Raw genomic sequence first — 1153433 nt, 5'->3', positions numbered from 1 at the left:
CTGATTTTATGCAATGTTCTGCTTCGTCCTTCCTTAACGGGATTTAAAAAAACTGAAAATCATACCATTCAACCAAAATCAGTGAAAACAGTGCTCAGTTATCTTTGGAATACACAGACAGGAGCCTGTGTAGATAGGGACCAACAAACAAAACCTCTCCTGTTGGAGAAGAGAGCACCCTATGCCAAGGATGAACAGCACCAATGCTCCAAAAAGTACTTGCACTTTGCCACTGACATACCGCAGAGCCGCTCGCAGGGTGCACGAACACAGTGAGGTTTTATCTCGACAAACTGACTGCATGACAGCCTCTTCACGGAAGCCTAAATTTCACCTGAATACTAATGCTGGCATTGTGTTGACTTTACAATGCAGAGTTCTCACACTCCCACTATCAGCTCAACCACCGTACAAATTTCCTTCATTACTGCTGCGGCTTCACATTCCAAAACCCTCCCTTGCAGGAAATTACATGCATTTCAACATTGACAACAAGCAAGATCTGACAAGTAAATATTCTGCTGCAATGGGATTTGAAATCTGGACTTCGAATGCTTTCATCTCCAGATGGTATCGTATCATAGGCTTTTTCACACGAAGCTTTAAAATTATATGTCCCCTTTGCAAAGCCACAAAAAGAATCACCGAAGAGTGTGAAATTTCAATTAATATTGGCTCCTAAAAGTTAAGCCAATTAGAGAAAAATATTCGGTATATATACCTTTTCAAAAGGCTGGAGATTGGAAAAGTCTTAAAAAAAAGTATTTTGAAAGAGAAAGAAAAAGTTCCTGTCTTCTCAATTACACGAATGAAAATCAAAGTGTTAGAGTTGCTACTTCAAATTGTACAGGTAATATGAAAAGAAAATTATACTGAATCAATACCAGCCCTTTCCTCATTATGCAATGATGAGAATTTATCCCACACAACCAAATCCAAATCCAAATTCTAATTTTAGAAGCAATCCGGTTTGTCACAGATTATCTTTGTTGGTGCTTTATGAATACCAAAAGCCCTTCCTTAAAGGGGGGAGCTGCCATCTACCAAAGTGGGGGATGAACGCAGCTGGAATGGGCTGTGTTTTGCCAATCCCAGGCTGTGAAAAATTCCCTTTAGGGTCACAGGGCAGGTTTCAGCAGTTTTCAGGCTGTAACACACTGCAAAACTGGTAGAGCCCAGCAGGAGGGAGATGCAGCTTACTCCATCACAGCCTTCTCCTCTGCTGTTTCTGCAATTCAGCACCAATTCTAAGCAACAGAATAAAATTCAGCTCTATGATACAAGTAGGCGTGATTTCCATCCTTCCTTTCTGCCATTACTCTGTGCCATTATGCCTATAAAGCCCTGAGATCAGTTCAACGGGCAGCAAGCTGTGCCTGAACGGTACCACAGGCACCAGTTCTGCGCCACGCTTACCTTATGCCCCCCTTTTATGCTTCAACTATTATCTCTGTGTGTGTAACCACCAGCTTTCCACTTTCTATTTCATATGAACCTCATCATTTCAGCGCTCTACGGGTCCCACTGCATCCCACACGCCTATACCCATACCCAAACAGGTGTGAAAGAGCCAATTGTTAGTGCCTGTCAAAATAGTAAAAGGCTCAACTATGACCACTTGTCCCCTGATGGGTCTGGATTTCTCTCCTCTACCCACACACTGCTTCATATGCATGTTGGGACATGGTACCTGTGAGCCTGGTACCTACCTGTCTGCCCTTTTGGTTAAAATCAGACAGCATTTTAAGAAATTACTGGGGAAAGGAGCAATCGGCAGACAAGGCAACATGGTTGCATGAGCTGTGCATCCTTTGGAAACCACGAAATAAGTAATTGGATTCTGCAATAATTGACTTTGTCTAAGTGGGTCTGAATAAATCCAAAGGACTAATATTTGTGAAAAGAATGAATGAAAAACTCATGATCCCATTTATTTTTCCTCCCCAACTATCTGCTGCCAGCACAGGTTAGTGTTTCTCCTCTCTTTGTTTACTGCATGCAGTTCATTTTATCTTCAGGCAGGCATATATTTTAATCTGAGCTATTCCAGGAAATTCTGTAGATGTTGTGGAGCTGCTGCAGCTTTTCACCAAGGTAACTAAACTCAGAAGATATATAAATATATATATTTTCTTTTTATTTTGCTTGTTTTTCAGTTCTGTGCCCAGCCTTTCAGTTCTTTACATCTGCATTGCTGCATCAATTCTCCACTTCAGAAGAATATTCCCCGAAGTCTCTGTTCCTTGAAACACAGTATTTTCTTTAAAAGGCAGAAATGACTTTGTGGTCTGACACTGGAATACCTGAGGGATTTCTACTGAACTTACCGTGTGAATGTTGACAGAATCAGCAGGAGACAAATAGAAGCTTTACTCTTCTAAACAGGGTTGTGGAAATGCCACTGTATTTACCATGGAATGTATAAATCCCCAAATCCCTTTGTTCATTGTTCTGCAAGAACTTGCTTAAACTAAACTAAACAAAAAACACTTGTGCAGCAATTCTGTTATATTACACCAACAACAGAGGAACAAATGAATATGCTAGTCACAGTCTATAGCAATCTCTTTCCAAAATTCCTTGTTTTCCACTGTACTGATTTATGCCTAATGCAGAAGATGACTTATCGTGCACAGGTGTATTATTAATGTTATGTTAGAGGTAATATACAGCAAGGCCTGCAATAATAAAACAGTCACTGGACTTTGGTTGACAAAATAGGAAAAGTCACTACCTGTGAATACTTCCTATGTTTGACTTCTCATTGGCAGAGATCCCACCAGTGGGAAAACTGCTGGGAGACAACGCTCCACTTGCTACTAAAATACTCTAGTCTCATCTTCATTCGGAGTGCATGTGGAGAGAAGAGCCACATCCAACTCTATTAATTCTTAAGTAATTAAAAAAACCAGTGTCAATCAGAACCTGAAAGACTCCAGAACACTGTACAGTAAGGGTGGACAGATTGCGAGAGGACAGGACCAAGTGAGTAAACAACTAAGATTAGATTAGGATAGATTTATACCTCATTCTGACCCACTTTTTACAAAATGGGGTGAATTATTTCAGGCGTGTTTTAAGTTATATGCCAACACTCTCTGTCATGCTGCACGCTTTCCTCAATCATCTTTCTTCTTAGAAAGAAAAAAGACACAAAAATTGAAAAGCAATGTATGCTACTCCCTTCTTTCTCAGGAAAAGTCCATGGGACATAGTGAGGTATGCAAGACCCTCACCATTTATTCTAATCTGGTAACATGACTAAATTTGCATTTGACATCTATAAGCACAACAAACCCCAGGGCACAGAGGGCAAAAATTCATCTACACACACAAAAAACCAGGGAGAATATGCAGAAGCCAAGAGTCATACGGTTCTGAAGACCGCATTAGGGAAGGGTAACACGACATGTCTCTCCCATCTCTTTCTGGGTTGCATGTATAAAAATACCTCTAGCCCACTTCTGTTCCTTTGATGCAAAGAAGTTTGCATCCGTGTAACTGAGGGTATGTCAGCACAGCATTCAAGGCATAGTTTTGGATTGTGTGGATATACCCAACTTCTAAAATACCTAGTTCATGTACTCAAAGCACTGTAGCTGTGGATGGAGTCCAACACATGTTTTCTGACAATGTTTCCAGAAAACATAAACTACTGAAATTTTGTCCAGACTGGGCCTCATTATAGAACCCATTCAACTCCATCCTTTCCAAACCCAGGATAAACCAGCCACAGACATTTTAAAGAAAAAAAAAAAGATACAACTCTTTATTTGGGTTATTATGACCATAATACTGTGACACCACGTCTAGTGGCATTAGTATCGCAGCCAACAGCTGTAAATGAAATGTGCTTGGGACCATGCTGGCACTGAGGCCAACTGGGACACAAAAGCCAGTGGAGACAGAACAGCCACGCACGCCTGCACCCATCCTGCCCGCTGAGAGAGTCCCTGACCCGTGCCTACTCCTGATCCCTGGCCAGGATTTGTGCATGAGTACCAGCACGGTCCAAATTGTGCCAGCACGGTGTTGAAGTGAGCCAGAGACCAAGCTAAAGGATTGGATCTCTGCTCACCCACGTTGCTTAACTCTTGGAGCACGTTTTGGGCTACCCTGGGTCTTTCCGAGACATGCAGGGACGGCTTGGGGGAGAGCTCGCTCCAGGGACATCTCCAACAGGCAGCAGAGGTATAACTGCACCAGGAGGGGGTTAAAACAGTCCCAGCTTCAGGCCCCCAAACTCTTCCCTATATTGTCTGGCCCCATCTCAGGGTACGCCAACGCACCTTGTTTCACACCGGGCAAACAAGGCTGCAGAGAGCTGCAACACAGGTATCACATTATTTCAGGCAATTCTAGCCGAAAAGGAAAAGAGCCACGAAATAATATTTACGTCTTTGGGCCTCAAAAGCATCACTTGAGACCCGCAGCCAAGGACCATATAGCTTGGAAGAAGTCGGTGTGCTAGATGAAGAGCTTGCCCTGAGTAATCTGGGTGTGAGCCAGCTTGCCCCAAATTGCTCTGCAGCACCCTCCTATTAAGCAGCACAGAAATAGCTTACGAGGTATTGCAGAGATGCAGAATGACCAGCTGATTCTTCCATTCCCCTTTCTACATCCATTACATCTAGAGCCTTCCCTTTCTCACCCCAAAATGTCCTCTCCGCAATTTTCATAGCATGGACAACATGAACTTCAGTGTAGTGGTCCCTGCAAACCCCTTACAGACCCTCTTGTGCGCTGGGTATTTACAGAAGGGATGGGATGCCCCTTGAACAGTCTGGTACTTTGGGTCAAGTTTAAAGTGGCCCTCAAATCCAGGTCTGCAGGTCCATCTATACCATAAACCTCTGTATTTGCCCTAAAGCAGTCCAGTTTGAAGCTACCATGCTTCCAACTCACCCGAATTCACCCCTTGGCTGCCTCTTCCTCCAGTTTGTTCAGCTTAGGCTGAAGGTCTGGGAATGGGAGGTCAGTAAGTGACTGTCCCACAAACTCCCTCAACTTCTCCCCCCCAGTTCTCTGGTTCCTCTCTCTGCTGTCCAGATGAAGAGACCAGCTGGAAAAAGAGCCAGGAAATTCACACACCGCTTCCGAGGCGGCCTCTGTTTTGCTGCTAAGAAGCGCAAAATGTGGGCTGCTTTGCTGCGCATTATGAAGAGAGGTACAGATGGTGTAAGACAGCTCACGTGGTTCAGAATAATTGAGAGGGAACCTCAGGATAGACCTTACATATCAATGTAGACATATTATACTTCCTTTGCAGATGGTGCACACCACGGCATATAGATGTACCAGAAGCTCTTCACCCCACAAAAGTAAAAGCTGCATGCCTTCTAAATAAAAAAAAAAACCACCACCACACAGCTAAAATGAAGCAATCAATAATCTTGCCACCAGGTCTATTTCTTGAGTTCGACAAGGTGCCTGACTGATCAAAAATAAAAAAAACATTGTCTCTTTCTTAAATTATGGACACAAAGCGATTTCAGGTTTGCTGGTGTACATGCAGGAGAGAGAGGAAGAAGAGAGATGATTCTCTCCCTCCTTTTTGAATGACACTGGGGATTTTTTTTTTAATCAGTTAAAGTCTGATGCTGCTACACTGCAATCAGAATAAGAAGTTCTGACTATATTATACTTTTTCCCCTTTCCTAGGCTGTTTCTACTTTCTCGCTGCAAAATGCTTCTAGCTGTAAATTATTTCTGCATTTCAGATTTATACAGAAATATGTATAAACCAAATGAAGAAAAACGAAAATATATTCATGCAGCTGTTTCTGCCTATCACCTTTAATCTTTCATGCACTTTAAAATATGTGCTTCCCACAAAGGGAGAGAGATCTATTTTTGCTTTATGTGAATATAAAAGTAATTTGTTGCCATAGCAATATTTTTCCATCCAAATGCTCTGAACACCACAGTTGCTTCAGGTTTTGGGCAAACTGTAACTATCCCAAAAAACATGTAAAGCGTTATGCTTCAATAACCTCTTCAGTTCCATTATAATCACATCTTTCTGCTAGACATTATTAACAAAAAATAATTCAATACAGATGTTTATGTCTATGCAAGCTTACTCCCAGAGACCACTTCCAAATCTGTTTGCTTGCGTCTTGTTTAATTCAATTTGCATTAAACTTCTGTAGAATGGACTGACCCCCTCCCGTCTCTATCAGTGGGCCAAATTCTGAAGTCGACAGGAAGGGTGCACAAATCGAAAGATGTTAATGCCCTGCACGCTCTACTTTCTTAAATCCCTCCCCCCTTGCATAGTGCTCTTTAGTAGGGTTCTCAGCGATGTTAGCCCTGTTCATTTCCATAGCAACCCTCTCCGCGGATGGAACAATTTGTTAAAATTGTTGGGGTTCAGCCTTTGAAAACAGCAACACCACAAACACTGGTACGAAAAGCCTCCCAGGGCTTGGGCTAGGAATCACAAAAGCACCATTTTTTTCACCTTAATTTTGACCCTGTCCTGGGAACAGCAACTTCGATGGCTCTGGGAGGACGTTTCATGCAAGTTGGAACTATGGATTATGGCACACAAAACACAGCGCCTGGTTGAAGCTTACTATGTATTCTTATTGCAGTATTACATAGTGTTTAAATACAAATAAAACAGAAACCAAATGAAAGTTACAATCCTCAAGATCTTAATAAAAAAAACCCCAAAACCAGAACACACAGATGTTGGCAGCTTTCCACTCTCTTCCACCTACACCTCAAGAGCGATTTCACAACACAGGGGATTTGTGTAAATCGAGGTCGACTGCCCCAGCCCACTCACAGCGCTCCCAGGCGTGATGCCACATTAAACTTCATCAAAACCTCCACACCGGCCACCTGGTGCTCATACACTCGGTGAAGCTCTCCAGATGTGACCAAAGCTGAATCGCTGCGCGGTTCGTTTGGAAAGAAGGCACTGTATGTGTGCACGTCGTTTTTTTTTACTGTTTCTCACTGGACAGGATTTGTGCACATGTAAGTGTCCTTGTTCCCTTGCACACATTTTCACCACCCCTGACTGCTTGTTTGGCTGTTTTGCTGCATGCTCTTGAGCCTCTGTGGCCTTGCTACACACTCAAGAGCCTGTAAACCCTTTAGGGATATTTATTAGATATCCCACAGGGCCCCAGCCTGGTAAGCTTTTCTGTAAGACTACAATATAAACACTAAATAAACATGCTTGTTATAGGCCAGACATGCTAACACAGTATCTTGTTTCTTAAAAAAATCTATCATATGCTTTCTTAATCCAGATGTAAATCATGATTTACTGTCGTATTTAAATTGTCACCATCTGTTTAAAGTGGACATGAAATGCAAAATGGCCTTTTTTCCCACTCTCTCACAGCCAACCTGAAATGAAACATGCATTTTATACTTCTGAATACAACCGACGCCGCTGCAGATGGCCCTTCTTTTGTGCAATCATCTGCACCGGTAGTGCCTGCATGTGGCTTTTATATAGCAACATGGAGAGGGAAAGGAGACAGCACGGAACAGCAATGTAATTGCAAGTCCATGAAGAGTGATCAGGGAGTCTTCAACACACAGATATTTGCAGTATATAAACTGCTATAACATACTCGCCTTAAGGGGAAGTTTCATAGTCAGCTTACGACAAACTAAATCCACATGCTATTGCAAAACCATGAGAGTTCTTGCCTTCCCTTTTGCCCCAGTCCGCAAATTTCTGTCCGCTCCCTTCTGCCGGCATTAAAGCAAGACTGGGAAATCGATCTAGCCAAAAGCCTTTTTCTGTTTTTGAGATTTGCCCTGTTAGTTTTCAGATCTGGCTGATCACGCAACCAGCCACGTAAACCCCAGTGCAGACTGAAATTACCCCTTTCAAGGGCATCACAGACATTGCAAATGGAAGTCAGTTAATCCCTGTTGTGAAAGAACACTCTTAACTGACTAGATTTCATATTGATAGTGTTCTCTACAGGGTTATACACAAAATAACTATCAATCAGTATCTCAGGCAGCTTACTGCCAGGGGAAACAACTTACTGTAAACAATGTGTCTGCAAGACAGGTGCATATTTAGATCACTATTTTACAGACAAGGAAAGAAACCGAACCGCATTAAGTTTTATCCCTAAGGTCAAAGAGAAAATGCATAAAGCAGGATAGGAGAGATCTCCTGCCTCTGAAGTCCTGTACCTTAACCACAAGGCTACCTTTCTTTGCACATTCACCTCTCTTTCATGTGTGAATGCCTGCACACATATCCACAGAAAGATTAATGTTTCATAGAGAAATATGTCTAACACCATGAAAAAACGATTTTTTGTGGTCAAAACCAAAGTAAAAACTAATTTTATAAGCTCTACTAAATTATAGGAGCAATAGAGAAAATTAACAAGCAGAATGTGCACAAAAGAATGTTGTACAGCATCATACACTGACTTCATTCTTAGTAGCAAAGTTGTTAACTGGTTTTTACACCTTGGAATAACTAATAAAGATCCATTCCATATTTTGCACTGCTGACTTCCAAATGTGTTTTGAGATGCCTTTTTTTTTTTAAACGTGAAATTCAAATATTTTTGGTTTACTAAAAATCAACAGGTGTTAACAATATCATTGCATCAAGGCATAGTGCTTATTACTGTTATTTTATTGTTAAGTCCAACTAAATACCACTCGATAGGTAGGGAACATAAACTATTTTAAACACAGTGGCAGATGAGCTCTGGTTTTCCTTGTATCAACATCACAGTTTTAGAAACGCCGGCTAACAATGAGCGTTATTGTACCAAATGAGATAGGTGATCAGGCGCTGAACCGTTTTCCTTCTGGCTGCCTACTTTCTCTCCACAGTCAGGCAGTTCCACAACTGGCAATGCTCCAAAAGGCATGGAGATTCATAAATGCAAATATATGTGTTAAATATGCAAACATTATGGAGCAGTGTGCCCTGAAATATGCATGTTCTTAAAACATAGCAACATAGTTTCCTGATAATACCTAATGACATCTGACAGCTCATATTCTAAACAGATTTCCTTCTGGAAGAAGAATTAGCGGGGAATACAGAGGGATACAAGAAAGTGAAATAAGTATGTTTACGGGAAGAAAGAAATGCAAGGGCGAATATAAAACTCCCCAACGTCGATCACGCTACAGAAACTCCTGACCATATTGCAGTACATGGTGCAAGAGGTCTGTTCCCCCAAATCGCGTGGCAGAGGGCTTGGGAGAGTCCGGGAAAGGAGGGACGTGAACTCAGGAGCAGAGGTACGCCGACGAATCTGCAAGCACGCGGGCGTCCCAGCCGAACTCCTCTGGAAAGAAGGATGAAGCAACTGTAAAGGTGCTCGGGGGGGCAGATGCGCAACCCTCGCAGAGCTCGCCCGTCCTCCGCTCGTTTATCAGCGTGAGGTCAGGGCTTCACCCCGCGCGAGGTCAGGGATGTGCTCCTCCTTTCAGGCGCTGCAGCATCCATCAAAGTTGTGCAGTATCCAGCCTCACCAGCTGGAAATAACGTGCCAGAGGATGATTTTATTTAAATAGGTAGAATAGCGGGAGGGCCGTTCTCACAGTTGCCTAAACACCTTTAATGCCACCCTGACAGCCGAAGGCAGCCATGCCGCGTTGAGATCCCACCCCGAGAAAGCAGCTTGGTGTCTAGCAAGGATAAACTTGGACTAGCATAACTCTGACTGCCTATTTCAAAAGGGGGAGAAAAATCTGTACGGTTCTCCGGCTTGTTCCGAACAACGTGAGGAAGGATGCGGGTCACCGGGGTGGGTATAAAAGAAAGGGATCCGGGGGCATGGGGAATACTGCCATAAGGCAAAAAGCGTAGCTCTCAGACCTGACACAACTCATGAGCTAGAAGAAATGGAGAATTGCGTACAGCTCCGGCCAGCTCTGGCCTCTAGTCACCGTTTCCCCACTGACTTGCTGCGCAAAGTTGCTCTGAATCATTGCGTTTCTGCTTAGGTTTTGTTCCTTTCCGAATAGAGATAATGCATTTTGCCTTCCTGTGAGGTGCTTTGGCTTTCATGGAAGAAAAGAGGTATATGTGAGTCGTCTTGTTACTTAACGTGCGAAATCTGCCAGGCAAAGTCCATCATTTTGGTTTGTATTTGTGCAGCACCTGGTGCAATGTGGGTCCTTCTTTTTTACTAGGGCTTGCAGGCACTTGCAGGCAAGCAGAAGGACACAGAGTTAATTATACCCATGCATGAATGCATGAGGAAAAATATTTTTTAGAAATAAAAGTAAAAAAAAAAAAATTCTGGAAGACCGTCTCCTGAGGCAGCCTATTTGCATCAAAACCCTTCAGAACTAACTGAAAGAAAAAACAGAGCAAAGCCAGTATCTGAATGAAAAAAATAAACTGTCCTAACAAATACGGTGTCTGTATGAACTGTTCAAATCTTGGTCTTCCTTACAGAACTAAACAAACATACTAAAGACACATTATCTTTTAATTTCAGCATTTGTTCGATTAATTATTTGATATCATACAAAACCCCCCAAGAAATAGCCAGTTAAGGTCCCAATACTATAAATATGTGCATGCGAGGGTTTTCTGATTTAGCAAGTTCAGGTGATCCATCTGCATCTGAAGAAGTTAGGGATAAAACCTGAGTTCCTGATCATGCTGATTCTGCAAATCCTTGCTTAGATGAGTAGTCCTCACTCATCTGAAATGAGGCTTCTGTCTGTGTTTTTTTTCCTTCCTTCTTACCTTCCTTCCTTGTTTCCTTCCTTCTTTCCTTTTCCTCTTTTTCTTTCATTCTTTTCACTCATTCTGTTTGTTGTTTTTGCCAGAACTTTTTTCTTTGATTTCTGCTCTTTGAGGAGCCATCAGCATTTACTCTTGGCAGTAGTTTTGTTTATACAGACAGAGAAGGCTTACCCACATAAAAGGAACAGGCTTACATGCCAGATTTCAGTGGAACTGGACTTGTGTTCCTGATCTGCTGGTGTTTGTAAGCAATAAAAAAAATTACACTGATCTTGCTCGTGGGAGAGGTCAGTGGGAACCAGTGTTTGTCATCACCAGTCCACTGTGGCTAACATTTAAGAGTGGCAATCTAGTCCTAAGCATCCCAGTTCTTTTTCAAGTCAACTGCACCTCGGAGAGCCTCCAAAGGTGTCCCAATCCAGCTAAGTTAGCTAAGAGCAGGAGTTAGCTCCTTCTGGATCTGGCCAGTCCTTTTAAAGTTTTAAATCTTTGCTTTAAAGGCTGACAATTTTTTACTCTTACGCTGCTGCCTTCCACAGAGCTCTTTTTTCATCTTCTCGCCAGTAAATAAACTTCTCTGTCAGTACAGCAGCTTGAGTATGGATTTGCAAAAGCAGAACTTTGTTTTATTCAGTCTCCAAAGGTCTTTAAGAAGTGGCTGCTCATTTATACCTCAACCCCGCTTAAAGCACGAGGGCAAATCCTCTGGGTATATGAGCAGAGCTCATTAAATTCGGTGGAACCATGGCTCCAAGTCACCCAGAAGTCTGCTGTACACGGCTGTCCAACCCAGGAAGTCACAAATAAAACAATCTGGTAAAAAATTATTTGGTAAAAAAATCTTCAAGGATGTGTCATCACATATCTTGCAAATACTTTGCATTTCCTTTGTATACATTATTTGACTTTAAAGGTTGCAGGAGGGGAAAGTCCTACAGCATTAGAATATGAAATGAAACAAAGGATCCTGTCATTTCTCTACTGACATGCAGTCTTTTATCTTTCATCATGAACACTGTCTAGCCCCTGATTATGCTGACCCTTTACTTCCTCTGGCTGTGCACTTCTGCCTTTATTGTACAAGGCACCCAATTTACCATAAATTGTATATTAAGCAAATAAATTATTAATATATTTCTAACCTGGAACACAGTTAAAATGCAGTTCTAGTATGCAACTTGGATGGCTGGAAAAACTGTTTTCAGTGGTGTATTTGCATCTTACAGCAGTGACTGAAAAAATTATAAAGGAGTAGAATATATTTGCCTGACATTTTTTACTGATCTGGGACTTGGTTTTGCTGGAGAAAGAGAAAGAGGACATCAGGAATTTGGGAAAGATGGCTGCAAGAATTTTTTTACTGGTTAGGATCTGAACTCAAAGCCCATTTCAGTGAGTCAGGCAACTCCCATTAACTTATGATTTTTTGCTCAGAACTTCATGTAAAATATTACTACAGATGTGTAGTACACTTACAAAGCATAAGCGACAGTACATAATTATCACTGTTGATGCTAAAAGCTAAAAGAAATCAAATAAAGTAACTGAAGATGCTGAGCTTGGGAATCAAATGGCTCACACGACATATCTCGACATACGTTACAAACTGGTGTTATGCACAGATGTATCATGCTATTTTGGCACGTTAGCATTTGCACCATTTAAGGCGTTATTTAACAAATAACAATAGATGTGTCACTGTATTCCAGTTAACGTGTTTGTGTTATGTTTTATCCAAAAGCCTCCACAATGAGTGAAGAAACTAAAGTTACTAGTGAATTTTCCAACCTCTGTTAATTCGAGAGGTGAAGGAAATGGCTAGCAGACAGCTATGAAACCTCATCTATCAAGTAAATAAGGTAGTAAGACTTTCTCAAGTCATATTTTCAATAACGAGGAAATCTCATGTTTGTTACATAACAATAATTTGTTTCAATAAACACCATTTATCTAGAATATGTCAGTGATTTAGTATTCTAGTGATTTTAGTGATTGTCAGGGTTTTGGAAAGTCACAACGCTAGTAATGTGCATGATAAACAAAATAACAGCAAATTCTGGGTTCTAAAATGACATAAAGGATTTTATCTCTGATTTCAAAGACGTTGCGGCATGTCAGAAAAGCAGAAAATTTTACTCATTACTATACTTTCTAACAGATATTTGGTTAGTTATTCCCATAAATACATTTATATTATCATGTCCCTAATAACTGATACTATCATTACATTATATGCTAAGAGATTAGTGGGCTATAAAATTAGCTGATACTGTGATTGGCGATATGTTGATAGGGTAAATTAAAGGTGACACATATGCTAACTTTTGCTAAAATGCTATGCTAAAATTAATTATTTAGCCAGGTAAAGGATGACGTTCAGTTGTTTATGAACATATTCAAAGTTTTACTTTTTTCAGCTGAAATCTGATATACTTATTCTCAACTACGAGATAGTATTCTTAAGGAAAAACTTGTTAAATTATTTTCTAGATGGAAATAAGTGCGTGAGAAGGTGAGAAAGCCCTTTTATTCTGTCATCATCTGAACAGTGCTCACATTGCAATGAAAACTGAAAAATTGAAATTTGTCAGAGACATAGTTGTGGAATGTAGATATGCCTTTCATTGGTCTGCTGAAAAATCAGATTTAAGATTATAGTGCTTTAATAACATACTTTATACACAGATAGTAAATGATATTAAATGGATAAAAGCAAAAATCTTCCATTTTTTTATGGCACTCTACTTCTGTGAATATATTAAATAAGTGAATATTGATTAGATAATGTCTCAGAATTCCATTAGCTATGAAGATGCAAGCACAAAAAGGTGGATGGAATTTAATACTTATTTGTGGATTGCAAATAAGATCTGTGAAAGGGCGTATGAATGAAGTCTGTACCCCAGAAAATACTTCTTCTTGCATGATACAGAAATATCCAGAGGTTTCTGTCATGGTGATGAATGTGTAGCATGTAGTGTGGTGCATTAATTCGGTGACTATCTATGAAATAGCAAGATGTGACATATTTTTCTTTTTTCTTAGACTTAGTAGATAGCAAAAATGGCAAAAATCCCACATTTTGCAGTAAAACACTCAGAAATTAGGATGCTTTGAGGTAAACGTTGCCTCTCTGGGCTAAACCTTCCACCGTCTGTGTCCTTCTACAGCGGCTTGGGATGAAGAGACCCATCCTGCTCTGGCTTCCATTGTAGAAAGCCACCTGCATGGGCACGGAGCAAGACAGGAGCGGTGGGGATGGTGCAGGTACTTCAGTGATTGACTCGATACAGTCAGCCTGGGACAGCAGGGCACACCAGAAAACACTTTGTCAAAGGGTTAGGTGTGTAGGAGAACCCTGTTCCATGGTGGCTGGGCTGGGCTTTCAAGGAAAAAAACCGTGACATCTGTTTGCAGTGTGGGTACAGGATTTCCAGGAGGATAAATCACTGCACAGAGCTCTCTACACTGTGATGACTTCTGAGTCACTGAGTTGACGCTTGCAAAAAACACAAGGCCAACACGTGTCCCCAGATGCCCTCAGTTAAACTGTTGGAGCAATTCCTGGTGCTGTTTTGGCATTCAGGATTTAGCTAGCTCCTGGGTCAGAGACCTTGCCCAAGAGACAGGTTGGATGTAGCTACCCTGCCTTGGAATTAAAAAGAGACAAATGGAATGGCCATGGCTAGAGCATGCCAGTTTGTCTTCAAGTCAAAGAACAGACCCTGGCATCATGTACCTAGCAGAACGTTCAAAATCTGGGCTTCTAGGGCCGTTTGCTGACTTCTGAAGTTTCCTCCTTCCTAAGGCAAGCACTTAGGTAGCCCAGTATAAACATACCTACTCCTGGCCATGTGGTGTAGCCCGCTAGCTATGTCTGGTTTAAAAGCCTGTTGGTCCTTCCTTCCTTGTGTAGATGTAAAATACTTTTCTTCTACTATTACTCCCCAGATTAGATAAGCCCCCTTCCCCACACCATCACAGTTGCCTCACACTGAGTCAGTTTTTCACTGTGATCTCTAAATCCTTCCTGAAGCTAATGATTTTCAGGGTACATCCCTCAGTTCTGTGCTACGGCTTGCTTCCTTGTCCCTAGCTCTTGGGGCTTGAACTTGGCTTTCTTAAAATGTACTTTTAATGGTCCATCTTATAGATGTCTCCCATGGGTTCCCTATGCTTGTTACTGGTTTTTCACCATGTCGAATAATCTGCTATTTTCTAATACTAATATCTGAGAGGTGTCTTTAGAAATACTGTTACTTGCTTATGATTTCTTACTGATCACTGCTTTCTGAGATCTGTCAGACAGAGAGTTTCCAGCCCAGGTAAGAACTGTTGTTTGTTAGGATTTTACAGTGCTCATGGTACTCTTATTCCCACGGAAGCAAGGTGCCTGGTTTTGCCCTCAGCCTCCCAATATTTTTTGAGGCTGTTTGTCATTTTCAAGCACATTTGCGGAGAGATAAATAACCTAAAGATAAATATATTTCATGAAAGTAGACAGTTGTAGGGAAATACTACTAGAGTTCAAATATGACTCTCAATAATTTCTGAATCCATTGGGTAGTTTCTATAGTTAAAGATGACAGCACGTTTGTCATTTTGAAATACCCTGCAGCAAGAAATAATAGCCCTGTGTTGATATATGCAGAGTAAACAGAAAATCTAAGTGTAATACTGTTGAACAGTCAATTAACGAAGGGAGACACAATTCCCTAGAAAGTCAGGTTTTGTTAGCTCTCAGAACTACTTGTTTAATCAGCTTGTCACGTGATACCAAGGCAAATACCTTACAAACCTTTGCCACACATCCTTTATCAAACAAATTTGTAGTACAAAAAATGAGATTGGTTTGACCAGACTGATTTAATATCTTGAAATTCCATTCCTATCTCTTTCTATAAATTCAATCTTTTGCCCATTTTTTCTGTTATTTGGCCTAGTCTGGCTCCATGCTGAAAGACTTATCAGCCAATGCACTAACCTTTTTTGAACATTGACATAACATTAGCACTGTTTTTGTCTTTTCAAATTTCCTTAGTAATCTGAGATTTATTAAAAATTAACCTAACCCATTTGTTCTCTAATGTCCACACCTCAGAGGCATTCAGTTTAACATCCTTCTTCTTTACTAGGCATGGGCTAGGAAGTACTTCTTTGACTTCTTATAAAATTAGATATTTATTGAGTTCTTCTGCCTTTTCTACATCATTATTTAAACATCTCCTTGATTATATGTCTTATTAATGAGACTGGTGTCAAAGTGCTTCCTGAATTATTCATGGTAGTTTGTGGTGATGAAACCATGGAACATAGCAGAAGATGAATGGTTTTGTGGTTAAGATATTCTCTTAGACATTAAGAGATCTAGGTTTTAGTCCTACAGACTTCCAATGTGACGTTATAAAATTAAACACTTTTTGTCTCATATGACTACCTCTTTCTGGAGCTGCTAGTGAAGAATTTAAAACCTTGCCTGTTTTCCCAAGTCTATTCTCTCTGCTTCCTTCATGGCACTTTTAATTCACGAAGGCTTTCTATTCTCTAGATCCACTGTCCTCTCATATCAGAAGGCAATGAAAGATAGTCTCAGACATGCCCCAAGATCTCATGCATCTTTGATCTTACTGCTTCTCCTTGCTTCTCTTCATGTCTCAGTCTATCAAACGCGTGGTGTAGAACCATTATACTGAATTACCATTTATCAGCTTTCATGTACGCAGGCCTGACCTCCCTCCACTGTACCTTCTCCACTCTTCCCTGTGCTGAAACTTCTCTTACCTGGGCCTCTGTGATCTTTTTCTTGTGCTGTGGACATTTCCTACATCACAACATTGTATTTTCCTTAGCTACCATGGCTATCTAACATTGGAAATGCCTGGGTCTTCATTTTTCAACTTCTTGGGTTTCAGCCTTTACCTGTAGCTTCTCTTGTTGATATTTTTTTTGCAAATAATTTGTTAGCTAAACAAATTGGGAGCTTTCAAGAGCTTAACCACATCAATTGCTATTTTATTTTGGTTTCCTGATAATCTCAGTTGGACTCCTTTTACCTGGAAATATTTGCATCTTTCTTGCATTGCAAATAATCTTGATGATCGTTAAATTTTCTATTACAGCTTAATGCAAGAAATAAAAAGGTTCACTGATAATCCAGTAGGTCAGATTTAATGATAATTGGAGCTAGTGAGGATAACTTTCCAAGCAAGATCGGGCCCATCAGTAGCAGTGCTATATAATCATTGAGCATTGTTTCTGGATGAGTGTTTTTGGATGGCAGCGAAATGGGCTATCCCTATGTTCAGGTTCATAAAGATGCCCTTCCCCTCTTCCCATTTCTGGACGTAATTGCAGCTGGGTGCATCCACAATCAGCTTAGCCAGGTGTTACTACTAAAGATCATCAGCAAGTTGTTCTTCATGGCTTTAGCATGTACCTGGACTTGCGTGCAAACAAATCACCACTGCTATTTCTGAGACTCCCTGAACTTATATTCTCTTCCTTTTATATTCTATCCACTGGCTTTTCCCAATTCTCTGATTTCAGGAAGGTTTCCGTGTCTGAGAAAACTCTATTCGCCATTTGAACCACAAACTAGGCACAGCCAATCCCTGCTATGGCAGCTTAAAGGTAACCTACCAGCATGTGAAGAATTCACCTGGGAAAGTACACAAGAATTAGAGTTCAGTACTTTGTGTAGATCAAGCATGTGGAATATAAATACCCAAGCATAAGCTTACAATGATTCCCAGTTTGTGTTTTGCAACAGGGAGTACAAACATGCCCCACTCAGTAACCACAGCATGCAGGCTTTTTCTCCTCCCCACTCCACTTTTCAACTGGTTAGTTTAATACAGACAAGAAGATGATCTCAGGAAGGAATCTCAGGTTCCGAGTAGAGCTAACATGGATCAGCTGTAACCACCGAGACTCAGACAACTAACTAGGAAAGCTGATATAGTAGATGACTTTAAAAAAATGACTTATGTAGGCACAGATCTGGGAATGACACTAGGACCCAGGCAGGGGAATGCATGGACTTGAAACACATCCACAATCCATTAAGGCCATCTATCCTATTTATTAATATCTGTAAGTACATATAGTATAAATTTAAATATATTTGGGAGAAATTTCTTGGGTTTTGGCCAATACATTTACTGCTACAGGAAACAGTTTACTTCTGCAGTGTGCTCAGTTTCAGTTAAGAGCAGAGAATATAAAGTGACTTTTCATAACTAATTTTCTGTCTCCTGCTTCCAGCTGCATCCCTTCTGATCTTATATGTTCAAAATGGTAGGCGGAGAGGGGGGAAAAAAAGCCTCAACATGCAACCCTGCCTGTTTCATAAGCAGACTTTTGCAATTTTTACCATGATTATAGAGTTATTTTCATAGCCTGAGTAGGGTTTTTATAGAATTGATTTCAGTGAGTGGTTCTATCAGTCCTTGCTGGGTTTTATGCCTTCGCTATAAAAGTACTGACCAGGTTTCAAGAGCGTATTGGCCAGTATAATATGCAATGGTGATAAGTGCCAAAGTCTTCAGGCAGTAGCTGTAGCCTGTCCCCCTCATTTTGACTGCTGCCTGAGAGGGGTTCCGCAGGGCTGCTATTTCTTGCTCAGCTAATATTAGGCTTAAAATGCTCCGATTTAAATATTCTGGGAACAGTGAAGAACTGAAAGAGAAAATGAGGCATCAGTCATTGTGTATCCTCTAATGGAAACTGGTGCTAGCAGAAGAGCAGGAGAGACTGCAGAAGGGTGGAGTGTGGAAGGGGCTTTCTGCCACCATCAATCACCCCGTTATTCCTTTAGGAGTAGTCTCTTTTTTTCCTAATCACAGAAGTTAATTCTTGAAATATTGCCTTTATCAACACCTCCAGTCACTCCTTTGTGCTCAGTGCAAACAGATTCATCTGAATATCTTAAAACAAAAAGTCCTTTCCTTTCTCCACTATAATTTTTTCACAAGCAGTAACAAATAGGATAGAGAGTATAATGGCCATTACTGTAATATGGATGTATTTCAGTCCCTATATCTCCTTACTTATAGGGCTCCTCCACTCTCTATTAAGTGTGTTTCTCTACATACTAATGGTTTTGAAGCTACCATCAAATAAATAAAGATCATGAAAGGTATAAGAATGTTTTTTACTAAGTTGCAAAACATACAAATCATCTAGACTGCACATGGGATGCCTCATAGAACTCTCAGGCACAGATGTTAAATGAAACTGGTTATGACAGTCCCCTCTACATCTAAAAATCGAGATAAAAGGCAACAGACTTGAAATTCAGAAACCATACTTTAATCCTCAAATACTAACAGCAGCCCTCCCTGCCCATCCTAAGATAATAATAGCTCTTTCCTTGTGGATTCTTATCGTTCATGCAGTACAGGTATCTTTACAAAGTGTTTACAAAATAACCCACCAATACAATGTTATATATCAGAACACATGGAATAATTTTTTTTTTTAAAGTTAATGTATTAGGACTCCCATTCCATTTAAGCAATAAAATATAACATGCTTTTCTGAGCTGTTCTCCCCATTATTACACTGTCAATATACTGGAGCAAGATGTGCTCTCCCCTGTGCTTGCTCTGAACCTGGCTCAGTATTGAGGGCTACAGTTTTCTGGGTGTGTGGACCCAGCCCAAAAACTGTGAGTCTCCCTAGATCCTTTCTATATAAAAGTGCCCAAATTCCCCCTGCAGTTGTAGTGCAGAGTGCTACAGTCTGGATGATATTTGTCACAGGGGTATTGAAATGCTCTTTTACTTAATGTCTGCTATGTAAAGGCATACTCCATTTAACCCGCTAAATGTGCTCTCCACTGTATTACTGAAACTGCTTTGTATTTAACCTAAACTTCTTTTTCCAAGGCATATAAAGCCAAAGGCAGTCCTCCAGAATAATTGTTGGCACCAACACCTCATTGATAACAACAACAACGTTAAGAGGAAAATTAGTTCCTATTTGTCCCGCCCTGTAAATGCCAGGCTTCCTCAACACCCTGGCATTACACATCTTGCCTCTGCTTCCCACATGGGTGTTAATGAACCTGCAATTAAGACCACTTGCCTTGGAGACCCAAGGCAGAATAACTTTTGCCTCTGACTTTTGGTTCCTCCTTCCTCAGGGCAAATCCTGGCCATACCCATGACAACCAAAAAGTTTAATTTCACTGACTCTAAGTTATATTCCTTATCCCATCCAGCCATCTGCTTGCTGTAAACCCTGATAAGATCCCGTTGCAAACTTTCAGCAGCTGACTGGCCAGTACCAAATTGGTTATACACTTACCTGCGTTAGTCTCGTTTATCCACCTCCAGCCGTGCACAGCCATCAACTTGTGCACCAGTGTAATCGCCTTTGTTTGGGACTGGGACAAGGTTCCTCTAGCAGTTTCAGGAAAGTCTGAGCCTTCTCCTGGGGGCTCTGCTTCCACTGCTGATATCCAAAATGTTACGATCCCATTCTCTAACTTTGCTCTTACCCCTGACAGGTACCACTGGATGCAGTGGACTTGCACAGCTATTGCATTACTCATGAAGTATGTCCAGTCTGCTGCAAATATGCCAAACTTGTCCTTCAGGCTTAGCAAGCCCATAGGGATCTGTTCCCTACGTCATCTTGAAAACAGGACATTTCATCTCAGGTTTGGACTTCCACTTGTGATGCAAAACAGACCCAAATCACCGCTGTGCTGGAATTGTGAAGAAAAAGGTGTCCCACAAAACCCACAAGTCGGTTAAGGATCATACTTTCTGACAGTGGGAAATCTGCAGCATGCACCCACAAATCTCAGTGCTGAGTCTATATACACAGAGTGGAAGTGTAGGAATAGGTATTTGCGGTGCATGGTATCTACAGCAAGGCACTGTATGAAACTGAGGACGGAGCCTGGGCTCATCTGAGCAGGTTGTGGGTGCTCACACTGCGGGTGAAGACTTTGATACGTTCTGCAAATCTTCCCATGCCTTAAGCCTGTGGAAATGGTTGGAAAAAATTTCTGGCGTGTCATCTCTGTGATATATGTACACAGAATCCATGTTTATGCCAGAAGTTGTTTTGAGCATATCGCCATTTTCCCACTACTCAGTTAAATGAGCAAAGGATGCTCGCAAACCTGACAGAAAGCTGAACACATGATAACTCCAGTTGCTAGAAGCTGATCTTTTCATCAGAAATTTGCCTGCTATATGACAACTAGCAACTGTGAAATAAAAAAGCAAAGGCATTGCATATGCAAATCAGATCTGATCTTTACAGTTCATAAAGCATTGTAAAAATGGTAAAGAAAAGATTTTATCAGGGAAGACTTTTGCTTAGTAGAGATTCCTCTCCTTTTCACTGTTGTTGATGATACAGCCGAGTCCTCAGACATCAAGAGGTACTCCAGTGCTATCTTACTATTTCTCCTGCTCTTTGATAAGTCACTGACTTTCAAACAGCCACCCTGAGTGCCTCAGAGGATGAGATACTTAAAGTCCTAGGCATTAAAAGAATGGTGCTTCTGAAAAATGGTGATTTTAGGCATCATAGTCTACTACACCAGTATGCTGACTCATACGTCAACAGCAGCAACAAAAAATCAAAGCTGAATTTAAAAAAAAATCTCATTGTGATACCATGCAGCTTATAGGCACATGTTTATATCTGAAATAATTCTGTGAATTACAAAACTATAGCCAGCCTAGCCTCTTAGGAGGTACACCTTCTCATATGCCATGTAAAAGAAAGAGTTTTGCTCTTAAGAACACATTCATTCATTCTTTTCATTATCCTTTAGGCAGTGCTTTCTATATTGCAAAATCATTACCCCTCTGCAAACAAAGAGCACAGCAATCCGATCCCAAAACATAACCTAGCTGCCAGTTTTAAAGCACTCTGAGCAATAACGCAACACGGTATAATAACCTTTCCTGGAATTTATTTTTAAAAATGATCTTTGCTTTCCATAGTTTTCTGTCCTGAAAAAAAAAAAAAAAAAAAAAGAAAACTCAGAAGTAACCACAATGTCAGTGAGAGTGAAAAGCCCTGATTAATTGTAACTATTGTCAAGAGCAAACTGTACTGAACAACAAGCACAGCTGCACTTTTTAGGCATCTTGACTCATTCTTGAAATTGTGTCCCAAAGGAGTGCAACAGAGAGCAAGTCTGAGTGCAGACTGTGCGAACACGCAGTTGTGGGAAGAGAATTCAAAGCTCAGCATAGCCCCTGAAATCAATGCTGTTGCAGCAGAGTAACTGAGAGCAGAATGTACTATATGGTTCATATTGGAAGTCCTGTCATGAATCAGGCAAAGAAGAAATATATAGCACACGCAAAATGTAATGCAACTAAGAGGAACTAGCCATTTTCTGTGATTAAGATCTTGAAATCTTCTGTATTCTGTAAAGAATAAAGCTTAATTTTAAAATATTGCAACTCCTGTACTAGGCGTCATTGAAACTGTGTAACTGTTTGTTAAAAGCTATTTTTCTTTTATTGTAATTGGTTTGCTTTTATTATAGCAGGAGCTAGAGGCTGCAGCAAGGGCTGAACAAAAGTTGGAATTTCCATCCACTTTGGGACAAGAAGTCAAAATATCAACACGCACTGTGGAACAAAATGTTCTGAAAAACATGGATTTGGAAACAATTGAACATTTCATCTTTTCCCAGCTGAGCACAAAAGCTGCATATTTCTGCGGCGTTACGCTGCCTGATGGGGTTTGGAGGTTGAATCGCCTATTGTGTCATTCTGTCCTTGGCGGGTCAGACCGCCGGCTCAGGCCACGTCTCCAGCGCCGCGTCACGGCTGTAGGGATGACGGCGAGACGAGCGAGCGCCTTGTACCTGTGCAGACGGAGTCTCATCGGGGACTTAACCTCAGGAGACAGAGGGGGCTGAAACCACAAACCCAATTATGCCATACAGTGTTGTTACAGAAACCGGGTTCCTACTGAACCGAGTTAAACCAAAATATCTTGGCTCAAAGAAAAGCCATCTAGCCAATTTTTCCCATAGAAAAATCAGGAGAATGTTTTTCCCAAGAGAAAGTAATTCTGACCCAAAGTAGCCAGGTGGCTGTCTTACTTTTTGACCAGCAGTGCCCTGATGCCGTACAAACCTGACTAGACAAGACAGCGCATTTTTAGACAAATCAGGTATTCCTGCGTCCATATCATGAACCCAGCACTGATGCACCATTCACAGATACTTTGCTCCCTCTCACAGTGCTCTGCCTACGCTAATAAAATGAACAGGCTCAGGCTAGGCTCCCCCAGCGTGGCTTTGACCTGCACCGCAGCATTTTGTCTGGGCATGGTTTGGGAGACTGGTCCCAGTAAGCAGTATGGATGAAATCACCCTATTTTGGGGGAGAAAATATACATGTGGGGTCCACAAACAGGCAGATCTCACCACACCTTTTGCCCTCTGGGTCCTGTCCATGTTCCATTTTATTTGCTTGCATAGCCATCACCAGATGGTAACACAAAAGTGTACCCAGAACGGACAGCAGGTCTGGGCTGGTAGGAATCTTTTTTCTGCATCAGTTTTAGTCCAAATTTGTCCACCAGTCCTATTTGGCATGGAATTGCCTGACTGCTTGTGCAGGGACACGAGAAGGGGAAGAGCAGGCACTAATGAGTGCCAGAGGGCAGGGAAGGAGTAAGACTGCAGCGTTGGCTTAAAATGTTTGTGAATCTGTGGCCTGAGATTCAGATCCGTAGTAGCCATACCTAACTTTAGGAATTTACCCAAAGGGGTTTTCTGAGCTGTCACTGCTGGAGCCCTACTCTGCCTTCCACGACGAGAAGCAGACGTCTCGTGTGAGCACAGACCACAGTGGAGTGGAGGGCTACAAAGTTCTCGAGTTGGGGACTTCACCAAGTGCCCACGGTCAGGCTGGAGGAGCCATTTCTTGGGTGGTTTGTGCAAGAACACACAGAAAGCCGGTGGGAGAGCAGGAAAGCTGTCCAAAAAGCCTGATGCCAGCACAAATGATTTAACTCTAAGAACATCTTTCTTCTCTGATAGAGGTTTGCCTTGTTAATACAGTCGTTTCTCTGAACAGTTTATAATTGAACCAGGTACCTGGAAATGAAGTACTGAAGTTACAGAACAGAGCGTGTATGTGCTTATGAATTGAAAGGGGAAATTCTAGCTGAAAAATGCTTCATGAAACCTTAAACCTTCTTCCCCTAGTGAAAATTAAAGGGTTGTTTAGAACTGGCTGCCTTCTGCTTTTGTTGTCAAAAGGTACATTAGATGTTGAAGTGCAATGAATATCCAGTGGGTCCAATTTTGCAGCTAATAAAAATTTGCATAAATTGAGTTCATTGGAGCAATATTGATTTCCAGCACCTGAGGATCTGCCCCTTAGTCTTAACTTTATTTTTTTTAAGCCTTCCTCTCCTGTAGCAAAAAGGGAGAAAAGGCAGAAAGAAGTCAGTATGAAAGAGGAAAGATGTATGTCTTCAATACCTTACAGAAGGAAAGGTGGCCATAGGGAAAGTGGAAGCTTTAATCCAGACTAACCCCAATAGATGTAGGAATATATGTTTTTGTTTTGCTTGGGTGTTATTTTGGTTTTTGTCTCTAGTTACATAAAAAAGATGAAAATACCCGTCAGAATTTAGTCTTGAACAGTCTGCTAAACAGGCATTTTCATCTGTGTAGAAATACATGATTGTGGGATAGGGCTATTGAGAAAATTACAAACAGCTTATTTCTCACTAAATGAAAGGATGGCTCTTCCTTCAGCTATCATTATTGCAGGTTGGTACCATCCATTTAAAAAGTAAATACTGCTCTAAGTAAATTGACCTGCACTTTAACATATGGGTCCTCCTTGGGGTCACATAAATGAAGTAAGCTGAATATGAACATGTACCCGTGGGACTGGAAGAGTGTATATAGTACTTATTATGTCTAGTACTTAATTTGTTCTGGTCCATTTATAATAAATATCTATAAAGAAAATGCAGACTTAATATCCATATTTTGGTCATCAAGCACTTGCTAAATGATGCTTTTGTGATACTTTATCAGTAGCCAAGGATAATATTTGATATTATCAAATGACAGCTGCACTGGCTGGTTTTTTTCTCCTTTCTAAATGATAATGGTTGTGCAAAACAGCTTTGAAAACAGAGCACATCGATGAAATGTTAGTGAGGGTTTGGGATAGATTTCACTGATTTAAACCAATGTTTTATTAATTATTGGCTGCATCTACAGAGCAAAAATGTGTCCCACGTAAAAAATCAAAACAGCTGAGCCTACCTTTGGAGTCATGGGGAAGTTACAATACCCCATTCCACCTCTCCTAACAATTTTCTGAGGTCGTTAATGTCGGGAGACGCAGCTACCCCCTTGCCCGCCCAGCGGGGCGGTGGGCATCCCTCTGCCGAGCTGCTGGGGCTGGGGATGCTTTTTCCCACCCAAACCCCAGCAAGTGGGAACAGAAAGGCACGGCAGACTGGAGGAGAGCGCGGGGATGCTTCGGAGGCCGCAGAACAGCTGCCCAGACCCCTCAGTACCCATAAAGAAGCAACTGCTGAAAATGCTGAGTGTAATTCGCAGTACATAAGAAAAGCTTCAGTGGGATTTCATGGGCCAGTGAGGCTCGTTTCTGCCCTTAATGGTTGCTGCCTGTGATCCGCACCCAGGCTGGATTCAGCAAGGATGGGTGGGGAGAGGCGGTGTGAGGATCAGAAAAGGAAGGAAACGGTTATTTTGCAAACAGTGAATTTTAAATCTATACTATCTGTATAATCATTTGATCATTCAGAGAAAACAATAAACCTTTTACTGGAACCAGTGTCCTAAAACTATTACACAGACAGTAAACAAAGAAAGGGGACGGGGGGGGGGGGGGGGGGAGAAAAAAAAAAGCAAGACTTTACCTGCTACTACCATCTAGTGGTAAAAAAGAAATAGAGGACGTGTTTGCAGAAATCGTCTGCGGGAGGGATGAGGCTGGTGAATAGAATTAAGAAATGGGAGAGTTGTTATCTGGCAGCCACTTGCTCCCCCCAACTGCAAACACACACGTTATCCATCACTCTGCTACACCCACAGCCCGCGCCGGACACGGGAAGCCAGCACAAAACCAGAGCCACGAGTAGAAATGATCAGTGGGGGGAATGCACTCCTCTTGACCTCAGCATTCACGCCTTTGCTTGATATAAGTACACGATTTAGGATCTTCCAGCCATGGCCATCTTTGCGTTCATAAATATACAGCAGCTAGCAAAACAGGACTCGGGTCTTCTCTATTAACGTCAAGAAAATACAAGATGACGGAGTGTTGCTCCTCTCCTGAGCGTTGTACTCAGTGGAGGTCGGGATTTTGGGGGATGCCCTCAGCCCCGGCTCTCCCTGCTGCCTGCCGAGGGGAGGGAGCCCTGCTGCCATGCCCGTGGGACGCTCTCCCCTTCTTGCCGAAATGCCACCTGACCTTTGAAGAAGAGCCTCGGCGCCTTGCTGGGACTCCCGGGCCAAGGCTGGGTGCTCCCTTACAGGAGAGAACTGGGACTCCACCGCACCTTACCGGGTCCTTTGACATTGCCAGTCTACTAGGCAAATCTACCTCCCAGGAAAACAAGTTTCTCTCTCTGAAATGCAAAGCTAAGGAATCATTCACCGTATTTAGGACAAATACAAGGAGGGGAAATAATAGCGGACTTTACAGCTGCCTTGCACACTGTTTTGGCTTTCATTTTCCCTTCAGCTCACAGATGAGCTGCTTCTCAAGGTGATTCCCATCTCTTCCCAAGCCGGTGGGAATGTCTTCCAGTTCTTCCAAGCTGCTTCTGTCCCCATCGCAGCCTGCTTTCCCTCCATCAGTGATAAGCTTAATGCTTTTTAGCTGGTGGGAATCTCAACTCAAAATTCAGTAGCAGACTTATGTGTCTACGCATGCATAATGCAAAGGAGTCTTAGGAGTATGATATACAAAACAAGAGCAGCATAGGTTATCCATTTTTAAGGTAATAATTAGTGGACAGGAATGATTAGTTATTATACCCTGGAAGACAGAAAAAAGTTGTCATTGTCCCCCAATGGCTTGGATTGAAGTCAGCTGCTGCTCTCCCATATTTCAGTAGGGTTCCTGATGCATATGCATGAATCTTTGCAGCTTCCTGCAAGCTTCAGTAATTATTTCATCAAGGCATCAACTTCAGTGTCAGGTGTAATTGGAATCATGCATACCACACCTCCATCCGCCGGTGTGTTGGGTGTCCTTGGATCGCCTCTTCCTCCTGCCTGAACCAGGACAGCTTTCAGAGGTAGCTGACGGCAACAAACACATCTATAAAATGTGCCTTGTCCTTCCAGACATCTCTGAGCATAATGAAAAGCTATGCACCTAATTTCAGACCATATCGGTACTGTTTGGGCAAGAGTGATTTCAACCTTAAAGTCAATGCCTAAAACAAATTAGAGGAATCAAGTGCCAAAAGTACAACCCCTACCCCTCCAAGGGAAAATAAAAAAAAAAACCAACCAAAAATCAACCCCAAAAGGCATGCTTTATTTTAAACTTAATGTTTCAACCTTAAAGTTAATGCCTAAAATAAGTCAACAAATCACTACAAGTACTTCTTTCCATTGACCATGACAGTAGCTGAGAGCGACCAACTCCAGTGCAAGGTATGAAAGCTAAAGCGGCTGAAGTTCAGCCTTGGCATTAGGTGGGTGGGAGTTTTCACTCCTGATGGGACACTGAAAAACAGGGAGAATAGGACAAGGGAGAAGTTCCTTACTGACCATTCTCTTGGGAAGAAAGCAGCAGTTGGCCAACAACTGGTTCTAGAAGAAAAACTTAAGGTATAAAATCCTGCCTTGAAAATGGCACCATAGGCAGGTTGGATCTCCTTTTACACCCAGATATGAGATCACTGGAAGGCTCATCAGTGTTTTATCAGCATCACTGAAATAGGTTCTGCCCTTCTATCAGTAGCATCAAACTCCAGCAAGTTAGGGGGACAGCTCTGTCCCATGTCCCAGGGGGCACTCAAGTATTATTTTTTTGCAAAAAGCCATGGCAGCGACAATGATAAATAATTCATGATCTGTCTCCTTTCCATTTCCCCAGTTGCGTGTCCTACAGTCATTTATTAGAATGTTGCTGTCTCACATTTATTCAAGTATCCATTGCCGAGAGACTTAAGAAAATAGAAAAATAATTATTCTTCATCAGGATGCAGTTGCATTTATAGAAACATTTGTCATATTTATAGAAGTGTTATCTACTTAAACACTTATTTGTGTAAGTTTATATGCTAAGAGATTCTGTAGTATTTATAGTTAAAGGAAATAAAGAACTTTAAATAAAAATGACATGTATATTTGTCTCATAATCATTTAGTTCTGATAGAAGGTGCTTTTGTCATTGCTTTTGCATTTATTGAATTAATCTATTTATACATTTATTAATTTCAAGCCTTACTTTAGATATTCTTTCACTGGCTAGATCGGTACATTCTGTACCGTTCTTCGTACTGGTAATTGTATATCACTCTCCTCATGAAGCACCTGGAAGTGTGTTCCTCCTTCACGAGAGAGCCAAAAAGGCCTTGTTTCTGAACGAAATGGTTAGATTCAATTTTCCACCTCCCACATACGTTCGAGACAAGAAGTAATGAATAATATTGAGATCCCCTAATTATTCTGATTAGGCAGTTGGCATCCCGATAACTCAGTTAAAAGGAGCTTTTGTATTTTCTTTGCAAAAGTATTAAGCCTGCATGTCATTTAGTCCTGTGAAGATGGCACGTTTTTTTCTCTGTTTTCCTCTACTGAGTAAATTATACTTTTTTTTTTTTTTTAGTGGTTTCATGAGAAATAAGGTTAATAAGATTGTTCTGTTGTGAAAAGACCAGAGGATTTGATCACGACTTGGTTCGGATTAGCACCCTCTCTCTCGCTCGTGTTGTCCCCCGCCTGGGCAGAACGTCCCCAGGGGTAGATGGGGAAGATCTATACGGGCGGGTGGGGGTACTGTGGTGTGGGAGTACTGGGAAGAAAGCAGGACTGGGACACCAGTATGGGGCACCTGTGAGACACCGGAGAGAGCTATGTGTAATATGGTGGGAGTGATCGCAGGTATTCGGAGAAGATGCTCTTGTTCTTGAGGTGGGTGAGTGTGATGCAGGACATGCAAGACAAATCCATGTGAAACAAGATTTCCTCAGCCCCACTCTTCACGTAGTAAGTTGCTTTCTTTTATGCTCAACTTCTGCTGTTATTCTGTCTGCTTTTCCTGCTCTGGCATAGGTCACAGAGAGCTAACTACCTACCCAGCCGGTAATCTTCTCCGCAAAGGACATGCTTTTGTTGTCTTCCAGAAGTGCATTCATCCTTTCAGATGCTCTCCATCTATCCTAGATTCTTTTTATAATTTCTTTCTCATGATCATCACTTTCTAAAGTGAAAATCTATTGAAGGTAAATGTATGCTGCAGCTTTTTTATTACTTTCCATTTACCAAGAGTATTTTTTCTTGGGTGTAAATGCTTTATGTCACCTTTAGTTTTCTTCGTGTTTATTTTAACTCCCTGTTTCTGGCTTGCTGCATAAAGATAATTTATTATCCTCTTCTCTGTACCTGCTAGATACTCAAGAAATGCAATGTCATGTGCAAACTGCATCGGTACTTCTCATTTATTCTCTGTAATCTTACTGCGGTACAGCTTTCTGAAAACTTCCACCAAGCATGTAGAGAAAAAGGGGGTGGATAGAGTTGCCCTGGCAAATTTCTTTTTTTTTTTTTTTCTCTTGCTCTTAAAAAATAGTTTCCTGATGCTATCTGGTAATTGTTACTATGGGGAGATAAGCCTTACTTTAGCCCCAAATTAATGAGCTTCATGTGGCAATTACTTGGTGGAATTTCACAGCCTATGGTATGCAGGTCAGATTAGGTGATTCTTCTGGCATTAAAATTTATGAATCTATAAATTGCTGTTTCTTACTTGTTCTTGTAATGCTTCCTAACATTTCCAATGAGTAAGAGCCTTCTCATCTATCAAATACACAAAGCTGAGGTAAATTATTCTGCATGACCTTCAATACTTTTCTGTCATTTTAGGTCCGGTCTTACAGATGTTGTGACTCTAAAGCTCTCAGTAGGTTAGGAATTATGGGTGCCTAGGGATGCCAGGCCGAGCATTTGATATACTGCCTTAATGTGAAAAATTGGGTGGCTTGTCCTAGGCATAAGTTGCTTGCCATGTAAAATCCTTTGTAATTAGCTAGCTTATAGGAGTATGCTATTTATAACTCATAGGGAACTTTTTTTTTTGTTTGTGTTTGTGTAGATACATTATGCTGATGGAAACAGTAGATTTATATTGAAGTATTTAGGAATTTCTTACACTTGTTTGTAACCCCCACTATCTGTAGCCCCTGCTGTAAGTTTTCTCCTGCCAGCCAGGTTTTCTCCGACATACCTGGACTCGCAGCTCAGCTCTGGTGCAGCAGCTGCTGCGTAACCTCCACCTGGGCTGCTCTGAAAAACTGCCGGAAAGTCTGTACCGAGATAAGAAAGGTAAAATTACAGGCAGATGTAAGATTGTTCAGGTAGGACCAGAAGGAGGCGGAGGACTGGAGAGGAAAAACATCGGTGTGGAAAGGCGTGAAAAAGTAAAGGAAGAAGTTCAGGGAGGGCGGTTGTGCCAGTGGGAGCTGCTGGTCAAATGGTCAGGGCTGGCAGGAGCGGGTGGGCAAGGATAACCCTGTGACACGTTTTTTAAGTCTTCCTTCTAATTTCCCCTATTGTCATCATCTTAATAAATGCTCCTGTCCCTGCTTGCTTCTGCTTCTAGTGGGTATCACTCGCTATTTTGAGACTGGTTTTAATTTTTTGCCTTTTTTCTTTAGGAATTCCTGCAATGTTCTATAGTGAAAGCTTTAGGTAAGAAGCAGGTTTCACATACAGATTTGAGACATCCTGATGCAGCATAAGCTGAAATCTTCACAAAAAACCTTTGTGGTGTTACTGGAAAAGGTGTTTGGCCTACAGGGCTGGATCCTGGCAGAGGACAGACATGTTTCTCACTCCTTGGCAAGTGCAAGTCCGACTCAAAGTTGCCCTAATCAAGTGGCTGAAGATTGCCCTGAAGGGAGGAAGGAGACGATCTGCCAGTGAAAGAAAATATCAGAAATCAGATGTGCACCCTTTCCAGCCTGCCCCAAAATTGTATGCGCTTCTAAAGACCCCTTTATTATCAGCTAGCAAAAATTAAAGCTTCAAAATCACTAAGAAAGCCCCCGTGAGAGGGCTGAAGGAGGGAGTTTTGTGGCACTCAGGCACACAACACTCGGAGAGACCAACCTGTGGCTGCAATTAGGTGCAACAGTCACTGACCGCTTGGCAGGAGAGCAACATCTTCTCTTCAGAACCGGCCGATCAAAATGTTTTTCCTAATGAGTGACTTATACAGAAATTTTGAAGGGTGCAAACACACGGATGGAAACAAAGAAACAGAAGGGGCAGATCCTGAAATAGGTCTGAAAGATTTTCTTCCAAATTTGTTGGGGAAGGAGATGGGAAAACACCTTCAGGGCATATTTAATATGTATTAGGATAAAGCAGCGTTGTTAAATGAAAATTGTATGGTGACTGATGGAAAGGGGCTGTTGTAATCATTTATAAAGACAGAACTTCACAACTGCCAGCGTAAAGACAAGGAAGACAAGGAGATCCAAGTGTTTTTCTCATAATACTGGGAGGAAAATTGCAGCCACAGAAATAAGACATACTTGCATGGGCACATGGGTTATTAGTTTTTGATTAAATTTCATTGTTGAATCAGAAGCTCTATTGCTTGCTAATGAAGGATCATTTTTAGCAAGCTTTTTTATTATTATATATAATCTGTATTATCGCAGCCTTTTTGTTAATGCTGAGTACTAAGAAGTCATGAAAGGATTTAAAATCTTACTATTTCAGAAGTATTGGGTTGTCTGTATTTGCTTTAATGTTCAAGTTTTTAAAAATTTCTTCTTCTAACCCCAAGTGCTAAGAACTCGCCTCCCTCAAACTCTTATTTAATTGCTTCAGCCAAGGAGTTTAGGAGCTTTAGGAAAAACACCAAATATCAATGAGTCAAAAAAAATGGCACAGCTGACACCAGTGATATCTCCTTAAACCGTGTACAATGAAAGATCTCATTGTACGTTTGAAGAGCAAAATACCCTGAAGGAGTTAGGCTTTAAATAAGGGAAAAACCCAAATGGCTGAAGAAAGGAAGATATTCTCACAGTGTCTCAGCTGCAGATTCTTGACAGACTCACCTGGGGAAACTTTCTAAAATAAAACACAGAAATCGGTTGTTTTGCACTTTGGAGGAAGAGAGTTTGCAGCAGATTTCAGTTCATACATAAAACAAATCTCTCTCACTCCGATAAACGTTGCTCTCTGGGCAAAGCAAAATCCCTTTCTAAATGTAGTAGGTAGGAATATATTGACCATCAACTCCAGGGTAAGAATGGGATTCTTAGGTTATTGAAGGTAAGAGGAAGATGGTTGCAAGATTTTTTTTTAAATCAACTACTTTCTGCGGATGGTCTAAATAAGATTGCATCTTACATTAGCCACATCTTTTATTGGTGTACTCACTTACTGCTCTGATGTCTGAGACAAGGCAAATAAATCCTGTGTAAGAATAGAGAAGTCCAGTTCATAACCCAGAGATAGAGAAAGAGATAAAGAAAAAAAAAAAGATTAAAACCATTAGTTGCTGTCTTTTTTAAGCAGACAAAACAAATCAAAGTTTCCCCACCTCAACAGTTAAATCTGTACCCAAACTACAACCGTCCTTCACTTGGGAAGCAAAAGGAACATGAACAGGTTCTGAGGATCGCTTTCTTTGAACCAGTCAAATGAAAATACTGCCCTTTGTTGGAGGCTGACATGGTATTTGCCTGATGAACTAAAATGTTTCATTTCATTTTGTCCCTTAGGGAACTTCTGTCCCAAAAGCATCCTTTTTATTTTTTTATTTTACTTTTTTTCCACTTGGTAGTCTAGGCTTTTACAACTTGGTCAAAATAGAACAGATAAATCACAGTTGCTGGAAAATAAAAAGAAAAGGAAAGGTATAGGTAGATAATTAGGTATGTATACATATAGAAACTAATTTGCAGAAGAAATGAAACTCTGTTACTTTAGAATCTGATCATTTTAACACAAATTTTCATATGTATCATCTACTTTCTACAGAATTACAGTGTATTTTGACAGGGACAAAAAAGCCTTTAGGAAAAGCTTCTAAATGTTTTCTCAGATTTTTTATTTTTTCACATACAGTGGAGCTGCTTAGTGTTATGAATTTGGATTCACCATCATCTCTCTAACACATGATAATGAATCCCCCACTCCCTTCCCATGCCTACGAAGGTGGGACCTTTTTCTATGCTATACTAACTGGTAAATGACAGTGTATGACATTCCTATTCATTGCCTTTTTCTATCTGTGCTTTTAAAGCAGGATTAAAAAATAAAGGAATTAAAAAAAAAAAAAAAAAGTGAATCGCTATCTTCCCCAAAGATGCTCTGTGGAAGTTTTCTTTGTGAATAAGATCTGGTACCTTTTAGGTACTACTGACTTTATCATGATTTCTACTACTAACTATCCTAAGTTTTGTTGTTGTTGTTGTTTCCTCAGGTGTTTCCATTAAAGAATTAAAGAATTTTGGGTCCATTTCAGTATATTAACACTGATCTACTCCATGCAACCGGAGAAATAGCCAGAGAAATATCTCCCAAAAGATCTTGCCCATTAATTCTCATTGACAGCAGGACTCTGTGCAGCAGTGCTCCAATGGGGCACCTGCAGGGGTAGTACAAGCCAAAAGAAATCTGCGCAGCTTTTGGGGGATCCCTGAGCCAGAGACACACAAGGGTGATTTGTAGGTGCCTCTGCTGCCTGGTCAGCGTGTGTGTGGGGGTTATACATGCTTCAGTCCTTTGCAGAATGTGTGCTGGCCCCGGCGTTGTCTCAGAGAAGCATCAAAAGAGGCTCTAAAGGCAGTCGGAGGTGGCAGGACGCCCACCCCCTAATCCCCCGCAAGGTCCAGGCTACAGAAATGACTGTCTGGTTTCAGCCCTGGTTTTACTTTCAGTCCCCTAATTACATCCTGAAAAGTTTCAGTCCCCTAATTTTCTTTCAGTCCAGAAAGGTTTTAGGTGGTGACCTTCCCGAAATGAAGTCTCTGTGCAGATGTCTTGGAATCCACCTCTCCTTTAAACATACTGCATCTGCGACAGAGAATTCCTCATGGGTCAAATCCCATCGTCAGAGGTAAATGGTGGGATATTCAAGTGACTAAAGTAAGTGCAGTTTGAAAGCATTGTTCACCAGGTTTTACCAGAGCTTATTTTTACATTTCATTTGTTGACCATGCTGTTGCTTCAGGGCCCCGTAACAATCTGTGCCAGTAGTTAAAACTATATTTTTCCATCCATTTTTCATTCTGCTCAAAATTACTGGTCTTTCGATTGTAAACAAAGGGTGATTTATCATTGCGGCTAAAAGGAGTGAAATTAGCCCATCGTAAATTCAAGGTAATCTGTTTTTCCATTACTAGCTTTGGTTCAACAGCTAATGAAGGCAAAAGCCAGTACATTAGAGAATTATTGTGAGGTGACATTTTAATGGGAACATAACTTTTGGGGAACTAAAAAAGGATATGCAGCCACAAGCCCCACTAGGACCTTGAAGGCTGGTCTTACTTTCTTTCATCTGAGGCAAATAACTGCCAGAAAGGTTTTATTTAAATGTATCTCAAACTGGCTGCACTTCCCATACGTAAAGAGCAGGGCAGTCCAATTCATTGAACAGAAAGAAGCGGATGCCCCCGTTCAGGCCAGGCATGGCTGCTAACCAGTATTTCAAGTCTTGAGAAAAACACTCTTTACTTGAGGCTGGACCTCAAGTATGATGTTTCTTACGACCGTTTTACTATAAGTGATTCATTAAGAACATTTCTGAGCTATAGCCTTGTGTGAAAAAAAAAAAAAAAAAAAATCTATTTATGCATACACCCAGATTCAAATGTACATAGATACACATTGTTCCTACTTATAAGTATGTGCTATGTGCATAAAATTATGTCCTTAATGCACTTGCTATATCTTATTTATTCTGCAGTTGGATTTCCCTTCAGTTTCTGACATTAAATACCACACTGCTTAAATAAAATGTCTATATTTCTTTGTTTCTAGCCATTAATTTGGCAGTGTCCTTCTTCATATTGTGTGCTTGTGAAAGTATGCTACAATTCATGCTATTTCCAGACAGCAGTTACCTTCTGCTGTCAAAACCCACCACATTTCTGTAATTAATCTCTATTATAAAAGCACATGCACGGTTCTGGGTGAATAGTAGAAAAAGAAAAGAGGACTCAAAGAGAAGAGCTTTGGTTCCTTTGGAGCAGTCTGAACCAGACTGTGGGGCAGTACCCCAGAGACCATGTGCCTCTGTCCCTTGCGTGCCTGGGGGAACATCGCGGTGAACGTGGGGGGACGGTGCTGTGCGCTGTCCCGTTTCTCCAGCCAGCGGTGGGCTTGGTCAGCAGCGTCCTGCCAGAGCCGGGAAGCATAACCATTCCCATTTCAAACCGAGGGTTTCTAATTTCCAAAAGTTTAAAATATTGCTCAAAACCTGAACTTTGCTATATTTCTATGTGTGAGGGTTACTGGCTAATGAACGCATGAAACAATGCGTCCTTCCTCACGCCCGGCCAACCTCGGTGGAGACACGAGGTTGAAGCCGCAGCCGTAAGCCTGGGAAGAGGATGGATGTTCTTGAGTGGTGGTAGGCTTGGGACCCAGCCCAGTGACCCTGCGTGCAACGGGGAGATTTCTACCGGGTTTAGGAAAAGACACGTCCCTTTGAAGGATGTTTTCAATCCTTTCGGGGTTTGAGCAGGCATAATTAGGCCAGGATCTCTGTGACAAACTGGGCCGAAATCAGCAAGAACGTTTAAAAACGTACATTTGTGTGATATGTATGTTTGCTTCTGAATGAAAGCTAGAACAGAAAAGAATTAGTAACCTGCAGTGCTGAAAATTAAGTTTGGAAAGGCTTGTTGACTCAAACCTATCTTATTTTAAACAACAGTGTTAATCTTAAGGTTTCCAATTATAAGAAAGAAGAACAAGTGCGAATGTCTTTGTGAACATTATATTCAGATGTGAGTAATTGAAGAAATGAGAACATTCCGTCCCTTGGTGGAACCGTGCAAGCTTTATAGTATTTGCTCAAATTTAGATAACATAACAAACTGAATGCAGCTCACATTGCAGTTAGAAGCATTATTTTCAAAATCAAAAGGGCAATTATGAATGAAGAAAAGAATAAAATTACACAGTGCCATTTTATTGTGGTATCAAAATAGAATCGATGAAGCAAAGTCAGAATTTAAAAGAAATCTGGATAGCTGTTATTTAGGTTGCCTGGGTATTTGTAAGGATGCCTGACAGAAATGGAATTCCAGAAATGCTCTTGAAAATGTTACTTGCAAAGCGCAGTTCCCCGTACTGAGATTTGTCTATGAGTTTTGCATATAAAAAGACACTCTCTAAATTGATAGGAACTTCTATGCCTTTCCAAATAATCACACTGCAAGGAATAATGAAAGTAAAAGCTGGAAAAGTCCTGCTCAGCCTTCTAGTCTAGGTCACTTGTCAGAGGAAGATTATTTCTTACCACATATTCTCTGGCGAATTGTTCAGCCTAGTTTTGAATTCTCAAGTGATGGTACTCACACAGTTTTCCTTGTAAGATAGCCTCACAGTTCAGGTTGGCTATGGAGCAAGGAAATGTCAGCAGTGTCCTGATTTGTCATGTAATGACAGAGGTTCCAAGATGCCCTATTTTGGGACACAAACGCTCCATCATTGTAACTCCAAAATGTCAAGAGATTTTAAAAATAATCTTTAGAGGACCCATTATTTTCTCAGCAGTGACCATGCTATGCATATACCCGCCTTGATTCACCTCCAGAGCTGTAGGTGGGAAGGAAAGACCGTGTGGTTTCGGTGGGGCACAGGGGTAAATGTGGACGGCTGATCCTCCAATGCCCAGCAAGGCTCAGTGCCTTTCTGACGCAAGCAAATTCTGCTAACAGACATGCAATGGCCTCTGACAGTCTCTTAGGTCTTCCTTGCAACCACTTTGGTTTCTGACGGTCTCTGTGATTTGAAGTTATGGGAAGAAATGGAACCCTACAGCTGACTTTGGACAGAGGACCAGTGACTGTGCTGCTGTGGCTGGGGAAGCCGAGGATGAGGAAGGTTATGATGCTCTGCAGCCCTTGGGGCAACAGAAACAATTTCAAATTTAATTTTAATTAATAACGTGCCAGTATAACTGGGAGAAGCCATGTGTAGTGTTGCAATTCCTGTTACTTTTTGGAGAGTGCTTCAAGTGCAGGGACTCACCCATGAGGTCCTTCAGGTGAAATTTCACATTCTATAAGAAGCTACAGAACAGAATAGGTTATGACCGTGAAAGCCAGTCTCTGACCGTAGATAAACTAAGGAAAATCAAATCATGAAAGCCAAACTGACAAAGTTGACCTTGTGGGACCCCCCCCAGAAGCTTTAACAAGGAGGCTACTCTCTACCGTAATGAAAAAGTTTAAAAATACAGCTAACATTTGGAATAAAAGAGAAGAATGAGAGTGTAAGTTTTTGAGATTTCTCGTGGCCATAGGACCAGCTGTGGTTAAAGAAAGCTGTCGTGAGCATAAAACAAAACCTGCAACAGACTGACTGATTAAAGTCTCTGAGTGAAATAAAACCCAGGCTCCAATGGGAGATTGTAGCTGCACTCAGAAGTGTTTAACAACACATTGTCTCCAGGATGCAAGAGGTCCATGAGACATCAGAACATGGTCCACAGAACAAATGTGTTAAAAAAATTCTCCAAATACACACATTCCTAAATATGCAAAGAAGCACAATGTGGAAAAATAGAATTAATAAATGACTACCTGAAGCTTAGGTTAAATTTTGTTTGGCCTTTAATGAAAAGCAATGAAGTGATGTTTCACAAAAACATGGCGATCCTTGGCTTAGAAAAGTTGAGAGATAGTATCTAAAGAAGCACTTCTCCTTGGTGTGTCTCATCATTCAGTTTTTAAGAAAAATTTATGAAGCTTGAAATGTCTTTTGCCTTTTCTCTTTCCTGACAGACATAATTCAGCAGCTACCTACTACAAGGAATCATGAAGAAAGTTCTTCATGGATTGCAGTGAAGCACTGGCTAACATAAAACTGAGGAACTGCCCTACACAGTGGTGACCGAGGAGCGTTCAAGAATGGTCAGAAAATTGAGGCAAGGAACAGCAGCCAGCTCTGTCACTGTTTTCACTTCCATCTGCGCGTCTCTTGCACTAACATGGCTAGTGATAATCTTGAAAACTTCATGTAACAGCTGTGTTGGGATACCCACGGTGACTAGGTGTTCCCCCAAGGCCGAGGAAAGAGGTAGTCTTGCATTGCTACGGCTTGGGCCATGGGAGATGCAGGAATTCAGGGCCCAAGGGACGACCCTCTGGGCAGAGGGGATGCTCTACGCCTGTGTGACAGTCATTGCAGCGGGGGACAAGAATTTCAAAGTTGAAAATTCAAAACTATAACAAGGTGCTGCAAGAAAGGATTCTTTACCTTCAGCTTTGTGCCGTCTCCAGCTGCTAGCACGGTATTTTTACTCTACCTCTGCATGCTTCAGGCATCTTCTAATGTTGGGAGGGGCTGTTTTAATTCAAGGCCCCGTGTCTCTTAGAAAGTTTCATGTGCTGATTTAAGCACTTTGCTATGTTCTCATTATCTGAAGGGAAAGCTAACCGAGCTCAAGTACATTTGGTCTGCATGAAAAAAAGAGAAAATGAAGAATTTGAAAGAGAAGGTGTTACTACTTACATAATAGCTGCCATCTTGGGCTAAAGCAACCCTGCAAAATTTTCCCAAACAAAATGTAGTGTCATTTCATATCAGTACTTACATCTTCTTGTGGCTTGAGGGGAGATATAAAAAAAACTTTGAATATTTGCTTCATTCTCAGCCTTCCAGCTGATGCATAGCACTGTGAAACTATCTGACAAGACAAGTTATCTTGTCACTCAGTTTATGGCGAGGATATGATAACTTTATACCTGTGTAGAATTGCATTTCTTACCTGAATACAAAGATGAAAAGGTGGCGGGAGGTAATGCAACCAAAGATATCCATAAAATCCCACTGACATAACGACTCCACGCAAGAAAGTCTTCTGAAGCAAAGCTCTGTGGCAGAACCTATATCTACATTAGTAAGTAGTGCAACCCGAGAGGAATAGATCTGCAAAGCAAAGCCATTGAGGCTGTGGACCTGGTGCCTATCTGCATTTCAGGAGGTCTTAGTCTGGCCTATCTCTAACCTTCCTGCTTGGAGTGAGCACCCACCGGTGGCCAGAGTGCCTTGGGTGCTCCCCTGAGATGCATCTGCCAGTTTGGTTCCACTGGGAGGAACCCAGCTTGTGCAGAGAGACTCAACTCCTCTCCGCTGCAAGCGGGGACAACTGGGAGACTTCTTTCAAAACCGCATGCCTGCTGCAGAAATGCTATTATAGAGGCAGCCCACATAGCATGACCTGAAAAAAAGTTTTGCAATTCAACAATTCCACTGATTTGAGTCACTGGACACAGGTGAACTTGATCAACTAATTGTAAGTGTTTGCTCTGTTGATGAGTGGTTTGTTTGTGTGTTGGTTCTCCCCCTCACTTTCCTTTAAAAGCTTCTAGAATGAATAACTAAAGCAAGATGATTCTGTGAGATAAATTACTGTGGTATGAACAGGAAATTCTTCTTCAGGCAAGAGATGTATTACTGTTTGCATATTTCCAATGGAATGAGAAGAGATTTGTTTCACTGCATCTATTGATGATTGAGTGGTTTGGTTCAGAGAATCTCTTTGAGCAAAAAATGATGCCCAGTGAACTATGAGATGAGGCTGGCTAAGGAATAAGTGCCTATATTTTCTACTTCACCTTCTTCTTTTATTGTTTAGAAAAATGAGGACGAGGTACTAGAGCTTACAATTGCATACATGGTTTATCTTTATTGGCCCAACCTTCTGGCATAGTTTTATAAAATCAGAAATGGATCTGAGATTCTTTTCAAATTGAAGGAGTCAGTGTTTATTATGCTGCTGCCCATTCTGATATTTTTGGCCATCTGAATCATGTAAACATAGATGGGATAGAAGGATCCAGACTGAAATTACCATTGTGGAGGCAACAGATGGTTCTGAGAACATCGAGTAAACTCTCATTTGTTGCTGACTGCAAAATGGAAACCTGTTAAAGACATCAGATTCTGATCACCCCTCCAAGTTTGAAGACCCCTTGGAGACTGATTTCAACCTGGACGGGTTAATTTGAACAGGTGAGACACCCCTCAGCACACGACTCTGCACAAAAATAGACACTCTTCAAGGTGCAAGGTCCAGATCGTACATATTTTAAAGATTTGGGGTATTAAAATGACGTTACCTAACTGAGCCTGTATAACCCTTATGTATTTGTGTGCAGATCCAGGTGTGGAGACACCAGCACCGGCTGCCTTTTAAGTTGCTTCTAAAGAAAGTTTAATCAGAAATCGGGCTAGTGCTGCATGCTACGGATGGATTGCTGCTGCTGAACGTTTCTTCTGTAAAGTCTGGGCCAGGGTTTGCAAGTGAGTGTACCTGTATGTTACTGTACAACGAAGCCTGGGGAGCGGTGGGATTTGGGACTCCTGCTCTATGCGGGCTGTGTAGCTCTACAAAAGGGTTTGGATTCTGTATGGTCACTCAGTTAAATTCAACAGCATTCCAATATGTGTTTCTATTCAAATGCTGATCAGATCCCCTTTGAATAATTCCCTACTTCTTGAAAATCGAAATGCTTACAAATTCCTAACCACCACCACCACAACATATATAATTATAAATTTAAATACACACTTGCAGACACGCATATGCCTCAGGTTATTTGTAATTGCTGATAAAAACCCTCTGATTTTAACAAATCATTTGGAATCCACCCCCAAAATGACAGCTATTTACTCTGCCTATCACAAAAGCTACTGGCTGGATTGGCTTAATGTAACAGTCTCAACAAATAGGCAGAATATATTATGAGCATGGATTGAGCAATATAGTCAGCCTTAAGGTTGTGGTTTCAGGTCGTGGCTAAGGCAGCGAGTGTAAATAAGGAGCTGAAAGTTCATAGAGTTTGGATCTTGAAGTTAGGAAAGAAGGCATGGCCTGGTAGTAAAATGTAATTTTTGACTGAAGCTTTTCTGAAACAAAATGTATGCATATGTTGTTTGAAAATGGAGTTGCTATGGTAATTCGTTATTTACCAGAGAGGAGTAATTGAACAAATTTTTTTCCTAACTGGTTTATGAACAAGTCACACCTGTTCCTGAGTGGGTTTAAATTACTCACCCTTCTTTTCTATGCCAAACTTTTCATGTTCAATTGCTTTGCTATTTCAGATTCCATACACTCCTTTCACTGATGACTGATGCCACTTCTCATTTGCAAAAGTCATTTTTTCTAGCTGAGTTCTTAAGGGATAAAAAAAAAAATCATTATTTTTTATTTAGAACCTCTACCTATAAATCGATAAAGCCTGTGCATTGATCATGCCTTCATGCGTACATGAAATGTATATACCTAGGTGTATGTATATACACATCTGTATTTCATTGAAACTCAGGTAAGCACTACTCTTTATTAGATTGCAGAGATTTAATATTCATCAGTTTTACCTCTGCTCATGCCAAAAGAATTCTCTGAACAGATGAGAAATTGGATCCACAGAAGAGAGTGTATAAAAATAAATTGTTTCCAGAATTAATTGATTTTCAACTTTGCACAGTGTGGTGTGCACTAAGCCAGCTGAAGAAAACCACATAGAGGTAAATGTCATACCTCCTGAATTATAGCAGCTTGGAAGCTTCCTCTGCCGTTTAGTGTGTATGCAAACTTCAGGTGTGGGTTTTTTTCTGTGTTTTGTTTTGCGGTGGTTTTTTTTTGATGGTTTGTTTGTTTGTTAAACCTCTACACAACAATAAGTTACACAGTGAAAAAATTAGCTTATTTGTAGCAAATCTCTTACTAGGTTATAAGTGTCCATTAGTATCACTTGACAAACCCTTGCCAGAAGGGAGGAATGAGATCAGCAAATCATGGGCATATTATGATTTGATCCTACCACAAATTCAATTATATCAAAGCTTACTTGCTCCAAATGCCCATTTTTAATTTTATAGTAATGCCTCAGGGTAAAGAAATGGGTGCCATGGCAGACGTGTTCTGTAATGATAACTGAGACATTTAAGACTCAAAATATTCCTGATTTTTAGGGCTATAATGTCAGCTTTAAGGATTTTTAATTAACACCTTCTGCATGCATTAAATATGCTCCTTTCAGCCAACAAAGATTTTTTTTTTCCTCTCGAAGTCTCTGAAAAGAGTTTTGCTTCAGGTCTTTTATCACTATCAAGAAATAATAGCAACCACCACATTAAAAAGAAATTACCCGACAAAATGAAAGATTTGCTTGGCTGAGAACACGATAGAATGCATACAGTTGTGGGTTAGCTCTTACTTACTATTAATTATATTGCTGTATTCTTTGGAGGAGGAAACAAGATGTTTTAGTCGAGATGATGGGGAATTGTCGGGGCCCGAAGGTTAGGGTGAGGGGGTGGACGAGCGCAGAACTCCCTCCAGAGAGACTATGAGCAACTTTGATCCTGTGCATTTAAATGTCGAATACATCCCAGGCAAATGTTGTATCCGCAGGTACAGAAATCGGTCCCCCGGACTAGCGTGGTCCTGGGTCTCTCACGAATGGACGGGTGGCTTTGGTGCGGTTTGCCTCCCGACCTGCTGGCCCGTGCCGCAGAGCTAACCACCACGGTGTCCATCGGTGGGTCACCATGAAGCTCTTCTTTCAGGTAAGGATGTGCCGGGGAGCTGTTTTGCTACAGCCCTGTCTTGTTGTTTTTTTGTTGTTAGTGGATTAGAGAGCTATGTAAACAAAAATATGGCTTGTTTGCATACAAAACTGCTCTGGTACACAGGGCACGTCATTGCTGAAAGGCTATCAGCCTCTGGAGAGCATGCCAGGTTCTCCAAGGAAAGGCAATTACCTTTGTAAGCACATAAGAAGGATTCACCAATTGCCAAGAAAAAATACCATTTCCTTCTTATTTGTCCCCACCTCCTCTTCCCCAGCTTCCCCCACTCTTTTTTTTCAGAGATGCTACTTTCCTCTTGCATTTGTGTCCTCTTACTTTTTACCTGCTGCTTTGCTTCTCAGCCCCAAAACTTGGAAGGCCCCATGGTGTCTCCCATTCACGGTGTTTGAACCTCTTTTTCTCTAGCTCCTTTGGAGCACAGCCCTTCTCTTCCCACTCTTCCTGACCACTCCGCATTACCACGGAAAACAGCTTTCTCAGCTCCTCCTTTCATCTCCTCTCCTCACTCCTGCTCTTCTTTCTCCCTCTTTGTCATCCCAGAAACTTCAGTTTTTATGTACCCTTTGCGGGACTCCAAAGGTGTCTGAAATGAGTAAAGAATCTGAAATTTGAGGCTGCTCTTTGCACATGTCACACGTTTCGCTAATGACCTTCCCAAAATCCTCCTCCCTGCCCCCAGCCAGTGAAGCTCCAGTGTCTTGCAAGCGTGGCTCGGGGATGATCTGAGACACCGACTGTTAATTCACATGTTGGTAGAACCAAAAAGCTGACAAAAAGCTTAACAATTCAGGACAAAATGTTATTGATTAATCATGCAAATTACCTTGTATTACTTACTGTGCTCTACTGAATTCTGCTGTGGCAATGCCTCTCTCTCTCGGGGGCATCACAATCCTAGGTATTAAAGGAAAAAAAAGTCCCTGTTTGGGAGTGGTGGTACAGTTTGCAGGAATGGTATGGCTTCAGTATGAATCCCTTGCACACTTCATTGCAAGATTAAGATCCTGCAGCCTTATGGTCCTATTCCTGCACGAAACGTGCCGGCAGAGAGACCCGTGATGTCCACCCCTGCGCAGGATTAGACCGCGTTAAGGCAGACGGTTTATTTGCAGCTCTGGAGAATCTCTTACTGTTTGTAATGGTATGTTCTCGGTGACTAGATAGAAGAAAAAAACCCAACTTTGCTTCCAGGCAGTGGCTGGAATTTACAATTTGAGGTGGATAAATGGGCACGGCTCCTCCTCGGCACAGGGAGCGCTCAGCAGGACGAGGGCACCGAAGCCGCGGTGGAGGTTTGTTACGTTTCACGCAACGCTGGGTTCTCCAGCTTAGTCAGGCTGAAACGCTCTTGATCAGTATCAGCACTCTCCAAACTTTAAAAGAAACAGCCTTCTCCTGCCTTTATACAGTATTTTAAAACAGCTGTTCTCCGAGGATGCTTTTAGCTCCTTATAAAACGCTTCTGAACTTTTTACCCCCCAAGGAAATGTGCTTTTTGAGTGCCTGTCTCACGGCCAGTATCTCCTTCCACCTCAAATGCCCTTAACAGTGGGTTTTGGGGAAGGCTTGGTCTAATCGCAGCCTTCTGGAAGGGCCCCAAATCGGCCACGGTCTTTCAGGCACCTTTCCCTCTAGAGGTTGTTAATCTATTTATATCCTGAAAAGCTGGGCTTTGTACCTTTGTTTTTGATGTTTCTCTTCAAGCTGACAAATATGAATGCTGAAATAACCCCAAATCTTGGAATTAGAAGAAATCCAAACCAGTTTGGCAAAGCAGATTCAAAGATTCAAAACTTTTAATGCCCACAAGAACTATTGCCATCATACCCTCCACCTGTACAATGCAGGCCCATGACACAGACTTGTGACTGAGCTGGAATTATGTTTTTCAGAGATGTCCACGCTTGATTTAATGACTTCAGGTGATGGCAAATCTAACACATTGCTTGACAGATTATTCCCATAGTTCTGTATTTACAATTCTGATCATCCATAGCTGCAAACAGTGACAATGTAAGAGAAGTCACTGTCAGAAATATTCTTCCCCTGCTACTATTTATGAACGGATGAAATCATTACACGAGGACTGTATTTCTGGATTCAAGCCCTCGCTTGGTTACCGACTTACTGAAAAAAAACGTGTGGGGCTGTATCTTCAACGGAGTTGAAGAAGTGGAGAAGGGGCTTTCATTTCACACCTGTAGTGGTATTTGGGTATTTATTAACCCAAAGCTTGAACTCAGAAGCAGCCCGTCTCAGACACGAGGCCGGTTTGGAAAAGCTTTATCCTCTTTCTTCGTCTCCCATCCTGCTCCAAATCCGAAGGAGCATCGATACAGCTGTATCTCCAAGGTGAAGCTCTGCTTCTGACCCCTTGGAGGGGTGCTGAAGGACCCGAACGCATCCACAGCTCCTGCGAGGGGACCAGGGGTGGCAGCTGCCCCCCAGGATGAGCCGGCAGTGGGGGGCAGAGAGGGTGACTGGGGACACAGAGCTCCGAGCCGGGGTCTCCATCGCACTTGCTGAGCCGGTGCTGGAGGCTGGCAAGGAAATCGGGTGGCTCGGGGGGACGGTGCCCTGGCTGCTGTGCCCCGCCGTCCCCCTGCCCACGCCGCGGTGCCTTCGTTAGCTGGCACGACCCGTGCTGCAATTACACACCGGGATTTGTCCGCACTGCGAACAGACAGCTGACAAGGTGAATTCCTCTCTCCAAAATCCATTTTTGCTGGCAATGATAAACTGGAATTTGGTTTTTTTTTCTGTCTGGGTGCTTACCGTGTACTCTCTGGTCAGCCTAAACCAAAATATTAGGCACAGACGAAGACTACAAATGCCTCCTAGTTTAGTATGAATTCGCCAGATGTCGGTGTGAGTCCGTCTTGACCAATAATGCTTTTAATATTTACTTTGGTCCTAGAGATACCAGCTTCCAGCGGAGACATAAAACAGCCTTGACCATTTCATTTGGCCTATATAACGTTCCCCCTGCAGTTTCATTTCCATGCTGTCTTCAGGAGTGCTTTTTTAAACTGCTGCTTAGTATTAATGGGCATTGGTATATTGACTGTCTTTTATTGATGGAAGAAATAAGTATTTTTAAAAATGCAATATTAGAAAAAAATTGTGAAATCCTATCTGGAGAAAAGTATGTAGTTCATAACAGGTTATTATATTGAGTCATTATGCAGCATACCTGGTGTAGTTAAAGGGCTTTCATTAGCACAGAAGTCAGTCGCTTCTGATGTGAATGGGAGTTTTACTATTGACTCCAGTGGAGCCAGGATTTCAACCATCATTTTAAGGGTTTTATTATAGAAGGAGGTTTATTGAGCGATTTTACAGTCTTGAGGGAAGAAAATCTGTCCAGCTTCCTGTCTTATTTTTACACCTATAGCTCAGAAGCAAGACCCAGACAAAAATCTATAAAAACCAAATTTCTTTTATAGGCAATGGAAAATGTACTGAGTTGAATTTAGCTTGGTTGTGTTTGATCAGCTGTTCCTGTGACTCTGCATGCACTGTCTGTGCACAGTGAGTGCATGCTCAGCCTGCTGTAGATGAACTGTACCAGCAGAAAATGTAGAGGACGCTCTTTTTCTTGAAATATCAATAACACTAGGCAATGTCGTATTTAAAAAAACACATGGTGCTTTACAGGCAACACACATCCATGGCAAAGTGGTTGAGTTCTTTTGGCTAATTTTTTGACTAACCTGAACACAGGGGAACCAAACTTCAAGTCATTGGGTTGATGTGTTTCTTGGACAAAAGGGAGCATGAAAGGAACAGGGAGTAAAATATTCAATGAACTTGCTGTGTGCAAAATGAAGAAAGAGGGCAGATGGAGAAACAAGTACAGAATGAGCACAGCAGAAGAAAGACATTCAGAAAGGGAACTAATGAAATACTAAATGCCCATAAATAGCCAGTGAAACCTGGGTTGTGTAGGACAGCATTACTATTAGGCTAACTCTTGAATTAAGACACATCTGCAAAGAATTCACCAAAAGCCTGAGTATAATTCTTCTCTGTCATTAGGTGACTTTTGAAACAACTGGTTTATGTCAGTCTTTGATGCAGCTGCAAGAAACGTAAAACATGCCTTACACGTGATAATACCTTGTGCCAACTATCCTGTTGTTTTTTCCCCTGGACATTGGGTTATGAGGTGTTCCATGATGACTGAGATATAACACAGGCTAAATAAATATGTAAAATCACCTTTTTTCCCCCGGATATGGATTTAAATGGCACAGAATAACTTGCTGGATCCTGCAAATTCTTCCTAGCAGTTTTTGCTGTGGGTGCTGACACAATACAGTTTTTGTTGGACCACTGTATTCAATATGCCTGCTTGGATGAAAATTAATTTGCTAGCCATATATTTTTTGGCAGATTTCTGATGGACGTTGACATGAATTGCCTTATTTTCCTGCAGTCAATTAAAGATAAAGATTTTGGGGCATAATCTGTATTTCCAGCTCTGTGGTACAGACCCTGGTGGAATGGAGTACTACCTCTAAGTCTGAAAAATGAAGGGAAAAAAGGTCTTTAAGTGGAGAAGGATATTTTTTTTCCTTTTGAGCTTGCAGGATCACTGTAAATAGGAGGAATGGTACCAGGTTTTTATAATGGTTTCCATATTTTCACTCATGGGGATAAATTTCCAAAGTGGTAGACCAGTGCATCCCGGACAACTGATCCCAGCAGGGAAAGGCTGAAGACTCCCACAGCGGTGCCGGGACACTCGCTGCTCTGCGGGTTGGCAGCAGGTCCCCAGGCTGTGTCAGGAGGTCTCTGCCGATGGGAGACCACAGAAACTGTCAGAGAAGGACACCTGGGCAGGGACCAGAAGGGGTAGACAGTCGCTGCTTCCCACCATTGCCCGGTGAGAACCGCGAGCTTCAGCATTTTCTTTTGCCTCTTGCTCTGTTTCTTTCCAAAGAAACCAATATTTTGGAAAATGCATGTCTCTAAAGGCAAGTTTTTCTGAGATTTACCTTGCTGGACGATGTCACTGGATGCCAACTGGAATAAGAATAGCTCCTCTTGAATCTGAGACACGAAACAATGGCTGCCAGAGCCTTGTAGTAGGCATTTCATTTTGCTTGGTTTCCTTCAGGATGGGAGAAGTCTTCTCTTTTATAAACTACATGGTAGGTCCATCTGAAATGATTTTCCTCTTGAGAAATTGCTCTGAGGATATTGTTTATAAGCTGCTGACCTTTAAATGGCCTTCTTGTTCCATTACCGTGGTTCTTGGGTATTTAAAGCCCCAGGTCACTTTCACTTTTAATTGTGCTTTACTATTCTCCATTGTTGCAGTTCAGTCAATTTAACAAGAAGGGAGTCTTATACTCTTCCCTTAATGGATTGAATTTGGGTCATAACAAAATGAACAATTATCCTTGCCTATTTTATTAATCTTAGTCTTGTCTCATTTATTTTTAAGTTTCGGCAGCTCTCCTTCGAAGGCAGCTGTAAGCAGAGTTTATTGCAGGTTAGCAGGAGAAAGTGCTCTCTGCTGCTGCGGTTGAAAGTGGGATGAGGAAGAAGTATGAGATGGGGAGAGTTTAATGCCACTAGGATTTTGAAATAATTGCATGGTTCATATATTTTTATCAGAGTCAAGTGAAAATTAATAAAGCCATGGTTTTATCTGGCATTTAGTCCTGACATTCTTCCACTGTAACGTACAAGCTTGTTGAGCAAAGCATCAGCTTGCGTTCCTTTCTTTCCAAGATTTACTAATTAGACTCTAGCGGTAAAGTACTAGACCTTAGTACATAGGAAATCACGTACCTTCCAATTAACAAATGTGATTATGAAACACATAAAACACATGATGGTAACTTCGAGTGCTCTTCCTGTAATACTCCGGCAGAGCTGTAAGATGCCAGTCAGCTTACTAGCTGTGAGCTTTCCACGTGAAAAGTGGCTGGGGTTTATTTTTAATTCTGATTGTTCTAATTTTCTCCCACTCTATCCTAATTCTGCCTTTCCCTTCTTACACCCTTTTTGCTCACTTTCTTCTCCCTATTCTATCCTTATTCAGCTTCGATGTCCTTCTAACACATAGTTCCCTATTTTAATTTTAAATGTTACCTTGTTTCAGTTGCAGGATAGTTCCCCTTTCAGACCATACGAAAACTGCACAAAGGGATTTGGCACTAGGGGGAAAACTAGGTGCCTGAAATTCCCCCAAGTCCAAACTTTCAATCTAAACCCACCTATCTAGATGCCACTAAACTCTGGGGGTACCTGATCTGTCCTTTGAAAGTTCCCCTTTATGCCAAAATTTTCTCCAGTCTGAGCAGTTTATAGCCAGTCGATACCTTAACCCAGTAACAGCCCAGAAACTAAGAATCTTTTTGTCTGCAAGCCCTTAGGTCCTGAATTCAATCAGCATTCTCCAATAACATACAGTGCATACTGCAAAGATTTGATTCCTCACCAAATGCAGTTGTGATTACTTTCCTTTAATGCACGGCTAAAGGTTTAGTGCTTAAACATACTAGGTTAAATACCAGGAGGTGCTTGTGAAGTAGGAGATCTGATTTCTTCCTCAGCATCGGTACTTTAACACCTTTATCTCCCATGTCCTAGAAGAGTACCCAAGCAAACAGAGGCAAAGGATGACGACAAAAAAATTTTGTTCCCAAATCAGTTTGTGCATTGCATCTGAGGACTACGGGGTAGGAACCGAAGTCCCATCTTTTCTCCTTCCTTTTCCCTTCCTTTTCCCTTCCTAAAGGGAAACTTCACCAAGTTCCTTCTCCTGCTCCCTTTCTGGCCTCGTTCCCGCCTGCAGCAAGGAGAAGCTCCTGCAGGATGCGGTCCCTCCTCCTCCATCCCTGCCATCAGCGGGTGCAGGTCACCAAATTATCTTGGGAGAAGGAGAGGGAAGCAAAGGAAAGACGGGACGCCAGGTCTCCCGCTTCACAGCTGATGGGTGTGCGAGGGTGTATGGCCCTGGGTCTCACTCCGATGTAGCGGCAGGTCACGGCTGTGCCAAGCCTTGGTCACTGGGTGCCACAGTTATGACACGGTCTCAGCCAATCCGCCAGATCTGGGGTGTAGGCAGGGGAAAGCTCATCTTCTTGGTTATAAATCACAGCTGTAGTCCAATACTTTCAGCTCGTTTATGCTGTTTCTTGGCCTTTGTGCTGCTGGCCAATTCCCACATAAAGAAGTGCTGGGTACTGAGAGACTGGGGGATTAATGGTAGTTTTGATGTCTGGTGGTGGGCTAAGAAAAACGGCAAAGTGAGTTTTGTCTGCAGAACTAATATTTTTTACCAAATCCACTAGCAGGGTTGGAAAAAATGTGGCATGCTTTTGTGTGTGCAAGCATCCCCAGAACAGAAGCAGCAAATTGCAAAGATCTGTGCATGGTGAGGACGATGCGGCACCTACCTGCACTCCAGTCTAGTCCAGTAGATGAAGCTATTGAAACATGTAAGCGGTGGTGGGATTCACCTCACTTAATCGGGGACGTCTAATGTGGTTGTTTACATCTGAGATAAATCTCTGTAGATGCCCTTTAGAATTGATAGAAAATCAGTTCTAGGCATTAGATGTAAATTAATTGCTCTGTAGAGCTTTTTCTTCCCTTCATGGGCTACGAAGGGAATGTCGACAACTAGGTCACATTAGATCATACTCTTAGACGTCTACCTTTGATCCAACAAATCTCTGCCAATGCGTTTTAGTTGCAGGAGGATCACGTGGTGGTTGGCAAGCTGAACTTGTGGTATGTAGGCCAGATGACAGATTTTGCCAGGAATCAGGCAAGGATCGAGGGGCTCAAGTCTAATCCCGAAATGCTAAGCGTCTCCTTCTCTCACTAAGGGGAGTTAAGAACACTCATTCTGTTCGGGAAGCGCTTGTCATCAGCAAAAGCACGGTCTGTAAGAAGGTCTTGTAAACAATTAACATAGTTTAGTGTGATAATATAGTACCTCATGCTGGGAATAGGTTAATGCTTTAAATTCTTAAATTTAAAAAAGACCAGTAGCGGCAAAGGAATTATTTGACCATTGTGTGTTGAGGGATACATTAGCTGAACAGTGACGTGACTGGATGCCAATATTAGGATCACAGAATTGCCAGACTGAATGAAACCAGTGGTGTGTGAAGATTTGTACTACGGAAGATGGGAAACCATTGCAGGCAATTACGTCCTGTATAAACTTGTCTAGGGTGGTAGTTTCTGTCTAATCACATGAATTTTACTAGCTGATGTCCTGAAACGTGAGGATTCACAGCTGTGGTAATGTTTATTTTGAATTTAATTTAGCTGTGTAGGTTCTCATGCTCTCTTGGCAACCATCGGATACTTTTTTGGTCCTCCTGAGTTACTGGTCTCACTGATTACCGATAAATAAAACAGATGCAGGCCCATCATCTGCCTGAGGGTAAGCGATGTGGTGCATCTTGCATTGCAAGAAGACCAGGAGATGATCTCCATCCCCAGGACTCATAGCACCAACTGGCTTGTGTTCACGCTGCCGCTCTGCAGTGGAGTGTGTCTACCTTATGGTGGCTTGGCCCAGTATTTCCTCAGGGCCCAAATGGTGGTCTTAGGACATAAGAATAATTTTTTTCTGTGGTTTTTTTTTTTTTTTTCCTACTCAAAGTGTCTGTACTAATGTCAGCAATATGTCAGAGTCTGTGAGAGTGGCATTGTAACAACAGGAAACTGAGGACATATATTTCATGGCCTGGAGTGCATCTGGGAATATCTGATCCTTTGAGGATATCACTGGAGGGCAGAAAGAGACAAAGTGGTGCACTGTTGTCCATACAAGAAGAGCTGTATTGCCCAAAGGGAACTACTCCCAAATACTGCTTTGCAAGAAAGCGAGTTGGAGCTGCCGAGGGAGCAAAGACGTAAGGTAATGTTTAAGCGGTGGGAATGCCTGAAGGTCCAGGGTATGAGCAAACTCCCTGGTCCTCTTTTTGCTTAACAGTGTAGAGATTCTCAGAGACACTTTGCAGCAATGAATTCCAAAGTCAGTTACGTTTCACCAGAAAAACGCGTATCCTTGTAGCAGCTGGATACCTGTTGATTTCATTGAACGTTCTTTGCCTCTTTGTGTAATGAGAGGAGATAAAGCAGCACATGCGGTCTATACTCCTCATACTGTTTGTTGGTCTATAGACCTTTGCCATTTCGCCTCTTAATCAAAACCAGTTTCAGAAAACAATTTGGGCAGAAAATATCTCTCTTATGTGCACACAGGTGTCCAGCAAAGAGAAGTATCTCACTTCTAGTCATTATTGTATTAGAAATAATTTATTTTTTTTTAGTGGCTTCCCACATAAAAATATTTCCAGCTTTCTGATTACTTCCATTACCTGCAATTTTTTTAGGAAATCAAATAACCAGATGTGAGCCTAGAAAACCTATTTGGTCATTTGATGTTTTCTATTAATTTTGTGAACTACCTTGAACTAAGCAAAATCTCCCAAAGTGGCTACCCCAAGTAGATCTCTACCCTCAAGGCAAAGCATGAAGTCCAGCTTTCGTAGGTACGAACATGTGCCACTCCTGTGTTATTTGGGACGTTTTGTGCTGCTGGAATCCAGGCCACTCTGGTTTGTGTGCTCCCACATGAAGCTGAATGTTTGAAATTCCAAATTGGGAAATACAGGCCCAAAGTGGTTTGGCTTTTGAATCATCTCAGACCTTTTTTTTTCACTGAAATAATAAACACGACTGTCATTACTATACACACCCTCCCCAAGGCCTTTATAGTAAATCTTGTAAAAAATCCATAGGAAATGAGACGGTAGCTGTTAAAATGCAATGCAGTGCTGGACTAAGGTGTATCTGTGACTGACCTGACAAAAACCTTAACCTGCTTTCAAGGACATTCTTTTCTTAGATCTTCCTAATGACTTAAATGAGTTTATCTTTTAAAAATCCTGCTTTTATTTGATTTTAGAAATCCCTTACATATTGTCCCCTGTCATTCAGTGTGGTTGAACTTGCAGCTTAGATAAAACAAAGTACTGTTCTTCAGGAAACTGGGAAGAAATATCTGTTAAGTCTCTATGAGAGATAAGATACCACAATGCAAAATACCAGAAATTGTGTGCTCTGGAAAATGCAGCTAGTTTTCAGTTCTGAAGTGCGTTTCTTCATAGAGGTGATCTGTTTATGTATTCAGCATAATCAATGGCATCACTGGTGCTACATAGTCAAGTTGCTGTTGCTTGAGGGAACAGTAATATGTTTCCCCCCTGCCTCCTTTACTGACTTATGATTCTTGTATCTTAAGTCAAGATTGAATTGCAAGTGCCTCAGAACAGGGTCCAAGATCCAAGAACTGCTTTTATGAAGTAGATAGGCCACTTGTTTGTTAAAAATTAATAAACTCCTAATCTATTTTTGAATATTATTTCTTCATTTGCATTAATTTTTGTTAAAATTTGCATTTGCGTAGTTCTTTTGCATTGAAAATTCTTTCTAAAAATACTTAAAAGGGGGAAAGAAAATCATAAGAATTACAAGAATCATGAGAATAATCAAAATTAAGAGTATTTTAAAATAAAAGTAAATTAGTAGTTACTTTAAGAATTATGAGATGATTAGGAAGGGAAAGGAGAGGACAGTGTGAAAGCAGAAAAGCCCCAAATATTCTGTGATCTGGGACTCCATACTCTACGTTGTAGTCCATCCCATGGGGATAACACAAAGCGTTCAAAAGATGAAATGTAGGGACGGGAAGAATAGCAGAAAAATTGAGTGTAACTGCTGGCCCCCACTGTGCCTTCTTACAAATAACATGGTGAGATTTTGTGTGGAACTGATTAAGTCAGTCCAGTTTAAGACAAGACTGCAATAACACAGAGAAAAAATATCTCCTTTGTTTTACATTAATTCTGTCATTTTGGTCATCTTGAGGAGAGTGGGATCAGTTAACAAAAGCTGGGCAGGAGGTTTTGGGGAAAACCTTTTCCGGTGAAAAATGCAGTCTGACAACACAGAAATATTTTACACTTTCATGTCTAGAAAACCTACCTTTGTTTCCTTCTTAATTGCTCGTGTATCTTTTACAAAGGTAGCCCTATATGATGGCTCCCATGTGTAAAAACCCACAGAATCAATGCTGGTTTTTTGGAGTGTCTCCTGAAATTACCTGTTTACATGATTTTCCTTTCAGTTTTATCTGTGATGTGAGACGATATTCCTACCATAACTCCGTAACAATGCATCAGTGCAGTGTTTATAATCTGTGAAGATCCGTATTTGTCTAATCTCAGCTAAAGACTTTCAGCTCCCAGATAATAAAATGTTCACAAAACTTAATTGACCCGTGTCTGATCCCTTATTGAACTGGTGGTGGCCTAGGGCTTGTAGCTGAGCTTAAGATACAATTATGTGTATTCAAACTATGTCACTTTACAACCCACTCAAGCATCTTATTTTGGATGCAGCCATATGGAATGATGATGCCAAGGCTATATAACCTACTTACTTACTGCAATTTTGAGAACTCAGGTGGCATAGTAACTGTCCCAAAGCCCTCAAGAAGCATGAATTATTTGCATTTCTTCAGGGACTTGTTTTCCTGCAGGACAAATAGCAGTTGGCATAGTAAGCCTCAAAGACTAATTTAATTTAAAAGCATATATTCGGATACAAATAAACAGACTTCAGCATGAACTGTAGCTGTGGATCTTAAGGTGCGATGGTACTAGGAAAATCTGTGGTTTTAGAAATTCTTTTGAAGTACATGATTAAATACTAATGAGGGAAATAAAAAAGGATCACCTCATCTTTATTGTCTGAATGATGTGACTGTACTTTTGTCAATCCCGCTTACTAGAGAATATAATACTAGAAAACTCATATTCCCCCCCTTCATGTGAATCAGAACTAAAAGATACAGAAGGCTGCATTTTAATGAGATGCTGATTTCTTTGCCCTTTGATGAATTAAATGATTTTGAAGACATGCAACATGTCTTTGCTTCTTTCCAAAACACTTTCCACAGCTAGTAGGCTCTCAAAGGTCTGATTGCTTTTTCTTCAAAAATGTGATATATTTTGCATTGAAAATCCAATTTATTGCTAAGAAACCCTCACAAGACCAGACATTGTTCACCTCTAGTTGTATTTGCTGGCTCTTTTGAGGTTATCTCAGGCACATAATAAGCATTATCAGCCCATCCATTAATAAATGTCTCTGAGACCAAGACAGCAGAAATGCTTTGCCCATCAGAGCATATTACAGACCTGATACTGCACTCTGACTACAATGCCTTGTCTTTCTTGGAAGCCACATGAAAATAAAAGAAGACAAATTAGTGCTTGAAGCCTAGAAAGAAAAGTGTTTTGTTATGTAAAATACTATAGAAAAAAGGTAGGCATCCTGACCAAAATATCTGTCACACTAGAGGTTTCTGTATCATTTTAAGAGTCTTATGATTAGCTTGGGTTTTTTTGGGGGGTGGGGTGGGTATTTATTTACAGCTTATAAATTTAATTTCAATGACATCATGCTGCTTCCCTCATGACTTTCAGCCTTCTTGTGCACTGATCATCATTGCTATATAGAGGCAACACTGACTTTTTTTCAGTTTTGATCATAAGAGACTTTGTTAAAGACATGCTGTAGCACAAGATAAGTTCCAGGTTCTGATATAATCTTCCTTTTTTTTTGCCAGGCTAGCTTTTTTTCATATACGATGTTTGTCTTAACATTTAGTAATTTTTGTCCTCAGCAATGATGTATCTGAAAATCCTGAATCAATTGTTCTTCACTTATCTCTGTACAAATTCATTAAAGCATGATGCTGGTATATTGGCATTTTCAGATGCATTTTCAAAACTTTGCCCCAAAGCATTTTATGGAATGAAGTTCAGAGTTGCATCCTTATTCAACAAGGCATATAAGCCTGGCTTAAGTACTTTGTTGAGATGTGTCTATTTTCATGGTTAGAATCATGTGTTGACTTATGCTTGTGTTTAATGATCCCAGAATACTAGAGGTTGTAATTATGAAATGAAAAGTGTATTGTCAGGCACCATATTTTGCTGTTTTTCAAATAAAAATAAGCCAGATTATTTTCTCCAGGTGTCTTGTCCCTCGAACCAGCAGTGAGAGGAACCCCCTTGCACTGCTCGCTCAGTTTAAGCTGTTTTCTATTCGGAAAGCTCACCACCACTTCTGCACAAAGGAAACTCCTGCAGCTGTTCCTTCAAAATCTCTAACTGACTCAGATCCACTTTATTTTATAACTTCTTTCTTTTGCTATTGATTAACTAAATAAATCATTGGATAAGCAGATAAATCATTGGATAAGGAAGTAAATGTATGTCTATTTTGCAAAAGTTATATTCATTAGAAAAAGAAACATTTAAAAACTGACTGGAGATGCTTTTTCAGAGTACAATTACCTAAATTACAGGGAAAGAAGTTTGGCATTGATGTTTAATATGCTACCTTGCATGGTGTTTCCTTTATTGAAAAAGGCATTTATACGAGGCAGCTAGCCTGGAGATCTCTGTGCATGTACGTTGGTGCATCCTCTTATTAGAGATCATTAGGAAAGAGAAAGGAGGACTCTGAGAGCAGGAAGCGTCATAAACCATTTTGTTGCTTCTGGACTATGTCTTGGGTAATGTCGTTTAGGTCTTGGCTGCAATGCTGACATTTTGTGAATGCTGTCTCATTTAATAAATATAAATGTGATTACCTTGAATAGGCTGTTTGGAGTGCACTGTAACAAGATTTTTCCCTTTCACATTATGAGATACTTCTGAAATGTATATAATGTTCTCTTCCCCCGGTTCATCAGGACCAAATCCAAGACTTGCTTCTTAGAGTAAATGGAGTACCTGCTGGAGAAGCTGTCAGAGTTGGGCAGAGCAGAACCCAGCTTCTCAGGACAGCCTGCTCTGCATGGGAGAGGGATTTCAATGGTCTCATCGCTGCTGTCTCCAGCCTAAAACTTCTGGCATCTTCATCACACTCAGGTTTTTTTTTAGTGGGAAACCAAGGGAGAGCGAGACTTAGCTGTTTTCATGTGGTCAGGCAGGAAATCTGAAGCCGTGTAATCAATAATGGAACTGATTGCCCCAAATGCAAGGCTAATTCTCTATCAGCAGCTTTGTTGATTAAAAAAAAATTCTCCGCTTCAGTGGTTATTAATGGTTGTGAGACGGTGGGAGCCTGATGCATTCTGTGCATATGCAGAGAAGGCACTGGACAATAAACTTATTGGTTAGATACTAATCCTGTGGGACATTAGAGGGCCTTGCACAACAGAGGAATAAACATATAGAGGGTAAATACCAGGCACTAATTTGATTAGAAAATCAATACTTAGAACAGTATCCTTGCACTTTAGTCAATTAAGGCAATGATCAACAAAAGTCCCTGGACTGCTTACGCATGTTACATTAAATCTTTATTGGATAAAAGCCATAGCCAGGAACCAGAACTCCCTTCTCCCACCTGAGTGCCCTAACTTCGAGGTTGGGGCCACAGTTGTTTTACTCAGGTCTTTCTTATGAATATTCCTCTTTGGCTTCCCAGAAGAGTGTCTGCTGCAGAAGGAATCTCTCCCCTTTCCTCCCCACCCCATCCAAATGCTCCAAACGCCTGGTGTTTTTGTGCGCCCCTTTACATAGAGCCCATCAAACCCACCCAGCAGGAGAGCGTGGGGTCCCCGCTCTGCCTGCCGGGGTCACCACGGCAAGCGCTGATGTCCCCCTTTGCTCCTTCGGTGGCTGTCTCTTAAAAAAAGTGAGCCCCGTGCATACAAATGCCTTTCCCTAGCCCAATTTTAGTACTGCAGTCCACAGTTTGGGTACCAGAAGGGGATGGGCTGGGTCTTGCCCATTGTTTTGTCTTTTTTTTTTTTTAACTCCATCTATTTTTCCCTGTCTGGACCATTGGAGGACCTAGTGCCCATGGTGAATTTTTTGCAGAATCCAAGTTCGTTGTTTGAGTACAAATACTGTGTGACACCTTTCTTTCTGCGTGAAGACCCTTGTTCCCCAGCCTGTGAGTAAGCAGAAACCAGGATTCTTTTCTTGCAAACTGTATTTTAGTAGTTCAGGATTTTTACAACCTGAATGTATACTGGGTATATTAATAATGTAATTAGATATTAAGTTTCAGTTCATGTTCTCCATTTCCTTAATGTGATTGGATGGTATTTTATTTCCTGATTTAAAATATTGGTTCTGGATGTCAGGCTCCTGAAAAAGTATTTGATTGGTAATTGCAGAATGGCACATCAAATCAATGATATGAAACCAAGTGTGCATTTTACACATCAGCTGAGAGCTCTACTGGTCCGACCTCGTTCTTGCTGTTTTATGCTGCTGCCCTTTCGCTGACGTAATGGAGTTAATCCTGATTTACGTGGCTGTGCCGGGCAGAGCACAAAGAGTAGGAACGGACGTCTCCGTGCAGCTCTGGCTGCGTGGGGAGAGGGTGGGTGTTGCTGCAACCCTGCGTGCGTGTCTGCACCCCGAGAGGTGCCTGCGCCCCGACACCCCGGCAGGATCGATCCCTGACCGTAAGCTCCCGAGCTGCCCCCTCCCCACTGGGGGGAGTGGGAGGGGGAGGAAGGGGACCCTCGCCACTCCTTGCCTGGTGTTTTCTTAAATTAGAGTGTGACACACTGATTTTCCTTCACCTATTTTACACCATCGAGACACCGTAAAAAGGCTTTAAAGTGAGAGTAAAAGACAAACACTCGAGTCCTTTGGGAGAGACATATTTTTTTGGGAAAGGTATTTTCCTTCTATTTTTGTGCCACGCTAAGACTTTGGATTAATAGTGTTCGTTATGGTGATAGTAACTGTACACCCAGAACAGCAACTGTGGTCCAGGTGCCTCTCAAAAATTTAGACCTGGCTGAAAATAAATTGATTTGGTCTCAGTCTGAGTTTCTCCTACCTGGCCCCAGGCATGGACAGAACTAGACGAGCTCCTTGCTTTTTGTAGTTCAATAGGATTAATTTAATTCAACAAATTCCATAAAGAACCTTGACGTTTCTTGACCGTGAGCTTTATTTTACTCAATATATCTCTTCCACTACTTAGATTTTTATCACCTTAGAAACAGTGCCAGAATTAGGCGTTCCATTACCCCAGCCGACGTTGCAAAGCACATTTATGTATTGATGACTGGCCGGTCCTTTTCAGCTATTTGATGTGTGCACTGAGGCTGATGATAACGTTGTTGAATCAAAAGTGCATGCATGCTGGAGATGTTGTTAGTGTTTGGTGTCAGTGAGAAATGTGATGGCACCGGGTAATCCCTTAAGGTTGGTCCTGTGTGGGCTGAGAACTGACTGCTTAATGTGCTACTTGTTTGTCCACTGTGATGGAAGACATTTGGAGAACCCTAAATCCACCCTAACGCACCTTTTGTGGAGGACTTGTTGTTACATTATCTCAGTTAATATTTGTAGAGTGCTGATAGCGTCCTGTGTGCCTCACGGAAATAAAGACAGTCTGTGCCTTGAAGAGCTTGCAAATTAACGTCTCCACAGAGCTCGGCAGTCTCAGGTGTTGTAAATTGCAAGGACGGGCCTTAAAAAAAAGCAATAAGGTGATGCTGGGAAATGTTGTACCAAACGGTATACAGTGAAACCGTGGGGTTGCAGCCATTAAGCTTGTGATTTGTCAGTTCTGCTATTTCTGTATCCATTTTAAAAAATATTTTCTGCTGTTTTGATTTTATATATTTTGCAAGCATCTCATACCAGAATGAAACAATAGTAGTAGACTGTGGAAGGCAGGGCCAGGTAAAAGTTTCTTGCAGGCAAATTTGCTTAAAGAAAAGCAAAAATGCTACCATTGCTACCCCATGCCTAGATGCAGGATCTAAGCTTATTACCAAAAATTTGTCAAGAATTTGCTATTATTTAAAAATATTTAGACTTATGTTAAATGGGGCTCAGAGAAGGCATCTCTGTTTTTCAGAACTTTGTGTTTCTCAATAGAAGCTTCTTTACCAAGAGTTTTCAGTGGAAACAAAATGCTTCTAACTGTTATATCTGGGACTTCAAGCAGACCTCTTGGTTTGGATTTACCTGCAAAACTCTTGCAAAATTTTCAGTATTTTTTCTGCCTCTTGCACTAGTGGCATGTAAGAAAATGGAAAACAGAGATGAGTATATTAATGGAGAATTCCTGAGTTACAGCCATAAGTTGTTTTGTTTCTTCTCTTACTCTTTGTTCCCCAGACTGTAAGGTCTGGAAAAGTCCATGGAAAATACCTCTTAATCTCAGGTGACGTTTATACTGCAGTAGTAGAGAACCTTCCATATTTTGAGCTTGTTTGATGCCCTTTGATTTCCAATAATTTTAAAGAGTTTTTTTTGGGGGAGACTTTCTGGTTTTGCACATACTTCAAAAATTTCTATGTTTTTTAACATTTTTACCTCCTGGTCTTCCTTTTCATTTTTCAAATTCTGGTTAGAAGTATTGAATCTTAGCATTATCATTGTGTATTGTGCTATTTACTCTAGGAGCACTGAAGAATCTGAGCCAAAATGTAACAGCTCAGATGTGTCAGAAAAAGATACGACCAAACCTCAGGAGCCCTTTGCTCCCAAAGCATAGTGGCTTTAGTAAGTTAGATGAAGGTGCTGCCTTCTTTGACACCGATGTTGCCAACCAACAACACCTTGGGTAACTGTAGCGACCCAGTCCTGCAAATACTCCCAAATTCTGCTCTCGGTTTCATGTTCTCATTCTGGCATGAGCTTCACCCGTTCGCCGACCATATGCCCAGGCTTCCCTACCTGCATTCGCATTGCCCTGCTGCTGCTATCCCACTCCATAACCACGGGACAAGTCATTCTGGGTCTCACTTGGCCATCCATGAGCTGGGGATCTCATCTGAGAGGCAGATCTCGCTGTAGTCAATGGAGAGAGATGGGAAGAGAAGGAAGGGATGGGAAGCTGGCACGCTTCATCTGAAGAGACATGTCTGAGGCAGGTAAAATAAATTGTCTCTGCAAGAGTTTCTCTCTTTCCACTGTGCTTTGGAGGACCCCAAACAACTATCTTAGATCTCAGTCCTCATTTTTACGTGGCTAGAGTTGCATGAGATCAGTCCCATCTTTTGTATATTTTATTATCTCAGATGGTAAACTCTTCACGAGGGAAGTAGTGCTTCCTGCCCACTGGGGTAGTAACTAGTATAATGGCATCTGATTTCAGCTGAGGCTTATAAATGACTGTAATAAAATAAAATTACTTTGCTGCTTTTTGTTCTTTCATTACTGATTCTTCAAGGTTTTCATCAGCTTTACAATGTGGATTTTAAAATATCATGTTTCTGTGGGGTACCAAACATAAAAACTTCCACAACCAACAGCCATTGTTTTTGGGAAGACTTCTAGTATTTGAAATAACTTATAGGTCCAGTTGGCTGCTCAGGTAACTGAATTTAAAACACTTGATTTATCCCTCAGGTCAATTGGCTTTCAGAATTTATTGCATGTTTTTTATATACAGCAATGCCAGTTGCAGAATAGTCAGACCTGTATACCTTTTATTGGTAGAAAAGTTCTATCACATTTACCAAGTTGGGCAGCCCCAGAATGGTAAATTTACATGGGGGGTTGCCTCTAGGTACTGTTGGAGAAAGAACCTCACAGTTTCTCCAACTTCCCCTGCTTTTTTTCTTTTCCCTGCCCCTACTGGAGTATTCTGCTCTGAAGGCTTTACTCACTTTTGCTGGTTTATTGTTTTGTACTGAAGTTGAAAAAGACTGGAAATTCTTCTTCCCCCACTGCCCTCATCCTAGCCCTGGTAGTGAAGCACTGTTTGGGCCTGGGATCCTTGCTTTTCTATTTCCAGCATTACAGAATAGAATAGAATCATTAGAACAGCCCAGGTTGGAAGGGACCTCCAGCGATCATCTGGTTCAACCTTTCATGGGAAAGGGAGCCTAGATGAGACCACCTAGCACCCTGTCTGATCGCATCTTGAAAACCTCTAGCGATGGTGACCCTACCATGTCCCTGCAGAGGTTGTTCCAGTGACTGATTGTTCTCACTGTAAAAAATTTGTTTATTATGTTGAGATGAAACCTCTCCCAGTGCAATCTGTACCCATTGTCTCTTGTCTTCTCCATGTGGCACCTTGTGAAGAGAGAGCATCTTTCTTGAATTGTGGGGACCAGAACTGGACACAGTACTGAATATAGTAGGATGATCACATCTCTATCCTGCTAGCAATGCCCTTGCAGATGCAGCCCAGGAACAAATTTGCCTTCACTGCTGCAGCTGTGGACTGTTCACTCATGTTCAGCTTGTTGTCCACCACAAACCCCAGGTCCCTTTCAGCACGGTGCTCCCCGGCCACACAGATCCCAGCCGGCGCTGGGATCTTTGGTCATTTTGTCCCAGGTGCAGGACTTTGCACTTGTCTTTGTTAAGCTTCATACAGTTCTTGCTATCCCACTCTTCCAGCCTGTCCAGGTCTCTCTGTAGGATGGTTCTCCCTTCTGACATCTTCACCTCACTGCTCAGTTCGGCGTCACCAGCAAACTTGGTGAGGGTGCAGCAAACTGCCAGAAGGCTGCTTCCTATACTGCCTGAATTTTCAGCTTCTTATTTCGAGTTGATCCCACGTATTTTCCAACATACAAATGTCTCCACAGAGTCTTTGCCTCCTCTGTCCACCAGTGCAAAATCTTTCAGTAACAGTGGGTGGATCGGACCAAGCGGGGCATCCTGGGGGTCCTGGGAGCCTCATGTGCAACAGGGACGACTGAATGGAGATGCTGATCATTGTCACTTTATTTCTATACCATATGTCATCATTAGCTGCATAAAAAATGTTACATTTTCTTTTTTTCAAGTAGAAGAGGATGCTTGCTCCTTATGATGCTCTTCAGCCATTCCATATCTTCTCCTTTTCCCATGGCTGTGATTCTTCCTTCCACCTTAGCTTCCTGGTCCTCAACAACATGCAACAGTTAAGCACAGGAGCAGACACCGTTCTTAACAGTTTTTCTCCTTTTTTATCCTCTGATTTTTTTCCTTTTCAGTGGAGCCCAATATGATGTTTAATCTTCTCTTTATTTTTCCTGAATCTTCAGACCTTGCTTTTCACAGTCCTGTCTGCCATCCGTGTATCAGCATTATGTAGTGAATAAAAGTATTTTATGCAAATACGAATCCACCCAACCATTTAGTTTCAGATGCTACAGTGCAGGCTGTATACAGTTACTGAATTATGTGCTATTCTTCAAATCAGCGGAATGTTCTTATATTTTTCTATTCAATATCGTATAAGATTTCCTTCAATCAAGAGGAAACATATGTACAAACAAAAATGAGAAGAGATTTTTGAACACACAAGTGAAGCATGCATCATATATTGTAATCAGATCTGTTAAATATAATCATAATATACAAATCATCAGATTTAATAAACAGGGTGGATACGCATGTTTTCATACTTAAATTATGTTGGCACTCAGCCATAAGGAATGTCATTCTCCCACGTTATTATCCCTTTATTTATTGTAAAGTGCTGTTGGTGCTGGTATGTGGCTATAGCAGGCAAAAGGCAGAATTACTTCAGAAAACAGGCTGCTAAGGGAGACAGCGGCAAACGCTTTTCATCAGTGTGTGTTCAGGAAGCAGGAGTCCGAGGTGGCCCAAGCGACACGCGTGGTATAGGGCACTTGGTCACGTTGCAAAGGAGAAATCAGAAACTGAATGCAGTGTCTTAATATATTGGGCCATTATAACTCTTTTACGCACGAAGGCAATCTGCTGTTTGCATGAAAGGTGGCGGCACTCGGGACTAGGGAAGGGAAGGGAAGGGAAAGGAAGGGAAGGGAAGGGAAAGAAAAGGAAAGGAAAGGAAGGGAAAGGGCTTCTGACCCAAGAAGTTGAAAACAATGGGAAATTTGTCTTCAGCTTTAAGGGAGGCAGAATGTTTTTACCGCCTAAAATAGCTGAGGTTGAGGAGGTCGCAGAATGGCTGTTAAAGTCCACATTTGCTAGTTGCATCTATAACGTTTTTATAGTGGTATTTATATAACTCTCCACGCAAGGCTTAACAGCACACTCACCCTCAGCTTTGTACGTTACCGTTAGAGCAGCATTTATGGAACCGCTTTCTGCATTTGCTGTGCATGCAGGCATTTCTCTACATGGGGACATGGAACCGGCAAAATAAGAGCAAATCTCTGTCCTCATTACCAGGGCTCAAGAGTGTTTGCCCAGGGCTGTGAAAGCTGCCAGCCTGCCCCTTTCCCCTGGATGTTGTCCTTCTCTGGATGGCTCCTGATGCCTGTGCAGCGGCTGGAGCCTGTGAGGGACGCTCAACACTTCTGCTGTCACCACCTTTCTCAACAGCAACCTTCTGCAGGGGACATAGCGATCTGGAAACCCATCCTTCTGCCAGACCCAGAGCCACAGGCAAGGGAGGATTTGAATTGAGACCTGATGCGCTAAGTCCGAAATATGTTTTTGCTGGGAAAATCTCAATCTCAATCTCAATCTCAGTCTCAATGCTTATTAAATCCATCTGTTGATCAATTGGTGTTTCTATTTCCACTGCTCCTTGACAGCTCAGATGATACACTGTGACTGAGTCGTTCAGACAGCTAGGTGAGAACAAATTGTACTAATTACAGGCAACCATTTTACTTCTAAACTTCTGCCTGTGCAAGAATATCCTAGAACTAATCTTAGGTATAGTACCTATTTGATTATTTCCCTAATTAAACGCAGGCGACTGCATGTTAGAACATTGGCTTCAAATGATATTTTATTTTGGGAGGCAAGGACTCGGCTCCCACCGTTCCCCCGCTCCTGGGGTGCTCTGGAGGCTGCTGTATTGCCTTTGCTTCGGGCTGCCTTCCCTGGCAGCATCGATGGAGTCAGCATCATTTAGCATCTTTGCCAGGTGCTCTCAGGCCTGCCCCAGGACAGGGAAGAGACGGCAGCGAGCCGAGCAAGGCTCTGCACTTTCCCAATTATGCCTTTTTCCCCAGGGAGGGCAGGGGAATAGAGAGAGGAGAGGCAGCAAGCAGAGCCAGGCGTCCACTCCTGCTTTTCTCAGTCGATTTGCTGGGAGACTTTCTTATGGCCCAGCGGACCCAGCACCTCGCCGCTCCCGGGAGAGCCGTCATTAGCAGGTTCCTACACCACGCAGCGTGCCTGTCTCACGGCTGGATTTATTAACAACGCCGTTTCGAGTCTCCTGAACATCAGTCCTGCGCTCTCCCAGGAATACCTCGCACGGCTGTACAGGAAAAAAAAAACAACCTTTCTGTTAAGAAAGCTATTAAGTGATAGCTGTAAGAAAATGTATTAAGCTACATAATTTGGAAGCCTTTCCAGGAACAGTCCCTCCCTGCCAGTTTCCAGTGAATATGTTAGTGGCAGGGAGGTAGAAACTCTTTCAGTTTTGGTGTTGAAAAAATTGATAGCTTCCTTAAGGAGCTGTGACATTTTGAAAAACCAGAGCTCTGACATCCTGCAGAGCAGAATATTCTGGAGAGCCTGACGCTGTCTCCGTCTCCGTACCTTCACGGATGCAGAATGTGCCAGTGGGAGAGTTGCTCCTCCTGATTTAGGTATAAAAATTGCTCCCTTAATTCCGACGAATTAGAGACCACGCAACGACCTTACGGGAACTGGCTCGTGAAAGTGACATTTGGGGCCAGCTGGGTGGTCGGCACAACAGCCACCTTCTAGTTCACTTACTAGTCACAGAGGGAAGCCCAGAGGGATTCCTCGTCCACTCTTTTGAAGTTTACACACACACTACACCGTCTTGAGTCACTGAGTTTCCTGGTTGCGTAGGGAGATGTGGAAGTACCACCAAATAAAATAATATAGCCTTAAAGAACACAATTTAAAGTAAAACCACTGATAAAGCTTTGACCATAAAGATGCGAAGAGCGGCATGGTAATCATAAACTCCAGCCTTAAAAATAAATCGCGTAAACCAGACGTAGCAATTTATGTGGTTGAACCATTATAAAGTAGTTCTGTATTCTGTACTGTGGTGCTCAAAGAACACTAAATCTGGAGTACGTTATTTTCTAGCAAAGTCATTTAACCTGTAAAATCCTCCATCTTTAACATACTGCAAGAATTTGATTAGTGTAAAACCTCAAAGGTTAAAAAATGCCACGTCATATTAAAATCTCCTCAAATTATTAGAACCCAAAGGTCACGATGTTAGTTGGAGATTTAGAGTTTCACAGTTCACTTTCCCCCCTGTTTTGCAGAGGGCTTCTCTTCTGTACAGCAGAAGTCATTCCTTTCCTAAAGGTTAATTTGTGAGTGTAGGTTTGATTCAGCGCTTTCCGTGGATTAGCTGCCTTCTAATTCAAGAGCAGTATCAATACTGAGCCCTTCTTCACCAGTGATACGCAGGCACTTTCTTGCAGTGGGGGGACAGCACTGGGCTCTATATTCAGTTGTGCTATAGATTACAGCTCTTCTGTAAATTTATGGGGTTATTGGTACTTGCCAGCACATCTGGAATTCATCCCCTCTTGTTACAGCCCTTCAGTATTTAACATCAGAGCACACCACCTGGGACAAATGTGTAGGCTCATCCTCTAATCTGGGGAGGTGGGTAGGCTCCAGCGTGTTTTGTTGTATGGGAAGTAAACCGGCTCCTAAATGTCTGTCTTTCTCCATTCACCAAAGCATGACTCTAAATGACTAACTGGGATTAGATTAATCCTGCGTCTTTGTCTTTCGAGTCAAATTTTTCTGCAGCTGGACACCTGCGGGAAGTTTATGGTCTGCCTTTTTGGGAGACCAAGTATTCCCCAGACAGATCTCCTTCCCCATGGAAAATGCCAATAATTAAGTCCAGGAAGGAAAGGGCTTGTCATGGGTAGGAAAAAGAACACAGAAAGGAAATGTTTTTGTCGTGGTCAGATACTGAGGCGAGTATCGTCAAATTAAGTGATCGGATAATAAATCCAGGGTGTTTTTTAATAGAATGGTCTTTCTAGAGAAAAAACCCCATTCTTCTAATATAAGAATGTTTTATAGAAAAGTGCTGATTTTTGCAAATTTTTAATGGGAAAAAGTCAGACTTTTTATCTTTTTGTGGCAATAATATGCTTGTATTACATTTTGTATATTTATACTTAATTTCATATACGCTTATTTCACTATTATTCAGATAGCGAGGTAAAAAAAGTAGCTGAACAGCACAACTGAAATATAGCATTCTGAGTGTCTCAGAGCTTTTTGGAGGTCACAAATGGATATTTTTTTTTTCCCAGAACCCTGAATTTTCTGCGAGATTCTAATGAACCTTTAGTTTTGAGGAACAATTTTAAAAAGTCTAGTTGACAGAATTGTGTGTGAATAATACGTCCTTGCTGTCAGTTAGCCCTAACACTTTATCTAACTTTCCCCTTCTCAGGTGGTGATCCTAGCTGGTGCTCCTAGTGAACTGTAGTCCATGCATCTGTACGCCCGTTTCCTGCTAACTAGCAGTTTTGTCTTTAAGGATAAAGTATGCATAGGTGAACAGAACTATACAAACACAGGTGCATGCTATAACAGTAAATACCTTGTTGATTACTTAAATTAAGACCAATTTCAGAACACAGCTGCTTGGTACACTAACACATCTCCCTTAGCTATTGTTTTTAACAAGTTGTGAAACCTGCTCAAGGAGTTTTTGTCACATCTGCTAGTAAATATTGAGCATGTGATAGAGCAGTTGTATGCAGAATAATGAGAATTTTTGTCAAAAATATCCAAAGTTCACAATGAATTTTTTTTTTTTTTAATACGTGAGGGCTTTGAGCTTGTCTAACAGTGGTGTATCAATGTTCAGCTTTTTAAAAGACAAAAAACCCTCAACCTGGTCTTGGATTCAGCAGTAGGGATATTTAAGATACATGTGTACTTCCAAATCATAGTCCAAAAGCAATGATCTAAGGATTAGTAATTTCCAATATACAAGTGATCTTTATATAGTAGAAAAGAACAGAGCAGGTGGTTTGGGGGGTTTCCTTTTGTCAAAATCCGACATTCAATGTACAGATTCATAAGATGTTAGGATGGAGGAACGAAAGATCGCTAAGTTGTACCTAATTTAGCCACCAGGATCTCACTGACTCCCAGTTTTTAAAGAGAGTGCCAAGCAGCAATGAGGCTGATGCCCAACCTCTGCACAGGGGAAATTAATGCAAAATACATAAGGATCAGAATTAGTGGACATTTTGGATAAGTCCCATCTACTTCAGAAGCACCGATGTGGCTGCGGTGAGGAGAGGTTTTGCCTTATAAATACCTGCTGAAGTTCCTTAGGGGAGACAACGGGAATGTGGTTGCAATGGTCTGGCTGACAGACCCCATTTGGAGCCGTGAAAGGTTTTCAACAGATTCTCTCCCAAAAAGCTTTTAAGGAAACTAAATTGTGGAATAAAAAAGATAGTCCTTGTATTGCTGATTAATTGTTTGAAACTGAAAGTTTGAGTAACGGTTGGAGGGAGTGAGGGCAGTGGAGGAAGGTCACCGGTGGATTCCTGTCGAGGTCTGCGCGGGACGTGTGGGCTGCTCAACATATTCATGAACGATCTGGAGGAAGGGATGAACAATGCTGTGACAAAGGTTGCTGATGATGCAAAATTATTCATAGGACTAAGAACAAGGGCAAGGGCTGAATGTGAAGACTGGCAGAAAGATGAGACTGAGTGACTGGAGAATAAAATGGCAGGTAAAATTCAGTGTAGATAAATGAAAGCAATGCACAGAGGGAAAAACCCTAACTTGCATATGAAATTATGGCCTTTTAGCTGACCATTACCTCTCAAGAGTAAGATCGTGATGTTGTAATAAATATTTCCATGAAAATGTCAGTCTCAGTGCTCAATAGCAGTCAAAGAAACAGATGCAAATGTTAAGGATCATTAGAAGACAATAGAGAAAAAAACAGAAATTGTCATAATGCCATGAATTCTTGGTTTGCTCACATTGTAAGTATTGCATAAAGTCACCTCATCTTCAAAAGGAAATGTTAGAACTGAAAAAGGTTCTGTGAAGGGCAACAAAAATGACTATGGGTATTGACTAACTTCCATGTGAGCACCAACTAAGTAAACCGTGACTCTTCAGTACTGACAAAGAAGCCCATACAGGAGGGGGTAAGACAGAGGAATGAAATATGACGAGAGTAAAGAGGAGGACAGGGGTTGATATATTCACCGTGTCTTCCAATACAAGTGTAGAGGCATTTAACGGAGACTGTACAAGGCAGGTTCAAAACAAACAAACAAAAAGATGTGTTTTGCCCAGTGGGTAGTCAGCCTGTGAACAAAGTGCCTGTGGCTGATAAACCCACAGGCTTAAAGGGGAGACCGGACCAGTCCATGGAAGAGAAATACATTGACAATTCCTAAATACCTACCACATCCAGCTCAGGGATCTCCCAAGGTGAAAATAGGTGAAGGCTCAGATTGTCTTAGATGAAGGTATTACTTTATGACAAAGACCCTGTTACCACTGTTTAGAACCTTCCATCAGTTAAAACATATTTTTCATAAAGGCATCTCGTCTTGATTAGGGTACGTCCAGGAGGTGGAGAAAGAACTATGTCCTGGCAGAGGTGGTGCTGTGCCAAGGGTGTGCTGGCACGTTGGTGTAGGAGGTAAAGCAATACAGATCTTTGAAGGGAACACTGGGAGAGAGCAAGGAAGAGAGGGAGAAAAAAAAGGTAAAGTTGTTGGGGAGGAAATAAATCCTTTACAAGCTCAGGTGATGGGGTGTCGGACAGAAGGGGTTAGATCTGTTGGAGTGCAAGAGCAGACAGGACTGATTTGTGATTTGCAGAGGACAGTTAAATACGGGGCTGATGTGAAGACTCCTGTTTTTCAAGCTATTTTTAAGCAATTGAACGATATCCCATAGTTCTCTCTGAATTTTCCTGTCTCCATCTGCTAGGAAGTTTTTCATTCTCCTTTCCTTCACTGGATAAAAGAGACCTTTAATTCATGTTATTCTGTTCCTGCTAAGGTACACTAACAAAGGTCAACCTGGGCATGTTTATTTTGCATAAAAACCACATAGCAAGCTCAGAATCAAGGAACAGAACTTCCAAGGAGTGTGACTTCTGTATCCCCCCAAATATCTTTTACTTCAGGATAAAGAAATAGCTCAACATTATATGCTGGTATATTTGGCTTAACTAAACACTTCTCTTGCACAATAACAAACTAAAATGAAATGTGGAGATCTAAGGACTTCAGTAGGTCTACCTATGTTGATGAACTAAATAAAATTTGATCAATAATGTGATAGAAAATTGCTAGGCCACCTTACTACACTACTTTAAAAGTACTAATTTTCCCAAGCAAGCAAAATAATTTTTTTTCATCATTCATGTTTACTTAAGGTGTATACCTTTCACTTCCATCAACTTGGTGTTATTATGGTTTTCCCTAAAGACAGTGCTGGAATTTTTTTATGGTGGGTAAGAAACATTTCCACTGGTTCAGGTTGTCAAAGCTACTAGTATGTGATAAAAGAATCTGCAATTAAATTATCAGAGAGGTTACAGTAGATATTTGGAATACAATAGTCAGGAGGCTTCCCTATTATTTGATGTGCAATTAAATGGTCTTATGTGCTGAAAAGCAGAAAGGTGACAGCACTGGGAAATATTGCAAGTCATATTTTTGGCCTTAATTAGTTCAAACCTTATATCTACTTCTGTGGATTCCCCCCCTCCCCAATTACAACGGCTAAAATCTCTGCCATGTCTAGAAGGCAACGTAAAGATAGGTGGCAGCAAGTGTCCCAAACCTAGGAAAATTGTTGCCACCACTGGTAAAGCATCTCAGCAAGTATTTCTTTTTTCTTCTTGCGACAAAAGGCACCTACAGATTAACAAAACATCCCCTGTTGTTCATTCGTTTACATCACTGAGCATTTACTCTTCATATATTGAATAGATAAAAAAGACACAGACTTCTTCAGGACAGCTTAAAGGCTAATAATAAAGAGGGAAGTTCAGATGGTGTCAAAAGAGTGTGTGAGTTCAGAATTTATGATCACAGGAAACTCAGTGTGACCACAGCATGGTGCCACCTTAGCCAGAAGGGGCTACAGCCTTCTCCTGATGTTTCGTTTGCAATTTCAGGAGGAGACAAACAGATTTTCTTCCCCAGGTTAGATCAGTGATTTGCAGTTCAAAGATGGGCACAGCTCTACCGTTGCTGAGGGAATCTGATGTAATCCTTTGCCTTTGGTCTTTAAGGACACTTGAATATTTCAAGGGCCTGAAGGACAATGCTGTTTGTCTGGTAGGTACCTTCATCACTGGTTAGTGTAGAGCATTTTTGGTCATGAAGTATTATTGTACTGGCTAGTAGGTTCATATATCGTTCATCTGCCTTCTGATAAGCCATGTGGAGAGACCTGGAGCAAGAAGGGAACCCCCTGGTTGCTGCTGTTTTTACAAATCTGACCATTAACATTGCAAAGTACAGAAGGTGCAGCAACAAAGTACTCCTGAGAGGAAAGACTTACAGACCTGTGGAGAAGGTCTGTGGGATTGTGATATCACCTAAGGTTTGTAAAGTCAAGCAGAAAACTTTTTCTCCTCTACCAAACATGATGAAACATTGTCTGGGCAAAACATTAATGTCTGTGGATCTCCAGAAGGCCAATGAAGAGACAGAAGTGTAGGATGAGAGAGATGCTAGAAGAACCAGAGGAAGCATCAGACTTGTATTCTTCCAAAAGACACAACCAAGCTTCAGTAATTTGCTGGCTTCTTGTGAGGTTGTTTTCTTCTTTTTAGATTTTAAACATATATATGTAATTAAAGGTTTTGGTACATTTACAATAGTTTGGTAACACTTCCTGTTTATTGGTAGTAACTGAATCTTGGGTTAATAGCCTTTTCTGTGCTTGCTTATGAGCCTCATTCCTTCCAGAAAGAGAAAACACCCACAGCTTCGTTTCACTGTCCCTCTCCATCTCTCTGAGTCTCTGAAGAAAAATAGCTTCAGGAATTATGTCCATGTAGTGCAGTCAGCAGTGATATAAGGAAGCACCATTTTAGCTAAGGTACTTGGAAGTATTGCAGTCTAATAAGATTAACGAGAGCTTTAATGGCCATATAGTCATGGTTCTAAATACTTGCGCTTATTTCCCTTGCTGATGCGCCCACCTGCCGGTGGTGCTCGGTGGCTTGGCAAGCCAAGAAACCCTGCAATGGTCTCCTTGGTGGCAGCCCCAGTGCTTGTGGTGCTGCCTGCCCAGGGCAGCCCTTGGGGATGCGGAGATGCCGCCCTGTGAAGCCTACCTGAGGTCTGGAGCAGGCCAGTGCACCAACGTGGAGAGGACACCCGGGTTTGAGTCACTCGGTGATGGTGCTGCTTGCGCTTCATGCACGCCGCTCTTGCAAAGTTAAACGTAAACCCAGAAATATTGTGGCTGAAATTCCTTTAGAGCATGGGAAAGTCCGAGGGACTTACAGAGGATAAGCTCTACTCTCGCGGCATAAGTTTGATGAAGTTGAGCATAAAAAAAGACACAATTGCTGAGTTTTGGAGAAAGCCCTGATGTTAAGATTTCTGAGCCCACTAAAAGCTGAAAACACAAAAAGCTTAAAAGAAAAAAAATCAACATTTTAAAAATTAGTGTCTTAGCATTTCTAAGACAATTGCCTGATTTTTAATCCTGACTCAATGCTTTTGAACACATGGCATTGGCTGTAATGATTTCCTCATCTGTAAAATTGGGATAAATATAATTAACTGCCTCAAAGCAATGCTGGAAAGTTAATCACTTGGAAGAACATATGAGATGGAAGTTACTATACGCCTGTAAAGTATTAGTGTTATTAGTTACGATATCTTGGGCAATTAGAATATAAATTTTGCTAAACTCAGGCTTTTAACTAACAACAGAGCGTAAAGTATGTTTTTCCTTTATATGAAACACCCTGGAGGAAAGCTTAAATCTATATTTACTGTCCAACAGAAGGGATGAGTTGGCTTGTTCAAGGCAAATTGCATTAAGTGTAGAAACCCAACAAAAACATCAATTACTGTGTTAGCCCTTATGCACTCAGCTTGAGGTTGTTCACCAATCATGTGGGAACAATTATCTTTATGGATTATTGATTATATTCAACCCTCAGGCAGCTGTGGGCCTCATAAGGCACTTTGTGGTTGCAAAAAGGGTAAATTTTGTAGGCTCTTTCAAGAGCCTTCCTGAATAATTTGAGAATGTATTAATCAACCGCTAGGATCAGTTACCACTAGTAATCAGACTAGATGGATAATTTGATTAATTAGAGGTTCTTTAGGACATAAATAGGTACAGTAATAACATTAGGTAAACTAAAAATACAAGATATTGACACAAAGGTCTAATTCATGTATATATAAGGAAAGTAAATTGTAAATATGTTGGGACTGGAGTTGGAAACAGCCATTGTTTTCTCCAGGGATTGCCAGAGGGAAGGAAAGGACGGCACATTTTTCTCCTGATGATTGCCTCAGTGGAGCATACCAACAGCAGAGGTTTTTTCAGTTGTTTCTGAACAAAAGTCTTTTTATTTCCAATGATGAACTGACTCAAAAAAACAGGATTTGAGGCAAAATCCACCAAAGTCAATGGAAACTGTTCTGTTTTGAATGCTACTGTACTGATCTAGGACTCTCTTTAATTGTGAGATGTTTGGCTCCTGTTTTACAGGCAAGTCTTGTGTTTCCAGTTTGCTGCTCTTTGGTCTTTGTTTTCTTACACTCTTCTAGGGAAATAGTATTCTCTGCATACAGATAACACAGCTGTGCTTTGTGTAGCATGTCCACTGTAAATAAATTAGCATTGGTTTTTTTCTGCCTACCATATGCACTTTTTTTCCTTTATTCTTCTCTTTTTTTTATTTTTGTTTTTTATTTTGCTCTCATGGCATTTTATGCTGCTCCAGTCTAGTCCAGAGGAGACAGGATTGTAAATCCTTAAGTCCAGCAAGTCCTTCCGGGAGACCTCTGTGGGACAAGACTGCCCAGGATCCCGAGGAAAAATGTGTCTTCTCATGTCCTTGGCAGTTTAATGTCAATGGAAAGTTCCCTTCTGCTTTTCAAATTGGTGTTTTCCCACTTGCTCCTCAAAGGAGCGTCAAGATGTGTTTGATACATGTACCACTGCTCAGAAATGGGTCTGGCTGGGTTTTTCTGGTGATGCAGATCTCACTGCCAGCTGCAGGTCACCAAATGAATTGGAAATAATGAGGATTGAACTGTGGCTTAAGTCGTACCCCTCAAAAAACCCCTGCCTTACTGCAGGTTGGACACATGTATGTCTCCATTTCTGCTATTTACAAAAAAATCTCTTTATCTGACCCTGGAAGCACAAACAGTATCAGTTATATTTTAATGCAACCTGTAGCCCAGTGGCTTGTACATCTCTGAAAACAAGCAAGATTCCAAAAATTTGTGGTTTGGGCTATGGAGCCAACAAGCACTATGTAGCCCATTGGAATGCTGGTCCTTTCTCTTTCTAGGTGATAACTCCTGCAAATGATATATTTACAAAATAAAAAGGCAAAAGTGCATGGACAAAATTTGCACGCCCTTGCACAGTTGTGTTACTAAGTACAGGCCTAACAATTAGCAGAATGAAATTGCAGAATAATGAATAACAATAAAGCTAGATTTAGATCTAGAGTCTTAGATTTTTTTTAACACAACTAATTTTGGCTGAGCATGTTTTTGTTAGACAGAAGACCATACCTTGCATACTAGATTTCAGCATTCCTATCTCAGAGAAATTCATATCTGAAAACACATCTGTGGCTCATTCTTAATTAACAGTTACAGAAAATGTAAGCTGAATCCCTAATGTTGTATAAAGCATATGATCAGATATTATGTTTATGTGCAGCCAGTTTAATACTCCTGATATTACATCTTGAGCCAGAACCTCACCCAGTATGTATGAGACCTTATCCATGAGACAAACGGGTCCGGTTTATTTATGTTCCTGTAATTTCTGGACATTTGAAACTGGATTTGCTTCATGTTTTTCAGAAGGAAACAGAAAGAATGACAAGTTCTTATATGGTGTAGCTCTATACATTTGCTAGACATTTATTGCTAATAGAAACATGGAAAACAATATTTTACAAACAACTATCAACAGAGGGAGGAAAATCTTTATGAAGATGGAGATTTAGAGGAAAACATTTTCCCGTCCTCTGGGAAACTTTCCTAAACATGTGTGAGAGAGGGGCACTTGGGCTTTTTATGTGACTGTCGACCACACATCTTAGCAGTGAAATTCCTGGAAGGTACTAAATCCTCCTCCTTTGCTAGCGATTAGTACCTTGAGGTACACTAAAGCGATATGAGGCAGTAGTTTATATTTACGCTGCCATCGCTTTTGTCTTAATAAGGAAGGAGGAAAGAGGGCAATAAATAATAATGAAGTGGGTACTTCTGATCGTTCTTCAGCAAAAGTCTTGACAGAATTAAGGAAGGCGCTGACCTGGGGCCCCTTGGCTGGCGCAGGCAGGGCTGCGAGGTGGCGAGGAGGGTTGCAGCTCCGGCCGGGTCCCACTGCTGATCCTGACCTCAGAGTGGGTCCCAGGGGCAAGAGGTGGCCCTGGCAGCAGTGTCACGCGTGTCGGTGGATGTCACTCGAGTAGCGGATGCTGAACATCTGCCAAGGGAGGTGTAGAGGAAGGCTACTCAAATGGAGACCCAGCGGCATCGTGGAAATCTTACGGCGACCCTGCGTTGCGATGAGCTGAAATTCAGCCTGAGGTCAGGGCAGCTCGTGAAAGGTTTTTGTGGCTCAGCATCTTGTGTCCAGAAGCAGTTAATAGCATCTGCCCAGAAGGGAGTGTGAAAGCACGGCAAGCGTGCCAATCTCTTCTTCAGAGATGTGTCACACAAGGTCTTGCTTAACCCGGGGGCTGATATTCCTCTACGCAACAAGCTGCAAAGCAAAGAAGAAAAATAGTGTGCTGTGTGGAGAGGGAAAGAAGGAAAAGTGTGTTTATGTTGAGTAAACCATGACTCTGCGGGAAGCCTGAGGTGTTCCTTGGCTGGGGGGATTTTTAAAAGCATATGTTTTCCATGTACCTTTCGTGTGAGCTGGTGCAATTTCCTAAATTAATTGATATTCTTCTCCATAGGGATTGTACTACCTATGTTTGCCATCTCAGAAGCTGTGCACCTGTCAGACTTTCTTTGTGTTATCTAGCATGTGTTCCTGGACTCCTTTCATTTGCAGATCTAGATTTGAACTCTTGAGAAGATGAAGTGTCTTCCCTTATGTATTTCTTCTTCTCCCCTGTGAAAGTCACGCTGTTAGCATGTGTAGGGGCAGTGCATCTCAACTGCATCCTGCCATGGCCCTGAGAAATCCAGTAGCATGTGGCAGCGACGTGGTCTGCAGACCCCAAAGGTAAGCAAGATAAATGCTGTGCACTTTTCCAGTGAAGATCTTCATAAAAACATGAAGTCACTCAGGCCGTGATCTGCACCTCTTCCTTCAGAAGAGCTGCTGTATTTTCCCATCCGCTGCGTAAGGGCAAAGTTTATTTGTAAAACTTGAGAGATTGGGGAAGGGAGGTAGTAGATCATGTAGTGTCTACAGTAAAAGTGATAAGAGTACTGCTAACAGACATTATTACAAGTGGTGGTGAACCTGGCTAGATCTACCTCTTGTAAGGATGCCAGCTGTCCAGAGAAGGCTTAAGGCAGCTCCAAGTAGCATAGGTCTTACTTTGTCCCAAACCCTCCGCAGAAAGACTCGTGCAGTGTTGGACCCGGCACTGCTGTGCCAGGACAAAGAAAATACAAGGGAAATCAGCAGTCGGCATACAGCTCCATCTTCACCAGGCGTTGCTGCTCAACGTCAAGCTCCGGGTTACTCAAATTATTCAGGTGGGGAACAAAGTGCAGAAAGATCCTTTTTTTTTTTCCTAAAACATATGTGAGGGTGGGCTTGCCCTGGTAGTGGGGTATCTAGACATCAGCCCAGGGAAATATACTGCTACCAGGACTGACAGTTTTGACAGTATAACTCAGTATTGAGCGTGGATGCCTGCAAGCCTGGGCTGGTATCCGCTGTACTAGTAAAAGTGCTAGCTGGTATTTATAGAAAGGGCAGGTCTGCGGTTGCCGCAGTTTACAGAGCGTGGCGGAAAAATGATTGTCACCTTTGCCTTCTGCTTCCTGACCTGTCCTGTTCCATGCTTTGTGTCTACGCCGCACTACGCCATCGGTGCTGTGCTACCCTACGCCATCGGTGCTGTGCTACCCTACGCCATCGGTGCTGTGCTACCCTATGCTATCGATGCTGTGCTGTCTGTTCTTGGGACACCCCACCCCAGCCATGGCACTGTGAAGGAGGCTCTGCCGTTTTCTGAATCACAGTGGTAGGGCAGCATAGAGAAGACAAAGACCTGATCTCTTCAATCCGCTGTACCGCAGCAGGTAGACAATTCATTTTCTGAGGCTGCCAGTATTTTCACGGACACTAAGTTTTACATAAGGAGGCGAAGAAAATTAATTAAACTGAAGTAGAGCATTGAAAGTGGGCTGAAGATACATCATTCTGTGTTTGTTACATCTGTTCAGGCAGTGTTTTAAAGAAATCATGCCCTCTTCGCCAGATAGATTTTCAGTAAATGCTTCATCTACTGGTCTGTGTAATTTTAGCGTTTCATTTTGTAACTCACATTGCTATATAACAAAATTATAACCGTGCCTCAATGAAAAGATGCCAGCTTGTTATTGCAGTGGTTTAAGCTCCAATTCATTTGAAAAAAAAAGTTTCAAAATTATATATGATTGATGCCCTTCAGCTACAAAATAGGTAGAGACTTATGATTCTCCTCTTTTACTATTAAACTTATTTGAAATACAAGGTAAAGTACATTAGTTAACCTATTACTTAAAGAGCATAAAACTGTCATCTTTCTGGCACTATAGAAACTGCTTCCAGAATGTGAACAAATGCCTGCTTTTTCCAGCTGTGATCTGTGCTTTAATTTTACTGCCATGTTATTATGCTATCCTGTGAGCTAGCTCTTTACACATTCCGGGGACCATGAAATAGTGTAACAAGGTTTGCTTTTCTTCTACTTACTAAGAGAAACACAACCTCTCAGTCACTCTCTGAGTTGCATAGGCATTTCCCAGGCTTGTTTTCCAAAGAAGAAGCTGTCAGAAGCCCACAAAGCCTGTTGTTGAGTCATTTATTATATTCGAACTGTGGTTGAGTTTGGAGCCCCTAGCTGAGATCAAGACTCCATCAATCTAGGCAATGTATAGCCGTGCTGTAAAAGACAGTCTTTACCTAATGATTGGGCAGAAAATACAGCATTTCGGGGTGTGCTACGCCTCCCCTATCAGCTAGCCCTGGGACAAGTCACCAGTGGCTCAGGGCTGGCACTTCCAGGCTGAAGGTGAGCTGGTCCCTCACCCAGCGGCCAGCACCCCATCCCTGTGAGAGCAGAGGGATGCTGCAGCCCCTTCCCCTCTGCTGAGCCCACCGAGCTGCCACGGAGAAGAAGGACGCGGGGTACAGGGTAGGGGATGCACGTGGAGCTGCACTGCTGTGCCTGCTCTATTTCAGGCAGGCGAGGTTTACAGCTGACCTGAGGTTTGGCTGTGGTTCCAACAGCAAATTCCCCCAAATGAGCCTCGGTCTCTTTTAGCACAGCCCTAGGCACCAGAAGATGGCATGGGGTGCCCGGAGCCACCGGGTAGGACCACTTGCTGCTCTCAGCATGGTTTAAGGCTTCCTCCGTCAGGCAGTAAGGAGAGTTTCGCATCCCCGTGCCGTAACAGCCCTTCTGAGCCGCCTTGCCTGGCACAGCCAGACCCATCGTCCATGGCCCTGGGACAGCAGAGAGAAGACAAAAGGGACCATCAAACGGTACCGTTTGGCTTGTGTAATGAGTAATGACAAAGGCCAGGAGTTTGCAAAGGAGTTCTGCAAAGGAGTTTTGTCCCTGGGCATGGGAACTGAGCTCAAAGAGCAGAGAGGACGTTGTCCCAGGTGCCTTCTTCATGTGTCCTTCGAGTGGGAGAAGGAATTAGGCTTCCTCAGCTGTAGCCCCAAAAGCAAGTCACCATGCCTTCCAGTACAAACCACTTGATCATGTACCCAGCAGGCCTCTTTGGGCGGATCGGTAATGGTTTGTGGCATCTATAACAAGCACAGATAGGAAAACTACTGTCTTTCATTATACGCAGAGGTCGTGCCTGAGTAGTTACATAGAGGAAACTGTATTATAATGGAACTGCCTCACAAGGGCTTCTTCACTGTGCCAGATCACATTACTTTTCCCCACCATGTTTGCCATTTGAAGGTGTATTTCTGCAATTGTAATCCGATTTATGATAAGAGGGATGTGAAATATGAAGCCTTGATACCTTCAGTTCAGTCTTTGATAGATCTAAATTTTTTTCTTGGGGATGAAGTCGCTAACTTTCCTGGCTAGGTTTGACCTAAATCTATGAAAGTCAGAGATAGCCCTTTAGAGTTTCCATTTTAATCCATATATTTCACCAGCTGTGGTATAACATGCTTTGTTCTATAAAAAAAGACAATGAATGAAATAATATTTTTGCTAGTTAAGAGTGACCTTGGAAGTTATTCACAAGTGTTGGGCACGGTTACACAGCTGCACAGGCCGATTGTGTAAAACTATAGCCATTAAGCAAAAAATATCTCAGAAAGAAACCATGCACCGAACCACTGTGGTCAGTATATGCAAAGTAATAAATCTTTAAAAAATTCCCACCAGTAACAGGGGAATTCTTCATGACTGGTGGGCTTTGCCTGTGTCCCAGCTGATTTAAAGTCAATGGTCATGCAGTCGTGCTGTACCGTATATCATCTAAAAGGCAATTTTCCCTCCATTTGCAGGAAAGCTTCAGATTTGATTGATTACCTTGCTTTTTGCTTGAGTTTTACCTGTACAGATTGATGACTACCATACTATACATGTAGTACCTGAGAAAATAAACTAATTTTGCTATCGTTTTATTTATGGGGCACCTTCAAGGGATATTTACATTCTTTATATAATATTTACATTGTGTTACATTTGGTTATGACAAATGGTTTTCCTTCGGGATGTTTACTCAGTTGTGTGGCTTGGCAAATATGATTTCACTAAGCAAGGCGCAATTTTGTTTGTTTGCCCCAGGCTGGTTCGTTTGCCAATTGAAAGAATGCCTCCCGTGAAAGGACGGGTGCTCTCTGACGGAGTTCGGCCAATAATTTACAAGTCAGAAGTGGAGAATTACACCAGAGTTGACACAATGGCTTCTTTTTAATGTCTTACACCCAGTTTGAGTTAATTGACTTAGAATAAGTTGTACTATGTCTGCACTGCTGCAAGGGGACACCCTGACCCGCAGCACCTCTTTTCCTGACTTGCTGCGTGATCTTGTTTGTTGGGATGGAACACCAGAGAAGGATACAGATGCCTCTGTAGGTAGGAGGTAAGTCAGGAAAGGACGTATTTCTGAACCCCCCACTACAACTCATCTGTTCCATCAACCACCTAAGAACTTCTAGGAATCTAAAGCTTCATACTTTAATTTCCCAAAGATGAATGAAAGGCTTAGTTAATCACCTAGGGTTGAAAGCTAGAGTCAAGCAAATAAATAAGATGGCTGCAAGTTAGGTAATGTAATAGTTTTCAAGCTAAACGGTGGCATTTTGGGATGACCCAGGGTTTGCTGGTGTCTGTTGGGCATGCTCTGAGGATGCGGAGCGGAGCGAGTAGCTAGAGTCAGGCAGAGGGTACCAAACCGATCCGGGCACTGAGTGTGCAGGTAGGGCACTGGGGAATCCAACCGCCTCAAGGCAGCAGCTGACTTCAATCCAAACGGTCCGTGTGGAGGAGCTTTCTGGGAATGAAAAGAAGCAGCTGTGCTACGTACATGGCTAGGGAGCCACAGTAACTCTTAATAAGTAGGACTAAGCGTGTAACCTGGGACTTTGGATTTTGTGTGTGTGTCTGTGGTTCACTTCTTGTTTTTCTGTTTTGCTCTAAATTTGGTCTTGGTTTGCTTTTGTTTTGTTTTGTTTTGTTGTTTTTTTTTTTAAGGTGAGAAGCTCACTCAGGAAATACAAGCAGCAGCTACTGAGAGGGGTTTTACCCCGTGGGAAAGCATTCAGCATCAATACTTTTCTTGTTTGTAGGTAGCACACCATCAAGGTGGGAGGCGAGAGGTGCAGGTGCTTCGCAAGCCCTAATGCTTCCCTGAAGATCCTGCGAGCAGTCTGGCTCCACAGCTACTGCAGGATCAGATCCCTGAGCCCCACTTACTGTTCCTTGCTCTGAGCAATGCTTTTATTTTCTCGCTCCGTTTGTTCGGAGAGCAAGGATGGAGGAGCAGGAATTACAGCCCCCTTCTCCTGCTGGAACATGCTTTTTTTGTGACAGCCCCGCTGGCAGCACAAGGCTGCGCTCTTCCTTGGCAAAACTTCCTCAGAGTCCTCAGAAACATTCCTATCACAAGGGTTTGACTGGTGGATGCTTCGGAATAAATCAAGTTTTTATTTTATTTTTAAGTAAAAATTTGAGCTAAATCTGCTCGTGAATGGAGATCAGTATAAATAAGAACCAAAAGCTGAACATCCCGCCTAGTACATCCCAATTAGCAGTGGATTATTAGTCTGCCGGGGTGCCAGCCTAGAAGTAGCAGGCTGCTTTGTAACACAGCTGGGCAACTCCTTAATTGTTTTTATTAATGAAGAAAGCTTCCCTTCCTCAGCTATTTCTTAATGAAATTGTGGGTTCTTCGTTGGTTAGTAAATCAAATCAAACCACATTTGCACACATTTTTGTAACCAGCAGATTGCAGTTTGGATAAGAACAAGATCTAAGTTTCAAATACAGCCATAGATAATTAATGCACATTCACTGGTAATAATTAACATTATTAACACATGAAATACTGTATCTGACTGAGAGAGATTTGTTATGTTAAGAATACTGGATCCAATACAGAAAGAGAAATATTAGGAAATAACCTTTGACATCAGCTTAGATTGTATTTATCTTGGGGAAAAAAAAAGAAAAAGGATTTATAGTTCAAATAAATATTTCAACAGCTCTTTATGGAATGATGTGATGTAATTTGTAATAAGTATGTGACACACCAAAGTGCTACTAAGAGACTGTTATTTCTTGCCCCAGTCACTTGATGCAGGTGATTGTTTTGTGAGATTAATACTCCTGTCACATAACACTTGCCTCTCTCTAGTGTTATATCTTCCCCTTTATTGTGTCTGTGAATCAAATGCAAATAAAATTATGGTGCCAACTAAATTTGACAAGAATAAAATAGCATCCTTAGTCAATTTTGTGATGCCTCTGAAAGGCCAACGGGGATTTTTTTTTTTTTTCCCATTTTACTCATCCTATTTAGTGATGGAATAAAAAGCCATTCCCCACAAGGTCCTGTGCTGGATAGGGCTGGTGCAGAGAGCAGCCTCCCCTGCTCTGCTTTTCTGGCTGCTACTTCTGTGCTGTGGTGATGCAAGTGTACTGCAGCAAACTTGCAGCAGCCGAACAAAGAGTATGTATCCGTTTGTGGTTGCTAACATTTTCTGGTGGTAACAGGGAAGGCTGCGAACCGTGCACTAAATTAAGACCGTTGGTCCCTGAAGTACACACTTTGAAAGCCACGGTAATTGGGACACTGGGTCACGAGAGTGCTGACAATTGGAACAACCTTTCCAAATGTAAGTGAGAATATGAAACGGTACGGAGGATGGCATCCTGTGCCATTCTAGTGCTAGCACTGGAGCAGGAGGGATTGCGGAAAGCTGTATCCACGGCCAGTGCCGTGACCTAGTGCCTCACTTACGTGCACCCAAAGGATGCACTCCACAAGCTGATGCAGTACGCAGATTATAGCATGGACCGCCAGGTCTGTCACCCCTGACTCTCCACTAAGCCCTGTCACCGATCCCCTTTCACCTTTTCTCTCAAAATTGCTGGTATACTGGCTTCTCTGAGGTGCTGGAGAAGCAGCTCTCTACGAGGGGAAATTCATAAAGGAGAACCAAAAATGAAAAGGCATTGAGATGACAGGGAGAAGAGGGAATTCCTGAAGGTCACTCTAGGGTCGGAGTGTGAGGCTCTTCATTTTCTGACAAGCAGGCAGCTCGTTATTTCAGTCCAGGATGACTCTAACAAGAAGAGCCGATTTTTTCAAGGACTATATTCCTTGAGAAATGCAGTTATCTTGGGACAATTTGTGTGAGATTTTAAGCAGGAAGGGAGGTGATGGGGAGAGAAAACTCCCAGGAGGAAGTATTGCTACCTTCCCTCTCACCTATTCCTTATCCACAAGGATGGGGACGCTCTGTGAGGTGGGAGGGTAACCTATTTGTGACCAGTCAGTGCACGTCTGCCCACATCCATGCCAAACAACACGCTGCTTCCCTGACTGCTCCCATGAGTAAAAGACCATTTAATTGTTTGTAAGTCTGTCCTGTGACTTCTCTGTTTTTTTTTTTTTTTTACCTCCATCCTGGGTGAAAGTTTCAAAGGACCATCCTGGGTGAAAGTTTCAAAGGACAAGGATATGGCTAAGCAAAGAAGAGCTGTTAGGAACCAGTGACTTGTTCTTGGTGATAACTTGGGAAATGGTGTCACAAATCAGCCAAGAAACTGCTTTCCTATGGGTTGAACTCCAGTTAAAGGGGTAGGGGAGAAATAACAAAACCACTCCTCTCCAGATGGAGACCTCGAGAACCACTATGTCCTGGGCCCTCAGGAGAAGGTCCTAGAAGCTGCTAGGGGGCAAGATGCTTTTTTGACAGGTATCATAGGTAGGACTTCTCTGTACTGATTTCCATCCTTTTAGCCACAGGTTTGCCCATCTCTTGTGATCTAGCTATGCATTACATGGGTTTGGAGCTTCCAGACACATCCATGGATAATTTGCATCTACCATTCCGTGTTTCTGCAGGTGTCAGCTCTAACAGAGTGGGTTTTTTTGGAAAAAAGACGACCTTGGTTACTGCAGCAAGAGAGAGACGGGAGAGAGGAAGGTCTCTGACCCCAGCACTGATCCCAGGACAGCTGGACACGGAGATGCTGTCCTTTAGGAAAGGTCCAGATATCATCTCTGGTCAGGGAGGGCGACCGCTCTGACCCGAGCCATGTGTGGCCAGGGGATGTAAGGGCAGGTAGTATTTCGAAAGAAAAGTTCAACCTGGATGGTAGCTGTAGTACTGAGTGAGGATATGCAAAAATCTTATGCAAGTTTTTAACATTTACAAAGCAGAGCATGTTTCTCGAGCAGAATCTCTCTCCCCCCTCAACTGATGCATGAAGCGAGGAAGATTTGATGTACCACTTTTTCCAAATGTACAATAAATAAAATGCTGGCTGCTGCTAGAAAAGGCTGAAAAAAGTTCTCTTAAAATAGTTATCTAACCTGTACCTTTTCCTTTCAGCTGCTGTAATTTCTCTGCCACTCAGCAGCCCAGAGAGCAATGCTCAGCATGTTTTACAAGCGCTTTATGTAACTTGCAGAGAAGAATAAAAAGGTCATCTTTCTAATGCTGTGTAATCCTGCACACTATTAAGTACCAGAGGTACTTCTCTTTTGTACCAATTGTACTGAAAAAACAAGAGTGGAAGTCATGAGCATTTAGACAGTATTCTGTTGGGCATATATGTTATCAAAGCCAGGAACAGTCCTCTGCCGAGAGAGAGACACTATACATTTTCAAGTGGTAGCACATCTGTAATCTTGCCCAAGTGTTACAGCATATATCCTCAGCTGTGTCCAGTGGAGCTATGCTATGGATTTGCTTTCATTTCTATATGTCTGCTGCGTGTATTGATTATCTGAGCAAATGATGCTAAAGCAGCTAGATGATGTTTACCCAAATTGAAAAGATAATTGGCCAGATTCAACCCTGATGTAACTGTTCCAATCAGTGAAGTTCTGTCAAGGACAAATTTGCCTCAAGAGAAGGAGAATTCCCCACGACGTGCCTGTTAAACCAAAGCAGTTGCCAAAAATAAATTAGGAAAAATAAAGCAGCTCTCTCAGAAAAAGCACATCTTACCCAAATCTGTGCTTCCCTGCTGGGATCCGGGAAGACGTTGTTGGAGGACGAGTTCCCGTGGCAGGGTGCTGCCGCGGGGCTCTTGTGTCCGGCCTTTGCCCAAGTGGTTGGGCTGCAGAAACTGCTCTCATCACGGACCCAAAAGGCTTGGCCTGGGTCTCCACCATGGGATGGGGACCCGCAAGTGCCGGGGGGAGCTGGTGGAGACCTCCTTACCTCCTCCACAGCTATATCTCTAAATAAAGCAGGAGCACACATCTGGGTCTGATCGCCCCAGCAGGCTTGTGCCCACCATGCCTATGGCTAGTACTGCTTAGAGTTGATATGATTGGGAGACAGCTAGTTAGCGGGGTCGAAACAGAGCCCGTTTTATTTATCAGCATAAACATCCCCGGGGGGCTGGATTAAATGTTCGCATGCTGGGGAAAGCAGATTGTGCCAGCAGAAAGGATGAATCAGTCCTGAAGACAGATGCATCTTGCATTCAGCTTCTGTGTCTGCCAGACTGCCCTGCACCCTGTTACTGGGGAGGCTCGAGCCTGTAGTGTGATTTTCTAGTACTAGTGGATATTTTTAGTCAAATTCTCTCTCATGTTCACTCTCCTTAAATGCTAGCCATTAATGCAATGCACATTCTCTTTGTGGCATTTTGTGCTTAGAGTTTCCTGGATGGATGGATTGTTCTGTAATGCAGGTAACCCTAATGAATAAATAAATGTCAACTCGATATTTCATAAAGTAAAATACTATAGCTGTTCTGGGTAGTATGCTAAAGTAATTTTACCTTTACAGCAATTCTGATCTCAATTTCAGCGTGTTTTCAAATCTATCCAATATAAATCTGAACGAACAATTCATTATGAATAATTTATACAGCAGATTTGACCCACTTTTCTGTTTGCAAATTACTATAATTCCTCTGTAATGGTTGTGTTTTCCCCTCCAGTTTTTGCCCTCCAAACCTAGATTGAGGCCAAGTAAGGCTACTCTGAAATAAATGGTAATTTAACTCTACCTACTGCTTGCTTCCAGGCTGTGGATCCAACTCTTCTATGAGCAAATATGATATCAAAACCACACTGTAATTACTTAAATGTTGTATCGTTCCTTTTGGAGGAGAAAGGATAGAGGTAATTGGTTGTTTGCTGAGAGTTTTATGCAATTATCACTGGCATACTTATAGAATTTTCATCTTGTGATTGGTCATCTCTGTATTACTAGTGCTGCTAATTAGTTGACAAAGTTAATTTTGCAAAGAATCTCTGAAAAAAATCAGTAAAGGGCATAGAAAGATCAGTGGAAATTGCAGAATACTTTATTTTCCTCCTCTTCCCAGAGCTTTGTCTTTAAGCCTCAGTTCTAAAAAAATCTGGCTTCATTCCTGGTTGATGAAATACAAAGACATGGCCAGCACATTTATCTGTGGCTGGTCAGAAGACTTTACATTCTTCTTTTTCCTGACATACTTTAAACAATGAAATTGTACTTGCACAGTCTTTCTCATGAACTATGTAGGGATAATTTTTCGTCTTTCTGTTTTTGATTAATTATTATAGCACCTAAGTACTGTCCTGAGACATTGGGAAGCTTGTGCCTCTTGTACTCTGTATCCAGTGCAGGAAAGGAGTTTCTAATTGTGCATGGGGGAATGAAGCCATATGCATTTACCTTTAATAATCCCGGTGGTTCTGATACACAGAGATGTTTTATCTGCCGAACAGCTCTTTTGAAATCTTACGGCTCTTCAATTTGTTCTTTTGTTTGCTTTTCAGAATACAGTGTGGCAGCCTGTATTTCAACCTCAATAAAGTACAGCATTTGGCACTCATCCTCTTTAAAAGGATTCTTATCCCTTTATAAAGATGGATAGCTTGGTCATGGAAAGCAGAATACAGCCTCTGTAAGAAATGGGAACAATGTACAAATGAGGCAGTAAAAATAAATGACACATTAGATTCACTAGCCAAGCAAGATGCTACAGTCTACATAAAGGCAAAGATGCTGACTTCACAGGACCCTGCGAGCAGAGCTTCTGTAGGCAGCAGCAATTTACAATTACTGGTACATTAATGATGGTATGTGATAAGTGAATTACTGGGACGTCGGTAAATGCTATTCTCATTAAAAGTCAATCTATCGTTGGCACTAAACTCATAGTTTTCAGAGATGCCTACATGTTGAACCATAAAAAAAAATAAAAAATTCTGAGCTATCATCTGGCAAGAAGAGTGTCAGCTGAGGAGTGAAACCTTTTTTTAGTAGGTGCTGTAGAGGAAATCCTTTTAAGCCATTGAAAAGGCATACACGTGTAAGATATTGGAAGACACCTTTCTATTAATTTCCTGCAGAAAGCCAGAGGAAGTAGGTCAACTATCTTTGAGTTACAGGTTCATCAAAGCTGTCAAAGTGCAGCTAATTTTGAAAAATGAAGAAGTGCCCTGGCAAGAGGGTTTGGGGCATTTTATATTTCAGTTGTTGGAAAGAGATTCCTAGAATCTCTCCAAGATCTGGCTTCCTCTGTTATGGCATGGGTTGCCTTTTAGCTATTATCCCCGTGATGTTCTTGGTTACTTATATCCAAGTTGGTAAATGGGTTTAGCTTTTCATTTGGTTTAGGTGACCTGTGATGGTTGCTGGGGGGAATATCTTTCTAAAAGACAGAGCCTGGGGAAGGGGACTGATAGGGCGCCTCTTCTAGAAGATATTGAACTAACAAAAATGTGGGGAAAATGGGGAAATACCTGTGAATGGGAATGGTTGACCTTCCCTCCTCACATTCAGCTGAAGAGCTAGGCATGTACTCCTAGATTTTTTGTGGGTTTAGACAATTGTGTGGAAGGTTACTGTACTTCTTCTCAAGGGGTCCAGTCTAGGAAGTCCAGTTAGGCAAGCAGACCACTTAGTTTTCGAAGAATGTAGCTGAACAAGGATTCTAACATGGGGTGACCCTTTTGAAAGCTTTCTCAGATCAAACGATGGATCAAAACGTATTCTGTTTGAGTTCTTGCTTAATGCATGCACTTGCCAGTAAAGGTTTGTCTCGGCAGTTTGACTGGAGTGCTAAGTCTCCATGAAGTGTGAAGGGTCCCCAGGAGATGTGAATAGGGACACTAAGATGCATACGTCCCAGAAAAGGGATTTGGACTGGGGAAGAGACCAGCGGGACGTGCAGAACAACAGGAAAGAAGACTGCTGAGTCAGCCAAGAGGTTCCATTCACTTTATTCCGGCTAGTTTGTTCTTAGTCATCAAGGTCCCTAGATAGCAAACATAATTAGCCTCATTCAGCCTTAGTCTTGTTCACTCTGCCTCTTAAATAGCTATGGACTGTGATAATATCCCTGCTTCCTTACTGGTTGTGACATAGTTACATGACTGTTTTCTTATTGGGTGGCTCGTGGGGCACATGACATTTTTGGGTAAAGACCCTTTCTGATTCCCAAATTGATCTGCACTAAGGTCAGAGCTGACTGAAGGGAGGTTGTTAACGCGGTCGTGTGGTACAGTAAAGCACTGTCACCTCAGAAGCCTACTACTGCACAAGCGTTCCCGAAAAACTCCTAGGTGCGAGTGAAAGGACAATGGTATTTATATGACTGTAATCTTGAGGTGATGTGTAAATGCATTACATTCCTTAGGGCATTATACTAAAGAAATGGGTGCTGTGCCTCTGCAGACAGGCTGTACAAAGAGGTTGTAGTACTGTTTGGGTCTCAGTGTCTTATGATGAAGCTGATTAGACCTAAAGGCTTCCTCCTGTCCTGCCATTTGGAAAATGCCCTCAGTGAAAAGCATGCTCATTCAGGGTTTTAGCAAGCTTCTCAGGGGCCATTTTCTTCCTGGAATAATTTCCATCTTCTTGGATATTCTTCAGTCACACTTTCTGCAATAGCCTCATGTTTCTCATTGACATGTTGACATAATTGTAGTAAGCTATCATGTAAAGAGGTACTGCACACAGATTGAAAGCATTGGATGTCTTGTGATTCTTCAAGAATCTCTTAGGAATGTTAATGAATCCCATTGTTACTCATTCCATCAACAGCCTTTGTTTTTTTTTTCTTAAGAAAAAGATGAAGTGCAATATGGTTTAAAATGCTTATTGTAAAGTGCTGGAAGTAGAGCCTTAAAATGAGAACAATACTCTTCTCTTTACCGTGCAAGTTTAAAAGAGAAAAAGTAGTTTGAAATGCAACTACAGTTTTCTTAGCAAATGATCCTTATCCTGAACTCACGTTAGAATCAGCTGAATTTTCCTCTCCTACATGCAAAGGAACTACTCCATTTTTACTGATATCCCCATTCACATTTCTGGTGTTCATATTGCAGAGGAACTAGATTACCCGCTACAGGTCTGTAATATAAAAATGCTGGAAGCTTGGAGATGTGTTTCATCCTTAAGGCTGCATGACTTACCCCATGTAATAGGGTAGATTATATTAAAATTTGATTTAGGGTTTTTGAATGGCACATCATTCAAATCAAGAAAACATGTGTTGTTCTGTATTTGAAAGGTGTTTTTTAAGCAATAATACGATAACCTGGAACTTAAGATAATGGGAAATGGGAAATGAAATGGGAAAAGAAATTATTCTTAATTCATGTATCATACATGGACATATATAAAATTTCTAAACATTTAATTTGCACATATGTTAACATACATACTCACACACAAGTGCACAATATGCTTTATACATGATTAGACTTCAAAGACATATTTCAGGAATCAGTTTGACAACTGTTTAAGTAATAGTTTGTATATTGATGAGTATTAATTCATATTTGACCTCTTTGATGCGTTTTTAAGTTCATATGGCCCAAGAAGACTTTTGTCACTCCCCTTCCTTTGGCAGGAACTTTAACTCTGCCCGTCTGGCTTTTAAATAGAAAACGACTTACAATTATTTCTTCTTTGGAAAACTTAAAATTTAAAGCACAAGTCTGTGAAGATAGATACATGTTGTCCCATCGGGGCGCAGCTGTATTTCATTCCCAGTCCTCATCTGCTTGCAAGCTGTTCCCTGTTGGGAAGTTGTCATCTGGAGCACACCTATTGCTCACCAGTATGAGCCGATCTGAAGCGTGTCTGGGGTTTCAACCCAGTACTCCCTGCCCACGCAGAGCTCTCTGAAGGCATCCTTGTGACCTCTCCAGCCCTTACACCACTCACCCTCTTCCCTCTTGACGTACACGTTGTACCCTTGACTGAACACTCTTAAAAGCTGTTTCGGACGGAGAGCCGTCAATGGTCTCTGCTTTCATCCTTCCCAAGTCCTGGACCTAAAAGCAGTAAGCGGCCAGGCTAAAGTCCAGAGAGCCCTAGAGAACAGGCACCATATACAAAGCGGCTTTAGCGGCAATAACCTCAACTTCTGGTCCAGGTCCACGAGGACGCCATTAGCTACTGGTTTACACCTAGTGTAAAAACCATGGGGCGAGTTGTGTGAGGAGAACAATCACTAGGTGCTCTGGGTGGCTGTTTTGGAGGGGATTGGGTTGAAACCTCAAACATAACATTTTGCTGTTTATCACTTGCTTTTTTTTTAAAAGCCCTTTTTTGTTATAAATAAAAAGCTTCACGGAAATATAATGCGTTCTAGTAAACTGGGGAAGCTGTTCAACTTGTGTATATGCTCTCCCTCCCTCCTTGCCCTTTTCGGTGGGGGCCAGGACAGGTCAGCTGTACTCCTGGCCCACACCAGTAGCCTGGACCAGGTTGGCAGAGGTCACCAGTCCAACCGTGAGCTGTGTGGGGCTAAGACAGAACTGGTACAACGGGGAAGGAGTCACGGACCAGCCGCTTGCCTTTCAGAGTGTATTGCAGCTTACTTTTGTGCAGTAAACCGCATGCTGCACTGAGAATATTTCTGCACCCTGTAAAGTGTGCGTACTGCCCACAGTGGTGTCAGGCTGGAGGAGAACGATCCAGAGGGTCCCCTCTTGCTGTGCCAAAGAAAAAAGTTTCTGGGAGCTGTGATTCAAAGCACAGCTCTTTGGACAGCGCTTGGGATGATCTCGGCATCAACACTGAGAGTCCCTGTCTTGATGACAGCCACCCAAAAGTACACGCGGGGTCTGGTCACAGCGCCTGCGGAGTGGTCTCTGGAGAGCAATAAACTGCCTAACGAAGAGGTGATAAGTTGTTCCTTGTGGTTCCTGCCCACAGTAAGCGTCGTACACAGAGGAGGATGATAACTTATGGCTCTGTCAAGGCAATAGTATCATAAAAACCTCTGTAATGATGATCAAGCAGAGAAGCAGAATGTTTTAGATGACTTTACATACATGTTTGAACGGAGCACAGCAAGTGCACATCCAGGTGCTTTCAGGCAGGTTTGGTAGCCACCAGCAGATACGTTCCTGAGTTCACACCCTCATGTACGCACATGCGGGGGTTTTCGTGAAAGACTGTAATTCTAACTCCAGATAATTGTGACGGCTTCTTCAGTGTTTCACCAGCACTATACTGAGTAATGATAATAGTGGTTAAACTAGTAGCTTTCTGTGTTCTCTTTACATATTTTCCTCATGCCCTATCTTTTTTGCACTGTATTCAGATAGTTTTTTCTAGGTTACCTCCTCAAATTTCCCTGTCAGTACAGGAAATGAGGAAGTGCTTTTGTAAATCACTTGTAATATAAGAAAGCATTTGACTTTTTCTCTAGTGAAAAAAGAAGGTGTAGGAGAGAAGAGGCACGGAGTGGATGCTTTGGTCCCAGAGTGGAACCTGAAAGATGTATGTAGCACACCCCATGATACCCCCAGTGGTGTCTGAGGACTCCAAACCTCACACTGGGCAGGACACTGTCTAGAGCTAGCCAACAAGAAACTCTAAGAAGTTCTGAGTCGAAACTCTTGTCCATCTCCAGATGCCAGAAACTGAAGTGAGGGTTGCAGGGAAGCACCTTTAGTCTCTCTGCAAAATATATTCCTGAGCATATGTTACCGTAAGTATTCTTCCAAAGAACCAAAACTCATTCAAGTGGATAACAGCTGTGCAACCCAATACCTTTTATAGAACAGTTTAGATGCTGGTGCCCACCCATGGAGGGGGAGACCTGGGCCAAAATCTTTGCCTTGAGGGAACTCTGTTATATCCCATCTCACAACGGAGGGTCTTCACCCTGCCTGAGGCTGCAGAAGTCTGGATGAACGAATCTCCTATTCCTCCTTGTTATTTCCCTGGTTTCCAAAGGCGATGCAGAAGGTGGTACTATCCCAGGGTTTGGGTTCTTTCCTGGGATGGTGAGTTTGAACCTGCCCAGGCTGCAGGGAACCTGGGCTGTTCCCTTGCTGAACAGAGTCTTTATTTCATTCATTTCTGCACAAGAAATGAACAATGCTGCCTTGTCTTATATGACAAGGTGGTCATATGGCTTATATGACTCAGCAGTCATATTTTAAGAGAAAGCACAGTTTTCTCAATGATTTTAGACTGTAAAACCAATTCTTAACCAAATGAGTAAGTTAAAAATGCAAGTATGTACCTTAACAACAAGAGAAGGACAAGATTTCAGGCACTCTCTTTCTACATTTCCTTCTGGTTGGACTAGGTGTCCTTCACACAGTGTACTGATTTCTGTGACTCCTTTTTTAAGCTGCTTAGTTCTCCTAGATATCACACAGGAACCTGGATTTTTAACTCACATTTGCGATCAGCATTTTCACATCTCCATGCCTCCATAGTTACAGTGTGGAGTAAAAACAGGACTGAGGGGAAGGCACATCTCCCAGGGGGTGGGTCATCACTGATGACAAATGTGGCCTCATATTATCCTTTTCTCACCACATTTCCTGTGGAGGAAACCTAGACTGAGAATTGCTGTGGGGTATTTCAGTATGTCTCTTATTTATTTACACTGGGACAGTGTAGCATTCGCTACATATCAAGGTGCCACGCTTAGATCACTGGTCGGCCCGGACCAGGGAAAGAGACAGATAACACACACAGTGTGAGCGCCAACTTCCGGCTTTTATTGCGCAGTTAATTCCTTTTATACTAACAAGGGGAGGTGGGGTTACAGGTACATCACAAGGCTGCGACTAACCCTCTAACTTTCCGTGACATTGCGAGATCTTCCGAACGCCGACCCCTACAGGACAGTAAGAAAAAAACAGAATAAAATATAATTCCTCACTTTTTCCCTTGGCATCACTGCTCTGATGTTGTCACAAGTTTCATGCAGCTTCCAGTGGGACTGACCGCAGCCAGGAGGAGAAGAGGGAAATGTTCTTTTTACAAATGGCAAACATCTGCTTAATGCTGTCAACAGGTCTGCCATATGAAAGCTTCACTTTTTACCAGCTGCTGCCTCCACAGCCTCTGCCTCTCTCCCAAAAATGTTCCAGTTCTGGGGATCAAATGGCAAATATTGTGTGGTAGCCATAGGCTTCCTGACGAGTTAGTTAGATCAGAGCAAAGATTCAGTGATCCTGGTTTAAGATAGTGAAGTAGCTGATATTTTGGATAGACTAAAGCAAAACTGCCAGTAAGATCAGGCGTCATGGTCTGGCCTTTCGTTGTCCAGGAAAGCAGAACAGCCCCTTGTCGACCAGGAAAGCAAGCTCTGACAGGCTCTGGAATAGGTTTAGGAAAGAGCTGCCAACTCAAGAGGAGATTTAAAATGACCATAGCGAAATTAGTAATTAGAGAAACAAGATCGTTGGGATTCATCGTGACACCCTCTGACCTCCAGATATCTTAAGTCATTGAGATAAATGAGTCTATTGAGCATCAGCAGTAATTCAGTGTGGTGGGTTGACCCCGGCTGGATGCCATGTGTCCACCAAAGCCGCTCTATCATTCCCCTCCTCAGCTGGACAGGGGAGAGAAAATATAATGAAAGGCTCCTGGGTTGAGATAAGGACAGGGAGACATCACTCACCAATTACTGTCACAGGCAAAACAGACTCGACTTGGGGAAATTAGCTTAATTTATTACTAGTCAAATCAGAGTAGGATAATGAGAAATAAAACCAAATCTTAAAACACCTTCCCTCCTACCCCTCCCTTCTTCCTGGGCTCAACTCCACTCCTGATTTTCTCTCCCTCCTCCCCGCAGTGGCGCAGGGGGACGGGGAATGGGGGTTGGGGTCAGTTCATCACACGTTGTCTCTGCCGCTCCTTCCTCCTCAGGGGGAGGACTCCTCACTTGTCCCCTGCTCCACCATGGGGTCCCTCCCACGGGACACAGTCCTTCATGAATTTGTCCAACATGGGTCCTTTCCCCGGGCTGCAGTCCTTCAGGCACAGACTGCTCTAGTGTGGGTCCACCACGGGGTCACAGGTCCTGCCAGAAAAACTGCTCCAGCGCAGGTTTCCCACGGTGTCCCAGCCTCCTTCGGGCATTCCCCTGCTCTGGTGTGGGGTCTTCCCCAGGCTGCAGGTGGAGATCTGCTCCCCCGTGGACCTCCCTGGGCTGCAGGGGGACAGCCTGCCTCACCGTGGTCTTCCTCACCATGGGCTGCAGGGGAATCTCTGCTCCGGCGCCTGGAGCATCTCCTCCTCCTCCTTCCGCACTGACCTGGGGGTCTGCACGAAGGGTTGTTTCTCTCACATATTCTCACTCCTCTTTCTGGCTGCAATTGCACATTTTTTTTCCCCTCTTCTTAAATCCATTAGCCCAGAGGTGCTACCAGGGTCACTGATGGGCTCAGCCTCAGCCAGCGGTGGGTCCGTCTTGGAGCCGGCTGGCATTGGCTCTGTCGGACATGGGGGAAGCTTCTAGCAGCTTCTCACAGAAGCCACCCCTGTAGCCGCCCCAATACCAAAACCTGGCTACACAAACCCCATACACTCAGTTTCAGTGGGTACAAATTCCTTATGACTAAATCCAGCAGCACAGAGTGCCAGGGGATGGATCATATAGAGCTTGGCACAATTGTAAAACTGTATTTATTAAACACACTTTCTGGCCGGTTCAGCCACTAACAGTTAAACTTTAAAAGCATTGGCCTGAAATCCTGAATCTAAACAAAGTGCAGCAGATGAAACACATTACTTTATGGGATTATTATAGTCCTAAATCTAGGACTGCAGAGCCAAATCTCAGAGTTTTTTCTCCCTTAGTGATTTGCTGCTTGAGGAAAGGAAGGGTTCCAGAACACTGACCAGAGGTAATGCTTTAAGTACACTGACCACACCAACTACTGAAAATAATGATGATCTACAGCTTACATGATAGCAGCATACTTCCTCCATTGCTTGTTTTAATTCAAACTGATAGAGTCATAGAACTAGCTGAGTTTTGCATAAATCACCAATGGTAATACTCTTTCAAGGGTAATCACAACATTAATATCCCAGGCAGGGCAAGAAATAATTAAAATGTAGTAGATTACATATAGAGATTTCTAATATTAATGCGAAGCACCTTTAGTCAATAAAATGAACAGCATCTTTAGTTCATAGAAATGAATATTTAAAAACAATACTGTAATGCATTTTCTTTCAATTGCTTTTTTTTCCTTGCAATCTTCATTCTTCTTGGTAATAATGGTATTTTTTTTCTCCAACTAATACCTTTCATTCTTCTTTTATAAAAGCTGAAATGATGACACATCTCCCACATCCCTCCCCCATCACTGGGCAGCAATATATAGCTCCATAGATACATCTCAAATGTATTAGGTACCAGATTGCTCTTTCCACAAAAGGAATCCAACTTCAAACCCTTTTATTATGGGCCCAGCTCAGCTGTCCCTGTTCATGCTGAAGAGTTTGTATAAGAAAACTGAGACTCCCTGCAGAAAGTGGCAATCTCTGGTACACCTCTGCAGCTGTCGAATAGAGCAGCACTTCAGAGAAATGCTTTCACATGCTCCAAGATTTTTTTTTTTCTGATTAGCTTTGATATATAGCCATCTCTGAGCCTGACCCTATTCATGCAGAAGTTACTGTGACATTTCTTTACTGTTTACAGGCATCCACAATAGATTTGCAAATGCAAAAGCAGGCTAGGGTGAATTCCTTACAGATTGAGGTAGCTGGTTTCAATAACAGGATTAGTGATTTTAGATTACTAAGGAAATAGCTAATTAACCATATAATATTTGATCTGTCCTAGTATAAAAAAAAAAAAAAAGGATGAAGTTACAAATTCTTGGCCACTTGGAATTTTCTGTCTCTAGAAAATGGCTATTTTGCAAATAATTGACTTGAATGCAGAGAGACAATGAAGTTAACCCAACAGCTTTACCGTTTTAAAATAAGTAATGGACTGCCCATGAGTAAGCCAATGGCTCAGCGAAATGCCAATGTTGGAGAGTTACAGCCAAAGCCAGGCTTTGACATCTGGCCCCTGTGACTGCCAAGTTTATTCAGTGAGGGATTGCAATGGATGACTGTGTCAAAAAAGAGATTGCGAGAGCTGAGTAGGGATGCAAAGCGATCACTTTTCCCTCCCATCTCTCCTCCTCCTCCACCCCCATATGTCACAGTGCTAGTGAAAAGAATGATATCGTGTCAAATTAATGGTTCAATCCCATGTCTGCAACAGCATTTTTGGAACGCGGAAGCGGTTCTAAAACCTGAGCTTGTATCAAAGTCTAATCTGTGACCTGCGAGATAGGCTGTTTGGAGTGGAGCTCAGCAAACTGGCCTTTTCAAGCCATACAGAATCAGGTCATCCGAATTCAGGGCGGTCATGCTGCTTTAGAAGTGGTGTTTTCCACCACTCCGTTACCTCACGACAGCGTGTTGTGTCAGCAGACTGCTGGTGAAGCACGGCGTGCCTAATGATACTGGCTGTCATTAATGGCTGATTGAGAACTGCTACATTTCATCTCGTGGTTTTCTGGCAACTCAAGTTGACTCTTTTTTATTTTTTAAAGAGTATTCTTAATCCATTCTTAAGGGCTTATGCACTAAAGTAAATAACTCCCATTTAGAGCCTGTCTACATTTTGGTGCTGAGGGAAAATGATCTGCATTAAATATAGTGATTTTGAAATTGATTATTGAAGTTACATTAATCCCCCATGCCAGTGAAAACTATTATACAAAATGAAACTTACTTTCAGTCACTATAATTTACTTCCCTTCGGACTTTAGAAGTGACGTAGACGAAATTGAATTTCACCCTGTTTCTTTCTGAATAACAGTGTCCATTTAAGAGGTTTAATCTGGTTTTGCAGCTATTTAGATTAACATTTTTGAGAAAGATGATAGAAATTACATGGGGGAAGGTAAATAGAGACTACAGAAAAGCCCTTTAGAGTACATCTATTCTTTCTTGTTTCCCAAGCCTTATTTTAGCGTTTCAACAGAAACTGCAGATTCAGTGGCCATTTTCTCTAATTAAACTGTCATGGGAATATTGAAATAACTTGAGTGTGGGCCTTAATCATGCTAAAACATGCACATATGCACTGTTACCTTTGAAATCGGTGGATTACTCAAAGTATGACAGCCAGCCACCCGTGCTAATGTTCACTGGATAGGGACCCTGAAGTACAAAGAAGGAAATGGCAGAAGGAGATGCTCAGTAACTCTATCGTTTACCCATTTCTGGGCTTGCAAGAGTGTAAAGAGTAACAATCTCTTTTTCAGCTTCACCCAGGGATGCATGCCACAATTCCCCTACTGCGGACTTCAGTGACTGGCTGTGGACATCTACAGGCTGGACATCTGTACCTGGTTTTACCATCTAGAGCTTCTTTATGGTCAATGGAAAGAAACAAGAGCTTCCAAGATGCTCTTCATCTCATCCCGAGGTAGCTACCAAGTCATGCTCTAAAAGTATCTATTTCCCTCCTTATCAAATTTGCTCTCAGCTAGGTCAGGTGCTGGTGTCTACTCCTTGATATCTAAAGTTGGGAGAGTTTGGTTTGTCTTCCCAGAGCCTCAAAAGGATATTAGAGTGCAGTTCCCGTCTTCTGGTCATGCAAATGCTTTCTCTGTCCAACACGGACAGGTGTGTTTCTGAGAAAAGTCATACAAAAAAAGGTGCTGCTCTTTTCAGTTAAAACTTTCTAGGTATGTTAATGAGCAGTGTCACATTTTGGGAAACCTGCGTAACTTGTTATCCTCTCTAGGAAAAGGGAAGATATGGAGAGAGAACACAGGTTTTATTTGTGCCTCTTCTGTCTGTTTGCTCTCGTGGTACAAACTACTTCAGGAACTTTAATATTCTGTTGAAGAGCATTTTACTTTCACATACCCAAGGTAAATGGATTTTCCTCCAGCTGCTTGATTAATAAACTGTACTGAGCAGATTTCTTCATTCAGTAGATCATTATAATTCACCATTTGGTTTTAAGCTTTATTTATAACTTTATTCTTTCATCAGAAACTCATTTAAAATCATTTTACTTTGCATATAAAATTAGTAGAATGAACAATATCAGGTATTTAAAACCAGTTTATTCCAGCCACCTGCTTAAATGCATTTCACTCACCTAACAGTGTGTCTTTGTGAGGTACGCAGACCAGGCTGTCTCCCACCTGGCCGTATCAGAGGGTTGTTTAAGGATATCTTCTTATTCATCTGACTCTCTTCCACAATTTTTGCAAAGGGTTTTGCAGAGGACTGCTGTAATGGGCTTGTTCCTTGCTTGTGGAAGACTGTGGAAACTCCCATGTGTAAGCGGCCTCTGCTGCACGATTATCGCAGGTGCCCCAGAAATGATGCACGCACTTCTGCAGAATGAGCGGAGATTCCACCATGCTTCAACCAGCCCTTTGTTTTAAGGGAAGAAAAAGGTTAGTGCCATGGTCTGAAGCACCCCCTTTTTTCTTCTCCCCTTTTAAAAGGACTGGAACAAAGTGCAAGGTGCATTTTTTTCCCCATAAAACAGGTAGGAATTTGATTAGCTCCAGGCAGTGCCTGGAGCTGAAGTCAAGCGTGTGCTGCCAGTTCAGGCCTTGACCCTTCCGAATATGAAACCCAGTTCTCCAAGCTGGTGGTTCAGTAACAGACTACTGCAGAAACCCTAAGTGAAGCCATTCCGGGTGATATCTCTGCCAGACTCGAGTACAGCTCTGAGATCGATGGGGTGACCAATTTGGGTAACTGCCCACATGTTCGCCATCTGCATTGTATAAAGATGCAAGATTTTAAATCAACTTCTGTATGTGCTCCGTACCACTGGACTTTCGGCCCTGGAGGGATTTATTAAGCTTGTCATCAAGTTGCGCTGTGGTGCATTATTAAGTGGAACTGTTCAGAAGCCATGCGGGGATTCCATCTCTGAAAATGCAGTACCACAGCATTTTGAAGAGCATCCTAGTCCCTCCAACGCAGAAAGGGCCAGATACAGTTCTCCATGCAGCATCACTGCCAGACAGTCTGGCAGTCTAGCCTGACCCCCTGAGTGTAGTTCAACTGTGGCAGTGACAGCCAAAAAAGGAACCGGACTCAGGGCCAAGATCAGAGCCAACTGGAAAAAATGAAAGTGTGGTGAAGGTAGGGCAGCAAGCAAAGAATCACCTCTACAGCTCTACATGCAGCTCCAGTTTTAAAGCATTTTTTTCCTGCATCACACTTTTATTCTGTCCAAGTAACCAGCCTGCCAGAGTTCATGCAGTACCTAGAGAGCTGTTGTCCCCATATCCAGATGTGCTCATGTGTGACTAGACTGGGAACACCTGGAACCTGTGTGAGCTGCATCCGTATATTCCAGAAGCTGATGGCTGATGATCACAGCCTGGGGTCAATTTTTTCTGGCCTTCCTGCTGGGGATTTGTCTCAGCAGAATTTAGGCTGGGTCTGGAACAGGACATTATCGTGTAAAACAAGATCAAGGCACAGCTGAGAAGTTCCTGAATGGTGATTGCAAAAGTCTCATGCTGCTGCTGTCTGCCCAGTTCACTTTCAAGGACTTTGGGAACAAAACAGTATTTAAGAACTTTGGATGCAGGCTACGTGTAATTTGGTACAAGAGAGCACTTCTCCTTTCCCTCCCCATGGTGCCTAGCTTGCTGAAGCAGCTGAAAGACCTGAGTTTTAGTGACAAAATGTTCTCAAGTGCCCAAAGTTATGCTCCAGTGCAAGGCTGGAAATGTTACCACTTAGTCTGAACTGGGCATCCAGCTGTTTATTTCTCTTCATTCACTTCCAAACATACAGCTGACGAAGGAAGGTCCTCCTCTGCACAGTGAGAGCTGGTGCAGTCTCCCAGGACACCAGGGCCACCAGCGCTCCCACTCAGCAAGTTTGGCTCTACCTTAAGTCCAGCAGAGCCCTGTGTGGCTCTGGAAGTGGTGGGCAAGGCCGTTGTGCCGGGAACCGTATGGACAAAAATACAACCTTCGTGAGCCAGAAGGACAGGAGCAGGGATCGGTCTTCCTCTGTAATGATGGTACTTGCTGGAGGGCAGATGTGGTACCAGTTGTCTGGCTGTTTATTCATTTGGATAAAAGCCCAGAAAGGATCCTGGATATTAATATCAGAGTCTGAGTCTTCTGTTTTGCAACTAAGTTCCCTGACTACCACACTTTCTGAAATGCATATGCTCTCTGATTTTGCCCAGTCTGAAGAGCTTTGCTGTGTAGCATCACCAAGTCAAGAGAGGCACGGGCACTGACCACATCCAGATTAGGTTTCTTGCTTGTAGACTTGGAAGAAGCTACTAGAAGGTGTTGTTTGCAACGCACAAGCTGAAGAAGGAAGTGGCCTTGGTTTCCTACTTCCTACAGCACCGCCTTGACCCTTTCAACTCTGCTTACTCCAAAGAAGGGACTGTCTCCGTCCTTGCAAGGACCGACTGTAGGCTTTTGTCCAGTGAGCAGGACACTGTGCTGTGGGTCCAGACTCCGTGCATACATATATGTGTGTGTGAGTATGCATGTATATATATGAAAATACATAGGAAGGTGTATTCCCTCAGTTAAACTCTGTTGAGGGACAGGGTTTAAGACCTTCCATTGTGTTTAGTGTTTCCTAATGACAAGACTTAGATGACTACTACTGAAGCTATCATGTCTTTTTTTAACTGCCCTTTTGAAGCCAAATCTCAGCTCTGGGTTTCACCCCAAGAGCCAGGAGCCCTGGCAGATGCCTTGTACAGCTTTATTTTCAGGTACCCGTATCTTTTATTGGATCCAGACCTCAGATATCAAAACAGACTTGTTGTCTGCTTCTTTGGTAACCTAATGCTATGAAGAACATGAAGTTAATTCACGTATAATGTGACGCAGGGAATCAGTTATATACCAAAAGTTGCTGAAGAGCACAAAAGGTCAAAGGAAAGATGTGTTTAAAGTTTTGCACAATGTTATTGTGTGCACCTGCATTTGGAGGGGGGTGGGGAAGGGGATTAAAGGTTTCTCACAGTTGGGCCACATTCTTTCCATGATTATTTAAGCATTACTTGAAGCAGATTCTAGCTCACACAAATATCCGATTAGTGCAGCTAAGACTGGCGTGGAGCAAGCGTTCAGTGTGTGAGGTCAGATTTGTTTTGCTAGAATCAAATGTACTTATGAAAAGCATTCTGGTCCACCAGGTACTTTGAGTCCTTCCTGGATTTTTTTTCTTGGTTCAGAATGGCGTAGACTTGACAAAGTCTATGAAATGACTAAATGAAAAATTCTTGCTAAAGTAGATATATTAGTGCGGAGTGTGGAAAGTGCTGTCTTGCAAGCAGTTTATTCTGGTAAAAGATGCCAGTATAAAGGCTGGTGTTTAGAAATACAGTGTAATGCTGCCTATAAAATAGTTCCTTTTTTGGGTATGAGCTGCATGTTTGTTAGGTGGCTTTAACAATTTCAGTAATTTCAGTAGTATAGACCAAGCCACAGAGAGTCAACTGCCCAGCCATGCAGTTTTTGTTTGCCAGCAAGTCATTGAAAACACTACCTAGTGAATCGAGATCAGTGCTTTATTGCAGACAGGACACGTTTTGAAGAAAATCTCCCATTTGTCCCTGTGTACCTTGCTCTGGGTCACGGAGCAGTCTCTGAGCATGCAAGCTGGAATGCTCTTGCTTGAACTAAACAAACTGATGGGCTTCAGGAGAACCTTCGGTGTGTTCCAGCCAGTCGTGGACCTTCAGTCCATGGGACGAGACTAGAGCTACCAGAAGTACTGCTCCCTGAAATTGGGATAGTGTGACATGCAGATCCTTAGCACCAGCTGTCCCACTCTGCAGATTCAGTCCTATTGCACGTCACTTCTTACTAATGCAGACATGAGCCAGTTTTTGGAACCAAGACTTTGGAACAGAAGGGAAAACCAAGGCGTATTAAAGCATTTCTATTTCTCATCCCCACTTGGCTTCAGCGTTGGGTTTTGTCACCGAGCAGCACAGGCATTTTTGCCACTTGAGATCAAGATTTGCAGAGTGATTACACTGGCATTAAGTCTTTCATACTGCATTTATTATTTCATAACAGATTTTCGTTTCCTTTGCATGAGTAAGCAGAACAGCATGACTCCTTGTCTCCCTTCAGGACTCACGGCACGAGCTAGAGAAAGGCTGATGCAACCGAACCAACAATATTTTGACTTTACTGAAGACTCCTCTCTGTGTGGGAACAGATATCTGTGTTGTATGTGGTTTGCAGTTTCAGTGCTGGTCTTCTCTTGTGGCTAGCACAGCCTGTCCCCTAAAAATAAATGCAGAGTGAATGTTGAAGGTGTCCCCAGAGGGGACTACAGAACATACTGGTCTAACCTGCTAGCTTTCCGACCAGGGCAAGACATTTTATTTTGATTATGCTTAAGAACATTTGCTTCTTCTGTGAAATGGTATATTGTATCCCGATGAGCAAAATAGTTTTGGTTTAAAAATGGAACACAATGGCCAGTTGTGACGTGGTTGCTGCTGCATTTTTTTGGAAGTAAACTGCCTGGAGAAATAACCTAGGATGCACAAGCAAGGCAAGCCCAATGGGTAGGTACTCCCACGGTCACTTTGGAATCAGCAGTACTAAAGGAAAGACTTCAGGCTTCAGCTGCCAGAATACTGCCTGACCGGGCTGTCTGAGCTCCAGGACCAGTGGGGAGAGACTTCTTCAGAGGGCAGCATGGCCCAGCCATCTATCTCAGTGTGTGCTGTGCTGTGCTCAGGAGATGTCTCTCTTGCTCTCTCAGAGAAGATTTTAGACTGGGTATTTAATGGTTGAAGTGCTGAGATGACTTCCACCCTAAATTTCCATTCCCTGTTCTGCCTGTTCCTCCCCTGTGTGCCACAGCAAGATTTATGTCCGTTTGTCTGCAAGACAAACTCCCATTTATAAAACCGAGATAAAATACCTTCTCTATGTCAGAGAACCATTTTTGCAGTTAACTTCAATAAATATTGTTGGTGATCAGGTTCCTTGGTATTGAAGACAGAAGATCCTAAAAGATCCTGAAAACTGTCATTATGAATTACATAACTGAAAGTGTTTTCCCATCTCATATGGCTGACCCTATACTGAAAACACGTTTTTGATAATTCAATGACAGTAATTTCTCAAATATGTTCTTGTACATGTCTTAAAAAGTCTGGGAAACATAAATTACACCTAACAGCTTTTCTGTAAACATCTCTATCTCTGGGCTGATTTTACACAAGGGTTAACTAACTCACAGGGCATTAAATGACTTTGTTAGAGAGAGGCTGGACTATGATGCAACACGGGGCATCCTGATTACAAAAGCCATTGCTGGTTAGGTTGCTTGTTCCAACCAGCGGTGAGAGAATGTCCTAGTGCAAAGAGCAGTGTGGAATCCTTAGCCTGTCCTTTTCTCTCCATCTTCTCTTTGTTTTTCTCTTGAAACTGAGTTTGCAATGAATTGCTTTTGAAAAATTAAAGATCTGCAGAAGACTATAAGCTGAGGAGAGCAATTCGTGCTGCAAATGGAAAAGGATCGGATAAGTGCAGTGCATTTTCTATTTGAAAAACCCAAGGAGCTGAAAAACAGGGTTCTTGGGTGCATTATATCTGTGCTTGATGGGACTGTCTCAGATCTTACAGGTAGTTCTTATGCTATCCAGAAAAAGTTTTCTGATGCTAATTACACTGTTTTGCTCTGTAGTGAACTAACTACTCACAGCAAGAGCAAATCCAGTCAGCATATGAAATAGTTCTGTTCTGAGCTGCTGGGAGCTTGAGAGCTCTTTTGTTTTTTTTCTGTAGGGTTGTTCCTGTACAAAACCTAGCTTAAATATTTTTGTCTATTCATTTGTACAGGTACTGCCATAATATCAATCAGGATAGCATCTGAGGACCTTCACCTCAATTTAGGGGTGTTCACTTTCAGTGCAAACTGTCTTTATACCACTCTAGATATGTGCTTTAGCAATGCACAAATGAGACAGACCCTTGCATATTGAAATAAAGCTGTCTGATGGATTTCAACATTTGTTCTGAAAAAAAGTAAAGCAGGGAGGATTATTACCACCAAAGACATCTGATGATAGGTAAGTGGCACACCCAACATGCAGCACTGCATAACTATGGTGAAGGCAAAGTTCAAAGATAAAGATGACGGCCGCTGCCATCCCATTTCCCAACCTGTCTCTAGCTGAGGTAGTGAATGAAGCCTTGAGAAGCTAAATAGGCTCAAATAAGATGTAATCAGCTAAAAAATTGTCAGCCTGCAATTCCTTATTCCCTGGAGAACACAGGGAGAGACCATCCAACAATTTGCCCCGGAGATCTCCAGACGTGTATGATGTTGAGTGATTCTTGGAAAAAGGAGGCAGTAGACCTGGTTCTGGATGGGGCTGACAAATAGATAGGAATTGTATTTCTATATAATGCTTTCACTGCTGTCCTTAGTATCCTTGGGTTGATATTATTAACTTTTTAGTTTTGTTTTGGACATTACCAATACAACTAAGAAGTGGTGTCTGGAGAAAGGACACGGACAGATCCTAAGCGTGACATCCATCTCCCTCTTCAGTTGGTGCCTTCTGGAAGGGAACAGCCTTGTCATCGAGGCCACCGTCAGAGGTGCAATCCTTGGATGCTTGTTGAAACTTTCCCTGTCTGTTGCTTATTTCAAGAGCCTTGGCTTCTCCTTGCTCTGGAGCTGGCATTCAGACATGAGTAATGACAGTCAGGCATTTGCTTTTCAGGTGAAGATCCATATATCTCAGTCAGGGGACAAAAGAGCAGCTGAGGGAAACGGGATGTGTGAATATTTACAGGCACATAGAACACATGAATTCCTCTTTACTGCTAATCACAGGCTTGAAAAAACCAGACAGGGTTGGCAAAGGAAAAGCATTAGTCCAGGTTTAGCATTTGGCTGACAAACAGATAGGAGGTGTATTTCCATTCTAATGTTTTCACTGACATTTTTAGTATCATCTATTTGGTGTTATCCTATTTTGCTTCATAAATACTTGCTGACATATATTTGAGCTGCAAAATATACTCTCTGTGTATTTTTAGAACAAAGTGACCCCTACCCTATTTTTTCCACAGGGGAACAGGAAAATGTGGAACAGTAATTAAGCTTTGAGTTTTGTATTTACAGGGAGCTTTGCATATATTAATGTGTTTAAAATTAATGATCCTTTAATTAGTACAATAAGCCAGAAAACTAAAGCAAATATAGGATGACCAACTCTTCCTTTAAAATTGTCAGAACCTGTGAACCACCACACTGATCTGAGAACTATCAATGTTTAAAATATGTATTAATGAACACTACAAAAGCCTGCTTATGACTAAGAAAAATCTACTCAGTAAAATAAAAATAGCATTTTGGAAGTTTTTAAGAACTATTTGCATATCAGAGGAAGGAATCCAGTTTGGAAATATCTCATAGCACAGTTTACTAGCTGGTTTGCCTGAGATTAGACTAATCAGCTGGCACTGAAAGAGCTGGCATTTGGTCTTACTGATGCATTACAGAAGTACACTGTTGCATTCCCTGCTCCTGTAAGCTTTGATTAAGGTTTTACACTGCTGTTAGAAAAACGCCTTATTGAAGCAGTGAGGAAATTTACATTCTGCGGGTCCATGCGGTTGGATGTTATGAATGAGAAAGGACGGTGTAGGAAGGAGTGTGATCTGGATTAAAACAGGGAGACTTCTGCTTGACAGCTCTAGCAGCAGAGCAGAGTGCAATTTACCTTGTGCTTAGCAAGCAGTTACGATAAAAACAAATGGGATCTAGGAAAAAGAAGGTGGTGAAAAGAGAGAAGAGACTACTTAGAGAAACCGGAGGAAGTTTTTCAGCTGACACCCTGGTGTGGGTGCAGTCAACATGCTCAAGGGCAAGGCTGTGTTCAGAGGGACCTGGATGGCCTGGAGGGACAGCCAACAGCAACCTCACGAAATTCGATAAGGAAAAATGCAAAGTCCTGGCCCTAGGCAGCAGCACAGGCTGGGGATGGACTGGATCTGCTGTGGGGCAGCTCTGCTGTAGCTGCTGGTGAGCTGGGCATGAGCCAGCAGTGGGGCTGGCAGCAATGAGGGACAACGGTGTCCTGGGCTGTATGAATAGAAGCAGAGCCAGCAGAGCAAGGGAGGTGGTTCCTCCCTCTGCTCAGCACTTTGTTACACCACATCTAGGCTACTGGATCCAGTTTTGGGCTCCCCAGTTCAAGAAAGACGTCAACAGACTTGAGGGAGCTCAGCGAAGGCCACTGCAATGGGAAGGGGAAGAGCATTTGCCTTACGAGGAGAAGCTGAGGCACCTGGACTTGTTCATCCTGGAGAGGACACAGCTTTGGGGGCACCCAACAGCATCGTCTCAGCACCTACAGTGAGGATGGAGCCAGACTCTTCGACGTGGTGTGTGGTGGGAGGATGCTGAGCTCAAAGCTGACCCTGCTCGGGGCAGGACATTGCGCTAGAAATATGAAGTCCCTCGCAAACCGAGCTATCCTATGGTTTTATAAATAGCAAGAAAGGGTACTAAGTCAGGCAGCTAAAATATTGGAGCAATTTGCTAGAGATTTGCATGCAGAAAGGTCTTTCTTACTCTGGGTCACAATTGCTTTTTATGCACCAGTGTACCAGCACAAAGAGGCAGCATAGTAGATCAGCAGATAGATTTTCTGGCGGATAAGCATTCAAAAAATACTGCCACTCCCCTCCGCGAGGAAAGCAAGGCTTCTGAAGTCTCAAAAGTGAAGCAAAAAGTGGAGAAAGTGAGAGACTCTGAAGCAGTTGACTTTGCAGGGCAGTTGGCGAGGCGACGGAGGTGCTCAGGCAGGCACGAGCACTCAGTGCGGGGCCGTACGCTGGGTCTCTGAGTCCTGATGAATAATGCGAAATGAAACCAACCAAAAGAGCCTTAGAAACATGCCAGTTGGTTTTATTTGGGAGTGACTGAGCAATTTGTGGGTAAAAACTAAAATCAGAAGAAAAGATAAAATGCATAATTCAAAGTTATAAGAGAACATGAGTCACATGCTGAACGCCATAAAATCAAGTCTCAGGCTCAGAGATACCATTAAAATACAGTAGTTAAAAATCAGCATTCTGTTTCTGAAGGAAGTTGCAGCCAATTTGCTGATTAATCCTCCTTCAATCCTGTAGAACAAGTACTCTTTGGCCTACATAAAAAGCATCAGAGGCTAAAACTCCAGGGCCCTTGAATACATTTTTTAATGAAGCTATTTTAATCAGTGTTGAAGAATTAAATATATTCAGGGAGCCTGTACATTTTGGTAATGGGCGACTGAGCTTTTCATTTTGTGTCACTGACTTGAATACTGCCCAGCACTGAAGTGGTTGGAAATCACAGCTACTATCTGCTGGTTTCAGTCCAGTTTCTAGTGGACAGGTGTCTATTCTATGAAAAAACATCATCACCATTGACACTAATTTGTATCTTTATTGAGAATCACAGTAGAGAGGCAAATATTCAAATGGGCATGACTGCTGAAGAGCTTTCTCAGAGACAGAAATGGAGTACTAGAATAAGATGGAAGTATCACTGGAAAATACTCATGACCTATATTTATTTTTTTATATATATATATATATATACACACACTCTACTTGTAATCCACCAAGAGATATACAGTTTCCAATCCTTTAAATTTTACTGTTGTCCAAAAATTCACACTGAAAAAATTTCCCCATGAAGTTTACCTTCCAATCAAACTGCCTTTCTAAGGTTCACTTCATCAAAACCTCTCCTTTATCTAGTGTTAAACTATTTTCTTCCACAAGAGCTTTTCCAAAGCAAAATCAGAGTGGAGCACTGCATCCCCACCTCATAATCCACCTCCTTGCAGCCACAGAAGGTGGCACCTCCAGAGTCCCACTAATGCTCAACAGCTTCCCCCATCAGCTGGCTGCTGCTTTGCATAAGGAGGGTGTTTCAGAAGGTCGTTGAGTAGAAGCCTGGTTATTGGATTAATTTCAGGCTTTGGCAGCCTTTCTGTATCTGAAACTGCTGGGATGTATCTGCCTCCTGGATTAGCAATGGAAAGGGAAGCCAGATCTTTGCACACCCCATCCCCAGATGACGTCCCAGCTGGCCTCCCAGTCTCAGGGAGAGCAACTGGCAGAGGGGGTTATGAGAAGGACAAGAAAGCCTTATGGCAAAGAGACTTACAAGGATAGATTTCTTCCTCTTCTTCTAAATGGAGAAGTAGAGCAGTTGTTGGGGCATTAGAATGAATGCTAAACGTTGTGTGGTGTGGTCCATGCCAGAAATAGAAATGTTTCCTTTGGTCTTCTCATCTCCATGAAAGTGATACACTCGCCTACCCAATCCACTTGTCATGCTATGGCCTTTTGGTTGTGATCATAAAAATTGTTTATACGGTCTGATGCTAATCAAGAGGGAGTTGGCAGAGGAGGTAGTAGAGAAGTACTTAGCTAAAATCTGAGGACATGTAGCCGGAGGGGTACTTGTAGCATTACATATGTAAAAATGGGTTTGGGATTTTATTTTTTTTTTTCTGAAGGTGCAAAGATTTTATTAGAATTGATAGAACTTCTTAATGATTTTACATTAATTACCATAATAAGAATGTATCCAATTAAGCCAATAAATATAAATATCTCCAGCCTAAGGAGATGATTGGCCTTATCCTTTTCTTTTTTTGGCAGACTTTCTTCCTGTGGTTACCTTCTAAATGTGGCACTTGAGGGTGTCTAAAGCTGACGGACCCTGAAGAAATCTTTTGTAGAATTCAATTTCTAACTGCTACTGGATGTTGATTGAATGAAAACAATTTGATATTTAGCCTTGCAGGCTCAGCCAAGTCTGTGGGAAATGAAGCTTGTACTCTTCCTGCTTTGTCACCTGCCATAAACACCTAATTCTCATCAATTCATGCAATAGGAACACTGTTGCCTGGCTTTGTCATTTGCTGTTAAAAACATGGCTTGGAAAACAAATGCGTTGTTACATTTTCTTCATCATTATATCAGTTGATTCCCAAATGAATGAGAAGTGTATTCAAAATTGTTCTGAGCTGGTTTAACAGCTGTCAAGAAATTTAATTGGACTTTTGTTGAGTAGTTTTGAAGACTGGCTCCCTTGTGTCTCTACAAACACTCTCACAGTCCTTATACCAGTGTCAAAAATCCTGCATGAAATGGCTGTGTTGCCAAGGGGACAGGGATTAGAAATAGTGCAAAAGTGTGAATGCTTCTTTTTTGCTGGTGTTGCTCATTGTCCCTTTTGGCCGTTCTGAATGTCCGTGTTGCTAAAAGTCATGGACTTGGGAGAGTTCTAGAAAAGTAACCGAGACAGCTCAAACATAGCCCTCACAACTTGTGAAAGTTAGGCACCTCAAAGAAATCCACAATTTCCAGGACAGCATGGAGTGAGGCACCAGCCCTCCTCACTGGTAAAGCTGGGTCATTTTCATTCACAAGTGCAAGAGTGACCTTCTGGCCTTCTTCTGGGCCAGAAGAACAGACAAGTGAAAATTCATTTTATAGCCTGGTCTTGAGTGTGTCCAGAAAGCAAAAGGGAAGACCCTGACTTCCATGGTTACTGACATTCTTAACATTTGTGAACTGCATGATATTTGTCTTTTTTTTCAAATAAAAATGTTTCTCAAATTGGTTTAAAATTATTGCTACGTTTTAGCTGTGAGAAACCATTAACACCAAAATCACATAATCAGCAAAAAGCATTTTAGGAATGAAGGGTTTCATTGTATGTCCTGGAAAATCTTCCCAGTCAGCTATAATACATGGAAAGAGAGTTCTGTCTAGAAACGTAGAAGGAACTTGCTTTATGTGGACAAGGAAGGAGATATGAGACAGTTTTTCAAGGTTTGCCCATTTCTACTTTGTAATAGCTGTAAACAGAGCAGTGTTATTTTCCTTGCTCATGTCGTTCAAGTAATGAATGTACAAACCTGGGCTTGTAAAAATTCTGTACCCCTAATAAATCATACCCTGTGCTTGATGAGAATGTAATCCATCACCTGTAGAATTTAATGGAAAGATAACCATAGTCTACTGCGCTCTGCTTCTAGCCATGCCACCGCAAGACTAAGCAGATGCTTAACCCCAAGTCACGGTGAGAATCAAATTCAGCAAAGGGCCCTTTCTCATTCAGTCTCAGACTTTTATGCCCTCTCTTCTTTGTGTTAGTCCAGTCTCCCACGTTCTCTGCCTTTTTCTTTAACTACTTGAGCTACGATCCACACTGAACAACACTTCCCAGTGGTTTCATCAAAGTGAAAGGCATTATGAATCAAATCACTTTTATATCCTGCAGGTACAGAAGATCATTGTAATTGTGACACCTTTGGGGCTGCTTAGAGCTCCAAAACCTCAGAACAGAGTCCCTTTTCTAAGTGGGGGAAAAGAACTCTCTCTACAAAACAAAGACCTTCCTATATGCTGACTTTTTGTAGAGAATAACTTTCTTACTATTAAAATGACAAACAGAAAGCATCATGAAAAAGGACCTGACAATCACTTGATTACAGCATCACTTGGTTGACACTTTAATGAAAGTGCCATTAAAATAATATTGGATATAAAAATGTAAGATGAAAATAAATGGGACTTTCGGACACTAGGATTTTTTTTTTAATAACATTGAGTTACTTTGCAATGTTCATATCTTTATGTGCTGATATGATTCAAAGAGTGATCACAGCTTAGTGCCAGGAAAAATGTTGACTGGAGAAAGGAAAGACATATTGCATGTAAGAAGAATGATTCCTCCCCAATATAAATACAGTTTTGTCCAGACTTCTGTTTTGCAACAAAATACAACCATGCCAGCATTAGGAGAGTATTAGTGGGCCCAAAGTTGTCAATTAAAGCATTTGTTTACTACTCACAACCCTGATCTTCCCAGAGAGGGGTTTTTTTTATATCTTTATGGAAAGGACAGAAGTACAACACGGTGAAGTATTTATAGTACCTTTTATTATGAATGTCCACAGCCATTAAAAAGAAATAGTACAAATGGTGTTTTTGGGGCTTTGTTTCAGAATCCAAAGGCCTGTTAAAGCCCAAAGCTGGCCAGTGAGCACTAGGCAAAAGGCACAGAGATTTAAGGGAGATTAGGCTGTGCGAGTCTGGGGTTTATTGTGTTCAGCCAGCCCTCTCTCACCCATTATTCCTTGCAACCTCCTGTTAGTTTTCAGTCTTCCTGCCCCATTAAAGGAATTCTTACCTGTATTTATGTCTTGCAAACTTGTGTCAGCATTCACCTACTCTGAGCCCCTGAGCTTTTCCTAATGCATTCATTAACTGAAGGAAAGTTGCTAGGAGAATGGGCAGAGCATCAAAACCAGTGCCAGAGGTGTCACTGATTTCCAGCTGTTCCAGGACTATGTGTGTATCTTTGTGAGCTCACCAAAAGGAGCGGGGAAGAAAGAGAGGTTTGGAAAGACCTTCTGAGAAAAGGCATCATGTTGCACAGAGAAGGAGATTTTGAAATCTGAAACTTCGTCCCAGCTCTAGTCCCCAGAAGAAAGCACCACTTCACGTTGCCTGTCCACATGGACTTTTCAGTGATTTTTTAGAATACAAAGCTGTTCCAATTCTTCTGAAAAGAAAATCACTAAAAGTGTGAAGTGCTGTGATAGTGCTCCATCCTATAACTTAAGGTCTTCCCAATGTTCTGCTGATAAAAATTTATGACAGTTATCAGCCTTGTAGATCCAACTTAATTCTGGAAAGCTAGTCTCCTTTTTACCACTTTTTATCATAACTCACACTACTCAAATCATGACTTCCTTGAGAACACCATCGTCTGCAAATAAATCTTACCCTGAAATTTGCTCATCTACTGCTTCCAGTAGCTTTGTGGATCTGAGATTGTAATTAGAAATTGTAAACTAGAATTGGCAATTGGCTTCATGACTAAATGTTAATAAATAGTTCTTGCACAGCTGAGAAGAAATAAAATCTAGTCCAGTGTTTTAGCTGTATTGGCTCCATAGAGTTAACACAGGCAAAAAGCAGTAAAACCTTACTTTTGTCATTAAAGTGAGCAGATCTGCTTCTGAACACATTAAAGTGACAAATCTGATGAGTTAGAAGGTGACATTTTTGCATAGGTACTTTTCAGAATAGAGCTGCACTTTAAAACATGATGTTAAAAGTGAAGGTTGCTTGCGCTGATTGGGAACATATTCCACCCAAGGAGAAGACGGGGCCGCAATCACAGTGCAAAGGGGATGAGGGGACCCAACCAGGGGTATTGAGATGGTGGCTTTTGGGAGTGCAAAACTCAGTTCCCTGAATAATAAAAATTCTTCCCTGTTATGGTGTAAGATCACCAGCAGCTCTTGCTAAAAAAATCCCTGGCAGCGACATTTTCCCCTTGCTTTATTGGGGCAGGACTGTACCACACGGAGAAACTGTAATACCCAGAAGTATTAAGGAATAATGGTTTGCATGTGATTGATGGATGGTGTTTTCTCATGAGGCAGAAGGGAGCAAGATCAGTGCCTTTAATTTACAGTGAACGTGTGTTATGCTGTAAATACATGTCCACGTGCGGATGTCTGGGGTTGTACTGTACCCCTCTCCCCTCCCATTGCCTTGCTTCATCCTGAGCCTAAGGTACATTCCAGAAAACCTTGAAGAGAGATCCTCCCTTCCTATGCCACATATTGCGGCTGCATCCAGCCCTCTGGCCTCCTAATTTTCAAACAGACTTCCCATCTGTTAAAACTGCTTTCCCACAGGAGAATTTACATATGTCCCCACTTAGCACACAAATGGAGTAAAGAAGTGAAGGTCACAATGAAAGTCATTGAAATAATGCTTTGAAATCACATGAGTACTTTAAATTCCATTTTGGAGGAGATGAAGGGACAAGTTGATTGTTTTCACAGCTAAAATGTCTCTCCCCTTGAAGGAACTGTTGACATCTCTCCCACCTCCGAAATATCCAGACAAGTTGAATAGAACAAAGAATGAAATTGATTTTAGCAACTTATATGCAACATTTGCAGAAAATCAGGAGCAGAAAAGATGAGCACAGTTTATATGCGGCAGTCATAAAGGTAGCTAAGGATGTTCAAGACAGAATTACCAGTAGATACCCATAGGGACAAATCCAGTTTGCCATCTTCATGACAATAATCCTGTTGATAGGAGCTGTAAATCAACATATGGCAAGCAATGTGTTTTTCTTAGAAACTGCTTATTGCATACCTGATATATCTGCAGGAGAAAGAGGCCTAATGTCATGTGCTCTTGGGTGCCATGACTGTTCATTATCAGATCAGAAAAGTGCTTCATAGGCCAAACTTCATCTGAAACAAATCACTTCAGCTTCATAGGCTCTCCTGGGGCAAGACCAGTTTACACCAGCCAAGGATATTGCAGGATATCTGCAATCTTCAGAACTATTGCCTGATGCAGGAGTGCCAGTTTCTCATTCTCCCAAATGCCAAATTGATATTTTGAAATAGAAACAAGACCTAACAAATTACTGAAACTAAATGAGGACTAGCAGGCCTGATTTCTCATTATGTTGCTTCAGTCGGCCGATGTGCAATAACATGGAGGTGAGTGAGGCCCTCAAAGCATGCTACAGTGCAGAGCGTGAGTTTATAAGCACATTTACCAGACAGACTTGTTTTTTTGGACAAACTGACAAATCTAAGTAGGGAAATGCAGTAGATATGTGGATCTGACTCATGCACGCTTCCTACTGAATTTCATTAAACTTTATTCTTTAAAATGTATTCACAGTCTCAGGACTCACAATCCATGTGATTGTGCTATCATGTAGAAAGCAAGTTATACTAAATACAATTTGAAAAAGGAACATTAAGTAGCACAGTATCTTGAGAGCTAATTATTTGGTGAGGTAAGAGCTGGAAGAGAAAATAAACAGCACTAATGAAACTAACAGATGATACTTCATAAGAACTTCAGCACACTTGGGTGAATGGAAAAATCATTACTTGAAGAGTTCAGAACAAAAGTAGAATATAGTAACATAGGATTCACTTCAGAAAAATGAGGAAAAAATGCCTAAGACAGAAACTTCAGTCTGAGAGAAAACTGAAAAATAATAGCTGTAAAATAAGGTTGGGAATGACTTATCATTATCTATTTATTAGCTGGCCTCCAACAATGTGTTCTTCGTTGTACTACATCCAGTGCCAGGATGCATGGGAATGGTTCAAGGCTGCACCAGGGGAGGTTCAGACTGGACATTAGGACACATTTCTTCACCAAGAGGGTGGTCAGACACTGGCACAGGCTTCCTGGAGAGGTGGTTGATGCCCCAAGCCTGTCAGTGTTGAAGAGGCATTTGGACAATGCCCTTAATAACTTGCTGTAACTTCTGTTCAGCCCTGAAGAGGTCAGGCAGTTGGGCTAGATGATCGTTGTAGGTCCCTTCCAACCAAAATATTCTATTCTATTCTACTCTATTCTATTCTATTCTATTCTATTCTATTCTATTCTATTCTACATGAGAGAAGTCTGAGATAGCTGGGGCTGCTCAGCCTGGAGAAGGGACGACTCAGGGACGTCAGAACAAGGCTTTCTTCAATGGTGCCCAGTGACAAGATCAGAGGCTATGGGTGCAAACTGAAACACAACAGGTTCCCTCTGAACATCAGGAAACACTTTTTCACTGTGAGGGTGATCGAGCACTGGCACAGGTTGCCCATGGAGGCCGTGGATTCTCCATCCTTGGAGGTATTCAAAAGCTGTCTGGCCACAGTCCTGGGCAACCAGCTCTAGGTGGCCCTGCTTGAGAAGGGGCATTGGACCAGGTAACCTTCAGAGATGCCTTCCAACCTCAACCATCCTGTGATTCTGTGATTCTGAATCTCCCAGTGGTTTCTGTGTTACTCCATGGAAGCACTGGTAGCCAGCTGAGGCGAAGGATCGGATGTAGTTGCTTAGGGCTATTTGAGATGCTTCAAAGAATCCCTCCTGGTTCCCAGATGCTGTAGAGAAGGACACATGTAGGTATTAGACTGTATCTTCAAGTGTTATAGTAATATCTCAGATTTACTCTGCAATATCACAAATGGCACTGGTCACCTCTACTTCTGTTGGAGCTGAATCAAGCCCTGAATATTAATTAAGCCACTGAAGCAAGGTAAGGTGAATGTTACTCTTCCTCAGGACTTTTGGAAACATAAGAACAGTAGAGTGTTCAGAAGCACAGTTGCCATGAATAGGTACCTACTGCCATGCAAGATGCCCTAGAATATCCAAGATACCCACTTGAGAGTGGTCTTACAGGAAGGACACACCATGCTGGCCTGGCAGCCAGAAGACAGGCAAGGTACACTGCAGTACTGAAAGATATACTTCATGCCTGTGTTTAGGTGACTGAATCCCATTCAGCTGAGGGCTTTCCCATCCCTTTTTCACATAGCGAATGAGATATTGGCTTGCTGTGCAATACGGCAGCAATTGGCCTGTGTGATTTTGGCTTATGCATTGCGAGGCGTTGTACAATGAGTGGTGTTTAGCTCCAGATTCAGTGAAATGTAGATGTCTACATGTAAGCCATTTATCTAAGCTCCCATTATAGAGAATGAAGATCTAGACACTACATTCAATAGTGTCTTAGCACCATTGACTGGAAAATTGCATTTGGGCAGCTGAGTAACTCTTGAGGCTCTGCTGTCTCATGAAGGTAGGAAATGATTGGTACAAGCATTGCTCTGAGCTTTGGGAACCACAGGCATGTCCAAAGCAGTGCAATGAAGGCTGCAAAACCTGTCAAGGTGGGGGGGTAATGAAACTCAGAGACAGGGAAAAGATCCTGACTCTAACCAGTGTCTCAGATGAAGTACTTGAGTGGGACACAATATGGTCAGGACTTAAAAAGGTCTTTATCCTGAACGAGTCACAGCAACAGCCAAGTCATAAGTCAATCCAGAAGAAGCTGTCCATCAACCACAGATGCAATGGCTGAAAGAGAAAGCAGAGAACAGTAATTAGCTCTGCCTCTCCACTCTGAGAAAGACACAATATATTGCATATCTTCAACCAGGGATGAGAAACTATTAAACTGTTATGAATATTCATGCTAATCTTTAATTCTTGAGAAGGATTTTGTGGGGACAAAAGACAGTGTGATGTGGGCCTTCAGGCTTATTGGCTTGAAAATGAATGGAAAAATAAAGTTCAAGTAATGAATTATAGCTACAGGTCTATTTTGAAAAATGGCAAGCCAGAAGAACGCGCCCTCTGATACTTGGAGGAAGCCAAGCGGACAAAAGAAAGCAGAGACCTTCCAAAGCTTGCACTGTACTCCTGGGGACAACTTTCTCTTTTGTCTCATGAGCATTCTAAGAACAAAGCAGCACTTTATTGAAAAAGTGACAAGGTCACCACCTGCATCATAATCATGAAGTGCAGTAATATCCCCCCAAAGTCTTCACCCTAATGTTAAAATGAATATATGTTAAGTAACAGGAAGATACTTAGCAGCATTTTGTCCTAATTTCTGATCCTTGTAATACATTGAGTGTGGATGGTGGGGGGAGATAATTTCTAACATGGAAATTATTTCAGTGCAATCTACCTTAGGCTGAGGGTTGCACTATTCAAACCAATTGTTTTCCCCTTTGTACTTATTTAGCCCATTCACGATCATTTTCACATACTTCATTTCTGAAAAACTTGTGGAAGTGTCTCCTACCATATGCATCTTCCCTCTTCAGGATGGTAGTTTATCAGAAACAAGAAACTTTTTCAAATTAGCAACCTTTTTAAAACCTTCCTTGACTATGCTCAGAGGTAGTCTGCAAATGCTTTTTTTGCCTAAATACTCATTTGATATGTAAGGATATTCTCCAAAGGCATTTTACTCATGATATTCTTGTATTGTCTGTTGTACCTTACATGATTATCATGCTCCATATATTGTAGACTGTTTACTTTCAAGGCAAGATACAGTGGTAGAAATTTATCATCCTGATCTCTTGTGTGCTGATATATCAATAATAGGAAGAATTTCCTGGATAAGATCTGCGTCTCCACCCATCTTTTTTTTTTTTTTTCCTGGAGCCCCATGCCGCAGAAGACCATTTTACCACTAGGAAAAAAAAAAAAGTTTTCTAGTTTCTGTTTTCTCATCCATTTAACTACCCATTTTCCCATTTTAAATGGGATCCTAATGACACAATTACAAGTTTTGAAATACTGGTGGATAGATTTCTATCACCCCAAGGGGAAAATATCAATGCCCTAATTAGAAGTTTATTGATGCATTTTCTTATATTCAGAATTATCCCACATAAACTTTCAGAATGTTTTTCTTTGCAAAACCACATAAATAAATAATATTTCCTGAGGGCATTTATTAGTCGGGAGATAGAATGTTTCAGGGCACACTCCTGGCAGTTAGGATAATGAAATATGAGATTCTATGCAGTTTTTAATTTTTCTGCAATTTCTCTAGGTTAATTTGAATGTGCCAGGGCTATAGACATGGTAGACTTGATCTTACACTATTTTACACCTTGTATAGTATTTAAGCAGCAGTCAAAATGGGCTGATATGTCATATGGACCATATGTCATAATGACACTTCTCCAAACATCAAAGGTACATATTGAAGTTTTCCAGGCATGGGTTGCCAGATGAATAGGCTTCAGGACTTCTAGACTTCCAATTTGGCAGTTGTATTTGAATCTGTACAAACTGAGTGTCACGCATATCACCAAGGCTAAATACATTATGAATTCTCACTTGGCGACATTTTGCATCCAATTTAAACAGCTTTAAGTTTTCAGTGACCATCAGAAACATCCAGTTAGGGAAGAAATAGATTTACGAAATGTAAAAGGCTTAAATTTTATTATACTACTTGTTCCATAAATACTGGAGTTTAAGTCCTAATTATGCTCCACCTCCTTGCTCCCTTTTTTTATTCATTACTTCTCATGATTTATTTTGTCTTCATTTTATTTGTCTGATCCATAACCTATCATCATCAGAGAAATTCCTGAACACAACTTGAAGGACAAGCCAGCTGGAGAGTACAAGTAGATCTGACACTAGACTTATAGGAAAAATGTGACTTCAAGATGAGCAGCTGGCGGTCAACTGAGTTCCCTGAAGACATCTCAAAAGGTTTCTCAACTTCCATGTCTAGAATGAAGCCATGTCTTCTTTCATCTACTGCACGAGGGGTGGGATTCAGCTGCCTAATGTAGCTGCTCTTACCATTTTATCTGCCCTAAAGCAACCTGACTAGCCTCTAGCTCCCATGGAGGAACATAGGTGTCCCATAGTGCCTTTGTCAAGCCTGCAAGTCCCAAGAAGATGTCTCAGTTTCCACAAGATATCTGAAAAGTCCTTAAAAACTTGTTTAGGCAATCTAATGCTGCCCGAGGGAGTCTAACGACACTGGTCTCTTACCATAGGCATCTCTGATGGGTGTTTAAAACGAGGTGAAACAAATCCCATGAACTCAGTTCTGTTGCCCAGAGGTAACTTTATGTCCATGTCATACATCTGGTTCTTTTGAGATGCCTCCAGGAATCCCCACTTGCCTCTAGCAACTGCTCCAAACGATCATCAGTCTCTCATGGGGCCTATGTTGTGGTGGATGTCTTCCAGACACCCTAGGACATCTTAAATGGCAGTGGATACTTCAGTCTAAGCAAATGAGTCGAACTCTCTTCTCCAGTAGGTCTGGGAGAAGCCACAATGTTAGCAGTATCTCAAAGGATGTCTTATATATATCAAGCTAGTGCCCTAAGACATGCTTAACATGGCAGAATGGTCTTAGCTACACCCACAGGGACAGGAATTATGGTGGTCAAAGCTGAGTGACATCTGAAATATCTATATCTGGGAAATAGTTTTCATTCATACGTTGGCTTCTGAGAAAGAAAATCACCCTTTGACTACATCCTCACTTTTCTTAGATTCATGCAATGAACCCCATTTGCGTTTCACACCAGCATAATCATTTGGTAATCAGTAGATTTGGTAATCTTCTGGACCACTAATTAGCTGCTATGCCATGTGCAATGTTTGAATTTAGAAGAAACTTTGCTAGACTTTCAAAAGCACATGGACCATGGGCTAATGCCAGTCATGTGGAGCCTGGTAGAAGTGGCTGAGTAACAAGGAAAAAGAGGAATGTGTGCCTAAAGCACTGCTTTTCAACACTGCTCATATCAAGCCTCTGCTTCCTTTCCCCAAAGTAGTTACAAATCCCTATTCCATTTTTCCAAATTGTCGGAAGACCTCTCCTTGAGTTAGAGCAAGGAAGTCATTCCTCTTGCCCACCTGAGAACAGCTGGTTTAGGATTTTTCTCAGGCTAACGTGCTACTTTGCCATCTTAAACAAGAATAGAGACCATGTGTTCAGAAAACATGGAAAAACTTCTGGCAAACATAGTCCCATAGAAATCAGCCTACAGTAGGTGGCATGTCATCTCGAAGACCGCAGAAGCTAAATCCCCACTGTAACCCGTTCCCCTCCATTGATTTTGATGTGACCAAGTAGGTAAAGTCCCACTGCACATAATATATATTTCTTCCAAATCTAGGCAAAGATTTCTGCCCATTTGAACTTCAAGTCGTGCTCTTTCACTAGTGAAAATAACAATACAACAGAGGTCTGTGTTCCTGTGACAAGTGGAGAAAAAAATTGATGAGGATTTGTAATAACCTAAAAGAAATTTCATACATCACTGAAGACAAAGAAAACGGAAAATAAAAGAGATTGGGGTTATATTTCTTTTTAATAATGTCAGTCAAAAATTTTCCAGTCAGTGGTGTGAACACCGTGGATGAGGACAGATTTACCACTTCACTTCACTGAATAACAATTTCAAAGTTTAGCAAAATCTTTCTAAGAGGAGATGGTGAAACTTAAACTTCCTGGCAACAAAACACCCCAGACAAATAATGTACTTTGATAACATAGATGCATGATCCTTGAACTGGACTATCTAAATGAGATAAAATGATTCCTAAAGAAAGGATGAAAGGAATTTGTAAATAATCAGTGATACTAAATAGACTCATGTCCAGTTTTGCCGTCATGTAAAAGCAGGGGCAAAGCTGGGTGACACAGGTAGCCTTGTAAACTGTGTAATGGGCATACCGGTAAAATCTATGAGAAGAGATGTGGGCAGACTTCTGACTTGCAAAAAAAAGGCAAGAGACTGCGATCAACACCGTAACCTCACTCAGTGCTGAAATAATTGCTTAGAAATGAATTAGAGTAATAGTCAGACTGTAATATGGGTCTGATTTCTCTTAATTCAGGGTGAGGTTTTGCGGTTAGCCTATGCAAAACTGCTAAAGCTTATGCTGCTAACAAAAGGGGGATCCTGCTTTCCGCCATCCCCATACTTGATCATACCTGCACCACACTATGCTGTCAGGTGTCAATCAGTTCCACTCAGTTCCTCGATCCTGCTCACAACCAGTCCTACAGAAAAAATGACCCACCGTCTCAGGGACCTACCATCCCATCTGATATGCTGGACAGCTTTGTAATTGCTGGCGTGCATAAAAGGGAGAGCGTGGGAATGCACAACACCTTGAGTGGGAATGTGGTCTCTAACCGTGAAACTACACTTGATTTCAGAACTGATTTATCATCAGCAAGTATATGCTGCAGCAAGACAGAGACATTCCACATTCGGATTCTTAATGTTATGCTGGATTTGATTGCTTTTCTTTCACCCCAGTTGGTAACTCATTGGTTAGGTGAGTTACTGAATACTATTTCTGTTTTCAGATTGAACAAAAAGTCCTTTAAAGAGGGAGGTACCCAATATACAATATTGACAAAAGCATTTTATATTAGATTTCTGAATTTTTTAGGTTTTACAAACATTTTCATAAAAAAAGGCAAATGCCTAACCATTTGTGAGTTAACAGTATTATGACAGAGCAGAATGAATGCTATTTTATTTATTTGTGTTCATTTATTTCTCCATTCTCCTTATTTTTTCACATTGTCCTTACTGTTCGTGTTACACAAACATGCTCTGCAGAAATATGAAATGACTAAGTAGGTAGTGGCAATACCAGGTATGAAGTTTTACATCAGCTGCAGGATACAAGAACAAATAAAAATAAGCATGAGAACACAATTCTAAAACAAAATTAAATTTAAAAAAGAATATGCTATGGTTATTCTTGTAATTTTTAAGGATACCTCAACTCACATATCGTACAAATCTGCTAAGGTAGAAGGTCAAAAGTGTGCTTAATGCTGGGTATCACAGGGATTTAAATGGAAATGCTACAACAAGAAATTGACACCTAGGACAATAAAAATACAGTAAATAACAATAGATTACTTTATTATTGACATTTGGAGTCGTTCTTTCAAAACTGGATGCACAAGGTCACCTTGCAGAACTTGCACAATATTTGTTGAGTGCTTCAAACTGTCAAAGACATTCAGAGAGCCATTTGTGCTGCAAAAAAGTATTGTGAGGTACCTGGTTCGGAACGCTACACCCTTCTTAAATGTAAATATAGTGTCAGATAGCACAATAAAGTCTTCCGCTGTACCAATGAGAACCAGAGCCTGCCTCTTTGAACAACAAAGGAAGTTCTAAAATATCTCCCAATGGCACAAGATGCAATAAATTTTGATTAATATTTTAATTCTGTTTTTCATCTGTTTTGAATTCATAGTGATATAAATTTCAGTGTCTGAAGCCAGCAGAGCTATCCCAGTGTGAGACCAGCTTGAGTTTTGTCATTAACCCATTTTAACCCTTATTTCCGTATTTCATTTATTTGCTTTCAGTAATTTTCCTTGGCTTGACAGGACTTAAGGCGACTGCTTGTATGTGGTTGCTTTAATACAATAAAGTAATAGACTTTCAGATGTTCAAGGACATACTTCTTGCCCCATCAACACTTTCCCATCTATGGAAGTGTACGCACAGACTTGCATATGTGTAAGAGAGATGAAGTTGAGAAATGAAGATAAGAGATGAAGACGGTTCACTTTAATATTTCACAGACCTGATTATTCACAACAGTCATTTATGTACCCGGGAGACCTGGTGAGATTAAGTAGGAAGGTTCATCTCAAAGGTTATCATCCTAAAAATAACCTTTGAAAGGCTGAAGAGTTGGAACAACAGAGAAAACTCTCACTGCCGGTGCCACGGAGCAGCAACAGGAGTCTTTTTGAAAGCTAAAGATAGCTGCTCTGCCCACGGCAGCAAGCTGCCTCAGGTCCCAAGCTTGGAAAGAGGGCAGCTCCAGAGGTGGCCACAGGCAGCGGTAGTACCACCGGTGCTGAAAAAAAACATTAAAACATTCTTTATTAAAGTTCTTGCTTAAAAGCCAGACTCTTAAAAGGGTCAGTTTAACATGAAAATAGCAGAAAGAGGTCATGGTACACCTGGGAAAAGGAAGTAGACGCCAGGGTTTCTTTTTTTTTTAATGAGAATGAAATATATAGAATTGCATTAGATACTCTGTCAGAGAAATAGTCCTCAGGATAGCCTCGGGCAGTGGCAGTACAGACAAATAGCAACGGGTGAGGTCCGTGGGTGGGTGTGCTTTAAGGGAGTCGTGCCTGGTAGTGGTGACCCCCAGAGAGGCTAATAAGACCAGGTGTGGAGAGGGAAAGGGGGAAAAAAAATTAAACCCAGACATCCTCTCTATTGCTGGGAGAGAGCAAAGGAGAAAGTCGCTGCTGGAGGCACATCATGCATTATGCAAGCGCTCACAGCTGTCCGGCTCCTCCAGATCCTCAGTATGGTTAACACCAGTGTAACTAACGATGCCAAATGTATAATGAGTGGGTGAGGGACAAGGAGCAGGCTTAGTCACCGAGAGAGCTGGAGCATTAAAGAGCTTTTCTGCGGAATCAAAATGGGCAACCGGAGAAGGGCCTCCACGGGTGCCAAAAGGTGCGCACCCGCTCCCCGGGACTGTCAGCCAGGAGCTCCAGGGCACCCTTCCCCTGCTGGATCCCAGCACCCACGTGAGCCGAGGGATGCTCGGGAAGCCGCGGAGGGCCGGAGGAGGGAGCGGTGGCAGGGCGGTGGGGGAGCGGTGGGCACTCCTCCGCCTCTTCTCCATCCCTCCTCCAGCCCAGGGTCATAAATCCTCATCCGCAGCGGGAGGAAAGTTCCTGACAACACCATGCTCCTGCCCCTGGAGCAGCCTCTACACTCTCTGCCTCTCCTCGTCCTACCTCCCAAAAAACCGTGATTAATTTTCCTGTGTCCCCGTGCCCCCAAAGGCACTCCGACAGGACAACAAGGCGTCAGTGCTAAATGCCACAAGGGCTTGAGAGCTCTAACTGGTACTTCAAAGAGTGATGCTTTTGACAGACAGAAGTCTGCTTTGGTATCAATAAAAACAGAATCTTACCAAGGTAAACAGGAATCTGCTAGCAGGCATTCACCTTATCTGCAGCTGATGATATAGCTCAAGAGTGATACCTTCTATGTTATCTTTTTTTTTCCCATATAAATACTGAAAATGCATTATGATAAACACGTTCTGTTTGCAAAAGCCTGCTTTAGATTAAGAACTGGCTTTTCCACAGCTCTAATCGCACGAAACAGCACCAACCAACGTATGTAAGTGGGACAATTTGGGAAGAAATGGCCACAGCAGCATCTCTGCCATCGTCCAATTTCTCCACTCCTAGCGGTTTCCTGCTCTGAAGTACTTCTGCTCCATTGTCTTTCTCAGCAGCCCCCTAAGCTTCCATGATGCCAAAATAATCTGCCAGATGACAACTAGCCATTTCAAAGACATGAAAAAAAGACAGTTTTTCCACACCCCCCCCAAACCAATTGCCTTTATAGCTCTGATTTCCGTGGTGATCGAAGTGGACTCGGTGCCTCAGAGCAAAGTAAACACATATGTTTGGGAAGGCTTTTAAACTACTTGGCACCAAATCACCTTGTGCCACCCAGAGAATATTTTTTCAGCCTCACGGGCTTCTGACGTGTATGAAGCACTGGCTTTCAGATTCCACGTGTCTCTTTGAGATACAGTTGGTGGTGTGGTGGTACGTGTGACCTCAGACATCTGGACGAGCTGTCAGCCAGAACCTTTAGTGTTTGCAGCACCATACTGAGGCTCTTTCACATCAGATGGAGAGGAAAATATTCCCAGATATTGGCTCTCTCCCAAAACCAGTACTTCCCTTGGATCACACCTCATGCGAAGCTCTGTATGAACTGAAGAGAGAGATGGGTTATTGGCATATTTTGCACAGGCTGTCTGTTGGCTTTATTGTAACTGACGACAGCTCCAGCCCGGAGGAGGCACGACTGCATGTTGCTTTGTGCATATATATACTATTTTGCCTGCTGTTTCAATCTGATTTTGTATTTTGTCATTGAAGAAGATAAGACAAATAAAAACTATCTCACTTCTATAGCAAAAAGAATATGCCAGTTGCAGGTACTCCCACAAAAAAGACAAAAGTGTGCACATAGAACAAAAAAGAAATACTTTTTTCGTATATATACTATCAAACCAGGATACTATTTGAAGGTGAGATCTATTTAATCCCTCTTCCATCCAGGGTTGCTGGAAAAAGAAGCCACAAATTGGTGCTAACACCGAACAGTATCACTGAGATTAGCCTACAAAATGTCCTCATTAGAAATTTGCATGCAGATCCTGTGGACTTTTGAAGGCATTGCTGCAGAAGTGAGACAGGGCTATCATTAGTCAAGTAATTCTCTCGGATAAAATTCTCAGATACCAGCTGACTTAAACCAAGCAGAGAGCGATGTCCCAAGTTAGGTGGCTCGCTAGTAAACCCTGAGCAGTCACAGAGGATCCCAATGAGAAGGACTTCAAAAGTTAAGTAGGTGTCAAGCAGAATCTGAGTACTTGGATGGGAGCAAACCACAAAACTTGTAGTGTCCCGTCCATCACTGTGCCATGGCAGGGAGAGAGTGGGCTTTTCCCGTGGTGGAGCTCAGCTGTGGCAGACTGAGGGTGGTACCCACCTCTCTCTGTGGAAAAGCCATCGGGAACGTGGGGCAGTGGGAATGCCAAGTCGCTTTTCACAAGCCAGTCCCGGTCTTTAACACCACTGGAAGGTTCAAATCTGTCTTATGCACCCTGGCGAAGTTCCTAAGTGTTTCCGGAGAAAAGACCGAAAGTCAGTGTTCTGAGCAGCTAAGAGTAGCCCTGTAACACAACAGGTAGAAATTGTCATGGTTAATAACATACCAGAAGCTTTACGTTAACTCTGTGAGGCCTCCAGACTTGTCAGGGTTTGTCCTGAGCTGCCCACAGCTTTGCTTTCTCTTGTTTCAGCTGTTAACAGCAGTTTCCTAATGACCAGGTGGCTGTTGCCTAATTTGTTTTACTTTTGCTTAGCTTTGTATAATCATCTAGTATAACCATAATTTTTATATAGATAGCATTTAACAAGCTGTTCTTTTGTGTAGAATTAAATATTTTTGACCCTAGCAAAATGATGCGGTGTAAAGGAATGGTATCATAGCAGAAGCCTTTACTGAGGATGATGGAGAGTGCACTGTGGAGGAGTAGAGGTACGGGATAATAACAGAAGTAAACGGGACATCAGTGGTCAGCCACTAGTAGTTGAAGAAATGCAGTCCTGAGAACTGGGTAAACAGGATTTAGCGTTAACAAAGAAAACAAGGAAGAAGTATCCAGCATATATAAAATCTCATGTTTATGAAATCTCACATTTCCAATAGAAAAAAGAGCAAGTAATACAGTGCTATAGAAGATATGTAACAATAGCCCCATGTGGTGAGCAAGGAGAAAGAAATGCCTTATACTCCTCTTGGCAAAGGACCTGGGATGCCCATGACCTGTGACACTGAAGCACAGAACCTTTGCATGCAGCGGGAGCATAGCAGTGGAAAAAGGGGCAGGCATTAAGGAAGGGAGTGTAAAACAATTTAAACTGTGTCATTATTGAAATCCATTTTATATACCATTGTATACCATTCTCTATTTTTTATGTAATAATTGGATCGAGTTTAATAACAACTCTCTGGGTAAGATTTTAATTACACTAGCAATAAATCCTAGGCTTTGTTTAAATTTGTGTATTTTTCTGTCCATAGCAAGATTTTGAGTGTAACAGTGACTATACTCGGTGCCGGATTTGAGTTGGTATGTAGCTGTTGATAAGTGAAGAATTAGATCAGGAGTCAAAGATGAACTGTGGGTGGGATTTGCACCCGCAAAGGTGCAAATCTAGGCAGGTTTAAAAAAAAAAGCGATTATGAATGGGACTTAAAGCAACAAAAGTGTTTGAAGTACAATGGCTTGGTGCAGCTTAACAGCGGAAAAAGAGCCTTTGTCCTACAATGAGACTTTCAGGAGATAGCTCTGAAGAATTACCATCTTGTGCCCCATAAGGCTGAGAACAACATTGCTCAGAGCAGTATGCTTTGGTCATGGAGGGCAATGAAAATTAAATTAAGAAAAAGAGGAACTATGGAGCATGAATACAATAAAATTACCTTGATTGTGCTGTTCATCTCCTGTTCATTGTCCACACAGATATTTGCATCAGAGTCTAGAGAAACATCTATTCCCAGCACTGACCACAGCCCCTAATCAACAGCCTCACTAGCTCTAGGATTGCTCTAAGAGGTGAAATTAAGGATCTTTCCCATCTCAGATGAGTGCTGTGACCCCAGACTATTGGCTATTCTTGAATAACTCTCTCTTACTTTCCCATAATTCTTTTTTTGTTTGTTTGTGGCTTTTTGGGGCTCAGTTTCATTCAACATCAGAAAAAAATCAGATCTCAGGACTTCAGAAAGCTTTCAGTTTTCCATCCTTACTGAAATCCAGTGCCAACTTCAATTTTCTGTCACAGGTTGACTAATACACAATGGGGAACAGAACTGTAGAAATGCGACATTATGATGGGAGGAGTAGGATATGATGGAAGAGTTTTAATTTCTTAGTCCAGGGACTCCACGTCAGAAGTATATTGGCTATGGGGCCATTATTAGCAGCTTTCTTCCCAACACAGTTTGCCCTGGGGTAGGAAACCCTTCCTTCAGAACCAGAAGCAGGTTGCTGCCATTTGGGCTGATGGCATGGCATCATTAGTTGGCACATGTGAAAAACTTATTGTTCAGGTGGAGACCTGCTCTAACAGCCAGCTGTACTTTTGGTCTGGGCCTACAGTCTTTTTCTTCTCTTTTCCTCCTTTAGTGATCATTACCAAAGACTCTGTGCTATTGATATATATACACACTAGCATAATTTGGCTGTTGTCAGCAGAGATAATGTCAATGACAATGTCAAACCTTTTTTGTCATGTACTTTAGCACAGGCTTCATGACTGTTTCTTTGCTGGCAGTACCACTTAGCAGGAAGAGGAATACACAGGAGAATGACAACAACAGTCATCTCTGGCAAGGATAAGTGGCTTTAAAAACCTTCCTCAGGTAATGTATATTCAGAGGGATTATTCTGTACCGCAAATGATGTGCTTGCAAGCACATGGCGATGATCACTCTTGCTACGAACAAAAGTTTTGCCCTTCTTTGGCAGTGGCAGAAGGTTGTATGACGTCATGGATAATTACCACTCACCCCACTGGGCGTCCACTACCAACAATTCCAGTTGCACCCCTGTGCACTATGCACAGTCTGTAACGTAACACATAGGAGAAAAATCTCATTGTCTTTTTGTAAGTCTTTTACTTTGTGTGGCAACAGATGTCCAAGGTTTTAAATAAGTGCACTGTGAAAACAGAAAATGAAAACAGCTTGGATGACTTCATAAGAGGTTACAGGATGAAGTGTCTCTATTTCCTTTCATGTCAACGTATATATAGTAAGTATATTAAGTATATTTCATAACGGGCTAATTATTAGCATACTGCTGTCCAGCAGGGACAATAAATTGCCAGTAACAAATCCTTGCATGCCTAGGACCAAAGCATATAGAAATAATTATGATTGAACAGACAGTTACTGCTGTAATGAACCTAAAAAAATTACAAGTTGTCTTGGAGACAAATACCCGAAATGTACTAAAAAAAGGGGAAAAATAAGGGGAAGGTTTTGAAAATCTGGAAATCCAAAGCACGATACTGAAACTCACCTCAGCACTAAAGGGGGGATTCCCCATGTGCAGAACCCATCACCTCACGGTCACCATCATCTGCATGGGCGAACACACAGCCCCAGCACAGTTTGTACAGGGACGTACCGGCCTGGACGCTCAGAAAGCATGTTTGCATGGTCCCAGGTCCAGCTTACAAAACCATAACTTGCCTTTCCAGCAGGGTGTATTAGCTCAGGCACAGCACAGCGCTTCAGGACGTGCTCTGAGCACAGGCAAAGTGAACTCAAACGTCTCTGCATGTACCCATTTATATATATCCTCATAGTTCTCAAACACATTTTTGCTGTGGTTGCCAAATTCCCAGTGGCGACAGTTTTGACATTCACAGTCAAAATACAACTGTGTAATAATAAGAATAAGCTTTCATGTGGCAGCTGCTCATGAAGTCCTTGGTGACTACAAGTAAATACCAAGAGATGTTGTGAACTGCTGCTTTAAGGATGGCATGACTTTGGTAAAAGCTTTCTGGATGTTAAAGTAACCAATAATATCAAGTTATACAGTTCTGGAAGTCCACTACAGAGACAAGAATAATCTTTTCCTGTGTTCTGTTTCTTTCCTGTGAAAGATTAAGGAACTAATTTCCATGATCCTCCAAGCAGAGACCATGTAAACAAATTTAATGATGTTTGTCTTAGAATAGTTGAGGGCTGCTCAAGAAAGACTGATGTTTCCCCACCATGAAACTGTCTGCTGCCAAAGAGCAAGGTAAAATCAGTGGAAGTTAAGAAAATCTTTAAGTATAATTCTCATCATTCTTTTTTCCTTTTTTTTAATTAAGCTGTTAAAAACAGTGGTTGCTACAATAGAAATAAGGTGTTGTCACATATGCATAGCTGCGAACCACAGTAAATGCTTTACATGTCATAATTCTCATCCTCACTTGGACCTGAGAGTCTCCCCTTATCAACACAACAAGCCATGATCTGTGCAATTAGCTGAAAACATTGTGTTAACCTGATCTTCCCTTTCCTTCTGCTTTCTCAGTTGCTGCATATTCCTTCTTCTTCATTAGATGTATCTATAGGCACTTGTTTGTCTCATCTCATCTGCCTTTTGAAGAATAAGATGTCTTAGACCTGTATCATCACTGGCTATTTTAAACTCATCAGTTAGCTGGCATTCAAGAGCTTTTTGGATGAAGAAACAGAAATATGAGTCACTGTGCTCTTTTTTATTCATGGTAGGTCCAGTTCTACAGAAGATTTTCTGATAAACTTATCAAAATATTGCTGTCTTCCCCTCTGTTCCTGTCAGGCTGAAATGGTACAGATCTGCATTGCCTCTGGAGGGGCAGCCACTTTGTACAGGGTGCCATCTATTCCAGTGTTGGAAAGGAGAATACTATTTCACAATTTACATCAAAATGAGGGAAGGAATAGGCCAAACCATAATGCCTATCACTGCTTTCTTAAATCATTTTGCATCTTGGGGCATGTAAACCAACGTAACGAGGCATCCTAGTACAGTTCTACAAAGGGATCGTGCTGATACAGCTACTCTGATAAATAATGAGGGGGCCAGGCAAATTGTCCTCATCTGAAAACTGGTATTTTGCTTCTTGTTTTTGTTTTGGATAACTCCAACCAGCTCTCAAAACCAATGCTCAGGTACAAGTAGGCAAGTACTTCAGTGCAGGGGCCAATCTCAAAACCCAACATTGATGAGCCTGCATGAGATTTGTCCCCCTCCATCCTGGACCTCTCTTAGGGACCCCAGAAGGCTCTTCATTCTCACAAACACCCACATGTTTGCATCTCAGTGCAGGCAACAAAAGCCTCAGTTTCTTCTTGATGGGTTGCAACATGGCACTTACATTATTTCTGAACTTAAGAGTCGAGAAAAAAACACATGCAGTAAATAATTGTATCCTAGATCCCGGACCAGTTGCTATGACACTCATGACAACGTTGCATTCTGATGCACTACGATATAACTCTTATCTGAAGATCTACTGCTCTGCAGCACCAACGTGGCCAGCCTGCTCGGGGTCAGGCTAGCCCTGAATGGTGTAAAGGCCCCCTCTACCCTCTCCACCGCTTGACCGTAGAGTGACGAACCATTCTCTGGAGGGGACGCATTTAATAGAACAGATGTGGCCCTTGTGAGGGTTGCAAGCAAGGACTCAGGGCCATCTTTTGATGTCCTCCTCTACTGCTATTGATTTAATAAAGGAGGTTGAGAGCAACTCTTTACCTAAAGCAAGCACCTCATACTCCTGTTTGGAGCTCTAAATCTGTCCTACCGCTGACATGAATGATATGACTGCATCACCTCTAAACCCAGCACTCAAGCAATTAATCTTTCCTATATTACAGCTGGTTCCTTCAGTGAAACTCTGTTTTGTTTTTGGGGATGGTAAGATTGTCATTTTGAGCATAATTTACTGATGTGGAGGGAAGAAAATATGCTACAAAAACCTGCAGAAAGGCAGGAAAACTAGTAGATAAAAACGTGTGCCAAACACTCAAGGATTTAGGGCAGTAGATTGCAGCATTTTTGGATAGGCTGAGGTAGTCTTCTTTTTCATAAAAGTTCTGAGCCCATTCAGTGGTATTTTTTGGCATTTTCTCATCTAGACTGTGTCAGGTTACTTTTAACTGTGCAATTCTCTGGCAGCTTGCAAATGTAAAACTTTCATTTTCTATTAAGAAGTTCTTTTCAGTTGATCTTCTACGATAGAAAATGAAATTTCTATATGAGCCAGCCACTAGAGAGTCTGAGGGAAGCAATATCTGGGTTAACAGACTGTTTTAAACACATTCTCTCAGGACCTTTGTCTTCCCCTTCAGCATTTTCAGCCTGCCTGCCTCTTCTTTCCTGCTTGTTTCTTCAGTGTGCAGGCCAACTGTGATCTACTTGAAAAGGTAGACTGGATGTATTAAAGAATGGCTTTTCATACCAAGTGAAGATTCAAAACAATCTGACGGTAACAGAAACGTGTTGTAGAACAGCACCCAGGGCAGGGCTGGAGGAATGGTGGGTAGATCAAGTCACGTTGCACAGGACAAATAATAAGCACACTAGCAAACAACTAACTTTTATCTCATTAGTTGCCCTTGAGGTAGCTGTATTGCTTTGATCTTAATTTGCGACAGCAATAGCAAAAATAAAGAGAATTCTTGAATGTTGTAAGTGCAATAGCCCCATATTTAATCACATTTATCAGCCTCAGAGATATACTACCAGCGCATACATGACTTGGAATGCCTCTATGCAGTCTGTGACATAAAGGTGTAGGGACACTTTGCACACTTGAAAAAGAAAGTTTTCTTAGAACCAAAACTACATGAGCATGCACATGTATTTTATTTTGCACAGTAGAGAAGAAAGTTTCCATGGATTGTTTTCCATTCTGAAACCTCCAGACTTCCATTTGCAAACTTACAAACCTACATTATAAAGTACCCAGGGCCTGAATCAATGCTGTGCACTGCCTTTGATATCAGTAGCCTCTATTTTTCCTCCCAGCACGAATGCTAGACTTCACTGCCAATAGCTTGGAGGTAGGCTGATGGTATCCAAACTGAAGGAGTGTAGAAAGAATAGTTATTTTGTGCCTGAAAAGCATTAGCAGGTCCAGTGAAAAAGAAATCTGAGTTACAACACCCTCAGGACCTTGAAATAACACTTATTGCATTGTATTCTGATGTACTATGATCTAACTTGTATCTGAAGAACAGGCATTTTGGGCTCCACAGAGACAGAACGTGGTACTTTGTAATGACATAATGATAGACTGAAGTCCTACAGGACTGTGTAAAGATCATCAGTTTTACTCAGAACTTTAGGTTAAATGATCAACCGCAGCACAAATGACATAAAATTCCCTTCAGCTCAATTATGTGGCTTAGTCTGGGAGATCAATGCCTCCAATTCTTACTCCACATTTAACTGCCTTATGATGGATGGATGTAACAATAGGCGGTTTCCATCAAGATAATTTTGGAAAGCGCTTGAGGAGCCATGTGTCAGGGTTTTCATATAAAATCCATTTAATCAATAAACATTAGACATTAGATTTCCTAAAAAAAAATTACTCTTAATGCACTGAAACAGTGAAAATTGTAAGAAAAAAACATACCTGCATTTTGATTCAGGAGCAGAAAAAAGATTATGGTTTGTAGATATAAAATTACAGAATGTGACAATTTGGTAGAAATTAATTTTTTCAAGTTATCTTTTCTTTTCCAAAATAATAGGCTGGTCACATCAATCTAGTCTTCAATCCCATATTAATCTGATCAAACTGATTTTTTTTCATCTCATTATTACTCTGGCATTTCAAATGCAACTGAGATGTCAAGACAGCTTTCTCAATAACCAGCAACAACACGAGAACAGCAGCCATAATCTCTTATTAACGTAGTGGAGATATCATGTGATAAAAATACCATACTGAAATTCTGGAAGTTGGGAATTCTCTTTCACAGGTTACATGTGACTTTGAGTAATCACTTTTTGGATTACTCAGCCCTGAGAAATAATACCAGCCTAGTCTTACTTAACATATCAGTTTCTTACATGTTTTTATAGTTACATCTGCTTGTGTTAGAGGGAAAAAACATTTCTGGCGTTAACTCCTCTAAGGCAACACAGGTAAATGACTGTAAGCTGGAGTCCATTCTTGCTTATGAAGTGCCAGTGCCAGCCATACACTGCATTTCTAGGGACCCATCGGTGCTGCAAAAACAAAAGAAGAGTCCCGGACACTCTAGGTTGAGCCAGTAAATCAGACAGGATAACTCAGGTCCTAGCACTGTCCTAAGGGATTTGTGCTGCTCTTTCTGCTGCACAAAATGGGGAGATTCAAATTCACCGTGGGACCCCAGACTGAATTTGCAAGCGTGGCATTTGGGGAAAACAAAGCTGATACTCTCATCTTTCATGTTTGTGTTGGGAATCATTGAGAAAATATGGAACTACTATTATGGGCTTAGAGTTCAGAGTAAGCCTGCATTGCAACTGTGGGTGAGCTCAGCTCTGTAGATACTATTAAATACTTTGATGTCCGAAGAAGAAAGATGCAACAGACATTCAAAGTAACCTCTATTTGCCTGATACTGTTGCTGAACTCTAGCTCCTGCTGGAAAGATGTACTGAGCATTGCACAAAAGCCACAACATAGGAACAGGGCTGTGTTTGAGAGGAGAGTGGGCATATTTGGCAGCGAAAGGATCTCGTCTGGAAGATCGCCACACTACGCAATTCCCGCACACGAGTCAAGGTAGGGAGCTCTTGCTGGGGTAGAGGTGCTGGAGACCTTGGAAGCAGAGCGGACCACCTTCGTCATTACAAATAGGGACATTCTTTGCCCTGAAAGAATGAGTCACAGGAAAGCTGACAAAATAGCGATGACAGATTTTACTGTGAAAAAGGATAACCTGGCCAATCTTGTGTCATGCTTCTTTCACACAGAGGCAGTTCTTGCATTAATTCTTGAAGAGTCATCAGATAACGCAAGATCAGGTTCGTCAGGTAAAGGCAAAGACATGGCCAAGATTGTGAACTCCAGAACTACGTCCACAGAGACAGCCTTCCACATCGAGGTGTCCTATTATCTAAAAGCCATTGGCTCTGGGCCAGAACAGGCATAAGTAAATTAAAGCTCACACACTAAGCCATTCCAATGTAGATAATGGCATTACACCATGACAAAACCAGTTTTGGAGATTAGTCCCAAGCCCTTTGGGTAAAGACACAAGAACACCCAAATATATTCATTCACTTCACACATATTCATGCTGAAGAGTGTGTCAGCAACATGCAGTTTATCTCAACCCACAGAAATCTATCCATAAGGCATGTACAGAAACACATCCCAACATAGTGACTAATCCTGCACCAGCAGCACTGTTTTCTTAGTCACTTGGTGGCTTGGAAGATACCCACATTTAGAACCGAGCTGACAATTGGAAGTGAATAGTTTAATGGCTTAAATCAACCTTTTCCCTAATTATTTATTTGCAATCTCATGAAAATTTCCTTCCATACTGTAATTATCCAAAACTAATCCCATTTCATCAGTGTACACATGTGTGGGATTATGGGTTTATTGAGAGGTGTATAACACAATATTCAATGTCTTTAAGTGACAACTGATCATACAAGTAACATGGTTCTGGCTCTTCTCACTCACTGGCTGAGTGTAACTGTTGACATTTGGGCTTGAAGAAGCCAGTGCAGGGCTGGACACCCCAGAGGAGAGTGGTGTTTTAGGGGTAGGTTGTAGCTAAGAGAGATAAGAGCTACTTGAAAGGCTTATAAATTCATCCTTTTCAAACTACATAAGACATCATTTAGGCAGGATCCTAAAAAATCCACAACCTCCTACACTCTTTATTGGTACAAGTGCAGAATTTGAACTTAATTTTGGCTCACACTACTCATACAAATGAATCATCTGTGGAAATGCTCGGCGCACTGGCAAAAATTATCAAAACTTGATACTTCTTCTTTGGGTCTGGAAAGTTCGACAGATCTAATATTGGCTCTGGTGATGGCATTTCTAAACTTCCCACTGCCACACTTGAGGCCATCAGTACGTCTCAGGCAACGGCAGGGGAGCACTTAATCTAGGGTGTGACACAGAATAAGTGTCTGTTCTGCTTTTTTTAGTGCTGTCATTTATGTGGTTGATTAGCATCAGCCTCATGTAGGGACATAACCAGAACCCCAAGGATGGGGCTGTGAAGCAATGGTACAAAGCTGGACAGGAGCAAGGAGCTGCCCAAGTCGGCCTTGTTACCTCCTCCAGGTGGTCCCTGCCTCTTGCACTGTCCCGCCGAGGGTTAAATCAAAGTTCATATAATTCGGCAGTACTTACCTAGTGTCCTCTCTGCCTCCATTCTCTTTTACAGATAGATTGTTCAAATACACTCCACACATAATGTATGTTTGTCTCGCATTTTTTGGCAGGATATTGTGACCTTTGAACTTAAATGTCCACAGCCTGCTATCATAACAGAGCTGCTGACATATCAGTATAACCCAGCTTGGCAGGCATCCCTGCAAATACTATAAAAAGTTTTATGGCTTAAAAGATGCAGCTATTCCCTACCTTGCACTCTTCTAAGGGAGCAGGGCTCATATATCCCATGAAGAAGGGAACTGCTGTGAGCATGTCGAGGCTCTACTTTTGAGGCTACATCTCATTGCTCTCTCCTAAGGAACAAGAGAAGCGGGAGGGGATGTGGACTGGCTCCAGGTAAAATAATGGATAGAGAAATGGTGAGACACTTTTAACTACATTAAGAATGGGACTGGTGATGTTAAAGAAGATAGCACAGGACTTGTGCAGTTCTTCCTCGGGGAGAGGCATAAATGTATGAGAAGCAAAGAGAAATCAGGAAGAGAGGATATTGCCCGGAAAGATCACCCAGGTGGCTATGAGGTCCACATGTGAAATCAAAGGAGAGGTAAGGGATGGTTTCTATTAGAGTATGTCGGTGTTATAATGAAAAGCCGATGGTACCTAATCTAGGCATATATGAGTTAGCTGCAAATTAACTAACCCATGTCTGAGACTAGGGACTTGATCAGCAGTTACAGAATGCAGAGTCCAGGGCAAGATATCTAACCTGTGCTGAATGCTGTGTTACTGCAGTTAAGCATTGTCAACACGTATACTAGCAAGGTACTTAGCCTACATATCTTGGTTAACCTATATATCTTGAATATTTAACCTGAGTATTACAAGTATTTTTCTATTTATGAGCAGTCAGGATCTTGTAGTTAACATCACACCATGTCACGGACCCTCTTCCAGCAAAGACACAGACCGAACTTTACCTCCTGATTTCCAGGTTTATGTCTTAGCTGTGGTAGAAAATACCTTAGTAATTTCAAATGGACACGACTATTAGAACAGGAGAAAGATGTTGCTAAGCCGTAGGACCAAGTGGGTTGCAAAGTATTGTGGGTTATGATGTCAGGGAACCAGTTAGGAAGGCTCTGAATATATTGGTCAGCCATTCCTTGTGACTTGGGAAGGCATTGCTGAAACATTGTCTGTGTCTCTTCGCAGCCTTTGAGGGTCCCAGCTACAGGTTAACAAGCTTTGGGTCACACGGGCCCTATAGGTCCTCAGTGAAACCCTCCAGTTCAACCACTCTTGTACTGACTGTGTTTCAAACTCTCTTTTTACTAGTGCTGGCTTCTGGTTTCTGGCTGATCCAAGCGGGCTCGGTCTCTGGAGTTGATTATCCTTTCAAAGTTGCCAGGAGCAGCTGTAACAGTGATCCAAAACAACCTTCTAAAGCACAGTTTAGTACTTTTTTTCTGCAAGTTTAACTAAGTGGGGAACACGGTTAAACTAACACTCAGGTTTACCCATACCTCAGCTTATTTTCTGGGTTTAATTACATTTTGTTTAGTTTAGGCACCTATGACATTTCGACTGAGATGGACAGGATCTGCTCCAGTTGCTGTGTCCCCACATTGCGTTCCCCCAGGTTTCTTTGGTCTCCACTTCTCCTCTCTAGGAAGACTTTTAAACAAATAGATGTCCTTTGATCTCAAGCCATAGAAGTGGGACAATAAGCTTGTTAACCTTAGCCTGAACCAGGCAGGTAGGCACTTTCAGATTAATAGCCTACCCGTTGTTCTCTGAAGGACTCTTGGTATCTCCCCTGGAGATATCTTATCTCTATCACTGAGCAAGCAGGAAATGAAACATAGATTCATAAGGTGTAAGCCCAGAAGGGGCCATTAGAAGAGCTATTCTGATCTTCTATATATCAAAGGCCCTTTAATTTCACCCATTTATCGTTGTAGTGGTTCAATAACTTCTATTTGACTAAAGCAAATGCTCCTCCTAACAGATGCTCCAGATTTAAATTCATGTACTCAAACAAAAAAGTATCAAGCACGTAAACTGAGACAGGTAAGACAGCCATTGAAAAACAATACAGACGTCTCCCTCATTCTCTGTAACACTACCTGGCTGTGTTTTGATACAGACCTGCCATGTTTTAGTATGCCTGCATGAGTCACTCTAAAGTTCACCCATCCCCAGCATAAGAGATCCTGAAAATTGAGGCATGTAGCACACAGATTGGGCACCATTACAACCTTGTTAGGTAGATTGCACACTATGGTATATTGAGATCAACAACAAAGTAGCATAATACCCTGTGCAGGACTATGAATGTCATCGTTTTTTAGGTCTAGACTGACAAATGAAAGAGGGCTACCCTGACAACTCTCTGTTTATTTCTTAGCTCACTCCCCAGCTCAGTTTTTGCTCACACCAACTTTCTCTAAGACATATTTACTGTAGGGAGTCTTACACTAAGCATCGCCAATGCAAGACAGTTAGTCCCACATGATCACAGGGTGAGAGCTCAGTCAGCTCCCAGCCCTCCTTTATTTAGCTGTGTAGACATTGTCAGTGAGTCTAAGTAGCATATAAAGAAGAGCTGAGGCCAGCAAGGAAGTCATTACTGTAAGTGCAAAAGAGTAATGTACTTTACGATGCTTTGCAGCAGAGCAGAGAACACTCCAAGTCATCATTAACCAAATTAACCAAACCATCTAGCAAAACTGATCTTATTGTCAAACATAAAACAAATCAATACAGTAACATCTTTGGACATTTGTAAAATTGGCTGAGATGAGGAAGAGTTTTTTATCTCTACGTATTACAGTCGTGCACCTTCCTGAATGCACGATCATAGCAGCACTCCTTTGTGGTGTTTGTAAGCAGGCATTGAAAATGGGGAGGTTTTGAATGATAACACACTCCCAGTGGGGCACCATCTCAAGGAATTTAATAAGGAATGTAAATGTGGTTATAACATTCCTTTTTCTAAAGACGTTCCAACTTTTAAAGTTGACTTTAGTCCAAGAGATTGAGAAAGGCTGTATTTACATACCACGCTTCACTTGATAGATTTCATACAAATATTGGCCTCCAAAAGTTATGAACATAGTTCTATCCAGGTCAGATGATTTCAGGACCATGTTACTCAGGTATATTTTCTGGTGGATGTAATCTGCAGTATTCTCAGTCACGCAACATTTCAGTCTGGGGCATACTTAACCATGTAAAGCCAAAAGACCAAATCTGAGGAGATTTTGAGCAGTCAGTTCCCATCACCTTCTGAATTTGAAAATATGCTCATATGAAATAATTCAGTGAAGTCTGGTTTCTCGCCTTCAGCATATTCTATATCTCTGGCTCTAGGAGCCAGGACAGAATATGCTATTATACCTGTGAAATCTCGGCACTTCTTATTACTACCTAAATGAAATTATAAAACCCACAATGCTGTGAGGGAATGCAGTTAAGACAACATGTGCATCCAAGGGGAATATTTTGCTGACACAGCTCACAATTTCATGACAATCCTGGACTAACAAAGATTTTACTTCATCTGTACCTGTACAACTGTTGGAAGAGGAGTCTGCAAAGCCCGCGAACTAATTTATAGGACAAAACTAGGGAAGAACATGCCTAACAATGGAAGGTAAATGAGGAGACTATAAAATTCAATCCATCTTCTGTGGGATTCCTTGAATTTCAAAAAGTTAACTCCATTAAGTTCTCATTTAAAAAATGACTACTTAATTAATTAAACCAGCAACATTTTACTAGAATGCATATGGTTTGATTCCAGGACTATGGATCAGCACAAGGAAAGAATTTGAAGGACATTGCACAATGTTCACCCTGATAAAAACAGACTTCAGTGATGTCTCTAATTTCAAGCACCCCATCCACGATCATATCAGATGTTAGTTTACATTTTGTATTTTATACTTAGGATTTTTTTAGAGTAGCTCCTGCTGATAAGAATGTGTCTTAATCTAGCTCAGCAACCAGTCTATCAGTATTAATAACTATCAACAGACTAATTAATGTGTGCCTGCTGTGTGTATTTCAACAATATAAATGTCTTGCTATGCAAAAGGTGTTAGTAAGGTAATTTTTGTAAGTAAGTGGGCTATATATCCTGATTATGATAGAAAGCTGAAATATCTTATGATCTTAGTGTAGTTCAGGAAACAGAACAATATTTTCAACATTTTATTCTGAATGTAGTCTATAATTTTCAAAAAGGTAACCGACTTTCAAATTTATCTTTTTATGTATATTGTTCTCCTTGAGTCCAGTACATGTTGAGAATATGTACTTTTTGCAAGCAAGAGGCCTCATTCTTTTAATTTATGCTAATTTTATGCTGAAATAGCTTCAATAACACTGTTTTTTAGCAGTGTGTCTGAGAACAGAATGAGGTCCAGTGACAAAACAAAAAAACCACATAGAACTAAATTTCAGTTCTGCAGCCATCATAATAGACAGTCCAGCCATTTAGAGAATCTCGTCTTGTCCTTGATAGCCTCTTTACTCTACAACGGAGAACCATTGAATCTTTCACCTCATTACCAGTGTTTGCATACAAGTGCAAATTCATGTTTTACTGTAAATATGAAGGAATCAGTAGGGTAATGCCAGGCCTCCATTTGCTTTGCTGCATGCATTTTTTTGTCCCTATTGCTTATTTAATATAATCATATTCAACATTAAAGGTCATAACATCTTTAGCAACACTGCTTCTACTAGTCATGTGTGAGGAGTCGGAATAGGTTTTGAGAGAATGTTGTTATGCATATATACAAAAACCAATTGAGCCATTAAAATTGTATCTTATTCTCCTGTAATGTTCTCGCTATAGTATCCAATAAGCATTATGCAGCCAATTTGACTGACAAGAAGACAAACATGTTCTTGTTAAGCGTGTGGGTACTCGGAGCCTCTCCCACGTTCGGAAAACACTGCACACTCCTTCCCTTCACCAATTGGTGATACACGTTTACAGAAATATTTAGGTTCCCAGTACTTCTTTGAAAATCGAAACTTTTTAATTGATGTAATTTGCTGGGCTTATTAGAGTGGTAAATGCTGTGATGATCTTCACTGGGAAGCAGACTGCCTGAAGGGGGAATGCATGTGCTGCTTGCCACCGTCGTCATGTCTCTGCCTCCAGAGAGAACCCAACGGTCTTCTGACGATGAGCGGATCGGCCAACCTTCGCAGTACAACGTACTTCTCACGAGACACTTTCTGCAACGGCAGGCTCTCCCAGGAAAGGGAGCCCTGCCGTTGTGGTCGGACCACAGCGGTGGTTTGTTCAGTAGAGCCATCGCCACGAGGGAGAGTCTCAGCTCGCCGAGAGCTCCCAAATCCTCCGTCCCCAGGCCCAGGACGTTGAGTGTTGCCTTCCCCAGGAGCCCACGGAGAGAGACAGGGCAGGGCGAGGAGGACGCTCGCTGCGTGTAGGGCATTACCCTGAGGGGCTGCGAACTGCCCCGTTAGTCTCTTCTGGTGCTGAAGGCACCGCGGCAAACGTCCTTAGGCGTCAGGTCTGAGGTATGGGGCTGTCGCTGTGAGGCTGCTGGTTGTGAGTGAGCGGTAAGGAGCTTGGCACTGAGGGTACCTGTCCCCACGCTCGGCGGCTCCTGAGCCGTGGTGGGGCTCAGTCCTGCCCGCCTGCACCTGTATGGCACCAGATGCTCCATTATATTTTGACCCTCAGAGCAAATATGAGAACCTGGGCAATGTTTTTTCACCATGAGGGTGGTGAGGCACTGGAACAGGTTGCCCAGAGAGGCTGTGGCTGCCCCATCCCTGGCAGTGTTCAAGGCCAGGTCGGATGGGGCTTGGAGCAACCTGGTCTAGTGGAAGGTGTCCCTGCCCATGGCAGGGGGTTGGAACTAGGTGATCTTTAAGGTCCCTTCCAACCCAAACCATTCTATGATTCTCTCTCCCTCTCACTGAGGTTACTGGGGAGCCGGAGCCAGGGAGAGCCCTTGCAGGGGGTGGGAAAGGTGGGTGAGCAGCCCTGCTGTGCTGGGAAGGTGACCTGGGGTGACTCGTGCAGTGGGGACTGCGCTGCCAGCACTCAGCAGCCGCTGTCAAGGTCCCGCTATGATGCTGAGAAGAGTCAGTTCTGTACATGTAATTGATGATTTTGAAATGTGACAGATATATTGATGCCCTGAGAGCCTACAGCCTCTGAGGGTGTTCATAGTTTACCTAATAATATCCTGAGTTGCTAAGACAGATGTAGTTGCTGCCAACAACAGGGAAAGAAATGGAGCCAATGATGAACGTAATAACACTTCCCCACATTGGAGCAAGGCAGCTGCTATGCACTGCGGAACAGCATTTTTTTTCCCTAAAGGGTCTAATATTTGCTTTCTGTACATTGAGGCATTTGCTGATGCATTGTTAAAAACCTAAAGCCTCCTGTTGCCACATTTCTAACAGACTGGTAGCATCCCTACCATGTATATTAAACAGGCTTTGTGGCAGATTTGCATTATGATAACCGGATTGAAAGAAAGATACTGTCTGAACTCAGACCCCACTTAGTCAGCTTTTCCTCATGCTCTACTCAACAGTAGACCAATGTGACTGTGGCACCTATGTGAGACTCATAATATCTGCATCACCTTATCCAACATATAGAATGCCCCTGTGGCTGTGAGGTGTTTGCTATGACGGTTCTTTCCTTAAAGAGCTCTTTAAAAGTTTGACCTTTTTTCAATAGGAGTAATTAATACTGGGAGTGATTAATTAACACAGTGTCCAGTGATGTTGCTTTGACTTCATTAATATGCTCCTTTGTACTACAATTCATTCAATATTTGCAATCAGTGTTTGCAGTGTGCTCCCTTCCTGCCAGGCAGTGAGCTGTACAGCCTCTCATTGTTTCGGTTGGTTTACCTGCACTGGAGCTAGCAAGGCCTGTTTTGCGATAGCTCATTTTTTTTTTAAGTAAACACCGGTGTTAAAAAATTTCTGTGACACAAAGTTTTGATTACAAAGAATTAGATCCACACTTTTCAAATCATGGCTACAATTGCATTTCAATGCAATTTAAGCATCTCTGCCTTGACAGCAGTGCAGCATTGCATAATGCTTGCTTGCTCAAAATCAATAGGCACCTTGCAGCTAACCTAAAAACTTCCCAGGCACTGAAGTTAGGCACTCCACATGCTAGCTTGAAACCTGAGAGAAGCTGATATCAGTGCACGACTTATGCACAACAGTCTTGCATTTGGAGCAATCATCCAGAGGCAAGGGACCAGAAATGCAGGGCATGTTTGAATGGAAACCTTGCAGTTACACTTTTTTTCACCTGCCTTTCTTTTAACCATGTGGATCTCACATGCTAGGCTGAGGTATGGCCAGACAAATGCTCTCCCTCTGCCTTCCCTCCTGCCACACGCTATGGGAAGGGTCTCTCATGTGCTCTACGGGGCAACCTCTGGGAATGGGGGTCTGAGCCCTCCCCATCTGAAGGAGGTTTCAAACCCAGATCACCCTCTTCTTGGACCAGTGCCCTAATACCATCAGTCTATCATAAAAAATGGCATAAGCACAGCCAGCTGGCAGCCTTCAAAAGGCAGGAGTTCAGACCACCTGGGCAGCCGTGCAGAAAGGCAAAGTATTTTCAGCCTGGGTCAGAAATGGAAGTTCCAGAGAGAGTGGGAAATTTTCTGATCTCTGCAGATTTTCTGGCTATCTCTATGTGGTATCTTCTTCAGTGTCAGTAGCTCTCTCTACAAACCTCTAGATGATCTAGATATCCAAAGTGGGTTGTGTGGGCCACCCTTTGGAAAGCAGGGGGAAGTGGCTAAAATCTCAAGTTTTGAATATCTCCACTAAAACCTCAAACACTCTAGGTAAACAGCCTTGCACATTTTTTTCCTTACATTCGTTTCCCCCCAGTCTCCAGAGCGCTATCTGCCAGGTGCAGAGGGACTGAGAGAGGTCAGTGCTGAAGTGGATCCCACCGTGTTTTCCTGGGACTTCTGCATGGGAGTCAATGGACAATAATTGTCCTGACGGCAACTCTGTCCAAAGGGATTCTATTTCCGAACAAGTTTTGGTTTCAATTTCATATGAAATACCTTAGAGGATACTAAATTCCTTACCACAGCCAGGCTTTCAACCTCTGAATGCCATGACTTCAAAGGCAATTTCACCATGTTTTTTAAAGATTCCAAATCTTAATCTTATATTCTGTACTGATGCTTTCATTTGCCTAAAGTTAAAAAACTGCAAAGAGTCCTTATTAAACAAAGTTACATAGTGCTTAGTGCCAATAATGTCAGCCTTTTGCTTCACTCAAGCAAACAAGATGACTACCCACCCCATCACAATGACGGATACACACAATATATAGCGCCATGAAAAAACTTTGCTTGACAGTTTTTGAAGCATGAGGGCAATTTTACCATTTTTAGATAAAGTTAGAAATAAATATGCTTCTAGCAGAAATTTGATCCAACTTTCTCCATCTCCTGGTGGTTCTTGGAAGATTTTCAGAAGTTTTTAAAACTCCAATGATTGCTGTGCAATTTGTATTTTTGTTTCAGTTTATAAGGGAAGTATTGGCATTCTTCCTGACACTCCAAGGAGAAGTCTTGGCCCTGATAATTTTATGGTGGTCAGGCTGTGATTCTGGAATATTGTCCCATAAAAATGCCACCCACTAAGAATAGGATGCAGCTCCAGACTCTTAACCTTAGGGTCTGGTTCAACGACCATCCAGACTTCTGTAGCCATTTGGGATGCTCTGATATGTAGCAGCTGGCCTCCATCTGCAGTTCCAGAGGGCAGATGTCTTCTCCAAGTTCTCTGTCATAGCCTCCAGCCATGTGTGACTCTTGGATGCACTAGGCTGTTTCCTATTGCAAAAGATACTATGAGCTATGTGTATAAGCTCCTGTCGTAGCCTAGAGAACTCTTGAGCTCACCGTAAGGCAGACACCTTCATTAGGTCAGCGGAATAGCTTTCCAGATTCCACCGACTCTTAACCCAAATAATTTATTTTAAATGTAACTGTAATTTTGCAGATTATCCTCACCAAAATGATTAGTATCAACAGAGACGAAATGAAGAAAACTGCCATGCACGCCTAAAAAATCGAGTTCTCTCTGCCTTAAGCTCATAACTCTTGTGCATATGAATGGTTACACATGCCACAGCTTTGGAGCATTCATGGGGAGCAAACGTGTGGATGCGGGCGCGCATCTGGGAGCTGAGAAAAGGTGTTTCCAAGAATGTCTTTTGGTTCCATATGTGACAAGCTGTAAGTTCCTACTGCTTATTCTCAATTAAAGTATGTTGATAACTATTTTTTTTCAGTCTCATAGATGCCTTACCTACTGACAGTGTAACGGGTTATAGCAAAAATAGTGATACTCCTCATTAAGGATGGTCTGGTGGTTTCTAATTAGACTTTCGCTGGGACATGTGGCTTCTCATTCTTTGCAGCCCTTACTATAGAAAAATACACTTTTAACTTTCTGATGCTTTGTATAGTGCTTATAACTTTGTAGCTAACTGACCATATAGACCTCCTATTTATTTCCTTGTTAATCCAGGGCATTGTAGACAGGAAAAGTCAAAACCAGCAATAGGGTCTTCTGGAAAATAACCGGAAAATTGGGAGATGCAAATCAGTCACTCATATGTATTTTGCTCTGCCTTATGGCAACTGATAAATCATATCAAAGTACAATTTCAAGACTTGTCACAGGACTCCGCAAAAAATAAGTGTTTCCCTTGTCCTCAGGTTTGCAAAGGAATCTGAAAATATTGTGGGCAGATATACAACTAAATGAAATCAGTATCGAAGACAAAGGGTAAAGACTTCTCCCTAGACAGCAAATGTCCCACTGATCTCAGTGGCAAAAGGATTGTTTCCAAGGAGTCACATGTTCTTAGACACTATAATGTCTAAGTGAAGCTGCCACTGGTAAGTTCCTATTGAAACAGATTCCTTGGAAGGATGAGAAATATATACTTGGTAAACAAATTAAGAGCCGTAGCAACTGCCTAAACACACCCACTACGTGAATGAAACTGCCTTAGTGATATGCTCCCATCATTCAATCTCTGCTTGATAAATCTGTGCACAGAACAGCCAAGGGACATTTGCACATTGTTGGAGGGAGAACGTGGGAGAAGTCAGGGCCAAATGCAGTAAATTTTCTTGCTACTTAGCCATCAAATTCCTCTAATTCTACTGACAATCACAATGCAAAATACTGCTATCCTTGGCAGTGGTCACCCCTGAAAGCAAACCACATAGCTCACAGTTGGCTCAGTTCTGGCACTAGATAGACTGGTAGGAATCTGCTGTTCAGTTCACCTGGATAGTGCCTGAACTCTGCTTTAGCACTTAACGATGTTTCCCTGTGGTGGTAAGATCTACCTGTACATATGTATTTACATGGATGTATGTATTTAGTCATTCATCTTCTCTACTTTTATAGGTTTCTACTATTTCTAAAAATATAAAATTCAAAATAAAAACGATGGTTTTTGGTTTTTTTTTTCAAGTGAGTGTAACAGACAGTATTACAGATGTAATCAATAACCTTTAGCTCGGGAAGTGAGATTTTCCTTTTAGTTAATTGGAAATATTTTGTAAAGGAATCTTACAGAATAACTACCCTCGCTCGATAAATCAGGAAAGTGAAGCATAAAAAGGAGACAGGATCTAGATGGGGTAATGGTGTTTCAGGTCACTGACAGAGCTGGAAAGCAAATCGGAATTCCAAGTTTTAGCCCAGCGCCAGCTCAGCTGGATCACGCCTCTCTCCAAGCAGGCAGGTGTAAGGGCTGACCTGAACAGCTCCAGCCACCACCTGCCCTCTCTGCAAAACCTCTCTGATACGGAGACAGCAAAGCTTTCAGTGACTTTCAATGATTGACCGCTTGGTGCTCTCAGAAAACTTTGCTGTGCTTCTGCTAGTCCCCTCTGTTTCCTTTTAAGTCCATTTCTTTAATTTGTTCCCTTCAGTTTTATTCCTGCCCCCTGCCAAGAAGATCCGGTTTCCAAAGACGACATTTCCTGATCAGCTGTCAACAGCTACACTAAAAGTGCAAACTCCTCACAGTACACTTTGCTTCATCCCTGCACGTCGCTCGGGGTGTTGATGGCTGGGACCTGCCCTGTTCCCATATTCTCTCCGGCTGGACGCTGTGGCCATCCCTGTTGCCCTTTGAGCCCAGAATTATCGAGTGGGCTCCCCTCTTCAGCTCACTAATTGACTCCCCAGTGGTAACTCATGTGTGAAATAATCTTCTCACCTAGTTTTAGACATCTAAAAGGGAGCTGTTTGGTTGAAGGCTTGGTATCAGGTCTCCTTGTGCAGTTATGAATACAGACAGTCATTTCCAGAGGACAGGTCATCCCAAAGGTTGGAGTCCAGAAAATGCGTGATAAGTAGCCCTCTGGAGGTGCCTATGTCTCTTTCTATAGGCTAAAGACAGAACCTATCTAAGTAGAGTAGACAAGGTGTCTTGTATTTAGATAGCTGTCACTAGGTGAGGTAAAATCTACCTTTAATATCTTCACACCCTGTTTTCCCCATCTGTTAACTGGGACTAATACAGCCATCAGTGGAATGCCAGGTGTCCACATTTATTATTATCTGCAATTATGGGTAGGTCTTTGAATGTATAACTCTGTGGAAGTATGAAGAACTCATTATTCACAACTGCGACAGATGGCAAAACTGTTTTTGGGCACAGTTTACTGTAAATATTCCGTATATTATGTTTTTTTAGGAGGTTTAACTAGGCAGTGGGGAGGTAGGATGACAGCTTACACTGTCTTGACTACAGCACAGAGGGTCCAGTAGCGAGTCCTGCGAGGAAGAGGAGACTGGTCTAGCCTTTCCCATGAGCAGCTGCGTGGGCTTGGGTGGGAGCAGATCCCAGAGGGCTGCGTGGGGCAAGAGAGGAGCTAGAGATGTTGTCAGCAAGGGGTGGCTGCAGTGGGACAACCCGTGAGCTGCCAAGAGGAGCAGAGGAAGGGTTTGTAGAACAGGATATAGACCACGAGCAACGCCTTTGGCTTTCGTGGGGAGCCAGAGAACAGTGTATGACAGTTACAATAGCCCAGAAAGATGATGAAAATTACTGGACTAGAAAGCAAAATTGGAAGATGTCCCTTGGAAGGGCATGGTGGGGACGGAGATTTATCTTCCAACCTTTTAATTCAATCTGTCTCACCCAGCAATGCTGAATGTATTCCATTAAAAGAGATATTTTGTTCTTATTTATTGTTTTTGCACTCTGATAAATCTTGCTTTTGAACCATTGCAACCTTTAGATGTCTTTCAGTGTGCATGCTCTAAAGAAAAAGCAAGGTAATTTCACTTCTGGCTCACATGGAGTCATGTCACAACCATCTACTTTCCTTTCATGCTATTCACACCAGCATGTGTGGATCCCTACTAGAACTGGGTACAATATCTGATTCAATTTTAGTGAAGACCCACATGAAATAAATATTTAGTCCTTTGTGGGGGGGTATTGGTCCTGGGGTCTTTATGTGAATTTACAATTTGTTTACAATTTGATTTTACAAACGTAAAGTTACCTTTGGAAGTAAACAAAGTGCTGTTGCAATAAGGCAGCTAGAGACCTGAACAAGCTACAGAGGCAGCTACTGCAGAGTAAAGCGTTTGCTGTAAATCAATACTCTCACTTAACTCACAATAACTTCTTCAGAAATGTATGACTGATAGATGTGCACACAAGTGCCTTGAAGATGATGGAACTGGAATGCCTTAGGCCAGCAGAGAATTTGGCCCATCACCTGCAATTAATATGAATTACCTTGAAATAAAAGAGTATTTTCATAATCAAAAACTTTCTTTGCCTGTTGTCAAATTACAGGCAGAAGGCCAGTTTTCCTGCTCTGTCATACCTAACTCAAGTCACTTTGACCTTGCCATTTTGGCAAAACTGATAGAAAACTGAGTATTTGGGATGTAGTAGTGGCAGAAATAGACATCAGAGCAGCTGGGAATGTAGTTCATTAAAAGGTTCACAGGTATGCAGACGGCCAGGCCAGGGTGTAAACTTAATAAAGACATATTTTGCAGATTTACTTGGTCTGAAATGAGATACGGATGTGCTGAAATGAGACAACTCTTTGAAGTTTGGGGATTTTGACAGATATTTTGACCCTGCTTTTGCATTATATATTCATTTCAGTGGAATTTTTCAACCTGGGGATTGTTTCTACACAGTGTAAAGCAGTGGAGAATAGGACTCACCATTGTACCATCCTACCCTCTTGAGTTCTTAGAAATTTGATGAATTAAGTAGACTCGCACCATTCTCTACTGTAGATTTTCTAATCAAACCCATTCATGCTCTTCTACCTGTATTGAATTCCCTTCACTTCATCTCGCAGCAACAGCACACCATTTGCACCATAATATATGGCAACTCACTGCTCACACTTCTGTTGCAAATGTCAGTGTAATGTGCAGCATCTGTTTACAGCTCTCATGAACAATTATGCTGAGGCACAGCCACAGTCTGGTGTTAAGAATTATTAGGGTGTTCATAACAGTTTCTTTGACTGAACTGATGTCCTGTCACATACATACAGCAATCCACGATAGACTGAAATATTCAATAAAAGGGTTAGTGTCAAGCGACTTCATTGATTAATTTTTTTGTTTTGGTTTGGTTTTTTTTGTCACTGCAATATCTTCAATTTGCAATTACTGAATATTCAAATTATTTGCCTAATAAAATTTCATGTAGGCAGATGTTTGCCCCCAGGAACCGCTCAAACAAAATTTCTGTGAGAAGCACACTTAAGATCATGAGCACCAGAAGCAGAGTACAGCTTGCATTAGCCAGCATTTGCTTTCTGAAGACAGATGACAGTACATTAATTTTTCTTACATATAACCATCTGAAAATTGGGAATCGACCTTTGACAACAAGTATTTCACTGAAAGGGCCTGAAAACCTCTAAAAAATTGTTCTGAAAATCCACCTGAGAATATGCACTGTTTTAAAACATGTTAATTTATACAGATCTGAACCATTCAATTAAGCTCATGCTCAAAATGGTTTCCTCTGACAGGAGCTGCCTGCCATCTGTTAAGTCAACTATTTCTATTGCCAATGATCTTAAGTTCATCGTTTATGCTAGAGTGATTGAAATTCTTAATCATAAATATCATCTGTTCTTTTCCCTCCCTGTCCTCCCCCTCTTCATTTGGGTCATGATTTTTTGGGGGCTTTCTTAATCAGCAGTTTCCAAAAGTGAAACCACGGGAAGAAAGAAAGAACAGCCCGGGAAGGGGAGAAGGGGTGGTTGTTATTGTTGCCTGCTGGTTTACAGTGATTTTTTGTTGACCACAGCACTATCAGCTTGTGTGCACTTTCCTTGCATTTGATACATGGCCACAATTAGGAGGGATGGTGGCTACAGCTTCAGGTCATCTATTCACTCGATTTCTGCATGTCACTGTTTTCCACACAGACGAGAACCTTTTAATTTTCATAAAAGGGTCAGGTCCCCGAGGAAATGTAAAAGACATCTGAATCAGCAATATTTGCTTCAATAACCCCCAGAAATTTCCTTATACAGTTCCTGCTGGCCAATCCTTGTATCTGGGCGTCTCATATCATGACAGTAGCATTTTTTTTCCAGACAAACATTTATGTTTAACTGAAAGTAAGGACCATTTCAAACAAATGAAGAAGAAAGTACTGTCATGGTGTCTTGTTAGTGCTTTTTGGAGATGTGCAACAAAGTAGAAAACCAAAGATCTGCTGCTATCTTGTTCCATTTAACAAATAATTTGCTGTTCCTGCGTTTCTGGTACTCATATAGCCTTATCTATTGCTTTTTCTGGTTGTTGTATCCCCTGGTCCATTCCCTCTCCCCTGTCTTTGGAAACGTATAGCTTTGCCAAAGCTCTGCCGTCAGGAAGAAAGCAAGGAAAGGAGAGGCGAGGACCTCCCCTCCTAACCCCACCATCCTGCACAGGGGCCAAACCTATCCTTTGTGCTCCAGAACAGCACGGGGTATGGAAATTTATGCTTAAATTCTTGCTGCTGGTTCTAGAGTCCACTGGTTCATGCGTTCATCCTGAAAGCGTGTACTCATTGGCCATGCGACATTCATAAAATCTGGCTGGTGCAGATCCTCCAGGGCTACGGAGGAGTCACTGATCACCTGCCACCTGAGAGCTGTTGTGTTTGCATGACCAGCGTGGATTATAAGAACTTCTCCTGGCACATTCCACCCCCACCCTGTCTCCTACTGTGTGTTTTGACCTAATGGAGCAACTCAGGCTTTGTACTGCAATAAAAGATATCAGGGAATAAGAATAAATTAATTATTGACTTTTTAACCATATATTTCAGGGTTGTTCTATTTCTCTTTGCCTTTTTCGCTGTGGGTAGTAGGCACCTTATCTGACTATATGACGAGCTGAGTGAAATTCAGCATTGAAGACAAAAGGGTTTTATCAGCTGGGTAGCAGTGAGGGTGCTATTACTTTTGCACCACCAGCTGCTTACTACATGAATGATTTATGAAAGTGTGACCGTCTGACTTCACATTAGCTTATGCTATTTCAGCACCCCTATTAGCAAAGGATATTAGCAAAAATTATCATTCCCCTGTGTTTGAATAAGAATTTAGAACCTTATCTTATTCTTGTAAAGCAAACAACAACAACAAAAACTCGAATAAATTGCATTAAGAACAAGATACAGAGATGTACTGAACTCCCACAACTCCCACTGAGACAATGGAGTGAAGGCACTCTGCATTTCCTGGGATGGGGAAATCTAGTTCACTCAGTGCTCTGATAAATTATAAATACACAGTTGATTTTACAACTAGGTCTTGATGAAGAGTATGTAGTGCTGGAACAATCAACAAGGAATCAGGGTGGATGTTTAAATTCAGCAATATTCAGTTGATATGCAAAAATGAACCCACATGGCATGGTTTTCTAAGCTACTTGGAATCTGTTTTGAAGTGCGTTACCATTTCCATGCCATTTTACATTTCCAGGAAGAAATACAACCTCTTGATTGCACTGTACAATATTCTACTGTCATTTCTTCACTGACAGATAGTTTATTTACTTAAAATATGTATTGAAGCTCCAAAGCGAGATTCAAGTTCACTAGCAATGTGATTTGAACTCTGAAGAACCAAGATGTAACAGAGGAGATAAAGCTGCTGTTTTAACATGAAATGTGAATTCCATTGGCTAAAATGTAAATGTATTATTACTTTGCTGTTCTGACACTAAGGAATTGCAATGTAATTAAGCCTGATTTGTTTTCTATTGCAAACCCTGCTACTTAATTTTGTATCTACTTTGTTATCAAATTTAACATCATAACAATATAACTTAAATCCCACAGACAGTAGGTCTTTAACCTGGCCCTCCACAAGAAACTAGACTGGATTTCATGACATGCCATTACTGCAAGAAAAGTGTGTGTTATGGCTTCCATGACAGAGATCTCAAAGCAAACAGATGAGCTGTATCTTCATGAACAACCACATGCTACCATGAAATGGATGTTTTCTTCCCTCTAACTGTGGATCTCAAAAACTAGGATATGGTTATTATAAATGCCTTTTGAAAGGAACTGGTAATCCACAACTCCCTTGGAGCTTGTGAGTGAGTTCATGGCAGTGACAGCCATTCCATGGGACCACAGGATGAAGTTACAGCGGTATTTATTATTATGAGGAAAGAACTCCGATTGAGGATCAGAATCCCATAGCTACGTAGGCACCTAAGGCTAATGCTGGCATTTCCAAATCTTTAGCTGGGTTTCTGCTCTTCCTGAAGATGACTAAGTTTCCCCCCTTCAGTGTCTGTAAAACTGACTAAAGCGGCAAAGTTGTTTCACTGCTGAATAATTGCTCAGAGACCAAGGTCAAACCGAGGCCCAGAAGATTTCCAGAAGTGAAGTTATCAAGAAAATGTAAATTTGCTACAGAGAGGAAAATAGCTAGGCTTTTGTAGCCTTCCTTTCTTGTCCTGTTTCCCATGGCGTGTGCTAGGAACGTGGGTGATACGTGTCCAGGTGAAGGGGGAGAGCAGTGAAGCCCTGCCCATGGCTTTGGCCGACTGGGAAGGTGATGTCTTGCGTGGGGGATGTGGCAGGAGGGACAGAGTTGTGTGTGTCAAACGATGCACATCAGCGATGCCAAGTCTGTGCTGATGGAAGTCCCACAGCTGGGGCCACCCTGCTGTCACCGCGCTGGTCACATCCTGACTTTTGCATGGAGTCGAAGTTGACAGTCCTAACTGGCAGAGGAGGAGCAGAGCGATATCATCACTGTGACCATCGGAGAAGTGCCACATGTGGTTTGGCTGCCAGGGCTAGAGCTGTCTAAGCAGATGATTTTCTGTGTGACTGAAGTGAAGGGGTTTTGGTTGAGGACTGTGAGCAGGGGACCCCCATCAATCGACTGGCTCCACCGTTTTCCTCACCCAGGCTGCCCCTTTCTCTTCTCCTCTCCTTGGCATTTTGCTCCTGGCCAGGTGGCTCCCTGCAGCACTTAGAAGTGGATGGGCAGCCTGACAGCTCGCCTCGTGGCTCGGAGCACTGAGAGCTTGGGAAGCGCGAGCCGTAGAAAAGCAGAAGTTGGGCAGGAGGTAGAAATAAAGCAGTACCCCCATGTCAAAATAAGAGTGATCTTACTTGTTAAGTCTGGTAGTCCTATGAACTATGGGGTATCCTCAAGTCCCAGAGAACTCTCTCCACACAGCTTTCACCCTGTAAAGTTATTAAAATATGAGTTTATCTTTTTTTCCCCATTATTATTACTTACTGCCAGAATGAAACCACCCGGTATGAGTAAATAAGAATTGTCTTCACTTGCCACTTGACATGTTGGAGCCCTCTCAAAACTGTTCTTATTTATTGTTAGAAAAAAAAAAAAATATTTTTCCTCATGTGGAATTTAGATGATAAAATTGGTCAGCAGAGGTTTATTTGCAGCTGCATTAGGGAAACAGTTTTATAATAGAAATACAAATTGGACTATAATCACATCGATTTTGGTAAACATTGTCATCCTCTTTTCTGTGTGTATGTGTGTGCAGGTTAATTAGAAAGGTCATAGCCTTGCCTGTGAAAATCCATCTTTTTAAAAATGTGGATTTGAATTTGGAATCTTAATGAGATCTACAGAAATCTTACAGCTTTTTCTGTTCAGTCAGAAGGCGGAAGAAGTAACAGCCTGTTTCCTGACCTTTCCTTGAGCAAATTGACTTGCTTGGATATGCAAAGCAATTATTAACTCCATAGATAGTAATTACATCCATATAATATTTACTGCACACCAAAAGAAAAAAAGAAAATTAAAATTCCCCCATCAAGTATTCAACACACAAACAACACGGGCATGAGCACTCCTTGTGTTTTACTTCCGAAGTGCAGAATCATGTTTTTCAGAGAACAAGCTTCCTGCGGGGTAAAGCTTTAGGAATAATTGCAGAGAGCTCCACTGCTCAAGCTCAGGGAGCAGCTGATAGCAGTAGCAGGAGATCATTTTTATGGGGATAAGCAGAATATAGGATGGCAGTTTCCCACTGGGTGTTCAGCTAGCACTGGAGGAGAGGCCAAGGCCCCCAGCCTTGGGCTCCAGTCCCAGCTCTGGAGAGGAGTGTCCGTAACCATACCTGCCTTTCTCAACCTATGTGATCATTTCTGTCCAGATACATCGCAATCCTATCTTCTGCATACCCTGCCCCAGCCTCAGTCTCTGTGTTCATCTGATCAAAGTCTATTTGCCTGGGCTTCGCACCTAAAAGTAGCTTCCCTGCATGGCTATTTTCAGTCCTCTAGTTTCTTCCCTTCAGTCTACTCATCCATAACCTCATGACTCTTCCCTATCTTTATTTTTGTCACCCTCTTTTCCCCACTTTGCCTTCTAGTCATCCATTACCCACAGATTCCTTGTCCTCACCTCTCCACCATGACTACTGCAGCAATTTCTGACATCACCAGTTCTCCTACAGCTTGTGACACGTTTTCAAAGGCTGCCTACTACTCCCCTACCAGTTTCCATATAATTTTCTTTTAAAAGTTGGCATGAGAAAGAGGCATTGCCTTTCCTTCTTCCTCAATTTTTTTATAATAGCCTGGTTTGTAGACCTCTCATCTAGGAAGCAAAGTCAATTTTGAGATTGAAGCACTCAGATATGCATGTTTTATCACTTCAGCAATGTGATTCAAAATAAGATTTCACTGGATAGGAATGTCACACAAAACTGTGTGATAGGCTGTCTAACCTACTGGTCAGACCACTGGGCTGAGGCTGGATTCTCATCTTTGCTAGCAAGAATGTATCCGCATTTGACATTAAAAGTCATGAAAATAAAATACAGAAAGACTTCTTGAGACTCAGAGATCCTTTTTTTTCCATCTTGTAGAAATGCTTCAGCCACCATGCTATCAAATAAGACTGTTTTCTCTATATACCTTGCCCAACGTACCTGCTACTTTTTCTATATGGTCACAGAGCTTGTACTGGACTTTCACATGAGCTGCTAAGTCTCCTATTTTGCAGCAAACACATGGGCTAAAACATCTGAGTGGCAATAACAGTCCTGCCCTTTACCTCAGGTTTTCCTGTGACCCTATGAGAGTCTCACAAATCTCTGAATGGCTCAGTTTGGTGGTGCAAAGCCTAGTTATACATCTCTGACATTTCTATGTTTTTGTAAGTGAATACAACATTTTATAAGTGAATACAACAATACATTTTTATAAGTGAATACAACAGTGAGTAAGACAAAGAAGTTGTAATCACACTATGAAGTGCCTGATGCAACACTCAGAAGGCCTAATTTGCTCGGGATTGTCTTGTGACTCCCCTTATGAGTATTCCCAAGGGAATTAGGAGCCATGAGAGTGCAGCAGTTGATACAACAGGAAAACTTGGGTAGCACCCAGCCCCACGAGCATCTTCCAAGAAACTCTTCTGGCAATGTTCATAATCCAATGACGGGCACATGCCTGCATCAGCAGGAATGTCTGAACCATACCCACGCAGCAGTACTGCAGGATTTTCTGCTTTTTTAGAGAAACAGTACACATGTAGACAGCACCGGCACCCTGACCCAGCTCTGACATCCCAGTACAAGCAGGCTGTGTCTGTGCTGGGCTTTCTGGGAGGGATTCCAGTTTCTGTGTGGAGGTGGATCCTACAGACCTTCTCCTGCCCTTTCTACAGTTAGGGTGTGGAGATGAATCGGTTCCTCTGTGCAACCACAGAGGTTGATTTCCAGTGACACGGCCCGATCGGGAGCTGTGGTACCCTTCAGCGTTTCTCCAGCTCTAAGGAAACCCATCAGCCCAGAGCTGTGGTACACACCAAACAGGGCTGTACTGGCGGATGTATGGTGGCAGCACTTCCCCCAGTGATTTGGCTTTCACCTTTATTGAGCTTCTTTTCTGCTTCTGCTGGCTAAATATTGACACTGGGGCTTGCAGGCAACCCAGATCTGCCTTGAAACCAGTATATTCATCACTTCTTGGGCTGCTTTGCTGGAAAAAGACTTAATGTTTCTGGTGAGGGCCCAGTGACAAGGCCACAAGAAGTTTTTGATTATCAGACAGTCCTGTATCTGCCTTGCTTATCACCAGCTTTGCTCAGCATCTAGAGGTGTCTAGGATGGCCATTTCCTACACAGATTTTGAGAAAACTTTCCCATTGCTGTCCAAATTTGGCATCAGAAAAACCCCAGGCCTGAGACCCCAAACTGGTGCCGGAGACATCCACTGGCCAAGGCCTACGAGCCCTCAAAACTGCAAGGATGACTGATTTCCTTGTGGACCTTCCCCTTGGAGAGCAGGTTGCTCATTTGCTCAGTCAGTTCAGGTGTGTAGGTACCTAAAATGTGCACGGTCCCATGTCCTTCCCCATCCTTCTTCCAGAGGGGTCTGGTGCGTAAGGACCGGAGTGAGACAGCATCCTCTGAAAGGCTGCTTGATGGACCATGGCCATGACTCAGTTGCCTACATATAAGTATCTAGTGCTGCTCGAAATGTGCTGGAATTTCCAAGACACCCAGAGAAATGGCACATATCACACACAGCAGAGGGAAATCTGTGCCTATAGGGGTCCAAATCATTTCAGGTTGAGAGAATTAAGGGGTTTACAAACACCTCTAGACTCCCCTGTGCATGGCATGGGTTAGTTGGGGATGGGAAGGAGGAAGAGTTTGCCAAGTGGTTCATCTGAATCCAAGGGTCTGCAGTGAAGGAGCCTGTGGGACATAGAGAATTGGGGAAAAGTCCACCCTGGACTGTTGTCACTGAGAGGGTCCTCAGAAAAGCTCTACAAGAGTTGCTGCAATGTGTCTCTTTCCTCCTAAACGTCACCAATTTTTCCAACAAAGTCCATCAGAGTTATCACAGCTGTGCTCATTAGCTGAATTAAGTCCCTATTAAGTTTGTGGGTTTTGTTTTTAGTTTAAAAAAAGCTAAACTAGCATTTGCACAGCAAACGGTGAACAAGTGAGATGTTTTTACATGTGATTGGTCAGAAAATTTCCCCAGCTCAATCAATTTGGCATGATATGACAATAAATATAACTACTACATAATCAAAGGCATAAAGCAAATCACGGCTAAAGTGCAATGAGGAGATAACTCATATTTTGCGGAAATTAGTATTAGGCAGTTGTGCTATAACCTTATCACAGTGTTTAAGTGTGGATGATAAGCATCTAAATATTACATTAATATTAAAGTCTGCCACTTTGTAACCTATTCCAATGATTAATTATTAGGAGAGGGTAATAAAGTTGCAAAGAGGTAATATTTCATTAGTAAATTATAATGTCCACATGACATGGCTTATCATCATGGTATTAACAAATTCTTGCCAGTAATTATGAATTCACTAGAGCAAATCCTTAATGGGAATTTTTATTGGTTTCAAAGCAGAAGCCTTCTTATGGAGAACACTCTGGCCTCTCTGCTGCCCTCATGAAGGTGAAGACAGAACTCCCATTGCTTTTAGCAGATGTTAATCCATCTCTTCTTGCTTTTCCCACAGGACAGACACTGAGGTGTCTAACAGGCAAGCCTCTACATCTGTGAGCCCTAGAAACAGTTACAGTCACTCTGATTGAAACTGCCCGCTCTGCTAGGTCTTGGGTTCCTATGAAAAAAGGTGAATATTACAGCTTCAGTATGTACCTACAACTGGTGATCTGAATACCCTGTTGAGGTGCTTCCATAGAAGAGTGAAGAAAATGAATGTTTTACTTTTCTAAATGAAAGTTTTGAAAGAGATGCATCCATTCCACAACAGTAACAAAAAAGTAAATTCATCTAGAAAAAGTTTAGGAAAACAAGTAAAGACTTACCATGAATTCTTACTGTCTAACAGATAAAAAACTGCAGGCTCTAAGTTAGAATTTTGTAGAAGATACCAGTCTTTTTATACATATAGCAGTCAAACAGCCAGCTTACTTTCTTAATGCAATATATATTGAAGGTTCTATTTCTTCATAATTATTTTATTTGCAGAACAAGATTGCTAATAGTAACTCATTAGTTAAGCAGTGGTGCTGGTTTCCCACTGGTTAACAAGAACCTTTGTATACACAAGGTCTCATGCATTTTTCAATGGCAGGAATAGCAATTTTCTTGTTTAGCAGCTCCCACATGTCATTTTGCTGTAGCACCTCTGTATAGGAATGGATAAAATTTCTGTTAGTGTCTGGGAGGTTTTCCAATTAAATGAGTTGGAGATGACAGGACTTGAATGAGTTATTGTCTGGTTTTATGTCTTTTCAAAATTTGAGTGCTTGACTTTTTTATCACTTCAGCTGGGTTGTTAGCATAACTTAGACTTTTTGTTAACTTTCCCAAAGTGACCTATACAGTTCCAATTTTATATGAAGCCTTCACTTAATCTGATTTCAGTAGCAGCTTGATTCCTCAACAGCATTGTATATCTGGGCTTCTGCTCCTACATATCTACTCTAATTCCCATTTAGTCAATCAGATTCTTTTATTTTAATGAGATAATATTTTAACTTAGATAAAATCCTAAAAGAGTGAATTGGTCTTTCCACTTCAGCAAGAAAAAAATACATTATGTTTGGGTAGAAATAAACATCATCGCTAATTATCATTAATAAATTATTAAATGCATCTTAATAAATTATTTAAAATTACAAAGGAGCAAGTACTTAGTGCCAACTATTAATTGCATTTCAAAAGAATCTCTGATTATCCTAAACCAGCATCTGCTTTAGTTATGGATTTCAGTTTCTTATACCACTTTGCAATGTGTCTATTGTGTCATTCACTCTTCAGAAAATAATCATTTTATTTGTTTGTAAAGATAATTCCTTTTATGAAATGATACCCAGTGTTTATCATTTTTCTACCCAACAGGGAAAGTGTCTAAGCTGTTACCTTTCTTACTCAGTTTATTTCTGTCAATTACTTATTTCATGCAAGTTTTTCTAACGTAATCAATTTTCACACTTTTTTTTCCAGTCAGGCTTGGAAAGTAGAGAAAATCCAGTTAGCTAAGGTGATGACTTCAGTTAAACAGAATAAGGAAATCTGGTTTACTGTGATTTATTTTATCAAATGCCTACTGAATACCAAGGAAAGTTCTCTGTGCCTGATTTCTGGGCAATTTACATGACAATCACATTGGGCATTTGGTATTATTAATGCTTTTTGAAGCCAGGCCTTTGTTCTTCATCCATTGTATGTAAGTGAGGTTTTTTTTAGGTTTCAGTTGCCAGACCAAGCATCCCAGTTTTGTATTCGGTTGTTTAACACTATGAACAAAGGCCAGCTAACCTGGGTTAGGAATATTTAAGGATACCATCTGAAGGCAGAAGCTCAGCAGCCAGGTGCCCGACAGGATATGACCCTGGATGCCAAATCGCTATAGCTTTCTATTTGATGCGCTGAAATCCATGATGAAGACCCAGGACCCCCTGCCTGGGCAGTGCAGTGGTTCCACAGCTCGCTTGCTGGGTGCCAGGTACACATGGCCACAGCTCCCCTCCCAGATGAGGGTCCCCAACTGGGATCCAGAAACCAACTGGGCTTCTCTCATCCAGCATCCTGGGGACCCAGAGTGACTGGGGCTCTTGGATCACCACAGGTATATCCAGACATGATCATGCTCCCCCAAAAACAGTCCTGGAGTCCATTTCTTTTATGCAAGGGTAAACCTCAAATCTCAAGTTAAATTCCCCCAAATCTTGACTTTGGTTATTTTGGCTGCAGTGAGTATCCTTTCTACACTTGGTACCTCCAAATGATATCAGATGGTATCTTGTTGTCAAGACGCTGCACAAACAGCAGTGAGCAAGCAAGGAGATGAGCAGCCTTTTCTAGGCAAAGCATGTCTTTGAGTAGATGTCATAGACAGATACAGGTAGATGGAAAAACATGTAATGTGTAAACAGGGTGACAGTTTGTAGCTCTCAGAATTACCTCCACGATATATTTTTTTTCTAGAGTTGTAAAGGGTTTTTATGGTTTTTTTTAGTTGTTTTTCCTAAACCCTGGTGTCTTGAAACCCCAAAGGTAGAGGGTGCAGCAAGAAGGCTATAGATAGGCAATAAGCAACAGCAAAAGACTAATTTTTTCCTTCAGATATACAAGATTTTGAAGCATTTTTGTTAAACCGCAGTCACAGTTGGAATCTGGAGGTTATCAATTACTATTATCCCTGATGTAATTTCTTTCCAATCATTATCCAGCAAACACGAATGGAATAATGAGTATCTTATTGTTGGTGAAATTGAGCAGACACTGATATTTAAGCACAACGTGACTTCTAGTTCTCTGTCAACATTTCTTGCTGTCTTCAATGTTGCTTACCTCACTTTGCTACCCTGCCTTGAATAACCAGTCCTACTATTCATCCAGAAAAGCCTGACATACCTGACTTCTTGTTATTTTCTTCAGTGTAGTTTTAAATATTTTTTCTCTTGGTGACATTGGGGAAGAAGTTTGGAAGGTTTGTCTACTTCTCCAGTGATTGTAAAACAGCCAAATATTGAATTATAGCTATCTCACTGGGAAGTTTAGAGGGAAGTTCAAAAGCTCTTAGCTCTCAGTTACTGACAAAACTTAATAGACATTGTTTTACATTTTATTGCAGTGATTACGGTCTTTTTATAGCATTAAGATTTTCACACTTACACTCACTTTTCACAATCAGTTTCACATTCAATCACACCAAATTTTGAAACTTGGTTGGCTAAAATTAAAGGCATTTGTGTACGCATAAATATCTGTGATGAGAAACAGTCTTCTGTCGCATATTTATGGACTTCCTATATTGGGTCTGTAGGTAAGTGGATTTCTCTTCCCTTTTCCAAATGAAAATAATCTAATTTTCAATGGAAGTTAACCCTGCGCTTAAATATTTTGTTGAATTAGGCAATTATTACTTGCTTGTTAAAAATAAATGATTGCTTTATGTTTTGATTTGATTCCTTAAAATACAAAAGAGCTGTCCAGAACTGCTAACATGTACTTGCACAGCAAGTCATCTGGCCAACTTTCTTACTCAATGATTCCTTTATATTTTTCATAGTTTGTTTAAACTCAGATTAAAGCCACTGTGAATACACGCAGGGAAATATAAATCACACACTGCATTGTACATCATTATAGATTTGTGCCCCCATCTGATATGATACCTAGCAACCCAGAGCTGGCCCAGCTTCTGCTAGCCAAGCCAGATGAAGATAAATCCTCTTTAAAGCATGAATTCTTAAACTTTTAAAAAACAAGTCATTAACTGCAGGATGTAAGACAATACAAATGATGTCTTACAGAGAAGATAAAAAAAGGTGCAGCAGAAGGATACCTCTGCAATATGCAGGTATGCAATAGCAGCCCTATTTTGCCTGAGGCTGCATATCTCATGCCTGTAGTTGTAAAGCAAATGAGAAGAAGAGAACTACATTTTTGGGGAGCTTCATCTTGGGATGAAGTGCATTGGGAATGTTACTGACCGAAGTGAAGCATGGGATAAAAATGGTGAGTAACACTGGTTAGGGGATAATCCTGCTGATATATCAGTAAAATTTCATACATTCATTGATCTCAGTGATCATCTAAGGAGTTCTGAGATGAGAGTTTAGGGGCACAGTAGATTTCTCTAAAATAATGTGTTTTTAAGAAAAAGTGAAAATAATGTATTTTTAAGGAAAAGTGAAGGAAGATTTGAATAGCCTATGAATCCTAACCCCCTGGAATGGTCTGTCAGATATCAATTATTAATACTTTATATTTATGATACAGTATATTTGTTAAAATTTCCATAATCAGCAAGGAATTTATCCATATCAACAGACTGTACCTTGATTTTTCTCTTTATTCAAAGTTGAGGTCTCTTTAATGCTCTGTTCCCAAAGGACATATCTTCAGTGCTTGCTCTGCGTTGGCTTAAGTGCTTCTTCTACAAATCACAGCGGTCAATGTTCTCCCATCACTGATCCTCTGCCATTGTTTCCTCTTCAGAGCTCCTTTTATTTTTTTCCAAATGATAGACTTTGAATAGCCCTTTTCATTTCTGCCATAGCTGGGCCACTACTTAAGTGAGCAGCTTCAGGAAATACTCTCACTGTCATTATTACTCAAAATATCCAGAAACATGGTTCTGACCTACACAAAAAAAGTCAGAGGCGAATGACAAAGTATTGTTCAGTCCTCAGTAGTCAGCTAAGTACAAGCTTGTCTGAAAACTGAGAGTTCAGAAGTTCAACAGGAGTTCAAATGTTATTAAGTTCACATTTCACTAGAGAGAGAAAAAGTGATAAATGTTTATATTAGGGTATTGGATTTAAAAATATATGTTATGGCTCCTATATCCATTTTAAATTATATCTGAATAAGTTGTACTACTGTGACTGGGCAAACAATTCAAGGCAGTGACCAGTTAAACATGAACAGATGGGAGTAGGCTTAAATCAATGGACCAGTGGTCCTTAAAAGATGCAGGTGACTATGCATCAAGGACTTGGAATCAGGATGTGCAGTTGGAAAATGCTGCAAACTGATCCAAAATAAAAAGCAGTCACATTAGGGACATTGATCATAGATACTGGCAAGTGGACGCTGCACATTTCTTCTGGCTGTATCTGATTTTTTTAAATTTTTTTGTTGACTGATGAAATGACAGCTGTGTCTCTGGTAGTACTTGCAGGCTTCTTTAAGCCCTGAAAGAAATCATGGACTCCATCGAAACAAAAAGCTAGAAGGAGACCTCAGAAGGTCTTTGCCTTCATTCCCTAGCTCCAAAACAAGGTCAAACACAGTTTCTGGGCTACTCCTGACAGATACTTCTCTAACTGGATCTGTTCTTCAAAATGCCCAGTGCCAGGAACTCCATAACCTTCAGAGATAACTAAATCCAGTGTTCAAATATCTTGACAGCTAAGAAGTTTTTTGTAACATCTGATTTAAATGTCTCTTGTTATAAATTAGGCCAATCTCCTCTTGTCTTGTTGATCACCGCCATTAAGAACAGTTGATTACTGTTCTAACAGTCTCAAATCTCTTGATGTGATTATACTGCCTTGTCTCACTCAGTCTTCTCTTTTCTGGACTGAACATTTTCTTCAGCTTTTCCTGTAAATTTTTTAGGTTTCTTATCATTTTTGTTCATCACTTGGGGTTTCTCTCTGGTTTATCCATAACCTTTTTTAATGATGGTTTTCAAAATGGGACATAATGTTGTCATTGAGTCTCTACCATTTGCTCCAAGGAGTGTAATAACTATGTCGCATATTAATAATTACTTACATGTTAATATTTAACTAGCAATAAGTCTTGTATGTAATGAGATTTCTTGTCTCTTTTGTGACAGAATCTCAAACACTGACTCATTTCATGTGAACACCCCTGAGCCCTGCTTGCAGTGTTGCCAGATAACCAGTTACTCTGTTTTTTTCTCATTTTGCATTTATGAATTTAATTTTTGTTTTCTTCCTGGAGAACTTTTCACTTGGCCTTATTAAATTTCATTATATTGATTTCAGACTAGTCCTCTAATTTATTTAGTTCATTCTTAATTCTGCTTCTGACCATTGAAGGGCATGTTGTACTTCTCAACTTTCTGTCATCTGCAAATTTTATGGGACTACCCCCCCTATAAAATCATCATGATATTTAAGGTTTATATTGAATATTAATGGAGAGAGAGTTTTTGCAGGGCCTCCAAATTTGTCAGGGCCTTCCATTCTGAAAGCAAATTCTTGAGAAAACCACTTCAATAATATTTTCCAAATTTGTTGTTGTACTGTAGCTACTATTTCTATCCTATCCACTAGGCTTTGTTACCCCACTGAAAGAGGGAACTAGAGTGATGTGGCTGCTCTTGACAAAGCCATACTGACCTGTTTTTATTAGTGTATTATCCTTCAAGTGCTTACAATCTGAGAGGTTTAGGAATTTGTGCCAGTAGCTTTCCAGGTAACAAGTTTAGGCTAGCTGGCTCATAGCTACCCTTTGCAAAGGTTGAGGCCATATTTGGGTTTGGTCTTCTGGTGAGCAAGTTAAGGAAAATCATGTCACAGCTCTGGGTTTAGCTCCAAAAAGAATGGCAACTCTATGATTTGGCTTTCTGACAAAACTTAGAGTTTTGGACGGAGGAGCTGTAATACTATTACAGTCATGCTATTGCTTTCCTGTGCTGGCAGTCCCTGCAAATGGTATATATATGTTCCATGTTGACACAGAAAAATAGAAGTCATCTGAATTAAAGTTAGCATTCCAGAGGATGCATCCATTAATATTTACAGCTGGTTGTGCTAGCAGTATAGACAGTTTCTGCAGACAGAGGCTAGAGGGAAAGCAAGTAACTTCTTGACCTCAAGGGAAGTGGAGCAAGAGATATACAAGAGGTATGATGAGATCACTCTTTCGGCAGAAAAGTAGGTCAGATTCAGAAGGCAGATATTCCCAAATTTCTTGTGAGTCACTTTTGATAGTCCCACAAGCTGACTATCTGTAGGTGTCTGAATTTTTCCATTCTTTTCTTTATTCTCCGAATGTAAAGTGAAAGCAGAACTCCCTTTCTTACACAGTCTATCCCTAAATAACTTAGTATAGAGACCTATATGCATCCTGACGATATTTGTGCCATGTTTTGTACAATGGAGCCCTGATACTAAGGACACTATGCACTGACAGAATATAAAAATAATAATGTGAATGTCAATACTGAGCCAAAGGGGAGGAAATTGTTTCTGCTCTCCTCAGACAGTTGTACACGAAATCCAGACTAGGCTAGTTGGAGCATGTAGAGAACTAAATTGTCTGAGGGGTGCCAAGCATGGTTATCCTGTTGAGAAGAAGTATGTAGAGGGAGTATGCATGTGAAAAACAAATACGAAGAGAGGTGGGAGCAGTGTGAGAAAAGGACACAACATGACATATAGAGGACAGCGAGCAAGCAAGCAAAAACCAGAGAACAACGCTGAACCCAAGCAGGTAAATCGTCCCGTTAAGACGGGGTATACTGTGTTCTGGTCTCTGCTTCAGCGATTTTGTTGCCTGTCTCTCAGCAAAAGGTTGTTTATTACTGGAGCCATTCTTGTAAGTGGGAGAACCGGCAGGTCTGCAGTGCAAATGTGGACACCTTGTCTGGACCGCTTCACTGCCAGAGACCCAGACACAACCTGGGTGGGAGCTGAAGGGGAGGCTGAAGCCCATGGGTTGGAAAAAAGGCCTGAATCCCATTTTCTATTAGCTCTCCTGGTTAGCTCTCAAAAAATTAAATGTGAACTTATGGAGCACATCCCCACACTTGCAGAGTGGCAGCTAGAGGGGCATCTCAAATGGCACTAGATGTCCACGTTTAGGCAACTGAATAGAGCCCTACATTTCTCTTGACTATAACGAGAGCAAGGTGACGTGTTTTAAGCATCCAAATTGGTGTGTCAACAATCTGAATAGAAACCGAAACGCTGTGTAAGAGGTGCTGAGCAATGCAGGTCTGGTCTGCAGGGATGGCTCCCAAAGGCACTCAGTCTCGTCAGCGCAGAGAGGGGACGTTCAGACCCTCTTCACCGGACTCACCCCTCAGGCGATACAGGTAGTCAACAGCGCCGCTTTTGATAGAGCTACAGACCAAAAATAAATGCACCGGAGGAGCTATGGTACTTCCCGAATTAGGAGAGGGTTAAACAAAGGTGTCTGACAGCAGCGCCGTGTTTCGGTGGGCACCCTTGCGTGTAGGGGAAGCACCCTTGCTCCTGCACGCCCCAAGCTGCCCCTCGGGCGAACGCACCAAGATGTCCATCCTCCCAGTCCACAGGATAGCCAGAAGCAAAACAGTTAATGTTATCCTTGAACAAAATACCCAACACAGGTGCTCACATGCTGGGATTGCAAAAGAAACCAGACAGGAGGGAGTGTGACTGAATTCAGTTGCTGTAAATTACTGTAAGAAAAAAGCAAAGAAAGAAAAAAAACCCCACAACTATACACATTCAGCAAAGCTTTCCTCCCTAGGTTTTGGGCTAAGTGAAATCTAAGAAATATCAGGAGACGGTTAGGTCGTAGGAACTTAATTTTTAGCCCTGGATACAGGAAGAATGTTTGCTTTCATTTGTCTCAGCCCAGGGCCCCAGGTTATTCTAAACTTAGCCAACCTATTGCCTATCTGCAGAGCAAATACTACACATTTTATCTGAATATTTGCCTGAATCTCCAGCAAATTCTGTGGTCTGATAATATAATTTACTTTTTTTTTTCCTATTGCAAATGAGGTATTAATTTATACTAAAAACTGTAGAAGACTAAGACAACAATACCTGCTATGACACAATTGTGTCTAAAGAAGTACATAACAAATGACCTTGATAAATAGAAGCAGATTATGAGGTGTTAGCTGGAATCTGGATGTTGAAGTACTACCAAGAACCACACAGTAAATAGGCTGCCTAGCCTGGAAAAGTGATGAGACAGAACTTGGTAGAAGTTAAGCCTGATAAAGCAGCTAAGCAGAGCAGTAAGATTTACCTGAATTTAATGCAAAAAGAAATTGAGTTTCCATAAGATCATAGAATCAGAGAACGGATTAGGTTGGAAAAGACCTTTAAGATTCCAACTATTAACCTAACACTGCCAAGTCACCACTAAACCAGAGACCGACCCCCACCTCACTACACCCTCCTTTCAGGGGCTTGTAGAGAGCGATAAGGTCTCCCCTCAGCCTCCTCTTCTCCAGACTGAACAGCCCCAGTTCCCTCAGCCGCCCCTCATAAGACTTGTGCTCCAGACCCTTCACCAGCTCGGTTGCCCTTCTCTGGACACGCTCCAGCACCTCCATGTCTTTCCTGCAGTGAGGGGCCCAAAACTGAACACAGGACTCGAGGTGCGGCCTCACCAGTGCCCAGTACCGGGGGACGACCCCTGCCCTGCTCCTGCTGGCCACACCGTTTCTGATACAAAACATAAAAATAAATAAATAAATAATATGTTCCATAGTTAATGTATTTCCATAGGAAACTTATCTCCATAATATCACCATGTTTGATATTTAGTAAGACTGAAAGGAAAAATTAGAAGTGAATATAAACCAGAAGAGTAATGACAGTTGAAACAGAGCACTCTTGCTACATATATAGATATAAAAATGAATACTATATATTTGAGAGAGGACAAGAGATCCAGCTAATGTTAACTGGTGGAGATTTGACAGACTTCTAGGGCAGGAGGCTACGGTATTAATTGTTTGCTAAATTTTAATATAAAATCCCTTGATCAGTGGCAGAGATAAAATATGAAAAGAAAAGCTGGTATGATCTGGTATTCCATTTCTGTGTGCCTATTAGTGCATTAACCTGATCTTTCTGGACAATCTGTCTCTTGAGTTTACCTAATTCATAGATGGTGACTGGCTAATAGTCACTTGAGTCAATTTTTAGAATGACCTAACAAAAAACCCCTGACCACTACATCTCTGGGCTAAATGTACATTTAGGCATTCATTATATATGCTTGTATAAAGTGTATTTATTACAAACCCCTCCAAATTTAAACAAGAGATTCAAACGTGGCACACTGGTTAGAATTGAAATGTACTGGAGGCTTTCTTTGTCACGAAGCACTTCACACACTGGCATTACTGCTCTTCTAATATGCTAAGCATGCAGTTCACTCAAAATGAGATTTTAGTAATGTATTTTTCTGCTAGAAACAAAACACAGTTTTGAGATGTTTCTCACAAAATAATGGCTTTTGAGAGAAATGTATTTTATACAACTAAGGTTTTACAGTGCTTGCCTAGAATCAGTAGCAATTGCAAAGATTTAATTGGGATTAGTGATGTTTTATCTCGCAGAAATCCATTAAGTCTTGTTTGAAGCAAGAAATTCATAAATTCTTAGAGGTAAAACTGCATTATGTATTTTTGCTGTAAGTTCTCCCTTAATCAAAAAGTGATATTAGTCGCAGTATCCTTAAACTAAGCAATTTCCTTCATATTTTATTACTGTATGTGCTACCATTCTTTCATTTAGCCTCAACATGGCTTGCAAATTGTGTAAATAATATTATCTTCATTTTTCATAAGGGGAATTTTTCCAAGGGAATTGAATCACAGAGAAAATAAGTGGTTTGTCCAATCTGGTACTGGAAGGCCCTGACAGGGTCAAGGAGCAATCCTGAACTTTCTGCTGTATAAGATCAGAGCATGCAGCAAGTCCAGGAAGATGGGACCGTTACTGGTTGAATGAGTGATGGGAAATTACTGAGGCAATGATGTTGCAGACCAGCACACTTCTTCAGGTTTTGAACTTAATGCTGACTTTTTGCAAGTGGGCGTTTCAACTTGGAAACGTGGAAATCAAATTCCTCTGGAAGGAGAAGGGGAATCAGATTCAGTGTAGCTCATGGTACATGTTGGGTAGCTGTTTAAGTTATGGGCGCATATACTCTTTGGACCCACTGCAATTAAATCTGACTTCTTTCATCTACAAGTATCTTTCCCACGAGCTCTCGGTCTTGGCTGCAAGGAATAGTATCTCCCCGCCTCAGTCTACTGCCCTCTGCTTTTTATTGTTTGTTTATTAGCCTGAGGAACGGAATAGTTGTTCACACCAAAATTTAAGTGATCAAAAGGCAGCTGAGTAAAACCTTGCTGAGGTGAATGGGGGAGTTCAAATCTCACAGCTACTCTTCTTGCTTTCAACCAGCTCGCGTAGTCATGTCTGGTTTGAATGAGTCACGGGTGAGCTTTTTTTCAGAGCTGCGGCAACCGGAGACTTATTTTCATAACTTTTTTTGGTAAAAAGAAATAATTAGATCATTTAGGCTGACTGATTTGCCTCTCACTGTGAATCAGCTATAAAACTCCCCTGCCCCACTATGTGGCTGTACCAGTCCTTGTAGATAATTAAGTTTGAAAGTCTAAGGTTTGGAGTGTAACCTTGACCTCCAAAGTGGATAGAGTAGATGAAGGATATGGACTTTCTGACTTACGTGATACAGAAAGAAATTAAATTGTTTCTTGTCTTATCACAATCATAGATCTTCACATGGATCATAAAAACTACTTAAACCTCCTCCCCGAAAAAAAAATAAAATTAACAAAACTGTCAAATTTATAGCAGTGTCATTTCCACAGTGCATATTCAGTGATTCATTTTATTAATTGGTTGGAAGTTTATGTAGCTCCACCTTGGAATGACGGTTCCTTTGCATTTCACTCGTTTCTTTTCAAAATGCAACCAGAGAAGACAGTATGCCTGGGCTGATGGCTTCTACCCTTCACATCGCACCCTTCTGGTTAGTTCACTTTCCTAGGAAGTGCAAGATCTAGATGCAGGTTTACAACCTGACCCTACTTCTCTTCTTAGATTACCGTCGTCTCCAGCTGAAGGCAAGCTCTGTAGAGATACCTTTGGTCCTCCTCTTATGGCTGATTGTACAGCCCAAGCCATGGTGTTTATGAACCAGAAAGGGACAGGAGAGGCCAGCTGTGACTCTCTAACCAGTTTGTTATGGCACTCACTTAGGACATATAAATGCCCGTTTAGTTTCTTTGCTCCCGGGGCTGTTTTTGCGCTTTGTACCTAACAAAAGCCATCAGTGACCCTAGAAGCTAGAGGCTGCCGTTCCTGCTGTGTGCCCAGAGCACCCGCAGCACCTGGTTTCTCATGGAGCACGGCAGCACCCGCCTGCCTTTCTGGATCCCACTGGGGCTTGGGTCAATGTTCCGTGCCTGCCCACTGGTGCCCATGTGCAAATGCTCACGGCCAGAAGCAGAGCGAGAGGCACCCTGCACCTTGCAGGTCCAACAGGGAAAAATCAATTACGCCTCTGCAGAGGCGAGGTAAAGGCTGAGCAGTAATTCAAACACAGCTATCCAAAGTCTCACCCCAGGTACATGCAGTATACACCAGTCCCTGCATTGTAACGCTTATCCCTACAACACCTAGGAGCTCCTGAGAGAATATTTACACAAAAAGCCCTTGAAATAAAAGAAGAAAGCATTCAAAATTAGGCAGCTTCCCTGTGGGTTGCCCAACAATATTTCAGCATCCCACAAGTGCTAAATCTCCGTGTAGAGATTATCAGAAGGTCTGGCCTTTAGGCCGTTGCCTCATTGTGCTACCTAGAACATTTGCTATGGATGGAATGAAAAGAGGCTGGTTATTCATGTTTTTTTTTCACAAGATCATGCTAATAATAAATGTACCTGTCACTGCTACCAATTCATTTTTCAGTTTGATTGCCAGTACTGCAATAACTTTTATGAACATGGCGATTTAGAAAGTTAGACTTTCACTAATTGAATGAATATCAATTGTCCTTAACTTGCTGTCTCTTAATTTGCTTGGCAAAATTGTACTAAAAGATAAGGTAAGCTTTAAGCGTAAATTTTACACTAAGTCTTAGCTTAGAAATGTCCTCCGTTAGATGTACATTTGCTTGCTCGTCCTTTGTAGTCATAACCACGAAAACACAGCGCAGCTTTATTCCATCAAATTGAATTGATGAAAATGTTTCAGTATATTATGATTCCAGACTATTACTCAAAGAGGGTTTTGTTGGGGTGTGGTGGGGGGGAGGTTGATCTGGATTTTCTTTAGTCAGGGAGTGTGGCTAATCAGAAAATTAAGTTTCTTTAATAGCATTTTCTATATATTCTTCCATGTCTGACATGAGTTGACCCACAAGCCTAAATATGCTCCAAGTCACACCCCATAAATTAAGGGGACTCTAGTAATGAGAAGAGGATATGTGAGTCCAGCTTGCTCGAAGCTTAGAAATGCTAGCCCCGTTTCTACAGGGCAAGAAAGCTATCTGGCCTACCCTTTTATAGGAAAATTTTTTAAAAAAACCACCAAAACAAACACCAACAAAAAAACCCTTAATCCAAATAATAGCACTATTAGATGCACTAGATGTTCTAGCCAGCTTACAAGAAAACATGCACCTTATGCCTAACTAGTGCCCAGGCTGCTGCGAGTGGACGCAGCTGATGGATCCCATCTTTTCAAGCCATTTGTGTCTAAATACTTTTTTTTAGATCTAGACCTGAGGGCACACTGTGAAGCTCCAATCCTTTGCTTAGCATCTTCTGGAGATAGATAGAACACTGTCAACCTAGAAACTGAAATACTATTTCTTTCTTAAGTGTGATCTTCTCCTAGGGCTCTTGCAGGTACATGCATGGGCATGCTTGTACACGGCTGTAGAAACAGACAAAAATCACGTTTCGTCTTTGCTGGCTGAAGAAATTATCAGCAGCCCTCACCACCACCTTTCCCCTGGAGACTGTCGCTCACTCAGATTTGGTGGTACCTGAGGCACATGAGGCCTCTCTGACTCATTTCCAACCGAACGAGGTGGGCAGTTCAAATAGTTCATCTTTGCGAAGTGTCCTCATTTTGATGGGAATGATTTCATGAACGGCTCTGAGGAAACAGCAGCTGACAGCAGGGGCCACCAACAAACAGCTGAGACAGGGCAGGCGAAGGGAAATGGTGATTTCTTTAGCTCAGCCAGCCAGAAATGGGCATAATCAAGCACTAACGCTGCAGAACTAATCAAATCTGAAGTGCTCCGTTACCGTGTTGGTGGTTTCTCACCTCTTCAGGCCAAGGCAGCTGTCAGGAGCACAGTTCAACAGGCGTACCTTTGTCAAGCTAAGACATGAGGCCAAAATGCAACTCATAATTTGTCACTGTCACCGTTGCCATCGCAGCAGTCTGTATTCTGGTTGAATGCAGCCTTCTTTCTGAGTTATTATAACACAGGGGAAAAAAAAAAACAGTTTGAAAATGAATAAAGGAAATTTGAGAAATTCATGTTTCAGATGGAAAAGGAAAGAGAACTGTACTAATTTGAACTTAGTCTTCGTGCAAGTAGAAACAAGGTTTGTGGGTACTGATAATTCAAAACATGAGGGGATTAGTCCTAGAAAAGGAATTAGAATTGAATCATAGTCATCATTCAAAACAGGGCATAGAGGAAGGTTTAAAAGTACATTTAGTTATCCAAACTTCATGGATTATATAGTAAAATTAACGTGTAATCATGTTCAAAGGCTGTGTTTTAAGTTAACAAACTAAGTTATATTTGAAGAAGTGATAAATAGATTACAGTTCTACTGACAGAGAAAATTATAACATGCAGCACTTTTGCTCTTTGATAGTCCCTTTTAATGCAGCAGAGGGATGGGAACCTGCCCACACATGAGTGAGCTGAGTCCCACACCGAAAATCAGCCACAGGAGGCAGCTCTTCTCCGACTTGCCCTTAGTGACTGCCTGGGGCTGCTCCGAGCATCTTGAGTTGGGCTCCCACTCTGAATTGTCCCTGGGAGAAACCTCGCCTGTGGTTACAGAAGGAGCCTTAAGAGATTACACCCTTACAGCTAAATATAGGCTTCATCAACAACCTTCCTAATTACCTTCTGTTTTTTCCTAACTAGAGATTGTGTCTTACTGCCCAGTGTGTTCAAACACATTCACATGTTTCCCTGCACTTCCAGACATGCAGATATCTCACAAGAGTTGTGATGTATTGCACATTTAGAAAAGGAAAATCATATCTTGGGAGGTCTGTTGTAGACAGACATTTAATTCAGTGTATTAAATAAGAAGAAACCACAACAGGCTACAAACGTCCTCTTGATACCATCTGAACTATTCCTGGCACGACACTTGTCTCCCTTCTATTTCTTCTCGGACGAGACTCCAATTGCAGAGCAGATGGGAACAGAAAGCTCTGTAATTTAACTCAAAATCCCACCTTGCTCAAGTAAGAAAATAAGTGAACCACAATTACTGACCAACTTCTTTTTCCTGTAGTCCTTGAACTTTAATGAACTAGAACGAAGAGTAAGAAAAGAGAAGAGTCAGGAAAATAAGGTCATCTACCCAACTGATCAGATATTCTCTTTTGCTTTCTTCTGCTTTTAATTTTGTTATTAAAAGAAAAATGTTTCCATCACTACAAAATGGCAGTAAGCTGTTTGAACAATGACTAACCAAAAATACAGTGTGATACATCCTAAACTCAAATAAAGAAATTTGATTCTTCTTTTTGTTCATATGACATCTCCCTTCGCCTCCCATTTATCTCTCTTCCTGTACACTGCTCCACCTTCAGGAGCTTCCTTTTAATTAAGGGGCAGAATATTTCAGAAGAAGAGGTTATGTTCTGTCATGTCATTTATCTGTGAGCCCAAAAGCTTGACATTCTCTCTTGAAAATGGGTTATAAAACACTTGCAGAGCTGGACATGAATCTGAAACTGATTTGAAGGTTCTAGAAGGTTTTTCTTTGATGCTGCCAATTACTTCCTGCATTTCATTATGTCTTTGTTGCCCTTCACTTTCATAATTCCCATAGGCATCAGCAAATAAGGTTTAAATTGAAATGTATTTGCCTAAACAGATATTTTCTATCTCAATTTACTTGTGACAAGCTTAATGAAATCATATGGACAACGTGCATTTGTATACCAATTAGCTTTCAGTAATTGCCTGCTTATGTCCAAAAAAAGTTCGGTAGTAGGCTTCTGAGGTGTCAAAATATATAGACAATATGTGATTTGCAGCATCATTAGCTATCTGCATATTCACATTATAGGACTGCTTTCTGTTTCTTTGCTTCCCTGCATTATCAGTCATGCAGTATCACTCAGAGAATGTCAGAAAAGCCAGAAAATGGGCTTCATTTCCTCCTGCCTTCATGAAACTGGAGAAGGAACACAGAGCACCACATGTAGTATTTGTACCCCAGATTGATGTATGCAAAAATGGCCACGTCATCTACCAGCAACAAAAAACAAATTATTGACAATGTAAGAAGATCCTTTTGGCATGACCTTTGTGTTTGAAAGTAAAACAAGAACAGGGTAGAGAGAAGGGATTAAGCTAGAGGGAAGGGTACAGTTTCTATATAAGCAAATATGCTATGCTAGCTGATCATTTCCAGGAACGTACAAAGCATTTAGGCATAGGCTAGTCTTCATGTATGTAACATTTCCTGATGCCTTTAAGAATATCCTGTGCATAATACGGAGGAGGTATTTTTCTGAGTAAGACAAGAGATGGCTGTGCCTGGCTAAAGCAGAAGATGATCAGACAGAACAATACAAAGATGCAAGGTAGAGCCAGTTTTTAAATATACATACTTGCTGCATATCTACTGTTTCAAATTCATAAAATAGAGTGCTATAATAATATGCCCTTTATAGTCATACGCTTTTTTCTGCTCAGCGTTGCCAAAATTCTCATTAGCCAAACCTTATTTCTTTTCCCTTAACTATTCTGTAACTAGACAATGTCTTAAATGCTACAGATTTTTTTTTTTATTCTGTATGTTTTTAATTGATTTTTTGGTTTGCAAGGCAAAGGTCTAGACAAGCCTATATATCCATGAGTTATTCATGCAAAAAAACATTATTTAGAGAACAGGCTTGTAATGTCAAGGGATTTTAAGAATTGCGTATATCCATACAGTGATCCTGAGGCTGAGAGTAGGTCAAGCTGAAGAGAAAAAAGTAAAAGCAAAAGGTCAGGATGCAAGTTAATTTTGCCACAAGGTTTTCCATTATATGACAGATACTTAGTGTTCAAGAAGGAAAATATATGTTATAAATTGTTTACTTGCAATATAGACCATTTCTCCAAGAACTCCCAAAGGATTCCCATTTCAAAATACTTTCCTTTCCCCTGCAAGCAAGGGTATTGTTTATGAGTTACATAGTAGAATATTTTTTCTTGCTGACTGTAATAGGAATCTCTGGGTGATCAGCTGGGACTCAGTAATCTTTACATGATCGTTCTATACTCTAATTATTGCTTCATCATACGCCTGGAAAAAAGGAATGAATAGAAAACCGATGTGAAGATAACACATTCTGTAAACAGGAACCTATGCAAAAGTTTCTAATTCTGTTTACATTAATTTAAACCAGATGCAGTCCTCTAACTTCAGAGGAGTATTACAAATTCACTGTGGTGTAGCTCAGCATCCAGCCCTGAGCTTTCAGAAATAAATGGGTTCCATTTGTGTGATATAATGACCAGAATTTTCTGATATTCAGGGGACTGGAGAGTTAACAGCCTAGAGCAAAATCAGTAAGGCATAGATCAGAAAGGTAATGTGTTTTGGCTTATGGAAATAATAGAGCACACATGCTGGAAGGGATCCCAGGGACTGCACATACTCTGCCCTTGTTAATTTTTCACGTCATTTTGCATACAAAAGTACACATATATCTCACTGAGTGAGAATTGTTTGTGCACGTAGAAATGGCACTTCAGCCTGGAAGCCTTTGTAAGCCTTCACTTTTCTTTAAATTCAAAAGCACTGCTCATGGGAGTTGAAAACAGCACATTACGCAACCTCCGCGGCCAGCCCGTGGGTTACCGGTGCGGCCATCTCTACCCAGCCGCTCTCTGCTGATGCAGGTGGGCTGCTGATTTCGGAAGAGGTGTGCTCGCAGACCGGGGGATGCTTTTAGGCTGGTCAGGCAGTTGCTCCTTCAGGCTACATGAGAGGTAGCAAAGGGCACCGTCTCAGATAGGCTGTGCCGTTCGCTCCTCCAGGTTCCCACAAAGGGACTTCGCCGACCACTCGTAGGCGATTATTACAGATATGGCCTAATGTGAACTAGCTCGTTAGAGCCCCTCTGGTCAGTGGACAGAACCAGCACTTCCAGGGTGCGAGGAGGTGCGAGCTGCTGCAGCTCCCTGTCTCCAGGTCCAGCCAGCAGCGAGGCTGAGCCTGTGTTCCCAATAGGCACATGCACATGCATACACAAAATAGGTATGCTTATATTCGTGCGAAGCCACATAAATCAGCAGAGACAGAAACTACAGAACCCACGCAACACAAACAGCACCAACGACCTGATCTTTTTTCCCCCAGCTGACGTCCAGACCCTAGCGTCTCCAGAAGCCAGGACCTCCTCTGGTTCCTCCAGTCTCCTTTGACTCTACCATATAGTTACGATTATCTCAGTACCTGGTCTACCTTGATGTTCACTGGTGCCTACACCCACTGACACTCACACCCACGCAATATGCATACACCCCATTCTCCCCCGTTGCTGACACCACAGGCATGCGGACCCCCACATGTGACTTGTTGGCCCCCCCCTCCATAGACACACATGCACACGGGGTCCCCCTGCCCAGAAAAGTAGTTAGAAATGGAGTTAAATGAGAAAACAGGACACACGCTGGTGATCAGACAAGATTGGTACATGTGGCTGGGCAAGCGTACTGGTCAGCAACCTGTTTACCACATGACCTACACCTTTTGTTCCCTTATTCCTTCTATTTTCCCCCTCTGGTAGCCCCCCAAATCACTTTGATCCTTCCCTTTCCCCACCTTTTGTCCTTCCCCTAAACATCCCGTAGCAAGTCTTGTACAATTCCAAGGTGGTTTTCCCTTGCACCCCATAATGCATCCCAGACCCCTGTAGCCAGTAGCCCCCCTCCGTCTGTAAGGCGATCAAGAGAGCATCTCCTGTTGACTCACTGACTGGTGTCATCGCTGGACCATTGGGCTGATGGTTCCCCTGCAACAGCCCTGGCATGAGCCACGTCAGGGTGCTTCGTTTTCTCTGATTAGGTTGTTGGGGCTCCTCCGCCTGACATTGTTCCTGTGTGTTCCTTTGTGTTCAGGAAGATCAGCCTTCTGACACAGAGCAAAAGCCATTTCAAACTCAATGTGAATGTCTGAAGAAGGTCGAATGAATAATGCCATAAAAGTTTCCATTCTCCCCATTGACCACCTACGTAGCTTAGGCAGTCATGTCAACGTCAGGCCTGGTGGTTATATTAAATATGAGGAACCATATTTAGTAGGGAAGAACATGAACATTTTCCTCTTTACATTAATATAGATCCTCCTTCTCTAAGACTTCAATTCACTTCTATTACCTTAAGGCACCCCGTGCTTGCTCGAAGGCAGTCTACATTCATGTGTCCATCCCATGTGTTCTTAGAGAGTCATTACAGTAAGAAAGCTGCACCAGCTTAGGTTTTCTTACATATCAGAGAGGGTTTCAGCACTAAATGAACATGAAGAACTCCACATTACTATAGGCAATTCTAATCAATACAAAATAGCTGAATAAAGATAACAGGAAAGAAGTGTTATTAATGGTGCTATATTTGTAGAGGCAAAGCTCTATTATTCTGTACTGCTGATTTATGTTAATCAACCTAAATGCAATCTGAAAACTTGTAGTAAATACATAATTAGGACATTTCAGATGTACAAATCCATCAAAATACCGCAGAATGTACAAGTAGTGTTTCAAAGCCATCTCTTTGTTACAGACAATGGTATTTTTTCATCAGAATCATACAAAGCATTCCTGATGGACATTTTGGCAAATAAAATTCCCACCAGGATTTTAAAAGAACATTCTGTGTTTAATCTTTCCAGATGTAGATGAATATAGATGCTTACAAAGAATACAATTCATAAACATCAGGGAATCTTTTAAGAACAATGTATTCTTCTAAGGTCCAATTGTCATGCAAATATGACCAGAAAGCAGGAGAGTCTCCTGCTACACAACAACCTATACTGCACAGAATGTGGAGCATGCACACATCTGCCTCATCATATGCCAACAGCAACAACAAAAAAAAAAAGTTGAAGGCAGAATTTTCTTAAATTGAAGATGAGATCAGTTCAAGAGAAATCAAGACCTTGTTACCAAAACTCAAGAATTCTCAGTTTGTTGTTTCATTTCAGCTAACTCCAATCAGGGGGAACCAACACCTTCTGAATCTGGATAGGTGAAGAAGAAAAAAATATGTAATTGGATGTGCTGTACTTTTACCATGATGGAATGAGTTTTCATTTATACCAGTACAGGTGAAAGGAAAATAAGCCTCATTGTTTTGGTGGCATTGGAATTGGTGAGAGCTCATCTGAATAGTCCAAAAGAGAGCAAGTACCATGGTAATAATTAAGCAATGTGGATGCTGATGAGCTTCAGCACTCAAGCTCATTTGTTGACCCTCTTTCACTTCCCAGTACAGAGAAAGTTTTCTCTCCATGCTTCTGAATTGCATACGACAAAACTCCAGGTGCTATCTGCCTTACTTTTTTCATCTTTCCTTTCTGAACAAACCATTGACATGGCCGCGGTTTGTAAGTTACAAAACACCCCCTACTCCCAGTGGATCCTAAGATAGGACTCAGGGAGCACTTCTACTTGTTATGCTCATCTCAAGGACAGACCCACTGGGAGATGGTGAGAAAGCAGGGACTGTACTGAATAAACTGAAAGAACTGAAGCTTAAGAAGACAGGAAATAGCATTTCAACTGTTAATTGTAGGATGACACTGAAACAGTCGGGATTAGATGTGATCCTCCTCCTGCTAGAGATAAAACACCTCTTAGAAGGAGCTATTCAAAGAAAGGCATAATTTCCTCCCTCACAAATCCTGAAACCCTGTCCCATCCATTCTGAGAGGAAAGCAACAGCAACGGTTCTTAGACAAGGAACAAAGAACAAATGATGCCTTCCTAGTAAGAAAAAGGTTTCGAGACAGTTCATTGTTGGACAGTTTCCAACTGTCGCAGATGAATTAGATGGCAAAACTTGCCTTGACTTCTATGGCAACAGGAGCACTGAATGACAAATGGAAGGGCAGGTAAATCCAGAAAGGATATTATATCATGTATCGCTGTGATACAAAAACCATTGGCATCTGCCACCCTGCCTGGTTTGGGGTCTAAGCAGTGTGTTTTAAAATGTGGGTTTAACTGAAAATGCATCTACAGTATTGTAAAAATAATTAAACCAACTTTGCTCTTCTCTGAATCCAAAGGCTATTTAGAGTAGTGTGTGTGTTGGTTCTGAATGGCATTTTGCAGGGGAGAACCACACCCACATCAATACCTGGATAACCATGCGTTAGTAGCCCAGACATCTCTCCAGTTTTAATGTGGTCAAAGTCTATGGTTTTAGTAAGTCAGTAGGAATGGAAGCAGAACATAGAGGAGTTGCCAGGATCCGGTTTGTATGGAAAGTTTGATTACTGCGTTAGTGGAAGTGGTCAAGGTCACATTCATCTGAAGAGAGTGCCAGCATTTTGTGAGGAATTGCCAAATCCAGTGCACCAATAGATGTGAGCTACTTGTGTCCTCGGGTCCACCCAGTAGTGGAGCTGGACACGCATCCCGTTGGGCACACGTGCACGTATACACATGGACATTTATGCATGGCTGGCCACGCTGATCACCACAGACAGAAAACACACAGCACCCACATCGACAGCCTCATCCCATTCCTCCCGCTGATCAGGAGGGAAGTCTGCTAGCGGACCCCAGGTGCCTGGGTTCTCCTCCTGGCCATGCTAAACCCCAAGGTTCTCTGCCTTTGCTGCTGCTCAGACCTCCTCTTACTACCATACACAGGCTGGTCTGGACCAAACGCCTCCCCAGGTGGTCAACCTTCAGACCCCTGGGCTCTCCAGTATCCAAGCCCCAGGCCTGTGTCTGTCTGGTAACTGGCTTCCCAGACCTCTTATCCTTCTTGCTGCTGGTCCGGGTTGAAGTTCACATGTGAGCTACGTGTACTTACACTCACATACATACACAGAGGATTGACGTTCCCCGGGGACATGCCCTTCTCCACTTGCTGGTGCTTAGATGTCCCATATCTGAACACACACTGAACAGACATCCCGTCGCCTCAATCAGTCAGCCCTTAATCACAGCACCTAACAGATTCCCATTTGGGGATGCTATTTCTGGTTCCTTATCTGAAAGCTTTGGTAAGACAGTAGAATAAAGCACTTTTTGTGACAGGAAGCTACCTTAAAAATTATTCCTGAATCATGATCTCCACAGGTTAGAACAGAAGTGCATTATCTAGGAGAGGAGGAAATGTCATCTTCTGAAGAGCTTCCTTGAGTTTTTCCCTTTTTCTTGCATGTTATATGAGTCCTGTACATCACAGAAGACCATAACGATATCCAGCATTTCTTTTTACTGTCGATCTCATGTTCAAAGGAGTTATTTCAATTGTATCTTAATACCAGTGAGGATAGTGATGTAAGACAGAGACTTAAGACCAGAAAATAAGGCTGAAAATAGCAAAATAACATCCAGCTTGGAAGAAACATAAGTTAATTTAGCTAGGGAAAAATAGCACCAGATACAGCTTCATTGGGAGTGTAAAGAGGTGTAAAGGATTTGAGCTTTATGTGTGCATTAGAGAAGAGCTTGGCTCCAACCAGCACAGGAGACTACTGTGATTGTTCTGTGCCTTTATGCAGCATAGTACTGGCAGACTCTTAAAAGCTCCCCTTGTCCCGGCAAATTAGAGATAAACTTAAAAGCTGTTTTAATTTATGCTAACTTAGAGATGGTCCTACAGGATTCTTTTTGTCCAGGATGCACAAGACAATAAAGATTATTTTATTATTTTTTTTCCTTCTTTTTCTGTTTCTGGGTTTTGTTTGTTTGTTTGTTTAGTTGTTGTTTTTTTTTTCTTCTACAGATGCATCCTGTTCACCAGAGTTAGAGAAGCTGGTCTATCCAGCCTAGAGTGAATAAACCCTTCAGCTCCCTTCCTTACTTAAGTACAGAGCCCCTTTTGAAGTAAATAGAAGGAAAATGCTGAGATTCATACATTACCGATATCTGCAACTCCAAATTCACAGATTTGTTAAACTATTTAGAAATCCCAGAGATACTGAGCATTCATTTTCTGTGAAGGGAAAAGTGAGCAATCGATTTTGTCAGGACCTTCTGTGCAGAAAATATTCCAGTCTTTCACGTAAGTAGTTTTGTGACAGACCAGTGAGGCTTGCTTTAAAAAGTCAGCCATCTAGAGGTTACTAGGTTAATTCTCTTCATCTGAGAGACAGTAAAGCTATCCTGGTATGTATTATATCTGGAAACGTGTATTGGCCAATAATTGACCTTTGGTATCCTTACTTACCTCTTTCTTGGACTGTAATATAGTATATCCTTCATTACAAATATAAAGTCTTCAGAGAAATAATTACGTGGTTAAGCAGGTAAGCTATTACTTTTTTAAAAAAATCTGTGAGAGATCAGATTCAACCCTTACAGAATCATTGCTGTTCACCCGGAGCACAACGCTGTCAATGGAGAAATGCAGAAATACTGTCTGGATCAGTGTAACTGAGATTAGGATCTGGTTTAACTTGTGTAGCTGAGGGCAGGATGCACCGATACTGCAAAGACTGGCCAGGTCCTGTGCTGTCACTTGACTCATGTAACCTGGCAGAGGGAAGTGGTGGACATAATACCGCTCACACTATTCACTGATAGTAATCTGTACGTGCAGAAAAGGACATCTTTCATCATTTGTGCCAAACCACCTTTAGTTAAATCATTAGCATTCCTGAAGCTGACAAAAGGATGAGTGAAGTAGGCCAGGACAACCATACCTGCACTGCTGCCTTCAGGTGAATTGCCTTTGTGTGGCTCCATAAAATTTACTTGCCTCAGCAAGAGAAGGTAACACTGGGATAAATCTGAACCTTGCCTATGGAATCCAAATCTATACAAAGAGTATAACGTGACATTTTTAAAAGGGAATTGATACAGTTAGAGATATGTAAGAAGAATTTGATGTATGCTGCTTGAACATATCCATCAGTACAGAGAGGTTCTGGTCCTTAATTAGCTGTCTGTTTATTGTTTGAAAGTTGTGCTTAAAAAGGAGTAGGTACTGTGGACTGGGTTTACTATTTCCCAGATTGTTCTTTGGTGGCATTTCTATTTTCATCTAACTTGCTTTTTAAAGTTTCTTGAGTTAGGATATACTATATTCCTATACTTCTAAACTTGGAAATCACTAAATGCTCAGGAAACCTCTTATTCCAACTATATTCAACAACAATTTTCCACTCCTCGAGACATTGCATGGACTAATATGTTCAAGACCATAAAGCATTCAGATGCTGTATGTACAGTATTTGTATGTTCACTTGAAACATTGGAGGGAAACATTGCATGCCAATTCAGCCACACTACTACCACCAGAGGTATTTCCCAGTTCCCAAACCTTGCAAGTGTATCCCAGCTCCCTTCCATTTCCACAGCAAGATGAGACTGATGCACAGTAGTGTACCCACTTCTCCAGGTATCAGACAAGCTGGAGCAAACTAAGCAAATTATTTGGGTTCTGGAGAGCCAGGACCCCAAAGTATCTTGTATAAGAAGGTAACAGCCAGCAATGGTATTTCATAACTGGTTATATCACACATGGTTTATACAGAAATTTTATATTGTCTGACACCAGTGGATTCAAAATTGGTCACAATATGAATGAAATTCCTAGGAAAAAGTATGACTCAAGACCTGAGCAAAAGGAAAGGATTTTAGTGTTGCAGTATGGAGCACTGTGGTTTCTACTGTGAAGTCTAAAAACCTGCTTTATGTAAATGGATTCTTCTTATAACGACAGAAAGGAATTAGTGACTCAGACTGGGACTCCCAAAATCAATCACACTGAATTGCTTAAGACCATGGAGAGAGGGGCAGTGAGAAAAAGGTAGATCTCACTCAGCACCCTGAGAACGTATTTTGTTCCACTGGGGTTTAACAAACCAGGAGTCTCTCTTGCAAACACACATCCCTGCTTTTTCTTTCTTCTAAAATGAAATATAGATCACTGTTCAAGCAGAAGAGATAAGGGGCAGGCCTTGCTGGAGGACTGATCAGTATGCATACTCATCTAACAGCTTCACTGAAACACCACTCAAAGCAGTCCTCAGAGACAGCCGTTGATTGATAGACAAGTTGTCTATTCAAGATTGTGTTAATTCAGTTGGAAGGGTGGAACAATATGCATGGTCCTGCAAAAAAAGTGTATTCACTGAACAGAGGGTGAACCAAGGTGAAACATGAACATTCAGATTGGGAGGTAGAAGCAGTCTGAAATGTTGCTCTGACCGATGTACCAAGGGGAGTCAGAAACAACCTAACTTGGGTTTTGGATGTGGAGACATGGTAAAGCTTTGTCATGGGCATAGGCGTGCTAGCACCTTGCTGAACAAAATATTTTTGTTTTGGCTGTGCCTTGGTGACACAAAACCAGGCTATGACTTTGCTACCAAACTGAACCTACAGCTATGTTTTATGAGACAAGATTAGTGTTGGAGTTTCCAGACAGCTGGTAAGCTGCCACCAAGGTTAAAATGCCAGCACTGCACATCTACTAACAGCAGAGAACAACAGCCAGGGAGAACAAATTTATAGAATAGCCCGACAGTATGTGAGAGACTGAGTTAATCTGCCTATTTTTGCCTCAGGAAAGATCTAGCCTGCAAGATTAGGTTGAAAAGTCCTCCGTTTGAGTTTCCGCTGTGACCAGTCTACAGACTGGTGGTTAGGGTACACTCCAGGCAGACATGAATTTGGATTCCTTTCAGATGTAGAAGTCTCCTCCACTGTATGTGAGAGGGCTCTAACCAGCTGGTTCTTCTGGGAGGAAAGCATTGCCTCCTCCTCCCCAAGGATTTCCAAAGAAAGCGATTTCCACCACTGTGTCTTGTAAGGATCACAATCTTGCATGCTCCAATGGATTAAGTTTTTACAGGAAGGCCTACACTAGTGCATAAAAGACGGTTATATGAAAGAGCAAGCTCAAACACTGACCATCAGCCCTGCTTAATTCCTGTCTCTGATTTGAACTGCTTCAGCTAGCTCTCTCCATCAGGGATCTGCTGTAGAATGGCTTGTCCTCAGCAGCATGGACATGAGCCAGTCTGCACCATAGGCTTCTCCGCCTGGACCCCTCCTATTTAGCCTTACACAACGAGCCTAAGGGGACGCAAACCAAACAGTGTCTCTGGTGTCTATGGAGAAACTCATCTGCTTTCGCTTAGGAAACACAAGTCAAAGCCTGTGTACTTTTCCGAGGCTGTCTTTACAGTCAGTGGAGAAATAGATACCTCTGGGGGTGATGCAACTCATCCCAGGATTGGTCTCTACACTGCCCGCTCCCATTTCACTCCCAGATCCTGAAATCCAGGCTGTCCCCACCGCGTGCCTTCCTTTGAGGGCCAGCCAGGTCCCCCAGAGGCGAGCGCTGGGTGTTTTCGGCGGAGTGCCTAGACGGGCGGTAGGGCACGCTGCACCTGAGGTGGTCCCATACCACGTCGCACCCTTCTGCGGCCCGGACATCCTACACCATACTGCTCTGCACACAGCACATTCAGCACATTTCACACGATGAAACAAGCCCCCTAATTATTTCGGCTACTTTGAACTGGACCCCACCCCTCAGAACATTATTTTATGGGGCACCACAAAAGGCCTAGAGAAGATCTGGCCAAACCTGGATGTGGGCAGTTTTCGTGGAAGGTTGACAGTGATGTGGACATCAAATAGTCAGCAATGCTTGGTTGGGGGTCCTCTCCCTAGTGTGGTGACAGAGGTGGCGCAAAGCTGGCCTCAAAGGTATGTCCTCAGGATCACCCTCTTGAGTGCCTGTTTCCTTGAAAAAGGGGAATCTAGGGTGACATGCTCAGATTCAGAGGTCTAACATTTGCATCGTTACAGATGAGCCTTGAAAAGCGATTTTTCAGGACAAGAGTGTTAAAGGGGCTCAGGAGGAGATAATTTCCAACATAATAAACAAACACATTAATCCTTATCAAGTACCGCAACATTTCTACCCATAATGCCCATGCATTACTGACTATATCAAGAAAGGTTCTTTTGCTGAAGAGTGCAACATATTAAAACTGCTCTGAAAAACTGGTTAATATTTATTATACCTGTAACACCGTGAGAGTTTGAACGACTGATTTGACAGCTACAGTTGATGATAATAGACTTAGAAGCCATTAAAGATTTGATAGCACAAAATAGGTCCTTCCATTCATCACCTAGTACTGCCTAATAAAGAAAATATGATACTTGTTGCATCTATACTCTATGAATAAAGTCCAGGCTGCAAGCATACTTTTGAGCCCTAAAACATATTACACTTGCAGAATATGGAGGAAATCTGTATTACCATGTGAGGACCATCAATTCACGTGTTTCTTTCAGTGGCTGGACACACCAGGTCTGACCCAGCTATGGACAAACACCTGCCCTTGCAGCCCCATCACATACCTCCTCTCTGGTAGACAAATTACTTCTCGGCTCTTTTTTAAAAGCGCCTGCCATTATATGATGCAAGAGCAAATACGAGTTTAAGAGTGGGATTTATTAGTACTGGGGACACATCTAATCTAACTACCATTGCCCTGAACCCTGGTTATGTGGAACTGCAGAAGTGGGTCAGGGGCATAGGGAAGTGTTGCACATCTCAGCATATAGATTACAGATTGTATAGATAACCGTATTCCCATGGACTTTATCCAGTCTGTTCACTCTGTTTTTGTTTCATTTCCTCAAAACAATGGCTTTAGAAATCATATAAATTCCAGGGGGCTTTGTATGCAGACTGAATGCTGCAGTTTGGTTTGCAGTGTTTGCAAATGAACCAGTCTCTTCAGGCTCATGATTAGATTTGTGCTAGAAGAACTCACTGCACCGTCACTTGAACATTATTGTCATCTCTGGATGATAAAACAAACATTTCTGCACCTTCAGAATTCAGACTGAATTAGACAATCTCAAGCTTTTTTACAATTCCATGTGAAAAAACCTCTAATAATTATTTCTTCTTCCAGAGAGAGAGCAGATCCCATCCATACACTTAGATGGTGCTTGAATCTTTAAGCTTTTAGGAGGGAAAGTTTTCTGTTGGAAAACTGAGAGCATTTGATTTGAGGCAGGAAGGTTTTACAGAACTGGAGGTTAGTTGTGTTCTCTAAACATTCAGGTGAAAGACTCTGGATTTCAGATCGTAGAAGGTGAGGTAGGAAGTGATCTCAGAAAATCATCAGGTCCCTCAACCTGCCAACGCTGGATATGCAATACTGAGCCAACGGCCACCTGTACAGTGATTTTTATTTTTCAAAAATGAAATGATTCTCTTAGTAGAACTTCCTGGCTAACATATATTTAGCTTGTTTTTCTTTCTCCTTTACTACAAAAAATGACCACTTTCTACATCTGTCACTTAGATCTGCTCTTCACTTTCTAATTGATGCAAGGTCACAACAGATACTTTAGCTGTAAATGTCTGTTAAATCTAAGGAGCAAATCTTTGTTCAAATTTTTTTAAACTACATCCCTCTCTCTACTTAGTTCTTGGCACTAATTATAATCAAAAGGTTTCTACCAGACCAGAAGGACAGAATTTGCCAACCCATATATAAACAACGATGCTGAGGCCAAGTCTTTTCTCATTAGTCCTCAGTTTGCTGCGCTTTGGCAGGGTTCACACCAGCAGTAACTGGAAGGCAACAGCAACCCAGATTATAAAACTAATGTGAACTACAAACCAGATAATTCTGGTAGCATTCAGCATGTCATGACCTCTTCAGCCATCTCATCACACCTATTCCAGAGGAACGAGATGTAAAAATAGCTATATGTACCCATTTTCAACAATGCATATCAGGAAACGTATATCCCAGTAAGCTGTTCAAAGAACAATTCATATTATCCTATTTACACATCAGACAGATCTGTAAAGAAATCCCTGAGAACTAATTAATTAATAATTAAAGAGTGAAAAATCATAAAGAACTATGTTGCTGTTATCCTTGAAAGTTGACAGAGCTTTACAAATAAAAATAAAGAGGCAGAACAAACATCAGCAGCTGAAATAACAAGTAGACTAAAGGAAACAGTTACAGCCATAAAATGCAGAAATAATAATGCGCTTGAGGTCTGTTGAAATTACCTCCATTTCTCCCTCAAGCCATCAGTTATTTTTCTCTTAGTGGGAATAGGACAAGGTTGGCAGGTCTGCATCCAACCCACAATACCATAGCCAGAGAGAAAAACATCCTTAAAAACCTCAACACAAAAGAAGCAGCTGCCTGAAAAGATAAATCACTGCCAAAATACTTAGACACTCTATTCAAACACAACCAAAGGAGGCAAATACTAGCAGTTGATAAACACACCAAATGAAGCAATTGATGCTCAGCTCTTGTGGTACAAGGTAATAACAGCCTGTGCGCATATTCACCCAAATGTTCTCCTTTCTGAAGGGTCGAGATTGGTAAGGGGATTGCTCTGGTTTCAAAAGTTCTTGCAGTGTCACTTGCGCAAAGTAAAAAGATGGTCAACACGGTTTCTAATTTCAGGAATTCAGGATTTACACTTCTCCCATCAATACCTCTCTTATTTGTGCAACATTCTTGAGGTCAGCCGACCTACTCCACTGGGCTGTATCCAGCTTTGATCTAAGAGGGGACTGCAACACATACACTGCTTTCAAGGGAACGGCTCTCAGTCAATTTTTACTTCTTAACAGCTCTGTACCTGCACTTCAAGTTGACAGCACCCTCCACTGCAAGAAGGGCTACTTCTGGTCTGTAACTTATGAAGCTGAACCAGGGAGTGAGGTTTGAGCTAATCCTCAGTGCGGTCCCTGAGCTGTCTCCATGTCCTCGGCAGCACATATAGCTTTGCATCCACATGTCCATCACGTGCAAGGCCAGCTTGGGCACAAAAAATTTACAAATCTGGGTTGCCTTTGCAGCAGTCTGTGATGGAGCCCACCTAAGAAAGCTCCTATGAATGTCATATATCCAATATCAGCCATGTGATGGCACTACAAGTGATGATGGGACCATGTGGTGGGTATGCAGGACGTTGTTTGACTGGTCCCTCTGCACTGGAGGTAGGTGGTATGACACTGAAGGGTAATAGAGGACCAAATCTTTCTCCTGGGAATGGGTCTCAGTTGGAACGTCTAAAGCATGGTCTGAGCACAGGCTTGCATCCAAACAGTAGCTCAGTGTGCAGCAGCAGCCAGAAGGCCAACAAAATATTAGGCTTCATCAAGAAGAGTATTGAGAACAAACCAGAAGACAACATCTCACTGCTATAAAAAAACTGGCACAGCCACATCTTGAGAAGTATGTGGAAGTGTGTATATTTCTAGTGGTCAACTCGAGAAAAATACCGTAGAAGCAACTAAAAGATCAAGAGGATAGAGCAGCTGCCTTATGAGAAAAGATCAAGAAGGCCAGGACTCACAAGAAGAGCCTAAAAGGCCAGGAAGAGATTCTTGGTCTCTTCTTAGTCTTTGGAGAGGAGAAAGCTGGATGGGATATGACTAAGATTTGTAAAGCCATGAAAACAGTGGATAAGATAATATAGAAATGTTATTCACCAAACTGTGCAACCTTTGAATTACAGACAAGTTTTTAAACCAGTAGGAGCATGATTTAAAACATGTGAAAGAAAGTACCTCTCTCCAGTGGGTAGTGAACTTCTGCAATTCACAGCCATATGAGTTTGTGGATGCAGATCATATCAGCATGTTCAAAAAAGTATCAGACAACTTATGGACAATAAGCCCATAACCAGATAATAAAGGGAGAAGCAAGACATGTACTTTCTAACATCCCTGACACACCAGCTGGGGTTGTGGGAAGTACAAGGAGAGGGGACAGCAGAAAACGGTGGGGCTTGGGTGTCCTGCTGAAACAGCATCTCCTGTTGTCAATGGAGAGGCAGAACAGTGAGTTGAGTGGACCCCTGGTCTGACCCAGACAGGCATTTATTCTGTTCTTCAGTTCTTATCTTCACTCTGCTGTGAATACAGCTATGTGCTGGGCAATTCATATTCTGTTGACTTCAACTACTTCATTACAACTGATCAAAAACAAAGAAAAAAAGAGTCTTGTCTAACAGTGATGACTCTGAGTGGGAATCTGAATTCTCTACCAATTGACAAACTAGAGCTTGAATAAAAATGCAGTTCATCAAAAAATGAAGAAAAAAAGAAAACAGGAAAAGTATTCTGCTATATTAACAAGTTTAATTCTTTGTGCAAGCTTTTGTTAGTCAAGCCCATGCAACTGCTGCAGTAAAGGATACGGTTGCTTCTGACATGATATAGAGACTAAAGGTGGAAAATGACCAGGTAGGTGTATGATTATCTAGTATTCAATTTGTGTGTGACATTCAGAAAGTGGCAGGAAGTGAATAAGGATAATTCCATCATTATTGCACAGTGCTCACACTTTAATGCTTTTATAATGCACAGTAGCCTTTCTGGGCCTTTCCACAGTAATTGCTGGGTTGACTCAGAGCGCCATCAATATTCTGCAACTGCATTATACTGCATAATGCTAATGGTATTAAAGAATGATTGCAGGCAAATAATTACCACACGAAGCAAAGGAAGAACAGGGAAGGGACAGAAGCATTGGGTAGACTGTATGGTGTGAGTCTAGATGAGGTGGGAAGGGAGATGGAGACACTTTGCATAGTTAATATTCCCATCTGTAGGGTTGTAGCTGATGGGTTCAAAAAGCTATTCCATCCAGTCTGTTCCCACCAGAAGACTTGATTCAGTGTGCACGTAAACATACACCTCTCCTGAGCATGTGAACGAGCCCACTGAAGGTCAGGTTACTATTCACTTCTTCAACAAGAAGCTGGATGGTTTTATGGATTTCTAGATCGTGGCCGGTGATATTTCCAGAAGTTGAAAAAGAGTATGTGACCTCAGGTTTCAGCTACAAAGCTTAAACTGTCTTGATTCAACAAGGACTACATGGCATTTCATGATATGAACAACTAGTATTACACACTTCATTTGGAAGTTTCTTTTCTGTAGGATATTGACTGCAACCTGGATGCAAGGTGACATATGCAGGGAAAAACAAAATCCTCACTCATAGCTGGGCATATTAACTGAAACATGAAGAAGTCATCATACCTCAAATGAAATGCTCCCTTCACCCAGCAGTGGGGAGGAAGGAGCAGGGAATGTCCATACTCTTTTCTAATCTCTTTTCCTTACAGTTAATAACAATTATTGCAGCTGAAACATATCTTAGGCTCTTTGCAAACAAAGTATGAAGTATAAATGTAAAATATTTAAACTGTTTTTGTGAAAAGTTGATTTTTGTCCACTTATTATTTTGCTCTCTACTAAAAGTAAATTGAAAGACTGTTATGAAAGAGGTGTCAAAGTCCCCTGAAGACTTTTTATCTTTAAAAAGATTTATTTTGAGCTACCAAAGGTATAAATGTTTAACTATTGACCGTAGCTATATATTCTTGTATTACAGAACCACAGAGGTTGGCAGAGACCTCTGGAGATCATCCAGTCCAACCCTGCTGCTCGGAGCAGAGTCAGATACAGCAGGTTGACCAAGACCACGGCCAGTCGGCTTTTGAATATCTCCATGGATGAAGACTCCACAACCCGTCTGGGCAACCTTTTCCAGTGTTCAATCACTCCCACAGTGACTTGGTTTTCCTTGTTTAAACTGAATTTCCTATATTTCAGTTTGTGCCCATTGCCTCTTGTCCCTTTACTGTCACCACTAGGTACTGTCTGGCTGCATCTTCTTAATTGCCTCCCTTCAGGCATTTATACACATTGATAAAATCCTCTTTTACCTTCTTCTCTCCAAGCTGAACTGTGCCAGCAGTCTCATCCTCTCCTTGTATGTCAGATGCGCCAGTCCCTTAATCATCTTAGTGGCCGTTCACTGGACTCACACCAGTATGTCCATATCTCTTGTACTGGGGAGCCCAGAACTGGACAGAGCACTCCAGGTACTGCTTCAGATACTGTCAACCCTTGGGATCCTCCACTAGTGACTGGCCTCCAGCTGGACTTTGTGCAGCTGATCACAACCCTCTGAGCCCAGCAGTTCAGTCAGATTTCAGCCCACCTCACTGTCCACTTACTTCCACTTCATTAGCTTTTCTATGAGGATTTTATGGGAAACAGCATCAAAAGCCTTACTAAAGTCAAGGTAAACAATATCTACTGCTTCCCCCATATCCACCAAGCCAGTTTTCTCATCCCAGCAGCTATCAAATTGATCAACCATTATTCTCCCTTTGTAAAGCCATGCTGACTTCTCCCAATCACCTTCTTGTCCTTCATGTGTTTGGAAATGGCTTTCAGAATTATTTGCTCCATTACCTTTCCAGGGCTTGAGGTGAGGCTGGCCAGCCTGGAGTTCCCTAAATTCTCCTTCTTGCTCTTCTTGAAGAGAACAGTGGCATTTACTTTCTTCTAGTCCTCTGGAAACTCTGCTGGTCACCACGGACTTTCAAAGATGATCAATGGTCTTGCAGAGATGTCTGCCACCTCCTTCAGAACTCATGGGTGCTTCCCACTGGGATCCAAAGACCATGTGTACATGCAGTATGTTTAAATGTTCCCTAACCTCAGCCTCCTCCACCAAAGTTAAGTCTTTCTTGCTTCAGACTTTCCTCCTAGTGTCAGGAGCCTGAGCTTTCTGAAGCAGGTCTTACCAGTAAAGACCTAGGTGGAGAAGGCACCGAGTGTCTCAGCCTTTTCCATGTCCTTTGTCACCAGTTCCCTTCTCCCATTCAGCAGCAGGTCTGCATTTTCCCTAACCTTCCTCTTGCTGCTGGTACACCTGAAGAAGCCCTTCTTGTTGCCCGGCCCAACTCTTGCCAGATTCAGCTGCAGGTATGCTTTGGCTTTCCTGACCCCACTACTGCACACTTGGACAGTGTCTTTCTATTCCTCCTGGGTGTCCACCTCTTGTGTGTCTCCTTGTTGTGTCAGTATTGTCAGGAGCTCCTTGGTCATTCATGCAAACCTCCTGCCACGTCTGCTTGAGTTCCTGCATGTGGGAACGACCACTCTGGAGCTCGGAGGAGATGATGTTTGAAAGTCAACGAGCTTGATCCCTGAAAATCAACCGCAATAACAGGTTTGATTTCTTTTCTCTTGTTTTGGCAGTTTTCCTATCTTTTCCCATTTGTGCCTATTTAGTGCTCAAATTTGCCTTGGATGTTTCCTACAAAAATAACATTTTCACATGAAACCTGTAGTATTGAGTTTGTTAACATTCTGAAATCCTTTCTGGTATTTGTTGAATCAAGAGTTTGGGGTTGTCTGTATGTGTCTGAGGATAATATTTGTTTCCAGTTTACTTCTGGAGAAATAAATTTTCAGTAGAATAACTTGTGTTATAGACTTCTAGCCACACTATATTGCAGAAGGAAAAATAAATCAGTAACAAATATTTAGTAAGCTAAAATTACTTATTAGTTAGTAACTTAAAGAATTAGTAAGCTAATAACTAATTTTCTCAAGGTGATGTGGTGGGACCTATGTTTTCTCTTTTCCCATCTATTTTAATTTACTTTACTTCTTTTTACAATATACTAGGAAAGAAAAGTTTGAAGAGCTGAAATTCTTCTGGATTTCAGACTTGAAGAAAGGTTGTGTGGCCAAAACCCTGCGTATAGTTTTTTTTCCAGTGGTGTCTATTGGTCTTTTATCAGGTGTTTCCTTTCCCTACACTTTCTTGCTTTAGTTCCATTTTGTCATTGCAGAATACCAATACTGCAAAAGGAGTTAAGAAATTTGCTCTGCAGGAGTTAGTTGGAGAAAATATTAAAGAATTATACTGAACATATAGAAAGAAAGTGATTTATGACTCTGTCAGAAATACTCTTCTGAGGCTGCTTTCCTTTCCTAAAATGTTGCTAAACTTCAGAATTCCTGAAACTGTTATGTACAACCCCACACGCAGCTGGAACTTTATATAGCTACACCACTAACAGAAGTGATGCTGTGCAGCAGAAAAGCCAGAGATGTACTTGTTAAGAGCAAAGAGTCTGCTTTTGCACTGAATATTCTTGCTTCATGTGTTCTATGAATATACTTTAAACCACTATGTTAAGCAATTTTTAACACCCCTTTTTACCACTTCATAGTGATGGTACTGTGGTTTTTTTATTAACTTTTTTCCTTCCTCCAGGATTTTTGTGAACTATAGGCTCCTAAATTTATTGCTAAAAAAAATAACTTGATGTAAGAGAGAGGACTTGCCACTTTTGTAGAATAATAGGCCTTTCTGTTCCATAAAACAAATCACACTGAGTCTGCATTTCTGCTAACAGTGGTCTCCAGTGGCAGTATGCTTGCTGGCTGTCCTCTGCTTGCAGAAGTTATGGTTAAATGCAGCCAGTCTTCTCACTCTGAAAGAGAAACAAAACATCTAAGTCATGCTGCTGTTAGCAACTAAAAACAAACAAACAAAAAGCCCTACCTGTTTTTATGGTAGAAAATTACTTATATATGAACTGAGAGTTTGGCACTCAGTAGAAAATACTAGTCCCCAGACACACTTCTTAAAAAATGACTGAGATGAATAGTTATAATAATGGTTTTAGTTAAACTCAGCTTCTTAAACTGCTACAGGAGGATTACCAAGAAATCCCTGGATCTTGTAGCACGACAATTCCTCCCTTGCCCTGGATGTGTGAGAAAGCCTTGAAAGGGTTAGTCCACATACACCCTGCTTATGCATTTATTCCTGGGGAGGAGCAATAAACTTTCAGTTTTGATCTATGTTGGATGTGGAACTCTAAACTGAGCAGCCTGTGCTGGAGGGAAAATGTGGGGGATTTTGTTTTCTCTTCCCTGCAGCGAACCTGTGCTCTTGTCGCTCAAAGATGAGTAAAATGAAACGTCGGTTACAACATGACAGTCCTGGCTGATAGTGGCACCTGTTGCAGTGCTCCAGATAATGACTTTGCTTGTTATCTCAGAAAAAGGAGAGAGAAAACATTTATCAGTTTCTTATACTTTCTGTATTTGGAACATTGAGCATTTTGTGCATTTTAGAGAGGTAGTTGAACTCTGATGGGTTTTCTAAGATGTTTTTTGTGGGTAGCCCTTTATACTTAAATGAAATCTGTAAATTCAGTTGAATTTCCAACAGGCCTACAAAGCAATCCACAGGAATGCACTGACATCATTGCAAAAGCTCCGGTGAGGTCTCATCTGGTATAGACTGTACAGAAATATTTGTCCACAGGCAGAACATGGAGCCACATTTGTGTTGAGCCTGGAAGAAAATTAAATTATAAGTGGAAATATAAAACAGCAATCATTTTGGGATAGGAATTGATTAAAATGAATTCTGAGTTCCTACTGTATTCCTAGGTCTTTTTTAGTAAAAAGTTCAAATATTTCGTGACAGGCTGGTGCCATCATTGTGAAAGGAGCATATGCATGCCATGACTCCATTTGACTGGAGGATGGGAATTTTAAAAGGAAAGAGAATCATAGAATGTTGGAAGGAGCCTTTAAAGATCTTCTAGTCCACCCCCCTGCCATGCGGCAGGGACATCTTTCACTAGATCATGTTGATCAAAGCCCCATCCAACCTGACCTTGAACAATTCCAATGATGGGGCATCCACAACTTCTCTGGGCAACCTGTTCCAGTGTCTCACCACCCTCAACATAAAGAATTTCTTTCTTATGTCCAATCTATATCTACCTTCTTTCCATATAAAACCGTTACCCCTTGTCCTATCAAGATGATGTCTGTACTCTTCTCCATTGCCTCAGCTGGAGAACTGGCACTGGAGCCTAGGAGAAGCCAAGCTAGTTTTGGAGGCTCACAACCCAGCAGACGAGGGAGCTTTCTACCACAGCCCACACTCATCTACCAGCTCTGAAGGCATAAAGATGGTCCCTGAGAGAGACAGCAGGGTAAAGGTGCCGAATAATAGCGAGGACAATACAGAAGAAAAGCAGTTTGGGGGCTTTCTCTTTTCTAGCAAAACCTCAGCAACATTTGAAGTTAAATGCCACTGCTCTTTGTTGCCAGGACATCTGGAGAAAGAAGTGGGGGGAGGCACTGTCTCCTCTGCAGTCTGGCAAAAAATCCCAAAGAGCTGATGATTTCTAGATCCTGGGGACACCAACCAACCATGTGGGTCAAACTTCCTAAGAAACAGAACCAGAGAAGATCAAACATTTAGTTTAGTCTGCCAGTCATCTTGCATGTGTTTGGGGTTTTTTTTTGTTTTTTTAATAATGCACATATGGGAAAAGTGCCTTTAAGAGCTTCCTGGAAGTAAACATTAATCCATCATTAAATCAGTCTGTAAACTATTCTGATTATTTTTTTTTTTTAAGGACTTTTTTTTTTTTTTTACTGTGTATAATTTAGCATTATGTCTGCCTGCAATTTGTGATAAAGGAGGGTGGAATTAAACACAGTTGTCGATAGCATGCAATAGCAGTGAGATATACAGCAGGACAGTTAAAGCAACATTTCTGCAAGCGTCAGACAGCAAAGTTATTGCTGATAAGCCAGGAGACATCCTCACCAGTGCTGTGTGGCTTCCTTGGTAGGGACCTTATGGCCAAAGACTTATGCTGGGTGGGTTTCACCTCACACAGCTTCTGACTGCTGAATGAAGATGTCTATGTTAGTCTCCTGCAGTTAACAAAGATAAATAGACACTTCTGTCATTTATTGAAAATGAAGTGTGCCACAAAAGTGTCCTATTTTTCCTCTGGTGCCAATTAAGACTATCCAGATGACTGTCAAAGGTGTAAAGTTACATGACATCTACAGTCAGCAATGTTCTTCACCAACGGGCCGTTGCTTCAAAGCCTTCGATCAGTGGTCTGGAATGGCAAAGTGAAAGCAAACTTGTTTCTCAAATTCTTTCAGAGCAAGATTAACACAAGCGCTTATTAAACCAGGGAAGAGGCAACAAAAAATGTGCTTATTCCGAGTACAAGTAGGCATCTAAATCTTACACTATAGATAAAATGTTTTATTTTTCCCTTTTTGACACTTCCTCTTGGTATGCTTATATATCCTACTATTCCTTGTGCTCATCCTTAGGCATTCAACCTTTCCCATCCAGCACAAAAAGAGTTTTGATGCCAAATTCAGCACTGTGAATTCTGTTCCTGGAATAAGGTACCTGAAAGTCCCCAATTCCCTTTGTAGATCTAACCCTTGAAATCCTCATAGATACGTTCGAGAAAGATGAATTCAGCCTGAAGCAGGTGTAGAGAAGAGCTATTATGGTGATCAGAGGAGTAGAGAGCATATTTTGTGTGAAAATTTAAAGCTCAGATAGTTTAACAAAACAAAGGTGACAGAGAGGTGACACAATTGATTTTTATAAATACACCACAGAGAAAGTAGAGTTATTTAATCTGAAGGAAATGCTCTCACAAGCACAAAAAGTCATAGACTGCCTAAGGAATAAATTAAAATTGGATGAAAAAAATATCGGTTTGCTGCCCCAGTGAAACCCTGGAAGAGCCTTCCAGCAAGCCTAATGGGGAAGAATGGGAAGCATCTAACTTCAGCTGGCTCCCAGCCACCCAAAGGCTGGAGTCATCTGGTGCACCTGAATTACTTGTGACAACAGAAAGCTGGAGTCAGTGGCCAAGGAATATGCTCACAGTCTTGTCTTCCTCATATTCCCAACTGCAGACATGGAGTTTTAGCTCATCTCCTGCTGGAGTCAACCTGTAGCTTTAGCTACCTATGTCAGGTAAGGAAGGCAGCTAGAGGTGCCTTTTTCTTGGCACTGATAATGTCAGATGTCGATGGCACGCTTCTGCTATTTTCCCTTAATCCCTAGCTACTCTATGTCTGTGCCATGACATGTCCCAGCTCAGGCCACCCAGCTACAAGGCAGAGCTGCAGCTCCAGCTGCATCACTAAAATGAGACAGAAATTGGAAAGAGATGAAGCCTATCCCAGGCATGCCTTCCCAAACACGTACATTCGATCCAGCAAAAACTCAGGTGCCCTCAGAGCAAGGAGCAGCTCTGACCCAGGAGTCAGTTTTACAAAGTGGAGCTGCTGAAAAGCCAATTAAGTGCTGTGAAATGCCCTCTTTGGTTCTGCTTCAAGCAGGCTGGGATGTGTCGTCTGATCCAAGTGTGGCCTGCAGGAGTAAGAGCAGAGCGTTGCCCTCCCTGCTTTTCATCCCAGCTCCCCAGAGCGAGGAAGAAAGGAGATGCCCCTACTATAGCCCCACCACTTTTGAACTACCTCGATAATGAAAAATATAACTGAGTGTTCCCTGCATCCCCTTACTTTCTGTGGGGTCCAGTTAAGTTTTCTACCTATTCTTCTGTGAACTGCTAATACCTAATTTTAGCTACTATGCTCTTAATGGTTTTTATGTGTCAGAGATGCTCTACTGTAACCCAATCAATATGAAATACAATATTAAGCATTAAGAACTGCTCTTTTCTGTAGTTCCGAGATGTAAATGACAAAATAATAACTGCAAGGCATGTATGAGAGCATTTTGTTGTTTTTGTTGGGAGTATTTGGCATTACTGTTTCCTGACTGCTAGGGAAAATGAGATTTGCATGGTCAGAACAGTCTTCAAAGCACCATTCCTCTGCTGAAGGCAGGACTCCTAGAGGAAGTCCCTTTCCAATCCCTGTGTTTGAACCATCCCAGGAGCCCAGAGCAGTGCTTTATATTCCTGCTTCTGCTCCCAGTTGTGTTATCTCAAAAAAGGAGCAAGCACAAAGCCCTGCCTACAGTTCTGGCCTTACAAAAGCCAGCCAGTTTCACCAGTGACCTCAAGAGAGTCAATATTTAAAATCTCCACTAGATCTAAACTCCACTCCTGTGCCCTGGACTCATTTCTAATACATAAACCACAGTAGTTCTCATAATTAGCATCCTGCAGCACTTAAACCTGGCACTTTTCATGTGATGATAGCCATGCTCAATATGGCACTGCAAATATACTAGGCAAACTGGGGCAAAATAGCTAAGCTAAATGCAAAAGTCTCTCTCCCAAAAGAACCCGAGCGATTTCAGCAGAACAAAAGCTTTTGGTCGGATTGCTTCACACAAAAGGATTGGTGGTACATTGTTCATTTTACTGATGTTAAATGTGCCTTTTATGTTCAAGATCATAAGCAACATACATTTAACAGCCTGACATATTTGGAGGAAAACAAACTTCCTTTCTGCACACCAGATGGAAATTATAGATGTAAGAGCTGGGCACAAAGCAATAATATCTATAAATCCAGTATTTTATCAACCTATTTCAGGCTGTACAATTAGAAAAGTTATCAGTTACATCACAACTCATGATACATACCTGCTGAAGTGTCTCCTTTGGGAAGATCAATATGGCTAGCTCATAGTAAGAGTAGAAGATGTACATCATTTAAATTATACTACACTCCCAGGTGATGAGCTAGATTATCTGGAAGCAATTGCACTGCACATGGAACTGATGTCAGACCCCAGGGAGTGCTAGGATCTACACTGTATATTCTCTGAATGCACTAAAAAGGAGATTGCTGTGATCATTTTCATGAGGTTGATTATTCTCATGATACATAATAGATGAGATTTTTTTTTTTTAAAAGTGGGAAAAAGTGGACTATGGATACATAAGGATTAGGATACCTCAAGCAGTCAGGAGAAAATGCTGGGGAAAATGCATATTGGAAAATGCATCTCCTCCATTGCCTGTGGCACCTATCTCAGGGGAGAAGAGCCAATGCCTCTGTGATACCAGGTTGGATTCATCCTATCTTAGTCTACACCTGAGTTTATCATCCTCATGCTTTTTACAACAAGGAGAGAAAACCTGGAAATTTCAGGCACAATCCGCTTGATTTCCTTTAGACATCTACCTTTAAGAAAAGTCATGCCTTAGTGCCCGTTTCCCTTATCACTTTAAAAAAGCAGCTAAATAGAGAAACTCAGGTGTAGGCATCTATGGTTTGCCAGATGAATTCCACCCTGGGATTTACAGTTGCAAAATCCCTCCTGACCTCAAGCTTTCTTTTTCGTGAATCAGAGTGAGAATACATGGTGGTCATTTCATGCACAAACAGGAACAGATTTGGCAGAAGGGTCCCTGGGCTTTTGCCTTCTCTCTGTCTTTCAACACTGCGAGCATGATCCCGTGCCATCTGATGCAGTGTGGGCTACATAAGCCCTGTCTTATTCCTACCTTATTCAGATTTCCCTTACTTTAGAGCTTAGTGAGTAATAAACTTGCTCAAGAAATGAGACATACGACTTCTAGACCTGTTTCATTCAGAGGAGGCAACACTAAATCCAGACTTGTTTTCTTCAGGGAGAAAAAGTAATTAATACTTTGGGAACTCTCCTCCTTCCTGTTTAAGTCGGGCATACAGCCAGGAGTATAAGAACGAGTAGCTGTGTAAGGAGAAAAAATGGAGTGGAGAGCTTGAGTCCAGTCTTGGTCTTCAAGTACTCAGCTGGGTAAAACTGCTGATTAGAAGAAAGCTGATTATGCTAATGCAATGCTTTGCGTCAAGTTCATGACTATCTCCAAAATGAGGTGAGGTTTTGTTTTTCTAATTCATTACCTTAGTCTGCTTTTCTCAAAAGTAATCCGTATCTATTAATACAGGTAAAATTAAGCAAGAAACTTTATTTCCTAAAAGATAATACCGTAAAGAAAGTACTGCTGCAGGGAACGATACTGCTAGCATTCCAGATAACCAAGGGTTTGGCACTATAGAAACATGGCATAATCAGTGCTTTCAAGAGCTATAGTTCCAATTATAATGCAAAATGTATGATAGTTCCCTTGCCTTTTAACTAGTGCTGCAGGTAGAGAAATAAAACTGTTGTACTGCCTTGGCCAATGTGGTTTTCCTCTGTCCCTGTGTAGCTAATGCAGTCTTATTTTTTCTAAATATGTTTCAACCATCCATTTCAATTATCCTCTTTAATAACTAAAAATGAATGAATGACAGATTTCAATATAAAAAAAAGTATTAAAGTTTAATGGTCCTAGGAGGGCTAAACAAGCTCAGCCTGGGATCTAGCCTAGTATCCAGCCTCCAGCAGTGAGCAATAGCAGATGCTGATGCACATGAACAGGGCAAGCGTGTTGTGATACTGATCAAATACTCTGAAGCCTGTAGCTGTGAGGTTTCTTGAACCAAAAATGTTATGTTTGCTTACGGCAGAGAAGGCAACAGAAGAGTTAAGAAGAACCAGGCCTCTACTCATCTACAATGGTGAATTTGTTTCTGAAATTCTATGGTCTAAAGAAAAAGGGAAGGGAAGAATCAACTTGTTATGGCCCTACGTTTCTTAAAGACTTTGTAAAAACATGTTGCTGCTCTTCCTCCCACCCTCTGGTCCTGGCCCTGCTCTAGGATCTGGGTTCATAAAGATAAGAATTCCCAAATTTCTGAGTCCAGCAGCCAGCACCACACACCTTTCACTCATGAGTGAGCAAATAAAACTCTTCACGGGGGACAGTGTCTCCTTGTATTAGTGGAGTGACAGCTAGCAGTAGTAAGTTGATATCGTCTATACCAACCCGAATTATGGCTGTCTGGGCCACTATAGGCAGCTGCTGCAGAGAGGAATGGTGTCCCTCGGGTACCTGGGGTTACCCTTCGGAGCTCAGAGACACTGAGCTACTCATGGGCACACACTTTATGCCCAATTTTTCTCAAGTCTGACCACTTTTAGCCTCTGGATTTTTCAGGATTCTTCTTCACCTCCAAACGGTCACCTCACCAAATCAGCCCTGTTCTCAATTACACAGGTTTTTTATCTCGGTTAACTTGACCAAACAGCCCGAGTTTTCTCCTGCAAATACCAAACCAGTCCCCATACTCGCCAGGTCATCTCATTCACAGACCAATGGTTTTCTCCTTCTAGTGATGGCAAGTCTCAAGTTTCAGTGTCTGCCCAGGTTCCTCCTCCCCAACTACAAATCCCTCCCAGATACAAACCTGATGCTTGGCCCCTCTGCATGTGAAAGAGGCATTTTCCTTCTCCAGAGTTCCCTGCTCTAGCATGGGAAACTGGGAGCAGAGGAGAGAACGTGCTCCTTTCTCCCAGAACAGCCACGGCAAAGATTGTAAACTGGATGCAGATTTTCTTCAGGGTGGCAAGGACATTGCTCCTTCTGAGGGCATATTGCAAGTTGTGGCTCCAAAGTATGGGGTTGCCAAAACAGCTGCCAGAATTTTAACTCAGAGCTTTAACTGAAATTAACTCAGGCTGATGTGGACAGCCAGCTTGGAGAGCTTTGGACTGGTGGTTAACAGAATTCTAGTCAATTTGAAAACACAGAAAAATAATGTGAAGTGTTGAAATGCATTAACAGTTTGAGCCCCTCAGATCCACTCATTGCTACCTACCCATGGCACCTTTCACATTTCTTTCTTTTCTGTAGCCAGGTGCTGCATTGCCAGGTCTGAATTTACATTCTTTGTGCATGATGCTGCCAGAGGTCCCCACTGCTGAGACAGCTATGTGCTCATTTTACTGTCACAAATGCTGTTGACTGATCCTGTTAAATCTGTGTATCTCATACGTGTGAAAATGTCACTCAAACGAGACATTCCCGTGTGGGAAGGTTCAAGGAGTTTATAGTATTTATAAGGTCACTGGGATTATCTTTAATCTAGTTTGCAACTTTTCTGCTTATCAAGTTTTATTTGTTGTAGAGACAAACAGAGAAACAACATTAACCTTTCATAAGCAATAAATAGGGACTTGAAATAGTTTCCAGAAGAGTCTGGTTATTGGACTCCACCCAGGCAGTCTAGTTACGATTTACAAATTTTTACAAGAAAGAAAAGGATCTTTCCTCTCTTGGCGGTAGTTTTGAAATCACCTGTCTAAAAATTCAGTTTTAAGCACAAACTTCTCCAGGAGCTTTATGAAGCTCCACTGCTCTCTCCTCTGCTGGGAGGCAGCCTATTTCAAAACCGAACAAACAGACAAACACAGAATTCTTTGAAAGCAAAGACTTTGGAGCTCGGTTCAGCTCCACTAATAAAGTGAAGACACCAGCATTTCAGTTGCTGATGCAAAGGACCCTAAAGTTAAATCCACCTGTTTACTATACAGATAATACTGCAGCAAAAGCTGCCAGCAGGAACCTGTCTGAATAAATAGGTATGGAACTAGGAGAAAATATGAAAGTAAATATGGATATAAGAAAAATATCCTGATTGCCCGTAGAGTGCAAGGATTTCAGAAGCATTAGAAGTACCAGTTACATGTGAGAGATATTGGTTATGTACAAGTAGGGAGAACGGCCAAGGCCAGAGCTGTAAAGCACACGCTTGGCCACCTCCATCCCTGAGACCCACCATCACCAGTCCATCATCCACCCACCTGTACGGTCCGTCCTCTCCCTCAGGGACTCCACGGGAAGACGGGGCAGGGAAAGGAAAAATGCAACCGTGGCCTTTTCAGCTGGTCCCCGGGGCGGCAGCGGCAGAACCGTGTGTTTATTTGCTCCCAGCTGATGCGCTTCATGCACTGAGCTCTTCTCTCCTCCCACTGCTCCTTGCTAAGACCTTGGTTACATCTCAGTTTTAATTTATCAGCTGGTGCTAATTAGTTCGCTCTGCTAGGAGTGGCCTGAATCCCTCTGCATTTTCCCAAGACCTGGCTCTCTGCAGCAACGCTACCCTTGTAAATAACACAAACTATAAATGCGTGGGGCCCGTTAGTCCCATCTCCCATTGCAACACCTTAGGGGCTTACTCTGAAATAACTCGTGGTCCGCTGCCAGCCAGAAGGCATCAGTACAAAGCCAGACAGGAGGCACGGAGACCACCGGCTCAGATCTTGCCCGTTCTCACTGCAGGTGAGGGTACTCCTGACCGTCTGCGTGCACGCACGTTGCTGTGTCTGACGTCCAAGATACACTGACAGGTTTTTTTCCCATGGCAGACCCTATATTTCATAACAAACCTAGTACAAGTGCTTTTGTCAATGCAAACTGCATGTGAATTTGACACAAAGCATGCTCTAAAAAAGCAGTTCGGAGCCTGTGAAGCATTTTTGACACACACAGAGAATGAGAACTTGGGGCGCGTAAATGCAGAGACGTGAGCTGCCTGTCCCAGGAGCTGGAGGTGGTTAGAGGTGGAAAGGTGTAACGGCCCTTTACAAACAATATAGGAATCCCCCCCAGCAGCTGTGACCAGTTTTCATGTTTTTAAAAAAGAGCCTATAATTGCTGAAAGAGAGGAGTGGCAGTAATTTGCGGTTCATCAGGGAGCTCTTAGGTTCTGTGGTGTTTTGCGGGAGCAGTTAATGAGAAGATGGAGTATGAAGTTACCACTGCGATGAATCTCTGTTATTAGGACAAGTAAACCAACAAACAGAAGAGATGCTTACAAGAAAAAAGAGGCAGGCACAGAGTTCCGTTCAGCTGCTTATAGGGCACTATCACAGATTTAACGAAACAGTTAAAGCTGGTTAAATCAGAGTGTTAAATTTCAGCACAGATTTTAAAGGGTGAGACATTCTCCCCACTGCTGGGTGCTGCAGCCGGTGGCACGTTGCTTCTCTGGCCAGCAGCTCACCAGAAAGGACGTTTGGGGTGTCCACCTACCCCTCGTGAATGATGTTGGAAGCCAGGTACACTCTCAACACGTCTACCTCTAGCTGAAAACTCCATTTTGCTTGCAAGGCTGGTTTTTCCTCCCCTGCTGTCTTCTGGCCTCCATCTTGATTAAAATTCAACACTGAAGGTGGACAGTAGCAGAAGGATAACAAACAACAGAAGAGCCTGAAGTGTTGAGAAAACAAGCCGAACAAAAAGATTGCAACCATCCGCTGCAGGACAGGTTTTCAGTTCTGAGCTCTAAGGAAGATGTAACTAGATCCCAGAATAGTGGACTAGAGGCTTTAATCATGCACCAGAAGGCAGTGGACTTATTACAAATTGCCACTGTATTGAAGCATGTCTCTACTGCCTAATGAAGGACAGCACAGAGCTCCCTGAGCTACTGGGGAAGTTTGCAGTAAGTCCATAAAGTATATTATTAGCCCAGCATTGTGCCTGAGACAATCTTTGAGTCTTGGGAAGACCGATCAGCCCGGGAAAATACCACACTCTGACCCTCTCTGTCTCACAACTAGAAAATCAGGGTGTTGTACCCCACTCCCCAGTACTACTAATTCTGAGACTGTCACAGGCAAAGTGAGTTCAGGTCTCCCGGGATGTGACAGAGCAGTCATAGCTTGGGAAAATTTGAAAGAGAAGGACTTGGCCCTCCTGCAAAGCCCGATCTTACTGAAATAACTGTCAAGTGCTAACTGCTGCAGCTGCAGAGCAGGTCATACTTCATTATTATTATACTCAGAAGTTCAGGCATTGTAACATTCAGAAATCATTCTGAGCAGCACGTCAGGTGAAAAGCCAGCAAAGGGTTAACTTTCGCTTTGTTGAAACCAAGAAGGTTTTAGAGAACTTCAGTGGAGGCAGGATTCACCTTGTGATATATAAAGGCTCTCAGATTAGAGACAGTTTTCAGGTCCTCACAAATGTCAGTATGCTTGTTTTCAGGTGACCCTGAAGCAGACTGCACTGCTCTTGCAGGATAACAAACTGGCTTGGAGTAGGATTAAGCACACCCTGCCCCATGTTTTTCAGCTCCACAGCCCATTGAGTGTGGGCTCAAAGCCATATTAGATGTGTACTGACACCGCTCACCTCCCAGAGGGTTCTTAGCTCGGGTTGTGACATTGTCCGACCGGCATTTCTGGAGACAATTTCATGTGAGCTCTGTGGTTAAAGATTAATCCTGAGCCAATTTACCGCATCCAACTCCCTGTAATCTCCATCAAGCCCTCCTGTCCATCTGCAATGACAGTGTCGGGCAGACAAGAAAGGCTCATGTTGTCTCCTGGAAGGGACCTGGCACAGCCATCTGCAGAGCTGTGGGGGGTTGTAGGAAGAATTCAAACTGGGCTGAATTCAGGCTACTGGAAAAGGCACTATGGATACATGGTGCTGGGCTTCTGACAGCCTCCGTTTCAAACCTCTCCAAGGAAGCATCTGCTACGGGATGGACAAATGCAGTCCAAAAAATCAAAGCTGTGGATATCTTCCAGACTACTGGACCACAGTGCATTCAAGCCAACCTGTGATCACACGCAGCCCCCGCGCTGTGTAAACGAGACGTTGGCCCGTGACAAGGTCCCAGCGGTATTTGGCAGCCGTTGACGTGTGCTGGGTACCCCATCAAGTGTGCTGTAGTGTGCTGAGTCTGAAGTTGCTGTTGGTCTTGGACCTGCAGGTAACTGAGGGTGCAGCTTTACTGATGGTGGAGAAAAAGGTAGCCCAGGTGTGACGAGGCTGATGCCTACTTTCATATATTTCTGGATCATCAGCCTTTGCTGGGTTTTTTTGGTCTGCTTTGATACATGAGACAGTTCAATCTGCTGCTAGGGAAGTAATTGGACTTTTATGAAATTTATAGGTGTAAGCAAAATCTAGATGATACATGTACCACTTCAGAAGGATTTCAGAAATGGATGCTTCTGAGCAATTGTCATTGCCCATTTCAGATCACCTTGAGCTTCTGGGACCCTAAAAAATGTACAGCCCTCTTCAGAAAAAAACAGATGCAGAAGCCATTACAGCAATGCCCTCCAAGGGAAATTTGAAAAGTGCTGTTAGTCTTCTGTTTGAAACACTTTCTTTATCCAGGATCTAATTTTATTAATTAGTATCCAGCTTTAAAAATCTGAAGCAGAGGCAGAGGGATTCAGTCTCTTTCAGATTGTCATCAGTAAAGTACTTTCACTCAGAGTTTCCAGATATGGAGGATCATTATTGTGATTTTCTGATCATACTTCACTTTAGAAATCCAGGAGTATTTCAAACCTCATCAGTTCATACAAAACTCTGGTAGGTCGATTTTAATTAGCTCAAATCCTTGAATGGTGTAAATCAGGATAACAGCTGTCATTCCTGATTTTCACTTTGGTCTTATTTTTTCTTGAGGTTTTGAATACATTGAGATTAAGCCCTCTGCTCTAGTGCTTCAGTTACATTTTAAATGTCTTTTGAATAGTTCTGCATCCAGTTATATGCAATCTCTTATTTAACTAAACAACAGTAACATTTATCATTGCATGTGCTGTACCTCTATGAAGTGCTTGAAACCTTTAACAGGTTTGAAGCTGCTCGGTAGTAAATGTGCAAAGAAGTGGCCCAATGGCAGCACCATTAATGGAGGTGTCTGGATGGCAAGTCTGGGCTGACAGCAAACCTATGAAACTGGTCTCTTTGCAAGACTTTTGTACAAGGTTGCCCAATTCATGGATCCCGAATAGAATAGAATATTTTGGTTGGAAGGAACCTACAACAATCATCTAGCCCAACTGCCTGACCTCTTCAGGGCTGAACAGAAGTTACAGCAAGTTATTAAGGGCATTGTCCAAATGCCTCTTAAACACTGACAGGCTTGGGGCATCGACCACCTCTCCAGGAAGCCTGTGCCAGTGTCTGTCACCCTCTTGGTAAAGAAATGTTTCCTAATGTCAAGTCTAAACTTCCCCTGACGCAGCTTTGAACCATTCCCACGCATCCTGTCCCTGGATCCCAGGGAGAAGAGCTCAGCACCTCCCTCTCCACGTCCCCTCCTCAGGAGGCTGCAGAGAGCAGTGAGGTCACCCCTCAGCCTCCTTTCCTCCAAGCTAGACAAGCCCAAAGTCCTCAGCTGCTCCTCACAGGACATGCCTTCCAGCCCTTTCACCAGCTTTGTTGCCCTCCTCTGGATGCGTGCGAGCACCTTCACATCCTTCTTAAATGGTGGGGCCCAGAACTGCACACAATACTCAAGGTGAGGCCGCACCAACGCTGAATACGGCGGGATAATCACCCCTTTGGACCGGCTGGTTATGCTGTGATTAGAATCATAGAATCATTTAGGCTGGAAAAGAGCTTTAAGATCATCAAGGCCAACCATAAAACTAACACTGCCAAGTCCACCACTAAACCATGTCCCTAAGCACCATGTCTACACGTTTGATGCACCCCAGGGTACATGTTGAGCCTGCTGCCGACCAGCACCCCCAGGTCCCTTTCTGCAGGGCTGCTCTCCCACCACTCCTCTCCCAATTTCTACTCATGCCCAGGGTTACCCCACCCCAGGTGCAGAATTCCACATTTAGTTGGTGTCAATGGGAAATGCGTGACTCATTGCTCTAGAAAGATAGTGACTGTGTTAGACACGTACTAACTGGTTTCTACACACCTTAGGCAGGGTTTATCTCACCTTACATTTTGGAGGTCTCCAATGTAAATCAATATATCTGGGCTGGTCACCCTACACTGTCTTTTTAATCAATGACATAAGCTTTTCTATGATAGATGATTCACCTCACCTATCTTAGAAGTATAGATAAGAATGAAAAGAAACATTTTCCAAAAGCACTCATTTCATCCCATTAATGACAAACACATATATCAACATTTGGTCTTATAAATACCACCTTTTTTTTGATGGAAATCTTCAGTACTAATGGCACCTAAGTCTTACCTGGATCTTGTCGTCTCACTTTATTTGGTTGTACAGCCACAGCAGAGGGATTTAATAAGTAAAACCTCTGGAGATGGTCTGGTTCCTAGTCTGTTCCACAGCAGGACATCTATGTGTTTAGGACAATGGCCAAGCCACAGCTGATCCCATATGTAGAAATGTACCTTAAGCCTCTTAAAAACCTTAGCCTACCTAATCCGTTCATTTCCATTCCCAAATCTGTAATGTTTCCCCTGGAGCACTCAGCTGCACGTGTCATTCACAACCTTTTAGGGGTCAGGGATGTTAAGCATTCACTGTCACTGCCATACATGCCTGGCGTATCTTCTATGAGCGGTCATCCAGGTTTAGTCATCTTCCTTGCCTTCCATAGCTATTACTGAGTGTGAAACATCTCTCTTTGTAGGAATATCTATGACTTGTTTGGTCTTCTGAGTAAATCTAAAAGACCCACTGTGTGAAACAGTTCAATGCACCTATATGTTGGACTATAGTTCTCCTGAATGTATATATTATGCAGAAAAAATGTCTGGAGCTCAGGACTTAACTGAGATCCCTAACATAGGGGGTAACTAACCCCCTGCACCCTCAGTAGTCTGTGGTGATAGAGAGGCGTCTCAAAAAGGCAATTCAGATCTAACATAGGTAGAACTGCTCTTTGCAGGTACTTCTCTTTTTCTGTCTGCATTTTACAGAGCCCACAAAAAAAAAAAAAGTGTCCCATTTGAGATAGGAAAGAATTTAGGATTTATCCAATATTAACGGAAAGACAGTGATCAGTCTGAAGCCTCTGTGTGTCCTGGGATAAATAAATTCCTCTCTCTGGAATTTGACAGCACCATCCTACAAAAAGTATATAGAACAAATTCAGAGCTGCCCCAATCTCAGAGATAAATAATTGAACATTGGAATATTTTGGCTCTAAGCATATTTAAATACTAAAATATAGGTTTGAACACAAACATTCAAATCACACACACACACACACACACACACCCCCCAACACACACACCCCTTGTCCAAGCTCTACCAGCAATTTGAAGCCACTGGTTTGGAGAGAAAGAGACAAAGAAAGAATGAATCCTGTGAAATGTATTCTGTGGGAAAAAATATCAGATGCACATAGAAATGAGTTTCAATGTGTATATACCAGAGCACTAGCATTCAGCTGGCTGAGAAATCTGCTAGTGAAATACCAACCTTTAGATAGGATTTAATTTTTTCTTTGGTTCAGCAGATTCCTTTTTCATTACTATAAGAAATATCCTAGAGCGTGCAAAGCTCTGGATAAAGTATACTAACAGCTTCAGCTGAAAAGACTATTCATGAGTATGATACACGGGATGAAGCGAAAGGTCTTTTGCTACAATAATTATTACCCTTGGCCCTCGCTTGTCTTCCAGGAGCTGAACCTGACACATGGTAAGCTTTACAGCAAGAAATCTATTGACTTTGAAGTGCTGGAATGTTGCGAGTGGAGAACAGAAGAAAACAAAACAAAGCAAAACAAAGCGAGCTTTCTCCATTGACACTGAAGGCAAACACAATCGAAATCACAAAACTCCAGCAGCTGTCTGTTGTTTCAGGATCTGTTTCCCGCATTATGCCCATAACATTTTGCAGGAAATACATTTCAACATCCTCAAAGATTAAACTTTAATATCACGCTCAAGAATGGAATTGTAAAGGCTTTGAGCTAAAGTTGGAGAATTGAATCTTAAAAGGAAAAAATTTGTCTGTGATTACAAGCAAGCGAGCAAGCTCTAAAAGGCAGAAACTGAATTCATTTTCTCCTTGCAGTTTCTATACTGCCTGTGCAATGCACGAGGTTTTACCTTAGCCAGTACATAAAGTGAGATTAAAGGGAAGATACATATTAATGAAGAGGTTTTATCTTAACATCCATTTTCAAGCTCAGCTCAGTAGAGCAGTACGAATAGTGGTAAGCCACGGTGCAATTAGAGACATAATCATCCAAGTGGCAGCTGCTAAGCCATGAGGTACATGAGATCTTGCGTGTACCTTTCTGCGAGGTCTGGAGGAGTGATCTGGGCCCTGGGAGAAGGCGGTGCACAGTCACCTAACCACAAAAATAAGCTCTTTACTTTGGTGAAAGACAAAAGAGCGTCAATCACAGATGGTTTTGCAGATGTCTCCAATAATGTCAGCTTTGCAAATTTATCACACATGAGCGGAAAATTAGCTATGGTATTGATGCAAAAATTAGGTAGTTGTGCTCCAGTGGCATACAATAAAAGCAAATCTCTTTCTTCCTATCTTTCATGATGTTCATAAACTGGTGATTTAGAGCTTCTATTTAAAGACACGTAGCAGATCCAGTAAAGGCATGAACATAACCTGAGGGACTTTGTCTTCCTCTCCTCCCTAATTGGGTTTTGTTTTGGTTTTTTGCCCCAGTCCAAAATTAGATTGTTAAGTCTTCAAAGCAGGGACCCTGAACTCAATTATCCTCTCATTTTCTTCAGTCAAAGTCACTGGAGTTTCGCTAACAGTAAACTTGCAAAAGTGGGTGAAGAATCAGACTTGCCTTACTGTACGTCCCCAAAGAAATCCAAATTATACAGGCGTGTGATGCAGTCACCTGAGAAAGTTCACTGTATACTACACAGGTTGCTCCACCTTCCCCATTGTCATTTCTTTCCTTATCACATGACCACAGAAATGCTGCCCTTGCTATTCTTGCACCAGAAGTGGGAAGTGCGTCCTTAGCTCTGCTAAGGTTGCTTCCACTTCCCAAGCTGCAATTGCAGCATGACATATTGTTTTACTATGGTCAGTTATAATTTTGGCAAAGGTATATCCCATTCCAAACATATTGGCCTCCTCCCTATCCTACAGCTACAAAATGACTTAGGTCCTCAAGTTCAAAATTAAGATTTTATGCTTGAAATCCTCCTCCCAGGAGGATCGGATTCACCCCTGTGTCGAACAAGGCTGAGACTACACGGCTATAAATCCCAAGCAGAGGGAAGACCTTCCCAGAGGTGCACCATAAGGCACCTGACCAACCGTATCAAGAAGGGCTGAGCCTGCAGCCCTCCTTTCGGCATTTCTTTCTTGTTAGTTTACAGCTGCTCCTATGTCCAAGTCCTTATGCTAATGCTTATGACTCTTCCTCTTCAGCGTATACTCTTCCCCATGCACTATATGGAGGACTTGACACCTTGCTGCCATTTCTACCACAGTGGTTACTGGGATTTGGAAAGTTTTCTCAATCCCCAAGGATGGTTCTAGGAATTAGGAAGAGTATTCTGCTTTGATGAGGACAAAAATTGTGGGATAAAAAGGGCAGCAGAAACCTCTGTCCAAGCCATTTTCAGGTCAGTTTGACAACGTGCGTGTCAGACACAATGGAATGGCAAGAGAAGTGAGTATCAAAGGTGCTTCTGAAAATCTGAGGAAAACCCAACTGTTTCACTAAGTCAAAGGGCATACCAAGGAAGGGAATACTGATTTAGCTTGCTTTACCTTTTCTCCTTGTAAAATTTCCTTTATGTGTACACGTATAGAGGTATGCAGATATTGATACAGAAAAAAACCTCCTAACTGATCCCCAAATATCACTCGATCATTTTGATGTTCTGTTCATAAATGGCATAGGTAACCTTTATAATTACCTTTATAGTTACCTTTTATTACCTTTATAACTTATTAGCCATTTTAGACATTGAACCTTAACACAGTATGTGATGTAATGCTTTGTAACAAGTTCATTTGTTTAAAAGGTGCTGCAGTATTTTAAATAGAAGTTGTTTTCACATAAGTTGTCTTAAAATAAGAACTATTTCTCTCTAAGAATAATAACCAGGTACAAGCACTGTCAGCCTGAAACACAGTGAATCAAAAATACTTAAAATGAAACTTTACCTCTACCTGACAGTCCTCCTGCCATATTTATGGATTTTATTGTTGCAATAAAAGTTGAGGGGGAGTGGGGAACTGATTGATTTTCTTTCTTCCACCTATTAACTCTACACTGGCTTTTGAATGATATATTCAGACAGGGGAAATAATTAAACCAAAAATGCTCTTAATAACATGAATAAAATAAGCTGAATGTAATATTTTGAGTCTCCTTCAGTTACAGCAAATCATAATGGTAGAATTGGAACAGTTTCAAAGAGGGCTGTTTTGGCTTGTTTGCTTTTATTAGGCTGGAAATGTCCCTTTAACATTCTAATCTAAAACTGAATTATGCACATTCTCTCATGTCTTGGAAGAATGAGATGAATTTTAAGGAACCAGTTAATGTCGAACACACTTATTCTGGCTTTCTCTCGAAAAAGTAGTAGGGCTGACAGGTTGCTTTGTTTTTTACTTCAGTGTTATTGTGAGTTTATGGGTAAAAACTAGATCTGTAACACTGCTTCATTATAGATTTTTTCTTGTTATTTGCCTGTACTTTGAAAGAACAGAGAAAATACCACTTTATTCCAAGTGCATGCATCATACCTGTATGATATTGTCTGACTGGTGGTCCAGAGAACACTTTGTTGTGCTAAAGTCCCTCTACTGAAATCTTCCACCAGCGGGTCATGAGACGGTTGATTAGGGTACTCTGCAGTTTGAAGCATTGACTATTCCACTTAGACAGTTGATATCAATAAATTTATTTCACCTAAGGTTTTAGACTGGTTTATTTGGCAAATCATTGGCTTTGTCTTTATCTAAAATTCTTTGAAAAATGTGGGGTTTTTCAAAGTCTGAAGTCCCAGGTGCTGACTGGAGGTTGGTTAGGTCCACCCCTGGGAGCAGAAGACCTTCTTCGAGCGCTGAATACACACACCAGCCCTGAGAACTTATGGTGGGTTGTCCCTGGCCAACAGCCAAACACCCACACAGCTGCTCACTCCCTCCCCTCTCCTGCGGGACGCGGAGAAAAGAGAAGGAAGGCGAGGAGACTTGTGGGTTGAGAGAAAAGTCTAATAGGGAAAGCAAAAGCTGCCCATACAAGCAAAGCAAAAAAAAAAAAGAATTTAATCACTATTTCCCATCAGCAGGCAGATGTCCAGTCATTTCCACAAAAGCAAGGCTTCATCACATGTAATGGTTCCTTGGGAAGACAAATGCCAAATTAAAACCAAAGCATCACACGGGCTCCTGTGAAGCGAATTAACTCCATCCCAGTCAGACTCAGTGGAGGGTTTCAGCTTGTAGAACTGCTTCTTAGTTGTCACTCAGTGTTTGAACTTGGACAAGTCACTTCCCAGTGCCTCAGTTTACTTGGGCTTAACATAGGAGGAAAAATTCTCATTCAAGACATCAGGAATTGCTATTCAGAAAGTGCTTTCTGAACCACGGATAAAAAGAGTAATAGAAGTGTTAAATAACATAGTATTATTTTTAACCTTTGAATTTCCATTCTGTCCTCTCCAGATGTGCTCAGGAATTTGGCTTACATTTATGCACATTGAATTTTATGGTTTCATCTAATTTAGCCCTCCATCACCAGTCCTTTCATTTTGCATTTTCTGCGTACCTCAGGTTTGGTGAAACCATGCCCCCAGCAGACTTTGGACATATTTAAAAAACAATTAAATTTTTTATTCCTGTTAATGTTTGGGACAGATGCTGTTTGATTTGTTCATGTTAGCATGTTAAAGTAAAGCCCTGGCTACACTTTTTTTTTAGGTATGAGTTTGTATGAAAAATAATAGCTACAAAATTAAGCTTTGGAGTAACAGTGACCTACAAAAAAAAGAAAAAAACAACAGAGAGATCAGACCTGCTCTGGGGATGAATAGTGCTTGTTTAAAGTTACTAACAGAGGTTCCAGAGATAAAAAGAGGAAGGGATTTCATAGCAACTCATTAAATACTGCCTACTATGTGTACAGAAAGGATGACAATGGCCTCAGGTACTGTAAATTAGGTCAATGCAAAATTAAGAAAATGAACCAAGTTCAAAAGGATGAGGGAGAGTAATAAAACTATGCTGGATTCTAATGGGATGTGCTAATCAAAGAGAAGCAAGACGCATATAGATCCCAGCCCAGTTCTTCTTACTCACATGACTACTAGGGCATTACCGGGGCATACTTCTAGGAGTACAGCGAGGATGGAGCTGACGGTAGAGTGGTCTCAGGTTGGACGCTCACCCTGGTGTCTAGCAGGCGGTGCCTAGCGCCAGCGAAGACCCACGTGAACTCTTCACCACCACGACTGAAGCGTTCCCTCTGTTAGTAGGGTGCCGCGCTGCCGAAATCACCGAGCAGAGGAGAGCGACCAAAGTCCTGCTCCTCTCAGACCAGGGTCTCATAATTTTCTGCTTTAACACACGGGAGCGAAACATAAAACTCGCACACAGCGTTTGATGAGCGTTTCACTCACACCACGCTGCTGGCCAGCCTTGCTCAGAGGTGGGCTTGGTCCTGGCTTCCCACCCCTCCGGACTCGGGGTTTTTGCATCGGGGAGATGCTCTCCTCGCGGCTCTGACCCCGGCAGTGAAGCGGTGCCGGGCTCCAGGTGGTACAAGGCACGAGGAGGAGGAGGAGGAGGAGAACGTTCCCGCGCGGCGTTGTCTTTACGTAAGTCTGGAGCGCTGCCCTGGAGGTCACTTGTTAGCTGAGATTTACACCCTCTGAACTAATCTGACTCAGTCCTCACCCCCCTCTGCAGGCACTTTCTATCAAAATGCAGCAGTCAATAACATACACATAAAAGTCACCATAAAAAAATGAAAAAGTTTAATAGGAGATTACCCGGTAGGTTTTTTGTGTTGTTATTTACTGTTTAAAGACCAAATGTAGAGTCTTTTCACCAGCTGACATCAAATGTAGATTCGACTTTTCACCCATTTCTCTCCTATGTGATGCAGCAATGACTCAGGCTGCATGTGAAGGGCAGTTTTGTAAAAACACATTTTTGATCATTTCTAGTCCTGATCCTTTTTAAAGGGTATGAGTTTCAGTACGTTGCTATTACCCACTAATTTCATGGTCCATGGCTGAACATAAGGCTGTAATTCAATTGTGGGCTTTTTCTGATATTATAAACAGCAAGAGTAATGCTGATTTACATTCTCAGTGTTCACTGAGGACTACGTATTGTTATTTATAATATAGGCAAGGGATTTTGCAGACACCTAGTCATTAAGTTATTTAAAGTCTGTCATGCTGGAAAAGAAGACTTAATCCATAGAATGTAGAAAGGAAGGGATTACAGTGCTGAAGATCTCAAAAGGAAGAGATTACCGAGGAAGAAAAATTAGCACAGTGTGTTCACCTCCTGAGGAACAATCACTTGTAGGCAAGCAACAAACAGCATGCAGCATGTCCACACATACCATCAATTTTTTAACCAAAAAAATATTATGTGGCTAATCAAACACTAGCAAGTCATTGCATTATAAGATATTTCTAACAGAATACACTTTCCATATAAAAATAGATGGAAATTAATTGACAAAGTAATTAGGATCTCTTATATCTACTTATGCTTGTTCTGGCAGATATCTATTTCATGTTATGTTCAGATGAACAAGAAAGTACAGTCATAATTGCGGTAGGAAAAGCTTTTGAAAGATGTGAAATCAATAGCTATCCTGAAATTGGTACCAGAAGAGAAATATTTTGCAGAGTGATTAAACTTACAATTCACTGGGAGCCACGCACTGTCATAGCACTTGATCTTACAAGAAGCTGAACAATTTCCCTCTGCTCCAGCAGACCGCTCATGCGTGGATGACAGATAAAGTCCCATGGACAGCACTGGCACTATTCATGTGCTTACATTTAAACTGGTCCTTAAACACTTCAGGTTTTGAACCAGGATACACAGCAAGATACAGGAATGAGCCTTTAATGAAGACTGATTAACAATCTAGAGCTGAATTCTGCAGTCCTCAAGGTCAAAAAAAGTTCTGCTCATTCACAGTCTGTGACTCATGCTGCTTAAGGCACCTGGGTTGCATATTTAAATTATGATTATCTCACAGCCTCTACACAGGCAAAAAGTCCTTTGGTCTGTCTATTGAAGCAGATGTATTAATTCTACAGATCGGATTCTGGGCTCTTGTTAATAGCTTAATCCTCTTCCTATTCTTGTTAGCCATACCCTGTACCTCAAGCCCTTAGGTTGATGTTGTGGATCACTGACAAAGGAGCTTTTTTGCTGCCATCGTCAGATGTAGCAGCATCGATGTGTGTTGGGTGAGTAAGGGAGGACAGGAGGAACCTGAGGTGCTCAGGCATGGGGCTTATATCTCTATTTTATCACTCGCTTATATCTCAGAGACTCCTACTGTGTTGGCTGCTTTAAAGGCAGCCAAGGCAGGAATAAGTCAGAAAAAAATTGTGTCAGGGCTGGTAGATTTACTATCTGTCTATTACGGGGTTTGTTGGCTGTTGGAAAGCAGGGATTCAGGGATGTGGGAGTCTGCTCCCACCGGCGTGGGACAGCCCCTCTGCCCTCTTCCAGACGTAAGGCTCTTTCACACCCTCCCACCATCATAAGGGAAGTTCAGGTGCTCCAACTTCTTCTTCAGGTGGCTGAAAATGGATGGAGAGATTAAGGTGTTCCCTCTGTTATGGAGTGTCCTCACTGCTCCGCTAAGGGAAGTAATTTTATTAATGCCTACCCACTGACTTCATGAAAACTAGAGCTTGTTCAGCTAAATTAGTATCTCTTTATAATAGGGAAGGCTGGTCAATAAAGATAAAAGCATTGATCTAACATCAACAGAGGAGAAAATATTTGACTTGAAGTTATACATTTTGATTAAGAAACTAGAACAACAGAAAAATTTCACATGGTAAATGGATTAAAAACTGGTGAGCTGATAGATCTCAAAAGATAACTGTAAATGAATAATCTCCAAGTGTGTGTGCTCCTCAGGATCTCTCCAGGGAGCAGGGTTTCATTCTGAGGTGTGTAACACTATTCTCAGTGACCTGGAAGGAAACATAACATCACTGCAGATAAGATTTGCAGATCGCAGTGTTAAGGATGGGGAAGAGTGAACCGGCTCTGTCACTGATAAAAAGAACGGCGTTAAGCAGTGCTCAGACAGGGAAAATGTAAAGCAAGAAGGATAAATATGAACTTATATCCAAGAATACGAAATGCAGATTTTACATACAGGTGGGGGGAGTGTAACCTAGATAGCAGTCTGAAAAGAGTTTGAGGATTACACTGGACAATCTGAATATAAAAACCTAGGATGACACTGTCCAAAGGACTAAAACAATCCCAAGATACATAAACAAAGGGAATTTCCAATATGAGGATAGAAAATTATGTTTTCCTATGTGGTGGGAATATGCTTCCTCCTCTAGGTGTCCAGAAGATCACTGAAAAATTAGAGTTCAGGGACGAGCCATGATGAAGACTGAAGGGTTGGAAGCTCTGCTTTATAACTCACTCTATTTTTGCTTATCAAAGAGAAGGTTCAAGGATGGATAAATCAGTTTATGAGAATCTATGTGGGGAAGAAAACAAGAATGAAAGACTCTAACTCACAGACAAGCTACAAATTTTTAACTGTTAAAGCCTGTGCTGAATTCCAAATAGCTGGAAGTGTTTAAACTTAAACTGTCTTCTTTTGCTACAAAAGGCATTTTTTGTGTTTTTTTTCACTTGAATGCACAATAATACAGGAAGGGACAATTTTGCCCAAGCTACATGAAGGGTCAGAATATGAGATCTTAACGGCTCCTTCTAGCCTTGTAGTCTCTGAGTGTATATTCTACAAAATGTTTTACTTCTACCATCTCCTAATTCAGACCCAGTGTTCTGAGATCTTTTTCTTCTTTCCTTTGACCTGGGGATTTCATTATCCAAGGAAAAACAAGTTTAGTAAATTGAACTAAATTTCATCCACTGGCAAATTTGGCATTCGAAACAACAGTACCTGTAAAATGTACTGGACAGTTTACACTATTCATTTTTGTCTCCTGACTACCTTGCTCATTCACAATCCTGTATGTGCAACAAAGCCATAAGGATTAAGGGTATAAGAATAATTACATTTTCCATTTGACTGCCAAGCTAAAACATTGAAAAAATCCACTCACCAAAATAAAAAAAACCCTGAAAGTATTAAATTTAGAGTAGAAAAATTCATTCTCAAGTGTTTGACACAGAAAAAAGAGACAGAGGGTCTAGAGGAAAATGGGGGGGGGCAGAGGGAGGAGGGAGAAGGAGTGTTTGGGTAGTTCATTCTTGGTGTCAACAAGCGTGCTCACCTCTCACAGCTCCCACCGGACTGCCCAACGTATTCTGCTTTGGGGTGTCTGGAAGCCATCCTGCCGAAGCCATCCTTAGCTAGCAACGCTTAGATACTCACGCAGCCTTAGTGAGAGACTAAGAGAAAGTACATTCCCTGGAGGAGCTGTAAAATGAATCAAAGGGGCATCTGCCTCCATAGGCGCTCTTCTGAGGAACAGCCAAATGGGTGCCCATGGCTAAGGAGTGCAAGGCTTTTGAAGGCAGAAGTCCACTCCTGTGAGGTAAGCAGGAATCCAGAACAGCCAGAATGAGTCTAGGAACATGGGAGGGACGAGATGTCAGAACATCTCACCATCTCTCCTGAGACAGTAACCTCTGACAACATCCATAGTCAGACATAAAATAGGATGTGGACCACTGGACCACTGCATAGCTACAACGTCAGGTGGCACAGCCAGCCCACATCCGTATTGCCTATGGTATTTCCCACTATAGCAAATTATGCTGGAGAGCTGATTCAAGCACTCCAAAACAGAGCCAGGGAGCGAGCAGATGAGCAGGGCACAAGTGCCTGAGCTCACACCCTGGCCATACATGGCCATAATCCACATATCTCATTCTGCCAGTGTCCCCATCACAAGGCTGCATGTTGTCATTGGTTCAGCACACATTTAAAAATGTCTGAAAGTAACTCAGAATACCTTAAAACATGGTAGCTAGGGTATTGTAAATGTGAGAGAAAGAAGGGACTTTCATCCACCTTCATCAGACTGTGTGAATTCTCTTCTCAGTGAATAGAAAGGGATCACTTTTACCTTGACAACATTGCCAAGCCAACCTACTGTGTCTTTGCTTCCATTTAGTGTCTAAAATGAAGGGACTTTGGAAGTGCATGCAAAGATATTTTAGAAAATGTAAGAATGAACTGTTTTGACATTTCTAGAATTATTGCCACTTTCACTGTGACCAAAACTTAGCAAATCCAGGGTGAATTTATCACATCATTGCAGCTGTTCCAACACTGCTTTTTTTTTTTTTTTCCTAAGATTCACTGAAAAAAAAAGAAAACCTGGCTGACATCTAGTCATCTCATTAGCGGTGCATCGTGGTTCACCTGCAACCAGTGTGCTGATGCCCATTCGGCAAGAGCGCAGGCGTGAAGGAAAGGGGCTGAAGCACACCCAGGTCTTGCTCCCGCACGGAGTCAGTGCGGACCCAAGATGTTCGTTTGCATCCGGGAGCTCAGGACCTCCCCTGGTCCATTCATTTGGTATCCTGCAGCACTGGGCCACAAGACGACGGGAGCGTTCAGGGTCTGGAGCATGGTGTCCCCTTTCTAGGAGTTTAGATGTCCTCCAGGCCAGGTCATGGATGACAGCTGCTGTGCAGCAAGAGCTGGAAAAGCCTCAGAAGGGGCTTGTTTTCCTTCTCTTGGGAGCTGCTTCTGGCTCGGGGGCCGGGGGGCAGCCCTGGATGGTGACAGTGCTGCCTCTGCCTGCCTTGCTGTGAATCTCTTCTCCTGCCTCCCCTTCCCCAGCAGAGCGGTTGGCCCTTGCCTCTCCCTGGCAGGCAGCATCCTTGGCAGAGATTTTCAGCCTGTCTTTGATTTCCTACTCGCCAGATCAAATGCAGCTCATCGCAAAATGCCTGGAAGTCCCTGCCTGCGTTCAGTTGCCTTCAGAAAACGAGTTGGCTTCCTGAAGACAGCTGGCCACATCTCAGTCGACATCCCATCTCATCAGAGTTAGCGCTGGTATTCTCAGAACCAAAATGCAAGCATGGCTGATGATATGAAATCAATGGAATTACACCTGCCTATGTGGAAACAGACCTTCTGACCTTGAGTTCTTAATGTTATAGGCCTGACATGAGGCACAGAGGCTCAACAGTGGAAACTCATCTACTCATTGCATCGTGCCTCTTACAGGGGCAAAGGGAAGACTCCAGTCTTTCTGCCTCTCAGTCTGTCACTACTTGTCACACAGGGAATCATCTCTTAAAAGAAAACAGGGGCAAGAATGAAATATTGAATAAATAAATCAGTGGAAGTATTTGACAAAGTTAACACAGAGATATAGTTCATGTAATACATAGCAGGACACCGAAGGGTTTCTCAGGACAGAGGTGCTGTTACACAGATGTCTTCTTTGTGTGAGGTTCCATCATATTCTGTAAATACAAATTTAAGAGTAACCTTAGGTAGGAATATTTAAAGGTCTGGAGGGCTGAATTTACTGTCCAGTGTCCTTGTCTTGTTTTTAATCCTTGCCGAATGTAAAACTGTTTACTGCTAATACTCTTCTCCCAGGACAGGAAATTAAAGAACTGCCCCAGTCTCTAGTCATCCGTTGGGCAGGACAGGAGGTGACGGCTGATGCTCTCAGCTTTAACTATAAGTGCTTTGAAGCAGAAGACGCTCTTTGTGCTCTGTCTTTGTCAAGCACCTGGTAATCTGAGGTCCTACAGCATTGTCATGTAAATTAATCATAATATTAAATTAACACAACTCCACCCATCCAGAATTAAATCTCTATCCACCTCCACAACGGGTGCAGAATGCAATATTTTGCTATAAATTTTCCCTTTTGATAAGGGAATCTTTTTCAGCAAGCTGAAGTTAATCATAAGAAAGAATTGTATGTGAATTGAAATATCTTTACGGCAAAATAAGAGGAAGACAAGCGTGTTTAGAAATTAATCCAGTACTTATAGTGTAAGTAAAGAGGACAGTGAATCTAAATTTATTTTTCTTTTTAAAGGTAAGACCTTCAATGCAGAAATCAAAAATCTGCCTCCTATGATAACTTTTCTGAAGCAGCAAAATCTAAGTACAAGAATGTTAGATTAGCAAATTATACCAATATACCAGGATCACAACTTCTGTCAGATTTCGTACAGACTGCGATTTTCCTCAGAAAATCCAGATAATTATGAATTTTAGAAGCTTTGCAGAGCTCCAGCTTAGCTCTAGTGGTGCAGTACAGCCATATATATGAGCCAAAACCTCACCTATATAGCAAGGAGGTACAGAGAAAGGTTAAACTCAGAGGAACTCTGACGTTTACAAATTCGCCCAAGTTACTCTTGCCACTGCTGAGCTAAATCAGTGACACCAGGGATGAAGGACTTCTTCAGGTAGGCAGACGGAGAGGACACAGCGTACGCGATGCACTGACCTCCTTCTGGAGGCACGATCAGCATCGCCCTGAAACAGTCTTCAAGAAAAATGGACCTGCAGAACTGCGTTACACAGAGTTGAGTGTGATGAAAGGCACTACAGAGTCCTACACCTGGCTCGGGAGGACTCGCGCAGGAATAAACTTTGCCCACAGGGCAGGTGATTTAAAGCGATCTAAACTGGGAACGTGCTGTTGGGGTCATGGGAATTTGAGAGCTATACCATCACTTTCCATATCGGATGTACTCTAATATTTTATTATCAACATATATGTATGTACACTTGAAGTGAGATAAAATAACTGAAATCAGATGAAGCTGCTGAGAACGGTATAAGCAAAATTTATGCCAGTTACTGTGATTTGAGTCTTTGCACAGTTTCAAAGCAAGCGATAGGTACAACCCTATCTAGGAATGTACATGGTATGTACATTTAGGTTCCGTTGGTGTCTGCAGCTGGTAAGCAAGCATTTAAAACCTAATACATGGTCAAGAGCTTTACTGAATACGCATTGTGAAATTGAGGCTTTAGTTACAATAAAAACCTTAGAAAGCCCAACTGTGAATTGGGGTATATGTGGACAAATCTCCAGCGAGAGATAAATTCTTATCCTCCCTTTCATGTCAAATAGCAATTTATTCTACCCACTGACTAATTCAAGTGAGTATCAAAAATTCGTCCGAACGACCTAACATACCTGTACTCCAAACCAGGATTTTCTGGGAAACATTTTGTAAGACCCAAAATCTTAAGTTTTAAAGCAAATTTTGGAAATAAGAAGATAATAAATACATGTTAGAAGGGATCTTAGATCTACAGTTGTCAATCCTCAGTTGCATGAAAAATACAGAAAGCTTTTACATTTTTAACAGAACCTGATTGTTGCAAAATTTCTTCCAAGCAAAATACCCTCAATTTATTCTAATAAAACAAGGCAGTTTCCATTGCCTGAATTAAAACTAAACTGAAGCACATTGTTTTTAAAATCAAGCCTGCCATTAAATAAAGGGTATATTTATTAAATGTGGGTGCTAAATAATCAGAATTGTAGAATGGGTACAAACTGTGCTTTTTCATCCTAGACGTTTACACCAACTGATTTCAGTTTTCCAGCAAGTGGGGAAAGAGTTCAGTGAAAAAAAAAAAAAAAGGTTTGGTGTAAAACTTGCACTTCAAAGCATTTTTAATTCAAGAATTTTTATATTTGCCATAGAGGAGGCAACACTTACATCAAAACAGCAGAAATATCAACATGAATAAGTTGTTAATGGCTGCTTTCCTTTTTTTAAAAAAAAAAAACCACCACAACCCTTTTGTTATGTCATAATAATGATTACTTTCAAGGGCTGTCGTTTGACAGTCCCACACAGTGTAGGAGGGGTAAATGAAAGCTGCTTCTTCTGCCTTCAGGCTGAAGCACACAGCAGACTTCCACAAAAAGGAAGAGCTGAGAGGACGCTATATAGCATTATCTCAGTCATCGCCTAATGATGCTCTGAGTTGTTCTTAGATTTGCTTTCAATTTTCAGGGGTTTTTAACAAAAGTAAACCTCTATTGCCTTCTAACCCTAGTGAGTCATATTTTGCGCTTTTAACTATTATTTGCTTTGTTTTGACCTGCATTTCAATAAACATGAGGCTTGAATGATTATGTTGTTCAGGCAAAAAAAATCTCCTATTAGCCTCAACTTCTCCTCCCCTGCAGACAGCCTACACAAACCCATGGACACTATTATCACAGATAGTATGTAAATCTCAGTTACATTCTTGAGGCCTGACTGCCACTGCCGCTGACTTACGGCAATTTACACAGATGACTCTCTGATCCCTTGCTGACAGGCTAATGGAGTCCATGAAATCCCGCGCAGTGGTTCAGTTGTACTGAATTGCACCTGAAAATACAATATGTGGATAGATTTAAGTGTCAGTGTCCAGTCTTTCAGCAACAGCTTGTGCACATGTTTAATTTTATACACATACGCACAACTATGGTTTAAATTGGAGGAAAACTAAGTGCCTTAATTCGTTCTCTTACCATTTATACTGATAGTATTTCTGCTAACTGATCCACTCCATTACTTATTTATGCTCTGAAAGCATTATCTGTTACTATTTTTAAAAGCTTCAGTTTACACTTACACAAAGCACAAGTCTGATCCAGCTCCCACGAAAGTCGCTGTATCTGCATTACCATTGCTATTCTAGGCGAGTACCAAGATTTCACCCGTTGGATTCACGCAGGTTGAGTGTCACCCAGCTGTGTCCACACTGCAGCCCTAATAGTGCTTTTATACCCGCCCTGTCACACCCCCCCCCAGCTTACTTACCGTCTTCCCCGCTGCCCATGTGAAGTACCTTGCCCTCTCTCAGCAGTGCCAGACTTTGGGATTCCTATGGATTCCTATGGCGCTTCTTTCTAACCATGAAAGGAGAAGGGTAAGTCGGGCACCTGAGTAAGAAATTTAACCTCTCCTTCTTGCAGCCTAATATTTTACAGATGGCAACAGTTCTCAGCCTTCTACCTGACCGGCAGCCCAGAATACCCTTATCTTGGAGGTTTTCGATACTCTGAAGCACGGGACACAACCCAGCTGGAACACCATGTCGTTGCAGGGATGCTGGCAGGATGCATCCACCCTGCGGTACCTCTAGGTTAGAAGCACTCTGCGTTGGGACCGTATCAGGTTGGAAACATGACATGAACTGCGATGGACTGAAAAACCTTTCTGTGCACAGGGGACTCTCACACGCTGTCAAAGGCTGATCTTGTTTCTACTTCAACGGCGTGGTTCCTCCTGGCAATGGAGGTTGCTCTCACAGGAAGATGAGGGGTGGAAGAAGGACATTGGATGCCTGGTCAAGAAATCGGTGGCGAGACCCTGTGGAAACAGACAAAGTGAGAATCCTGGATAACCACTTTGGAAGAGCAAGGCTATCCATTACCAGCACTGTCATGAAGATAACCCTACTCAGGATCATCTACACTCAGCGCAGGATGCAGTATGACAGGCGTCATTGCTGGCTATGGACATAACGACTTCCCAAAATGAGAGGGCAGTCCACAGACAAGATGTGCAGCTTGTGCCTATGGGCTCACATGACTATTCAAATTAGAAAGAGTATCACTCATCTTTCCAGTGAATCATGGTGTTCCTACAGAAACATTAGGCTTAGCAGCCAAGTCTATGATAGCCATGTAGTCCAAAGTTTATATAAACCAGTACAGCCTACATGGAACAGGGAGCGGATACGCTCTTACCTGTGAGGTGGTGCTCAAGGGACATAAAATCATTTCAACCACTCATTCCTGCTGTGTTCCCCATGTCTGTGTTTTTCAGATGGCTAAACGGGAGCTGTTTGAGTTCCCACAACAAAATCGGCAGCACCACTCAATAGCACTGATGTAGCTGAGTCCCACTGGGGCACTTACACACTTTCCCCAGACCTATCAGCAAGTCACCCTGCCTGCGTGGGACACTGGAGGATGGAGGGCTAGTTCATGCTCCACAGCCCATGTGAGTTGTGATCTACAGATATCTTGCCAGAAGACCCCAGGGACTAACGTAAGAAGTGGAGCTTATTGTGCCTAACGTGTTTGGATTTCTCTCTGTGCAGATAACAAGTATGGACCTCTTCGCTCCGCTCCTTAGGACCTCCAGACACACTCACCCCTCTGCCTAGTACCTGCCTTACCTAGTTTGGTTGTGGGGTTTTTAATTATTATTCTCCTTACCTTCTTCTTCATTAGGATGCCCTCTATGCAGAGTGCAGCCCACCCTACCTTGCTACTCTGAGAGCAACCCCAATCCAGAGCCACACAGTGGACATCGGCCACGTCAACACGTAGGTTACCTGAGCGTTTTCGCAGGGTGGTATTCCTACAGTCCTGCTCCATCCCTGCCGGGATCTCGGTGGAACACAGATGGTGGAGTCTGCTGGGAGAGACGGGATGCCTAAAGAGAGGTGGTCTTCTGTGTCTCTGATTTTCTGGTCCCTGAACCTCTACCTCTGCTTTGGACAGCCAAACTTGGTAAAGTCTGGAGTTGCATTTCAAATAAAGGAAAATTTCAAATAAAGGAAACTTGGATGACCGCATGACTGAAATGGATGTCAAACACAATAGACTAGGACCGTCCAAAGTGGAAAAGAGAGCACCGAGGCAGGACATAATATTAAAAATGTTAAAGGAACGTAACATGAAACTATCAATATAAAAAAATAGTCATAAATACATAATTTTAAAATGATGCAGAAGTGGTGAATAAGGAATGATTATTCACCTTTTCTCACAATAACAGAACCACTCAACACCAGATGAAACTGTCAGGTAACAGGTTGAAAACAAGACAGAGAAATTAAGCTCTTCAGTTTTACTACAATGTCAAATCTGCCTCTGTTGACACTTCAAAACTGGGAGGCGATGCATAAGGAAATCAGCCTTAACAGCTACATATTGTCACAGGAATGGGCAACCAAAAATGGCCTTAAGAAGGAACGTGTGAGGCATCTTTACTGTCTTTTGTAAGACGCGGCATGAAAACCAGGTGAGGTATTTTTCACCATTATTTAACAGAAGGTATCTTCATCTTCTGAGAACCCGTATTTTCTCTTCTGCATGTGCTGCTAGTCATCTTAACTAAGTCATTATTCCCCAAACAACTACTTCATTAAATAATATTGATAATACCTCCAAAATGAGCTGAAAAAGTCACCCTCTGGCGTAGAAACAAGCTGTGCGCCAGCTGCTGTAAAGGCACATGCAATAGAGAAGGAAGATTTTCGTCCTGCTCCCAGCACTCCCAGCAAACAGTAGACACCCTGTTCCGCTTGCTGAACCCCCAGCCGACGCGGGAGGGACGGAACCTCTGTCACGGAGGGCTAGAGCTTCACCAACTGGCAAAAGTTACTGAAAGTGGAGAGTGGGAGAGATTTAAGGCAAAAAAAAGGTGATGTTACCTGGTAAAGCTCTGGAGTACCATTTTGACAACAAAGGCCAGAGAACCTGAATTATTGTGAACGGGGACAGCATAGGGTCTTTTTATACACAGAGCGATATAGCACTGTGAAACGTCATATCCTTATTATTATCAATCCCGTATTTATGTCAGCACAAATTAGTTATACCAACATCATCAGGAAAATGCAATATAAAAATGATACTTATATTCTTATTACTCTTCAGTATGTCATAACAGGAAAGTAATTTCAGGGACTACATAATAAGGAAATGATATCAAAGTATACAATAAAATAATCTCTTTTACACTTTGGAGACTGTAAATAGTTCTCAAAATAAAGCTGCCAAGCTTTTGGATGTTAGTGAAAAATCTATAATAGCTCAAGCTAATTCCAACTGCATTAGACTGGTAGAACTTTGCATCTTGGTGTCAGAAGTCCTTTCAGCACAGTCACTATGGGAAATAATCCCCCCCTACCCTTTAACTGAAAAAAATGAGTCTTTGATGGAGGCACAGGTACTAAGTGATAAAGACAAGAGAGATTGTTCTAGATATCATAAAGATGGAAGGAAAAGGCATAGACTCTACTCAGAAATGAGGAATAGGATATCAATTTCAGTATCTGGAATGAAGGTAACTACAGCATGACAATGGCAGAGTTTGTTGAGTTAAAAACAAGTGGGAAGTGAAGTGGTGAATGCCAAAAAATATAATATGTATGCCAATAAATGTAAAGAAGCTGCTATGGAGTGAAAGCCCGCATTCAGTTAAAAGAGGATATAGCAGTGAGGCATTATCAGCAGGAGAGAGAAGATCAAGCTTCTTCACTTTGGCTGGTTTTGATACATTTTTCCTCCTTCACTGGCAGGTAGGATGAGTCTTGTTATTATACAGAGGTGAAGACACTGAAGGTAAAAGCGTGCCCTGCTTCACGATCAATAAAGTTACTGATTTCAGTAGAATCAGATTTTACCCAAGGTCCTCAAAATGCATGAGAAGATCTCAAACCAGGGGCTGTTTCTTTCTTTTTTTTTTTTAAACCCACGATGCTGCAGCTAAATTTAAGTTTAGTAGACAAAACACAGGGGCAGTTTCATTTAAGCTGGATTGTAATGCAAGATATGGAAGCTCTGTAAGCATTATAACCATTGCATGTTCTGTCTCTGCCCTAGGTAACAGCACAGAGTGGCCTTTTTCCCCCTTGGATTACAGAGGATAAAACTAGCTGAATACCACATCTTGCAGCTGCTATCATGAAATATTTAACATGTTGCTTGCAGAACTTTGTTTATGGGAAACCAAACAAATGCAGTATGAAATGGATCTTTTCAGAGTCAGGCTATTTTTTCACCTGTAATAACTTCAAGATCCTTTTAAGATCTGGAAAGAAAATTGAGGACTGCTTTTTGCCGTGGGTTTGGATTTTTTTTGTTTGATTTGTTTGGGGTTTTTTTACCCACACTGAAGGACTTACTTAGAGGAAGCAAGTTGCCTGATCTCAACATCCTCATGACTACTCTCACAGATAGCTCTCAGACAAAAGACTTGTATTGTGAACAAGGGAGTGCTTGTTACTTCTAAAACTTCAGATTATTCTTCATTTCTCATGGAGAAACATCAACCTTTTGCTAGCATAAAATACTAGATACTGGATGTAGGGGTTAAATACATTGTTTTTCCCAGTAACCTTTAACCTGACCTTTGGTAATTAGCTATTCTTTTTTCACAACCCAGAGAAATTGAAACTATTATCTAAAAAAAGAAAGTTAGAGACCTTAGAAAATGTTTCAGAGACCTTACTTCAGAATTCAGTTTGGAAATAGCTAGCTAGTATGGACTTTTCCCTTTCATATAATAGCCTTAATGTGCAACTCTGACAATAAAAAAAAATTGTTTTAGTAAAGATCAATAATAGTTTTTCTATGTAGGATTTAATGTTAGTGAATATTGCTGCATCTTGAGACTGCGGGATCAAGGCCACTGGCAAATCTGTGGCAGACTTGCACTGACGTTCCTGGTGGGATTCAGTAAGAAAAGGTGACCACTAAGACAGTCCAAAGTCCATGAAGCAAAAGGTATTTTTCCAGTCCTCAGAGGCCTTTAAAATAAGCCCCAAAGATATATAGTATTTCTTTTTAATTAAAAAACTGGGATATCACTCTGAGACTACAAGGCTAGTACCTAAGCCAAAGCAAACTGATTTGACTTCATTGATGCTGAAGCTGCTTCTATCAAAAACACAACTCTGTATTCACACTTTCCATAATACATGATGTCACCAGAACAAAGGTAAGCATTTAAATTTCTGATGTTGATGAAAGGTTAGCTCATTGTTCTTCTTTTCTCTCCCATTTACATATACATATTTACTAAGTTCTATATAAAGAATCATATGTATAAAGTAAGTGAAGAAAATTCGGGACAGGAGCAGGGGAAGGTTTCCTGTAAGGATTTTTTTTTTTCCCCAAGTGAAAAGAGAAGGACTTTAAATGTCAATGTAAAACCAGTCTGGGGCAGGCAGAAGGAGGCAAAAGACTGAGAAAGGAATGATGTTTTACTTCTGAAAGGGCAGTCAGACAATAGTGAGGAAACTAGAAATGGTGTCACATCTGCCACTATTTTTAAGTTTTATGGACTTTTTAAGTGCAAAAAAAGAGGGAATAATCCAAGACATTCCTGGACTTTATTCAAAAAGTCAGTAAAGTGCAAGTCCATTAAAACTGCCATACCTGAAACATCATGAATGTAATTCAAACTGTTCCAAGCCTGCTGCAAAACCATTTAAACACACTTAAGCAAATTATACTTCAAAACTGTTATTGGTGCTCCCTAGCAACAGTATTAATTGACTAACATAAACTAAACTCACTGCAAAAATCTTAATAAACCAGGCTGTTATTTAAGTACAACATAAGTTTCAGCTAAAACTCTAGAAAAGCATGCCAGTCAATAATACAATAGAACACCTTGTTTCATTGATGTCACTAATACTGGGCAGCATATAACAAAAAATACGTACCATAGAATCATAGAATATCTCAAGTTGGGAGCTACGTGGATCATCAAGTCCAACTCTCATATATATATATAAAAATCATCTGTACATTCAGTAAATTAAAACATGTGCTAATGCTGCAATGAATCAATTCACTTCCATTTCAAATGTACCTCAGACATCAGAACTTCACTGATTTATTCTGGTACATTTGATTCCCTCTGAGACTGCTTGGATTCAGCCTTCAGCTAGCAACACAACTGCTCAGATTTGGGTCATTATCAACATCCTCCCCCACTGGCATCTTCCCCCCACAGCAGGGACAAGTAACAGACGTCTTTGCGAGCTGATAAAAGAGCCATCAAAGATGCCACTTCAGGACTCGATCAGGTGTCCGTTTTATTCAGATAACAGAGGAGATCACAGTCAGTCTGATGTAGGAGGGATTTGCTGGAAAAGTGCTTAAAGATATAACAAAAGAACTAATTTCAAGATGTCTACTGAAGTAGTAAAAATATTCATTTTGAAAAGGTTTATTTATTATGCTATTTATGTCTAGACTGAAACATTTAATACTCTAAAGCACAATAATACAACTGGATTTTAACACTCTCCTTGTAATCTTTTTTTTTACCATAGTTTTTAATTGTGGAAGGATCTTCTTGGTTTTATCCTGTTGCCTTTTATTCACTAAAAAGCTTTTTTTTAGTCCACTTTTTTGGGCTCCATCTTATTGCAGCACTCCCAGAGCTGTAGCCAGAGCTAACCTCAGCAGCAGCCTGGGGGAGATGTCCAGGAACTCTACCAGGAGCATTTAAATATCAACATAAAGCACCCAATCCTCAAGGTAAGAAAGAAGCTTCTTCCTCAGCTTCTAAACAAGACCCACCTTTTGGTTCCACCTCCAGGTTTCTGAGAAAATCTCCCATTTTTTAACGTCACTTCTAACTACATCCTTGGTTTCTTGTCTGTTAATACCAGATCAGCTTGCTTTAGATCAACTCACAATACAAATACGATAGCTAGGTGCGAAGACACAACTACATTTCCTTTTGATTAGCCAGAACACACTGTACAGCGTTCAGGTGGCTCTACGTCAGCTGCATGAGGACAGATAGGTGATCCAGCAGAACGCATGATGGGATGAAGTTACCCCTTCAACATCTACACAAGGAGTTTGAACTGGCAGAGTGAACTTGTACTAATTCAGTGCTGTGCATCATGTGAAGGCAGCATCTCAGATCTGGTATTTTAAACCCTAAAACTGAATTTACACTATTAAAAAAACCACAGCCTCAGTGACCCCTGAAACATAGTCCAGATGTTGGGAAAGAATCCAGTCGTTTTACACCTGCATAAAGCAATGGCTAGCACTGAGGACATCCCAAAAAAGCTCATTCTAGAAAAGAAGGCGGCTGTTTTGTACACATATACCTTGGGAATCTTCTCTTTGCTGTTGTGCAATGCACAATGGTATTGTGTAGATGTCCATGAAAGTCCCTGTACCATAACCACACATATCTGAGGCTACCCATTTGTAGACAGATCCACATGAGGTTCAGGGGTGACATTAAGCAAATAAGCACCAGTTTGTAGGACTGGGACCTCTATGATACACTAGCAAGTAATGAGGACTTTATGAAGGGTGAGGGAATCAGGCTATGGAAAAGATGCAAGTTGTAAAGATCCAGTATTGTGAATTTGGCAAAAATATAGGCAGGGTTTTATAAGTGTTAATAAATTATCATTAACTACAACACACATATGCATTTGTTGTAACAGAACGAGCTTGGAGAACAGGACACAGTTGGCCCAAGACGGGGGCTCAGGCATATTTCTGCCCTGAGTGAGACACACAGACTACCAGGTTGTGTTAATGGAGCTGCAGGGATGGATAACATCCCTTTTCATACAATCATAGAATGGTTTGGGTTGGAAGGGACCTTAAAGATCATCTAGTTCCAACCCCCCTGCCGTGGGCAGGGACACCTTCCACCAGCCCAGGTTGCTCCAAGCCCCATCCGACCTGGCCTTGAACACTGCCAGGGATGGGGCAGCCACAACTTCTCTGGGCAACCTGTTCCTTGCCACCCTCACAGTGAAAAACTTCTTCCTTACATCTAGTCTAAATCTACCCTCTTTCAGTTTAAAACAATTTCCCTTTGTCCTATCACTGCATTCCCTGATAAAGTGTCCCTCCCCATCTTTCTTGTAGGCCCCCTTTAAGTACTGGAAGGACTTGATAAGGCCTCTCCTGAGCTTCCTCTTTCTCCAGGCTAAACAGCCCCAACTCTCTCAGCCTGTCCTCATAGGGGAGGTGCTCCAGCCCCCTGATCATCTTCGTGGCCCTCCTATGGACTCGCTCCAACAGGTCCGCGTCCTTCTTATGTTGCAGGTCCCAGAGCTGGACGCAGTACTGCAGGTGGGCTCTCACCAGAGTGGAGTAGAGGGGGAGAATCACCTCCCTCGACCTGCCAGTCATGCTTCTTTGATGTAGCCCACGATTCGTCTGGCTTTCTGGGCTGCAGGCCATATTGCCGGGTCATGTTGAGCTTCTTGTCAACCAACACCCCCAAGTCCTTCTCTGCAGGGCTGCTCTCAATCCATTCTCCGCCCAGCCTGTATTTGTGCTTGGGATTGCCCCGACCCATGTGCAGGACCTTGCACTTGGCCTTGTTGAACTTCATGAGGTTCACACGGGCCCAAATCTCAACCCTGCCCAGGTCCCTCTGGATGGCATCCCTTCCCTCCAGTGTGTCGACCACACCACAGAGCTTGGTTTTGTCGGCAAACTTACTGAGGGTGCACTCAATCCCACTGCCCATGTCACCCACAAAGACATTAAACAGCGCCGGTCCCAATACTGAACCCTGAGGAACGCCACTCGTCACTGGTCTCCACTAGGACATTGAGCCGTTGACCGCAACTTTTTGAGTATCACCATCCAGCCAACTCCTTATCCCCCAAGTGGTCCATCCGTCAAATCCATGTCTCTCCAATTTAGAGACAAGGATGTCATGCGGGACAGTGTCAAATGCTTTGCACAAGTCCAGGTAGATGATGTCAGTGGCTCTTCCCTTATCCACCAATGCTGCAATCCCATCATAGAAGGCCACCAAATTAGTCAGGCATGATTTGTCCTTAGTGAAGCCATGTTGGCTGTCACTAATCACATCCTTATTTCCCACGAGGATCTGCTCCATGATCTTGCCGTGAGCAGAGGTGAGACTGACTGGCCTGTTGTTCCCTGGGACTTCCTTTTTTCCCTTTTTAAAAATGGGGGTTATGTTTCCCCTTTTCCAGTCAGTGGGAACTTCCCTGGAGTGCCACGATGTCTCAAATATGATGGATAGTGGCTTAGCCATTTCATCTGCCAGTTCCCTCAGGACCCTCAGATGCACCTCATCAGGTCCCATGGACTTGTGCACCTTCAGGTTCCTTAGTCTCAAACCTGATCTTCTTCTACAGTGGGCAGTTCGTTCTGCCAGTCCCTGCCCTTGCCTTCAGCGACTTGGTCGGTGTAGCTGGAGCACTTTCTGGTAAAGACCGAGGCTAAAAAGTTGTTAGGTACGTCAGCCTTCTCCATGTCCCAGGTAACCAGGTCTCCCATTCCCTTCTGTAGGGGGCCCACATTTTCCCTAGTCTTCCTTTTATCACCGATGTACCTATAGAAGCTTTTGTTGTTGCCCTTGATGTCCCTGGCCAGATTTCACTCTATCAGGGCTTTAGCTTTCCTAACCTGACCCCTGGCTGCTCAGACAATTTCTCTGTATTGCTTCCAGGCTACCTGTCCTTGCTTCCACCCTCTGTAGGCTTCCTTTCTGTGTTTGGGTTTGTCCAGGAGCTCCTTGTTCATCCATGCAGGCCTCCTGGAGATTTTGCCTGACTTCCTCTCTGTTGGGACGCATCGCTCCTGAGCTTGGAGGAGGTAATCCTTGAATATCAACCAGCTTCCTTGGGCCCCTCTTCCCTCCAGGGCTTTATCCCATGGTACTCTCCCAAGCAGATCCCTGAAGAGGCCAAAGTCTGCTCTCCTGAAGCCCAGAGCAGTGAGCCTGCTGTGCGTCCTCCTCGCTGCCCTAAGGATCTTGAACTCCACCATTTCATGGCCACTGCAGCCAAGGCTGCCCTTGAGCTTCACATTCCCCATCAGCCCCTCCTTGTTGGTGAGAACAAGGTCCAGCATAGCACCTCTCCTCATTGGCTCCTGTATTACTTGGAGAAGGAATTTTTCATCAGTGCATTCCAGGAACCTCCTGGAATGCTTATGTACAATAATATCCAATTGAACATTTATTCCCAGTAACTGTGATTCGGTAACAATTGCAAAGTTTATATTAAAAGCATTCTGATTTGGACGTCCTGAAAAACTATGTGTTTACTCTCAATGTTTATAGTGAATTGGCTTTAAAGTTAATTCAGAAAAAACTTATTTGTAAAGAAAAGTGACAAGGGCTGGGGTTTCACGAGATATTTTCATTCACATCCACGTTTTGACCTGTTTGACTATTCATTTAGAATTCCCAGGCCTTTTTATTATTTGTGTAATCCTGTATGGGAGCTGCTATCTACAGGTTTTGAATTTATTATCTTAGGCTGCACAAAAGGACCATAAGATAACCTCCTCCCCTACCATTCTGTTACGACTGATAGTGACTTTAAACATTCTAATAACGGAAAAGATCAGAGCTTGGCTGAGCCAGCTGCTAGCTTTTTTAAAGAGTATATACTAGTACTGCAACAATCCAGAGCTGGGAATGGAAGAGGAAAAGAGAATAGCTGGCGGGGAGGGGAGGGGTGAGAAAGCAGGGGAGAAGGCAGGCAGAAAATCCTTTTAATACAGTGCTACACTTTGGAAAATCAACCAAAGTCTGAAACGAAAAAAGGAAAATTCAAAGCGACTCTAAAATGTGAAGCTATTTCAAGCCAAACAGTGCCTTGGAAGGCATTCCAACATGACTCGTGCTGACAGTGACTAAGGCAGGACTAGCTGTAAGCTTCCCTGCAGCTACATTTGTCCTGTATCATATGCTTCAAGGTCAGCTGTGAGTGTCACAAAGTGCACGTGTCTCCCTCAAACAATGCACCCTGTTTTATAACTTACTGCATACATTTTTTATTTATCTCTCTGCAAATGAGAGAGATGGTTATGGCAGAAGAAAAAGGTTCAGCAGCAGTGAAGGTCAGGAGCTGAACAGATTTGTTTAACAAACTGTCTCACTACCATCGTTTTAATCCTCTGAGAGAGGAACAGAGCAGAAGTGCTGTTAAAATTCAAACTACTTCATTATTGATTTGGCTTTTTCCCTCCCTATTAACGCATATACTATAATACCTTCCACCTCTAAGCAACGACCCTGGCCAAAGCCAGGGTCTGGCCTTAAGAGAGAAACATCTACTTCTCTTACAGAGGTCCTCCAACACGATGAGGCCACGCAGCCTCCAGCTGAAGGAATCAACCGCACATTCCCCATCACCTTCACTTCTGCTGCCCAAACAAACCCTACAGGGAAATGCAGGATGTACCCACAGTATTAAATCCATTTTCCATTTAAAACTTGGCAACTACCCACTGTGTTTACACGGACATGTGTATACTGATGGATGCTCACCATCATCTCCCCAGCGCTGGGGACGAGTAGCATGGCTTTAGCACAGTGTCATCTGCAGATTTGGTGCAAGTGCAACTGGTTGTGCAATGCACAACACCTGCTGATACCTACCCTGAGCAAAGCCTGTGTGTAACTGTTGGGATGTAACCAGGACTAGACGAAAAACACTTGGGCAGTAGGATTGCAGCTGTTGAATTTATTCTTCAGTCCACAGAGTAGATCTATGTACATAATAACCCACAAAGGATTGCACATACACAATGCATACGTACATAGAACCTGAGAAATCAGTAAAATGCCTCAATTAAAGCGTAGAGTAAAACTGACACGAAAGTTGGAGAAGCGCTGTTATAAATAGCTAATAGTAAAATAACACACTGATTGGGTCTGTCTAGTGCAACTGCCAATACACGTGAACTAAGACTATCTGAATCTTTACACTAAACCACCTCATTGTGATGAGTGTGGTAATGGAGGCCCAGCAGAAAATAAGACAGCAGAAGTCCCTCAGTGTTCATGGGTTTTCTTGGTGCGGTTATTCGGTGAGGGACTTGGTTTGCAGACCCTACGGGCTCCTGAGAAGGGCAAACTGAGCAGCGTCTGGGGGTAAGATTTCTGCTCCACTGATTTTTGGTGCTTTTCTGGTGACATCTGCCCAAGCAGCATGGCCTTTCCGCACTGCAGCTGGCTCCTCTATCTACCTGCAAGCTCTGCCTCAAGCTTGAGGACACTTCCCCGAGTGACTTTTCTTAGCTTCCCTGGTTTTCAGACTCTTTTAATAGGTCAGCCCTTTGTGACGAATCCCATGCATCATTGGAAAGAAAAACCAAAACACCCTTAATGACATTTTCCTTAGCTAATTTCTGGGGAGCAGGAGTCCTTCACCACAGACCTTGGGAGGTGAAAAGGAAAGCTCTTACCTTCAAGACATCCATCAGGACACACATAAGTATCAGACCTCCTACCCTGTGAGTGTATTACTTTCATCCATCCTTCCCTGTTTCTTTTTTTGTCCATCCTGAGGGAACCGGACCCCAACATCTCCTTGCAGCTCAGAGACAGGCAGGCACCTCAGGGTGGGAACATGTTGTGTCTCTCGCCACACTGAACTAGGCGCTTAGGTGACGCGTGACGTCCAAAACCTCCTCCTCAGCTCATGCACCTGCTCTTTCCTTGTGAGTGCTGGTGGATTACTCATTAAAAAAACCCACAAAGACAAATACACCATACAAGAAAAAGACGGCACTGTCACTGACACCCACTATGCTATACAATGCCCTAATGTTAGACGGCTTACTTCAGCAATGGATAGATGTCAGACTCGGGAACTCTGGGAAAAAGCCATAGCCACCAACAGAGAGCATCCCCTTCCTCGTGTTAGCGCTGGCACACAAGCTATCTTGCAGCACATCTGCAGAAAATCTTTCCAAAGTTAACATAAAATATCGTTACCTTTTCAGAACAAGCCATTTCTACTCTTTCCCCAGGCATGTTGTAAAGTCTGTGCACCAAAGATCGTGTTACAGGCTAGAAAGGACTCAGAATCTGAAACCACGTATTTTTGTTCAAGAAGCCCAAGATGAACTCTTACAACCACCCTTTTGTTTTTAGTAATGGATTGACTTCAGAGCATGAGTATTGTTAGTTCTCTGATATCTAACTAGTCATCACACCTGATGGTGACTTCAAATATTTTCAAGAAGATGAATTTCACCTTATTATTTTTATCAACCAAACTTCTGATTACTGCATTGGCAGCAGTCATGTAGGACTGATGAAAAAGTAAGAGGCGTAAATCTTTCTGAAACTAGTCCCAAGATGAAAAGTCTTTCCTGGGGACTGTTGGAAGCTGGTTTTTATGCCTTGTTAGAAAAGATGCAGTGGCCTTTTGACACAAAAAGAGTCTCATTAAAACTCAGACATCAGTGAACTGTCTTGATCAGAATCGATTTCTATTTCATTGTGTTGTGCTTAGTTAAGGAAAAAGAAGCAGTATTGGAGTAAACTAGCCAAGGGTTACTCATTTAAGTACAATACTATCTGCTCAATCAAGAGACCGCACAGAACAGCTTTTTGTTCTGATTAAGATATATACCTGGTTAAAGGTTTCAACCCAATTCCCACTCAAATCAATGGGAGCTTTCTCCCCCAACTTCAATGGTTGTTGATTAATCCCGCAGAGAGGATGCTCTTTCATGTATGAAAGTGTTCCCAGATAACTCTGGGGTTTTTGAGGTAAATTACTAGTTCAAATAAGAGAAGGAGAAGCCTGAGATAAGACATGGCCTGAGAGATTCTGAGGCAGGAAATTTGCAGGGGCAGAGGTCAGGAGTTATTTCTAAGAATTTCTGCATAAGACCCATTTATTTAAGTCAGTGTACCTAGCTGTGACTTACAGGCGTACACATCAGTGTCCACGGAATAACCAGAAGTTTGGCTCTAATTTGTGTTGGAGAGTGCATTTAAATAAATGAATAATGTGGGGTAATAAATAGGACCAGAGGTCCGAAGGATTACAGAAGATTTTGTTTGTTTGTTTGTTTTCACAAGTGCTGGTGAAATTAAGTACCACTAGAGAACTATCACACTAAATTTCCCCAAAAGTCCTGTTAACTCCTGTAAGGATGCCTGAAAAATAGTTAATTTTAAGGAATATTTGAAGAGTTTTGGAAGGGACAGTAAAACAATTTATCTGAACAGAACTACATTGATAGAGGCATTATTAGAAAAGAAAGAAAGTGCCAATAGCTCTTCGGTGTCACAGAGACTGCATGTGCAACACATTTACAGGTGTCACATAAAACTGGGATTGCTTTCACAATTAAGTAGCACTGTGGCCTTTAAAAATATTGTTTTTCTGTATTAATTTCCCTATAAAATCTTTTAGTCAAATGGATGAAGCGGAATTCAAATAAAGACTCATTTCAAAAAATTAACAAACACCTAACCCATATATAGATTTAAAAGTAGTTAGAAAGCTAATTGTGGTAAGTATCATGCACCTAGAAACAAGATCCATCCATGCATTGACAATTATGACTGTAAGTAGTGTAAGATTAAAGACCGGGTCTAACTTTCAAAATTACTTTAAATTAAACCATTTAATGGAGCTGAGTCTTTATACTTAGTTGGTTTAATTCACTAATTTCTGGTAACTTAAGGATCTTGTCTGTAGATCCGTCCCCTTCAACAATATGCAAGTCTTTCACTGTTTAAAAATTCCTTTTTTTTTTTTAAAGAAGTATTTAAATTCTAAACCAGTAAGAGGCCAAACTTTAGCATTTAAGAACCAAACTAGCTAGATTAAAAACTATATGAATTTACAGGAAGGTCAGAGGAGATAGGAGATGGAAACTTCAAGTATGGCTCGTTTAAATTACTGGACAACTGCATTCTTTGGGAGGTAACTTGGGCATATTGCACACCCCGTTCAAAAGCTGTATTCAAAGAGCAAAATATGGACATACAACCAGCAGTTATTTATAGCCAAGAAAATTTTAACTGCCAGTGCACTGCCAATGAGGGCAAAAAGGGAGTAGTACAGAGGGCAGCTAGGAAACTTTCTAGCTATCATTAAAACCTGAGTTCTTATTGCCTTTTGCACAGCCGGGTAGGCGCCCCACTCCTGATTTCACAGCATTTGACAACTTGTGGAGTAGCAAGTGAGTGCTGGTGAAGTTGAAAACTGGAGGTTATCTAGTAAATGAGCATAGCAGGAAAGAGGAGAAAAAAATGTAGCAAAAGCTCTCTTTAAGAACTCAAGAATGAAACTTCTTGAAATCTTTAGTCTGTCACATTTCAGATCCTTTATATTGTAAACAGACTGGAGGTGGAATTCCCATGTCAGCACTGATTTGAGCAGGGCAGGTGGATTTCAGACCATTGAGGGGGAAATTGATGAATGCTTAAGTTTGCCAGTGTTGGCGAATAGCTGGTTTGGTTTCTCAAAAGGATGTGGAAGAGAAATGATCATCAGCAGCCTTCAGTAGGCTGAGTTTTGAGCTATTAAGTGGTATGAAATTTGACCCAATTTGATGCCTTAAGTCTGTGTCCTAACTCTAAATTCACCATGCTGGATTCCTCCCCCTTACATTACTTCTGCAAAAGCCAGAAGCCTGTATTTCTACTACAAAGTCATTGTATGCGCGGACATGTGAGCTAGGTTGCAACCTACCAATGTGGAGCTTGAAGGTGATGGTAGTCAGCGTGACCACGATGGTATGTGATAGTCATCACCTTTAACAATGTCAGCTGAAGTGTTCCTAGAACTCACAGCTTCTGCCAAAACATCCTAATCACTGGGCTACACTCTCTTTGTCACTTGATTTCTCTACCTCCATGAATACTACATTCTTACCTGCACTTTGACACAGCAGTAAGAGCTTAAGTAGCTGTCGTGACGTAGCCTTTTGGTCGGTTGTTTGGGCATGTTCTTCAGAGGAAACAAGTTTGGGGTTGGATTTGTCAGCATAAAAGATAATTGAACTGATGTGTTACATTTGGGGGGAGGCTTCTAGTACCACTAGGGTACTCGGAAACTCATAAAATTACAAGAAATGAGCTATTATTATATTTTTTGTCAGATTGCTATACAGGCTGCCAGTACATCCACTGGTACACCTACACTATGTGCCTCTGACAAGCTTCTAGATCCCAAGAGGGATTACAAGGAATGAGGAATCTAAATATGAAGACCAAGTAGATCTGTACGTACATGAAGAAAGGACAACTTAGGCAGTTTTCAGATTTGAAGTGAAGAATTACTGGCATTTAGAGACCTTCAGTGTAAAGCAGTTAAGGAGTGGGAGGATTTCAGGTTGCAATTTTGGACTTTGGATCTACAGTGCACCTAAATCCTATTCTGGATTTGGCCTGTAAATGCTAAATGCCGCATCTCTTTGCTTCTGTTCTTTCTCTAGCTGATCTTTTTTAATTCAGACCGTATCCATTTTCTGAGTGAATATCAAATGGCATAATGTTAATGTATCCCACCATTGTGCATGTTCATGCTTTTGAATGGAGAATTAATTTGAACACTGAATATCTTAAAGAATGCCAAGGAAGTCTTGCATAATGCCAGCTTCAAGAAAATTAGTGGGCTATGGGGAGAAGAAACATTCTTGGCATCTCACAGTTTTGATCCCCTTGGCCAAGTCCTGTTTGCTTTTAACCGTTTCTTAGAAAATGTAAATCTTTCACTTGTCTGAGAAAATAAGCAGAAATTACTAGTAACCTTTAGTTAAATATAGCACATCTGCATTCCTACAATTTTCATACTTAGTCTTACCAATTTTGTCCACTCAACATTCCTATCAGAATGAATTCTAAAGTTGAAAGCATCATTCCCATTATTGCATATATTATTAGAGTGCCTATGGGCATATCAGCCCAGCATTTTTAGAGTGCACAGTGCTGTAGAAAGAGAAAACACAAATACAATCCTGTTTCAAAAAGACTGCTATCTAGGTAAAACAGAAAAAAACCATGTATTAATACAAATTCAGCACAAGACCAGTTAGTAACTTGTTTTCATGTTCTTGAAAATTAAAGGAACAAACAACACACTCTTACATCTAGACCCACCTAGTTTGCCTCATGATAGGCTAAGCTGGAGATGCTTGAGTTAAAAGAGGAAAATAGATGCAACTGACCTTCTCTGAGCAAGAATAACTTCATCTCTGTTAGCTTCCCAGAATATCTAGTATCTCCGCAGGGGTCTGAGACAGCACCAGTTCCTCAATATTCTGTGTTCTTTGTATGAGGCCTGTGTGAAAACTCTTCTGTATAAAGCATCACCATTAAGCAGCTGGATGTTTGCCTGACTTTGGGGGTGTTTATAGTGCTTGTTCAGCTCAGTGGCTGTTGTAGTGAGCCTTCTGATTGTCAGCTGGTTTGGATATTTAGATACACATTTTAGGTGCAAGGCAGGAGGATCTGGGTTCTTGCAGAAGCAGTGCTGTTTGCTGCTACCTCCCCAGGGGAGCTGGCATGGATGCTGTGGAGCCCCTTATTCTCTGCTCTTGTTCAAATCAAATGGGTTAATTTAAACCACCTGCGCATATAGATAATTATGCCTTAAGGTCCCCTGTTTGACTTTGCATTAGAAGAAATGATGTCAGTGGTCTCAACGTGGAGATGGTGAATAGCAGAAATACCTTTCAGCTGGTGGAAGTTGTGTGCTGAAATTGTTCTCTGCCTGTGGCTTTCAGCCCATCACCAGAGCATCCTCACATGCTGTGTTTGTTTGCCACAACCATATTCAGCAACTTCATATGCACCAGGTGATGTACCTTAATAAGCAGGTTTTGGTAGAACTTTGGAGACAAGGGTAAATACCCATCCAAGTTTAGCCAGCAAGAATTATACTGTGGCTTCATGGTCCTCAAATCCTACTCCCTCTGCTTAACTCATGGAGAATTGGTGCAACAGATAGTGTACAGCAAATCCTTCACTGTACCTCTGGGTTTAGACAGAAACAAGGGATCGTGCTGCTCACAAAAAGTCTCCTTGTCCAGCTAGATGCAATACTGAACACAGACCAAAATCCTTCTTTACAAGAGATGAAGGAGAAAGGGTCAGAGAAAGAGAAAGTGACCCTGACAGTACCCTCAGGGAGGGAAGAAAAGAGGAAACCCAGCACGGAAGGACCAAAGTAGAAGTAGAGCTAATGAGTGGAAAGAAGCCTTCATTCTCACATTTTCAAGGATCCCTTCCTTAAGATTAATCTCTAAGGTTATTCTCCCCATGTCAATCTAACAGCTCCTGATGTTCAGACTGAAAACCATTCCAGACTCAAGTGTTACCTAACATTTTGAGTCCTCTCTGACATATATCATGTATACCATATGCATCATTCATCTTGATTTTCCCAGCAATTTATTTACTGTTCTTACCCCTTTCTTATTTGAACAGGACGTCACTGTTTTATTTGCCATCTGTGAGCTCCATATGGTCTCAGCTAATGAAAGCAAGTAGTCTAAAAAAGATGACACCATTAAATAACCTTTGTTTGATTAAATACACAGTCTACTTCTTTCAGACTATTCTTGCCATTACTAAATGTCAAGATAGATAGTCTTCTTGCATTATCTGAAGACCACAGGGTTTGGAATAGCTGAAAAAAATGTTGGCTGTCAAGTTACAACTCCAGTGAAATTTGTGAAAAACTCTCCAAAGTTAAAGTCTTGCTGTATCTTTTTTGCTCAGATAAGACATGTTCATATTAGCAGCTTTCCCTGAATCTCCAGCTCCATCAGAAGCAAAAAAGGAAGCCGGTGGACCACAGCATTTTTTGTCTTCTAGCCATAGACACTTGGACCCTTCGATCCATAGAGTTTATCCAATTCTGTGATCTCATTTATGACCCCCCTCGTCTTGGTGGAACGAGCGGCATGGGAATCCCCCGGTGTGCTCTCAGGCACCACTAACACTGCTGTGTTCCCGAGCTCTTTAGAGGAACGAGCAACAACAAAAAATCAGCTCCATCTCCGTCTCACTTGTCTGTCTCATTGACATCATTTGCATTTAGTAGACAATAAAATATTCTTAGGCCTATATCTGTACCAATGAGGCCTTTCAGACTCATGCACTCTGCCTTCCCCAGAGGAAGTCTTAGCGACCAGAATAGCATCTGCAAGGTGTCCCGGTGGAGCTCCCTGAGGAAGCCACTTTTTCTGAAAACTCTTGAGACGAGAGGCCAGGATTTGCTCCTGATATATTTTTACACTTCAGGGATATAATTAAGTCTGGCTTACATCTGTGAAACCCCATTAAAGCTCTGGCAGCCAGAGTCAGGACCTTTTAAGCCAGTGGGTTTCCAAGTTTGATTTTTATAAATGAAGCTGAAATGGATGCCAGCTTTATGTGGCTACAGCACTACTACTGTACACATGAAGAGTGGTTTTAATGATTTGTTAAAATCCCTAGGGTGTTGGATGAGGTTTTAAATATTGTTTTAAAATACATTAAGTGAAAATAATTAAATAATGTATTGCTTTTACAATGTAACTAAAAAGGCTATGTAATTAGAATGAGGGGTAATATACAATATTTAATTGTGGCCCTGGTGTTCTTTATAATGAAGTTTGAGTAATTAGTAGGATGATGACTGAGTACTTGTTACTTAGTACGAGGTTTGTGTTCCATTACACAAAACATCAATCACAGTTTCCCCATGACAGCTGTTATGGCAGTCTCTCTCTTCTCTTTCCCTGTGACTCTGTTTGCACGTTGGTAGAGTTCCCCCAATTCTTGATTAAGCTTGTCACTATCTGCCTTGATTGTTTTGACAAGGGAGGCCAAACTCCATTGTCATCTATACAATGTAGCATGAATGACTATTAAAAAGGAGATTTATTTTTCCTTTTGATAAAACTCCTTGTATTGAAAGGCATGCTGCAAAAATGGCAGGTTTAACAGATTTTTCAGAATAGCTGTGCATCTATGAAGTTTTTATACTATGCCTATGTATTACAGAAATTAACAGGCCTTTTTGTGTCATGTGGGAAGCTTTTTTACAAACCTCTGCTGATGGGTTCTTCCCATACTTTCCCCTGCTCTTCAAGCATTGAGGCCATGAGAAAACGTCACCTGAGATTGTATGGCCTGATCCTCTCCAGGGTTTTGAAATGCAAAAGTTGAATGTTAGTTTGGTGTTTAATTAGGAGCCAATGCCGAAGAAATGCTTTTCTCATCACATTTTTGTTAGCAAAGAGTCTATTCCCCTCAGCACTGCCTGAAGTTTCTCCTATATCTATGATCAATCTGAACTTTATTACAATGAGAGCAGGTTACTCATAAGTGGATGGGTTACTTCACTGTCTGACAAGTATGGACCTTCTTTTTCTGGCTGGGGAAAAGGTAAAGAAGTTTTTCATTTTCTTCTTGCTATATATTTCTCTGTTAAAGCCATGTTAGGGAATAAACCAGAGCAGTTTTAGTGACCGTGGAATAACTGGCACTCTAACGGTAATGGAAAGGTATTAATTGCCTCTTCAAAGGCTGAGTACTACTCAGCGTTTCCTGACTACATCCAAGACAGCTGTTCTTCATTCAACATCTGATATCATCCAGGCCTTGAGGACTGACATAGTGTTTAAGATGAACATGAAAAATGACAGCCTCTTCTCAGTAAAACTAACATGTAAGGTCATAGCACCTCCTTGCTAGCCAGCCACTCTAGGGCATCCAACAGATACTGCTGTCAATTTTCTGTCAGGGTGTTTAATGGCCAGGCTGAGATCAATAGGCATCTACACACTAGTAAAGGACGAACCACATGTATATGATATGACAAAAACAACCTTTGTCAGCTGCAACAAGCAACGGCCTGCTGTGATACCTTGTAAGATGCAAAGACACGTATTCAACTTTAGTGACTGGATGTTATATTGTGAATTGAGGTAAAGAGAAGAGCTAGGTGATTGCTATCTGTACTGAACTGACCATGGCTGGGAACCTAAGTGACTGTGCTCACCATAACCAACAGCATAAAGGTCATTTTAAGATGCACAGACCTAACATCATAGCAACATCTTTCTAACACTAAGAAGAACAATGGGAAAAGGGCCTTTTCCATAGATACAAACAGACTAAATACAGAAAACTGTTCTGCTATGTATCCTTTTCTTCCCTTCTGTGGAAGAAGCAGAAAAAGGCTGATTAACATAAGAACTGTAGTGGCTGTTAGATAACACACTTGCTCTGAACTCTTCAACCTTTGCTTTTTTAATAATGTCTCTTTTCTTCTTTTTGTTTGTGTGTTTTTATCCTACATCCAAGGAACAGTGAAAGACAGTCTCATTGTACAAGAAGGCATTTTCATGAGACAAATGCGACGTAAATATTACCAGTTTGAAGCATAGATTCAATCCTGAAAAGATGCTGATCTGCAGTTGCTAGCTTGAGCTGGGCAAATAAGTAGGGAACCTTCTCTGAAAAGCACTGTTGCTTGTGCTCTGATTGACTTATACAGCCAATTTCATTGACTTCAAGCTAGCTTTGCAAGGTGCTGAGTGCTCTCAGTTCTTATCGATTTAAAATAGGTTTAAAGCATATGGAATACAGGAAACTAATGAGATATAAGATGAAGGCACAATAGACCCAGGAAGAACATTGGAGGTGAAATGTAAAAGGAAAGGATTAAAAAAGGGGAAAGGCAATAAGGCATAGGGAAAGTTTAGTTTCACCTAACTTTGGTCGCCTAAAAGCTAGATGGGTAGCCTGTGTTAATTGTTCAGATTTTCTCCATGGTCATGAAAAGAAAGTGACACCCACACAGAGATATTAATTTCACAAATCCTGGAAAATTATTTTCGGAAGGAATGAATCACCCTTCAGGGCATCTGTGTCTCTCCACTGAGTTTAGAGGGAGTCTAGGGAATACTAGGGAAAATTTATCTGGGAGATAAATGCATTAATTTGAGAGAAAACAAATCAGCTATGGAACAGAGCAAAGCATCCTACTATCCTAAAGATAAATCAATTATAAATTGGTCAGATTTGTTGATTTCTTTTAGGTGCTTTATTGAACTCTAAGGTATAAAAGACCTGAAAGGCTCATACAGTAACACTAAAAATTTTTGTCTCTAGCTCCACTCATTTTTGATCAAATGAACCTAAATGTTCTAAAGTACCTGAATGCCCATATACAGAAAATAAACCAGCTGTTATGTGGTAGAAGCATCTTACATGCAGTCATAAGCATTTACATTATCACCACTTAATCCATGGTGGGTGCATCCCATAAGACTGGTAAGTCCTTCATTGTGGGCTATAACCATAGAAGAGCTGAAGCATCTAAACCAGGATTTTGATCGCACATAATCTTACTTTACAATCTTTAAACCTCCACCCAAGTGTAGACATATTTTCTATTTGATTTCTAACAGCCTGTTCTGCAGGCAGTAATCTGCAGAATTATTCCCATCTGAAACATTAGGTGCATCATTCCTTACCAATAGATAGCTATAAATAGATGCTATGAAGCTGTCTGACCACTTGGTAATTAGGTGCTCCAATGACTAACTTTCAAGCATCTGGACACCAGCCTGGTGTCAAAGACTCAGAGGTGGAAGCTTAAGCAGAGGTGTCAAAAAAATTCAGTGAGGAGCCCCCTTTAACTAACCACTAGGAAAGGACACGAGTTGGAGAGTGGGAGAGAGCGTGGCTGGACAGGGTAATGGTTGAGAAGGCCAGAGACAGAACACAGGGGAAAGCAAAATATTCCCCCTGAGCTGGGGGATCATGAGAACACACTGGGAAGAAGTGTGGAAGTGGGCTCAGAAGCAGAAGACAACCCTGCAGCTCCCTTGGTCCAACCACCGGCGGTTCAGCTCTCTGGTCCTCACAGCAAGGGGTTCGCAATGCGGACAGCACGCCTGCCTTCGGGACATCCCCCGAGAGATGCTCTCTACTGGTAGCTAGCTCTACTGGTTGCGTAGCTAACATTGCTCCCTTCTTTTAAGGTGTCTTCAAGTGCCACCTAAGCATCTTGGCCACTGGTTACTCCCAGCATCTCCTGAACTCCAGATTGAAGGGGGGTGGGAGCCTGTTTCTGCTCCCTTGTCAGATTGAGGAGTTTAAACCTTAGTGTCTCAGCCCCACTGCCCTAAGAAGACACTCAGAGCTTAGGTGACTGAGTGCAGGAATCCTCTTTCCCTCCTGTTGAAGTTACAACATTGTCTGGGGAGAAAGAAATCAAGATTTCTATAATTAGAAACAGAGAGAACAAATATAGTCAGATGAAAAAGGACAGTTATCTGCCTGGGAACTTGTATTGGGTTTGTGTGGCAAGGTTTTGGTAGCGGAGGGCAGTTGCAGGGGTGGCTTCTGCGAGAAGCTGCTGGAAGGTTCCCCTGTGCCCGACAGAGCCAATGCCAGCCGGCTCCAAGACGGACCCACCGCTGGCCGAGGCTGAGCCCATCAGTGATGGTGGCAGCGCCTCTGTGATAACAGATTTAAGAAGGAAAAAAAAAGTTGCTGGGACAGACAGAAACGGCAGCCAGAGAGAGGAGCGAGAACATGTAAAAGAAACAAACCTGCAGACACCCAGGTCAGTGCAGAAGGAGGAGGAGGAGATGCTCCAGGTGCCGGAGCAGAGATTCCCCTGCAGCCCGTGGGGAAGACCACGGTGAGGCAGGCTGTCCCCCTGCAGCCCAGGGAGGTCCACGGGGGAGCAGATCTCCACCTGCAGCCTGGGGAGGACCCCACGCCAGAGCAGGGGGATGCCCGAAGGAGGCTGTGACCCCGTGGGAAGCCCACGCTGGAGCAGGCTCCTGGCAGCACCTGTGGCCCCGTGGGGGACCCACACTGGAGCAGGCTGTGCCTGAAGGACTGCAGCCTGCGGGAGGGACCCACGTTGGAGAAGTTTGTGGAGGATGGTCTCCCGTGGGAGGGACCCCATGCTGGAGCGGAGGAAGAGCGTGATGAGTCGTGTCCCTGAAGAGGATGAAGCAGCAGAGATAACGTGTCATGAACTGACCATAAACCCCATTCCCTGTCTCCCTGCACTGCTGCAGGGGGGTAGGTAGAGAATCTGGGAGTAAAGTTGTGCCCAGGAATAAGGGAGGGGTGGGGGGAAGGTGTTTTGAGATTTGGTTTTATTTCTTATTACCCTACTCAGGTTGACTGGTAATAAATTGAGTTAATTTTCCCCAAGTTGAGTCTGTTTTGCCCATGACAGTAATTGGTGAGTGATCTCTCCCTGCCCTTATCTCAACCCACGAGCTCTCGTTATATTTTCTCTCCCCTGTCCAGCTGAGGAGGGGAGTGGTAAAGCAGCTTTGGTGGGCACCTGGCGTCCAGCCAGGGTCAACCCACCACAGAACTGCAGGCTTATTTTGGCAGAGGAAAAAAATCCTATTTGCAATGTCTTGAAACAGCTTGTACCTTTCCCATACACTCCATTCCTGGGTGAACACCCTGATTACCAGACGAGGAATCAAGAGTTTTCTTCTGTGTTTTCTTTCTAAGCCTTGAATTTCTGAAATGAACTCTTAGCAGCCCAGTAATCCCTAACTAACTCTAGGAGAAGGGCTAAAATATATATGAATATTTTCTCAGACACAGCCTCTTTTGCACTCCCGAAACCTCATCCGTGAGTGGTTCAAGAAACTGATGTTTGTTCCAGATGTCCAGCAGTGTGCTGTCCCCGGTCTCCAGGAACAGTACAGCCCTCCAGCAATGACAGTGCACGTGCGCTCAGTGGGGAGCGCTGGACCTTGGTAACGGCTGAAAATTTCGGAGTGCACTCTGGGACGGTGCACAACACAGTAGATCCAATGATTTCTGGAAGCATTAGGTTTACAGCTCATGCATCATAGATATTCTGGGCATGGGCAATAAGTATGAGGCTGCCTGGAAAAATTTAGCTTACTGAGCACTTCCTAAATGTCACACATGCACTGTCCTGATCCTTGATACACAGAGATTACTCCATGTCAGAAAACACTGTAAGAGGTTATTTTGGTTTCCCATCGCAAGGTACAAAAGTCTCCCCATGAAGCAAATAGGCTTCTAGCACAGACCTCAGTGTTCCAGGAGCAAGCCCTACCATGTAAAGCATTGAGCTACATAACCTGTATGCAGCTAAATCCTCTTCTAGATTTGGTCCCAATTGTCCATTCCTGTTCGCTAAATAGTGATCTACTCTACCTCACGTTTGCATTAATAGCTGTGCAGCAAGAATGTAAAATATTATTCTTATTTTATGATCTTTTGCATTAATTTTAGCCTGACATGCACAGGAGATGAAGGCTCAGGCCACTGGTCCTTGAGCCTCACTCTGGTTTTAGTTGCCCCTGGATAACAGCATTTGCTTAACTAGATTGGTTTGTCAGAGTCAAGATTATTTTTCCAGGAAATAGAACTTTTCTATTCCACGTGAAGTCCAGGAATAATACCTTGAAGCTGTGACCAGACTGAGTGCCATGACTAACAATGGTAACAGCAGGAAAAGCAAAATTTCTCAGAAAGATAACTGAAAAGCAGTTCTTGTTACTCCTAGTCCCTTAAAGATATTATATCACCCTCCAACATTAATTTTTTTGGTTTTGAGAAGTTCATAACTTCAGAAGAAATCTTATTACATGTAATTTTCCCTCTTACTGGTTCAATAGCATCAAGGATGCTGACGCTTTCTCTGTCCTGACACATTTTCCATCTCCCTCTGTTAGAAATGCCACTAAGATGAATTTAGCAATCTTTTCTGTACTCGCACAGAAGACGGCGACTTGAGGACGAGAGGGAATGAGTGGTGACTCTGCAGTCATGATGTCAGTGTACTTCCCTAAGCCAAATTTAGCCAAGCTGATTCCTCATATCCAATATATTAACTTGTTAACTTTGAACAGGCCTCCAAAACCTGTTTATCAGCCTGGCCTCTTACCTCATTTCAGACCCTCTTCAGAACTCACTGAAATATTAAAGTATGCTTTTTAAAATGAAGGAACTTAAAAAGGCCAATATGCAAAAAAGCTGTGCCGTATCAGTCATATCCACAGGGACATCTTGTTTATTCCACAGCACCTAAAATGTCACGAGACATGTACATTCAAGTTATCATGATTGCTCACCACACATCCAAGTTAGTTGTCTGAGATCGTTACCCTTCATAACAAGTAGAGGCAAACAGGCACCCTGGGCAGGCCAGTCGTTCGTTCTGCTTTAGACACTTAATTAAGGGAAAATGAGCCTCTCTCAGTGGGCGCCTGCTTCTCTCCACTGACTGGAAAGGGAACCTCAGGTAAACAGGTCAGGCCTTCTGTATAACTTCTAGGTGCCTGTCTTGGGACGAATCCCATCTCAAATCTTAGGTCAGTTCCATTCATTTTTAAATTAAAACCTTCTTCAGGAGAAATGCAACAGAAGTAGTAGAATCTGGGTTACTTGGCTGTCAGAACTGGACAATGCACCTTATCCTGCCAGTTCTAGGCAGATTCTGCTCTTACATGCACTGGCCCAAATAGAAACATAATCGGTGAGAACAGACCAAGTCTTGAAGTGTTTGCATTCCTGACTAATGCAACCTGCACAGTGTAATACAGAGTTAGTTGCAGAACAGTCCAGCTGTTTCATGGCTTCTTACTGAACGGCAATGAAATTAAACAGTTTGCAATAATTTACTAAAGGATAAAGTTGTTTCAAAAAGCCCTTTGGGGACCGAAAACAGATCCTTTTCTTTGTTTAATGTGTGGAGGGTACAAGCATTTTGGTAGCCACCTCACCAGCCAATCAGGGGAAAATCCAGGCCCAGGTTGTGCTCTCAGTCAGAGAAGGGGCTTTCCCTCCCAAGACCACCACAGATCAGGCAAAGCTCATTTGAGAAAGTGCTGGTATCTCTGATTTACTTCTTCTTGAGCTTTAAAACTCATCCACTTTACTATAATCAATTAGTTCCATTTCATTCACTGTATTACAAGCACAGAGAAAATATTAATGGGAGTGTGGAGTTAAGATCAGGCCGTTTTTGTGTAAAATGCAAGGTGCTTGTCACAGTGGGATTATGTCTTTATAAATGGCTTGTGTTCCTAAAGCAGATACCGAAAGGATTGGTATACTTTTGAAGCTAAAACCAATGAAAACCCAAAACCTAGCCAGAAGAAAAGATACCGTTGGTTTGAATTGAAGTAGCAAGAATCAGCTCTATCAAGGAAATTCTCATGCTATAAAACAAATCAGGTAGAGGTTTGGGTTTGCACTTTTGTGCTGAACTGAGAACATTGCCATATGAAGGTCTGTGCAAAGCTAATTTAGAAAGTTTAGGAACTGGTGGTCAGTTTGTAGAAAGTTCAGCTATACATAGACTAGAAAAGAAGGACAACAGGTTTTGACCTGATCTGTGCCTTCTTGGTCATATTTTCCCTCATTATAAGAAAATTCATATAATATTTCCCCAGCCTTTTGAATCAGGTGTGATCTAAATCTTAATAAATTGATTTGAGAAATTCATACTCATTTCAGTCGATTGGAGTCAATCTTTACCTGGCTTTTCCTGAGGCATCCTTCCCCAAGACTTACTTTCAAATATGCCACCTTGCTGGCCTGTGGTTCAAAAAGAAACCAGCGCATTCAGAATTTCACCAAGCACTGACCAATTTGCTCTCAGAAATGAAAACACACTTTTTTTTCCTGGCAAGGAATCGAGACATATAAAGATTCAGTTCAGCTCTTCCTCAGATTTGAGATGTATACAGATGAATGCAAAGGGTAATGGTACAGCAGCGTAACCTCCCATCAGCTGAGCTGTGGTAGCTGTCAGCACGCGTAGTCCTAGGCAATTACAACAGTGACATAAAACATTTTACCTTAAACTTCCGTGAGAGTGTGGAAGATGATCTCCCTGCATCTCGAGACCTGGCATGTAAGGGGTTGGAGATGTGGTAGATTCGGTTCAGAAGGGTACATCCTCTTCTCCTGAGTGTACCAAGTACCTGACCACAGCTGGAAATCTGGGCCAGGCACTCTCACTGCCACGTCTTTTATTTCTTCGGTTCATTAGTTTGTATAAAACTACCAGGCAATACTAATTAGACTGCTAAAAAAAAGAAAGAGAAAGAGTAGGGAAAGATTAGGAGGGTGCACTGCATCTTGTAACATCATGATCAGTTAACTGTGAAATTACTGCTTATCACCACTATACATTTTCTATTACCCTATGGACATTTTCACACTCGATATGTTGCTGGAGGAAAAATAAACTTTTTAAAGCTGCAGGTTAAAGTCAAGGTTAAGCAAATGTGCATGTGTGTATTTCAAAGTGAAAACAAATAAACCAGAAGATTTTAGTTATATTTTTAAGGCTTAGGAAAAAGTATTTAAATTCAAGGTAATTATTTTCTTAAGATGAACATTTGAATAAACAGAAATTTGCATTAAGAAATCCAGGCATTGTAAACTCTGCCCTACATGTATGTATTAAGAAGCTTTAAGAAGAGTGTCTTATCATCCCTAACAAACAATTCCCCCTGCACCATGTGCAGCTTGGCCAGACTCCAAATCCTGTCCCAGAGAGTGTATTTTCCGGTGGATATAAAAGGATTATATTTCTCCTTTAAGGGATACATTCTGCACATGATTAATTACCACAGGGATATGATACTGATCTAGTCAGAAAACTGTATTTTAGAACCAAGATCAGGAAGTGGTAATTCACAAAAATTCCAGTAATTCATTAAAACGATGATCCAGGGGTTGTTCATGTATTTATTGCAATAACATCAATCACAATAAAACTGTGATGTTTGATAACAACACAGATGACATACACACTTACATGGAAATAGTTTGTTGACTTTTGTACAGCACAAGTGAGGCAATATTTTAGTACTGCCAAATGTCTTAAGAACAGGCAAGCTAATGTTATTCTACAGTAAACATCTTAAAGAAATGAGATAGCTAAATTTCAAAAACAAGTAACTAGTCACTTTTAAAATGACATTCTTCTTTAATAGCAGACATTGGAGTAGCTCATTTAGTTTATATAGCTGTACTTTTAATTTTTGAAATATCTGTACAGTTATGCAAGATACAGGAACTATAAAGATGACGTGATGCTTTGTTACAGGAATTAGCATACAAATAATGAAAAATAAAAGACCAAACAACATCTCAAAATTTTCCCATAAAATAGCTTTAAATTATCTCAAAACCCAACAAATCTATTAAACTATATATCAGAGCCTACGTCTTGTAATAGAAGGTAGCAGTCTACAGGCAAAAGGAAAGATATACAGTAATAGCACATCTAACCAAAGAATATTAATTCAAGAATGGAATATTGTCCTAGCCTATTACCGGTCTTCATTTTTGATCTGGTTTAACTCCTACTGAAGTTGATGAGATTTCCAATGACTTCAGTAGAAACTGGATCGGTAACTGTATCCTTTAGCAGATGCGCAAACTAGAACAGCATTATTGGCATAAACCAAAAGCCAACAGAATATAAACCAGTGACCTCAGTCCCAGACAAAATGCTCAGAATCTCCCAATAACAGCCGTGACAGTTAATACCATGTTTATTAGGCTATCCAGAGCATTGAAGTTTAATAGAGCTCTCTGCCAAATAGCCATGATGTGGCCATTCTCATATGTACACCATTTAATTACATCTTCTAACAGTACAGCATTCAGTATGATGTAAACTCATCAGCACTGTATCACATAAGCAGCAACCTTAAAGTAATTAATATGGACACACAAACTTCGTATCCATTGACCTCATGGCACTTTGAATCATCACTTGTGTTCCTGTAGCCTATAGAGTCTAACTAAACTACACTGGAGTTTAACCTACATGTATATACTAGAGTTTCAGTCATGTCTTTACATAGGGTAATATATCACTTCTTGCAACCGAACTGAGCAATGGCATCCAGGTTCAGCAAAGTTGGACACTTTTGGAATGGGAGATCCTAAAGTGGAAATCCAGCAATCTGGGCAGAGATGGGGGCTGCTGCCGCTAAACTCTACCTGGACAAGAGGCTTTCCCCACAATGTTAAAAGCTGATTTGCTTTTCATAAAAGGAATTGTGGTATGTAAGATGCCCAAAAAGATAACAGAGGGCTATAAGCTTCTAACCAAATACCAGAGCTTGGTATTTTTAGTCAGGATTTAACAGCTTGCTCTGCTAAGTCCCCTGACTGCCCCAGCAGGGTGACACAGACCCATGAGACAGGAAACACAAATCACTGCTGGTAGAGCTCAGGGGTATATATAGGGCTGTAGGGTTTTGCCTTGTATTTTACTGATCAGATGGGGTTTTTTCTGGGATCAGGATTAAGTGTGGAATAAGCAAACTTCAGTCCCAGACATGGCCCACTGGGGATGGAGGAATGTTTCAAAGGGCCATGTGGTCTTTAGATGCAGATTTTAAATGGGAAAGAATATTCTTCTGAGAAAGGTAAATAATGAGAGGTACTTTATGCTGTGCAATGTAAAGGGTATGAGATGACATAATCATTGTTAAAAGTGACCCCATTTTTATTTCTTTTGACATTTGTGCATGTTCAGTCAACTGAAAGGGCAGACAGAACAAGAGCACTGCAAGTCAGTGTCTAGTGGCAGCTACACAGCTACCCCTCCACTGAAGTCTTGCGAGCATTTATGAAGGGCTTAGGTTTTTGAATGGGATCATGGGGTTTTATTTGCTTTAGCCTTTGCAGGACAGCAGTGGAATGGTTTTAGATCAACCGCTGGAAGAAGAATTTAGCCACTAGCATCTTACAGCAAATCACTGTCCTGTTGTGTTGGTGTCAAATAAAGAAAAGCAAAGGGTGTTAGGTACAAATCTAGGACCTTAGCTAATGCATCCCTTATTGAATGGTTTTCTCAATAAACTATCAAGTGTATTTACTGTGAACCATCAGCTTGGCTTTAGAAAAAATATTAACATAAACTTATGAGACATTGGGGAAAAATAGTATTGATAAATCTCTTCAAATCACTAGTATAGTCCTGTTTTTAATGTATTCACAAGACAACTGTGATTTTTTTAGTAATTGATAGTTTTTGCAGATTCTGGAATAGCTTCTGAGGTGAAATATATTACGCACTTTTTGCAAATAGGTCACCTTATGTGTTTGCACTATCTATCTTTCTGTGGTGGAGTGCATGTAATTGTTCTTATAGATTCTTTCAATTATTTAAGTGTTGTAGGAAACAATATTTAAAACAGTATGTAGAAAACATATTTCCAACATGGCTTCAGGTACATCTCTGATGCAAATTTCTTCTGTATTATTTTGTGCAAGCAGTCGTTGTGCTTCCATTTTCTGCCTAAGTGCTCAATTACTGCATGTTTACAACTAAACCAATATAAAAACTTATAAATATCAGAACAGTAACTGTATGAATTTTATTTAAAAAAATACTGAAGATACTTTATTTATCACATTGAAAATAATGACATAATGACAGTTTCACATCTAGTCTAAAAAATGGATGAGCTTGCATGCACTTAGTGTTGCTTCAAAATTTTAAAGGTGTAGCTGTAGGAGATGAAAAAGAAAATGTGAATTCATAGGAAATTTAGACAATGGCTCCAGAAAAATACTCTCTACCCTCTCAGAAAGAGTCACTAGGCCAGAGTTACTCTTAAAATTTTAAAAGATAAAGCAAAGAGTCTAAACGGAACAGGATAATTGGTCTCAGATGGAAAATGTGACACAGAAACTAGCACTAGTAAAAAACTGGAGAAAATTGCTTTAACATTTTGAGCATAGAGCTTGAAAACTTAAGCATAGTGGATAAACCCATATTGACTTTTGAATTTAAATATATCCAATACTTATAGGTAAATCCTGAGTTTCTCACTTAGGCAAATTCCTACTGCAAAGACGGGAACTTAGCCAGAAGAAGGACATGCTCACAGCTGAACTGATTTCGTCTCTTTTGTGTAACAGCATTTGCGTGAAGGAATTAATTTTCAGTTCATGGAGTTCTTTCCCAATTTTCCATCAGAGGAGAAGTCTTCGGATGTTTGGTCCCTCTCTCCTCCTGCCTGCCATATCTTTCCACTAAAAAACTGTAGGAAAATATCAGGATAATGCAAATGTAAAATAGTATTACTTACAATGTCTTCAAAATAAAAATTCAATGAAAAAAAAATATTGTTTGGCATCAGTTCTATAAGCCTTCAGTAGTACCAAGACTATATTGTGCAAGTCAAGCTCAGGCAGCCCAATACCTGCCAGAGCCAATCTAGGCCACATCTGTACTAGTAAATGTAACAGGCCAAGGTCTGTTCTCTGGATCTGACATCAAGTGAAGTGACAAGAGAATATTTTCATATCCTGTTTTGAGAGAGAGGAAATTGAGCAGCTGTTGAATGGAAATGCATTAGGTTGACTCATGGTTTTCATTTCTTAAAACAGTTATTCAGTTAACGTGTCATAGAATCATAGAATCATAGAAACATAGAATCATAGAACCAGAGAATCATAGAATCATAGAATCATAGAATCCTAGAATGGTTTGGGTTGGAAGGGACCTTAAAGATCATCTAGTTCCAACCCCTCTGCCGTGGGCAGGGACACCTTCCACTAGACCAGGTTGCTCCAAGCCCCATCCAACCTGGCCTTGAACACTGCCAGGGATGGGGCAGCCACAACTTCTCTGGGCAACCTGTTCCTTGCCACCCTCACAGTGAAAAACTTCTTCCTTACATCTAGTCTAAATCTACCCTCTTTCAGTTTAAAACAATTTCCCTTTGTCCTATCACTGCATTCCCTGATAAAGTGTCCCTCCCCATCTTTCTTGTAGGCCCCCTTTAAGTACTGGAAGGACTTGATAAGGCCTCTCCTGAGCTTCCTCTTTCTCCAGGCTAAACAGCCCCAACTGCCTCAGCCTGTCCTCATAGGAGAGGTGCTCCAGCCCCCTGATCATCTTCGTGGCCCTCCTATGGACTCGCTCCAACAGGTCCGCGTCCTTCTTATGTTGCAGGTCCCAGAGCTGGACGCAGTACTGCAGGTGGGCTCTCACCAGAGTGGAGTAGAGGGGGAGAATCACCTCCCTCGACCTGCCAGTCACGCTTCTTTGATGTAGCCCACGATTCGTCTGGCTTTCTGGGCTGCAAGCACAGATTGCTGGGTCATGTTGAGCTTCTTGTCAACCAACACCCCCAAGTCCTTCTCTGCAGGGCTGCTCTCAATCCATTCTTTGCCCAGCCTGTATTTGTGCTTGGGATTGCCCCGACCCATGTGCAGGACCTTGCACTTGGCCTTGTTGAACTTCATGAGGTTCACACGGGCCCAAATCTCAACCCTGCCCAGGTCCCTCTGGATGGCATCCCTTCCCTCCAGTGTGTCGACCACACCACAGAGCTTGGTTTTGTCGGCAAACTTACTGAGGGTGCACTCAATCCCACTATCCCACTGCCCATGTCACCCACAAAGACATTAAACAGCGCCGGTCCCAATACTGAACCCTGAGGAACGCCACTCGTCACTGGTCTCCACTAGGACATTGAGCCGTTGACCGCAACTTTTTGAGTATCACCATCCAGCCAACTCCTTATCCCCCAAGTGGTCCATCCGTCAAATCCATGTCTCTCCAATTTAGAGACAAGGATGTCATGCGGGACAGTGTCAAATGCTTTGCACAAGTCCAGGTAGATGATGTCAGTGGCTCTTCCCTTATCCACCAATGCTGCAATCCCATCATAGAAGGCCACCAAATTAGTCAGGCATGATTTGTCCTTAGTGAAGCCATGTTGGCTGTCACTAATCACATCCTTATTTCCCACGTGCCTTAGCATAGTTTCCAGGAGGATCTGCTCCATCATCTCACCAGGCACAGAGGTGAGACTGACTGGCCTGTTGTTCCCTGGGTCTTCCTTTTTTCCCTTTTTAAAAAATGGGGGTTATGTTTCCCTTTTTCTAGTCAGTGGGAACTTGCCTGGAGTGCCACAATGTCTCAAATATGATGGACAGTGGCTTAGCCACTTCATCCACTAATTCCCTCAGGACCAGTGGATACATCTCATCAGGTCCCATGGACTTGTGCACCTTCAGCTTCCTTAGACAGTCTTGAACGTGATCTTCTCCTCCTTGGGCAGTATGGCTGAACTACTTGTTGGTGAAGACTGAGGCTAAAAAGTCGTTGAGTACCTCAGCCTTCTCCATGTCCCAGGTAACCTGGTCTCCCATTCCATTTTGGAGAGGACACACATTTTCCCTAGTCTTCCTTTTATCACTGATGTACCTATAGAAGTTATTCTTGTTGCCCTTGACATCCCTGCCCAGATTCAATTCTATCAGGGTTTTAGCTTTCCTAACCTGATCCCTGGCTGCTCGGACAATTTCTCTGTATTGCTCCCAGACTACCCGTCCTTGCTTCCACCTCTGTAGGCATAGGCCCACTTCTCAAGCCTGTCAAGGTCCCTCTGGATGCCATCCCTTCCCTCTAGAGTATCAGCCACACCACTCAGGTTGGTGTCATCTGGAAACTTTTTGAGGGTGCACTCAATCCCATTGTCCATGTCCTCAACAAAGATGTTAAATAATACTGGTCCCAGTATAGACTCCTAAGGGACACCACTTGTCACTGGTGTATTTTCCAGTTCTACCAAATCTTCTCTGAGCTGTGAATAGCAGAACTGCAAATGGAATGGAAAATACTGAATATAATAAGCCTATGCAGCAGGATCGCTATGTTTTGGGTTTTATTTTTTATTTTTCCCCCAGTATTTTCCTAATAACATTCTAACTGGTTTTGAATGCTGCTAAGCATTGAGCTAGCATTTCATACAGCTATCATAACTCCAAGTTATCTTTCTTGAGTAGTAGCTGGTCAAGATATCAACACCTGAGATCTTAATTTAGGAATATCATATTTTGCTTGTTTATACTGGATGTTATTAATCATTTTATTACACTGTGATTCACTGTCTTCAGCGTCTTCTGCAACTTTTGTTAATCAGTTCTCTTCTTGATTTGTCTGTTTAAAACTCACTAATATCAGAAAACTGTCACCTCACTATTTTCTCTTGTTTCCAGATCATTTGTGAATACATTGATCAGTTGCGGTGGGGATCTCCATTTCCAGTGGGGAATGGTAGCTCAGGACCTACTTGTACTGAGAAAACTAACCATTTATTACTGCTCTGCTTTTCTATATTTAACCATGTTAGAACTTTCTCTCTTAATTCATGTGAGTTATTTCTGTACCAGTGCTTGGTGAGTACTTGACAAAGGAGATCCATGTAGTCTGTGATCCTTTTTGTTAACAGAACTCCTTTAGGATGTCATCTTATTTCTGGCTTAAGTGCTTTCTTGGTCTTTCTAACATCTCTTCATAAGTAATATGCATTTTCCCTGAACATCCTATATGTTTCCTAACTATTTAATGTGTTTTACATGTAATGTAAAAACATTTTACCCTGTGGTTCTCCTCTGTATCTACTTCTTAACAAGAAACAACATTTTGTCATGCTTGTGTTGTCTTCTTTTTGACATTAAATAGTATGGTAGCAGATTGCAGGTCAGGGGACTTGCTATGACTGCAAAAACACTGGATCTAAGTACTTTATAAAAAGCTTTCTAGTAAAAAAATTTTGTTGCTGCTCAGGAACAAGCCACAAGTTGCATGTCTTCCTACATGCTTCATGACTAGTTGCTCTACAGAACAGCCAGTCATGTTGTCTAAAAATTTAGTGGCAGCATCATCCCCTGTTGTGACGTGTCCTTTCAACAGGAGCATAGCCAAACCTCCTCTGTTATCCTTCTGTTTCTTGGCCTTTTGGTTTGGTGATTGCTCTGAGCAGGTCATGAAAATCATTGTCGTCCTAGTTGGATATTACTAGATGATTTCTATTTTAATCAGCCAGCAGAGTTTCAATGTTACCCGAGAGACTGAGCTTACTTATTTGATTTGACTATTTCCTTAAGATATAGTATCAACTACGTTACAGTCTATACTGTATTTCCCATATAGTTTATGCTTTTCTACTACTGTGTCCCTATACTTATCTTCCTCCCATTGAGTTTTTTGCATGTTTATAGAGAAATATGCTAGTTTAAAACGAGGCATTCCTGTTTTCCTCTTCTTATTTCCTAGCTTTTCATAATTTCTACACAAAGTTCTTGGTTTTCAGTACCCTATTAAACTGAGAATTCATTTATTGAGATTGTCCTTCATCATCTATTATTTTCATTTTGCCACTTTCTGTCCTCTCCTTTACCTGGGGATCCACAATTCATCACCTTGATTTGTATTGTCCTTCTGCATCTGCTCCTTCCTGTCCCCCCACCAAGTCAATTTGTTTACCTTCTGGGTTTTTTTCACCTTCACCTCGTTCCATTTTAAGTTTAAGAAAGGAAGGAAGGAAGAAAGAGAAAGAAAGAAAGAAGGAAATATAGAAAGAAAAAGAAAACTATCTGTCCTGGAAATACTATTTCTGTTCCAGAAGTTTTTCACAATTCCTAAAGAATCTAAAAGTCTCCTCCCTTCTCCAGTGTTAATCCTGCAAGTCTCAGCAGTGAGGCTCTCCCTTTCCCTTCCTTCCTTCTCAACACTGCGAGGGCTGCTAGCCTGGAGCTGGGATTGCTCTGCGGTGTCTCTAAAGATGCTGTGGGAAAACGCTCGTGCCTCCCTGGGGGACCCAGCTCTGGACCCCACAACCGCCCAGGGGATTTTCTGATCAGGGGTCTTGGTAATGTGACAGGAGAAAACCAGAAAATGCTAATATAGCCGTAGACTATGAGAGTTTGATGACACAGAATAATCCTGGGGAGAACAAGGAGTTTCTCAGTCCTTTAGGTAAACTGGTGCCAAGCGTGCGGAGGGGCTTTTCTGTGATACATGATGGGAGTTGAATGTGCTACTAAGACAGATGGCTTCTGCAAAGTGGGTCTCCCCAAAGTGCATACAATCAGAAGGTTGAATAAACCCGGTGTAGTCCCTCAATGTAAGTGAAAAACCGAAGGTTGAGTACTGCATGATAAACATCAGTGAAATAAGGTGTTTTCCAACAGCGGGTCTGGGTGGAATTTTAACAACAAATATTTTTGCAGTTCTGAAGGAGAAACACTTTCCAATTTAGCAAAGGATCTGAATGAAGGGAACAACTGTGGCAAAACAGAGTGTGAACACAGTAGATTCTGCCAAAAGAGAAAACCTTGAGGGAAAAGGAGGATGAAGGTGAACTCTCAGAGTTTTTATTGGATTAGTTCCAGTATAGTGCTGCATGTTGAAATGAACAGCAGCGAGGGCTTGAAACAATTTCTGGTCAGGAATCTGGATTTGTTTTCTCAGTTCCACAATGCTACAGACTACATACAGCTTTTATGTCATGCTCATTAGCTGCACCTTGCTAACTAACTATTTAGGTTCTATAATAATTGCAAACTTAAGTGACTTAATTATTTTTAAACTCTTTTTAACTTAACTCTCTTTGACCAACTACGTAAAATCACTTCATTATTTGATTCACTCACTGGAGCCTGGAACCCTCGACAAGTTAACAAGAGTAAAAACTTCCTCAATTTATGACATTGCAACAACTGAATCAGAACAAAATGTCAACAAATGAAAGAGAGAAACAGACTCAGCTGTGGAGAAGGGTAGGAGAAATGTGTCGCTCCTGTTTTCTATCCGACACCTTTTGGAGGGTCTCATTGCTGGTGACAGACAGAGAAACCCATGTTCTTCTTTGGAATTATCATCCCTGTGACAATGCCAGGTACCTGCAAACCACTGAAAAACAGTAAGCCTCAATGTAAGCCAGAACTAGAAATCCAATTCAGTGTTTTAAATCAATGAGGAAGCCTTGCCAGATGTCTTTAGCTCCAGACCTCATTTCTTTGTCAAGAGGAAAATCTAAGTTCAAAGAATTGTGTAAGGAAAATAAAAAATAGTGCTGATCAGGGTGACAGCAAAGGTACATCTCCTTTAATAAAACAAATGCAACATTTGTAGCAGCTCACAAAAATATAAAATGGCAGTTGGTAAAAAAATAATTATAATGAGGGACATGCTAATTGAATAACTATATTAAGAAAGGAAAACCATGAGTCGACCTAATGCATTTCCATTCATCAGCTGCTCAATTTCCTCTGTCTCTCAAAACAGGATATGAAAATATTCTCTTGCTTTTACAGCTTACACCACATAAAAAATTGGAAAATATCTTTTATCTGAAATCTCACCTTCTTTATCAAATTTCTAACTCAGCTATGATATCTCTTTTTATCATAAAAAAAAGGAAAACTAAGATTGGTGAGTCTCTGTCTATTAAAGAGCTACCACAAAGGTTAAAAAGATGAAGCAGCTTTGTAGGACATGAATGAAAGTCTTCAAAGAAGGCTGCTTAGCTATAGCTACATTATTATTTTTCAGACAAGTACCCCAGCTTAAGCTCAGGATCCTACGGCTCTACCCTTGACACTGCTCCCTGTTCAATTACCTCATGAGGCCCCTTCTGAGTAAGGAAAACTTAAACCACAGCTCAGCGTCTTAAGGCAAGCTTAAAAAGCCTAAAGTCCAGTGCAGCACACAGTACCCCAAATATAGTTCTTCAGCACTGAGTGCTGTGAGCCCAATCTATAGTTAATCTAAGAAGCCATAATGCACATAGGAAAGTATGGATTACGGGGTTCAGTGCAGTTACACTCTAACTAAAAGGCAGGGCAGTAATCCCGAAGGAGATCTGCTAAAGATAATTTTTGGGAATGTGTTACTTACTTCTGCTCCTTTATGACAGGTGCAGAAAGCCTGTAACATTTCTTTTTATAAAAAATGCAAAGGATGGTGTTTGTAGAGGGGTTAATTATACTTGGACAAATATTTAGCTGCAGCATGGAAAGCATTTTACCAAGCTATTTGGGATCTCCCCGAAACTAGGACAGTTTCCAGGCAGAACTTCTTCATCTTCATTTCATCCTACAGAACAGTTAGCGTGTTCCAGGAAAGGGAGCCGTCTCCTGACACCTCTGATAGGGGACAAACATTGCACACAGCAGGAAAACAGTGAATTGATTAGGCAGAAAAAGAATATGCTAGTACAGGTGTATGCCCATGATTTGTGTAAGTGCACTGCTGAATCATCTGGAGAATAATATTGCAATTATAGAACAAGTGGGACTGAAAACCCTAGTGGCTCCTGTGTAAGTTTCCATCCAAACTGCCTAATTTCAGTCATTAACAACTTTCAGGAGCTATCATCTATCAGGTTTCTCAGGTAGCTTTACCGTTCCACAGTAATTTGGTTTTTTAAAGCTTGAAGCTAAATAATCCAATTACTTTTGAGAACTGGAAAAGTAGAGGAGTACTATCCCCATGGCAAATAATGATAACCATGCCTAATTTTGTAAAGGCTCTAATGTCAACACTGTTATCAGACCATGAATGATATCCCACACTTACATCTGGAGAAACACCGCTCCCTTTCTTGTAGAGGAGGAGAGAATCAACACATACCAGGCCAACGCTGTACATTTTGTGCACCTTGGGTAAAGGTGCACAACAGGGCTCCCATCTGCCCCCCTCAAATGAAAAAGAAGCTTGCAGTATTTACCAAATTACCAAGCATTTTTTTAATTCTTAGGAACTTGAAATTAGCCTTTTTTTCACCGTGAGCAGACAGTTGGAGATCATATTTAAGTCCCCACCAAGGCCAGCTTTGCGAGAGACAGCTCCACCGACCCAAACTCCCCAAACTTGGAGCTCTTGGAGCTGCTTTACCAGGAGACCCTTGCCCTTCGCCCCCCACCAGAGCTGTGCAGCATTGCAGCCGTCTGCCTGGCCGTGGGGCTCATGGATCCAGACCCAGACTCCTGGGTTGACATCCCAGCCCATCCTCATCCCCAGGGAGGTGCTCGATGCCGGGGCTGGGGCTGCGTCCCCCCAGTTGCTCTGCTCCCTGCCTGGGGGCAGTGGGATGGTCCCGACTGGTGATTCTCTGCCTTGGCCACCTTGCTGTGGGTCTTGGCTTGCCTTACAAAGCACCCTGCCCTCCCTCCCTACTGATAAACTTTTTTTTTTTTTTTCCCCTCCAAATTCAATATGTTGGAGCGAAAGCATTTTGAAAAGAAAAAAAGGCTGACAGCTCTACTTTAGCTGCCACTTTCCACTCATGTCAAGTGGGGTGGGATGCAGTCCTGATGGTCAAGTGGCCACAGATTAATGTCACTAAAAACGAGCAACTAACTGGGGCTAAAGTTCTCTCATCCTCTACAGGAACTGGTGCCCTGACTCTGGAGGGAGCATATAAAGCTTAGCCTCCCTCACCTACAGTAAATCGTTGTAAATAACCCCCAGAATGTGCTTTCCATTCCGCCTAGCATTAATGATCTGTAAGTTAGGCATCTTGGACATCAAGACTGTCTAAATAGCTGACAGATCAGGACAAGCATTTACTGAATGCAATTTATCCCACCTATCTTGGACAGCTGTCTCCGGATAAGGCACACATCTTCTACAGGGCACCGAAGGAGCTCAAAAGGCCAGCTTAGGCTAAAAAATAAACTGCAGTGATTTTTTTATAAATGTCATTTTAGACATATACTTCCACACCAATGGCTGCTGTGGTAGAGCAGCCACCATTGCATTGATTAGTACATGAGCTTTGAGGATAATTTATGGTGATTTATTTTGGCTAACATTCTGGTCTGAGTGTTAGAGTGAGAGCCAGGGCAGCAGTCTGCAGCCAGGGGTTCTCAGTGGGATTTCACTACGAGGGATGGCAGCTCCTAGCAATTAATTGCAACAAATTAGTAGGGCAGTTTGCAATCTTGGAAAGGGTTTCTGTTGGTTTTTATTCCCATTCAGAAACTTCTACTAGTTTGAAAGGGATTCCTTGGGTGGGCACCTGACTATCCTGGATCTCCTAAGACCTGTATTGATTTTTAGCTTTCAGCCTAGAAACTTGAGGCTGGGAGGGAATTCCTCAATCATCAAGGACAACAGTTTGCTATTGCAGACTTTGAAAACTCACCTCTCTCTATCTTAAAAATCAGTCTTCTTTGTTCCTACTAAACAGCTGTGCAGAACCTCACTACACTCATTTTTACAAGATTTTCTCTACTTTGCAGACTGAATGTGCTGATGGGAAGTGTGTGATTATCTGGTTTTTAATGACAAAACTGTGTCATCCTCATGTTTCATTAGTAGACTCCTATAGTTTCTGCCTACATCATTAATTAATTTTCAAAAAAGACCAAAAATCATCCTTTAGGGATATTGGTGGTAATCATTCCCTAGATTCACACTTCCTCTTTTGACACAACCAGTCTTCTCCTCCTTAATTTCCTTAGACTTTTATACCCCTCTCCTCTGGGTTTACTAAGTGTCTCAAATGGCACCGTAGCATATACTTTAGTGAATGTCAGGTACATTAGTTCCTTGCCTAGAAAAATAATTTTTCATTTCTAAGATAAATATTGTGTTATTCTGGATTTATCTAGCATTGGTAAAATCACATTATGTTCTTGTAGCATTTATTTCAATGCTATTAATTAATATTTTTTCCAACATTATTCTAAAGCTTTGCTTACTACTGAAATAAATCCGTTGATGTTTCTCCATATTTTTCTGTTTTGAAATAGATAATTTTCCAGTCATGAAGCACCACCCAGCACTGACAGAGTAATTTTTAAAACTTCATATCAAGATCTGTGATTTTATATGACAATTTTTTCCAGATTCTGGGATGGAGATTGTCTGATAGGAGCATATCGCATTTCACGAGTGAGGCTTCTACTCTGCTTAAGGTAATTTCTTTTTTTTTTTTAACACATGCCCATAATTTGCTCTGCCTTCACTTCCTCAGTCAGTATCATGGTACATATTTAACTGAAGCATCTGGGGAAGATGGCAGGAAAGAAAAACTAAATCTTATTTAACCTCAATACCATGCTTACTGTATAGGATTCCCCCCCTCATTTCCTTTCTTAGAAACATAGCAAAAAATATACCAGGTCAGACAGGAGATCCACCTCCCTCCGTATCATCATTCCAAGAATAACCTAAGCATTTTCCATGGTAAAAATAATAACATGAAAGTATAGATGCTACTATCAACCTTTCAGGAACTGGTACTGTGCTCTTCATTTCATTTAAACAACTTGACTGTATTCTAAAATCAGGCTTCGTATAACATTCTCAAACACTTTAAAAACCTAGCCTTAAACAGCACCATTTCTTACTCACGTAGTACTTACGTCAATAATCTCTGAGCCAACATTTCTAGAAATACCTTGACCATACCATTCACTTTCATTCTCTCTGTTCTCCACTTTCTATATGTGGCAAGTTAAAATCTTCTACCATTACACAATTCCCAGCAGTATTTCTTTCTATCAACATTTCAAAGATCTCTGTTCAGGCTCCTACCCAGCCTTGAATACCACATAACACCTCTAATTCTTAGAACATTTTTTACAATTCTCCCTCAAAGCAATTTTTTACTTAAGCAGATTCTGTTTTGTCTATACAATCATTTCCTACTTTATAACCATCGATGACATAATTAATATCTAGAGCTGAACCAGTAGATTAATATTTATTTCTCTTTTTTTTCTCTGAAGAATGTACAGCTTTTAACAAACCCAAGACAGTCATGATTGCTATTTTACCGTGATTCTATTATCCCTATTGTGTATCTGTCTCATCTTTACAATATTTCAAATTCTTCCTTTTTTTTTTTTTTTTTAAACTAACATGTGTCACAGACAAGATGATGTGTCTTGACCTTGTGCATTTTTTTAGCTGACAGAGGTATGGTCTAAGAACCCCTGGTAGTAATGTTAAGTCGTAAGGTTTTTAAACTTGAAAATCTCATACAGTCTGAAGTGCTAGTTAAACCTATTTTTTAAGAAATCTGAAAAGACATGAATTATTCAATATAATATTTTGGAAGTTAATGTGAGGTTATAGATTATTCCACTTTAAAACTTTTTTCCTGCATTATGTATAGTCTCACAAACAGCCATTTGCACATACTTCAACAGGCAGTGTTTTTTCTTTGAACATTTACTGACATTAAAAAAAAAGAAAAAATGAAATGAGAATTTTTTATTAAAACTATATATTTGTTTACATGATATGCATAATAAAAACATAAACCAAAACAGTGTTCAGATGATAATTGAGCACCATTGGAGGGTATCTGGAGATTCTGACACTACTAGTCACTCAGACCTGAGAGATCTAAACAGGAGCTTGGTATATTCTGGAGGATGAGCACCTGCTAGCAGTTTCAGATACACCCCAAAATTCTCAGTGTATTCCTAAACTGGTTCTCTCTCAGGGTATTTAATGTACCTACAGCAATAAAGGACTACTACTTTGTCTGACAAGATGTCATCACTCTGTGAAACAACGATGGTGTTCCTGAATGCATGGCTAGATGTTCAGAAATAAGTTGCATTTTCTGTACTATGCCAGTGCCCCATATTGATTTACTTAATTCAAATCAGAATGAAGAATCTGTTTTACACTGAAAGAAGCAATTAAATTACCACATAGGGTCTCCTCCTCGAGAGTTTAGTCCTGCAGTTGCACTGCCTGAGACTGTATATATCAGGTTCCCTTTATCAACGTCTCCCTTCACCGCTGTCCCCCTCCCATATTCTGCACCGAAAAAAACCTGCTGCCTCTTCAGTTTGGTGAATCAGTCATGTCTAGAAATAATGCAGAAAAAGACGGTCCTGTGGTTAAGCTGTTGGAATGACATCTCCAAACTATCACAAAATACATATGTGACTGCATATATCATGCATAACTGTAGGTGTTTTGCACAGACATATCTAACATCTGTTATCCCTTTCTACTAAGCAATGAAGAGAGTCCATGGCAGGACTTCTGTCAGGTGCCTAAATTTAGGTGACCTGAATCTGAGAGAGACATTCCAGTTCAGAGAAAAGCTGTAATGGGCATAAATACAAGTTCCTGAGGAGGAGTAGTGGAGTCAATGGGGTTTAAGAACATAATTAAAATCAAGCTTGTATGTGTTTTGTCTAATGGAGTTGAAATTCTCAAATTAAATATGCCTAAATGTATTAACGGATGGGAGCTTTTCCTTCTGTATACCTCAGTTTCTCATTTAGAAAGAAAAGCTACTCTTTTACATACTTTTATTCAGATTGTGACATCTCTAGGGCAGATAATGTCTCTGGAAGTGGAATTGAAGAAGGTCACTGCTGTCTGTGCCTCTGTATTTCTTTGTAATGTTTTTCTTATAGTCATGCCTCCTGAAGTCATCGGAACACTCTGGAATCCAGGCTTTCATTTGAAAAATTGAAGGCTATGCTTCATAGATATGGAGAAAAGTTTGAGTACATGTTCAAATTTATCTTGACAGTTTAGCAATCAGGCAACAAAAAAAGGAGTGAAAATGTTTAAAGCATCATTACTTTTAAATTGATCTGATGATAATTGGAGCTTCATTTACAGGTTTTGAAATGTTGAAATAGGCAATTCTGATCTCAGTAGTGGGACAAAATGTTCACTGGAATCAAACACTGCAAAAAATGCCTTATTAGCAAATGCATGCTTTGATTGCATGAGCTCATGTACAGACATTTCTGCCCTGACTTTATCTGGAAATATGATGTAGTCAAGGTAGGAAGCGAGACTGTTTGAGCTCTCCCCATCTTCCTCCTTAGTTGAAGCAATTGTCAAAGAGTAGCTGATGAGCAAGAAGGACCCTGAGAACATGGTGGGTTGTGGCATTCAAAATGAGCAAGAATGGTGATCTCAAACTAGAAACAAAACTTTTCAAATATTCCCAGATCTGGGCAGCCAACTGAAACTGAAAAGTCAGACATTTCAGGTACAGGATGCTCATTCCCTTTTCTTATTTTTCTTTCTCATGTTATGAAGAAGCCTATCCCCAAGTTCAAGATTTGCTTATGTCTATTTCCCTGTGTTATGAAGAACCTAATCAACAAAACTACTAAGCAATTAGAAGACTCTTGTTAAAAATTTCCCACATTTACACAAAGCCTGGACACAATTTTGGTGATTACTATTTGCCATACATAAAAATACCCCAACACTCTTTCTCATCTGCTGAAGGTTTGGCTTGGTCCTTATTTCTTCCAGAAATTTCTTCCATTGCCCATTGCCAATTGTTTGTATTCTGTACAAATGTCTGGTCCCTAAGACAGCTTCAAGTATTAAATAAACTATGTCTCAGCAGGTTAGCTACTTATCACTACAGCCACTTGAAAACGGTAGCAGTAGGAGAGCAAAGTGAGATTATCATACGCGTTTGAGAACAGAACATGAAGTCAAGGAAAACAAAAGTCTCTCAGAGAAATAAATACTAGAAAAAGAATCCAATTATAGAACAAGCACATCTTACGTTCTGTTTCTTCCTCTAAACAACAATGCTGCCGAAACAGGAATTTTATATTTAAAGACTAAGTACTTTTCAATTATGCCAAATTGAAGCTTGAGCGAGACAAGGGTGTGTTTCCCTTTTAATGCATGTACTTCAGATTAATACTAGTGAAGGTGAAGAAAAAGATCTTACCAAATACATGGAAAGCAAGATATATCCTGATACCCACAATACAATAGTTTTCACCAAAGCCATTCATTTGGCCAGGCAGTTAGTGAGAAGCAGCATAATTCCTGATACTTTATTTGCTTAGCTCACATCTAGCTAGCGATTCAAAATTTGAGTCACTACCACCCAGGTAGCCAATCCATACACCAGCCAAATTAGACCAAAGAGTACGAAAGGAAAGTTGGGGAGCAGAAATCCTCTCCAGAGATGCTGACTCCTCTCCAGACAACTAACAAGGGAAATTTAGCAACTTGGTCAGAGTGGCTACTGAAGTCTCAAAATAGATAAAGTTAGTTGAGATGTAGCCAAGCAAAAGAAAATAGTGACAATACAGCATGGTCGAAATACATTTCTCGTAGGAATCAAGTGTATTACATACTGCATTTAATTTAGTTAATTATCTATCGATAGGAATATTAATATCTATCTGAGAGGAATCATCCAAAGGTTCTTTTTTTTTTTTTAGTCAGTCCTTTTTATGCTTGCAGCAGAGTGATTCCATTCCTTCTTAAAATATTTTGCTCTTTATCTGGCTTGTAGTGGGGAAAACATTTACAACTTTTTTTGCCAGTTCTTGTTGCACGTTAATATGTTGATTTGTGATTCTGTCATTTAAATATTTCTACAGCCACGTTTCTTCCTCCTGAATGTTTGGGAGAAGTCTTAATTTGTAAAAATAAACCATACTTGAGCTCATACATATGCTTTTGATAGGAATCCTCACCAAGACATTCCATCTTCCTGGGAAGGCAAATATTTAAAGAAGACTGGAGGAGTGTTTTAAGAGAATTGTTTTTTCTCATACAAAATAATCCAAGCCTAAACATAAGCAGCAGTGAGGTGGAGAAAGTTGGATGATCAAACATTCTTTGACTTAAACCAGTTACATTTCTCCCAAGTACAGTCCATGGAAAAAGTTACCCATAATGCGAGCAGATACCAAGGCAGGAGGCAAAGCCGTTGCTGCCTCTGTTGACCTCAGCGTTTACCCAACATTCAGGGTCCTGCAGCTTACTTCTGTCACAAGGAGGAATGGGTGGAGCCAGGTACCTTTGATGCTGTCCTGTTGATTTACAAACAGTGGAGACTAACTCTTTTTTGTCTCAAAACAGCAGGAATGAAAAAGCTAGAGGCAGTTTCCTTGCTTGTAGCTCCAACCCCCTTCTCAGCTCACCACAGTTTAATAAATAGCTTCCTTTCATAGCAGAAAACTGAGAAAAGGTAAGAGCACTTCTCTGTTTGTGTCTTGGCCTCCTCGTTGTTTTATTTGTGGTGAACTGTGGCACTTTTAGTAATTCTCTTCAATTTATCACATCAGTCTGCCTTCACCTCCTTTGTTCTTATCTGACATTTGGGAAAATCCTGGAACCACAAGACCTAAGTCAGCATTAAGATGCTCACGTTATTGCAAACCTAGGAAATGGTTTCTCAGAAAATTAAGGGAGGTAATTAAACACCCAAAGCTTGCTGGTAGCTAAATTGCAACATTTCTATTGGCAGTTTTTTTCTTCGGGCCCATCTCCCGTTGGAGAATAGCTGGTCAGCAACCAATTAGTCTACTTAGCCTCAATGACAGACAGCAATCACTTTCAACTAGTTTTGGTGAATAACATGACCGTACCACTGGTTTGTTTGCCATCTGGGGGCACTTTTTCACGCTGAAAAATACTGTTTATGATAGACAATACGCACAGCGATGCTGAGTGTCAGACCGCTGAGCACACTGCCCTGCTCCCGGGGATTTGTCTGCCTGGGCTGCGGGCCAACTTAGCTAAGGGTGCTGGTGCCTGGCCTTGAAGAGAGCCGGTGGCGAGAGCTCTGCTAAAAACCCTTAGCGGAGGCTCGCCCCAAACAGGTCTGCTGAGACGCCCCAGCAAAGAATCCTCCTCCTCGCCCAGGAGCTGGTTTTCCAGCTGAGCACCCCGAGGCGCTGCCAGAGCCGCGCCGCAGCGGTGTCACGGTGGTCCCCCGTCGTCCTGCTGCCCCCCGGGACGTCCCTTCGTTCCCGGCCCCCGAGGAGCAGCCAGCCTGCACGGAAGGTTCGGTCAAAGGCAACAAAACCAACGCCGAGGGAAATAAGGAGCTTACAGACACCTGCACTGTACAGGAAAGCACCAGTTGAAACAACAATCAGAACAAATTATTTCCTTGATGGCAAAGTAAACGAAAGACAGGAGTACCTGCCCTGAAATTTACGGGTGCTACAGCTTTTCTTTCCAAGTGTACCCAAAGGCGCTACGTGCTTTCCTCCCAACTAAGCCAAAAGACGCCGTGCAAACTTTGCCAATCGTGAAGCTCATAATCAGGTGATGTATATCGGGGTTTGACCCTGATTTATAGCACAATGTCAAAAAAGTGTAAACATAATCTATGTTATAGCTATATATGGCATCTCCTTTTAATGGATGGCATATTCATTTTTAATGCCTTTTTTTTTTAAGATGCGTGGCTTAGTTCATTTAACAAGCTACAGATTTTAATGAAAAAAGTATTTGACTGTCTCCAATAAGAATGATAATAATTAAAATTATTTCAACTACATTATCGTTAGAGGCCTCAGGTTAAATGAATTCAGATCAGCTTCTAACACAGTTACACATCATAAATCCTCTGTCATTTTCCTACCAAAAAGAAAAAAAAAAGTGGCTGTGCCTTATTCCAATAATGCGTCTTGAAAGCTTCAGCTTATGGGGAAACACAATTGCAGCCACTTTATTTTTTCTGCATATTTGTAGAGAATAATCTATTCTTTCTGATCAAAAAGTGGTTTATAAACAGAAGTGCATAATAGAAGGAATAATCCTGCAGGTACTTGGTAAATTCTTACTTAACCTGTAAACTAGATGTACATTGTTCTATATACATTTCAAGTAAAATGCAGAACCATTCTTGGTAAGTGATATCTTACTCTGCAAATTATTTAGAAGAAATCAGTAAGAACATTCACACAGTAAAGTGACACCCATTGGGAAAAAGTAACAGAGAATCTGATCATCATTGCATAAAAATAAAAGGTTGAGGCTAAAAAAATACTGTTAGCGCTCAGGAACACTTTCAAGATAAAAAGAAAGATAATGATGAAAAAAACCCAAGGTATACTAATTCGCTGGTGAGCTGAAGTTTGAAGTTAGCTATATAAACCAAGATCAGAATACAATGCAGGAGAACTGAATGGCCATGAAGACTAAAGGGGAACTAATGAACAGAGGGTTAATAGTACAAGCTGCAGTGCTGTGTAGATAGAGACAGCTCTGAGAATTTATTTGTAAACTAGTTTATACTTGGAAACTGCAGATGAATTTCAGGGAAATGTATGACACACAGGAAATATGTCCATCGATAGGATGAGACTGTGAAAAATGCAACTTTAATTCTAGAGTGTATCCCTTCCTACAGAGAGAGAGAGAAGCATGAATAGGATAGTCCTCTGGAGGTCCCATCAGGTACATCATACACTTCTGTTTACCTGTGGTCATGGAAGTGAATTCAGATAAGCTAAACTCAGGGAAGATTAACCAGGCTGTTCTAGAGGATGGGAAACGCATTTTATTAGTTGAGACTGAGAAGCTTGGCTTGCTTAGACAAGCAGGAAGAAAGCTGAGTGGGGGTGTCACTGCTGTCTATAAATATCTCAAGCAGAGAAAGAACAAGAGAGATACAGATCTATTTATGCTAAAGAGCTGCTTTGGCATAGGTATGAATGGACCATGAATACAGTTACTGCAGATTAGATTATTTCCAAACAGCCCAGCGAAGTGCTGAGCAGGTTGTTTGGAGGCTTGAGGGAGAACACCTTCAAGTTTTTTCAACCTCTCAGTTCTAGAAAAAGGTTAATTGATGCATAACAGGAGGTGAACCTGCTGAAGCTGATGCTTCAGGGGTTCCCTTACAGTCTTGTGGTACCTGGAGTGGCATGGAGGAGGTTAAAAGATTAGCAAAAAACCTGAGATAAGGAAGAGGTTGTTGGACACCAGACTAAAATTATCTTCCTACTCTATCTTTTACTCTATATTGCTGTGAAACACTGGGGCATAGGAATTATTCCATTATTGATGGAATTATTTACTATCTTGCACAGACAAGATATATACATTTCTATTGTTAAAAAAGAGAGAGAGAGAGAGAGAAACTATTGTAACATTATAAAATGCTATTACAGGAACATTTATTGTAACATCACTCTTCCATAGAACCATTTCTGATCTGAATCATATTCTGTATTTACCATTTTAAATTGATACAGAATGGATTAAGACAGAAAAGCAAAGGAATTGTCCAGATTTTCCAAGAGCTATACAAAACACTGTGGACAGAAGTGAATGCTGTTAATACTCAAAGTGTTTCTCAAATTGGTGGAGCTTACTGAAAACAAGCCTTTTTTCCCAATGGCAGAAATCAGTTGTGTTTGGCCTCTGTCATATAACATGCAGCTGGGATGTTAAGTCAGTTCCTTGATAACCTTCCTGTTCCTTCTTTGGCCCACTGAAACTCAGGATGGTTCTCACCACTGCGGGTGGTAAATATTTCCCGATGTGCTGCTCTTTCAGGCATCCTCTCTGCTAGATTGCCAGTACCAGAAATTGCACTCAGCTGCAGAAAATCAGAGTTTTATAATGGTCATGCTATGTTCACTTCTTTGATGTCTGAGGCGCCGTTTTGTTTGTCCTCATGCCTCTCTGCATGCCATTGAGAATGAGGAAACTCTGCAACTGCAGTGCTGTCAGAAAGCTGGAGCTCAAGCAGGGCTCGTGGAGCAGTAGGAGACCAGGTCCTGCAGCAGCTGCAGTTACAGATTTTCTGAGGATGGTTGTTTAGGCAGAGTGGCTTTCTGTCTAGGTCCTCTGCAAGGGATAGGAGAACTGTTCTGAAAAAAGCTAGATGCTCAGCGCCTTGTTCTGCATCCTGCTCTGCTAAAGCTCTGTTCATCATTTTGCTCCAAGCTGCAGGTCTAAGCTCGCTTTGATGTCCAGTAACCACGTCACGTATCTCAAGTAACATGCCAATGATTCTCCATGCATTTCTCTGAGCTACTGCTGGCTTGCACATGGCTACAACATTTCACACATACTAAAAGCCCAGCAACTGTAATTCTTTATTCTTGTCGAGTTTGGGTCAAAGTGTGGATCCCCAGATTATCCCCAGAATGGATAATGAAAAGCAGACTGTAGCATCCCATGGGGAAGTGCTTTCCAATCCTATATCTGTGCTACCTTCTGTTAGATTGTTCCCAAAGGACATGCCAGTAAGGAAGGCCAAGACTCATCTTCCTCACTCATTTCAGGCTCATACAGTACCTTCTGGCCTTTCCAGCTATCTTCACACTGCATGTTATATGAGGAGTCTTTGGGAATACCAGCTATCCTGCAGGACCTTGTGATACCTTTGGCAAGGCCATTCCAGATCCCAGGTTATAGCCTAGTTTGTCTTTAGTTCATATGCTTTTTTAATCCCACATGCCTTCCTCTATAAGGGAGCTGCTTCAGCATCCACACCGACTCTGCTCTGCAGCACAGCGACACCAGCCATGACTCACAAGTTTAAGGGACGGTAACAGAAACAGCAAATCTGCTGCAAGATCACAGTGTCACTGCATCACGTTGTACACAGGTGAGACCATGCCATTCTTCAGAAATGGGATGATCAAAAGCACACAACTTACCCTGGCTTCGATCGTGCAGTTTGTGATGGTCCCAAACACACTGGGAATACTCAGTCTCAGCCTCTTTCCCTGCTGTCTGTCTGTCAAGTGCCTCTTGCAGACACTCAAATCCATCAGTGAAGCCTGCATCAGCTTGAAGGTGGTACCATGTGCTGCTGTGCTCCAGACTGTGCTTTCTCCCAATAAAATTTCTATTTATTTCTATTATTCCTCTTTCTTAATAAATTTGACAGGATTTTTTTGTATCTGGGAGACTGGAAGTTTCATGAGTATGAGAGTTACCAGCTCACTCCCAGTCCTGGTCCCCTGGTTGCATAGGTGTTGGTTTATTCCTGGGACCTCTAAAGCAAAACCTTGTTAAGGTTCTGGTGTGTGATGGCCATCAAAAAGCAGCAATGACAAGAATGCACCAGATTTGCCTCCTATCATTACAAATACCTCTCCAAAACTGTCTGTTGTGCACCTCCAAATACCTCCACACGTGTGTTCCTGTTGTCATGCCATGCTCCAAGGTATGCAACACAACCTCAGTTTCACAATATGAATCAGCAGCTATGTACGATAGCCTGAAATGCAGCCCTCAAATTGTTACAGACACTTGAAACTAAAAAATTCATATCCCCCCCCAAATTATTTTGTTGTATGACCACAGAGCATGATGGGAGGACCCAGAAGGCCAAACCTTTTCAGGGTGGAAGCTGTCAGTTTAATGTAGAGGGGACTATTGTCACATCGCCCTGTGATGATACAGCCACCCTACACCAGGGGCTAAATATTGTTCCCTGGAGCAGACACTTCCAATTCTGTAGTCTTAGCCCATGTTCACATTCTTTGCATTTACACACCACTATAGCCTTTAACACCTGCACCAGCCAGCCTTTGCCTAACCTCTTCTAGAGGCATCTTCTATCCTTACTAACTCTCCTCTCCAGACTTCAGAGGAACTTGCCCTATATTTTTCTCCATGTTCCATCATTTTTCTGTTGCCGTAAGAATGCCATAACAGTCTGATTGAACCATGGCAAATTTCTTGGCCCCGCCTCATCAAGCATTTGTTATTTGAAAATATATTTATTTGTGCTGCCTTGAACTCTGACCAGAACCCACTGCAAAGGCAGGCAGGCAGCTTCTCTTTCCACCCGCGTATCCCAAGGATTGCCTTTAATCACACACATATTCTCACCACGTTCCAACCATTTTCCACTCCTCCCTGGCTCCTTCTGCCAAGTGGCCAGGTCCCGGTGTCATACCCTATATTCTCACTCTATTTCCTTCCCAGTGTATGGCTTGGGAGTGCTCTCTTTTCTGTGAAAAGCTACCAGCTTGCATTACCCTATGGGACTGGCCCCTTTTTCCAAGGATGGTGCCTAAGTTTGGTACCTGGGGCATGGTCTACCTAATCCCAGATGACGTTGTAGCAAGAGAACCAACGTATATTAACTGTGAAAACTGTTTTTTCTATTCATTGCAAATAAACTCTAAGGCTGCAGATAAAGAGACCAATGAAAAGGGCAAACCCTCAAAACCAACCCGCATCTAAGAGCACTATGCCATTTGGAAGCATAAATGAATGTACAAAGCACGTACATATAAAGAATAGCTGCCTTCTGAAGCCAGCATACCTAATAAAAAACCTCCTGTAATACATACGGAGAGGCTTACATTTGTATTGAGAACATAGTGCATTACTTAGAATCAATGGCTCTAAAACATTTTTTTCCTAGACGCGTTGTTCACTTGAGCCAGGTTCAATTAGGCCAAGCGCTGTCACAGAGCAGTGACATTTCAAATATCTTTATTTACTAGAGTCACCAGGAATCCCTCAGTGCCCCTTCAGACTAAATGCACAGATTAAATACCAGCTGCAGCAGGTTATTTAAAAAAAAGGCAAGGAACGGGAAGACAGTATTCTCTGAGAAACAGAGTTTCTTCCAGTGTCCAAGAACCAGTTACGGGGCAGTGCTGGTGTAAAGCCTCCCCGGTGCACAGAGGAGATGAGACCTGGACTGTGGCAAGGACAGAGAAACCACGGGATCCCTACTCTAGGCGATGTGCAAGTGCTTTTCTGCAAATTCCTGCCAGGTTTGCATCCCAGCAGGGTGGGGGTTAGCATCATGCCCTGGATGAACATCATGCTGCTGCCTGCTGCTGGTCCTTGCTGGTTTAGTAACGGGTCTCTAGCAAATAGCGAATAGTCTCCTGGATGCCTGTGGCGAGAGGAGGCGTTCACATATATGCCTGTAGTTTGAGTAACTCCCTTGGTGTACCCTCAGTCTGAAAGCCTGGAGGTCTTCCTCTTCCTTCCCCTCCTCCTCGCTGGTAATGATGCTTTCCCCAGTCAAGACTGGGCTAAGCCTTGCCGAGGGCCGTATAGCAGCTTTGCTGCCGAAGCCCTTCCGTAAAACCTTTTAACTGCGCCAAGATTGCCTGCCCCAGATGCTATTTGCTGCAGGTACGTCTGGGCACAGGCTCATGAACATTCAGTCTATCTGTGGAAAATTCAAAGAACTAAACTCAAGGTTCAGTCTCAAATTATTTTTTCCTTTCGATGATACACTAAAATCTGTAGAAATATAAAATCTCTGGAGACTATTTGGATTTTTTACAATATTGATTCCAGTATTCTGCATCCATAGTATTTCGCAGTGTTGTGTTAATGTACAAATACAGTGGATACCTTTCTTAAGACTATTACAAAAGTAAGGGGGCCACAGTGTGAATTACACCCAGGTCCGTGGATTTTCTTGCCCTTTTTCCTTCGGAAGCTTCCTCATATTATTTTATCTTTCCTTTTCATTGTTTTTGCTCTAGTATGCTTTTGAAAGGCTTGGATAAAGCTATTTATTTTAGTTTATTTCCCTCTGTAAAGGGGTTAAACTAATTCTTCAAGGGATCGCGCTCGACTAGCACCAGACATAAGTGTCAGAAGCCTATCATTTAGGATTTTATGAAGAGAATAAGGAGCATAATGAGTATTCCTGCAGCACCAAGGTAAAGTAGCTTTACGTCTAAAAGTTAAGAGAAGCTTCAAGAGGCAGAGAGGCATCATTCTCCCCCTTGATATACCATTTGCTGTTTGCACACCATGATCTAAATTTAATACGAAAACCCCGTAATTCTTAAAAAAGAAAAGCAGCCAAAGGGAAATGGTGTCTTTCAATATACAGCAGACAGAGTCACTAAAGCTTTAGCAGAATGCTTTAACAAATAAAAGGTCATATGAGTTAATTAGGCTTTTTTCCTCTTCCATTTAATAAGAAACAAAGTTACCATGGAGACTGACTGGATAATGCATTCTATTTTGGTACAAAAACACCTTTTAGAAAGACCATATTTAGTGAGGAATTTTCAAAGGCAGGGAGTGCTCTGAAAAAAACCCCACATGAAACCTTTACTTATTTTTTCTTTTTCATTTATGTGTGCATTAGTGGTTCTGTCCCTGTTGTCTGGGAAGAGTTCTCGGTTCTCTCCACGGAGTAAGTACGTGGAAATAGCAATTTTGGCAAGGCAGGAGCCCTACCAATCTTGAGATTGCAACCTAACAAGACCAATTATCTGCAGACTTGATACTCCTGGGACCCCTGAACTCTTTCAGCCTCCACTGAGTTGTCTTCTGACGCCACGGACCCCAAGTTCCCTCTGTCTAAATTGCTTTGGGTCCCATGTTACAGCCCCTAACCTGGCAGTAAGACCTTCACAGGACGGAGAGAAGACTCTTTCTGGAGGTCTCCATCTTTCGTTCTTGGCAGGGCGTTGAACCAGGACTAGGAGAAAAGGTGGAAAGAGGAGCAGTTTCCCTCCTGGTTTTTTATCTGGTAGAAAGACCTAATCCAGAAGGTGGCCTCCCTCTGATGTATTTTCTACCGAGACAAATTTTTCAATACCGGTTTCATCTTGGTAGATGGCATCATGTTTTTGGGCACCGATCCCCTCTTCTCCAGACCATGCTTGGAAGAGGTGGCTGACTCGGAGCTCACCACCGTTTGCTGAAAGGACACCCACGAGTTTCCACAAGCTGACGGGGTTGCCGTTACCATTTACAATTGGTGTAATTTTTATGAAAAGAAATTTCTCTCATGGAATATTTGGAGGCTGGGACTATAATTCTAAGTCTTTAAGTTTTAATATTCTAGCTTTATATTTCTCTGTAATACTTCATTCAGGTTATTGGATGATATATTTTTTACCTGAAGGAACGGTCCCAAAACATTTTCTGATTTGTAATTAAGTTTACCTTGACAACAGATTTTTTATGTGAGCTTTCATATGAACACAGCACGAATTTGCTTCTCCACTCACAGAAAAGCTAATGAAAATACATAATTATAATAATCAAAACTTGAATTATATTCACAAGTGTTTGAAATGTTACTGAATATTTTCTTCATTTTTCACTGTTTCAGAATACTAGTGTTCAGTAAAAATAGATTGATCTTACTCAAAACCAGGCCTATAAGTTAATTAAAATATGTATATAGTAAGAATATTTTGAAGGACAGTCATTATCTGTTCACTAGATTAAATACATATCCGAATGCAAATTGTTTATGCATCCTAATAGGTGGAAAACACTTCATAATGCTAAAGGTATATTTTCTGGTTTTCTCATTCATTTTCAATTCCTTATTTTCCCTTGCACCTAAAATAATTTAAGGAAATAATTGCTTCAATTTAAATATTTCTTTTAAATAATATACCACTCTCGGTGTTTTGAGACACACCTAAGACCTTGGTTGCAAATGGGTTAGTTTAAAACGTCTCACAAAGTGTCCTTATCTAGCAGGCAAGGAGGCAAAAACATCTGGACGAGCCTGATTACGGTCTCCAAACAGAGCAGGTAGTAGCTGTGTGGAACCAAGAATAATCTATCATAGGAAAGGCTTACTCGGGGCACTTGGTAGAAGTGAGACCATTTAGAGGGGAAGTCATTTTTCTTAAATTTATTCCCTGAAGGACAAGAGGAAATATTAAATATTTAATGACTGCGCAGAAAAATAAAATTGCCAACTTTAACTCAATTTCCAAGACTGATTGATGCTGTATTATTTCTATGGCTACACAGATGACTAAGAACTTGACATATGCCCATAGTTTCTTACAGACATACATACAGAGCAGCAAGAAAAATATTGGAAATATTACTATTTTGATGGATCTGGTAATTGACCAGAAGAAATTACAGTGTATTGCTGTAGCAGACAAGCCAGATGATAGACACTTTCAAGATGACACACTCAGGTTATCATCATTAATAGTGGTACTGGGAAATTCAAAGAAAATGTTCATAATATAAAATTTTTATAAAATATGTACTTTTCATGATTTTTCAGACAGTGAAGTCATAACACAGGGCTGCTCTTACTACGTCATCGATTTGTGTTTGATGTTTACAGAGAATGGATGTAAACATCATTTTGCAGTAAAGTAGTAAATGACTAATATCTAAGGTCTTAAATCAGTTTAAAATATGAATCTATAATACAACTTTAAATAAAATTAAGGAAGGAAAAGCATCAAAAAGAGTAAAATTAGATACCCATACAAGAGATGGCTAGCAGTGTAATTAAAGCATTTTCCTTCCACCAACCATAGTCTACAAAGCATGTAGGAGAGGACCTGTTGAGAGGGAACCATATTGTCTAACTTAAGATGTCTGGAAGTGAGATGTCAAGCCTGGCCTAATCTCTGTAGGATACTGTATGATCAAGAGAGGAAAAAAGGCACTATCAAGTAAGGATTAATGTGCCCTTTGTTGGACTCTGATCATAGGACAACATAATTTTTTTCTCTCCACTGATAATAAAAGGAGCCTAAGTTGCGCAGATTTTCTAATTTTTAGATGCTCAAGCTAAGGATAAGTCATCCCCCTTGTTTCTTGTGAAAACACTCTTTCTTTTCAATGTATTCTCCAATTTAGGTACAAGAACTCCTATGAAAGACGATAAGTGCACTGCCTTTCATTAATACCCAGAACAGATGGAGCATCCCATGGTTGTTTGCATCTTGAATCACTGGCGAGGTTCTGGGAACGTTTTTTTGTATGTTACATATGTTGCTTACCCTGATCACAGCTTTTCATTGATATATTGGTGCTTGAGTTTTGGATGCAAAGTACAAATACAACCTCTTTCCTGTAGAATTACAGATAATTTAGTTAGACTTTTATAGCCAGAAACTCTGTGGGAAACTGTATTCAAGACTGTGAACTAGTGCAAAAAGGATTATCCAAACACTTGTATTCATTTTATATATGCCTTGCGATCATCTGACAGCTAGTGCCCCCAATGTTCTTCCAAAAGTATCACTGATTAATATCCCTAAAGGATAAAGAAACAGAAGTGCCACTGTTGCACTGTTGTATAAGATAGTCCTTATATAAGGTTCACAGACAAAGCTCCTTCAATTTGCAATCAGATCCATGTCTACAAGAACCATTTCCAAGAAATATCCTTCCCGCTGATATTAGAGATCCAGTCTGGGAACAAGAGAAATGCATCAAACCTGCTGCAACTTCAGTATGAAAATGTTGGCATCTTTGGCATCAGCCAATTGGACTTTTACCTTCATATAAACAAAGTCCTTAAGTTCTATGATGAGGCTGAACATGCTTCTGTCAGGGTTGACTTCTCACAAATGATTTAGCAATGCTACCCTAGAAATCTTTAACTGAATCGTTTAGTGTTGCTCCTTTTATCAGAGAAATAGGGATTCCTCAACTACATTGCTGGTGATAAAACATACACCAGACATGGTGCAAGTCATCGAGTGAGAATGTCTTCAACGGTTTCACTTTTCTCTTTATTTTTTAATCCCAAAAGGACTGGCAGACATATGAATCTCTGAGGTACCCAGTAATTGCATACTACAGACACTTTTAATTTTGTTTCCATGAACACAGTTGTTTTGCTTTAATCTCTGTCTTCTCTTGCAGCATCACTGGAACCCCTCCTATGAAGATTTGCTGAAGAAAGAATATAATGGTTAGACCTCCCATGCCTGCACTACTGATCTTCCTATTTGCAATATTTTTCTTTTCTTTTTCACAGTAAACAACTTCATTACATTGTAGATGAACAAGTAGGGATATGCCAACACATGCAGCTCAAACTGTTAATTTTTAATGATGTGATTCTTCAAGCGGGAACAGCAGCCTGAGAACATAGGGTTTGTTTTTCAGTATTTTTAATAGTTCTTATAATCGTCATATTTTTTAGTAATTTATGGAATTTATAACTGTGTCCATCACTTTAGTGTAATTTAAAATATGAAGTAAGAAAAGTATTTTGTAGGGAATCAGCATATGATGAATGATCTCAGCAAGTCTGTTATGGGTAGTAGTGTGCTTTACTTAGGCAAACAATTTTGAGAACTTTCTTAGAATTAGCTGAGATTCTTTGGTAAGATCAACAGTAATTTCATAGATGGGCACGCATCTATGCTGCCTACAGAGGATCACTTTATGGCATTTTAAGGCTCTGCGTTATAGACGGGGGAGAGTATCTTCTTCCGTTTATCCCTTAGACTCTGTAGTTTGTAGACACGAGTGAACAAAGGCAACAACTCCAAAATAGCAAACGGTATGTGGTTCTGACAGAAATAGAAATTCAAAAGAAACATGAACACACAAAGCTATGACATAGCTCAAAAAAACCTGCCATTTAATATTGGGACTGGATTTTGTCATAGCACCCACATCTTCTCAAAGCCTGACCGGACTGTTCCACTGTATCGCTGGAGGAGATGTGGGCAGGAATTTTAGCCTGGTAACAATCACGTTGTACTTCTTCTACACTCTCTTCAAAACCCAGGATCAAGTGTCCAAACTGTTCTTTTAAAGAGCTTAAATGCGGTCCAAGTTCAGGCTGCCTTCAAACTCCACCAGCGCTTGTGGCCTGGCACACGAAAACGCTCCTAGAAAAGGTCCTGGCGTCCCTTCCGAAAAGGACCCAAATCATTTGTTCCACCTGACATCCTCACTGCAAAGTTTCCTCCAAGAATGCCAGCTGTATACCCTCCTCCTACTAACATAATTAAGTTACCACTACTACTAACTACATTATAGCCACTGCTATGATTAATAACTACTTAATTAATATTAATTAATTTGTGCTTGGGTCTGCCCTGTGGCAGTCAAGGCACAGCCATTCTTTCTTGTAAAATATCAGCAGGGTTCTTCCAATCTGCATACCCACCCGCATACCCCACAAATGGGATATGTATTTAACCAAAATCATGAAAAATTTCCTCACTGAGCCTTTTAGTGAAGAAAGTAATTTACAGTATTTCCTTTCACTTGGGTGTCTTTCTAATTAATCTAGAATATAATCACTTGCTCTTTTCTGTGTTGTAATTTCTAAATTTGAATTTAGTTTTTCCATTTTATTTCAAGTTTATTTGCTTTAAAACAAATTCTTTGAGCACTGATCGAAGTAATTGTAGACATTAAAAGCTGTTTTTTGTAAAGTATGTCCTCACTGGAAGCAGTTTCTAAAAACAAAATAAATACACATAGGATAAAATGTTTCAAAAATCGACTCTAGCAAATAGAGATACAAGTCTGAAGTGAACCATTATACCCTAAGTGGAAACAAACGATTACAGCTTTGTTGGTATGAAGGGAAAAGGCCTGAATTCCACAATTCCTACCAAAACTCAAAATTGAGAAGTAGGGGTTTTTTTCAGACTGAATTATAGCTTGTTTTGTGGCTTGATTTTGAACTTTCAGTCAAACTCACTATATGCTCTAGGCACCAATAGAATGATTTAAACATATGTCACTTCCTAATGAAAGGAAAGCCACCATCAGAAATTTGGCAAATACAGTGCATTTCATTTAGTGTTCAAAACGACAGCATAAGAAGTAAATAAAGCATGTTGAAGCAAAGAGATAAAATACTCGGCAGCTTCATTCATTCAGAGAAAAATAAAGGAAATATTGGCAGCCTGGGAAGGAAACCCATTGAATGGGATGAGAAGAAGAAGACGCAGTGCCCTTTAAAATGTCTCTTGTTCTGGATCACTAAGGGAGGAAGACCCACACTGTAGTTAAGATGCAACTATATCATAAAACTATATTTGGTGTTTATTTGGTCATGCTCCTTCTATGCTGCCAAAAATGTTTGAAATCTCATTAGCATAAGTCAGCTTAGTGTAAGATTCCTACCTGCCAATATTTATTGACAACTGTTTTCTATGAGAAAACCACATAAATTTGAAAGTTGCTGAAGTAATTTCTCAGAGAAAGATAACTCAATAAAATTGAAGGTACTTCATTAACGATCAGCAACTCCAGACAGTAGTGCACAGTTTGGCAATTTTAGACTTACGTAACTAGTTTTGGCTTGCCTTTCCCAAGAAAAATGTTAAGGCTTTCATTTTTTTGTCTAATTGCTACTGCCACCCACTTTTATGTGATGAAAAAAAGAAAACTTTTCATTTTTTAAAGTGTCTGTATATTTGTATTCAGCCATCTGTGTGTGTCCATGTGTAAGTGCCAGAGTAAGTCGCTGTGTTCTTGGGTAGACCCCTCTCATTCCTTGGTGATTTCCCAGGCCTAACCAGAATCATTCACAGCACAAGTCTCAGGGCCACGACACCAAGGGAACACAGGGACGAGATGCGTTCTAACACAGTAAATCCATTTATTAAACAGTGCTGTTTGCAGTCTTCAGAAGAAATTTCTGCAAGAGTTCCTGGAAAACTGTGGTTGCTAATTCTGTAATGATGAGAACAGTTTCCTATGAGGATGAAAATACTGACATGTTTATGTGGTCTTTTTTTCTTCAGCACTTTCCCTTTGTGCTGAAGGACACATCCAGAACATCCTTTCCATAGCTGTCAGTATTAAATGTTTGAAAATCTGGTTCTATATTTGCACAGTATGCAGAGAATGTCAGCTACGTTTTAACCCAAGTTTTCCATATTATCTCTGAAAGCAACCACACACTGTTTCAGTTCTTTTGCAGTAAGCTCAAAATTGCTGTTTTCACGTGCCAAACATGGCAGTTGGCGGTTCATATCCCAGCCCATGCAATTAAATGGTCTTGGGCAGTGGGCCATGCCCAGTGCGCACGGGCAGGGGAGGACACAAGTTTCTGGAAACACAAATGCAGTAACTGCTCAACGTTCCTCAGCCGGCTGCCCGTCCCCATCTGCCTGCCCTGCCTCGCACCAGTTCACCCCGTGCGGTGAGCAGAATTCTGCCGGTTGAGGTGGGCACTGTGAGAGGCCGATCTGATTCTGTGCACATCACGGCAATTAGGAGACAACAAAAAAAGAATGAGTACCCTGCAGAGGTACAATTCTACCCCCTCAGTGCATGCCTGAATTCGCTCAAATCCATGGCTTTTTCCTGTTTGCAAGGTTTATGCAGCTATTAAGCCATGGAGACCTGAACTGACAGTAGAGAACTGAGGAAACCTGCACGCTACTACAAAGTTTTATCATGGTATTGTGATGTTTTACTCATAGGCTTTTCACATCTGCCGCCGATTTACATCCTTACAGTAGAAAGCTCTATTATATAGTTCACCTTAGGACTGGTGTGCTGGCAGTAGAGTTGTCTACATCAGGCAAAGAAGTCCATATCTGAACACAGGTCAGGAAAAGCTTGCTCTACAGTAAGCGGAAGACCACCCTATGGAGATACAAACATAGCTGTGCATGGTTAGTCTAAAAGTGGTCAGAGCAATCCATACATTTTTGTCTTGAATGAAGCCACGTAACGGCTTCCATGATTTTATTGCCTGATGCAAGGACGTACCTAGGTCATTGAATCGTATTTAACTAGATGTTGACAATTGCCAGTAATTCCTACAGCTGCCAAGAATGGGACCGTGGCTCATAGACAGAATATTGGTACCAGTTTTTCTAGTACGGGTCTCATACACCTTATTACAGTGTTCTGATAATGGATTTTGCATGTTACTGGTAATTCTTGAGTGGAAGTTAACAAATTGACATAAAGCCCAAAGATTGCTTCTTGTGTGGGAGTTGGGCCAGACTATATCTAAAATTCATGAATCACGTACTTAGTCCCAAAGTCACATAGAAAATACCTCAGATAATGTGGAACATGCTTTATATAACAGTTAAGACCACATAGTAGAGAGGTACACCTTTCTTACCTTGGCAAGATGTCCAGAGAAAGAAGGAGTGAAAGATGTAGTAATTTTCTATATTTAGTCCATGACTAAGTGAAAGATTGGTTGTAATAAATAATCACATAGAGCAGAGAGACCAGGAAAATCAAGAACTCACTTGCTCTCTTTATTTTGGGGAAGGTGTCATTTTGCTTTCTGTGTGGACAGGGCTTTTACGTGCTAGTGAAAATGTATGGACAGAAAAGAGCACCTACAGAATCCTAAAAGCTCAGACTGTGAAATCTGTCATTACTGACTGTCTTCTCAAAAAAACCCCAAGCAGCTATTGCATTCAGAAGCATCCGCTGAATTTTAAGTTTCCTAAATTTTCTATTTTTATGTATGAAGGAAATAGAGCAGAAGAAGTAAAACAACTACTTTAGCAGCTATGAGCTCTAACTAGAAATGGTGAGTGTTAAAAGAGTCACTTTAGTCTCTGTACTTCTGTAAAATAGGTAAAACCAATTTTACTGCTTGTCTTGGTTAATTTTCCTTCATAAATGTTCACTAACTGATCAGTGCTCATTTTCAAGCTCGAGTGCTAGTTAAGACTCAAACGAAAGGAAACAACTTCTCCTTCAGCTACTAAGGCAGAACTAAAGAAAAAAACCCACCTTCTTTCTTCTGCCAACCTCATGATTAAATTTAAGGAGTTGTATTAATTTGGTGACTTGATAATTTGATACCATTGATTTATTGATTCAATTTCAATTATTACCTTGATTTAATCCTTGCATTAGTCTGTTGTTAATTAATCTCAGACAGTAATAGTAGCTCTAATCAGTGCTGTATATGTTTAATTCTAGATTAGCTTGTCCTTTTAATAAAATTAATAAAAATAATCTGCTTTGATACATTCTTTTTGCCTGTGACATGGGCCAATTCCTCTAAAACAAAGGTGTTCAGATGAGGTGTTTAAAACCAGCTGGTTTTCTTTATAAATTCATACCTTTGCCTCTCACAGTTATGTCATGCCAGTCAGCAAAAATATTGTAGTTTGATCCATGATTTGATGCTTACTGGCACTCCCAATAAGAAGTTGTCTTAGGAATGTTATCGCTGTCACCAGCAGAAACAGAATAAGCAACTGGAGACTGTGATTTAAAAGAAAGTAAACAGGAACTATATTATAACCTGTGTGTCTTTTGCCTCAGATAAAAATACTCGGTGCTCCACCTTTGCCAGGCCAACATTGTTTTATCATTCCTTTCCTCTGTAAACAAAAAGGATTATTTTGTTGAAAATTAAGCATGAAAGATATCAGGAATCATGAAAAAAGAAACTAAACCGGAGGTGGTTTATTAAATTCAAGAGAGGATGGTGCCTACAGCAAATCAGCAGTGGACTTGAATACCTACTCAACAGACCGTCCCAGGCAGATCCATCCCCTTAGACCTGCTGGGGGACAGCACGCGACCGAGGCAGAGAGGCAGCAGATACGCAGCACCCTGTCCCGACGGCCGAAGCCAGTGGTCCATCAAGGCCAGCAATACCGTGCTCTACCACTCGTGGTTTTACCCGCTCCAGTTTCTACCTAAGGTGTGCCCCCGGTACGTAGGCGTGTGAACGGCGACAGCCGCTCGTCAAGACCATGCCTCCAGATACAGCAGTGATGCTTTCTTCTACGTACTTTCCAGGGGGAATGTCAATGACACCAGTGCTGGCAAGAGATCTCGGCTTTTTCCGAAACGGGCACATTCACCACAACCCCCAAGTGCAGCATCGTGACGTTACAAACTTTAGCCACCGCTATCCACAAAGGACTAACCCACCTTGAAATGCTTCCCAGCCCACCTGTAACTATGTGAACGGTCAGTCTCTACATTTTTGTTCAAATATTGGGTCAACTATTCTGCTGCATAATCAACATCGGATCTGACAGAATTTCGTGAACGTGGTGTCCTCCAGCAGAAAACGATGTAGACGCGGCTGATCCCAGACTGAGAGCACGGTGTAGTCCCGCTGCACTGTTTGTGAGGGTCTTGCCATTTTGCACACCGGGAGGACACCCAGCCACTCTCTTGTGTAACACTTGTGAACTCTCTTCCCCTCCAACACCTTTCGCTGAGTCAGCATATCAGAGTAATGTGTATTTTGTGGTGCTGCAGCTCCTTTTGGCAACTTGTGATACACTTTCCTTCTAGCCAGAAAAAGCTGGTTGAGATCTAACACTGAAGAAGCCATGCTAACGAACATCAGAAATTATTCATCCCTAGGAAATTAGTGGTCTGTGTAGCCGAAGAGGAATTAATACTCATTAAGCTTTCTACCCTTTGGAAGGCCCTAGAGGACTTGCAGGACTTCGTACATAAAGGAATTTATAAGAATCTGATCTTTTCTCCAACAATGCCATGAGATGCCCACAGGGTCTCCAGAAAAAATTGTCATTATCTGCAACAGGCTAAAATTAGGATTAATGCCAGAAACGTGTGCCTAGGAAATAATTGTGTTAAAGCAGTTAAATTTACCATTAGTATAGATGTAAACTGCAACTATAGGCAAATAATATATGTGAATCCTTATTATTGCTCAAAGACACAATGTATAATTAAGAAAACTGTCCACCATACAAGGGTCCTTATGTGGTAAATATATCTGTAGCTTTACAAAATCCAGCAAAACTTTCTACCTTGCATTGCAATAATCTTTCTTCAGCGGTATGAATTCAGCAAATGGGATTTAAGAAAAATTGAAATGGAACCAAGTAATGGATGGTTATGAAAAAAATCCTGTACATTTTAAAGGCAAAATGACAGGGTTTCAAGATGTTATTTTCTCATATTGCAATTATCTGTGTACTCTGAGTTTTTAGTAACTTAATTTAGAGTCTTTTGCTCAGGCATGAAATACCTGATGAATAAATTGGATGAATAAAGGCATGAAGAAAAATTCACCTCTTACCTCATAGCGAAGAGGGACAAAAAAAATGTAATTTTCCTGTTTTAAACATTGAAGGAATTTGATTATTTAAAGATAGCAGTCAGCTTGTGCTAGGCACAAACTGATATGACAGATATCTTTCATATGTTAACAGGGAAATCCAAGTTTAGATGCTAGCTGCAGAGCTGCCTTGAATTCAAGTTATGGGATGTAGAGCCCTTGTCAGAGAAATTTAGACTGGGTCTTAACTTGATGTGATTTGTTTAAGATTCAATATCCTACTTTTTGGCAAATTTTCTCCTTTCCCCACAGTGACATTTTGCCTTGCTATTTGAGGGACAGGAGTAGGAAAAAAAAAAAATTGGCACAGGAGTAAAGAAAATGGGCATTTAGAAGGATGTAGAAAGCTGAAGAGATAGAGGGACACTGTCACACAGAACTGTAAATATTTAAAGTATTTGTGCAGAGCATAGATACCGACACGAAAAGTACGTGAGCAGTATCAGGTAGAGAGCTTTGTGTTCTCTGGGTTCAGCTGTTACAACTGTAACATAATATACCGGGGAATGCAACCCTCAAGTCTAAAATAGAAGTGTCTCCTGGTTTCGACCACAGGAACCTGTCTCCTAACACACAGTGCCTGACAAGAGCATTCGTGGGTGTCTGTGCTTGTGGACACACAAGCAAGGTCAAGCATCCAGTCTTGATGTCAGCCCAACTCAGAGACATTTTTTCCCACTATTATCCTTATGGGAAAAAAAGAGCTACTATTCAGAGGAGCGCATCTCCTGCTTGTGCCTTTCCACTGACAGATCCCACCACTGTGGTGATCTCGTAAGGATGAGCTGGACATCTTCAGGGCGAGACGCAAGATACGTTTTTGTTATACTTCATATCACACGCATATTCTTTCACATCTCAGAGACCCTCTTGAAACAGAAAGGAAAACCGCGGGAGTATCAGCTAGGTCGAACAAGGGAAAGAAATAGTCTTAGGGAAAGCAAGCAGATCGGTGCGCAGATTACCTATTTAGACTGCGTCAGTAGTGAAGGCACACTCATTTTACAGCAGCTAGTGTTGAAGATGGCTTAAAGGCATTAGTAATAAAGGTATATTATATCCAACTCGGATTCTAGTGCAGTCACTTGTTTTTGTTGTGCTGAAAACAGTATTTAGCTGATATTCTTACACGGGGAAGAATACAATATTGGTATCGCTATTTCTGGGAAATTAAGGACATTCTATACAGTAGAATAAGACATTTAAAAAATATAAGCTATCAGTTTGAGAAATCATATTCACTTACTTACAAATAGAGTTTTGTCTTAAAATTTTATGGATTCGTAACTATCAACATTCTGCAGCTGATGTTTACAGTCAGGCTTTCTTAGATCCCAGAAAGCCTATACATGTTTCACAAGAAAATTTTTTAAGACTGTCTTTTATAGACCATGTTTCTGGTTGACTGACAGAGGTGACTACATATAGAATACTCATTAATTGTCACTCTACCAGTCCGAAGAGCTGTCAGTGCCAAGAAAATTATTGACACTAGCAGTTCTCCTTTCTGTTCGTAAAACAATTGAGAGCTACAGCCAGCAGTGACTGGAGGAACAAGTTTTATACATACATATAGATGGTATGTGCAAACATACGTATACACTGGCATTGGTGATACATTTTTTAATGGGAGGACATGCAATGTACAGTGTCATAAAAAATTATTTCGTGTTTCCTCTTTCCACACCATCGCCAGCTGTTTTGAAGCTGCCATGCTAACCTATACCTCTTCAGTCACTTCAGTGCTAAGAAGTAGATAGAAGGTGGCAAAGAGGATCCATGTGATACTATTATTTCAATTCTGTTTGTGTTAGAGGCACTTTTGGCCAACAAACAGTATAGTCAATATTATATAGTATTTTTTGTATTAATCCATCCTGATGAATACACTTATCCAAGGAATGCAGAATGTAGATAAATTTGAATGTAGGTAAGTTTAAATTAATATCCTAACCTGACTGGATTACAAATCTGGACACAAATGCTTAGACGAAAAAGTAATCTTAACATAAGTGGTCATAAGCGTTACTCTTTAAACTGTAAGTCTGAAAAATTTCTGTAACTTAAGATTTTGGGATAGCTGGGCCATGTTGAAAGAGGCTCCTGAGATCTCATTCAGACCTTGTTTTCATGGCTTTAGGCTCTTTGCTCCTCCTCACCCATTATAAAGCAAGGAGCAATTTTAATGTCACATAAAGCTTTCCTGTAAGGAACTAAAATTCTTTTAATTCAGAAATAAAAAATACTGTGTGCATGTTTATATACAGTCTCCTTATATTGCTACCTCTTTCAGAAGTAGAACTGTATGTAATGCCTGCTGCGATTGCATAGGCTCCCCACCAGGACTAGAAAGGGATAAAAGGGCCACCCGCTGAGAAGAGGCACCACATCTGTGAAGCCTAGTTAGTTTAAGGAGCAATTATAAAAGCTGACTGGAAAGTGGGGGAAAAAATGAGAAACTGACTCCTGCCATGAGGAGTGTGGCACCTTGCTTTCCCTTCCTGGAAAAAAGGTGGGAATTAAGAGCCTTGTTTGCCTTGAGAGAGTAATGACTCGAATGCATGGATTTGGAAAATGCTTAAAATGGACTCCCCCAAGCGAGAAGATGCATAGGATTGCTTTGCCAAACCTTCACCGCAGTAAGCACAGCAGGGTTTTAATATCTGGAGACTTCAGGAGAATGCCGTGTTCTTCCACACTCTATCTTTTTCAAGCACTGAGTACTCCTTTTGGACATACGAATGGATATTTGTGCTAATAGCTCTCATTATTACCTTATATGCGAAAAGGACCACCAATCTGATTATTGAAAAATAACACTGTTGATGTCAAAGTGAAACCCCTACTCCACATTTTGTATTTTTTTCTTGCAACAAAATAATTTGAAATCTTTACAGGCTCATCTGCCTTACTTGAGATGATAGTTTTAAAATAGCATGAGCTACTGAATGATGAAATGACCAATTTTTCCAGCATTTCAGATTGTGAAAAAGGTTTTGTATTTACCTCTATTAGAATGTTTTTCTACCCCTCGAATGACTCAATGCTAAGTTGTCACAATATATGGACACCTTCATATGGGTGTGAATATCCATACTAATATTGAGTTCTTTCTGAGTACTTTCATGCATTAGACTGTACGTAAAACTTCAAATAGACTTATGCGTGTGGTTTCTTCAATAGGTTACTCTAAGACTTTAGTTGTACACAAAGAATAAATCTTTTCAAGATATTCCTTATTGCTCTTCAGACAATCACTAGGAAAAGTTTAATCTCAGTATATCAAGCTTACCCTTAGGAGATGATGATTCAGAGTAGTCAATCAAAAACATTTAATTAATAGATGCTGTTCAGTACTTTAGAGGACTGACACACTCAGGAGATATGCACTATATCCAGTCATATTTTCGCGTTAGATATTTCCTAAAGGAAGAAAAGTTTCTGCACTGCAGCATTCTGAAAAATTGAAGCAATCTATAGGCATGGTATTTAGGTCTTTCACTGTCTTCTCATTTATTACTGAGTAAGAGCTATCTGGCCCTGTAACTATTATTTGTCTTTAAGAGCATGTACTAGCTAATGGAATGGAGACAAATATCTACTAACCTCAAGCACTAGAAGTATCTAAATAAATAACAATATCCATCAATTATAATTTATAGTGTTTCAATTTTCAAAAGCCTGTGCAGATATCAGTTCGTTGTTGTAATATGAACTCATTTACTACATATGGCAACTTTATTAGGTCCTAATCCTCATTCTTGCTCAGTCTATAGAAAACATACTGCAAAAATACCACTTTTTCAAACAGCACAGAATGCCTGTTTTCTGTATTGGCACTTTTTTTTCAATAGTAGCCACATAAATAGACTGCTCAGTGTCTTGAAGATTTCCTCCAAAATTATTCCACCCTTCAAATAAAATGAATATCTTTCCTAACTCTGTAAATGACTTCTGATTTGTTTCTGCTTCCTAGCCAGATCTCACGCCACCTTTCCTGGGTGGCACTGGTTTACATTCAATTGTCATCACTCATGTTCTGCTATTCAGGCACAAAAATAAAACCTCTACTTTTGCATGAATAACTTTCTTTACACCAAAGAAGAGAAAAGCATGAAAGAATAAAAGCAAAATTGTTTTAGAAATTATACTATATGATTTTTCTGTAACACGCTGCAGCACTTTGACCGAATGGCAGATTACTCTCTTATCATTAAATGAGGTAAATCCCATCCAATGAGACCGTATTCTTATGAAATCATGATGGCCCCTCCCCTCAAAATCACAGAGATTTCTTTGGGGATTCCTCCCTTAGATTTTGTATACTGGTAAGAGGTCTGCCTAGCAGCTTGCATTCTCTGGTCAGCTGGGAAACTTTTCTATTTCAGTATGAAAATAAACCTCATTATGTTGCACCATGCACCTGAATGTTTCCAATCAGCAAATTATTTTCTCTGGTCCATCAGGAAGGGTACCAATGCTTCACACCTATAGACCTTCCTTGATCAGGGGGTAAAACTGTTGTGCAAATAGTCCTAAACAGATTATTCTCTCCTTGGCCAACTGAAGTAGTCACGGAGGCAGACAGCTCTGGGATGTCACTCCTCCCTGTCTTTGACATTTTTCCTAGGACGAGCTCGATTGTGCCCTCTTTCTCACACTTCTTCCCAATAAACATCTGGGGTGTACTTGATTATCTTCAAGGGGACAGCTAGCTTTTAGAAGGCTAAATTCAGTGAAATGAATGTCTACCTTTTTGTGTTTATTCTGTTACCTGCTCTGTAAGAATCACGTTATTCTCTCTCTTGTGGTATACAAAGGAGAAAGTGAACCTAGCAGTGCCTTGCCAAGTTTTCCAATCTAGCCTTGTCCTACGCTTTCTAAACCGTGATGCAACAATATTCTTACAGAAATTCACAGATGTTGTGTAGAAAGTGGGATTGCTTGCTCACTGCTCAAAAATCACTAGAACAAACATCTGAACTGAAGGACTTAAAGCAATTTCTGAAGTTCTTAGGCTCAGGTAAGTCTTCTGCTGGGTACTAGTCTGACAGCACGGTACGACTCAGGTGAATATTGTGTAGTTGGAGCACGGAAGCCACGTCATAGTTACGGTGCGTTCTGCGGAGGTCTCTGCTCTGACGTTCGGTGGATACAACTGCAACGAGAGTGCAGGATTCATCTGCTGTTCAACCTCATGGGTTGAGATGCTCCTTCAGGGGAGGTCCAGCCTCCTCCCTCAGGGGACTTCCCTCCACGGCTTACGGCACATCTTGTCAAAGGGTGTGAGCATCTGAGTAATCTGAATCCTTTAAATTAACAATCACACGAACTTTTGATATCGTTTGACGCTCGAGAACACCCTTAGCCTACTGTTGTATATGTGCGGATTTGGAGATTCAAAACAAGACGGACTACAAAATGCAAGCATTCAGTCACTGCAATCTTACAATTAAAATGGTGTTCACACAAGAAAATGGAATACATTCCACTATGGGAAAACCGTCCGCCACAGGAGGATAGTGTTTTGCTATACTACTGAAAAATTAACAGAGAACTTTTTAGGCAGAAATGTAAGTCCACATGAGTATAAACAGAGGCTGTGCTGCATATATAAACAAAAGCTCTGCATTTATTAGAAAAAAAACAAATCAACAAACAAAACCCCAAAAAACTCCACCTCTGCAGTACAGTAATCAAGTTATTTGATGTGAAAATCTTACCTTTCTGAACAATAAGATAGCAAATAAGCACAGGGCAAAAGCCATTTGTTTTCATTAACTGAATTGAACTCCCCCACAATAATTACTTTCCCTTCAATCTCACATTTCACTGAAAACTTGGTACATTAAAAAGTATAGTTCGCTTCTTTTTTCTCTCTATTTACACAAGGTTTATCATGGTAATACAGTCTGTCATTCTTTACACAGTCACATAGCAAAATATGAAACAGTTGGCTTAAAAAAACCTGATTCCAAGCTTTCCTTATATGGCACATCATTGGCAAATGCCTCTCATGGATATCACAAAAATGTAATTATAATGTCATGGGGTTTTATCATTCAGATACAGTCAGTATTAGTCTGTTTGAGTCTACTGCATGGTACTTTGAGTCTAGACAAAGCATGAAAGCAAAGCATCAGCTGACAATGCCTTTTGCTGTCTCAGATATCCTCATCAGTCATATGTTAGTGTCTGTAGCATTTACCCTGATCCTCTATTTTATCATGAATAAAAATGTATTTCCAAACTGGCTAGCCTTTGATACAGTGCCAGTGTTGAGAATTTATGGGACTTCCAAATAACAAGTTTCTACCTATTCCTTACAGATATATTGGTAATATAAACCAATATGCTACACAATCTGTCTAAACAGTAGCAGAAAAAATAAATTAGAAGCATATCCAAGGGAGTAAAGAACAATATGATATTGTCTTGGATTCTGTGAATTTCCTTTACTGTGTCAAAGCACAGTGCACAATATGGACACTAGAGTGTTAATGATAAGGCTAAATTAATGGTCTGCAACATTATAACTATGAGCCTGTTACAGTAGCAGGACATATTAGGGAGAATCCACAGTATGAAGAAATTGTTGTGCTCTCTTTGCTATGGACAAAAAGGCAAAACTGATGAAAATGCAGATGCATTTTGTAGTAAACTATGTTCAAGGAATGAGATCACAGTCTATAAGACCTTTCACCAGTGGGAACAGAGAGGACATTACTCTTAAGACTCCAAAGACAGAATTATCCTTGTGCCCTTGTTTCAGATCTAGAAATCTTTCTTTCTCAAACTTAAGTACTATAATGCTGTAAAGCATAAAATGTTCATATTCACATCATTCTACCAGAGGAAATAGACTAGAATTTCTACCCTCAATAAAGTGTAGTTTTACCAAAGTCATAGATTAAATTGACATACAAAAGCCCAGAATGAGATTCTGTTTCTTGCAAGCCCCTAGCTTGCTTTCAAATGAAAGAAAACTCTTAAGAATTCACTTACATGTCATATTTCATTTGAGACATTTTAACTAGGTTAAAATACTTTAAACCTGATATCATTCCTTATATATATTATACCTTATACATATTATATCTTAAAATACTTTAGACCAAAAATTTTATGATAGTTTAAGGAAGAGAGGCTACTTCCATTCCATTTACTGAGGCTATCTGTAGCAGCTTTGCTTTTCAGATCATTTGAATATATCTTATTTAAGATTTGAGATGCAAATATAATAAAAGACAACTCTAAATTATGTGATATACTTCAGTAATCAAGTGCAGACAAATGAAGAGGCATTCATGGCCTCCATTTTCTCAGAAGCTGAATAGTTGCTAATTACAGTAGACAGTATTCTATCCCATTTAAAATACATAGTAATACTTTATCTTTGTTACTAGGAAACCATTAACACATTATAGGGAGCATGAAATACCATAGTAATGCATAATTTTGTTATTTAGCCCTCCCTTTTCCCTATTAACCCTTCAAAATAGGAATTTTCCTCTGCTTTATAGTGAAGAAATGAAATATATTCTAGCACTCATGAAAGGTATTGTATTTAAGGTAAAAATCCTTTACATATTCACATGGTTGATAATGTATTGGCAGTAAATTTACACAAGCTAATTTGTTAATATGTCTCACAACCTTTTAGGCACAGAATAAGCCTTTTAGGCATAAAGGATTTCTCTGGCACTTCTGTGAAACTAAAAGGGTTGCCATTTGTTATCCACAGATATAGTTCACGTGATGGTGCCACATCTTCTGGAAAGCAATTTAAATATGCATAACAACTTAAGGTTTGGCTTTTTATAAAGTATGGAATACCAATAATTCATATGTTAAATGAAGTAGGAACTGGCTGTGGCCACAAATCCACGATAAAGTGGATTTGTCAGGAAGGTCAGCTTAAGAAGTTCTTGCTCCCTACTTTACGCATGGTTCTGAGTTTAAAAAATGGGTTGAGTAATCTTAAGCCCATATTAATTCACTGATACAACTGGCACAATGAAAAGACCATCATGCTCCTGCATGGGCATGGGAACAAATAGGCATGCAGGATGTAAAAATTTGTTAAGCCAACATTGCTGCTCCTTAAACTGAGAAACTGAGGTTCCACTGAACTCAGAATAGGCTTCAGCCTGTTCAGTCATAACTAAATGCAAGGTGCCATTTCTGTGCTTTCAGAAGTGAATGGGAATAAAACATATAATATTGGACATATAATTTTCAAATTACAATTTACAATTAAGATTGGTAAATAGTAGTGGAAAGCCATACTAATAACACTTAATAAAGAATATCCATATAAGGAAGAACATGTTTGACAAAGCTGTGGAATGAGAAATTCATACTGGAAAGCAACAACTCAGAAAAGAAAGAGTCAGTGGACAAGCAGCTCAGAATGATATCCTAATATCACTCTTCAATGTAAAAGCTGTGCAGTATTTGAGAATAGCTGAGAAATTATCTTTTCCCTCATTATATGACATTACCGGACTAAAATATTACATGTAGTTCTTGCATTTACACACCTAAAAGCTGTAGAAAAATTACAGTACGAACAAGAATATGACTCAAATTAATCAGAGCTAGGAAAATAGCTTTTACTTGTAGACTGAAGGTGTTCAGCTTATCAAAAGGAAGTGTAAATTATTTGTGTTCATATAAACAGATCTTCTGGGAGATAAAATATTAGATATGAGAGGGTTCTGTTTGGACAAAGTCTTAAAAATCCAATTCTATAAGTTGCTGAGACACTTCAGCTTCCAATGACATTACCTCTTGCAAAGAGTTTCAGTCTTACCAAATAAGAATTCTTTGTATCAAAAATAAATGTAGTCCCATAAATATAAGAAACTTCTGTCCTACAAATATAAGAAACAAGAATCTAGGTTATTGGATTTTGAAATTGGATGCAATTGTTCTTTCTTTTCTATAAATAAAAAAAGGAAAAAAAAAGTGTAGCCTTATGAATGTAGTTGGAGATGAGGAAGCATCAAACTTCTATACATTCATGAAAAAATAATACAGAAAAAATGACTTAGTTTTCCAGAAAAGATTGATCATATAAAAGCCTATGCCATTCCTTAAAACACCATCTTCCTCTCTCCAACTATATGAGGAACTTTTAAAATGATTACAAAAAATAAAAAGCTAACAAAGTTTTCCAGTATTTCATTAATCGAAGCCTCCGGAAATTCATACTGACTGTTTTTAAAAGCAAAATGAATCATCAATATATCAGAAAAATGTATTACTATGATAAACAATAAGGTGTCCTTCTAAGTCTAAAAAAAGAAACCACCTAAGAGCTGCTTATTCCCAGGCAAGGGATATTTATTCAGATTTGCTGACATGAGAAGTAGTGTCAATGAAGATCCACTTTGGTAAACAACAGGAGTGTGTGCACAAACAGGCAGCGTTCAGTTTCTCACTGTTGTTCATTTGAATTTGAATTAAGAATGAATATTCCCTGTTTGTTTATTTATTATCTATTTATGTTTGTTTAAATAAAACCAACTTAAGAATATAGGTGCAGTAGTACAGAACAATAGCATCACGTTATTCATCTCGCACTTCCTTTACAAAAATTATTAAAGCAACATGTCATATTTATGACATTCAGGAGAAAGGATCAGCGTAATGAACCTGCAACACATAGTGCGCTGGCAGGAGACTGATTGTTTTTTTCCTGGCACAACTCACACAATCTGGATAATGGCCACCATACCGACTTTCGCAGTGTAGGCCATGAGAGGACAGGATGCTAATCTTATCGTGTTTGTACAGTGACTCATCTTCCACATAAGTAATAGAGGCAGAGAAGCAGTAATGTCTTTGCAGTAAGTCCTTCCACAGGAGACATTACTAGAATCCGGGGGGTGAAATATGGGAGGCAGCAGGAGGAGGAAGGAAAATTAGAAAATATGAGTGAAAAGGGAGGGGGTGTAGAATTGCTGAGCTTTGCAGTTCCATCTCTGCTCTTCCTCAAAAATCAAGATTATTAATTCCCTGCTTTCACAGCCAGGGCAAATGAACAGAGTGGAGATTTAAGCACACCAAATCTGCACGTTCCAGAACAATAAATGCTACTATGGCCTTCACACTTTCAAATTGTCTTTGAAGAAAAGAGGAGGGATATAGAAGGATGAGCCTAGGCCATGCAGAAGACTGAAAATAATTGGGGAAGGAAGCAGGAGGGCAGCTGGGTTAGCTGCAGCAGACAGTGGTATAGGACAGAAGAGTGGTTTATGGAAGGACTCGGTGCATCGGCCAGGCTTGAGCAATAACAGAATGGCAAGAACTGCAACAGGACATCTGCAGCTGCTGTAGGGTGTTGGCCTGAGTATACGTGAGTACATGATATTGCGCAGTATATTTGTTTTTAAGAGCTGGGTTGCCTGTATAGTAGGAGTGAAAGGCAGAGCCCTGCTATCGGAGACGCTAGTGTTCTCTCTATCATTGCTCTTCATCTGCGTGGCCCTTCCCCATAGTTGCTGACTGTACGATCGGTGAAAGACGAGGCAGAAAACCCACATGACTGGATGAAAAGAGGACGCTCAAGGAAAGGAAGAACTATTGAGTAATGTCAGGAGCCCTGATGAATGTCTAGCATTCTGGCGGGGCTGCTAGAGACGTGAAATGCATGTGATTTGGCAGATGAGAAAATAAATCTAAGCCCAGAAAACACTGTTGCCTGTTGCAGTCTTTCTCCTTTTCCCTAGAAGGCTTTCAAGATTAGCTGTTGATGCAAGAAATGGCTATGGGTTCAACAAAAAGAGCTATATGTCATCAGAAGGAGGAGCCCAAGTGAAACACTGAGCTTCAGTCCTGAATGCAGTGGCAAAGAGAAGTAATAAGAGCTGGTGTGATGAACGCTTTGAGTGTCCAAATAGGAAAGGATAAGAAAAGACTGAAAGGGAAAAAGACTGCTCATTGGAGATTTTGGACAGGAAAGCAGGCTTGCTATTGATAATACCAAAATTGAACTTTGTATGAACTTTAAAGCACATACCCATTTCCTATTTAGAAGGCACTTGGGAGACATGGGAAAACCACGAACTGATGAGGGAACGTTGCATTAGTAAGAAGGTCCAGTGTAATGACAGTGAATGGGAGCAGAGCAAATACCTGATCTGCGGGGACAGTAGCCACAGAAGAAATGATCCTTGAAGGGAGCAGCACAGTGCTACGGAGAATCAGTTTATTTTAAAGAGCAGGAATGTTTTGGAGGAGTCCTGCACAACCATGTGCTGTAATCAGAGGGAGGAGTTAGGAGAATATTTCAGAGATGCAGAGAAACACGAAAAGCAGCATTTGTCAGAAAAAGGAACTGAGGAAACAGCGATAAGGTGTGTAGAAACTGTGAGACGACAGCAGGAGAGACTGAGGAAGAACGAGGAAATAAACTGAAAGTATGTGAGCAGAAAGAGAACTAGAGTGGGAAATAACCTTGTGATCAGCAGGAAAGATATTTAGCAGAATGCAACAGGAGACCAGTGGGAAGGTCTGGAAAAGATTTGCCTGAAAGACTTCAAGAGTAAAAGGAAGAAAATGATCAAGGGACACATGGAGTATTCATATAAAATGTACATAAAAGTCTTATGTGAAAAATATTTGGGGCTTTGTGTTTATCTGAATGCATATGATTTTTAAGGAATAGGAATTGTATGATGATTTGTATTTTGTAGAGTATCTGCTACCCTGAAATCCTCATCTTGACTGAGGCCTCTGAAGATTACTATACTATACGTACTATATTATACCAATATTACATGACAGTAATATTATTACTTCTGTACAACAACTAGCATGGAAATAATATGGCTTTGGGTGCATGTAAGATCATTTCAGATGGACATAGGCAGCCCTAATTCATTTGGATCTAGAAGCGATACCTCGGGTGCTTTGGGCACCCTGCCACCAGGTCTATAGCCGAGCCAGAGCAAATCTGCTGACGAATCTTCCCGGTCATTGGAACAGAGGCACAGAAGTCCTTTGCCTCCCTCACAGCCATGACACAACAGTTAATAAATCTGTCAGAATCAGCTGAATATTGGGTCTTTCATGACCAGTATTCTAGAATCACTTTGTTTCCTGAATGTCTCTTGAAAAACGAAGAGGTCATGCAGGACAAGGTACTAGCAGTATCCAGGATTAAAGCAGACTTGTCTTGCTGGAGGTTTGGATTAAAATTGTTCTCCTTCAGTCTTTTAACTTGACTCCTGATTTCTGTTTGTACAGAATCAAGCAGAATCAAGCCTCATCATTTCTGACCGTGATATTAATGCTAAACGAAGAATTATTAACAAAAATATTATTAGTCAAAAGAAATACGAGGAATAAGAATGACTTTGCAGCGAAAAAAAGAAAGTAGAGTAAAAGAGTCTAATTAATAAATGAAGAGGAAGAAAATTAGTGATGATGATATAATTGCTGAGGTGCTGACTACTCAGTTTTTAATGAGGGAAAAAGGGCGGGAAGTACGTATAATTAAGAAGTAATGAGGCTTCTCTAAATACAGCTGTTTATAAAATAGAGGTAACAACACACTGGCATGTATAATGGCTACATTCACCAGCATATTGCTTTGTACAGAAAGTATTGACAGAAGCCAGATTTTCTTCTGCTTAGACTGCTGTGACTACCTATTCAAGGAGCACAAGGGTTATCTAAGGATTTCTAGAGAAGCTACGTATAGCATTTAACCTAGAATATTCTAAAAAGTGAATTGTCTGACTAATTTACTGACATTGTTCATAAAGAAATGAGAGCATACCAATATGATTCTGGATTTAAAAAAGAATAGGAGGTTTTTTCCCTGGTAACTAGTGTTCGTAACTAGGTTAGGTAACTAGGTAGTTACCTAAGTTTGGAAACAATGGCTGCTGTATATCTGAAAATGGCTCTGTAGTTTCAGTTAATTTCTTAGTGGTCTGTAGTCAGTTTCTGATGTAGTCCAGACCATTTACTGTCTCCACTGACATTCCCATCAGGTGGGACAACACTGGAACAGGTCTTCTAGAGAAGTTTACTTTACCTATAAGGGTGATCCTCCAGGTTCGTATTTGGGGCACCTAGCAGATAAATGTAAACAAATTCTTAATGTTTCCTGAAATTCCGGGTCCCTGCTGACTGGAAGCTAGCCAACGTTATTCCGATTTACAAGGCGGCCATGAGGGAAGACCCAGGGAACTAGACCTGTTAGTCTAAACTCAGTTCCTGGAAAAAATATGGAGAAGATCATACTGGGTGCTATTGAAAGACATTTAAAGAAAAACAAAGTCAGCAGGCACAGTCAACATGGGTTCACAAAGGGAAAGTCCTGTTTAAGTAATTTCATATCCTTCTGTGATAAGGTCACCCACCCAGTGGGTGAAGGGAAGGCGGTGGATAGAGTTTTTCTGGATTTTAGTAAGGCTTTTGATACTGTCCCTCACAGCACCCTTCTGGACAAGGTGTCCAGCTGTGGGATGAGCAGGTTTACAGTGCACTGGGTGAAGAACTGGCTGAAGGGCAGGGCTCAAAGGCTTGTAGTCAATGGGGCTCCATCGGGCTGGTAACCAGTTACTGGCGGTGCTCCTCAGGGCTTAATTCTAGGGCCAGTTCTGTTCAATATTTTTATCAATGACCTGGATGCAGGAGTTGAGTGCACCATTAGCAAGTTTTCTGATGATACCGAACTGGGAGGTGCTGTTGACTGTCTCAGGTGACAAGAGGCTTTGCAGAGGGATCTAGATAGATTGGAACATTGGGGCAATCATCAGTGGCATGAAATTTAACAAGAGCAAATGCCGGATTCTGTGCCTGGGATGGAGTAACGCTGGGCAAAAGTATAAATTGGGAGAGGAGTGGTGGGAGAGCAGCCCTGCAGAAAGGGACCTGGGGGTGCTGGTCGGCAGCAGGCTCAGCAGGAGTCAGCAGTGTGTGCCCTGGCAGCCGAGAGGGCAAACCCCATCCTGGGGGCATCAAACAGCATAACCAGCCGGTCCAAAGGGGTGATTATCCTGCCGTATTCAGCGTTGGTGCGGCCTCACCTTGAGTATTGTGTGCAGTTCTGGGCCCCACCATTTAAGAAGGATGTGAAGGTGCTCGCACGCATCCAGAGGAGGGCAACAAAGCTGGTGAAAGGGCTGGAAGGCATGTCCTGTGAGAAGTGGTTATGGACACTGGGCTTGTCTAGTTTGGAGAAAAGGAGGCTGGGGGGTGACCTCACTGCTCTCTGCAGCCTCCTGAGGAGGGGACGTGGAGACGGAGGTGCTGAGCTCTTCTCCCTGGGATCCAGGGACAGGATGCGTGGGAATGGTTCAAAGCTCCACCAGGGGAGGTTCAGACTGGACATGAGGACACATTTCTTTACCGAGGGGGTGGTCAGACACTGGCACAGGCTTCCTGGAGAGGTGGTGGATTTGGAAAATGCCTCTTAAAATGTTTTAATTTTTGGTTAGCCCTGAAGTGGTCAGACAGTTGGATGAGATGATCATCGTAGGTCCCCTCCTACTGAAATATTCTATTCCATTCCATTCTATTCTATTCCACTTTATTCTATTCTAAATAAACTTGTACACAGGCCAGTCCCTGACTTCAGTCTCTGAGACCATGGATGAATTCTCACAAGTAGAAATTTCACAGGCTGTTTCTACATATAATGCAAGAGACTGTAAGAGAATTCATGAGGGATATAAACAAAAATAATCCCATATGTAGAAAACTGCAAGAATCAAATTAGGGCAGGGATATTACATTCGGTACTCTAAAATTTCACACACAGAATGAACAGTCATATAAATGGATGGTGATATCAATATGCACAGGGTGTTTAGGAATTAAAGGTAACATGCTATAAATTGCAAATTACTTGCCCGTATTGGCTTGATAGTCAGTAAACAAGTCAAATACCAGTTTTACAAGCAAGAAAACCTAAAGGGAGTGGGTAAAGAAGAAAAAAACATGCCCTTTGTACCTGTTTATCTTCAAAAAAAAATAGATCAATGTTGTTTTATAGTTAAAAAGGTGTTTTACATTTTAAAAGGTGTTTTATACTTCAAATGAAGCATAGGTAGTTCCAAGTTTCATTTTACATTCACAAGTCTCGAGAGCCAAATGCAGTTCTGATGTCACACAAAACTCCCAATGTGCCTAAGTTCTTCTTCATTTATGTTCAAGACTGTGCAGCTATAAAGGATACTAGAATTTCTTCTTGCAAATAAAAAACATTTATTCTAGGAAGTAATATTTGCACAGTGCCTATTATGACAGGATATATCTCTAATTGGTGTCTCTGGCAACATTTAAAACACAAACACATTTAGTCTGCACTGTACCAAATCAAAATAATACTGAGTTTATCGAACTCAATACCAAATAAATACAAAATGAAGCAATGGTGGTATTTATCCCTATTTTATAGTTCATTGAATCTAATCAATTACATTTAACATATTTTCTATCAATTATAGAATAACAGTGGATGGAGATCAAGGATGTGAATTGAGTTGGACTTAAATAAGTGAAACTGAAATCCAGATTTAAATTCCTTCAACTATTGTAGTACCCAGATCCAAGCATTGCCTTGCATTGTCTTCTAGGGATATAAATTTTGCAATATGATATGGTAAGGCAAGAAGGTTGTTACAGTTTGGGAGTTCTGCTATAATTGAAAACCTCTTACTTTCTTACGCATTTGTCATGGTTTAACCCCAGCCAGCAGCTAAGCACCACACTGCTGCTCACTCCCTCCCTCACAGCGGGGTGGGGGAGAGAATTGGAAGGGTTAAAGTGAGAAAACTCATGGACTGAGGTAAAGGCAGTTTAACAGGTAAAGCAGAAGATGCACATGCAAGCAAAGCAGAATAAGGAATTCATTCACTACTTCTCATCGGTCAGCAGCTATTTAGCCATCTCCAGGAAAGCAGGGCTCCAACACGTGTAACGGTGACTTGGGAAGAGAAATGTTGTAACTTCAAATGCTCCCCATTTCTTCCTCCTTCCCCCAGCTTTTATCGCTGAGCATCAACGTCCTATGGTCTGGAATATCCCTTGGGTCAGTTTGGGTCAGCTGTCCCGGCTGTGTCCCCTCCCAAATTCTTCTGCACCCCCAGCCTGCTCGCTGGCAGGGCAGCGTGAGGAGCAGAAAAAGTCTTGACACTGTGTAAGCACTGCTCAGCAATAGCTAAAATATCGGTGTATTATCAACACTGTTTTCATCACATATGAAATCTCACAGAAGAATGAATATTGCAGGCTTTATTTGTTTTCTTTTTTACTTTGAAATGTTGTTTTTACCACTCGTGTTTGTTGTGCTGACACCTCTGCTGTCACACTCCTAAGCAAGGAGCCCCTGCTGTCATCCTGCTCTTGACGGGGGGACCCACTATACATGGTCTCAGAATTCTTGGTGTGGAGAGAAAACCTTGGACAGTCCTTCTCTTGTCAGATAAATGAAACTTCTGAGCTCTTTTGAGAGCCACCTTGCCACGTGCAGATGACTGCTACCCAGGACACAATGGACATAATTTGCCAGCCTACATTTGTTCAGATAACATTATTGTATTCAACTCAGCTTAAAAAAAAAAGAACTTAGCTGGTTCTGTTATTTTTAAGAGGGAAAAAAAAAGAAGATCAGGCATACAGATGAGGCCTGCTTTAGTTAAATCCATTCTCTTCAGCTCTTCTGGCTCTTCAGTGGATGGCGGTAGATGAAGATGGTCTGTCCCGCTGAAGTCCTCAGGGAATACCTGGCTGTTAAAGGATATTCCTTGCTGGGGACCCACCAACAAAGACAACCCTATACATTGCATGCTTCAGTTCATCAGGTTTGCACATTTGACAGAATTTATGATGTGTGGGCCCTACTAGATACCTTAAGAAGCTTCAAATAGGGTATGTTGGTGGGTTTTTGTGAAATTAATTTTTTGGGAGAAAAAAGATCCCATGTGTTTTATTTATGCCAATAAAGTATATGGTAAGAAAATGAAAGAAGATTACTTTTCCAATTGTTTTTCAGTTTTAGCATTCTGCTCCCACAGAAACCAGTTTTTCTTGATTATCAGGAACAAGTAAGCAAAGACTATCCCTAACTGATCTGTCATTCAGGGCACCTACATCCTCTTTGGCAGTAGTATAGTGCAAATAAAGAGCAGGCAAGCTTAACTTCTTTGATGCATTAGAGTAAACTATAATTCCCAAATGACAGGGGGATAAATTCTACATACATGCATTTATCTTCAACTATGTCTCAACTATAATTCAGAAAAGCAAAAAGGAAAATACCTTTAAAAGATCAGCTCACTAGATTAACTCTTTAGCTCTTACAAGAAACATGCATGTATCAAAAAGGTGGAACTTCATAGGCATGGCAAGGCAAATAAGAAAGACTGCAAACAATTAATTATCAGAGGAACCTGTGGATTCAAAGAGTCACCCTTAAACCTATGTACTGGTGCTGCGAGGCAAGAGGTGCAACTATTGTTCTGCTCTTCACATTGTTCCTTGTCGCTGAACTTAGAGCGTGCAGCTTCTTCCCATGACTCTTTTCTTTCCCTCTTCTCCTTGCAACACTCAGCAGTCTCCAACATTTAATTCCTCAGGGTGCTCAGTTCCTCTTCAGGAAAGGTGTAATCTCCCTCCAAAGCATCCTACCTGACCCACTCAATTTCTTCTTAAAATAAAATAACAGACTAACCAACCTTAATCAGTGAAGAGAACATACAGTACCTGTCATGGGTGAATATGTTGCTACTTGATATGAAGTAGGCACACTCTGCTTTTCTGTACGACAAAATACAAAATTTTTTACCTCTGCCTTATTCTTAGTAAATGTCATTCCTGTAGCTAATTTCATTTGTAAGTGGAAATTTTGCAAACTGCCTTGAAGTAGTTTAAAAACAGTCAAACAAAAATACAAAAATTTCTCTCCATGTCCTCTCAGAAAGTCCACCCTCCACATATTTTATACCATGACTTTTATTTCTGTTCCGTAGACATAGGCAGATTGTGTAGATGGAATCTACAAATTTTAAAGAATGTCTAACTGTCCACAATAGTACAGCAAATGTATATAGTAAGTGCAACAGCTTTAACTAATGTTTTTTCTTAAAAAAATGAATCTTTCTCTTGTCCTCCTGGGAAATCAATGCCAAAAGTGCTAACACAGTTGTCCTTCTTGCTCTTTTATGATCCACTTTATCTGCTTTCAGCAGTAAGACCTGGATTCATCTCACCTATCTTTGGATTTTTAGCTGGAATTCTAAGTGCGTGTTGGTGTACCGTGACCCTAAAATGCTTCTGCAGTCAATAAAAAAGAGGTATTTTTCAAAGGGTGACCCAGAACTTCAGTAGGCATTTCACTCTCTGTGGATTACAGAAGGATGTACGGACACTCAGCTTCTAGCCTAGATAACTCCATTAAGTCTCCAAAGTTAGGTGGAATTGATCCTTGACTGAGTCTTAAACCTTGTAGCAGTAAAGGCACATAGCAGTTTTCTGGCCCAGATGGTATTAGTGAGAACGGTTAGCAAAGCATGCAGGGCACAAGTGAAATTGGAATATTAGAGGTCCTCCTTTGTCTTATGGTATTACCCCAATTCCCTATAGTACCTGCAAAAAACCAAAAGTCAAGTACTGTAAGTATTTTTGGCACTAAATGGAAGGAAAACTTAAATTTGCATTTGCCTGTATCTTAACTCTGTATTTTTCTGGTTATCCAAGGTTTTGATTTTGCCACACTCTGGAAGGGCATAAGACCAGGAAACCTTAACTTGGCATTAGCAATGATTCTTGACACTGAATATAGTCATCACATACAAAAAGAAGGATGAGATTTCTTTTCCTTTGGCACTGCCATGACATCACGTAGAATAATTCATTCTAATCTTAACACTACAGAGATTTTAATAAAATTGTGAGGCTTCAGAAGTGAAAAACAAATTATTAAGAAGATGGTATGATAGCATTTTGTTGAAATGTGATTTTTCTGCAAGTAGTGAAGAAGTGGAAATGTAACAGCATTCAGGAAATACAGAAAAGTGTAAATACAGGGAATAGCTGAAGTTGTTCCAAAAGATTCTGACTTGGTGAAACAGGAAAGCAGTATAACTGAACAGTGAGAAACAAATAAATCATGAATAGTTCATTAAAAAGGGTGATGCAGGTTTCATTGTGAGTAATTCCAAATGGTATTAGGAAGTGTGTAATAGGTGCTGTAGGAAACAGTTTCATGTTATTAGGCTCAGATCTCTTAACCTGACTATTCAAAGTTCTTGAACACGTGCAGCCATTGAGAGGTCAGAATGCTCTACCTCTCTAAAATCCAGATTGTTTGCTTCAGGTCAGAGTAATCTGTCCTAGCTTTAGCAACCAAGCTAACTAAGCTAACTAACTTAGATGCCTAAGTCAGAGCTAGTAACCACAGATGTTCTCCATAGCTAATGGACAGAACTAGGCATCTGCAGCCAGCAGAACAACTCGTCCTGAGGCTTCTATGCCATTAACGATCTGGATGATGGGGCAGGGTGTACCCTCAGCAAGTTTGCACATGACATGAAACTGGGAGGAGTGGCTGATATGCCAGAGGGTTGTGTCGCCGTCCAGAGGGACCTCAACAGGCTGGAGAAACGGGCTGACAGGAACACGTCAACATGAAGTTGAACAAGAAGCGCCAAGTCCTGCACCTGGGGAGGAACGGTCCCAGGCGCCGGGACATGCTGGGGGCCACCCAGCTGGAAAGCAGCTCTGCAAAAAAGGACCTGGGGGTCCTGGGGGACACCAAGTTGAAGACGAGCCAGCAACGCGCCCCTGCCGCAAAGGTGACTGGTATCCTGGGCTGCATTTGGCAAAGCATTGCCAGCAGGTCGAGGGAGGTGATCCTTCTCCTCTGCTCAGCGCTGGTGAGGCCGCACCTGGAGAGCTGCTCCAGTTCTGGGCTCCCCAGTACAGGAGAGATATGGACATACTGGGGGGAGTCCAGTGCACGGCCACTATCGTGATTAAGGGGCGGGAGCGTCTGACGTACAAGGAGAGGCTGAGAGAGCTGGGACTGTTCAGGCTGGAGAAGAGAAGGCTCAGGGGAGAACTCATCAACGTGTATGAATACGTGGAGGGAGGGTGCAAAGAGGATGGAGTCAGACTCTTTTCAGTGGTGCCCAGTGACAGGACCAGAGGCAAAGGGCACAAACTGAAACACGGGAGGTTCTTTCTGAACATCGGGAAACACTTTTTCCCTGTGAGGGTGACCGAGCACTGGCACAGGTTGCCCAGGGAGGCCGTGGAGTCTCCATCCTTGGAGGTATTCAAAAGCCATCTGGACAGGGTCCTGGGAAACCAGCTCCAGGTGGCCCTGTTGGAGCAGGGGGTTGAACCGGATTATTTCCAGAGGTCCCTTCCAAACTCAGCCATTCTGTGATTCTGTGGAGGAAGCTTACACATTCCATCCTCAATAAAACTTGTTTCTTTCACTTGATCATGAACAGAAAAGATGGTGAATAGCTAGGTCTTAGAGGTTCAGCTTTGAGACACATGAAGTTAGGTTAGAAGACTTTGACGATTTTCACTCATACTTACCTAAATATAGATTTAATTGCTTGACTAGCCAGCTTTTGGAAATATAGGCATAGGCAAGCCTTTAAGGTTACTTCTGCATTTTTTTAAATTTAATTTTCACCAGTTCGGTAAACTGTGAACAAGGTCTGAACTAGAATGTGAAGATTATAAAACTTTCTATTCCATAAATAGCTGTTCTGATATCTTATCTGATCAGAGTTAAATGTTTTCTTATGGAAATGAATTCACAGGGGAAGAAAAACAAAATTACACAGTGTAAGCGCAGCAACTACAGCATAATTGTTGTCAATAAAAACTACCCCATAATTGTAACATAATCTTTCAAAATTTTTTACCTTTGCCTTATTCTTAGTAAATGTTATTCCTGTAGCTAATTTCATTTGTAAGTGGAAATTTTGCAAACTGCCTTGAAGTAATTTAAAAACAGTCAAACAAAAGCACACAGAAGTTAGTCAACATAAAGCGTAATTTTGCACCGGATTCTTTTCCTAAGGTATGAATATAACAAAGTATTTATTGGAAACCACTCACTAAACTGACATTACTTAAAGCTTTGTAAATATCAAACTAAGACAAAATTACTGTACATGTAAGTCTCCTGAATTTTTAAAGTGCTTCCTCATTTTGTTCATGCAAATAGGATCAGGGCGTGTAAAGAATTGTAATTCCTCAGTTGAAAGTTACTGTTCTCATTCATCACCCTCCTCAGCTGAAATACAGTCACTGTCATTGAGACAAAGAATCATGCAGGCTGGAAGTCACCCTGGGAGGTCTCAAGTCCAACCTTCTGCTCAAAGTAGAGTCAACATGGAATTCAGAGCAAGTTGCTCAGGGATTTACCCACAGCAAGTCCATGCTGACTATTCTGAATTACTTAATTTTTCTCCATGCACCCAGAAGTGGCTTTCAAGCAGATTTGCTTCATGATTTTCTCAGGCAATAGCCTGAAGTTCCCTCAATTGTGCTTCTTGCCATTTTTGAGGACAGGACATCTGCTTTTCTCCAGTCATCGGGAACCTCCCTGCCCCAACCTCTACGACCATTCAGAGATGATAAAGCTACCACCCCCTGCACCCTCAGAGGCATCCCGTTTTGTGCCATGGACTTTGATGGGTCAAGATTTCTCAGGAGAACCCTGACTCAGTTCTTTTCCACTACTCTTATTTCATCCCCTCCTTAAACCCTGACCCTAGGCACAAAGCACGAGACCAGCCTAAGACACCAGCAGTTAAAGTTTCTCATCTGTGCACACAATAACTGGAAATTGAAGGGAGGCAACTTCTTGTATCACCCATATATTACCACAAGAATACATCTAATTATGTACTAAAGGTGGGGTTCTTAAATAAGTTTTGTCTTAGAAATTTATACGGAGAGTGATTAATTTTATTCAGGCATCTAAAGCTTAACTGTATAAAAGTGTAGTCATGATAGTTTAAACCATCACATCACAGGGTCAGAAAAGCAGAAGAAAAAGGAAGGAAGGTGCGGCTGGGGGTGCAAGGAAAAGCCACAGACACCCACCTCTGACTCCAAGGGAGCCGTCACACAATGACCTACTCAGCTGAATGCCAGCACCCCTGGCCATTTTAACAACCACGGAGATGGACACCTGCGATGAACACGTCGTAACTCTAAACCAGAGCCAACGAATAGTCTGCTGGGTGTTCTTGTTGACTGCAGAAGCAGCATGGGGTGACTACCTTTGAGACAAACTATCATTTGATGAACGTTGATTTCAACAGTAGTTTCAGCTTAACGACAGTCATGACTGACCCACAAACAGATGTCTTGGTGTAATTCAGTGGACAGTATGGAGGGAAAAGTATACACTGAAGCTGGGATCTATTTCAGGCAGCACTGTCAGCCTAATAAATGCTTCTCAGATGGCATCCTTGGCTGAATAAGATCTAGATATCTAAAGTCAGACTAGACAGATCCCCTCTTTTATGTGTACACAAGGTAACCCTGGAAGTTTGTATGCGTGAACTATTTGAAGCTCTGTCTTTAAAAAAAAAAAAGACACATAGCCAATGTTTTCTTTTATTTCTTTGTATGCTATGTGTAGACAATAAAATTGTGAGAGGCTTATTATAGCAAATGGTAAGTTATTTTCAAATATAGACTTAGGAAGTTGGAACCAAAGACATGAGTATTTCCAGGTTTGCACCAAAAACATAGTTACGGCCTAATACTTGAAGATTCATATCTTTTGGATGTGAATGTTGGCTTAACTCACTTCCTTGTTTTTCTGTTTTCACTTTGAGGGGAATTCATCATTCATTTCAGCGAATTTTATTCTAAAGCTAATCTTTTGGAGGCTTAGTTTGGAGGAAATTAGTATTTGTTCTTGGTGGAAGAAATAAAAACCAGCATTGTAAAAAGCCTGTGTTCATAAATAAATACTTTGAGTATGTTGAGTTTTCTGTATAAGGAATTCCTAGCTTACTGTCCAAGTTCAACTTACTGTTTTTGTCTCTGAAACATTTACACCCTGCTAGACATGCTCAAGTAGCTTAATAATTCAATAAATAAATGCATTCATTACTTATTTAGTATAGTACCAGATGAAAAGAAAGCAGCCAGTGTCACCCATGGATTTTCTACTTTGTTAAAAATTACCATGATAGTATTGACATTGAAAAGGAAGCAATATATATTACTGGGGTCTGCTAAGTGAAGAGGTGAAAAGGGGCTGTCGTGCAGCTCCTAGTGCTGCACTTGTTGATGATGGAATTTTCTTCCTGTTGTTATAAATGATCTGGCCTGAGAATTTCCACTCTTGTGTCACTCAGAGAAATGCTAATGACTTTTCAATCCCACTTTTCTTTTTGATGTCAGTGTGCTACCTAAGTTCAAGGCACTGTCTTGGAATACATTTATGCTCATAAATTAAATCAGCAGGTGATCAATGTTTAATGTTTACACTGCAGACACCTCGAGATTCTTTAACACCTAATTACATTTGTATTACCAGATTATGGTAGAAATACTCTTGGACCAGCTTCTTATCCACAGCAAGACATGTTATGACATTGATTTTGATGTTGTCCCATTGAAATAAGGACTTACATGAATTAAGAATTTAACTCTTAATGGAAGAGAAGTTAAAGTTGGGGGAGGGGTAAGAGTACAGGGATGCCCTTTTGACATTTTTATCAGACTTTATTTGCTTTTTAAAAATGGATTATGGAAGAAGAAAACCTGTTAACGTTTGTATTAACCTAACAGATGTGTTAGTGTCTTATATTATAGAGTTACAGTATCGCTATTAGCAATAAATAAGAATATTTAGGTGACAAGTTGCACAGCACCACCACCCAGTTTCCATTAGGGCCAGGCTGTATATATATTTTTATAGCACAATTGTCAACATAAAATCTAAACAACATTCATCTATTTTAATTTTCCTCCATACCTTCAATTGTAATATAAGAAAACAACAGTGATGATATAGCAGAAATTCTCAGTCACATAAGCAAGTCTTTCCTCCTTCTGTTTTCTCCTGGATTCATTAAGGGCGTATTCCCACAGCAGGCTTCAGAAATAAGACGAGAAATCCTGTTTTCACATAGGATTACTTGTCTCATTGTACTAGTGCATCATTTGTTTTACAATTTGCCTAAAAAGGCATGTTTTAAAACTAGTATTAGTTATTTAGTAGTATCAAGAAACTGTAGTTTGAATCACGGTCCTATTGCATCTACTTTATTCAAACAAGGTAAAATAAGTTTTTCTAGCTATCCTAAAATCTGGTCAAAGAACAAAAACTATAAGCAGATACTATGGAAACCGAAAACAAGAGAAAACGAAGGGTGAATTTAGCAATAACAGTAACACTGACAGTAAAACATTATACAGCCATATGCACAATTTCAGTGGTTCAGAATCATATTTATATTATGATTCTTTTTATAAATAAAACAGACATCAGCAAAGAATGTAAAACTTCTTTGTTGCAATGTATATAAATGCCATATAATGGTACTCATTTGTGCAAACCATATTAACATTTGGATTATGAGATAAGTAGAGTCATAAATCTGAAAAAAAAATTTCACAGGAATAATTATGTACAAGCATAACAGAAGTTGAAAATGAATGCAGTACTTTTTACCCCAGGAAGGATTTTCAGCACTTTGATGGGAGTGAAGAATTCTGCGCATTCTGGTGGAAATGCTTGCATTTAAAGGATTTTTATGTTTTTCTCTAAGTTCCTTCCTCAATTGTGTTGTGCCTAGACAAGTAAATCACTTAAAGCACTATCATGAATAATTGTGATTCAAACATAGGCAATATTTGAAAATCTGTCCTTAAATTTATTTCTGATAAGTATATAGAGAATAATATCTATTTAGATATACCTAGTAATGCTTGGAAAGGCAAGTAATTGCTCACCTTGCAGTAACGGGTTCTGTGGGATGCAGGGTTTACAAAGATTCCACTCTCTTGTGCATCTGTATCCCAGGTATGAGAAATGTAATTCCTTTCTTAATAAGCTAACGAGAGGCATGGCAACTTTATAAGTTTCCCATTTTACTCAATAATAAAGACACCTCATTGTCAGGACTCCAAATTTGTCGAGACAGAACACAGGCTTGAGAAGCTTAGCTACAGTAATATGAATAGGATTCTTTCTTTTTTAACACAGTAGAAACTTGGTGAGTTGCAATCAGTGTCTTTCTTATTCGTAGAGATGAATAAGAAACCTACTGTAGTATCAGCAGAAAGAGTTATTATCAAATCTTATGTATCTAAGTAGAGTATGACACAATAGTACAATGTATCAAACTACAGACTGAGCACAATATTGTAGTTAGAAATTTCAATCAGGTTTTGGAAAGATTGCAGCAGAGATTATGTGAGTTCAGTCCACATAAATTGACATACATGCTAAGATAGTCTTCATCATTAAAATGTGGCACGTACGTTTGCCATTTGAAACCCACTCAGACTCTTTGAAAGGACCCGCTATTCTGAAAATGTCAAAACCAGTTTTGGTGGAAATGTAATTGTGGGTCTAATCCAGACCTCTCCAGGGAGAAGAAAATCAGTATAAATATATCCAGGATACAAAGCTGTGCTTTGGCTTGAGAAGGAGGTCTAGGAAAAGAAACTGAGGAAGGGATGCATTAATTTGAGGGTAAACGATTGGCAGTGGAGAACCCAAGCTGAATGCTTTCATGGAAACCTGTCTAGGAGGAGACAGTATGAGCTCAGGAATTACTTTACTCTCTGGTAACTAAGCCATGAGCAAAGCAATCTTCAAGGAAAAGTGACGAACAAAACAGGTACTGAGGATGTACTAACCCAGGAATTCAGCATGAGAAGTACAAGTAGAAATTTCAGTCCTTTAAGCAACCTTGATAAATAGACCTTGACCAACTACTGAATGAAAGGTAATGCTCTGCCTATTGGTATAGGGCATCCACATCACAGGCTGTATAAATTGTTTTTATGTTAGAGTGTAAGGATGGGAGAGTTGGAGAGCAGAGAACCAGTCCAAAGGATTAAAAGAGAACTCAGAAATCCTGATTTCATGTTGTAAAATCACATCTTGAAAATTATTTCTGAGGAATGATTTTTAAAAAAAGCTGAAATGTTTGGATCATCTGACAGTAGCTGGGACTTCTGAATTTGTCAAGTTCCTACACCGTGGAACTGACAAATACTTTGAACTGTGATGTCATCTTCTTAGGGAAGAAGAGTTATTTGCACTCTGTACAAGACACTATATATCAAGTGTATCGTTACATAAAATGAGCCAGGGACCATTTTCTGGCTCTGAGGTCAATCTTTCAACTCCAACTGCTGCACATCTAAAGCTCATATTGAAGCTTATAGATCTATTAACACATAAATTAACACCATCTAAACACCTGAATGAGTCCAGTCTATGAGGTGGTATACTGAAGTCTGTGCCTGTCACTAACAGGTAAGATTGAGTTCATTTTACATCAGAGGCCAAAGAGGGTACAGTGGAAACTGCTTTTTATATCCTATGCAGACAGTTATGCAGGCACTACTCAATAATCTACTCAATATTATATGTAAATCTCTTTATCTGAGCGTTTTTGAACCCCCTTGGTTCCCGGTTGCAAGGATAATGCCACAGCCACCATCCTGGAATGATAAGGTAGTGGGACAACGTTTATCCTTTCTTCTGGTCCTTTATGCAGAAAGAAATGCAAAATTGATGGGAAGGCAGAAAACAAGAGAGCTTGGCTTTCCAGTTCAAAATGAAGGAAGCTCCAGAGGAAGGAAGAGTCCCAGAGCTGCTGAAGAGAACTTCATGGTGAAGGGAGATGCTTAATGTGCAGCCCTGATTTAAGTTCTTATTCAAACACACTCTCTTAGTCACTGTTTCGTATCGGTCAGCTCTAGGCTGTTCTTCACACAGGATATGAGAACATTTGCCACCTCTGGAGGCAAGTACATACAGGGGTAGTTGCCTCAAAAAAAAAAAAAAAAAAAAAAACCAAAACAAAAAAAAACAGAGAAGGAGATGTACCTCATTTAGATCTTCCAAGGCAGGCTCTGGTAGGTGATTTCTCTACAGAAAGACAGAGCCCACAGGTAATCCAAACCATACTGCTGTAATCACTGGACTTAATAGCGGGCAGAGAACAACACAAAATCTGTCAGTGGAACTGGTCAATCAGACCATTTCTGTGAATACACAGGGAAAAAAGATGACTACATAAAGGTATCTGTCTTACCGTGCTGTACTTGGGCTGAGAATGAAAATGGAGGCTGAAACAAAATTATATTGTGGGAGGGCATTGGTCTGAGAGCAGAAGGCAGAGCAAACAGACAGTAAATTTAAAATGTTTATCAGAGTGTCTTGGAATACCAGCAAGCCAAAATGGGATTTTATCAGTTTTGCTAAAGATACATTTAGCCAGAAGCTTATAAGGTAATAACTCTATTTTTGCTTTTAAATGCAAGAATGGAAGTCCAATCAATGGTGCAAGCCATTCATAAACTGAACTAACATTGTTTGAAAAGAAAGCCTTCTCAGGCTGATCTTGCTAAAACTTGACTTCAGGAGGCTAAGAATAATGCCAAATGAGCCCACCCAGAATACGAGCAAGCACAATACTCTGTACTAAGTAGTGAACAGAGACTATCTAAACTTTTAAGGCATCTTAAAAAAAAATAATGACAAAATTCTGGGGAAAAAAAAGAAGTATGATGTGAGATATTTTATAATTTTGCTTACCTCTGCAAAAAAATATAAAGATATAGGTTAGACGGCCCAGTTCTAGTGCTAACAGCTTTCACAGATAGTGTTATGTGCAAAGAAAGCTGTCAGGGATAGGGAAAATATGAAGAATCTTTAAAGCTTAAAAAAGAAATAAAAGTGGAACTATGATACTATAGCAAGATCTGTTGGACTCTTCTGTTAAACAGTGGAAAAGAACTCTGTGAAAGGAGAAATTCTGTATGTAAACTTTATCTATACTCAATACTGAAGTTAAAAGCTGAAGTAAAGACTGTCTTGTTTCCCTCACACCTACATCAAACCCAAATACCTTGCAAGCTATCCATAAAGAAATTAAAGATAGCATTTGGGTGTCTCCCTGAAGTTGGAAACTGCAAGTAATTGAACTGTGTGGAGGTTAATAAAAACACAATAGCTATCCAAGAAAATGAGTCAAAGCTGTGAGTCTTGATGAGCCTTTTTTTAAAAACATGCAAACTTTTGAGATGCAATGTGTAAAAGGCACAGTGAGACTGACAGTTCTGATCAAATATAACATTAGCACTGTTCAAACATTGCAATTGAATTATTACTTGCCAGGTTTGTATAACCTGTCGGGAAAACAGCCTGATGCTATACTGCATCTTATTAGTATAAATAGAAATAGCTTGAAGTTATTTCATTGTAAGAAGAAAAAAAAAAGAATTAAAAAAAATGGAAGTTGATGAAGTTCTATGTAGAATAAGTTGTATTAATGTATTCTTAAATGATACCTTAGATTTAATCAAGAAAATTAAAAAAAAAAACCTGCAGAAAGGACAATCCTACAGCCCTGAAATACCAAAGTTTTCCTGTGCAATTATAAGTGCTCCCTTGTGCTTACATATTATGACAGCGTAATTACTTGATCACCTACTAACTTTCAAACAATACATTAGAATTTCTTGCAATAACTTTTACAGCCCTTAAGAGGCACATTTTGGAAGGTATGGTTTTCCTGGGGACTTTCCCTAGTTCACTGGGTATCTTGGTAAATAAATATTATTCATGGACTTTCACATACAAAAAACTTGTACATTTATAAAAAGATTGCTGAAAAATGTATATTTTTATCTAGAAAATTATATATAACTGTGGAAGTGAAGACAAATTTGTCACATTACAGAAGTATGCAAATAGCTTCAGTGAAGCTCAGTCTACCTTAGCAGCCTCCCACCCCCTCTCTCTAACTGTCCTCTTTACTGCAGTCCTTGGAAGACTGACAAACTTTTTGACTGACTGAAGAGTACCGACCAAATCCTTCCAAGAACTTCAGCTGGGGATGTATCTGCTGAAGAAGTTTTCAAAATCTCTTCCTCTAATGCACCTGTTTTATGGACAAATGTAAAACACCCCAAACTTGTGGGTTTTTTTCCTTTCACCTATATGTAGGAGTAATTTACAAAAAACCTGATTTAGCATTCACACAGTGAATGTATCATGGCCAGCAGCCAAAAAACAATATTAGAAGTTGCCTGCCAGGGAGGCAACCCAGTGTGTGTGGGAGGGAAACAGGGTAGTGCCGAGCATCCTACTCAACAAGCTCCTAGGGAGTGCCACTGACCAGGAACGACACAAACGGTATAAACCCAGGAACTCTGCATTCAGTGAAGCAGTTCACACCAGAGGGAAAACCAAAGGAGCTTACAATCTCTTTCGGAAACTGCACAGGTCTGCAGGAGTCAGCGCAATGGTGACGTTGGCACACCGCAACACACGCTCCCCAGCAGCAGCCCGACTGACTGCTCCTGACACAGAAGTCTTGACCAAGATGAAAGAGGACTTAACCACCCGGGTCTCAGGCTGCAGAGACTACCTGCTGCTTCTCTCCGAGGATGAGCTGGAGGTGATGGTGTCCTCCTCTGCACGAGGTGCGCTCTGCTCAAATCATTGAGCCACCAGCTGAAGGTGCCAAGGAAGATGAACAGACCGCACAGTGTTGGAGGGAGCGAACGGGAGGAAAGCTACAAGTTCTTCAGGAAGATTTGCCAGAGGTCAGCCAGAAGCTACATTTGAGTGGGTGGTGGCTGAAGATACTTGTGACGCCCACCTACAGAAAGAAGGCTCTTTCTGTCGTGGTTTAACCCCAGCCAGCAACTAAGCACCACGCAGCTGCTCACTTGCTTCCCCCCACCCTGTGGGATGGGGGAGAGAATCAGAAGGAAAAAGGTAAAACTCATGAGTTGAGATAAAGACAGTTTATTAGGACAGAAAGGAAGAAACTAATATAATAATAATAACAATAATAAAATTATAATAATAATAAAAGGATTGGAATATTCAAAACAAGTGATGCACACTGCAATTGCTCACCACTTGCTGACCGATGCCCAGTTAGTTCCCGAGCAGCGATCCCCCCAGGCCAACTCCCCCCAGTTTATATACTAGATGTGACATGACACAGTATGGAATGGCCCTTTGGCCAGTTTGGGTCAGCTGCCCTGGCTGTGTCCCCTCCCAGCTTCTTGTGCCCCTCCAGCCTTCTTGCTGGGTGGGCATCAGAAGCTGAAAAATCCTTGACTTAGTATAAACATTACTTAGCAACAACTGAAAACATCAGTGTGTTATCAACATTCTTCTCATACTGAACCCAAGACATAACACTATACCAGCTACTAGAAAGAAAATTAACTCTATCCCAGCCAAAATAAGGGCACTTTCCATTACTGCACATGTGCAACTGGAGGACACTTGCAACAAGGGAAAAAGAACAAGATCCATCAGGGGATGCAAGTGATCCCTATGTTGAAAAGGTGACATTAAGAGGCACTAAGAGGCTGCAGTGGTTAGAGATGCTTTCTGCAGGTGACAGAGGCACCAAGCAGCTGATCAGGCTTGCCACAATTGGAGGATTGTTCCCAGGGTCTTGGATCTAAGATATTGCCAAGGCTTGCCCAGCCATCAGACCATTATCTCAATCATCCTTGTGAGCACCAACATTGTCAAGGGAGACTCCAGGGCTCCGTGACCTAGGTGGAAGGGCACAGGAGCCCAGGTAGACTGGGGCAGGAGTGGAAATATGCTGTTGATCAGCAGTTGGCTGAGCAGCTGGTTTTGTAAGCAGTGTTTTGCCTTTTATGACCATGGCACTCTCTTTGAGAAATGAAGACAGCTACAGGGAGGTAGTATCTATCTGTCAAAATGTGTGTCCTGGTTTCAGCTGGGATAGAGTTAATTGTCTTTCCAGTAGCCGGTACAGTGCTGTGTTTATGAGCCAGGTATGAGAAGAATGTTGATAACACTGATGTTTTCAGCTGTTGCTAAGTAATGTGTAGTCTAAAGTCAAGGATTTTTCAGCTTCTCATGCCCAGCCAGCAAGAAGGCTGGAGGGGCACAAGAAGTTGGGAGGGGACACAGCCAGGGCAGCTGACCCAAACTGGCCAAAGGGGTATTCCATACCGTGTGACACCATGCCCAGTATATAAACTGGGGAGAATGGGGGCAGGGGAATCGCCTCTTGGGGACTAACTGGGTGTCGATTGGCGGGTGGTGAGCAATTGCACTGTGCATCATTTGTATATTCTAATCCTTTTATTATTACTGTTGTCATTTTATTAGTGTTATCATTATCATTATTAGTTTCTTCCTTTCTGTCCTAATAAACTGTCTTTATCTCAACCCACGAGTTTTACTTCTTTTCCCGATTCTCTCCCCCATCCCATTGGGTGGGGGAGGGAGTGAGTGAGCGGCTGCGTGGTGCTTAGTTGCTGGCTGGGGTTAAACCACGACAATGTGGCATATTTGTCAACAGGCTCAATGCATGAGGAGGGCTTTAGACTATGCTTGTCAGGGGATAAATCCCAAAGCTTGAAAAGAAGGCAAAGAAAGGAGGACAGAGAAGAAGGGCCTGGTGGACAGTATAATGGGGCAGGTTCATTCTTCCCCTGAGAAAGCAGCACAACTGCAGATCCAGTGGGATGGGAAACTTCTCAGCTTCGCAACACAGAACTGGAAATGAACAGAGGGAATTAGAAGTCCATAGTCAGTCACAGAGTTGTGGTCACAGACTTATGACCTCACCGGAATCATAGAGGTGTAGTGAGATAGCTCACATGGCTGGAGCAGTGCAGTGGATGGATACAGACTATTTAGGAACCACAGGCTGCGAGGCAACAAGGAGGGGTTCTCTACTTCACGGAGAAAAGGCTTGAATGCACAGAGCACTGCTATAGAAAAGGTAACGGGCAAATCAAAGCTCATGCAACAGGATCATAGGGGAAGTCAATGTAAGGAAGATGTCATAAGCGTCTATTACAGACTGCCTCAAGAAGAATAGGAGCTGGACAAAGCTTTCTTTGAACAACAGAAAGAAGCCTCATGATTGCAGGCCCAGGTTCTCACGGTGGGGTCTTTAACCACTCCAGTATCTGCTGGAAGGGTAGCATGGTGGTGTGTAAGCAGTCCAAGAGTTTTCTGGAGTCCACTGAGGACAGTCTTTTGACACAGGTGATATATGAGATTAACTACAAAGGTAATCTTCTGAGTCTTCTACTAACAAGTAAGGAAAAACTGGTTGGTGATATGAGTATAAAATTTGGCTGCAGTGACCATGTGATGATGAGAATTCAAGATCCAGAGAGAATCAATGAAAGCAAGTAGCAGAATAAAGAACTTTGATCTCAGAGCAGATTTTGGCTTGTTTAGGGATTTGCTTGGCAGGATCCCATCAGAGGCTGCCCTGAAGAGCAAAGGAGACCAGGAAAGCTGACTGATCTTCAAGGACATCTTCCTCAAAATGCAAGAATAGCTCCATCCTGGTGTACTGGAACTTAAGCAGATATGGTAGAAGGCCAGTCTGACTTAACAGGGAACTCCTGATTGATCTCAAATGCAAAATAGCAAGTGTACAGAAGGTGGAAGTAGGGACAAGCTATCCACAGTAGGGAAAAGTCATCCAGGAGGATTACAGAGACACTGCTCAAATGTGCAGGGAAGGAATTGGGAAAGCAAAAGCTCAGTTGGGATTTAAACTGGCAAAGGCCCTGAAGGGTCACGAGAGCTTTTACAGGTAGAACAAAAGGAAGAGCAAGAAAAATGTGGACCTGTTGCTGAATAAGTTGAGGGACTAGTGACAAAGGATATAGAAAATGCTGAAGTAGTCAGTGCTTTCTTTGCCTCAGTCTTTACTGGCAAGGTCTGCTCCCACTCCCTGGTCCCTGCCAGGTCCCTGGGCGTAGTGGCAGAGTCTGAGGGAGTCAAGTGCTACCCACGGTAGAGGAAGAGTGAGCTGATGATAATTTAAGCAAGCTGGACATACACGTGCATCCAGTACTACTGAGGGAGTTGGCCAATGTCATTGCAGGACTGCTCAATATCATCTTCAAAAGGTTGTGGTGATCAGGAGAAATTCCTGATGACTGGAAAAACGCAAATGTCACAATTATCTTCAAGAAGGTTGAGAAAGAGGATTGTAGGAACAACAGGCCAGTCAGCCTCCCACCAGCCCCCAGGAAAATTGTGGAGCAAGTCCTCCTGGAAATCATTTTCCAGCACATGAAGGAGATGAACATGATTAGGAACACTCAGTGTGGATTTATCAAAGCAAGACAAGTCTGACCAACCTGATTGCCTTCTGCGGATAAGGGGAGAACAGTGCATGCTGCTTCCCTTGGCTTTAGCGAAGCTTTTGACATAACCTCCCATACTATCTTTGTGCACAGGAGACAGAGGTACTGGATGGGTGGACTACAGAAGCGCATGCAGAGCTGGCAGTGGTCAGCAGCTCAAAGTCTACCGGGCAGCTGATTCTTAGTGGCAGTCCTCAAGGGTGGATACTTGGGCTGATCGTAAGGAAGCGGTGAAAGCCCACTGCTCCACAAGGGATGGGGAGCCAGGACCTGAGTGCGACAACACAGGCAGCAGCAGGGCAGGGGTCTTGGCGGTGAGGACGCAGTCCCACAGTACCTAAATGAGGCAAGTGGGGTCTGGCTGCGGTAGCCAGGGTCAGAAACCGTCCAGTGATCGCAAGGCAAGTCCATAGTGGCGAGGAGCAGCTGAGGTCAAGCCAGGAAAACAGTCCGCGGGTCAGGGTCCAAGTCTGGATCAGCAGGGCCCATGACCAGGCACAGGTGTGGCTGCAATGCAAGGGGAGATGTAGCTCGGGGGGGGCCAAAGAGTTGAGCTGCGGCTTAAAGCAGCTCCCAAGAGCAAGGAGTCAGCCTTTGCTGAGGTCTTCCCGCAGAGCTGCCTGGGACCACTCTGTCCAAGGCCACTAAAAGAAGGGGGACGGCCCTCAGCTGCGCTATCCCCAAGGTAGCCCTGTGCCCAGGGAGCCAGACGTCCAGGAGGGAGGATGCTCTCAGGGCCCTCGCACTGATACTGTTTAACATCTTTAATAAAGACCAGAATGACAGGATGGAGTGCACTCTCAGTTTTGTGAATGATACCACTGAGAGGAGTAGTTGATAAGGTGGAGGGTTGGGCTGCCATTTGGAGGGACCTCAACAGGGAGAGAAACAGGCCAGAAGGAACCTGCCAGGGAGCAGCAGGGGCTGGCTGCCCTGCAAGAGAAAATTAACTGGCAGCAAGGCAGGCAGGGTCAGACCTCACTAACAAGGATCCAGAATGTTAAGTCATTAAATCTGGGTAGGATCAGGTCTGGACAGAGCAAACAGGTCCAGCTCCAATCCAGTGATCACCTCAAAAGTCTGCGGTGACAAGGCAGGTCCAATGCCGTGTTAGGTAGGTCTAAAGCCAAACCAGAGGGTCTGGGCCAGGGTCAGGATCAAGAAAGTACAAGATCAGACACAGATGTAGACGCTACACGACTGCGATGTAGCGCAGGCAGGGAGCAGCAGTACAGCCTCAGCTTAAAAGCAGTTCCCAAGGGAACGGAGGGGCATGCCCTCACCTCTATCTTGCTTCGCAACAGCTCTTACCAGTGAAGGAGCTGACCTTGGACTGAGCCAGCTACACTCCTTAACTCAGAACTAAATTACTAGAAGTGGGGAATGTGCTCTGGAACCTAACAGCGTCTCATGAAATTCAGCTAAGGCAAATGCAAAATCCTGCATCTGGGATAGAATATAGTAAAGGCACAGACTGACTATCTAGAAAGCAGATCTGTACAAAAGGACCTAGCGTTACCTAAAGGACAAGAAGATTAGCAGTGCACTTCTACAGCAATGCAACCTTAAACACAAACCGGGCTGCATTAGTAAGAATATAGCCAGTGGGTGAGTTGAAGTACTTATTCTCCTCTAGCTGGCACTTGCAAGACTGCATTCGGAGAACTGTGTCAAGTTTGGGACTCCCCAGTACAACAAAGACATCGACAAACTGGCAGAGTGAGTCCAGCGGAGGCTGTCAAGATGGTTGGAGAATGAGAGCACAGGACATACAAGGAGAGGCTGAGAGAACTGGGCTTGTTCATTTTGATTAAAAGACAGCTAGGTGACAGCTAACTGCTGCCTTCAACCATGCAGTAGGTGAAAACAGAGTAGATGGAGACAGACTTCTTGGATCTAGACAGTGAAAATATGAGAGGCAATGAACAAAGTTGCAGAAGGGCAAACTCCTGATAATTACAAGGAGAAAAAAGTCACCATGAGTATGGCCAAATATTGGAAGAAGATTCCTAGAGAGGCTGTAAAATCTTCAACTCTGGAGATGTTCAAAACTTGACTGGACAAGGTTCCTCAGCAACCTAAGGTCAATGTTGGATCTAACTTCAAAGTTGACCCTGCTTAAGTCCTCACAGTGTTGAGGGTTGGGGAGTCAGAGAAGGGAGAATTAGACCAGGTCACCTTCCAAGGACTGTGCCAGCCTAAACTACTGTCATGCATCTCATTGTCAGCCCAGCTTTTAGGAATGTCTTAGAACATGTTCTGAAAGCAAGACTTGGAAACATGGTCTGTATGTAACTTTTATTACAAGGTTATAATGAACCTATATATACTGTTCATTATGATGAAGAATAGGTATTGATGGCTCACTGTCCACATGGAAAACGGTACCATGTATGCTTCTGCAAGGGTGACCAAGGTTTGATACTATATAATAATGTCATTAATGATCTGGATGATGGAATGCAGTGTGTGCTTATTAAATCTGCAAACAACACTAGGCTGGAAGCAACTGTGTGTACATTGAAGGACAAGATTAGAATTCAAAATGATCCTGACAAACTGTAGGAATGGTCTGAGAAAAACAGGATGTTATTGAACAGACACAAGCATGAGGCATTACTTTTAGAAGGCATACTAAACTGCGCAAATACAGGATGCGGCTCATCCAGCTTGTTTGTAGTTCTGCAGAACAGGATCCAGGGGCAACAGAGGATCATAAGCTGAATAAGAGTCAACAATGTCATGTTGCAGCAATAAAAGCAAACGAAACTGGCATTTTTCCTGTAAAAGGTGTAGCCTGCAATACATGTGAAATAATCTCTCCACTCTAAACAGTGCTGTAAAATCTCAACTGTAGTAGCCAATCCAGTTTTCAGCACTACTTCAGGAAAGACAGAGAACAATTAACTCAAGATCATGACCTTAAACATAAACCCTATTGGAATCCTGATGACAGGGTAATTTTGACTTACTTTCTTGGGGCAACTGTAAACATCCAGAAATACATTCTTTTCCCTGTTGTGTGCCATACCCCTTCTTTTACAGTCATAGATTGAAATGATTAAGCCAATATCAATAAAATATCCTGAAAGGTAATCCTGAAGCAAGGAAAATAAATAATACTTGGAATACTTGGAACCTGAGGAAGAAATGTATCACAGATCTTTCTTTTCTAGATGATATATGGCTTTTTTTTTTTTTTTTTCCTGGCAGTCATGTCAGAAAACAAAAGAACTATCCTGAATAACACATTCTCTTCATTTTAATGCAAGCAAAGAAGCAGCTAAATAAATCCCTTTGGGTAAATCCTGCACTTACTTTCACTTATGAAACTTCTCTGAAGTCAGTTGCTTTGCAGGAATATAATGAATATGTTTACTGGGTGTTTGGGTTTTTTAAAAAACTATTTCTAATGTTACAGATATAATAGCTAAATATATAATTTAGAAGATAATCATAGAATCATTGAATCAAAGAACAGCCCAGGTTGGAAGGGACCTCCAAAGATCATCTGGTCCAACCTTTCATGGGAAAGAGAGCCTAGCATCCCCCCCCAGTCTCATCTTGAAAAACTCCAGTGATGGGGACTCTAGCACATCTGGGGGAGGTTGTTCCAATGAATGATTGTTCTTACTGTAAAAAATTTCTTTCCTATGTCGACTCTCCCAGTGCAACTTGTACCCACTGCCCCTTGTCTTCTCCATGTGGCTCCTTGTGAAGATGGAGTCTCCATCCTCTTTGTAGCTGTCCTTTAAGTACTGGAAAACTGTGATGAGGCCCCCCCCCTCCCCGAGCCTTCTTTTCTCTATGGAGAAAAGACCTAATTCTTTCAATCTTTCTTCATAGGGCAGGTTCTCCAGCCCTTTGGTCATCTTTGTGGCCCTCCTTTGGACCCTCTCCAGTCTGTCCACACGTTTCTGGAATTGTGAGGGCCAAAACTGGACACAGTACTCCAGGTGCAGCCTGGCAAGCACTGAGTAGAGTAGGAAAACAAGTGCTGACTAGAGTGGGAAATAATGTCAAATAATACTCATAGTTACTGTAGGTGCCTGCTGATAATATCAATGGTATTTCGGTAAAATGTTGAGTGTTCCCTGATAACAAAATTAGGCTATCAAACACACATAGTTTGTTGACGTAAACTAGCCTATCAATTTTAAACCTTCCATTGATCTCTATTCCTTGCTGTATTACAAATGTTAAGTCCTTAAATTTATAATTTAATGGTATGTGTTTGGGAAAATGCTTCTAATGAGATATGAGAGCTTGCAACCCTTTTTGTCCCCTGTTGTTGGTCATACTGCGGTATATAGACAAAGTGTGTGACCAGCATCCTTTCTGTCTAAGCATTTATTTGGCTCCAAGTAGCTGAAGTATAAATGTGCAGAAGCATATAAAAAAAACATCATTTGCCAATGAATCAGGTCTTTTTCTTCAACAAATAGACATGTATAATAGCAATGATTAGTTTGTTGTATTATTGCAGAGAATGTTTCCACCAAAAGTTAATTTCCATCATAAGTTACTGTCTAGAAACACATTAAAAGAAAAATGTCAGAAGTAACAATAATTCAGCTCATATATATGGAACTTAAAACAATGCTTGCTTGTTGTATCCTTTTTAAGACACCTGAATTAATTCTAGAAGAGCTGCATGTTTTCAAACCTAATTAGAGTTTGGAATTTATAAGAAAATATTTTGTTTTGCTAAAAACAGCACATGGAAATCTAGTTGTAAAAAGCATCTTGGTGGAAATCTAGTTGTAAAAAGCATCTTGGACTAACAATGGCAGTATGGGCTGATTTCTTTGTGAATTGGCCACACTGTGGAATGTCAGAGGAAAATTCTTAAAGTTAGCTGGCAGCTCGGCACACTGTATGCAAATGGAGTAGGGAATATAGGGAGAGGAGAGACTAACCTGATTTTTCTTAAGATCCTTACTGTTGTCTAGAAAATAGATCTTTATGTATGTGGGTCCTCATGTTACCAAATTCCCACTGTGCAAGAGCCAACAATATAGACTGAAGCATCTACAGATCAAGGTGACAAGATATCAATAACGATGAAATGAAAAATCAGTTATGGAGAGAACCAACAAAGAGGTCAATATTAATAATTGTCCTTCATAATAATTGACCTAATAATAACTTCAATATTAAAAATTACTGTATTCATTTCAGTACTGAAAAGGGTCTCATGGTTAAGTTTGTAAAAAATAAAAAAAGATGAGAATAAAACAGCTGAATTGATTACGCAGCTCACATTCATGGTTTTAAAGCAAGATTTGTGAATCAATCACAGAATAAACCCTTTCACAGCAAAGAACATAAGAGCTATGCATTACCATAACAAATTGTACTGTATGTTTTCCGTAATATCATGAATCCTGCTATTTACATTTATGCATCTTTTACAATGATTATACCATAATGAAAACAATTAAGAAAAAAAAATGACAAATTGAATACATATTTTCATTTAAAAGTAAGAGTTATATTTTAAGTGGAGCTGGTTAGTGTTTAACTACTTCTCAGACTATTACCTCTTTTTATTCTAAAAGCTTACATTTAATGAATTCTTCCCAGTAGTATTTACAACCATGAGAACAAACATAACGTCTATTTTATTTTTACTGCTGAGAGTGTAAAAAGCAGAGAGAAATTTCATTTTGAATAATATAAATTTCATATAGATATTAACTACATCTTTTTTAAATTACAACTGAATTACTTGGATAACCTATTGCAATAAAAATCAAAATAACTTAGTGAAGTCATACTGGCTTCATCTGCTTCACTGTGATTGAAATGTTTATAATCTCTCTTGGAAGGCCTGTTACAGTGTTTCTAAAATTGCACAGGGTATAACAAAACTTGCCTCTGGAAATACATACAAGGTATTTTTTTTTCATGTCTTTTCTCTTTCAAGACTAAAGAAAAGGAATTATAGAAAAAGCAGATAGAAATCATTTACAGTTAGAGTGGCAAGAAAATTCCGACTTCAGGTTTTTTTTACTTCTGCTTTAATGCACCCTGTCGTGTGGAAGTTTAAAAACAGTGAATGGAACTATTTGGTGCAATACATATGCACAGCAGGGTAAGTTTAGATGGTGCGATGGCCTTTCAGTTTGTATTTCCTAGCTTTTTATTTTAAACTTATAAGAAATCCTGGTTTTCACGAGAAAGGAGCTAATAGCACTTCCTGAGCCTGGCACAGGAACAAATCACATTATCCTTACTCATGAGAATAGTCTAATTAAACACAACAGGAGTCCTCATATGGACATGGTAAAGCAAGCAGTAGTTTGATGCCACTGTGGCAGATAAATAAAAATTCTCTAACTCTTTCAAACTTGGTCAGTCCTGATCTATGTCATTTCACTATTAAAAAAAATTTTTTTTGCTAAGATTTAGTGTAAATATATGCCTGTACAAAGCAGTCCCTATTCACTTAAGTTGTTCCATTATTTGTAGCCAAGACTGTGTCTTCTAAAACATGTTTTTTCAAGCTTTCTCAGTTGAATGACTACATAATGTTTTTACCCCCCAAAATAAAGTAGTATTGCTACAATCTATTTTACAACTGAAATAAAAATCGAGCTAAAACTTTAAACAATTGTTTCTTAGTTTTATTTTCTCCCCCATCTGTTTGTTGCAAGCATAGGAACATGGATACATGTCTTTTCCTTTGGTTTTCGCAATTATATTTGAGACCATCTTCTGGCTTTTATGGAGAATGTATGCTGAGAAAATGTGAAGAATATCATAAAAGAAACCCCCCATCATCTATCACAGGTGAAGCAATGAGAATACTCTGGGAGCAAAGGCATTGCTTTCTCTCATTTCAGTGGGGAGCAAGTGTTGTGAAAGGCACAGAAAGGGACGAGATCAGATGCTGGCATCGGTCTTATCTTTGTGAAGAATAAAGGAGTGCATAGCACCCCTCCATACGTAGTGTCTCCTGCCACACCTAGTCTGGGCCTGTGTCAATGACTGATCTTGCAAGCTGAACTGAAAATGGTTATAATTATGCAAATATCGGGATTTGCTAATGCAGAACACCTTACCGGACTGGGACCCAACTAGCCACCTCATGAATGAAATTGCCACTGACGAATTCACAGTCTTTGTACCGAATATGTCAATATCAAGGAGATGGGACAAACATTATTTTTATAGAAAAGAAATGAATCACGTTCTGTAGCATTTCTAGTATATGTACTCTTATTTTAATTTTCAATCTGATGAGGTGTTAAAATGGAAGCAAATGAACACCAGAGCTGCAATTACGACAGGGCTGAGATTAGTGTTACAAATTTGCTGTTCTTTCAGAATGCCAGTGCTACAATAATGTTCACATGAGTTGATGAATGGCTCACCTCAATGGAAGTTTGCTTATCAAAAACAAACACTGTTGATTAGAGAAGACAGCTACTTCTTAACAGTGTTCCAGCTTATAAAAACAAAGAGAACGTGATTTTGTAAAAATTTATTTGTAAAACCAAATATGAGTTTACGAACTAAAGGAAGTATCTCCTATTAAACATAATGTTGGGAATTCACCTTCTTTTAATAAGTTTTATCCCTATACCACGTATAGTATATTATGTGATTTCAGCAGGGGAAATGACAGTCAGCCAGTTCAAGTCCTAAGCTGGAAATTATATAATGAAGGATTTCACAAATACAACTTCTAAACAAACTCATGATTGCAACTTTATCAGAAATTCAATGTGGAGGAATGCATTGATAGTTGTATATGGAACAGCTGTAGTCAAGAATTACCCCAGCATTTGGGTACATGTGTGAATCACGTGAGTCTTCCATGAATAGTAGTATGAAGTATAGAATGGACAATAGAACGTATCAAACTGTATTCTGTTGTCCCACTTCTCTACAGAAAGGTAGTTTATGTGGTTGTGCTATTGGTCCATCTGTTCCACCACAAAAACGAACAAGTCATTGACAAATTTTAAGCAAATTTAACAACGGATGTCAAAGTTACAAAGTTATTTTCGGATTTGTAAAAGTCAGTAAGTGGATAGAGATCCAAATTAATATACCTACCCATAGAAAAGCAATTATAACTTAGCTCTCTACCCATTTAACAGGCAGCAGCCACGCGATGAATTGGAACAAGAAAACTGGTCAACCTACCAGCCAACCATAGTATTTGTAGCAACATGCCTCACCACATAGATGTGGATATGGGAATAATAAAGAGCAGAACTGTTGGGTGTTAGTTCCTAAAGGTATTACAATTTTTAGTGAGTGTTACAGCATTCTAGACTTAAGTTTCAGTTTTGCAAAAAAGGTCATGTATTCTTGAATTTTCAAAAACATTTACATGTATAATTAAATAACTTATGTTTACCCAAGCTTGAGGACATCCAAAAGAGGTTACCTGGCTGCCAGATAGGATCATTAAGAATGTGAAATATTCCTTTCTGAAATCAAGATGAACAGTTTTGGGCAGCCTAACTTGAACATTTGCATAATTGTTTGGTTTGTAGACTGGAACAGTAATTTAATGTTCCTACATAGTCAAAAGTTTTACCTTTTGGGTTGGCTTTGTTTGTTTGTTTGTTTTTAGGGGAAATGGGGCAAAGTGAAACAATAGGATCTCTCACTGACATTTCCAAGTAAAGGATTTTTGCCTAGTTTTTTCAGAGAATGTTTTTAAAAGCTTCTGGAACAGGACTTACTTCAGGCAAGGATAGAAACAACAAGCACAATTTGAAACACACTACTTCATCAGCTCATTGTTATCAACTAGCTGGAAGTTATTGTGCCTAGAACTCACCCTGTGATATACAAGAGCTTCTCACCCAGTAGAGTTGAAAGTCTGCCTGGTTACTTCACTGGAATACCCTTCTCTGGGGGATTAAACTAAGATGGGCTCACTCTGTACTAAAGCAGTTCAGTGCATGTGTATTCAGTTTTGCTAGTTCTGCTATGGGGCTAGTGGGTATGGAACCTGTGGCCCCTCCATGAGTATACAAAATTAAAGTATACCTTTACTTGGAGTCATACAAGGTTGCTCGTGGATGGTGGCAAATTGTAAAGGAATTTCCTTCCAAGAGAACTTTGTGCTTTCTTATGTCCCATAATTGCTCTTTTGGGTTATCTCCCCATCTTTGCAGCTTTCTGAAATAATGTTGGTTCTGTGATTCCCAGCTAACCACTGTTTTAGTCATGTCTATGCATCTAGGCTATGCACACTGTCGAGCACCTTGCAAACAAGTAAATGTAACATACTGTATCTACAAGAGCTAGTGCATCTCACAGTACAGACCTGAGGTCTTCTCTTTCTTCTCTTGGTGGAGCTTAGACCAGCTTCTGCAGTCCTGGAGGATGTAGTGATTGAGTCCTGCTGATTCATTGTGTTTATGAAGTTTATTATCTAAAGCTGGATACAAGGCAGACCGTCAATCCAGCCTAATTCCCGAATTTGGGGTTACAGAAGAGACAGGATGAATGGTATTCTGAGACTCAAGGGACAAGATTTGTTGCAAATTCAACTTTGTGATGACAGTCACTACAAAGCCAAGACAGAACACGGTTTTGAGCAGGGATGGATTATCTCCAGCACACGTAGAGCAACTATACACAACTTTATTCAAAAAACCACGTGAATTATTTGAGCCTCCTCAGAACACCAGAGGTACTTCTGTTTCTCGGATATAACACCGGAGAGGCTTGAAAAAAATGCTCATTGCCACGAGGCATCACTGAAACCAAGGCGCTTGGTAAAACTGCTGCCGACCAGACACCTCTGCATGCAGCACCACCACCAAGAACCAGAACTCCGGAATAACACCCCTCTCCTGGAAGAAGCAGCCCAGGAGCTCTCAGGCCGGCAGACCCCAGGGTCTCCCCTATCCCTCCCCACGCCCGCGGGGCTCAGAAGCCCACGCACAACCCTCCCTCAAGCCCGACCGCTCGCTAAGACCGAAGTCGCGAAAAAAATCCACCCCGAGACCTCCCTACCCTGACACTTTTCCTCACGCAACAGCGTGCCGAGAACCACAGAGGCTCGCAAAGCCGGCAGCCTGCCGAGGAGCCCTACAGGGCCGGGGGGTGGTGGTGGGGGACAGCCCAGGGTCCCTCACCAGGCGAGAAAAAGGGGAGCACCTCCCCGCCACGGAGGCCTGCGGCTGACAGCGGCCGCCAGCCCGCCCCTCCCGCCAAGGGGCGCCCTGAGGCGGCGGGGCGAGGCCGGGCCCCGGGCCGGGGGCGGGCGCCGGCCCTGTCACTTCAGGCGGCGTTGCGTAAGAATCTCCCCGCGGCCAGGCGGGCGGGCGGGAGGCGTGAGGTACCCCGGGGAGGGGGGGGGGGAGGCGGCTCCGCGCCTCAGGCGCGGCCCCCTTCACGCTCCCGTGCACCTGCTCACCTGTCTCCCGGCCGGCTGAGGGGAGGGGGGGGAGAACCGGGGCGAGGTGGGGGGGCCAGGCCCGGCCCGGCCACTCCCCTCGCCGGGCTCGGCGCAGGCGCCTTAACGGCTACCGCAGGCAGGGGGCGGCAACATGGCGGCGTGAGCGGCGGCGGTTTCGGCTCCACAACAACAGCGGCAGCCGCGATCGTTCGCGCCGCCCGTTCGGCTCCGAGCGCCGTTCGCCTTCCCCCGGGCCGGGCCGGGCCGGGCCGGGCCGAGCTCGGCGTCGCTCCGCTTCTCCCGCCACGGCGGCGGGGAAGGCGGCGCCGGTTGAGGCAGCTTTCGGCTAACGGGGCATCGGCGCCCATAATAATCCCTCATTATAGAGGAGCGGCTCCTGGGACGGTGCCTGCGCCTCGGGCCGGCTCCCTGCGGCCCCGCCGGCTGCGACTGCGGTGGATGCGCGGCTCGGCCCGGCCGGGCGGGGAGGAGGCGGCGGCGGCAGGTGCCGGTTAACGGCGGGGGGTAAATGGCGAGCGAGAAGCCGGTGTCGGGGCCGGACCCGCAGCCCGCGGGACTCATCTCCGTCGGGGCCGGCGGTGGAGGCGGCGGCGGCGGCGTCGCGGTGATGGGGGAGCTGAGGGCGTCGGGCTCCGGGTCCGTCGTGCTCCCCGCGGGGATGATTAACCCGTCGGTGCCGATCCGCAATATCCGGATGAAATTCGCCGTCCTCATCGGACTCATCCAGGTCGGGGAGGTCAGCAACCGGGACATCGTGGAGACGGTGCTGAACCTGGTAAGCGGCCCGGCACCCCGTCCCGGTGACGCCCCGGCGGGCAAGAGGGTCCCCGGGCACCGGCCCGAGCAGCCCACCTCCTCCCGGGGCTGCTCCCCGCTCCCCCCCTGCCCCTCGGCGACCCGAAAAGGACCTTCATTTTCCCAGCCCCCGTGTCCCCGCTACACGTACGGCCCTTTTCCAACCATCTTTCATCCCCAAACTCCTCTCGTCCCCCTCTCTCTCCTCGGCGATACCGCGACCTGCCCTTCTCCTCGTCGTGCCTGTGACAGAAGCCCCCCTCGGCGCTCCCCAAACTCCACGCAGGACCCTGCCGAGTCCAGGCAGGCCACTCTTCCCCTTCCCAGTGCCTCCCCCCTCGGCCGCTTCCCGCAGAAGTGGAGCGTGTGGAATTCACATGTGTGAAAAATAAGGAGATTAAGTAATTTGCGATTTCGGGTTCTGGACGCTGCCCTATAACCCCATAGCTTCCTCGCTTGAAGAAGAGTGGTGTGAATGTAGTATGTCTTTTTCACTGAAAAACATCAAAAACAGCCTGAGCTGGTGTCTTGTCTTAGTGGCTGAAACGTGCAAAGGGTTTAACCCTGTTAGCTCAGAGCTAGTGGAGTATTTTATCTAGAGGCAGGGGGAGGAGGGAGATTTTTGCAAGGGTTTAATACGCTTTAATATCTGTAATAAAGAGTTAGTTGTATTGCAGTATTGTATTGGGTTGCTCACGTCTTAATAATCCGCTATGCTTTCCAAAACACATTCTTGTCTGCAAAGTAAGTGCTGTTGCTAATTTTGTTTAAGGTCTGCGGGTTGCAAAATACTATTGTGTGCTGGTAAATAGCTTGAAACAAGGCGAAGACGCTAAAATGTAGCTCCTTAGTCATCTGCTCACTTCATGGAGTGAAAGAGTTACTGCAGGACTGTATGACTTAATGTTTTTGCGCTACCTACACCAAAGCCTGAGGAACCTACAGAAGCCAAACGAGTGGATCTAAAAATGAATCACTTTCAATTATGTGCAATTTGGTGCTGCTCCTGAATGCAAGATTTGCTGCAGCAAAGCTTTTGAAGCAGTTCAGTCAATGAAATATCCTAAATTTTTGCATAGGAAATAGGATAGAAAAATGACTGCTCAAAACTGAATGGCAATTAATTGAAACTGCCTTTGTTTCAAATGAGTTTAATGCTTTCAACCTCCACTCATTTTAAACAAAGTCATGCAAGGAATATATTTTGTTTCAAACACTTTGAAAGGATGTATTCTTCTGTTTGACAGTTATTTGCATTTGACCTAGCACAGACTGAATGGAAAAGCTGCAGCACGCAGGGAAAGACATGGTTTGGTCAGATCATTTTAATATTTATGGCTTATCTGAACACACAGGGTTAAAACCCTAATAGTTCTGTGAATGTGTCAAAACAGTAATCTGGTATATTTCCCACTCCTTTCTACAAGCTGTTTGACACTTAACTGAAACATGATTTGTAAATATTTTTTTTTTGTACAAGTGTGGTACAAGTGATCATAACTTTATTGGATTATTACCCATTCCTTTAAAAGTAGCACTCGAAATAAGGGAATGACATGCACTTATTAACTGGATTTGTATAGATCATGACAGATACAAAGATGTTTAATCCTTTTCTGGTTTTCTTTCTTCTTTCATTCTTCTTACTGATATTTAAGCTTATTTTAATTCTGGCTGTTAGCGCATCAGCAACTGGACTAACATTGGCTTGTCTTTGGCGGGGGAGGTTAGAATGTGTTTTGGTATTTGTGTGGAGGACATGCAGTGCTTGTTACAGTGCTTGCCTACAAGATCTACCTACTGATTAGTTCCTCTTGCTGAAAACTATGCTTATATTTAAAAATAAAGGCAAGAGTCTTTAACAGTGCTCTTGGCATCGGGGGACGTATATGAATGTGAAACTGCTTGGGAATCTGCTGCAGTAGCGATGCATTCTGGATCAGTCATTACTTAACAGATGGACTCTAGTATACAATAGTCAGTATTCCCACAGCAGAGAGAGGTTACATTGTGTCTGCTAATCTTTTTCTTCTCAGGGCAGTGAATGTCTCAAACTTAGGCTTGTATGTTTCAAACTTAATTTACTTCCATGTGAAACAAACATAGTGAATATGGCAGGTACAAAGTAAAGCTGATGGCATATCCCCCAACTACTAAACGTTATCTGATTTGGTAGTAAGGATTTTAATGGCAACTCTAAATAAAATGCCATCTTGTATTTTAGAAGCATTCTTTGGGGGTGGAGAGATTTTTGTGGGCTGTTTCTTTTTTTTTTTCTTCAGCCCTTACCTTTACTATTTCTGAATAACTTTTGGTGCAAGGGTGATAATGAGTGGACAGTGCTTAAAGACCTGATCTCAATTTGATATGTCAGTTGATACGTTAAGTCTCTGAGAGAAATATAGCCTGTACTATATCTATAAGACATTTGGTAGTAGCTTTTTAATATCGGAATGCTGCATAGCTGAGACTTCTTTTATTATCGGAGAGAATCAGAAGTTAAAGATTGAGATACTTTCTTTAAATTTTATTTTCTTACCTGAGATTACTGCTGTCTTCTGTGTAAAGCTTAAGTAAGTCTATTCATTCTTCCTGCATCTGTGTGGAAGCAGCAGCAAATGTTTGAGACGAAACTTTGGTTTGGCTTGCCCTTGTCATGGATATGCTCAGTCTTCTTCCTTGTTAAGTTTTCCTCTTAGGGTTTATCTTGGACAGTTTTTACCTTTAAATGATAGTTTTGGTGGCCCCACACTATGGTCTCTGTTACTGCATTTCAGACTTCATGTGGCACCTTCTGATGTTGATGGACACAGTGATTTATTTTATCTGTGAGGTGATGAAGTGCTTCTTATGCAGTGCTGAAAATCTTTTTCCATGTCTGATATGTTGTTGGATTTTCAGCTTTGCCAAATTTTAACAGTTGACTTTCAGCTCAGACAGTATTTTGTTTTTGGGATCGCCTACGCTGTTTATGGGATTAGTTGTTTCTCTTGATGCTTTTCTTTTTCTCAGTGGCACTTTTTTTTCCTCTGAACTTACTGCGTGTTCAAAGTTCTGTTATACCGGTGAATTTGTATAATGAAGTATCACTTGCTAGAGTTTCTAGTATTGCTTGTGTTATTTTTCATTGTTTAACATTACAGTGGAAGACATAATGGAGAGAGGGTTCAGCCCTTTATATGCCAATGCCTGTGAACTACTTAAACGTATCCTTAAAAAAACCTGCTAGTGTTAATACTGTGAAGGTCAGAAGTTGTTAAGAGTCTACGAGCTGAAGGCTATTCTAGAATGATTTTATAGAATATTGTATTCTTTTTACATTTCTGGAAGTAGGAGAGAACTCCTCATCATGCCTCATGCATTATTCTGTGATGGGGAGTATTTTGATTTTGGTCCATGGGTTTAATGTGAATTCCCAGGTCCAGCATGCTCTCTTTGAGATGTGTGTTTGCTGACCCTTGTGTACTGCAAAGCACCAAACTGGAAAAGGCTTTCCTTGCAAACAACATAATCCTCTAATTGCTCTTAGTGATTTCTCTTTGGGGAGATTTTGACACCAATTCCATGCTTCTATTGATGAGGAGGCCTTTCCCCTTTGAACAGCTCTATTAGTTTTCTTCGGGTACTGTCAGGGATGTTGTTATTGCTATGATAGATGTGCTTCTTGTTGTTATTGTCCATAGTTCCTTTGCTTCTTGATACCCTTTTGTACTTATGATATGTGTTAGACTGATGCTTAAAATAAAGTTCTGCATGACGTACATCAGCAAATACAATATTAAGGTGGAAATGGGTCAGTCTGTCCACCTGTATTCTTCTACTTCAAGTGCATTTTTGTTTCACTTATCTCCTAGTTCCACACGTGGCTTTAATTAGTTCTTCTATAATATATCTTGAATGGCCTTTCCTTTCATTATTTTTACTGGCTTGCTTCCTTAATTCTCTGCTTTTCCAGTATTTTGATGGTCTTGGGAATTTTTCCTTCAGTGTATATTTTGAACTGTCTCTTGTCTGGCCAGCTTTCATCAAACATGACTACGTGAATTGCATTGTTTTGTAGCTTTTGGAAAGCTTTCTCTGTTCCAGTTTGAATTTCCTAGAATTTTTGATTTTGAGTTTTGTAGTGCTGATTCTACAGCAGTGTGAAATAAGAAAGGTGAACAGGAAGCTGACTGGTACTAAAAAATTGTGACTGGTGCTGACACATGCTGCTCGTTTTGCCTATGCATCTTGAACAGGTGATGTGATGCAGATTTGAACAGATTTCAGTCTGATCCAGGTGTAGCTGACCAGGTTTCTCCTTGTGCAATCTGGAAAGCTTTTATATATGTTTTGTCAGGCTAGAGAGTGCTTACAAGAAGTAGGTCAAACACCAGGCATAGTTCAAAAAGTCTCTTGCTGTTCTTGTTGACTACAGCCCACGCTTCTGCCTAGCTCTTCTCATTTTCTTGGCTGTTCCGTCCTACTTCAGTTTTAGTCACCCATCACAAGAGGCAAGCCATTTTTTAGTGCTCTGTCACATTGTGTACTTGTAGGAGTGGCCTTTGCAGCTCCAGAGCGAATGGGTTGGATTACGTGAGAGATCCTTGTTGCCCTACAGGCTTTCCGTAGTAGTGGTCATAAGGAAAAATGTGAAGGGAGGCATATGTAAGGAAGATTTTTATTTTTTTAACTTTGTTGGTACTTTTTCTTCAAACATTGGTTAAGGGTCGTCATAAGCTAAAGTTGGCTTTTGATATTTGAGTTCTTTGAATCTATTTACAGTTTTGGTTGCTGCAACATCCTGTGGGCACAGTTCTACTCTTGTGTGGGGAGGAAGAATCCCATTTGTTTGTTAGATGCTGTCGTACTCTGAGAAACCGTGGGCCTCGTGAACTGTGGCCTCCATCATGTGACTTCTGTTTTTCTTGTGGAACTAGCTTTACAGGCTTGAGAATCTGACTCCGTTTTCTTGGCGGAAGACTTCCCATTTTTGTAATGTAATTCTCTGCTGATAGATGGTGTTATTCAAAAAAGTGAAGTTTGGGGGAATTCTGAAGTTGTTTTGGGTTTTTTGTTTGGTTTTTGTTTGTTTGTTTGTTTTTTAATGTGTGTGTTTTGTTTTAGGTGATACTTAACCGGAGGTGGCAGTGCTTGTCCAAGTTGCTGTCTGTCCCGCTGGTCCCTTTTTATCCTGCTCATTTATCTCTGTACTAAGCTATGTCTGGATGTTACTGTAGAAGCTACCAGAGCCATATGAAAGAGTATCCACTGCAAGAGTTTGTAATAGCATTCCATGGGCAGCTACTTAAGAGTACTACAGCTGTTGTCATTATCTAATACTCTCATGGAAAACTTAGTTTTGGTTACAGAAAATCTTTGAATGACTGAATGTTCACTTAATTTCTTTTAGTATAACTGATTGCTGTTGGCTTTTTTATCTAATCTTTGACAGTAGGTGTTTATGGGTGGGAAGTTGTTTTCAAAACTTTTATCAGTCATGAAGCACTAGTGATATCTCAGCAGGTGGCTTGGAATCTGCTGTGGTTCTGGTATGATGGACTGATACATTTCTATAGGTGATAACTTCTTGATACGCTCACCATGACTGATTTTACCGAGTATTCCTTACCGCTTAACTCCAAACAGCTATTTTCCTCTTAGTTTTACATTTTACTTGTCTTTACAGGATTCAGTTCATGGATTATAAGGGAGGTGAATGCCTAAATGTTTTTTTTTATTATTTTTGCCACATTGAAGTAATAAAGATGTGAGACTGGTATTAATAAAACACCTCTGATCTTTGGCCTTTCCCCCTACTCCCACCTGAGACCCTACCTATGTTTTATCCCTTTTCATCAAGCAAAAGGTTATCACCTTTCTTGATCAAGATGCTGTTCTTACAAAATTGTGACCTGATTCCCCGTTTAAACCATGTGTTTTACAGGACTAAGCATTTAGCTGTGTAATCAGTTATACACTAATCCTTCTGTCCCCTCTATATTTTTTCCCTCCCCACCCCCCTGGCACCTTGACTTTCAGATGAGTACTCAAAGGGGTAGAAGTCAAGGTGCATGGCTTATTACATTCACGAGGTTGATGCTTAGGAGGCTGTGGTGCAGTTTTTTCTTTCATGTTAATGCTTTTCTGTGTCTCTGTTCATACTTTTAAAATATATGAATCACTGTCTATATTACATCCTTAAAAAAAACCCAAACCAGAATCCAACACCCAAAAACTGCATAATCATCTCTGAATTCCTACTGAAGCGTTTGTTCCCCTTTCACGCCATATTGAATTTAGTCAAAGTGGAATGAAATCTGTGATTGGGTTAGTAGCAAAACTGAGACTTTTATATCCTGATAAATACTGTGCATGGTATTAACACAGCTGTGTTAATTAGCTATCCAAGCTATTTTAAATCATCTCTTAATCTTACCTGTTCATTACTTAATACTGCACTTTTTTGTTTTTCTATCTTAGCCTGTCATGATAAATCTGCAATTTCAAATCAACTTGCTGTAGTAACGGGAGAGCAACACATTTTGTAGTATTTACACAGAACAGTATCATTGCAGCTATCTCATTAGTTTATATCTTGTATGTGCCTGGTGGCCAAAGGGTCAGTGTAGTAGTGCGTGTTTATGTTGAAAGAAGTTCCATTTATTTAATTATTGAATTTGATCCTTAATTACCATTGATATTTTTGGAAATACCCCTTTGTGGAGTTTTATTAATTCTTGCATAGACAGAACTCAAGCTTCCTTTAAGTCTGAATCAAATGTAGAACTTGCTTTTATAATCGGAGGCAGCAAATCGCTTGAAATATCAGTTTTGAATTTGATGATCTACCTCCCACTTCTGTCTTGCAAAGGTTTGGCTTGGATGTACTGTGAATGATACAATATGCAATAAATAATATTCAGCATAAAGATAATGAACAATTAAAAAAAAAGAAGGGGGGGTTATTTGTGGAGAGTCACATATTGCTTCCATAATTGATAGAAATACCTGTTTCAGCTATAGGATTATGATGGATTTCAGCTGTTTGAACTACAGTTTCATAACTCCCAATTTAGGAAGATTGTTAATGACATTCATCTCTAATGGAAAGATTATCTGTTATTTCCAGTAGAGAAGCACTTCAACTTGTGATCAACCTACTGACTCTCTGCTAAAATTTGCATTCTGGTAATTTTTGTGGTTTAGAGTTTGTTCTACTTTTGAAGTACATAGAAAATAATAATCTTCAGTAAATAAGTAAGTCTAAGTAGTTCTGGTGTTACTGAGATTTATACCAGTGATGTCGATTCATTTATATTAATGCAACCCTGTAATGTGACTACCCTGCTTTAATTTAAAATTGGGTTGCATCAGTGAAATTGTTCCAACATAACAATTCACTGAAAGCTTGCATAAATGTGAATACTGCTCATGCTATTCAACAGCTTACAAATGCTTGACTTCTATATTTGGAAAATGATCTTTCACTGCCCTTTTGTTTACAGTTGGAAGCCTTTCTTAACTATGCAAAATAGGTATTAGGTTTTGGAATTAGCTGAAAGTGAGATAGGGCAAGATATTCACTTAAAAGTGAAATTGTTATTCATATCATGCTTTTTGGTACCTGATGGCTTTTGTGCTACTGGGACAGTGTAGACAGAAGGATGCAAATAATCATTCTCTGAGTAGAGCCTTCTAAACTAACTCCAGTACCAGCAATATGGCATTGTAATCAGTTTCACGTGATCTCACTTTTTTTTTGCCTTTTAAGTCTTCATATTCTGTGACAAATACTCAATTACATAAGATTTTCTAACTTTTATTGGCTTTTGCCTGCTTTAAGAGCCACTGTAACAGGTTTTTTCTTTTTTTGCTCTTTGTTTTGTAAAAAGATAATGTTTTGAATATTTATAAACACAAATATGAATTTGGAAACAACATGTCCTTTGATTCACAAAGGAGCCTGTACAAACACTGAAACAAAGACTCCTACTTCAGAATTATAGAAAAAAATAAGATATGCTTTCATTAAATATAGAATAGTAACCACGAAATACACATTCAAGCTAGTAATGAACTGACTGAAGCCAAGCCCTCTCTTGGATTGCTCATGCCTGACTGATCAGAGTTTACTCTTACTCTTCAGCAATGTGTCTTGATTTAATTGTGAGCTAAAAATCTTCCTATGTCACTTTGAGTGTTAAGAACATTCAATTAAAAAAACAACCCAAAATTACTTTGAAATCAGGGAGCATTCTTGCTTAAAGTTGAATTTATGTTTTATAGCTAGTAGAATGGGAAAGCCGTCTGCCCCTTCCAATAGGACATATACATCAGAATGTAGCCACAGAGTTTAGTCACCTCCAATTGTGTAGTGAGCAAATGTGAACTAGTATATCTGAGGATGTTATGCAGGGAGAATGAGCTTCCCAGTGGTCTGGAGAGTGGACTGGGGGATTCAGCATCTTTGCAGAAGGGCATTAGCTGCAGCTGTTTAATTGCAGGAATTGGAATGTTGAGAGAATGGGCCAAGAGCTGCTTCCTGAAATGAGAAGAAAAAGCCAATTTTGTAGGAAGAAAGCAGCAGCTTTATCCCTCTTCAAATCATAATTTTTATCTTAATAAATGAAACTTATCAAGAGTCCTCTGAAAGCTGCATTGTGGCTATGTTAAGTTATAGAAAGAGGAAGGAGGTAAAGAACCTTACTAAGTGTTGTGTTATACTTTCATGGCTGGTGACTTTTGCTGTTTTCTTTTGAGATTGAGAGCTCCAACAAAAGCCATCATTGTAAACTCAGTGTTTACACATCCAATGGGATTGTTTGCCTCAATATGTTCCTCCATGAGCAAAAAGTTCGCTGACATAAAATTGTCAAAAAATTAATGTCAGCACCCCCTCTTTTCCTTCTGTTACTCCAGTGAAATACGTTATCTGTTTTGGTAAATGGCAATATGTGTGATATTTGTGAGTCATATCTGTGACTGATGGCTACTTGGCTGTTAATATTCCTATGCCAAATAGCTGAAACTTATGGACACTTTTGTGTAAGACTGCATTGGACTGAATAAGGTCTTCCAAGCAAGATGCTCAGGAGGTAGGGGCTATTTCATCCTTCTAATTCTTTTTCCCTAAAGATATTTGTGGAGCCTCTGCCCCATGTTTTAGTCTCTGGAGTTCCAAAAATCTTCATTGCTGCTTCTTCTGCGTCTTCACTATGGCATGTATATGTCCAAACAACCTGCAGAAGTCTTCTGGTTTTTGTGTGGTTTGTTTTATGCAGCTTTTAGGTGATTTGAAAGACTTTCTCATCCACTCTGTTCCTCATGGAAATGTTGCAGCCTCCATTGCATCTTTTGATATGTTAGAGAGCATTATGTGAATGCAGAAACATACTTATAAGGAGACCCTGCTAGAGTTGCATCTACTATCCAAGGCTGAAGTGAATTGAGTCCATCTGTAAAGAAGGTTTAACATACCGTCCTGGGCTCATATGCAGCACTTCTTTTTTTTTTTTTTTTTTTTTTCTCTCATCAAAATCATATTAATGATCTTGCCTCTCTGTTCTTCTCTTTGGCACTAACACTACAGCATCCTCCTGAAACTTCATTGTCAGAGCACTTTCATAAACTAGCAGAATCACAGAAATTTCAAAGAATTGTAGAACAGTTGAGGATGGAAGGAACCTCTGGAGGTCTCTAGACGAAAATCCATGCTCAAAGCAGGGTCAACTAGAGCAAGTTGCTCAGGGCCTTGTCTGGCTGGGTTTTGAATACTTCTAAGGATGGAGACTCCCATGTCGAGTTCTTAGTTAGGTGTAAGTGGAGTTTCCTGTGCCTGTTGCTACTTGTCCTGTCACTGAGTGTCATTGAGAAGAGTCTGGCTCCCTTGTCTCTACTCCCTGCCCACCCTACCCCACCTACAAATACACATACACATCTATAAGGTCTCTTCAAACCTTCTCCACTTAAGGCTAAATAATCCCAGCTCTCTTCAGCTCTTTCTCTCTCTCTTTCTTTATATGTCAGATGTTCCAATCCCTTAATCACTCGCACATTTAGATGTTTATTCTCCTTGTGTAGATAACAGTGCTTCCTTTCCAAAAAGTGGGAGGTGGAGTCCAGGAAGCCTTTTAATTATAGCAACCCTTTTCCTCATCTCACAGTATGAGCTGCAATATCTACCACAAATAATCCAGTCAATATTGCTACGCCTAACCCAGCAAAGGACAATTTGCACCACATGCAGCCAAGAAAGAAAACAGACCTCTGTGAGCCACAGCAGTGAGTGTTTGCTTTTCATCTGTTGTGCGTGCTTGTTAATAGATAGCCTTGGATGAAACACACAAACCCAAGAGTATCTGTCACTTCTGCAAATCACAGTTATGGTTGTAGGTAAGCTTTAATTCTTGGATTTCAGAAATATAAAATGTAGCTACATTTGATATTCTGCTGAAAATGTATGAAGACAATAGTAATGGCTTAATGCTGAGTTAATGAAACTTTGTGGCTCTTAACATATGCTATAAATACTACCTTCTTCAAAAAATTAGCGTGAATTGAAATTAAACTAGAAGAGCTATTAACATAGTCTTCAAAGTTACAGATGCTTGATATGACAAGGAAAAAAACCAAACCCCTAACAATCAGTATAGGGCCAAAGCTGTTGAAGTTCTGCATTGAGTTTGTTGAATAGATTCATGACTTTATATATAGTCTGATATTTATAGATTAAATGTTCGATAGTACTTTATGTGCATCTAACTATATGTAACTTAGAAACTGTAATATATTAATCAAAGGTGATTGTGTAACAATTTTTATAGTTCATGTTTCATGCAAAGAAAATTCTTTCATTCAAAGTAACTTCTAATGTACAATAATAAACACATTGTAACTGGAACAATGTGTAGGCTTAGTCACTGAGAAGGAGTCAGTCTTTGACAGTAGATACAGTACAGTATTTGACATTTTAAAGGTAGTGCTCACTTATTCCCAGTTCTCACAGATGTCATGATTTCCCTTATTACTAGTATAAATGAGTTTTATAACAAGAGAAAATTAACAATAGTAAAGTAGCTTATGTGATTTTTTTTTTCCTAATAAAAAGTGATTAAATTCCATTTAAGAACAAATTTGGATCTACTTGCTCTGTTGCATGTCCTGGTTCAGTTAAAAAAAATAGTTTTCAAGCCTGTAGTCCTTTTTCTCACTTGAAGGCGTAGTTTACTGAGCAAGCTTTCACTTTTTCAGGAACCCAACAGCTCAAACTAATGCAAATAGATGTAAAACATGTATTAAGAGCCTTTGGTGTAACTATAAGCAACAGTCAAAAGGAAGGATGAGAAAGGGGTAAGCAGAAGTTTCAAATGAATGAAGCGAAACCATGTAAGCTGATACTTTTTAGACTGTCAAAGCGAGTACTTCTCCAGTTGACTCTGTTCTTAAAAGTATCAGCCCCCCCCCCAAATTAAGTTAATTGTTTAGGTAAAGTTTAGCTATTAAGAGAAGATACCGCTGAAAGGAAGATTTACATTTAAAAAAACCTCTTAATGGTATGATTGGAAAATCCTGAGTACAACAGGTTATCTTCTCTCAGTGAAGCAATGTCCGCCTGGATTTACAGAGACCTTGAAATGACTTGTTATATGATGTTTTATTAATTTTTTGAGGTGTCTGAGGGATTTCCCACCATCTGTTAATACCAGTCTAAGCCCACATGTGGGCTTCAAAATGCTTTAAGTGTTGAATTTTTTAAGTAAGAAATCCTTCTCTTAAAACTAAACTTAAAGCGGTTAAGAGGTTTCAGAGTGTAAATACAAAATACTTTTTTTTTTTTTTTTGTAGTCCAGATTTAAGCTCTTGGATCATTTATCACAGCTTTGGTTTGTGGTTCTAGCCTGTCCTATGAAGTTAGAATGGCTGAAAATACTTGTAATTGAGCTCTTCTCCTGCACTAGTTATGACATAACTGGCTTTTCAACTTTAAGTCGGTTGAGCTCTGTTTTAGCCAAAACTTACTTCACCCTGAAAAGAAAGCAGTGCATATAATGTATTTTCTTCTGGCTGAGATCAGTCCTAGATGTGTCTTGTACCAAAACCTGATACTATCCAGATGTGCAGAAAAAGACATAAGAAATTTGAAGTGTTGATATAATCTAAGTCCTTTCTGGAGGTCAGAGGAATCTTAGGAGCACCTTGTTTAAATTATTATTTCAAAACTCCTCTCTCATATGCTTCTTGTGGAGTTAGAGTAGATTTTAGGACTTCCTCAGTAAGGAAGCTGGTTAAGCAACCTGAACTAAACGGGTGCCAGCCTGCGAACATAGGGATTCAGTTTTCTGAACTGCGTCCATGGTCATGTTATGTCTTTCTATATTACCATCTCTTCAAGTGTTGTGTTTCCCCCAGCCCCTTATAGATACTAGAGCTTTTCGGGGTGTGTGGCATTTTTGACGATGAGGGTTGGGGTTTTTTCCTTAAGCAGTGCATCTGAACTGGATATGTATGTTTTTGCTGCATGAGTTTTTGAAAAATCGTGGGTTTAAAAATTTCCTTATGTTTACATTTTGTAGAGTATGAGCTGTTGAGGAGACCACATACTTCATAGTACAAGCTGCAGCTGACAGTGCAGCCAATGTGAATTTTGATTTAAAATTCCTTTAAGAAATCCTGAAGATTTTCTGGGAGGTAGGAAGGAATTGTTTGTGGTCTAAAAACAAATCCTGACTTAAGAAAAACTTGTTGGCATTTCTGTTTATTTAGAAAATTGAAATCCAACCAAATAGTCTATACTTAGTGTAGCAAAATGAGATCTTTAAAACACTATAATGAAAGGCTACTGAGGCATTATTAAAAATTAATACAGCCAAGAGAGTTATTGAGAAAAGTAGCATTTAGCAGTAATTGTTAATACATTTTGGTACTGCTGTATGGTAAGTAGCTTCCTCCTTCTTAATCTGCGTTCAGTTTCTGTAGTAATATTTTGAAGAATTTTTTTCAACATTTTTTTTCTTCTCATATATTTGTAAATTAAGAGTAACCGTTCTAGGACAATAGGTTTGTACTGTGACTGAAAATAAAGACTTGCCTGAAGTCTTTTATTGTTATAGGCATCAAAATAAGCTGTAGAGGAAAAATACTTTAAGTAATCAGACTGATCTTTGGGGAGTAAAATGTCATACAGAAAACTATATTATGATGCTTTGTGGGGACAATGTCTGTGATAATGCTCAGGTTTTGAAGGTGTTGGGGTTTGGGGGATTGGAGTGATATAGTCCTGGTCTCAGAGAGTGTATTAGGTTTGTGTGGCAAGGTTTGGGGGCAGGGGGGTGAGCTACAGGGGTGGCTTCTGTGAGAAGCCGCTAGAAGCTTCCCCCGTGTCTGACAGAGCCAATGCCAGCCGGCTCCGAGTTGGACCCACCGCTGGCCGAGGCTGAGCCCATCAGCGACGGTGGTAGTGCCGCTGGGAGAACAGATTTAAGAAGGGGGGGAAAAACCTGCTGCGCAACAGAAACTGCAGGCAGAAAGAGGAGTGAGAATACGTGAGAGAAACAAATCTTTGTGCAGACCCCCAGGTCAGTGCAGAAGGAGGGGAGGAGATGCTCCAGGCGCCAGAGCAGAGATTCCCCTGCAGCCCGTGGGGAAGACCACGGTGAGGCAGGCTGTCCCCCTGCAGCCCAGGGAGGTCCACGGGGGAGCAGATCTCCACCTGCAGCCCGGGGAGGACCCCACGCCGGAGCAGGGGGATGCCCAAACGAGGCTGTGACCCCGTGGGAAGCCCACGCTGGAGCAGGCTCCTGGCAGGACCTGTGGCCCCGTGGGGGACCCACACTGGAGCAGGCTGTGCCTGAAGGACTGCAGCCCATGGAAAGGACTCATGGTGGAGCAGGGGACGAGTGAGGAGTCCTCCCCCTGAGGACGAAGGAGCGGCAGAGACAATGTGTGATGAACTGACCCCGACCCCCATTCCCCGTCCCCCTGCGCCGCTGCGGGGACGAGGTAGAGAAAATCGGGAGTGTAGTTGAGCCGGGAAGGAGGGAGGGGTGGGGAGAAGGTGTTTTAAGATTTAGTTTTATTTTCTTATTACCCTACTCTGATTTGATTGGTGATAAAATAATTTATTTCCCTGAGTCAAGTCTGTTTTGCCCATGACGGTAATTGCTGACTAATCTCCCTGTCCTTATCTCAAGCCACAAGTCTTTTGTTATATTTTCTCTCCCCTGTCCAGCTGAGGAGGGGAGTGATAGGGTGGCTTGGTGAGCACCTGGTGTCCAGCCAAGTTCAACCCACCACAGAAAGATAGGGTTTTTTTAAATGATGGAAACATTTTGAAATACAGTTCTCAAAGAGGTACAGAAAACCTGGGGTTAAATATTTTTGTTTATAGTTGTAAGCAGAATTACAGTTTTATGCAGAGATTGATGGACGTACACAGTACTGTTCATTTCTCTGTATTTCAACAAACAGCTGTTTTTCAGCTTTTGAAACGTGTGGACTTTCTTCATTGCATTGATGTTTGCAGTAGTGAGGTATAATTAAAAAACTGCGATTGGTACTTTGCAGTGATGAACAAGGTTTAGTTATGCTTACTGGCTGTCCTAGATACATTGGCGTTTCTGATACACCAGTAGATTCTGACTGGTTAGTTAAAAGAACTGGCAGTGGCGTCCAGCCCTTCAGCAGCTCCGCTGCCGCCTCTGGAAAGTCTTGTTTGACAGAGAGGAATCGGCTTGTCCTCTCACGCAGATTGCTGATGGCTCTCTTCGTACACGTGAAGCTATTTAGAGACTTCTTGCAGGACAGTGTTACCAATAAACAGCTTGCATTAAAGTTTTGTCACTAATCCCACACTCTACTTCAGTGTGATGTGGATGAAAGTGCTTACATTTCGTGCTCTATAGCTCTTCCTTATACATCTAGGGATTATTTCCTACTAACGAGCACCCCTTGTGTGACACACACTGGCAATGCATGCCCAGCTTTCACACAGAGGCTCGGAACTTGGGTCTTGTAGGATTCGTATCTCACAGCTACATCGTGCTTTTTAAGTCTCTCGCTGAACAGAGGGAAGTCTGTAACTGTTCTTGTGGAAAGTTCATAGTGGTTGAGATGTTTTACCCTGGCCTGGAATATTATAATTAAGTGTGTATAAAGAGGAAATTAAATGTTTTCATTTTCAAGTCTATCAGACAGCTACTGCTATTTAAAACTCTCTTGTGTAGGAGAAAACTGTAATTTATTTGTTATGGCGTTTGAATGGTAGGTTACAATTTAAATGTAACAAATGAACAGTAACTTCCGAAGTTTATGTCAGTTCTGGGTATGTTCAAAGTGCAACCAACTAGTTTTTAGTTAAGCATCATACTGCCATGGCACAGTTACTGTGAGATTTCTTCTTTTTTAACTGGAAGGCTGGAAGGTTTTTCTAATTTTTCTTAGAAGAAATGATCAGGGCCAAGTTTGAACTCCTTATCACTGTCATAGTATTTTCTGTTTTGGTTGACTGCCAGAGACCAGTGTGTGTGTGTTCTACCTGGAACCATATGATTGTCTTTATCTGTATTTGGTAGTTATGCCATGGATGCTTACATAAGATTTTCTTTGTGTAGGTGAGATTAACATTGTTTAATTTTGTGTACTTTTAAAATTGCAGAACCCTTCCTTTTTTCCTTGTACAGGGCCAGTTAAGACATTCCCAGATGTCTGGCACGTTTACTTGCAAACTGCCATTGAGCTGCACACACATTGTTCGGTTGGATCATCTTTTCTTGTTTAAAAATTCATGGCAAAAATTAAAGAAAATGGAATGCCTCAGTAAATTATAAATATAAGGATTTGGAGGCACTTCTGCAGCATGAAAAAATGTTAATATAGATGTTGTTACCCAGCTTTGAATCACAGGATTCTGAAGCCTTAAAGATGAACTATGAAGGCTGGTTAAAATCAGAAAAAAAAATCCTTGGATCAGTTACAGAATGTTAAATCATGACTCACAGAACAATTTAGAATGGAAGGCCTCTTATTAGTGGTAGTCAAAACTGAGAAAGCATGTATTCCAGTGTGGGCTTTGGGGGAGGGCATGATGGAACATGTGCAGATCTAAAAATCCGATATCTTCTAAATACTATGCTTTTTTTTGTTGTTATACGTAAAAGGATTTGTTTTTATTTTCCTTTCAAAAATGTTAAAGGTTGCTTGTTTAAAAAATGTGGCTTTATTGGACTTGGACAGTCCTTTTGTCCTCAACAGAGTGGCCTCATGGCTCTTCTTGGTTGGTTGTGTTGGTGACACATTACTTACAGGTGAATAAAATTTGCTCCTTTGAGATAAAGGGGCTCTACAGAGCTGTTTACAGTAATAAAGTAATTTAAAAAGCTACATGTCTGCCCTAAGTAAGCAGATAAAACTGGATAAAAAAAAGGGATATAATCTGTTTAGTGAGGCACTATTTGTTTTAGACATATTGGCCAATGCTTTCTTTGTCATTGTTCAATTGGTTGGACTTTACTTTCTTCAGAATGGAAATTTGAATTAATGTACTTAAAGATTCACTTTTTTAATACTTTACCGTCTTCACTATTTAAATATGACTACATTTTTAAAGTCTTCTTTTGATCTGCAATAGCAAAGTTCACTGTAATCCTTGTCATAAGTGATGTCAAACAGTGGGTTACGGCTTTACTTTCAAATTAAGTAAAAATTGAATTGTCATGGAGGACAAGTATTGAAGATGCATTTCAGTGACTGTATTTGTGGAGTATTGTGTAGGTGTTGTTAGCAAAGGAAACAGAAACCAAGGATCTGATGCAAGCTTTCAGTCTGCTGGTTTTGGCTTTTTTTTTTTTCCTCTTTTGTAGGCCTATTTGATTAGATTTGCATATGTTCTCCCTTCAGCTTACATATCTTCACTATTGCAGCTTATCTGCAGCTAAAATTATTGTATTTTTTCCAAAATTCTTGTTTTAAATCATTCTTCAAAGTGAGTATCTTTACTTATTGAATGAAAGTAGGGCTACTACAGTCTTTTATCCTGAGTAAACAGATTACATTTTCCTATACTAAATTTTCGTGAACATCAAAGCTATGCCTATTCTTACAGGATTTTGGGCTAATTGGTTTTGGGTTTTTTTTAAATGGATTTAAAATGAAAAATATGCATATATTTCTAGCTCTGCATTCCTTAAAATAAAAATATACTTTTCCAATAATGTTCACAATATTTGAAGTGTGAAGTATTTCTTCTGGCTGGAGTATTTTAGCAAAATACTTCTTTCCCTAAAAATCCTTGATGTGCATACATTAACTTTACTGAACTACTTTTCATGAAGAACAATGAAAAATCAGTTTCAGAATCGTGGGATGACTTTATTGTTTGTTTGGGGTTTTTTTCCATTTCTTTAACACGTATTCTTATGGAAGAAATAATGGCAAACTAAAAAAAAAAAACAAACCAAACACATAATGAAATAATCCCACTTCTGTGGAAGTCAATTCATTCTTTTTTTAAACTTCTTAGAATACCAGTCTTTTTAAATAACTTTCTTTGAACTAAAAATTAAAGCTGGTTATTTTGCACAGTGGGATACTAAGGGGTATCAGGAAGTCTCAGCTCTGAGCATGGTCTGTGAAAGTTTTCTTTCCAGATTGATTTTTGATAGACAGATCTATGAAGGGCTAGAATTAGATTACTAATATCATTTTCACTTGTGAGAGAATACCATATTCTAGGCAGCATCAATAAAAGTAAAAAGTTAATTCATTGTGCTCTGTCATGCTAGATTGTATTTCTACCTTTCTTCATGGATTTTTTTTTAATGACTTCTGAACATCAAAAACTTACTTGATGCCTGTATACTGTTGAGGGAAAAAGCAGGAGTTTTGAAAGCATATGAGGAACTATACAAAGAAGTTGTGATGAAAAAAATATTTGTGGTTGTGAAGTTTAATTGCTATAGTACATTTTGCTTAAAGGGGTGTTTTCAATGAACTTTTTTAACTGTGTGTAAATAGCATCTAATATAACAAGGGGAAAATGTTTTACTTGCAGATTTATACAAATCAAGTAAATATGCATCTTAATAGAGCAACATAGATGCAAGTACAACCTTTTTCTTTTTAAAGGAAAAATAAATGTGTATGAATTTTTCCAGCAGTTTTAGTTGACTTTTCTATATTTAAGAATTTTTTTATTTTTTTTTTTACTTCTCCCTCCTTCTCCATGAAATCTGGTATGTTAGATGGGCCATCATCTTCTGTTAAGTAATTGGTTGGGGAAAGAATTATGTGGTGGAGGTAGTCCAAGCACCATTTTTTGAACATTACTTGAGTTCTTCAGCAGTTAAGTTTTATTGAGCAGGACAGATCTAGGAATCAGAGTAACTTTGAAAAGTGGGATTTATACAGTTCTGAAAATTCTCTTCCAAACTTCTTGGTCATCAATATAAAAGACATCCTTTAAACTCTTTTAAGTATTTCCTTAGCCAAAGAAGCAGTACTGACAGGTAGGTTCTTGTACAGTTAACATGTATCTCGCACACTCAGATTACCAACTGAATTTCAGATTGGTTTTAAATGTTCAAGTACAGTACAAAACATCTTGTGGAACTCTAACGTTCATCACCAAGTTAAAATATTTATTATAAGTGCTAAAAGGGAGCTATGAAGGCTCCTACTTTAACTTGAGTAAATGGTTTATGGGAAGGAAAAGATAGAGGGGAAGAAAAACCCTTGAACGTTCAGTAATTTCTCAACTTCAGTATTTATAAAACTGTGTTCCAGAATTACTTGGTATATTCCTCTTTTCTGGCTGTGTTAGATGTTCTTGCTCTAAGAATGCGTGCCTGTATTACACTAAGGTTTGACTAAAGAAGCGATTTATTTATTTATTTGAAAATGCTGGTTTGATGTGATATTCTTGGCATATTTTGATGCCTGAATCTAGTGTTGCCAGTCATAAACCCATGAGATTCTTGCTTAGGTCATAGAATCATAGAATACCAGGTCGGAAGGGTCCTCAAGGATCATCTGGTCCAACCTTTCTTAGCAAAAGCACAGTCTAGACAAGATGGCCCAGCACCCTGTCCAGCTGAAAAGTGTCCAATGTTGGGGAATCCACCACCTCCCTGGAGAGATTATTCCAATGGCTGATTGTCCTCATTGTGAAAAATTTTCCTCTTGTGTCCAATTGGAATCTCCCCAGGAGCAACTTGTACCCGTTACCCCTCGTCTTCCATATGACCCCTTGTAAAAAGGGAGTCTCCATCTTTGTAGCCATCCTTTAAATCCTGGGATGTGGTGATAAGGTCCTGTCGTGGTTTAACCCCAGCCAGCAACTAAGCACCATGCAGCTGCTCACTCACTTCCCCCCACTGCCCACTGGGATGGGGGAGAGAATCGGGAAAGGAAGTAAAACTCATGGGTTGAGATAAGAATGGTTTAATAGAAAAGAAAAGAAGAAACTAATAGTGATAATGCTAGTAAAATGACAATAGTAATAATAAAAGGATTGGAATAGACAAATGATGCACAGTGCAATTGCTCACCACTCACTGATCGATGCCCAGTTACTTCTTGAGCAGTGATTGCCCCCCAGGCCAACTCCCCCCAGTTTCTATACTGGACATGACATCACATGGTATGGAATACCCCTTTGGCCAGTTTGGGTCAGCTGCCCTGGCTGTGTCCCCTCCCAGCTTCTTGTGCCCCTCCAGCCTTCTTGCTGGCTGGGCATGAGAAGCTGAAAAATCCTTGACTTTAGACTACACATTACTTAGCAACAGCTGAAAACATCAGTGTTATCAACATTCTTCTCATACCTGGCTCAAAAACACAGCACTGTACCAGCTACTAGGAAGACAATTAACTCTACCCAGCTGAAACCAGGACAGATCTCCCCTAAACTGCCTTTTCTCAAGGTTGAACAAACTCAGTTCTCTCTGCCTTTCCTCATACGGCATGCTTCCCAGTCTTTGATCATCTTCGTGGCCCTTCTCTGGACCCTCTCCAGCCTGTCCATATCTTTTTTTGCATGGAGGGGACCAAAACTGAACACAGTATTCCAGGTGTGCCCTGACAAGCGCTGAGTAGAGTGGGATAATGACTTCTTTATCTCTGCTGGTGATGCAGTTGTTGCTGCAACCCAGCATCCTGTTGGCTTTCTCTGCCGCAGCAGCACACTGATTTGTGTGTCCTTGATTTGTGGTTGGTGAAGGCAGAAAAGTGGCTTCTTGTCTTCATTGTGATAAAATTTTTTTATTTGAATAGCTTGCTTATTTTACTGATTATATAGTATGGCAGTCACTAATTCCTGAGCTGCTGTAAGGTTCTTGCATCAGATTTTTTTTTTCAACTTGACAGCAACAATATATTCAGTAGTTGACTGCTGGTGAAAGTGCAATAATTGGTATTAAGATGCATGTTGAAATCTGGTGTACACAATGCTGTCCTTAAAAGTGAAAGATTCTGACTGCACGTGAGACTCCTAACAGAGAAGGAGAGGCCATTTAAAAGCTCAGCTGTTTGGGTCGGGTTTTGACAAAAGAGGATCTGTTGATGGATAAATGCAACTGAGGGATGCCATTCCAAATTAAATTTTATTATCATTATGAAAGATATGCTCTAAAACTTGAGTCCCTTCTAGTGAGACATCAAGAAATCCTTTTAAAAAGAAAGATAGGGTAGGTTTTAGAATTGTGAAGCTGGAAGCTAAAATTATATTTTTTTTCCCCTGCTATAATCTCTCTCTCTACAACTTGGAAAAAAAAAAAGCTGGTCAATCTGAGAATCCTTTTCAGATTTTAATTTTTCAAAATACACCATATTTTTTCTGAAAACACAGGCAGAGAGCCTGTGTGCTTGATATAACCAACCATCTGTTGTAGAAGTTGTCCTCAAGATATCACTACTCTCTGTGTGTGTGTGCAATTATGGTTTCCTAATTTCTTTTTATGAGCTCTATTTTAGTGTCATTCCTTTCTCACAGATTACAGTATTAGTGTAATTTCTAAAACTCCTTTTTTTAATATGTTTTTCTAAGCCACCTAAATCCAAATTTTTTTGAAGTCCCTGAGGATGCGATTGTTCCCCTCTTCCCAAAGGCGTGCTCATATGCATCTGAAGAAAAGTTAATGGTTAGGCTTCATTATATTCTTAACATGAAATTCAGCTTCTAAAACAGACTTCTGTGAAGCCAATCTTACACCCCCTTCGGGTCTCATGAGATTTATTAAGTATATTGGTATAAAGTTCCCAAAACCTCAGCTACAACCAATGCAGTGGCAACATGTTACCGTGGTCATACTTTGCACAGCTTTTGATCAGGGCCTTCATTGCTTGAGACTGATGCGTAGCTGTGAATGTACTCATCTTGATGCTGATCTTTCCTTGCTATCCTGAGGTCAGCTTGGGTCAGTGATCAAACTGCAGCCTGTATATGCATGGCCATTTGTAGCAGGCAGCATTTCTGTTCCCTCTATGCCCAGATAAACTTCAGTCTTATGTGTCCTTGAGATCACATACCTTCAGAGTGCTGCTAGCACAGTTCTGCTGACGTTCCTTTTTCCACAGAACGGTGGCAGGACCATCAGACCATCTGAATTAATAAGTCTTTCCCTCCAAGTTTGTTTTCATTTATCTGCTGATTTGGAGAGCTTATTCATGTAGCCAGATCAACGTGAGCCTATCAAGAGCATAGAAGGAGGTTGCACACCAATGTAGTGTAACTTAGGTAAGGAGCATGTGCCAGGCATTTTTCTTGTGTTCAGGATTATGATGTACAGGTGAATGATAACGTGACTGGGTGGTTTTACTTGCATAAAAAAGAAATCTGAGTTTGTGTCATAAAATAGATCAGTCTTTGTGAGTAGCATATAAATAGTAGTTTGCCTATCAGAAGTTTCCTTTACAGAAGTGATGAACTTGTAGAAGGTGGCGGAAGGCTTTTTTACCAAGGTCTATAGTGACAGGACAAGGGGCAATGGTTTTAAACTGAAAGAGGGTAGATTTCAATTGGGTATGAGAATGTAAAAAAAAAAAAAAAAAAAAAATTTTTTTCTATGAGAGTGGTAAGACACTGGAACAGATTGCCCAGAGCAGTTGTGGATGCCCCATCATTGGAAGTGTTCAAGGCCAGGTTGGATGGGGCTTTCAACAACCTGAAAGTGAAAGATTTCCCTGCCCATGGTGGGGGTAGGTATTGAGCTTGATCATCTTTAAAGGTCCATTCCAACCCAAACCATTCTGTGATTTTTATGAGCACTCTCTGGCATATGAGAAATGGGCATTTCATTTGCTTAGGTGATATAAATAGCAGCTATAGTCTGTCCTTCATGTCCTTCTTGAGGATCTGTTTCTGTGGGATCAGTTTTTCATTGAGGGCTCAAATGGAGTGTGTAGCCAGTCTACTCAGGACCTTAGTCTGTGTTCTGTGTTCTACTTCTCCTAATTCCTTGGTGACTGAGATTCGAATGTAGTTGAAGGGGGGAGAGGGGAGGAGTGAGATGAAGTGCTTGTGACCCTGCTTGTGACTGTGTGGGGAAGCTTAGGTGCCATTGTTGTTTCAGTCAGTTAAGCCTGTTATCTAGGATTTGCAAATCTGTTGTGTTCTTGCAAGCCCTGCTCAGTCAGAGGATGAAGGGGGTATCTCTTAGCTGAACCTCATATCCCTTGTGAAATGGATTTTGTATGCTAGGTACCTTTCTTTCCTAAACCTATTTTTCAACAGGTAAAGGCTGCATGGCTTCCACTAAGTGAACCAGATTCAAGCATGAGTCTTCCTCATGGGTGATGGTTGTCATCAGATTAGGATGCTTCTTAGGCTGTGAGCTGCATTAAGGTCTGCTGTGTTGAAGCTGTCCAACATCATCTCTTCTTGATCTATGCTTGGTTCTGTCTCTCCACACTCCTTCCATATAGGGATAGTAAGTTGCTTAATTTCGTCAGGTAGCTTGTACCTCTGTGGGATCTGAACAGGACAGGCAGTGGGTTGTTGGTATGCGTTCTACCTTTTGCAATCCATTTATTGTTTCACCTTTTCAGAAAACTTCTGCCTCCATTGGAAGAACTCCTCGCTTTAATGGCAGGTTACTGTTATGCTGGCTTTTTCTCCAATCAGATCGCTTGTTCTCAATGAGGGTCATGACTGAATTTCTCCTCAGATGAGCTTAATTTATTTCTATTTTGTTCTCTGCCTCTCAGGCAGAGGCATTCCTTTATATCATGGATCCAGGGAAATTACCTTCTTACCATGATGAACCAAGGTGTTAAGATGCAGCCATCTTTGTCTAGAAGATAATCAAAGTTGTATTCTGTTGTGTCAAGACTTTATACAAAACCATGGAAATAGATTCAGTTCAAAGTTGGAGAATTCTCCTTACTGGACATCAAAATGTTGCTACCTGGAGCTTCTGTCTCATTTCTGTCAAGCTATGTGTAATCAAAAAATATCCAATAACAGCACTTTTTTTGGCAGAGCAGTTTTGCAATAACTTTCTGAAAAAATATCTTGAAAAAGAATTCCAGTAGCTTGTGATTTTGCAAGATACTGTACAAGGACTGTTACTTCTCTTGGAACCACCCAATGTGTTTTTGTGCCTTACAGATTTAAAAAGGAATAAATAAAAATTATAAAAAGTTACTCTTTTGTATATGTGATTACAGTTAGCTTATGGGTGCCAAATTGGGAACTTCATCTTTCCTTCTGTGAAACATCTAGCATGACAAGATCCAAGATCTTTTACTGAGATCAGCATCACCAAGGAGTTAACTTAGTCATTTGGCTAATGCAGATGAGCTGTTGGTAACCCAGTGATGCAATAGTGTTAGTAGAAGAGGGCTGTTTATGTCAGGATCCTAGAAATCTTTGTTGATACTTAGCTATGGGGAGACCTTGATTGCTTCTTTGGAACATAGTCTAACCTCTACCAGAATGAGAAGAGATCCCACATTAGCTATTAGTGCTAGTACCAGGGATTCTGAAGAGCAACACAAGTGGTGCAGAGGACCTTGTGATACACATTTTAGGGGAAGTTACTTCAGACTTTTTAGTCCGGTCCTGTTTGTTAGCAACTGAAACACTTTATTTTTGAAGATCTGGATTTCCCTGGGTTGATTTTTGTGTGTACTCCTGGAGTGCATCTTTCATTTTAGTCATCTGAAATATAATTTGTGCATCATGTTGTGATGTGAACTGAAGCATCCACATTCAAAACTGAGATCTAGATGATTCACTTCAAAAGCACACCTCAGATCTCGTGAACTATGATGCTAACGTGGACATACTCTGAGTTTTCCCTTCTCACCTATTTTTATAGATGTTTTCCATTTAGGTGCGCTGATTACCAATCCTCACTTCATACCTGATGGTCAAGCAGAGGTGATACCTAGGAAGACATTTTTTCACCAGTTAGCACTGTTAAGGTAGATGTGAAACTTTGATGACACTTTCTTAGTCAGGAGTAAAGATTATCACTTTAATTGGTTCTTATTCTAAATATTCTCCTGTTTAATCTGCATTTTCCCATTATGAAATTAATTCCCTACAAAATGCTGAGCTGTTTATTTATGAGAAGGTTTGCATCTGACTACTGTAGGTATGCAAATGGTGTTTGGGAAAAATGTAAACTGTTAAACTGTCGTCTGTTGCAGGGATCGTACTGTTAATCACTCCTTTATGTTTCTTTGGTTTAATCAGTCTTATGGGGATTATAAGAGGGAGAAGTTGAAGGTTATGTTTAGAATCATACTAACCATGCATTACAGTCTTCACTCCATTGTTTAAAAGTGATACAATTTTCAGAACCTTCAGAGTGCTAAACACCTTGTTTATGGCCAAAATGAGAAAAATCTAGAAACAGCATCTGTTTAAACAAGTCTGATAACCTGGAGAATTTGGTGATTTCTGCTGCACTCTGCTTGCCCCCCCCGCCAAATTAATTCCATTATGATCTGATTTTTTCAGTAGAAATTTATTTTTGAGTGGATGATGTATTTTTTGAGGGGAAACCAGTGATTTATTTAATTTATTTTTTTTTTTATCCCTCCCCCAATATTCCTTTGTGGTGAGTTGACCTTGGCTGGACGCCCGGTGCTCACCAAGCTGCTCTATCATTCCCCTCCGCAGCAGGACAGGGAGGGGAGAGATGAAGATGGAAAGGAACCTGTGAGTCAAGATGAAGGCAGTTTAATAAAGCAAAAGCAAAGGCCGCATGTGGAAGCAAAGGAAAACAAAAGATTTATTCTCTGCTTCCCATCATCGGGCGATGTCCAGCCACTTCCAGGGTAGTAGGGCTTCAGTACATGTAACGGTTGCTCTGGAAGACAAATGTAATAACAAGTTTCCCCCAACCCTGTTCTCTTAGCTTTCGTTGCTGAGCAGACATCGTATGGTCTGGAATATGCCTTTGGTCAGTTTGGGTCAGCTGTCCTGGCTACGTCCCCTCCCAAGATCTTGCCCACCTCCAGCCTAATGGTGGGGGGCGGAATGTTGGAGACACAGCCACGGCTGCTTGGCAGTAGCCAAAACACTGGTGTGTTATCAACACCTTCCTAGCTAAAAATACAAAGCATAGCACTATGAGGGCTGCTATGGGGAAAATTAACTTCGTCTCACTCAGCCGGACCCAATGCATCCTTTTGTATGTAACCTCACGTGTATGGCCTTCTGCATTCTTCCTCAGTAAGTGCTGAGTTAAACAGCTGTCTAAAGTAAGATTCTGTTTTGTGTGTTAGTGTATGCTTTAAACCCTTGCATTAGGAGTCCACTACAAGAAAATAAATGGTAGGAAGTTGGTGCTGCCTTTACCAAATGAAATTTGTATGTGCTCTGGGAAAGTAAGTAGCCGGAGTCTGTCAGTACAACTGTTAAATTCCTCAACAGAGTTTTTCATTGTGCCTCTTTCACTGGAGATTTTATTTTATTATTTTGGGACTGCAAGCATCTCCTTTCACAAGAGGATTTTGATTGTTTTCATGAAAATATGTTGGCTTAGAACACTGCTTATGCCAGGTTGCACCCAAGACCCATCTAGCCCAGTATACTATTGTTGAAGAGTGGGTGCATAGGGAAGAGTTTAAGAGCACGGAAAACATGTAGCGAAGCCTTTTCCTAATGCTGCTCTAGCCGCTAGCAAAACATGGCTTTGAGACTTCTTAGCTATCACCTTTGTACTCAGCGTTGGTTGATGCATTTCTTCTTCCCCTCCTCCAAAGAAATTCTCTGCTGCTTTTGAACATATGTAAAATGTGTTTTAGCATATATTCCTGTGGGAAGGAATTACAAAACTGGTGGTGTAGTAGTTATTTTTAAACCTACCTTCTCCCACTTTCATGCGATACCCCTTAGCTCTTATATTTCAAGAGCTGTTGATTTTTGAGTGTATCGCCCATACTTTTATAGGTTTCTCATTTTTTTCCTTAGATGCCTTCTTCAAGCGGAAGAGTCCTAATTTATTTATGGAGTAGTTTCCTACAAGAAATATCTAAACAGAAAAAAATATAAATGTTGAATTGAAAAATATTTTAAACCCAGCATTTCAGTTCTTAACTGGAGTGAAAAGTGTTTTCTAGAATTATACCTTTCAGTCTTAACTACTGTTTGTTTTTTTGGGTTTCTTGTTCATGAGCTTGCTGGAACAGATTGAAGTCATAATCCCTCTGTTTTAAATCCCCTAGTTTTGAAAACATACTGTTTGGTTCCACCCCTGCTACTGCCTCAGTATGTGATACATGGAGTAAGTCCTTATCTGTTTTCTTTACTTACTCCTGTCTTACTAGGCCTTGCATCCCTGCTGATGCTGGTTAGATCTTTTTGTTACGAGTATTTGCAATAACGATGTAGGGATGAGACTATTTTACTAGAACTAAATTTTATGACCATTCATTTTTTCAGTGGAAAGAGAATACTGGGGAAACTTGTGAAGGCCGTTATTAAATTTTAATTGGAAGATTCACACAAGCCTGATTTGGATTAAATTGGTTGCTTACAGGTAGCTGAGATTTGGATGTCACTGTAGCAACACAGAATCTAGAGTGATGTTACCTTGATTATTGATTGGATTTAGCTACCTGTAAATTTGTTACCATGATGATGTTTATCAGATGACATACTGAACTTTGGTAATTTATCAAAAGTTTTCATTTAAGTGATTTTTTTTTTTCCTGATGTTTATATAGCTGTCATTATTAGAAAGTAGGATAAAACTCCTCTCTTGCCTTATGCATGAGGACCTTTGTCAGTATATTTAATCAGTGCTTCACAATGTGCTTATTTTTTATTCTTAAAACATTAAAATACTTTAAATGTCAGATTGTCTTTTCTATGATTCTATTGTAAAGACACTCGGGAGCACAGAGGTACTACTGTGTTGTTTCTGGTCTTTTTAAACAGCATCTCAAGGTGCTGCTATTTTTCCATATTCCCTTGGTTCCTGGCAGGATAATTCAAAAGGATGTTGGTTGGCTTTTGTTAAATCTTTAGTATTTCTCATAGCGGTTCCCTTAATTTACTGTCTGATTTTTGCAAAGTGAATTACACTGATGAAGCAGAGATAGGGCTTTTGTTGCCGAGGTGTGACAAATTGTCTGGTTTTAACGGTTCAGTCTTGAATGTAGACAAATTGTGGCCATTTATCAGTGCCTTTAGTTGCATATAGATCTGGTCCGATTATTGTATAACTCCTCTCTGGTTTAGTTCTCCTAATTTTGGGCACTTTTTTCAATCTTTTTGGTTTAGTTGTGGCCTAACCTGCTTTTATGAATTGGTGTCAAAATTCAGTGTTTTATTTCACACCTTTGAGACTAATCCTACTACTAAGGAGTATGTTAACATAGGTATTAACTGATCAATGCTCACAAGAATGTGACCAGAGGCATTATGAAGATGTTTTTAGGTGGCACTTACCATGTGACAGAATGGCAAAATGCCATGGTTTTCTATATTTCAGCAAAATCTAAACAAAACAGAGTAAAAAAACAAAACTACCATCCGGTGAAAGAGAAGGTGGTATCTCTTATCCTGTGACCAAAGCACTCTGCTGCAGGGCTATGGAATGAGTAATTAAAGATACTGTGGAGTATCTTTTCTTTTCCTGGAGTGGGATTATACACCTGTTACAAGATTATGAGATTGTGTAGTTGGAAGCATATCCAGCACTACATCATGGATTCTCTGACAGACCTTTTGCTGAGACTCTGATGACTGTGCATGTGTTGGGAGGGGAGGATAAAATGAAGTTGGAGAGTTGATAGTGATAAGAGTGTGGAATATGTACCAAGTTTGAGGCTATCATCTCTGTAGGTGGACTTCATAGCCATTCAAGGAAAGGAAGAGATGGAGAAGGACTTTTACAGAGGTAGACTCTTACAGAGGTGGGAAGATACCTGAATTAGAATCTTTCTTTCAGTTAACCTTAGAAAGGCTTATTTTTTCTGTTTCCCTTGTCTCAAGAGATTAGCCCTTTATTTAGGAACCAAATTAGATCTCTCAAGTTTGGTGGTGCGGATGTTTTCCTAATCACCTAGTGATTAATTTTCAGTTAATTTGAGATCCATTAATGCACAATCAATATCGTCTCTCTTCTTGTGGTATAGTTAGTGGTACTGACATATTCAAATCTGGAATTTGAAGTTTGAATTTGATATTTTCTGATTGGAGCTTTGTAATAGTTTTGTGGGGGTTTTTTTGTTTGTTTTTTTTTAACCCAGACTTTTCTATTGTGGTCTGTTTTTGTACTGGTTATGCAAATAATTATTGTAGTTATTATACTGATATCTATAAAGAGTTTTCTGAGCGATTTTGTTATACTTGATATAAAATGTATCTTTAAATTTCTAATGAAAAAACTACGAATATATAAGACTTCAGAACATGTTTAGAATAAAATCACTGAAATGTCAAGTTCATTATTTTGCCTCTTTAGGCATTGTGCATATTTTTTGCGTTATGCGTCTGTCTCGTGGGTACTTTTTTCTTGGTTACAGGACAGTTGCCTAGTTAAAATCAGTGGTTTTATTCTTGGTATATTTTCTGACCCAGATGCACTCATTTTTGTGATTCTAGCTTTGCTTAAATATTAAAGCTTTTATTGAAAGCTTCACTGTGTTTTGGCAAAGAGCAGTCTTGTCCATTTATTTTCATAAGATTTCAAGACCAGAGTTACTGACAGTGATAGTGATAACCTTCCTTATAGACTGAAGACTTTATCAATTGCAACTCAGTTTCATTTATGATATTAGCCTTAGAAGTCCTAACACTTTAAAAAAAATGTAAGCAGTAATCTGTTTGTGCATCTCTCAGAAAACTGCCATTTGCTGTGTGTGAATCTGAGTAATGGATTTTGAGAATCTGAGTGATGTATTTGTACAGTAAGTGTTGTCAAACCTGTAACTTGTAAAGCTTTATAAAATAGCTTTTGGGTACCAAAAGCCAAAAAGAAGCAGGATAAGTAATGTATTCTTATGGCAGTTTTATGGAAAAAACATGGTTTTGGGGGTTTCTTTTTGTTTTTTTAACAACAACAAAAAGTTTTAAATCCTTGTCTCTAATTGTTTGTTCTGCATTGAATACCTAGCCTGGGGCTTGTATTTTGTACTCTGCTTCAGTGATGTTATAATTGAGCATGTCTAAGGAGACTGATGGAGATATTAATTAGGAGTGATTCCTATAAGAAATAGTGTTGAACACTGGAGGGCAACATTACTGTTTGATGGAACCAGTTGGTCTCTGTGTGCAGGAGAACCTGTGCTCACACTCAATGCTTTATGCCTGCTAGCTTTTCTACTTCTTGCCCTGTTTTAAGGTTCTTCACACATAAGCTACAACAAATGTGACTCTTACAGCTGACTGCTAATGTGGCCTTTGCTTTGCTGTTTCTTGCAGTGTAGTGATTTGAGTACTCAATTTTAGTGAAGCTTTAAAATGACAGTCCAGGAGTCTACTTTTAATGAACTCCATTTACCACTGCTTGGTAATCAAAAAGTTATCTTCCATTCTGTATAAGCTCGTGGTTCTTTAATATTCATTCAATGAGTATTTTCAAAATGCATAGCAAACATATAAATTTATTAGATGACTGAGATGTGTGTCAAACTGAATTTGGATGGCACTTGGGTTTCATTCAAGTATATGAAACGACATTTTAACAAGTTTTTACAATAATTTTAATTAATTTATGAAGTTTTAAACATATCTAATAGTTATATGCTCATTATTATAGTATTTATCAACATATTGATCAGGAAGTTGAAAAATTAATGAGGTCAGTGTTCCAAAACAACTTAGAGATACCTGTAGTATCAATTAGATGCCCAGGTACCTCTGAAAAACTGGCTTCACATCTCCTAAAGATTTATTTTTTATTTATTTTTTTTTTAAATCTGTACATCTTACAACCTGTTTTTTGGAGCACAACTTTTGGGTTCTTACTTGCAACTAGCTCAGATATTCCGCTTTTCGTTAAATAGGATAAGCCATTATCTACTTTGACTCCTTTAAAAACATAATGCTTATCTTGTATTGTAACACTTCTGTCTCTGCTTGCTTTGACATGGGACTCATCTTTTAATTCATGGATTCTAATTCCTGATGCAAAAATGTTTTTGCAAAGATGCTGGCAAATAGCATTTTCTTACTGACATCTGTTTAAGGAAAACTGTTTCTTCATGGACCTGCTTCAGCCTAACCAAAACTGTCTTTCACAGGTAGAGAATATTTTTGTTTGTTTCTTTACCTGAAGTCACATGGGATGTCTCAGTATTTATGCACAGACTTGGTCTAAGAGAAAGTTTACATACGTCATATTTTACAGCATATGAATTTATTTGTAGTTATAGGAATTGGTAAGTGAGGGTTGTGCATTCAAATTTTTTGACCTGCATTAACAGATGTGTATGAGTTTCAGTTATGGAATTGTGTTTGCAAAAGGTAGACGTTGAGGTCTTCATATCCAGGTGGCTGCTGAAAAAGTTGTCTGACCTAAACCTTCAGTCTTTGTGATTAAAGGAGAACGCTGTGAGTAATCCAGTTTTGAGACGGATTAATTTTCTGACATAAAACTCTATTGGCAGCATATGGTGTGTGCTTGTTGGACTTCGCCCCTTGAAAGTGCCTTGTGGTATCAGGCTGAGATTGGCCTTGGACAAACCTAAGGATTTTCAGGGAATAATGTGCCTAATTCTTCTGCTATGATAAATATTTAGAAGACCCTGATCTGTCTATTGATTCAAGAATATATGCTAGTAACATTGATATCGAGAGTTTGGGGAAAAAAGGCCTTGTGGGAAGTGTGAATTAATGAATGAGCAACTGATGGGTAAGAAAATGTAGCTATTTTGGTAGAAATGGGTGGAAAAGGGGGAAAAAAAGAGCAAAGAAATAAGGTGACAGTTGAGTGGCAGTGTAAAGAAAGGATTTGAAATGCAGAAGATTCAAGAATCATCATCTCATCAAAAGGAAAGATTAATATTCTTGGAAACATGGAAGATGTGCGAGAAGTGATATAAACCACAAGGACAACAAGGAATAAAAATAAGGATAATCCTAAGATTTGAGGAGTGGGAGGAGGAGGGAAGAGGAAGGATGCAGATAGATGGGGAAAGAACAGTGAAACACTACGCTTTGATTTTGAGTGAAAAAATACTATCTTTAACAGTTTGTTTGGTCTAAGGATCTGGTCTTAACATGCAATTTTAATATCCTCAGTTTGCAATTTCATTTTATGTGATGTGATTTTGATGAATGACAGAGGAATCTGGGTTGAATGTTTGTTGTCAAAGGTGTTTTCCAGGCTACTTGCATTTCCTTTCCTTAGATCAATGAGCCATTTAAACCGGAATCATACTGTGAGTTCTTCCATAGTTGTATAGCCTTCAATAGGAACCAAGGAGGCCCTTGGTTTTGCAACACTGCTAATCAGGTTCTAATCTATGTATTTTCCTCCACTGAGTCGAATGCTCACCACAATTCTGGAGTCACCTTTTCCTTTCTTCCTGGAGCCCTGCATGGGCTACCCATTGCAACCTGTCTGAGAATATTTGCCTGTTTGGCTCCGCTATGCACACATCAGACCCACTGCCATAATTTCGTGATAAAAAGTGAAATTGACCCAAATCCAGGAAATACAGCATCTAAACAGAAATAGATAGCTTGTTGTAACTGAAAGCTGATATGTGTTAATCTTCTGCTTGATATTTGCATCATGTAAAATAGCTTAAAGCGTGTCTTGTGAAGTGTAATATATTTGTAAGTAATATAGTTGCAAGCTATTTAACGTATTGGAACTAAATCCATATTTCTGAAACATACAGATTACATTTTTATCTGTGGATCTTTGCTTAACTAAATGTTTTATTTCAAAATTTCTTTATTCTCGATGTAGTTCATGTGATTTATGGTAGCTAGATTTAGTAAGACAAAGTAAAACATGCAGGGGTCCTCAGAAAGCTAGACTGATTTATCTGCTTCACTGTATCTTGTCATTTGAAACTGTGGTTTTAGTGTGGTTGGAATTCCATAATTTGCCTTAATATCAACTTTCTCTGAAGGTTGAACTGTTAATTATGTAAATATTCTGTGTATGGTCTCTTATCCACTTAATTACCCCTCTAACAACCTGGTTGAAGGAAAAAAGTATTTTGTGTTTCAGCTGATTTGCATAGATTTGAAAAATACTGGTTATGCTTTTAATGGTTATCTTCTTATTTCTTTTAATAAGCTTTCCTGATTTAACACCTGCAAACAATGGCATTTTTTAGAGATTAGCTGGAGCTCACCTCTGCATATCCAGCAAGACTAAAATAGGGTTTGGAATGGTTGTTTTACAGACAAGTCATTTAAATGACACACATTTTGTTTATATAGTGAAATTGTATACCTTCAAAAACCTTGGTCATGTAATTAAAAGACTGATAAATTTGTAAAGGTCACAAACTTATCTTTAATTTTTCTAATCCAATGTTTTTAACAAGTAAGCCTTGTTCTCCAGGGATTTGATTCCCTAAAAGTGTGTTTGTGTAAACCCAAACAGCTTTTTTACTTCAAATTATACTGTAAATGCTTATCTTTTGTGGCAGGCATTTTAGGAAGGTATGCTCAACATAGATGCCAAAAGCTATGTGAACTACAGTCCCACATAACTTATACAGGTTCAGTTAGTTGCCAATTAAGAAATTGGAGTTGTTGACCTAGTATTTTATTTTAAAATTTCCTACTTGTCCATGTCTTTTGGACAATTTCAGAGAGGTTTCTTGAGGCTCCTGGGAAAGAATACTACTTCTTTTGACTGGAGTCTGAAAAGCGCTTTCAAGAAGGATGAAGCTAGGATGTTAGTTCTTCAGGTGTTTTTGTACATTCCCACTTGTATAGGATAAAGAAGCATGTGGCATTAACTTCTGGAACTTGTTTGTGCACTGTATTTGCCAGTCGAGTCAATGCACCTCCTCACGCAGAGTTTAGAAGGGAGAAAGACTGTCTTTTTGCTTCTTTGTAGTTTCTTGGGGTGTAGTAAGCTTGCATTGCCTTCAGAGTTGGGATTGCTTTCTTTTGCTATTTCTGTGGTACTTTAATATAGGGGAAGAAAAAGGTTATGTGCCACCTGCAGGGTGCATACCTTATCTCTGCAAAGGTGGAAGTGTTGCCTTTGGCTCTTCTGAAGGAGCAGTCAACCAGGGTCAAAGTCCAACCACAGTTGCAGCAGTGGAGCATTAAAAGCTTGTGGCACTGGATCAGATTGTATTTCTGTTACAGCATCAGCCTTATGTGCTGCTCTGTCCATCATCTTTCTACAACCATGCATCATTGTAGTACAGTCCATGCCCACCTCCTGCCATTGCAGCCTGGTGAGGTCCAGGGCTTTATTTACATAGTGATAGCTGAAGAAACTTTTTTCAACTTGGAAAAAAACCCAAACCAACAACCTCTACTGCTAGATCTTGTATGCATACACTTAGAACACTTAAAAATGATGAAGATGAGGAGGAGCTAGACATGGCCGCTGATGAATGGGTTGTTGGACTGAATGAATCAGTAGCTTAGGTAAAATGTTGAGCACCTTAAAAGTAAAAAAATTAATTTATTTTTGCAGGGGGAAATTAGTCATTTTGTTGGTGATGCCACTAGAATGCACCAAGGACTGCTTAAATCATTAAGAAAGACAAGGAAAAATAGTCATGTCTAGAATTTTACTCTGTGCCAGTTATTAGACTAAGGATTGATTGAAAACCAGATGTCTTAATTTGTAAAGTTATGTTCTAAGGATAAGGTAGCCACAAAAATGTTTGGCTTCTTCACTGGACGTGAATATCTGTAAATTAAATGTGAAATTATATTTGGGAGTAAGGTGTTTGAAGAAGGATTTTAATTTACTGATAAGATTATTAAAGATTTTCTGTTAGAAATGCAGTCAACCTGTAGTTGGAGGCTGTGGGGATTATTTACACATATTCAGCCTCCTGAGAAAGAACACTATTTTGTCTGTACTCTTTCCTTTCTTTTCAGATTTTATTTTACGGTAACTTTTTTCTTATCAATTGGCTAATAGTTAAGTAATAAAAGTGACAATGAAAATCTAAGTAAATAAGGAAAGTTTGATTTTTGGCAAGAATACAAAACAGGTATGGGTGGTATAAAAATTAGAAAGGTAAGTGAAAACAATCCTGAGGAATTGTACCAAAGCAGTTCTGCATTGTTGCAGTAGCTTTAATGTAATGAACATGAAAGATGGAATACCCATAGCCCCCTGAATTTAAAAAGATTAAGAGGAGGTGAAGTATTTTTATAAACTCTTATTACTACAATATGATGCTTCCGAACATCACAATTACATCTAAACATTCCTCTGAAAGTAATTATTAGTATTCTTATTGTACTGGTATGAAGCTGAGTCAGACATGTCTACTTAAAGCTGCAGTTCAAACAACTTGTTGAGACTTAGTTTACCTACTTAGGATGATATGATTTGCCTAAGGTCACCATGGGTATTGGTGTTAAGAGGTAAGTATCATATTATTGGACTAGTAGTGAAGAAAATTACTTAAATTAATGTTAGGAAAACATATGATTTATATATTCATGAGTTGCAATTTAGAGTTCATGAAGTTATATTAAAGTTTATATAAAAGTTATATATATAGTAAACCAGCTGTGTTTAAGCACTCAATACTGTGGCTATTAAAGGTGTCTAAAGACAAAATGTTTTAGTATACCATGTAACCACGTCTGCACGTACCTGATCTGAAGTTTGCTGTCCAAGGAGACTGATATTCAAAGTCCAGAGAAGTATCAGATTCTATTTGATACCTTTTACTTCACTTTAGTGTTAGAATACAGAAAGTGGTTTTTAAATAATAATAAAAAAATATTGCTTCTGGGATGAGATGAACATAAAATACTTGTTACAAAGAGGTTTAATGGTGCCTTTTTGAGTCAGGGATTGATTACATAAAGACTTTGAGCCTTATGAATCTAATACAGACCCAACGACTGTGATACTAGGACTTTGTAATTCTTCAACAACAATCTGGTGTTTCAGCGTTGCCTGCAGTCTGCTTGATGCAGCATGATGTCACAAAATCAGATTGGAAGTACTCCAAACAGCTCCTGTAATGTCCTCCTCTATGGTAACTGGTGACAGATAAAATCCTTGCTGTCTGTTGTTTCCACTTGCTGATAAATGAGTGCAACATCTGTTACTTAATGAGTATCTTAGGGAAAATGGAGAAAGAGGGAGTGTAAAGATTTTTTTTTTTTAAACCCACATTGACCTGTATATTAACCTAGTATACTCTATTTAATTTTTATCAAGAAAGTGTGTAGTTTGATTTGGGGAGATTTGTGTCCGTCCTTGTATTTTGCTAAATAAAGTAGGGCGTGTCCTACAACGTGTTTTGGTATAGAAGAAACGTAATTGTTGGGAAGCAAGCGTGCAAACATAAAATCGTGGACCCGATTCCCTATCTGATTCTGTAGCTGTTGTCTGACTTTTGAGGGAGCAGTTTCTTACGTCACCCTTCTCTCTTGTGGAGCAGTGGTTGGCACACAGTGCGTATGTGCCTTCCAGCAGTCCCTCAGCAGTGTGCCAAGTACAAGGTGTGTGTGTTTTCTCCCAGGGGTGACTATCTGAATCAGAGCAGAACCCCTCATTTGAACTGTTACCTTAAATAAATAAATAAATTCCTTGACTCTGAACTATTATCTTGAGGTCTTTCTTGCTCCCAAATCAGGGTTCTGCAGTATTATTACAATTTCAGGATGATTCCATTAAAGGTATGCGGTACTGAGGACCTGTCGGCTGTGGGACTGCGTGAATCTGCTGGGATTTGCAGAACAACCCTTCCTTGCTGCGTGAGTCAGCAGTGTGTTCAGCAGCACATGACCTTTCTTTATTCAGTATTTGGCTGTTGAGCTGCTTGATCCCACTCTGCTGACCCTAGCAGGAACGGTAGATGTCATGTGGAGCAGCAACTAATACGTCCAAGTCATCTTCACCCAGCATTTCTAAGGAATTCATGTATGAAGAAATTGAATTACAGTATATAATAATCAAAATGGGTCTGAGGAGATCAGGGGAGGTGTAAGTCAGTACATCTGGTAAGTGTACTGGTAAGCAGGTAGAAATCACAATTCAGAATAGAGTTAGAGAGAATGTGGGTAAATACTGGAGAAGTTTCAACATGTTCTAAGAATCAACTTTTTCTGGGAAACTATGTATATCAGCAGTTGATAACATCCAAAGTGTTTGGCTAGATTTTTCAGCAAAGGCTTTTCAAAGAATTTGAACTGACATGATGTAATGGGAGGTTCTTACATGTGTAAAAACTGGTTAAAATGTACAGTGAAAGGGACAAAAATAAATGCCCCATTTTCATAGTGAAGGGAGGTCACCAGTGGAATCCCATAAGGATCTGAACTGAGGCCTGTGCTCTTAATATATTCATAAATCATTTAGAAGAGGAATGAATAATGAGGTGTCAAAGTTTGCAGACACTACAGGGTAATTCAGGATAAGTAAAAAAAAAAAGGCAATTCAGTTCAATGTAAATAACTATGAATATGGAGGGAAGGAATAATCCTAATTTTACATATAGATCTATGGTCCTTAAGTTGACTGTTACTACTCAGAGAATGAAAACTTGCAATTGAAATAGATTAATGGAAAAGCTAGCTTAATCGTAAGTCACAGAAAGCAAAGTTTTAGGAATCATTATGAATGCAATTGAAGGGAGAAGATCAGAGCAGCACACCAGTAGGGTACAGTTCTGCTGAAATAATGATACAGAGAGTTGAACAGCTTTGCTGTTGCTTCTAACTAGGAGTTGTCATATTAATCTAACAAGTAGAGGACATTCAAAATGAAGTAAGATGCTTTTCAACATAATGTATGGTTAAGTTCTGAGACAACTTGCTATGGGCTTTTGCAGCAGAAGCTATCACATACAAGTATATACCCACTAGCTCAAGAAGTCTGAAGAAAATATTGGAGGTTGTAGAGGGGAAAATTAGGCCAAGTGATGTATATGCTTACCCTATCCTTACGTTTTTTCCATGATATCTCTTAATGTCTTGTTAATAAATAGGTATTTTTCTAGGGGAAAAAAAAACAACCAACCAAAAAAAACCTGTCTGACCTAGTACGGCAGTTCTCAAACTTTTTCAGTATGAAAACTCTTATTCTGGCCTCAGGCTCTAATTAAAACTCTAATTAAATTCCTCTCATGAGGAAGAGGTGAGAGGGAAGGGAGAAGTAATATTTTTGGTATCTCTCTTCCTATGGTGGTAGTATTAACGTATGGTTCTCCCCTAGTCCTGTTGAGACTGGTGATCGGACCTTACTTCGATGCTCCATTTGTCATACAGCTAAATGTAGATGTGAAGTGGTTCTGTTTGCTTTCCTGTTAACATGCTAATCCTGTTCTCCTACTGCAGCACTACACTTCCAGCATACCTAGTGCTTCTTTACTTCCTCAGCTCCTGGTATCAGATTTAAGAAACTGAAGGGAAGCTACAATGATCTGCTAGAAATACAGGTTTGCTTCCAGCTTTGCTGTGAAGCAGGAGATAAGGTTTGAAACTATACTTAAAGGCCTATCTAATTATCTAAACCAGCCTATTTATAAATATTATTCCCCCTTCTCTCTCTGAACTGTTTCAAATTAGAGCAGGATAACCAAACTGGTTAATGAAACATCATTGACCTGAATGGGAACCTGAACTAGAAGAACTTAACTGTAGCTGTCCCTGAAGTGAAGAAAGAAGTTGTTCTGCAGCATGGCTCGTTAGCTTTCCAAGGAGACAACATGTGTGATGTTAGGGTTGTTTGGGGCTTCCTGAGAAACAGTTTGGCTGTTAAATAAGATTAAGTCAGAGACGTGCTCTGGTGTGAAAATTGGGAATATTTTCGATGATCCTTGGTTTTGATGACATTCGTTGGTCTTGAACCGAAAGCTGCAACTTTAAACACAAAATTGTAGGTGGCCTTTTAAAAATCAAAAAAAAGAAACAATAGAACATTAAGATAAATACTAAATCTTTCATTTTGATTGTAATATTGTGAGAAAGCAGTATGGAAAGTGGAAGGTCAGATATGGTGTGCTTATAGCATTTGTTTTCTAGGCACTGAAGGCTGTGCCCTGACATGCTTTTCTGCTGTTGTTTTGCCAGACAAGGGCAAGTTATCATCCGCTTAGATTAGACTTCATTAATTACCTGGATTTGAGATACTACTGAATACTCATATATGTTTAGTGTCACAAAGAGTTGCTAGGAGTAATACTAAAGTATAGACTGAATTTTCCTTTTTTTAACTATTTGGGACTTCACCATAGACTGAAAACCCTTCACAATCCTTTCTGCCTTCTGTGGGATAAACTTCTGTGTTAACTTGTGGTCATGTCAAAAACAAATACAAGAAATTTGCAGGTGGGCTATTGGTAAGAGATTTTGAGTTTGAGATCAGTTTTGTAACACAAGAAAATGCTGCAATTATTTCCAAATAAGTTTATATTTGTAAATTATTCATTTATGCTGACTTGCAGATTTTGACTAGTTACTGGAAAGTGCCCTGTGCTTTACCTAAACCACGCTTCACTTACAAAAAACATAACATGTTGCAAAATGTTAAAAGTGAGCAGTGAGAACATCCTAATGAAGAGAAGCCATGTTTGCATTGGGGAATTGGATTTTGAAAACATGAGTATCTGTTGTTGTGAGTTTACCCAGGTATGGAGCTAAGCACCACACCGCTGCTCACCCCCTCCCCCCGGGTGGGATGGGGGAGGGAAGCGTCCCTGCGTTATCAGCACTGTTTTGGTCATAAATCCGAAACATAGCCCCACACCAGCTACTATGAAAAAAATTAACTCTTATCATAGCCAAACCCAGTACATCAGGCTTTTGCAAAATGTGAATAAAAATTGGTTAACTTGCAATGTAAAGATTAGCTCCCACTCCTACAACAAAAAACACCCCCAAACAACCCAACAATTGAGCATGGTATTTAAAAAAATACAAGGATGATTTCCACTAGGTCATGTGTATGTATGTCTTTCCAGATTTTACTTTGAAGCAGAACATGTCTTTTTGTACTTCCTGATCATTTCTGAAGAATAAATTTGATTTGTCAGGATGTATTCTATAAATACACTAACAAAAAAGAGGGGGGCTAAGGAGAATCTCTACCCTTTATTGGATGAGGGGGAAACATAGTGACAAAGGCTGAGGTACTTAATGCTGCCTTTGCCTCAGTCTTTAATAGTAAGACCAGTTGTTCTTGGGGTACCCAGCCCCCTGAGCTGGAAGACAGGGATGGGGAAGAGAGTCAAGGTCCCATAATCCAAGGGGAAATGGTTGGTGACCTGGCATACCACAGTTGCGGGGAACTACAAGCCTGTCAGTCTGACCTCGGTGCTGGGGAAGGTTATGGAGCAGATCATCTTGAGTGCCATCACACGACACGTATAGGACAACCAGGTGATCAAGCCTAGTCAGCATGGGCTTAAGAAAGGCAGGTCCTGCTCAACTAACCTGATCTCCATCTATGACAAGGTGACCAGCTTAGTGGATGAGGGAAAGGCTGTGGATGTTGTCTACCTGGACTTTAGCAAAGCCTTTGACACCATTTCCCACAGCATTCTCCTGGAGAAAACAGCTGCTCATGGCTTGGAAGGGTGTAGTCTTTGCTGGGTAAAAACTGGCTGGATGGACAAGCCCAAAGAGTGGTGGTGAGTGGAGTTAAATCCAGTTGGTGGGCTGGTCACGAGTGGTGTTCCCCAGGGCTCAGTATTGGGGCTGGTTCTGTTTATAGTATCTTTATCAACGGTCTGGATAGCGGGATTGAGTGTACCCGCAGTACGTTTGCAGACAACACCACGCTGGGCAGGAGTGTTGCTCTGCTGGAGGGCAGGAAGGCTCTACAGAGGGATCTGGACAGGCTGGATGGATGGGCCGAGGACAACTGTGTGAGGTTCAACAAGGCCAAGTGCCGGGTCCTGCACTTGGGTCACAACAACCCCACGCAGCGCTACAGGCTGGGGAAGAGCGGCTGGAAAGCTGCCCGGCGGAAAAGGACCTGGGGGTGCTGGTCAACAGCCGGCTGGATATGAGCCAGCAGTGTGCCCAGGTGGCCAAGAAGGCCAACGGCATCCTGGCCTGTATCAGAAATGGTGTGGCCAGCAGGAGCAGGGCAGGGATCGTCCCCCGGTACTGGGCACTGGTGAGGCCGCACCTCGAGTCCTGTGTTCAGTTTTGGGCCCCTCACTGCAGGAAAGACATGGAGGTGCTGGAGCGTGTCCAGAGGAGGGCAACCAAGTTGGTGAAGGGTCTGGAGCACAAGTCTGATGAGGAGCGGCTGAGGGAACTGGGGTTGTTCAGTCTGGAGAAAAGGAGGCTGAGGGGAGACCTTATCGCTCTCTACAACCCCCTGGAAGGAGGGTGTAGTGAGGTGGGTGCTGGTCTCTTCTGTCAGGTGGCTGGAGATAGGATGAGAGGAAATGGCCTCAAGTTGTGCCAGGGGAGGTTTAGATTGGATATTAGGAAAAATTTCTTTACCAAAAGGTTTGTCAAGCATTGGACCAGGCTGCCCAGGGAAGTCGTTGAGTCACCGTCCCTGGAGGTATTTAAAAGACGTGTAGATGTGGCACTTAGGGACATGGTTTAGTGGTGGACTTGGCAGTGTTAGGTTTATGGCTGGACTGGATGATCTTAAGCATCATTTCCAACCTAAATGATTCTATGATTACCATGTTTGTTTAGAGAAGTTTACTTAAAAGCATTTTACAAGCTTACTGCTTGTTCTTTGGACTGAAGCATTTAGAATTACACCGTGTAACTGAGTAAAGGAAATGACTGAGTATTTTATCTGCTCTTTTTCACCAAGGTTTGAAATGTGTGGAGCTTATAAAGTGGGTGTGTGTGCGCACTCACGATTAGTACTATACAACTTGAAAACATTTTTGAAATCATATGACTTATGGAAGCATTTCTAGATCTAAAGGGGGTTTCATGTATTTTGAGATGTGTATCTCCCTTAAGGATTCCAGTTTTGCTAAATATGGCAAAAGTAAACTTCACCTTTAGTATATGTATAACTATTTGTACTCAAACCGTGTACACACCTCAGGCAATTGTGGCCTGTGGGCGGCCAGAGCAGAGACGCCACTGAGAGGCTGCAGCCCACGGACAACTCCTACCAGAGCAGGGACAATACTGAGTTTCTATTACTTTATCATTGATTTTTTGATGGACATGTCTTTAAAATATACAATATAAATAATATTTTTCCTGGCTTTTTAAAGAGCTGCTTGAGAGATCTGGGTAACTTAAAAAAAAACAAAAACAAACAAACAAAAAAAACCAAACCAAAAAACAATCTGACATGGGCTGCATGCAGCCCAAATCAGGCAAATTAACCCATCATGTGTAGATAATCAATATGTTAATGTAAAATGAACTGAATCTGCTAAACAGACCAGAAATTTGTTCTAGTTAATGTTTCACTTCATCTTGGTACCCTTTTACTGTATTTAATTGCGGATGGTAGTCGTTTGTTGTTTGCTGTTGTATAACTTCTTTATCTGGTGTGTCATTCACTTAAAGACAAGACCATATTATATAAAGCCAAGTTAGGACCATAATATTGAAAAAATATTATCCACTACACCCCAAATAGTGTGTATTTAAAATTAGCAGAAGTTTAGTTTTTAGTTCTAAAAGACCGTTTATTTTTGGAATGACAAAGTTGTCTGTTCTCTGGGAAATATCTTGGTTTATGTTAAGTTAAATGTATCAGTGTTACAAAATACTTGAAGGGTTTTTGGTTTATGTTCGAACTTTTGTCATCCATAAAAGTCAAGTCAACTTAGAAATTCTTATCATAAGTAGATGCAGTATGGGGCTGCTTTTTTTTTTCACCCCCCTTTGAAGTAAACAGTCTAAATCAAATTCTAAAACTAATAGTTCAACAAAGGATTACTTCACCTTCTTATTATTTTGTAGGGTCATGCAAACACAGGAGATGTGCAGGAGACTTATTATCCTGATTTAATAAAAGGCAGATAATACACTTTATTTACAGTGTTCAGATGAGAATGCTATTGATTAAAAATTTGCATTAGCTCCTAATATTTTTTTTTAAGTACTCCGGTCCTGTCCCAGTGTTCACAAATTATGGGTACCTGAAGAGTCACTCCAGTGGCTATTTGAGTATTATGATGAGCAGTGGAGTAGCACAACTCATAGTGTAATATCAGTAAATCTTAATTGCTCAGCAGCTGGAATTTAAAGCTTTCTACCTGTGGCTTCCATCATGTACCACAGCATAGTACTATGTAACTACATCAGTGTTAAGTACTTGTATGTTGTATTTATGACATATTGTTATGTAGCGCATGATTAATTGACCATGAAAGTATTTATATGTACACATTCAAGTATTTTGTTCACTACCTTGGTTGTGTTCAATACGTGTATGTGCTATTTTTGTAGCTCTTCTGACTCTCTTGTTTTAATTAGGTAGAATGGGTGTGTGACACAAATATAAGTCCAAATTACTTGCTTAACTGTTCTTGCTAGCATCTTAACATCAGATGTAGTTCTGCAGCAACCAACAGTTTCTGTGTTAATTGTTGCTGTATATAGTTTTTCCAGTCTTTTAAGCCCTGGCCTTTACTTGTCTTCAGAATGAATCAATAGATAGAGATCAGTACTATTTTTCATTAGTTAAGGACAATTTCAGTATCAGTTAAAATTTCTGTTTTCAGTATGAGGCATGCTGTAGAGCCCACAATGTGAAGTGCAAGAGCATCATTCAGAATTGCTAAGGGGGTACCTAGGGAAGGGGTCACTGTGCATGTTTATGCAGTATTGTTGGATAAAAGTGTAGCAATGCAGCGAAATCAAAGATGTGTTCACATTTCCTTTATAAAGAAATTCTGTATCATTGCAGTCATCCCGTTTTGCACTTCAGAACGACCTCTTCAGTTTTTTTCATAGATGCTGTTATTCAGCTAAATCTCTCATTTCTTCCTTACTTCCCTTCTGTTTTGGGATCCCTACTGAAAATATGGGAAAACATGGGATCAGCTTTCCATGATTTCATTCTAGGCATCCATTAATTTGCCAGCACTATTTTCAGACTACTCCCAGGCAACTTTGATAAATGCTGTGATTAATAAAGTTGTTACCATGTGAATAAAGTTGTTACCATGTGAGTCTCTTCCCTAGTTGAATATGATTTTTCCCTTTACGGGAGAAGGAGGGGATAAGGACTGTCTAACACACTTCACTGTAGCATTCAGTGGATGAACTATTTGGCCTCCTTTGTCTGAAGACATTTTCTCAATAGGCATAGAGTGCTTCTGGTCAAGGAAGCCTGTATTTTCTATCATCTGGGTGCTCAATTACTGCTTGTTTCCAGAGAAGGCTCTAAAGAGGTATTGGATAGGTTGTACTCAATCAGGCTTGTTTTTTTCCAGTTTAGGCCTTTCAATAACTCTTTTGGACAGATGTTCATGTCTTGGTGGACTGCAGTTTGCTGTACAGGAGCTGCATAGGTATTTACATATCTTTCATTCAGGTCATGTGCCTGATTCATTATAGCTGGGAACTTAGCAGTGCCTCGATGGATGTGTAGCTAGCTTACTAAAGGATTTCATCATTTCTAATTTGTTATACCACCTCAGTTAATGAGGCTATGAAGATAGGGCATAATTTCTGTTAATGAACACTGCTCAGGAGACACATCTAGGACCTACCTATGTCATAACATAGGCAATAAGCATAACAGCAGTCTGGTAAACACAACAGCTTAGAACAGTTTTAAACTGGTGGAAAGCCTTTAACCGATAGCAACTCCATGCTTCATAAACTTGTCAACTGTGATAGGCTTTTGGCTGTAAGAGATTATTTCTGTACAAATACTGGCAAGATCGTGCAAGAAGTTTATCACTTGAAAAACATATTAAAAGTTCAGGGGATTCTGAAAGAGGATCTAGCCAATCGTGGCCAGCAGAGAGACTCCATTTTGCTGTAGCAGTTGCATTTTTCCTTTTCTTGTATAAAATGGACAGTAAATGAAGCCTAAATCCTGCTGGGAAAGTTCTTGAATTCCAAATTCAACACAAAAGATGTCATAATTGCTCACATGGTCTTTTAGTGCAACTCAAAGATTTTAGCGGAGGTGGGTGTGATGTCTTTTATGGATATCAGCTCTTCTTCACTGACAGTGAAGCTCATCCATGGTAACTTTTCCTTTTGAAAGAGAGGAAATTTAGTGGTTGGTGTATCTTATGTGGAGGAGAGGTGAAAAAGAAATATTAACTATCAAAGAGTCCCAGAAGAACAGCTTTTTTTGTGGCAGTGCTTGTGCTAAAATAGAGTACTGCCTTTAAATTTTCTGCTGGCACTTATAGATCAACATAAATTATTCTACGAGACTAGCAGAAGTCTTTGGTGATTATTTTTAAAGATGTAGTAAGACTTCATAGTCTCTTGAAATGTGCATCTTGATTTGGGCCATTTACCTTATGAAGTTTCATGTTAGCTAAACATGAACCTATTAAAAAACCAACAACCAACTGTATTCTAGCATAGTCCATTTCTTGATTTTTTTTTAATCTCTGTTTCTGCAATAAAAACAATGAACGTATTTTATAAGTTTTTAACTCTTGTAACGCTTACCTCTTGAGCAAGGCAGAGAATTCAGGTTAGTATCTGGGAATATGAAACATGCAGGAGTAGCTGTGAATTTTAATACAATGGGATATGAAGTTCAAATTTAAGGCAGATATTAGCACAATATGATTGTCCAAATCTTATAGCAGGTAAAAAGAGACTTATTTTCATTTGCCTAGCATCCAGATGGTACATAGAGGAAAATAGGTTAATCCCTATTTTGTATACGGAACTAGTACATACTTATTAGCAGATTTCTTCTCCGTGGAAATTTTAGTCTGGTGAGAGTAGAGCTCTGTTCCATTGCTGTTGCAGCATTTCTGTTTTTATAAGGATCTTGCATAACATCTAGATCTCTGTGGTCCTGGAGTTCTTGAATGCTATGATACATCTTTTCTTAGTCAAATACTTCATAAGAAACATAATATTAAAAGATGATCTGAATGTTGTTAGTTCTGTCATGGATGTTCTGTTGAAAACGATCAAAAAGAGTAGTCTGCTTCACTGATACCACTATTTGCAAAAATAAAGTCCTTCACTCATGGACATGGACCTGCTGGAGCAAGTCTAGAGGAAGGCCATCAGAGGACTGGAGCACCTCTCCTATGAGAACAGGCTGAGAGAGTTGGGGTTGTTCAGGCTGGAGAAGAGAAAGCTCCAGGAAGACCTTATGGCAGCCTTCCAATACGTAACGGGACCCTACAAGAAAGCTGGGGAGGGACTTTTTACAAGGGCATGTAGTGGCAGGACATGGGGTAATGGCTTTAAACTGCAAGAGGATAGATTTAGATTAGATGTAAGGCAGAAGCTCTTCACTGTGAGGGTGGTGAGGCACTGGAACAAGTTGCCCAGAGAAGTTGTGGCTGCCCCATCCCTGGCAGTGTTCAAGGCCAGGTTGGATGGGGCTTGGAGCAACCTGGTCTGGTGGAAGGTGTCCCTGCCCACGGCAGGGGGGTTGGAACTAGGTGATCTTTAATGTCCCTTCCAACCCAAACCATTCTATGATTCTGTGGTAGAAAGAGAAAGGGAAGTTTGCAGGTAGTCACACTTGAAAGCTCTGTTCTGATCCCTTATCTTAAATATTGACATCTCCTTTGCTCTGACTTAACAGTAGTTCTAGAATTTGCTTTGGAAATGTACGTGTGTGTATCCGAAGGTTCTTTTCCACAGGCTATACGTACTCTAGAGAAAGCAGTCCACATAAAGGATGTCTGCGGCAGCTTACAGAGTTACGCAGGGCAAAGTGGATACTCTTCAGTTTGTGAATCACTCTCTCATACTGAAAAGATGTTGCCAGATAGATCTCAAAAGCAGCAGGGGCTTCTGATCAGCCTTTTCTCAGAGCAGTGGTGAGATATGCAGTGGACACAGGTTGACCCAGATATGGAATAATCTTGTTGTGAGGCAGCTGGCATTCTCCCAGAAGAGTCAAGAATGTCCATGTTAGCTGAAACCCGTTGCACTCCTTTTCCATATTCAGTAAAGTCAGCTTCGTCAGGGGAAGAAGTAAATTAAGCTAAGAAATATGTTTTATAACTTTTTTTTTTGAGAGAGAAGACCTATCACATAAAATTAATGGTGCTAAGGTCTTGGTGTGTCAAAGTTTTCATGTCTGTATACCATAAAATGTAAGAGTAATTATTGCATGTTGCAAGTATTCAGAGTGGACTCTTCCCTCTCCCCCCAATTGTTAGAATGCAGTCTTTGGTGCTTTTTTTTTTTTTTAACTTTCAGTCAACAACCTGACTATTTAAACATATACTATGAAATGACTATGGATTCCTTCCAGACAAAAGGATAGTAATTTTAAATGTTTTAAATGGCTTTCGGGAAGAGGAGTTCACATTAACTTTTTCATTTAAAGAGTGCAGACAGCAAATATTTCTAGGTCAAATGAAGTGGTAGTTTGAATGATCATTATAGCAGTTTTCCAAAATAGGAAAATTACATCTAACAGAAGAGTATTTTTTTCTTTTAAATATTTTAAAATGTAATTTTCTTCCTTAAATGACTTGTTTGTCTTTAGCCTTTTACAATATTGAGTGCAGAAATAAGAAGTGGCTGATAGTGTCTGTGGAGGAAAGATCACTGGTTTTTTTGTGTGCTAAGCCAGAGATGTAACGAACTTCACCATTCTCCAGTATTGCTACTGGTAAAGCCTCTTTGTCAGACTTGTGTCAAAATCCAGGGTTGTTTTCTGGGCCTAGTTTTTAGAGCTTTAGCTTGTTCTCTTTCCTTTTCTTAGGAGAGATTTGGCAAAGGCCACAGAACAGTTTTTCTTGCATCTAAAAATCAAATCAGTGCTTACAATTAGTTGTCGGAACTAAGGCTGACTGCAATCCTAGACAGAAACCACAGGGATTTGTAACGGTCCTGTCCTTTCTTTTCAAATGTTGATGGCTTTGAAATAAAAACCTAGATTCTTATTTAATTGCATGCCTTTAGAAATCAGAGCCAATTTGAATATAATGATTTAGTGATTTGGTATACTTTGCTGAAAGTGCTAATTTCTGGAGACTTTGAGGTGGGGGTCGGGGGGGACGTACATATTGAAGTAATATCAAAGTAATTTATCAGAGAAATAAATGTATATTTTCAGAGTATCTTAATAATATTAATTTAATTGTGTTTAGGCAGTCAGTATATCTTCTTCTACTTTGTGTTTTTCAATTATGTTTCATAAATGAAAGCTCAATGCATGGAAGCTGTTAAGATATTCTAATATGCCCCCAAATAAAGCCTTATTGCTGAGCTTGATGCTGCCTTTCTGTCAGTGAGCATCAAAGCCTAGTATTTTAGAACTGCTTTTATTGGTAAATATGTATAATTTTAGGTGCTCTGATTATGGTTCCTCAAAATCAGCTTTGCATTTAGGAGAGCCTCATAAATAGTACAGGAGGTTGGAGACTCAGTTGACTGAGCTTCTGGTTCTTCATGACATTAGAACCAGCAGATCAACCTGTTCACTGATATGCATAGATTAAAAAGGGAAGTGGGCTTTACTTTTTTGTATCTTAGCCTGTTTCAGAAGTTTGAATGAACTGATAATGATATAGAAGAAGATACTAATAAGCTTTAATAATAAATAAACTAAAATTAGGTATTTTCCAAATTTTTTCTCTTACTTCACAAAAGAGACTTCTGTGTTGAGGGGTGGCTTTGTCTGTTTAGTTACATTTATCTGTAAAACTTCAGATGCACTGCTTGATTAGAGCATTGCTACAATGTATTTACTTAAGATCCAAGCTTATGTGATAATTTCAAATATAATTTTCAATTTAGTTTTAATAATTGTTTACTATTAAAAGAAGAATAAATTTCTCAATGATTTAAGCAGTTCTAGATGTGCGGAATTGAACTGTCTTAGATACGTGGTATTTTCTTGGTTTTGTCTTGAATGACTTACAGATATGTGACATTCTCTTCTTTTGTCTTCTTGCTGAAATATAGGCAAGGCTCTCTAAAGATAGAAATAGTTTTTTTAGTGTATTCAAAATTTTGGTGGCTTGAGTTCCTTCTGTGACTATTATGATAAGGCAAAATGTTTCTTAAGCACATAAATACAAGCAGTTAATTTACAACAATAGAAAGGAGCCTTTTGTTGCAACAAGTACTAGGAAAGAACAACAGAAAATTCTGTTAGTCTTTGCTGGTTGATTTTTGTCTGTCACTTGAGCAATTACCGTCCTGCTTTATATACAGGGAATCTTACTCTGCAGGAAGTCTTGATAACGATCCTTCAGGGCACAGCATCTGTATGTCTTCTCAGAAGCAGAGCTGTGTTGTCGCAAGCAAGTATAAGCTGCTGCTTTGTCTGCTGTCCTCTTTCTTACTGCAAGGACAAATAGTAGGTGTCTGGGGAGAGAGGAGAAGGGAGGAAGACCTAGCAAGGTGCTGAGGCTCTATACAAGGCTTGCAGGACAGAAACTTTAATGTAGTCCAACAATGTTTTTCATTTTTAGCAGAAGTAAAAGGACAGCCAACTATATATAAAATACACTCATTTTAATCAAGCACAATCTGCACCTTGTGGAGGAGGAGCTAGTTTGTGCTAATCATCTCCATATGCGGCACATAAGTTTTGCTTTTATATTTCAGAGATTTTTTTTTTTTATTAAACTGACTTGGTAATAAAGGAAAATTCACTGACTGCAATCTTTGTCAATTAGGAGTTTGTGCTAAGTGTCTTTGCACTGTGTCTCCTGCTTACTGAAGGAAACTTGGGAAGGACCTTTCTGGTGACTTTGCATTTTAAAGTGCTAACACTGATCATTGCCACTGGGTGGGAGAAGAACGTCCATGTCCTGTCCTGAAATGCATTTGCACTGGCAAATACTGTTTGCTTAGAGAGCAAACTCTGCAGCATTTGAAATTTTAACTTTCTGAGGAGCAATGTGGGCTATACCTGTCAAACTTCCTTACTATGATAAACAGTACCGAAAGTAAGAATAAAAGCATGGGAAGTTCCTTTCAGAAAAATACAATATTCTGTTCTGTATTACAAAATTGGAAATATAGTTAAAGATGACAAAATGGAAAAATGTAATTTTAAATCATGCTTTAACTTTCAGATTAATGATTGAATCATTGTTTCATTGTTTGATCTGCCAGCTGAGAAAAACTACTGGTGAAGTTGCTTTGACCTTTTTGTTTCTTTAGATTGTCATGAGGTGGCCTTAACTTTCACGTTTTGTGCCAAATAAGCATCTCACTTCAGGATTTATACTACATCTGGCTATGAAAATCTATTTTTTAATCCAATTTTGTGATGAAGTGAAAAAAGTAAAAAGGCAGATTTTATACACAGAACATTTCTGTCCTGTCTTGTACCCTGAGATGGTATTTTTCTCCTCCTTTTCAGTTTACTTGAATTTACATTTCAAATTTATTATTTACTTAGCTAGAAATGATAGTTATTAGCTAGAAATGATAGTTATTAGCTAGAAATTATAGTTTTCATCAAGTCACAGTCTTCAAGAGCATGCGAAATTTTATAAATGGTCTATAGCAAAATATTGATTCTAGATGCACCTTACTGAACCTGAAGTCATGGTCTTCTCACATTGACCAGAATAAACACACTAGGCAGTTAAACTTGGCAGTTTGACTACTTTTTTCTAGACTACACTGTCCCTGCTGTAGCTTCATTTCGGAGTTCAGCTATCATAGTTGATTAAAGACTTATAGTCTTAGGTTAGTTAGATGAAGAAAAGCAAGTGACTATGAAATTACTAATCAGTCCAAGAAGAGAAACTGCTGAAGACTCTAAGTGAAATAAGTAAATTTATCACTTCTATTTTTCTGCTGAAATTCAGTAAACTCTTGTATATTGTAATAGCTGAGTTTTAATCTCTGGTTTTTGTTCCAAATTAAAAAAAAAGAGGTCAATCTAGTTCAAATAATGGGTACAGACTTTGTTATAAGTGTGTTTTTCAGGCATTTGGAACTGAAAGTAGAAATTTTGGCCAAAGGAGAATGCCATTAGTTTATTCCAATTTTGAAGTAAATACTTAATGAAAGATTGATATCACTCTTGAAAGGCCTTATCCTATTAGGAAGAAAAAAACCCAACAAAACCCCAATAACTAAAAGAAGAACCAGTCAACACAATCCCTGTATATTTTAGGAACTAAAATAAAACTGAGGATAAATGTCATGGATGTTTAATTGGTCAAAGTCTGATCCAAAATTTTCATTAGATGAAGATAGGTAGAGTCTTTCTAATTTTAAGCTATTGGAAATTTTTAGACATTATACTAATATAGAAGTCAGAAAAGTATGTAATGTTCAGGAAAATGTTTGAAATGTCTTTGCTTTGAATTTCAAATGCAAACTTGAAAGTTTGCATTTTAAATTACAGATGGATATATTATCTTTTATACAAAATTTTATTTTACTGTACTGAAGCATATTTACTTGAAGTACATTTTGTAATATATGGTTTTGTTAGCAAAATAATACATTTGATCATTTTAGTTTTAGTTCCTGATATCCAGAAATGCTTAACAAGCTGTCTACAAGCCTTGTAAACACTTACTTGAATATTCTCCATAGAAAGTCACTTTCTTATATTGAGGTTGTGAAGGAAATGATTGTACTCTGTAGTGAACGAAAAGAGGTGCTTAAGTGAGAGTTTAAAAGTCCGAGATTACTATTTTGATACTGTCGTAGTTCTGAATATTAGGTTTTACCTTAGGTGAAAACTGAAAACCATTATTGATATTAAATGTTAATTATATTTGAAGTTAATGCATTCTTGAATGTACTGATTATTTGAAGGGCCTCAAAATATTATCTGAACTGACTGATGGTACTCGAGCTCTGGTCTGCTCAGTTAAAATGAGTAGCAGTTCAATGCAGGCATGCAGATGTAGGTTGATGATTTAACGGTGTGCTATAACTCTGTTGGCCAGATAAGGCAGGTTTAATTAGTGAGGTCATTACGGCATTTAAGTGAAGTGTGAACAGAGAAACACCTCTATGGACTTGGTGGCTCTCTTCATTCACTTCCAGGTACTTCTTCGTCACTCTAGTACAAAACACTAGGTGGAGGAAAGAAAGCAGACTGCATTGCTAAACCTGGCAAGATGCATGCTCTGAATTAGTTCCTCCACTGCTTCTGCAAGTTCCTCTTCAGTGATTGGAGCAGGAATGGAAGTTGAGAGGATAGGGAACGTAGAGCAGCACAGTCAGCCCAGAGAAGTAGGTTGCTCCGTATCATCACAGCAATTTGCCATGGTCTCCACTGATCAGCGATCACCCCTCATCCTGGTGTCGTTCTAGCCATTACCATAGGCTTCAACATCAGTATCATCCTGAAATCTGTGCTGTCCTCTATGAAAGCATCGTCATTCCAGTCACTCTGGGCCTCTGACTGTTTCTGGAATTGAAGCAAGTTCTGAAGCAGTAACTTAATCCCTTTTGCCACTCTGAATTCTCTTTGAGTATTGGTGCCACTTAGATGTAGGGGAGAGATGATTGCTCCAGCTACCATCGTGGGGATTACAGAAGACTAAACAGGCTTGCAGCTAGTTGGAGCAGAGGAGGGCTCTGTGAGCAAGGATGAAGAGAATTCTAGTCTGGTGAGGTTTGCAGTGCTCTGCTTTGTGTGAACACCTTCTCTGTGATTTATGAATTTGTCGCAGGAAAAGGTGCTGCATTACTAGCAAGAAAATATATTCATGTATCTCTGTTTACATAGTATTAAATTTGTTTACACTGTTAATGACTTTTTCTTAAATAGAAATCATGTCTGGTTTCTCCAGATTGCACGTATCTGAAAGTAAACTAGCAGTATGGAAGAGCTGAATTCATTCAGAATAGTTGAATAGGCAGAAATTTCAAGGTCAGAATGCATATAGTAAACAAAGATGAAATGTATAGCTAAAGAGAAAAATTCTTTCAATTCACAGAATAAATGACATATATAGGTAAGGTTTTAGCTAAGTAAACTTGGAGAAAGTGATGCATATGCAAAAGGCAGCATAAGTACTTGCATCTCACTTTAAAAAAACCAAAACTTTCACCATGCATCTCTTCAGTTTTTTCTGTTTCTTCTTTGAGTTTAGAAACCTTTCCCAGGGTAAATTTATTGGTTTTGGTCAGAGTGACTTTCCTGAAATTAACCTGGGGGAAAAGCTGAAATCATCCCAGTGTAAACAGTGATGTGATAATTACTCTGTTAATTTGTAGAAAGGAAGGGGTGGATTGGATGACTGCAAGAGAACGTGAGTAATTTATCTTTCTTTTTGTGTTCTGTAATATAGGTGTCAGAGTCTGCTAGATATTCTGCTTTATAGAGGAAAGGGGAAATCCCATGCTGGAGTATGATTTATGTGACTTTTTTCATTGTGGTAATAATTACTGTGGCTTTCATGTCTGTTTCTTATTAGAGAGAAAACATGGTATGAGTTTAGGTGTATGTCAGGCAGAATTTGTATTTAACACACAGTAACCTTGAAACAGAGGTAATTATTAGATGTTTTGTAGCAGATTTTTTTCATAAACTGCAGCCTGAATGAACATCAGTACAATACTAGAGCTGTTCTTCTGAAATTGATCTCTTTCGTGTGCACACTTGCACATGCACACACAGCAAATCGGAAAAGGTTTCTGTTAAAATATTTACTGGTTAAAAGCGTAGTGTTAAAAAATGTGTAATAGTGCCATCTACTGACCCCTGTCATAACATAAGTAAGTTGTATGCATGGGCACTGGAGAAGTCATTGCAGAGAAAAGTAGAACTCCAGCAGTTGACCTAAACTGAGAAATGAGCCAAATCTGGTAAGAGAAGTTAATATACTTTGAGCTTATATGAATGTGATGAAAACCAAACCCAAATAGAACTGGAAGTAAACGTTTTTCTCAAGGAGTTGCTAAGAATTTTCTGCAGGAAGAGCACAGACCTTTCTCCTGGGGCTGGGCCGGGCAGCAGAGCTGCCAGCAGAAGGTGTTCCCCGGCGGAGGACCTCCTGCAGGAGGTGGCTGAGCTGCAGGAGGTGGTGAGAAGTCTGCGTAACATCAGGCAGGCTGAGGAGGAGTTAGATAGCTGGTTCCGAGCGCAGTCTGCAGCGGACCTACAGCCGAACAGCCAAAAACTCTCCCACTGGCACACACGGGAGGGAGGGGGGCCGGTAATGCAGAAGAATGGAAGTTTGCAATGGCAAGGACCTGCAGGAGGAAGAGACTTTCCTCCGAAGCCTGAGGTGCCCTTGCAGAACCACTTCACCGCTGTGCAGACCAGAGAGGAAAGACCCGTCCCATTGGGAGAGATGCTGGAGCTGAGTAAGGCAGCCCCATCTGCTCCCTGCGTAACACCCAGCACGACTAACAAAAGGTGACGGGTGATAGTAGTAGGCAACTCTCTTCCAAGAGGTATGGAGGCACCCATCTGCCGACCTGACGCGCGCTCCAGAGAGGTGTGCTGCTTACCAGGGGCTTGTATCAGGGATGTCACTGAGAGATTACCACTCCTCGTACAGTCCGCTGACTATTATCCACTGCTGCTGTTCCATGTGGGCACCAGTGATACAGCCGGGAGCAGTCTGAGGAGTATCAAGAAGGGTTACAGAGCCCTGGGAGTGGTGGTAAGGGACTCAGGAGTGCAGACAGGTTTTTTTTGTCAGTCCTCCCACTTAAGAGAAAGGGTTTGAAAGGGCCAGTTGAATCTGGCGAATCCACAAATGGTTATGGGATTGGTGCCACAGCCAAGGGTTCGTCTACTTCTCCAAATGATAGAGGACCCAATGAGGAGAGGTGCTATGCTGGACCTTGTTCTCACCAACAAGGAGGGGCTGGTGGGGAATGTGAAGCTCAAGGGCAGCCTTGGTTGCAGTGGCCATGAAATGGTGGAGTTCAAGATCCTTAGGGCAGCGAGGAGGGCACACAGCAAGCTCACTGCTCTGGGCTTCAGGAGAGCAGACTTTGGCCTCTTCAGGGATCTGCTTGGCAGAGTACCATGGGATAAAGCCCTGGAGGGAAGAGGAGACCAAGGAAGCTGGTTGATATTCAAGGATTACCTCCTCCAAGCTCAGGAGCGATGCATCCCAACAGAGAGGAAGTCAGGCAAAATCTCCAGGAGGCCTGCATGGATGAACAAGGAGCTCCTGGACAAACCCAAACACAAAAAGGAAGCCCGCAGAGGGTGTAAGCAAGGACAGGTAGCCTGGGAGGAATACAGAGAAATTGTCTGAGCAGCCAGGGGTCAGGTTAGGAAAGCTAAAGCCCCGATAGAATGAAATCTGGCCAGGGATGTCAAGGGCAACAAGAAAAGCTTCTACAGGTACGTCAGTGATAAAAGGAAGACTAGAGAAAATGTCCTTCTCACCAGAAGGGAATGGGAGACCTGGTTACCTGGGACATGGAGAAGGCTGAGTTACTCAACAACTTTACTGCCTCAGTCTTCACCAGCAAGTGCTCCAGCCATACTGCCCAAGTCGCAGAAGGCAAAGGCAGAGACTGGGAGAATGAATAATGACCGACTGTAGGAGAAGATCAGGTTCGAGACCATCTAAGGAACCTGAAGGTGCACAAGTCCATGGGACCTAATGAGATGCATCCACAGATCCTGAGGGAACTGGCAGATGAAGTGACTAAGCCACTATCCATCATATCTGAGAAGTTGTGGCAGTCCAGGGAAGTTCCCACTGACTGGAAAAGGGGAAACATAATCCCCATTTTTAAAATGGGAAAAAAGGACAACCTGGAGAACTACAGGCCAGTCAGTCTCACCTCTGCTCACGGCAAGATCATGGAGCAGATCCTCCTGAAAACTATGCTAAGGCACATAGGAAATAAGGAGGTGGTTAGTGACAGCCAACATGGCTTCACTAAGGGCAAATCGTGCCTGACAAATTTGGTGGCCTTCTACTACAGGGTTACAGCATTGATGGATAAGGGAAGAGCCACTGACGTTATCTACCTGGACTTGTGCGAAGCTTTTGACACTGTCCCGCATGACATCCTTGTCTCTAAATTAGAGAGATATGGATTTGACGGATGGACCAGTTGGTGGATAAGGAATTGGTTAGATGGTCGCACTGAAGGAGTTGTGGTCAACAGCTTGATGTCCAAGTGGAGACCAGTGACAAGTGGTGTTCTTCAGCGGTTAGTATTGGGATTGGTGCTGTGTAACATCTTTGTCAGCAACATGGACAACGGGATTGAGTGCACCGTCAGCAAGTTTGCTGACAAAACCAAGCTCTGTGGTGTGGTCGACACGCTGGAGGAAAGGGATGCCATCCAGAGGGACCTTAACAGTCTTGAGAGGTGGGCCCATATGAACTTCATGAAGTTCAACGAGGCCAAATGCAAGGTCCTGCATATGGGTTGGGGCAATCCCAAGCACAAATACAGGCTGGGTGATGAGTGGATTGAGAGCAGCCCTACGGAGAAGGACTTGGGGGTGTTGGTTGATGGAAAGCTCAACATGACCCGGCAATATGGCTTGCAGCCCAGAAAGCCAACCGTATCCTGGGCTACATCAAAAGAAGCGTGACCAGCAGGTCGAGGGAGGTGATTCTCCCCCTCTACTCTGCTCGTGTGAGACCCTAGTTGGAGTATTGCGTTCAGCTCTGGGGCCTGCAACATAAGGACATGGACCTGTTGGAGCAAGTCCAGAGGAGGGTCATGAAGATGATCAGAGGGCTGGAACACCTCTCCTATGAGGACAGGCTGAGAGAGTTGGGGTTGTTCAGGCTGGAGAAGAGAAAGCTCCAGGAAGACCTTATGGCAGCCTTCCAATACGTAACGGGACCCTACAAGAAAGCTGGGGAGGGACTTTTTACAGGGGCATGTAGTGGCAGGACATGGGGTAATGGCTTTAAACTGCAAGAGGATAGATTTAGATTAGATGTAAGGCAGAAGCTCTTCACTGTGAGGGTGGTGAGGCACTGGAACAAGTTGCCCAGAGAAGTTGTGGCTGCCCCATCCCTGGCAGTGTTCAAGGCCAGGTTGGATGGGGCTTGGAGCAACCTGGTCTGGTGGAAGGTGTCCCTGCCCACGGCAGGGGGGTTGGAACTGGATGATCTTTAAGGTCCCTTCCAACCCAAACCATTCTATGATTGTGAACATATTTCTGTCGTATTGCCTCTATCCTCCTTTACTTCAGATCCTGGGCAGCTTTCTATTAAGTTTTATTTGGTTTATGCCTGTTCTTAGAGGAACTTCATGCAATGATTGCTCTCCCGAACAGTTACATAGAAACGTACAACTCTGGTTCAGTTGAGGAATAAGCTGGCGAGAAAAATACAAACTTTAAAGTAATTGGATACACCATCTGGAAGAGTAGTGATCTTGTAACTCAAGATGATCTGGGAAGATTGTTTGAAAATCCTGAAAACTGATGAAATGGCTGGGTAGAGAAGATTACTGCAGGCATGTTTGTGTATGTTTGGAAGGAGAAGCAATATTCAGTATCAGGTAAAATGTTTGTATTTACTTGTATCAATAAAAGGTTATAGTTGCAGTATTTCATGTGATTTGAAGAGCTTTAGAGAGAGAATAATGCTAGCCTGAGCTGGTTTTCCTTTATATTGCACCATAATAAAACAAAGGCACAAAACCAGTGGAGTGCTATGCTACTCTAAAAATAGCGAGCGAAGTAACTGCCAACCTTCTTAATTTGTAAGAATTACATTGCAAAATTCATTGTTTAGGACACATTTACTCCAGCTTATGACAAGAATTTCCACAGAATCATTTTGCATAAGAAAACCCAAATCTGTAATATAGCAAAAACTACTTCGAGTAATATACTTTTTTTTTTTTTACTGGTTTCATGGCTATTCCTTGTATTGCAACCATGAGAGTTTTCTGAAGTTTTATTTTTAATTTACATACTTCAAACTTCAGATGTTGTACTGAGATTCTATGTGTACAAGACAAAGCATGAACAAATACAATTACTGTCCTTGCCTCCTATCATCAGCAATGGCAAGAAGAATCCAGGGATCTACAGTCTCTCCTTGATCCCTGGGAAGGCAATGGAGCAGCTAATCCTGGAACCCATTTCCAGACACATGAAGGACAAGAAGATCATTAGGAGCAGTCAGCATGGCTTCTCCTTGGTGAAGCCATGCTTGTCCTACCTGATAACCTTCTACGATGAGATGGCTAGCTTGGTAGATGAGGGGAGAGCAGTGGGTATTGTCTACCTTGAACTTCAGTGAGGCTTTTGGTGCTCTCCTGTAAGATCCTCATAGAAAAGTTGTTGATGCACAGGCTGGATGAGCAGACAGTGAGGTAGATGACTGAAAACTAGCTGAATGGCTGGGCCCAGAGGGTGGGCACCAGTGGCACAAAGTCTAGCTGGAGGCCAGTGACTAGTGGTGTACCCCAGGGGTCAATACTGGGTCCAGTCCTGTTCAACATTGTCATTAAAGATCTGGATGCTGGGGCAGAGTGTACCCTCAGCAAGTTTGCACATGACATAAAACTGGGAGGAGTGGCTGATACTCCAGGTGGTGCTGCCTTTGACAGGATGGAGAAATGGACGGCCAGAAACCTTGTGATGTTCAGCAAGGGTAACTGCGACGTCCTGCACCTGGGGAAGAACAACCACACGCATCAAAATATGCAGAATTTCAGTGAAGACCAGCTGTGTGGCTGACTGTCTCTGCTGCCCCTGCCATCATTTGGAGACCTGTGGGTATCATCATAAAATACAGACCTACATGTGATGCGCTGAATAGTTCTCTGGATTTCACGGACTGAATTGCCTGGATTTTTACTGTCAAGAATGAGAGCTTACATAGATGGCTGATGTGTAAATTTTTTAATTAAGAACATGTTTAAACTGTACTGTAGTTCCACCTGGCATTCCTACAAGACCTCAAAGTTCTTCCTAGTATTGCTTCCATTCCGGAAGCTGTGACCATCCAGGTTTCTGAGACGGTGAATTAGGGGTCTTCGCTTAAAAGTCCCATTTTAAAACAAGTTCTTTTTTTGGTTTGCCTAAATTCTATTCAGGGTTTTGTGTTTATCTTTTCTAAGTTGCTGGGTTTATATTTATGGTGAGTCATAGATGTCCTTGCGCATAACTATTTTTGTTCCTTTTGGTACATATTTTTCATAGTCAAGAGGGTAAAACCTGTCTCCCTGTACTTTGTTCTCCTGTCTTGTTTGACAATTTATGCTCATGTATTTCTTTCTTTTTTGTCTTTAAAATTCTTTTTCTCTTTTGCTCTCTGTGATTGTCAAAATGATTTTCATTAACTCTCTTTTTCTTTTTACTTTCTGTCTTAGCCAAAGTGCCAAGATGCCATTGTAACCTCATTGCTGATGTGTTAAAGTACACTCTTCAAACTTCACTGTTTAGTCCAAATGTGTTCCAGTTATTTTATCCAAAATGTAGTCGATTTTATGTCTGTTTAGTAAGCATAGTTTCGTATTTCTATTTGAATGTAAATTCCTCAGTTTAATAACAAATCAGTCTGATGAATCTCCTTACTTGTTGACTGTCTGACTGGCATGCTGCCATTAATACAACTGGACTTGTATCCTTATTGGCCCCTTCTGTTTTTTTTAGAGTACTCTATTATTTTCTTCCCAGTCTTGTACGAGTAGTACTGACTTCTTTTTAAAGTACACTGCTGATTTCTAGCTTGCAGAACACCTCATAGGGCAACTTGTGATCTGTCCTTTAGCCTAAACTATATTTTAAGATTAAAAAAAGAATTTTGTGTGCTCATGCAATTTAAAAACAAACAAACAAACAAACAAACAAAAAAACCAAAACCCAAGTGAACAAAACCTCGGCATATATTTGATTTACATAGAGGTTTTGTGATAAAGCCCTTAGCTTCCAGGTGAAGGCTTGTTATAATCATTCTAGGAAATAACACAGAAACTTGCATATTTTTACCAGTACTTGCCTGAAAAGGCAGTCCAATGAGAAATTTAATAACATGGTGGGACTTTTTTGACTTTTTGTGTTATTTTCAACAGTAGTAAGCTCAGACTCCTGTAGACAAACATGTGCTGGCTTGTGGCCCCAATACACATGTTGGGAAGTAGACTCAGAAGACTAATGCTCTTCAGTATTTTGGGGGGGTAGTTGGGGAGCTTCCTTTTGTAGTGCTTTCAGTAATGGTAATTCTGACATTTGTTTTGTAATTTGTGGTTAGCTTTGATCCATTGCTCTGGTATTGCTGCTTCTCATTTTCAGGTTTGCTGTTCTCTGCACTTCATTTTTGGATATAATTCCTTGTTGCTAGGGGAATCTGGGACTGTAGCTCTTGCTATTTTACTGTCTTACAATGGGTGTAAGTGCTCGCAATGCAGTAGGTTTTCTAAGTTATTTACTTTTACTCTCCAGTGAATTTCTAGGTGTTATAACTTAATTTACCCATCTTGTAAAATCTGTAAACTGGAACTGTAACGTTTCTGTGAATTACTTAGTTTTATTGCTCATTTTAAAGTTATTTGTTTCTGGAACACAGCCTTACAGATTATGAATGTATTTGATTTATAAAGATGTGAGATAAGTTTAGTGTTTTGTTTTTTCAAGTCTTTTTTAACATGTGGCAGTTGCTCTGTGTGTTGTCTTTTTTAATGTTAACTGAGACCAGGTGTCTTAAGGGACTTGCATCAGAACCCTAGAGGATTTCACACTTACCTACCTTAAAGAATGGCGTAAACCTCATTGCTTCCAAATCTTTCAAATCGTTATTTTTGTTTTTACTTGCTCCATTACTAGTTCCATTAGCTGAATATTACTAAACTTTTACTTGTACTGCTAAAGGGAAAGGAAGGCAGCATAAAAAGAAAGAAAAATACAGGGAGGGTGGGCATTGTGCTTTTTTGTTTTGTTTTGGTTTTCTCACACAGTTTCCAGGTGCTTGTCACTAAGTCTAGCCAAAGACGTTTAGGCCTAAATTGCTTTGCCACTGCCGGGTATGCCAGATTATGAGAATGGGGCTGCTCACACATGGTGCAACGTGAAAACTAAATGGGTTAGCTGCCAATGCCTGGTCTGCTCACCATTGCCATACTTTGGTTGTATGGTCTTACCCACTTATTGAGTTGCCTGTAGAGTTTGCTGGTGAAGTACAGAACTTAGTTTGACTTTTCCAATTAGTCTTAATTTTTTTGTGATATTAAAAATGAAATATAATCTCCTTTTTTTTTTCTGAGAGCTCTTGTATTTGACACGCCAAGTGTTTATCATCTGCTGTGTAGATGTTTCAAAAAACTCAGACTAATCAGTCCTGACCGGTGGAAGTTACACTCCTATTCCATGGTTTGTGTGGAATAGCAATCGTTCTATTGATGCAGGACTTCTTAAGGCGTTACTATAAGAATATGGGTTCAAAAACTTTTCACGTGCATCATTGCCAGATGGATAGCTTTTACAGAAGAAAAGGACAAAATCTCAAGTACCTGATGAAGAAGTGTGTTCTTCCCTGAGGGAATCTTCTTCTCTTCATTTAAATAATTTCTTTGAATGAATGCCTGGTTCCTTGTTTGGAGTCATTCTGCACTGACAGAGAAGGCTAAGCAAAAGCTTTTTCCAATATATTTGGAATTTCGAAAAAGACAATATTACTTTTTCAATATTGAAAATGTGCTGAAGTTAAATGAAATAGTTGATGCCAAAATTTGTTTAATGCAATATATTTTCATTGCAGAAGTGTTTATCTTTCCAGATCTTTTAAAAATTATTGCAAAGGAAATATTTGTATGTTTAGTAATGCATGACAGTTTCTATGTAAATAGTTTTGTTACCTATGAAAATCCGTCAAGTTTTTGCATAAAGATTTTCATTCTTTCATCATTGTGTGTGCACAGAGAAGGGAGATAAAAGGAAGCCAGCTGGGCCTGGGCAGAAGGCACCATTGCGTATCTCTGATTGCATTACAGCAAGGTCGTTTGGCACAGGCACAGAGCAGTGAGACACAAAGGCCTGTGGGATACTAGAAGCTCTATTGTTAATGCTTAATAAGTGTAATGTAAGGGCAGCTGACAGTGGAAGCAGGTGGAAATGCTGAGAGTAATTGCAAACACAGATTTGAGAATCGCCATGGTAAAAGGTAGTAAATAAATTGAGAACATGAATATTATACTTTATATGTTATACCCTGAGAATTTTTAAGTCTATTGTGGTGAAAACAGAGGAAAAGCTAAAACAACAAATCTTTATACCCTTCAACTAAAGTCACTTAGTATCTAGAATCTGTATATGCAGTGTTGAGTTGTGGTTTGCAGTTCTGTATGGAATGCATACAACTTGACTCTACTGTAATTTACAAATTACTAACAAATATTCCACAAACAAGGCACTTGTTATTATAATGGTACAGACTCTTTTTTTATCTCTGAAAACTAAATCATGAATTGCTTAAATAAAACCAAGGGACCAGGCTCAATAGTTAAGTCACTTTGCCAACAGTTTCCTCCATCAGCAATCTAAAATGTCTTTCAATGCACAAATCGTTTACTTTGATATGACAGTTGTCTAAATAAAATAGAATGGCTATGTAATGGTATAGGATTTTGGAATTCTCTATAATAAGATAATGAAGACAAAAAGTAACCATTTCTCTGAGGTCTGGTTCTCTGGACACATCACTACAAATTATCATAGTACTTTTTCTGCCTTTTTTCTTTATTTTGTATAATAGCTTCAGAGAGTGTTCTCAGTGCAAACCATTATTTGATTTCCTTTCTCCTCAGAGTGTTATATCTCTAGTGCAGAAAAGTATTTGAAGTCAGGTGAACCAGCTTGCACAGAGGGATTGCCTCTGTTGTTGTCCTGTTGATCAACCACACCCTCAAATCTGTTACTGCATACAGATTTGTGGTTAGCATGAGAATGGGTTATGGACTGTTGAGATTTTTTAAAGGATATTATCTCCATTACTAATGTAGTTTTCCTTATAGCCACAAAGTCAAGTGCCTTAGGTGCCCTTGCATGTTGCATGTTCTGATCTAGTGTTTTCTTTTCTTGCAGAAGCCTGGGTAAATGGCAGTGTTCTGCTTGTCTAACAAGGTGTCATGAGCAAAACAGCCTTGACTCAGGGAATTTTTACTTAATTTATTGCCAGTTAACACAAACTTTGATCACTGATTTGGGTACTGAGGAGAACCAAATAATCAAACACTTACATAAACACTTTGCCACGGGCAGCACAGTTGGGGTCACCTGCGTTACGATTTCCATCCGACACTTCTTAGCGATCTCTTCCGCTGCATTTTGCTTGCTTGTTTTTTTTTCCTGCAGCTCTTTGCTTATTAATAGTTTTTCCCCACCCCACGGCGCTTCTCCAGGTTTTCCTCCGACATGCTTTTCCTCAGTGGCCGTCCTTCGGGGTGTCGCTGCCCCGGCGTGAGTCGCCCGCGGCTGCTGTCCCTCGGGGGTGCGCACGCCTGCTGTAGGGAGCTATACCTCACCCAAAAACGCGTTGGTGTCACCAGCCCCTGTGGCTGCTGCCTCTGGCTCACAGACACCCAAGCAGAGGTGCTGGTTTGGGGTGCGACAGGTTACTCGCAGCAGTTTTGGAGCCGGCTGGAAGTGGCCGTGACCAGCACAAAGCCTCCTGTAGCGTCCTCATACCGAAACCCTCTCAGCTATGTCTGTGGGATTTCTGTGTCATTTATTTCGGAAGTCAAGGATGAGATGAGAGGAGGAGGTGTAGGTGTAAATGGAGAAGCCTGAGCCCGTACTTGTGCAAACACTAAGTGTGAATTCATTGACGTTTCAGTGCGTGGCTCCAGCAACTCGCCAGGTAAATACATTGCTTTAAATTGGAGGGTCTGTCAGAATTTGGAGAATTTTGTCTGCCACCTTGAATCCAGGTTTACGCATGCTTTCATTTTGCTGGGCTTCAGAAAAGCTCTGTACTGGCATCATGAGAAGTCGGGTATCGTGCTGATAGTCTTCTGCTCATGACCTCTTAGAGAGCTGCTTCCCTCCAGTGTCCCCCACACGACTTCGCTTTTGTGCCTAAAGCCCACGTAAGCGCTGGTGCTGACTGTGCTCAGTCGAACACTGCTCGGTGCCACCATAATTCTTCTTAACCCTTTTTAATGCTGGGAAGTGTTAAATTCCCAGAGGATGCTGTTGACTGAAGTAAGGCACCCCTTCTCCAGGTTAAGCTACTTTAATTCTCCAGCCATTGCAGCTTGTGTCATCCTAAAGGGCATCACTGAGGGAGGTCGAGTCCTCTGGAGCTAATACCGGGTAAGAATATCTAGCTAAGGAGTGGGGATTTTGGCTTCAGTCAGGGCAGGAGTGTTGTTTTGTTTACTTTTGAATTTTTTTAGATGTATTTTTTTTTCTGTCATGTTATTGAATGTGACCCTCTCTATGTTTTTGTTTCAAAATATACCATTGTTTAATACTGATTCCAGCATTGCAATGGTGGTAAAGTTATTTATGTTCCTACTTGGCAGGAGTACTTCAACAAACAAACCCCGAAAACCAGACATTATTGCAGAATGTGTAAAATGTCAGAATAGCAAGCGTGCAGAAGTGATGCTCATTAATCTAGTAGCATCCCTGGGACTGGCAATGTCTCTGTTTTGAGTGTATAAGATAAGTTTGTTATACTTCATTGTGTTTTGTTTGTCTGTGCCTATTTTGTCTGTTGTCAGCTTTGTGACCATGTAGGCTCCAACTTTAAAAGCTGAGTGTGCTGGTGTTCAAAGCTAAGAGCTATAAAAACCCTGCTGTACTGGTTTCTTGCTTGGATGGTAAGTGTGTTAATCCAGAAATTCTTTGGAAACATTATGCATTTTAAGCTTACTAATTAGGTGTTTATTAAAATACTCAGACTGTGACATGATCAATTCATCAACACCATTATATTTAAATGCAAATTGTATGGGGAAGAATCAGTCCTGTTTTCTAAATGAAGTTTTCCTTAACCACTGGGGAATAGAACTGAATCTTGGACCATTCTTAATTTTTGCATATCTATTTACTTTTTAAAAGGAAAAATCTGCTCAAAATTCACATTACTGTTCAAGATAACAATCGTCTTTATATGTTCCAAATAATATCAGAGCTCTGCAGGGTGAGATACTGCCTATTTTTATAGATACTTTTCCAATGCAAAAGCATGAACAGTCTATAAAACCAAGAAGGTTGCAATTATTTTGTAACTCAGTGACAAATCTACTGAAAACAGTGCATATTTTTTGACTCCTGATCATACAGAAAATTAACCATTTGCACAGTGGAGCATTTGCATCACAGAAATAACTTGGAGAATCTGTGGTGAATGTATAGGAAAAATAGATTCCTGTAAAGAAGCAACACTTCCTTTAGGTCCTAAATTGCTGGGCTAGATAACTTTAAGTGATGGACTGAAGAGCATATATTGTATTTTCATTCAAAATTCTACTATTTTTTTCTGTGATAAATCTTGAGAATGATGCTGTTTTGAAAGGGACATTGTAGACCAGAAATAACATCTAGACTAATGTAAATTTATTTATAGAAAGGTAAAAATACAAAATAACATACTTGAAAAAAACCCTACGTACTGAAAGAATGTCCTACAGGGCCATATTGGAATTATCTTAAATTTTCTTCAGGGTTTTGAAAAATTTCCTCCAATGTTTTGAAAAAGAGGCAAAATCAGTACATGTGTAGACATAACCATGTTCAGATAAGATCCTGAGGAATTCCCTATGTATGGGGAATAAAAAGTAAATATATGAACAGAGAACAGCTAATGAAGGAGCATTTAGAAACCAATATGGGGTAAAACTGTATATAGGACAGTCCACATAAAACCCCCTCTATTTCTTACTTGTATTTCCATGGATATTCTGATACATTGCTGTTACATAAATTAGATGTGTTCAGTAATTACAGTAATTTCCGTGATTCTTCTGGTACATCTTCAGAAAAGTTCTTCCCAGTTTAACAAGTGAATACAAAAAAAAAAGCTATTTTAGTGTTCATGAAGAACATAATAGAACTTAAAGTAAAAACATTAAAGTTGGTTTTATAAACAAATCTTGAATACTATTATTTAGCTGTATTCACAGAATAAAAAGAACTCTCATAAGTAATGAAAAATGGGAGGATACTATGACGAAGAAAGAACAGTGAATTAGGAAGGAAGACGATAGGGACATTTTTAAGTAGGAGCAAGGGGAGGAGGGACTGAAGAGAGGATCCCCTTTATATCTTTGTTAAGATTACATGGAAGAAAAATACTTGAGTCATTTAACAATTTGGCAAAATTGAATGGAATTAAGCCTTTGTATTTCCTGGGCTAAGATGAGTGAGGAACTCTGGGATGCAACTGTTTTTCTTAAGAACAAAACTAAAAAGTGTGATTGAGAGGGTTTTTTTCTTGTTTATTTTCTTGGAAGATAACTTGAGTGCCACTTAGGAGAACACGTTTTTCAATACGCGTTTGTTTATGTGTTATTTGCCGTTAAAGGAATTATAAAGCTCTAAAAGTAAATGGCTGTTAGGTTTCTCCCAACTCCTCTTTTCTTTTTCACTTTTCTTCTCTCTGTTGTCTAATATTTGTGCATAAATTCTTTAAAAATGTATGCTCATGTAAGTATCTCTGTAACAACACATATTTTTTTTATCCCCTCCTTCTTTCATTCTCTGGTATGCCTAGAGCTTCTCCACTTTTACTTTTTTTCCTTGTCTACTAGCCTTCAAAAGTAATTTGTTTTATGTCTGTGAGAGAACATCTTGCAGGAAAGGGCATAAAGCTCAGTCAAATGAACTTATCAAAAAAGATGAGGTGTGACTGGATTTGAAGCGTGCAGGGACTTCTTTGTGGTAAGAGTTTCTGTTATAAGTCTTGTTAATCTAGTGACAAGAAACATCATAAGAACAAGTAGCCACAAGATGCAACCAGGCAAATTAAAAATGAGATGTACGTTTTTAATAGAATGGAAAGCCGTTGCATGAATTTACCCAGGAGTAGTAGTAGAATATCCATGTCTTTTTACTACACATTTTTAAATCAAGATTTTGGATGCCTTTATATGGTCTTTAGCAAATCTAAGCACAGGCAGACTCATGTTTCTTTTGTAAGGACTTTGTAATTTGCTTAAATTCAAATTCAAAAGCAAAAATGCATTCTGAAAACAACTGCTGTGTTTTAAGATCCTTTCCAGAGAAGAGCAAACTAGAGCTTTTCAAAGTAGTGACTTAGGGGATGCAAAATTTTTTTCCTATTGCTGTTTTGGCAGTACACTATCAAAGGTACTCTGTCCAGAGCAGACACCTGGTGAAATAATTGTATTTAATTTCAGTATCAGGTCCTTAACCTAAAACCCCATTTGAATAGAGATTTTCTGAGTGTTACAGTGTAACCATAATGTAAGTGGAGGTCTGAATATGGTTGTACTCAAGCCCTCATGTGGAAATAAAGCTCACATTCCCCTGTTTATTTTTGCTAGGTTTGTGAGTCTGATGTAAACTTTTGCTCACTGTCCCATTTTTTTTCTTGATGTCTTTGTTGTAGAGTAGAACTTAGGTCCTATATTTCCTTTGATTACAGATATTTATGAACCATATTGTGACATAAGGTGTTTTTTTTGCTGTCCTCCCATCTGATAAAACCATGACTATGGTGAACAATTTTGTATGATAAATGCCATGGGATTCCCTCTTCTGTATGCAGGAACGAGAGTAAACCATTTTTACAATGGATAGTCTTTTTAATCGTCTGTCATTTTAGTCAGAAACCTCTTACTTGAGAAAAGGGGCATAAATCAAAGTAAAGCGGTAAAAGAACATTATCTTCATCTTACAAGGTGGAAGACTTAAGAGGAATAAAAGGCATTCTTATGGGTGCTCTTAATGTGGAGGGGCATCGATTAAATTTAAATGAAGTTTCGGCAGCAAGAAAGCTTTAAAATCTTTTTTCTTACAAACATTACATAAAAAGACCCCATATATATTAATACATTCTACCAATTCTGTAAAACTAGCTTATGGTTTAATAATTTAATTACCAAATTGATGATCAAATAAAGTAAATTAAATGTAAAGTCAGATATATGTTTTTATTTGAGTGTTTCCACAATGTGGTGATTGACACAGCAAATAACCCTGAAACTTAAGAGGTTATGAACCATAACTAGACTTCTTAATTGCAGCATGTTTGTGAACCTTCATCAGAATTCATTTTTTACTGTAGCGATGGTGTTGGTTGAATCTGTACACCAGTCTCTGAAGCTTGCAGTAAAGTACAGTAAATAACCTAGTTTCTCTTCTCCTTCTCATAATAAAAACAGAAAGTAAAGGCTTTTTATAAGCATATTTTGTAATGGAAATTTTAGCAGCCTTTTGAATGAACAATTATGTCTTTGTTTCCATGGAGCTAGCACGAAAATAGCTCAGAAGCAGTGTGGTGATATTAAGAACATAATCTTAGGGCTACTTTAGGGAACTTTCCACTTGATCTGGTCAAGGCAATTTCAATTAAGTAATTTGTAAGAAAAATGTTAGCTTATCAAAAGTAAAATTTAGGAGAGCATTTGTTTTGTTGAAGCTTTATTTAGCAAACACTGCCGCTGCTCCTCCCTCCCCTGAATCCTTCCTGTCCATGACAGGAACTTTTTCACTTTGTGTGTATCAATACTGCAGTGGTAACTTCACCCACAGTCTCTCACCTACAGGAGGTATGCACTGACCCCTAGGATGCTTGAGTTGGGGGGAGTACATTTCTCCGGTCATGAAGAAGCATACTTGGACTCTTTGGAAAGGTTTGGTTTCATCTAGTTGTGGAATTGGAGTGTGTGTATATGGGGGGGAGGAGGTTGGTTTATTTGTTTGAAGTTTAGGGTGATTAAGCTGTTTGTTTTGTAGCTGTTTACATGGCTGTTTAGGATGTCTCAAAGTATAGAGTCATAGAGTCATTTAGGTTGGCAAAGACCCTTAAGATCATCCAGTCCAGCCATTAACCTAACACTGCCAAGTCCACCACTAAACCATGTCCCTAAGCGCCACATCTCCACCTCTTTTAAATACCTCCAGGGATGGCGGCTCAACCACTTCCCTGGGCAGCCTGTTCCAATGCTTGACAACACCTTCAGTGAAGAAGTTTTTCCCAATCTCCAATCTAAACCTCCCCTGGCAGATGTGAGGCTGTCTCCTCTCGTCCTATCTCCAGCCACCTGACAGAAGAGACCAGCACCCACCTCACTACACCCTCCTTCCAGGGGGTTGTAGAGAGCGATAAGGTCTCCCCTCAGCCTCCTTTTCTCCAGACTGAACAACCCCAGTTCCCTCAGCCGCCCCTCATCAGACTTGTGCTCCAGACCCTTCACCAACTTGGTTGCCCTCCTCTGGACACGCTCCAGCACCTCCATGTCTTTCCTGCAGTGAGGGGCCCAAAACTGAACACAGGACTCGAGGTGCGGCCTCACCAGTGCCCAGTACCGGGGGACGATCCCTGCCCTGCTCCTGCTGGCCACACCATTTCTGATACAGGCCAGGATGCCGTTGGCCTTCTTGGCCACCTGGGCACACTGCTGGCTCGTATTCAGCCGGCTGTTGACCAGCACCCCCAAAGCTTCCACTGGGCAGCTTTCCAGCCGCTCTTCCCCAAAAAGCATGCTTATTTCCCAAACTGATGTTAAAAAAGGGGAGAAAAAAAAAAAAAAAAAGTACTCCCTCCCCCAAAATAAAGAGAGTTTAGCGCTTTACATCTAGTCTTTGAACTTTCAGGATGGTAGAACCTGAAACTGAAATCCTGAACCTGGTGATGATTTTAGGATAGGTTTTTAGGGGTTGTCTTTTTCAACAGGAGATGGAGATTAGTTGAAGGTGACTAGCTGATTCTGAAAGTGTAAGGTGTTTTCAGCTGTGGGAGTCAGTTCAAAGGTTTGAAATACCATAAGTTGTTTTGTGCTCATTAATGACCAGGAAGGTATGTAATTCTCTCATGGCACCTTTTTTTCCTAGGGAGTAAGTTTCTTACTCTCTGCTGTCTCAACCCCCCTAAAACTTTCCAGCCTCAGCCCAAGGGTTGCTGTATATCTTCTGTAATGAAAAGAAAGGTCTTAATGGAGGCATTACTCCTTATTAGCAGAATCTGATCTGTATTTAGGAAAGTGGGTAGTTTGTATCACAGCAGTGGGTGTCAGAAGTAAACAAAAGAAATTTATGCCTTTTTTTTCTCTTCCCTTTTAATCTTAGACTGGTAGCCTTAATGCAGCATGTTAGAATATGTAATCAGATTATTACACACAGTAGCAGTAAAAAAAAAAAAAAAAAGAAACTTCAGGAAATCTGAGAAAATAACAGATGGATCAATATAATTATTCATTTCATTATCTCTTTCACAGACATATCCTTTATAGCTTGCAGAATAAAAGCAATGTACATTTTATGTCAGGTGTTTAACCAAGTATTTCCAAGGACTTCAAAAATTTTACAGAGTAGGTATCATGACCACTATGTAGTGGCTGATTTTTTTTCCACCTGTGTCACTATAAAATATTGAATCTGGCCAATCTGGCGTTCCTTTGTTTCCAGTTAGTCTGGCACATATGGATTTGGGAGATACCTGGTGCTTCAGCAGCTGTGGCACTTGAAAAGCCTTTTTGAGAGTCCTGTTCTGTAGCTGAGTGAGGCAGGACTTCTGTGCCCTGAATAGTAGCTGAAGTACCTGGTTGCTGGACCTTCGTCCAGCCACGCTTTTTCTTTGCACTTATGTTTGGTGCAACCATTGACTCTTCTCTCTACCTGATGTTCAGCTCAAACCCTGGTTGTGTTCCTGCCTTGCTGTTTGAATCAGGTTAGTCCAGCTAGCGGCTCTCTGATTTTAACTGTTCATTTGGACTATGTTACATTAAACTCCTGTAGCTGAAGGAACTTTGTCTTTCTTTAGCAAATAGTGAGAAAAGGATAGTTACCACCATCATGTATTTATCAAATATTAACTTATAACAACAATAGTCAAAATCCTTAAGCATCAGATGAATAAGTCTGTCTGAGTCAAACAGTTTTATCTCCCCATGAAACATCTTGAGGCGGCTGTGGGTACTTTCATAGTTACTTGTCCTTCATCTTGGTGTCATCTCCTGTATTGGTTTGAATTAGAGCAATACTAACATCATTTTGTTGTTGTTGTTGTTGTTACTGGGGTTTTTTTTAGCTCTGTTCATTAGTTGAAACTGGCTTTGAAATGTCTATCTGTAGTCTATCTGTTATACTTTAAAAAAGGCTTCTGCAAGGAAAGATTAGTCTTTCCTTGCAGACAAGTGTATAAAACTTGGTTAAACAGATCTTCTGAAGTTCATTAAGCAGAAATTTGCTTGTCTTGCCTATTGCAAAGACTTTTGGGTAGACAGTTTGTAATAAAATCGTGAAACTGCTGTATTTTGATATGTTAATTACACAACATTATGTGAAGTACTAAGTGTTGTTGAATAAGGGCATGCATAAACTGAATTCCTAATGTTTACTGATACTCCAGATTGTGTGGTAGCATTTTTTTGTAATCAGCTAGATTGAAGCTCAGTCTTTGGCAGTCCCTTGCAGTCTGTTCTTGTGGTCCCCAACCAGAATTAATCTTGTTACCTGGTTGAAGGTTCACCTGACTAACTGCAGTATGAATCATAGCTTTTTGTTCTCTCTGAAAACACGGCACTGCATTGAAACTTTGGTATAAATTTGATTTTTACTTCTAGTTTACCTACATTAAAATACAGGCACTTTATGCAGGACTAATATTTACAAAAGCCTGAGCAGAAATGAAAGAAGTTGCATATTGTAACTGGGGTAGCACTGGAGTGTGGTCACTTTGTAGACAGCTGTCTTCTAGGAGACAGTGTGTGAGGAACATTATCAGGGGCTTTCCTAGCATCTTTCCTGTGTCTGAACTTGGTAGTACGTGTCCCTTTTGTGTGTCATCTTCAGTTAGCCAGTGTTGGCTGTATTCCCATTTCAATGTGACGAATTCTGGACATCTTCTGAAAATAACTATTTGAAGAAAGAACTTGAGAAGCGTGCTTAATGTCTGCAGTTAAGCTCATTTCTGCATGTTGTAAATCACTATTTATTAAAGAGCTGAGAAGTTCACGCAGTTTTTACTTCTAGCAGAACCGTACAAAGATTTGCCAGTATTTTCAATTTTGAACATGTACTTTCAGAATTTTCTGAGATTGGATCCTGTCTTTCACAACCACTTGCAAGACTGCTAATATTTGGACAGTACTTCTGTAAGGAAATCTTAATAGCTTTACTTAGTAGCTATGTGGAATATTCTGTTTTCTGTAATTTGGAGCTGCCTGTGGTGTTGTTACTGATTTTTACTCTTCGAAAAGATGGAAATTACTTTTCCTTTTTAGTTTTGTCCAGATTTGAGAATTTCAAATTAAAACAGAAAGAAAAATAATCTGTGACACTTCAGTGTCATATAGCTTGTGTGTGAAATGGTAAGCATCTGACCATAGTGGCTTTTGTTATAAAATGTGATAGATAAGGCATTTGGTCATCCGTGTCTTCTGTCACATGATTCTGTGTTTTCACATATTGTGGGTGTTAAGTCTAGTTTGGCTATGACCACATATATGTTAAAATGCCTTTTCTAAAGACTGTCATGTTTTCATTATTTTCACATGCAACTTTTAACTTGGGAAATTTTAATCTTTTTTATTAAACATGATTATGTGTTGATGATTGTGGTCTTGTGGTCTGGTTGCTGTTGTTCATGTGAAGGTAAATGATTCTGTGTTGCATGAAAGAATAAATAGCGTTTAAAATACGTATGTTACAGAAATGTTTCCTTGTGGTAATTTAAGTTCTTCTTAAAATTACTCTGACATAAGAAGTACATTTAATTGCTCAGTCTGTGAAAAGACTTAAACAGCTCTTTTGCATATAAGTACCTTAAGCATCTGAACTGTTACGTGAGAGAGAGAGAGAAGCTTTCAGCAAATCTGTAATAATATGAACTCTCCAGAAGTTGAGTGAAGCACTTGATATGGAAAATCCCAATTTAAATTTGAAAAAGAAAAAATGCATAGAGATCTGTCTAGAGACGTAGTGGAAGGTGTGTGGTCTAGAGAGGGAGGGGGTAGCTGGTGAGTTTTGATAATTGAGTCCAACTCCCTGCTCATCACAGGACTACCTAAAACTAAACCATATGACTAGGAGCATCGTCGAGACACTCCTGAACTCTGACAGACTTGCTGCCGTGGCCACTTCCCTGGGGAGCCTGTTCCAGTGACCGACCACCCTTCTTGGTGAAGAACCTTCTCCTAATGCCCAGTCTGAACTTCCCCTGACGCAGTTTCTTTCCATTCCCTCGTGTCCTATCGCCAGTCACCAGAGAGGAGATCAGCACCTCTCCCTCGGCTGCCCGCCGTGAGGAAGCTGTAGGCTGCCATGAGGTCACCCCTCAGCGATGAGGTCACCCCTCAGCCTTCTCTTCTCCAAGCTGAACAAACCAAGTGACCTCAGCCGCTCCTCCTAAACCTTGCCCTCGAGACCTTTCACCATCTTGGTCGCCCTCCTCTGGGACACACTCTAACAGTTTGATGTCCTTCTTGTATTGAGGCACCCAAAACTGCACACAGAACTCGAGGTGGGGCCGCACCAGTGCGGTGTAGAGTGGGACAATCCCCTCCCTCGATCGGCTAGCGATGCTGTGCTGGATGCACCCCAGGACTCGGTTGCCCCTTTTGGCTGCCAGGGCATGCTGTTGACTCATGTTCAACTTTCCATCAGCCCAGACCCTCAGATCTCTTTCCGCAGGGCTACTCTCCAGCCTCTTGTATAATGAGGATTACACCCATCTCAGGTGGAGAATCTGGCACTTGCTCTTGTTAAATTTCATATGGTTGGTGATTGCCCAGCTCTCTAGCCTACCCAGATCTCTCTGTAAGGCCTCTCTACCCTCACGGGAGTCCACAGCTATTCCTAGTTTAATATCATCAGCAAACTTACTTAATGTACATTCGATTCCTGTGTCCAGATCGTTTCTAAAAACATTAAAGAGCATTGGCCCTAAAACTGAGCCCTGGGGAACCCCACTGGTGACTGGCCACCAGCCTGATGTAACCCCATTTAGTGTAACTCTTTGAGCCCAACCCCTCAGCCAATTGCTCACCCAACGTATTATGGACTTGTCTAGCTGTTATGCTGGACATTTATCAGAAGAATACTGAGAGAGAGAGAGTATCAAAAGCTTTGCTAAAATAAAATTTAAAAAAACCCCACATCTACAGGCTTCCCTTGGTCAACTAGGTGGGTGACTTTGTCATAAAAGGAAATTAAGTTAGTTAGTTATAGAGAGGTTGTAGAGAAAGAACAGCCATGTAATGAAGTCTTAGCAAATGTAGCAAGCATGAGATACTTGTATTGCAGCTGATGGCCTGCCTTTTGAAGTTAGAAATATTTATTCAGCTAATTCAGCATTTACAGTCAATCTTGTGTCTATTTTCCTAGCTTTTATGGTTTGAGATTAAATTCAGGTTATTGATCTGAGGAAAAATAGGGTTTATGTTAATATTGTTAAATATCGTTATTAGTGGTTTTAATAAATAATTATTAATGATTAATTTTCAAATGTAGATTATTAAAGATATATGTTTATACGCAAATGTAGTGTCTCATAGATATTAAGCCAGCTGTATTAAAAAGATGGGCATCCTAAAACAATAAAACAAGAAGTGAAAAAAATTAACTTTCTTATAGCGTTTTGCAGGATTTTTAAAAATTCCATTCTACCAGTGATCTGAAGTAAGCTTTAAATGCTACTTAGGATGTCTAATTATACATGAAATGCATGTAGTTAAAAAATATAAATATTTAGGCAAAAGATTACAGTGTTTTTACACTGCTATTGAGACTGAGCATGATAAATACTTTATATTGAATAAGTTTTGATGTATTTTTAAGAATCCTGTAAGTTCAGTTTTTTGAAGAAATTAATGTAATTTGAGAATAATTATCAAGTAATATCTAAAAGGACCTATTTTGGTGTTTTTGGAAAATTACATTGTAAATATGATTTGGTCTGGAATATCAAGAAACTAATCAGATGAGAGGACTATGTGGAAATTTCTATTCAGTCATCTAAGATATTTAACATGTCTTGAGCTAGGAGGGCAACAGTTATGGGAATTGTGATAATAGGGTACTTTCCACCAGCTGTTTGCTTTTGCATACTTTACTTGCTGTGTTGTCCTAGATTGTTAAAGGTGGTTTGGATAGCTGCTTTTTTTTTTTTTTTAAGCTCTTAGCATTAATGAAAGGGCATGCTGTCTTGCTCTTAGTATGTCCCTCAAACTGTGAGGCATTTTTGTATGTAAACTTAGCCTTTCTTATATGCTTAGACTATTACAGCTATAGTAAGGCTGCTTTTTTGTGGTAAAATTTTTATTTTAATTGGAGTCAGTCTGAAATCACTTCTTAAAAATGCAATTAATGTGATTTTTGTTGCTTGACAATACAGTAAGTTTGTTAAAATTCTAACTAAAATCAGAGCAAATGTTATTAATAAAACTGTTTCATATAATAAGGGATCTTGAGTGTTTGTCAATATGTAGTCTGCTTTAAATGTGCTTGTGCCCCAAGTGGATAATTTTAGTCAAGTGTATTCTGTGCACACCATGGGCCCATTTGTTCTGGTACAAGTCTGTAAAAACGAGGGAAGCCATGGCTCTCCCCACTTCTCTCTTCTACCAGGTGAGCAAGGACGGGATCCAACAGCATTCAATCCATGACGCTCCAATCTCAGATCTTCACCTCTGCCCCCAAATCAAAAAAAACCCAAACCCATCCCCCCCAAAACTCCACCCAAGGCAATATAATCTTAAATCAACCTTTGAAATCTTTACAATCTTTAGTGATTTTAAGTCAATTAAACCTCCTCTTATAGTGCCAGTAGAGAGCGGTTGACGTGGCCCTTAAACCAGAGTGAAAGGAGACCAGGGAGCGATTCTCCCCCTCTCCCACCTCCTGACTTCTCCCCTCGTCGGCTCGCGGTCCTTTCTGCAGTTGGATTGCCGGCTTGCACGGGCTGCTTCAGCACGGCCACCGCTACCAGAACCTCACGGGGGGGATTTTGCACGCATTAAGCTGCTCTTGTGTTGCAGTAACTGCTTAGCTTTCATTGACTTCAGGTTAGGAGGGAGGCTGGTAATGAAGCATCTTTATTAATGAGGGAAAAATCAAATTTAAAGTTCTCCATGTCAGTCAAACTTGGAGTGTGTTAGTAAAATGCTGATCTGAGTCATCAACAGAGGGAGGGAGAAGTGTCTAAGCTAGATAAAATTTGCATCAGTATTGTCACTGATATTGAAAGTAGTAGTATTTACAGTACTAGAGATTACTTTTCAACACAGAGGAGACATTTGGAAGTTGTGTGACAGTATCTCAATGGATGTTTTTTTCCACACGGAACTCCATAGGAGAAGCATTCAGAAATAAACCCTCAAGTCTCGCGTGGGACTGAAGAGGGAGTGATGTATGCTGCTTAAGGATAAGTTAAGGTGAAGTTTGATGCCAGAAGTTTCACTGGCACTTCTTGGAGGACAAATTGATACAGCTTCAGGTGCTTTCAAGTCATAAACATTTTTGACACAGCCATACTTCATTTGCAAACATTATGGTTCTGAGTAGGTGCAATAGCCCTGTTAGAAAAAATTAGTTGGTTTCCAGAGCATGCCCTCTTTTTCTCTGGGAGTGATGCCCACTTTATGATTGAGCTATTAATTTTCTTCCAGTTGTTAAAAGCAGTCAGAATTTGGTTTTGCAACTTTTCTTCTGCTTTAATTCTGTTTCGCTAGTTATGAGTAAGTACGTTTTCTTTTGTGGATTTTCCTGCTGCCTAGACAAATGAAAAATGTGCAGAAAATACAGAAACATAGAATAATTGGTGAGTTACTTAGACCTTCAGAATCAGAACAAAGCAATCCATTGTTTATAAATTATAAAAAAAATAGAACAATTTAATCTGGCTACTGGAGTTCAAAGTTCTGGTAGTGCTAATAACATGGCTGGAAAAAGTTTTGGTTTTTTTTCCTCTTCCATGTACTTCTATAACTTCTGTTATGGAGAGGATTTATATGTGAAATTTTTGAGGAGATAAGCCCCTGACTATGTATTAAATTGCAATACCCCAATAAGAAGTAATGGAATAATTAGTTGTTTCATTAACTGAAACAACTGAAAGTAAAATAGTTTATTTGCAGAATACAATCATTGATTATTGCATGTATTCAGTAAGTCAAGAATGTAATAAGATTTGCCATGTAGTAAAAGTTGGGGGCAGTACTGGAAAGGGAAACGCTTGAACTTTTCATCAAGATTGTACAGTCATTTTAATGGCTATTTTCTTGCAAAGTTCTCATCTGTTTACACATGGGGTGAATTATTATTTAACTTGGCATACTCACTTCTGATTATTATCCATTCAATTAAAGAGTAACTGAATAAATTTTCTAGTTTGCCAGTTGATAATGGTTTCTGAGGACCTCACTTCTGAAAGAGCTTTTATGGATGATTATGCTTTCTCCCATTTATATAACTGTTCCATTTCCTCTGGAGTAACATTTTCACCTAAATCAAGTACTGATTCTGTTTTACACCAGCCAAAAGGGGGAAAACCTACTGTCAATGTTAATCATGATGAACTAACACATATGTCTCTGAAAATGTTTGTGTACATTTTGACATAAATAAAAATGACTATATTTTATTAATTATAAATAATATAAATTAATATTAAATATGAATTAATATAAAATGATGCATTTCTTAGGGTAAAATAATAGCAAAAATAATACTTTCAGATTGCTTTTCTCAAAGTATCTTTGTTGCTCTTTAACATTTCACATAGTCAAGTTTCAATTTGGGATGTTGAAAATGAGATCTGAAAAATCCTTTTGATAGATTGTGCTGGGTTTACGGTAATAAATAAATATCTTTAAAGGGTGAACTGTAGCTACAGTTCCTTATTATATTTTATTCTCCTTTCTAAATTGTGTAAGAGGTTGAAAGGAGAGGGAAAGTAACTGAATCCAGCCATTTGAGGAGGCCTTGTTTAGAAGTCCTTTCCTTTGCTTTTATTACTGCTTAGTATTTTATACTTTTCCCTCAAAAACAAGGAGTGTATAAGTGCTTTTAAGATGATGCAAAACCAGTCAAATATCAAGTTTGACTGGTGACTTGTGTGAATTACTTCTAATTTGATTTTTTTACTTTCTCATTTCAATTAGGTGAATAGAATGCTCGGGTTTTTGTCTTATTATTAAAGAAGGTGTATTAAACTCCTTGTATTCTAATTTCTTTTCTAAAACATGATTGAGAAATATGTTAGGCATCTCCAAACATAATCACTTTAAATGAAAACTGTGATTATTTTAGAACAAATGTCTTCATTAATAAGACATGGCTACATAGAAGGACTGCAATTAAAAATGGGTTCTAATACTATTAAAACCCTCTTTTCTTACAACCTCCCTCCTTTTTTTTCTTTTTCTTTGAATCAGAGACACTTTTCTTTTTACTGATAAGAATTTACATCTGCTGCATAGAGGTAAATCTTATTTAAGCATTGAGGAAAAAAAATTGTCATAAAAATTTTTGTACTTTGGCAAATGTTTTTAACCAAGAAGAGATTCCAATCCAATCCATAGATTATGTGATTTGAAATTATATTAAAGTTATGTAAGTATCAACTAAACATAACAGTAAAAGAAAAATCATACACATCTCTAAGAAATTTCTGTTTTAATGCAATGAAGAACACTTGATTTTCCTCCATTGTGTAACATCTGCCATTGTAATTATTGACACTTCAGTTGTAGGTGTCTTGCAATCAAATGATATGTGATCTCAGTTTTACCCAGTTACATGATGCCTTACAAACAATGCATGGTACAGCTGGAGCTGTGTATTTAGTTTTGCAGATGGAGTGTTTGAAACTCAGACCACAGGAATATTATTTTCAAACTCTGGGTCTGAGTCTTAGAGAGACCACAAGAGTGCATCCTTAAGTGTTCCCTCCAAGCTTCAGCCTCCATTAGTTGAGTAAATGGTGACTAAGTATAGTATCAAAACATGGAAGAAATGCCAAGATGTGATGGAGTATTTTGCTGAAAAGTTATCTTACCTGTTAACCATATTTTTTGTAAGCATTTCTCTTGTGATTTTTGAGTAAAACAACTAAGGGATAATGTGTTGCTGAGAGAGTGTGGTACTTTTATTTTAATGTTGTTTGGGGGAGGAGAGGGTTTAGTATCCTAATTCTTTATTAGTGGAATTATCCTTTCATTTAAAACTGTGTTTAGCAAGTATGTATAAATATAGTTTATGAGGGGAATCATAAATGGGAAGAGACGTTTGGTGGTGTTTGCAGAGAAGTATGGTACTCATGTTACATACAGCATTTATGATGTGGATGTGTTTGCAAGAATGAGTATGTGGTGCAATAACATTTTTGGAAGGTTTTTCAGAAGCCTATTTCCTCCATATCTCATGAAGTGTAATAGAAGGTCTAACTTCATTCCATATCTGCTGCCCTATATTAACTATGCTCTTTCACAAATGCTCTTATAAATGGCCTCAGTTATATTAGTTCTGTGAAAAAACATTTTGGTTCTTAGTAGCAATCATAAAAGCAAATTAAATATTAGGAGTCATTAATAAGGAAAAGATGAGCAAAACAAAGCATTTTTATGCAACTGTATGAATGAACGATATGTCTGTATTTTGAATGTTGTTTGCAGTTCTGGTAATTTCTAGTCTCAAAAGAACTAGCAAAAAAGTATGAAGGATAAAAAGGGTGATTAAATATGGATTTCAGATGAGGAGTGACTTAGCAAAGTAGGACTGTTTGCTTTTCAAAATGCAAGAACTAGAGGGCTGAAATAAAATAATCCTATATCAGATGTATAACAAGGTATTTTTACACAAATCATGAGGAAAGTGTGGGGCTCATTACTATGGGAAGTTAAGGATCCAAAAAGATGAGGGTCCAGAAGCTAATCAGAGAAATTAATGGAAGGAAATCCATCAGCTTGTTGAAACAAAGACATTATTTCTGGATCAAGAAATTCTTGTGTCACAAGTAGTGGGAGGCTGGGACTCTATAATGGAGAAAATTCAGTATATGCTTATTCTGTTCTTATACTTTTGTAGATATTTAGCATTTAGCCACTGGGATGGGTTAGATAGACCTTTTTGCTGGTTTTATATTCTTGAACAGTAGTTCTAACAGTTACACCAGGCAAACACAATGGGAGAACTAGTGCAATATTGAGATAACCTTGTTCTCTGCACGGGGACTTCCTACTGCAATAATTTGGTTTCATTTCCTTATGGGAAAAGTGGGTATATATTTTTCAAGTGCTGAGATGCTTTGTGTAACAAACTAAAGTCATAATACTAAGTAACAAAAATAGGGAGGAAACACACATACAGTATTAGAATAAATCAAAATTTTCACTCTTATCTTGGCTGTAGGTGCATAATTGCACCTAACTTTAATTATGTTGCCCTTGCCTCTGGATAATGTAAAAAGCTGAAAAATGCAAACAGTTGTACATAAAATGGTGTGCAGTTTGGGAAAGCTGAACAATTAAGCAGTCCAGCAAGCTTCTTGCATGAGGGAAACTCTCTGACCACTGATTAATTGTTTCTTATGCTTATTTATCTGCCTTTTGGTTTCCTCCTTTTAAATTATCTTTTGTGGTTAGATATTTTATCTGGTTAGAGTTGCATTATTGACCTCTCCTATTTTGCTGTATATCTGGCCTTTGTTCTTGACTGTGTTATCTTCTACAGGTTAAAGAAAAGATTTCATTGGATGAAGATCTGCATAATAAATTAAAAAGGGGGGGGGGTGGCAGAAGGCAATTAGGATGCACTTCTGGCTTTGTAAAACAACTGTCATTGTGGTCTCTGTGGTGGCTCCTTTAGCGGTTGAGGTTTTAGGTTTTATCCTTGCTATAAATAAAAAATTATAAGACAAAATACAGTTATCAAGGGAACAAAGTAAGCTTTGAGGTAAAACCATGCTTGTTTATACATTTGACTGTGCTTATTTATTAAAATATAGCCAATAGGCATTTCAGTCATTAGCAAGACTTAGGTGGGTTCTACAGGAAGCCTTTGTTCAAGCTCCATTAATAAGTTTAACTCCATTATAGATTATGGTTTTTGTTATTATTTGCTGGAATCTATATATCTTTTTAATAGAAGGAATGTTGACTGGGGCTTCCTCGTTTACTGTTGGCTCTCTTTTACCTAGTTATGTCACATGTAGAGAATTAAATGGAACTATATCACATGTCCAACATTTGTTTTATAAAGAGTCATTGTACAGAAATGAGCTAGGGCTTTTCACTGTGCCTAAACACTGGGTTGTTTTCTTCTGTGCTAACTTCTGGGACAAAAATGCTGTATGGTAAGTAGTTAATACTTTTGGCATCTAATTAAAAATGGAGGATTGTTGAAAATGAGCATGTTGAAATTAAATGTAGACCTTCACAAACTGGTGATGAGCATTGCTGTTGGAAAGTTTCAGAATAGTGATGCCAAAAATGTTACTAGGTATCTCAAAATTATTGATGTAAATGAGCAGCAGGATGTTGAGAATTAAGGACGTTTGTTCTTCCCATTAAGCTCCTGCTTTACAGCAGCATGAAGTGGAGGGTAAGACCACAATCGCGCACCTCTCACTTCAGTATTGTTTGAGATCAGGTATCCCCGGCGTTGTGGGGGATATCACTCTATCATTAATTAATGTGAACAGGATACTTTTGACACCTATATGTATCAGTTGGAAAATGGCACTGTCATAACTAAGTTCATTAGGATTGTAATGCTTTTAAATATTGTATAGCCATGATTTATAGTTTCCAGGCTTTTCAGAGTCTTGGAGTGTTTTGTGACAAGAAGGAAGTGCTTCAGTTCAAAATAAAAGCCGTTAAAGACCCTAAAGAAAGTGAAAATTTAGAGAAAGATGGACACAAGAATGGGACACTTTAAAAATGGATTATTTAATTTGTAATAGGTAATAGATAGCTAACTCTTAATGAGAGGAATGTAATTCCTTTCCTTACTAAGCAGGAGTGCAGTGGTATAAAAACAAAGCAAGCTGTGTTAATGGCAAGTAGTATTTAACAAGGTAAGTGAATTGTGTATGTAGATTGTTTTATAGAAACCTGCTTGCAATATGAAAGCTACTTACGTTAAACTTCTTTTTCTTCAGGTTCAAATAGTCATATCCTTTAGAATAAAAAGTAGATTATTTCTTGGCTAGCTGCTGAATATCTCAAGTAACCAAATTTCATTTACTATGACGGAACACGTAATTAGGGAAATATTTTTCTCCATAGGTTCTCAGTAGGGACAGAGGATGTAATACTGTCCCAATCCTGTTAGAGTGTATTGGATAGAGACCTGCTTCATACCGGCCATCAAGTGACAGCTCATACTGGGTCAGTTTGCAGGGGATACAGAACAGAAAGCCTTGGGTGGGCTGAAGTCTGCCCGCTGTGTCCAGCAGGAGTTGCAGAAGAGATGCTGTGGGGAGGCGCGCGCAGGAGGGCTCCTTCATAGTGAAGAAAAAACAGGTAGTGACAGCAGAGAGCAACCACTTTGCCTCTCTGATTACCTTGTGGGGAAGGAGGACACAGCAAGAGAGCCTGCAGGCTATTAGTTTTAGATTTACAGGCCAAGGGGCAGACCATGATGGCTGTTTAGAAGAACAGAGTAGGCCAGGCAGATCTTTGTCCTGATGGTACGACTTCGCCAAAGTGTGTAGGTATAACATACAACACAATCCTCATTGTTATTGTCCTTTATCGCGTTTTTTCTTCTATAATCTTTAAGTTGTGTGTCCTTGATGTGCCTGGGAACCATCCCACAGACTATTCTGAAATAAAATCCACAGCTTTCCAAGACTATAATTCCATTAACTGTATTGTTGCAATTTATTCTAGTCACAGAATGCACCTGCGAGTTAGCAAACAACAAAAAAAATTACTTGACAAGTACATTTGAATAATAACAAATGTTGTTATTCATGAAAAATAAAAACCAAATGTCTTGATTTACTGGAGACTTCTGTTGACTAAAATAATCTATTAGTATTTATAGGAAATACATTCTGTTCACTTCTGTATGTGAAGTTGGGGAAGCAGGAGTGTGTGTTGTAGGATTTTTTCAGTTGTTTTCTTTTAAAAACAGACCCTGCTATCTGCACAAACATTTTGTGTGATACTGTTAGTTGTGCAATACAAATTAGATTAAAAACTGCGTAATTATTGCAAGTTTAATGTTTCTTAGTCTTTCAACTTTTTTGGTGGTGTTCTCTGAAAACTATATTAAACCTCTGCAAGGTTTCCTTTACAGAGATAATATGTTATTCGAACTAGTTTAAAAAACAAAAAGTACGTATACCTTGTGACTCTTGAAAAAGTTTGGGTTTTTTAAGCCACCATAAAGAAATTGATAAATGGCTGAAAAATAAGTAAGAGATGCTGGTGACCTATTACATTTGGCTTTGCAAGCCACAGTGGTGCAAGTGCATAGTCTTATTAGCAGAAGAGGCTACAAAAGAGGTTGCAACCGCCATTTATTTTCTCAGAGTACATTTGGTTTGTGACTTTGGTAACTTTCAGTTAATTTAATTTCTGTTGCTTCTCTTCTGGCTTGGAAACAAAAGAAGATGAGTTAAAGCAAAAGCAAACAAACCAAAAAAAGCACAACCCCAAGCACCACCAAAAAACTTGTTTTAAAATATAACTGGTTATTGAAACCTGGAAATTAGAAGCTTATTATATAACCTGTCATGAGCTTACACTGTACTTGCATGTGTATCTTGAGATTAAAGTGAAATTTGTGAAAGTGAGAGAAGAGAGCCAGGAATAGGCTATCAAGTATTATAAGCAAAATGAACTGGGAGTATCTGTTTAATAATACAATGTTTCGTGCTCCTTGAGCTGTGTTCATTTATCAACATCTTTGTGGTCCGTAAAAATAAATTTTGAATTTTTGCTTTCACAGATGTGGCAAACCTAAGCTACTTGGTTTTGCATATTAAAGTAAATGGTTGTAACTGTTCCCTTTTTTGAGGTAAGGAGGTCCCCTTATTGAACAGGCTGATGTCTGTTTGATTAAGTCTAGATCAGAAAGAATATATAAGGGGAACTAAACCAGACAAAGTAAAAATGAGTTAGTCCTAAGCTTGAGAATGGTTTTGATTTTACTTCACTGAAAAGAAACCTGCAAATTCTGTTTCTTAGTCTTTCAGTATTCACGTTCAATATGTTGAACTAAAAGCTCATATTATTCTGTGGCCCCAAAAGGTCTGTTGGAGATTGGTATAATCAAAGGGAAGAGAGTGTCCTTCTGGTGATGCAGGAACATGAGACAGGGTGGATGACTTCTGGTTTTGTGTTTTGGGTTAGGTACTTGTCTTCATTTCTGTCAGAAGTGACTGGGTTGCTCTTCCAGCTCTCCTAAGTGGGTAAAATTTGTCCTGTGTCACACTTTAAAACCCTCCTCTTGCATTCCTTCTAAGGTAGGACTTTTTCTTTCAAGGAGTTACAGTCTTGTGCTTGTGAAGCTTTTATGAGGGCAGACACTGGAACTTTATCAGACTAGTTTCTGTCCTACCCCTGAATCAAGCATTCTTTACAGTTAGGTGAAGAACAGCTACAGAACTTTGTACCAAATAGCCCACTTTGTGGTTTTTGTGTTGTTTTTTTCTTTTTCTTTCTAGGCCTCAGTGATACTAAGAAAAGGTCTGACTTTATTAAGTACGTGTTCAAACAAGCAGGGGAGAGAAAGAGTTGAAATTTTCTCTTAGCAAACTATTAAGTCAAACTGTTAACTTTTAAGTTGCACAGACTCGCGGTGTATCTGAGTGTAATTGATACTTGTCTCAGTAAATTGTATGTATACTTGACTGCAGTTGATCTACGATTGTTTTCAATGCTTTGGTTTAATGCACACTTGCATTAATATTGGTATGCAGAATATGGTATAGCAATGTACCCTCATAATTCTAATTTTAAGATGTTCTCAACGTACCTCTACAATATTTTTCTCTTAATTTGACTTTTAGATCTGTGCCCCATTCAGGAGGGCAGTCCTGTGACGTTTTTTCCTTTGAAACATCTTTGGTATTTTATTTATTGCATTTCTATTTGATATTTATATTATCAGAAGATCAAGTTAGTGAAACACAACTAATCTGACCTGGATAATTACGTGTTATATATGTTACCACAATTCTCATGTACTGCAATACTACAGCATTCCTCCTATAACAAATATAGTTCAAACCATGCCTTGATGTTGGGCTCTTTTTACACTAAATAATAGACTGTCCTTTCCATCCATCAGGGTTTTGTTGGGGTTTTTTTTTCCATGAAGTTTCAGCTGAAGAATTTCAATGCCTCATCATGACAAAAAAATCAGACACTAATCAGGACTTAGTACAGGGGACAGGTTTTCTGAGCAGCACAACAGAATTATTTTTTTCCCTTTCTTGCATCAAAGCAGCTTACAATTTTGATACTAAGAACTGATGAAGATAGTCTGGAGCAGTATCTCAAGACACATGTAACTCAGTTTAAATACACAGAAACCTTTGTTTCTTAGGTACAGTTGCTTTAAGGGTGTTTCTTTGGGACAGCTTGCTGAAGTGACTTAATGTTACCATTGCCATTACTTAAGCATTACCATTGTCATTAGGTAATTATTGAGAACTGCTATTCTGTAGGGCTTCTTGAATGTGCAAACATTTCTTCTGGGACTTGGGGAGTACTGGAATCATAGGACTTGACAGACATATAGCTCGTGTCTGTTACTGGTTATAATTACACATTCTACACGTGCTTGTTATCTTTTGAAAGCGCCCCAAAGATGAAAGTTCACACCCTCTTTAAGCAATGTATTACAGCCGCATTGTGCCAGCTTTGCCATGTGAAACTGCAGGAGGATAGTTTAGATAACCCCAGCATTTTTTTAAAGAAAGCTTCAATAGTGCCTAATAAACCCGTGTGTAATTTTTTTTACAACAAAGGTGGTTTCAGTTTGACAATTGCTAGCTTTGTCTTTTCATTGTAGGAAATCTTACTGCTGGTGCCACCCATATTATTTAGAACTGTCCTCCCAGAAATTAAAGGATAGTAGGCAGTTCTTGTAATAATTTTTACTGTCTCTTCCTGGTTTATGTCCCAAGGAAGCTAATGTCCTGAGACAGGTAACAATGACAACAGGAGGACATTGGTAAGTACAAAGTTAATCTTCATTGCTTATAGAGCCTTTGTTCTTTCACAGCGTACATTATCTTCCAAGCATTTCAAATAAATTTTTATTGTTTCTCTTCATGCTTGGAAAAAAGATCTGAAATCTAAAAAAAGAGGAAAAACTGTAGGTATTATCAAAACTATTGACTTATAGAAAATCACTGTAGGATGGGGAAGGGGATGATAAAATGCTTTCCCTCTATAATAGTGGTCTAAAATGCAGGCTTGTTTGAAACGGGGAATAAACGTGCTTTATAGGGTATTCAGAAAATTTGGGGGTTTGATGTTCTGAGACAAACATTGAAGTGTGATGTTTTTGGAAGAACTCAGCAGGCCATGCTCAAGTTTAGTTGGGCTCATACTCTTAAGCAGAGTCTGCTGTATCGGATTATAGTTTGACACTGTGTAATTTACAGTTTTTTCCCTTCAGCGCTTTGTTAAGACCACTTACACAAGATTCATTACAGTTTCCTGAACTGAGCAGTGCTGCTTAGTGGGCGAAACTGTGTAAAGTAAATTTGAGGACACAAGCCAAAAGTTTTAAACCGTGGATGGTTGATCCCAGCCAGCAAATAAACTACCTTACCGACTCCCTCGCCCCCCGGTGCCACGAGGGGAGAGACTCAGAAGAGCAAAAGCAAGAAAAACCTCACGGGTTGAGATAAAGGCAGTCGATAAGTGTGCGAACACCCGACGCAAAGGCAATCGCTCGCCACCTCCCGCGAGCAGAGTGATGCGGTGCCCGTCTTTGTAGACCCCTGGTTTGGAGAGTGTCCCACAGCTGGAAGGACCATCCCTCTGGTCAGTGGGGTCAGCCGGCCCCGCTGTGTCCCCTCCCAGCCCTGCTGGCGGGGGGGCAGGGGGAGAATCGGGCAGCCCTGGCACTGGGTGAGCGCTGCTCAGCGATAGCTGAAACCCCGGGGTGTTATCAGCACTGGTTTAGTCACAGACACAGAACGCAGCTTCGTATGGCGAAGAAAATTAACTCCATCCCAGCCAGAGGCAGGACACAGATATACAGGATTGCCCTCCTCCCCCAAAAGAAAATACAAGAAATTAAAGGTAAATCTTCCCCTGAAATATTTTTAAGCTTTCATAATAACAAGCGCGTGCTTGAAAGTACCGAAAGTGAAGCTGAACATGTTACTTCATTCAATTTTCTCAGCAGGTATAAAGGACATTTAAATTATTTTCTTTTCTCAGCATACCTTAAAATTGTCAATAAGCTTATTAAGTAGCGTTCCCTTAGTGGCACACTGCTGTGTGTGTACTATACATTATTCAGGATAAAAAAGTTTTTGAAGCTGGAATGAATGAAGGCTCCTTTAAAAAGTGCACACTAATGTGGAAAGTTACGTGCTGTTGTAGAGATTCACGTGAGAATCAGTCTTTTTAGTACTGTCATTTGGTTGTAAACCATACTGTGAGCACACTGGGTAAGATTAATCTGACATAACTTTAGATGTTCCTGTCTGGACTAGCTGTCCTTTTATAGTCAGTGGAAAGTACTACATTCCCAGGGAGAGATTTATTTCATCCTAATGTTGCATCTAAAACCAGTGCAATAAATCACTTCCCAGAACCTCCTTTTACTTTCCGTTGATGGCAAAGAGAATTTTGAAAATTACGCAGTTACACATACCTGTAATTCAGATATCTAAAGAACTCCATTCAACAATTAAGCATTTATAAATAATTTTTTTTTAAAAAAGAGGAATATGTACCAGTTACGGAAAATACCCACTTTAAGTTTTTCTCTGTAGTCATATTGATATATTTAGGTTAATGAGTGCATGTGATCAGCACACATATTGGTCACTGAAATGTTTAATTTATTTCATTTAGCATTCTAAACAGTTTTACCTAAAGAAATCTTCATTCATGCAGCTGGAGAAGAATCTTCCTAAAAACCTAAATTAACTGTTTAGAAATCTAATGGTTTAGTTAATGACCAGAAAATAGTAACTTGGGGTTTTTTTCTGCCTGTCAGACTGCTTTTGTCAGATTACTGTGTTTTAATGCTTGAATTGGAGCCCTGTCTTTATAAAATAAGCAGTTTGATTCCACATATTTTGAACTCTCACTGGTGGTTATGAAATCAATTCAGTGTTGTTTTGTGGAAAAGATGTTCCAGTTTGAACAACAATTATTCTTGAATGTTACATGATGGCTTTTGTTATCAAGGGTTAAAAGTTTCCTAATTTTCTCTTTAAAACAACTAATTGATTTGGGATTTTAAGAGATTCTCACTCCTATCCCAGCTGGTTATTTCCAGCTCCTTCCCTGTGGAAATTTGTGCCAAATGCCAAGTCAGCTGTTTTGCAATGCCTAGAAAGATATATCAACATCAGGGAGAGGAAGAGAATTTTTTTTTTCCAAACTGCTTACCTCTTATACTTAGAAGGAAAGATTGTTTATTCTAATTGTATATGTGTATGTTTTAACCTAAAGCGGTTCTCACAAACCAGTCCAAACCAGATGAAAATGGTTGTCATGTTGACTGTGATATGCCCTTATTTATATTTGGCTTTAGAAAAGGTAGAGCAAGTGTGACAGTAGTTAATTAGGAGAAAGAAGGAAGGAGTGCCTTGGTGCAGATCAGACCTGGATGTTGTTAGGGTTATAGTAATGATACCATTGTGATAATTCAGTTTTTCAGTGGTACTGTCTATCTAGTATTCTGGAATAATTTATATTCTTGATTTTTGTTTAAATAAATTCAGATAGGAATCAAACTTGAAGTAAACTAGAAAGAAGTGCTTCTTTGATGGCAATGAACAGCAAATTTAGAGATTTAAATGTTTGAAGACTCTGGTTTATATAGTTTTAATATACTTTCTTTGATCAAGACAAATACATAAAATACAAGTCTGTTAATGTAGATGGAGGAAAAAGGGTTAAAATAAAGAGCTTTGGTTTTATTGTAGATAAGTACAATCAAATTTCACTTTATGATGGATAAATGTGAAACTGAAAAAATATCTGCCAGCCCTAAAGTGTGTAGAGATTAAATACAAGACAAGAAGTAGTAGATGGTTATAGATAATACCTTTTTCTCCTTGTATGCATCCTTGTAATTAAGATGACATTTGAAGAAACCAAAAACTCTGATGAAAATTGTGTTCTTGACAAGTAAAAGTAAGTTTCAGTTGTACAGTAGTAGTTCTTAAGATTGAGAATCAGAGAAATAGGTGTAAAATCTTAAAAATAAACAGAAATGTCCAGTTTAGGTACCATGAAACTTCTTCCAAAGTATGCATGGCAAAATAGACTATTCTGAGAAATTTTGATACTTCATCTATTTAACATGAAAGTAATTGCAATTTTATTTGATCTCCCTGTTGTTCAGATTTTCACATTTTATTGTTGTTATTGTGTATTTGTATTACTGTTTCATGTTTTCTTTAGCAGAATGCACTCATGTTTTTCATTTAACAAAAAAAAATACCAAATGCTTCTGAAATATGTTTTTGCATCTCATGCACTTCTTAAGCTCCTTGTGCTTGGCAGTTGTTCGGGTTTTTTTTTAGTCGCAGATGAAATTGTGTTGAAAAATCTTCATGTTTTCAGGGCTTTTTTAATAAAATGCTCCTAGAGTAAGTTCTGACCTCTGCTTTCTTTGAATTTTTCGCCATTTGGTAGTATTCTCATCCTGACGTTCCATTTGTTTACTTCTTCCAAGATTGACTGCCATCTTTCTTTTCCTTCCGTGTTCATTTGATGAATTTTCAAGTTGAGAAGCTATCTATTGTTGGAGGAAAGGAGGCTGAGGGGTGACCTCACTGCTCTCTGCAGCCTCCTGAGGAGGGGACGTGGAGAGGGAGGTGCTGAGCTCTTCTCCCTGGGATCCAGGGACAGGATGCGTGGGAATGGTTCAAAGCTGCACCAGGGGAGGTTCAGACTGGACATTAGGACACATTTCTTTACCGAGGGGGTGGTCAGACACTGGCACAGGCTTCCTGGAGAGGTGGTCGATGCCCCAAGCCTGTCAGTGTTTAAGAGGCATTTGGACAATGCCCTTAACTTGCTTTAATTTTGAGTCAGCCCTGAAGCGGTCAGGCAGTTGGACTAGATGATCGTTGTAGGTCCCCTCCAACTGGAGCTATTCTATTCTATTCTCTCTTCATTTCAATCCATTCTTCAGAACTTGATCTGAAGAATCCAAAGCTGAAGAATTCCAATTTTCACAAGTAAACAGTTTAATTGTAGATGTTCAGCAGAACTTATTTTACTCCATTTCAAGAACTGATCTGAATATACTATCAGACATACATAGACAAATTCTCTATTTTGGGGGAGTATTTCACCTCTGTCCTAGGCCAAAGGGGTGTAAAAGACAAGCCTAAGTTCTGCACAGAGCGGCAGCTTAGGAAGAAACACTTTTATTGCATAGTATAATGAATGGCAGAAGCTTACTGAGGAACAGCCACAGTGTTCAGAAAAATGGAGATTCGGAGTAGTGCAGCTGCTTTTGAGGACGGTGGTGTAGGTTAAGATAGGTTCATTGGAGCAATTTGCAAGAAGTGTCAATCTGTCATTGTAAACAACCTCAGTATAGGGAAGATAGCCTAATTTGCTTATAACTGTCAGTTCAGTACCTCTTCAGGAGGAGTTATGTTTGTTGGCTATATTCATCTGACTTGGAACCATGATCTGAACATTAGTTTGCTGCTTTCATATCTCACAGATGTGCTGTGAAAGATGCAGAATAGTTAAAAAGTGATACATGAGCTTGACAAAGTACAAGCAATAATTCAGGATACTTAATCACTGTGAAAGCGTGGTCTTTACTGAATATTAAATGTTCACTTGAAGAATGCAAAGTAAGACTGAGTGTTTGACATAAGAAAAAAGATTGTATTTGAGATCTATGATATGGAAAGAGCACTGATTTATGGTATGGTATACCGGCTCCTGAAAGGATTTCTATCTTAGTGTTCATATTGTACTCTAGCTGAAATTTGTCTTACTACAGAAGTCTTCTACATGTTATATTAAAAATAAGTTACTTTATGACAGTACGATTTAACTTTTTTGTGTGTGGTATTGCATCCAGAATTGCACCCAAGTTATAAAGTTGCAAATTCATTATGAATTTTTACAGTTGCCTACTGACAGTTTTTAATGTGGCGTAGTTATTTAAAGTAGTACCCACAGGAACTCCAAGATCTCTTTTCTGGCTGATAATAGCAGTTTTGAGAGCTTGTCATTTTGTACATATGGGTAAAACTATAATAATGTGGTATTACTTTGCATTTACTAACTTTGAACTCTTATGTTGTTGCCCCGCCACTTGATATCAGAATAATCTTTGCAGCTCTCAGTAGTTGGTGGTTTTTAACTGCATTTAATGATTTTTGGATCTTCAGCAAACTTTGTCCTTTCATTAGTATCTGCACTTCTTACCAGCTTATTATCGCTGTGGTTCTCCACTGATAACCTCCCTCTGTTGTGAAATCTGACTGGTTATTCCTCTTTACCTACTGTCTTTTGCTTGGGAAATGCAGGTGCAGCAATGTTTTAGAATGCTTTTTTTTTTTTTTTAGTGAATGTTATTATTCTTTTCTTGGCCAAAATATATTTTATTTTTCACATTTCAAAGCAGAGGTGGTTGCTTTGTATTACTTCTTGAACACAGTTTAACCATAGTAATTTATTTCTGTATACTCACTTCATTTTTGTTTAGATTTTCCTTGTCATCTTAGACTTCTTTTTATCACGACTGTTAATATTTTTCATTTATGATGATTTTTAGGATGACTACCTTAAAAAAAGTAACCCTCCCTCTGCCTTCTTAAATTTTTGCCATCACTGGTAATTAGTTCATTACTTCGTTTCCTTTATTGAGGAAGTTGATTTTAATGATAATTATGATCATTGTTAGTGGGTGAAATACAGTTAAACTGCAGTTAAAGGCAAATCAGGTACATTTTCATGTTTGCTTTGGTGAAATAAGCAGTCACTCTGATGGACTATAAATAGCTTGCTGTCAAATGGACAAGTAAAATAATTGTAGTACCTACTGGGTAGTCCATAGCACTGTAGAAGATTCTCCAGAAAGCCAATTTTATTAGCATTCAGTGTATTTTTTGATGCAGATTCACTGTGATGTTTTATATATACACACGGATTGTTTTTAATAATATTGAAAGATCCCATCACTTCAGACTTATACAGTGAGCTCTGTTTCAGTCTTTTAAGTGTTACATGTTAGTATATTAATTTACATTAGCAAGCAAATACAGTGTGAATTATTTAGTCTATTTTGACCATTCTGTGTTAGTTTATTGATTTACATTAGCAAGAATTTTACAGTGAATGGCATTTGAGGAAAGGGGGAATCAGTCTGTATTGAACCTCTGCATTCCAACTGAGGTATTACTAGTTTTTTCCTTGGTTTTAGGTCCATCTGTTATCAAAATCAAATGGTGGAATTCATCTCATCTAAATTAGGTATCTGAAAGTTGTACATTGAAATATTATCATAGAATTGTTGAGGTTGGAGTGGGTCTCTGGAGGTTCTCTGATCCAACTCTGCTGTACAAGTGGGGCCAACTAGAGCTGGTTGTCCAGGTGTACATCCAGATGGCTTTTGGATGTATCCAAGGATGGAGACTCCACAAATGTGATTTCTCATCCTAGATTTTCTGCGTGGAAAGAAATGGAAAGAAGTAGAGACTTCCAGAAGGTGCTTCTTTTCATCCTAGGATAAGCATCTAAGAGAGTTTAATTGAATGTCTTCTACAGGTGCCTGTTTTACCTCTGGGTGTTTGTAACATAATCTTAGAGAGGCTCATCCAGGTGGAGAGAGATCTGAAAAAAAAACCCAGCTCAGATTGCTGGTGAAATGTGCACCAGTTACTGCTGTTTTCAGAGATAGAAACTCCACCCGAGTTTCTTGAAAAGTATGGTGGTTTCCTCTGTAAAACTATTTCATGATACTAAAGAATGACCATAGAAATACTGTGCCCACAGTTTTGACAGTTTTATTGCCTGTCCTTGGTACACATTATGTGTTTACCAAATATGCAAATATGTGATGTGCAGTCACAAGTTCTAAATTAGGATAATAGTTTTATTTGAATGTAATTAAATGTCTCGGGAGAGCTAAGGAGGTAGTCAGCTTATATATTTAGTATATTAGAAGCTTTTATGTTAGACATTATAAATTGGTTATTAGCAATTAATTGAGAGAGAAAAAGTAATTTGCAAGTGGATGAAAAGTAGGAATTAGGGTAGAAGCCAAAGCTAGTCCTTGCTTAGTTGTATTAATTCTGTCTGAAGATGGGGGCTGAAAGATGACTTTGAACATTAAGATAAGTTTAACCATCAAAAAAAGTTTGCCTAGTATTTCAGCTTGCTTCTTGTTTGGAGTTTAATTTGAAGGCAATACCAACTGCTTTTAAATAGGCTATGAAATAACCTTCTGTTAAAAGTGACTGTTGAAATTATACACTTACAAGAGATGAATTCTTTGAATATCTTTAATTTAAAACATATTATTGCAATTTTAATTATATAACTTTCTGAAACAAATAGAAAAGAATGTCTTAAAATTATTTTAGAATTAATTTATTCTGTTCTTTTGCCTTTCTGAATTAGGTAATATATTTGCAGTTATTGAAATTTAACACTGGTGCTTTCAAAATTCTTCAAGGTTACTAGGATAAAGTAGGATGCATGAGAGTCAGGCTTTGTTTCCTTCAAAATTGAAAGATGTTTCTGCCATTAAAAGGGGATTGCTTTTTTTAAACTAAGTTTCATATTCAGTTCAGTAAGGTGTTTTGAGTTCATCTTTTTGAAGTTATGCAAGTGACTGATTGAAATTGGTGAATTCCATTCCTTTTGCAAATTTTTGCTAATTTCTTCTTCTTTTTTTTTTTTTCCCCTCCCTCCTAAAATGTGCCTGGTAGTTGTGCTATTTAACTGGAGCTCAGGACTCTGGATAGCCTTTTGCAAGTACCTGGGTAGAGAGGAGTCAGGGAGTCATTTCATCAGTACTGCTGTTAAATCACTTTTCGTCTGAGTGCTTGTTCCTCTCCCAGTGCTGTCTCTCCCTTCCACCAGCAGTAAGTTTCCTTGGCCACACGATGAACTGGTCTGTGACATAATTAAGCAAGTTTTCCATGTCTGCGTTGGTTCAGAGCAGATCACTGATTCTTTTTCGGAGCGTGACTGCACGACTGTTTGGGTAGTACGAGGGAAAGGGCAGTAGGGTCTTGCAAACTTGTAACTGAGGGCAAATGTTGGCTTATATCAGGAGAAAACATAGCTGAGTTATTTTCAGTGTCTTTATGTTTCTGAGTAGGCAAATTTCTCTTCAGATAAAGTCTCAATTGCTTTTGAGCTTTTCAGGTTCTGGAGTTTCTGTACTACATCTCCCTGGGCGAGGCTACCATTTCAATTACTGTATAGGAAGGAATATTTCAAATATCTTCTGATTTTATTTAATGATAGTGTTGTATTCAGCATTATGACAAAATTGAAGGTAGTATTTTATGACATTAGAATGTATATTTTGTACAAGCTGTGTTTTACATAGCATGATTGTTAATTTGCTGTCTTACAGATCATAGCTGTGAGTTTCTCTATCAAAATTACCTCTCTTGCTGTGCAAAATATATTCAGTGTTGGTCACAATGAAGGTGTGAAAGACACTAAACTATGTGTTTCACATTGTAATGCTGTTCTTGTTTTCTCTTGTAGCTGGTTGGTGGCGAATTTGATCTAGAGATGAACTTTATAATCCAGGATGCAGAGAGCATTACGTGCATGTCAGAGCTTTTGGAGCACTGTGATGTAACGTGCCAAGCAGAAATCTGGAGTATGTTCACAGCAATTCTCCGTAAAAGTGTCCGTAATTTACAGACTAGCACGGAAGTTGGTTTAATTGAGCAGGTACTGCTGAAGATGAGTACTGTGGACGACATGATTGCAGGTATAATTTGCCAACTGATAAAATAATTACTGCATTCTTGAACTGTCAACATTTTGTAATTATGGAAGGGTTTGGGATGTCTTGGTTTTTACTTAAAGTGGTATTTTTGTTAGTACTGCTATTGAGTCAGAAGTACTTTATCAGTTTCAGAAAAATGACATATATTAGTTTAAAATATATGTAGATACACTGTTTAAAATAACTGGCTGTTAATTCATCTGAGAAGATAATGTTATCTTAGTGATTAAAAAAAGCAGTTTTGAACATAATTAAGAACAGTACATGTTAGACTTCTTTACAGTCAACGTAATGTTTTTAAGTGCATTGATCATTTTGAATTATTCAGATGTTAGAATTGTTATTGTGATCCACTTTAAACATAACCTACATCTGACAGCATATCAGAAATTATTCATAGCTTTGAATGCTGCACATTTGGATTATTTTAAACAATCATTTCATAATGTGTAGCTGTGCTCCCTATAATATCTCTTCGTTTTTTATACTTGTGGTTTCTAACATCCTGTGATTTTTTACAGCTTTAAAAAAAAAGCATACTTTGTTTGCTTACTGAAAATAAGTCATGAAGTTGTTGCACAGCTAAGGTTTTCAGAGTACTTTTGAAGGAGTTTATGCTATTCCATATTACGTCCTCTCAGCAGTAGGGTACAGATGTAATCCTGAATTACTTGGTTAGAGGAGCAGGTTTGGTTGTCACATTTAAATATGGCAGTTGAGAGCTACATATGATTAGTATTTATCTACTATTTATTTTTCTTGGGGAGAAACTTGAGCCAATCAGTTTCTTTCAACTCAGTGTGAAAGTAGTTCTTAATTGTGACAGAGTTTGGGACTGATTGTAGGATACTTAAATTGTGAGGCATTTTTGAAAGATTGAAGAGGTTCATCTTCCATAATTCTAAGATTTTAGTTGATGATCTGATTCCTGACACATAGGTAGTCTTTGTGGAACAGTAAACCAGCAAGGATTTAAGACCAGAAACAATAGGAAGGTAACGCAGCATGAAAACTGGATTATTCAGGAATGTTTTTGTTCTTGGCTTTTTTTCAGTATAAAGGTGTCTGTAATGTTAAGTATTTGAAAAAGCTACATTCTGTATTTCAAAGCAAGTCTTACCGAACACCTTATTGATTAGAAATATGTGTGTTACGCTAAATAATGCACTGTGAGATCCAGACTGAAGTATAACAGATCAATAGATTCACAAACCAATGGTTTTCACCAAGTGTGTTTTGTTTTGCAGGACTTGTAAATATGTCAGAATGGTATAAGGGCGAAGATATTGTTTTATTCCACATTAAGTGTAAGACATTAGTTGATGATAACAAACATTTCTATCTTGAAGTTTTTCAGGGTTTCACTCACAGAAATAATGTGCTTACATCAGTAATCATACCAATAAAATTTGCCCAATTTGAGCTCCCCTAAATAGTACTTCTGTATGTGGCATATATAATTGTAATGATGTCCCCATTAGGGAGAAATTTAAAAAAATGCTTAGCTAATTGTAGAAGTCAGAAATCAAGAGTGTAGGATCTGACTTCCAGGAGCATTTGGGAACTGAAATATCACTCTGAATTTACAACTATTAATATAAGCCAGGGGTAGTACATTAATAAAGAAATTAATGGAGCCTCCACCCCATTAATCTTTTTTTGAGAGTGGTCACACTTCAGAAAGAGACCTTCTGCAGAAAAAACATCAGTAAGCTTGCTCTTCTGTATACTTACATGGACGAAGAGAGCACATATTTAATTTAAAATCAAAACTGAAAATTGGAATTCTGATGGCATTTTAGCTCTGCAATGTGTGTCAAATTATCTGAATAGTCTGCTATATATCATGAGGAGGGGTTTAACAGAATCAGGCTTTGTAGGGTCTTTCTCTGATAATGGTAAACAGATGAGAATGTGGGGGTTTTGAGAATTTTTCTGACAAAGACACAGAAGCACCCAAATCTGTCATTTTGCTTTTATCTCTTGATTTCTGCAAGCACGTCACCACCCTTTTATAAATGGCATCAATGTTGGTAATAAGTCAGAAGTAATAAATATGGTCATGTAATAATAACTAGCTCAATGGTAGGCACCTGATGACAAAATGAGTGACAACTAATGCAGTATCTGTGTTCCCTAATCTGTTATGCAGATGTTGAGGTCATAATTGACGCCAAATGACTGTAGAACTGCTTTGCCCCAAAGATTTCTATGAACTTTCCAAACCCAGAGAATAAAGTAAGAAATTTTGTGGCAAAATGGTTTTTAACATTCAGGGAGGATGCTTTGAACAAGAGCTGTGTTAGTGCTTACTCTGAGGAAGTTAGTGCCACTTTCTTCCCAAAACAGTTGCTAAGACTCTGTCAGCCCAATGTTTTGCAATTGGCTTTTATCATCTGTAAGGGGTGCAGGTTTTCTGGTTTTTATTTGGTTTTGGGGGGAGTTGTTTGTTTATTTTTAGGTCATCTCACTTGTTACTTTGTGAAACGCTGTGATTAGACCTAGATAAGGTTTAAATAGACAAGACAGGCATAATCTCTGTTTTATGTTCTGACAGCATGCTTTCAGGACCAGTCTTAAGTCTGAAGCCACTCTTCTCTGGTTTTATGAAAGTAAGACAACAATAAACATGTACCCAATCTTTTGCAGTGAGAAGAACTTGTCTGTCTAGATGAAGACTATCAGATTCATGAGGCTTCTCAGCACTTTAAATATCTCACTTCTTGAGATTTTGCAGATTCTGTGGTCAAGAATAAAAGCTTAATCACCTCTGAAAGTCTCAGTTGCAATCCAAATGGGATCATTGCCACTTGTATTCCAATTTGCTTTCCAGAAGCATCACATATCAGAAGTCGTCTTTGCAGTCTGATAATCTGTTGTACTAAGACAGGGGATGGTCAGCCATTTTATCAATGGTTAAGGGGAAAAGTTTACTCAAATATTTGCATAGGTGATGGGCACTTTTTTTTTTTAACAGCTGCCAAGGATCTTCCTTGAGGGATTCACTTTTTACAGTTTTCTGTTTCCAGAGGATGAGTAGTGAAGCAGATCATCTGCTCTGAGAGACTGGGATAGTGTGTCTGTAGTAACTTCAGAGTCAGAATGGTGGACGAGAAAGTAGCCTGAACTCATACACAGGGGATATGTCTCCCTTGAGCCCCGTTTTATTTCCCGCAGTTCTGTTGTGATGCTGTAGGTAATTGTTCTGAAATTGCTGGAACTGAATTCTTAAGCACTGAAACAGTTCCTAGTTTTTAAGCAAAGATGTTAGGTTTGGAGTGCTCTGTCATTAAGGGGCTGTTAACAAGCATTTCTTTCAACTGGTTCCGTAAGAAACGCTGCAAAATTATCACATTCTCTATTGCCAACATGTGGAAATTAATTTACTTCACCAAAAGAGTTAAAATTCAGAATTTCATGGCTGTCTGTTATTAAAAGGTTAAGGAGGGATGAGGGTAGTTTTCCTGAAGTTGTGTTGCCAATGCTGTTTAATATGTCTTCTAAAGTTAATGCCGTACCATTCATTTTGATATATGCTCATTGTTACTTGAAAGACAGGCAGGCTCTTTTACCATTGTATTTTCATATTAAATGACTGAATTAAGCATTCCTTCAAGGTTTCTGGTTAATTTATAGATCATATATAAATCGCTTAGTATGAAAGTAGTCAGAAGGTGCCATTAACAGAAATAAAATCTGTTGCATTCAGTGCATTTTAGAAATGCATTAAAAATGAGAAACAGGGCCTGTTTTCTCCTTTTGGACTTAATATTATTTTACACAATCTTGTTTCTGAAATGAGATCATAGATACTAGTTATATATGTGATCTTACTTAATACCAAAAAAAATAAGTAAACATTAAATCCAATTGTAGTAGGTTTTGTGACCTTTGTCCGTTTATAGATGAGTGGATTATTAGGATGTGGACTGACTCTTTTACATGAGATTTCTAATAAGAATGAATAAAGTTATGTAATAGAGTACAGTTCTTTTTAAGTATTGTCATACTGAAACAAGAAACAAACCTTCTTTAGAGGTGGTTACAGCAATATTTTAAAGTAGCATTAAGTGCTTTGACTTCCACAGATGTTCTTTGCTTTATTTTTGTTACCTACTGGGCTTCAATCTTTCAGCTCTTTGTTTTACCCAGAGTTATGTTGTTAGGGAGCTTACATTTATTTCTCTCCATCAATGTTTTATTCATTATTTAAAATTATGTACTTCTACACATCTAAACATCTTCAGTAGAAAAAAGAAATTTTCTGTGCCGTAAGGTATTGCAGGGCTATAACAATGAAACACAGCAGCACATGTTTAGTAATTTTAAAAATCTGTCAATCATTTCTGTGTTTGACTGTATTAATTTACATTTTTGTCATCTATGTTAGAAGATTTTTTTTAATGATGTTCTGTTTTTCACCAAACAACTTTGCTTCTACACACTTTGTGTAAAGGAAGCAAAATTTGAAGTAGCTTGATCTAAAAAGCAAACTAAGACTACAAAACAAGAATTGGGAAATACTCAGCCAGAGATTGGTATTCACTAGTGCTGATTTCCCTTTCTGAGTTTTCAGTGTGTTACTGTTCTCAATTTTTCATCACATACAATATGTGTGATCACTGCCAGCTTCACACGGCAGGTTGGAGACACTACAGTGAAGGGGACAGATGCTTGGAGGTACTAGAGGAGGAGCTGGGTCATAGAATTCACCATCGTCAAAGACAAGGGGGTTTAGTTGTCTTAGCTTTATTTTGCTTTCCCTTAGGAAATTCTGTCACAAATACAATGTGGCACTAATTTTAAAGGAAAGATTAAATAAAACCTTCCTTTAAAGAAAGGGGGGGAAAAAGTCTATACTTGAACGTTAGGAATATATTCAGATCTTATGGTGAAAATGTCTGCAAGTTACAGTGTTTTTCTTTTGCCCTTCCTGACATGCAGTTTCACTCACTGAAGAGCTTACTATGTCTCCTGTAAATTAAATGATATTTCATTCTTCACACGTGCCTTTTGCTTCCTGAGGACCAGAGGTTGGCTTCATAGTAGAACAAGTTAAATAGGTATTGATGGTTTTACTCAAAAGTATATACGTAGGGATTTGCAGAGAGAAAGTTTGTTTTAAAACAAAATACCAATGCAGAATGTCCTGAAAAGGATGGATGCTTTTTAAGACTATTCTTTGTCAGCAGCTGTAAGAGTCATCCTTTCACTAATGAACAAGGAGAACATGTAGTCCTGCAAATAAGATATAAGCTTATTCTTGTCTTCTACAAGTTTTATGGGGGGAATCTTCTGATTGTTGAGCAGATGGAAAAAAGCTTGTTAATGCTGATTCTATTGTGTCATAGCTTTTTTGTTTTGGAAACTCTGTACTTCACTGCTTTATCTCTGAATTAAATTTCTTATGCCACATCTGTGAAGATAAGCAAATTGTTTTTCCTCCTGCTAGAGGAAGTAGTAATTCTTAGTAGTGCATTTTATTCCAGAAGAAAGTGTGGAGTATAAGGCAAGGTCCAGCATCCCACAAGCTAACAAATTTTTAAAATGAAATTCTGTGTTTTAAAATAAAGATCCAAGCACTAGCTGTAATTGTAAACCTGATATTCTCTGAAAGGCATGCTATGTAATGCTATTACTTTAAAAATTTATGGGTTTTGAGATGTTTTAATGAAAGTTATATTACATAAATTCATTAGCAATTTTGATCCCTTCTTTTTATTGTGGTCTTTTATTGTTTTCTCACTATGATTTTGTGAGGGTTTTTTGTGTGTGGTTTTTTGGTGTGTGTCCCCGTCCCCGTCCCCCACCTTTCATTCTGGTAAAAATTGGAAGCATTATCACTGTATCAAAACTGTGGGAACCATACAAATCCTCAGTATAAGGTGCTGTACTTAAGTTCAAGAATAATGTCAAGCATCATTTAGGTCAGAAATTTTTGAAAAATACTAACTTCAGAGGAAAGAAGAAACCATTATCCCAAAAACATGTAACAGAAAGGAGCAAGCAAGAAGTTCATAATGTATGATGAATGTTGTGAAATGGGAAGAACTCTTCATAAATTTAGTAGATACTTTGTTCAAAGTGTGACACAAAATCTAAAACTGCGTATGTAAATATATTTCTAAAATAAGTAAAACATTGAGAATATCCTTTGTAAAATATTTAAGGCAACTAAGTTTGATTTTTAGAATTTGTGAATACACTTACTTTTAAAGGTATTAACTTTTTCAGCTTTTTTGTCCAAACAATGAAATACAGAGTTCAGAATAACTTTATTTTCCTTTGAAGATCTTCTAGTTGATATGTTGGGGGTTCTTGCCAGCTACAGCATCACTGTCAAAGAGTTGAAGCTTTTGTTCAGCATGCTTCGAGGCGAAAATGGAATCTGGGTAAGCTGTGATCAGATAAAGCATTAAGTGTCATTCCATTAGAGCCTGAAGTTAACATAAATTGTCTCCTGGGACATATAAACTTGATTTTTTTTTTTTTCATGTTGATTGAACATATGTTTATGAAGTATTTTTGCTAACTACTTTAGAGTTAATTTGCTGTGTTGTTTGAAAACCGTCCAGTTTCCGTTGTAGCCTAGAGAGTACAAAAATGGTTGTATTGACTTTTGTGCAATTTTCTTGTGTTCACAGCCAAGACATGCGGTTAAACTATTATCAGTCCTTAATCAGATGCCACAGAGACATGGGCCTGATACCTTTTTCAACTTCCCAGGCTGTAGTGCTGCAGTAAGTTTTCAACCAAAATACTACAACTTGAGGAACAAATAAATTGCTTCTCATTTGCATTTCCTTTCATTTGGTTTCAGAAATTCTTGAAAAGGAAACGAGAGGGGATATACATGCTGAGTACAGTAGACCTTGCCTTCCATAGGTTTGCAAGGTAGTTGTAGTGTTGAGCAGTTGCACTTGTGGGGATGGAATGTCAAATAGCAGGTTTTTGTGGGGGGAAGTTATCATAAAAGTGAAACCTGAAAATTCTGATAACAGTGTTATTTTATTTGAAAAATGTAATTGATATTATATAAAGCAGGAGCTTGAGGAAAATATAGAGATGAGCTTGTCCATGTCATCACAGTTTACAGTGACAGCTTAGTCATAGATTTTATTATATCGTTTTCTTTTTGTCTGAGCTCCATCAGCTGTTTCCTTTCCCTCAAGGCAGTGATATAAATGCAGTCTTCTTTTGGCTTTACTTTTTGAGATAACCCACGGTGATGAAATTGTATTCCTTTCTAAACCTTCTCAAATAGTTATTCTCTCTTCCATTCACTGCATGTATGTTCAGAAAAACCGACAAATAAGTTCAAATATTGTATACAGGTTTATAAATATGATTATTAAGGCAGTAAATACAAATGCTTAAAAATGAGAAATCCGGAGTTGAGATTCACTTTGCCATTGTGGTATGGAATAATATAAGCTCATGGTAGAACTTGGAATCTTTTAAGGGGGAGTAATCCTGAGATCCCTGTCTTTTTATGCCAGTGCATGAAGGGTGGTAGGACCTTCTCTGGGGCTGTTCTACTTGTGTTTCCTCAATAGCACTGGTAGTTTTCTTCAGGCATAAACCACCACCTCCTGTTCTTTGTGAATACAGCTGTTGGTATGGCAGATTGCATCAGGGAAATAAACTGCCTGAAAATCACTGGTTTTCACCTAGGTTATTTTTGGCTAGATCACTTCCTTGATCTTGTTTGATATTCAGCTGCACAAACAGATGTGTCAGCAAAATGCACAGGGCAGATTGTGTAAGGAATTAATTACTGAGTTTTGAAAGAGAGAGTTTCATTTGCTGTTGCTAAATTAAAACCACAGTTAACCTCTCGTAAAAGTACATACAGCAGCAAGACAGCTGTTGCAGAATATGAATGTCTACAACAACACAGACTCCTTTCACATTTCTGGGCTTCAGAGGGAAACCCTGATGAAATGTCTCTCTTAAATTTAATTTTGTATCAAAGCTTCAAAAAAAGTTTTGCAGGGGAAGAATTTCAAATATTCCTCCCTGTCCAAAGAGGTGCATCGATTATAGTAGCATAAAGTTTCTTGATTGAAATGCACAATAGGCGTTTCTCTTGCCTTGGTTAGGATCTTGTTTCACGTACTGCTTATCATTGATTGTGCATATGCAAATATGAGTTTCAATTTTACATTTCTTGAGTAGAGCATGTTGGATTACACTGTGTAGTTCTGGAGAGGAGTCATCCTCTGAAGTGGGTCAAGGGCAATTACTTATAAAATGACCCCAAACCCAAAGCACTTCATTAGAAGAAAGAGACTGGATAGGACCTAGTTTACTAGCACTGAGTTCACATTTCAGGTGTGATGCACAGTGATGACATCAGACAGAGAAACAGCATAATGATTACTTGGCATGATAAATATTGGATTGACCCTCTTTAAAGTAGGGTGCATCCTCCTTCTATAACCAAGACTTGAGTGGCAATATGAGAGAGCCAAGAGTCTACTGGACCAGTCGGCTGATCTGCTGGTGGGAGCTGCTTCACTATCCCAACAGAAGGGCCCTTCCCAGTACTGTGTTACATCTCTGCCAGCCTGTATAAGCAGCACCTTAGTCACTCTATTGTGGTGGCAGTACTATTCCTGGGTGTTGTTCCCGTTTGCCATCAAGCAGCTCTTTTCCTGTTTACAAACATTTAATTGCTTATTTTTTAAAATCTTAAATTTTAATTTTTAAAAATTATTTTCTTAATTTTTTAAAATTACCACTTTAAAAATTTAAAATTTAAAATTAAATTTTTAAAATTTAAAATGTTCTGTATAGTTACCATACCGAGGGGAAGAAACATTTTATCTTTTAGTGGTATCATAGAAAACACTGACTTTGTAAGTGACCTCTGAAGTTCTTCTGGGCTGATGTCCTCCCTAAAGAGTGCCTAACTTCAAAGTTAGATCAGGTATTCCGGGCCTTGTCCAGGGATAAAGAGTTCTCTGAAACCTCTTCATCAGTCAGCCCATAAAAATAAAATACTGAAAAATCAAATTTGTTCCCAAGCCATGCCTTACTATTAATGTGTTTAACTGAGAATGGGGGTAAAATTTTCAGTCTCTTACCTTACTAAGTGTTCAGAGGAGAAAAACCTGATAGTGCTCTTCAACCGCAGAGAACAACTTTTTTTATACTGTAGTTTTCACAGTGAATCTCTATTGTACTATCTGTTGAGATTATTTGATCTTAATATTGAAGTCTGCTGATGAGATGAATACTTACTGAAAGCTGAATTTGTAGTTTAATTTCTGCAGAAGTAATTTTTCTATTATTTTCTCTTAATAATGCCTATTCACAAATTTAATTGCATGTCCTCTATTGGTAGAGTTTATGTAGTTAAAAATTAAAGTATTTTCAAATAGATGGAAAACAAATGAGTTTTATTCAAAAGCACTGTTTGAAGGGGAAGGGGCAGTTATAGTCATCTTTAATATTTGAAAGTTAAAGCAGATCTGCAGATCTGGAATGCCAGGATTTTAGAAAGGCATTACCTTTAACAATACTTCTCAAAAAATTAATTTTTTGACTTGCTGTTTCCACTTTTTTTTTTTCCCTTCCAGGCAATTGCATTGCCTCCTATTGCTAAGTGGCCTTATCAAAATGGGTTTACTCTTAACACCTGGTTTCGTATGGATCCACTAAACAATATCAATGTAGATAAGGATAAACCCTATCTCTACTGGTAAGTAACTTGCAATGCTCCAGTTATGGTTTGTTTTGGCTTCCTAATAACAGTTAATCTTTCTCATTGTTTCTAGTTTCTGCCATGCTTTTTCCCCCCAAATATCTGCAGATTTTAATGGCTGCTTACTGTATACAAACTCTTACAAAGTCATCTGTCCTTTTTGCTTTGCAATTTATACATCCATGGATGCAAGACATGTGCCTTGTAGGTAAACCATAAAATCTAGTGTGGTGGTTTGTTCAGGAATTTTAAAAGATATGATTTCTTAGAGCTGTAAACTGAGAATGTTGTCATATTTCCTGTTTAAGCTTCTTGGCTGATGTCAGTACTACAAAACAAATCTGTTAGAGCGCAGTCTGCATGTTAGCTAGAGGTAATAGAAAGTAGATCTGTGAATATAAAAATGGCTCACCGATCACCTGTTCCCAAAAATGGAAGCTATATTTCATAGTACATTAATTGCAGGAGAGGCAATTTTAGTTTACTCTAGGTTTGCTGTTGTGATAAAAATAGAAATAATCATTACATCCTTAATAAAGCCCTCTGGTATTTAGAAATTATGCTATAATAGTAAAAATGTTTATTCTATTGGTCAATCATGAAAAAAGTTTTTTCACTTCAGAAATTAAGTACATATCTGATCAAGTATGGTTGTCTTAGTTGAAGAAAAAAAGGAATGAGGAAAATAAGGAACCTTCTGTTGCGTCAGAACATGCTGGTAACTTCTTTAGCATTTCTTCATTCTTTATGTATTTGCTATTTAGTACACTTACCTGTTCTCATATTTTTAAAAACTGTATATCAGCTGTGCAGACAGCTTGGACATAAGCAAGATCTATCAAGTTTTAGCAGCTCAGGAAAACAGGAGTAGCACAAGGAGGAAAGTAACCAAAAGTAATGTTTCTCACTTTGCAGCGATTCCAGGTAGTCTAAAGAGTAGAAGTTTTTAGTATCAGTTGAGGAGAGGACCAGCAAATGTGGTCTCAGGAAGGTACTTGTACTATAATACATAAAAATCTTACTGTGTGTTTACTTGGAAAACAAAAATAATTCATATTTTTTACGGAACAAATATCTGATTAAAAATAATTTAGTTTATTCTGAAGAAAATAAAAAAATACATTTTTCTCTAAATTACCATCTGGGATAATGCTTTTCCATATGTCCATTTTCTGCTAAGTGCTATAGTTATTTTACTATGGAGATTTTTTCAAGCTGTTGGGTATAGCTATATTTATTAGTATCATCTATATTTTATTTATTTTTTCAGTCTGTCAAGGACAATAACAAATGCAATTATAGGATTGAACACGCATACAGGAATTTAACGTGATCATTTCTTTCTCAGCCAGAATTTACGTTTCAGAATTGACAACTTTAGGTGGTGTATTTGATTTGAGAATTTGTTATTGCCTCAGAACAGGAAAAGCATACTCGAAAGTTGCAGAGCCTATGATATATGCTGCTTTTCTTATGGTTAATAGTGTAGAAAGACCTTTAGCCTGAATGATGAATATGATTCCTTCTGATTCCTATATAATACAGAAGCAGCAATGGCATTAGGTTAGAATAACTTCAGATGTTTTATTATTTTTTTTTTATACATGTTTTTTTGCTGTGAGGTAGTTCTGATGTTTATTATGATGTGATTACAATTCTTACTGAATTCTAAGATTTTTGAGCATGCTTTTTAACATATTTTTTTGCACTGAAATAGTTTAAAATTCTCCATGTTAAACTTTCCTGGATATTTATGGATACCTCATATTTGTCTGAGTCAGAGGGAATTTAATTCTGGTTCCATTTTTAAGTATATTGATTTAGACCTTTCCTCTGGCCTATATTCACTTTGCTACAAAGAAGTGGTATAGCTTAGAATAATTAGAATAACTGATTTGTATACTCAGATATCTGTCTTTAATAAACAGATTTTCCTTGATTAGAGTGGTTGGTTTTGAACATGTGAATGAATAAACCCCACAAAGCTGTCCTTCCAGTTATCAAAGAAACCTGAATTTCTTCCTTCAAAAGAATTCTAGGTCTCACCTTAACATACTCTAAAGAATATATATATGTTAACATACTTCTTATTAGGTACAACGATAACATTTCCATGTTAGCTTAAAAAATGTCTATTGACAGTATGATTTACCTATAATAAGTAACTTAATACAATATCTGTTTATTAGATTGATTACCATAAAGAGTCTAGCGGAGTAAGAAAATATTTTTTTTTTCTGCGTTTATCTTTCCTCATGGTTGATGTGTGCTTTTCTTTGTTTTCATGGGTTTGGTTTTTTTTCCATAACCCAGAACATGCCAAAATAATCTCTTTTATCTTTTGTTGCTGCAGCTTGGAAACCTGGGAAGTATAGCCCCAAACATATGGAGTTTCCACTCTCATATTGTAGTGCATAAAGGATAACCTCTCTAGTAAGCATAGGTATTTTGCTGCACACACAGACTCTTAAGTAATCTTTGGGCATATCCATGCTGAATGAGTGACAACATATCTCACACACACACACACACACACTTGCAAGCGCAAATCTTTAATTATAGTTGAGTGTCTCACTTTCTTATGTTACCGCTTGTTATGGAATATATGTAAAAGGAAAGTATTTATCAAGAGTGGGAAATAAAACTTCTGTGACTAACAAGGTGGAACTTTGCAAGTGCTTCATATGAGCTGCAGAAAGAAGTCAGTTTCACAGAAATCCATTGCCAAAATTGAGGCTGTGTAATTGTAAATACACATAAGGGAAACTGAATATGCCAAACGCAGAAGGAAATTAGGAACAATGCAAATACTTGTCATTTTTATATAGTGTCTTAAACCAAGCCATAATTAATAATTAAAGACAAGAAAAATATTCCAACTAAATCATCCATGTAAACTTCTTTATGCAGATTTTAGACTTTGCTACGTGAAAGGTTGAGTCACACGCAACCACCACCAAGAGAAAGATACCAAAGCAAAGATTTATTTTCTTCCAATGTGCTTTTTTGGCATGTAATATCTTTCTGTTGAACTAGGTGAAAAATGTGGCATATACATTAACTCTTTCTTCATAGTTTCTTCTTAAAAGTCATCTGTCTTTTAAACAATCTTTATTTTGAAAGCAATAACTTAGTAGCATGCACAACTTCAAAGAGGACTCTGATTTGAAAGAGAGGTGCTGAAAGAAACATCAGCTAGAACAGGTTCCGCAGGACCTTCTCCAGTCAGGTTTTTTAATATCTTCACAAATGGAGACATTGCATCCCCATCAGGAGACCTGTACCAGTCTTTGACCACCCTCACAATGAAAAAGTTTATCGGTTTCAATTTGAGTCCGTTGCGTCTTGTCCTTTCAGTGGGTATCACTGAGAAGTCTCTGGCTCAGTCTTCTTTACTCCCCACCTGTCGGGTAATTATACTCATTTTCTCTTCTCCAGGTTTAACAGTCCCATATCTCAGCCTCTTCTCATGCGTCAGAGGCTTTGATCATTCGGTCCTTTTCCGGACTCAGTCTGGTATGTCCATGTCTTCCTTGTGCAGCCCAGAACTGGACGCCGAGCTCCAGACGTGGTCTCTGCAGTGCTGAGGGCAGGGGAAGGATCCCCTCCCTCAACCTGCTGGCGATGCTTTTCCTAACGCAGCTCCAGGTACCGCTGGCTGCCTTTGCCACGAGGGTGAATTACTGGCCCACGGTCAACTTACTGGCCACCCGCACCACCAGGTCCCTTCCTGCAAAGCTGATTTCCAGCTGGTCGGTACCCAGCATATACTGGTGCTTGGGGCAGATCCTCCTCAGGGGCAGGACTTTGCACGTCCCTTTGTTGATCTTCGTGAGATTCTTGTTGGCCCGTTTCGCCAACCTGCTGAATGACTGCACACTTTTCTGGTATATCAGCTACTCCTTCCAATTTTGTGTCATCTGTAAGCTTGCTGAAGGTGCACTCTGTCTCACCATTCAGGTTATTAATGAAGGAGCCGAACAATATTTGTCCCAGTATTGACCCCTGGAGTACTCCAATAGTAACTGGCCTCCAACTGGACTCAAACCACTGATGACAATGCTTTTAGCCCAGCAGTTCAGTTAGTTTTCAGACCACCTCACCATCCATTTATGTAGCACATTCTTCGTTAGTTTGTCTTTAAGGTTATTACGGTGTTGAAAGATCTTGCTAGAAAGTCAGGATAAGCATCCACAGCTTTCGTCTGCATCCTCAGAGCCAGTCGTCTCATTGTAGAAGGCTATCGGTTTGATTGAGGATGATTTCCAATTTGTAAATCCATGCTGGCTATTCCCAGTCATCTTCTTAGGTGTGATCCAGGCTTTAAATGAGCGCGGAAAGAAGTGACCAGAGGCCTTTCTGGTGGGAGAGAGCCATTACATCAGCTTGACCATGATGTGAAAACTGATGCTTAAAAATGGAGAAGGGAAGCAAAGAAATGCTTTCATATTTGCCAGATGTGAGGGAGAACTGCTACTGTTCTGTAATTAGCTAAATGCTAAGTGCTGCTTCAACAAATGTAAGCCAATTTGTTCGTTGGGGTTTTTTAAAATAATTTTAATTATCTCTGAGGATGATGTTGAGCAGCTGCTAAGTGACCGTCTATTAATACTTTTCTATTGGACCATATTGTAGCTTTCTTACCAATTACAAAATGAGTGTGACAATCCTGGAAGAAAATTAGAAGTCTTTGACATTTGCATGGATTATAAATAACAATAAGGAGAAAGCTTTGTTGCGGAACGGTCAGGTTCAAATGGTAAGATTCAGAATTCTATAGCACAAATTTTAGTATAAGCAAACCAACGTCATGTGCCTAGCAGTGAAGAATGGGTGCCATGCTTATGGAATTAGTAGTTACATGTTAGAAAGCAGTAAATACAGAAGGATGTTAAGGGTTATTGTAGGTAACCAACTGACCATAAACTGCTTTTTCATTGCTTTAGCTGGAAGAGCTAATGTGTTCTTTTCAAGAATAGTCTGAACAGAGAAGAGAGTAAAAGTGATGTGATCACTTCCTGAAATCTTGGCAAAAGCATTACTGGAATGCCATTTACACTCAAGGATTGCTACTTCTAAGAGACTGTGGAAAAAATTGGTACTATTCAGAGAACACTCTAGAGTGATCTGTGCACTGGAAAACACATTTTATAATGAAACCTTCCAAGAAAAAAATAAAAAGTGATGAAATAAGGATGCTCTTGACTTCTGTTTTCAGAATTCATGCAAAATCTGATTTTGATGGATTGTTTAATCTGAGTTCCAGTGGGTAGACAGCGAAATAGGAGACTCCAAACTTTTAGACACACAGTACTGTGGTCTATCACAGTTATAATAACTATCACAGTTATAATAAGACACGGTATAATGATAATAATCACAGTGTAATAGAGCATTGGAAAATTTTCCTCAAAAATGAGATTTAGATTCTTTGTCATAAAGAAAGTGTAAATTTAGGAATTTAGGGCTAACCTTAACGGCAGTCAACTGGGAGGTCTCCATCTTCTAAATCTCTATACTTGTTTCTGCTAAAAAAGGAAATGGGGTGACATTACTTCTAAGTAAAGCCTGGAATTAGATAAAATCAATCCAGCTATAAGACTGGGGTTTTGGTGGGGTTTTTTTGTGTTTTGTTTTGGTTTTTTTTTAAGAGATGCTTTCTTTCAAATTGTGTATTGGGCTTTGTAAAAGAATTAGAGGGTGAACTGAAGCTCGATTGTCATAATTGTTGGTTATGTCCTTAAAACTTCCAAGTGCTTCCACAACCATTTAATGGAAGAATGGCTAAAACTTCTGAAAGAGCATTCTAAATTTTATTTTTACTGATGTGTAGGGACAAGGAAGAAAACCCAACCTCCTCCCCCCCTCAAAAAAAAGCCACAAAGCAAGCCATGTAGACTTTTCAGTCCTTCTCTAGAGCTAATAATAATAGAGATAATGCAGAACAGATGCAAAAGTACATAATGGAATTCCAAAGTTAGTAGAAAAGAGAACTTCTTTTTTTTCTTCAGGCAAGAATGAATTAATATCTTCTCAATCTCAGCACTATGATCATATGTTAAATTGCTCATAAAATCCTAAGCTAAAGAAACTGGAATCACTAAACAGTTTCACCAGTGGATGGAGGAACGCTTACCTGCTATTGAAGTATAATAACATCCAGTAGCTGCTTTGAGAAACTTGCTGAAATGAAACATAACTATAAGGGGTTTATGAACGATCTGTAGTAAAATTGTATACCAGCTGCTATGGGAGGTAGTTAAAGGCTCGTAAAACCATATGGGTGTTGACAGCACTGCTCTCGTTGTCTCTGTGCATTTCATTTTTGGATGTGGCGAGTTCTGCATGTGTAGGTAATTGGTAAGAGAATTTCTGTGCAGTATCCTAGAGACCGGTCCTAGCATACTTTACCTTTGGCAAGAAATAAAATGTGAGGATTAACATAATCTGTATATTATAATGTTGAGGTAAACAGAGAACATATTTGAGCTCTCAGTTTCTCAGCTACTGTTGTATTAGAATGCTAATTCGTTTGGGCAGAAAAAAGTAAAATCTTGGCTAAGCTTCATGGTCAGAAAATCATTTGTTCTATTCCAAGATGAAGAGAAGAGTCCTGCTAAGAAATGAGCTATTTTTTCATCATTTCATTGCTTTCTTGTCTTCATATGCTGAACTCCCGCAAGTTACACGTGTAAGGGCAATTCAGTGATTAAAATTTCAAGAACAGCCTGGTTTGACCATAATGGTGGCAAAATCAGCCCAGTAACTGGGGGAGGGGGGGGGCAGGTAGGAAAGGGAAAAATTTTAAAGGTGTAGGCATTTCTTCAAGAACCATTCTTTTTTTTTTTCTTTTTTTTTTCCCCAGAGTGTTCTCAGTGTATACCAAAATGCTTACTAGCTCCTGTTCAAAGTGGTAGGATGCATTTTACACAATTTTAATAATGTTTTATCAGGTAAAAACATGATGGTATTTACAATGATTGGCTGCTGGTAATTTAAAAAAAAAAGAATATTTGACATCTCTAATCAAATAATAGTACACCATATGTCAGAACATAGTGAATCTGTGTATTTTTTTCAATATCCTTCAGAATAGGATTCTGTTAGCCAAAACCATTTTAGCTTATAGATATGACGTTGCTGAGAAACAAATTTGGCATTGTGAGAGATGCAACTACCTGGCGCAAAGTTCTTTGAATGGCATAAAGCCCCAAGGAGGTAAATGAAAGTTTCACACTAGCCCACAACACACTCAGTTGTTCTTACTGTAAAAGCTGTATTTTAACGTTTTTAACCTTCATGTTATTGTACAAAATTCAGTACTGTGGTCGTGCATGTTATTTGTCTATATGGGTAATGCAGGTTATATACCTATATGAGTAATACCTTCCTGTGAGGCTGTTCACTGTGCCTTTTATTGTGCGGTGTAGCTGCCTATGGGGTCATTGTGGAAGCCAGATCATTGAAATCCATGTTAATGCATCATTGATCCGTGTTAAAAATAGTCTTAAAAAGACGCAGGGGAATGGCGGTGTTATAAATTGTCTTCACTGTTGAGGTCAGTGGTGATGGAAAGTATGTAATTTTTCTCTTCATTCTTAGATTATATCTTAGGTTTATTTAAAGAGGATTTTTTAGATTTATTAAAGCGTGTGCCCTTTTTTGGCAAGGAGGGTTGTGTGGAAGCCTGTACAAAGGGCTGTGGCAGGGAATAATGATCCTTTCCAGTGCAGCAGCTTGAGGGGAGAGAGAATTGTGTACGACGTATAGAGGTAGATAGAAGAATGAGGAAACCACAGCCTGAATTTGGGAAAATAAAGCTTCTGCAGCACCTTAACAAGTTGCTAAAGGGAAAGAGCAAACCAAGGCATGTCTTGGGGCCAACCAATGATCAGAGATCATGAGGCATATTATACTGCAGCTCGTAAGATGACTGAACTCAAGACTGGAAGTAAGGACCTCTGTGCAAGGACCCGTTAGGGCGGAGAAGAGTCGTCTATAGATGTTACTATTCCTGTTCTGTTTAGCCTGATCACTCTGTTTTCCACATTTAAGTATGCTAATTAATTGTAACAAAAGTGGCTTTCTAGAATTTGAGAATTTGAATTCCTCTTTTTGACCTCCTTTAAAAATTCCCTCACAGGAGAACATCTGAGCTCTGACCACCTCAGGGTCTAGTCCCACCACCTGTCTTGTAATGTGTTTCTTTTTTTCAGAAGGTCATGGTTTATCAGCTGTATTTTTGACAGTGAGGAAAGAGGAAAATCTGATTCTCTCCTTCAGTAAAATACACATAGAGATTTAACTGTAAGCTTCTGAAGATGGAATTAGGTCTATAACTATGCAGTTTTTTTCATATTAAAATCAAGATTGTATTTGTGTAGTGGGGTAGGTGAAAGGTGTAGAATTTCAGCAGCAATTAAGTAAGATGAAATCTGAACTTAGTATTTGCCTGTGCCTTTCACCTCTTAATGTTACTAGGAAAAACCTAGTTAAAGTGTTTGATGAAAATGTTACAACAATGAAACAATTTAAAGCATCATTATTGTAATAATACAAAATTATTTTATAAGTCACCTGCATTAAGGAACTGAGAAGGTGTTAATTAGTGGGCTACAGGAGTGTCGTGGTTTAACCCCAGCCAGCAACTAAGCACCACGCAGCCGCTCACTCACTCCCCCCCCATCCAGTGGGATGGGGGAGAAAATCGGGAAAAGAAGTAAAACTCGTGGGTTGTAGGGTTTAGGGTTAATCCATCTGGGGTCCGGATGATGGAACACCAATATGATGATCAAAAGTAGTAGTTTATTGAGCTTAACCGATCATTTTTATACAATTCTATAAGTTGTTTAGAAATTCTAATTGGTTGCTGCATGCAAGCATTTGGTGTCCACACGCACAAGCATAAATGGTGATTGGTTACATCGGTACTGTCCACGTGCACAGACGTAAGAAAAGGTTAGTTATACACGCGCATAAACATAGGACATAATTGGCCGTATTAATTAGAGCATGCAAGGCTTGTCTTAGTCCAATTGGTCGAGATAAGTCCTTGAATTGAGGTTGTTTGTGCCAAGTTCCCTTTATCGTGGAATGCGCACCTGTGTTTTTCTAATTGGGATCTTTCTTCTTCTATCTTGTTTAGTCTGTTCAAAGCCTTCTAAAGGCGTCTGGAACACTCTTGTGACCATGAGCTACTTTCAGGCCCGATAACTAAGTTCTATATAATTGAACCCTACACTCGTGGGTTGAGATAAGAACGGTTTAATAGAACAGAAAAGAAGAAACTAATAATGATAATGATAACACTAATAAAATGACAGCAGTAGTAATAAAAGGATTGGAATGTACAAATGATGCGCAGGGCAATTGCTCACCACCCGCCGACCAACACCCAGCCAGTCCCCGAGCGGCGAATCCCTGCCCCCCCCCTTCCCAGTTCCTGAACTAGATGGGACGTCACATGGTATGGAATACACCGTTGGCCAGTTTGGGTCAGGTGCCCTGGCTGGGCATGAGAAGCTGAAAAATCCTTGACTATAGTCTAAACACTACTGAGCAACAACTGAAAACATCAGTGTTATCAGCATTCTTCACATACTGAACTCAAAACATAGCACTGTACCAGCTACTAGGAAGACAATTAACTCTATCCCAGCTGAAACCAGGACAAGGAGTATATACAAGTATTCAAAATTAGTAGTGTCTTTTTTTTCTTATACTTGCAAAGCTTCATTTCAGAATTTATGGATGAAGTATACCATTTAGACCTTGTATTTCAGCCATTGGTTATTTTCATAACCTGATTGGTAACAAGTTTAAGGAAAAAAAAAAAAGACTAAAAGCTTTACAAAGTGAGCTCCATACTAATGATAGCAGACTTCTCATTATTGTACTTAGCTTTTCAGAAGGGAATAAGTGACATAGCTGTGGATACGGACTTCCCTTTTTAAAAATGCTCTCTATAACATCATTCATGAATTTCCACCAGCTACCTTTGCAAAATGTTTTTTTAAGAAGTCCAGAATTTCTTTTTACAATTATTTTGATTTCAAATATAAGTAGAGAAATGTCCGAGCTTTCTGCATTATCTGTCTTCATGATATTTGTCACAAGAAAGCTGGAAACTCTTACTAAACATACTTTGTTAAAATTATAGTCCTTTATCAATTTGACAAATGAAAATAAATCCACAACTCAGATGATTAAAATTTCATAGATCGTTAGCCTAACTAAATCATAAGTCTTGAAACAGAAATAATTCTTGTGCATAGTAATTACCTTGAATCCAAATTTGTGAGTCATACAGGCCACACTGTTCTCCGAACCCCATAAAATTGCAAGGCATCTCACATTTGTTCTGTGATGGATTTTTCTTTACAGCTTAAATCAGATATGTTATTTTCAGTGTTGATGAATTAGGAAATTGAGGGAAAAACCTGATAGGTACGATATTTACCATCTTGGATTTTTGTAAAGGAAAAAAAAAAAGTACTGATTTTCAGAATGTAGCCTGGAATAAAGTAAATGATGAAGGTTAGTAGGTCCCCACCCCAAGAAATGGTGGGGAGAGAAGATATAAAGGAAATTAAGTTCACTGTTCCAGGTACTATTTTCTTTTCTTTCTCATGGCAATTTAAAGTAATATTTGGACCTTTTTATTACACAATAATTCCCCTTTTTCCAATTTCATTAATAATTCTTTCTTTTCAGTTTCCGCACTAGCAAAGGTGTTGGGTATTCTGCTCATTTTGTTGGCAACTGCTTAATAGTTACATCATTGAAGTCAAAAGGCAAAGGTTTCCAGCACTGTGTGAAGTATGACTTTCAGCCACGCAAGGTAAGCAAAGTGGTATTTACAATAAAGAAAAACATTGAAAATGTGACAAAGTGCTTCTGGGATGAAGGGCTAAAATCCCTTTAGTGCCATAGTGTTACTAATAATTTCAATTTTATAAGTAGCTTCTTTGATGGTCAGTTACAGACCAGAATCAATTCAATAAAAATGTAATAATTTATAAAGTAACACTTCTATAAAGTCAACTTGTTTTTTAAAATACTGCTTAATTAACTTCAGATAGAGAAGAATTTTGACTATTTGTAAAATGGTTGTATTTTATGTTTAAAAGGTCATCATTCTATTTCTGAACATTGTGTACTTAGTAACTTTGGTGCCAATGTCTGGAACAATTTTGCTGGCAGCGCTAGAGTTTCATTATCTGTTGCTGGGGGATATAAGGCTCTGAACTTTCTTCTATATCAGTGGTGGTTTGGGATTTCTCATTTTTCATAGTAAATCTTGATTATTTCTCCAGATCATAATAGTGTTCATTTCTACTGTATGCCTAGTAGTCCTAGGAGAACAATCATTCTGCTGGCTTCAATATTTCAGTTAGTTGACTGAAGAATTGACTTTTCCGTACAGCAAGCATTATGTGTTTGTCATTGATAGCAGCCTTGTATATATTTTGCTGTGGTGCTCATTTCTTTTTTTATGGTCTTAGAATTTGTATATTGAATTTCAGTGCTTGTTTTGTTTTGAGAAACAAATCTCTTGGGGAGAGAGTGCCATTGTACACTCATCAGCTTTATGTTCTGCTATTTTTCTTGGTATGTGTTTGTGATTCGAAATCACCAATTCTAATTCTGTCATGTAGCTTTGAGGTCATTTGTGTTTTTTTAAAACATAGTAATGTCTTTGTCTAGCATATTACTCAGGGATGTATAAAGCCTTATAAACACATATCTGCTGAGATTATTGAAATGAATCAGTTCTGGTTTGCAATTTTTATTTCATTTTATAGCCAGAAAAGACTTTTGATGACAGTTCAGTTTTCTTCTGAAGTAGCACGCCTAATGCTATTGATAAACACTCAACCTAGGAACAAATGGAATTGTTAACTTTTGGATTATGTTATTGATGACTAGCTTTTGGGATCTAGCTGATCATTTCTTCTTGATGAAAAAGCAGTCTTTCATATTTTAGCAAGATATTCTTTTGATAATTTTTATTATGAAAGACTAGTTTCATGCCATCCCTGGAACATTTTAGCTCTTGCTATTCTACTTAAAATAGTTAATTCTGAAATACTAGTACATGTATATCTCATTATATGAATATCAGTTTCAAATTGTAATCTGCTGATCTGCTGAAGTATGTCCAAATATAACTTTCATGCCTTTTTTATATTTCTCAAAGATCATGCTTCATACACTTTGGGTCTTAAGTCAGATGTAGAAAGTATTTGAAATAAATCTTCCAGAATATATTTACAAGTGTTTTCATATGATGTATTTTTTCCATTACTAACTTGTGTGTACATGTATGTGAGAAGGTACATAACACATAATGGATGAAAGAAAACCTGTCAAATACAATTCCTGGCTCTAGTAAGTCGAAACATACACTGTTTAACACGTAGCTTGATTTTCATGTTATTTAGGTATTACATTGGTTCCACTGTGCAAGCATTGAATGTGTAGATATGTATTCAAAAAATGTGTACCCATTTACAGAGCAGCTTGCTGTCCAAATGCTGACTTGAGAAGTGTGATTTTTGTCATCAGATACACTATTTTCTAGCCATTTGGTTACATAGACATTTCAGCAATAGCTTTTGCCAGAAACATCATCCTCATTAAACTTCTGAATAATGTGGGGTTTTTAGTTTTTTTCTTGAATGACAGTAAAATTATATATTCAAGCCACCTGGTCAAAAGCTTTATGCACACAGACCAGAAAGATAGTATGTTCATGTGAAGATCTTCCCACTGTTGACTATGTTATATGACACCATTCACAGAATAATAGGTAATCTTAATTTAAAACTTTAAGATGTGTTAAGTGGTTACTTTAGGTTTTAATTAGTCTATTTTAACAACATTATAAAAGCAAGTATTTATAAAAATACAAGGAGAAATTTGATCATCATATCCCCAAATAGAAAACGTAGGTGTAGTATAATAGATTGACCTCTCGACAGAGTTAAACTAGCTTTGGCAGTGTTGTGTTTAATATGTCTATACTTCTTTTTGGGACTCCAAAGTGAAATTTTTGTGTATTAGTAACCCCCAGTAATTTTCACGCCTTGAGTTCCAGCCTCAGTATCAGTCCTTGTAAAAGTATAAACAGGAAAGCACTGCAGTCAAAAGCAAACAGCTTTTTTTTGTGTGCGTTTCTGATCCTGAACACCTTTACTAATGGTAGTACAGACTGAAATAAGTTCCACATTTTGGAAACACTTAGTGTGTGATGCCTCATCTCTCTGATTGTACTGTGCTATGGAGTAGGAATATGACTTACTCAGCAATAGGTGATTAAGCTTGAAAGATTCCAGCAGTGTAAAATATTGACAGGCTGCTTATCTGAATTGTCTTTGAGTGCTACCTAAGGAAGCTCTTGTTAGAGAGGTATGGTCTTGCTCTAACAGTTCTGTCTAATTTCTTTATCAATGATTTGGATGAGGGGATTGAGTGGACCCTCAGTAAGTTTACAGACAACACCAAGTTGGGAGGCAGGGTCGATCTGCTGGAGGGCAGGAAGGCTCTACAGAGAGATCTGGACATGCTGGATGGATGGGCCAAGGCCAACTGTATGAGGTTCAACAAGGCCAAGTGCCGGGTCCTGCACTTGGGTCACAACAACCCTGTGCAGTGCTACAGGCTGGGGAAGAGCGGCTGGAAAGCTGCCCGGCGGAAAAGGACCTGGGGGTGCTGGTCGACAGCCGGCTGGATATGAGCCAGCAGTGTGCCCAGGTGGCCAAGAAGGCCAACGGCATCCTGGCCTGTATCAGAAATGGTGTGGCCAGCAGGAGCAGGGCAGGGATCGTCCCCCGGTACTGGGCACTGGTGAGGCCGCACCTCGAGTCCTGTGTTCAGTTTTGGGCCCCTCACTGCAGGAAAGACATGGAGGTGCTGGAGCGTGTCCAGAGAAGGGCAACCGAGCTGGTGAAGGGTCTGGAGCACAAGTCTGATGAGGGGCGGCTGAGGGAACTGGGGCTGTTCAGTCTGGAGAAGAGGAGGCTGAGGGGAGACCTTATCGCTCTCTACAACCCCCTGGAAGGAGGGTGTAGTGAGGTGGGTGCTGGTCTCTTCTGTCAGGTGGCTGGAGACAGGACGAGAGGAAATGGCCTCAAGTTGTGCCAGGGGAGGTTTAGATTGGAGATTAGGAAAAATTTCTTCGCTGAAAGGGTTGTCAAGCATTGGACCAGGCTGCTAAGGGAAGTGGTTGAGTCACCGTCCCTGAAGGTATTTAAAAAGCATGTTAGACAAGGCACTTCAGAATGTGGTTTATTGGGCATGGTTGATGGTTGGACTCGATGATCTTGAAGGTCTTTTCCAACCTAAATGATTCTATGATATCTCAGCCTCTCCTGATGTGTCAGAGGCTTCAATCACTTCATCATCTTTGTGGCCCTTTCTGGACTTTCTCCAGTATGTCCATTTCCATCTGGTTTGTATATATTTTGAAATAATACAGATACCCATTATAGTTAAGTATGAGTTGATTTGCAGATCTTAAAGGTTAAATTTCCATTCTTGTCTTAGATGAGTTTAAAGGTTTGGTTTTAAAGGAAACTTAAGGTTTTCTTCTTGAACTTACTCATCATGGACATAATGGTCCCTGTTGAACAGATTCTTTGAAAGATCACCGTAGTTGTACTTGGAAGCATTTCACTGTGCTGCTTTCTCTGTTTGATTATATAATGCATTTTTAATGAAATGACTGTTGTCCAAAAATTGGTGGAATGGTAAAGAATAGAGGAAGAAAATCATATGAAGCGATCAGGATGACATCTTAAGCTGGGCTGTAAAATTTGCTGTTGCAAATTTTTTTCTTTGATTTAATAATTTCTGACAGAGGGCTGTGATGAAAAGGCAGAGATATGTGATATGAATTTGTTAAGGTAAGTGCACATAGAACTGGTTTTCCTGTCAGAACTCAGTTGTGTTTTGTGTTACAGCGTGTAGTGTTTAAATTAAATTACACTTTCAGGAATGGAAGTGTGTTCAACTTCTTAATTATATTTATGCATTTTTGGCTCTAATCCCATAAAGGGATGCAGGTAGGTATAGCATTACATTTAGGTGTGGTTCTACTGACTGGACTTGATGTTCCACTGACTTGACTTTTAACTTTATGACTTTGCAAGGATTCATCTGTTTGTATAACTTTACAAGGCTGGTCACTTATTTTTAATGCCATTCATTAACTTTATGTTTTATAGCACAAAAACTGCCACTCTATACTGATTTTTCCATGTCTTTCCAGTGGTATATGATAAGCATTGTACACATCTACAATCGATGGAGAAACAGTGAAATACGATGTTATGTGAATGGTCAGCTGGTATCCTATGGTGACATGGCCTGGCATGTTAACACGAATGATGTAAGCTTTTATTTTGTTTCCTTTCTCATAGCTTTTCATTTTAAAGTAAATTGGAAAAGGAGAAAAAAGTACTATGTTTGTTTTCTCTAGATCTTTGCAAATTCTCTATCTTTTTTTAACTTTCTCCTTGAATCTATCTTCCTTAGTTATGTACTTAATAAAATGTAATATTATGTTTTTCATATATTAATATTTTATAGAATATTGGAGGGTTTATTGGCTGTATTTTGAATAGCTATTTTAATGACATTTTCAGAGATTTTGTTTTGAGAGACTGTTATAGCTGAAGTTTTTAGTATGTGATACCATATAGAGGACACTGATAACAATGGATGAATGCTTAGCTTTTTCCATAGGAAAATGTGGTAGAGTTACAGATTTAGCTTGAGAAAAGTCCTTAAGAAAAACTGATTGATTCTGCCAAATGACTGTGCATGCTGCCAATGTATACAAAAGTACTCATTTTTGTATCACATTAAGTTCTGTGTTGGATTCAAAAGGAGATATTTGTTAATGGTTAAAAGATTTCCGTGCTCTTTGTGTAAGTAGGTTTTTTAATTGCAGTAGAACTGAGTAGCCTGTACTGCAGAGTCATATTGTTTTAAGCACTGTATAAGCATAGTAAGAGATTGTTTCTTCTGTGCAGAGTTTACAGTTTTAAACCCACAAGTTAGATAGAGAGGCAAAAAATAAAAGCCAGAAAAGAGAAGCATGGAGAAGTGTCAAGATGTAGAATTAAGCAAAGTGTGAAGTCTTACATCTGTCTCCCAGTAACAAATATATTTTGCCTTTTATTGTTTGACTTGACATTAGTAAATAGGCAGTTAACTAATATTAAAAATGCTGTGCTAAGAGTTAAGGTATTAATATTTAATTAATATTGTTAGCAATTACAAATTAACTGCTACAAAATTTCATCCTTGAAATGCTGAGCAAGTTTCTTGGGTAGTAAACTTTTACAGAGAGATGTCCTCCCTTATTGGCCATCCAAACCAGTTGAAAGATATTGAGAGAGGTACAGCTGCATAGCATTAGTCAGCTCAGAGCAAAGACACAGTGATCTTGCATCTGCTTGTCCCACGGGCAGAAACCAGTCATTTTTACCTGGAGAAGATTGCATATATACCTGTGAACACACCTGTATGTATTAATTGGACCGAGTTCAAATTGACAGCATATGCTTACAGGAAATGCATCCATTTTCATATTTTTTATATTGAAATTCTTTTAATAAAATCTATATAGGTTTCAGAATTTTTTTTCCTCTCTTTTTGTACCTTCTACTTTGGAAGGTTTGAGAGTCTACACCTAATGATGCAGAAAATAGGTACTTTTTTCTGGCCCAAAGTTTTGGGTGGGGAGGGCAGACAAAATTATTCTCTTGTGCTTTGCCTTCAGCCAAAGCTGTGCTAGACTTTCAGAGGTGCTTAGTTCATCAGCTTGCTACGCTTTTCTTATTTCTTATTTATAATATAATTCTCAGTTCTTTCTGACTGCCTGTACAGGATAAGGAAGCTCTTTTGCACTTAAGGAAATTAACTGTCTTCTGCTAAATTCTAGACGTAAAGTCGGATTTGAAAGGAAGATTTTAAATATTACATGTTAATTAAAGTAGGAGGGCTCTGCTTGCCAAAGCTTCTGATCATCATTCTTTGTTTTCTTGGTAGCATTTCTACTTGCAAGAAAAAGCAAGCCTTTCAGTTCTTGCAGAGCATGGTTTCTCCTTGGTAATATAAACATTTTTGTGATAGGTGAGAATGTGCTGATTGAAAAGCCAGCTGAGGTCTCAGAGGATCTGGGCCGAGTTACTAGTTATATGACGTGGGGATCTGTAATCCTGAATGATAAATACTTAGCAGGAAGAGCTGCTCCTTCTCTTCATATTTTCTTCACAGTATTCCTTATTATTTTTTCATGTAACAGAAGTACAACCTTTTCTTAAGGTGGGATTGGTTTACCAAGCTTTAGATGTTTTGAGATAAGTCTTTTAAGTTTCTGCTAAGGTTTTACTTTCTCCGCTGGAGAATAGACTAAGTTATGAAAGACGCTAGTTATCATTAGCTCTCTATTGTTTAATAACAAAAATCTGTTATATCAGAAGTAGGAAATAGAATAGAAAGTAGGAGAAAGTCAGGAAAGATGTATGAATGCGACTGTGTAAAAGGCATAAAAAGGAAAATAAGAGGAGTGCGTACGTAGGCTCCTTAGCCTAAGGTCCATAAGTCCCAAGAGTTTAATTTTCTATGTAAATAAAATAGGAGGATTTGGACCAAGACACTGAATGAAGCAGATCTGTCAGTCACCTCATCTTAGGGTCATTAATGACATACTACCAGGGATGTACAGAAATAGACAAACAAACTTGGATCAATTGGTGTCCGTCAGGTTTAAAACTGTGGAAATGTGAGATAATTGGAGGAAGACCAAATGAGCTGTGAGTATTGGGTGCTGATTTTTAAATCAATCAATCAGGTTTACAGATTGTTTGGCATCTGGAACAGCAGTGAATAAAAATTACCAGAATATCAGGAGTTAGCCCTCCTCTCCAATTAAAAATAATGGAAACACCTAATCCAGAGTGAAACACTGGACAATGGGAAAGTGTAATTGGGTCAGAATGAAAAAAAGCAGAGCTGGAAATTACTACAGGTTAACAGACCTAGAATGTCATTATATGTAAAACTCAGAATCCACTGAGAGCTACAATGGTTGCTATACAATTAATGATAACTAGAAGAATCCAGGAAAATACCCTTGTAATAGGCAGGAATGTGTGTATCAGAAAATTGTTAGGAAGTTTCACCGTTAGATTTACCAGTAGTCAAAGTGGTCTCATAGCCCATCTTTTGCACTGTGCATCCTGGATATGACTTTGTGAATCAATTTGGATGTAGGTTTTTTTCAGAAGTATTTTTTAGTTTTGTCCAAAAAAAATTATAAAAAAACCCAGAAATTCCAAGGGAAAAAAATCAGAAGAGGTATTTGGTCAAAAGGAGGATAAATCAGAGATAAAATCTTCTTACCTCGCCTCATTGCAAAGCTGAGCTCCAGATCTTTGACTTCCCGCTAACTCTTTAGACAGAGTCCCCATTTCCTTTTCACCAGCTTACCCACCTAGATCAGTTGCTGTAGCAGTTCACCATATTTGATTCCATTCTCCAGACTGACAGAAGTTTTTCTTGGGGTAAAACTCTGCAGACAAGCAAAATGAAAAAGCAGACTTCATAATGCAGTTTCTACTGGTTTGCTGATTCAGCTCAAAAGTGAGGCCTGATCCTTGTTTCCATTAAATAAAGTACACGTGACTCAAGGAAGCTGCGAGAATAGCCTTGCAAAGATCCTTGTCTTTCCTGTTTTTGTCCTCTTGTGCTGCGTCTTGTTTTCCAGTTCCCCAGATCTTTATTCTAGACAGTTAAGTTCTAAACTTTGTTTCGTCTGAAAGTGTTTTTTCTTGGAAGCACCGGAAGAATTTAATCTAATTATTGAAAAATCAATTGAAAAAAAGAAAAAAAAGGCCACAAAAAAGTCTCCAAATCTGAAATAATAGGAAATGGACAGATAGAGAATTGCAAAAGGTCTTTGTGCAGAGGGATAGTTGTTGGAAGAAGGAAAGGAAAATAACAACTCTTGTGACTGTGGAAGAAGACAGAAGAGGAGTTTAAGGTCAAACCAAATCATTATAGGCTGTGGTCATAGAGGAAGACTGTGCACCAGTTGCAAACTAGAAAAATTCATATTTGTTTTTTTCTGCTAGAGCTGTTTAGCCCTGTTAGCACAACGACGAGAGAAGAGTGCATTGCAACAGAGCGCCTGTTCTTGTGTGTTAGCAGTGGGAGTTCTGATTATAATTACAAGGAACTTCAAGGCTTTCATATTTCCTAGAAGGCAATAGCAAAGGTTATTTGGTACTTGAATCTACTGTTCTAATTTTCTCTGTTGTATGTTGTACAATTAATAAAAAAATTCTAGCAGCCAGTCATAACAGCTTTTTAATACTGACCTGTAAAACAATTTATGCTACAATGTTCAAAATGAAGTTGTTCGCTACAGGGAATCAGGTACTGAAGTAATAAATGATTGATTTATTTTCTTAATTACGGTCTCCCTTTATTTTTTGGCTTCAGTTGGTGTACATGAATATTATTTAATTGTATGGTTTGTATCACTAAATTTCATTAACATTGCCTCTTTCTGATACAGAGCTATGATAAATGTTTTCTTGGCTCTTCGGAGACTGCTGATGCTAACAGAGTGTTCTGTGGCCAGCTTGGAGCAGTATATGTATTCACTGAAGCACTCAACCCAGCACAGATTTTTGCAATACATCAGTTAGGACCTGGATATAAGGTAATAATGAATCTTAAAAAATATAAAAGTGGAAAAAGAAAAAAATTGATAGATATAGTTGGAAGTTACGTATACGTATGCATGTAGATATTCCACTTAGGATCTTGTAGAGCGATGTGATTTGTTTCAGCAAAAGAAGAATATTTCTTCAAGTATCCTAACTAACGTTTATTTCTGCCAGCTTTTTGAAAGATGCAAGTTGTCTCTTTAAAGCATAGCTGAAACATGTTTGTATGTGAAATTTATGAGTTTGGGTTATAATCAGATTAGAGCAATTTCATATTTGGTGTTCTGAATACCAGAGGAGTAACTTTCTTCTCTACTGTTTGTGTTTAAAACCTGAGTTAAGGCAGATTAACATTCAACAAGGCATAATAAACCAACTTAGTTCAAATGCATGGTTTCAAACAGTTCTGCTGAAATAAAAGTTGAGTTTTTTACTCTGCTTTGCCAGTGACATTTAGGGGACAGTTTGGAGAAATTAATGGTGCATGCATAAACTTGGGTCTCTAGTATGAACAATCACTTATGTCTTGGAATGGCTGTGTATAGTATTATTTTACCACGAAAAACAAAGCAGATACTTTGCAGAAGTCTGCAGAAACTGCCTAGTGGAGAAGGCTTGAAAATGAATCTAACCCCAGCTAAACACTATTCAATTTCTACCATCAATTATTCCCAAATTTTCTTTTTCTGTTTTGTGAAATTTGCAGTATCATCTGAAGTAGACTTTCAGGTTTTTAGTATATATCATATACTCTGAAGATAAAAACTTTTTAAAATAGCAAGTAAAAATCAGCATTTAGATTCTAATAATACTAATTTGGTGTGCTGAAAATGATTACTCTAAATCATTTGATGACAGCTAACACTTGAATGACAGTGACAGTTGAAAATATCTTTTATGGTATGTATGTAGTGTGAATAGCCAAATACATGTCAAGGTTACTTGGATAAGAGGAAGTCTCTTGCATACAGTTGATGGTTAAAACCTGCCTTGAAAATAAAAATGTTCAGTCAGTCAAGAGAAACGTATCACCTGTGCAAACAAGGAGTACTTTTTTCCAAACTTATTACTGTATGTTGTTTGAACAAATATTTCTGCAAATGTTTTTTTTGGTCATACAAAAGAAAGTAATGTAACCTTATGCCTCTTAATAATGTAGTAATTCTTTATGAATTTATTAAGTTACTGCATTTGCAGCAGCATACTGAATTGATATCAAATAGAAATAATGCTTTCATTTGTTTCAAGAAGTGAAAATTATTACGTAATATTTTGTGAGTGTTGAAGGGGTTTATAAGGTATACATGCTTTCAAGCTAAATGACATTTCCAGTAGTTACTGCGCTAACCTTATTACAGTGCTGCCAAATTGCCTTGCTTGATTCATAGGTTTCCTTTAAACTACATTTTTGCACACCTGTAGTTTCTTAGTGACTTTTGTAAAATGTCAGTTAGATGAAATTTAATACATTGGGGATATTTTTCTTTGGTATATTATGTTTTTAGGTTTAGGTTGTGTCCCCACACAGGTAATGCCTCCTTTGTCTCTGAAGTAGTTTCCTTCCCTGTCTAAGAATCTTAAAGTATATTTTACTAATAGTGGTTAAAAAGAGCAGGTTTCTACAGCAGGACCCTAGAAATAGTAAAATTTCTTTCTTGAACTTCCTTATTCCAAAAAATAAGACAAAACAGAATCCTTTTTTTCTCACCTTCTTCCAACCCAATATCTACCATGTAGAGGGAAGAAACCATGTGGTGTAATTTAGAAATCTCAGGGCACTGATTGTGGCTTTTGCTCAAAAGCTTGCCTCTTTCATGTCACAGTTATTTCTGTAAATTCTTTCAGATTCGGTGCGGGTGCAAAGGTCCATCAGTTCAGAACACTTCAGTATGGTATTTCATAGTCCAAGGGAGCCTCAGCTGACACATAGCTCGAATTGCTGGACATTAGAGATCCCATTCTTGCTCTTACCTAACTTGCTGATGCAAACTGGCCTTTCAGAAACTTTTCTTAAGTAGTTCACTACATGTCCTGGTCATTCTAATTGTTGGTACTGTTAGCCAGCTGGGAGAATCAACTGTTCAACTTCTCCAGAAGAGCAGCTATTCTAGATGTGTTGTGAACTCCGGTTATGCCAAAGCTTTTCTCACAAAGGAGGATTATTCAAAATACTTGAGAATTTTTGGATAATGTCTTCATACGGATGTTTTTTTCTTTCCTATGACTGTGGTAGATCCTTTGATTTACAATTCTTGCTTTAGTCCACTATATCTCAGGATTGCGATTCTTTAGGGAAAGCGACCATCCCTTATTTAGTGCTTTACCTGCTTTGTTGATGACAAGAGATATGATTTTGCATCTCATTCAGCTACCCTCAGCATCATTCATAATGTCCCTAGTCTACAATGACTGCCATTAAGATCTCTGGAATACAGAGAAATCTCCGTACTCTACCAACATACCAGAGCTCAGGGCAGTGCAGTAGGCACACATCTGTGAATATATGTAGTATGTTATGTTGCAAATAACACCAAAGCCACAAAGTTCAGGAGAAGGCAGATCTTGATCTACAAAGAAAAGCAAATCTGTTGCACCTTGTCCCACCCCTATTCTGTGATGCAGGTAGAAGCAATGGATTTTAGGATTAACTAGAGAAATCATTAAAATAAGCTTTATTTATCATTTTTATATAATATTTACATAAATTTATGTATATAATATATTATTTATTGCACATTACATTCTATTACAGAATGATGTAACATAGAAACAGTTCATAATACTTCCATGCTGGTCTTGCTCAACATGACCTTCTGAATGCATTTAGTTGTAACCAGCATGCCTTAATATAAAAATGTATTTATTAAGCAAATCGATAGTTTACTTTGAAATACTAAATACTAAAAGCCCTGTCCTAATAGCCCTGCCAAGTCTGTGCCACCCCTCTTAACCCTCCCATATGCATTTCAAAACAAGTTATCAGATTATTCCGTATGTTGCTGCATCTGAGTTTGCTCTTAATCGGTGCTGCAGTATCGATGTTTTTGTCATGTACGAAGGTTGGAGTAAAAATGCATTCATGCACGCACATACAAACACACACAAAATACTCTTGAAAATTTAAATTTGCTTAAGCCAATCATATAGTCTGAGATAATATTTTGTTTACGATCACTGAACCTGCAGTAGCAAAATGGGGTGAATGGTAAATTAAAAAGCAGCACTTTTGCTGCTAAAGGAAAGGAGAGAGCTGCTGGTGTTTAAGTAGTGGTCCTGATCAAGCACAGCTTCTTGTACTGGAGAAGACAGTGCTGGAGTAATTCTTAGCTCTCTCTGTTCTCTCTCCCATTCCTGTAGGAGCAACATCTATCCTTTATACCTTCTTTACAGATCCCGTATATATTCTTACCATATACAGAATATGTTAAATCTAAGGCTCTTGTTTGCTGTCTTTATGCCCTTACATTGCTTGTACCAGATCTCAAAGTTGCATTCCTTCAGTGACCAGTAACCAACCATTTCCAATTTGAGCTTATCTGCTTGACAGCTTCTGCTATCCTCCTGCGGTTGTATTTTCCCAAGTCCCCAGTACAGCATGTGTATACTGCATTTCTTTTCTCTTTCTGTAGATCAATGTTAGTAATAAAGGAGTGTCATACATCAGAATTTGTAGCCTCTCTTTCCATTCTGTTATAATAAACTTCTGGGTAGGAGAATAGCATTTCCAATTTATGATCAGTTTTGTTATGCTTTGATGGCAGAATGTCCCTTTAATTCTTGTTTTTTCCTCAAAAAAATGTGAGGCAGTATTATATTAATTCATAATTTATTTGTGCCTGACTTTCAAATAGTGATCTCTGATAAGTTTTTGAGGCATAGTAAGCACTGAAAACCAGGAGGTAGATTCATGTAAAAATTCATTTAAAAAACTGATTTTATTTTAAATTAAGCAGTTTAGGAAGTTGTGAAATTTCATGGTAATGAAATAATACAAATTTTGTGTTGCGACACTTTGGCATATTTAAAATGGCAAAGTTATGAAAAACTATATAGAAGTAAAACATTCTGAGCCTTGGGATCTGACAAAGCTTAGAGGCATGAAAAATTTTTCGGGTAAGAAGTGTTTTCATGTGGTAAAACATCAAAATATAGTACATGCAGAATGCCGATATCTTTGGAAATCAATGAAATCACTAAATTATTTCTGTCTCTGCAGAAAGTGCACAGAGATTTATCTGTACAGTTAAAAATGCCCTCTGGGGAGAAATACATCATCACCTTCCTCGGGACAAATCAGTAATCTGTAGCTTTCATTTCCTGATAAGTGAGATGTAGCCAGCCATATCAACAGAGAGCCAGCTCTCAGGCTTTAAACATAATACTCATTCTTTGGGTTTTTCTATGTCAGTAAGTAGTGTGGCACAAAAGGAACACATTTCTAGATTCAAGCGCTTGGTGCCGAGGGCCGAATACCCACAGTGTGTATATTTGGGGGATTTTACTTCAGACTGGTTGTAGTCTGATCCTTTGGGCTGAATGACTACCACCGGCTGGAGGACATTTGAGTTTCAGCCAAAAGGGATTCTCTTTGGTTCTGAACGGCTTTGCAGTGTGAAGAGAGCAGTGAGTGGGGATCGCTGGGAGTTTCCCTACAAAACGGATTCCTAACCCTAATGCGAATCACAGAACGGTTGGGCTTGTTGGAAGGGACCTCTGGAGGTCATCAGGTCCAAGCCCCCGCTCACGCAGGACCACCTTGAGCCAGTTGCTCAGGACTGTGTCCAGATGCCTTTGGACTGTCTCCAGAGATGGAGACCACCACCTCGCTGGGCACCCTTACGGGGAAAAAGTGTTTCCTGATGTTCAGAGGGAACCTCCAGTGTTTCAGCTTGTGCCCATTGCCCCGTGTCCTGTCAGTGGGCACCGCTGAGAAGAGCCTGGCTCCGTCTTCTTTGCGCCTTCCCTTCAGATACTTACACACACCGATGAGATACCCGAGGTTTCTTTTCTGCAGGCTGAAGAGTCCCGCCTCTCTCAGCCTCTCCTCCCAGGAGAGATGCTCCAGTCGCTTCATGATTTTTGTGGTCCTTCATTGGACTCTCTCCAGTAAGCCCGTGGCTATCTCGTACTGGGGAGCCCAGAACTCCAGGTACGACCTCACCAGTGCCGCGTAGATGAAACCACTGACTTCCTATTCGCTTCCTTTTGCCCTCCCTACCCGCGTTCTCTGTTACGGTACCTGCATCTCACGCATTTTTGGCAGGGCCTCGCTGCCTCCCTTCTGCTTGACATCGCCAGGCGTGGGACGGGGCTGACGGAGGGATCTGCTCTGGGTTCTCCCCAGGCTGTTCCCTCTGCGTCAATCTCGCGCCCCACGTACAAGTGGCTGCTTGTCACAAGACGTTCTGTCGCCGTGTGCCACTCACTTGAGCAGATGCGCTTTCCCATCGTTTGGCTGTAAGCAAGAGAATTTTGTCAGGGTTTCCAGCAGCCTTGAGAGCTCTGTAAAAGCTGGATGGGTTTTACGGGTTTACGTAATCGGTAGGAACCCGTAATTCGTTTGGGAAGAGCAGCTGATAGCCTGTAAGTTGCCTATTTTAATTCTGCTGACCTGGATAACCAAAACCCCAGTGATAGTACTTTCGATAGGTTCATGATATAGGACTTCTTACTGGGGGTGGGGAGGGAGGGAAGGATTTGGTAGGACCAAAGGGATACAGAGAATTGTGATGGCTATATGCAGCAAAAAAAAAAGGCACAATGATTCATAATTAATCTCAGCAATGAATTATTTTAAACTGAGTAAAGAATTTAGAAATATAATATTTTATATATATTGCATTAATGGTGGCAATTTTTAACAAATTTGCTTTACTTGTATCGGTACAGCACTGTGTGTAACTACTAGTTGTCTTTTTGCCACTGTCAGATGATTGTTTCATGCAAGAGTAGTTATGTGCCAAGTAAATCTGACAACGCTTTGCAGAAAGGCAGAAATCTATCTTCTTGTGCTTGATTGATTTGTCAGTGTTGCCAGAAAACCTAGTTTTAGATCAGATAGATATGAAGCATGGTATGTTTAAGAATAACAGAAATTTTCAGTATTCCTTTGTAAAAGCTTTGAGTTTGAGAATCATTAACTTGAAATATGGCATTTATTATTTTATTTGGATTTTATTTTTAGTGTAAGTAGCTTGTTTATATATACTTCTGACTGTTAATGAAGCATGGATTTTAATACTGCTTAAAAATAACCATTCCTTTAATCAAAATGGTATAGGATTCGATATTCTAATTTGAGTGAGTTTATATAAACTAAAATACAAGGCATTTAATTTGTTCTTTATTTTTAGTGTGTTGTATACTCAATTTTTTATTTTAACATATTTATAGCTGTTTAATGTGACACATTTTTTCCAGATAGCTACTTCTGAAACTTGTTAACACTGATGCTGAAAGGAGAGAGAAATAATACTACGTAAATATCAAATATTATATTGACATGTTGATGTGGAGTAGAGTAAATTAAAAAAATGTCTCATTGTTCAGTAGCATTAAACTACTGGAAAATTAAAACAAGGTTTAGCAGTTTCTGTATTCCTTCTCAAGTCCAATGTGTTTTCTGCACATTTTGTGGCAAGGATTTTGTCCAAAATATTTACTTTGTAAAACTTGTGTTTTCTTTTTTTTCAGAGCACATTCAAATTTAAATCCGAGAGTGACATTCATCTGGCTGAGCACCATAAACAAGTGCTATATGATGGGAAACTTGCAAGTAGCATTGCTTTCACTTATAATGCGAAGGCTACTGATGCTCAGCTATGCCTTGAATCCTCACCAAAGGAAAATCCTTCAATTTTTGTACACTCCCCCCATGCTCTTATGCTTCAGGTTTGTGCTACTAAATTGATGTTCCGTGATTACTGTTAGCTCAACATCATTTGCATAATAAGAGGATTTGTGTGCTAGTGTACAACGAGATTATTTTGTATTATTTCAGCTCTCGATATACCTATCACTTGAAGTATTCTTTCTTTGCTCACTTTCTAGAGCAGAAAATGATTATTTCTTCATTAAGAAATATGTACTTCATACCGTAAGGCACAGTGTGCCACGATACTGAAGTTTTCTGTTTAATGTTTGCCTTCAAGTATAGTGATTATAACTGAAACATAAGTAATGAAACTAAGTTAAAACAAGTCTGATTTAATTTGCGCTCAATTCAGTGTTAAAGTGTTCCCAAGTTATGTTTGTAACTGCCCTTTAAAATTGAGATTAACTGGGGTTTTTTTCCTTTTATGTCTTTATTTTATTAATTTAGGATGTGAAGGCTATTGTAACGCACTCCATTCACAGTGCAATTCATTCCATTGGAGGGATTCAAGTTCTTTTTCCTCTCTTTGCCCAGTTAGACAATCGACAGCTGCACGACAGTCAGGTGGAAACAACAGTTTGGTAAGCTTCTTTCAAGCAAGATACAAACTAAATTAAGCTAAGAACATTTTTGGTTTTGTTGTGGGAATGTTTGTTTTCTTTTCTTTTGTAAATACTGTGACTTAGATTTTACCCTTGTTTCTTTGGAAAGAATATTGCTTTTTAAGATGTAGTTTACTGTAGAGATGTGCAAATTGTATTAATCGTATGAGATTCCAGATGGAACTGGCATAAAATTGATTGGATTGGGTAATGTCAGTTCTTGCAGCTTCTAAAAGGAACCAATGAACATTTACTTGACAGTGCAATGTTGTTTATTTTCTCAAAGTTTGTGTCATTTGAATTCATATTTAATAACATTCAAAATTAACAAAAGATGTCTCCTTCATTTTTAATACATGGTCAGAAAGTCATAGAGCTATGGTCAGTTATTTTGTGGCCATATTACAATTGCAGCAGTGACTGGGGCTGCACCAAGAGAGTTTTAAAGAGGGACACGTGAAGTCTCTGCTCCGATGCTGTAGAAATAACCCTGAGGTTGAAAAGCCTGCACAGAAGTAGATGAATTCTGTGCGTAGCCTGCAGGACGGCTGAGGGGGCTGTCAGTACGCACGCCAACTTGTGCAGAGCTAGCCCAGCTGTGGCAAAGATCATCTCCTGCCACCTCCTTGTCAGGGCAGGCTAGTGGCAGCACAAGGTGTCTGACCTCGTCAGAACAAAATCTGCGGTCTAAACCTTTGGCGGTAACACAACCGAAAAGGTAACGCTGAAGAACTGGTACGGCGTTTCTCCGTAGGGTGGTACGTAACCAAAACCTGCTGGAAAACAGTGTTTAGGGGCAGCATAAGCTGACTCTTGTATTTGAATAAAGTTATAAAACAGGTGCATAATTCAGAGTACATGGCTTATTTTCCTACTCTGCTATTAGTTATTGTGGATATTTCCTATTGCATTAGATAGTTCAGTAATAAATTAGTTAACTGAAAAATAATTAAATACTGCTAAAATGGTTGACAATTTTGAAAAATTTAACTGAAAGTGGTACATTGATATAATTTCTCGTGAAAGGTGACTTGCCTCAATCTAATTTAAGAAATTAATCAATTTGGTGACGTTTTGTCAGCCATCTGTTTTCCCCTTTGGTGAGGCAAATCTGTGTAGCTGAGATGGCTGCTGGTTTTTATTTGTTTCTGTAGTGTGAAAAGTTAATGTATTTCAAGAGAATATTTTAGTCCAATATTAGAAGTAATATCACAGTCTACTTTCAAGCAGTATAGTGGTGCAATTATTTCCGTCAATGTTAAAGACTGAAAAGCTGGTTGTGTATTGGCTCGTGTGGGATATTTACTTTTTTGTAGTCTGTTTTCCAGTATGTACTTTTCATTGAAGTCTTATGAAGTAAGGGGAATAGAAAAAACAATGCTTGGCTTGAAATAAATTTGGAAAAAAAATTTCCTGTATGTTTTTATTTACTGGCACAGCAGTAGGCAAAAATGGTTTATTCCAATTTAAGGAAGATCATGTGTGTATGTGCCCATACATATGAATAAAATATATGTTAAATTCATTAATGAACTTAGTCTGTAATAAATGATAAAGCAGTAACTAGGTCTGTTTAAAAATGGGAAAGCTAATATAATGTTAAGTTATGTAAGTCGAGATAAAGACTAATTCTTCCCAAGTGTGTGGTCTTTCCAGTGGGTGAGAACGTTCATAAAGTTCAATTTAAAATGTACAGAACATTTCTGGAGTTAGTTAAACTGTAAGTAGGGGAAAAAAAAGTTGTTCTTGAATAAATCAATGCATTTCTTCTATAATTAGATTATATTCTAAAAAGAGATCTGTAATTCATTATGCTATATGATTGTACAAATGCATAATACAGGAAGATGTGATCCTAACTCAAAAACATATTCAAAAGATTTTTAAACAAATGGCTGCTTGGTGAGATGTTGAATTACCATAGTTTTGGTGTATGTACATTATTTTCTTATATTTAATTTAATAGGATGTAGATATTGAGAAAAATAATAGTTTAAGTGAACAAGGAAGTAGGCAAATAAAGGAATAAAAGACAAAGGGGGGGACAAAGAAAGGAAATAATGGGGAAAGGGGGCTAAACAGGAAAAACAGGGCTACGGTTAAGATTCATTTGTGGAGTAGAATAAGGGAAGAAGTATACTTACTGAGTCCTTTCCTTCTTTCCCCTTGTTTTTTAGACTGTTCTCTCTTTATTTGTTCCTTTCCAAAATGCAGTTGTTGAACTGTATCTGGTACATATTTATACCTTTCTTACCTATGAAAATGTATCTGCAACAGCAACAGAGGGCTGCGCCACTTGTTTCAGAAAAGTAGTTGGCATTCAGCCATTACAATCTATGTATTTTTACAAGCAGATAATCTTCATGCCACTTTGCAAAAAAAAAAAAAGGTCCAGGTGATGCTTGATGACAGTAGACCATTATGTTTGTAAAGGCTTACTATGGCTGTAGAATTTATTTCTTTCTGGTGGCCAAGTGGGGGACAGAAGTTCTCCCTTGAATAGGTGTGCTGCCTTTTGTCTTAATGTCTTCCTGGGAGGTGGGAAATATAAATAGCTTGATACCCCAATGTAAGTGTCCTAGGTTTCCAACTACCTTTCTGAATCCTTCTCACCTCCTTCTCTCCTGCTCATACCAAAATCTGTTTGATAAATTCAAGTTTCTCAATTATTTGTATATTATTTTTTTTTTAACATTAGAAGGGGGTTGTTAACAGGACTATGAGGGAACACCTTGCTTTTTAATCATCTTGATCCACTTACAATTTTAATTTTTCTAAATTAATAGATTAATTGTAAATAAAATTTTAAATCCTAAAGCAGGCCAATATGAATATAGCAACTTTGTGGTTTAATGGTATTCTTTTTAAATGTTCTTTATTCCTGTGATATGTATATCCCTCTGTGCCTTATCTACATCTTCCATGAGACCAATGAAATATTGAAATCATCTACAATTCTGCTTTTGAAGCACTGTATAGATTTTTACGCTCTCATACACTGAAAGTAAAAGAATGGAAACTGAGTTCATATCTTACGTATGTTTTCTTAGATTAAGAGGTGCACCTGCTATTCAGGAGAGTGGTCCATCAACTTGAATGCTAAGACTGCTACTTTTTATGCTGCTTTTCAGTACTCTGCTTAGAATAGAAAATGTAGCGGTTTAGATCAATAAGGTGCTTATGTAATAAAAAGAAATATAGAGTGCTTGTGGTGGGTTGACCCTGGCTGGATGCCAGGTGCCCACCAAAGCCACTCTATCACGCTCCCCCTCAGCTGGACAGGGGAGAGAAAATATAATGAAAGTCTTATGGCTCGAGATAAGGGCAGGGAGACATCACTCACCAATTACCATCACAGGCAAAACAGATCTGACTTGGGGAAATTAGCTTAATTTATTAGCAGTCAAATCAGAGTATGGTAATGAGAAATAAACCAAATCTTCAAACACCTTCTCCCCACCCAGCCCTTCTTCTCAGGCTCAGCTTCACTCCCAATTTTCTTTCCCTCCTCCCCGCAGCGGCGCAGGGGGATGGGGAATGGGGGTTGGGGTCAGTTCATCATCACACTTCGTCTCTGCCACTCCTTCCCCCTGAGGGGGAGGACTCCTCACTTGTCCCCTGCTCCACCTTCGGGTCCCTCCCACAGGAGACAGTTCTCCACAAACTTCTCCAATGTGGGTCCTTCCCACAGGCTGCGGTTCTTCATGAACTGCTCCAGCGTGGGTCCCTTCCAGGGGCTGCAGTCCTTCAGGCACAGACTGCTCCAGCGTGGGCTTCCCACGGGGTCCCAGCCTCCATTGGGCATCCCCCTGCTCCGGCGTGGGGTCCTCCCTCCCCAGGCTGCAGGTGGAGATCTGCTCCCCCGTGGACGTCCCTGGGCTGCAGGGGGACAGCCTGCCTCACCGTGGTCTTCCCCACGGGCTGCAGGGGAATCTCTGCTCCGGCGCCTGGAGCATCTCCTCCCCTCCTTCTGCACTGACCTGGGGTCTGCACAAAGGTTTGTTTCTCTCACGTATTCTCACTCCTCTTTCTGCCTGCAGTTTCTGTTGCGCAGCAGGTTTTTCCCCCCTTCTTAAATCTGTTCTCCCAGCGGCACTACCACCGTCGCTGATGGGCTCAGCCTTGGCCAGCGGTGGGTCCAACTCGGAGCCGGCTGGCATTGGCTCTGTCAGACACGGGGGAAGTTTCTAGCAGCTCCTCACAGAAGCCACCCCTGTAGCCCACCCGCTACCAAAACCTTGGCACACAAACCCAATACAGTGTTTTTTCTGTTATGATACTGTTGTTATTACCTTTGATTATGCTATATGGGTAACATGATAGGAAGGACTTGCTTTCTTCTCTTGTGGTCTCTCATGTGTGGTCTTGAACTCATTTGGGTCTGCTGAGCACTGATTTACAGACTGATTCTGACAAGGTATTGGGTGCACAGTCTTTGGCACTGACCCAATTCCATCACAGAATAAATAACAAGTATTAATTTGGATGAGATTGCTGCTTTGGACTGTACTAGACTGGGAAAATATTTGAAAGTAGAAGAGCTGTAGCTGTTTGCTTAAATAGATGAAGTCATTCCAAGAATTCTTTTATATACTTATTCTAGAAGTTACTAACTAGGTTTGCTGGAGAGCATACACTATACAATACAAATTAAAAATACTTTTACTGTTTATCATACTAAATAAATGCAGTGCCTAGGCCCACCTTAACTTTCTTAAAGGTGATATATACACCCACCTAAAATTTGTAGCGAAGTAAATGTAGGCATCTTTTCAGTCAGTTTTATACTGACATTATTTTCACTCTTTAATATAGGTAGTCCTGTTAACGGAGTATATTGCCCACCTATTGTGAGTGTGTGTGAGTGAAATTAAAACATTGGTGAGGGGGGGACAACAGTAATATTTCAACTCCTGTTCTTCATCTTTTCCTGTGAATGTTTTGTGTGTTTTGCTTTGATCAATTAATATCTTGTACTAATATTTTTTTAGTATTTTTTATATTCAGATGATGCCTTTTGGGGTTCCTGTCTGTAACTAGTAGTGTCGCTGCATCTGCTTCTTGATAGATGAATAGTTTGCTAGGAAATAGACAGTTTTCCTATCAGTTTCCACAGATAGGAAATAGCACAGCTTGATAAGAAATACAATTTGATGTCTTGATATTTTTATTATCTTAACATGAAAAACGTGTGAGTTTCCAATAATTCTTATTAATGTCATTAGTTTAATTGAATTTATCTTTCAGATCATGGTAGCAAATAAGATGAATGCCAAGGAGTATCTGTTGCGAATGAGATTTTGTTGCACGGCTTTGGTTTAGCAGCAATTTAGGATATATTAATATTTTTGAGATAGATCACAAGATTAGGTTGTATGATTTTAACAGTACTTAATCATGAGCCAATGTAACAGAGTGATTCAATGGAATTTGTTACAAACAAATTTGCGACTTAGTTAAAGATTCGAAAATGGCAAGTATCACCTGAAACTTCCAGCAGGGTTGCACACACAGATGGAGGTTCAATCAAATCACACACATGCACAGACAGATAAAACAGTTCTGAACCACACAGACAGACAAATAGTTCTGAACCAAACTGCAAATACAGGCGCACAGATAAAACAGTTTTGAACCAAATTTTACACACACACACACCCCCAACACACACACACACACACACAGAGGTTAAGCTATGATTAAGATTTCCCTTTTGTGAGTTTCATGAATTACTTACTTTTATGTGCCAGCATTCAATGGCTGGTCAGTGGACCTCGCAAAATCAGGCCTTTTAAGTCCTCACAAAATCGTTGATGGACGATCTCTCAATCCTCATGAAATCCACCCAAAAAGTGTCCGTCCCAGCTCAGGGGGAGACACGGGGTCACACATCCCACTGCAATCCCAGACAGCTCCAAAGGTCTCCCCTTGGATCGCTGTTTATAGGGTCTCGAGACATTGACTTTGGTCGTTATTTTACATCCTGGCCACAATTCGTGCCGATCGTTCTGATATACAACTCAGGCAGCAGATGGCCCAGGTGTGGGCAAAGAGTGCCTGGCACCCAAAAGTACCTGTAATCCTGGCACCTGTAATCCAGATAACAGCACAAAGGGAGGTTTTCCCAAATCATGCATGGCTTATCCTGAGATCTCAGAGTGGCCCGGGACGGGAGGGCTGCACCACCACAGCATCCTGCCTACCTAACCTGTCCTCTCCTGCTGTCTTTCAAGAATTTTCTTCTTTGCCACAGCCACCCCAGGTATTTAAACTTGAGAGTAGGTACAAAAGTCATCCTTTCTGAGGTTGTTGCATTTACCTTTGTGCCTCTGGTGGTAAGCCAAGGTCCCAGTCCATCTCTGCCTCCAGTCTGCAATTTAGAATTTGCAGAGTTGGGTGCTGATAACCCTCTCCTCGTGCATTTCAAAGGGAAGAAGGCTGAATATCACACCTGAAATTTCACATCTCTAGTATAACCTAGCTGTGCTCAGATGAAATCAGTTGTACAGGAATCTTCCCAAACTGTGACAGCAGGAACGTGACTTGCCAAATCAGACTGCCTGGACGATAGTTTATAATGAAAATACAGTCACTGTATCATTCGGGACATGGTTTAGTGGGCATGGTGGTGTTGGGTTGACAGTTGGACTCAATGATCTTAAAGGTCTTTTCCAACCTGAACGATTCTATGATTCTATGATCATGTGGTAGAAATCTTTTGTAAACTCCCAAAGTGTGGTACCATCACACACTCCGGAAGATCCAGAACTACTAAGGGTGGCTAATTTATGACTGGAGTCTGCATCCCAAAATGTTATGCCCATAAGCAGAGGTGTGTAATGACCTGCCTCTCCAGTTCTCCCATGCAACACCTATTCATTTGACTGGTGTTTAGTGGCATCAGTCTGGATGGAACACGTTTAGTAGTCTTCTCTTATTGTCCTCATCATATGTTATGAGAAAAAGAAGTGGAAAAGGGAAAAGTAGGTTTCCACTTTCTCTCTAACAAGCTCACAGAAAGAAAAAAGGTAGTTAAACTGGAAGCTAAGGAAGCACTTTAAAGAGCTGCCGTAGCTGTAGCTCATGGGAGCTTCCTCTCCATCCTCATCATCTGTCTGCATCTCTTCTGCTCTGAGTTTCTCTTACCTCCAGCCTGGTTAGGGGAACCCTTCCTGGCCTTGCGGCACACGGGCATTAGTGGCCATGACTGCATAAATATGAATGAATTAATGTGAGTAATTGGTAATGTAGCAGCAGAGCAACTGACTGTGTTAAAACATGCACAAGTGTTTGATTTCATGCTTTAGCAGTGAATAGACCTTGATGAAAATCCCTTTTTGTATTCCCAACCAGTATTAAAAGTGCAGTCAAAACAGTTTCTAAAATCCATGCTTACCCATTGTGCTTTGATTTTCTTCCTGAAGGAATGAAGTAAGGAAGCGGAGATCATCTCACATATTCTGTGCAACAAAATATATCGCTAATGCTTCTCCCTGAGGATTTCTAAGTCCATACTATGAAACTTATAGTAAATACTCTGATGAAGTAAAAAATTACTTAATGAATCAGCCAAACTCGTTTAAAACTGTTTGCTAACAATGAGATGTAATGGGCAGCCAGCAGATGAATAATAATATTAATATAATATAATATTAATATATAATAATATAATATTAATATAAAATTATTATTATTATTATTTATCTCGATACAGCCAGTATCATATTTTGAATTGAAGTTAAGGGACAAGTATTTTAGGGTTATTTTTGTTTAAAAACAAAACGCTAGTTGTTTTTGTATGATTTTCCTTAATAACACTTTATCTGTTTATCCTAAGATTAGTTTTCAAATGTTACCGTCTTAACAGCCTGCGATGGAGTTAATCGTATGATCCTTTTGTCTTATTTTGGAGAAGCTGGAAATACAAATGAAATTAGTTTAAAAGGATCCTTCCCAAAGATAATCAGACAGAACAAATACCTGCATCATTCCTTTTTACATAGCCTCTTCAAGTTAAATCATCTGTTGTTAATCAATGTACTTGGATCTTTATAGCTACATGCCTATTTTAATAAAAGGTGCCTTTTGTAAAGCACAATCCAGATAACTTTATAATACACAATCCAAGATGAAACCTAAAGTAATTAAAGTAAATTTTGCAGAGAAAATTATCATGGGAAAGAGTAGAGAAATTGATCTAGGTAGTGATTTTTTAAAAAAATAATAATAAAACAACAACAACAAAAAAACCAAGACAAATTTCACTTTTATCCTAGTGGTACAAATTCCTGACTTGTAGGGTTTTCTTTATTCCTCCAAAGCCTTTGTCATCTGAGTTTATTTGAACATATGACTGATGTTCCTAATAGGATGCTTCATTTGTAAGTGAAGTCATAGAAACTCATTTCGTAAGAGTAGTTTGTCTAAATTGTCCTGTATTTTAGCTCCACAAAACCGTAATTGTTCACTTAGTGGGAACTACCAGTCAATTCAGAATTTGACACAGGCAGCTCTTTCTTGTTCAGTGATTGTCATAGCATGAAGAATTCGTACACCTGGGATTTCCACTGTGATCTTTTACGTGTAATATGAAAAGGTTCTTTAAAATTCCCATAGATATAAATGGGCAGTGAAAATGAATTATTTATTTATGTGTGTAATTACTCTTATTTTTAATGAAGGCGGAAGTGTCATATTTTGGAATTTTGAAGACTGTTATCTACAGAAGACGTTTTTATGAATATCCATAGTATATTTTTTATTTAAGGAGTAACATTGCTTGACTGTTGACTGAAGTTTGTGATGCTGAAACACTGTAATGTTGAAACATAAGATGAACTATTGAAACTTAATAGTTATTTATATTATATATGTTTAGATGAATGAAATAAGCTAGGTGGTATTTGTAACTTCATAGTGCACATCATAAGAATAACTGTCTGAATTATAAAGGTAGGGACTTCACAAATATAATAAATATGTATAGACGTGAAAGCATCCTTAAGAACATCTTCCAGTCAGACAGTGTATGCTGTGAACACCAATTCCGTGCTCCTGTTTTATTTATCAAAAAAAAAAAAAAAAAAAAAAAATTTTTCTTTAAGTCTTCACAGGGGATATGTATGTTTGAGGGAAAAATCGGGCAATGCTGTAACAATGTAATTAATCATCAGTTTTTTACATAACAGTATTCCAGAGACTTACTGTCTCTACAATACGCTAATTGTAGAATAAGCAGCATCATAACCATTGGAAATACAGCATCTTCGTGTTTTGGTCTGCAACCTTTTTTTTTTTCAGCTTCTTAGTAACGGAAAACTGCTGGGAAAATTTTGTCCTGAAATTAATTATATTTTCAGTAGAAATCATCATTCTGTCTGATTTAGTGTTGGTTGACGTATATACTTTATTGTGTATCTGTATCTTAGCTGCACTGCAGACAAACTGATCTGCTCTAGGCAGGGCATCGTATAGAGGAGATGTAGGAATGGGCTGAAGTATCCTTTATATTTGCCTTTGTATCTAGGGGAGTTGAAAATAGGCAAGAATGGAGAGAAATTTTGTATGGCAGTGCACAGAATTTTGCAAGTTTAATGTGAGCCCTGCAGCAATCCGATGCATTTTAGTTACTGGTAAGTTTGTTAAATTCTGTTTGAAAAATTGTTCCTCTTAGAAGACAGTCCTCTAATCAATATTATTTCCCCTGTGTCAACAGCAACCTTTTTAAAAGCATAATTTTGGCAACCTGGTTCTGCTGATAAAAATTTTTATATTTCAAATCTTCAGGTTTAGTTTATTTTCAGCTGCCAAGATGACTACGTAAATTGACTATCCTTAGAAATATGTTAAAAGTTCTGGATACAATCCTCTAAATTAAGCAGTCAGTTCTCTAGAAGACTAAATTCTTAGAAGGCAATATTAAGGAGAAAAGATCCATTATGTCAGTATGGATTTATATATATATATACACACACACACATGCACACACTTAAATGTTTGCTTGAGGTCAGTCTGAACATGTGGGAAAGAGAAGTTTAGGCTTATCTGAGACTTGTCAACTGTTGGGTCTTTTCAGGGAGATTGAATGCTCTCTACCATAAAGTATGTAAGACAGAGAACATAACATGTAAAAACAGTGTTTTGTGCAACAGCTGTTATTTAGTGCAGTTTCATTTCCTCCTTCCTCCTCCAAAAAAGGAGGAGGAAACAAGTGTAAGCAAGATTTCTGAAAAACATCAGACTAAGCATGTAATCTGTTTTCTGCCTGTCTCTGATCATCACCTCCAGGTAGTATTAGCTCCAGTACTGTACGTGCAGTGAGAGTTCAAAACCACTTCCATTTTAATTTCACAGTTCTATCAGTTAAAATATTATAGATCTTTTAATTACTTTATTTCCTGCATAATGCTGTGGACAAAGTACTATTTACATTTAATTATGGTGCTAATTTTTATCAATACTGTGGTCCTATACAGCTTTCATCTCAAACTTCGTTGTGCCTCTGTGACTGCCAGGCGGTTCTCCTTAACGGCCGCTTTGTCTGGTACTTGGAATTTTTTATGTGCTTGAAGGTGTAAAGTGTAATGATGCATTCATGTGTGCTATCCCAAGATTTGAATTACTATATACTACAGTCAACTCTGTTATTTATGGCGGCAATCTTGGATAATGCAGAAGGATTAGGAGCTAGAGTTACTGCCTGCAGACCTGAGCTGACTCTGCAGAGCTGGCTTGCGGTGTCTTTATATGGCTGGTTCGATAGATGCTAAAAGCCATTTTGGACTGAGGAAGAGGCGTAGCTAATTCACAAAGGTGTTGGCTGAATTAACACGTTTTCCTGGAACTAGAAACATTGGCATCACTTTGCGGTGACAGCTAAGGTAGCTCTGTGCAGATCTAATGTGGGCAGGCAGGATTAATTAGTTCAGGCATACCCCACATAACGATGGTTGGTATCTAAAACGTCATATTTGGGCTCTATCTGCATCTGAATTAATAAACTTTGTTGTTAACAGTCTTTCTTGCATAGAACCAGCTTGTATGTTTCTGTGTCTGTGCCATGGTTAAACATTAACTGGCCACTGATTATTTCTGAGTTGACTGGTGGCTTTTATGTGCACTTAAAAAAAAGAAGTAAAGAGAGAAAAAATCTTTATTGTTCGGGTGTCAATGTGTTATAACTTGTTCGGAGTCCTATCAGAATTTTTAACAATTGAGTAGAGATTGTATTAATATGAGATAAGACTAAGTCCAGCCCATGAGTTTACAGCTAAATTCATAGAATAGACACATAAACTGCAACACAAAGAAAAGGGCTTTTGATAAATCACTTACAGAAATGGAAGTAGAACCTTTCAAACTTAAGTCTGGTGCCATGTTCATGGTACAACAACCTTTAAATCCATTTTAAGAATATTTTTTGACTTTTCAATATAATATTAATAGTATTTATTGTAATTTAGGTCCTAATCCTGCAAAGACGTATGCCGTTTCTTAACTTTATGCATAATGGGTTGTCCTCCTAAGTCACACAATTACTCATAAAGGATGATAGTAAGCACCATCTACATGGAATTTTCTTTGACCTATTCAATTTTTTTAAAAGAAGTTTCTAAATATAAATCTTCAACCCTTTACATGAGCTTCTTATGGATTGTCATGTAGTAAAAATGATGAACATCTTAGTTTAGATGACAAATACAATAGAAACTTTCAGTCAGGGTAAGAAAAAATTGATGCATATAACCTGGTTTGAAATTGATGTGACAGCTTGACAGGCTGTTTTGATAAAAGCTTTGGAGCACTGTAAATGGATATTATCTGTGTTCTTTTACTGCTGACACTCTGTGGAGCATTCTGTATGTGATTTTAGAATGATTATTGTGACCATTCAACAATGAAGCAAGACAAGGCACTATTTCATGTTCACAGCATGTACTTTGCCTACACTGTGTACTTTTTGCATGGCGGCCTTGCTCACCAAATAGAATAAATCTTGTTTTCCTCAGCACATTGATTATTTTTTGATGCTGGCATGGATTAACCAATCTCAACATTTAAAGTAAAAGATTGTATTTGGAGAGCAAGTGAACCTTTAGCTGACTAGATACTGTAAGTAAAGTTGAACTTTAGAAAATGCAGGTTGGACATTTCCTTTAGTTCACTTTTTCATAGCTACAAAAGCCACAGTTTTCACCCTTGCCTGTGCCCGCGACCTGTGTGAGAGCTTTCATGGTTGCAGAGATTTGTCTGTACAGCTAGGAACTGTTGCACCTCTTTTATTTTTAGAAAAGGAATAATGACTTTATGTATGCATTGTATATGCAATACAATGCATTTCTGTCATCTACCTTTTTGAGATATTTGAAAAATCATTTTAAATATTTCCTTTCTGTCATAAACAGTTTGGGTTTTTTTCTTTCTCCCTTTCCTCTGGGTTCTTCAGCAACAGATGAGCGTATTTTTGTTTCCCTCTCACCACCCAAGAGTCGGTTGCAATTTTTTTCCCATGGTGCATTGATCTGTCATATGTTTCCGCCGTTGGTTTTCATAACAGTTTCACTTTCTTGCTGAGTCTGTCCCCTGAAGCCTTTCATATCTCTTCTGTTTCTAAACTGTAACCTTTTCTGAACGCTTTTTTCCCCCCTCACTGTGCTTTCTGAACACCTCACTTACAGATACTGCTGGGATGGGCTGCTGGGTGATTTCCCTGTGGCATCTGGACTCTCTCTGTGCTTTCCTAACTGGATGAGAGTGATTCGCAACCTTTATTTGATCAGGCCTAGCTATTGTTCTAATGTTTGGTCTGGAGAAAGTATGAAGGAAGCTCTCCACCCTGCCGTTGTTCCACTGTGGTTTGTGGTGGGCATCGTTGCCCACGTGCATGTTCAGCCGTTTTATGCCTCATTTCTGTGGTAGTAGTGACTCTAGGGACTGAAAGTGTGGAATGATGAAATACGTAGTGGCTGCAAATTTTGCTGTTTGACATAGCCTGGATGGTAAAATGGTTGACATGGCCCCTGCCTGCATCATTCTAGCACTGTCAGCTGGACCCCACTCATCATCTCCTGCCTCTTCCAACTGCAAAAACTCTGGCTAGAACTGCAAGCTGCAGGACTGGATATTTAAAACCTGGGATAGTCCTGGTCAAATCAGCAGAGCTGACAAAATGATTTTGCACTTCTGTTTGAATATGAACTCCCACTCCTACCGTTGTAATATGTGAACAATCATTGGAGAAATTTGTCAACAGAAAAAGTAAGATTTGTATTCTTTCAAGGAATTGCTCACCACTTTAAGCCCGTTTCTGTTCACTTAATAGCTGGCGAATATTGAGAATGTTAACAGATTGATTTTTCTACATTTGTAGTCTGAAAAAACGCTTGTTCTTTACATGCAGTGCTACCCTATTGGCTTTCTTGGTTGAGCTTCTTAAGAGTTCAGTAGCCATGCAAGAGCAAATGCTTGGTGGAAAAGGCTTTCTAGTCATTGGCTACCTCCTTGAAAAGGTATGTTTGGGGGTTTTTTTTGTCTTTGTTCTTACTATTTCTACTGTCATTGTGGTATTTTCAATCATTTAGCTCGAAGGACTGGTGGAATAAAATGTATTTGTGATATAAGGTATTTTTTATTTGTAATATTTATAAGTTGTGTACAGGAGTCTTTTCATCCTCCTTATCCTCTTATATGCTAATATTCAAAGAATCAGTTTTCTAGAGTTGATCCGGTTTGTCTAATTTATGCTTTTACTTTAGATCTGTTTGTGAATCACTTTAATGTATTTTCATTTGTGTTTCTCCTCTCTTTGTCCCCCAAACTCTCGTTTAGGAAAGTTCTCTTGTTCCCAGTTTGTACAAGCACGTCACGGACATGTCATAATTTAGGATTAAATTTCTTTTTTTGTGTATCTTAATAAAAATTGAGTTAATCCTCTGTGGCTCAGTTCGGAAATGGTTGAAATAGTTGCTCTGTGTTTTTAAGAAGAAAAACTGTAAAATAATTTCATTTCTGAAAGAAACAGTTGCAAGGGGCATTCCCTTTACTTGGTTGTTTTCAGACGTGATGAGCAGTTACAAAGCTGAGGTTCACTTCAGATGCTTGTCTGAGGAACGTTACCTGCCTCCTGGCCCAAAGCCCTCACGAAACCCTGTTATTGTGATTTAATAATCTGAATCTCATGGTTCTGACATTCTTGAATGTCTGCTACTGTATTTCTCATTAGCAGGCGGTCAGTACAGCAGTCGTTTGAGAAGAAGTTATGACCAGAGCTTTGTGTTCTCCGATGGTGAAATTAAATAATGATAATCTCGCCTTTAAAAATATATGAAATTTGAATGATAAATAATTTCTCTCATTCTGCTCCCTATGTTATTTTCAGCTAGGGAAATACATTCTTATAGTAGAAAGACTTTACATTCACTGAAGTGATACCTAAAAGCAGATTATTTTCTATGCTTCTATGTTTTCTGTACTAAGCAAGTGTGATTTAGAATGTCAAAGAACTAGTCTAAGGTGGATTTTTTCCAATGGTTGGTTTTCTTGTGACATAACCAGAGTGAATTTACAAAGCTGTTAGCTCCGGTGCTGTAAGTTATATACTGGAGTTATATACAGGCAGGGTCATGAGCCCTCATGGAGTCCCTTTCTTTTGAATAGAGCACTGTGGTTTATGCACTTTGAATACATCAATTTAGAATGTAGTACATGAAATAAATAAAAAAAAAGTTTGCGTACTATTCTAATTAACACCTGCTACAGTCATTAAACTCAGGGTATGTGAATATTTAAAGGATTTTGATTGATTTCTGTCACAACATAATTCTTAGAGCATATGCTGTTTTCTGGGGGGGTTATGCTATATTTTCCTTAGCTGCAGTTTTTCAAAAGGATGTATTTATTTTTTCAGTATATGCTTCTAGTCAGTTAGCACATATGGCAGGAAAAAATCCTTTTGTTTCTTAGCCAGGCTCAATTTTATTATTTATAAATTATCTGTTGCTCATTTGCATGTAATCAAATACTTCAGAGAGGACAGAAAGCTTGACTTGAACTTCAAAATAACATTTTTGTTCTTATTAGTTGCAGACTATTTATTGTGAATTGTGATGTACACAAAGGAAACTCAGCATCCAGGCTGAACTTGTATTACTGACAAATGGATTTCACTTCTAAAAATAACAAATCTGCATATTCCCAGACTGTACTTACAGCATTAAAAGTAATTGGAACATTTTGTAGAGAAGGCAAGGGGAAGGATGTTTAGTGGGTTTTCCTATTAGTTCCTTTTGTTAACTTAGTATATAAAGAAGTTTGTCAAAGTCCACGTGCCATGTTACTGCATAGGAGCAGGTCTCGACAGTGATTTTCTAGCATATGCTATGAAACTGAAGTACTCTTGAAATTTGAGGAAACTTGAACCCAAGTCCTTCAAACACCTACTTATGTTTAAGCAATGAAAGCAAGTCTATCAGTAATGTGTGTTTACATACTGAGACACCTAATTTCAGTAAGACACGTAATTAACTGCAGAAGAGTTAAGGACTTCAGATTAAGTTCTCAAGGCACAGTGCTGTAAAATGTAGAATCCTGACTGGATTATAATAAAACAAAACCAAAGCCAACCAAACAAAAAACAAATAAGAAAGGAAAAAAGAAAAAGGATTCAAACCTCAGTTATTGGTGAATATTTTTAACCTGTTAAATGTAGCCATTAGAAAGACTGTATTATTAGAAAATATAAGTTGCTGATAATTTTTTTCTTACTTTCCTTTCATATTCAATGACATAAAACCACATGATGTTGCATGTATTTAGTAAAGATGATCCTGGTGAAAATATCACTTCATATTTTGGCTGTAAGTATATTAAAGAAGAAGGTTTTTCTTTATCTTTGTTCTTTCTGATTATTTTTCCCCAGTCATCTAGAGTTCATATAACCAGAGCAGTTCTGGAACAATTTTTGTCATTTGCAAAATATTTGGATGGATTGTCTCATGGAGCACCTCTACTGAAGCAATTATGTGATCACATCCTTTTTAATCCTGCTATCTGGATACACACCCCTGCAAAGGTAATTGTACACTTGAGCGATGTTACGGCTCTTCTGCAAAGAAGTGAAATACTAGTATTCTTTTATACCATGGTACTTAGGTTTTTAATTTTTCTATTTTAAAACATGGTAATAGCAAAGATTTTTTTAGATCATGAAGTCTATACTTTGCTTACCTATATTCTCCAATGTCTTTTATAAGTTCCTAAATGCAGTTACATTCTTGGCTAAGGTTCTGGCTAATTCTATTAAAAGGCTGTTTCTAGAAACCCAGTCCCTTTTTCAGTGGTTTCATTACAGTTTTTTACCCAAAAGATTAAGCATAAAAGTATGTATTTTTAATTGTAAGCAAAAGGTGAGAAATCTTTTGGTACACATTCACATAACCTTTCATTTTAATTTAAATTATGTATTTCGGTTTGATAAAAACTATAAAAAGTTATCATTCATCTCTGGTAATAATGAATTAGTTGTTTTCCTAAATAATCACAGTTCAGGAATGTGTACCAAAGTGAAAAGTGGCATGGTCCTAAAATCTGAAAATATGTGCTTTTAGTATAAAAAGCCAGAATAGGAAACAAAGTAGTATGTTTATTGTGACTTAAATCATAGAATCATAGAAAACGTAGTTTGGAAGGGAACTTTGGATGTCATTCCAGGTGTCAGTCCAGTCCCTGCCCTAACTGAAGTTGTAATTATTTTTTAGTCTTGTTTTATCATATCCAAAGTAAATCCTAAAACCCCTACAAGTTAAGGCTACTAATACAGAATTTACATTTATGTGGATAACTATGTCACTCTTCAGGTGCAGCTGTCTTTGTATACCTACTTGTCAGCTGAATTCATTGGAACTGCTACGATCTATAACACTATACGCAGAGTAGGAACAGTGCTGCAGTTGATGCACACACTGAAGTACTACTACTGGGTGGTTAATCCTGCTGATAGCAGTGGCATTACTCCTAAAGGACTAGGTAAGTACAATGCATAAGAAAGAAAATATAAGCATTTCTTGTATGGGAAGATTTATGATGTAAATGTGTGAAAGCTCCTTGGATCTGTAGACAAGGAGGTAAGTAAATGGCAATAATTGGTACCAGTGGTCAACAGCAGGAAGACTGTGCCAGTACTTCTGGTGTATCACGCACCTCTGATGAGAATTCCGTACATTTATATGTATTCCCAGAAGAGTCCAACTCTGGTCTTCACTCGCATAGCATATGCTTATGTGGGCATAATTTAGGAAACCTATTAAAATCACTGATTTTTCTTCTGTACCAGAGAGGAAACATTCAATGTATTTCGTATGCCAAAGAAAGCTTTGTGGGGTTAGAACGATTGGTAGTGTTAAGTGACCTTGAAAACAGAGTGGAAACCTCTAGTTCTCACTGCTGAGAACTCTGAAGCTGTATTTCCAGTTTAATAATATTTTTTCTCTGCCCTTATAAAATAGAGATTGATTTAACTTTGCTTATAGCACATAGTGCTCAGCTTAGCTCAGGAAGCGTTGAATGACAGCAACAACAAAATACAATAATATGTACCGGCTAAACGCTGCATGTAACAGATGTGTATTAACCAGAGCATCAAATCATGCTAATCCTATACACTCCAGCTGTAATGTCATTACGTTTAGCTGACTACTTGTGTAAAGCAGCGAGGATTTGTCTGAAAGTCTCTTAAAGAATTAATTGATATAGGAGAACTTATTAATTATCTTTACTCTGTAACTATTATTGTCATGCTGAGAAACTGAATAATTGGGGAATGTTTTAGTGCTTTATGTTATGCTGCCACATATCCAAATATTTAAGAAAGTGACATTATAACATCTAAGTTATTGGATAAGTTTTTCATTTGTAAGTGAGCTATATGCATAGGGTTTTCCTTCAATATTTTTTTTTTTAATAAATAAAAATGGAAGGAAAAATTCTTATCCTAGGTTAGGTATCCTAATAGGCAGTAAATTGTAACTTGTTGAGGCTCACAGGAAGAACTGCTGTTGGAGCTGGGACCTCATTTGTAGTTCTCTCATGGTATAATACTAGATGAATTATATTCTTCATAAAATTATTAAAATTTGCTTTAAAAATACCTAACAAAAGGACATTGTTCTCCGTTCATGTGAACGAAAAGTTCGTAATATCAGTTTATGAAAATTAATTGTGGTGGTTACTTAATTAGCTTGAAATTTTTGTCAGTGATAAAATATATTTTCCCTTACTGTGATTCTGGATTCCCTCTGCCAAAATAGAAATAAGTTCATTTTTGGTACCTACAAGGAAGGTGTCTCCATCTGAGCTACACGTCTGCCAATTATAGCCAGTGGAATGCAGGAGTCAGTTGCCTGAATCTGGGTTTCTAGCATCATTTTAGTCTCTGTGGAGCATCCCACCTGCCTTCAGAAGGATGCAGGTGTCCTGTGCATCCTCTGTCAAATCTGCTTGTTCTGTGTGGCTATTTTGGATACCTGACGGCGTGTCAAATCACACTGAGAAGTATGTTTCGGCAGCTGTGTCCTACCCCTAGTCGGCAGAGCCTTGAGAACTATTTAGTTTGAAGGGTAGTTGCTTTTTAGACTCTCTTGGCTGTATTGATTAGGTCTCCGTTGGCTTCAGTGGAAGGTGAGAAGCTGGTCTCACCTCTTGGCAGCTACACTCTAGATGTCTGAAATCAGGGTGAGCTGGATCCTACCCTGGGACTGACTTTATCCAGCTTCGTGCTTTCAGAGCTCTGCTCTATTGAGGGCTACACTGTCGTGCTCCGTAGGTACAGCTTTGCCATCAGACAAGTTAAACCGTATTTGAGCTCAGTGAGGAATTAGGATGTTAAAAACTCAGCTGATCAGCTTGTAATATGGACTTGTATTTCCGACTGTTGAATGACCAGCTCTTGGGAGGTAAAGGTTCCGAGTGTCAACCATATTTACACCTAGACAGAGACCTGGAAAATTCCTCAACTAGTTTGAGACTCTGCGTTTGATAATATTGTCTACTTGTTATTGCTGTAATTTTTCTTGGTTTGTTTGTTGGTTTGGGTTTTTTTTTGTTTTGTTTTATTTTTTTTCCAGGGGGTTTTGTGGTTTTGGGTTTTTGGGGTTTGTTTTGTTTTGTTTTTTAATTAAAGAATTCCTGTACTGTGTCGTGATACTAGTACCTAACAACACTTGGAAAATGTATCGCATATTACAGACTTCCCTCTGGCTAAGCTCGCTGTTTTGTGGAAAGAGTGTGACATTTCTTTATGTAGGAGGTAGGGCTTGTTTTTATCTTGCCCAGATCTGCCTCTCTGCAGTTAGCTGTATTTTTGGAGTGTTTGTATGTGTAATGCCAGTTGAATAGCTACAAAAAATCAAAAAATTTTGATGTATTCATCAAAATCTGAACAGAAGGCATGGGGTACACAAGGACACAAAATTAGGGATGAGAAATGAATCAGTTAACTCTAAATTAGCATACATATGGCTGTTTTACTTCCCTACCTTTTCTTTCATTCCTACCTACTTTAAGGATATAATACATTCTTTTCTCATTTGTGTCAGTTCCGGACAATATTCTGCTTTTCTGAGAAAGGCAACCAGGTAGGTCCCTGAAAGGTAACCAGATAGTGCAAATTACTGGTTGCTTGGTGTAACAGTATGACAACAAAAAAAATCACAATTACTAAGGCCTTCATACAGTAGTTGGGAAGGTGTTTGATAAACTGTGAGGCCATGCACATTTTCAAAATGCCTATTATATCCACTATATCTGAATTTTCTCCTTTTTTTCTTTAGTTAGATTTATAGATAAACTTGACTATTTTAAAGATTCATCTCAACTTTCTTCCTTGTTCCTTACCATCTTCCTTCCTCCCTGTTGTTTAGACTGCAGAAAATCCCACGTAATTGATACAACTATAAGAAAGTATTTTGTAGTACTCTTTCCCGTCTGTAAAAATGACTCTCCTTGTGTTGAGTTGCAGAATGTCGGCTTATCAGGGAGGAAGAGCACTGATATAGCAATGGATGTGCAAATCCAGCATAGCTATGGAATTTTCTCCGTGCAAATCAGCACCAGGACTTTTTTTGCTATTATTTCACACGTAGCTTCTGCTTCTGACTAATACAGCTGTAATAACTGTGGTGATTTGCAAGCAAATGACTGTGGCAATATAATAATTGCTGAGGTGATGGGTTGCTAAATTTAATCTCATATTAACTTAATTTCATACTAGTTTTTTATCAAATTCACATTAATTACTTTCCATTTATAGTATTCCTGAAAACTTTTCATAATGTTTAATCACCTGGATATTACATTGCTTTTCTTCACCAGATGCTCTTTCTTTTAAAATTAAGTGCAATCTGCCAATGTGATATGCAGGTCTGGCTGATTAAGGCTTATATCGTCTTAGAATACTGTAAGTAGCTGTGGTTAATATGCTTAATGCTTTTTTTCTTTCCACCTCTCTTTCAGCAACTTATAACTTCACCAATCCTAATATTTAAAAAATGTTAACTGTTCGAGGATTTTGGTTTTGTGTTGATTTTTATTAGCCTGCATACTGCCAGTACTGCCACATGTAGCTGGCAAGTTTATCATTTGTTAAAATGTAGAATAATGTGTAAAAAGAAGTTTGTAAAAGTAAGAAACTTACCCTTTAAGAATACAATTATGCGAATGTTAGAGTTGTTGCATTTTTCAGCAGCATTTGATATTTCAAAATAGAAGAACAGGACTATGAACAGCAATTTTACTGTAAGAAATAGAAAAATGTCATGATGTGAGAAAATGGCATATGGTCAAGCTAACTTCACATCAGAATTTTCAGATCTGAAGAATACTTTAATGGAATTCTTGCCAATATCTGAAATTTGACTTTATGTGTTATAGTGCCTTCATGTAATTTGCTGTCATATTAGAAAGTAAGCTTATTCATGCAGACATTTTAGTAGTGTGATGCTTTCTTGTCTTCTAGGCATATCATTTTTTATGCAGAGGTACTGAAACACTTTTTAATATTAGTGTTGATTTACTATTACGTGCAGACAGTTACTCTGCTTCAAGGTTTTATTGCCTTCTCCTGTCTTAATAAAGCACAAAGTGGGTGAGTTTTCTGTACTGACAGTTTAGTATACCTTGTTTTGAAGCCACAGTGGCTCAGTATTGAAGCTTCCCACTTGGCTAATGCTGTTTTCTTAAATGACAGTTTCCCCCTTGCTTCTCCTGGTATTCAGCTTATAAAATAGGAGGTGTAAATGTTTGGAATTATTTAAAAGGCTCAGATATTTCTTTCAAATTTGGTTTTGTATCTTCTGTCATTATTGCTTTCCTGTTTCAAGCTGGTATTTCTTCTTGGATTAAGTATACTAAATTCTTTTTTTTTGTTGTTTCCTTCTGAAGTATTAGAAACACTTTTTCAAAATGTATACTTATCAGCTTGCTTGGTAATTATTCTTAGTAGGTTCTACATTTTAGATATAGATCCACATAATGGAGGCAAGTTTTCTGTTTAAAATAATGAGGTTTAGTTTCTTTTTTTTTGTGTTGTGTTTGTGGGTTTTTTAAATTAAATTACCGGTTATAAATAGGTGACAGGACAAAAGTGACTTGTCTTTTATTAAGACCATATTAAAAGTAAACTTGTGAAATAATTCTCATGTCAGGAAGAGCAAAAAATGTCAAACTAATTTCCACAGGGAAGAAATTCTAAACTTTATTACATTTTGCATTTTACGCTTGAACTATGATTATAGCTCTTCCTTTGATTTGCCATGTGCATGCCTTCAATGTTTTGTTAAATCGTACAGAATGAGATGTGAAGGTGGGAGAAGGTCATAGGGTTGTCCAACAGTGGCAGCATCTAAAGACATAGTGAAGCAGGCAACTGAGTAAAAATTATTTAAAATTATGTTACTTCTCTCTGTAATTATTTCCTTTTGTGGATTTCAGGAATTAATAAGAGGACAAGCAGGGAGAGATTTAACTCTTTATCTTTCTATAGTAGAGGGTGCATTTCAATGATAATACTTCAAGCTGCCAGGGACATTTTAGAGTTATGTTACCAGGCTTTGTTGTTCTTTGATGTTTTGTCTTTCCAAAATATATACTAGACTGATATTTAAAGAAAATTCAAACTGTGATTGTCTTTCAGAAGGGGCAAACCACACATCTTTGATATCAGAGCAACAGAGAAAAATTTAAACACACTTTTGTATTTTCATCTTTGGATGTCTATTAAACTGTTGGATAGTTTAATTTCTTTATTAACCTTTTTGAAGAAAAATAAAACATTTATGCACTTTAAAAAAATTCTCCATGTTGCTGAATTAATTTGATATACAATTTCTGTAAATTTAAGAGAGCACTTATTAGAGCCCACCAGGATATTTATACCTTGAAAAATCTTCAGATCTTCAGTGGAATTACTTACCAACTGTATGGCATTCTCTGAAAATAGTGATGGACCAACAGTGGTGCATTAATGGGACCAACAGCGGTGCATTAATGAGGAAGCATAAAATGAAGCCAATAATAGAAAAATAAACTAAATATTGTGGGTTTTTTTCCTAAGAAAAAATAACTTGGGATACTCAGTGTTAAAAACCCTCAGAAGGGTATTGTGCTAAATTGTAATTTTGGACCCTGTTGTGGAGCAACCCTATGAAATACTTGCAACTTCATTGTTGTGTGAGAGAAATGTGCATTTAAGTTCCAGACTACTGAGGAGTATCGTTCATTCTTGAGCTGTTGGCCAAGCATTTCTTTTTCTATACTGGTGTTTCCTGTGTGCTTCCCAACTCTTACTCTGAATGGACCTTTAGAACCAGTATCTTGCTTCCTGCTAGAGGATGCATGGTTGTTAATGTCCCACTTAGCTCATGTTAAACAGAGTTTCCAAGAACATTTTTAATGTCTAATATTTTTGAACATGAGCTAGAAAAGTGGGAACTACGAAAATTATTATAAGGAGAACGTAACTATATTTTTTGTGTGCAGAAAAAGTTGCACATAGTTATTTCAAGGGCTGGTTTAGAGTGGAACTCAGTTCTCATTAGCTTTGCAACAGTGAGATAAAAAGTAGGTCCTTCTGTGATCCACATAACATGTGATGTTATTTATGCATGCATGGAGATCAGATACTGCTGTCTGTATCATGTTTTATTAATTTAAGGAGTAGAAAAGTCATGCTTTTTACATATAAAAAGCCAGATGGAAGAATGTTGCCTTTGGTTGCTTGTAGAACTGATAACACAATGTTTTATTTCCAAAGACAGGATTAGAAATCATTATTTTTGTTACTCAAAGCTCCCGATCTTTTTTTTACACCAGTACTAATTGTACTTTACCCTGTGAATATGTTTACGTACTCCCTCTTAATTAGTCCTGGATTATGCCCCTATAATTGCTCTGTGCCACAGGGATGAATTGGATAAATTTTTTTCATTTATCTTTGTCTGGATAAAGCAGGCTAACTCTCATTAACAGTGTATATTAAAAAAAATCTGATGCAAATCATGTGCTATCTGCAATAAAAACATACATAAAGAGTCTAAAAGCAGGAAATGATTTAGTGACTCATCCAGGTGTGGGGTAAGGGAGGCATCCTTTCCCTGCCAGTTAACAAGAATGTTGCTATTTTGTATTAGGGACTTATGGTTGCTGTACCTGATCTTAAAAGGATTATCTTATTGATTTGGCCTGAGTTTGGTTTTAGTCTTTAGCAGTGCTGTTCATCAGTTTCTGAGCGATGGTGACACTGAATTGTCTATATCCAGTGATAAGCACAAAGACTAATAGGCAGTAAACTACTTTTTAATGTTTGAGTTGAAAAACACCATCTACTTGTCTCTTTTTACCTCAATGTATGTATGTATAATGTATATTTTTTAATTATAGCATAAATTATGCCATTTTTGGTCAATAATGCATTTTTTTAAAAATAAATCTTCAACTAGTAATGAAGTTCTTCAACTAGTAATGAAGCCAAAAAGTGTGATGACACAACAATTATGGTGGCAAACCCATTTTATGTAGCTTTACAACTTCCCAGATTAATTCCATTCAATCTGTATCAGATGACTGTTGCATTAGTACTGCTGCAGACCTTTCTTCCACTCTTTGTAGTTCTCTCCTGGTTACATAGCCTCCAGTTTCTCCAGCCTCTCTTGTTTTTCTCTACCAGTCCTCTTCTAATTTTTCAAATTAATAAAGTCTTTTTGGTAGAGGCTGTCCCCTTCTTCTGATTCTAATGCAGTGAAGCTTCAAGACACAACCAAAGTACAAGGAATAAATAGTTCTGGAGGACTGAAGGAGAAAGACCGTTTTGCCTGCGTGGCATATAACCTGCAAGCAACAACTCCTCTGGTACCTTTTGTGTGTTGAAGAACCCTTTTCAGGGTTCTTGCACATCTCCAGAGAAACTAGTGGGTATGTAAATAACAAGTATAAAACTCGGGTATCTTTGAACAGGTACCCGGTTAATTTGGGATATCTTCATTTTAATCCCTCCTTAAAATTTCTGTTACCGAAATGCTTTGCAGAACTCCCCATGGCCTTAGTGTTCTGTTTTCTGTTTCCATAATGACAGTCTTCCAGAAAAGACAAAAATGCCTCAGTTTTTAGGCCTGGTTTTCAGATATTGTCTGATATTGAATCCCAATAAGGTGTAGGAGGCAAGAGGGCGTGCGAAGAAACAGATTTCTGCGATGCGGTTAGGAGAGTTGAATTTGCATTTGAATTAGGGAAAAAAATAGTTGTTGCCTAGAAGCACAACACTGCCATAAAAACGCATGCAATACTTAACGTAGTTGCAGCTAGTACCAAAAAATCCAACTTCTGTTTTTTACAGTGGGAAATAGATGTTTCATGGTGCCATTAGAATGTATCGATATAAAACTTTATCTATATCTATATCTTTAAAGCCTAGATGATGGATTTCTTAGAACAATATCCTTCCTGGTTTTACACATGGTGGTGAGGAGAGGTTGAGATTTATTTGCTCCTTTCTGAAGAGTATCCATTTCTCCTCTCTCCACTCCTAAACAGGGAAGAAAATTTGAGAGGATTAACTACTCTTTTTGTTCCTGCTAGTCAAACAAATATAACTTACCTTCAGGTTTGCCCGTGTTGCGAACTTGAATTACTGCGTGTATGGCAGTGGCTTCACTTCAAAGAGTGGCACCAGAGACTAAAAAAATCTTCATTAAAAAGTTGCATTCACCTGGATTGGAAATAATAGTGAGACATAGAGTGTTGCTAAGCTTTGATATGTATTTATCAGCATAAGATGAAGTGGTTGATGAAAAAATAAATTAGGCTGCATTTATTTTCACTGTGCAAAATTTAAGACTGTCTATCACATGCATTGTTTGAAAAGTAGAAACTTAACAAAGGAATTTCCAGTTCAACCTTAACTATTTATGAAAGGGGAGAATGGAGAATACAACAGAGCAAGTTTCAAGTGAATATAGTTGTTCAGGCTCTGTTTCTTATTCAGTTTTGTAGATACTTCTGTTTTCCTAATGTACTTCCTCAAGCACAATTGTTTAAAGTATATGGGTCACAGATGCTGGTTTAAATTTAATATTTTCTTCAGATGGTAGTTTGTCTTTGGTTAAATAGTTTCAGTTTCTGCTACAGGTAATGGCCACCACTAATATTTCATTAAACCTTTCTCTGTTGGTTTTCATTCAGATGGAATTTAACATAGTGGCTTAGTTATTCCAAGTTGTTATCACATATTTTAGGTGAGATTCAACTTTGTATTCAGATTCTTTTAAGTTTACATGTCCATAGTGTAGCTTGTACTAGGTATTTAAACTCCCATTGTTCTCAGTGGAATTCAACCCAATGTAGTCAATAGAACTAATAATGTTTATCCTGAATTGGGCACTGACGTTGGGTCAGTTGAGTAGATCTAGTCAACAGAGTAGTTGCTTATATTTGGATTTGAAACTCCTGGCTCATATGAAGACATCTACAGAACATATACCATTATTTGTTTGTGTGAGTCTAGACCTGATTACTACCTTTCATCTTCCTGTATCTTTGTTTAAAAAAAAATTAAAAAAAAAAAAGGATTTCTTTTTTTCCAAATGAAACATCACTTACATATATTGGTGTTGTAAAATGTGATTCTGAAGGGTTATAAATGATATCATTTGCAAATATGAACTTTTATATAATGAATAGAATACTAAATCTGTTGTAGGAACTGTGATTTCCTTAAGAAGCCGCAGTCATTAAAGGAATTAGTTTATGTTTAAAGTGGTATATTTTGCTTCTTCCAGATGGTCCTCGGCCCTCACAGAAGGAAATCATATCATTAAGGGCATTTATGCTTCTGTTCTTGAAACAACTTATATTGAAGGTAAAACAGTCTATTCCAGATGGAAAACATTGAGATCTGTTATATGTAATAGGTTCTTTCATAGTAATAAATATGTAATACCTGTCAGGTATTGAATCTGTTTCTGGTTAATTTTAATGTTCCTGCACATACTTCTAATCAACATAGAGGCAGTAAATCCATACAATATTTCTTATCAACCTCCCCAAACTATGCCACATATATTTTTTTTAAATGTTCTTGCAGGAATAGTATATGACACTACAGAACCTTTCAGGTACCTGGGCTTTTTTTTTTTTTTTTGTGATAGTAGATAGTTGCTTGATTGATCAAATGAAATAGGTAATGGCAGTTGTTAAGTTGGTTATTGCTTTATCCTTTTTTTTTTGGTTCTACCACTGGTTGGAATGGTCTAGGACTCTTTCTGTGACAGCTGAACAGTTTTTGAGGTATAATCTGCCATTTGAGACTAGACTGACAACCAGTATGTTTTGGCCTGGCCTATTCCTCTGGCTTTTATTGTTCTGTCTCAGGGGTTGGAGGAATGGCAGTAATAGTTTATACTATCTGAGGGCCCACGCTATAAGAATCCTTTCAGCAGGAATAGAGGCCTGACTTCACACTCTTTGGAACTGTCAATGTGATAAGGAAAAGCAATGTAATGAAAGAGAGAATTTTGTCTTTTGAGTTTAAATAGCACAGAATTGTAGGATTATTTGACTTGGTCCAAGTTTTTCTTGAGCCAAACTTAAAGAATGTAGTTTCTCTGAATAATGCCCCACCATTTTGTTGGTTTTTTTTAGGATCGAGGAGTGAAGGAAGATGAACTGCAGAGCATATTAAATTACTTATTAACAATGCATGAGGTACATTTCTGTAATTACCTGGTTTTTACTGTAATCAATTGTACCAGCTCTATGGGAAGCCTGCTGTTGAGGTTAGTTTGTAGAATAACATTGATGCTTGTCATACAGGATGAAAATATTCATGATGTGCTGCAGCTGCTAGTGGCACTAATGTCCGAACACCCAGCATCCATGATACCTGCCTTTGATCAGAGAAATGGGATACGGTAAGACAGTGAAGTGAGAAAATATCTTTAAAAGTAGTTCCAGTATCATCACTCTCCAGACTGCTGCTTTTTCACATAAATATCACACTTGCTGATCTTTCAAACTACTATCTTATTAACTTAGGCTATATTTTTTGTCAAAAACAGAGTGTTGATGATAGCTTGGAGGAAAAAATTTTCCACTTAAGGTTATTATTATGATATTTGAAGGTAAATGTACTGTTGTGCTTGCTTCTCAATCTCAAATAGAATTTGTAATTAACAAGATGCATCAAAAAGCCAAGTATCTATCTCAGGATAATTTTGAATATTCTGTCTTCAGATGTTTAACATAATGTGGAGGAAAGAAGAGGAGAACAAGAGAAATTGTACCCTAAACTCTCAAGTTCTCTCTGAAAAGATTAAAAAAACTGTCTGCGGATTTCATATGTTTATCTGTTTGACAGTAAAATTAATAATCGATAAATCTCAGAGAAGCAGTATTTTTGTTGTTTTCTTCTTATGCTTATTTTGGTAATGCAATTTCTTCCAGAGATTAATAATTTTCTTGTTAATAATTTAATATTTACTGTAGAATTTTGGTTTGTGCTGTTCTGAAAATATATTGGAAAATGCAAGGGGCTTGTAAAACAGGGGGAAAAGAAAAATCTCCTACCTGTTAAATTCAAGCTCTGTTTGGCCAAAATACTAAGACCTTCATACAAATACTTGTACTTCAAACTGTTTGAATGGCAATGGTACTTGAGGGGAAGACTCATTGTACTCACGGTTAGGACTTTGTTTTCTGCCTATAGTTGTCTGTATTCAGACAGAATACTATTCCTGACAGCTTTCAAAGAAGGGTAAGACTGATCTAGAGGATTTAAGAGATCTTTATGGAACATTTGTGGTACCAATATTAAAATTGTTTGATGATGCAGTCTCTGTGTTTAAAAGTCTGTGTTGAAAAAGTAGAGAGAATGCACAGAATTGCAACATTTAAGTATTAAAAAAAAAAAAGCCCCTTACATAGAATTAGGGGTTTGTCTGCTTAGGTTATCAGGGAACAAAAGCCTCAGAGGTCACTTGATAATGGCATAAGTCCTCTGAAGAGAAGAAGATGTTGTCTGCTAAAGTGCTCTATACTGGAGAAAGACTAAAAAAAAATGGCTAAAAGCTGAAGCTCAGCTAATTCAAATGGAAAACTAAAATATAAATTTACAAATTTGATGAAGACCACTCTAGGGGAAGGGTAATGTTTTCTGTCTCTTGGTGCCTTCAAATCAAGGCTGGTTTCCTTTCTGAAAGACTCTAGAATTGGTGCTTAAACTGATCATAATAATTAAGTAAGTACTAAATTAAATTAGTTAAATGTTGAGGCCTTTTTTATCCAGAATTTAGAAACAGAGGGTATTTTTTTTTTTTTTTTGTCTACTGCAAATTTAGATGCAATGAGGATGTGGCTTCATAGGTGTATATGGGATTTTGTGTAACATATTGCCATATTTTTCTTTTGACAAATGAGATTTCAGTATAAACATCTTGTGATTAAATGCAGGTACCCTTTCCTGTGTAGAAAGGATATTGAGTAGGATTTTTAAGAATGAAAAGAGATTTTCAGTAGCATCCAGGTACTCCAAGAAACTCCAGGATCTGACCTTATGTGCTCCAGTCTTCTTCCGTTCTCTTAAGCTACAACTGCTCAGACTGTGTTTTATTTGATTGTTCCAAGGTAGAAGTATAAGATAAGGTTGTCACTTTCTGTTATAAAACATTGAACTGAACCAAAAGACACCATCTCTCTAACCTAAAGAATTCATAATCAAACCCTTACACTGTGCTTGGTGCTTTCACTATATCCTTCAATTTTGTGTAAATTACTACTTTTATAGTTTTATTATTAAGAAATATCTCTGTTCAGTGAAATACAACCTATATATGTGATGTTTAGTAATAAACCGAAAACAAATTGTTGAATTTCTTTTTCTTTTTTAGAGTAATTTATAAGTTATTGGCTTCCAAAAGTGAGAGTATATGGGTGCAAGCTTTGAAGGTCCTTGGATATTTTCTTAAACACTTGGGTCATAAGTAAGTGTAGTTTAAAAATTTTTATAGTGGTGTATTTAAGTTCACAATTCTTGTCTTTTTGTCATGATTACTGTATGTTCTTTGACAGTCTTTAGAAATTAATTAAAATAAAATTTTTAGGTTTTCTGATTAATAATTTGCACACTCTGTTACCTTTATACATCAGGATAAAATTAATTTTCCAGTTAACTTGTTAGTACTATGACATTTTAAAAGATACTGTGATTGTCCACCAAACATATGATATGCTGAAATTCAAGTCTTAAAATGATTGAAAAACATTTTCCAGAAATGCGTTTTATAAATGTATGTTGCACGTTCAGCTAAGCATAACAGGAAACATATGAGTGTCATCAGAAATTTGTTACTGGAATTTTCAGTGTCATTGCAATAAAAGTTTCAGGGCAGTTCTTTTAAAAATAGCTTTAAAATGATGGGAAAAAATGAAATAGAAGAATATGTTATTCACATGGGAAAGTTTCAGAAGGAAAAGCAAACAGTAAGGACATACCTCTAGGCAAGAAGTATTCACATATAAAATGTGGCAGCAAGAAATACATTTAAAAAGAACTGGTATCACAAAATAGTTGTACTTAGTCTCATCCTCCGTATTTTGGTGTTAAGAAAGAATTAAAAAGCATGCGGTGCTGCGTAACCTGCTGCTGCTCGCTTTTCCCCTTCTCCATGTGGTGTTTAGCTTCCTGCTGGGGTTAACCCAGAACGATGTTCTGGAGGGAGACTGTGCGGTATAAAAATTAGCCGCGTGCTTCACAAGAGACTTTGTCAGGTGAAGCCTCCTTAGGAGGGAAAGGAGCTGGGAGCCCAGCCAGAGAGCAGTATTGCCAGGCACGCTCTTCTCAGCGAGATCAATAAAGTATGACTGTATAATTGAGAGACAGTTAGCTGAGAATATGCTCCCAAATGGGATTTTTCTGCTGGGCTCCAGCAAGCCAAAACAGTGTTCTGGGAATTAATAAAGCAAATTGATAGTCCACTCAAAAATCTCCAAGGGCTTTTCAAACATTACTTGCTGAAAATCATTCACATCGATAGGAGTCAGATTAAGTAAGGTACACCAGATGAAGGTTTGACTTGTGCAGAAGCCTGGTTGTGTCCAAATAAGTACATTTGTTTAAAATCTTTATAGCTTATCCAGTAAATCAAGTAGCAAACTCTGTTAGTGGAACATTACAGAAAAAGAAGCTGAAATTTCATTTTCTGGTCCTTAGCATCTACTTGCAATTATGGATTTATCGGTGTAGTTTCCATTGTTGAGTGAAAGTACTTAGCACAAAATTAACTTTATTTTTCATGTAATTGAAGTCATTGAAATCCACTTGAATATTGTGTAGCTTTCAAAGTTTTTCTTTTTAAATTTCAGACCTCCGAACATCTGTAGAGGTTCACATTTTATGTAGATTTCAGCAAGTAAAAATGCCCCCTCCTTTTCGTGTCTTACAGCTAGCACTTGTGAGCTGTGCCTATTTGTGCACATACATACGCATACACATGATTTTTTAAAACTGTAGTCAACTACAGGAAATTCTAAGCGATTATAAAATTATAAGCTACATAAATCACAAAGCACTTACATTTCTGTTTCACAGTAGAGGAAACAGGCGTTGTATTTTAATACACTAAAGCAGAATTGCATAGAGATGTTATAATGTGATGTATGAAATCTGAACCAATACAATATTAAGTACAAATGTGTAGGTACAAAACCAATTACCGTTGCTGTAGTTCATAGATATTCATTGCAGATTAAGCTATAGAGTGGAGGTAATTGATTCTCAGGAGAAGTGACCAATAATGTGTTAGATGAGAGCCTGGATAACTTAATTGATTTTTCTTTGTGATCTGTGATGATAGACTACTTTGTCTAACCTTAACAGTTGGCAAGGTCCTGTTCTTTTCCTTCTCTGCCATCTTTGCTTTTTTCTATGCCACCACTGAAATCATAGTCAGTTATTTACTTTCGGGTTTTATCTGCACATTTAAACCTTCCAATGAATTTTCACTGCCATGTGCTACATCATAGCTCACAAGGTTGAATACCTGTAGTTTGTCTCATAAGTAACTCATGAACACTCTTCTGTGCGCGGAAGAGTACACACTGTTAGAAGTTGTTGCCTCTCTCTTTTGTGGTTATTTGAAAATTATAATATAATGTACTAATTTCAAAAGTTCTAGCGTGAATGTATGCAATTTAAACCTGTGTTATTATCGTCAGTAATCATGAAAAGGGAGTTTCTTAGCTTTTGAATGCATGAAATTTTACAGAAACTTTACTGTATTTTATCTTATTTCATATTTTTCTGCTGCTTTAATATAGATTAGTAATTATTTTGAACAATGTCTTTTATTTCATATTCATTACAGTAGGAGATAAATTTAATGATGCAATTTAAGAGAAGTACTATTTATTTATGATGCTATATCCAATTTTAAAAGTAGTGTTTTGGGACAGATGGAATTCACTGATCTGAGTTGCTTTCTTCTCTGCTTTTTAAGATTTGAGTAGTTTTTCATCCTAGCTACAAAATCCACTTAAATCACTTGGAATTTCATAACTTGTCAGGATTTTATTTCCTTTGCATTGTAACATATGTTATTCCAGGATTTGATTATTTTGGCTGCATGAGAGAATGCTATGTAAAGAGAATGGCAGTACTGATAAATCTGTACATGTTAGTATTGATGTTGGAAAATCTGAGGCTGGATTGTCCTGAGTCCTTGAGACAGTGACAAAAGATATGTTCAGCAGTGATCGCATTTTAGCCAGCCTATGAACATCTTGAACTCTCTCAGCCTGAGTAAGATGGAAAGGGATTCCTTCGTCTTTTTCCACTGTGAAAGTCATGGAGGGTGAGAATGGTGTGTCATTTCTTTTATACAAAAGCCCATCCCAAATACAACATTGCTTTCTGAGAACCTTTGTGTATTACTACAATTGCGTTCATATTGGGAAAGATCTTGACGTTTATTTCATAATATTTACAGAACAATGAGTTTAAGAACTTTCTAGTACAACATCAAAATATTTGGCTTTTGGGTTTTTTTGCATATACTTAAAATGTTCAACATGCTTGGCATTTTCCTAGTGTTTTTATTTTCTCTTCCAGGCGAAAGGTTGAAATCATGCATACTCACAGTCTTTTCACACTGCTTGGAGAAAGGTTGATGCTGCATACAAATACAGTGACCGTTACAACATATAACACGCTTTATGAGGTACAAATTATTAAACATAGAGATTGTCATGTCTATTGTAAAAATTATGACTTAATTATATTGTCGTGACCCTGTGCTTTACAATATCCTGATTTTCAAGACTTCTGAGAAAATTTTAGTAGAAATTTTAAGAAAGGATTTCTTGGTTCAGAATGTATTTTGCCATGCTTTGGATATTTGTATTAACAATGTCATAATTTTTAACATAGTCTCTATAAAACTTTCCACTTATAGCATTACAAAGGGTGATGGAAGGGATCCTGCTATTTAAGATGTTCATCAGTTTCCACACACAAAAAAAATAAAGTTACTGCAGACCTCCAATTGCTCTTACTCCTCCATTGTTTGGAGGAGTTTTTTTCCATTGAAATTGAAAGTGCTGGAGCCAATGAGACGGCTTTTTTTTTCTTTTTCTTTTTTGTGACATTCTTTCAAGTTTACAAAATTTTGAAAAGTGATGTTTTTCTTTTTTAACTAGTAATGCTGATAGTATGCCAAAATGATAAGTGAACACAACCACTTTTATGTAACAGATGCTGCTTGAGGCGAATGAATGTTACCTCAAAGCATTCAACTGTTCTACCAGGCTCTTGTAGAAAGTTAAGTTTTGGTGATGAGCAATTTTAGTAAAGCAAAATATTGTCAACATCAAGTTCGTCGAAACCCATGTCCTCATGCCTGCAAATGCATAAAGATCATGTCCAACCTTCAATTATTTTTAAAAAGGTGACTTAGAATTGAAACTTTTACAATTTCTGAGGACCTTATGCACTAGAAAGATTTGTTTGGTTGGTTGGTTTTTTTTATGTGTTTTTTTTAGTCACAAAGAGGTGTAATAGCTAGATAGTCAGGACTGGTTCCAGAAAAGACACAGAAGACTAAAGGAGTGCTTGGTATTTCTGAATCTGAGTGATGTACAAAACTTTCTCCTATGATTGTAAAAACCTAAATGTCACCTATTTGCCAATGACTTACTCAGATGTCAAGTTCTTTTTTATTGCACATATCTGAGCTTACCCGTGTGGTTTGACCATTTGGGTGTCACATTCTAGATGTCCCTGCATTCAGATTTCTGAGAACTTCTGTGATTGGTATTCTCAGAAAATACATAACTCGGTGACAAAATTAAAGGCCTCATGAGGTCCAGCATCCACAGACATTTACATTTTAAAAAACGGCCAGAGGAGGAGAAAAAGGAGTTGAGTGCCATAAGTACAAAAGATTTTCCAAGGAACTGATGCAGATGTTTTCTGTGTTCTCTCATAAAAAGCAAAGGCATATTTGCATTCTATTTTAAATACCAATATGTAAAAACCCATTCAAAGATAATCGTGTTTACAACTGACATTATTGATTAATGATTAATGATTATTGATTAATGAATGAGCTAAAGTTCTGCTTTAAAATAAATAAGAATTACCAGTGAAATTATTCTATTTTGAAATACATTTGCTTGAATGTACTCATTGAGAATCTCGTATTAATATTGTTAAATTTTTAGCTTGTTCTTAAAAATAAAGTTGCATGCATTGAAACAGTGACAGGTGTCCCAGTGTGAAAGGTCTGTGATGTTGCCTCAATACAGATTAATTAGTTTGTCAGGTACAGTTCACGGAACAGGAGAATCATCTGTCTTGCTCATTATGTGAAGCCCCAGGATTATTCCTGTGGAATGCTGTGACTCTTCCTCTTTCCTAGCTGGAGAAAACCAAACCCACTTTTAAGAATTATTGGGTCTGGTTATGGATGGAATGTATGAGAATAACTTTTGATGTACAGTGCTCATGAAGGAATTTTTGATCTCTGAATGTATAACACTATGAGGAATATGAATGAAATATCTTTAAAACACCTTTATAGTGTATTTAGTCAGCTAACTAAAAAGTTAGTTAACCAGCCACTGTACAACCATGAAAATCTTGATCCTTGCGCAGAGGAATTGCTTGTTTCTATTCTTCAAGAACAAAAATATTTTACCAAAATGTTTTATGTGAAGTGATAGTGTGGCCATGGTAAGTGTTCTTAACAAATTTAAAAATGAACAAAGAAATGCTGTAGCATTTAATTAAAAATGGTAAAAGGAACTTAATGCTCTGTTTTAGATTTTGACAGAACAAGTATGCACTCAAGTTGTTCATAAACCACATCCGGAGCCAGATTCTACAGTGAAAATTCAGAATCCAAGTAAGGACAATATATTATGTTTATATGATAAACGTATTGCATGGGGTTTTTTGAAAGAATATGGTTCAGGAAGCAAGAACAATTCATTTGTGTGTCTCAAAGACATACGGGTTTCAGTTAGTACTTACATTAGTTGCTGTCAGTAACTTTTCTTTTTTAAATGTTGTTAAAATGTGTTACGTAACTAATTTATTCTTTCAAAGTGATTCTTAAGGTGGTGGCAACGCTGTTAAAAAACTCCACGCCAAGTGCAGAGCTGATGGAAGTTCGACGTTTGTTCTTATCCGATATGATAAAACTCTTTAGTAATAGCCGTGAAAACAGAAGGTATGTCACTACAAAGTGTATTTTCTCATCCTTGATTTGTGGGCAATAGCAATCTGTTATACTCTATGTAGAATTTTATACTGTATATAAATGGAATATATAAAAAAATAAATGGAATAGGGTTGTGGTAACTCTTTTCAGTTCAGCAACTAAGATTTGGTTCCTCTGTTTAGAATATGCTTTACATTTTTATTCATCCTGAAGTATTTTTAAGTTTCTTCCTACTATTGGATTGATGTTCAGAGCTGTTCTTCCATTTTGACATCATAATGTTAAAATAAAGAAGCTGTCTTTGGATATATTTTGACCTAATTATTTCACTTCAGATGTTTACTTCAGTGTTCAGTGTGGCAGGACTGGATGTTTTCTCTGGGATACATTAACCCTAAGAACTCTGAAGAGCAGAAGATCACAGAGATGGTTTACAACATTTTCCGTATTCTGTTGTATCATGCAATAAAATATGAATGGGGAGGCTGGAGAGTGTGGGTGGATACTCTTTCAATAGCTCATTCCAAGGTAAGAAATGGCTCGTGGATGTTTTTTTAGTACTGGTAACTCCCCCAAAGGGACTAGCGATAAAGATAAGCTGTAAAGTGATTTAGTGCCATCTCGTGGCTATCTCCATACATGGCAAGGTGGCATTTTTTGGTCATCGTTGTAGGTCCTTTGCTGTGAAACAATTTGTAAGCCATATGTAATATCTTGTTAAGATTCTTGTTAGGTTTTGTCCAAGTTCATGTAGCAGGTATATTCATCCACATAATCTGTTCTTTTCTTTTTAAGGTCACATATGAGGCTCACAAGGAGTATCTAGCAAAAATGTATGAAGAGTATCAAAGGCAAGAGGAAGAAAACATAAAAAAGGGGAAGAAGGGGAACGTGAGCACCATCTCAGGTCTTTCCTCTCAGACAACAGGAGCAAAAGGTGGAATGGAAATTCGAGAGATAGAAGACCTTTCACAAAGTCAAAGTCCAGAAAGTGAAACGGACTACCCTGTCAGTACAGATACGAGGGACTTGCTCATGGCTACAAAGGTGTCAGACGATGTGCTTGGAAGTGCTGAGAGACCAGGAGGAGGAGTGCATGTGGAAGTTCATGACCTTTTAGTTGATATAAAAGCTGAAAAGGTAGAAGCTACTGAAGTAAAACTTGATGATATGGATTTATCACCAGAGACACTGGTAACTGGAGAAAATGGTGCACTTGTAGAAGTCGAATCTCTTCTAGATAATGTATATAGTGCTGCTGTTGAGAAGCTCCAGAACAATGTTCATGGAAGTGTAGGTATTATTAAGAAGAATGAGGAGAAAGATAATGGTCCATTAATAACTCTGGCTGATGAGAAAGATGAACCCTCCACTACTAACAGTACCTCATTTCTCTTTGATAAAATACCTAGTCAAGAGGAGAAACTTCTACCTGAACTTTCAAGTAATCACATTTCTATTCCAAATGTGCAAGAGACACAGATGCATCTTGGTGTAAATGATGATTTGGGATTGCTTGCACATATGACGGGTAGTGTAGATATAACATGTGCTTCAAGTATCATAGAGGACAAGGAGTTCAAGATTCACACAACTTCAGATGGAATGAGTAGCATTTCTGAGAGGGAGTTGGCTTCATCATCTAAAGGGTTAGAATATGCTGAAATGACTGCCACAACTCTTGAGACAGAGTCTTCTGGCAGCAAAACTGTACCTAGCGTTGATGCAGGAAGCATAATATCAGATACAGAAAGATCTGATGATGGTAAGGAAGCAGGAAAGGAGATACGAAAGATCCAGACAACTACCACAACCCAGGTAAGTTGCAAGTGCTGTAGCTGTGTCTGATGTAATCGCTGTTTGTTGCTGCTGGATAAATTGATAGTATGAGATCTGAGAGATGTTTGAAGTATATTTCTTTAATTATATGAAAGGTGTCCATCCTCCAAGCCCATTTGCTTTGAAAATGCCATACCATGTAAGGATTGTGAAGTCTTTCATGTCTCTTTAGAAAATATGTATTGCAATTGTGGATGCTTTGGTTTAAAAAAAATTAGCTAAGAGAACCTCTCATCCATTTTCCTTAGTTCTTCTGGACAGATTAACGGATATTCTTAGAATTCTGCTTTAGACTTTCTTGTTAGTATGTCTTAAGATTAGAAATACCTATATTTTACTGTGAAATACACACTGAAGTGTTTTTTACTCTTGCTGTACCTTTCTCAGTGTAGTCTTACAGCACTTTAGTACACTTTCTTTCTTCCTGTACAGAAACACTGGCATAAATAATCTACATATTTGATCCTAACACAAGAAAAAGAATAGTTCAGGGATAATAGAAGAAAAACTGTGACTTGATTTCCAGACCAGAGATGATTAATAAAAGAAGTATCTACTTTCTTCTTGGAGATCCTTTCTTGTCTATGTCTCCCTCTGAAAAATTCTGAGAAATTAGTGGTTTTGCGAGAGCCATAGCATTCTGAAAATGGGAAGGCCAAGACAGAAGACTACTCTTTGAAAGAACTTGTACTCTGTATACACAGGAAAATGTAGGATCCCTTTGAACTTTTAAAGCACAGGATGAATTTCCTCACTGGCATTGTTCAGAGACTGTAGCACGTATTTTTAAGTATGTTATCAGGTGGAAGAACTGAGTACCTTCAAGATTTTACTAGCTGACTATATGTCCAGTATGTACACCAGTACTTATCTTCTAGGATTTTAAAGTCAGGCAGACTTCCTGAAACTATAGAAGATGAGCCAAACAAAAATTGCAAAAATTGCTCTGCCCAGTACTGTGTAGTGTGTACCAAATTGTCAGAAGAAAGAGCTTCAGAGACACACTTAAGTACACTCAAAGTACATGTCATCTGATGAAAGAACACAGATCAGCCTGCCTGCTTTGTTTTTCAGGGAGACAATACTTTCAGAAAAACTCCAGTGAATGGACATTTTAATTTATTTAAACAATCTGTGGTTTCAAAAAAAAAATACCTACCCTTAAAAAAAAAAAAAAAAAAGTTAAAAAAACCCCCAAAACCAGTTACTCAGACCAGTGGGTTCTGACATACAGAAAGACCACTCTCTTCTATGGTAAGAACCTCTGTTTTGAAGAGAAAAGTAGATGGAGCCTCTTGCATTCCTGAGACAGGTATTATAAGGAAAGTTTGGGGGTTCTCTTGTAAGTATTTTTCCAAAACTGTGAAAATCCTCATAACATCAGTGACAGACCATCAGGCATTGTGTAGGCATCCTTATATTTGAAAGCATTCTGTGTAATAAAGAACAAGCCCTGAAAGCTCTTGACAGGAATAGTGTATCTACCCCTACCAGTTCCCAAACACCTTATTTTACGTCTTAACTTTAAGACTGTTAATACCGTGGGAACTGATAAATGGAATGAATCGAGGATAGCAAGAAAAAGAATCAGTCAGTTTTTATTATGAAATATGGATTTTTGTTTAAAGAGTAAAAGACAAGTGAAATGCTAGTATTCATTTGCTATGTACATATATGCACCCAGAAACACAGTAAATTTGTAAGATAAATCTTAAATGAAAGACATAACCTGACTTTGTACTAGCTACTGTAAAAAGTCCTGTTGGTGTGACTTAGGGACTTTAGTGTTATTTAACCAAAGAGGTTAAATTTAAAAATTCTTGATGAATTTTACCTATAACAGTTGAATTATTATAAAAATGTAAATTCCTCAAGCCTATAATTTGTTAGGATTAAAATGATACATAAATCTTAATGAACTTTTATCAGATCCTTGTAAGATAGGAGAACAAAATGTTTTCCAAATGTTTTATTCTTAGTTACTCAGAAAATTCCTAACGTATCATTTGGGTCTGCAAATTATCTACAAACTGCGTACTCTTCAAGAGTCTGATTCTACAAGTTATTTAACTCCCTTGATTCTCCTTACACTACTTAAATTACAGTTACTTCCCACCAAAATCAATTACAAACTACAATGAATTGATTTAAGTCTGTAGCCATTAATATATCTTTTAAATAATTTAAAAAAAAAAATTATCAACTGTTTAACCACCAGAATTGTTGTTATTTTCTGATCTCTTCTTAGGGTGTTTCAAAATACCCTGTGAACTGTAAGCTGTCCATAGTTATATCTTTTCTGTTTAAATTAAGTTAACCTTAATAAAAAAAAGATGGAAATATGTATTAAATAGAACATAAATCAAGCATTATTGTTTTAATGAGTAAAGAGCAATGTTAATTTTAACATGTCTACAGTGGAGCCCAAGGTTGGAGTTTTGATTGCAGCATGCGTGGGAACTGCCACATTACGTTTAATCTCTTTGAGACCACTGAAAACACTAAAAATGACTTAAAGACTGGCCACCCGAGTGTAGATAGTTGGGTTTCATGGTGGTTTACGCAATACATATGAAAGCCCATTGTTGCAAATACAGTATTACTGGCTAGATAAAAGCTCTCCTGTTATGGTACGGTTATACCACTACTGCTGCTGACATGACAACCACCTGTAGTTGTACCCAAAAGAGAACAAGTGGTATGTGAATGGAGTTGCTAACCTCAGATTCTCTAAAACCAGATCTACGATCAGCTCCCCACCTTACGAGTAAGAAGTAAGCTGCCTTTTGTCCAAATGGACTGAAAGGAAGCAACATATTGCACAACAAAGTAGAGATGGGAACTCCTGCTTGCTTCTAAGAAGAATTAATGCCTTTATCAATAATAGACCAAACACTGAAGAATATAAAATTAACTCTTTGCTATGGTCCCAACTAGGAAAGCCTGAAAATAGAATTGAAAGCACTATGCAGATGCAAAAAATTCAAATCTTAGGACCATTTAAAGATAACTTTAAGAAAACCATAGGAAATGAAAGCAACAGTAACAGTTTTGATCCCAGTAGGTCAAATTGAATGAAGGAAACCTGCCCTGCTCTCAGAATGCTGGCCACAGAAGATCAAAATTAGACTAAAGATCTAAGAAGCTTTCCAGCTCAAGTCCAGTGCCATGTCCATTTTTACACTGCTAGCTTAAATATTTCATCAATGTCTTTTTGCTTTTAAATGTCCAGATTTAAAACAGCATGCTAAGATCAGGAAATTAATATGTGAGCAAAAAGTATATTTTCTGTTTTGCCAGTTTTAAGCTAATCTAAAGTCACTTTAAAATAATTTCAAGGATCAGACTCTGTATTTCTTCCTTTCAGAGATGTTACACATTGTAAGTAATTTCATTATGAGTATTTGCCTCAAATTCAGTCAAAATGTTTGTTCTTTACTACTTTTTCCTTCAAAGTATTCTCTATCATATGCTTTATGTGTATCTTTTATCCTAATCACCAAGTGGAAACAGTCATGGCTATGTAGGTATTGAAAGGGAATGAAATTCACATCCACCACCAATCTAAAGAATGTCCTGAGGATCCATAAAACTGTTAACCAATTAACAAAGGCTAACAAAATTGGCAAAATGAGATTTGGGAGACTCAACTTGATTCTGTAATGATCCTGCTAAAAAGACCAGATAAATACGTTGGTTTGGGAAAATGAGGAGCTGTCTAAAAGTACTCTGATTCCTTGAAGCCATCACTGTGTAGTTTGTCCATGAATATTTGAGTCAAATATTCAAAGAAAATTGTGTTATTGGCACAAAAGAATAGTTGTTTCCCGTAAACAAAGTCTTGTCGCTGCTGACCTTGTACGTGCTGCATTTGGTGTTTTCTGTAGTACTTCCAGTGAAGTACCTGAGTGTAAACCACTGGTGAATAGCTGCGAGGACGGGCAGCCGTAGCCCCTTGGTGCTGATTCATTTGAATTGGAGCAGCTCCTTTACTGAAGGATACTGCCTGCCTTGGAATATCAATATTTCCTGTAGTTTGTGCTCGAGTCCAGTTTTAGCCCATTCTTTCTCAAATTCTGCACTCCATTCAGAAACACATTACGAAACGTTAACGTGATTTTTGAACTTCTTGTTGATGTAGGCAGTACAGGGTCGATCTGTCACCCAGCAAGACCGGGATTTACGTGTTGACTTGGGATTTCGAGGAATGCCAATGACTGAAGAGCAGCGACGACAGTTTAGTCCAGGTCCACGCACAACTATGTTTCGAATTCCAGAGTTTAAATGGTCTCCCATGCACCAGCGGCTCTTGACGGACTTGCTTTTTGCACTAGAAACAGATGTACATGTTTGGAGAAGGTAGGCAGTTGTTGCTTCTTTAACTCCTGATTTGTGTTTCCATCAACAAGGGAAAATTAGATGTGTTGTAGAGAGGATGTTACTGGGATAGTGGGAAGGGAAAGAGTTGGTGTTAGCTGAAGTGCCCTTCTGTATCTTGTATCTTCTCTTTTCACCCCTTCCCAGCCTGTAACAGCTCTATTTCACAGGTTACAATTTCTGTTCTCTTGAGGGATTCTATGACTCATACATACTGAACTAAAGTGATCTGCTCTTTCAGCTTATGTTTAGCGTTAGAATCTGCTGCTTCTGTTTCAGACACGAGGGAGACTTGTGTGTCTGCTAATGGCCATTTTCTTCAACTGATCAATTAAAACAGAGCTTCTCTACCTGCAAACCTTAGAAATAAAACTTCTTTCCTGTAACATTTTCTAAGGAATCGCTCTTTCCAGTTCACAAATTTTTTTTTGCATGCCAGGTCCCGGCTGTCGTTAGTCTTGGTGGTTATATTATATTTTATGACAGCAATGTGATTTCCTAGGTTTTTTGTACACTTTAACAGAGATACTTAGGTGTAATAGACACTATTTAATCGCATTTCCAGGACAGAATAGTTCATTTTCAGAAAACTTGAGCATGGTTATACCCAAGGACCAATTTATATTGCATTTAATTTCCAGTTTGGTGAACTGTTCTATGATAGTCACTAGGAAATAGACATTTTTGATAATTTTTTTTGGCCAAATATGTGGGAGGGGTTTGTACTTTGTGTTTAGGGTAACACTTGGAGATTAAAGTTCAGTTTGTATATTTTCCACTGAAGCCTTTAATTTTTGTTTGTGGGCTGGCAACAATGTTGGTTTGGGAAAAGAAGATACTTATTCACTGAGTATTCCTCAATGTCTTCACACAGTGTTTTATATTTTTGGGGACTGACTGTTTCATGGGACAATTTCTCGCCAGTTAGGAGTTGCTGAGATTTCAGCTAATCTTATTAACATCTGTGGCTTGCAAAGCTATTGCTAATGCTAAATTTAATATTAGTTAATAAAGTTAATATTAGATCAAGGTATCATCATATTATCAAGTTTCTTCTTTAAAATGCTAGCAGGTTGTTATCATTAGGTGTTATCAAGGGTGCTTCAAATGGCACTGGTGCAGTATGGTGAACTCTTAAAATTAAATAATAACTTTCACACTGAAGAAACCACCCCATTGCTTTCAGCAGAACTGTGAAGTGAAGTACTGGTTGATGGGAATAAAAGGTTACGAGCCGTTGTTCTCAACTGGGAATCTGAAACTAATCCTGGTGTGAAAATAGATAGCAATCAATTTGTTCAGTGGACTACTCCTGTTCAGATTTTTAGACAATTTACGTGCAAAGTTTTGCAGACCAGATTTTGGCTCTATATCAAAGAAACATTCACGGTCTGGTTGCAAAGAATAAATTTATCTAAACTTTTATTTTAACTGTTTGGTTTTAATCCATCCTTTCTTCTATTCTTGCAGTCATTCCACAAAGTCTGTGATGGACTTTGTCAATAGCAATGAAAATATTATTTTTGTACACAACACAATACACCTCATTTCCCAGATGGTAGACAATATTATTATTGCTTGTGGAGGAATTTTACCATTGCTGTCAGCAGCCACTTCTCCAACTGTAAGTACAATATTTCCACCTAGTGGTCATATTAGAAATTGTTCTTAATAATACAAACCACTATTTACAGCTGACTTTTTCTTCTTTAGAGACTCCTGTCCCCTCTCTGCTAATTCCTTCAAAAAAATTAAATCTATAATCGAAACTGTTAAGCTTTGATATACAGAGTGTTTATAATATTTTGCATTTGAAATGCTAATTTTATTAGAGAAGTAGTAACAAGTAAGAATATACTTTCATAGGTATTTAAGATTTCGTTTGAAATAGAAGACCATTAGGATCATGGTTAAGCATCCTGGTTACTGTAACAAAACTGCATGCTTTATGATGGCTAGTCATTGATATTTGTAAATCTGTTTTGCATGGCCACCATTTGTTTGCATGCCAAATGATACCAGAAGTCATCCCCTCACTACTCTGTTTACTTCTTCCTTCAGTAGGTCCTGACCTGCATTTCCTTTTTTTTTTTTTTTTTTTAAATCTTGTATTGAAATAGTCTGGTATTTTTATGCACTCCGATGTTCTTAGTAAATTGTAAGTTCTTAAATGATCACAGCTCAGGCAGGCAGAGTAGCCTAATAGAATGCTTCATGAAAAAGGGAGAAATATTTTGTAAATGTTGCATTATTGTCAATAGTAATTACAGTATTTGAATGTGACGCCTTGTCTGTGCATATAATATCTGTAACTATTTCTTTCATACTAAATGTTTTATCTTGAGCATCCCGTAAGCATCTGTAGTTAATACTGGTCTTTAAAAGGGGAAAAAATGAGGCCCAGAAGGGACAAAGATGCTTCTCTGAAGTAATGTGGCTAGCAGGCACTGGAAGCTACAAATGTAGTTTGGCACTAAAAGCTCAATTCCTTGTTCTAGCCATTCAGCAACTGAGATTACTTTACTTTGCCTCTACTATTACTTCTAGTTAGCTAGCAAAGAAACCTGTTTTGCACGATTTTATTTGAAAGGTATGAATGTATGGACTAGCAATTGGCTAAACATTAATATGACTTTCAGCCAGGCAATTAATGGTAAAATGCTGTGTCTTTACTGTTTTCACTGTATTTACTGGGAAAATATTTGCTATAAGCAAAAGTGCAAGACTCACAGGAAAGACTTTAGTTGTCTGTAGTCACAAGAATGACATCAGGGTTGCTGAATAAAAGATTTTGCAGATGCTTCACTGTAAATATTGACAAGTACGGGAGAGTGCACACCAAGCCATCTTGAGATGCAGGCTGTACTATCAGTCTTTAGATAAAAGTACATTGGGAGATATTTTTTAAAACAAACCTTTTAGGCATCATTTGAAAATGAAGACGTTTTCTTTGCCATCTTTCATATAAAAACATAAAACAGGCACAGCATTAATTAGGCTTCAATTCCACTGAATGGTCTCTGTGGTTTTTAGCTCTTATCCTGGTTTATGACACTGCAGAGCCATTCTATAGAACAATAATTTTGCAGTTCGCCATTTCCCTCTATTCTGGATAATAAATATATATGTGTGTGTGTAGAGACAGATAGGTGATACAGCTTTATAAATTACACATACATTTGTTAAAATATTGTGTGTGGATGCTGCCTGGCTAAAATAGCAGCATTTTTCATGCATTGATACAAAATACTACATTTTCAAATTTGTATATTATGCAGGCATTTCACCACTACATGGGAACTGTGTGTATTACTTAAATGCTCAATTTTGCCATGTGTTTAGGATAATAAAATAAAAACAAATTGTGAAATAAACTAATTCACTAAAAGGTCAGTAGCTGGCTTCAAACTGAATTAATCCTACCCTGTGAAATTAAAAAAAAAAAAAAAAAAAGGAATTACTTTTGTCCCAGATGTACAGGGAGGGTGGGAAGGAGTAATTGATAAAATCATAAATTACCTTCACCTGGAAATAACCATTACCATCTAGGTGATGATTTCATAATCTCTTCCACCTAGCAGAGAGCTTCTTCACTCCCATGCAACTCCATTCCCATTCCGTCACCACCCATCCATACCCATGAGCAGGAAGGTGGATTTATTCATCCATCGTTGTGACAGATACAGAGAGCCCAGCACATCCTTCCTCCTTCTTGGAGAAGGTTCTGTCCCGTAGTACTGGTCTGGATCACAGTTATGGAGGAACCAGATGCCCTGTTGGGCATCGGACCACTTCCGAAGATCCATCATGTGATGAACGAAAAGAAGTTTCGTACTGATTCTTAGACTTCTAATACTTTTGCTTCCTTGAACTGCTGTGGAGAAAGCGGATGGGTTGGTGGTGAAGGAATGTTTCTTCTCAGTCTTGAAAGGCCAGAGTAGTCCAGTGCTTACAGTCAGTTACAAAAGACTCTGTCTCACTCTCCTCCTTCCAAGAGCTGCTGACTGGAAGAGACAAGAGATCTGAAACGGGAAGATTTATATGATGACTCCATTGCAGGTTTTGTAGTGACACTTTCTGCCAGAGTAACTCTCAAGGGAGGGAAGAGCCAATATGCTTTCTCCCTCACTGATTCAAAGAATCCCAGAATCCCAGGATGGTTGAGGCTGGAAGGGAGCTCTGGGGGTCATCTGGTCCAGCCCCCCGGCTCAGGCAGGGTCACCTAGAGCCGGCTGCCCAGGACCATGTCCAGATGGCTTGTGAGTATCTCCGAGGATGGAGACCCCACCACCTCCCTGGGCAGCCTGTGCCAGTGCTCAGTCACCCTCACAGTGAAAAAGTGTTTCTCAATTTTTGGAAGGAACCTGCCATGTCACAGGTAATTAATTAATGAATGCTTTTTTCTGCAAGATCTACAGTCCAAATTTTGTGTTGCCTCTCATGAATCCCTTCCAACCTCAACCATTCTGTCATTCTGTGTGATTTTTGTGATTCTGTAATTTAAACTGGACATGATATTAGAAGTCCGGTCGAGCAGTACTGCACTACTCTTAGGAAAGCAAGCCGTTCACATCTTACATAAAGCTGCCATACTGGGTCAGCTGGTTTAGCTTTCCGCCTCCAACCGCAACTATTTGCAGCTTACGTCAAAATACAGAAGTCTGAGCAAGCGTATTGATTGCTCTAATGATACTTCGTTTCAGCATTTAGGATTTTAACAGCTAGAGAGGGTGTCTGGGCTGTCGTGTTTAATAACTGCTGAGGAATTTATCCTTCTAGACTTTATCTAATCTTTTTTGTAGCTACTTAGGCTTTTAGCCTCCCTAATATCCTACGGCATTGAGTCTGACAAAGTAATTATATAACCTTTGAAGCACTTCTTGTCTTTGCTTTTTTAAGCCTGCTTAAATGTATAAAGTCACTGTGTGCCTTACTGTTTATGCTATGAAAGGAGTGTTTAATCACGTCTTTATTAATCTCCATATCATTTATGACTTTGTAGGCTTGAGTCATGTCTCCTGGTGTGCCTGTTTGAATCCAGAGAGTCTTCATCTTGTTTAGTCTGTCTGTCTTTGGAAACCTCTGATCCTCCATATCTCTATTCCGTGGAGCTTTTCTGGGGTGTCAAAACCCTCACGTTTAGTAGATTCTGTAGCATACACATCTTGAGTTTATCAACAAGTATGAGCTCATTTTACTTCATTTCTTCCTTTTTCACTTTCATGAATGGCGACTCAAATATTCCCACTGAAGGCCTTATGGGCCTGTATTGAAATTTTGAAGTAGTACTTACTTATTTCCTCCTAGTGTGTCATATTTGTGGCATCAGACACGTATTTACATCTACTTCTAAAAGTTAATTTACTTTTTGGTCTGGAATAACGAAATATGAGAGCAAAAAGCTTATAGAACAGACAGTAAAGGTCATTCCACCCTTTTACTTCGGAATGATAAAACAGGATGGAAATCAGGAAGAGATTAGGGTAAATTTAGGTATCCACTTGAAGTACTTGTGTGTGGGCTAGATTTCTAGCCAACGGAGATCTACTCAATAGAAGCAAATTATTTAGCTATCTCTGATGTAGACATCTAGTAGCTGGTCAGCCAGACCCTCTAGGGTCCATCGACTGCAGTGATTGTTAACCTGGAGCTGAATCCCGTCTCTTTTTACGAGGTAGCTTGCTTGTTTTCTAACAGAGATGGCGACAGACAGAAACACGTAGTTTCGTTATCGATCTTGCAGTCCTACCTATCCAGAGTTCCTTGACTTCAGCATGTCAGTCTGAGTTCAAGCGAGCCCTCATCCTGGGCTGCTCATTGTTAAACAGCCCTAAATGTCTGTTACAAAACTCTCTTCTCAACAATTTTCTTTCGAGTTAGTTGTTATTAGGTGTGTCCTATTGCCTCTCATTTTTTTAAAGGCATTTCACCTATTTCCCATTAGTAGAATAGATGCTGAATATCAGATGCGTGAATTAATTAAGGCTATATGCAGAAAAGAACCAAGGGATAAATTTAGCAAAATGATTTTCAGAATGTTGGAGGAATTGCAGGTGGTTTGTTGGGTTTTTTTTCTTTTGTGCAACAGATTTTGTATTGTGTTCCCTCCCTTGCTGAAAAAGCAGTACTGTCATAGTTCTTTAAAAAGATGGATGTTTGGGGAATTTCCCATTTCAAAAAGACTTTTTCCTTTGCATAGTTAGAATTTGGAGTGAAATGGCAATTCTTCTGGGCTGGGTGGAAGATTACCCCCTGATCCCTTGTCTGCTGTAGAACAGGCAATCTTAGTTATGGAATTTCTTCACTATTGAATTCTTGTAATAGAAACCTGCCTTTTGCCTTGCTTTTTCAATCCAGACTAGGATGATCTGAATAGTGCTGTGAACAGGAGCCTTTAAATACAAATAGGAAAAAGAAAAGAAAAAATGCATTATCTGTGAAAACAACCCACTCACAAGTCTGTGAGTGACTCAAGAATACAGTGAAGGTTATATGTTTGTATGAAACACGGGGGAAAGTTGACTGTGATTCACAGTCATTTATTCCCACATGTTTTAGTATTTCCCTTAATTTCAGTTCTATACCACCTCTGTCTCATGGTCTGTACAAGGACTTTCTTCAAATGCTGGTGTTTTTAAAGGATTGTCAATTGCGTATGTGAAACAATTTGAATTGAAGCAAATATTAACAAAAAAATATAACCAGTTTTGTTCTTTTACAATATAAGCTGGAGTGTGTTCCACTGTTGATTCTGATGTCTTGCTTATTAAATTAGGGATATTAGATAACTCTGCCAATATTATAGGCAGGTCATAAAATATAAAATACTGATTTCCTTTTTTTTCCTTTCTGTGGGGGAGGTCCTTGAGGCTTTTTTTTTTAATTACAGCTATAAGAAAGGCATTTTTAAGATGGTGTACAGGTGTGAAAAAAACCATATTTGGGGAGCCGTAAGGAAACAGGTTTGCAGAAGAAGCTTTCTGTTAATAGCAGCTGGTTGCCAGATAAAACACTTTGTGTACAAGCTATGAATTTGAAGTAATCATTGCTTACTACAAGGATAGCAGCTGTGACAAGGACTTGAGGACATTGAGTATGGCAAAAGAAATTTGAGGAGTTGAAATGTATGTGACAATTGAGAGTAAATTTCCAGGCCCCTTGCAATTAGTTTGTTTTTCCACTTATTCTGTGAAGTCTGTAATTCTAATTCTTGCTTGCAGCATTTAAAACAGCAGCTCTCAAGTTGTGATCTGAGGGCTGCTGGTGTTATATGAACAGCTGTCTACAAAACTCAATTAAACATTTAAAGACAGCCTTATTAGGTCTGTGGATTAAAAGACAAGAAGAGATATTTTTTCTGTATGTCCTCTATATAGTGTTAGCATTATCATGTTCATGACTCATGTGGTGCCACAGGTGCTGTGTGATCTATAACAATTCCCAGAATCAATAGTGGCACACTGATGTAAAAATTGTCAGCTAGTAATCGAGAGATAATAGCCACAGGTTAATTCTCGAGGTGCATCCAGCTACAAAAGAGGAAGACACATTTAAAAACTGGTTGAACATGGTATTTTCTGTTCCAGAAGGAAAAAAAGCAGTTTGTTTCAGCTTGTTTTTCTTTGTTAGATTAGTTTTTTTCCACTATTTAAGTGACAAAAATAGGGACATACTCATGAGAATTCAGTTTTTCTCTTTTTAAGACATGACCAGTGAAAACTTAAGGATTAGTTCCTAGCTTATTGTGATAAGAGAGAAAATGCTTGTACCTAAAGCTAAACCATAAAAATTTAACACACCTATTTAATTGTGAACATTGAAATTTGAAGACTAACTCAGTCCCAGGGGCTTAGTAAATCTTCAGGTTTTTTTCTGTGGTTCAAAAGCATTCAAATATCCAGTATGATACTGGTTTACGTTGAAGAAATCACACCCCAATGTAATACTTATAATGAACTATCTTGTGTTGCTTCAAAGGAAGGAACGTTATGCATGAAGAACCAGTTTGCTTTTTGTGATTTATATTTGTTTTGTCAAAGCATTTTAAATGTATTTGCCTCCTCATACAAGGATTAACTACTTTATTACATTTCAGTTGAATGGCTTGTTGTAAAATGCTCATTTTATTTCTATATAATCAGTGAAAACATTACTTTGGTTTACATTGCTTCATAAAATTGCTCTATGTACTATATAAAAGCTGTACATTGGTTTGGAAGAATCAGTGTTTACATGAACTCCGTAATAATACAAGATTTACAGTTTTCCTTGTGCATAGCTATCTCTTAGAACTCTTTATTTTCAAATGTTCATGCTGAGCTGAAATGTTTTGCTGTTCTAATTATAAATTAAACAAATGTATAAATCCAAGATACTAATTTGTTTCAATTTTACATTGTATTTTTAGTTAACTTAAATAATTTTCTTTTTCTTTTATTGTTGTGATCTGTTGTCTGTTTTGTCTGTTGCATGTCCAGGGTTCTAAGGTTAGTATTGCTGCTGTAAGTTTCAGTTTTTTGCATTTTCAAAAATACCTTATTTTTGATCATTTAATATTTTGGCTTTTTTTATTATTATTGTTATTTTCCTGTATCATATAGTAGGATGTGAATAGCAATTGATTGGGTGTAATTGTTAACTTTTCCTAGCATGTTGCCCTTGAGTAACTTAATGCATTGTCAAATATGATGCTTACTGTTAGCTACTGGACTGAATGTAGGCAGGTCTATGAGCTAATTTAAATTATAAATTAAAAGTTATAAAAATATATATATAGTTGTCAATAGAAAAACTCTTTAGGCTCAGAACATGTTAATTGTATGGAACACTTGTTACTGCTCTTAAAGTACGCTGAGTAGTCATGAAATGGTGATCATTTCTCTTTAAAAAGAGTTTTTGAGCTGCACCTATCTAAAATGTTGCTAATACCTGAAGGCAGCTTCATCAATAATGAAGCTTGTTTTAAACGTTGTTAGAATATCAATGTGCTGTATTTAACAGGTAGAACTGATGGTAAGTTTTGCTATAAAAAACTGTCAGTCTTTTTTTTTTCTTCCATCCAGCAGAATTTTAGGGAGATTTGTAAAAAAAGAGATTTTTTTCAATTCAAAGTTTGCAAAAATCTTGGTAAAATACACTAAAGTGTTATATAAAATGAATTTATTAAATAACTTGCAAAAAAAATATAAAGCAGTAGATATTATGAGAAGGTTTAAGACTATGATTGATGCAATACAGTTGAAGCTTGAGAAAAATCAACAGCAGGCAGTCAATTGGCTACTAGCATGCCTGATGTTATTTCAGGCATGAGTTTGAAGTTCAAGTTTGTATAGCCGCCTATGAGTTTTTCTAGCAGACTCTTGTGGCTATAGATTTTTGCAAATATATTTTCTTTGGATGAGTGCTTTCAAAAATGATGTTCCAGTCTGTTACAAAAACCCAGCAACTTATTTTTCCAAAAAGTAGGAACACAACACATGCTAGGGGGGAGACCTGGCTGAAGAAGATAGGCTGGAAATTGTTCTGAGAGTTGTCATTTTACCATTTTTCTGATATTATTGGGCAAATCAGACAGATGACAGCCCTTCCTAAATCACTCACGTAACCGACGTGTTACATCCTTAAGAGAAATTAAATGAAGTGGTATCTATCGTTGTGGTGACACGTGCCACATTAGATCCTTCATCTTTCAGAATGGTTGTTTCTTTAATACCGTTTGGCACAGTTTGCACTTTTATAACTTTGGATGTAAAATATTCTAAAAAGTGACTCATGAGTGAGGATACTAATTTTTTAGAGGTATGGAAATAAAGGATTTTTTAATTTTTCTGTATTTCTTTTTCTTTGGAAGGAAATGGCCTTAACAGCACAAAATATATTTTGAATTTTTGTTAGAGATACTTCTAAGCAAATGAATAAAAATAATCAAACACAATGGAAGTAATACCTTTCAAAGGGACCGAACTCTCTGGTCGGAAAAACCCTGCAATGTGAAATCTTGTTGACAATCAATAAGAATCGACCATCTGTAAACAATTTTAAAAACAGTATTTAGGCATATAAATGTGGACACAGTTAAGTACTAAATTCCGTTTTCAATTTTGCCTAGCTCCAGAGGTAAAAGTATTTAAACAGATATTTATTTGTTTAATTCAACTTACTGTTTCCTCACTTATCTGCACTGTTAGGCACCTGAACACATTTGAAAACATGACTCTGGACATCTAAGTATCTTTTTGGAGAAAAACATGACCCCTTTTTAGATTTCAGAAATACTGACCTCATTCAGCATTTTTTCTGTGGATTCCCATTAAGGAGAGTCCGTCAGTACATTAGGAAAGCAATGGCCCTTCTCTGGGAAACGGGAGCTGCTCGCCATGTAACTTGTCGTGTTTTTCCTTCCTCCCTGCTGCTGTCGTGCGGGAGTAAACGTCCCGTGCTCTCCTCTGATCTCCGGGAGAATTGTGCTCTGTCAGGTTCCTATTCCCTATGAGCATTCCCGGGGAGAATCGATTTGTGGAAACAGGCCAAAACTGTCTGTTTTTTCCCACTCCACTCCTCGCAGTTACTTGTTTATCTAAAGGCACGTAAAAGCTGTACAGACAGCAATTACTTTTCTCTGTTACCTGCCAGTTTGCTTAGCCTATGGAAGGATGTAAAAGTACGTTGCACCCTTATATACCATGCGTTGTTTTACTATCTGGCCACTCTGTCTTTATGTAATTGCTAATAACTTTCTCATTTATATTAGACTTTTTCTCGTCTATTACAGCATGTAAATGTAAACGATTTTCTCACTCTTCATGCTGTCTTACTTTGAATTTCCCTCACAGTTTATGTTAATGGTAATAGTAGGAGATTTTTAAATAACTTCTCAATGTATTTGTCGTTAAGCATAACAATTTAGATTTGTACGTGTATGTGCTGTCTTTATATTTCAGTTGTGTTCAAACTGTTTAATTCAATTATCTCCTTTTAAAGACTGAATTGGAAAATATTGAAGTGACACAAGGAATGTCAGCAGAGACAGCAGTAACTTTTCTCAGCCGTCTGATGGCAATGGTTGATGTACTAGTATTTGCCAGTTCTCTAAATTTTAGTGAGATTGAAGCTGAAAAAAACATGTCTTCTGGAGGTCTAATGCGACAGTGCCTAAGGCTCGGTAAGTCAGCAGACAGTATGTATTAAATAATTACTTACAGATCAGTGAGCTACGGATGGATCAAACAGTGACACATGTAGGAAAGGACTTGTACTGACTGTGATGTGATAAAATACAAATCCTGTTTATTATTGATTTGATACAGTTATAAGGTTGATTCAGTTTAGGCACAAAAATAAGTTAAAATGACATGTCTGAAATTGTTCTTTCCTATGTATTTCAAGTTGTATATATTTGGGGGGGGAGTAAAAATATTAAATATAACTAAGTAAAGGGAGAAAAAAGAGAATTTTTTCCTTAAAACTGCTTTGCTGCCTGCATGTTGCACGTTTCTTTATCCAAGTCTCCATGGATTTGAAAGACTACTTATAGGCTATATAAGGTTAAAAGCATGGGATGCATGTGCAGACTCTGTAGACTTTAATATATTTTGCAATAGTCCGGCACCTCTCTTCACTATTTACTATATACTGTTACAATTGATTTAGGGAATTTAAAAATATATGAATAATTCAAACTATTCTATGCAAACCATATCACTTTATCCTTGTGATCATTAAATTTTGACTGTCATCTGGCATGATGCTGTTTTGCTAATGTTGTGTCCCACATACTTGTTTTTCCCTCAAATGATGAATAATTTTTGTACTCAGGTTTTATCCTGTTATTATTCATACCACTTACTAGGTCATTGATAATGATACTGCTCCTGGTATAAAACTTGTGGTTTATTCTCAAGGATCAATTTTCATCAAATTCTAAATTACCACCTACTATTTTTTTTCTATTCTAGCTGTACATAAGTACTTTCAGATTTTAAATGTTGATAAACAATCAATAACATATGAGAGCTTCAGTTCAAGGACTAATAATTTTCAAACTTTAGTATAATGAGGTAGCAGTTATATAAACCATTTAGTTCTTCAACTAAAGAATGAAGTGAATAAGTCACCATAATGCTTTCTTAGTACCGACAGAGTCTAATGTGAGAACTGTGTTGCACTTACTATTTGAACGTGGTTATTGACATATCAAACTAGATGTACAGACTGCTAATTGATGTTCTGAATATAACAATGAGAAGATATTCTAATTTGTAGCATTTTCATCACTTCTTTTTAGTTTGTTGTGTGGCTGTGAGAAACTGCTTAGAATGTCGGCAAAGGCAGAGAGAGAGGGTGAACAAGACGTCGTTAATCAGCAGTAAAACTCAAGACGCTCTTCAGGGTGTAACTGCGTCGGCAGCAACCAAGGTAACCCAGTCTTCGGTGGCCAACAGCAATGACAAGTCTGTACCACTTCTTTATGGGACCAGAAAACAATTTAACTGCCTTCTCAAATATTTGGCAAAAGCTTAGGTTTATGCTATTAACTGGTTTAAAGCAAAAGTACCTGAGGGGGTTTATTTGAAACAAGAAAACATTACTGCAGTAGTATGACTGGAGCAAATTTAAATAGCTTTTTCACTCTTGCTTGGTCTACTTCAAAGAGCAAGTCCCTTACCCGCATCTGTCATCTATACCTGCAGAGCTTTTTTTGATCTGTCAGGGCACTTGCAGTTTTGATGAAATCCTGCCATCACATCTTTGTTGGTGGAACATCCAAGTCCCAGTAATTTCAACAGATGCTTGCATGCATATTAGACGTCAGTATTTTCTATCTGATTTTAGGAATGAAACTTGTTTAATATTTACAGCTTAGTTTTTCCAGTTTCATTAATTCATTGTTCATCTTTTTTTTAACTTGTTTACAGCTTTAAGACTTTGGGAGTCCTGAAACTAAAATCTCAAAGAATTTAGCATAGTCTATCACTAAAATACAACACTTTGTATGACGTAAAGGATTTCTTTTTTTGCTACTATATTTTCATTACTAAATTCAGTGGGGTTTGTTATCTAAAAACTTTTTCAGATACCATTTACAAACTCGGCTCCTTTCACAATATTATTTCATTAAATCTCACAAGAACATTACATTTCTCCACCTTATCACATTCAGTGCAAAGCAAATCAGTATACGGAGACTCTTACGTGTTTAGACATCATTTGTATTACATTATCATTTTATAAAGGAAGCATACTACTCTATGCTTTTGTAATAATAGCAGTTACTCAAAGCAGTCTGTAATAATTCTCAGTAAAATGAACATAAACTGATGTTTTAAAATATTTTTGCTCATCACTTTTAGATTTAACACATGTAATAGAAATAATTTATTGTACTGCTATGAAACAACTGTAATCTGAAATAACCATTTGTGTGCAAATTATTATCTTAACTCTGGGAAGAGATAGAGTTGTTCTGAGGTACTGGGAAGATGTAAAATTTTTTATCTAAATTGTTAGTATTAGACAATAAATCAAAACATTGCTTTATTTTTAGAACCCTTGTCTGAGTATTATGTTGGAAGTATATTGGTAGTAAAAAAGTATCTAAGATTGATGCAATATCTAAAAAAGGTGTCAAATTAAGGTTCTAACAGAAATGCTTTGATATTTGGTGGGGGGGGGAAATCTCACTACTTTTTATTTTTAGACTCCCCTTGAAAATGTCCCTGGCAATCTTTCTCCTATAAAAGACCCTGATAGGCTTCTTCAGGATGTTGATATTAATCGTCTACGAGCAGTAGTTTTTCGTGATGTGGTGAGTAATATGTGCTGTAATTCATTCTTCTGCAAAATCATCACTTATATTTTGAAACAGATTTTGATCGTACCTGAATTAAAAATACCCTTCATGTGTTGCACTTTGTATATTATCTGCAAACCATCTGCTCGTGGCTTTGTAACTACCAGCCACTTTCTGCACTTTAAAATTATACTGCAAGCTATTTGAGATTAGTAGGTAACTGTGTTTAACAGTCAGACTTGATCTTATATCAGCCAAATAATCACAGCCAGAATAAATCAGTTATGACCTATGTTGATTAAAACTGTATTACCAAAGGTGTCAGCTATTTGTCCAACCAGGGTAGGAGGAAGAATTATTACATGTGTTACAGAACTGCAGCAAGCTGATTTATAAAGACAAGTTTTACTTCTGCTGAACATATATATATACACACATACTATACATCAATATATATAAAAATGTTTTTCAGATTTGTCTGCAACTGTTTTTAGCATAAAAAACATTTTATGTTTACTGCCCCTCAATGTGTTTGTTTTTGAAAGCAGTACAATAAGAAATATTATTATCTATACGCAAATAGATATGTTTAAACTTCCCCTACCTAAGTTCAAGTGGATTGAAGGCTGAAGTTAGAAAGAGCTTTAAAAAGAAGCAAGTAGAACTTGACACAAAAAAATTTGTCAGGATGACCTGATCATCTTGAAAGAGCAAGGTTGAATTTGGGTGGAGATCTTCTGTCACCTAGTCTTTTCTTAACTAGAGGAGAAGAGAATAAGGGAAATACTGTTTCTGGCATTTCTATGAAAGAATAAAGAGGATTTCTAGTTATTTTAAGAACTGCAAAGACATGCAGCTAAATTAAATAACACCCAGAAAACACGGAAAGCAAGCACTGGATTTGTAATAGAAAATCCATACTTCTGGAATTGAGACAATCTGAAGCCACTATAGGAGCAGATAGAGGCTGAAGTCTTAATTCTAACGTGTTGGGGTTTACACCATAATAATAATAATAATAAAAATAAAAAAAGACATTTCAGTTGAACTACAGCAACTTAAGCTCAATCAGGATGATATCTAAGATGGTAGTTGGCATAGAACAGTGGACTATGTAGGGTGGGAGGAAAAGATGACAACAAAGTGGTTGTGGTCCTGGCATTTACTTAAATCAGAGTCCTGGGAAACTAGGGCTGCTGCTGGCAGTCCTGCTGAAGAAGTCAGAATGTACAAGCTGGGATTTATTGCTGGAAGAAAAACAATGATCATATCCCTCCTGCTTTTACATGTTACCAGAAGCTGTTATGCCTGCTTATGCACCCAGGGTTAGCTGGAAAAGCTTCACCGAGCTCAGTTGTCCCTCTCAGCAGTAGCTCCCCTTACCTTCTCGTGGCAGGAGCTTCTGGAGTCTCGTCCTTGGGGCGGCCGAAGTCAGTCGCCCTTGCTGTCGGGAAGCCTTGAACGCACTCTCAGAGCAGAGTCAGGCCTCTCTTCTGAAAAGCCTTTTGACTCCACAGTCCCAGAGATGTGTGTAGTTGCCAAATTACCTGTAGAATTCAGTACTTAATACATGCTGTGTGCATAGTACTTCACTGAAAATCCATTAAGTCTTCGGCATAATCCATTTGCTACTGTGCTAACAGGTACAACGTTTCAGGAAGGTATTTTTATTAAGCCGTGTGATGATTGTGTGAAAATTGTATGGAAATGTCTGATATGATGCATCTGTTGCCTTTTCTCCAACACAGGACGACAGCAAACAGGCTCAGTTCTTAGCTTTGGCGGTAGTCTACTTTATTTCCGTTCTGATGGTCTCCAAATACCGCGATATACTAGAACCACAACGAGAAACTGCACGGTCTGGGAGCCAGGCAGGTAGAAATATCAGACAAGAAATAAATTCACCAACAAGTACAGGTACATTTGTTTTCTTCAAATGTTATGTGATTTTTGGTTTTAGAACTGCAATTATTTTAATACAAAGTATTTTTAGTGAGTAGCTTAAGCTCCTAATAGGAAATTACTTGCTACTTTCTTCCTGTATAATCATTCGGTTCTTTAACATACATTGGCAGATTTCAGTTATTCTGTATATTTGCTTATAGGGTATAACTAATTTTCATTTGCATATTGCTTTTTTATGCTTTTTTTTTCTTTAATTTGAAAATAATTAAAAAGAAACAGGGTGCCTGATGGAGTTAAGGCTGTAAAGTACAAGATAGTTGATCGGCACAACTTCCTGAATCTGTTATTTGTTAGGAAGAACAGATATCTTTAACTCTCTACCATGAAATGCATAAACAGCAAGCAGAGCTGTTTGCCCATGTGAACTCCTTTTGTTTGAGTGAGGAGGGTTGTGAAGGGTAGTGGTGGAGGACTGAGTACTCTCTTGGAGTCCCGCTGCGTTGGTGCCTGCATTTAAAAGCCTATGGAAACAATATCATAAAAAGGAAACATTTCTATTGCCTTCTTTGACTGAACTGTTTGTGATTTTTATTAGTAGTAGTGGGTTTTACTAGCATGTGTTCTTCAGCCTGAGAGGGAGGGAGTCTGTTAGCTGTCAAAACCCTTCAGAAATTAGGGATCCAAGCTTTACCCCGCTTTGTTTCAAGTATTTTACACTGTCAGTTCGGTGGGTTTTTTCAAAAACTGATTATGACTGTACCTTCTGTGTTAAAAGAGCTGAAAACAGTAACTGAATTTGTCCATGAAGCTCTTTATGTATGTTTTTCTGCTTGTATTGATTTTTAATTACATTTTTCATTTATAGAGTTGCTAATTTTCATTCTTCATGGAATTTGTCTTCGGATTTGTGTCATATTTACATTTAGTCATTATTTTCTGATTCATCATGATTTTTTAATTTACTACTTACACATATTTTTTAAAGTCCATGTGCTTGTAGGCTTTCCATTTTAAATGTACTACATGAACGTAGTCAGTTATGAGAAATCATGATTTTTTTTGTGCCTTCCTGGTTCTATGTTATGGTTCTGCACTAAGAAACTGCTGGTTTCCGTGAACTACTTCATCCATGATTGTCTTGCCTGTGTACGTGTATATGTATATATCTATCCGTGTCTCTTTTTCCCCATGAATGTTGCTCTTGGAGTGCCCAAATAATAGGTATGCTGTTTCCTATCTCTTGATACAGAAGTTATCTTCTTCCTTTAGCAATGCATTTTTTTGTGGATAATACCATATTTGCATGTTTCAATGAGATAGGATATCTGTCATGGATCCACAGTGGACCAGGCCACACATGAATACTAGCTGGCTCACATTTGATTCCATGATTTTCTCCACAGTTGTGGTCATACCATCTATCCCTCACCCAAGTTTGAACCATGGATTCCTTGCCAAGTTAATTCCTGAGCAGAGCTTTGCCCACTCATTTTACAAAGGTAATATTAACATCATCTCCTAACCTGTTTGGGTGTTCTTATTTAATGTAATGTAATTCAAGAACTAACTGTGATGTAATTGTTGATAAATAAGTATACGCCTCAGGTTACATGGAGATCAGACCTGACGATACCTTTAAAACTTCCTGCCTACATTTCTCTAGGAAATCTCTTTCCCACTTTTACTACCATTTATTAACTTCACTTACTATGAAGTAAAATAAAATTAAAAAAAGAAAAAAGCAGTCAGGAGGAGGGAATGGATATAGAAAATTTTAAATGCTTTTGGTTTGTGGTTATTCTGCTACAATATTAGCTCCATAAAAGTAAAATCAGACCTATTTTAAAAATATTGCATACCAGATAAAGTATGTAGTACTTTTGTAGTATTCCCTTTCCCCATACCTTTTCCTGTTCTTTTGCCTTCCTTTCTTGCTTTTTTTCTTGCCCTCTTGATGGTATGTAAACCTCTGATATTGTATGTATTGTGAATTATTTTATGCCTGTTAGTTAATGTGCTGTGCTGTGCTTTTCTTGAAGGAAACTGCTTTTGTGACCACAGCAACTATTATATGTTTTGGGCCTGATCTGTTTTGTTTGTTTGTTTGTTTGTTTGAATAGATACTATATAATGTAGGGAATGTTTTTCAGATGTCATTACTTGAAAAGGAGAGGGTTACCTGAATGTAACTTAAGCTCAGTTTGCATGTACATTTCCCCATTTATTTGCATGCACTGTGCTGCAAATACAGAAATGTAAAATATGTTGAAAAATGTAATCTGATTAAAAAGTTCTTGGTATCATTTTGAAAAATTTCCATGGGTAAAAAGATTGCATTGTAAAAAGCCTAAGAGTTTTAAAATTGCATCCTGTTTAGAAAGAACAGAAATGGTTAACTTCCTACTTCAGTAATAATGCAACTTATGTTTATCATATGCTGTTCTGGGAGCATGTTGTTAAAATATTCATTACATCAACTTAAACTATCACTATGTTAATCTGGCATTTCTTAAACTTTGGTGTGTGCATGTAAGTATATTATAAATTGTTTTAAATCCTAACAACTAGTAAGGGTTTGTGATTTTGATTAATAAGACTACTGTCTGCCATACAAAGAAAAAAATACATTTTTGGACATTCAGTTTGCTCATGTAATATTCTTTGTTGTGACATAGTTGCATTTGTATGATTTAATCCATCATTGATAAAAAAAGGAATCATTTGCTCTTAGTTCAGAAGAGTACTACAGCACTATATGGTACTACAGAACAAACCCTAAAACTTCATTAAATGTGGCTTTCTCTTTTTTTTTCTTTCTTCCATTTATAGCATGTTTCTGTGTATCAGGCATAGGATATTTTTTTTTAGCCACCTTTGCTTGAAAACTGGGACTGGTTAGACTGCCTTAAAACACAGTTATTGAAAGACATTTTGATTTTTATTAAATTTAATACAGTAAAAATAAATTATGCAACATAAATGAGATTATATTGCTATTTGTACAAAGCTTGACATTTTATATAATGGGTGTCAAAAAGAGGGGAAAAACAAACAGTTTTTTCTTCTTATCCACATATAGTACATGAATAAAATGTGTAACAAAAGCAGAAAACGGTTTAAGAAGAAATAGAGGCAGCCTTACAAACTCACCAAAATATTTCAGATAAAGCATTTTTTAAGAATTGTGTCTTCTGTACTATTGTCTATAGTACTTGTTTTACCTTGAGCTCAAGTAAAATATAGTTTTGTTTTTAAAATAGTTCAATAGAGCGATAGTGGAAGTGTGAGCAGGATACAAAAGAAAAGTGTTTTGGCTTTAGAAACAAGTTATTCAATAAAGGAAATGTTATCTGTAGCCAGTTATTTTATTTGTCATCATGTCCTTCAAGGTTTTAACTCTGAGGTCTCAGCCTCTTACACCTAACTGCTTTACCCGTTAGAGAAGAAAAATGTTTCTGCTTTTTATATTCAGAACCCAGTCCCCCAGTTTTGAACACCATTAGCAGGAAGTGAAATGGAAAAAAATTGCCAACACTGTCAGAAAAGGCTAAAAGTCAAAACCTATTTTGTCATTTCAAGAATCTTTCGTTCCAGTGGCTAAGCCAATTGGTTTCCTTTTAGTGATCTGACATGCTTTCAGATGTTGACAGCAAGCATGTAATATTTGAATATTATTTTAAATTTTAAGGTATTTTAATATATTATAGAGTGGTTTAATGCAGCATTTAAAAGTAAATACGTATTTTTAAAGCAAAATCCTATTTATTAAAAAATGGATAAAAATTCAGTTGTTACAGGGAAGTAAAGTCTCTATATTTTATTCATTCCACGTGACACTAAACGGATGTAAAGGATTCATTCTCTGTCAGTCCAATTCAATACAGCAAATTGTATCATTATTGTTAGAACCTTGGAACAGATCTCTATGAATAAATGGAGAGGAATTGGCTGCTTAAAAAAGATCCCTTTTTAGCCAATGGAATCTAACTATCTGACCAGAAACTTGTCAGGGGAAGGGTAAGATAGAAGTAGGTATATTACTGGTATTCAAGAAAGATACTGATTTTGTTCTTAGTGATGCTTCTTTTTTCTTTCTTTACATGGGGCAGTATCTTTAGTTAAAATATGTTTAAGGCTGTGTGAAACCCTACTTGTCTCAGGCACGTTACAGTATGTGATTCGGGTGTGCTTCTTATGAGCAACTACAGTTGGTGTCAAGCGCAGATTACAAAAATTTTAAACATCATTATAATTGATATGAAGCTTGTTGGTTCTCTTCCTATAAAATGTTGACCTTTGCCTAGTATATTGATGATATCATGTGTGAATAAAACGTAGTACTGAAATAAAAGACTTTAAAATAGGCTTTGCAGGGAAATATATTCTACCTTTACTTAGAAATGTTTGTAGGTGGTAATATAAGGATTTAATGTTTCTTTTACTGTTAATCAAATATTGTTCTCAAGCTATATGTTATCCTATGGTTCTTAAAGGAGAAAGGACATACCTGGGAAGGAATAAAAAACAGTGGTGTCCATGACTACCATTAAACAATAAAAATGTTTATTTATTTATCGTGTTCTATACTTCTGTATTTATTTTCATTTCTAAGCTGATCCATGGGGAGGAGAAGCATTTGTCTTTAGCTGTAGATTTACTCCTTGTCATCAGTTTGTTGCAAGCGTTTCTCCTACTAGTTTCTGATAACTTTAAAGGGTCTGCAGTACTTCTGAAATAGTCTGTGCTTAGTCAGACAAAGCAGAACTTGCAAAATGAAAAGAAAGCTCCTTCTCTTTTCAGTTTAGGTCATATATAATGTCACTCTTTGGAGTAATTTATTATCACAGTCTCAAGGAAAATAACAGATCAGAACTATTCTCTTGCATCTGAAGGATGTCTGAGGAAAAACAGTCCTACAAAAGTAAATGTTGCCAGACTTGCTTCTTTCTGTTCACAATACCAAAGAATTAGAATGAGTTAGACTTCTGCGATGTCAAATGGCTCAGTTTCTCTGCATTTGTGAATATTTCAAAATGGAGACTTTAAACCAGGAATTATTTAAATGCAAGAGCCTGTCAAGTGATCTAAAAAGTTGCCTGGCCTTACAGACCTTTTGGTTCATCGGCTTTCTTCAACTGTCTGTGATGAAGATAAGTTCTTCAACATAATTAAAATATTGAGGTGTAGTAAAGATGGGAATAGCATTCACAATGTCTTTTCCAGAAGGGGAGAGTTGTTTTCACCTGACTAGTCGAAGATGATAGAAACATTCTTTATCATTCTCACTGTCTCTGTGACTGGGGATATTCCAGTAAGACCAAAAGCTCTGTACTACATTTTCAGGTTTTATCTCAAAATCATCAGTCATATGTGAGTTGTACTTTCTGGAAAATATCAGTAGTGAATCAGTGTCTGAGCTAGTCATCCTAGTCTCCCTTTAAAACAGGTGGAGAGAAGTTAGGGCACATTTAGGGTACAATTCATCTGATCTGCTTTAGAGATCTCCTTAAAAGTGAGATACGTTGGGCACTAGAAATCCCTATCTTTTTCCATTCACTATAGATATCATTGTACACCTCTGCCTTGGCCAGATTAATCTGGCTCCTTTGACAAGGTTTAACCGAACTCCAGACACAAAACTTGCTTTATGACAAAAGCTGGCATGAAATTCTTTAAGGCACTTAATCCAGTTGGATGACATTATGTGCCTCGGTAATATCCCCATCCCATAGATAGCTATAATTTGTTACATATATGTTCATAGATACATATTCTTCTTCATGAGTACTACATGTATATGGTTTGAAAGTAGGAACTATATATCCATCTAAACAATTACATAAAGTCTTCAACCTAATGGTTGGCAGGCGTGTTCCCTTTGTACCTGGCATCTAATAAATCTGAGCAATGCATATCATTGTCCCTCCACAGCCCCTTATTTCTTCTCTACTTAACGTTGTGCGATGCAACTTTCTCCATTGTATTTTTGAATACTGATTTGTTTTGTTGTATGGTTGAGGGGATTTTCAGGTTTGTTCTTCTTTGTCTTACAAGTATTCCAGTTTCCCTTTGTGCCTGCTGAGTGCTTGAGATCCTCAAAGGAGACTGTTCCCTGCAGCCTGATGTACTAGCGAACTCCTTTATAAAAATCTCTGGCTTTCATCTTTAGCAACATCTTCCACAAAGATCTGGTGTGAGAAATCCGAGCTGTGTTGTATTTAGTAGGGAAGCAGTGCTAAAGCTTAATCTCTACTCCTGGTGATGGGGGATGATTTTGAGTCCTCTGAAAAGCTTGCTTTCAAATTCAGAAGGATGAAGATAGTCCCAGTAAGCAAAGCTACTTCCCATGGAAGGTAGACAAGCTGCTTCTCTTTTATTTTGCAAGCAAATACATGAAATGAATCTTAACGTCAGAGGAGGTTCAGGTCTTCGTAGGAGGGTTATCAAGAGCCTTGCAAGGCTTCTGACTTACTGGCACATTCTGAAAGTGCATCTGAGCAGTGGAACTTGCCCATTCCCACAGCCATTTTAAGATAAAATCGTGTCAGTCAAGACATCATTAGTGGTCTTTACTTTCCATCAGTAAGAACTACCCTTGTGAACTGAGCATAAAACACTGACATTTGTATATCAGGAATGGCAGCAATTGGAATAGCTTAGGAAATAATGTTTTGTTTTCAGTTGATTTCTCTGGTAAGATAGGGATGTTTTCCCAAAATTGGTATGAACATATCTCTCTTACGTCTGGAAGGTGTGGAAGTTGAGACTGAAAAATTGAGAGTAGCCCTTTCTCTTACCAGGTAGAGGGCAATGGATACATATTTTGAGAGCAGAAATATCTTGTCATTGGAATAAGGCACAGGAGAAATAGAGGAGCACAGTATCTTCCGTTAATAGCAGCTAATCAGCCTTATCACGTAAAACCAAGTAACCTCTTCAAATTACAGCTATGAACTTGAAATAGTTTTAGCTATGGTGGTCAGGATCACTTAAGATGAGTTTTCTCAATTCTGGTCATTATTGAAGCTATCCTTGCTTACCCTTAAGGTTTATTGGACTACTGTTTCTTTCAACAGTGCTTCCACAGCTCTATCAGTGGAAAAGTGTGAATAATCTTTTTTTACACTTCAGCTGGCAGCCTGTTAATTACTGAGAACACAACTAATGTTAACCAAAGAATGGAAGGATATTTTCAGTTAAAAATTGATGTTTCCACTTAGCATTATTCAGGAGTCTTTCAAAAATGAAAGCACCGCAACAGTGCAATTTACCTTAGAACGTATTGTGTGAAGAAAATCAGTATGTAGCTTATCACAACATTTTATCAAAAATTGATTGGCTTTTAAACTCCCTTGATATCACTGTCTGTATTTTTCCCAAAGCACTGTAAATGAACAGATTTCTTAAAAGTATGTGCTGTGGATGGACTGGCAGCCATTGATTTTTTTTTTTTTTTTTTCCTTGACAGATTGAACTATATTAAAAAGTTGCAGAAACAGCTTTTTCTCTGAAGACAAGTAAAGCATCAAGTTTTTCTGATCTCATAGGTATACAGTACTCAGGGTACTGTACATTGCTACACTGTTGTTTGTATTCCTAATATAATAGCGTAGAGATTTCCAGTCTATTTTTAAACTAAATATATTGCATAAGGGTAGCAGTCTAACTATGCAAAGTGGACTAATTTCCACTGCCTGTCAAAATATCCTTTGCCTCCACAAAGTCCTGACAAAATTCATGGCTCCATCTTCCTCAAAATCTAGTTGTACATATGTTTTCAAGAAACTGAGGGAAATGTTATAAGGGACATGGATGATAATCATGAGAATCATAAAATTCAAATTCTGCTGAATTTCTGCCTTCTGCTCAAATTATCATACTACTTTCCTGATGAAATACATACTGCTTATTCCAACTGCTTCTGAGAGGACATGCATTTGAAGATCATGAGATAGTAATAAATACATCTTGATCTAATATTTATTGCCCTTCACCAACTACTTAAGGCATCAGAAGTGAGGTTTGCACATGTATTTCATTATTAATTGATCAGTCATTATGTACACACGAAGCAGTTGTAATAGGGATTTTTTTTTTAAGTGACATCAATACTTATTTTCATTTGTACAAATTACAGATGTTTTAAAAGTGTTTGATTTTTCAAAGCAGTGCTTCATATAAAAAAATTTTAGTATAAGTTTCATCATATGTATGGAACATACTCTGTGCTTCACTGTTAACTTCTGTTGCTGGATGCTGTAACCTAGGTGACAGAATTTTTTTATTTCTTTTGCAAGAAATGTCTAATCACAAAAACATCAGCTTTCTCAGCATGTGTCAGAAATACAGATATTATCATAGATAACTGCCAACTAATATATTTTTTCATTATGTGTTCTTGAGTTTACACAAGACGAAAGTAAAAAAGATAAATAAAGAAATAAAACTGACAAAAACTAGGGAAATTCACCTAGAAAAAATACATATTACCATATTGTTCCTAATTTGTATTTGTTTTTTGTTTCAGATGTAAACAGCTGGTTTTACACTCTAAAGTTGACATGTCTTTAATAAAACTTTTCATTTTCTTACATTTATTTTAAGTCTTTTTTAGTTAATGCCTTGGTAAGGCATTGTTTTAGGACGGCTGGCATTTTGTTTGGCAACCAGGTAATCAGAGTGATGTCCAGATGTCTTATCTGTCAAGCACTGAGTGAAAGAGGTTTGATTAGTAAGGTAGAATTTAAGGCATTGTCTAAACAGAGCAAGAGTTACGTCTGTCGTAGGTGGCTCTTTTAATACTCCTTCTTTGGTCAAGGTAGAAGGAGCTGCCTTGCATCCCTGCCTGAGTCCAGGAGTGACTGTGGGGAGAGAAACAACTGATAAGACTTTTGAGGAATTTGAGCAAACAGAAGCAGTTTCCAGTGAGCAAAAAGAGAAGACGTGCACTTACAGGTGTCCGGCTGTGGAAAAGGGCCGATGGTGCCTTTGTCCTCTTCAATCACTTCCCAACCTTGATTTCCCCACCCTAAGTCTTTCCTGCTCCGTTTCGGAGCCTCTCTTTTTTTCCTCCTGATCCAGACCTACATCCTTTCCCCTGACAAACCCGCTCTGGTGCTGCATTTATCAAACGTTTTCCTAGATGAAAGCCTGATAGTGCAAGAATTGCAAATAGTAACCCTAAGCCAGGCTCTTTTTCCTCACTTTTTTATAATTCAATTAATAAGGAAACTTGTTTAAAAAATTTTTAGAACAACAAACGAGTTCTGCAAAATAAAAGTTGGTGTTGCTCAGATAGCCTTGCCTCAGAAATAACAGAATGCCATGAACTCCATTAGTGGGGCACAACTAAATTTGCCTATTAATTCATAGTTATTACGTGACGAGTAATACCGGGCAGGCTGCCAAAATGAGTACACGTTACATGGTTGGGCCATGATCCCCATCACTATACAGGGAATTTTTACTCTGGTCTCTTTATAACTTTCACACAGAAATAGAAATATCAACAGGAGAAAAGGTCCTGAGCAAATACAGAGCAGCTTGGCATCCTAATGTTTCTTTTAGGGTGATTCTTCTCCCCGTTGTGCCGCAGCCTCTGAGGACATTTCTACTCCAACTCCGTTCTTGGTTACTCCTTTCAATGTACTTTTAAGTCAGACCCTTATTACTCTGATTCTGTCCCTATACTTCGTTTCTCATCTCTGTTTAACTGTGCTGCTTCTCATATATGAAAACCAGTAGATTGATGTTGCTAGGATGAATTTTTTTCACTCTCTCTTTATAGCCCAGAGCTCAGGAATTGATGAGTTGACTCTGTCACCTATGGAGGAGGCTATAATATCGCTGCCTAGGTGGATTGAAAGCATTCTCAGCTTGCAGTAACCTGGCCCTGAAAGTTTGTAGAATACTACAAAGGGGCATGTAAAAGGCAGCTGATAAGGTTATTATCAATGCCTTAAGATAGCCACACAGAAAACAACTCATAGATTTTCCAGCACACATGCAGACTGAAAGGTGGCAGCAACTCCTATATTAAGATCGCCCCAACCCTTCCATTGCCAAATGTTGCTATATTGTTTGCAGCAGAAATTTGACAATTATTTGAGATAGAATGACTTTCAAATAAATTTTCAGCCATATTGTAAGCAGTTAAAAAGAATAATTTTCATACTTTTTTACTTTTGAAAATTTTTTAGCTTATTTTTATCTAGTAGGGAGGTTTAATGAGATGAAAAGGAAAAAAGACCACAGGAACACACACACAATTTTTCCATTTCTTTAAAGTAAATAAAGATTAAAAGCAGAGTATTTTGTGTTGTCATTTTTTATCACAGCAAAATTGTATATATTTACCACAGATATGAAATGTCTCATTATTAAGTTAATAAACATGGAGGAGGGGGGTATTTTTTAGGCATATGGAAGCAGTGCAAGAGCTATTTAGGTAACTCAGTAGGTTAAAACAATTACAATACACTTCATAAATCACAAGCAAACAAGATATTTTAGGGAAGGAGCGTGACGGATGAGGTCACCAGATATACAATATGTCATTTAGTTAACTTAAGCCCATATTTTTCCCATAATGTAGTAGATGAACTCATTAGTTACAATGAAAAACAGTAAGGAGGAGGCATCTGGCTTCCAACTGCCAATTTCTGACAGGGTTAAGATCGCTAGATCTAGTAATGTTTCTGCTTTGTCTACTGACATGGCCTTGTGCTGCAGAAAACTGATGAGGTTTGCTGAAAATTTACAGGCTTACTGTCACAATGTTATAACATGGACAGATGCAATCAGTTATATTTTTGCTTCTGTTCATGTTTATCATTTTGCTAAGTTGCTTTGAGTATTTAGGATTTTTATAAAAGCATACGCATGACCTGTTTAAGATTTTTCTAAATAACTTTATGAAGCAGAATTCTTCATTCCTGAATTCTAAAGGCAACAGAAGTGCTATGACACAGAATAAATGAACATAGAATAAAACTTGTGGATATGCAGTGTTGTAACTAAAATTGGTTGGGTTTTGTGACCCATGCTAAGGAGTTTATAATTTGCCTAAAATAATAATGCTGATCCAGAAGGTCTTATAATACATCTTTTCAGACGTATTTATTTGAATTTCACAAATACTAATTTGCTAGTAGTCCTATTTGAGAGGCAGTTTTTAAGCAGCATTATCTGATCTGAGTTTATTTTCCTTTGCTTTACAAAAAGTAAATCAGACCTTTTAAACCCTTACTCATTTAGCTTGCTTGATGTTTTAAAAATGAGAGTTAATGCATTGGATTTACGTAGTTTTTAGAGATAGTTATTCATAGTGCTAAATCAGACTAAGCTTAACTGACTTGGTGCAGCGTATTCATATTAGGTACTGGAGGAACAGTAAGAAAAGTAAAGATATAAGTCTGGTTTCTGTGAAAATCAAGTAGCCATGCACTTACCTGTATGTAGAATAACTTCTCTTGATACTTTTTTCCTAAATAATTTTAATTAGTGTTATGTATTGTATAGTATGTCATACCTTAATTCTATATCCACAAATTTAATTTTGCATCCATTTTTAGCTTCAAATGGTGCAATCCTCTAGGCATTTTATTCTCCTTTGGGAACAAAGGATTACAAGGCACCTGCTGAGTAATTAAGTGCAGTCCTATGTATAGCATCTCAAAATTAGTTCTGTTTTTTGAACTTGCTACTCTGACTATAAAGGTATTTCAGAATCTTAATTCCATATTGATGGCTGTCACTTCCCAAACTAAATTTATTCCTGGTGAGCTTGCACTGTTTTTCTCATGCCAACTCTTCCATTTAGCTTAAATCCTTTTGGGGAGTTTGCATCCTGAAAATACATGTATGATAGCTGCTGTATACCCTCTCAGTATTAGTTTGGCCAGACTATGGCAGCCAAACTGTTCTTCTGCAACAGTAGATCACTGTGGATCTCCATAGTGGCACTTCCATCTTTCTCAAACATAACAGCATACACAGTATTCTCTAATGAACCCTGTCAAAGCTCTCTCTAATGCCATTAATACTTATTTTTTGCAGGAACTACTTCTTCAGAAAAGTTGGAAATCACATTTGATTTTTCCATGGCAGTGTTGTATTGGTAACTGAATAGTTACCCAGTGAGTGACGTATCCAGGTCCTTCTCTTCAGTCATTTCCAGTTGATGAATTCCAGTTATAATGGGAATCTCCATGTTAGTCAGTGGATGCATAGCTTTTCACTATTAAGTGTAATTTGCAGTTCTGTCATAATGCCTTCTTACAATCATCCTTCTGTGGCCATCAATTGTACCTTGTAACTTTGTCATCAGCAAATTTCACCAGAATGCTTTTACTTTTTCACCTGAAATCTTTATTAAAATTTAAACTAGATAACTCCGGTGGTAGTTTATCTCGGTCTGATGTTTTAACTTTTAAAACTATTTGATGGCTCCTTCTTAGCCAGTTTCTTTTCCCACATTCTCTTAATGTCCAGGTTCTCCTGACTAAATTACTATCTGTTGTGACAACCCCAGCTTTACTGAATTTTACTACATTGGCCCTTATTTTCTTTGAGGAATAGATATTTAAAAAGCTCTTTTAGCAAAGCCATTTTGTAATTGTTCTTGTTCCATTCCATTACTATTCTTTTCTCCGAAATACATCCTGAAATCTTGCTTACTCTTGAAGGCTTGTAGTTGTCCCGATCATCTTTTGCCCTTTCTTAAAAAGAGAAACCACGTGTGGTTTTCTCCAGTCATATGTTGCTATCTCCGCTTACCTGTTTGGCAAAAGTACTTGCTACTAGACCAGTAATTTCATAGGCTGTTTCGTTCAAAATTGGCTTGGAGTCAGTTCATTCCCATGATTTTAATACATTAAAATCTTTCTTCTGGTTTAGTTAGGGTATTTGAATTTCCACAACTGCATTTCTACTAGCTTTCCTGTCTTTGGTTTTCCGTTCGGCGTTGTTCACCTTAACGAAAATGGAGGTTAGGTGTGCTAAAACTTCACTGTGTAGTGGACCATCTTCTTTTTTCAGTGCCCTTTTTTCATTTACATAATAGTGGATCCTTATGCTATTTTACTTACCATACATTACAAGGGCAACTATATGCTTGACTGGCAGTCCGGTCCTACTCTTCCCTTCAGTTGAAAAGTGTTGTCTTTGTATGGATGGAGTTTAAAGAGACAAACAAGCAGAAAATTCATTAGGATCATTCTGCGGATCAGATGTCCTTCTGTGCCGAATATAGGCAGTACTAAGTAGATGCGGGTTTTCTTACTTCCTGACCCAGCAGATGCGAAGTGCATTTTATGCAGCTCATAAATCCAGTTTCTACTTCCTGCTTCACAAAGCAGGGCTCATATCTATTTGATAAGATGTGTTCAAGGCACTTAGAAGAAAGAGAAAAAGGAAGTGGCTTAGCATTTATGGCTGTTAAAAGAAGAAAACAATGCTCCTTATAATGGGTTATTCTGCTTTATATTTTTAAAAGCTTCTTCTGTTCTGTCTATACCTGTTTGTTAATACTTGTACACATGGAGAGGTTTACACTACCATTAGTTCAAACACATGAATAATCTCACATAGAATTTTTTTATGTGCACATGCATACACACACGCTTATGCCCATGTGGTAAATATGTAGATGTTTTACACCTGACTGTATTAAACAATTGGTAATAAGTTATGTGATTGTTATTAAAGTTACATTGCTGAAGCAGATTTTGTCTGGAATAGTCAGAAGGGCTGAGCTTCACCTAAGTATGTTGTAAAATATTTCCCATAATATCTGAACTGCTATATCAGAACCATCAAAACCCCCACCCCAGACCTGTTCCTATTTCATATGTAGGCCAGCTAAATTTTATAATCAAGACAAATGATCCAATGAAAATAAATTGAAAAATCCGTTTGAGTGCAAGCTTTTTGTCACTAAAAATAGCCACAGTCTGTTGCTCTAAAAAAATGTAACCAAAAAGATGAATATGGAATTTATTCACAACTCTACCAAACTTTCCACTAAGCATAGCAAATTACTCATATTTAATGAAGTTGTTTGTCTGTTTCACTGAGGTAATTAATAGAGGTACGCTTTTCTCGCTTACAAGATGTTGTACAGCCCGTTTCAATCTGGAAATGTTCCAAACTTGACAGATTTCACTTGCTCGTCTCCATAAAGCTGTGTTTATTTTGTTCTTAATGTTTGCTTGAAAGAATTACAGAATTTTACCTTTCATGGGGAAGGGGGAGTTATCTAAAGAATCAACAATAACACTTCTTTTTTTAATTCGTATAAATAAATTTGTATTTGATGTAATGATATGTGTGTGAAAATGTGTATAATACACATTTCAAACAAAAGACAAAGCGAACAGAAGGTCTAGTAGTTTTCTTCTGAATGCAAGTTTAATATTTGCTGACACTATTAAAAAGACTAAATTTTATAGTAATCCTAAAGCATAAGTGATTGCATTTTTCTCTTCCAGTAGTCTCAGAGATCATACGGATACGCAGTCGATAGGTTATAATTTTTAATGTTGTTTTTTCTGGCAGTATTTGGCTATTTGATTACTGTTTGAGTAGTGGGCTGTAATTTCTAAATGTCACTGAGCTTTCATAATGCAACTTTGGGCTCCCTCTTCCAAGCCTTTATATATGCCAAACAGCTGTTGAAAGCAAAATGTTGTGTATGTAAAATGAGTTTTCAAGGTTTAAACTACTAAGATTTGAGGGCTTTCTAACACATTTCTGTCTCATAAAACCTTATGATCATATTTTTAGGAAAAATAATCAAACTAAGTTATAAATATTGTTCATAATCTATATTTCACTGCAGAGACACCAACTGTATTTCCAGAAAACATCAAAGATAAAGAAACACCAACACCAGTTGAAGATATTCAGCTGGAAAGCTCTATTCCTCATACAGATTCTGGAATTGGAGATGAACAGATGCCCAATATTTTGAATGGGACAGACTTGGAGACCAGCACGGGCCCTGATGCGATGAGTGAGCTGTTGTCTACTTTGTCTTCGGAAGTGAAGAAATCTCAGGAGAGCTTAACGGAAAGCCCCAGTGAAATCCTGAAACCTGCATCATCAATATCCAGTATCAGCCAAAGTAAAGGCATCAATGTCAAGGAAATACTGAAAAGTCTTGTGGCAGCCCCCGTTGAAATTGCAGAATGTGGTCCGGATCCGATCCCTTACCCAGATCCTGCGCTGAAGAGAGAAGCTCAGGCTATTCTTCCCATGCAGTTTCACTCATTTGACAGGTATATGGCTGGATTCATTATTTTATATTGATGTAATTCAGAAGTTTGAAGGATTTTTTTTTTTTAACGTGGTTATTCTTCTATTGGTTTGTATTAGACTATGTTAAAAAACAGCTGCATTACTTCTCCTTTTCTGTGTTACCAAAACGGACCGTATAGTATAGATAAAAGTAATTCACCTTGTTTTTCTCTGTCAGCAGTGAATAAAACTGTACGAGGTACTTGGAAAAGAAGCCTGTTTTAAAGAAATATTTTTGCAATAAAATCTTTTTTTCCTTTAAAACAGCATTTCAGTGAGGAGGAGGGGTAATATCTGCTGATATAGAACAGACTGTGCAGAAATTCAGTTGAATATTCTTTCAAAGGCTTAAATCTTAATTGGATCCATCATTGCACTGTTTTCTAGTACTGAAATGCCTCAACCATGGCAAATTGTTTGCATGGCCATGGTGGAAACCAGTTTCCTTTTAGGTCTTTAAACAGCAAATATGCTCAAAAGTTAGGGTTTAAAAATAAACTGCTGAACATTTCCACAGAGAGTGCTTTGTTTCTCTTTTTAGGTTGTAGTTTCCCAGCTTCTAGTCAATATACTTTTCTTTAAATGCCCAGTTCATCTCAGTTATCCTGAATGTAGAAATTGTGATAAGATGTGCAAATGACAACATCCTTCCACAAGAAGGGGAACTTGATCCATTGTGGGTTCAGTCTTAACCTGGGCAAGGAGCTCTTACAGGTGTTGATGTGGTTACGTTTTCCAGTATGACAAGATCCCTACAGTTTCTTCATAAAAATGTTTTTAAAAAGTAAAAAATGGAATCAAGACTTAACTTAAAGATATGTTAAAACATGTCTTAAAATTTTAAGCAAATTTGTGGAAATATATTAGCTTATCATGCAGGTACATAAATTAAAATTCTGAAGGAAATAAAAGTAAAACAGAGGCTATGTTGTGATTTATGAGAAAAATCCATCTGCATTTACAGAAAACCTGCAAAAATGTCTTCATTAAAGTCTTAAGAAAAACAATATGTAATCAATGTTCTCAGTGTAATGTAAACAGTAAAGTGCAAGAAGATACATGAGAATTTTAGAATAAAAGTGAAGAAGCACTTTTTCGTTATGAATTCCATAGACAAGCTGATGCCTTTTTGTCTGTGTGTGTATATATAAGTACTGAGGCTGCTTTTCTGAAATAATTAAATAAACAATCAGATAGCATCTGTTGTAATAAAGAAGATTGGATCAAGATAGGAAAAGTGAAATGTGTTTTAGAAGCAATGAATATATCCCTTTCTAATAATATTTTAGGTCTTAAGGCCATTCCAGAGAAAACTCACTTAGCAACTATTTCATTAAAAGGGTTTTGTTTGTTTGTTTACCAGTCTGCATGTTTTGATTTCAGAGTGTTTTCAATGTGAAGTGAAAAATATTTTTTTTTTTCTATACGGTTAGGAATTTTTCCTTATTCTCTGAGGAACCATGATACTCCAGAGTGCTTTTTTGTACATCAAGCAGTACAAAAATTTGTGCTGTGTGTAGATTTAACGGCATCTAACTGTAACCACCAAAAGGTTACTTTAGTTGAACCTTTTCAGCTAAATCTCTCCCTGGGTCAGTTAAGAAAAATACTTGATTCAGAGGGTTGTTGTTAATTCACAAAATGCTACACACCTAAATTAAAATGGAGTGTATCACCTCATGAGATGTCTTTGTCATCGTTAGAGGGAACTTAACATCGATATGATTGAAGAGATGAGTTTCAGTCTACATTTCTAAATTATAGCTTTATAAGAAAGTATTAAAAACTCTAAAGGGCTGCAGTAGGTTGGCCATAACCTGTATTTAGTGTGAGCACCTCCATCAGATTCTTCTTGCGACAATGTGACTGCTTGTACATTTTGAACATCATTATTGGTAGTTGCTAATACAGAATTATGGAATTATTTGGGAGGTGTTTCACATTTAGATTTTGACAGGCATTTCATACTTAACAAGTTTGCTTAGGAGCAAGAGGGTTTAGCGGTTTGGATTTTCCCTATCCTGTTTACCCTACTGACCAAGTTGTGATTCCGTGATTTCCCGTACAAAGTGTACAGCTGTGTTTGTATCTTGGTAGCCTATGTTGTACCATGTCAGCCCTTGGTATTGTTTACTTCTTCAGCAAAAAAGCAGTCGTGGTTGAAGTTTAGGCAAAGGAAGGCCCATTTACATCAATTTTGTTGGGATATTTTGTTTCTTTTAAACAGACGGTCCTGCTATCTGATTTTGGTGAGCAAGGTAGATCATGGTTTTAGTATAACCAACAGCTATGAAGAGAAAACTGGCAGGTTCAGGGAGGTCCCAGCAGATCAGGAAGTGTTAAACTCTTTCCTCCAACTAAATGGATGCTATTGAACTGTGGGCATCTTGATAAAAATGCTGATGTTCTTAGCCCGCAGGATCTCAGCTGGCTGGTTGCACCTCACGGCTGCATTACTGAACGATGACCAGTCCTCAGGCAAATACTTCTCTGTGCAGTTTGCTTATATTTTCAAAGTATTTACTTGACCACCGTGGCAATCTCTGGAGGCAAAAGATGGGGGGTGGTGTCATTTTTCTTTTTCAAATTACAAAGGAGGAGCAGATTGAGATCCTGACCCTATAACTTTTCATGGGAGTGAAACAAAGGTGGGGGGGGTGGGGAACCTTGAATAGTATATTGAAATAATATTAGAATTAATTAAAATATTAATTGAGAAAGCAACATGAAATTTAGCTTGTGGCAGTTTATGAACATTTTGTGTTGCTTATAGTATCCCAATTATCATTGAAAAACTGAAAAAAAATTACAGTGTGATTGTTTTTCCATACTTGCTCATGTAAATGTAATTGTGTTTACTGATATAAAACAACAATTACATAATATACACTGCATATTTTTTAAAAGCTAACACTATGCCTGTGGACCATATTTCTGTAGGATCTGCTGCTGCTGTAGTTTATGCAGGTTTTGGTACTTCACTGACCAATGTGGCTATTGGTCATGTTTATTGTCTCTGGGAAGAATCGTGAGCAATGGAGTGTATTGTTTTGTCAGGTTTTATTTGTTTCAGTTTTTATAAAATATACGCAGTGATTCCATATTTATAAGCAAATTGAGGTTAGAGAAATGTATTTTTCACTTTACTCAAAAGATATTCTTAGACCTTTTGAGGCTAGACTTTTTTTATTTTATTTTTGCATTTGGATGGCTGAGTGCCTTGTAAAAGAAGAGTTCAGGTAATAAGTGATTAGTGGAAAAATAACAGTATCTTTGTTGTTTTAAAGATATTTCTTTAACTATAGTCACTGGTCTTACATGCAGGTAAACGCCATATGAAGCAAACTCCTGTAAATAGAATTGAAGTTAGGAATTCTATTTTACCATTTAATACGAGGCGTTTTGCTCTGCATGTTCTTTTAATTGCACATTGCCATTATGTTCATAAGAGTCGTTGTGCAGCAGGCTACAGTGTATACTTCTGTAGAATTTGTGCAGTCATAGAGGAAATACAAAAGCAGAAAACATGTCCAACGTTTTATCAGATAGGACTTGCGCGCAGTTAATGTATGCAGCAGTTCAAGTACTATCGAATGTAAATGATGAGGTGATATTGATGAAAGGAGGGGATTGAGGTCTCGGGGGGCGCTGATGACGGATTGAACAGAAGCGGCCTTGCACCGCACGTAACTCAAGTCTGTCGTCTTCACCGCTCAAAGCCGTAATGGGAGGTGGCAGTCTGAAATGAGTTGCCACGGCAAAGAGTATTATTTTTGAAATGCTTTCACACAAATCACTAGGCCCCGCATACAACTTAGTTTCATGCTTTAATGTCATCAGGAGGCACAAATTGGTGTGTCTAATTGTTTGCCACCTGCCAGCAAAATGAGCTGCCAGCCAGCCAGACGGGTTTGATTGTCTGTCAGCCCTTCAATAGATTGAGAGTGACAACATCAAAAATTTCACTTCAAACTCTGAAGCTTTGAGCAGCTTTTCAGAGACCTCTTCCCCACAAGTGCTTCTGGACAACTGCATTTTTCAATTAGTTTTCAATATATTGCTGCCTTCTGCCTCATCTGTCTTAAGGTAGCTGTAATTACATTAAGAGCTATATAAACAGATTTCTGGGACACTGGAGCCTGGATCCTCAAAGTTATGACATGTCTTTTAACGTCAGACTGAATTCCTTGAAAATGGCATCCAGGATGACATTTTTAGAAGCAAACACAAAGGGTTATTTCACCTAGATTTGCAACTAATAGAGCATAACTCACCAATAATTCCTTTTTGTCTTCTCATCTTTTGTCTGACAAAAATCAGTCCCCATTATTGATTTTTAGGGTTTGGGGATTTCTTGTTTCTGGTTTTTTGTCAATTTGCATTTGTCCCACTAGACACAACCTAGACCGTTAACATTTGTGAATTTATTTGTGATTCTACCCAGTACTGCATTCTGAAGCTTATGTTTGTTCCACTCTACTTTTTTCTAGTAGGGTTTTTTTAGAGGGGCCTTATTATTGAAATTGAGAATGCTCACGGTTTTGTGTCTCATTATTTTTCAAAGTGAGGTAATTTACATATATTTTCTGTACTTAACAGAATTATTTCAATAGGAAGTGTGCTTGCACAAGCAGAAAATCTTGAGTTCCTGGAAATGAGAAGATCAGTTATTTTTGCTGCTATTAAATACCTTATACCCTTTTAATCCATTATCACTTCATAAATTGGAATACTATGAGTTTGCATAGGTCACATGCTCAGTGAAGTCTTTACAAGCATCCACCGAAATATTTTGAAGGACACACTTTTGAAGTATTTTAGTCTTGGTTTTGGGGGTTTTTTTCCCCCTTAGAAGGTTCTTGGGGCCAGTTTTAAAGGTATTTATATGCTAGAAAAGCTGGACATCTTGTGAAATCTGTGTGTTTTACTGAAATAAACTTTTTTTTTTATACTGACTGACAGAATGGGAAAAAGACAAGAACTGTGAGAGAAGATGCACTGAAGGTTCAAATAGAGAGGTTCAATATTTATCTGTTGTATTATTGCCCACCTTTGGGAGATCATTGACATGCACTGGTCTACACAGTCATTTAAATAAAATAGCTAAATAAGGAAGTTATATTCCTGTTAGAGTCATTAGATTCTCCAAAAGATGATCGCTGAAAAATAGATTTGATGTTCCTGAAAACTTAATAAAAATGAGTTATGAATAAATATGTTTTAGTCCTCTCCCAACAGAAAAGATTACTTTCTAAAGTTCATAATGAAAAATAATTGGAGAAAACAGAGCACCTCTCCCATGAATCAGAAGGGACCATTACAGGTGCTGTCTGTACTTAGTCATTGCATTCCCCATTACTTTGGGTATCACAGTAGTTTGTGAACAAAAAATCTAATCAGTAATGTGGGAATGAAGTCACTCATCTGGGGTTCCAGTTGACTCTCAAGAATTTTTCTCATCTTTGTGCAGTGGAGATTGTGGTCCAAGGGAAAGACTTGAGAGCTCCTCTGTCTAGAATCTTTCCTAAGGTGGCAGTTAAAATACGCTCCGGAGGATGGGAGGTATGGTTTCAGATCCCGTTAGACAGAGAAGGGAGCTGGAGTTGCAATCTCTGTGTTCCTAGAGAGTCTCTTAGCCACTCATTTACTAAATAAAATGGGGGATGAGGTGGAAGCACACCTCAGCTGTTTGTTTAGAATAAATTCATCTTAAATTTAGTAATAGGCTCAAGTCAACCAAAATTGGGTATATTAACCCTCATTTTTTTTCATCAAGCTGTAATCCTATTCCCCTTGTCCATCATTTAGCAGTCTCTACACAGGTAGCTCTTTCAAAACTCTTCTTATAACCCGTGTGACGTGTGTCTTTTCGTATTCATATGCATGGAGCTGTGGGTATATCTCAACTGAAGTTTTAGGTATGTTTTATCAGGAGAAACCAGCATCTCTCCATTCTCTGATTCACTGGCTGTACAGATGGAAATTGTACTGAATTTTTGTCTTGCTTTTTTTACCCCAATAGGCCTCTGTAAAATCACTATTAAAGCTGTATTGAGTTTTACAGGACTGCTGCTTTTTAGCTCTTGCTTTTTTGGTTTTTTTTTGCATCATCTGTACAGGGTTAGGTTCCTCGCCCATCCCTGGTCTATACCTCATATGGATTGTTTCTTTATGTTTTTTTTTCTTTATTCGATGATGTTTCTGGCATTTAATACATGGCATTTTCACTTATATTCTATTCACATTCTTCAAACTTATTAAATTTCCAGTATTTCCAATTTCTCTGTTCAGCCAAGACCATTCATCATTCTTGATAGTTAGCTTTTTAATCTCTTACAGTTTTTCCTTGTTTCTTGTCAATATTTTAGATCATTTTAGATGCTTCAGCTAATTTATCCTGAATGCAAAGGAGGTACTAGTGGCTGGGAATTTCACTGGGGATAAATGCTCACTCTTCTGCTTGATCTGAGAGTGAAGATCAATGATCTTCATGTCCTCATCCTAAAACCACACCTGAGATGATTCTCTTTCTTCTATTTAGAAGCAAGCAATTTTTGTTTAGTAGATTAGGATCATTTTATGTCCTTTAAGATTTGTGTGTTTTGATGAATGTATGGTATCAAATGACTGAAAGAATCCATAATAACTGGACATTCAGCACTACGGTTTCATTTGCATAAGCCTCAAAGATTATGTCCTTCTGTGAGCCTTCCATATCTCTTCAGTATACCTCACATTTTTTTAATCCAGTTTTACTTCTCCATGGCTGTTGATTCTGAGTTACATCTCTCCTTCTGGATTTCAGATGAGTCTTATCTTAATGCGGTCAGCCTAACAGAAGGTTGCCTAAAGTAGGATTCAAAATGTGTTGTTAGTACATACTAACGATCACTTGTTACAGACTGAAATCACAACCTGGGGCTGAAATCAGAAAGAACAGTGGGTAATCGGCAATATACATGTTTCATAAAGGATGGGACACATCCATAGGTATGGAGAGTATGAACAACTTTCAGACAATACTAAGCTTTCTTTTCAGAGATTAATCTGACTGTAGGAACAAAGTAACATGTAATAATTGTCCCCCATTTTCTACTGTGATTTCTTCTGAAGCATCTGGCAGAAGTTGCTGTTTGACACAGAGTACTTCTGTGAAAAATTTGCCTGAAGTCTGTACTGCTTTTTGAAGAGCACTTCTTGAAAATCCTCATGCTTTCTGCTGCTGTGGGGGAGGAAAGGAGGAGCAAGAATATTAATTCAGCCTTAAGAGGTTTCACATATCCCAGAAGAGCGTAAAGTGATTCTAATTTAATTGCTGCTGCTCAGATAGGTAACACAAGACATCCAGGATTGGAGGCTTATCTCTGAGCTCTTGATTGACCAGAGTGATTAGGTTGGAAGGCCTTTAAATTTTAAAATGGAGAAGAGATACAGAATGTGGATCACAGAGGAAAAGAAAGAAACTATAGTGCTGCATAGCCTGATTTGTCTGTCACCAGCACTGGGTAGCTAAATCTTTAAGGAAAGTTAATTTGAGAAAGTATTTTTTTTTTAACTTCCATTTTCTCTTTTTGCAGTTCAACACGTTGGTGGTATTATTTTCTATCTAGTTATTTCATGCAATACCCAGAAGAATCCTGTAGCCATTTGCTGAGGTTATTTAATGAACCAGCAATGCACAAGTGGTATGCAGGTTGAACCAACAATGCTCATCTTGAGCATGATATGAATTACAATGACTTCGGGCTCAGGTTTACAATTTGAAAAGGACACTCGTAGAGTAACAGAACAGTGATTAGTAGTCACAATTCTTTTTAGAATTGTAAACCGCTCTATGAACAGAGAAACAAAATCAGTCACGGCAGCCAATTACTACTAAGTTTTTTCTGACTAACTCATTGGGGATTGTTTGAGACCGTGATGATGTGATTCAGAAAGATGTGGACCAGTTTGGAACATTTAGGAAGCCTGAAGTACATTGTATAAAGCAAGGCCTAAAATGAAACGGTGGAAGTGTGTATGACCTTTTCTTCTAGTCTGTAGGTTTCTGTTCCTCCCTGAAAGAAACACCTGAATGCCTGACAGATACATGTAAGGTATCTATCACATTAAATTCTTTCCTCCATTCACATGCTCAGGTAGATAGCTATACTTCTTTCATAAATCTGATTTGTTTTGATTTGCCTGTTTTCACCATATGTGCTGTTGGAGTGGTTTGATTGGTTAAAAGATGGGGTTTTTTACTTGAAAGCAGTCATCCTCTTTCACCTTTCTTGTTCTGCTGTTCCTCTGATTGTTTTGCACATTTTTGACCACTCTATTGTGTTGTACATAGATTTTCAGTCTCCTTCATCTGGATGTCATTCTGTGTTCACTTGCTGTATTTTGTTTTATCAGTAGGAATGAGACATTTTGACGAGGTCATCGTGTATGACATGTCAGAAAGCTGCATTTTCTTTCAGTCTGGGCTGATAATGTCTCACTGATTTTTGCCTATTCTTATGGTGGAGACGTTTCTCTCGATGTTTCTTGATAATTTGTAATTTAATAACACCTGACCTGTTGACCTCTCTTAATGTCCTGATTCAGACCTGCAGAAGAATGTCAACCATATGTAGAGCATTAGTATTTCTGGGATCCAGGCAGGATTGTTCTTTCTTGCTACCGGACCTGATTTTCCGTCTAAAACTATACTGTTAAGAAAAGAGTCATTGCCTTTATAGGAGGCCAGTACATTTGGGGGTTGGACTAGATGACCTTTAAAGTCCCTTCCAACCCAAACTATTCTATGATTCTGTTACGTCTGAGAAGTGAAGTTGACATATGTGGTCTTTGCTATGGAAAGTTAGGTGATCTTTTGGATACTCTGAAAGACCACTGAGTTGTCTGAAGATAAGGAGGAAGACCTTGAATTTAGCTGCTGCTTCTTTGGAAAAGCAGCAGGAAAATAGGAAATACTTTTGCAGCAATTGTATCAGTAATTGAGCAGATACCAATACCAGATCTTGTAAGAGGGAAAAATTATTTTACTGAAATAAAACCCAAACCAAACCAGATCTCACTCACTCCCACTCTGTCTCCCGTTTGCAAACACTAGGATGGCCGTGTGTCTAAGGGGTCTGTCCAGCAGTCAGGCACCCACCACGCTTGTGTCCAGATGCTAAGTCCAGGATCTGCTGCAGTGACATGGAGAGCAGGGGACACCAGCTGTCAAGTCTTCCTCACATCTCCTGGGTTCTTCATAGGCTGGCAACTATTTTCACATTTTGGATATGCCTTTTTTTACCCTTACAGAGCTGCCAACAGTCTCTCTGTCCTTCCCCAACTCTTTGAGTTATCACTGTTCACTGTTACTGTCTCCAAGGTCTGGTTATCTTGTGAAGCTACACACACGTCTGTGGTCTTGATGACCTGATAATCTACGTGCCATGAGCATGGGCCAGTCTAAGACACCTTTTCCTGCTGCGTCTTTCCTTCTTGTGACTCAGCACCCAAATATTCCCATTCATTCTTCATTCACACCAATCTTAGCCTTTCTGTTGCAGTTCTTTACAAAGATTGTAGGTAACGATAGTAGTTTCCTTATGAAATTAATATAATCGGGATATACTCCTACTTAAGATACAAATCCTAATTTCTTCTTGTGTTTCTATGGCAGTACGAGGACTCTGCTCTTGAGTACTCGTTCAGTGTTCCTGAACAACCAGAACTCAAGTATTTGATTGAAGTATTAATTGAGCTGGAGATCTTTGTGTGTGGATAGGAGCTAATTTTAGGAAATTTCATGGTGTTATGGAGCAGGTTAATCTAACCCATGTAGACCCGGCTTTTTTCACCTGTAGCAGCTGCTATGTAAACACTTCATATCGGCAATGATCGTAAGAGATTATTAACTACAGACAAAAGCAATTATTTTAGGGTCACGTATCTTAATCAATAGCTTACATTGTGCAAACTCATCTTCTCCTAATGTAAATGGAGGGAGGCAGAAAACCATCAATACGTCTAGAATTACCTTTCTAATAGTACATTCTTCAGGGTAGTGGTAAAACTGTTGTTCAGAGACACCATCTGGCACTGTTACCCCTCTAAAAAGAGTAAGAAAAAAAATTGCTTACGGATTGGGTTTTGCATTGTCATCATATAAGAGGAGATCACAAAAAATAACACTTGTATATATTTCTCACAATGGCATCATCAATACAATTTGCATCACCAGTCTGTAAAATCCAGGGAGACTGAGAATTTAAACTTATATGAACAAACTACATGACTGTAGAAAATTGTTCTGCACCTTTTGATCCATCATGTGCCATCCTACTTACACAGAAGTGTAATAAAATAATTACCAAAGGAACTTCTAGAGCAAAATGTGGCCTTATTACCCTAAATAGTTGCATTTTCTTGCTCTTTTATCAATCACAATGATTAATTTTAAAGAGAAGTGTATCTGCTTAACCAGAAAACGTACAGATGATGATGAAAATACATTTTTTAATATTTACAAATATGATTTGTTTCAGGTTTGTTTTTCACTTAGGTTTTCTACTGAAATAGACTTTTTAGGAGCAGGTTTTTTCTAGATAAATGAAAAAATTAAATGGAAAAAAGTGAACATAGTTGTGTGCACTATGACAGCTGTCCATTGTTGAAAAAATATTAATTAAATGTCTAATATTTTCCTCCTTCTCTTTTAACATGTAGAGTAAGTCTTTTAGTTTTGAGATTTGACAAAAAAGAGAGTGGTTTAAGATTATATGAGAACGTGTTTGTCTGAATGCAATGTTGTTTATAGATATCTGATATTATGTCAGATTTTTTGTATGAAAGCCCTGTTCTCTTTTTAAAAGCTTCCAATTGTCAAGGCTGCTTTTTAAACCTTATCTTTAAATGGACATGACATCAATACTCTGAAAGCAAATGTTTACTGCATTGCATTTTAGGTGTTCAATTTCCATCATGTGCTGTTGATTTAAATAAGTATGAAAGTTTTGCAGAAGGCTGAGTGCAAAGTTACATTTGTTAGTCAACTGTATTTGCAAGATCAGTATGTGCATGGTACTGAAGAATCAACTACCATATTCAAATGTTCAGGTGACTGGCAAAAAAATTGTCATCTTGGATAACTTCAGTAAGACCAACAAATTAACATACTCATTAAGATGGCATGCATATAAACTGTTAGTATGCTGGCATCGTTTCCAACACTTCACATTTTCTTTGCAAATCTAGAACACAGGTAACAGAAGTGTTCACAACATGTCAATGAAATGGTGGGGTCTTTCCATTTCGTGGGCACTGAAGGACAAACTTTCTCAGAATGGTATGAAGCTGGAGACAAAGGATGGGAGTATGGTTTTAGGGTCCATTAATGTATTTCAGCAAGGTTAAGAAAACTGATGTTATTACATGTTCCTCAGCAATGGCGTCATAACACAGCATAATCCCATCGTAAACAAAACCTGTGGTTGACTCCCTTGTGCAGTTTTAGTCATCTGCCATTTCCTTTTTCCACAGGAGTGTGGTGGTACCAGTAAAGAAACCCCCTCCAGGTAGTCTGGCTGTAACCACAGTTGGAGCTGCCACAGCTGGGAGTGGACTGCCACCGGGTAGTACACCTAATATATTTGCTGCAACAGGAGCTACACCAAAAAGTATGATTAATACAACAGGTATTGTCCTTAAATATTTTTGTGACCCTCATTTTTTTCTTGTTTGTTTTTTGTTTTGTTACTTTTAGTGGTGTTTTGTTTTTTTAATCATCTTTTTTGTTACTGTTTTTGTACTTCTGAAATAAAAACCTGGAAAGATTAAATCTTGGCCTTTATTAAGAGCCAGCATTTTCTCTTGGTGTATGTTTATAATCTTTGATAGTGCACATTGGACTTGCACAGCCTTAAGTGAGTAAATAGCCTTAATACTGTTTTATAAGCGTAGTTTAGAACTGAAATGAGCTAACTTCTCCAGTGCTCTGCAGTAGAGTATGGGTATATGATATATACCAATTAATCCCTCCTTATGCGTCAAAGAAAATAAAGACAACTAGCTACTTAAAAAATATATCATAGATTGTGGAGGGTTAATATTTTGGGTAATTACTATTTGTCAACGAAAATTATGCCATGATTTTTGGCAGGTTTTTCAGTAAGAACCTACCTAATTTAGCTGTAGTCATGTCTTATCAGTAGTTGTTTATTGTGACCTACAGAAGGAGGACAAGACCTTCTTTTTTTAATTCTTTATAATAGTAATAATGGGTTTGTCTGTCATGAGGCAGCCTGTTGACCATGGAGACTGGGGTTTCCACTCAGAAATGGATCCTTACTGAGAGCAACTGATGTTTACTTAAACCCCTTTGAAATGTCTGGCTATGGTCTGTTTTCTTTCTAAACTAAGCAAAAGCACTTGAGGGAAGAGCTCTCTTCAAGGATATCACAACTTCAGTCAAGGGTTGAGAAAGTGAAAATCTCCCTGGGATTGCAGAAAATGGAGGGGGAAGCTTTTGGCATCCTTCTGCTTCATGGAATAATATGAAGGCACACTCATTTTTTTTTTCTTTCCTTTTGCAGATTACCTTTAATACCTGGTAATAGAACTTTGGTTTTTCTAAGGATAAAAAAAAAATCTTAAAATCTAATTATCCTGAGGCAGATGGGAGGAATGAATGCTCTGAATAATGTTATCACTTCTGTGAACAGCTCCATTTGTGTAGCCACTTCTGTTAATCTTGAATGGATTTTCTTTTAGGTACTCTTATGTCATGCAAAAAATATCCTACATTGGAAACCTTGTTTTCCAAATGATACTGAATAGTGTAAGCTTTTCAGTCTTCTCACTGATTAAAGATCTGAACTCTTTTGGCTGGAATGTAGTAGCTCTTCTTTGTAAGTAATTGCATTTAAAAATCAGTCATTTCCCCAATACTGTTCTTAGTAGAGGACAGTATTGCAGATACCATGGTACACTCACTGTGGATTAAAGGCTGCTTTTTTTTTTTAGTAGATCTTATAGCATCTTTTTTTCTTATTTTTTAATGCAACTGCTTTTGTCTCCTAGTCTATGGATTAGCTTGAATAAAGGAAAAGTATTGATTCAATGGAATTTCAGCAAGTATCAGATTTAATTAGAACTATATGCATACTTTAGTAAAGCCTTTTATGCCTGAATTCATCTGAATGAGCTTTATTGACAAATTCTCTTAAGAAATAGTTTGAAAAGTCCTTTCCCTCCAACCTTTTTTAAAGATTTGAATTTTATACCAACATTTTAGAAATGCTAAACACATTAATGACAGTAAAAAAAAAGTCATATCACGTTGAAAACATCTAAATATCTATTAGATTAAAATGCTTTTTTTGCAATTTTTCATTAAGCTGTGCCTACGGTAGTTAAAACAGTGATTATGTATGTCAGTTTTTCAGATATATACATGAAGTATCCAGATACTTTCTGGTTTATATACTTGTAGTCTGTGAAATTATCTATGTTATTAATGATTTTGAAGTTGTATATAGAATTTCATTGAACAGCACTTTTTTTTTTTTCTTTTTCCCCCCTGTGGTAAAAAAGAAACAGTATACAATTTTTTTAGAAACACTAGATGTCCCCCCAAACCTATTTACAGTTGTTTTTACAGTATGTCACAGATACTCTAGAAATAGTTTTATCTTTGAGATATATTCTGTGCTGGACTTGTGTGAAAGGTGTTCTTTTTTTCAGTTATTCATGGATTGCAGTCGTTTACATTCCATCTGCCATCACTGTCGTAGTCAATGTCACTGTCACGATGTAATGAGATGTATGTTCCTGAAGGCCTTTTAGTGCTTTGAACGTATCTTTTGAAAGATAGGTTTTCTTCCTTCATCTCTTTATGTAAGAAACTGGGTTTATAGGTTTTAGATTGGATTTCTGTAACTCATATCCTGATTCTCACTTCTGTGTTAATCCAGTAGTTCTAGGTCTGTTTGACCTTCACTTCTGGGAGCCTAGCTGGTTAAACAGCTTAGCAACTGCATTTTTAGACAACAACCTTAATGAAGAAAATTTGACTTTGGAAGGAAAAGGGAAGCAGCAATAAAAATATTTTTTACCTATGTATATATGACTATAAAATGTAGATAATATAAATATGCAAATAACATAAATTTGTAAATAATGTACATAAATAATATAGATATATAAATTATATAAATAATACGAATATGTGCGCACACGCATGCACACACACACATATATATGAAGCCTTAATCTTTTTTAAGCTACCCTATCGCTCGCTATGTTGCTGTGATTCCTAGGTTGGGAGAGATGGCCTACCTTATATTTTTGTGTTTCCTTCTCAGTGTGTCTGGGTACATTTACAATTTTTATTTAGTCCAAGTCAGAACCCGCAGTGTAAGCCACAATCCACCCCCGACTCGCATTATTAAAACAGGAGACTAAATCGGTTCCTAGTCTAAATCCTGAACTTCACCAGCTACTCCAGTGTCAGCAAGCCCAGCAGATCCTGCTGCATTTTGATACTAGTTTGAATGTAAGTTTTCTTAAGTGAGCCTGTCAAAATTCTGATCTTTATCTTAATTCTTTTATCAGGAAATATTATTTAAAGGCAAAAACAAACAAACAAACAAACAAAAAAAAACCAAAAAAAACCAAAACAAAAACAAAACACCCCTGCTGCCAGAGAATTTTTCACCATTATCAGCATTTGACCTCTACTTCACTGTCAACTGGCTGCTTAAGTAGTTAAGAAACAATAAATGTGTTGTAGAGCTTTGCAGGAAACTGAAAAATAATATATATACCCATGTAATGCAAAGGACAGTGATATATCAACTGCTAAAACTGACGGGCAAAAGGGAGTTACCGGTCACCCTGTAGAAGAACTGGCAGAATAACGCCGTTGATCTCTACACCGGGGTTCTCCACCCCTCGTCGCTGTCGTGGATAAAACTTGCCCGTCGCCCTCATCGCTGGTAGCGCCGCCGTCCCGTGGGCTGCCAGCTCCGACTACGAGGCCGCTGGTTGCCACCCCTCCCGCAGCGATGTGCTGCGCGGGGGGACGGGGGGAGCGTTTATCACGGGGCTCGCCGCTCTGAGCCTTCGCTGGTTTCCTTCAGAGAGGCTGAACTCGCCGTGCCGTTTCAGCAACCATGATCGATTGGCATTTAGAGTCTAAGTTTAGCCCTTAGCTCTCACCCGCATCACATAAAGTATAAATGTATGCTCTGTCTGCATCTTTTCTCCGGGCAGCTGTTCACAAGCCATTGAAATGATATCCCCACTGCCCTCCCTACTTTTAAGATCTAAAAATTCTCCTTGACTTGAGGAAAGCAACAGAAAAAGTAAAATTAGAGTCTTAATACTCTTCAGACACTAGTTTCCACCCTACTTCCTGAAGGACTATACATTTTCTATCTTCTCTGTCATTTTTTTTGATTTGCATTTTATTTTCTGCCTGTAGTTGCAAATGGGCAGCCAAGAAGTGTGTGTGTGCATATATATATTTTAAAAAAAAAGTTGAAATTCTATTCTCCACTCAAGCTCATCTTAAGTATACCTTTATTTTAGAAAGATCTTGCTTTACAGGATGATGTAAAAATGTTTTCATCTTTGGAATATAATTTGGGAATAATGAAAATGAGGTAAGGATTTATTTTGCCTGATTTTCAATAGCTTTTTAAGTTTATTATTGTTGTACTAGCCAAATAAGGTATTAATTTATATGATAATTATATGGAATGGTTTTAATTGTTTTGGCATAAGTAGCATTATTTCCTTACTTAAAAGTAGACGAATGAGACAAGGACTATATTAAAAGTCTCTAAAAGTTATATTTCTTCAGACTGAATTAAGACCTGTATCTTTTGGGGGACAGGTGCAGTAGACTCAGGATCTTCTTCTTCCTCTTCGTCATCCAGCTTTGTGAATGGTGCTACCAGCAAAAATCTCCCAGCTGTCCAAACTGTTGCTCCAATGCCAGAGGATTCAGCTGAAAACATGAGGTACACAAGTTCTACCTTTTAAATGAATTATCATTTCTCCTCCCACAACAACTTCATACATACAAAATAGTATAAAAAGAAGAAAATACACAAATATACCTCAGCTCATTTAATATGCATTATTGTAGTTATTAATGTAGTACAATATGTATTTATATACTTTTTCGGTACTAAAAATGTATACACTAAAATAACACTCCACTGAAAAGTCTAACTTCTAAGAACTATGCCAGATACTAAAACTTCATTAAAGGTAATTTTCTAGTTGACTGGCTTTTTACATTGCTCAGTAATGATAGTAAGAATTGGAACGCAGGCAATGGAGCACTAGCAAGTGGAAAGAGAGACACAACCTCTTCTGAGCAAACAAAAGCCCTATTTAAATTGGAGAGGACGAAACCAGACTTGTATTCGTGCAGCTGACTAAATGGTGCACCAGATCTGAGCTGGTGTCGCAAAAGCGACGTGCCGTGGGATGGCTAATAGCCCTCTTACGCTGACCGGCAGCCGGGAAAATGCCCTCTGAAATTCCTATTAAATATCTTTCTATAAGAGGTTACTATTTCGTAAAGGTGTTCAGTTCTGCCGCAGCACGCTTCAAAGACAAATTTTTGACCTTTTCAAGGCACACACACGTCTGCCCTAAAAACCTGACACAGGTGCACTAGGGAGTTGCCAAGTGTCCCTTAGCTGGCTGGGCACGTCGAGGTATGGTTTTGAGAAGATCCGAGTGGAGACAGCAACCAAGCTCGCTGCTCATGAGTTTGCAAGCTCATGAACAAAAGAATTACATTCCCTAATGAACTGGAAAGGAAAGAAACTTAAATCAAGGGCCCTAGGTAACCTGTAAAAAAAAGTATTGGTGCTTCAGTGATTTAGCACATAGTGCAAAAAATGCCTTTTTTTGCTGCTGTCTGGCAGGTGAGTGGTGCAGGTGGAATCGCAGCAACGGGCCCGGGCTGAAAGTGCGAGGGCTGTTTGCTCCACTCCACAAAGGTGCATATGACCAAGGAGAGAATGACCGTTTCTGTGGCTTTATTTGTTGCTTGACAGTGTTACGAGGCAAGCTAATGAAATCGTGGTGTAATTAAACCACTCTTCTTGCTTTCTGTCTTCTTCATATGTTGGGACGGTGCTTCACTGAGGGTGAAATCTTTTTTAGCATTCAGGTTCTGAAGTATATTAAAATTAAACTGGATCACTAATCAGTTTATTTTTCAATTAATTTAACCAATGCAATGTTCTTGTTTTTTCACAAGCATTTTGGAAGTTTCTGTCTGGAGTCAAAGAAAAACTTCAGTTGCAAAATCTAGGATTCAAATTTTGAGGTCAGAATTTGAACTCAGAAGTAGTTGTACTCTGAGTAGTAACTGAAGTTAGTGACTGAAAAGACTTAAGTGGAACACAATATCAAAAATGTAGATAACTTAAAATCTAATCAAGCCAAGAAGTGTCTTTTGGGCTTTTTTCCCTTTTCTCCAACCCCTGCACCCCCCGAAACAACTAAAACTTTAGTTTGATAATAGATAATTTTTTATTTTCTCACTTTGAATCCATTGTGCTTCAGCTTTCATAAGATTTCATTTTAAATCAGAGTTGTTTGTGAGGTCAGAAAGCATGAAGTGCAAGCTCACTTATCTAACTGAGCCTTCCCTTATAGCAGCTACGTAGAAAAAAGAGCTGCTTATGGCTGTAGACTGAGCAGAGGAGAGTGAGCAGGACAAGGGTCTTGGACTTTTAGACATTTAATAGTCTTGATTTGGAGGTAGAAGTTTGGCCTGGAATGAGGCCAAAGGGAAGGTAGCATGCTTGGGGCTGGGACAGTGTGTGTCCCCACCTCTCTTTGCATTTTCTCGTGGCCAATTCAAGCAGTAGGTAGTAAGAACCCTCCGCAGGATTATTTGGTCTTTTTGCTCACAGTTTTGAAAGTATTTATTTTAATCTGATGTTGCTACTGTGGTCTTTCAACCTTTCCTGTCCCAGTTTATCACCTTTATATATATATATATATATATATATATATAAAAATATATATATATATATAAAATATGTACATTTCTATATAATACATGTATAATTTATTTTCTGGTGTGTGGTGCCTTTAATCTGCAAAATAAATAATCTTGAATTTGGAAGATGTTAAGAGTTTATTTGCCTTGAATGTCCAGAAATGGAGAGGAAAAACCAAAATATTCATTTTTTACAAATAACCCTTAACATCTCTTAGTCATGAAAACTTGTTACATTAATCTCTACAGGGAGCTCCGTAATGATTGCAGGATGCGTTATAAGGTATAATAGATGTTAGAAACAGCTGTAGAATCAGATCGGTCTCTCTCCTTTATGTGTGTGTGTACAGAAAAGGCAGTAGATGGGTCCCCTGCTTCCCTGAAACATTTTGGGGGTCTCTGTGTATGGGGTTTTTTCTTAATTTTTCTTGTTCTTTTTGAAACTGAAGGACCAGAACTCCAGACAGTTTTCAATACGTAAATGCACCAGGGATTTATATGAAGGAAAAAAGACTTTTTTTTTTCTTTTTTTTCTCTGTTTAAATATTAATTTCTGTCCTTTGATATGCATTTTTAAACAGTGCTAAACTTTGAGCTCACATTTTCACAGAATACTATTCCCAATTGCCCATGAATGGATCCATAACATACAACATCCATCAACTATGCATTTGATAACAGGGTGTTTATTAATAGCTCATCCAAGCTGTTGATTAATAGCACATCCACACCTCCCACAGTACTTGATTCTTAAATAAAAATTGATCTTAATTTAAAAACTTTTGAACTTGAAATTTTTTCAATTCTATGTAAAGTTTTCAGAGTTAGATGAACTCTAAAATTAGGCTTTTTAAACAAATTTACACTGAAAGCATATTTTAAAACATGCTTTAGAGAAGTCTGAATTAATCTAGTAGGCTTTTTGTCTCTAGCAGCAAAAGCTTGGGGTAGGTTCATGTTGCAAATTGAAAACTCTAAGCTAGTCACCTGCATTTCAAGTATAGTCAATAGAGGCTTTAGCATAGTGAAATTCACTTCAACTAATCGTCTAAAACAAAGGCTGGTAATATGAATCCATCCTTTAGAATATTAGAAAATCAGTATCTGAATTTGAAACAGGAAAGCAGCACGTTGAAAGAAAACGAGCTATAGCAATTCAGTAAAATAATTTTAAGCTAATGAAGGAAAACTTCCAATGTGTTTATAATGTCAGCTTTCTTTTTAAATGTAGAGATCTTCATGTGATCTAAATTTAAAAGTCCACACTTATTTAGTGTTTATAGATAGTAGATACAGTATAAAATTTAAATGTCAGTGTTCATTCTCTTAGATTCTGTCAATAAATGTAACTTCTTCCTATAATTGTGCTTTTAAATGCCAATAATATTTTGGTGCCGTAATTCAAGCACAAAGAAAACCCCTTCAGCCACCAGGAGTCTGAAAAAGAATAGGCAAAATTCTTGGTAGACCAGAATATGTATGTAATTACATTTCTATTTTTAAGTAATAGTTCACTTCTTTAAGATAACACAGCAGGTTTTTAATCTTAGCGTAAGAGTTTCAGAGGGCCCAAGTGTTATGCCCTGTGAAGTTTTAAAGGGGAGGAAGGACTTAAGGGTTACAAACCTTAGCGCACTGCTGATGTTTGCTAGGTTTGTATCCTCAGACAAAGGAATATTATTTCTGGTATTTAAGAAGCAAAGAGAAGTCATAACACCTCTTCTCATTGTACAAGTAGAAATTAAGGAATACTCCATGCTTCAAAGAGTGTATAGTCTCAGCAGGCAGAGAAGTGTAAATGGAAAGGCAAAGTGATTTACCTGGGATCATGTTCCCTCAAAGTATGCCAGATGTTGTCATTTGAAAGCTTGTACAAAAAAGCAAGTTACTTGTGATTGCTTTGGGTGAATAAAAACTTCTCTTTTCAAGCTTTCAAGTGTATATAAAATGTTGAGAGGCATATAAGCCAAGAGAGGTGAAATAGACTTACACTTGAATATCTGACATTCTTCTTAGCAAGTTTGAAAATAAGAATAAAAATTTTACTTGTTCTGGAGTACTGTGTAAATGCTGTAGAATTTATGAGGCTGACACACTGGTGACTCTGACATGACATTTACATTTACTTAAAGCCATTTAAACACTCTAAAGTTTAATCAAATTATGATCATCCTCTTTTCTAAAGAAGCTTACAGCAACTTTTAAAAACAGGTATGATTTGACATCATTTAACTTCTATTGTTAAGCGTTCTTCCAATCATGGTCTCTGTTTTTCCACAGTATCACTGCAAAGCTTGAAAGAGCTTTAGAAAAGGTGGCCCCTCTCCTGCGAGAAATTTTTGTTGACTTTGCCCCTTTCCTGTCCCGAACATTGTTGGGCAGTCACGGACAAGAGCTCTTGATTGAAGGTACTGTTTCTGTTATAAAATTATGTTATTTTAGCTCTTAGTCATTTGATATGAACAATGTTGGATTTTCACAAGACTTTATATAATTATTTTTGATAATAATTAAATCAGTTTTTAATGTATTGTGATTTCACTTCCTCGCATTTAACTTAATTTAAAAAATTTAAAACGGATAGCTTTTGTACCCCTTTTCTTCCCTAAGTGAGATGCTGTGTGAAGATACATCTTGTCATCTTGGAATGCAAAAACATCTCTATAATTTGCTTTTTCCTCCTTAGAATAATTATATTAGTATAAGTCTTTCAGCCTGACTTTGAGAAACTAGTGAAAAATAGAATTAAAAGGTGTAATCGGTTCATGTGGAAGAAAGTAAATTGAAGACTGTGCTTCAGCATTATTGATGCCTGTGTCTAGATTTGGTAGGGACACTATTTACTCAGGTGGGTCAGTTGGATTCACATGGGCAGATAAAGAGTTGTCCCTAGAGCAGAATAAAAAGTGATGATTTTTTTAAAGAAAAAAAACTTTGAACACTTTTGAAGATTTTTATAGGGTTTTATGCATTGTCTTTACTACTTCATAGTTACAGAATTTGGGGAAAATAACAAATCCTCGTAAGTGAGGCAGTAAGTAATGCAGAAGTTATGCAGAACATGCAAATGTGGCAAGCTCGTGCAGAAAGTAATGACTCGGTGCTAATGCAGTTAAAATGGCGATGGGGGAATTTGCACGAATGTGTACTGATCCCATATCATATATCCAGAGGAACATATTCAGTCAAGGAAACTTTTGCCTTCCAGAATTGTTCTTACACACAGTATTTCTGTTTAATGAGAGGTTTACAGTTGGACTCAATGATCTGAAAGGTCTTTTCCAACATAAACAATTCTATGATTCTATGAAAAAGTCTCAATAAGGCAAAGCTTATAACATGTGAAGGTCTACACAGAAAAACCACAGCTTTGTGTTCAAATTCCCAAACTCCTTCTATTATACATGTTTTTTATCTAAATATTAGTGTACAGTCTTTCTATGGTCTCAGTTATTATTCCCCACAACATTGGCCCTCTTTTATTCTTAATGCTAGAAATATTTCCACCTTGTAACTGAAATCTTGCAAATAGCCTTTCCCTTTTTTATCTAATTATTGTTTAATAATACTATTGTTTAATAATACCAAGGAATGGTATGGTAGCTTAGTAATTCTCAGAAGCTTCAGAGTTTTTATAGTGTTCATTTAATAGCTATGAGCAAGTTGCCATTCTCACTCAATGACACCTGAAGTTAATGGTCCGAGATTCTCATTGAGAACATTGAGGTGGCTGTAAGATATTTGATGGATTCCATTCTTAAGTCTCTTATTTCAGTGAAGTTGATTGCAAAATCTGTAGTAGTGTCATCCTTTTCTGTTTGACAATTGATTAATTGCACTATAGTTTTTATACAATACAAATAAAATCATCTTGGTTTCGCCCAAGCACTCTTATAGATTAAAAACATTCTTCACTGGTGCTGTTCAGACTTCATCTTTTGGTCAGATTCGTGGTGTGAACAAGGCTCCAACAGTTCCCATCATATGACAAAGACTGAAAAGCTAGAGGCCACAGGAACCTCACGATCATATGACAGTGTGAGCTTATCTCATCGCCTGTGCAGACAGACACATGGTTTTGTTGGCTGTAGCATTCTTCCGATGCCCACTTGGACTGCTGTTCCAAATTTTGTCCCATCTATGACTCAGCCATCCAATTCAGTCTCAGGAATCATTGTTTACGAACCAAACACGGAGTTCCAAAATAAGTACTGTCCTTCCCATCACATTTCCTTAATGTTATGTCTGACCTTCTCTTCAATCACTGTCTCGTTTCTGATTTCTAAGAACTAGTCCTTTCTTCCCAAGATACTGAAATAGCAATCTGTACAGAAAAACGTCCAAACACAGCTTAGATTTTTACACTGCATGCCTCAGGACTTGAATTTCTGTTTGCTCCCTCTAAAATAGTTGGGCTTTTTTTCTTTTTAACAGAGAACTCAGCTGCTTTTATAGTCATTGTGTACTCCTCCTCATCGTTTCTTTCATTGCCTGTGTGAGACCCTTGATCTCAACGAAACTGAATTCTTGCCTAGTTAAGTTCCCTTTAAAAGGGAATTCTAAATTCTCTCCTAGTCCATTACCCGATTTACTTTGATAAATTCCCTGTCATTGTTTACTGAAAGCCAATGGTGGTCCTTGAAGTGCTTGAAAGGGCTCTCCATGTAATGACTCTGCAAAACAGAGGGGTTTAGTGGCGTGATTCAAGGTATGTGAGTACACAGAATTCCTGTGGGGCTTTGGTAATTTGAACTTGATTTTTACTGGCAAGCAGTAATTAGCTTGACAGTTTTATATGAAATAGTTTAATTTGTTGCTTTATGTGTAAAGGTTTCAGTTATAACAATTAAAAAGGAGCAAATAAACTTTATTTAATCAAGTCTGAAGGTGCTGTCTGTTTTTCAAATTGATTACCACAGAAGTATCTGTTGCATTCTATAAAGCGTGTCCTTTTCTTCTGATTATTCAAGCTTGAAACATAAAAATACCTTCCCTCTTCTTGCTGTCTTTCAAAACCTCCACATAGTATGAAGCCTTTGCCCTATCAGATTTTGCTAAAATCTGAATACCTTCAGGCATCCTTGATGGCGTGTGCTTTTTTTCTGAAGCTCTCTCTATTGCTCTTGTGCATGTGTGTGTGTAAGAATTACTAAATCATTTCAGACTTGGTTAGAATACCCACAGGTTTGTAGCTGAGGTTTTGCATACTGAAGAGAGAGCACAAAGGAAAAAGGAACTGAAAAAAATTCATTATAATACTTCTAAAACAGGTTAATTATGCAAACTTTCTGGAATATCTGATGCTTTGAGATGGGTGTTGTTAATATGTATTTGGAAATGTGTAAACACCTTAGTTATGATTTCACCTTTTTGTAGCGGGTCATCTCTCTCAAACTTTTGGTGAAAAAACTTGCAGTCATACCATGCCACCTCATTTTCCTTTAGCTTGTATCATCATTCTGTCCCGTGGAAGACTGGCTAATTTTTTCTTTGAGGAAATTATATTTAACATCTAGGTGGTGGCATCTTAACTCTTGAGTGGAGTTGAAATGAACTGGCTGCAATCATCTGGTCAGTCTAGACTAAAAACTTGGACCACTCATGCTCAAAATAGTTAATTTTTCATGTTTGTTCATGTAAATTCCAAAATGTGACTGGTAGCAGAGGAGCTCTATCAAGTAGCAATCTGACATTGCAGAAGATATTTATTGGTAAAACACTTTGTCTGTTTAGTTACTGGAATAGCACCCATTTTTGCCCCTTTTTCCACAAGCAGTTCTTTCTTCAAAGATATCTTACCTTATTCCAAATATTTCAACTTGCCAGGATAAGTGTCCTCCATGATAGATTAAAAAGGACTGATTTGCAACTGGGTGCAAATAGTTTCAGAGTGTACCCAAACCAGCCCAACACTACTGTGGTTCATCAACTGAGGTTCTTTCAATGCCTCAGAGAACAGAAGTTGCAAAGGTTAAAATTGTCCATATAGCATCTAATTGGAAACAAACATGCAATATGGGTAGGTCACATATTTAAGCTTAGCAATGCTCATTGTGGAGTTCCATTTAACACTTGCACAGATATGTTTTCACTAACTCTAGTTTCCATATGGTCTGCAAATCCCCTCCATGTAAGTCACATTACAACATTCTAGCTTTTAGGTGAAAATGTTACAGGCAAGTGTAATCTGATCTGTGTCCAAAAGAAAAGTTATATCCTCTTTTTGTCAAGCACAGATGGGTAAAAGTATTTTCACTACAGCTATTCTTGGAGTGTCCTGAACTGTTACAATAGGCCCAAGATCAAAACATAGTCACGTACAATGCTTTCCCTTCTCTTTAGTGAGATACCAAACAAACGTTACCAATGCTTTTCATTTTCCTCTATCATTACCTGGGTGGAAGGTCAGCCAGGTAGCCCTTCTCCAAAAGAGCTCTTAGGAATTCTTTGGCGTACTTTTGATATATTTCTGATACACAATTCAAATCAGACGAAACGGAAAACGTTTTCATGCTGATATGAGCAGAATCTGTTTCTCCTCATTAACTCACCACATGGCCCTATGAAAATATTCAGCAGAAGTGGTGATGGACTAGTTCGGTATGGTATTTGACAGGAGGCTTCTTGAAACAATTGAAAAATTGCCCAAAACATTCCTTTGGAAACCACAGATAGAACCTGGGTGCTAAATGACACTACTTTAAAAGCTCCCAAAGACCTTAAGTGTGGCATCACTGTGGCATCTACCAATGGTGGCACAATTTGTTTCTGATTTCCTTAAACAATACCGAGTTTTTTATTAGGAAGAACAGGGTAACCATTTTGCTGAGGCACTGTAGAAGTCTGGAAATCCTTTAGATTTCCAGAAGGTACTTTTTGGTACTTAACATGGTCCTTGGCTTTCTCTTAGAAACTTTTCAGAACCTTTGTATTATTTTTGTGCTCAGGAGCACAGATGCTATAAAGCAGAAAGATTGCATGCTCTTGTGGAACTTTATTTTCCTGTTCATATTGTTCTTTCATTCTTTTATCTTGCTTTGCCACATCCGAAATATTTTTGTTTGTGTGTCCAGGCATGTTTTCTTTCGACTAATCAGACTTTTGGTAATTCCTTAACAGTCTGTAGCACAGCATGTAGCCAATATTCTGAACAAAATAAATAAATTAATAATTATTAGCAAGTAAAAGAGAAAGGGAATAAAAAATAGTGTTATGATTTTTAAATTCACATTAACTGGAATTAACAGCACGTAAGTAAAACCTGAAGCTATTCATAGTGCTGAAATTTCTATGATCCACTTTTTGATCCTACTTTGATATTTTTATTAACAGTTTTAATTACGGTGCAGAATTGTTCCTGGCAAAGCTAGCTGCTTAGGCAGAGATATGCAAAATGAGAAGCAAAGGTGTTCCACTGGACAGATATGTTGAATCATTTTGCAGAATAACTGAAGCTCAAGAAGAAGCCAAATTTGAACACAGCCAAATGCTGACTCTAATCTCTAGGAACAAATAATACAGACTATACCTAGAGGGTAGGAGATGAGGGACGAAGCCACTCAAAGAATATAGAGATTGTTATAATAATTAGCATACTCTGGGCTGTCTTAGCTCAGTGCTGAGGCAACAATGACTTGTCCAATACTTGGATGCTGAGGAAGAATAGATGAGGAGATGATTTAATTTCTGTGCACAACTTCAGTAAAACTCCTACCATCTGGTTCTATAGTCAGCACTTCAAGAATATTACACACCAACTGCAGAGGGAACAAAAGAGCGGGGCACAGGAGTGATTGATGGATGGGAGATAAACTCCATGCAGTACAATGTAAGGAGCTTGTTTTCTCCAATGTACCAAAGAAAAGAGATAAAAAGAAGTTAGATACTACAGGATGTCTTAGCCTTTCTACCAACAGAATGCCTAGTGAGGATAAATAACATTGGAAAACATATTACTTGTAGTCTTTATGACTGTTTTAAACATTCTTTATAAATATAGTCTTCAATCCAGCTTCTCAGGAGGAAAAATGTCACATCCTTGCTGAATGGTATTGGAGCGTCTTTGTGGCTTTGGAGCCTGTGAATCCCCATTTTCTCTGTGCCATACCCTGCAAGGAATGATAGTCTGCATTAACTTAATTTGCTCTAACATTGCCATCACTGCATTTGTTCACATGGTCATGGAGAGATGTACTTCAGTGTCAGCTAGCCACTGGCAGGGATCAGAAAAAAAAAAAGTTTTTAACTTGCTCTGCAGTTGGAACTGCATCTCAACTGCAGATGCAGTTGAGGATATATCATCTTCCCTTGAGGCATCAAAGATGGTCAGTGTTCAAGTCACTGTATGAAATAAGCGCTTCTTCTGATGTTTTGTGTGTGTGTATATATATATAAAACCTGATTTTTATTTTTTATTTAAGAAGTTCTTTAATCATTATCTTGAAGCTCATTTTAGTATGAGACGTTTTCTCCTTCCTCTGCATGGTGAAGTTTTGCTATTCAGACAAGCCTCATATAAGGCTCATGCCAGCTATAGTTTGGTCCCAGGCTTCAGGGAGCCCTTGCAAGTGTATGAATGCATAGCCATACGTATGTTTTAATGTGATTTCTTGAGGGTATGAGACTTACGTGAGCACACTGGTTGAGGAGGATCAGCCTTTTACTCCCTTGATAACTTTTCAATATGTTGGCCAGTTTCAGCCAGTTTAACAGGAGATGCTTAAAACATGCATTTTTTTACACAATATTCACAAATATAGATGTTTCTTTAAAGAAAAGATCCCCTATAATGTCTTGGCTGAGGCAGTAGTCACATGTGTATTTCTTAATCAGCTTCAGTGTTTGCTCTGCACTATCATTTGGGGTGTGCCATCATCATGTAGTGAATAAATGGAAAACTAAAAAGGAACTCAAAAAAGTCTCATTTGCAGCTGTGCAATATACTGTGTTGGTACAACACTATGGGTATGGCAGTGTAAGGAACAGGAAAGCAATTGATAAAGCAGGACTGAGAGAGAAAGCAGTAGGAACTCAACGCTATTAGACATCAGAGAATCCTGTTAGGAATCAAGGTGAATGTTAGCAATGTTTCTGCGGGGAGGTCAGGCCAGCGTCATTTGCAGTGTGCGTCTCGCTGGACGTGATCACTCTGGTCAGTCAGGGTCAGGAATCTTACGGATTGTTTGGATGGTACTGGGGCAGGAGCTCTGGGTTGGTTTTCAAGGCTAAGGAGTTCATAAACCAGTTGTTCTCTGCCATGCTGCCTCCCACTCCTTTCGTGCCAAGTGCCCTACGTGTCTCCGTTACATTCTTCTATGTCTAGTAAAAGGCGATGCTGCAGGCTTAGCACGATGCAGTTAAATTACCTGAGCCAATCCTCTGGATGACAGATTTCCTTAATTTGGGGTAGTAGGATTCCTGTTCATAGATTTCTTTTTATCTTTCACTGTAAACACTTGCAAAAAGATCCCAGTGAAATCGGACTACTGTCCAAAACCAACCCCTCTTTAGGTAATGAGGTTGGAACAATAATGAGTTACAGATAACACTTTTCCTCAGTGAGTTTAAAAACATTCATCATCACTAACAATACATTCAATAACTTGATATTGTTGCAAGCTTTAAGTGTTGATTTGCACTGTGAGGATGGTTTTTTATGTATTTTCCTTTTTTACTTTATGAATTTCTGCAAGTAATTTGCAAGATTTGGGTTTTACCATGAAGAATACAACAGGCAATTTTGAAACAGGGCATGAAAAAAACCCCTTGAAATCCTCCAATGGATATAATTTAAAATGCTGCTGATGATTGAAATCCTGCCTGCACATGTTGTAATCCCTTCATAAATGGAAAAAAAAAAAGTTCATGAATTTCAATCTGCTATTTATAGGCTTATAAAAAATTTGTTGTAAGAAATTCTCTATCTATGATTAGCTCTTAGTGTCTTACTGAAAGGCTCCACAGTATGCTCATGTTTCTGCAAACACTCTGAGACTGAAACTGTTTCCTACTAAAAACCGCTGATGAGTCAGAGACACATGGAGACAGAAGACAACACCAGTTTTCCAGAAGTCTGTGTGTAGGAACAAAGAAATGATGAAAGGTTGAATGGATATTCAAATCTGCCTATTTATTTACACATACTCCAGCAGAGTCGAGGTTCAAAGCTTTGCGACTTCCACATTGTTTTTCGGAATGTGCTACTAGTGACAAGACAGATCTGGCATTCAGAGGAGGAACTGAAGAGCAGGTGCCACAGCAGAAGTGTCTGTGATTTATCCACAGTGAAATCTTCAAACTATAATGACCCCACACCAGTTACAGAACATTTTTCTTTCATATAGTATTCCTTTATGATGCCTTTAAAGGGATATCATTACAAACACCAGAAAGTGAAGAGGATATGCATTCATTTGATTTTGAAGATTTAACTCTTGAATTACTGAAGTTCCTGTGCGCAGAAGTATGTTCTGAACAGATGTTTAACATGGCAGGAAACATTAGAGATCAGAGATCCAGAGAGCAACTAGGAAATGCATAGCATCTGGCACCTTTTTGAAAGTAAACCTGCCAATAATTAATTAGACATATGAGCCACTCTATCCCTGTCTAATGAATTGGACACTTACTAAGATGTATTAGACTATGTAACAGAGGTTAACTGCTCATGCCCTCTCCTTTGTCTTTGGCTTGTGTGGCCCCAGCGTAACTTAAGGGTAGAAATTGTTGTCGGCCCTCAGATTATATGTCCTTGAGTATATTACGTTACATTAATTAATAATCAAGACACCTGTACAATCCAAAATGTATGGAGTTCCCGTTAGGCAGGAATTGGGGTGGTTCTGTTGCTTTGCCAATGGAGAAAAAAGGACTGAAAATGGGAGACTAATTGTAAAGTGGAGAATCAACTACATATATTCAGCAGAAGGGGTTAAGAGAGTGCAGCAGTAAAAAAAAATAAATACATGCCCTCAGGAAAACAAAAGCTGGTAGCTGTAAAGTAGTCAGGTTTGCTGAAAAGAAGCTCTGAAAGTTATTCTTGAAAATACAGAAGCCACTAGATGTTTGAAGTTACTAAATTACTGTTGAAAGTGCTACTATAAAATTTACATTATTAGAAACCAAACAATACCAACTGCTGTTCTTTTAAAGCGCATAAAAAAATGCACAAAATATTGGAGTCTTTAAAAAGCAAGGAAAGGAGTTGTTTGTGGTCTTCAAGTCCCACTTACCTCCAGCAGTATTGGGCACTTTCTCACAAGTTTCTTTTTCAAGCTAGTAGCCTGTATTCCAGCTGCAAGCTGTAAGGCCTAGAAAGGACTGGTCTTTTTGCCTTAAAACTCTAGAATAATACCCTCCCCGATGATTTCATACTCCTTCTTTGTCCTAATACCATCCAGGTCTGATATCCCTCTGTCTTCCTTCTTGTTCTAACTTTCAGCTTTAATAGAAAACAATTTTCTTTTTTTTCTTTTTTTTTTTTAGTCAGTTTGCCTCCTACTACAGAAAGAGTGGCAGGAAATCTTTTTAATGTTATTTCAAGGTAATAATTTTTAAAAGATTCTTACAAAAGTTCTTAACATGTACAGGCGCTACTGTACCACAGCCTGTAGGTGGACTCATCCTATCAGGTATACAGCAGTGCTGCATGGGAACACTGGACTACGTTGTACAATTATTTTTTTTTTTAGAACAGCCACCTTTTTGCCCCCTATTATTTTCTCCTCTACTGTCCAGGTCCAAAGAAAAACGAGGTGGTATGCCAAAAAGGTATTCAGTATCTACAGGATGTTCCTGCTGCGACTGAAGCTCCCCACAGGCAGAGGTTCTCTGGTTCTTATTCCACTTAATTCATCATTCAGAACTCAGCAGGGGACTCTGCCTGATTTTGGACTTGAAACAGTTAGGCTGGTATTTGCCCCACCCTTTGTCCTCTAAAGGCTTAAGAATTGAATCAATCTACTTTATTATCCTGGCAGCATTTTCCAGAGAACTACCTAACTCTGATAAGCTATAGGGTGCAAATAACATCTCTGTATCAGATTTTGCCCTGAAAGATGTATTTCTCCTGAGGCATAGTCTAATAATCCTTTTCCATGTAGCCTGAGCTCTATGTCCAGGTTCCTTACAAAACTAATCTCATTAGGGCTGGTCGCAGTTTCTCCTGTATTCCTTAACTCTGTGTCTACTTATCACCTGCTCTTATGACCCAGACTGAAACCTTTTAATCAGTGACCAAGTTTACAAAAGTCTCTTACTTGTCCTGATGATCTACAGTTTGTCCTGTTGGATAGGGATGTGCTTGTTTCCATGCCTTCAAGGCATAAACAAAGAATATTCCACAAAAACTCTTGAATCAATTAACTTGAGAAACTACTACACTTGAATCTTAAAAATATACCTCTTCATATAGCCCTTTCTTTTTGATAGAAGAAAATGTTAACTATAGTATAAACATTAATGAACCATCAAGCTTGATTTATCTAGATGTTAACAGACTCCCTACAGACCTGGGATTATTTTTGCAAGGACTAAGAAAATATCTTTACTGTGTTCAGTGTAACTTTATGTTAAAATTTACCTCCCCCCCAAAAAAAACCCAAACCTGCTAAACATATATTGTCTTACATCATGTCTTATTTTTGTCTGTTGGTATGTGGATTTCATGATTCAATCTTTTTATACTAATAGTGATGTTGTCTGTAGAGATTTTCTTGCACTGGGAAACCCTCACGCTGAAAGAACTTGTCAGACAACAGAGACAGTTGTGATATGTCAAATTAAGATGGCAAAGTGATGTCAAAGCAGGTCTAGGGAGAGCCCATAACAATGTTACTGTCAAGTAAATAAAGAAAACTGAAACACAAGAAATACAAGTTATTTCAAGAGATCTATGACTGTGGTATGGTTCTGTGTTTTGAGACACACTGTTTCAGAATGATTACCATTTGTCAGCAGGGCTTCAGGATAGGAGCAAGATCCGATGGCTGTCAGCTAAGGTCAGCAAAGTTCAGCATGGAAATGGAGATTTTTTTTTTTTTTTTTTTTTCCCTTGTTATCAAGTTCTCAGAAAACCGTTACCATCTAAACAAAATACTAGTTCACCAACAGTTTGCTCAACTAGATATAAAAATTAGCTGGTGGGTGATGCTACTCAGAAGATAACACCTGGTTAAAATAATGGTCATCTTGGCCTTTGAGATTTAGGAAGCTGCATGAGTTCTGTGAGGTTTTGTTATACTTCCTATTTGTAGCTGCACTGGTTCACTCACTGATCTCTCAGTACGGCCCCAAGGTTGCCACAGAGAAGAAATGTAAGGAAGTACGGAGGACCAGTAAAGAGTAAGTGGGTTTGCTGCTGTGCAGCTTATCCTTTCCTCACCTTCCTTCTTTGTCATTGACCATACACACCTCCCAGTTGTGTCCTGCCATGGTGATAATATTCCCCCTAGTAATAGGAAAGAATGTAACAAAGAACTAGAAGGTAGTAGTAGAAAGACGGAAACAAAAGGCAACTCCTACGTTTGAAAAAAAGAGGAGAGAGGCAAAAAAGAATAAATAAGCACAGAAAACAGAGCATCGAATAGGAATAAGTTATGGACTGAAGCTAAGGAAAAGTTGATAAATTTCAGGACAAAAATAAAACCTCGTACCTAAAGGAAAAATAACATTGAATAATGCATTTTCAGGGAAAGCATGATACTCTAGATATGTCGTTTGGGATCATACTTATGATCCATCTTGCCCAAGATGTCACTTTTGACAGCATTAGATAGAATTAGAAAAGGTTCTTGAGATGAAGAGAGAGCATCATAGGTGTAGTGAAGGTATAAAGTATAAACAACTGCTTGTGTTAGTGAGTGAAATTAATGTTCTGATTTCTGCATGTATACTTCTTTGAAAATAATTCACTGTTAAGGTTGTTCTTCCAAAATGTATTATTTCCTGTAACACTGACTTGAGAGGAGCTGAAGGACTGACAAAAAAAAGAAAGGAGGGCTAGATGTTTCTTCATTTAAATAAGAAAATTGTGAGGGATCAGTAGAACATAAAATCTCAGAATAGTTTTTTTTTCCCAGATGTATTGAATATGTGGCAACTTCTTTGGTATCGGTTGTTTTCATTTAGTAATTTTTCTACAAATTTAATCACAAAAATAGCAACTTGATCAGGAAAGGAATAGCATCTTGAGAAAATATAACATGACAAAACTTGAAAAAGCTTTTAACTTTCACATTTTAAATTAATTTTTAAATGGCTTTTCCCATTAATTTTTCTCTTACTCCATCCATTGAAATAAAATATCCAGGGCAGCAGCTGTGGTAGAAATTTAGCTACAACTTTGATCCACTGATTTGAGTAACATCATAGGATAAAGGGGGAAATCAGAAGACTTTCAGGATTATATTTTAATTTTCACAGTGGACTGTTGGGTGTTTGGAAAAGAATTGGAATGGTTTTCATTGAGATGCTTTCTAGATAAATAAGAGGTTTAGATTTTCCAGAATGTCTAAGTGTAGTTTATTTTTTAGTTCTTCTAGGGTTCCACCAAAATAAAATGTTTATAAGTTACTCAAGTCTACCTGGAACTGAAGTAGACTTCAGCAGAAAAGCAGTAGTTCAATTTTATAGACATTTTCAAGATTAGAGGTGTTTTAATTCAATCAGCTGCAATGCAGTGCGTTCACTGGTTTCATTGTTTTGACCCATTGTCTAGAAGCGGACTTTAGAAGAGAAGGAAACACATTTTGTTTCCAAATCAAATTCTAGTTTATAATAAGTATCATATTGTTCAAAAAAAATTCTGCCTCACTTAAATTTGACAGGGAATTGTTTTCTCATAATTAACATTTGTGTTGTATTCTTTTATATGAAAAGAATTATTTTGTGTTATTAATGCTAATCAGAACAATTTTTCAATTGATACATTATAGATCGATATAAATTTTAGATCTTTCTTGGTATAGCAATTAGATAAGCATATTAGTTTGCTACATCACAACAGATATTTGAAAAGAGATCCATCCAAAGAGATGCTGTTTTAAGAGAAGGACAGAGAAGCACAAATGCATGTATTGAGTAAATCCCAATGGACTGTTGGCCAAGGCAAAAATTACCACAGGTGCTAAATGAAAAACTGGATCAGTTTTGAAAATATTCAGTGAGATAGATATTAAACTGAACAGTAGTAGGGGTTTTTATTTTATAGATAAAGTGATCTCCTCCTCATTTTGTGCATCCCATTAACACTAATGGAAAATTGACAAAAATTCCATACGTTGGTATAAGGCTAGACTCTTTGGAGTAATGTGGCACCACCATTAGTTTTGTCAATATCATTACAGCTCATGGGATCACAGTAGAAAAGTCTGTAATTTTAAAAAGTAAAACATGTATACCTTGTAATAAATCCCCTCTCTGTGGGTATGCTCTCAAGGGGTTTTGCCATTCTGTGATTCCATCTGGATATTTTATAGTCCTCATTTAGACTCTTTTATAGTAACTGTGGTGGTGAAGAAGTATAGGTTTTCTTACTTTAATAAAATAATTCAAGAAACTGTTACATAACATCCTTATTCTTTTGAATATTATCCTAGTATTAAGATCTGTTTTATTTTACAGATTTGACTAAAAAGGCGGAACCGTTTGAGTTGGGTTTGAACAGATTAAAATCTATTTTTTATGTTGACTAATCAGTGTTTATTCAAGGTGTTTATCTTAAGATGCGAGTTTTAAAGATTTCTGATAAAATTTTAAAGATATTTCATGTGATAAGCTGGATGATATCTTTCCTAGATTTTCAGGTACCAGATATAAAGAATATTGCATGTGTTGTGCAGTGTCTTTCACCATAACGAAAACATCCTGTAAGAGGTGTAACTGTCTTGATCAGTTACAAAGGCACTGAGTCAAATTCACATTCATCATGTTTTTCTGTGTCGCTCTTCTGCTCTGTAAAGGAGATCTACCCCTACACAGGATGGTCTGGAGTACCGATACAGCCGTCCTTCGTGGTCCCTAGAGCTGGTGGTAATGTTGCGTTCTGCCAGTCAAGGCTGCTGAAGGGAATTGTTAAATCCATAACCCTGACTTTCTTATTTTAGTGAGTTACATTCTTTGGAATAGTGTTTCCTTTCATCTAGTAAAAGTGAAGTTGTAATTATTTTGCAACATGGCTGTGATTTCCATCTGCAGACTTTCTGCAATTCCTGAATATTTGCCAGCCTTTGCTTTTCATAAATTAAGACCATTAGTGTAATTTAAATGTCTACAAAATATGTGACATATGTATGGTTCTAAAACCACTTCTGAGTGTAATCTTGCAAAACGTTACATTCTGTTTAATACACCTCTTGCTTTTTTCCCCCTAATGATTGCTTTGCTTGGAATAAGAACACCCTGTCATTTCAGTTAATAATTTTACATACTTAGCAGTTACTTTTGAACTTTTCACCTGTCTTGATATTTTCCCTCCGTACTATCTCTTTTCATATCTGTAGTGAACTCACGGGCAACTTGATAATTGATTAAAAACATCAATTTGAATCTAGGTTTCTCTGAATGACAACGTATGGTAGAGAGGGAATAACATAGATTTAAACTATCCAATTAATTTTAATTAATGGTCAAAAAAGAAATCCTAAGTTTATTTCTTTTATTCTAAGTTGGGGTTAGAATAATATTTCCAGAAAACATTCACCAAAATATTTTGCTGGCAGAAGAGAGGCATTTTGCAAGAACAAATAAACTTGAAGGAAAACTCACGTTTCCAACCAAAATATCACCATCACGTTTTTTCTAGTACTGTCACAGCCAAAACATGCTTTAGTTTCTGTCACCAGCGTGAACTGTCCTTGAAACTTTGTTGTGCCATTCCTAACAAATCTTGAACAGAGTATAAGGGAATAGTCTACCAAAAATGAAGATACAATTGTGAATGGTAATTACCGGTGGAAAATTCCTACTCTGTCTCTTGGCACAGAAGTCAGTGAGGATTATGGGAAGAGATACCATGGTATGAGCTACCAGTAATTATAGTGAACAATTTGAAACAATACAGTTTTGTTTAAAGTACATGGAAGACTATATCAGTAGGAAATAGAAAGTAGCTGACCTTACAAAAATACAAGTTAAAAAGGAGAATTCTAGTATTTTCTGATTTATTTTTTTTTGGTCTAGTTTTAGCACCTTATGCTCATTTCTAAGTACATTTTATGCACTTTTCATATGTCAATAAAATAATGCATATAATAGCATGTCTTTATTTTGTCATAAACATTTTTTTCTATACAAAGCTCCTGTAGTTTTGACGACGTGCTGTACAGGAGTAACGAAGGCCAAGTTTTCTCTGTGAACTGGGTTAAATGTATTAAACTTTCTCAAGCTTTTTATTTAGCCATACCTGAGGCTTTCAGATAAGTAGAAGCTATAACTGAGTGAAAGATTTCTGCAGGCTCTAAAGTATAGTTAATTGCATCTTTTTTTCTAAGTTGAACATAAGATAGAAAAACATTTAACTTTTGGGTTTGCTAATATTACAATTGATTCCAGTTCCAATAAAGGTTTAAGTTGACACAAAGTAAAATCATTGAAAGAAAATGCAGGCAAATCTTGATAAAGACCAGATGAATTTGTGGTGGTATTCAGTTAGACCCATACACACATTGTATTAATAATAATAATAAAAAGAAGTTCAAAACCATGATCTTATTTCATAAGGATTTTTTTTTAAATTGATTTTATCAGCCTACGTTATATTTCTTCAAAATAGAAATTCAGACTGACTAGTTCAGCATGGTGACTTCGATGATTTGAACCCATGACATCATTAATGCCACAGGCATTACTAAAATAGTCCAGTTGAAATTAATCTTTTTTTAGACATTAATAAGTCAAGTGAAAAGAAATAATTAGCATATCTTTGGGCCAACAGAAGAACACTGAAAAAGAAGTCAAGTAAACCAGAACATTTCAAGATAATTGCCAGGCATACATCATTTATTCCAGATTAGCTAAGGTCACGCACTTGATGCTCCCAGTTTTTGTATCCATATATGTGGTCATTGTTGCCATCAAATTGCTAAATTTTGATGGCTATATTTAATGGACTGAGAAGAGACCATGAAGAAAAGTACTAAGAACAGCAAATATAAAGAGCACGTACTCCATTCAGTTAAACAGTGACCTTTTTAACCTTGCTGTATGCAGGAAATATCCACTTGTATTTTAGTAATTACATTAGCTTCCTTAATGGCATTTGATACAGATGGCATAGGAAGAACTTATCTGCAGCTGAAGAATGCAGGCAACAGTTTTAGTTTGAATTGCGAATAGTTTTTCTCATTGGAGTCAAGGGGGGGAGGGAGAACTGAAAATAGATTTGTGTGCTCTCAATCAGAGAAGCCACTATTTTTCAAAGTTTGTTATCATTTTTGTTTCTCATTATATTAAAAATAATAAAATTTTGCACACTCTAAAACTCTCTGTCAAATCCTGCAAGATGGTAAAGAGCAAGAATAAATACAGTTGTGAGTGCATTTGGGACTTAGGAAACTGACCTTTATTCCGATTCATGCTACAATTCTATTTTTGATTTTATGAAGATACCTCAACGAGTTTGTGTTTTCTGTCTATAAAATGGGAGCAGAACATTTTCTTCCTCCTTTTTTATTTTGTCTGTTAAAATATATACTATCTGCTGAAGGAAATTATTTCAGTGTCTATACCAATCCAAAAGTGAGGCAATTCACACAAGTTGGACTTCCTAGGACAGAGGGTCATGCAGATTTAAAAACCAAAAGAGTATTAAAATTTTATTTTTTCTAGTCTATGTAGGATAAGTTAAACACAACAGGGATGGTGATTCTTCCTTAACTTACTCCTACAGCTTTTGATTATGTGGGATCTTCATAAACGAGAGATTGCATTCGGACAGTTTCTCCTAATAGCCAGAAATGGATTTGTCCTCCATTAGGTCTGATCTGTTTTTATCGTTCTCTACTATTGACTCCACAACAGCTCTGACAGTAAACTCTGAAGATTAATTGTGTTTGTGTAACAGGGAAAAAAAAATCTTTATTTATTTCAAATCTTAACTGCTTAATCAGGAATAAGCAAAAATGGGAAGAAGCACAAGGGACACAAAAATAGAGCCCTTGGCAGCTAGGAAGGAAGAAACGGAGAATACAACGGAGGGCACACACTCCCCCTCGTGGGATTTGAGTGGAAGGAGTCCCTGAAGTGGGAGTAGGAGGCTGCTAAGCAAGAAGCTTACAACATGAAATGGTGGCCCTGCTGTGAATGTTTCACGTTTCTGTATTCTGTTTTACTTCAGGGAATACATGGTATGACTACTTAAAGGTGAATGGAAAGTATTTCTGTTTCTTTTTGTTTCTTCCTACCCATCAAGATGCACGGGAATCCCCATTTTCTGTCATGGTTACTCCTATTTTTGCTTATTTGTAACTAGAGTGCTGCACACTTCATTTCTGCTGTAGACTGAGCTCTCTGCAAAGGATATTCCTTGCACCCATCTTTGACACCATGGACTTCTTTTATGAGCCTTTCCGATCTCCCTCTGTATTTCCACATGTGAAATGTGCTACAGTCTCTAAGATAGTTATTTGTTTCTTTTTGACACAAAACCCAGTCTCTTGGAATGTGAAGTTTTGAATCCCACTGGTTACGGGAGATGTTAATAGCTATTTTCAATGGGTTGTTTCATCAGCAGGCAATTACAGAACTGGTTACAACTACTGGGTGAGCTGATGCACTGACCAGATGTCAGTTCTGTATCCTCCTCTTTCTTTTTCTGAATTGCACCAAAATCAGTCCAAGCCTCCTTTCCGATGCTAGAATGCTACATCCAGGCTTGCGGTTGGTTAGATGTGATATCCAAAAATTACCAAGTGATGTCCAGACAAATAGAGAAAAGACATCAATTTTAGTTCAGATGACCACTTTCCTCAAGCCCATAGAATCATCAGGCTATTGAAAAGTTAGATATAGTATGTAAAAATTCTTATTATTGTAAATAGAAAATTTTGTGCTAAGGTAGTTATGACTTCCTTCAAACAGAGAGTCCTGTTTCACTAGGTATAGAGCATTTGTGTCATTAGGACTAGAACATCATTGTTACCGGGATGATAACCATGAGTACTTATCCTAGCTTTGTGCCATTTTAAGGATGTTTGTTTTGGTCCATGCTCCAAACTTTTTTCCATATTGTTTGACGCTACACAGTGGTATAAGTATCACCAACTGCCTTTGAAAATTCAGAACTTCTAATTTAATGAATTAAGCCAGGAAATACTCATTATGTGTTTCTCTTTAAAGTGTACATTTTGCATCGAGTTTTCTCTTCTTTTGGGAAACCTGGTGAAGATACAAAGAAATTACTGTGGGTGCACAAACATTTGTTATGTAACTTAATTGATCTATTTTTCATAAGTGTGTATGATGCTTATTCTGGATAGATTTGTTCTTCTGATGTAAAATCAGAAGGTAAAGACATGTACAAATTTAGAAGACCATAGCATGGGAATATGTTTCTAAGAGCGTTATTTTGCCTTGATCATGCTTTAATACACCTGAGTTCTGATTTTGAAAGATGATAAGTGAGTGTGTGACAGGAAAGATTTTTTTTTTTTAGTTTTACAGAATATGAGGTGGATTCATAATAAACCAGAGAACATTCTATGATAAAATATTTGATATGCCTGTGCTACCTGCATTGGCTTAACTGTAGAGTTCAGTCGTCTTTGTCAGCCTTCAAACAGTGGAGGTAGCCTGCAGGTGATAAGTATCCCATTAATCTTTCTGATCCTCTAGCACTTGAGCATGAGAATAGCTGATCAATTACAGCAATTGTCTCCCTAAATGAGCTTTGCACATCTGCCTCTTATTTCATTAGTTAACTGTCTGCCCATATATCTGATAGAATGGAATCCTAGTGGCTTCTTACAGCTTGTTCTGTGTTACTGTACAATAAGGATGGGGTTGTTAGCAAAATGGGCACAAAAGGGTATTTATCCTCTACCCGCAATAAATATATGTGCTATTGTGTAGGAGTGCTTTGTCTCTAATCGCTGTTTGTAGAAACCTACTTAAAGCACATCAGTTTGCTTTTCAGGTTCCTATTTAGTCCTAGTTGTAAGCTTTATAGTTGTGAATTTATCCTTTTTATAACACAACCAAAGTGTTTCCATACCCTAAACCATCATATCAACGTCTATATCACTTTAGATAACAGAAGTGACCGTATATAAAGTTAACGGTAGAGGTGTAATTTCCTCCTTGTCTCTTTACAATGCATCTTTAAAATACTTACATATGATATCCTTCTCCTGGAAAGTAAATTTGCATTTCCAAAGCTGCAAACAAGGATTTACAATAGTGGCAATGCAATGTTATTAGGTATTGATTATTTAAATTAAGTACAAAACAATGGATAACAGTTACGCTGCATAATTCAAGGTTTGTTTTAAGAAACAGAGCCTACAAATTATGAGTTATAATTTCAATAAACATGAGATTTCACATGAATGCCTCTGTCATTAATACTTAAGGTTTCAATTACAGGAAAATCAATTACCAGATGAAAATTAAAATAATTTCTAAGCAGAGGCCTTATTCTCTACCTGTTAATATCTGATCAGTTTATTCTTAAGAATTTACAGGATTTAATGTTCAAAGGTTGTTTTCTTATGTTTATCATATATTAAATTGCTTTGGATTATACAGATAGGTAGTTAGTTATTTATTTAGCTAAATAGTGACCTAAGCTAAATGCCAAAAAGACTTAATTAAAAAACATTCTATCCTGAACATGGTACAGATTATTCCAGGTAATTCTTTGATGCTTTCTCAAAATTTAAGTATGTTTGAATCTGAAATTCTCAGATAATTGTGCTTGAAACTTGTTTCAGTGAATTTGAGTGATAAAAAATATACATTACAGATGTTTTATGGAATTTCTGAAACCATGTAGCTATAATTAAATATCGCCAATCTTTTAAATTCATTTTTGACCATTTATTGCAGGTCTGGTTTGTATGAAGTCGAGTACTTCAGTGGTTGAACTTGTTATGCTGCTTTGTTCACAGGTAAGACATTCTCTGGTTTTAATTGTATTAGTTTCTTTGCATAGAGCTGGATTACTGCCAGCCTAAGGATTGCATCTTGCTGTTTGTTTCATTCTTCCATTTCAGTATAAGAAAATACAAATTAATCTCTTCTGGTAGCATATAAATTGTAGATTTTTATTTTTTATACATTCCATAGTTTCTCTATATCCAGAGGATATACAACATATATTTGCATTTGTTTTGTAATAGTGTGTGGATGCATATGATGTAATTTTTCTGTGTATTGAACTATCTTTCAAGCCAGTTCTTATTTAGAATACATAAATAGGATACTGTTGTCATAATTTTATGTCGAAATCTGTGTTTTGGATTAGTAATTTTTTAAAACCTTACTTTGTGGTGACTTTATTACTTTTGATATACATGACATAACTTACTGGATATTTTATGTAGCTGTCAGTATATAAAAAGCAGAGGAACATGGTTTAGGCTGTCCTCAAGAACTGGCAGAAGTGGAGTATTTCTGTTTAAAAAATGCTGTGATTAATTATTGTTTCTTTAGCGTAGCAGTAATGGGGTTCTCAGAAATCTGAATCAATTAACATTTTGAATTGCTTTCACAAGTAAAATACTCAAACCTAAAGTAATTCCTCATACTGTTTGGAATGTTTAGATCTCAATTTTAATTTTATTTGTTTTGACGGAAGTGTTGTTACTGGCTAATTTCATATATATAGCCTTTTACTTTGAACTGCCAGTAATAAGTTACCAACAAACATTTTAGGATTTTGTTCATTTTGTAAAATATAAGAAAAATACGATGGCCTAACAGATCCAAATAACTTCACAAGTTTTTACACTTCTCTAAAGGCTTATTAACAGCATTTAATTTACTAAGTTCCCCACAGATTTATAATACCAGTTAAACTCAAACCAAGTCAGTATATAAAATGCCCAGGTTAACTTGTTATATTATTACCAAGGAGAGTTACTTGTTTGTAGCTTTACTTGAGCATTCACATTGAGAACATGCACCAAAAATGTACTCAAAACAAATGAGTTTCTAGGGGTAATTGAAATGAAGATTGACTTTTGAGGAATCTGTCTGAAAATAATTAACATTTACTACGGATTTGGGGGGAGGGGGTTCCAACTTACCTGCTGCTTGCCAGTCTGTAGGTTGCGTTTCTTCAAGCTTGTGTCATAAGGAAATCATTAAATCTTGTTTTCCTTTTTTTTTCCCTCTTCCTTTTTTTTTCTTCCTCTTTTAGCCAGGGTAGATATTGGTTAGGGAAAAGTAAAAGAAAAATACATCCCTGGCAGGAATCCTCAGTGGGGTTTGAACTTCAAACCTTCTCCAGCAGGGCACTTGAAAAATTTGTTACCTAATGGTGAAGTCCTGGGTTCCAGGAAAATTCCAAAAGATCCATTAAGGCTTTTGAGCTCTATGTTCATGTCATGCAACTTTTTTTTTCCTTTTTTTTTTTTTTTTTAGCAGCTTTTGAAACATTTTCTTGAGGGAAGGAATAACTTATAGTCCTTTCTTCCCTAGCCTCTGGTTTTACTGCAGTTCTCAGGAATGAAGTGGAATGTAGCATTAGGGTCTAGTGTCTTTGATGGCCTCATCATCTAATCATAGGTTTAACATTACTCATTTGCTGGCTCCAGGAATTCCTGCCATTAAGGGCCCTAGAGATGAAACTTTGCCTCAAATATTGATTGAAAGGAAGAGAGAGAAATTTAAGCTCTTTCTGCAATGCTTTTTCTTTAGACATCCCAGTAAAGCTATGTAACAAATGCAGCTAAAGCAATTTGTTATTTTTATGACTATTATACTTGTTATTTATTATTTTAAAATATTTGACTATTTTAAAAATAAGATTTATTCTATACCTGAAATAATGTGAAGAGCCTAATCATTTTGAAGTTTTGAACATTTATTCATTTTCTTCAGTGTTTGCTTGGGAGAGCTATTTTCCATCTACCCAATTACCTGGGGAAATTGCAAGCTTTTAGTTTTTATACCCCATCTGATACTTCAGGGTTGTTTCCTTATCTTCTAAATAAGGAAGATTTTGTGTCCTGATGTCCATTTATTACTAAGTGCTTCAGGAGCTAATGCTGTAATGTTTGTTGGTGATGTTACGTGTTTCTACAGGAGTTGGTCAAGAGGGGGCTGTAGTGGTGCAAATTGCATTGTCCTCCCCTCACCTTCCTAATTCCACAAGTATTGCTTCTGTAAATTGCATCGCCACAGAATATTGTATTTAATCCTATAGGTGTACTAAACAATCAGGTCTATACTGCTATTCATCTGCAGGAAAAAAAATTGTTATTGTTTTTCTATTTACATTTTAAAACAATTTGTCAAAAGAAAACACGAGATAAATGCTATAAAAATACCAATACATAAAATAGCTAGAAGAAAATGGCAGACATATATCGTAATCCAACCTATAGATAACAGAACTTGGAATTAAGAGTTTAGGAGATGTTGCCCACAGAAATGAAGTTAACTCATCTCTATAAAAAAAGAGATAGTGCGACCTGAGCTTTTCCATATGATAAATTGAGTAATATGAACTGGAAAGACTATATAAAGTACTGCGGGTTTTTAGTAATCCTAATGTAACTGGGGCTTTTTTTCCTAACGTGGGTAAATCCTTCATATTCAAATTGAATGACATTTTACAGATTATGTGGGGAAGTTTGAAACGTGTCACTCAAAAGATAGATGAAGATATTAAAAACCTTTGAAAAGTACAATTTTGTTTGCACAGAACAGGGTAACTTTAGACACTGAAAAGGAAAGGGAAATGCAAAGTTTGTTTTCCTTTCATTTGCTACAGCAAATTAGATGCTTTTATGCTCTTTATGTTGGAAATTCCATGTTAACGACTACAGATTAGCAAGGATGTCAGATTTTTTTTTTTCTTATCTGAGCTCCTGAATAAAATCAACATTGCCAGCGGCTCACGTCCAAGGTATGGTCTAAATTTACATGAAATATCCCATTACAAATGTCTGAAGGTACATGTCATGGATAATTCAGTTCATGTGGGCAGCCTTTTAGACTCTGAGGGATATGCAATCAAGCCTTTCCCCCAAAGGAATTTAGAGTTTCTGTGAAAAATACATTTTAAGTTTTAAAGGAACTCCTGTAGGGATAGTGCATCATTTGTGGGTTTGCGGAAGAACAAAAAGTTCTACTCTTTGTATTTTCAGATTCTCTCTCATGCTGTAACTTGCTTCCCTGCACCCGTTTTATTTTTTCCTAGTATCACCTACTTCACTAGATTAAAATTTAGGTTAATTTGAAGGCATTACTTTCTTTTTTTTCTTATATAAACCAAAAGCATAGATCCAAGGACTTGAAATGTACTTTTTCTAGATAATGGATAATAAACATATAGTGATTTTTGCTTTTCATGAAAAAGGCATTTTCGTTTGGATTTAGTCTATTTTAACATAAAATGGATGAAGATGTGTTATGTTTGACAAGATCTGTGCTTGATTAGCTGGTCTTTGTTCCCTCAGCCTGGTTGAGCATGTCACAGCTGTGTTGCTGTTGGAGTGGCAGATTTCTTCAATAAACTATATGATTTTTTAAAAAAATACATTAATTTTTGCAGTGTAGTTCCTTCTTACAACAGACATAGATTTCAATTACTTTTTTCTTACTCTTTTTTTTTTTTTTTCCCCTAGCCAAAACACTACAATGGTTTCTAATTACTTCCAGATCTTTCGCAAATTTTTCTCTTTGGGGATACAGCTTCTGCAGAAACTGAATGATGTTATCCCAAAGGAGTTTTATCTCATGCCACTTGTATTTTTCTGTATCTTATCTATGAACAGGGGAAATTTATTTTCTTAAACAGAAAATACTGCCGTAGTATTTAAGACCTCTTGCTACTTGACCTGTTTAAAAATATAGCTATTACAATGGATAGATGATTACTTTAGGAAAAAAAAAGTTGTGTCATTCATGATTGTAGAATATATGTAGAATATGTGAGAAATTTCAGGATTTTGTAGTTTTCAATACATCATTCATTCCATTGATTTCCCCTCCCCCCATGTTGGAAGTTTGATCAAGATTGTAATTCAGGAGCCTCCAAAGGAAATATCAAAACTAGAATAAAAATAATCTGCTTCTGAGTCACTATGTTGAGGAAAAGGATTTCTTTTAGATGCTATCCCTTCTGCATAGGCCTTTATAAGAAAAACTGTATCAGGAGTGAGGAAAAGGATACACATAACCAAGAAAAGCTTTACTTAAAACTGGCAAGTGAAACTTGTTAGGAGATTCTCAAATAAATGATAACACATAGTCCCTCTTATAATTAAACTGTAAATACATTCTGTAAATTGTTTACTTTTATGAAAAATATAGAGCTTAAAGTGCTTTAAATAAAGCAAACTATGCCAAGAGTGTATCCATAACTTGACAAACTCCAGTATGTAGTTAACGGGTAAACTGAGCCTCAGCTAAGCCTTTCAAACATTGGTTAACAGTGTGAGCCTCATAAACGAGTTGTGTCTGTCCACATTGTCTTATCTATTAACCTGGAAACTTAGAAGCTGCTTGGGCTGAATCCAGTCTGTCTCTCCATATCACAGGCAGCCATTCCGTACATACTTAATCAAAAAAGATCTGTGAAGGATCTGCTCCCATGCAGCACAGCCCGTAAAACACTTTCCAGCAGTTTGACACATGTAAAGCTCGGTGGTTGTATACCATACATATATACTATTGCCCTATACTATAGCAATGAAAACTAGAAGGTAGCAAAATGGGGGGGGGGGGGGGGGGGGAGGCGAAGGAGTGCGTTGCCTGTTGTCCTAAGTAGCAAGAAAAAATTTGAAACATTATTAGGAAATTAATCCCACTCCAAGGAGAGGTGGAAAAAGAAACAAACAAACAAGAAAAACCCCAAAGGTATGCCTTGCCTGTGCAAATTCAATGGAAATTCTCACTGAGAAAATCTGGTGATAGGTTTAGCTCTGAGAATATAGGAAGACCCATCAACCAGGCACTGAAGAGATTTTGGTATGCACTAGCACATCTAAATGTGCATTCTGGAACTGGCAACTGACCAACACAGAAACCAAGCCGAAAAGGAAATCCTTTTCTGGTTCCTACAGCTGACCAGAAGAAACCCTGAAATATGGGATTCATATAATAGAAACACAATCCATCCTTCTTGATACTAAATACATTCTATTCAAGGCTTTCCAGAAAATTTTAAGTAGGAATTCTCCTGCTCTGCTGTACGGTGCCTTCTCATCAAGCACCATCCTCACAGGTATCTTGCCAGGGTCCATCTTAAGACACTTAGCTTTATTTCTGTACCACACTGTTTGTATATCTATTTTACATTTTAATTTTATACATTATTAGAAACCTTTTAATTTTCATTATTGATTTATTTGCAATATTTTTTATCTGTTTACTTTTGTTGCCAGTATTAGATTCAACTTTAATTATGCTTGTTGGTTCTTATTTATTCCCTCCAAAGGTATTCCTAGAGTTCTCATACTCCTTAATTTTTGTTTGATCGGTGATAGCTCCTTCAGAGTAACTGTGATAGTAGCACACTAACAGAAGTGTTTGCTATTTGTCTTTTTGACACCAACTACGGTAGGAAGGCTGAAGACAAGTTAAATAATGACTGCTTCTCTTAAATCTAAAGAACAATGAACCTGGACTTAATCTACTTAGGAAATTAAGTTTGATGTAACTTAAATGGTGAAATTAAGGTTGGTTATGCAAATTCCTATGGAGTTGTAATTTTTTAATCTTTCTTTTTCCTAATAATGAAACAAATTGGATATTTTACCTTTGCTTGTGTTTTCCCATTTGTCCTGTTGGATTATCCACTGTCTCTGTATTTGTACCAGTGCATCTAGAAGGAAACAATGCTGCATGTTGTATCACTGCAAAAGTCTGACTTAAGATTTGAGGTAGAAGGGAAGGACGCATAGAAACACACATGCAAACATACAGAAACTCATTGTTTCAATAATCCGTTTTTCCAGCATATCTTGAATACATTTATCCTAACAAAGTTCTGGATCTGTTACGCGGCTTCCGTCCTGCAGCTTCTTCTCTGCTAACCCCACTTTTGTACCGGTGCTGATATAAGATTAACTCACAAACACATCTGAAAACGGTTCAGATGTTTGTTTCCTGGTTTGGTGGGTTAAGCTGGCTGAGACCCTAATTCAAAAGCCACCTGAGCTACTTAAAGAGAAGGATTCCGGATTGCAGATCTGGGAGCACAGAGCAGAAGGGAGAAAACGCCACTCGTGTTTTGATGGCAGCAAGCTGTAAATTCAGATCTCTGCATCGAATGGAATCATGCTTTTAGGCTGCAGTTTCAATGATCGCCTTAGGCTTCCCGCTGGCCCAGATCACACTGGCAGAGGTATCGTATCTTCTCCATGCCTAGCTCCATGTTCCTGCTCGCTCCTTTTCACCAATACATGCAGTGGTGGAAACAGTCACGTCAAAATAAAAAGTCACTCTGGATAAAACAGTAATTTTTAACTGATAATACTTCTAGAGTAGCCAGGAAAGCAGTAGCTCATAGCAGGTGGCAGGTAGGATGGCTGGGGCTGTAGAAAAGAAAGGCTGCCTCTGTGGCAGTCAAGAAAAAAGAAAGGAATTTTGGCATTTGATGTGAGAGAAATAAGTTAAAAAAACCCCAAAATCGCAGAGATTGTCATACACTGGACAAAGCACAGGAAAGGTATATGAAAATGTCAGTCATGTAGCTCCAAATTGAGGCTTTGTAACTTCACTTTTTACCACAGGCTCAAATTTAAGTTCAATAAATAAAGTCTTTGTAGGTGAAGCAAGTACTTTCTCTAATATTGTCATCCTATTTGGGCTATATAAAGGTCCAGCAAGAGAGAAACAACATTTCTACTGTGTCCATATCCATTATCAAATATGGTGCAGCTTAAATATGTACTTATGTTCTGATGTTGATTTGGGGCTCTTCACAATCCAGAACATGGCCTAGACCCAAATAGGTTGTTATACACACTTAGTGTAATTTCCAAAACCACAAATGAACTCCAGTACAAGCTACAGGGGAAGTAAAAAACTTTTTCCTTTATATTTTTTTGCTCTAGAAGTGAAGTGGTTTGGGAGGGGGGAATGTTTTGTTTGTTTGTTGTTTCACCAGTGTTGCTCACTTGCTTTATAGAATTCTGGACGTTTTCCAAAAGATGGTCATTTTGCATTATCTTTTTTTTTTTTTATCCTAAGGGGTGTCAGAGAATTTTCTTGCGTTAATTCCTTGTCCATGCATGGAATGTCTTCCAGCCCAATCTCAGTCTGCATCTCTTGGCCATCTGCTTCTGATAATCTAGCTTTCAAATGTAAACCATCAGTGTATTCTTTCCTACTTGTTGGGCAATTCTGCTTTCTTGATTATTCTGCAAGATGTCCTTCCAGATCCCTGTACCCTCAGAAAACTACTTCTGTGGTTTGCCTTTAGTAATAAGCAGGCACTCTTCTTCAATATCTTTCTTACGCCAGTCATCATGGAAGTTCTGGTCCTTTCTCTTGCCTGTCCTTATCAGAGTATTTTTGTCAAAAAATGTCAAAGAATACATTTATTACACATCAGCGAGATGCTGATCTGAACCTCTTCTAGATTCGTGGTGAAACAGGCAGGATCAGAAAACTGGAAGAATTACTTTCCCCATATCCTAGTATGTCAAGGTATCTTCCCCTGACTTCTCTATTAAGTTGCCTACAATTGAGAAGGATCTTCGATCAGAGGAAAACACCTAGAAAGTCACAAAGAGTCAGCTGGTATTTCTTAAAGGGCTGAGAAAAGGTGCAAAAGCTCATTATCGGATACCATCATTATTAATAAATATACCATAGTTTTGAGGGGTTTCACTACATATATAATGGAGTCAATGTGAGTAGTTTTCTGTATATCAAAAAATCTTCTCTTTAACAGTGCATTTTCGAAGACTTCAAATTAGTTATCCACCTCTAACATCAGAAATTGAGTAATAAGCAGACTGGCTTTTAGGATTAATAGCCATACGTAGCAACACATGTTATTAATAATAATTTTAGTGTCTCTTAAATGAAGAACTATTTTTCCAGTCAGGAAGTAAGCTTTAGAAGTTGTGGAGATGTGTGTATCTTCTAACATATATCTTCTGTCTGTATTAGAAGATATGCAAAATTTCTACAAGGTGATGAATGTTAATATTGTATATCTAAATAAATTTGGCCATTTCCCCAGTGTTGTTTGGATAATGTAAATGTTTTTGCGATTGTGGATTTTTTTTTTTTTCTTTTCTAAGATACCAATGAAATGTTCCTCTGGGAACATTTGATTTCATTTCCAAGATAAATTGGGCAATTACCACAGGTGATCAGAAGGGCAATGTGTCTGTGTGTTTCCAAGAGAGCGAAAAATTAACATATTACTCCAAGTCAAGAAAATACAGGAAAAATGAGGCTTTAGTCTTGTGAAAGTGAAATCTAAAACTTCCTATTACCTTTGCTGCATTGTTAAAGTCATATTCATGTAAATCGTGTTGTGAAAGTTTCACATTCTTTTCCTTACTGTGATTTGGCCAGAAGCCCGGTGTATTCGAATACTTGCAGATTTGCCTTCCAGGAGGATGTCGTCAGTCATTCTGCAACTTCCTTATTGTGGGAAATAGTCATTTTTAAAATGGATGACCTATCATAAAACTGATCCCAAATTTACTTCAAAGAGGAGACCAAAATATATTTTATTTATCATCTATCAGCAGTACACATGTGAGCATGAGAGATGGATAAAGGCAGTGAAATTGGAATTCTTAGATCTGATTCTCATTCCAAACAATAATGGAAGGTTTTAAGACTCCAATCTTTAGATAAATTCCTCTAGGAATGGTGTGGACAGTCCTATAATCATAAAAACTGTATAATCTTCTCAAAACTTTGTGAATAATCTGCTCAAAAATTTCTGAGGCTGTATCTTGAAATCAATCTGCTTTTCTGTTTTTACCTATTTTTAATGGTTTTCTACCATAAAGAAACATTTCCTTCAATCTTGTAATGTTTCCTTTGAATCCTTCCTCTTAAATGAAGTAAAGCAAGTTATTGGTGATTTTAGAAGGTAACTTCACAACATGGAGTTCAAACCCAAGCTAAATTACATGCATGTTATGAATTGCAAACACGTTTTTATAAAATTTCCTCTTCCTTCTTCTGATAAAAGTGTTTCAACTGAAGTATTGAGGTATCAACTGAGTTGTTAATATCTTAGACTAGAAAATTCAATAACTCTTCAATATGACAAAAGGAAAAATATACTCAGATTAGTTTAAGACATGGAGAAGAGAGAATTCTATAGAAGGTACAACTGATCAAGACAGTGGCACCTGTAATGGAAGGAGAATTGTGGGGTGATTACTACAGCAGGTATATGTTCATTCAGTAACTGCAGTTTGTTGAGAAACTTGTAATTTGTGACACAATTTTAGACTTCCTTGCAGAAAGCGGAAAGGGTAAGAGCTCTCATGTAAACTATGAAAACTCTGAGAATCACTATTCCTTTTTTTATAAAGATCTTATGTCAGATTTATTATTTAATTTTTAATATTATCACAAGATTTTTTAAAAGACATTTTCTAATCATCATGAATAAAAATTAAAAAATTATTGTAAGCAAAAGTTGATTTGGAAAGAAGTATAATGTAAACTAAAAAAATGTTCTTAACATGCCAAGCCTAGTTGTTCCTTTTTTGCTCCTTCACTATTATTTTTTTACTTGTGCAAATTTTCTGGTATCAATTTAACATGTTCCTAAATTTATTAATACTGTCTGGCCTCTTTGGGTTTTTTTTGTTGGTAGTGGTGGTGGTGGTTTTTTTAGTGTACCAGGGATTGGAGAATTTTGAAGAAATAGGACTAGGAAAATACACTCAGAAGTAAAAGTTGTAAGAATATCACAGAATAAGACAATGTACGTCCTGATTTGAAAGAAAAAAAACCCAACTGTACTGTACTGTGTTACGGTTCATTATTTAGAATTTTTAGCCTTTTGGTCTTATCCTAGTTTTATTCATCTCCTGTCTTCCTCTGCATGGATAGTTTCATAACAAGATTCAGTCTGAACCTTCTGTCAGGGAACGTGCAGTGATGCTTTTCAAGCAACAATAGCATAGAGGAGGACAAGTTAGGTGAGGGCAGGGGGGTGGCCATTGCCGATATCGTAATAATTTAGTACATTTTTTATGTCTTCAATAGAAGTTTGCATAATATAAAATACTTAGAACATAGCCATACTGGACAGTAATTGAACTGAATGTCTAAAGTTATAATGTTTAGTTATTGTGTATGAAGAAATTTTTTTTATTTGTTTCAACATGAATAAAGTTAAAGCTCTTGTTTTATGGCCCAGAAGATTCAGGATATGAACTACACCAAAACCACCTGAGGTGTAGTGCACTCATTCAAACACTTAGCTGCTAATAACCAAATGTCTATGCTGTGATTCTACTTGCCTATAGTGTAAATTTTCCGACCACCGTCACTGCGTCCATTACATTTGGTGTTAATCTTTTTGCTTCTTCCACCTTGAGGGTGTGAAAGATTTTCTGTGGAATCTAAGATAATATAAACAAAATTGCTGTACATTCTTTGAGCATATAACTCCACATCTTAATCCAGTTCTTAAAGTGCATGCAGTCATCTGAATTGCAACTGTAATGCTGGCATTTCTAAGTATTTCAGTTTATTGTTTGGTCTTTTAAAAAGAAACTGGAAAAAAGAAAACCAGGTGCTGCTTCACAAGTACAGTTCACCTCTCAGGATCATGCATTTGTTATATTAAATTATGCCTAAAACTGAGAGGAAATTGTAGTAGTAATAATTACTCCCTTATTTGTGGATTAATGGAGGGTTGGGAGTTTATAGTGAAGTTTGTAGTAGCAAGTTTGTAGTGAAGCAATGCATGAACCATGAATCTTGCTTTCTTTCTGTTTCTGCATCACTACGTTTTCCACTAGTTTTTGGTAGATAGCTGGGCAGGTTTCACACATTTTTATTGTGAATAATTAGTTTGGATAAATTGATGAGATTTTCCACCTATGGAGACATAAGAAGAGATTTGTTTGCTTCCAAATTTGGTGTCTAATGGCTCTTTAGGCACTTTAAGATATCTCACCTAAAAGTGAGATCTGCGACATTTGCACTGAGCAGGAAGATCTGACAAAAGACTTGCAAGAATCTCTCAGTCTTTTGCAGACACAGGTAGACCCCCTGTCTCTCTTTAAAAATATAATTAACATGTTTTCTTCTAGCTGTCTTAGGAAGCTTTTTTTTTTTTTTTTCTTCTCTCTTTTCAACTTCTTTCCTGAATTGTAGTCACACTAGTTCTGGTTTCCTGACTGCAAAATTATAGTAGCTGTGGTGCAGAAAATCATCTCAAAAGAAAATGCTAATAGGGGTTTTTATAGCGTACAGTAAAAGGCTCTGATTAAAAAAACAATAATAATAACACTACACCTCAAATAGTATCTGTAATCCAGGCTGTTGTTTCTTAAAATGGCACTAGTTGCCTATGTTTAGGCAATTGAATCCTTTCCTTCTTAGTTTCTCAGAGTGACTTTGTACTATACAGAGGTGATTTAGTTGTATCCAAAAACTAGATCATTAGGCTTGTTTCGGTTACTGGATTTGGAAAAGAGAAAAATCAACAGCACTGAAGAAAGGACCTGTTACAATGGTTTTCTAGCCCACAAGCTAGAGGCTTGAGTGCTGATGCTCCGTCTTCCCTAATCAGGATTTACCTGCTCAGTAATGGGTTAAGAGTATGTTCATTATTTGGGTATTTTGGTAGCTTGCCTCTTATAAAACCGATCATGAATACAAGATTATTGTTCTTGGGGGTTTTTTAAGATGCATGACTTGATGAAATCTGTGAATTTTCATAGGATCAGTAAGAAGCACCTTGCTGATTAGTGACTAGTTTTCACAACTATTCTTTGAGAAACATTTCCTTATCTGTGCAAAGCTATCTTTTTTTGCCCATATCAGGAAACAAGCATTGGGAATTTCTGCCCGATTTTCTAGTCCTGGAAAAGATGAAATGTAAGGCAGAATAGTTCAGTAACTGTGTCTACCTATTTTTGTTTATAACGTGGTCTCAGACTACATAATTTCTCTCTGAAATGTAATCCAGCTATTGTATTTTGATTTTTTTTCCTGTATGATGAAAAGGAAATGTTTATTACTCTTAAAGAAAAGTTTTAAGGAATTATCACAAAAGAAAGTAATCTTTACTTGCTAGAGAGGTAGCTCAACCTTTTTGCATCTCAATTATCAGAGGTCTGTTGGTGTGATAGAGCCAGTGGGTTGTATGGCAAAAAACTGTTTGTGATGCATTGAGAATTTTCTCTTTAACTTAGTTGTACATGAAGTCAAATTTGTTATCTTTTAATATCTGTTAGGTGGTTTAAATCAGTTTTGAAAGTTTATCTTGGAAATTCATGTTAATGGTAAAAGAATTTAAAAAACTCAATTTGTTATTAGCGACTGGTTTTGTTTTCATTTATAATGTGGAAGAAACAAAGATTGAACTCAAGGAGGGGTGGATGGTATATAGATTATTGCCTGCCCTATATGATAAAATGTACAAGGTGTAACAGTGAAGCAACGTGAAGGAACTACTGCTGCCATACTTTGTTGCACTTAATGTGTTAATTGGGCAACTGTATGAATTGGAGAAACATGATGTGTTTTTATATTCTTTAGACAAGGAAACTAAAGCTTGCTTAAGGGTGAAACAGAAAACATGACCACCTAAAACTTATTTGGAAATCAGAATGAATTACAGTTATTAAATGATCAGGTCATTCTTCTTTGGGGAAAAACAAACAAACAAAACATTACATTAAGAAGTTCAGCCTAAATTCAAACTCCTCAGGAAGTCATCAGGGTCAGCTTCAGAAATGTGGTTTAAAATCCTTGGGTGTTGATCATGTTATATTTTATCTTCTTAGGAATGGCAAAATTCTATTCAGAAGAATGCAGGACTTGCATTTATTGAGCTCATCAATGAAGGAAGGTAATGAATTTTAAAGCTTTTGAACAAGTAGTCATTTTGCATTTATTCCATCGGGTGATAATACTTCCTCACCATCTGTTCCAAAAAGATTGATAAAAAGCCGTTTTAAGTAAGAGATTTATTATATAGCTACTTTATATAGTAAATATTTCATTTGGAAATGTGTAAATTTTGAAAATTTTGTTTATTGACAGAAGGCAGTAGAGCTCCATGAATTGTGTATAGGTTTGGGTTTATTTGAGAATTGAACCACCGTTTTCCAGAGCAGCCAGGTTGTTTTACCCAGACAGTCCAGGGAGCCCAATCTGTAAACCCATCTGCTGCTCCATCTGTTTTAGGAGCACAGCATTCATTGTACAGATGCACTTCTCTATACTATCATTTCATGAGGAATTATTTTATCTAGAGTTCCTGGTTCAATTTAAGTCCTGTAAAACACACAGGACATTATGTTTAGAAGACCTGCCTTGGTTTTGAAAATTGTTAAGATACTTTATTATCAGTCCTCAAGTAATTTTAAATCCGTATGTATCTTCTAGTCTGTGCAATGTTTGTCAGTACTTCCAGCCAGCAGGCTGGGCAGCAGAGGGGGACTCTTTGGCCTTCCTGGTAGGGGAATGCCAAAGACAAATGGAGCCACTTGTGTAATGTGTGTGACTTGTATTGGCTAGTACATTAAAGCCATTTGAATCTAGATGTCTTGATATGTGCAGCTGAAAAAAAAATATACAGCAATATGCCTGTTGAAGAGATGTTGTCATTTTATGTGTGGTTTCTTTTTTTCACTGAAGTATCAGATCTTCTCTTTATTATAGGATATTTTTTGTCTAGCTGATATTTCAGTGGTTAAATCATGCATTCATTTAAAATGAAGTATAGAATACATCAGAGTATAGGAATATAGGAATATGAGTATCTGCAAAACATGAGCATGTAGCTTATTACCCATTTTTTGGTTGGTGTAACTTCTCTTAGATTCCCTGCGCACACTGAACTTACACCACAATATAGCAGTTGGAAGTGTAGTCCTTTCATTGGAAATTCTTCTTGCTATGAAGTGGCAATATGAGTTTATACCATAATAGGGCTCACCTGAGTGGGTCATATACTGCACATTATGCAATAAATATTACATGGTAATAGACTGAATAATTATAGTAAGCTTATGTTCTTGGATAGTAATATACAATCCCATTTTGACCTTTTTTATTTTCTCAGCCAGGCTGGTGAGTTCAGATATTATTGCATGCTCACTATTGATAAAATGTTCTTTCTGAACAAATCCTACATCTGCATATTTTTAGCAGTCAGGTGTGAAGATATCAGTGGACCCTCTACTCCCCTCTAACAAAAACTTTTAAAACACAGTAGTATTTAAGAACTTCTGCTTAAATCCCATCAAAGGAATGTCTAATCAAACTGCCCTTAGACACATGTTCCTCCATGTACTTTTGTCAGAAAGGTGTTTTAGAACATGTGTGTGTGCATTACTAGAACGCTATTCTTTGCAATCAGCGCATTTGTTTTTAATTTACCCTTTCGGGTATAAAGATAATAATCCTTTAACTGGAAATTGTTATAAATATTTATTCTACTTAATAGCTAAACTTGTGAATGCAATTCATCAATCATAGCTAGAGAATGCAATTGTGCAGTTGTCAACAATTAACAGGACATAAACAGTTGATGAATGTGCAGCTGAATTAAAGTGCTCCCTAGGATAACCTGAAATTATAAACTGGATCATTTAAAGGAATCTAACAAAGGATCTTTATAATTAAAACAAAGCAGGGTTAATGGGATGTAAAATTGCATATAATCGCTGTGCAATAATGATTGAATTTTAAATTATTAAAAGGAAAATGAAGACTAAGAATATTTTGAAGGACTTTCTGGATAAGATTTTGAGAGACCTAGGTAATAAATCAACAGTTTTGAGGAAGCTTTTTCTTTTGAGCGTGGAGGAAAAGGTTCAGATGTAATGCAGAGGATCATAGTTTTTATAATCTTCAGTTAGATGTCTAGCTGTTTTAATATATGGATGCTATAAGGTGATTTTCCAAGTACCTAACTTTAGTCATTTCTGCTTGAAATAATTCAAGTGCCTTTCTGACCTTTGACTTTATTAGAAATGTTCTGAAATAAAATATTTCAGTTTTAGTAAAAAAAAAAACCCAAAACCTACATTCCTGTCACTTTAATAAATTGCATTTTCATTTTAAATCAGTTGATTTACTGTGTTTGTTGGTTCTTGGTTTAGTTAATATTTTGTTAGGAATGTCTGAATGACACATATTTGTAGAATTCAGCATACAAACACTCTGATACAGCTTTCTAAAAATAGGAACTGTTATAACAATTTTTAGTATAACAAGAGTATCTGACTATAGATTTAAATTAATACTTTCAAGGAAAACATATGCAAAGATGTTTAATTTGGAAGTATAGAATAAAACTGTCTATAATATACCTGAAAGATTTAGAGACATCCTGGATATGATCCTGAACTTTATGATTCTTTTTAATCAGTCTCATGCTATGAATATGTGATGTTGAGGGTATCACACATGTCAAGAGCTTCACTGACTGCAGCTTAGTTAGGATTTCAGATTTACATTAGGATATACACATAAGTAGGCTTCTTAATTTAAGAGCTGGATACATCTGCAATGTTGGCTGTAAAAGCAGACATGAAAAGAGTTCTTTAGGAATTATGTGGGAGGGAGATTACAACCCACATTTAAGTAGGGTGGTGATGGATGAGGTCAAAAGCGAAGGGTGCAGGGTGATGAGAACAAGAGGTAAGATAGGAGGACCTGCCTCAAGTAAATATGTACGCAAATGCATACAGCTTGGGAAACTAGCAGTAGAAATTACTCCACATGCAATCACAAAACTATGACATCACTGGAATGAATGAGATTTGGTGGGACAGCCTGCACTGCATGACAGAAATGCTGCGATGGACAGATACAAGTTCCTCGGGAAAGATAGGCAGAGAAAGCAAGGAGGGAGCGTTGCCCAATCTGCGAAGGAGCAGCTCAGATGTGTGGAGCTCTTCAGCAGGATGGATGGCGGTCTGGTTGATAACTTGTAGGACAGGATGAGAGGAGAGTCCAGTAAGCGTGACATCATGGTGAGAGTTTGTTACTGACCACCCATTCAGGGTGAGGGAAAAGAAGCAGCATTCTTTAAACAATTTGAGGAAGTATCTGGATCACAAACCCTAGTCCTCGTGGGGATCTTTAACCTTCCTGACATCCTCTGGAAGCGCAACAAGGTGGGATGCGTGCAGTCAAGAAGATTTCTGGAAGGTGCTGGGAATGACTTCTTGATACAGGATGAGCCAACCAAGAGTGACACACAGCTGGATCTGCTATTTACTAGCGAGCAAGAATTGGTTTTGAATGTGGCATTAATGGCACCTTTGGCTGAAGTTACTATGAAATAGTGGAGTTCAAGATCCTAAGGGAAGTGAGGATGGAGAGTAGCAGAGTACGGATTTCATGAGTGCGGATTTTACCTTATTCAGGAAACTGATAGGTAGGATCCCATGGGAGGCAGATGTGGCGGTCAAGGGAGCTCTGGAAAGGTGCTAGGTCTTTAAGTACAGCATCATCCAAGTGCAAGAACAGGAAAAAAAGTAGATGTATCAAGAGACTGGTTTGGCTAACCAAGGAAATTACAGTAGAGGTCTGATGCAAAAAGAGACTACACAGGAGGTGGAAGTGGAAGCGGGCTAGAAAGGAGGAATTTAGCAACATTTCTTGAGCGGGTAAGGAATGTTGTCAGAAAGGTCAATGCTCAGCTGGAAATGAGACTTGGAAGAGATATCAAGGGCAACAAGAGCTTCTACCACTCATTAGTAAAAGGCTGACCAAGGAAAATGTGTCCTGTTGCTGAATGGGATGGATGATTTAGTCACAGATGAGACCGAGATTCTCAATGCCTTATTTCCCTCAGTCTTCACCAAGCTTTCTCGAGCCTCTGTCTTTAGCAAAAGGGTTAAAGGAAGAGAACTATCAGCAGTGGATGAGGATTGAGTGAAGGATTCCTTGAGACAACTTGTCCCATACAAGTCCATAATACCTGATGGGGTACACCTGATGGTAGTGAAAGTCCTTGCAAGGCTGATCACTATTGTCTCTGAAAAGTCAAGGAAATTGGGGCAGGTCACAGGTGCCTGGAGAAAGGCAAATGTTGCACCCATTTTTATAATAGTCCACAAAAGCCAGAGAACTATAAGTTGGTCAGCTTTTCTTCTGTCCCTTGGAAAATCATGTAGCAAGTCCTTTTGGAACACATTTGTGGCCGCATGAAGGAGAAGGTAATTGAGAACAGTCAACATAGATTTACAAAAGCTAAACCATCCCTGACCAACCTGTTTCTCTTCTATGATAAAACAACTAGATTTGTGGACATGAGGAGAGCAGTGAACATCGTTTACCTTGACATTGGCAAGGTTTCCCACTGTGTCCCACAATACTTATGTATTAGAGTTAGAATGCTACATTCTAAATGGATGGACAACTAAATTAAGTGGAAAACTGGCTACACAATGGGGCTACAAGGGTTGTGGTTAGTTGGTTGTACTCTACCTTGATGCCTTTGACAAGTAGAGTATCTCAGGGGTCTATCCTGCCTAAGAGATGGAGGTTACAGATCATTATCTGTTAGTCTTTCAAAACTGGATCCCTATCCTCATCTTCAATTTCCTTCTCCCTTTATGTGTTCACAACACTCACCTCTTTAATGAGATGACCTTGTCCCTTCATTTAAAATAATTTTCTTTATTTTTTAACAGAATTTCCTCATTTTAAGTAGCAGGAGTAGTCTGCTCATAATATAAATTTGAGGAAACATGAGACTATTTCATCTCAGATTTAAAATCGTAAGCTTTGTTTCTGTAATTTCATCTCTGTACCTAAGTCTGCTTTCTGCCTTTAACCATGAAAATATGTACTTTTGCATATCCACCTACCTGGACCTCCAAGCATACTTAAAATTCACAGGAGGCCTTTTTCCTTTAAACCTTGTTTTGTTGAGAGGTTTCACTAATTTCCTGGAAAGAGTAGCAGAATGTTTAAATAGACTGGAAATTTGTGTTTGTTTAAATTTAGATGAATTGCTGATTAAATCCTGAAAGGAGGCTAATAAAGACTTACTTACATTCTTTCCATGTTACCTCAACTAGGATTGTTGGGTAACTGGAGCAAATTTTCTTTTGGACATCCTCTGTTGCAGTTTGGCAGTTCTGATATGTTTGGTTTGTGGTAAATGAGCTCACAGTCATTATTCACTGTCTGCAATACTTAAATGTTCAGGCCCTGTGTTAAAAGGTATATCTATGGTGCCATTTGCCATATTTGATTTATGACATGCATTTACAGTTGGATGCCTAGATACCCCTTGAAGAACTCGTTTAGTAGTTGGGTCCAAGAAGGATGGAGGAAGGATGCTGTTCCTTGTTTCTGTCTTGACAATGATCTTGATCACAGGAACCTTGAGGTCAGAATGGGGACCTCACCTGAATCATCCAGGAATGCAAGATACTTGGTCTTCAGACATCATGGATGTTATGTCGCTGAGGGCTACCAGAACAACTAGCAAAGGATTCCAGTCTGATGTACAAAATCCAATATATGCAAATCCAGGCAGAAAATAGCACTGGGGAAGCAGTAGCAGTCAGATACAATACATAAATAAGAACAAAGGTGTTTGATTATTCTGTCTTTGACAGATGTAACCAAATTCTGTTGCTGTGTGGTCACCCTCACCAAGTATAACTTTTTGATTGGAGGAATCCGTTATCAAGTGTGAGTGGCTGTTTTATGGAAATTCATCCTAAATGTCATCTTCCATCGGTAGAGATTCCTGTTATAGATACTTCTATAAAACTGGACACTGGATGTCTGTATTTCTGCTCTAGCTGAGGTGTGAGCTTGAGCTCCCTGCTAGATGTGCTTTTTTATAATCTCATATTCTTCACTACAGCTGTCCTTGCCCTATCTCCAGACTAATAGTCAGGTTGTGTGAGACAAAGCATACATTGTTATGGTAACCATCTATGTACTTGTGGCGTCAGGACACCTGGAGTTCTGTTAATCTGTTAGAGGTTTTGAGGCATCCTCTCACCTTCTAGCCTTGTCTGATCCAGTCATATCTCAAAGGGGAGGCTCTTTGTGAGATGCAGGCCATTTCAGTTGTAACTGCTGGTCTTGCGTCTTTACTGGCTGGTCACTCTTTCAAAGACATTCCTCTTGATTTAGAAAATTCTTATGCAAAATAGAAAATCTTTATGCAGATTGGAATAGATTCTTCATTGTCAAATCTGAGTCTATTATAGCTTCTGTGGCATTTCTGAAACATTAATAGTTACCCTCCATGAAGTTTATCTTGGCAGTGTGCTCATGTTGTAGTCCAGTAGCCAGTCTTTGCATGCTATAATTTCAAACTTTTCTCTAGTAAATTCTTCATCACTGCCCTTTTGCTAGAAATCAGACCCCTGTGTTAGATGTTACCTTCTAAAGTTTATAGGAATTTACTTTCAAAGTATGTATAGCAGTAATGCATCTTGTAGAGCTTCAAACTCTTCAAGTTAGACCAGTTTATGAATCCTATAATAGATACTAAGTGCAACGATAGGTTTCATTTCTTATGAACGCCATTAAGAGTAATAATTGTCAAAATAACTGTGTTTGGTGAAAAAGTGGCATATTTCCAGGCTGCTTCTTGGAAAAATTAAGCTATGGGCATCTGATGAAAGTAAGTCAGAGAAACATCTGTTTCCCTGGACATGTGAGTTGGCAGAACTTCAGGAATGAGTAGAGGAAACAAGACCTTAGCTAAATTATAACAAATGTTCATTTTGTAGTCTGTTTTGAAAATTGCTGCTTGGGAATGATCTGCTTTTTTAGTTTATCTCAAATGAAAGAAAGATTGGGTAACATAAGCACAATTGTTTTATCTAGCAGCGTAACAGCTCTGAGCCTTCTTTCTCTCAGTGTGAGATTATTACCAGGAAGAACTGAGTTCAGGATAGCAAAGTTAGTTCGGAATAGTTAGTGAGATATGAGTTTTCATCCTTCAATTCTGATAGATGTATAAACAGCACTGGTTGTCACAACCTGTCCCAATCCACATCTAAATGTGTTGCAAACATTTTATGTTTTTCACATGTTTCCAAGACAGTTTGGCTGTAGTCTTATAACTGTCTCTTTCCAAAACTCTAAAAAAAAAAAAATAAATAAAAAAAAATTCTCCCAGGCTCTGGTTATTTACCTGGATGAATTCTTGGAATGTGGAAGTCCGCAATCCAGCCTTTTTAAACTCCAGTATCTGAAAAAAAGGGGCTTCTGATTGATTACATATACTTTTTCACAATTTCCTTTAACCTGTAAGCACTCTGGACTTCTAAAGTAACCTTGCTGAGGACAGAACTCAGGAAAGCAAGCCACATTGATTTAGAATAACTTCTTACCTACTCCTAAACAACATTTGCAAATAATTCATATTTATGAATGGACATGTCCTGAGATGTACTCTCGCCCAGTCTGCTCTCACTCGTGAGTGTGAAACTCTTCGATATTTAGGTAAAGGAGAGCCTGCCATTTACTTTTATTCCTACAGATACTTAATCCCTGTCATGCTTATTTTAAAGCACCAGCATATCTTAATTCTAGTTTTTACTTCCATTTTCCATATGTTCAGCTGGAAACTTCACAGCTATCTGTACAGAAAGCTCATTTCCCCGTAGAAGTATACCAGAATTTGAGTCAGGAGAGATTTCACACTGCTTTGTTGGTAGATTCCTTACTGAAACTCCTTTGATTCAGTCTAAAACCAAATCAAACCCATTTCCTAGTAAGGGAGTTGTAGCTGTGGTTCATAAATTTGTGGGCATTAATAGAAATCAAACTTGTCTTGGTAAAGAGAAACCATAAGTTACCAAGTCTGTGTTTAATCTCTGCCTTATGCGGTAAGAATTGCTGCTTAAATGGGGTAAGATTTTTGCTGGTTGTCAGATCCTGGTTGAGATCAGCTTAGCTGGGGAAGGACACAGAAGCACACTTGGCTTCAATTCTGGTAGGAGTTTCAGTGGTGCAACTGAAGAAGAGGTCACACAGGATAAAGCCAAACATTATTCCAGGTTAATGCCTTTTTCCTTTTGGTAAATCATGAATTACTGGAAAACACTATAAAAAGTACAGCCAGCCTGTGGTGACACTTTTCATACAATTCCTTAGCCCTTTGGGAGGACTGCTTGTGTAGAGATTAATAAGGATGACCAGAAGGCCTGATTCATCACTGGCTCAGCATCAGTCTATCTACTAGGTCTTTTGAGGGCGGTGCTTACTAAGGTGGGGTGAGGATTTATAAGGGTGAATGAGAACAGGGGGTATAATTCAGTCACAACAAATGTTCAGTTGTCAGTGATAAGGAGATCTTATTAAAGAACATGTTTTATTTCCAAAGGAGTGTAAAAATGGTACTACTCTCAAACTTCAGATCTTCCCTCTGTTTAGCAAGTATATATGCATTTTGTGCCTCAAGCTCCTTCTTACTTGGATTGGTTACTCCAGTACAGGATGATGGTTTGGGAAAGATGCAGAGAATAGACTTTTCCCCAAAAGGGAGTGCTCTATAAAAATCTGCAGATGAGAAACAGTTGGGCAGATGACTGAAATATCAATCAGGATATATTGAGTGGGTGTCAAACCTGCATTAATGTAAATATTACACAATGTAATACGGTACATAAAGATTTTATAATGTAACAGTACATGGAGTTCACGTTCTTGAGAATATATGCTAGACTGTTGGTTCATCTTTTGGAAATGTCTGAGGAAGTAAAAGACCAATCCATCACTGAAATTTTCTTGTACAAAATCATAGAATATAGGGCTAAGAAAAAGGAAAACATGATTCCAAAATTTCATCAGAAAAGGTGTTTCCATTGAAATAAGTCAGCATTAATGTTAGTATGTCAATAGTGACTATAACTTGTCTAGAAAACTGCTGACAGTTTTGGCTGTGCAGTTGCAGAAAATGTAAAATCGGGCAATCTCTTTTGCTGTTTTCCCATACAAAAAGTCAGAGAGCTCATTTACTTAGCCTAGTAAAATAGGGATAGATGATATATCAGAAGGTCAACAGAAGGAAGAATTGTGTAAACCTAAGGGCAACATTTGCATAAAAGTAAAGCTGAAGAATACATTTGGATTGGAGAGTAAAAGGGGTCTAACCTTCAGAGGACCTTCCAAAGCTGTGCTGGAGACAAGCAACTTCATCACATTTTCATAAACTGAAGACACATTTCATGAGCTAGATTTCATGAAAATGCCTTTCATAAACTAAAGATAGTTTATGAAAGAGTTTGTATGACATAGCTGTATGTTGCAGTGAAGGAGTGAATTTGCTGAACTAGAGGGTTTTGTTCCTTTCTCTTATTTGCAGTGTGTGAAAGGAGATATTTTTTTTATATACTGGCAGCCTTTGATACTACTGAGTGTGAGATTTTTCCTGGTTTGGGATCCTTTCTGAATCATTTCTATTGGGGTCTTTTTGAGAATCCTAAACATAGTTGGAAGCACTTTTTCTCATGCCAGAAAAGTCTGAGGGAGTTTCTTTCGTGTTTTGTTTTGTTTTTTTTGATCTTATGCCATCCATGTGTTTGAGTTAGTAAGGTTTTAGATAAATTGGTAAGTATTCAAAGGATGATGACGTTACCACACACGTTCATCGGGTGTAACCCAGTTACGACAGTATGCTGTGTTGTGCTGTGCCTATATGAATTTGAGGTTCAACCAGAGTGAGCTGACTATGATTTAATCCAGATATAACAGTAATAGCACTTTTGCCATCTTTTACTTGGTAGAAGTATAGTTTGAGAATACAGGATAACTTCCCGTGAGAAGAAAAAATCAGTACCAAAAAATTCTTTTTAAGTAGTGTTTTTGTATTTCAAAAAGTAGCAAGTTTCCTTGAACAAGTACATCCAGCACATAAGCAAGTTTCTTTGCAAAAAACTCGGTAAGGCATTGCTTCCCTGACCTTGTAGTAGCTGCCTTTCCTTTCAAAGCTAAGATGACACATTATGCTTCTGTTTTCTGCCCTCCATCCTTGCACTTACAAATCAAAACATCCAGGCCAAAGCTTCTTGTGGAAGCATGCAAGATTTCTAAATGATGGCTTAGATTTTAACCCTTCTCTTTTTCAAAAGTCTGTCTTTCTGGCAAGCGATTTTAAGACTAGTGTAATTCTTAATGGTCTTCTAGATGCAAAAGCACAGTTTACCTAGTCTTTGAAGTTCTCTTAGGTGCATACAAGCACCTAAAGTAAGTGAATCACAGTATGTCCCTTATTAGCACACATCGATACAATATTATTTAATGATTTATATAGTGTTGATAGGCTGTGGCCTCACTTTTGTCATAATCCCAATGTGCTGACTACCATGCAAACAATTTTTCATCTTTTTTTTGAAGAAATCACAATCAGTGATAGAAATATGAGAGTGCATGAAAAAAGTGGCTAGACACAGTTGAAATAACACCAAGATATCCCATAGATAAGATTTTTGACAACAAACAAAAAGGAAGACAGCAGGTATGTCTGTAGTTTTAAATAAAACCAAATAGCCTGGACCGGCCTATGTTCATCCTGCTTAAGGTGAGCACCTGCTAGAGCAGAGTGTCTTCATTCACCCTGTGCAGCACTTAGTCCGGCTCTTCCCTGAAGCCTGTACAGTTCCTGTTTCACCTTAAGATATGTTTACTATTTTGTCTGTTTAGTTCAGATTGTTTGGAATAACATGAAGGCTGCCCACTAGAATGATGTGTTCTATGTGTGCTGGGGTATGGTATGAAAACACCTGCAGAACATTCTTGGGCAGCATTGGAGGAGAGTTTAAGTTGATTCAGTCTCATCGATGTGTCTTCAGCGAACCGTCCCTTGGACCATGCCTATACATTTTCTGGATGGAAGTTAGAGCAAGCCAAAAAATGAGCGGGGGCCAAGCTAATGATTTGAGAGCCATAGGCAGTCAGGACCCAGTGCTCAGGCATATTCCTTGGTCCCCTCTTATTTGTCATCTCCTTGACTTTGGACCCTGAAGACTTGAGGTATTTCAAGGTTACCTGAAATCTGGCTCAGTTTGCCTAATGTGCTGTCCAAAAGCTGCAGCAACTCTGAAGTCGTTCCCAAATGCATCAGGTCTCTTAGTCTTTGGAGCAGAAAGGTCCGTTAGAGGGGTGGGAGGTACAGCTGGCATCATCATCAGTTCCAGCCAGCTGATTTGAATCATCCGCTGCACATTTTCATTTTCTGTAAAGCACCAGAGACGACTGTCAACAGATTTTATTTTGTTTTTTATCTTTTTTTTAATATATATATCTTTTCTCTGAGTACTGGAAAGAGCTTTATTTATAACTTGTGGAAATTAGTGTTCTCTGGGAATCTATTTGAAGTCCCTTGGAGGTGTTTTAGTGCATAAATGGGCACAGAGAATGTGGACAATTCTTACTACAGATAAATACAACTAAGATGAAGATAGTATGTATTTATCATTGCTTATGGGCAGCTTAGGTTGCTTTTTGAGCTATAAAAACCATGCCCAGATGTCCCAAATAATAAACCCAGTGGATCAAAGTTAGTATCGATCTTTTCTCACCAAATTCTTGGTGGCAGGGAGTGTCTACCAAACCTATTGATTTCACCTAAAGCCATTTGGAACTAGAAATCCTGCCTGGACCACAGCTGGCTCAAAGATACTGAATTTGCACTGTGCTCCATTTATTCAATATTTTATTAATTCAGGAAGGGATGTACAGCTAGTAGACACTTGAAGTCTCTGTGTTCAGTTTTGAAATCCTAGCCAGTTGTTTCCAGGCCATTAATGTCATATGGAAAAGTTCAGGAAGACCTGTGATGCAAAATTTGATTGGAGATGTTAAACACTCACTTCTAGTATTTTCTCATTTTAGAGAAGCTTGTTGAAGTCATGAATGCTCACTCCTAAGCCATATCCGAGGGCAGGTCTACACTTACCTCTAAACAATAAAAATCTGAACACTTATCAGTAATAAAATACTTAACAGTAATAAAATACTAAAGCATATCTTCCAGCAGGGTAGATTAAAAATAAAGCTAAATTTTGAAGACTACAACAGAAGCAACTTTATTCTTTCAACTTATAGTTTGCCAAAAACTTTTTGCTTTCAAGAATAGCAAAGGGTTAGATATAATGAAAAGGCTTATTAAAAGCATGAATGTCCACTGTGAAACCTTGATCCAAGCTCGTTTGTCATTATCTCCAAACAGAGGCCCCAACATTTATGTTTTCCCATGCCACAGACCCATAATAAACATTAGCTCAGGGTAAGTGATTTCCTTCCTTCACAGATGGTAGAACACACCAAAGGAGGCAAGAATAGAGTTCACGTCTTTCCATCTTATAGGTATAAGGTCTAATAATCATGGTTTTCATTTCTAATAATCACAACTTTCATTTGTGGCACTTCTAAGCACCAGACACCAACCTTAAGGTGGAATTTGCTAGACATTTCACATTCTTAATATAAGAATCTCTGAAATTAAGTGTGTTTCCCTGATGCTGCAGGAAGGAAAATCCCAGACCGTATGCCAATTTGACACAAAGAGGAACAGTTCTTCCTGATCCTAAACAGACCTGTCAGATCTTTGCATCCTGAAAGATATTTCCTCCCTGCTGACAAGAAGAGCAAAGCAATTTTTAATAGAGCGGGCAACCTCAGATATGGACTGTAGGGACAAGAAAGCAATTGCTTCCATTCTTCCTGCCCAAAAGATATCAGCAATATTAACAACACAATGTCGTTTATGCTGCAATTTTATTATGTATCTTGTGGTGTTTGGTGGTCTTTACAAGAGTCTTAATTTAAGGTGTCTGATTGACTTCCTCAGTCTCAGTCCAATCTTAATCTATTTTTTCCTTCTTTTTAAGTAAGATTTGTCTAGTTCTAATGCCACAAAAACTTGGAAACATGATGTACTTTTCACTTCCAGCATTTGAAAAACATATAAGAGATACTTATATTATTTTGCAATTTTAATAGAATTTTAAATCTTCTGCAATCTCATGATTTTTTAAGACTTTGAAATTGGAATATTTATATTTAATGATATAATGGTATCAATAAGAGTTTAAGCCATTGTCTAGGGTTTTTTTTAATGATAGTATAGTATTCATTTTCATATTGAGACTGCTGTTAAAAACATACTTGAAATATAGTACGCCCATAAAGAACTTTTCCCTTCAATAATAAATAGCAAGCTTTTTCCATATAACATGATTTGTTTGTGCTTTCACAAATGCAGAAAATTTTGGGTAAAATTAAACTTTTTATGTCAACTAATTGGCAATTGCATTACAGTAGTTTCATTAATTTTAACTTTTTCCATTTTAATTAAATCTGCTGAAATAGCTTATTTGAAGTACCTCAGATACAAAGGTTGATTTTGATTTTTCTTATTTTAGATTATTGTGTCATGCGATGAAAGACCATATAGTACGTGTCGCAAATGAAGCAGAATTTATTTTGAACCGACAAAGAGCTGAAGATGTCCACAAGCATGCTGAGTTTGAGGTAAGCCTGAGAGTTGGTGCATTTCTGCTTCTCTGTTTTCACTCAGTTGTCACCTAGACTGTAACCCCATACAGTAAAGTTTTTTTTCTTCCAAGAAAGAAATTTACATTGAAGGCATTTCATACTAGTTTTTAAAAGCTTTGGTAAATGTCAAACACAAGGAATGGGTTTAATTTCTCATCTCCTCACTGAAATTCATGAAAATATTTACAGCTTGAAGAAATCCCTTAATCAGAATGTCTCAACTGACATGGCAGACCCTTAGGTTCACAAAAAACTTTTCTGATTTATTGCAAATAGTCATGCAAATCACCTTAGTAATTATTTTTGTTGGATATTATCAACAGTATATGTGAGTTCAGTAAGAAAGAAAAGTAATTAATACACTTGTGGCACTTCACAAAAAATAAGTAATAGAAATAATTTGTTAAAGAAAATCAGTATTTTAAGGTAATTTTGTTAGAACATTTTGCATTTTGGAGCACTTTAGAACATTTACTCGGTATAAGTTATATACTGAAATATGGTATTGCATATCTTTCTTGCTAGTTAGGAATCGTTAACTACTGACAGGAAGATTGTGTTTAAAATGTCTATTCTTTTTAAGTTTTGGAAGAAGTAACAGAGCAGTTGACTCCCATAACTCTTTAACATCTGTAATTCTTACTCCTAAAAGGCGTCAACATTCAATTGCTTTTTTCATGAATGAGTATTGCAGTATACAATTTAAATCACATTGCTTGCAAATGATACATATATACAAAAAAACTGTTTTTAAAATGTGTTCAGTTTAACAGCTTTTTGATTATTTCTTCAGGATTAATTTTGTCCCTACTCAAAAAAATTTCACGCGGAAGTGATGGAGTAAAGTTAAAATTTCATTTTTTACATTGCTTTATCAAATAGGTTTTTGCATTCTTATGGTGTTTTGTACAACATTTCAGCATCACTGGTTTTTATTACTTCCAAACCTGCGTGTGCTTGCATATATTTGTTTATATGTAACTATATATGCACAAACATACATTTCCACATATTTTAATGCTCAAGTGACCTAACATTAGTATTAAGATAGACTGACTTAGTATTGATGATAATAAATAGCTGTATCAATTTATTCATCTGTCAGAAAATGTCACCAAGCACCTGGTGGCTAGAAATAGGATCCAATAATCTTAGTTTTGATGAGGTTTTTATCTCCTTGAAACAGCTCTCTTAAATGTGCACTTTGATGTACTAGTTCTTGTGCTCCTTGACCTAGCTGAAAAGTGTGAGACCCAGAGATATCTGTTGTCATTTTGAATACACATAACCTTTACTTCATTTTGTCAGAGCAGACAGCAGACGCTTGTCATATGGGATTGCAACAACTTTATTACCAAGCATATACTGGATATTTTGAACTTAGATAAAATCACATTTACAATTAAGTGTGTGTCAGAGTGAAGTTTCATATTGCCTCAACAATAAATAACATTTGATATTTATCAGAGCATCGTGCAGTAACCTAAGATGACAATAGAAGATTGAGTTATCTGCTCTTTGAAGAATACATTGAGGTATAAGATCTGTCAGAACTCTAGACAAAATGAGAATATTCAATTAACTTCCAGCTTCTGTTAGCAAATAGGATTTAGAATATTAACTAAATTCCCTAAAGGAATACCCTTAAGTCAGTCTTATTGTCTGGTAAAGAAACCAACGCATTTTTCATATATGAAAATTTTCATTATTTTTGTCACATGAAAAACCTCAGCTACACATTGTAGATGAGTAAGATAAAATCTGCAAGTCATAAAAGAAAATTATGAAATGTAGCCTGTGTTAAATATGAAACTCAGATGTACTTAAATAAGGTGATGGTTAAAGTCTGAAAGAATGTTTTCTATATTGTCTTTAATAATGGTAGGTATATAACGGAACATTTTATTATTCGTCCTACTTGAAAGTAGTAGGGACAAAGAGATTTCTGGTAGTTTTCTGTTGCATAATTGTAAATCTGTCATTTTGTTTTAATAAGCTGTATTGGTATATGTTCTGGGTTTTAGTACATGTTAATCATTGCTCTCAGCCAGAGAAGCGAGTGGCTATTTTATTTTTACCTTTTAAACTTTAATTGAATCATTATGGGTGAAATTATTTGGCCCAAGCTGCACCAAGTTACCGTGTCACCTGTGTAGTGGGGAGGCCATGGACTGGCATCTAAATTTTATCCCGTGACTCCAGTTGCAGTCAGAGCCAGGGAAATTCCTCCTGGAATGGGTGCTTCACAGTTAACTTTCATTTTGCTAACCTTTGTAATTGTTCAGGAAGAAAAATGAAAATTTAATTTTACTGTCCAATGAGCTGGTGAAATATTAACCTCATTACTAAGGCAGATCATTGTACTAATTGGTGCTTCCCTGTACAAGAAGATAAATTGAAAAATGAATTAACCCTTTATGAATTAGTGTAACAATTGTTCTTTTCCAGCTAGATCACTTGAAATAATGGCTGTAACACAGTGGAAAGACCACTGTTAAAATCTTACTGAATGCTAACATGATCTGTACTAAAAAGGTAGTGTGCAGAAATATGAAGAATAAACTACAATTTAGTATGTGGTTAATTTAATTTTAATTGCTCTTTTGAATACTAGAAAATAGGATTCTATTCAGTGCTGTGTTACAGCACTGAATGTTGGTTAAATGTTCTAGAGTGGTACACAATAACTATGCATGCAAAAATGCCTCTTAAAAGGTGATTTTAAAATTAGCTATTTTGAGAATAATCTAGCCTTTGTAATTTATACGTAGAAAATGATACTTACAATAGAGTTATTTTAATTAGTATGGCTACATTTGCTTTGTTTAGACATTTTGAAAGGATCTTTACTAGGAGGAGAAATTGAATTTGAACTTAATATGATTTTGAGAAAAGAAGTGGAAAAATTATATTAAGCTTATTATACATAAAGAAAGGAGTTATCAAAACTAAAGTGCACTACAGAGTTTTGAGAGTGTTAGAAACAAATTTGCATGAAGGTCAATAGCCACAGCATTTATTTTAGAGGTAGTTATCTCTTAAAGGAAACATGAAGAAAACATTAGATCTTTTTCAGTTTTTAACCATTAGGGTTTTTTAGAAGTGGTGGTATGTTAAGAAAATTTTTCATGTTGTGATATGAAATAGAAAATATACTCCTTAATTTCATACTTAAAAGAATTTCTCTTTAGCATCCGTAATAATAAAATTATCAAATGGCTTTTTAATTGTAGGTTTTATTGCAATTTAAAAATCAAAACCAGTGTACATATTTTTTTCCTGTATATTATGCTATGTATGTTATACCTGTATTTTATACCTGAGAACACATGAAACTTTTACAAATAAAGACCAACTTTTAAGGCATATCTGTGGTCATACATATAGACGCAGAGATGTATAGCTAAATGTTTTTAATTGCAATTCTGTTGTCTTTGCCCTTGATATTTCAATTTTCCCATGGATATATATAGTAGTAGAACCATTTCAATTGAATGGTGTGTCCTACTCCTTTTAAAAGTATTTTCATGAATTCTTGTCATGTTTAAAGAGTTTTAGTAAATAATCATTTTAAGGTGACTCTAAATAGCCTATCTTTTATGAAGTCGATGTACTTTCATTCCTAGTCGCAGTGCGCTCAGTATGCTGCTGACAGAAGAGAGGAGGAGAAGATGTGTGATCACCTTATCAGTGCTGCTAAGCATCGAGATCACGTTACAGCCAACCAGCTGAAACAGAAGATACTCAACATACTAACAAATAAGCATGGTGCCTGGGGAGCTGTTTCTCACAGGTAAGCTGCAAACATAAAATGTGTGGCTTTAAAAGTTACTTTCAAAGTTTAAGAGAAACAGTCATTGTATAACTGAAATATGAATGTATTAGGAGCTAGTATTACTAAAATATATTTTCTCTGTTAGTCTTTTCTTCAGCTGGTTCTCAAGAAGTCCTCTTTGCTAAAGATTCACAGATCAGACTTCTTTATAGGCTGCGAACATAGTATTTTACCATATTTAAAATAAATTGTAATGGGTATTTGTTGATTATAATGCAGTTTTACTGTTAGTATGTCAGTAGGTTTTGAGGCTCCTACCAGTATTAGAATCTGAGTGGAGTGTTCTGAATGACATATTGAGAGAGATAGAGATTTCCATATAGACGTCGACAGAGGAAGCCTGAAATAAAGAAGAGAGAATCAAAATGACTTGTCTGATATTGTAGAGTAAGTCAGTATTAGAATAACCAGCAGAACCAGGTCACTTGAGTTGCTGTCTAATGCTTTCTTCTGTTTATAGCTTTTTCTATGCAACTAATGAACTGGTAAGATCCACTGGTAAATTTTAACTCTTCTACAACAAATCAGTAGTCAGTGCCAGCCACACACAGTCAAAGTCTGTATGCTTGAAGCAAAACTTACATCGTACTTAAAGGTAGTGTGTGCAAAGCTGAAGATAACCAAAGAGCAGCTCAATTCTGCAGGTTCTCCTGTTAAATAAATAAATAGATAAGTAAATAGATCCAAAATATATGATTTCTACTGTATGTAAGTGATATTATAGTATTTGAGGTTTTAGTCAGAGCTGTATTGAGTCCTGTTTTTAAAAATTCATTCTATTCAACACAGAGGTGAAATGAAACATTTTCATATATCATGCCAAAACCCAGAGCCTTGCTCTTTTGAGTCACAAAAATAGCCAGTGGCTCAGGTGCTCACCCTCATGTGGAAGACTTGAGCTGAAATTGCTTCCTTCATTCACAGCAAGGTCTTGAGCCTGGGTCTGCCATGTGAGTGCCCTGTCTGCAAAACTAGAGACCGCCAAGTCTCTTTCTTCTTTGTGCATTCTAGCCACAAATATGTGATTATTTATTCAGAGTGGAACAGCTCAAAGAAGAGAAATCAAGGAAGTTCTGCTCCCAAATATCCAAATTTTTACAGCTTGATTTTTCTACTTAAATCCTGTTTAAGTCTGCTCTGAGTCAGGCAGAGCAGAACAGGAAGTTCCATTTTAGCTCTGAAAACCCTTTTCAGTAAAAATCTAGTTGAGACTGACAGACTAATACAAAAACTTTTCTCTAGATAAATATTTTCTTTAAAAAAAATCTATTTGGATTTAGCTTGAATGCATATCCAGGGCTTAAGCCTATTAGAAAAGTTGCCAAGTAATAAATTTGACACATCAGTAATAAGGCTTAATAAATACCACATATACTGTTCATTCTTTTTGTAATTCTCTCTAGTTGGTTCTTGCAGTTATGCAGTGTTTAAAAAAAATGAAATTGTTCATGTTCATTATCCTTATATCTTCCAAAAAAATCCCTATTTCCTGGATGATGATGGAGATATTTATTTTTTAAGGTGGTAGGAAGTGTGGAAATACAGTCCTATAGAAACTCTGTAGTCTAACACCAGAGACATTCTGGTGGCAATTACAAAAATGACTAGTAGATGATTGTGATATGGTTAATTCAAAACAGCCTTGCTCCATAATGGACACTCGTGTTATCTCTAGTTGAGGCTTAAAGCTGTGTATCTGGAGACTTGAACCTGATGAAAATAAGCGCAATTTTCAGTCCTTTTAATGTCTTTGAATTGTTGAATAATGTTGTCGCTCAGGTTCGTGAATGGTTGCAGACACTTTGCAGGCTTAAATCAGTTCCTGGTCACTGACTTTTTCAGGAGACCATCTCTTCTTTGGGCCAGATAACTTTCCTCTCCAGGATTGTTGATGGCATCCTAAATGGCAACAGACCACCGCTGCGGCTCTTTTTGCTCTTCAGTCCATGATACTTTTTGATGGGCCATGAAGCAGCTTGACACCTCGGACAAACCTAGCAGATTTCTTACATCAGACAAAAGAAACTCTTTATTTTATTCCTGTCATGCCGCTTCCCCGGTGTGTCTGCTTCTCAATCACTCGCAGGGCCGCTTTCTCCTTTCGGCGCTCGCCGTCTTCGGCGTGGCTGCCGGCCTGGTCGGTATTTTAGCCGCGGGTTGCTGCTTCACCTGGAGAAGAGGGGACATGGAGATGCCATGAGGTCTCCAGGTGGGGTTCCCCATCTGCAGGAGACAATCAGGAAGCAAATGGCCTCGGGGGTGCCGCGGCAGCTGTGTGATCCACCACCCAAGGGCACCTTCCCTCACGAGCCCTGGCGGACTCTGACTGGAGAGGCCTGGCATGGCGGCAGGCAGGGGGAGAGGCCTGGTGGCTGACCCGCCGAGCCTCGTTAAGGACCAAGGTCACTGGCTCTCAGCGGGCAGAATTAAAAAATTTCTGCAAGTGCAGCAAGTACAGAGGGGTCTCGCTCCTCCAATACTTTTTATATGATGGAAGTTGAGATGGGTTCTAAAATTGTACCTGCCTTTAGTCTTGACCAGCAAGAGACACAACAGGCCTCAAGTCTCCATTTTTAATTCCTGACAAACAGTTATAACACTAGCAGTCTCTTTATAAACTGATGCTTCTCTGTGCCCCAGGAGATACAGCCTGACTGGAATACAGACTTACTTAAAAAAAAAAAAAATAGGTTGACACCCCAGACCTATAGACCTCTGTAGTGATTCCATCATTTCTGTTGGGGAGAGCGTTCCTGGTTCTGAAGGCACACACTGCTGCTCTCCTGTCCCCGTGGGAGCTGCAGACCGTTCGCCGAAACGGTGAATTTGGGATATTCTTCTCAGGCCCAGAAGGGGCAGGGAAAGAAATAAGCAACACTTCTGCATGGTAAATATTTGGGCAATAGCAATGCCTTTTGACAACCAAAATGGGTAAGATAGGTAAGAAAATATTTGGGCGGGGGGGTGAGTGTGGTTCTTAAAAGCTTCAATTCTCTATCACATACACAGTCTGCAGCTACCAATTTACTGATAGTTGTAGCATATAGTACATCTATATGTGGGTTGGTTTGTCTCTCTACAAGGTAAAGAACAATTTTAAGGTTCTTTGACATAGATGCTCATGTTATAAAATATTAAGGTCTCATTTTATGAAATATGACCCAGTTGTAGAGAAAATTTTTCCTTACAAGCTCCACAAAGAGCTTGTAAGCATCCCCAGCTTTTGCATCTGCGTGTATTGTTTTTGCAGAAAGCAGCAACCAGCATTTACTGTGTTTAATCTGTAGGTGCCACAAAGTTTACTCTTTGTTATTAAGAAAAAAAATAGACTATTAAGAAACACAGAAACAGCACTGGGATGAAAAACAAGGGGTGTGATGAGTGAAATTCTATAGTACTTGTAAATGATGAATTTTTAATATATTATCATAAACTCTTCTCAAAATGTCTGAAGAAACAAAAGTGAAGTTGAATGGTGTGAGTCAACAAAATACTGTATGAAACTTGCAATTCTAAGTTAGATTATAGTTACATAAAGGTAGTTGAATTAAAAATAACATCGTAGGTGACATGCATTTCAATTACCTTCTTAATTAGCTATTCATTTATGAAGGAGGAATTAACTATATGCAAGTGCTCCACCACTTGAATAAATGCCTACAAACACAGTACCATTGTACAATCTATCCCTGTCCATACGTTAATCAATCAGTACAGTTTGAGTTGGTGTGAGAACCTGTCTACTCTTTCATCTCCTTCTGTCTAAAAATGGTAATTAACAGTTTTGAAAAAAACCTTTATTTTATATTGCTTATCAGTGTTAACTTCTCTTCTCCTTCACAAATATTTTCCCTTCACCTCTTAAAGTGAAAACCAAAGTTCTTTTGCTCCATTTCTTGCAGGTTTGAGCATCAACTCCTCTACAACAAAAGGAAGTTATTGAATCATCTTATTTTCTTCTACATATCACAGACAAAGAATAATAGATTTCAAAATAAATCGTTTTAGTTTGTTATAAATCCCGTTTGTGCCCTTAAACCAAACTAATTCTGTTTTCCTCATTTTGGCAATTTGATACTTTTAGGTATTTTCGTAATAGCTTACCCTAAACAGACTGGTTTTCCCTTTTTTAATTTCAGCATTCTACCAAAATTAGAATTCTGCAGGTTTTTCCCATTCAGATGAGAAATTGATGAGTTGGTTATTTCTTTGATGTATTGCCACTTATTCAGAGTGAATATGCAACATCCTATTTCCTTGAAGTCAGGAAGAATCAAACAGGGTGTTTCATAGCTTAGCGTTCAAAGCTTCTTTAAGCCAGCACTTACCCTTAGCTTTTTTCAGGGTTATAGTCTTCATGTCACAACATATGCTTCCTTCTGTCTTCTCTGTCAGCTTCATATGGTGCTTCTCTTCCTCCCCATCTGCTTCTCTCCCCATACACATCTTTCTTAAAAAAAAAAAAAAAAAAAGTTTAGTGAAACCTGTCTGTACACACAGTTTGAATTCCTTATCAGCCATATGCATGCCTGTGTTTTGGGCCATAATATGTTACCATATTTATTTGGAGTATCCTCTTATTTCAGCTTCCTGGTTTAATCAGATATCTCAACTTTTTAAAAACTTTTGTTCAAGAAGACTGTATATATAGCTCTACCTTACAGTTTCGCTAGGTTTAAGGCAATCTAGGGCAATACAAAGAGTTCTGAGTTTCAGTTTGTGTTCTAAATCTAAATATGAAATACTTGTCATAGATATTTTCACATGATCAGTTTTGATATACACAGGAGGATTACTATAATGAGAAAAATGACATTTAAAAATGAGACTTGGTTCTTTTACTTTCCATGATTTGATGAAGGAGGTTCCACCTACATTAAAGCAGCTTTACCAAATAGCAAGTATACAAGGGCTTTTTCTGTTCAAATCCATCTTTGGTTAAACTAGACACCCATAACAAATTAATCATTCATGGTGGAGGGCAGAGCTGTCAAACTCATTCTGTGGTGAAGACCAAATTTGTCTGGGGAGACGGGCTGGAAATAAAAAGTTTCTTGCCAGACAGCTAGTTTTACCTCTCACTACGGCATGTGCTTCTGCAGAGATTGGGTTCTGCTGGGGGCCGGGGGGAGAGCAGAAAGAGGAAAACTCCCCTTTTCTGAGCCTGTGGGGCTTGGCAGTTCAATACGTTGCTTCTGGGATGACGCTGCTTCTAAACCAAATGTTTCCAGTAAGGGAGACCAGAATGCAGGAATTTAGTAAGGTGGTGTTTGCCTTACAGCCGGCCTTTGGCGTGCTCTGACTCCATCTCTATACTAGCTGCTGTCTTAGGAGGTTCAGAGAGACACAGAACTGATCCTGTCCCCCACTGCAAATCGGCTTTGTCTGGTTTAGCCATTCATTCATTTCTGGCTCATTTTAACTGCTAGACATAAATTACAAAGGGAGCTTTAGAACAGTGGAAAAGATGTAGGGCCAGATCCTGTCTGCTGGATCCAGAAGTGTGTTTGACATGCCCGTTGTTAGAGGGCCCGTCAAGGTTCTGCATCTCCCCACATACTCTGGAAGAGCTATGAATTGTCTGTGTTTCTGGAATTGGTGGAATCTGTTTTTCTTTGCAGAACAGATCCTTCCAGACTGATCTGATGGGAACTGCACGCTCATTTCCAGCACATTCATTAGCTATCCTGATTACAAGTTCCAAATATTTAGTTCTGAGATTATTTCACCACAACAAAACATTAAGAAAATGCTTTTCTGTCTTCTGTGGTTTTTACTTAACTGCGCTACTTGAGATTCCTTGAGGTCAGCAAATGTGTCAGCATTATTCACCTTCTAGGTCCAGTATGAGTCACCCTTCTGTAGCAGGATTTAAACATAAATGTGAATGAGACTATTTTTCTAATCTGATCACTCTTCTGTAGTATTTTACTATTTCAATCCCCTTCTTATCTTTCTTACTATGCTTTCAGCTTTGTTCTGCTCCTGCTGCTCTGCACCCGTCATATTACATCCCCTACCCATTGCGTACCCTCTTCCTTCGCACCCCCCCAGTTGCTTACTGCTGTCATGGAAGGCAGAAATTATTTGAAGGAGCTCTTACTAATGGTGCTGTGGCATTTGACGAGCATGATGGAAAAAGGGGTATAGAATAATTCTGTATCCTTTTCTAATAATAGGACGTTAGATGTAGGATGCTATTTGCGGCATAGAGATAGCTGCCAAGAAAGGAGTATTGTATAACTGGAGATGGGCTGTACGAGTGCGTGCACAGTTTGCTTACGTGAGATTTATTCAGTTCTGTATTTGTGCAAGGTTACTCAGCTGTTTTGCACTGTGGTGCTGTTCACCATGGAATTTTTCCCACAGCTGAAAGAAACCTCAGAAGAAAATATTTTCTTTGGAAAGAGGTAGTGTTTTCCAATGTTGGGAAACGCACGGTACTCAGGGAAGACTTGTTCAGCTCTACAGAAAGACTTGTTTATCTCTAGGAAATACAATACATTGTATTTCATATTAAAGAAGGAAGGCCTCTGCATTTTCTTTCACGTTATTACTTCTGCAGTAAGAGAATTATTTTTTCTTCCCTGTTTTTTTTTCATTTCTCTTCAATATGTTCTCTGTTTCTGCCTAAAATTTCTTTTTCTGCTTTTGCTTCATGGCAAACTCAAAGAGGAAAGTTTTGCCAATGTTGCTTTTCTTTAAGCTTTAGAACAACAGAACTTTAGATGTCAGTAGAATCTTTAACTGCAACAGCAATCAGAATACAAATCCAAATTGCATACAATCAATTTGCTATATATATTTTCATTGCAGCAGTAACAAGGGAATTTTAAAGTAAACATATATTAAGAGGAAGGCCAACTTTAAGAAACTGAGAGGGACTTCTGATCCCATGTAAGTCTAGCCATAGAGCTAGCATGTACACATGCAACTGTTCAGCTTCTAGGATACCAGTCACCATAACAGCCATAGTGGTTCAGACCAGCGGTCCATCTAGCCCTGTAACCTATCTTCCACTGTGAGTGAGTGCTTACGAAACAGAAAGATAGGATGAGCAGACATGACAGGTCCATCAAATACTCGCTGAGACTCCTTGGATTTGCAGCTCGGGATTTCCTGAGGAATCGCAATTTCAGTCTCCATTTTGAAGTTTCCCCATCTCGGTAGGGCTTCGAAGTCCAGCTGCCTTTCTTCATGTTTTCCTCATAGTTCCTGCAGTGGAAACAGCTTCTGCGGTGGGTACCAGCAGACTGGACCAACCATAGCTGGTGTTGGACAACGTTCCTAGCATCTGTACTCCTTCTTTCCCTGCCTCCAATTTAGATAGAAGTAGGAACTCAATAGAAACCGTGAGGGAAGAATTTCTCATTAGGCAGATAACACTTCCCTCACATGACTCTCACTTTTTCTCCCATGTCTATCTAGTAATAGCTATGCAATACATCAGTGGATTTCCCATCTTCTCTATATGTAAGTTTAGAAAGCCAAGAATAAAAAAGGAACAAAAGCCATAGATTTGAAGGTTCTGAAAAAGTAAGTTTTATGTTTCTAAGAAGGCCTTTTTTTCTCAGAGATGAAAATCCTTTGATTTATTCTTTATTTTTTGACATAGAATGGGTGAGAAACATCGTATTTTTAAGTCGCAGTAAGCTGTTGTAGTACCATTACACACCAGGATTCTTTCACATGTGATGCTTCAAGTAGATTACAGAATATGAATGCAAAGCTGTACAAAATGGCTTTTTCTAAGAGAAACATATGTAGTGTTTTGACAGACTTCTCAGACATTTTTGTTGGAAACACCAGAAATGCAAAGTTTAACCAGAAGTGAAAACGCAGTGGACCCATTTTGATTCCCCTCCTCTAAAAACCTTAATGTGTCTTGTACTTTTTTTATTCGAAATATATTCATGTCCAACCATGTGTTTGTAAAATAAATTTGAGACATTCAGAGTAGAGTGTGGGAAGGGACTGAAGATTAAGTCATCCTCAGGCACTAAGGCAGGTGTAATCTGGTACATCCCTATTACATGCTTTGCATCTCCCTTTCTTTGATGGGGGGAGAGTGGAATTCTGCAAACACCTGAGAAAACCTGTTCTATGTCTTTGATAGCTTTATAGTTGAATTTGCGTGTGCATTATAGGATCATTTTCTTTGCTACAAATTAGATTAATTATACCTGGTTTTAAACCTTGCCCTTCTCAAAATGTTCAGAAGCTGATACTGTCCTTTCAGGCTGTTGAATTCCAGACTAGAGAAACGCAGTTTTTTCAGTCTTCCTTTACTGCTTGAATTATCTATAGCTTGTATAATGCTGGTGTCTTGCTTTAGATTCCTTGCAGTTTGCCTACATGTTCCTTAGGAAGAGGTACTGTAATCTGGGCACTTGATTGCAGGTGAGCCCTCAACCATGCACAACTCTACTTCAGTTTGTTTCACACTATAGCTTTACTGATGCATTCTAAAATGAGATTGTAGGTTCAGTCAGTACTTTCCAGAACCACGCTGCAGGCTCTTACTCACTTCTACTAATTGGCAATCACTTGCTGTTTTGTATCTGTGCTTCTAATTGTTTTTAAGGCTGTTGTCTCTCTCTTTTATCTTACGGGTTTGAGACTTTTTGAAATAATTATTATTCTCCTGCACTACACTTACAATTCTCACAGCTTGTTGTCACCTTAAGTTTTATTGTGGATTTTCCCTGATTATCCATCACAGTTGAAGTGTTTAATGCAGCAGATTCAGGAAACATCCCAGTCTCCCACTTGAAAACATTCCCAATCTGGTCATGAACCTTTGATACTCACTATAAAAAATCCAGGTTTTAACCATTCATGTATTCCTCTCTTAGACCATTGCGTATTTCTTAGTCTATGCGAACAGTAAGTACTCTTGTGTTAAAAGATTGCTGTTCTGATTATGCTATAGATGAATAAACAAATAAATAAAATGGCAAAGGTGTGAAGGAAGTTATTTGTTTATAGTAAACCCACATTACTTGTTTCAGATTAATTATCTGATTGATAAATTCTTCTAGTATCTTTGCATGTATCAAAGGTAAACATTAGTTTATAATGCATTTAGTGTGTTTTCCCCCTTTTAAGACCACACAGCATTCTTTTCCAGTCATCTGGAATCACACCTATCCTTCATAAATTTCCAAAGAACTGCTAAGTAAGTGACAGGGATTGCCCTGTCCTCCTCCTTTTTTTTTCTCCTTGTTACATTTCCTTTTTGATTTTTTGAGTTTATTAAAGAGCTCTTGATTACAGCCACATTGGTGTTTTAGTATATTTTATCTTCATTCCACATCAGGATTGTTTGGTGTTGTGTATGTAATTTCAGTTTTAGAAATTGTGGCAAGTTTATTTGAACAGGGTTTATCCACCAGTTTCCTGAAATTTTCTAAGTTTGGGGGATTTAAACTTAGTTGTTCTGTAGCATTAATGTTTTTCCTTGGAAATAGGAACACTCGGTGATTATTTTCATTCTAGATATATTTCCTCTTAAATATTCTCATGAAAAAAACTTGAACTAGTCAGAATCAAATGTAAAATACCTTACTGAACTTAAACTACTTTTCAAGCTAGCATACACATATATACAAAACATACATCTTTTTATAACTTCTTTTTTTTTACGATCTATAGTTTTAATACATGAGCCCTTTACCACCAAGCTTGGTCTTTTTTCATTCAGTTGTTTAAAAAAACTAAAATATCTCATGTCTCCATCTTCTTTCAGAGGTGGTGGTGATTTTTTCTGTTGTATCTCAAAGTGCAGTACTACCTTTTTTTCCTTTTAACATTGCCCAGACTTTCAATAAACATGTTTCATGGCTGTCTCTGAAATTCAGAGGAAGTAAACTATTATGTGCTAAACAAAAAGTATTTCTTTCTTGTTTTTCACAGGAACAAATGCTGATTTGTCTTGGCAAGCTTCTGTGATGCCAGCCTAAGTTTTATCTTCTGGATACTAAGACTTAGTTCCTGTATTGCCCATTTTCCTCATTGCAGTGTGTAATCAGCTAAGATATGTAATAGACTGATCCATTTTTCTTGTCTCCTCAGTTGTTTTTTTCTCCTTCCCCTCTTCCCCCCCAAGTTAAAAAAAAAAAAAAAAAATCAACCTTCGAGATGAGTTTTCTCCCATTTTGGGTTCTCTGTGGTACAACATCATCCTCCTTCAAACTAGTTTAGAGCTTTCCTAAGTCATTGCATCAATCATACAGGTCATCTGATGCTGAAAAGAAAATCTTTTATCTCTGCATAGCAGGTTTTTGTTTTTGTTCATAGTCCCATTTTTGAGGAAATCAAAGATCTCCTCTCAGCAGTATCTGTTGTGTCCTTATCAGCTACAGCCTTCATCTATCCACACCTTTACCATCAGCCAGAAATACTCTGTGCTTGTGCCCATTTCACTTTATCTCCTCGCGCTCTGTCCGCAGTAATTTCTAATCTGCTTGGAGTCGTATCCTGCAGTATTACTACAGGGGAGTGATAGGCAAGTGTGTGTGCAACTGCTGCTCCTGAAGTGCCGCCGAAGAGGTCCTGTTTTCAGGTGTTTTCAGTGTTTCATGGTTTGTTGGACACAGAGGCCAGCAACCAGAGCCTTGTCCCTTCCTTCTTACCTTAATATAGCTTAGCGGGAGGGTTCCTCGGGTTTGGTGTTTCTGTATGCATTTTATTAGCACAGTCTGTACTTTCACAGATACTATACTATGAAGATTATCTTTAGACAATTCACTTTTCTGATTTCTGAAAAATATTCCCAGCAGATGTTTCTCTTTCAATTGGCACTTCTGGGTTTGTTGGCGGGGGGGGTTTATTATTTTATTTTGAGTTTTTTTAGAGTGAAAAAATAAGTTTACACAGGTTTATTTTGACTGACTCAGGAGCACCATGTCTGTCATAGACTTCACGTGACTTGAAGGAGGTTGCTGTACTTGGTTATACTGCTTTCCTCATTGATAAAATAGATATGGTAATGCACAGTATACTTCTAAAGAGTAATTAAATCATTCAAGTTGGTATTGAAAGTACTGTATAGGTTTGGGGTTTTTATCTGTTTTTACACGGCTTGTATAGATTTGGTACATTTGTTATTATAGCATTTACTTTTTCTATATAACCGTGTTTCTTCTTAACCTGGGTTTTTTCAGCAGTAATATCTGTTCACATAGAGGTTTGACATATATGTAGATATATTTCTTGTACACTTACAGACATAAAATATCTGACAATGACAGAATGCAAGCTTCTCCCAATATTTGTGCTCCCCAGTATATTGATATCTGTTGTCAATAATATAGGCTGTTGGTTAGGTTGTAAAGCTCCATTGCTCAAGAGTGTTATATTTTGAAGTCATCTGTCATGGATGTGTTGTAGAGATAGGAGACTATTTATGTTTATGGCATTTTAAGTAACTCAGTAAAACCCTGTAGAATATACAGAAAAGGCTTGTTTACTGTCATCACTGCTCACTTAATCCTGTGACCTTGACATGATAGTATGCCCATAAAGCTCCCTGCGGGTAGTTCAATAAAATAGATGAACATCAGAGTCTAATGATTGTTTCAGCTTCAGGAATATACTGCCTTATGCTGTAAGTATTTCTTAAACATTCAATAGCGCTGAACCATTTTAAAACCCAATAATGTAGCAAACCATCCAATTGTCTAGATTATTAGAAAATCCACAAAAAAATGCATAAGCCACATGTACTTCTGCTGTTCAATTTGACAATGCTAACCATTGTTTTAAAAAATATTGTGTATACATAATGCCAACAGACTAAAATCAAAATGAAATTATTTCTTAAAATTTAATGGTACTTATTTTTCAGATTCCCATTGTTGTTTCTCTTCTCTCCTGATAGCAAATTATATTTATTGGGTAAGGATGCTTCTTGGTTTTATTACAGTCACAATCTGAATCTAGGAAAGATTCAGGTGTAAGAAATTTCTTTTGATGATTTACTAGAAGTTATGTTTGCACTAATGGCAGGAAGCAATAAAAACATACATAAAGAGGAAGCCAAATTTGACGTCTCTTAGGCCCAATTTAGAAATACTACTGAAGCCTTTGGGATACTTTGCCATAAGAGGGCCTTAATTTTTATGCATAATATATCTTGTGCTATGTGAAAACATGGAGGGAAGTAAAGCATGATCTATTTGCCTTATGGTGAGTGGAAGTGTTGTTTTGGCATTATTAAAAAATGTTCTTTTAAAATTTTTTTTAATGTATAGACATTCAAGTTTCCAATTTCTGTTATCTAACAATGCATTATTTCCAGGCACACTGTAGTCTTTTACACTGAATAGTACCCCGCCCAACCTCTTGTGTTTTCTTGAATCAAAAGTGATGTTTTCAAAGTTGATGACAGCTTCACAGTAGAGGAAGTTTATTTAGTGAACTTCAGACAGTATTTTCAGTGGTAGAGCTTCATACTGAACTGTTGAGCTAAAAATCTCTGAAAATTAATTGAGTGAAATCCGTCAGGAAGGAAGAGCAGCAGGAGCAAGAGCAGGATGTGATATGTATCCACCAGAACAAAATGGAATCTTCTATCCTTTCTGATTTAATCTCAGTTAAGTACCACTGAGAAGCATGAGATAAAATAAAAAAAAAACACCCCACGTTATTTGGCTACATGCCAGGCAAGGTTGAGTAAGAAAAATATTGTTTCTTTCATAATAGTCTTTGCATTTGAGATCATCATGAAGAGTTAATGAATTTCTCTTTTTGTGTACTCTTAGACGACGCAGACAGACAAACTGTTTAATTGTTCCCCAAGTATATGTTACTTTTCATTTTTAACAGTCTTGGAATTAAAAATGTAGAAAAACTGATTGGAAACTTGTGGGACTGGCCACCAATTTCTCTGATAATGGCCTTAACGAAAACTATACTGTCTGTTCAATTTTAACAAAGAAGGTGTTATAAAGGTTTGAGGCCTGATCGAATAAAACCAAAGTATTAAAATTAGTATAAAAGATAGATTGGAATTCATGTACAATTCAGTAATGTTAGAGGAATATCACCCATTGTCTTTAAAAACAAGGAAATTAGTTTTTACATACAAATTATATTTTTCCATTAGCGTACATGGTCCTTTAGTGTATCGGATATACTCAGGCTTAGTTTTCGACTTACTTTTTGGACTAATGACACTGTGTATGTTGCTGCTTTTGTTTGGTGATGAATATATATTCATCTTAATAAATTGTCTTCCCTGGAAGGAAACAGACCTGTTTCTTTCTGAATGGACATCCAGTGGAGGCCAGGTACATCAGTTCTTCTAACGTGTGCGTTGCAGAAGCTAAATCTACAGGTCGTCTGTCGGGTTCTGGCTATGGTATTCCCTGTATATATGCATCACTTGATAATCTTTAGCCGAGCTATGAAAGGGTGTTATTGGCAGCTGTTCGGGGAAGTTCAAAAGGTTCTGCTGGACACCACTAAATTTTAAACAAAGATCTTTTCTTAGGAATGTCCTATCCTGAAAGTAGGAGAATAGCTCCTTTATTTCAGTGACACAGTGACAAATTACTAAGGGTGGCGCTCTCAATGCAATATTTATTTAGAGGATTCTACTTCTTTAAAAGTAATCAACAAATTCTCAATTTGCATACACTAAAAGCAAAAAAATGTACTTCTAAATTCTTGTTCTCTAGTATTAGGATTAGAAATATATTTACTTTTCCCGTTCTTTCATTAAATTTTTCACAATCCCCACAGTAAAGCTGTAATGCTACTGTTTTCTAAAAGACATACATTCCTTAGGAAAAATCTCTGCTGTAAAAATGAAAAGGCCAGAATGGACACTGCCTTACAAGAGAACTTTGACAGATTCCTACTGTCATTCATGGTTTCCAAAACATTTATAAGATGTTAAATCACAAGCAGGTTTTGAGGTAGCTTTTAGTAAATAATCATTTCCTGGCTGCTGGCTTCTTAGGTTGTCCATTGGCTCTAATACTCAGAAGTTTTTATTGTTTTTCTCCCTATACCAGTCGGTATTACCAGTTGTAAAAGCAAGACACATACCTTCTGCTAGTACTTTTTCAACCCTATTAGAAATTCATAGCTAATATCATCACAAACATTAGAGAAGCATAAAGGTCAGTGAATGATATAATTGGCATACATATAACTGAATTATGATAGCGGTTCCAGAAATTGCGGTCACTTGGACACCTAGAGCGGATAAATTAAGGAGGGGCGAGGAAGATTTTCATCCTACCTGACAAATACTGTCTGACTGAGAAACAGCTGTAGGTGGGACTGAAGAGTCATTTTGTAAAACCTTTGAGTTTAGACCTGGCAGACAACCAAATTCGGAAGGATCTGGAGGCAGTGGTCCTTACTCCCCAGTTTTTATTCTCATGTCTGACATTAATGGTGAAACCATAAAGTATCAGTCAAGCGTTTGTGTTACTTTTTGAGCTGCCTGACTTTCAAAGTAGTAGCACCTGTTTTGATTATTCTGAGAGCAGAAGAGAAAGGGGTGAACCTTCTCCCTTTCCGTAACCATGCTCACCACTCTTCGCTTTGTTCTCCTTCTGATGGTAAAAAAAGGCAATCAGCAACAAAATCAAAAAGCTTTACTAGTCCATCATCAGTGCAGAAAGATTAAAGTTTGAAGTCCTTTATGAGCTGGAATAATTTTCAGGAATTCCAGGAAGGACTAATTTCCTTAATGGAGATTCTAAACTCTGATACATCTTCACAATTCATGGTTCAGATCAAGAAGGAGCAAAACTCTTAGGGTCATTGCCTGAATTTGTGAATGAGGGAAAGATTGCTGGTATATTCCAACATTTACTCTATATTTACATAATAACTTCCTTTCTTTTTCTTTTCTAAACCAGTCAGCAATAATGAAGGGGTAACATGGTTTACACAATTTGTAGTTGTGAGGTCTGCGGCGCCTTCTTCAGATTTCTCCTTAAACACAATTGTCAGTGCAATTCAATTTAGTCAATTATGGGCCTCCATTTACAGTATATAGGTGTTGCCTACCTTCCAAAACTTTCCTGTAGACTTGGATCAATGAAAATGATTTAAATGACACTGTATTGGAGTGCGCTCAGTAGTTTTTACTCTCTAGTGTATCAAAACCAAGGGAATTTAATGTGCATAATTTATCTGGATATTTCATGTATTGACATCAGGAATTAAGAGGTAAAAGTACTGTAAAATGCTGTTTCATTTTGTGTACTGCATTAAGTGATTGTGCTCATGCGTGCATTTGTACCACAGTAAGAGTTAAGTCACAGAGTATAGTTTTTGAGATTTTCTTCAGAACTGTTGCTTAATTATTTTCAGTTTTGTGGTTTAATTATTTATTTGCATTTTTAGTCTTACAGATTATCTGCTTGGGCATATATCTTAAGCAACTGAGTAATGCAGGAATATTTTGCATCTGATTTTGGGGGTGGGTGAGAGTTGTTTTTCTGTGGGTCAAGAAAGCAATAGGAGTGAAAAAATGATGTGTTATTTCCATGATCTAAATGTTCTGCAGCAGTAGCAGCAGCTGAGCAACTCACTATTATTCAATGCTACATTAACTTTTCCATTAATGCTGGTGCTGTAAAATATGAAGCCCTTAAGCATCGTGAAGTTGCTGCCTGATTTTTGTTCCTTTACATGGCTGCTGTATATTTGCATGTTACAACCATTATATGGATAATCACCATCATTACTTTTTAGAAGGTCATTCTCTTCTTGTTCTGAATATAGTTAGATACAGAAAAGCCTTAAGAGAAGAAAGAGTCTTTAAACGTATTTGCTACAAATGCTGTCTTTTTAGTTTATTTGCATGTATGATTATATGATGGCAGCCCAAGTGTCAACAAGATATTTTGCTTCTGGGTTTTTCTTTCTTTCTTCATTAAATAAAAAACAAAACCAAAAATAACCCAAGAAAACAAACTAGAGACCACGAAAGACCTATTTTTTTACTTGAAAAAAAAAAAGAAATAAAACAGTCCTGCTAGAGGGAAATTATTTTTCAGAAATTATTAAATGTTATTTTGCACCGAGATAAATTTTCGTTATGTCATAAACATAATGATATTTTCAAAATGCTGGAAATTTTTTTAACTGAGTAATATGTGGAGATTGGAATTATGATTGTTCAGATTTCTTGTAGTTTTTAAATCTTTGTTGCAAATACACATATTTATGGGAATAGTAGACCTAGTACGTGCCATTAACAAATCAGAGCAGCAATTCATGGCACTTCCGACCAAGACATACCAACTGTTCCACCCACTCTCCCCTCCAGAATTCACAGTACAGTTCATATGGGAAAGCAAGATTCTTTCTTCAGCTATGAAAGCAGTCACTTTATGCCCTAAATAATGAAGTTATAATCTTGTTGGTGCCAGTGAGGTGACACCTCAATGCTGAATAAATCATTTCATTCTTTATCTATCCACCTTGTTTTCCTCATCTCTAATACATGAATATTGGTACTATCACAACAGAGTGATTTGAGATCAGTTGATGGAAAAAAAAGCCCTAAAAATAGTGCTTAATTAATATCTTATTTTAAGAGAAAGGTTTTAAATATTTAGTGCTGCTTTGCTTTATTTTTAAACATGCTTTGGTAGTGTAGTTCTTTAATGAGTTTTTGCTATGCCTCAGATTCATTGTCTGCACTCTTTTGATGGTTAAAATCAGCATCTGAATCAGCATCAGCATCTGAATAACAGGATGAGTTTGTGCGATGGCTCATATAGAGTCCCTTTTGGAACAGGATGAAAAGGCACATCTGATTTGACTAGCAAGTCCTTACTTCAATTGATTTGTTTCTTTTCTGTGGTTTTCTCTCCCACCTCTCTATCTTACAGAATTTTTGTGATGCTAATTTTTTTTTTTTCAAATTCAGGTATTTTGATGTTGGTATTATTTGATTTCAGGTACACATAGGAAGATTAATTTAGTATCCAAATGCTAGAAATACCATTCTGTATTCTATAAAGAGACTGACTATCCATATTGAGCCCTAAATCTACAAAGAAATTCTACCCTGGTTTCGTGACATTACATTTATAAGGAAGTTTAGAATTTATTCTATTCTTTCCATTATGCAAATACTGCTTTTATTTCAGGAATTTCGCTTACTCAGTGTCTAACTTATCATTTAGGAATTTTTCACAGTCCTGTTTAGTAATCACTAATCTGAATGGCATTGTGTTACCAGCACATGTTCTGAGTGTGCACTGACTAATCTAAACCCTCTTGGGTGTTGCTTGAATCTCATCCCTGGACTGTGTCCTTCCAACAGAGGATTATGATTTTTCTCATTTCTTTCTCATAAGCTGCTGAGAAAATTCTTTTACACTTTTATCCAGGGTATATTTCCTCCCCAAACCTGTTCAGTGTCTCTTCTGTGTTGATGCCCTGGCTGGATAGTGTATCTGTACTTGCCAGCAGCAACGTGGCACTCAGAAATGTTTGTGGTCCTGTTTAGGCAGCGCGTAAAGGGGATTTTGGGGAATGGGAAAGAAGGGGGTAAAGAAAGTCATTGGTTCAAACTTGTAAATTACTTTTGAGCTTTTTTTAAATTGAATAAGATACTCAGGATTGATGGCACAATTTGGAACAAGAAAAGCTGTACAATTAAAAATTGTCTAACAAAATCACACAACTTTTTAAATGAATTCAGTGTTTATATCAGTTTGAGTGGGCTGTCATAAAAGTCAGTAACTACATATGAGCAAAGTAACATACAAAAATGTATGTTTTGAATGCTGAGGAACAAGAGCTCTTAGATATCACAAAAAGCAGATTAGAAAAGCCTAAGGTGGATAAAACCCAATGTGCTTGTGTAAATATGTGATAAAGATTTTTGTTTCATAAAATAGCTGTTTCTACTTTAAGAATTTGTTTTCCTTTGATTTCTGGGAAAAAAAAAAATCCTCTTCCCTGAAGCATTAAGTGGTTCTAGGTTTGGGAAGCACTTAGTGTAAGAATTTAATATTCACTGTAACTGAGTATTTTAACTTGAAGTTCTAGTTTGTCCTAGTCGTTAAAACTGAAAAGAATCTCACATACTTGATCAAAAAACAAAAGGAAGTTTTATGATCTTCCTTGATATGAATGCAGTTAAAGGATTAACAGTGTAAGTCAGACTTTGAAATGAAAAGACAAAAATACATTACTCAAAATATCATTTTAACAGTGATTAGTTGTTATCTGGAAAAATAGATTTCACTTCACTCAGTAGAACGCTATATTTTGTTGGGAATCAAAGTTTACAAAATAAATTTCAATATTTTTTAGTATGGCAGGTGATGAATGTTCTCCCACAGAGGTTATATCAGAAAATCAATATTTGTAAAATTGAAACAGTATAGGTTTGTATTGATCCATGTGGCTAAATCAAAATGAAAGGCTTTGTAACAGCTTTCTTAGACAGTCTGCTACCCAGTAATGGCAAACTATCAATTTTAGCTTTCCACTGATAAATCAGCTTGAAAATTGGATGTCAAATTTTTTTTTTACTGAAGTAGTGATTTTTTTCTGCCCTCTGCCCCTTTCTTGATGTGTTAGATTGGTTTATAAGACTAAGCTCTGCCTTTTTGAAAGCAGTTGTCAAAACTGACATTTAGATATATTTTGAAACAAAACCTAAACTCTTAAAGCCTAATTTTGTCTACTAGCTGGCTTGCTGGTAATCCTGTGTGTCCACTTCTGTGTAAACAAACATGAATATACGTTTAATACTGAAAATGACATTGATTTAATACTCCAGGTATATATGTTTCTCTCTTTTCTGATCTCTGAAGTTCACAAAGGTCAGGTCGTCAACTGCAGCTTTTAGGAACTCATGCTCCAGAAACTATTTTAGCTTTCAGTGGTTGGGAAGATTGATTTTTCTTTAATTGACTGATTTTCTTTTTTATTTTGTGTTAAGTGAGACTTTATGAAATGGTAACAAGAACATCAGTTTCAGCTGTAGGTTGCAACATGTCCTGAAAACCAGCATGGTTGCTCATTGGTTTTAATGAGAGAGAAAAGAGGATACATTTGCTTTTACTCAGAAAATAGATAGCAAAATCTTTTATAATGGTGGGGGGAAACCCTTTAATCTGGGTCAAATGCAGTAGTTTTCACTGGCAGTTGACAGTGCCATACCTTCATGTCTGTACAGCAGAATATAAGTTAGCTCGAGTGGGTATTGATTGTGAAGTTTGCTGTTGTATAATTACTTTTGGCTGTAGAAAAATGTGGTGTGTATTGATCTAGATGGAAGCATTTGACTAGCAGTTTCCCTTGGCTAACAGTGAGTGTCATCTTTCAGCCATGATAAATGGTAACACTCTGGGTCAGCATAATTACTTGGTGGTGAAATGAACCTCCTGCACCCTTCTCCCTCTCACGCCAAGGAACCACCATAATCATCTTTATCCGAAAGCCATGATTTACTGAACTAACCAGCCCCTTAATAAAGTCCTTTTCCCCCTCCCCACAGTGTGCACCCGCTTTAATTGTGGCTCTGTACTATTATTCCGTTCTGAACCCATAAGTATGGGGGTTTTTTTCCCCCTAACCCCTCTCAGTCGACCCAGACCTGCAGGAGGCCAGCTCTTGCGACAATCTTTTAATCTTTAGTATTTATGTAGAAAAAGGAGAAAGATTAAGGTGTTCATCGTTTTGACACACTGCTTTTTAAGTCTTGGAATCAAATGTTATTAACGCACTGGTAAATTATTAGTGTACTGCAATGAAAACTGCTGTATGAATTTATTGTCAGTAGCCCTTTAATTTTATGGAGTAATGTGCACTCTGGATGTCCTGTCCTTTAAGAACAGATGAGGATATCTTTTCACAATATGCTGCTAGAACAGCTTCATTTACAATAATTTTGACACCTCATTTAATAACAGTTTTAAATGTAAGATTTTTTTTAAGTATTAGCCATTTTTCTGTTCACATGTACATCTAATAGGTGACAAACATGTTTATTAAAAATAAGGAAAATGTATTTATTGCTAGAACAGAAAACTATGATGATTTGTATTGTTTGGCACCTTTTTAATGAGGAGTTTTCAATTTGTTATCAATATTTCATTAAAACTTTGTAGCATGTTGTTGAAAATGGATTTGTGTTTACTTGCCAGTAGTGTAATATGGCCCTGGGGTAATGACTTTTTGTTAAGTAATGTTAGTTAAAGAAAATCTGGCAATAGTTTTAGATCATTTTAAGACAGCTGTGAAGGGTTTGGATAAAGGTCATTTTCAATGATTGTGCTTAGTTAAATAAATGTGAAGGGTTTCACAATGGGAATCTTGCTTTTCAGTATGCTGTCATAAATTTCCCTTTAACACATCTGGGAATACGAAGTAAAATGTAGTTGTTTCTGCCTTGAAGGCAATGTATTTTATATTTTCCTTGCTTTGTTTGTTTTCCCCTTATAATGCTGTTTATTCACATAACTAGAGTTCAAAGGTTTTACTTTGTCATAAATTAAATCTTCCATTCTCTGACAGTTTGTGGGACCCGCTGGATATAATTTTCAAATGGTTGTAACTCGAAGATTTTTTGCTGAGATTTAGTCATTAAAAGTGTTAAATTTTCTGACAACTCAGCCTCTATTGTGACCCTGGTTCATTGCTTGCTCTCTCCCTTGGCCACAGCTGGCCTCTTGCTGTTCACAGCTGAAAAGTGAAATCAATGCTGGGTCTAACAAAATGCAGATGAAAGCCATTCTGATCATATATAGTCATTTCCCGTAATTTTATCAGCCTTCAGTTTCTTAAATGATCTCTGGAAATCATTGTTTGTTCATGTGAATACAATATCGAATTTTGTGATAAAATGTCCCGTCTTTCTGAAAAGTAATACTTTCTTATGTGTTAGTAGTGATATACAACTCACATTGCCATAGCATGACTTTTTAAAATACCAGTCTGCTCCTTCCCCCGTTCCCTCCTGAAGGGAAACGCTACGTATCAAAGCCCGTCAAAGAGCTGCTGGCTGAATCCTGCCGGCTTTGAGCCTTTGGAATCTTGCGAATTGAGGTTTTTATGTTCTACAAGGCTCAGAGCTGGAAAGTAAGAACTCTTACCATGTGTCAATCCACATTGCCATTGATCTCTCATCCTTTTTATTTTTATTTGAGCAAGATTGGTAGGAAAGCTATGTTGCAGTTAGAGGTGGCAGCATATGATGTAGCTTAATGCTCCAAAGGTCACGGAACTACAATGAGTTTGATGGAAAACAGCCTTTCTCCTTATTTTAAATGGTTCCTGCTTTGATTACAGGCATTTATTATAATTATCAAGAGATTAGTCTGTTGTTATAGAATCCTTGTAATGGAACCATTTAAAAGGAATATAATGGCAGTTTATTGGATTTTGCAAAGGAAAAGAGAACAGATAAAGTGGTATTTTTTAAATGGATCAACTGCTGCCCGAAGCATACTGATTTTTTTCTTTTGTTTAACTTCACGTTTCTTTTGTTTCACTGTTTTCTGTTACATACTAAAGAAGTGACTCTTTTCAAATTTTGAAGGTATTTTATTTATAACATTTTCATCACAGTCTAACCCTATGCAATTTAGTTGTTAAAGACATTCCTTCCATAAATGATCTTAAAGTATACATATCACAGAACATGTACTTACACAGCTGCTTTGTGGTTTCATTAATATCTCCATTTAAAAAATGGCAACAAAAAAGTATTCTTGATCAAAAATAATATATAAAATAAATTGCAAACTCTGTATTTCATCATTTGAAGTGCGGCTAGGATGATTTCTATTAGCAAAATACCATAATATTGATGAAGCTTGGTGAATTTCTTTCATGTTTATATTAATTTCCCCTACTTAACAGTGTACAGTTGTATTTACTGCACTTACTCCAAAAGAATAAATGTTAAGATTATGAATCAATCAACTTATTCAAATGTTACAGAATACTATTTGTGACCTGGCAGTGAATGTGAGTACTAGATGACATTTTAAAAAATTAAAAGCTCATAAAGTTAGGGGGTTTTTATACCAGAAACTAGTTTATATTTCAAGACCAATGAATTTTGCAGTATGTGTAAGTATGTCTTATCCTTTGTATGAACACCTTCAAAGGTTTGGGCCAAATCTTCGTTCTTCTAAAGAATAATTACAGAGCCTAAGTCCTCCTGCTGAGAACGTGCTGTCCTGTGCTTGTTAGCTGAGCAATGGCATGAGTTACTTATTGCTGCTGTTAACCTGGGGAAGAAAGTTAATTGACTGAAACTTAGTTGACATGGGGCTATTTCGATGGCACTGGGGAATCAGCCCCAAAATAGCAGTGGAAAGCGATATAACAGCAAACGACAAGAATCGGATTACAAGTCTGCTACTCCAATATCTGTTGGCTGCCAGCTGAGGAGGCCTCGGGAGGAGGGTAGTATTTCCCTAGGTATCTCTGTCGTGATACTCCCCCAGCATATCCTCCCAGCTTTCAGCAAATTGTAGCTCAGGGACTTCCTGAGCCAGAGGTGATATCCTTGAGTTTAATAACATTTGGTGGTTTTCTCCCCCTCTGTGAAAGGAAACGTCTAATCCCTTTAAGAACCAACTTCTGCTGTCCACAATATGGCATAGCATTGAGTTCCACACCTTGAGTATGTTGTGTGAGAAATTCACATAAAGTCCACTGTCGTTTGTTTTGAACTCGTGGCTTGATAACCGTACATTCTCCCTCGGTCTTTTCCTATGAGAAATAGCGAGTCCTTGTTGCCGATTCACCATCTTGGTGCCATTCACAATACTAACGATCACTATCATATCTTTCTCAGTTACAGCTCTGTTCTTTAGCTGGGGAGGTCTGGAACGGCCTTGTCCACCTTCCTCCCCTAACAGGCTGCAGCTTATTCTGGAGCAGGTCTCTGTTAATCCTTCCAGCTGGAGTTATTTTACTTTGTGTAATAGCCAGAGAGAAGAGAATGACAAACACATGTACTTGCTTCTCTCTCCTTCCCCACCCACCCTCCCCCATCTGCGATGTGCCAGGTTGTAGCTTTATTGCCATTAGGAAGCTAACCAGGAATGACTAAAGCTTCCTCAACCAAATCCACACGTCTACACTGACTCAATATTTTCAAAAGGGGAAAAATAGTAAAGACTTGGATTCTGAATTGGAGCAATGCGGTAAGAGAGGAGCCTGGGCCTGAGCCATATGGTTGTAGTCCGTTCGTTCCCCTTTCCAATTAATGTTTTACTAGTGTAAAATGAGATAGCGTCATCAGAAAAGGCTGATAGTGTTCCATTCCACAAAACTTTGGTGATTCGTGGGGGAAGCGTGTTGTGTCTGCCATAGCTTTTCTTATATAACCGTATTTACCTTCAGATAGAATCCACTGTAACAGTCTAGGCACAAATTATTATTGGTGTGTATATTTGAGAGAGAAACACTTCATTGACAAAGCCTGAAAAAAATAATTTTGATTTGCTGTCGGAGGCTTTCAAAGTACCTCTGGAAGATTGCAGGCATTATGCTATATAGTGAATTGCATCTGGTGCCTTTGGATGTTGGTGAAGTTAGAGCGTATGTGTATTTCACAGCGCTGAATAGTAGTTTCTCGATTTTGATATGCAAGGTACAAATTGAAAACACTTTGCTTGCAAATTTAACTTGAAAATTAGGGAGAACAACCATGATTCTGCCGCTAGTGCATACACCTTGAGCACTGAATGACATACAGTGACTCTTGGGCAAAAAATGAATCTGGGAGTAGAGACCTTCTAAAGTAGGGAGAGAGTCCTCTTTGTCTTTCTAAAAGTTTCCATATAGTCCTAGTGCTGGGTCTACTGCTGCTCTAGGATCATTGCACCATTATGACTGTATTATGCTCATTTTATTTTGTCATTTTGGTATGCTGCCAACATAGTCCTATGGAACAGAAGTAGAACACAGATTTTTTTCAAAAATTTATATCCCACTTACGCCAGAAGAGCATTTAATATCAGAAAGAGCAATGCTCCAACCTGATTGCTTTCTTCCTGCTTAATTTCAAAGGCCTGCTGCAGGCAAATGAAGGGTTTGGAGATGTTCACTAAACAGTTTTTATAAACATTTGTAGTGAAAACACCAAGTATTATAAATAAATGAGCTATTACCAGCTCATCCAACAATCCTCCGTAATGTTTCCTGTATTTTCCTTCTACTCTGTTTTTTTCAGTGTTTGTTGTGAACGTTTCTGCTCTAAAGGCAGACTCGGAATAGTTCTATGCCATCAGCCATTTTGGGGATGGCAGAGTAGGCCCTAAGGGAAGAAATGACTGAGCCTATGCATTTGTGTCTATTAACTGGCGACTGATAAAACTCTAGCAAATTTGTGTCTAAAAAGGGTGTATTACTGAGAGTCAGTTCTGAACTTTGTATTTCCTTGAATGTGAGATTTTTATCGTCTTTTTTCTACCACGTTAGCCTTCTATCTGAAGGCTGCGCAGATATTTATGAGTTATCGACAAAGGGGTCTTCGTTGTGCAAGGACCAATGGTCATGCTGCTGACCAAAGGCTGGTCAGGCAGCACCAACAAGACTCTATCAAGTAAAGAAATTTGGGCAAGTGATCTGATTACTGATAGGGAATGAATTCGGAATCATACTGCCTTCTCACTGGTCACCAGATCACTACAGTCATAGACACACTTCAGTTGTTGTTTACAGTGGTTTTTTCATTATCAATATGTTGAGTTATACTGCCCATTTGGAAGATAATATTGCTGGTATTGGAAATTAATTCTTAACGCAATGTTGTAAGTGTGGTGGAGGGTAAAGCCAGAGTATTTTCATAGCATTTTATGTAGATATCGTGGTACAGGGTCATTTTCCTAAGCTCTCCCTGAAGATAAATAATGGAAGAATTACATATTTTTTTCCAAGGGATAAGATAAATTGAAGCAGAATGCTTTTTTGCTGTGAACAAGAACACATTTGGGGGGGGGGATCCCAAAACTACACAAGAAACTTGACAGATTCAGTGTTAAACTAGAAAGAGCATCTGGCTTCTTGGTCCATAATTCAGCTTTACTACTCCATGGGAGGATATTGCTATTAAAACAATAGTAGATCCATTATACATTGTGCCTTGGTTTCTATGTGCTGTTTGGAACCACATCACTAACTGCAGAGATTACAGAACATATGTAATAAATAGCAATTTCCATATATCTTTGCCTACTAGTGTTCAATCTGTAGTGTAAAAAAATATGTTGATATTCTACCAATAGCTTAAAGCATTTTCTCAAATTTTGGTGGAATTAAGCCCCTAACATATGTCCTGAAACATGTCTCATTTTAAATATGTTGTTGACTTTAATGGGATTTCTCATAGGCTTATACTTAAACTCATACTTCTTTTTAGAATAGGGCCTAAATTATAATTTTTTTCTTTAAAAATATGTAAATACTACACCACAGATTCAGACTGTCCAAAATAATGTTGTTGATTTTTTAACGTCGTATTATGCATAATAAAGAATATTCTGTTTTAAAGTATTTAACTATTAGGCTTCCTCAATTGCTTTAGTAACATAGTCTGATTTTTGAGAATGTCGGGGGGGGGGTTCCCCATTGCTTGAATTTATACAGTTTTTGTTTTCTGAATGTATATAATTTTATGTTCATTATTTTGTATCGGTTCAAAAGAATTTTGTTTCCAGTAAGGCATTTACAGTCTGCACCTGGGGATTTTGAATGCTGACCCTCTGATTCTCTGTTGCTGTTTTATAGCAATAATATCATAAGGCCATTCTTTAAAAGAGGAACTTTGATTTTATCTTTTTTTTCATTTACACAGAGGAGATGATTTCTCTGATTTTTGTCCATTTTATGTTTCAAGATGCCCTTTAGCAGGTCAATCAAGTGATGAAAAGACACCTCCGTGTAACTTTTACTTGTAGTAATACAAGACTGGGACAAGTCAATCAGCCACTTTCTCCAGTTCTCTCATTTAACAGGATCCATATAGCCTATAATTCTCATTTTCTCTCTCCTGCCTCTTGGATTTCACTCAGTCATGTGAATTCTCTGACCTGATCCTTCCCTTGACAATTCAACGCAAGTCTTAGATGCCAGATTCTTTTGTGAGAACCCCAGGTTTTTACTTTCTCTACTGTTGAGACCTTTGTTACTTGAGACAAGTGCAGCAGGATTCCTATCACACAACTTTTCCCAAGGTGCAACTAGTTCTCTCTATCGCCTATGAAATGGGCCCGGGTTGATTAATTAAATGTCAATAATGTTGACATCTTAAGTTAGATAAAAGGAACTCAACTCAGCTATCATTTGGTATAATTTGACAACCTTAATCTTCCAGTAAATTACAACTGTTAATTGCTAGTATTAACTTCCCAGTAATTGAACTGTGCCTCCCAGATTGCAAGAAAGGAAAACAAATTCTACCAGGTCAGAGGCAATTCAGTCCCTGTAGAAAAAGCGGTTTCCAAAAATAAGGTTATAGTCAACCTCCCAGCATCTTCAAATATCATTTCTGTTGAGCTACACATAGAAGGTCTGGAGCAGCTAAATGAAGCAAGAGGTTCCAAAAGAATGAAGTTGGTGAAGAAGGGAGAGAGCAGACTGTATTTTCTCCTGAGTTGGTGATTAGAAGTTGGAGAACCTCTGAGGCTGGCATGACCTGCTCCATGGCTCTTAAGCCACATGTGGCTTTTCAGCACTTCAAGATCAACTCTTTCCCAGGGCCTGTGTCACAAGGAGCTTTGGCAGAAAATATTCTGGATGATCCAGATTCGCAGCTCAGAGAAAGTAAGCCAAAAAATACCATCACCAAATTGCCTTCAAACCCAGGTACTGACTGAGTTCAGCTCCATTTTGTCTCACTTTCTCCCACTTTTGAACTACTCCTAGAATATTGTCCCTTCTCAACTCATAGCTTGTATTTCACAGTCATGTAATGTTCTTGATTTTTGCTTTCTTGGATCAGGAAATTTGGCTACCCATGCCCTGAAGAGGGAGGAGCACATCCTTCTGTTCCCAGTTATATGATTCCTTCCCCCATCAGTTGTCTACCTCAGTACTGATCCAGCCAGTAAGCTTTCCTTTCTGGTGTAATAATAGATGGGGTTTAACTCCTGTTCTCATTTCGCATGTTCCATGCAAACTATGGCAATAAAACCTTAGAAAAAACAAAAACTGCAGTGAACATGTAAAGGATAAAATCAGCTTAATGAGCAAGGTTGTGCATTGTAATTCCTATGGTGATTCTACACAGAAAAGTGGTGAGGCTTTGTATAAATTTGTTAAATACTGCTACTGATTTTTCTTTAACTGTAGTATCCATTTAATTAAGAACATATAGCCAAATATACATTCTATATTATATTTGTAAAGCATATCCCTATAGGAAATCATACTATACAATATCAACTGAACTATGTAAGTACATGGAAAATGCAGAAGATGATACATGTGGTTATGTCACAGATTTGTGCTACAGACAAGGGAAAAATCAGCTGTGTCTCATGACTGTCACACAGAATTGCCTAACAGATTGAGTAGCTAAAAGGAAGGAAAACATTAAGAATTCTATCCAGAATAATGGATTGTCACATACTTCGTATGCAAAAATTCTTTAAAGCCTATGCTGCTTGTTTTTCAAAACCCACAAAAACAGAGATTTTTTTCAAGACAGAGAACAAGGAAGTTTTAATTCTGTGTTGTCTTTTTTTTAATGTCATGTCTGCTTTTTCTCCCATGAGTTTTGCAGAGCCAAAAATAAATCATTAGGTCATGCTGATATATTTTGGGATGTTTTATAGAAGACTGTTTCTATACTTCTAAAGAACCTCTTGACTGTCAGAAATAAAGTATAAATAGAACAGTTTTGATTTACTTGCCAAGCTGGTTTCTTAGCTGTTACAAAAATTCCCAGGAACAAAAAAGATCAAAGTTAAGATTACTTCAGCATTTATTTGATAGTGTTGTAAACATGGTCTCTATTAAAAATTCTGTAGCACTCATGGCTATGCCACTTGGCAAATGTTTATTTCATCAATACAAGTTGCATTTGTGGATAGCAATAACTGTTTATACACCAGTCAAGACGTATCCACTAATTGGGCCAGCAAGTCCTTGCTTCAATTCTTAAGAACAATATTAGGGTTAAAGCTAGATGTGTGCTTTGTCTAAACTTGCAGAAAGCATAAAACTTCAGACTTCTATAAATTTTGAATTCAAAGATTTCCAATTACCAAGATTGAAGCAGCATTTTGCAAAAATAATCATTCTGTTAAAATAGTGTATTATTAGACTTGCATTTTAATAAACAGCTCTGCATGATGGAAATTAAAATAATTGCCTAGGTAAAACTTTATTATTTATTTATTAAACTTTGATTACTGTTGCTGTTTGCTGATAGGCCTCAAGGAAGCTAATTATTTCATCTCAATGCCAGGTTTATAAGTAAGTTAGCTGTCTTTAAATAGTTGCAGCTTGAATAATTTATAAAGGTTTGAAACAGTAATTCATTATGGGTTTTTAAGAAATTGTATTTAAAAAAAAAAAAAAGCTGTGTGTCTTAGTTTTAGAATAACACTTTAAAAATATTTAGATAAAACATTTTTTCTATCTTCTAATTAAAGGTTTTGAGAGACAAAATTTCTATTCCTGGATGCCGTAGCCTTCGAGCCATGACTTACAAACAGCAGTAACTAATGAGATAACAAGCCCTAGCTGTCTACTCCAACCCCGCTGTTTATGTTAAAAGTACAGCTCTAGATTTTTTGACAAGTCCTTGCTGGTTTGCCATGAAACTGGACTGTAATTTGTATGCTCAGTAGCTTCTTCAGTAGTTCTTTCACAAGAAAGGCAGACACCTTAATCTGCGCGTCTGGAATGGAGCAGGCAGTTGGGGCAGCATCCTCATCAGCAGTCGCAGGCGTTATCCCTCCTTACAAGTGGGAGCCTTTCGCGTTTGACCTTTCAGTAAGCCAATCAGGCACCAAAGTTTTCAAGAGCTTCCCCAAGCCCTCTTACTTTGAATGCCCACTTTGAAAACTTGGGACTGTTCTTTCAGTTGTTCAAGCACAGTAACCCTAACTGACACAACTTTTAGCTAGCGTTTAACTCTTCTAGAATTGCAGATAAGTCACAAAAGCCTAGATTTTTTGGAGAAGCTAGGACCCTGTTGTCCCTAGTTATATATTTAATATGATAGATAACAATCTTGAAATACAGAGTAAATTGTTTTTCTTGTAAAAGGTGCCTGCTTTGTCAGAATATTGTCAAAATCTCAGAACTTCTGTGTTGTGCTGATGTGGACTGTATGGGGGTGACATTTACAACAACCTGAGGAGGAACCCCAACCTCCAGCTTTGCTTATCAGAGTTTCTTAATGCAGTGGTATTATTGCCATTCAGAATTTGAAGGAAAAATGGATTTTTATTTTTTTATTATTTTCAGAAAAGGTAGAAAAAGCTACCTAAAGAATCTGGTGGTGTTCATTTCACTCAGGAGCAAAATATCCTCTCATTTACATAAGTAGACAAGATAACACTTGTGCAGAAGGCAGAGGAGGAGGGTGTCTCTGTGAGATTTGAATAAATTGTTCTGTCTTCTCTTATCAGTACTACACCTGAACCAAGAAAATAATACAAAAAAAAAAACCCGGTGAGATGGGCAAGGGTTGGGTTTTGGGCAGTTGGGTTTTGTGGTTTGTTTTTTTGTTTTTTTTTTAATAAATTTCTGTGCAAGAAGGGAGTCAGACAATAAGGTGCTATACTAGAGGCAAATCATAACTACAAGAGAGAGTTCTCTTACTTTTCAGTGGCCTTAACACCAGTTTATTTGGTTTTTCTGCAACCAGTTGTTCACCTTCCCCAGGCAGAATTGAGTCACCGTGCTTCTGACTCAAATGCACTTTGATATTCTGGGCTGAAAAACTGAACAGAAGTAGTGAGCTGTATTATCGGACAACTGCTGTCTACAGAATTGCTGCTGGAAGAATATTTTGTGTTTGAAGCTCAAGAGATGAACTACATTGAATATTTCTTAAAAAAAGAACTTTAATTCTGCAAATACCTTAGGCAGTGTCATAAGAACATTACCTATTAAAGTTAACCTTGTTCAAAACCCAGCATCTTTATGGCAAAATTAATAGTTCTCCTAAAACATTTTCCATTTACTTTATTAAATCAGCATTTTACTTTGTTAAAATTAAGATAAACAAGTTATTTTCTGAGATGTTTACCTGATTTCTTATGGAACATAGCTGTAAAATGTCACAATACTTTCCAGACAGTTGTGACAAAAAGTTGTACTATTTCATGACGACTCCTGTTTGTTGTGTTCAGACGGTACCTACTTTTATTCTTCTTTTAATTTGACACATAAGGTGCTTAAGAAGCAAAATAATACTGCTACCAGCAGGTGGTATACTTGTACAAACAGAAGAAGAGTTGAATAGAAATTTTGTTTTAAAACTTTTTTTTAATCAGAAAACAGTATTTTGGTTAAATCTTTTGGTGAAAAATTATGACAGTATAAGTTCCTATGAAAATACCTGATTTTTCCCTTTCATTTTCCTAAATAAATAAAAGCCTTCAAAATTTTTTATTTTGAAATTTTATTTTATTTTCATGTTGTATTTCTTCACAGCAGGAGTGCGTAAGCTGATGTCATGGTACCTATTTCTGATGTGATGTTATAACAAACATAATAGTAAAAATGTAAAATAAATAGACTTTTCTTTTCCTTGACATTGGAAGATCATTTCCTAGATAGTTCAATTTCTGTGTCAATGAAACTTTGAGATATTTCTACATTTTGAATAAGAAAATCTGCACGCTTAGCATGGAATTCATTTCACTTAATTTCAGCCATCTACAGTTGTGCTTCTAGTCTAAGCCATCCTATCTGTATCCTTTTGCAGTCAGTTAAGAAAGAGAGAGGCAACTTCAATACACCATTCGTTCCATCTTGGAGTTTGTTATACTGTGGCATCCTGGTAGTACTTCTGAAATCTTACTGAGTATGCCACCGTGCTGAGATGGCATGACATAACAAAAAATGCATTTAAAAGAGAAATGTCCTAAAATACTGTATATTCTTCTGAGACATTTTCCAAAGGTGAATTTTACCCAAATTTTCATTCATTTGAAACTTTAAAAAGGCTTTGGGGAGTTTGTTTCTTCTTTGTTTAGAGTGATGAAGACACATTCTGAAATAGAATAAAGGTTCCAAACTAGAAATCAGAGTTAAACCACAGAATATTGTTCCAACCGCTTTCTCTTCCTTTTATTCAAAGATAATATTACTGCATTTCTTCATTTTAGTAACCTTAAAATTTATTGCATTTTAGTGTTTCTTGGGATATAATTTATTATTCATAGAATTTCATGCACTTGCATTCTGCTTTTATTGATAATTTGTTACTAAAAAACCCCCATTGTGATTCTGGTGAGTCAAACGCTGACAATTTATGTATCCACTTTTTATGTTACCTCAGTTGTTCATTCAGTGTCATTGGATTAACTAAAAGGAACTGAGTGAAAAACTTCAGGAAATTGTATTGTTTCATTTAGCTGTACTACACGTAGTGTCCTAATATTGAACGTTAGTATTTGGATAGATTTGCCAGGGTTATCTCGCATTACTTTTATGTTTTATGTTAAATCAATTTAATAATTTAAATAATTCTACTTACCTTTAGTTTTACTTTGTGGACATTTGAGTTATTGTCATTTCCATTGCTATTTTTTAGGAGGTATGTGGCTTTTTTCTTAGGTTTTTTCTATATAGCTTTATACATGGTTACTCTTATTTCCCTAAAACTACTGCTTCGTGGTATAAGTTTACTACTATTTAATACTATAGAAGCCATTCCAGAATGAACATCTCATTCTGGAGATCTAAGCTTTATAAAAAGTCTAGACAATCAGGAAATTGTTAGTCCTGCTTTGTTTGTGTGTTCCTTATCATTTTGTTCCTTCAGACTATGCAGATACTAAAATCCCCAATCCCTATACAAAGTGAGTGCATTTTGTATACATTTTCCTGATGATCAGAAGCAAGTTATCAGACCATACAATATAATCTGGGAATTAACTGCCTTAAAAGTTTGTGTTTCAGGTACTACCACAGCTAAAAGGAACGGCTCTATTGCCACAGCCTCCCTTTTGCTTCTACCAACATTACTGTTCTTTCTGATGTTTCATCTAACTGAAGATTAACACAGCTGCAGAGATTTCTGTTCTCAGCTTCCCCTTTCTGTTTTTCCTCTTTTGAACTTCAGTGTCCTCAATTTTTTCACCAAAATGAAGTCATAGAAGTTTCAGGAGTTGGAGGGTTTTCTTAAAAGCATGTACTAAATATACCTTTTTCCAGTGCCTTAAGAAGAAAATAAAAGCCACATAAATCACTCTCTCTTTTCTGACAAGGATGTTACACTTTAAAACAGTTCTTAGAAAATTCTTCTCCAGGAATTTGGTGGGTCTTTAACAATTAGTCATCTTCTGGTAATTTTTACTCTCTTTTCATTTGTAGCCAGTTCTTTGTTCCTCTCAGCTTTGCCCTTCATTATTAATGCAAGACCATTAGTAACATGATAATAGGAGAGAAACTGTGTTGGCAGTTTTCTTTCTGCTTTTCAAAGGTGACTCCTCTGCTCCTGTTCTGATGATCAGTGGTAGTATTTTCTGTTACTTTGAGTTCCTCTGTGCTCTATTTCACTCTTATTTCAAAGTCCCCCTGAAAACCCTTTCCCTCCACCCAAACCTTGCAAAGCTACATCACACAAATACCAATCTCTGTAAAAGTTTGCAGGTTTATGAATTGCATTCATCCTTCACAAGTGTAAACAACTTCAAAACTTCTTCTTTCCTATTTTAAAAACTTCTACCATTTTTCAGTCTCCACAGGGAAACCTGTGGGTCTACTAGCATGTAATCTGCTGGTAACTCGTGCTGCATATATTATCAATTGCGTTAAAATGAACCACTTTTTCCCTTTTTCTGTTCATAAAGTTATCGTAGAACCCCACAGGTCAGCCCTAAACTTCACAGATTTCTGGAGTTCACTGCCTTAAACAAAAATAGCTCAAATTCACAGGTCTCAAAATATTATGGATTATCTAACAGATATTCTTGATAACCCAGTATTTATCCATTTATCCATCCATAATTATTCATATGGATTTCTTTCTCTTCCCATCCACTTTCACAGTTACTCTCTTCTATTCATTGCCAAAGTCATTGGTTTTCTTCTCACATCTCTGTTCCTTACAAACTTACTACTTATCCATTTTTTCCAGCTCAGTGTTGCTTTTTCTTCACCAATCAATAATTACCTTTCAAACCTTTCATCTATGCTTTTCAATTTCTTTGCCTCCCAATCCGTTGTCTTTATGGTTTCCCATTTCCCAGTATCATGGAAAATATTGCTAGAAGAAGCCTTTTAATCTCTCCTTCTGTTTCACTCCTGCTCCAGTAAAATTATTCCAGTGAATATTATCAATTGGTTAGACCATATTATTTTTTAATTCCTCACTGCCTAACTCCAGACTTTTCTATCAAGTCCTTTTTCATTTTTAGGGCTCTGTCTTTGTCTACATTTCTCCTGAGATTTCACCGATCATTCCTGCCTCGTGTCTCTTCTCATTTTCATTTCTCACCTTTTGGCAGCCCCACACAGGAGGTACAAACCCCTCTCATCTCTCACGACACCTGGGAATACAGCGGTGCTGGCATCGTGCTGCCGGGCCGTAGGTCACCCCGCTGGACCGCTGTGCTCTCACACCTCCTCCTCCGGCTGGCAGGGACCAGGACGCTAACTGTTGAACCAAATTCACAGATTGCTCCTTTGCTTTCTCTCTCATTTCTGCCCACGCTAGTTCGCTGCATTGGTTACAAATACAAGGTAAAGTGGAGGAAAAGCTAGTGGGCACTGACCATCCGGCCATCCCCCAGGAAATTCTATCCCTGCCCGCCAGCCTAGGCATCCCTTGTTTGCCCGCTGCCACAACCTCCATCCCCTGATATTTATTGCCAGTGCCGTCTCCACCAGCTGCTTACGTTCTTCTTCATGCCCTGTCCTCCTGCTGTCAGGGCACCTCACCAGTTTGTGAGCACAACTTCATCGTCTTGTACCCATCTCCTAAACCTTGCAGCCTGGCTTCCAGCAATCCATCTATCGTCCACGTGACTTCCCTGGGATGCATCCACCCAGCTTCCTTCAAAAATTACAGTATGAAACTTCGCACATAGGAAACGAGTCACTTGACATCATATTCATAAAAAAACTTTCAAAAGATTAAATATTACCTACATTTCCCTGAGTATTTAGCATCCTTCTGTTTAAGTGGTAAGCTCTTTTTCTGAGACCTTTTCACTTCTACTCTGAAACTCTGCCAAATATATTCCTGATGTTTAACAATAATAATTCCTGTGCATGTGTACTTAAGAGAAAAAAAAAAAAGTTGCTGTTTATAAGAATGCCTAAAGAATTTTTAAACTCCTATTTATAATATTTTAACCATCTTTTTCAATTTTCATTGCATTAGATGGTTCTCAGGTTCATTGACATCTTTATTCTCTATGTTGGCATTTGCAGTTTTTAGTGTTATTGATATTATTTGTTTAGTATTATTCTTAGTTTTCAGTATTTCTAGTTTTATTTCTGGGATTCTCTAGCATGCTCTTTGGAAAAACATAATGGAGCTTTGTGATTTTTGTAACTAACAAAATCTTTTTTGTGTAGAGTAACTATACTAGTTATGCTAATTAAGGCTTTTGATATTAGTTTCTGTTCATGTACAAGGCTTTGTTGTCTTTTAGCCATTATAATATGGGATGTGATTTTTGCATACCTGTCTCATCATCTTGATAAAACCAGGCAGTCACTGTTTCTTTTTCAAGCACAGTCAGAAAAACCTTCACTCTAATGCAATTATTGTATCTGTTGCTATACCACTTCTGAACAGTATTTGCTCCTTTGTTTTTACAGAAGGCCTTTACTACTTAGATCTTCTGGCAAATAGGTTTATATTTTGGCTTGTACTTCTAAACTGTAATAAATATTGCATAAGGAATAATTTGTATTTTTTTATTTCAAGTTTTCTTTTACTTACAGGTTTTTTTAATGGTCCAGATTTTCTGTTCTTCATATTACCTTAGGGAAATGCTTAATACTTTTCCAGTATACGTTTTTCTTATTTCTCAAAACACAGTCATAATTCCACACTGTGAAAAGAATTGTTTTTCCTTTTTAAAATATGTTACATAAAAACAACCAGGACTAATTCTTGAAATTACAAATCATCAATTCCGTGCCTTTTCTATGCAGTTTCCCAGTATTACAAAGACTAAGGATTCTCTGACATCCTTCCAGTTCTGTGACCCACCTCTTTTCCAAACAACTTTTTCCCCTTCCCCCATGCCTGCAGGCTTATTCCTCTTCATTTACATATTCGAACTTAATCTCTTCCATCTGGCAGCCCATCCTTTGGGCTGCAGTCTGAGGATTTTATGGACATGTGGACTGCAACTCTCCACTGTTTGTACTCGCCTGTAGTGGCTGGAGCTGTAGGTGACGTTCAGCAAACTGCGTTTGTACTGGGGTTCACAGCCGTGGAGCTGCTGTCGTGGATGCTAACTGCCCACAGGGTGGACAAAGGCTTGATGTTGAGGACAGCTAATATTCCTAAGAAAAAGAAAAGAAAACCCCTCCCCGTACGCTTCATCAAAGCTGTGGCCATAGGAGTTAACAGAAAATCTTTTCAAAAGTTGTTTTTAAGAAGTCCAAGCTGTAGAGATGTTGTGAAAAGGCAGGGAGGACTTTGCTCTGCAGGCTGGCTTGATATTCCTCTAAATTCTTTTGGTGGCAGAGCTACACAATTTCTCCTCTGAGAGGGTAATAGACTGGGCTACCTGAAATACTTTAGTCCGTCTCAATAGTCTTTGTCCCCAAATATATGGAAGGTGTGTCTGTGGTACGGTGGCAAGGAGTATTATACAGAACTCAGTTCTGAGTTTGAGAGTAACCTGCCCTTGGGAGATTTCAAAGCTGTTTGCTCTAACTTATCAAAGTCCACCTTGGCTACCTGGGGTAGCATAACACTGCTTTGCTTTTCCATCCTATGCTGGCCTTTAACAAGATAAAACGCTGTTTGAAGTAAGAGAATGTACCCAGCGAGCCGCTAAGCAGGCGCCAGTGAAGACAGTGGCAGTGAAACAGAATTTGTAATCCTTCAATAACTGTAGTGAAATAGGGCTCGTTCCATTAAAACAGGTATTTCTGTGTCTGTATTAACTATATGAAACGCTGCACATCTGAAATTTGGGATTAAGTTTGCAGTATGCACACCACTCCAAGTAAAATTTCTCTTAGTAACCCTGAAATATCACTAGTTTCATACCAGCCCTCATTATGACAAGGATGAGAAAGGTTTATATTGGATTATATTACAGTTGGTAAGGAAATTATCTCGACAGTTGAACTCACGGTGGGGACTTCTGTGGGTCGTGTGTTTTGGGGTGAATTTTAAATAACTGTTTAGTTAAAGGCATACAGATGTATTTCTTTTTTTGAAGTATGTAGAAGTAGCTCATGAATGATGCTATAAACTTTTAGTTCTTAAAAAAAATTCATCACAGTATGCTTAATATGCACTTTTTCATTCAAACAAGCCTGATTCAAAATGTCACTTAACTGGTATAAGATATGGGGGAATAAGAAATTACATGTAATCTAGTTGGCTGTGGAAATAAGGATTATTAATAATATACATTATTAAGAAAAGTAAAGCTTATTGAAATATTGTACTTGTCGCAGAAATAAATTACTAAAATGACTTGATTTCGTCAAGTCACTTCTAGGAAAAATGGGTTGTAGCAGAAAGAGATGTGGGCTATTTGCAGACATGCTCTCTTCTAGGACTGACTTGTGCCTAGTACAGCATTAAATAGTGTAGTTCTGCTTGATTTGCAGCCATCATTTAGAACTACCCAACAGTTACCTAAATTCCTGAAAAATCTTAAAGCCTGAATAATATCCTCAGGATTAGAATGTAAGTATTTCTCAAGTACTGTAATCTAAGGGCTAGACAACATAATACTGATTCAGTCCATAGCTCTGGACTTTTAAAGCAGGTTAAATTCTTAGTTTTAGGCTGGAGCTTGTGGCCACAGTCTTCGACTTTACTAGTATTTTTAATCTAATAAAAAAATGTGATAATATAACTTTTCAGGAAAATCCCACAGATTTATGTGTCTATAATGCGAGTGATGAAACTCAATCATTAAAAACTTTCTGTAAGTATAGCCACCAGCTTTTCAGAAGTCTGCTTTCTTGATAAGAGTAGGGTGGGAGAAAGTATCTTGTCTTTTTATTAAAGGTGTTGCTCAAAGAGTCAAGGGTAAATCTGAGAGTAACTGGTTAAGATTCAGAAACCTTTTCTTTAGGGTTCAGATACCATCCTCCAGTACCCGGCAGTATGTAATAACGTTGTGGGATAGACTGCAGTAGAAATCTCCAGGAAGAAACTTCAGTTGTGTTTTAAAGAGATGTATAATTTGTGATTAGGAATAAGGTTTGTTATTTCAAAATTTTTATTTTGCACCGTTATTACATATTTCAGACTGATCCCTGGTGAACTTGTAACCTTTTTTTGGATCCCCAAAACTGACTTTATCCTCTGACAATTTCATCACTTCTTTACTTAGTGCTTCATTAACATAGTGACTTTAAAATCTGTTTTACTTTAAACTGAGAATATACAGTATTCTTCAGACTGATTAGTGAAATTAATGGATTACCAGATTAAACACAGAACAAATTAAAAATGTAAATTTTTTAGTCTTTGAATAGTTCTTAATTTCATAAAAAGCTCTTAATTCTTACATAGTTGTATCATTCTTATCAACCTAACAGTATTATTATTATTATTATTATTATTATTATTATTATTATTATTATTATTGTGGAGACAAATGCCATTTCAGGGAACTCTTGTGTTTAAAAGAGTTTTCATTAATACCTTTACTCCTGTTCCATCATTACTTTCTCTTAGATGGAATTAAAAAGGGAAAGTTCCTTGCCTTTCCAAAAAAATCACTATGGTAAAAAGCCTTTAGGATTATCTTTGATATCATCAGTTTAAAATAAAGACTTCGAGCACACAAGGAGTCTTTAAACTTTCTGTTAAACCATGGGGCAGTTGTCTGCCTGTTTTTGCATTCATATCACAGAAGGGTCAAGGGGATTTAGCAGTCACAATAAAATTATTCAGTGCTCAGTGTAGGAGGAGAAATGATGGACTGATACTTCGGGCTAACATGACATCTGTGAGCAAAAAACGTACCATAGTACAAAACCGAAGTAGGCTATTTTACTTAGCAGAACATAATTGGCACTCAAGATATTTCTGTCTCCGAGCATGCAGGCCGGGCCGTTAATGTGGCATCTTCCCACTGTGGGAGCTCAGAGTCACTGCCTCACCTTTTTTATGCAAGATGCTCCGAATTGCTCTTGCTGAGGAAGCAGCTCCCGCTGAACACGAGGTTGGCTCCTCACCGCTTGTAGATCAGTAAGATGCCTGTTCTGCAAGGCAGCAATGCAAGTAGGACCTTCACACAGACTCAAGAAGTATAGAGAAAATGTCATTCAGAATGCAAAAAAAACCCAACGTTGGCTAAAAATGATGGTGTCCTGCTTTCGAAAATTTGGAAGTGGCTAGAAGGTTTGCTGCTACATCCACTCCCCTTGGTGCTGTGCCCTCCAGAGCTGATCCAGGTCTCATGACAACAGTTAGTAAAGTTGGACAAGAACTCATGCAAGCATGAAAAAAAGTGATTAAGAAGTGGACTGTAAAAAGTAAAAAAGGTCTGTTCTACATTAGCATATTTCTGCATTTCCTCTGGAAATGGCTACCAGTGCATAACTTCTCAAAACGAAGGCAACACAGAAAACGGTGGCTGAAGTAACACCTAGAAAAATCCAGCAAAGATGTAACCCATCTTCTGAGCTGAAAACTTTTCTTTTTTTTTTTTTTTTCTCATCTGCCTTTTGGCCATGCACCACCAGAGTTCTGCAGAAAGATTGAAAATAACTGGTTTAAAGCAGTGTTTCCCTAGTTATGGTTTGCAAAGTCATGGTCTGCAGAATCATTTTAAGTGTATCGTGGGTTCCACTGTGAGTTTGATGATAAGGGTGCATCCACAGACGTTTTGGGTATTTGGTAGTGATCAAAAAAGTTTTTTTAATGATGGCTTAAAATACAGCTTTGCCTGAATACCCCACAGCATACTTATAAAATTGATGTGGGAGATGTTTGTGTTGATAGGGTCAAGAAGTTGTCTGGGAGTGGAGCTGGTCATTTCTTTAGAACCAAAGCTGAATACCAGATGATTATATATGTGTATGTTTTGACTTGAATATAGATTAACAATGGCTTATATCATTCTACAGAACTTTAATATTGCTTTTGAATGTAAAAAGGCAATGTAACGCAAAGATGGCCATGGTTGTTAATGGCTTGTATTAGCTGGAAGCTATAAAATCATCCCAGTACTCTGTTAGTGCTGGAATAATAATTTACCAAGACAATTACCACATGGTGGAATTTTTTTGCTGCCCTAATTCAGTGTTATTAATAATGAATAAAATTGCAATTTTCTCAGGTTGCTAGGGGCAGTGGGGAATTATTTCAATGAATATTTCAGCACATTAGTTTAATCATAGTTCCACAAAATTCAAGTGGGCAATATTTTATACTTCTAAGTTCAGTCTGCTAAGGGACCATAGTCATTAAATTGCAAACTATTTGCACTGAGGTCCATTCTATGATTTACAAGCCTTGTTAAAAACACTGTAAAAGAAAGCAAGCTGTGCCATTAATACTTGTAATTTGATGCTGCATTTGTTAATGGGCTCAGTGTGATTAATGTTTTTAGCAGCAGGCAGAACATTTTGAGACAGGCAGTGCTGAGGTCTATAATATATAAATGCACGTAAAGAAACATTAGAATATTGTAAGTTTTAGTAATATATGTTTTTACAAGATTGTATTCCTGAAATAGAAAAGCAGCAGTGAAATTATACTATAATGTACGTAAATACAGTTCAAGCTGTGGTAGGTGCTGATGTGTGTGTTCTTTATTTCATAGCCAACTGCACGACTTCTGGCGCTTGGATTACTGGGAAGACGATTTGCGCCGGCGGAGGCGATTTGTTCGCAATGCTTTTGGGTCTACTCATTCTGATGCTCTCCTAAAAGCTGCTGTGGAATATGGTCAGTACTAACTCCTGCTTAAAAATGTAGCTGATGATGTTTTCTTGATGTCCATGAAACCCTGAGAATTGTGTCCCTTCTTTTCTAAGGACAGTGCTGAGAATTCTAGGACAACATTTTCTTAGAAAAGGAATTCTTTCAATTCTTACACTTTAATGAACCAGAAGACTTGAGCTTGTGGGCTGCTAAATTCTCTGATCCCCAAGGGATTCACATTATACCTCTCTAGCATCCCCAGACACTAATTTTGAGACACTGGTAAAAGTGACTGAACTTGTCTCTCCGGAGTGACAGAACGAAACTGTTAGGCCATCAAACTAATGTGTCGTAATAGTTTCATTGCAGACCTTTCATGAATGAGGGATTAACTGGTTTTAAAAAAAATCAGAAGTTTTATCCTGGTGTGCATCATCTCAGCCAAAAGTATTTTTTTCTGCAAATCATGAAATACATGAGAACTCATTTAATTATTTTAAGGATACTTGTGATTTGAACAGTGAACTGACTACATAGGAGCTTCAGTCTCGGAACTTAAGGTTTAGATGGTGTTTGATTTTCACGGAGAGGTAGCCAGAGTATAAAAGAGGAAGGAGGAACATGCTTACAAATTCCCTTATAACATCTAAAAGTTTCATAAGTTTAGTGACTTCTGTACAGTACACTGAACCTGAGTACTCCAAAAGTCTAAAGCAAATTTATTTCTCAGGTTTAAGCTGGGGTACCTCTCTAACATTTCAAAGACAGAAATTTTTTAATGAATACTAAGATTTTTTTCTGGCTTTTTTTTTTTTAATCTATAGTACTGAAAAAAAAGGAATCCTGGGGTTCTTTAGCATTTAGGAGTAAAAAATGGAAGTAATTATGCACAAAGCAAGTTCAACCTTTCAGCTGGTGTGTAGCCAAAGGCTAATGTTGCCAGAAGTTCTGAATATGATAGATATAAAGCTAACTCTGTGTGACCCACACATTTCACCAGGTTGTTGAGGCAAGTAGCTGGGATTCAAACAAGGTTAGACATATAAATGAATATCTGTGTGTGCAGTTATACTAGCTAGTGTAATTTAATACTTATTTAAATGCGAAGGCTATCATGTGCAGGACTTTAGGTCATAAACTGTTCATAAGTTGGGCTAGGGAAGACATTTCCCCCAGTAGTATATAGTATTGCGTATTTGACAAAAGCTTATTTTCTCCACATTCTTCAAAAACATCAAAACAGATTTTATGAGAGGCAGATGCAAAACTGTGCTAATTGCTGTGTTGCTTTTTGTAAGGCAAATAATCATCAAAACCAGGGGCTTTGTGCATTATACAGGTATAAGAACCCTTAAAACTATTCTTATTGATTAATAATTTTGGATATTGAACTAGCATTAAAACAGGAAGAAATCTGATTTATGAGCTATTACAAAGTTTTAAGCCTTGCTATTATCCTGTTTTTAAAATAACAGGAGCTTTCCATTTACTTAGATGGACTTCGTTTCATGCCTTTATAGCAGGAATATTGTATCTTTGGGATAAGATTGTACTCAGAGGATGCTGGAAGTGGTTTGGGGCTTTTTTTATGAGAACTATAATACAAGTTGCACTTAAACAGTTTCAGCATGTTGCAAAGATTGCTTCCATTTATGTAGTTTCTGTGTTCCAGTGTTTTAGTGCAGGTGACAGCTGCCTGGTGGTAGAGCTAGCCTGCAAGACAAAGCTACGACCAAAAGAAACAGAAAAACTGAAGTAGTTATAGTTTCATATTGGATCGTTTATATATAATTTCACGCTACTCACCTGTTAGTGCATTCAACATACAGGAAGATTAAAGCTCAGGTGTGTTTAGAGGTGGTACCCATCAAACTCAGTGGCTGCATAAAAACTACAATAGACTGCAGAATTAAAATAAATAATTCAAACTTTTCACATATGTATTAAAATTAGCATATGGAATTTTAAACCAGCATGCATTAAACTTATAATTCACGGATTCTATCTAGATGTACTTACTTTTCAGAGGCTTAAGCCTTTGGAGTTTAATATTGAAACTTTTAACTGACCTTTCTCTGTAAGAAAACATCCTTAACACTGATGTTATTTTTATGCCTCTTGGTGTTACTAATGAGTTGAATAATTTATGAGGTTGTCATGTGAAAAGGATTTGGTGCAGTTTGATGTACTTTTAGCCTCTGGTGTTGGAATGTGATTAATAAAGAGCTGGAGGCAGATTTTTCTCCATAGGGCTTAACTTTCACTATGGTTTTTTTTTATTAGCTTTGTTTTGATAATTTTGTTTGGAACAGTTTGATAGCAAAATGCCCCTAGCTTCTAAAACTAAGCGTGATATCACACTACAGAAAGAATTTAAAGCATTTTTAAAAAAATCATACTACATAGTTTTCCAGTAACAGATTTTTTCCTGACCTCAGATACTTTGTGAGAAATAAACTATTCATCAAAGCAAAATTTGTTGGCCTTTTATTATATTAACAGCAATTTTTCATCTTGACTGATACCTCTAGTACAAGTAAAGCTATTTTGAGCATCAGTAAAATAGTGGAAACATCTTACAAGTTTTTGTTATCTACATTGACTGTCAGTTATCATTTAGGATTTTGTGCATAAATATTGCAGTGGAGGAATGTTTAGGCAAAGCCTAAGTCAGCAAGCTCCTCAGTGTCTACGATCAAAGGCATCAACTTAAATAGGTCTGATCAGGCATTGCAGAAGAGGGCAGGCAGTTTCAGCTGAGCAAAAATCACAGAGCAAAGATGACAAAATTAATCAGTCATTTCTTTGGCAGTAAATAATAAGATATGCTGAGGATTGCAGATGAGAGAATTTCCAGATTCCTTGGAGATGTGCCTGCTTAACACCTGATATATCTAAGCTTGTGCAGCCATCAAGATATGACCTTGGTAAATAAAAAAGTTCTCTACAGCTACTCTAGTATTAAATCAGAGTTGACGTTGGATGTATGGATACTGTAATTATATAGCACTTGCAGTCATCAAGGAATAGAAGAGACTTGGAAATGAAAACTATGTCTGTGTTCTACATGTTTGTTTCAGAGAAGTAACAACAAATGTTAAATTCTACCTTGAAGAGCTAAAAAACCCAAAAGTGTTAATTTTGGCTGATAAGTGACTTCTTCCTGTAGATAACATTATATATTATCTACTACTGGGAAATAGTATTCTCTCAAAAAATTTCTGCTACGAGGCAAGTGGGTGAAGCTTCTATTTAACTACTGTCTGTTAGTCAGCCATTGTATGCATGTTCAGATGTCTTGTTTTGACAAAATATAATATGCATACATAAGTGTATGTGTGTGTGCATATATGTACATATATATATGTATATACACATGTTCAAAGTACCTGGCAAGTAAAAAATATTGCAATGAGAAATTATAACATGTTTCTATGAGTACATACAACTGTGTGAAAAATTATAGTTTATTCCTATGGCTATATACTTAGCTGTTCTTTGAGACTGTAGGTATGTCAGAGTCATAACAGCATTTAAAGGAGATGGACTGGAGAATTTTTTCCTTTCGGATTAGTCTCCTCCATTTCTAAGTTTTTGATATTAGGCACTGGATTTGTTTGTAGTCTGTTAAAATGACTTTCATATCTGGATTTAAAATTCAAGCATAATCGGTTCAGCACTGTATCTGCTATGCCTTTTTGTTCTAGTTAAATTCTTACTTGAATAGAAATATGGATTCATTTCTCCCTTTTGTGAAGCTGAAGGGATACTACTTACTACAGTGTCAAAGTGCAAGCTATAACGGGATTTTGAACTACCTGGAAACTTTTAGTAAAGTTTTAATTTTATAGCGTCGATGGATTTTAAACAGTTCTTGTTTTAACTTTAGATGGAGTTTCAATGTAATTGAGTAAATTGTAGAATGAAAAGAAAGGAAAAAAAAAATTGTATAAAAGATTATAAACTCTGCTTCTCTCCCCCAAATTTTACTACCAATAAATGCATGAAATATGCAGATATGACCCAATTCACAGTGATTCTGTACGTGTGGTGAAAGAACTGTCTCTTCCAGTTAATCACCTTAACAGTTTACAGTCACTGGAGATTAGTACAGATGAGACATTACTGTACCATCCTGCCAGTGAGGCAGAATACTGCTCCACAGAGGTCATCTTAAGAGCAAAATAGTTAATTTATTAAGCTTTGGTCCTTCAGTCTTTAAAGATTGTGGTCCACAAACCATTTGCACATAGAGGGGGTCCAAGAAAGGCCACATTTTCTAGTCTGCACTGGAGGAAATGGGCATGAATAACTCAGTGCCCATGTTCTAAACATACATATGTAAGCTGGGGAAATAGTTCGAGTGTTTGTGCTCAAGAATATTTCGCCTGTTAAGCTGATTATCGTGACAGATCCTGAATGCTTAGAATGAAAAAGGAAAAAAAAAAAAAAAAAAAAAAAAAGGCCTTCATAATGTAATACATTCAGGTTTTGAAACAAAGCTACAGATATGTCTTATGTGCAGTATGGCAGTTGCTTTTGAACATGCATATTTTAAGTTACTCATTCCATTATGTATTTGGACATCTAATTAGCAACCTTATTTCAAGAGTGGTTCTAGCTGAAGCAGACTGTATATGGCTCCTTCTGGGACTTGTCATTAGTTTCAGCAAATGCTGTGTGTGCTCATCATCAGAAATACAGTATTGTTACAGAAACACTTAAAAAGCATCAGGTTTTGAAATCTGAATGTTCAAATCTGAAATCTACTTTTATGAAAGCAGCTGGATTTTGATAGACTTCCAAAGAATTGCAGGCAGGATTCCTTCAGGCTGCTGAAGGACTTACATTCCCAGAACATTTAGCTTCAAGCAAGCGCTACCTTAAAAAAAAAAAAGGCTGTGTGGGTTCCCTGCTACAAAACTGGGAGTCTGAAATCGATGGGAACGCCTGTTCAAACCAGGGACTGTCTTCATAACAGGGATTCTGGGTATCCCATGGATCCTAAAGGAAGATTCAATTTTTGAGGGTCCTCAGTGTTAAAGAAAAATGTACCAAGATGAACTTTCAGTAACTGTAGCTCTAGAGCAACCCCTCAGTGCTGAGAAGTCCGGAGCAGTTGATTCCCACAGCTCCTGACTCCCATCTCCTGAAGGGCTGGGCTCCCATCTTCTGCAGCCAGTGTCAGAACAAGATTGAGGGAGGAGACTCCAGAGAAACTGGTAAGGAGCTGGTTTCATTTGGCATGCACCAAATGTTGCTCCAGAAAGCTAAGTCAGCATTTTAGAAACAAACTTAGCTTGACATTTTCAGATGATAAGACATTTGTAGAAATCAGAATGTCCCATGAACTGGAGATGCTCAATTTCACCATCTCTGTTCAGAAGCTTTGCTGTAAAATCAAATGCCTTTTTCTAGGAAGTCTGAATTCCCACCTGAAAGTTAGTCTTCATTTCCAAATATCCTGCATTTTGGGTTCTACACTTTGATATATTAGGTTGTTGACACTGACATTGCTAGCAACCGAGAGGTGGTTTTTGCTGGTGAAAATACCACCATTGTTTACATTGCATTCAAGACTGTCTGTCAAGGTTACTGCATAAATTGTATATACCTAAAAACATTAATATACTTTTTCTTAGGTTCATAAAGTCCTCTGACTTCATTATCTTCACCCTATCTTTTGTCTGTACTTATTGAAAATGCCTACCGTATTTCCGGAACGGTTTCAACAACACTAATTTCAGAACTGTGTTTAAGCAAGCAGTATTTTTCAGTAAGTAATGCAAAACTGAAAGCAAGTTGAAGACAACTGATACTGGATCATCACTTACCAGAGTTTTGCTAGCAGGCCTGCTAGATGCGTAAAAACCAGTTACTTTTGTAGGTGTATCTGCAGTGAGAGTGTTCTATATGTACCATGTAAGGGATTAAAGACCAAATTATGCTTTCAGTTTTGTCTATGAAATAGTGCTTTCTATACTGTATCTATATGAACAGCTTTGCTGTCAGGGTTGAGTTTGTAGATCTTTTTGTAGGCTTCTTTTACATTTACTTCTAAACTGATCCAGATATTCTTTAGATATTCTTTGTTTAGCCCAGGGAAGAGAAGGCTCAAGGGGGCCTTATAGTTGTGCATAAATACCTGTTGGGAGGGAATGAAGAAGATGGTGTCGGACTCTTCTCAGTGGTGCCCAGTGACAGGACAAGAGGTAACAGGCACAAACTGAAATACAGAACATTCTATTTAAAGATAAGTAAAAACTTTTTTTTACTGTAATGGTGCTCAAACAATGGAACAGGCTGTCCAGAGAAGTTGTGCAGTCTCCATCCTTGGAAACAGTGAAAACCCAGCTTGCCAAGGTCCTGGGCAGCCTGCTTTTTAACTGACCCTGCTTTGGGCAGTGGGTTGGACTAGACAATCTCCAGCCTCAAGGATTCTGTGATTCTCATAATGGAGCCAGAGCTTAAAGCAGATGGTTGCCAGAACTTAGTCTTCAGTAATATTTTTAAAACCCTAGATTACTTATATCTCAATGTTCGAGACTGACCTTCTTATGTAATTTCAATTTGATTGATACTAGAAATGCAAGCCTTGGCAACATGTTACTTTAATCTTCATAAAACTTTTTTAAGAAATGCAGATTTACGTATCACAGAATTACAGAATGGTTGAGGTTGGAAGGGACCTGCTCAAGCAAGGCTACCTAGAGCAGGCTGCCCAGGACAATCTCCAGACAGCTTCTGAATATCTCCAAGGATGGTGACTCCACAGCCTCCCTGGGCAACCTGTGCCAGTGCTCAGTCAGCATCAGAGTCAAAAAGTGTTTCCTGATGTTCAGAGGGAACTTCCTCTGTTTCAGTTTGTGCCCATTGCCTCTGGTCCTGTCACTGAAAGGAGTCTGGCTCCGTCCCCTTTGCACCCCCTCTCCAGGTACGTGGGTACATTGATCAGATCCCCCTGAGCCTTCTCTTCTCCAGCCTGAACAGTCCCAGCTCTCTCAGCCTCTCCTTGTATGTCAGACGCTCCCGCCCCTTAATCACGATAGTGGCCGTGCACTGGACTCCCCCCAGTATGTCCATATCTCTCCTGTACTGGGGAGCCCAGAACTGGAGCAGCTCTCCAGGTGCGGCCTCACCAGCGCTGAGCAGAGGAGAAGGATCACCTCCCTCGACCTGCTGGCAATGCTTTGCCAAATGCAGCCCAGGATACCAGTCACCTTTGCGGCAGGGGCACGTTGCTGGCTCGTCTTCAACTTGGTGTCCCCCAGGACCCCCAGGTCCTTTTTTGCAGAGCTGCTTTCCAGCTGGGTGGCCCCCAGCATGTCCCGGCGCCTGGGACCGTTCCTCCCCAGGTGCAGGACTTGGCGCTTCTTGTTCAACTTCATGTTGACGTGTTCCTGTCAGCCCGTTTCTCCAGCCTGTTGAGGTCCCTCTGGACGGCGACACAACCCTCTGGCATATCAGCCACTCCTCCCAGTTTCATGTCATGTGCAAACTTGCTGAGGGTACACCCTGCCCCATCATCCAGATCATTAATGAAGGTGTTGAACAGGTATGGATCATCATAAAACACTGCTAATGTCAATTTGCTCATGGATATTATAATACTTATTATTACTGAAATTGAGTTTGTTGTGACTACATGAGCCACAAAAATGTTTTTGATAGTCTTTGTTTGTTTACATAGTTAATGCACTATCCTGAAAATTAGTAACACACACAGTATCATAAAATACATTGCTCTGGGGAAATGCAGGTGATGACCCTTATCTGAGATAACTTCCCAAACTAATATTTACTTAAGTAATCTCTTAAGTATGAGTATAGAAAAGAAACTAAAGAACAGAAGCCCTTGTCTAAAAACAAACCCTGTTCCCTCACCCCATTCGTGCACACTTAATTTTAGTCTGTAGGTAAACACAAGTTGACAGTTAATTGTGAGCAGTTTTAAGAAATAGCATCCACTTTATGGACAGAAAACACATGTATGTTACTTGATATTCAGTGGTGAGCATTTTAAGAATATGTATGCAGTCATTAAATTAATCCATAACAATGCTTCCATGTGTCATCAAGTAAGTCCTCTTTGTTCTTTGGTCTAAATGTGATCATGCTGCCATGTGAGACAAGCATGTAAACCATAACCTAAAATAATACTCCTGTTACACAACTTCCCTTCAGTATATGAACGAACTTCCACATTGATTGTGAAATCTCTAACGTACTCTGAATGAGTTTACATCTGAATTGTGTGCCTGAAGGAGTTGTGGAAATCTGTGAATTTTTTTAAGCATAGCAATTTAAGATTTGCATCTACAGCCTTATAATTGTAGCCCAACAGTGCCATCCACTGCTTCTCCAAATAAAGTTCCAAATATTTCATCCTCATAGGGCTTTAGGGAAAATATAATGTGATAGTTGTGTCCTCTTAATATTTTACAGGGTAATTGTCAGATACAGATGAAAATGAAATTTTTTTAAAAGACAGTCCAGGAATAAGAGCATAAGGGCTTACATTAGGGGTTACTAGAAGGATCTGCAAAGCAAAATCCTAATTGTGAGAATAATTAAATGTCAAATAGTAGATTTAACCTGGTCTTCTTTCTAGTATTTCTTACCCCACCCCCCCATGAGAAATATATTCTCATTAAATATACCTACTATTATGATGATCCTCATTCTTATAACCCACTGTAATGTAATGCAGTGAAAGACACCTTCAAGGTGTAAGCTGTAATGGAATTTGCTTAGGTAGAGTGCTGAACGCTGTTGTGCTGAATCGTATTGAACACTCAGCGTCTGAGCTTCTGCTGTCTGACTAAGTGATGGAAATGAGTTGCAATTGCATCCTAACAGTCCTTTGCAGTCTCTAAATGCCTCCTCCCTGTTATAAGCTATTTCTAGCACAGGAATTTTCATAGCAGCTTTATAGTAAGTTTTAGGTACAGATTCATGAAATAATAGTCAATTTTTTCTAGTGATTTCCTCAAATCTTGAATGTCAGACTCTATCGTGACTCTAATTCAAGTTTTTCACAGAGCCAAATAGGATGTGAAAACTTTTGGGTTTTTCCCTCAAAACCTTTGTGTTGGATTTCAGATGCCTTTCCTCTGAGATTTTCAGGTTATATGGCATGATCTGGATTTTAGCTGCTGTTATGGGTCTGAGCTAATAGATTTTACTGCAGAACTTTCTGGCTTTTTACCAGCAGTTAACATAACTGCTTCTGTTTCTCACTTCTTCATCTGAAAGCGTATGACTCCGGAATGTTCTTGAAGTAACCAAGTTGGCCTGCAAAACCATTTCTAAGACCTAAAACTTGCAACCATTGCCACCAGTCTTAGAATTCTAGCTGCATTTTTATCCCTTCCACCATTATGTTTTCATGTGAAAAGAATACACGGTATCTGTCTGTTCTGCCAAATGAAAGTCATTTACTTACCTAACTCAGTAAATTACTACGATGTGAAATGTTTTCAGAACCATGTAAGGGTGTATTTGTTCTATTAATTCAGTTCTATTGCTAATTGACAAAGAAATAGAAGTTATTGACCCATGTATATTCAGCGCATCTCATAGAAACATTTCGGAAGAAGATTGTGTCAGTGAAAGTCTAATAATAGTCCTTCAGGACAGCTTTCACAGCTGGGTGAGTGCAGCTCTTGGGACTCAGGTTTTACCATGTGCTTTTCTTACCTCCTATTTTCTATGCTTTAAAACTCCATATTAAGGAGTAACAGCACTTCAAATCTTCTTCAGCTATAGCTAAAAGCGCAAAATATTCTGGTTTTAAATTTTCTCCACTCTTATTCTTGATGTCTTCTTGACTGGAGGACTCCGTTCTCCACTTTGTATAGGAGTAAGTGGAAATAGGTGTCATTTGTTAAGGGGAAAAGGTGTTTGATAACACCAATAACTGAATAAAGAAGCCAAAGCTGGACCAAATGGGTCTAAAAATGCAAGGTGAAGTTCCACTTGTGCCTGTACAGAGGAAGGTGTTTTCTGAAGAAGTGGCTAGGACAGCCTGCCAAACGCATGGCTGGAATGGCAAGCCATTACTTCAGCAGTGCTGCAACCATTGCAGCCTGGAACTGGGAGATCGTAGCATAGATTTAAAAAGACTTTATTCTCCCACTCTTTCTGACAGCCAGTAGGAGGCACGTCAGGCTTTCAGGCGTTGAAGTCGGGTTTCTGAGAGCCTCCGGGCTCCTTGCAAGGTAAAGGTAGGTTAAGTCGACAGAGGCAGGTTGCGGGAATCTCTTTGATACGGGCGATTCCTTGTTTTTCACAAAGCAGACGGAATTGGTATGCATAGATTACAAAACTAAAAGAATTCATTTTAATATACCTAAGTTTTTTTAATCCTCTTTTTACATTGCACTACTTTATATTTATCACAGAATGTCCGTTTCTATTATATCACATTAAAATTATCATAGAGTTTTTATGTAAATAGTAAAGCTTTGTATGCAAGAAGCAAAGACTTATGTATATGTGCACTGGCTATTCCATATCCCTCCAAGTACAGCGAGTTCTTCAATACCACTTATTTTTATATGTTACTCATTTTAGTGTTAGCTTTGAAACACACACAAAAAGTACCAGTGTAGTGAAACAAACTGGAAGATTTTATGAGTTTCAGCATTGTGCAAGGTACAGGCAGAGATGCAGAAACACCTAGTGAAAGCACTGTATTAAAAGCCAAATACATTTTATGGAAAAGTTCTCAAATGTACCACTAACCAGCATGACAAGGAAGCCACCTTGTTAATAATTCTATCAGCCAGCATACTATGCATGTTTCCAGTTATATATATAATTTTGGATTTCATATCATGCATGCTACATCATGACATGACTTTTTTCTTATCTTTATTGTATGCCTAAAGAGTATATCTCCCAGTGTATTTGTGTAAAGCCCTCAAAATCATTTACAACAGATATACTTTCCCAGCTGAAAGAACTATCCATAATGCTTCAGGAGTGTTTTATTGGTGTCTCTTTTGCCATATAGCACGAGTCATTCAATCTTGTGCCCTTGAAAAAGCTGATCATGTTGTCTAAATAGCATCTCAGCTCTAGTCTGAATGGAAAATAGTGTTGCTAGTGCTTGCAAATTTAACATAAAGGTAGAAATTTTGCAAGCATCACCTGCAGTTGCATGGAAGGTTTGCACTCTTGCAGTCTTTGCGAAGCAGAATGAAAGATGTCACAGACCCTGCGCAGCAGCTTAATGGAAAGTGAAATAAAATACTGTGCTCCTTTTTTCTTTACTGCTGACTGCTGCTAAGATTTCTGTGAGTTAGCTCTGCTTAATGCACACACAGGCTTTCTACCTGGGACAGTGATTACCGTTCACCTATTTTGGAGACAAAATAATGACAATATCTTGTCAATTTTCTCATTGAGCTGTTTTGATAATAGACCCTCAGAATCTGCTTTATCTCAATGACATCTTGTACACCGCTACTGTTTTGCTTTTCATCTGCTTGACTGCGTGAAACAAAGATGGTTTATAACTGCAGCTATTTTTGGTTTAAAAAAAAAAAAAAAAAAAAAAAAAGAATTCTGGCCCCTATCAAGCAAATAGCAAAGCTTTGATTTTAATTTGATAAATAATTGCATTTAGGTTCAGGAACTAGGACGTCATGTTTTTACAACAGCCTGGCCCAAACAGAAGTGCTGTGTGTTGCTACTAGAGCATAGTGCCTTAGTAGAGCTAAAAGTTAAACACAAATATCCCAGCATTAGGGCCACACTGCTGTCTCACAAATGTGTATATCCTGTGGGTGCTGCCCTTTGTCTGGTGTTGCTATAGGCATTGATCTACACAGAAGTAGAAACAGTTCCTCCCACCAGTTACTGTTGCTGCTGAAGTGAAAATGATGTATGCCAGTTCTAAAGATGTGGTGATCTATGTGAGGATGAAATGAAATTTGCACAGAAAAAAAAAAAAACCAACAGTGCAGCACACTGAACCACTTGGAATGGCACAGTAAAAGACAATGTAATGGAGAGTAAATCTAGATGTTCTAATGACCCTATTGTATTGACAAATTTATTATTTATATAAAGGGGCAATCCTTTTAAGAAACAGTTACAGGAGACATTATGTCATATATAGGAGATTTTGCCTCTGTAAAGACTGCATATGATGTTCCTTCTGTATGTCTCAAAAGAGCAGAATTTCATTTGAAAAGATCGCCATTCCAGAAACCAAAAATCATTTCAGACATGTTGGCAAATGGCTTTCTCAAAGCACTGATCATGAGCTGTTGAGGCTTTCTTCTCTGAGTAGTCTTGATAGAAATTAAAAGAATTACCTAACTACTGGAATTATGATAGCTACTATAAAATAATTTGAAACTTAATTCCTGTACCTTCATTCTCTGCACTAGAGAATGAATTTTTTAGCTATCCTGTTGTGTCTCTGTACAGGGGCTGTTTCCAAAGAGCTGATCTTGTCTGGGTCCGATAGCAACAGCTGAAGGGGTGAGGGACAAAGCTGCCTTCCAGCGGATGTAATGGCCCGTGCTTTGGCCACGGAGAGGGAGAATTCAAAAGTTAGAGGACAGGTCACAATAGTACAGATATATCTTTCTTTTTAAAAACATTGGGCTTTGGACCAGTCTCATGGTTTGGAGGCTCTCCTTTTTAAATGTTAGGTAAGGGTTAGAAATGTTGGTGTAGAGTACCCCAGTATGGGAGGTAAGATCACGTTTCTCTCGTGCCACTGCATTACGACTGGGCTGCTAGCATACACCAAGTGTTTGTATTTCCAAAGAGTGTTTTGTTTCTTCCCAAGGCTTTATCATTATTAGCTTTTTCAGTTAGAATTGTTTGTGAGCAGGAAGCAAAACTGAGTCTAGCATATGTGGGCACAATTCCTCGGTACGGGGTGTGCCTCTTTAGAAGTCTGACAACTTTGATCCTGTCTTTAGGCTCCGCAAGCAGATAGAGTCAGAACGTGGCTTTTCCTGGAGAATGTGTGCTTGGGTTAGGTACTTCAAACTCAGAACTAGTCTGAAACTTTCCAGACGTAATCCAGAGCTGAATGTTAAGACATGACATATTTTTCACTTATATGTTATCTTAAAAACATTGTATCAGATACTATTTCAGAAGCATAGAATCCCTTGTTTAGCAGATTTATTTCATTATTTCATTATCATGTCATACATATTTAAATTCAATCACTTTTTGCTTTTTACCTTATTAATTACATTTTTCTATTGAAACAGTTTGATTACCCTCTTCAGTGGCCTGTCTTAAGAAACCTTTGCTTACATGTGAATATTTTGAATTAAGGATAAATGAAATTCCTTTTTGCTGTCAAAACCAAATTGTGAAAATGCGTTGCATGGCTTTGAAAATCAGTACACTCTATTAGCAGACCTGTCAATATAAAAAGTGCATTCCATTTCCACCTCTTGCTCTAATAACCTTTTCTATGTTACTCAGAGGCAGTTCACATAATCAGAGTATATTGTCAGCTTACTGGAGTTGGGGAAGCATGAAATGAAAATCGCGTTAATATTGATCCAATTCTCTTACTTGCAAGTGTCCTTGATGTCCTTTCCACTGAGCAATAACTGTTGGTGTGATGTAGTTATTTTCCTCTCAGCTATTACTGTACTTCTGTAAAATGGCTGGAAAGACAGTTAGGAAAATTTTATTGCTCTTAATTATTTTTCTTGTGTATCATCTTTGCCTGTTTAAGTGATCCACAGCATCTCAGAGAATCTGGTTTCTTTCTGCAATTTATCAAACTACAGTGTACACCGCGAGGCTGCATTTCAAACTGACAGGGATTTGTAAAGGTCATCAGTCATGAAATATGAATCCATTCTTGTGTGTACAAGTTACAGTGGCAAACTACATCTTAATCCAAATATAAACATTTGACTGTTTTAAGTTCCCATTTGAAGGGCTGCTTTTGGTTCCAGTAAGGATGGAGACTGCCATTCAGGAGCCCGAAATGCCTCGTAACGTTGGCTGGACCGGGCAGATCTGACTCTGTCACCCGCTGGCTGGTCGTGGTCGGTGCTGAATCAGTGCAGGATCCTTTCTCATATCCTCAGAACACCTGAAATCTCAAATAACGTGTAATGATAATATGGACGACTTCTAAAAATTAATTTCATAACCACTCTGAATCTCAGTTTTCGCATCCGTAAATGAAAAAAACCCCAAGCGTCCAACATGGTAACTCCATCTTTATTTTTATATAGGACCTTTTATATTAATATACAACACTTTGACTTTAATCGCAAGTATTTACTGTTTAAAAAGCCCTCAACTTCACCTGAGAACCGTGTTCATTTTGGCCTTGCTCATATTCTCAGTCTCCTCATTGGCATAGTTTGCGTCAGTCTCATTTTTACAATGCAGAACATCTGAGAATTTTTAAGAGGAAAACACAGACAACAGTAAAGTATTTATTTACAAATGACTCGCATAAAGAAGATCATTTGGTCAGATATTAGGTATAAAAATTGGAGAAAAATGTGTGGAATGTCTATGATTAAATTTTCAGGTAATTATCTATTACAGAAAGCAAAAATGTGATTTGGTTTTGGTTTTGGTGGAAGTAATTTCCAATACAAATGTATGCAATTTTTAATTTCTATGCGATTTCCATAGTTTTTCTCCCTCATTTCTTCAAAGATCCTTAATAATGAAAATAAGATTTAGATTCCTCTGGCTTTTATTAAATCTATTAAAACCAGCCTTCCTTTAATAACAGTCACTTCTCCGATTCTCTGGGGAAACTAAATGATATGCCAGTCAAAGCTGCCCCTTCCAGAAACACATTGCGATTTCAATAACTCCAGCAGACACAGGTAGGGACGGTCCGTCGCGATATGCCAGCACGGCTCTGCCGCTCTGGAGCAGACCCAGGGCTGCGCCTTTCCCACGGAGGGCTGGCTCTGCGGCCGCGCGGAAAGATGTTCGGCTGGGCTGGAGTGGTCACCACGTCGGTGATTTAATCTTCCTGGGTTTTGCAGAGGTCAGTTTACAGACTCCCAAGCAGCTGCTCTCCATAATTGTGAGCGCTGCAAGGGTCCCGGTGCCTAATCAAGTTAGCGAAGATTAGCAATGAAAGCGGGGGGTTAAACTGTTAGAATATATAAAGCAGGAAGCTTATCTACAAAGAAGGTAGACCGTAGTGTTGCATTTTAATTCTGTGTGCACGTGAGCTTGGTTCTTCCTACAAAAGTTAGTTTGTACAATAAACAAAAAACCTCTCCCAAGAAAAAGCTTAGTTCTTTCAAGCTCTGTTGATAAATTATATTTTACGTGTGATATAATTTCATGGTTCACATCGTGACCTGTCAGGTAGCCTCGTGTGAGGAACTAATTCTGAAGTCCTTTATTTACTAAAATATTAAAGACTACCTTACACGATTAAAATTCGGCAGCAAAACCAGTGTTCTACAGAGCAGTACATAGCAGTGATCTGTAAAGAGGAAAAAGCAACTTTACCCTTAAAAGTTTCTGAGGAGAGCTAAGCTTCACAAAAATTGTACTTCAGCTGCTATAAAAGGGAGGTTTTAATTAAATGCAGCATTTTACTGTAAAGAGAACAGACTTTACTTATGTCAAAATGCTCCTTTAGAAGCCACATAAAACCGTAAAAGACAATATATGAAAAAGGTTTCTTAAAGAAAAGAAAAACACCATCCCATGAAGCAGATTTCCAGATGTTTGGAAACATTAGAATTTCCTGTCAGTATATTTAGGTAACATTAAAATGAGGTTAACTTTCCATTCTGCCATCTCTCTTCAAAGATCAAAGAGCACTCACTGCATAAATTGCCTTATCGGTAATTCGTTGAACTATGGAAACAACTTTATAAGAAGCAGTAGTCTCCTTTTCTTGGTTACAGTATTACCAAGCAAACTTTCCTTAAAATTAACCATATTTTTAACCTCATTTTGTACTAAAAATGGAGAGAAAAAATTCAAAACACTCTATTTGAATGTATAATGAATGCATAGAAGTAAAAAGAGAACTGGAAACTCTCATCCTGTGTTCAACTAAATCATAGTAATTAGTGTAATATCTAATAAAATAAGTGTACTTAAACATGAATGTAATCAACAATATGTTATGTTTGTACTGCTAATTTTAAAATTCTATTTAGGGACAGTTTTTGTGGGTCTGGACACTTACAGTGTCTTTGAAATTTAGGTTGCATCCCTAGAACCTGTTGTGCCCTACAGAACCCAACAGGGACTTTATTAATTGAAAATAGAGAGGCAAAAATTCAGATGTTACAATAACAATACCCTGCTCCCTCCCCCCAGTTGTTTAAATATTGCCTGTATTAAATACTTCTGGAGGCTGTAGCTGCAAAATAACATGAAATTCTCCTGTTCTTGGGAAATTATTAGCATTTTGTGGGGCTTTGGTATGGGGCTTTTTTGTCTGCTTAGTAATTTCTGTTTAAGGAAGAGTAATGCTACTGGAAGAGAGATTAGTAAATTCTTGGCAATACTATACAATTTTACTGTGCAGTTTATATAATCTTTCAGACATATAAACCACACACCTTTTCATGGAAGTTGGGGGTTGTAGAGGAGTGGTGGTTGGTTTCTTTAATTTCTTCTAAAGATGAGCTCTTTTCAGTTACCCTGAAGCTACTGTAGGAAGCCAGTTTTTAACATGCACATTCAAAAAAATTGTCAAGATGGAAACAGGTGTAACAAAAGAGAGAGGTGTTTTTTTTAATAGCTTATCTAGGCTTATACATACATTCTCTTGAAATATCTTTAAGACAGAGCCTTCAATTTTCAAGAAATTAAGGCGCCAACTTCAGCTGGACTTCAGTGCCAGCTGCATGACTTATTTCCTTTAACTTCTTTGCAAAATGTAGTTTTAAGAAATATTTAGCTGCTTATTGCAAGGCTTCTTTCCAAATCCCAGTCTAGAAAAATATGCCTTCAGAAGGACCTTGATAAGGACAAGAACTGATAGCATCTGCCAGTTCCAGTTCTGTGTACCCCAATGTCAAAACGTTGCTTTCTTGAAATTGTATCTAGTTTAATTTTATTTTTTTCCTATTTTAATGGATTTGAAACATTTTCTAATTAGACTTAGGAACTGACATTAATACAATTCCGTACTGTGTCTTTAAAATACAAACTCCTTGTGTCCTAAAAAGGGTTTTAAATGAAATATCTGGAAGTGGATTTCATTTCATAGTAATTTTGCTGGGGCTTTGGAAAAAATAATTTCAGTTTTGATTTTTTTCAAACCTGCTGAAATATCAAGTATTCATTTATTCGACTCTCCTTTTTATATCTTGTTAACAATACTAGACATAGTTTTATGTCATATAATTTTTTATTCAGTTTGTTGTCTAGTTTTAAAGAGACAAGTTGTTTTTCTTCTTACTCTTATTTGGAGAGGTTCTCTTATTTTAAAACCTTTTTGAAGTCATCTTGAAATATAAAAATAGAACATCTGTGACAGATCTGTTTTGAACATATTTCACGTTTCAGGATCCAAGGAGATCTGGTGGTCTGTGGTATTCGCTTGTTAATTTCTTGATGAATGGGTAGAAAGGCCACGAAGTGCACTCAGTACAGCACGTCTTCCGAAGATAGATGATCTCAAATAAATTCTATTCCCAATCAGTTTTTGATTTGTTAGGTGTTAAACCATTTCTTTGTAAGGACAGTGTTTACAAGCCTTGTAATGAGACAGCCCTGTGAGACCTTACTCTTCTTGCTGTAATTTTGATAAATGGAACTCTAATTCATAAAGGATATAGTGATTGAAGGGCAACTCTGGGTCTCGTACACTTTCATTTAGATAAATGTTTGGTACAGTACAGCAAAACTGAGGTGCACTCAGCAAAGTGATAAATTTAAACAACAGCCAAACCAGAGCTTTTTTCCATCAAGACAAAGAAGCGCCACTTACTATGTTTCTTTTAGATAAATGTGTGTTTAATATTATAAACCAGAATGGATTTTAGAAACATTCATCTTGTTGCTAAGCTCCAAATTTGCCAAACTAATTTAATGCCTTCTACTCTACCACGTTTCTTACATTGGTATCTGGCAATATTTCTGTAATCTGGTAACTGGAACCCTCATCACAAGGGATTTAAAATAATACAATAAATTTCAGGTTCTTCTGATGCATTTTAAGTGTTAGTAATAATTGGGGGCTTGGAACTTTTTTATTACAACTTTAAAAATATATCTTCATGCATAAATAATTTTAAAGGACTGCCACTAATCTAATCAGTTACTACAGAAATGGTTGACTCTATGATTACTCCAGATTGGTACTTTTGAAGTAATTCATTTGAAGATTATCACATTTTATAAAGCCAGAAACTTTTGTAACACTAGAACTACCAAAAAGGAAGAGAAGAGTATTTTCACGCTTCCTTCCTCCACCATGTTAGCTCAGCTCAGGCCCAGTCTCCTTTAGTGTCAAATGCTTCACAGCAGGAGCTATTACTTGTGTCAAATGATGCTAAACTCCCTTGCAGTAAACACAAGTGCAACAGGATCCTGATCCAGCAATTAAATACTCAGGACAGTTCTGATGTGATAAAACTTAAGGTCTGTTACAGCACATTACTCCTTTGCATTTTTCCAAACTCCTACAATTCTTCCTCCTTTTTGTGAATTGGGGGGGGGGGGGGGGGGAGAAAACAAAAAAAACAACACAAAAAAACCCCAACACAAACCAAACAAAAAACCAAAAGCTTGGACAAAATACTGAAAACTTTTCCAACCATTAGTTACTTGATTCAATTTTAAATTGGGTGAAAAATTACAGTTAGTCGTAATAAGTAGTAACCTATGCAAGTGAGGTAATGGTCACAGCCTAATAACTGAACACAGCACAACACAGTGTTTTGGTATGTATCGCTGTTGGTATTGTCTTAATTGCTGTCAGTATCAGTATGGTCCTAATAGAGAGAACAACAAACAGAAAAACTAGAGATGCTGTCCTTAATTTTGGGCATGGTGAAAAAAATGGGGTTTTGCTTAATTGTTTGTCTTTACCTGCTCTGGAGTTTCAGAAATAGCAATTGGGATATTAGCGATAGTATCCAAAAGGTTAATATTAGACAATGTAAAACATGAGGTTGTCTCAGCCTGTGGTGGAGTCTGATATCAAGTGGCATGCAAAGAGTGATCTTCAAACAGAGTAAATAAATACACTCACAGAAAAATACATCTCCAGCATTTTTACTTCCATGGTGTGACTCTCCTGTGCACAAACTAATTAAAAGACTCATATAAGAGTAGGAGATAAAACCATAACACCTTGCCTACGGTTTGTAATAACAAAACTGCCTAACACATCAGTTCCATACTCTGCATCTATCTTCACTAACCTATCAGCTTACTATATTCCTCTTAATTGTCCTATATTAATATGAGGCCATGAGTCTTACTGGCCTTTACCTCATCATCTTACATCTGCCATAATAGTATTCATCATGTTTAAGTTAGAATCATAGATTCCTAGAATGGTTTGGGTTGGAAGGGACCTTAAAGATGACCTAGCTCCAACCCCCTGCCATGGGCAGGGACACCTTCCACTAGACCAGGTTGCTCAGTTCAGGCATTGTGGAAGACAAAATCCGCATGTGCCTGGTTTTTCTCAGATTTTACCCATCGTTCTGTAGTTTAGTAGGAAGCAAATTTCCAAATTATCAAACAGAAAGGAGAGATTACATTTGGGTTGTATTTCTTGGTTGGCAGAACTGGAGATGGCCAGATCTTGTATGGTCCAAGGTGAGGATGCAGGGTTTTCCGTTTAGGAAAAAAACAGAAGCTTTCTTGTCTAACGCTACTGTGAGTATGTAGTACTGAAAATAAAGCTAATGACCTCTCCCCAGCTAAGAAAAAAACACTGTGTGGATATCACAACAATAACATGAAAGCTATTTATATTATGAAAGCTACTTACGATTCTATCATTTGACCACACTATGATTAATTTTTTACATCATGTGAATAAACTCTGGCAAGCGCTGGTAGGACCTTCCCAGGACGTAAGATAGTATATCTTCTGCCATAAGGAGCTGGCAGTCCGGATAGAAGTCATCAGCTGTAGGCCAGAAGAAGGGGTAAGACTTGCCTGTGAAGGCATTCGAGGTGATTGGCACATGTCCACGCACTGACATTTTTATTGTGCTCCTTAAAAACACACACACAGATGCACAGCAAAGTTCCCTCACTGCGCTTGTCTTTTTTCGGTCTTTTCTGAATCTCGGCATAGCCTGCCTTGTTGTTACCGTATATTGAGATAACCAACCTCCTGCTTCACCATCCCGTCCCTCCTATCTCTAAGACGAAAATCATGACAGATTTTTAATTCCTGCAAGCAGCTCCTTTATTTAGAGTAGGTGGTTTGAGCTCTCAGGGGTCAGTCAGAGTCAGGACACCAGCAACCCAAGAGAAACTCCTGCTGAATTTCTTGCAGGTGCAAAACTAATGGAACAACATTGAACATAAAGTAAATAGCAATTATTAAAAGCAGGAGAGTCTTTGTGAAACAGTTTGAATTTTATTCAAGATATATTTTGAAAGACAGAATAAGGCTGCATATTTTGTAAACTTTGATAAAGTTTTGGAAAATGTTCCTTCCGTTTTTTTGATTAACATGATTTACACTGTATTTTGTTACTACTTGACTGTTTTTGTTTTGTATTTAAAATACTATTAGGTTAACTTCGCAACATTTGTAACTTTTTTAGGTACTGAAGAGGATGTAGTGAAGTCAAAGAAAACTTTCCGAAGTCAAGCTGTGGTAAATCAGAATGCAGAAACAGAGCTTATGCTGGAAGGAGATGACGATGCTGTTAGCCTGCTCCAAGAGAAAGAGATTGACAACCTGGCAGGTAATTATACTTTTCATTGCAACTAAGATATGAGCCGAAAGGCTCTTTTAAACTTGTTAGTTCTTAACCTTTGTGGTTAGTGTCTTCATATTGACAGCTAAGCATACAATTACAGTACAAACAGATTCTCTGTGTTCTAGATTTAATATGATGTCCTACTTCCACGAACTAGGGGAACGATTACAAAGCACGTGCCCATCGCACAACCTTTCGGCAGGGATGTGAGAAACACCAGTACCTCAAGGGCTTTTATTACTGCCTGCGAGGCGTTGGAAATTCTGTAAAACTACTGTGGAACATTTCCTGTTGCTGTTGTTAAAATGGAAACGTGGCCTAATTCCACAACTCATGGTTTTGAGCGTCGGAGCACGGTTGTGCACGTTCCCGACCCGATCCTGAGCGCCACGTGGCTCGTGACGAGGGACCTGCGCTCCGGCTGGTACCCGCTCCTCTCAGGGATGGAGTTAGGGGGGGCCGCAGTTCCCTCAACCCATCCGTCACAGCCAGGGAAAAAGTTGCGTACGGGCTGGGAATGAGTCCTCTGGAAATATGTCCGTGAGAGAACCCCTCTGGTCCTTTCTCCCTGGGCGAAGGGATGCAGCCAGGTCTCAGTTTTATCCGTCTTCTAGCAGGTTCTGTTACAGCTCTGGCTTGAGGCAATGCTACCTCTCCTGGGGAAGTAGTCTGGGAAGAAAGGCATGTTGAAAGTTGAAAATGCACTTTCCTCTCAGGCGAGACAAAAATGTGAGAACTGTGAAATGCAGTATGAAATCTTTTAGGTTATTTACTTAGAAATAAGTTTATTAAACTGCACCGCTAAGGGGAAGTTTTGTAATGTCTCAGGATTTTTTCTGCATAATTTAATTTCTAAAATAGCTATCTTTGCTCCTGCACTTTCTTCCGATGCCATAGTCAAAATCTGTAGCAAAGATAAGATTGTAAATGGATGGTAAAAAAAAAACAAAACAAGGCAAAACAAAAAATAAACAATCAAATTAAAAAAGAAAAAAATGCCTACATGGAAGTTAGTTGGTCTCATACTTTGAAACTAGAGCAGAGCAGAGGAGGGAGGTAAATGCTTTTATTTGGGAGCAACCTTCAGTATGTGATTATCACAGTTAATACGTCAGCCTGCTTGCTTTCTAAACCCGCAGCTAACCGTTGCTGAGACACTGTTGTCTTAAGTCAATAAAATAGTGCGTCAAGCAGGACCATTAGTGGGATAATTTGATCAATGTCCCTTTCTCCTGTAGAAGGAAAACTCAGTACCACTTTGGCTAAGTTCTTATAGCTAAGAACAGTGCTTCCAACTAAATATGCATACGGTGCAATATGCATTTACATTGAAATATTGATTAGAACTGCAAAGTGGACATGAAAAATTCTTGCCCAGTCTGGGAAATCTCATAGTCAGCTGTGAAGTTCTCATATATGCCCCAACACTGCCATTGTGTTCAAACACACCAATGCAGTACAATCCCTATAGCTGCATCCCTCTGCAAAAACCTGGCATTTCAATGTGTCCTTAAGTATTAATGTGCCATGTACCCTTTTACTAGAGATGACTACAGGCAGGACATCCCCTGCTCCTTCAGGGCATGGCACAGTAATTCTAGTCCTTTGTTTTTACAGTTTGAAGAAGTTGGGAGATATTGTCAATATTAGAAAAACAGAAATTACAGAAGTTGAAACAAATTAACTTCTCAAATATTGGCAGGATGTGTGTCCTAACGCTGTCAGAAATTATCTTTTGTGTTCCCTATCAACACTAACAGGGCGAGCAAGGCGCCTCTGAGTGTGGTGAGGTAATATGACAATGGTGCTGTATGTGTACCAAAAACTGTGAACTTCTCAAAAAGAACCCACATTCCACTACCTCATTTTTACTATTAGATTAACTGCAGCCTTTGCTACTCGAGTCTTGCTCGGTTTTGGAGCTGAAAGGATTTTGGAAGTTAATGGTTACACACGGTATCATATGTGTCTTCTGTAAATTTTACCCATCGGTGAAAAAACCCTGAATCCCTCCGTACCCTCTGGTTCGCTGCATGATTTTGCATATAATGATGTCACTACTTTCCACAGTTTTGAGTATATACAATATGACTCTGAAACTTGAGTCCAATAACTGAAATCAAGAAAAGCAGTAGGCAAGGAATCACAGCATCATTTATAGCTAGTTACTGTTCAGAGTGGAATGACACATAGGAATTTCTATATTCAGATATGCCTTCAATTTAACTTTAAAGCTTAATTCAATTTAAACCTGGTTTACAATGATTTGGATTGCCTCAGTAAGGGATAGGAATTAAACAAAATCGTTATAAACCAGGTTTAAATTGATTTAAGATTCTCCGCATTTAACTAAAACAAGTTAACATTGTGTATTCCATGAAACTAAGGCACCTTTTAAAAAGATGAGAACTTAGATTTTAGAAAACTTTTAACTAAGAGAATATAAATATTACAGTATTTTGATTTGTGAAGTTAAACTGGAAAAAAAAAAAGAAAGTTTGAAACAGATTGGGACTGTTCTTACAAAGTTATCTGTACATACCTTTTGTTCCAGAGACTCTTTATAGTTTTTCATCAACCATGTGGCACAAATCAATGTAAAGTTCACTTTGATAAATTACATATGGGATGGAGAATTTTTAAATAATTATAGTCTGAGTATTTTTATTGTATAATCCTAGTATTCCATATGTTGCAATGGCAGTTGGTCAGATTTCATTATATTAAGTAGCATTTTAATAAAATATTAAAATCAGATTCCATGTTATTATGGTCTTAGAATTATGACTTCTAAGTTTGCATCAAGATTTTTAACTAAAGCAGTATTTTAACTGTCTTACAGTATGAGTTATCAAAAGATGTTCTTGTTTTAGCATTTACATGTTAAAATATTTTACATTTTTCTGTTTCAGTTTTAGCTCCTTTTCTTCCCAGACTGTTCACTTCAAGAGGCAAGTGACATCTCTGTTAGAACTAATGATTGAGATAGCCCAGTCAATTTTAACAGTTTTCTAATATATTGTGAATCTGTGGGTAATACAATCAAATCCACTGTAGTGAGTTGATATTACTAACACTTCTACTTTTCCTTTTCTATTTTCTAATACTGTAATAGGGCTTTTAAATACTTACCTTTTCTCTTAAGAGCCTGAGAATACAAATTTGCTAACAGTTTGTCTTCTGCTTAGTAGGTGATTTTTTTCAAAATGAAAAAATATGTGGATGTATTCTAATATCGTAAGCTGGCATTCTCAAAAGGAAATATGTTTTAATATATAATTAATATTCTTTCCCCAAACTTTTTTTTTTAAGTGCTGATCTTGCACTAAAATAGGTCCTTAAAAAAAAAAAAAAAAAAGACAAAAAACAAAACCAGAATGAATGCTGAACTACTCAGGTTTTATGAATTTTACATTTTAGAAGTACATTCTCTTCTCTTCGTTGTGAAGTTGCAGTTGACTTGCTGAGAACTGTTTGTGTGCATCCGAGAGCAGAATTTAGCCTTAATGACATTTTTGAAAGATACGTGTTCTGTAACTGGAGCACATTTCATCTATTTTGTCATATGGCTGGTGGCAACAGCCAATAGGCCCCAGTCAGACAAAGTATCCTTGACAAAGTCTTTTGCTACTCTCTAAAGAGTAGTTTCTAGAAAGAAAAAGGGAAATAAAGATAGGAGGATATGAGGCTTTGGGTTATTTTAGGAAGACAAAAGGCTTTGGCAGGCATCTGTCTGGTTACTTGCATGGGCTCAATCAACTTAGAATCTGACTTCCTCGTAAGCCGTGGTGAATTACAGCCTCACAACAGGCTTGCAAAAATAAATACATATTATTCGCTCCACTATATGAGAAGATTGAGCAACTCATCCAATAAACCCAAGGGAAGCCCCTAACTGCCTTTAATGCATCTTAGTCTTAACGTATCTTAACCTTCGCCGCAGAATCTTCCCTTCTTCTTGGCCATCAGTCTGTAGGTGGAAGGAAACCCCCCACAATGCAGATGTGCCAGGAGGGTCTGAGTGGGACGCAGCATCACCGCACTGCCCTGACTTCCAGCAACTCTGAACCTCAGGGTAGGAATATTTCTAGAAAGCAGCATTACCACTGCTAAACAAGAGCCGGTCTTCCAGCCAAGCCAGCATGGGTAGCTCTTCCACATTGGCTTGAGGACTAAATGCGCTAAGCCCGCTGTCCAGACTTCTTGGTAGTGTGCTGAGTGTATTGACTTACTGCCCTGTGTTAAGGAACACACTAGGTCATGAGGATTTGACGGCTTGTAGTATTATTAATGAGATATAAGACCTTTCACTTCCAGGTCATCTGTTTGAAGTCCAGACAAGACTGGTGGTAACCAAACATTATCAACATCTGTTTTGTGGCCTATGCAAAATAAGCCTTTTGTCTTCTTTTAGACAAACTGACAGGAGACATCATGATTTTGAGCAATTTCCAATTGAAAAAATATTTGACGCTGTCATTAGAGGAAATTGGAATAGTGCCAAAAGTTCTACTACATAGAGTTACTGTTAAAATTGTATAGCAGTACCTAAAAAAAAAGTAAATCATTTAGCCCTTAGGGAAATTTTCTATTCCTGGTTCTAACAAAGGACTCATTTACATTTCTGAAATTATTTTGAAGCCCTGCATAGGGACAGATGCAGTAATAAAAACACTAACACACCAAGGAATGGCATCTAAAGCCACAAAAAGCTCACAAAACAAGTATTTGGGATGGAAAACTTAAATACAACCGATTCATCTTTATATATATATATAATATGTGTTTAATATTTATACATACACGTATTTAGTTGCAGTAACGTTTCTTATGGCCAAAATCTGACACTGCATTTTCTTTACAAGAGTTGACCAGCGTAGACAATCTCTGGTAAGCAAAGCTGTTTGTGACTTTTTCTTACCTATTCTTAAGGAGTAATGGAGGGCATATTTTCTTGTTTTTTCTTCTGTTGCCATCTCAAAATGATATTGAGGAATGTAGGATCATTTCTATTGTTTTTGTTAATGGAGTTAGACAAACAGTAGATTTTCTTAATGAAAGAAAAGAAAAATAACATGGGCCTCCACTGAGAAGGCAGATTTTCAAATTATTAGATTTTGCAGGCAAAAAACCCCATCATTTTGGGGGGGCCAACCAGAGAAAGTTTTGTTACCTTATCTGCTGTCAGAGTAATGGGATGGAAGAAAGGCCCAAATGGAACATTATAGTGTGTCCAGCAGCAACCACAGCCTACCCAGGAGGTTTTGGAGGAGAGGAGTCATCCTCATCCCTCGCTGCTCCTGGAGAGCAAAGCGTGGCGGTGGTTCCCAGGGTGGTCTCCCCATCCCTCTCCAGCCCTTCTCCTCCCTCCCCAGTGTCCTCTCCTGCGAGGCTGGCAGAGTCCTGCCGGCCATCGCGGCCTCTCCTCCTCCTCCTCCTCCTCCACACACCAGCGGCTCTGATGGGCTGTCATGGTCCGGGAGGGCAGAACCAGCAACCGGAGCAGAAGCCCAGGAAGGACTAGAACAAGCGTGCCGTGATGCTTCCTAATAATTCTCTCTCAGCCTCCAACAGCTTGCACCTCTGAGGCTTCCAGAGTCAGAGGTAGTAGTTAATTCTCGTTCTTTTTCACCCATTTTCTCTCTCTCTCCTCTCTCTTACACGCTCTTTCTCACACTCCAGTTTTCTCTCTCTCTGGAGGTGGCTGAGGTACCTTAAGCCTTCCCATGTTTTACGCTTTTCACTTTAAGAGAGGATGTATGTTTATGCATACACACAAATACATCAGTTAAATAACAAATATCAAAGTTTCATTAGAAAACACCAAAAAAGTCTTAATACTTCTCCTAGTTTTTCAAGCTTCTCAATGGAAACTATTCACTGAATTCAGCATGTGCCACCAAGTAGTTTTCTCCCCTCAAACTCCATTTTTCTTGCAAATTAGCATTTGAGATAGGAATTTCATGGGGGGGGAGGTGTTGCTTGCTTGGGGAAAGGACAGGAATGTGGAAGGAGAGTGATTCTTTTTCCCTTTTTATGGTAGACACGTAACCACATGAGACTTGTACTTCCAAACATGGAAATTTAATTCAGCCAGATTTCCATAGTTTCTGCTTATTATATATTCAGATTTTGATCCTCTAGTCTTAGTATAAAAAAGAAAAACATATTTGTATGACTTTAATTTAGAGTATAGATTCAGGCATAAACTGAAAACAGTTATACTTTTGATATGTAGTTGGCTTTCACATTGAAAACAAAAAAAAGCCCCGCAGTTTCTATAACATACTATTTTTAGACATCTCAGTGTTTATTCTAATCATTTTTTCCACATTACTATCCAAAATAGCTTAATATTTTATAAGGTGGTTGTCAGTCACATATGATAGTGCTCCTAAGCACAGCTTTGAAGAGCTCTTCACCTTGTACCTTATTACACCCCACTCTAAGTCTGAGCATCTTCAGCTTTTAAAGTGACAGCCGGATTTCCTGCTTTCCAAGCTTTAAAATTAAATCAATTCAAACTTTGTTGTTTTGTATTTATGAATGGCTCTGAGAATGCTTCATGTGCTCTCATGTCCACTCATACCAGTCTATTTATTTTTTTTTTTTTTCCATAACTTACAAAACTCTTTTTATTTGAAATTTCTAAGGCTTGGAAGTTAGACTACAGTGGATCCTACAACTACACGCTTGCCTAGGGCATAGATCTGTAGTTTCTCTCTTGTCCCAAGGTACCACACACACCCTGGATGGAACTGGTTAGCTTATCAAAGGTCAAGCTGATGAGCTACCTGATATATAGGAGAGAGACTGCAGAAAGACAGGCCTAGACATAAGGAGCCAGACTCCACCGTTCGGCACCTTATTTCATCTTCACTATGCAATTGGTTCCCATATAAAAATCCCTGTAATCTTCATAAGAACGGATAGGGACAGACCTACATAGATCAGCGGCAGAAATGTATCCAGAACTGTATTAACAGTACCTATGTTTAAACTAAGCACTTTCATTGACCTATGGACAGGATTTTTGCCTTTTTTTTTTTTTCCCCCCCACTGGTGTTATGGAAGCAAGCTAAAAAAATCAATCAAGAAGACAGACAGTTTGGTTAGTCTTGGTTTTGCTAGCCAGAAATTGTGCAAGAGGCAGCCTCATCCAGTGCATCTGGAGAGTCCTCACTGGTAGCCTGTTACACAAATGCTTTTAGCTTGGCTTTCTAAAGAAACAAGGTTTATGTGAGCATCCTCTGTCAGCCTCTATCTTTGTAACTTCTGAACCTGGAAGCCATTTTGAGTAAACTTTAACACAGGAGTAAGGATTTCAGAAGCAATAAAATTCCTGCAATGAAATCAGGTTGTTAAGGAAAAAAGCCTACATGGCAGAGCCTGACACATCGGTTCTGCTTTTATTAGGTACCAGAGAATCTTTGTGTCTTCAGAAGTTTCCCAAATGTGGGAAAGCAAAATATACAATCGACCAGTAGACACAGTTACACTAGAAAACGCTCCCTATTGGTTCTGGTGCTGTTTAGAGATAATTTTTTATTTTCAGAAAATGTTGAAGTTACAACTATTGCACCTTAGATGATTCTTCCAAATATACCTAGGAAGGTATATACTGATTCAACAACTTACTTCTTGCTTCCCCCACACATATAGGAGTAGCTAACCAAATAAGTGAACTTTAAAATATCACAAGCTATCTGACCATAACACTTCTTTTCACTATGGTCTCAGGACATAGAAGGCTTACAGTTTATCCTGAAGAGCTTTTCCAGAATGGAGACTAGAAGAACTGAAAGCTGAGGGCTCACATCTTTCATTTCTAATCAATTGAGCTCTATTGGCATGACAAGGTACACAGGCTGGGCTGTATAAGATACCTGTCAAGTCTGGTTCACTCAGACTGGCAACTGGGATTGGATCCCTCGTGTTCCTGACTCATTTCCAATGAGTTCCCGTTTCAGTGGTATACTGCTACAGCAGGATGCTCTCTTTGCTTTCTCCTTTCTTCTTCCAACATTAAGTATGCTTTTCTAAGGTGTGTTTTTTTCTGTTGCCTTTTGATTAAATAGACAGCTATAGTGACTGTCTCTGAGAGAAAAATTCTCACTTATACAGGCATGTTCAGCATCACTTAAGGTTTTCTAGGTTGAAAAAAGTACCTTAAGTTTTACCTGAAAATGAGGGGGAAGCTAGTGCAGATCATAGTGCATGAGTGTAGCACACTCACATCTGGATGCACTGTTTAACGATCAAGTTCTTAGTTTCTAAACCAGCTTAAATTACTCCGTCCTTCCAAGGTATAGCTTCAGGCAGAGCACACTGAATGAATCTAATTTCGAAGTGGGAAATGTATGCATTGCAGTAGTGAGGTCCCTATCCCAAACATTTAAGTTTCTGGCCAGCTGTAAATCATTAAGGGCAGTCTTGATTATTATTAATACCTGATCATCTGGCAGGTTGGTGCTTGAACACATCCTGGAAGAACACTAAACCTATGTAAGGCACTCAGAGCTCGAGCACAGTTCAGAGGTTCTCATGTGTGCCACAGAGCAAATCAGACTTTACCTGCAAAAGGGGGCAAAAGTCAATTTTCGGAGTTGCTTTAGGCTGTTAGGCACCCACCTAGTTGTTCCAGGGGACCTTCAGGGAGAAGATACCTAGTAAGATTGACTTTGGTACAGTACTGAGCCTGTCTTTGCATATTCTGTAACTGTTCCGTTAAGTGGTTGCTTTCTATCACACTATTTGAACGATATAAAAAGATACTTATTACAAGGAATATTGTGAAACATGCTTTCCCTCAGGAAGAAGTACTATTTTTCATTTTTCTTTCAGTGTGACTGGGAAGGTATGGAATTCAAATAATAATTTACCTGTGGAGGTGCATGTGTCACTTCATTCAAACATATGGAAAGTATGTATATGTTCAAGAGAAAATTACTTTTTTTTCTTAAGCAACACTAACTATTTTCACAATCTCAGCAAAAATATGTATTTCTTACTATTTTGTTCACAGTTGTAATAGGTAAGAGTATTTTTATTTACATTTTCTTTTTAATCAAACACATTTGTTTGCTGTTATGGCACCACTTAAGAGAATTGAGTTCCTGTAATTGTTTAGTTATTGTTGTTGAAAAAGACTATTGAAGTTGATCTTTGATGTTAGTAGTAGTGTTGCACACTTTATGGGGGAGAGGGGGAAAAAGTGGGGAAAATTTTGGATATCAGGGCCTATCCATACTGGCAATGACATTTAAACAAACAATAAAAATCAATCCCTCCCTCACAATATGAAACATATGATTGTGCAAGAGCAAAAAGCCAACAAAGTAGGCTTGGATATCTCTGAAAACCAGGGAAAGGAATTGGGGTTGTTACTCAGTGGCGGAGGAGAACGACAAGATTATAGTGACGTTTAGACTTAGATTCTGAGTTTTGCAATCAAGAAGTTGTGCAAATTATTCTCTTTATTGAAACTGTTGAAAGTGATATGTAAAGCGAGCTGTATATATACGTTCTTATAACAGCCTTGGCTTGAGTGAAGGAGTTACTCCCTGTATCTGCTATAGCGGAGAACAAATTGGGGGCAGCCATCCTCATGTAAGTTCGATATATTTACTGCAGAAGTCTTTTTAGAGCGTAGCTTGGATCGGATTTATGACGACCATAGGAACAAGAAAGACTAAATTCTGTGACTTGCTTTTTAGGAATCTTACATCGTTTACTTGTTATTTACATGGCAGTGCATGTATTATATTAATCATACTAATTGGTTGAAATATTCTTCTGACTACAGAGCGTTTCCCAGAGGCTTCTGGTGCCTATACCTGTTTCTGCTTGTACGCTGTGTGATTTGTATTACAAGAAACTGAAGGTTTTGTGTGTGTGAGTGTGTGTTACATATAAATTGTTGCAAGTATAAGGATTTGTAGTCATTTTAAATGCAAGTCAATGTCAGATACACTTGGCTTTAGAGTTATAAAGTGCTGAGGGAATTTCAGTTGTCTTATTTCAGGTACCTTGTGAGTGATTTTTAATAATTATTCTTAATATTTAAAATTCTTGTTTAAGTATCATATCAAATTACAAATTGTAGTTTATGCAAACTATTTTACATAGTAAATTTATTAGTTCCAGCTAATCTGTTTTGTATTTTCCATGTTAAATGGTAGATGAAAAAAAAGATTGATATGTTTATTCCTTTAAAACAGTGTCAGCTAAAAATTAAACATGACAATTTTCATGACTTGTTTTTCAGAATAATTACCAGTAGACTGTAAAATTAAATTGGTCTAGCCAATTGGATGTGTTTTCAAAGTATTTGTCCCAGCTAGTATTTTTTCATTTATAAGTAATCACCAAAATATTATTCTAAAAGTTAGACTTCTAAGGCTGCAGCAGGTAAATTGCTTGTTTTCATAATTCAGCATATAAAAGCATGTATCTTAGCCTGCTTAGGAGTAATTATGGCCGATCATCTTAGCAAATACACCTCCGGTGTAATATTCAGGCTCACAAATGTAACACATCTTTAGCTCTTACAGTTAAAAATGATAGTTTAGGAAAACGTTTGAAATAATAACGAGTTCAAAACACCCCTCCTTTGGCGCTTTCCTTCAGAGGTGTAATTTTACTGGCATTGCTTTAGCAGACAGCAAACTCTTTCACCTGATAGAACTTTTCACTCGCGTTGACTTTCTGTACTTGAGCTTGAAAAACACAAGAGCTCAGAGGCAAGAATTAACTACAAGGACCGAAGCCTCCGTCTCGCAAAAATTAGCGGAGGGGAGGAGAGAGATTACATTCTGCTTTTATTCACTGGGACCTTCTAATCCCCCAATCATTTACTTTTGGAAAGAAAATATTATTTTAAAAAGTATATGCGCGGTAGCGTTTGTTTTAGAAATGTAAATCACATGTGCCGACCGCAGGCGAAGCGGAAAACTCCCCAGCTGAACCGATTACAAGACCTGTGGAGTTGAAGTGACTCCTGCTCTGCTTTTTAAGGCCAGAACTTCTTTGTTAGGGCTCTGCCGCGGCGGCCGCTTCAGAGGCGCTGGGAGGCGGCGGCCAGGAGCCGGCCCCGGCCGAGGGATGCTCCGAGCCCCGCTCCGGCCGCCTGTCCCCCCGTGTGCGTCCCCAGGGCTGCTCGGTGAAGCGGAGCGGCCACAGGTTGGGCTTTTCCCCCCGGAGCTGGAAGGGCACTGCCCCCGGGGCCGCTCCCGAGGTCCGCGGGGAGCGGCCGGCAGCCGCCCCCGGTGCCGGGGGTCGCGGTCCCCCGGGCCGGCCGGTTCCAGCCGCGCCGGGAATGACTCTTTCCAGCCGTCCCCTGGAAAAGCGCAGCTCACCCTCAGCCCCGCCGAGGGCCGGGGCCAGGCTGGGAGCCGGAGCCCGTTCCTTTTTTTTTTTTCTTTTTTTTTTTCTTTTTTTTTTTTTTTGCCCGCACAGCGAATGAGCCCGGCCCGCGGGTGCCGGCTCAGGTGAGCCCGGCTTTTTGTTGCCGTAGGTTATCGGGTGGGTTTGGGGAGGAGACCCCGAGCTTCCCGGTAGCTCGGTGCCATATGGAAAATCTGCAGTGTTTTGATTATGCGCTATGTACACATTTTAATATCCGATCCTTAAAATCCAGAGACTATCCCAAAGGGGATTAAAACATAATCCTCTCTCTCTATAGCTGTAGTGGATTAATTTCGTATTCTCTCAGTGGCTGGCTTGCTCCCTGAAGGCTACAACAAAAAGACTCAGCGCTCTTTAAACATGCTATGGAATTGGAAGTTGTAATTGGAGATTTCCAAAGGACAAGTGTAAAAATGACACACTGCTAATGCCGAATATTTTTTCATCTTGTGCTTTCAGGAGGGGTGGAAAAAAAAAAACCTGCAAAGGTTTTTTTAACTTACTTTGAACGCACCCTCCCCCGAAATCCAGCAATTTGACCACTGTTTATTACGCTTTCTGCTTCTTTTTACCAAAAGAAAAAAGAAAAAGCCACCACCAACAAAAAAAACCGCAGGCAAACGTTTTCTCGTCTGGAGAGCACACTAACGCTCGTTCCTTGTCGCCTTTTAATACCTCTGACACGTTTACGTTGCAACAAATCTCGGGTGTCCTTCGAGCAGAACACCGGGCAGATGCCAAGGTACCGCTCTGGGGGCTCGGGAGGAGGAAGGCAGAAATCCCCGATTTCGCCCGCATCCAGTGACGGGCTCGGAAGGGAATGTCCCCTTCCCCTCCGCATCCCCCCCCGGCCTCTGCAGCTCTGCCCCCCCTCCAGTCCGCGGGTGCGTTGCGCTACGCGGAGCGCACGGATTGTCTTCTCCTGGGTGTCAGACGCTAGGTTTTGGCCTTTCGACCATTAAATAGCTGCGGCTTTTTTTTTTTTTATTTTAGCCGCATAACACCAGCGGGGGGGAAAAAAAAAAAAAAAGAGGTAATTGGATTAAACTGCCGGTCTTCCTTCTGGGATCCAGCAAAGCCCCCAAACGCCTCCTTAAAAATGATCGAATATCGGGGTCGTTGCCCGGACGCGGCTTCCGAAGGGGCTTCTCCTCCGGCACAAAGGCCGGGAGCCCATCACCGTGCGTCGGGGCGAGGGGAGGGCCGGGATGCTCCGCCCGGGAGGGCGAGTGTTTCGGCGGGGCAGGGAGCCGCCGGCTGCCCGGACACCCCCCCCCTTTCTGGAAACACAAAGCCCGGGGGTCTGGGCAATAGAAACCCAAATCCACTTGTAATCGTACAAGGGAATCGGGCGTAATGACTTGAGCGACCTCAGATGAAGATTGATGAGGCTTTAAAGCGGCGTTTCGGATCGATCGCCCTTGCCCTTCGGAGCCTGCAGCCGGGTTTCCCCGGCTCGGTTCAGCTCGGTTTGGCCCGGCTCGGCTCGGCTCGGCTCCTTTCTCGCCACGCAGGGAGGGAGAGAAGATGGAGGCGAGACAGGGAGAGCAGCAAAGCGAGCCCGGCGCATGTGATTCCGATCAGCTGACTAGGGTCAAGAGGCTACCCCGGTTTATTAGGAGATGGAAAACAATAAAATGAAAGAAAATAGAGTTTGTATCAATATTATCCAGCCTGCCACGCTGGGCCGCTGAAAGCTGTCACTGGAACCACGCGGTTTAGCCTCCCCTCGCGCACGCAGCGATCCGCGCCTTTCCTCTTTTATTTATTTTGCGGCGTAAGCGGCCTCAAGTTGGGCGTTAAGCGTAAAAGCGAAACACGACCAACCTCGACGGTTAGCTGTGCCGGTACGGGACTGATTTGGGCTAAGTTGGTGGCGAGGGCCAGTAGCCAAGCGCGCCCGCCATGCCGGGGAGCGAGGCGAGGTGCCAACTGGCGACCCAAGGCCTGGCCTCCGCCGTGCCAGGCCCAGCCTTCGTCCGGTGCTGCCTTCGGCACCGGAGGGACCGCCGTTGTTCGGGGACGATGGCAGCTGGAACCGTAGGCAGGCTCTCTCTCGGCCATCCGAGCCAGGTCTTCCTTCTGGTGGAGGAGAATTGAACGGCGTTAAACCTGACCCCCCCTAAAAAAACCTACCCCCTGGTCAGCCTTCAACCGAGGCCATCAGTTGGGCAGTGATGGGGCGTTGCGCCCAGTTTCTCAGGACTGAGGCTTTTATTATTTGTGTGGCAGATGCGTGTTCTTGCGTGAGTACGTGTGCGTTTGCATGTGCGTATACAAATCACCCTACAGGCTTTAGAGGTTCGATCCAGAAGAGTGTTTTACATTTAATCTTTTAATTTGAGCAAGCGAGCTTCCTAAACACCGACACTGCCAGATTTAGCAGAAGATTGCATTCGTACTGAGGACAGGGTGGTGAAAAAGCGATCCCCTGTTGTCTGTGGCATTAAAGCAGAAGTTTTTTTTCCCCCGAATTAAACCCTAACACTTTGTGCTGAGAAAGCTGCCTTTTATAATAGGTTTTCCCCGTCCCATCTTTTCAGTGCCCGTGCAAGCATCTCGTTAAGAAACGCATTTGAGGGCAATATTGTGACAGTAATTTTAGAAGGATTAAGTGACAGCAAGTTGAAATAAAAATGATCTTGCTGTAAACATATTTAACGATGCTAGCCTTTGTGCGCCTGGGGTATCGAAGCAGGTTAAAAAAAAAAAAAAACAACAAAAAAACCAAAAAAACAAAAAACCAAAACCAATCTTTCGCCAAACTTCGGAAGCTGGGGTCTGGAGCCAGAGCTAAAAGCGATGTCCCCGGGTTCCTCGGGGTCGGTGCCCGCCCGCCGGGACCCTTCGCTTCCAGGTCGGAGCTGCGCGTAACGACTCGCCGCTATCGCACATAAACGGCGATAGTGTTAACGAGGAGCAGAAGGGCATGAAAAGAGAGGGGACCTTGTAAGAGGCAGCTCTTTTTCACCCTAACCCCCTCCCAGTTTCGCCGCCGGCTGGTTTTCTCGGGCAGCCCCGCAGCCCGGCGGCTCGTTTCTGCCCCGGCCGCGGAGTTCAAAGCGCTGCCCGCGGGCAGGAGGGGGAAGGAACCCGCCGGTTCTCGGAGCGGAGCTGCTGGGGGGGCTCAGCCGGGCTCTGGCTCGGCGAAGGGAAGGGGAAGGGCCACCGGGATGGGCCGGCCGGGCTCCTCCGACCTGACGCCGCTGCCCTTTGCCTTGCAGGCCCGGTGGTCCTCAGCACGCCGGCACAGCTCATCGCCCCCGTGGTGGTGGCCAAGGGGACGCTCTCCATCACCACCACGGAGATCTACTTCGAGGTGGATGAGGATGACCCGGCCTTCAAGAAGATCGACCCCAAGGTGAGTGCGGCGGGCGGTCCCCGGGTCCCCGGTCCCGGGTCCCCGGTCCCGGGTCCCCGGTTCTCGGTCCCTGGTCCCCGGTCCCCGGTGCCGGTACACGTGTACCAGGGCCGCCCCCTCCCTCCCAACTCGGCTCCCGTCTGCCGCCTCTCGCTGCGTTTTATTAAAGAAAAAAAAAAAAGGCAAAAAAAAAAAAAGCGCGCAATGTATTAATGGTGTTAAATCCTCTATTACGGCGGCGGGCGCGTTTTCCAACAGCCTTTCGCTCGGTGCCTTTGTATGAACGCGGTCAGATTTAGGAGTTAAGCCAATTGCTCTGAAATCCCCGGAGGGAGCGGCGGTCCCAGCCCGCAGCCTGCCCGAGACGCCGCGGAGGGTTTTACCCCTTCCGAGGATACCGGAGAATCCCGTTATTTCGAGAACGTTAGTTTCCACAGAAGAAAATACGGCGCATTTAAGTAAACGCTGTTGAAATGCAAGTTATTGCTTATCTTCTGGGGGAAAGAAAGAAAAAAAAAAAAAGGGAAAACAGGCATGTACCCAAGACTTGATTCCTGGGAAAGCTCTGGCTGTTTTTTTTTCTGAAGTCATTTACTACTACCAATTCCCCAGCGCCGCCCCCGGCCCCCCTTTTCCCTCTCCCCCCCCGCAAACCTCCAGCCCGGCCGCGGCAGAGCAGGGGTGCGGGATTGGAGCGGAGCCTCCGCGCGGCTTTTCCTCCCCCGCGGGAAGGGAGCGGGGGCGGCCGCGGGGGGAGGAGGGGGCGCACGGGAGGGACGCGGGTTACGGGGCGCTCAAGTCGCCTGCATCGGCTTGGGGTGGGTTGTTTTTTTGTTGTTAGGCTTATCGCTGTTGCTTTATTTCTTTGTTCTTGCGCTGGGAAACGTTGGAAGAGAGAAAATAGGGGAGGTGCTTTTACAAAGACCTTGGGGGGGGGGGACCAGAAATATCATAAATGATTTCCAAGAAAATGCCAGCGATCTCGTCCTAATACGGTCGTAATAAGGTGGTTTCTTTTTGACAAATAATTTCTCAAAGTCGAAACTTTCTTCGCAGCGCTGGGAAAAAAAAAAAAAAAAAAAGGGGGGATTCTGGCAGAACGGCTGGGTATAACGGTTTGTTCCAGTGCACCCACTGGAAGCAGTTGCTGGTGGGTGTTACAGCGGCGATCGGCCTCTTTCAGCACTTGTTGACTGTTAGGGTACTAAACAAAATCCGCGCTGTTACTTCGCGTTTTGCTTTTAAAGCCGCTTTACAGAAATGCATGCTGAGAAGGAGCAGGCGTTGCAGTACGGACGGCAATTTTGGCTGGCTCGCAGTTCTGTAGGCAGGCGCATGTTATTCCCTCCGCCTGCCCTGGGAGCGCAGGGGCTCGATTTCTGGGAGTGCAACTGGCAATCTTACCGCTTTCATAACGGATTTGTAGGTCAGGAGTAATATTGTTGTTCACTTTATTGGTGCCGGCTTGAACCTTTCACCTATAAATTTTATTTTCTTCTTTATTACTACTTGCGCCCAAACGCCGGGTTTATCAGGCTCGCTGCTTGCTCGGTACACCGACTGCTCCGGGGATGTGTTGTGTTTCCTCAGCTTTGTTCAAACCCGAGCAGAAACACATCAGGAAACCTTTCGAAAAGAGATTCTTTTCTGACGGCTGAAAAAGTGTTACTGCCTTAATAACTACATCGGTGTCTGACAGTTGCCGATGGTCGTCTGGAGCTAAATTCTAATGTGTTTGCACGGCCAGTATTTCCCTGCTCTACAAAACTATTCAGAACGCAAAACGAGGCGGCTGCCCTGAAGTTTTCTGCTTTACAGGATTTAAGCAACTATCCACAGAAAGGCAAAATGCACAAAACCACAGCTGCCTCTGTTTGTTCGAGTGGAAAACTTGATCCGATATTGAAACGCTTACCCATATGCGTTTTACTTCATTTATTAGCTTGTAATTAAATAAATCAGCAACAGAAATTAAAATCTAAATCACAAAAGGTAATTATCCAGTGTATTTCAAGTGCATTTTCAAATATATAATTCCAATATTCAAGCGTTATTATATAAGCAGAATCCAAATTTCTTTTGAATATATTTAAATAACATTTCAAGTATATTTATGGAATGTTAGAAATAGAACAAGCAATATATATGAAACGAAAAATGTAAACTTGTTAAGTTCAGACACTTCAGAAGACAATTAACAAAAGTACCGTGATAAAATCTACCTTTTTAAATGGTATCTTCTCTTTAGCAGAAAATGTCCTTGAAGTATCCAAAATGGCAATTTAACTTCCGTTCACCAAATCACAAAACACCAACATCCACAATTTCAAAGACAATGTGTGATCACAATATTTGATACAAATTAAAAGGTACATTAGGGTTTGTTCAGGTGGCATATCCAAATAGCTTTTACTCACAGAGGGCTTACAGAAAAATACCGGGGTTTGTTATAATCCGTTGGTACCGTTTCTGGGCAGAATGGTCACAATCGTGTCAAATTACGGCCAATTTTCCCTTCCAGGTAACACACTTTCTTTCTTTCTTTTTTTTTCCCTCCTTTTTTTTTTTTGTTTTTTTTTTTTTTTTTTTTTCCCACGGGGAACTGCAAAACTGTGACGAGGGTAAGAGGAACGATACTTGCTGTTCTTATTTGCCGTTCTTTGTGAGGAGCCTAAGCTATATTCCTTTTTAAAAGAGACCCTTGTTTGCATTGCCAAGTTGAAAGCTTTGACTTTTCGAACGGGCAGCTTAAACCTCGCGGGGAAACGAGCGGATCTGTCGGTCGGGCCGGCGCCGCGGCCACCCCCTAAAGTTTCTCCAAACTTTTCGGGTTGGTAAGTATCTCCCTAGCCAGTCGCCACGTTTGTTTGGCCGCGTTTTCCAGGGCCGAGTGGGGTTTGCCCTGAAAGAGGTCTAAGTTGGGCAAGAAGTAGTGCGGGCACCTCCGGCACTGGAGGCAGGAGATGAGCTGCAGTAAAATCCCGTTGAGCCGGTCCCCCAGGCACGACTCGTCCCAGTCCGACTCGCGGGGATGCTTTTCGCACTCGTAGGAAACCAGAGTCTTCATGTGGTAGTTGTTGAGGGGCTGGCCCGGCAGCTCCAGGTGCCGGTCCCGCAGGGTTTTGAGGATGGAGAGGCATTTCTTCCTGCAGCCGCCCATCTGCAGTCTGTTCTCGGCTTCGGCGAACTGCAGCACCCAGGCATCGCTCTCGGCCGAGCTCTGCTTGCCGGCCAGCGAGTGGCACTCCTTGGAGAGGAGGTTGAAGCCTTCTGCCTTGACCTCCGCCACCCGGTTGGGTCCCGGCCAGGGGATGTGGGGGAGCGGCCAGTGGGCAGCGCTCCGCGGCCAGATGCCGGTGCACTTGAACGCCGGCGTGATCTGCACCACGTACCGGTCCCGGATCCGCAGCTTCACCTCGCTGGTGTCCGCCACCATCTTTACCACGTCCCTGTAACTGCACTTATCCACGGCTTGGGCCACCAGGGTCTGGAACCGGGAGCGGATCTTGCGGGCGGAGAGGTAGCCGGAGGCCGTGATGAATTCCACCCAGAGGGACATGCTCCGCTTGCGCCCGTCGCTCAGCTTCAGCACCGCGCAGCCCGGCAAGGAGCCGTCGTCCACGAAGTTGAAGACGCCCATTTGGTTCAGGTAGAGCACCACTTCGAACTCGGTGGGGGAGATGACCTCCAGCCCCTCGTAGCGGTTGTCCATCTCGTTGAGGGAGCTGATGAAGCGGGGCTCCTGCACCTCCACCTCCTTCAGCACGTCCGACACCACTTTGCAGACTTCCCGGATGGTTTTGGCGATGGCGGCTTTCCTGGCTTGGCATTTCTCGTTGTAGTATTTATTCAGGTGGTACACCAGCTTGGCCTGGGCCGCGATCATGTTGGGGCAGAGATCCGGATTGTACACCGGAGTCTCGCAATAGGCTGTGGGATCCAATGCGGCTGCTAGGGCTGGAGCCAACTTCAGAGGAGAAACGGGCTGCCGCACTCTGAAACGGAACAAAATGGGTGGGTTTTTTTTTCAAAATGCGCCGGGGCTGCTGCTCCTCAGATGCTCTCTTCCTGCTTTTTTAGATCAGCCGTCTTGAAGTGTGTGTGGCTGGGGGGGGGGGGGGGGGAGGCGGGGGGGCGGGCGGGGGAGCGGAGGGGGCGATATTTTTCCTCCCCCTTTTTTTAAAGGGTCCGTGAGTGAGAGGAAAGCATCGAGGGCTGCACCTTCCCCAGCAGCAAGAAAAAACAAAAGTTGCACTGAGACACAGCGAGGCTTCCAGTAGTCAAAATAATAAAAACCTCTTCGTATTTATTTATGTTTTCCCGTAGTAATCACTCTGTGTGTGTGTGTGCGTGTGCGCGGGGTGGTTAATCAGACGGTGGAAAAAAGTGCCGTGTGTGTGTGTGTGTGTGTGTGTATATGTCAGAAGAAGCTGGCTGTTGGTTTGTATAAGAGCCCAGATGCACTCGTGTGGAAATTATAAAGGCAGGGCCAGGCAGGCGGGCGGCCAATCGCCACTGGGCTCGTCACTGCAGCCTCTTTCAGCTCCAACCCGGCTAATTAATCCCTCTCCGGGAGATAGATATGTATACACAGGCACACACACACACACACGCACACGCAGGCACATATAGAAAGGTAGAAGGTTACTGGCAGAAAAACCCGCCCCGGTCATCCGTTCAGCTCAGAAACCAAGAGAAAGCGCTCTCCTTCGGGTGTAACTCGAAGGGTTATTGCCGTTTCGAAAAGGACTTGGCAAAACCGCGCCGAATCCCTGCGTGGCTCTCCCCACGGCCGAGACGCGGACGCAGGTGTATTCCCGGGCGTCCAGCAACCCGGGAGCGACGGAGCGGGCTGGCCCCGGCAGGAGCAGGGGCGTAAATTCATTAACTCACCCTCGGCGGCACATCCCGCCGTCCTTTCCTCCTGATAGTTGCCTCTAACTGCGAGCCAGAAGTTGGCGGGGTTGGGTTTTTCGGGTTTTTTTGTTGTTGTTGGTGTTTTGGGTTTTTTTTTTCCTCTCGTGAACCGGCCAGATTCACGGCAAATGTAGCGGCCTTTGGAATAAAATATTACGCAAAAGTCCGCGATTCGTGTTGTTTTAAAAGATCTTCTGACAGGCTCTAATCCGTTTTGAGGTTTAACGCGTTTCGGCGTTGTCTCTGCCTTGCTTTTTTGTGTTTGTACCTTGTGAAGGGAGAATCAATCGCTAAACGCGTGTCAGGTCTTTTTCGCGTTCCCTCCAGAAATCAAGTAGCAGATATGAACGGTAAATCTCATCTGCCAATTCTCGCCTTCGTTTTTATGTTCCGTATAGCGCTCCAAGACGTTGTGAAGAGTGCATGTTCCTCTGCTTTTTCAGGCGCACTAGAAGTATCTAGTCATTGCAAACCCGGGCGATTTCTCGTATAGCGAGAGCCCCGCCAGCGAACTGCCTGTAGTGGATGCGCACACGGGGAGGGATGCTGGCAATGCCTGCAAACGTGCCGGCACTCCGCTAATCTGACACTTCGGGCCTTCGTGTGTGTGTGGTGTGTAATTAGCAAATCTCTCCTTCCGTATTTAAGTGTTAGCAATCGGGACCTTTATTTGCAAATAAGCTGGAGTGGCAAACTCTTCTGCTTTGCAGCATTTACTGAGCTTCACTTCAAGAGAACCTTTTTTTTTTTTTTTTTTTTTTTTTTAAGAAAAAAATAAACCCGCGAAGCTTTTAATCGCTTGGAATCTCTAAGCTACTGCCCGCTTACTCATTCTTAAAGTAACTGTCACAGGCATATCCACCGCGAAGGAGAAGCCACACCGCAAAGAACATTCCACGACATTTATTCAACGTCTTAATGCGACCAACTTTATTGCGCGCAGCGAAGAATTTCTGCCTTCGGGCTTGGCTGCTCGGGCTGGCGTTCACACGGGGGCTCCCGGTGCCGCTTCCTAGGAGGAAGCTGCTGCGGGAATCCCGTCCTGCCCACCCGTGAAGCAGGGCCGGGGGGGCCTCGCTGAAAAAAAAAAACCTGCCGGTGACAGCCAGGTCGTCCCCGAGAAGCTTTTCCGTCTCCCCGGCGGAGGAGCGGCCGCTTTCTGGCTCTTTCGGCCCAAAGACGAGCGAGTTCCCTCCTTGCCTTTTCTCCCTCCTTCGCGTCCTTGCCCGGCCCGGGACACGCGTGGGTTTAGCCCCCGTCCGAGGCTGCCGCCTCCTCCATCCCTCCCTCCATCCTTCCCTCCCTCCATCCCTCCCTCCCTCCCTCCATCCCTCCCCGGGGAACCTGCCGCGGGGGCCGGCCCTCTCCCCCCCTTTCCTCGGGCCGATGTCGGGGGAGGGGGGGACCGGGAGTGGGGGGGGGGTCCTGCCTTCAGCCGCGGAGCAGGGCACGACCGTGCGGAGCGGGGAAAAGCGGCGAAGTTGGGTCCAAGTCCGGCGGGCGGCACCCAGGGACCGCCCGGGGCGGGGGAAGGCTCACGGCGGTCCCGGACCCCGGTCCCGGTCCTGGTCCATGGTCCTGGTCCCAGTCCCAGTCCCAGTCCCAGTCCCCGGTTCCCGGTCCCGGTCCCGGTCCCGGTCCCAGTCCCGGTCCCCCCTCTCGTCCCCTCGGCGGCGGCGGAGCCGGGATGGTCCGGAGGAGGGTTCGGTTATTTTTTGCCCCCCCCTCCCGTGGGTTTCAGCTCAGTAAATCCGGTTGCAGAAGGCAAAAGGTTGGAGATTTCAGGTGCCGGTACTCTTTATCTTCCTAACGTGGCAGACGTAATTTAAATAAAAATCGCGCCTTGTATCCTAAATCGGAGCTTTGGGGTGCGTGGTGCTGAGTTCCACCCGGGATACCCAGCAGTGCCCTGCTGTGGGGGCTGGGGGAAGCATTAGCCTTGGCTTTGGCCGGGTGACGTTTAGCCCTAAAGGCTGCTATTAACTCCGCTACATCACTTCGTTTCACACCTACGCAGCAAAGATTTGATAGTTGGAAGATTTGTGGGTTTAGGCACCGCTGACACCGGTCAGCCGCTGAAATGTGACTGCCAAGGTGACCCGGTCGTTTAACGTGACAAGAAGTCGGTGGTTTGGTTTGGCTTCTGAAAATGATTGTCAATCTGACTGTATGTGATACAAAACACGAATATTTTCGAAGCTTCTGACCACTTACTGCGGTTAGTTTTTCTCTGTGGTTATTAATGTGTCCTTCATAAATTATAAAAGGAAGGAACACCTTTTCATCACTGAGTTTTATTTGTATACGTATTGAGTTGTTCTGGAAAATTGAGATTAAAATCACCTCATTAAAATGATGATTGATCATTTGTCATGATAATGGTACCATATGATATTGGTGACTTTTACCGAATTACTGTTTTCTAGATATTTTCCCCCTAATTAGGGGGTACTACAGCAGCATTTGTTGAACTCCCCTTGTTATTTCAAAGCTTTCAAACTACAGTGCCTTGTCACGTAGCGCTCGTGTTAGCCAAAAAGCCAAATGGTGTTGAAAATCTTTGACTGCAGGTACCCGCCCATGCCCCCAAAATGTAATTTGGGGGGAAAAAAAACCCCAACAAGCCAAAAACAAAACCCAACAAAAAAAAAAGAAAGTTGCCATATATAAATTTCACCAATATTTCCTTTCCATATGGTGAAAAGTGTCAGTTAAAATGCACGTGCAGATGCATATACACCAAAAGTGCTTGCATTGATATCACTTTATAGTTCTTATTATATAGTGATAGTTCTTTCATACACAACTGCTCATGAATTTTAAAGTTTTATTTTTTAATATCTGCCTATTGCGCTAGGGAGCTAGGAAAAAAAAATGAAGCTGAGTTGATTAAATTATTTATCCCTACTGCTGAAGTGAGTTTGAAGGCTCGTTGAATGTATCTGATTTCTTGGCTTCTCTTTCTCCCCTTCCCCCTCAATTCATCCTGGTTATTTCATCCATATCATCCTGCCAGCAACAATAAATTTACTTTTTTTCAAGTAGGAAAACTAAAGACAGATATTTGTGCCGCGTTTGCTTTAAGTGTCAGATTATATAAAAATAGGCAGCATCATTTTTTTGGTGATAGAAGTTGATGGTACCTGCAATTTTCTGTATTATTATTTGTAGTTTACTTTTTGACTACACTTTCAAATTTAGGAACAAAAGAAAAGTTAAGTTTAAATGTAAGTTGCTATAGTGTTTACAAAAGTTCAGTTTTAATGACACTGTACCTTTCATTACTTAGATTTTTTTGGATATAAGTTTCTGTATCATTAGGTATGCGAACATTTTTCTTCCATTATCTACAGCTTTCTGCAAATGTTTTTTTACATTTTTTGAAAAAAATGTGATATAGCTCCTTTTTGCAGTGCACAGTTAGCATGCATTAGTGCTATACTTAACGTGTATATGTATTCTCTTCCCATTAAAAATAAAAAAAAATGTGGAAAGAGTTTGCATTAGTGTTGGGCTTCGTCATCCTAGGTCTTACGGATGAACTGTTAATGCTTTAAATTCCTCTAATCTGCAATCTGTTAAGGGGAAAAAACAGTAATTGATTTGTTTTCTTTAAAATGTTACATCTCAAAAGTAAACATGGAGCTTGCACAACTGTAATTTTAGCTACAACTGCAGAAACACTCAAGCAGGGAAAAAATGCATTGAATTATTCATTTGGTTCACTTCTCCATCAGCTTCTCCAAAGCCAGACATTCCTTAAAGTACAACGTTTTATTTAAGCAGTCCAACACTGGGTTTTTTTTTTAAAAGATCTCCTGCTTGGAGAATGCTCTTTTCTGCTGAACTGCGAGAGGAGTGTGGAATCAGCGGGGATTAGCGCCTTTTAATCTACTACATCTGTAGTGGGTCATCCAACACTGCAGAACTCTCATTACTCTCTCATGCTGTATATGATTAAATGACTGAAAATATTCAATGTTGACCTTGAAAATAAAGCTGTATGTGTTGGATGAGCAGCTTCCGCAGACTTCATGTCTAAACTAACCTTTCCCCTTGGTAACTTCGAGCCCTGGAATACGTTGTCTGAGAGACAACTAGAGCATTAGGAAATGTAAGTAAGTCGAAACTGAAGCGTGGGAGCGTTTGAAATGCATCATTATATAAACCATGGCATCACTCAGCTTGTTCGTGCTATGTTTTAGGAATAACCCAACATCTTATTAGCCCAGGCGAGATGGGAGGGTGGCATGTCTTGACCATGCTTGGTTTTGTGACTGGTGTTTTTCTGCAAGCTGGTTTCATACCAGCTAGCAAACTAAACTACATCATCTTGTAGGTAGCTGCTAGAGCTGTTGAAATCAGCAGAAATCATGTTGCTTAACATCTTTGAACACTAGCCTATGTAAAGCTATAAGTAAGCACTGTCTTTTCATATACAGCTTGTCACGTTAGGTGTTTATTACTCATTTTCATGCTGCCAATACTTCGGGCACGTTAAGTCCCTCTAACTCAAAAAGAATCTTGTCCTCTCCCCTTACTGTAGCCTGGGTATGGTAAATTACCTGTGTAACTCACTTTATCTTGATTTAGCTATAAAAAGACATGCCTAACATATTTCAATGCAGACTTCTATTTTTTAATGTAGTGTATAGCTCTCCAATATTTTCTTTCCAAATAATGGTGAAGGGAGGAGTTGAGTGAGTTGATCGTGAGTGATTAATACGTTTCATTGAACCTTATGAAGGCCCTGATCCTGCCAACGCACACATGGTTACCGAAACATTCAGCTGGTTCTGGTGAGGTCATGGGCTTCTTTAGGCTCACAGTTAAGTGCATGGGCAGTGATTTGCAGGATCAGGGCCAAAGCAGGATAACACTTGGAGATTAACGTTTGAATAGGGCAAAATACGGTGTGCCTTTAAAATGGCTAGTGCATCAAATACATGCGTCGGTGAGGAAGTATATTTTTGGCCCAAATACCTTCTCTTCTGTCAAGCAGAACTTCCCTATTAATTTCATTGTGTTTTAGCGATAGCGTTGAATTAGCTTCTTGAGGAAGGGCAGTGCTGTTTTGTCCATATTTCGACAAGATGCTCCCACAAAAATGCTTTCCCTAATCTGCTCTAAAGCCTTTAGGAGGAGGGCGAGGTTGGTTATTCAGAGAAATGAGTGGAAGATTGTGCTTTCAAAATCGCTATTAAAACTGTGTTTTTCTTGTACTTTTGCATATTTGGGACTGTTTCTGTAACTCCCAAAAGGTACAGAATCTTTTAACAGCCTTAAATATAAGCAACCTACTTGCTAAAAGTAACTAACTTACTCATTGTTCCTAAGAATATCCTAGCTATAACTGTAATACAAACTTGTCAACCAACTTATTATTTAAGGAAGAAGGGGAGAGATCTGTTCAGGAAAAACTTGATACTTAGTTCTTTTGGGCTCTAAAATGTATTGATTTGCCCACCACCGCTCTGAACTTTTTTTCTTAGCTGGTGGAACCTTGTCATTGTAGAGCGCAATATTTTATTTAGGGGGGAATTGAATCTCTTATTAAGAGCAACAAATCACTCTAGTTCTCCTCTTACTTGGGTTTGAAAATTTAACCTAGACCACCTACTGTCCTTCCTACTTTTCCCTACCATTTTTTCAGCCCAGCTCAAGGACAGAATATACAGAACCGGATCCTTTGCGGCATAGTGCCGGTGTCACTGAAATGAGAAAGACTACAGAAATAATACGTGGTCTTGTAATTTCATAAATCTTCAGTACAATTGTTGAAAGAGAAATACTAGCTGCTTGTGGAAATATTTGTTTATCTTACAGGAATGTTACTATGGATTTTTCTTAATAGTAGAAATAGATTTTGCCTTTTGGGCATGTTATCGTTTGTAATACATTAGTGCCATTGAAAAGAAGAAAAAAAATTACAGCGTATCTGTTAGGGTAGTGACAATGTTTTCTCTTAAGTCTCCTTAGTTTTAGATGAGGCAAAGGAGATATCTCTATTAGTTCACATTTCTGAATCTTCTTTATTTACAGTTTCTGTTGATACGGAATAAGTATTTTGTAAAATTGAAGGAAAATTCCAGGAAAAAGATTTATTTTTAAATTTTTTTTTCCCCACACTGGCTTTAATGTGGTGGATTTTCTTACGTTGTGTGGCATACTCAGAATACATGTCAAAAATGGATTGTGAGTATATTCTTTACTACTTTTTATTTGGTCATTACGGTGGTAATTTCAAAGTTATGCAATGTGTACAGGCCTACTAAGAGAGAGGTTACTGTGATCAACGTGATTCTGTCTTATTTTCAGTAAATGTTTTGCCATCTCTATTTCTTGCTTTCTTCTGCAAATTATTTCCAGGAATGAACTGGCTAATTTTGGCTTCAATTATTTAAAATAACCTTATCAAAAGGAACACTTAACAAGTGCAGCACTCCTACTAGCCCTCTGAAGCACAGAAGAGTATATGGCACGTGCTAGGTTGTGCTGTAATGCGTGCAATTTTCAGCTACACTTCAAGAGATTGCTTCTTTAAGTAGGTAAAAAATGACAGCAAGTGTGTCGGACAACAGTTTTCTCATTATATTCTGTGAGTACATTCATTATGTATTATTAGTCCTTAATTGTAAAGATAAAATAATATAACCATTTATCTTGGCAAGCCCATTATTTATAATCTGTACCTTACAAAATTGTGTGGATCTTGTGGATGTTTCCTTCTGCACGTACTGTTCAGATTTTTGGCACAGGAGAAGAGAAAAAACTTTTCAGGTTAAATTTATAACTCACCTAATCCACTCTTGGTGGGCAAACCACGTGTCTTGATAGGGTAAGAGAAGTCCTCTCTCCATCAGCCCCCCAAAATTCAGTTCTTCATTTGTTTTGTTCACCACGCTGCATTAACATGGTTTTCCCTTGTGTGCATCTGCCAGTGTACAATTTAGCCACGGGCATCTGTAGACCTTGTGGTGATCAGTATTGCAGGCAAAAGCCATATGTGTTTAAATAAAAAAAAAATCTCTTTATTTCATTTGCTGTTTTAACTGGATGGATAACTTTTGTGCCTCAAGACAGAGGAAGAGAAAATACAGAAATAATTAATTGCCTCTATTCTTGAGGCAGTTTCATTTTCCCTCTCCAATATGGAATGCTTGTCAGCTTCCCTGATAAATGACTGCATGTATTTGCATAGATTTTACATTAACACAAAAATTAGTTTTATTTGTGAAAAACTAGTTTACATAATAATGCAAAAATCTAGCATTATAGATTATGTTTCCGAATTTGAGAGACTGGAGAAATGAGGTTTTTTTCCTTCTTCTTTTTTTTTTTTTTTATAAATTGTTTGTTTGTAATGTCAAGGCATATTAGTTTTTAGCTTTGTATTTTGTTTCTGTAAAACTAACCAAATCAGGGTCTTTTAATGTGTATAAATCATTTTTTTCAGACTTTCATAGATTTAATAATTGATGGTAGTATGAAAATGACTTTCATAGACTTTTACACATTCCATTTATTAAATACACCCTTAAATACATTTGCAAAATCTCATGGAACTGTTTTGAAAAAAAAAAAAAAAATTCATGGCAAACTTAACCATTAAGTACACTGTAAGAATACACTTTAAGTTTCTAATGCTGCTGTTAAAATAGTGCTCCATCAGGTATTCTTTCCAAGCATTAATGTACTGCATTAGCTTGTATGCCAGCGTAGGACTATTTTTTTTTTCTCTATCTAATAACCTGTCTCTTTTAAGTAATTAGGCATTCCTAGCTTGAAGTGACAGTACTATACCTCTAGTTAAAAACTGTGTTTTATTCGCCATTTGTCATGTCTGTAAATAAAATTTACAAATCAGTCAGTCTGAAATATCTTTGAAGGAAAATATACTGCCCTAATTTTGAGCCAATTGTCGTTATTTTCAAGTGACATGAATTGGATGTTTGCTCCTATAATAAAGCTGGTGTCTTGTTGTCTAAAGGCAACTACTAATTGTGTATCAGCCCATTCTCCACGCCGAAGAAAAATACAGATGCATTCACTGCTGCTGTTTCATGCTGTATAACAAAAAGAAAATATTGCTCCTTATGAAGCATGCTATACTTGATGGCAACTTAAGGTAAAAGAGTGCCTTTGCCACTTCTTGAATCTGGGACACCCTAGGTGCCAGCTGTCACTGCTCAGCTAATGATGACAAATGCCCCTCTCTATGCAGATTGCAGAGCTTGCAGGCTGCTATGAAAGGCAGCCAGATTACCTTTCTTCAGATAGTAACTTAACCTTTTAAACTCAAGTGTCAGAATGAAATTATTAGCTGGGATAGTTTCAATATCTGTTTCTTTAAAAGAGAAAAAAAAAAAAAAAGAAAAGAAGAAGGCAGTGACTTCAAATAATACCATAGCAGCTCGTATTCACAAATTGTTCACGCTTCTCTGATGTTTTAAAAATAGGAAATTGCTGCCACTGTGCCTGTGAGCACTCTGTGGAGTTTGCTGGCGCTGAATGCATGAATACTGAAGCTGACCTCTCGGTTGCACTACACGGAAACGGGGCCAAGCGGGCCAAATTCTGCCCTTGCTTACATCCGCCCAGCGTTACTGATGCACAGACAGATCACAGGTTAACTGGTGCTATTTATAATAGACCTTAATTGATCTTGCATATTGCGGACATACTCGGCTCTCTCCGTGACAGTTCATGTTACCGCTCTGAGTCTATGCACCTCAGTTAGAGTCCACTGTATCAAAATAACCGGGTATTTATTTCGTGGGTACGAGCGGTTTCACAGAACTTGGCGCCATGTGGTTAATATTAAGTTACTAATTGAAATATATTCTTCAGTCAGAGTTTTGGAGTTACGTTCTGGGTTTTCTTGGAAGTAGCTAACAGACGTGAGGATATTACATAGTTCCCTAACAGCACGTCAGAAGCGTAACACAGTATGAGCACTGTATATGCCACCTCAATGCGTAGGTGCTTTTTGAGCGTGTACACATACGTGTGTCTGTTAATTTTAAGTGGGTCTAGTTGTTTGTCTTTATACACTTGAATACAGAAGTAAATAGACACATGGCCATTCGTATCAATATGCGTACACATGCCTACGCATGTAGCATCCAAACAATATACATTTCCATGTTCACATTGAAATAGTGACATATATGAGCATATTTAACTTGCACGTTATATTTGCCATTAAATCAGTCCGTACAGTGAACTGTATACGAATATCAGTTTCCCTCCGAGTAAAGCGTAGTTTTATTACATTAAACAAGTAGCTCCAATATTTTCACATGATCAAATCAGTGGGCAGTAATAGAAAACTACAGAAAAGATGTGAAAAGGCATTTAATAAGAAGACCAGGATCACTATGGTATAGGGATGCAAAGAAGCAGATAACAAGAATAGGAAGAAAAAAATGTGCATTTGGTGTGAGATTGGAATGTCCCAGACAGAAGATAGTTGTTATGATTGGCAGAAAGTGCAGGAGGCAGAAAAAAATGAGCGAGTTTACAGAGCAAAGTTAAAATCAGATCAATGTTGCAATAATTGTAGCATGGTTGGTTCTGTAGTAATCATTAAAGGAAAGGTAATCTGATCCATGAACATAATGTTAATTAATACTCTTTTCTCCAGGAAAGAATAGATCTGATTGCTGATATGTGCGTTCTCAAAGAGCTTCAGTCAGTACTTACCTCTTTTGGTAATATACTGTATGAAAGGGAGGTGCTGGTTAATATTATATTAGAAATGTTTCCTTTTAAAGTTTGGGGAAGAATGTTTGGTTTTGCCTGTGCATAAGTACATTAAATTTTAACAACTGGTTTGTTTTGCTTTGCTTTGTTTTTTTTCTTTAAGTCATTATGTTCAAAGTATTTAAAACTATACACATTTCATTATTTTGAGCAAGTGTAGCACAAACTGGGAAATATAAAAGACAAAGATCTAGTGTTTCATACTCAGCTTTCTCAGCTTGTTGGTTGAATAGGCATCAAATGAAGTCCAATGCCTATACAAAAGAAATGTTCCTTGTTTGGATTTGCCCCATCTGTGTCATCTGGTGGCTTATGCAATAGGAGGTGTTATCACATGAATCCAAATGCACAAGCCAGTTGTTTTATGGACTCTTTCTGTGCTTGGAGGAGTTTATAAGTTGCCCACTCTATTGTGTGTCACTCCCAGATGACACGTGTGCATTCTGCTGAGCATATTTTGGGGGTAATTATAACTAATGAAGCCTGGTACACAGCTTGTTCGCAGAGTGATTTATTCTGCTCCTGTCTGATTCCTGAGAGTTCTGTAAAACGGTTATATTGTGTCTTCCACTTTGGACATGTATGGGAGCATGTGGTATTGGGTCCATCTGAGAAAATTTGGTATTCAGTGTACCACAGACTAATTACAAAGATATTGGCTGGGTACATCTGTTTAAAAATATAGGGGCAAACTGAAATTCTAAATGGGATCTTTAACTTTAGGGGTATTGACTTCAGTATGGCTCTTGTTTAGTCGTTTACTCTTCCCAGACCTGCAGTAACCCACTTAGATGGACTGCTGTTAAATGGCTCAGAGTTCCTCTGAACCCTGTGCCTTAAGGTTAGGTTCCCTTTGTACCTTTTAGCAAAGCACATTTTGTTACGCAGTTTGAGTTCTGATAACTGATGATACTTTGTGGAAAGATGGGTTTAAAAGTTGGGAAGGAAATATCTTGTAGCTTTGCAGGTTTCAGAAAGAAACAACAACAAAAATCATTACTGAAGCCTGGGTGTCAAGCTTTATTTAACCTTAGATGTACCAGTCTCACCCTAATTTGTCTTGGCTTGCCAGTCTCTCAGGCAAGTAGATCCACTGACATTAGTGGGACTCATCCTCTGTATGAGAAGTACTTATACTTTTTTTTTTTCCAGGATGGTTTTAAAAATCTTTTTTCCAAGGCGCTAACATACCTCTGAAGTCATGAAGTAATGGAGCACACAGAAGCTGCAGGGTTTGTCACTTCATCTACCAGATTCACAGATATCCAAGCAGGCTGGATGTTTTTACAAGTATCTTGGCATTCGTGTTCAGTAATAATAGTCTTCAATTATGTCTGTCTTCAGTTTTATCAGCTTCTGCCATCTTCACCTTCTAACTCTGTATCCAGATTAGAAAGACTTTTGCATCTTCTTTTTTTCAGTGCTTAAACAAAATTTTCATTCCCAGAAAAAAAAGGAGAGGTTAAAAGTTATAGCACTGCTCATAGGAATGGGAGAAGAGAGATAAATACTTACTTTGGTACACATTTCATAAGTAGCATTTTGTAAGGTTGGAAAACAACTGCTTAGTTCACACCCTTCCTACCAGCTGCATGAGTAGAACAGTAGCTTTACTGAGAATGAATTATTGTTTTCAGCTGTTTTTGTGAAAACAACCTGGGGTGTGCTCAATACATTAGCAGCATGGTGGGCGAGAAGATACCCCTAGTTCTCAGAAGTGAAGCGTATAAAATGACATCCCTCAGGTAAGCATGTTAAGCAAGAGGATGTGGTCATGGCAGAGCTGAAGTTTGTCTGTGGCCTAACCTGTCCCAGCAGTGAAGTTTATCATATCAATAGCATTTTTCAAAACCAGTACTTTCACTGGGAAAGAAAAGGAAACAAAAGAAAATTTCAACTTCATTTTTATTTTCCTAACCATGAAGACAAAAGTGGACAAGTCTGTCAGTGACTTCATTCCTTCTCCTGAGTTTGCGTGGAGCATGTTCTCCTAGTAAGAGTTTGTGGTGTTATATACCCAAGAATGATAACCATCAGAAGGTAAGGGTGTTGGAGAAAAGCTGTTTGTATAGAATGGGTGTGAATACACCTGTGTGTAATGTGTGTGGAGAGACATGCAATTTGTAAAGTGACTGGTTTGCTGAGAACAGTTGTATCGTAATGTAGCAGTTACGCTTAAGTTGTTTTAAATAAACAGAATTTGGTTTTGGACTGTGGCAGTGAGGATGTTTAGCTTTATGCTTTGTTCTGGATTTCCTCTGTATATAAAAGCGTGTTCTGAGGACAATTTTTACATGATGATTTATGGCGATATGAAATCTGACCTTGGTTTGGGTTCGCTGACGATTCAGTTGTGATAGGTTTTGACTTTTGGGGTAATGCACGTATTACCTGCTTACCATGCCAGATATTACAAGAGGTTTGCTAAATTGACAACACATACTTATCATTGAAATTCTTAGATAGGATACACCTCACAGATGAAAACCAGAATTTTGCACGTTTTGTAAGGCTTTCTGTTTTTTTTGTTTGTTCTGTGTTAAAGGACCATGACAAACTACAATGACTGGTATATTAGAAAATGCCTAAAAATGAGCAGTTGTTTTCCTTGGAGAAAGACTGTCACGTTTACAGAACAGTTAGCTGGAATTATGTTTTTGTGCTATTAAAATATTGCTGTTGTCAGGTGTAGTTTTGTTTGCTGAGTAATCTACTCATGTTTAGTCAGAATACATCTGTTCTATATAATTTTAAACATTTCATAAAATATTTAAGATTAATGGTCCAAATCAAGCACTAGCTAAAACCATGACGCTACCATGTCATTCTTCTGCGCTGACCAAACTTTTGTTGCATGACCTCATGTCTCATTTTCGTCGGCCTCCGTGAGAGTTTGCATCAGAGCAGAATGTGGCCTTCCAAAAGCCAGGAATTGCAGCTGTAGTTTCATCCTCTGTGCCACTTTCCTTTCTTCTGTAAGCTGCATTCATTTTATTCATTTCCATTCCTTTGTTACTTTACATGAATTCTGTGACAGGAATGACTATTTAAGTCACCTTGAACCTAGAAACTTATTTATGCTGTGCCATGCCAGGGCTAGTGCTTGTGATATGCTTATCAGTTATGGGTAGGTGAAAATCATTTTCCATATGGGTATCTAGAAAATAATAGTAAAATAGTACTCATTAGTACCTACAATGATAACCATTTAGCAGAAATGAGAACCAAGAAGCTGAATTGCTTTTTGGGCAGTAAATTCTTACTTGGTAAGCTGAGCAGTGTTAGGAGCAGATTTTCCTTTCTGCTGGTAAGCTGTGCCCTTCCATTTTCCCTGGTCGTCTCCCAGATTTCTGGGGCCAGGCTGCCTAGTTGGAGCGTCTGTTTTCTGGAAATTCTGAAAAAGCGTTGACGGAAGAGTGTTTGCCATATTCCATATGTGCCGATCAGTCACACAGTGGACATGTCGGACTGCTTGTAAAGCAAATGCTGGCACGTTTTGAATTTAGTGAATGCATAAGGAATTTGAACTGCAACCTCACGCTGCCCCTGTGGTACTGTATGTGATGATCAGTTGTGCAGGCAAAATGATAGTGGCTCAATTAAACCCTCAATTTTTATATCAATTTAATTACCTTTTTACGGCTTTGTGGAATAGGAGAAATAAATCACAAACAAGAAGACAACCAAAAAATACGCTGTGCTTGGGTTAGAAAAAAGAGTGACCAGATGGGCTGAAGACCAGGGCAAAAAGATCCAAGAGAATGAATTTGAAACGGAAGACATTAAAACTTTTCAGGAAAAATTAATTTGAAAACTTCTAATAAAATTTTTTTCCTTGAAGGGAGGGGACTAAAAAAACCGATATAGAGAACCAAAGGGAGAAATCGGAGGACAAATTGTGAAGGAAGAAGTAGTTCTTTGCTTAAAGAAGTTTGAATTAAAGTGGAAACGTGCAGGGTTTTCTTCATATGAAGATAAATACCAGACTAAGCAGAAATCCCAGCTTTAAGGAATCTCTACCTGTGCACCTAGGCACGGTTGGCCCACGTGGTGACTCTGATGTTGTGAATCACGCTGGAAAGTGTCAACGTTTCCCAGGCTTATCCTTGGCTGTGCTTTAACTGAGCCAGCCTCAATGTAGGTGCTGCTTTTGTGGGCAGGAGTCATTGCTTTTTGAAAATGAATAAGGTAATTCTCCAAGAGCTGCTTTCCAGAGCCCCAGACAGTGAAAACAGCAGCCTTTTCAGCATCCTTCACTGACCTAGAGGTTAACCTGTCCAGAGACTTATGAAATCTATACAGTAAGGGCAAGCTTTCTTAGGATGGGAAACAGGATATGTTTGAGAAGAGGGAGACAACAGAGAGATTCCAGAAGTTGAGAGGGAACACGTATAATGAAGTTCATGGCACGTCCTTAAAAGTGTGGGTAATTATATTGACACCTTGGCTGGTATTTCTTTGCCTTCTAAATTAAGTCCTAACGAGTGGAACTGAATGAGACCTTTTTGGATGCACAAACTGCTGAACTTGCTTGTATTGCGCGGTACTGTATGTTCTTAAATTAATGTTACTAAACATGGGCTTAGGAGGCCTTCATTCACAAGCCTACATTATCTGTTATTGGTCTTGTTTAATATTTATAGAGTCACACACATTTCCATGTTGCCTTAGAGAAATAAAAATTATGTGATTCCAGCCTCATTTTACAGTCTAATTTTGGCAAATGCAAGAAATTATGGGGAAAATAAAAGATAGAAAGAAGAGATAGGGGAAAAGGTAAAAAGGTTGTAATAAATAATGCTTGCTACTATATTATGTAGGAAGCTTGTATGTCTGCTTTTTTTTAAAGCCAGTATAAAATGGAATTTCTAGAAGGACAGTGAAGTAGGGAAGAAGTTCTGCCTAGGGGTTAGGACTGGGAGAAGCAACAGTTGAAAGGCAAAGGTAGAAGGTGTGAGAATTAGATTTCCATTCGATGTGAGTTTGTTCAGGTTGGTTGAGGCTGCTGAGAATTCAGAGGCGTTTGAATGAGCTGTAGTGGCTAGTAGGGGTGGGAATATTTCACTGTCCCTGCTCCCAGGTGGGTGAGTTGAAGACAAAATGGTAGGCGAGCTGCCTGTTGCTGTCTGCTAAGTAAGCTAACTGAGCCAAACACTCGTGTTGTCAAGGTTTCCCAGACATGCACAGTTCAGTGCATGAACACAAAACATTCAGCTGCAAAATTTGCGTGTGGATAGGAATGTAGGCTCGATTTCCCGCCTAAGAAAACCCAACAAAAAAATCTTGGCAATCCCGGGCAGGAGGATGATGACATTGGTGTAACATGATAATATGTTATTTTTCAGACGTGGCTGCAGTAACGCATCACGTCACCTTGTTGCAATATTGGGCCTGTAATGTTCTGGTTTTGCTCTTTTGATGTACCCAGTGCTAACACGGCTCTTCAGCTTTGAGAGGTGGGACGCTACATATCCGCGTCTTCCTCTTGTGTATCTTCGTGGACTCATTTGTAAAAATTGCCATTTTATCCAAATACTACCATTCTAGTGTTGCGTTTCATTGATACGTGGTGATACATCAGAAAGTTCACTCATATTTTGTTGAGTGTCGAGTGAAAGACTGATTCATCTTTTTAGTCATATAGGCTGCAAAAGTGTTCAGAGCACTTCATAACTGTTAGGGTGATAACCTGTCTAGAATACCTCTGTTAAGGCAGAAGCACAGAACCAATTATTTATACTTCTGGATTGGTTAAAAATAGTGTTCCTAAGTATGAATTTGTGCCTTTAACAGCAAAAAATATAACCTTTGAGTGGAAGGTCTAAATATCTAATTGTAATAATCAGATATAAGTCCTCGCAAAGATTGAAGTATAAAATATCTGTATGAGCAGATGAAATTCTGGCATAAAAGCTGAGCAGTTTTATGGCTTTTGTGTGACCTTCATGGTAATAATAAGTTGCATGTAGGAGGCGGTCAGTTTTGCACAACCATAATTTGTTTTGTTTGGGGTCTTCTGCTTAGCTGACTGGTAGTAAAAATATGCAAACTCTTTCTTCTTTTTTTTTTTTCTTTATGTGCATGAAGCAAATAAGTTGCAGTGGCCCTAATTCCTGTTATTAAACCTTGTTCATTTATTAATGTTAATCATGAGGTGGTTGTTAACCTGGCTAAAAAGACAGGCAAAGAAATAGTTTTGTGATAAGAAAGCAGCTTTGTCTCAAGTAAGGGACACTGGATGTATTGCTCCGCACAGTACACTTTACAGAAGCACATAGGATCTGTTTACCTGGTTGAAATTCAAATTGTTTTATTATGGTGTCAATTCTTTGGTTTTGGCAGCACTTCTAAAGTGTCTATACACAAAAGGACTACCACAGTGAATGAATGCTAGTGTTGACACCACCTAACAAGCAGGGATTATGTGTTTACAGAAGAAGTAATATGATAGGTCAAGTATAAGAGGCACTTCTCGAGAGCACTTCACCACATAATGAGTGACTGACTAGAAAGTGCGGAGCTGCCACTCTTTGGCTTCGTTTCGGTGTTGATGCCTGCCTCTCTCCTCCAAAGCCCTCTTGATCATGTTCAGCTGCTCTGTTCTCATGTGGTGAATAATAGTAGAGTAAAGCTGCTTTTCTGTCTCATTTTTCTTGCTAATTTACACATTCAAGCCATTTTTTGTTTGCTATCCTTATTTGCTATTCCCTTTTGTCAAGGCACTGTTCTCTTTTTTGCCTCAGGCCTAGGAACTAATTTGAGCTTCTATAATTACTTCATGTTTTACACCTGTCTGCATATCATGCACCCCTTGTCTCTGTACTTAAGCTGTATATTTCCTTGGAAGAAAAAAAAAAGGCTAGTTTTCATATACAAGGAATCCCCAAGTTTCTCCTCTCAGTCTTCCTACAGGAGAAACACAATTAAACTGTTGAGATGTTCTCAGCAATGCAGCTGACCTTTTGGGTTCATGAAGGACAAATGAATGCTGTCTGTTCAGACAGTTTGTGTTAAGACATTGTTGAGCAAAGAGCCCTGAGCTTTGTTCCTCTTGAATGAAGCAATGGTTGTAGTCATTTTAAAATCATTAAGAGCCTGAATGCACGGTATCATTCTACAGTGTTTGCTCTACAGCTGCTCTTCTGCTTTAATAGCAGCTTATTAAATTTGGGTCAAGCGCACTCTGAAGAGTATCACAATGAAGAAACTGTTCAAAAAGTTACCTGTTTAAAAAAAAGGCAATTGATTAGATTTTTAACTTAAGTGACAGCTGCAATTCATTGCCTGTTCTTTGTGGTGTCCTGCAGCCAGAGTGGAAGCCTTTTGTAATTTGGTCTTCATTTTGTAAAAGCTTTCTTGAATAATCCAGGGTTGCTTTCCACTCCGAGACCGCCTCAATCCAATTAGGAGTTTAACAAGGGTCAAATTAAGGAGACTTTACACTTCATGTTTGCATCATTAGCCATAAGACTGTTTTGTGTGTGCGCGACTGTGTGTCGGGGGAGGAGGGGAGGCTGCGAGATGGGGCAGACACAAAGCTGTCATCCACCATGTGGTGCATCCCGTCGCTGAATGGAGGCACAGCAGGCTAGGAACAACATTTCCAGTTGTCTTTTGGGGCTGTCGTCATGTGGATTTCAGCTGGTACATAGTTGTTTGGAGGTTACAGGTGCTAGCTAGCGCCGAGGAAGAAGAGCGTGCTCTGTGCCTAGTCGCTTCTCTCCTGGTAGCCTATTGTTATCGGACAAATTACTGGGAAGAGATGAAGTTAGAAATCTCTTGAGCATTCATTATTTTTGATGAGATGACAACTACCCCGGTTACTTGTTCTCACTACTCATGCTGTTTCCTGTTATTTTTTGAAAACATGATTTTTCTGCGTGTTAAGTGTATTGTACAGTGTGAACTTTCTTTATACAAGTAGTTTGTTAGCAGGCTTTCAATAGTCAGATGGGCGTGGGGAAGACTACAAGCATGCAGTCGTATTTCCTACAAAAACAAGTAATCTTCTAAAAACGGCGCCGGTCTTACGCAATTTTTGACTACGACTCCGTTTTCCTAATGAATTATTTATAGAAATTGTTGAAAATTAAAGAGAAAACCATAAGACCCTCCTTTCTGGGTAAGATTGTTCTTAATGACAAGAAAAATTCTCCTGCTAATCAGTGTTTAGATGTGTGGGATATTGCTGGAGAACTGTTGCAGCGTCTCTTTAGCAAATGCTTTGTGCTGCTACATACAAAGTAACGATTTATCTAAAAATAACACTTTCATTGTTCCTCCCCCCCTAAACCCATTAATAGGTACTTTAGTATCATGCGAGTTTTCATAGTTTAATCCCTTTTCAAAAGCTTTTCAGAATAAAAGCTCTAAATGGTCCTCAGTATTAATTTGATGTGACTTCTGTACAATATGGTTTGAAACTCTCAGAAGCACATTTTTACAGCTTACCCTTTTTCACTGGATCAGTGTGGGGAAAATACCAGCTAAATGTTTCATGGAGTCTCTGCTGTAAGCCTTTTTTGTTGCCTTGCAGATGCTATAGCTTTCGTGTGATTTTTATTTAGTACCATCATTATTAGATAATACTTAAGCCAGATCAAAAACTCTACATATATTATTGTTCATTGAATTTAAATTTTAGGAAATGCCACTTAAAACATAATTTTAAAAAAAGTTTCGACCTGTCTCTTGAATCTCATTTGATGAGAATTTAGCTTCAACAGTAAACTGTGCATAATAAATGGTGATTGAATTTAATGTAGTCTGTAGTCAATCAGATCTTTGTTTAGACAGGAATAGCTGGCTTTAGGGCTTTGGACACCCATAAATAATTACATTTTTAAAATGCTAAGCTCTCAGTGAAATATTAATATGATGTGTCTGATGGAAGTAACAGGAAATAATTTAAAACTTGTTCTGTCAACTTCTTTATCAAAATGGGAATGTATTTTCTGTTTGGATCGCAGTATGCACAGTGACTGGTGAAATAAAAATCTTGACTATCCAATTCTTTTCATAATGTATGTCTCCTGTGGTGATTTTTTTCCCCTCAAAAACACTGCCTAACTCTGGAACAAGAGAGTTACAGTAGTAACAAATGGTGTGGGGTGTATATTTTGTTCTGTTTTTTTCCTTAGTTGCCCCAATTTTAAGGCTTTTGCATGAATTAGTATCACAAATGAATGAAGTGAATGTAAATTGTATGATGTAAGCCTGCTTGAAGATGTCCAGGCTGTTCTGAGCTCTAGATATTCAAGAGGATCAGAATAATATGAGATTCAGAATGTCACAGATTTTGGTTCTTTGTTACTCAGTTTCTTTAGTCCAAAGAGAACCCAGTCACTTGACTATAGAAATATTTATTCCAGGTACTGTTTGCCATGCCCAGGTAAAATAGGGTATCAATAGATATTTTCATATTGAAGAAATCTTCCATCGCTGATTTGTAGTATGCGGTCTTCCTGACTGACCATTACGTGTGTATATATTCAATACATACCAGTTTCTTTATATTTTTTTTTTAACCTGGCTATCTTCAGGAAGGTATTTCATTTTATAATTTCAGCATCCTGCAGCCTGGAGAGGTGCCCTTTAACAAAATTGTAACAAACTGAAATGAAGAATTGTAGTGGCTGTGAAATAACTCCCATAACATAAAATATATTTTATAGTCTGATATTTTGTGATTGATAGGCTGAAAAGTGCTTTATTATTTCTTCAAAATGAAATTAGTGAATGCCTTCATATGCTGAGTAAAAGTCCCCTTTGCCTTTCCGCTAGATCCTTTTACTATCAGGTTTTTTTCACTTTATTTGCTTTGGAATATAGGCGGGCTGCAAGAAAAAAGAATGGGTTTCACAGCTGCAGTGCCAGAACTTACAAGTTGAAGGAAAAGTGGGCTTATGATGAGTGAACATTACTGGTCATTAGTTCCTATTTATCTACCAGAAAACACAATGACAGAAAAAAAACAATTTCAGTTCTGTATTTCAGTAGGGTGTTCTACAGATATACATATGGACATTTGTATGTAAATTAGATACAACCTTTGAGCTCTTGGGAAGTTATCAGAGCGGACCTTAGTGTCACAAGCCTTCTGCCCTCTCCACCAGGATTTCTATAGCCATAAGAGGAAAGCCAACAGGAGGATTTATGCATCCGTGTGAGTTTCTGGGAGATCACCTAGTCACCATTTTGTGCCAGTGCCACAGAGACCTGCGGGTGGGAATGGTAATCAGGCTGTTCAAGTAAAACCTAAAAATTTCTACCAGCTACAAAGGTTGGAATTTTAGATAAACAGATTCAGAACTTACATGATGTCAGGAATTAAATATTTCTTCTCAATTACAGCAAGTCTGTACCGCATAAATTCTTAAACGCGATGAAGCCTTAAAGGCTGCTGATCTAAACTTTGAGATTTCCTGTATCGGTGTGTACATTTTCGCTACTCTTTAGTGTTATATGGACGTTTTCCCCATTTTAAAATTTATATTTTCTTCCGTTTATGTGTTGGCGTAAACCAAAATGTCTGTCTATATTAAAAAACAAAGTTATTTGGATTCTTGTTGTAAGAAAGTCACCATATACTTTGTTTTGTTTTGATTTTCCTTCTTACTTGTAACATACAAACCCATTTACTAAACCTAGTTTTACCATCAAAGGAACTTCAGTATGAATCAATTACATAGTTATCCAGAGGAGGATCAGATGCCAGCTTCATTCCTTTTTGAAGGGCTATCTACACCTTTTTGTGTATAATGAATTTAGTTCTCTTGAAAGATGCTGGATTGACAGCCCTGAAGACCAAAGTCCTTTATTTATGCACGAGCAGCAACAGTTCTGCCTTTCCCACACTGCCCTCCCGATATCCTTCACCCGCGACCCGAAGGATCCCCCTTGGGGTGACAGCTTAGGAGCCTTCATACCCCCTCACTCCTCCCGTCCTCTGCCGAGAGTGCCAACGAGAACGCCAGGGTGGTGGTGCCTTTGGGCTGCGAACGTTTGATAACTGCCTTTCAAGTCGCAGTGGACGTCTCATTTTCCATAGATTATTGAACGGCAGTCTGAGGGTGAGAACTTTCAGGCCCTTTGGGGTAATGGCAAAGCAGAGGTCTTGGGGTAATTAAAGGCAAGACCGGGGTTTGGTTCAATTATTGTATACAGTCTAGTAAATTAGAGTCAGGTTCTCTAGCCCATTACCAATTTCCTGATTGAGCTAGTCCTCTAGGACTTTTTACGGCACTACTAATGTTCCTCAGACCCTCTTCTTTTACTCACCAAAAGGAAAGAATGCTTTCTGGAAGCACAAGTCACAAATAGCCCAATTTTTTTCTGGTTTACAAAATGCAAAGCATAACTAATTCGATAGTAGATTGTACCAAGTTTAATTTGACTCAAAGGCCTTATGGGCTAATTGAGTATGTTTCTGATCTCATTTATGGTAAAGTAAATTCAAATTCCATTTGAGTTACGCTAGATACACGTGTGGGCATAAGTGCCGTACTTGGTTCCCTGTGTATAATTTATGTACTGGATGTATGTATTTAGTCCTTTGAGACATAAGATACAAATGTACATGCAGAATTGTAATGGATCAAATAGCATAGTGCTAACAAACTCAGACTTTTTCCCTGCAATAAATTCATTTATCGTATTTTGCATCAGCGGTACATTTGTATTGGAAATACGTGCTCAGTGTGTCTGAGCTGCGATTCAGTTGCCCACTTTCATGTGTATCTCGAGAAAAATGTACTAGGAGTTTGATTTTTGTATTTCTAGTTATTCCAGAAAGTAACACATACATGTATTTAAAAAAAAAAAAAAAAAGATATTAGAAAAAGAAGGAAAAGAAGTAACTTTTGTCTTACGCTAAATGGACGTATTTGCAGTATTCAGTGGAGTATTGAAATATTCCAAGCTCTAAATAAGAATACACAAGCCTGTGGAGATGAGGAGCTCCACATGTGAATTTATTTTAGAACCCTTAATGGATGATTTAAGTGTTTGAACAGTAAGATAATTCAGTTATGTATACATTAAAATCATTAAATGAAAAACACGTTCCTATATTTCAGAATATGAGAACCTACATTGTATACACACAACTACATGCAAAGCTCTCATCACATCGCTAAAGGCTATCCATGGCTCTTGGTGGGGGAAGAACTTCAATTTCATCCCAGTTGTTTCACGTTTGTCAAAATGATTGTGTTCTTAACAACCTGTATTTAAAACAAGCCAAAGTTTAAAATGAAATGATTTTTAAACAACCCTGTTCAAGCTTGGAAAATATTTTTCATTCTCTTAAAATGTTTTAAAATAACAGCCAATCTTTTTACGAACAAGTTATTCAGCTAGAAAAAAAGTGGAAAAAAAAAAAATCAATCCCAAAATAATTATCTCAAGGGGTATAACCTGCTGAAAAACACATTTAATTTGAGAAAATCAGTTCATAAAGTTGTTTATAATACCATGTTATTTGAGGAAAACTGTAGAATCTTAACATAATAATGAAATCCCATGGCAGTATTATAGTGACCATAAGCTATTTTTTTCTCCGATGAGCTCATTAATAAAAAATTGGGGGAAAATCTAGAAAAAAAAAATCTTCCACAGTTTCTGGACTCTGCATTGCAGGAAGGAAATAAATAAGAAAAAAGTAGATTTTAATTTTATATCAAAGAAACCCTTGAGGTGGAAAGTTAGGGAAAGCTGCATGGGTTTGTAGCACACAAAATGTCGCTTGAATTTTGCTGCTCAGTAGTTTGATATACTCATTTGCTGATGCGAAATGACGAGGGCTTAGAAAGCAGGGTTTTGTTTTTTAGCTGTCTGTAGACCTAGTGGGGCCTTACAGAACCCAGTCAGCAGGTCATTAACTCTGGAGAAAACAGCTTGCATTAATATGCTCTAATCCGGTATAATTAGTCAAATTACTGCACGCCGACCGGCTTGTCATGTGTTGTCAGATTTGGCATGCAGGCAGGATCGCCAGGGTCCCTCTGGAATGCCACCCTGGATCAGGGAGAAGGGCTCGTTTGTAGTACTGTGGATTTCTTGATGAGGAAAGCAAACGGAATCAGCAGCCATAGCCTTACAGAAAAGAAAAGAAAGAAAAGACAAAAAACCCCAAACAAACAAAAAACCCACCACAACAAAAAAAACCCCTAGAAAACCCCCACCAAAAACCTGATCTGTTATTATTTTGTTGAGAAATAGGGAATTCCTGTCGTGGGAACTATTTATGGCTGATACCTACTGTTAGAAATAAAGGCTGTTCAGTTGCTTCTTACAATTTCTATGTATCTAACAAAACTGGAGATCCGCTGTACTATATAAGATTAGCATTCATAAAAAGATTTAAAATAAATAATTACAAGAGGATCAGCTACAAATTACCTACCACACTGTGACACAGATTATTAAACTAGCAGCGTGTGTGGGTGCGTGTGTGTGTGTGTATGTGTGTGCTCGTGCGTGTGCATGTGCCCCTTTTTTCAGTAGGGGAGGAGGTTATTAAACTATAAAAGGGCCATATTAGCATAAATTTACAAGAGCTCTTGTTCTGGCAGCATGATAAAAACCTGTGTTACCTTTGCATTAACACTGAATTGCTTGTTGTGCTTTTGGCAATGACAGATAAGTCAGTGTAATTCCCCATCGCAACGGAAATGATGCTCCAGATTCCAAACGCATCCTGAAGATGTCACTGACAATAATCTTCAAAGAACGGCCAGTGAAAGTGGGCTGTATGTTTGCAGGATGATATACTGCAAATGACAGGAAGAATTATGTGAGTGAAGACGAATCTGTAACATATTATTAAGCAATTTCACGAGAATAACAGGGATAAAAGGATAATGGATGAGGGTGTCATTATTACCTTCATGTAGAGGGAAAGCAAAAGCAAAGGTAGAGAGACAAGATTAATTGAGGAAGGGTGAAGCATTCATTGCTCATCAGCTCTTTTGTACTCTCTGCTCCTGAAATTCCAGACAAAAAAAAAAAAAAAAAAAAAAAAAAAAATTGCTCAGGGCTGCATTTTAATGCAGCTGGCAAGACAGAGCCGAAAACTGACAGGGCACTTTTTAGTCACCTCCCCGTTCCCATAAACACACAGCGGCTGTTACTCCTGGAGTCTTCCTGTGGTCAGAACAGTAAACTGGTGGGATGTTCTTTTTATATTGCAGCTACTGGTTTTAATTGTGCTTCTGAACCCGGCAGTTTTATCTGGTGATGGTGTGGAACTGAACAGGTCGTTCCCTACGCATTGTTTGCATTGCACAGTTGCAAATGTAAGTAGGCTGTACATAATAGATGTCAGAAGAAGGGCTTCTTCCGAACACAAAGGCAAGCTGGAGTGTCCTGTAACGGTAGTGACAACATAAAATTATGTCACGGTAGCAAGGTTTTACTAGGGTTTAATATACAAGATGAAGAAACAGGAAGTCATTTGGCAATTGTGCAGGCCAATCCTGCAGTGTTAATTCAAGTATAATTCCCGTCGAAGTCAAGTTTTGCTTACTCAGAGAGTTATCACTGGGTCAATAATTTCAATTACCATCCTCATTTTCTGTGCATTCTCCAAGTAGCAGCTGATTTTACTGCAGAACATAGTTTTAAAAATATTCCATTTGCTTTTAAAAATCTTGGTGGATAATACAATTTTTAAAAAGTATTTAAATATTGTATAGATATAGAATGTTTTCCCCTAATAATGACATTTTCTCTGTGTACGTTTTAATTGCAAAAGAAATGTCAGGGACCTGGATAATTAAGAGCATATAACTATTTGTATTCAGAGAATGGATTCTGGGGTTTAAGCCTTCATAGATCTAAAAAAGTATTCAGCTTCCTTGATTTTCTTTTCTATGTTTATTTCAGATAAGAAGTGGTTTTGATGAAGTAAACAGAATCGGCTTGTTGTTTTGTTGTTTTTTTTTCTTAACTGCTAAAAATTATTCCAAAGTTTTGACACCAAAAGAAAGGGAAGAAAATAAATTTCTCAGCTGCTCTCTCTAGGGGGAAAAAAAAGGATGGTTTTTAGGAACTTTAGTACTGTAAGGGAGACAGAGGAAAACCTGCAGTTGATAAGAAAAAAATAAATAGTGGGGAATATGCCTCGACTGATTGTTGTTTCTAGTAGTGAAAATGGGGTTTGATTTCATAAAGTTGTGTATTTCTTAAACTGAACTGCTCACCTACGGTAAAGGGCATATACAGGATTTCAGCAAGGATAGCTGAGGTCAACAGCCCAGGCTCACTCACGGGCAGAGTCTGAAACCGAGACACTGGGGGAGAAGGATTTTTTTCTGCTACCTCATGCGTAATAGCAAGATACACCGAGAGGAGCAGCGGAGGACAGAAGGGGGTCGGGAGCTGGGTTAGGTTGGGAGGGGGCTGCACTTCATTGCAGTGGGTTTATCGATCATTGATAAATATCTGTGTGAAAAGAGTAGATAGCAATTTTGTTCAGCGTTATGCTTTGATATATTAGCACAAGAGTATGGGAAGGTTGTTTCAGTAGAGCGAATGCTGTGATGCCCAGGAATCAAATGATGCTGTGAGGAGCCTCACAGGACCAGAGGATTCTGTTCAGGTTCATTACAATGGTTTTATCAGTAATCGACAGGATCTCGTGCTTAGATCTATCACAAAATCTATCACAATAACCTGCTTGAACAATGGAACTTAGAAACTGGGTCATCCTACAGGCAGAACGCATTTCTGTGCTTGAGAGTTCAGATCATGTTCCTTTTTGTGGATTTTACTTGTTCATAGTATATAGTACAGTTGTTATGTTTAAAAGTCTAAAATCACTGCCATTATCAATAAATAATTGTCAATAGGTAATGGTAGTGATCAGATAACCCTTGTGAATGTTGCTGTGTATGTTCAAAGCAGTTGTTGCTAACAGACATTCAGACTGCACAAGATATCTGGCTGGAGAGATTCATGTCAGTCTTGTATATTTTAAATTTAAATAAAACATTGTATTGACCTATTGCAGTGATTTGACCACAATGCTAGTGGTTAGACTGCTTAACATCAGCAAAATCTTCTCCCAGAACACATGGTAAATTTTTGGCTGTATGAGAGGACGGGAAGATTCTGGTCCTAACACCCACCCCTCTTGTCCTGAGGGAGACAAGTCAGTTGGTCCATCAGCCCTACTTTTCCCCTAGGTTGACCTATTCTGTTCCAGTATTCAGCAGTGTAATATCTTGCAATAAACCCCTGCAGATCTGACCAAGAATCATGGAGAAAGCGGGAATCTAATTGTGTTCACCTTGTCCCATCACTGCTCAGCGTAATGTTTGTTTGACTTTATTGAGCCTGTGCATTAGAAAGGGGAAGGAGGTAGAGAGGAACGCATTTTGCCTCCAGAGATTTATTTTGCTGTGACTAGGAAAGCTCAAAAGAGCACAGTGGGATTTTTCATGACTTTGTCTTTAACCTGAGCCACCAATAAATGTATTTAGCTTTGCAGGTTAAATGCAAACAAAAGCAAGTTTGCATTTTTTTTTCTCTACTGGTTGACCTACCAGTCTACTGAAAATTCTGTACACCTCAATTTTACAATGCCAACACGTGGCATACGCCTCAGGTGGCTTGCAGTTACTGGTGATGATGTGCAACCAGGAAAGAATCCAGCCTGACAATGAGATTCTCAGATGAGTTTCCTTGAGTCATTGTTATAAAAGAAATCTCATTCCTTTACACCCAAACTGTTCATACATGGCCTGAACTAAGCAGGGTGGGACACGCCGACTCTGCAAAACTGGCTTTATAGAAAGTTTTGGACAAGTATCTGAACTGCTGTGTTCACACTAAACCGAAGAGTAATTCTTGCCCAGGGAACCAGAGGGACGTCCTGACAAGACAGTGATGCCTTCGTTGTACGGCATCACCGCCTTTCAGGGGGTATTTACAGAATGCAGCGATACTGTAAAAGGTCACGATATTCTGGTTGTGTTTTGTCTGTACAACGCCTCCTCTCTTTCTTTTGTCACCCAATCATTTGAATAGAGTGATGTGTTCATGTTCTTTCTCTCGCTCCCTTTCGTTGTGCTTAGCGCGGCTCCCCCCGCTTTTTAATGATGTTTCTACGATCAGAGTTCTTTTCAATCCAAAGCTACTGAAATCAGTGGAAAGACCTGGAATTATTTCAGTGGGTTTTGGATAAGGCCCAGTCCTTCTAAAATCAAGCAGCTCTGCAATTCTGATCAAACCTTTTGCAGTTCAATGTCCGTGAAAATCCTTAGACATTAGTGGGTTCCAGAAGCATAGAAATACTGCCATCCTCATCCGAATGGGGTCATTTATCACAGAGGAAAACTCAGATAGTTAATGAATACAAGTTCCAGTTACCTTTGTGTTCCTATTATGTTATTGTTTATACTATCAGGAATTTTACTTGAAATATTTGTTGAAATATGTGATGCTTCAGTTCAATATTTTAATTTTCCACCTCCTTGCCCTCTAGTGGACAAATGAACTCATTATTGTCAGAGCCCGACACATCTGGGACAGCAATTACCCCTAAGTGGATTTTCATCTTTACGTGAAGTGATATTTTCATGTAGAATAGGTCTTGGCTGGTTTGGCTCTTCGGTCGGGATCTATTTAGTTTGTCTGTACTGAAGTAGGAAAATGTTACTTCCTGGTGTTATTTGGTGTAAGCTTATAAAAAATTGGACTCTTTTTAGGAGTATTTTGCTCAGTGTCATAAATAAAAATCCCAGCAGGACCAGACTGAATCTTCCCATATTCTAAGTTTTTAATAATAAGTTTGAAAAGTCGTATTTGTTGATTCATTCCACTATAAAATGACAAAAAGTATTTTAAGTGTTTGGGTTTTTATAGAACTAGTTGACATTTTCCATTGTAAAAAATTTATGTTTTTTCATAAATATTAAAAATACCCAAAGTTTTCCTGCTGGTAGAGAAAGCTGTTCCAACAGCAGCCAACTGATTTTTAAAAAACTCTTCCAAGAATAATGCTCTCACTAGATTTTTTTTTTTCTTAAAATACAGCTTCAGTACCTCATTCTCCATGGTAAATATGCTACAACGTAATGGTGCAGGAGACTTATGTCAGTATGGTACAGTTGCATTGGAAGATTGAAATGGCCAAAGAGGGGGGTCACGGTTTTCATTCACTGAGGTATTTCACAAATTATTATGGCCTCATTTTATTTGTGTTTTGCAATCTTTTAAATGAATGATAATACCATGGACTCTTAAGGATAAGTGGTTGATACCAGGAAGGAGAAATGTACGTATCTCGTCGTCTTCCTGAAGGAAATTCGTATTTCTTCTCAGCAGTTCCTTAGACATGAGTGAAACACTCTTCCATGAGAAAAGCAAGTAAGGCCACTCTAGAGGTTCCTGCTGGTGGGGCCCTGCATGTAAAAATAAATTTGGACTCTCTGAAGTACTTCCAGTTTCTCCTTCAAACTTCCAAAGGTAACAGCTGCTTAGAACACTCAACATTTTTGCAAACAAGTCCAAAATCAGCATTAATATTTATAATAGCTAATGTATCTTATTTAGATGCTGCTTCTAGAGAGATGATGTAAAAATTTCTCTTATTTATTTTCTGTGGTGTTAAAGTTTTAAATTATTTATCGTAATTTATATAAAATGGATTCTTCTGTCAGCAACACTGATACAGCTCATTCAATTAATTTGGTGGGATAGCATCAAAATAAATGTAGGAAAAAATTCCCTCCAGTTCAGGCTTCCTCTCCCTAATTCTGCTATATCTTCATTTTGCCTAATGATTTCTGGCAGAAAAGGCAGGCAAGCGATTGTGGTAATTTTGCATTGCTCTCTCTTTTGGAAGTTTATCTTCAGCCTTGTCTCAGTTTCCTGTTGTGCTTTCGAAGGAGAAACACATTCTTTAGCTAGCATTTTAGAGTACGAAATGGTAAAAAATGCAAATACTCAAAAAAATAATGCTTTTTAAAGGGGATTGTGTGGTTTTGGCATGTACAAAAATGTTCAAGTGCTACTACATTCCAAGAGGATGTATAGATTAAAATTACTTCTGTGTGCTTGACAGAGGTAGCTAAAAGTGAATATAATGTTATCATAAGATACGGTGATTAACATTAAATTTGGATAGAAGAAAGTTGGATGCTTATCATGATAGGAAAAAGGTTAATATTTTAAAGTGAGGCTAAAGGTTGACAGGAGAAAAATTGAGTTAGTTTGCAAAAAAGAAATTTGTTTCTTTAAGTGAAAATTGGGGTCAAGAGGCCAGAGCTCTCTGCTTCAACATGAATGAAATAAATTAAATAATACCACCATAAAGCAGCGGTGTATAAGCTAATGATAAAATAGTACATCTTGGTTTTGAGAAAGGTACTGTCGATGAGGGAAAAAAAATCTGTAGAAATGCTGTTTCAATTGAGTGGGGTTTGGGGTTTTTTTATTCATTATTACCATTGTTTTCAAACAGAACAGCTTCTTTTTCAGTTGGAAGCTTTTAAATTTATTCAGTACCTTTAATTATTAACAAAGGCAGTAATGCTGATGTTCAGAGAAAATTACAATTTTAATAATTACATTCTGTCTTAATAATTACATTTCTGGCATTTCAGAAGGGTGCGCTATTCTGTACCACTTCATGACCCAACTGGTGTGTGATATTAGATGTTATTTCCCCATCTGAAATCAACAGGAGTTGACTGCATTTCTTTGGTCAATGGGTAGTAATCCCTTTGTATGTGAATAAAGAGAAGACATTGCATCAATCTGTAACTAGTCATACAAAAATACCAAATACAGGAGAGAGGAAATCTATCAGTATCATTGCCCTTCATCATGTCAATCTATGCCTCCAACAGGCAGAGCTGGGCAGCTAGTTTACTGTCATCATGACCAGCATGGCATACCTTTTTTTCCGTAATCATAAGCATCTTTTTCTCCATTCTTTTTATCAAATTAATCATAATAAAATTCCTTAAAAAAAACCCAACCAGACCAAACAAAACTCCAAAACCTGAACAGGTTTCTTATTTCCTGCTCTCTAAAGGATTTTTGCAATCTAGGTAGCTTATGTATCAAGATACTAACAGGTTTTGTGACAGCACTTGGGTCTACTGTCCCATTTTTCAGACTTCAGAGATGGTTAGGGGATTGTAGGTTGAAGTGTATTTACATTTGTATCTAGGTTCCTTGCAGAAGTGCATTTGTATCTAGACTGCTCACAGAAGATTTTTCCATTTCTATGTATGCAGTAACCCACTTCTGTTTTGAGTTTGTCCTCTCAAGTCTACAGACAGGTTTCGAGTAATGGTCAGCTCCGCTATGTACCCTCCTGCGTGAGTTTTGCAGGCTGGGTCCCTGGTGGGGAGTTTTAGGCTTTGCTGGAAGGTCGAGGGTCACCACTTCTCACTGGCATTGGCATTGGGGGCTGCAAATGTCTCAACTTCTCTTTTTCACAGCTCTAGCCGTAGTCTTTAAATTGTGAAAGAAGTGATTCCTTCTCTCTTCCCAGGAAAGTAAGATGATGCCTAATTGAATACCAAATACCTCAAAAGGGGAAAAAAAAATAAAAATCTGATTGGTCTTCAGGTTAAAAAAAAAAATAATTAATGCATCTTAATGGTTTGGACCATCTCATCCATACAGAAACATCAGGGTGGCCATAGCTTTAGTCAGCGTATATTTGGCAGCTGAAGCTAGATACTAACCTTCCATCTGGGGTCATAGTTTGTTTTAAGAGAGTTATGTATGAATTTTCTCTAAATTGTAGCAGAGGGTCATGAATTAATGTCTAAATGTGTGCTTGACAAGATTATTATAGTGTGTATTTCATGCCAGAAACAAAGATGAATAGAGATAGCAAGCTTTTAAACAGACTTTCTGACATCTATAATGTCAGCAGAGAGTGAATGAATGGCAGGATGCAATAACAAATCTTCATTTTTTATTATTTTCTAGGGATTAGATGGAGCTACACTCATTCATAATTTCTTCCTAAAATAATTACTAAATACTACATGAACCAGTCATTTTCCATCCCAGTTACCTTCCAAATAATGCAAATTGCTTACTAAGATGTACATAATAAGATACATACACTAGAAGATAAATATGTTTTGATTTACATTTAGGAGTACATAGGATACAGTTAGTTGACACTTTGCACTTTCATTTTAGCTGAATGTGTATTTTTAAGTAATTTTGTTTGCATCTAGACCTACTAATTTGTTTTAATGCTTGTTGGGGGAACTACTTTTTGGGTTTTTTTAAATAATAATTTTCAGCCTCTCTTTCTGTGGATTTACTGGTTATTAGATTTCTGGAGTAGAGATCTACGTTAGCGATTTTTGATTATTAAATTTCTGGAGTGGAGATCTGTGTTAGCAATTTTGAATGAGAAAGACAGGATGCCTACCACTATACTACCGCCTTTTCACAATAGCCCTTTGGAGATTTCAAGATTTTCCTTTTTGTTTATTCATAATCTGCGTGTAAATAGGAAAGAACCACCTATGTTGAGGCCATGGGCTCCAATGCTTTTTTTTTTTTTTATTGTTATTCTTAGGTATGAATATTCATTTCCATTTCAGGAGCACAACCAGCCCCACCATTAGTACTTTGGCAGGTTTTGCCCAAACGATAATACAAACCCTAGAGTGATGGCTATGAAGAGATATAATATTCTACGAACCCAGTTTCTTTGAAATAATAAAAACACATACCATTAGTCATACATTTTTCTAAGTGTACCTCTGCCAATGGTTGTAGATATTTTTATATCTATATATATGTTGGAAAAGAGTGTGTATACATGGCAATAAATGCCGCAAAAGCATATCCAGGGACTGCAAATACTGTCTCATTTTCACTTCTTCTGTAACTGCTGGCATTAATGTTTTTATTGGTTGTCTTTTTGTGAAATGAAAGACAGAAACAAGTCCACTAATGGAAACCAGCATAAAGTGCTAGTAGCTTTTAAAAATGTTTTCCTCCTCCCCCCCCCCCCCCAAAAAAAAAGGTATGTAATTGAAACAAAAAGCTTTGTTTCCATCCTTTTTTTTTTAATTTATTTTTTTTTATTTTTATTTTCCTTGAGCCCATCCTGTCAGGCTGCAAGCGTGAAAGTTATTTTCTGGTGGTGTGATTAGATTGGGGCTGAACTCTCCAGCTGGCAGGCCTGTCTGTGACTGGCGGCGGCCTGTCCCCAGTGCTTGTCATCTCCTGACATGCCTGACAGGATGGGGACAGCAGCCCCAGACAGGTTCATTAGATGGTGTTTTCTACAGCTGGGCTAAAAATAAAAAAAAAATAAAAAAAAATAAAATAAAGAAAAAAAAAAAAGGCCACGCTTTGTCAAGGCCCGAGCTGTAGGGGCCCTTCTTGTTGGTTTAAACCAAGGCCTTGTTTTGACAAATTCTGATCTGCGCGGTTTTTAGATTTTCTGACACATTTTTGTTTTCTTCCCCTTTGGCCTGCGCTCTTTGCACTCTGCCTTGTTGCTGCTTCAAAATCCTAACACGGCCTTCCCGGGAGAGCGGGGAGGACGCGTGCGGAGGGCTTGGAAGAAAAATAGAGCACTCCAGTGAAACAGCAATAAGTGTTCATTTCCATGGTGATCAGCCCAATGGCACAAAAAACAACCTTGGGACTCTCAATAAGCCAATTACAAGAAAGGTTAAGAGTTTTATAGTGCCAGAAACATGCCATCTACATGAGAAAATAGTATCATTACCGGCAATCCACACTGTTAAATACATTGCTGTCTGATGCTGCCAGAAACGTAAGCTGTTTATGTTATTCGGGGTTTTTTGGAAGCTGCCAGAGTTTTCTGGTGGTATCGTCAGGCTTTGGTGCGGTACATCAAAAATCTGCGTGGTTATAGATTACAAAACAGTTAAAGCCAGGAATAAAACGATTTGAAAGCATTAGGCACGTTGCACGTCACAACGTTAACTAAATGTGTTCAGACTCTGAGTTTCTTACAGATTTGTATCAGATCTTCACTTTAGGTTTTTATCATAAAGACAAAGGATTTGTACATCATCTATAATTAAGGACTCTCCTATAAAATATTTTTGGAAAGAAAAAAAACACTTAATACCTTATTTTTTTCTATTGCAATTACATAGCACCCCGGACTGGTGACTGTAGTTTGACTCCAGGGTTACCTACTGTTTTTATTAGGGAGTGTCACTTGATTGTGGACATTTTAGGTAGCTGCAACATGCTGGTGTGTAAAACACTGTTCTAGCTACTGGGAATAAAAGGAAAATGTTTACTATTTCACTTAACTTTGCCCTTCTGCTTAGGAGTGTGGCGAGCATTACAGCCTTTTGGTTTTTCTGCATTTAGCTGCTTGCGGCATGAGCACTGCGGCTGGAAACCGAGCCCTTCATTCACAGAAATCCTACCACTTACCTTTCCTTTGTATTGTTAGTTACTGCTGCTTTAGTTCATGGTCTCTATGACAACTGTTTAAATTGGGATGGGCAACTGTCATCTGGAGTATTACTGAAAGAAAAGTGTTAGTGAGCACACAGTTCCATAGATAGAGCATTTCAATATAATCCAATTTTAATTGAGCTCCAGAGACTTTGATGTGCTGCCGAAGGTTGGGAGAGAGCTATTCCAGGGAGAAATTAAAGCAGCCCAGCAAGGCTTCACTACTCCAGACTGTCACCATTTTAAATAAGCATTAGCATCAGACTTAACCTTCCCCTATGAAACATCTCACTTTTTTTTTCCCCCAGCGTTTTGCTGCCTTTTTTTTTTTTTTTTTTGCAATACGTATAAAGGCAAAGACACTTTCATCTTTTTATATACATTTCTATATTCCCTTGATTAAGTTTGAAAAGCATGTACTGGACCTGAGATGCATCGGAGGCTGTCTATTGGACCTTGCATTGCAGTTCGTAGAAAGAAATAGAAGCAGAGCGAGGATTAGTTTGCAACAGTCAAATGGCATGTGTTGGATTTTCTTTCTAAGACTGCTCTATAAGTAACCCATCCTTGTGGTAAAAAGTTGAGTGGGGACTTATTTTGGCTTGGTTTCATCATTAATTCCCTTTAATGTAAATGAAGAAGAGCAAATATCTCATTGTAGACTCTCTTAGTAACAAAACTAGGTTCTTTCTGTAGCTATGCGCCCACTGGCTGGTTTTTTTTGTTGTTGTTTGTTTTGTGGATAATAGCCAAAAATAGTCATATAACAATTAGCGGACTTATCTCTGGTTTTGCACTGTGAGGAGATTAGAAGGTGACTGTAAACTTTTGAACTGTTGAATTAAAATCTCTTGATTGCATCATATAGTTTAATTACTATATGATCCTTTTGTACCATTTTCTTTGTCTCTCACAAATGTTTATACATACAAAAACTTCTAAAATGAAAGAACATCATAATAATAAAGCAAAACTGAGGATCACTGTATATTTTCCAATATTTCAATATACATTGGACAGCATTGCATGTTAGAGAGCTAAGACACATTTTAACACGATTAATTTTCCTGGCTTTTAATTTTCCCCCCTTTTTTTTTTTCTCTTTATAGTTTTCTTGTCTTTCAATGAAAGAAAAGCAAATTTGCAGGGTGCTAAGCTCTCTTTCTGGATGCTCAATACTCTCAGCTTCTACTCCAAACAGTAGGAGTTGGGATACTCAGCTGCAAAGAAAAGATGCATCTTGCAAAACTAAGTCTATCAGAGACAGATTATTACATAGGATGCTTGTATTCTTTAGAAAGAATGTGATATGCATCAAATCCAGACTTAATGGCAGTAGAAATGGAACCATTCACAGTACAGGCAGTAATCTGTCTATACAAGTTAATAGGGTTTATTGTCTACTAAAGCAATTAGCCTGCTACCCACATAAAAGAAAGGTAAGGATCTAGATTAATAGGAGAATTTGAATAGTTGGCTGTTGTAATCTATTAAAAAAAAGTGGAAATATCAAATCTCTTTGTAAAGCTTGAGGTAAATTCCACTTTATCAATAATTCTTTTAATCAAACAAATGTTAAGGATAGATTAATTGAGGCTATACGAGGGAACCATCTTTGACTGGGATTGGCACACTTTTTCATAGTCTCATAGTACCCAGAAGTCCATAAAATCTAAATACCCTCTGTGGTGGAGCAGCTTGTAGTGGGTAAAAGCAGAAGCACATTCGCACAAAGTACCTCTACATGCTGACAGGTGTTGCAGTAATTTCATACTGGGAACCTAGAGTTCACCAGAGGAAAGCCTGTTAGTATGCCCAAATTTATGACATGCAGGTTTACATTCCGTTTGGCTAGAAATCCAAAGAGGAGGGAACTCTATACTAAATCTGCTATAGCACTTCTTCCCCCAGCTATTGCAGACATCGGAAGACTACGTGTGCCCTGGAATCCATTTGTGGTAGCCAGCTGAGTAGACTCTTAATATACCTCCTAGTTTTCACGAGGTTTTTTTGTACAGGATCACACCCCCAAAAAAATTGTACTTATCTATCATTTTGACCTTTATATTGTTGAAATTAAACAAGCTGATAGTTAACTATGTGTAAGTACACATAGAATGTACAGAATGCACATAGTAAAAATATTGTGTAAATGTGGCTCCAGTTATTGAAATAAATCTAAAACTCATTTATGGAGTTCCTATATGCAGTTTACATTTGATACATGTTAATTTCTGCAGTTTTTATGTTTTGTGCAGATTTATTTTTCAGTGCTTTATTACTGCATCTGATAAAGAAAATGTTCATTAAAGCAAGTATAGAATGTATAGCTGCTTTTTCTGTAATATTAAAGCAAAATAAGTGTAATGAAATGCAAACTAATTAAATGATTATTCAGTTACAGCAGGCAGTTTGCAAGCACTCCAAGTTAAAATTCTCAGAAGAAACATTGCTATTCTTTCCTTGCACAGACTTAGTAATATGAGATAATGTTCCACATATAATAATAAAAAGTATAATAGAATTTTGTTTGCTACTGGAGCTGTGGATTAGGTTTTCCCCAGTGCTATGATGCCTTGTCTTGTCCAGCAGTGCAAAAGAAACTCATCTTAAGTGGGTTGATAAAGAATCAGTTGGTATGGCAATAAGTTAGGAAGATGAAGATATTTTGATGTACGTTCACCATAATTCACAGGCAGTGCAGTTGTTCTTTGGGGACATTAGAAGTTGACATAACATAGAGTAGCCCTGATTCTGCTCTAAATTCCAACACCAAGCAAACTGACTTCGAGGAGTCACTGGTGCTCCACACCCAACACTTCCAGGCACAGCTGAGCATGTGGCAGCTGTAGAATTTTGAATTTCTTGAGGATTATGCTTGTCTGTTACAAACTGTAATACAGAAAGTTTGGGGATAGTGAGGATGTTGTAGATGTATAATATCTATCACTGTATAAGTCCATGTATTTCTTTTTGCTTATAAAAATAAATGTTAAATTTATTGCTAAAATGTCAGCGGTAGAAATTACTCCAGTTATATTCCCAAATGTCAGGATTAATGAAACAGCTTTTGTGTGTGAAGTTAACAACAGAGTATTACTGGTTTATGATCAGTCTTATATAGGAACAGATATTAGGAACAGAAATGTTAAAAAATTAAGCTCCATAGTAGAAAAAATGTTGTCTTCTAATTACTTTTATAGATCTTAGATCATATGTGTTCTGCACTGAATAAATCAACTGTGTAACTGTTAAAATCCAAGACACTTGCGCATATCATCTGTATGACATTGAGTTCACATCTATAAAAAGAGGGACATAATCCTATCTTTCTACCTGTCATTTGGTAGGAAATGGGTAATGTTTAACACAACTCAATAGTTGCACTTTTCTTAAGACCGGTTATAGTGCCTTCAGTTATTATAATGTTAAGGATTTGCATCATGGTATGTCTGAGTCTTTAGACATTTTTTTATTGCATCTTTTGAATAAATATATTGGCATGCAAGTTCTGGAAAAAAAAAAAAAGACCCTGAGGATTTTATGATGGCTTTATTCTTGGGAGAGAACATATCACATACTTGTGGATACCATACGTTCTTTAATCTTCAAACTATTCCTACATTTTTTTGTGTTTGCTGAGTCCTAAAACTTGATTGAATCACTTATCCTTAGCGCAAGGGAAAAACTAACACACATGAGGAGGAAGTAAGCACCCAAAGACACGTTTTTCGGAACCCGGGGACTCTTGTTTCTCTTTTTCCCTATGTTTGAAGGGAGCAGGTTGCCTTGTATGTTGGCACATTAGGACCAGTGAGCCACGCTTGCTTTGCAGTCCCTGCAGAAACACGGCAGGAGTTGGGGAGCTTCTTTTTCTATTGCTTAATCAGTCATATGTGTGCGGGAGCTTTCCAGGACCCACTTGCCCCTGCCTTTCCTTGGGGCAGCGCACGGCCGAGGCAGCCCCCACGGCTCCCTGGTGCCCGCTCCGTCCCGGACAGCAAGGAGCTCTCATCCAGCCCTGGGCGCGGGGAGCTGGAGCGGACGGCGCTCTTGGGGAAGGATGTCATTTGGGTCGATGTACCTTTGAGATAGAAGGGAACCCAGTCCAAGCGCCCGTCCCAACTTCGCGCTTGGGGCAACAGAGAACTCGTTTGTTTTCGTGCTGGTGTCTGAATCTAGTCCTGCGACTTTTCGTAGCTAAAGCTCTCACAAATTCTGTCAAACCCACCAATATTTCAAGTTTAATAAAACTGCATTTTTCTGTCAAGTAACTATTTAATGAATAAATGTTCAGCTTTGGTTTCAAGTTACAAGCATTTATCAACACTGTCTTTTCCCTGGATCTGTGAGTATTGCAAGTCCTTTCTTTCCATTGCTTTACTTTTGCTAAGGAGATCCAGAATGAACCAGTTGACAGAAAAACAAGCTCTTCTTTTTTAATGCTGAAAAAAAACTTCTGTGTTTTTGCTTAGATCATATCAATTTTAAGTCGTCTTTTTTTTTTTTTTTTTTTTTTTTTGGCTTGTCCACTCAAAATGTAATTTGCACGGTTCTAATTGAAAAAAATTGATTGCATTTCACTGAATGTGGTGCTGGGGCAGAATTGCTCAGAGCAGTTTGAGTGTAAGTACTGAGATCACCACTCGCCTGTTTGCATTAATCTCTAACCACGAGATGTAGATTGAGAATGGAAACGGCAGTTCTGTTAAAATTTCTCACTAGATTCGAGTCTGACATCCTGTTATTGCCAAAGTCAACACAAAATCATCTTAAACCTTGTGTGGTAACAGGCACAGTCTGCTTCAATCCTGTTGCTAACTAGAACTAATTGAGCTTCTCTACTTCAGATTTTGCCCCAATATTTGTTTCCTCAACCTCTGTGTTTTGAGATGGGCTGTGCTCTAATACGGCTTTCCATGGCACTGGAGCGTATTTGTCTTTTGCTTCTCCACAGGCACAGTCGCCCCAGCCAGCACCATCAGCTTTATTCCCACTTTTAGAATCCTTAAACCAGCTGAAACTTCTGCTTAAGACAGTAATTGTTGCAATTTAGTTTGGAAGTAGAGCCTCAACAAGGCCTCTGCTTACCTTTTCTAAGGTGGTAATGTCTAAATCTGCCACCTCTTTCTGATGCTATTCTTCCCAAGAATTTCAGTCCATTGCTGGCACTTCAGGAGTTGCCTAAACTGACAAGCTGTTTGCATGTTGCATAGAAAGGAAACCGTGCAAAGGCACACAGATGTGTGACGCCCATAAAACGAATGATAAAAATCATTATTATTCAGAATTCTGTTTTCGCGAAGGTAATGTTTTCCCATGTCAGTAGCACTTGTCCTTGTATTTAAAACTATGCATTGGTGTTTCACAAAAGCAGAGTTAGAAATAATGCAGTTAGAATATGCACAATATTCTCTTTAGATTATTTTGATCCGGATGTTAACAATTAGCAACAGTGTTTCCATATCGAGGAGCAGGGTTTTTTTACTCTAATAACCTTACTGCGGCTGCTTCTCAAGAAATCCCCGTATCCTTTCCATTACTTTCCTCAAACACAAAATCCTAACATGCAAAACCATTTTACCAATGAAAAGAAGAAAATGGCCTGAAAATGGGCCAACTTCAAATAATTTTTCAGATGACTGAAAATGAATGTGGGAATAAGAGCGTCAGTTACTGTCAGCTGAGTGGGCATTGTTTTAATGGATACTGAAGCGGTATGCTGACCAGAGAAATCAAATTTAGAAAAGGCTGGGGTGAACAGAACCTCATGTTCTGTTTCAAAAAAAGGGGCCTCTTGAAAGCTTAAAAAAACATTGCAAGTAGAAGTATAAGCTGAGAAAATTTGGCAAGGAAGCAAAGCCCAAAACCACAAAAATAATATCTGCATTTTTTAGATCCCTGAAGAGGAGGAGAAAAATGAAGCAGGAGTGCCAATATTTATTTTAAAAAAAAAGTTCTAAAAAAGATTTTTAAAACTGATGTGAATGGAGAAATTATAATGGCACATAATACTCAGCTCATCCTGCAGAGCTGTATCACAAGTACACACAGAGTATCACAAGAGCTACTTGGAGGAAAGCTTTTAAGGCTTACAAATAAAGAAACATTTTACACAGAAGAATGTTATAAGGAAGGGGAAAGGAGACCTTAATGTAAAGAGAAATTGAGAACGTTTTACTGGACCAAAGTGTGCAAAGCAAAAATGATAACATGGTATTTTGCTGAGATTTTTAGAAGTGTTTACTCTTATGTGACTATGGGTATTGAGGTAGAGAGAATGTTCTTTAAGTGTCTTAAATGTATATGAAAAAAAGAAAAGAGTAATAAGTCAATGAAACACTAGGATATTAAGTGAATTTGAATTGTCCTTCCTGTCTATTTACATTCTCAGTTTCCCATTTCAGAAAAGCAAAATATAAGGTGTTTCATTATTTGAACTTACCTGATTTTGAGATTTTTAATAAATATGTTTACTTTATACATTTACATATCTTGGCAGGATATATCCCTTGTTACAGTGTATGCATATTTTCCCTGCTAAATCTGAAAGTTGATCATACTCAGTGCTTCATCAAACATTTTGAAATTATATAATGCTTACTCAAGATGGTATTTCATAAACTCTAAGAGTCTGGTTCCATTCCATTAATGTCTGTCATTTCAGTCTGTATTTAGAATACAAGAAGCAATCATCCAGTCTGCCACGTACTTGTAGTGAGCTCCATGTTGTTAGATGGTTCTGGAGAAGAAAGTTTGCTGTATGTGCACAGGAGCCATTTTTTTGACCTATGAAGATCTACATTCAGAATTTCACATTTTTCTTGAAGCAAATGGCAATGCTAGCAAACACTTGAAAAAGGGAAATCCAAATCCCTGGGAGGAGAGAGTGATTTTCAGTAATCGTTTTCATGTGTTTCTAACCTCTAAAAGCGTACAATGATGCTGAACTGTTTCATGAATACCTGTTGTGTACCTGGGGCAGGCGCATAAGCCCACTGCTGTAGCTGGCTCTGGACAGCTCACTGATGAAATATCCATTCACCGTGGTTTGGTTTTGTGAAGTACTCCCGTGTTTTATTGGCAGGCGTCTTCTTTTAAGTGCTGAGGTTGCACACTTGGAAGCATCCTGTAAGACATTGACATGGGGAAGGTACTAGATAAGTTCCATGAATTTTGTGGTTACCAGGCTGTTAGGAAATGGTTAATATGAAATCAACTGCTGCTTTGTGACTGAAGCATACTATTGCTTGCTATTTCAAACATAACTATAAAGGGTAGTAGTTTTTCCCACAATAATTGCTTTTTTCTTCCCTTCCTTGGCACCTTTTTTTTTTCCTTTCCTGCCTATTCATATACAGAAAAGATGAGGTGACCACCAATTTAGGTTTTAGCTTTTTGATTATGGACCTCTTTGCTCACTTTATACAGAAAGCAGAAGATACATTTTTCACCAGACCGTAGGGAGGCAAAAGACGTAAGCAGAACCTTTTGGATAGTTCATGCCCATCACAACTGTGCTTGGTTATTTTTCAGGAGGGTAGTGTCAGACTAACAAAAAAATATATTTTTTTTTAAGTTTACAACAGAATTTCATTGTAAAAAAACACTTTCTCAACCTTAGGGAACATTAAATATTCATGTGACAAGGATGGACAAGGGAGCTTCAGAGAGTTTCTCTTCTCTCCTTGGCAACTGCATTCACAGAAAAGTCTGTCATGAGAAACTATATGCAAGCGCCTGACCTGGAAACCTGGAACACCAAGGCTATTTTACTTTTGTTCATTTTGATAACATAGGTGTAGGGACTGCAGTGTAACTGAAATGAACCGAGATGTCTTCTTCCTGTCTTTTGTTCAAGGTTGGGAGACATGAGATAGACTTATTAGTTGGCTCTTGCAGGTAATCTGTCTTCCAAAAGTTGGTGATGGTGAATGAAGAATGAAATACAAACAAAAATCCTATTTGAACTAAAGTACCCCCGTATATGGGGATGACAAAGATTTATTCTGTATTGGAAGAAACACAACTTTGCAAACTTAGTTAAGAAAAAAATAGACAGAAAAGGTACAGCATATAGTTAGTGCATAAATAAAATAGTTGTAGCTATAATTGCCAGTGTTGAGGAAGGCATGCTGAGTTTGGTGAAAATTGCAGCACTGGGCACATAATTCAGAGCACTTAAAGCACTGGAAAATAGAGACACCTGAATAAATTATATTAGGGTTATTGGACTGCTGGAGGGGCAAACTGTGAATATACAATACAGTGCTCTAAAGCATATGTCTCCAAACCTTTGAATCAAATAGAAAGATGAAGGGTTGCTTTGGGTTGGGCTACCAGGACGCAACAGCTTCCCCCTGGACCTTACTCAGCCAAGACAAATCTGTTCAAATGCAGAGCGAATACTTTTTGAAATGTAAAAGATTAAAGTTGAAGAAGTAGGAGGGTAAACTTAGGAGAAGGAAAAAGGATAGATTCATAGAAGTTTCTTGCATCTCTAGAGGAAAAGGAAATAAATACCACATGGCAAAGACAATACCCTGTGTTGCCAGGTACCAGAGCCATTGAACAGATAGATGGGATTTTGATGTCTAAACCTAGGGCATGCCAGAGCTCTTTTCTTTAATGTTCTAACTAAAATAGCGGTGTCCAGGTTAAAGATAGTAGTAGCTACACTTAAGCACTGGATAAAACTGTCTTTATAAAATGAAAAACTATCTTCAGTACCAAAATTACAGTATTCTCAGAAGCCCTTCTGGTCACTGATAAAGGGGAAAAAAAAAAAAGGCGTTTAATTTCAGGAAATGGCCATTTTATTCAGAAAGCATGACTCTGAGGATCATTTTCAGATTTTGAAAAAAAATAATCTATAGGAACTCTGGAATGTATCTGTGGAAATGCAGCAAAAAATGAACTAGTTCTACTGTATGTAAGTACAAGGCAACCATGTCCCTTACTGCTCCTGTTGTTTGGCATTATTAGTACAAAAGGTAAAGAATAATGAGGGAAATCGGGGAAGAAGTGCTTTGAAAATAAAAAAAATAAATCACAAACCCCAACAACAAAGGTGTATTACATATTAATAGATATATGCATTTTGCACTAGATATAAACAAAGCTTGACAAATGTTACAAGTATCAGTTGATACTTTCATTGAGGAATCAGGTTAGAATTAAAATACCCTGAACCAGAAATCTGGTTCCAAAAGACAAATGATGAAATCCCATTGAAAACAGTAGAATAAATTCACATACATAGGCATTAATAAATCACTCCAAAGGGCTGGTTAGCGACTGAGAACAGATAGGACTTGTACAGGCTGCTTTCCTTGATTTCTTTATAGCACCTGATTTTGTGATTATTTCAATTCCAGAAACAATAATCAAAAGAAACGGGCCAGAATATCCTTTTGCATGCAGTTTCTGGTGCTATGAGATACCAAAAAAATGGCATAAAGCAGCAAAAATAAGCTTCAATACTAAAGTGTTTCTCCTGTGGACATAACCTATCAGGGATTCTAGTATTTCTGGTCTTTCTGTTAATGCAATATTTCAAAATTCCAGCTGTTAATTAATTTATTATCAGTAATTGAATAATTACTGAAGTAGGCTTATGATTAAAAATGTCTTGGCTCTTAATTAAAAAAAAAGGAGAGATCTTGATTACACCAGAAATAAAATTAAAATAGTGAGGCCTTCATATTTGAGCCAAGTAGGAAAGCACTTCAGTAATGGTTCTGCTTCTCTTCTGTAGAGCTTTCCATCTGAACATCCCAACCTACTTTTACTAATCTAATCTAAGTAAGTGTCACCAGTAGATGTTTTTCCATTTCACGGAATCCTGAGATTTGGAGACTTCTCATTCCCTTGTTAGGGTGACAACTTCATCTTATTGCAATGCATCCTAGCAAATTTTTATTCTTGGTTTATCGACTGGCCAGTGGACCCATTGCTATCTTTAAAACATATCCATATTTCTGAGTAAATGAAAAGGTTTTACAAGGAAAAATGAGCTTTAAAGAAAACAATTGCAGCTGATACTAAAAATGAAAAGTGTGCTCAGTTCAAACGTAGACATTGTTGGGTGGCTGGTTGGTTTTTATTTTATTAAAACCAGCTTATTTAAGACATATCTAGAATTCTGTGCTTAGTCATGAAGTTTCAGCCATTAAGACATGCCTAGAAGAAGTCTTCACGACTGTTTTTAGGACAAAAAGTCATAAAGCTGTCAAAATAAGGAGCACTGACTTTAAATATAAACGACAACAAAATATTGGATGGAGCACATGGTAATTTTGGCTTCAGATAACTAGGTAACGTAATTTTGGTGTCTTTTGGTGAACAAAGTGGTAATTTTCATTTTTTTATGAATAATGAAATATACAATACATGCACTCTGTAAACAATGTAAAATAGCCAGGCCTTCATTCATGTGATATGAGAAAGTGAAATGCTAAAAATCATCCTGGAAATAATAATAATAAAAAATACATATAAAACTTTTAAAGAATTCAAATTCAGAAAAATGAAATTACTTTGTTTCAGCTCTTATAACAACAAGAAGAAAGAATCCTGTAACAATGTCAGTAATTTCAGCTGTAAACTGTAGGTACCTAATAACGGAAGGTTTAATGCATCGCTTGAAAATAGCGTTAGAGGAATGTTATGGAAGATGACAAAAATGGGTAGTATATCTTGGACAGGAAAACAATACAACAGAAATACTGAAATAATTGAGATGATTTGATATTGACATGATAATCTGATATTTGTAGGACTAATAGACAGTTAAGAAGAGTGTAATTGAGGACAGTAATTGAATTATAGACTCCTTCCTTTCCTCTGATTTCCTATCCTTTTTACTGCTTTACTGGAGTGCTCTCTTTAGTCTTTCATTTCATAGTGGGGTGAGTGTACCTCTATGAAGTTACAATTGCTTTATACTTGAGTAAGAAGAGGAGGAAGAAAGAGGCAACCTGTGTATGGTCGCTATACAATGTGCTTCTAGTGTTGATCTATAATAACTAAGCTGTGGCATATATCAAGACATTGTAAATATATTACTGTGAATCATCTAAAATGTTAATACACGGGTTACAGTCAGTATTAAACATTTTTCTTTAGAAAACAATAGGACAACTAGAAACATTTTTGAAAAAAAAAAAGTGAATTCCTGAAGCACGGTGTTTTGTGCAGGTACTAGTTCTTTGGCTAATCTGCTGGCTGCTGTAGATCTGGTTACGGCTATATACATTTCAAACTCCTCTCTCTGGGAGACTGTTTTCATCTTGAGCTTTTTAAACTTGAGTGTTTTCCTCCCTATTTCCTCTCTGTATCTTAAGAACCTGTGTATTTACCAAAATGATGTATCGGCAGCAGAATACATTCAAAGAAGGAGGGTGCTGAAATCTTCACAGTCATTGTTCTTAACCATCTGAATTTCTCATACACAATACCAGCTGTATCCTAGCATCTGATCTCAATGAAAGACTGAAGGAAAATTTGGTTTAGCTCATCAAAGAGAAAGCTAAGCAGTAACTGGCTCACAGTCTGTAATAACTGACACAAGGAAAAGTTATCTGATACTAGAAGACTCTCTAATCTCACAGACAAAGGTGTCATGAGATCTAGTGGCGAGAAGCTGAAGTCAACAGAATTCAAAGTAAAAATAAGGTGCAGATTTCTAACCACTGCAAGAATTTAGCATATGAGGTAGTAATGCCACAGCTGGCCTGTGACTGCATGGAGGGAACGTATAGTCTCTTGTGTGTGTCTGGGGGACCTCCAAAGAAATCAAGCCCCTTCCCTTCTTCAAGGCTGTGTGTAGTTAGCGTGGAGAGCTGGGTGAAGGAGACAATGCCATCAGCCACAGCGTTGCTCTGAGTTTTTGTTGGTCATTTCTTCTTGTAGACAGTACAGGGGGCTCATTGTGTTCCTCTGTCCAGTCTCCATCAAGGACAGAACTAACATCTGACTGCTCCTCAGTGTGCTGAAGCACAGTTGTATCGTCACTGTTGTTACCGTTATCTCTGCCATAGACTCATCATGGTTATGAGAAAAAAGTTATGGAGAACAAATTAACAACAATCCATGGAGCTCTTTTAACACCATGTGTATAAACTTAAATTAGCTTTTTCCTATATGAAGACATGTTACTAACTTGAAGCTACATCACTGAAAAAACTGAAGGAATACAATTTCCGTTACCTCAAGCATGAAGGATCGTTGACAGCAGCAACATGTGGTCTCCCTAACTTTCAGAAGGTGGGGGAGGTCATGATTACAGAAAGCAAAGACCTCAACGGAGTGAGTAAAGCACTGCAAGCTGGTGTACCAAGAGTTTCTGTGCACCTAATGGACAACAGAGAAATTCAGTCTCTCCAGTCTGAAGCTTTCTTTTTGCATTTCCCTTTATTGAAAGTGTTCCTTGCGTTTCTTTGTTTCGCTGAGGCTGCAATTCTCTCAAGTAACTGCAGTCTGGGGGAAGGCAGAGTCTGCAGAGCGCGGGTTACATTGGAGTGAGGGGACAGTCCCATCCCAAATGTCTGACTCCTCGTAGGATGAAGGTCAGGGTCTCAGCTATGGGCAGAGCCCACCTGAGCAGAGGTGGAGGGCTGAGGGCAGCCTTCCAGCTGATGAAAAGGATTGGAAGAGGGTTGTTCTACAGTGCGTGATACTGCTGGAATGATAATTCAGAGATGAGAGAAGTTAATAAAGCTGATATCTAATTAAATTGTGTCTTTTTTGTCTGTTTTCCTGAACATCCGGAACACTGAGAGAAGAGTGAAAAAGATTATCTAGGTATCAACATCTAGTCTTAGACCAATATCTTCAACTGAGAAGATGACAAATTGGAAAACCAATGCTGATTGTTAACTATTTTATTTTAAAATGTCTCCACATGTATTTTTGCATTTTAAAATTAAAATTGTGACTTTTTTTTCATGGGTTGGGGTATTAGATGTACTCAAGTTTAGAAAAATTATTGTGTTGACATACTGTTCTAGTTAATTTCTGTGTTTATTAATGGAATGGCGGGAGTTCCAATTTATGACCCTGAAGTGAATGTGAATAGCAGGTTATATTTTTTTGGTTGTACTTTGCACTAGGTAGCCTCAGAAGTAAATCTGTTATCCGATACCTAACTGACAACTGTGTCATGCACACTGTTGGAAGAAAATACAGCTAAGCGTAATTGCGACTGTGTCCATTAGCCTGTGCTTGCTTGTAGAGTTTGGTTTTTTTTGAGGAAAATAAGTTGATGTGACTCGTGAGAAATAGGTTGTAGGAGTATCAGGTTACGGTACTTACTGATATTCTTCTACCAGCTATACTTCATTGCATTTTTTAAAAACGTTTAAATTCATGTTTTAACTCACAGTTTTTAAGTGTTAGATACGATTAACTTAATTGTACTTCATTGATGGGTAAAACTTACTATGTTCTTATGCAATATTTTAATGAAAAAATCCTGCTAATAACTGTCACCTTGACTTTCTTTAAAGGTCCTCGCCTATACAGAAGGCCTTCATGGAAAATGGATGTTCAGTGAGATTCGGGCTGTTTTTTCAAGACGTTATCTTCTCCAGAACACAGCTTTGGAAGTGTTTATGGCAAACAGAAGTATGTCTTTGTTTATTTTGTTGCATAAAAATGTGCTAGTAGTTATTTTGTGTGTTATTTATTAATCTTAGAATTTAAACTCTGTGTTTCCTTTGATAAAATGCTTATGTCTCTGTTCAGTAATGATTACTCTTGCATGTATTCATTGCATATCATATTAAAATCAATCACATAAATCAATCTCGCTGCTTTCTGTGCAGCAGTGAGATTTGTTTATAAAAACACATCATTGCAATTGGTAAATTCTTCAAATGTTTGATATTTTAGTGGAATATCCATAAGGGTATTTCCTTTTCTAATTGTACACTGAGTTAAAGTAAAAAGGACCAGATCAATAAATGGTTCCACTCAGGTTTCTGTATGTGCTACCCTGAATCCGGGTTGAGTGGTTGGTGAGGGGTGTCAGTGGTCTTTTGCCCTGAGGAGCTCTGATGTAAGTTCTGATTTCAGCTGGAGACGGAATGAAACACTTTCTGGTCCTGTGTGTTTTAAAGCACCAGTTAGAAGACCAAATGCCATGCCAACTACTGAATAGCTTCCCAGCCTGATACGAGGTTATATGGGTTAATGGCAGGCTGTGGGTCCTCCGAAGTATTCCTCACTCAGGTCTTCTGCCAGATGGGAGAGTTAGGGCCAAAACGTTAACCAGCTCATGGTACATAGGTATGAAGTATGCCAGGAGTTTCTGTTCGAACTTGGATCCCCAAGAGGATAAAAGTGGAAGTGACTCCTCTTCCCAAATAAAAACCAGAGCATTTTAAAAATATATGCAGGTAGAGAAACAGACCGCTGCAGATGGTTTACTAGTCCATATTTTCTCTTCTTCATTTAGCTTCTGTTATGTTTAATTTTCCTGACCAAGCAACGGTGAAAAAAGTTGTGTACAGCTTACCACGTGTTGGAGTAGGAACCAGCTATGGTTTGCCACAAGCCAGGTAATTTAATTAAAATAGTTTGTATATATTGTGTTTATTACATTGCACAAATGATATTTTAAAACATGTCAATAGTACAACTTTATTCCTGTCGTGAAACTCTAGATTTTCTCTTTCTTAAGGTTAGTTTGAGAAACAATACCCTTTACTTACTATATGGCCTGTTACTATGGAATAGAAGTAAAAGTATTGTAAATTAGATATTTTTTAATTATTTTTTAATCATTACAGGAAATAAGTACCTTCCAGTGAAGGACCAGAAAAAAACTTATACCTTATCTCTTCAAAGTCTGGTTTTCAGTCAGGTTTTATAAATTTATAGACAAATGTTCATTCTTGCTGTAATTGTTATGCAGGACATGGAACTAAACTTGACTAGGTTTTGTGTTTGCTGAATGAAAATTATTTTTTTACATATATATCTTCTTACTTGTCTTTTATGTGAATGTGTGTGGGTTTTACTTCATTGCTCATCAGTATAGTGGTTATTTTGCAATTTCCAAATTTCTTCCGTTCATTAGTATAATGCATTATTCTTCTCCTGTTTCCAAAATTAAGGAGGATATATATTTTGGAAAAGACCAGCTAAGGTTCAGTTTTAGAGATTTTCACATACTATGGACAAGTACAGTTTTTATTATCTCATCAACATCAATATCCAATCAACCTATGGTCAGAAATAAGGCTGGAAATTGTCAGATCCTATACTATAAAAGAATTCATATTTCAGTGATGGGTAAGATGATCTTCTTGTGTACTTCACTGAGTTGTGGAGGGAAATTTCCTGCCTCCATTTTTTTTGTTGTTTTTGTTTTGTTTTGTTTTGGGGTTTTTTTTGTTGTTGTTTAGAAATGTCTGTTCAGACCTAAAATTATTTTTGAGGGTGTATCAGCAGAAGTTTGGTGAAAAATGTTTAGGTTCAGGATTAATTTCTGGTCAACACGAAAGAAGAATAAATAAATATAAGGGAGTGAGGGAACAGCAGGAAATTCACAAAATATGGTGCTTTGGGTTCAGATCTCCATTTGGCTTGACTGGGCCAAAAGCCAATGACTTAATCATCAGTGTAATGTCTGGGATGTGTCTTTCTCTTTCTTTAAGTCATTTCCTACAAACTGAAACTTCACATTGTCCTTGTTCTATCCCAGTGCTGAATGTGGAAATACTCTGAAGTGTCAAAGCGTTTGTAGGATTGGAGAACTATTTCATTCCCAGCTGAACATCATTTCCTGTCATGAGCTCAAGAGCCTCATGATGCCTAAGGCTTGATCTCCTGAATGTGCTGAAGTTCTTAGGCAAACTGCCAAATTTCTCAAGTTTTCACTGAGATCAAGGGAAAGTTGGGGCATTTCTTTGGAAGGTGCATCTTGTTAATATTTGCATTGCTCTTCCAAATACTCAAATTAAAGGAATTGCTGTCTCTAAATGGAAAGTAATAGTATTCTTTCCTGAAATAAAAATGGCCACATGTTCTAGAACAAACAAAATGCAAATTTCTCAATCAGAATTTCATATCTACAGTGACATTTTTTACTTTTGAAATTCATATCCTTTGTGCATTATTCAGTGAATAATTGTCTGAAAAAGTTTGTTGATATATAATTATTTAGAAAAGTTTCAGCTTCAATATTATAAGCAGTTATTTCCATACCTTTTTGATTAAAGTTCAATTTGAATCGAAAATGAGCTTGCTAGCCTTCAGAATAAATCTGGCATATGGTAGTGAAGTTGTTTTTCTTTCTTGTTTTTGCGTAATCATGGTATGATTTATGCACAATAAAGACCCTGTAATCATGGTTTTTCCTTTTTGTCTGTCTACATACCCTTATTGTCTTCAATAGGATTGCAGTGGAGTAACTGAAGGAAAATCTGGCTCTGTAACTGCTCTGTAGTTAATGTTTTATTGATGTTAAAGTATAGTTTCCCTTCCTATGAATATGTTTGCTCTGGAATGCTCATTTAAAAAATTATGCTTATTTGTGTAACTAACATAAGGAGAAATTATGCTGAGTAACCAAAAGGACCTGCTATGCTGAGTAAAATATCATTTTTTTTATAACCAATTTTCCAGATTAAGCTGTACTTTAAAATATTTTAACAAAAGCAGATCTTTCTGGTTGTTTTGCTTAAGTTCTTTAGTTTTATTTTTGTAAATAATACTTCCTCTCTGATACTACTCTGATAAACATTTCATCTAAAGTTAATTACATTATCATGAAGAATTGCATTCACAATGGAAACATTCTGAAGGAGTAAATTACTTTTAATGCAGTGCATAGACTTTAAGTGCATTTTTGTTTTCATGGAGAATTCCTGCGATTGACAAAGATGGAAGGAAATAGAAGGAGAAAGCAATGTTTATGATCTTCTAATGGCACAAAGGATTAGAAGCAGGCAAACTAGTATCTGTCCCCAAGACTGTTATAGACCTGCTGTTCTGAGCAAGTCTCCAGTTCGCCTCTTTGCTACCTTTCCCAACAGCCTGTCTAATGCTTTGATTCGACAAAGCATTCAAGCCTGTGCTTAATGTTACAAAGAAGTAATTACGTCCTTAAAATTAGTCACATGTTGAAGAGTTCGGTCTGATTTCGTAATCACATTCATCTGTCTTTGATAAATGCATTTTCACTGTTCCTGAAACATGTTGCATTGATTGGAGTTTCCTTATGACCTTGCCATATGATACAACTGGGCAGACAGTACTGTGCCTTTTATTTAACCAATTTCTACAGATCTGTATGATTCTACAAAGGTAGAGTAATATCCACATTTTTACAACACTATTAGCAGGCCACTTTTTAGAGTTCTGACACCTCAGGTGTAATTTACGGATGAATTTTTATTGAGGGTAACATCACAGCTCAGAAACCAGCTGTGAGCTGCCTGACAGTTTTTTAAGTGTACAGAGATCAAAAAATTGGTAAAAGATACGATATCATACTTCACCACTAAAGATGTGCAAGCACGTTCCACTGAAATTCTGTGGGCTATTAATGCATTAGGTAAAACAATGGCTCCAGTTATTAAAGCTAAGAAATACAAATGATGAAGTTTTTGCTGAAAGAAAACATATTTTGGCTGGTACGGTAGCTCTATTCAATGTCAGCTCAGCTCTGCCACTTACCCCACATCAGTAGCTTGGTGATGGATTTCCAGATCTCAGTGTAGCTGGTTGCAGAGGTTGGATTTTGGGAAGGGAGAGAGATAAGAAAACCTAGATTTGATGTCATCAAAGCATAAAACCCCTTTTAGGGCTTTGATTAAAAGTGAATGTTGATGAGTCTTTTGTCAGAAGCCAGTGACTTTCCCAAGCCTTTTTTTTTTTTTCTTTTTTTTAATCTGAACAGGAGCAACACAACACAAAACGTCATATAGGCGCTACATTTTTGACAAGATACTTAAAGATTCTTTGTATGAGATTGGATTGTAGCTAACTAAATTAAAAGTGATTGTGAAGGGGGGTGGGTCTTGCTCCACATAGGGGATATATAACATCCCTTCCCTCAACAAAATGCCATGAAGTGTTTTCTAAACATATTTAAAGCATATAAAACTTGAAAAATTGGATCATCCCCTTATACATCAGAGAGTCTTCTGCAGTTTCCATTTTGAGTAGCTATTTCACGGTTCTCTAGAAGCAAAGGAAGCACATTCATTTGTGCATCTTCGTATTGGTGATGGCATATCGAAGGAGAGAAATGGTTTGATCAAAGTTGGGTGGATTTAGCAAAACAGAAAACAGTGGGTCTTCCTGTGTTAACTGAAACAAGCAGGTGTGGAACCAATTTATTGTGCATAATTTTTTCCAGTCTCTGCTGAAATAACTGTGAATCTTTCAAACACCTTAGATATGGAGTAAATAAGGAGCTTTTTTAGTATATTTTGATTTTCTGTAGAGTTCGCTCAAATCAGGCATTCAAATGTGAAGTCCAGCACTTGACATTTTATAGATTTTTGAGACTCCCTGGGAGACTGTGGGTAAAGTGTAAAAGCAGCTACTAAGCTGTACTGATGTGTAAATATTGTTTTGTCATGGGAGGAACAGAAAGTCTGTGACAGAATTGCTTTGTAAATTTAATGATCTCTTTAGTATTTTATTTTCTGTATTTATTAATTTGTGTGTACTGTTAGTTGAAATTTACTGGGAATAATACGCCTTTGAGAATGCCACTGTAAAAGTAATTGTTATCCTATAAAATGCAATATAAAATATGATTATATTCAGATAATTCTTTAGATAAATTGTTTGGAAGAAGCATAATAGAAACAACTTAAAAAATTTTTTTAATGTCTCCTATGTACTAATAAAAAGTATTTACCATTGGCATCCTACAATCTACTGTAAAATAAGGCTAGCCAAGCTGGCAAGACCTTATGTACTATTTTAGGTAAAAACGGAGATTAAAAAAAAAAAAGAAAAAAGTGTGCCTACAGTTGCATGGTCATTTTTGTATGCCCAATTTGTAAGCCTAAGTATGGCAGACATTGACAACCTACACATTGACAATTTAGACATATGATTGTGATAACTGTACACTCCAATCTCATACCAATATTCATCCTTTCTCCAGAAATAGGGTTTAGTGCATGTGTAGGAGTATGTATATATATCTTTAGAAGTAGATGGTCCACATTTTAGTAATCGCTTCCCAATTTGACACCTTGTATATGACTTCATTTTAAAAAAATACTCGGCATTCAGAGTCAAGAAATAGTACGCTTAGTGTGTTTAGTGTGCAAGTGAAAGCTGAAGCATTGGGTGTCCGTATTTACTCTTGACAAGCTATATAAATACTAGATATATTCTTTAAATTCATGAATAGGCTACACATTAGGGGTCCTCTTTTTTTTTTTTTTAAACAGGTATAAACATTTTCTCCATTTTGATCCATTTATAAGGTTTAAATTTCTGTAAAAACAGTATCTGAGGAGATGAGGTTTTTTTCCTTCCCAAGATTTTCCTAGTCTTCTTTTCAGCAAGGACTATTTCCTCTAGAAATGACTTGTGAGCAGTGAGGCTATTTCTGGTTTTTTGCAGATTTTTTTCTCTAATGCATTAGTCTAGACTGAATCTGGTCCCCTATATCTTACCAACCAGGGCCAGTATATACTATGGGTAATTTAGAACTTGGTGCACGGTATTTGGTTATTGTGATGTTGTCAAATTGAATACAGAAGGGCTGAAGCTTTCTGTTTTTCTCTTCCTTGGCACAGTAGTTTGGTTCTTTCTCCCTTATCCAGTCATGTAAGTTTTAGAAAATGTGTGGAAATTGAGTATCTTAGAAGCTTCTACTCCTCTTCCTGATTTGAATGAAATGCAATTCAGAAGTTGTTATGGAGAGACAGGCAGATGGACATGTGAGCAGCTAACTGAATAAACCTTGTTTCTTTCAGAAACCAGGCTATAAATAGAAATCTCAAAGCTTACTGGGATATAGGAAGGGATCATGGGTAGCTGACCATGGAGGAGGTGCACAAATTGTGGAATAAATATCTTCAGCCCATGTGCTGGAAATATATGGCACTTTAATCTATCACTCACTCACCTTAATGAACTTATCTCAATGTATCCTTTTGAAACAGGGAAATGGTATTATGCTTTTATTCCTGCTGGACAAGTCAGGCACCAGGAGGTCTGCAGTTTCTTTTACTTCCAGTCTTTTAACCAGATTCACAATAAAATAAAACACAAAATATGTTATTCTGAATTATTACAATGCTATAGTACTGGTAAAATAAAATACAGCTCTTAATTTTAGTCATTTCTCAAATAAGGTTAATAGTGTCTTCTTGACTTCATTAAATGAAATAAAAAAGCCTCTGAGAGAATCTGAAATTAATCACACTAATAACATTGCCCTACATCTTAACATTTAATGAGGCTCTTACATTTAAAGAATGATTTTTTTTATTTCCTAGGAGAATCTCTCTGGCCACTCCCCGACAGCTTTATAAATCCTCCAACATGACTCAGCGCTGGCAGAGACGGGAGATATCTAACTTTGAATACTTGATGTTCCTCAACACTATAGCAGGTAAGGCTTCTGACTCTTTAATCCTTCATAATATGTTTACGTTTGTCAAAGTCTTAAGCACCGTGACTTGATAGAATACATTTATCCCTCTAGAATTCAGCTGCGGCTTTGTGATAGATTCTGAAACAGACACATTAAATTTTATCAGAAAATGCACAACCTATCGCTGAGACTTTAGATTCACGTATTGTGGAGGCTGTTCCTTGCTCCCCTTCTGCCATTTCCTCTGCTGACAGCTTTGTCTGAAGCTTTATTAGAGTCAACAAACCATTGCCAGAGAGTGTCTGGAAATAATAATGGGAAAATGTAATTTCGCTACTTCATCATTCTCAGCAACAGCAACTAGACAGCAGAATAACAACAGTATTCTGCCCAGTACAGATGTCACCTGGATTGCGGTATGATTAGATTACAGCATCTTTTCTCATTTAGTTCTTTGAGCTGAAATATAATATCAGATTAGGTATTTAAAAGGAGAAATAACTGCCATAGACATCCATTCGTTATTGGCAAAAGAAGAGCTTTTCTGGCAATTATCATTAATTAAACATTCACGATGGCATTATTCCTTTCACCTTTCCCTTTTCTATGCGTTAACTCCTGTGGTAATTTTAAACGTAAAACCCAGCAGTTTTCTACACCATATACAAAGATTTCCAGGAGGTTGTCTGCTGTTACGATTCCTGCCTGTAGCACACATGCTGCTTATGAACCTGCCTGCGGAGAGCCTTCCTCAGACATTTCACTCCAGTGAGCTTTAATTTGAAACCCAAATTAAATTCCACCAGGCATCACTTTGTACTCCAGTGTTACAACTCTCATCTCTACTTGGTCCTGACTTTTATGCTCGAGGTTATCCTCAGGCCAGACATAAGACAAAGGCAAGCGTGAAACCCGAAGGTAGCACCCGTTGCGCTGGCCGGTCGGAGGACGGTCACCGTGTTCTTCCCGGTAGGGCGGTGGCGGAATTCGGGAGCTGTCAAACTCGCTTGCTTTGAACCTTCAGGCTTTTCCCTCCGTGCTTATATGGTAGACATCTTCCAGGCATCCAGTCTTATGGACGTTAATAAATGTGTCACGAAATCATCCCAGGGTGATACAGAAGTGCTACCGCTGAACAGCTGGGAACCAGGGGGCACGTTTCCCTTGTGCAGCGGAGCACAAAGCAGAGTCCCTGAAGCTACCGGAGACCTGGGCTGGAAAGTCCGGATGGTGCGGTCCGACGCAGGCTCGCCAGCTCGGTCCCCGAGCGTTATGGCCACAGTCCGGCGGATCCGGGAAGGATCCCTGCCAAAGGAAGGAGCCCTGCTGAGGGTGCGTTACCTCTGGCGGAGCACCGCAAGGATGCCGCTATCCCGCTTCTGGACGCTGGCCTGCCTCTCGTGCGGATCCGCTGCCCTTCTGGCGATGGGGAAATGCAGGCAGAGCCTCGCGGGCACCCTGACCACCTCACCCGAGCCTGGAGGGTTCACTGGAGAGCTGGGAAAGTCAGCTTAGGTCCCTTCAGTCCTTGTCCAATACATTATTGACAGAACCGTCCTTCACTTCTAATTTCCTTTTTATGTATTCATTTCTTCTGTAAGCGGTGTGTCTAAACTCTTTAAATGAGAGTGGACAAGAGCTGAGCCAATTTTTGATAAATTACTTTTCATTTTTAATCAGTTTAAAACTCCAAGGTCATTTATTTTTAGGTACATCATCAAAGCATCCAAACCTGGAAGGCATCGTTATGTCTGAAGTCAATTAGGAATTGCAGTGACACTCACACTAAAGTATCCATCAGTACACAAGCTTCAGCCTGAAGAGATTCCTTTAGAGTATCGCAGAGGTCTTAAGAAAAATGTTTTTTTGACCTGTTGTTTGATACTAGTACTGCTAGGCAGGCTTTATAGCCAAACACCTGGGTGGTCGCATGAGGCAAGTTTCTCTTACTGTCATCTAGTGTCATTCACCTGCCTTACAACAGGATGGGCTGACATTCGCATTCCAGGTACCACCGGCTATGCCCAAGGTTTTGAGGATTACTGACTCTTTTTTTTTTTTTTTTTTTTTTTTGTGTGTGTGTGTGTCTATGAGCTTGTATTATATTTGGAAAAGCTTACAGCAGCTTGGTCAGTACCTCAGTAGTGTCTCTCTCTGACTCAAAGCACTTAATTTCTGGCAGATTTTTGGTATCAGTCTCTTACTGGTAAATCTCATTTGTTCATGTAATCTCGTTTTAATTGTATAAGCTCACTTGCTCATTTTCACAGCATTACCTACCATCTTATAAAGTCTTTCAGCAGTGCATGATCAAATTCAAATTTAGGTAAAGACTATATTCCCTGAAAGAGAGGGAGGTAAATTTGAGTCTCTAGAAGAAATTCAGCCTAACTCTTTGTCTCCATCTTGTACTGACTGACTTATTTTGTAAAGTCATTCTTTTTAATGATGCTTGTGGGTCACATGAGTCAACAAATAAATGTTTTCTGAAGGAGAGCCAACATGCTGATTTTTAAAAGTTTTGGAAGTGACCAGTATTGGTTAAATAAAAATTAATACCCATGCATACTCTTCCGCTAAGATGTGAGCAAGGTGTTGAGTAACATTTGAAGACCTTTTCCTTGTCATAAAGAATATCTCTTACTCTAATTTTTATTTCATACCCATCTGCATTGCTTGGCTTTTGCTAATGGATCCTTACCAATCTATGTATTTTCTGTTCTGTTTTCATTTTCCAAGAAGGGTAACAGTCATTGCGTTAGTTGGGAAGAAAGTATCACTGTACGATCTCATAAAAGATTTTGGAGGAATGTCTAAAAGCGGCTGAGATTCATCTGATAGTGTTCCAGCAGGATTAGTGAAATAAAGGGTCCTGCTGACATCCGCTATGACTATTGCATGTTAGAATGGCCTTCAGTGCAAAGAGCTTGTAAGAAAGCATGATTGCACTGCTGTATTATGTGCTTTCTATTTCTGCTTCTTCGTTTTTTGAAGATTTTGAAGATTCATGGTCTCTATGAACATAGATAAATAGATTTCAGTTGGTAATGTCATTAAAACATCTGCACTCACTGATGGGCTCTCATGGAAACTCATGATGTTTTTTTGAAAATTAGAATAAAATTTACCTTTGATAGCTGAACTCCCTGCCAACGATACACACACAAAAAATCTTTTCTGAAAACAACGTAAGAGAATTAAAACTGACTGAAACCCAACAGGCAATTCTACACATGACAATAAACTTTTTATTCCAGTTTGGAACAAATCCTTAAATTTTTGAACTCTCTGATAGAAGCAAAAATTCCCATTATTTTTTGGAAGATCAACGTGGGTTTGTAGTTCTAATGAAGTCTGCACTTCAGCTAGGAAGCTGACTTCCAAAAACTCACGAAGAACTTGGGGGTATTGCAAAGAATCTCATCAAAAAGTTCCTGGCAAGCCAGAAACCCACCCACAATGAAGTGCACGTGAACCCCAAGTCCAACGGTGGTGGAGAAAGCTTCAGAACAGAACTATATGTTAGAAAGCCTAGAAGTTCTCACGTCCCCAGGCTGTTTTCTGCCTCCCCCGTTGCATGGCACTGTACTGCCAGGGGCTGAGATCTGGGGAACTGTGGGGTCGATTGCTCCGAGGCAGCCTTAACGACACCACTGCTTTTACAGCTGTGCCTATATTTCTGTAAATTTTCTGCTGAAAGATATTTCTCCAGAACATTATTTTACAACAAATAGGCTTTTTCTGATGAAGCACTAAGAAACTTAATATTTCTGCCAGAAGTACGATACTGGAAGTAAAGTACTTCTACCACATGTTGCCCTTGTTTTGATAACACTGAACTGATAACTGTCCAGATACATCTGCGTTAAACTGAAGCAAATTCTTATATGCGCTGTAGACAGGACCCTCAGCAGTCAGAAGAAAATACAGGAGTTTCTATTTTGTACACAAAGATAGGGTATTGAATATATTCATGACCGCCTTTGCCAAGTAAAGACATGACATGTATTTTCTTTTCTTTCTTCTTTGGAAGTCCAATTTTCAAATGCATTTTTAATTATACTCTTTTGTAATGAGATCCTGTAAGAAATATTTCCTTAAAAGATACAACTTCTTTGCCAGTAAGTGTTTGTGTAGGCAGCAATAGCCTACTTTTAGACTATAACTGTTTGTTTAGGCAGCATCTTCTTTTCTAACAATATAACTGTTTTTAGCCATTGAGAAATATGTGCTTCAAAGTTTTTTTTTATTCATGTTGCCATTTAGCTCCTACTGGCTTATTCAGCATATCTGGGCCATAGCTTAGTCAATTAAGAAACATGGAGGTTTGGTGCTTAAGAAATGTGGATTATCTGCTGGTAAGTAAGTGATACATAGGTGCCTTCATTGTTTTTTCCCCTCTTCCAAATAAATAGAGGTCCACTAACAAAGTGATTTAGTACACTTTTTGCCAATTGTTTATAGCTTCCTTTCTTCTTACAACGGTGCTTAATTAGTGTCTAGCCCTTTACAAAGCCGCAAGAAATCACTCATGTTTTCTTGTGATCGTTTTCTGAAATTATTCAAGAAATGGCAGCCTTGGAAGGGAGTTGTTCAGAAGGGGGGCTTCTGACGCAAACGCATTTCCTTCATTTGTGACACGCAGCTGGGTCCTTTCCCACAAGAATTCCTTAGCCTGCTTGTTAATCCTGTTAATTACACAGACCGGTTGGTCTCTGTAGAACAGAACCACTGAAATAAATACAGGAACCTCTCCTTAAATCTCTCCCTGGTTTGCCGATATGTCTGTCCTGACAAGCATGGCCCCTGGCTATTCTATAAGTTCTTAATCAATGTTTGAAATACTGAAGTGTCCCCTTGGAAAAAATCCATCTTTCTATGACTCTTTTTTTTAATCTTTACATCACCCTGTTACCACCTCTGAAACATTGCCTGGCTTCATTTTTAGTTTAACTGTTTCTGTTGTGATCTGTACTTGTGACTTAATAACTGCCTACTTCAGGTGTCATAGTTCTCTCTCCCTGCATCGTTTCCTATCCAAGGATATACGATTAACGTCACTTGCGCTGGCCTGATGACTCATTGCAATTTCAATTCAAAATCGCTCTCCCTTTTCAAAACTCTTACAAGTCTTGTTTCAACCTGTTTCTCTGACCCTCTAGCCAACTATTTTCTCGCCTCCCTATTCTGTTTCCAAGGTCTTCACCTCTTTCTTGCCCTCTTTTCCAACTCGAGCATATTTCATCATGTTTACAGCTCTGGGTTTTTCTCCCAAAGGTAAACATTGCACTCTGCTACTTATCAATCAGTCTCAGTGTTGTACTCTCCGTGCCCCTGGTTTTTGTCCTGGTTGTGTAGACATGAGCCTTCCTGGCCACCTTCCCCCTCCTCCTCCCCGTTGCCTTCCCAGGGATCCTCTAGCTTTGAAGCTGCTATAGTTGTACTCGTCGCCCTTCCTTCAGGTGCGGATGAAGAGGCCACGTTGCATGTGATCGGCACGTATGTCAACTGAACCCTCTGGGTGACGGAGGGAACCGTAAAATCGTAAAAAAGTGATTTTTACTATTCTCAGTTAGAAGTTTATTGAAAACAGTACTTAAAAGTAATCCCACTGCAGCAAAAGAAATCAGGAGGAGTGGGGACAAGAAGTTGTTTTGTAATATGGTTGCAGTGCCCACTGTTTTAGTTAGAAGTCTAGTTTTCAAATCTATTTCTCGGTATTTAACTGATTTCTGCTGGTTTTTTTTTCTTTTCAAAGTACAGTATATTAAATGTGTGTTTGCATTTGTATTTATTGGAATTTTAATTCTTTTAAATCCTACCTGTCACAGCTTTTAAAAGAGGTGGAGAATAATTATATCCATAATTTTTGTAAGTCATTTCTTGTAGTGGAAAGGGATTATTTTTAAAGGTTTGTGGAAAAAAATGACATCTTCAGTCAGGTAATAAATTCAGATGAACTTCTTCCCCCTCTCTCTTTTTTTTTGCCTGTTTAGCATTTTCCACTTTTTTACTCTGTGATGTACAAGCCCTCACTGGTTAATTATGTATATATTTAGCTACTGCATGTGTTGGGCTTATTATTGTCATCTAATTAGATGTAACTCGAACTACTTGCTTCTAGAAAAATCATTAAAAATTCTTTCCTAATGACCTAGAGATGACAAAATGTCTGTAAAGTGTGAAGAAGCAGACAAGCACAGGAACATCGCTCTTAAAGAGTGTTAATCCAGATGCTGCAATCATCTAATTAAACAATATTTTGCTGTCATTAACATTTTCACCAAGGAATTGCAGTTATAATTTCTTTGTCAGCTGTCTCTAGCTCACTTTACCTTCAAAACTAAAGTGCCATATAAAAACATTAAATTGGATGGTTTAATTAAAAAGTTTTTTTTAATGAAGAAGCATATCCAGTATTTCTGAGATCTCATTTACTATGCTTCAATTTTATTGTTCAAGTAGATTAGTGTCACAGGCTTGTGATATTTAATATTCAACCTTTAATATTAATCTCTGTAAGCCTACTTGGGGGAAAATCTGAAGCTTCTGAAAAGGTATAGGGACTACCAATAGCAATACAGGTTTCTGTTTTATATTTATTTACCTTACGAAAGAACCAAATAATTCTTTCTGGAAGCACCAGACAATTTATGAGATGGCTGACTTTACTCTGAAAATCATCCTTGTGAAGCCAGAACTGATCAAGAAAGCATTCCTAATAAAGCTGAACCACTAATATTTATGCATGTCTAGAATTAGGGATTTGTAATCCCATTATAGGCCTAGATCACTGTCCTCTACTCAGATAAGCATAGATGTGTAGTCTTATCTCATCGTGTAGGTTTGGTCTGCTTTCACAATTTGATTTATGGTTCGCCTTCTTGAGTAGTTTTTATTTGTTGATATTAAAAAGAAAATTGCTAAATTGAGAAAAATAAATCACTAACTTTTTTACTAAACAAATTAATAGCTATTATTAGTAGTTAATCTCTTAATAAATAAAGTGTGTTTCATAAATATTGAAGTAGGAGAGAATTAAATATTTTGTTTATTTTTTCACAAGGCTATGGTTATATTTATCCAATACATAATCAGGAAGGCTCCATTATTTGTAACTTGTCCTACCTAAGCTGAGACATAAACTGCTTCAAATTATTTCTCATTGTGGGGTAAAAAAACGCACACAAGAGTTACTGCAGTGTCCTGATATGGAGCTAATTCCGCATGATGATTTGTTCTTGTGTCCATACTGTAAGGAACCTATCAAAATCACAGCGCAAAGGAGAACTTGTGTACAGCAGCTAGGCTCAGGATTGCTTCTTGATCGCGCTATTCACATATTTATGATTTTTCCATATAGAATAGGAAAAAAAAAGTCAAAATCTTGTTGACTAAATATTGAAATTGAAATGACTGAAATGAATATAAAAATTAAGTAAAATATCAATATGGAAAATCTCAATTTTTAAATAAAAAGTCATTTTGGATAACCCTAAATTTCCTTTCAAAATTTTGTGAAAGGATGTTCTCACCTTTCCAAATATTTCTAGAAAGTGTTTTCAATTGAAGGTCTTTATTATTGTGAACTCTCTTCCATAAAACTTTTGATTCTGAAGAATCATCATTTTCTCTTAGGCTTTGTAATAAACTGCAGTCATCTCAGACATTTTCTTCCTGAATCTCCAATTTCTTTTAGTCTGCTGTCTACATAGGCACAAATGTCTTCCTTTAGCGGAAGCTTTTGCACATTCTTCTGTTAACTTAATTGAGGATCCTGATGGTCAGAAAAACTTTTATTTTATAAAGGTATAGTTTTTATAAAGACTGTGTTTTACAGAACCTTAAATTTGACAATCTCAAGAAACTTTACAAACCATATGTAATTAACCCCTTGCCAAAGAAGAAAAGAATATTCTGATTTGAAGGATGTGGAAAATGAGGCAGAGTTGTCTTACTCCAAGACATATAGACACACCCCCCCCGCCAAACCCTACAACAACTAATAGTCTGCCAGAGAATACCTTTCTTTTTCCTTCCTCACATCGATAAATTCTGGTGTGTTTCTTGATTTAACTGTTTGATACATTCTCATTCTGTCCAAGAGTGGTTTGCATTCATTCATTGCTGATAATAGAGAAGTGGTTTTGTCTCTATACATCTTTATTTGTATGTGGCTCACAGTGCTGGTATTGCTTTTTTAACAAAGCTGTATTTGCACCTCCATTATTTTTTTATATTCTTGTGAACACCTATGTGTTCAAACTGCAAAAATGAGGACACACAGTTGTTAACAATATGCACTTTTCCTGTTTTCAGTGAAGTTATGTACAAAATAGAAACATGCTTCTTGTTCATCAACTTCTATTGAAAATATAAGGTGTTTGTAGAGCAGTGAAAGTTTCACATTTCATTAAAGCAGAGTTGATTTTTGTGGAGAATTGCAAATGCTACTCAGAACAAGGAAGCCTGTGTTTTCCTGTGCTGGGTTTTGTACCCCAGGAATCTGTCCAGAATCTGGAAGGAAGCAGTTAGTGAGACAGGGCTGTAAATCTGCCGCAGGACTGGGAATTGTTAACCTGGGTTATTTCAGTCTGCTAATTATATTATATAAATACACACACACGTATATTTATGACCTGATTTTGTTTTTTAAGACTCATGTTGCATATTGTGTGGTTCTCAGTAAATCAATATGGTGGATGGTTCTGTACTAAGCAACTTCATTTGTCTTATCACTGAAATGTTAGATACTACCAAGTACCAGCTGACACAGAAATAACAGCCTTTCCCAAACACACTTTTCCTGGTAATGAATTCATAATTTTCTGTTCACTTCAGTCGCAGATTGTTCTTTTGAAACTGTACCTAAAGATGGCTTTTGCACTTTTGAGCTGCTGGGGTGGTAGCAATGTTACTCTCATTATGTTCGGAGAGAGTGGCCTGGGGCAGTCAGCTCTGTCTTTTAGAGGGGTGAAAATGTTTTTTAATTTTCCAAGTGGTTACGAAACAGTGTTAAAGCAAACATGACTTCCTCCGCTTTGATTCCACTATTGCAGTGAAATGTCACCACTTCTTCAGTAAAGAAGAGCCGTGGGGAATAATGGATTAATGCAGTCTATCTAGGACAGACCTAGATTTGCAAACCTCAAGTTTAGCCCCTCGCTCTTTGGAGTCTCATTTAATCTTTGCCAGCTAATAATACTGCATAGAGTTGCTGGGAAAAATAATAGTCTAGTGGTTTTAGATTTTAACATTCATACAATGAAAATAGCTTCATAGAAATAAAAAAAGTTTATTGGCATATGGTGCATTTTAGTTGATCTTGAAAAATACTGTGCTGTTTGTATTATGCAGATTTCTGTGTTGACTTCTGATTCAAGATAAGTGCTTCTAAATGGCTACTTTTGTCTGGAAGATTTATACCTGATTCTGTCAAGTGGTGGGAACTGGGAACATGTGATGCAACAAAAGTAACCACTAGATTGTTTTTCAGCTGGAGAAGTGGACACTATTTCCTAATTCTTGAAACATTTTCTTTCTTAATAGGACGAACATACAATGATCTGAACCAATACCCTGTATTTCCGTGGGTTTTAACAAACTATGAATCTGAAGAGTTAGACCTGACCCTTCCAGGCAACTTCAGAGATCTTTCGAAGGTATGCTTTGGTTCTGTTAAAGACAGTCAGATAGCCCTTTTAGGAAGAGATTTTGTTTTATATTTATTGTCTGGTTAAGTTAGGTCTTTATCTTCAAGTCAGAGAAATCTGAAATAGACTTTTCTATCTTAGAATCATTTTACACTGAATCTCAACATTATGCTGCGTCCGTGTCCCTGACTGATCTGTTTCCAAAGCTGCAACTCCTCTGTATCTTCTGGCTTACAGATCGTGAGTGCGTCAGACCACTTGATCTCACTAATTATCTCCCTTAGTTTATGAAAGCTGATCCTTTGGAAATAAAAAGCTTGGACTAACTTTTCACTTTATTTTGCAGTGACTAGATGAGTAATATAATAGCAGCACCTCCTTTTGGTTTAATAATTATTTAGTAAACAAGTATTTTGTATTTTAGACCCTGGAGTATCTGGTCCCTATCATTATTTGTGGGTTTCGTCCTCCAACCGGACTTCGGCAGTTAATGCCTTATAATAATACTGTTCCTAGTATTTGTTTCTCCAATAGCACCAGATGGCCATCTATACCCAGCTCTGGTACTCCGGTTGTGTCAACAGACTGGAGAGAAGGTGTGCCCTGGCCAAGCATAGCAGAAGCCTAGGGAACGGCTCTACTTTTGGCCAACTGGAATAAATACAAAAATCAGGGTTTGAAACTGAGTTGTGGGAAGTATCTTTTCCCGGTTCCTATTGACTAAGAAAGTGTGTGTACTTTCTCACCAGTGAAAGTGGGTAGCCTTGCAACATCCCCAACACGAAGTTTCTGTTGTCTGGGCATGACAGCTTTCATGCATCCTCCACAGTTCCTCAGCCAGGAGGGAGAAGTGGCTCGTCCAAGTTGAGTGAGGCTCAAAACCGCGGGAGGCTGTCACTCGCTGACTTAAGGGATGAGGCTGGAGAGGAGAAAATGTCCGAGCACGCATCCTGGGCAGCAACGGAGAGACCCCACCCTGGGTATCTCACAGTCTTAGATCCCTGTTGGAAGGAGTGTGCTTGCAGTCGTAACCGTCCCTGGAAGCCTGCTTTTGTGAGACTTCCAAAATAATTTGAGTGGGACTTGATTGTATAGTAGCAGATAGAGCCACCTAAGTATCTTCTCCCTTTTTTCTTAAATAAATAAGTAAATAAAACCAGAAGTTAAACTACATTCACAGTATGACTCAAATGTAAACAAATTTGTTGAGAATCTACTTACGTTATGTAAAACTTCTGACCTTTCATAATATTATAGGTACGTTTCACAAACGTGTTTTTCCATTCTGTAACACCATTGTAATCTGTGCCAGGAATGATAAAAGAAAATCCACAGACATGAGTTAAATAAAGACCAGTGATCATCTTGCGCTGGCTTGTTCCCTAGCATGTATAAAAAAATTTCTGGTTTAGAATTGTGTATAGTGATAAACCTTTCATTAAGATGCTTAAACTTTTCAAAATCTCTCAGACTCACTTCTTTCAAGTATTAATAGCACTGCATGTGGTGAAGTGCAACAAGATTAGACAGTGTCTCATGAGTCCTTCATTAGGTATTTGGGTTTGGTTGACTCCAAATTTTTGCGGCAGCCTATTAAAGTATGTAATTGCTACAGGAAGTAACGCCATAGTTGAATAGATAGGTTTTCCTCATGAGTTAGTAAAGGCTCATTATGGAATTAGTGCTTGTATAGCTTAGTAAGTATCACTGTACTCCTGGTAGTGCTCTCCCTTGAAAGGAAATGTAAAATCAAGTCCCAGGTTATTTATGTTTCTTCAAGAATCCGTGCAATATGCACAGCAGTATTTTGCCCGAGGACCTTTTCTTACCCAATCTGATGACTGCATTCTCTTATTCAAAAGCTACCAGTAGTTTCCTCTGGAAAACCTAGGGTCTTGACCACTAAAAAAAAGCCCACGCAGAACTAGTTAAGGAGAACGGTCTTTCCTTTCTGGCAATATCTGGGCTGCGTTTATCCCATGGATGTGTGAGAAAACACGTGCAATCTGTAAAGTGTTGTGGGATCTCTCAGGATAAAAGGGGTGTAATTGTCAAATTCTTCCAGTGTTTATTATAATAACATCTGATAGGTTTCATTTCACAATGGTTTTAAAAGGAAAAATAGACTAATGATTTTTTTTGTAGAAGGCAGTGGCTAGTTAATATGAAATGCCTTACTCTGTGCACTCGGGCTGTTACGCATTACTTGCATCCTGTTTCAATTTGTGCATTATCAGTTAGAGTCTTCAAAATCAGAACGTATCTGAGGTATTTCCTTGGCAATTCTGTTTTCATTTTCGATATTGTCCTGTATCTGTAAGTAAGCCCCTTCTTTCCTTGTTAGGGAGGTGAATCCTGAGTAGCCTAGTGCTTAAAAGCAGGAGTCAGTGATTTATTGTTCGCATTATTGAACCGGGGTGTGCTATCAAGCCTCAGCCAGACCTCTGGGGCAGGCACACACAGTATCCTTTCCATGAGGAGCCACTTCCTTCTGTCAGATTTTACCCTGCAATGCAGAAACGTTCCTGCAGATTTGATGGCAAATCAGAACCTCCAGCTAAGCTGTTGATGGATAAAACTCTCCTTTGTCAGTTCCTGACCTTCTGTCTTCCTGTAAGTTTGCCCTTCTTAGGTTTCACAAAGCCTCTGTCCTTAATATTTAGTAATTAATAGCCCTCAAACAAATCTTTTGAAATTATTTAGAATTCTAACACTGTTACATATGTGGTAAAAGCCCACAAAAGCAATGAAATTAAAAGGGAAACCTCCTATCATGCTTTGTTCTGTTGGTTTAAAATAGTTTTGGCAGTTAACTGTAGATGCTAAATCTAACTTTTTGAAAAATAATTAATTTGTGTATTATCACACAAAGGTCATACAAAGCTCCAGTGTCAGTTATGATAATTGACAGTACTTCTTTTGAAAATTTTTAACCTTTGCTTCCTAGGCTTTCTGTGTAAAATATGATACACCACCTTTGTGGTATCACAACTCCTAAGTGAACATACATGACAAATGCAATTCGTATGTTTTGTGGAAATGAAATTAGATGTATTTGGCTTGCCTACAATGTCAGTGACAGAGTAAAACATATGCCTTTTGCATTTAGCTCAAACTTAAATATTTACATTTCTGCAAAGCCATCTTGAACATGTAACTTGTCCTTTCCTTCCATTTCATTTTATTCTGGCTTTATGTAGCGCTCCTTATTGTGGTAATTTTACATCCAGATGTTGCTTGTTCTCTCAGAACAATTATATTTAAATATTAGTCTGAAAATTCCTCTGCCCTTTTTCTTTGAAGTGTTTGGAAATTCCCCTACCAAGGCTTTTTTTTTCCTTTTACATACAATTTGAGATTTAAAAACAGGGCCCATGGGCATGGAAGGTGCCGTAGCAGTAGGATATATTGGACCTCTCATTTGATTAGACAGTGTAGGCTCAAGTTTTATTCATTACATATACAAGGTTAAAGGTTATATTTATTGTTTGACAGGATGAAAAGCTAATGAAAGAGGCTGTCATAGATACATAGATTATCTTTTCACTATCAAGCCACCAGGTGATCTGCTTATTTTCTTCTTTATTGAGATTTCCTTTGGAAGAATACCTATGGTATTAAACATTAGTACAGGAAGCGTATGCAGGCCTTACTGTACACTGAGGTTTTGGGGGTTTCAACACACTTAAAATGTGATACGGTTTGTTTGTGCAAAATTGTATGACTTTTACTTCTAAATTATAGTGAATGCATGGGTTTGACATGCTGCATTGTCCCTGCTCATTAAAGTGTAAATGGGAATTTCTCCTCATTTACTTCCAGTCATACATCCTGTTAAATAAAATGATTTCTTCACCAGGCAAAGTAATACTAATATTGGCATGTGTATGAAACATCACACGCCCATTCATTGAGTGGAAAAAATTATATTTTGTTAATATAGAAGGTGTTTGACTGACGGGTGGTGATAAGCATAACCACTTTTCCTTATTACTGTGCCATTTCAAGAAAAGGAAGTGATAAAGCCCCAAGGCTTCTAAATGTAATAATGCAAATGAACGCATCGAAGTGTGAGTATTTCAAGGCAAACCACACTTAATACTTCCAAAAATGTGTATGCTGTGGAATGGAGTTTATGGGCTTATCAAGAGCCACTCTCACTGGAAAAATGAAATCAGTTTCTGTAACTTGAGCTTCTCTGTTTACCACACAGAACTCTACCATCAGAAGAAAAATGAGTTTGATTCTCATTTGGTTTAAGCCACACAATTAAACATTTTCTTTTCTTAAATAAAAAGTTCATTTACTGAGTGAAACTCTGGTACTTTGAATCTGCCAGAACTCTTATACTTGATAATGTTGATACTGATATGCTGAAGAAAAGCTGTTTACAAATTTGGATAAAATTAGAATTTATTTTAAACTTTAAAGTACCATCCTAAGATGTCCTACTTAAAAGTTGTTGTTTGGTGGGTTGTTTTCTTTTAATAAAAAAGCAAGCAGTCAGGAAAAGCTCAGTCTGTATTCAGCCAGAGCCAAATAAAGCCACGCTCAAGATTTCTTTTGTACCCAGCTACAATTTTGTGCAGTACATTACAAAAAAAAAAAAAAAAAAAAAAGAGATAAACAGATAAGGTAGCTGCTGCATGAATTAGAGTCAAGATAAGCAGAATATTTCGGTGGCTGGATAAATAGGATGCTACATTCAGTTCTGCTCTCATGAGAGAATGTAGTTCTATGAAGATAGCTGGCAAACCAGTAAATATTACATGAGCTAACATAACATGTCCAGTGGATATAAACACTAGATGTATTGACAATACACTGGTTCAAAGGCCAGATGTCTAAAGAGATTAGCCAGATAAAAAAGAGTTACATGAATAGCAGTGTGTTTTTAATGTTAAAGTAAACACTTACTTTATTTTTAAATGGAAAAAGAAGCATAAAATAAACTCAAACAGCAGCTTTTAGTACATCAGAAGTGAAGTGGCTGAATAGACATTGTCATACAGTGAGTTGTTTTGCTTGGTTGGAGTAAAGAATATCTTATAAAACCATTTTATGAAAAGTTAATACTATTTGATATGAGTCCTTACAGAGGGCTTTTTTTAATAAAAAGACAAATGGTGTGCTTGGCAAAAGCCATTTATAAAGCATTATAGAGAGAACTTTTTATTTAATGTTCAGAACAATTTGTTTGACTCAAATTCAGTTTCTGGACTAGTCTTACGGTTAAGGTACTGGACTGAGACATAGTACGTGGATTGAGCTTTGCTTTTGTATTGTTCGTACAAGTCATTTTAACTCGTTTACACAGCAGTAGACTCTCATTGAAATGGAAATAAAATTATTTTCTTCCATTATGTGAAGATACAGGCATTGATCCATAAATAAAATTTTATCTCCATTTTATAGCCATGGTATCAGATTAAAACTGTAGTAGTTGACTTTCTGGACTGAGAACGGCACTGTAATGCTATGGAAAAGTGACCAAAACTCCACATACCCTGCTCACTTCACAAGAAATGTGAGAGACTACCATTACTGTAGAACTTGTCATCTAGTAGGACACATGCCTCATCAGAGTAAAACTGAGTTTCTTGCTGGTTTGTACAACTGAGATTTAAAGTCTTTACAGAAAATGCATGCCTTCCTTTACTGAAGGATGAGCTGTTACCATTTCTTTGGGTAACAGCATTTTGCCGCATGGACATTAAAAAAGCACTAAGGAAGCCAAGGCAGACCCCTCTGAATTTACTCCATGCTGTTTAATTTACGGAAGTTTTCACTTTCAGAAAATGCCTAGTCATTTGGTACACACAAGCTGATCGATTTGTGGTTAACAAACAAGTTTTTAAATTACACAACAAAAAAATGAGAGATTTGACCACTTTCCATTAGCATTTTCAGCGTGTACGGTTTCCTACAGCAGGGGAGATTTAAGTCCTTTCCATTGCTGTGCAGAGAAGAGGTTCGCATAAAGGTTTCCAGCACTGCACAGAAAAGGAGAAAGGGGGGATCAGATGTTCCTTGTATTTCTTCGCCACAGGCCGGAGAGGACTGCTTCCCGTTGTCCTCCCCTCATAAACAGTGCTCTGTTTGCACGCCAGCCCCTCTCGAGCCAGCGCAGGGATTTCTGGCGCACCTTGGTATGGCGAGGGAGTCGTACCGTGGAAGGTATAGTCACACCTACGCAGCTTACCTGGGGACACGAGAAATCTTTGTGGAGTGGCAGAAATGAACCTGCATCTCCCGAATCCCAGGCTACCATCCAGATCACTAGTTCATCCAATACAGGGTCTGTCCCGAGAAGTCGAGGTGAGACTTTCTAGCTGAAGACAAGCTCTACCTCGCTCTCTCCTTTCGCTCTTTCTTTCTTTCTCTCTGGGGCAAGGGAGGGTAATTCCCAGAAAAGATTCTTCCCAGAGATTTTCGCATGAAAATTTCCATACTGTGCAAGAAGAGAGGTGACTCTCATGGTATTTCACTTAAAGAGTCCATTTTATTCAGCAGATATTTTGTGCATTTCAGCATTTTTCTTCAAATGAATCCTAAAGTAGTTGAAAGAAAAGTGGCTTCTGACTCTGAAAAGAATATTGATGAGGATGAAGGTAATCTTCAGAATACAGCTTTTTAGGTTTATCATGTAATAAATTGAACATGTGTCTTCTGAAAGTAGATTATTTTTGCTACTTGTGCAGGCATTTTTACATGAAAATGGGAATGCACCATCTTACAACCTTTTATCTTTTATCTTTTAAATTGAAATAACACTTCTCCCTGAAGAACCTAAAAAACATGATGGTGTGTTTGCATTAGTGTTTTATGTGACTTTAGAAAATTATTTTTAAGTTATTGAGGGAAAGTACCTTTTTCATTAAATACAACAATATATATATAATTTTTTTTTTAAGTTATTTAAAGCCATGGGTTAAACCATCATTAAAATTTTTCTAGTCTGTAAAATGAAATAACTTGTAATTATTTTTGAGCATCAACTATGCTTCACAGTTCTTGTTACTGTAATCAATTACAGTGAAGAATGAAAACACATAGCTTATTTGATGAAAGACATCTGATCAGCTTCAAATATATTTTTGAAAGGCCTGGAGTTTTGATTTTCAATCTTGCCTTAATCACCATATCCCTTCTCTACTGTGCCTTCAAACACATAAGTACCATAATATTGTGACAGATGATGCCTCTGTCTTCCATAGCCCCAGAACTCAGCGCGGTGTAGGGTAAGATGCACCTTCACAGTGGAGGGAAGAGAGATTCCCAGGGTGTTTTTCCATTACAAAAAACAGTCTCACCGATTTGTCTGCCATTTTGTGTTTCCTTCTCCGAGGGGGTGAACGTTTCCTGTTAGCAGACTCGGGTGTGAATTACTGCTTTAGCTTTTGAAATGTGCAGTTGGGGACTGGAATTTGTTCTGCCAGAGAAGTGGATGCACAGTACCGTAACGAGGGTGGTGTCAGCAGGTCCCATGCGGTCCCCAAAGCAACCCAGAGCCCTGATAAAATTTAGCGAAGTGCACATATAGCTGCACAGTTTGTCAGTCCAATAGGAAAAGAATGTCTTTTAATAAGTTGCTCTTTCAAGTAAGTGGTTGAACAATCATTTTTATGTATTGGCAACTTATAGGCTACAATAATACCAGCATGTTTCCTGACAGTGGCAGGATGTGTAACACAACAGAGTGTAACAAGAATGCAAATATTTATTTTTTTCTTTTTCCAGTAGTTGGGAAACAAGCCTGGAAAGCATTAGGGAATGGCTCGTACTTCTTTTTCAAGAATGTTTTGTGAGGTCTTGCAGTGCAGTCTGCACCAGATAACGCTGATCCTTAGGGATTACTCATACATTTTACACGTATGAGAAATCTAGTAACATCTTCATGACACAGCAAACTACTAAGCATCCAGAGTGTCTCATGTGAAAAATACTGAAATCAGAATGTTTTAAAATGTAAGTGTTCATCAAACACTGGTATTTAAAAACAAGCTCTAATATTTAAAATTGGAAAACATCATGTTCTATGTCAGCCTTTTTAACAGCCATCTCAAAAAACATAGCAGTGCTGAAAGAATAAAATACTTGTAGCTTTAAAATTGTTCAGTTACATATGTAGTGTAGTGAAACACACTGATTTGACCTTGTACTGGTATTTCCATTCCAAATGACTTTTAATTTTAACTCAGTAGAAAATTGTGTGGTAGACTGAAATGTGAGAATACCTGTTAGCATTTTGAAAGGGTCAAAGTCCTTGAGTATATGCTTGTTTTCAAGTTGTAGTTCCCATAATAATATCTATTCTGATATTATTTTTAATTAACACAAATCAAGCAATCATTTAAAATTATAATAAGTTTATACAATTATTTGGTGTGGAAGTGTGCTCTCCTCAAAGTATTATACTCTAGGTGTTTGGTTAATTTTACTACAAAAGCTAAAATGTGAAGATTCTTTGCAGATAGGTAGTAAATATACTACTACTATCTCATCTGGAAAAACAGATTTAAGATCACTTACATATTTATTTCAACATTTTAGTTACTTTCTGTTGTATTTCTTTATCTCTGTGACTCTTGTATCACACAATAACATACATTTTGCAAAAAATTCTGAGATAAAGTGGGTAAAAAACACATAGAAAAGCATGTATCCCCTAAGTAGACATGTCAAAACCAACAGTTCCTACTCCTGTCTTACATTTCTTTTGGTTTTTACCTGATCTGTATAGATTGTCAGTTAAGTATGCTCAGAATGGACTTTGAATTTGTGAATAATTTCCAAATTCTATTGTTTGTAAGTACAAAGCTTGTTTGTTTTGCTGGGTAAAACGTGGCTTTGTTCAGTCAGAAAGCACATCCAGTCCTGCAGGACTATGCATGGTTTTTAAGTATTTCTGCTTAGGATCACCAGACACCATCAGCAGTTCTGCGTGAAATCTTTTCATCATGAACTGTGCATTACAAAGTATCCTGTGTGAGCAAAAGTCAGTTTTCATTAGCTGTGTGATTATGGTGAATGACAGCAACAGAAATATTAGTTTGGCCTCAATGCATTTTAAATGCAGTTTTAGAAGTCTATTTCCAGAACAATGTTACTGCATTAATTGGGAAACAACTCATACTTCAAGAAGGTCTTGAAAGTTTGCAGATGTGGATCACTTATATTTGTCAATTAAAGTAAGGAATGTCATAAGACTTCTAGTACACAAAGTCTTTGAAAAGAAATTGGAAGATTACAGCGATCTGAAGGGATTACTGCAGTATGGAATGAGTTTGGCTGCAGAGTCTCCTATATAGTGAATCTTAACACAGAATTAGCCTATGGCATATCAGACATGCTGCCCTTCAGCTGATGATATATTTGACCTCTTATCCCTTTGCAGCCCATTGGTGCTTTGAACCCAAAGAGAGCAGTCTTCTATGCAGAACGGTATGAGACATGGGAAGATGATCAGACTCCACCGTATCATTACAACACCCACTACTCCACATCTACTTCTACGTTGGCTTGGCTTGTTCGTATTGTAAGTATTTCTGGATCCTGGTTCTCGTTAATATCTTTATCTACAGCACCTCTTCTGTCACTTACCACTATTTTGACTTTTTTAATGAAAGTACCTTTCTGTCAAAATCTCATTGTTCTTCCTTACCTTAAAATCTCAGAAATTCTGTAGGTATACTGTGTATGCTCATTTGTAGTGACTGGGGGGTCCTTCCTACCCAAACAATCTGAAATATATTTAGACGCAAAACTGTGGTGGTATAAGGACACATACGATGAAGAAAAGCCTTCTAAAACTAAATCCATCTGAAAAAAAGTCTCTAGACAATACAGAAAGCTGATACTATTTATATATTCATTTATTATTTTCAGCTAGGGATAGATATATACAACATTAAAGAAAAACCTTTCGTAAAAAGCACATTAAAATGTGTCACATTGAGAGGGGAACTATAGAACCAGTTTTATATTAAAGCTGTATGGAGTAATATTTCATGCAAATGAACTGTGCTTTTCAATGAATTAATAACACAGTTTTCAGAAATGTAAAAATGTAGATTCTAACTTCAAACTGCTATTTCAATTCTGGAAACCTGATGCTTAAATCCTATCCTCAAAATCAGATCTAAGGAAGGGGGCCAAACTTCAAAGATAGAATGAATCTCAATTCAGTTTACATGTTAACGCAATGAATTGCAGAACAAGGAGCGCTGATGAGAGACTTAAGGTTTCACAGACAAACCTGAATTATTGAGTCACTATATAATTACTGAACTTAAACTACACCCTGCCAATAAAAATCTGTCACGTAAGGTGTATTCTAAGCATGTTTCGCACACAACCAAGCAAAACAGAGCCACAGAAAGCTTGACATCTGAGTTTTCACTCATCTCAGCTTCCGTTAGACATGTCCTGTTTTTTCTGGTCAGAAGGGAAGAATTCATTTGTCTGTGAGTTTAGGATATACTTCTTAACCCGTGGGAACCTAAACGTTGATTACACTCCTACGTGGGGTGGTCACTGTATTCCTTTTAAATGTTGCTAAATTATTAATATACTGTGAATACGTTTTATGGTTCACATGCGCTTCTTTGTTGCCTTAAAGTATATTAAAAACAGTGGGTTTATTTGTGTGTTTATCTGTTAATTTTGGCTGCTATTCAACAAAAGATCCCCTCTTGCTAGTTGGCAAATTCTTAGGTCTGAAAGTCTGCTTACAGGCTGAATGTACAACACACCAAGGAGTATTCATTTCCTGCATTAGGCTAATGCTGTGTCATTTTTACTACTGTTGTTTATGTAATACTGTAGGTGTTCTTGCTCTCTTTCTCTTCTGCCCTAAAAGAGCAAGAGAACAAGGTCTCTGCCTTGATGGCCTTGCAATATAGAAATTACAAATTACATTTGTTAGAGCAAACGATATATGTGAGAGTAGAAAGCAGAAAAGAAAAGGAAAAGCAGTGCTTTCCAGGGAAGAGATTGCTGATGGCAAGAAGGTGAAAACAAAGGGAGAATTTAAATACGGGGACACACCTAGATAGGTATTTTAAAGATTATTTAAATAGGAGTGACCGGCAAAGAAAAGCAATCACTAGTGGGAGGAGACAACAGAAGTGAGAGGGAGACAGATGTGGTGAAAGTTTAAAGCTCAGAAAAGGGAAAAAGGAAATAACATGATGAGATTGGATAAGGCTGCATATGGAAACCCTAAATAAAGATTTGAAAATAAGTGTGTATAGAGACAGGAAAAGATTATAGCTATGGGGATTATAAACTCATAGTGATCCTTAGAGAGAGATTTTTGGCTACAAAATAAAGGATGAAAAATCCTAAGGGAGAAGATTATGCCGGTGAAGTTGATAGATAAGCCTAAGTCAGATTTCTGGAAGTTAAGGTAGGATTTCTTGCTCGTGAATTTTTTGAGCTAGTGTTTTGGTATGAGTTTGTGAAGAAGGCTGTGTAAGAACCTTTTATAAAAGGTAAATTACAGTCTAGTCCAGGAAGAAGAAGGTGACAATAAGAGATGCAGAGATTCAGACAGAAAAATGCTTTTGGTGTTTTAAGTGGTTGGAGAAGATTCATGGGAAGAGCTGTGTTACAGTAGAGCTTTTGGTAGAAAGTGACAACAAACTGAAAGAGAGGAGTGGAAAGTAAAATCATGGGAGAAGACTGCATAGACCAAAGAATAAAAGAAAAGGGAAAGGAAAAAAGAGAGAAATGGAGAGAAAACAAAGAAGCAAACAAACAAACAAGAAGCTATGACAAAAAGTATACTGGGAAAGAGGTAGTCTAGATAGAAGCAGAACGAAACAGTATGGAGTAATGGGGACCCAGGTGGAGAAACTACACACCTAGACCTTTGTATTGGATAAAACAATAGTTGCAGCAGGAAAGGAAGTTTCAGCCACTCTGATGTATGTATATAGAGAGTTGTGTAATTGCCATAAAACCTTAAAATTTTTTTTGAATGTTGCTTTTTGGCTTTGACAGATGCAATCTGGTTCCTGTCAGTTCTCTTCAAAACATTGCTTGTAATATCATATTTCTGAGTCAATTCTGTGATAATCTGCTCCCTACTGCTTTATATTTCCCTCTGTTGCTTTCCTTTATCTGACGTATCAGGCTACTTTTATAAAAGGCACTTTATTCCTTAGCCTCAGTTCTGTCCTGTTTAATTGATTTTGATATCATCAATCTCTACCTTCATTTTGTCATTAATAAATTTTTCACTGGTAGTAGTTTTCTCTTGAGTCCTTTTGTGTATGAAGAGTGTCCAGTAAAAACCTGTCTTTAAAAGTGACCTATTTCATTATGTTTTCAAAAATATGACAGTGGCTTAGTATATAATAAGTTGAATCTACTAATAATTACAGCAAATATAATCATTATTAATTTTTGTTCCTTTTTCTGCCTTTCATTGTACTTAATAGAATAGGGTGTAATCCTTAACTGAAGCTATGAGCTACTAGTGCATCTGCAGAGCTTCTGTTTGTACTTTCTGTGAGCTGGTTGTACAAGGCTAGGTGTGCTCCATTCTCTTCTGTAAGAACACTAGGAGAAAAATGAAGGCAGTTTCACGGTATGCAATGGTTCAGCCTCACCAGGCCATATATCAGATTGGTGTCATGATTTAAGCCCAGCCGGTAACAAAGCACCACGCAGCCGCTCGCTCACTCCCTCCCCCCCTGGCCATGGTGGGATGAGCGAAACGCTCGTGGGTTGAGACCAGGACAGGGAGGGATCACTCACCATGTATGGTCACGGGCAAAAGACAGGCTCAACTTGGGGAAGAAACAAAATCAATTTCATTGACTACCAATCAAATCAAAACAAGGATAATGGGAAGTAAAAACAAACCTTGGAACACCTTCCCCCCAGCCCTCCCTCCTTCCTGGCTCAACTCCATTCCCCAGTTTCTCTCCCTCCTCCCCCCAGCGGTGCAGGGGGACAGGGAATGGGGGTTGGGGTCAGTTCCTCACCCCTTGTCTCTGCTGCTCCTTCCTCTTCAGGGGGAGGAGGACTCCGCTCTCGGCCCCTGCTCCACCGTGGGGTCCCTCCCACGGGAGACAGTCCTCCATGATCTTCTCCAATGTGGGTCCTTCCCACAGGCTGCAGTTCTTCACAAACTGCTCCAGCGTGGGTCCCTCCCACGGGCTGCAGTCCTTCAGGCACAGCCTGCTCCAGCACGGGCTTTCCCATGGAGTCCCGGCCATCCTGGGGGGCATCCATCCCCCTGCTCCGGCGTGGGCTCCTCTCTCCCTGGGCTGCAGGTGGGCATCTGCTCCCCTGCTCCCCTCCACGGGCTGGGGGGGACAGCCTGCCGCCTCACCACGGGCTGTGGGGGCATCAACTTCCTCCCCCACTCCTCCTCCTCCTCCTCCTCCTTCTTCTTCACTGACCTTGGTATCCGCAGAGGGGTTCCTCTCACATCCCACTCCCCTGACTCACTGGGGGTTCCCCTTCTGAAATCTCTTCTCCCAGAGGCGCTACCACCATCGCTGAGGGGCTCAGCCTGGGCCAGAGGCGGGTCCAGCTTGGAGCTGGGGAAGCTTCTAGAAGCTTCTCACAGGAGCCAGCCCTGCAGCCCCTCCCCTGCTACCAAAAAAACCCCACCACACAAACCCAAAACAATTGTTTATAGTTACTTTTGAGGGCTATACCACTGAAACTCTGCCAAAGCAAAATAACGCATGCACCCTCTTTTTGTACAGCCTCCCCCTGCCACGCACACACACATACATGTGTGCATGCACACAGTCATATGTGAATTGAAATTATAATTCTTAATTTACCTGTACATGTTTATTTAAACTAATCCATTGTACATTTCAGACTACTACATCGTGCTAGAATTCTGAAACAACAAGAAACAATCCTCTAACTAGTTTTATAAGAAATGAACTGAGCCACAGCCTAGAAATATTTAATGCTATGATTATAAATGAATCCTGCATGATCTCCAGAAACCTTAGGTTTATATCCAAAATCAACTGTTTCTTGAAAGTGATCAGCTTGCTTTCTAACTTGAGGGGTAGATTAAAAATTCAATAACTACATTACAGAGACAGATAATAAACGTAAAAGTCTACAGTATTGTTCAGTCAGGTTAATAATGATAATAAAAACTAACAGAGAACACCATGATTTATATAACATTGCCTTTCCCTCCTTTGAGGTGTTACTGAAATCAAACCATGGTTAAACATTTTTGCACATCACACATCCTTATATCTAAACTCAAGAAACTCTACTTATTCCATAGGAGACAACATCACCCACTAGTTTGCTCTAGCAAACAGAATAACAGGGATTCTGGAAAGCGATGCATAGTTCTGTTGATATAGTTCCATTTTATATACAATAAATTAAATATTTGTAGTTTATGACTAGGTGACCTTACTACCTGGTTCAAGAGTCATTTTTTTCACGTGCTTTCTGTCTGGACCAGTGAATGTTTAAGTTGCAGAAGGCAGAATAGTTTAAACCAAGAATGCTCCATCAGAATGCCATATACTCTAGTGACTTGAATGTCAACCTGAAAAGTAGACAGACGAAAACAGAAAAGTAGACAGAAGAATGACTTCTGGCTTCAATCATGTAGAATGTAAATATCAGCATTGTTTTCAGATTTTGGGGTGAAAAAGGCTAGATTTGTGGTGCAACTGGATGCTCTCAGTAGTTGCTGTTGAAGAAGTTGTGTTTGTGTGAATCGGTTATGCCTTCATTGGGACAGAGACCAGTACTAGAGAGTATGATTCTCCGACACGGTAGTCAAGAAGTTTGTAGAGAATAATTGGTTTCCAGTTTCTGTTACAATGACTAAGTACTTGTACAAGGTAGAAGAAGTTCTGGATTTATTATGAGTCATGTCTGATTGAGCTGAAACGAGTTTTTAGTGAGAATCAAAGGTGGGGCAGGCTTGAAATCCTCTTGTAAACAGAAGTGAATCTCAGTCTCCTTTTCAGTAGGTCTGAGCGGGACAGTCACAGATAGATTAGACAAAAGGTGTGCATCACTGACAAAACCCCCAATACTCTCCTTTTCTCCTCTTACAAATGGCCAAAAAGGCATTTTTGTTTGGCATAAACATGTCTTAGAATGAAACATCCCTTCCTCCTCCCTCCCCTACTCCCACCATAAATGATCCAAATGGGACTAGGCACTATTAAAAGGGGATGGAGGGAGAGAAGCGCTGTTGAATGGGAAAATTCCTTGTTCCCACAGCTCAAGCTTGTATTCATCATAATCAAGTACCCCACAAATTTCTCTTCTTGTTGGCAGTGAACAAGGCGTGAATTTTATTCAGAATATTAGGAATGAGTAAGATGGGTTTATAATGAAAACATTGTGCAGCTTTATAGCTTTCACAGCAACAAAACCTTTACATGAAATGACAGTAATCGGTATCATAGAATAACAGTATTTAAATGAGTATATTGAATACAGATATGAATTGTATTTATATAATATAAGCACTTGACTTTCCAGAGAATAAAAATTACCTTAACATTATGTGAGAGGTCTGAGATAAAGCAAGCGAAAGCTCTGAATTTCTGCAAAGGATTAAAAATCCAAAAAGATAGGCACAACAGGTCATAGCAGGACAGCATAATAGGGCACCCTGTAGTGCTCAGCTATTAAAAGTTTAATCCTTGATTATGAATTTTATTGCTTTTGTATATTTGTCTCAGATGCTTAAAATAATGTTGTCATGGAATTTTGGATTAATATTTTTACATAATTTATTGTAATTACATCATTTTTCTGGTTTCTGCTTTTTTTAAATCCATCAACTGCTGCTGATTTCAGAACCTCAGCAGTGACCCACAGTCTGCTCCGCAATGATATTCACAACAAATTACACGTATCTTATAAAGAAAAAAAGTGATAGCTAGGGGTAGGCAGAAGACAGAATTATTTGTGCTCAGATCAACAACATATAAAGTTTTTCAGTATGGGTAAGCTAGAAAAATAGCATAATTTGCAAAGATTGCTATTGCAAAGAGATTTTGGGGGGGGGAATTCAGTTAAAACCAAAATAATTCTAGTGTTAAAAGAATTTATGAATGTTAAAATTATAATATTAATAGAATTTTAGGATAAATTAATATAATCCAATTCCTGTGTATATTATTTTGCATTTGCTAGCTCTGGGTCTGAACTGTACACTTTTTCATTTATATTTCACATGAAGTTCACTATAGGGAGCACTGTAAAATCTGGACACATAAAAACTTTATTTATTTTTTTTCAGTATTTCAGTTCATTGTGATATTTTTATGCTGCTCACCAAGTTGAGCTACTGTTAAATTTTAATATTCTGTTCAAATTATAAACCTCCTCCTCACTTGCCACACATTGTTTCAGTATTCATGAGTGCAAGCAAAGTCATTGTGCAATGGGAGTTAGGGTCCTCCAGCGAGAAATGACACTGTAATGCTTTTGTATTTAATTTAATTATTTTTAATTAATTATTTAACATATATTAGGATTCTCTGATGGGAGTAAATGCACTGATTTCTTAGATTGTTACTTATTCTTTTGAATGTATCTTTTAAAAATAAATCCCCAATGTTTTAAGAGAAAAAAAATATGGACACCCCCCCATTCAATTAGCAGTAGAATGTCTTACATTATTGTAATGAAAATGATTCCATATTTGCACCAACGGACACTGAAAGTTAAAATACCATCCCTGGCTAATAAATAAATAAATAAATAAATAAAAATCTTTGTTCCTATATAAACAATTACCTTAAGCTACTTCAAAGGTACTGGCATCCTATGATGACTGTAAGAGAGAGATCCCATTCCTTCTCATTTAGAGAGAGAAATTTAGAGTATTTCTCTTCTTTGAAAGAAAGTAGCCTGTGTTGACTGTCATGTATGATAGAAAAGATTAATTGGGAAGGCATGTAAAGATTAGAGAAACAATGGTCTCTGGAAGTCTGTGTTCTCTCTTTTCTTTTCCTCCTCTTTTTGGATTCTTTCACTACCTTTGCATCTATGCTTTCCTAAATATAAATAAATAAATAAATAAATAAATAAATAAAATGTATATTTTAATTGCTCATAAATGCTATGGAAAATGAATTACTTCAATCCTCTTTAATCTTGGGTAATTCAAACACTATGTGTATAATATGACATAATTCCCTCAAACTTTCTTTATTAATGGAGGAGTTCCCTGCTTTGGTCAATAGTTTCAGAAAAGGAAACAGAAGATATATAGAATAAATTCAAATAATAGATGGGTAATAATGTAATAAGAATTATGACCTGGTGATTATGAACTGATTTGATTAAAAAAAATTCCAAATAATCATGCAAGGAAATAACTTTGGGTGTGAAGTTAACGAAAGGGACACTTTTTCAAGAATTCCCCATCAGACTTTGGCAGAAGAACAAGTAGTTTCCATCCATGTGGACATATTGCCAAATATTAGTTCAGAGAGCTAATGGAGTGGTGCTAGAAAACCAGGGAGCTGGCAGTGATCTCAGTATTCAGGTTCTGCTGTCAAATTAAGGATTTGGTCCCCTGTTAACCCCTTCCCTGCAGTGGAATGCAGTGAATAAAAATGGGTTCTCCAGACTGTCTTAAGACTTGAACTCTACCTACCCAAAAGTTAGCTGTTTCCATTTAGTATGTATCGGTAGTGTGGTTTCAGATAGGATTAGCAAAAGTAAAAACTCTAAATATTTTGTCTCTGTACCTCTGCCCCAAAGCGATGATAAAGCTAGATACCCTGTAACGAGTCTGCCTCGTAATGACCATTGAGCCATTCTGCCCACCGTGAGGCAAAGCGGAACCTACTGAGGTCTTTTAAACTAAATGAAAACAAAAGAAAAATCCAGGTGGGGGATTTTTTTCAAGATTTTATTTTGGCATACCATCTTACAAGGGGTAAACAAAGCACGGTAATATAAATAACACAGAGGGTGTTTATGATGGTTGCAGTGGAGAAGGCAGCCATTGTGAACTGGAACTAAGCTACATAGCTCTGCCACTGATGGGTGATTAGTCTTACGGAAGAGTGAATATTTAAAATAACCTTTCCTGCCAGAACTCAAGATCTGTGCGCGTGCAAAATGTGTTAGTGCCAATAGATGTACTAAGATATTCAGTAAAGATACGTGTGCATAGATATAACTATGAGGTGCCATATTTTTCTTTAATTCTGCCTTTATGAAGTATTTTGATCTGCAAAAGTAATTTGGATTTTGTTAGAAACCTGCTGCATGATTCCTTCTGCTGTTTTCTTAATCCATCTTCATTTCATTGACTACAGGAGCCCTTTACAACGTTCTTTCTAAATGCAAATGATGGCAAGTTTGACCACCCAGATCGAACTTTCTCTTCAGTAGCCAGGTCTTGGAGGAACAGCCAAAGAGATACCTCAGATGTGAAGGTAATGTATACATTAAATAAATTGATAAATGTGCATTTTCATTCATGGTATTTTATTTTGTGTAGGGACAAAGAGGGTTTTATATTTAATATCTTTATATTCAGTACCCTAGGCAGTATAAATAAAAGGTGGATATTACTAAAGATTATTCTAACAGAAACAATCAAAGATTCTTTGAAGTTGGGTGGACAAAAGGTGTTTTGTTTTTAGAGAAAAACAACCTAACTGATCTAATTTAGATCAGATAATCAGGAGATGGAGAAAAGCCCAATAAATTGTTCTTTCCTGCTGTTAACTCAATATTTGGCCCACTCCATAAAACACAGCAGGAATTGGATTTGACCTTAAAGTGTCATATTGTTATAGCTTGCCTAGCTCTGGGTTTGCATTGCCTGGGGCAATTAATAAAGCATTAATGACAAGACCCATTTAAAATGTTGGCTTTTCTGTACAGCATTAGCTTTTACTTGAATGTGCCTGGGGATATTATGCAACAATACGCATTAGATTAAAACAACTTCTACACGATATACAGAAACAGCCGGAGAGCAGGGTGATTTTACTGTTGTTATTCCTTACCTATTGTTAAATACAAAGGGTTATTGTTCATATACATGGGACCTTATCAGGAAGAAACCAAAATCTAATAATATTTTGAACGATATGGTCCTTTCTTGTTTCTCATTTTCTAGTAATAAGGTAGGCAAAGGCTGCAGTATACCATTAATTGCTCTTTTTTAAAAAACTGTATTTTAAAGTGAATATGTCTCTTCTATTTTGATACTGCCACTCATACTAGGAAATGCTAAATTCAAGGTCACATTACCATTATATTTTTTACTTAACTTGACAAAAGACGACGACGTAAATTTGTTGATTTATTTTTATTCCAGAGCTCCTGTTTGCATAAATATTCCAGCAGTCTCAGAAGTGTATGTGGACAAACCATGTTGTTATTATTCAGTTACTAGTCAGAATAAAAAATTGTAAATTGTATGGCCATCTTAATATATGGGAGAAAATGCTTTTTAAAGGAAAGAAATTAACCTAAACCTCTTACAACCCATTTCATGTTTATTTATGCTCCTCTGGAAGTCAACAGTATTTTAAGTACTCTCACTGTTACCTTTGTAAGAAAAACAAAGGAAATTTCGCAACTTGGAAGGAATTCGAGTTAATATCTGCTATATTTGAAATGCAGCCATTTCTTCAAATTCAAAGTGCTGACATTTTGATTTTTGCCTTTCAATGAAATCTGGTTTTCTTGGAATTCCACCAGAATATCTGGGAAAATGGCTTCCTAGGAGTGGGGCTAAAACAAAAGATAAGAGCCTTAAACTGAGGAATAAGGGAAAACAGTTGGAAGTGACTGTAATCTTCTTGTCTGGCTTTTGTACACAGGAGGAGGGCAGTTAAATACATGAAGGCATTGCAAAAGATAAAGGAATATCTGTGGACAGACGGAGGGATGGTATTCAACCAGGGTATATAATTAGTGAAAGGCTTGTTCCTAAACTAGCAACCGAATGAGTTATCAGTAAAACAAAGAACTGAAATGTTTGTATGAAAATACCAGGAGACCTGTGAAGCAAGTGGGGTGACTTAAACTGCTGCTGCCAGGCATTGCAAGGATGTGGGAATTATGGGGGGATAACAGTTGCATTACAAAATATATTTGTATTAAAAAAACCTAAGTTATTAAAATAAAACAAGTATTAAAAAGGCACTCAAAGCCAGATACCTTTGGAAAAGGAAGGCAAAAGGTGAAGATGTGGGGTAGCTATGTACTTTAATGTCACTTTTAAAAAAGCGAGTTGGGAACAACTTGGATAAAATAGTAACAATTAAGGGTCATAGTTGCACTGGGGGAAAGATTGTAAAATAGTGTATTCTAGAATACATTTGGGAGTCTGCCATAGAGGCCCAGAGCCAGATTTAGATATATATACATTTCTATTATGCCATTAGAAAGAGAAATACTACTTGGAGCTAAGTCATTACAGAAAATCTAATATGGGAGTCACAGATGAGGTATGTTAGCCAATAAGTGTTTTCTCCAGATAATCCCTGACCTTCACGTTCAGGGATACTTTAGGGATTAAAGATGCTGTTTAAAATATGGTTTTGTTAATTAATGAAGATACAGGGAAGGTAGTTTAGAAATTAACCTTGAGTTGATTTATTATGAGTTGATTCAGCTCAAGATAAAAATAGATAAACAAAAGCAGATTCAAAAATAAGTTGAGTCTTTAAGGGATGCTAAAGCAAATAGAAAAAATTCATAAACTATCTAAAAAAAAAAAGAAAAAGCAAAAAAAGGTAGACATGAGAGGACATTTTTAATGTATTTAATACCAGCATTCAATGTATTGCATCATCAAATTATATTAATGGATATATTAATATTAAAAATATATAATTATATATTTATACAAAGCCACTACTGAAATAAGTCTACTGAAGTGCACATGCAAAGCCACTACTGGAATGAGTCTACTCAAGTACACTTCGGTAGCCTAAGCAATATATGTCAATACATTGCTGGTTTGTGTTCAGTTTAACAAGAAAACTTGAAGATGAGCAGGATGGCAGAAAGCTTATAGTGAGACCGAAGCTATATCCTTAGCCTTATAACAACTAGAATATCCCACGGCACCTAAATTCCACCTGAAACAGTCTGATTAGTCATTCATTTGTTTCAGTGCTCTTATGTTCTTGGAGAACACAAGTTATCATTTTTTCCTCATTCAATTTTTAGTATGCATTCATGCTGGATAAAACAAATTCTTAGTGCTTGCTTTGCTAGGAACTAGCTAGTGGAAGTATATACCCAAACTGGAGGAAGCCGTAAGAAGAGCAGCAAATGTGTTTAAGGAGTTGGATACAGGAAGAAAAATGTGTGTATGTGTGGGGTAATTAATGTCTAAAAGTGAAGACATGGTAACATAAATGCTATGGAATATGCAAACATATGAAAAGGGGGAAGAACTGTTTTTCTGGGGACAAAGAGGTAAACCTCAGAGGAAAGGGATCAGAGTTGAAAAATGCTTGCTTAACCAACAGGGTATGAAAAGTTAAAGTGAAATTGAGTATTCTCTGAATTTGAATATCCTCACAAGGGGAAGTAGTAAACCCCTTGTTTCTCGAGCTTCTTAGAAGCATCGACTGGCAAAGCACTGGAAAAGCATCAGGGACAATCATGAATTGGCAAGAGGATGTGCTAGTTGACCCTTTAGGCCCTTTCCATTTGTAGAGTCTGTGTTTCTTAGCGATAAATCAAGAATGAGTATAGCAGCTAATTGTTGCTGCTGTTTGTTGCTTAACATCTTAATGAACTGCATTTCTCAATGCCATGACATCAGGGCCAACTTTTCCCTGAGGCCTTGGAGTTCATTCTGCAAAAGGATGGGAAACTGGACTATTATTAATACTACAAATAGACCTTTTTTTTTCAGATTAGTTGTGCTACTGCTTGGAATGCCTTACAGGCTTTTTAAGCATTTTAATCAAGTTTTCAGGGACTGGAAAAGCAGTGAGGTATGAAGAACCACCAAGAAACCCCCTCAAAATCTCCTCCCATTTTGCCCGCTCTCCTAAGAACAGCAACCACTGTCTTGGACAACAAAAGACCTTCAACTCTGAGAGCGTGAAACATCCAAAAATTCAAGTTCAGGTGTCTGGCAGCTTCTAATATTTATCTAGCAGTCCTGCAAGAAAGTAGGTAGTGTGCAAAAGAGAAGATGTATAGAGGTTGCGTGTAAGTACAAAATCTTAAAGCACGTTCTCTGTCAAAGTGTTCTGCATATTTGTGTAGCTTCTTCTGGCTGCACACGCAGTCATAAACGGAGGTCTTTGGTAGTGTGGGTTCCCGCATGATATACGCACTGCAAATTGTTTTCCCACCCTAAAGATTTTTTGAGTCTTTATAGTAAATATTAGGTGCGTGGAATACAGCCTGTCCATCAAAGTAGCAAACTTTGGAAACTGTTAAGAATAGCAAGTGTTCATTATTCATGTATTCCTTATCATATATTTGAAATTCATCTGAGCTGCTTTAAGTACATTTAATCTCTGATCTCACTAATCTCATTAATTACTGTGGCACAGGTTATGAAATAATTTAAAAACAGCGTGTGTAATGAATTAATCTGACATTCTTCAATGCTGTGTATTGTAAGATGGCCACAATTTTTGCTTTCAAGTACTGTATTAAATAATGATATGAATTGCCTTAATTCTTTATTAGCAAGGTCTAATTAAAAAAATCCTTTTAAAATTAATTTTTTTAAGGAAAGTAAAATCTGTATTATGACTGTTTTTCATCAGTTACTGTTTAAGAAGGAGGACTATGAGGTGCTTTATTCTTAAGTGCCTCTGAGGTAGATCAGTTTTAACTAGCAAATTGAGATTTTTAAGTGATGCAGTGTGCTTTTGCAGCCTCAATGTAGTTTTAAAAGAAACACCCAAACCATTTTTATGAAATTCTGCATTAAAATTTAAACCGCAAATACCTGCCATTTGCAAAAGAATGTCTATCTCTTTAGGAAGCTGCGGTTCGGTGGGTCAGTCTCCTTTTTTCACAGGCATGTGTCCTCTCTGGTATTCTCTCCCTTTGCTTCTCCCTTTCTGCCTTTCCCCTCCCTCCTTCCCTCGCTCCCTTTGCATACGTGTAGTCTCCTCCAGAACTAAAGTGTTTCTCACAGAGCTAAGGAAAATGGGGCTGTGGCAGTAGTTTGATCAGTCTGAAAAACAAGCCGTAATTGCGGTATCTTGAATTGTGCCGAAAGGTACACCACCTTTGGAAAATGTAGCGTATGATAGATTATTGCTCAATGGATGATTACTTAGACAATTTTGTTCCCCACGTTTGGGCTGTTTTGCTTCATTTTCAAAGCAACCTGTTCACCTACAGTGGATGAAACGGAATTAATACAGTATGTGCTATGTTAGAGTGGTAACACACAAGGGAGAACCTGGATAACAGAGTTTATTTTATTGTGTCTCCCTTTATCAACATCGACCTTCTCTCGAGATAATCAGAACAAGCTGGAGGAAGAATGAACATTCGCGGGGTGACCTTTGAGGAAACAAGTCACCCGGAAATGACCATAACTTGGCCAGTCAGCTTTCACATTTTTTCCTTTCCACCTCCCCCCTTGTCCCCGCTCCAGTCTTGGGTAACATTGACTACCCCAGAACCTCCTGTTCAGGCACTAATCTTTCCTAATGCCTCTCAAACTTGTTATATTACTTTTTGAATAGTGTGGTTAGAAGTTAGAAAGGTAGCTCTGACAAAATGTCATTAAGGTGCCTTAGTGTGAATTAACACAGTTAATGGAGGTACTCATGACTGACTCGTTGACCCAGTACTAGGCTCTTGTGGAATTAATGGATGCCAGGGGATCAACCTTTTGGGAGGAAAAGAAAGAAAGAAAAAGAAAGGGCAGCTTTAAAACCTTGGAGTGAACTATATTAGAAAAGTGAAAACGTCTGGCTTGGATTTGATTTCATTGGGAGGCCATAAAATGGTATACCCTTAGCAAAACATATTAAACAGAAACGTCAGATTTGATGCAAGTGGTGTACAATTATAATAGTGTTAATAGTGGTCCTCTATCACCCCAAGACATATTTTTAAAGTTTAATTTCTCAGCAGCCTGGATTTGTCACAGGATTGTAAATTAGAAAATGCATTTGGGGATGTTTTCTTATATGAAGACACAAGGCATATAATACTGTTAACTATACCTTGGGGTTTTAGTATAGCTATTAAAATAAACTAGAGATCACATTTACAGACAAGAAATGTCTGTTATAATATTCATTTTACCCTTTTTTTACACCCCTCAGTAGCTTTACTGCGTCATTCTTCACCTGAGAAGAGCCAAGCTTCTCGGGCAGTTTGAAAGGTAGCTGACTATTAAATGATAGAAAGCTAACCTGTCTTATTAGAAGTGTGAATGAAAGGGGAGCAGAGGAGGTTACCAGCTTGTGAAATGTCAAGGACAACTAGACAGAAATTACTGCAAATAGATTTAGATCACTAGAATCCCTATTTTTATTAACTCTTTGAACTCTAGATATTTCTTGTGGTAAGAAATTACCCATGACAGGTTATGTAGTTGGAAAGATTTATTTAGAACCTTTGATATGTTTTGGCAAGAGCAAAGAAACCATAAAATGGTACTGAATTGTATCAGTTAATGCAAAATTATATATCAGCTGCATGGCATACAATAACAATATGCATCTAAAATGCTTAATTTGTCTGTGAATATTTTAAAAATACCAGAGTTTTTAAAAATATTTGTCTTCTGTATTTTTTTTTCTTTGCATTCCCTCATTTTATGTCCACAAACTGATGTAACTTCTGGGGAAGCTTTTTTATGTTGTTATTTTTGATGTTTTCCTTCATGTCTTGATTTACACTGGCTAACTCAGTGTTTGTAGTGTAGGAAGAACATATTTTGAGATTTGTCTTTCATCAACATTTGTAGCTTGAAACATAAAGTTCTCAAAATCATGGTAGCCTCAAGCAAGCATTCCCTTGCATAGACCTGGCATTGCATTGACCTTTTACTCCTAGTGCCACTGAAGGTGCAATAGGAGTTTTACGGATCCACTTATCAACTATCCTGTCTGTCAAGTGGAAAGCAGATTGGGAGACAGAAGGTCCTCTGTGTCCCATCCCCTGGTGTAAATACCATCCCTAAGAGACATTTTTCCCCTGCTAATTTCTGAGTCTCCTTGTCCCTATCTTTAGGTTGAATTTAACAATGACCCTTCTAAAGCATGAAGCTCTGATTTGTAAGAAACTATGTTGTATGGCAAATTACATTGTGCATAAAAATGAATGAAAAATAGCAGATGCTGTCAGAAAAGTATGCAATCTTAATCTTTGATCTAAAAACCACAAAGGTTGATAAAAACATTTATTTTGGCTTCTGTGTGATGAACACACAACAAAATATAATGAGGCCAAAGTATATATAGGAGTAAATTAAGTTATGTACTGTTTAGGAATAATTCTACTAGCTAATTTGGGGAGATTAAAAGAATATTTTACACATCTGTAACTAAAACTTAAGTAATGTAGCAATACGGAAGGTAAAATCATTGTCCTTCATTTGGACTTTTAGGAGCTGAAAGGCTGTAGAACTGCTAGGATAATGCTTTCCAAATATGTAATAAGCTACACGAAGAGAAAACAGTGATTTTTTCTCTCTATCTGGCATGGACTGATAGCTAGGACAAGGGCAAATGAGCTTAGATTGTGTAATGAAAGATTCAGGTAAGGTGTTAGGTAAAACTTCCTTGGACAAAGACTACTGAAGTCAGTTGATGGAAGGATTGTAGAGTTGCTGTCACTCAAATTCTGGGACAACAGGGTAGACAGATATCTGGCAGGAAAGATGGTGTAGCTGAACCTCTTCTGGAACGGAGAGATGGGCAAGATTGTCTCTCCAAATGTGACCCTGAAACAGATATTTGAGGTGTTTGTTCCCTGTCCTTAGAAGGAAAAGCACCAAAGGAGCTGTCTCTCTCTAGCCATAATCTTTATCAGAATATGAACTGGCACAAACCCAGCCACGAAACAAAGAAAACCCAAACTCTGGCTGAGAAAAATGTAAATAGGTTTTGAAAATAACTCTAGCCCTTGCTAGTGTTATCCTTTCCTTCATTCTTGTGTTCATTCTTGAAACTTTCAGGGCTTCTTGGTTAAAGCAATTCTCCCTGGGCCCCACTTGTCATCTTGCCGTCTCCACCGAGGTTCACTCCTGTCTGCTCCTTCCTTTTCCCCGCCACCTCCCAGGCTCCGTCCTTGCTGCCCACTCCGTCCTTGCTAATCCTTCCTCTCCTGCTTCTCCCAGCTTGTGCTTCTCCTAGCGAAACGTGCTCGGGGGCCCTAGGGAAGGGAGCATTCGCCTTTCCATCCTCACCCGGCGCCTGCCATTGCCGTGAGGTAGAAGAGACAGCTTCTTCATTTTTTCAAGAAGAGACAGCTTCTTCCTTTTTTCACAGCAGAATAAACAGTGAGCACATAAACCCAAACCTTTCTATCATACTTCTCGAGATGAGTTGTATTTTCTGTGCTTCTAAGTAGCTAAATACACATTTTGAAGATTTTTCCAACTGTTAGCAAGTTCATACTTACGGGATGCCACAATATTTCATAATAGGTTTGTGTTTTAGTATATATTCATTCATTCTCTAGAAAAGAGAAGGGGATGGATTTATCTGAGCTATTTTTAAGTGTTGTGGTTTCTTAGTCTAGCCAATAGTGGAGACAGCAAAATTGCAAGAGGAGTATCAAATGCTACCAAAGAAAACTGAATGGTTAATGCAAAGTATGGGAAATGTATAAGTATCTGGGAAAGGTCACATGTGACATTGTTCGTATCTCAAGAAAAGGTTCAATACATGCTATATAGTACTCAAATAAGCAAACAAAATTTTAGGCTGCACTAAAAAATAACATTGATGAGAATGCTGAGACTATAACACAGCAGGTTTATTAAGTTTTTTGGAAATGCTATGTTTAGATTCATTACTTGGACTAAAGAAAAATAAAATACCAGGAGATGTGTAACTGAAATGATGAGGGTTCTAGAGAGAGTGTTATTTGAAGAGGATTTAGAAGTCTGGCACTGGTTAGTTTCCAGAGCACAGGAGTAAGACAGGTCAAACTAAACATATACAACACAATAAATCTTATGAAGAAAGTTAATCGCATGCTTTCTATTTATTCTATTTCTATTTATGTTTTCTGCTATACCAGACAAGGGAACATTAAATTACACTGAAAGCAAATAGCAACAAAGATAAAATTACTAAATGGAAATATCCTTAAAAATATTCAGTGACTTACATCCCTTTGTTTCAAGATACCCCTGAAGTCAGAAGGTTAGTAGAATTCAGTTAAACACTAGATGTGTCTCTGGGTAGCACAAACTTTTCAGATACGTTAGATGTAAAAGTTCACAATTAGATCCTAGGACTTACAAAACTGAAAAATGAAATTTAAGAATTAACTTATCTTTGATGGAATAAAAAACTGGCTTATTATGTGACATTACAGGTTAGTACACCACCATGTTGCCTAAAAAATGGTAATAATTAAAAGCAGTGCTATGTGTTTCTAGGCTTTTATACAAAATAAAAATAAGCTGCTTACTTTTTTCTTTAATAAATGCTGTTTCATATGAATATTGACTTTTAATTTAGTTTTGACTTTAAAATATTTCATCATTCTGAGGTCCTTATGAATTTTTCCTTTCTCTAAGGCAATGCTCTTAGTTTGTCAGTGATTTGTATGGTAGCACATGTTGGGTTGTGGCCAGCTCTTAGTCCCAAGTTAGTAGTAGTCTGTGGAGCTCTAGAAAGATTAATGTCTAGTTTTCTCCAACTGCAAGGATCGGTCCTTCTTCTTTGGGCTCCATTGGAGAAAATCAAAGGGCTTCCTCAGGAACCTGAGGGTTAGTGAATCCTGCTTAGGGGAAAGGGGAGGAGTTTGCTTTTAGAAATACTCTGAGTAAATTAGAGGTATTTAATCAAACTTAAGATTGTCAGTAAAATAATCTTTTTTCTTTTAACCTTATAGGATATTCAGGATTGCTTTTAGTTTGGCTTTGCTCTAGCTGCTGTTTTATTATTTACTGCATGTAATATTTTAAAATTTTTTTGTCTTTTTGAAATTACAGCTCATTTCATAATGAACTATTCAAGCTCAGGCATGTCTCACTTGGTTAGTATTTTGCACTGGTTAGATATAGATTGGCATTGCATTTTAGTCTAATCTGAATTTGGACTCTTTGTAGTATATTAAAAATGATGTAAAGAAGCAAGTAAATTGCCTCCCTAAACATACTTAAAAATATAACATAAATAGTTTCTTTTAAAAAAAAAAAAAAGAATAAATTTGAAATGACCATCTATGCTTTAACTGCTTTATTCTCTGTGGAGTTGCAGATCAGATTTAATTAGATAAGTTTGTGTCTGCAGTGATCTTTTTTTTTTACGCTTCACGTGTCTGCAGCCTTTGAAAGGACCACAAAGAGACTCAGGTTTCAGGTGCTGTGTCATCAGTTCTGATCATGTTACACAACTGAATGCCATAATGCTTTTAACAATGTAATTTAGTGAATTTAATCCATATCTGGATACTAGAAAAGAAGTAGTGGGCTTTAAAGCTTTTTTGTTATTGCAGTTCAATACCTGCTGCTAAAATAATAGATGGCAACAAATGGCGATATTTATTATGTCAAAACGCATTTCTATATAGCTATCCTGGAAATTGGGAAAAACTTCACACCCTAACTGATCTATAATGTATTAATACACTGCAGATGATCTTTACTACTCAGTTATTGATCTGCACGGTTAAAGTATCATCTATTTCTGTTTTAAGGACATTTGTTTTACTGACATTTTTCTCTCCATTTATTTTTTCTTTTTTCTTTCAGTAGAAAAATTCATTCACCCTGAATTCTTTTTCCTTATATAGGTAATCAAATTGCCACCTATTCTTATGCAATTAAAGAATATTGAGAAAGTAAAATCAAGACAGTGTTATATCAGCAACTTTTTTCCCCCTTTTAAGTAGTTTAGTTAAACAGTGATTAAAAAATCCAACATATTTATAGTATTGAAGGCCTAGCATACAGTTTCTTGTACCTGAAGAGGTCACCTTTATTGATATGCACTGCTTTTCTAAAGTTAGGCTTTTCATAAAAACAGATATGGGAAAAATAAAGATTGAATATTTCACGATGAAAAATATGTTTGACTGTAAGTACAAGAAAACAGGTCATAAAACTTCTTAAACAAGTGCAGAGAAACATAAACAGAAGCAGGAATGCTTTAGTGTGTACTACAACAGAGCCAGATTCTGGCAGCACCTCTTAGCATCTCCGTATAAATGTAAAGTCTCATTGTGTGTTTTCTCCTTGCTAGGAGCTAATTCCAGAGTTTTACTACCTACCAGAGATGTTTGTCAACAGTAATGGCTATAACCTAGGAATCAGGGAAGACGAGGTTGTTGTGAATGATGTTGATCTCCCTCCATGGGCCAAGAAGCCTGAAGACTTCGTCCGTATCAACAGGATGGTAAGCTGCACTTTAGTTTAGCCTAAATAAGGAGTTCTGTGTTTTAACAAGCTCACCTAATGCTGTTTTTCATCTCTTTAGAACTAGATTTATAGAAATAAAATAGAAAGTGAAGGAGAATTTGCATTCTGTCTTGCTTGGCAGAACCCTTTATTTTACAATGGATTGTCCTTCCGCGTGCCCAAATCATGCAAAATGAAATTCAGTTATTTACTCTCTCATGAGAAAGCGTCAGATGGGTATGAGCTGGACAATACAGGATAGCCTGAAAAATTTCAGTGTGTTCCTCCTCACCGCCTTCTACATCAAAAAAGTAAAAGGTTATTATAAATGCTGGGATCTTGCAAGAGATATTATATTCCTTACTCAGCTGAAGCTATGCACTTGCTATTCATCAGAGATGAACTGGAAGTGTAGAAATGTGAACATAAGCCAGCAACTGCAGTCTCTGAAGAAATTCTGCAGAAGAACTGCTCTGATGTAAATCACCATGAAGTCTGCAGAATTTAAGCATGAAAAACATTTATTTATGTTGTATATTTTTACTTTAATTTGATAGATAATGAATTTCTTGATAGAGTTAATACGTACGTATGCTTCTAGTAATTTTTAGGAAAAACAAGGAATATTCTGATGTTTTGGCCAGCTATAGTTCAATCCATGGTTCTGTTCTGGAAATGGATGTCCCTTAAAATGCATATTGCTTGTCTTGCTTATAGAGTCAGGCCTATACTTTCAATAAGCTATGGGTTTCCATACAGTTGCAGAACTCTTCGGCTTGTGCGTTATTCCCTATAGTGCTTTTGTGGTAGCATTGTAAGTCTAGCACTTCGTTTTCTTCTAGTCAGTTTGGCAATTTAATTTCAGGAACTGTCTGTTTAAAGAAAATTGTTCTTCAGGAGTTGATAGAAAAAATAGCCATATGAAGTTCAAAAGAATAGAAGGCTATTATAAAAACAAACCTATTCCTAGATGTATATGATTTGGAAGCGCCCTCCATTTAGAAGAGTAAACGGTTTGACATATGTACAGCAGTCTCCCAAGGAAGTGATGGCAACTTCATCACTTGAGACATGAAATGCACTACACAAAGCGTGAGAAATGTGTTCCAGGGAGTAGTCCTTCATTGGCAGGAAGAAGCTGAACAACATTTTCCTTCTTTTTCTTGGCTGATTTCTCTTATAGCTGCATATATTGTGACATTCTTTCAAAAAACAAGTAATTGTCACAGCTGGCGGCAATAAATTCAGGTGCAATTTTACTAGGAAAGAAGGAGGTGGCCTCAAAGGATCACTACACTCCTTTAGCATTCTCTAGCGTGGGATGCGCAATCACAGGTATGTGTCTCGAGTGCCCGTATCACTGCACAGAGCCCTTTTTTTGGGTTGTGGTTGTGGCTCAACCTGAACTGGGCCCAGGAGTAAGCACACTGAAGTGGACCAAGAGGTTTAGTTTTGACATCTGTAAGAACAGAAGTGTGATACCTTAGTGAAAAAGGATAAACAAGCTGCCACCTATTGGGGAATATAATGAGAGATGCATATTAATGACTCCCTTTGGGAAATTTTATAAAGAATATTCCTTCTTGTATCCTAAATTGCGTTTTCTCCATCTTTCCTTTCCACAAAGATGGAATGATTAATAGGAGGATGAACGTCACTATATGATAAGAGATCACTTGAAGAAAAGATTTAGCTTTAGTTTATTTGATTTCTCTTGTGCAATTTCTGCTTTTTAGAAAAAAGCATAGGATCTCTTTACAGGAAATTTTTGTGCTGTTGAAGAAAACGGCTGCTTGAGTGAATTTTGAGTATAGCATTTATGTGCCTTCAGAACTATACTTGCAAGAAAGGCTGATAGTTAAAAGCTGGAAATATGTTTTAAATATTAAGCTGTAATAGCACTAATGACTGATTCCATGTGTGTGTTAGTATGCTCAGATTGCCAGGAGACAGACAAACTGATGTTAAGATTAAAGTAGTATTAGAATTACAGGCTTCAAGTAATGGAGTATTTCACAGATTTCTAAAATCAGAAATGATCTCAAGCATTATACCCTTCCTATGCTGTCTTCCACCCCTGTCCCCACAGATGTGAGCATCCTGCCATTATTACACGGTTTTGCCTGGAGGCAGTTTCTGCATGGCCTTTATTCATCCCAGCATCTACTTTTAGCAAGAGCATGATCACTAGTTAAAATTTGCTTCTACACAGATACATGCTATCTTCAAGTGAGCAATCTGATGAAGTTCACAAATGATAATAAAGTTGGGAATTGCCTAGAAAAAAAGAGAAAGAGGCATAGATTTAATTGAATTAGATGCAGAAAATACACCAAAAATCACCTTGGGAGGAAAGAATTAAAGGTAGTCAATATGAAGCAGAAGTCTGGAGACAAAAATAGTACCAAAAATAGAGCAGCAGCGAGGGAAGGGTGACAATGAGCAGCAATTAGATTAGATAAAACTCTGTAATTCTATATTCACTAGAAATAAGTGTATTTTAATGCCATCTATGGAGAATCATTGCATCACGGAGGATGTAAACAGTTGTACCTGTCTATGGTCCTTTTGAGACTGCACCTGGAATATTGGATTCACTTCTGGGCGACTAGATGACAGAAGAAGTATTCACATTTGGATGGAGTTCAGAGGATAGAAACAAAGTGGATAACTTTGGGATGTTTAAAGAGCATGATATATGCATAGTTTTTTATAAAGCTTATTATAAAGTAACAAGTAGCTAAAGAAGGATAATCCCTTTCATGAAAATGCAGATAGTATATGTAGTAAGGAGTAATGGAATTACTTTTTGAAAGTGTAATAATTTGAACGTGTAATAATTTTTCAGAAAAACTTCCTCATGTAGGGTTTTGTTAGTGGATACAGCAAACTGCCCCTATGCTCTCTTTTTGGTCACTAGAACTAGACTGGCCAAAGTACAGAACGAATACAGAGTGACTGGAAAGTTTGACATTCCCTACCTAATTCCGTGTTTTGAACCGTCCAGCAGATGTATTATTCAGTTAGGTCATCCCCAGGCGAAGCGTTGGCTGTTATACAAGAATCTATCTTGAGAAAAAAAAAAAATAGCCTGGGTGTGGTGCTGACGTGTAAAACACGGCAAGCTTGTGCAAGCCTGGAATTTCGACAGGAACTTAGCAAAGCAAGGAGAGAACATGTTTACAGGAAAGCCACAGAAAATTTAGGAATATTTCAAGTAAGTGTTATCCTGATCCATTTTCTAATGAAATCAACAGTAGTCACTTCATTTCAGTGGAAAGGATCCTATGTGATACCGCATAACATACAGTGGGATCTTGTTTTTCCCTAGCTGACAATGTTTTCTTCTGTTCATACATATTTTTTGCTTGCTGCAGGCATATATAATGTGTAATTTTATGTGCGAGTAAATACAAATCCTTATATACAGCCTACTTGCACATTTATGAATGTAAACATTTTCTTTAAATAACAGCAAGAATTTCAGCGTTTCATCTTAAGACTTAGCAAAGCAACTAGAGAACAGCCTAGAAAAAGTCACAGAGGCACAGTGACATAAATCAACATAATTTAACCAATTGGTTAACAAGCTTTACTAAAATCCTGTGCAAATTAATAAATGGCAGGCAGGGTTTTGGTGTTGTTTTATTCGATTGTTCAGCTGGGTGTTTTACACTTCTAACTAAACACAGAAATGGAAGTGGAAATGGTTTTCCATCAAAAGAGATTCCTTTCAACTTGTGAAAATTAGACTTATAAGGACTAGAAAACACATTCAGTCAAGTTACTTTTAAGCCCTATTACAGTAGCTTCTAAAGCACTCAGTGTATACATCAGGGATTGTTGTAGCAGTTTTATTTATCCATACAAAGCTAGACTGATTACTACAGAGTTACTCATGAAACATTAATAAAGCACTATGTTCAATGCTAACATGATTATGGTCTGACCTCGGCGATGGCACAAAGGACAGAGGCAGAAAGTGTCCCTGATAACATTACCCTAATGCTGGGCTCATCAATCATAATCTCCCAGTTTACCAGGAAAAAAACCCCACGCATAAAACCTTCCACAGATGTGCATCTGTAGTCCTACTCAGCCTCTCAGTCCCCACAGACTTAGAGCGGTCCTGAGAGCCAGAAATAGAACAGATTCAGTCAGTAAGTCAAGCATGTTAAATCAAGGCAGGGAGCACCACTGCGAAACACTGAAGCAGAGCTTTTATAATAAGTATTCTTTAGTTTTGAAACAAAAGACGCAAGATTGTGTAATTCAAAGTTAATTATCATGATATTTTCATTATGGCTTATGCACATATTAAATTACAAATTACAGCATTGAGTAAAATGCATTCACTATAAATTACATTTTTGAGAGACTAAACGGTGTCCTGTTTTTGTTATACATATTTTGTTCCTATTACATAACTGTTACTAAGATTGAATTTTCTTTCTGTCTCTGAAATGATTTATTTGCGCTTTTCTGCTGCCAATTACATTTTTGTACAGTTCCCTGGCTATTCAGAAGCATGCATAGTATTTCATAATTAAAAAGCTTCTTGAATAGTCATTAGAAACATCTATTATGAAATCACTGTGCTATGAGGATCTGGAAGATTTATCTTTTCTCCTCACTGTTCAGCAGCAGTTGACATTCCTTTTTTACCAGATAAGCAGTAGATGCAATTTGATATTACTTCCTCAGTAGTAGCTTTGATTTTATTTTGTGTTTTGCCAAAGTTTGTTCTCAATGCAATTAAAACTCATTCAGCTAGCAGGGGTTTCAATCTAATTTGGAAATGACAGTGATTTTTTTTTATTTTAAAGCTTTCTAAATCTCTGAAGAATCTTATTTACATCTTGAAGACGCTCACATAAAGGACCAGTTTCTGTGCAGACATCCCTTAATAACCCAAATCTGTAGAATGCACTTCTGTGGAACTTTTATTAAAATATTACTTAGTTTAAACAAACATAACTAATTTCAGATATCAGTATTGCCTGTTACTTTATGATGAGAGTCAAAGATTTTGCTCTTATAATCAGTACAAGAAATGGTAAATGAGGCAGAGGAATATTAGGCAGAGAGAATATCTATATTCAATGGCTGCAGAGGAGCACAGATGTAAGGGCAGAGAAGAAAAACCCAGCTCACAGGCTGAAAGGGACAATGGTCTGTTACAGAGCAGATCTACAGAACCACAGTGTCTCAGAGTAGTTTTAAGAAATATTTTTAAATAACCTGAATATAAGTTAGTAGCGAGATACTGTGGCTGGAGTTCTTGGCGAGGCAGGCGGCGTATAGCCGCGGAGGGGAGGGACACGAGGCGGGCGCTGCAGAGAGGGGCAGGGGTGGCGGTGGTCCAGGGGAGGGGCCGCATCAGAGCTCTCCTCTTCTCTGGGGACACAGAATACCTGGGTAACGCGAAAGGGCACGTTAGAAAGAGGGTGGAATACTTTATCAGAGCTCCTGAGACTTTACACGGCGCACAGTGTGCATTAAAATAAAGACTAATGCCTCCTACTGGAATCGCTGTAAAAAATAATTTTAACATCAAGTTCGGATGAGCAGAGAGGAAAGTGTGCAGTGTTCATACTGCACGGAGCTCTGAAAAGAGCTATAGTGATTGATGCCACTAAACAGTGACTTGGCTTATATGAACTTTATTTGGTTTATACATAAACATAAACTTACGGATACGTATTTACATTTTACACCACCACAGGTCAGATTTTCAGCCTATGGAACATGTGTGCATACACTTGCCTGCAAACACACAAAACCCGCAGTACTTTTACTTTAATACACGTATACACTAAATGTATAATGATGCTTGCGATTTACCTATTAGCAGTAAAAGTCATTCCATTGAAAACTGTGACATGGGAGAATCCTTACTCAAAACAAAACCCATGAAAAAATACTGACTGGAATGCTGCTATTTGAAAGTGAAGCCCTAGTAACAGTGGTTCAAACAAGTTCAGTTTGAGAGTGCCTGAATAAAACTCGGTTTTCTGTACATTTTAAGTATAATAGAAAACAAGCTGGATATTAGCTTATTTCTGTTTAACAGTAAGAATCTTTAAAAACCATAAATAATATTACATAATTATATAAGTAATAATTATTATTGCTTTTCTAAAAAAAAAATGGGTTCCTTATATTTCATATTGAAAATATGCTCAAAAAATTAAAGGCCCCCAAATGCTTTACAGCCAAAACATTCTGGAAAAATGCTGTTCTTTAGGGTCATCACCAGCCTATTTTAAGGATATTATTGTTACCGTTTTCTGTATGTTGTTCCTACTGTACCTACAAATTATTTTTTACACAGAAAATTCCCTCACCCTATTCCCTACTGAGCATTGCATATTCTTGAGAAACCAAACGATGTACTGTTGACAGGGAACAGCTCATAAATTTTCAGGAGGCCCTTACACGGAGGGGGAGCAGCCTGTGCATTAGAGCAAATTAGGGAGAGGATTCGGCAAGTATCGCATGAGTGGCGTTGCAAAAGGACTTGGGAGAAACATCAGCAAACCAGGTCAGACCTGACATCAGAAGCTTTATCCTGACTAAACGAATCCAGGTAGGACTTGGTAGCCTTTTGGTGGCCCGTTCTTGAGTGCACCCTACCTACCCTTTGTGCCCAGCGCCATACGCCACAGGACGCCCCGATGGGGACGTGGACATCCATGCATCATCGCATCGCGCAGCCGGGACTCCGCTTCAGAGCTCTGGCTCCTCTCTCCATCCTCCGCTCCGGTCTCTGCCCTGAATCTCCCACTGCGCCGGTCTCCCTCCGCACAGCGCCTGGCAGGCGCGGCACTCTCCGTCCCCTCGCTACCACCAACATCCTCACAGCCTGCCCGACGGCAGCTCTTCTGGCTTCCGATTTTGTGCGGAGTTCTGAACTTTATAGTTCAAAATAATTAAATTCACTCCTTACAAATTTCCCCAAAGTTTCCCCAAGAAACTAAGGTTCTTCCCCAAGGGACTAAGGACACCAAGGTTCTTTAAAGAACCATTAGACCTATAAACGTGGTACAATAAATCCGCTCAAAAAATGGGAGACAAAGACGTGACATGCTGCTGTTAAAAAGTAGCTCGTTTATTTTAAAAGTTATTAAAGAACCATTCATCCATGTGAAACAGAAGTTCTCCAAACCTGCCAGGGTCAGTAAGACCTTCTCCGGAATGACAAGCTGCTGAATAAGGGCTGGTCATGCAAGTAGAAACTGCCGCAGGGAAACAGAACGTAGGCATTCAACCCTCCTAACCTTGAAGGTCAAAGAAAGTGTCCCCCCGCAGTGAGCAAGACTGGCAAACTGGTAGCCACAGAGGAGGAGAAGGCTGAGGTACTCAACAACTTTTTTGCCTCAGTCTTCACTGGCAAACTCTCTTCCCACATTGCAGGGGGTTGGACTAGATGATCTTTAAAGGTCCCTTCCAACCCAAACGATTCTATGATTGTAACACCAGAGAGAGGATGTTAGAGGAGGTAATGGGTGAAATATGCTCGTTTGACCCAAGCATTTATTTTTTAAAATTTACTGTCCCACCTTTAAATTGTCAGAATTTTTGCTGTTTTCCTGAAATGCTTTCCATATTCTAGAAATAATAATGCTATTTTTGACCAAAGCAAATGCCTAACAATTTTTTTTTGTTAATTACTTTTTAATAAATAGTAGATACAGGTGCAAAAGAAACTTATAAATATGCAGAGTTTGGAGGAGGAAGAGAGTGGCTAGGCTGCTCACTGTAGGTTGGTTGGAGATGGATGCTGGAAAGACAACAGGCTTTAAATTCTATTTTAAGTTTTATTATATACAAAGGAACATTAAAAATTGAGCATTTAAATGTTAGGAAATGCTTTGTTTATGATTGCTGTGGCATACTTAATTTTATCCTTGCATGCTATCATCCTGCATGCTAAATGAGGTAAAAGTACTATGAAAAAGATTATGTGGGATAATGTAGTTGCTGACTATATCGTGTTGCACGCGCACAATACAATACAATTCAGGATCTGGCATTTCTTAATTATTGATTGGGAGACATGCTTTGAAACCAAATAGTATTAGTTTAATAGTATTTAGTATTAAGTAGTATTAATGCTATTTAAATAATATTACTTGCAATTTGCATATGATGGCCTCTGATTTTGAAAAGGAAGAAACAAATTTTTATATGGTTCTTTGCAACATTTCTTTATAGCTTTTTATGTTATCCCAAACTTAAGCCCTTGAAAACTGAGCTCCATGTCAGCTATTAAGCCTGAGCCTTCCCATCCATTTTCCTCAGAAACAAGAGTCACTGGTTTCAGCTGAAAAGGGTCCAGTTTTCCACCAAAGCAGAGTTCCTCTTCCACGTGGAGCATGGCAGGGAGAACGTCTGAGGAACGGTTGCGTGATCACCCAGGGAGCCAGACCCGTGTGGCTGCCCTGTCTGTGGCTGTTCCTGGGGGTGGGCAGGGGGCTGCTGCCGGTGGGCAGTGCATGGCACGGTACTACGCACAATATCCCATGAGTATTCCTGAAGCAGCCTCCTTTTGATGTAAATCAGTCAAATGAAAACAATTTTTTTCCCAAAGTTTATCCCCCTGTAAAATTTGAACTTTTCCTGGGGCAGACATGAAACTCTGTCCTAGCTGGAAGGTGTTTGTGTGGAGTAGCGGCACTGTGCTAGAACCAGTGGAGGAATTAGGATTTCTCAGGGGAAGAAAAAAAAAAAAGCCACAGTCTTTGAGAATGAAAAATATTAGATAATGTAATAGAGAGGGTTGCTGCCAGCTCTGCCTATATGCAGTAAGTAGTAGTAAGCTTGACATAGATGTTTACGTAATAAATTGTATTAAGGCTGGGTTGGTTTTTTTTCAGAATGAGCCAGGCTCTTTTCGGTGGTGCCCAGTGACAGGACCAGAGGCAATGGGCACACACTCAAACACAGCAGGTTCCCTCTGGACATCAGGAAACACTTTTTTTACTGTGAGGGTGACCGAGCACTGGCACAGGTTGCCCAGGGAGGTTGTGGAGTCTCCAGCCTTGGAGATATTCCAAAGCCACCTAGGGACAGTCCTGGGCAGCCGGCTCTAGGTGCCCTGATTGAACAGGGGGGATGGACCACGTTATTTCCAGAGGTCCCTTCCAAACTCAGCCATTCTGTGATTCTGGGTTGTTGTTGTTTGGTTTGGTTTGGTTTTTCTAACAAACTAATTGGAAGTTAGTTGCCAGATCTGAGAACTGAGCTGTGCTTGTCCTGATCGAAGGGAACTAGGTACATGACACTGTACAAAATCAGGACTGTGACGGAGTTTGGGCAAAGACACATATAAAAACTTGGTCAATGAACCCTGAATCTTTATTTTAATACTAGTTCCTGTTTATCACCGTTCTTCTCTGAAGGTAGCATTAGGAAAGAAGGAACGAGTGTACCAGGATGCCATCTTAAATACATGACGCGTCTTTGTAGGAGAATGATTTGTGTATCCAGGTATGGGCTCATGGGAAACTCAGATAGGTAATCTGGTAGAGGTAAGGAGAAACTGTGCAATGCCTTCAGCTTTCGAAAGCTCCGGTTCAGGCAAGGATCTCTCCTAAGGATGCCAATCATGTCTGATACAGGCACGTTGGTTGGATCAGGCTCAACGGTAATACTATCATCATTTCCTCCATCTAGAATTAATCTCTTTCCATATGCTGAGCAAAGAATAGCAATCCTTGAACCAGTTTTTAAACTAGTGAGTTGCAGCCTGTGTTTTCTCCGGTGAACCAACCTAATGCCAAAACTGAGTGTGAAAAATGCTTTTCTCCTTTGAGAAATCAGTCAAAATTCACATACGGAGTTCAGAACCTTATTTTGCCGGTACAGCTTTTTAATCCTCAAGTTTCCATTTTAGATTTAAGACTAATTAGAACTAGTTGGAAAATGAGTTGGAAGATTGGGTTTTTGAAATTGTTTTCCCATTTTCATCAGTTTTTCTTGACAAATTACCTAACTTATTTGACAAGCCCAAAAATTAATAATTAAAATCCTTGCAGCTAGGAGAAACCCAGTAGCTGAGAAGAAAATTAGCATGATATAAAGCTGAAGGAAAGAAGGATATCTTTTTAGTGTTTCTCTCAATATAATTAGTTCTGGTTTTTAATGTTTGAAGGATTTCAAATATATCAAATAAGCCTGAACAGGAAATGTAATGATACCCATTATGTTTCCTCAGTTAATAGGAAAAGGTAGGATGTAATTTAAGCATGAAATTGTGAGATGGAATTTACTTCCTAACTCTGAATTTCACTTGCAGGCCCTGGAAAGTGAGTTTGTATCATGTCAACTTCATCAGTGGATTGACCTTATATTTGGCTACAAGCAACGAGGACCAGAAGCAGTGCGTGCGCTCAACGTTTTCCACTACCTAACGTACGAAGGCTCCGTGAACCTGGACAGTATCACTGATCCTGTCCTCAGGGAGGTAGGTGTTTACTGCCGTTTTGTTCTAAAAACTACTGCCATCTCACAAGAAATGGTACTTTTTCCATCTTTCACTGCTGGAGAAAATTCTTGTGTGTGACTTGATTCAGAACTTGGGCACTGGGTGACTTCAGAAGCAAGCATTAAAAAACTAGCAATAAAACAGATGTCCCAAAGTATTTTGTTTGCTTGAAGTTACTAATATATTTAATGGTCAGTTTGGTATGGGAAATTATAATGTAACGGATATATTGTAATATGTGTTCTGCTTCTTATAATTTACTTTTGTTAAGTTCACTTAGTAGAACTGAAAAGCTGAAAGAAAAAACTGCATCATAGTCCATAGGGAAAAAAAATCTAACCTTTTCAGTCAGATAATGTTGGTGTGAATTTGTATCTGAAAAAGAATATGTTTGCTAGAGTGACAGCAGCAATTATTCGGATTACTTTTGCATGAAGCACATAAAGTATAATCAAATTGTTACTAATATAGAAAATGTTAGCTATTTCTTGTGCATACAAGTATTTATGTTTGTATATATGTATGTGTGAAATATATATATGTGCGTATATATACAAGTGAGCATTTTAAATTTATCAGTAAATTAACAAAAAAATTGTACTAGCTATCCTGATACATGTTTCCTTCCAGTGACTGTATTTGTTTTTAGTAAGACTATTAATTTGAATGATCATTTTCTAATATCATCCATTCATTGGCTAAAACAATTGAAATTTGGTGAAAAGTGTGAAGAAGCAACAGCTGCTAGATGAGTACCGCTGTGATGAAGCTGTACACACAATCTTCCATTCCCGCAGATAGCTGCCATCTGCTGTATGCAAAACAGTAATAATTTATACATTGCCAGGCGATGGGGTTTTGTTTGTTTGTTTGTTTGTTTTCCAGTCTTGGAGACAGAAATCTACAGATTTGAGAAAGAGATTCTAGAAAGCATTCGTATTCAGCTAAATGCTGGGGTTTGGCATGTTGTTTTTCAGTAGTGCATTGTTGCATCTTGTTATATTTGATGCTTTTTGAGGAGCAGAACTAAAAAAACATTCAGACCCCTAGCTTCCTAGAGCTGGATTTTCACACCATGCGCTGCAAAGCTTATATTGTGTAAACAGTTAGTATTTGTTTAGTTTTAAGAATGGCCAGAATTGCTTTGATCCTATTGCCTCAAATATTTAAAGTTAACGTCTACATAATGGTTTTCCAGATTTAAATCTTTCAGTACGAGAAGAGTCAGTAAGGTACAAAACTGGCGATACGAAGGAGCAATGCTTTTTAAAGTATAAAACAGGTGTCAAGCACCATGAATACAAGGGATTTGCATGGCTTAAGGTCCTGATTTGCATGGGCAGACTCCTATGCCTTGACTTTAAGTGTCTACTCCCACAGGGCAGCTTGTAGGATTGAGGTCTATCTGTCTGTCTGTGCACCTTCTTTAACATCTTATGACATGATAAGACTCTTCAGCTCTCCTGTGGCTCTACTTACATGCATAACTTGTCATCAGAAATTTCAAGAAATTCACGGAGATGTTTTTGTTCACTCACTTGTACATCTAACCCATGCCCTGTCAGTCAATGGCATATAAACTTCTTCTTAGGCTATTTACACCATGTAAACTTCTAATGGCTCTACTTTATCTTCATTGCCACAAGTTAGATTAGTAAATAAAATTCATTGTTAGCAATGAGAAGGCAACATGTTGAGAAAAAATGAATCCTCCTAATTTTTGTTATATATAGATACGTAAAGTTGTATGCATGCATTTAAAAATAGTATGCTTTCTCCTTCAAGAGGTCTCAGACTTTGGTGATTTGTGGTTTGTCATAAAAAGGTTAAAAAATAGTTTTTATTCATTTTTAATCATAAATTACAATACACCTGTAAATATAGACAGATTTAGAGCCGCCTTCTGTTTCCCTGAGCTCTATTTATGAAACTAGCGGCATTCTCTGGCCAGTAATAAAGCATTTGACATCTTGATGGTCTAGTAGATCAGGTATTTGGATGTCATGTTTCTGTTACAAGTATATATGTTCTATATGCATTGGTTTGTTGGCTTTTTTTTCCCCACTTTATTCTGGCTTTTACTAGATACTCCAGAAAATAAATTAAAAGCAAAAAGACCTTTTAAAAGCCCCTGAAGATAACTTATAAATACAGAAAGGATAGGAACAGTAGCACCTTTAAAAATAGTGATAACAATTGTTTAGTATGTTTTACAGTGGCAGGTGGTGGTGTCTGGCATCTCAACTTAGAAACACTGCAATTTAAAATTAATTCAGCTTTGCAGTTATCCAGGAAAATGCATCTCTCAGTACCCAAATGCTCTTGATGTTTATTTTCTAAATAAACTGAAACATTTTTGTTCTGTCACACAGGAGATGGTGAATGTTCTCAATAAATGGCTGTAAAATAGGGCAATCAATACAACTTTATTGGCAGCAGCCATTATTAGACCAATGGACTCAAATACAGCAGTAGCCTCCTCAAACTGTGGCCGTTAACTAATTTCATATTGAGTCCCAGCAGAACCTGTCCAGTGAAATAAGGCTCCAAATAAAAAACCCTCCCATTTAGGTCTGAGCTGATTGAAACACATCATTTAAAAAGGCAGATCCTGTGACCTGTTCGTGCTATACCTTGGCCCTTTCACTTTCACCCTTTGCTTGAGTACCTCACTTAACCACTGAGGAATAGGTTGTCCTTAACTTTCTGTGAAGAATGGCAAAGGACTCACTTCAGTAGCCTTCTAGCTGGAGAAAAAAAATATATTCAATGGTGGGATAACTCATCCCTGCCATTCCTTACATTTTTCTCACATGCGTGGGGGAGCCCTCTAAGAACTCTCTACTACTTAACACAGAAAATATGGCTATCTATCTTGTGCTTTTGTTCTGTTTGGACCTATTTAGTAGAAGACTCTCCATCTGGCTTGCTTGCTTCATTTTCATTTTTTGCAAATTTACAATGGGTGAAACTGGAGTGCTGGGATAGCATTAAGTTTTAGATTACTGAAGTCTATGAAATCATTTACGTCTGCCCCTATAATGACTCTTCCACAGCTTAAGATCTGCACTGGATGGGTAAAATGTACTGGTTTCATTTAAACATACTGATTTTGATTTTCCAAACAACTTTTTAATTTTCTGATACCACAAAAAATACTTGATCGCTATAATTTATTTCAAGTAATGATGAGGGCAACGTGAAAGTTCTGACTGAAATGTTCCACGGAATGTATAAAATTGAATTTTGTTGTTTAGATCTTTTAGGATTAGAAATTGGGAAATTCTCCAGTTCTACCAGTTCTAATGGTCTCTCTTACTCTGCACATTGCAAAATTGTTTTCATATTATAATATGGAGGACAAAAAAATATGTAACAAAATAAACATTTTTCAGGCCCCAAATTAGTCTTTTTTTTTTTTTGCAACCTTTTGTTTGTATTCTATTTGTAAATTTTTCCTTTTTTAAAGTAAAGGCAGTGAGGTGAAAGCTAAAACTTGAAGAACAGCTTAAGGATATTGATTCATTCTTACTTGACAGGTGAAATCATGGTTGCAGCACTAACCACAGCAATTACAGCATTAAAATGTCAAGAAATTAGAGGTCAGAATAACAGATAATTTTCTTCCTTTTGTCAGATTAAAAATTGACATTCTTTGACAGCACAGGATCTCTGGCTGAGAAAATTATGACAGCTTAACTCATCTTGTACTTGTAAAGCAGTAATTGATAATGAACTTTACCATGACAGTCTTCTCCTGTGGAGAAACATGACAGAACATCCCTGGTACAAAGCCTGTATCTCTTTTTAATATGTAAACAGTAGTTATATTGGACATTAGATGTTATTTGGAATTGTCTTTACTGTTAGTTTACATCATAATCCAAAGCCTTTCCACTGGACAGATTTGGCTGACTTCAAGGGGTTGATGCTGAGAATGCTAATGTATAATGAACAATGTCAGAATTTTAGTTTGTTTATAGTGCTGGTATATTATCGGTTCACTTCTTTAGGAAAATATGGTTCCTCCCCTGGTTTCTCCCAGGATGTCTGTAGATTTTAGAAGCCTCATTTTTCCTAAATGCCTGGAAATCTGAACATTCAAAAATCAATGGAGTTGGGGTTTTTTTTCAAGTTAGGAACTTCTTTCTGAATGACACAAAGTGCTGTGGCTGAAAGGCAATGGCACAGTTATACTGGTCATTAGAAAATGCAACAGAAGAGCTAAAATTATTTTCAATACCACCATGTAGATTAAACACAAAATAATTAAGTGGGCAGTTAGCGCATAATAGATTAGTCACATGTAGTACTGAAAGCACATCTAGTGTGCAGAAAAGTACTATTTCAGGTTTTCTGATTATTTGTTTAAAATCATAGCCAGATTTCTGGTTACTTTTTTTTAGACATTCAGCTTGTTTGTGATTAGAAATGTTTTGAAAAATCCAGTGAAACATCATATTACACAGCTACTGGTTTGTGCTAGACTTGAGGCTAACTTTGTGTCATCCCTGTGCTCTACGTGAGCTGCAAATGCAGCCTCGCAGCGCAGTACGGCGACTTTCCTGCAACCGCTGCATCTTCACCAAATGCTCGCTTCCCCCCCAGTCCGACGGGAATTGCAAGTGCGTAGGAAAGCAAGGCGGTGTGAAGCTACTGGGCTCCGATATTTGTTCCGAGCAGCCACCTGTCAAAATACCTGAGCAGACTCGCAACTCACACGGCAAATTGAAAAATGATTAAAATTGCTAGTGTTTGACAGGCAGTTGCTGCGCCCGTAAACTAATCCTAGTAGGACGGTTTTGCTGGCAGCTAACAGAGCATATGGCCTATGCAATATTTATTTCTTTGGTGGTGACTTGATATTTAGCATATTTAAATAATTTGAAAAGTCATAATGATGCGGTAGTCTTGCAGTGCTTTTCAGTTACCCTCATTTCTGGGTTTTATTTTTCCTCTTATATTTTCTTCTGTTATCTCTTTCTTTGATCTGACAGGAATAACAAAGCATCCCTCTGGATCTGCTATAGTGAAATATGCCCACAGGAAGCAGAGTAGATCACATCAGTTTTCACTTCTTTTTTTTTCTCCTTTCCTTTTTTCCCCCCTCCTTGCTGAAACACTCTTTGCTACTACAGAGGGCTGACATGATAGGGCTGTCAAGACTCAGCAAGATAGATATATCTTTAACAAAGGGAGCTGGAATGCTAGCCTTTCCCTGGTGCCTGAACCTGGCAAATTTATGAGGAAAAAATTAACACGCTATTCTAATAGCACTGTATAATGCTTTCAAAGTAATGCCAGCCCTTGCAACCATGTGCTTGTTCTTGCTTTCACTCGGAGTTATTCTTATTTATTCTGATTTCATTTTTAACTTGTTAGATCTTTTTCTTCTGGGCGCTCTTTCTTTGATGTGACAAGAATATCAAAACCACCCCTATGGATCTGCTTGATTGAATTGTACCCACAGCACTGGCCACTTACATGTTCAGTTGTGCTTAATTGCCTCCATACAAGGGATGGTCTTCGCTTGCTTTCTAGGAGCAGTCCCGCTTAAGCATGAATACGGATAGTGCTGAAGTAGGTAGGAAGCTGCAAGTAGTATCAATATCCACTTTTTTCAAAGTTATTTGAAGGAATCTGTATAGCAAGAACAGTTATTCAAGTAAAAGTCGTCATCAAAGTAGAAATTTTTTTCTTGCACGCTAAGGGCTCTTTTCTTCTCTAAGAAATGTGTATTTGCATCCTGTTGATTTTTGTTGAAAAGTCTACATCTCCTTCCCTCCCAAATACTGTGCTTCCCAGACATACAAAAGAGGGATTATTATTCTGAATTTATATTGTTTTGGGGAAAAACACCTTAATTATTTTATAGTCTTTTTGGCCTGTGAGTCTGTTTTGTATGCATTAAGAGATTATCAACAGAAAACTAAATGGATTTTTATGTTTCACTGTGGGAGCATCTATGGATATAATAATTTTTATGTCTTTCCAGTGAGCTTCAGAGCTCAGTATCCTCGTCTGTAAGTGGGAAAGGAAGAGTTTTTACTTGCTGTCACTTTGTTATGATAGCTCTCTGTAGATCAAGAAGAAAAACAGGGATTTTTTGAGGGTAAGATATTTATTTCTGTAGGTAAAGATTCCTGCAGAAGGCACTGAATAAAGGACGAGACACCTTAAATCAGAATATTCAATAAGGAATTAGCGTAAATTGCATGAGGTCAGTTACCACACAGTAATTGCCCAGTGTATAGTCTTGTTTCTCATTCAGGGGAAAGGGCTTTCAGAATACTGCAGAATAACTGAAACATTTTAACTATGCATCCAATTTCACTATGAAATAACTTTTGGGGAGCACCTACCTAAGTAACACAAGCCATTTATGACAAGGAGTCAGAAATCATGATCTGATCCATAGGATTCCAAATTTAAAACATCCTTCTACCATTGCTTCCAACAATTATCTACAGTTAGATTAATGATTGATCATTGTATCTCCAGTTAATGAATGTATGAGAGATGATCAGGTAGTCAGTGTTTTAGTGAATCTGTGCTCATCTGAGTTCATGACATTCCTGGGTCATGCTGTTATATATTTATGGGAATTCAGAATCTTTTCATAGTCAAGAAAATACACAGTTCCTGGAAGTAAAACAAATTGTGGCGTACAGGTGTTTTTTCGGTCCAAAATGTCATAGTAGAAGGTTTGGGATTTGTTTATTATTCGTTGCACTTGCGATCAAAAAGCTCAGCATCCAGACAGCGCTAAGCCCTGCCACTTACCGTACATCACCAACCATACACTGAGCACTCAAACTGAAGAACTGTCCATAACTTATTTAGCTGGTGAGACTTCAACCAGCTTGTTTGATAAATATTTCAGATAGTTCATTCATCAAAGGAATACTAGGGTAGGTTTGTAAATAACTCATAGCCCAGAAAAATGTCTCGCTCTACTTTGAGTATTATTTGGAATAAATTGTTTGGCCAGTTCTCATCTGTGTTAGAAATTTCATATGCATTTTTATCAGAACATCCTGGAGTCTTACTCAAACTCAGTTTAATGTTTTGCTGATAGAAAAAGGACATCATTAACTGCAATTGCTCTCTTTTATCGCAGAAATATATAAAGTATAGGTCTTGTACGTGGAAATTTCTTATTTATTGTCTGGTTATTTTGCTTTTTTCCGTATGGATGACAGGTACCAATTATTGATTTTTAAAATTAGCAACAAGCATTTCAACATACACTTAAAAGTAATCTTTTATGTGAGAGAGACAGAGAGAGAGAGATGGGGTGAAAATTACTGCAGCTGATTGTAACAGAAATAGCTGGAAGGGGCTTCTTTTTTCCTATTAGCACAGATTTCAGTTATATTACACTGTCATTACCTCAGCATAAATTAACTATTATTCAAAACATTTCACACACAGCAGTTTATTGGAACAGATATTACTCAGTCTAAGTATCTAGTCATTCACTTAGAAAGATGCAAAGCTGAGCTTTCTAAATGTTTTAAACATATTGATAATGTGCCTCTTTAATGCCATTTTGAAGCCTGTGTACAGTATATCTATATTATTGTTTTCAATTTATGTCAAGAACAAAGTGAAGTTTTGAAGAATGCGTTCTGGGAAATAATCCAAACAGAATTATTTCTTTATAAGCTAAACCCTGAAAATAACTGAGAACATTTATTTTAAATGTAACAGTATAACCTGTTTCCAAAACTGAAATTCTAATATACTCTGAAGCTTCATGAACACTCTATGTGACACCTTTCAGTACGTATGTTTTACCTACTTGCCTGACAGTCCTTTTTCAGCTGTTAGTTTTGAAGGTTTGCCTGTTCTCTGAGATAGTTCTTGTGTCCTGCAGTGGATAAATTGAAGGCTGGCAGATGGTTGGAGCCTCATCACAACCACAATTTGTAGTGAAGAGTATGTGCTTTGCAAATCTCAGAGCACCTTCTTAAGGTGGGAAGAAGGCAGATGATTTGTGATAGAAAGATGAAGCTGAGAGCAAAGAGATAAGCCAGCATTTACTTTCTGTTTAGATAAAAAAGAAAACCACTAATGTTATATTACCACATTCTTAATATATTTTATTTCATTAACACAGGAAGATTATACTCATGGTTTTGCTTTTTTTTTTTTGACAAAGCAGAAATAGAACATGAAGTCACACTTTTAATTTTGTAAGTTGCACTTTTAATTTTGTATACTTTTATATTTATAAAACACGAACAAAATACGCATGCTAGATACTTTGGTTTGCTGAGTCTGTTCTGCCTTCCAAGCATTAAAAAATATCTTCAGTGATCATGTTTTATTTCAATAATAAACCAGAAGAAAAAAAGTCACGGCTAAAATGCATTCTTTAATGGTTAACTACCCTTTCCTCTTTTATTACTGCAAGCTTTCAGAAGGCCTGTTCTCTTGTTTGCTTCCCTGTTTTCCTCATTTTCTTTTGTGTTTTCCTACAGGGGAAGTTTTTAATTGTAAAATAAGTAGAAATAAATATGATGCATATGTTCTGTGTAATGGCTTGCTGAAACGTGTAAGATAATCTTCTGGCAGTAAAGATTACTCCTTAGTTGAGCTATTAATAACATTTATTTTCCACGACAATGATGTTCTCTAGACTTGATCCTATACCTTCACTTATTTACTTCTACATCAAAAGATGTCAGTGTCGCAGTAGTTCAGAAGACTACCTGCTTAGTTCTTGTCAACTACTGGCCAAATTGCGGTGGGGTATGAAGAGTTGCTAACAGACCTCCTTTCACTCATGTTTTGGTTGACCTTCCTCAGGAGCATGGTGTGTTATTCTCTATGCTGGTTTACCAGAAAGATTTGAGAGTTCAGGGAAGAGCATCCTAGTGATGAAAGGACAGAGAAGACTGGTTTATGACCAGGATTTGAAGAGCTTGACAGAAAATAACAGAGTGAAAGGGGATGTGTAGCAGAAAGGCAGGAATGTGGAGCGTTGCTCATGCCAACTGAGATAGGAATATTACTTGGTCTGGTGCCAGGTTAACTAGCAGTTACAGGATCAAATTCAGACAGGAAAGTTCAGGCTTAATGGCAGAAGGAGTTTCCTAAGGCCTGTAGGCTGTAACTTGATGGTACAAATCTCATAAGAGAAATTGTAGAAGCCTCATTAAATGGGTCATTTCAAACTAGAATGGGCAAACACTGTAAAAAATGCATTTTTAAGAAGTATGTTTGCTATGGGCAGATAGAAAAATCGGGACTTTTTCATCTGTATCTTTTATTCTGCTATGTTATGTTATGGTGCTATCTGTAAGCATAACATGAATGCACCTTCTTTTTCAGTAACTACATTAGTCTGTGCCTCTTATGATTACGTTAACTTCCATCATAAGTCATTGCATCTTTTTTGTTTTAATTCAGGATTATCTTTATAAGTTTTTCATTTTTGACAAATTAATGGTTAATGTAGAAGTTGTTTTTTTTAAAATTGCTACATTATAGGTGGAAATTTTTCAAGACAGTCAGTTTAGCTCTTTGGAGCTCTTCCTTGTTTAAGCCCCTCTGTCTGAGGGCTTGGTCCTTTGCTGACCTAAAGTCAGCTAAAGTCAACAGCTTGAAAAGACGTGGTCAGTAGATGTCCTGAGCACCTACCACGTATAGATTGCTATCCAGGGTCATAGTTTACTACACTTCCTACAACCAAACCCAGCTGCATGTAATTTACACCAAGTCACAGAAATTAAATACTGTCCTAAATATTCACATTCCCTTTTTTATTTCTTGTATTGCCAGTTTTGTCCGAATGTTACATAAAATGAATAAATGTGTAGTACTTTTACAGAATACAGTGCAAATGTATGAGCATTTCCTAAGACAGAAAGAGGACAGCGTTGAGGAGGGAAATGTAACTGAAGTGGAAGGAGAGTAAGGAAATAATTGGAGACACTTTTCTTAAAAAAAGGATAAATTCAGTTGATGGACAGAAAAATAATGAAAGAGGTGGGAGAATTTAAGAATTGTTGTTCTTTAAAAAAATCATTCCCTCCCAAAATAAACTTGTCATGCAGAAAGTTTACATACATTTATTGTTGATTTTAAAAAGTTTAACTGTGAATTTTTAAAGCTCGCAATTTAGCTTTTAAAATAAAAAAGCATAGTTAAAACCAGCTGTAAGCATGCACTGTTAAAGCTCTTAGACACGGACAAAAAAAAATTAATTAGAAGAGTGGATGAAGTTTCAAAGTTTCAACGAAACCTCCTGCTGATATTACTGTTGCATTTTTATGGATAGGATGCCTATGCTTAAAGGCCTCTGCGCTCCTAAAAATGACAATTAAAAACATATATGGTGTCTTAAACAAAACCAAAGGCAAGGGCAGCTAATAAATAGTATTAAACCTGATGTGGTCCCCAACAAATTCTCCCTTCTGACGGCGCAGGGTAAAATTTTGCTATGTGTAAGAGGCAGTGCGCTGTTCAAATGACATGGGAAGCAGCCCAATGCTACTTCCTTGGCTTCGCTCCCAATTACTCCCCAAAGCACTTAACGAGTCTAGGGTACTTGTATTTTATTCTCATCCTGGTTAGTTTTTCCTTTTCTTCCAGCAACTCTGCGGGTACCAGCAAAGCCAGGCTCTTTCTCCTTCTGTGACCCTTCCTGGCTAGCAGAAGTCACGAGCCATTTGGTCACCCAGCTTGAAAGTTGGGGGTCCTTCAGAACTGTTCACTCCCCCAGTTTCCTCAAAAATACCTCTGCGTTTTTCACTTGATGCGTTGACCTATTGAGAGCGGTGAGTGGAGGTCAGGTTGACTGCTTCTGCTTTCCAGTCCAGGCTGTGGGATAAGGACAGAGATGCTCAGTTTTGCTGTTTTGTCCAGACCAGAGACTGCTCCGTGTCTCTTCCCCCAGGAGATCTTCATGAACAGTAGAAGTTTCTTCTGCCTCAATGGAGAGGAAAAGTAACAAGAGATTTTTCACAAGTACCTTCTCTGTTTTGTAGCATTTCTGCTCCCGGACAGTATCTGGAGCTTTACTATTGTAGGAATATAAAGGTATAATAATACCAGTGTCTTCATTGCCGCAGAATAACTATCTTCTGCTTTCAGCTCAGCATTCGGGTTGGTATAAATGGTGATGGATCAGTGACGTGTGAGTTTGAATTTTTTTCTTAAATTCTTTTTAAATAATAGGAAAGCCAAAAGTACCTTCAATTTTTGCCCAGAATAAAGCCCTGCGTGTGCTGTAGTGCTTAACTGAACAGGTCAGGGTGAGCAACTTCTCTTCACGTCTGAAGAAAAGAAATAAAAATGAGGGATGAAGGAGAGGGAGTGGAATTGCATGGGAAGATGGGCATTTACACAGCTCCTGTCTTCTTGAGGGAGGGAGAGAGGCCAAGGTGCAATGGGAGCATGGGAAGCCAGGTGAACAACAACTAGGGGAGAAGGACAGAAAGGACGTTTGGAGCTCTTGACACAGAGGAGGAGGAAGGGAGAGGGTTAGGAAGGCAGTTCTTGGGAGCCTTGTAGAAGAAGTGAAGGAATTACCATAGGAACAGAGAGCTCTTAGTATGGTTGTTAATGCAGAGAAATGATATTTGCAGCCTTCCCAGAGCTTTATGGGTTTTTTTAGTCTTGACCTTTGGGACTTCTGTTTTTTCATTAGTGAATTCATTGAGATATTGTATAATACAATCTAGTTAGGCATTTCTAAACAAAAAAAGACTTTATTTTAAGTACTTCTGACTTGTAAAATTTAGCAGGTTTCTAAATGCAGTTGATGGTGTTTTGAAAAATACTATTGGCAATTTTTAGCCTAGCACAACTGGAACTTCAGGCTTTGTGGCTGTTATTCGCTGCTTTTCACATGTGGAAACAATTGTAGCATCCCAGACAGCAGCAGTGTTTTTTAAAAATGCCTGTAAATTTTAGTGACTGCCAACTAAGGGATGCTAATGACAGTTTTCATATAATTTTTTTATTCCTTCACTTCCTTTTTTGTAGACTTTGAAAATCTGTAATGGTTCCAGTCAGAAGAGAAGCTACATTTAAAAATTCAGAGGATTTTTTATTTCTTACTCAAGGAAAAGTAACAATTATATCTCTGCTTTAGAAAAGCCTTGAAATAACTTTTCATTATTGGAGATAATGCACTTGGAATCCTAGGAGCCTTTTCAGAAAAGAATGTTTGTGTCATAAGTTTTCTCTGTTTCAAATAAAAAAAAAAATCCATCCCAAAGATCTAAAAACGTAAATTAAGATTTCAGCATCCTGGCTTGTATTTCATATGCAAAAGAATATATAAATAAATTAGTTAAAAGATGACGTAAGGGAGAGGAAAGGAAACGCTTGTCTTAAAAGGAAAAAACTCCCGAGTAGGAGTGTCAAGAAGTAAGAGGTATGACAAACCTAAGACTGTAATGGTAGATTTAAAAAAAAAAAAAAAAAAAAAAGAAAACTGAAAGATGCAGGCAAGGATAACAATAACAAGACCTTGACTTTCTTGGAACTTGAAACTGGTGACATAAACTCAGGAGGAAAGAAACAGTTTGGCCAGAACAGAAGATGATGTTCTGAGCAAGACCTTGCTAAGACCTAGGGGTGAGGACTCTCAGTAACAGGATTTATACAAGAAGAGGCACATTGAGGCAACGGACTGGTGTGGTTTGGTTTGCAAACACTAGCTAGGACACACCTGCAGTTCTGCATGTTGTGATGCTTTGATTACCATCACATAAAGGAGCAATACAAAGGAGTAGTATCAACAGGGAAATTCTATGTTGCAGGTGCGCATTTTAGTCATTTGCACTGCAAAATCAAGATGTCAGAGAAGCTTGTTCCATAGACCTGAACACCAGATGGGAAAGATCATCCAGGCTGGCCTCGCACCCAACAAATCACATAGAGCTTTTGTCCATTGTAGCCTTTTGAATGTAACCATAAGTGTTGGTGTCTGAATAACGAAAAGAGGATACAGAAGTGTTTCCTTATACAGGTAGAGTTTAGGTGATGAGAAATTATTTCAGTCAGTCACCTTAATATTTATCATCCAAAAAAACCCAAAAAAACTTGTTTTAAAAGAAATGAGGGAATGTCTTCAGAAAAGATAAAATTGCTTGTCAGATCGAAAGGAATCTTTGTTTCTGAGGTTGTCCATTATATAACAATAGGAAAATTATTTCAGGGCAATTATCAGTCATCTAAAAATAAAAAAAACCCTGATTGCCCAGGTTTCAAAACCTTAACTTTTAATGGCATGAAGTTACATATTTAATGAATTATTGTATCATGCTATTACATCTCTCACAAAAGTAACTTAGCAGTAGAATCTTTTCTAATGTGTTGTACTCAGTAACTTAATGATCAAAGAAAGCAACATTTTCTTTTATAAACTTAATACAGATTTGGGAGAATGATGACAGAGCAATGATTTCATTTGGCATGACATCAGTGAACACACAAGAGTTTCAGTAAATGTTACTAATCTGTATGGGAGAGGAATTTTTACAAACACGAACATAAGAAATACAATAGTTCAACTGAAAAAGATAATGACATGAAATGAGAATAATAAAAAGTTCTTTATATGAGGGGTGACCTCATTGCTCTCTACAGCTTCCTGAGGAGGGGAATTGGAGAGGGAGGTGCTGAGCTCTTCTCCCTGGGATCCAGTGCCAGGATGCGTGGGAATGGTTCAAAGCTGCGTCAGGGGAAGTTTAGACTTGACATTAGGAAACATTTCTTTACCAAGAGGGTGACAGACACTGGAACAGGCTTCCTGGAGAGGTGGTCGATGCCCCAAGCCTGTCAGTGTTTAAGAGGCATTTGGACAATGCCCTTAATAACTTGCTGTAACTTCTGTTCAGCCCTGAAGAGGTCAGGCAGTTGGGCTAGATGATCGTTGTAGGTCCCTTCCAACCAAAATATTCTATTCTATTCTATTCTATTCTATTCTATTCTATTCTATTCTATTCCGTTCCATTCCATTCCATTCCATTCCATTCTATTCCATTCTATTCCATTCCATTCAAAAGAGAAAAAAATAAAATCATTTTGAATGTAATTGTAAACAAAAATACAAATAAATGTATGACTTCCTTCAGTTCTAGCCTATGTTTAGAGTTTTGCACAGCATTGAGTCTACAAGCAAAGGGATGCTCCCTGTCTGCCTTGTATACAGGCAAACAGCAGGGAAGAAAAGGCAGCAAAATTGCCATGGGCTGGGAGCAAAACCCGCAGTTTTAAAAATTATCGCAACTATCAAAAGGAAGTTATGAACTGAGCAGTATGGCCTGAGGAGCACCTATAACAACATAGACCTTGTCAGAGGAATTGGGAGTTAAAGCTATTTGCTTTAGAGCATAATAGAGTTTGCTGTAGTTTTTAGTGTAATTTAATGAGAGAATTTCATTATATCAGTGGTAAACTCCTTTGTTCCAGGCAGAGTTGGAAGGATACAAGAAAGAGAAAAACTATAGAAAATTTTTTTTTTTCCTTCTGGTATAGTTAGGAAGGGAGGGGAGCGTTTCACTCCTTGACATCAGCCCTTTTCAGTGTAAGGAAGTTTTCCGTGATTTTCAGGGGACTGGGCTGCTAGAGAGGAAAAGGAAGTATTTGTGCTCAGGCACATGGGAACCTCACATAGGAGAGTATGCCTGAAAGAGTACGGGACACTCAGCTAAACCTGCCCTGGCTGCAGGATATCCATCTTTATGGTATTTTGCTTTACCTTCTCTGTTTCTGTTTGTGAGCTGTATTGGATTTATTTCCCGTTGGCAGTGTATTAACCAAATGCTTGCTTAAGCTGACAGAGTGTTTAAAATGGTTTTGTGTCATGAGAGGCATATTGGACTACCAGGGGCAAGAATGGGAGAACTATAAAGGTGAAAGAGGGAAGAAGTAAGTATCACAATTAGTGGCTTAATGAGGTAAATATGAAAGCTAAAGGCAGCACTCCCTGAGACAAAAAAGGTCACCAGTGTGACTCATGCCTGTAAAGAGAATGGGAACTCTTACCTTTCAGGTATTGTCATTGCTTTCGTAGTGCTATTTCCTTTCAGAGGGAAAGGAGGAAGAAGTTCAGGGGTGGACTGAGTCTGGGAGGAAGCTGAAGGTCAGCTCGGAGCTATTGGTCTGCTGGGGAGCCATTTAATTGCGCACTGGATCCAATGAGATACCTCCTGTGAGGGGAAGGAGCTTAAGGTTGCCCCTTCTCCATTGTTAAATTAATAAAGTAGTGACCTGTGGAGAAAATCCATTTCTGTGCCCATCTTTTAGTCCCTTGAGTATCCTGATTAAATAACCAACTGTATTGAAGCCTCCAAACTAGATGAGTCATTGCTTGTGTTTAAACTACAGCGCTTCGTTCCTCCAAACATACAATAATAAAATGGAAATCAATACTCTTAACCTAACTTATCAAAAGTCCTGAAGATATCGATGCTGCTTAACAGCCTTAGATGCAAATAAAAAAGCAGTATCTCACACCACTTGTACCAAACAATAACATTTCAAGCTGCTTATGTTACCCACCGAAGGGCTGTCAATCACATTTGCTCTGAAGAAGACGGTGCTTGCGGGCTGTTGAGCATGCTGGCTGCATGGGTGGGAGAGGGCATAAAGGATTCCTGTGTTCAGCTGGATGCAAAAATGAAATAAACTTTCAGGAAAGGCAGAGTTGGATGACTATTGCTGTGGTGCATATTTCTCAAATGCCTACAAATTTTAACTCTTCATTGGACTCAGTCCCCATGCACAGGGGAAAATGGATTGTAGAAAAACCTGAATGTGGTACACAGGAGGAACAAAACACACCAGGATTATGACAGTTAGTAATAAAAAGACTGAATATGTAAAAAAAGTAATAAAAACATAGAGAAACTCAGATAATACATATTTTCAAAAGTTTAAATGATTATGGTAGTAATCAGTGAAGATTAATAAAACAAGGCCACTTCACCTAAGAATAAAAACACTGTCTTACTATCTGCAATGCCGTCTGCTTTTAGGAATTTCTTTCTTCCCTCCATGATTCAAAGTAAAAGTGCTCATGCTTTTATGTTTCTTGTGTAATATAGTCACCAGGCATCTCTCTCAGCAAAGGGGAGTTTGCAAATGAGATGGACCATTAATATCTTCCTCGGTGATTTTGCTTGCATTTCTAAAGAACGTTTTTAGAGAAAAAGTATGTTAAAAATAACCTGCTTCATGGCTTACTCTTCCTCAGTGATTTTGCTTGCATTTCTAAAGAACACTTTTAGAGGAAAAGTATGTTAAAAGTAACCTGCTTCATGGCTTACCCTTTTTGAAAAGCTATGTCAAAGAGCAAACAAAACATTCACTTTTGTGATGTTTCAGATGAGCCAATTCTAGCATTTTTCATTTAGATTAGGACTGTGCTTCTGAAATGAATCTGCCAATCGTCCCTAGTTGCTGTGCTTTCATTCACACTGCAGAGCAGTTTTGGAGTGTGTGGACTGGTTTCTAAGGACAGCAGCAGTGTCTTCCAGGGGTGCAGCTAGCAGAGCTCAGCCACTGTTGGGGTCTGCAGCCCACGCTGGAGCCAGCCTGGTGGGAAAACCCTGCGGTGGGCACGGTTTTGCTATGGGTTCCTCAAGAAGAAGGAGGTGCTGAGCTCTTCTCCCTGGGATCCAGTGCCAGGACGTGTGGGAAAGGTTCAAAGCTACGTCAGGGGAAGTTTAGACTTGACATTAGAAAACATTTCTTTACCAAGAGGGTGGTCAGACACTGGCACAGGCTTCCTGGAGAGGTGGTTGATGCTCCAAGCCTGTCAGTGCTTAAGAGGCGTTTGGACAATGCCCTTAATAATACGGTTTAACTTTTGGTCAGCCCTGAATTGGTCAGTTGGACTAGATGATCATTGTAGGTCCCTTTGAAATTAAAAAAAAAATCCTGTTCTATTCTAAGACCAACTCTTTTTCTCTGCAGCTCTGCTCCTGTTGGGTTACACTGCTTGGAGGCATTGCCTTTGACCCCTAAAAATAGTTCTTACACCTAAAGAAACAGATTGCTTGAATTATTTAATGGAAGATTTGTATTTCTTTCAACCAGAATTAAGAAATAAAACTCAAATACTTCAGTAGACTGCATAATGAGCAAAGCAGATGTATTGAACTCTTTATTCCACAGGAAGCTGACATTGAGGACGGATCCTTCAGGTTGCAGAAGAGCATCCCAGTGTCCTTGTGCATGTACAGTCTGCCTTTAAGCGTAAAAATTGGAACCCAATAATTTAGTTCCTTTAAGCAAAATACATTAAGGATATTGCTCATTGTATCTAAGATTAGTATCATTTGTAAGATTGGATTGTTTGATATATTGATTTTTCTTGACCAAAATGCATGTAAACATATAATATAAATCTCTCTATCTTATTGTTAAATAACCAATATTAAGCGCTATGAAGTTGTGTTTTGCTTGATTGCATAAATTAGGATGTGTGAGATCAACTAATTTTAACTTTGAATTGCCAGCAAGTCTGCAGATATTTTTTCTTTCCTTGTTCTGACCTACGGTTATCAAATAATAGGCTAAGACCGATTTTATCTTTCTGCAATACATGATCATATCCTAACAGATAGTCCCTGAAGTGTCCGGAGTACAAATCTCATTTTATGTGTATTAAAAACAGTAGGGAATCTCAAATCAGCTCACTACATAGCTTTTCTGCAACACCTTATTAAGAAAGTGAAAACTAATATAATTGCCATTTTGCTGTTCCGAAAGCGTTAAATCTGGCAGCTGCTGAATTCCAAGCTTATATTGTTTCTACAGGAAGGACATTTGAAGGTGAAATGAGAATAAACTTTATTAAAATTTGTATTAAATTGACTAGAATGTGTGTCTTGGAGTGGTGTAGCACTTTGCACACAATACTCAAGATCTGATGGGAGAAAAGGAATTGATTAATTAGAATGAAATGTTTAAGACCATTAAATAAATCTAAAGACGTTTGATGATTTACAGTTCAAGAAAATCTGCAGTGTACACTTACCAGTTTTCAGATTAATTTCAGATACAGCCAGAGTTCTCTTGTAAACAAATCAATGTATTACATTATTATTCACAGATCTGTTCCGTACCTGCTTTTCATTTTGTGTCAAGTGATCTGATAGGAGGCAGCATTAGGAATACCCTTGGGCCAGTCACTTTATCTCTGTATGCTTATGTTTATCTTCTGTGTTAAGTTTTGACAAGGTTTTTCTGTCCTTTTTAAGTGTTGTGAGCTCCAGAGAGGAATACCAGTTGTAGCTGTGCACAGCTGTGGAGTTGTGCAGACTATAGTCTCTGTGCAGTAGTTGAATATTACAAGTATTTTTTAAGAAACATTGTTCAGGTTTTTTTAATGCTTCTAAGAGTTGTCAGTTTTACGAATGGTCTTTCTGAAAGAGAAGGATAACATTACTATCCACGGGGTGGGGTGGGGGGTGTGGTTGTCTTGTAAGTGCAAGCCAGCAAAAATATTCAATATTCCCTGAATATCAAGGTCTTCATTCTGCATTTGTTCTGGTTACAGAAGGGCTTGGCATTAACTTAAATATTCTAAAATTATGGGCACGTAAAGTATGTAAGTGAGTATTTACCAGGAAATCTTCAGCTGTAAAATAACAGTTGCTTTTGACAGTTATGTTTTAAGTGTCCATTCCTCATAATCTGAAAAATTCATGCTGGTTTATTATCATGTTCTGCTTCTCTTTCTCTTCCTCTATTACTATCATAAATCTGTGTGAACTGGGAGGCAAAGCCAGCAAAGTTTATGTGTGCAGAATTTACAACCAAACAATCAAAATTTGCCAAGACCGGACAACATGAAAGTAAATGTGTAAATTAGAATTGGGCTGCACTGAAAAAAAATTTAATAATTCATTTCCATGTGCCTGCGAGAGAACAGAAGTATCATTTAAGGGATCGCTACAAAGGGTGGGAGAGGAAGGTCTGGTTTTTGTTCAGTATTGCTGCCAAATACAATTCACACTCTTATTTCAACACAGAATTCTTTCAAAAATTAAAATTAAATTAACCTTGATAATTATTTGAAAAAAGAAAAATGGAAATTACTTTTCTGAAAACATTATCGACAGATCTGCGTGGAAGCATATATCATGCAGTGCCCGATATAGTTAATATTAGTTTTTGTCATTTTGAAAATGAAATTCACAAACAAGTGTAATGCCCTTCCCTTCTCCCCACCAGGCAAATCAGTTCTAGAGTACTGAATGTAAAAGAAAATACTACCTTTGATTTGACTTGAAGTGAATTTTATGTTGCTGTATAAAGAGTGGCTGCATGAGTGAAGGTATCTACACAGTGTGTAAAGAGATACTATGTGTATGGTACATATAGACAGCTGCTGTACAGACATGTACACACATATGCCCACTCAAATGCATTGGTTTTGTATAAAATTACTTTATGATTTCAAATTAATTCATCATTAAATGATGTTAATAAAACCTGAGATGCTCACCAGTTCCCAAGAAATACTATGCCTTGCAGACTGAAGTTCACTCTGAATGAGTCAACAAACAAGAAATCACCTGTACCAGGATAATTACAGCATCAAATGCACTAGGGCTACAATCCAGTGAAAGTCCTTCAGCCGCTTGGCTGGATTTTGCATTAAGTTTCTTTTTTGGCAAATGTTTGTTTGTGGTCTTCCATTATATACCTGTCAATCTAGGGCATCAAGAGCGGTTGACATTAGTGACCTGTTAGGAACTGTCTCTCCAACATTGGTTCGTGCATCTATGCTGTGAAGCGGAGGAAAACACAGATTGTCTTGTAGGAATCACAAAATATGTAGATTAAAAGGATTCTTCTGTGTCATGAAGTATTTATTGTGCTTCTTACCATTTCAAGTCTGAAAGAAATAACTTAGTTTACCAAGATAGTCATGTTTCTGGTGTTTTTTCGTGTTTCTTGTGTGGTAGCAAATGAAAAATTCATAAAGCTCGCAAGAAAAATATTAAGGGTCAGTAGTGCAGGGTACAGTATATATATAGGTACATAATGCACAGTGCATTTCAAAATCTGCCAGTTTAGTTTTCTGTGAACGCTTTATTCTTGATTTTACAAGGTCAAATAAAATAGTAGCTGTGTGAAAAATAAGAAGTGTTCTTTAACAGCACTGCTTTTACAAGCAGCAGTCTTTTGCCAAAGTTTTTAAGAAAATTTCTTAAATGTGTTTTTGTTTGAATGAACTGTTTGAGTAATGGAAGCATCTGAGTATATGGGCTGTATTCTACTCCCTATCAAATTACTCCAGATTTATTCTGAAAGTAGATTTAAGTCTTGAAGAATGCATTGAAATTGCTAAGTTTTCATTTCAAACCTGTGAAGCCTGAAAGCCCATGAAAAAAATGCAATAAAATTAAGCATGAAATAAATACTCAGTGAACGTATGCAACTTGGAAGGATTTTTACATTAGTCTGACTGTGCCTGGCAAGTGTTGTTTCTGGCATTTTTTTTTTGTTTTAACCTACTAATGTTGTTGTTGAAATAGTAATTGTTTTGGTTTTATTATATTTTATACATGAATTTTGTTTCTCAGTTTGCTTTTCTTTCCCCCCATTTAAGATTCCAGAGGCTTATTTTATTAGAGATCCTCATACTTTCCTCCTTACAAAGGACTTTATTAAGGTATATATGTTCTTTTTAGTGCAAAAAAAAGCTCTCTCCAGACCTGAACTGCATGTCCTCACAGGTTAACATTTTCACATATAACGCCAGTTACTGGAAATGAGAATGGTTAGTTGGTTAACTGAAGCATGCTCGAACGGAGAAGCCAAGCTTGTCTACAAAATACTAACACTTGGATGAGTCTGCAGCCTGGGAGGAGAGCACCGGGTGAATTTTCTGGACTTTTTTCATGGCTGACTTGGGATATGCCTGCATTGTCACACAGTGTGTTGACCTCTCTCCTTGACGCGTATTGCTCATGACAGTCCCTCTCCCTTGCCCGCAGGCCATGGAGGCGCAGATACAGAACTTTGGACAGACGCCATCGCAGTTGCTCATTGAGCCCCATCCACCTCGGAGCTCTGCCATGCACCTGGTGAGACATAACTGCTGACCGGGAATGCTTTCCCTCTGAACCTGAGGATCCTTTGTAGGTCGTCAGGGACCCATTAAGCAGCGCTTTGAACGCCCTCCGTTGCCCGTGCAGCCGTGCTCTCTCCTGGCAGCGACGGCTCGCAGTGCTCTAGCAGGGCAAGGTGGACGTTTCGATAGCTTTAGCTTCCTATAGTCCTGGCTTTTCCTGTCTAATATTGCATAAAAAGGCCCTATCTTCGTAAATATACCCCTGATAAGTACATATTTACATTCTTATTTCTGCAAGTGGTGGGAATGACTGCAGGCTTGTCTTAGAGTGAGAGTGTTGGTTTGTGTTGTTTTAAAGGATGCATTGTTAGGGGCTGATTTATGAACAATGCCTGCTTGACAAAAATGAAGTATTGGAGTTCAAATCGTGCTGGAATCCTCCCGCCTGTTCCCCCGGGAGAATGCAATGTATATTTCGAATTTCAATTTGAACTCCAAAACTCATTCCTAATGCATTCTTCTCTGTGCCTCTTGCAAAGAATTATATGAAATAGCCAGACTGAAGGAGACAGATCTCTGTGCCCCTCAGTGCCTTTGTTTAAATGCTTAGAGCTAGATGTTTTCTTTTAAGTTTTGTAAATCGACAGTAATATGTGTAGTAGTTTCAATCATTTTATCTACCTACAAGGAAATCGCTCTATCTAGTTGTACACTGCGAAAGTGGGAATTGATCTGGAAGTGTTAGCCGTGTTATTTTAAGTAACGTCTAGATTTCTAATGTACCTGATATTTATTTTACATTCTTAAGATCTGGATAATATATTTTTAATAATAAGTTAAAGTGATAAGTAGAAAGGATTATTTGAACTTCTAGAAATAATTCTATTTGTTATAACAGTGGTTGGAAAAAAAACCACATTAAAAACAGTACTTAATAACAGTATTATTGTCCATGTACAAAAAACTGTGTCACTTGTAGAATAATCAAACAGGTTTATAATTACTTACAGACTCCCTAATAAGTATATGTTTTACATAGAATTAAATTGTCTATGTTTGGAAGTGCTGTGTTTTTTATAAAGAATTCATTAAGAAAAATTAAATACCTGTGAGTTCTTGAGTCCCTCTTAAAATTTCTTTTTTCAAACGTTGTAGTTCATAGCATTTTTATTTATGATGTATTAATTGATTAACTCTTTTATTTGACTCATCTCTCTATCGTATGAATATTAACTGCTGTATAATTTTACATTTTACTGTATATTAATTAATGCTAATGGTCATTTTGCGCCCTGTAACGATACCCTTTGCCATACCTATTCTCTACTTGTCCTCGTGTAATGATCCGACAATAGCTTCTGATCTTGCTCTCCTCCATCACTAGCGTAGACGTGCAGGTAGCGTTGTTTTCCCTGTATGTGCACATGCTTGCCTGCTCTTTTTTAACCTCGTTTTCCCTCAGACCTCCTCACTAATTGTGTTATCCCTTCTGTTTTCTTCTGCTCTCTTCTCCTTTCTACTCAACAGTGTTTCCTTCCACAGAGCCCCCTCATGTTTAAAGATCAGATGCAGCAGGATGTCATCATGGTGCTGAAGTTCCCCTCCAATTCCCCCGTCACACACGTGGCGGCCAACACGCTGCCCCACCTGACCATCCCTGCCGTGGTGACCGTCACTTGCAGCAGGCTGTTCGCAGTCAATCGGTGGCACAACACAGTAGGTAGGTTCTCACGGGCACGGTTCATCCACATTTCAAGACCTTAACAGCGCGGCTTTAATTTCGAGTGCAATTTAGCTCGATGTGGGTTAATCTCACTCACCCGCCTGCGCACAAAAATTTACTGTTTCTTCTGGTTTGTGTCAAATAATCAAAGCCTGTGTTTTCTCTGGTGTCATTCCTAGAAATACTCTCCCTAACAGCAGCACATCACCATGGCAGCCAATCGATTTGTGGTTACATCAGGATCAGCCTTTGATATAATGCTTTTCAGGAGAGTGCTGCTGTTCTTGACACAGCCGATATTAATATGTCCCAGGTTTCGGGAATACATATGGGCATGCTAGAGAGTGTACATCGCTGTCTGCTGCTGGAGAGAGACTTCAGGTCTGTCCAGGAGCTTGTCGTAAACCTACCCCTGGGTCACCGTTAGATAATGCGGGACCCTAAGCAAGCCTAAGCAGCCGGACACCAAACAATTCTGAAGAGAGGTTTCCTCGTTCCCTCCCAAAAGCCCACCCAACAAGGTCATTGCAAATTTCCCTTCCAGCCCCTCTGCTCACCTCTCTGTATGGCCGCTAGGACCGTCCTGTCTCCTCACCTGGACGTGTAGGTACTGAGGTTGTCCGAGGCATTGCTAAATAGGTGGTGGGGCCATGAGGTACGGGTGGGAAGGAACAGGTTTCATTTTCTAAGGTAGCTTCCTGCTCTCATAGCCTTATGCTGCAGTAGCTGGAAACTTCTGAAGGTTTCTTACCACCTGGGAAAACAAGAAGGTACCTGATATTTGAGAGTGTGACTCCGTAGCTGGCTCAGGGACATAGCATCATAGAATCACAGAATCGTTTAGGTTGGAAAAGACCCTTAAGATCATCGAGTCCAACCATTAACCTAACACTGCCAAGTCCACCACTAAACCATGTCCCTAAGTGCCACATCTACACATCCTTTAAATACCTCCAGGGATGGTAACTCACGCACATCCCTGGGCAGCCTGTTCCAGTGCCTGACAACCCTTTCAGTGAAGAAATATTTCCTAATCTCCAATCTAAACCTCCCCTGGCACAACTTGAGGCCATTTCCTCTCATCCTATCACTTGTTACTTGGGAGAAGAGACCAGCACCCACCTCACTACACCCTCCTTCCAGGGGCTTGTAGAGAGCGATAAGGTCTCCCCTCAGCCTCCTCTTCTCCAGACTGAACAACCCCAGTTCCCTCAGCCGCCCCTCATAAGACTTGTGCTCCAGACCCTTCACCAGCTCGGTTGCCCTTCTCTGGACACGCTCCAGCACCTCCATGTCTTTCCTGCAGTGAGGGGCCCAAAACTGAACACAGCACTCGAGGTGCGGCCTCACCAGTGCCCAGTACAGGGGGACAATCCCTGCCCTGCTCCTGCTGGCCACACCATTTCTGATACAGGCCAGGATGCCGTTGGCCTTCTTGGCCACCTGGGCACACTGCTGGCTCATATCCAGCCGGCTGTCGACCAGCACCCCCAGGTCCTTTTCCGCCGGGCAGCTTTCCAGCCGCTCTTCCCCAAGCCTGTAGCGCTGCGTGGGGTTGTTGTGACCCAAGTGCAGGACCCAGCACTGAGCCTTGTTGAACCTCATACAGTTGGCCTTGGCCCATCGATCCAGCCTGTCCAGATCCCTCTGTAGAGCCTTCCTGCCCTCCAGCAGAGCAACACTCCTGCCCAGCGTGGTGTTGTCTGCAAACGTACTGAGGGTGCACTCAATCCCCTCGTCCAGATCATTGATAAAGATTTTATAAACAGAACCAGCCCCAATATTGAGCCCTGGGGGACACCACTTCTGACCGGCTGCCAACTGGATTTAATTCCATTCACAACTCTTTGGGCTCGTCCACCCAGCCAGTTTTTTACCCAGCGAAGAGTACGCCTGTCCAAGCCATGAGCAGCCAGTTTCTCCAGGAGAATGCTGTGGGAAACTGTGTCAAAGGCTTTGCTAAAGTCCAGGTGGACAACATCCACAGCCTTTCCCTCATCCACTAAGCTGGTCACCTGGTCATAGATGGAGATCAGGTTGGTCAAGCAGGACCTGCCTTTCATTAACCCATGCTGATCAGGCCTGATCACCTGGTTGTCCTGTACGTGCTGTGTGATGGCACTCAAGATGATCTGCTCCATAACCTTTCCTGTCACTGAGGTCAGACTGACAGGCCTGTAGTTCCCCAGATCCTCCTTCCAGCCCTTCTTGTAGATGGGCATCACATTTGCTAACCTCCAGTCAACTGGGACCTCTGTGGTTGGCCAGGACTGCTGATAAATGACTGGAAGTGGCTTGGTGAGCACTTCTACCAGCTCCCTCAGTACCCTTGGGTGGATCCCATCTGGCCCCATAAACCTGTGTGTGTCTCAGTGGTGTAGCAGGTTGCTAACCATTTCCCCTTGGATTATGGCGCTTCATGCTGTTCCCTGTCCCTGTCTTCCAGCTCAGGGGGCTGGGTACCCCAAGAACAACTGGTCTTACTATTAAAGACTGAGGCAAAGGCAGCATTAAGTACTTCAGCCTGTTCCTCAGCCTTTGTCACTATGTTTCTCCCCGCACCCAATAGAGGATGGAGATTGTCCTTAGCCCCCCCTTTGTTGCTTTGTAGGGACTAGGCAAAAAAAGAAAAATCCTCCACTCTTTATGCACAGGAGAAACCCCTAGACAGAAGTAGGTCCTCCTGGAGAGAGATTTATGATATTTAGGTTAGATGTCTACCTCCAGTAGAAATAAAGGGATTCTAGGTTACCTAGGGATTTCACTGCCTTAAATGTAAACATCTCCTCAGTGAATAATTCAAGTCAGGTGAGATAGATCCCTTATGCACAAGGCTGGCCAAAGACTGGTGTTACAAGCAATAATTAGAGGAATGAATGGGAATTCCCCTATAGGCATGCATTAGAGGAACTATCAGAGCAAGTGAAGTTAGCATCATTCTTTATTCTTGCATAGTAATATAAGGTTTAATATTACCTTTAGTCTGAACATTTAAATAATGTTAGCATGAATATTAAATTTTGCATGCATTTGGAATGTACCTGTTCTCTGTTTACGAGCAAACTTTGCGTGGTGGTTTAGCGAATACGACAGGAACAGAACAGGGTATCTGATTGCCTTTCACAAATCCATGCATTTATGATACTCATCAGGTGCAACTGCATTAGAAGTAAAAATGTTTCGCCCATTTCTTTAAAACAAAAGGGAAAAAGTTAAAGAGAAAATAAAATTTTTTATTTTTTTTTAATATTTTGTGACAGTGTCCTCAATGGAAGAGCCCAATGTTGGAAATGATTCAGAGGCACAGAAACTGTCCCCTGGTATTTTAATACTCTTTTGACTAGCAGTGGTTGACTAATTCCTAATTAGGTCCCCTGGATTTTTCAGGGATGCTGCCCAAGTACTGCATTGACTGTTAGGTTTTAGTTTTTCATATATACTCTTGTAAAACATATGTTGCAAACATGCAGAATTCACATCATGAACCAACAATGAACTAAATTTCACACCATTTGAAAACCTCTGGTGTAAATTTCAAACAGAGGAATACTTTCTGAATATATGATAACAGGAAGAGACAGGAAAACAAAACTGTTTGGAGAATCAAAACTCATTCTAATGATTTTCTTAACTTTTACATGCTGCCTGGCAATGGCTTCTATTTTGCAAGAGGCTAATCCAGGACAGGGTATCAATTTCCTACTATTACCCTATTATTTTAATAAATCACAACTCTAGTATAAAGGACAGGTTCATCTACAGAAATGTATACACAGACCACTTTTACTGTTGTGGGATGTATGTAGAGCTTTAGAGTTTATACACAGTAGAAGGCATTTACGTAGCCATCTCACAACAGAAGCAAATGAATCTAAGTTAATACCAGTAAAGATCTGTCCCAAACTCGTTTGGTTTTGAAAGAAGAGAGACAAAGGAGGGAAGAATTTCTCAAAGCAGTGTTTTTCAGAAGATGGCAGGGTCAGCTGTAGGCCCTGTTTTCTTTTACCTCCTCTGGTTGTCTATTGCAGTGGTAGAAAATGGATTTTATTCTCCAGAACTCTGTATCTCCTCTTATGGAGGATATACTTGTGCAGCATGGCAGTTCCTGACAAAAATTGTGTTTTCAGGAGTGACCATTGTGATCTATATGCTAGGGAAGGTGCTCAGAAGAGCCAAAGCAATGCTATCTGTGCCTGAGAGCAGGTAACACGAAATATGCAGCCCCTGATGCGCATTTGAAGAGCTTAAGGACTGCTCAGGATAGAGCTAATAGGAATAATTGTGGCAAATTTACTGTAGCCCACAATTTCCCAGCTAATATTTCTAGATAAATCCATGGAAAGGTCCGAGTTTCTGTTACTACAGGTTTCCATATGTAAGAAACTCATAACAATGTTTAATGCAATTATTTTTCTTTTCTGTGCTATTATAAGATCTCAGCCATTGCTCACATATAAAAAAAATTTCTCTGTTACACTACTTTAAAGGAGTTATTTAATGAATGTTTGTGGCTGCAGAAATCTTGATGAAATTAGCACTCATACATTTATAGCTACTATTACATAACTGAAGAATTAATGCATATTTGTGTAGCACAGTGGAAAGAATCTTGGAAGATTCATAGAACAAGTAGTAGTAATAAGTTACATTTTTTTGTATATAATAATCCAATAATACAGTTTTAAACCTAGAAAAATCATATAAAAAATTTAGACAACAAGGTTCCTATTGTTTTATTCTTTCTTTCATGTGTAGGCCTTCGGGGAGCCCCAGGATATTCTTTGGATCAAGCCCATCATCTTCCAATCGAAATGGATCCATTGATTGGTATGTCAAGATGAAAATGTAGCAATATATTTGAAAAAGGCATTCTCAAGAATTATTGATTAAGCTATATTTGTATATTATGCTTCATTTAACATGGAAGATAGGAAAAGATAGGAAAATATTTATTCTTGTCAGTCCTGGAGAACTAAAAGCATTAGTTATTGATGCTGAATGAATTACATGAGTGCTATTTGTTATTAACATCACCAGCAATTGGTATTTAAAAAACAACCAATTAAGTCAGTTATATTGTCAGCCCATATCTATATTCTGTTCACTTATCAGGTCACATTAGTAAAATAAAATGTGAGGTTCTGGTAGAGTTCACATATTCTCATTCTTACAGCCAGCACTGGGTATATCAGTGCAGATGCAGATCCATTTCTTTTCATTCAGTTTAGGATTCAGATTGTTTTACTTGGCATTACTAAATAAATAAAGAAAAAAATTGATTTTAAATTGATGCATGATTGTATTTTTTAAATCCAAAAATATTTGAGGAAGTGAAGTATTTTGAGAAACAGCATCTGCTAAAACTGTTAGAGAGATTGCAGGACTTGTATTCCTAATGGTCATTATTTCTCTTTAATTGCAACTATTTGCTTTGTGGTTGGTTGGGGTTTTTTTTGCAGTAGACCTATTTTTGAGATAGAAATTGGGGATAGGGAAGGTTCTTAGAGACAATTTTGCAGCACTGGTGAGAAAAAAATGCATTTTTAAACATCTCGAGATGAAAAGTTCCCTTTTTGTCTGTGTCAATATTCGCGGTTGCAAGATTTATATACAAGTACCTCAGGAGAGTTAGCTTTCTCATTCTGTATGCTTCATTTGCTCATATAATGACAATGGTTTTCTCTTCAGACTTTCCTCTCAAAAGCTAGGGCACAACTATTGTGCCCACCTGTTCTGGAAATTTGAGTAATTTGTTATTCATTATCTTTCAGTGGATGGACATGGAGGGTCTGATAATTTAAATATGTGTTTTCAGAATATATAAAAACATGGTATTAATTTTTACAAGCAAATTTAAAATAGGGGATTTTTTTGGTTGAGTCTTTTTATTTCATGCAGTTGTGAGCGATTTAAGTAGAATAACCAAAAATAGGGACAAAAGAAATTTCAGAATATTATCTGCATTAAGTGGTGTTCCTACGTCAGGAGAAACATGTCTCTCAGAGAGAGTTTTGTCTCACCTAACTTCAGTTAACTGAAGTTAGTTGTCAAGATTTCCTCCATAGCTACTGTAGAAAGAGAAACCGCCCTCTGGAGTTGTCTAGCACTTGGACAGCTATTACAGCATGAGATGACTTGCCATGTGCAGCGATGGCTCTCTCTCCAGTGCGTATAGAGGAAGCATAGGTAATTAGATTATATACTGAACTTTTAGAAAGTTAATATTAGGTGGGAGGGAACACACCTTTACTCTATTGCCAAATCCTGCCTGTTGTGTCCCAGGAAGTAACGAGCACGTTAGGTTATTATTCCCAGTCCTTCCTAACAGCTCCGTTGGACGGTCGGGGTGGTGGGATTGTGCATGAACCATTCCTTTTCCCTCTGCCTGGGGGAATTTCCAGGTGGCATTGCCTCTTTTAACATTACTGCCCATGGCCTGGCTCCCTGCTTGAGGCGTAGGTGGTAAGAAAGTGTTGAAAAAGTGCCTCAGATTTGAATAGCTTCATTAGCTGAATCCTTACCTCTTTGATCCAGTTAAGCATCTGCAGGTATGGGGGATATCAAGGTCACACTACACAAGCTGGGATGTCATCTGTAGGAGAGATACCAACCAGCAAGGATTGACTTTCTGCAGTATTGTTAGCATCGACTTGGTATTTTAAACGGACTTCCACCACTTTCCCCTAGTTCAATTTGGTTTTGGAGACTACTTCAGCAGAGCACTTAAAATATTACCAAATATTATGCAGTGCATCAGGCAGTTTATAAGAAATTGTCATCTCCTGTAAAATCTTTTGTCTTATTCAAAGGAAAACCAGAAATCTCACAATAATTTTGTACTTCTGACACCCATATAGACAGCTCTAAATGTTCATATTCAAAATGCTTACTCAACAACAAATTCACAGTTCATTGAAAGTTAAATGTATTCATTTTCTCCTGTAAGTGGATGACAGGAAGGTGTTGGAATGGCTTACTTGTAAAATGTGTTTTGCATTTCGTTACAGCCAATAACTCTGGTGTGAACAAACGGCAGATCACAGACCTTGTGGATCAGAGTATCCAGATCAATGCGCATTGCTTCGTGGTCACAGCAGATAATCGCTACATTCTTATCTGTGGGTTCTGGGACAAGAGCTTTCGAGTTTATTCTACGGAAACAGGTGACCCCCTAAATACAACTACCTGCTTCTTCTTAGGTCAGGAAGTGGATGGTTGTCTTAATACTACCATATCTAATGCCTGTGCTTACCCCTCAAGAAAGGATAAAGAGCAGTTTATAAAATCCTTCATTACTGTTTGAGCATAATAGCTTTAAGATGCTTGTTTTTTGGAAGATAAAGGATGCGAAAGGAAACAGAAAGGCATACAATTTTGTTAGTTGTAACTTTTGAAAACCATAGTTATCTCTATTTATTTCATGTAATAAGGAAGTAGGTTGCATAGCCTGGTACTGAGAACCAATATTTTATTTCTTTGTCTGATTGCTTAGCCTAATATCATTCAGTATATTGCTAAAAACTGATTGCAGTAATAGAAAGGAGGAGGTGATGATCATAGTAAACCTTAGATTGACATTAACATAGAACAAATAGACATTTTTAATATAATAAAGTAGCACCATTATGGAAAAGTTCATGTGTTGTCTTATGCATATAATTCATGAAATTCACAAATAGTGTTCTAACACCATTGCTTAAATACTGATGGAGCAGTAACTCCACTTAATATTCAGTGACTGCAGCACTGACTTGATTTTCAGAGATAAGGGTTAGCCTATGGATTGACACAGAGCACAGCCCTCAACAGCAACATAAAAGGAGAAAAAAAAAGAAGTTTTATCTTTGTGATTTTTTAATCTTGTTGTAGCATGTAGTAAACTCTAATTAAGGGACATGAGGCAGAAATTACATTTGAACTGGATATTTGTTAATATTTTAGTTAATGATTTCTAAATGCTGCAACTACTTAAAAAAACTGAATTTGTATCACTTTGCACTCCCACCAGGAAAATTAACTCAGATTGTGTTTGGCCACTGGGATGTTGTGACTTGCCTTGCCAGATCAGAGTCCTATATTGGTGGCGATTGCTACATCGTGTCTGGGTCTCGTGATGCTACATTGCTGCTTTGGTACTGGAGTGGCCGACATCATATTATAGGTGACAATCCAAATAGCAGTAAGTATCCTGTAAAAAACACCTTCCTGACAGGTCCTCTGTCACACCTATTCATTTTTAGCATTCCTTCTGTCAGCTTCAGAAGGTATTACCAAATATATTGATTACTTCACTTACTGGTTGAGAGTTGGTATAAGAAGAGTGCCACATGCTAAGCAATTCATTGAGTACTAGCCAAAAAAATGTTTAAACAGTCTGTGCGTGGTAACAGATAATAGTATGGGAGTAATTCTTAAATTCATAATTGCCTTTATCACTTATAACATCATGTCATCATAAACTAGAACAAGATGGTTATGGCCTTTAAGTGACAGGACGTATATCACTATATTTTGACTTTCCTTTCCTCAGAAATATTTTTTGGCACTTTAACTTACTCCTTTTGTGCTACAGCATGCTATATCAGCTGCTTGCCTTTTCAGAAAAGGAATGCCTCACATGCCGTGGAATTAAATGAGTCTCTCTGAGAAAGGTCTTTCTATAGCAAGCAAACCTTTGGGGAAGCAATGTGACTGAATAAAAATAGAAAAAGATAAAATGTCAGGAAGAGTTTACTTTTCATTTGCAGAGGACTAGCTATCAGTGCTTTGCAGAGTGAGGGACACAACAACAATAATAATATTCATTTATATAAGAGGGCACTTAAAGTGCACTACTAATTTACAAGGTCCCTCCTTCACGCAAGCCAGAAATGTGACCACAGCTAAAGACAAGAGCAACTTTTATCCATATACTAGAGCTCTTTTGTACAACACCAAATCCATTTCATTTAAAGCAGCTTCTGAATTCTGATGATTATTTTCAGCACAAGGATATTGCCTCTTTGGATAAACATGGAAGAATCCATCACTATCAATTTTGCTCTCTGGTTCAAGTACTGACTGGAGGCAGTTGTAGACCTGTCACAGTCATCTAAGTGAAAGTATTTCTTCAACTGAATGTTTGGTAGAAAAGTGTTTTATTTGTTACAAAGTAAATATTTTGTTAATTTTGCAGCAGCAGATTTTTTAGTGTGTTTTAATTTTCTTCCATTTGTCTGTAAGCAGAGCAAAGAGGAGACAGATAAAAGACTCACTTTCTCACCTGACTTTCTTTTGCTTTTATAACAGAGGGAGAAGGGGGGGGGGGGGGATAAAATTGTGTTCCCATAACAAATTTCTCCAATTTTTATGTATATTCCAGGGCTTTTTTAGCACTTAATTCTCAGATAGGGAAAAATTCAGTCTGAAAAGGAATTTCATGTCAGGGCACTCTGTTTAGCTTGATGCCATTTTGCTTCTTTGAATGCCTGTGTGAGTCATATCAAGTATTAGTAATTTCTATGCTAAGAGTCAGAAAAAAAATAAAAGCTTCCTCCTTTCATTAAAGAAAAAAATGTAAGACTTTTCCTTTACTTCCTTTGATTAAGAGGGCTGGGACAGCCTTGCCATTAGCGTGTCCTTACTGGCTGATACAAACTGCTCCAATTATTTTGCAGATAGTTTTATTTTACTTCTGATACCTTTTTGTCAACATGAACATATCTGAATGCAAGAAAGCGGTACTTTTTGGAATCTCAGGTTTAATATCTTAACTGTGTAACTTTGGAAGTTACTCTCCCTTGGAGATCTTTAATTTTATGAGAAGAAAGGATATCAGTTGACTGACAGAAATCAATGAGAACAAAACCGAACTGTATGATTTGCTCTCTGTCTCTACCTCTGTATGGGTAAGGCATTGTTTCGCTGAAGAAAAGGCCTTATAGTCGGATTAATGGGAGACTGTGCTGCAGATAGTCATGTCCAGGCAAATGTCATCTCGCAGGCACGAGTAGCAGAACTCAGGAAGATTAAATACCCAGGTCCACTGTGGTAGCTTCAAAATATATTGATCAGAGTTCTTACTACTCATGTTGAAGACATGTTGAAGACTCATGTTGAGGAAGAGTGATGTCATCACTGTTATTGCTGTCTCTACTCATTGGATTAAAGTTACCATGAATATGCTAATTATGTACTACTCCTGTACTATAACTACAACTTCATGTGTTGTAAAAATATCCTTAGTAACAGCTAATTTGAATTCTCATGAACATACATCAGGAAGGATAGATCACATGAGTGATTATATGCCTGAAGGACCTTCTGCCTTTTAGAACTTCTACAATTACTAAATCTTTCTGCTGAAGTAATGACTACTAGATTCTGTTCCCTACCATGAACAGATATGATGGTTGTTGTATGACTGAATCCTTGTATACTAATTTTCAGGAGTGAAGCATTCTCAACAATCCTTATGAAAACACGTTTAAAGTTTTACAGAGTTAAAGCCACTGAAGTAGTAGAGAAGTATTTCCTAATCTACTCTTCTTCTATACTTACTGGTAGGAGATTAGGATTTACCTTGTAGGAAAAATGAAAGTGAGATGTTCTCTGTAGGTCAAATCCAATTAGTTAACATCTTTAGAATGAATTTCCAGAAAGATGTAGATTATATTTTCAGGGGAAAAAAGGGGGATTAGTTTTTTAAAAGCTGTCATCTGGAGACACAGATAAGGTATTTTATACCACAGACTGTAAGAAGGTGAAGAATTCAAAGAAAAATGTCAGTTATAGTAATTATCTGGGCTAGATGCTTGACTTCATAATGATCTTTTAAGCTGAAAGACAGTTAATTATCAATTTCAGCTTCAATGCATCCAATTACCAAAAGGAACTTTAGTTGTTTCAGAAGATGTTAAGAGGAGGAAAAAGCAAGCCCCCAAATCCTAAACAGTTTATGTAATTTAACATTTGTGTAGAAAAATGCAGATACAATTGCATTAGAAAACATAGCAATCACAATCATTTATTGTGAAATACTCTGAGACAAAAGATTGTCAGAACAAACTCCTTGCCTATTCTGCTAACATCCCATATTCCAGAATCCATGAGTTAGATAAAATCTTTACTAAACAACGTGTATGTCAATAACCTGACCTGTCAGACTTGTGTAGAGCCTTCTGCTGAAATACCTGTGCGGGCATGTGTCAGAGGGTGACCTCGGCTGTGTCTGTGGGAAATACAGAACTGGTTGAAAGAAAGGAATGGAGAAAAATTGTGTCTTGGATAAGGTTCTTGCCAGTGGCTGCTCCATCTCAGTAGTTGAAAACTTGCCTATGAGAGCATGGCGAGCTTCATTTTATAATTTAAAAATAATTTTTCCAATTAATACATTTATTAAGTTATCACTTTGATTCTACAATAAGTATCAAAAAGGAGTTTCTGGTTCAGTTTGCACTGGTCACAATTTCTTGACACTCCTCACAATTGCTGTGAGAAGACTGAAGTTTTACCAGATTTTCAATACAATGTTTTCCATGGAGTAGCTTTCAAAAATAGCTTGTAAAATAGCTTCTGGTTAGAATGTTTGTCCAGGAAGCGGGAGACTAAGTTCTTGGCCTCCAGGGTCTGGGGAATTCAAACCTGCATTCCCATATTCACAAGCATATGTTGACGATCAGGCTATAAATTAATGTGGGAGGGGCCCTGTGAAACTCCAGCTTTGGTGGAAAGCAAAATTCTTTTCTCTTCTATTGTTTATGGATCTTATGGATAGAAATAGACATAAATCAAGAAATCAGGAACCAAAAGTGCATACCTTCAACAGCAGTATGTGGCGCAAATCTTCGCCCTACTTGTACTTTATCTGGTTCAACAAAAACTGGTTTCATGGCTATGCAATGGCTAGGTTCCAATAGTGGTGACAGAAAATGTCCTTTTCCAGCCCAGACTAGATGCTGGTGCCTGGGGATGCTCCTGGACAGTGGGAGATGTGGCATGAATTCCTTCAGGCTGAAGGGCAGTTGAATGCAGGATTTTATGTACGTTTGAGCCTCCCCTTATTTCTTTATCCTCACTTAGATAAGTACCACCTTTGGGAAAAACACTGAACTGAATGTAGCTTAGTCATCTTGCCAGGGTCAGATACCTACTTTCTAAGCCAAAATAGCCCATCTGAAATAGGTAATCTGAATCTGCACCCTATTAAGTTGATGACCGCATTATATAAATCTGCTGCAGTTGAGAGAACAGCGAAAGGAATCTGTTTTCTCTTAGGAAGACACGGCACATGCAAAGAACATAGTTTGCTTATTTTAATTCTTTGAAGTGATCTGGCAAATGTAAATCTTTGCAATTCTAAGAGATCCAATAGAAAAATTATTGTGATGGAGTTTGACAATTTGTGTTTTGATTTTTTTTTCTCTTATGATATATAGGGATTTGTTTTAGCTAAGCGCTAATTTGTATACAAATTTCTTCTCACATAGCAACTGTATTAGTCATCACAAAAAGGAGCAAAGAGAGTACATGATATGCCCTGGAGTTCAACATGTATCGTTATAGTTGGTTTATTTTTATATTTTATGATTGCTTTATTGAATGTCTCTTTCAAACAAGTGACTTTGAAAATGAGAATTATCTCCGAGTCTTTGAACAGATACCAAAGTGGATGATAGAATTGCAGAAAAGTGAGGGACAGATGCTTTCATCTGAAACAGACACAAATTCAGAAACTAATTTGGAAGTGATAAAAATTAATTTGCACACTTTAATTGGAATCAGACTCCTGCATGAAAGAAAGGAAGGGTAGGCAGCTTGTGCTAAAAGCTGATTGAATTTTTTGTCAGGTAAGTATGTTGGACTTGGCCGCTTATCCTCTTGAGCCTCTCTGTGCAATATATTACATTCACCCTCTGACTGGTGTTCTTTAAAAGGATCAATGCTATTCCTGTTTTGTCCCTAGAGCCTGAAATTTCATTGATCTTGGGACTTGACATTTCTCATTACCTATTGTAGCTTCCAAGAGGATGGTCACAAGAGGTGTGAGAGTTAACCCTGCTTTTTCTAAAGGGAACTGTGCTGACCACTGGAAAATACTGTGTCTATCAGCCCTTAGCTGGGTTTGTTTAGCATTATAACATAATCCTCAGAGGTGCTAACAATTCATCCTATCTCAGTAAGTGTATTCTGTATAGACTTGAAAGGGAGGGTAAGCATCACCATTAAGGATCTTTGTCAAGTTAACCTGCACTTTTTTTTTAAAGTCTGTCATGAAGTATACTTTTATGTGTTCCTTTTACATAACCTTTTACATAATTTTTGAAACAATTTAAAAATGTGAACTTTGCAGGTTTTGCGAGTTTGTATCTTGAAAGAGTAGTTATTCTGAACTCAGAATGTTCACTTATTCTTTTATATCCCTCTACATTTTGATACCCCATAACATGCCCTAGTTTAACCTTGAAAGGGCAGCAGTTTGAAAATAGCCGCCGGTGTGACCTGTACCCAGCGGAGTGGATGGCTGTTTGAAGGTCCCGCACAAGCACGTTGGCACAAGTGCAATCTGCTTTGCCTGTTTAAAGAGTTATTATGGTACTTGTGTATTTGTACAATTTAGGTATTAATTTTTGAAATACGGTATCTTAGCACTGTTCTGCCAGAGTAGAAGTGCTTTGAAAAATAGTCTGTAATTTTTATTGGCACCATCTCTACTCTGGTAGCCAAAGATATCTCTCTCCTAAGACTGCTATGCAGAGGTAAATGAGCAAAAATACACCTGAACTAATGCAGTTGTAGCTAGCATTTTATCAACAGATGTCTGTGCCCATGCTTTGCTGCATACCCCATGGGAGCTGTACAGTGCAGGGCGGTTCAGCAACTTGCCAAAGTTCCCAAAGCAATTTAGTGGAAGAAATAGGAAGAGAACCTGCAAATCCTTACTCTCCTCTCCTCCACTGTATTTTTCCTTTTGGGGTCTGGGCAGGTGCAATGTGCCTGAAAGTCCACTCACCTGGGTGAATTGTTTGTAGATATATACAATGCTGCTCACGTTCCTCAGCAAATAAACCAGTTCTGCCAGAGGTGAGAATATTTTGAATATATGAATATTTTTCTATTCTATCAGCAATCTTTCTTTTACAACCATTGCTCCCCCATGTTGTTGACACTGTTACTGGCTATTTCCTATTTTGAAATATTCCTATTTATTGGTCGTAGCCTTAGCTTTTCATCAAACTCCAGGATGGTTTTTTCTGACAGTAAAAATTCCAGAAGGCTATTACATTCTCACTTCCATGAAAGCCATAGTATTTTCTAAGATTTTTTTCTGATGAGTATCCCTTCAAAAGTGCTAATAGTAAAGTAAATTATTTTCAACAAATAATTCAGCTTTTTACTTGCTTCTGTCAAAGTCAGAGATGAAATAGAAGCTGGAATTTGCCTTGTGCTCTCATGCTTCTTTATACAGAAGACTCCTAGATGTGTCCCCATAGCAATCTGTACATAATTCCTGCAAAAAGGACAGTATGAGAGAAATAGTAACACTGTTTGTTCTCTTTCCTTTTTCTTTTCTTCTTTTTTTTTTCCTTAACATGCAAGAGCACCATTTGTTCCAGAAGAACCTTACAATAGTATTAAGCATTATATTTTTCAGAGAGAAGGGAAGATGTATTTTGGTTTAGACTTTATAGAAAAACTTACTTGTTTGGAAACACAATGCAGATTATTATTTTTTTTCCTTCTGCCCTCTAGTAATTCGGTTCAAAGGTGCTTCTTCGGGGAAATTACAGGGAGTTTACAGTGATGGTATCTCACTTCATAGGTAGGATATTTTCACCTGCAATTCCCTCAGAGCTGCAGCCTTTGACCTCTGGCTGCATCTATCAGTGGTGATGTGACAGTGACAGAATATTTTGCTAGATTTTGAATGATTCCTGGAGTTCACAACTTCTGTCCTTAGCAATAAAATGTAATATAACTGAGGTTCTCTTCCCCATGCTACAGCTTTTCCTGTAGAAAGTATCACTGAATAATTTTTTCTTTGAGCCCTAAGGGGAAAAATCCCATTTTCAATTACTGTCGGACTGTTACTCGTAATAATGATATTCTGTTATTAATTTGTATTTACTGAAAAACAGGACTCCACGATCTATATTTCAGGGCAGTTGTTTCTTATAAGCATTTCCCTTTATAAATCAAGAAGTCAATTAAATATGCTCATTTTTCATATTCTGACATTTACAGTTTCATGATATTATAGTGTTTTCCTAGGAAACACTGAGGAAAATGTCCTTTTGAAAACTGCATTATTTCTTTTCCCTTAAAAAATTTCTAACCATCTAATAATTTCAGTCATTCACCCTTGTAGTCTGATGACACTACTGTATACACCTCTCTAATCAGAGCTTAAGCCAGGATGACCCTTGAGCATAATTACTCTTTTTGCCAGGGGGACATACAGAAGGAAAAAAAAAAAAAGTGGAAAATTCTGAATTGTGTTGAACTGCATTTTTTTTTCACTTTTCTGTTATACAGTTGGTGAAAAGAAAACCTCAGAAGGAGATGGGGCTCTCAGCAGCAGCATTGATGGGGAAATTATAAAAATCTAAATCTCAAAATATAGCTAATCTTTTATGAGATACACAAAGCATCTTTCTCTGTTTCTTCAGACCCCCGTCCTGCCCTATCAGTAAAGCCCAGTTTTCAGTTCACATCTTCAGTTTCCAGGCCAGAAAGATTCTTTTCTTGCAGGATAGATTAAAGATTGGGAAACTAGGATATATTGGGGTAGCTGTTTTTGTTAGAGATAGGAAAGTGTTAATGTGTCTGTACAATGCAGTGATAACGCCAGGTAGATTGACCCACCCTGGGTCCAAAACAGAGGTCTGTAAATCCATGTTTGGTAGTTCTCAGCTGGTTCAGAAAGATAGTAAAATACATGGAATTATTATTAAAATTTTGATGACAGGAGACTTTAGGGTTTGGCAAGAAATACGGCAGATTCACGCTAAATTTTCAAGAACTGTTGTTATGTACAATTCTGGCTACCCAAATTTTAAGAAAGAACTTGGAGCTAGACAGGCACAGAAATGGGTTGCTACAATGACTAAAAAATGGCAAGCTTGTCACTTCAAAGGAGTTTATAAGAGTTTGGTTTGTTTAATTGAGTCAAAAGGAAAGACCGAGAGGGCTGATTTATTCTCTAAGTGCATGAGTGGGGAAAACACTAGAGAGGGAGAAGACCTGAAGTCAGGGACACAAGAACAAAGAGATAGAAGGTAGACAGGAATAAATTCAGACTGAAAATCAGAATATTTCTCCTCTTTAGAGTAGGAAAGGTCTGGAACATCCTTCCAAGTCACATACTCAGATAGCCATTTCATTAAATTATTAACAGGTTTATATTATGTGAATGTCCGCAATAAAAAGACTAAATTCATTGAGCCGCAGAAGTCTGTCCAAGCCTCCATTCCTAATGCATATCTTTCAGGAACCCATGCAATATTGCTTAGCTACTCAGGTAGTTCCCTTTTTAGTTTGTTTTAGTGTTTAACTGTTTTTCCAGTTAGGAAACTGCATTTTATTGCAGGGTTGAAATGTGTGCAGCCATTCACCCATTGGACCTCGTTGTGCCATTAGCTGCAAGATAAGTTTCTGGGCTATTGGGCATCTTTTACACCTGTGACTCCCAGCTACAGTGGTCAAGTCACTGCTTTTCTGCCTGTGCAGTGAAGAGAGAAAACACTTTAAGCACTGTGCACCCTCCTTTCTTATTCTCTGTATCAGTTGTGTGACCCTCCTTCAAGCTCGTTTCTGTAAATGTGGGTACAAGACTAATCTCTCTGGTCTACAGTGGCAAGACAGCACTCGACTCCTGTTTGCTATTCTAGGGTATTGCACTGAAAATTAATGTTGAGGGAGTTTTCTTTTCTGGCTCCATAAATCCTTCTCCGTCTCACTGCCTTCCAGAACAGAAACTCCTCTCCAGTGAGCAGAGCTTGTGCTTGTCCAGGAGCATCAACCTTCCATTGGGCTGCATTCAAAATAAATAAAACACATTTTGCTACCTTTTTATTTAACTAGGCAATGCAGAGAATGTTATAATAATGACTTTCTCTCTTCATTATACAGTTGCTTATGAATCTTTGTATCAGTTTTATATACACCCATATCTTACCAGCAAAGATTTTATATTATCCTGTAGATAACATTATTGGTTAGGACTTGATCAAGAATCAATTCCCAGCTCCTAACTGGACACCGTGATTTCCAATATCCTAATATGTGGCGCATAGTAGATACCTTTCTATCAACAAAAAATTTTAAGATCTGTCATTGAACCAGCTTCAGTACCATCCATGTTGTCTGCAGTCAGTTCTATATAAAACAGGTTTAAATCAAAACGTTTCATTAGTAAGACAAATATCTTGAAAAAAATATATGGAGGCCATTTTTACATAGCCATTTTTATCAACTATACCTGTCATCCTGTCAAAAAGAGATAAGAATCTTGCTTGACAAGACTCCCATTCCAGTACAGCATGGTTGCTGGCATTAATGAGATTTTTGCTTCCAATTCTTTGTTGACAGAACTGTGGATTAAACATTTTGTTATTTTGCATAGGATTAATGTTACAGTAATTTATCTGTAGTTCCCTAGATCATTTCTTTTATCCTTTTAAAGTATTTGAACTACACTGGCAGAGCTCCAGTCCTTTGGAATTTCCCGATTTTCTATATTTGATTTGTAAATATAACCAGATGAAATCTGTGTTATCTAGCAAGTTGCTAATTTTTTGTTGCTGATTAACTTTCTTTGCCTGGCAAAGCAATATCAAATACTGAGCAATTCCTTACTGCAGATAGGAGTTTCACTGTTAAGATGTCAGCATCTTGTTATTAGAAACAACAGGAATGTTGCTATTTGTCATATAAACACTCCATAAATGCCCACTTGTTTGAACCCAAAATAAAATACATTTCACTTCTGAATATAAAACCCAAAATATTTAGGGAGTAGTCTATCCTACTCTTTAATAAATTAAATGTGATAAAAATAGCATAGGTATCCGTAGTGATATATACAAACCATTTTTAGGTATAATTTTGATCTGTAAGCATTCAATGTGTCTGTTAATCAATAATGTCTATGCAACAATAGTATCTTTCTAGTACAGTGCTGTTCCTCCTCTCTTCTTTTCCTACCCTCAGTTTCAGGAAACAAATTATGATCGTTAATATAGGAACATCCTCAACTTTTACATTACAGCTGCTTTTAATACCACCACGCTTTGTGTTCTTTATCTGAAATATACATTTTCAGTATTTTTAGGTCATAAACCAGCTATGTATTGTTATCATTTGTGTATTGTAAACAGCACGCAGTCCATAATTTCTAAACCGAAGAAGTTTGCTTTTTGTTAATGTATGAATTAATGCATTGGGAAGCTGTGCTTATGAAACTTTATGATATTTGAATGTATTTTGCTCAGAAAGCTAAGTATGAGATATTTAAGCACACTGCATCTCTCTTTGATGCATACTGATTTAAGGCAAACTACAGCAAAGTTCTTTGGTTTATAAAACAGGTTTGGCATTCTTCTGTTGTTTCCTTTTTCTGTTTTTCTTCTGTTTTTTTTAACAGGTGATTATCCAGCTCCCCGTGCTGTTCTAACTGGTCACGACCATGAAGTTGTCTGCGTGTCGGTCTGTGCAGAGCTGGGACTCGTTATCAGTGGTGCTAAAGGTCAGAAATGTTTTTATGATTTAAGTCTTAACATTTTTAGAGCCTTTTTTAGCGGTATATCTCAGTCTTCCCTCAAGCCACATATACTTTAGTTACCCAAAGTCTCCTCTACTAAGATGTGTTGTAGTTCTGCAGGAATCTGCAGCAGTTTACTCTGAACATTATTACTTATTCTCTGGACTTACAAGGTTTAGACACAAATTAAGTTGATCGTTCCTTCCAACCATCAGCCTGTGCTACTATTTCCCCCAGATCTGGAAGAGTAGTTGATAAAAATTTACGCAGTAATTCATAGTGACATCTACTGATTTTGAAGAAACCTGTTGATAGAGACTTGTATTTAGGGGAGGGCCAGCTCCAAGTTCTCCACCCTGACCTTAACTGAATGGCAGTTTGTAAGACTGACCTCAGTCTCCTCAGCAAGGGAAGCAGAGTCAATTTGCTTGGTTTTGGATCTGTGGACAGCATTTCATCCAGTAGGTTATTTTGTAGAGGATTCCAAATAATGAGGATTTTGCAGGTTTGTTGTTACCTCTCTCATATTACAAGTGGCATTCTTCAGGGGTCGGTATTGGGACTGGTGTTGTTTAACATCTTTGTCGGTGACATGGACAGTGGGATTGAGCGCACCCTCAGCAAATTTGCCAACGACACCAAGCTGTGTGGTGCGGTCAACACGCTGGAGGGAAGGGATGCCATCCAGAGGGACCTGGACAGGCTTGAGAGGTGGGCCTGTGCGAACCTCTTGAAGTTCAACAAGGCCAAGTGCAAGGTCCTGCACATGAGTCAGGGCAATCCCAAGCACATATGCAGGCTGGGCAAAGAATGGATTGAGAGCAGTCCCGCAGAGAAGGACTTGGGGGTGTTGGTTGACAAGAAGCTCAACATGAGCCAGCAATGTGTGCTCACAGCCCAGAAAGCCAACCGTATCCTGGGCTGCATCAAAAGAAGCACAGCCAGCAGGTCCAGGGAGGTGATTCTCCCCCTCTGCTCTGCTCTCCTGAGACCCCACCCGCAGTACTGCGTCCAGCTCTGGGGTCCCCACTGTAAGAAGGACATGGATCTGTTGGAGCAGGTCCAGAGGAGGGCCACGAAGATGACCAGAGGGCTGGAGCACCTCTCCTATGAGGACAGGCTGAGAGAGTTGGGGTTGTTCAGCCTGGAGAAGAGAAGGCTCCAGGGAGACCTTACAGCAGCCTGCCAGTACCTAAAGGGGGCCTACAAGCAAGCCGGAGAGGGACTTTTTACAAGGGCATGTAGTGATGGGACAAGGGGTAATGGCTGTAAACTGAGGGAGGGTAGATTTAGATTAGATGTAAGGAAGAAGTTCTTCACTGTGAGGGTGGTGAGGCACTGGAACAGGTTGCCCAGAGAGGTTGTGGCTGCCCCATCCCAGGCAGCGTTCAAGGCCAGGTTGGATGGGGCTTGGAGCAACCTGGTCTGGTGGAAGGTGTCCCCACCCATGGCAGGGGGTTGGAACTAGATGGTCTTTAAGGTCCCTTCCAAGCCAAACCATTCCAGGATTCTATGATTCAGTTAAACTTTTTGATCCATCTGTTCACACTTTCTCCCTGTTACTTATCTATGGAATCCAGAGTATCCAATAATTGCTAATACAAATGTTCAAAATACCTTTCCAAACCTGCAGCAGTCTCCTGTATAACTGGTAATTAACATAAATAAAGCACCCGCCTCAATGACTTTTTGCTTTACCTTGCATTATTCCTTATTCGGTTTCTCCTTCATTTGTTCCATTTTACTTGTTCTGCCTACCTTCTCCTTTTCCCATAATTCCATGTCCACTTTTCTTCCCTCATTGCCCTCTTTCATTCAGTTTCTTTTCTTAATTTGGCAAACTGCTTGTCTTCTTCTCTTTTCCTTTCCTATTTGCCATCCCCTCCTCCCCCCTCTCTCTTTCTTTTGTGCTACGTTATCCCTTTTCCCTTCTTATTTCCTTTCTTTATGTTACCCTTGTCCTTCCTAGGTTCTTCCTCCTTACATATCTTCCTGTCTCATTTCCACTCCACTCCTACATCCACATCCAGCTACTTGCTTTCTCACTGCCTGTTTTATTCATCCCCATGGATATCCTTATAGTCCTTTTTAAAAGGTTTGCTGCTTCTGAGAGTAAGGAGGTGATGCTTGTTCTGCCTGCTTTTGCTCACAGCTGAGCTCCTGGGTTATCATCTCTTATACTGCCTCGGAGCTCAACATTTATTTTCAAAGCTGAGTGTGAAACTTTTGAGTAAAGTTTTTAACTTTACCTTTTAATTTTAACTTGTTAAAATTTTTAACAGGATATCCTAATGGGTCATTAACTCTTGTAATGACACACTACATAACAGTTATAGGCGAAGGCAAGACATTCGTAAAAAAAATGTACAGTGACACTGAAACTAAAGTTTTTTCTTGCAGTGTTATTTCTTATCTTTTAAGGCAGCTTTATACACTCTTACTGCTGTAATAGTGTACTCTTTCCAACTATCTTTTTGCAAATTTCCTCTTATTAAAATAGCTGGAATCTGTATTCAGTTATCTTCTGCTTCATTAAGTATATGATGCTTTGGTAACTTATATATTATTAGAGGTGAAGGCTGCTGGAGGGCCAAAGAACTTTTACATCAAATCCAGAATATATTTGTAATTGATCAAGAGAAGTGGAGGCTCAGTCTGTCCCCTGAGTTACTCTTCTCATGTTCTTCCTCTTCAAACTCTAGTCCATATATAAATGCAGAGAGAAAATCCCTTTTTTATTGCTGGTTTCCAGCTGATGTCTGTTTTTAGGCTTCTTCTTCAGTCTCCTGACTTGCACTTCACGGCAGTCCTGCCTCGGGGCTGCCTGTGCTCCCTCGTGGGGAGGCTGTCCCTGCGGAGCTGGCTGTGGCACTGCGATAACACATGCAGCGCTCGAGAACCTGCTGAAGCAGGGAGACAGGGCACATAGGTCTCCTCCAAGAAAATCCTGTGCATCAGGTTGATGTTTGCACAGTCTTATCCAACAACCCCCCAAAAAGAGGGGTCAGTCTGTATGTCTTTACAGTAGCATCCTAAATCAGATTTTCTTTGTGCCTTTTTGTGTCCATGACCACTCAGCTATGAAGGTATTACACTTTTCTTTTGAAAAATCTAACATGGTAATTATTCTAAAGGTGGAGGCATCACTTCTTATATAATTCTGGCACTTCAGTGTTTCCAAAGCTGAAACTCAACTATTTCAGAAAATAAATTAGTTCCATTGCAGTCTTATCCCATGGACCCAGTCAGGTGTGAGGTCTCTGTGCATAGGGCTGTATGCAAACACAGATAAAAACCTGTACCAGGGGGCTCGCAGACGAACGCACCGATGCTGTGATTCATTCTACCTGGGCAAACCCAGCTGCTGTGTGAACTTCAGAGAAGTTAGAAGGGCTTAACGTGAGGTGGCTGAGTCTGCCAGTATGAATTTACTTTCAGAGTCATGAGCCAGTTGTATAAGGAAGAGATTACTGTGCTGTCCAGGAGTATCCTGTGACTCATAGAAGAAAACAGTTAGTATTTACCGTGACTCATTACATTTATCACAGAAGAGACACTTTTTCTTAGCAGGAATACGGATCTCACTTTCAAAAGAGCTTTTCTCATAGATCTTGAAATGGAAATAGCGTAGGTTTGCATCTTAGAATGTACATTTTAGATTTCATAGCTGTTTTTTTTCTTTCATCAGCAGTAATAAAAAGACATTAAAATCTTGTATTAAAATCTCTCTGGAGTAAATGCAGTTATAGTGTGGTCTCCTAAAAGCTCTTAAAGTCCAGATAGCATAGTAACTCTGTTGGCTGTTAGATGACTCCCATTGTTAAAACAGTTCAGGACTGAAATCTGTGCATATCACATACTCATTGGGGGAGAGGACCTACAGGAACTGCCATTGTCTATAGGAGAAATATGCAGTGATATGATTATATGCCCTCTGGGAGTTGCTCCTACTAGTCACTGATAGGGCCCCATCTGGTTAATGTGAATGGGCAGGCTAAAGAGAGTTCATGTTGTTGGAGGAAAGCAGTAAGACTGAGGCTTCTGAATGCTTGGAAAGAGGAAAGAATATTTTAGAAGCTAGATCAATGAAAACTCCTTCCAGCTTCAGTAAATAATAAACTACCACTTTCAGACTTGTTGTATGTATTTTCTTAATATGCTAGCTTTTGCATTTCCTTTTCTGTTGTGTATTCTAAATTCTTTAAGCAAACATTGCATCTTCTTATATCTGTGCAGGACTAATGTGATATAAATGTGCATTATGCATTGCCTTTTTGCACAGCATATACAGTTTGTGTAAGCAGAAAATGTATGATATATTATGTTTTCATATACAGAAGGACCTTGTCTGGTACACACAATTACTGGAGATTTGCTGAGAGCCCTGGAAGGAACAGAAAACTGCTTGTATCCTCGCTTAATTTCAGTATCTAGTGAAGGTCACTGCATCATCTACTATGAACGAGGACGGTTCAGCAATTTCAGCATTAATGGCAAACTCTTAGCTCAGATGGAGATCAATGACTCAACCAGGGTAAATCTAAATGCAAACAAACATTTGTTGTCTCTCGCCTTTATTTATTAAAATAAATTGAATTTATTTGTTGTGCGGTTTAAAGGAAATCACATATGTAAAATTGCCACCTCCTTGTTAAGTCATATTCAAACACAGATCCTCTCATCTCCATCCCCAAGTGCAAAAATGCACTTGAGCTTTTCCAGAATAAATAAGAACAAATTGTTTATGGTCCAACACGATTCCTGGAATTTTTGATTGGAATTAAATTTCAGTGGGAAATAAATCTTTAAAAGAAAATGCTCTGAAAAGAGTCCATTCTTCATTTATTAGCCAAGACATGAATTCCTGCCTTCGGGGCTCTGCTCTGTCCCTAGCACTCAAAGCAGCATTAGGAATACAGATTGCTGCTCCTCTTTAGGTGTTAATGGTGGCACTGAGTATTGTAGGGTGAACATTGAAATGTTATGTGCTGAACTCAAGTCTTGGCAGATTCAGTTAAAGAGCTTTTTGGTTATATATCATGTTTAGAACCACACAATTATTTTATTTAAAATTTGGAGATCCAAAATTTGTTGGTTTATTTTCTGATTGGGAGAAAGAGGAGTGGGAGCCTTTTTCTTCAAATTTAAAGTCAGCAGAGCAAAAGAAATGCTTATAAGTTCATTAAATTTTTGTAATATTGACCCATTTCCGTAAAAGCTAACTGTGTACTCGGGTTTTATCTTTTTCTCCCCAAGGCCATCCTCCTGAGCAGCGATGGGCAGAACCTGGTGACAGGGGGAGACAACGGTGTAGTGGAAGTATGGCAGGCCTGTGACTTCAAGCAGCTCTATATTTACCCTGGCTGTGATGCTGGCATAAGAGCTATGGATCTGTCTCATGATCAGAGGTCAGTTTGTCGTTAATATTTGTATGTAAATGGTAAAATTGCACAAAGTATACATCTCCATGAACTTTAAGGTATGAATTTATGGTATGCAGTCATTATCAGGCTATGGTACAAAACCATTACCCCAGTTGTCACCCTGTTGATTTATCTGACTCGGTGTTTTTTCTGATCCTTGAGTCTCATACCACAAGCACTTAACATTAAGGTGAGGTCTTATATCATTGAAGTCAGTAAGCCAGAGACTCAGCAAGCTATATATGAGTAAAATTACATGAACTTAAGAACGTAGGAATAGTCAGACTGGATCGGAGTGCAGTAGTGGTATTAACCAGTGCCTTAAAACTGATTACAAAAGTTTGTGGTACATTTCTGATTTTCAGCTATGTAGAACTTGAGAACTTCTTGGGGTTGTGTCTAGACTACAATGTGTAATATTATCAGTGGAACTATCCACAAGGAGTGAGTGTAGTCCTTTCCTTTGACCTTTTTGAGCAATGGACATGCAGTGTACTAGCCTAGATTTTTGCAGTCACTGCTGTGGCACTAAAATGCACATTGTAAATGTAAAAGATACGTAAACCTGGTCCCTCAGTCTTCTATAGTAATGTGATTATAATGTAAGCCCATGTGTTGCATTTATGCAGGGTTATGAGTGGATTTTCTGCTTACATCATGCATCAGTCTTGTATTTCTTATTAATATACAAACTCGTGATATGCAAAGAATTCATAGGATATTAGAAAAAATCATACAGCATTCATTTCAGTTTATTTTTCTTACACTTTTCAGCATTCCTATGCTATATACCCATTTTGTAAAGCAACAAAAACACCTATAAACAAAATACGTACCTAATTTACTCATGTATGAGTAGATGACTTGAAACAAGTTTTTTGCCTCAAACTTAGTCTAATTGAAACTAACTTACTGGAAGAGGCCTGTTCGTTTCTGGAGCTTTGCCAGTTTATGCGTACAGTACTGTGCTCTGTTTGAAGGGATTTATTTACACTATTTACACTGCAAAAAATTTCACTTAGCCTATTTTCTCTGTCTCTTATTGTAATACTAGGCTGGGAAGTCCCAGCTGTGCAAAGCACTTTAAGTACCTGCTTAGCTTTTGTCACATAATTAAGCAGAGAACAGTTTTTTATGGTTTGATAGAAGTAGGGCTAGATACCTAAAACTCAGCTACCAGAATTAGAGGATATGTGATAACTGGAAAATCACCTCAACTGTTGTCACCACAGCAATGTAAATACGGGGCTACATTTCAATGTAAAGCTTTTTAGGAGTACCGAGGCGTGATCAGCTCATGGTTAAGGGATGGGTTCAGTGGTCTTCGCGGAGGCGGCTCGTCGTGGCGGGGAGGCCGTAGGATATCCAGCTGGCCCCCGCCGCAGCCAGGAGCGCGGAGCAGTCCGCGGGTCTGGTGTCCCAGCTGCCGGCAGAGACGCGTCAGCCGTCCCGGGGCACCTCCAGTGGCACGGGGTGCCTGAAATTAGGCAGCTGGGTTCCGAAACACCTGAATGGAGGTGTTTTGGCATAGGTGTTGTCGTGTGAGCTACAGGAATAAGGTCTTGCAATGACTGTGGTGATCTACTTGCCTCAGCCTGCGGAGTCTAGAGGACGGTAAAGCTCGCCCTAAAGTACATGCCCAGTGACCTGTAGAGAGTTGGTCTCAGGCTGCACTGAGGGAACTGATTAGGGCCTAATTCCGTTGATTACCTGTAGCCGGTTAGTACTGTTTGAAATACCTCGGAGGTCTGAGGTACGTACCTGGGGTGGCCCATATGACAAAGGACATGGTGAAGACCCACACGCTTCTGGAGAGGCAGCTGGAGGCAAGGCAGGACATGCGAGAGCATCTCAAATGGCACGGTGCTTTTACCTATATGAAGGTGACTGGATAGACCTCTAGATATCCCTTGACCATTGGAATAGGCTGCCCAGGGAAGTGGTTGAGTCACCATCCCTGGAGGTATTCAAAAAGCGAGTAGACGGGGTACTTCAGGACATGGTTTAGCGGGCATGGTTGGTGGTTGGACTCGATGATCTTGAAGGTCTTTTCCAACCTAAATGACTCTATGATTCTATGATTCTGGGAACATGGAAGTTTGGCTTACATGTTGATACCTAAATGTAGCATCTCCATTGCAAACTGAATCTCACCCATGAGCTTAATCTTCAGACAGTGTTGAAAAAAGTGCCTCGTTCTTTTAGCTTTTTTACTGTTTATGGTAAACCATTGCTTGAGAAGGTAAAAGAGGATTGACAGGACCATCTTTTCTCTCTTTTTCAGAACTCTGATTACTGGCATGGCTTCTGGCAGCATCGTAGCTTTTAATATAGATTTTAACCGGTGGCATTATGAACATCAGAACAGATACTGAAGCGGAACGAAGAACTGAAAGCCCAGGTAAAGCTGAGAGCACAAGTGCTGCAATGAAAGGTGTAGTCTCTGGTGGAAAACCACGTCTGCATTGACCTCCGTTGTACATTCCATTACACCCAGCAATAGCTGTACATTGTAGTCAGCAACCATTTTACTTTGTGTGTTTTTTCACAACTGAACACCAGCTGCTGAAAAGCAAGCTTGTATCATGTAAATTATATGAATTAGGAGATGTTTTGGTAATTATTTCATATATCTTTGTTTATTGAGAAAAGGTAGTAGGATGCGCCACAAGAGACTTTTGAAAATTCTGGGGAACCTTGTGTCCAGTTATTTCAATGTTTAGGCTTTGAACCTAACATGCATCCCATCTCCAGCCTCTTTTCAAGCTGAGATAAAAAAAATACGTTTGATACTTTGTACATCAGATGCACATCTTAACTTTAAAGGGATACTTTTGTAAAAGTAAAACCTTGTATAAAGAACAAAACTGTTTCTTAATTTTATTGTGGAGTTACAACTTGCATGTACTTTAAACCTGATGTCTTGGAAGGAACAGGTGCATTCACACAAATCAAACTGGAGATCTGCCTAAGGGTACAGCTTGTGTTAAAGGGTTGAATTTGGGCGCAAACAGTAATTTTGACATTTCCACCAATGCGTGTTTTTCACTTTTTGAATCTAAACTTTACCCCTCTTAAGTGGAGTTCTGCTCATGAAGCATTTGGATAAAAAGCCATCATTTGCCATATTTATACTTTATACAATAGGTATTAAATTCCTCCCTTTTAAATTCAAAGACTAGACAGAAAGGGAGCAAAGAGGGAAGTTCAGTTTAACACTTTGCAACGCTTAAATGACTCCCAATACAGACAAAGTGCTATACTTCTGGATTATTAGCATTTGGCATACAAGTCATGGGCAAGAGAGCCCCCAGTGATTTTTTTTCCCTTATTTTTCCTCTGAGCAGCTTGGTTTATTTCACGGCCTTAGCTTCATTGTAAAGGTGACTGAGGTTATTCTTTTCGGTTCTTCTGAAAAATCTCACCTGAAGCCACTCAGACTAAGGCACTTCATGTTTTACAATACTGTAATGATAACTATCGGAATAATTTTCTGCACATTGTACTGATCAAATTACACACCCAGGGGTATATACACTTTAATTCATGTTTCTTCTTTGTATATTTGGTGACTGTATTGTCATAGATGTACATATTGTGTCGGTAGGGCTATGAGGCATGTAACAGGAATGTAATTTTCTCAGAATTTACACTCACTTGCAGTCATTTATTTAAAAAGATAATGGATTCTTTGTATTGGCACTTTGCACCAGAAACATATCATTATTTATTGATGTGATTACTTATTTGTTATCCACCTTGTATTAGTAAGTTTAGCACTGAATTTCCTTCTTCATTGTTGTTTGTATTTATAAGATTCTGAAATCATGGGGATCAACGTAATGATTAAGTTATTCATCACCCGTCTGTAAGCAATATCTTGAGTTTGTAGCTTAGAATTGGGAGAATATTGAACATCTGGAAGACAAGTTCATTTCATCTTGAGATCATGGTGAAATATTTTGGATATATAAATTCCTTAAGCTATTGTAACCATGTTTTATTGCAAAGATGTAAAATATGCCAGATGTGTGTGAGTTGGAAATCAAAAAGAAAAATAAAATATGCAAAGAATTCAGTGATTGTTTTTCATTTCAATGAACTTTTCATCAAAATATGCACATTATCATTAGGAACAAACAAATATTTTAAGAAATCCTCTCTTATATACTATGTATATGCCAAAAATTATGCACGCCTGGGTGGTTGTATTTCTTGGGGTCTCAGGAAATAAAACAGAAGTTACAGAGTGCAACTCCTTTGATTGTCAGTACATGAAGAGAAGCTACTAAAGATCAGCCGAAGTGAAAAATGAAAGCCTTTAAGGGATATTGATCCTTGTGAACAGGCAATAATCTTGTGTAAGAGACCTCGCAGAAAGCAAAGATCTGATGAGAGCCGTTTTGGGTATCTCTCAATATCTGATAAGATGGAATTAATTTCATCTTATTTTGGGCATTGACAGTTAAATATCTACACTCCCAGCATAGCAGAACAAAACAGGTGGGATAAATTGCATTTTGGAAATGCTGAGGACCCTGCAAAGATTATAGCAAGTAAGTGGAGATAGATAGTTATCTAAATGGCAGCTGTCTAATTTAAGATAGCAACGGTAAGCAAAATAGTTTCCTCATAATTGGAAAACTCCCGGTTGACTAAAAAGCAGAATAACAGCCAACACTTCAGTTTGTTGCCCCACTCATTGCCTTTCCATTCAGGACTGTTCTCTAAACAATTATCAGAATGAACTAAAGCAAATATTTGAGTATGTTATTAGAATACATTATACGTTTTAGCAGATATCTATTTATATCAATCAGCTTTTGAAGTGGATAACCTAACTTGATTGCTTTGGGGCTGGAGGAGAGATGGGGGAGGAGATGAGAGGACTTTTATGTTAATAGCGGCATGTGAAACAGTTTATTGGTGTGTTGCAACCTCCCTTCCATTATTATACAAGTATCACCCCTACTTTCATATTTTATGCAACAAATCAATTTTAAAAAATGCACTATTGCAGTTAAACCAAAAATGAATATTACTATTGTCTTAATTATACTGTTGTTTTTATGAAGTCTCTCAGCATTATGTGAAGTACAATTTAGTCACAAATTAGAAATTTTTGTGCCCAAGCAAACCTTTGTATGAGAAATTGGCCATGGATTACAAAAAGAAAAAAAAATCCTGCTGTATTGCATTCATAGGGAGGGGTACCCAAACAAGTCAGAGTCGTAGTAGTAGTAATAATAATAATAATAATAATAATAATAATAATCCATGTCCATTACAGTTTAAGTTATAAAAATGGAGTTTCCAGAAAGGCACAGGACAAGGAGAATGTATTAACAGGCTGGTATAGTCACATAGACCAGCTCGATACAGTTTTTGTGGTGAAGCGCCACTGTTGCCTTTTACTCTCTATTTAAATTCTATTTTTTAAGAAAAAAACAAGTTATAATTGTGCCAGGATATTTAAATTCCTCTGTTGATTTGTGTTAATTACACTAGTATACACCTACCTGTTGCAGGGTCTCTTAATGTAAAAAGGCTGTATACACAGATCTGCAGTTTATATCACAAGACTTTTCCGAAGCTTCAGCTGCCCCATTTCTGTCACACGGTAAAGCTGGGCTGACTCACCTTTTTTCTCTATAGAAATGAGACTTACTGATTCCAGGGAGTCTCTGAGAGCTGCCTGTGGAAGATGAAGCAGCTTTGACCAAACCAGTTAAATGCAACCAAACTCTCAGCGAAGGGAGGTGCAGCATTAAGGATAGAACTGTGCAACTAAAATATACCTACAATAAAAATAATATGCAGTTATTGGCTGTGTTCCTGCCAGTTAGTCCTAGGTTAAGAATTGGGCTATAAGCCAATGCCATACCGGGAGGACAACACAACAGCTATTCCTTGTCCAGACCCTACCACTGTTGGGGAGGATGCTGCCTTCTCTACGAGAGTAACAATAAAAGAAAGGCTGCTGCATTTTACCCCAAGGAAAGACTAGTTAGGCTCAATTTACTGGAAGAGCCTTGGCTAAATAATCATTACATTGATAGAGAATCTCACGGGTTGTGCTTGTAGAGCTAAAAATGCTGCCTGTGAACAACAGTTGTGGCGAATGCTTGTTATAATACAGTGCATCAACCCTGCTGACAAGCAAGCAGGGTGTTTGAAGCAAGCCTCGTGCTGCCAGGGATAAAAGCATTCGAAGCAGACACAGGGAGTGAAGGGCTGACTTCTGATAACAGCAAGAGAACTACCTCCTGATACAAGATGTCTAGTACATATAAATATTTCATTTGGCGACTTCTAGCTGGAGTTTATGCTCACATTTTCCAAGGGTTTAATTGTGGACTGGTTTTGTTTAGGCTTGTGTGTGTGTGTTACTTGCAAATACTAAAAATGAATGGACTAAAACTTAAGCTGGTATTTAAAGAAGGAAAGAAGTACTGGAAATTTATATGTCTATGCAATACAGTGCAGTTTATAGACTCTCTAACCCTGGTGATTAGTTTTGCAACATCTACAGTTAAGTTTCAAGATCTGCAACTGACAAGAAAAACAAGTCTGGAGATTGCTTTCTTGTAAAATTTATAAGCTGTGGCCATATAATTAGTTTACAGAGGGATTTACGTAGATGAAAATCTGCCAAACAAACAGCTGACTCGGTTTATGGGTCTCGCTATGGTGACATCATGCCAAAACAGCACTACAGCTCCACATCACTATTTAGAAGTAAGTCCTCTCAGTTGCACCCCATTTGCACAAACAAGGACCTGGGTAACTAACATGGGTACCTACGTGCAAAATTTGGAGCCTGGAGTGCTTTTTATTCATTAAAAGATTGCCATAAGGGCTTTGTGTGCCTTGAGGGTGCCACAATGCCAAGCTACCTTCAGCCTAGCGTTCCTAACATCAGGCAGAGAATATGCTTTTATGTACAAAACTAGATAGGAAAAAAAATATCTCCCCTGGTGCCAGAAGATTAGAGACAGCTAAAAGCTATCAGCACCAGTGGATTTGGCTTAAAAGTTTCATGTCTGTTTATACTTTGAAGAGACTTAGTCTTGGCACGATGCTGCAATGACCAAGCCCTGTGGCAAAGCTAATCCTAGTATCACAGCTGTGCAAATTTAAGAATGATGCACTTTTAGTTTGCCTCACTGTGTAGCAGAACTAGTGATTGCCAGAAAAGGCAGCAGAACAATTGAAAGTGGTCTTTCAGTCTTGCTGTACAGCTACACGTATAAATCCAGTGCCCATGGCTGTTCTGATACATCAGTTTGTACAAAGCTATCAAAAAGGAAATAAAATAGTGCCTGGTGGCCAGTGTCCCTGCATGCACATCTTTTCAAATAATAGCAGTAGAAAAAAAGGGACTGCTTCAGTAGGAAGGCAGCAGGACTCTGGGAAGGGGCCAGGGGCTTGGAGAAAAGTCAGAGAGGGACAGAGTTCCTCTACAGCAAAACACTTGGTCCATTTTTTCCAAATAGACCCAAATAGATTGTCCCAGCTCCGCTCCTGCAATGTCCCTTCCCTCTCTCTTTCCTCTACTAAACCCTTCTCTCCCCCTTGTTTTCACTTGCCATGAAGAGCAGGCTGTAAGCTGGGATTTCTCTCTCCTGCAACCATGTCCCTCCTGCTATCCATCCCATGCCCTCACTCCCCCAAACTGCCAGGCAGAACTAAATCAGATTCAGCATAAAGCACACGCACGTGAGGCTCCAGAGGGCCCATACAAATCTCTTCACCAAGCTCCTTGCTGTCCCGGTGTGAGCTGCAGGAGGCAAAAACCTGAAATGAAAAGGGTATCCTATCTTTCAGCTGTCTATTCGAGCAGAACCAGCGGTCCTACGGGAGTATTATTCTCCAAGTAATTAACACAGGTCAGGGCCCTTCTCTGACCCAAAAGCAAGTGGCATGACGGACTCCAGCCATGCTGCCGGCCTCCCTGGGACCAGCCCTTTACCAGTCCCAGCCCAGGCACACTGCAGGGCGTTGTTCAGAGGGTGACAGGTTAATGGCGCGCCAGTTGCACCGTGCAGATGCGCAGAGCGCAGTGCCAAAGCCTCCACCTGCCATTGCTCAAGTTGCTAGGTGTAGCCAAGGCACCTACACCTTGGACTCCATGATCATCAGCCTACCAACCATATCACCCACTCGTGACAGATGGGGCTTGGGACTCCAAGTAATAACTCCCACTGACAAGCTTAGGCTCTATCCTGCTTGAGCACTACACCCCAAGACTACAGCTTTTGGATCACTCACTACAGCTATTGCAATAACTTACATGAAAGGTGCTCAGCCCATTGAGACCTTACTGCTTTTTGGCATGCTCAGGTTCACGTTCTCCGTGAGTGCTGCTTTGTGTACACCTTTACGTGAGGGAACATCAGTATTGACTGGAAGGAGCTTCTGCTCGCTCTGTAGCCCTCAAGAGGTATGTGGTCAGGGCTCCTCCTTGGCCGTTCCTCTGTGAAGATCATTGACACCAGCTTCAGATCTGTGAAACTGGATACCTTGGAAAGAGGTAATAAGCCACTGTCACCGTTGCTATAGCTTCCTCTGTTGTCAGAGCCTCATTGCAGAGGCTTATGGCCTAACTTGGTAAGTCCCTCAGCGGTAAGAAGTTATCTTGTGGGAGATAAGCCTGCTAGCCAGTCACCTACGTGAATGGCTGGTGGGAAGGATTCAGCTGGGACATAAAACTCCAGGCGTGGAATGAATTAATACGGACCCTGCGCAGGAGCTGTCTACAGATAGCATACTCACATACACCTCATTCCATCTAGGCTGGGATTAGTGTCCCAGGGGGTGCTGATCCTTCTTCACTGATGGATGATCTGGCCAGTACACTAGTCAGGAACACCTTCTGAGTTCCATGTCAGTCCATAATGAATGTGATGAGGCAACACATACACAACTAGAGCGCTCAAGGGTTATGGTTTTCTGCAAAGCGCAATCTGTTAATTGAGGGAGGGGTGAAAGGATGGGGTTTGAATATCCATAAAGACAAAAACTTGAAAAAAAGATTGTTTGCCTGCAACTTTTCTTCAAGATAAGTTGCCTACAGGGACATTTTCAACCTACTGCTCAACCCCTTTCTCCCAAACGTCTCCCTGTTTCTGGGATCCCTTTTGTCACCATGTGCTTGCCTTTCAGAGGCACTCACAGCACAAGTAAGCACGCATGCACATGTGTGTGCAAGGCAGCTCAATCATGGATCAGTCTTTTTGCTACTTAGGGAACTTTCTAGCAAAAAACAGGCCAAAACAAAACAAAACAAAAATCATTAAATAGCAAGGTTAGATGGTACCAAGGAGGAGAAAGGGAACAGTGGAAATACTAGTCAGGGAATCTGGTAGGACCTGGGCTCAGGGCAAAACTAGGAGCCCAAGCCCAAGTCCCTTTTTTGTATCATCTAAGGCAAAAAGAAATAAGGGATCTCCACTAACAATCCTAGAATAGACTGGGGATGTGCACAGGAACCTTTCCAGATTAACAGGTGCAGCCATTCACAAACCAGGGTTTGAAGGGTAAAACACTTGTATTTATACTGCCACTACTCAAATTATACTCAAATCTTGTTTTAAGAATCTAATATCTCTCTATATCTGGCCCATAGACAATCATATGATGGGACTGCAAATCCTGGAAATGTCCATTTCTAGGCATTACAACTACAAGAGTTACTAAAGTCAAACCAAAGCACTTTTTCTCCTCCTCAGAGATAGTGGTTGATTACACCAGTTCCTGTCAATCTACAGTGTAGAGACATCCAGAGCAGTTGCCTTCTGCTAGCAAGCCTGAAGATGTCCCTCACTGTGACAGTGTGATAAAAGTGTGGGTTTTTTTAAAAAAAAACTGGGGAAGGACTACTTGCAGAGCCAAATGCTTGTTTTATTAAACCAAAGGCAAGAATATACCAATATTGGACGAGAGGAGACAAAGATTTATATCAGACAGGCTGGAAATCCAGAAAACGTCGACAAACACGTTACAAGGACTGATTTCACCTTTGTGTCCCAAACATGCTCCATTTCCAGGCCAAAATGAGGAGGATTCCGGTTACCGCCTCACTCCCAGGCTCCGCGCCCTCAAGCATCACATGGAACCGCCTTCCGCACCGCCAACGACGACGGTGCCACAGGGCCAAATGAGGGGCTCGGTTCCACCCGTGGTCCCCCAGGCCGCCCAATTAGGCTGGCGATGATCGGGGTGTAATCCCCGGGCGGTTGTCGCTGCCTGAACTCATTACGCGACGATGCCGATGACGTGCAGAGGTACCAGCTGCTCCCCGCAATAAGGTTTGGAGCCCAAGCACCTGAGCTGAATCAAATTACTTTACTGACACCCTCTCTGCTCCTTCATTTCCATCCCGTTATTAATCTCGCGGCCGTTCCAAGCCAACGGCGCGAGAGAGGAGGGGAAGAGGAGCCGGGGCTTCCAAACCCTCCTCCGAGGGAGCCGTGTGCCCGCTCCAGGCAGGAAGAGGACGGTAATTTTGAGCTTCTGATGGGGAAATTTCATCTGAGAAAGCGTGTTCCTTGTTCTTTGGGCAATTCCCTGGGCTGCCAGGGGCGAGTGTGGGGCAACACCTAGGGACTGCCTAATGCTTCATTTGCAGCTGCCCCCTCCCTCGTTGGGCTGAAGCAGTTACGCACGTTATAGTACAGGCTGGCCTTTCGACCACGTATGACAATAAATAATAAGCAGCAGCTTTCAGGGATTTACAGGCAGCCAGCTAGCTCTTGTAACAAAAAAATAAAGGACTCACAGGAATGTACTTAGTGGTTGGCTGGAAAATAAATGACTGGGGAGAAAACCATGAAGATATAAAAGGCAATCTTATAAATGTCACTGCAGATGAATATATAGCAACATCTTAGACAGATGAATTGTTACTCCAAAAAAGAAGATATCTTTCGGTTTCATGAGTGTCCTAAGTGCCTGTGATGATGTATAGTGACTGGAGATCTTTTGCATATGCTCTGGGATTGTCCAGAGTAACTCATGGTTGGCAACAGACACTAACAAGCAAATGCATATGATCCCTTTGCAGCCTGAAGTAAAACTACTCATTTCCAAGACTGGTTCAGAAGGCACTATGGTTGCTCCTGTCCAAGACTTTCTTCTCTGTGAACTTGAGAATACTTCGCCTTTAGTTTTTCAGTCTGACATTGATCTCAATGCCTTTTGACGTTTGGAGGGAAGAGACTTTATATAAAACCTGGATTTTGAAATACATCTAATACTATCTAAAATAATGAGATCAACATAATGTGGTAATAAGTGTAGTAAACATTATTTTCCATAACAAAGTGGATCTCCTAGAAGCATGAAAAAAATTTTAAATGTAAAAAAATATTTTTACTTATAAATTCACTTCTGAGAAGACTCTGTGGAACTTAAGGGGGTTTTCATAGAAATAGCCACTATTCATGTACAGACAAAAGCTAAATAAGGATTAGAGTGACAACATCAAAAATACAAAGTTCATTAACAACTATTTTTTTTACCATTTACCGCTTATCCATTCGTGTGCTATCTAGAATTCTTCTATCAATTAGGCCTAAGTCCATACATACAAACTACATCTAAAGGTGCAAAGTATGTCAAACACAGGATCCTCACTGTTCTGTATTTCCCAACAGCATTCAAGTAACTTCAATAGCCAATTTTAGCTCGAAACCATGTTTTTGGTGAAGCAAGTTTTAACCTCAAGCTTATTTTAAATTCTTTCTACTTACATGTTTCTTGCAATCATCTTATTTATAATTATACAATATATACCATGTAATGCAGCAAAACAGAAACAAAGTTTTACACTGTATCTTAAGGTTATTATTAGCTAAAACAGCTATTGCTAGAGACACTACATCTAATTGCACCTAATAGGTGTAACCCAAACTTCAGAAATAAAATTAAAAACAACTAAAACCATTTTTCTATTTGAGAAAGTTGTCTAGATTTGGCAAGCCACATGTACTATCGAAAATACCTCAGATCACAGTGTCTATTTTTAATAGCTATGCACCTACAGCTGCTAAAGTGCACTTATATATAACGATTCTTATGAAACAGGTGCAGTAAAATGGTACAATCATAAGCAACTTCTTTGAGCCAAGATCACCCAAATTTTGTAAGATCAGTAAGTCTACCTTCATGATCGGCATTTGCCTAGAGAAAAACCTGTGCAATCTTACTGGTTTTATCATGGAAGTGCAGAGGTGATCAAATACTGCAAAATTTTCATGGAGCTTTTTTGTACAATCTTTTAAAATTATTTTCTGCTGGTGACGGTGATGGACTGGACAAGTAAAAGGAGCAACTTTACCAGCTACTCAGCAAGGATTGTCAGGCAGCAGGCAGATGATAGTCTGTATAGTTCTTATCTTCAAAAGACATTTCCCGAGAATTCTGGATTTGCCAACAGGACCTGGACTGAGCAGCACTAGGACATATAAGACAGAAAAAAAACACAGGCAACTGGAAGCACACAGCTAGGGGCTTCAACAACCCCATTTTCCCATGGGATAATGAGAAGGGACAACTCCCACCCTGGCATGGCTTTCCAAATCTTTGCTAAAAGCACCATATTGTCCTCTTTTCAATGCGGAGGAATCAAGTTGCCCTGCAGAAATCATACAAAACACTGTTGCTCAACATGTTGTTCCCTGAAGTAGGAATATCCAGATGAAAGAAACTGGGAGCAGCACCACCACCATCTGAGTAACACAACTGCCCCCAGCTTCTTAACAAGTAAAGCCATGTTGCTGACAAGCACTCTATTAGCTCTGTCTTTCAAAGCCTTATCTGGGGAGACTGCTGTGAAATGAGGGAAGAAAATAAGAATACAGCTGTCATAACACCCTGAGTGAATCACCTGAGTCAACTCTCTATCTTCAGAAACCAGTCACTGTAACTGCAAAGCAGAGCTGGAGAGCCCACCTTCACGCCAGTTCCAGCTGATAAGTAGAAAGTGACAGTTGGTAATGTTAGGCTAAATGCTTCTCAGAAAGTCCATATCTAAATTAAGGAAAGACTAGATGCATTCCTTGATTTCACTAAGAAGTTCACTTTTCCTTATCTATCCACTACAGTAAAAATCAATCTGTAATTGAGAATGCGGAGGCTAAAGAGACTCAAGACACTTATTACACAAGACACTTAAGCTCAGTGCTATTTACAGTAGAAAACTACACATTCCTACAAGTTAGTTGTGAGAAAATGCTTTTTGAAATTTTAAAATTGTTTCATACATTTCAAAAAATTACAATCATCCAGATCTCATGCAAAAGAAGACTGACAGGTATTTGGATACAGAAGGATGACATTTTGAATTGACTTTACCACTACTAAATCTAGGTTACACTGATACACTGGCTTATAGGCCTGGTTAAATTCCAGAGAAACACACTTCATGGCAACATTTATCTGTATATCACACTTGACACTTAATTTATCATAGTTTTCTCTGTGTCTTCCAGGGGAGAAGAGAACTAGGCTGAAGTCTGAATTTCTAACAAAAGTCTGGTGTGACCCCCTGAATTAAATATCTGATTCATTAGCATTTGAAGTGTAATATCTTGTAAAAACATCTCCTGAAGACGGACACTCAAAGCTTACCAATTCTAGTATAGAGTGTCCCCAAATGAACTGATTCCCACTGAGGCAAGTCAAGTAAGGGGCCTGTACGTACATTCATGTCATTTAGCTATTTAGCAATACGCAGATGGGTTTCAAGTCCATTGGTTGCGACATGCTCAGCATGGAAATGCACCTACTAAACCCAGGATTTGTTTCACCCAATGCTCCAGCTGTCTGAGATCAGATATCCAAATCCGTAGATGTCGCCCCAGGATGCCTTTACTGTCAATGCAAAGATGTAAACAGTCACTTGTGGAGAGGGAGTCATTAGAACTATTGAGATACCTGCCTTTTAGGTGTCTAGGATACCTAATGAGAGAAATCTTCCTGTGGTAATATATACTTATTTCTCTCCACCGGTAACAAACGCACCCTGAGGTGACTGCCTCAGGAGTAAATACCTCACATCCATACGAGTTAAGGCATCTCAAACTGGTGTTGGCCATCCAGCCCCGCCTTTCTGTTTGGTCCAGCCAAACCTGGACTCTCCCTGCACCGTGGGGATGGCTGCTTCGCCCCATCTGCCATGTAAAGTGGGTCAGGAAGGGGATTGGGTCAGAAAGAGATACCTTCTCCCCCTTTTTTATTCCCCACTGGCTTCATTCTTGGCTGGATCAGTTCTTTGGATGGATTAAAGGTTAGGCACCCTGTCCAACCATCCCCTCTCTGAGCCGTGTTATAGGTGTCCCTGCAATGAGGTCAAAGGAGATAATGTGTTGAGAGGTGGGAGGTGGAAGGGAGGAGGAACACAAAGGACCCCAGGAGTGGGACGAGCTATAAAACCTGGCATGCTCTGCAGAAAGCAGGTTGTCCCTGGGGAGCACAGCCTGGGGGACAGGTTGTGTACAGAGAAATACATCGGGGAAGCTTCTACTGCAGGTCAGGCAAATACAAGGAGAGGGGATTTTCTGGTTGAATCTTGGTGACAGTAGTTTCAGCATGATTTTCTTTCTCCTGTGTTTCTCTCTAAGCACCTGTAACTGTGATTTCTGTTAGCATGCTGTAAATGAATAAATGGATTTGCATTTTACTGGATCCTGATTTGAATTAAGGATCACTTCATGCAACCTGCTTACAGCAAAGAATTCCGTACACAGGATACAGCAAATCTAAACCACAAGGTCAGGGCTATGGGAAAAAGTACCAAACTCACCAAAGCCCTGCTTGAAGGTATTCAAAGAAGAGCTCAGCACACCTCACTAAAAGATGCACAAGCCAGACTAAGATTCGGGGATCAGGTGAAGAAGTGTCTCCCAGATACCAGTAATAGTCAGAAAAATTCCCCAGGGTTTCTAGCAGCGTTTGAGGAGCATGCTTGGACCCAGAGATATGTCCTTGGCTTGTGCAATTTCTGACAGTTCAAAACATTCATCTAAGGGAATGTCTTCATTATCAGACTGGGGAGTACTGCATCCACAGCAGGAGTCTGCAGCCAGACCCATCATGGGGGCAGAGGAAGGGAAAAGTGGGCAGGAGAGAAGCCCTAGCATGCTCCAACAGGTCTCTGATCTAAAGACAGGAGGCATATGGACGGACAAAAATGAAACCTACAGCATCATGCCCTAATGAGAAGTCAGAAAATAACGTACATTTTCTGTATTTTGTATCTGCCTTTTAAACTCGATCGGCTAATGAAGCATACAGCTCCAACACTATCCCATTTTCTGTTCCTTAGCTATGGAGCGCAGATGCAGCAAACAGTTAGAGACAAAGCAGAATTAATTTGTTGAATAATTTAACTAAGCAGGGTGAGTTAAGTAGGTTCCCACAAAATGAAATTCATTATAGCAAGAGGGCCTTACAGATAGCGCAAACACCTGCCTGAAATACCTGGAGAAACTCCACAGAGAAAATCTCAAAATCTCCCACGAAACTGTAAAAATTGTCTTGTGTAAACTGTTGTGCATTTTACATTTTATTTGTTATACTGAATTTATTTTATTGTTGGGGGGAAGAAAACTGGTTATTAAAAACATTTGATTTCAGTCCAACATTTTCTATAATTTTATTTTGTCAACAGATGGGGGGATATCTACTGAGCATATAATGGGTTTATCACTTCTCAAATGCAACTGCTGCCAAATCTCTAAGGTTAGAGTCTTCTCTCAGCTATAACGTGAAATCCACAATAATATTGAAATTCACTGATGTTTCTTTATGACGTTTTAAATGAAACTAAAGTCTCTAAAATAGTATATGTGTGTTATTGTGTGGGTGCTGCCTGGTAATTAGCAAGTATTACTGTCAAAGCAGAAGGGTTTGGTGATGATATTCATTGGGCAGAATGAGCTCCTGAATGGCTGTCAACCTTTGTTCTTAGCTAATGCTGATACAGAAGGGTATAAATGACCAAATGCTATATATCCCAATTTCTAAGGTTGGTTTGAATTATACTACTGACATTTTATTACATATATTGCACCAGCCAGCTTTTAAAATTTTATATAGTGTTTGTTTTGGAATGGAGGTCATTTCTGTGGTTATGGATTAGTAGTGCAGCTTGGCTTTTCCCACTCCCCGTTACCTCAGGCTATAGCCGGAGAATATTTTTTGTTTGATATTGCCAACTTAGAATTTATAGGTGCGCAGCTCACACCACCAGTTGCCAGAGGCACTCATAAACCCTTCTTCCTAGAACAAACTATCAATATACATCCTGATCAGGAGCGCACGCTGAGAGTAATGGCTCTTTGTTTCCCTCTGGCTGCAAAGTGCCATTGCTGGCCACGCAGTATTTGGGAAAGAGGACAGCAGTGATACTTACCGTGCTCTGACAGATGCCTCAGCGATTTTAACCTGCTGATATACAATACTATGAAATAGCCCTACCTGGAGCCATTCTGCAGAGGAAATCTGGTCAAAACTCATATTTGGTCTGAATGAGACCAGAAGGACACAGTAGTCGGTGCCTAACACAGAGCTCAGAAGAGGAGGAGAGGTCAGTGTGAAGGTCCTCCTCCTCCTCTCCTTAATCAGAACAGTACTGGCAAAGTGAAATATCTTCTCCAGTCGCACTTTTTCAGAAATCTGAGAAGTCTGGAAGAGACATCTTTTCAAATAGAGATTTTATAAGGCAAAGGAAGTCCAGTTTGGGGTCTGTAAGGCACTGATCTGAGATGTGAGGGAGTCCTTCATTCGGAGTAGTTTTTAAATGTCAAGACCAGTTTGAGGAAGACTGAGCAGGGTCTGACTCCTGAGCGGGTACTGCTCACATACCCCTGCACACATACAGGCATGGAAAGAGTTCACCCTTCATCAAAAGTGTTCAAAAGAGGCTTTTATTGCATTCCAGTGGTAACAAAAGCCCTCTCCTAAACCACAGGAGTTATTACCAAAAAAATATTAAAATATCCGTCCTTTATTCAAATCTGCCACAGAAAGACCTTTGCAACATCAGTGAGAGCTCAAGAAGGCTGCAAAATTTATGCTGTGCGGAGGGGAGGTTTTTAATAAAGGCATAAAAGGAGAATGGATGTTAAGCATGACAAACATCTGCCCAAGAACAAAGCAGGTGAAAACCATCTTCATCTGCCCAGGCCTACAAATGCCGCTGTGCCCTTCCTGCCATAGAAACAGGACACTAAAGGCTCAGCTTTCACCATCTCCAAAGACTTGGCCAGAAATGTGGAACAGTTGAAAAATACTTTAGACTGTATAATTTAGGAGATCATAAAACCAGTAGGAGCATTTGAGAATTATTTAGATTTATGAGCTGATGGATGTTACTTAGACATCCACACGGTCAGAATCTCCTCCATGAAGTCAAACTGCTTAAAGATCAAAGTAGCTGTATCAACATTATCACCAGGCATCAAAAAAAAGCCACGACATACAACAGATGCCCTCTCTGTCTGGCCTCAAATTGTCAAGAGTTAGCAATTTTTAGCGATATTGGGCAGGGCCCACACAACATACACGTGTAACATAGAAGAGGAGGGAGACGGGGGAAAGGACAAAAATATTGTTGAACAAGCACTTGGATGGAACATTAAAAGTAGGCAAAATTATACATGCCCTTGCTAACTCTTGTTCTTTACATTTATAATTTTCATGCTATGCATACCACTGTACACAGAAACTCTGAACATTAGGAAGTGTGCATGTTTCCAGCAGTGATGGTGACCAACAAGCATGTCTAAGCTGATGAAGAAAATGACATAAACTATTAATATGCCTTTAAGGGAAGTGTCATCTCCATGGTCTACGTCAGGTAATGAGGCTTCCACAAATCACAATCCTGGAAATGAACACCTGTAACTTCGTGACCATCACACAAATACACATGGCTTTCTTCAGAAAGTAATCTCCATTGTGACTGTTCATTCTCTCATGGTCTGACCTGATGGCTCATGAAATAAGGATTTTGAGGGGGGATTAATAATCCATAGTAAATCCTGTACCAATCTACATTTCAATATGAACCCAATTCACTTTTTTTTTCCCTTTATAAGTAGCATGACTTCTCTAAATGTCAGTGGGCTCTAGATTTCTGAAAGTTGTTGTTTCATATATAGGGAGAACCTTAAATGTGTAAATATCCTTTGCTTTCTTAGCATAAGTCATACTTCAAATACACACAAAAGCAGATAGAACTAGACTATGGATCTATTCTTCAGTGCTTCTGTGATACTTAAGGCAAACCACGGGTATTTACAGCTGTGCACTCTTACCACTGCCATCCTCAAACCTTTAGACATCAGCCCTCTCTCAGCATCTGGGTTTCCACTGCTGAAGTGCTCCTGGTGCTTACACTTCTGCTGTTGCGCACACGAAAAAGTGCCTCTGCCCCAGCAGTCCTAAGCTTTGTAACACTTAATTCCATCGTAAATCCTATTTGATGCACTAGCTAGGCAGGAAAAAGTCTATCTCAGTAATAAGGACAAGTGGATCAGACAAATTCAGATATACTCATGGGACCTTACCTGGTTAAGCAGGACTCCAGCAGAGGACTCTGCTTGTAGGGTCAAAAAGCAACATGTTTTTCTTCTGAACAACGAAGTCCATCATAATGTGCCTTGCAGGAATTTTTCCGAAGTCCCTTCCCAGATGCAGTGGGAATGGGGCTGCCTCCCATGCACTCCCCAAGCTCATTACCAGTTTCATTGCTCCCAGCAAAGGCAGCTGCTGTGGGAGAAAGGTAGCAGGGGCTGTCCCCAAAGACAGATCCGAACACAGGATAAACATTTTGAAACACAACCTGAATTTAAAAAAAAAAAAAAAAAAAAACAACAAAAAAACCAAAAAAAACCCACAACCAAAAAACAAATCCAAACAAAACCAAAAGTCTGAGAACAGAAAACTGAGCCCAGGAGTGGCATGTTCACATTAATACCTTACTCACTGGACAACCTGCTGGAATGGGATCCCTTGGAGCTTTATCAGGGTGAGACTTTCACTCTTAATAGACTGAATGGCAGTGATCAAGTATGAAAATGCACATGTCCGTCTGCTTAGGTCTGTGCTTGGTTAGCCCTGGGCCACTCGCAGACACAGACATTGAGACTCTTGCTATCTGGTAACAAATTGTATTGGAGGGGTCTACAAGAAACCCACTAAGAACAACTATCCCATATTATGGAAGAGATACTCTAGATCCTAACAGTTTTATCTCAGTTTTTCTGTTGTTGTACTTTAACCAGTTGCTTTTTTTACGCAGGTATCCTTTCAAGCCATTGCCATTTTCCTTTGTGCTCCCTCAGCTTTCAGACTGGGGTGGACATGGGGCCAGCCGTACCCAAAACAGCCTACTTGCAGCTAGCTCAGGCATGGTTACATGAGCTGCAGCTACGTTTATGACTTCCATTCAGACATAGCCTCCAAGAGTCATCCTTCACATTACTGTGTCACTTCTCCACGTTGATGGTACTTTGCACTACAGGGCACCTTCAGTGTAGGGACTGTAAAACACTCTACCACACCAGACTGCTTATGAACTAAGCGTTGCTTGCACTGGCAAGCAGTTCCTGTAGTGAATTAAATACCCCGTCCAAGCCCCTGAATAAATTCATGAGACTACAGAAATCATCTCAAAGGATATGTGGGATCCCTTGCCTTCCCAGCCCTCCTCCTTCCCTCACAGATGTATGCAGTGTTGATTATTGCCTGCATTGAAACAAATCATATTTAATAGAACTGAAGCTGTAGGCATTTTTAAAGCAGACTGGCTCTGTGTGACTGTGTTGAACAACCAGTCCTACTGAGGCCGTAGTTCAGTTATTGCTTGGCTCTTTGTTTTCTGGGTTTTTGATTTAAAAAAATGCTTCCCTATAAAACTTGGGATGCAATAAAAATTAAGATGAAGGAAACAAAGGGTTGCGAAACCATTCAGAACCCTGATTAGTGGGAAAAATCCCAGCAGAATCAAATTCTTTGATTCTCACATTTCTATGTTAAGAGAGACTTCCCAGGAAGCTCATTCTCACATCAGCAGCATACTCGATATCCAGAGAGTAAATGAGCAAGAACTCACCGCAGTGCCAGAATTCTATCAGCCATTAGAGCAGGAAAGGTTTACAGCATGAGGCTGTATAATAAACCATCCTTACGGTGATAAATCAATTCTCAGGAAAGAGAGAAGAATGTGCTCCTATGGGCTACTGTGGTTAAGGCACAAGAGTAGACATCAAAAAAGAGCATCGTGTGGAATGTACTACCATCATGGTGCTGCTGTGTGAGCCTTGGCAATTCATGAAACCTTTTCCTGCATTGTCCATCTTTTGAGCACGATATTTCCTTTTCTCTCGTGTGTTCATGCCTGTGAAGGGCTCTGGCATTCTTAGGTGGGAGGTGCTGCAGAAGCATGGTTCTGCAATGTTTTTCTGAATGGGCAAAAAGGGTTTAAAATGCATTTTAGTGTTTTACAGGGCTGAAACATGGTTGAGGAGAAATATACATTTCTTGGGGGAAGCATAACAATGAATTTTTAATGAAGAATGGTCAAAAGGTCAAAAGAGCACAATGTGATTCCTTCGAAAGTGATATGATAAGCTGGAACCACACATCTGCAAGAGACTTAACGGGAATAAAGAAAACATCCTCATAACTGGAGTTAATCAACTGTCTTTGCCTTACCAGCACATACTACCTTCCTTGGAAAGGGAGGGGAAAAAATAACCTTAAAAAGGAACAGCATTTCAGGCACTTATTCCTGGAAGAGAGGCTCTACAGCAAACAGGAAAACCAGCAAGTTTGTCACTGGTGAAAATGCAGAACTCATTTACCAGACAGGCAAGAGACAAATCTGAATAGTGGGAAATATTTGTTTAACAACTTCAAGCTTCTGTTGTTTTCAGCAACAGATCAATCAAGGAAGAGGAGGTGAATGGGAAGAATATAATGGGACTGATCTGTCCTCGGGAACAGAAAACGGGGCAAGAACTGGAAGGTGCTCAGGTGGGACTCAGTTTGCACAACTCGTACGCACTGTGGACATCACAGCAGAGCTACTTCTCCTCAGTTCCCTTTACTGACAAAGGAGATAAACAAGAATTTCAAGAACACGTTTTCTCTCGTTCTAAAGCAAGCACTTAAAATAGAGATCTGCTGTTTTAAACTGCTCGTTTCTCTCTTTTGTCTGTAAAGAGAGTTCACAATGACTAACTCAAATGGAGATAGCTTAAGGTGGTATGAGGAATCCCCTCCCAAGATTAATTTCATCTTCAAGTTGTCCTGCCACAGCAATACCTGTCTCAATGACTTGGTAATTCCTTATAGAAATGAAGCTGTTGGGAATATTCCTGTCTACCAAAGAAAGGAATTTTGAGAATGGTGTTTTGCAAACAAAGGTGTTTGGACCTCAGAATGGTTTTACCATTCCCATGTGTTATTATTTCCATGTTCCTGTTCCAAGCACGTCAAAATTGATTGTGAAAATGGTCTTTTGCTTTTTTGCACTCAGTTGTTCATATGCCTGCACGAAAGCCTCAAATTTAACTGTGCATCTGAATTCTAAGTGCATCTGAAATCCTAAAGGATCTCCAATTTGCAAGTGGCTATTGTTTAAACAAAAATAAATCCCTGGGAAAACTGCAAACCTCATTGCGATGTTAGGTATGAAACAACGCCTGCTTAACAATGGCATAAACAACATTTGCTGGTGTTTGCTGGCAAACTATAATATTTTCAGATTTAAAAATGGGAATGAGCACGTACTAGCAAGCGAGTCATTGGCCTGGGCTAGAGAGTGTACTGCTTTCTGCCATTGATAAAGTGCAGCAGCACCTCAGGAGAAGGATCATGTGAACTAAATATTTTTACAGAACATAGCAAGACTGGCCCACGGAGATTAGTGACACTAAATGCTAACATAACATAAATATTTAACAACCTCTGCTTCCAAGAAAATTCAGGCCACATGAAACATAGATTAGGATTGTGTGTCAAGAGCCTGTTCCAGTATTAGCATTAATGAGACCTAAACTGGCCAGCCAAAATAACAAAATAGTTGCTAGAAAACAGCAGCTAAACTATCTGCCGTGCTGTCTTCATCTGTCTTATGATGGTCTGCTGCAGTCAGTGATACTTACCCAAAAGTCAGAGAAGATTAGTAAGTCAGGTGTCCTGGTCCACAGTACTGGGCTGAAAGATAAAGTGGAATTCATTTAATCTGTTAATCAGGATTCTAACATTCAAATGCCCTGTCCTGAAGCTTTTCAAACTGACATTGTGTTGAATGATAAAGTTAATACCAGTTGACAGTTTGCCAGAAGCCATTAATTTAAACTCTCAGTTTTGTTTCAGGGCTTGTTCGTTTTGTTGTGGCCTTAGAAGAGGAAGAATCCAAGTAAAGAACCACCATGTTGCCTACTCTTTTTTTCTTTTTTTTTTCCCCCCCAAGCAGAAAGGTCATTTGTAAAATTTTTTTCCGCGTACGCTTTTTTTTTAAAAAAAAGTAAAAATGAAATTAGACCTTTGTTTATACAATACTCTGCACTGGACCTGGATTTATTTTTGAAAGTTGGTAAACTCTTTTTCCAATTTAAATTGATTAAATAGGTACAGCTGAGTAAATGGACAGAGTTAGGCTGTAAGTCAGTCATATGTTTTCACTTTAAAATTACATGTAGAGGAACACAGAGAAGGGAAGCAAAGAAGAAGAAGTGTACAGAGGAGAGATCACTGTTTTCAAGATTAAGAAAATAAAATTACAAACCAGATTCGATGCCTGCCACATTTTGCTCTCACGTAGCAGATGCTGTGGTCAGCTAAGGCTGGCTTACTCACACCAGTGGCCTGGGATCCAAAGCACACATCTTACCAAGTAGCACTTGTGTGGCCTTTGGAAGTATTCTGTATCTCATGTTGCATCAGCTAGATGGATTTTCACAGTTTGTTGGCCATAACATAGAGTAGGTACACAAAAACCACTACCATAATAAAGTACACCGGTCAAAAGCATTTCCTTTCTCTTAAAAATAAAGAATATCTCCAGTCCTATGTAGCAAGCAGCATCTGTAAGTCTTCAAAGAAGGAATCTAGTAAATATAGTTAATTCTATTATTTCCCCACCAAAAGTACATATTAGACTGTAAGGTAATTCCTTTGTGTACATGTAATAATTAGGTACTGCAATGAACTAAATGGTTTCCACGAAAAAGAAAATTAAAGGCAATTCTGTGTAGTCAAAAAGGATTTTATACAGTTTTTGTTGAACTGTGAAGAATAGAACAGGCGTAATTTTCTTAATATTGGATTTTTCCTCTTCATAATTGGAAATATTAAATATCTATACATCTTTATACATATGAAATATAAAAGGAAATATGTGGAAATATTAAAAAATCCAGTGCAATGTCTTTGTTGAATCTGAAAACAAATAGACATCTGCCTCATTTTTAAAAATAACTTATGTACTTTTCTGCTAGAAAGAACCTGTGTAGGCTAATTTGCAAAGAACTTTTGCCATCCCTGCAAGAGGACTGTGGAAACAGCTTCCTTATCTTCTCTGAAAGCTGTTGAAGATACTATGACAGTAGAAAGACATACTTCTTTCCTTAGTGTATACACAAGACTATTAAACCAAACTATTTTTTTCTTCTCTGTATTTTATGCCTTACTGTTACAGTATTTGGGACCTGCCTGTAATAGGAATTTAATCTGCTTTCACCAATGCTTTTCTACAGTATTTACAGTAACCCTTTTGAATTATTTTCGTCCACATTCCACATGAATGCTTTCCCTTTCCTGCTTGTTTGCTCTAGGCAAACACAGAGAGCAGACTTCACTGTGAGATCCAGCTCTCACTTTTATTTAATGGGTCAAACATATTTTCCATATTACGTTGTTCATTATATCTCAATATTTGGTCATAGACCCAGCCACAGATCTAATCACTACATGACAGAAGTGATATAATATATGTGAACCATTTCCAACACATACAGTTAAAATGCTGCTAAAAATATTTTTTTCTGCATAGGAAAATTTCTTGAATAAGCAAATGGGGATCCTTCCCATTCCATGTAGCAGAAGTCCAGGATGCTCTCAGACTTATTATTTTGTCATTTGGGACTTCATACTCTCAAGCCACTGAAATGCCCAGTTAGAAGACTGGCAGCACAGCTCTCGAAGCGAATATTGTACTGCTTCTCATTTGCAAAAGTGCAGTTTCTACCTCACCAGGAGTGAGGAGTGGTGGCTCCATGCTCTGGACGCTGTGGAAACTTCTCGCTGACTCCCCAGGGGAGCTGCTCTGTGAGCCTGCAAGCGCCCAAAAGAGAAAGACCGCAGACAAGTAGAGTGAGCAACGTTTGTGGAGCAACCGAGCTGGTGAGGGGTCTGGAGCACAAGTCTTACGAGGGGCGGCTGAGGGAACTGGGGTTGTTCAGTCTGGAGAAGAGGAGGCTGAGGGGAGACCTTATCGCTCTCTACAAGCCCCTGGAAAGAGGGTGTAGTGAGGTGGGTGCTGGTCTCTTCTCCCAAGTAACAAGTGATAGGATGAGAGGAAATGGCCTCAAGTTGTGCCAGGGGAGGTTTAGATTGGAGATTGGGAAAAACTTCTTCACTGAAATGGTTGTCAAGCACTGGAGCAAGCTGCCCAGGGAAGTGGTTGAGCCACCGTCCCTGGAGGTATTTAAAAGACATATAGATGTGGTGCTTAGGGACATGGTTTAGTGGTGGACTTGGCAGTGTTAGGTTTATGGTTGGACTCGATGATCTTAAAGGTCTTTTCCAACCTAAATGATCCTATGATTCTAAAACAAAGAGTGAACAATGGTTGCCTTATGAATATCCCTGTTCACTACAGATATGATATATATCTGTCTATAATATATATAGATATATTTTGTTCTCCAATGAACAAAAAGCTCTGAAAGGTCTTTTAGACTAGAAGAATTAGTGAGTCACAAGCACTGGTTTGTTGATCCTCCATGCACTATCTTTCAGAACCTAGCAGGAGTTACATTGATACACTAAGTATCAGCCTAGGGCATTTTCTGGATTTCTTCTAAAAATCGGGACCTTTCATCCCCATTTTCCCCTCTGCCATCTACCCAACCTCCCATGAAACCTTCAAGCATGGTATCAAAACCCAGAATGGTGGTTTCCTAAAGCAAAGTCATTTCCCCATTTCTAGCAAGAGTAAACATGAATTCTGTACCTGGATTTCTGTTTTGGCTTTTTATTGTTTGTTAGCCTTCAGGAAGAGAACTATTTACAGCAGGTGGCCTGTGTTAAGTCAACATATAATCAGATTTCTATAAATATCTGCCTTTCACAGAGATGCTAGCTTTTACTTTAAGAAATGTAGTTATTCACAAGTAGAGGGTTATGTATGTGAACAACTGATCTCCAAATCATCATTATACACATATACTATTGAAGAAAAGTGTTTTTACATAAGCTTTCAATCTTTAACTATATTCTGGGACTTGATGATATTTGGCAATCGGCAAATGTCATGGTATGTCTAAATCCAAAATAGAACATACAGCGTCCATCCCTCCACACATTATGACAGGCTCATATACATCCAGAAGGACCCTATCCCAACACAACCACTGTGCAAATGAGAGTGATCAGGTGGGCTTCACCTGACTTTAATTACTTGAGCATTCATTTAGTTGGTGGAGAAAAATAAGGTCTGCGTTGTGGAGATCAGAACTCCGGCAGGAGGAATTCCACCCAGCCTGACTTCCCCAGGCAGGACCAGCGCGAGCGCCAGCCCATCAGCTTTCGGTACATCTCCAATTGGGTGCAGTTAAAGAGTATGTTTCCCCCTTTCTTACCTCACATGTATCTCTCAGACTGCTCCATCCAAACCTCACAGACTACGGCTTCCCAGGCAGCCCCTCAACAGAGACATGTAGCCATGAAACTTCACAGAAAATGCCGTACGAGAAGGGATTTGTTACTGCTATACAAGGGCAGTTTCCAGTTATGTGACAATATACACAACTGTTGCTGTTTCCATTTCTCCCCACACATCATTGGTGCTATTCGAATTAAGCTCACGCTACTGGTCTCTTCCTGAGAAGCTAATGGATCAGTTGTTATTTGGAACACACTAAATGGAAACATGGCACGTATGATGTTAATGGAGTATGCAGATTTTTCTGAGGTAGAACTGAGGAAATCAGCCCATTGCTATTTCTGGCTTTGCTGACCGGATGTTTTTAGCATGATGTTTACATACAGAAAAGCCAAGTCCTACAACTGCAAAGGCTAGCACAGCCCAGCATTCAGGCAGAGGGTTGGCTGGGGAATACTGTAATAGATTGAGTAAACAGTGGATGTGGCCATGCTAAAAGCTAGATTCTATTCCCACCCTTGCCAGAAATTACTTTTTTACAACCTGTGCACTATGTAACTTGCAAAATGGGTAAAAAAATGCTTGCAAACTGGGGGTCAGAGGCATTGCAGCAAAATAAATGTTAGGAATAGAACAGAATTATTGGTAGCAATTGGTAGATGACATCAGTTTACAACCCCTTGGTTCCCAGCTTAATGCAGTGTTTTTCCAAGACACAAGATCTCTACTTCTCTTAAAGAGGTGGGGGAAAGCAGAAAGGAGCTCTTATAGAAAAGGCATATATCATGTGTGGTGCTCTGAAGGGCTACCGCACAGAGGAACTGAAGGACTGTCGCTAAGTCACCTGTGTATTATCACGTACTACTGAGGAGACGTGTAATGTCTTGCACTGGACCAGTTTGAAACCTTGAAGAAAACAGAAGGCCTTTAGGACATGCAAGACCGTTGTAGTCTGAAAGATGGGCATTAAACCTCAAGCCAAGCGCCAAGTGAGAACAACAGTGCAGCACCACTGGTACAGGATCAAGAAAGAAACAAAGTAAAATTCACCAGCAGAGTACCCAGGCAGCATGGACTGGCTCTGTCACTGGTGACTGGTCAGACAGACTGGCTCAGAGAGTATAATGCCATCAAACAGTTAACAAATGAGGTACAAGGGACTTATCCTAAGTCTTTCTTTCCTATACAACTGTGTTGGAGGTAACTTAAGTCAGCCTCACTGGCATTTTTTGTAACGAAATAAAACCTTCGGTTGTAAAAAAATGGTAATAATAACAAGCACAGGCTCAATGCAGAGTGGTGGATTTGGCAAAAGAGAAATCTTCTGCTCTTTCTGGCATAGCTCATAGGCTAAGCTGAGCCAGCCAGTCTGAATTAAAACATGAAGTACTTGCGACAAGGCTTTTGCACGTCTGCATGTGAAGATCGTACACTTGAAAGGTAAAGCAGAAATTTAGTCGTGGAAACAAGTCTTTAAACAGGTCGGTCTAGTCCTGGTGAAGTCAATGGCAAAGTATGAAACTATGATGGAAAGTGAAGATGCAGCATGAATTTAGGTAGGTGAAACAATTCAATTCTGGGTGAAGGACACAGCTTTTTAATATCCAAAAGTGTGGTAAAGCCATCTGATTTTGAATCTCTTCCCATGAACAAGGACCGTGAAGCTGTGTCCTGCCCTTTAACTGGCCCTATAACAGGCAAGTGTTTGATGTCAAGACACCTGACAGTGACTGTCATGTCAGACAGTCATTTGCTGGATTTTCTCCTGGCAATCACATTGCAGATAACTCTCTATTTTGCCATCTAATCACTGGCTACTGTGCTGAATTGCTCTCCTCATTAATCTTAGCTTTCCCAGAGACAAGGTCACAGGTTTTTCAACTAGTCTGGCAGACCAGCTCTGCCTTTGCTCTAGAATTCACTGTTTTGGACTAAAAGGGACTCTGAAATTCAGTAGTCAGTGGATGAGCTGGTGAAGTTAGTATCAAAGGTTTCCCTGTTATGACAGTCCGGCACCTGGGCAGAGAGTTCAGAGGGTTGGGTGGCAAGGCACAGGCGATCATGAAAATCAAAGAGCACAGTATCAGGCCTAACTCCACCTAGAGCCACAAAAAAATGAGTCTGCCTCATTTATTTTGCTTTCCATATTAATAAAGCTGCAACTCATTATGTAAACCATATGCTGTTTCCACAGTTGGATGTGTTAATGAAATCCTCTGAAGAGGGAAGCTTGATTTTTTCTGTTAAAAATGGGAGCTCTTCTTCTTTTGCTAAAATTCCTTTTTCCCCTCTTTTGCCAATTTGCGTTTAGTCACAGTCTCCTCAAATCCACTTCTTACTCTTCAGTCAAAAATGTGACTAAGGATTTCCAAAAGGGCAGGGCCAGGGGGGAGGGGACAGTTGACAGGAACAAGAAATTATTTTCTCCAGCATTTCATGATCATTTTTAAGTACTTCTTTTGATTTCTCTTCCTTACACCCATGTAACTTCCCTATGTAAGCAAGAACAGATGTTGCAACAAGCAGAGTTCACCCTTTGACCCTGAGATCTCATTGCTGCTTTTCTCTGGTGCATGTTTGGATTTAGAGTGAAAACCCTACAAATATGCGCGGGGGTGGGGTGAGATGTGAGGCAGGGGAAGAATCTAATTTTGGAAAGTCTTCCCTAGCAAACCCTCCCCAACTTCCACTTGTCTTACTTTATTTGTGAACGTCTCGGTCCCAGAAGCCGAAGAGATCCGAGATGCGCTCTGATACCACACCGAGAGGCACTGTATCAGAGTACCCAAGTGCATAAATTACATCTCCTTCTCCAAAATTCTTTTCAGAAGACACCACTTACTGCCATTCCTACTGTGCATCACGCGTTGCAGCAGACGCCAGCCCCTTTTCCACATTAGCCCCATGCACGCACCACTCCGTAGAGAGCTATTACCTTACACAGCTGCGACTCTTTCCTCCATGCACACAAGAAATTTTCACTCGCTGGCAATTAAAAAAAAACCCAAATGCCCAAATCTGTCGGAATACCATCACTCCCCTTCTTGCCCTGCTTTTTCCTATCGTTTTTGCCACTCTTTCCGCCCAGGCTCTTCTCAAGCCGCCCCTCCGGTCCCCACCACCCTCCCACTTCTGCCCAGCGCGGGACATGCCCGCTGCCCTGCTCCCGGCCGTGCGATGGACACGCTAAGGAAAGCCGGCTCCCAGGACACGTCTCTGCAGCTAGCGGAGGGTCCTGTGAATATCCCCACTCCCACAGGTCCCTTCTCAGTGCTGTTCTTTTCTCTCCATCTGCCTTGCTTGCAGCCAGGACCACGGAGCCCTGTCCGGCTGCGGGAAGAAAGTGTCGCCGTCCTCCCACGGGCCGCCCGTCCCCACGGTCCCTTTTGTGCCGCTGAGCGAGCGGTGCTGCCAGTGGTGGGTGGATGACAATGTTAGGTCCTTGCCCCTACCAGAATCGACTCGTGCTCCCTAGGAAAACCCACTCCAAGAGCTGCGAGAAAGAAAAACAAACAAGAAAAGCAATGCAATTACAACCGTTATATCTCAGCGCATAATTCTGAACTTTTTTATAGCCCTTTGTCTGGCCTGGTTTTGTTTGTTGAGAGGACCTTTCCCTGGGGAAATTGCTTCTCAGCCAAATACCCTGTCAAAAATTTTCTCAGCAGCCAGTTTTCCATTCTGTTCTGTTCCTCTTTATGCTTCTTTTGATACACCTAAAGTGCACCTCCACATTCTTCCTCACATATATATCTTGAAGTATTTGTAGAGTTGAGATGTCTATCCATCTTAACCATCCAAATACCTTGTTTTCTAACAAACATATGAGACTTGGCTTTCTAAATCTTGATACTAAATATAATTCTCCAAGGCATTTATACTCCTTAGAATATGGATTATTTGTTTACCTATGTCCCTTGCTATAAAGGAAAAAATAATCAATACTTAACAGATGCAGAAGGGTACCCTGGAAACTAATATTCTATAAAATGAAAGAGCACTTTCAGAGAACGGAGAAAAGACTAGAGATTAGAGCTGGCAGCTCTCCATTGTGTGGCCACTTACTGTCATAGAATCCAGCAAGAGACGGCTCCTGCCATTTCCTTTTGATTTCTCTGTGTAAATCTGCTCTCACCTAAAGCTTGACCACATGACAGTACATACTCACATTAAACTGATTATTTCTGTCTGAGCTGGGTGCAGAAGAGGCAGTTTTAACTTCCACATAAAATATGTCCCTTCTGGAAATACCCTCATTCACTGCAGAAGGAGATGCATTTCACATCCCTAACAGACCCCTTCATTTTATGTTAACTTCTTGATGATAACCAGGCAAAAGACAGTCCAGCCTAACATCTGCGTTCAAAGTTGATTAAAATGTCCAGATAAGGTAGCCAGACACACAGATTAACCTAAAATACTACAGATCGGATTAAAATTTTACCATTCCTAAACAACGTCAGCCACTTGCCACAAAACATGTTCACAAATTTACTCAACTAACCTGGAAATAGTTTATAGTTAACCAAGCTTCATCGTGATACAAGGGGGTAAGAGGCAATTCATAACCTGTCGAGCTGGTGCTCCCCCACAGATACAGTGCAAGCACACAAAGTAAAAGCAGCTGGGTTTGCACAGGGGAATAAATACCCTGACTGCAGAAATTTCTCCTAGTCATAACTAGGCCTCCTTCTTCCTGCAGACACAGCATGTATCTGGATAAAAGTGGTGCATCTTGGGGGTGGGTCTATAAGCGAGTTGGATTAGTTAAAGTACTGAGCATCCCGCTGGTTGATTCAGCAAGCTATCTCTACAGTCCCCTTGGAGCAGGAGAAGTATGGCTCTATTTCCTCCTTTCCATAACCTCGCAGCTGCTGGGTCAAAGGATGCTTTAAATCCACTAATCAAGTAAAAATTTATAGCAAAACCCAATCAGATGCATTTTATTAATCTCTTGCAGAAGATGCTGACATCATACAAATGCAGGTTTATAGTTTTCTATTTGGAAAATTAAACTGTAATAGAACAAAGCAGATAAATCAGTCAGACCAAGTATGTGAACAGTTGTAGAATTTCAAGAAGGAAAGCTTCTTTATAGCATGGACATGACCCAAAATGATTTAGAAAGTCTTATTAAAAGGAACAGGATGCAGCATTTCAAATGTTTCACCATCTCTAGCTTTGTGATAAAGGTTTCAGGAACTCACAAAATTAAGCTGTTCACATTGTTGTTGCACATCATCTCTGAAGCCACAAGGAAGTACCTATCATCACTTTATTTGACTTTCCCTCTCAGGTTTGTAGTATGCTGTTGGACTGCACACAAGAATGGAGTCCAGGGACTCCTAATTTAGGATTTTGTGTATGACCTTATACAAGCTACAAGCATTTCTCAACAATCCAGAGATCCTCACACCTAAAGTTACAGGGCAGCATCTCGCTGTGCTGGGTGGCATACAAACAAGGACCACTTTGAAAAGCTCGCAAACTGAGGAACACAAGAAACGGACCTTGCAAGCACACATGCAAGGGTCTCCATCAACGAGCAAGACCGTTACGGGCAGCAGGATACCCAATCATCGCAAAGAAGGAGTAAGTAGTTAGAAACTTCTCAGTAAAGCCGGGGGGGAGTAATCCAGGAGAAAAGGGGAATCGGTATGCAAGCCAAGGGAAACAGAAAGGTCTCGTGCCATTTTTGTCAGCTTTGATCAAACACAGTGAAGACTGTGGGACCGCTCACAGGATGACTACAAGAGTCTTAGTAGCACGCCAATAAATACTGCTTTCTGATGGTGTATTTGACTGGCGTAATTTTGATTCAAACTTTGTCCATACTATCATTTGTTATATTGTCATTATCTACCATATCCTCATATACAATCTGCCCTTCTAACTTCACTTTTAAATCTGTCTTTTTGAACTGTATGCACTCTTCAACAGCTGACCTAGGCAATGTACCTTTCCTAACATGTTTCTCTTATCCCTCTGAAATCTGCTTGCACTTGTAATGCCAAGAGTTCTTTGTATTTTTTTTTCCCCCATTTGCTGGATTTTCATATCTGTGTATATTGAATCTAAGCATGGAGACTATAAAAGTGTCTGCTGAGTTTGCTTTTCTGTTTCCAAGGTTAGAGATCTCCCTACCAGTCGTGCTAGCCTGAGTCCCAAAAGCCTGAAATCTGTTTATTTAAGGGGAATCCACAGAAATGTAAAATATTTTCCCTCTATGAATTCTTCTCAATCAATGGTCAATATCACAAAGCTTGTCTAAAAATTCACACCTGGAGACTGTCTTCATAGCTTTGTCAAACTTTGGCCCTGCTTTTCCATCGAACAGGAGGATTCTTCAGAGGATCAATGGAGTTTCCATTTCCTTGAGTAACTTTGCTAACCCAGGTAATTATCTTTCATCTATTTCAGTGAGAATTTGGGAGTACCATCTGCCCTCATTTGAAGGCTGACCCATAGATGTTCTTCCAGAATCCTTTTCAGCCTCGTATGCATCCACAGCACATCCTTCTGTTCTCTGCATCTATTTAGTGCCAGCCCAGCATCTCACAGTAATGAACTGTCCTTTGGTTCATGAAAACTTCTATTCTTTAAGTTCAAGGAAAGTTCATGTTCTTCTCTCATGGGTTTTTTTTGTCTGTCCTCAGACGATCCTGTCTTATCACCTCTCTTGGTGTCACAGTTACCTGAACAGTATCTGTGTTCTTCTTTACACTCCAGTCTCACATTACATAGGCTGTTCAATCTTTGTTTTCTACTGTGGCTGGTTTTCCTTTTTCCTTTGTCACCTATCTTCTTTCTGATTGCCCCTGTCATCCTTCTGAATAGCTAAACTAGCCGTTAATTTTATTGCTCTTCACTAGGCAAACTCTGTCTTGTGCCCGTGACCATGTTTTGCCACACGCAACTCTCCTTAGCTAGCTGCCTGACTTCCATACCTTCTTGTTTGGAAGATGAATTAGCTTGTCTGCAGACCCTCTTCTAAACTCTATGAAATCCACTGTCTTAGCACCTTGACATGGTTTAACCCCAGGCAGCAAGTAAGCACTACGCAGCCACTCACTCACTCCCCCCATGTAGTGATGGGGGAGAGAATCGGAAGGGTAAAAGTGAGAAAACTCATGGGTTGAGCTAAAGACAGCTTAATAGGTAAAGCAAAAGCCGTGCACGCAAGCAAAGCAAAACATGGAATTCATTCCCCACTTCCCACGGGCAGGCAGGTGTTCAGCCATCTCCAGGACAGCAGGGCTCCATCACACCTAACGGTTACTTGGGAAGACAAACACCATCACTCCAAACATCCCTCCCTTCCTCCTTCTTCCCCCAGCTTTATATACTGCACATGATGTCATATGGTCCGGAATATCCCTGGGGTCAGTTGGGGTCAGCTGTCCCGGCTGTGTCCCCCCCAACTCCTTGTGCCCCCCCAGCCTGCTCGCTGGTGGGGTGGGGGAGAAGCAGAAAAGCCCTTGGTTCTGTGTAAGCACTGCTCGGCAGGAACCCAAACATCCCTGAATTATCAACACTGTTTCCAGCACAAATCCAAACCATAGCCCTGTACTAGCTATTGGGAAGAAAATTAACTTTACTCCAGCCAAAACCAGCACACACCTCCTCCTTCTACTGGTGGAGCACCTCTTGCCTAGGAAATGTGTATTAGGAACCCACTTCAGAAGAATGTAGACCTCATGGATTCTGCTTTTTTCTCCCCCCCCCCCCCCCCCCAAATCCACTCCATTTTTGTCTCAGTAGCCACATCCCTTTCTCTTCTTAATTCCTGTTCTTAAAGTAGAAAAGAAAATCCCACAAATCATTTCTTAGAGTCTTTCAGATACCTAATCCCATTTCCTATTTTCTGTATGGTATCTCATTAAAAATACATAATCCGAAGTCATGCACAGCAAAATGGCAGCTATACAAGGAGCATTCCTTTTAATGTCACAGCTGAACATTTAGAGAAAACATCCACATTGATATCATTTCTAAATACAATGTTTATCACTGTCTTGCCACTGTTACGATTCAGTGAAAATAATTTCTGAGACTTTTCATTCCTATGGTTTCCTGCTCACAGGAAACGTCTATGTGAATAGCTGTCAGAATAAAACCTTTGCCTTTCCAATTCTCACTCTCATTTGCTGCATAGCACTGTGTGTTGTTCACCTAATGTGTTCCACACAAGAAGTTGCTGCAATTCAAGTTTTTTATCCACAGATACATTTTTCAGCCTTCTCTGACATTTTCCATTTTTCCCGTACAGAGCCTGTTATGAATTCACCAGCTATTGCTCTATAAGGAGGTATATTATTTATATTGGATCTACTCCTTAACCCTTACTTACTTGATCTTACCTTATCTGACATCTTCTTTCTCAGCCCATACATTCGTATGCAAATGTGCTTAGAGTATTTCCCATTTCTTTATGATTTTTAGTTCCCACAATTGCATATCTTCTACAGACTTATTCAACTCCCTATTCACTGCTGACATCTTGACACTAGCAAACAGCCGTTCACTGAAAATCTTTTCCCATGACTTAACTTGGGAACCAGTTTTTCCCCATTTCCTTTGTCTGCCTGTAAGTTTAAGTGCAGAAGGTTTTCCTCTGCAGCAGCCACACTGGTCTAAGCCAACTGAATTAGCCTTCCTCACATCCTGCACCCTCGTGATCCTCCCAGCCCAGAAACCACAAGGAAACCCATCCAGGCAGTAGATCCTGGAACAAACCCTGCTCTGCTGAGGCAAAAAAAATCAAATTAATGGCATCAACTAACTTTGAAGCCCCCCAGTAACAATCACCGTACATGGAAGGGCATCATCAGTACCTCTGCTATTTCACAGTTTATTTCTTTCAGACTCCTCAGATTAATAACATATGCTCCTGGTAATTCACTGCATTTGTCTTTCTCAAGTTGCTTCATAACTTCCTCCTGAGAGACTGCAATCTCTCTTAAGGCCAACATCTGATTTCCCATAGGAAATGCCCCCTGAATAGCACCTTCCATGGAAAACACAGATGCAGGAAATTTGTTTGATTTCACTCTTAGCTAAGCCTCCTTTCCAGCTGGCTCCTCATTGCCTAATGGTGCGCAGTCACTTGTGCAGTTTTCTAAACACCAACAGGTACCTGTGAGTCTATGGTCTTGGAAATATTTTTATATTTACTTATATGGCACAAAGTCTCTTTATAGTCTCAAAGTTTCTTTATAGTGTTTATCCCCAACATTTATCAGGGTAGAATGTTTCAGACAAAGAATGACTAAGAATTCTAAGAAATATTTTCCTCATTTTTACCCATTTTTCTTTATGTTCACAACCATTATGTCTCCCTGGAAGAATTTCTATTGATTAGAAGCAAGTTGAGCCTCCTGCATTCCTCACCTCAATTAACTCCTGCAATTACATGATGAATCTCTTCCTTTTTCACAGTCTCCAAAATGAGTTATCAAATAATCAGTTGCTTATGCTCTCAGTACACTGCTCAGATCTGCCATTCTGCAAAGGACAACGGTGTGATGCACTAATTATGCATCGTTAGAGCTGCCAGTTTAGTAAGTAACTTACAAAGGAATGGCTTTGGCGAAGACAATAGGTTGGGTTTGAATGGCATGTATGGGTGCTGCTTGTTCAAACAGAACCAGCAACGTTATTTAAATCTCACTGACTCAGGAAAATATGGAGAGGCATGCAAATTCTTCTGTCAAGCCAACAAAGTAAACAAACTAAGGCACAATGGGTTTAAAAGATGGGATAAAAGTCTGAGATCAAAGAATCCTCCTCAGAAGCTCTTATGCACCAACAGTCACTTCTCATGCAAAATGAGTTGCAACTATACTGAAATCAGACAGGTAGAAAAAACAATCCCCAGAACAACCAGAATTGTTGGTTCCCAAGGGGTTTACAGCATCACATACAATTCCTTATAATACTGCTATAAACAATTTGGAAACTAGTAAATGCTACAGAGAACAGGTGTAGAGTACTTCCTGCAAGGATTTCCAATTAATAGGCAGCTGTATTCTGTACTTCTGTTTTAACAGCTACAGCAGATCCAACAGCAGTGAACCCTGTTCTCTAATTATGATGTACCAAGTGGCTTAATCAGTTTGCAATCTTTCCTTTTTAGGTAAATGAAAACAGGATTAAAGAAACAGTGTACAAAAGGCAGGAGGGTATCCTCTGAACAAAATAATTCAGAGCTAGGTAATGCTGAACTGTCATCAACATCTCATGACAATGTGGAAAGAATCAATCACAGAGCCCTTCTGTGAGGTTTGGAAAGAAGGAATTGTGTGAAGATAATATATAATGAATACACTCTTGATAACACCACCTAATACCTATAGGTTGCCTTTTCCACAGTTTCAGGTATTATTTATAGTAAATTCTTCTACAGTAAGTATAGTATTTATATTCTTTATAGTCAGTTCTTGTACAATCCTAGTAAATTCTCTAGCACTGGAGTAAGTTGTGTGATTCTACGGTTTTACCAAATTCCTTGACTTACTGAGTTCCCATTGGTTTTCTCAAGACAGGTGGGGCTTAGAAAGATTATAAGGAAATTAATCTGCAGATTGTATCAATGTTAGGACCTTACCAGTCAAGAAAGACAAGAAATTTTCTGGGAACCAGTCATGGCCTGACTTACTGGTGACATTTATTTCTGCCTACCACCATCTGAAAATTGGCTCATGCTTTGAAGCATACAGAAATATTATGTCTTTGAACCTTTATTAAAATTATTTCCTAGAGAACTTCAGATATTTCTTTAAAAGATTCCTACTCTATTTGAGATCATTTCTAAACTCTATTTACAATGTTGTTGCAGGTTTTCCAGGCTTTTCTCACCTTGTAGAATAGCTGCAGAATGTGCAGCAAGAGGAAATACTTTTTCATGTCCATTTGATATGTACTGTCTTCCAATTTCATTGAACATACTCTTATTTCTGTATTCTGACAACGGGTGTAAAATTAATGCCTCTTCATCTTGTGTTTATCAGTTATTTCTTAGTACAGTTTTATTATGACTCTCCCCTCTCTTCTGCCCTAAAGAAAACAGGTCAGGGTATGAATTAACCATTTTCCTTTCTCTAAATGCTTGTCATGAATACATCCCTTCCTGATGAGATATCTTGAACTAAACATATTATATAGTACTATTTTTGTTCTGAAATAACTACTGATTTATATAGATGACTTTTTAATACCTCCAGAATTATCATCGTCCCTTTTCTAAAATATTGCTGAGCTTGGGTTTTTCTCCTGGTTTTGCACATTGGGTAGAAGTCATAATTATGTTCCCATAATATAGTACCCAGGTGTCTTTCCTGAGTTAATTTAGAATTCAGCAAGGCATATGACTAATTAAAACTTCATTTAAGAACCAGATACTCTTGAGGGCTGTGCATAAATGACTTTATGACATTTTTAAACATACAGAAAAATGATCTGTGGGGTATGTCAGCTGCTCCACGCCCCCACTGCCTGATAAGCAATTAAGTTTTTAAAAGTATATCCTTCTCTATCTCAGACTTTTGAGTGTACAGAATGAGCAACAGATAATAAATTTTTTTTTAGTGTAAAAAAAAAGTAAATGAAGAAACCATAACCCTCAATCTAATGTTAGTTGTTTTAACTGTTGAGGTAAATTTTACAAGAAAAGGCCAGGGAAGAGATTATGCAATGTGGTTATTTAAAGCCAACTGGTCTTGGATACAATCGCTTGATTTTTGCTTATGGACTCAGAAGATTACAAACCCTGCAGGTAACAAAACATGGCTCTGAAACTGAAAAGGAGTATAAAGTCATAAACAGAAATTCACTGTCAAATATTTCTCAGCATCAGTGGAGATGAGACACAGACGGAGAGGAGATTAAATCTACAGGAGACCTGGTGTATATTAATTAAGTGTCTGACATTATAGAACACATGTCTGGGGTGAACATAAGCAGTCTCGTCTTGGTGAATTGATTTTCTGATAGTGTCTTGAAGACTAGTGGCCAGTATCCTCGATAAAAATCTTTACATCTACATTACTTAGTGAAATCAGGAAATAAGCATCACATTCTGGGCATTTATTAGATTTAGCTTAAATGCTAAATTCTTGCATGGCAAACAGCCACTTTCTCTAGAGTTACTGAACTTATTCCCTATCAGATGGAAAAGCAACTGTGAAAAATCTTTACAAAAGCCTGCTGGGACTCCATCAAAGCCAGGTGTTTTGGCAAGAGAGAATTCTTCATCTGATCTCCAAGTTTCCTAAAATATTACTGCCTTTTCTGATATTAGCTAGAAGAGACAGAAACTGTTGTTTAACTTACTGACTGAAATGGAAAACAGAGATGTGCTGGGCACCATAACACCATGTTTTTATCATGCCTTTAAAAAGATTCAAATATAAATAAAACTAAGCAAAAGCTGTATTAAAATAATCTGAGTAAGTTTGCAAAGCCAAGCAGTAAAAATAAGGAAAATTGAGGCAGCCTTCACTCGGTCCCCGTTATACTTGTCCATTACTCTACAGCGTCACCCTGACACAATAAATGATGCAGTCCCTGTTATAATATTTTAAAAAAGTCTTCAGAAAATTTGGGAACAAAACCAAGTTTCAGAATTAAAGTTGAGCTACCCATCCCAACAGGATACATACAGAGCCTTGACGTGCACATAAACACAGACTGATAATTTCTCCTTTTGCAAATTATTTCCCCAGCCTTTACTTACAAATGACCTTTTCTCCAGCAGCCTAGTGATTTTCCTGTCCTTTGCATGCAGGTAGAAACTGCTATAATTTTCCATTCCTTAGGCACTGACGCAGTGAGGCTTTCTGCTCTTCTCACCTTTCCGCTCTTCTCATCTTTCCAACCTCACTTCATCTCTAAGCATATATATGAAATCAATGACTAACGTAAAAATGACTTGTCTTATTGCCCCTTAAAGAGTGCTGCATCAGCAAAATGAGACAAAAAGAAAACTATTAAGAGATCCAAGTTCAGATCTTCTAAATCTAGAACCCCATCTTGAGAAACGCAACAGGAGGATGGGGCAGGAAATGGATGGGTGGAAGAAGCTCTATCTGAGAAAAAGAAATAATGAGCAAATTGTTGCATAGTAAGGTGAAATCTCAGCTCCTTCTTAGCTACTGCCTCCTGCTCCAAGAATCCTACTTAAATACACAATAAAATGTTCATTTTACAGTTACCTCTGACTTTTTCAGAACTCAGTCATGAGCTTTTTATTCTCTTTTATAGCATCTACTACAACGAGGTCCTGCTTTGTGGTTGGTGCTTCTGTGCGCTACTTTTTATGGCAATGGCAAAATCTTCCCATTTCAGATTTGTTTCGGAGGATTTTTTAGCCAACATAGGTGACATCATTATAGTTTACTCTATGATACATGGATGCTTCCCCTCAGCTCAATTTTACCTTCTAGGTAGGCTTCATGGTCTTAGGGGAGTATGCATGTGTATCATCAGCAGAACAGACCATTAAGAAGTATATAATTTACACTTTAATATATGCTGGGTAAGACTACACACTTTTTGGTATATATCCACTGAAAACCTCCTCTGAGAAAGAATTCAGAACCAAGAGAGCTAGTTTTCATGAAAAGTCAGCATCAACCCAGAGTCATAACAAAGCAACATGTATTTGAGAGGAAGCCATGAGAAAACTTGAGAAGTGAGGACATGTAACTCAGCACTTCTTTTTTTGTGTGTTTGTATGTGTCATTGATCCGTAAGTAGCCCAAATGATGGTTGGAAAGGGTAAGCAGATGACTGCTCAGTTGTTCAAAGTATGAATTCAGTTAAAGTGTCATGGCACTTTACAGGTATTAAACACACAAACTGTTTTCTTTTCCAATCCCCAAATCTGTGCTGCAGGTACCTCTCCTGGCCATTTGTTCTATGTGGGGTGGATCATCAATAGTTACCATGAACTTCTAAAGCCAATCTTTAAGTTTACTCACTTGTGTAAGCATGTATATATTACTTACAAAGGAGCAGCAGGTGCAATGAATAGAATTATCCTTATTTACTTTTTAATGAATAAGGACTGGAAAAGTTTAGGGAATTTGTTAAAGCAACATTGAACTCAGCAGTAGTATATTACAGCTATTAGTGCAAGACCTTGTTGTGTTTTCCTTTCTACAGGGGTCATGCCCCTTATAGTGTTTTGTTTTTGTAGCTCTTCAGAACTGAACAAACCAGAAACTAAATTAAACTCAGCTAAAACCATTGTGGTTAATCTAGGTGTGAAGCATGACATCATGAAAAACAGAGTTTTGCTCAATTTCCACATGAAACAATAATCAGCCATGACTGACTCACAAAAGTCAGCCCATGTTCACCAGAAACTGCTGGAACTTTGTTTTCCTTATGGAACTTGTCTGGAGTTTGGTGTGTGTGTGTGTGTGTTAGTTTTTAAGGAATGAAGATTAAAAAATCCCAAGAAACATTTATCTATGTTTTTCCATATCACTTAGAATCCTGGGAAAGACTATAAAACTCAATCTTCTCCTTTATGTTTGGAGATATGGGGGCAACCCAATCTGAAAAAGTACTTTAACAGAAAGAAAAAGAAAAAAAAAAAGAAAGACAGAAAGAAAAGCACGTTCTCATGAAGAAAATGCCTTTGGAAACCTCAGCCTTACACTAAACCAGATGTACTTGAGTTTGTTTCTCAGTCATGAGGAAGCACACACATTCAAAGCTTAAAACTACATTTCAGTAACTGAAGCAAGTAGCTTCATATCTCAACTTTAGCACTCATATCAGCCCATAACCCAATTCTTGTCACAAAATAATTCATCAGCTAAAATGAATGTTCCCTTGCTGATTTTATACTCTTTAGGTGCAGAGGTCTTTCCTTTACCGGAAACTACTTGTAACCCTCTTAAGTTTAGATCATTTATAGTCTCTGCCCTCAATGCCCAGTAGATATTATCGAATTAAGCATGAAACTGATGACTACAAAATACGGTTTCTTTACTTTTCTGTAAATGAGTTACAGTTACATCGTAAAAGTGCCACTACCTTGTGTGACAGACAGTACTCGGGGTTTTTCCCTTCTTGTCCACAACTCCTTGATACTCCTGTGAGGAGACAGAGCCAGGTGGGACCCCCAGGGAGAGCAGAAATTGCCACCGCTGCGGGTCAGCATCCCGAGGATTCGGCTGGCGTGAGGAGCCACGGCCAGGAGGTGAGCCTGCTTGTCTCCAAGCGTGGAGACACCGTGCTGGGAGGGACGGAGTCTGACCTCCGAGAATTTCCCAGGGAGCCACTTTCCTAGGGACTGGAGATCACTGGGCAGGGCTGGCAACACTGGAGAAAGTCCCTGGGATGACGGAAAATGAGTCGTGAAGAAAGGAGGCCAGGGAAAAACAGAGAGTTACCCACACAGCTCTGTTACTTCTGTTTGTCTGACCCAATCACTGGGAGCTTTATTACTTGGGAAGGCAGTTAATTACCCTAGCCCAGATGTGAACAAAACCTGGCTCTTCAGCATTCAAAAGCTTTTCAGTCTCTCAGAGGCATTCACTAATGAAAAGGTCTGACAAAGCATCTTTGGCTAACTGATCATCGGCCACAACTTGCCACCGTCATCAACTTCTGAGGCAAATAAAGCACTTTACAGTACTTGCCAATCTGGCTGCTTCTGCAAACTGCCTGTACAAGCACTAGTGACTTGGGTGCATCTACACAGATATGAGACATGCATCCCCCCTTCCCTAAAATAACCTTTCCAGATCTTATCTTTAATTACTATTTCTGGATTCAGCGCATCTCTGCAATAGCAGTTTAGCATACAATATAGCAGAGGATAAAACACCAGGCAATGTGTTTAAGGCAGTTCCTTAAAGATATTTCCTCCATCTATCCCTAAAGTTTGCTGTATGACAGTTTTCAAGCAAAAGTTTTTTATAATGGGTAGCTAAACACAACGTTTCTGAAAAAAATATTTCCATCAAGGAGCTAAGCACGCAGCATCCTCCACAACCAGGCACTTTGCTCAGATTGAGACATAAAAAGCCCCAGTGTCCCCGGAGCTGTAGGTTTTGTGGCTCTCTGAAGATTATACCAGAAACACCCTTTCTGTTGAATGCTAGTGGCAGGAAATTATACCTTCCATGCAAATGTGTACCTTAGATAAGATGGTCTAAGTCTCTTTCAAATGCTCTCTTTTAATGATTTCCTTTCCTGTTTTTACTGGAGAAAGAAGTGCCACATAATGACTGGTAGAAGAGGATATACTAATATTTCTCTTCGTAGGGCCAGGACATATAACGTGTGTCATGACCTGTTAGGAATGAAACGAGATTACACAGGAAAATGTTTAAAAAATAATTGAAATAGCTGTAAAGATATAGGCAATAACTCCACATTTCAGTAACAGTCCTGTGAGAGCCAGAAATTACTATAATATTTGTATAGGAAGGATACACATTCTTTTATCAACCCAACCGATTTGATTAAAAAAGACAAAACTGCCGTTGGGCACTTCACTGGCATGGGGTTATTGTGTTAACTTACACAGGGCTTATTCAGCACATGTTTCCTTTCAGAGGTTTGCACAGAAAGATTTTGGTGCCTACCTTTGCCCTCTCAGAAGTGCTGGCAGAAAGGTTTTCAGGACAAGCTCCAAGAATTCAGGTGGTGTCTCCTTTGCCCTTTGTAACCAGAGCGTGGCCATGCTTGTCACACCTGTGAGTGGGAGAGTCATGGCATTGCTCTACGTCTTTCCCATTGCCTTGCTTGTCCTCTAGGCATCGTACTGTCCTCTGATCCCAAACGGGCTCCACTGCCTCCTGAGTCTCTCCCTGGGTTTGTGTGTGCCTTGTTTCAGAGAAGTCGGGAAAAGGAATAGTTCTACCTGCTTTTTTCCCTCATTCCCCTTCACACAACTCCTCTACATTGTGCACTCTGTCTGTTCCCAAAGTGTTTTTTTCTACATTTCTTTCCTAGAAGGACCCAATTTACTTTTATTTAAGGCACCAGATCTACTCAGGTGCCCACAATTAGCTCCCTGCCTCGTTGCATTGCAACACGCATCCCAGGCTGAGGCAGCTGGCAGGTCCTAGCTGCTACTGCAGTGCTCCCTTCCTCGGTGGAGTTCTCAAATGAAATTCCAGAATCAAGGCACCTTCTTGTTTAGGTTTTTAGTTTGGGTTGGTTTTTTTTATTTAGGTCTCCTAAAATGCACTAGCAAAGACAAAACAGAGAGTCAAGGCACGCTGAAAGTACTTGAGCAAATGAGTACTCACACCTTTGGGAAACGTGATTTGGTCTAGAGACCTTTGGCCGAGACATATGAATTTCCTATTCCTGACCCCACGTGGTCCAGAGGGGCCTGATCTGTTGGATCCCCTGGATGCAGCGGACAAGGTGCAGGAGAGATGGATCATTTGTTGAGGGCTGGGGTTGGCCCTGCCACAGCCCAGGGAGAGGAACGTCTTGCTGCCGCGGGCAGGTGACCTGAAATGCTGGTGCGAGCCAGCCGCGGTCCCCTCACCTCAGGCTAAGCAAAACTACAAACATGCATGTATTCATAATATTCAAAACAGACAACACAGCCACAAACGTTTATAAAAGATGTAGGCAGGGAAAAAAAAGGCAAAAATATGCTTAATCTGCTTATACTAAGGTAACATGGAAAAGTTCCCTCATTCCATTATTCAGCAGATTTGCTCTTTACCTCCTGATGAGTTAGTTTCTGCCTTTGCCCATGCCTCCTTTTTGAACGGATAGCTCAGCTTTTATAGCCAACAGGCCCTTTGAAACCTCCTAAAGAGTAAAGACTGGCTTCATCGTTCACCCCTAAATGCTTCTTTTTGCGCCTGAAGTAGGAGACAGGCTGTTGACCCTCATGAGCAGAATAAAGGTTACTTCCCAGCTACAGCAATGTTAAAGCAACCCCTGTCTGCTGTTGTGTTTTACTAATACTTTATTAGATCAATTATAGTGTATTAGTAGTTATATTAATAATTTACTAATATTTTAAAGAGTACTACATTAGGTGAGTAGAGGGCTGTGGCTAAATGGGGTCTGAACCTCCTGCCCCCTCCTTTTGGCAGCTTGTTGGTGTGACTCCGTGAGGAACACAACTTTCATTGACCCTGCCGTGTCCATCCTTTTGTATTTGGAAACCTGCATGCTTGTAGCACACTGGCCATATATAATTCATTACTACTATTTGCCCAGAGAAGACAGCAATCGATCACAGTGAGGCAGCGATGGGTTTTGGGTGACCGGTCCTGAACCTCTACAGAGAAAGATGAGGCACATACCATGCACAGATCTGAGAAAGGAAGGTAAGAATGGGGAAATGAACCTCCGTATTCTAAGCTTCGCAGGTGCTCATGGATTTAGAAGAAAGAAGAATTGGTTTGATTGGTCATTTGTTTGCTTTTGAGCAGAAAGCTTTGGCCACCTTGTTATTTTTCTTCCCTTTGTAACAAAGCCAGATTTTGTTGACACACTCATGTAATTATGAGATGGCAGCGGGTGCTCCGACCTGTTGCACACCAGGAGATGACAAGACAGGGATTGCAGGTCTATTTTTGTTAAAGAACATCAGCGAGGCAAAGCAATCCTTTGCTCAAACTGGATTAAGGACCAAAATAGCTTTTGTCCACTGCTTCAGATTAGCCGTGTAGACCAAGTCACACCTTACAGAAGGTAGAAAAAAAGGGGCACAAAAGTACAAGACATGCCGAGTTACCTAACTCTGAAGACACTCAAATGCTCCCAAGTCTATGTTAGGTACCTATTGGATCATGCTTCCAGAAAGGAGGGTTTGTTGAAAGTCAGGGGAACGATTGTTGTCTGATTAATCCACCAGCTGACCAAAAGGGTAATCAAAAACAAAGGAAGGAGGGGAAGAGAGGGAAAAGATCCACTATGCAAACAAACAAACATTTAAACTAAAAGTCATCAAATTAGCATGATTAATGCCAAACTGAAGTGGATGGTAACCTACTGGCAGGAAGGATTTCAAAAACATGGAAATTGGCAGTCTATCATCCTGGAGATAAAAAACCACAGTCATTAATATTCAAGGGCTTGCTTTTGAAGCTCTGGATCATTCACATCCCATATACAGTTTTTCTGTGTAAAACCAACCAAGGCTGCTGGAGAAGGATTGAATTACCTGGCAAGTTAGATAGATAGATGATGAAGCTGGGAAATGAATGGTGAGGATAACGGGAGTTTCTAAAATTTTAAGTTCTTGTACATGAACAAAAGAGAAACATACTGCTCTAAGTTAGCAGAACAAACAAAGCAAAGAATGGGAAGAAACCTCAAGTAGGAATGACTCAGCCTATAAACCTGAGGGCTCAGCAGGAAAAGCAGAGACAAGGGAAACAGGCATAAACTTAAATTTAAGGAAGACGAGATTTAAACTGGATGGCAGGAAAAAAAATCTAACTCAAAAGGTTATTGGGTTAAAGATCAGGCTGCCAAGGGAAATAGTTCAAGATATAATTATCAAAGAATTTAACACTGGAACCAAAGAGCATTGAGAGGCTTATAGCATTTCTATATGGGGTGGATTCACCCTGATAAAGCCAGTGGCCCAGACTAGACAGAGCTGTGATTCTTTCCAGCCAAATTTCTCCTATAAAAACCAGAGTGGAATTCTTTTTACTCATTTCCAGTAAATTAAACCACATCACACTTAATCTTTTTTACTTAAATGCTGCAGCGTGTTTGTCCTCGGAGTGTTTGTGCCATGCCCCAGGTTTACAAGGTTATTGCAGGTTACAGCGTTGTCATCTGACACATGCACATCATTAATGATCAGGGCTGAAGCACTATTTCTGTAAACAGCAGTGGGCTGGGGCAAAAGAGCTTTCTGGTCTAAGTGCCAGAGAACAATGCCAGCTTCTGCTGCCATATGGCATGGGGACAAGCAGCAGGGTCAACATTTCACAGTGTGTCGCCTGGTTTCCTTCCTCAGATTGATGAGCATTAGCCAAGGAACAGTTCACATAGTCCCACTTGCGTAGTCAGCCTGTGTGGATTTTTTTAAGAGAATGTTGTTAAAGATGTGTAAAATATTCAGGGGCTGGGTTTTGTGGGTTTCGCCCCTCCCCCCCATGATCTTTTTCTTTTCTTGGTAAGGGATGAATGACAGCTTCTAAGGAAAGCTAGCTGGAAAATCAGTGTTTTCTTCGGAGAAGAAAATCAGAATTATGAAATAAGGGAATGTCTTTTTCCAAAAATGTTCACAGGACTCAAATATTGAAGAGGTCTGTTTCAGTGACAGCTACATTCATGGTCACAAAATTTCAGAACAGCACATTTTATGTTGGAGAGATCAAAATGATACCACCTAACCTAGGACAGGAAGGCTAGGAGCGGCCATTTTTGCCTCTAATTTCGGTGCATCAAGACAAAAAAAAAAAAAAAAAGGAAGGCAAAAGGGTGCTTCTCTCTCTTGCAGAAAAAGAGGAAGGCTAATAGCATCCCTTTAAAATGAAGGAGAGGTAGGAGGAAGAGGGGAAGAAGACGAGGGAGCTGTCGCTCCCTCTTGGGACTTCCCTGCCACTCAGCTGTGCCGCAGGGCAGTGAGGTCAAGTCCTGCAGCCGCAGGTGGGAAAAAGTGACACCAAACCTGTGAGAGATGCCTCCTGGAGGTCCACCGTTCCGCCCGCCGCCCACAGCCAGCTCTCCGTCCGTCCCTTTGGCCACCGGAGCCCAGCACCCCTTGCAGAAGAGCGGCCAGAGAGGACCACCAAGCCACCCTTTGGGCAGGAGCACTGCCAGCTCCCATCCACCTCCCTGCGGCACAAGGACCGGCAGCTAACTTACTTAGGATTCTGTCAGCTACTGAGCTGCTGATTTTCACGATACTCGTATGTCCTTAATTATTTTCGAGAATTCTGCCTCTTCTCTCCAAATTGGTTGAAATCAGCCAACAGACTCAGAAGTCGTGAAGGGAGGAGTGGGCGAGGAGCGGGCTGATGACAGTGGGACAGGCAGAGAGGGAAAGAGGTAAGATTTTAACTAATGGTATCCTGGCACCCAAACTAATGAATTTTTCTCCACAGACGCAGGCAAGCGGTGGTACGTTGACAGCTCTGTGGGCACAGGAGCTTCATTTGTGTGTAATTTAAGACACACATGAAAGGCAGCACATGTGAGACTGAATGAAAGTCCTATGGGAGACTTTTCTTCCACTTTTGGACTTCAAGTAAGCAGTAAAGTAAGAGTTTGACACCTGGTTTTTGGCTATCCCATTCAATTTTCTGCCTAGCCCAAATTTCTATTACTTCATTTAACCCCAATCACTGGGTGGGTAAGCGCACAGCCCTGGTGTCCCAGGGAAAGAGCTGGGTGAGGGAGAGTGGCACAGCAGGCAGCTCGGAGCTTGCTGCCTTTTGTGTGTTCACATGGAAATGTCTGGCTAGTTTGCCTGCAAATTCTTATGAACTTGTTTCACTTTTTCTCCATATTACTAGTCTCCCTGAACGTCACTGTCTCAAGTCAGGCGCAGAGTTGAGCTGGCCCTACCAAAACTTACTCGTTTCGGGAACTGGCCCCAGAAGGAGCCCTTGAACCACCCAGACAGGCTATTTTCAAACATAAGGGCCAGCCAACTTGTTTTAAGCTCAGAGTGATTATGCCAGACAGAACAGAAATAAAAAGGATTTATTACCTCACCTCGCCCTGCCCATTGCATCCTTGCAGACAGATCCTCTCCCTCAGCCTCCGCTTCAGCCAAGTCCATGGCTTTTTGGTTGTAGCAAACTCTGCCCAGCCCATTTTGTTCCTCCAGATGCTCTTTCCATCACCATCACATGTCTGTTCCTCTCTGTTTTCAGCAGTTTCCCGTTTCTGCGGGCTCCGCAGCTCGGTGGAGCAGCCTGCGCTGCTCCCAGAGGACCTGGCTGCCACCCCTCCGCACAGACCCCCGCCTCCCTAAAGAACACCTCAGGTGAGCTAAAAATTAACAAACCAACCAGATCTTGGCCATCACATAGGCCTTGGCTGTTCATACTGACAGCTCATTTTCCCGTTGTTTCTTTGAAGAGCTCTAGTACCTCCGTGCTCTGCTGCGAGGACATAAAATTGGCCACTAAGCTGATGCCGGGGTCAGAGAGAGGCCACACGCTGCTCCCGTGATTTGGGCAAGTTGCAAAGTTTCCGGACGCTGAGAGTTGCACGTGCTCACCGGAGGCCGCTAGGGCTTTACTTCTAAAAATCTTCATTCGTTTGATGCATTTCAGGGCTTCACCCGTGCCAGCTGCGGTGGAGTCTCCCCTGAGCAGAGCACAACCCTGTAGCACAGACAAAACATCAGAGCCGCGGACAGGAGGTTTAAAACAAAAGCAGCTGTCACCTCTTCATTTGGCCTAAAAGCAAAATCCACAGGTTTGGGAATCAAGCAGAAAACACGAAGTCTAAGTCCTTCAAAGCGGGGAGCTGGGACCGACAGCTCCTGCCCCCAGGCTGGCGCGGTGGGTGCGAGCCAGCTCGCCCCTCCTGCCCTTACACCACCGCGCTTCGCCATCGCGCCGTCGTTTGCACCTTCGTGCGGCGCGAAATGCTCTGCAGACAGAGCCCTCACCGGCTCCGGCACCACCAAACCTTTTCAGTCGCGAGCCGCTGAAATCCTGCAATCTGGAAACTTTTGCTCGGTTCACAGCGCGTCGGGTTCTCGCGCTCTCCTTTTCAGCTCAGCACTCTTCACAGGGTATGTTCTCGTGATTTGTGAACTCCTGGTCTCTAGGAATTTCAGTGCCACGTGGTTATTTATGGTTTGGCTTTCTCCATCTGTCATTTTATATATATATAAAATAAATATATTTTTTTATATATATGTATGTATGTATGTATACCAGTCTCCATCCCGCTCCAGCTCCTAAGACAGCCCGAGTTCTCAGCCTCTCTCAGGGTTTTACCCTCAGCAGCCTCAGGGCACACCAAGGCGGTTGCTGCCAGCCCGCTTTCCCACACAGGCACACAGCTGGTCATTAAACCTTTCCAGTGGCCTCAGAAAATTTCCACCTATGGCAATTATGGTGCCATCAACCTCGAGTTGCAGGCAGGAACCTATGAGTCTTCCTTCCAAGTATAGCTGCTGTAAGGGGTAAAGGTTGACATTTTAATGGCAACCACCGCATATTTTACACAAATTAGGCTACTGAGCACATTAATACGTGCAGTCAGTGACTTAGCTACTTAACTGATCCATTTGGGTGAAATGGGAAAGACTGCAGGGAACAAAGATCAGTTTCTCCTGACATATAAAGAGGAGGGGATGATGCTTTGTGATCCATTATAAACTCACAATTAGAAGATAATATTATAATTAATTACCCACAGGTGTTTTCTATAGAACAACAAAAACACCAAAGGGAAAAGTCCACAGTTCTCAAAAAACGAATGCAGAAGCAACCCAAAACTTTTCAGCTACACACTGGTGAAGGCAGGACGGTGTTCTCCACTGATGCCCAGGAAGCTGCACCTACCTTGGGAAAAAAAATAATCAGGATTTTCTCCTCCTCCAGCCGATGGAAGGGACCGCTTCTGCAGGAGAGTGATTGCACATCTTCAGCGGCACTTCAACCCAGCATTTCAGCAAACGACCGAACTGCTGTGCCATAGCAGCAGGACTGTGGTCTCAACACCTTCCTCCCACTGGGTCGTGGCTCTCGGCACGGGAACAGCTCGCCCGGCCGCTGTGCTCCGCCGCCAGCTCTGCGGCTGCAAAGCCTGCAGGTCGAGAGGGGCTGTGGGGCTCTCAGCCTCCAGTAATTAGGTGTGCGCTAGGAAAATGGTTTTAAAGAATTTGTAACAAAAGTAACCTAGGCCAAAACGCCTTCCTCAGTTGCAGTTTAATTCAGCATCGCCTGGTCAAAAATGAGATATTTCATATTCTTAAGGAAAAACTGGAACTGACAAATTCATTACTTAATCAGGCTAATCTAGCAAATTAAGAGGTAATTCTGAAGAAATAATGAAAACTCTCTAGTGGCATATTAATTATGACTTTCTTTTCAGCTATTAAGAAAGGAGGATTATGGATGTGGCCAAGAATAAAGAGAGATCTATTTTCAGGGTCAGTGGATTTATCTTTTCAGGAGTCTAACAGAAAGGAATAAATTGATTTCTTGCTGTGCAGGTGATTTGAGAAGCCTCGGACCAGAGATGACTTTTTTTTTTTACTACATTGCATAATTAAACTTGCTATATTTCAAAGTTCAGTACCTGTTCAAATACATACAAATACATGGTTTTGATCAAAAACCCAGCAACCTCCGATAACAGGCAACTCTCTCAGTGCTAAAAGTTTAACTTTCTAGTTCTAATGTCATTCATTAAATTTGCTACCTGTGTATTTTGTTTCTCCTATCTAGAGCTGGTATAAAAAGAAATCAATTTGGGGGATGTCCTGGAATATTGCGGTACCATAGATTTGACTATGTGGCAATTGCACATAAAATAACAATATCAAGCTCCATGTTACATGAAGGGAAATAAATAGTGAATTACCAAGGTTTCCATTCAGGTGATTTCTCTGCCTGGAGAGCAATATGTCAGTACTTCAGAATGAGCAGTTGGACATAATTTAGATCCTGTCTCCCTTATCTGCCTGTTGCCCAAACAGAAGAATCACAGTAAGATTTGGATAGTTCTTTGATGTAATGCTGTTAATCTTTTTTTTTTTTTTTTTTTTAAATGTTTCCAAAGTCCCATTTCCCTGAACATAACAGAAAAAAAGTAACAGGAGGCAAGTTTGAGTTGGGAACAAGTTTCCTGTTTAGAAAAATGAAAGCAAAACCCAAACTGCATAACCATCTGCTTTCCAGGGAAGACTTGGTGATGACCACTTACTACTGATTTGCAAGCCGCCCACAGGGTCCTGTTTGCTGCCTGACGCCTGGCACCTGCTCACAGCCAGTACAGAGGTAAAAACCAGCACCCCAAGAGCTGCATTTTCCAGTCCCTTTGCAGAAGTGTGTCTTTTATGATTATCATTGGCTCAACCATCTTTCAAAAAAGAGGATTTCACCGGCTTTCATTTAGCCAGACTAAATGGTATTTAAGGCACCATCAGTTTTGCCCTGGTCCAAAGCTGCTGATGCCCATATGGTGCAGAGCAGCCTCGTGGCTGCCGGCATTTTCTGGCAGAGACCAGCAGTGCAAAGCCAGCCTGCTGGGGCGCAGCGGGATGGGGTTTAGTTTTCTACCTACGCCATGAGAAGTGGAAAACACCGCCCAGCCAGCGCGCCTCTGGGGCAGAGCAAAAACCTAAAACCCGGGCAGCGTCGAGGATTGAGGTTTCCAGCAACTGACTTTTCCCATCTTGAAGGTTAAGTGGCAACAAATAATAAAGCTAGATGTCATTCACCACCGTTGGGCAAGTGATGGCAAGGTAGAGTCTGTGTGTGTGTCTTCCATCATTGTTCTTTAGAAAGCATCGGAAAAACCTAAAGCATATAGGCAGTCTGAAGGCAACACACGATGCCTCCTCTCCACGGACTCCCAGTTTTACTGAGCATATGTAGTGTTTAAACATAAATGATCATGTCTCAACTTCCTCCAAGTCTTCTTTCGTTACGGTAATATTTTTTCAGATCACCCCACTCTTTCAGTTTATTCAAATTAAAAATGTTTTCAAAGATCCAGATATAAAGAACAACAGTGTAGACAGATATAAAGAACAACAGTGTAGACAGATATAAAGAACAACAGTGTAGAACTTGATCCCAACAGACACAGTACACACTTTTTAGACCTTACCTCTTCCTTTCATTTACAATTTAAGCCACCACTGCTGTTGAAAGTAGCCCCATCTTCCCACTGCAGCAGTCACTTTTTCTTACCCTTTTCGCTTGCATGCTGGTGTATCGGAGCAGTGAACAGAACCAGTTAATTAATGCAGGGTAAAACTTTTTTATGCCCCTGGAGCAGTCTCCCTGATTGGTTTTACCACGTGGATGTACAACATTTGCACCACACGAGACAAGGGGAGTGTAGGAGGGAGAAAGAAGCAAGTGGCCTGGAGGGGCTGGAGGTGTGTGAAAGAGGGCAGAGAAGAAGGGGGCTGATTTGTTTGAAGACAGTGAAGGTTCGTGAAGGTTTCTGAAGGTTTATGGCATTCACAAATCACTAGCCTTCACTCCAGCGTGCCAAAAACTTGTGCTGCCAGTAAGATGGAGGACACACTCTTTGGGAAGACAAGAGTCCAAAAGGGAAAGTACCACATGCCCATAACCCTGTTGTCAGTCTATAATCTCTGGGAACATAAAAATTCATCTTCTAGACAGACAGACATCTTCTGACAGACTCTGTAGTTTTGCAGCTATCATCTCCTGCATCAAGAACCGTTCCATGAACCAGCTGTTAAATAGCAACTATTAACTTGTAAATGAGAGCAGGATAAAATACACGCTTTCATCAACATAGATAAAAAAGCACTTTTTCTGCCTTTCAGCAAAAATAATCAGAGAGCCCTGGTGGGATCTCATATTACTCAGACTCCTTATTTGTAGCTTTTACACTCCAGCACACTTGCTGGTAATGTATGAAGTATGAAATTAAAACTAAATCAATTGTCAGAACAAATGAAAAAGTACAATATGCAATGCATTATGCTCTGGTCTTTTATTGTATTTCTTCATTCACCTGCTAATTCCTCAAATCAAGTCATTTACAATGAAACTTCCAGTCATTAGTGGGATTTAGCAGGCTTCCACTGTAAAATAGTATTGACGTTTCTCATGAGAGTTGGTATGTATAGTGTTGAAGCGCACCAGATAAAAAGGCTGTCAGTCCACAACTATATTCGATTTCCATACGTTTATCCAAACTCACCTTCTGAGCTGGGAAATTAATACATGAAGTGCAAATTTTTTGAATAGTTGCTGCTTCTTTTTTTTTATAATCATGTTCATCAAGACTCCCGTTGGTGCAGAGGTTTATGTGGGAAAACTAGGATGTGGCTGCATGACTAATTTTTAAAGCCTGTGCACAGCTCCTCAGGAATGCAGCTGGATGTGAGTCCTTAGTGGCTTGCTTGTGATGACTGAATTGAAATATCTTGTAATGCTTCTCTGCTCAGGAAACATGAGCTTGTTAGAAGTTGAGACTAGAGCTGAAGTATTAAGTGACTTCTCCTTTTCTACTCTTTTATTACCATTTTAAAGCAAATATTTTACATAAAATTAAGCAACAGCTTAAAAACTTAGCTCATAAGTTAAGGGGATAATATCAGATCTCGTTTCTGGTCATTTACATTTATGAGCATAAATGGCAGGATTTGAAAAATGCCATTTGGCTTCCCTCCTTATTTTTGCAGGAATATGTATCATCTAGAAATTATTTAATAGTACCTTGAAAATTAAAGATTCATCTATGCCATTCAAACCACATAGCAATTCCTAAGTTTCTTACTTTTAGAGAGAAATGAAAATTTTTCTAAATTGAAATAATTTAGAAACTTGTTTAAAGGCCACCACTTCCTTAGATAGCTCTTTAGCATGCATGAGAAAAGTGCAATTTAATTTCACACTCAACTAATCCTTTAACAATTTTCTTTCAGGCAGAATAGAAAAGGTTATTATTAATTCCTTAATAAAATAAAAAATAAGTTATAGCCAATATGTCTTTAACCTTGGACCAGCTTGAATAATTTTTTTTCCCTCAGATAAGACACCGAAGATCAGCACAAATGGCCAGTGATAAATTGACCTCTGGGAATTACTCAAGAGTCCTCCCCCTTCCTTTTTTCACATCAGTTCTCTCTGAAAATGCCTCTCCTGAACTACTTCTGGTTTTAGCATCAGTCAGTCAATTTGATTCTTCCCACCCCTGAACTATCAATGGCAAAAGTTGTCGAGATCTGATGTTAGCCACCTTAAATTTTAACTCCCTATTACACTGAAGTAGTTTCACAAAGACTACCCCAGTTAAGATTCGTGATGAATGCCAAATTGTCAGAAGTTTGTATCTTAAAGGTTTATTTGCCTTTTCCTATGTGCTTGGAGCTGCTGAAGAGAAAAAAAAAAAAAAAAAATCTATCACTGTCCTTTGCAAGGTACAGCACCAGGAATTCCCTTGGACATACAATCCATTGCATTTATACCTTACACTCTCTCTCAATTTACCAAATTCTCTCTTACCAATTCTCAAACTCTCACCGTATTATGCACCCCAGCTTCAACAGCTGAGGGCATTCTGTTTGAAAAGAAAATAGATTTCTGGGTGCTGTTATTCATATAAGACCCTTCTGGTCTTATTAGCAGATGTTGAAGCATTCCAGGCACCTAATAGAGATGCATAGGTAAAAAAAGTAATTACCTCTGAATGTCAATGGTGGTGGTGGTAGTAGCAGCAGCAGCAGCAGCATTAACAGTCACAGTAGTAACGTCAGCTCTTCTTGAAAGTAACTCTAGACAAGTCAAGTAAGCTAGGCTTCTTTTTCATCACTGCTTTTTTCTCTAGGCACTTAAAATTAGATGTGTATGAATAACTCATCACTATCTTTAAAATCTGTTAGGAACATAGAAATACAAAGTATCTTCTGGGTTTCTGAGTCCAATGTCTACCTACAACAGGAAACACATATGAGGACATATCAGAAACACCTCAAGAAGAAAGTTTCTCATCAACAGATCAAGTTCCACCTCAAATTCAATTGCAGTTTCTTGGCTCCAATGGTTCTATTGCAAAAAAACTCTCAAAAATCTGTTTGATCAGTTGGTAGGAAACCATCTTCCAAATGCCAGTCTACATTTATCACGGCTAATCGCTAGCTATATGCTTTTTTCTAGCTCTGTCATTTAGCATAAACAGTTATTTTCCCAAGTTGATATTTACTCATGGCTTGACAAAACGCAGCACTGCAGGCAGATGCCAAGAAAACGGCACAACTCTCTCCAGTGTCCTCTCCCCACCCACCTAGGTAGGGTGAACACTTTTGGAAATGACCGAGCACTGTGGCTCATCGCTCAAGTCAATTACGAAGAAGGCTTAGGAAGACATCGCCATTACAGGTGGGCCATTCCATGAACTCTTTATTTTGTGGATGCTTTGTTCCTTCCTCTGGACCCTGCTGCAGAAAACTGCAGTTACATGAAGCCTCAATGTAGCAACTCAATTCTTACTGAAGCTGTTTGGCATGGGCTATCCAACTATATATGCAGACAAGTATAAAATGCACAGACATCACTTTTTGAAAGCTGTCATTTCCCAAAAGGACCCATTAAGGTAGAAGCACGCTGCAGAATTGCTATTAAAAAAAATTAATTTACAGTCATTTTTTAAACACCTAATTTCCCCACTAGCCTGTATGTAACACTACTTCAAACAGCTACACACGGTCTCATTTAGTGAATATATGAGGAAGAGGTCTGCATTATGTTTGCTAAAAGAACTAGGATTTCAATTCCATCTGCTGTGGGGTGTGTTTGATTTGTATATTAATTATGCCTGTTTGTAGCTGTAAATTTGCTCCAGATTAGTAGCTGATTGGCCCCGCAGATGGATTCATTACACTGCGTGGCTCCCTTGCACTTTTATAGTTTTCAAACGATTCCATACTTAGGCTTTTTAAACTGCTTTTAATACCTCTCTTATTCAGTGTGAGCTTTCAACCCTGTCTCATGCAGGCAATTTTTTTTTCCCCTTAAGAGAAAACATGTTCCTTTGATTCTTCTCTTCGTGGACCCTTTTGGCTGGTGTAACGTCAGCTTTGTCCATGGTGCTACTCTAACACACGAGACAAAACTGCTTCTTCTCCCAGTCTTACAGGGAAATTCAGCATATTCACATTTAGCACTTGCTACGTGGAATGACTTAAACTAATGGGTTTAGGAATTACACGAGCACTCAGCAGGGCGTATATACATACCCGTTACTGCGCAAACTTTAAATGCTTGTCACGTTGAAATAAAACTCTCCCACATGTGGAACATTTTTGCTCTTGATCACTGAGTTTTCTCCCTGGTTTTCTAAATGCCCAAAAGTTCTGAGCTGTCACCTTTGTAGTTAAGACCTGCGAGATATGCTTGAAAATGTAACACATCTGAAATAAGCTGCATAAAAACCGCCTTTGTGTCTGTGTGTGTGAATGTTTGTGTACACTTAGAAAATAAATGTCGAAGAGGTCAAGCTGATTTCCCTCATATTTTAGGAAAAGAATCATTCTGAGCTGAAAAATTGTATGCCAAGTTTCTGCCTGAAGCAAATTTTTACGATCAAATTAAAAACCTTTGAGACTAAGAGTTTATAATGGAAATACTAACACAGCCTTAACCATGGCAGCACTAGCAGGCACTGCAATAATATTAGGAAAGCTCTCCCTGCCCACAATCTAAACTAAATAAAAAAGATGCCATTTTCTAACATACACCCCAGGCTAGCAAATAACAATGATTTAATGTACTCGCCCTGTGGTAATATAGTAGCACTGCAAACCTCTGAGCCAATTTTTCTTTTCTTTTCTTTTTTTTTTTTTCTTTTTAAACATATATGCCCCATAGGGAAAGGATTGCAATTTAGCTCTTATTTGTGGATATATCGCTTTCATTTCGACAATTCTTGAAAGCCGTCCTGCTGTCACACGCTACTGTATGCGAGCACCCAACTGAATAAAGACCCACCAGGCTTTTTCAGGAGTTTATTCACAGGTTTGGCTTTGCTTATTGTAGTATGCACCACATTTAAATTAGATGAGGGCTACTGTAAAGCAATAACATTGTCAATGACTGGAATCTCACTTTCCCCTCTAACAGTCTGAAGCAAATTAATGTATTGGTTGTTCATTAACAAGTAAACAGTTTCTGCTACAATGTCAAGGAAAAAGAATGTGTTCATTAATATGAACAATCTTCATCTACAAAGATGATTTACACAATGCATGTCATGAGATAGCTTTCCCCTAACTAGTACACTACCAAACTGAAAAGCTGATTCTTAGGACTTTCTTGAAATTACAATATTGTTTGTTTACCAATAAGAAAGACAGTCTCAGTCACCTATGCCACCATTGTAAGCTCTATAGTAAGTACTTAAAAAAAGAGATTTCTGGAATCACTTGTGGAATTAATAAAATTGATAACTACAGACTTACACTGCATCAATGATACATATTATTCCTGTGATAAGTTAAGCTAAAAATAAGATTAATTTGGTTATAGAAATTCCTTAAACAACAACACTTAAATTATTTCAAACTTGAAATTTTTCAAGAATTTTCTGAAAAAATCAGCAAACACTGGCTAAAAAAGCAAAGCAGTTTGGATACACCAATGTAATCAGCATGCCTAGTGCTTTTCTGTTAACCCTCTGAGTAGAACCATAGTATTCTGGATTTTTTTGTACACTAATGCTATGAAAATTGTAACTTACAGAAATATTAATTTATATGTCATGACTTAATAAAGCATGTTCTAAATATATTTGGGCTAGGCACCGCATCTGGTGAGCAATTCATCCATCCTAGAATTTTACTTATCCACTAGAGAAGCCAATCTCTAGCAACTATAAGGGGAGTTTAGACGATTGCCCTAGATTAGATGCTTAACTCTTAGATGGATACACCTAGATGAGACAACGCCCAGCTCCGCGCCCTTTAACTAACCCTCTGCTATCACCTACCAGTACTACATTCTCACATCAAAGTTTGCTTACTGCATGTAAGCTCACTAGAATATTGCACTTAGGTTGGAGTCCACGTTACCTCCACTTACATTTAATCGAGAGGAATTAAGCTGGCAGTGGCCCGTTCTGCTCTCCTAAGCTCACACTGTCAGGCATCTCCAGAGACCAAGTATGAGATGATCCCCATCACCCCCTGGAAGTGCTCCTCTCCATCTCCCGGGGGACGGACGGTGCCTACCACGACGGCCACCCGCCTCAGCTCACCACACAGGCTTGGCGGGAGGAGGTTGGCCTCGTATACGTAATAAGCATTAAAAAAAAACCCCTGTTGTCACATTTAGCACCAATACGATGCAATGATTCAAAAGGGAAATGAGGAAAGATGTCAGAAGGAGTGGTATATATTACAGTAAAGTGACCACAGTGTGCTATGTGCTCTCCCAGATTATCACATTAGAAGTAGACTGTTATCTCCGATTTCTTTTTTTTTTTCACTGGCGTTTCAAGTATTTTTAGGGCCACATATTCTGTCTTCACTTACCCCCTGGAATTCAGAGGTTAGACAAGAAAAAGGGCAGTAGCTGCCAAACAAGCCTGAACCATTATTATTTCCATGAAACCATCCACATATATACATATATATGGTTATATTTAAAAATATATATGGATATATGGATATATTTAAAACCACCATTGCAAACTCTTTTAACAGTTTAAATATTCAGATACCTTTCCTTGAAGCCTAAAAAGAGGCTATCAGCAATTTGAAACCCAATCTCTCACAGACCTAAAAATAACTTTAAAAAAATATTTTTATAGTTATGTTCATAAAACATGAATGAAAGATCAGAAACATATAAGACGTTGGGGATGAGTAGGGTTTTCAGGATCTAGGATTATTTTTACATACTTTTTAAGTAGTACAAGATGGTGTAAGATGAAGGAGCCAAACATCTTATTTTAATGATAACCCTGTATTCCAAAGCAAAGCAAAGGTGATAGGAAAATCCCAGATGGGTTTTTCAATAATATTTCTCATGCATAAGGTAAGCATATTTTTATATTTATTTTTTTCTCCTGACTTCCCTCTCTAATTAAGAAGAATGAACATTGGCCTTTGCTTTAAGACTGCCAAATTTTCCCCAACAGTCAGGGAGCATGTGGTATTAATGGACACTTTTTTATTACCAAATGTATCTCTTGCATTTACATGGCCGAGCTGCATCTCTTCTAAAGGGAAGGCTGTGATATAATGTGAGAAGGGCAATGCTGGAAAAACGAGCCAGGTCCCAACCTACTGTAGATTGAAGTAGGTTAAGTGGCTTAGCTGAGGGGTTGATCCTATGGAAAATAATCCCTGCCCTATCCAAATGTTACCAGACTACAACCATTAACATCACAACGGCAGTGGCTGTGCCCTGCCTGCCGAAGGTCTTCTCTCTGCAACGCCTCTAGGGTTGGATGGGCACGGTCAAGGATCTGCCACACACACAGCTCTTTGCCAAAACCTAAAATCCGAGAACTTTGGTATGGCAGTTCCTTTATCCCTTCACCTCTTGCCCCTGTGGAGTTCTCCAACAAGACACCTGTTTGGGTCACTTGGGTTACTCAGGTTCCAGACAGGAGCAACCGAGGCCATGCGCAGGGCTCCTGCCCATGGACGTACGTTCAGAGATCGGAGTCTCCTGACGACTTCACGTGAAATTCTTTCTACTGAACTCATAATCTGCATTTTGGTGCCTGAGGTAAGCTTCCACCAGCAGTTCCTTCTACGGTCAATGGAGTGAGAGCAATAGGGGAACCAAAGCATGAGTCCTGCCTAAAATGCGTGCCCATGACAGGGGAGATGAACCAAACCTGGAAATGCTCGTCTCTCTGTATTACCAAGGAAGTCTGGAGACCTAGTTTCGACTAAATGTCTCATTTCTGGATTATTAACATTGGGTGAATTTAAAAGCATTCTATATGAAATACTTGTACCACTTGTGTGAAGATTCACAAGATGAAATTCCTGTATTCAAAATCTTCAGAGCTTTTAAGATATAAATTTTCATGAATAAGGCAATCAAAGATGCACTTTAAAGGATGGAGGAACAAAAGAATTTCAATGTTTTTGAAATACAGTTCAAACAATACTTCCAACTAGAAATACAAAAGAGCATTATGCTAGCTCCAACAAGCTGCAGGTACACATTTGCTGCCACAACTGCTCGTAGGGACAGTTCCATCAGCAAACACAACTCAGAATGGAACTGTGGGCAGCTTGCCCTGTCCCTCCAAAATTTATTTATACTTCCCAGCAAGATCAAAAAAGTCTGCATATCTTTTTGGGCAGCATATTGATATTTCTAGCTGTATGATACGAAAGAAAAAGGGAGAAAGATATAGAGAAAAAGGGCAAGGGGGGAGAGAGAGAGGGGAAAACACACTTATGTGACTTTTTAAAAACACTGTAAGAAAATTTTAACTTTAGAGGAGGAAACTTCCATTTTATATGAGCAATAAGAGGAAGTATAAATTTCACAATGTTGTTTTTTATTTTAGAATAGGGTTTTGGAAGTTGCCTTTTTCATTCAAATGAAAATTCTGAGTGATTTTATAATCATTTTTCTTTCAAATTATCACATCTGAAGCAAAAGTCTACAAAGTGTAATATTTCTGTGGAAGCCAACTTTTGGATAAAGGTTAAATAAAATGCTATAATGCTGTGTTGAGCTTTTAACAAACCAGAAATATGTATACTCTGTGTAAATGCCCATTTTATTAAATATTACAAATAGAACTGGTGAATCATTTTTAGTTTCTCCATTCTAAGACAAAACTTCCGCTAATTCAGTCTAGGCTTTACATATATATTAAATGACTTGCATTTGCCCCAGTTTAGAAGTACTTTAGCTATTTTAAGGGTAATTCTCATCAATGTTAATCTTTAAAAGTGACTCTCCCAGAATAACCAGGTCACGCTGAGAAGATGCCTGTACATTTCTGAATGTGAGGCAAAGGAACCAGCAACTTCTCAACTAGATCATTACATACCATTACATGACAGAACTTGTCCTCAAGCCATTTCCCAAGACTCTGCATTGTCATTAGCAGCAAACGATATGGAAGCAACCTTTTGTGGCCATCATCATGTCATCCTCTGTAAACTATGAGGCTGCCCTAAACTGAATTTCCCATTTAGCCTGCATAATATCCTCCAACAAGAGTCACTCCCTCTGGAAGTACGATGCAGGTTTAGAACGAGCTGCTGTAGAAGATACCGTTTGTTTAATTTTTTTTTCATTTTTAAAGCCTATATTTGTAACCCCTAAGCAATAGTGCATTTGATATTGTTTTGGCCACAAACAGGCAAGGAACTTTAGAGTACTATAAAAGATATGTGCGTATAAAAGCAAAAAAGCCAGAATAAAGCCCTAATGTGGGTTGTCAAGATTTAAGCTGATCATTTACTCAGAGGGTTAACATGTGCTAAAATTACATACTGCAGTTCCTAGCTTCACTGATGAAAACATTCACTGCTTCTATCTTTAAATAAAAAAGCAAAACAGCCTTAACCCTTTGAGGATCGTATTAGCAGCAAGTTGCAATCTAAACAGAGAACAAGTATTCCAATCAATTCGGAAATTATTCTTACAAAGATTCTGTGAGCACCCTTTTGTGTTCCACCATCCCAGCGTTTACTGCCGGACAGATCAGCTGTAATCACTTCACACAGCTCTGAAGGATTTTCAGGATCTCAAAGGGTTAAAGCCAAGACTTTTGAGTAAAAGTGTTTTATTAAAAGGGTGAGTTAGGTGAGCGAACAGTCTCGGATGAACTTGGTGAATAGTCTTCCGATTCGGAGTTGAGTTCAGGTGGAGCTTGCTGTGCCTTATAACGTCCCCTCACATCCTGGTTGCGTCTTCGTCGGAAAACCTGCCTCTCCTTATCAAGAGCGGTGGTCTGGCAGGGGCATAAAATAAGAATAAATGAAATTAGGCTGTGTGTGAAATGCAAAGCTAATGAAAACCATGCGTTTTTATGTGGCCTGCAAATACCAGGGATAATAAATGTTCAGACCAAATTAAACCTGTTCTGTCTCAGTCAGGTCTGAAAGGGTGAGCCCACAACATAGCTAAATGCTTTAAAAGGTGCATTTCCCAAATCTTAAGAGGTAGCGTGACATCATCCAGCAGATACAGTACCATATATATGGATGCCATATGTTCTACTTCTGGACGCTATTAATTTCATCCTTTAATAGATTCAAATTTCAAGCCAGATACCAACTGACCTTCCCCCCACCCTTCTCAAAGTATAAATCTGTTTCTACAGGCAAGGCAGAGATGTACGCTCGTCTGTGATTTGACCTAATGAAGGCTGATACACACTCACCCATGTTCAAGTCAGTGCAATCGGCTAACAAAGATGGATTGTGATGAAGTTGTCAGACAAGAGAGAAAAACAAACACCGAAGGGAGCCAGCCCAGCTCTCTGACACCTCCTCATGCCGCTCAATGGATGTTCTTAGGGAGAACGCTGAAGAGCTCTGACGGAAAGACCCGTTTAGCCCGACCACCCTGTCTCCTCCCGTTAACCAAGGTCTAGTGAACGAAATACCCCGCTGATCTTATCTAGGTCTATCTAGACTATCTAGGACTGGGAAAGAAGAACGTTTACGTGATGGGCTTCATTTTTTGATCAGTTTCTGCCACTATTGAGAATGCAAGTCTTAATAAGATGGCTGTAACTTCTAGCCACATCTTTTTTTTCTGCTTTTCTGGCACATTTACAAGGTGAAACTGCAACCCAGGTAAGGGCAGCCCAAGTCTGACTAACGATTTCAAGCATGGGACTGGGTTTCGCTGTTTTCTCAATTATGGGGTATTAAACTGCAGTCCCTGAAATCGCTGTAAAATTACAAGTTCAGCAGGATGGCCTTGATTCAGCAAGAGCACTTTGACACATAGTTAACTGCCTTCTGAAGCAGGGCTGCCTTCTTAAAACACGGCCCGTGATTTTTTCGGAAAAAGCAAAACGGGAAAAGGCAGGTGGCTAGGCAGATGACATACAAATTGCAAACAAATAGCTGATCATGGCACTGGAGGCAAAGATAACTTTGAGAAACTGAATAGGTTTAACTGCTAAGGCTTGTAAAATTTCTCCCTAGTATGAAAATCTCCTTTTAAAAGAATGCAGCCAAAAGGTTATTCTGCTTCAAAGGATTTATTGTTTTCTCTTGAGATATACATGACTGATTTCTCTGGAAAATTTACCAGTTATAGTGTGAGCCTCATAGGAGAGCAGAGATGTATTTATAGCCAACATATTTTTGAGAACAAAATGAAAACTAAATCCATCATGCTGGTGCAGAATAGCATTATAGCAATCCATGCTCTAAAATAATGCAATCAGCATTCAATAATGATGTAACGGAGACAGAAAGATGGACAAGAGTACAGAGCTACTATAGCAAATGGATTTAGTTAGGCTAAATTGCTGAACTATTATTTTTGTGTCTAGAACCTATGTAGCACTACTTTAAAGGGGTAAAATAATTAACTTGGATAAGTTCATCCCCATATTTTAAATAATAATTGCTACAAAATCCAACACTTCTCATCTGCTGAGAATTTCTTTGTTTACTGCTAATCTTTTGCTTAAGAGCTCTAATTAGTATTTTCAATGCCTTTTACGTTTCTTAGCCTTGAACCAATTCAGTTTTTGATTATTTTTTAATGTGAAACAGAAGAATACCTAAATCTTTTACACACAATGAATATACTGCATACAGTATGTAATTCTGTGTGAAAATTGAAAAGAATGGCATATATTACCATTCTATAAAATACAGATTTCCATTTTAAAAATTTTTTATGCTTACAGGAAATAAGCATTTACTTCAAGTTTAAACCACATCACATCATCCTGTGGTAATAGATACTCTCCTCTGAGAAAGTTAAACATTTCTGGTCAAATAAATTAAAATACTTGTATTAAATTCAACATTTATTTTTAAAACCTGCTACATGAGAATCGTAAATGTATATGTAAAAACTGAAGGTATTTAAAATTAGATAAGTTACACAGAAGAGAATACTCTTGAATAAAAGACTGGTTTTGAAACTTAGCCTAGGATATTGCTTCTTTTAAAGGATGAAATTCTAAAATTGCAAAACTAGTTAGATAATTAAATATCAGGACATCTTTTAAAAGACATCTTTAAAAAATAAGCCCCAAGATACTAGTTTTCTACCATTGTTGGGGAAGCTTTGGGGGCTTTTGTTTAAATGTATTTGTTTAAATATACATAAAGGCACTTCCTGCCTCAATAATAAAAAATGTTAAGCAAAAAACCCCCGATGATCTTACTTAATCCAGCACCTTATGCTGTAGTTTGTAGGAGCAAGCATTTCTGGCTGCCTAACCCTTCAGAAACTTCCTGAGGTATTTTGAGACTATGTTTTTCTTTACATTTTTATCCAAAGTCTCCCCTCAATTTGATCTAATCAGTCTTTGCAAAGACATGCTTGTAGACTCAGGGGCATTATTGTGGTTACTCTCCTGGGCTGAGAGACATTCAGAGCTTTTCTCACCCAAAGAGCTTATCGAATAAAAATGTATAAAGTCACAGAGAGCCAAAGAAGGGAGTATCTATCTAGCGAAAGCAAAAATACACAGGTCATATTCTAATGTACAGTGTTTACCATGTCAGAACCACAAAATGGGTCACCTCTGGCCACAGACAGAGCACTCACAAGCCCTACAGAACTTGCAAGGCCGGGCTTGTTCCGCCCAAAATCATGATGACATTTTGCACTTCCAGTGTCTAATACCCTGCCAGACGGTATTGCCACCCTGCATTCTGCAGAAATGCTACTTCATTTAATGAAGTCACGGTTATTTTTTACCTCTAAAGAATTTCAAAATATGATAGATTAATGCTTTGGAATGCAGGGGAGATGGTAAGATACATTTGAGTATCGACTGCACGTATTTTGTATTTTGTACAAATACAAAAATTGTACAAAGTATTTTGTAAGTGCAATTTTCACCTACTGTACCCTCTTGTACATGTGGGCATATTCCAAAAATCAGCTTTTTCATTATTATTATTATTATTACTGTTTTTGTAACAAAGGCCTCATATACATTGCCTCAGTTCAATAAATGTATTATTTCATCTACTATTCAGCTGGGTGGTTCACTGGTGCATGAACCAGTCCATTATGGATTTCCAGGGCATTTCTACTTTAAGCTACTCTTTCGATAAGTAATAAGAGGATCTGAAGTGCACTTATGCTTCACAGGGCTGCAAATCCCAGATTTTCATTATCACATTTTGACTTTTTTCCTTCCTGGCTCGAGGTGAGAGAGTGAGAACTTGGAGCACTATATGATAGTAATGGCAACTAAAGTGTAAGGATAGTGTTCTTATTTAAGATATGTGGCTGTCCTCCTACAATCCATATGAGGAAATGTAGAGCTTCTTATCCAGCAGCAGATAAGTGGATTGCCTCTAATAGTTTGGTGCTGATGGGTCTGAAGCACTTCATTAAGCACTAATGTATTTTGCATCAGCATTTAGTAATCCTGACACCCAGTACCAAATGGTTAACAAGCCATTTTTGGAAATGCATTTAATTTGAAGTAATGGAGCATCATTTTAAAATCATTGTTTCTGTCACCTATATACTAAGGTGCGGTTAGCATTTTTCCAGGATTTTCCATAGGGAGTGCCTTCATCCTGATTTCTGCCTCTTGATGTTGCAGGACTCCTGAGCCATACAAATTAATTTTTTATCTTGGAAAATGTTGAACTCTGTGTTTATGAACAGACATTCAGAAACTACAACTGCTTTGATATATATGTTGGATTTGCAGTGGGAAGCACCTTATTTTAGCTGTGTGGTGATATTTTCTGTCAGGTCAGTAATTACTGGATTGAAGTAACTGCATTTTATGAATGCGAGCAGTGACTGTTTTTCTTTTCACTTGTCTTAATTTACTGCTGGCCACCAAATATAGATATATATTCATTTCATTAATAAAAGAACATTATTGTGCATTTTGCCTCTTAGCCCATCCATTATTCATACCAGCCAGGAGACTGAACTGGGGATGCAGCTGTTCACGCATTAATCCAAGAAACCCTTCCCTTCACTGGCTTTCATTCTGCAGGAGCATATTTGCAATTTGTTTGCAATTTTCATGATGCTTTGTTTAGCGTGTGGAATTACATGGACATACGTATTGAAATATTGGTATTTTTCTTCCAGTGCATTCTTTTATATACACGTATGTGTATGCACATATCTAAATGTTCACAGCTAGGTATTTTTATCTTATTTCCTTAAGCTTCTGGCTAGTGACCTCGATATGTTGAGATATGTAAAGGCAGGTTTCCTTACTGTAAAAACGACCATTAAACAATGCTCGTGGCTCGAGCCAGGCAGCCCTTCAGTCTGACCTTTTTTTATTTTTCCATGGGTTTCTCAGGTTATATATATATATAAATATATATATATATGTGTGTGATTGATTCATGATTCAAGACACTTTTTGGAGAGTACTTCAAACTTAGCAATGCACCTCAGTCCAGGAGTGAAAGACACATGTTATTTTTAGCCCCTCAGGCACAAGCTATAACTAAGTCAAGTTACACGGTGATTTGGAGACGTGCAAATGACCACATCGAGGGGACAAATTAATCGAGTGGATTTGAACCTAGACCTCCAAATACAAAAGGCCAGTGCTTCAGCGCACCATGTAACTTCTGGCATGAAATTTAGCTACAATGAAACTAAAAAAGAAAGAAAACCAAATCAATTTGATGTATGCTTTGTACTATATTGGTGAGTGAATACAAAGACAAGTATTCTACACATATAACTGCTGAATCCATATTGCTATATTTAAGTTTGTGTTTACTCTTTGACATCCCCCCTTTTTAGAGACACGATTCCTCAGCTGGTTTCAATTACACGTGGAAGAGACTTAGTGCCAAGTTGTTTGCATGGGTGAATTTTATTTATAGTTTGTAAATCAGTTGTGGTTTTCTTAGTCAAAGAGCGGGAGAAGAGATTTTAAATGAGTTTAGATGTTTGCCCATTTTTACCAATATTCAGTTTACAAAGGATTTTATGGTATTAAAAATGGCACTTTACAGATAGCAAGCCTGATTCCCAAGTTCCTTGTCCCATTGCCAAGACGTCTGGCTGTAACTTTTGACTTGAAAGTGTATTGTATCCACTTGGGACAGGTGTAAGTAACCCGACAGATGCAAAGTAATGGGAATTAGGAACCAAACACAGAGGATGGAACTATGGGTTTTCAAATGAGCTAGTCTGATACTTTTTAAACTGTGACAGTAAGAACTGTATTTTAAAAATCCAGTATTTTATGAATTCAGTATTGACTGGATTGATGATTTCATTAAGCATTCAATGTAACTCATCTCCTTGCTATTGTCATTACATAGATAAGATCATTAATGACTTTTCCATACATTTCCTGGGTTTTATTTTGCTCCTTTAGCTTTTATATAGTGTCTGTGGATATCTAGAAAATAACGTACGCTAACATTTTATACTAATCTTGTTGTTAATACTACATATACTAATTTTTTCTACTAATATTTTACATTAGATACAACCACTCTGGTGCTCCCTTGGTATTCTGAATCAGCCCAGAAAAGGCAGAAAATTCAGGTCATTCTGTCAGTAGCAGATTAAAATAATGTTAAGATTAAGACATAAACCAGAACCAGTAAGGAAATTCAGGGTCGAAGAAAACATTGGTAAGCAAGTTATGCAAAGTATTGCTTTCCAAATGTGCTGCCATTAGGAGGAACAGGTAAAGCACCTGAAGAAGGCTACGGACCCAACACTGCAACACTTGGGGCTGAAGAGAAGGCTTGAAACATTTTCACTCTTAATATTCTGGCTCAGTTACAATAAAGCCAGAAAACTGGAGTCACACGAACTGTTAAAAGCCTCAGTTAAGTACATCTTCAAGAAAAGTTCCTTATAAGAAAGTGAATCTATCAGTTATGATATATCTGAAGGACAATGCGGGTGCCGTTTGGATTTGTTGTGGTCACTGTTGCTAAGTTCCAGTAGAGGGAAATTATAAAAGATGAATGCATTGGATTTAACCCTTTTACAAAGAGATCTAGCAGAGAATGGGCTGCCTTTGGAGAAAAGAAAAAGAAATCCCAAATAATAGTACCTCTGCTTAGAGATGGGTGATCTTGGCTGTCTTCAACTTGAGTTGACATTGGTAATCTGGGGTGAATGAAGATGTGATTGCACCACCGGCATTAATTACCCACCCGCACCAAGGCTGGCTTTCCTGGCTACCAAGAACAACCAAGGTTTCACCAGCCTTGGGGCAGTGCAGACTGCAGGGGTTCAACTGGGACCTCCAGGTCTCGTCCCCTACTGACGCTGCTTCGGCCTCTTCTGCACTTCTGACTGCCGGGCTGATGTCCCGACAGCATTAGGTGGGCTGCTTTTAAAACATCTATCAGTCTGGGGTCCAAATGACTTTACTGATTTGGCCCCTGTGTTTTTTCTGTTCCTCATATTCAAGGAACACTGTAAGATTTTCCAGGCCTTATATCTCATACCTGCTACAATAACTATTACTGAACATGAGGTTTGTTGTATTCTAGTATCTCAAGAAAGTCACGACACTTTTGCACATAATATCCTACTGAAAGGGAATAAGACAGGGTGCAGAATGACTGCTCGGAAAATTAGGACTTTGAGACACTTTGAATAGGGAAGTCTTTTAGGCAGAGAGAGGAAAGTGTTTTCTGGCTGATTGAAGGGGGAAATAGTGCCATTTAAAAAGATATTTTAGAAGACTGCTAGAAACTAGGGATGAAAATGATCAAAGGAGTGGAGAAGAAATTAATATTTTAACGCTAACAAAGGGAGCATTACGTTTTCCTTGGGACCTGTTTTCATTTTTCCTTGTACTTGCGAATTCAGGTTAATTTTCATGGGCCTGTGACAAATTAACTGTTTTATAGATGGGAATTGATGAACCTTTTCATATGCTTTGCATTTGCCCTACTAAAAAGTAAACACTTGCTCCATCGAAATGGTTTTAGACTGAAATGTTGGTCACTACAGCAGTTGCTTGTTTCTTGGAGATGAAAGAGGACCAAACACAGGGCAGTGCTTGTTCGGAGGTACCCCCTGTTACAGCATTTCCTAATTAAGCATCTACACCTAGGAGCCCTGCTCTCCCAATTTGCCTTTCCACACTAGGTGCCCTGTTTAGAAAGCACTAATTACAAACATTGTTGTTACTGCCCCCAGCTGGAAAACAGAGCAGTTTATGTATGAATAAGGGAGATTATCGCCCATCTGCTCCAGCCCATTATTCAGGGATGTGTCATTTTGTATGCTGATGGCAGCCATTACTAGTGCTTCAGTCAAATGGCCTTTTTTTTTTTTTTTTATAGCGTTTATTTATTTACCAAGTTGCAGAATTAGTCCTCCCCCCCTACTTTCTCAAAACGCATATGGTTTGTTTCAAAATCTGGGCTATGCAGTTAAACTGAGTCAAGGCCAGTCTGAGAGGGGATGCTCGCTTTTATCACAGGCTCCTCTTTCTGGTGGTCTGCTCCCCCTGAAGCTGGGGTTTTAAAAGATCCAAGCATTGTGTGTAGCAAATGGAAAGACAGTTTTGTTGTTTGGGGTTTTTTTTTTGCATAAAATAGAAATAGTAAAGCAGAGAAGGAGTGTAAACTGATCATGGATAGCAATTAAACTCCAGGAAGACAAATAAAGCTCATGGGCGCTTTCCCCCATTTTACAGAGGAGGCATTAAATTTGCAACTATTTGACAAAGTCCTGCTTGACACAAAATGCCATCTCTCCCTCGTAAGCAGAAAAGAAAAATTCCTCTAATACTATCAAACCCACACTCAGCTAAAGGCGGGCACTCAGGCCCCATCTCCCTTCTCCAAAACCAAAAAGCACAGACGCCGTGCTGCCGGCTCTCGGCCGCGGCACAGGGCTGGAACCTATGGAGCAGGATCCCAAGTGACAAGATAAAATAAACCACGCAGGTTTTGCTACGTCCTCGCAGGTCGATGTAGGCGTAAAGCCACTGACGCGAGAGCGACAGGCTGGAATTAGAGGTTCTGCTGCACACGTCAGCCCTCGGAGTGAAAGAGTTTCTCAATTCTCGCTAGCCAGCATTCAGCTGATGGATGGGAACGACTTTTCTACTTTTTGCCTGAAAAATAGGATTATCTCTGTTTTTCCTGACCCCAGAACATCCATATCATCATCTACTTCACCCTCAGTGTGCGCTCAGGGGACTGCTGGGTTTTACGTGCTGCAGCCCGATCCATGCACTCAGTGAAATGATCCAGGGTGGGAGTTTTACTTCACTGCAGACACTCGCAGTGACCATCTCTGCTGTTTCACTAACGCGGTTAATTTGCTGAGTTTTTCCAAATACCTCACAGACGAGCTTTTAAACACTGCAGCGTTAGAAAAACGCAGGTTCCGCAAGAAACTTATAAAGAATTCTCCAGCTATCAGAACGCGGGTCTTGTGAGTAATAAGAAGGAAAAAAGCCAGCAAATAACCACTTGATGGGAATTCCAGGGCTCTGGATTGATTGAGGAGGTGCGCGGGCCTCGCGTGGGCTATCAGACCTGGATCCCTCCTTGCCCCCACTCCAGAATAACCCCCTCCCGCCCAGAGCCCCATTTTGTCATACAGGTTAAGCCAGCTAACGACAACCCTGGCACAGTTACACGATGAAGAAAAATATATTCAAAAGACTCATGCAATATTTAAAAAAATCAAATCAAAACAAATAGGTACCGGAAGGGTCTTAAAAAGAAAAGAGAAAGAATGCATTGTTAGAAACACAAGCTTACCAGCACATACAATGCATTGTATTTCATTGAACTTGGGAGAGTTTCTACAGACCGTGTTATATAAATGCATTGTTCAATCTAAGGTAAGGATTGTGTTTAGTGGGTTTAAAATGACAGTATATAGCTCCACATCTCGCATGGAAAAAGAGGAGAATATATGCTGAGAGCCTGTTGCTGCTCCGTGTGTTTCCAACCAGGAGCGCAGGGGAAGCAGATGCCTTAACAAGCAATAGGGAGGGGGAGGGTGCGTACTTCAGCATATCTAGTAGATTTTCTATATACACTGTCCTTTTAACTATAGGGGAATCGATACTGAGCATGTGCGATGGAGAGAAAGCTGGCGATGTGGGTGTGAGGGATGGTGAAGAAAGGGAATGAGGGGGTGTGGCATCTCAATCAAGATTAAAACGAAACTGATAAAGCAGCATATGGACCGGATAACAAATCAAAAAGCATGTTTATCCACTGAAGGAACTGGTTAATGGAGACTGCCAGCACGTTGCCATGGAAACACTGACTGTTGGCGCTGCACCATCTCATACCTTATCCAATACATTCCTGGTTGTTGGTAGTAGTCCAAAGACCCTGATCTCTTGATGGTAAACCCGTGGTCCAGCTGAGCAGAGAGAAACGGGGCAACTCAGTGGATCGACATTAGGCTAAAGAATTCAGACTCCAGAGCAAGCTGTTCCTTATTTAGTGCATATTTACTGTTTTCACTTTCAGAAGGCACTTATCTAACATCCTAGAGCTACGTACCAGAGACGAAAAAGAAAAAAAAAGTAAAGAAATAAAAGAAGAAAAAGATACTAACTCTAGATTCGGTCTTGCTAAATTAGAAGCCAATTTATTCAAGCTAAAATGGAGTTTGTGAAATAGGTTACTTAATGCATAATGCATTCATTTGAAAGTCTGACAAATATCTTGTTACCTCCAAAGACAGAAGTGCCCTTTTAAGTTGCACATACCAGTAATGGAAAATTATCTTTTGCAATTAAACTGAGAGGTTTAATAATTTAAAAAGAAAAAAAAAATGCAGTGCAACCATCACAAGGAGCAGGCTAGACAGACTACACAAGGCTTAAATTAGACTGCTTCATAATCATGGAATGTGTAAAGATGAAAAGAATCAGGTTTTGATACCCCATCAATCATGGTAATTCATTTCTAAAAATGCGTTAACCTTGGAGAGCAGGACTACTCAGAGCCATGAATAACATTGTTTATCATTTCAGCTTACACCTCATGCTCAAAAAGATAACAGTACAAAACTATTCAGTTTAAAATTGCACCAATTAAAGTCAAAATGGAAATGAACTTAACATTGTGTCCAGGAAAGTGTGCTCGTGATATTACTTAAGGAATACAGATCTTTTAAGTTTAGTTTATCATTAGCAGAATCATGTGCATAGGAACAAAGAAAATGTGTTGTTTTCTCTAAGCCTTCTGTGCTGCACTAACAGACGGTGGAGACATCATTTAGCCGAGTTAAATAAAATTTTAGGGGAAAATATCTTGAGGGAGACACTCTGCCCGCTTTAGAATTGTTAGTTGCGGTGATTTTCACATTTTGCCCTATAAAGAGAAAAGGCCATTTTGTGCTTCAATAAGAGCGTGGCATATATTTCCAATACTGATGACAGTTTCTAATTTTAAATTCAGAAAAGCAGTTCAACACATTTCCAGTTACCAACCACTTCAAGGGTAGCTAGGAGCTAACTGCAAATTTAAATTTTTCTTGATGACTCCCCTGCAAGTGTGGAATTTAATAATTTATTCCATTTTGTTAAAACAATGCCGCTTTCATCTTATTTAGAATTATTTAAAGGACGTTTCCTGTTTAAAACCATGAGAACCTTGTACCTAGAGTTAATTTTCTGTTGGCTTAACTACACTGGTCTACTATTGCCATCTACTGGGTTCCTAGTACGCTGCACATAAAATACACAAAAGGGATGTCTTCAAAAGCAGATAAAAAATATCGCCCCCCCAAGCGAACAGCTAAAAAGTAATGTAGAGAAAATGGGGAGAGTTGCTTCCTAACACGAGATGAACCAATTTCGTGGGTGTGGAAGCCCTGCCGTGAGAAAGCCGGCGGTGGACGATGATCCCTGGACAGCACGGACAGGAGATGGGAGGTGACAGCAGAGGCACGGGTTCATCTTTAAGCCAAGCGAAACTCACAGACTAAACTTGGCTTCTCTTCCACACCGCCCAAGAAATCCCGCCGCTAAAAATGCCACTGCGGCATTTGTAATTTTATTTTAAAATCGGCAGAACACAGGGCAACGACCCACCCAGATTATCATTAGTCTTTTCCTCTGTCTTAACAATGGCAAAAATACGAGCACAAAAGTGACAACATACAGGCAAAGCTTTAACACTTCAGACAAGAACACAAACTAAACAATGCTGGGTTCATACAAGGGAGTACAGCGCACCTCTGGATTGCAGAAGCATTCTTAAAAATTTATTTTGGCTCCTGGTCGCTTTAGCCACTGTCACTAAAGCCCAGAGGGCACGGCCACAGGGTACTGTTTTGTGGCCAGAGGAAAAAAAAAGGGATGACATCCCTGCAGAAGTGAAGGGAAAAATCTATCCCCAAATTTTAACAATACTATTTAGTAAAAGTCTGGGTTTACATTTTTACTGCAGTATCTTTTAGAAACACCATCATGGAACTACAAAATACTGTTCCTATTGGAAAGCTGTATGAGAAACCAGATCCTGCAAATATTTTGGCACATGCTTAACAGCACCGCGGCCATCCCGACACGGAGCGGAGGGGCACAGTGTCTGCTCCAGAGAGCGGCAGTCAGTGCCTATGAGAAGAGTTTAAGAACAGGGCAGTCAAGTGATCTTTCTCCTACGAACCCTCCCATCCGCAAGCAGTGTTTTTTAGGGACTTGTTAATTCTCTTGCTGCTTTAAAAGCTAGCTCTCCAATTAAAATTTTGCTGGCAAAGCTATGTTCGTTTAAGGGAATTTTTTCCCAGCTGACATAGTTATGCTGGCAGAACTTTTAATGATGTATTAATGTATCAACAGAAAACTCTCTTTGCCTGCATAGTTAATTTTGTTTGAGGGAATATCTTCTGCTACGTCAGCAAAGGAACTACTTTGCTAGGCATACACAACACATTCGTTATTGTAGTTTGTCCAAACTGACAAATCTTTTCAAACGTGGACAAACTTGAAGTCTGGACACACGCAGGAGAACTTGTAGGATGTCTCTGCCCTGAATGGTCAGAGACGGCTTTTACTGAGGATTACCACATCAGCAAAGCAGACCTGTCTGAACCAAAGGAGTCAATAAAATGTACTTGGACATGGCTGCAGGAAGCAGTAGCCACAGTAGACGTATGTAAAATACACGTGGCTTCAAACATCCTCCCAGTCAAGCTGACCGCAAACACATCTTTAGGAACTCAGTTTTCATATTATAGTTTTAATTGGTGCATATGATAAATACTGCTTGAGATCTTTGAGGTGTGTTACTTCTTACCACCAAAGAAAACAGGCATATAATATCATACCAGTGTGAGGACAAATTAAGAACTAAATACCACAGATCAGCTATCTCTGTACACAAACAGAGTTATAAAATTCAAAATAATGCTAATAGTTATCTTTTATACTATTAAGTAAGCTATATAAATATATGCACATATTAACACATTTTCACAAACACACACGCAGACACAGATGTGTTATATAATATATAGAAGGCATCTCTATATTATATACACAAGCACTCTCTCAAAAAGTTACAGTAAACATACAGGCAGGCACAATAAACCAGTATTTTTTTAGAAAATACACTTAGCACACATCTTTAGTGCTGAACAATATGTTACAGCATCTGTACATACTTTGAAAGTTCTAAATGTAGAGCAGTCTTTGTTAATAAGATTTACTTCTATGATATTTGAGATTGAACAGTTAAAGGAAGACTCCCAAACATAAAACCCTGATGACATCCATGTCAAATGTATATTAAGTATGCTTTCAAATGCAGAAACTACTATTAAAGGCTTTGTTGTTTTGCTTTTGGCTTTATTTTACTTATTAAATTAGTTTTGAAGAAAATAAAGGTAATTTATTCTTAAAATCAAAATTACCTAGCTTTCTGGAACATTACCAAAACACTAAAAAGGCCTATACTTCCCCACCTCTTCCAAGTTTTTAGAAAATAATTGACACAAGCTAATCAAACCACCTTCTGAATTTTGTAAAAATACTCTAAACATTTCTACTTTATAGGCCAAGTTGCAGGGTTAATCGTACCAAAGTATGATCTTCACCCATAGAGACGATCACTAAAAATAATCTGTTAAATTTCCAAACACTAAAAAATAAATAAAAGCCATTAAAAATATAATTAAACATATACTTTTTTTCTTTTCCTAATGTATAAAGTTTTGCAGTGGAAAGATTCTCTACAGTGCCTTTTTCATTACTCAAGTGTCAAACTGCTGTAAACAATTCCTAAGCAGAGCAGCTGGGGCAAAGAAAAAAAAGAGGAGGGTGGGGAAATTAAAAACATAAAGGAGGCGAGGGATGGATGAGGACAGAGGCATCATTTCTCGCTTTTAAGCTTTGAAGTCATTAGCATGGAGGATCTGAGCAGTAATTCTCATGGACAAGCGTGCTGGCAGTCCATTCGAAAGGAACACGGTTTCAGCTAGTCTATACAGAACATACCTGCGTTTCAGATGAGCAATGGGTATGTGATGTTTTAGTTGTGGGAGAGCTGTTGCAGTATTATTGCTTAAAAATGAAAATAAAGAAATGCTGACTATGTTAGCTGATGACTGAGAAAATCTAGGAAAAGCATGAGGAACAACTTGCTTCCATGTTGAGGACGTTCAGGGTTGGAAAGAGTAAAGAAAAAATATGAGAGAGGCACAGCTTGAAATTTTAAGTACTTATACCAAGTAACTTTGAGAGAGTATCCGTTTTGCTGCACAAACAGTTCACACCTGTGAGCCAGATTGCATGTGCTGAGCTGAGTTTACTTCATGCTGATTTAACTCACCACTGGAGGGGCTGAGCTGAGAAACATGAAAGTGGAAACAGTACAAGAAAGTGTACATGTGCAGTCACACCACCTGCAATTTATGGAAGCTGGGAATGAACACTGAGTAATCTGATATGGGAATGGTTATGTTTAACGTGTCACTTATTTTTAGTGACTATCTGGAGCGTTAACATTACCATGAGTAATAAAGAAAAGCTTACAAACACAGGCAGATGTATCAAAAAGTGTGAAGGATGTGCATGTTACTCTTCAATGGCATATGAATAATTCCAAAATACACTGAATATATTCTGTGTGCATGTATATCAAATACACATGTTCGTCTTTGGGGAAAAAATACGAACGTATGCGATGTATGCTACACTGAGGATGCCACTGAAACCTCAGTACAGCTTGGTCAAAAGTTTGGTCAAGCTTCGTTTCAGAAGCTCCGACACATTCTAACCTGGAAGGCCTAGACTGGAACTGCAACGTGACAGAAGGCAGCAAGGAGCTCCGTTAAGTCTTTACCCAATTAAGTCCTTCTCCTCCTGCCCAAAGGGAAGCAGCTTGTGTGTGGCAGTACAATAAAACGTGGCTGCTCCGCTAAATCTGAAGTGGCTAGTCTTGTACCAGCCACGAAGGCAGCAGTGAGGCATCACAGCTCTCTTCGATGTCTTCAGAGAAGAGAACCTTAGGCTGCCGCACAGATTTTCTGTTACACTTTTGAAGTAATTTCCATTTTAAAGTGCTGCTGTCCTTCTACGACAACCTGTGTGGCCTCAATAAATGTGATGATTATGCTCCCAAGTAAGATGTCATGATCCCATAGTTCAAATTGTTGACTCTCCAGTGGAGTTAGGTCCACTGATCTTCTGGTAAAATGTGGAAATGTGTGTGCAGTTGTATCTCCTAGGGCTGTTAAATAACAATGTGACTCACAAGGAGAATCAATGGTGAAATTGTGCAGAACACCAGTCTAACTACGGTTATAGTAATTAAACACTAGAATTATCTAAACATTAACCCTCTCCGGTTTCTTTTGGTGGCATGTCCTAAACACACACTGTCTTGGGGGCACATAAATTCAAGTGTTTCGGCTGTGTATTTCAGATGCTTACTGCTATGACAGAAACTCCAGCTGCTGTGCTGTTCGGTTTCGGGCCTGTGTTGAAATGCTTCTTTATCTTCCCAGCTACTGAGAGCTGATGTTCATTCTCTGGAAGGCCATCGTCCTGCAGAGAAATAAAGCAAAATAAAACTTCAGAGAGAAAAGGTGAGATAGAGAAATCGTGAGGCGATTCTGATAGCACCTGTCAATATAGAAAAGTTTACAAAAAGTTTGTAATGAAATATGGGTCAATCATTGTCTCCATGAATATATCTAAGGTATTTATAAGACGAACACCCTATTATGTCACGAACCCACCTCTCTCTTCTTCCTTAACCAATATCTTCCTCTCAAAATTTAGGTAATGTTGATTAATAATAATTGTTAAATATTGTATTATTCTTTCTACCATGTCTTAACTACCACTGGCCAGTTTGGTTATTCTTAAGTCCATTCACATTTCAAAGCTTGATAAGCTCAGACCTGTTTATGATTCTGTTTACTCATCGCACAGGTTTAAAGATAACGACCTCAAAAGCAGAAAGCGCCCAAGAGATTACGGGGACCAGAGGCCCTGTTTTGGTAGGACGCAGGAAAAGCTCTCCAAAAGCCCCGAGAGACACCGACGAGGTCCTCGTCTTGCCGTAAAGGTGACAAACTCGGGGGCTATGGGGTCGGGTGAACGTTGCGGCCACGGCGAGCCCCGCGGCGAGGAAACCCCGGCAAGAGGGGAGCGGAGACGGACCCGCGTTCTTGCTGCCGTGCGCTCCAAGCGAGCTCCAGCCCCGACGCCGTGCGGATGGGCTCCCGCGGCAGAGCAAACCTGCCCACCCGCACCCAGGCACTCAGGCGTCCTCGACGCCGAAGCGAAGCCCGAGCAGAAAGAAAGGAGCCTGCAGTTGCGCGCAAGGCAGCGGGTTTGAATTCAAGCCCGGGTGAAGAAAGGAGGGGTTTTTTTAGAAATTGTAAATAAGATCCTTATGCCTGAAAAAAAGTGCAAAAAGCCACCGCGCGGTGAGACTTCCCCGCTAGCGGGATATGCAGGATTTCGGGCGACAATGTGCAGAATAGGCAGGATGTGCAGGATATCAGGTCACTGGCCATCCACAGTGGTCATCCCAAGCTGGTACCGCATGGTATGTGTGGCCATCAACAGTTGAAAAAGTTCTTAAATTCCACATAAGCAAAATCCTAGCAGAATACAAGCAAACAAAAGACCAGATCCGAACACAGAGGGATGACTGACACTTTTTTTCCCTGGCTTTGCAGCAATTCTGCGTGCGCTCAGAGAGTTACAGAGTTGCTGCAGTAAATCATGAGTTCAGTGAGCATGTGGGAATTTGAGGGAGGTTGGTTAGGGTTTGTTATTTATTTAGCTTGGGGAGTTTGTGTTTAGAGATCCCTCACTCACCCCTTCACAAAACGTCTCAGCTGGCAAAATATGGTCAAGTGCACACAGCTGCAAAACACAAAACAAAACAATACAACCCAGTAGCTGATTATTGTCTAGCACCGGGGAGTCTTGGCTTGGTGGTATATGACCCCTAAAAATAACCTGCTTTCCGCTGACCTTGCCTTTCCCAGAAGAAAGCTGGTCTGTAAAGTGAACTCTTCTTCACTAGAGGCAGCGGTGGGGGGGGGGGGGAACAATCATTCTCTTGGCTTTCTTGACATGAAAGCATGCCAAACGTTCATGTCGTCTTGTCAAAAGACTAAATTACGGAGAAGACAACAGTTACCAAGACTGTGGTAATATTTTATTGGTGAAGCACCACACCCACAGTTCCAGTGGCAACACGCCAGAGACACGTAGTTTGGGCTCCAGCTTTTAGATGAAATATCTTCCAGTTCAATTTAAGATGCAGCTCAGGGATATATGAGAATTACTCTATTGTTATTAAATTTTCTTACTGCTGTTGGTGCTACCTGGTGTTTAGTAGTTATCCTTCTGTTTTGTTCCAACATGCTTTATAAAGAAGCTAATATATATTAGCTGGCTCCTGGAATCACTTCAGCCAACAATAAAATAGATAGATATTGAGGGTGAGAGATGACAGCTGTTTAACTACATACAAAACAGGCTGCTCTGCAGTTTAAAAAGGCAAGAAGTGAAAAAAACCCCATCAGATTCACCAGAATCAGCAGGGTAAGTTGTAGAATTGGAGAACAGGCTAAATATTGCTGACAAGAATTTCATCAGGTTGCTGTAACGGGAAGGATGTCAGCCCCCAAAGAGATTAACTGTTCCTTTCCCCAATTTTAACCTTTTGCTGTAGGAACTACTTCTTGCAGTGGGTTAGGATCACGGAATTTCATCTCAGCTTTAGCAATCAGGACAAGATCTTTTAAAGATGACTAGTGATATTTGGTGCTCAACTCTGGGAACTTTAAAGGGTCATGAGCTTCAGAAAACGTGGACTGCTGGCACTCTGAAAAAAACACACTCCTGAGCACGTCTCAGAAGTTGAGCTGTCAAAATCCTTTGACAGTTTGAAAACTCTGGTCCAGAATTTGAGTTTTCACCTGGACAATGTAAACTGCTTGGGATCTTAAGATACATTTTTTTCCTTTTATCAGCCTCCACTATATACCTTTCATGGTCTGTTTGCAAGAAATCAAAATTAAAAAAAAAAAGAGGCAGAGGGTCTTGGCATTATTTGAGAAATTAATAAACACTGTTTTCATGTTTGCACTGTTCTCTATAGCAGGAGACATCACCCCTCAAAGAAAAAAGAAGTGTTAAAAAGATGGAACAAAGTTCAGGATTCCCAGACTCCTACTGCACTGAAACACTCAGATCCATTTCACAAGCCAGTTGCAAGAGCTTTACTTTCCAGGTCTAAAAGCATCAGATGAATAGGTCATTATATAAATAACAGCAGAAAATTAGAGCAAATAGAAGTGCTGGAAAAGCTTTTGGACTCTGTTTCCTTTAAGGATTACAGGGAAATTTTTCTTTGGGCAGTGTCCTAGGGTGTAACCAAAAGCAGTGCAGCTGCCAAATAAGAAATGTCTTTTTAAATTAACTTCCTTACAAATGTTCAGCTTATTACTATTTACTGCTTGGTTATTCATTTCTTTTGCACACAAATTTCCAAGGCAGACATGGTTAAGGAAATATGTAAAAGCTCCAGTTTCCTTAATTCTTTTTAGGCTGGTGTGTGCCATCTTGTTCATTCAGCAACAACACACCACATTTTATACTGATTATTTTAACAGAGGAGGATTTACAGAATGCAATCCAACCCCTTCAGCATTCATAGCTCAGTGCTGTATTAGGAAATATTTACTACTTATACAACAAAAAGAGAGTAGGTTTGTCCTGTAACTTGTATAGTATAATTCAGGTTATCAATATCATTGATGTTTAAAATGCCAGACCTCAAGCTGCCAGCCTCTTTTGTAATTCTTTGGCTTTGCAAAGAATTTGAGCAGGTAAAGGAAAGAGCTGGGGTCCCTGTAGGGGAAGTCTAAACTGATGGATTTGTTTCCAGGTCTAAGTGTACTGCATAGGAGAGATAAATCCAAATAAACTAAATGGAGGGGGCAAGGAACTGCTGCTGAATTGCATTTAGAATTCAAGATCTCCATCTGTGGCAGTGGCACGTAGCCAATATCTTTTCAGGTTCTGTTTTTTTTGAATTGAAACCAGCTGGGATATTATTGACATAGGAACTGCTTTACTGGTCTGACTCTGACCATAACAAGTTTTGCAGTTTCCAAGAGGATTCCAGCTATTTTTATAGCAAAAACTGAAACTGAAATGAGGGTTGGCTCCTACTGAAACTGTCAAAGCACATTCCAGGAATCTCAGCAATTTACCAAGTAATCACATAGTAAGCAGCTATAAAGTAGAATGGTTATTTACAATCTACAAAATGGTTTTATACAGTGTAAGCAGTTACAACACTTCTATCAAAGGTTTGATCAAAGAGAGAAAATGTTTCTTAAAATTGTCGAAGAAAACACATGCCTGCTTTTCAAGCCAGCTGTCCTATCCAGTATTTTAGCTGCAAGTTTACCACTCTATGAATAGCTTCAAAAACAAAATAAGAAAAGGGAAAGTCAAGTCCAGCATTTGATGCCATGGAAAAGTATTTAAAGAGGTTATCTGGGAAAAGGGAGTGTTAGGTGAAAACTCCATGTGCCATTTCTTCTCAGAAAGACAGTATTTTACAAAAGTTGCAGACAATTGCTCAGGTAATTATGACACAGAGGTCGCAGAGCCTTTCATAAACAGGTATGAGTATATGAATTCCCTATCCTGAAGCTGGGAAAATGAAAGCATTTTTATGAAAGCGTTTAAGCACCTGTTTCAACTCAGCCATGTTCTTATTTCTCCTGAAGTGAACTAGGATTTTAGTGCCATCTAGTTAACTTTCTGCCTAATATTAAGCGCTTCCATGTGTGATGCCTTGAAATCGGAGCGACCTTTGGAATGTGCTCAAGCACTTTCCTGAACTGGTCCAAGTGCTGGCTTTTCTCATTCCAGAAAAAATATCTGGAGGATACATAAGAGAATTCAAAAGAGGTTTAGATCTGCGTTATGAACTATCGTTAGCGTATTGCTGAAGACAAAATACTGATTCATCTCAGTTGCTAAAAGCAGCAATTGGACAGAAAAGAAGAAATCACAGAACTGTTGTGGAATATGTGTTTCACTTATTTATGGACAGAACTGCTACAGGTTTTGATTGCAAAGAATTATAATCAGCACAAAACTACAAGAAGTGCAGCAGAGCTAGACCAAAGGTGAATTGAACACAGAATCTTGTTTCCAACAGCGCATCGTAGTCACTGTTCATGAAATAGTACATTTAACGAAGACAAGTAGATCTTGAACTTTCCCAGGTATATCCTCCAGTTTCTGCCAACCAAGTACTTAAGCACTTTGTGAGACGTGAGTTGTGTCCAGACCACCAGACTTAATAGGCACCAACGGGTTCATCCTCCAAAAACGTATCAAACCCTCTTTTGAATCCATTTATACTTGGCCTCTACGGCATCCTCTAGCAAAGGGCTCCCCATTTTAACTTACTGCACAGGAACCCAGGAATTTCCCAGGGTGCTTCAGTAACCACGGCTTGGTCAGTGGAGCTCTGGAGCGCAAGAAGACTTCAGCCCCAGCCCCTTTCCCCGGCCTTCCCCACGAGCAGGCAGGAGCAAGGGCAGGAGCGGACCCTCGTCTCGCCCGCACACTATCACCATCATATTACTGACAGAGCTGCACCTCTTCTTCTTAATACATCGTGCTAAAATGGCTTCCTAAAATAAGTCACGGTGTAACCGAAGCTAAAAAAAAAAACCCAAACCAAAAAGGTGTCCGGGTGGAGCATTGACAGTTCCAGTGTATTTTTCAGAAAAAGAGGAAGATTAGTGGCCACATCCTTAACGTGGTGTAAAGACGCGATGTTTCAGTAACCTCAGCAGCAGCGTGCAGACTGCCGCTGCGGGCGACCCGGCCGCTCTGCGGCTCCTGATCGGTCACCTCCATCTCCTCCTCAGCAGCGCTCCAGAAATCCCACCTCTCCTCCTCCCGTGGAGACAGACGGACACCTCAGCCACCAAAAGTCATTCTAAACTGTGACAGAACACTACGTGCGAGGACGGCACCTGGCACCAAAGAAAATTAATATTTCAGCTGCTTGAATGTCAACTTAAAAATGAAAAGATTTTCAGCAGACATTGTCCGGGATCCTTGCACTCTTCATACACTGCAGAAGTGCTCTGCATGATAATAGCATTTAGAATTAAAAAAAAATGGTTTGGGCAATAAGGGAGCCTCCAAGACTAAAGCATATACTTGGTAAACACTTAATGGGTCACCACTATTCTGGGCTATATGGAGGACACTTTCATTAAAAAAGATTAACATTTGAGGTTAGTGTATATCTGAATTTTTAGAAGAGTGGTTTAGAGAGAAAAAGATTTTGGATACAGCAGCTGAGGGACCAAATAGTATTCCAGGGAGGACTGCACACTCAGACTTGCAACAAACAAAACAAAACATAATTTCTTCCTCCTTTAATTTTTTTTCTCTGCTCGTCCCAATTGTATTTCTTTTCTCAATCTTCCCTTCTGAATTTGAATCTGGATTTTCTCCAATTTTTCTTTCTTGTCATCCAATTATTTTAAGACATATCAAATAGTCTGAAATAATCAACAAATATTAAGTAGTGTCCTTGTCTCAACATTAATTAAAGACAAATCTCTATTCTCTGCCAGATTTATCCGTATGCCACCTCACTGACTACCACTTTTATGGCAAATGTCCAGTCGCTTAGAGACAAGCCAGGATACATAAATAGCTATTTCATGGTAACTCAGATTAAATGGATACGGCTGCACATAAATATATGTATATTTCAACGTCAGAAGCTAAATATGATTCTAAAGGTTTCCCTGTTTCATGCCGGATCAAGTAGGCTTAACACTATGGACTATATTTCAATAGCTCTTAATCATGGCTGTCAGATTTTTGAGTCCATCTGATTTTAGGAGAGCAAAATGTGTCACTGAACCTGCAAGCTGATTGTTAGAGGTATAAATTTGTCAAGTGTGGTTGAGATTTGTTGAAAACCTGGCCCAAAATATTTCAGAGAAATTGTAGCTGAGCATGCATAAAACAATGAATACTCCAAGGTATGCTTGATACACTAAACCAGCCTGTAACCCAGCTTATTTCCAGTTATCTCTGTGGCATTTTTAGAATCTGCTGGCTCCAAAAGGGCATAGAAAGGACTTGACAGAAAAGAGCTCAAAGGTGCCAAATTACTAGCAGCATCTACAAGCCTGAAAATACTTACATTAACCCATGGATGCTCAAGAACTTGCAAGGCTGAGAATCGCAGATCTACATCTACTTGAAGCATCATTGTGATAAGTTCCTGAGAAATGGAATACTGGGTCAAATTTAAAGAACATTTTTAAAGAACAAATCAACATTTAATTCACTAAAGTGCTCTTCAACTGATTATGTAAGGGTGCTCCAAGAGGGAGTGAACTACCAACTGCAGAAATATCTTAAGATTATTAAAAAAAAAGAACTATGAACTGCTGAACTTCAAGCTGAACTTTTAAATCAATATCTAACAGTACCTTGAAAAGCTAGAAGACAGTTCTGAGTTACAGTTCTGTAGCCACTGTTTAAGAGAAAAGCACTTAATACATAATGTACAAAACAGATGGTTGCATGAAATTAGGTTAGCTTCCCATTAAGAAAAAGCCAATTCCTCTGTAGGAAAAAAGCCAGCAAATCTCGAATTTTACTTTACGCTCTTGTACAAATGACATAGAAGATATTAAAAAAAACCCCAAACACTTAAAACCATTATTTTTCATCCTCTGATTTTCTCTGCAATTACCTAATTTTCAACTAGCATGAAAATAAACATCTATCTAATTCCACCATTGAGTGGAGTGCACAGAAAACAGGTTGGCAGTATGACAGCAAGTAAAGGGGTATCACCAAAGACCGAAGTTAATAATTCTTAGTGGCAAGGAGAAGTTAAATGAATAGGCTAATGCTTCAAGACAGAAATTTTAGACTGAGCTATTTGGAAGAACTAGTTTCACAGGAGAACACCATTGGCAAAGGACTTGCAGAGTTCTCATTAATGATGGTACGAAATAAAGCCTGCTACAACACAATGATGTGGTTTAGAGGACTTCTTCCAACTCTATGACTGCATCTCATTCGTTAACCTCATTAGTTAATAGGCTAAAACGCTAGGCCTAATCACCGTCCACATATCTGTAAAAGCAGGATGTAACTCTCCAAAGAATGGAGATTCAGAATGTAGAACGCTGTCTCATGACCTGCATCCACCTCCAAATTTCTTTTTTTTTTTTGTGTGTGATTAATTAAACACTGTCAGACTGAAAGAAATAGGAAGATAGTTTTGCCTGGATTTGCCTTACAGGCTACAGAAGTAAATTGGCAGAAATTAAGCACTTATCTACAGGATGACCAGATGAATAGCTTTATGTTTTGGCTTTCTTTTTTCTTTACATACACATATGTATTCTCTCTCTCTCTCTCTCTCCCCCCATGACTATAGTGAATGCCAGATCCCTAGAAAATCTATGAGTTAAACTGTTGCTCCAGTGCACTAATGAGAGTTAAAAAACTTGATCGGCTCTGCAAGTATAATGAACTCTGTCAGGATCTGTCTCTGAAAAGGACCCTATCTGCCTTAGCACACCTCAAGCTCTACCTCCTCTGTGCCATGTGCCAAGTGGCCACGGCCCATGAACCGGTGGCCAGAACGAGTCCATATTTCATACCACGGTGACGACACTAAGGGGTCACAGGCAATGCGAGGCGTGGTTCTTTGACAGAAAGAAACAACAGACGTATCATCTAATGGGATTAACAAGGGGAAAACAGCCTCCCTATAATATTATTATACAGTATTCAAAGGCTCCAGGTTGGTACCTGGTCCCCATCATAAGTACATATAAAGCACAGTCCCAGGGAGCTTTCAAGCTAAGAAGTGTAGGTCAAGCAAAGTTACTTAAAACTTTTCTTGATCAGTAAGGGCTGCTGGTGTCTCTGTTGTGTGAGACATCCTATGGAGACGGGGTCCATTTCAGAACCACCTGGAGTCTAACAGACAGACAGCGATCAAGCGACAACACACTTGGTGACCCAGAGGAATTTATAGGTGCAGCAGGAGATGCACGAGACATGTCAAATACAGCACCGTGAAAGAACAACATGCATTAGTTACTGGCATGGGGAGTAATACTGGAGAAGAAAGCATCGTCAGCTATAAAACCCACCTTTGCGGAGTCAGAAACGTTGTCCCAATATGGAGATGGAAAATCCACCTGTCCCATCAAAATCTGATCAAAAAGCACTTCTTGGTCATCTCCACTTCTGTAAAGTAAAAAACAAACAAAAACAACAACAAAACCCACAAAGAAATTATTTCCAGAGCTGGTTTCAATAGGCTTCTTGAAATGCTTTTAACTGGTGATCACTTAGTATGCTTTTGGAAGCTGTGGATTCCCCCCAAGCATACAACCATGGGTGTCAATGGGGAGATCATAAAACAAAGTGCATTTGGTACATTCTTTCTGAGGTAACCTGCTTGTCTTTAGGATTGTCAACAACTTTGCAATTACTCTGAGGAGGAGAAAAGATCTGACGTGTCCTTATTAGTGGCTTACATTTTAACTACCATTTACTGACCACAAAATATGTTGTATTTAGTCCATGAAAAAAGATGCTTATTTCACTGTGTAGTTTAAACATCAGGCAGGCAAAGGCACCCAGAACCCGTAAGGGAGACTCTGGTTTTGTAAAGCAATGAAGTTTAAACTAAAATAAACAAACACGAGGCAGAGATTTTACAGTAAAATCACAGAAATTTATGGGGCTTGTGTAAATTACTGTGCAGAGCACAGGAAAAAACCAAACCCTACAAGCAGAGAAACTTTTCCAGTGGGAATCTCTGTGCTTAGTGCAAAAGCAGCACAGGGACCAATTCACAGAACAAGGATGGTTGAATAGATCAGTCCATACCCACGGAACGGAGGAAAACCACAGAGCAGGATGTAAGTGATCACACCCGCTGCCCAGATGTCCACCTTCAAGCCATATCTAGAAGTGTGAGAGACATGGTTAGAGACATCCGACTCCTATGAACTACAGCACAAGGACAGAGGAAACATTGTCAGCATTACTAATAATTTCTTACACATTCTCATCCAGACTTTCTCTATGTCCTACCTACCTATCTAATTCTGCTTTCAGATCTTTTTTACATCTTAAAACTACATTAGGTGAGAGTGTAGGAGTGCACAGAGGACGTGCTGTATTCTCGAGCCAGCCAGTGATGCCTACCAACATGAAGCCTGCAATGGTGACACAGGCTGCTCAAGCCAGCAGGCATTTACTCTGTGAAACAAATCAGAAGAAGAGGACAGTGTGATAACGAAATGAAGTTAAGCGAATGGTAATTAGCAGTCTCTGGGGACAGCTAAGAATTACTTTTATTGTATCTGCAAATGGCTAGTTACTAACTCAGTGTTAAGCTGAGAAGTTTGAGGCCAACAACTGGCAGAGGAACCTGATGTAACTCCAAAGTTGGCCCTGCTCTGGACAAGATAGCCTCCAGAAGTCCCTTCCAACAAAATTCTTCTATGAGCCATGATTCTGCATCACATCCAAGCAGAAGCAGCATAAAAATCTCAAATGCAAGAACTCCTGTCTGGCACACTGGCGAGAACATGCTCCACTGCGTACATATGAATGAATCATCACTAGAAGTGATTTACCCAGTTTCAGCAATGATTTCTGGAGCTACATATGTTGGGGTCCCACAAACAGTATATAGAGGTCCATCCACAATTGTTGCTAGGCCAAAGTCTCCTAGCTTCAGGGACTTGCTTCCATCTTGGTGTTCATAAACCTAAACCAGAAGGAAAATTCGAAGGTTTAACACAATACCATCAAGGTAACTCCTATGTTATTTACTAACTGCCTGAAATGTTCCTTCTAATTTACACTCTTTTTTTCTCCTTCTTACCTACTTCTACTTACTTAGGTCTCTGCATGCTTTGAAAATTCACAGACAATTTGGACAACTTCCCTTGAACGCACTCAGGGTGTTTGGGAAAGAATTACCTCACTACCTGGCCAACAAAGGAGATACTACTTGCTAGAAGCTAAAGCGCAGGAGCAAAGGTCTGACCTCCCAGCAGGGACAGTCGTAGGTTCTCCCCACTGACAGCCAATTCACAGTGTAGGGATTCTGAGTTCATTCATTTCCCTTGCACAGAGCTTAAAGGCCTGCACGGGAATTTCAGCTTCTTAGATAACACAACAGCGACCGCACTGATCGCAGCAACAGATTCTTCTCTGTGTACTGAAGTCACCAGATGCAAACCTGGCTGGACTATTTCACCTAAAACCACTGTCCTCTCCTTGGATGACTGTTAAACACCAATCAGTGTCTTAGTGCTATGTTACCATCGTCATCGACAGACGTAGGTAGGGCTGTTAATAAGTATACAGGAAAATCCTGTCTTAAAACATGGTCTTCACAGCAGCAGCATGATCTTCATGGGTTTTTATAGGTGCAAAGGGAGATTAAGACATAGTCACAAGAAAACAGCTAGAAACATCAGTAAAAAAATACACAATTTTAGAAGCTGGCTCAAAGCAAAAGAACAACCCCAAACCTGCAAACACTGAAAACTTACCAAAAAATGTGTAAAATAAAAGGGACTAAAATGTATCTAAATGAAACGCTAGACTGTGAGTCTTTCTTTAATCCAGCTGCTGGTTTGGGTTCTTGCTTCCCATTTTGAAATTGTTTATGATGCTATTTGATGTTGTTTACCACAACAGCACCTTAAAAAATGGAAACAGCCTACAGGAGGCCTTCTTGAAGTATATGTGCATCACTTTATTATTTTGCAACCCAAATCAAAGCTCCATGGAGGCTGGCTCACCACTAGTGATATCCTGACAACAATTAGCACTAACACTGTGCAAAAATCAAATCCAAAATCATCCTTCATAGCCATCTTGACCAGCTACTCCTACATCAGAAATCACATTTGTCTACAACTGTTTGCAAAGGAAAATCCTACATTTTTTTCTTACAAAAATACAATAAATTCTACAATGGATGCTTGAACAGTTCACTTGGTGCAAAAATGAAATCTTGAAGTCTCTCACCGCTGTTTGCTACAGATCTGCTACAGCTCATAATAATTAGTTATATTATACAGGTCCCCATTTTCTCCTTTGTTAAGTCACCTCTAGAGAGAAAACCCCTCTCTGTCCTGAATCCCTGCTACCAGGTGATACAGCCACAAGCAGACATTCAGAATACACAAAGTTCTTCTCCTTTCCTTATGCTATTTTTAAAAATACAACTGGATCTTTAAGAGGACCAGCAATTTGATATGGATCCACATTTCTCTGCTACTAAGCCAGAAAAAAAAGACAGGCTTATAGAAAACCACTGGAAAAAAAGCAATTATGGTTTTATTAAAAACACAGATTGTTAAATACATCTGGTTCCTGAAACTAAAGAAAGTGCTCTCTGAAATGGCTGTAATAAATCTAATTTCAACAACAGTTTTAATTAAAGGCTAGAGACTAGAGCTTTAAATATTCATTTGCTGAAAAATGTAAAGTGTGCACTTAGACATCAAGAGCTGAATCCAGTCTAATTAGCAGCTCATATTCTATTTCATGCGGTTATCTTTTACAAGGCCCTCTCCGAGTTGTGTTAACCTAGTGAACATTCACAAGTTCCTTCCTTCAACACACTGCACCTTGTGTGACTCATATATCCTAGAAATCAGTCATGGAAGAGGCTTCTTTGGCAATATTTACCAATGCAGAAGGTTTGGTACTGTGCATTTTCTAGTATTTTGCCCCATCTGTTTCCAGGAATTACTTTCCTTGGAAAACTACTTCAGTTGACTTGTAAAACTGAAGAAAGTAACTTTTCCTCACCCTGTTATAACTCCATATAAAAAGGAGCCCAATGTGAAGCTGTGGCATGCTACTTGCCAGTCAAGGAATGCGAAAGATAATTTAACGCTCATGTTATTCAGAACACTATATGAGTTCCACTGCATTTAAATACTGGAGGGCAATTAAAGAAATGGGGATTAGTGCAAATTACCCACTATGTAGTGCTTTCACTGTTTTAACTAAGCAATAAAACTGCGTAATTGTACAACACTAATTGAATGCAGCCACACATAATTGTGTGCCACCATATGTATCCTATTACTATAAAGACTGTCAGTATTTTCTAAGCTGCTCTTGTGATCAGTGCAGATGGCAACAGTCAGAGAATTTGTTCTCTAGGGTTTATTATATGGCTATAAAGACATCCCATGACTTGACAAAATAAACGTGCTAAATAGCAGCAATTATGAAAAATGTTCCAATTAAAACATGGAAGACACTCTCTAGAGAGCAAAACAAATGCTAAAAAATCACAGGTATTGAGCATACCCTAAACCCTTGGACAGTTGACTGTTAGGTGGGCTTTGCATGCCCTGAGGATAATACGCAATATTTGAGCACTTATAGAAATAACTGGTGTTGCACATAGGACACTGAGCCAGGTTCACCCACACAAAGTTTATCAGCAGGGTCTGTAGCGGATGGCACACACCCGCTCTAAGCATGAAAGCTACTTTTTGGGGAAAAGGAAAAAAAACAAAGGAGGCGAACGGGAAAGCTCTCCCAGGAGCCGGGAAGAGATGCAGTAAGGATGCTCCAGATGAGCATCCTCCTCTGGCTGCCCTCTCCAGAGCAGCGTGTTCCCTTTCACCCATGTATTTTTCCCGTAGTAACTCTATAGCTTTTGTCAGGCCTTGCTCATCCTCCCTGTCATTTTTTCCTGCTAATGGGGCTGTTAGCCTTAGGGCATGTATTGGTCGGGGCAGATGCTGCTCCCCCCCATACCCCCCCAGTTAGCTGCTCTGCTTTGGGCAGGTCTGGTACAGGCTCCCCTAAAACTAAAGCTACAGCCCACAGGTAGGAAAAGCAGCGGGGGGAAAGGGCCGATTCCCACACCGGTGGCCAGGAGAACCTGCCATAACAACACTACTGGGGTTTGCAGGCGTGAGACGGTGACAGTAATGGCGTGAAAGCAACGCCACAAGAACAAGGGAAAAATACTGCCGTGACCACTTAGGTGAAGGGTTACAGAGCTACAAGCAAAAGGCGGGCTGCAGAAGGCAAGCTGAAGCTCTTTAGCAACAGAAAGGCTGACCCGGAAGGCATTTTGCAAGTGTTTGATAAATGCCACAAAAATAACCCTAACTGCGATCTTGTGACACACGGAACTACCCATCGCATTTGACAGATACGAAGATAAAAGTAGAAGAGTCAAGAGACGCTGAGGCCACAGCCAGCCAATGCCAGAGGCAGGGTCAGCACTCAGGTAAGGCTGGTTCCAAAGCACTCCTCTAAAACAGCATTCGTTTTTTTCCAAGGACCTGATAAAGCTTAGAGAATTAATACAATTTGTGAATCAAATGCTGGCTTTTGGGGGTTAGGATGCTGCAGGAGGTTAACTGCTGCATCCTCACTGCTCAGTATCAATATCAATGTAGGACCTTTACGTATGCAGAACACCGGAAAAATCCCTCAGAAACAATTTCAGCTACAGTGCAAACAGTGTGGTCCTTCCTGGTAGTGGGTAATTACCAGAGATGGCTGGGCAGGCAAATCTAAACCTCTCCCTGTTGCCCCCACCTCCTGCCTACCTTCCTCTCCCCCCCCCAAATTCACTCTGCCGTTGTCAGACTTCAGGCGTTTAGAGAGGCGGTAAGACAGCGCAGGGCAAGCCTTGCCCCAGCCCAGACCCTCCTGCACGCTCCAAGTCACCGCATGGATGAATCCTGGCTCGTGGCTGCTCTAACTTCTGCACGGGCTGCGAAAGGAGCCGCAATCATCAGCGTCCAGGGAAACTTCCACCCAGCGTGGTTTTAGCCGCTTCTGCAAACAAGGGCAGGCTGCTTCCTCACCCAGAGCTCTAAAGGCACCCGCCACTAGAGGAACCTCAGCTGTAAAAATCCCACTCCCTGGAAGTTTAGTGAGGTCTGCTTGAGTCAACTTTCCCATAAAGCCTTTTCGGTGTCAAGCAGGACTAAATGCACTAAGAAAGAAACCTACGTCAGCTGGAGAACACAATCACTGCGCTCGAGAGTGCACAATTCTCAGCAACGGCCACGGTATGTTTTCCACTGTCTTCAGCGGATAGGGCTCATACAGATCCAGTCAGGAAAAGGAAGATTTAGGCTGTCTATTTGAGAAGGCGGCCTAATAAAAAGGATTATTTGGGATATGCAGCAGGGAAAGGAAGGACACTGCAGTCTCTTACTGGCTGTGCTCTGACGTACTACACGACTAGGGCACAACATTTACACCCGCCACGTTTGTAAAACTGAACTGCTGCTAATTACTCCAGCAGCTGCAGTACAGAATAGTCTATTGACGCCAGAACACCTCTGTATTTGAGAAGCTTGAAATTATACTGCAGCTTACTAAAAGGTCACTTCTAGTGATCACTGGAACAACTCTACTGCTGCGTCCTGGGGAACAGTCTAGACATCCCAGCTTACATTACTGTACTTTTTATGATAGCCGTTATCCTTAGGAGAGCTTTACAGTGCTAAGGTTAAAATTAAAAGACCAATGACATAAAAGACTGAAATAAACTTGGCGGGTGTGTGGAAGGAGGGAGAAGCACAGACCTTCTCTCACATGCTTCCAAGTTATCAACAATACCGAAAGCTGAATCTTTACTTACCAGTAGATTCTCCGGCTTGATATCCCTGTGGACAATGTTCAGGCTGTGAAGATATTTGATGGCACTGGCCAGATTGTAAAGCATCCCACTGGCATCCCGCTCGGTATATTTGTTGGTGGAAGTAATAGCATCAAAAAGATCTCCTCCCTGGAGCAAAATGACCATGGCATATGAGCAATACTGCTTATGAAATGACTGAAAAATTTCGGGCAGATCAAGGAGCATCATTTATAGAGGAGGAGGAGGAGGAGGGAGGAGCAGTACAGTTTCCTTGCTGCTATAAACTAGGGGTACTGCGATGACATCCCCCATCATGGCAGCTGAACATAGCAGTAATTCAGAACCATTTGTCATGGCTTAGCTGGTCAGCCAAGAGGCCGGAGTCTCTCCTGCAAACCATTCCCACCTGCTGCTGCTTTTGTAACACGTCCAGCACTTGCCAACCTGCGTGCTCAGAGCCCCTCTTGCACATTTCTGGCATGCCTACATACCTGCCTGTCACGATGCCGCATACCGACCCTTGCCACTCTTTATTATAATCACAAACAGGCTGACACCAAATTTTTGCCCAAAGCCTGACTGAGCTCCAGAAAGATGAGGGAACTCTGAGTAAAACTCAAACCAGCTACCTGTCATCACTGCTGGCATATTTTAAAAGTCTGTTTCCATCTCATAAAACTTTGAAAATGTGGATTTTAGAAAGCTCTTTCTCCACACAAGAGGTGAAGTTTTTGGTAGTGTGATGCTTCCTGCAGTTAACACTGAGGCACTTTCTAGCATACATGTCAGACAATCATACTGGAAGACATTTAAGAATTAACATCAGCGTTTCACCACAGCTACAAATACAGACGGCAGCTTGTGCCGTTTCCAGCTCATCGTGCTATCTAATTCAGCTAAAAGCTATGTCCAGTCAAAGAAAAACAAGAAGACAAGAGAGAAAGAAAGAAAGAAAAGAGGGAAAATTAAGTGGACGTCCTCAAAGTTGAAATGATCTTCACCAGGAACTGAGGCAGCCATGACATTTGGACTGTATTTCCAGAGCTGAGCTGGCAAGCGGGAAGAAGAACATGTAAGTGCTTGGCAAAAGACCAAAAAATAAGTTTAAAGAAGAGATTAAGGAGGAAGCTTGACAGAGCAGAGGAAAAAACAAACATCCTTTGAGAGACACTACTCAGAGGTATTGGGCCTTTGGCCAAAATCAAAGCAGCACCATAAAGAAAACACAGACCAACAAAAAAAAAAAAAAAAAAAAAAAGAAAGGAGGGAAAGGATAATTCTGCAAAAACAATGCAAAAAATCCCTGCTGCAGTCAAAGCATCAAGGAAAAAAAAATCACAGGAGACTGTATTTTGAAGATAAAGCAGGTATTTTCTGAAGGCAACTGAGGAGTCCCAGCTTTGCCAACTCTCATGATTTTATCTATAGCCTCAAGTTATTTGCTGGGGTTTTTTAAGGCTCAGCTCCAGAGTAAACACTGTTTTCACTAAGAGAAAGGAGGAGGGCAAAGAAACAAAAAAAGAATTTTTCCAGGAATCACGGCTACAGAGAAAAAGGTAGGAAAAGACAACCACCGAAGACTCACACCTAAGAAAACAGACATTACTTGTTAAAAAAACCCAAACAAATTATTACAAATTTCGCATTGTTGAGCTGCAGCTGAAGACTGCCAGGGCAGGTTTACTCCCACTACAGATGCGAAACCCCAGCTTTGGAAACTGCTTGCAGCCAACCATCGTCAAATCTGGACCACATCAAAACCTCTCGCTCTGGCTGGTGACTGATCAAGATACCCCAAGATACATAGTGTCAAGGAAAAGGAGGAATAAAAGGCCAAGCTAAACCAGATAGAGGATTAGCGAGAAAGGCCAAATATTTGGCAAAAGTACAATACCATGTCCTTCATGGCATTATCTGATCCCTAAGTATTAGATATCAGCATGTGGCAAAATATGTGGGATAAATAATCTATCTTCCCTAAGCTCCATCCTGTGAAGCCCCTGTACCAGCTGCTTTTTAACATAAGGTAGTGGATTAGACACATCTTTGGTCTTATCCAATATGTTCCAGATGCTCAGGAGAGGTGTCAATAACATCAGCAAAGGATCTGCCTCCAAACAAAGAAAACAGTCCGAGCTGAGATATGAGGGGCAAGAAGCAAAGAAGCTGAACCTGAAAAAGAGAAAGGAAAATTTTGGCCTAAAGTCAGAAGATAAAGAGCAAATGTTCATGTGCAAGAGAAACCTAAACTCAGGAAAAGATAGAGGCTGCAGAGCACATTAACGGACAGTCAAGCCAATCTAAAGCAGAATAATTGTCTCTATTTAAGCAGTCTACTTTACTCGGCAAAGTTTCTTACCAGGTAGCCTGCTAAGAAAAGAGAGCATTTGTTTAGTCTGTGGGAATCTCTGCAGTTAAAAGAGAGGTGATATCCTGGAAAGAGTTAACGGAGCTGACAGCTATATCAGAAAGAATTGTTTTCAGACTCCCCTTTCCCTGAAGAGCACTTTAACCTGCAAGGTTCTGCTTAGCCGATTCACACAGCGGGTCACTATCATTTATTCAGGCACAAGGGGTGAGTTCAGGATGACATTTCAGTCTTAAATCCCCCGTTCGGGAGTGAAATGGGACCAGCAACATCTGAACGCAGTTTTTATTATCTGCGCACATGAGGAAGTATACTTGGAAGTACAGTAACCAATTATTTATTTATTACCTTGTTATGTAAATGATATAATCTCTCTTTTCTTCTGCAAAAGTGAAATCATATCCTGGAGCAGTAAAGGAAACTCTGCAATAAATCTTGCTTGTTAAATTGGCCAAACCCCTGTTAGGTTTGAATAACAATTTTGTTTCGCTGTGTAAAAAGGCAACGTGCCAGAAACCAGGTCCTTGCTTCCTTTTACAAGCACCACTTGCAATGTGTTTATATTTGTATTTATGAAGTGCTTTTTCTTACACTTTACAAAGCAATGAATGGCCTATCTGCCGTGAGGTGAGGGCAGTATTTGCAGCAGCCACTTATGTCAAACATGTTACTGCCAATTAATGCAGGGTGGTATTAACTGAAACCGTGCTCTGCAGTATCAAGCCTTTTCTCCTTGAATTTCTTTCCTGTCTGTGAGTTTGATTTAAAGTCAGGTCTTCAAAAGTCAGTCAATAACAGATGGTTAATAAATTCTAACAGTGCATGCTATGAAATGGTAACAGTCAGCAATTGGCGAATTAACAATTAATGTCTTTCCAGAAATACCTTCCCTGGTGCCCACAGAGTATAACAAGGCTTTTTTTTCCAGCTAAATATTAAGGAATAGATGTTTGCTTCAAAGAAACAAAGTTGACTTCCCAGGATCAGGATATTTCTTCTAAATTTCTTCTATTATTCCACATAAAAGTAAAGAACATTAAACCAGTGCTCTCTAGGATATCTGAACTACAGAGGTGTCTATAAAGCCCTTTCTATATCATAACTAAAAGCATAAATATCTTAGTATGTGCAGCACCCTGAAGAGTAAAGAAGAAAGAGCGCAAGGGAACAGTTTTTTCCAGAAAATGATTATAACGGATGGTTTTCTTTATATACATCTTTTAGGCTAGTTATTTTGTAAGAGTTGTTGCTCCCCTCCTCTCTTATTTAGCCGAGTAGGACTTTGATTAAAAATCCACCCGAGACTACAGTTTGAGCATTTTTCAAGCATGAATAGCACAGCATGTTGCACCCATAAAGCCAGCTATGTGCTTACGTCTTGGCATGTTAGACAAGGCACAGCTTTTACTTCTTAGCACATCTCATGGGGCCAAGATGACGGATTTGTCAATGCGGGCTGAAGCTGCGGCTGCGTTCGATTGCAGCGCCGCGCAAGAGTTACCGCGGAACCTTTTAACAACCTCTCGTGGACACTGGTGAAAACCTGCAGTAGCACAGATCTCAGAGCGAGCTCGCTTATCGCAGAAAAGAGCAGTAATTATGATTATAATAGCGTTAGATGGCTAATGGCGTCCGACCTGAAGCTGTGTTACTTCACGTTGTGCTCCTGAGTGCAAGAGAGGGCTGTGACTGTGGTGGGGAGATTCTTCTGGGACTGGTTGCACAGAGGGATTCGTGGTGTGGAAGAGTGCCAGCATTTTGCTTTTTTCTCGGGATTTAAGCTCTCCATCAGAGACAAAATGGGAAAGCTGGTTACCCTGTCAGGTCCTTGCCACCAGCACATCCCAGCGTGCTCCTCCAGAGCCTGGAGCTGGTGGGCGGTAGGCTTGGCGGGACCACAAGCTCCACGGGACCACGCAAGCCGAGCCGGGCACCGGGTAGGCTCAAACCGCAGAGGAAGCGCTGCCACCTCCCACGCTGCGGGGCACGGCCTCAACTTCTCACAGAGAAGTTCTTTAAGACACACTTGGACCTGGGATCATCCGACCTAACATCTCAATGAGGCGCCCACATTAAGAGCATCCCCCAATCTCCACCTCCGACCAGAGCAGAGCGGATAACAACCCTGCTTCCCAAAATCGCCTTCTCTCCCGACCGCTGGTGGTGCCTGTTTCTAACCACTGACACAGAGGATGTCTCCCGACGGTGACCACGCTTTTAATTTAAGATACGTGGGAGTGATCCGGGTGCCAGGGTTCGGAGCGCCTGACTTGCTCACGAGTGCTGAGTGTGCACATACCACAGGCCTGCGCACAAATGCTGCTGCTGCACAGCTTCATGGTCATCTTTGTCCTGAAACACTCAAAACCGTGGATTTCCCAGGTGTAGGCATGATAGGCTGCCCCAGGAGAAGGTGCTGATCGAGGTACAGAAATGGAGGTGGCTGCCGGAAAGATCTCCTTCCCACAGAACAGCTGTGGAAGGAGGGAGAATCGCTAAGCCCATTAGTGAATGTGAAAAACAGGTGTATTCTGTTAAATTAAGCACGGAGAACAAGATGTCCTCAGCGGTTTTCTGTCTTAATTCCTACAATTTACTCAAATGTATTTTTACCACCTTTTATACACAGTGGCATACTTGCGTATTAGTACCAGAACCGAGAGCTAAATTGGTACTTCTTGCACGGCACTGTTGACAGTACGGGGGCAAGACATGACCTGGTCTGACTTTCATAATCCAATTTGAACATGTAATTCCACCAGTGACCGAAATAAATACATGAGATCTGGAAGTTACTATGATGGAATAAATAGGGGACCAAATATAAACTACTGCATTTGCAAACTTACTTTTCAGAATAGAACCATGCTTTAAATAGCAGGTTTCTCTCTTTCACTTCTCCTGTCCTCCAGCTTAAATTTAGATTATTATCAAGGAGGCAAGCCTGACAATGTGTTAATATAAATCAGTAGAGAAAAAAGACAGGTAATATTGTTTAAATTTAACATAAATTAATAAAATTTAATTAAACTCTATTTTATCAAAGAGTATTGAATTACGAAGGCTGATATTTATGGCTCTTCACACTGGGTGTATTTTCAATTCACCTCAAGGCAGACGCGTTTCTTTAAGATAAAACTTTTTAAACATAATTCTTTTTGGGAAGCAAATAAAACTTGATCTCCAAAGTACTGTCCACAGAGCACTTCTGAGTGTGGCTTACAGAAAGTTAGACAAATATTTGACATGTTTGAAAGCTATAAAAAAATATCTGACAGTGGGTGACACATCTTTCAGTAGGGTGTTGGACAAGTCTACCTTCAGAGACACCTTCCACCCAAAATTATTCTGTGATTCCATGATTTTTAGTAAGCATTAGTACCAATGAAATTTCTCAGTATGGTTGAAACAATTCTTAATAAGCAGCTTGTTTCCATAATAGTCACCTTTACAAGTTCCATGACAAGGTACAACTCAGTTGGCATGTCCATCTCCTCAATCAGAAGTACAATATTGGGATGCTTCACTCGTCTTAAAATAGATACCTCGTTCTGGATCATGTGTTCCTGCCACACAAAAAAAATCTTTAATGACTATGGGTTGGTGGGAAAAAATTTCACAGTGGAAAAAGCAGAGAGAATTGGGACCTGCGTGGATTTTTCAGCGCTTTTTAAAAAGGTAACAGATGTTGCCTCCAGCAATATGGAAGGAACATACCTAGAAACAACATCAGTGTGATAACTGAAAGAAGAACAGAGAGTAGAACAGAAAAAGAAAGGGAGGAAAAGACATGTTTCTGATGCAGAGAAAAATTAAATACGGAAGCTTCTAAAATTTTTTCTCTGATGCAGAATCTTTTGATTTAAAAATATGATAGCATCTTCTCAGAGAACCTTTTGTTATAGATTTCAAAAGCTAACAGTCACTTGGTATAAAACTGACATAAATTTGCTAAACCTTGCAGACTGTTTAGACATAGTGACCGGTGTTGTTATAATTATTAGTATTATTTTTCTGTTTTCTATAACATCTGGAATTATGAAAGTTAGAAGACATAATTATGGGTATAAAGAGGAAGGGGAGTGCCCACACACAATCAACCAACTTGAGAATCAACACACACATCTAGAAAGGCAAATTGCAGCCTTTTATACTGATATTCCAAGGGTCTCCAGAGGGCAGGCAAAGGCTTCAACCAGAAAAATTCTAACACTTGCCAAGAAGAATACAAATACTGACAGCTTCCCAAACTGATCTCTCACAAATGTTTCTTGGGGGAAAAAAAAAAAAGAAAAGAAAAAAGATTTTTTTGTACTTACTTTTCCTCTACATTTACTTTTTTTGATTATTTTCAGAGCATATTCTCTACCAGTTGATCTGAGGAAAGAGAAATGAAAAAATTGTATGTTCAATCACATTGAATATTTTTCTCAGTCGAGTTTATATTTGTCATTTGAGCGCAGTAGGTCTGGGCAAGAATTCTATTCAAGTATTTGTTTTGTCAAGAAATGAAGCTTGGATTTGACTGGAATTGTGAAGTCGAGCCAAATTTATTGAATACGTGTGCCTGAGAAAAAAAGCGTTAAGCATTTTTTTTGAAAAATGAAGACAGTTCAATGTTTTCAAAACAAAATCACTTGATTTTTTCATTTTGTAGTGGTAATTGTTATTTCTTCTGCAGTTTTATGTAAAAATATTATACAGTATTTACAGACCCAAATCTTTTCAAAACCAAGTTTTGTTTTCTATTATACAAAAAAAACCCCTATGGAAAATACTTTTATTTTTTACTTAAAATGAAAAGACATTTGTTTGCACATCTACACTTACAACTGCTATGATAAAAAAGTCAGTCCTTGGAATAATGTTTTATATATTCAGTAAGTATATGATATTTAACAGAGTTAAATATGATGTTTACAGGACAGAATATGAAAGGTTCTGGAGATAGTAAGAAATTATAGAGAATTAGTTCAGGATGAGAACACATTTCCTTTTATGTGTTTTTGTTTTGAAACCATATAATATTTATTGCTACCACATATATACAGATATTTATTATATAGAATGCTAACAGAGACAAATAAGCTTGTAAACAAGTTAACAGTACCAACTTCCACTTCTTAATCAAGCTACAAAACCAAAAGATGGCTGGAGGGATGAAACCAAGAAGCTCCGTACACAAGCTCTAGTTTCACTATAAGGTTAAATGGAGAATGGGTAATATAAGAAAAAGCTCTCACCGAAACGCTTTCATTTTGTAATAAAAATCTAAACAGCTTTACAAAAGTCTATTACATTGCCCTTAGGCATAAGTTTGGTTAAAAAATAAAGAAAAAAAAAACAACCTCTCAAGCATATGGGGTGATTTTTTTTCACTCTTCATTTAGCAAAACAGTTAAACTGATACATTAAACTCATATACAATAAGTTAAACAGAGAAATGAATGTGCCTAAAAGTGTGCAGTCTATCAAATAGGATATGCAAAGTGAGTCATAAACTGAAAGCACTGCATTAGGAAAATGACCGGGCATTTTCATTGCCATATTTAAGCATGGAGAATTCTTCTGGAAATTATGTACCACTAGGTATTAATTTAAGAGAAAATGAGGACTTCAGTAAAAAGAAGGAAAAAACCCAAAATATTAATTCTGTTTGAGCTCCCAGGTCAGCAAGGAGCAAAGACAGTCTGTATTAAGACATCAATTAAAAGACTGTGCAAAGAAATCACACTGGATGATGATGCTTATGACTTGGAAAAAAAGTACAGCATGGCTGTTCAAGACTTAAGCAAAGAAAAATTAAGAACGTCTCGTATCTGTACTCCCCCCCAAAGGGGTTTAATGCTCCAGGTACCAGAAATGGGCCACACTCCATGTGGGGTGCCCCGTCCTGGTGCTGCTGTTTGGTGGCTACAGTCCCAGCTCAGAGAGGGGACAGGCAGAGATACGGGTGCTATTTTTGGGGAATGGAAGGAGGAGGTAGGAGAAGGAATATTAGAAATTAAGATATCTGGGGTTCAAACTCAGACACAATACAGCCTCTTTCAATAGGAGTCTCTTTCAAGCTGCTTGGTTGCCCTAGGAATGCTTCCTTTCTGTCATGAGAAAGGAAATTGATGGTTTTTGTTGGCCATAGGAGACTCCATGTACTCCAAAACACTGGGAAATCTGAGCTAGTGAGGAAATGTCAGAATTTGGAAGTATCTGAAAGTTAAAAATGAACACATATAAAAACACCACAGGACAAATTGCACATATGATGGAGCAGATATGTAACGAGCAGATGACAACTCTGACTGCTCTTTGTTTTGGTAAAAAGAAAATTAAAGCTAAGATAATGCAAATCCTTTCCCCTGAAAAGCTGCAGAACCGCAGGCTGTCAGCAGCGCGGCAACTTACACACCCGCCAAAAAAATACGCACGGCCATGCCAGAAACTCCCAGTGAAACGGGCATATTGCCTCTCACCTATCACTCAACCCAAACAATAAAAAGGTGCCACACAAAGTAGGAAACACGCTACAGCTGGATAAAAGCCCAGACCCACAGCAGTACCGCAGGGCACAGAGTTAGACCCCTCGTTCCTAACATGGCTCCGTGCTACGGTCCCTGGCCGTTCTAACCTATTGCAAATTTCGCAGAGATTTCCATTGCACTGGAGACAAAAAACTACCATCATCATTTCTGTGTGTGCATGAAATGTATTTGCGCGTGCGTGTGTGCGCGCCCGTGCGTTCACAGATGCACAGAAGGGGCTTTAGAAGTCCTCACGTGAAAATTTTGAGGATGGTTTTTGGTTTCTATTTGCACCGTTCCTTGTCAGAGGAAAACGCCTGTGAACGCATCTGAAGCGTCGGAGTGGCTAACCAGCGCGCACGGGCTGGTCTCCACAGCTATGGAGAAGAAGTGATCGGTGAAGATGTGTAACAAGACCCGTTCCTACTTGCTTAACACCTCGTGGCGCTATTCCTTTGAAGTCTAATGCACACAGGAATTGTACATCAGAAGAAAGTGGAAAAGTCCTCTGTCCCAAGTATCACCCCATCAATTCTGGCTCTGCAAAAATGATGGACATATCAGACTTTGAAGTGAGGTGTTTTTTGCTTAGAAAGACCGTGAAGAATGTTTTTGAAGGGGTTTTACATGCACTGGCTTTAATTTACCCTCTGAGTCTTTAGTCTCTCCTTCCACACTTGTGATGGCAAGGGTATACTGCTTTAGAAGTGGAAATGAACAGAAATAATTCTACTTTAATTTTCAAGCTCTCCCAAAGTATTAACTCTCTGATATAAACGGGATCTATGGAATGGTATAGCTCAGAGAACATAAGAGTGTGTATCTGGGAATACCTGAGTAATCATGCTATTTGAGCACATACTCACTAGATACGTCGTGTTACTGGATACTTCTGGGACCATGGGATAGACTAGAGGACAGGAAACAGTTTTCATTTAAGCTCTCGAGGATATTGTAATCAGTGTTATTTTTAGGTGTGGTGGGACCTATATTTAATTCTGTTCGTGTCTTTTCTCTCAGCTTGAGAAAGAGTTGTAAAATGCACACTAGCAGATTTGAACTGTCTCTCAGCACAACTGGCATTTTCAGCTGAATGACAGTGTATCAAAAGCTCAACCTTTTTTACTTTGCCTTGTAATCTGTTTCTCTCAGTCATTACTCACTTCACTTTTAGCTTGCCTTCTTCTCTTTCCCTAGTTGTATGTTTTCACCCACGTTTTTCATCAGTCATGCCCCCTCCATAGGGTTTTACAGTGCCTTCTTGTTTTCATATTGTTTTGCTTTGCTTCCTTTAGGTTTCCATATTCCCCAGTTTAGCGTTCAGACCCTGGGGTTTGATCTGAACAGCTATTGCCCTCCGGATGACCAGCTCCACCATGAACTCACTCTGACAGAGCTCTCAAGGCCTCACAAGAGCTTTGGCCAAGTCCCACAAGCACACTGTCAGCTGATACAAAATCCACTCTTCCCCCTTTCCCCAACAGCTGTCTTCATGGTCTCCGACTTGCCAGACTCTTTCGGACGCAGAGCGGGACCTGTCTTTTTCCAGAGAGACTCTAGTTTAAAACCAGCCAAGCTAATTTATCATCATCTGCCATGAGATCTAATCTTGACTTACTCTCTAGGGTTAATATCACATTCTTACAGGGTAAAGAGCAAAGGTTCTTTCTCTGAGCCTAAAGGTGAGGTTACAGTCTTCTGCAAGAGTCTCCTCTCCAAGATCTGTTAATAGGGGATATAAAACTTGTAGAATTTCATTATCAGACCTTGACGTCTCTATTGTTCTTTCTTTTGGACATCTCTAGCTCTGGCACTTTTTTGCCTTCTCTGCACTGCTACTATCTAACACGGGCAATCTTACAACCATTTCACATACAGGTACCTTCTGTCTTTTTCACCCCATATTCTCCTATTTTTAACAATATCACCAAAAAGCACCTGCAGTTCAGCTCAGAGCATTTCTGTCTTTGTTCTGTCTATTTTTTACACTCTTAATGTTGGGTAGAGCCAGTTCAAACCTGGTTCATGAACCTGCCTGACCAGATTTAGAAACCGACACCTGAGCTAGTCAACCTGGACACTTTCAGCAACACCGACATTTGAGGTGACTTGTGACTTCTCTGATCTGGAGTGGATGTCTAAAATCAGTCTTTAAGGGTGACTGCTCTCACCTCTTAACAGTAAAGGGCATTGGAGAAGTTAGATTTTGATGTCTGCAGTGCAGGCTCCTAAACTTGGATGAAGCTCATATAATGGCATCAAGCAGGCAAGCAGAAGATAGATGCCCATTTAATTAAAGATAAGCACGGAAGAGGTTACTCCTCACTGTCAGATGGCAGAATAGATGGATCCAAAGTCAGGTCTGTGCTTACTGCCACCACTACAGCAGACACAGAAAACTTCCTGACATCTTTACAGAATGCTCCTACATGTGAAATGTTTCATTGTTCTAACGTAAAGGGACAGTTGCAAGAACATACCGCAAGGAAAGATGTTATTTCAGTGCAGCAAGAAAGAATTAACACAAAGAACGGGTAAAGTCATGCAGAGTACTGCAGAAAAAAAACATATAAAACCCACAAAGAATCAAATTCATAGACTGTCCCTTGGACTCACTCTCTTTTTCCTATGAGAGGGCATTAGTCTAGTTTTTCCATCTGGCATTGAGACATTACCTTATTACATGTCCTATATTCTACAAATAAAGACATGATCGAGGAAAAGCATGACATTAATGATTATTTTTACAGTAATAAGCATATTATCCTCCTCACCTTTCTATACACTCCTTCACAATAGCAAAATTTCCATCTCCTATAGTCCTTCCGACTTTATATCGCTCTGCTATCGATGCTGGAACCTGGAAACCTTCCTCCAACACTTCTGAAAGAATCATTAGTACATTTTTATTGTTAGTGAAGGAAACACAGATGTTGCACATAACATGCATTTTAAGTCTATGGTTTAGGAGCCTGGAAACCATTCCGAGTCAGTATCTCACTTACTGTACAGTCAAACCACGCTGCTGACATTGTATATACTCAACAGGTTTCACACAGATACAATAATGAAAAATAAGACTTCTGGGGGCTCAAACATACCACCATTCGAGTGTTACATGGTTTACCATTCCCATTGCAATATGCCCCCAGGACAAAACCAAAATTGTATTTTTTTAATTATGAAAAGGCCTCTGTGATCTGCACAAGCGCAGACCAGCCTCCAAAAAGGGTTGGAACTCCTTGACACAGCATGATTAAATATATGTACCAAAGAAGTCCAACACTCAAGCACTTATTTTATTACATCCTGTAAACTGAGACATCCATAAAACTCCTCATGTGCTAAGTGCTAGTTCTCCCCCTCCCCCAATATTAAATATTTAGTTTTTAAACAAATGTTCTCAATAATACTACTTCGCATGCAACCTGGGCACCAGATGTTTAGGTAAAATTGCATTACACAGTGTCTAAGCATAAGAAAAGTTTGTAGTTTCATGTGTTTTAGTGCTCATTCATGTACCATTATTTTTAAATGTATTTGAAATAGCGTGTTACAAATACCTAACATGCCTCTAAAAGCAGACTGTAAACTGCAGCTGATACAAACTAGTATATAAAAAAATGGCTCTCAGAAATGTGACTTGAATTTATACTCTTTAAGACAGCGGGTTTAACTGTATTTTTATCTGTCCTTTGTTCCAGTGTAGCATTAAAAGTGAATGTTACAGCACAAGGAGGCTGGGGTTTGCCTGCAGTCACAGGCAGCATGAAGTTAGTGTCAGACGGGACCATACACACACACTCACGTGTACCCGTGTGTGGACTGGCAGTATTTGAGCGGACACTATCCCTCAGCCTTAGCATGGGGTGAGACTAATCAGTTTTCAGTAAAGACCCAGGACTGCAGCAGGTTCTCTAGTACCGTGACAGATGAGACAAAAAATTACTGAAATAATCCAGCCAGCTCTGCATCACCTGCAGAACTAGCACCTGGAGCATCCTGCAACAAAACCACCTCCGAACAGGGACGTCCAGATCGAATCCGATCCAGAGTGAACGCAACTGGTGTGCTAAGACTGACGAGCCTCCTCTGGGAGAGTCATCCAGCCCGCGACGCTCCCACCTTCCCGGCAGGAAGAATGACTCATTTCCTACACAGCTGCTGTTATCGCCACATCGACTGCTTTGAAATGTCAGCCTTCAAACGTTACCTTCTGCAGGTCCATCATTTTCATCCATAGAGCTGCAGACTTTGGTGGATGCTAATGAGGTAGAGGAGCCACTGTGTTGGGAGCTCTGGAAATGGAGAGACACAAACGAAAACAGATGATTTTTAAGGAGCACGAGTACCTGCAGCACGTGCGTGCTGGACACATGTCCCGGGGAGGCTTCAGCGTTCCCTATGTAAAGCATCAATTTACTTTGGTGGAGGGATATGTGGATGCTTGGGAACGCGTCCAATTTTTCCACTGAATTCACACTTTCAGTACCCCCGCGTACACGGAGCTATCCCTGACCCATCACACGCAGCAATGTGCAGCAACGCTTTTATGTATGGTCTACTAGTTTCTCGCTATTCCACACACGTTTTGGCAGGGAAAACCGAGGAGCTGCATGCCCTCTGCAGGCAGGAGACTGCTTTTTCAGCCACTCCGTTAACCCAGCAGGCACTAGAAGCACCAACGTCTGTTTTGACCGACGCTGGCTTTGTTACAGGCAGAATTCCTCAATTTTGCAAACCTCTTTCTGGTGAAATCCTCCCCAGTTGTGGTCTAGAAGGGAGAAATCACTGTGGTAATATATGGAGAAAATAAAATGTTAGGGTGAAAAATGTTTGCTTTCTTGGAAAAGCATTTGATTGAGAACAGCTCACTTGAGGCATGAGTCCAGACCTCAGTTTCAAGTACCTGTACAGCAAGTGTCTACACTTGCCCGTACAGTTAATGGGGAGAGGATGGTATCTCTATAGTCTCTAGAAGGAGGCTTGTAGCCACCAGCTTGGATGCCAAAAGAGTAGCAGGCAGATCTCAGAAGTGGAGCCTTCCAAAGCACCCATCGGTGTCACGTATGGACTCCAGGCACGTACTTCAGGAAGACTGCTTCATCACGCATCTAGATGGATGAACCTACACAGATGTATGAGATGGCCTGGATTTCACCCAAAACATCTATCCTGTGCTGCATAACGATTGTACAAACATATCTTCAGGATTCTCCCGTCTTCAAAGGAAATCGGGAGAAACTAACAGTGCAACAGTGGCCCTTTAAACTCACAGCAAAACTGAGCATTTCCTCAGGTCCTCGTGTTGCAACGTCAGTGAGAAGCGTTCAGACGATTTCCAGAACGAAAACTTTCTGGGGTTCACATAGTTCGCATGCTGAAAGGTTATGAAGCGCTGCAGTATTTCCTCACCTCCTCAATCTATATATCACATAAATTGCAGGCTGTACTGCATGCAACTAACACTATCAGTTCCTTATCTGCGTTCGCAAGGTATCTAGATGCCCACAATAAGGGTGGCAATCCACTTTACAAATTTAATACAGCTTCTTGAATGATCTCTCTCCTCTGCCACTGCAGAGCACAGCCAGCAACTGAATAACTAACAGTGCAGCAGTTGGGATTTTTGCAGAGTGCAGAGCCAGGGAGAAGGCAGTCAGCAGACGTAAAAGCTGGCCAGGATGCTGAGTTCATTTGAACAGACTAACTTTTAATTTCTCCCACAATAGATTAAGGTCAGATGATTTAGTCAAAGGCTGAACTTGGCCTATTTTTCACTAAATAATCCTGCGAGCTTGCACATCCCATCTACCAAGAGACTCTTAGCCTTTTTTTTCTTTTAATCAACCCCAGCTCATTCTTTTCATCCATCCAAGCATTTCTTCTGAGCTTTGACTAAAATAAAAAATTGCATTAATCAGTTTTTGGAATAGTTTTGCTGCCTCTTGACAACAGAAGTGAGCACTGACTGATCTTATGCAGTTTGCTAAGATATTGCTGCCCTTGTTTCAAGATTAGGACGTGTTTATGTATGTGCTATTCCTGTGCTAAACGCTGCAGGACGTCTCAGTAAAACTTACCTCTGGTTCGTTTTTGAACAAGGGAGCAGATGAGGATCAAGGTAACGGGAAAATGCTAGGAGTTCTCATGCCTGGAGAAGTCACTCTCAAAGCCTATTTTTATACACATGTAATGAGAGAATTGTTTCCTTTACACTCCTGCTTGTAAAATAAGCAGAAAAACATGTTTTCTCTACTCATTCTCCTGCGTTTGTTTGTTTTCCTAGACCAGGCATCCAATTTCTTACTTCCCGCTCCACAGTATTTTCTTAAAGGAATTACAATTTAAATATGTTTAATATTTGTTACAGATGCAACCAGGAATGAATCTTTATGACATTTCAGGGGTACAACACAAAAAGGTTAGTGCTAGCTTTTCAATAGATTATCAAGCAGCTACTTTATTCAGCTTTTTGTATTTTAAATAGTGAGATTACACTTTTCAGCAGATGTTAGGTCAAGACTGCCGACTACACACCGCTGCAGCTTTCTTCAGCAGTCTGACAGTCCCTTTACGGAGTTTCGCACCCATCGTTCTCATTTGTGAGAATGGGAGAAGTGAAAATCGAGACCTAACTCAGTGGCCACATATTCTCAGAATAGGTGCCTAGAGGGACTCAAATTTCTGTTTGGGAACGGAATTTCTTAAGGACCCTCAAGGCGAGGTTTAACTGAGAACTGTGACCGCTCAGTCCTTCCAAAGTTAGATTTCTTTGAGGGCCCATTTCAGCAAAGCGCTACAGCAAGTGCTTCACTTTAAATACAAATAATCTTAATGGCCTACACATGACTGAAATTAAATTCACTCCTAAATATCTGTCTTAGGTATAGCTCCCTAAATATGTATTTAGCCAAGGTTTAGTTAAACAAACAGAAAAAAAAGTGGCCCATAGAATATTTAAAGGAAATAAAACATCAATATGAGATCGATTTTTAAGTGCCCCTATTTCTTTTCTTACTGACACTGCGTAAGGATGGGAAGGCTAAGATGATATTCACAACTGAAGAAGAACTAAAGTGATGCCTTAGTAGCACATACTGTACCAGAGGTCTGCAAACAAAGCATACAGCCCCTTCAGTGAGATCTGCGGGCGAAGCACCGGCGTGTGAGCCGAAGCAGAGCTCACTGGCGGCAAGGAAGCAGTAGCTAAGAAGACATTTGCTAAAAATACATACTGAGATTTTTAAAACTTTAAAATTTTTAAATGAGTTGAAAAATATGAAGAAAACACACACTTTTCATTACCTTTGCTGAACCCCTCCTATTCAAACAACAGATTAAAAAGAAATCAGGAACTGTACATTTGCACATATTGACCAAGTCTGCTGACGGACCCCCTTTCACAATTAAAGAAACGTTACTAGGTAAACACGACACAAATATTTTCATCTTTATTCAGTCCTCTGGAACAACATGCAGGCATTTATTTATTTCTCTTTACTTCAGCTAGAAGGCCATTCCGTTTATTTAGACTTTAATTAGCTCGTTGTTCTCACAAGCTGAAAGCCCTCCGGGTCCAGCAATCCTTGTGGGTCTCGGCGTTCCTTCCAGTTGGCTTGCCAATCGCGAGGCATTCTGTCGTGCACGCTGTTGCTCTCACAGCTGTGGACTCCATCAGGGATATTGCAGATGGGGAGGAGGGGGAAAAACAAACTCTAAGCAAGGGTATAATCTCTTCAACACACAGACCTTAATGCAATTAGCTGTTTTAATTTTAAGAGATGCTGAGGTGCTTGAAATGTCATCACTTTTACACAGATTTAAAGGGGTCCAGTTGCACAGGTTGCCAGCACATGGCCATTTTTATGGCACACCTCCATAAAAGCGATGGCATAAAAAAATCAGGGCTTTGGTGTAAGGACTTCAGATCCTATTCAGGTTTATATAACAGATGGCCAGCACACCACACATCTCATTGATGTGAACGGAAACATTAGTGCTATAGAGTTTCATCCATGTCTCACTGGGAGATTTATTTAGCAACTGTTTTGTAAATAGTTTCTATCTCAGTGGAAATTGTGCTACGTCCGTGAAAAAAAGGCAGTAAAATAAATATTACTGTAATTTCTCTCTCCCCATACTCACCTTTGCCCTAAATTAATCTTAAAAAGCCCCCTCTGACTAAAGAGCAGGAATTATTCTTGGGGACCACCAGTTATGAAAAGAAACAAGTATGACTAGGAAGTTTGCTAATGCAATTCAGATTCCTGAATCTTAAACCCCAAATACTGCATTATATTTTCCAAACCTCTCAAAACCTTTATTAGCGCATATGGAGGCTGCAAAGTCTCTCAACAATAGATGCCTTTGTATTTTCCTAGCATGAAGGAAGCATCTGGATGAAATGTGAGTAACAGAAATGCACACAGGTGTAACGCTAAGTTTGGATCTCATGCAGAGTTCTGCTCTTTTAGAAACAGGCTTAATGAAGCAAAGATTAAAATTAGTAAACAAAGTGTGAATTCAGGAAGGAGGCTCAGGATAAGGGAATTATTAATGTCTTTAAATGATGCCTCCAAAGATTTCCGCTATTCTGAAGAATTCTACAGAATTTTAAAAACATACAAAAAGCGATGTGTGTCAGTAATATGTGTAAGATGAAGTTCAATTCGGCAAGGATAAATAGGATTAAACCCAAAACTAAACAGTTAAGCAACCACGCTCACCTGTTTTGGAGCCCATACTAGCGTTCAGTCTGGTTATAAATAACCTTTTCAAGGCAGCCGCCATGAATTCCTGACATAGTCAGTTCCTTAGCCTAAAGATCATCACAGTTAATGGTAAAATAAAGACAACAGTCCAGTGCAGGTATTAGCTCTGAAGGACTTTGAATTCCTGTAAGATGTAACAGTGTTAAGCAAGAAATAAGCGAGTCAATACAACCAAATGGTACATCTCCAGAGAACAAAAGGTAAAGCAGAGGACAGCTGGTTTAAAACAGTAAAATAATATATTTTGATGCAATTTTTAAGAAGGCAAACTCATTTTTTTATTTTTCAATTTAGAGAGAAGCAAAGGGTTACACTGAAACGCCCTCTCCCAACTCTATCCAGCCAAAAATGTTCTTTATTTTCTTTTGTTTAATCGCTTACATTTTTTTGGCCCAGCCAGCTGAGATGGGGGAAGAAGTTTTCATGTAAACAGTACAGAGCTGGCAAAAAACTACTTCGTGGAGAAACATCAAATCTATAATCTTCATGCCGAAAGAACGGAAGCCAATGGAATTCAATGTATAGAAAGAGAAATGATGCAACTGTTTTCTTTTCAAATTCAGACACTGCACTAAACTGACACGTAAGATCCAAATTTATTTATAAACTGCTTCATCTGGAAAGGAACAATAAAAAATGTATGCGAAACTGCTTCTTATCCACAGTTCTACATCCTGCCCTGTCTTGTTAGACACTTGACTGAAAAGAGGTCCTACCTACATAGGGAAATGGTATTTTTTTGTTCATTTATGCAATTCAGGACTTACACAGCTTGGCGAAGAGCTAAGTTCAAACCACACAAGCAATAATCTGGTGTAGTCATTCAGGAACTTGTGTTGGTTTTCTTCTTTGAGGACAGAGGGACAAGTGGGAGAGTTTGCAAGGAAATGGAGCTGACAGACTGAAGTCACATTTTTAAGCTTAAGGACTTTGTTTTATTAGGATCCTCTTATTAAGCTGCAGCATCGACTGCTTATACACTCATTTGATTTGTGTAACAAGGCAATTCTGAAAGACCAGCATAGTTTCCTATATGGTATTTAACAGTAAACTTAAATCTAACCTCCGCTAGCTCCTAACAGCTGCTTCCAAAGCTGAGCCATAATTCAGACTGTAGGCTCACTCAACCTTTGGCATCCTCCAGAAAAGATTGATGATCTAAAAAAAAAAGAAGTATCACATTCATGGTATCGGAAGTTGACCTGTCATTACTGTATCCATACTGTGGTTAACATAAAAACTTACACGTGCGGTGAAGCAATGTGAAGGTTTCCTTTTTCCTTTTCTAAAGTTATACACAAGTAAAATTTTCCACTCAACTACAGAATAAAAATTGAAAGGCCATCAAAGGAGGTTCTTATTTCTTCCACCTAATTAAGGGCACAGCACAATCACCACTTTTATGTTGAATCTATCTGAGTTGTATTTTAAAAGCTCTCCTGGTATTCTTAACTGTTACTTGGTAGAGACAAACCTCAATTATTTTTTTTCTACTCTTCCTCATTTCTATAATACTGTTTCCTTTCTATGTCTGCACACCTTTTTTAGGCAGACCTATTTACTAGCAACCAAGAGAGTTTCAAAACTAGAACTTTTAGCAGGCCCACAGATCCCTCTAGGAGAGTGTCTGAACATCAGCTGAAGTATCAGACTGGCAGATGACATGTCAGAAACTAACATCTCTCTTCCCCTGCCCAACAAAAAATAAAATTAGCCTATAGATATGTATCTTTAAAGAGTGGAAAGATGTATCAAGAAAACAAGGTACTTATTTCAAAACACCGTGGGTATGTTTCAGTACTCTTAGTGTTCCACAGGCATATTTTCCTAATACTTGTCTTACACGAGGAGCGCTGCTGTCGCTGAGCTGTCAGCAGGGAGCCGGTACCTTGCTTTGGATAGTCGGCTAATTTCCCACTTCAGACTTCATGTCTATCCCGTTGCGTGCACACAAACTTACCCATAAGCAATTCAAGGCAGGTATATTTACTGTCTCCAAAAGACCCGTTAGAAACCAAGTTCTTCCTTGAAGGATCTTTTGCCTCCACACACTAGAGCCCAAAGTTTACTATTTAAAAAGGCACTGAACACATCCACTATTTAAAGGAACCCATTAGGATGCATGAATCCCGTATGCTTATACTAAATGAACTGTTAGATGGACAATGCTGATCCAAAATGAACAAGTGATACCAACTGCAAGTATTTTTTTAAAGCCTGTTAATCATGTTTCCAAAATAAACTCACTGAACAGTGTGTATTTTTTAAATATATTTATTACATCGCTTACAATAATCTACAGTAATGTTAAATCTAGCAAAACAACAAATTGCAACCAGGATGACATGGTCAAATATGAAACACAAGTACAACACAGTATGATGAAACAATGGCACAAAAATGAAGGTGATTTTCTTCAGCTGATTATATGAAATAAAACATTCATCGGCATTTATTTTTGCAAGTTTTACATTTTTTGTTGATAAATCAACAGCTTTCTTTTTGGTTTCCTGCATCACATTAATACAAAAATGGTATATTTTAAAAAGCAAATATCCAAGAACTTTTCTTTAAAAAAAATAATTGTATGCATAACTTTGTAAAATCTTAAACTTATGTTGTAAATGTGCCAATATTTACAATATCATAGTGCAACTAACAAAATGAAGAGGCCTTAGCACAAACATCGTTAGCCCCTCTTTCACTAGAGTCCAAATTCCAAAACACTGTATTGCAGGGCAAACCACAAACTAATTACCTCATATAACATCAGACAACAAGTACACGCTGAATACAGAACAGCTTTTTTCATACTTCACTGCTGAGGGTTAACTGAAGCAAATTTGAATATAACCAACATGCGCAAACACGGACACAAAAATGCATACAAAGATGTACGTGTGCACTGCGTGTGTGTTCAACCCTTCGCTAGCGTGTGCGTACACGACACGTGTACCTACGTACCCATGGCCTTCCGCGGGGGTTAGGGCGCTCGGCCAGCCTGGGATCAGGCGCGAGGTGGGAGAGGCAAACCGAGCCAGCCGAAAGATGTTACGACAGCGAACTCGGCTCTGCTCTGCTCGGCCAGCCCTGCTTTCTGGGCGGGGGAGTCTCCTGGGGGGGCCGCGCGCCCATTTCCAAAAAGCGGGACAAGCGCTCGCGGGCTTTGCTCTGCGTGAAAAGCTACGGCTGGCTGCGCGACGCAAGGTTATTTCTCTACTGACCGCTCACAGCTACGAGCTCTCGTCCCGTCACTAACAGATAAACTGGAAGTGAAGATTAAATAAAGAACAATCTTGTATTTGGTTGTGTACCATTAACTGGGTGCAAGAAAAAGCACAGACAGCATTAATCTAAGTATTCATCAAGTGACGAGGTAATTTAGCACCACAAAGATCTTCCGTTTGCTCGTTTCGCTACTACTTTTGACAAAACGGTAAACTTGGGTTGATCAGATGTTCTTTTCTGTATTACTGTTAATTCATTTTAACATTTAGAGTTGGAGGACATTTTTTCTAACATACTGCACTATAATGTTCACATCGCAGTGTGAAGTATGAAACTGTAAAAGGAAACACTATTATTTATTTCAATTGTTACGCCACACAATCTCAACCCAGGTGTTCCTCAAGGCTGGTTAACATTATGTACCCTTTCTTATACTATACATTTATAGCCACAACATTAATGCCCCAGAATTTTCATTTTACAGCCATATATGCCCTGTGAAAATGCTTTAAAGGGAAAAATAACTAAATATAACGTGCTGTCGCTGAATTATTCTATGAATTGAAAAGCAATTTTCACATTGGATAATGAATGTTAAAGATTTTACTGATTTCAGCAAAAGAACTTCTTATATTGCATGACTTAATACACTGCAGAACAGTGCAGGTCAAGAGGAGACACAAGTCGGAACATGTCAAAATAAACCCATTTCAAATTCATGATTAATGTTTTGTCTGTGTCTATGTACTTGTGCATAAGGCCCTATCCTCCCCACCTTGAAGTCAATCGTGGTTTTGCCACTAACTTCAAACTGAGCAGAACTTAGCCCCTGTTTGTACATGAGATCTCTTAAAATTGTATAGACTTCCTTGGGGGAGCTGCTCAGCAAGTACAGGTGGGTGCAGCTCCGCTGACTTGACGAGAGCTATAGTGAATCCCACCAGACGAACATCCTCCCAGCAACGCATTTTCCCCACGTATTTGTTTAAAGCCACAAATGTGATGTAACTGTGCATGGGTTTCAAAGCCATTAATCTATGTGTGTGTGTGTGTGTATAAATATAAACATACACATTCTGTGCTTCACATGTGAACTGTTTGTTGCACAAAAGAAGAAGAAAAGAGATTAAAAAAACCCCAGAAAGTTGTAGAAAGCATTAGGGAAATAATCACAAATATCCATAAAGCTCAAAGGGAAGCAGAGCATTCACAAACTATACAAGACTCTTTAGCTACATCATAATCACCTTAGAGTAGGCACAAATAATGCAGCATACAGAGAACTAGAAGAGGTTCAAACACTATAAAGTTGCTTAAGCTATTTCATTATTTAATGCAGTCAGTGAAATCTAGGGACAAACTAAAACCTGTGCTGTTGCAAGCAGAACTACAGCATCAAGAAACACAATTTCAGTTTCACCCATAAACTGAAACCTTCTGGTCTTGCTTAAAAGAAGCATTTCATTTCTGCTCGTGTATAATGGGAATTACATTCCACACAAAAGGGATCTCAAAGTCCATAAACAGTGTACCTTTTCAATCTCTAAGGGACTTTCATTCCTTAAATGAAATATTAATGATACATATTGCCCCTGAATAGCCCCTTAATACAAGTCATATGTTGAAATGATTAAATGTTATGGACTAGCATATTCTTTGAAACAGTCTTGATGGAGAACTCACTATGATAACAATTACTGATATAAAGTCCATTTTTCTTTTCCACAGCTAAGCAAAGCCATGGGATTCAGGTTTGCTGGCAATCTGTGCTCCCTGCGCAGAACAAACATTCTTAACAAACTGCCTTAAGCAGCAGTAGCCTATATGGGAGAGGGGAGAAGAAATAAAATTCCTGGAATTTATTTTCTTTACAGGAAAAAACAATTTTCAAAACATCAGTATGTATTTTGTTCAGTCTGGTGGAGCTGTCTGAATTTTTGGAAACTGATCCCAATGCACCTTTACATAATACGCATTTCTTGGGATTAAGTAATACATTTTACAAAGACATTCCCTCATAACAGGCAAAAATGCAAGTAACTTCACAGCTGCAAACTTTTTCAGTAGAACAGGACAGCCGTAGGACTGGGGTATGTTTGGGGACTGCTCCTATCCCTGGGAACAGTTTTGGATCTGAAGTCTGAAGCAGGAATGACAAAACATGCATTTCAAAAGGGAATGACCTAACTGCTTCAGCAAACCTGCCAGATCACTGACTTTCTCTCCAGGTGATACTGGAACCAAGTATTGAAAACAGAGAAGGTAAGTTTTGTATTCTGCTGCCCTTTTACTTCTTTTTGCAAATATCCTCCATAAAGAAAATGATATCGATACAGTGAAGCTATAACGTCACATGCCAACATTTTCCAGCTGCTGAATTTTATTATGGACAGATCAGTGTAAAGGAATTATTTCACTACATTTAGAAGTCAGCATGAGGCAGCTAAACATCTTCTGCTATTAAGTCAATTTTCCTGATTTCAAAATATATTAAATCATCACTAGTGTAGCTCAAAAATATAATCTCTATAGATTTTTGTTGAGGATCAGAATCACACTAATTTCTAATTCTTAAATCATTATTTTCTGAGATACTGAAAGGAAAGATATAAGACAGTAAAAGCGTGTGATCGCTACACTATGGGCTTAAATACAACATAAATTTTAAAGCAATATGCAACATACGATGGGAAATATTGCTAGTACGTAAACTAAAGTAGACTAAGGTTCTCACAATAAAGCAGCAGAAAACAAATAGGATTAGTAGATATTTGTTAAGCAACTGGTTATAATGCATGACCTACTTTAACACTAAAGGAGTTTTGCATATTCATGCTGTACAAAATGACCACCTCTAGAAATTATGAAAACAGAGAAATTAGGTCAATAGGAGGATGATTTACAGTACCACCATTTCTGTAGGCTTTCATTTTAAAATGCATATAATGTCTTATTACAGCAAATAAAAAGTGATGTTCCTGTCCTTAACATAAGTGAAAATCATCACTCGTTTCTCAGGCAAAATGTGTTTTTCCAAAAGGTGCCATCATACGTGTCAGACGACGCTGCTAGCCAGCAGGCCCCCGTGTTTCCTCCTTTAGAAACCTGCCCACATTTACTTGCAGCACACGGGTGATCAGTATAACAGCTTGTGCCAGGTAAAACGTTCACATTGCCTGTGAACACGCTTCTGTTTACAGTCGTCGGATGGCAATGCAGCGAAGAGAACTTGAACACTGCTTTGAAAGCATTTACTTTTTGTCCTGTGACCACACAGGATTTCTCCATTTTCTTTTCATTTAGATAAAAAGACTAAACTTAGAGCGTTCTAAATGTGCGCGTCGGGATCAGACAGCGTGATGCAAGCAGTTTAATATGGCAGGGTTTTAATTTTCTGCTTTTTACCTGTTCGTTGGTAAAAGCAAAGTATTCATTAACTGCTCATACCACAATGAATAAAGATACCGATGGTAAAAACAGAACATATAATCAGTACCTTAGATGATAAAAAGAGCACTATTCATAATTGTGCCCAGTATGGATTTGTGCGTTATATTCACCTTATCCAATCTTCGCTCCTTAAAGCGTGCACAATGCTGTTTGGTATTTGATGGACATTTTCAATGGCTCATTCTTTACAAATTCTTGCATTAAAATGCAGTGGTAAAGCCAAAAATACCCCCACACACTAGAATTAATTTGGCCCCATGTTTTTAATATCAAATATGCAAAACTCTTTTGTGCGATTCACTATTACTGTAAATTAGCAGCTATTCTCTTTAAAAATGTTAAACCTTCACCAAATCACAAACCATAAACATTGTTCCATTTTCTCTTTTACACTGAGTCTCCTACTGAATCCATATCATCCGAAGAGAGTGGGCGATACAGGTCCTGTAAGATGAAGTGCAGTATACATTTGTTTATTGTGTTTGATTTGTTGCACTGCAACTGTCTTATATTCTTTTTGTTACCGTGGACCAGAAGATATTGTTTAACATAAAATATACATATTCTATGTACTCAGGTTTTTGGCTTAATGTCATACAATTACTTTTTAATCAACAAATAGATGGTTAGTAAATAAAGCTGGAGTTTCAATGTACAACATATTCTAAGAGGCAATTTTTTTGTTTTTAATCTTTCCTATTAAACACTATTAAAACAATATATGTCTGCTCTGGAGACCCTCCTAGTTTTTTGGAAACTTGGCAATATGAATTTAACCTTAAAGGGAAAACGTTGCCCTTTTTGCTGTTTCACAGACAGCAGCAGGAAAGCGAGCGCTTACCTTACATAAGGTAATCACGACTTGCCACCCGCTGGTGATACAGCACAGATCCAGCAGCGCCTGAGCCCCAGAGCGCTGCCACTGAATATTGCCGTTACCCACACTGTCCTGACAACGGTGTGTCTTTCCCACAGTTTTTCTGTGTCCGTGGGTGCGCGTAAAAAGCCGGCACGTAACATCCCCCGTCACCGGCTCTTTCCGACGGTAGCCGAGCAACCGGCTCATGGGAGCAGAGGGAGAGTCGGAGCGTACGGATCCGCTTCGTCTGTCCAACGCCCGCTCCGAGCATCCTCCGACGGCTCGGACAGCCCTCCAACGCCAGCGGGGTCGGGGGGCGACACGCCGCCCTGCCCGACCTACGCAGCGCAACGGCCCTCGCCAAGACACGCGACAGCGCTCGACGAAAGGGAAGGTTCAGCCACGAGCAGCGGCGGAGGACAGAGGACTCTCTCCTTCGGGCGAATTTAGCACAGCCAACGGTTTCGAGGGGCACCGACTCGGCAGGGGCCCGGCACACCTCACAGCCAAGCTCTGAGACCTTTAGGGCGTTGGGGGGGATCCCTCAAGTATAAAACGTATTTACGAAATACAACAAAACAACTACAAGGCAAAATAGGAGAACACGCGAGAATAGGAAGGCTTGATGGAGCTAGCTGAGGGTTGACCTTGGTTTGGGGTTCTTTTTAATTGCAGGAAGGTAACTGAGACAAAAAAATAAACACATCCGAAAGCTATACTATAAAACAAGGACTACCTAAAATGATTGCTTTACAAATTGCAAATTTACACAGAACTCAGTAATCTATGCAGGTTTATGTTTTACTTGCACGCATGATATAAAGGGGATTTAAGACCCTTAAAGGGGTTTTGCATTCCCTAGAATGCTTATTCTGCGTGTATTCTGCCAATGGGCATGTGTACGTATGGTAGCAGACATGTTAGACGGGCAGAGTGAATATCAATCAGATCATTATCAGATCAATGCATTTCTATTTTGTTGTGAACAATCTAGACAAAAGAAGAATTTTAAACAGACAAGATCATCTCATTCCAAATACTAACTAGTCAGTTAATTATTAAAATTTCTTTCGAGCATATACAGTTTGGGAATTTCTAATATATAGAACAGAAAGAAAATCTTTTGATTTCCTAGGGAGTGGAACGCCACAAAGTTTTGATTAGTACCTTCCAGGTGACTGCTCACTCCTATGAATATAAAAAATATGCATTCCAAACTTACAAACAAGATACTTGTGAGAACTCACTTTTAACATTTAGGAAACACTTTTGTGTTTATTTTAATAACTCTGTGGTTGTTTTAAAGCAAAAACATGCACAAGATTTCAGGGTCACATTCTCTGTTTTTTCATATACTTTTAAACACTTGAAACTTTTTTAAAGTTTTCCTTTCTGCAAAAATTTTCCTTGCCTATAATTAGCTGAAGAGCTGTATTTCAAAAAAAATATGAGGACGATCTATTTATTATTTTGCATAGATTAATAAAAGGACAAAACTTGCTGAATGAGTAAGAATTCTTGGCCACATACAACTCAAAAAATCCTTATATGCATAGAATTCAACTTCTTTGATTAGTCAAGAGGTACCTTAAATCTCATTTTTTATTATGCTATAGGATGTAGACTCTAGGGAAGTAGAAAAAACATTTAAAATAATGGCCAGCAACAGAAAATCAGGTATAAAGTGTCCACCTTAATTGAAGTAATGACTATGATTACAAGACAGTGGAAAAATAAGGTCATAAACTATTATAAAGGCTACTTAAATAAAATGGGGGGGTTGCTATTATGTATATTTGTTGTTATGATTGCCATGTCACCTGTTCTGAGTCTGCGTCATTAATTGTACTCTGTTGTGGTAGGAACTATATGCATGTGCAACACAATAACTCTCTACTTCAGCTGCTATAAACCTGAATTTCAGATGTTTTAGTCCTCTGTGGAAATACACAATTAAGTACATAACAATTTAAAGACAAGAATCTTAATTTCCTATTTAAGAATAAAGAAAAAATTAAACTAAAGAAAAAATAAACTAATTAAAGAAAGCATAACTACAGTACACAGCCCGCAAGTTAAAATACTCAGAAGGTGACAATTGGTTGACAGTTAGCTCAGACAGCTGATAAATGGTCCCTAGTTCACTTTCAAGTCCTTGTATTACATCAATGAAATTAATCTTTCAAATCTTTACTTTCCTCAAATACAGATTGAATTTCACCCAAGATTATAAAAATATAACTTTCACTGATTTCTGAATTTCTGGAAACAACTCAGCCACATACATGTGCAAGTGAGAAAGGATAAAACTTTATCTTTTTATGTTCTGGCTTTTGAGGGTACAAAATTTTGTCTGTAGGGTTGCAAGAATACTGTTTTCATGAGTACGTAACATAGCAGCATTTTTGGCTTTATTCACATCAATGGAAAGCCTTCCATCAAAGGCCAGAATTTCTTTTTTTAAAAAGGTGAGTGATGAAATGTCAGTAAGAAAGATGATTGATCCCTATTTTAAGTTGCCTAATGCACTCCATAATTAGAAGGAATATTTTCTTTGGAAAATTCTACCATCTCTACTATTTTTACAGCTCTTTATTATTCACAGGGAGAAATCCCTCAGTTTGCAGAAGTACCTTGCTTTAGTGCCTCTGAATTCAAAAGCATGACCTCCTCTCACCTGTACTTCCCAGGAAAAGCATGGGCAGCCTGTCCAGACCCCTCAGCATTTTGACGTACCAAGCCTACAACTCCCTCACAGGGCTCGGATGGGGATGCTGAAGAGCTGACTGATTAGTTACACCAAGGGGAATCGGGCTACGCTAGAGTCAACGTTCCCTCTTGCCTTCCAGACCCAGTACATACCACTGGCATCCCATCTACCCGGTGGCACGAGAGAACAGACACTCCTCTAACTCCGACCGCATGGAGAGAGGGGCAGAGAAAAAACGAATTACACAGCTGAGCTGGCATTCCCAGGACCCAGCACCTTATTTCAGTTCTAGAGCAGTAGCTCCCTCAAACTCCACGTCAAGAGAGAAACCCAGACCAGGCAGAAACCCAGCCATCACCTTCAACCCCAGACCAGGGCTCCAGCAGCCAACACTCTTCTTCTGGGGCAGGAACACCTCACCTCTCAACACTGGGGACAAGGTGGGCACTGAAATCAGTCTCCTCTTCTCTCTTGTAGGTCTATCACACGATATCAACACTTCAACAACCTCCTAGGGAATAAACCTTCTCCTGCACCTGGCTTGTCAGCCCTGGAGCTGAAGCCACTGAAGACAAAGCAAAATGCTTTGTGTTCAGTTTTGGTTTATGACAATATGGTACATAAAATAACCTGTTCTCTAAATGAAATTTAAATGGCAAGATATGAAAGATGGTACTAAAAAACCCAGAACACCATTTATACTGCTAACAAGAGAATTAAGATTAGTAAGCACTGTTTAATGTCTGTTCATAGAACTAATTTAGTCATTGGAATACACATATGACCTTTAACAACACAATCGTATGTTTTTACTGTGAACTTCTAGCTCATTCACTTCACAAGTTAAACATGAAAGGAGCTGAAATAAGTTCTCAGAGCAAGTGTAAAGTTTCCATGCCTGAACTTCTGAGCAGCTGATTTAGTAACCTAAATAATATTATTGCAATGCATTTTTACATGATTGCAATCTATTTTTACATGAATTTATTCCACATTTCATCAGGTTAAAAAAAAAAAAAAAAATCTGTCTAAAATAAATCCAGACAAGCATGAAAGGTCTCCTACTGAGGTCAAGGGGACTGGGTATGAATATCCGAGAAGAGAATTCAACTCTTTAACACTGTCTTATCCCTCCTGTAGTTTACTTCAATATTTATTTTCTATATAGTTAGCAACGTGATTATGTTACCACTACACAGCCCTTTGCATCCATAATCCTGCCACTCGGTGATCCTGTTACAATTCCGCATGGGGAACCCGGATAAGAAGCAGCCCATCTGCTCTCCTCTTCCCGCTTGAAAGTCAGAAACCTTGTGCCCAAACCCCTTGTGTCTAACAGTGCTGAGCACATGGTTCTCACTCACCCGGCCACAAACACTAATGGAAAAACATTTCTTCACTGTGGGGAGAGAAGCGTCGGTGGTGGGGAAGGAAGTTTAGGAAAGTTACCAATGACAAGAGACAGCCTACAGCAAACGAATCCACTGCATACTGATGTCATCCCTCTAAACAGACACCCTTACCTCACCGATGTATAATTCATTTGGAAAACTCTTTGTTCCCTCTTCAGTGACTTATTAATGATTCATTAATAAGCTTTGAGAGTAAGAACAAACAGGTGTGGAAGACATTGCATTCAAGAAGATCTTAGCACCAGCCTACCCAACTGAAACTGGCATCGGCACTCTCTGAGTACCAGGTGATGAAAACCGCGACACTACCCGGAGGCTTCAAGCTGCCGCTCACGGGCTGTCTCTCTACTGCGAGATCACAGTCAGCTTCCCTATCTATAAACAAGTCACAGCAGAAACCCGTGGCTGTATCCCAGCCCGAGGTAAGACTTGGGCATGCACAATTCCTCAGCTCCCTGGTATCCAACGGAGATGAAGAAGGGTACGCAGGCTGGAAGGGAGTCGTGCCATGCTACACTACTCCTGACCTGGATATCTGCAGAATCAGGTCTGCACCAGCCCCTGAAGTCAAGCACTGCCAATTTTGTACATAATCCCCTTACTTTGAGAGACAAAAATTATGTCTTTATTTAAAAACTGAAAAGGCATGTGCTCAAACTGTGTTTACAAACAAGTCTGAGATAGGGAGTCCTGCCTTAGGGAAGCTTTCATAGCGAACTGCTCACAGTTCAGAAAATAGCAGAAGAGAAGATACATAGACATCTGTCCCATTGCTTTTCAATAGATACAATTAATTAAATCAGCGTGTGGAGCCTTTTGGGTTGACAAGTAATATTTTGTCAGAGGGTGACAGCAGTAACACAGGTACTACCTTAATTCTGGATGCTTAGGTACATTGTAGATTCCTCTATACGTGATAATTAGGGGAAACCTACAGCTACTAACAACTCTGGTCCAGCAAAGTGACTGACAAGTCTCCTGCTGCCTTGGTACTGATAGTATCTTCACTTCACAAGGCTATGGTATCATGGCTAATCCACAGCTAAATTCCACAGCGCATTCTTTCACCTTGCTTCAAAATCAAAGCTGATGGTACGTTTTGCAAGTGACGTAATGCCCACGGCATTATTAAGACCAAAAAAATGTCTTTGACAACATGAACTTTTCCTTCCAGTTGTGAAAAGTTTGGGAAAAGAAACTAAAATTAAAAAAAAGTTTTGTAAAAAAGGAGAAAGATAGCCCTGGTTTTCCCCTCAAGGATAAGCCAATTCCCAGCATACTTAGCATTTGACAGACAGAACAGTTGTATTCCACTTCAGAGCGTTGTACAAACACAACAAGACTGCAGCCAAGCTTTTCCACCCTAGGACTCTACACACAAGGAATCAGTGGGGAGAAGGCTACCGGATAATGGCTATGCCAGATTCTCCCCAGCCACGCTCAGAAATCAGTTTCCTCATTTCCTTACCCTCTGTTTCCGTAGGCTTCCTGGGCTGGTGGGAGATGGGCTTGGAGACTTCCCAGAGCGGGGAGTAGAAAGCTGGCTACCAGGGGTTCCATTCACTAGAAGGGCAATAAATTGAAAAAATAAATACAAGGCATTATTAAAAGCAAAGAAATAGTTAAATAAACATATTTCGTTTCATTCTTTGTTGAACAGATTAATTTGCTTTTGCTTAATGTTTTAAACATAAGGTAATTTAAAAATAAGGTCATTCACAAAAGAACTGTTTCCTCAGAGTTTTGGCTCATGAAGCCAATTTTTATACAGAGTGCAAGCAAATAATCAACAAACCAGAAAAGACTGCTTAGTTACTGCCTGAGAACATGATCATGTTTTCTTAAACTGTATTGTTCCGATGCTTGAAAGTGATGGGGAGCAAGGTGCTTTGTTAACCTTAGCAGACACTTGCTATATGTAAAGCTTTTCATTCCATTTAGTTACGGCTTGAAATGCTACCCACCAAAAATAAAAAGCAGTATTGCTCGCAAGAACAAATCAGCTGCTTGCTGTTCCTCACTCATTCACTTGAAAAGATTTTTGCAATACTATCTGACCCAAACATCACCTCAGACTTAACCCAGAAGAGCTTTCTAGAGGCAAATAAATTGGACCTAACACCTGAAGTCTGACTTACAGCAAGGCATCACTTTCTCAAATAAGTAAATTCCTTCATCTGTGTCGGTGCCTATCATGTTAGAAGCATCTTTTGCATGCATGTGACATTATCCACTAAATTAGCAAAACAATACCAGCAGAGGACAGAATTCTACTACAAAGTAATCACACGAGAGGCTATCAATAAAGTTCACGCTGAAGCACTGATAGAAACACTACAAAGCGTGTATCACATATACATGTAAATATTCTTAAACAAGCAACTGCTATATCAGAGTCCACATTTGTCAGCACCAGGAAAAAAAGAACCGACAATCAGATTCCCAGATTCTGAATCTGAGGAGAATATTTACATACTAGGATATCAACAAGGCATTTGACTTACCTTCTATGAGTTCTAACATGGACAAAATCTTACTGTTTAACCTGATAATAGCAAGCAGCAAAATTCCTGCTCTGCACTAAGCCAAGCTGTAGCCAAACTGAGAAGCAATGGGATTAGTTAAGGATAGCTGGGGCTGCTCACCGAGTGAGCTGAATGCGATGCAGGATTCATAAGCAGAAGCCTTTTCTGCGTAAGGCTGACGTCTTCAGAGCAGCAGTGGGAGGTGCAGGTGCTGTCTTAGGGCTACATCAAAGGTGTCAATTAAGCATAATGCTGCTGCTTCACAACGCTGAGCCACTGCAACCCCCACTCACTTTCCACGGAGCCCCGAAAGCCTAAGTAATTTTATATGCTGTGCACTGAATCATAATGAGGTGCCTTTGGGGGCAATATACCAAATGACTCATCCGAAAATCAGAATGACAATAACTCTTGTAAAACCTTGGCTGACTGGCAATCTAGCAAATGCTAATTCCTTTGGATAATACAGGAGGCATTTTTAATAGATTTCCTTACTTTTTACGTAATACTTTGTTCTCACTGGCTAACACTGGGCCCGCACAATATAAGGAAGAAACATGTATACCTACCACACCACAATAAAACACATTACACTGCATGATAAATAATGATCGCTTAATAGTGCTTAGGTGCTATGAGTGACCAAATCTCATCATCACTTTGTGCAAGGCATTGCTTAAGGTAAAGGTACATTATATTTGTATAACCATAGGAAAAACAAGATACACTAATTGGATTTAAATAGGCTGCTTTTCTAGAAAACCATTCCACTTATGTAGGCTTTGAATTCTCTTTGTACAGAGGACAATGTTTGTACAGGGGTTTGCACATATCAGCACTGATTCAAATGTTGTCCTAAGTGTGTGTGGGAAGGCACATGCATACGGACACATTCACTGAAGTTCATACAGTATTCAGCAAAACACCCCATAGGCCTGGCCAATAATGACTAAAATCAAATTTATTATCAATACTTCCGAAATCATTAAAAATGAGCTTTTTGGAATCTCAAACTTCTAAAGTTTTAAAGGGCTTCTTATAAACAAATATGGTAGTATTTAGAAACCAATATAAACTACTACTATTCACATGGAGCTAGTCCTCAAGACTGCTAAGTAACAAAACTAGTGCTCTGCCTTCTCTTTAAACCAAGCAGATATTCTTCCGTCTTATCATGAGAAAATTTAAGATAACAGATACACTTTAATAAACCTTGTAGCACTCGGCACCGGTTCCCGTTCCTTATAGATTGACTCCTTCCCCATAACTTTCAACAAGAGTTTTTCTTAGAATTACTATTGCAATTATTCTGTCCTGAAGACAAAGACTTGAGGCTACCAAGTGGAACCAGACAAACAGATGCAATAGTGTATTTGACTCATGATGTATTTCCCACATGTACCATGTTGATGAATATCTATTTGAGATGAAAAAACAAAGTATTATAAACCCTAAAAATTACTCACTTGCCACCACCAGAGTACCTAGAGCATTTAAGCTAAGCTCCAATGCTCTCCCCAGCAGCATTTTCTAAAAAGGAAGATTATGATAGTTGTGCTTGTGTTGGCTGTCTGTCATATCTGAAATCAAGAGTACAATTAATGCATCAAGCCCCTCAGGAAATTTAAGTGCAGTTTGCTCACCTCCTTACCCACATCCGAAATACAAAGGTACTAAGTACCTAAAACACATACCAGGATTTTTGTGAGCCTACGAAGTCTCCCTATGGAGAGCTGTTTAGGTAAGTCTAGAGATGACAATTAGCACTGGGGATGAGATTCATTTTACTAGTCTTTAGGTACCTGTTGTATTGGCCTCTCTATCTGAAATAATTTTCTAGACCTTATTTTAACCAAGTTGCTGTCACAGCACGAGTTATATCATCCCCAGGCAACCACCTCAGACAGATCTGATGAACAGTGTACTAAGAGCATGCACTGCAGTGTAGAATTCTAAAGCTGGGCAAGATGAAGCCAAACCCACGCACCTAGAGGTTTAGGATATGCTGGAGATGAAGCAAAATCATCAAAATTCTCCCCACCTACCAATTTTGGTGGATTTTATTCCAAGTGCAGAACTCCATTAAATAAACTCTGATGACTGAAGGCCATACAGAGTCTATGTTAGAGTCAACCTTAACAGGGACTTGGGTGACGTGGGTTCCATTCCCAGCTCTCTACATGCACCTGCACAACATCAGACAAGTCATGTCACCTCTACCACCTCTCTACTTAGGCTTTAAGTTCTGACAGAATGAACTCTCTGTGCACATCGTGTTGTCTGTCTTCTGGATGCTCTCCATACCTAGACATATACATTATTATTACTACTGATATTATTAATGTAATGCTTAAGACAGACATCGCAACAGGGAAGAAATGGTAATTCCTAATAATTCCCCAGTCCACTCCAGGGGCCCTCCTTTTTTATTTTCTTGTTTATGGCTTGCTGCCCATTCCATCTCTAACTCTACTTCCTTGTGAGTCATACTGAATTTGCAAATAGGGTTGATATTAGGTGCTGTGTAGCAGGAAGAGACTGGACTGATTCTGACCCCCTTCCTGAACTCCACTTACAATCACAACACCATTCTTACATATGCCACTCATAACCAGATAACATGGCAACAAAAATGTGACTACAATCTATAATATTTAATAATAACGCATTCTTGATAAGCACAGGAATATAGTCTAAACTGCCCTACAATCCATTTCTAGGTGGCATGCATTCTGGTTGGAAACTGCATTCCTGTCCAGTGTCTGCACTGCATTTCTCACTGACTGATACAGCATATGTTCCTACAGGGAATCTTGATGTAGATAAAGACATATGAAATTGGTAAATCACTGTTGCGATTAATCATGTTATTGAGTGAGGCAAGAGGTTTCTTGTCACTTTTTATTCATGAAATGGCAGGGGTCAGAGACTTCAGCTTAACACACATCGCCCTCCCATCGTCCCATGAAAAAGATTTATCCGTTCAAAATTTCACAGGTGAAAGACATATTAAAAAGCTAAAACAATTACAAAAGTATTGTGGCTTCTCTGAGCAGACTTTTCCAACTGCTTAGCGGTGAACTCCTTTCCTTACTGTCCTCTCTTGCTGAGGCTGCATAACAGGGCAAGAACCTGTCTTTGTATTAGTTTTTCCAGCACCTGGTACACACATGAAGGTAGAAAAACCCACAAAATAGAACACTAAAGATGGATACCATCGTCTACTGAGATAAATGCAAAATAGTTTTTCATATGATGATATTTATAAACTTGTGAAAACACTGTAAATAAAAAGTATTTTGATGGCATTTGAATAAATAAATTTTGATAGGGCACCTTTTTATTAAGTAATAAAAACAGAAATTGAGAAAAGCTGAATTAAAGTATCAAGTGCCAGTCTGAGAAGCTGCCAATGCCACTGCACTGTATTAAAATCATACTCTCCTATAAAACTGCCTGGTCACGTGTTAGCATCTTGTACTCTATAATAAACATGTAAAGATGAGACTGTGTGTTTACAAAAGTGGTTTGCCAAACACGAGAGTACGTGTGAAGAGGAAAGAGGAGACTAAGGGAAAGGAATGGTGCAGGCTTTTTCGCAGCCGCAACTTACTCACGACTAGGGCAGGCTAGACTAAAAGATGTTTTACAGAAGTCACAAACAACATGTGTAGGCCATATTCAGCAACTGCTAGCTAGAAAATGGTGATGCGGGACCACTACTTGACCTTGTCTCAATTACTCGTGTCATATGTCACTGTCCTTTCCGAAACAATGTTTTTGTCTCAATAAGATTAAGTAGTTACAGAGTAGTTAGGGAACAAACCGTACCTTGCCTTTTCGTTCCTTCTGCTTTTGTATCCTACTTGTATACATCTTGTCATTTTTGTCTTCATTCCAAAAGACAGAGTTTGTCCAGAGCACCACATTAAGCAAGTGCCCTCATTATCACTCCCCAGTAAAGGCTTTCTAGGTTCTTCCTTAGCATGCAACTGGTTGAGGAAAAATCCCAAATAACCAGTACTGCATTCGTTTTAACTGGTGCTAAACTGTCCTTTTTACATTCCATCTTTTCTAGAGTTTATGTCAAGAAGTTACGTGGATACAAGAAGAACATCTCTCTGCCACTGACGACAAGGCTTGACAGACCCATACAGAGCTTCCACCTCATCAACAGATCAACAGATTAGAAACACCAGCAGAAAGGATCACCTTCAGGTCAGGAATACATTCCCACCCCAGCAGCCACCAGTACCCGAGTCCCTGCAAGTCCGCAGTACCTGTGGTAGCCACAGAACGGAACCCAAGCAGCGCGGAGCTCAGCTGGGGCTGCAAACCCTACCGGCGCTCAGCCCACGCTGATCTCCGTGGGGTGGCCACTGTGACGGCCCTTCTACCTCAACCTCAGGTCAGCTACCTCTGCACTATCAAGCAGGGAAGTGCTGCAGACACGGAGACATTGCGGACGTGCCCGACATCTCAGAAGACTTTCCTTGCTTCAAGCTTTCCTTGAAAATACAATTCCCTGGAATCCACAAGTTGGTTTTGGTTGGGTTTTTTTTGTAGCCTCAGAAGGTGGGTAAGTGCCTCTTGTTTTTTTCTCTGCACTTCATCAGAGTACAGCTGATAGCTATGAACTTGGCCGCTAATTTCATGTAGTACCTAATCGAGGGAGCATCTACATGTACGTAAGATTTAATGAAAATCTCTCTTTTGAACTGTTTTGCGTAATTGAAAAGACTAGGATTCTCAAATAAGTCCGTGTGAATGGAGTACCAACTCTGAAGATGTTTCTTCATTTGGCATTTAACTTTTTAATCCTTTAAGAGGATTAAACTATTCAGTCTAACCAAATCTATTTCTCTTACTAAGTCTACAGGCTATAAAATGATAAAACTTAATTTTTTAATGATTAGTATCAAATACAAACAACATAAATAAAAAATTAAAAGGAAGCCAGGATCAAAGTAAAAATCATCTGGAAATCCCTGGGTCTGTAGGATGACTCCATCACTCCCATGGGTTTGTACTCTTGGCTTCAGGAAAGTTTCACTTCAGCATATTTATTACAAAATCTGTCAGATGAGTACCTATAACAGTGTGAATAAAAATATGTGACCTCGCTGCAGACAATATGATACATCATGTTCCTTCCTTTGGGATTCCAAAAGACCTTCTTGAGTCAGGTGGCTGAAGAAGGGTTGTTTCTGGATAACGGCCTAGGGATGAACTATCAAACTAAAAGAAAACATATCTTCTTGTGGAGGAACACATCTACCTTTTTTTTTCTAACTAGCTGAGAAAAGCACAAGCATCTGCTCTAGAGAAGCCTTCAGTAAGATCCAATTTCCATATCCTACAGCTTTGATCAGGCTTTAGTTTGACATTCAGTCTCACAATTTCTTTGCCCAGGTGCCATTTTAAAAAAAAAATACACAGCCCTTGGTAATACGACCTACTCTATCCAGCCTTCACATATATTCCCTTTGTCATTCAGAATAGGTACGTATCAACCCAGTTACTCTTGAAATAGACACTTGTCGCACCAAATAACTGAAACTCCTAAATAACTCTTCTTAACACCAAACCTGAATTGCTGTTACAAATAATATTTCAAGCATTTGAAATATTTTGGGTGATAGTTTGAGGGGAACAGAAGATAGCTCAGATGGGAGGAGAAATGAGAAGGAAATAATTTTGAAGGAGGTGCTCAAACTGCAAAAAAAGAAAAAGTAGTTAGTTTTGTTGAGAGCAAGTCCTGAAAATTAGAGTTGGGATTTCAGAGGCTAAAACGGAGTTCACCCAAATGTACTATCCTTCCTTAATTTAATGGACCAAGGGTACAATAATTCCAGCCATCTCATGCTGCTCTTGATTTGATTAAAAATAACGATCATGAAGGAGTAAGTGCTGCTTTCTTCGAATCTGTAACCTCTTTACCTGCGCTGCGGCTGCCACCAATGGTGTTAATTGACAGCCGGACAGAAGCCGACAGCTACTGAATAGCCATCAGACACTCATAATTTTCAGTCACCAGCAACGGGCTGGTACCCAGTCTCACTGAAATTCAACGTCTCTTTTATGATGTCCTTTCCCAAATAATATTTGATGCCAACAAAAAAACATCAAAGTGTTTTACAGGCTTTAAGACATCAGGGAAATTAAATAGAGGCAGGATTACCTATTGCACTTGGAACTAGACTTCCGCCCTCTGCCTGCCTGGGAGGTCATGCTACCTTTCTCTGCTTCTCTTCTTTGCCTTGTTCCCTGCTTCTCTTCTCTATTTATACTGAAAGCATTCTGAAGCAGACAATACCTCAAATGCATTTGTAAAAAAACAGAAAGCAATCCTCCTGCAGCGAGATTTCTGTCTTGTGGTATTGTTTTGAAACACTGTCAGATGTAAATAAAAAACTGAACAAAACATATAATAATGGAGAAGTCAGCCCTCACCACAGATCTTCTTAGCTTGCATGTACTCTTTTAAGAAAAAAGTACCAGGAAAATATAAGCATATTAGGCATATGCTCTGTTAAGAAAAAAAAAAAAAAAAAGAAAAAGCAAGGATGGAAGAAAGGTGACCATCGCCTCTGGAAATGCACACAATCCTCTTCAATATGTCAAGAAATGGTGTAAAAGCAGATGCAGCTTTTTTGCTCACTGTAGACTGTATAGCTCAAGAAAGTTAAGGAGTGTGCGTCTCCCATTCCCTTACAGACTGACACGTATTTCCTTGCCCTCGGTTAACCAGAGTACAGGTCTGAACCTGTGTGGCACTGAGTGCTCGTATGGCCTCTGGCATCGCTCAGGGTCTTTCTCTGCAACCCTGCAGCCTGCCTTCCACTCGCAGCTCCAGCCTTTCCCCCATGCTGCCGTGGCAGTATGTCCCAGAGCCTGTGGGATACTCTTTTTTATCCTGTTGTTCCCATGCCGTCACTCCCATGGCCATGTGGCAAAGCCCAAGGGTGTTGTTAGGGCAGGTTCTGTACGGGGCTTTCAGGGTCGCCAGAGATGCTCCCTTTACAGGCGATGGAGGGGGAAAGGCATCTCCGGGCAAGGTGGAAGTTATCTAAGACCCTTGGGAATGTCACTGGGAGCCCTTTGCCCCCAGTACCAGGTGAGACGATGAGGGAAACAGTTCTCCAGAGCAGCGGCTGGGGCTCGCCACGGCGAGGGGACGCTCAGGGTCCCTCTGCCAGCTCCCGCACACAGTCAAGGGCCACCACAACAAGGCGAGACTGAAACAGAACGCTCTACGCGTTAGGGGCAAGGGTCTTCAAGCAGAATTTTCTCTAAAAAATCTTTTGTTAATGTTACTGAATTTATCTTCAAAGCACCGTTTTTTGGTAAAATGGTATTGTGAAAATGAGACACGGACATTAAAGAAAACAAACAAACCGACCAATGCCCCAAAATAACCCCTTTGATTTCTGTAAGCAACTTCAGAAGCTATTGGGATGAATTTGGGAAAGTTCACCATCCCATACCACTATTTGTAAAGAACAAGGGACTCGTGGATTTCACCGCATTTATAAACATTTAGTTCAAGCCAAAGTTTGGCTTAATTCTTACCACTTGAAATTCTGTGTCAAAGAAGGGAAACAGTTCTTGAGGGTGGTATTTAAGTGCTTAAACCAAAGCAGACTGTCTGCATGTCCTAGCCTCATTTACACATCCGTTTCTCCAACAATGGGGAAATAACCCAAAGACTGTACCTTCATTAACTCTAAAAATGATGAATACCGATCAGCTATCCTGTGCTGGATGAGAATAAAAATAATGTTGAATATCGACATTAAAGGCTATACCATACTATAGATGTATACAGTAGAGAATTAAGGGTAAGTCAAGGATAGCCCTTCATTTTAGAATTTTATCAGTTTTAATATCCAACTTTGAGGTTTCTAAACTTTTTTCACATCCTTTTTGTCTATGCAACTTTCCTTTTTTGACCCATGTAGTCATCCATACGTATTATCTTGATGTGGTCATCAATTGATGACCGACGCAGGCATCTGATCCTTTTGCGTAGCAAGAATGCGCAGACATTTCAAAACGCAACAAGAATCAAACAAGAGGAATCAGATTCTTTCTAATTAGCAACACGCTGTTCTCCTTACATCTCGTTTAGCTTTTTCTCAAGGGTACACTGTCAATAATGCTTTCTGCCTGCCCTTTATCCCTACTTTTCTCAACTTTCTTTTATGGTACAACTCTTCACAAAATGATACATCCTTTCATTTTTGGAATGTGTATGTATTGCCTTTGATCTAAGCAAAGAATCTACTGTTCTCCTCGAGTATTTTTTGTGTTTATCCCTAATGAAAGAGAAAATCCTAACAGTAGTTTAAAGATGAACTGAAAGCAGTTTAAAAGCATAGAATAAAAAAACACATATATACACGCTTAGCACTAACAACATGACAACAAAAGTGTAACTTCCAATTATGCACTAGTCATTTAGGAGACTCCCTAATACTGAGATGTTTAATGTAGACAACATGGAAAAAATTATCTGCTCTTACATGCACTAGATGGCAATTTCTCTATTCTACTACTGTCACGGGTACATAATTCCAATAAATAGGCAGTATTTTTAGGCCTACTGGATGGCAGAATAGTGAAATCTGTACATATTGTCTGCATTTCATAGGACAACTTTGTTTTTTGTCTAACAACATCTGAGAGTCTAGTGTTTCTTTTTCTTTCCACTGTTGTTTTTTTCATGCACTGTCTAATACCAAATTGCATATTTTTAAAATCTATTCATTGATTGCTTTTAGTTTTACATGATATAAAAACAATTCTTGAGGGCCAGTGCCCACTTAGTACAATATTGCTTCCTTTTATGAAAGTAATATTGATGTAAATACTCATGGATGTAAGGTTAGAAATAGGCTTCTTGTAACATTCACACAATTTGACTTTACTGTTTGCAGAAAGCAAACACAAGAGGTACAGACAGCCAAATCAGATCCATTGTCCCCATTAAAATTAAATTCTCTAGAAACATTTTCAATTGTTTATCCTTTTTAAGCTGTAACAAGAATAGAATAGGACAGAACAGAATAGAATAGAATATTTCAGTTGGAAGGGACCTACAACAATCATGTAGTGCAACTGCTGACCAAAAGTTAAAGCAAGTTATCAAGGGCATTACCCAAATGCCTCTTAAACACTGACAGACTTGGGGCATCGACCACCTCTCCAGGAAGCCTGTGCCAGTGTGTATTGGGTTTGCGTGGCAAAGTTTTGGTGGTGGGGGGGGCTACAGGGGTGGCTTCTGTGAGAAGCTGCTGGAAGCTTCCCCCATGTCCAACAGAGCCAGTGCCAGCCGGCTCCAAGACGGACCTGCCGCTGGCCAAGGCTGAGCCCATCAGCGACGGTGGCAGCACCTCTGTGATAACATATTTAAGAAGGAGAAAAAACCTGCTGCAGAAGAGTAGCTGAGGAGAGGAGTGAGAAGATGTGAGAGAAACAGCCCTGCAGACCCCAGGTCAGTGCAGAAGGAGGGGAGGAGATGCTCCAGGTGCCGGAGCAGAGATTCCCCTGCAGCCCGTGGGGAAGACCACGGTGAGGCAGGCTGTCCCCCTGCAGCCAGGGGAGGTCCACGGTGGAGCAGATCTCCACCTGCAGCCTGGGGAGGACCCCACACCGGAGCAGGGGGATGCCCGAAGGAGGCTGTGACCCCGTGGGAAGCCCACGCTGGAGCAGGCTCCTGGCAGGACCTCTGGACCATGGGGGACCCGCACTGGAGCAGTCTGTGCCTGAAGGACTGCAGCCCAGGGAAGGGACCCACACTGGAGCAGTTCGTGAAGAACCGCAGCCCGTGGGAAGGACTCACGTTGGAGAAGTTTGTGAAGGACTGTCTCCCATAGGAAGGACCCTACAGTGGAGCAGGGGACGAGTGAGGAGTCCTCCCCCTGAGGAGGAAGGAGCGGCAGAGACAAGTTGTGATGAACTGACCCCAACCCCATTCCGCATCCCCCTGCACCGCTGCGGGGAGGAGGGAGAGAAAATCAGGAGTGGAGTTGAACCTGGGAAGAAGGAAGGGGTGGGGGGAAGGTGTTTTAAGATTTGGTTTTATTTCTCATTACCCTACTCTGACTTGATTGGTGATAAATTAAATTTATTTTCCCCACGTTGAGTCTCTTTTGCCTATGATAGTAATTGGTGAGTGATTTCCCTGTCCTTATCTCAACCCAGGAGCCTTTTCATTTTTCTCTCCCCTGCCCAGCTCGGGAGGGGAGTGATAGAGCCACTTTGGTGGGCACTTGGTGTCCAGCCAGGATCAATCTACCACACAGCGTCTGACCACCCTCGATAAAGAAATGTGTCCTAATGTCCAGTCTGAACCTCCCCTGGTGGAGCTTTGAACCATTCCCACGCATCCTGGCACTGGATCCCAGGGAGAAGAGCTCAGCACCTCCCTCTCCACGTCCCCTCCTCAGGAGGCTGCAGAGAGCAGTGAGGTCACCCCTCAGCCTCCTTTCCTCCAAGCTAGACAAGCCCAAAGTCCTCAGCTGCTCCTCACAGGACATGCCTTCCAGCCCTTTCACCAGCTTTGTTGCCCTCCTCTGGATGCGTGCGAGCACCTTCACATCCTTCTTAAATGGTGGGGCCCAGAACTGCACACAATACTCAAGGTGAGGCCGCACCAACGCTGAATACGGCGGGATAATCACCCCTGTGGACCGGCTGGTTATGCTGTTTGATGCCCCCAGGATGGGGTTTGCCCTCTCGGCTGCCAGGGCACACACTGCTGACTCCTGCTGAGCCTGCTGCCGACCAGCACCCCCAGGTCCCTTTCTGCAGGGCTGCTCTCCCACCACTCCTCTCCCAATTTATACTTTTGCCCAGCGTTACTCCATCCCAGGCACAGAATCCGGCATTTGCTCTTGTTAAATTTCATGCCACTGATGATTGCCCCAATGTTCCAATCTATCTAGATCCCTCTGCAAAGCTTCTTGTCACTTGAGACAGTCAACAGCACCTCCCAGTTCGGTATCATCAGCAAACTTGCTAATGATGCATTCGACTCCTGCATCCAGATCATTGATAAAAATATTCAACAGAACTGGCCCTAGAATTAAGCCCTGCGGAACACCGCTGGTGACCGGTCACCAGCCAGATTCAGCCCCATTCACTACAACCCTTTGAGCCCTGCCCTTCAGCCAGTTCCTCACCCAGGCTTCTACCAGTTGACAGACTGTTCTGTCAGCATCCTATACATTCTTGTAGGACTTTGTCTGATGTCTTTCTCTATGAAAATCTTAATTACAGTGTCCAAATGATGATGTCAAATAGACAAGGTCAGAGACCATCTTTTGACAAACTAGTATGTGCCTATTTTCTGTAAATTTATTGTTTTTACATAAGATATTTTTAAGATGGGTAAATCTGTCATCAACACAGAACTATCCAAAATGGTTTGCATTTTCAGTATTTCCCCTATACTGTTTCTTTTCTTATTATATATTTAATGATATATTAATTATTATTGTGGCATATGAAAACATCGGTTTTTTCACAAGCTGTAAAATAAACTCATGACCTTTTGCAGTGATTGAACATGTAATGGTATTCTGCTCAGACCCTTCTAAAACTGAACTGCAGGAAATTGAGATTTACTCACCTACGCTTCTCCTACACGTTTAAGTAAAAACAGTGCTATTTCTCTCAGGACCAAAACCAACAAGGTATCACATAGTCAACACGGCAAAAATGTTGCTAGTCCCATGGCAGAAACATTTGTTATGCATAGCAGGACAGTTATTTCACATAGAAATGAATATACACAGTTCAGTGTCCATTACCTGTACTCCCAAATGAATATTCACTATAAAAAACCAGAAAGAGTCCATAACACTCACACACCAAACAGGGCCTCTCTTGCTAAAGTTTGATTTAACTCTGTTCCACCTAGCTACAAAGAAAGCTATTTAATACATGTTTAAGAAAGAGCTACTCTGGGCTTGTTCCCCACAATTGATACTTCTCCCCATTACCTCTCTTCAGGTTTCTCAACTTCAGCCTGTTTAGGATGTGTAGGCAGCACGCTGCCTCCCAGCCCTGCTCCCCACGTCTACACCTCTGTCTCTCATTGTGTCTCTCCCTCTTTCCTCCTTCCCTGAGCAAGAATGGTTTTTTTCTCAGCTTAGTCTTCTTGTGAAAAATATGGCTCCAGCTGGTCCGTGCGTCCCCTCTTTGAAACCAGCTAGGAGCACCTGGGCCGTTCTGATCACCACCTCCCCAGAAAGACCTCACGGTGCTGGATGCAGGTCCCAGTATGATGTTCGCTTCCCTGTTGGCAGAAGACTTAGGGCAGGAGAGCGAGGTGGCTTTCAGACAGCTCTCATGTTTGTCTGCTGCAAAACCCATATTCACAAGCAATGCTGCAAATGCTGGACTGGGTCTACTCAACTGGCCCACGCCAAGTAGTACTTGTACTTTCAGGCACCAATGCTGGCAAATTATCTAATGCACTTTTTTGTTTATTTATTTGTTTTGCTTGGGAAAAAAGCTGTAGGGGGGAACTAGTCATAGACTATTTAGTGGGAGCAGCTGCACAGGCAGCCAAAGCAAGGCCTTTCAGACAGAACTTCTTAAAGCTTTTTGCTGCGTCTTCTCCAGCATGCACCACTGGCTTGTTAGGTCAACTCTGACTCATTTCTTCCTCAGCTATCTTTGCACCTCCCATTCAGATCTGTAATTGCATTATTTCTCTGCCCTGCTGCTCCCTCTTTCCTCAATATCCTCATTGTCTTTAACCTATCCTTTCCTCACTGCTGCCTCTTAGCTCCCTCAGAAACAAAATACAAAAAAACCTGTGAAATCAACCTTTTGCAGACACAGACCCTATGCTGCGTAACTTGGACTACTTTCTGCATTGTGCTTATTGACTTCCTAGTACAAAGAATACCTCTTTTTGTCAGTCGTTAGGTACTGGCAGCAAAATCATGCACGGAAAATAAACCGAACCATGGTAATGCCAGAGTATGATTTATAAAACACTGAGGAATTATTTTGCATTGGGAAGACACTTCATCTGAGATGCAACTTAGAGAACAAGTGAATCTGTACTATCGACTGTTTCATACATACTATGTTTTTCCACAGAAATGTGGAATTTTGAGCACATTGCCAATTGTATTGAAACAGATTGGTTGCTGTTATTAAGAAAGATTTCTTGTGTGCTTTACCTGAGCTAGTAGAAGCAGGAGACTTGCTGCGTCGGGATGGGCCCGGGCTCTTGGTGGTGCTCCTACGTGAAGTCGAAGCTATTTTGGTATAGGAAGTGGATTTCACCACCCGACATTCTGAAAGACAAAGAAACTGCATAAGTTAGCAATTAAGAAACCCAGCGAGAATCTGTAACAGAAAGAGCGCTGAAAAGCACAAACATTTAGCCCACGCTTGTTTTCATTCATATTGAGGAGTTTTATGGGAAAATATAAAATCTGTATAAATGGCTCCATTAAAATCCAAGCACAGTATGTACCACATCCCAGACAAAGAACTGCTGCACTAATCCAGACTTTTAGATACCATGGTTACTGCAGGTACTTGGGACAGCTTCATTTAACAGTGCTGAGACTACACATAAAATTTGCTTTTGAAGATTTTAGCACAACTGATGCAGTGGTTTTTCTGTAAACAATCCAAATGCAATGTAAGCATTTTTGTCAACCTAGGCAGTCTCCTCTAGAAGAACCGGAAGGCTGCTTTTATATATCAAAATGTTAAGACTGTACAAGCTGACACAGGTGTCTGTCACTCATGAAAGGTTTGAAGAAAGTGAAGCAGGTTTGTTGCTCCTGCTTAATCCTCTGGTGAGCAACAGCCCACATTGTATAGCACACTCAATTCATCACAGGTTGGGGGAAATGGCACTACTTGCTCATAAGACACATCAGTAAAATCAACGAAGAGGCGAAATTACCCTCCCACTTGAGAACACTGCAAGATGTTCAGGTTAGAGTTTATATACACCCACACAGCTCTGTAGGCTTTGTTGCATTACGCCTGCAAAATGGTTCCTGGCCTGAGGATGAAAGAACTTAGTGTGCATAATGCTGATGTCTTGCACTCATAATGGATACTAAATTAATCACCAGACATATTATACAGTCAGGGAAAAAAAAGACTTCCACTTCTTAGCCAATATACAATTAGAAGTCTGCAGCAATGTTTATACTGTCTTCACCTGACGATGTCAGTATACTTCACTTGTTTAAAAATACATCAGTAAACATTTAGTTCTGTATCAGACCTGTTCCCCATTTTCTTCCCATGGTTAAGGTTCCTTAACATAGGTTAAGAGAAATAAACACGACTTTTTTCTCCCTAGTCAGAAAATACCATGTACAAGCCTGCACATTATTTAGTCTTCATAGATGATCAGTGGAGCCTGTAACATAGTTTAGACAGATTAGAGAACAAAGAAATAAAATCGAGCATAATTAATTAACTTAAACTTATCCACCAGAGAATGATGTCATGAAATGTATTTCTCTTGGCTGCCCTAACTGTTTGTATTTCATCAAGCTGTTGAAGGAAATAGAAGCAAGAACTGATGTGTTACTGAGGCAACATCCAGCACAGCTAAGAGGTGATGGACCAGAGAAATACCCCGGTCTTCCCAAAGAAGCTTTTCTTCCCAAATTCTCCCACCTTTCTAATGCCCAATAGTAGCTAATTCCTTTCTGTTGACGTTTTATGTGATTCATTGATGACTACTCTCATTTTATACTGAACGACGAGTGGAAATGAAGAAAAACATTTACTCTGTTGTAAGAGGAAATTATCAACTGAAAACAGGAGGAATCAGATGAAAGCTTTCAATTAGATTCCGCTAGGTAACTACAGCAGGAACCTCACGTTGATGTACTGGCATAAGCAGCTGCTCCAGAAACCATCTATACGTGTCATATGTAAACAGGTTCTTTACCGTTCTTGTAAACAAAGATTTAAAATGTCCAAACACCTAACAGCCAACTTGTTTCATTTTGTAAAACTACGATGTAATCCCGGTGTGGGCCCCATTCACAGGAATCAGTTGGGAAGGGAACTGCATATTCTAATGGTCAACAAATAACAAGACTAAAGTAGAATGACCCAATCAATCCAAAACCATTAGAATATATTCTTATATTTGTTTAGTAGAAAACCTTAAGTGTCCATGAAAAAAACAGCCAGCTACTTTCTGCAATATACTTTGCTATGTAAAAGCTTTCCTGTTTCCAACATGTAAAGAAACAATTATCTCTGTCCCTCTCTTGCAATTCATGCTAGGCACTAAAGCTTAACTCTCACCTAGTAATACTAATTTAAGTTCTCCCAATACCTTATAAGCACCCAGAGTTACAATGAGTTGGACCAGATAACCTTCAGAGGTCCCTTCCAACCTCAGCCATTCTGCGATTTTTTGATTCTCAGGGCTTTGTCCAGTTGTTTCTGGAAAATCCCCGAGGATGGACACTGCACAGCCTCCCTGGGCAAACCCATTCCCATGCCTGACTGCCATCACAGTGAAAATGTTTTTCTTTATATCCAGCCTGAACCTCTTGTTTCGATTTATACCTATCACCTCTCATCCTCATCCTTACTGTGAGGAGCCCAACTCCATCATCTTGATGGAGAAGAGATGCTGCCCCACTGACACTGGGGCTGCTGGCAGGTCCCCCTGAAGCCATCTCCTTTTCCAGGCTGAACAAGCCCAGCTCCATCAGCCTCTCCTCACAAGGCAAGTGCTCCAGGTCCCCACCATCATGATGCTCCTCCGCTAACTGCCTCCAATTTAGTGATGTCTTCCTTGAGCTGGGGGACTTTAAACTGGACACGGTATTCCAGATGTGGCCTGGCACGTGCTGAGGAGACTAATTACTTCCCTGTCTCTACCGAGTCCGCTCCTGTTCATACAGCCCTGGATGCCGTTAGCATTCTCTGCTGTCAGGGCAACTCTCTCTTCTCTTTAGTCTGCATCAGAGAAATTTTCCCTCTTTCCCTAATCTTCTATTTGTACAAACCCTTTTGAGCTCAGTTCTAAACTTCTTAGGCACAATTTTCTTTTTCCTCTCAAAAATAATTCACAAGTCATGAAATTTTAAAAGGTCATAGTTCAAATGAGCATATATTCTCTTTGCTCGAATAGCACTGTGAAGCCTAAGGTAAATTTTGTCAAGTGCCATGTTTCCTATGGGTTTACAAGTTTATTCACAAATGATATGGGCTACGGTACGGCCTGTGGAGAACCATGCGGGCAAGTCTTCGGTGTTGTGCACACCAGGGTCAAGCAACTCATGTCTTCAAAGGCTGTGGCATGCCTAGTTACAGAGTCTAACGGGATTTCCAGTTCTGAGCAGAATGTAACCATGCAGCTTGTTGTAAATAGGTCTCAGCTCCCATGAACAGTTTATGTATGCAATTCTGTTGTCACATTTAGTTTGGAAAATAAAATTTTACTGCAGGCAAAGATCCCACTCAGTAACCACACAACCACTGCTTGTCTCCTCTAAGACGTTACCATAATCTGCCTGTTGCTGTAGGAGAACTATGCGTACATAAAAAGGAAGGGAAAACAAAACAAAAATGCGTGTTTTTTAAAACCATATTTTCTACACAGAATCTATGCTGGTAAGGAAGTAAACACACACCTTCTCCTCATCAATAGTATTCTGATAACTATACAACGGGTCCTCGGTAAGCCATGAAATAGAAGAACATTTTTTCCCCTGATTTTCTTTTCATGCCAAAACTATATCACAAATAGATCTGAACTCCTGACAGAAGCGAGTTATATTGCCTTTCTCACTCATGTGGGCATGCTCAGCCAAGAAGAAACACCGGGTGTTTCTGTGGTATGTTCAGTGAGGAAAGAAATGTATCACGAAGCCTCAGTCCTTCCTCTCACCTTCAAGTGACTAAGATTAAAGGAACAAAATGATGATACCCATGGTAACGTGAAGCAAAAGAAGGTCAACTTTAAGGTCTGATCACAGGCTTTATTGCTTTCCAACTCAGAATACCAGATAAATAAGAATGCTTTTCCAGCCAAAACATCTTGCAATAAGATGTTCTATTGTATAACTACAGACAGAACTACAAAGTAGGAGAGAGAAGTACAGACTACAGGCAGCGAGACTGACAATGTGACACTGCAGTCCCTTTATAGCATGGAATATTACCACAGAGGTCTGAGGCATTTAGCGGACATCAACAACAATAAGGCTGAGAAAAAACAGAGGAAAATTCCCAAGGCTACGATCTGACATCATTGAGACACCATAGGGACAAGATAAGCAACACGACATTCCTGAGATTGCACAGTGGTGTCAATGAGCAGTAGGAACTGGTACAGCTAGGAGAAACCCCAACATATTTACTTGTGAGCTCTTGATTCTTCCTGTTGACAAATGGATAAACTGTAAGCATGAGGTAATTAAGGGATGCTAACACGCAGAATCATAACGCCTCCAGTCTCCAGCTCTGTGATGTTTCATTTCCAAAATGTTTCATTAGCTTCTATGTTCATTAGATTTTACAATGGCAAGAAAGCAGCAGGGAGTAACTAATCTGCAATAAATGTGTCATAAAATGAACAAATTTAATGTGTTTCTGGAGAAGACTGTGAAAAGTTATCTAAATTACCAGGAGATCAAAAAGGCTTACTTGTCAGCTACTCCGAAGTTGACTGCATGGCCTTCATGAGTTCTTTCTGGGCTAAAATATCAGTCTCTGCTGTGTTTTGCTTTTTTTTTGAGGTCCATGTGTAGGGGATAGATATTTATTTTTTTCGGTATCCCTGCCAATCTGTTTCTCTAAGATGAGAACATTTAACTTCGTTTCAGCAACAGCTGTATCCTACAGATAAGCAAGGGGGGAGGATCAGGGATGTCTGTGGTTGTTGGTAAGCCACTTTACTGTAAGCCTTAGGCTGGTACCTTTTACCACTGCTTAAAGACATTAGCCTCACTAGCCACGTCCTCAGGCCAATCAGTAGATCATTACCCCAAATGCAGTACCGATTTTAGTTTTTAATGGTGAGAGTAATTTGTTCCATGTTGCTAATTCTTAATGCAGCTAATAAGATTCTACTTTTCAGTTGCATTCATGCCTTCCATTAAAACCAGTAATCTTCTGTTTGCAGAACTAAGTTCACTCTCTTCAGCAAAAGGGAAATGGTACCATCCTGTCTAGTCGTATTGATATACACTGCAATTCACCCAACCCTACTGATGGATCAGTGGAAGCTATGACTTGTAATTACAACATGTTCAGAAGGGTAACTATCATACAGTTTCCAGAAATGAAAGGGATATAGGGTGTTTCACAGAGGTTTAAGTAATTTCAAATCTTCTATTGTCATGGTTGTGCCTACTTCAATTTTGTTCTTCATGTCTTCCCATTCAGTGTGTTCCTGATGCAGATGGACAGTGATGTATGTGTAGAATACAAAATCCTAAAGTTTTATCCCATGCACTAAGCTATCTGTCACTGTAAATGCATGGGGTTTTGAGACATCTTATCTTCTGATTTGATTTCCTACCAGTAACCAGTCCTCCGCTCATGATAGAGATTAGGAATACTGTCTATTTCAACTGTGTGCCGAATATTTGTGGTAGCAAATACCTAAATCTTTTTTTTTTTTTCCTACCAAGAAACATGCTTTGACTGGGGTATAAGATCTAGAAAAAAGCTAGATTTTCTTTCATGTAAAAAATCATTCTTCAATTCTGAAACTGGGATAAGTATTCATTGACAAGGCAAAAGCTACATACAATAAAATACAAACAATTAAAGCCATCTATGCCTTATTGCAAGTCAATAAAATAGAGGAACTTGCTAGCTCGTAGGAACAATAATAGCTTCACCCAACCTAAGAATGCTTTCAGATGTATGTGCTACTCCAAAAATGCCTTGTAAATTAGAAATAAGGAAGGTATTAGTGAATTCATGTATTATCACTAATATCTCATTCTGCTCTAATGTGTAACTTTCAAAGTCCTTATTTGTTTCTAAATTCAATGAAGTCACTTAGAAAGTTTTTCTAAACAAGTAAATAGATTTTATGGATAATCAAAATGTTGCTTCAAGTATTTCATACTTTTTCTTCAAAGATGCTCCTGTCTACATAACTTAAGAGACACTATTGGGAGGACTGAACCCATCTAGTACTAGAAAGCTAAAAACATGATGCATACTTAGGAACTGTTCAACCCATGGTCCTTCAACAGTCAATGGAACATGTTCAGTTCTGTGACCTATCTTAGGAACCTGCAAGTTAGGAAAGATAAATCTTATGAATGCCCAGATATAAATTATAGATTTTGAGTAGTGGTGAACATACCCTAATTAGAGGGCGTATCTTTAGATGGGGATGGGCTCTTTTACTCAATACAAACAGTAACACAAGATTTTTGCTGTATTTCATGATCTTACTGTGTATGAGTAGATTTTATCTTCCTGCCTTCTCCAAGCACTAACCCTTTTGTCAGAATAATTTCACACAAACCTCCATGTTAATATTTTGGCTACACAAACACTATGATGTTAAATTTTACTTTTCAACAGAGAAGGGATCTGCTATCATGAAAAATTCCACCCCATGGCAGTGATAATAAGGAGTTAAAAAACATTTTTCATCACTGCAACAGCTTCTCTGACAAGGCACAATATCTATTTTCCAACTCTGCGTTTGTAGGCAGCAAATTTAGAAGACTTCTTCAAAATCTGCTTGCCTAAATGAATCTGAAATATTTCCTACTGAATTCATGTGAATGAATTTGCATGTGTAAAATATTAATTTCTGAAACTGCATTATCAGAAACTATTTTTAAGAAACCTGAAGATCAAGTTGAAATAGGAATTTTGTCATGAGCTAAAACACACCAATAGCACACACCTAAGCTTTAACGTGTAGTCTTGTGTGTCTTGCCACATACTCTGCTTCACTTCCAGAGATTTTAATTATCACTGTTTGTTCAATATACTTCACCCAAGCTGTTCCAATGCTGATATAAATGTTCATTAGTTTGCCCCTATATTCAGAACCCTTCCCCTACTTCTGCAGGTTCACCACACTAGCTGCACTGACCAAAATATCAGAAAGTTACTTTTAACTGGAAATGGTTAAGATGACACAACTGATTACAACTGCCACCAGCATTATTCTTCATGAAACAAAGAAATGTGTCTTGCCTTTACTTATGGCTTTCTTTTTCTTTCTGTGACAAAAGCTTGTTTACTAGGCATATACTCTTAACAGCAGATATCTTTCTTTTTCTTTCTATGACAAAAGCTTGTTTACTGGGCATATACTCTTAACAGCAGATATCCCTCAAATACTCCTGGTGAAGTCAGGGAAAAATTCATCACTGAAGTGCCTTACCTTATCTGCACAATTTGGACGGCATTTTTCTTGGCATTGTTTTATTCATGCAATTGGAGATAAAATGAGGGGATGGTACAAATTCATTAGTTCTTAACTTTTCTGTTCAGCAAGATCAATGGCTTTCCTGTTCAGCACAAAGAGGTAATATTTGTCATATTACCTATTAAAAATCATCTTGTTCTTTACTTTGAGAATAAGCAGACCTCCTGTCCAATCCATATGGTAAATATCAACATCATCCTAAGCATCAAGTACACAGGCATTCCATCATTTTTATTTTTTTTTATTCCAGCCTAAGAGAAGTGACAATGTTGCAGTCCAACAGATTCTGGGGTTTTGGTACTACTACTTGCTGTCTGAAAAGTGTCACTTGTTTTCAACTGTCTTTCATTTCAAGTGACTCTTTTGGAAGTTTACAAGCTCAAGTCCTTTCCACAGTTAGAAAGGTAAAAAATCCCCATTTGCAGAACATTGCCTTCACATGGAAAGCATCAGCTAAAGGTATTACTGAGAAACATCCATTCAAAACAGTTAACTTTTAACACATTTTAACCAGGTCTCCTAAAGTTACAGATTTTTCTGTGTAACTGATTTGTGGTGAGGGAGAAAATATGTATTTAAACGGAATGTCTTATTTATTTCTGCTTTGATGCTTTTTCTCAAGTAAATCTGCATATTTATAATGCACTTATCAGCCCAACAACTTTACTGCGCAGTATTAAGTTTTAAAAGCCTTTTTTTTTTCTTTAAAGAAACAGAACACACTATACTGGGGTAAAGATTACAGTCACAACAGTTACGCACAAACCAAATGCCCATGGCACTTACACAGCTAATTAGTTAGATTAGCAAGGATATACAAATATAAACTATCCATTAAAAACAGAGGAATGTGAGAAGCCAACTGTTTAATTTTTTTGTTTGTTTCTATTTTCATTAAAAAGACTAACTGCAATCAGACAGATAACATAGCTTTAGCAACTTCGGGATTAGAAGACAAGATGCACTAAGAAGTGAACAGGTTAGAGCAGGTTAGACAGAGTCCTTATATAACAATTTCAAATTAGCTAGATGTGAAGAAAATATTTAGGGACATACCTGAGACAATCTCTGAGCTACCGGACACTATTTTTTAAGAATTGTGAAGGACAAGTGAAGTTCCAAGAGACTAGAAAAAGTAAAAGCAAGCGCCGATCTTTAAAACTGGGACAAATCAGAAAACCAGGAGTTGCAGAAAAGTCAGCCTAACGTGAGATTATTGAAAAAATTATCCAAAGGGAGGGTATAAAGAAGATGAGTCACGCTCCCTTCCTTTCGGTTGTGGCAAGACAAGAGGCATAGACACAAACTGAAACAGAGGAGGTTCCCTCTGAGCATCAGGAAACACTTTTTCACTCCAATGGTGACCGAGCACTGGCACAGCTTGCCCAGGCAGGTTGTGAAGCTTCCATCCTCAGAGATATTCAAAACCAACTGGACACAGTCCTGGGCAACCGGCTCTAGGTGGCCCTGCTTGAGCAGGGGGGTTGGACCAGATGACCTCCAGAGCTCCCTTCCAACCTCAACCATTCTGTGACAATACAAAACGATAAAGGAAACATAACATTTGAAGCTTAGAAGATATTAAAATTATATATAACAGTCTAAATAGTTTTGTCAAGAACAAACTGTCAAAGTAGTCTTCCTAGAACAGGATAACTGGGGGGGGACAGTAGAGATGATAAACTTTTCTAATCAGGATTCTGAAACCCAAGCCACAACTTAGGAAAATACCACCTACAGAAACTGCTTTTTAGATGGGTATTAGAAAACCAAACCAGAGTAGTTACTAATGGGTTTACTGTCAAACTGGGAGAGAATGAGGGGAGGAGCTTGCCAGGGTTTTGTTTCTGAGCCTGGTACCAGTCAATATTTTTATTAATAAGCTGAGTATGCATTTTAAACCTGGAGATGACCCTTCCACCGGTAAAGCTGTAAGCATTGTAGAAGAACTTAAATGGTATTTAGAAGAATCCTGAAAACTGGAGGAGTCATCAGAAAAAACAGATAGAACTCAACAAGTCCACAGTACTACAACCAGGAAAGAATAAGCAACAGAAAAAAGGTAGAAGCCAGCTCACTACACGAGTCAGTTGCATAAATGTTAAACAGCGGTTCTGCAAAGAGGGACATAAGTTTTGCAGTGGGTCACATGCTGAATCTGGAGGAAACTACTGCAGCAAAAAGAATCATCATCTTGCTGGTATGAACAGGAGCACTCTGCAGAGGACACCTGAATTACTCTGTTCTCCTCAGGGCTACTGCAGTGTTAGCTAACACAACAAATCCACTTCTGTGTTTCCATTCAGAAACAAGACTTTTATCTTCAGAGGGCTGAGGGAATACCAAGAGAGATCACAGTTCTGGGAAACATAACCAATGAAGGACAAATAATATAAATGGGATCTTTAGTTCAGAAAGGAAGTGATGAGACAAAGTAGCAGCCTTCAATGCTTAGAAAAGAAGAAAAAATACATTCCTTCTATTAGTTGTACCACAAAGAGGACAAAGAAGAGTGATCTTAAGTTTCTGAAAGGCAGATTAATTCAGACATGAGGAAATGTGGTTTTAACTGCAAGTATAAGGAAGCATTAGAACAGTTCATGTGGTGGACTTGTTAAATTTCCCTAACTACAACTTCACACAGACAGGTTAGTCAGAAACCTGTAAAGTCAATTCAGGTATAGCAGGTGTTCCCTTGGGACCTTTCAGATCCCTTCTGTGATTCTTTCGATTAAGTCTTCCTAGTATGACTCATAGAAGGTACTCAAAAGTTTTTTCATTGTCAGCACTTCTGCCTGGATTTAGCTGAAAGATAAGTAAAAGGAAGAGAGGCACTTTAATGTAAAACTGACTGAAAGTCCAAGAACATTTTAGCAGGGGAAAAGTACTTGCTTAATGGGTGAATTAAAATCATTATCATTACCTGACTGGGGTGATTATTGAGATATAAATCTTTTGTCTTCAAAAACCAGACTGATTAGCTTTAAGAATTTATCTCAGCAGGGCACTAGCAGAATTGATATCTCCCCAAAAATGCAGACTTTTTCCTTCACAGATAATTCAATCTTGTTGGCTAGTACCATTAAGATGTATGTACATTCCTTCCAAACCAACTCTATGATGGAACTTAATACTGAGAGAAGACACTTCTTACCAACTTCATGGATTACATCCTTTTTTACTCTCATTGGACAGATCTAAACTGATATTGTGATGCTAGAGCTGTTTGAGGAGGCATGGCTCTATCTACACGTTCCACGACGCAATCTGCTCCAGAAACACGTCCTTCATTCTTAAGCCCATGTATAGGGATGTCCAGATGAAAAAACAAAATGAAAACAGAAACTCACACATGCTACCCAGTTCAAGAAAAGCCATCATCAAAACACAAAGTAAAAGCCAACCAACCGAAGGTACGTTAGCCCACAGCATCTCCTGAAGCAGTCTGGGTTGCAAGCATTTGAAGGAAGGATCACAGCTTAACAGGCAGCTGATGCTTAAATGATAGTCAACAGGCAGTGGGCAGGCAGAGGGGGACAGGAGGAGTGCTAACTATGCACCGGTAAGACTATTTATACACATTCAGCTAGGTTATTGTTGGAAGCAATGCTTTACAATCTATCTTATAAAATTACAGGTATTATTTATAATAGTACCCAACGTTTCAGTGGGTCATTGTTTTTAGAGTCTTTTTTGTAAAATTATTTCACTACTGAGTTGCACAAACTTAGCTGATACTAGATGCATCCAGTTTGAGCTGACCTTCTTCCATGAAATGAAAGCCATTACTACGATTACCAAAGTATACTACGCCTAGCCATGCAGTAGACACGAATGTTTAACAGGGGTGTCTCATTTTTTCAATTCTTTGACCCATGTAATTTTTTGTTCTGCAAGGCAGTGTCCAAGAGACATCTCTAGCCCTGTATTAATTTTAAAGAAATTAAAATGCGGACCCATATCCATTGTTAATTTTTTAAATGAAATTCTACTAAGTGTTTGAAGAGGGCTGTCATATGGGTTGACAAAGCACTGGGTTGCTTTTGAGTTGAAGTCATGTAGCAACTATGAAATATGAAAAAATAATTAATTTAACAAGTTCTGCCATATTATTCTTTGTGAGTCACCCACAATTTTCTTAGATATGTTCTTTATTTAAAGTCTTACTTCTCTAAAACATGCATTTAGAAGTTTGGAATTATTCAATATTTAAGAGTATTCCTAGTCTTGGAAGAGATGCAACACTCAGAAGCTGTTTCTGAACAGATAAGGAACAGCTACCAGTAAAGCCCATGTTTACTAATTATTTTCTATAAGTATTCTCAAAAAAAGACACTTTATTTCCTGTGAAAAGTCATTCCAATACACTTTTTTTTACAAGAATATTTTAAAAAACAAATACCAAGAATTCCAAACACAGCTGAACCCAAAAGTTAACTCAAACCCCAGGTTTATTCACAGGACATACTCCTATTTTCCTCTAGACATTCTAAGAGAAAATATGACTTCTTTCTCACAAACTTAAGCACGTATACAGCAGTGTTGTTCAAAGTCACAAAATACTGAATTAGGCAACGACGCCAATGATAAAATATAGTCCCTAGAATTCCTGATTTCCATTCTACCAGTATCTGGAACCCAAGAAGCTCTTCAAGAACATCATAAATCTGCTTCGCAACCGAAATGTAGAAATATTGAAAACAAAATATCCTTAACTTTCCAATTTGTTTCTAACCTCCCCGTGGTTTTGTCAGTGTCAGTCCCAGCTTCCCATACGTCTGTTCCTCCCGCAAAAAAGCCTCTGCACTTTCTCTGACACCAACCTCTATGAATAGAAAGCTCTCCCTGAGGCAACCTGCACAAGGCAGCTTCCCCCTCCGTACGATCCCCTGATGATTTTATAGTTTAAATATTGCAATTGGGATGATGTAACACAATGCAAAACAAACAGATGGGCAAGAGATGTAATGAGTGGCCAGGCCTAAACTGGAAAACTTCACTGCCAGAAACGTTGTTGGGCTCGCAGCCGCTGACATCGCTCCTGGGATGTGTGCACGCCGAGTCTCTGCTGGCAGCCGCATTGCTGGCCGCGGTTTGCAGCATGTGGTTCTATTTAGGTGCCACAAGCTGGGCTTTGTTTGCTTACTCCGCATTTACATGTGCCTGCATGCAAACCCGTGGAGATAAAAGGTAATTCTGGATGCCAAAACTCTGCTGTGTAGATCAGGAGTGTTCTCCTGCGCAGAAAGAATGCTATGAACAAATGGGAGTTTTTTAATGAGGCGTGTTTACTTTGTGACTGCAGTGTAGAGATCTGGAGGTACCATCCTAGATTTAACTTGAGTACTGGTAGCAACCTAGCTACGTGAAAATGGAGCTCGGAAAGGTAAATTAGCATATGTTAACTTCTGGGCTGCTGCAACAGACTGCTTGACCGTGTGAGAGGATTTATCTAAATCTCACTTGGGCATCTCTAGTATTAACAGGAATTCTGTGGTAGTACTGAAGAAAAATAATCACTCCCAGTCCAGTGTCTTTCCTAATGATTACATTCCATGCCATCTTTACATGACAGAAGGTGCAGTTCATCAGTCATATAAAAGCAGAGTACCAGAGACATTGCTTTAAGGAAAAGTAATTCTAACAATAAAGAAATATTGGAAAAAAGATGGAAGTATTATAAAGATAAACCGGTGGAAATGCAATGGTCAATCACAAGAGAACATGGTAAACCAAGCCCTCAAGTACTTTGATCGTCCAGTCTCAACCCATCACCCTATAGATTGCGAGCAGACAACAGCATTTCTGCAGTAGTTATGGTCTAAAGCCAGGAGTAAAGACCGCTTGATGGACTGAGCTTTACATCTTCAGTGACCAGCTGAAAAAGCTGAAGAAGAGCAGTAGCGTTCCAGCTCCCCGGACTGCTTCAAACACGCAGCAGCTTTTAAAGTAGCCAACCTGATGCATAAATGGCCTTCATCCTTGAAGTGGAGCTCCTTCCCCTAATACTCACATCTGAGGAAACCAAATGACAGCTTTCTCGTAACTTATAAGCTAGACATTGTCCGGTCCTCTCGCAGGTGAGAGCACAGCGCAAACAGTAGAGTCTGAAATTAAGTTTCTAGAGTCTGAAATTAAGTATTATAAATCTGAGATATTTATAGATACAAAAGTAATAGCTATAGATACAGAAGTAATGTTTTAGATGGGTTGAAAGCCATTATGGGGACAGGAGGAGTTTTCAGAAGAGCATGAATACTGAAGTCAGACCTCATTTCCAGCAGCGTAGGATTTGTAGGATCTAAAATACCTGGATTAACATCTGGGCCACTTTGAAATAGACAAATGCAAACAAAGATTTTCATTTTGTTCATTATTTCTTCACTGAAATTAATACTTTTATGGGGTAAATGTGATTTTAAAACCAGAAATAGATAAACAGAGGTACTCTGCATCTATTCCCAAAAACCTAACTCTTTATTCTAACAAACTTGCAAATTACATACTGATACCTAACAAGGTAACACAGTCAAATTACGTAGTTGTTATTTGCAAAACTGGTCCACTTCCAGTTATTATTCAGGTGTTGGAAGACATGAAAGGAATGGATTGATGAGGCAGGAGGATATAAGGATCCAGATATATATTTCATTGAGGCAAAGGATTTTTTCTGGCTATCGATGCAAAGACGATGGAAAAATTTACACAAATGCTCCGAAAGCTAATCAGAGACTTCAAGGCAGAAGACATCATCAGCCACAGTTCCTACTCACAGGCACCTCATCAATGATTTAACATGACAGAGGGGACTGCAGCTTCATTATCTGGTGATATTTTATTTATTCATATTTAATTACTGCATATCATAACAATTCGAAACTTGACCGCATTGCAGAAGATGAGGGAAGGAATGAAGCTGTTATACGGGCTGTACTAACACATCTGCTTCACAGACCTACAGGGATTCACTCAGCCACAATATATAATAAAAGTGAAAAAACACTTATATTCTACAAATGAGTTACAAATTCTCCACATTAAAACTCGGTGAAATAAACAATGATGTCTTCAAAATTCACATAGTGGACATGAAGAATTCTATTTATCTTCATTATATGCTGAGAGTGTTTGGGCCAAAATCCCCAATTTAGGTGAACCATGAGGAGGAAAAAAAATGATGGCAGAAGAAAAAAAAAAGTAACATGACAAATTAGCAGAACCAAACCTCTCCCCCAGTGGGAGGGAGAGGTGAAGGCCAAAGGGTAGATTAATCTTTCTGTATCATATGGTCTTGATCTTAAAAATTTCTCTGCATGTTTAGCAGAAATCACACACACAATGGGGAGACTTTGAAAAGATCAGGAGCCAGAGCAGATTAAGATGAAATGGGGCCAGATCCAAAAAGCCGTCAACCTCCCACCCTTTCCCGCAGACTCCCATGTGGGCAGGAGATTGTTTCGTGGCTCCAAAGCGCTCGTCTGCGCTGAGCTCACCGGTGAGTGCTCTCGCTCCCCATGTCCTGACAGAGAAGGAGTTTTGACTTCTCTTTTCACAGCAGTATGAGCTGCAGCTGCGGACACAGGTCTCTCTAACCCCTCTGGCTTTGTGGCCCCAAATTAACGTGCAGAACCTGGCTGATCCAACCACACACAAAAAATGGATCCATGTCCAATCAAGAAAGAAATAGTATTTTTAAAAAGCAAAAGGAATGAGAAACTTCGTTAGGTCTCTTTTAAAACAGTAATTTAAAAAAAAAAAAAAGGGCTTAAGCAGATGATCAGGTTACTGCAGCTTACTGAGTTACTGAGTGTCAGCTGAGTCACAGCAATCATCTGCATATATGCATGGTAAAAGTGAGTTAATGCAACATGGCTTAGCTGAGCCTACAATAGAAGAAGATTAAATTATGTGCACATGGACAATTGCTACAGCTGAGCTGATGTGCGATTACTTTTCAAGCTACTGAAATTGCTTGTGTATGCAAACTTTAAAGTCCCCCAGCCAAGCAAATAATTTAGAACAAAAAAATCTTGGAGTTTAAAGGGTTTTAAAATAACCTATTTATTTAATGAGTGACAGGATGACAAAAAATGAAGAAGGACACCTAAAAAGTATAAATGCTGTTGTAACTACTGACCTAAAAATTCAAATGCATCCCTATGGAAAACTGTTTGATTAATTTGCTTTCAGAACAGCTAGGTGCAAGAGCATATGTCCACTCACATAAATCTAACGGCAGTGTTTTCACTCTCTTTTAAGATAAAAGATAATTTGTTCCATGATTTATGATCTCACTGACTTCCCATATTGAATTAGGCAGCTGAAATAATCTCTATCATCCTGCAAATTATTATTAATATGGTAGCATATGCACATACACTGACTGATACGTTTTACTTGAATTCATTGTGGGTGAGGATAACATAATAATTTTATGAGAAAGGGTTATACATCCACTAATGACAAACCATTACAAACATCCGCTTGGAACTTTTGCGCAAAGCGTGCCAACCGCAAACACCAACATAATTCCCAGTTTTACACTGGCACAACTATTGCGTTCTGTAACTTGAGAGATACAGATACAGTGCTCCCTGTTCTTCATTATGAAGAGCAAATCAACAGACACTTTTATAGCTGTTGCTGTATACGTCTTCTTCAATTCCTCTTGTTTTGAGTCGTCTTGGGTTTTTTCTCAATTTCCTAATTAGATAACTTACATTTGTTTGCTCTTTCAATATTACCCTATAAATGTCTACCAATCAAGTCAGTACTCACTGCACTAGGCAGAACTCTTTCTTCTTCCCCCTAATTTTCCCCTGCAACCATAACTCCTTGCTGGTTTCCCTCTAGTATTTAGATGTGCTTGAATGAAATGCATTGGCTTGTACCTAATGCAATGCATGTGTTTATGGAACACAGCAGGCACATACTCCACTTTCAAAAGACATAACAACAGAACAGCCATTTATGAAAGTTTTACTGTTTCTGATTCTCGCTTCCTCTTCACCCCCACCCCCTCCGAGTCCAACTGGAACATCTGGGTGCACTGGATTAAATAATGGACTCTTTGTTTGAAGAAAATTCACAGGAAACATTAAACTTCTCTTAAGACAGGAGAGGTTAGTGCATGGGAGCCAGGACAGGAGAAAGTCAAGGAGTCAAATGGAGAACTGCGATTCTTGAGGACAGAAATTTAAATGTATCACTTGGATGTGTGAAGTTCTACCACTGAAACCACACTCTTGGTGAAGTACGTAGCAGCTAACTGTCGCGGCAATGTGGGGTTCCTCTGCACCTCCTATACTGGAGGGAAAAGACAGAAATAAAATGTCACCTAGACAGGTAGGGACACGCCGGGGAAGAAATTCTCTCTTTCCATGGGAAAATTTCTGCAAGGCTTTTGTGGATGGACTGTAGTTCAAAGAAGACTATAAAGAATTTGGTCTGATCTCTGCACAACTTTCCACATGTTAATGTATCTCAAGAGGGTGTATGCTACATTTTCTTTTGCTTAATTACACCACAGAGAGAATAAAGGAGCTAATAAAACCTGGAGAAGTTATACAAGAGAGGTGCATTGTCTTTCCAGTTCAGCTTGGTGAGGAAGCTTTTTAGATAAATAGAACTCTACATCCATCCTTGTTTTAATACAACACATCGCTTTTTATTACTGTGGCAAATGAGCAATTAATTTCATTTTAATCTGAAGGTTAGTTTAAATAATGTGGAAAGATCTACAGCATTAATTTTAGATGTTAGCATTGGTTTGGGGTTTTTTGGTTGTTTTTTTTTAAATCTGCATAGATCCAGTCCCCAAAGTTAACTGCAGATCTTCTATATCTGGACACAATTGTATCCAACAAAAGATTTCTACATACGTAGGTATCTAAATATTTTATGGTTCCCCTAGCAATTTGAAACAGAAAACGAATCTTTATGGAAGCAATAGAATTTGAGCATAGCAGCATGCTGCTGATCTCCACAAGATTAATTTTACATCTCAGGCATAAGCTATTTTTTCTTTATGCACGTAGGGGGTGGGAAAATATGTGGTGATTTTACTGTATTGGTACTATAGAAGCGGAGAACACCTACATAAAGCAAAAGCCTTATGCTTCACTTATCTGGATTTATTCTACAATCTACTAAGCAACAAAGGAGACAAGGGACAGTCTTATCTGTTTTCCCCTTTTTTGTCTTACACCAAAAGAATACTAACCAACTTGTTAAAGCTGTTATCAGATACAGGACCTGGATTCACATTATGAGACTCACCTTGAAAACTATCAGCTGTGTGACCTGAAGTAAGAAGTGCCACGTTGCACACAGTAACGAGAACCCCTGCACTCATCCTAGTGAAGCTTGACCTTCCCCAAGCTGGGTAATTTTTCTTCAAGTTTACCTGATGAAAACCTAGTAATTTTGCTCCTTTATTAAAAAAAACCTGTAGGAAAATCAGAGCTATGTATTTCATCCTCAAATTCTGGGAAGCAATGCAGAGAGGCTGCAGCAAAGAATTCTTTTAGCATATGCATCAGTAAAGAAAATTTGTTCTCAAAGCATGCTATAAAAACAAACCAAGAAGTAATCCAGTCCTACCAATTTTTTTCCACCACTTTTACAAAACTGTTCCCCTCATTTCTTTCGAATTTCCATAACTTTCTACCTGTACATCATACTGAGTACCTGAAAGAAACTGACTGAATTGGTTTAGCAGATAGTTACCCTTCGTTAATACCATACCTTATATCTTAGGGTTTATGGTTTCCATAATTAAATGACCTTGATATATTTTCAACTTTACATATAAGGTCAAATGTCTTAAAAGAGAAAACAATAGAAAACAGACTTTTCACAGTTTATTTCACTCCAAAATATTTTTAGATTTTTTTTTTAAACAGCAGATGTTTAATATGCACACTTCAGTGTACACTCTCAGCTTGTACATCTTGATTTTAATTGAGTTACCATGAAGGGACTATGACAATATATACTAGCTGATGATGCTCCTCTTGGATTGTATTTGGCTGTACACAAACCTTCTAACAAGACTTCCTTTTTTTTCCCACCTTTTCTTAAATAAATCATTATTCATATTTCCGCAGTGATATTTTAGGGTTGTTTTTAATGATGTGGGTTTGATTATTTCTTTTTTTACCCTGAACAGGACAGGAAAAATGAAATTTGGAAATAAGTCTTATTTAAGGGGTATGAGTGAATGCCTAAATATCCACCTTCGTCAAATATTCCAAACTTCCAAGCAAGTTTCTGCTTTTTTTGACAGTGGGTTTGCTTCTACCACAAGCAGCACTCCAGCATAAGTAGGAAGCCCTGGTGGTCACTCCAAACATACAAGACCAACAAAGACAAAGCACAAAAGATAGCAAAGACCCAATCTAATTTAGGAGTTACAAAAAGAAAAAAGAAAACATTGAAAGACCTTGATATAATAGTTTTTCCCATTAACATAAATACATATTCCCATAATTCCATTTTCACCTTTCCAACAAATTAGGTTTTGTCAGTAAGAAGAAAGGGGCATGGGATATTTTTGATTCAAAGATCAGTAATATCTTAAAATGAAGTGGATCTAAGAAATGGCATTCCCAAGAAACTTCCAGGACACAGAAGCTTTCACGCAGTAACAATTTTGAAGAGCATCCTTAACTGCACTGCTCAGCCAGGAACAAAAATATTGTCTGCCAGCATCTTATCACATCTTGAGGCTTATTCTGTCTATCACCTCTCTCCCCTCTTCCCCGGGAGCAGGCGGGGGTTTTGTTTGTTTGTGTGATGATACACTGAAGCAGTGAGGGAGTAGGAAGAGAAAGTGGGAGAGGAAAATACAGGAGTTGGCGGTGAAGGTGTTACTGCGGAAAGTGTGATCAACAGCGCAGAATCTGAAAAGGGGCAAAGAGAAGAAGGATGCAGCAGAGGCTTTGCGACCCTGCCAGAAATGGACAATTAGGAACCCCTGAGAAACCACATTTGACGGGCTGGAAATAACGTATGCGATACTCGGGCTGCAGCTGGAGAATTAGGAAAGGACCACAAATAGAGAATTGGAGGAGATCACATGAGGGGATGCCAGCTGTAAGAACAGTGCTGTCCTGGAAATGGAGTCGTTGCAGTGTCTTTCACATTTCCAAGTTAAGAAGACTGCAAGCATCAAGTTTTCTACTGCTGTTCTTGTTATTATAGCATTTTTTTGACTGCTTTGGGTGTTACTTGCAATCTGCTGGGCTGCCACAGGTATTCGCTGAAGCCTACCATTAGCAGTCACATTGTGTTAGAAAACACAGTCTCCTTTCATTACAGGGCTAATTTTCATTGTTTCAAATGCATGCCATAGTGCAATATATATGTTGGTATTATGAGGAGAAGGGGTACTAAAGACAGAAGTTCAGCGGAGGGCCAGATGTAACTTATTTTTTCAGTCCAAAGATGTCTACTGGCTTAAAACCAAATGCCAGGGTTGCCTTCTATTGCAGGCCTCAGATTTAATAACATGATCTGTACAGCTCTAACTTACCTTCTCATTTCTATGTCTTTTAAAGGCTTTTAGCTCAATGTAACTTGCTTTTAAAATAACCTTTTCTTGAACAGTTCAAACATCAAGCTACTAAAACTTTTTTTTCCTCCATAAAGTCACAAATATAAAATATTTTAATAGTACAGAGGGGGGGAGTATTGATTTTTACCAAAACCAGCTCATACTCCTAGATCTTGATAACACATTGAAAATTTCTGTGTATTTTCATAAAATTCTTTGACGTAAAAGATGTCCAGTAAAACCCTTTTTTTTAATTTATTTTTGCTTTGATGATTTATATGTTCAGACATCTCTGAGCACCTGACTTTTGTGAGGACTTAGACCCTCAGGGTAATAATACCATGAGAAGTTCTAGATGGCACAGCTGCATCGTTTGCCAGACACCATGCTTAAGAGATATCCCAATGTAAAACACACAATGGTTTTCTTGCTGCTGTAATTAGTACCATTATTTAAGATACATTTTTAAAATAAAATAGCAATTTTAAAGTTTTGTACTTCTGCTGAAGCGCATGTCAAAAAATGCACAAAGAAACACTAAATTATTCCATTCTGTGACTCATATTTAGCACATTGCCACATTTAAAAGGTAAGATATTTGGTGCCAAGAACTTCTGTTTCTTCGCAACTCACGTGTATAATGTTGCCTACACCACATCATGAGCCCTCCTTTCTACTGCAAAACACATTATTGAGATTATATTAAGTGGAACATTACAGTTCACTTCAACTGAACATTCAAGTCAATGTTATAGCTGAAGCTGCTTGACACCTCCCGTTACAAAATGTTGTTTACCAGTTCCTTATAAAACTTCAAGAAAACTTTGACTGTGGAAATCTTTAACTTTGAAATCTTCCGTGCTTACTGTCTGTCCCCAGGCTGATTTACTCAACTTCTAAGTCCTCAATTGATTCCCAAAAGTTAGAGATGGTTAGGGGAAAGTTTATTATTTGTCAAGTTAAAGAAACCAGAGGAAGCAGGACTGGAACAGACCCAAAACCACCTGATTCCATAAAACTTCTCACTGATCCAAGTTTAGTTTTTCTGATTTACACAGCTACACAGAAAAGCAAAAGTCTGGACAAAATACAAACCTCTAGAAGTGTCTTCATGTGATTAAAAGACTTCTTCAGAAGTCTTCAGATCTTACAGAGATATTTTCTGAAGATCCTGCCTGCACCATGGAGGACCCATCTCCTCTACAGCTTCTGCCCACCCACCGACCACGTGGTTGGGTGCGCCGTGTTGTACAACCACCAGTGAGCATCTCCCACTTGGAGCTATCGGGGAGAAGCAGGACTTTGTTTCCAGTTTCCCTTCCTGATCTCTACAGGCAACTGCTATTCCAGACACGGAAAGGAGAGCTGGAGACCCGCTGTTTTGTACTGCCGGTGCTGTCCTGTAAAGGGTGGCAGAGGAAGGACGGAACAGCCACTCTGAAGCACCGAGGGAGCCAAATAATGATGAAGTAAAACATAGTTTGATAGGCAACCATAACTTGTGAATTCTGTAATAATTGTGAGCCTGATTTGCTTAATATTTGCACAGTATTATTACATAGTGCTTTAGATTTGGAGATTTTTTCCCCCTTTTTATTTTTCAGTTGAAGCATTTATTTGGATTTTTACATGTGCTTATATAAAAGAAATGTTTAAAAATAGTAAAATCTTACCAAATAACAAACAGCAAAGAAATAAATTACTTCTGATCTTAAAAAAAAAAACAAAACAAAAAACCCAAACCCAAAACCAAACTCCCCAAAAAACCTTCTGAAACGGGGAAGTGAAAATCAATAGATCATTAAAGGAATAAAATCCCTAAGCAACAGAATTGGTATACTGGCCATTTAAGTTTTGTTCCCATTTGTATATGCACACACACATTGTCCATCCAGAAGGTATTTTTAGTTCTTTCCTTGTAGTGTATCTGCTCTTATTATAGCCCAATTTTACCTATTTCCACACATCATTTCTATTTCTGCCCTTCTCTATCACAGACCACACATTACCACTCAGCCGGTTACAAAATGAGGGTAGAGGAAAACAAGTGCACTAATTGATTCATTTGCAGATACTTTGAAGGTAAAGAAGACAGACTAAAAAGTATTAGCATGAAATTTCTTGAGCACCAAGCTCTAACGACTTCTCACTAGCATTTCCACACAATATGAATCATCCCCCGTCCTGTGATGAGGTGAGCCAGCAAAGATGGGACACTTTCCCTGGGTGAGGAGATATATTCTGAGGTGGCACAGCTTGAACGCTGTGCACAAAGCACACCAGTAATTGCTGCGCCACATTTGATAATTTCTTGGCATCCTACAGCTCAAGTATCTAACACTACAGATAATATATGCAAATGCTGGAAAAATAAATGACGGTTTTCAGATGCATAAACCAACACCTATTCAAATAAAGTTCTACTAACACCCAATTTAACTGGCTCCAGACAATTATGTTTTTATTTTGCCACTGTTTATCTGTGAAGTTATGGTTTCTAGCTAACCTATGCACTGTTTTATACCCCCAAGGATCAGATATTTAAGTCTGAGATTTTAATTAGCTCTCTGTGGCTTTGAAATACCCAAGAGATATATATTACTGTTTCATTTCATTTCTTTTTTTCCTTCTTCATTACAAGGTTTGCAGATCACAGGCAACTTTAAAGAAAATGAGGCCAACTTCAACTACAGTACCAATGGTGGCAGTCACATATTTTGCCTAGTTAGGCACTTCTAATACACACAATATGCGGTGTCTAAACACCTTCTGAGTGGGAGGCCTGACAGCAACGCTACTTCTAATGATAAACACACAGCAAGTGTATGCTGCAGTAGGAAGAATGCACTCCAACTTTTAAAACTCGTGTTTTGGAATGACGATCTTTTTTCCTCTCACTTCTCCCGTTCTCAATGCGTGCACAGTTGCTGTGTCAGATCTCATCACTATACCCAAGAATAAAGTTAAACATCTAGGTCCATGTGTTTACTTGTTTACTGAAGCTGTTCCCATAAATAACAGGTGCTAACCACACCCACAAAAATATGCGATCTTTGTCCTGAAGCATTTGTCAGTAAGGGAAAGAAGTATTAAGATGGCTAGACAGAATCATACAGAAATACGTTCAGACATCTCATGTATACTAGTTAAAACATCCTTTCCCTAGACTCGGAGTAAAGGACTAACCCATGGGATGAATGTGGTGGATGATCTTAATAGACCACTCAAGTCATCTTCCACAAAGTGATTTTAGGAAATAATTACTCAAGACGTAGGGAATCTGCTGTCCTTCTGGGAATAGTTTTCTAAACTGGAGCCTGGAAATGGGCTAGAACCGTTTGTTACTGTGAATTTCCAATGGCATCAGTAATCTGTGAAAGATCTAGTTGAAGATGTCCCTGCTTGTTGCAGGGGGGTTGGACTAGGAGACCTTTAAAGGTCCCTTCCAACCCAAACTATTCTATGATTCTATGATTCCAGAGTTTCATGTCAACCTTCTCACAGACATGAAAAAGCCCATGTGTAATGTGAATACTGATGTTTGCCTGTATTTGTACGGAGCCCTGAAAGTGGAACAGCCCCGTGCATTGCAGGTAGTTGTGAATAATGGTAAAGTATCATTGTCATTAAAAAGCACATGGTGAACTTGATTGAGCATCATGCAAGATTTCTTAAAAGGGAGATAAAGACAAGGAATCAGCTTTCAATAGTTTTGAGAAATATTCATGTAGGTTATTTAGAAAGGAGGAGAAAAAGACATGCCCCCCATGTTAAGCACCAAATATTTTCAGTTTTCCGTCCACTTAACTGCATCATGAGGTTCACCAGAAGAAAAATAAGTAATATCACTGAAGAAAGATTTGAAACAGTAGTCTTATGGAGGAGTCCAGGAAGGCTATTTCATATGTGGGGGGGAGAAGGGGGAAAGGAAGTTCTGGAAAACATGGGGGAAACTGGCCACCAAAGCTAGGAATACTTGTGGAAGAGCAGGTAAGATTATGAGCTGTTCAGAAGAAAGGCAGGCACTCTTAAGGGACTTCTGGGTCATTTAAAGGAGAATTATGTTTTAATCTCATTCAGAAAGCGTCCATTCTGTGATTGTAAGGTAAGCATGTTTAGAAGTTTTCCCTGTTATCTGCTGAGGATAGAAACTGCTTATCTGGAAACTCTGTCACAGGTAACATGCTAACATAATCTTATTCATCATGGACATTCTTTATCAAATCATGTCCACAAGTGACTTATTTTCCAAACTTGCCATATAAGCAGAAAACATGTTTCAGAAGCTTGGTCTCTTTCTTAGGAAAGCAGGAATGTTCACAACCTTCCAACTGAACTATTCTATTCTATTCTTTCTTGAACAACTTTACGTACTATTGCAAAGTGAGATTCGTTGTTCCATTTAAATATATAAAGACTATATGAAGAGCTAATGTGAAAACACAGATATAGCTATTGCAATTTACTATACAACACAGAAAGCTGGTCTGTTGCTACCGATTTGAGAGCTTGGAGAAGGTGTGCCCCCTGTATTCGTTCCAATGATAGAGAAAAAAACCCCACAGGTAAGTCAATATTCTGGGACAGCAACAAGAACTAAACAAGTTGTTTTCAGTATACAGTACTGATAACTTACAACATGAGTTATGAGATTACGAGCATTTTTTTAAATCTTCCAGATGACTGTTTTACTGGAAGTGATAAGGCTGCTGCCATACACTATGCAGGCAAAGCCCTCCCCAAAGTGCAAAAACCCCCAAAAGCTAACGAAATGCCTGTGGTTCAATGGAGGCTATTAATGGGCTTTAGAAAGGAAACCTCACTCACATTCGACTGCAGCAATATCATTTGAACAAGTAACTATCCATGGAGCTTCCATCTCAGAAACAGACTTGCCTACAAGCTGATAAACCTCCCCTGAGCAGCTTCCATTACTGACAATATGTAAGCCTCTCTTTTCTTGGTAACAACCATTGAACCTCCTTATTCAGGTCTCCCATTTTAACAAGATCTATCTATTTTCAGCATCATGAATTCACTCAGAATTCATTTTTAATGAATGGTGTCAAAGGGACTGTGAACAACACAATAATCCGCAAGGTCTCTTTCTCTGGTCTTTCATATCCTGTGATTTCATGTATTAGATCTTGAAAGAATTAACCTGGCACATCTCAGGCTAGAAGCATTTGTCCTTCTCTTTAAAAAGAAGAGACATAAAGAATATTTATGAATATCCCACTTGAGCTCACGAAGATTCCTATTTTGCACTGTACTCATATACTCCAGTTACTTTTAAACAACTTAAAGAAGTCCTGTTGAACCTCTGTCCTACAAGCAATTCCTGCTATATATAGCTGTATCTCCATCAGTAAGTGCCTGTCATCTATAATGAGTTCCAAATACCTAATAAGCACCTGGATCAAATTCAGAGTTGGAAATAATGACATCATAAAAGTAAGAAGAGGAAATACTCAATATCCTACCTCACTAAAGATGAAAGCTGTTAAAGTACAATGCAATGCAAATTGTATTAGAGCTCAACGCAACAAAAATCCAAGGAATGCAATATCTCATAACAAAGCTATTCATTAGATTCACCTCTAACACAACACAGAAATACACAGTATCAAGGAACATCTTATTTTAGCTAGAAAACTATAGTATCACTTCTGCAACAGGATTTAACCACTTGGACGTCACCTAGAACCAAACTCTGGGGCTGAGAAGGCTATGCTTAACAGAGGACCCAGGAAAAGCACTGAGATGACAAAAAAAACGTGTTCTCCACAAATCCTTGGGGCACTTGAGATGACTGAAAACTTTTTAGCACAGTCCTGGAGCCCAGAGACACAGTAACTGATAAGACTCTCCACACCAGAGCTCATGAATAACCATGGTTTCTGTGTAAAAAGTCTGCCGATACATCACCTCTTCAACCACTTTTTTAAACTCTCAACCCTTACATTAATTGACAAAGCCTCTGCTCCTTCCAAACCTACTTCACTCTTCAGACTAGTCACCAAATACAAGCGCAACGCAGCAAGAATTGTATGTCTTTTAGTAAGGCCGCATGCTACTAGTGCCCCAAAAGTTCCGAAATTTAAACGCAAACTACATCTTTCAACCTGACCTGGACTCTAGAAACTCTGGGCATAAATGGGGAGATGAAGAGTAAGGTATATATTTAAATACCATAAGGTGGAAAAGGAATAACAGCACGCTATTTGTATTAGGTTTTGACTCTTCTTATTTTCCTTTTTCAATGCTTGGGCACAAGTTTCTTCAAATTACCTGTAACAGATTTCTGGACTATCTGTACAACACTAGCTCGCACAGAAATCCTTCTTTGCAATGTTAACATCCCAGTGAGCTGTAAGAATGGTTAAAGAACTGCTGTAGTGACACTTTTGTTGGACAAGATGCAATTACATAATGTGAAACATGGTCATTTACAAATTACAGTTTTCCACTCAATTTTTTTTTTTTTTATTGCAATAGAAATTACTTAAAATTGGATATAGGCTCACTTAGGACTGCTAACTAAGCAGTCTGACTCACAGAGAAAGAAGAAATACAGAGGTAGATCATGAAACTCTAGAAACAATTTTAAGAACTTAGAGAAAAATATTTATTTCGCATAGCACGAGGAAAACTGTTTAATCAGTTTTAAAAGTAAAAGTAACCCTAAATTCTGTTTGTCACTCAGACACTATCACTAAAAACCCAGGCATCATACTAATTGAAGATCACTGTTTACTTAATGTTATGTGAAATGACTAAGTTAAAGTTCATTTTTAATAAGAACAAAGATACTTATAAATAGAAAATTGAAAATACTGCTGTGATTAAGGAGCTATGCCTATTGCGTTTTGGTTTATAGACGTGACTTGAGAAAGGATGAAGCCTCCTGGGGCCAGATTGTAATTTCCAAAGTTTAAGGTTCCTTCACTCTTGAAGTGGATGCACAGATGCAAAACAGGTTCCCACGATTGGGGTTCACATGGATGACAAAGTGACATTGGACGTGGCCATGCCAGTCAACGGGGACAGCACAAGTGAGCAAGAGCACCCGCAATGGTGCTTCGTTCCAGTACCTGGCAATTAGGACGCTAATTTAAACAGATGACAATTAAGGTTTAATGTCTATGTATTTTTGCTTATAAGTGATGGTGGATACAGCCACTGCAAACTACCCTAGGAAGGAGGGAGCTGAATGGAAGTGCTTTTTCTCCCAGATGTACGTCCTTGCCTACTAGACTGTAGACACATGCTCCTTCTTGCCTCCCACCTCTTCAGTTTCATGACTTTTGCATTCCTGTGTGCAAAATATCAGGACACTTGTTTTGGAGGCGGAAAATGCAGACCAGTGCGAGTAAGAATCAGACTATTTTAGCTTACCAGAAGTCATTGGTTTTGCTACCCAGTATAGCTCAATCAATGTGTAGGGTTTTAGGCTCATTACAGACTTGCCCACAACAAGAACATCAGGTATCTTGGAACCCTGACAAAACTGTTGGCTATTCTGTGCTACTTTGCTATGTACCTACAATACTTACTATGAAACTACCGGCATGCTTACTTTGCATTTCTTGCAGGTTCTCCTCTCATCTTGTCCTTTACCAAACATCATCCATCCATACATTTAAAACAGAGTGTTATATCACAGGGCGGGGGAAGCTGTAGGCTCTTTTCAAACCATTCCTCTGTCTTCACTATGAAAAGCTGTATCCAGATCTAGTCCAATTCACCAATCACCAATCACACACTTCCCTAAAGAATGCAATTATTCCAAATTCAGACCTGTGTAACTGGTCTGAATTTGGTTTTTGTTGGCAGGAACATCTAAGTAGGTGCAGATTGCTTGTAATGGGTAGGAAAAGGAGATGAAACTTTCAAAACATTGTTGAAAAAATAGAGAAGGAATTATAACAACCATATTTTTGTTCCATTTGAACATAAGCTGTTATGTAAGAGTGCACTGCAGTAGGTTTGGTTTTAAAGAAAGTGAAACGGGCACACACTGGCTGTCTTGCAGCAAATTAAGTTACTTAACATACCTCAAGGAATTCAGGATATTACAGACTGATTTTTTTTTCTAGTTAGTGCCTCAAATCTGCCTGTAATAAGAGTATTGGAAGTTAGTAGGCAGCAATTTTTAAAGAAGAAAACCATAAAGTGATGTTGTCTGAAGAAATAAAACCACCTGGTATTCTAATGGCTATTTAAAACAACAACATTACTTGGCGTGCCCTTAGCAAAAAGAATGCCTGCAGTGTCAAGTATTAATGATTTGGAATGTTTTTATCAAATTTTCATATACACAAGAAAAAATATTGAGCTGTGACATAAGAGAAATATCAAATCAACCAGAGCCTAAGGAGTCTACAAGTGGATACAGGAAAAAAGGCAAAACTGGAGATTCAGACAAACTTACTACACTGCAGAGCTCCTCAGCACTATGTTTCTACAGACAAAATCCTCATGCACCAAACAATCAAATACAACACCCTTACTAAAGCAAAACAGTTCTATATGCCGACATTAAATCAACATTCACACCTGGACACACACACCTCGCACACTGAGCCGTGCTGCAACGTGGGCAACAAAACCCCCCTGCCATTTGTAGGCACGTACAACTGCCAGCCCACCCACATTGCTGCTGCTTCTCCCTCCACAAGGGTACCACTGCCTTCAGCTGCAGCGGGCTTACCGCAACGCTGCTTTACCTATCAACAGAAAATCCAGAAATTAGCTTCCTAACTTAAAATATACCAAGGGCTCCAGGACTGTCTCTAATTTAAAAATCCCCAGGCAGCTTTTGCCTCTAATATTAATGGGTTCTCCCTGAATGCTATCTGGTTCAGGCAATTAAATTTTGCTATAATTATTTAGATAAAACTAATGTAAACAGGCTGAGTCATCCTGGCAACAGGCTAACAGCGGGGGTATCTGGAAAACGTGGCTTTACTAAGAACATCTGCTAACACCACAACACTCACTGAGGTGTGTAAAGCCCCAGTGACTTTTTTTTTTTTTTTTTTTTTAATGCATGTTAGGCTGGAAATAGCCCATGAAACCATCTTTCATTCCGTGTATCACAGCATACTTCAGAGATTGTTCAGAGTGTTTTGAAGTTTACAGATGAATTTGTTCATAAGGCTGATGTCCTGTTTGAAAACTCAAAGAGCCTATTTTTATTGAGTATGGGAGATCATAAGCTTTACAAATATCAGTTTCTTTTGGTTTACAGGAAGGTGCATAGCATTAAACTCTGTTACTATCTTAATAGTTTATACAAACTTGTATTTTCCTCAACAGAGATAGGTCTTACTTGCACAACATGATGCATTTTGCAACTGCCTTACCTTCTGCATTCTTGGGACAGTAATTTTCATTTCTCCAAAGACTCTGATTAGACAGGGTGCTTTTCTCCCATTATATATGTCATTTTTTTTCTGAATACAGAGGCCAAAATATTGAAATAATAGATCTGTCATTACTACACTGTATCATGACTCCAGTTCCTGGTGGTTTGTTTGGGTTTGGTTTTTTTTTTAATCTCCTCATCTGGCTAAAACCTTTATCTAATTTGATTTCTTTGGCAAGGTCAAAATCACCATAATTTCGCCAAATGTGACTATATGAACATTTTCATGTCTAGGTTTTGGTATAGACTTCTTTACTGATCAATTCTTTTTAGGCTTTCCATTTTCTGCCAGTTGAGCTTGGATCCTTACCAATGTATTTTGGACAGATGCAAACCTAAACCAGCTTTTGGGTTGCTTTTTGGTTGAAATTCCAAACTTCCTCCAACGTTCAAGTCCCCAAACTCTTAAGTCCAATGGACTTCACTGACTAACTAATTCTCTTGATTTTTCAAACTGTTCTCTCTTAATATAAAAAAACCTTAATTGCCAGACTGGTTTGGTTTTCTTTAATCTTCTATTCAACATAAATGAAATCAACATATGATTACAACACCTAATGCTCTTTCTCAGAGAGCTCTTCTGTAATATCATTAGTATTAACAGCACTAAATCTAAATGGAATAAATGTTCCCAGTTAGCATTAGCAGCATTTTGTTTCTAATCTGCATCTAGGAAGTGTAAAGCTTCTCATAATATGTTAGTATTTCTCCCGCTGGTAAAAACTACACAGCTGTCTGTCTGCATCCAGTCTGAGCTGTGATCCCAGTAGGCTACTAGCAGAATCTCAGGAGAACAGTCCTCCCCAAAGTGATTTTTAAAAAATCAATCCTGTTTTATTTATGTAGGTTTGTCCTTATTATTAAATGCTTACGTACGAATTTAAGAATTCTATTTTTAATGACAATTTCAAGCAATTTATTTGATCCCAAAGTGAGGCTCCCTGGTGTGTATTCCTCATGACTCCCCAATTTATTTTTTTTAAGCAGAAAACAATATATCCTCTTCCATCCCTGCAGTACAGCAACTGCTATGCAAAAATTGGTCTATTCCACTTTCTCAAGTCACCTCTTCTGTAGACATTAATATGTGCTTGCAAAACAGAAAGAGCATGTAAAGTTAAAGACAGGAATAATTTTTATAAAGCTTAATCAAATTTGTTATCCTGCAGGATTTTTTTCTTCCTAAATATGCTGTCTTCGTCAGAAACTGCTTCGCTCGGTAAGTTGTCTTCCTATATTTTCTAGACAATCTTAACAATTCTAAGCAGCTGTGAAAAATTTCTCTTTCCTATTCCAGAGTAACAGAAAAAACTAAGTGATTTAAATTTGTCTTCTAACCACCCTCCACTCTATTAGCAATAATTAGCAATCTTCCAAAAACTTTCCTTGACCCAGGTCCTTCAGTTAAAAGAATGAGATCTCAGGTCAGCTCCCTTCTTGCTTCAATAAACTTTAAGTCCCTAGAAGATCTTCTTCCAAAAGAAAAAAAAACAGTGTTACAATTCCTCTAGAACAAAATTTAAAAAAAGCTCTGGCTGAAGAATAAAAGAATCCAAATCAGAGCTTCATGACCTACCACCTACGGGTGTTCAATTCCATGGCAACATGAGACTTCCTAATGATTACTCAGCCTTAGATGACTTTATGCATAATATTAGCATCCAGTCCTCCCGCATGGAGCTATGTAGGGGTCGGCGTTCGGAAGATCTCGCGATGTCACGGAAAGTTAGAGGGTTAGTCGCAGCCTTGTGATGTACCTGTAATCCCGCCTCCCCTTGTTAGTATAAAAGGAATTAACTGCGCAATAAAAGGGGAAGTTGGCGCTCACACTGCGTGTGTTATCTGTCTCTTTCCCTGGTCCGGGCCGACCAGTGATCTAAGCGTGGCACCTTGATATGTAGCAAACGCTACAGAGCTATGCTATGAAAAAAGTTTATTCAACAGTGACTGTTCATAGAAGCAACCTGAACTGTCGGGTAATGCTTTTGAGTGTTTCAATGGGAAATTTCTGTAGATAGGTTGCATACTGAAAATAACAACACGGAACCACTACTGCAGCATATATTCTGAGCCATCAGTTTTGCGGTGCAGCCCAACACAGACATTACACAGAGGTCTTCCACCGGCTGTATTTGCAAGACAGTAAAACCCTTTATACTTGATATATTTGTGTCTGTATACACAGCATCTCACTAAATGTGTATGAGTATATAAAATATGAATACCTATCTCTGATGTACTCAGCTTCTGATTTTACCACTTTGAAATATTATCCAGGTTGGTTTTGATTCTCTCTCAGCTGCTGTACTGTGGTTTGTTTGGTAAGATTTTTTTTAAAAAAAGGCTTTTAATGAATATTAAGAATTAATATATTTTCCTCATATGCCTTCAGAAAGTTCCTGCTTTCTAAAAGCTAATGAACTCTGGATTTTGAATAATTATTCTCTTTTCAAAAGATTTTGCCAGTATAAGAGAATCTGCAGACAGCTCTGGCATTAAAAAAGTGTGCACACACCTACTCAAGACACGACAAAACTCCAGGTATAGGGCCTGTATCTAGTATGAGAAGTAGAAAATTACAACGGTCATTTTAATAAGTCAGTCCAAATTTATCGATGATGAGTAGAGTCTAACCTGAATACAAAATCTCCCTGATACAACCCTAGTACTCAACAAAGAGGCAGGTCTCCAGGGCACATCCCGAAACGACTTAGCAGATGGCACAGTTTGTTCAGGTTCTCAAACTGAATAATGAAGCATTGACGCTACAAGAACTACTCATCTCGAAGCTGTCTCATATAAACTCATAATTACTGGAGAAAATGGGATTATGTTTCTCACCCAAAGGATCTCCTGCAATAGCACTACGGGGTACATCTTTTCAGAAATAGATCAGTCTAATAGTTTCCAGCACTGGTAAGGATCTGCAAACTGTGAAAAAATACAAATATACTTGCCAAGATTACCAACACTGTACACTCCACTTTACCAAGCTAATTAACAAGATGAGGAAAAGTACAAAGATAAATATATGGGAAAGGTGATTTCTGAACATCTCCGATGTTAACCTCCTCTGCACTTGTCGCCAAACTACTTAACAGACTCGGTGGAGGGGGTTATAATATACAGCTACTATCTGCTGCTTCCATCATCGCTGAAACTGGAAAAGTAACAGATAAAGTGTCTCCTAAAAAGCACTCAAAGGAAGCTAATATTTTGGAAGCTACCATCTTCTGAGGATACAGACTGAACATACAAGCTCAAAACTCAACCTGTGGTCTAGAATGGAGTATTATACAAACTGTGGACTAGGCTCAAAGGCTGTAAAGTAAAGCAACGTCCATGACCGAAGAGATATGAGACAGTCCAATTAAGAACTCAACTGCCAAGATCTACCCTGTTCTGTCTACCAAATTTCCGTGTTACTTCCCCAGAACTGAAAGTTTCTTTATAAAACTGGTCATAAAAATTGGAATTGCGCTCATTGCATTTGGATATACAATTGAGATGTTCATAGTTTGGGAAACTAGCTTAAAATGTGTTGAAAGAAAAATCTTTTCTCCTGAACCAACCTGACTAATCTAAATGTTCCCCTGGCAAGATTCAGTTCAAGAAATTACAACACAAAAATAAAATAAAAGAAGAAAAATATCAAGCTATACAAAACCAATAAACACTTTCTGTCTACTCTGTTATTAACTGCATATTAACACTACCTGTTATGAGTAAAACCTCCTGTACATTCAGATAATAATACTGATGATGTTTAATAACGATATTTCTTTTATTTAACACAAGCTGAAGTTTTATATTATAAATACCCAATAAAAAGCAATTTAATTAAAATGCACATATTATTGAGAAATGCTTGATATTTTTGGACCCAAAGTTTTTAGTATTTTTATATCCAAAATCAGCTTTACCATCAAAAAATATTGAAGGAATATGCACACTCAAAAATCCTTATGCTAATTAAGTGGGAATTTCCACCAGCTCTAATTTATTAGATGGTGTTTCATTCATGCTATTTTTAACAGACATCAGAGAAAGAAAATACTGCAGAAAACATATTGAAGAACATTTGGTTCAATGAGCAGAGTGAATTAGCATCAACTGCAGCCTTACTGCTTGGCTAGTTTCAATGAGAGACTGTTTTATAAGTTTTAAGTGATCACAATTTTTCCTGGTTATACATACAGGCAACTTTTTCATAGCAACATTGATGAAAAGTGATAACTATGCAAATATACATGTGTGCGTGGTGAGGAGGCGGGGAAAGGGAAAGAAGAGAGAGGCACTTCAGTGTAAATCTGGACTGGAAAGTACATATATAATCTTCTTGAAAGCTCTCATGTCCTTATTCATGTCTATAAATCTGCCAGCCGGACGGAGCAAAGATTTATGATTTAAGTGACCAAACTTTCACTGCTAGAGATGCTTAGGCAGAAAGGTGAGAAGCAATGTTTCAAATAAGTAGACCTGTGAGACAGAGGAGTGAATATTCAAAGCAAATAGCTTGCAGACAACAGATGAAGAAATGGGCTTACGTAATCAAGAACGTATCTATAAAAATGCCAAATATTAAAAGAGAAATCCTGCGCAGAAAAAATCTGAAGTTCTGTGAATGCATTTTTCATGTGAATGGCTCATTCGACTCAAGCGTTACTACGGATTTTATTTAATGAACGCCACGCGATATTATATGAACAGCCACCTGATGGTCAGGCTAACAGCCTGTTCTTAGTATTTAACTGCAGATCAGCGTATCTCCTTTTAAGAGTTTAAGACAACAGCAACAAGCGGGTCGCTCGCATGCTGCCCTACGGCTGAGTACTTCCACCCAGCCAGAGCCAAGGCTGCCGCACGCTCCGAGGGAGGGAGGGATGGACGGACTTCCAGCGCCGCTGGGCGCGGGTGGTCTCGGAGAGGGTATATTCCCATCAATTCGGGGAAAGTTGTGGAACTCCCACGGTGCTGGATAAAAGAGAGACGCCGTTAATGTCCCTGCCGTGAGGGAGGGGACGAGGACGAGCGGTGGCGTGCCAAACGTGAGGGAGCTGAGGGTACCGTGCAAGTGTCTGAGGGACGATGAGAGGGTGGAGATGAAACGGGAGGTCTTGGGGTAGGAAAACGAAGGGGGCACTGGATGCAATCCACAGGAAAAACAGCTTCTTTCCTTCTGCCCTTTCTGAACCATTAGTCTAAATGGTAGGCGCAGCCGGAGGACTGGTCCCTCCTGCCTCCGTCAGCTTCTGCCTCATACACAGAATATCTGTCTCCAAGGCCCAGCAGTTGTTGACATTTGAAAATATCACACTGCACTGGAACACTTTATATTTATGCCTCTGTTGAAAGCAAAGTTATATCTCAAAGAACCCACCATACTTTCCAATTGCCAAAGCACGAGTTTTTGATGAGGGCAGAGTAAGTCAGCCAGCATGCTCTCCGCTCCTAAGTCCAGCCAAAAGCTGCTTAACACATCAGTCTCTGTCCTATAAATCAGGGTAGACGAGGACTATAACCGATTTCCCCTTCCTCCCTCCTTTAGGAAGGACAGAGTAATGGAGGTTACAGAAACCTGACAGTTATTAACAGGGACAAACATGATACTCCTGACCTTAACCGCAGTTACTGAATCAGATGCGTGTGCATGCCTCCACGCGCACATGCACGTGTGCGGACACCACAGGACTCAGATTTTCCTGGCAAGTTGTCTGCTGCTGGCAAGACGAAGCAGTTAATGCTGCTGGCACAGAGATGCTGAGCTGAGGACTAACAGAGGCCAGCGAAGTCAAAGTGAAATTAGGTTTCAAAGATTCCAGTCTTAATTTTCCCCTAGAAGAGAGTCATTCTCGTCATTGTTTCCATAACAGTAATATGTGCTCTTGACAAGCGATCTGCAGTTGCTTTCACATCCAGACATTCTATGTTGGTTACGCTCTGCTTGGAGGCAGAGACCGGCTTTGGTCAGCCGAGATTGCGAATTTTTTACACGATGCGCCTCAGTACGTGATGAAGCCTGTCATACTTAGGTTTGTGTGACCCTTAAGCTTCCAAAGCAGCCAGCCAACATTAACTAAACATAAAAAAAATTTTTAAAAATTCAAGTCTGATACTGCCAGACTCAAAAACTCTCATATATTACAGCGCTAAGAAAGAAATACCCGTATAAGCCAAGGAGATGTTCTCAGTTGGGGCCAATCCCATGGGTTATTTACATTGCCAAATCCTATTTAGATGCCTAAATAATAGCTGATTGCAAGTATTTTTGAGCGTGGCCCTTAAACCCTAATCTCTGCCAACCCGCAGCTGAGGGCTATAGAAAACCATCCTCTGACTTCTTCTTGTCTTTGAAAACTGAACCATCATCAGTTAAAGAAAACCTGGGATTTCTGGGAAAGTTTCCAGAACTGCAAGCTAACAATGCCTGAAGCAGCCACTGCCATATTCTACTCTGAGGAATTTTTCTTCTTACAAGCTGGCTGATGTAATGTGTGCTTCATTAACATAATGGTTTTGTGCTTACATTTCCCACAAAAACTTTCTATGAAAATAGCATTGCCACTGACGCTTGACAAACAAGGAGTATTTGCTTCTCAATTTTATGGTCATTCCCATGCATCTTCGTGTCCCATCTGCAGTTCTCTTGATGGAAGTGCGTGTGGCTATTCGTATCTATCACTTAGGTCAGATATGGAGATGACTGCTAGGAATTATGAAGGGGGTGGTGCCTATTGATACTGTATTTCATGCAATAAACTGTGTTTAATATGAAAACCATCTGTACATCAAGGAAGAGAGAAGAAACTGCAACGTATAGTGCCGACTGCTTGTTTTTCTCTTTGATGGATTCCTAATTAACTGACTTTTCTTAACTGATTGCCAAGGGGATATGCAATGCCTCTTCCTGAAAGACATAAAACAGAGAAGGGAGATGATACAAAGAAGGAACACACTCCCTCCCTCAAGGACAGGTTTGAGCCTGAAGTCAAAACAAAGAAAGGCTGAACTAATTGTTCAGCCTAAAGAAGAGAAAATTGATGAGGCTCATAGCAGTCCACAGTTTTTTTCAAAAAAAAAAGGAATCATCTGTTTCCCATGTCCACAGTAGATAAGAAAAGTAGTAATGGGCTTCCTTTATAGCACAAGGGAATCTGGGGTAAGATAGCTGAAAAACAGTGAGGAGAGTTCACCACTGGCACAGAACGTCTCAGGAGGTTACAGATTCCTCCTCATCAGAGGTGTTAAAGGAGCATGTTAGACAAGTATGTCAGAAATGAAATGGGGAATGTTAATCCCACACTTAGATAGGGAGATTGATTCACTGACTTCTAGACTGTTTTTTCTAAATTTCTGATTCTGTGGCTTTTAGAAGGTGTTATCCTGTGCTAGGAGCAAGCCATGAGAGCAGGATAAAGACAACTAGAAATAGTGCAGACTGATGAGTCTCTAGACTTCTCCTTTCTGATGGGGTGGAATTAATTTCATCCTAAAAGTTCTTTCAGCAACTTTAGAGAAATGTAGATAAGAACAGCTAAATCAGGCATATAGATCCCTTTACAAAAGCAAACCAGACATATCCAGAGCGTAATTCACATGAAGTGTTCTAAACATCCACCTTCAACTGAGTCAATCAAACATCTACCATCTACCTTGTCAATGGGTCTAAGTTTTATTTACTGGGAAAGAAACCTACTGGCACTGGCTCAGTTACAGGTACCTACTCTCCTAATACCTAGTGTTAGCTAAAATGAATCCCAGTACAGGTGATTGGTTTTCCAGTCCTAGAAATGAAGAGCAGAATATAGCCCGCGTAATTTAGGAGGAAATAGTTAGTGAACTACTACGCCATCTGGACACTCACAAATCTATGGGACCAGATGGGACCCATCCAAGAGTACTGAGGGAGCTGGTGGAAGTGCTTGCCAAGCCACTCTCCATCATTTATCAGCAATCCTGGTCAACAGGGGAGGTCCCAGAGGACTGGAAGCTTGCCAATGTGACTCCCATTTACAAGAAGGGTCGGAGGGAGGATCTGGGGAACTACGGGCCTGTCAGCCTGACCTCGGTACCAGTGAAGATTATGGAACGGTTCATCTTGAGTGCACTCACGTGGCATGTGCAGGACAACCAGGGGATCAGGGCCAGTCAGTGTGGGTTCATGAAAGGCAGGTCCTGCCTGATCAACCTGATCTCCTTCTATGACAAGGTAACCCGCCTAGTGGATGAGGGGAAGGCTGTGGATGTTGTCTACCTGGACTTCAGCAAGGCCTTTGACACTGTCTCTCATGGCATACTCCTTGAGAAGCTGGCGGCTCATGGCTTGGACAAGTGTACTCTTTGCTGGGTGAAAAACTGGATGGATGGCTGAGCCTAGAGGCTTGTGGTGAATGGAGTTAAATCCAGTCGGCAGCCAGTCAGAAGCAGTGTTCCCCAGGGCTCAGTATTGGGGCCAGTTCTGTTTAATGTCTTTATCAATGACCTGGATGAGGGGATCGAGTGCACCCCCAGCAAGTTTGCAGACAACACCACGCTGGGCAGGACTGTTGCTCTGCTGGAGGGCAGGAAGGCTCTACAGAGGGATCTGGACAGGCTGGATGGATGGGCTGAGGACAACTGTGTGAGGTTCAACAAGGCCAAGTGCCGGGTCCTGCACTTGTGTCACAACAACCCCACGCAGCGCTACAGGCTGGGGAAGAGCGGCTGGAAAGCTGCCCGGCGGAAAAGGACCTGGGGGTGCTGGTCGACAGCCGGCTGGATATGAGCCAGCAGTGTGCCCAGGTGGCCAAGAAGGCCAACGGCATCCTGGCCTGTATCAGAAATAGTGTGGCCAGCAGGAGCAGGGCAGGGATCGTCCCCTGTACTGGGCACTGGTGAGGCCGCCCCTCGAGTCCTGTGTTCAGTTTTGGGCCCCTCACTGCAGGAAAGACATGGAGGTGCTGGAGCGTGTCCAGAGAAGGGCAACCGAGTTGGTGAAGGGTCTGGAGCACAAGTCTTATGAGGGGCGGCTGAGGGAACTGGGGTTGTTCAGTCTGGAGAAAAGGAGGCTGAGGGGAGACCTTATTGCTTTCTACAACTATCTGAAACGGGCTTGTAGTGAGGTGGGTGCTGGTCTCTTCTGTCAGGTGGCTGGAGATAGGACGAGAGGAAATGGCCTCAAGTTGCGCCAGGGGAGGTTTAGGTTGGATATTAGGAAAAATTTCTTTACTGAAAGGGTTGTCAGGCATTGGAATAGGCTGCCCAGGGAAGTGGTTGAGTCACCATCTCTGGAGGTATTCAAAAAGCGCATAGACAAGGCACTTCAGAACATGGTTTAGTGGGCATGGTTGATGGTTGGACTCGATGATCTTGAAGGTCTTTTCCAACCAAAATGATTCTATGATTCTAAACTTTGTCTCTTGCTCGCTTCTAGTATCAGGAGCTCTGAACCCAGATCACAAAGCAAGGGGATTCTTCCTCCCTGATAAGTAATTCCCAAAAGCCCAGAGCCCTGATTGTTTAAGTATTTATTCTCTCTACTCTTCTCTCCCATCTTCAAATTTTGCTTTTCTTTACTCCTTAAGCTGCAACACCTTAACTGTTATTCTCATCATCTGGCTGAAACTGGGAAACATTGGATGGATGTAGTCACAGAGACTAGCACAGTGTTGCTTCAAGCTCCTTTTCAGGGAAGCAGAGACAGGCTTTCCAAGCTTTACACAGTTGGACAGCACTTACTAATATTTTTAATGTTCTTAGATTAACTAAGAGGAACACACAGACACATAGTGTGATCACACAAACGTCATTTGCCAAGCAAAACAAGCTAGAAGCTCAGTTGTTTTTTTAATTCTCAATCCAAATCTTGCTCCTACCTCAGAGAAGTCCAACTAGATCCCTCTCAGTTGGTACATCACCTTTTAATGGCAAGCAACCTAAAGAATTTTTCTGATACCAAACTTCCCCCAAAATAGAGAGCAAAGTTGATGTACACTTTGCAAAGGAATTAGAGATATAGTCTGGAGTCTGATTTTCTGCTCTTTCTTCACTCCTGTAGTCAAAACAGTCAACGTTCACTGAATCTTTACCTAGCAGAAGAGCAACCACCACAACAAATTACAAATACAAGTCGTATTTTCAGCCTATAAAAGCCTGTTAAGCTTTTTTTTTTTTTCAGCTCAGCATAATATGGCTTTAAGCACCAATGTTCCAGAGAAAGATAGTGCTTACTCAAAGAGATGATGATATGTCAGACAAATAAAGGCTAGACAGAGGCAGGCTATGTCTGTACTTTGACACAAGACCTCCAAAAAAGAGCTATGTACTTCAAACTGGGATTTAGAAAAATCTGTTGTCAGCACTTCTCCCTGAGTCAGCGCTGGGAAAACTGCTGCAGGATTCACTGTGAGGAGACGCCGGGCAGCCGCCAGTGTCACCTCTCAGATAAAAGAGACAAGTAAATCCAGACTACGCAGTCAGGTACCTGGCTCTGCTCTCATTAAAGGCAAGGACAGCCCGTGCTGGCCACATTGCCACCTGGGAAACTCCCCCGCTGCCCAAATATGTCCCCCTTACCTTCCAAATTCCTGTCCTAAAGGTGGCTAAAGTTCCTTTTCCACGGTTAGTGCATTTTACCTGAGAGGCAACTACAGCAATTTCGTTACTGCAAAGAGCAAATCTGGTGCACTATTTGATTTTTATTTCCATATTATAAGGTGCTCTGGAGGAAGGCGGAACATGTGCTCACCCTTCAGCTCACAACGTAAGGTCTGTGCAAACTGACTTCTTCTGCCCCTACACAAGCTAATGGAGCATTTGTCTGGATCCAGGTAAACCAAGAAGCCTTCCAGTTTCACAAGTTAGTCAGGGAAATACAATTGCACCATCTTTCATTTTGAATGGATATTTGCATCAAAACCAGTGACGAAGTGGTGAAGTTAGACAAGCACGCATGTGATGACTATGATTACTACTGTAGCAAATTCTTTTCTGACTGATTTTTCAGTCAGCTGTTCTTTGAGACCTGTGATATTTTGAAAAAAGATGACAGAAGTTGATACTAATGGATTACAAACATACCCTCGATTGAGAGAGTACAGGGCTAATATCACCTTTGCTGGGTCTTGCTCTACACAAAAATAAATGCTATCTAAGTGGTAGCTCTTTTTTTTTTTTTAAACACACAAAGCTCATAGGGTTTTTTTCTTATGACTGTGGTTCCCAAGTTAGGAATATTCTCTGTAAGAACAAAGATATTTGCAAATCAAACATGTATTTTCCAGTGAGGATTACGTACATTGATTACATTATTGTATTAGTCAGTCTCTGAGAAAAGAGAGAGCTCCCTGAATTTTCTCAGGTGACTTTGTCTGCATTTGCTGATTACATTTATCTTCCATACAAAATTGTAACTAGCTTCCTTTATCATACTACCTCTGAAGCATTATCTAATTCTCAATTGTAAGAATTGTGAGGTTGAAAGATTGTGATAAAGAAGCAGAATAAATTAAAACAGAAAATAAAGACAAAATGCTAAGAAAGACCTTGCAAAAAAGGAGTTCCACCCAACACATGACTATTTCCTATGGTATATGAAGTTCAGGCTGAAGTAAAGTTTTATGCTGCATAGGCAGATATGCTTCCCTTGGCAGCTTTATTCTTGCTTTCGGTTACCTCTTATTTTCAGTATTCAGAATTTAAAGAATAAAAATATTTACCCTCTTTTTTATATCAATTTAGGTGATACAGTTTTGGCTTAATTAGCATGATATGGAAATCTGCCCTCTACTCTGGTTGTAAATATTTTAAAAATACATCTTCTTACCACTTTCATCCAGCAAGAAATCATCCTGGTAACGGAACTTTTCCGGTCCACATGCAATAAAAATGTCATCATCACCAAAGAAATCCTGAAGGCACATCACCTGCAGGCAAAAAGGAAAGGAAGGCATTGTATGAAATACCTCATAATCAGAATTGTAAGAAGAATAAATCCTTCCTTGTCTCCATCTGCACGAAAACTCTTTACTTTTAATGGAATCAACGGGGCTTCATCTCCAGATAAATTTCAAAGCTGTGCTCTGACCATCTGTTACAAGTGAAAAACACTTTTATGGACACTGCAGGAAGAGAGATAAGACAAAAAGCCATAACTGTCACATTTATTACATGATGCATCAATGGGGTATGAGGTAAATGCCTTTTATTTACGCACAAGGTACGATTCAGTAGTTAGTGGATAATTAATTTGCTTTTGAGCCCACATCTCTATCCTTTGACTGCAAGGAAAAAAGGTTACAGCTTTGTATGCAGAATGAAATGTATTTATTTCAGCAAAATCTCCCTGACAAGGAATGAAACTCCTATGGGTGAACAGAGCCTCCATCACACCCTCTTCCTCTTCACCAGCAGAGTCGACGTGAAGTCTCTTCGAGGCACCAAGCTGAACCATTGGGTGAGCTGGGAATGATTCTTCCAGTACAGAATAAAAGGATAATCCCTTTCTACTCCCAACTATGAAAAGTCAGGATTACATTGGTGTAGTTCTATGTCCATACATGAGATTTCCAGGGAGACCTTACTGCAGCCTTTCAATAGTTAAAGGGGCTTAGAAGAAAGATGGGGACAGACTTTTTAGTAAGGCCTGTTGTGATAGGACAAGTTGTAATGGTTTTAACATAAAAGAGGGGAGATTCAGACTAGATAGAAGGAAGAAACTTTTTACGACGAGGGTGGTGAAACACTGAACAAGTTGCCCAGAGAGGTGGTCGATGCCCCATCCCTGGAAATGTTCAAGGTCAGGTTGGACGGGGCTCTGAGCAACCAGATCTGGTTGAAGATGTCCCTGCTCATTGCAGGGGATTGGAGTAGACGACCTTAAAGATCCCTTCCAACCCAAACCATTCTGTGATTCTATGATTTCCTTACAACAGCTTTTAGTTCACAAGGCAGTACTTAACAGTTTAACGCTTCCATTCATATGACTATTTTTACTAATATTCTTAAAAAAAACTCAGTAACTTCCCCAAAACCTGACTTTAGACTTACTGATACAGATTTAACAAATTTTAAAACCAAATTAGATATCTGTCTACCTTTAAAAAAGCAAAGACAGTTGATAAACACTATTTCTGCTTCACATTTAGAAGAAGATTTTAAAAGGCTATGGTTGGTTGTTTTTTTCTTATATGTCTTTTAATTAAATAGTGCACTAGTGTTTGAACAGGATAATTTCACAAACGGAGTTTCAAGTCTACAGACAGGAAAGTAACACATAAAGAATCTCTAAAAATTGGCAAAACAATTGAGAACAGTCCCACTGAACCAGACCACCCGCCTCATAAAAAGCGGCGGGGCGGGGGGGGGGGGGGGGAGTCAGCATTTAAAGCTTCCAAAACCACAAGTGAAAGAATTAGCTAATGAGATTTTGCCAGACTTTGGCATAAAAGCAGGCACCACCCCCCCAACCTGCAGTGACTGGTGTCTAGGGTTATAAAATTCATATCATGCTTCCCGGAAATGTGCCTGAAGGCTTTGGCATCTACAACAGCTACGAGCCTCTATGCTAGAAAAATCTTAAGGAAGAAAAATAGTGGTACATGTCGTGACTTGCTTGCAGACTAAGATTTGTCATTAAAACTATTTTAAAGGTAGAGCTGTAGCAAATGAAAAAATAGGAAATTGAGAGAAGAACAACTAAATTAAATACATACCCCAAAAGAGACAACGGTACTCCCCAAATCATCCTTTCCTTAAGCAATGCACATAATTCAAAATTCAGGTAGACCCTGAACACCATTTCTATCACCACTGTCATCTTAACACCACACAGTACCTGAACACCAATACTGAAAATGTAAATATTTGATGGAGCTTTTTACCATGTTCCTACTCAGTTTATGTTCCATTAGTGTACCAGCCTCAGCAACCTTTATATAAACTCATTTACTTCCCATCTCTTTTTTTTTGTCCACAAGACATATCCTGCCTATCTTCCCACCCCATACTCCCACCAAGCTTCAAACATCTCTTCCCTTCAGTCAAGTTCCTCTGAAATTGCCACCTCTCCCACAGCATGTACAAAACTACTAATTTGCAGAATGACATTAAAAATCCTGTGATTTCCTGTTTGCATCCCAAGCTTCACACATTGCTGCGGAGTGATAACCTTTACATTTGTGTTTATACTATGCAGAGTATTAGAAATGAACAAATAATAAGCGACCCTAGGCACAAAGTTGAGCTATTCTGACAATAAGCATGAATGAAAATTAAATTAATATTTGGAAAATGAAAAAATTGCATGGATTTAATAAAACTCAAAAATGCTTGGCTCTGCCCAATTAAGACAGTTTCATTCAAGCCTAAACAAGACACTAAAATGGAAGTAGCACCACCTCCCCAGGCTTAACTATGCCAATAATTAAAGAATCTCAGGTTCAATCAGTGCAATTTGTATGCAAATAAGGAAGAAAATAGGATTAGCACAAAAGAAAAATAATTTATACTTAGATATCCTTGGTTTTTATTCAACTTTACACTTTAAATTTGAAGTGTTCTTATGCTTGCCTCTTTTCTCAGTGCTCTCAGTTTCCTACTCTGTATGTAAAACTACATATATACCCTTCTTACAGTTTTTCTCGCCTCCTGAGATTTTATTAATTTGGGAATTATAATTCTAGCTCCTAGAAAGCTCACAGCAAGAGCATAAGTTCCCTCCAAATCCATCCCCTTCTGCAATAACTTCCCTTCAGGCTTCCAGTATCTTTTTATGTTATTTATTGGAAGCCTTGAGATGTCCTTCACTGCCTGCATTTTCCATCCTTTCTGCCCCAGCATCCCCAGCCCGCTCCGCTCCGCTCCCAGCTCACGCTCCTCGGAGGTCACACCGAAGGGACGTTCCAGGAGGCATCTCACAAACAGACAGCAGCCCCTTCCAGGCTTTTTCTGAGAGAAATCTGCAAGCACTTTCTATTCACACTCAGTCATCAGCTAAACAACAGGACCTGCTTTTTATTATCCATTTTCACTTCTGCAGAACACAGCTCCTCACAAGTTATGGTTTAGAAGATCAAGGATTTGTGTCACCCGTACTGGACTGTGCCAGTGCTTAAGAGGCCAGTGTGCTCTGTTACACGTGATCAGCTTTAAAATTAGTCAGTTTTTAAAACAGTGAATTACAGAAGCCTCCCTGATCATTTTTGTTGTTTTCAAGTCACAGAATCCACCTTCTTCTTTTTCACACGTACGATTTTACCTTCCATATTCCACCAGGACGTTTCTCACCATGGGGAAAACTAAGTCTATGCAGCAGCATTCAGACATACACCTTAAGTAAGAAGAAACTGAAAAAACCAGAAGTTTTCTACCGCACACCTGGTACTAAATATACTGCGACACTTGTAAACAAAAAACTTTCTGGCAAAGAGCTGATATTTATAGGTAATGGTGTCTCTCTTATGCTCTGTAGGGGAATGAATAACCAACAGTGACTTTACCAGGGCGCAGGGAGTCTCAGGCATTACAGTTCTTTGCATCGGTGGCGAGCAAGGCGACAAGCAGGAGCAAAGAAAATAGATCGCTAGCACCGGCTTTGGGCTATACGCAACTCACATAAAAAAGACCAGCTGAACCGTACATACCTGATGCAAAACAGAGGAGAGGCAGAAGAATTCATCATGCCTAAACTCACGTGAGCAAGTTGTCCAGGCTGAAGCCTGGATGCCCCACAAATCCTTGTCCTAGCAAACAACTTAACCATCCCGCACGCCCTTCCAGTGGGAAACGCAGGGGTCTGCCCAGGCAGAACCCCAAATTATTTCGTACCCCAGCAGCTGGTGTGGTGCTTTGGCTGGAAGCGCAGAGGGGACGTGGGGACCCAGCCGGGCCAGGAGCACAAAGCCGATGGGCTGAACTGCCCCAGGAGGAGAACAGGGAGCAGAGCAGCAAACCCGGCTTCCAGCCCAGCCTCAGCACTGGCTTTGCACCAGAGCACGGACACTACAGGCACCTTAAAAGTCACCTTCGCTTTTCTTTCCTTTTTTCAAACAGGCGAGTACATGGAACCAATGAGAAATCTCCTAACTGTTTTCCCTTGACTGTCCTGAAACGTGTAAGCTCTTAATATTCACCTCTTTGAAGTAGGCAACTTCTTTATGGAGACCCTCTTTCTTGTATCTACAAAAGATGCGAGAAATTATGCTTTACGTTTTGGAGCACACGTTTGGAGATGACCCAAGAGTAAGAATCGCAGCTTGTAGAGCCATTACCTGGTTTTATTCTCACACTACAAGTGAGAAAGAGCAGACGGCAGTGGTGTGGGTGTGGAGGAGGTGCAGAGGGAGGGAAAAGAGTGGGAAAAGCAGGGGGAGGGAGAAGGAGGGAGGGATGGGAAGAGGGATTGAATCAATCCTTTCTCTAAAACCACGAAATGAAAGTTACAGATGAAATCAACTTTATAACTGCTGCATTCTAGCCATAGTGGGATCAGGGACCTTTCTGAATTCACGTTTTAAAACAAACACATGGCCAAAAAAACCCAGAACAAAATTCTTTGCGTATGTCAGTCACACCAAATACCTTCCTATTGTTTTAAAGTTGACCATGTATCAAGTTAATACGAACTCTGAAATTTTTAAATAAAAAATAATCAGAAACTCAAATTTTCACCTGCATTCAGGAATAGCTCACAGCACCAGCACAGTACACCACCACCACCAGGACTACTAACGCTCACGTTTTTGTTACAAATTTCATAATGCCAGGTTCTTGGATGGAAAAGGAGGAGGGGGATGTTCTGTGTGCTTGTCTTCTTTTAATAACAACAACTTAATTAGACTCAAAGCTGAAAGCTATTTTGGATGAGCAATGAGAAAACCTCAAGCTGGGGTGCCTTCAGGCACCATAGCTGTTGGAGAGCTGGAAAGAAAAGTGAGGACAAATAAATGAGGTAGTAAAACAAAAAAGATGCAGAAGGATATACGGAGAACTCAAACGACAAGTGGGTATAGGGGCTTTCTGAAAAGAAAAAGAGACATGAAGGACGGCAGAAGGGAAACATGAAGCGTAAAGGAAGGAGGAGATGCGGGCTGCAAGGCAGGAGCACACGCCGAGGGTGACAGCGGCGTAATCGGGGCTGGGGGGGAGACCAGCCCCAGGGAGGGGGCAGAGGCAGGGAGACAGTGGCCAGTGGCAAGTGCCGTCCAGACTTCATCCCATAGCCAGTCAGCTGGGAAGTTTTAAAGCTGTTTTAAAGTAGCCTTTTTGAACCTGAAACTCTCATGTTGAGTTTGATTGTCTTTTCCCTGATGGTGAAAAAGACATTAAAAAAAAAAACCCAACTTTATCCTTGGAAGAACCCCAGTGTTTAAATGACTCATGATTGTAGGACTCTGACTCATTAATTTTATTTCAAGTTTCATGAGTTTTATTATGGAACTGTTTTTCATTTTCTTGCTACTTTTGGTTCACTCAGCCTCAATGTTTAATTCCTAGGCAGGTCTCCTTAGCTCTTCATATGCCAGAGGAGCTCACTATACCTTTATTCTACTATTTTTCTCCTTTTTTTTTTTCCTCTGACTGATTTTTCCAAGAAAACAAAGCCCCTCCTTGTTTTAAGATATAAATTGATCTTTATTGATGTTTTCCCTCTATTTTCCTCCTTAACCAAACTGTATTTTCCACTAACCAGCAGCCCTGCAGTATTTATTTTACCCTTTTCACCACTCTTTTTCTATTGTTTCACGGAGCAACATCTCGGATTAGATCCTGAACTGATTTCACTGCCATCTACCACTGGCAGTCAGTAAAAAGTCTCATGAGAGCTATGGATTTTCCTGAGAGCTTATAAATCAGAGAATCATAGAATAGTTTGGGTTGGAAGGGACCTTCAAAGGTCTCCTAGCCCAACCCCCCTGCAATGAGCAGGGACACCTTCAACTAGATCAGGTTGCTCAGAGCCCCGTCCAACCTGACCTTGAACACTTCCAGGGATGGGGCATCGACCACCTCTCTGGGCAACCTGTGCCAGGGTTTCACCACTCTCAGTGTAAATAATTTCTTCCTTCTATCTAGTCTAAATCTCCCCTCTTTTATGTTAAAACCACTACAACTTGTCCTATCGCAACAGACCCTACTACAATGTTTGTCCCCATCTTTCTTATAAGCCCTCTTTAACTATTGAAAGGCCACCGTAAGGTGTCCCCAGAGCCCAGGATACGGTTGCCAGCGCATGTCCAGCTTTTCATCCACCAGTGTCCCCAAGTCCTACAGAAGTTGTTTGTATAAGTATTAACATAGCCTTGTTTAACTTCATAATCTTAGCAGAATTACAGGAACGGAAGAGACCTTCTACGTTACTACATTTATCTCCCAGCCAGCGTAGGGTGCTTCCCGTACTAGCTTTCCCAATGTTTTGCTCAGTTTTGTAATACATTCCTTACTGTGTAGAGCTTCCCTTAGCAGAAAGACCAGTAAAACAACCAACTGTTACTCATTCGGAAGGATTTCATGGCTTCAGGAAAATCAGAAATTAATCATTCCATAGTGGTGTAATTGCTCTTTAGATCATTGCTATGAAACGAGAAATCCAAACATATCAATAAGGTTTTCAGGAAGGGGAAAGAAAAATACTCATTGTTTCTAAACAAATTTGATATCAAGCCTTCTTTTAATTTTTTTTTTTTTTTTTTTTTTTTTTTGAGGAACCTCAGCTGGCCCCATTCTGTGTGGACTATGGGATAATAGCAAGAAATATCCTTTCTGAGGGAAAGGAATTAGACCTCAACAGGAATTCACAGAGCATCGCATTTGAATATTTCCTTCAAGTTTAAAGCAAGTCTATTTCCCTTCCTGTTGGCTCAGGCTCTGAGGCTTCTATTCATGCCCTTTCACATTTATCTGTCATTACACACATGCCACTCCTTGAGATCCGGTCATCTACAGAAAATATAATTTATCATGAGCATATATGTATTTCCTCTCCCAGTTTCTGATCCAAGTTCTCTCCTCAGGTTGTGGCTCAGCCCAAGGCATTGGGAGGTGTCTGCTACACATTTCTGAAGTTGAACGGCACCGGATTCATTCTTTTCTGTTGGAGTGAAATCTCCATGGTGACAACTGCATCATCAAGCTGTGCGAGCTTTTCAGTGAAGAGCAGCATTTTATCATGAGATTTTCATTACAAGAGTGCCCTCTGTAAATGAAGAGGAGACGTTACCATAGGGCTTTCTGTAAATGAGGAGATGTTACCGTAGGGGTTCACTCCGGCTGAAGCTAGTCTTTACCAACTGCCTTGTCAGGCCACATTGCAGACTAATGCCTCTGAAACAGTCTGTGTGTCTCCCCAAATTAGATGAACACGAGACACCATCATAGTTAGAAACACACGAATTTTCGTACTCGACCTCAGCAGGAACAGCTTGCTCTCCTGCCGCCTCACAGGAGCGGATGGACAGCGAGCCAGCACCCTCGGGCCGAGGGGAGTCGTGCTTTGCCCCACACACCCATTCTGCCTCAGCTGCCGGGTGATCAGCACTGGATCGGCACTGACCACTCTTCATTTTGCTCCCTCTGTCACCAATACAGAGGTGGTTCTATTTTTTTAATTGTTGAAGATGTAGTATCAGTCTACATCTACAATTTGTGTATTCCCCAACATCCATTCTGTGCTATACACAGCTCGGCCTTTATGATCTTTACCCAGCTAAGACTTGGCAAATAAATCACTAGGAATGAAGCATCTGTTTTCCTCAGTTAAAACGTGTATGTCTTGGTCAGTAAGGGCTTTTCATAAGGACAAGAAAACCTTTCCACACTATGCTTTATACACTAATCTTAATATTCTCTGTTTTGTTTTCCTGTGTTGCACTAAACGATGACATGCTTAAAAGAAAATCAATCTTGATTAAGATCCCAGGTTTTGCAATTCTGCCCTCACCTTCATCTCAAGGAACACGTTTAATTTGTGACAAATCTTTTTTAAAACTTTCAAATCAATCCTCTAAAGTTGAGATAAAGATAATAGAAACTTGGCAGTTCTAATACACTGAAACTACTATACCTTGGCCTGAAACATTAGGTGAGACCTGAACAACTTCTTTGTGAGATTAAAACTAATGTAGTAAACAAGCTGCTTTGTTGCAGAATGTGAGGAGAGCAGGGGATATTTCCCAACCAGGAACCCATGGGCTTCTGCATGAATGCAATGCTGAGAAGCACTAATATTCAGTTTCATGAAAGGCTTCTCTGTGGGAACCACTAACACAGCCAGTTCAAACTCCTCCTGTTAAAAACTGCTTCATGGCAGACAGGATAAGAGCAGTGAGAACGTGGCTCTTATCCACACCCAAAAATGACTCCTGGCCGAATGTTACCTTACTTTGGCAGCTGCACCAATGCACAGTTGTGCTGACTAGCTAGAGTGAAGCAAGATGACACACATTCCCATGGGAAAGAGGAAAAATGTAGAGACAGCAGCATCAAGCCTAGAGTGAGCATCTCCTCCCTTCACCTACTTTTGCATCTCCTGCATCAAATGCAAACTTGCTGCCCTCCAGTTTTCTTACCAGCTTACTCCTTCTTTTGTCCCCTCACTCCACTATTCAAACCCTACAGTGTACTAAAATTTCTTTTCCCTCTGCACCTCTTACTTCCAAAAGTCTCCAGTGCTGATGCCTGTTCTTGCAGCCAACTCTAACTTAAAACACTACTGTTGCCCTCTCACTTCAGTTCCCTCTTCTAAATCTGGGTCTTTACATCACACACCACAACAATATATCTCCAATTTCCTCCTCTACCAGATTCCATTTTCTTCCCTATATACGAATATTCTCAGCAAGCTCTTTCCATTCACTCTACACCCTGGCTGCAAAGCTCCGGCAACACAATGTAATTCTCCTCCCACATCCTCCTCTTCAGCACCCTCTGAAGAGCACCACGGGCATTAAGTTGTGGCTCTTTACAATCTCCCCATCAATCCACTAAGGACAGTATTTGCAAATTCAGCAGCAGCCTTTTTCTGAAATGCTTTTTCCTCATTCTCAATTTAATTCCAATTTATCAGTCACATAATTTCTGTGGAAATCTCCCTTCTATTTTTCATGGGACCATATTTAGTTATCCTCCTGCTTGCAAAGACTGCAATCAATGCATTTCTTTGCAGTTTCAAACCACTTTTTTATTTCTGCAGTAGCCAGTCTTTGGCTCCTTTGTCTTATTCTGTATTACATCCTCAATTACAGTCATTAGGAAATGCTACACCCTCTGTATTTCCAACTTCAGAGCCTACAATATAAGCTGTAAAACTCTACCGGCTTCCCAAGTCCACAATCTCAGTGTGTTCCTCTTTTTCTTTCCATCCTAACTTTAGGATACTACATTGCCCATTAACTCCCTACACAAAAGGGATCCCAAATACTTTGCTACTATTACTGAAACCTTAATTCAATATACCTCTTTTACTTTAACTACCTGGCTCCTGCCTTGTGGTGTTCCAGTCCATCAAAAGAAACGAAGAGCAGGCATTTCAAAGGAGTATTTCAGATCTTGCAGTTATCAGATGTGAGGTGAACAAACACCTTTACTAGCTTCAACCAACCCTCTAACGGTCAAAGACCAACGAAGCATGAGCTTTTGCCCTTGCAAAACTGGAGTGCATTGCAGGTTCACGCTATCTACAGAAAAACAGAACTCTCAGTGGAGTTTCTTCAGAGCCTCTTTTATGTCTGCTATATCTGTTTTAAGAGCGACTATCATACACAACTTAGATCAGGGAAGCCTGGATCTGTACAGCTTACGTAGCAAGCAATAGTTTTTCATCGTGTTTTATGCATTTTATCGTTACATTTGATGTTTATTTGGTTGCCAATATGGATTCAGCAAAGGTCTTGAGTTATCTGCAAACTGACTCATCTTCCTTTTTGGGCACTTCACTTCCCCAAGTTACTGACAGATGACATTATTTAGTCAGAACCCAAGGTTTGTGTGCTGCAGAGATTTTGCTATCTAAATAGATTACACGAGATGAACTGATGAAGGAGAGCATCAGAGTAAGAACATCACACTGGTACTTCTTTATATGGATACTCATGCTCCAGGTCCCGTAACTTCTCAAGTCCAAAGCAACATCCCAGGACTAAAAATAGTTTAAAAATTCTGAATAGTAAGTTTTCAGCTCTGCTTGTTTTGGGGCTTCAAAATTTTTATTGTTTGGCATTTCCTACGAAATAAGAATTTGCATTTCCAGCAAGGTACATCCTATGTTTTGACTGGAAGTACCTTGGGGCATTGACTACTCCTTAAATCACTGTAAAGTGTCTAGCAAATCACAAGCAGTAACAAACAAGCAATGACTTGCGAACAACAGGTCACATAGTGCTTGATCTAAACCCCCCATGCAGACAACAAAAAGACAGACATTTGCTCCAAGCTCTGAATCAGAGCTGTATCCTATTGGTTTTGGTCCAAGAGGTGTCCCATAGCATTTTCTTGGCAGACAAGAGGCTGCTAGACCATAAAGCAAGGCAAAAGCAGCTGTATGTCCTCTACTGTCTGCGCCAGGGTGACACAGAAAGCAGGATCAGGCATTATTATTCCTCTTGTATTCATACTGAGGAAGGACAGGGGATGGTCTCTTCCCCCAGCAGCTCTGCTCAGTGACACCTATTGGAAGCAGCAGCTGGTCAGGTATCTCTACGTTGCAGCACAAGTCAGAACTACTCCCACACCGAGGGAAAGCCAACAACTCAGGTGTTATCTCAAAAATAATTGTATTATCATTCTATTTAAATTAATATTTGAAATAAATTTAAATATTTTCTAATTTTTATTAATAATACAATAGATAAAGCTGAATTTCTGGATAGATTATTCAGGCAAGTAAGCAGAAAGGCATACTTATGAGCAATTCAAGGACTGCAGCAATTTCTAAGCAATGTTTTTGGCAAAGAAACAGGAAAGTGAACCTTCAGGTTCAGAAATCGAGCTGGATTAAGAGGCGGGATGTCCATCTGTCACAAGTGCATCCCCGAGTATTCTTTTTCTCTGGCAAATACACAATGCATATTCCTATACCACAACTAAAAGTGAGATAACTTTGCAGCCCCACAGCCCAGACAATCTTGCTCATAAAAGTCAAACACATACACCAGCTAAACATTTCTCCTAAATAATGAATCGCTTGGCCACATCAACTACAGTCATCTTTTGCAACGAAGGAAACTGAATGCTGCTAGTCACCATAAAATACCCTCCTGTTAATCCCATGGCAATTGCACAACAGATCAGCATGCTTGTGATGGACAACTCAAACAGCAAAACAAAGCTTGTAAAGGGAAGAGAGGAAAAAACTCCTCACACATTTAAAATAAGTTAGTGTTAAACGGAGAATGGTTTTTCAGAACAATCAAACATCGAGAGAACGGCTGGTTTAACAGCAGAAGATGTAATTAATGGGCCAATAGAAAAACAGTTGAAACTTTGATGGCAGAGTTCAACTACATCTGGATTAACTTTTTTCTGTGCCATATTCATGTATTTTCCTTTTTCAGCTGCAATACAACACTACCGTTTAGTGGTCAGACACACAAAGTGCGGACTCCAGCAGCCCTCCTGTATTTTTTTGTCCAAACAGGTGGCAACTATTTTAACAGTAAAAAGCGTGCTCACATAATCCTACGAACCAGGAAATGAATATTACTCTAATTTCTGATTGCTAAGTAAAATAAAATTTCTTTGAATTTAGGTGCTTTAAAGCCTTGTCAGAGGTACTAAAATAGTTTCAAAGACTAGGGAAGTAAAACAGAAACATTTGCAAGTTATTACCGTGAAAAACATGATACTATCTCACACAGCTCTAGGGCCGTCTGTTGTAATGTATTTCAGAATGTAAATGTACAAGGGAAACAATTTACGCAGCTACAGAAGCTGTCTTTTGCTGAAAAAGATAAATGCAGTACCATGCCCCTGTGAGTTATTTATTTCATGATTATTACTGAATTCTACCGTTAAATACTCAGGAACAGAAAAATTAAGCACAGAATACATTGCCCATGATCTGCTGAGTGAGGAATCCTAAGGAAGTTTGTTCATCCACTTATCTGTGTCAAGATGGTGTTTACTTTTACTTATTTGCCATTCAAATCATTGTACTCCTGCAACTGGGCTTGAACAAAAGCTGCTGGTTTCAGAGCAGTCTCTTAAAGTATCTTAAGCACTTGTCAGTGTGTTCTTCAAAAAGCAGTGACACTTGAGAGCTCTTTGGCTGAAGAAGGCCTTTGTACGACAAAACCTCTTATGAACAAAAAACTTACAATTTGAAGGCCATGTAGTAGAAAACCCAAGTGGCTTTTCGATCATCAATCATGTTACAAGAGAAAATGCTATTTTTTTTCATTGGTTGGGATAATATTACTTTTCAAAATACCATGCCAGATATATCAAAAAATGAAAATCCACGGCTTTGTTATGTTTGCAATCAACAGCAGTGCACTGGATTAGATTCTTGCGTCTGCGTGTAAAGTTTCTAAAATAAGCAAGAACAATCAATCATGAATTTTCATTGTTCATATTTCACGACAAATTTTAGCTGATGATTTAATCCTATCCTTCTAGTTGTTTAGAGCAGGTAAACGAGGCGGCAGAGACTGGCTACGTGAAATGAATTCATTCAGAAGAAAAATGCAGTCAGGTGCCAATTTCTGGGAATTATAATTACAGGTTTGGCGTTAAGAAGGAAATGTCTTTTTAAAGTACAGATAAAAATATTTCTCAGGGTAAGCTTCTAGTGCTAGATGAAATTAAACATTGTACTCAGTCATGCTCACTGTGTTTAATAAATGCATTATATTGGCCCATTTCCTCACAAGGCAATTAGTGGGTCTGAAGTAGTTTTAATGTATTTCCTCCCAAATCTTGCAAAGTTGGATTTCATTCATAAGTCTCAAAAATAAGGTGCACATGATAAATTTTTCTCAAAATCTGCTTTTTCCAAATACTTGCAGATCAGTAAAGCCTTCTGGTTGCAATTTCTTCTTGAATTCAATAAAATTTTTCAACCAAAGGCACTCTCATCATTTTACCTGAAAGTGTGCAAGACTGTTATTTCCATTTTCAATTAAAAGATCTATCAAACACATGCTATATGGCAAGTATGAGTCCTTGAATTAACTCTTAGAGCAGAAGCACTCTATTCATTTTTCACCACAGTCCACTATGCATTTTTCTAGAGGTCTGCTTATTTTTGCCAAGTTCTGCTCAGCAGGAAGCTATAAAGCTGGGTCCTGCTCCGCTTGGCCGGCCAGATGCTGCTCTCTACCTTCCCAGCTGGGAATTGTGGCAGCAAGCTGCAATCACTTTTTGAGACACTGGGAGATCACACGGTCTTCCCTTGGAGACTGCAGGAGACACGATTATCTGGGAATTGGTCTGAATAAAATTTACTAGTTGTCTGGATCCAAATCCAGATGGAAATCTTTGATTTATAATTTTGCTTTAGATACTGCAAATCCCTCTATAACAGAAATTGTATTATATACATCACTGATTGATACACGAAAAGGTCAAAGATATAGTCTATGCACCATTATGAATATTGGGAACGGGAATATTTCTGGCTTTCTTCTTCTTGTGAGAGAGAGAGAGTGTGCACCGCAGAATCAGGTAGAAACATGGAATTTGTAAGAGCTATTAATATCTGAACTGGACCTATGACACCTTGTGCCTGCAGCAGAACCAGATTTCACCCAGTGATTCAAGTAGCAGATGGACTGTGCAATAACATATAGCTACCTAAACACATTTAGAGATGGGAGACTTATTTGTCCTTCTTTGAAAGCATTTCACTTCCAAAATCCCAGTGCTACAATGCAGGCATCACCTTATTGTCCATGACACAATGTTCTCATGTTAGCTTACTGACTAATGGTGGACTCTGGTGATAAAGCTGTAAACTGCATTTCTTTCAGGCATAATCATTAATAAAAAGCATGCGGGACAGCACTCCATCGTACACTGACTGGAACGTAACTGAGATGTATGATGCCGTTTGGTTAGATACACATGCTGAGTTAAGGCTCAGCATGCAACACTGAAAAAGAGCGACATGGTTGACTTCTAAAAAAAAAGGAGGAAAAGGGAAAACAGATGTCAAGGTTTCAACAAGTCATTGCACACCGCAGCTGGAACCAGTACAAAACCAACACAAGTATGCTGATAATGTAGCATTTCATGTAACAATAAGGGCAATAAAATAGCAGAAAATGCAAAATGTTGAACGACTAAACACCTTCTTCAAATTCCAGAGGGTCAGTTGGGCTGAACAATAATAGTAATCCTTTCAATAACCAGATCAAATGATTCAACTATTACAGCTCTTTATGCTCAAGAAAAGTGAAACTAGAGAGATTCCACTTCTTCTAAGTGCAAAATATGGACAACAAATCTAAAGTCCATTCCAACCAGACATTCAGATGCATGCTATCTCGTCACCATCACTCTTGAAACTATTTGGCAATAGTTTCCATTATTACAGCAGATGTTAACAAGATGGGTAGAAGGCACGTTAAATAAACATTAATATTAATATACAAGTATTTACCTAGCAAAGCCACTGTTCAAATTCTATACTTCCCCACAAGCATCTCTTGGGAAATTAATCAGAGAATTTGTCTTGCTAGTAACTGCTATAAATTCAAGGTATTTCCATTAACAAAGACCGCATCCTTCAGAAAAATTACTAAGCAACGTAAACAGGGTCTACATGTGTAATCCGTAACTGGACTGGTGGAGTGAATCTCGTGACTGGAAAGCCGTTCTCACTGAGCTTTGCCTCCTTAGGACAGAGCAGCAAAGGTAGGAAATGTGCAGAGAGAATCTAACTTACAAAAATTTACAACGTGAAAGAGTTCAAAAGCTTAGGGATGAAGAAAGAGCAGACACAAGCAATAATCACAAAAATCTGGAATTTTAAGCCGAGCTCTGTGGAAGAGACACCTCGGTCAGAACAGTGTCTCCACTACACAGGCAGCCTGGTTACAACCGTTAAGATTTCTGAAGCAAGCTGAACATAAAGATTGCTTTCTCATGTAAATGCTTCTTACTGGAATGCAGACTATCGCTTGTGAGTCTTTCGGTACAGCAAGTTCTGCGACATTACTAAATCTAGCAAGTAAAAAACGAGCAGAGTTTACAAATCCATGAATATAATGTGAACCATCCGGATTAGAGCTGACATCAAAGCAAGCAAGCAAAAAACTCAGATTGACACTTGGGAAAAGGCTTTTACAAGCAGTGATAGAGTCACAACTGACTACTCAAAGATTTGAGAATTAAAACAAAACCCGCTAAGAGGTAGCTAAACAAAAAGGTGCAGTCAATTAAAGTTGCAAATAAATCCAGGCCCGCAAAACACAGAGCAAATTAACGTAGCAACGTGAGGTGAAGAGGCTCTTCCTCAAGCACATCAGAAAGTTCTAGCATGATGATGCAGAAAACAATTCCTTCAAAATCCCTTCTATTTTGCTAGAAAAGCTTTTTTTAATATTTAAACTATAATCTTAATCTCAGCTATGAGCTGTGAAAGGAGGTACTTTTAGTAAGAACAGATATCCAGAGTTGTTAATTTTAAGATTAAAATTACTAGAATATACTGGTGCCAATACCAGTATCATTAAAATAAACTTGTTGCCTAAGAAAATGTAAAGGAAAATTTTTGGCTGCCATACAACCCTCTCGCATTCATCACTGACCCGACAGCTGCATATTTATAGATTCCACAAGCAAAGAGTGTTGCATTCATGCTTAATTACTAGAAAGTTCATCCTCATCTGTGCACCTTTAGGGTGACTTATTTTAAGCTGTAGCATAGCTTAGAGGAAACATATGGCGATGTAATAAGTGCCAAAGGAATTTGGAAGTGTTTTGATTCTTTTTGACACAACAAGATATATCAAACTGACACCCTGATGCAGAGGCACATTTCTGCTGGCAGTGCAGCATCACTTACATGCAACAGTCGTACCAAAAATATTTGCCAGATGCACTTGGAAATTATATGCAATTTAACACACATCTGAAGAAGAACGGACTCAAAAACCAAATGAAATAAAAAAGATGAAATAATCTGTGCTTAGGCACTGCAGCCCCAAAACTTGTAGAACTGGAGGCCCAGAAGTCCAGGAAACCATTCGGCACTTTGGCTGTCCCTTACACAACTTCCCAATCTTTTGACTTCTATCACCTGTGTTCTGATTCTACTGCCTATAATGAACCCAAACTTCATAGCCTTCAGCTAAAAATCCTTTACTTCTGAGATCCAACATCTTTTAGGGAATGACGTGATAAAGAAACATGAAAGAAGTCAGGCTACAAAACGTAGGAGAATTTAGTGCATTTGCAATTCAGGAGGCTGCTAGGCACAGGTAAGTTTCAGAGAGAAAGATACAGGAACAGAAAACAGCACCGTGTTGGGAAGGGAAATGTGCACCAAAAGCCATTTCGCCTGTGATAATGCCCTGTTGTGTTTCTGAATTTCCTTTTCACTCACTGATGCTTTTCTGCAGAACAAAGGGCCAGATCCCCGGGAGGACAGCTGATCTCTGCACTGCACCCAGGTTCAGGGTTTGCATCCAGAACAATTCAGGAAACCGAGTTAAATCCACATACATTTCTCTACGCATCCCACGTGTATCAATATCAACAGATCTAAAGATCCTGGGATACAATTTGTAACTGCCAACATAATGAACCAGAAAATGTTTGACCTATAAGAAAAAGAAACAGATGAAGGTTTGTCCAAGCTGATTATCTCTCTGAAGTTTAGGTATGTCTGTGAAACGTCATAGCCTGAATCTCTCTGCTGTGCTTGCATATGGTTTTGTTGTCGGTGGGTTTGGGGATTTTTTTTGTTAACGGAGAAACTGAAATAACTGGGTTGCCACCTCAGAAGCAAAGAAAGAGAAAAAGGAAGTATCAACCGCCTGAGAGCAAAGATGGAGCTGTGGATCCACTAACTGTCAAAGCTGGGTCATTTGTGCAGAATTAAAAAAAAAAAATAAAATTATCAAGTCAGACAAAAGCAGCAAGAAGGAACCAACTACACAGCCCACAGATGGTGACACACTCTAATGGGGATGGAAGTAATTATGAGCCAGTCTTAGTCCTGGGACTCTTCAAGGAGTCCTTGAATGATATTCAGAAACATTAGGCACGTGACAGGGGATAAGCACTCTCACTTATATTAACAGCAAGGCTCCAATTACTCTGACTAGCTTCATTAGTTTGGAAGTGTTAATTACTTTCAGCAAGTGCAGGTAATGCTTCAGAAAAAATATGAGATGCTTTTCTTTCTTAAGAGATACTGCAGCACAACTTGATATTGAAATCCAAAGTTTAAGTCTTTCTGTTGCTTAAAAGAAAACCTGAAAAGTGGGAATATGAACACAGAAAAATCAGTTTCACAGCCATGCTTGCAGAGCTCTGCCAAGTGCATAACTGTTCAAGGGTGCTCTGCATAGTTACTCTTCACAATGTATGTTAGGCAGCAATGTATACGAGATGCATTTGTTTTGTATTAACTACATAATTACAATTTTCTAGCAAATTTATAACAGGCAACAGACTCACTTAGCCAAAAATACCTCTAACATACACCCTTACTTGAGCCTTCCCCATCATTTAAAATCAAGTTAACCCTTTCAATCCCCAAAGATGCTTCTTTCCATCCCTTTGCATTTTTATAGAGGTAGTTACTTTGCCTTTTGTTCAAGATGATTAGCCTCTAGTATAATCCTTCTTTGCAGAAGCCAAGAGGCTGTGGGCATGTTTTCCCTTCTTATACTAAAAATGAACCTGAAAGCATACAAAATTCCTTTTATCTACTTCAGAGCAGTAACTTGGTACAGCTATAACCTACAAGGACCCCGAATAAGCTCTCAGTAGGAGCCAGAGAGTTTAGCACCAGCAGTGATGCATCTGTACAAGGCCAGTGTTAGCCCTTGGAAAGGTGGGGTTTAGGTCTTTTTAACTGGCAATGTATGATTTGGGAATAGTGTAGGTATTAATATTCCTTTAAAACTAAGGTATAATAAATTGTATTTGTTTTCTCCTGCTGTTATACACAGCAGAAATGTATTCATAAAAGTTAACTTCAAGAACAGAAAGTTCTTCGATGGAAAAAGATTTTTAAAAAAGGTGGGTCAGAGCAGGAGCAAAACTTTAAGGACTTTGAATTACCTTCAAGGGGTATCTCACTGCTGACAGGCTGTCCTGGTTTTGGCTGGTATAGTTAATTTTCTTTCTGGTAGCTGGTATAGTGCTGTGTTTTGGATTCAGTATGAGAAGAATGTTGATAACACACTGATGTTTTCAGTTGTTGCTAAGTAATGTTTATACCAAGTCAAGGATTTTTCAGCTGCTTATGCCCAGCCAGCAAGAAGGTGGAGGGACACAAGAAGTTGGGAGGGGACACAGTCAGGACAGCTGACCCAAACTGGCCAAAGGGCTATTCCATACTACGTGACATCATGCCCAGTATATAAACTGGGGAGGAGGATCGCTGCTTGGGAACTAACTGGGCATCAGTCGGTGAGCAACTGCACTGTGCAGCACTTGTATATTCTAATCCTTTTATTATTATTATCATTATTATTTTCTTCCTTTCTGTCCTATTAAACTGTCTTTATGTCAACCTGTAAGTTTTACTTTTTTCCCCGATTCTCTCCCCATCCCACTAGCAGATGAGGGGAGCGAGCGGCTGCGTGGTGCTGAGTTGCTGGCTGGGGTTAAACCACGACACAGGCGTAGTAGCTTAGAGTCTCAGTAAAAACTAGCCTTACTAGTTTACCTTCGTAAATACATTTACTTGGCATCCCTAATTGTCTCAAAACTTCCTGAACCTGCAAATTAGTGTAGGAGAGGGACAAAATGGAGATACAGTAATGGAAAAGAGCACTAATAGAGATTCATAAGATATATATCTAAAGATCCTCCAGACTACATTAGAACTTGCCTCTGGAAACAGAAACTTGATCACACAAGTCATGTATTAGTTTCTCTCGTGTGACCCAAAAGTTGATGGGAAAATATTCAAGAGGGGAAAAACCACCCACTGTTTGGAATGGCACAATGACTCCAACCGACTTGGAGGCTCAAAAGAACATAAAGCTCTAAGTTACCATCTGGGACATCTTTTAAAGTATTTCCTGTGCAAAGATTACCATCTACCTTACTGAGGTCATTAGTAGCCACTGCAGAACAAATTCACTCTCGAAAAAGAGCGGTCATCCTAACGGCAGGCAGCAGCCGTGCCTTCCCTCCTGACCAGCCAGGAACATTCGGAGAGAGAAATATTGCTTCCAAATGAGGCTAAACAGCTCCCTGTCCATCTGAAGTGGCTCCGGAGGTCTTCCTTCAATTTTAATTACCCAGCGCAGACTTCAAACGCTCCACGTATCCAAGCTCAGCAACACGTGACCAACCTGCTTGGTTTATCATGATGTTACCTAAGTTTATTTAACGTTCAGAGTTAGCGCCACTAAACTTGAATATTTATTTGAAAGCAGCGATGCCTGTTGACAGAAACCGCCGGCGCACATGTGTACTGTAGAAGAAAGGGAGGAGAGGAGAGAGGAGAGGACCCCCGACCCCGATCGCACACACGGGGGAGCTGCGGCTCCGCCGAGCCCCGTCCGTCCGTCCGTCCCCGGTCCTCTGCCCCCCCAGTGCCGGGAGAGCCGAGCGTCCGTGGGGTCAGGTTTGTGTTATCTTCTGACACTCTCTAGCAAAGAGACTTAGGGCTTCTTTAGATCCAGACAGGGAAAAAATAGCACATAAATGGAGGGGGGGGAGATCATAAATTAACTCTCGCACATCTCCAAGGAAGCTTTCATTGCAGAATTTCAAAACTAGTGACTTCTGTTCTTTTAAGGGTGAGAAATCTGGTTTTTCTACCCAGGAGAAACCCTTTCTCCATTTCTGACATTTCAGATGCATGAACTTCGCTCTTCTTAAAGCTATGCTTGCCTAGGAGCAATCACCTAAGCTAGTGCTCATAGCGTGAAATTTGGTTTTCACGCTTCCTCCCCTTTTTTCTGAACATTAGGAAACAGACTTTAATGTGAGGGTGACCGAGCACTGGCACAGGCTGCCCAGGGAGGTGGTGGGGTCTCCATCCTCGGAGATACTCACAAGCCATCTGGACATGGTCCTGGGCAGCCGGCTCTAGGTGACCCTGCCTGAGCCGGGGGGCTGGACCAGATGACCCCCAGAGCTCCCTTCCAGCCTCAACCATCCTGGGATTCTGTGGGTTTTTCCTTCAGTTCACTTTCTCCTGCCATCACTCTCTCACTCTCACCCTTTTTCCATTAATATCTGCTGCCTCAATTGCTTTATTCCCACCCTGTTGTCTCTCTGCTCACTTTTCACTTCTTGTTTTTCACTCTTGGACAGTGAAAGAATATTCTGCCCTTGGGAAGTAACAGGAGAGCTGCATGTTTGACAATTGGAGCTAACAATCCGGTCCGACTGAAGCATCTTCCATCTCTATAGTAACACAGGGCAAGAGGCACTACAGGAGAACATCATCACCATAGCTAGAGGATACCAATACCTACTATCATACAAACTTTGTGTAGCCAGTAAATTGCACTATTTGTATCAATATAAAAATGCTTTCCTGTGTCACGAGGACTGCTAACACGCTAGAAGTAAATGTATGCTTCATCTGTGAAACTGCCACATACATTCTTCTAAGTATTCTGCAAAATCAAGTTGAAATTTCTGATTATTTTTTTTTAACTCATTTTTGAAACTAATTGTAAAGGACAATAAGCAGACCTTATGTAGGTTTAGAAGCAAAAACCCCTGACAGGGGGCTATGAGCATGCTCCAAAATAGCTCATTCCCTTAAAAAAGCAAAAATAAAACCTCAACCTAAGTATAAGTTATTTCCATAAACAAAAGCGGAACAGAAATAAATAACATAACAGATTTTGTGTCCATAATTTACCGGAGACAATCCTCATGACCACCAACCCCTCTCAGTTTTGCCTATGCCCTGTGAATAAATTTCTCACCAACTTTACCTGGACATCAAATTACAAAGCTACCTGTCTCCCAGAAGCCAAACTATCCCTGACCCTGTTCCTGAGGAAGAAGGGTAACTATTTCATCTGGCTGTGGAAACTTCAGTCAAACTCAGGGGGGGAGAAAGGCTGTTTTCCCTCCTGCACCACCGGCCCCAGCAAAGGCACGTGGCATTCCTGGGAAAGTGTAGCACCAGCCCGGGAAAGCTCTTCCCTGCTTCAAAAAGCTGAAACACACCATAAACAAAAGTTAGAAAAAAAACCTTTGACACTCTTTCTGTTGCCTCTCAAGCTCTGAGCTTACCTCCTGGCACGCAATTAAAGCTGTCTCGAGAATACTAAAAGAAAGTATTGAGTCCACTGCATTACGTCCATAAAACTAAAAACTCAAGCTTGTTATGGAATGACATATTAAACAGTGTTTCAGGATTGCGGCTTGCACTATTATGACTATTTAAATGAGAAAAGAATAATCTGAGAGAAGAAACAGTGAGGCCAGTCCTGAGGAATGATAGCTACTGTACCTTTGTGCCTCTTCTGCAAGCCCTTGCTTCCCACTAACAGAAATAAAGGATTTAAGCTAAACTCAGTTAAGGAAAACTTTGAAATAAGTTGGTTCTATCATAAAATTACGTAACAGAAACTTCTTTCTATTGCTAAGCAGCACTAACTGTTAAATCCTGTTAAATTTATAGTTGGCATATGATATGCAGGGAGCCATGCTGCCATATTTTGGATGCAAGGGGGCCACGCAACTCTGTAGCTGAAATTACCACATGCTCTCAGGCACATGGACCACAACAGGTGAGAATGGGAGAGATCTCCCAGGATATCTATGCTTTTTATTCCTCATTCTACTGGTATTTTTCGACTTTTCAAAACACAACAAAATCCATACCCTTTGAGGTGAAAGATTTATGTATTCTTACAAAAAAATCCAATTTCAAAAATAATGCTGCATTCCTGTGTAAACCTATCATTTGTTTGCTAAATCTGCTTCTCAGCAAAAGCCCTGAATTCCAACAATTGCTTACTTTCTTGTTACAGTCTTAGCTGCAGTATCTTGATAAATAGATGTTTCCATGGAGATGACAAATGAATATCATCCATGTTGCAATGAGCTTCTGATTTCATCTTGAACCATTAGCTTCCAAACCACAGCTTATTCATTATTCATTTGCAGTAAGGAAATGGCTGAAATCCAGAGCATTACAGCAGATTAAAATCTGTGCATGCAGTCTAGAAGACAGTGCATTTGCCACCATAAGAAGTGAACAAACTCCCTGGGATTAAAATAATGATCCTAGAAGCTGTCCTAAAGGCCCAGAAAATTTTTCCCCTCAATTAACAGCATACCTACATAAAGTAAGGGAATTAAGACATATTTTAAGTATTCAGGCAGGCAGGGGACTTTCAGAATGGAAAAACAGTAGGTGACATTTAACTTTTTTTTTTTACACTGTAAGAATGACATTAAATGCTTTTCAGAAACTCAGGAACAGGCACAAACATAAATCATCAAAATTTGACTTAATAGCTTAATAGGAAGATGTAAATTTTTGTGCTATTTGACTCTTCTTGTGTATGAAACCAGTATCTGATTCCCATTAAGAAAATGCCTTTCTTTTATCAGTGGCTGACAGGTGACTGTAGCCTTTAGCAGCTCTGAGGGAGTCTAAGAAACAGAAGGAGAAAATATTTTCAGTCTTTCTGTAACTAAAAACCTCTGCAGTTGACGCAGTTACTTTTTAAAAAGGACTTCAAAGCTCATGAGAGCTTTCCACTCTGCAGGAATAAATAACTACTTTTGTCTGCTCAACTTAGAGAAATATTTTTTCTTCTATATTTAAATAAAGGCAGTAAAATTTTAAGATGGCAAATTACATTAACATACAATATCAGTGCAATCCATCACCTGAAAACGTTTTTTTCAGTCTTAAGTTCCTGGGCTAAAAGGAGAAAAAAAGTCAATGCACTGTTATTGCTAGAAGTAGCACCTTCTGAAAGAAACTGTCTTCTGCCCTTTCATGTATGAGGGCTTCAAATTTCTGGTAATTCAAAGAATATAAAATACTCTTTCTTAAATGCTGGCCTAAGACTAGCCTCCTTGGAAGGAAGGAGTCTGTGACCAATGCTTGAAAGACACAGCAGACACATGCACTGCAGTGTCACCTAAGTTTTACTGCCTGCTCGTTACCTGTCATTGCCTGTAACAGCATTTGAATTTAATATAATTAAGGTAGGCAGGAATTTTCTGGCTGATTTTGAGGTCGAAGGTGTTTATATGTACATGACCTGAAAGACATTTTGTCTGGGTGAAAGTTATCGTGCATCTGATCAAGGGAAACAAAACAGGACATATAAAAGTGGGACGTCCTTCACACTTGCCCTGGTTAATAACATCCATGCTCCTGCTGTCTGAGCACTAGAGTTGTCCTGGGAAAAGCATGTCAATTAGAGTAAGTTATAACCAATTACGTGTCTCATCATTTGAATTATTGTCCATTAAAAACTGACCTGAGTTTACAGAACACATTTCATTCACGTAATAGGCTTAATACCAGTGTGACAAGAGGTCAAAGGGTAACAAGAAATGATGAACAGAGATTACTTTGTTACATGGAAAGGGGACGATGAGCAGTAGCTCATTTTTCCCACTAACACTACATGCCACTTTCATACTACTACTATCTTACCTACTTTCTCAGGTTACCATGAAGTTGGAACGACCACACGCTCCACTGCACAAACAGCCATCTCCGTAAAGTCTCTTCATATCTCACAGATGAGGCTTTATCCAAGCATAACACAGGGATGAGATGAAGCAAGCGATAAAGGCCAACTCTTATTCATGTCAAGAAATATGCAGACAGTCTAGACAAAGCACTGAGCTCTTCCTGTGCAGGTTGCCTCACACGGAGTAGCACGTCTACTAAATGACCTTTTCTGCAGAACCGCAAACTTGCCAGGGTCATTTTTGTTGTTGCAAACAGAGATGGAGGAGAGGGGGAGAAGAGGAAACCACCGCTCGGCCTTTGCAACCTCTGAGGATTTGATCCACTACATTTAATTTAGGGAGCTTTTCCACTCTGAACTCAAAATAGAAGTTGCAATTGAATCTGCTCATTATGGCAATTCACAGTAGTTAAGGTCTGGACCCGCCTGAGGGTTGAATTGAGACATTTGGGACACGGGCTGTCAGAAAATGGCTTTGTCTCTCAGACCTAACTCTTCTCTTGTTTGGAAGGAAATGGGAAATGCTCTCTCTTCATCACGCTCTTCATTTGCCTCTGAGCACAGATCCATAATAACCACCACAGCATGTTCTCACTCACAAGCACAAATTGTAACTTTCCAAGGAAATAAAAGCGATAGGCAGATAGAGCGAGCCATGGAAACCCTTTTACCACAGCACAGTCAGGATTCCAGCATGGAGCTTGATGACGGCTGGAGTGAAACACGCACTTTTTTCCCTTGAGAAGAAAAACAAGAAACCCCAGGATGGAACAAGGTGTTCCAGATACAATGTCATGGAGTACTTTTTTGTAACTTCCTAAGATAAACACACAAAAGACTTATACTTTTGGTGATATTTACTGGAGCTAAAATGACCGCTGTGAACCCACTGTAGAGTACACGGGATCTTCTGAAAGACAGCGTGATGTTATTAAGTGTTATGTTTGCACACGCTTGTTTAACCTATAGCTTCTCTTTGCTTGCCCTTTCATCATTTATATAAACTTGTCACCGTGTGCTTACCTGCTACAGCCTTTACGTTCTCCAACTGGATATGGAGAAGTAAGTCCGCAGGCAGACAGCACAAGATGGTCGGAATCCACTAATAAGCGAGCGTATGTGGTCCTTCAGCAGGAAAGTCACTGCGGCCACCCTGCTTCACCTGGTGCAGAAGAAGCCTGGCTGTCTGACAGCTTCCTCTGGTATTATTTTCAATTAGACGTTGTCATGCGCAATACACTTGACCCTTTGAAATCTGCAGCTTCCAATTCATTTAATGAACATAATCCTAAATTTACTACTGTCACATATACCGTACAGCATTAAAAAAAATCTGTAAGTTTACATAATGTCCATGGGAAAACAAGAAGCCATGCATTTATATAACTGACCATTTCTGAGGTGACAACAAAGTTCGAAAATCACAGCCCTAAAAGTTCAGGACTGGAAATTAGGATGCAGGAAGGGCTAATTAGCAGCCACAACAGACTCATTAAGGTACTGAGTCCTAAGAGGGATTAAAGGTTCATACCCCTGTAGCATTTGGGCTATATAGATTTGACCCCTAGGCCTAGGAATGCACTCTTGTAAGGTTCTGTTCCAAGCGCAGTTTCAGTCTGACCTTCCAGAAGCCACCACACAATTTGTTCCAGTTTAATCAATGTGTTACAGTACAGATATATTATTTTATACATTTACAAAATGTCCTGAGTTTGGAGAGTGTTCAGTAAAAAGCATAATGCAGAGAAGGAAGTTAATTTTTCCTTAGCACTGAAGAAGAACCTAAATCTTCTGCTTTAAACCTAGAAAAAGATACAAAAAGTTTATCAATCAAAACTATATGGCCTTTGTTCAATGACACGATATTAAAGCAAGAACACATAATCTTCAAAAACATTTGCGCTAACATTATCCCTTTTCCTATTAGGAAATAGCTGAAGTCCACAGAACCCAGTTTTTACTGTTAAGTTGTACAATACTGCGACACTAGGGCAGAAAACAGCATTTCAAGCGTAGAAATTCTGCTTCACTCCAGTTGAAGTCACATTGCACAGGGAGAAATAGGCTTACTCCCCCCACTTCAGCCAAGCAGAGCTAACAGACAGCAGCAAGTCTCTCTGCAGCAGGACCCAACACGGCAGACAGGACAGCCCAGAGGAGCTGTGCCACGCCGTCGGGAAGTCACCCCGCCGCGGCCTGAAGTCAAACTTGGCATGCAGCACCACCAAAACTATGGGCCATTGCAACCAAAGCCTTCTACCAACGTCTGCGTGGCAGAAAACGCTGGAGAGGCTCAACTATGTCTTTGTGAAGACCCTCCCCAACTTACAAAATCAGGAGAAACATACTGAAACTAGACACTGCTCATTTGCAGAATCATACTGTAGCATTTCTTCCCCAGTATTTCTATCTAGTGACCACATTAGTGCAGCTTATCTACTTTTCTGCTTTCCTTTGCGGCTTGAGTACTTGGAGTGATACCCCACAACCTGCTGGCAAGTAAAGGACTTGGGATCTCTCAGCTGAAAAATTGTGGAAGAAGCTGCAACAGGATGGGAAGACCGGGGCTATCTACGGTACTGTTAGTTCTGAAGCCCCTCAAAGGACCAGACTTGAAACCCTGCTGTCATCTCATGGTGGCAGAAGCCCCACGGAGAGCCTGGGGAGAGAAGCTCAGAGTCTGTGACATTCCCGTGAGCGCAATCACAAGCCCTCACTCACACAGTCCGTATTCACCAGGCATAAGCAGGGCCGAGCACACTGCTTTTGAGCACAGCGTTTTGTCAGTTTTGAAGTCAAGGTCCATGGCGAAACAGCTTGCCAGGCATTTTCAGAATGTACATATAAACTTTGCAGTTTCCAACCTACTTGGTGATGAACTGTAACCAGAACGGACAAAGCACCACTGTGAGGAAGAATTGCTTCAATTTTAAATTACTACTTCTCTTCTGAAAGAGATCTTATTTTTGTCTCATGAAACCCGCTTTTCCTAATTTCTTCTCTGCAGAAGGGAGAATTTATGCAATGTGTAGAGCTGGCTGCACTATGTATAGAAAGTATTATAGATCATCACCTCTGATGATCATGTCGAGTTCTTAAACCAGTTGACATTTTTCACACCAGTCTCAGTTCCAGAAAACAGCAGGGAAAACTTCAGCAGTAGCTATTGAGCCATTTCTCTGTTACCAGTTAAGATAATATTCAAATAACTGAAGTGCTTTAAATAGAAAATTCAGCACTTCCATTGTTTGGAGCAGGGACTACACCAAGGTCAAACAAAAGCCTCGTTTCTCTCCCTGTGAAAACGCCAGTTTGCTCAGATTTTAAGGTGTAGAACTGCATTAGAATCGGACAATCTCTTTTTTCTAACGCTCTGCCTCCACAGGGCAACTTCGAGCCCCAGAAAGCACAAAGCACCGTTAGGGAGGATGTGCCCCTCTCAGCTCTCTGGCACAAGAATCCGAAAAACCCCACTTTTTTTTGCTGTGCAATTGCTGCTCCAGCCACCAGATGCTACTGCGGCATTAGAATGGGAGCCGGGGGCTGCGGCTGCCGCTCCCCATAGACCCGTGCTGGAGAATGGACATTGTACAGCCTTTAATTAATGATCATACGCCACCTCATCCCCCGAGCAGGTGTCCTTTGGATGAGGATAATGAAGGCGGCTATTATCTGTAGGACCCTTCTGCATTTGGCAGGAAAGTTAGCAGGTACGTATGGAACAAAATGAGACTGCCGCGGAAGAGGAGGGTGCCGCGGCCGAGGCTGCTGAAGACAATGAAGCTGTGCTGTCAAAAAGAGTCTTGAAAAGGGCTGCAGAGCTGGGAGCCTGGGTACAGGCACACCACTCAGGCTAGACACAATCAGAGGATATTTGAGACACTATTTCATGTCTCCATGTTCCCATTTCCTCTTGTAAAATGGGGCTAACGCCTGCCGTCGCTGAAGTAGCTTTATGAGTATTAAACAAATAGTGGTTCTAATGCATTAATGCATCTATACATGAACTATTAATAGCAGTAAGACTCAGCATCGAACACAGCATAGAGAAGAAAGAAATGGCTATTTAATAGACAGCCATTCAGGTAATTTTGTTTTGGTTTGTTTTTTAAAAAAAGCTAAACATGTACAAAACTCAAAAAAGGATACCTATACAACATGTTCTAAGGCCCTTTGACAGCATTACATATTTAAAATGCGGCAGCACAACTTAGACTCCAATCTCCTTCCAGGCACACTGGAAGGAAAATCCAGAAGCCAAGGTTAGGGAGGTTAAGGCCCTCCAGTAGGACGCCCGTAAGGCAGCCAGCACACCACGGCCACTGCTCCCTTCCTGCAACAAAACTCAAGCTCTGGGTGCCCGGCATGAGCAGAACGATAGCCACGGTATCTCATGGATGGCCAGATGACCAGAGCGAAGATAGGGTGCAGAGAACAGGAATGGGTGACCAAGCCCACGGTAAATAGTTCAAGCAAGTATCCAAACTACACGGGAAGCCTAGACTGAACACTTAACCCTTCAGCCATTTGCAGTTGTTTTCCCCCTCAAGTTGCAGCCTCAATGAATGCCCAATAATTTTTGCATTACCTCCTTCCCCATTTGCTGCACAAAAACCTGAAGTCTGTGCACTGTCAGCTGGAGGGTTTGAATCATGCAGAGGTGGGATACCTAAAACCCCTCCAATTCTTCCTCCCTCTATGACCAGACCTGTGTTTTGTAGAGCAGCCCATGCCTGCCCACCCTAGAGCAGCTCAGCAGGAAAATAGCTGCTGTCCAGGAGGCTGACCTCTGCTGCTGCAGGGTAGAAGGCAGAAGGAGAGGCTCAGGCGTGGAATTAGTAGCTTAACTTATTCAACGCCAAGTCACCTTATCACCGAATTGAAGGTAATCATACCATAAGAGAGAGAGAAATTATGCTTTTTTCCCCTCCTTTTTTAATCTCAGGATTGCAATGTCCTGATAAGTGATGAGGCTCAAACATTTAAGTTCAACATGCAGAATCTACAGTCCCTTTCTACAATCTCATGAAAAAGTAGAGTCTAAAGAAGTGAATTATAAATGCCTGCTCTTTGCCTAGGTGAGGCCAATCCAGTGGATGTTTTAAGTCCTGCCAAATGAACTAGCAAGCGACCTCAAGGGCAGTAGCAGTTTCTGCAGCTTAGTACACAATTCTCCTACACTAGAAAAGTAAATTGGAGACCACAGGCTTTGTCACATTATTTCTTGGACAACTGCTGGATGGCTGCTCTGGAAACATGTAATAAGAAGAGGCAATCTGCTAACTGAGAGCACAGGAGTCTCACGTGAGTAATACTGACTGCAGAGAGCAGGAGGCACCACCTGAAATGTTCCTTCCCTACCCATGGAGACATGGGATTAGAGGCTAGTCAGTGTGAGAGACGAGCTACCTTCATCTAGTCCATGCAGGAGATCCTTGGGAGAGGTGAAGAAGAGACATTGATAGACAGTGCCATGCACAGAGCACCCTATCTGTCAAGAACTGTGCAGGAACCACTCAGTGCAATAAGCCCCCACCCCTACAGAGAGAAGCAGACATGTCACTTTTTGCATGCTGATGGGGGAACCTCCAAAAATTTATCCATATAGGAGTCTACTGACAGGGCAGAGAGACATGGGAATCAGATTTTGAGTTCAATTTACCTTCCCACAAAGAAGTCCCCGCACAATGAAGGAAAGAAAAAGTTAGTTTTGTAGTGACAACCAGGCAACACGTCTCTGGAAATAAGAGGGGCAGCTGCTAGCTAAGGAACCTACCACAATCAAGGGACTGCATTTGTCAGAAGTTCATCTTCAAGGAATAATTCCTTACCACAGGATGCAACCCATCTGAAAAACAATGTTTTAACAGCAACTGCTCTCAATTCTACACGGCTCCAGTCTTGGCTCCTCCTCCACATCAGCAACCACCAAGATTAAGTGCCAAGCATCTTCTGTTGAAATCTAGCCCTATAAGTGAATGCCACTTAGCCTTTTCTGGGGTCTGGATCTTCTGACAGTGTCTCCATTTAACCTGTGTTGCTGGATTACAAAACAAGCCTCCTGACCTACCCTTCCAGACGTGGTTACTGTTTGACCGAGTGGGGCAGATGGAGGCCTCGGGAGAGAAGCACAAATCCTGCAGTTTCCTCTGCCTTGGAAGAACGGGTTGCAGTTCTCAGACTGTGTAGGTGCCTCAGAAGATCTTCAGGCCTGGGAAGCATCTAGAGTGCTGCTCATCTCCTACAGAAGGGGTAGCTATTCAGAAAATACTGCCTCTCGGCTCATTATCAAACTCCAAGTGCTTCCTAAAGAGAGGAATGTTAGGAATATTATCAAATTCCAACAATTCCCAAAGAGAGGGATATTAGGAGCAGTAGTGCTGTTTCTTTTGAAGACTTTGCTTCTCTTAAAAAGTAATGTAACTGGTGAGAAAAGAGATCATTTCACTAAGTTAAACTTGGAGCAAGTTTAACCACCTGACATGGAATTCTGCTTGAACTCCCAGCACAGTTCAGCAGGAGCATTTTAAGCCTGTTTCAAGCAATGCCAGAAGAAATTTCACTTCTTTCTGTGAGCTTCTACCATCACACTGACAGCAATCACATTTTAACCATAGAAAACCTTTGAGAAGTAGTACTCAGCTGGCCTAAAGACAGCACTGCTGATTGCAATGGAACTTGACTGCCATTTTCTATTCACAAACCCTTTCAGTTTTTGCAGTGCATGCTGTTATGCAAGGTAATTTTCCAGTTATAATGAGATTTAAAATAGCTCGAGAGACAATCTAGAACAAAATAGAGCACATGCAGTAGGTATTTCTTATGCATTTCAGCTTCATTATCAGTAAGGCTTCCAGCTACTTCTTGATACCTTGGTAGAGAAGTGTGATGTTATTTTGATACAATTAAGCATAAGATTTGGATCTTACCTGAATGACCCTGAACTTGGGGCTGTTTTAATTCCTGTATGCTTACTCTTTTACTTCAAAAGAATTTCCTTATTTCTTTAACTCTGCCAAATATGGTACCACAGTAAGGTGAAAAGGAATTGCTAGGAGTTGGTGGCAGACAGGATCACAACTGCCTGTCTGCGGTGGCAAGTGGGGACATGCCTCCCCTGTGGAAACAGAGACTGCCTGGGAAGGTAAAGTGGCCCGTACCAAGTCTTGTGCTGCTGCAGAGACACTGCTTCCAATATTAGTTTGTTAATTTAAAACTAGTGTGGAAATCTCTACTGTGTGCTCTTGTGACAGCGGCACAGGCAAATACTGAGGCTCTTGCTTGTCAAAATACTATTTTGCAAAACGTACCCTTTAGAAGAAACAGGAGCAAAATGGAATCCTTGTCTCAATGGAGGCAGCTGCATTTAGATGGATTTTGCTGATCATGCATAGTTGGTCTTTTCCCCTATGACCACAATACTGTTAATAAAGCAGGATATGGAGGACAAAGCCAGAGGAGCTCTCCGACACATCATTATGTACATGGGAAATGATAAATTCAAACCACCAAAACTTGCTGACTTTAGTCTACCCAATGACTACCGTGTGTCTGAAAGAGGCAGAGAGCACCTGCGGATTTTCAGAAGCTGTCAGCGAGCCACCGTTCCACCAGAATACACATGGCTTTGCTGTGTGAGGGCATGCTAAACTACTTAAATGTTGGTACTTCTCTGCCGTTCCACAATTCCTGAAAGGTGCCGAGTTGGTGATGGACAGACACATCCTATTACAGTTCACGTGGAAAGAGACACAGAGCAGCGGTGAGGGCTGGCCCGCGGGACAGGCGCTCCCCAGCAGAAGGCTGTGCTGCGCCCTTCCAGCTCCCCACGGACCACTCCTTCCTTCTTCACCTTCACAGCCCTTCAGAGGACTCGCCTGCTAGTTTTCAAATGGTTGAGGTGTGAAACAGTGCCATAAAATTCCCACTTTCCAAGGCAACAACCTCATCCGAGCATCTCCAGGAAAATGGGAGTCATGATTTTCCACACCTTCAGCCTGCCAATAAATGGCTTGGTGAGAAGACACGCAGATGTTACAGGCATGATTGCCTTCGCGTACAGGAAGCCTGTTCTATGCACCAGCAACAGGAATTTCCTATGTATCTGCGCTACTTTAAGAAGCAGAAGTCTGTTGTGAGGGCCTCAGTCACCTCTACCTTGAGAGAGGTTTAGCCAATTCTCTTTGCACTGCGCTTTCTTCACCTGATACGTGCCAGTTCCGAGGTCGACGCTCTTTTCCAATGCAACAAACATTTCCAAGCACAGGGAAGCTAGAAGTTCAGTTTTATTAAGTAATCTAATTGCACCCCTAATTCTCGCTTCCAATCAACCCTACTTAAAATATTTATGTAAATGCCACTTCCATGGAGAAAGGCAGACAAAAAAATATGAGTAGTATGAAAAAAAAAACATAATAGCAGGCAACAAAGCATTATTGAAAGGCATTTTCATTCTCATTTTTTCCCCTCTGCAATTCTTCTAGAAGAGCAGTTAAAATGCCAAAAAGTGCCATTCTGATTAAAGACCTCCCCAGGTACATCTGACATTTTAGTGCAGCTCAACCTCACTTGCCCCTTTGCCTGTTTGCCTCACCAGCCACCCAAACACTTATTCTCCAGAGATCAGTACAGAATCAGACTTTATCTCAATTGCCATTTTCTTCTTCTCCCCTTCCACTAGAATGAACAATACTCTCTTCCACCACTGCACAGTGACTGAGCTTTCACTTTCCCACACTTCAAAATAGGAAGTGTATGCCTGACTTTTCATGAAACCAGCAGCAGTATTTCACTGCATCTGTTTTTAAACAATTCTACACAATAATCTTCTAATTAAAAAAAAACTTATTGAATACTAAATTTGTCTTCTGAATAAAGAACAGTAAATTGACAATGTAAGCGCATTACCCCTGAAATAATAACCACAATCTGAAAATTACTGGAGAACAGAAATGAGTCTGAACTGAATGCATGAGCACACACTTGCAGTTCCAAAAGAACATGCTCCTCAGCTCTGAGTAGCTACATATTTCTTCCATAACTATAGGCATAACTAACTGGAAAAAAATATTATAACTATTTTGTTTAGTTGTCCAGAACCTCTGGCTTGGCTGAGCAAGATAACATGGGCTAAAAGCCTTTCTTGGTTTGGTGGTTAAATAAAAGCAATTTAAAGGTATCTTTTATCAAATCACACAAACAGAAAAGAGAGGAATAAATAGTTGCACAGTAAAAGCTGTAAAAGGACAGAAAAACAGTAAAGAAATAAGACAAAGGAAAATTCTCACCTCCAAGGACGCAGGATACTGAAAATGTTCAAGCAAATTAAGAACAAAAGGAGTAGTATACGTTCTCTATGGATCAGGAAGGCAAAGTTATTAATAAAGATGAAGAAAAGGTTTGTCTAGCCTGCAATTTGGAAGTGGCAGAAAAGTTACTGCATCAAGTCATGATAGAGCATGTTCCAGTCCCTTGATAACTGAAGAGACTATCAGAAAGCATCTACTACAAAAACAAAGCTTTTAAAATCAGAAGAGCTGGATAAGTATCATCCAAAAGCTAGAAGGGATTAGCTGAAAAATAGTCTATCTTGTTGATGTATAAATCTTTGGCTGCTATAGAATCTTTGAAAGACTGGAAGGGTACCAATAAAAAGCAAAAGGTCATTTCAGATAACATTGGCAGATACGCTCTAGTTAGCCTGACACCACTCCTGATAAATGTAATACATTTGGGAAATAAAGAATTAGAGGATAGGAATATAATTAATGTTGGTCAATGCAATTGGGGGGGTGGGAATCTATCTTGTCAAATAAACCTGGTTTTATTCTCTGATGAAATAACAACTTGGTTGATAAAGGTAACCACATAGATGCAAAAGACAAACTTAGATGAGACATCTGAGTTGTTATTGCATGACATTCAGATTCAAAAATTAGCAGTATTCCATATCAGTAAAGCACTTGATAACTGGATTAAGGTGGCTGAATAACAGTTCTCAAACAGTAGCTGCAACTGGGAAATCACCTTGAAAAGGCAGCATTTCCAGCAGGGATCCATAGGGATTGGTGCTGGGCTTGATGATGTTTAACAGTATTTTTTTTCAGTCAGTGACCCCCAAAATAAATATAATAAAGTCATTGCTGATGAGATTTATGAGAGACAAGGATATTCATAATAAGAAGTACCTTGCAAATCATGTTTTATAGATTTCTAATCATTCTGCAGTGCTACTCTGGACCCTCATGTGACATCTATACAAGTAAATTGAACATTTCCCTAATGCTGGAGTGTGCTAGTTAGCTCAGACCAAAAAGCATTGCAGGGAGCCTTCAAACGATTTAATGTTACGGACAAGAGTTCCAGTGACAGGAGATGCCACAGAGTCCAAGACAAAGAACAAAGAAAAATGTATAAAATGTGATGTATGAAAAAAACTGAACAAACTAGAGTTGTTTAGTCTGGAGGAAAAAAATTCCTTGGTCATAAGCATTTGTATATAGAAAGGACTATTGCATGGGAAAAGGATACATTGCTAGGACAGGAAGAAATTTACTTATAAGCAAGGAAGATTAACCTAAATCTTTAGGAAAAGCTTTTTGACAGCAAGAACAGTAAAACGCTGGAAAAGATTCTACGGAGAAGTTGCAGAATCTCTTGGCGAAGTTTTAGACAAACATACGCCAAGAGTTGGTCCTCCCTTGGAAAAGGGAGGCTGACTCAACAGGCCACCAGGCCCCTTTGGAGCCCTTTCAAATATTTTTCTTCCACAATACTATAGCATGTGCACAGAAAATGAATACAATTCCCCAATTCTAGGAGAAAAATATCCTTCTCCCTCTTATGCTGCCAAAATCTAATGTATTTATGGCATATCTTTTAACCAACACAGATAAGAACGTTTGCAAAGTCACAGGAGCCCAAAGCCTAGACAGAAACTTGTGAGTTCTGCTCAGGTATCTTCTTGTATTGACAAAAATAATCTAAAGATTTACGCACTTTTCTCAGTCATTAGATAAGATCTCTAGATACTCCCAATTTTGTTGTGCAGAGAAAAGTCTACCTCCAAATCAGTCTATTGAGGGTTTTTCGGTCACCTCATCTGTGAAGATGATGTTATCCATAACAAAGACAATCTTTGTGTTTGCTTATCTTCAGCTTCTGTATGAAGAGCCAACACAAGATGTCAAAAACAAATTTGTTTTACATTCTTATTCTTCTTGACAATACAAACTTTTTGAATATAAAGAGGATGGGATACAGCAAGTTCTTCCTTTTGTACACAAGGTATTTTTTTCCTAGTAAAACATAGATTTAGAACAAGAAGTTTTAGAAAGTATTTATTACATCTCTCAAGACAGCTATTATAAACACAATACACTTGGCATAATTTGTAAAGCCAGAGCCTGTTTCTACATTTGGACTCTCTTCCCTGAATATGTCAAATATCCCTGCTTATTCCCCTTTTTACAATTAATCTTTAAAAGGAAAGGAAATAACAGAGCCAAGGGCTTCGAATCATCGTTCTGTGCCACAAAGTACGTAAACGGCAGCAGCATCCCCTAAGCCAGCACGCCTGCAACGATGTAAGAAGAGCAGGAACTGTTCTTTTTCCCTCAGAATACCCAACCTCAGTTCAAAAACTTATTTCTAATGCCACGTGAAGCTAATGAGACATACTAATCTCTCTGAGAGACTGACTATCATCACTGGAGAATCAGTCTAAACCTATTTGATTTTGCTAACTCGGAAACTGTTAACACTAGGGCAAAAGTCCAGACTCTGAAAGCAAGCTTTACATTCCAACAAAATTTCTGGCCTTACCTGTAAATAGAAAACGGACTTCTAATGCTCACACACACACTTGCTTATACATACAACTAACTTTCAGGACTTTTCAAGTATGTCTTCAGCTTAAATAACAGGCATCGCATAAGACCTATATATATATGGTCATAAGCATTTTAATTTAAAGTTGAGATGGAAACTAAGAAGGAACTGAAAACCATGATCAATTTTGCTAGCTCAGAATGAAAGGTATCTGTCCACTTGTCACGTTAGTTTACTCACTGCATTAACAGTACACAGAGTTTAGAATCTAGTAACATTTTTAACGGTTTACGTTTTTCTATGAGAAACGACATTAGGCTTTGGAATTAAATGTAAAAACCATTTCCTATCTCTATTGAGATCTATCACCTATTGCTCATGCGATGAGAAACAGCAAACAGTCATTCTATACTTAACTTTCCCACGTTATTCACAACTGTATGGACCTCAACTCCATTTCCCTTTTGTTGGCTTTCCTCTCCACGCTAAAAAGTTTTAGTCTTGGAAGAAGTTTCAGGTCTTTCTTCCATATTCTCTACTCTTCTCCATACATCAGAGAAAAACCAGGATTGGGCAGGACTGCATGCACAACTTGAGAAGCATGCATGCCCCTACTATGCCGTGGACACCAGCAACGTCTGCTGTTTTGTCTCCAAACCACTTCTAACACCCCATTTGCATCCTTGACCACTGCTGAGTATTGAAGCTGAGGCTTTCAAAATACAATCCATTTCAACTTCAAGATATTTTTCCTTAACAGAAACAGCTGATTTAGAAATGATTGAATGCCTAGTTAGGTGCATCACTTTTCATCTGCTGACAAGAAGTTACATTTGCGCTTTCTTTCTGGCCAGTTGTTTAATATCATGAAATACCTGTGTAGGTCTTTACCACAAGTTTCAGCATTGACTTTCCCAATAGGAAATATGTCAACCCAACACTGATCCCTCTTCCAGGATATTTATGAGCATGATGAACAGGACAACTCTTAGCACAGAACCTTCTGGGACTTCATTATGAATCTGATCTTACTCCCACCATCTGTTTCTCAGTTTTTCATTCATTACAGGCTAAGCAGACCTTGTCTTTCCACGATGCTCCCTTACTTATCCAACTATTACTTCAACCTTCTGAATATAATTCAGATTGTCATTTCTTGGCTGACATATAGAGCTCCACAAAAATGAACCTTGAAAAGAAATGTGAACTTGGAGGAGGTAAGAAAACTTATAAGCAATTCATATTGGGTATTTCATGTACAAGAAATGGCAGAGTCAGAACCAAAGTAAAATAACCTAAAATAACCTGTTTATTTATGAGCTATAATTTCCAAATAACTTAAGATTTTTTTAAATGTTGGATATGGAACCAAGCTTCCCAAAGGTCAAATAATCACAGGGATTTTGTTGGTTTTTTGTTGTTTTTTTTTTAAATTCATGCTTACCTCTATCTTTTGGACCAATGACATTTTACTTGTGCTAACACAGGCCTTCTGCCAGGAATAAAAGCAGTGTTTTATTGCATTCACGTCTACTGAATAGCATTGCCTGCTACAATTCTGCATGTTTTTATTCTCTGGACTTACCGGTAGACCTCTTGGGCATCTTCTTACCCACTATGTCTCATGCCTGTGATGAACATTGAGTCAAGTGAAAGGAAAATGGTCAAAGGAAGACCACAAAACAGTGCAGAGGACTGTAGGGAAGCGTAAGATAGGAGTCAGTTCTGCAAGTCTTACTTGTACAGTAAAAGACTCCACAGCTCTGTCTATATTCCACTCCTTTATCTCATCAGTCTATGTTCCAGTTTAGTCTATAAATGGTTTGGGAAAAGACTATACTGTGTATTGTCCAAAAACTAGCACAATAAAGTCAATCCTGCTTGACCCACATGCAACACAGTTCAGCTGAAAACTCTTCATAACCAGACTATTCCTTAGAAACACTTTCCTTTGTGCTCTTCGCTTCTTGTTCACACCTGCAAAAGTTATACCCATGTACCCTAATATCCGCCCACATATGCCCACAGAAACAGGGCAACCGGTCCATATGCTATTACCCGCTGTCTAGGTAACAGGTACCACAACTTAAAACACCTCAGCCTAAGTTGTTCTGTGTTCAGCAATTAGATGTTGGCTTCCAAAATAATTTATTTTCAACTTTTCTTTAAACTGTATAAATCAATGCTACAGCTGCATATCTGGACAAGATACACACACACCTTTCCAAAGCCGTTTGCTTGAATTTCCCTGTTGTCACTACCACCAAAGTGTTCCAACAGCCCCACAAATTTCTCCACAGGGTTAAAGAATTTGGGTTGAGTAGGAAAGGGGTTTCAAATCTTTCTTCCTAGAAGGAGAACCCTTAGGAACTTCCTTAAAGAACGGATGCTAAAAGGCTACCGTGACCTTGCTTCATATGAAACCCAGACTGCATTCTGACTTAAGCGGGAGGTTAATGAGTTGAACAGTCTGACATGTTCATTTGATAGGCAGTGATGAAAGGCCAGCTGTCAGATTTAATTTGTTTGAAGATAAGCTGATTTATTGCTTATAAGTAATATGGCTGGCACAGGGCATGTGTCTGAGTAACGGTGTATTTCAAACACTACCACAGGAACATTCCATTCTGGTAGAGTACATTCACTGTTCAGAAAAATAAATGCAATTTTTGAAATGCTGTTTCAAGTTACCATTTTTCTGTATCTTCCCATGTAAATAAAAAGGTAAATACTTTTCTCCCAATTAAAAAAAGAAAAAATTACTATTTTTTTTCATATTTAGCTGGTACACCACAACTAGTTGCTTTCACTTTATATATATACATAGCCACTTTAATCATACTCACCTTTAAGTTTTAAAAACTGAACTGCAGTCTATTTATAAAGAGATTTGGGAAAGTTGCTTTGTTGGTGCTGTAGCAATCAATGCTTTCAACTCTGCATATTCCTTCACTTTCCACTCAAACCAGTATCTCCTGATAGTTTTATGCTTTACCACCGTTTTGGATCAAAAAGAAAGCTAAGAGCTACTAAATAACAAAGATCCAGAGAAATTAATTTAATAGCCAAAACCAGGCCTGCCACAGGACTCAGGGTGTTACATTACTTTTTAGTTAATACTGAACAAGGAGGTTTAAATGGGAAAAAGATTAAACAAATTGCCCTTACAGGATAACCAATGGAAGGGGAATTAAAAGCAGCAGCAGAGTCAACAGCACTGAAGGACTAGAAGGTACAGAGAAGCTGAATGACAGGATAAGAGGCAGAAGATTGATAGGGGATACCAAGGTGAATCAGGACAATCAGAAAGGACGGCTATAGTTACAGAGAAATTGGACAATGTACAAAAGTCAAATGAATTGCCCTTTTGCTGAGGGAAAAAATTAACCAAGGTAGAGGTTAAACAGAGCAAATTCTCAAGCTTTTTAATAGAAAAGAAAGAGTGAGGAGGCTGGGGGGGTCTCTTGGAGAAGGCAGGAACAGGGAAATGGAGATGCCCAGGTACCACTGCCTGCTCCAAGGCCAGGAGGCTCTGAGATGGAACAGCCTCCCGAAGGAGCACTGCCAAAGGCAGGAGTTCAGGCAGAGAGCAACACAAAGACTAACCTCATGTGAACAGAAGACTTTGGGTTTAAGATCTGAAGTGGGCATTCCAGAAGGAGCAAAAGAAGAGAAAGAAGGTAAAATCAGATACCCAGGTTTCTCTTGCCTCTGCTCCATTTTCTGCCCTTCTCCGTGTTCACAGGCGGGAAGCATTTGCTCACGGTGTTCAGACTCGGAATTCCCATCCCCACCTCCATGCCTACACCACTTTTGGGTTTGCCTCTTGACGTCCACTGAAATTACTCTTGCCAAACTCTCGAAAGATCTCTTCCTTGTCCCCCCACCCATCCTCTACACATCGCTGTATCCTCGTAACAATTTCTTCCATCAAGGAGCAGTAGCGCAATATTTGTAAACACCATTTAAAAGTGTTTGGGCTGTAGAAGAGATTAAAATGGATTGGTATTTCACCTTTTTTTTTTTTTCTTTTTAACCAGACCGAAGAGCTTAAAAGTACTTCAGTGATTCATTAAAAAGAGGACTCACCGTGGTAGTATTTATTTTATAAGGTTTATTTAAATAATAGCAGGTACACAGAACTGGTATCAGGAAACAACGCAATGGCATTTTATCTTAAGTCAAGGGTATATATACTAGTGAAAATGAAGGCCATGAGACTTCTTGTGAGGCAAGGCTGGAAAGAAATTGCATGAGCCCCAGCAAGAAACAAAGCATCTGCAGCCAACAGGAAGCTCACGTTTCACATTTACCCAGGGTTTTGTAGAGATGATTTCTCAGGGAACAGGGGTTGAATTGTTCTCATTTTGCTTGGAAAGAAAGGGCTACAGTCCTCATGTGAAGAGGAAGCTCATGAGCCATTCACAATAGTAGCAGCATGAAAGAAACATTTATTGTTTTTGAAACAGGAAAAGAGGAAAAGGGAGTTGTATTAAGTGTCCTAGGCATCACCATCAGTGACAAGGAAGCCTCTCACCAGGCTTCACCACAGCCACCACCTCCAACTCAGAATGCCAACTTATGCCATGCTTGTCCCTGCAGCACCCAGTTACCTCCACAGTTCGAAGTACTTGAGAGCTTCTCTCCCTGGTAACTGGCTGCCCTACCAAGAAGGGCTTCAGATACTTAAATGGCCTTAATATGTATTTCTTACAGCACAGGGCTTCAAAGGCAGTTTTGTATTTCAGTCTTGCGGCAGAGTAGCGTCATGCCATCGGATCTCACTACAGCAGTGTCCTCTCTTGGCCAGCCCTTGCTGAAAAGGCTGCCCTGCGCAGCACCTTCGCCTCTCGGGACGGTCTCTCATGGGAAACCGCCACCCTCACCGTGCGGTCCCTTTCCAGAGACGCTTGGGTCACTTCTGCGATGAACTTTACAACAGCTACAGCTTTGAAAGCTGCTGGCTGCATAAAGAAATACAGGTGTATCAACTCGTATTGCTGTCATTGCAAGAGCTGATGCAAAAGTGGAAAAGAAATTAAAAGCCAGCACTGATTCCGAAGTTCTGCCAAGTGTATTCTGAAGTACATTAATTGTCTCTGGGACAGAAATTGCCCATCCAGGAGGACGGTTCCTATTTGAAAAAACAACTACCTACTGAAAAGTCTTCATTCAGCTGTAAAATCTAACATGAAAATCATGTTGAAAAAAAACTGCCGAAGGGCAGACCTTTAACGCAGGCAAATCTTTATGCTGTATCTACTAAAACTCGTTGTTTTTCCTTACTCAGTAGCATCAAATGACTACACTTTCCCATCAATGCTCATAAGAGGGGAAACGCTCCATGAATGTAAACTCACTGGTATGGCAGCATGCTTTTCCTGCTTTAAGCACCAGCAGTTTTCCTGCATCCTATACTGGGATTCCTATGATGTCCAAGTAGAATTCCATATAACACTGCTGGTTTTGTCTCTATTTGTTGGCAATTTCTGTCTGCCTTGTTTATGATCCATGCCCTCCTTGCTATACCCCCAATTATCTCTTTAAATGTCTAAATCCTTAGGAACACTTGACATCCCAAAGCCAAAACAAAAGTACATATGTGCTTTCACAAATGCAGGCATTCCTAAACAAAGAGAGGATCGACAGTCTCCAGGTTTTTTTTACTCCTAAGGCAATTTTAAGTGTCTCAAATTTATCATCCCTTCTGTCTCTAAAACAGACCTACAACATTGTCTAAGCTGTTACATTTTAAGTATGTGAGTAATGCAGCTTCACCTCCTAGATCTTATTAATGGGAAATTTTTTTCTACATTCTTTTACTACAGTCCTAATTCTAGTTGGAACTGCTGTCATTACCTGGATTAATCCAATGGATTAACAGGTCATCTTTTTCCTTTTAACTTTTAAATTACTCTTTATTATTTTGTTCTTTATCATTCTTTTAACTTGCCAGTTTATTCAAATGATGATTTTCAAAAGGTAGCACATTACCAATTAAAAAAAAATAAAAGCACACTGCTTGTATTTATCTCCAAATTTGTAAAGTTCTGTAATTATGAATAAAACTCAAATGGAGCTGGTAAGAACAATTTTTTAAAAAACTGAAAATTAAGACCATTCTACTGCTAGTGAGATTAGTCTTTGAGTCACCACAAGCAATGTGACATCCTGCAAGATGCCACCGTGTACAAGGTATGCCAAATTCAGATCAACCCTTCTGAAGTGCACGCTTTGCACAGCCAACATGCAGTGTAATATCTCTTTGCTTCTTGGAGAGTAGGTTACTCTTTCCTAAATACATATCGATATATTTGACACCTGCTTCCCAGCTAACAGACCTGGCCAGGTATGCAATGGTGTATTTATGAGTAGCGGGGTGGTCCACACACATTTTGTACCCCATGAGAACTTAGAGAAGAACAGTAGCAACGCTGAACCCTGATCCTAAATTTCTGGATGGTTACCAAAAGCCCCTCTGTTGAAACGCACTGTATGATCCTAAGCGAATTTATATGAAAAGTAGATTTAATTTGGATTAAAAAAAATTCCAAAATTAAATGTACCTCTCTCATCATCCCATTGACATCTACAAGTTACTAAAATCTTTGTACTAGAACTGCACAGCAAAATCCCTTTGCATTAGAGCATTGTCCTTGTATTTCAAAAGCATTCAGCTGCTGCCACTTGGAATGCAAGACAATTGGCATATCAGCATGATCCAGGATAATATAATGCACTAGCTGAAATTAAGCCAAGCTCCAACATCATATCACTAAGCTGCTGCTGTATGCCAACTAAATGTGTATCTGCAACATCGCACACAGAACCTATTTGCAAAGCATTTAAATTAGGTTGGCACACGTTTCAAGACCTTTCCACAATAATGCAGAAAAGCAATTATTTTACTTGCATTCCTGCTTAGATGTTAGGTCATAATTAACTACCTTACGGATAAAAAGTGGAGGTCACAAATACTTCTACCTGGAGACAGAAACTGGTGAAGAGATCAGCAGGAAGCTGGGAAGGGAAGTAAAATTAACCTGATGAAGAACAGTGTTTATGTAACTGAAACACATTATACTGCAGCATTAATTTTAGTTCCAAGGGAAGGAAAGACGTAGGAAGCAGAAATGACATTTTGTCATTGAGCAGAACAAGGCAGGGTAACTCAGCTAGACAGACCCAGTAACATCAGAAGAAGAACACGGCAGTCAAAAGATGGGCTCACAAAATCTACGAGCACTTCCATTAACATTTAGATTTATATACTCCACATATTGGAGCATGACAGCTGAGCTCACCAGAGCTTCAGGCAAGAGAACAGCCTATGAACACAGGCGTTGATGACAGCACTAGTGACCTGAGTGAAGAGACTAATCTGAGACTACGGTATGTGTCAGCTGTCACGGTGACATCCAAGTGCCTGTTTTACTCTGGATTTTTACATATTAGGAAAAGTTAGAATTTTTTAACTCTACAGAGTTTATGACATTCAACAGCAGCTATCAGGTAACTGCTTTTAATTGCGATTTTATTTGGTTTCAGAAAGAACAAAGATAAAAATTTTCCAAAGTTTAAGTTTATAGACCTCATTAGGATGATGGGAAAGAGCAGCTTTAACGGACAGCCTTAACAAAATCCTGTAAAACTGATACTTTGAACACTGACCACAACATTTGCACAACCTTAGATATAAGTTGCAGATGTCATATTTTAGCAGAAATGGTGCAATCAACTCTCTACGATTCAAACTATGAGGAAAGTCTTTATGATACCTAACACATTCTAAAGCCACATGCCAGAACAGAACCTATTTAACTAACCCAAGAAAAGCAGGGGTTTCAGACAGGAATTACACTTCACAATAGGTTTTTATATTCTTATAACTTCAGTTTTGCCCACAACTCTGGTTACAGAAGATTTCCATGGGCAACACTGCTGCCTGAGAGGGGCACGGTGATGGAGATCCCTCCTGTGCTAAACGAAGCGCCAGGTTTGTTCCACGGAAGGTGGCACAGGGGAGAAGGTAGGTGGTAGGCAGAAGCCCTGTGTTCTGTCCCACTCTGGACAGCCCTGAAAAAAGCACTTGGAGTTGTGCACTTCAGTGAAGAGCTAAGCTGAGTACTATAAAAAGTAGTCCTAAATAATCTACCTCCATTATGCTTTACAAAAATGGAATCTGGTCAGAGAACAACATTCCTAAATATTACTCAAGAACAATTTACATCCATTTCACATCAGTTCAAGGCAACAAACCCATATAGAAGGCAAAAAAAACCCCAAACCTAGAACTGCGCTGAACTAGAAACGTATTAATTGTTTTTACATTATGACAGTATTTTAAATTCTGATAGAAATATATAGGATAGCCCCAGGTCTGCAAAGCTTACCTTTTATATACATAATACATCATTTAGGAAACAGAAAGACAGATGAACTGATTTGTTAAGGAAGTATGTGCCGAGAAGTTTCACATATTTTGCCCAGTCCAGTGCTTTTTCTACAACACTACTTTCTGGAAGCAAACACTTTCTATAGGAAAGGATTTTTGATCTTAAAAAGCATGAGGAAAAGTGAAAACCAAACAAGACCTGGACTCATACCGCTATTTTTCATGAAAGCCAGGAAGCTGTTCTCACCTTGCCATGGACTGACTTTTCATCAAAGCTCCACAGAACACAAACAAACACTGCTTGAAGCAGTAAACAATTGCCTGAAATCATCAATAGCTTAGTAAATTTACTTCATGTGTCTCTAGAATGAACACCAAGATGTGTCAAAGAACAGATGAAACTACCTAAGGTTTCACCTATCTCAAAACCAACTCAAGCATGTGCATAGAGTGAGGAATATTAATAACAAGTTTTGTCTCAGAAAGAAGGCATCCAACGCAGACAAGCTACACTTCGATAAATAACTTTTGGAATGTCTTAGAAAATTAAGAAAAGTAATTTTTATTTGGCTAACAGCACCACAAAGGCATGGCTCATCCCTTCCTGGAAACTTACTCTACATTCAAAAAATCTGCAAAAGCACTAGGACCTACAAAAAGATGTGGAGGATGACATTTCTGTTAAGGAAAACTATAAACAGGGAAAAGATAAAGAAAATAAAGGCAGATGGGAGTCAGGAATGGTTAATCTTTTTTAATCAGTGCAGAGGCCAATAATTTTATTTCGAAAGGTTCTCCTTTTCATTGCCTGTTACCATTCTTTACTGTAGCTTCAAGGGTGATGGTAGCAAAACACCCCTGTAGTGAAAATAATATATTTTCTCAGCATAGTTGTTGGTATAGGACCTCCTCCTAGTGACCCCAGCTCATATAATCTAAAAATCTTTAAAATCTTGAAACCATCCATACTCCAGGCTTAGCTTTAATTTAATCTTGGCCTGGTCTGAAATTCTGACTTCTGGAATCCAAACTAGACTGTTCTAGCCTTCATTAGCCCTACATCCATTCCTTAAGAACTTGCTACCTCAGAGACAAATCCTCTGCACACAGAAATATCACAGAGGTGAAGGTCTTCAGCTTGGAATACTGTGTTACCTCAAAGCGAAATCCATATGAAAGGCCTTCTTCCAGTTCCCTTATTCCCCTGTTACTTGCTCACTTCCAGCTAAAACTTGTCACCGTCTCCGCACAGAATCCTTCCTGTTCTGTCTCTCCCCCGAGCTTTCCTCCTTTGATCTTTCGTTACATGTCTTGTCCTTTGGATGTTACTCAAATGACCCTCCCAGCCACTGATTTCCAGCAATTTGGGGAAGTTTTAAGGCAAGATTCCTTTTAGAATTAACCAACCCAAATTCTATATCCTATTTATATTTGTCTCTAATTAATGCTGTGTATGTCCCACTGTCATTTTGTAAGAATCCCTGCATTATCAGCATTGAAGTCGAAGCTTATGTTTAAAGTATCAGTGTATACAGCCTATGTTTCTTTCAAATGCTACAGAACTCACCATATGTAACTTTGTAAAGCATTTTAATCTATTTTTATACTGTCTTTCAAAAAATACTTATTACCAATACGACCATCCCTCCTCCACAGCTTTGCCTCCTACAAGAAGCCTGAATAATTGAAACTTTCATTTTACGTGGAACTTCCACTAGTAATTACCCTCTAATAGCACCTTTCAAAATCAATTCAAAATGCTTAGCTCCCAGGAATAAGTCTTAAAAAAAAAAAAATGCTGCAAAGTATACTAGTCAGCTCCAGCTTATGGATACTTGAAAAACTATTATTACTGGCGGTCTCAAATTATGTTTTTTCTAGAGGAGTCAACAGTGACCACTACCACAAACAGATATTATGTGACAAGGTAAAAATAAAAAGGTATTTTAGCAGACCCCATATCTTTCATACGTTTGAACTTCTAACAGTCTGTCAGGACTTTTCTACTTCGACTGTCCACATCAGAACAATAGACTAGGGATGAAATGGAAGACTTCAACGCAGCACTGTCTGAAAATGGATGCACAAGGGCAGCTTATGATCAACTACTGCAACCCAGTGAGTAACTCAGGGTGCTGCCATACCCATCGCTTTTACAGCTGCAACCGCAGCAGTTTTGAAGTCTAAAAAGACAGCCTTATATGCCAGGAATAATACCTAGAAAAACTTAATCCGCAGAGTTACAAAACAATGACAAAAATGTGACAGGGTTGTTTTGGTGGGTTTTTTTAAACAGAAAATGAAATGCAGTGGATTTATAAATGAAAGGTATTGGAGTAATGACTACTGTGCAACATACATAACATCACTAACACCAAATCCTCACCCTTGGTGTTGAGCTATGCTGGGTGACTATCTATTAAACTAGCCCATCAAGTGTGAGGTCTGTAAGACTTCCGCAAACTGTGGACCTTTTTGGTGTCTCTCTAAGCACCATATACTCAAATGACTTATGCTTTTTACCAAGGCAAGACTCTGAACACCAGCTTGAAAAGCAGACGCTGCCAGTGCAGAAAGCTGCAGCAGGGCTAATCTGCAGCAGTGTTCACTGTAGCTGACAAGAATATTAAGAAGGGCAAAGAATTAACACAGAGCTGCAGTTCTGTTCCGAAGAGCTTCTAATTATGATTATTCTGTAGCCATACTGCCTGCATTTCGACTCAGTCCAAAGTACTGCCACTTGTGTGGTTGAAGAACAGCTGCATGTCCAATTTGGGTGCCATTCCCAGTCCCGTACATCTACACAAGTCCTGTCTAAGGAAACTTTCTGGTTTTGGTCTAAACCCAGAATACCAGTCCCTTCAAATCCTACACATGCCTTCAAAGAAAAGTGGCAACCAGTTTTGGTTTTGAGAGAAAACTGCCTCATGCTCTTTGACAAGCTAAACTGGACAGACCTCTAGAAGCACCCCAAAGCCACAGTTTGGTTTTCCAAGAGACAGCACTGAATCACAGCAACACTTTAATAAAACAATGGTAGCAGCTACTTGGCATACAAGTCTGGAAGAATCTCCTCTTGTATAGCACTTTACACTATCGCTCCATATGCCTGCCTTTAAAAAACTGCCCAACAGTCTTCTCTTCTTTCCAAGACTCCAAAAACCTAAAACTTGCAATCTGACCTGTTCTTTCTATGATTTAAGAGTAGCATCATCCAAAAAAAATTACCACCACTATGTGTATATGAAGAATAAATTCAGCAAAGCTTTAACCCATCAAAGAGCATGGTGGGAAGGAAACAAATCCAGCGAAACAATGCAAAGGTGGTGTAGGAATAGCCCAGCCTCTGATACATGCAGGTGGAAGAGGTGGATCTTATTATTGCACAGCAAAATCAACATGCAAATAAACAAATTTTAACAGAAAAAAACCCTACAATAATACATCAGCAAATCCTTGGTTTGCCATCAAAAGTTACATTTTCATTTCTAAGTGGGTCTGTTTAACCTAGTCTAACTAAAAATTAGTCCAGTGAGTGGTCCAGCCTATTTTTTTGCCTTTTTTTTTTTTAAAAAAAAAAAGCTTCCAAAACTAAAGTGTTAAGATGTAGCTTGAAAATAAATAATCAAGACTTCATAACTACACAGGAAATGAGTCACCACGTGATCCCCTTACTACACAGGCAAGGGAGGTTTAAAGAATGTCAGAAGTCCTCAATAGCAGTTTGCAATTATAATAAAGTCACTTGATCTGCATTTAATGACAAACCATTCTTGGAGATTGTCCCTAATACTGACAATTTTCAGCTCCAGTTCCATAGTTTTGCTCCTTTTGTGGCCCAGAGAAGAGCACAGGGAACAACTGTTTGATGCTTGGCGATATTAGGGTTTTCCAGTAGATGTGGCAAACATATGCAAGCAGAAACACCTAGAAAGGAACAGAAAAATCAAAAACTTCTCTCTTCATAGAGGGCTTCAGCAAAGAGAAGCAGAGGTTCCTGCCACTTGAATAACTCTTAGGCTATGAGAAACAGTATGATCCTGGCACTGAAAGCATTCGCCAGCAAAAGCTTTTCAGGAAGCTGTTCTGGCATAGATTTCGATATACTGGACAACATGACTAAACAGGGTTAGCTACAAAGGCTACATGCCAAAGTAGAATGGTGGCACGGTTTGGATTCACATTATAAAATCCTAGTTGTTCCATTTAATTTCTATTGGAATAGTTAAAACTCAAGCCTAAATCTGCTTTAAACTTCCAGAACAGCTCCCCTCAACGTAACAGAAAATTTGCTGACTGCTGCCTTGTACACATAATTATAACCAAACCCAAGTATTTCTGGTTCCTGCTTTGATGGCAAAGAGATCCTACACTGCCAAACAGATGGCAAAACGCTAACCTGGTCATATTAGTTTCGCAAGCCAACAACCTTGCAACAGAATGGTTTATTTTTTAAGCATGATAAAGAGATTCTCATTAAGTACCCAAAATCCATTCTGTCACGCATGCAAAAATTAATTCCTACTGTAACAAGTGGATTTTAAATCAGTGTTTTGTGCTCTTGTGTAAAACAGGCTGAAAAAACATTGGATATTTTCTCCTTGGGAAATGAGGATTTGGTTTAATTAAAACATTTTGTGAGAACATAGGCATTTCATCAATATTTTAAACAAAAACAGTGCCTATGTTTTTGAAGTGCTCCATCCTCAAATGGGATTGATATTTTGTCCCAATTAAGCACAAAACTCTGACATCTCAGAATCTCCCACAGAATGAAAATTCCCCATGATCAGTTACAGGCTTGAAGCTTGAGTCTGCAAGTGGCTGTCATGATCCATTTCAAAGGGTACTTACTTGTATTTACAGCAGAAAAATTCTTCACGAGTAGGAACTGGAAAAGTCTTGGAAAAAAATCACCACAAAAATAACAACTTCATATAAACTCTCTGCTTCTTCAACAGTATTTTTATTGTTCCTTGAAATGAAAAAATTGTCCACATCCTATTTGCAGCAAAACTAAGATTTCTTTCAAGAAAATCCACAAAAGCATGTGTTCTTAAAAGTACCGCCTCTTCAGTTTTGTACATACGTAAGCAGGATTGTTCCAGTGACAGTACGGAACCACCCCGAATCACCAGCTTACAGCAGCTGAGGGGATGAACAGTGCTGACTGGTGGCTATATATTAGAAGACAACTAATGTTTGAAAGGATGAGAACTAACATTACAAGAACCACAGACGAATTTTCTGACAGGCAGGTTAGCAACAACTAGTAGCACCACAGGGTTAAGAAACAAGTCGATGGAAACATAGAAGATAATATAAAGAAAGAATGGCAAAGTGAATTTCTTTGAGATTCCTCTTCATTGCCAAAGCAAAAAGGCAGCAAAAAGGAAAAACTTCTGCAAGTGAGCTGTTAACTAGGTAAGTGATATAAACCAGGATATAGTCTGAAAAATTTCATCATAAAGGATGAAATAATGCCCCTACCATTATCACCAAAGGAGGATGTTACACAACAGCTGCTCCAGTAAAGGTTTTAATTCCATAAACTTCGCGATATCTCATATTTAAGACCTCTAAGAGAGGCTAAATGAGGTGCTGGGAAGTAATAAAAGTCCAGAAAGACTGGCAAAATGGTCCAGTCCAACAATCAAGGGAACTGAACAGGGTTATCTGGATAATTAAAGAGTCTTGTCAATCAGCCACTGGGTTCTGGGAAAAGAAGATGGTAGCTGATGTCGGGTTCAAGCAATTAAAAGAAGGAAATATAATGAATGACAACTGGGGCAAATGTATGGAAAACAGGTCTTGTTAAACTAAAGTGATATTTTGTGGATGTGGAAACAGTTGCTGTAAATGAGGCGTGCTACCTATGATGCGTGAACTGGCAAACTTTAGTGCCTGCTGTAATGTTAAGACCAAAAAGAGCAAATGCAGCATTTGGATGTAGAAAACGGGATCTGAAGTAGTGGTATAGAGGTGATTTCTGTGTTTTGGGCTAACGCAGATGTTTCTGGAACATTGTCTGCCCTAGGACAGTGGCAGTAAGTGGGAGAGTTTAGAGAATGGCCAGTAGAACAACTGAGGAATCAGAACATACCCCTTTACTACAACATTCAAGGAGACCTATCCATTCATCTTGTCAAAGAGAAGGTAAAAAGGACTACAGACTAAGCAGCTACACAGGAAACAGAAAATTAAGAAATTCTGTCTAACTGACAAAGGTCTAAATCAAGACAAATTACTGGAAGTTGGGGCTGGATAAATTCAGATCAAAATGTGCATCGTATTTCTCAACAAGGGAAAATATTAAGCCACTTAGAGTAACTACCAAGGGTTATGGTGGGTTTTTCAATCCCTGGGAACTTTTTAAATATCAGTGTTTATGCTGTAGTGGATGATATTCAAATATAGCTACAAGCCTGGAAGCCAAAATGAGAACAGTAAACCCCTTCGTTCTTTACATGGCAGATCAGGGTAGGTGACCACAACAGATCAGTCTGATCTTTTAATCTCTGCACCCATGGATAATTTCCCCTCATTTTTTCTTTAATAGATAACCACTGTGCTCTGTTATGGACAAAGTCCTCCTATTGGTTCACAAGGCACTGAAAATACTACTTATTTTGTACTTCACTGCAGTTTTGAACTAAAGCCATTACAGTAACAGCTCATCATCTCAACAGTTTTAGGATGCTTATTTGCCTTGTTCTTCTCCCTCAAGAAAGCAGCCCCAGTTAGTTCAGAAAGTGGCCTACTTGACTGAGAAATATAGGTCCAGCAAAAGCACCATCAGCAAGTATTGCACCTTCCACAGCGCTGTGTACTGTGTTCACAATGTTCACAACACTCTACAATAATTCAGTCTTCTCTTTCCAACAGGAAGACAAACCCAAGACCAAGACAAAACCTCACCACAGCAATGCCTTAACAGCAATAGTTATGATCTCTTCACCTTCTAGTCCTCCCAGTAAAGAGATCTAAACAAAAGTGTGTGTTTTCCATCAGTAAATACCATGCCTCACTTAAATATTCATCCCAGTCACTCCCCTCTGGTAAATCTCTATATTAACATGACATGCTGCTGGCTCACAGGAAATCTTGAATTCTCTGCAGATGTTAGAAAGGACGGAAGGTAGTCCTTTATGTTTTGTCACTAAATTAAGGATTTATTGTGAAATGTCTTCCCATAGATTTAAGCACATCTGTATGCTGACATGAGCGGTTGCCTTGGAAACCAAACTGCTCAAAATGTAGTAAGGACAGAAGACATGTTAGCCAACAGCTTCAGAATTGTTCCCATCGTTAAACAACTACACCACTTGTCAATCTCTACAATATTACAGGAACTGCTGCTAAGTAATTCTATCAATAGATGTTTTATCCATGCAAAACAAGAAGGTTCCTCCCAGTAAGGTAGCTTCTACCATTTGTGCATTTATAAGGTTTTGGGGTGGGTTTTTTTGGATAGAGGGGGGGTAGATTTAGGAGACAATTACCACAGCCCTGGTTATAGCTAGTCATTCAGCACTCTTGGTATCCAGAAGGGAGTAAAACCATGCAATGATGGTTTTTATGTTCCCTATTCATGCAAGATGGAGCCACAGTCTTCACTTAAACATTTCAATGTTGCTGACTATCATTCAAGATGCACACACACCACTTAACCAAATGACAGCTGCTGAGGGGAACAACTTTCAAATTTGTCCATGCAGAAAAAACAATTATTACTTGGCAAGTTGACTGTCTTTCTCATTCAACTATAGAAATTGTACAATTTTCACCAATAAAAAATTAAATATTAGTTCAGATGACTGTTTAAAACATACTATACTGGCAAGTAAGTCATATTTGTAATACCATTGTAGTTTATTTCAATGTGGGGACAATGTGATACATACACGCATTGATCTACAAGACTAACTTATGAAAACCTATTCCTCTGACTTATGTAAAATCCTTGCAATATGATACATATTTTTAATTATCTGTAATATACCAAACATTCCCTGAGTTTTGAATAAGGGATGCAGAATCACACAATAGCATGTAAGAGAAGAATTTTCAAAAGCGTTCAAGGTCATCTTTGCTAGAAGACAACTTTTTCATGAAAAAACCAAAAAAAACAAACATTGCCTTTTTAAGAAACGTGTCTCTGTTTCAGGGTTTTTTTCATTAAATTCAGAAGCAGAGTCAGTTGTGCCCCTCTTTCAAATACATCCCGTAGCCCCGCAGGCAGGGCAAGGGGGAAGATGGAGAACCAAATTTGACCTTAAGAGAAATTAACCCATATACCATGATACCATCAGTGGCAGTGTGGATGCCATGAAGGTTCACAGAAATACACATCCATGTTCTTTTGCTTACTGCTGCTGGGGATTCTGCGTGTAACTCTATAGTTTAGATGCCATACTTCTTATTAGAATTGTCTTACCAATATGATCCTCAAAGACAATTTCTTCTGCCTCCACTTCTTTGTAAGTACCACTTTTCACCTCTACAGTTCTTGGAGGAATCTATGAGAAGCCTAACTGTAAGACTTGCTTAGTTGTAACCAGTGACTGATTAAATAGTTTAAAATGGCAATCTCCTTCCAAATCAACGTTGTTCATTCTCCCCCAAAGCACTTAAAAAGCAGAGGAAAAAAGGTTAAGCACATAATGCTTGGAGCTTGCTTCTACTTCATCCCCTTTCTTAGGGCTTAGATGACCCAGGATGTCCCAGACATCCAGCAGAGCCCCTTGCCTTAACCCGTAACACTGCTCTTTGGAAGCAGCTCTTCATTCCTCCCCCTTTACTACAAGCTCTATCTTAGAAATACTCTCTTGAAATTCTTTTTATAGTTTAATTCACTATTTATTTCTTACCATGTTCCAGACAGTCCTTTTATCTCCACATAATCAGTCAAAATAATAAGCATAATTGTCAATTACCCAATAATTTCAATAATCAATTATCCAGCACATTTTTCCTCTTTTTTTTTTTTTTTTTAATACTTTCAGATCACTTAAGTCAGTCTGTGACAAGAGCCTGAGCCTGATCTGTGATGAAGATGTAGAATGATGTGTCAAGTATGTGTATATGAGATGACTGGATCATGATAATTGACTCTGTGTGAGCTTCCTTTTATCTTTCCTGGCCTCCAGCATGGCTGCAAGCTTTACCTCAAGGGATGCAGCAGCATCAGAGCAAATTTACCTCCAGACCTTTCAACCCAAAGCTCTCCATGCAATTATTCATACTGAGCTGACAAGCTTTAAGAAGAGATTTCCTAGTACCCTTGTATTAGCCTCCAGACAGTCTTTTGCCACTACCAAGGCAGCAGCAAGAGACCTGTTTGGGGAACCCATAATTTGCCATCTTGACTGCATGCACAGTATGAATGACATCTCTTCAGAAAGGTGCTGGTGTTGGGGAGGTTGCTATAAGATGGCACCTTAGCAGGTAACTGCATCGTTTCATGCAGGTGGCGTATATTAATTATTCAAGCAGTTTGATATGGCAGCTATACAGCCTCCAAGACTTGCACTCTACAAAGGAAAGGGGATGGTACAGTCAGGCAATAGTCTGCAGGCTTAGTGAACTCTGAAAACCCTTGTTCATGTCAAATACTATTTTGTAGACAGCTGTCATGGTTTAAGCCCAGCTGGTAACAAAGCACCACACAGCCACTCGCTCACTCCTCCCCACCGACCCAGTGGGATGAAGAGAAAATATAAAGGCAGGCTCATGGGTGGAGATAAGGACTGGGAGGGATCACTCACCACTTATGGTCATGGGCAAAAGACAGGCTCAACTTGGGGAAAAAACAAAATCAGTTTGATTTGTTACCAATCAAATCAAAACAAGGATAATGAGAAATAAAACCAAACCTGAGAACACCTTCCACCCACCCTTCCCTCCTTCCCAGCTCAACTCCACTCCCAGTTTCTCTCCCTCCTCCCCGCAGCAGCACAGGGGGACAGGGGACAGGGGTTGGGGTCAGTTCCTCACACTTCGTCTCTGCCGCTCCTTCCTCCTCAGGGGGAGGACTCCTCACTCATCCCCTGCTCCGCCGTGGATCCCTCCCACAGGAGACAGTCCTCCATGAACTTCTCTGGCATGGGTCCTTCCCATGGGCTGCAGTTCCTCACGAACTGCTCCAGCGTGGGTCCCTCCCATGGGCTGCAGTCCTTCAGGCACAGCCTGCTCCAGCACGGGCTTTCCCACGGAGTCCCAGCCATCTTGGGGGGCATCCATCCCCCTGCTCCGGCGTGGGCTCCTCTCTCCCCGGGCTGCAGGTGGGCATCTGCTCCCCCGCTCCCCTCCATGGGCTAGGGGGGACAGCCTGCCGCCTGGTCTCACCACGGGCTGCGGGGGCATCCCCTCCTCCTTCCCTGACCTCGGTATCTGCACAGGGGTTCCTCTCCCATCCCAATCCCCCACTCACTGCAGGTTTCCTCTCTTAAATCTGCTCTCCCACAGGTGTTACCACTGTCACTGATAGGCTCAGCCTGGGCCAGAGGTGGGTCCGGACTGGAGCCAGGGAAGTTTCTAGAAGCTTTCACAGGAGGCACCCCTGCAGCCCCTCCCCCACTACCAAAAACCCCACCACACAAACCCAAACCAACAACGAATGCATGAGCTTGGTTTGGTGATAATTATGAAATTTCTCTCTGTAGCATCAGGAAGATGGAGAGACTATTGGCACAACAGGTGAACTGCTCAGGGTCTCTAAGTCTCTGTGCCAGTTTTGCAGCTCATCACGATGTAGGTTGAAAACTCATCTCTTTCCTTCAGAAACAATAGTGAGACCAAGATTTCTAGATGAAGCTAAAGACTGTGACTAAAAAAGTGACTTAATAGCATGCAGTGAGCCGGCACTGCATTTGCACCTCTGCCTAGAGAGACGCCTTGTTCTCTCCCTCCCCAGCTCTCCTGCCACCCCTAAACAAAACAAAAAGCCTACCACCAAATAAAGAGGTAGAAATAAGACTCAGACCACTCGCCGCTGGAGGACCAATATGCTGTTTTAAGCATCCAGTTCCTGCAGAGCTTTAACAATACAACCATAGATTTTTAGATTTGCTTAATATTTTCACTACTTATAAGACCTTACAGGAGAGGGTGAGGCAGGGTATTTTGGGATTTGGGGGTGAAGGGGAGCAGTAAGGGTTGTTTTTACAGAATGAAAGAATTAGAAGTTAAAAGACTACCCTGTGACTTTAAAAACAAATTAAGCACACAAGTCAAGAAAGGTTTCAGCTTGTCATTTGAAGACAGAGCATAGTTAACAGAGGACAGCAAACCTGAAAGGGTAATTCATTGCATTAGTTGTATCAGCTTATTTCAAGAGGCACTGAATTGCCCTGTGGAAATATCTACTTATCTCTAAACAATTAGCTTAGACTAGACACTGAACTTTAGACAGTCAGTGCTAGGTGAGATAAATCACCCTTTCCTTTATTGTCTTCTGCCTCTACCTCCCTTTGCCTGCTGGCACACAAGGGAAATAGTCCCTGTTTGTAATTCACGTAGGGCTGACACTGTTGTACACTATTCAGCATCTCGAGTTTCTCGTGTATTAATCCCTGAGAGTCTCCAGCCTATAGGGGACCAGTAGGACACAGATATAGCTGGGTTTTATAAAACAATAACCCCAAACCAGAAAATCCCAGTAACTGAGTTTTTCATATGTTCATAGAATATTAGTCTACAGGTATTCTCCCCCACCTCCAAACATCACAAAGGAAAAAAAAAACACACCAGAGACTTCAAATGGAAGTACCTCTTCAAAGACTGTCAACCAGTGAAGCTAGGCTACCCACAGGCCTTTTCAAATGAGGCACAGCAGGTAGCTGAGACAAGCAAAACTTCAATCTATGTTGCTGTTTTCCTTAGGAAAACATTTAATTTCAGCAAACATACAGAAAATTTATATAGCTACATTCAGACTTGGTTATCTAATAAATTCCTTGCTGAATTTTTATTATTCAATTAATGCACAGATACGTTTCTACCAGTAAACACAGTTTAAGTCAGACATCAATTGTGAAAGAATTCTGTTGCCCTAACTTCTCTGCCTACTAGATTTTGAGCGAAGTATTTTAAAACGTCTTACCACTCTCCTTATAGCCACATCTCCCTTCTGCATATTAAAAAAATTCACATATAGAAAGTGACAGCTCTTCAGTTTAAGAGAAAACAGTGTCATTAAGCAAGTTCCTACAGGTTCTACTTCTTGCTTTTATCCATGCCAAAACCTCTTCTTACCCCTTCGCTAAGTGTCGCAGCGAATTTGCATTCCTGTCTAATCACGGGCCCAATAAAGCATAGTACTGACACTGTCATCCGATTTCTCAGTGAAAAGCTAATGAAGTTTTAAAGTAATAATGGCTTTTCAAGGCCTGCTAGGCAAACTGACTAATGGACCTGGGCTTTGGAAAAAGAATTGCTTCCAGTGACACAGAAGGTTACAAGGTTGGGGATGCATTTTAAAATATACTCATTCAGCAAGAAATTCAGGACAGGAAAAATAGCCTGTCGGACTACTTAAGCTCAGAAGTAGAAATACAGGGAGAGTCCAATCTGTTCATCAGCCTCGCATACATCAGCACAGGCAATAGCAAGAGGGTTTGTTTAGTGACTGCAGATCATGCAACCTACGTTTAAGCAGACAGCATACAATATATGGATTGCGACACAGTTGGTAGCCAGTCCTTCAGCTGGAGTAACAACTGTGTGGTATTTCAGCTTTGCACCACTCCCGACAGCAGGTAAAACATTATAAGCTGGTACTAGAGACACCCTGCATTTGAAAGTACCAGCCTCAGAAATTACAGTAAGAGTACCTTAGTTTTATTTAATTATTTACTCTGGCCCTTAAAGTTATGGACAGGTACAAAGCACAAAGATCCAGAAGAAGAGCTGGGAAATTAGAAATAACACCAGGAAGTTTCACTTGATGCCACCCCATGAGCAGGGGCAGTCTGGGCAGGCAGCGTGCTCATACCCTGGGACTCACATTGCTCATCCTTGCTCCAGGCTCAGTGAGCCAGCAGCTGGCTGGCAATCAGCTGCGAGCTCCATCCCATTCCTGATGAGCTTTTCAAATGACCCGTTATTGCAAGAACTGCTACATTTCCACAGCATAGTCCTGGATGGAAGTAGATAAACCATGTGTCTTTTACATTATGACTGTAGGATAACACAGCAGTATGCTTCCAGGCAACATCTTCAGAGTTCATGTAAACGCTCAGCAATGAGCAGTGTTGTGGTCTCTTATGGGCACTGCCATTTCAGGTCCTGGTGGACCTTGTCCCTCAGTGTTGCAAGAAGCTCCAGACCAAATACATGATTCAAGTTCTTGCCAGTGAAAACCTCCCACTGTCTGACCGACCACGTTCACCACTTCTGATCCTACAGCAGAAAATCAGAGTTGAGAAGCAGGCATAGAGTTCTTCCCTCCTCTAGAGGGAAGAGGAACTTTTTGGTTACAGAAGGTGGGAAAGGGAAATATTTAGGGACTTCAGGAGGGTGAGTGGATGTGTCTCCTCTTTCTTTTTTCTTTGCAGGACTGATGAGAAGATAGGTATCTTCCAATGTTCCTCTGCACAGTATGTCTGGGAAGGGAAAGAATGGAGCTTGCTGCAGCCACTCCCCAGCTTCAAAGAGCTCCAAAGTGCAGCAGAATTATCAAGCAGCACTGAACTGAGGCTAGGTAGCAATTTTTTTCCTCAGAAAGAAAAGATTACATAGGTACGCAGGTATTGGATCAGAGCTGGATAAATGGTACTGAATGAATTTGTGGGATATAATCAGTGCTTGGGAACAGGTTTCCAGCTCCTACTTTCAGGAAAGAGTAGGAGTTTCCACAAGAGGAAATAAGCTACTGCAGACTGCAGGAGTATTAAGACTTTTGTAAGGGTCACAAATATAAATGGCAGTTAATTACCTCCTACTTTTTTTTTCCGCTTTTCTTTTAATACCATGATTATTTGACATTATTAACATGGAATCCAAACCCCAAAATTCATTCTTTCAATGCTGCACGGTTACAAAAGTACGCAGCGAATAAAGGTCAGGCACTACTCAGAGGAATAGTGAAAATCTAACATTTTCATAGAATTCATTTGTCATGATGCCACATCCTCCTTAAATGGAAAACCAGAGCAATATATTAGATAACTCTCAACTTTGGGATGTTCGTAACAACTATAATACTTCCAGTATAAATCTTTACTGAAAATTTGCATGGAGATCAAGATCTGTAATATAATAGTGCAATTATAATGTAGCAAAAATATTTCTAACTTTAATGAATACACTCCCAAGTGTACACTGCCTAGTTGGAACAATTTGGTTTTTCCAGATAGTGCACTGTCAGGTAGGTACTATGAACTCATATGCTGCTGGGTACATAAGTGCTTCATGGACAACTCGCAGAAACACCATCCTTACAGTATTCCCAAGACCTGTGTTGGGCTTCCAATATCTCAGAACCAGCCAAGTTTGACTTCAGTGCATTTTTTTGGTGATTATACCTTTAGGAACAAAGGAAACAAAAAATTATTGCTGTAGCAAGGGGAGTGAAAACTGCATGCAAGAAGCAAGCTCCTGGTAGGGAGGCAAAAACTGTGAATACAGAAGCAACCTCAGGTGTACTCAAGAAAAGCAAAACCTTGGCCAAGACTGATGAGGCATTTATCTTCCAGAGTAGAAAGAGTAGAAGTCTCTGTATGATGTCTCGACAGTACTTAATCAGATCTCTTAGGAACACGGTCTGAAATGACTAAATGCAGTCAATGAAGTATCTGAGCAATTAACAGGAAACATGAAGAACTACAGGGAAGGAAGGATGTACCTTAAATACCACCTCTGCCAATCTTAAATGCTTCACTCCAAGCATTTGTCCACAGGCCAAAGCCTTTCCACAAGGGAAAAGAAAGAAAAGAGTAGTACTTTTTAATCATCAAAGGTAGTATAGACAAGCAATAGTCTAATGGTTAAAGGAAATATTTCCCTTTCCTCAGGAAAGTGCTCTAACCACCAGGTCAAACTGTTCTGGGCAGCAGCACTTAACCCCATAATGAAGCTGTTTCACTTTGCAAAGCACAACACAGATCACTATTAGTTTAGAAAGCCAGCTAACATGAAGGACCATAATTTTCTAGCCCAGATATTAGTGTACTGAAAAGCAAGGAAAACCTTTATGTCAGTTACTATAACCATGTCATGCTTTTGTTATTATAGTTTGGTAAGCCTGTGGTGCTCTGGTCACGCACAGAAACGCAAATCATCTATGCTGGGGAGAACTAGGTTGAAAAACTGAGGATCAGGTGGTTTGTTGGTTTTTTTAATTGTCCCTAGATTTTCAGGCAAGTATCTGATTTTCACACTTGTCACTGATGACTCATCTATAAAACCACAAAGAGAAAAGCAGCATCAGCACAGGTCACATTATGTAATTACACGGTACATTCACCCCCAAAGTCCCCCTGCCCTTACAGTCCTCTGCCTTTGCTCCACCACACAGCTCACGCCCACCACAAGCTTACTTGTAAGGACCCCCTGGGACACCTTCATCTCTTCATTTTCCTGTAACTCTATTAAGCAGTCCTTGAAATTAACTTTCAGTTAAAAACTCTTTTGTTATCATAAGGGGCTGCTAACAAATCACCTGGAAATGCTCAGCCCTCAGTATCAAGTCTGCAACATCTGGCATCCATGACATAGTAAATTCAGTTTTGCTTTTCTCTAAGCAAGGCAAGGAGCTGATAAAAGTCAGATACCAAAGCATTGACTCATACTGGAGTACTACTTATAATGCTGAATTTAATAAATAAGTAAATAAATGAATAATGTGTCTAAGACATCTCAAAGATTGATTTCTTTTAAAATCAAAAGAGGATGGAAAAGGCAGCTATTTTAAAAACTGCTGGCAAAGTGAAAATCCTGTTTGCAGTTCCCTTCCTGACAGAAGTCTAAAAAAGATGAATGAGGAGAAAACGTATAATTCTCTCCAGTCTTACTAATGGCAAGGTAATACCACTTACTGCAAGACGCTAGTGAATTTTTTGGAGGTACTGACATGAACTTTTTTCCTCCAAAGTTTAGTGTCAGCTAATCACTGATATTTGAAGTGTAGACACATACATGACCCAGAAATGGAGCAATACCCCTCCACACACACCTATTCCTATTTCTCCCCCCTCCTGTTTTGCAACGCACTCTGCAGCGGAGACTAGCTTTTCACTGTGGTAATAGCCATAACAAAGAACAAGACCTCACTGCATAGACTACCTTACGTAGACGAAGATATAGATTAAATACTCACAGTTGCTGATATTCTATTTATTTGTTGTGTACAGAATTATTCTACATGCATTTCCTTACTCACTTTTAGTTTCAACTGCCTAACCCCATCAAGTGGGCAGCCCTAATGAGAGCACAAAGCTATGGGTAACACCCTTTGAGCAGAGGTATCAATGAGAAGACAGCAACTACTGTTAAAATGCTTGGCCTGTATCTAAATGTGAAAGTACTGGCAAACAGAAGTGATGGTCTGTAATGAACCGTAAGAAAGGTCAACCTAAGATCACTTTGAAAATGTGTTACAGCAGTACTGAATGTTAAACTGAGATAGGAAGTTCACACAAACTGCCACGAATGGACAGGAGCTATATATTTCAAGTAAGTCACAGAATCCTAGAATGGTTTGGGTTGGAAGGGATCTTTAAAGATAACTAGTCCAACCAACTCTGCCACGGCCAGGGACATCTTTCACTAGATCAGGTTGCTCAAAGCCCCATCCAAGCTGGCCTTGAACACTTCCAGGGATGGGGCATCCAAAGTGAGCTGTGAGTATTTTGAAACACAGTGCCTCAAAACTGACTGGTGAAGAATCTTGCACGTTCAGACAACACTCACAAAAACCCACACAACATTACACAATGTATTTTGGAGGTCAGGGTAAAGAGACTCAGAATTGTAACCTAAGGAAAGATACTGTTATCCTCTTCCTTCCTAAAACTAGCAGGCATTGGGCAGCAAATGGACAACAGTATCTTATTTTATGTTGCAAAAGAATCTTTCTTTTTTTTTTTTTTTTTAATGAGGCAAATAAGGACAGAATATGGAGGAGACACTGTCCTCCAAAATATGTATCTCATATGTCTATTTTTCATCTCATCCTTGAATGAGTATAAACCTCATTCTGGGACTTAAAATTGTATGAATGCTTTTCTACAAAAAAAAAAAAAAAAAAAAAAAGAGGAGGATCTGATTAGCCTTAACAAATCCTTTGCTTCTGAGAAACTGCTTTCTGTGCAAACCAAACAATCTATTATTTCATAGCCAACACCATGTATATTTTTGTTTTGGCTCATTAACCTGAGCTGGGCAAGCTGTAAATAGAAAGCTCTGTTCTCATTGATTCATTTTTAGAATTAAAACAATGGAATAGGCAAAAGAGGCAAAATGTTTATCATTAGCAATGAATCACTCCAGCCAGTACCTAAAAGACAAATGTTGCTGAAAAATAGTCTTGTGATAACACATTGTGAATAGTCTGAATTTTATTCACAGACTTACTTTTAATACTAAAAGCCAGATGCTGCCTGTTAGAAAAACGTACTTCAGCCAAAACTGTCATCTTGTATGTGCTATAATGACAGCAGAATTCCTACCAGATTATGCCCTTTGATATTCACATATCTGTGAGTGCATATCTGAGTGTGGGAAGGACTTGCAGATTCGCGGTTTGGAAAAACCAAACATGGTTACCTAAAATCTACTCCTGAAGCTGAGATTAGATGAAGCTTCTGTTTTCCTAGACAAAAGCCACTGATTTCCAAGGCAAAACTGATAACTCCTGATGAAGTGGTTTCAGGGAGGAAAGAGTATAAACGTATCTGTATGCTATTGTTAATCAATTGTATCTCAAGCTAAGCAGGATTGTCTAGGAGGCCAGAATCTGATAACAACCCTGGATACCATTGTGTTACATTATCAGGGCAGAACTCACCCTTCCTGGCTAACACACAAGGCAAATTTATTAAATGGAGGTAGCAACTTGAGCTTTACGAATCCTGTAAAAGATCTCTTCTTCACACCTGAGTTCCCTCCTCATCAGTACATAAACAAGTTTGTCAACAGTGAATTAAATAAAAGTAACAAGTAAAACCTTTTACATATCACAAAATAGCTGTACTATGACATAACACACACCTTTTATTGATAAAGTGATACATCTACTAGCATATTTACTTTTTATTACTATATTGCTTTTTACATGAGTAGCAGTGCACATAGTACTATGAAATAGAGGCTAGAGGAAATATTACCACAGTCTCCTAATGCACATTTTCAGAACTGACTCAGATATTAAAGAAGCCAAGGACTGAATCACATTCGACCATTTTTGTCTTAGGATTTGAAGCCAAACAAAGAGTGTACAACTTACAAGTCAAGTCCTCCCAATATTAAATCTTTGCAGGTGGGTAATTCATATAAGCAATGAATTCCAACTTTATTGAGCAGTTTTAAATCATAGAATCATTTATGTTGGAAAAGACCTTTAAGATTATTGAATCCAACCATAAACCTAACATTGGGAAGTCCACCACTAAACCATGTCCCTAAGTGCCACATCTACATGTCTTTTAAATACCTCCAGGGATGGTGACTCAACCACTTCCCTGGGCAGCCTCTTCCAATGCCTGACAACCCTTTCAGCGAAGAAATTTTTCCTAATCTCCAATCTAAACCTCCCCTGGCACAACTTGAGGCCATTTCCTCTTGTCCTGTCTCCAGCCACCTGACAGAAGAGACCAGCACCCACCTCACTACACCCTCCTTTCAGGGGGTTGTAGAGAGCGATAAGGTCTCCCCTCAGCCTCCTCTTCTCCAGACTGAACAGCCCCAGTTCCCTCAGCCGCCCCTCATCAGACTTGTGCTCCAGACCCTTCACCAGCCCTGTTGCTCTTCTCTGGACACGCTCCAGCCCCTCCATGTCTTTCCTGCAGTGAGGGGCCCAAAACTGAACACAGGACTCGAGGTGCAGCCTCACCAGTGCCCAGTACCAGGGACGATCCCTGCCCTGCTCCTGCTGGCCACACCATTTCTGATACAGGCCAGGATGCCGTTGGCCGCCTTGGCCACCTGGGCACACTGCTGGCTCATATCCAGCCGGCTGTCGACCAGCACCCCCAGGTCCTTTTCCGCCGGGCAGCTTTCCAGCCGCTCTTCCCCAGCCTGTAGCACTGCACAGGGTTGTTGTGACCCAAGTGCAGGACCCGGCACTTGGCCTTGTTGAACCTCACACAGTTGTCCTCGGCCCATCCATCCAGCATGTCCAGATCCCTCTCTAGAGCATTCCTGCCCTCCAGCAGAGCAACACTCCTGCCCAGCGTGGTGTTGTCTGCAAACGTACTGAGGGTGCACTCGATCTGCTTGTCCAGATCATTGATAAAGATACTATAAGCAGAACCAGCCCCAATACTGAGCCCTGGGGGACACCACTTCTGACTGGCTACAACTGGATTTAACTCCATTCATCACCATGCTTTGGGCTCGTCCATCCAGCCAGTTTTTTACCCAGCGAAGAGTACGCCTGTCCAAGCCATGAGCAGCCAGTTTCTCCAGGAGAATGCTGTGGGAAACTGTGTCAAAGGCTTTGCTAAAGTCCAGGGAAACAACATCCACAGCCTTTCCCTCATCCACTAAGCAGGTCACCTGGTCATAGATGGAGATCAGGTTGGTCAAGCAGGACCTGCCTTTCATGAACCACACTGACTGGGCCTGATCCTCTGGTTGTCCTGTACGTGCCGTGTGATGGCACTCAATTGTCTCAGCGTTGGTAGGACTGATGCTTAAAATGCAGGGCTTAGCTAGCAAACACTGAGAATATGAGAGAGAAGGAAAAATGAAGTTATCACAATAAAGTCATGCCGAACAACTCCACAGTAACCAGCAGGTTTGGCATGCCAACACATGTGGAAACAAGAGAGAATGGGACCCTTTCTGTTCATGGTATTTGAGGGGAAAATTAGGTGGGTTTAACAGATGAGCATCTCTGAGAGGCACTGAGAAAGAAGGATAAGATTTACAGCTGAAATGCTGCAGGCCTACCACTGAAGTCAGGGCAATCGTCCTCTGCTCTGAAACATTTACTACAGTACACAAAACATACCTTGTTAATGTATTCTTGAAACTGAAGGCATCAAAAGCAGGACAAAAAATGTCTGTATAGTAAACAGTATTTCTTAGTTTATTCCTTCTGAGTTACTTTGAATTCAAGAAGACAGTATCAATATATATTTCTTTTTAATAATAAATGTAGCACAATAGTATCTACAGCAGAGGAAATTTATTTTTCAGTATACCCTGATTCCTGATTAATTCATTGGGGTGTCCTAAATCCATAAATCCATACTGTTTTGACGGCTGGCTTTGGCCTTTGGACTCTCACTTTTAATGAAGTGATGTTCAGGCAGCTGGACCTGCCTAGCAATATCTGAATACACAGAACCGACACAACTGGAGACACACTTAGTTTAATGGCAGCATTGGCTGCAATAAGATAACTTCCACCAGAGATGTCTGTCTCCTACTGGATCACCCAACCACTTGCTTTACTTTTATGCAACTTTACTTCCTTCTATCAGGAATATTAGAATAATTCTGCATAATCACTAAAGCCAACATCTTCAAAGCAATCAGGAAATCTGAATATTTAACACACTGCTCTAGGGAATAGAAGGAGCTCTGTCAACCCAGACTGTCCTGAAAATGACTTTATTAGCACCCCTACGAGTTAAGGCAAAGAACAAGTACTCAACGCAATGTTATTAAATGAAAGCAGGAAGCCCCCCTCAACAACGGGAAAACTGTAAGTGTGGGTTTACTGTAGTTTAGATGGTAAGTGTGGAAAGCATGAACTATAGCAGAAGTCTTGCAGACTAAATGAAGATATTCTGGGTGATTCAGGTTTTGTTTCTGTAAAGGCACAAGCAATCAAAGTAAAAGATCTGTCTGCAAAGGAAGACTAAATTAGTATGAACAACTGCTGAGAGGGTGTATCATGGTGCCTGTTAAGACAGCCTGACACTTGTATGCCTATCATCCACAGAAAATGCCCTACTCTAGGCACCCAGCTCCCCACAGGACCTCCTTTTGGCCTTTTTTATAAGGCAACAAAGGACTCTGGTAGAACTTTGGCCAACACTTAGCCTTGAACAGTTTCAAAAGAAACAATGTTCAGAAGGTGGGTTTGGTCCGACATGCTTCATATGGTAAGCACCTGCAAAATCTCAGAAGGTTCAGAGAAGTCAAAAGGTTCCCAAGAAGAACAAACAGCACCAGGGGTCGACCACCAGTCTTTTCTCCACAAAGAAAAGTGAACTTCCATAACCCCCTCCAACAACCACCAATGCCCCCCCCCCCACCCCAGTCTACAAGGGTTCTTCTGAGAGAGGATTACATATCAAATCCCGTTAATTCTTCTGGTGTTTCTCCTTAACTGCTTTTCCCCCCAGACCACAAAAGCCATGTTGCAGGTGTTCCCAGAAAGACACACAGACCTTGTTCTTCTGAGGTTCTCAGTTCCCTTAAATCCATAAGGCATTGCGTATGCTCGATAATCCGAGCCAAGGGGAAAAGCAATCACAGGCTGGGCACATCGTGCTCTCCTACCCACAACTGGAAAGTCCATTTGAAAAAATTAACTTAAATACTGCAGTCAGAAGGGTGCGAAAGCGATAAGGAATTACAGGCTGTTCCCAGGAAAAATGTGTCCATGTCTGAGCCATTGAAAATAAACTCCAGCATAGAAACAATATTAGTTTGTAAATCTTTTGATATCCACCAAAGAAATAAGAACTTCTAAGCAAGTTCTCAATTGCAGAAACAAACACTAAACTAATTTAGCTTGTTTATTTAGTTTGGTTGATTGTTTGTAACATCACCACTGTATGACAAAAGCCAACCCTGTAGAGCATGACATGGCTCTCTGGGAACTGCAACTGCATTACATTATTAGAGTGCTGCCCCAGTTAACATCCACAAATCCTCAACATAAGGTATTTGTGCAAATGCACCACCACGCTGTGAATAACTTGAGTGTGTTACCAACTACAGTGAACAGTATGTCGAAAGATTCAGATAATTTGAACAGATGTCAGAGTAACTAATACCTTGTTGTTGATTTTCAGGAAACAAACATTTGGCCTTTGAAAACTGGATGTTATTTCTACAGAACGACAAACAAAAGAAATGGGACAGCAGACATTTGGATGCATTGCATCTGATATACAGCCTTTAAAAATGTCAATACATGGTGTTTTGCTCCTAGCCTGACTTAAAGCAACGTAAGTTTAGTTTCTTCTTTGTAAACACAGTAGAGGGATATATGCTATTCTTTCTAGGAGCGAGTCTCCTTTTGTCATTAAATTTCTCCTTTTGTTTTCACTCCGATTTGTTTTGAAGGCACACAGTCTTTGCTAACCTCCTTCCCTTGCCCCCAATATTTTAATTGCTATCAAACACTGGAAGTAAGGGGCTACGTTCATGGGCCAAATCCCATATGCATCTAGGAATCACACACGGATGCAAGTGAAAAGTACCCACTTTGATCCTGTTTAGGTTCCTTACAGTAAGTTTGCACACTGACAAACTCCCAACCAGGAAAGGAGCCTTAGTGATCATCGATTTTTCCTTTTCATTTAAAATGAAACAGTTTCAGTTAATAGATATCAGATTGGACTACAAAATCCTCTGCCAAGAGTCTCAACGTATTTTTGCAGAGTCTTACTTTTCAGTGTTTTTCACCTCTGCACACCGTGCTTCATGCCAGAGTCAGCAGCTATCCAGCAGGGCTTATTAACTCGGGCTGCCCACTGGGCTTGGACACGACACGTCTGCACCTCCCGGGTGAAGCGCTTGCTTATCTATTGAACACGCTCCTTGCGGAGGCAAGACGCTTGGAGCTGGGATCTGAGCAATGCAGTGGCAGAGTTTCAACAGAGAAAACAGGAATTCTGGGGCGAGTCTCTTACAGGGATGCGGCACAGCCATTACTGGTGTCAGTCAGCCGCAGCAGAGACTTCACCCTGAGAAACCTGCACCTCTAGCAAATGTCCCAACCATTGCATGAGTGGATTTTCTCCTCTCCTTCTCTCCAGAACTATAAAAGGGTAGGTTTCATCCATATGGTGAGCAGAGTTTTTTCTGGGTTTGGGGAACTAAATTTGGAAGAAAAGTTATTTCCTAGACCGTCTCCTCCCCCTCTTCCTCTCTGACACTGAGTCCAGCACTGGGCAAGTCCCCTACCTGGTATGGCCAACTATGGAAAACATTTTCTTCATATTAAAAGAGAGAATCAAGTTTTTGAAGTATCTGATAAGAAAAAGAGCTGCAATCAACATCAGCTGCACTTTTCAGATCCCATTCTTTAACACAAGTAAAAGCTTGCTTGCAATTATGTGCACACTGAAGAAATAAAATTTCATATCTGTCTTTCTGAACTACATAGTCATGAGAAGAGAGATACAGTCAGAACTTGTTGGTGCTAACACACACAGAAGCACAGTACAAACCTTGCAGAAGCAGCAATTGCTTCCTGGATCACTTTTTAAACAAGCTAGAAACACTGCAAAGAACAAATGCCATAATGTTTCAGCCTGAGCACATAACTGATACACAGCTGCACTGCTGACGGTCATCAACCAAGGCCAACTCTGAAAAAAATTCTCACGAATCAGCAAAAATAGTCAGAAGTTAATCAGACACACAGAGCACACACAGGTATTTTACATTAAAATCAACATCACTATCAGCTTCCTCTATCTCCTGTATACTTTTGTGCAACTAGTATTTGCAAATCTTTCTGCTCACAGCACTACAAGCTTTAAATATTACACAGAAACAGGCTGGAAGAATCGCATGGATTTTGTTCTTTTCAACCTGCAGTACAGAGGCTGGATCTGGGCCCCCAGGAGAATTCGTTTAGTTATACTCCAGACAGCTTCATTTCCTCGGGGCAATTTGCAAGTGTAAGAAAAGGGACTTCAGGGCAAAGGCTGGATTCATTGCCCTGGCAGCTGCTGCAGCAGCTTAACCTGGAGCCTTCTTGCAATCCCTCAAACCCATCATGTCAGCCGGTACCTACAGCCGCACGGCTCCCCAGCAACACCAAAGCTGTCACACTGGCACAGAACAACAGTACTGTGTATGAGCAGTTAATCCTATGCAAGCAGGAACGAACCGTTCTTCTGTACAAGTGCAATACACACGCCCTGTCAAGACCTGTAAGTCTGACATCTCCAAAACCACTGTGGATATGCATTGGGTTTACCAAGCAGGATAAATGCCACACAGCCCCCCTCTAACACTAAAAGGATTTAAACTACCAACCAAATATTGTGAATGGGCATAATCAATAGTTGATTTGGAAAATAGCATTTTCTTTAGTTAAATCCTTTTACTTCCCACATTTGAGATTTACTACTTTTGTCTTGAATGGGTTGAGACTGTTCAACAACTCACAAGATCAGACCATTCATTGCAGAGTTCTGATCTATGCAGCTAAACTGCTGTTACGTTCCTCACCTCTAAGGTGTAGATGATGATGGATACCATCTAAATATCTACCACACATAAGAAAAAGACATAAAAGATTAACATAGTTTCAATGAATTTATAACTGGAGAAATGCAACATAATGTGGAGGAGAGAGTCTGAAGCAAGTTTTAAATTGCAGATGCACTATATTTTCCATGTCTGTCTGCAAATTCTTCTGAGATGAGAACTGAACTTAGTCATCGTTTTCTTTATGAACACTGCAGGAAAGTCAAATATTGCAGCACATAGTTTTGTGTCTAATATTGCATTGAGGATTACTAAATTGTTCTACAGTAGTTGGTAAGCAGATATTTGCCACCGCTTCAGAGTGAAGCTATAGTAAAATCTAGGGTAGCATGTTAGACACCTTTTATTACCTCCTCATAAATGCCAGGCACATTGGAACAGTCAAACCTCACCTCCAGTACTCTAATCCCACAAAGCTTGTTTCACAAATTCCTCATTAAAGGATGCACTGATGCAGTCCTGGTGCCTGTCGTAATAAATACGCTGCCTTGTTTAATTCTGGTATCTTACAGGAAAAGCCAGATCATTGAATAATCAGATTTAGCTATCAGCACAGCAGGAGATCTATGTTTTAAACCAATTTAAGGACTGCAAATACCATATGCCAGCTGACAAAATCAAGCAGCATAATTGACTCAAACGCTATCCTCTTCTGTTCGGCTGTTTATTGCAGGACAATCTACCAAGCTACCCTACAAGAACAGCCACAGTTCCTTTTGTCAGAGGCCACTCAGCTGACAGGCTCATTAAAATGCCTTCATGCACAATCTGCATGAATAAGCGAAGCTTAGCATTTAACCGTTAGAAAGTTTAAGCATGTTTGCGGAGAGGTAAGTTTAGGGAGAGGAGGAACGAAAGGAAACTGTTTAACATACAAAAATTTCTAATTCTTTTTGCTGGCAGAGACTGTGTGGGAGTTTCTCCATTGCGTGCTCACTCCGTTCCTATTGCTAAGATAGGGACTCCAGTCTTCTGTTCACTGCGTCCAGTCCCCTGCACCAGAGGCAGTTTACTGGGAAGGAAGAAAAGCAGAGGCTGCTGCAAGTGGTGGTTAAAACCTGTGCTGTTGTGGCTAGAGAACAGCCTCCACCTGGCTTAAAGCTAGCTCAGTATGGCTTAAACCTAGCTCAGTATTCACGGGGAGCTGCAGTCACACTCCAGACTGCATTGCAGACGCGCCAGGAGCTTTGATTAGCACAACCCCCGGAAGCTTACAGAGAAATACTGGAGAGAACGCATGCATGGCTGTGACTACTGCCACTCCTGAGCTTTTCAGTCTGTGGATTTCATACAGAAGATGGTTGAAATCGGGCATTTCAGTTTAACAATGAGAAATCTTTAAGTTACTCAACAAAGGTTTCACAGGGAAGGTGTTCCCTAAACTCCCCTATCCCTCCTGACAGGCAATTATAGCCTCTCACTGCACAGCTCCTGTTTGAAACTGGTTGACATAGTAAGAGGTAAAGAGGAAACAGATTTGCTTTTTTTTAAAAAAAAAAAAATATGGCCATCCAGCAGGGCTGTGCGCTATAGAGCAGTTCTCAATTTTTGCTCAGACTAGTATGCTTTTATGGTAATCTGCAAAACCAATACTCTCTGCATTTCTATAGGTACTTTAAGATTCTTTGGGCTGAATGGCACAATGCAAGTATAAATCATTCACTTTTACAAGATAACAGAAAATTCTCTCTTCTGCAGGGAGTCAGACTGAAACAGACAGTTCAAAACATGTAGCTCAAGAAAATCACCTTCCAAAAATATATGGCCCCTGCCCTTCAGCATACAGTGTAAGTGCCTCTTACAAATGTTATCTGTTTCTATACACAAAATACTGACAAGGACTTCTTTCCAGTTACACTGGAGTTAAATCAGCTGAAGAAAGATCACAATACGACCTTGCTCACCTAGGAGTTCATAGACATCACTGTAATCATCTTTTTATCAGCATAGCATACAACTAAATGAATTTTCTTACACCACAGTAATGCAATATCATTTATGGTGTAAACAGGAAGAACAAAAGCTACCACACTAAATTAATCTTCTTCAAGTGGTTGTTGCGGTTTAACCCCAGCCAGCAACTAGGCACCATGCAGCTGCTCACTCTCTCCCCCTCACCCAGAGGGACTGGGGAGAGAATCGGAAGGAAAAAGGTAAAATTCATGGGTTGAGAGAAGAACAATTTAATAGGACAGAAAGGAAACTAATAATGATAATAACAACAATAACAAAATGACAATACTAATAAAAGGATTGGAATATACAAAACAAGTGATGCACAATGCAATTGCTCACCACTTGCCAACTGATGCCCAGTTAGTTCCCGAGCAGCGATCCGCCCCACCCAGACCAAGTACCCCCAGTTTCTATACTGGGCATGACATCACACAGTATGGAATACCCCTTTGGCCAGTTTGGGTCAGCTGTCCTGACTGTGTCCCCTCCCAACAGCCTGTGGTCACACATGGAGGCTGAGTACACTTACGCACATGAGAAATGGTATTACTCAATTTTTAAGTACTAGATTTTGCAATATCAGTAAGGAAATTTTCAGAATAAGGACTTTCCCCCCCTCTTTTTTAATGCAGTTTTATGAAGATTACATGAAAAGGAAAAATAAAAAAACATGATTATATATAAGATTTACTTTAACTCACAGTCAACAGTAGCATAGGGAGTTCAGTAACATGAACAAGACTGCAGACACAGACTGCCACAGCCATGGGCTGTGTCATGGAAGTTTCTAGATCTTTGCTCGTTCTTGGTGCTCCTGCATTTGGCCTGTCTCCAACCAGTCAAACATCTTTTCTGAAACCTGAAGCCCCATGGGGGCTTTCCCCTGGGGAAAGCACATTTCATTTCACTCCCTGCTTGGTATTTTCTGAGCCAGACCAGTGCTGCATATAACCACTCCGCTTACACAGCCAATGGCAATGTTTTCCAACAAGATGTCGTTCCCAGTTAGTGTTCAGCTGGAATCAACTACAACCTCAAATTCTTTTATTCAGACCTGCTTACCTAGCAACTAATTCCCATGTGGTATTTGATTATTTTTCCCAACTCCACACTTAGCTTTTACAGTGTTAAAAAAGAAACACTCAATTTTAAATCTGTTCTCTAACATAGCTTCCATCTCTGACACAATTTGCAGGACAGATCTTAATTTAAAGTTCTTGCTCACAACATTAACATTTAGTAGCAGACTTGGGACAGGTTACCGCAAAATTGGGAATTTGTCTGTAGCTGAAAACAAACAAACATAATCATACACTAAACTTGGTTCTATGTCTACTTTCTACAAAGCTTCAACTAGATAGTATTTTTACACCCTGTTCATAGAAGTGCTAGGAAAGTGTTGAAAGCTTTCCTACAGTCAAGATATATCTAATCTACTTCTCCCATATCCAGCAGGCACGTTGCTCTGTCACAGAAGGAAGTCAAACTGATTCAAAATGACTTGTCTTTGACAAATCTACGTTGCATGTTGCTTACCACCTCACTTTCTTCCAAATGCTTATAAATTGTTTGTTTCAGTATTTTTCCAGGAATTAATCTGCCTGGCCTGTAGTTCTGTTCTATACTTCCACATGCCATTCCCTTTAGAAACGGGCACTAAGTTGGTCCTTTTTCAGTTTTCCAGAATTTCAGTTATCTTCTGTTAGGGACCTTACCTGAGAATGAACAGCATCAACCCATTTCAGTCATTTGCCTAAACTTTCTATCTGCCACAAGAGTACTCAGGAAAGGACCCCAAGCTTTAGCCTCTGTGTATGTATGCTAAACTGTGTTCCAACATCTTAGCCCTTGTGCTTGTCTGCTCAGTTAATCCTGATCAATAAAGTAAAAATGGTGCTTACGACCTCTTTAGCAACATCTGTTGGTAACTTTCTAGCCTTTCTGCCTAACAGACAAGTTCTTTCTTTAGTGATTTCTTTTGGTACTAATATATTTACAGAAAGTTTTCTTGCTGCAGCTTTGCCAGCTTTGTCTTGTTTTGTACCGAGTCCTTCTAATAACGTCTCTACACGCGAGTACTAGTCTTTTGTAAGACATGTTCAAAAGCTGACCTAGTAGCCCCTTTTTGCATGGCTCCTTCAGTTTCAGACTAATGAATAACTTGTAATTAGGCAGTGGCAACTATGGCTATCTATTCTTCCCAAAGAAACAGCTTGTACTTGTGCCCTTACAGCATGTCTTTAAGAAACCACTAAATCTTCTGTCCTCAGACTTCGACAAATTCTTTGATTTTCTGAAGTATGTTTTCCAGGCCATTGCTTAATAGCCACTTTCATCCAATTCACCACCCTCCTCCACCCATCCCTTTTAGTCAGAAGCAAATACAGAAGACATTCACCATGAGTTGTTTTCAGCACTGCTCATCAAAAGAAATGCTGAAATTTTGCTAGACTGCATGTTACAATACTATTTTCTGGAAGTTGCCAGAGTAGTTGAAGTCTCCCTGAATGCTATACCCTGTACTTGGGAATACACATGGATGAGAAATAGCCTACTTAAGGAATTTGAAGAGAACGAGCATCACTCTTTTTTCTTCAGTGTACCTTTATAGGTTTTCAACACTGCCTAGTGGGTTAAGTAAAGGCATTTTTACCACACAAATGGAGAATTTCTCCTCTTACCTGTCTTCGATTTTCCTTAAGTAAACTACTTATGCAGCACTTCAGTCATAAAAATTACTCCACTTACTTGATTTGAGCAGCAAGCAGGTCGAGGGAGGTGACTCTCCCCCTCTACTCCACTCTCCTGAGACCCCACCCGCAGTACTGCGTCCAGCTCTGGGGCCCCCACCATAAGAAGGACACGGACCTGTTGGAGCAGGTCCAGAGGAGGACTAAGAAGATGATCAGGGGGCTGCAGCACCTCTCCTGTTAGGACAGGCTGAGAGAGTTGGGGTTGTTCAGCCTGGAGAAGAGAAGGCTCTGCGGGGACCTTATTGTGGCTTTTCAATACTTAAAGGGGACTAATAAAAAAGACCAAGAGAGACTTTTTACCAGGGCGTATAGTGACAGGACAGGGGGCAACAGCTTTAAACTGGAAGAGGGTAGATTTAGATTAGATATTAGGAAGAAGTTCTTCGCTGTGAGGGTGGTGAGGCACTGGCACAGGTTGCCCAGAGAGGTTGTGGCTGCCCCATCCCTGGCAGTGTTCAAGGCCAGGTTGGATGGGGCTTGGAGCAACCTGGTCTGGTGGAAGGTGTCCCTGCCTATGGCAGGGGAGTTGGAACTAGATGATCTTCAACAGTCCCTTCCAACCCAAACCATTCTACAATTATGCTAAATAAAGTACAACTTTGATTTACAAGTATGTTCAGTTCCCCTTATTTCAAATATATAAACCTATCATTTCCACAATTAAAGCAGCATCCTCATAGACTAGATTCCAGGCTGAAACAGGAAGGTATTTGGTCCTTACTATCCTTACTACCACCTAATCAGAATAGCAACACTTAATATGGTATGATGAAAGTGGAGTATCATAATGGGAGACTTCAGCTCACTTCCTTTCAATATAGATCACAAACATCCCATCATATCAGGATGTGACTTTTTTTGCATTAAATCAGTGACTGTTTCACAGAGCAGCTGGGTAGGAAGCCCACAAAAGAAAATGCAACCCTTGATTTGGTCCTAAATATAGAATGGCTCTTCAGCTACAAGATTCTGAAAAATCCTGCATGCAATAGCTTCCCAGCAGGAGCAGTGGAGGCAAAAATTAAATCTACAGTTGCACCCAGCTTCCGAGTGTGCAAGCTTGAGAAGTAATGAAGCTTGTTAAGAGAATCCAAAATGGCCAGATAAAGAATTTAAATCTTTGCAGGCACTGTGGAGATTACAAATGGTGATAAGACCAGAAAGACGAGGCAGGTACATATTTCCTATTAAGTAAAACCTGACAAAGGAAGAAAGGAAACCAGAATGGTTAGAACAGCAGTGTAGGAGTGAGGTTACCCTCAAAAAAGCTGAAGTCAAGCACAAATAGAAAAAAAGTAGCTCAATAGATCATAAACTCTGGCAAATTAAATGTAAAAGCACAGCAAGGCAGGCAAAACAAACAAAAAATCTGATGAACAACTGGCAGAGACTAATGATAAATCTTTCTTCAAACACATCAGGAACAGGAAGCCTGCCAGAAACTCCAGGAGGCAACTCATGATCAGAGCAGTAAAGGAGCACTTGGAAGATAAAGGCATTACAGAAAATACACCAGACAGATTCACTGCAGTGATGGTAACAGTCTGAGACTCTGGGGAGCCTCTGTAAAGAGCTATGACAGAAATATTAACATTGGTATGAATGGAGAATAAATGGCAATATTTGAGCACAAAAACACCAGGAAAAACAGCAGAAGAGGGAATACAGGAATGGCATTTGTTGATGGCACCTAGAATTGCAGGTCAGCAAGACTGCAGCACATTTCCATGTAGTGCTTCAGGATACTCAAATCAGGAGAAGTCTAAAACAAGGGACTGCAACTAATTCGTAATGATGTAGAGGCGAGAAAGGATGGAGAGACTAACCACTAACCAGAGGGAGACTAACCACATGCCTGCCAAACTAAGGATCCAGAAGTTGCGATGAGAACTCAACAGCTGGAGACCCTTGTCTTCCACATCACTGCAAAGAATCCTGGACCAACAACTTGGATACACACATCTTGGTGACTGAATGCTAAACTGCAGGGACAGAAGTATCTTGGAGTTCATAAGCACACAGGTGTGAGAGTGTGGAATGAAACCAGTTTTGTATTAAAATAAAATCACTTTCCCTCCCTATAAAATCTCACTGAATTTTGCCACATTATTGCTACAATACAGCAACACTATTTCTCAGGATTCCCTTACCAGGACCCCTCTCTGCAGGGGACTCCAAGGACGCGTTTGAAATGGCAGTGACTGTATGAGCAGATACAGCAGGAACCAACAAAACAAATGCTAACAACTCACCAGGACCAGACGGCACTCAACCCAGGAATCCTAAAAGAACTCAAGCATGAAATTGGTGAATTACTAACACAATGGTATGTCACCTCTCAATTAGAAGTATCTTAGTAATAGAGGACTATACGGTTGCAAAGGTGACAGACTTTTAAGAAACTGCCAGCAAGACCTTAAGCCCAAAATCTGTACTGTACATAACTAATAAAAACTACAAGGAAGAACAGAATTAGGAGATAACTGGGCAAATATGATCCAGCTGGGAAGAGTCAGCATGGCTTTTGTAACGGGATGTCCTGACTTACAAGCCTACTGGAGTTGTATCCACAAGCCAGTGGGAGAAGGCTAATCCAGTTCCTCTCCTTCAAATTTCAAAAGGCTTTCAACAGAGACCATCATTAAGGCTTGAAAGGACGCTAAGTATGCAAAAAAGCAAAGGTCCTTCTTGCAGAGGCAAAGAATTGATTGAAAGATTGACCACTTACTCCTACTCATGCTTCCAATTCTTGTCATCACCAGTGGAGTTCCGGAGAATCTGTGCTGAAACATACAGGACATACAGCTTTCCTGCTCCAGATAAAGGGGCAAGGAGTGCACTGGCAACATCCATCAAAGATATTAAGTTACTCAAGGTAATAAATGAAAAGGCAAACTACAGAAAACAAAGACTTTATGAAAAATGACTGAACAGGCAATAAAATGGCAGGTAACATTTAGTGTAGTTAAATCACAAGTTATGCACATAGGGAAAACAATCCTAACTTCACAAAGAAAATTGTGAGCTTGAGTAAACTATCACCTGTTAGCAGTGAGATCTTGGTAGTTATGACAGACAGCTGCATGAAAATATCAGCCCTTGCTCAGCAAGCACGTAAAGTAAGAAATAAAGTGTCAGGAATCATTAGGAAAGAAATTTCAGTAAACACCTTACAGAGTTTCAGGAGGAGAAAGAAGAGAGGATTTTGTAGTCTGTGGACATCATTCCCTAATAAAGCCCAAGGCAAGAATTATCAGTTCAATGACGCTTTACTCTCCATAATATCTGAGGCGTGACAGACACTCAGAACTGTTTGAAGGAAAGCTTTCATAAACTTTCTCCAGACAGGCTGGGTTACCAGAGTACCTTCTCTGATACCCACCATGCAAGAACAGAGCATAATTTAGCTCTTAGCAGATTTCCCGTCCGTATCTTTGGCTCTTCCACTACAACCAGTGAAACTTGTGAAACTATCAGCAGGATAGTTTCAGAAGAGCATTTGCATTAGCATCATTCCCCAAGTCTTACAGAACAGAAACATTTAATAGGGATTGTTATATTGTTCTGTCTGTATGCATTTTCCTATCACAAGATAAACAGTGAAAATAATTACATCAACATGTCCTGTGTTCTGAAAATTGTTTTTTACTGCAGGTTAACAAATGCAATTATGTGTTCATAGGCCAGAAAAACTACCAGAAAATCTAATTCTCTTGTTGTCAATTACTCTTTTGAGACACACACAGTCACAGTGAATAAAAACTGAAACTCTGAAATAACCTACACCTCCACCCTACTAGCTGTTATTTTTCCATTGAGAGATAAAACTTTTTCAGCTTTTTTTATGGTACCAAAAAAATGCAAGCCATCCCCAATCTGCATTCTCTTCTGTTATACACACTTTTGAGTGGTCTGCTCAAAAGCACATCAAAAAGGTACTCTATACATGGCAAAAAAAATTAAATTATTCAGATTACTTCTGCCTAAGTAATTAAATCAAAAAATTCTTACAACATTGTCAATCAATGTGCGCAAAATCCACACAGGCAGCCCCAAACTTCCTAAGGTAAAAAGCAAATGGAAGATCTCCAATAGTTAATAAAAAACAGTATGCAGATAAAATGCTGTGAACTACATTTCTAGAATTTCTTCCAAAGCATAGTATCTAGCAGCTTAGAAGAAAAAAAAAAAAGCAATACAGATTCTCACACAAAGCTGCAAGAGCTCTGAAGCCACATTTTCAAGACAGACAATGACTACCACAAAATTAAGGACAGAAAAATCAGAGCTGCCAACACTGAGATTAAACACCTCTGAACAGCCCATTTTGTTTAAAGTTCCTGGGCAAACCGCATCCTGGGTTTGCTCTTCTCGCCCTGTAACTGTGTCAGGGCTCTGCTGCTGTGGGTGTGCTGACATGGCTGCTATATAACTCCCTCCCTCCCAAGTGGGATTAAAAAAATAACACCCTCAAAATGGGAAACCTACAGTTTTTCAGATAGGCTACACTTCTCTAAGAGCTCTATTACACCACTGTTTTGGGGGTGGACTCCCAGGCAGCAGTGTCCCAGCCCCTTTCTCTTCCTTTTGCTTCTAGCAGTGCCCAGCGCCAGGCGTGTCCTCCAGCACCACGGGGATGTTCTGCCCCAGCTGTGGTTTTCCACCATGCAAACATCTACACGTACTCTGGTTACCTCAAGCTCCATTTCACAAAGAAACAATCCTCTCTCACAGGTCCAGTTCATCTCATCTCACAAAAGATCACATGAGTCATGCCTTAGAAATGCCTATGTCTTTTCACTGGCTATTACAATAGTCTAGACAATTAGCTTAAACAGAGAAGGCTAAGCTGCAAACATCTGAAGTGGGGCAAATGAATCTCACCTGAAGACACAGGCTCATGGTGGTGCACGGCTCCTTCCCTTCCCATTCAGGGCTGGGCTGCCTTAGCTCCTGTCCTGTTTGCATTCTCCTTAGGCCTCCAACATGTGTCAGTCCTCAGCCTACAGAACCTGGGAGGTGAATTCTTAATGATCTCCTTGTTGAATACATACATACAAAGCTTCCTAAGAATTCCAGGTCGTTAACCATTATAAAGAATCAAGTGCAAAAAATGTGTGGATGAAAACATACAGAAATATCCACGGCAGAATTAAATAAACTTAAGTTGCCCGTTTAGAAAGAGGAAATTAAATAGAAATTTAAGCGAATTAACTTGCTAACCCCCACTATCACTATCATACTCTCCCTCAAATCAGTAACTTCACCTTAACAAGCAAACCAAGTCAAATCCCACAAAGAAGCATAAATTCAGAACCTTATCTGGGGTTTTGCTGCTTTTAAGTCAACAGTATCTAAGCACCATCCCATGCTTTGGAGTACTTTAGAAATTACCAAATCAAGGTAAAAATCTGGCATTAGGTAGAACTTTGTCAGGGAGTTAGGCAAGAAGGGAAATCCAAACAGAACAGTACTTTTCAACAGCCTTTTCTTATGAAGGATGTTTATGAAGGAGCTTTTCCTATGAAATAGCTCCAATAATCGTTGCTAAGGTGTGTGGCAAGACAGCGGAGGAACTGCCCCTCTTCAGTGAGAGAGTTCTCACTGGAGATAGCATGCTCCTGATTGTATGCTGAACTTAGGTTATCTTTGCAATGGAAAAAGATAAGTCTAGTCACAAGAGGGGAAAATGACCTTCAATCAAAACAGAACTATTCCTTTCCTGGGTGAAGGTGGGTGCTTCCAGCCAGCTGGATCCTTTCAAGCATCAGCAAGAAAGTAACCCTATTGTAAAGGAGCGGGCAGAGTTGCATTTTCTTCTCCAGCATCCTTATAAAGACTTAGGCATCCAACAGGTATTGAGCTTGACCCAGCTCTGTACTCTTACCTGAAAGATCCAACACTATCCAGATCCCACCTTCTACTCCTTTTCCCTTCCTGCTTGTCTCAGCCAAATGTCGCACAAAGCTGTAGCTTCTCAGCCCCCTCTCATTCACTGGTATCAATCTTTGAGAAAGTTGAGAGAAACTTCCCTATTTTTTCACTATTTCTGGACTTCATTGTTTCACCATTAACTGATCCTTTTCTCTCATCTGTTTGTCAAGACCACAAACACTCTCTTTCACTGCAGTGCTTGCTTTGTATATAAGCTTTTTCTGCCCTTTCTAATTCAGGGGATCGTTTCTCTCCACCCTCTGATATGGTAGACAATACTATTCACTGCCACTTTTCTTTTCCCCTTTCTGATTTAGAAAACTTCAATATCCAGAAAAAAAAATCGTAAATTCTATTCCAAAAGTCAGAAAGATTAACAGCACCTTGGTTAATTCCTGCTCTGAACAGTCCTTTCTCTCTTGCCCAGGACTGCAGAAGTTAGCCTCCTATAGCTTGGTGTGAGGCCATACCAAAAGCACATCAATTGAATGCCAAGGTTGGACAATACCCCATCCCCAATATCTTTGCTTTTACAGTTGTAAAAAGATCACTTCCCTTCAACAGAGATACAGTTTCTACATTTTTGCAGACACTTCAGGTACTGCTGAGGTTTCAGAGTACAAATTGGTGGTATTACAGCACAGCCACTTTATGACATCCTGAGCGATTTGCTAAGGGCTATGCCGCAGTGCAACAGAAATCCAGTAAATGGGAATAGCAAAATCACTCTACGTTAGTAGGAATGGCAGAAGAATTAGAAGAGCAGTGTGGGATCTAGTTTCAACATTGCCCCCCCCCCTTTATGTTTCAATACCACATATACAAGCAGCAAGAAGCAGAAACCCCTATGGTTTGCTAGCTCAGGTAACTCTCCACAAAAGCTGCAGTCACTGGAGCTCTGTATTAAAAAGCTCCTGACCCAGAAGGGCAGCTGCTGCCAGCTGGTACAGAGGGAGAGCAGATACCCCGAGAACTGTCACTCCCATCTGAGCTGGCCTGTCACAGCTGTGCCGCTGCCCTTTACCCCAGCAGTTTCTGCTCAAAAGAAAAGTGATTTTCCACAACAGCAGATCAGCACAAAGTATTAGCAAAGTAGCAGTTCACAAAAATTACCTGAAGACTTACTCAACTCTGCTATACATCTAAGTAACTGATGATTCTCATTCGATTCACTTCTCTACCCAAACAGTATTATTACCTGAAATCAAATGGGAATCATCTTTGTCTAGAAAACCTCATAACTTGGCAAACCACCATCATCATGCTCTCTTGAATGTGGCCCCATTCACATTCCAGTTTTGGAGGGAGCCACAGACTGTCCACAGCCCAAAAATGTAACTTCTCAGTTCAACATAATTCGGAGGGAGTCACAAATTTCTAAAGGCCAGAAAATACTACAGCTAATTAGGGCCCCACCATTTGGGTCCTAATACAATATTTTTTCTGAACTCCTTAGAAAAACCGTGTTGAAAAATAAGTGTACTGAAAAATGGTAGTTAGAGCTCCTATCTTGTGAGAACTTTTTCTATCATATATGGTACGTGCAGACACATGCAGTCACCTGTATCGTACCTTATCCTTGGCCGATGAGACTCCTAGAGGTGCTCCAGCCATTCCATTCTCTGGTTCTGCATTAACTAGTCCTGCTCACTCATGCAGGAAAACACGTTTACTTTTTTGGTTTGAATTTGAGACACCAAAATACCTGGTAAAACAAGTTTTGGGCCACAAGCAGCATTAAAAACAGCAAAACCTTTTCAAAAGTAATAAATAATCTGAAGACAGAAAGGAAATGTGGGGATTTTGTAATACCAAAACCTTGGTGAACTCATGCTTCTCAAAAGCGTGCAATTCTCTCTCTCCTTTTCAAGAGCAATGGCAGCATGTCCACAGCCATTTCAGTTTTCAAAAGCAGTGCCAGAACACTAAACCATACATCCAGTCATAAAACATCGGTATAGCCAAAAAACAGATTCTTGTACATCATTTGGACTATTCTAATACAAAGTTAGACCTAAGTACAACCTTATACTGAAGGTTACATGCATTGAATCTGGAGGTTCTCAAGTAATTGGATAAAAACAAGAAAGAAAAAAAAATCCTAAATAATCTAATCTTGTAAGGAAACAGCTCTTATGCAAACACACCGTGTAGTGCAAACCACCTATTTTTATCTTCACAATAAAATCATTGGCTTCACTCAAATTTGACAGAGAAGCAGAGGTTTCAGCTATTTAAGAGATCTCCTCATTGTATGATACTATAAATAAAGACAGATATAAAAACAAGTCCTGGGAGGGGGAGGTGGCACAGGAGCTCACCGCCATTTATCAGCGAGGCTGCACTGCCAAGAAAGGTTACAGACAACCACTGAAAAGGCTTCAGTGGCTGTTTTTGTTACACTCCAAGTTTATCAATCACAGAAAGCTAGCTTTCCCTTTTGTTTTGTGTTTTCTTACATTCAAAATAGAACAAAGTAAAATTTACTTAAAATATTTGTTTTTATAAAACTGAAAGGTGAAGGACACTGTGATTTTTATTATTCTGCAGCTTTAAAGCAATCATAAAAACAACCATTACTCCTAACTTCAAAGCTAAGCATCCTGCACAGAGCCACGAAACCCAGCTCTGTAGAACATCTTAAGTTTAAAAACAAAACAAGAAAACCAAACAGACTTTTTTACCCCTGGGAAAACCAAAACATCTAAACAAAAATGATGCTAGCAGATACTACCTTTATCTTCAGGGGAGAAAAGACTACAACTTTTAAACTATTTTGTAATTAACTCTTGTTATGACATTGGATCAAGATGTTTTTACCTCAAATAGCCACACACAATGCATTTTTCAGTCTCCTACGTTAGCAACAGAGAAATTATTTTTATATGGCCTTAAAATCCCAATGTGTTGCAGTAACAGTCAGAGGTGATCAAGTAGGATAAAAAGTAAATAATGAAAGCAACCATTCATGTGAAGCCCTGACAGCGTATGCGATAGTTACTTGTGACTTGAAGCACGCCACGCTGATCTTGCCATCAGCCAGCTCTGTGGCCCAAGGCGGGCACTTGCTTTCCTAAGCAGAAAGAATTATTCTAATGGGCTGCAAACTCCCTGAGCTTTAAGCACCACTAAATGCACACAAGTTACAAACTTTCCACAAGGGATATCTGTGAAGCCGCAGAAGACATTTCCTCCTTGTTCATCACTTAAACACTTCTTTATCTAGAGACAAGATTGCAACTATGCCCGTCTTCAGGTAACTTTCCAGCCGCCAAAACATCATCTTCTAAATATAATGTTATTTGCTACTCCAGTACAATGCTTTACCTAGTACATCATCTTCATTTCAGAAGCTGAAAAGGGCATTCATCTAGCAAACAGCGGTTGCTGAATAACCTTTATTTGTTTTGGTCATGTAAGCAGTATCTCTAATCTGAAGTCCTCTTGCTCAAGGCACAAAGTAGCAAACAGATGAATAAACTGAGAATTTTTGAAGACTGATGAAAGGAAACTAAGACGCTTCTACATAAAAGGCAAACCCCACATGACTTCACCGTACACTGCACATTACCAGTCACACGGGAAGTCCCCCCTTAGAAGCTGCAGTTGAAGAGGATGGAGGAGTTGGAGGCATGTCTCTTCCCCAGCAGGCAAAGTCTGCTTACCCTCCGTACACGGAGGTGAGCTCAGCAGTGGTATGTAACGTGCCATCAAGGCTCAGAGCTCAACGAATACCATATTCTGACCAGAAACCTGTCCTTCTCCCTGCCTTTTTCCCCCCTTTGTTTCCCATTTTTATATGGAACAAAGATATTAACCCACTTCTAAAAATGGAAATGTTCTTCTCCAACATTTGGCAAGGTATGATATATCTGGAGCAAAATTTTCCACACCATGTAGTAGTCTCACATCACCCTGATGTGGGAAGCCTCATTAACTACAGCTCTGACATGAAGAGATTTCTTCATACTCAATATCTTTGAACGTGCGTTTCAATGAGAAGTTTTTATAATTCCACAATCTGGAGCACAGACTCGCATTTGGTTAGGAAGCTATAGCCAAGTTCATGACTTTTAAAATTCTTGTGAAAACCCTCTTGAATTTGACCAAGTTACAGGGTCCTGAAACGAACATAACTCAAATATATTCAGCAGCTATCTGCTAGGATGTGGTTTCACCACCACCAACTGCAGCCAGCCCACGTTAGTGCTGCTGTCACGTGGCTAGTCACATCCTACCCTTCCACCTCTGGCCAGCTGTAGCACTTTCTCCCCATCCCCCAGTTTGTACTGGGATTAGTGCTTTTGGGATCCCAGTCAGCCATCTCCGAGTCCTGGCGCTGGCCCAGAAGAGGCAAGGGGAAACACAACTGCATCTTTTGGCAGTGCTGCTAACAGAACCCCAGCCAGGCAGGAAACTGCTTTCTAGGATGCTGCTCTGTGTCAACAGCAAAGCTCTGGAGAGTCGATCTGGACGGAACATGTTGATTTTACCACGCTCGCTTGAGCTGGTAATAAAAAAAAAAAATCCTGTCTCTCTATGACACTGAACTTAAAAATCATCCTGAGTTTCAAAACCAGGCAAATCTCTACTACATTTGTAGTGATTACCATAGCTGCTCAGAGATGGAGAAAAATAGAAAAATACCTAATTAAAGATAAGCACTAAAATAAGAATATACTGAAGGGCAACAAGGACAGCATGAAGGGAAAGATGCAATAACCATTTTATGCTCCAGATCTAGCAACTGACACAGTATTAACCAACAAGTAGCTAGTCCAAGAGACTTGTTTGAAACAGTTTTGGCAGAGGACTGAAGGTAGCTAGATAAAGTCATAGAAAGATTTGAAAAAGAAAGGGAGGTAGACTACCATCTGTGTATGCCGTCTCCTAGAAATCATGTAAATGTACATTTTTTAAATAGAAAAATGACAATATTTCTACAATACACCAAAAATGTGTAGCAGTGTGGAAGCTCATGCTTATATATCTAACTGAAACAAGCTTTAACATAAAGTGATCTGTACAAGATATATTTATGTGTTCTCTATTTTTACATGAATGTACTATGCCAAGAGATCATATTAAAAAAGGGCCTACTTTACACATATTTGACTTTAATAACAAATACCAGAAACTCATCTATCTAGAAGTCAAATTTGCATTGAATATGAAATAGTTATCTTTATGATTTTGAGGCAAAGAGAGCTGCTGTTGTTTCTTTCTATGATAAATAGTTTTCAAAAAGGTTGTAAAACTGAAGTTTTGTCATACCCTTTAAGAAAATACTCTAAGAATCTATGTATCATGGAACTACAGTGTGCTGTCTCCTCTTTTTACTTGATCCACGTTCCATTAAGTTTTACCACACACGCCTGCACAAATCTTGAATCTCTGCACATGATCATCCATCAGCAAACAGATTGATAATACAGAACACTGAGGTCTCCTGAGGAATACTAATCCCAATTCCTGCTGGCTTTCCTCAGCTTGCTTCTCTGAAGGGGATCCTTTCTATGGCTCACTGAAACAACCATTTGACAATCTCTTTTGAGACTTGCAGAAGCCATACTTTCCCAAGTTTCTCTGTGAAGTACACCCTGAAAAAAAAAAAACCATATAGTTCCCAAAACCGTGTCTGGGTTTGCTTATACGTACCTTCTACCTGACATTGCCTGTCTTAGCACAGGCTGAGAAACCTGAGCATTCCAGCCAAGTTTAAAAGACCTATCCCAGCAAAGTTTGTGATGCTTCTGGCAAAGACAAACAGTTTAAAAGGTATTTAGATGGCTAATAATGCTGTTAAGCATCTAATAAGGCTTTCAGATGAATACTAGCTGCAGGCAGCTAAGTACACATAAATACCTTTAAAAACCTTGCCAAGAGTATAGAGATGTTTCTGAAAAGTAGCTGCAGGAATCTCACAAATTCCACGCTGCCTCTCAGCAGAGAAGCCTAACCATTAGTTTACAGGCCACTAACTAGAAGGTTGCAAACATCGTGTTGCCTGATTAGCATTTGCTTCTGGTGTATCCTAAAGTTATCATTTCAAAGACCTCTGTAATCTCCAATAGTTTGTTTCTGAATGGACACTAACTTTCTTGCTCTAGAGCAAAATTTTAGAGAAGTCCTGGGAACAGGGGATAAGGTTAGAAATAAAGTCAAAAGAAAATAAGTATTTGGGCTGAGGGACAAAGAAGCCTTGTAAAACTGCAAATTGCTCTATGAAGTGAAATTGCATCAAGGGGTAATCTACCAGCAGGAGAAGGAAGAACACACTGTGTTTACTTACACACATTTTCAGCTCTACTGCAGTCTCACATGTTCTCACTTACAATTGTTTCAAGGCACTGCAGTATCACATATGGTCTTCATCTTTGCACTGCACATGCAGGGTGCTTTGTTTTCCATATCACAATCCTGGCTTGGACATGGGGGAGTCTGCCTCCTCCCCAATGCCAATGCACAATTTTAATCAGGAATCATGCAATATTTCATAGTTTCCCTAAAGCACCCACTTCTGGTTTCAGGCAATTATGCAATACTTGTTCAATTTAGATTTCACCATAGAGTGTGCAGTACCAGGGAGCTGTTAACTATCCCCAGCTGAAAGTCTGGAAGAGCATCTGGTGGGGGGAAAAAAGGCAGGGGGTAGCAGGGGAAGGAAGTAGAAGAAGTTTCTTTGTTTTTAAAATAAGCATACTAGTTTGTAAGCTGATCATGATCATTTCCTAGTGCTTGGCGTAAAGAGATTGATACAGTTACTAGTTTGAATGCTGAGAAAGTAGCCATGCTAATATAAACAGTTTCTTGTCCGGGAATTGTACCTCAGGACCATTATAACAAGAGACATTTTACATTAATACATTGCACAGACACTTTATTCAATCCAAATATTTTTTCTGACAATAAGCCCAAAGCCAAGATTAAAAGCTTGTCTAAGATATGACACAAGACTCAAAAGTCGTAAGTACAAGAGACCACCACTGTTCTGCAGTATGGCCAAAATCAGCAGGATGTGGAAAAGTTGTCAGTTGTCAGCTAGATCCTGCAGTTCTCCATGTACCTGCCAAACAATGATTCACAGCAGAGGAATTCTCAAAATATTGTACAGCAATCACGAGAAAGCAATCAAGAGAAGCACTTCGGTTTGCTGCATAGATCAAAGGGAAATCAAGGCTGAATTATTGTAAAAAGAGCTTCCCTAGATAAAATAACTGATCAGTTTAATGTAGAAACATGACGACTAATGTTCAATACACAAAGCAACAGACTAAAATGCTCTCCCTTTCTCTTATCAGCAACCAAGAAACTGTAAACCAACTAAATTTAAAAAACCCACCCCAAACTCTTAAAGATATACATATAACCTATGTAATTCAACTCACTGAAGCTACACAAAAAACCTCTAAGGACGATTACCCCAAACACCAGAGGCAGTTGCAGACACCTTGTCAAGGGACATTCAGCTTGCTCAGAACGTCCTGCCGTTCACTGCCCGTCGACGCTGGGCTCCTCAGCCTGAGCCAGTGCCACCCTTCCAAAGCTACCATTTGCTGACGGTGAACAGAATCCAAAACTCATCCCTCCCCAGAACTCCCTGCAGCTGGCTTCAGTTCTTGCAGCTGTGCTTATTAAGATGCAGCAAGCAGCCACACCTGTGAAGGCTGCCCAGCACAGCCCCCAGCACTATCCTCCTGCTGCTGCTAAACTTCAGCAAACTGAGCCACAGCGTACCAGGCTAGCTTCCTCCCCAAATTTAAAATTGCAATTAAAAAAATCCACCAGCTCAAGAAACAAGGGTGAATGAGAAGAGGGAGCATTTTGCCTGAAACATGCATTTCTTGCAAGATTTCCCCTCGAAAACAGCTGTGAACAGTAAATATCATTTCACTTTCAAATCACAGGATGGGCTATTGCCACTGCAGTGAAAATAAAGCCAAGCCTGTGCATGGTCAAAAGAAAGCAAATATCTCTGAAATTTTGCAATTACTGCAACCCTTCTCTGCTCCCTTTCAAAGGGGGCAAGAAAACTAGCAGTATCATCTGTTGCTCCATCAGCCAAAGCAGCAGTTTTGTGGGCAATCTAGAAGTTCCAGCTTGGGTGATTAAACGCAGCAGTATGATACCCTACCCTGGAGCCTTTCCCCCTATGTATGCTCTAATAAGCCCTGGAAGGTGAACTAAACTAGACCACAAGCAAACTTTTAGATGCTGTTTAAAATGACAGGAAAATGAGTAATAGTTAAAGAAACATCAACATCACTATGCAACACTTAAAACTAGTAAGACTAACACTTACCTATATGCGTTTATTGGGCAGGCTAGGTTTAAGGAGCTTGCAGAAGATCCTTCTATATAGAATACCTAAAGAAGTTCAACACACCTTTGCAGAGCTTTAAATAACAAGGTAGCACACAGAACAGACTCTCACAAACAAAAAAATATTTAAAAAAAAAAATTTAAGAACGGCTCATGAAACTTTCAGCAACTTGTGCAGAAATGCAGAAGCCATGCACTCGGCTTACCTAATTTTTGAAGGGGCAGTCTGAGAAAAAAGTCAGCAACTGACAAAACAATTTCCCCAAAAACCAGACCAGCTCTGGAGCCAGGCGCTGACTAGAGAAGGGGTGTAGAACCTCAAGCAGACAGTCCCTTTGCAGGAGTGGAACAAAAGAGGACTTCTTTTTTTGGTGCCATTTTGTGTATTTATATGTAAACCAAATATATTATAGCCTTAACTTCTAACACAAGGCTTGATTGGATTAATCATTCAAGGCTAAAAAGGGTCAACAATCTGTTAAGTGTATAGGCTCCCCCGTATCACACAGCTGATGTCAATGTCTTTATTAAATCAACAGCAATATAGCACAGCAGTAACTTTCTTTCAATGGTACATTTAGATCTCTGTTTAGACAGCAAGTACTAACAACTTATTAAATGGAAATTCCAGTCACCTGCTAGGTTTTGGTGATATTTCAGAAAAGTCTCAATTCTGTGATAACATTCTTCTGAATAACCCTTACAGGGAAATCTACCCAAAGAGATTTTTAGGAAGTTATTTACTTGGTCAGCTGAACTCCTTTTTTAAGGCAATATTAGCATGCTTACAGAATTTCCTGACAGCCCAGCTCCAACTCAAAGCACAGACTGTAGCTAAGCTTTACTTCTGTGAATTTTAAGATGTGCTGTGAAATAGTCATGGTTAAATTTAGTGTCTCTTTCCAGATACTTTGGAGGCAGTGTAAAAAGAGACTGTTTTTTAGCTCAGACTGGGGTAACTGTAAGCTACATTAGGTAGCACAAACACCTTAGAACCATCATCATTCAGCTCCTTCCCATGAGACTGAATTACTAGAAACTCGGACCATTAAACACAAACAGACACTCTCCAACGCAGGATCAAAACAAGAAGAATGCTTTGATAGTACCAAAAGCTGGAAGGAGTATGCAGGCTAGGGCTGGCTGATGCAGCTTGTGTGCTGACAGCCACAGAGCCACAGCCAGGCTGGGAAGCAAACCCTGCCAATGTGAGCACACCAGGCGATGCAAGCAAGTCATGGAGCGATCCCAGCTCATCAAAGCTGCACCAACTTGGGCAATAAAGAGTTTCCCCATTCAAGCCCTCTTCCGGAATACATTCTTTTCAGCCATTATAGAGCTGGCAAAAATAAGGGCTTTTTTTAGAAACTGATATGCATGTGTGCATTCAGCAGTTTACTTGATTTTGGCAGGGCAGGCAATGAAGAGAGATGGAATATAGGACATGCACTTTACATAAAACATTTGTGTGGATTTGCTGTATCAAATCAGGATTTTAAAGTCTGTTACATAAGAGGAGAAAAAAATCCCCAGTTTGGCCAGGTTCTATACAATCTCATTTAAATAAAGGTCTAATAATAACTCAGGAAGTAGTGCTCAATTGTATCGTATTGTCCATTTCTCCCTTGTAAATGTTATCTATAATAAAAATTTTTATTCAATAAATATTTAAACAGTGATCACAGGCTCTCCAATCAACCTATCTGGTCGAAGATTAGAACATCAGTACAGTTCAGAGAATCTACACTCAGCCTACAGCCTGAGTGCTGCCCTGCATCTGGTTCAAAAGGACAAGTTTAGGTCAAATACTTAATCTGGTTGCCTGGCTTTTATCAGTCTGTGCTATAACTTCTACATTAAGTATGTTTTAGTACCTAATTGATTCATATAATTTTTAAGTAAATCATGCCTCGAGTGACTTGTAAAGCTATTTGGGCAACTGCAAATTATTGTAAGTGCATTATACAGAAAGAGAATTCAATGTTCCCCTTTTAATAATCCCCAAATGGTTTTTAAAGAACATTGTAGGACTTGTATGATGGAATACAGTATCTGAAAGAGAGAGCAAGTCCAAAGGATAGGCTATTTATGGCATTTATTAAAAGATAGGTAACTTGTTCCTTGATTTTCCAGCGTGTTCTGTCTTCTCTGTTCAAAGCTTTCAGATTACAGCTAACTAGGAGCAAAAACAGGTTGAAGGCTCTCCGTTTTGCACTATGAAATACTACCACCATACCCACTGCTTTATTCCTAACTTGCAAAACGTAGCTGGTTTGCCTAAGGTGTAATACAGTATTTGAAATCCGGTATCTAGCTTTTCAAACCTTAATCTAAATCAAGTTATTGCTCACTTTACAAAATCATAGAATCATTTTCCTCCTGGCTACAGCAACTACTAGCCATAGAACTACTAGTTCTACTAGCTATATAACTGACGGCTGCAAGGCAGCCTCAAAAATAAAATTTTACACTAACACAGAATCATGAATCACAATATGCTCCCTCTATGTACATTCATTTTAGAAAACTGATGAACTGATGACAGGTGTCAGTTTGTGCTTCTTAAAAGAAAGATCAGATGGGAATCCAGATTGTAGTTTTACCAGAGGTCAAATAAGAAAATACTTTTAGAGTTCCAGAGAGCCTAGGCAGCCATGTGTCCAAAAGTTACCCTAATAGTGCTCACTATTAATCTTGTCTTTGCTGGGATATGTAGAAAGAGAACATTTAATTGCTCTCTACAAACCACAGAATTGGGAGTTATCTCTTATTGTAAAAACAATTCATTTTTTAACCAGAGAATAACACAATTTATTGTATGGTTGGTTAAAGTGTTCTGAAAGCATGCATTTTTCAGTGCTTTGTATCTATGCAACTATTACACCCTTCCAAAGGAGTCCCGTAGCTGCGTGTAACAGGAGGTTTGTGATAGCTGAATTACAAAGAGAAGCCAACACCTCAATTACACAAAAAAAAAAAGTTCCTGCTAACAGTCAATATGGAGGCCACACTCCACCGAATATCAAGCTTTTGCTTCCACTGCCTATTAGCGCCAAGAATGAAATCACTCTGTAGCAGTGTCCCTGTCCTTTGTGCGGCAGAAGCTGTTCCTTGGCAACCAATGCAGACAACTCAGTTGCCACAGAAACGGGAAAGACTAATTTATAAAAACTCTGAAACAAAGCAACTGTGAAGGCAACCCTAAATAGGGTGGGTATATTTTGTCTTACTTCCTACAGCATTCCCACCATTTAAAAAAAAAAAAAATAAAGCAAAATACTAAATTACTAGTTGTAATTTTCATTATTTCTGTAAAATTGAGTTCACAGAGAGCTAATGTTGCATTGCATCAGCTGTGAGTAGCCCCTTCTCCCTTTGGTTCAAGTTGGCAAATATACCTGAAGATTTATACCACAGTTGAAGAGGAACGCTTCCCATTTCAGCCAGTGTTTTCTGTTTCAGGGAAGAGGAGGGCTGAGGAAAAAAGGCACAGAACAACTGTTGAGGGGTGTGCCCAGAATATTTGCAAGCTGGATAAAGCAAGTGTTCATGGAGCGAAAAGGCAGAGCAATTGTGTACATCATAGCTCACTTGAGTTAAGGAATGTATATTCAAGTTTCTTATTCATCAGTAAATATTTATAAGTAGAAAATATTTTAACTTCTTTAGTAATTAGAGAGATGCCAGAGACCATCGTCTCCTGAATACATTTTAAACACATTTACATCTTGTGTATGTGCACGTGCGGAGAGCACACTCAAGGCATACATTTCCACCAGCGAACAAGGCGCGTAGAAAACCCCACCACATGCTGCATTTCCCAGGAAAGGAAACCAATTTAACAAGTCATCTCTTCAAAGAAAACTAGTACGTTCAGCTGCCTAGCCAGGCAACTTCATTCCTCAGCAGGATATACTCAAGAGAAGGAGAGATGAAGAGAGCCCGAGTACGTTTGGTCAGAGACACAGACTCACTGATTGCAGGTTCCCACCGACAGGCGCAGGACGGATTCTCCTCCTGCCATGTTAACCTCAGCACTCTCCAGTTCACCACGACACCTCCAGAGTTAGGGTTAGGCAGTAACTAGTTGTTTACCGACCAGCTGACTACTGCCAAACACAGCATCAGTGACAAGAGCCCTGGCTGCCTCACCTCCATGAAGGGAAAAGTCCGCTTACAGCACCAAGAGCCTGTTTTACTCAGCCATAAAATACCATAAACTCCTTCAAAATTGCTATTGCTCTTTCCAATTTGACTTAAGCAGACCCACGGGTTCAAAAAGTATTAGGCAAGGACTGAAATAAATAGTCCATACACTTTATTTCCATGGGAAACTAGACTGGAACTGAAGATGTCAGCAAGTTTAAAAGAAAACGCATCCTCTTCGTGCTTTCTGCAAATCAAAGAAATCAGTCATAAAACTGTACTCATCCTCAGCTATTCAATGAACTGTGAAAACCAGTATTCTCGTTGGTCATAATCACCAAGATTGTCAGGTGTGTAAAACCCAGTCAAGCTAAAGGACAGCAGCTGCTCTGGAAAAATACTGCGTATCAATCAGTTATTGTAAATTATAAAGGGAAAAAAAAATATGCATCCCAACTGAACAATTTACTGAGTTCCCTTAGTTTAACAACTTACCTGCTATGTAAACAAACAAAAAAATTCTGCACAGATTCCATTAACTTTAATGCAATAGTAAAAGAATTTCTGAGCTATAGGGTGCTTGTAAGAACTTTCTCCAGTGTATTACTTTATGCACCAACAGCCTATTTCCCACCACAGACAGACCCACTCTATCAACTGACAAATACTACTGCATGCAACTTCTCTGGAGAGTTTTAAAAGTAAGTAGAGGTTAAAATTTAACCTCTATAGCTTGAAGGGTTGGTGTACCAAATATTGTCTCTGAAGTTCTCTCTACTGCGGTGCTCTAACAGAGCTACAGTAACTTCTGAGTTAGCCTTAGAGAAACCCAGGAATATAAAACAAGACATGAGGAATTTGAGTTCTTTTAACCAAACACTGAACAGCAGAACATCTGAGCAGAGACCAGATTCACTTGACAGAAGTGTAAGAAATGTAAGAGACTTATCCAGCTATCTCAGAAGTGGGTTTATACTTCAACTATATGACTATTCAGATGCCTTAGAAGAGTTAGAGGCACTGTCACCTTAGCAAAAAAGGTGGGTAGCATATATTCTTCTCTCTTTACAGACTATGTCCTGAAGCGTAGGAAGTTTTTAATTGGCGTGTCAGCTGTTAACTTGTTACACTGAAACACATCAGGGCACATTCTCCTCTCTTCAAAGAGGCAGGTGAAGATATACTCTCCACTAGGCAGTCCTAATTCTCTTCTGCTCAAGACACAGTCCGGTCATAAGTCGTCTTGAACTTCCTGTGATCTCAGGAAGTCAGTCAATCAAATTCCACCTGGACGTCTGACAGCATACTTTGCAGACACTTTCCAAAGGGTGAGTGACAAAACCATTCTTCACCGCCTACATGAATTCAGTTTACCCACAGAAAAGATCCAATTTGTCACCAAACTATTAACTTATCGGAATAAGGTAGCTGTCATGATACATGTTAAATCAGGAATATGCAGTTTACCGCTTATTTTAAGTTTCTTCATTCCTCATCATAAAACATCCATTCGATTATGGATCCTTTGTCATTCTGAAACATTCCGGTCGACAGCCAGCCGGATATGAGCCAGCAGTGTGCCCAGGTGGCCAAGGCGGCCAACGGCATCCTGGCCTGTATCAGAAATAGTGTGGCCAGCAGGAGCAGGGCAGGGGTCGTCCCCCGATACTCAGCACTGGCGAGGCCGCACCTCGAGTCCTGTGTTCAGTTTTGGGCCCCTCACTGCAGGAAAGACATGGAGGTGCTGGAGCGTGTCCAGAGAAGGGCAACCAAGCTGGTGAAAGGTCTAGAGCACAAGTCTTATGAGGGGCGGCTGAGGGAACTGGGGTTGTTCAGTCTGGAGAAGAGGAGGCTGAGGGGAGACCTTATCGCTCTCTACAAGCCCCTGAAAGGAGGGTGTAGTGAGGTGGGTGCTGGTCTCTTCTGTCAGGTGGCTGGAGACAGGACAAGAGGAAATGGCCTCAAGTTGTGCCAGGGGAGGTTTAGATTGGAGATTAGGAAAAATTTCTTTACCGAAAGGGTTGTCAGGCATTGGAAGAGGCTGCCCAGGGAAGTGGTTGAGTCACCATCCCTGGAGGTATTTAAAAGACATGTAGATGTGGCACTTAGGGACATGGTTTAGTGGTGGACTTCGCAATGTTAGGTTTATGGTTGGATTCAATAATCTTAAAGGTCTTTTCCAACCTAAATGATTCCATAAGCAATAACAAATATTTTCCCAGTACCTCTGAAAGTAAAGACTTTCACATTTTCATACAAAAGCAACACAACTCAACAGCTCTGAAGAACAGAGTAATTTTTTAACTGGTGTTGCTGTTGGTGACAATTTTTTCCACAGTTTGAAAAGATTTTAACAAATATCTAGTAACATTTTCCTCTACAAAGACAGCTTTATATGCTATGCCATATATGAAACCTATTTCCTTACAAAGCCAGCTGCCATAGTTAAGGACTAGTCCAGGCAGACTTTGCTCAGTACTACTTCCCAGCAGAACCAAACTTCACAAAGCTGAGGAAAGTCTGAGCCATACTAACAAGGGCGGGGAGAAGATGCGGGGTGAAAATCCACCTGAAAAAAATAAATGGGATAGCACAGTTTTTGTTCACAGACAACACCCACTGGAGAAAAAAAAAAAAAAAAAGGAGGCAGAAAAAATTCTAACTCCTTACTTGTTCTCAAGAGAAACAATGTGAGCACTGTATTGCGGGTGTATGTGTAAATAAGCAAACAAAAGAGCTCTAACCTGCCCTTCCCAGATGGACAAATTACTGAGTAGCAGAGATTTATGCAGGCATCTCTGAAGAAAAAAAAACTGAATAACACAGGTTTATAAAAGAAAGGGAAAAAAAAAAATCTCTTTTCAATGTAGATTGATCATATCCCTGTTCAGGAAATAACGAGGGCAAAACCACCCCCAAACCAACCTCCCTTTTGCCCCCCTCCCCCTTCCTACACACCATCATCTTCCCTAGAGGAAGGAAGAAACCTAGGAAGAGTACAGTTTGCCCAGCTGTTTTGCAGTTTTGGTAAGTAGCTGATGGTCTTGCTTCTCCTCCATACAACAGTTTAGAGGCAAGTGAATGAGATGAGATGTCTGAAGAGAGTTTTCACTGGGTATGAAATGTTATGAATGAGAGCGGTACCAAAAAAAACTCGTTAATTTAGTTTACTATTCTATTGCAGGATGTGTCACAATACTTGAAACTTGTTAGCATTAGCCAGTTGACTCAGAATGGTATTATTCACAGCACTTAAATCTTTTCTGAGAAAGGAAGTTTGAGAACATGAAGCCTACAGAAGATTTTAAAGTCATACAGGAAAGAGCTGCCTCAAGGGAAGAAAAATCCAAATTATGGTTTCGCTAACAAGACAAAACAAAGTTAGGCTACTAAGGCTACCAAGTCTTTTGTCTGCCAAAATTTTTGTTCAAAAAGCCCTTACTTAGCTTCAGCTACAGCTTCACCAAATTAACTCTTGAGATATGTCTGCAATTAATTTTTTTTCATACTTGCTAAAGATCCAACATAAATACTTGGATACATCACATCTTATGCAGATGGCAGACAACTCTCTAAATTACTTGTTATGGTTTTGGAAGTGAAGGAGCATCTACCCTAGAAGGGTCTAGAGTCCTGTCTTCCTTCTTTGGGATGCATTACTTGGGATATGCCAGGAGACAGCTGCTTCTCCCTCTGCAGTGCCTACCAAACCCTTCTACTCCCAGGGCTCTCTTAAGAGTTTCACAGGATTGTAAATCAGTTCTTTTTCCTGACCCACATGTAACACAGGCTCCTGTGTAAAGCAGGTGAGTGATCTTTTCATGTCTCTTCAGTAGCTCTGTACTGCTTTCTACAAACTCTTCTCTCCTTGCTGTTCCTTTTGTCTTGTGTTTAGCCTCACTGTTACAGTCCGCTAGCATCATCCATGACAACTTTACATTTTTCTCTCAACTTCTGTCTGTATCTCCCCTCACGGAGGACAGGTTATCCAGTCTCACACTCATCTTCATGTCCACTCCTAAATAATCAGCCTCTCCTTCTCTACATCTCTATTTCTAAGTGATTGATATTAAGTACTAATTTAAAAAGGAATTATGTACAACTTATGTGGTAGGTTGACCCTGGCTGGATACCAGGTGCCCACCAAAGCTGCTCCACCACTCCCTTCCTCAGCTGGATAGAGGAGAGAAAATATAATGAAAGGCTCATGGGTCAAGATAAGGGCAGGGAGAGATCACTCACTAATTACCATCATGGGCAAAACAGACTCAACATGGGGAAAATTAATTTATCACCAGTCAAATCAGAGTAGGGTAATGAAAAATAAAACCAAATCTTAAAACACCTTCCCCCCACCCGTCCCTCCTTCCTGGGCTCAACTCCACTCCCAATTTTCTCTACCTCCTCCCCGCAGTGGTGCAGGGGGACGGGGAATGGGGGTTGGGGTCAGTTCCTCACACCTTGTCCCTGACGCTCCTTCCTCCTCAGGGGGAGGAGGACTCCGCACTCTCCCCTGCTCCACCGTGGGGTCCCTCCCACGGGAGACAGTCCTTCATGAACTTCTCCAACATGGGTCCTTCATGAACTGCTCCAGCGTGGGTCCCCTCCCCGGGCTGCAGTCCTTCAGGCACAGACTGCTCCAGCGTGGATCCCCCGCAGGGTCACAAGTCCTGCCAGAAAATCTGCTCCAGCGTGGGCTCCTCTCTCCATGGGGCCACAGGTCCTGCCAGGAGCCTGCTCCAGCGTGGGCTTCCCACAGGGTCACAGCCTCCTTTGGGCACCCACTGCTCCAGTGTGGGGTCCTCTCCGGGCTGCAGGTGGAGATCTGCTCCACCGTGGTCTTCCCCACGGGCTGCAGGGGAATCTCTGCTCCGGTGCCTGGAGCATCTCCTCCCCCTCCTTCTGCACTGACTTGGGGGTCTGCAGGGCTATTTCTCTCACGTATTCTCACTCCTCTTTCTGCCTGCAGTTTCTGTTGCGCAGCAGGTTTTTCCCCCCCTTCTTAAATCTGTTCTCCCAGCGGCACTACCACCGTCGCTGATGGGCTCAGCCTCAGCCAGCGGTGGGTCCAACTCAGAGCCGGCTGGCATTGGCTCTGTCAGACATGGGGGAAGCTTCTAGCGGCTTCTCACAGAAGCCACCCCCGTGGCCCCCCCACTACCAAAACCTTGCCACACAAACCCAATACACCTTACTAAAGGCAAAATGTCTCAGTCTTATTTTGCATAAGCCTTCCATTTAACTGTTATCCAGCATTTTCTGGCTAACCTTAATTAGTTAGGACTGCAGGCAGAAGCGGTGTCTTTGTTCTTTCTAATGCAGCACACCCCCACTGCACCTTGGAAAACTGTTCCGGCTCTACTTGACAAGCTGAAAATGACTTGTCACCTTTTCTAATCTGCTTGGAGTTTTTTGTACCAAGTTTAAAGACTTATATGCAGGGAGTAATCTAAAATAATATAGAATAAAAGCTAAGGAAGGTTGGTATATGTTTTCAGTGAGGCTTTGTTCCCAAAGAATGGAAACACTTACTGTACAGACAGACTACCATTGATTTGGGATACAAAAACTTGCCACACATTCTACCTAGGTTCTTCTGGGGGAGAAAATTTGGAGCTGTGAGGCTGCCTGTCATTTCAGGATTTCAGAATGATGTTAAGTCATGACAGGCTGCTTAAAAAAAAAAAAAAAAAAAAAAAAAAGAAGTAAGCTTATCTTGATGACTGCATAACATCATAACGTTCCTGTTTCAGTGCTGCAGCAGGACAAGATGCCGCAGTTTGAAACTGAAGGCAAGGGAGAGCCTCCTCTACTCAGGGGAGGAACTGAAGGCAGTGGTGAAGAGCTTCAATCAGTATAGCCACAATATAGGTCATGTTTCAGAGCACCCGCCTCTTATTTCAGTGATCCTTCTGATTATTTGCTTATAAGAAAAGGAGCACTGTTAAAGCTTTCCTCTTCCTACAGAGGTACAACATGACATTCAGTTGTTCCTCTCCCTCTCCTTCTGTAACATTTAAGAGAGCAGTTCCTACTGTATGCTGTGAAAGATGACTGGCATTCACTTGGACTCAACACAAGAGAAATCAGAGCTTAATTTTCTTTTCTAGGACAGCCCTCCTCCATCTGCAGATAGAAGGGTTTGGTTTTTTACAGGGATGCCACATTTAAAAGCTACTCCTCCTACAGTGTCACTGAAGACTTGCCAGAGAAAGGAAAATCTCATCCTTTCCTTCTCATCACCTTCCTCCCCCCACAAACAACCAAAGTATAAAACACAGCAGGCTATATACCAGGACCCCACATTTCAATACTGCTGCTTAAATGAGATTTAAATAAAGCTGCAATATAGTTTGGGTTGAAAGCATTTTTCAGGAAGGTGTTATTCCTACAAATACTGTTCATCTATAATGACTCCTATACATCTTTACCCATTTCCTCCTTTGGTCCCACATTTAAAATTGAGTACATGTTTTAAAAGGAATTTTAGCTTCACAGCAATATTTCTTGCTCATGTCTTAATGAAATTGTCTGATTTAAAAAAAAACATTCAACTGAATAGCTTTTTGTCAAAACCAAAAAGTTATTGGGCAAATGTATTCATTTTGACAAATTCTTTAACTGAAAACATCAGACATTTTATTAACTAGTAGCATACTTATACATGACTATAAAATGGTTTATTCCCCTTCAATCTTGTGTTACAGAAATGGAGCCCCAGAGAGACTTCACCTAGTTGCTTGGCATGTCCGTACTACAGATACTGAGTGTTCATCTCGAGTTTACTTATTGCTAAATTATACCAAAAAGGTGAAAAGTTGAAGTATCAATGTTCCTGGTTCTCAGCCAGTTAGAATAGCCCTGTTCTTTCTGTTTCATCTCTTTAGATGCTATGTCTCTCTCAGCCTTTGCTTACCACACTGACAGCAATCAATGTTAATCTTAGTCCAATTGTCTTTACGTAAGGTACAGAAATTTTAGTTTGCCTATCCCTGATGAAAAAAGCAGATGTCAACAACTGCTTTCACAAAGATCTTAATCAACTGCACAACCACTAAACACTCTTACTTCTATGTCCCATTGTCCTACATACGTATGGTTTTTCCACCATCTTATAGCAATGAAATGTTCAATGCTTCTTGTGTTAAAAGCCTTCACATCATGCTTACTGCACTCGCATCTGGTTTCTGTTCCTCTAGTTCTGATAGGCCATTTGATTATTCTCTCCGACATTAACTGCTTCATATTTGCCTTATTAAATTTTACACTGATTTAAGCCCATGTTCCCAATTCATCAAGATCACACTCTATTTAAACAAATTCCTCCAGAGTATTCACAATGTTCCTCAATCTGCCCCAGAACAGATGTGTTCTGGTTTAGAAACTGAAACGTCCACATACGAATTTTTTTCTTTAAGCCACCTTCTTTTTCACAAATATATAGAAAACTGAATGTGCTGGAGCACAGGAGGTATTTTTAAGTAGCGACAGTAAAGGAATAAAATACAATAGCATTTCAGATAGCCATATGGATTACTCAGACAACAGGAAATAAAAGAGTGCCTTTTTGTATTCCAGGTGCTCTCACCCTAAACACAACTGCTTAGGTGTAAACTCTGCTACCACCATCATACCCCCAAAGGGACACTGAATCAGAATTGACAATGTCACACATGGACTTTTTCCATGATCATGAGTTTCTACATTTTTAATCTTTTTATTCTTAAGTACCAAGACAGAATTCTAGCATGTATGAGTTTATTCTCATGTGAACACAGGGTTTCTCATTATCAGTGTCTAGTGTGCCAGAATCATTTCCCGCAACACACGCATGTTATACTCACCTCCTTCTCAAAGTTATTTCCTCTCCAAGGAGCATGTAAGTATGGCACTTAAACACTCCATGTATTGCATTAGCTTTAACTCAGATTTTGTGTGGGCGTAAGATGCAAACACAGATTTCATACATGGAGAAACAGCAGAAGGTTAAAGAAATCTTGGTTATAAGCATACAAGATAGACAAAGAGAACAAAAGAGCCGGATGATACAATCTAGATGTTGTGCTTAGACCATTTCACACACAGAACGAACTCCACAGAAAACACCATTCATCAGAATTTGCTAGATTTTAAATGAACAGGAGTTGTGACTAGAAATCAAAAAAGGAGATAATACTGAAATACACAAGAAGAGTAGTTAACTAAAACAAAAAAATTAAGGAGTCTCCTAGAAAACCTTCAGAAACAGACAAATGGTTGAGAGGCATATAAAAAAATCAAGAAGGGGAACATGAGACAGTGGGATATTTCAGGGACAACTAGAATAAAGAAAGTGTCAAAGGTTTAGCTTTTGGATGCATGCTATATAGCAGCAGCTGCAGTTTGCAATTCAAATTAATGCAAAACAGACACATAACCTGGCTGCAAGGGAAGGCAGGTGAAGGTATTTTAAAGAGCAAACATTATTCTATTTAAAAAGTCAGCATGTGCATTTCAGGCAATGCCTGTCTTCCCTCACTTTTAATCAACGGCACTCTACCCTGGCTATTCCACAAGATGCCCCCAGTCTTCCCCTACTGCCTGGCAGCTTTGAGAAAATCATTGCTTAAACCAAGCCAAAAAGATAATTAAAAGCAGCTCAAACTGAAATTTCACTTTCTATTCACTCAATAGTAAATGTCTCTTACAGTTTTAAGCTATTAAAGCTCAAAGTAGTTTTATTTAAAAGAAATTTCTGAGATCCAACATTTAATAGAACACCAAATCCACCAGAACAACTGATTTGGGAGAGGCAATCAGCCTTAACTACTTAACATGAGTTTTATTTTCAGTAACATCCAACTCTGAATTCAAAACCCTATAATGCTTTGCTGGTTCCAGTGGGAGCATACTACAGTCTTCTGTCGTGCTTTCTGAACTTAAACTCACTTATCCTTGATAATTTCACACCCGTTTGCGCTCATTTTTATCTGTGTGTAAAGTACCATACCCTGTCCTTCATGCCTCAAGTCCCTGAAGAATTCTTTGCTCTTCTGTCTATGACTTCAAGAATTCAATCCTATGGAAGAAGCTTGATTCCCTCCTTGGCAGACTTCTCAAGCAAAAACACCTCCTTGTAGCAGGTAGTCTGACCTACTTCAAAAGCTTTTTGGGGGAAAACATAACAAAGTACTTAAAATTTAAGAACAAACTATATGTGATACACTCCTTGTAACATACCATTAACCAGTGACATCAGGAAAACAGTCTCAGAAGAGTTTTATTTATTTATAAAAATCGAAGTAATTTTCAGAGCACTACTGTCTTCATTCAGTACAATGGAAATATTTTAACCTACTGGTAATTGTATTAATTCCTAAATCTGATTGAGTCTGGACATTCTGCCCCCATGAACTGACACACAGTAGTGGGGACAGATTCAGAAATTATTAAGTCAATACTTACTACAGGATTGAACAAATTAGTTTCAAGCTTAAAGAGGAATGGAGGGGGAAAGAGGCAGAATACACTGTACGTTACTGATTTAATGGTACTTAATAGAGTTGTCCCTGAAGATCCTCTAAGTCTCAGTCCCACTTCTACTGAAATTCACAGCAGAAATCCTCAGACACACTGAGTAAGGAAACAGAATCGTATCTCAACTTCTATACACAGCAGGGTTCATTTAAGAAAGAATCCTTCTAGAGGCAGAAACCTGGATTCATCTTGATTACCTTGATGAGCACCTGAGAAGTACATCATTGCCCTAGACTTGCTTTCTACAGAAAGAGAATCACAAGAAGCAATTCCAGACCAAATAGGTAGAATATCCAAAGACAGTTGTGTTTCTTGCCACTCACTGTAACAGACAGCAAAGTGCATAGCTTAAGAAGCTGGAAAGTATTGAAAGTAAGTTAAGATGCTTCACAGTTGACTGCAGTTTCAGAAAAGCTTTTATGAACCCAGTTTCTTAATTAGAAAAACAAGGTACAGAATTGGGATGTCACTACCGTTTCCTCCACCGTCAGTAATTTTAGGACTATTTTGCCAGTATCAGTTACATTTTGTGGTGTTTTAAAGATCTTGGTTCCTATAAACAGACAGAGAAAAATGAAGGGATTAGGTTTCACAGAAAAACATGGCTAATGACAGAATATTTATATAGTTTGCCCTCTCAATAGTCATCATTCATGGAAGAATTTTCTTCTACACAAAAGCTTGGCAAAAAAGTGTTGAAAAGAAAACTAAGTGGAAAGAAGTAGTCAAGGACATACTTGCACTAAGTCTCAGGTAGCTGTTCAAACTTGAGTTTGATTAAAAAGTTATCAGCCTTTAGTTTATTCACTCAACTTTTTCAAAAGAGAGATTGCCAAGATTTTCCAAGAGTTTGTGCAAAAAGTTCAAGGCCTAACAATTCAAGGATAGAATTATACTAACATGCTTACATTAAAAATATATAAATTCTAATAAGCTGCATGCAGTATTAAGAACTTTTCCTATGAATAGTATAATTTACTTTCCTAAGAAGAAACACATGTGCTACAAAAAACTATGAGAGGAAAATGTTATTTTCTTTTGATGATGCTTAGAATTCTGCTTAATGGCTGGAAATTCTTAATCCTTTTGTAACAACTAGTTTTAGAAGGAACAAAAACAACCCAGCAAATCCAAGATTCATTATGCTTTTTTATGGTCTTACTACATCATACCACTTCAGATAAAGGAAATACACACACCACACTTACTTATGCCAATGAAAAAATATTACTAAGAATATCAGCTTCAGAGAGTAAAACTAAATTGTCCCACTGAACACAACAATTTGACAATACTCACTGTAAAGTCTTCAAACTATTGAGCTCAGCTTGTTCAGTGGAAGTCATGAAATACAGTATCTTAACAGGATGGGGGAGCAGAACAGAGAAAGTTTAGGATGACTGCTATTGGAAAGCATCACAAAGAGATGTCAGCTGTTGACAGGGAACCTATCTGGCCCCAAGAACTGCATGTTACCAAGCAGTAATCTCATGCCTGTCACACAAAATAGTTGTACAGCATCAAGAGATAAATCTGCAAGCACTTTTCCAAGTCCTCTTTCACCAAACAAGCAAAAAAACCACACACAAAACTACCGCCAACAAGACCATACAGTTGGGGATGTTTCCATTTGCTTTTCCTCTCCCCCCTGCCACTAGTCAGCAATACACATATAAGAACCTAACTGGATAAGAAGGTCGTCTTAGTTACATTGAACATTTAAAGCAATGAAGCGAAGTCCAGATGTAGACGAAAAGGACACTTATTCTAGTAACTAATAGTTCTGAATGACCACACCATCGCCCTTCCATTGAGACACCCTTTCTCACACAACATGATACTCTACCTTTGAGGAGCTGGAAATTACTCTTCCTTAAAAAAAGGCTTCTGACTGTACATAAACACTCTAATGAGTAGCTGGATATCTTTATAAGACAGTAAGATCAACTTATGTGATATTTAAAGCATACTGAAGCAGATATGCAAGTTTTCAGTCTTATTCAATTCATAACAACTTTTATTTTGCACAGCATGAAAGCCAATCTAAAGGTCGCAGAAGATTGCATCTTCTCTTCTTCATTTTCAAAGTCAGCCTACAGTTACTAAGGGATGCCAGTTAGCAACCCTGGAAACTCCTATTGTGAGAGAGCTTTTGGAGATGGAGCAACACAGTTGTCAGTCTCGGTTTAATAGGAACCGACCCTAGACAAATGAATGAACACACTGCTTTCCATTAAGAATGCGCTCCTGTTCACTCCTTTACAGAAGACTTTATATGAGTAACAATTAAAATTGTTAGTCAATGTCATAACATGACATCCAAACAGCCTACCCAGAGTCACAAGGGTTCAAGGAACTATCACAGCTCTCCTCTAACACCAGGATAATACCAATTGCCAGCAAACTGTCTACCCTAGCACATCTTCGAATGATTTTGAACCAGATTTTTATGTTTTTCATATTAAAGTATGGTCTAATTCGTAATGGAAGTCCATTTCTCTCAAGAGGAATTTAAGAACCTTCAAAGACCCCCAGAGCCCACCATCACTTGCTGAGATAGGCAATTTTCAGTCCCTGATTTTTTGTTTTGTTTTGTTTTCAGTCTATCATGTCTTCAGAAAGGGGCTTTTTCCCCTGTATTGAGAAAAAAATCCTCATCTTTTAAGTCCTTCCCCAAAATCAGTTTCAAAACACCAAAGCCAGAAATTATACATCTTCCAGAGGAAGAAAAAAGCTTTTGATTAAACATACTGCAGGCAGGAAGGAGGGAAAGCGAGGTGCATTAAAAGCTGGAGAGACACTCTTTGTTCTTGGAGAGCGTCTCTCGCAGCTAAATAACATGGTGGTCTGTCAGCATCTCCCAGAGAGGGCCCAAAACTTCATATCTAAAATTAAGCAGTATGGGTATTTTCTGAGTGGCACGGCAATCTGGCATTCACATCAGAAGCCCTTTAGGAAAGAACAGCTTGTACTGTGTAAGCACAATAGGTTTCAGGGCCCAGGTGGTAGTGCAATATTAAAGTACCACCTCAAAAACATAAGCACAAGTTTCCCTAGCTATTGCTCCCCTGTTAAAATGCTTGCATGAGCTACAGAAGCCATTTTACTTAATGTTTCCTCCCAATCAGTCAGCATCTGCACAGCTACATCTCAGAATTTACCATGGTTCTCTCGTCAATCAATACCACCCCTGTGTGCCTGTGGCTGGCAGGGAGCTCCAAAGCCTTCAACAGAAGAGAGAAGTTAAAGTTACTGCACTCGAGAGAAGCCATACAGAAGATAAAATAGCAATTATTGTCCACGTTTTTCACACTTGGAATAATTTTAAGTTGCGTGCATCTTGAGTGGATTGTAACTACAACTAAAGAACAAATAAAAAGAACACGCACAACCAGTCACCCTTAAAATTAAATGCGCCTTCTATATTAAGAATGTAACTGATTACAAATGCTGATGTGAATCAAAGTTACAGAGCACACACAAAACGAGTCACTTGCTGCACATAAATTTTATTAACACTCATTTTGCCTAGATTGCTGTATAACATACACTACACAAATACTAAGCAGAGAATGTCTTTTCATGAATGATACCTACCTTGCTTTACGTAGGCTTTTCTGTATCAAGGACAATCCAGGTATAGAGAAAGACATTTGAGATCTTTAATCCATCCTACAAAAGGGTAGATTTATCCAAGAATTTACTGTAGAATACAGACATTATCATCAAATGTTTTCCACTTGCCAAGAACAAAATAATTTTAAAAGCACATACTCAGTTTAGGTGTAGGTGCAAATGGTTGCCTTCTTTTTCTTGAGAGAGTACTTTCTCAAAACAGTAGTATTAATTCCTTATTAAAAACTAAGATATTAGGTGCCTTCACAGACAGGAGTCCACAGGACAGGGAGTTTGTTTGCATCATAAAATATCCCCTTTAGAGTGGGGTTCCAATAAAAACCAAACATGTATTACACTTAGTGAAGAAGCTTCAAGCTTTCCAGCACTGTGATGTTCACTTTCCTTGCAGCCACAATTTTTTTAATAGTTATTTTAATGGTTTAAAGCAAGGTTATTGAGGGACATCCTACACCTCTCACACACACTTCTTAAGGTATGCCTTTAAGTAACAGTAGCTATATTTCATATTTGTAAAGGTAATTTGATTTGTAATAACATATTTATTAAAAAAAAATCAGATAGTGACTTTTATTCTGGTATCTCTGCCACTGACCACTTATCTGTCTGGAGTCAAATCAACAGCATAATGCATAAACTGAAAAATAATTCGCATGACAGCATCTTGTTAAGCTAAACAAACCACCTGTTCAAATAAGTAGGTCCCACTATAAACCAGATGTTTGTTCTGCCAAAAGCAAATGAAGGACTTAAAGTAATACAGCACTTTTGTCCGAACTTTAGTCTTTATCTAAACATGCAAATTGTAAATACCCTGTACAAATACACACATCATAACACTTCTAAAAATGGCACTGTTTCACAATGTTGCTGTTATGTGTGACCTTCATTAATTTTCTCCCATTCTAGTCATTGCTGTTGTCCTACAAGTACACCAAGTAAACAGAAACCAGAGAACTGAGCTTGTGACACAGCAACCAGGCTCTATCTCCGCAGGCAGCTTGTATCCTTGATGTTTTCATTGTGTGTCTACACACTGCCTTTACAAAACTATATTTTAATGCACATCAAACTAAAAATGACACCTTCTGTTAAGGGAAGGTTAAAAACCAACAGTGCAGCTACAGTAACGCAAGTCATGTTTTACCTATGAAAAAGTGTTCCTTCTCTGCGCAAGTACATGATAATACTAAGGGTCAGCCCTAACAATATCTTTTCATGTACTTAAACAACCTTTTAAACAACAACAACAAAAAAAGTAATACTCACAGTAAGAGCATGCCCTCGTGTTTTGTATTCCTACAGGCAGCCATTAAACCTACTCATTCTTTTTTTATTTTCCTTACATAGCAAAGTTGGCGGGAAAACACTTCAAGACCTCCCTTCCCCTGGAAAGGTTTTAATTTTGGCCTGAGCTCTTAAGACTATTAAACACTTCTGAGAGTCCCACCACCTTCTTCAAATTCATCAGTATCTTACAGAGAAGTGATTCTATCCTTCCTTTAGAGTACAAACAGCATCAGTTCCTTGTACCCACAGAAAAAAAAATAAACATATCCATAAAAGTATACATATACTATTCTAGACTCAATATGAAACCTATCTGGCTTTGAGGAATCATTAATTATAATTAACTGCGAGAATATACTAAATGCAGGCCATCAATGTGCTATACAATCAGACTGCAGCTGTACATTGCGCCCCTTTTAGCAAAAATTAAATTATATTCTAAATTTTCAGAAACCTTGAAGTCAAAACACAGATTCTCATGAGTTATAAGGAAATGCAAATAAACCACTAGTCACCCTGTTTGTAATACAGAGAAATATTTTAACAAAATTAAATGGATGAAAACCAAAGTAAATACCTACCCAATACTGGAAAACACCAAGTTTCAGTCCCTGAACTGCCACTGACCCAACGAGACAAGATTTGTTAGTTTTGTTGGGGTTTGTTTTCTTGAGGGTTGTTTTCTTGGGTTTTTTTGTGGTTTTAGTTTGCTGGTTTTTCGCTTTGGGGTTTGTTGGGGGTTTTTTTCCTTTCTTCTGCTATTCCAGCATTAAAAAATCGAAATGGCTACTATAACACGCCTACTTAATCAAGCTCTCTGAAGTTCTAAGGAACACCCACAAAGCATCATGGGCGCCAAAAATTACTGAATTTTCCAAAACCAAGAAGGAATTTTTGGGATGGGGGAAGCAACTGAATGTCATGGAAGTGCGTTTTTCCTAGCAATCATAACTTTCCTCAGGTACTGATTGTCCAAGTGCTACTCTCTCATCAAGAAAAGCTCTTTACATTGTCATCAAATTTTATAAGCCATCGTTTAAATTCCTTTTAACTCAACATAGTATTTATTAATGTCTTTTAGAGATACAAATCAAAACATCACAACTAACTGGGCTGTTGGAAGGACAGCATCGAAGCTCATTTCCTCAGTGTGTATATGGGACAACCAGCTAACTCAGATGCCCAGTGAAGACTCTGACTCCCATTACTTTCTATTAGCCTGAGGCATCTAGTGATAGCACCCAACAACAGTATACATACCTCATTGCCCACCTGTGCTAACAATACATGGGACTCACATCAATTTTTGCCATGCATGGCCAATTCCAGTGTTGGCCTCAAAATAACCCACAAGAGATGACTGTACAGAATAGCCTTTCTCCAAGTTACATTCCCAAAGAATAATCCTAGGAGAGCTTTATTCCCTTATCCTTACAGTAAATTACTTTTCTTGGCTCAGAGCTTTACGATTTTATTGCTTTTTAAGTTGGCGATGAAAGATTTAATCATAGATTTGTTAGATTTAGCCACTGAATGCAGGCTTTTCCAGAACCTTCAAAGCTCCAGCAGCAGTCACAGTAGAAGTTCTCAACTATAAACACTAATGGAAAAATTTTGGATTTACCATGGATTTCCTCCCAGTAATCATTCACAGCTTGAGTTCAGCAATAAAGAAATCCATCATTGTGCCCCCAACACCATCTGGGAGATCAGGCTTTTGGCAGAGAAAAATGGAGCAGCAATTGCCTAGCAGCACAGGAAATCAATGACTTCCCTGCACAGGGGTGAGCAACAGGCTGCTCCTGCTGAGCACGGGATCATTCGTTTCCCTTTCTGCCAGCAAAGCCGCTTTGTACGTGCGGCAAGCAAGGTCTCCGTTACACTGGCAGGACGCACACACCTTCCCCCAAATCCCACCCCTACCCGTAGGGTTAGGCAGTTAGCTACGCAATTTCGACTGTATAGCCAAAAAGGAAAGGAGTGCGGAGACACCAGTCTCCTGGAAGAGCCTTTAGACACAAGGGTTCCAGGCTACAAGGCAGGTAACAAATGTCCCAGTACGCCACTGATTTAAGCTCATCTCAAATCCCATGACTTGACAAAGGATTCAACTGAACTTTGACAACATCAGGGCCAAGAAAACCTGGTCTTCCCTTTCCCCCCAGTAGTAGGATAGTACTATTTACTTCCACCAATTAGAGCTCTAAAACAGGTGTAAAGGTATTTTTTCATTTTAAGCACAACCATTAAAGGGGAGTTTGGAATATAAAAAAAATTAAAGTGAGCACATTATCCAGAAGACAATAGACCACATTGGCATCCTTCCAGGCTGTACTTCTTTATAGCAAAATCACAAGTTTATTTACATATACAATACAAAACAGATATGCATCCGTTTTTTATTGACAGGGTTTGCATGAACTGGAATAGTCACTCAAGATCTTCTGTCAAGGTCACAGCAGAGACCACCACTGATCTCTGCAGCTTTAAAATCTCAACTCCTTCCTCAAATTTAATATCCTCAGTGCTCCCTGGAGCACGAGGCAAGGTAAGAAGGACATGAGTTGAGAGCTTCCCCAGACACACACTTTACCTTTGCTGCAGGCAAAAAGAACTTCACATCCACATTTTTGCTCCAGGTCAAAGTTCCCAACAAAGTCACAGTAATGGGATCATTACAGGCATGTATGTAGTCATCAGGAACTGAACTACTGCCTGTAACTGGTGTCAAAGGCTACTGATACAAAACAGCAGATGGAAGGGACTTGTGGTCAAGCCAGGCTTGCCCCTGATTTGAACCAGTGCTCTGAATAAGTGGCTTGTCCATTAACCAGCCCTCTCTGAGATCAGAGGGTACTGCTGTAGCTGCTTCCAGAGCTATGCCTGCATATTAACCCCAGTAACTGCATACATGTTAGGATCACCACTGTGTCCAGCTGACTGAGTATTTATCTGTATCAAGCATGTTTTGCAGCATCTCCTGATAGCTACACTGTTAGCTGTATATCTGTGAATCATTGAGCCTAGAATCTGGAAAACACAGTTATATTACAGCAGAATTATCTTGGTCTCTAGCAGCTTCTAGCTTCTCAGGGAGACTGTTTGCTCATCTTTCTGCCCACATTTTATATCTCTATCATTTCTTCAGTTTAATAAGTTACATCTGTAAATGCAACTATCTGCCTTATTTCTCTAGAGTCATCATTGCTCTAAATCAATTCAGGTCATGCTGAAATTAGTCTTGCCCTTCACCAGGTTAACAGCTTCTCCAGTTTTGCTATAATTAATACATGTCCGTAGATAAATTACAAATAAAGTGAAAGACAAAAAAGAAGTAGGATTACTCTCTAATGTTTCTTCTTGTCCCTCCATCCCCAAGTTCAATAATAAGCCTCTCAAAAATCTCAACCTACTGCAATTTAGTAAGTCAGCAAAAAGGAGACACTGCTTGAAGGTATTTCATAGAAGAAATAACATGTAACCTACAAGAGACTCCTCAATAAATGTGGGCACCACACAAACCCCTACCTGTTTTCCTGCAAAAGGAAAAAGCTTACTCATTTTCTAAGCTTGCACCTTCTTCATAGTCCATTCTAGCTGCAGTAAGATTCATCATTTGGTCATTCGGGACAGCAGTAGGCCTGCATTTATCATGGTGGAATGTGTCCTCACTGTTTGTTCTTACAGTTTATGGAAAGGCAAGTACAATGACTCATAAAACTGCTGCAAGAAAAAGCTGCAACAAGTTAACAGAATGAGCTTCTTTAAAATGACACCCTTCATCCTACGTTTCCGGCATGCAGAGCCAAAACCACATCACACTTTCAACTGACAGATTTAGAGCTATTATTTATCATAAATGGCAAGACCGTCACTGAGGCCAAGTAATGCTTCATGATATGTTCCTGAACTGCTCACAGATCTTAAATACAATATAAGCAGTGGAAGGGCTGATTCTATGTTCTAGAGAAAAGTAATTTTTTACTAATGTTCTATTCTTTTCCTTTTGTAAAATTATATTTTCTTCATGCTGAGAATGACCATCATGAAAATTCTTACCTGTTTTCCATCTAGTGTGTATAAGCGTTTAACCACCCCTGAATCCAGCTTGATGGCATCGGTTATATCAGTAAGAACCTGTTCAAATGAATGTGCTGTCTTCTTGTTGAGCAGAATCCGGACTGCTTTCCTTGGTTTCACTCCGCTCCTGATGATAGTGACTAGTTTAGGCCTAATGAAATCCTTATTCTCTTTTGCATCTGGAGTACCTCCTTTAGCAGTGGCAAGAGATGGCACTGAACGAGAAGTAGAAGTTGTCTTAACATTCACTGACCAGTTTGGGTTTACATTCTTCGTGTACTCCAGTTTCTTGAAGGGTTCTATGGAGCCACATACATAGCTTTCCCCTGCGGAAACAAAAGTGCCAGACCAGTAAGTCAGATGGGAGGGGGAGGAGGGGAGAAGAAAAAAAAAAAAAAGAAGAAAAAAAAGAAAAAAAGAAAACTACCAAATCAAATCTTTCTCAAATTATTAAACATTATTCTTATCATTCTTGATCTACAGGGCATAAAGAATTGATCTCTTCCCTTCTCAGATGCTACAGACTATAAAATATCTTTTAAAGATCACTTGCCAGCTAACCATTCAGAAAATGCTGTTACAAAATCCTTGAAAGCAGCAGTTTTCTTTACAGAAAACACCATCTGCAGTGGGGATCATTCCTGTCAGTAAGTAGTGTTCACATCTAATCAGCTGCCCAGCCCCAGCACATTATCACAGTAGTCCCCCAGCCTTCGTGCCTAAATGGCCCACTCCTAACAAAACAGGCGGCCCCATACACTTCAGAGGAAATAATATGAAATGTTATCAAAAACTACAGGTTACAAATAACTTTCTATAAAAGGTGGATGAAAGTGTCATAGGAGATTCATTAATATTCGATTATTTAAAGCTTTAAGTAGCATAAACCCAGGATACGTACAGGCAAGAAATCTCACTGTATTATTCTACTGACTCACTATGTAATATGGGGGAGGAAAGAAGGTAAAGTGTAGTAATTACAGAGTTCTCCTCACAACAAATTTACCATACTTTAAAGAAAGGAGTGGATTAGCCAGAAAACCCCAGCACATCCCTGTTGATTAACACCTCAATCCAGGCTGCTGCAAAAGAGGCACCTGCTTGGGTGCTCCCAAGCTCTCCCTTGAGCTGGACTGAGCCACTGCACTGCCAGTCACACTGGGTGAGCTGGATCAGCTCAGTGATCTGATTGAACATAACGAAGACAACACTAATTTTGCAATGACAAGCTGATCCAGTTCACTCTCTGGCTGGAAAAAAAAAATACCAAAGAAAACACTACCACATCCAGCAAGACCACACCTTCTGGCAGCCTGCGGTTAAACTCCATTACAAGTAATGCAAAATCCTATCCTGAACAATACCACAAAAATATCTGAGATGTTTTAATTCTTCTGGGTTCAGTAGTTCAGTGTATGCTAACAGCACAGAGGCCTTCAGTTAGCAGTGTAGCCCAAGGTATTGAAATAAAAACAGAACAAAACCTAGTGATGTAACTCCTATGCCAAAAAAGCACATAAGAACCAAGGATTTTCCTAACAATCCCTACCCTAAGGAAAGAGGACTCACAGTTCAATTATTAAAAGAAAAAGAAGTATTTAAATTTTACTTCTGGACACAAATTTTAAAGGTTTCAGGGCACCCAACCCAATCCCACAGACAATACAGCACACAAGGAATGCCAGCAAATAGACAAGAGTTACCACAGTTAGAAATGGGGGGCAGTGGGATCCACCACAACATGAGGCCCCCGGTGCAAGAGAGGTTCAAGTCTGCTGGCATGATGCTCCAAAGGCGAGACAGTAACACACTGTACAGTGATTATCAGAAAGGCAGTGCAAGGACTCCAAAAGAAGACAAAGAAGTCAGAGCAACATGTGAAGACGGATCACTGACCAGAAAAGATAAATGCAATGATAGCATAAAACCAAGCAAGAACCATAAGAAGATTTTTGGTTTTCCTTTTTTTTTTTTTTTTCTTTTAGAAAAGCATTCTTCTAAAGCAGAAAAACATACAGAGTGGGAGATGAAGTAAGACATTCCAATGCTTACTAGTCATCCTGTAAATTCAAGTTAATCTGCACTTTGCAGTAACATCTAAAGTGTTAAGAAAAGAATCTAAGATGGAATGCTTACACCAACCTTACAAGAGACAAAGGTAAACTCTTCCTTTTATCCATTGTATGTATATGAAAGAGAGAGAGAGAGAGAGAGATACGGTAACATCAGAACAGAAAGGCTTAGCCACAGTAATGATCCAAGAGTAATTAAACAGTACATATTCTCTTTTATCCATGTCCCTGTCCAATATTTTTAGCACTAGCTACTCAATTACTGCAAGGTCAGAATGCACCCACAACACCACATCCACAAAATTAACACGTTTCTAAAAACTTTAATAGCATTTTGTATGGAAAAAAAAATTAAAAGATCCTACTATGAATAGGACTGCACTCAATACATTAAATACCTGTTCTGTAAAATACTTTGCAGAAGTCTCTCTTATAAATTTTTAAACATAATTTATTCCTGTCTCCACTTGTGTTTGCTCTAAGACTTAAAATTCACCAGCAACCTTTTTTTTTCTTTTTTTTTTTTTTTGAGGGGAGGGAAGAGAGACAAAACAGATATTCGGGTTCAGTGCTATCTGAGAAATTGTTCAGTTTAGTTGCATGAAATAAGAATTATTTAAAAACAAGTCTTCATATCAAAACTCACTTCTCAAATGGGAGGTGCATAAACAAATGGCCATACACGTTGTACCCAGAAGATTTACATTTAGTTTATTAAGAACTCTTTTGGTTATCCTTCTTGAAAGGACAGCATTCCACATGATTTTTAATATCAGCTATATTTAAAGGTCAGCTGAATTCCTTGTAGCATGTAACAGCACATGTCAGCTCTTCATTACAAAACTCGTTTTCTTTTACCATAAAAAAGACCAATGCAATCCCTGAAGTTATGGGATTGTTTTAACATCCCTTTCTTAATTTCCAACAGTACTATATTACATCAATAAAATTTTTGCACCAAGATATATTTTTTCCCCTTGACGAGGCTCATATTTAGCTACAGAATGTCTTGGAGGTAGAGTATCCAATGCCTTCTAAGATGAAGTATCTCCAGTAAAATCTATTTTATATAGGAAAACAGAAACAGACACCTCTCTCATAATGCTGTTATTTTAGACTTTTTATACTTCAAGTGAAGTGCTGGGGCTTATAAACCTTCAGGAATGTTAGCCATGGACTGCAGTTCTCATTCACGGTGGTCCTAAGGGCCACGCCTGTAAGAACAAAAACTAAATGCACAAAACCCCTGTGTCCTAAAAGTACCTTATATCTGACCTTAACATCAGTAAACCCTGTTTTATGGTGACATCCAGCAAATCTTAAGTACTGAAAACACTAGAAACACTCAAATACAAGCTTAAATTTCCGAAATGTGGGACCCACCCTGACAGCAGCCAGACATTTCAATGTCTAGCCTAATCCTTTAGTGCCTACGGTGTTGGTATGCAAAGGAGATCTCAAAGAAAAGGACAAAAAGCCTTCATCTAGATTTTCATCCTCTCTTTTTTTTCACAGTTATCTTAAGGAGAGAAGACTGCAAAGAAGTTTTACAATGGGTATGACTTGCTAGTCCAATAAAGCCACCTTATGCCTTAACCACTGCTTCCTCACCAAAACTATTAGGTGATGGCACAATTTTCTTTTTTTTTTTTTTTTTTTTTCATTTTTATTTTTGGTAACCTTTGGCTACAACTGCCTTACAGACTGGCAATGCCAGCAGCAAGTTGGTTTTCCCAGCTCCTAAGCACCAGGAAAATATACCTCCAGCACCATCACCACTTACTCTGGGTCAGGCCTAAGCACAAATACAGCCCACAAACATCAGCTTTGACTAACTGGCAGCTGGAGGAAGAAGGTAACAATCTCCAAACACTAGATTTGCAACAGAACACGTGTTGAAGAAGAAATCTTGGGAGATACTGGATTAAACAAAAGCATAGAAAAGAGCCATTTAAAGTGTCTATTTGACTGCAGCCTCCCAAGAGAGGGGAGCAAGCATTTCACAGTGCAGTCGGCTGTCACTAATGAAATTTTGACTCTTGATTACAGTATCAATAGCCATTAGAAAAATGGGGACACCCAGCTGTTTTGGGATATCTGGCATCTAGGAAAAAAGTCATTACTAAATCTTAGAAAGTATCGCTTTCCTGACAGCCCTCCTACTTCTTCACAGCAACAGTGCAAATGAAATGCACACCACTTCAACCTTTCAAAAAAAGGATACACAATGCTTATTTGCCAGTTCTGAACCAGTAATCCTACAATTTAGGTTATGCAAGTGTTCAACACTGCAGGAAATTCCATGTGGAACAATTAAAATAAATCTTAGCACTGAGAAGCTAATCAGAAAGCTAATCATGTAGAAGGAGAGATCCCCAAACACAGTTTATCTTAGAATGGTTTGGGTTGGAAGGGACCTTAAAGATCATCTAGTTTCAATCCCTCCTGCCATGGGTATGCTTGGGGAAAAAAAAAAGAAAAAAAAAAAAGGAAAAAAAAACCCAAACCTACTACCTGCAGTTACACATCTGTCAAAATTCAATGCAGCTTAACCACTAGAGCCATGTAACACTGAAGGATAGTTCTTATAGGTCACAACAGAATTTCATGACATGCTTCATGTATTAAAAATGTAATTTAAAAAAATATATCTGTATACAAGGTAGCTGGCTGCTAAGGAGACATTGAATCACTGCCTGTAAGTACTGGAGCTTTCCAGATACAAGTGTTGATTCCCTCTTTGGCATATTGGTATTAGTAGTTAGTTTGTCTCCTTCAGCTTGCTGCACTACAAGAATGATCAAGGCATTATCTCTTAAAGGGGATTATTTACATTGCTTTTCTGTGCTAAAGGCGACTTGGCCTAAAATGGCTTCATGAAGAAGCCAGCTGGTCTTAGGTGAAAACCCTGGAGAAGAAATAGAGAACTTGTTTGAATCACGCAAGCCAAGAGTGAACAACCAGCACCTCTTTGTGGGGGCGGCAGGACTGCCAATTTATTGAAAGTAGCGTTGACTCGTTGTAGTAGAGTACGTACTAGGCAAGGAAAGTTAATCTACAAGCCCACCAGAGGTGAAGGAACCGCAGTACTTGCACACTTTGGCAGTGACGATGTTTGGTGCAGCAATCATTCGTTGTGGTCCGTTTCCCCAGCGAATAGGGCAAGAAACAGACTGTGAGAACAGGGAAGGGACTGGCACCATCCAGTACCCCATGCAACAGGCACAGCCACCCTTCTTCACTTCCACCTTTTGGTTTTGTACATACAAAAGGCAGAAGAGCAATCTCTCAGGGGAAAGGACAAAGAATTCCGACTGTCCCTCACCACACAGAGCAGGTTGCAAAACGAAGATGACCTGAACCAAATAAGTTACTACCTGATAGCTCCCAAATGTGTTAGTTAATAGAGCAATAACCTACTTAAACTGCATTACTGCTGCCTTGTCTTTCTGCAGTGTCTGAAAAAAACACAACAGTGCAAGAGAGATGGAGCATCTACAGGAAATAAATCTGACCGACCCATGTTCACCTAGCATTCAGATGCACCAGAAACTTTGAATCAGATCTCCTCAGTCCTTTTAAAGGACTTCTTTCACACGACATTCTTTCTGCTCAGCTCAGACTAAAAATTATTTTTTTTTCTTCATCAAAAGCCAAGTGAAAAAATAAAGACATACTTCCTCCTCCCCCCCAGGCCCCCCAAATTTCCACAGTCTTGCTACAATCAAGATAGGCATTGTACATGCTTTAAAAAAAGAACGGGAAGGCACCTAGAATAAGAAACCATGGGACCTTCCAAGAAGTTGTTAAGGAAGACACAATGTGATTCAAATGGCTAATGGATGAATCTTCTCAAATTCATGAAATAAAATAATCAAATAAACAGTGCCAGAACAACCCTCTACCATTTCATGCAACAGGATTATTCAGCCATTTGTTTATTAAACAATATAAGGATTGCAGGCATTTCTGCCACAGGATCCAGTCCAAGTTTCACTAACTTTGATAGCCCTGGATCAAGTCCATGGTAAATATCCAGTGTAAATTCAATCCTATAAACAAATGTCCACATAGATGCAGCTCTACAAACATTTAAACAGATACTTTACTATTATTATTTTGATAGCATATTACATATGCATACGAATCTTTCCAGCCCACCAATTCCCAGCTGCTGAGGTAGGCACGACTTAGAAGAAAGAGCATTAGCTCCAGAGTGCATCAGAGACCACGTCAATCAATTCCTACGGTCTGGCCTGGCTGGGCTTCTCACCAGCACCACTGGAGCGGGTGGCAGAGTCAAGGAGGCAGCAGCAGTAGGAGAGGGAAAAGAGTAGGTAGGAGAGGGAAAAGCTGAGATAAGAGGAATGAGGTGACAGTGGGAGTGGCAAGACCCACATACAAAAAAAGTCAGGAACTCCATCACAGCCCACCACTTTAGCAAGGAGACACAGCCTTCTGAACCCTCCGCCGGCAGGCAGCTTCTCCGCTGCATCGAACAAACTGCCTGCCTCCACTCGCAGGAGCCTTCCCTCATGGGACCCACCATCTCTGCCACTGCAGTGAGGTTCACATCTCCCAAGAGTTATCAGCCAGTTACAGCTGTTATCAGATTTTAAAACTGGTACACCAGCGCTCTTTCAAACTGCTCCTTCAATGAGGATTGCAGCTCCAAGATAATCCTTGAGAGACATTCATTTTTCTCTTTCAGATTACTCTTTAAAACTATTTTTGCCACTATGCCTATGCAAAATGTGCATGCACACATGCAAGTCTTCACAATAGTTTGGCAGTGCACACAAAATTGGCATGTGACAATATTGTTTCCCAGTACACTCTCAGCCTTGTGGTTTGGGGTTTTTGGTTTGTCTTTGACTGCCAGTTCTCTGCTGCAGGGTTCATCTTTTGTGGCAGGTATTGTGGAAACCTAAAACAATTGATTCTGGTTCACACCCAAGATTCTGAGGTAATATTATAATAAAAATTAATGAGAAAGGGATGCAGTTCTGGCTATGGATTGATTCTGTGGTCTTTGTTCCACATAGCAGTACCCCTAAAAACAAAACAAAAAAAAAAACAAACAAAAAACAACCAAACTGTAAATAATACTCTTTGTTTCAGAGTTATCCTGCTCATTCCTATCTATTACTGTTCTTATTACAGGGTTCAACAGTAATTTTGGGGGTAAGACCCATCAGTCCACCTCTGCCTTCAGCTTTAAAGATGGTATACTTTTGGAAAAGCAAAAGGCATTTAGTCCTTTCCTGAGACTTTGTTTAAAGCTAGACAATTTAGCCTTAGAGCAACTTCACCTTTATTGTTTCTACATGCTTTGATTACATGTCATACCTAGGGAATAGTCATGTCACATTTGGAAGCCATTCTTTAAAGGTAAGAGGGTTCTGAACATCAGGTCTGACAAAAAGAAGGTAACCTGAATCCAGAGCATTCTGTCCTTTCTCTAGGGTGACAGGAGAAGTTACAGAGCCTGTGAAACTTTTCAGAACAGTACATACCCCTTGTTATCAAATTCCACCAAATCTCACATGCGCCGAGTCTTCAACAAAAAACCTACAAAAACACCAAACACCAAAACTAGTGACTAGGGAAGTCACTAGCTTCAAACAAAGGGAAGATGTGTTCATGCACCTCAAAATAACCTACAGCACCAGCATACAGCCATGCCAGCTCTGAATTGTATGCAGGACAGAACTAAATATTACTGAAGTAAAACACCTCCTTTACAATCTTTTGCCTTTGGGACTACCTTTCATGCAGTTCTATGTATTTAGCTCGGGGATGAAAGACAGTGGCTGCTGTCTTGTTTCCCTCAGGAGCTAGTTACTTCTCTGTCTTCATGTATCATCCAGGAAGGTAAGAGCACAGTAACTTCCTCACAGGCATAAAGGCAAAAAAACAACACCAAATCAAGGCCTTATACACTTACCTTACAAGGCAATCACTAAAAATCAATGCCCCACCTCTCAAAAAAAAGAAAAAAAAAATTTGTAAACTCATAACAGTCTTATTAAATGAATTCATACAGTAAGGGAATAGTCTCACCATAAGGAAAGCAATGCTTCATATTTCAATAGTTTCAACACGAAGTCATTTGGCAAGAGGCAAAAATCAAGTGATTTTCCAGCTACTTAAACACAAAGCACAGCTTCAAGCTAATTAATGCTGTACCAGACTAGCCAAACTCTAATAAATTTGTACAGTAAAGAGTGGAAGGGGCTTACATAAAAACCGTCACTGAGCTAGTAATATATGAACCTGTACTCTACAGTGAAGCTCTACAAGGGAAACAGAGCAAAGTAACCCACCTTGTAGTTGTATACAAACAGACAAAAGCCCCCTTTCAGGTGGAACAAGGATGTAGCTCTCTACTTGCATACACGGACTGACTTCTGTAAATCCCACAGTGTTTATGGCACAAGCAAATAAGACTGTCCAACTTGAACTATGCACAGGAAGGGAGGATGTGTTCATTGAAAAGGTATGGAATAAAGTACCACAGAACTAAAAAAAAAAAAAAAAAAATCCCAAAGCTCTTTAAAATAAACTTATGCTCTTGTACTGTCATTCATTTTGACTGACTGATTTATAACTGGTATAATTCTTCTCTAGGTTGCCAAAATAAACAATCTTATAGGTTGCTGAATTTATTTCTGTATTCAGTTTTTTATTTTCAAAAGCTGGTTCTGACTGGCAGCAAAAGACTGTGCAAATCAACACTAACATCAATGATACTTCCTTCTTGATGAGCATACCAATCAAATAAGTACAATTATTTATACTACTACTGAGAATAAAATGCACAACACTGCTTTTAAACAGATGTTGATTAATATTGGTCTTTCCTCCCAGAAATTGATTTTCTCCACCAATTAAATACTGTCCTGACAAATACAGTTCTAACTCTGCCCTGGAATTCATAACATTGATCTTAAGACCAGTTTCTTTTCCATTTCACTAAACCTATGGTCCTAACGCCAAAAACCATACATGGACAATCCCACCACTTCAATTTTCTTTCAAAGCATCTTCACGTGGTCTTCTACTCTCCCTTCTATGCAAGGAGGATTATCAAGAATATCCTCTCTCAAAACTTCTCCTTAAAAGCTTTCCTCTGCTATGACACCTAAAGGTGACAACTCGGAGATGGCTGCACACCTGCTATGCAAAGATGTGCTCCTTTAAGCAACCTTATTCAGCATGAACTACCCTTTTCTTCTTCTCTCCCCACATTAGTCTTCTTCTGATCTTCTCATTACATCCTGACACCACAAGTTCTCTCACCCAGAAACAGAAATCAAAGAAATTACAATCTCTGTTACAACTCTAAATTGGCTGTCCAGTGACTGCAGATCAATGCTTTACAGGCTTGCCCATGGCACATTGGGGCCAGGGGCAGCATGGAAGCAACAGTGAAAAAAATTTTCCACCTTTACTTTCTTTGAACACAGTTAACAATCTGCATTTAAACTTTACAGATACAAAACAACCTCAGTTATGGCCATGTGCTAGTTAATGCTTTCCGACCTTATACATTCTGGTGTTTTATACTAGGAGCTATTGCCTACACACACAAAAAGAAACCCACTGCAAGCCAGAAGCACTTTAAGTTGGAAAAGCTACTTCAGTGATTTGCAATACTTCTAAAAGGTGTTATTAATATCCTAGGCCTAATATTCAAATTGATTAATGCTGACAGCTTCTTTTGCCAACAAAACTATCACTGAAGGAGTGATAAATTCAGTGTTGATGGGCAAATTAGCAACTGGCATCTCCGATGTTTGACGGTGACCAAGACCGGTCAGTTCTGACCAAATCACTGGTAATGCTTTATACTGCAGGTACATCAGCCTTATTTAAAAACAACATAAGGATGCCAAAGGACTGGGGAAGAGGAAAAGGGAAATGCTACAGGGGAGAAAAGTTTACTGCCTACCCCAGCTGAACTATGGCTACAACATTACTCTTTTAACAGGTTGCCTACATTTATGCCACTCCATGAAAGCAGAGTATTTTACTTAAGGCATATTTATTTGTAGGGAAGAGTTTGAGCTCTTCACTAGGTACAGACAGACTTTAAAAAAAAAAATCCCTCAGAACTGTATTTCATGTAGGTTTCATCAGCACCACAGACCTTGTCAAGTTTAACTGACTAAACTCTCATTAGCATTTTTAAATATGCAAGTTCAAAAGAAGTAGCAGATGCAATCTTCAAGATCTAGGACTATCAGCACTAGGTTAACAGAAAGGGAAAGATTAGACACTTTCAACAGGAGGGAAATAAGTAGCAAGGCAACAATATTTCATGGCACAATTTAAGATATTCATAATTCTAGTTATACCATTGAAGATCCTTTCTTTATCAATAAAAAAACCAATACCATTACCTATTTGCAGAAAACTTAACAGATTAGACAAACAAACACTAACTCAAACATAACTTTACACCTCCAAATCTTACTGCTGACCTTCTACTAGTTGGTCCAAGGAGGAAATCTTCTTGGAGCCATCAATTGTGTAGATTGTTCTCACTCCCTGGGGCAGATTCACATTGTCAGATAGAGTTCGGGTCAGATCAGCCAGGAGAGCTTCAAAGGATCGAAACCGGTCAGGGGAGATGGCATATACAATCCCTTTGAAATACCGGTCTCCATTACGATAGAAACGAACTTTCTTGGCTTTTTTCTCAGAGCTCAGGGTCTGTAGAGTACGGGTTCGGTAAAAGCTGCAGTGGGCACTGTGAGTAGGGCTGGGCAAACCATTTACCCGGGACCCTCTGCCATATCGCTGCGCTTTATCACGCTCATCAAAATGCTCCAGCTCCATATCTCTCCCAAAGGACATCTTGAAGTTCAACCTAAGGGATGCACAAAAGAAGATAAAAAGTTTAAGAAACATGGCACTTACAGAGGACTACTTTCTGGGGTGAGAAAAATGATTGGTTTGAATGAAACCATGCTATGTTTACATGTTCATTTTACAGCTAACTCTCTTGCCATTCCATAAAATCTAATTTATCAGTTAGGCTTTTAGACACCATAGAAATGCCACTCATGAAACCAACTGCTAGCAATAGGCAAACATTAAAAAGTGTTTGTTCAAATCCAGTAAAAACTCTGAAAACGAGGTGTCAAAGCTGAGCTACTGGAAAAAAAAGAACAAATGCATCAACTTTCTACTTTCTCTCATGTTATATTCAGGTGCTATTTGAGTCCAGTCTACCTTCTAGACCATTCACTCCCACTAAACTGTTTTTTCCAACCGTGATCTCAAGAGGCACCATTTTGGAAGGGCAACCTGCAGCCAACAAGTAAGCAATTAAGAACAACTCAGAGGAATAGATGTCACAGGTTGGCAGTGAGAATCAGGACTACCACTTAGTGGGTCAAGCCCACTGTTCAAAAGTCTTTGGGTATTCCAACCACTGGCTTCCCTGCAGCCTAAGCTTTGTAATAAATTACTTCGGTTGTCCTTGTGCAAATACTTTGCATACTCTGAACCAACAGAAGTGCTCAAACATCATGAAATTAAAAAAAAGATTAGAGGGAGACAGGAAACTAGTATTTTTCAATGAGCGAGCTACTTTAGTGCTCTGGAACATTTGCAAGGCATATTATTAATATCCTAGGCCTAATATTCAAATTTATTAAGGCTGACAGATTCTTTCACCTACAAACCTATCACTGAAGGAGTAATAAATTCAGTGTCAATGGGCAAATTAGCAATTGGTGTCTCCCATGTTTGACAGCGACAAAAACCCCGCTGGTCTAACCAAAATGATCCCAGTTGTTCAATACAGTTCACATAACTGGTAGTTCACATGTTCTGAAATGAAATCAAGGAGGTAGATACTTCCATTCTTTTTTACAACCAAGACAAAACTAAATACTACAAATCGCACATTAATCTTCACAAATAAAAGAAACAAAAATATGAAAAAAAATATTAGAATTATCAAAGGATCATGTGTTCCAAACATATTTATTTTAATTTAGGAGCCTCCTAGATTTGCAGTTGTCTGCAGAACAGCAAAGCACAGTAAGTTTATTTATAGCATAGATACACAGACCTAATTTAGAAGTGGTCTCTCTCATTGATTTCCAATAAAAACAAAACAAAAAAATAGCAAGCACAAGCTTTGTTTCAACCACTCATAATTGTGTGACCATTAAGAAAAAAAATGTATTCAGACCAGCTGTAAAACAGTAGGAGGAAATACAGAAAGACTTATGGATGCTCTTTAGCTTACAGAAGTTTGTATTAAACCAATGATTATACAGCTGGACCCTGATGCTGCAAAGCTGTAGGGGATCTGCTCAGCAACTTCTCAGAGCGGTTCATGTGCTTGACTGGAACAAGCACCTAAGGCTAACCACTGCAAGTACGGGGCCTTGGCGGAAATTATTTACCCTGCTTTGGTTACAGCTCACAGCTTATTTTGTTACATTGGCACAGGATCATGTGCTTATGTATATATGCAAGATTTAGATTTGTAAATACTTTAAAGGTACGTAACATATATATATGGTGCAGTATATGTGGGGGGTGTGTGTGTATATTATGTATATATGCAAGATTTAGATTTGTAAATACTTTAAAGGTACATAACATATATCTATGGTGCAGTATATGTGTGTGTGTATATATATACACACACACACACACACACATAAAAAGAAAAAGACTAATCTACATTTTTCCTTCTCAGTATACATCCACACATACACCCCACTTCAGTGAAAAGAACAAGAACATTTGCTGTGGCATTTCACTAACACTTCTCTATAGGTTAAATACAGAATACCACTTAGTGGCCACATCTTAGGATCAAGATTATACCACCACCGTTTCCATGTTAAAAACATTATGTCAGTTGTTTTACTTAATTTCTAATTCCAATGAGAATGTGTTATTCAGGTTTAAACAATCCCAGAACTCACAATTCAGCAACTGTATCTCAAAAGCAACGCTTGTGCCAAGAAAAATGGATTTTTCTTAGGTCTGCTGTTTCATTTGCTCAAACCATCTCAAACACACACATACAAAAAAAAAGGAAAAATCAAGTTTACATGAAGATATACTTTTCTAAGAGACTTTCAGCTTCACTAATTTTGGATGGGGGGAGGAAGAAGTGCGAGTCACTGCCCTTTCTTCCGCACACTTGTGCTTTAATCAATAAGGGCTGTAATTCCCGCTTACGCCCTTTAAAACAGAAATAGAGCTCCCCTTGAACACCACAGTCCTGCTATTTACAGAAAAGCGTGTTCAGACCACAAGGTCAGAGCAGACAAAGAAATATCCTAAACAATTTGATCTGATCAGATGTTTCCGTGTGCGTGCATATAGATAGTCGTATACATACAGATACATAAAAATGAAAGGACACACCCCTGGAAAACCACCATGCCCAACGCTTCACACCCTATAAATCTGTTAAAGAATTATTTATAAGGCCGGTGTGGGTGAGCAATTATACAAAACAATCACACGCGCTGACAAAAAACAAGCAGGGGGGTGACCGGGACCCGGCGAAGATCACTCCAAGAGCACGCAGCACACCGACTACTAAGTCATGGGGGGGAAACGTGGGTACATGCGGCAGCGGCGCCAAGAAAAAAAAAAAAAGAAAAAAAAAAAAGAAAAGGGGTTTATTCTGCTGGGGTAGGGGAAACGTGTCTGAAATACAGCCAGCCGGCCGAAGGGGGCACCGAGCACTTCAGCCCCGCGGAGCGCGGCGTCAACCCCGCGGTGACAAAACCGCGGTGCGTTCGCCTCCGGGCGAGGCACCGAGCGCGGTCCCCCGGGGCTGCCAGCAGGCAGACGGACGGACGGACAGACACGGACAGACGGACACACAGCCGCCCCGCTGCCCGGGGCGGGCGGGCGGGCAGCCCGCGCCTCCCGCCTCAGGCTCCCGCAGCCGGGCGCGGGCAACCGGCAGACGCCGCCGGGGCTGCGGCGCCCGGCCGAGGCCAACGCCGCCGCCTCACACAATGGGCACAGGTGCAGCGCGCCGCGGCGGGCGCCCAACGGCCGCGCCCCAACGGCCGCGCCTCAGCCCCTCAGCGCAGGAGAGGGACAGGGACAGGGACGGCCCCGGCCCCGGGCGCTTATTACCTGCTCTCCGCAGCCCGGCGAGCACCTTCTGCCTCACGCACTGCCGGCGGGGCGCGGAGGGAAGACGGCGGCTCCAAACGGGGAAAGCGGCCGAAGTAGCGGCAGCGCTCCCCCCCGCTTCCCTCCGCCCTCCTCCGGCGACCACCCGCCTTAGAATCGCAGGAGCTGCCGCAGAAAGCGGCTCACGCTGCCTTTGTTACGCCTCCCCTGGCCGGAGCGCGCTGCTGGGAGAGCCCGGGCTGCAGCTGCTTCGCCTTTCTTCTGCTGACTGCCGATTGCAGGGATTTGCATTAGCCCGGCCCTCATTGAAATGCGGCTCTTCACACCAGCCTCTCCCCGCCGCTCTCTCCGGAGGGCGGCGCCGCCGCCATCTCCCCCTCGTCTCCCTTCCCTCAGCGCTGCGGGGCGACCGCCGGAGCTGTGTCCCCCCGCCCCGGGCAGCGCGGGTGCCAGGGGAGCCCGCTGCCCCGCTCTGCGACCCCCCCGGGCGGGACGGGGGAGAGGCGAGGCCGGGCTGGGACGGCGGGCGACGCTCCCGCTGGGCTCCCCCTGAGGTAATTTCTGGGCCGCTGCCTGCCCGCCGCCCCCGGGCAGCCCCGGCCGGTGAGATGTGCCCGAGCCGTGCGTGGCGGGGGCGGCTGCCGGCCGTGCGTCCAAAAAAAAAAAAAAAAAAAAAAAAAACCACCACGCTTTTAGAAGTATTTTTACCAAATGTGTCGCTCGGCGTTTCTACGAGGTTGGCCTGGTCCCGAAGTACGGGAGGCCTGCCCGGTCCCCAAAGCCCCGTGACAGGGCTGGGTGCTGAAGGTGGGATTGACGTGGAGTTTGGGGGCTAAAACTGGAGCCAGGCTTCCTCACGCCGCTCGCTTAGTTACGGCTGACCTCGGAGGTGGCTAGCCTCCATAGACGCTACAGTTTTTTACTCTTAAATTTCCCAGAAGATGAATTCGCCCAAAGGTGTCTCAGGCTTCACCTGACTGACTGGCTCCTCTTATTCCCAAGCCCCTCAGGTCTGGGAGCACCTTTGCTAAGTCAGCCTCCACACAAAAATTCAGCCGTAACTGATGCTTTCTCTTCAAAGGCTTGGTTACTCTTCCTTTTAATATAAAAAACTCAGTGGTTAAAACACTCTCGAGGTGAAGGACCTGGTTCGCTTTCCTTTGTGCGACAAAGACTTCGACTCTCTTCTGCTTGTCAGGTAAACAGCCCACAGTCCAGGGGGACATGGATGGGAAGAAAACACAGTCTGTCCCTTCTGCTGAAGCTGCTCCACTTTGTACTCTGAAGGAATTAAAAATGCATTAGATCAGAGAGAGGGAATTAGTCTGTAACCTCGTGGTTATGGCACTTGGGAAGGACAAAAGATGGCTTTGTGTGTCTGTATTACGGACCATTTATGTGTTTTATATCCATAAATCCAGAAACAATCAGTGGAGTAGGGACTTAAGCCCGGGGTGCCCTGCTGCCAGTGATAGACCTCTAATCAGAACAGAGGCTCCTGCTTAATCTGTCTGAAGGCAAACGAAGCCTTCAGTCTACAAAAACTGTAAGAGGCTCAAAAGAAGAAGGGGATGGAGCACTTCCCTTTTCCCCTAGAACAGTCCACAGATAGGCTTTTAGGAGACAGGAGATTCCCTAAAGGAGAAAAATTAATTGTTGCTGTGTCTTCATTGTCTTGGAGGAGCGCTCTGATCACGGAAACAGGAGCCTTCTGGCTACACTTGTTTCCTTAGTTTTTGAAAGTGTAACAACAAGCACCTAAAATCTTCAGGAAAGCTCTGCTCAAAAGAGTAACAGCATTAAAATACCTGAACACCAAAGAGATTCAGAATTCAGTGTACAACTCTGTCCTCAGCACACTCTTACCACCCAGCTTAGTTTTTGTTGATCTTGTTCTCAGGCACTTAATTCTTCTCCTGTGGTCAATGGGGACCTTACTAGAGATCGTCATTTTTCAAATGCACGTTCCTAAAAATTAAGCACCTCTGCATTGACTATTTCACCAGCTGTATTGCTTTTCAGTCTATTGCTTTTGAAAATCTCTTTGTCTGTGTTTAGCCATAATAGATATGGCAATATTGGTCATGGTATACTTGATGGGAGAATGGAAACTAATTTTAAAAGAATTCTGCTAATCTTGCATTAAAATTCTACTCTTTAAACCACTTCATTTGTAGGTCAACAATCAAATAAAATATTCATGACAGTCTTAAATGATAAGAAAAACTAGGAGATCACAAAGATTAGAGATGGAAAAGACAATCGTGGTCCTGATGAAGGATTGTTCTTTAACATTCTTCAGTGCTGTTTTGTCCAGTTCATTTTAAATGTCTCAGGTAATGGGGCTTCTACTTCCCAAAGGAGACATCTCTTCAAAGTTGAATTCCTCCAATTATAAGGAATTTTTTTTCTGACGATCAGGTTAATGGAAGTTTCTTACGTTTCAGCTCATTACTTTAGCTATAGTGCCCTGTGTTCACGTACATAATTTATTTCTCCCATTGGTGTTTACATCTCTCTGACATGTATTATTCACGGCTAGCCTAAGTGTGCAAAATATTTCACAGATGGTCAAGAAAGACCTTAATTCTGATTATGTTAAAAAAACACAAAGCTTAAAAGAATACGATATAAATCAATACTAAAGTATAAACCCAATAGGAAAGTATCTTTTAAAATGTATTATTTTGTTCATTTACAGTTTTGTGTTTAACATGAAGACATAATGCAATACTGTAGCGTCTGTTTGCCTTTGTCATGCACTCTTGCTGTGCTTTTCTTTTTAAAGCACTTAAAAGATACTTTTCCTTCACCTTTTCACATGTTTGTCCTCCACCTAAATTAAAACAATGCAATTCTAAATAGAAACAAAGCTTCTGTAAATTGTTTCAACAGTTACGTAGTCGCCCCGTTAAAAGAGCATACTGTTTTGCTAATACAAAACTGTCTTTCCTCGTTGGACAGACTTTGGAATACTGTGTGTTTCCGGAGCCCTCTGTAACGCAACTTTGTAAACCACAATACAGTCAATTCTTAATCCCACTTTGGATAAAGTAAGCAACTTGGACTTCTCCTCTCTGTTACTGTTAATTGGGTTTTTCAGATCTAACAGTATTCCAACAGTGCTTTTCTGAACATTTCCAATTTTTAAGCACCTTTGTCAAAAGTGTGCAGTAGAATTGGATACAGTTATGTCACCGCCCAACACTCCTGTATCTGAAGGCTCTACCAAATGCCTTGGAAATTTGTTCTGCGAGCTTCTCTTTAGTTGGCTAACCACTGTGACCCCTAAATCCTTTTCAGAGTCACTGCTTTCCAGGACACAGTCTCCGGTCTTCTAAACGTGACCTACATTCTTTGTTCCTGCTGAATGACCTTGCATTCAGCTGTCTCAAAAAGCACGTTCAAATGATCCTGGCTTACTAAAGGATGTCAGTTTCCCTACAGAAAAACTGTTTTTTCTTTGCATTATTTAGTGCTTTATGCATTTTATGTCATCTGCAAATTTCACCATTAATGCTGTTAAGTATTTCTTCAGATCGCTCATAAATTTATGTAGTAGCAGAGGACAGCATTATCTAAAACGTGGGGCTCAATCCCCCAAGGCAGCAGTGTCAAGGGTGTGTTTAGAGCTCATTCCACTTCGAATCAGATTGGCGCTCAGCTCTCGGGATGCCAAAGCAGGCCAGGGAACCGGTGCTAGCGCGGCGGCGGCATATGCCCGTCTCAGCAAACAGCCCGTGCCAGCTCCCAGCAGGGATCTGAGCAACTGGAGCTGCACCAGCCAGCTGGGCACTGCAGAGGCACGGGGTGGGCTGGCAGAGTCCTGGCACCAGAAACGCTTTGGGAAAACCTCACTCTGAAAAAGCACAGACAAATTCCTCAAGAATTACCCGAGGGATAATGATTAGCTGTTTATAGTTACTTTTGGAGATCTGTCATTTAGCCGGTTTTTAATTAATTATTACGTGTTACACTGATTTTGTATAATGCTAATCATTTAATTAGATTGACGTACTGCTGTATGTCTGTTGCTTTACAGAAGCGTATGTCGATGCAGTCACCTTTCTCAATCATATTTGGCAATCTCACCCAGAAGTCTACCTAATTTAACATGCTCGTTGGCACTAATTACACAATCACTCTCTGTATTGATTACATCACGTATCAGGCCTTCAGTTATTTTACCTGCTACTGAGTCCAGCATAGCTAGGATTATATAATCAAGGTCCTATTTTTTTGTGTTGTCCAAATCCTACTATAACCCTGGCTTTATCCAGGTTTTTAATACTTCTTTGATATTCTTTAATTTCTTGAATAGCAACGTTAATTTTAGAGTTAAACTACCCGTGTATTAAAAATTATTTACGTATTATTTTAGGCAAAAACATATGGCATTCATGACTGGGGTGGGACTGCATTATGCAGAAATATTTGTTGAATACTTCACTCTCTTCCGCATTGTTATGGACAATTTCAACTCTTCTAATAACAGTTCAGCTGCTTCTAATAACAGACCTATGATTTTGCTAGGATTAATTTTGTTCACAATATATATTTTTTTAATTCCTCTTTGTCCTTAGTGTTTCTGGCTGTAAAATTTCTCACTGATGATTTCTGATATGTCTGTTGTTGATATTTCACTCGTCCAGATTTACAATAACGAGTAAATAAAAAGTTTTTTGCTATATTATCTGTCCTTCTGTATTTCTCCTCAGTGAGGATATTTTTAACAAAAGACAATATCCTCTCTAACTGCACAACTGGATTTTTGAATCTGGTAAAATCACTCACTGTTAAAGACTCTTTTTTGTCTCATATATTTGCTTATCACTGACTTTTTCAAGAAATTCATCGTTTTAAAACAGACTATAGACCAGGACTTAACTCTCTTTGCATACAGCAGATATAATTCCATGCTGGTCATTGGATGAAACATTCTTAAAGTTATTTCTACATGTTTGTCCACTGGAAAGAGGTCCCATTGTAAAGTGAACATGTTTTGTGTTGGAAAATTATGGTATTTAACTTTTTGATACTCTATGAATATTTTAACTATGTCAACAAAAGACCTCCAGCATGGTTTGTCAGATTTACGTCTGTTAATTCTTTTTTCTTTCAAATGCTGTTGAGATGTTTCAGATACTATTATTTCAAATATTATGAAGGGCATGTTTAAAGAGCTGTTTGTCTGATTTGATTTGCTTGCCTGTACTGGTTAACAAATTGAACCTAAAACCCTGTCATTTGGGATTATCAATTATAAATTAGCTATCCATGTGGCAGGCCAAATCCTACCTGTGAAACAACTCTATTCGTCTCCAAAATATTCTCCATCATCATGTAGTATAGCAAGATAAATATCTGAGTAAACTGTTACTATAATCTTCCTCCTCTCCATGTTGCCAAGAAGCTGAATTAGAATAATTCTGAAGTGTAGGATCTGAATTCTTGCTGGTCTTTGGTTCAGACTAATTAAAGTAAATTTATATTCTTTGCTGACTGCTAACCTTTGGCAGAAGCATTTTAAATAATTTAGAATATGTATGTTCACAATAACCTCAGCTCAATCTCAGTAGTATTCACATGCTCTAAGCTGAGGATTTGGGGAGTGTCTTTTTCATTTTGAGAGAAAGCTGGAATGTTTTATGAATATAAATGCACAAACTGCACACGGTTTTTGGAATGACCTAAGAACAGCATATGTGGTAGTTTCATTTACCAGTGTTTTAAAAATAAGTTAGAGGGGCTGGGGTTGGGAATGAATTTTTACAAACACTATTTTTAAAAAGATCCTGCTTCCCAAAAGAATTCAGAGGGTGAAATTCTACACCACCTGTTGGCACTTTTGAAGTAAATCCCCAAATAATTCTTTTGCCATGCAGGTCTTGTCAGTCAGAAGAGGGTTGGAACATCACAGTAGCTGAGGCAGGATTTTGTGAGAGGGAGGGATAGACGTCAGCTCATTCTCAGGAACGTAATCAGCCAGTGTCTCCCAAATCAATAAAGGATGTGTGAGGGCAGTAAAAAGGAAACAATGGGGGAAATCTCAGGTCTTTCAAAGAGAAATTAAGTGGGAAGACATTAGTGACCGGGGAGGTGTCTCAAATTGTCCCTGTATAGGAGTATTTTTTTCACCACCTAGATGCCGTTTTTTGTGATGCACTGGCCATACAAGGTTGTCAAGCAGTGTCTGCTGGGTTCCACACCTCCTGTTACAACCAGAATCAGATCCTTTGGGCAGCATGTATCTCTTCTGAGTGAGGATTTGGATGCCATCCTCTCCCGCAGTTCATTCGCAGGTTAGGGGCATAAGGCACTGGCTGTTGCTTTAACTAGACTACCACTTCTCTCCTCATGCAGGTTGTGTCCTATGGAGGGATCCTGGTCTATTGCTTACGTGGTCTGAAAAGGCTCCTTTACTTGATGGTCCTTCCACTTGACCACCCTATGGCTAAGCACGGCAGCAGGTAGAATTGATTTTGTGACATTTAGTTAAAGATTTATCTACATTACGGCTGCAAATCCAATTCTAGTTAATTTAGAGCAGATTCAACCTCCAAACTATCATGGTAATGTTAAAGATTTCAGCCTGTCTAATACAATTGCTGCACAGATAAATAGTAAGTATTTTTTTAAGATGCTGAGCAACAAATAATTTTATCTCCAAATTATTGAAAATATAAGATCTAGAGAAGTACTCTTTAATAACATCTCTGTTGATGCCAATTCAGGTATGCTTAGCCACCATAAGGTTGTGCACTGCTGTAAGGTTCATCAGGTAAAAGACAAAAATTATGATCACAGATACCAATCCTAAATGCCTTATTGCTAAAGAAAAATTAAGGTAAATATACAGGCAGTAATACTTTTATGTCTCATAGGGCAGACTGCTTTAATTAGCAATGATACTGTAAGTAGTTGTGACTCTTGTGGTAACATGTCTTGAGGTAAAATCAGATCGAAGCGTAATATTCCCACAGTCATCACAGATTGTGTCAGGGACACACAGATAACCAAAATAAAGAGGAAAAAGAATGAAGGTTAGAGACTGTCTTTCAGGTGAACTAAACAGCTAGTAAATGGAGAAAGCAAGTAAACATAACCAACAGTCTTCTCCCCTTCCCCCAAAGAAAGTAATTAAATGCCTAAAACTGGACTCAGACTTTAGAAGCCTAAATACAAAACTGAAATCTGCCCAACACACTACCCTTCTGGACAGTTCCAGGTACCTCCAGTTCTACTGCACCAAACTAGAATTATCCCAAAGTTCATCAAAAAATTGACCTTGAAAACTCTTCAGCCAGTCTAAATGACAATGATCTGGAATGATTAAAAATCATATATCTTTAAGAGCTGCTATTTAGCATTACTCATTAGAAAAGGTAAGGCAAAAACTCTGGGCTGGGGTAGTGTCGTGGTTTAAACCTAACCAGTAACAAAGCACCATGAGGCTGCTCGCTCACTCCTCCTCCCCAGCCCCAGTGGGATGAGGAGAAAAGAAAGAAACGCTCATGGGTGGAGATAAGGACTGGGAGGGATAGCTCACCACTTATGGTCACGGGCAAAAGACAGGCTCAACTTGGGGAAAAAACAAAATCAGTTTAATTTGTTACCAATCAAATCAAAACAAGGATAATGAGAAATAAAACCAAACCTGAGAACAGCTTCCCCCCACCCTTCCCTCCTTCCCACATCAACCCCACTCCCAGTTTCTCCCCCTCCTCCCCCCGGTGGTGCAGGGGGATGGGGAATGGGGGCTGGGGTCGGTTCCTCACCCCTTGTCTCTGCTGCTCCTTCCTCCTCAGGGGGAGGAGGACTCCGCACTCAGCTCCTGCTCCGCCGTGGGGTCCCTCCCACAGGAGACAGCCCTTCACCAACTTCTCCAACACAAGTCCTTCCCATGGACTGCAGTTCCTCACGAACTGCTCCAGCGTGGGTCCCTCCCATGGGCTGCAGTCCTTCAGGCACAGCCTGCTCCAGCACGGGCTTTCCCACGGAGTACCGGCCATCCTGGGGGGCATCCATCCCCCTGCTCCGGCGTGGGCTCCTCTCTCCCCGGGCTGCAGGTGGGCATCTGCTCCCCCGCTCCCCTCCATGGGCTGGGGGGACAGCCTGCTGTCTGGTCTCACCACGGGCTGGGGAGGGCATCCCCCCCTGCCCCTGCTTCACCAACCTCAGTACCTGCATAAGTGCTCCTCTCACATCCCACTCCCCTCTCCGCTGCAGGTTTCCCCTCTTAAATCTGCTCTCCCACAGGTGTTACCACCGTCACTGATGGGCTCGGCCTGGGCCAGAGGCAGGTCCGGCTTGGAGCTGGGGAAGCTTCTAGAAGCTTCTCACAGGAGGCACCCCTGCAGCCCCTCCCACGCTACCAAAAACCCCGCCACACAAACCCACAACAGGTAGATAGACATCTTCTGTAATTTTAAAACTCTGTGGATTGTCAGCTCAGTCCTTTGGTAAGGAATAGGGCCATTGTTATCTATACAGTAACTGTGCTTTTGTGGGGAAACTAATGAGGCCTGTAAGAGAACAGGGTAGCTGGCAGTTTTGTATCACCAGGTAACTCTTCTTCTGCTTGTCCATGTGGTTACATCTTGAAAGTTTAGATGCAGTCAACATGAAATATATTCACAGATAGTCTTAAACATGAGTTTTGATAAAAAGAGGCTGTTACCATTAATAACCGGAAAGCATTCAAACACAAACCTTACGATTACATTCAAACCATTGTTGATAGGAAGGAAAGTAGTATTAAGCAAGTTAATCCACATGCTCTTAGATGGTAACAATGCAAAACCTAATTTGCCATGAAAGTGGAATTCAGAGTCTCCTGTTTTGAAGAACTAATTAATTTTGCCTTAGTACAGGAAAGTTTAGTGTAACAAATCCCTTGAAAAATTATGAAGGGCTGTTTTACATAAACAGAATTATACCTCTTTATAGCTTTAAAATAAAGAACCTTAAATCATGCGTGGTTTAAGTTTGTGAAGCTTCAGTAAAGCAAGTCCATGTGGAAAACCAGTGTTTTTAAGCTTAACATTTAATTGATGATATTGCAGTAGATAGTGACATTAAAATTTCTCTTTTCTTTCTTCCCTTTTGGATGGTGTGGGCCTAGGGGAAACTGCCTCCAAACAATTATTCTTGTTTTGTCTCCTCACTTTAATCTTACCAGGGTTATTACATTTAGAATTATCTGAACAACAGAAAACTTACTTGTCAGTTTAAAAAATGGCTAGTTTTTTTGATGCTCTGGAATGCCATTGTGGATGGAATCAGATCTTAAATAGACATGCGGAGCTACCATGGACCCAGAAGCTCTCATGGAAGCTAGTTTCAACCATTTTTCAATCTTGTTAATTACACAGTTATCAGAGAAGAGGAAGATCTTTTCTGTTATTTCATATGTCAGGTTTCTTTTCAAGTGTTTCTAATTCCTTGATTAGATTTCCCTTGTCAGAGATCTCTCACAGTGATGTCAGTATTTCCATGGTAAATCAAGGTTCCCCTGTAAAGCCAGGTGACAAACTTAAACACTCATTTCTCACTTCATAACACTGCTGTCTAGTGTGATGATAAAATCTCACTTTTCTAAGTGGTAAGTTATTCTGGGGGGTTGAAGAGTGACCAAGGTCATGGTTGCAGGGAAAGCTTCAGCTAAACATTTTTTTGGTCACTCCGAGTCTGCCTTTATTTATCCTCTGTGGAATCTCACAGTTCTCCCATCCCTCAATCAGGCTCGGAGCTGAAGTACTCTATTTAATCTTCCATGACTTACCCAAAAGGCTGGATGAGTTGGAGTACCTTTGGGACTCTGTATCTAGTAGACCTGTCAAGTGTCACACAGTAAAACAGATTCTGACTCTCCTCTTCAGTTCTGTCTGCACCTGATGCATTCATCCAGCATAGCACTTTGCTTTCCTGCTCTGACTGCCGTGTTCCTCAGACGACTTCCTGGCTCTGCAGTTCCTTCCCTCCCTCCCTCCTCTCCATCACGTGCTATAAGGTGCCAGACGCATCCCACACCATACACCAATCTGTAGTGCTCTCTCATGCACAGAAGATAATTAAGGAATTCATAAAGATATGAAATCTTGCTAAAAACAAAGTATTGTTCACTTTGCAGAAGAAATAAAGCTTTTAGAGAGAATTATTTTAAAACAATGTAAAGATCTGTTTGTATTACTTTAAGACCTACAGTTTTGTGATGGTCATCTATGAAGCCTCAGTTTTATCCAAATATCCCAAAAGTGTTGACTATGTCTCAGTTTTGTTCTTGTAAACTTGCTCTTGCCTCCATCTTACAGGGTCCTTTTTTTACCCTGCTATCATTCCTTCAGCCTGTGTTCTAAAGCTTTGGCCCTTCTGGTCTTGTCTGCTCAGCAAGAGTCTTCAGGGCCTATGGTTCTAGCCATTGACCCTTAACAGCTTATATGTTTGTTAGAGTAGCTATATTGAGACAATTTCTTCTCTTCCGCCTGTCTCCTCTGGCAGAGTGCTGCCAGATCAGTCCTAATATAGCAAGCATCCCATTAACCAAGCAATACACATAATCTCTCTCAGAACAGCACTAAATTTAACATGGTCATTAAAAAATGCTGCTAGGGATTCATCTCAAAGACCTGTTACTATTCTGCTGCCTACAAAATAAAAGACTAGCACACCATCTTAATTATGCCAAAAAATTATGAGTTACAATCAGAGGCTCTTAAGATACATTTACTCCAGAAACTGAGGGGAGCATATGAAAAGGGGAGGGAATTAAAATGAAGTTGCTAATAAAGCTGAGATTTTCCTTACTATGCACGTTACCATGTCAACCTGAGTTATGCAGCATCACATTTGAGATCTATTCAAGACCCCTTCAAAAGCTTAGCAACTAACCAGGATGTTATAGATGGATTTTTCAGCTGATTTTGGCATCTTTTGCATGATAAATGCTGCTTAACCACATTCTTTTTCTGGTTTAATATAAAATACAACTGAGCAAATGTTTAATTATATCCATGCAGATGGTTTATTATGTAAGAGATAATTACTTGTCCCACTTTGGAAGTACTAAACCATGCAAAAAACATGAGGCTCAATCATTTTAACATGGCAAGTAACTTAATATAAATTATTATTTCTTGCACATAGCAGGGAAAAACATGCAACCTCAGTATCCTGTGTATGTATTAGTTTCAGATGGTTTAACTATGATTCTTTTAAGTTAGTATGTGAATATTTCCTCTCTTCTAGCTTCCTTCTTAAAGTCAGCATAGCTTTCCACTGCTGTCTGGCAGCAGTGGAAAGCCTTTTACTGAAAACTGAAGCAATGTAAAATTTGCCAGCTGATCCTTCAGAAAAAAAACACCACTTTTCTTTATACTTAAGTACTTAAATACATATAATGGCCTTTAGCATTTTTAGTTTGCTATTTAAAATATCTTACATATGTTATGAGGATCATTGATTCCAGTTTCAGCATCTTAGATTTGAGGATTATAGAAGCTGGTATACAACAGAAGTTGGTAGACAGCAGCTGTTGAGGAAATACATTTTTACCTGTTTCCCATGTTAGTTGAGCTATTTAAATATGTTTTGAGGAACAAAAGGTGCAAAAAAAAATGCCTCAAAAGCAAGATAAAAGTATCAGCCAGGAATTATTTAAATTTGCATTCTTAGTAAAGAAGCTAGAATTTTTATTTTTTTTTTTTTAGTAAACCACTGTATCAAACCTGCAGAAGGGAATAAATCCAGAAGAATTGATAAATCCATTGCGCAATACAATGATAATCACTTAGCTAGGTGAAAGTGACCGATAATGTAAAAGTGATTAAACACAATTTAACATCAGATGCAGAAAGTTCCCTCATACTTAAGAGAGATGCTGAAAAAATTGTCCCCAGAGCAGCAGAAAGAATCAAGTTCAATTGGTAGAGCATCTTGCCTATATTGATTCTTTGATGTCCAATGGTGAATGAGCTTCTTAACCTTTTCCTCAGCACGGACACAAATACCCTTTCTCTCTACCCAGCTGTCTCATTTCATAACATTTGAAGGAATTCGGCACACTCGAGCTCTCTCCTCTTGTCCAATTTGATTACAGTTTCCAGTGGTTGCAAGTGCTCAGGAGGCAGCTGATGGATATGGCTTCCTCACCAGGGGCAGCAGGCTGGCAGTGATCCTCCAGAGAGCCTGAAGAGCCTCTGGGGAAGGATGGATGGTCCCCACCTTAGCACTGCCAAAAACATATTGAAAGTTCAAACAACAAAATGTACCTGCTTGGATTGCCAGTACTTGCTCCGTGCTTTAGAGGAGCTAATTTTGAATTGAGCTTCACCGAATTTTCTCAGTTTCATATCCTTAGAAACCAAAGGTAAACCAGTGCAGAAAACCTCTGTCTTGGCAAATGTCTGCCAGGCACATCCATATATACAATGCCTGCGTGTTCCTTGCGCAACTCAGCATATTCCCCAAACATCCGTAATCTTAGCAGGAAAATTTTCTTCTTATGCTACTTCATATTCCAGAATGAAAGCAAGACAACAGAATAATCAACACTGTCCTCTGGCTTGCTGAAGTTACATTACATTTATAGGCAGATAGCATGCAGGAGCATAGTCCTACTGCCTACTAGTTACTCAGAAAGGTAATTCCTGATGTGGTTTCCAGGGATCCCATATTTTATCTGATCCCTGGTGATGCTGGATACAGAAATAGTCCAGCAAACAGTGGGTATCCATCTCAACCCAGGAGACAGATACCCACAAGTTTTGTTTTCTGTTTTCTCCCCTTTCCATTGGCAAAA

At 39.5% G+C, this 1153433-nt stretch overlaps 3 protein-coding genes across 5 annotated transcripts; 1 reads left to right on the top strand and 2 right to left on the bottom strand.

Moving 5' to 3' along the window:
• The first annotated feature begins 331291 nt into the window (after window positions 1-331291).
• Window positions 331292-842108, top strand: NBEA (neurobeachin). Of its 2 annotated transcripts, XM_075050576.1 has the most exons (59): window positions 331292-331938; window positions 426508-426739; window positions 433049-433149; window positions 433402-433497; window positions 436342-436463; window positions 447180-447306; window positions 451738-451857; window positions 456058-456204; window positions 462905-463102; window positions 463533-463666; window positions 477087-477195; window positions 479604-479756; window positions 480541-480709; window positions 490009-490088; window positions 490871-490933; window positions 491042-491139; window positions 493114-493206; window positions 496332-496440; window positions 498543-498624; window positions 498828-498951; window positions 499278-499470; window positions 499738-500760; window positions 504923-505140; window positions 506629-506782; window positions 513636-513644; window positions 516139-516319; window positions 517442-517572; window positions 518855-518962; window positions 520696-520864; window positions 522256-522351; window positions 535692-536130; window positions 547667-547821; window positions 552024-552150; window positions 556440-556567; window positions 576201-576262; window positions 589280-589344; window positions 602861-602969; window positions 606620-606786; window positions 646959-647083; window positions 667801-667944; window positions 682590-682726; window positions 734356-734473; window positions 735306-735408; window positions 741328-741443; window positions 750975-751087; window positions 760476-760616; window positions 769384-769503; window positions 780457-780609; window positions 790912-791079; window positions 811691-811753; window positions 812079-812168; window positions 813683-813875; window positions 818634-818705; window positions 820886-821041; window positions 821887-822057; window positions 832501-832602; window positions 836955-837151; window positions 837874-838025; window positions 840325-842108. In XM_075050576.1, exons 1-59 carry the CDS (start codon window positions 331672-331674, stop codon window positions 840413-840415), a joined length of 8883 nt encoding a protein of 2960 aa, XP_074906677.1. In that variant the 5' UTR covers window positions 331292-331671; the 3' UTR covers window positions 840416-842108. The 2 variants fall into 2 exon arrangements, with proteins under 2 accessions (XP_074906677.1, XP_074906678.1); XM_075050577.1 differs by lacking the exon at window positions 811691-811753.
• Window positions 685294-688499, bottom strand: MAB21L1 (mab-21 like 1). The gene has a single exon (XM_075050575.1). It carries the CDS (start codon window positions 686610-686612, stop codon window positions 685533-685535), a length of 1080 nt encoding a protein of 359 aa, XP_074906676.1. The 5' UTR covers window positions 686613-688499; the 3' UTR covers window positions 685294-685532.
• A 56345-nt stretch (window positions 842109-898453) lies between the features above and the next one.
• Window positions 898454-1140820, bottom strand: DCLK1 (doublecortin like kinase 1). Of its 2 annotated transcripts, XM_075050574.1 has the most exons (18): window positions 1140635-1140820; window positions 1136986-1137374; window positions 1126407-1126753; window positions 1015955-1016054; window positions 974934-975050; window positions 960675-960769; window positions 942987-943071; window positions 941548-941656; window positions 936575-936632; window positions 935702-935821; window positions 929888-930034; window positions 924873-925006; window positions 924118-924195; window positions 923373-923469; window positions 921395-921475; window positions 914599-914712; window positions 909001-909074; window positions 898454-899511 (listed from the first exon to the last, which is right to left on the bottom strand). In XM_075050574.1, exons 2-18 carry the CDS (start codon window positions 1137359-1137361, stop codon window positions 899454-899456), a joined length of 2190 nt encoding a protein of 729 aa, XP_074906675.1. In that variant the 5' UTR covers window positions 1137362-1137374; window positions 1140635-1140820; the 3' UTR covers window positions 898454-899453. The 2 variants fall into 2 exon arrangements, with proteins under 2 accessions (XP_074906675.1, XP_074906674.1); XM_075050573.1 differs by lacking the exons at window positions 898454-899511; window positions 909001-909074; window positions 914599-914712; ... (7 more) ...; window positions 941548-941656; window positions 942987-943071 and adding an exon at window positions 952933-954669.
• Between the last annotated feature and the right edge of the window lie 12613 nt (window positions 1140821-1153433).

This window comes from Buteo buteo, chromosome 18 (genome assembly GCF_964188355.1).
Source record: "Buteo buteo chromosome 18, bButBut1.hap1.1, whole genome shotgun sequence".
NCBI lineage: Eukaryota > Metazoa > Chordata > Aves > Accipitriformes > Accipitridae > Buteo > Buteo buteo.
Note: the sequence above shows the minus strand (reverse complement) of the source record. Positions and strands in the feature narration are given on the sequence as shown.

Bases quoted from the DNA above. Each gene is read 5' to 3' on its own strand.
- NBEA (XM_075050576.1), top strand. From the start codon at position 331,672: ATGGCGAGCGAGAAGCCGGTGTCGGGGCCGGACCCGCAGCCCGCGGGA. The intron at 556,568-576,200 runs GTACTGTTTCTG...CATTTATTGCAG, and splicing joins ACAAGAGCTCTTGATTGAAG to GTCTGGTTTGTATGAAGTCG. The intron at 667,945-682,589 runs GTAATTATACTT...TTTGCCTTGCAG, and splicing joins AGAGATTGACAACCTGGCAG to GCCCGGTGGTCCTCAGCACG.
- MAB21L1 (XM_075050575.1), bottom strand. From the start codon at position 686,612: ATGATCGCGGCCCAGGCCAAGCTGGTGTACCACCTGAATAAATACTAC.
- DCLK1 (XM_075050574.1), bottom strand. From the start codon at position 1,137,361: ATGTCCTTTGGGAGAGATATGGAGCTGGAGCATTTTGATGAGCGTGAT. The intron at 909,075-914,598 runs GTAAGCATCTGA...CTCTCTGCTCAG, and splicing joins CTGGAGTTTCTGTCATAGCA to CTGGACCACGGGTTTACCAT. The intron at 899,512-909,000 runs GTATGAGATGGT...TGCCCCTGCCAG, and splicing joins CCAGGAATGTATTGGATAAG to ACCACCGCTCTTGATAAGGA.